General features: G+C 39.9%; 2 pseudogenes; both read right to left on the minus strand.

Annotated features, from left to right (window-relative positions):
- Positions 1-121,640: 121,640 nt before the first annotated feature.
- Positions 121,641-121,759, minus strand: LOC148519763 (5S ribosomal RNA; annotated as a pseudogene).
- An 863,316-nt stretch (positions 121,760-985,075) lies between these two features.
- LOC148519764 (sororin pseudogene) lies at positions 985,076-985,960 on the minus strand (annotated as a pseudogene).
- Between the last annotated feature and the right edge of the window lie 167,473 nt (positions 985,961-1,153,433).

Genomic DNA, 1,153,433 nt, shown 5'->3' on the forward strand with positions numbered 1-1,153,433 from the left:
CAAATGCTTATTATTAGAGATAAAGCAAAGAAAAAAACACTTGTGATAATAATACTAGAATTGGAAGAACAATATATACAATTAGAGATGTGCGCCGACCCCTGTGTTTTGGTTTTGGTGTTGGATCTGTATCTCCTTCGTGTTTTGGATCTGGATTTGGATTTGGTTTTGCCAAAACTGCCCTTGATAAAAACTGCTAAAATTACATAATTTGGGCTTTTTTTTGTTCTTACAGTATTATTAACCTCAATAACATTGTTTTCCACTCGTTTCCAGCCAATGTTGACCACCTCACAGCTCACAATATTGTTTTCAGAAAGTTTAGGCCAAAAAGTTTTGCCAAGCTAGCTGGGTGACTAAACTAAGCGGCATCAGTGGGCAACACAAACACATGGCAGTTCAACTTCCTACAGTGCACATCAGGAAACATGTTTTCATAAATCAAGAGGCCTGAGGGAAATGGAGTATGACTGTATTTGAAGGCAGCTATCATCTCACAATGCCTGGCTTACCTATGATCAGTATGCCAAGCATCAGGATTTTGGCGTGGGGCTAAAGATAGACATTGGTATTTAGAGGCCTATTATTAGTCCCATGCCGGGATTTCACTGTCGGTAAGCGCTGGTGATCGGCATTTCGACCACCGGATTCCTGACTACATACCTTTCAGATACCATCACAAAATAGCCTCTCCATTTCGTGCTTGAGTTGCATCTGATCAAACATGGCTGTTATGATCAATGAAAGCCAAGCCAACCAGGTTGGTATCTATAAATCAAGGTTGAAAAATTGCATAAGAGTATTTTGCAAGTATACATATTTGTTCTTTTAGTTGAAATTAATAGAGTATGGAAGTAAAAAAAAAAGTAAGCATCAGAGCTGTGGCACCAACTCACGACACAAACAACTTTTTTTTTTAACTTTTATTTTTTAATATTTTTTATTTTACTTTTCTATACTTTTTTTTACAGCCCACCCCTGGATGGACAGCACACCCCTAGATGGACAGCACAGCACACCCCTGGATGGACAGCACAGACCCCTTTGTGTACAGCACAGTACAGTCCTTCCTGCATGGGTCTCAGCAAGGAAATGGCACTGATCACTGTGGGGATGGACTTACAAACAATCCAAAGCCCGTGAGAATCCAATTCAGGATGGATGATGTTTTGCCTCATTTTCGGATCAAATTTGAGCCATGTTTGATCAGATGCAACTCGGAGTTGCCATGTTCGGGTAGGTCCGGATCTCTGAGAACCGTACCCGCTCATCTCTATATACTATAGTAAGAATTTATGAAAAAAGTGAGGCATAAAGTAAGCTGTACTTGAATTTAAAAAGAAACCACATAAAATAAATTTATTTAAATAAATCTATCTTGACCATCTTATCAAGTTAATATATTACTTTTTATATTTAACCAACTGTACAAAATGATTATTAAGCTATCCTCAAATCCATTGGAGTAACTACCATAGGTGCTAGGGGTGCAGCTGCTATGGGGCCAGAGCTGAGGGGAGGGGTCCATCTTCCTTGTCAAAGTTACAAATCTTATATACATTTTTTATTATTGTGTGGTACATTAGGGGCCTTTACAAACATTTGCTATGGAGCCTTCAAATACCTAGTTACACCCCTGCTCAAATGTAATTTATTTTAAATACAACTCTTCAGAACACTATCAGCAACCAACTATCTGCAGATTAGCAAAGGCAAATTATTTTTACTGAATTTTATTTTTCCTTAAAGTTACAGAAAGCACTAAAGCCTAAACATTGATAATAATAAACTAGGACCAAAAATGTAAGTAAAATCAATAACAGCAGCCAATGTTATTTAAAACATAAGTGTCATGATTGGTGTCTGCGAGTTACCTGTCTCAGGTGGTGATCGGGTTTCAACGGAGGCCGTCATGACTGGAATCACAGATAATGTAGATAGCTCTATTTATAAGACTTGTGTAGCAGTGAAAACTGCCTTTGATGAGAAATGACAGGAACTGGAGGGACCGGACTGGGACCGGCAGGAAGACTTGTTGAATTGAACTGATGAGCTAAGAACTTGACTCTGGACTGGAGCAACGTGGACTGAACTGATGAGCTTGGAACTTGACTCTGGACTGGAATGTGACAATGGCTGAAGGGAAGTCAGGTAATGCTGAGATGAGGGCTAAACAGGGTAATCTGGAAATTCTGTGACAAGGTTGGAATTCAGGTGCAGGGTGGATAGCATAATTGGGAATAACAGGTTTCAGGAAGGAATGGGTAGGTTTGGGAATTTTAGGTTCAGGGAGGGAGTAGGTAGGTAAAAGGGGCAGGAGTTGATCCACAGCAGGAAGCAAGGCAGGGTGACACGATGCAGGTTTACAGAGTGCCAGGGACCAACCAGGAGTAGGACTAGCAGCAGAGCACAGGCCAGGTATTGCTGTAACAGGACGTCTGGATGCCAGGTATTACTGTAGCAGGTTTACGGGATGCACCAGGGGTTGCTGTCAGCAGGCTTACTGGATTGCCAGGTTTGGCTGTAACAGGTTTTCTGGAAGCACCGGGGGTTGCTGCCAGCAGATTTACTGGATTGCCAGGTACAGCTGAAACAGGTTTTCTGGATAGCGCCAGGGATTGCTGTAGCAGGTTTCAGGGATATACTAGAACACAGAAACAGCATGAACCATACACCACGGGAAGACGAGATGTTCAGGCCCAGAATGCTATCAGAAGATATATATACCATGGGTCTGACAGCAATTGGTGGATACGGACAGGTGGTCTGGTAGTAGCATTCTGAGTGGTGGAAAGCACAACATGCAGAGGGAGTATTCATCTCTGCAGCTCTGAGAATCAGAACCACACCTGTGATACCAATCAGGGCTAGCAGTGCACACAGACAGAGGAGAGACCAGGTGCAATAATCAGAGTAATTCCTCCAGGCAAATTACACACACACAGATCCATGGGGGAGCTGACAGGGGTAAGTCCCAAGGCAAAAAGGTTACAACTAGACAGGGTCGTGACAGTACCCCCCTCTTTATGGGTGGACTCCGGACACCAAAACAAAAACTTTCATCAGACATCTGTCCAATTCTCAATTTCTTGGGATACTTGGAGTGGAAAGTCTACAAAGGAGATAGTTCAAGACCTTCGCCGATTCTTCTTCTTGCTGCGAGAACGTTTTGTGCCAACCAACGGAACAGGAATCTTGGGTAACTCCTGTGGAAATATGTGGCTGGTAAGGACAGGATCAGAATTTTGGGAGGAACAGTAGCAGAAAGGGGACAAGGAGGTGTGTGCACAAGTCATGTTCTGGGTTACAGATTCAAAAGTGCTGCTCTCTTGGGATGCCTGGAATTCGGCACGCTGGCCCTTGAAAACTTGTCCTTGTTCGGATTTCAGAGGAGTGGAGGACGAATTCTTGGTAGCACAAACAGAGTGCTTGGACAATATTTTGGAACTGACAACTTCACTAGAATTTTGGTTTACAGGGTAAGGACCAAATTCTTTGACAACAGCTTCACTGAAAGTCTTTATATTTTGAAGCATTGGATCTTTGGAGTTGTAAATAGGGGCAACCCAGTCCCAAGCTTTACCTTGAAAAGATGAGATAACAAACTCTACAATATTAGTAGACTTGACTCCACATGGCAGAGAAGAATTCATCATACTGAAGAATTGTTTCAATAAAGCATAGTATTGAGATAAGTCCCCATCAAAATAAATGCATGGTGAAGTATCTGACAAATCCTGTGTGTTCAAGGATTGTGGAGCACTTTCAGGTGCCTGGCAGGAGGAAATTTGAGGATGCTCTGATTGATGAGGAGTCGAAATAACTGAAGCTGACCGATGTACGGAATTCAGACCAATTGACAGAACTGGAAGGAGTCCTGAGGAGCTAGAGACAGTAGCATCAACAATCAAAGCTGAGAACAGAGTACAGAGATTGTCATCTTCTGGAACGGTATTTGCAGGAGACGCTGAACAGGAATCATGATCAGATTTTGTAGTACAAGACACTTCTCCCTTATAACAGGAACTTGAAACCCCCTCCTGAGGCATGAGACTTGAGACCCCCTCCTGGGGTGTTAGACTTGAGACCCCCTCCTGGGGTACGAGACTTGAAACCCCCTCCTGGGGTGCCAGACTTGAAACCCCCTCCTGGGGTACGAGACTTGAAACCCCTCCTGGGGTATGATGCATGAGACCCCTCCTGGGGCTGCTGACTGGAGTCCCCTACTGGGACAAGCAGAATCCAGGCTGGGACCGGAACGGGCAGAATCCGGGCTGGGACCGGAACGGGCAAAATCCGGGCTGGGACCGGAACGGACAAAATCCGGGCTGGGACCGGAACAGGCACTGAGACGTTGATACTTGGAACCACTGCTGGAGTTGCAAAGGAAACAGTCTTTAATGAAGTGGTCAGAACTCCCACAATAGAGGCAGAGCTGTAAATCTTTGCACCACTGGCGTTCGGCCACAGAGAGCTTGGGGCGTGGGTAATTACGATGTCTGACATTACTTGGTTCGGAAGAATCCTTGTTTCTTAGGGATTCCAAGGCAGAGGTTTTAGTCGAGACAGTGGCAGCTCTAAGAAATTCAGGAATGATCTGAAAAATTTTGGTGAGTAGAGCCTGAAGCTGTTCCAGCAGTTGATGGAAGGTAGTTAGGGGTTCAGGTAAGGTTTGGGTAACATCTAGCCGGTTATTCAGGATTTTCAAAAGCTGTAGCACTTGATGCTGTATGGCCTCCTGTGAATCCAAGCGGGTGACCAGGTTACGGAAAGCATCTAGTCCCTTAATAGGTGCTTGATCCGCCACCATCGTTGGGCCTGAACATTCTGTCATGATTGGTGTCTGCGAGTTACCTGTCTCAGGTGGTGATCGGGTTTCAACGGAGGCCGGCATGACTGGAATCACAGATAATGTAGATAGCTCTATTTATAAGACTTGTGTAGCAGTGAAAACTGCCTTTGATGATAAATGACAGGAACTGGAGGGACCGGACTGGGACCGGCAGGAAGACTTGTTGAATTGAACTGATGAACTAAGAACTTGACTCTGGACTGGAACAACGTGGACTGAACTGATGAGCTTGGAACTTGACTCTGGACTGGAACAACATGGATAGAACTGATGAGCTTGGAACTTGACTCTGGACTGGAATGTGACAATGGCTGAAGGGAAGTCAGGTAATGCTGAGATGAGGGCTAAACAGGGTAATCTGGAAATGCTGTGACAAGGTTGGAATTCAGGTGCAGGCTGGATAGGATAATTGGGAATAACAGGTTTCAGGAAGGATTGGGTAGGTTTGGGAATTTTAGGTTCCGGAAGGGAGTAGGTAGGTAAAAGGGGCAGGAGTTGATCCACAGCAGGAAGCAAGGCAGGGTGACATGATGCAGGTTTACAGAGTGCCAGGGACCAACCAGGAGTAGGACTAGCAGCAGACCACAGGCCAGGTATGGCTATAACAGGACGTCTGGATGCCAGGTATTACTGTAGCAGGTTTTCGGGATGCACCAGAGGTTGCTGTCAGCAGGCTTACTGGATTGCCAGGTTTGGCTGTAACAGGTTTTCTGGAAGCACCGGGAGTTGCTGCCAGCAGATTTACTGGATTGCCAGGTTCAGCTGAAACAGGTTTTCTGGATAGCGCCAGGGAATACTGTAGCAGGTTTCAGGGATATACTAGAACACAGAAACAGTATGAACCATACACCACGGGAGGACAAGATGTTCAGGCCCAGAATGCTATCAGGAGAAGATATATATACCATGGGTCTGACAGCAATTGGTGGATACGGACAGGTGGTCTGGTAGTAGCATTCTGAGTGGTGGAAGGCACAACATGCAGAGGGAGTATTCATCTCTGCAGCTCTGAGAATCAGAACCACACCTGTGATTCCAATCAGGGCTAGCAGTGCTCACAGACAGAGGAGAGACCAGGTGCAATAATCAGAGCAAATCCTCCAGGCAAATTACACACACAGATCCATGGGGGAGCTGACAGGGGTAAGATCCAAGGCAAAAAGGTAACAACTAGACAGGGTCGTGACAATAAGCAGATTCCCACAATATTTCTTAGACTGCTGATAAATTGTTATAGTTAATGCTTACACTAACTTGACAGCTCCTATTCATGATTCCAGAGTGTGTGTGTGGTTTTCTGTTCAATAGAAAATCCCTCAGTGCACCCCAGAGTCCTACTTTTTTTAACAAAATCTTAAATTAGATGAAAATGTATTTGCACCCATAAATCTCTGAAATAGGTCTGTATTTACAGTTTTTACTTGTTTAGACAACATACTGTAAATTAATAAATATTCAGAAGAAAAGCACAAAAATACACCTACCGCAATTGAATATTTCACTGGGAAAAAATAATGACACTGTGTATTTTGGAAAGTGTACAGTAGTTGTACTATTGTTGGCCTTAACATATAAAGCTATTTCTGCATATTAAATGAAAGCAAAATAGTGATTTCGAAAAAAGTTATATTTGCATGTCTATTTAAGAAATTAAATGACTTGTAATTACTTGAAAAATATATTATGCATTTAGGCTTTAACACAGTTTCGATAAAGGTTAAAAATATAGTACAAAAGCACAAAAAGATTTATGTAAACAAAATACTCATTCCCAAAAATGATATTTACCCAAAATTAGGTAAGTTATTAATATTAAATTTTTAGAAACTAGTCCTAATTAAAATTGAATTATATAAAAAAAGTAGAATATAAATAGAATTGTTATCAATTTGTGACAAAAATAAATGTAAATGAAGATTATAATTTGCAAATGTTAATAAAAATTCTAAACCTAAGTACAATGTCTAGGCTACCGTATACCTATTTGTCAATTTGCATAAATGTCTAATAAGTTATACACTCTAAATATGTACTTAATGATAACAAAATTCAAAATTCAGTATGCACATATATTACATTACCTACAAACTCAATACATCATATTAATGGTGTTATAGCAAAAATGTATCAGGTTTATGTTGCTAGATATTATAATAACTAATAGTGAATAATAGCAGTGAACTCTTTCTTGTATTGAATACAAAGTAATATGTAAAAAGAACGGAAATCAGAAAGTTCTGTTTAAAGGTGAAAGCATACTTAGATGTCTTTACACTGCATGTTTTATACCTTTTACTTGAAGTTCAAGCTCCCTCCTGAAGAAGGAAGTAAAACATATCTTATGATATCAGAAAAATGGTGAAGGCACAATTTAATGCTATGAATGTTTTAATGTTTACTTCATCGTAGATTATGTGACTGTACTTGTTACGGTATGACATGGCACTTGGCCAGTTGTAAATCATTGAATTAGGTAAAAAAAAAATGATGTTTTATTTCAGGTAACCAAAGTAAATTACTATTTAAAAATAGCACACAACCCATAGTTAGAAGAGCTCTGTTTCTTAGTCAGAGTAGAAAAATTACACCTTAATACATATATACACATACATGTATACATATAGACATACATACATATATACATATATTTAAAATATTCTTAATATATTTAATTTACTTTATTACACTTCATTATGTATTATTGTGTTTATATATTCTTTGTTATAATTAAAATATCGTTTAAATTTAAAATCTTTTTACTAATTATTTAATTATTTATTTTACTAAAATAATTGTTTGTTATATATATAATTTTAAAATGGTTTTTGTAGTCACAGTTACAACAATAAACAAATATGCATCTTTTAATATGTATTATTAAGCAATATGTGTGGTTGAATTGTGATTTTTTTTCTTAAAGTATCTTTATTCATGATTGAATTCAGGTGCTATGAATCTCATAATAGAATGCAGTATAAAACAGGAAGAGGTATTGCCTTCTAGACACACCCCTCTGAAGAAATCCCCAGGTGGGGAAGAAACGCTTGATTCCTTTTGTTCTTTTGATCTCTGGAACCAGCGGGACTGCACGCTACACCCAGCTGAGCACAGCTGCTCTGGACAAATATATACGTGGTTGCAATATGAGCATGATCTAGTACTGCATCTGATTACCCCCCTTCAAATACCACCCACGTTGGGATACACACACCTGGATCGGTGTGCAGCTATTACAGTGACGGAGATATGGGGCTGACAGGTTCCAAACTAAGCATAGCTGGAGCTTACAAATCATCTGCACTTCTTCCAAGCTCTGGACTTATATCTATTGGGTGAGTGACCAACTGCCCCCACATTGAAGTGCAGCCTTTCAGTTAATTTGTTGCTCATAAATTGAATCTTCATAAGTGATACAGTTTGGAATATTTCCATACTTAATTGGGTGCAACTAGCAAGTACACCGCATCCTTACTGGATGTGTTCTTGCTACTTGCACCCAAAAAATAATAAGTGCAAAAAACTTTTTTTTCTGGTGTCAAAAAAAAAATTTCACGTTTTTTATAATTCAATTTACTACACAGTGATATACGCTGCTTCTCCAAAACACACACTTTTGCAATATGATTTAAATTGAATTATAAAAGACTTGAGATTTGGACAGCTTAGCTTGAAATCACATTGTCTCTGTCCTAATACACAAGTGACAGTATATACTGCAGTGTAGATTTTATAGGAAAATTGCCCAAAGATGTCTCCTGTCTTGAAACTTATCTCTCCCCCCTCCTTTGTCTACTCTGCTAACTGCAGAACCAGTAAACACCAGTTCTCACATACACACACTTGATCAAAGAATAGAGATTGCTCCCCCATTTCCTGAGTCTAGTTACAGCCAGAGTCTTATAAGTGAATGAACAAAAACTGTGAAGACACATGTGCTAAGACGGCAAGCTGAACAACACTTAAGCCAGGCCTGTGATCTCCAAGGACCAATAAGTATCAATATATATATATATATATATATATAATTTTATATATATATATATATATATATAAATGTACATGTAAACTGTATTTTGTGTGTAATTGAATATATATTGCTTTGTAGTTAATTCTAACAGGGTTATGTATGTACTGTGTAATCCCTCTTTGATAAACTAATATTATACAGCAAACTCTATGGTTGTTTTATGTTATTTGATGTGGGGACTAGGATTTATAAAGCAAACATATCAGGAATTATAAGGGAAAGGTATCCCCTAACATTGGCGAGCCACGGCCTTGCTGTTTTAATTTTAATTTTATACTAGGATACAGTGGTGAAAGGGTTAATCTTAAGGCTAAATATTTGGAAGAAAAGCCAGGGATAGGTGACAAGTACACAGAAGGAAGTGTTACTAGTGTGTTATCATTGCAAGTCTTTTCTAGAAATTTGGACAGATAACAAGCTTTTACCTGCATACTAAAAAAAAATACAAGTAATTAGAGTGAACCTAGAAATATTTAAAAATTCCTGGATACTAGGTTATTTCTTTGTCTTCACAAATTTAAAGAGGTCTTCTGCACGCAGCAGGTTAAGTCTCTTTGACTTAAGGTGATCAGCTTTCATACGGTGAGAAATTACACAGATCACAGACAATGAGCTCTGCAAATGAACAGGTACGTACGGATTTTATTACTATTGGCAATTTGAGCAAAAACAGTACTTTTAAACCTGTAATCCCCAACAAATACACCTCAGCTGAGATGCTATGGAACACACTGCTAGAGCAGGCTTTTACACATGACACTTTATGTATAAATAAGCACAGTGTGTTCAATAAAAAAAAAAACGTTTGCAGATGTTAGCCAAACTGGTACATGCATTTGAGGATACAATTTGGACACCAGAACATGCTGAGATGTTGACGAATAACAAAAAGATAAGTGATGCAAATTCTCATTGCCAGTGCTCTATTGAAAAAGTGAAAAAGGTGTGTACCCTAGAATCACAATTACAAGAGAAAGATTTAAACAATATTGATAGAGGAAGGCAAATTTGTAGTCTCAATTGTTAGAAAAATAGAGATATTATGTGGATGTTGACAAAGAATTAGCAATACTCTATACAGAAAATAACGAATTCAAAGATAAAGCAGCATCCAACGAAGCTTTAATTACAGAGTTAAAGTATAATTCAAACAATAAAACCCAAATGATAACAAATATGCACAAAACTATAAATGATTTATCTAATATGTTGTCTAGAAAACAAGTCTCTGTAACTGAAAATAGAGGCAGTAAGATGGGAAACATATGATATGCCCATACTTACCCCTGAGGGTGTAACACCTCCAGTGGGTGACCCCAGGTTCCCTGTAGTACGTCCATTAAATTATTCCCCATCACCCATTGGGAGTAGATCTAATGTTCATGCACATGTTGATGAACCTGTTTTTGGACTCAGCAATGCATGGCAAATGGTATAGTCTGCTCCTATTCTCCAAACAGGTCAGAGTAACGGAACTGGATTGCACACTCCCTATAGAAATGATAGCATGGAGAAGACGCAATTCCTGTAAAAAATTACGGCCCCTGCATAGACCCCTTTACCTCTTGTGATATTTTTGAGGGACTCTGTCAAACATTTAACGTTGCCCCAGAATGTCACATGGAGTTGTTTAAATAATGGTTACCCACTCACCTTAACCAGAGGTATGCCGCAACTGGGAAGACTACGCCCAAAAATGGTATATTTCATTATAAAGAAGAGAGACTTTCTGCTTTCATGAAACTGGCAAAAGGTCATTGGGAAGTAACCCCAGATATTCTATCTAACTTTAAACCCACCATACATGATGAGCCTTTGTCTCTATGTGGTAGGTTTGAAGCCATGTATAGGAAGGTGACAAAAGATCACAGTACAGAAGTCCCACAAGGCATGATACGCATGTTTGTGGAAAGATTTACGTATATTGACACAGCAATCTGCTTAAGAGCAGCAAAAGAATCAACGCTTGCAGATGCAGCGATGGTTATAGAAGAATACAGGCAAGATTTATTGAAAAACAAAAGATCACTGAAAATCAGGGACCACATTGTGGTAAATGGCAGATCACAAGATGGCCGATACACAAATAATGGTAACACATACAGGCAAACACATCCTACTCCTACAGCTCCACCTCAGGAGAAATGGGGTAAGGTTCATTGCCATGCATGTTTAAAGTACAGACATATACAACATATTTGTCCACAAGGGGCAGACAGAGAGTATGTAAACAACCTGGGCAATAATAATGGTTTCAAAAATAAGCCTTATTATAACAGACAGGCAGAAAACCCAACTTATGTTAAACCACATGCTCAAACACAGATGCAGCCCATAGACCAGTTGCAAAAATGCATTGCACTGGTGGGTACGCACACAGGACAAGTAGAAGAACCAACCCGTGTGCAACCACATACATCGGGACCTCTACAAAAACAAACATAGAAATGCCTAGAGCATGTGAATAACTGCACAGTACAAAAGGCAACGATAGCAGTTCACACATCAGATGTCCCTACTGGAAGTCTGGTACAACTAGATTGACAGTTAGGGGTCCCTACGGATCTGACTCCAATATGTGATCTCATTTTGGATTCCTCAGGGAGACCCTATATAATGGCCAGAATAAAAACAAATTATTGAAAGTTATGTTTGACAGTGGAGCAGAAATTTCAATCACCAATGTTGAACATGATTGACATCCAGACAGCCCTCAGTGTGTGGTGATTGGATTTGATCACCAACAAAGGGGGGTGAGAGCCCATAGAATTGACAAAGTCACTTTAGATATCAGCAATGACCCCACATTAAAAATCCCAATGTGGTATTACTCTGGTTCTGATAACATCATTGGAACTGCTGTTATGACACAGAATGGGTGGATCTTAGATTTAGTGAATTGCATGTTATGGAGAGGCTCAAAAAACTCAAAGGTCTGTGTGATAAAGCAACATAACCTAGGACCACCCATAAATGCAATTGATGACACTGCTAATATGGTAGTACACAAATGGCCAGAGATCTCTCACAATAGAGACCTCGAACCAATTGTGTACCAATACCCAGAACTATGGGCCCAAGGAAAAAATGACTGTAGAAAGATGGTTGGTGTCCAAGTGGACATACAAGGTCCAGATACACCACCACAACATCAATATAATTTTCCCCCTGAAGCCATGGAATCAGTTATATAAGCTGTGACTGATTTAGAGTCAAGGGGGGTGGTCATAAAGGGGAATTCCAAGTGCAATAATCCTTTATGGCCTGTTAAAAACAAAGAGACAAATACCTGGAGACTTACCATTGATCTCAGAGTTTTGAATAAGTACACCCCAATGTCAGTACAAGTGGTTGCAGAAACACCATACATAATGGCAAGAATAAATGGCAAAAGCCAAGTATTCTCTACCATTAATGTAGCCAATTGTTTCTTCTCAATATCATTGACAGAAGACTGCCATTAAAAATTTGCATTCACGGTGCAAGATACACAATACATGTTTTGTGTTTTTTCCCAGGGATTACACAGTAGCCCAACATATTTTCATCAGGCACTAGCAAAAGTGTTCAGTGTGTTTTCACGACCAGATTGCCTATTGCAATATGTGGCTGATTTACTCCTCCATACAGAAAATATGGAGTAGCACTTAACTCTTCTACAGGAATTGTTAGGCCTCCTTTTTCATGCTGGGCTCAAATTGAGTCCTCATAAGGCAAACCTGGCTAGGTCAGAGGTCATATTCCTAGGGGTTAAGATTTCTTATGGGACAAAAGGTATAATGGCTGCCCATATTGAAGCAATGGTAAAGTTTCCCAGGCCTTGCACTCTACAAGTTCTTGGGGGTTGCAAACTTCATGAGGGAGTTCATAGAGGATTTTTCAACAACAGCAAAGCCCCTTTATGAACTACTAAGGAGTGCGGAACCTTCTATGAAAGACTGGTCAGAAACACAGGAAGTGGCATTTTCTACTCTGAAAAGAGATCTTTCCTCTACCCCAGTGCTAGCCACTCCACACCCAAAAGGTGAAATGGCCATTCAGGCCCATGCTGGCCCAGAGTCTATATCAGTGGTCCTGCTACAACTGCTACAACAAGTAGGATCTGTGAGTAGACCACTAGGGTATTTATCAGCTCAATGTGCAAACACCACACTCTCCATTAACCCTCCTACTCCGGGACATGCTTCTTGGAGTCTCTCAACAGAGGTTTGGGAGGTGGATAATGGACCTCAGTGGATGGAATATCAAAATCTGTCACAAGGCTAAGTATGTCCTTTCCCAGTCATTAAACACAACTGGAACAGAGCATGATTGTGGTCAGGTAATACATTCCTTTACAACACCATTCTTTAGACAGGTAGTGCACCCTGATGTTAGAATCATCTTTGTTGATGGGTCACGCTTTCATCTGGATGGGTCATATGTGACAGGATATGCAGTCTTGGATGAGACCACAGGAACTCAGAGTCTGGTTTATACTCCCAGGTCACCTGTCAGCCCAATGTGCTGAATTGGAGGCAGTGAAGGAAGCACTCTTCCTCCATCCCCCAGGGAGACGCACTATATATGGTGACAATTGATTTATAGTGCAGTCTCTCACATTACATCTTGAGACTTGGCAAAAACATGGATTCGTGGACAGCCACATTAAACTTCTGGCGCATGTTTCAGTTTTAAAACAACTTTGGGAATGGGGTAAGGCCCACTCCTGATGATGCAGCTATCATCAAAGTGCCTGCATACCAAAAAGGGAGTGATCCCCTAATCTTGGGTAACAATGCAGCTGATGAAGCAGCAAAAATGGCAGCAGTATCTGGGATCTTTCGGGATATCCGGATGCTGAAACTTTGCCCTCAGTCCAAGTGGTAGTATGTAGAAAAGCCCTTGAAGAAGGAATGGTGTCATTTTAAGAGGAACAGGCAAAAGACCCTGTTCTCATGACTCACAGAATTTCACCACAAGAATCTGGTCTATCAGACAAGGTATACTGTGCCACTCACCAGGAGAAGGATAATAAACTCTCCCTGCAGTACCCTCACACCTGCAAGTGGAACTGACAAGGCTCAATCATCAGCTCCTTGGACATCCTGGCCAGGATAAACTTCTCTCTCTTTTAAAGAGCAAATTATACTGGTCTGGAATGTTCAAAACAGTAGAAAATATCACCCAACAGTGTTTGGTGTGTGCCCACATCAACCCTCGGGCACCAGCTCTAAAGCCAGTGTTACAGCATGTGCCTCCTGCAGAGGGGCCCTGGTCAACCTTACAAATAGACTTCATAGGACAACTACCAGCTGGCATCCAAAATTGTCGCTATGCATTGGTAGTAGTTGAAGTGTTCTCAAAGTGGGTAGAAGCCATTCCTACAACGAATGACTCAGAGGCCACTACAGCACGGGTCCCATGGGAAAATATTTTATCATGCTGGGGTATCCCTAGGATAATAGAATATGATTGAGGGACCCATTTCACTGGCAAGGTCATGAAACCCCTTTGTGAACTTCTGGACATAAAGCAGTACATCCATGTTTTTTATAATCCCCAATCAGCAGGGATCATGGAACGAATGAATCGGACCATCAAGGCCCAGTTAGCCAAGGCACTGGTACAGAAGGGCTCTTCTTGGGTAACAGCCTTACCCACAATACTCATAGGTATTAGGGCTACGGAAGCATCCACCACAGGGATCACTGTGTTTCAGCTCATGACAGGTTGCAAAATGCCACTTTGTTTCCCTAATGAGCCACCATTGTCAAATCCCATTAAAGATGCTGTCATGAGAGATATGTTCCTGCAACAGGTGCAAGATAATCTCAAGGGACTTTTGCCTTATGCAGCTATACAGCTGCATAAACCCTATCTACAGGGGGAGACACATATGCCCTCTGTAGGTGATTTAGTAACGGTTAAAGTTTTCTGTAAAGCAGGTCCTTGGGATGTAAACTGAGAAGGGCCATATCAAGTTCTTCAAGTCATGAGTGATACTATATTAAAGTACAAAACCCATTGACAACTAAAAAATTATTTCAAAGGAGGTGCAATTTATTCTGGGTGGGAAGCAATCGGGAAGCCGACTGTCTAAATACTGGCAGCCGGCTTCCCGACTGTCTTATCCAGGCAAGGGTGAAATGCCGGGCATCTAGATGTAGACGCCCGCATTTCCCCGACGCCGGAGACCGGCGCCCGGCATCACGATCGTAGTGATGCCGGGCGCCGCGAGATGACAGCCGTGGGGGGGTTAGGTTTATGGCTCCCGGGGGGGACTTAGGGTTAGGCACCCCCCGGGAGATTTAGGGTTAGGCTAGGGGGAGGGAGGGTTAGGGTTAGGCACCCCTGGGGTGGACTTAGGGTTAGGCACCCCCCCGGGGGACTTAGGTTTAGGTAGCAGGGAAGGGGGTGGTTAGGGTTAGGCACTTAGAGGGGGGATTAGGGTTAGGCACTTGGGGGGAAGTTAGGGTTAGGCACCCCTAAGGAGGGTTAGGGTTAGGGGGGTTAGGTTAGGTTAGTGGATACTTACCTATCCACGATCGGGATTTCCAGCGCTGTCGGGCTTCTGCTGCTTTGCACTCTGCTCCTGTCGGGCTGCTGCTGATGGGAATCGAACCGCCGGCCCATTCCATTCTGGGTACATATCGATCAGGTAAAAACCACATGTGCTATTTCCACTCAATAGAGTTCACACACTTTATTGAAAATAACCAAGGATACATATTATTGACTATTTTGTATATAATAATTTGTAAATAAGTTTTGAAAAAAATCTGTATAATAATATTATTTTTGTTTTTTTCTCTCCTACAGGCCAATGAGAGCAGGTTGTTTAAAAATGGTCTAATATTTAAAAAGGTTCCACAGGATGATTAATTGATTGGGTACACGTAGTTTGTGTGTTTGAAAATGAATTGGAAGAAGTTACATATTGATATACCTGCATTATATATACTAACATTTCTTTCTATTTTCGAAGTACATCGAAAAGCAGGCTAAAGTGCATCAAAGAGCCCAAGACTTCTCGTATTCTCCTCAACAATTAATACACAGATTATTGTCATTAAAAGGGGGGTGTTATATGGGTATTTGAAGGATGGAAATTATTGGAAATGAGAAAAGCAAAGGCATTGTAAGAACTTGAATGCCACCTAGTGGAGAAAGCAATGTAAAGTTTAGTCTGTAACTCTCGCAAAGGTTAATGATGTGTGATTTTTGGAAACTCCAATATGGAGCAGACAGTTACAAATTATCATAAGTGGTGGAGAGGGACAGCTAATGCTCGGAGATTATGCTTTTCGTCCATATAGGGTAATCTAGTAAACAACAGGATATCTGAAGACTGCTGGCAGATTGGATGGAAGACAAGACGTCAGATTTGGTAGGAAAGGTGGAGACATTCAAAAGTACTGATATATCTTTCTTATTCAGATGCTGATGAGGCCCCGCTGTAGACAGACAATATTTCTGGCAGATGACTGCATGGACCCCAAGATGATCAGACGGAACACAGATAGGAAGGACTGGGATACAGATGATCCAAAACAGATGTCCAAGATGACTACACCCCAGAAGTGCCCCTCACCTCATTTGGTGAAGAAGATGACATCAAAGAAACAACTAGACACTTTTGAGTTTGAAATGCTGATGGACATTAGGAAAGGGCCTGCTGCTTACAGAGGAAGATTTTTTTTGTCCTTGCATAAATACAAAAAACAAGTTTTTTTTTCCATCTACCTATGTTGTAGGAGAGAAACGCTGCTTCTCACCCCTTTCATTACTTCTTACTATGAACTGTAAAAAGTACATTGTCATAATTCACCTTCTTTGATCATATATTCATATAAACACTAAAATGGTAACAATATTAGCAAATTGCATAGGTTTACAACATCATACATTTTGCACCCAGAATGCCTATGTAAAAATGATGAGGTTTTGTATGTGTATTTTAAATCACATGAAATCACAGCAGTATTTCTACGTTAAGAGTATATCAGACTTACAAATTAGTATACTTCCAATACAGAGATGTAGTCTCGCAGTGTTATTTATAATAGAAAAACAACATCACTCTATTCATACATGGTATAATGTAAAGAAGTTTCATACACATAAGAAATAATAGTGTTCTAACAGTGTAATTAATATGTATTTTTGATATAAAAGATATAAAAGTAGTTATCCAAGTGGAAATGGCAAAAAATAAATACAAACAGCAGGACACAACTTGACATATGTAATAAAGCTGCAATACTGAGTGATCATTCACAATAATAAATAAAGTACAATAAGCTTGACAAATCACTATGGAAACAAGCCATCAGAAGCTGATAGAGAGTGCTGCTGATGTCGCCATCGCCGTCGTCATCATCAAGTATCTTTAGACAAGGTTTTTGGTAAACATAAAAGATACACTTTTAAATAGGGATATCTGGGGATGCATTAAATCTCAATTTGCATCTACAGGGGGGTTTCTACACTTCAGTGTACATGCAATTAATGTTTTCAACTTGAGCTTTCCTGCATAAGAGGCTACAATGCTAATATATGTTTTAATTTAAATATAGGTGCATTTTTTATGCTTATTATTTCAGAATTCACATATTTATATGCAACAAATGAATTTATATCCAACTAAGATCTTGGCACTTAATCTGCAAATATATTCATTATTTTCAGTATACTAATTAGCTTTTCAGTTTACAAACTGTAATGTATCTAAGTTATTACAATGATTGTTGAAAATATACCTTATTATTTATGAAAGTTGAAAGAAAATACATTATATCCTATGCTAGCTAAAATAAATAGATTTATTATATTAGCAAAAATAAAGCTTTCAAATCAATCTTATCCCCTGGAGCTTCTAAAGCAGTTCAGAAGTCAGGTCAAGCAGTTATGTTGTTTCCAAGACACGTATGCAAATATACTGCATCAAGACTGTTAACATTAGAAACTCTGCAGGAAACTTTATCATTATGGTTTTTAGAGAAGTAAGGCATGTGGTGTTATTTATGGGGAAAAATTCACTTTTAACTTGGTTTATGTTGCATAAACCACCAGGAGACAGAAATATTAAGTGTAAGAACATATTCAAAGTTAAAGAATGCTTCCCAAGCTCAAAAAAAATCAGCTACAATTTGTAAATATACTGTAGATGCTTTAATTTATATATGTTAGTTGCCAATGTCAGATCCTTTTTAATATTTATTAAAAATCTTATAAGTAAAATCAAAAATAGCAGTAGTACTTGTGTTTGTTCATTAAGGTTTTCAACAGATGGTGGCGGGCAGCATTCCAGAACTGGAATGGTGGCGGGCAGCATTCCAGAAAATAGGAGCCCTAATTTCTGGGCATGCCAAAGCCATTACATGTGGCCATAGAGGCAGCTTCACTTTCCCTGGCAGAGTAAATTCACTGAACATCCTGAGTAACCCTAGGGTTAGTCAGATTTTAGATGCATAATCGAATCACAAAAGCCTGCAGTGGCCGTCTTTTTACACAAGATATTTTAGTTCAACCACTGCATACAAAGATGAAGCCGCTGTACAAAAGCATCCATATCTTATTAGGGCCTTGGTCATTTTGTGGGGTCGAACACATGGGACTTGATATCTTTTAACACTCTCAAGTCTTCTATTAGCGTTGCTATGAAGGAAAACTCCTTTAAAGTTCCTACTAGATGGTATTTGGTGCCAGATCGATTGCACAATATGTATTCCACTGTATCTTCCCTGTTCTAGAGAAGGAGTAGTTGGCCTGGCACTTTATCATACTTGGTGGTCATGTCTCTAAATATCCCACGTTTGGTTTATGATACATTCCCTCATAATAACTGTTACAGGAGCCCACTTCTATTATGTCTCCCTCCCGATAACTTCCCTTAACACACCAATGGACTCATCCTCCACATCACCTGTGCAGCACAATACCAACTCACACATAACTGGAAACTGCTTGATTCACCCCTCAAAGCAAGAGTAAGTGAATCAGATGTGGTTCATTTTTCAAATTATACTGAGCTCTTCAACAACACTGGGGCTGATTCAGAGAAGGACGCTATTCACACAGCCATTGTGTCTTTGTATGCAGAGGCTGTGTGAAATTATGCAAAAGCCACAGGAGCCTTATTATATAAAAAGATACCCACTGCCGACTTTTCTGATCCGATACTACATCCATAGACACAGTCATCAGATCAACTGTATTACCATCGGACATCTGAGTAACCCTCAGATTACTAAGGATGTCCAGTGAATTCACTCTGCTGGAGCCAATTAAGCTGCATCCAAGGATGCAGCCACTGGTTCCAGCATGCCCCAAAAAATGACCCCCCCTCCCTCCCTCATCCTGCACAAACCCCTCCACGCAACCCACCCCCCCCACACCAGGGGCAGATCTAGACTGCATGGGCACCTCCCCTTTCTGGTCCCACCTCCTCCCCTTCACAGGAGTCTTCCTGGAGCTGGCTGTGATCTCTGCTTCCTCGGCTCCCTGCTGTGACAGCCTGTCATTGACACACCCCTGGGGACGCACTGAAAGAGGATAAGGGGAGGGGGAGGGCACACAGCCTGGTGCTCTCAGTGCATGAGGATAATAAAGAATGGACTGTGCTAGGGGGGGGTCACTCCAATCGCCCCCCCTCCCCTGGATCTGCCACTGCCCCACGCAACCACCTTTTAGTTAAGAAAGGCAGCGGAAGTAACTTACCTTACCTTGCTCGCTCCTTCCTCTGTGTCTCACTCTCCATGCTCCGGACAGCTCCTCAGACTCCTCACACCACCCACCTGCCGCAGCTCCTCTGTCCTTCATCTGTGCGGCATGACGTCACGTGCATAACTTCAATGTAGAAAAACTTTTTTGATGTGGGCACACTGGCACCTGCCCAATGCAGTAAGGTAGGAGACAGAGTAGGAGGGCAGCTGAGAAGGGACTCACACAAGTCACTTAGTCTAAAGTGCGGTGGAGGGAAGGGCTGGGGGGATAGTAGTGGGCCCTAGAGCAGCGGGCCTGTCACTGTCTGCCACCTTCAGCCAGGGGGTGAGTAGTGGGCGGGCAGTATGTAGCAGGAGCCAGGCGGGCCCCCGAGTGTCCAGGCCTGGGACTCCAGTCCCGGCAGTCCCCCCCTGATGGCAGCCCTGACCCCAAATGCCAGCAGCTTGTTAACAATGCTTTAGATTTTGGGCCACTGTGAGTGACCTCACAGACCCAGATCTGCACAAAAGCAGTGTGGCTCCTGTGCAAATTCAGATCTTAAAACATTGGATATGTACATAAACATTGAATTAACATATATCTCTGAATCAGCCTCAGATTCATAAAGTCTAATGCAGTCTGGACCCCTTGGTTCTCTCATTATGCCATACCAATGTTGACAGTTATGATATTGACAGGCAGCATTGTCAGAATGACATGTCAATATTGTCAGAATTACAACATTAGGGTTAGGCTGTGAGCGGGAGAGTTAGGATTAGGCACTAGGGGTAGGTTAGGGTTAGGCTTTGTGGGAGAGAGGTTAGGCACTAGAAGGAGGGCTAGTGTTAGGGATTTGGGTTAAGGATATAGAAGAAATACTCACTGGAATGCTGGAGTATCAGGGGTCTTATTCTGAAGTGATCACCGGGACCCAGAAGCCACACTGAGCACAGCTGTAGATCCCATGAGCAGGTAAGTGATTGCCGGGCTACCAGGGATGATATGCCAACATTTCTTTAGTATCTAAATAATGAATTTTGACATGGTTAAGGTTGCCATTATGACCATGTTTACATTCTCATATTGACATATCATACCACACCCCATATCAAAGCCAGGCCCTCATTAACTAGTTCTAACTGTTTTCCCAACTCTCTGTACCACACCATGTCCTGGCTCTCCTCTCCTTTTTCCCCATCCTCCCTTTTTTGCTCTTCTTTCTCCATACAGCCCCACCAACCTCCTCTTCCCCTCCCTACCTTTTACTTTCTTTATATTATAGCCCAAACACCTATATAATATCCTCCTGCTCCCTCCCCACTTTCTGGTACCAACTTGCCCCCTCCAGTCACCAATTATTTACTTCAGTTCTGTTATCTGTTTTATGACTGTTGGGCTTCTAACACTACTATTTTTAGACATGTCATAGATCATCATGAGGCTGTTTTTACTCTGTCACACTTTGATTTCTCTTGAAAATAAGATATTTTTGGTAGTTTTGAGAAAAGTTAAGAAATGGCAAAAAAAAGGCATGGAGACCTGTATAGATACAGAAAAATGGGTTGGGTATGGGATTCTGGCACTCACAATCCTGGTGTTTAGGATCCTGATGCTGGCATCCTGACAGGGACATAATCCTTACAAAAGGAGGTAGATATAATCTACCCCTACTCCTAACCCTCCCTCCTCACAGCCTAAACCTAACTCTCCTGGTGCCTAAACCTAGCCTTCCTGCCCCACAGCCTAAATGTAACCCTCCCCTAGGGCCTAACATTAACCCTTTTCTTAACACCTAACCCTAACCCCCTAACCCTAACCCCAACTCTTACTGTTGGAATGCCGGCAGTCAGGATGCCTATGCTGGGATTCTAAATGGTGTTCGGATTCTGGCATTTGCATTCTAAGTGCCAGCATCCTGACAGGAGCACAATCCCGACAGAAGGAGGTAAGTATAATCTCCTTTCCCTACCACTAACCCTCCCTCCTCACAGCCTAAACCTAACTCTCCCCCCGAGTGCCTAAACCTAGCCTCCCTGTCCTGGAGCCTAAATGTAACTCTCCCCCCTAGGGCCTAACATTATCCCTCCCCATAGCGCCTAACCCTAACCCCCTAACCCTAACCCCAAAACTTACTGTTGGGATGCCAGCAGTTAGGATGCCAGCGCTGAGATTCTGATTGGTGTGGGAATTACAGCCCTGGCATTCTGAGTGCCGGCATCCTGACAGCCGGGATAATAACTACTTCACAGATAAATATACTCCCATGAACATCAAACCATATTAGAAGCATATATGCCATATCTCTTCTTTGCAGGTGCTACATTTTCAGGGGGATATGGTTTAAACTTTTGCATATGGGCCTCCTAATGTCTTAAAATATCTCTGAATGGATGAATGTTTTGTTTATGTACTTTTTAGCAGTAATTCAATTGCACTGTACCATGGTTATGGGAATCATTGTACAATATGTTATGTGTACCACATTTAGAGAGACATTGTGCTGCTCTAGCAGGAACACTGGTCATTTGGACAACATTGGTATACTAATTGCTCAATAGCTTACTGACATTGTAAGTGCAACTATAATATTTTTTTATGTTGACTTGGTCTATGCACAAATGTGTCCACACTTGTCTTTGCTCCAGTGCGAATATCTGGTCTCCTCAGACTCTGCTAGCACCTAGCATCTTTTTTGCATCTTTTTTTTGCCGAAAATGCATCAAATTCAAAATGTGATGTGACTTTGATGCACCATGAGACAGCCGATTAATTTGATTTGTGACACTTGTATATCTGTGTGCAACTGAGTCTTTCAATCAGCATACAAAGTGCTGTGATGCAACGGACTCAGTTTTTTTCCACACCAAGTTCCGTTTTCAGTCTTAGCTTCACACAGATATACTAATGTCACATATCAAATTAATCAGCACAGTCTTCCTGTGGATCCTATGCTAGAAGAGAGGCATGAGACCTGGTGGCTCACTCACGCTAGCCATATCCCACTACATGGTGTATTAAGGCTAGATGAGAAAGGACACATCTATACCTTGTTTTTTTTTCAATTTCCAATCACTCCACTAATGTTCTTACTGATATGGCATTGTCTTTCTGGGAGTGACCTAATTCTCTAGGAAGTACGACTGAGTATATAATTGTTTAATGGGAACGCTCACCATCTATTGACAGGGAATGCTATTATCAATATCCACCACAGTGTTATTGGTTTATCACTAAAAATAGTTCTAAATTTTGGCCATTTTGAGATTCTTTAAAATACATCAAAGCTGTGGTTCCCAAAGCAATATGAAAAGACACCTGTGAAACAAGTCAGTATAGCATGAATGCGAGGGTCATACTATGAAACTGAAACTGCACTTACAGAAAATTGGAAACTGCAGTAAAGATGGCTTTCTAAGGCTTGGTACACACCTAAAGATTTTCTGTCCAACCAAGCAACTGGTTGGATGGTTGGACAGAAAATCTTTAGGTGTGTACCCAGATTAAGTGATCCACTTCAAATAACAGGGATAATTTACCAGAGATTAATGTGTACTACCAAAGAAAATTTATGAGAATAGCAGCATAATATAGTCAGTAATGGGAGGTCGGTATCCATGTCGCGCCAGTTGTTGTTGGAGTATTCTCCCTTCTGGGCTGCTATTGTGGGACTGTCCGACCATTGCAGATGTGCAATATTGCAATATCAAAGCAGATAAGTGGTTGTTTAGTTGTTTATTTGGCTCCTAAGGTATAAATAATATGTAATTATTTGTAAAAGTATTTATATGTTTATATATCCCGATAATCTCTTTTTTCTCTTCTTCCTCCTTTTTTACATATGAAATTATTGGAGACTATGAATATTTAGTTATTAATAATGTAATGATTTAGAATGAAATATGAAAAGTATTTGGAGAACTATTTTGCTCCATAAATGACAAAATATTATGATTCTTGATTAGCTGGATGTTAGTATACTGATTAAATTATCATGATTATTTGAGTGTATTATAAGTTTACATATTGATCTTGTGAAATATAAGCTGTTAAAATGTGACATTTATTATGTAAGATGTACTGTATAATGAATTTGTATGCGGATTTATAGCTGTAACCTTCTTGCTGATTTGAACATAAAAGTATAGTGTAATGATTGAGAAGATATGTTGTATTTAATTATCCAATCATGGTTTATGAGTGTATATATAAAGTATGGAAGTAGTGTATAAGCCACACCCCCTGACTAAGTCATACTGACGAAATGTGTAGGGCATGGCTAGTGACACAGATGGAGTGACATCAACCGGTGTGCCAGAGCCAAGTCTATGCACGGAGGATCGTTGTCTGGAGACCGGCATACCTTGTAGCTGAGTTACGAAGGATCCATCAGTGGTAATACCACTTGCTTTTAACTTTGATGTACATTTATAGATATTCAGTAAAGTTATTGTAATACCTTTTAATCATGAGTGCGCTCTCCTAATTACTTGCTTCTATATATATATATATATATATATATATATCATACATTTGCTAATAATACAAAATAGATAAGTGATGTTAACATTTTAGAATTTTAGAAAGTAATGTTTGGGGATGCAAGGAAAGCATGGAAGGTTTGTAAAGCATCCATTCTGTAAATGTCAATCCTTTAATAATATGTGCCCTACATGACATTGATTGCTCTCTGCTCTTTTCAAACTATTGTCATGGATCCCTGTCAAAACAGATATCAGAGGTTATAGAAAAGAGGGAGTACAAATCCTTTTGACCCTAGTATCATGAGTTTCATTGTTAGTGATAAACCCAACTATGAACATTGTGATTTGCTGTAATAGTAAAACTATGTAACATTGAAACATTATACTACAGCAGTGTTTCAAATTCAAATCCACAAATGTATTACTAAAAGATAATCTCCAAATTATCTGTCTTCTCCATTTTCCCATTCCATTAATCATTTTTACCTTAAGTGTAATACAAACACTCAAAATATTGCACTCTAAGGGATGAATCTAATAGCCTGCGAGATGCAGGCATCGACAAGTTCCCAGGGAGACTGTCAAATGTTTTAAAGGCGCAATCATTTAAAAGCCAAAATCACTTTGGCTTTGCCTTTAGATGATTACCCCTTTAAAACATATGGAAGACATGCTTTGAACTTTCTGGTGCCTGCACCTCGCAGGCTATCGTATTTACCCCTAAGACTGGTTTCTAAACTTTTTATAATCTAATACACAGGTTCTCAAACTTGATCCGCATGACCACAAATAGTGCATGTATTCCAGGTTCTCTCATAGAATCACAAGAGAAATAATTAGCTCCATCTGAGGATCTTTTAAAATGTGTCAGTGAGTAATGACTACACCTGTGCATCGGCAGGGGGACCTGGAAAATGTGACCTGTGTTTATGAACCACTGATCTAATATTTTAAATATGAGTTTGCATTACAATATAATGTTCATTTTAAATAGTTACTCTAGTGTAAGCTTGCCATTTTTTTGTGTCAGTTTTCACTCTCTCTATATACTCATCTGTCCTGGGTGCAGTTGTAACTGTGAATCTCAAATCAATTTAAAAGCCAGAAATAGAAGTAGTTGCCAATAAAGCAAATACTATGTATAATCAAATCTATCTAGCTAATTATCTATGTCATATAAATATTATATTTCTATGTCTTTAAATGATATATTAACTTAACTTTCAACAACTAACTCTCATTAAATATTTGAAGTACATACATACATATTTGCCAATATCATATGGCACATTTAAGCTCTACTTTACATTATACAGCTCTGTTTGAACCCCTGTGAAGTAATCCTGTGTAGTTTGGTAACTCTAGATGCCAGACACTTATATGCAGCCATGAGACTATATGGCCATCAACCTCTTTTCTCTTTAAACTACATTTTGTATTACTTTTCTACACCTAATGTACAAGCAGGTTTTAAATAGTGTCAGTTATATAAAAACAGTTTTGTCTAATACTAATAAAGCAGTGGATCTGATTACTATAGTATTCATCTAGATCACTGTTTCTCAAACTATGTCCTCATGGAACCCTAAAGCTGCCCACACATCTATAGATTATCTGGCCAACCAGCCAACTAGTTGATTTGTTGGAATGAAAATCTGGTAACATATGGGAGTAAATGACGATCAGCAATTTGCTCCTAAATGCCATAAAACAGATGAAAATGGTCATTCAGACAAGTTTGTTAAATGTTTGATCTAAAGAATTTGTTCAAACAACAGTTTTTGTCCATTTTCCGGTGTTTGGGAGCAAATTGCTGATTGTCATTTGCTTTCATACCTTACCAGATATTCATTCCAACCAATCAACTAGTTGGCTGGTTGGACAGATAATCTTTAGCTGTGTGGCCAGCTTAACAGTGCATGGGCCAATTGTAATAGGGTGAGAGTTTAGAAAAGTGAGAGTTTCTGACACTTTTTAAACTTTACCAATGTAATAGAGTCCAAAAACAAAGTAACAGAGCGAACTTGCATGTTTTTTTAGACTTAAAAAACTCTCACAATTTAAAATCTCATTCAGATGTTTCCCATTTTGAAGATAAAACTCAACCAATGTGAGAGTTTACTGCTAAACTCTCACATTTTCTAAACTCTCACCCTATTACATTTGGCCCCATGTGTCCAATAATTAGTAGCACCTGTAGATATATCTATTAACACACTTGTGCTGCAGCTATATGATCTGGAAAACATGCACTGTTAGGGTTTCATGAGGACTAATTGAGAAACACTGATCTACTGTAGATATTTTCTAATAAATTGCCCAAATAAACTGGATGTCTAACTTGGAACACTGTTTTTGGGCCTGATTCAGAGGTGGAGGAAGAAGCACACACAGCAGCATTTATTTATGGTCACCCATCTGCATCATTGTGCAAAATCTGCTACAAAGCCCTTCCCTGGTGTTCAGCATAGAGGTTTTAGCAGGAAGGTGCATCAAAATGTGCAAGGACTGAGATGCCACTGTATCAATCTGTACATACAGTAATGCCAATGGTGCATCCTTAGATGCCACCATCAGTCATATAGCAAGTGCAGTTTCTCTTTCTGTCCATGGCATTATAGGGTCGGTGGCTGTGCACGCAGACACGCTTTCTTCCATCCTGCTTGAACAGTTTCACTTTTGTTCAACCTTTCAAAGCCTTTCTGATCAAAAAACTTTATGGTTAATTCTGGGTCAGACGCATTTGTTTCTTCTTCTATTGTTGGTCACCATCTGCACCATCATACAACTGCTGCTACCAAAGCCCTTCTCTGTTGTACATCTGTGCGTATTAAGGTGCAAGGACTGAGATGCCCAATGCCAGCACCTGTAGGTGTGCCTTTAGATGCACTATAGGTCGCACCATCAAAACTTGCACCAGCCCTGTGGTAGGGGCAGTTTTCCCATCCAAGTATGGCCTCCTATGTGTAAATCTGCCCCTTCAATTTGGATAAAAAAATACCCCCACCAGCATCCTGATCATAGCTTAATTAGACTAAAAGCCTCTATAATATCCCCAGATAGAAGAAAAATGTGTTGCTGCTTCTTATCTCAGTTATCCCTCACTTCTTCATACCTCACCAATTCCTTCCATGCAGATCTACTGTATATGGCTTCAAAGTAGTCGAAGCAAGCACCTTCCCTGCTAAACCCTCTAGGCTGGCATGATAATCTGCCAAGCAAGAGGTGGATATAATGCAATGACCATATTGGCCATGCGCTAATTTTATGATCTTTCTCCAATTAAATCTGGATAGAGCAACTGCCATAGAGTTCTCCAGTCCTGGGGTATATTTAGTCTTTAAAACTACATAAAAAAGTCAGGCATTTAAAAACCAAATGCCCAATCAAAATAACTGCTGGGAAAGATAAAGCACACTGATCTATATATTAAGCGAGAAAGTGTGTGTGTGTGTGTGTGTGTGTCTATCTGTCTTTCTTTTATGCACAGCCAGAGTTTTGTACGAAGCACCACTAAATTTGGCATTCTGGTATAGTTTGACCAGAATTAAGTTTTTCTCTATGTTTGAAATTCATCAGGGCCATGGAGGTCTACATGGTGCCCACCAAGTAGGCATGGAGTCTCTTGTTTGAAATTTTGGTTTACTCAGGATGTCTTCCAGTGCCTAAAACTGCACTGATCTGAAGGCACAGGCAGATGTGTAGTAGTGGCAGGCAGGACTCCAATGGTAGAGCAGTGACACTCTGAATATGCACAGACAGTTACTAATTTCTTCCAAGCACATTATCATATATTATGGTCTCAAATGTTGGTCTGCAATGTAAAACATGAAGGTTGCAAATTCACTTCAAGGTCCGTTATTCAACCCAGGCAATGCTGGGTATCCCATCTAGTTATTACTACTTTGCAATAATTTAAAAGGATCTTTGCTTACCATCTAAATTAGTCTCCAAACCTTTGTATTCTTCCACAATATTAAAAGACTGTGATTTCCAACTGGAAAATTGCAGAAAATTATAACATTTTACTAATTCTGATCTTACAATTCTCAAGCTTCCTGCACAAAATTCTCGCCATGTTTATAATCCTACAAGCAAAATTCAGTAGGCTCAGCAAGGTCTGGACCTTGGAACTTCCCATTCCTGTGACAAACTCACACATTTATCCAAGTTTCATCATGATCATCTGAAAGAAAAGAAGCATTAACAAAAATGTTGTGGAAGTAATATATCTGATAGTTGTGCAACATGCAGCTGAGCCACTGCATTGATGAAGAAATATTCGATATATCAACTAGAAGGCTGGCCAGAGGGAACAACAACTGCTGTAAGTTTTGGAAAATGGAGTGTCAAAGGGAAAGTTTGGGGGATGATACAATAGAAAAATTTGACCCAGAAGGGAGCTTAGAGAAGTAAACAAGCCATGAAATAAAAATGAGGTGGAAGAGAAAGAATAAAACAGTTGTTGATGTAAAAAGGGGTGCAGAAGCCCCAGACATGGAAGGTAGGTAGCCTAAGGAAAAGTGGGACAAGGGAGGACAGTTCTAGGGGAGGGAGAAAGGAAGTAGATACTCAGAGATATGTTGGGACAACTGACCAACCACTGAGGTGGGGGGCAAAACAATGGCAGAAAAGGGAAATAATGAGGGAACAAGAGGGGAGGTATGAGAGAGATCTAACATTTTGCATAATTCAGAAACTAGCACCTACTTATACATCAGGGTAACAACTTGATGGCTGGATGGTGCTTGGAGAGACAGCCACTGTGTGAGAAAGAGTATGCCAAACTGGCAAAGCCACCAATGAGACCTTCTGGGTAATGCAGCACAACTCCATCTGATGCTGGTAATGAGAAATGGACACAGGGGGGGCAAGAATGATATCCCAGTAGCCAGTTGGGTATCAGTGCATGGGACAGATGAGATTGCTGTTATATGAGTAGGCATTGACAGGGGCTGCGAAAAAAAGGAGCCACTGAAGAGACTTACTTGCCACTGCAGCATGACTTTGCCAAGGTAAGGTAGCTTGAGCATGCTGATAAAGGGGAGACAGAAAAATAAACAAAAGGAAAAGCAGAATAAACAGAAAACAGAAAGTGAGTTGGCACAAAATTGATGGGATATAATAAAACAGTGATAAATAAGAAAACTAGACTGATTAAACATTTTCTAGTGATATCCAGTCACAGACAAATGCACTTATATTTGATGAAATTAATTAAAGTGTACACCCTATAAACAAACTACAGGTTGAGTCTCCCATATGCAAATATTCCTAAATACGGAACATTCCGAAATACGGAATTTTTTTGGCATGACTGACATAATGAAACCTTTGAATGTTGATGGTTCAATATACCCAAACTTTGTCTAAGGCACAAATTATTAAATATATTATATCAAATTACCTTTAGGCTGTGTGTATAAGGTGTATATGAAACATAACTGAATTTCATGTATGTACACAAACTTTGTCTAAGGCACATATTATTAAATAATGTATAAAATTACCTACAGTCTGTATATGACACATAAATGAATTTCATGTATGTACACAAACTTTGTTTGAGCCACAAAATTATTGAAAATATTGTATAAAATTACCTGCAGGCTGTGTGTATAAGGTGTATATAACACATACATGCATTATGTGTGTATATTTGGGTCCCATTCCCAAGATTTTTCATTATAAAATGCAAATATTCCAAAATACATAATAATCCGTTATTCAAAACTCCCCTGGTGCCAAGCATTTTGGATATGGGAGACTCAACCTTTAATATATAACATACTATTCAGCCCATCCTGCTTCCTTTTCATTGGTACCTGCAACTATACAACCTATTCAGTAACAAATACTGTTTTTAAACCCTAATCAGTCATGTCCATGAATATTAACCCAATCTTGATGTTTGACTTCTGGTACCTTTTTCCTTTGAAAAAAAAATCACACATCTAATAATTTTTGATGTTCTGTGACAAATGCTGACTTTTGGCATATTTAACTTTTGTTAGGATAAATTAAATATAATGCTTACATCAGCGAATATTTTTTAGACTCTCCCTACCTCTGCCCCCCCAAAAAAATTAAAATAATATTTTGTTTTGGTTGATGTTCAAGTCTCTCCTGCAGCAAGGAGAATAATTGATCCTGTTTTGCCTTAAGTAGGAAAGTCTTAAAAACACTATAAACATGGAAAACTGGAAGAGCTTTTCTTTACATGGGGCACACATATGGGGTATGATCAAATGAAAAAGTAAAAGTCAGAAAATACAGGAGGAGTTTTTATTTTCTCACACTGGACATTAATCAGCTAATAACAGTTACATCCTGGCCTGTGCAGCCATAGTTAATTTTTGAAGACCCATTTCATTCCTGACTTACTCCTGAAGGATGTGAAAAATGCATGATGAATAAATCATGTTTATACTGTGGGGAACCAAATCATGTTCCTTTCACTTGCAATAAGTGTCCATGAAAAGGGAAAACCCAACTGGTAATGCTGAGGCAAAGTTTGTTGTTTCACCATTTAAGTCAATATTCAGAAAATTCAGAAAATGTTCTCTCTGTCATCACTTTTTTTTTCTGGGACAGAGGGCAATTTCATCATAGAGCAGTCATTTCTCAGCTCAGACTTCCAGTGATATATCTGAAATAGCTTATACTCACTGCCATTGATGGTAGTAAAATCCAGAATGCCACCATTGGTGTCCAGACTAATCTGCTAACCATGCAGGTTGGCATTCCTTACAAACAATAACATTATTTCACTTTGATACCATCTGCTACCAGTCCCATTCCCATTATCTTGTGAATTGCATGGATCCATCAGTACTCTCAGTCATGGATTTGCAATAAGACCACATGGTATCTTTGAGTACTCAGTGCCTTTGTCTTAATAAAGTACATTAAGACCCACGAGATTGGTTATAATTCTGACATAATCCTGTGAAAATCCTTGGCACTGATGCCATGTACATGGGTATAGTCATCAATTTATGAAGATAAGATATATCTTGAACCTGATTAAAAGAGGTTCCTAGATACTGTTCCTTATGCTCAACAGTCCAGCACACTTAAGACTAAGGGTAATGGAAAGAGAAACATGGACTCCAGGCTAAAGCACTTATGCATTCCTAAAAATGAAGAAATTAAATCTCAGCCCACAAGGCCTGGGAACCTGAACAGACATGAAGGAGCTCCTTCAACCCAGAGATCCATTCTAACCTTATTCCAACTGCCTTGCAAATCCAGGCAAATGCCATTAGAATGACCCAGCTGTCACCTGAATTGACAAACTGAAAACACAACTTTATCAGTGCTATCCGACAGGGATGCAGAGTTCAGAAGTGTAATGGCTGTTTTATTGGACAGACACAGAAGGTGATCATTTGTCTAGCTATAGGATATAGAACCTGCAGTCTGCAATTAAGCTTTCAGTCAGAAATAGTTTTAGCCATGCTTAGCAATTCCAGAAAACTGATTAAGAAAGTCAGTATCCAAAAATCCTACATTATCAGGAACTGTAGTTCTGCTAATATGTGTGAGGTCTGAAGAGTTTTCCCAATCAGGATGAGCACATGTTTGACACAGTGAAGAGTCAGACTTCTCAAGAACCTTATCAAGTCACATGAAATGTGAAAAAGAGGTCCTACAATTGACCCCCTTTGCTTGTGGTGCACTGCTGATTGTGTACTGGTTTCCCATAATACCATTCCAAAATGGAATAAAAGTGAATGCTGCTCCAGCACCAAAAAAACAAGACATAATATAACTGAATTATAATGTTTGCTATTTGCAGCAATTTGCAGTAGATGGGAGATTACTGTATATAGAGAGAGGAACATTTAGAAACTGAGCAGATTCATTATACTGTAAGCACCAAGTCTCCTGGACCTGACGCTATACCCCATGGTCAGTAATGTTCCCAAATTGGAAGAAAGAGAAGAAAGGATAAAACACTTGACAGAATGATTACCTACTTTTTAAAGTCTTTCCCAATAAATTTTTTAATCAGAAAATAAAAAATGTTTCATTGGGTGTCTCATAGTTTTAATTATCTACAAGGCAGTGAATCCATATAATCATCAAGTACCAGTTTAAAAAATGTTGTGGCCAAAACACCTTTCACTAGTGATTATTCTCAAAATATGAACATTACTGTTAATGCAGATCTTCCAAACTTGTTTTAATTTGTATCGATATCCTTAAGAAACATTTCTATACCTGGTATTTTCATTTTATTGTTCATTGCACCTTTACTGAAATAAACAAAACTTAAAGCTTTTAAAAACAAGCGTGACATCTCTCTCCATCAACAGAATATTACAATGCCAAGCAAAAAAAAGTAATGCAATAATTTCTGGAAAATTTTACTTACGTGATCTATTCACCATGGGAACATCATTAAAAAAAATCTGTGCTGAGACTAACAGATATTTGTGGAAATAACCTCTTACAGAACTATTATTATGACCACTATATTTACAAATGCCTGGAATATACATAAGAAAGGTTTTGCAAACAATACAAAACTAGAAAATGGCATCACCGTACTGTATTTTTTTCTTCTGTGAAATTAGTTGCTGTGTTCACAGCATATTAGAAAAATATGTGAGTAGGTGAAGGAAAAACTAGACAATAAATGCAAAAGCAAAACAAAGGCAAACATTTGTGCAGTGCTTAAACTAAAGAAATAAATACATGTTATTTTATATTAGAAATGTGTGGTTTGCTTCTCCAGAAATCCGAATCCACCCAAAACTTCATGAATCTGGACAGATATGAATCACAGTTCCAATCTCCTAAGGAGAATCAGATAAATCCGAGTTGCAGGTCTGATCCTGGTCTAGAATTCTGATTTTAATTCCGAATTTCAGGTATTGGATTGAAAAAAATTACATGGTTTTAGCTATTTAAAAAAAAAAAAAAAACTTTATTTTTATTTTAAATCCAGATCCTAAATCCAGAGATGAAGATGAATCCAGATTCAAAATCAAAACCAAAACACGGGGGTCAGTGCACATCTCTATTTTATATGTAAAATTATGCAAATTGCCTCTATTTTGCAGGGTAATATTTGTGACATGCTCCTTACTTTTCTATGGATATTCTTAATACAGTGGTCACAAATCTGTGACACTGGGTCAGATCTGCACACAATGTTGATGTTCAGGTAGTTGAGTGATTTCTTGCTACTGTGTGTATGCAAAATCCAAAAAAACTCCAACAGCACAAATCCTACAGCATGGATTTACTGGGGGGAGATTATGCCAAACAAATCTTGTTGACTTTTTTGACTGGGTGACTAAGGAAATAGATAAAGGGGGGGCATAGATAAAGCTTATCTAGACTTTAGTAAGGCTATTGACACTGTTCCAAATAGCAGACTGTTAAATAACTGGAAAGCATGGGATTGGATACAAAGATAGTTGAATGGATAAGATCATGGCTGCAGGATAGGAAACAGAGAGTTGTAGTAAATGGAGTGCAGTCTCAAGTGGGAAATGTTACCAGTGGAGTACCTCAGGGATCTGTACTTGGACCAGTGCTTTTTAATATCTTTATTTGTGACATTGCAAATGGTATTGAAGGGAAACTATGCCTTTTTGCAGATGACACAAAGGTATGCAACAGGTTAGACACACCAGGAGGGGTAAAACAAATGATTGATGATCTAGGTAGACTACAGGATTGGTCAAGATTGTGGCAACTACAGTTTAATTCCAAAAAATGCAAGATCATGCACTTGGGTCTCAAAAATCCAAAGACTAAATATAGTATTAACAGCACTATACTGGAAACTACTGGAGAGGAAAGGGATCTAGGAGTCACTATTTCAGGTGACTTAAAGGCAAGCAAACATGGTAACAAAGCAATGAGGAAGGCAAGTCAGATGCTTGGATGCATAGGGAGAGGAATCAGTAGCAGAAAGAAAGAAGTGATAATACCACTGTATAGGTCATTGGTACGTCCTCATCTCAAATATTGTGTTCAGTTCTGGAGGCCATATCTCCAGAAGGATATTAATACATTAGAGACTGTACAAAGAAGGGCAACTAAGATGGTGCCAGGTCTACACCACAAAACGTACTAGGAAATACTAAAAGATCTTAATAGTTTGGAGAACAGAAGGGAAAGGGGGGACATGATATAAATGTTCAAATATATAAAGGGTTTAACAAGGTAAAGGAAGGAGACATTATTCAATGAAAGAAAAGTATTTGAACAAGAGGACATATTATGAAACTGGAGGGAGGTAGGTTCAGGGTAAATTTGAGGAAAAATTACTTCACAGAAAGGGTAGTGGATAAGTGGAATAGCCTCCCATCAGAGGTGGTAGAGGCTAAGACAGTAGAGCAATTTAAACATGCATGTGATAGACATAAGGATATCCTTTAGAAGAAGTAAGAATCAATAAGGGTTGAGGTAACAAAATGTTTAAAAATGGGGCAGACTAGATGGGCCAAGTGGTTCTTATCTGCTGTCAAATTCTATATTTCTATGTTACACAGTATATGCACACAAAGGTGCTGATATACACTCAAAGGTGCTGGTGCAATAGAGGCGCATGGTATCAGCAATGTCTTGGAAAAGTGATGGGAATTCCTGGGCAGTGATTGAGAGTTGGCTTAGCAGATGCATGGAGATGGTCCATCTTATGGATATGTTATGGGAGTGTCACAGGCAAAAGTGGTTGAACACCCAGATATTCAACTGCTCACATAGGAGACCATACTCGAATGGAGAAAATGCATCTGCCAAAGGACTGGTGCAAATTTTAATTGTGCAACCAATTGTACATCTAAACTGGAGGTGGGCAATAAGCAGCTCTCCAGCTGTTGTTGAACTGCAAATCCCAGGAAGCATTACAACCTTTTTAGCATGTCCAAATAGCAAAACTGTGATGGGGCATGTTGGGATGTGTAGTTTTACAACATCTGGGGGGCTGCTTATTGCCCACCCCTAATCTAAACCAATGTGCATATCAGTTCTTCAGCATCTGTTGCTGACAGTTGGCGTCACAGTCCTTGCACATTCAGATACATGGATGCACTCCAGGGAAGAATTTTGCAAAGGCATTTGCATAAAGTGGCAGACATGTGATTGTCAATAGATGCAGCTGCGGCCACGGCTCTGTCCACCTCTGAGTGAGGCCCATGAAGACATTTAGGCTGGAAATTCTGGGGCCTTTATAAAAACAACTGGGATAACAATTTTTTCATGTTTATAATTCCATAAAACGATTAGTAAGTTTACTATGCAACACTTTTCAAAGCCATCATATCTTTGGAGGCTTAAATCGCTGGATTTAAAGGGGCAATAGTAATAAATACAAAATATATCTGGTTTTATAGTAAATATTATTGTCCCTTTAATTACAGTGGCTGAAACCACCAAAGACACAGTGCATTTGAAAAGTGATGCATAGTAAATTTACACCCAGGAAACATTATGTTTGTGTGTACAGTAGATGTTGTAAAGGACAGTGATGCAAAATTTAAATTATAGCAATGGGCATAAATCCTCAATGAAATGGGATCGATATGTATTATTATTGTTCAAATCCCAACAGCGCATGCCCGGCTGGGGTGAAGATCCCAACTGCTGCTTAAGGCAAGTAACCCTAATCTTTTCACCCCAACCCTAACCCTCCATTTGAGGTGCCTAACCCTAACCCCCCCCCACTGCCTAACCCTAATCCCCCCTTTGTTCCTAAACCTAACCTCCCCTTCCCCACTGCCTAAACCTAAGTCTCCTGGGGGTGCCTAACCCTAAACTCCCCCCCGGGGTGCCTAACCCTAACCCCCCCTTTCGCTAGCCTAACCCTCCCTGGGGGGTGCCTAACCCTAAATTCCCCCAAGAGCCTTAAACCTAACCCTCCCCCCACGGCTGTCCACGCCTGGTGCCTGGCTTACCATCAATCGGGATGCCAGGTGTCGGGCTACCGGCGTAGGTAAAATAACAGGCATCAGGATTTTGTCACCTGTCATTTGTACCTTGCCGGGATTAGACAGTCAGGAAACCGGCGGTCAGGATTGCGTCCGTCGGCCTCCCGACTGCTTCCCTATAAAATAGGTAATAATTAGAAATGTTTGTAACTGTAGTCTATACCATAGCAAAGTTTAAAAAAGTTGGTTTAAGTATCTTCCTAAGTTACTTTAGATTTTACAAGTATTTTTTTTTTTAAGTCACATAAATAATTGTATATTTTTACTTGTATGGTATTTAAACTCTCCTCACTATGTTAAAGCGATCATGTTCCCTTGGCATTTGCTGTTGTCACCAGTAGATATCACTCCTGTCAAACAGTTACAGTAAAGTATACCAGGCAATAGCATATGCTACTTGCTTAGACAGCTGCCCAAATGTCACTAGCTCATGATTGAAAGAAGGAATACTTGGCAGGAAAATTAATTGTTCATTAACTTAGCTGTGAGAATAATCTGTTCAGATATCATCCGGGACTACATTAGATATATCAATCTCTAGAGCTGGTATTTAGTGCATTCAGACAAAAACTTTTTTAATGGACTGTTAACAATTCTGTTTACTTGTTCTCAGATAACACAAAATTAATATTTAACAAAACCATTATACCTGAGAATTTCTTGGTGTAGGGTGCACAATAGTACAATAATTTTTTTCTTCAAACTAGTAAAATAACAAAATCAGTATTTATAGTTGATATACAACTTTCATGAAGAGAAATACAAAATGTAACTTTTGCGCGTTTTTTTATTATTGAAAAAACGTATATACACGGATGAACCTGTTCCAAAAACAATACAAAAATTTATATAAGCAAAAATGTATATTGAAGTGAGCTACTGTACACAAAATGGGTATGTAATGCCGGCTGTCGGGATGCCTGTGATGCTGGTGGGCAGGCCCGTATCAGTGGCCATTGATATGCAAACTACCTCTGTAATTCTATATAATAAATTTAAATATATACAGTAATGATCGCATAGTGCATCTGCAGCTCTGTTTTTTGTATATCACTTTATAATCTCAACATGATGGCACCTTTCATTACTATTAGGGTGTGCAGCCTAGAGCCCTTCCTTATAAGAAATAATTCAAACCAGCTAAGGACTGTGCCATCCAGTCCACAGAAATGTTTCAGGTGCTCAATTAGAATCCCGCGGTCCATGGTATCAAATGCTACAGAGATATCCAGAAGGATTAAGATTGAACAATCATCTCTGTCTCTTGCCATCAGAAGATAATTAAGCACACGGTGTAATGGTAGCATTACTGCCTCACAGCACTGAGGTCATGGGTTCAATTCCCACCACGGCCCTAACTGTGTGGAGTTTGTATATTCTCCCTGTGCTTGCGTGGGTTTCCTCCGGGTACTCCGGTTTCCTCCCACATTCCAAAAATATACTGGTAGGTTAATTGGCTCCCAACAAAAATTAACCCTAGTGTGTGTGTGTGCATGTGATAGGGAACATAGAGTGTAAGCTCCACTGGGGCAGGGACTGATGTGAATGGCCAACTATTCTCTGTAAAGCGCTGCGGAATATGTGTGCGCTATATAAATAACTGGTAATAATAATAACTGGTAATAATAAAGCACACATACCAGGGCTGTTTCAGTGCTATGTCTTCTGCTGAATCCTGACTGGAATGGATCATAAATATCATGGGTAGACAGGCAGGTTTCCAGTTGTGTTGACACCACTTTCTCAAAGACCTTTCCTAGAAAAGAAAGGTTTGATACCAGTCTGCAGTTGGTCATGCAGTAAGGTTCTAAATTAGGTTTTTTAAGAAGTGGTCTAACAATTGATTCCTTTAGTGGTTCAGGAAAAATGTCTGTCTACAAAGAACATTGAACTACTTTTGCAATTACAGGGCTAATCATGTTCATACAGCCTATGAGAAGCTTGGATGAGGTAGGGTCCAGATCACAGGTGATGGGAACAAAAACTGGCTCAAATTATATGTTCGTAGCTGTTTTATCAATTAAAAAAAAAAAATCCAGATACAAAACCAAAACTATTGAGGGTGATTTTGGCAAAACCAAAACATACTGATAAATCAGAACCAAAACATAGGGGACTGCACACATCTCTTATCATTCAGAAGGCAAAACATTATTTTCATATATATTTTAAAGACTGTGAGGTAATGTTCCACAAGGCTGTGTGTGGAAAGTGCTGTTAAAAATGCATTTCTTCCCCAATAATATTGTTTGGATGGATAGGCAGATTAAGCCAATATTAAACATAGGTTTCCAGACACAGTATTTTACAGTACAACATTACCATTTCTAAAGTAGTTATCAGAGGAATTAGCCTTCATGCTATTAGTTATTTTAGGGATTACCCTACATGATTTTTTAAAGCTCTATCTGATGCTAATGCTATCATGAGGATTCTGCATTACCAAGAGGATAAAATGGAATGATATAATTTTATTGCTGCATTAGTGTACTATAATTCAGATTAACATGTCAGCTAAATATTTATGGGTTCCTCTCATAATAAAACATGCTTCAAATGTAAAGTTTGAAATGTGAAACAAAATATGGAAATAAATTATTCCAAAATAAAAAAATAAATTGTTTTCATATTTTTTATTGTAATATTGCATCTATCTAAGGCAGGGGTCTTCAAACTTGGCCCTCCAGCTGCTGTGGAACTACACATCCCAGCATGCACTGCCACCTTTTTGATATAACTGCATGCTAAAACTATGTGCAGTGCATGCTGGGATGTGTAGTTCCACAGCATCTGGAGGGCCAAGTTTGAAGACCCCTGATCTAAGGGGTGCTTCTGTTGTGTAGGTGTTTTCACTTTTTCTTAAAATATAAACATTTTTAAAATGCACTCTGTGTGGAAATCGGTGTGACAAAAGCATATCATGACAGTCATCTGCAATACTCTATAAAGCAGCAGACTTTTAAACACAATTTCAATTTACTCCATGCCACAATCTCAATAATTTATACTGACATAATCTATTTCTACTGCATTCACATATAATTAAATAGTTGGACTATTATATATCTATGGTGACTAGTACACTGTTAATATTTTTTATATGACCATTTTAAACTTACTAACAAATGTAATTACTGTACTGTAAGTGGTTCATTGTTATATATCAACTGAAATACAGTACCTAATAACTTTTAAGGTAATTGATGCAATTTAGTGAAATTTAACACAGACATACCTTGGTCTATGAGAAACATGAAGAAGTCATAGCAAGTGTTAAAAGTGTTTGCCATTAGCATCCAGACCAGCTGTTCATGCATTCATGAATAGAAGGCTAACTGATCACCACCCTAGTCAGCAGCACATTACAAAATTCACATAGTGGAGCCACACCAACTGCCAGTGTGGATGGCATTTGTTTTTTTTCCCCTATTTGAATTTTGGAGTGCACTGCGGACAGGATGCCACCGGTCTCAATACCAACAAGAAAATCCAGACAAGGGACTTAAGATAGTTGTCGAAATACCAAAGCCTATCTTAATCCTGATGCCGGAATGCCGAAAGATGCCAGCCCGAATGAAGTAAGTGTGGGACGCCCTAATTGTTAGCTGCGAGGGGGAGGGTTAGGTTTAGGGAGTGTAGCAGGATTAAGTTTAGGTTTTGGGGGGTAGGTTAGGGTTAGGAACCCCTAGGGGGAGGATTAGGGTTAGGCACCACTGGGGGTTTAGGGTTAGGCACTAAGGGGAGAGGGTTAGGTTTAGGCATAAAGGGGGGGTTTTAGGCACTAATGGGGAGGGTTAGGGTGCAGGGTGGGGAGGGTTAGAGTTAGGCTACAAGAAGGGAGGATTGGGGGGGAAGAGGGGAGGGTAAGTATACTTACCTGACCCCTTTCAGGATACCAACCATCAGGATCCTGCTGTCGGTATTCTGACAGGAGGCATCCCAATGGTCAGCATTACATACCCATTCCCTGAGGACTAGTACACAATATTGTTTCAGAAATGCTTGGAGGTATCTTCAAACAGGGAAATCAGGGTAAGTCAGAGCGGATTAAACACAAACATTGCTGCACAATCAGCAGACAAAGGGCTAGTCAGATAAGTTTGGTTTGATACTGGAGATCTGATTTCAGAAATAGCAAGTACTAAATTGCAGAAGACTAGGATATGGGACTTAGGGGGTCATTCAGACCCGCTCGCGAGTGGCAGTACGCTCGCAAGCGGGTCGATGTTCCCCACTGCGCATGCACACGACGGAGGGAGCTCCGTCGTGTGCATGCACGAGACCCGGACTGCGACAGCCAAGCTGTCGCTCCGGGTCTTGCACCAAAGGGGGCATGCTGTCGATGTTGATTGACAGCACGCCCCCTTTGGTGGGCGTGCCTGCCAGACGGAGGCGTTCGCATGGGAACGCCTACCGTCTGAAGCCGGCCCCACTGACATCACTAGTGATGTCAGTGGGAGTGATTTTGGCCCTGATAGAGCCAAAATCACTCCAGGGCTTGCGGCAGCGAGACCCTACCACAGGGTCTCCATCGCAAGCCCGATGGTTGTGATGGTCAAGACCATGGCGACCATCATCGTGGACGCTCGTTATAACTGTGGGTGGAAACCCACAGCTATGCGAGCGTCCATGAGGACGCTCCAAAAAAAGGTAGGAGGGCCCTGATTCAGAGCAAGCGCTCCGGTCAGAGCTTTCAGCTCTGAATCAGGCCCTTAATACTCTGGCTGCTTCCAGGCCCAGTGATAGACTAATAATCTGGCTGATTTAATTTTGAAAACAGTGTTCACATGACCAAAAGTAAAATCTCTAGAAGATGCAATGTGCCTCTTACTATAGTGCAGTTATTGAAAGCAGTGGCCATTCACCAGAGACAAAGAAATGAGGAGACAAGAGGTGGAGCCATCAAGCTCGGAGCTGATCAGGGAAGAACAAAGACCATACCCTCCACCAGACACAGGAAGAACATATCGGGAGCCAGACATTTGTAACATAATATTCATTAAAGTGAATGTCCACATACTGCATACCAGATGTGGCTTTGATCTATGTAAAGGCAATAAAATTGGGCAGAAAATTACAGACCTTAGTCCTATTTCTGTTTTAAGTAAACATGGATCAATGCTGGGTCCTGGACTTTCAATTTATTCTTTATTATTAACTATGTATATGGCTTCAAAAATAAAATATTCATTTTTATTGACGACACTAAGCTGTGCCGAGTTATTAACACTTAAAATGATGTTAAATTGTTACAAATGATTTAGACAAAATTCAAACTGTACTGTGATACGGCATATTATAGCTCATACGAATCTGTTAGTTGAGGTGTAATGCAGGCTGCGAAACTGATTAACGTTTATGATCTAAATATGATCAAGGACTATAACCACTTTTATCTTTTATTTGTAAGGTGCTATAAATTCTGCAGAGCTGGACTGTAAAGTCATTGTTATAGTGCCTGTCATGTAGTAGCTTGATGATGGTAATCAGTAATGGATTGTAGAGCCTGGTGGCAGAATGGCCAAAAAAAAACCAGCAAGTGAGGACCAGGGTGAGCAACTATATGTGGATTACCATTAGATATGTGCACTGAACTCTCTGTTTTGGTTTTAGATCTGTGTATAGGTTTTTCAAAACCACCCACAAGTGTTATGGTTTTGGATCTGGGTTTATTTTAAAAAAATGGTAAAAAAGTTTTAAAAACAGCTAAAATCATGTAATGTATGCAATCCAAACCCCCACATTTTTAAATTTCCATACAAATACAAAGTTGGTACGAAGCAGTTCAAGCAATGACAACAGAAAGCTAATGGTCCACACACTGTCTCTCTCACAAGCCCACAATCCTACTGCTGGTAAGAAATGCTGTAACGTTTCTTAAACCTTTTGCAACCTGTTTCTCCTCTAAGTATTTATTATTCTGACTATCTACATAATAGATGGCAAATTTAGTTTTGTATTTTATTACCTGAGACTACAAAGTATAAAAACATTTTGGTTTGATTGAATTAATATTATGTGCAGGCTCCTACAGAAAATGTTATCAAAATGTCATCAATCTTTTACTTATATTGGAGAACTTGTCAATCTGTAATTTGCTGAGGATAGCAATAATAATACACAATGTTTAAGCATCCTTTCTTCTAAGTGCATTAAATGTGACTACTTCTTGTTGAATTCTTCTTCATACAGTATGTAAGTTATCTAATTATTGTTTAAAAAAAGCAGCCACCATTAATATGTGGAAACGGATTTTGCATTCACATACACATTAAAAAATTTAGAATTAAGAAAACATTTTAATATAAAACCATTTCTTTCTGTGCACTTTATTTTCTTTTAATAAAAATCTACCAGACAAAAAAAGGATTTTCTTTTACTCTGCATTTCCATTTTTATCAGAATTCTTATCTTAATTATAAGACATTGTATTGAATGATGGTGCGTCAAGAATAGCTCTTCCAAAAATACAATTCAATTAATTATCTATTCACATTGACTTTTCATTTTAACATAATGATAAAATAAGTGCTTGTTTCCTGTTAAATTGATGGGTCATATTTTCTTAGCCACAGGAATATTGGGATTTAACCCCTTCATTACTGTGACTTTTCTTATCCTAGAACTGAGACTATTTTGGCACTTTTCATCAAGTTCATTTTTAACATCAATAAAGAGTTTTTTAAAACTGTGTCTTCAGTTGCATCAAATAGCCACTCTTGCATGCCAGGTCCTGTGCGACTCAACGGTGCTGAGCATCTTTTTCACTCAAAATGTGCGTCTTGTTCACACAAATTAAACAACTGGAAGTGACAAAACTGCATTGTTAACGTACACTATCCACTGGGGTTTACAACTTTTGTACAGTACATCTGTGTGCGACTGAGACTGAATTTGTGTAAAAGGGCTCTGATGCAAGCATCCATGGCTTTTCCTCATGCTAATTTCCATTGTGCTTCATCTCCAAAATTGTAAATGTGTAAATACAATTTATGTGTGGTTAAAGCTGCAGTATAGCACATTGTGTTAAGGTTTTGGCTGTATCTGTAATGCAACTAAGATATAACATTTATAGAAACATACGGCACACTACTTGTGTCAGAGCATCTGAGTTGAGTCGGGTGTCTCGTTCTGTAAGGTGTACAGTTGCTAAGTATGACGACACATATGTAAGTATTTTTTTATGTAGTGACTACACAAATTGTATAAAACAAAAAATAATTTGAATGTACTGTTCCCAAGAAAATTTTGTTTTACTTTTATATGAACGCAGAAAATCTTTATTAGTGTTAAGAGTTGGTAATTAAATAAACATTAACATGGTTTGTATTAAATATCTTAACTTTAGCCGCTGTCTGTGCGGGTTAATACTATTGGCTTGCTGCTCTGTTTTATTATTGGATGTATTGCATGGCTTGCTCTCCCCACAGAATCTATAATATGCATTTCTGATGGAACAATAATTGCAATACATGATGTTATTCTGACTTGAGACTTGAGGCACATAATTTACTCATTGAAGCTGAAACAGTTTTGATGATTTATTTGTTATATTATTCGTAACTGTGCCTCAGACTTGTGTGAGACATGAAATTTGAATAGGAGGTTATTTTTAGTAAGAAATCTACTCTGTGTAGTTTTAATGAGAAAGGGGATACTTAAGATTATATTTTCTTAGGACCAGCACTTTCAATGTTTTTTTCTTTATTTGTATTATCTATTTAAATCATTAGCAAGTGTCTTCTTACATAGAAGCAGATCACTTTGTGTTTCATGTTTTACCAATGAGAATTATAACTTTTTTTTTCAGAATACCTTGAATTTTCAGAAAACATCATTAGAATATTCCCTCTAACACGGCAAATAAAATATATCCAAAATGGCCAAAAAACTCAGGGACATTTTTTAAATTTAACTAAAGTCAACTACAAGCAAATGTGTACAGAATTTATAATCCTTGCTTCAGCCTTAATCCAACTTTTCAAAACATCAAAAAGCATTATTCTACATACTAGTTTCATAATATAACTGCACTTGAAAATGAATATTTTTGTTAGTTTAAAACTTAAATAAAACACATAAGAGCCTTGGTTCAGACATGTATTCAAGTCCATTTTGCAGAAGGATCTTGTCATTTTTTTGCATTGTGCATGAGCTGAACTTATGTAACTTTTAGCAACTATTGATAATTTAGGTACCAAAGAAAACATGGTGCTAATAATATGTTAAATCACATTAGAAACAATATCCAGAAATTATCACTTTTAGCAGCAGAGTCAATGTGCTTGTGGTTGCACATATATAAGTACACCTAAAAGATAGGTGTCACACATAGAAACACTAAGGAAAACACCCTTGCACTGATGTAAAAAATGAATAGTGGTATGATCTGTTATATATCAAATAATTTTAATAAATAAACACATAAGTTATCTCACATATAATCTAATTTGTTGACTGGTCAACAGAAATAACAAATTGAACATTACATATTGAAAAACTCCATGGATTCAATAAAAAGTATTACAGGTTGAGTCTCCCATTTCCAAAATGCTTGGGACCAAGGGTATTTTGGATATCGGAATATTCCGTAGTTTGGAATATTTGCATACCATATTGAAATGTCTTAGGAATAGGGCCCAAATCTAAACACAGAAAGCATTTATGATTCATAAATACATTATACACACAGCTTAAAGGTAATTTTATACAATGTTTTCAATAATTTTGTGGTTCAAACAAAGTTTGTGGACATACATCAAATTCATTTGTGTCATATACACCTTATACACAAAGCCTATAGGTCATTTTATACTTTATTTTTAATAATTGTGTGCCTTAAACAAAGTTTGTGTACATTAAACCATCAAAAATCAAAGGGTTCACTATCTTAGTCATGCTAAAAATATTCCATATTTCGGAATATTCCGTATTTCAGAATATTTGGATATGGGAGACTCAACCTTGTACACACATTATACACATTAAATACTAAAAATGAATTATTCTTCTAGTTACAAGCTAATATTATATTTGAAGGAGGTGAATGTATTAATTTGATGTATCAATAGCAGGTAAGTTCTGTATCCACACCCAATATGTAGTCTTTAATATGATTAATATGTCCTCTTAGGAGAGAGTATGTATAACATCACTCATTTGGTAGATTGCTGCCGCAATCAAGTGAGATGTAGCTGGCCATTAGATTGGCTCCATATTATCCATTATTAGCCCTTGTGGGCTGTTATGTATCCAAAACTGGTAATGTGAGAGCATTACTCCAGAGCTCTGGAAGTGGCAAGCAGGTGGTGGACATAGACTGTATTCTGGAGTCCAAAAAGGGAAACTCTGATGCGTTTCGCATCTTCAATGGGGGCTTTTTCAAAGAGTGGTATAGATCTCTATAAGGAACCTTTTTATAGCAACAAACAGTTCACTAATTGGAGTAATCACTTTCAATATTTTTAACACCTGTTGGAATCCACCTCCTCAAAAATCTCCAACAACCTAATCTATTTTCAATTAAACTTATATAACATAAGTAAACTTCAAATCTTAAGAATTCAAATGGTACTGTATGTGTTTTTTCTGTGTTTAACATTATAAAAATCAGGTATAAAGAATCCGTGATTTATAATACCTAAAAGACACATCCGCAAACCTATATGAATTAATATCATATATATCATATCTATAAGTATAGCACATGCACATATAGATAAATATATATATATATATATATATATATATATATATATTAGGGATGTGCAGGCTCGGTTTTACTCGGATTTACTCGGATCTCAAAACGGCATTTTATTGGCTATTGCCTATCATGTGTTTTGGATAGCCAATATAATGAATCCGAATTTGTGGTAAAGTGGCGATAAGAACCGAGTAAATCCGAGTAAATCCGAGTAAATCCGAGCCTGCACATCCCTAATATATATAAACAAATATATTAGAGCACCATACATTTATTCTTTAATAGCACATAGTTGTAAAATATAAAATAATATAAAACTAGAAAATAATAAAAAATGCCATATAATTTCAGTCCTCACATGAGTTTAGAACCCCTGACCTCCTAGTTCCCAGACTGTAGCACTATCATTAGTCTATATTGTTGCTCATAGTTGTTAGTCTAGCCTGATAATACTTTGCTCCCTCTTATAAGCGCCTTATGAGAAATTCTTGGTCCTTCACCTCCTTCAACTATAATATTAACTTGGAACTAGAACAATAATTAATTATTAGTATTTAATTTGTATAATGTGTGTAATACCTTTTATTGAATCCATGGAGTTTTTCTATATGTAATGTTCAATTTGTTATTTCTGTTGACCGGTCAACAAATTAGATTATATTTGAGAAAACTTAGCCTGCACATCCCTAATATATATATAATTATTTGATATATAACAGATCGTACCACTCTTCATTTTTTTACATCAGCGCAAGGGTGTTTTCCTGACTGATGATTTAGAGTTATATGCAGTCTAGTTGCAACTCCACTTGCAGCTGAATGGATGTGACTGGGAGGCAATTGGGCATTCACAATAGGATAAGTGTTCAGAGGGAATATTGTGTGTGTAGTCTGTATTATGGGTTATTCAGAGTTAGTGTCTGATTTCAAACTCATCTCTTTTAGCAGACATAGGTCTGGTGCAAGTACCAACTGATAGTGATGATAGCTACTTTTACAAGTGGATGGTTAGAGGTGGGGCTGTGGAACAAAAGTATACAAATATGAATTCAGGTGAAGATCTACATTTATATCTGAGTCCGCAATGTGACCACTTCTACAGCTGTCTTGTATGTAACTCTAAATCAGGAGCAAAATGTGTGGGATATGATAGCACAAAAATACATTACATTTTGAAAAGACAACATAACAGGTTTTTCAGAGGTGGATGTTATTATAGATGTGGCTGCATCTTTTTTCTTATACTGTGAATAATGGATGTTCTATTGAGACACTCACCAGCTGCAGTGCAAATCCCCTAATGTGCAATGACACACTATCGGTGCACCATTAGCTATACCATCCAATATTGCACCTGCTCTATAGCAGATGCAGAACATCTGACTGAACATGGCCACCAGTGTCAGTGTAACTGTGTATTTAGACACACCTGCATCTGGTAGTCAACCCCCCCAGATACCTTCCAGAAATGCCCATGAAAATTGCATGGATCTGCATGCAATTTCAATCTGCAATTTTATGCAGTAACCATTGAAATGCATGTGCAGTGAGGCTCTGATGCAGGAAACCGTCAGCCACTTGCACCCAATGACTTCCCTGTGTCCACCACTGAATCCCCCACTATGTGTAAAACCCTATTGATTTTATCAATACCAATATTTTGGAAATCTGTGGATTAAATCCCCCCCTCATATCCTGGACTTCTTTAACATGCAGAATAGGGTGTTATTTAGTGATTACTAGACAATAACTATTAGATGGGCATGTACTTGAAAGATGGGACTCTCCTCTTTTGAATTAAGGTACCCCAATTATGTAGGCGATGGGATGGGGGAGATTGAGCACATTAAATACCATTCTCTTAGCTCTACTAGATCTTCTGCATTGCAGGGTGATATTATCCATGAACACAGGTGATCACCAAACAATAACCCCATTTTCAATGAAGGGTACCTCTGAGGCTTTTGAAGCCAGTATGGGGAGAGAACATCCTACATAACTGCACCTTAAAATGATTTCTGATCACCCAAGTTTAACATCTCAGGGTGGACAATTGTAGCATCCTCCTTCCCTGGCTTCTTACAATTATCTGTACTATTGTGGCCAGGAATGGTGGAGGTCAAATACATCATGACCTTGATGCATCATACCCGATCCCCCCATTTCCTAGATCCCAATGTCAGAAACAGGCAGAGGGGGACTTTTAGGTAGGTTTTCATCTACCGTAGTGTTGAAGAAAAGTGTGACTCATTCTTACCACTAAAGGGTTTAAAAACACCTTCCAATAGATGCAATATATAGAGGATAGATAAGAGTTAATGCGTTTATGTGAAGCAGCCTGAGGACCTTATGATGTAATGGTGTCACAAGAAAACACCTTTAAGATAACATACAAAAAACACAAGTCACCAAATGGATCTTCAGACAACGAAGATCCATTTGGTGACTTGTGTTTTTTATATCTTCCAATTTATATAGTTATGTTTTATTTTATAATATGCATAGTATTTCAAATCCTTAAAACTGTTAAACGAAAAGTGATTTGATAATTTAGTTTTGGGTATTTGGGTATTTTGGGTATCAGAAATCTGAACTTCTTCAGGTGCTACAGGTGGATCAGATATTACATTTAAACTGTTATTTATGTAAAATTTTAACTTGCTATACCTGCCAGAATTTACTATGAAGCAAATGAATTCATGATTATGGTTCTACTTCAGAGATTTAAGTAAATTTGATACTTACATAAATCTCCAATGTTTGCAGATCTGTGGATGTGCAGGAGTCACACTGTTTCTGAGACATTGGTCACAGTGCCCCAAATTGACAGCATGATTGACATGCGGCTGGCATTTGGGGGCAGTGACAGAAAGCGTTCCAGAAAATGAGGGCATGCCAGTACTTGGACACAGCTTCACTGGCCCTGAAAGCATGATTTTGCTGGACATTCTTCAGTAACCCGTGGCTTACTCAGATGTTCTTGGATGGAGCAAAGGATCAGACAAGACATCAGTGGTGACATTTTACTTAAGGCACCTCCTGCGGCTTTTGAATATTTTAGCACAGCTGCTGTATACAAAGACACATCGGCTGTGCTTACAGTGTCCATTTCTGAATCAAGCACTATGTTCTTATATACTAACAGATGGATAATGAGATAAGGGACCCGTGGCAAAAGTGGCAAATAGCACCAGGCTTTTCCAGGCTAAACTCTTTCATCCTAACATAGTGTAAGTAGCTTTGTAAAGGGTTTGCGGCAGACAGACCTCCTGGCCTGTCCTTCTTGTCAGACTTAGCAAACAGTAGTTCAGCATTGGTTTCTTTTTGTTTCTTTTGGATTTACAAGAAATTAAGAAGAGAATTCTTTGGAACTAGGCAATTAGTAAAGTAGTAACAATTGGATTGGTGAAGGACTTAATTAAACCATATATTTTCCATGATATGTGCTTTTTTACAATGTCTTTCTAAGTAGCTTAATGAACCAATACTGTGGGCCCTGGATACCAATGTATGCTGATCCTTATAGATATACCTGCCCCAACAAGATAACCATGGGTATGTTGTCACTTGTATTATTATAAATGACAACAATATCCTAAGCAGTTTATGGCTACAAAAACCTTCCTGGATCAGTAGTGCCACATAGATAAATGCTATATTGTTTTTACTTAAAACCATGTATTACCACAATATTCACTGACAAGGGGTTTAAGCAGAATCCCCATCACGGGGAAGTTTTTTTTCCGGGTGGAGGCGGATTTTTATTTTGTGGGTACATCTTCCCCTGGAAATTCAATCTGTTAATGAACAGGGTGGGACTGTGTTCTACTAAGACCAGGGGCTCACACTGTGGGTTTAACTTTTAGGTGAGAACATCCTACTGTTGACCAATTCAGACTCAGTTGTACATATATATATATATATATATATTAGGGGTGAGCGGGTTCAGATTTCTGAAATCTGAACCCCCCCGAACCCCCCCCGATCCGAGGCCGATCCGAGTCAGGCTTGACTTTTCCCACCTGACTCGGATCTGAAATCGAGGCAAAACGTCATCATCCCGCCTTCCGGGTCTCGCGGGTTTTGGATCCTATATAAGGTACCCGCGTCGGCGCCATTTTCTCACTCGGCTGTGGAAAGTGAAGAGGGAGGGTGGGAGTTAGGGGCTGGCTGGGCTGTGTAGTGTAGTGTAGTGTAGTGCAGAGTAGTGTTGTGCTGTGCTGTGCTGCGCTGTGCTGCTGTTGTCCATAGGGGCTGTGTCCACTACTTCAAAGTCCATAGGGGGCTGGCTGTGTTGTGCTGTGCTGCTGTTGTTAATAGGGGCTGTGTCCACTACTTCAAAGTCCATAGGGGCTGGCTGGACTGTGTTGTGCAGTCAGTTGTCCATAGGGCTGTGTCCACTCCAAAGTCCTGTGCAGTGTCCCAGTCCTAAAGGGGTGCTGTTGTGTTGTCCAGGGGTGCTCTGTCCATCAGGGGTGCTCCCACCAAGTGCTAAAAAAAAATATTTTTTCTGTGTTGTGAATTGTGTGCACAGTAGCCGCACGTGCATCAACAAAGTAGTGCCAAGCGTGCGCCTGTGTCATAAGTAAAGGGCTGGCTGGCTTGACCGTTAAAGGGTGCTGTAACCCCCAAAGTACACTCCAAACCAAATAAAAAAATATTTTCTGAGTTTGTGAATTGTGTGCACTGTGGCTGCACGTGTATCAACAAAGGAGTAGCGCCAAGCGTGCGCCTGTGTCCCATAAGTAAAGAGCCGGCTGGCTCAATTCTTAAAGGGTGGTGTAACCCACAAAGTGCACTACTCTCCAGCAAAAATAAAAAAATATTTTCTGTGTTTGTGTGCACCCTAGCCGCACGTATATATCAATATAACATAAATGGAGGACCAAACTTTCTCCGATAAAAATAAAATAGGGAAAGATCAAGAACCACTTCCTCCTAGTGCTGTTGCTGCTGCTGGGAGTTGTTCATCATCCCAGAGAGGAAGTAGGAACACCATTACTTTTACTAAACAATTGACCCTCCAACAGTCCCTAGCGATGAGGATGAAGTACGACAGGAGTCATCCTGAAGCAAAACGTATAACTGAGGCCTTGACTGCTATGTTGGTGTTAGACGTGCATCAGGTATCCGCCATTAGTGCAGTGGGATTTAGACAATTGATGGAGGTAGTGTGTCCCCGGTTCCAAATCCCGTCTAGATTCCACCTGCATCCTCAAAGCAGCAGCGACAAGCGTGCGTCTGTGTTAAAGGGTGGTGTAACCCTCAAAGTGCGCTCCACAAACAATAAAAAAATTCTTCTTTTTTTTCTCTTTGTGAAATGTGTGGGCTGTAGCCGCACCTGCATCCTTAAAGCAGCAGCGACAAGCATGCGTCTGTCTGTTAAAGGGTGGTGTAACCCTCAAAGTGCGCTCCACAAACAATAAAAATATTCTTCTTTTTTTTTCTGTCTTTGTGAAATGTGTGGGCTGTAGCCGCACCTGCATCCTTAAAGCAGCAGCGACAAGCGTGCATCTGTCTGTTAAAGGGTGGTGACACCCTCAAAGTGTGCTCCACAAACAATAAAAATATTCTTCTTTTTTTTCTGTCTTTGTGAATTGTGTGGGCTATAGCCACACTTGCATCCTCAAAGCAGCAGCGACAAGCATGCGTCTGTCTGTTAAAGGGTGGTGTAACCCTCAAAGTGCGCTCCACAAACAATAAAAATATTCTTCTTTTTTTTCTGCCTTTGTGAAATGTTTGGGCTGTAGCCGCACCTGCATCCTTAAAGCAGCAGCGACAAGCTAGCGTCTGTCTGTTAAAGGATTACATCGGTGACAGCATCCAAGTAGGCATGTCAGACAGTCCGTACCTGTACTGGCAGGAAAAAGAAGCAATTTGGAGGTCCCTGTACAAACTGGCTCTATTTTACCTGAGTTGCCCCCCCTCCAGTGTGTACTCCGAAAGAGTGTTTAGTGCAGCCGGGAACCTTGTCAGCGAAAGGTGTAGGAGGTTGCTTCCACAAAATGTGGAGTAGATGATGTTCATAAAATGAATTATCAACTCTTCCAGGGAGACCAGCCTCCAGAACGTACAGAGGGACCTGTGGTTGTGGATTCCAGCGGGGACGAATTAATACTTTGTGAGGATGAGGATGTACACAACACTAAAGAGGGTGAGGAGTCGGTGGATGAGGAGGATGAGGATGACATCTTGCCTCCGTAGAGCCAGTTTGTGCAGGGACAGATTAATTGCCAGCTTGTTTTGTGGGGGCCCAAACGAACCAATCATTTCAGCCACAGTCATGTGGCAGACCCTGGCACTGAAATGTTTGGTTTGTTAAAGTGTGCATGTCCTGTTTATACAACATAAGGGTGGGTGGGAGGGCCCAAGGACAATTCCATCTTGCACCTCTTTTTTTTCTTTGAATTATGTACTGTTTGGGGCCTAGTTTTTCAAACTGCCATCCTGTCTGCCACTGCAGTGTCACTCCTAGATGGACCACGTGTTTGTGCCGCCCACTCGTATCTCTTAGCATAGTCATCCAGCTACCTCGGTGCAACCTTTTGGATATAAAAACACTATTGTGAGGTGTGAGGTGTTCAGAATAGACTGGAAATGAGTGGAAATTAAGGTTATTGAGGTTAATAATAGCATAGGAGCAGAAAAACCCACAAATTCTGTGATTTTAGCTGTTTTTATGCTTTTTAAAAAAAAAATACAGATCCAAAACACAAAACCCAGAACCCAAAACACGGAAGGGTGGTTTTGGCAAAACCAATCCAGATCCAAAACACGAAGAAAGATCCAGAACCAAAACCAAAACACAAAACACGAAAAGTGGCCGGTGCACACCCCTAATATATATATATATATATATAAATATATATAAATATATATGTACAGTCAGGTCCATAAATATTGGGACATTGACAGAATTTTCATATTTTGGCCTCTATTCACCACTACAATGGCTTTGAAATGAAACAAACAAGATGTGATTTAACTGCAGACTTTCAGATTTAATTTGAGGGAAATTACATCCAAATCAGGTGAACGGTACAGAAATTACAACGGTTTCTATATATGGCTACCACATTTTAAGGGGCCAAAAGTAATGGGACAAACTAAACAATCCTAAATCTAACTTTAACTTTTTAATACTTTGCTGCAAATCCTTTGCAGGCAATTACAGCCTGAAGTCTGGAATGCATAGACATCACCAGACACTGGGTTTCATCCCTGGTGATGCTCTGCCAGGCCTCTACTGCAAATGTCTTCAGTTCCTACTTGTTCTTGGGGCATTTTCCCTTCAGTTTTGTCTTCATCAAGTGAAATGCATGCTCAATTGGATTCAGGTCAGGGGATTGACTTGGCCATTGCATAACATTCCACTTTTTAGCGTTAAAAAACTCTTTGTTTGCTTTTGCAGTATGCTTCGGGTCATTGTCCATCTGCACTGTGAAGCACCGTCCAATGAGTTCTGAAGCATTTGACTGAATATGAGCTTATAGTATTGCCCGAAACACTTCAGAATTCATTCTGCTGCTTTTGTCAGCAGTCACATCATCAATAAATACAAGGGAACCAGTTCCATTGGCAGCCATACATGCCCATGCCATGACACTACCACCACCATGCTTCACTGATGAGGTGGTATGTTTTGGATCATGAGCAGTTCCTTTCCTTCTCTTCTCTTCCTATCACTCTGGTATAAGTTGATCTTTGTCTCATCTGTCCATAGGATGTTGTTCCAGAACTGTAATGGCTTTTTTAGATGTTGTTTGGCAAACTCTAATCTGGTCTTCCTGTTTTTGTGGCTCACCAATGGTTTGCATCTTGTGGTGAACCCTCTATATTCACTCTTATGAAGTCTTCTCTTGATTGTTGACTTTGACACATATACAACTACCTCCTGGAGAGTGTTCTTGATTTGGCCAACTGTTGTGAAGGGGTTTTTCTTCACCAGGGAAATAATTCTTTTGTCATCCACCATAGTTGTTTTCCGTGGTCTTTCGGGTCTTTTGGTGTTGCTGAGCTCTCCGGTGCGTTCTTTCTTTTTAAGAATGTTCCAAACAGTTGATTTGGCCACACCTAATGTTTTTGCTATTTCTCTGATGGGTTTGTTTTGATTTTTCAGCCTAATGATGGCTTGCTTCACTGATAGTGACAGCTCTTTGGATCTCATATTGAGAGTTGATAGCAACTGATTCCAAATGCAAATGTCACACCTAGAATCAACTCCAGACCTTTTACCTGCTTAATTGATAATGAAATAATGAGGGAATAGCTCACACCTGTCCATGAAATAACTTTTGAGTTGATAGTCCCATTACTTTTGGTCCCTTAAAAAGTGGGAGGCACATATTGATACTGTTGTAATTCCTACACTGTTTACCCGATTTGGATGTAATTACCCTCAAATTAAATCTGAAAGTCGGCAGTTAAAGCACATCTTGTTTGTTTCATTTCAAAACCATTGTGGTGGTGAATAGAGGCCATAATCTAAAAATTCTGTCAATGTCCCAATATTTATGGACCTGACTGTATATGGCACATATCAAGTTAATCAGTACAGTCTCGTGAAGAGACATGATCACTAAAAAGGGCTGTTAGGCACAACTGTAGCAATAGTGTAAGACAACATTTAAGGCAGTGTGGGCCACATTGAAAAATTTGATGCTGAGGGCCACTAAGCTATACTGAGGTATTTAGACTCTGACCCCTCCTCACACAATTATGACCCATAACTGCCCCCTTCTAAAATTGTAATTATGTCCCATAACTGCCCCATTTTGCAGTGCCCTCAGTAGTGCCCCTTATATAGTTCCCCCAGTAGTGGTCCCCCTTATGCAGGCCCCAAGTAGTGATCCCCCTATGCAGTGCCCTTTAAACAGTGCCCCCAGTAGTGGTCCACCCTATGCAGTGCACTCAGTAGTAGTCCCCTCCTATGCAGTGCCCTCAGTAGTAGTCCACCCCTATACAGTGCCCCCAGTAGTGGTCCCCCCTACGCAGTGCCTCCAGGAGTGTCCTTTATAAAGTGCATCCAGTAGTAGTCCCAACCTATTGCAGTGCCCACAGTAGTGCCCTTTATGTAGTGCCCCCAGTAGTGGTCCCCACTATGCAGTGCCCCTGTAGTGCCCTTTATATAGAGCTTCCAGTAGTTGTTCCCCCTATGCAGTGCCCCCAGTAGTGCTCTTTATATAGTGCCCCCAGTAGTGGTCCTCTGATGCTGTGCCCCCAATAGTAGTCCCCCACTCAGTAGTGCCCCAAGTTGTAGTCCCCCCCGATGCAGTGCAGACAAAGACACATACGTCAAAAAAATTAAAATAAAACAGTTACCTGAATCCCCACTTTGGCTCCTGCTCCCGCCACCATCTGCTCCTCCATCCTCCCGGGCCGGCCCACTCTGCATTATGAGAGAGACATCATGAAGTCTCTCCCATCGCCCACTGCGGGAGCCAGAAGATGGAGCTCAGGAGTGAGCACCAGCCCGGCTCCTGCAGTGGACGCATCAGCCAGTGAGAGTCTGTCTGACTCTCATTGGCTGGATGCCAAAGCAAACACACTGCCGCAGCGGCAGTGTGCTAGTTTCTGTGTGTAGTGCAGAATGCCCTCACTGCAGTCTGCACTACAATAACCATCGGTGGGCCATGGGGAACGGCGGGCCATGGGTTGAAGACCCCTGGTATAAGAGGACACATCAGCTCTTTACATATGAACAGCTAAATAGGAAACATCTCTCATTGTGAAGATACATGCAGCCTAGTGCTGTTGAAAGCTGTGATAGGCCTTGGTACTGGAGGGTGTGGTGGTGCATTATGCTGGAAATGTGGGTGGATTTGTCCCCCCCTTGGGCAGAGGGTGGATCCTGCAGGAGGGGGGGGAATCAGTGTGATCATCCCCCACCCTCCCCGTAATGCTTATTATACAACTGAGGGTTTGTGTACTCAGTCTAGAGGAGTTGTGACATGAGACTGGGTGGCTGGTACCCAGATTGCAAGTACATCATGATGGCACTGACTGCTGATGCAATGTAGGGCACTTACTGCTGGCACATTGGGATGGTAATTATTGCTGGTAGAGTTTGGAAGGAAAACAACTTGCTGGAATGTTAGCAATCAATCAGATTCTACCTATCTTTTTTAAAATTTACTTGATAAGTGCTTCTGTACCTCAAAGCTGATTGGTTGCTAAGGGCAACTTGTCCACTTCTAAACTCTTTACACTGTTTGATACATCTCCCCTTAAATGATTTGTACCCTTAAAGCTCCAGTGAAGTTAAGTCATCCCTGAAACAAAAGTTATATGGGGGAGATGTTTCAAACCTTGGAGAGAGATAAAGTGGTGAGATGTAAAGCACCAACCAATCAGTTTCTAACTGCCATTCTACAGGTGTGTTTGAAAAATGACAGAAGCTAAATGTTTAGTATTTTATCTCTCTATACTTTATTTTTCACCAAGTTTTAATAGATCTCCCCTTAAGTTATATTTTACATAATGTGAATGAAGGATGAGGAAGGAAATACAGTTAATAATATTTGCAAATTTTAAGCAGGTTTAAGATAACAGTTTTGCTCTCTCAGGCTATCTATGCTGTAATCCCTATTTACTGCTGTATTGCATAGTTCCATGGTCCCAACCAACATTACAAGTTTACAACTAATGGCCCTCATTTATTAGCATGTGAGCTACAGGCTAATAAATAAGCTGTGCTCTATTGGTTTAAAACTTCAGCTGATTAGCTGGAATTACGTCTGTGGCTGCAATTTGCAGTCTCTTAAATATGGGACAATGAGGCTGATTCAGACCCGTTCACTATGAGGCGAATGCTCGTAGCTGGCCGATAGTCGCTATCAGCACATGGGTATGCATCGCAATGCGCGTGCGCGAACCAGTGCGAGAGATCGGGATGCGTTCGCTCGCTGTGCATAGACTGCCCAGTAGAGTGAGTGACAGGATAGGCCATTTGTGGGTAGTGACAGGGGCTGACCACTGGAAACAGGGGAGTGGAGGTGCAAACACAGGCATGCCTGAGTGTCTCAATGCCATTTCAGAGGTGTGCATAATTAACAGGCAGCATCATAGTACACGTCACCTGGTGGGATTTCACTCTGAAGTGATCGCAGTGCTTGCGGCAGGGTATAGGCAACCTTAAGCACTGCGTTTGCTGCCGATGGTACCAGATATACTGATGCTTGCATACACTTCCTGGAGATGACGTGCGCTAGTGGACATCTTAAGAGAGGCTGGTGGGCATCTACATACATAAAGCGATTGCACGCCAAGACATAGTGGGCGTGCTTATGCCTTGCCGTGCGATCGTCTGCCATACCGTCACTTAGCCGACTTTGCATACACTGGGAGCAAGCGCATGCATATAGTGAGTGGGTCTGAATGAGCTCCAATAAGTATAAGGGCCAAAAATGTATTCTAGAAATGACTAAAAACGATAGTATTATAAAATTATAACAATGTAAACAGATGAAATAGGGGTCTATATGGCACCCCCCCAATACTCCAAACCAGATCTGCTTCTGTGTTACAGTAACTTTCCACAATCCCAGGCTTGGATAAAGCATAGTTTTGATCCATATTGATCATCTCCTGATATTCAAAACAAAATACAGTATATGTCAAGAATGTTCAATAAGCATGTTTAAATGTTCAGTGACAATGAACGTCAATAGCAATTCATGAGAACTTTAAGCTAAAGTGGTCACCATTCAACAAGCACATTTTGTCTTTCGGTTGCCATTGCACCAGGACAGGATTACATTTAAAAGTTACTCAAACATTTTGAGCCTCCCTAATTAACACTGGGCCTGATTCCGAAATTCAGGCTAATGAAATCACAACTGCATTCTCTCTCGCAGATCACAGTTGCTAAAATATGGTAATGCCTTCCAAAGCATAGCCGAGCATACGGATGCCTACTGCGGGTTGGGTATGAGATCCCAGTGGTCAGAATGCCGCTGCTCAGAATACCAACAGCGGCATCCCGACATTCAGAATCCCGACACCCAAAAGGAACAAGGTAAGTTTAACCTTACCCCTAGCCCTGACCCTCCCTCCCTGGTGCCTAGCTCTAACCTCCCCCTAGAACCTAAACCTAACCTCCCCCTCCCACACCCTAAACCTAACACTCCCTCCCCAGTGCCTTAACCAAACCTGCCCCCAAGTGTCTAAACATATCCTCCCCCTCCAGCACCCTCAACCTAACCCTCCCCCCTAGTGCCTAACCCTAAACCTCCCCCTAATGCTTAACTGTAGCCCTGCACCCTAACCCTCCCCCTAACCCTCTATACTTGCCTTCGGGATGTCTGCAGTAGGGATTCTGGTGCCAGGATCCCAATCTTGTCAGGATTTTGGCAAGTTGACTACAACCTTCCCACTGCTGCCTTCTCATATCCTCCTGATGACATGCTATGGAGTAAACATTGGTTACATAGACACATATCAGGTAGTCACACAGCAAATAAATCAAGTCTGACCTGCCTCAAACACTGCAGCTCTGACATGCAAAGAGCTTTTATGCTGTGAAGGCGATCACAATAGCTAATTTATAAATGCCCATGAAATGTTGTTTAAACGGTAAGACATGTCAGCATTTTTCTAACCACCCCCCATTACTACCTCTGAACGCTAACTACCTGTCACTCACTTTGCAGGTGTCCTCTCTGTACGAGCTAATCGCAATGCAATAGCTGCTCTTGCACAGTGGGAACACACATGCACAATAGCAAACAATTGCTTCATCTGCGTAAATATTGGCTTTGCGAAAATCTCTGAATCTGGTCCTCAAAACTGAGTTGTACTATATACATAGAAAATTAAATTGGAGGAAATAAGCATCTATAAAAAACATAAAGGCCTTCACTGTTTTCTTCACATTACCACTGTAAAATTATAGGCATAATATGTCTCATATTATTCCTTTAACAAGATTTCCTACCTAGTTATAATATGAAAAGTAAAATAATATAACCACCACAGCTACTCTTTCTTGGGAACAGAAATAGCATGTGCATTGTGAAAATTGTTTTCTCTACTCATGAAAAGAAGAATCCACCTACTGATGCTGTAAAAATAGAGAAATGAATGAGATACATTTTTCTATTCTGGTAGATTTGCTGAATTGCCTTTAGTTGTATACACAGTTAATGATTCATTGTAACTGCTTTTCTGAAAATAAAACAGTTTTGTTAACAGTAACAATAAACTCCACTGCAATTGTTCACATGAACACATTGTGGGGCTGTAAAAATCAAGTAGAGAGAGCAACATTGGATTGCTTACCTCTGACTCAATGAATTTGGATGAATATATTGTCATATTGTCTTCAAAGCTTTTTTAGAGCAGCCAATTAGATGCACCTATCGCAGTTTAGCCAATCAGCAGACTTCGGCAACTGTAAGTGAATGAGGACATTTCAGCGATACAAAATTCTGATCATATAATTGTAGTACTGTACGTACAGTAGTTATGTTGCCACTCACAGTGCATTCCATTTTGAAACAAACATTTGTGTTGAAGCATTTGAACAGTAAAATCAGTTCACCAAACATTTTTAATGTGTACCTTTCCAGTTTTAGTTCACACCCAACTGTAATTTAAGGTTGACAAAAATATAGGTACTGTAGATTGATTACTTGAGATAAGACTTCCAAATAGAGAAATAAGAAACAGTGTTAAACATTGTGCACATTATTAAATACAAATTGAAATAGATTTTTTCCTCTGTTTTGTGATATCCATTTTTTACTAGAGATGAGCGGTTCGGTTTTTACTCAGGGCCTAACTCACTACCGGCTAGACTAAATGACAGAGCAGCGGCACAAACACATGGCAGTTTTAAATTATATAGCACATCATGAAAAACAGTTGTAAGTGCAGCTCACTTCAGTTCACCTCTAATAAACATAGGGCCCGATTGTGAGATTTACACAATGCCGATATTTATGGAGTTTGAGCGATTGTTTGAATTGCACATGCGCAAAAGCTGCACTGTGCAAGTGCAGCGATTGCATTGCGATTACGCTTGCCCAAAGGATATACTCACAAGTTGAGCGACAGTTAGTCAGCATTTGGGGGAGGTAATGGCGGGTGGTTACAAAAACGCAGGCGTGCCTGATCATTTAAATGCCGCTCCATGGGCACGCATAAATTAGCCATTGCAATCTCCTTCGGCGTATGAGAGTTCTCAGCATGTCAGGAGAGATGCAGTGTTTGAGACGGGTCAGAATTGGCTTAGAGGCTGCTTGGCTGTCCGATGTGCATTGATGTTACTGATGTTTATTTACATAGATGCTGATTTATTTAAACTGATGCTGATTTATTTAAATTGATGCTGATTTACATAGTCAGACAGATATGAGAAGGCAGCACTGGGCGTCCCTTTGCTCGGGTAAGCTTTGAAAGGCATTAACATATTTTAGCAATTGCAATCTGAGAGATCTTGGTTGTGGTTGCATTAGGATCATTGATGTGCGGTGAGGTGAGACAGGTTTGCAGAGCCTTTCCTGTCATACCTTGGTATACTCCAAAGCTTTTACTATACAAATGATAAGAAAAAATGTAAGAAAATATTATAACTATCTTCTTTGTATTATTCTAATCATTTTTATAGTCAAAACTCTGGAGTAAAAAGTCTATGGCAGGTGAGGCACTGCCTCCCCTGTCTATATTTTTCGCATATCCCTGATTAAAACAAAGCAAATTTCCAGCACTACATACTGCTGCATCTTTGTATAATGCCCACATGAACCCTCAGATTCATATACTGTATGTATCTGTATCTGTAAGTCTGCTCTGATACTAGCCAGTGCCTCCCTAGCCATTTACCTCACCGCACGTCACTGATTAGCATAAATCTCAGAATCAGGCCCATAAGCAAGAGCCTGTATGCACTGGATAGCAGGTGCTAGCTAGTGTCTGAAAAACAAACATACTCAGTCACAAAGATGCCTGAAGTAGTTGACATGCTTCCCACTCACTGCATCTACTTACAACTGTATGTAATAGCAACTACTACTGTATGTAATATTGCAGCATGAACTAGAGGCCAGGCCCTCTATAGAACTATACTATTGAAAAGTCATTGTATGAAGAAAGTTATTTAAATGCAATTTGAATTAACTTCAGTTGATTTGAAAATTAGTTGACAGTATAGCTATTGTGTTAATTTGAATCATCTAATGCTGAGTGCACACTATAATATTTTCTCCAGCAATGATAATGACTAACCCTTTTCAGACCTTCCAAAACAATCCAAAAAATAGCCGACTTACACAAAGCAAATATAGTGTCTCCTTACACACTGTCATATAATGGTACTTACGGGCTGGAAAATGCTTATTAATTATAATAATGGGCTGGAGTGAATGGCCAAAACAGAAATAGGAAGTACAATATTCAACGTTACAGTATTGATGTTGTATTGTGTAGCTGTTGTTTTGTGTAGAACCTAGTTATATACTCTGTTGCTGCACTCTACTATTGATACTGCTGTTTTTACCCTGGTTATTATAACTGCTAAAATGGATTGTGAACAAGCTGTTGCTGCCTATGTGGTCACTACAGGTAGTTTCCTGCGAGTTCAGAAGAGGAGGGAGAGAAGGGCCTTCATCAGTGTAAAAGGTATGCTGAGATTTTAGTTCCATGGCAAAGGGGTGCCTCACACTACCTTCACCTGTGCTAATGCTGACATAATGTTCGCTCATCTTCTGATGAGTCAAGGGAAGTCACATCATAGTTGATTTAAATACAAATACAAGTGACACATATGTATGATAAATTATTTGCGGACATTGGGCAGAGTTCCGTACAAACTGCACTTTCGAAATTATAGGACCCACAGAGCACGTGCAGCACATGCTATATTGGAAGCTGATCCGATGAGCTTTAAACTGACCATCGGACCCTGGTGCTGCACTCACACTTAACAAGTATTTACCCAATCAGTCATATATATTTATGTTAGGTTGAGAATTGCATAGTGTGTGCCCAGCTTAACAGTTAGAGAATTATTTGTGGAGTTGATGTTAAGAAACTCACTTTATTGTTGAGTTTGACTCTTTATGTTAGGTTGCTTTTATTTTGGAATTTTATTTTTATTAAAAGCAATAAAATAAATGTGATAAAAAACATAAAAATACATTTTGACATGGCCTGCAGTGTTCACAAATAATAATGCTTAGTAAAATATAGTGGAGTTCTAAGGAGCATACATTAAATACAAAGTACCGAAGTACCTAACGTTATAAAGAAACTAGAACATTCTTTTGTTAAAACCCATGACAAAATACATCAAAATACAAGGTTTTTGTCTATGCTTTTAGCAGGTATTGCTTTTCAACATCCATGTGCACAAGCCCATACTATTGATATCTTATTTAATTCAAGTTTAGAAATGTAAAACAAGTGACTTCAATGGTGTTGAATGTACATTAAATATTGCAATTTGCTGAAAGGTGATTTGAAGTTCTATGTTAACAATGCTGTAAATGTGGTACCCCAACCCTGAGTGTGCCTGCCCATGCTCATGCAGAATGTACATATAGATGTATGTAAATATATATGTAAGAACTTATACTGTACGTGTGATGGATATCATTGAGAATATTGGCACTGTTTGTGCTTTGCTTTGGGGTTCTGTGGCCCACAGGGTTAGAGCATAGCCCACACCAAAGTGCCCCTCATGGTAAGACAGAAACTTATGCAGAGAGGTTCCTGTGAGTGGTGGACCTGAGTATACATTAACCAGCACACAAAGAGTGCAGGGCAGTGGCGCTTGAGACTGGTGGGAACTGCAGCCAAGACACACAGGGAGGTGAATATACTATAAAACCACTCTCTCCCTGACTGTTGGTGTCTGTGTGATAGCGGTCTGAGGGAGTTTACTAATGTGGCTAGTGTAGGGTAGTATTTCCAGCTTGACAGGACACATGTAACTTAATTATGCCTAATTATAAGTTAATGAAAACAAAAGTTTGACTGGATGGGTAATTTGTCTATAGTGGGTATATATAGCAGAATGAGTTAGGGATAAGTAGGTAAATTGGATTGAGAGTTAAAGAGTTAAAAATAAACTGCACTAGGGATAATTAATGTATGGTTTAGGATAACTCACACATTCTATTGTTTTACTATTATTAATATTATGTTTTTTTTATTTGATGTGTTTCATTAATTTGTTCCAATGGTGGATGGATCCAGAGGCTGGATTGCTGAATAAATACAGATATGCTTATATGATTATATATATTTTTTAAAAAGTACAACTCTGTTGTGGTTGAAACAAAAGAGAACCAAAGCAGCGCCAAGAGATCCATCCTTACCCGGTAAAGTACAAGAATAATTTAATACTCCTTTACATGTCTTATATAGGTATTACATAAAGTTCTATATTGATAACACTGAAAGACATTCTAGAGCATTTGGTTGATGCTTACAAACTATTGCTGAAATTCTTTGTTTCCATAGTTCCTAGGCAGCAAAACAGATTGCAAATGTATTAGGTAGGGAAACTGTCTGTTAAATATTTAAGGTACAATGTTTAGTACAGCTGTAAGCACTTACAGGATGGACACTATTACGTTAATTTTATCATGTTTGACACATGAACCAGTTTTAATTGGCTGTATTTGTAGAAAACAATCTCTTTAGATCACGTTGTAAAAGCAAAACTCTGTTTTCCCTTTTGCTATATATTTAATATCCATGGCTTTGGAAAAACCAAACATATCAAATAGAAGAGCTGAAAATAAAAAAGAAAGTATATCTGATGCACAGGTATTAGTGACCTAAGGGCCTGATTCAGCTTTGGGAATAGAGTGAGAAAGAGCACGTAATTGTGAACCAGGACAAACCATGTTGCAATACAAGGAGTGTAAATACATACATTTTATTTTGCATGTAGGGTAAATACAGGCTGCTTTTGCATGTAGCCCACAAATACTGCACAGCTTTATTTTTACACTGCAATTTAGATGTCAGTTTGGACACACTCCTCCAAAATCTAAATCTCTCTGTACATTTTACTTCTTCCCTACCTGGTTTCATGAAGATGATCAGTTACGTGCTGTTTCTCACTCTATTCCCAAAGCTGATTCAGGCCCTAAGTTATATATGTCAAGTTAAACGTCAAGTAAATGTTGTGCAGCCAGCACAGCCATAAGATTTAAAATTGGAGCAATGAGAATTATTACTAGAAGCGTCATGAAGGGTCACTAAAACTAAAAATCAATTTACTCCAAAACTAGAGGTATTGTTTAAAGAACAACTGAACCTAATGGAAGTGCAAGTAGAATTATCTTTATATAAAATAGCAAGTCATAGCATTTGTAAACACAATTGAGTGAAATTATTTAGATATCAAGATTTACACATAATGCCAAATAGATTAAATATATTATGAGGACTTTTATAAATACTATTTTGTATGGTATAAAATGTTCTTTAATATGGGATAAACTTTGCATTTTAGATTAGAGAAACTGTCATTCATAAATGTAAATAAGCAAGCTCTGTAACATGGCAATGGTTACTGTATTATTTTTATGTAATCATTGTATTTTGGGCATGATTCAGAGCCGCTCCTAAGCGGCCGCTCGTTCGTTCCGAGTGATGTTTGCACAACTGCGCATGCGTACGGATCGTAATAAGCATGCGCGAACCAGTCAGTGCGGCCGAAAATCGTTTGTTCGCTAAATAGCGAATGCCTGCTATTTTGAGTGACATGAGGAGGCGTATGTGGGTGGTAACAGGGGAAGGTGCTTGAAAACGGGGAGTGGAGATCAGAACGCTGGCGTGCTTAAAGGTCAAAACGGGCGTTTTATGGGTGTGCATAATTAATACAGCAGCATCATTGACCACGTCACTGGGTTATTTTATAGTCAGAGCAGTTCATACGCTGGTCGATGTACTTGATTAATCTAATAAATAGCGGACATGACGTAGTATGCGAGCGGCCAGGGGGCGTAGTTTTCCAAAAAACTACCGCAAGTTTTGTTTGCTCGTTTAGACCTAGAGGCGTGAACAGACTGCAAAGAGCGAACGGTTCATTTGAATAGCCACCCCTTTTTTCTGAACGAGCGAGCGCAAATAGCGTCCAGCTCTGAATCAGGCCCTTTGTTCACTGCAGGGTATTGTCCTTTTATATAAGATCATTTTTTACTGAGCAATGTACTTCAAATAAAAGTAATAATAATAATAATAATAATAATAATAATAATAATTATTATTATTATTATTATTATTATTATCATTATTATCATTATTATTATTATTATTATTATTATTATTATTATTATTATTATTATTATGAAACATTCATTGTTTCAATTAAGGATTTGCACAAATTTAGGGACTATAAATAATCAAATAAATTTGTAGACTAATACTGGACAAACATCTAAGCAGCAATTCCCCAATGCTGATCCGCAGACTCTGATTATTGCCAATTTTTTGGGTTATTAACAAGCTTTAACATGTTTAAAATCCCAACACACAAATTCCAATAATTTTTGGGTCAGAATTTGTGAATTGAGATTATCCAACATGTTGGATTTTGCCGATCACCCGACCCAGGTATTGGCAAAATGGGGAATTTCCTCAACTAATTACTGATGTATGACCAGCTTACATTTACCAAATTTGTCATTATTCTTGAATAACAAGGACAGGGAAGCTGGACAAAGGGTTATTATGAATGGTAAAAAAAAATTCCCTTATCTATGTGCTATAATAACAGATAAGCAATCTCTCATGTATATTTGCTAAAGTAGAATATAAATAAAAACAGTGCATTAAAATATATAAGAAGGGATCAGAGGGCTTTAAACATTTCCATTAATCCAGTTCACTTATAAGGTGAGGGAAAAATTATTTAAAAATTGGGAATATTGAAATGTCACAATTATCCATATTTTAAATTATTAATACTATTTTTAGTGACTCTTTTCGCTCAGTTTTTCATTACATGATGAACTGTTGTTTTTAACTTTTTTTTTACTACTGTGACCCTTAAATAAAGAGTCAGACTCAAAGCTGTTTGCCAGTTTTCCATGAATGTACTCATATAGCATGCATGAAATGAAAAGGTATGTGGATATGCACCGATATGCAGAGTATCTATGCAACTGCACCTACTTGTTCTATATGCCTGTGGAAATAGCTGTGATCATTATCAACACATACTTGCATCAGCCCTATACCTGGTGCAAGAGCACCTTCTGAAATGAGACAGATCTCTGCAAATGCACAACTAAGCATAGTCCAACACTGCATGTACATGCCCTTGGCACACCCTCACACAACATAGCCTATGGGAGATCTCCATATTATCACCCAGTTATAACCGTTTGACTGCAAGCGGAGATGTAACTGAGATGCATGCGAATTTGAATAGTCTGTGGATTCTCGTGATTGACTTTGTAGCATGTGAAGTGTGAATAATTGTAAGCTACACATGCAAATATAGATGAAACTTTGCATCAGCCCTATAGTATGTATTAATATGTATATTAATACATATATATATAATATATATATATATATATATATATATATTTTTTTTTTTTAAACAAATGAAAATTAAGAAAGAAACATAAGCTGTAGTAAATGGTTAACTAGGTATATTATTACACATTGCTTTATATTAATTCACAAAGGCTATATACAGAAGCGTAAAATAACTTGCTTATGATATGCATCCTACACATTCTGCTTTCCTGAACAGCTTTATGTTCCATGCTGTGGTCTTTTGAAAAGCATCACATTGCCGAGCACCTGCTAGCTTATATACTTATTATAATTTAGGGCACAGTGGGGTTCTCAACATGTGTGCCTTGTTCTGGACTTCTCATAGATGATTGATAGCACAAAATGTCCTTTTCATAGCCAACGGTTCCTGGCAGTGGAACAGTGAGATTTTATTTGGCCTTACATTTTTTTCTTATGAACATTTATGGATACTGTCTCATGCCATATTATCAGTTCAATTGCAGTACTATAACACAGACATATAAAATCTAGAATAAAACTAACAATTCTTCTATTTTCCAAAAGAATTAAATTAAAGTATATATATATTTTTTCAGCATTGATTTTTTTATTGAGATTTTACCAAACCAAAAAACAAAAAACCCAAAAGAAACAAAATAAAGGACAATGGGGGAGAAGAGTATATAAAAGAAAAAAGGGAAGAGTTGGGGTGGGAAATTTGGTACTAAATATATCAAATATCAATATACAGCATCAAAATGAACCACCATCATTTAAGGTCTAAAATATAATACAGTCCTGATCGATGCATACATCCCTGGCATATAATCTGCTATTCAAAGAGGACAAACCAAAGAAGTTCAATACATTACACCAGAGGTTCCCAAACGCGGTCCTCAAGGTTCCCCAACAGTTCAGGTTTTAGAGATATCCTTGGTTGAGCACAGGTGACTTAAATTTGATTTAAGCACCTGTGTTCAACCATGGATATTTGTAAAACCTGAACTGTTGTAGAGCCTTGAGGAACATGTTTGGGAACCTCTGTATTACACTCAAGGAGATATGTTATTCCTTATGGGTACACCTGCCCCTTCACTAGCTAACGTAAACTCACGCCATCTGGCCCATTTCAGTAACAGTGAAGCAAAGCAAATAGAGAATGGCTCATTAATGGTATCTGTCAGAAAGATATAATGGATTTTATGTATAATCCTATAAAAAGATGGTGGGTGTGGTGATTTCCTTAATTGGGCTAGCTGTTTTGGTAGCTATAAGAGTATCCCCCTTTATGTAACTGTCTGAATTATGTATATCTGACTGGTAGTCATGTAAAAGTGCATGTCTCGGAGATGACTCTATACGAATGTTCAGAACCTTATATATCAACTCCAATACTGCCGCCCTTACAGGTCAAAGAAGGGAACATCCCCAAGAAAATATGATACATGTCGCCCGCTTACAAGCAATTACGCTAGCAGAATTTAGACTGGGGTGGCCATATGGAATGTAATTTAGCAGGAGTTAAGTATAACCAATGAAGACTTTTATATTGAATCTCTAAGTGGTATGACATTTAGACAGTTGATGTGCCTTTAAATAAAACCCTTCCCATTGTTGGGGTGTAAATGTAACGAGTCTAATTCCCACAAATGCTGAGTATTAACTTTGTCTGGTGGGAAACTTCCAAGACAATGGTTGTACCAAAATTGAGTATGCCCAGGTCCATGCTTGATTGAGGATGGAGATCAATTGAATCACATGATAGTCAAATATAATGCATCTGACAGAACTGATGATTTTTCTATACCAAGACTGAAGCTTATGGTAGATGGTTTGGAGGATACGTGAAGAAACCTAGGAGGCTTGATTAAGTTCCTTTGCATGGAGTAACTACTGAGGAGTGAAGTAGACACTGGACAAGGATATAGCAAGGTGTAAGTCCTAAGAGATTAGCCAGATGGATTCTAGTTTAAGGTAACCAGACTGTGACCATTAATGCATGAGGAACTGGACTGGGACCATTATCACATGTGGTAACTGGGCTGGAACCGATAATGCTGGGACCAGTATTGCAACTTGTAACCATGCTAGTAAGTGTGTTGCAACTAGTAACCAGACTTATACCAGTTATGTATCTAGCAACTTGGCTGAGACTAGTGGTAACTGGTCTGGGACTGGCATTGCACATGGTAACTGGGCTGGGTCTTTTAATGCATCTGGTAACCAGGATGTGGCTGGTATTGCATGTTGTAATCAGGCTGGAACTGGTTGTGCACAAGAAGCAGGTACACATAGCAATCTGCAGGCTTCTGCTGGACCAGGAAGGACTCTGGTATAATGATGTTGTACTGCCAACTGGCCAGGACTCCAGGGAGAGTTTAAATAGGGGCTGCTATTAAATAGTAATAGTTCATGCAGTATAACATACCAGATTATGTATTGTAGTACTGGAAATGCAGTATATTGTATATGTATAACTAATAAAACACATGATGGTGATCCTGTCTAGCCTGTCTATATATATACCTCATTAATACAATGTACATATGATATCTGACCCCCCAAACAACCTAGACAAACTCTGAAACTCAATGAGAACTGCATTAGCACTTGTAAAGGCCAATACATGCCATTGTAAAAATGTTGAACCATCTCAGTTATTACCACTGGTAAGAGTGTTGGTTACTATTTAATTTTTTGTTTACAACTACTTTCAAAATGTACTAAGCTGTATGTTCTAACCTCCAGTGGTTTGGTGGTGATTTGGCGGCAGTTTTCCTATCTGCGGAATTACTAAGGCCAAAACTGCTTCAAAACCGCTGCAAAATATATTATAGAATAGAACAGGACTATGGCTAAAATTACTAGGCAGCAGTTTTGGTGTCATTTAAAACCACAGCCAATCCGCCGATGTTTTGAAAATGCCACCAAACCACTACCACCAAACTGCTGGGGTTTAGAACCCCCCAATTAGTTCACTTTGCCCTTAGTTTGCAATATGCTATATTTTAAATGTTACATTCACACAAAGAAACATTAGGGGGTAAATTTATCAAAGGTCGATTTGAGTTTCATTTGAAGTGCGATTTAGCTCACCTCTAACCGATTCAAATCGAAATTTGAAAACCCTCTGAAATCACCTCATTTACAAAGCTTCAATTTGAGAAGCATTTCTCAGATCGAATTCGATTTGGTTCAAGTTTTGAACAGTGATTTGCTGTTCGATTTGACATGTTCATGTACAAATCGAATGGCAAATCCCACTTCAAAATGAACTGAAAATCCCCGACAGCATAGAACTGCTTCATGCTTTCACTTTCAGCATGAGCAGCTGGTTTTCACACAGATACTTGCAGACATCAATGAAATGCCTGCATGCATGTCTGACTGTAAAAAGCAAATAAAGAGTTAAATGTAGAAAAAAATGATGTGCGGTACCCTTCCCCCCCAAAACACAACCATCCCTGAACTTTGCAAAGCCAGGCCTGGTTGTTTAAGTACAAGGAAAAAAATACGTAGGGCTCCACTGTACTTAAAACAACTAGCAATGGGCTCTGGGAACCAGTCCTGGTTCTGGAATTACAGGAAAAAAATTGGGTAGAGTCCCCCTGTAATTCACAGAACCAGCACTGGACCCTTTCTAGTGGGGGGCTGATGCCACAGCCAGGGGAGCCCTATAACTGGGCCCCCCAGCCGCAGCATCAGCCCTGACTGCTAGTCAGCACAGACCAGGAATCCCTGGGGAGTTGTGGACCCCCCCAATAAAGGGGCCCCCCTCTCCAGGGCACCCCTAGCCTAGGGTGATAGCCCGGGGCTGTCCCGCCACCCTTGTGTCATGGATGGCAGCTTGATTGTGTAAATTTAGTGTAAAAATAGACAAATAAAAACATTGTTTTTACAGTAGAACTGCAGGTCCCAGCAAGCCTCCCCCGCATGCTGGTACTTGGAGAACCACAAGTACCAGCATGCGGGGCATTAAGGGCCCACTGGGACCTGTAGTTCACCTGTAAAGAAATGTAGAAATAAACACACACACACCGTACACAGTATAAGTTTAATAGACATACATGCACTCACACATGTACACACTCATACACACACATGTACTCATACTCACCTATGTATCCCTGTAGCATCAGTCCCCTTCTCCAGTAGACATTTCATAGGGTACCTGTGGAAAAATAAACATACTCAGCGTCTCCTATGCGTGGGTCAGTCCTCTTCATTCCAAAGTAGGCATCCATGGTCTTCTTAAAATAACAAAATGAAAAACCTGAACCACGCACTAAGTAATAACCATCCTTAACAAGGATGGTTATTACTTCCTGACTGAAGCGCTCAGACGTGGCTTCCTCCTTTGAAGTTCTGTGTCTGAGCATTCATTGGCTGAGAGAGGTCAGCCCCAGCCTCTCTCAGCCATTGAATGGCTCCCTCAATTAAACTCAATGGAGAGCCGCAGGGTAACTAAAGTTTATACTGGGTTCCCCTCTTTGAGTTCAATGGAGGGAGTCGTTCATTGGCTGAGAGGCGGGGCTGACCTCTCTCAGCCAATGAACGCTCAGAAACGGACCAACAAAGGAGGAAGCCACATCTGAGAGCTTCATTCGGAAAGTAATAACCATTCTTGTTTAATTTATGAAGACCTTGGATGCCTACTGAACAAGGGGACCACTCCAGGGAACGTAGGTGAGTATGTTGAGTGTGTATATATGTATGGATTAAAACTTTACTGTCATGTTGTGTGTGTGATTTTATCAACATTTCTTTACAGGTGAACTACAGGTCCCAGTGGGCCCTTAATGCCCTGCATGCTGGTACTTGTGGTTCTCCAAGTACCAGCATGTGAGGGAGGCTTGCTGGGACCTGCAGATCTACTGTAAAGAGAATGTTTTACATATTCTATTTTTAAACTACATTTACACAATCAATTCGCCACCCAATGCCCAGGGGTGGCGGGGATAGCCCCGGGCTATCAGCCTAGGCTAGGGGTGCCCTGGAGAGGGGGACTCCTTTATTGGGGGTGTCCCCAACTTCCCAAGGATCCCTGGCCTGGGCTGACTAGCGATCAGGGCTGATGCTGCAGCTGGGGGAATGGGAGATAGGGCTCCCCTGGCTGTGGCATCAGTCCCCCGCTAGAAAGGGTCCAGTGCTGGTTCTGGTAATTAAAGGGAGACCCTATGCAATTTTTTTCCTGTAACTCCAGAACAAGGACTGGTTACCAGAGCCCAGTGCTGGTTGTATTAAGTACAGTGGAACCTTACATATTTTTTTCCTTGTACTTAAACAACCAGGACAGGCTTTGTAAAGTCCGGGACTGGTTGTGTTTTAGGGGGTACCTCACATAATTTTTTTCCAACCTTTAACTCTTTATTTGCTTTTTACAGTCAGATACATGCAGGCATCTCACTGATGTCTGCATGTATCTGTGTCAATTCGAACTGCTCATGCTCAAATCGAAAGCATGAAGCAGGTCTATTCATTTGGGGATTTGAAGTTCTAGTTAAAGTCTGATTTTGTGCTCAATTTCAAATCAAATGATAGTAAATAAGGGATTTGTGTGTTGGTCTATGTAAAAGTACCAATGTTTTTTCAATGTTCGATTTGAGGTTGATTTGACTAAAATTTGATTTGAAATTCAATTTTACATTCGATTTGGCCTTTAGTAAATACCCAAATGCAAAATCAAATACAAATCGAATGAAAATCGCATGCCAAATCACTGAAAATGCCATATAAACCCTTGGTAAATTTACCCCTAGATCTGTTAACACCAAATGCTCATTTTGATTGGCAGGAGGACGAATCTTGGTGTAGATTCTAGAGAAACAAAGCACCCATATTCATCCATGTTCCTGCTCTACCAGATAACTGACACTGTAATAGAGTAACACTGTATAATTCAAATGCACAGTCTGGAACCTGACTTTAGAGGAGGCATTGGAGCACATAGGCAGTATGTCAGACACAACTGTTTATTGGCTTTGACTGCAGGAACTAAAACTGAAGGGCTAAGTGCAGTGGGTGACAAAAAACAAGAAGGCAATATATACGTCCTCTTCATACGGCTCTCCCAGGTGTTGGCGAGACCTACCCCAAGGTGCAGAGTCTAGTCCACCTGATGGTATTCATCAGTGACTCCTCCAAGTGGGTGTGGGTTTTGCTGCACCAAGTGAAAAGGTCACGGTCCCTGGGGTAGATACCAGGAGAAAACACAGAGATAGATATGGAAGGACTATATGAGCATTTTATATGAGAAGATGAATAGCGATGGTAGTCAGCACTTGATATAAGATGCTGAACAGCGATGGTAATCAGTACTTGATGTGAGACACTGAATAGTGATGATAGTCAGCACTTTATATGATACCCTGAATAGCGATGGTAATCAGTATTTGATGTGAGATGCTGAATTGCGATGTAACTGAGAATCCAGATGCTGACTGATGGAAGAACAGCTGTGGTGGTCCGATCACAGAACAGAAAAGCAACTGGGAATCCAGATGCTGAGCAGAGAAAAAACACAAGGGTTTAGCAACTTGATGGGGAACACTGGAGGATTGTGCTAAACCTAGGATGCAGACTCAGCAAATGATTACTGGAGAAGTGAAGTTGCACAGGCAACTTCCTGTTCCAAAGACTGAGCTTAAATACCCTTACCAGTGGAGGATACTAGTCAGATGACTCAAACTAACATGGCGACACCTATGTCCACTCTAATAGAACCAAGATGTGCACATGAGGATTCTAGCAGACCCCGGGGAGAATACATCTACATGTCTTGGAGCACTAAGATGATGGCATAGGGGCGAGTAGCACCCGATCCCAGGCCGCATTCTGACAGCACCCCCCCTTTCAGGGTGGACTCCAGACATCGAAATGGCTCATTGGGAAATTTCTTATGGAAAGAACAAATAAGTTGAGGAGCACAGACATCAGAGGCCTTTATCCAAGAGCGTTCTTCGGACCATAACCCTTCCAATTAATTAAGTATTGGAGCTGTCCAAAACGAAGATGAGAATTCAAGATTTGTTTTACTTCAAATTTAACTCCACATTTAGTGTGAACTTGTGGAGTTCTTGGAGGGATTTGTTGAAACCGATTAAGGACTATGGGAGATATGAAAAGTTTTAGACAATTTCAGATGTGGAAGCAAATCCAACTGGTAAGCGACCGGATTATTGACTCTCAAAATCCAATGAGGCCCAATAAACCGTGGAGCAAATTCATGCTTGGTACCATCATCCTGATATTTTTTGTGGACAACCAGACTCAGTCACCAGATTTCAATAAGGGAATGACCATACGTTTCCGGTCAGCAATTTTTTTAGAATTGCAAGAGGTTCTCTTCAAAGAGGCATGAACTTCTTTCCATACTCGAGAATAGGATTCATAAAGTTCAGTAGCAGCTGGAACTTCTGACGGAGGCAAACTTTTAATTTCCGGAATCTTGGGATGTTAACCGAACACAGTGAAGAAAGGTGTAGAATTAGAAAAGGTATGGTACCGGTAGTTATGGGCAAATTCCACCCAGAAGAAGACATAAACATGCTTAAGAAAGTCTCTAGTTCCTGATTCATTTGGTCAGTTTGCCCCTTAGATTGAGGGTGGTATGCAGAGGAAAATTTCAATTTGATTCCACAAGAGGAACACAATGCTCACCAAAATTTTGCCACAAATTGTACACGCAGACGAAAAATCTCTATTAAAATTTTTGGCCAGTTGAGGTGCAGGGGGTAACCCCCGTAGTGGAACAAAATGAGCAATTTTGGAGAAACGATCTACAGCCACCCAAAACATGTTGTACCCCATGCAGAGATGTAAAAAAGTGACAAAATCCATGTAGACATTGGACCCCAGTTTAGTAGGAATAGGTAGAGATTGAAGAAGTCCCAACCTTTTCCGTCGAGGAGTCTTATGCTGGGTACATTTTACACATGAAGCAACAAAATCCTTTAGATCATTTGTCATGGTTGATCACCAGTAAGAGCGTTGTAGAAGGGTTTACATTTTAAAGACACCAGAGTGCCCAGAAAACGAAGAAGCATGGGCCCACGTAAGAAGTTGTTTTTGAAAATCTGGAACCACAAAAATCCTGCCCGGAGGAGGAGTGGCTATTTGTGTTTGAGCAAATACAGTAAGAAGGAGTATAGTTTGGGACTCAGAGCAATCTTCATCAACAGATATGATTGACCTTGAGAGAGCATCCACCTTTTTGTTTAGATTACCTGGAAGGAACACAACCTTAAAATCAAAATGGGAAAATAAATGTGACTACCTAGCTTGTCTGGGGTTAAATTTTAAAGCAGTTTTCAGGTATAGAAGATTTTTGTGGTCAGAATTGATGGTCACTGGAAATTTAGCTCCTTCCAGAAGATGTCTCCACTCTTCCAAAGCTAACTTCATAGGTAAGAGCACCTGATCCCCTATGGTACAATTTCTCTCTGAAGGAGAGAATTTACAGGAGAAGAACCCACAAAAACGGTCATCTTGTGAGACAAAATTGCCCCTACTCTGAAAGAAGAGGCATCAACCTCAACCGTCAATGGTTTCTCCACATCCAGCTGGTTGAGAATAGGGGCTGACACAAGGGCTTCCTTAAGCATACTTAAGGCTAACACTGAAGGAGGAGGCCAAAGAGAGGGGTTAGCACCCTTTTTGGTAAGAGTGGTAATGGGGGTGACAATAGTAGAAAAAAATATGAATAAATCTTCTATAATGATTGGAAAAATCCCAAAAATTGTTGAACCCCCTTCAAAGAACTTGGCTGGGGCTATTCCCTGATGGCATTCAATTTCTCAGAATCCATTTGTAAGGATTCTCCAGAGATGATGTGACCCAGGAAAGGCATAGAAGATTTTTTGAAAAAAGGAATTTGGAGATTTTCCCATGCAACTGATGTTTTTGTAGTCATAAAATAACATGCAGATGATGAGATTTGAGATACTTGGAAAAAATCAGTATGTCATCTAGATATACAACAATGTAGAGATAAACAATGTCCCAAAAATTTAGTTGACGTACCCCTGGAAGACTTCAGGAGCATTACTTAACCTGAAGGGCATCACTAAGTACTCAAATTGTCCATCTGTAGTGTTGAAAGCAGTCTTCCACTCGTCTCCATCATGTATATGAATGAGGTTGTATGTGCCCCAAAGGTCGAGTTTTGTAAAGACAGTGGCTCCACACACCTTGTTGAAAAGTTCAGATATGAGGGGAACAGGATACCATTTTTTCACAGTGATGTCATTAAGGCCTCTATAATCAATGCAGGGTCTGAGGCACCCATCTTTCTTTTCATTGAAGAAAAAAACAGCAACGGCAGGAGAAGAAGACTGCTTTAAAAAAACTTTGGCTAGATTCTCTTTTATGTAAGCAGACATGGCAGCCTTTTCCAGAACTGAAAGAGGATAGACATGGCCATGAAATGGCATCTTCCTTGAAATTATATCAATTCTGCAATCCCATTTATGGTGGGGGTGTAATTTATCTGCTGCCTTCTCACAAAAGACATCAGAGAATTTGTGGTATGATTCCGGTAATAGTACTGGACTTACATTGGATGAAGACTTTAATTCTGTGGCACAACTTCAAATGGACCAGACATGTAGAACTATAGAGATGCACCGGTTTAGTTAAATATCTCCCTAGGCCAGTACATGCATATTGGTCCAGTCTAGAGTTGGGTTATGAATTTTTAACAAAGGTACACCTAGTACTTGATCATGAGTTCCACTGGGTAAAACCTAGAATTCAATAACTTCCCGATGAAGAGCACCAATACAACGAACAATAGGTACAGACTTGGAAGACATGATTACAGCATGAAGAGTGTTTCCATCCACTCCAGACAAAACTATATTTTGCTGAAGAGGTACCAAAGGAATTTGTAGTTCTTGAACAGTGTTTCAGAAATAAAGTTCCCGGCTGCTCCAGAATCAATTAAAGCTAAGAGAGCTTTAAGATGAGAATCCACCAAGAGTGAGACTGAGAACAAAGGGTCTATTAAATTAGAAGATTTAGACACAACCCTTAACCATACTCCTCTACTAAAGGTTAAGGCTTCTGATTTCCCGGCAGCAGGGAACATGATTTCAGAACATGACCAGGCCCAGCACAGTAGAGACAGAGTTGATTGCACATCTGATGACTCCATTCAGCTGGAGTAAACAGAGCCTTGTTGACCTGCATGGGCTCATATAAATGGGAAGAAGATGGATACCAGATGGAAGGTGGAACAGTGGAACGGGCAGGTGTATGAACTTCATGGCCCAGACTAGCTTGTCTCTCCTGATGCCACAGGTCTATCTTGTTGTATAAGGAAATGAGATTGTACAAGGTCTCTAGTAGATCCCTAGAAGTGAGTTTGTCTTTCATCCTTTCAGACAGACCATGCAAGAAGGCCGCTCTGAGGGCTTCATTGTTCCATTGTACTTTGGCTGCAGTTGTCTGAAATGACACCACATATTAACCTACAGAACACGCCCCCTGTCGAAGTTGGAGTAGATCAGAGAATGCAGATATTGATCTGCCAGGTGCATCGAAAATTTGTTTGAAAGTTTTAATAAATACATCATAACTGGATACCAAAGGATCCATCCTCTCCCAAAGGGGTGACACCCAATTAAAATCAGCTCCAGTAAACAAAGAAATAATAAATTAAATTTTGGACTTCTGAGTGGGGAAATTTTGTGGTAGGCATTCAAAATGTATTTCACACTAATTAATAAATCCCCTACAATTTTTAGGGTTTGGGATGGACCAACTGAAGGTGAGATTTTGGGGATGATGGAATTGCTGGAGGGTTGGTAGGTGAAGCTTGTGGAGGAACCAAAGCAGACAGGAAGGACTGGATCGAGCAAGTTGGTGGGAGATGTCCTGAAGATGTTGTCCCATTTGTTGCTGGGTAGTCTCTTGGACTTCTAGGTGAGTTTTTGAATTCTGAAGAAATCTCTCACCCTGAAACCCAGCGGCTTCCATCTTTGGCCTGTGCAAACTGTCAGACCCAACTGTTTATTGGCTTCAACTGCAGGAACTAAGACTGGAAGGCTAAGGGCAGTGGGTGACAAGAAACAGGAAGGCAATATATACGCCCTCTTCATACATCACTCCCAGGTGCTGGTGAGACCTACCCCAAGGTGCGGAGTCTAGTCCACTTGATGGTATTCACCAGTGACCCCTTCAAGCGGGATGTGGGTTTTGCTGCACCAAGTGAATAGGTCGCAGCCCCTGGGGCAAGTACCTGGAGAAAACACAGAGATAAGAGTTTGATAAGAAAAGCTGAATAGAAATGGTAATCAGTACTTGATGTGAGATGCTGTATAGCGATGATAGTCAGCACTTGATATCAGACCCTGAATAGCAATGGTAATCAGCACTTGATGTGAGTCGCTGAATAGCGATGTAACTGAGAATCCAGATGCTGACTGATGGAAAAACTGCTGTGGTGGTCCGATAATGGAACAGCAAAGCAACTGGGAATTCAGACACTGAGCAGAGAAAAACACAAGGGTTTAGCAACTTGATGGAGAACACAGGAGGATAGTATTGAACATAGGATGCCGACTCAGCAAATGATTACTGGAGAATTGAAGATGCCCAGGCAACTTCCTGTTCCAAAGACTGAGCTTAAATACCCTTAGGTAGTTGGTCATTGGCCGAATGAAACAGCTGACCGACCGCAGCCTATCAGCGGAGGATACTAGTTAGATGACTCGAACAAACATGGTGGCGCCCATGTCCATGCTAGTGGAACCAAGACGTGCACATGAGGATTGTAGCAGACCCCAAATACTCAGCCACAACCACTCCTAGGCCTGTCATCCACATGCCTCAGAGCATGAAGACGATGGTGTAGGAGTGAGTAGCAGCTGATCCCAGGCGGCATCCTGACGCAGTGGGGCCCACTAATGAATTCCCCTGTACCCATCTGGGCCAGTCTAGCTCTGGAGGTAAGTAGTGTATCATGGTTTAAATCACCTGAGTGGGACAACATATCTGGCTTTAGAAAGGTTTTCATGGCTACTGTTTGGGAACAAAACCATCATTGTTTATTTGTAGTGTGCTACAAATTTCTGAAGTGCAGCACAGGTTTTATAATCATACAACAATTATAAAGAAGGTAGACCTAAGAAAATGGGGAAGAGAAGTCCCTGTATTGTTATCTAAATGGTGAGGACAAAGCTGAGATAATAGAAGCTAGTGGGACAAGATGGTAGCTTGATGGAATTGTTTGATATTGGTTTAGGATAATCTGTATTATGAAGATGTGAAATATTGGAGGAAAGTCTTTAAAAAGTCTTTAAAAGGGAGTTTTATAAGTCAGGATCAACACAGGAGAATATGGGGTGGTGAATCGTGCTTCTTGGGTATGGTGTAGTCTGGGGGTAATGTGGTGAGCATATTGCAAAAAATGTGGAGTGGATGAGCAGTTGGAGCTGGAGTAAAATTATCTGGCTCAATGCTGCAGGAGTACCTGTTCCTACTGATTGTTAAATTAGACTTCGGTTTGAATGCTCACCTGTAGTGTGGGTGTGGGGAATGAATTGAGGGGGAAATTTGTGTTTACTCTAGGCCTGTGCATACATTTGTTAGGGGTAGAAGTCTTAAAGGGGGACATGTTGGTTGTGGTGGTGTAGATGTGTATGTAAGATTGTGGATATGGAATAAAAAGAAGAGAAAAGACAAGAATATGCGACCAATCCATTTATTTGAGTACCCACAATGTTTCTCTGCAGATGGTGTTGATTGTACCGTGAGGTCTACTCCTATTGAGGGACCTTTCTCCACTATAATGGTAACTATACTCCCATGTTGAATTTGCTTGGTGGGGTAATTAACATGATTCTTTTAGGAAACACCATTACTGTGGAGTTCTTTACTGCCACGTCTCCTTTGCTGGACCTTTAGTCTACAGACTTAAATGATCATAGTTAGGTGGTTTGTATATTAGATGTGACAAAGTCAGAGTCAGTGATGGCTTTCTATACTGGTATGGAATGCAGATGTAATTGAGCTACTGCAAATGAGCGCTTGGTGTGATGCACTCTCTGCTCTGTTCCTGGGGAGCTCCCAATTCTCTTAAGCCTGTAGGCTAGTTCTTCCAATGGTGGGCATCCTTATTGATGCTTGTGGGCTTAGAGAGTTGGAGAGATGACCCCACGGGCCTGTGGGATCTGGTTTAACAGGTAGCTGAAGGTGCTGCCAGAGGTGTGTGTGGTTTTTGGTGTACAGCTGTCTGTTCTGTGGTGCTGGCACAAGTAATTGAAGTCACGACCTGGGTCTGGTCTGCGCTGGTGTGCAGGGTAAGTGGTTTTCTCCAATGCTTTTCAGCTCGGTGAGCCTTTTTAAAGGAGTTACTGATAGCTCTACATTTCCCAGTATTTGTAGAGCTTTTGGGTTCGTGTCTGTGTCAAGTGGTGGCTCCACTTCCAATCAGAGCACCGCCATGTGTGTGCTTGGAAATAGACATGTGATGTCTCTATATCCAATTAAATGGAGTGTGAGTATGTCATTTTGCTGACCAATGACCATGTTGGTTAATGGTGGGAGTGTTGGATAGTAACTCATGAGGAATCCTACCAGTTAATTGTTCTGTTTACCTATGTCATGAGCAGTACTGTGATTTGTAAGGTGAATATAATAAAATATGATGCTGGTTCTAATTGAGCTCCATGTCAGCCATATCTTAAGTATATGTGGTGATTTGTCTTATATGTGTGGTGAATTGCATATGTGTCTTAAAGGGTGTGTGATATGGGTATACATGGGAAATGGGATGTGGATATGTACTATGTGTGTACACAGTTATATAACCTGGAGTTTTATTCTGGGGGTGTCTGGCCCAAGGATTGAGTAATCTTTTATGGTGAGTTGTGTAGCTGAGTATGTGTAACAGTGGATGAGGTATACGGGATCATGAAGGAAATTAGTTATGTAGTCTATTGGAGGACTGGTGGTGGAGTTCTATGATCTATATAGGATGATTATATTGGGGTATTTCAAGGGTGTACAATATGCTGTTCTAGTTGGATGGTGATTTAAATTAAGGGGGATATTGGGGAGGGTATAGTCCTGTGTGGATAAAGTGATTAGTGATCAGTGAGGTGGAGGTGATATATAGAAGGTGCATATTAGGATGGTTGCTTGAGTAAAATGTTTGGTGTGTGTGAATATTGCATAGTGTATCTATGTGTACAGAAGTGCAGGAGTTATGTTGGGGGAGAGAGATCCTAAATGTAAGTGTGTTACTATGATCATGTGGTAGGGTAGTGGGACCAACTGTGTGTCTGCCTTAATGATAGGTTTATATGTGAGTGTATAGTGTGTGTGGGTGCTGTGGTGCATTTGTATATTGGGAGAGGGGTATAATTAAATCTATCAGGAAAGTATAAGGGTGAGGTAGTGTGCTGCTATAATTTGCTGGTATGTTGGTGTGTAATATGGGTGGGTGCATTTGTGTGGATGCCTAAGTGTGGGTGCACTTCAGTGTTTGTATGATTGAGGAGGGGTATTCTATATTGGTTGGGTACAATGTGATGGAGCGTGTTATTTGGATATGATGGATTTGATTTTGTTATCAAAGTTTAGTCCATGTGGTGTCACAGTTTGCAGGGTGAAAATACACAACAACATATGAGAAACATAGAGGCGGGAATGAGAGGTGGCTATCAAACAAGAAGTGGGGTGCAGGTAAGAGGCAAAGGTTAATGGCGTGAGGGAAAGTATATCATGATGTGGTCAGAAATTGATGAATGAGAGGTTTTGGTGAGGGTATTGAAGGTGACAGTAAGTAACTAAAATAATAGCACACACATGGTAAATACCTTAGGACAGGCTAAATGAAACAAACAGTTACAAATGTATGAGGACACTCCTAAATATAGACACTACAAATTATTAAAATGAATTGAGTGGATGACTGTAGTGAAATGAGTGACTGCATTGATTAATTGAAGTCATGATCAGCTCTATTCACTTGATGTCACAGTACACGGAAAGTATTTTTGTATGCAATTGTTAAATTACTAGTAAGAGGAACCATAAAGAATACAGTACTGTAGTAGATAATTGGCGAATAGCCAACAAAATAAAATGAATTGCCACATTGAAACAAATGTGACAGACTAATATAAGCTCCAGTCATTTGAGATCATATTCTGGTAATATTCACACATAATATGTAAAAAATTTGTTTTATATGTGCTCACTATATAAACTGCTCCCTATTGATGCCCTGATAATGCACAGGGCATTAGTGCATGTAAACACTTTTTTTTACCCCTTTTACACTTGCTCCAATAACGCATGTTTTTGCACATAATCATGCAGCAACCCAGGTTACTGTGCAGTGTGAAAGGGGTGGGTTGAAATAAGGTGGGTCGAGTGACCCGACTTTTCAACCCTGGTCACAAGAAGTGTTCATCCCTGGTTCTGATGCAGTGCGAATGAGTAACCCAGGTTAATGCAACCCGGGTCCCCTTCTCTGCATAGAAAGAGCCGGCGATTGGAGATGTGATCATCTCCAAGCACCGGCTCATCATGTGATGCTGATGGCATCATCAACCCGGCATTAGTGCTGGGTCTGGCCACCTGTCTGTATGGTATCTAAGCCGGGTGCATGAACAAAACCCCGGGTGAGTCCAGACAGCCAGGTGTAAAAGCAATATTAGTGAGTTCTCAGTGCAATGTGTAATGGAATCTAATGAGTAACTTTTAACATTTTCAGTAAAAACCCCACCAGTAGTCAGTAGTGACACTATCTCCAAAACATATTCAGTATAGTAATGCAGTGAAAAATGGTAACACATAACTGATGCATTTCAATAAAATAGTCATTCATCTGCTACATATTTACACATTCCATAAAAAGTCCAATAAGTTTCTCATACTTTAATGGATCCTCTAGTAAAATGCTTCCTTGTCTAAATACTGTTTGGTCCAAACCTAATTCTCAATCCTGCAAAAACAGAATAATGAGTCTGCACTTATCACAGTCTATAACTTGTTTAAAAAATTGAATGGTAACCAATTAAATGCAGGATTGGATCTTCATCTAACTCACAGTGAGTCAGAGCTGATAATTAGTCCAGTTTCCTGTTATTAATATGACACTTAAGCTGGGTACACACTTGAGAGTTAAATCATCACTGCCATCTGGCCAGGGGCATATCTATAATGGGTTCAGGGTGTGCAGTGCACATGGGCCCTTGGTTGCACACCTTGCACCCTTATTATACTCCGGAGTCCCACATCGGCACTGGTGTCAGCCCTGAGAACCGGACCCACCCGATCTTCCAGTTCCGAGGTGGGAACCAAGTCCGGCTCGGGTTATCCCGCCTGACTCGGATCTCAAAGCGAGGCTAAACTTCATCATCCCGCTGTCAGATTCTCACAGGTTTTGGATTGTATAAGAGTCCCTCCCCACGGTGATTGGTGCCATTTGCTTGCTGAGTCCCTGACTGTCAGGGCTGTGCTTCATCTAAGAGGGACTGCTGTGTCCATCCAGGGGCTGCTGTGTCCATCAAGGGCTGGGGCTTCTGTGCTTATCCAGGGTCTGCTGTGTCCATCCAGGGGTGGCTGTGTCCATCCAGGGGCAGTGGCTGCTGCGTCCATCCAAGGGCTGCTGTGTCATCTAGGGGTTGTTGTGTCAATCCAGGGGCAGGGGCTGCTGTGTCCATCCAGGGGATGCTGTGTCCACCCAGGGGTTGTTGTGTCCATCTTGGGAAGGGGTTGCTGTGTCCATCCAGGGGCTGCTGTGTCCATCCAGGCAATGCTGTGTCCATCCAAGGGTTGTTATGTCCATCCAGGGGCTGCTGAGTCCATCCAGGGGTGCTCTGTCCTTCCAAGGGTGCCCAGTGTATAAACAAAATAAAAGCTAATAATTTTATAAGTAATAAAAAATAATATATATTTTTTTGTACTGTACCCCAGTGTACTACATTATGTTATTATTATTATTATTATTATTTTTACTGTGACGCTGCCTGTCAGTCTGCACTGTAATATTCATACACATATTGTTTGTGACACTGTAAGTGGTAGCGCAGTTGTATAATAAATATTGTGACACTGTAAGTGGAAAAGACAATGTATTCTTAAAAAATATTGTGACACTATAAGTAGAAAAAACAGTGATTTCGTAAAAAAAATTGTCACACTGTAAGTGGAAAATGCGGTGTATTCATAAAAAATATTGTCACACTGTAAGTGGAAAATGCAGTGTATTTGTAAAAAATATTTTCAAACTGTAAGTGGAAAACGCAGTGTAATCGTCAAAAATTTTGCGGCTTAGCCCACTTGGACTCTCCTCGGGATTTGTAATTTGTGACAATGCCACCAATATTGTGCAAGCATTACATGTGGGCGAATTCGAACACATCCCGTGTTTTGTTCAATCAAGAAATTTTGTGGTGCAACATTTTTTAAAAAATGACAGGGGTGTCGCAGAAGATGCTCTCGGATGTCCAAAAGATTTTGGGACATTTTCGACATATAGCAACTGCATGTCGAAGATTGCAGCAGCAGCAAGCACTGTTGAATTTTCCCTGCCATCAGCTGAAGCAAGAGGTAGTAACTAGGTGGAATTCTACCCTCTATATGCTTCAGTGGATTATGTGTGGAATAATTTCTACCCAAATCTGCACAACAGTTGTCAAATCATCTGTAACATTTGCCAAGCAAGAGTGAGTAGAGGTAAAGACCTTAACCATCTAGGAACCTACTCCCTGTTACATCACTTGCAGTGCATTCATCAAATTGAAAAGTGTTTTTCAAATTCAGAAACTTTGGCTAAAAATTTTTTAACAATCAGTCCAGTGTCATCCCTTCTCTCTGTTAGATCCCAGTGCCTGCAATCTCCACCACCAACACATACATCATCATCAACATCCTCAATCATGATCGGAAGTAGTCCTGCATCCAATTTCATAAGAATGACTGACTCCTCTCCTATCTGTGATTCCTTAGAAGGATCCTTGAGTGCTATACCTGTATCTGCCATTCATGCAGTGGGGTTTATATAATTAATTGAGGTCCTGTGTCCACACTAGAATAGTAATTCCCAGTCTGTACAAGGACATTAAAAAAAACTTATTTTTGTCCCCCAAAATGCCATTGTGCCCATTGTCAACTTAACCACAGATATGTGGACAAGTGGGACAGGGCAAACTAAAGATTACATGACTGTGACAGCCCAATGTACAAACAGCAACAGCAGCAGCAGCATCTAACAAATGCCAGCTCATTCAGAGGCAGGCTACTCTGTGCATCATTGTTTTCACTAAGAGGCATACCACTTAGAACCTCTTAGAAAAATGCAAGGAAATCATTGCAAAATGGTTTACCCCACTTGGACTCTCATCAGGATTTGTGATTCCTGACAATGCCACCAATATAGTGTGAGCATTACATGTGAGCGAATTCAAACATGTCCCATGTTTTCCTTACACAATAAATTTGGTGGTGCAACATTTTTTTAAAAATGACTGGGGTGTGCAGAAGACCAAAAGATTTTGGGACACTTTTGACATTCAGCATCTGTGTGTCGAAAGTTGCAGCACCAGCAAGTACTGTTACTATCAACTGAAGCAAGAGTAGTAACTAGGTGGAATACTACCCATATCAGTGGATGGAAGAACAGCAAAAGGCCATCCAAGGCAACACAATGACCTATGACATAGGGAAAGGAGCAGGAATGCACCTTAGTCAAGTGCAGTGGAGAAAAATTTCTGTGTTGTGCAAGGTTCTCACACCCTTTCAACTTTCCACACGTGAAGTTAGTTCAGACTGTGCCTGCTTCAGTCAGGTCATTCCCCTAATCATACTTTTGCAAAAGCAGCTGGAGAAACTGAAGGAGGAGCTTTGTTTTGGCAAAACCAATCCAGATCCAAAACACGAGGAGACACAGATCCAAAACCAACACTTGGGGGTCGACGCACATCTCTAGTAACATGACATTAAGCAGTAATGCATAGGAATCAAAATCAGAGTCATAGGTAAGCCATTCAGGAACCATAGAATTAAGATAAACAGGAATAGTCATTGATAAGCCAAATTGTGAAAAAGAAAATCAAGATCACTGTAGATACTTCTTACATGGGCTGATGTATAATGAAATTAGCTTGAAAAAGTCTACAGCTGTGGATGAAACACATTTCTGCTCTCTTCCACATGTTGGATCAAGATCCTGACAGCACTTAACCATGTGGTTGTCAGCCATCTCTTTGATTAATTGATTCTTGGAGGCAGCCAGGTCCAGCTGATTTATGCAGCACTCTGTTGGAAAGGACCATGCACCGGGCTACTGAGATTTACTAGCCATCAGCACCAGGGTGATATCTGGCCACCATTCATGCAAACTGTGTACAGCACCTGGGATTATTCTCTACTGACTAAAATTACCGATAGAAAGCAGTGTAATGGTCTTTAAGTTAGGACTAACTACTCTGCTATTTTTATTATACTGCCCTGGAAATCAGCACAGTTTTGTAAAAACTCATGTTCACAGTGCATCCAGGTACTTTGTAAACACAGGATTTATTTTATTTATTAACAGTTTCTTATATAGCACAGCATGTTCCGTTGCGCTTTACAATTGGAATTAATTGGAATAGGCATTAATGAGAAACACAAGAAGGTGCTAGTCCCAACAAATACCATTTATTTAGAAAATTATTACATTTATATACAGTACTTAGTTTGGTCTGAGTGACAGGTTAACATTCAGGGTGGTGTTCCAAAGAACCATTCCACTTGCTTCAGTGTTGGGAATCAATTATAGTTGTAACATGCGTGGCATGATTGCAGTTCAGTCCCAGAATAAGACTCCATTTATGAGCCTGCTTATATACCCTTAACTTTATACTGAGTCTTTGGAGCACCTTGTACAAATATTTTCACAGGCAGAGAAGTTCAACTTGTATATATACTGCAAACAAAAAGTATGGTGGTTGCTCATATCAGGTTAATGACATAGCACAGATGCTTGTAAAGGGTGGGGTTTACACTGAACACAGAAAAAAAGGGATTTGCCCTCCAGCAGACACACTTATCTGAGGTAGCAATAGGCAGTTCAAACAGCAGGCTTAGAAACAGGCTCCAACGCATTTCGTCAACTTCAGACTTCTTCCCTTGAAGTCCGAAATTGACGAAATGCGTTGGAGCGTGTTTCTATGCCTGCTGTTTGAACTGCCTATTGTTACCTCAGATAAGCTATATTTCCTTATTTAATTCCTTATTTATTTTGAGATTGCATTTTTTATGTCATTACCTTGTCCCCCCCCTCTTCCCTCCTCTTAATGAGTAATGTTTTTACCCATTGTTTCTATATTAAAATATTGTGTTTTTTAACCTATTTATTGATTGCACTGATATCTTGATTAATTTATATTAGATTTGACAATGGTTCATTCATTTTAGAGCTTATATAGGTTCTTTTTTTCTGCACGTTATTATAATATTCCATTATGTTCTAGGAAGAATATTGTTCATATATATATAATAGTATATTTGCACACATCTGCACTTTATTTTGCACGAGCACTTTACATTTAATTTAGTGATACATTATTCACATGGCTTTGACACATTATTAATATAATCATATAAACTAGTCAGTCGGTCTATAGTTAATATCTATGTACAACTATCTATGTTTTCAGTGAATTTGCCATTACTGATTATTTATTGACAGAGAGCTGACGCCTATATTGATCAGGCTGTGTTACAGTTGATATAAGTTGGTATCAACACGAAAGTCAGGGGTGTATTAACCATTGGCACTTTTCCTACTCATTTTCCTTCTCATACATGTTTATATATAGTTTTATATTATTTCATTTTTACATGGTTTCAAAAATATGTTAATGTAATTGACTATTCTATTTAGGAATCTATTTTGATTAGGATACACCGGTGCAGCTATTTCTGTGTGTTTTCAACAAATTTGTAGGACAATATAGTCAGTCAAGATGCTCTAGGTCATGAGCCACAATAAGTTATGACATTTTGTTTTACTATGCTAATTTAATTGTTTATGGCACATATGATGCAGGAGCACACAAGTTGCAAAATTCCGATGGCTAATCTACTGTAGCAAAGAGCAAGGCAATAAGCAGTTTATATAGGCCTTGAAAATAAATAATGATTATCAAGTGTTAGCAGCTCATTCAGAATAATTGGCTGATAATCCACCTGGTCAGACCAATAAGGCTCTGGTTTAATGGTAATATAAATTGGCTATCTGAGAAAATGCTCAGTGGTTCATTGTACAAAATCTAACTTGCTGCAATTTGGTGGGTTTGAGTACAGGCAGGTTAATGACAAGTTGACGTGTTGCAGGTATGTTGGTTTCAGCAACTGCATCTCAAGATGAAGTTACACTAACACTGGTGGCCATGTTCAGTCAAATAAACTGCAACTCCCATACAGCAGTTGGAATGTTCAATGGTGTGGCCAATGGTGCACCCATAGTGCATCTTTGTACGCATATTGGTGGCTTACCCCATAACCGGTGAGCATCTCAATGCTTATCGGCCCCGGAATTAGAATAAAGATTTATTAGCGGCTACAACAAGAGATGCAGTCGCTACTGCAGTAGTGTCCACCTCTGAATCACCCTCTGAATATTGGATATCATCAAATTTAGCCACTTAAGTGTGTAGCTGAGTTAAAAGTTGATCCTTTAACTTGATACTCGGAAGGCTCATAGTATGTGAGTGATAAATTATATTTTGTTATAAAATGTTATATATATACATTCACAAATAAAGCAGTTCAGGCCTGGGTTACTAAAATAATATACCATAGATAGTCTAAACTAGTAGCACTTACATGACTGTTGATAAATAAGTATACTGACACTCACTGGAGAGTGTAGATGGTGTGGTCACATACTGAGGGCACCCCAGATGATTGAGTGCCGTGGATTAAGCATGTCATTTATATATATATATATATATATATATATATATACTGTATGTATACATATATTTTTTTTCCGCAATCAATCAAGGTATCACACATAATTACACAAAAGTCAATGAACTATGGATGAAAAAAAATGTTCTGGAAGCCAGTATTTTCAAATAAAAAAACATGATAATGACTTAATGGTAAAAGTACAGTAATTTAAATAAATTTTTCTTTTTAGGAAGTTTTGTGCTTTAAAAAATGTATTAACTTTGCAATTTATTAATAATACTAAATAATTACTAACATTTCATGTTGTCTTAATTAAAGGTATTATTCAGAATAGTATAATGTTCAATTAAACTATAATTAACTAATTAAGTAAGAATTTTAATAAATTAGAAAACATAATAAATGTCTACCTTCCTTGCTCTAATGTCTGCATTACACATTAAGCATTGCAAAAAAATAATTAGGTTATTTAATTTTCCTAATGTTATTTTAATGTTAGAGAGTTTGTGATGTCAGCACTAATGTTTTTATTTCTCTGAAATAAATAGCTTATCTAAATCACAAATACAAACAACGATATATTTAAGATCAATAAAACAACTGCTTTTAATATGAATTTGGGGAATCATCCAAGCAAGAAATAAGAACAACATACAGTATAAAAGAACAACTCATTGTTAAAAGAAAAGAAAAAGTAAATATGCACAGTTGCCTCATAAAATAGAATGGCAGCAATAGAAAATACATATAAAACAATTCAATTTGACTTACTGAACTTATTGACTGTGGTTTTGCAGAAAAAGTCAAGATTTAAGTTTTAATACGGTTTTAATGTGCAGGGTTGGTTAAACGCAGCATGTAGACTCTCATATATATATATATATATATATATATATATATATATATATAAAGAGTCAAGTTTCTGGACCTGGTGCAAGGATTAAGTTATTGATATTCATTGTTTGCCATCTTCCTTCAAAGGCACAACTGAAGCTTCAATGCTGCCAACATTCACCTATATGATGTTACAGCTTAGTCGCTGGTCACTCGCATTATAAAATCTATCTACATACTGTATCTGCTTCATATAAAATATAAGTGCTAAAAGGTGCCCAAGTTCCAAAACTTAAAAAGAGTTCCCTCTTTCAAATTAAATTCAAGCTACCAAATCTGATTGATTATTTATTTATTAACAATTATTTGTATAGTGCACAAATATTAGGTAGTGCTTTACAGACAATAATTAAATTCCCCATAATCTCCACCTTTGTGTGTGTGATGCCAGCAGATATCTTTAATAACCTCATTTAGATTTTTTTTTATGTTTTCAATATACAGGATAGGAAGTTTGTTTATTTGTTTTAAATACAGTATACAATACAGTAGACTTGTGGTGATTGGGTTCAATTAGCAAAAGAGAGGTGTATCCAGGGTAATGGAGTTGAGTGGTGTTTTAGAATTGCTTGGCATATCTGTCATGATTTTATCAAATAGGAGATGTATAAAATCTTTGAGAAAGATAAAGTAAAGTTGCCCATAGCAACCAATCAGCATCTAAGGGGTACATTTACTAAGAATCGGGATTATCCCGATTTGCAGAGTGATTCAACTTCGTGTAATTCGCCAGGTCATTTATTCTCTTTTTATCTCTCAAATTTACCAACAGGCGATTTGAGGCTAAACAAGTTTGCCGATGGTGATGTAGGTCAATTTTCTTGTGTGATTGTAAAGCAAGCTCGAGTGAGTTATCTCACACGAGACTGCAGTGATTTCTTTCTGCACAACTCTCCCTAGCAAGCAGCCTGCACATATCAGTGAGATATGTGTAAGCTGCTTGTGTTGTACCTGTAAAATAGGGTTTATTTTTTTTTTAAAATGACATGAGGTCCCCCCCAAAAAACACTAACCAGCCCCGGACTTACCAGCCAGTCCTGGTTCATAAAATTTAAGAACCAGCACCAGGCAGCAGGGCCAGATCTGGTTTTAAATATAGGGAGAAAAATATTGGCATGAAGTTCTCCGCATATTTAAAACCAGCTCTGGATCCTTTCTAGAGGGAGATGGATGCCACAGCCAGGGGAGCCCTTTCACTGGGTATCCCAGCCACAGCATCAGCCCTGACCGCTAGTCAGCCCAGGCCAGGGATCCCTGGAGAGTTGGAAACCCCTCCAATAAAGGGGTCCCACTCTCCAGGGCACCCCTGGCCTAGGATGATAGCCCAGGGCTATCCCCGCCACCCCTGGGCGGAGGGTGATATGTTGATATTGTATGTGTAGTGTTAAAAATAGAATTAACAACATTGTCTTTACAGTAGAATTGCAGGTCCATGCAAGCCTCCCACACATGCTGGTACTTGGAGAACCACAAGTAACAGCATAATAAACGACCACACAGGTAAATAGTAATATGTTTCATAATGATTAAATTGAGATCAAATATGTTTTTCATAGCACACGTGGCATCTTTCATGTGAAAGTTTGCCATATTATTGAAGTAAACCTACATATTTTGGTAATAAGCACATAAATGTAGAGTATGCCCAGGTTCTTCTTTGGTTGGTCTGTTTGCACAGGGATGTTATTGGACATTTTGCAAATATAATTGCATGTGTGACAATTTTACATGTTAAACAAACCTATTTGCATCTAACATTGCTTTCTCACTTTTAGTAATGTGCTTCTGCTATAAAATGCACATAGAGCAAATAAAAAAAACACTGAAAATAATGGCCAAGTACTGTACCAATTACAAAGTCAAGTGAAATAAGGACAAGCGGTAAGCTAATTTAATATTCAACTGATTTAACTATTTTTATTAACAGATTATCCTATAGTAGTTTTGCGGATGATAAAATATATTATATCAATTAGAATTTGCAGAGTCTTAAACAGAATCGAACAAGCCCATAATCATTATCTAACTAGAAATAAAATCCTACAAAGAAAATCTGGAAAATGTTAATATGTCTGAGAATATTAATAAATTTAGTTATGTGATCCCTCTTATCAGTGTTACAATATTTGTGAGGTGCACAAGTCTTTAAATAACCAAAATCTTACTTTATTACACTTTTGACCCTGTGTCGTGGATTAAAGCTTAGTTACACATACAGTAGTTTGCCTCTGACTACACAACAATTGACACATAGGAGTCAGGGCCAAATGCAGGATTCCAAGGGAGGGGTTTCCATTATATATGTCTACACACACACATATATGTGAGACACATACAGCACACATGCATACACCTACCAAACATACGCACATACATGGTATACATACACACACAGCATACACACATTACATACACACACATAATACTTACAAACCCACACACACACAGCATACATACACATAGCATGCTTACACACTCCCTAGGTGCTGGGCTGCTGCTGCTGGGCGGTTGCGTCCGTGAGCCTCCCTCTTTCTAGCTCCCTCTGGAAGGGCTGTGATCACGGTGCACTGCTGATTTAGCTGTCAGCGCTTCCGTGTCAGGTGGTATGAAAGCCACCTGACGCAGAAGCGCTGACAGCTGAACAGGCAGCGGCCAGGCAGCACTGATCTTGGGTGGCCCAAGGATGGTGCAGAGATGGAGACAAGGCTGTCTCCATCTCTAAAAAAATATTTGGTTGGTCAGGGGGCATTTCTGGGTATTTAGAACCCCCCAGTGCATGCACTAGTGGGAGTATATTTACTTAAGTGTGGGCTTTTAGAAGGGGAGTTGTTGCACATTGCACTTGCCCATTTTTTACTCAATTGCACATAAAAATTGTCACAGATTAATAGGTCAAAAACTGTCATTCCACAGGCTGATTCCACCAACTTGGCATATAGTAAATGAAAAAAGTGTGTTGCGCTCACAGACCGGCTGCTAGCGTCCAACCCCAAGCATCACCAACCCTTTTCCACTAAATACACATACAACAAAAGAAGGAAGGTCACCCAGCACTGATCTAGAAGAAATGTTATGTGAATAAAAAATAGTAACACATAGAAATAATTGTCTAAAGAGATCCAGAATGGACACCGGATAATGTTCTTTTAAAAACTGGCGCTCACCGAAATACGGTGAGATGCATGCACATAAAGGTATCTTTAATCTTCCTTCTTGTCTCCTATGATTATAATTAAACACGACCACTTCATCATACTTGGTTATTTACAGGAAACCTCCAAGAAAGATAATAAACAAACAACCTATCATCATGTAAAATAGTAATTTAATTCCCAATAACAAGTACACTTGACATACAGATAAAATCAAACAACAAAATATCTCCTTAGGGAGATCCTTTGTACTGGAATGGGCCTAAAAGTAGGCACTGTAAAAAGCATGCGGGGATGGATGTAATATCTGGGTGCATCACCTCCCACGATGATTCAGTGAAAGTCCCTCTCATGTGTACACCATGAGGAAGGAATAGTGTTCCGAAATGCGTCAGTGGTGTGGGAAAAACTACTGCTGTCTGGCTGGACCTGAGCATGGAAGGCGATGCACCCGGGTATTACATCCATCCCTTTATGCTTTTTTTCCCAGGAATCGCTAATCTGTGTGGAGTTGACAAGTGCATGCTGACTATCAAATATAGATATTAATTTATTTGGGACCAGAGTTTGAGGAGGTTTTGATTAATAAGATTTTCATGCAGAGCTCCTGTGACACCTTTCATCCCATGAGAAATATATGAAATTACCATTTAATTATGTACCAAGGGATGGTTATATTTTTGCAGTAATTTGTTTTAATACTTCCTTGCATATTCATGTGAAGTTTCAGGGTATATCAATTAAAGTAATATTTTATATAATAGTTTGACATTTAACCATCAGAGTGCCACAGGAAGTTTTTTTGTCTTTCTGCCTGTGCAAACCTTTTTAGTTCTTTATCTACAAAAACAATGGGACCACCCCCAGTTTAGCATGGCCATAATACTTTGGTAATTGACCTGCCTACACATTGGCTCATATCTAAATTTTCTGCTTACATTTTTGCAGGTGATATATGAAGGTGCTTGTGATGACTCAAAAAATATTTTTTGTTTGTGATACTTCTTTGCACCTGAAAAAAACTTAATTTGTGCTTTCTTATTGGGGAAATGCCTGGAAACACATAAAATAGCCTTATGGGACTAAGCTATTAGTAGGATTGTTGTTTTTACAAATGTGCTTTTAGTTCCATACTTAAACCCAGCACACATAATTGGTTCTCCTTTCATTAGTATGCCAGAGAATCAATACAATATTAAAAACAGAAGTCTGTATTTACAAACTTTAATTAACTTGCCAATATAGCTTAGCCCATTCACCATTTTCAAAGTGCTTCTGCCAAACTCTAGTTAATGAAAATAGTAGCATTGGTTAATGTATGCATCTTGGAGCCTATTTATTAAGGTTAATGGGCCTGTTAAATATGTGAAACATGTTTTAAGCAATGTACCCATTCAACTTTGGTTTCCTGTTGTGAACTGAACATTTTCAGAGCTTGATTGTGGGTATAGGAAGAAAAACTGGGGTGTGAAGAAGTATTCATTCAGATACCTCTGCCTCCACCAGCCCACTCTGTGCACATGAGAGAACTAAGTTGAACCATGCAAAGCTCCACTATCTGTCAGTGTAAACTAATTACAGTAGTAGCGGAAAAAGTGTCAGTGTTAAGGATTGTGGGATAGCTGCTTTTAGAGCTCTCTCCCAGAACTGGAGCAATACTGAATTGCTCTGGTACATTAATATTTGCTGCTGCAACTTGCAGAAGGTTGGATACTTTATTAATGGTTAGCCATTGAGGCTTAATAATTATTAAGACCCCTGGATAGAAAACCCCAGGTATTTATAATAAGATTATGTTCAGGCAACACATCTACTGGAAGACCTTGCACCACAACAAGGCATTACTCCAACACAGTAATGATTGCCTACATTAAATGAACAGATTGACCATGACTGTGCTCCATATGGACATGCCCTTGCTTATGAGCATAAGTGTAAACCTAGGCAGGACTGATCATATTTATAATTGTGCATGATTTTTGCTGTTCCTGAATCAATAAATTGTCAAAGTGCCTACAAGATTTTTCAGATTGGTAAGCATATATACGGGGGATTCAATTAGCCTTGGTAGTTTGCCACTGGCTAATTGATCCCCCTGGCTAATTCAATTAGCCCTGAAGCCAGCACTTATCAGGGGTGAGGGGAGTGGGGGCATAGTCTAATCATGGGAAGTGTGGCCATGCCCTCTGAGAGAAAAAAAGTATATGCCCCGATTCTGTGGCACTGAAGAGGAGGCGCTCTGAGCCCCTCAGCCAGGGCCAAATCCAGGGGGGTACAATCAGTGTGATCACTCCCCCCTACCCCCACAGAAGCAGAAGAGAGGTGACTGCTGCTGCTGGCAGGATCCAGATGCTTAACAGCAGCAGTCTCCCTGAAACCCACCAAACATCAGCATGGCAATTCAAATGTTATAATCCAGTTTTATTCAGCTGAAAAATTATCGGGTCAAACTGATTACCCCCCCTAAAAATAGTTGTATGTTATTATTCCTGTGCTGTGCTTAAATAAACTTAAAGTACTGTAAACACAATATAACACACCTTACTAAACATCTAGCAACCATTAATACTAAACTTTATTTTACTAAAATTGTAATAAATTCGATTTAAAAAATGAAAGAGAGAAAAAACACAGAGATGAAAGGAAAAAATAGAAATGGATAGAAATGGATAGATAAGCAGTTATTTAAGGACAACATTTTAAAAATGAGAAAACCTAATGCAATTACAACAGATTGTGAAATTCATTTAAAAATGACATTGATTTGTACAGCAATGTATGAAGTTTGCAGTTATAATGGATGGAAATAGAAACGCAAAGAAAACCGTCAGAAGCATTAGCAAGAAAATGGTGATGGAAATATAGGATTCTGATATTTCAAGCTGGCTGTGAACAGACTGTAACATTAACCAAATACTATTGCTCAGAGATATCTTATTTAGCTGATATTTTACAAAAGTTCATATTTGTTATTATTTAGAGGTACTCCAGATGAACAGACAAAGACTTTTGAAACCTAGAGATGTGTCTGACCGATACATTGGCCTATCAATTGATCGGCCAATGTATCTGCTGCCCGTCGGGCAGTGTGTACCCACTATATGTCGGTGAACGTCAGCATTTACCGACATATCGCATTGGTTGTGCTGCACAGATGATGGACGTACATGTCTGCAGACATATCTGTCTATCGGAAGCACTGCCATATGTCTCTGGCCGGCGCCATCTAGTGCTCCACATGACTACAAGGGAAGCCGTCACTCCTCTGCAGAAAGCAGCAGCCGCGACTCCTGTAAACCGTCCACGGCTGCGGCTGTGACCACCTGGCCTTGACTCCCCCGCTCAGCTGCTCTCTCTCTCTCTCTCTCTCTCTCTCTCTCGGGCAGCTATATCCTCCTGGCCTGGAGAAACCCCACCTCATTCCTTCCGGCCAGGAGCAGCTCTGCCTCTTCTGCCTGCCTTGTACCCGATCACTGCTGGCCACAGTGATTGGGCAATAAAGAGTCACACAGAATGAATATATATATATATATATATATATATCAATTGTGTAGAAGGTATACTACAGCGCAATAAAGTCCCACAATAGGTCCAGATCTTTTTCTATCCAATATGTGTTGCTGCTACATCTCCAGAGTCCCCTCGCCACAGGGAGCACAGTTTTTGGAAATTCAAATAATGAAGAGAGCGCAATTGTGATAATATTATCAAAAACTATTTTACTAATAATAAAGCTCATGTACATCAAGGTTTAAAACTTTATGTATGAAACTTTTTATTATCTTATACGCATATTTAAGTCATCAACGAAACACGTTGGGTGTGGCCATCTGACGTGAGATGTGGTGACGTCTCCTGTTCATTTCAGAGGCAGCGATACCCAGGAGGTCCTACGGACGGCTGTTTGAGGACTGAGAACCGGGTGATACATAAAGTTTTAAACCTTGATGTATGTGAGCTTTACTATTAGTAAAATTGTTTTTTGATACTCTTCCCATGATTGTGCTCTCCTCATTATTTGAATATATTTATATTTATATATAAATATACATATATATATAAATAAACAGTGATGGTAAATATGTGGCACTCTTGTTGTTATAGAACTGTAAGTAGTGTACTGTAAGTTACTTGTTGTACTGTAAGTTACTTGTTTCTTGTTCACCTACTGTATTAGTTCTATATACTATGTAAGGCGCTGCAGAATACTTGTGGCACCATATAAATAAAGGATAATAATAAAAATAATAATAATAATAATAATAATAATAATATCCCAAAATAATGTCAATATTTTATTTTCCTCTAACAATCCATATTTACATATGAGGTTACACACACCCTCTTGAGGGTAGGCAGTTACAAATGTCTCCAAACAGGACCACAGCCACACACACAATATATATATATATATATAACACAGTATATATATATATATATATATATATATATAGTTATTCACGGGCACACTCACATCATCCAGGTCTCCAAAACGGTATTGGGGTGTCACCCAGGACGTCCTCATAGAAAGTCCACAATATAGAAAAAATGAGGGGCACTCACCAGCTTTAGCACATAAAGGTATAACATTTTAATCCTTACATAAGTAATTCCAATATCATCTCAATGTTTCAGTCCTATATGGACATTCTTCAGGAAATATAGCAGTACAGCATGTGCATCAATAATCAGCCAATCCTTAATGGTTTCCCCACTGACCATCGATGGTACACCTGTCAATAGCTACCATTACAGTATACCATAAAAATTGCTATTTTTATGGTATACTGTGTTAAAACAATATGTTTTAAAAAATATGTTCTTGACCTAATTCAATCATAAAAAAGCGACAATTTCTGAGCGGTTTTTGGAAAAATAATTTGTCAGTTAAGTGGTTAATCGCTATTACACCAGTTGCCAATCAATTATTTTTGGGTATTTAAACCACCCTCTGTCATATAGAATTCAAACTCCTGAAGAAGCTGGGTCTACATTTACCCAGCAGAACGCATTGAGGTGACAGCTGTTATATTACTGTGCTTTATTGGACTACTATTTGGACTTACATATCTCTGTCATAACTGAGTGCGGCGCTGGAGACAATACAGGTGTATTATTATATACAGCTATATGTATTATTATATACAGCTATATGTATTATAATATACAATTATATACTGAGTACACCTGGAGACAATACAGGTGTATTATTATATACAGCTTAATCACTTGCACCCTGGATACTAAAGATTGTGCTGAAACCTATGTGCTCATAACTTTATTGCTGCATATACATTCTCAAGTCTTGGACACAGTGGAAGGAGTCCTAGGTCCATTCTGCACTATATTTATTATACAGGAACAGAGACTTATATTTTATAAATGATTTTTATCTGGAATTCTACTATTTACAACTTTTGATCTTATTGGCACTTTTTATGTTGATTACGGTATATTATATCTATTTTATGTTTTTTTTTATTACTAAATGTCATTTTATGGCTTAAGGTATAACCGTCCATCTTTTCACTTTAGCGCTGGTTCTTTTGTATTTTATTATGTCTTACCTTTTAGGGTGTGTCTACCCCTTGAACCAGCTGCTCTTGTGACAGCGCATCCCAATTAATTTTTTTTGGTGTTTTTCATATTTGTTATTATTACAGAGTTGACTATGGTGGTGTGATTAGAGACACATGTGCCCCATAATTGAAAGGGTGAGTTGTTTCCTATTGGTCCAGATGGTTATACCTCTCCTAGGCTGCAGGATTAGTAGTAGCCTAGTGCAAAGAACAATTACACAATCACAGCCCAAGGGAGAGGAAGTGGTTCATAACTGTCAACTTGTACAATTAGTACAACTTGTAGAATATTCACAACAGCACAAATTTTAGTTACTATAGCGTGCACAATAACAATGATTAAAGTGGAGATTCCTTGCTATTTATAATGATTAGCTTAGTTGGGATATTTAATTCACTTATTATATATGATGCATTGTTTACTAAACAGCATTAAACAACTTTCCACCTGTAGATTGTCTAGTGATCCAGTAAATAGCTCTTAACATTTATATTTTTCCTTATATTAAGTCCTTCATAGTGCTCCCTAATGGTAAATAAAATATAGACCATAAGCTATAAATTCTTGCTTGAAGCTATTACTGTACCTTGTCAGACTAGGACAAAATATTCAATTTCTTGAACACAACACATTTAATTTGATTGATACAGCTTTGATTCAGGTTATTATAAAAAACTTCAAATTTGTATTTATATTTATTTATTAATAAATATATATTTTATAAAGTTACCGTTTACTTGATAAAAAGCTGAAAAGAGGTAAATTAAATAGTGTCTAAAGAATCAATTGCCTTTGAAGTTTTATCTGAGCTCAGTAGACACATTGTATAAATAGTTCCATTCACTTGCAAGTGTAAACATCTGCATGAGTAAATCCTACATCCAAAATCACATTAAAAGCCAATGTGCTGAAAATAATGTTTTTGTTAGTGTACAAGACATTTTACAGCCAAGAGATCTGTAATGCATCAAACAATACTGCTTACACAATACACTTTTAATTCTTTCATTATGCAGTTGACTCCTGACATTTGCTGATATACAGAAAACAATATTTTTAATGTAATAAAGAAAATGAAATTGTATAGCAATCTGTTGGTGTTCTGGGTTAACTTACTATAACATATCCTCTTACTTTTGCTGGGACAGTGAATCTGAAATACACAACATTTGGGCTCACATAGAATTGATGTACAAAACACAATTCTGTATGGTGTATGTGAATTAAAAAGTGTACATCCATGTGTGTATGCAGAATTAGTTGCCTCTTGCCACTTATGCTTAGTCATAAAACATGGGGTTGTAAATGGGGGGCAAGTATAAGCTGAGTACAGAGAGGGCATGTTCACATTATTATGATTAAAGTAGATACTATTTTCTCTTATGCACTGCATGTGACACATCATTACAGTATTACATTGTGTGTGACTAGCGTAATAGGTAGCACAAAATGCTGAGTATGCAGGCGGATGTCATCTGAGAGGTTTAATTCATTGCAGAAGGTGAAGAAAGACTTGAGGTCATGAGACAATTCCCTGGAGGTAGAAGGCTAGCATGCTGAACAACATGATACAATCATTGGCAGATTGTCCTATCATGTGGCTCTTCCATGCATCAGGAGGAGAGTACATCAAACTTTATGACATACATGTCATCATCAGCATCATGGACAGCAAGTCTATCTGCATTTGTACATTTGGAGCTTGAAATATTAAATTTGTGCTGAGGCAGTATGCATTGGTCTGTGGAGAATGGTAATCGGGGTTGGTGGCCGGTCTCAATCAGCATTGGATGCCGCTACATGAACACATGAAACTTTTGGTGAGCAAAAACTAGAAACAACAGTTCCTTTTCAATCTAAGTGTAATGCAACCAATGAGTTTGTTATGCTGCAGGCAGACAGCCCAAAAGATCATGCTGGAAGGCATCAGCAGATATCAAAACAGGAATATGCACATCAAAAAATTAGAGCATAAGCCTGGAAGTGAGTATAGCCTTGAAGTGAGAAACAGCAGCAGCATGGCTGTCCAACCAACACCATTCACCACTATAGTATGACAGAAATTTTGAAATGTAGTTGGACATATCCAAGAAAAAACTGCAGACTGAATTTATATGTGGAGTTAGGCATGTGTTGGATTGCCTTTGTCTTGGCAGGGTATAGCTTAACATCCTCTGAAGATAGGATATGACCAACATATGGGACCTCAGTGACTATACAATGATACTTGTCAGGGTTTAACTGCATGTAGATTTCACATATTTTTTGAAAGTGCATAATCTGTTTATCCATGGTGTGACCCTAAACATGGCTGTCTTTCACAATGATCACACAAGGGTACCCAGAGTGGTAACTATCTTTGCATTTGGCATAACAGCTATTACTTGATGAACAGTCCTGAGCGGGTGATGTGGTCTCATCAATTGCTTTGTTCAGATGCAGTGTCAATACAGATGTGTACTGAACCATTTTTTTTGCAGCAAACATAGCTGACACCCACAGGGTGGTTCCTATCACTGGAGCAATGATGTCCAAAGCTGTTATGCAAATTTAATGCCATCACTTTGTCCTTTATGGCCAGAGGCACACATCTGGAAGTACATACTGCGGAAGAAACAGAAGGGATATGTGCTGGCTGTTTCCCAATGGTTTTACTATTGATTAGATCAGCAAATGTTTTTAACACTGGAACATCCTGTTGAATGACATCAGCACTTAAAGTTATTGACCAAAGTATTATGCTGTCCAGCAAACATAGGAGTGAATTGACCTTACTGTCCACTATATGAAAGTGCAGCTGGTAATTGTAGCATGGCCACACCCATGGTCTTGATTACCTGACCACCATAAGCAACTAGATTCACAGTGTGAGAGCAGTCAATAGGTGTTTTGGGGTGTGTGCACTATAGTTCTTGTGACATGACGTTACACTTGACACCAGTGTCAATTTTTATTTTGATGGTGTTCCAGTTGTAAAAGCCTTATCTATTAAATCACCCTTTATGGTCCTTAGGACAATTCTATCACAGCGGAGGCTGGTATCTGGGGTGATTTCTGTGGGAGTTTTGACAGTGTTGACAGTGGTGGTCTGCAAGAGTTTGCTCTTTAAGGTTTTCTATCATCTATCAGCTTTAGAGTTGGACCTGCACCAGCATGCAAAATGATTTTGTTTGCCAAAAGCAAAACAGTATTTATAGAAAACAGGACATTGGTAGCGTTTGTGGGAAAGGCGACTGCTGCAATTCACACAGGGCCTGATTCAGAGATGGAGGGGATTGCACAGTCACATGGAAGCAGCTGTGCAATACTGTCCAAACTAATATTTTAATTCAGCAGGAGGCATCTGTAGGAAAAAGGCACCTCCTGTCAGCATCTGTGATCTGAGTGCTGTGTCCAAAAATGGTGCTTTGGATCACCATCATGACCATTGGCAACATACTTGCAAAGCCAGGGTGAGGAAGATGCAGACCCTGGCCCTAGCACTCTCAGAAAACAGGGTTGACAATTCACCATTTCCGGAACAGCAAGCCAAACCCCGCATGTCAATCATGCTGTGGCTTGGTGGATCAACATGCAAGAATCACGACCCGTTCTGCGCATGTGCAAAACAGGTCTTGCACATGCGCAGTCCCCAAACAATCGGAGATGTATGCAAACCAAAGGATTTGCAAACATCTCTGAATCAAGTATTGCTGCACGTTTTGCCAGAGGTTGCATACATGAGACTGTCATTTAAACTCAATTGCACGATTATTGGACTGCTCACGCAGCGTACATGAAGTATGTATATAGCAATGTCAAAAGTTAATTCCTTCTCAGTTAAAAAATGTGCTGTCCATTATAAAATTTTTCACTGGTTGTCACAACCTGGGTCTGTTTTCAGTCACTGGGTCACTTACCGATTCTGCCAGTGTTCTCTGTCACATTCCAGACACACAGGCTTCAGTGTTTCTCGGCCTGCTAGGCCCCAAGCAAAATCTAAGCCTGCTACAGAGACTGCATTGACAAGTCCCGATCACCTGACTGTAGCGGCCAATTGAGTGATAGCCTGAGCCTCTCCGTATCACCTTTCTCTGCTCAGCCTATCCCAGGTAACCCAGGGGTATATATCCCAGCTGCTGACTCTACCTAATTTGTAAAAAATGTAAATCTGGATATGACATCACTATATAGATATTTTGACTATTGACCCAATGGTGTTATAAACCTTATGACTAGATCCAGACAAAGAGCACTAAATAAACAATTTATTACATATTGCATAAAAGACAAAAAATATAAAATATATAAAACACACACAATACAAAACAATTACATACAGACTGGTTCAGTATAATTTTAAAAGTCACAACAGATAACCCCTGCAGAAGGTATCTCTGTTGTCCTATGTTAAATGTAGCACTGTTTCAATGTGATTCCACAATGAACATCAACCTCCAAACAAGTAATTAATACGGATCACCCGTTGTGTCAAGGCTCCTTTGTAGATATATATATATATATATATATATATATATATATATGCAAGTTTATTACAATCCTTGCTCCATTTGACAAAGAATGGTCTCCACTCTTGTTTTAAATCAGAGTCACACACTGACTCAATCTCACTAAAATGGATACTTAGTGCTGATGTATTCAATTAGCACCAGATAGAGGGGCACTGGTTTGCTAAGTACGTTTAAAAGTCTCTTGAACACGGGTTCATTAGTGAGGACTCGCAGTCCTGGTAATAACAGCACTGTCCATGCACACAGAAGTGGGAGAATGATAGAGACTGCTTGACATAAATTGGTCTCAATAATGATACATTACTGCCGGCCGGCTTTTGATGGTGGATGTACTGATCTGTCAGCTATAGGGAAAATGTCCCGGACCTTACTCCCACAGATGTTCTAGCTCTGCTAGATAGTGTAAATCTTGTGCATGCACTCCCGATGCTGTGGCTGAACCGCTCATCAGTCTCAAGGCCGTTCGTTCTTTCAGATACTGGAGAACCAGCTGATGGTGAATAGGGAATCCCTTATGCATTTCTCCGCTGCAAGTCCTTGCAGTTTCGTCAGAGGGTAAACATAGGACAACAGAGATACCTTCTGCAGGGGTTAACTGTCGTGACTTTTAAAATTATACTGAACCAGTCTGTATGTAATTGTTTTGTATTGTGTGTGTTTTATATATTTTATATTGTTTGTCTTTTATGCAATATGTAATAAATTGTTTATTTAGCGCTCTTTGTCTGGATCTAGTAATAAGCTTTATAACACCATTGGGTCAATAGTCAAAATATCTATATAGTGATGTCATATCCAGATATACATTTTTGGCTGATATAGGTGTGTTTACAGGTAACACCTCTTTAGGAGCAGCTTATCTATAGACATTATATTTAGATTTATTCTTTTTATGCGCCTGAATTTTGTGTGTAAACATAAAATCTTTTGTTTTTCCGTGACTCTACATAATTACCAGTACTATGACTAATCTCAGTTCCTACTGATTGAGCTTTACTGAGCTTTACTGAGCTCCTGTTGCTTACTTGTATCCTGTTTGTGCAGTTTTGCTTCCTTCTGCTCCATGGACTCCTACAAGTGATCTGCACCTGGTGCAGCTATTCCATTGGCTGATCGGAGAATCTCAGTCTGTTCCTGATATCCAAACCTGCCACTCATCTGCGTATACCCTTCTCATTGCATGGTGAGCATTCCTGGTTCCTGCACCATTGATGCCATCCCTGGTATCATCATTCACTATCCATTCCGGTGTCCAATCTGAATCAAGTTCTGTCTATGCCTCAGGCAGCTATCTCACTAGTTACACAAGGAATACCTACCTGTTCCTGTTATCCGAACCTATAACTCGCCTCTATATACCATTCTCACTACTTGGTGAGTGTTCCTGGTTCCTGCTCCATTAGATGTCATTCCTGGTGTCATCAACTAGTACCCATTCCGGTGTTTTGTTTGCATCTGATCCTACTACTATCTGAGTGCTCCTGGATCCTGGACTACAGCGACAATCCAGTTTCAGCCTGGTCAATATGTTACCAAGATCTACCACTCCAGCATTCCGGTTATAGTAAGAACAGTGTTTTTATTATCTATCTACACTACTAATCCAGTATCAGCCTGGTCAACCTACTGTCACACTCTCCTCTGATTGCACATTTCAACTTTTCTTCAACACCGACGTCCCTGGTAGTCCCGTGGGTATGATCTGGCATCTCTCCGCTGAGACCCGGGTTCGATTCCCGGTCAGGGAAGTGTTCTTCACTACATGCCAGGACGTCTCCTTAGGCCTACCAGCTTTCTGTACATGCTTCCAGACACTAACACAGATGAATATCAGACATCGGGTTCACAAACAAATACTAGTCTGACACTGGTAAGCATATATCATCAAACATTTTTATAAGCATTCTAGATCCTCCTGATCTTCCCCCTCTGAATAGACACACATGATTTTCTCATCAATAGCCTCAGCCCCAGCTGTTCTTTTTCTTTACTTGTCTGTAAGTTCTGCACAGCAGTATACATTCAATTGCTTCTTGAACTTGGGCTGCAAAGACACTATTGAAAACCAGTAGATCAATGCATTGCAGACCTTGTGCCATCACACCCAGACTTCTGACATCATGTAAAGTCGTCTGTGTGCAAATCACCACAGGACTCTGGAGAGTTGCAGATGTGTGTCTTTATTCACTGCAACCATGCTGAGCATGGGCTGCAGAGGCACCTCCTGTATAACAAACACCCTGTGACAAATTGGATGGCAATGATGCAAATACCACTTTCCACATACAGCATATATCTACAATGTTGACATTTGTTCTTTCACTTTTATACCATTTAGCCTAAAGTTGTGCATATTCTGCAGATGCTCTTTATGCATGTTATAAATTATATAATTACTTAATGTCATTGTTTCAAATTGTTTTTGTTAACAGTAAAGTAAACAGTTTAATTTGGAAAGATTCATGTCAGTGTCTATTTTCTTGAATTTGAAGTGATGTACTGTACCTTCCTTCATTATCCATGTCTAGGCTTGGGATTGCCATCAGTAGGCAACTGTAAAATGGGCATTAGCTCAGTGAGCAGATGCTTGAACCTGCCTTCCTCTGGAGGGACACGCTAAGTTACAATGTTTCCCTTTACCTTTTACCAGTGGTAATCAGGAGGCTTGCTCATCCACCCATCAGCTGTTGTTAGGTGGCAATCCTATTCCCTAGAAAAAAATTTGCAAGTCATAAATTACTGAAAAATACTGTGTCTCTTTCATTATTTTCATATGCTGCTGCATGTATTTTCATTTGCCAAGTCTCATTTGGTATAGATTCCTCAGTAGAAACAGCTTACTGTTTAAACTGATCTTCCATACAGCTTTTGTAATGCATTCCACATGTGTTTTGCATTAGTCTCATCTCTGCTACAAATGAATTGGTCAACTTCAATTAAAAATCTTATGATTGTTTGTACCTATCTGTCCTTTCTATCCCATTATTGGCTATTAACCTCTGCTCTGTTTGTAGTAATAAGCTCCCACAAGTCATCTCTGTATAGCAGACTACATACAAATAGTCACTCATTTGCACGAAAAAAATGCAAAATGTGCAATTTTGTATGATATATGATCCAGAAATATAAGCTACTCACATGAATGTTTTTGGTTCATAAAAGTAACATAATATCCATAGCCTATCTAGCCAATTTGTGTTTGCAAAGTAATGTTCTATGGCTTACAAGTTTAGTTTAAATCTGAAGTATGGTTACCTGAGAATTAAAATTGGCAAAGGAAATACATTTGATAAACAATTAAGGAAAGATTTTGTATTCTTAAAGTGTATTAGTACTAAACTGACAAAGAGAATAAAGTTGGTTGTCTCCAATGTATGTGCTCTATGTTTCCTTGCATATGAGGTACTCCTCAATCATATACTGCATTCTCTATTTAATAAACAAGTGCAGCACACATTCATAGCTTGTTGGTAAGAATTCTGACTGGGTCCATGGTAGTATTCAAACCATAGCACCCTTATGGCATTAAATATAGGGTCTCTGTTGTAGAGAATTTAAACCACTAGCCTTACTGTAGCAGAGGTTCATGGGAATGATCAAACATTACCTTGATGGGCTTTAAAGCTAGTTTGTCTCATAAACTTCAGTATGTACAGTAATCATGTTCTCTCTCAATCCTCTAGAAATGAGAGTGAAACTTTTTGCATAAATAAACTTGTGTAGAATATCAAAAAAATTCAACACCATATAATAGTTCTTTTTATAGAAAGAGCAGAGGATCTTACTGTGGTCTTAACAATGATTTTCAGTGTGAGAAAGAGGCAGACAAAAATATACATCCTACCATTTTATTATTACATCATAGAAAAACTGGATACTCTTATAAGCAGTAGTTATGAATATGCCAAAATGTGGACAGTGGGAGGCCGATCTATTCTATTGTTTGAGGGATTGCCCCCTTAACAAAACAAATCTGGAGACAGGTGCATCTGTTTGATCATTGTTACCTGATGGACTTTGCAGTAGTTAATATAAGTGTGCTGGGCATACTAAACAATGCACTGAATTAACTAAAGTCTGCAGGAAAATATTTATCATTATTATAGTAGAGTCCAGGAAGGGTATTTTTTTAGGAGTGGATTTAATATATCCTTTCACTGCTGTCCCTTTTTGTTAACACACTTTATATTGAGTTTTTTTTAGATGGAATGGAACAATACCTTCCGCCTGGTCTATAACAGTGAGATAATTCAACCTGTGTTGGGACCGTCCACAAAAATATACTGTCATGATGTCATAATAAGAGGGGCAGGGCCATCAGAATGAGGAAGTATTTTTCTAGGCTGTGACAATGGGGTCCATATTCCAAAATCATATAATACACTATCAAATTGCAGTATGCGATAATAGGACAAACAGGGGTAGGGGCTCAGAAATTAGCCTGACACTGCAATGTGTTCAGAGTGAAGTGACCACATCAGCAGTCTCTTCACTCCTATATCGGAACTTCTGCAACCATGCGGTCTGCTTACTGTCTATAGAAAAGATGGTGGAATAACCTATGCTCCCAGTCCAGTCGCAAGTGTCCAGCCCAGGGTCACCACACTTTACTTAGCCACTAATCAAAAAAAATATTATGCCACCAAGCTCTGGAATAAGTCTTTAAATAAGATAAACAGTGGATTATGTAATGCCTTTGCTGTGAAAACAAACTCTTATCTTACATGGCTGATCACCTATTATAGGTGAAAATGTGCCTTGAAAGATATCTTCCACACCCTGGGAAACAGCCCACTTACAGTATGTCCAAGTTCACATGAAAATAACCTCCAAATAGAGAATGTGGTCAGAAAAACTTCTCATAGAGGTTAAGAGTATAACAACTTATTGATATACAGCCAATTAAACTTATAGTCAGGGTTACTCCGTACCATTAATGGCCTTCTGGGAAAGGCACACTTACAGACAAGAAGCAATAGTAAAGGTATCTGGGTACATCACCTCCTCTTAACAGTGTGAACCTCCCCAGAAAATCCAAATTACAGCAGCAGAGGATCTATCCTCTCATTCACAAAAAAGGACAGTCATCCAAAATGTGTTGGTGAAGGAGAGGATTCCTTGCCGCTGTCTTTTGGATAAACCACTGTTTAACTTTTCCATTTTGAAAGATTTAAAGACTGCTTCCTGCGCTTGGTGACCTACTCATTTTTTTTATTGTATAAGAAACAAAGGGGGGGAAGAGAAAGAATGGAGTATCACCGCACAGGTTTAAATATTACCTATTGTATGAATCGATCAATAAATAGTAAGAGGTGTAGGTGTATTGCTATAACCACTATCTAGAGCATTATACCTGTCAAGGTGTATATTCGGTTGTGGAGGAGCTTCTCACAGTGAAATATCATAGGAAAGAAAAGAAAATTGTGGATGGTCTAGTCATCCACAAATAGACTCTTTAACGAGAGCACACAAATAAGCAGAACCTCACCTATATAAAACTTAACCTTTAATGGGTATTAAGTATAACATAATAAAAGGACTCACAGACACAAAAAACAATTACTATATAAACATATACAAATTGGAGACTGAAGTTTAAAAAATCACTTCAGTTATTATACAATAGATACATGAGAGGTGAAATATATAAACTTCATTAAAGAATAAAGAATATATCATAAAAAGTCTGAATATACAATGTAAAAAACACAAGGTTCAGTAAAGTGAAATAATTAGTTCTCTTGGTGAGACATACGAAGACCACTGTCACTATTTTATCTGCGTATATTGGAGGGATAGTAGAAGTCAGAAAGTGAAAACAAAGGTAAGTTGGATGTATCCAAATCTGCAACTGGGCTCTACTGTCTTCTCTCATACAATGTAGAGGAGAGAGAATGAGAGATCTACCAGTGCAAGCATCCCTTGAAAAAAGTCAACAGTGAACCACTACGTCAAACCCAATCTCTGCTGTTGGTTATGGTACAGTTTGCATTGGATGACCAATGAGAGGATTATTGGCTTGGTATGTGAGTTTCTGGGAAGAAGATTAGTTTGTAAGAACCAGAGGTTTCTGAAGAAGTATAGACAAAAGTCTGGGATAAAAATTCTGAAACAAAGGCTCTGCTGCTTCTTCTCATATACATCTACAGAGGAGAAGAAGTGAGAGATCTCCCATGTACAGTAATCCCATGGAAATTAAATGTTTATATATAGACAGTGGTTAGCTATCTAGACCAAAATCTCCACCTATTATCGTCTTGCCAAATGGTATTGGACAGTAATGGGGAGGTTTATAATGTAAACTAATGGTAACTAATGTTCTTCACAATATGCAAATAAGAGTCTTAGATAAATATAACTTCAGATATTTCCTCATATAGAGGATGTGAGTGACATTCTTACATTTATTGATTAACTCTTTATGTACATTCCTATGTGGATGAACCACACTTTACCTGCTGTCTTTATATTCTATTTTCTTTTCTTTAAGTGGCGCGATATTGACCCTATAAACCTCCCCATTACTGTCCAATACCATTTGGCAAGACGATAATAGGTGGAGATTTTGGTCTAGATAGCTAACCACTGTCTATATATAAACATTTAATTTCCATGGGATTACTGTACATGGGAGATCAATGTTTCTTATCTTTCCAGTTTTGTGCGTGAGCGATGGATGAGATATGATTTCAGTGGGTGTCTCTAAGCACTGTAAAGAGTGTGAGTCATTAACATATTTTCACAATTGTGATCATTGAGAGATTGCAGCTGCGATGGTCTTTGTATCCACATCTGAATTAGGCCCATAGTGCCATCCAAGGAAAAAATAATGATGGAAAGATAAACTACAGAATTCCATAGATGTGGTATATATCTAATGTGCAAGTCCTTTAAAAGTAATACTAATTTACAATATACAGAATAAAATCTTGCAGTAGCAAGAATGTATTATGCCACATGTGAATGTGGCCTACAATTTATGTGCAAAATATCATGGGCACTCAAAAAACAACTGGATAAAGCATATCAGAAACATAAGAATAGTTTCTGAGTTAAAGAATCTCACCAGTTTTCACCTGGAACCAGACATAACAAAGTAGAGATGTGTGGTTAAATGACTTAAGAAACCATGAGGGCACTATTAGGACAAAGAGTTGTAGTAGCAGCAAGTAGATTGAGTAGGGGCCTGGAAAGGGTGACTGCAGGCATCTTTTAAATGGGGCAGCTTAGCTGGGCCAGTTTGGGGGTGTCCTGCACTCTGGATTTGATTCGTAGTATGTTAGGGACCTACCCTAAAGAGATTACCTGGATATAGTGGGTAGGCCCATAACCTTGCCCAAGATTATGCTATAAACCTCTATAGATTGCAAAATGTTATTGCATTTATATATTATCAATAATTTGGAGTTGTGCACCTGAGAATTTGTCTGTTTATGTGCCTGCAATTAGTCTCATCAGGTAGCACCTCCTATTATATATATTCAGGGTGGGCAGTCCAGGAATATTTCCCATATCTTTTAAATGTGTGTTTGTGTTTGTTTGCCAGGCACACTAGCTGCAGCTGCAATCCAGTGCAAACTGTAAACAGGCTACTGTGTGTTTGTTAGACACTAGCAGCACTGGCTCAATACAGTGCTGTTAAAGAAAAAATGGACTTGCACATTTTTTTCTGATCTATATACACTGCGGTATGTAATGTATATCACTTGTGTATGAGGGCAGAGACAGTGTGATTTCAACTTTAATATTATTTCTTCAATAAATAATGTGCTGTGTCTGAGGGAGCTGCACTGCCCCAAAGACTACTTATCCTGTCATAAAAAAAATATTGGATGTTTTATTTTATTTTATAATCTTTTAATGTAAATCACATTTGTTCAAGTGTGTGTTTTGTACAGACAGGCAGTGTATATTATTGTACTTAGTAGGGGTGGGCAAACATGTGCCTGCCAACTGCACAACAAAAAAGAAAAGCAGTGTCACAAAGAAAAAAATCACAGCTTCCCAAGCCCAAAGACATGCTATACTGTATATACTGTACACAGTAAAGCATCATAAATGATTGTTCCCACATGGTTCTCTGCACTATAGCACTAATTGACTAAGAGTCAGACCATTCTCAGCCAAGCAGCGGGTGTTGCCATAGAAACTGCTGCTGATTATCTGAGAGCATTCTGACTGGAAAATAGTGGGGACCATACCCCAGTTTGTCTCCAGATTTTCCAGTACCAGACTGAGCTCAGAGGTATTAATAGTTGGAAAACTTAACCATCATTTAGGATAGAGCAGGCATATAATACCAAACCTTAAATTATATAGTGTGATCAGTACTTACTAAGATGTAGGGAACAACTCATAGCTAACAATGAAGGGTTTCTGTAAAGAGGTATTTCTGTTTATATTAGAATCTCCTACAGGATGGCTCACCAGTCTTTTAAGGCAAAAGTTGTGCTTCCAGAGGGAGGTAACCTATAATTTGCAGGATGGAAATGCAGGATGGTAGTGATGGCATTGCACACAGATGTATTAGATCCTAATTAATGAGCTACAATGGGAAAAGCACTGACAGTGAAGTGGGACCGCTGCTCCTGCCAGTGACCAGGTGGCTGGGTATGCCAGACATATGTCAGATAGTCTAGTTGCTCACATGTAAACCTCCATTGTAGGGGGAGTGCCAGCAGAAGGAATACCACAGCTGCAACCCAGAGCTCAGGATCTTATGGCAGCATGACAGGTTGTGTAGTGTCTCCTCTACTCTTGGGTAAACTTATGGTACCCCACTACCATCTTGATTCCATTTTATAAGAACAGCAATTCCTCACCTGTTCCATGATGTTAAAAAAAAGTTATTCTTGGTCAACAAAATGCCATTGTACCAACTATCCACTTAACTATGTGGATAAATGGTACAGGTAAAACTAAATATTACATGGCTGTGACAGCCCACTGGGTGGGTGTATCACCTTCAGTAGCAAATGTATCTAGCACACAATGCCAGTTCATTACAGGCAAGCTACCCTCTGTAACACCAGCTTCACCATAAACATACCTGTGTCAATCTGTTTGAAAAACACACAGAAGTGATAGCAAAATGGCTTTCCCCACTAAGACTCCCCTCTGGAATTGTAATTTCAGATAACATAAGCAACATTGTGGGAGCATTACAACTGGGTGATTTTGAACATGTACTATGTTTTATTAACAAAAATAAACTTAAAATTTTCTTAAAAACTGACAGGTGCATGCAAGACATGTTGACTTTGGCCTGAAAAAAATTCTGTCTATTTTTGGAATTTAAAAACTGCATGTAGAAGTTTGCAGAGGCTGTAACAACAGTATAATTTGTCATGCCACCAAATTAAAAAGGTAGTAACCTGGTGGAATTCCACCATTTACATGCATCAGTGTCTGGAGCATCAAGCCATCTAAGCATAATTATCAAGTCATGACATAGGGAGAAGGGGTACATGTTACCTGCATTCAGCACAGGGGATAATACTCTCCATTTTATGCAAACTACTGAAACCTTTAAAATTGTAACTATTGAAGTGAGTTCAACAACTGTCAGCCTGAGTCAGGTCATGCCCTTACTTAAACTACTGGAAAAACAAATCAAAAATTTAATTTTGAGATGAAACTAAGTGATTCTGCTAAGTATGATGGACTTGTAGATCAAGTTATTTTTTTGCTTTACCAGAACCAAAGGATTTGCAACATATTGATCCTAGTTTTGTGTTGTTTGTAATGTCTTTCTTTCCATTTGACACTTATCTTAAGAGATGCCAAGTTGTGAGGCCAAGCATCATTATGATGTCTCCTGCAACAGTTTCTCCTACAAATGATGCTGCTAGGAAAAAACCTGACGTTTTCCAAGAGACCCACAGGTTTTGATGTGTCAACAGTGCACCTAAATGAAACATTATGACACCTGCTCAGACTTAAAAGATTTTCCCACAAATATTGACACCTCTACCATGACTCAATCTGATACAGTATGCATCAATAGATTCGAGGGGGATTATTATACAAATTAGCACCTCACACAGTCCTTTTGAATACTGGCAGGAAAAAAAGGCAATTTGGAGCTGCTTGGACAAACTTGCTTTGGTTTACTTAAGCTGTCCACCCCCAGTGTGTACACCAATTTCAACAAAGTACAGATACTTCTGTAATAGTGTATTCCAGTGGGGATGAGCTAATAGTGTGTGATAAAATATTAAGAGTGATGAGGGTGATGATTAGGATGATAATGACATCTTCCTACTGCGATGATGATTAAAAACATTGTTAACTGTATTAAGACTATTTTCAGTTTGTTTTGTGGTGGCCCAAACAGACCAAGCACTTCATCCACAAAAGTGGCAATCTCTTCTGCTAAAGTTATTGTGCATGTCTAACATACAACATAAGGGTGGGTTTGAGGACCCAAGGAAAATTCTGCATCACTTTTCATTATGGACTTTTCCAAGATTTTGCAGTATTGACAGGAAGTGTATATTATTGTATTTACTGGGGATGATCATGTTCTTTTGTATCATGCAAGGATATGCATCACTAACTGCTCATCCTGGGATAAAAGCCTCATTTCCTGCAGCTTCTCTACAGATACAGTATCATCAAATCATATAATAATACAATTAATAATTATTGTCAACTGCGACTAGGCTGTTACTCTTCCTTGAATCTCTTGTAATGTCCTATGGCCTGTGATTTGATGTTTTAACTCAATTTCCATTTTAAAAATCTTATTGGGTTTTGAAAGCTTGTTCTTTAAGAGTTTCTTCCATTGCTCTGATTTATTCTTCTTTCTTCTTTATAGTTATTATTTGTGCTGTTAGTAATCAATCAACCATTTTCCTAGCTTACATTAAATACTCCATCTACATTTACTTGTTCTGGCCTTGGGCCTCTAATCTAGTTCTTGTTGAATGAAAACATTATATAGGATTGTATAGTTTGTTAAACTGCTATACTGTTTCCCACTACACTGGCAAATTCATTTAAACTGCCATATTTTTGTGCCACTGCTCTATCACTTACTTTAGCCAGCCAACTCACTGTAGAGGTTGGCCAATATTGATGAAAACAATGTGAGGTGGTCAAAATTGACTAAAATGACTGAAAATGAATGCTATTTATGTTACTCTTACTGCAAGTACAAAAACAGTTCCATATTACATGATTTTAGCTGTTTTATAAATTTTTTAAGAAATCCAAGACCAAAACATTTGAAAGTGGTTTAACTAAAACCAAAACCAAAAAACAACAAAGGTTTAAATACAAAACACAGGGGTCAATACACACATCTCTATAAAAAGTGTGAGGGATCAAGAAGGTTAATATCACTCAAGCCATGGAGAACTAACAATTAGTAGCAATTGCAAGTGCAAAAATGGATGCACATTGACCAATTGTTTATCGCGAATGCATATAAGCTGCACTGTGCATGCACAGCGAGCGCACTGCAACTACGGATGCACAGAGGAATCCTTCACAAAGTGAGTTACAGGCCATCAGCATTTGGGTTGGTGATGGGGGTTGATCAGAAGAACACAGGCATGCCTGTCCATTCAAACAGTGTTTCCTGGGCATGCATCAATTAGCCATTGCGATTGCATATGCAGCATATGAGCTCACTGCGTGCATGAAGACGTGCAGTGTCTGCAGCTGGTCAGACCTGTTGTAAGTGCTGCATGACTGGCTGATGTGCACCAATGGTACCAATGTTTATGCAGAAGAGCGACAGTGGAAGGATATGAGAAGGAAGCAGTGGGCATCTTTATAATGGCTGAGCTTTGGCCAGCATTAGCATATTTTCACAGCTGCATTCCATGTGACTTTGCAGCTGCGATCACAATTGCTATTCGTACTGAATCAGGCACATAGTCATTCTTAACAAATGCAAAGAATATACAGTACTAATTTTACAAACTATGGGGTTGAATTTGGACTAAAATGGTTTCTAGAATAAATTGAGTGATCCTAAATCTAAGGAGAATATTCCATTTAAATGATCTAAAAAATATTTTTGTTTATACTATGTTAAAATAAAAAGTAATGATTTTTTTTCAGAACACTAATATTCATCTTCTAACAAGGTGTTTGCATGGAATCGGTATCTATGACCGCTGGACTTCAGCCTGGTGGATCAAATCCCAATGCCAGAAGACCGACAGATGAAGATCCCGACTAAGATAAGTGACTACCTTAATCCTCCCTTCTACCCCCCTGTTTTTCCTTATGGGTGCCTAACCCTAACCTCCCCCCCTAGTGCTAAACCTAACCTCCCCCCAAGGGTGCCTAAACCTAAACCCCCCTCCCCACACCCTAATCCTCCCAGGGGGCTGCCTAACCCTAATCTCCCCATGGGAGTGCCTGACCCTAACCCCCCTAGCTTAACCCTAACTCTCCATGGGGGGGGTGTAACCTATCCCTAAGTTCCCATGGGAGACCCTAAACCTAACCCTCCCTCCCCACTGCTATCGGCTATCTATCCACTCCCAATGCCCGGCTTATCTATGATCGATATGCTGGGCATCGGGATTTCGGCATAGGGTTAATGATAGACATCAGTATTTCCATGCCTATCATGAGTTTCATGCTGGAATTTCTGTATCGGGAAGCCGGCAGTCGGCATTTCAACCGTCGGCTTCCTAACTACATCCATTTTGCATTACCCAATGTGATCTAATGCAGATCTGTTTTATTTATTTTTTGTATTATAATAACTGAGTGCAGAAGACTGACTACAGTATATTATCTAGTATGTCCAATTACCAGCATAGTTATATTTCAAGTGACTAAAGTAGATGAAGAATGTGGTAGTTTAATAGTTACAATAAGTATGATATAGCATTTATGTGTCCCAGTGTCCATCACAACCATCACCTTCAGGCTTTTGTTATAGCACTGAAATCAGGAGAAATGGAATGAAGTAGAAGTATATATTTGTTCAGTCAGCCTGTGACATAGTATGGAGTGAAGATCTACTTTATATTTCTTAATTGCATTACCAAATGTCAGAAGGAATTGTGGAAAAAGGTAGTATATTTAAGTGACTTAAGAAGAAATTAAGAATAAATTAGTTGTATGCAGTCCAAAGGATACTTCTAGTAGGAGGTTTTGAACAGTAAAATATATACTAATTATATAAAGTACATACTGTATGCATTCCGCACAAATGTTCTACACTTTAATTAGATTGACTGGTTGCTATGGATATTCCTATTGGATACTTTGAAGTGTTTGTCATCTCATCTCTAAGTTAGAACACAGAATCTTTAGAAAAAAGTAATTGATATCTACAAAGGTAAAATGTGGAAAGGATGTATGTTGTTTTTATCAATAAACTCACAGTGAAGCTTAGTAATGAACTTCAGGGATGGGAATGAGGTTTGGACCACAAACAATGTAAAGCATACACTAGTTTATAGAATAATAAAGACAGAAAATATGTTTTATTTGTTGAATGTATAATGCATAATGTTTTATTTTATTTTAAACTGGAAAATCCAACTGTCCATGTGATGTGGTGAATCAAACAGCTAATTAGTTAAAGTAAGGTCCAGATACTATTAATCTACAACTTGGGACTGATTTTAACACACTACTTACATATAAGGTTTGGTTGGATACTTTAATATGTCCCAGGAGGTGTAATTAGCAATTAAGGGTTTATTTTATATTTTATATTATTTTATATGGACTTTTCTGATTGGTTTATAGATGGTAAGGTGCCATTTTTGGATCCCATATTAATATATTCTTTCTCTGACTGCATTCACTGAGTAGAGCTTCTTTGGGATAGTTTTCAACTTAATTGCCATCATTACCAGGAGTCCCATTCAAAATATATCTGTATTCTGAAAAGAGCATTGAAAGGCTTTACATAAGAGTCAAATGTATTAGAATTTTCCCCTGATCATACTGTTTGTATCTGCACTTTAAGACATCTTCTTTGTGTTTCCAAGTAAATGTAGGAGATATGTATTGAAAGAATCTAAGGGTCAGTGACCTCAAAACGATTAGAAAACTAAAAGGAGATTAGCAGTCAATTTGATACGCAGCTTGATGCAAATCACTTCTAGTAAGTTAATTTTCATATTGCATGAGTAAAGTCTCCTTTATGGTTTATACTATAAATGCATTTTCTTTTTTCTTGGAGCTCCAGTATGCCAAATGTGTTATTTAAATAATCTTTAAGAACTGACATTGAAAAAGATACCAAACAGTGAAGCATTGGAACTGTACTTTAATTGTACATTTATCGGACTGACCAGGGCCGGGTTTCCCAAAAAGGTAGTACAGGTGACTGCCTAGGGCCCAGGGGCACTTCCTGGACACTTCTGCTCCACCTCCTCCCTGTGCTGCTACAGTATCATTGTAAGTGTTTGTATACTCCGTCTCCTAGTGGCAGATGTATGAAGCTCTGGGAAGTGATAAAGTGCAGAGTGATAAACGACCAACCAATCAGCTCCTAGCCTGTAACATTACAGTTAGGAACTAAGTAGCTGGTCATTTATCACTATGCACTTTATCACTTTGAAGAGCTTCATACATTTGCCCCCTAGTGTGTATGACCCTATCACCCCCTGTCTCTGTCCACCCCTGTGTATATAGGAACCTGTGTCTCTGTTGGTGTTCCCGTGCTGTGCCCTAAACTGCCCCTCTGTATCCCTATCTGTCTTTGTTACCACCCCCTCTCTTGTAATTGTATCCTGAGAGGTGGGTTAATGTGTGTGCTCTTGGACTTAGGATATATATATATATATATATATACATATATGATGCAGTTATGAGACAGGCAGTGGAATCCCAGCAAATGATCTCTCTCTCTCTCTCTCTCTCTCTCTCTCTCTGTATATATATCTAAGTATATATATATATATATATACTGTGTATATATATATATATATATATATATATATCATACTGTGTATATATATATATATATATATATATAGTGTTTGCGTATGTGTATATATATTATACTGTATATCTATATAATGTGGGGGGACTGGCCGGATGGGAATGACCATGAAGCGGTGGTCAACTTAACAAGTTATTTCAATATTTTGGAACCAACATTCCCTATGTTCAAAGGAGTTGCAGTTTGAAAAGCATGTGAGTGCCGAGTTTGTATGATATTTTTTATGTAGATGGTGTGGTCACATGCCAAGGGCACCCCAGATGGTTGAGTGCCGTGGATTAAGCCTGTCGTTTATTTAAATTTTGTGGTCACACTTGCTAGGGCACCCTGTTTTTCAAATGTAAGACAAACTTTTTTTCTTTTTCCAGGTATTAACTGATAGCCCTGGGTGTGGTCCTGTCTCTTTAAGGCAGGACCCAGTTTCATGGTTAAAATGTATGCAGCTTGAGCCAAAGGAGGCAGATCAAGTTCATTTATCTGGGAATCGGTGTAGGGACTGGCCGGATGGGAATGACCGTGAAGCGGTGGTCAGCTTAACAAATTATTGCAATATTTTGGAACCAACATTCCCTATGTTCAAAGGAGCTGCAGTTTGAAAAGCATGTGAGTGCCGAGTTTGTATGATATTTATATATAAATATATATATATAAGATTAGGCACTAGGGGGAGGTTAGGGCTAGGCGGTGTCGGTATCCTAACCCTGTCGAGATGCCGGCATCCTAACTCTGTCTGGATGCCGGCATCGGGATTCTGACTGCCAGGTTCCCGAGCACCGGCATCCTGTACCAAACCCGAGTGTATGTATGTATGTATGTATATATATATATATATATATATATATATATATATATATATATCTCATCTGTGGTCGGCACTCTGGTCAACTTCCAAAATTATTCTCAGGACCATCTTTTTAATATCAACTTTTCAGAACTCGTTTATTTGGTTCTTTCTTCAGGATGCCACCCGTGCATGATGATATGTTATTATTACCCTCAATCGGAGGGTTAAAGTGGAGGGCACCAGGTTGCAATTATTATTCACAAGAAAAGGGGCAAGCAAAAGAGGGCCAGCTCATTGTAGTCACATATTATATATATATAATTATATATATATATATATATATATAAAGTCCTTAGTGCTCGGCACTCCACAGTTCAATAACTAGCATTGCCCGGTGCCTTTACCAAATAGTTATTCAAAATACGGAGGGGACAGGACGGCACTCAAAGCTTAAACATATATGGAAAAAAAGCAGAAACTTCAACTGCACAGTGAGTTGTTAAGGTTTCAGAGCTATGCTCTTTTATCAAGACCTTGAACGCACCAGAGAGCTCAGCAACACCAAAAGACCCGGAAGACCACGGAAAACAACTGTGGTGGATGACAAAAGAATTATTTCCCTGGTGAAGAAAAACCCCTTCACAGCAGTTGGCCAAATAAAGAACACTCTCCAGGAGGTAGATGTATATGTGTCAAAGTCAACAATCAAGAGAAGACTTCACAAGAGTGAATATAGAGGGTTCACTACAAGATGAAAACCATTGGTGAGCCACAAAAACAGGAAGACCAGATTAGAGTTTGCCAAACAACATCTAAAAAAGCCATTACAGTTCTGGAACAACATCCTATGGGAAGAAAAGAGAAGGAAAGGAACTGCTCATGATCCAAAACATACCACCTCATCAGTGAAGCATGGTGGTGGTAGTGTCATGGCGTGGGCATGTATGGCTGCCAATGGAACTGGTTCCCTTGTATTTATTGATGATGTGACTGCTGACAAAAGCAGCAGAATGAATTCTGAAGTGTTTTGGGCAATATTATATGCTCATATTCTGTCAAATACTTCAGAACTCATTGGATGGCGCTTCACAGTGCAGATGGACAATGACTCGAAGCATACTGCAAAAGCAAACAAAGAGTTTTTTAAGGCTAAAAAGTGGAATGTTATGCAATGGCCAAGTCAATCCCATGACCTGAATCCGATTGAGCATGCATTTCACTTGATGAAGACAAAACTGAAGGGAAAATGCCCCAAGAACAAGCAGGAACTGAAGACATTTGCAGTAGAGGCCTGGCAGAGCATCACCAGGGATGAAACCCAGCGTCTGGTGATGTCTATGCGTTCCAGACTTCAGGCTGTAATTGCCTGCAAAGGATTTGCAACGAAGTATTAAAAAGTGAAAGTTAGATTTAGGATTGTTTAGTTTGTCCCATTACTTTTGGCCCCTTATAAAGTGGGAGGCACATATAGAAACTGTTGTAATTTCTACACCATTCACCTGATTTGGATGTAATTACCCTCAAATTAAATCTGAAAGTCTACAGTTAAATCACATCTTGTTTGCTTCATTTCAAAGCCATTGTGGTGGTGAATAGAGGCTAAAATATGAAAATTCTGTCAATGTCCCAATATTTATGGACCTGACTGTATATATATATATATAATTATATGTATATGTGTTTATAGCTGTATATAATTTTTATTTGCTAATTATACAATCTTTATTCTATTTTTTTTTTTTAAATTACTTTTTATTTCATTCTTTTTTGTTGAACCCGCTGGAAGCTATGTGTAAGTGGCTTTCTACTGCTGCCAGCCTGTAGCATCATGGAGCTAAGCATTACTCAGCTGTCCTGGCTTTGTTTATATGTTAAATTGAGTTGATAGAAGATTTTCTATCTCTGCAATGAGCATTGTCAGAAAATATTTAATACTGTCCCAAACTATAGATATACCCCTAAGATGGAGTGGAAGGAGAAGGGGGGGGTGGAAACTGGAACTGTGCCTAGAGCCCTTTGGGGCCTAAATCTGGCTCTGGGACTGACAAATTGGTGACATTGTTGCAAAGTGCTGGTTCTATCTAGACAAAGTGAGAAAACATAATACTTAGGTGTAATAACAAATGACGTATTGAAGATGCTTATCATTCCGTATATATTTAGAAAATGTGTCTATTTTACTGGTTCAAAGCACAACACAGCCATATATTAGAAAAAAACACATTTTATCTACAAAATGTGCAAGCATGGTCAAACAATGTACTTGTTAAGAAAGACTTTGAGTAGTATTTCTTAAAGTACTGTATAACTTGTATAGAAAATAATGAAATGTAAAATGTAATCAATTGCAATATATGTGTATATATATATATATATATATATATATATATATATGTGTGTGTGTATGTATATACGTATAAATATATATGTATATATATATAATTTATTTTTTTATAGTACAAATATTGGGCTAAAGTGACCTCCGTTGTCACGGTATTGTAAGGTATGACTGATAGATATTTTAAAGATAATAGACATCCATTTTATTACTTTTAAAAACCATTCATAAAATAGGCAATAAAATGACAGGAAAAATAAATGGACACTTTCAAATTGCACAACAGGTTCAATAAAACAACTTTGGAGCAAAGTAGCACTAAAATGGCGAGTGGTAAAATGTTACTAAAAAACACAAATAAGAATAAAACAAAAATAATCCCAATGCGATTTGTCTAGTGGACTTCTTCAAGGGGGTGCCAGGCTCATGTTTATACCTAGACCAAATATGGAAATGATGATGACATCACTTCCTGTTTGGAATCAACCATGATGGGTTTAGTCAAAAACAGCAATAAAAGCCAGAGATATTCTGTAGCAAATTAAAATGTAGCTGATACATTGAAGTTAAAATGGTTATAAGTCAATATTAGTACAGAGAAAGAGGACTTCCTGTCCTCTATGCAGGGAGTTGCACATCCGCCTCACTCCCGGCATCCACTGTTTGGTACTGCGTATGTGCCGACTTCTATTGATACCTCCTGATTCCAGCATCAACTGGAATGCAAGTGACATGCACCTTGTTTCCTGTGGTGTGCTTCCTGTAGTTTGTGGTCCAGAGGCACGGTTGCAGGAGCGTTAGCCATCTTTATGGAGCTCAAACCAGTGTACATGGTTTCTTTAAAGTGCTTAAGGAGCCGGTGGCCAGTTTTGGTAAGGTATATTGATGAATCATTTTCCCAGTCATATATATAATAGGGGAAAATGGTATCAGAATATAGCACAAAATATAGCCAAATGAATGGTGCAATACATCATATGGAGAGACTAAGGGGTAAATTTACTAAGATGGGAGTTCTATTTAAGAAGTGATGTTGCCCAACTAGCAACCAATCAGATTCTACTTCTCATTTATCTACCACATTCTAGAAGATAATACCTGGAATCTGATTTGTTGCTATGGGCAACATCACTTCTTAATAGAACTTCCGTCTTAGTAAATTTACACCTAAGGGGGCAATCTTAAATAATGAAAAGGAGAGAAACTTTAGCACATATGTAAGATCTAAAGGGTGAACATATATAGTATATGTTGAATATGTAAAAATTATCTCAGATCTTAGAGTAAAAGTGATCTGTTGAACATGCATATTGAATGTGTATGCACATAATGGTGTTCACAATATACAAATTCTTACAGCACCTGGTATTCCAAGGTGGTCTACCATTCCAGTACTACCCAGGCCCAGCACTGCTTAACTTCCAAGATCAGACCAGATTGAACATATCCAGTGTGGTGTGGCTATAGTATGCGGAATTTTGGTGAGAAAGGGCACAAAACATGGATCAAAATATGCAGCACCTTAAAGTTATAAAAAAGAAGCTATTTTGTAGCATTCATTAAATCCATTGGGGTGCAAGGTCTTTAGTTCTAAAATACAGTACATCTCTTTACTGGAAAGTAGATTGGAGCGATGACCTCCTGGTTCAACGAGAGATAAAAGTTCAATCGCCTTAAATGATAGTTCCTCAGCGTCAGATTTACAGTATGGCACATCATGAAATGTTTAGATATTGCATGAGTCTATTCTTAATGTTTCTGATATGTTCTTGGATCCTCAGTTTGAGTGGTCTCTTTGTCTTGCCAGTATATTTCAGTTCACTTGGGCATTTCAATATATAAATAACAGAAGATGTATTGCAATTCATAAAGTGTTGGATTTTGTACTCCTTAGTTAAATCGGTGTTGTTTAATTTTTTTCTGTTAGGGTGCAGATGTTTACAGGTATTGCATTTGAAACAGACTGTGCATTTAGGTAGAACAGATGTTTGTTCCCAAATTGATCTGATCATGCTTGGTGCTAGAAGATCTTTCAAGTTCTTGGATTTCCTGAAGACCAGTTGTGGTGGTGCTTGGAGTAAATCTTTCAGAACAGGGTCCATAGTTAGAAGGTTCTGGTGATCTTTAAGGGACTTCCTTATAATATATTCATGCCTAACACAATTGGTGACAAATTTAGCATACTCTTCTTTCTCCTCCTTGGTGCTGCACTTCAACTGTTCTGTTATATCAAGTTGCTTGGTTATATCTAAAGCTCCATTTAGTATATGGGTAGGGTACCCCTTATCCTTAAACCTGTCCATATATATCTATAATAGTTGTTTACAATCTTCAGGTTTCTTACAGTTTCTTTTTATCCGGTGAAACTGTGAATATATATATATATATATATATATATATATATAGAGCAAAAGGACTGGCACTCAGTGCTACTGGATATTGGAGGTATAATGGAAGGGTGCCTTCAGTGGGTGTAGTCGTAGGTAGTAGAATAAAACTGCAGCACTCCCAGAAAATGCGTAGAAAGTGTTTGTATTTGGCAAGAAGCTGTCGACGTTTCAGAGTGATGCTCTTTTTTCAAGGCAGCCATATACATCAAACATATACAAAAATAACAAACAAAGTGACAAGCAGGGTTACATAACTTCTTACCTTAAATAGGTGGTTAGGTTCACTGGCCTGTGGCAGACTGGGAAGTGCGCGTCCACGCCAGGGCCATAGTCCCGTTGAATGACATCTGCCCGCCGCGACATGGTTGCCTGGCAACAGAAGACAGAGTCTCACAGCATCTCTCCGGTCTGCAAAACAGACCGCAGCGATATTAAAATATTCATATGCACCACACAACACATTCAACTCAGCACCCACCGCCCAGGGGCACTGGCGATAGCCCCGGGGTATCAGCCTGGGGTGCCCTGAGGAGGGAGACCCATTTATTTGGGGGTCCCCAACTACCCAGGGATTCCTGGCCTGGGCTGACTAGCGTTCAGGGGTGATGCTGCAGCTGGGGGGCCCAGTGAAAGGGCTCCCCTGGCTGTGGCATCACCCCCCCCCCCACTAGCAGGAGTCCGGTGCTGGTTCTGGGAAATACAGGGGGCCCTATGCACTTTTCCCCCTGTATTTTCAGAACCAGCACCGGCTCAGAGCACTGTGCTGGTTGTGCTAAATACGGCAGACCCCTACGTCATTTGCTGGGCATTATTGCCCACTGCCACCTTTAGTCCACCTGTAAAAAAATATTAAAATACAACACACTTTAATATTGTAATATTTTATTTTACAGGCCTTCATCTGGGGGATAGTGGCCTTTAAGCTCTTTTAGGTGGCTGCCACCACCCCAGGGCTTAGGCCTATTCGCCTGGTGGGCACCAACCTGCCAGGGGTTTGCATCTTTACCTAGTGGGCGGCAGCCTCTGTCATCTCTTTTTCATGGCTGCAACCCACATGGACTACCGGCATCTTCGCCTGGCGGGCACCAACCCACCAGGGCTGGGGTGTCTTTGCCTAGTGGGTGGCAGCATGTGTTAGCTTTTAATGGCTGCCTCCCACTAGGACTTCTGGTGACTTCGCCTGGTGGGTGCCAACCCGCCAGGGCTTCGGCGTCTTCACCTGGTGGGCACCAACCCGCCAGGGCTTTGACGTCTTCACCTAGTGGGCGGCAGCCTGTGTTAGCTCTTTTTCATGGCTGCCTCCCACTAGGACTTCCGGCGTTTTCACCTGGCGGATGCCAACCCGCCAGGGCTTCTGCATATTCGCCTGATGGGCACCAACCCGCCAGGGCTTTGGCATCTTCACCTAGTGGGCAGCAGCCTGTGTCAGCTCTTTTACTTGGCTGCTGAAAACTAGGACTTCAGCGTCTTCGCCTGGCGGGCACCAACCAGTTTAGGGCATCGGCATCTTTGCCTGGCAGACGCCAACCTGCCAGGGCTTTGATGTCTTCACCTATTGGACAGCAGCCTGTGTCAGCTCTTTTTCATTGCTGCCACCTACCAGGATTTCTGTTGTCTTCACCTGGCAGGCGCCAACCCACAACCGCCGCCGACACCTGCCCCACCGCCGACACCCGTGATCCACAGCCCCACCACCAACACCCTGCGGCCCGCCGCCGACACCACCGCCGCTGATGTCCCCGCTGCCACTGATGTCCCTGCCGCTGCATCCATGTCCCCACCGCTGCTACCATTACCCGCTATCCAGCACCCGCTATCACCCGCAAACGATGGCCATCTTGCTGCACCCAAGTGAAGCCACTATGACGACACCTGCTGGAGGCTTCTACTGAGGCTGCGCAACAAGTTGAAAGGTCCTTTCTTTATAATGGCGCATTCTTGAGGTAATAGTTTAAAAATTGAACCCCAAAAGCACGTACCCTGACACAATAGCTACCTAATAAAACAAACCCCAAGTCTAAGTTCCACCCCTACCCTGATTTTTGCCTTCCCAAAAATCCCCCATAGACTATAGTAGAAAAGGGTTCCTAATTGAGAATATCAGAAAAATTTGACAGTTGGAGCTTTAGATTACTCCCATGTCCTCATTTTTTATGTTTTAGCCCTGAAATTTGGCTTGCAGCACCCAGTGACAGCTCTACCCGGCCATGCCAAATTTCAGATCCTTATGAGGTATAGCTCCTTAAACACCCTGCCCCCCCTTCAGAATTCTCTATGGAGAAATCCATTTTTTTAGATGGAGCCTTAATATAAGGGAACAACTGTGCCCTTATAATATATATTTTTTTAACAAATGTTTGTTCTCATAGGATAGCAGTGCCAAAATTCACCATATAAACACTGCATTACAGTACAATGATTTTTCCAAGCACATATTGCCTAACAATAATGTTGAAGTCAGTGACATTTAAGTAAACTGTCATTGTTAATATTTTACTGCATAGAACAGAGATATGTGGTGGCAAATTCTGCCTTTTTATAAATATAGGACATTCCCGTTGATTAATATTTTTGAGTGTCATAGGTACATAAAAAAATTATTTTAATATTTTCATCAAGTTCAGCATTCCACTAAGATCCAGTTTGGGATTGGGAGGGCACATTTATGATAATTTTACTAGCGTTTCATTCAAGCCTTTGCTTAATGGCTTTTCAATAAAAAATCCTAGATTATATCACCAAAGTGTGCACAGGAACTAAAATCATGTTGCTTCTAGTTAATCCTCAGCTCCATCACAACAGAATCACAAATGTCTTGGGACAGTCATAAAATAATATTTTTTAGGATCACTTACTAAAGGCAGCTCTTTGCATAAATTATACATGTAACAAGACTATACCCTTTGACACCATTAAGATTACCTGTATAATTCTATGGCCCATTTATCAACAAGCAGGAGTGTAATACGAGTAATATGAATCCCTTCGAAAACATCTGCATTTTAGCATTATCATTGGACTTGATTTGCTCATCAAATAGCAATATACAATCTCCCAGAATAAAAGTATAGACTGCACTAGTGCAATATTTGGAAATATGAAAATGCAAATGACAAGGAAGCTTGTGTACTGTACAGCCATATATATTGTACCTAGAGTAAACATGGTCATTTTAGTTTTAGTCTGCAGGTGTCTTAAGTGAGGTTCTTATGAGAAAGATGTTTTCACAGCAATGTGCACACAAAACAAGAATACAGTGATATCCTCATTTCGTATGAAGATTATACAAATTGCACACCCCTGCGGCCCCCCCCCTCCACATACTCCCAGCCCCCGGGCCTCCATCCGATCGCAACCCCCAGTGGTCACCCACATATAGAGCACAAGTGGGGGGTCCAGGGGTCCGATGATGCAATTGATGGTGAATTGTGTCATTGTAGCCCTGCCCCCCTAAACCTGTGTTATCAGCACTGTATAGCAGGGGTCAGCGCCACGATGATGCAATCATGCCATCATGCCCCCCTGAACTGCCTACTTTCTGGACCACCACACCCTCTCTCTGCCGTTCTGGCTGCTCCTTTCCGGAGGAGGGGGCAGCACAGTAAGCAAGTATGAGTAATGGTCATTTTTGAAACTGTAGAAGTGCAGCTTTTGGATATGACTTTTCTAAGTGTATAATAATAACTAATCACATTCATAGTGCAAAGATGTCCACCCTTTGTAAAGAGCAACTTTCATCAGGAAAATGTATGCACATGTCTACACAATAGCACTGATGTGCACATTTGCCTTTCACTGATGATAAATACCCCTGTGTCATCATAGCCATGTTCAACCTGAGGACAGTCATATTACATGCAAATGGAATGTAAAACATCAACATTTAGATTAAGGGCCTGATTCAGATTTGGTGCACTGCAGGTGGGATAGATTTAAAACGTGCAAAGAAAAATATAGATTTGGGAGGGGTGGGTCCAAACTGAAATCTAAATTGCAGTGTAGAAATAAAGCTATTCAGCATTTGTGCACTACATGCAAAAGCAGCCAATAATTACCCCCACATGCAAAAAACTAAATATGTACAGATCTGCCCAGCTATTTTGTTGCTCATGGCGTGGCGTGAATCGCGCCACGGACTTGTGGCGTGGTGTGCAGGCATCTGAGTCGCGCCATGGACTTGTGGAATACCGTGGTATTCTTCAACGAAGGATATGGTACGGCATGTAATACAGTGCTTAACCGCTGGGTGGCGAGTGCTCCACTTTTGTAATTGCATGTAATATAGTGCTTAACCGCTGGGTGGTGAGTGCTCCACTGTACTGAATGTCTATCATATTCACAGCATTTGCATGAACGCACAACCCATACTGTATTTTTAATGTCGCATAATATACTGTACAAATCACTGCACATACTGTATTGTACATACGGTACGGTGCAGTAACTGTAGAGAAGTTGCCGGAGTTGTTGTCACGGTATAACCGATACTGTAGAATAATTAGATGCACGCACAGCTTTCACTGATATGGGATGCATTACAGTATGACATTTTTTTTTTTTAAATTAAAAACAGCAGCGGGAGGAGTGCACAAGGATGAGGCCACTCTCTGTGGTTCACTGTACTGTAGCTGTCGTGTGGGCTAGTGGTTAGGTGATCACTTTGGTAGAATTATGGTCCGGGGTTCGATCCATGGAAAAGAATATACTGTACCGTACTGTATATTTTTTTTTTGTAACTGTCTGCTCTGGACACTGTAGTGCCCAGAGAGGGCTCTGTACTGTACTGTATTTCACTGAATAGTGATTTCATACTGTGGCTATGGTGCGCCCAGAAACCGCAAAACGCAAACATGCGACAACGCATATGCGGGCACAAAATAGCGTTGCATCCCAAACTGATGACATTGGTGATGCTGCTCCAACCTTGCACACTAAGGCCCTCATTCAGAGCCGCACGTTAACAACAGTACGCTCGTTGCGTTCCGATGTTGACTAACCGTGCATGCGTCGGTGTTACACTGCGCATGTGCGTACGGCAGATTGCGAGCTTTTTTTCTCTCGTTCCTAAAATAGCGTACAGGAAGTGACATGTCAAATGTGATTGACAGAACAGGGCGTTTTTGGGTGTTGACGGGGGTGGAGATGAAAAAACGCAGGCGTGGCGAGGCGTTTTTGGGGCGTACATACATTAGCAGATGCGAACGTCAAATGTGTTCGGACCGTCTCATACGTCACTGAAACATCCGCTTTCCCTTCAAAATGCTCGCACAGCTTAGGGTCAGGATTACTCGACCACATTGGCGATGGCCTTCTCCTCCGTCCCGGGACTCCACGATGGTGCAGCGATTAATCGCGGCTGGTCAGTAAAGTAATTAGTGTTGGATTGAAATCCGGCTTGGTATGTGTTTGGAAAGCAGTTTATTGGGATAGCACAAAAGCGTACGCAGGTGGAAATCAGAGCTGCTAATGTCATGATTACACAATCAATTAGCGTACATTTTTGGGGTTTTATTTTGGCCACAATTTGGTGGTTATGGCCTATTGTAACAATAATGTCATCATCTTTTAATTAGCTCCCCTTTTTTTTGGTTTACTGTGGAATTTGCATCGCTATGTGATTTTTTAAACGTTCCTTAAAGAGGCCTTTTTTTTTTTTAAAGAGGGTCAGTTTTTGCGTTTAAGGCCAGGATTAAATGTAACCCATTTGTACAATAATGTCACAATACAATGTCAGTGTTTTGTTTTTAATTTATTGTTTACACACAAACAAATTGGCCTAATATTGTATTGCCTTTTTTTGTGGCCAAGATATTTGATCCAAAAAAAAATATAACATAACTACTAACATAAGCGTAAATACAAAATTTAAAAACATTTCACAAGAAAGGAGAGGGAAGTTTTGACCAGAAAGGAATATGAGCCAAGCACAGAAGGAGTGTGGGAAAAGTCGCCATTGCTGTCCCCGTTTTCTCGCCCGTTTGGCTGGGTGAGGGTGGGCGCCAGACTGGGTCCGGGATGCCATCGGGCTGGCCTGTCCAGAGGCAGATGTTGTGGCCTATGGACTAGGCACAGGGCTAGGCACATTTGGAGGATTGGCTGATGTTGTGCCAGAGGTGGAGGATCCGGATGTTCCGGCAGGAAGGGAGGTCGGCTCCACCATGTGCTGGCGAACGAGCTGCTCCAGGGCATCGGCGATGCGGATGTTGGCCCTGGTATTTTCCGCCAGGGCCTGACCAATGGTCACGTTGGCCGCAGCATTTTTCTCCAGGGCCTCAGCCACCCGTATCAGACTGGCGTCCATCCTCTGCAGAATCTCCGTATGGCAATCCGATTTAAAATTGAGTTCTGTGAGGAGGCCCACTGCCTGCGAGGGGGCACGCCCTGGACTGGCTTCTGCAGGGTCCTCAGCCGGATGTACTGGTTCCTCCCCTGCAGAGCCAGCAGAAATTCTGCGGCCAAGGCTCCCCTCTGGAGCAGACTCATCCGCCTCTGTCTCTGTTAGGAAATTGGAGAAAAGACTCACATTAGAATCTACATATTGGCACAATAGCATTTCTGAGTTGGTGACATCACAAGACTTACCTTGGCCAACATGAGGAGCCGCAAAGTCTGGCATGTCCGTATCCATGTTGGACACGCCAAACACCTCCACAGCCTGCACACACCCCTGTGCCATCTCTTCTAAGTCTGTCAACTCCAATGACACAGGGGTGGGACCCCCACCTGTCCCCCTTGCATGCCTAGCCCTGTCGGCAAGTTTTTGTTTGAGACGATATTTGAAGTCTGCCCATCTGTGGAATGAATTTGGAACCATTATCCTTTTTTTTACAATGGGGTTTGTTTATAGGATGGGAAAGTGTTTACTTACCGCCGTTTGACATCCCGGGCTAGACGGACATAATCACCCACCCTATTGACAGCAACGGCGACCTCCTCCCACATTCTCCACTTCTGGCTTTGGCTCATATTCCTGGCTGCCTGGGGCAGGATGTCAACGCACTTCTGGATCAAAACCTCCATCTCCTTGCTTGTGAAATGTGGCTGCCTTTTTTTTTTGGCAGCTTTGGCGGGTTGACTGGGGCCAGCAGTCTCTTCCATGTCATCCTCCTCACCTATTTGGGTAAATATGCAGATTTAGCCACTTCACAACTTGCACAATATTATGTTTTAAAAGAATCATTGACACAAAATGCATGAAGGCCTTACCGCCGCAATTTTGACCATTGTTTCCCTGGTTTGAAGCCATGTCTCTGCTTCCAGCATGAAATCATCCAGAAATTCTATGTGATTTCGTGACGTATTTATACATGCGTCCTTAGTTTGCGGCCGCATCATTGATTGTGCGTCCCTATGATTCATCCTTAATTTGTGCGGGAAAATAAACACTATTTATGGCTTGGTGTGTGTGGATTCGAGGTGGGGTTGTTGGAGTGTTGTCGGTTAAGTGGTTTGGATTTGGTTGTTTGCGTTTGGAGGATTTGGCAGAGTTGTTTTTTTGTTTGTTTTTGCTACATTTCTTTGGTTTTTCCGTTCGCATTTTTTTCATTTTTTCAACATCCTTTCCTGATTTGGTAAGTTTTGTGCATTCAAATTTGTGGCCAATTGGTGTATTCTTCTGTTTTGTGGTTCGTTAATTTGTTTAACACTCATTTCATCTTTTTTAGTTTTTTTTTGTTTTCGGACCCAAAGAAGTTTTTTGTGGAAATCTTATATATTCGAGTTGGGTAAGTCCATTTTTTGTCTTGCATTTGCGAATTAATTACCGCATTTTTGACTGTTGGTGTAGCGACTTGCATTTGCGAATTAATTACCGCATTTTTGACTGTTGGTGTAGTGACTTGCATTTGCGAATTAATTACCGCATTTTTGACTGTTGGTGTAGCGACTTGCATTTGCGAATTATTTACCGCATTTTTGACGGCTTATTCATCATATAATCCAGTTTTGCTTTTCCCTTTTCCATTTTTTGGGTCCATTTGAACCCTATTTGACGTACGGTGTGCAATGTCGTTTTCATCGATGGCCAAATGTGTTTTTCCGCTATTTTCTGTGTTGGCTTGCAACAATTTTTAAACAAAAAAAACACCCTCTAAATTTTTGAAGTCTCATTGTTGGCTTTTTTACAGTTTATACGTATCATGACAATACCCCGGCATGTAAGCAGCTATGGATGGTATCAGAAAGCTAAGTTGTTTTTTCTTACTTTTGGGGTGGGTCAAAAGCCTTACATTGTAAACTTTGAATTTCAGGTAGATCTGGGGCGAATTGTTCTGGCCCTGCTCCCGGAAGACGACCAACCTCAAACTCGTCCCAGGCGTAGGCATCGTAGGCATGCAAGGCCCCAGATATTTCGAACACGTGTCACCCTTTTTGGAATGCCGATGATGAGGTTTTAAGACGCTACCGTCTACCTCCCAAAATCATCATAGACACTCTCTCATTAATAGAAAGTGATCTTGAGCGGCAAATTGACAGTCCAACAGCAATACCACCACTGACGCAATTTATGGCGGTGTTACATTTCTGTGCCTCAGGATCATTTCAAACAACGGTGGGAATAGTGGCGGGCATCTCCCAATCCTCCTTTTCCAGGATCCTGAGGGCAGTGATGGAGGCACTTTTCAAGCACCTCCATCATTTTATTAAAATGCCTTTGGATATGGGTGCCCTTAGTGTGGCCAAGGCCAATTTTTACCAAATAGCTGGCTTCCCACACATCATAGGGGTTGTGGATGGTACTCACATACCACTTCAGCCTCCAGCACGGCTGGAGGCAATATTTAGAAACAGGAAACACTATCACTCCCTGAATGTAATGGTGGTATGTGATGCCTCCCTCCAGATCCTGTCCCTGAATGCTAAATTACCCGGAAGTGCTCATGACTCCTTCGTCATCCGGCACTCAGGGATATGGCAGAAATTAACCAACCTACAAGCTGGTGATGCGTGGCTTCTGGGTAAGTGGAGACCTTTAGTACATAACAATGTTAAGCTTGATACACAGTGTTCCTGATGTGGTCTATTTTTGTTCACAGGAGACAGTGGATACCCTTGCATGTCCTGGCTGCTCACTCCTTATTTGGCTCCCACACCAGGGCCACAAAGTGCGTATAATTCCGCACTTACAGCCACCAGGCAAGTGGTGGAGAGCTGTATCGGCCTTTTAAAAGGCCGATTCAGATGCCTCCACCGCTCTGGTGGCGAGCTCATGTATGTGCCGGATATGGTGTCGAAAATTGTGGTCCTGTGTGGGATATTTCACAACATTGCCATAAGGAGTGGTGTCCCAATGCAGCCAGAGGATGCCTTACCTGAGGATGGCCCCCCCGAGGTTGGTCGAAGGTCAGTATGTGGGGGGGCCATACGCGATGATGTGGTGGCCAGATTTTTTAGGTAAGTTTGAACAAAACTCCAGTGTTTATACCTAATGTGTTTGTGTTTTTTGGCGAACATCTAATTTATTTTTAATTTTCTCACCATCTTCTGTTTGTTCACATAATCTTTGGCACTCCAACGCTCACTACTTCCTGCTACCCTTACCAAACCTGGATCTGGTCCTTTTGGGCATATATTCTTGAACCCATATCGCAACGCCATGTTTGTGGAATCATGTTGGCATGGTCCTTCGTCAACCAGTTCTTGATTTTGTGTTTTTATTTAATTATTTCTTGGTATGTGTTGTATTTGAATTTATCACTGTGTATTTTTTTTGGGAGTTACCACTTTGTTTTCTCTGTTATGTTGTGAATAAATGTTTGAAGAGTGAAATGGTCTTCCTTTTTTGGGACGTTAACAGCAAGTGTAACCAGGTTAACACAAGTTACATTTGACTAAGGGGTAAACCAGTACTGACGCCAGTTGAGCAAAACTGAAATATGTTTTCAGCTTCCCAATCCACACCAAAAGGAAGCCTGGCCCAACCTTGGGATTTGTAAGATTGGCCTAAGCAGCTTGCGCACCAAGTAGGAACCTGGAAAATGTAGAAATCTGTAATTGACACTACACCCAAAAAGGGAAATGACATTGTTACTGTTATGTGTTTCTGGTGTCTGTTTGACATACAAAGACAAAACACAATCTAACTTTTAAAAAAGGGAAATCCTTGCAGGAACTTATGTCAGGCTAAACTATCTTGGTTTTGGTTTTTAAAAATGAGCCACAACGTATATTTGTCTTAATAAATTTATTTGGAAAATAGAACAAAAAAAAAAAATCTAATGCCGAAGGAGGCCAGACAGCCGGTCGAGGGCCACCAGAAGGCCGATTACATGGTGGCGCATCTGCCCCACAACATCCGCCACCTCTTGCCGACGCCTCTGTTCCTCTGTGGGTGAGAAAAGTGTGTGGGTTAATACAACAATAGGGAATCCACAGAAAAACATAAAAAAAAAACCAAATCACTCCTAAACCCAAAAACAGAAATAAAAAGGGTGGGCTGGCAAAAATACAAGGCCTAGGTACAAATTCCCACAGGTATGATATGTGTATGCTTAAATCACCAGGAAGAGGTAAAGGCAAACCTTCACAATCAACAAAAGTCAAGCCACAAAAACACGAAGAAAGGCACGACACATGATTACATACAAACAGTTTGTGCTTTAAAAAAAAAAAAAAAAAAACATACCGGGAGACAAATCGGGAGCTCCGGCCAAACCTCCATGATCCTCCTCGGAGGATCCGTCATTCCCCAAAGAATGGGGCGGAGTTATGCTGGACTCCGGGGAGGGGGTAATTGGAAGAGGGGTGGGTGGAGGAGAGGGGGAAGTGGGACGGAGGGGAAGGAGGCCCGACATTTCCGGGAGAGGGTCTGGGAAGGATGGGGAGGAGTGGGGAATAGGGGAAAGATTTGGGGTGGAGTGTTGGCTGGGGGTTGGGGAGAGTGGGCGGGAACGCCGTCTGGACGGACGTTGACGGCGGAGTCTTGGCTGTCCCCCTAAAATATGTCAAAGAAATTGCGTTTAGTTTATGGACAAATCCGGGCAACCAAACAAAAAAAAAAAAAATAATAAAAAATAAAACCAAAAAAAATAGCAGTAGAATTAAAAAATCAGAAAAAGAGGGGAAACATGCAGACGCAGATATGAGTACCAATAATAAATAGAACAGACAGGAAAACATGCAGACGCAGATATGAGTACAAATAATAAATAGAACAGACAGGAAAACATGCAGACGCAGATATGAGTACAAATAATAAATAGAACAGACAGGAAAACATGCAGGCGCAGATATGAGTACAAATAATAAATAGAACAGACAGGAAAACATGCACACGCAGTTTGCCCCACAAACACAAACATTAAAACCACAATACATAACACTTACTTGCCAGGATCTGCATGCGAAAGCATGCCAGCAAGCGGGGCGTTCGCCGTTGCAGGTCGGACCACCTGCGCTCCAGCTGCCCGATGTTGCGGCGTGAGCCGAAGGACCGCAGGCGGGACCGTACCTCCGCATACGCGGAGCGCTTCTGCCGGTTGGTCATGGGTTGAGGCTGGCTGGTGATCCGGCAATCCATGACCTCCGTAAGCACCAGCAGCTCACGCCTGGTGAATGCGGAGGCTCTCATGATGGCAATGGTGTTTTTCTTAAAAATCATTTTTGATAAAGTGTGTAAAAATTTTCTGATTGGCTAATGTATTTTGGAAATTAACAGGAGCAATTTTATTGGTTAGTGTATGAGTCATGTGTTCGACAGGGCCAGAAATCTCTGGAGAGTTAGGATAGGCTTGATGCAGTGACATGCGTAAGCAAATTTAAATAAAGAAATGAACCCAGGGAAATATGCGGGGATCCACAGCAATAGTACAATTGTTTAATTGTGGTTCACATGTTTTTTGAACAATAAAAGCGAATGTTTCATCCGTACGTATTCTGCGGGTAAACACAAACACGGACAAGAGTAAAGTTTCTTGCATTGTGTTGAAAAAAAACAACCAATTAAGCTAATTGATACATTGATTGGCATGATACGATTGATGGAGGTAGGCAGAATAAAGGAGCAGGTAATCGACATCTGACAAGGCCACTTCCTGTTTATACGTGTGCGTGCGTTCCTTTCAAGCCATTTCGGGGATGTACGCTCGCTATTTCGTACGCTCGTTAGTTAGAGGAGGGGTCGTCAGAGTTTAGGGAGGAATTTTAGATGCGAACGAAAATACGAGCGAGCCATTGAATTTAAATATTTTTGTACGTACGCCTAACGTACGTGCGCCCGCTTGCGAGTGGGTCTGAATGAGGGCCTAAGTACGGTAGTAGTGGGATCTGTAGGAGAGAGAGCTCTCTGTATGACATGGTTGGCGCTACGGTGGCTGCGATGGATTAGAAATGGAGGGGTTACAATGGGATCTGTGGCGCCAGTAGGAGGGTTACCATAATAAAGGAAGCTTTGTTAATCCATTTACTGTAAGCAGTCAGCTCTGCCCTAGTGTCCTGAAAAATGCTAAAAATTGTCACCATTGGGAAAGACACTATCCCCCGTCTGCTAGGACAACTAGTGTGCCGCTATGAATGTGCCTGTACTGAATATTCAAAAGTGACGGTGCCCTACAATTTAGCACCACAGAATAGTTATTTCATAACTGCAGGAACTGCACACTAAGTACGGTAGTAGTGGGATCTGTAGGAGAGAGAGCTCTCTGTATTACAAGGTTGGTGCTACGGTGGCTGTCAGCCATCTGTGATGGATTAGAAATGGAGGGGGGTACAATGGGATCTGTGGTGCCAAGCCATACGCCATGTAGCGCTATGCTATCACTGAGCATGCGCAGTTGGCTGTATTACTGCAGTCGGTACAGTATTGTATTCAGTTGCATTTCCATCTCTGGCGGGCGTATGCCCAGTAGGAGGGTTGAGATGGGATTTCTGGCGCATGCCCAGTGGGCCGAGAGTCATACACAGTGCATCAGGTCCCTTCCCCCAAAGCAAGCCAAGAGCCTCACATTACCATAATAAAGGAAGCTTTGTTAATCCATTTACTGTAAGCAGTCAGGTCTGCCCTAGTGTCCTGAAAAATGCTACGAATTGTCACCATTGGGAAAGACACCATCCCCCGTCTGCTAGGACAACTAGTGTGCCGCTATGAATGTGCCTGTACTGAATATTCAAAAGTGACGGTGCCCTACAATTTAGCACCACAGAATAGTTATTTCATAACTGCAGGAACTGTTAGTGAAACTACTGTCTAGAATGTGAGACAGGCCTCTGCATCACAAACTGTGCACCCAGAAACTGCAAAACGCAAACATGCGACAACGCATATGCGGTCTCAGCCTCGCGCACTATGGCTACATCCCTTGGACTGTGTCTGAGAGTGCTTTCCGTCTGTGAGAGAGCGCTCTGTGTTCAAAGCTGACTGTGCGTTTGATGCGCAAAATAGCGTTGCATCCCAAACTGATGACATTGGTGATGCTGCTCCAACCTTGCACACTAAGAATGGTAGTAGTGGGATCAGTAGGAGAGAGAGCTCTCTGTATTACACGGTTGGCGCTACGGTGGCTGCGATGCATTAGAAATGGAGGGGGTTACAATGGGATCTGTGGCGCCAAGCCATACGCCATGTAGCGCTATGCTATCACTGAGCATGCGCAGTTGGCTGTATTACTGCAGTCGGTACTGTATTGTATTCATTTGCATTTCCATCTCTGGTGGGCGCATGCCCAGTAGGAGGGTTGCGATGGGATTTCTGGCGCATGCCCAGTGGGCCGAGAGTCATACACAGTGCATCAGGTCCCTTCCCCCAAAGCAAGCCAAGAGCCTCACATTACCATAATAAAGGAAGCTTTGTTAATCCATTTACTGTAAGCAGTCAGCTCTGCCCTAGTGTCCTGAAAAATGCTACGAATTGTCACCATTGGGAAAGACACCATCCCCCGTCTGCTAGGACAACTAGTGTGCCACTATGAATGTGCCTGTACTGAATATTCAAAAGTGACGGTGCACTACAATTTAGCACCACAGAATAGTTATTTCATAACTGCAGGAACTGCACACTAAGTACGGTAGTAGTGGGATCTGTAGGAGAGAGAGCTCTCTGCATTACATGGTTGGTGCTACGGTGGCTGTCAGCCATCTGTGATGGATTAGAAATGGAGGGGGGTACAATGGGATCTGTGGCACCAAGCCATACGCCATGTAGCGCTATGCTATCACTGAGCATGCGCAGTTGGCTGTATTACTGCAGTCGGTACAGTATTGTATTCAGTTGCAATTCCATCTCTGGCAGGTGCATGCCCAGTAGGAGGGTTGCGATGGGATTTCTGGCGCATGCCCAGTGGGCCGAGAGTCATACACAGTGCATCAGGTCCCTTCCCCCAAAGCAAGCCAAGAGCCTCACATTACCATAATAAAGGAAGCTTTGTTAATCCATTTACTGTAAGCAGTCAGCTCTGCCCTAGTGTCCTGAAAAATGCTACGAATTGTCACCATTGGGAAAGACACCATCCCCCGTCTGCTAGGACAACTATTGTGCCGCTATGAATGTGCCTGTACTGAATATTCAAAAGTGACGGTACCCTACAATTTAGCACCACAGAATAGTTATTTCATAACTGCAGGAACTGCACACTAAGTACGGTAGTAGTGGGATCTGTAGGAGAGAGAGCTCTCTGTATTACACAGTTGGTGCTACGGTGGCTGTCAGCCATCTGTGATGGATTAGAAATGGAGGGGGGTACAATGGGATCTGTGGCGCCAAGCCATACGCCATGTAGCGCTATGCTATCACTGAGCATGCGCAGTTGGCTGTATTACTGCAGTCGGTACAGTATTGTATTCAGTTGCATTTCCATCTCTGGCGGGTGCATGCCCAGTAGGAGGGTTGCGATGGGATTTCTGGCGCATGCCCAGTGGGCCGAGAGTCATACACAGTGCATCAGGTCCCTTCCCCCAAAGCAAGCCAAGAGCCTCACATTACCATAATAAAGGAAGCTTTGTTAATCCATTTACTGTAAGCAGTCAGCTCTGCCCTAGTGTCCTGAAAAATGCTACGAATTGTCACCATTGGGAAAGACACCATCCCCCGTCTGCTAGGACAACTAGTGTGCCGCTATGAATGTGCCTGTACTGAATATTCAAAAGTGACGGTGCCCTACAATTTAGCACCACAGAATAGTTATTTCATAACTGCAGGAACTGTTAGTGAAACTACTGTCTAGAATGTGAGACAGGCCTCTGCATCACAAACTGTGCGCCCAGAAACCGCAAATGCCGCCGAAACTCTGCCATGCCATTGGACCACAAGGAAGTGCATATTTCAAATACACCAATCAGCGGCCAGATTTTCTGTGGGAAGGAATTCTTTTGTATCTGGTAGCATAAAAGAGCGTCTCAGACCGCACTAGCTATCCACACTGTGAATCTGCTACTTAACTGTACGGACTTGCTGCTCGGATTGTCTCATCGGCACGTATCAACAGTACGAACCCTTGAGATACTGTACTACTACCTGCAACGCTGCCTGACTTCTAAGTCGCTGTTGTTGCTGCTCATTACCGTGATCTTATGTACCTCGGCAACTCTGCCTGACTTCCGAGTCACCTTTGTTGCTGTACCGTGAGCTTCTACAGCTGTTTCCTACACTATCAACCCGCTGGTACTGTAAGTATGGGAGCTTGCTAGGTTCACGTTCATTTTGCAGTTTGCTGTGTTAGACGCTGATTTGCGCAGCGACTTTTCAATGCATATACGGTACCGTTTTGCTTTGCTCTGCGACCATTTTTGTTTCAGTCGCAATATTGCTGTGTTTATTGTCCTGTTTGTCTCCTTCATACAGTACTGTAGATGCATATTTGCGTATTTAGGGGCATACTGTATGAAAGCTTGATGTGAGATTAAATTGGGAAATATATATCACAAATTAGCTCAAAACTATTATTTATTAAACACAGCCTGCAAAATGAAATTTACTAGCTGGTTATACTGTACATGTTATTGCTGATGTACAGTAAGACTGTAATAACCCCCTGTGTTTAAGATACTGAACATTACATTACTGTATGTACTGTATACTGTACTCAGTCTGTATACTCAGCAACAGTACTGTAACATATTTCTCTTGTTCTTTATACAGATTTTGTCGTCAAACATGGCAAAAATCAGCAAAGCCATCAGCAAGATAATTGCAAGCATGAAAAAAGAACACAAAACAACATGACAGATCCATGCCTGGCTGAAAGAGTGTGGTGTTCTTGTTAGTTTACAGACTGTGCGCTATCATGCATTTGAGAGAACGCGGACCAGATGCACATGGTAGGTACTTTACATAAACCTTTTTTTATTACAGTATACTGTATGTTGCTAGATTGGTACTGTATTGTGTTCCAATTTCAACACTAACTGTCCAATAATTGCTATATGCTCTGTATGTGTTCTACCGTAGGAGCGTCAAAAAGATTGTGCACAAATTGACTTGTGAGGATGATGAGCGTACAGCTTTACAAATCAAATGTATTCTAAAAGCAGAATGTGACCTGGACATCTCCTGTTCCAGCATCAAACGGATGCGTAAGGAACTGGGATGGACTTTTGGCCCTACAAGGTACTGTACATACTGTAAAATATATATACTGTATATTAATAATGCACTGATTTTACATGACAGTAAACTAAAACTTGTTTTTATTTCACAGGATAAATCCCATGATAAGGGATGTTAATAAAGTAAAGAGAGTTGAACAAGCACGACGGTGGATAGAGAGTGGAGAGAATTTTAATGACGTCATTTTCACAGATGAAACTTCGGTTTCTCTCGAGAGGTTCTCAAGACTGTCCTTCCGACACCGTGCACATCTCTCACTTAAACCACGTCCGAAGCATCCATTAAAAGTCCATGTATGGGGAGGTATATCTCGTTGGGGTGCAGGACCGATCTATATTTTTGAAGGTGCAGTACAGTAATGCTTGTTTTAAAAATGATTTACAGTCCTGTACAGTGTATGCTTGTTACTGACAATTTCTCATCTCTTTAGGCATCATGGACAAGACCTTCTTCCAAGAAAGAATAGTAGATTGCTGTATGGTGCCATTTGTGAGAAAATGCTTCCCATCATGACATCGATTATTCCAGGATAATGATCCCAAACATTCGGCTTCAGCAAAATTCATGGAAGAGAGAGGGATAAATTGGGAACGCACACCACCAGAGTGAGTATTGTCCTATAGTACTGTATTAACTGTTTATTGTACCAAAAAGTATGTACAGTACCAAGCAGTAATTATTCTAGTACACTTTATACTAAAGTACAGTACTGTGACTGAATATTTTTTTTATTTTTACTTACCTGTAGGTCACCGGACATGAATCCCATTGAAATGGTCTGGGCCCAGTTGAAGAGGTTCATCAGGTCTGATGTGAAACCAACAACTAAACAGGAACTTTTGGATGGGATAATGAAGTTTTGGAGAACAGTAACAATTATATTGATCATCTCCATAGAGTCTTACCAGTTGTCATCGAAAGAAACGGTCAAGCAACTGCTATGTAGCTTATACTGTACTGTATATAATTTGTAATGTGGAGGAGGGGTTTAACTTCCTTGATGTTGCCATTTGTAATGCAGATGTTTCAAGTTTTCAGGTTCCTTTAGTTCATATGCACTACAATAGTAGTGGCTGCTTCAACATCCACATCCATAGTTGCAGACATACAGTAGTGGGTGCACCGTGAATTGAGAGACAGGCTTCTACTGTATGGTTAGAGCGGCGGTCCCTTCGACATCAGGATAAGGTGAGATTTTTGGTAATGTTAGTGCTCTGTTATCGTATTCACACAGCTGGTGTTCACCTCCATCTGGGGCACCCAAATACTGTTTTGTTTCATGTATTTTTTTTTTATGTTATATTATGGTGCACTCTGATGCACGGTAGAGTCTGCACCTGGTATAGGTGAAACTCTGAATCTGAGGCCAAAAGTGCCAGTGATGATTTTAAATTAAAAGCCAACTCTTTTTGTGTAGTCCTCGGTCCCCCAGTAGGGCTAAAGAAGTCCCCCCCCCTCTGTAAAGCATGTTACTGTAGGTTAAATAAAAATTGTCATTCATTTATACAATTGGTGTTTGTACTGTATGTTTACGTCATTTTGCCAGGCGTGAAATTATCGCTGTATTCAATTTGAAAGCTTTTCTGCCTACTGTAGGTGGGAAGTCAATGCAACGTACAGTAAGACAGTATGTAAAAAAGTTTTGCCTACTGTATGAATAGCAGGTGGAAAAATTTCGTGAATTGGGGTGCAATGTTGCGGGAAGCCTTCAACGTCCCCTAAAGGTACTGTAAACTGCGTAAGTTTTTTTTTTAAAAAAGTAAGAACACACTAAAAATTCACTTTCATTTTGGGGGGTGGAAGAAAAAAAATTGGGGGGAAAAAGTGAAACTTGTTGGGGTAAATTTACTAAGATGGGAGTTCTATTTAAGAAGTTACTGTACTGTATGTTGCCCATAGCATCCAATCAGATTCTACTGTACTTAGCATTTATCTACAGTAGCACCTTCTAGAAGATACTGTACAGTAATACCTGGAATCAGATTGGTTGCTATGGGCAAAATCACTTAATAGCACTACCATCTTAGTACATTTACCCCCTAATATATAAAATGTACTGAGTTTAGTAAAAAAAAAAAAAGCGCTAAATGGGTATACAGTAGATCTGGGCATGCGCCTGAGATACGATGATGTACAGTATTGTAGGAAACACTCAAGCCAGGTGCAAACTTGGTATTGCAGGCGGCTGTAGTGTAATGGTAAATAATCAAACCAATACATTACGCTGCCTGTACAACCCTTTTGCGGGTTCGAAGCTTGAAAGGTTACACTTTTTATTTTTTATTAACAAGGTTAGACTTTTTGGTCAAAGTACTGTGGCATAGAAATACCAGAATTTCTGGATAATGTACGGTATTAGTGAAGATTTAAAACAAAATAAAATTACCGTATAAAGTATGTACTTTAAAGGGCTCGAACCAGTGGTACAAGAAAATGGTAGATGCAGTAGGGCTAGGCATTAGCCCCCTAGACTACTGCATCTACTGTACTGTAGTTCCTAGAGTCAGGGATCACTACAATGTCTACCGTATTGTACTTACAACTACAGTTATAAGTACCGTATAATACAGACAACTGGGCATGCGCAGTGCTATGAGACTCAATACGCCACAGTGTAGCGCACAACAATGCGGTATACTGTATGGCGTACCGTATGGAGCAACAAACTACAGTACTGTAGCTGGGCACATATACAGTACAATAGATTGATTTTTGTAAGGGTTGGATAACAAGACTGAACTACAGTACTATAGTGAACATTAAAAAAATCCATCAAATTATAAAGGTCTCGAACATAAGGAGAGAAGTGTAAGCAAGACGGATCACCTAAGCCCTTGCTCACAAGTCTCTCCTACTGTAGTCCTCTACAGTACTTTATGTGACATCTACAGTACCATACGATGACGTACAGTACTCAGGCGTCTGTAGCGTAGAGGTAAGAAATCGTACTTCTACATTGCAGACATCTGTACAACCCGGGTTCGAAACCAGGAAGCTTAATAATGAAGCTTTTCATTAATATTAGACAGTCAAGGTTACACTTTTTATTTTTAATATTATTATTACACAGTCAGTGTAATAATAACACACTTTCACTGTGTGTGAATCATGACCTGGTACTGTACAGTATGATATTCCATACTGTACGCCATGGCGTACAGTACATACTGTAGCCATAGCGCTACAAGGGTATGGCTATGGCGCAGCACCACTGGCAATGCATTGCAACCCCGCCACTGGGCACAAGCCAGAGATCCTATTTGTACAGTAAACCATCAGAACTGGCTATAAGTTACCACAACGTAAACTGTGCTGACAGTTGATGCAATTTTGCGGTTTAAACGCTGAGTCAGTTTGTACTAGAGAGACCCCTCTCTTATACACAGTCAACTATCAGTTACTAAACATATTAAATTAATAATGTTACCAAGTCTAAGACAGCATTTTCATTGACACAAGTTTGCGCTCTGCATCTGCCCTACAAACTGCTGTTAGTCCACTACTGTAGCACCTTACTGTATGTACTGTAGTAATGAATTTACTATTGTGTATACTATGCAGTACTGTAAGTCTCGGACAGTGCAGAATGGCACTAGTGTGAAAATTCAACAGTACTGTTGGCAATACAGACAACTGGGTATGCGCCATAAAATAGCGCAACTTAATGTATGGCTTGGCTCCACTGGACATGGGGCACACATTCCATTTTGATTAAAATCCGACCACTGGGCACACGCAGACATTGACGCAATTTTGCGGTTTAAACGCGCAGTCAGTTTGATATACAGAAACCAGTTTCTTTAACAGGGCCCATTGCCACTTGATGGTCATAATAAATAACTATAATGTCCGCGTTCATGTCAGCGCCGGCATTGAAGCAAGTTTGCGTTCTAAGGTACAGTACTGTATGTACAATAATAAAAAATCTAGTTTCGCTGTTTGACTCCCGAAGCACTGGGCAGACATGCGCTCCACATGTACTGTATTGAATACTGAATATTTTAAGTGAAGATTTTAAAAATAAATTAAAAAAACATACTGTATTTTCAAGGTCTCGAACCCACGGAACAAGAAGAGAGGAGAAGCAGTGAGACTAGGCATTAGACCGCTAGGCCACACGCTTCACCCATTAATAGAGTTCTGTAGTTTGTAAAGTCTAATGTCTAAGCTTCTGTCAAACAATCATCGGCCGGTGATACAGAACATACCGTACGGTACATTGGAAAGTGACAGCTGGTGGGCAAAATGTTGTATTACACATCATGAAATCACACGCATGCGCTATGTAGTTTAGGAAAAGTGACACCTGGTGGGCAAAAAGTTGTATTACACTTAATGAAATCTGACGCATGCGCTATGTAGTTTAGGAAAAGTGACATCTGGTGGGCAAAATGTTGTATTACACGTAATGACTTTTTCCACTAATAAACTTTCTTTGTGGCGCGACTCATGGCGTGGTGTGTGGCGCGCCATACGTGGCGTGAGAGATAGCGCTGTGATGCCACGTTATAGCTGGGCACATCAGTATCTGCACCCCTTGCACTGCAACATGGTTTGTCCAGGTACACAGTTACTTGCTCTATTTTTATCAATGCCCAAATCTGAATCCGGCCCGAAATCACTAATGGGGCATACACACTAGATGATAAAAGTGAACAATGTGAATGACAACGATATCGTTCAATGATATTTTGTTCATATCATCCAGCGTGTATGCACTAAAGGACCAACGATGTGCATTTCACGTGGATCGTTAATGATGTTTGCTGTGGTGCAAACATGCAGGCCAATTTGACAATATTGTCAGAAAGTGCTTGTTCAGGGATTTGACAGGATGACGTCACTGATCGATATCGTTTAGTGTGTACCCCCAATATCTTTCACCAATATCACTCATACAGCACATCGTCTAGTGTGTATGAGCCTTAAGGCAGTTTCAATCACATATTATATAAAGCCCATTAATGCTTTTATAATAAGTGTTAATACAGCATAATGTCTCAAAAATAAAAAAATAAAAATCTTTGTTTAAAAATAATTATTTGTACTTCTAGAACATAGAAAACATGCATTCAATTAGACTGTGAGTAATCATCACTTTGGTCCACAAATAAACATGTAAAGTTTAGCATTGTATATTTCCATCTGTTAGAAACTTTAAATGTATGTCCCAATGGTTTCTACTTTAACACCTTTTCACACCTGATGCATTACACATGTCCCCCAGGCTACCCTCAGTTGTGAGGGAATGTGAGATCTGTCTTGCTTCAGGGGAAGTACAGTGATATTTACTGAAATTTTAAACAGTAAAACAGATTGTGAATCCCCAGGCTAGACATCATGTAGAGCCATGCAGTTATCTTTAGGGTATTTTTATTCTACTTCACTTCATAAGTAGGATAAGGTAAGCATACTTTATGAGCAAATATTGTTGGATGCAAATCCACAGGCTCTACATATTTATTTAACATGTATTTATTTATTTTAATTTTAAGAAAATTACATTTTAACCTTGCAAAGAAAGAAGAAAAAAAATGTATTTAGTGGTGGTATTTTAATCATAGAAAACTACCAAGTAGTTTTATGATAATATTGAGAAATACATCATTTATTTATCATGTTATTTATGCTTGTTCTTTTTTAACTTACTTTGGCATATTGTATCATAGAAGGTGATGTTATATGTTTCCATTTCCTTTCTTTCAGACCATGTGCATTAATATGCAGTTGCTTGTATACTATAGTATAAATTTCATAATACAGATGTGTCCTCATAGAATGTGGCTTCAGTCACGCCAAGCAACCCCTCTGAGCCTGTACGGTCCCAAGCAATTGGCCACACTGAGCATCATTCTCTCTGAAAATGTGCAACTTATTTGCATAATTAAAACAACTGGAAGTGAGAAAACTACTTTGTTAGCTTGCACTGATCAAACTGATGTGCAACCTTTGTCTGTGTGCGAATGAGTCAGAATCTGTATACGAAGCTGCAAACACTGCATTTTTTCACACCAAGTTCTTTTGTGCTTCATCTGTGACTTTTTAGGTGTTTAAAACTAATTCCTGTGCAGTTAAAATCACAGCCGAGCATCTCTTGTACACTTTGAGTGGTGTTTCACTGAATCAGAGATGCAAATAAGATGCAGATTTGAAATAAAAATAAAGTACGCTACAACTCTCGGAGTGGCTTAGTCACGCCCCTTGCATATTGTGTTGTAAATACAATATGTGTATGAGGACATATCTGTATTTAAAAATATAATTTAACTCAATAAAACTTCAAATCAAACTGCAAAAATCCAAGAAATAGTTTGCAGTTAAATATATTATCATGTTTCAGATGATATTAAAATTTTTTTTAAATGTTCCATTTCAGATTTTCATTAATGACAAAGAGGTTACATGATAGTGTCAGAATCCACATCTCTAGTTTCAATCTCTTTATCTATGTCCTGAAAAAGATGGACTCAGATTCAAGAGGACATGTAACATAACTCCACCATTCATGGAACACAGTGTGGTGCTTTCAAGCAGTTTTGTCAAACTCAGTCCTCACACGCCACTTACAGCCACAGGTTCAGGGGCATATCTATAATGGGTGCAGGATGTGTGGGGCACACGGGCCCCATGGTCCAGGGGGGCCCTGCACCGCACACCCTGCACCCATAGCATACTTACCTCTTCGGAGTCCCACGTCGGAGCAGGGGTCTGGCGCTCTATAAATTACTGGAAAATGGCTGCCGCGGCCATTCTCCCATCATTTGCGCATGCACAGTACAGTTTTCCCGGTGACCTGTGCATACTCCATAGACTCTGGGCGCACTCTAGTGCCCAGAGTCTATAACTTTGGTGCTGGCCGCGCACAGCTCAGCGTGCTGCCAGACGCCGGTAAGAGAGGAGGGGGCCCATGTTGGAGACTGCACATGGGCCCCCTCCTCTCTAGAAACACCCCTGCACAGGTAAAGGCCCCCATACATCAGAGATTGATTGCAGCAATCGTGCAATTTGCAATCGATTGTGTATAAAAATCTTTCCCTTTTTCAATCGATTGCAGATTGCAGAATTGCCACAATCAATTGAAAAAGGGAAAGATTTTTATACACAATTGATTGCAAATTGCACGATTGTTGCAATCAATCTCTGATGTATGGGGGTCTTTAGAAGGTTTGCATGCTTGAGCACAAAATTTTAAATCAAAGTTATTAAAATGATTGAGGTACTACTTAAGTCACCTGTGCTCAGACATGAATTAAGGCCCCCATACATCAGCAATCTGAAAACCACAATTGAACAATTTGAAGATTTATTGCCCGATTTTAGGATTTCCCAATCGAGCAATCTGCGCCCATACATTACAGATCTTTTTCAGTGATTTGCAGATCGATTGCAGAAAACACAGATCGGACAATCTTGAAAAGCCCATCATTTTACTGGTAACGGTCTGCAAATCTGCTGATCATGGCCATACACTAGCAATCTACAGCCACAATCTATCTGTGAATCCAACATGTTGGACAATCAGATTTAACAATTCCAATCACTTTTTGGTTGCAATCTGCGATCTGTGAAGCCCAAACATTGCAGATATTTATACACAATCGATTGCAAATTGCACGGTTGCTGCAATCCATCTCTGATGTATGGGGGCCTTAACCTTGAGACATGTTCTTTCAGGTGAACACGAATAAGGAGTTTGGGGAGAAACTACTTTAAAGAAACACATATCAATGAATGAAGCGTGTCTCCCAAAGTGCCAAGTCTCTTTTTTTATGGGCCATTCCCATTTTCAGCCAACAGATGTAATTTTTTAAGCAATAATTCATGGGACAGTTGAAAAGAAAGGGAAAATTCAGTGATAAATAGAGACATAAAAAGAACAGATCAGCCACCCTCCTCTCAAACTCTTTAACCTGCACCAGTGCAATGAAGACTGGGAAAGATCACAACCACTACAACAGTGAAACTGAATAACTTGGGGCCCATTTCATGATGTAAATCAATCTTATTCTGGCCAGTGCAGGGCTAAAGAGTGAGGACCTCATTCAGAGTCGGTCATTGCGGCCGCACAGTCGTACGCCACCGATGTTCGCTAAACTGCGCTTGCGTAAAATTCGCAATGCACGCGCGCAAACTAGCTATTACGATCAGAAATTTCTCTATCCTTCAACTTGGCCAGGTCGTTAGTTTGAGTGACAGGATGAGGTGTTTGTGGGTGGTAACAGGGGAAGGTGCTTGTGAACGGGGGAGTGGAGATCCGAACGCAGGCATGCCTGACTATGCAAACGGCGTTTTATGGGAGTGCATAATTAACTAAGCAGTGTCATTGCACATGTGACATGGGAGGATTTTACACTGACTTGACCGTAGTGCTTAAGAGAGGGTATGGTCAACCTTAAGCTCTACGACCAGCTCCGATGGTTCCTGATGGTCTCGATTAATCCTTACATGCCCAGAGATGACGTGTATTGCGAACGAAAAAGGGGCATGTTTTTAGTCTTACAGCAGCAACCTCCCCTCGCTTGTCCAGCTAATGATCCCATCTTAACGACGCAACTTGCGAGCGCTTCATTTGCATATCCGGCCCCTTTTCCCTTACAACCGAGCGGCCGCAACGACCGACTCTGAATGAGGTCCTGAGTGTGGGGCTTTTTCTTTGCATAAGTATCCTACAGGTGCTGGAATAATGGTTAAGAAAGGTCAACTTTGCAGAGTAGTGTTCTGTTGTCATAGTGGAAAACAGACCTAGACTGATCAGTGCCTCTGTGGGGTAGGTGCAAGAAAACAGCCTGGGCCCCCTTTCAATAGATTATCAGCTCCAAAATAAAAAACACTGGAACTGCATCTGTGTTGTGTGAGTAGTAGGATAACATATTAACATGAGACCCATGGAATGGCATCCAAGTATAATGAATAGAGATCCCTAAGATTCCTTGACATTAAATTAATGTAGTACAAATAAGTAACTAAACACACACATTTTAATAACAAAGTTGAATGTAATAAATAACCATCTATAACTGCTGTACTATATTATATATGCTAATAGAGTGCTGATACTGTAGATGTGGTTGAAATGTGCACCATTCTCACATCAAATATATGGCACAGTGCATCCACCTAAGTCTTTGCCTATAGCATATTGGGATGGCATAGGTGATGAATAGGGAAACCTCTTGAACACAACACAAGCCAGCTCAATCACAGCACAATCAGACACTCAGTATTCTGTAAAAAAACAACAAAAAAACTAAGGAAAAGCAATGAAGGTGATAACATTTGCAGGTGGTATACTCAAAGGGCAATGTATACGGTAAATACATTTCTCTCAAAATTAACAATGAATAACACTAGATAAATAAGTTAAGTATGCAAAATAACATGCTAACAATATGAAACTGCAGTATATACCTACAATGAAATAAGGGCCTGATTCAGAGCCGCTTGCTAGATGTGATCACTCGCACAATGTTTATGCAAATTGCGTAGGTAGTGCTACCGCACAGCAATGCATTAGCATGCCCAGTATTTATTAGAGAGTGCTCACATAGTGTATGCAGACACCCACCAGCCTGTTTTAAGATGCCCACTTGTGCACGTCATGTCCAAGAAGTGTATCCAATCATCGATACATCAGGTAACATCGGATGCTATTTCAGCACTTGAGGTTGACCATACCCTGCCGCAAGCACTGTGAGCACTTCAGTGTAAAAACAAGCCAGATGACATGTACTATGATGCTGTCTTTTAATTATGCACACCTCTAAAATGCCATTGAGATGCTCAGGCACGCCTGCATTTGCACCTCCACTCCCCCATTTTTAATGGCCAGCCCCTGTTATCACCTACAAACGGCTTCCCCTGTCACTCACTCTGCTGGGATGTCTATGTGCAGCAAGCGAATGCATTGTGAACTTTTGCTAAGGTATGCACATGCGCACTGCAATGCATACACATGCGCACAATGCATACACACTGCATACCATCGGCAGCAGCGAGAGTATGCATCGTAGCGAGCGGGTCTGAATCAGGCCCTAAGTACACAAACTCTTGCTAACTAGTAGACGGATATATATAGTGAAATTCTTGGAGCATGTACTCAGGGGCATAGGGAGGGCGGTTCCAGTGGAGCACAAGCTCCAGGCACTGAAGGTGTCCAGAGGTGGCCGCCCGCTATGTACCCAGCAGCTGCCTAAGCTGACAGCCTGCCAGGCAGAGGCGGGGCACAGGCAGTCTGTGTCTCTGTGACACAGCTGCACCATGTGTGTAGTGCTGACTGGATGGAGTTCGGTCAGCACTACACAGTGACAAACGCACAGCGCCGGCAGCTGTGTGTTTGTTTTAAATAGCAGCCAATGAGAGTCTGTCATACTCTCATTGGCTGCTGCGCCCACTGCCGGAGCCAGGCTGGAGCTCACTCATGAGCTCCATCTTACGGCTCACAGAGTGGGTAATAGGAGAGACGTCATGATGTCTCTGCCATAATGCAGAGCAGGCCGGCCTGGGAGGATGGATGGAGTAGCGGATGGCGGCAGTGGGAGCGGGGTTTCAGGTAAGTGTTTTTTCTATTTTTATTACGTGTCTACTGGGGGCACTAAAAAGGGGGGACCACTACTGGGGGCACTATAAGGGGGGGACTACTACTGGGGGCACTATAAGGGGGGGACTACTACTAGGGGCACTACATGGGGGGTACAACTACTAGGGGCACTGCATCGGGGGACCACTACTGGGGGCACTGCATAGGGGGTACCTCCACTGGGGGCTTTACAAGGGGGGGACTACTACTAGGGACACTACAAGGTGGGGAATACTACTAGGGGCATTGCAGAGGGGGGACTACTACTAGGGGCACTACAATGCGGGACAAATACAAGGGGCACTATAAGGGGGGACAACCACTAGGGGCACTGCATTGAGGGACCACTACTGGGAGCACTGCATAGGGGGGACCTCAACTGGGGGCACTACAAGGGGCGACTACTACTAGGGACACTACAAGGGTGGGACTACTACTAGGGGCATTATAAGGGGAGGGGACTACTACTAGGAGCACTGCATAGGTTGACCACCACTGGGGGCTCTATATAAAGGGCAATACTGTGGGTACTGCATAGGGGCGACTTCAACTGGGGCAACTATTTAAAGGGCACTGCATAGGGAGTACCACTACTTGGGGCACTATAAAAGGGGCTTACTACTGGGGGCACAAGGGGCACTGCACAGGGGGGACCACTACTGGGGGCACTGCATAGGGAGGTTCACTACTGGGGGCACTACTGGAAGCCTGCATAAGGGGGACCTCTCCTGGGGCACAAGGGGCACTGAATATGGGCACCACTACAGGAGGCATTGCATAAGGGCTCAACAAAAGGGGGCACTGCATATGGGCACCAGTACAGGGGGCACTTCATATGGGCACCACAACGGAGGGCATTGCATATGGGCACCACTAAAGGGGGCACTGCATATAGACACCACTACAGGGGGTTGCCCCTAATCTTTATTTTTACTTCTCTTTACTTTAATCCCATATGGACCCACCTCCTCCCTGGAACACTTGAGAGGGGGGTGCCATAGCACACATGTGCTACGGGCAAACTGGCTACACGCTACTCCTCTGCATGTACTGTAAGAAATTAGTAACCCCAGGTTACATATAGGTCTTGGAATAGAAGATTAACTTTATATAACTCCCAATGATAAAGTTTCTATTATGATTGCAGCTGCTAAAGTATTCACGCACTGAACAATACCAGATAGTAAGGTCTATGGCCCTGATTCAGAGCCGCACGCTCTGACCAGAGCGCTCGCTCTGAATCAGGACCCACCTCCATTAAAATGGAGCGTCCTCGTGGACGCTCGTATAGCTGTGGGTCACCACCCACAGCATATACGAGCGTCCAACAAGATGGTCGCGATGGTCTTGACCATCGCGACCATCGGACTTGCGAGTGAAACCCTGTGGTTGGGTTTCACAACTGTAAGGCCAGGAGTGATTTTGGCTCTATCAGAGCCAAAATCACTCCCACTGACATCACTAGTGATGTCAGTGGGGCCGGCTTCAGACGGTAGGCGTTCCCATAGGAACGCCTCCATCGGGCAGGCATGCCCACCAAAGGGGGCATGCTGTCAATCAACATCGACAGCATGCCCCCTTTGGTGCGAGACCCGGAGCGATGGAAAGTCCTTCGCTCGCCGGGTCTCGCGCATGCGCATGACGGAGCCCCCTCCATCGTGCGCATGCGCAGTGGGGAACATCGACCCACTTGCGAGCGTACTGCCGCGAGTGGGTCTGAATGACCCCCTATTTACCAACAAATCAGCATCTAACTGTCATTTCTCAAATACAGCATGCAAAGTGACAGTTAGGAGCTGCTTGGTTGGTACTTTATCTCCATCCACTTTATCTCTCTTCAAAGCTGTACAAATGTACACACAAATATGCCTCTCAACACTTACCTCCAGAGCAGAGATTTATTAATCATCATTGCCAACATATCTAACATAAAGAGTAAATGTTGTCATCATCATCATCATCATCATCATCATCATCATAGTCTTTTAATGGCCATTAAAACAGGTTGGCCAATGAAGAAGTTCATAATTATGACTTTTATGTACAGTACATCTGTCATTGAAAAAAAAATACTATTACTTTAAGAAAAGCTGCAGTTTGCTTCTTTTAATATGATTTTATTTTTATTATTTCAAATTAGACTATAACTTTTTTCAAAGCCTCAGATGTGTGCTCCTATCACTTAGGGCCTGATTCAGAATGGATGCAGTTGAGATTCAGACGCAACTGGCCAAGATTTTGTGGTCTGCACATGCACCTGAGCTGCGCTATTCATATGTCTTGATGGTCTTGCAATGCCGGTCGCAATAAGGCTTTAGATACAGTCTAATTGATCTGATTGACAAACTACAGATGTATGATAGCAGTAATGGGGCGGTACATATAAAATGTTGGTGTGTTGCCAGCATTTCTGGGGGGTGCCAAAATCAGTGTTAGCCTCTACCGATGCAGGTTCATGGCCTTGGCAGCTTAGGGGTTTCTCAAATGTCTGATGACTCGAGCAAAGTTTGTGATGTTCATCTGATGCTGCATCTTGCAGTGGATCAGAGATAGCTGGTGATGGGCATCACATTACACAAGGTGGCATCCATAAGCCATAATGCTGATTAAGAAATAAGGGTCTTTAGGCCTTTTTTGTACCAAGGGTTTAGGGCAGGGGTGGGAAATAAGCTGCCCTCCAGCTGTTGCTGAACTACACAATCTAGCATGCCTTGCAATAGTTTTAGCATGGCAAAATAGCAAAACTGTGGCAGGGAATGCTGGGATGTCTAGTTCTACAACAGCTGGGGGGCCGCTAATTGCCCACCCCTACTCTAGGGGTTCCTTGAAATTCTTGATACCCTAAAACTAATGGCCCCTTAGGTGTCAAGGGTTTTCATGCCTACCTCTAGTGCAAACCTTTCTCTGAGGTTGGCCAAATCGTCATGTGGAGAATTGCAACTTCAGTTCCCCAAGAAAGAGTGAGAGGTAAATTTACTAAAATTCGTGTTTAGTTGAGTTTTGCCATTTTAAACTCGATTTGTCTAGCTGAAACTCGAGTGAGATTAGGCTTCTGAAACACTCAAATTTACCAAGAAGCGTGTTGTGCTGAGAGTGTGTTTTCCGATGGTGTATCTGATCGAGTTTTTCCCCCGAGTTGCAAGTTTAAAATGAGATTACTCACCCAAGTTTGCAGTGTCTTCTCTCTGCAGTGTCTTCTCTCTCTTAAGATATGTGAAGGCTGCTTGTGTGCTATGTCTTTTAAAAAATTGTTTAATGTTTAATAAAAATGATGCAAGGTCCCCCCCAAAAAAGCATAACCAGCTCCAGGCTGTTCACCTAGTCCTGGTACCTAAAATTACAAGGGAAAAAATGTGTAGGGTTCCCCCATATTTTAGAAACCAGCACTGGGCTGCTGATCCTGTCCTGGTTTTAACAATAAGGGAAAAAATGGTGTAGAGTCCCCCTATTTTTAAAACCAGCACAGGACTCAAATCTGGCCGAGATGTAATGCCACAGCCAGGGAACCCTATTACTGGGTCTCCCTGGCCAAAGCATTATCACCCCAAGCAGGTCAGCCCAAGCTGGTGATCTCAGGGGAGGTGGGGAGCCCCCCAATAAAGGGATTCCCCCTCTCCCAAGCATCCAGGCTAAGTCTGATGTCCGGGGCTCTTCCCCACACACCTGGAGTGGTAGTTGTGAGGATAATAATAGTGTAAATAATAAGAAACTATTGTTTTTTACTGTGGAACTACAGGTGCTAGCATGTCTGCCCTTTGGCACTTGTGGAAGTACAAGTGCCAGCGAGCAGCCAGCACCCATACCCCCGCTGTAAAAAATAGTTAAAAAACCACAACAGACACACACCGTAGATTGTACAACTTTATTACATAAACCTACCTCACTCACACATACTTACATACTGCCTCCCCTGGGGAGGAGACATTTCTCTATTCCTTCCTTGGGAAAGAACAGGGGAAATGTCTGTCAGTCAGCCACACACTGCCCGATGCGACTGACATTTAACTTACAAAATATCACTTTGGACGGACATGTTGGATGATCTGGCATGCCTGACCGATCAGTATTTTGCTCTCAGTCCCCTGCACACACAGTACAATTATTGGGCCGATCTGCTGATATCAGGTGGATCGCCCCAATAATTGAATAGTGTATGCCCAGCATTAGCATTAGAGCCAGGGTTAGTGTGTGACAGTAATATTTTGGGTAATTGTGTGGTACTTAGCTTAAGGTCCAGGGTGAGTGTGTGGTGCTTAGTGTGACTGATAGTGTGCCTGTCAGGAATACAGTAAATGAAGAGTGTAGGAACTATGAGAATCAGTGATAGTTATACAAGGGTGAATGTGACTGAGTGACGGGGCAATGAGAATCAGAGTAAGTGACAGGCAGTATAAGTGATATAAGTGTGTTACAGGGGGGCTGAGGGCAGGGACCCTAAAGGGGAGTTATAGTGATGGTAAGGGCAGGTACACTGAGGGGAGTTGGTGGGTGAGGGCAGGTACACCTAGGTGGAGTTGGAAGGTGAGAGCAGGGACACAAGGGGGATATAAAGGGGGAATAGAGGACAGGAAGACTGAGGGGGATTTACATTGAGTGCAGCCTATTAAAAGAGTTCAAGGGAACCAGGGGAAGCTACAGTACAGATTTATTTTTTGTGAATGACGGACCTTGTGGAATGAATGTGTGTAAATATATATATATATATATATATATACACTGTGTGTATTTAGGTGTATGTATGTGTGTATATATATATATATATATATATATATATACATAGTTTTTAAGGGCCTCTTTAGTTGTGATGGCAAGCAGTCAGTAGCCTAGTAGTGGGACCCCTGCACTTCTTACCTCCATGTAAGGTATAGATGAATCCGGCCACCAGGGGAAGGTGTGAAGGGCATCTAGACACTACTCCTGGGGAAGACTCCGGTATCTGTGTCAGCACAGCTGCCACAGGCATCATCACTGAATGCTCATTGCTGACAGTGTAGAGGCAGACCATGTGGGACAGCTGGAAAGTGGAATGGAAGAGGAGGTGCCTTGCTCCTTCCTCTCACCCAGTGGTGCCCTGCCCCCAGTTCTGGCAGCTGGGAGACATGCACTGGATGCTCCCCAGCTGCTTATTATAAGGGCTTCAATGATAATCAGTGCAGCAGACGGCCACGCTGATTATCTTTGCTACACAAACTGAGTGGCTGGGGAGCATCTTTTACATTTATCCCGGCCACCAGAAGTGTATATGTAGACAGGCCAATAACACTGAGATTATACCGGCGCAGGCAGCAGATGGCACCCTGCCCCCCAGCCCAGCCTGACCCTGCCCCTAAGTTACCAGACCCACTTTTCCATTATAAGGATGACAGATATTGGGGTATGATAACATTAAAAAAAGTATTTGCAAAAATTACATATTTTTGACATACCTCAAGATATGGTTCACCCCAGATCAGTAGCATTTGCACCACATTTACACCAAGCGCAAAACAGTTTAAATACAGTCACATTCTTGGCAACACATACAGCCACAAACAGCATTGGTAACATATGTACCACATTTCCGCAGGTAAACAGTATTACTATTTGGTTACATCTCAGCCAATTCTCACCATAAAACATTGATATCCTCAATGTGGATTATTAGTCATTAAATTTATTGGATTTTAACAATTAATATTATACCTTTAAGGAATCTCAATGAGGACTACAGCAGCATTAAACGTCATATAATTAATAAATACAAACTGTCTCACCACCTTATGAACCTTAGCATTAACAGTAGGCATGTAATTAAACTGAATCTTGTATGCAGCATGATCTGACAATTGACTGTCAATCTCAGCTTCACAATCCTTAAAATCCTGTAAAACTACCACCACACCTTTTGGCATTGAGTATTACTGCATTTCTATTGCCCATGAGTGAATTAAGAGTTTATCTATCTTTCTGACTAGTATTATCATAAGTAATTTTGTTGTGTCTTACTCCATCCTGTGCATCACAGTCAAGCAAGAACATGTAGAAATGTTTTATACTTGGGTTTGTGAAGCACAGTATGTTAAAGTGACCTGGTCATCTAAGTAAGTCAAAGTCCTATTTTTATCTATAAATATTCCCTAAAAAATTTCTCTTCTAGCAATCTTGTGGTTATTAGCTGCCTTTTCAAAATAATCAAATATGATTTTTGGTACAAAATACAAAATTTTGATTTATAAAGAAGCTATGTTGTATGTACAGTATATCCTGTGAAGTTATTACAAATTAAACTGCCTTATAAAAGTCAGTTGGACTTTTTTGTTTTGTGAAGGGAAATAAAATGAACAAGCCATTAAGTTCAAACTAGAGAATATTAAAGTATGTTTTAATGGGTTATCAAAACAATCTACAATTCCACAATTGTATCTAATCTCTGTCTGGATGATAGTTTTAGAGTATAATTTGCTCTTGTTCTGTAAATCTTTCATGATCTACTATAGCTGAAGCCAGTTTTTCGCCTCTCATTTTATTACTTTACATTGATGAATTGTTACCAATTTATCACCATTACTTTTCCTTAATAATGCATTAAAACATTGTTTTAAATGGATTATGTTGTTTTTCTCTTACTGCTTGATATCACATCTCCCCATATGCTCAGAGATAACATGTGACTTAGAAGAACAAAATTTGATTTGCACTCTATCGCTTTTACTAAAAATAAGCATGATCAAGATTAATTAGACTCAACTACAAGAAGATTAATATTACTGCACCTGATACTCACATCATAAAGCTGGCAATGAGCAATGCAGTTACTAGAGTGAAACATACAGAAATATATACATAGGCAAATAATGATTAAAACTTAATATAAATAAACATTTATGTGTTGATTGTAAAAGGGACCTTACTTTCACTGTTCAGTATTTTATGTTGATATTTTTAGCAAAACTGAATTACTGTAGGTGTTTTACATGGTGAAAATAGATAAGTTGATATTCTTCTTAAAATAGTTATTATTACTTTAAAACTAGGTATATGAATAATCATTTTTGATATTACCATGAGACCTGACAGTTCAAGAATGAATATTCTGATGATGTACTTTAATGTTGCAGGTGCACACGCATATTGTAATCTGAGAAAGATTACTTGTCAAAGGATATCTTAAATTGTCAAAATACATCAGAGCCCTAAAAATAGAGATCTGAAACAGCAAACTAAATAGCATTTTGAAACTTAAATGTATAGTCAGCTTGATACCAAGACCGTTCTTGTGTTTCTACTGCTTATGGTGAAGTATCCAGTCAGAAAGTTGACAGGTTCTGAATGTGAACATTCAGAATGTAGACACGGGCTTTAGGTCGACAACCAATATGTTGACATGCAAAAAAAGACGACATAGTTAAAATGTTCATAATGTCAACATTTAACATTTCAAAACCATTATGTCGACTCATGGTTTGCTTATTTTTAGGGTTTATGTTAGGCTTAGGTTTAAGTGGTTTTAAAATTGTGTTCTTTGCATGCATTGTAATATACACCCATCAGCTGTAACTTTAAAACCACTGAAATTAATAGCAGGCTTAAGGGGTGAGATATATTTGATAGCAAGTAAACAGCCAGTTCTTGAAGTTGATGTGAAGCAAGCAGCATAAGGATCTGAGTAACTTTGACAAAGAAACCAAAGTAACACTGTGCTAAGTAAACTTAAAAAGTATATATGTAAGGTAAAATTTGTAAAAATTAGGCTCTCAGTTAGGTGAGACAATGAGGCTCCAATATAAATATTATTCAGCAGCATGCTGCACAGGGGGTGCTTAGTGTTCCTCAGTGAGTGCCAGGTCAAGGGGGAGGCAGCCAGTGTGACTGCTCACCCCCCTGCACAGCTGCACACCTCTGCACAGCTTGCAGCCTCCCTAGTCCCTCTGCAGCTCAGCACACAGAAGTGTGTGCCAGGCTGGGGAGAGAGGCTGCTGCCACTGATAGGTAAGAAGCATCATATGGTGTTTGGACCCAGACCCCAGCTGGATCCCTCCAACAATCCTGGGCCTTGGTAATTAGTATCTGCCCCCCCCCCTTGGCACCCCTGGTTGTGCTTGGAAAAACATTGTTCAGAAATCAACAGCTGCATTAGCATAAAGACAAATACGTGCGGCTGTGGCAAAAGACACAGTAGCATCTATGTGTAACTCTGAATCAGGCCCTAGGTGTCCAGCCCACAGAATCAAGACAGACAGCATTTATTTTATAAATGGGATGGGGATACTACATAGTAATATAATCTTCTTCATTTGTGTATGCTACTCCTTTTGACACAACATGTAATTCTGCAAAATAAAATCATACCTGTTCTCTTTCAGTCTTTCAAATTGTGCAAATGTTGACCAATAGCCACAACATTTCCAAGAGTCTTTTTAAGCACATAATATTTACTTAAGATCAGGAAGAGGCACAAAAGAAAAAGTCTGCAGCTATTCATTGATTTTATAAAAATATAGTAGCTCTCATCATTATTTCTGGGAATCACAGGTGGTAGCATACACCCTTCTCCCCAACCAAAACTTCTCATGAAACCTAGGGCCTGATTCAGAGCCGGATGCTCTGACAGAGTGCTCGCTCTGAATCAGGGCCAGCCTTCTGTTTTTTTACAGCGGCCTCCTGGCCACTCGCATAGCTGTGGGTGACCACCCACAGCTATAGCGAGCGGCCAGGAAGATGGTCGCGAAGTTGAAGACCATCACGACCATCGTACTTGTGACAAGACCCTTGTGGTAGGGTCTCGTTGCCGCAAGCCCTAGAGTGCTTTCGGCTCTAACAGAGTTGAAAGCACTCCCACTGACATCACTTGTGATGTCAGTGGGGCCGGCCCCAGAGGGTAGTTGTTCCCATGGGAATGCCTCCATCTGGGCAGCCACGCCCCCTGCTCAACACTCAACATTGACAGCACGCCCCCTTTGGTAAGAGACCTGGAGCGATGGTTTGCCCGTTGCTATCCGGGTCTCGCGCATGTGCTCGACGGAGCCAGCTCTGTCATGTGCATACGCACTGGCCCACCATCGACCCGCTTGCGAGCGCATAGTGCTCATGAGCAGGTCTGAATCAGGCCCCTAGTTCTTATGATCTTGGCTTGAGGAAATCCTGTCATGCAGGTGATGAGTACTGTGGCTGAAAAAGGCTTAACTTGGGTATGTGCTTGCAGTGCTGAATGAAACGGCCATCAGAACCCTGTATATCCTTCTGCCCCATTGCTGGTTTCTATTAGGAAAATGGTTGGGATGTCAGCTGTGGACTTTACAAGCTGGTCAGAAATGGAAAAAAGCAACCTCTTGGTCTGTTGCCAAGGCATTTTCCATCCAACAAGTAACTATGACCAAATTCTCTAACCTTTGAATCCAGACAAAAAGAGCAAAGACATGGGGGGCAGGTAAACTGCTGATAGATTTCCTGGGCACCAGTATAAAGTTTTAGACAGAAGCCCTTAGGTGGAAAGTATGTGGCAAAGTCTGCATCTGACAGCAAGGTTATAACACTCTGAAAAAAAACACTGTCAGTTTTGTCATTTGTTCCATATGTGTCTGCTAGAGCTCAACAACTACTGAATAAAGAAATTACATCTTAGCTCTCCGAAGTCCTCAAAGACAGGACATAACTTGATCACAGTGTGAACACCAACTTCTAGTGGATTTGCTTCAAATCACCGGGAAGGAGTGCTGTGGGCATAAACACCGGGGGACTGAGCATGAGGCCTTAAGAAGGCCCAAACTCTGCCCTTTTGAAAAAGAAGTGGAACTGTCTCTTCAATCCCAGGAGGTTAACCCCTCTCCTCACATGTCATATAACCAAATGGAACTGTTCACTAGAATTGCAACATTGTATAATTGCTATTATTGTAGAATTATAGACATTCAAAAAGTTGAATCTGACCACCTCTAACTTTACGGTAGACATTTGTAAAGATGTAAGCCATTTGGAAGCCCTTCACTTTGCCAAAAAATAGTGAGATCACAACATGTTACTTATCCTTAAATCCTATCCTTAAAAATCACATTTAGCAAAATTCATAACCATTTTAAAAACATTTAATTTAAACTCTCCTGAAGAAGTATGTAATACAATTTAAGCTCTCTGCACTCTTTAGATGATTATATGCTCTTTATATATTGTAACTCATTTCTAAATTAACTAAAACTTTTATCAGTTAATTAAATTCCTTTATATTAAACAAGTGTCATTCAATGTTTTTATAAGACTTACAGGAAATTTCTGACTATTACTGTGCTTGCAGATCAGAGCCAATTAAAATACAGTTGAAACTGTAGATTTGTCAAGGCTTTAATTGTAATAGAAAGCGAAATATGAAATCCATTCAGAAAACTGTATTATAAACAACTAAACCAGTGACTAGTTAAACATAGACCATATTTTTGGGCAGTAAAAGCATATATATTTGTACACAGGGACAGATTGAGGTTTGTGAAGCCCAGGGCAACTAATTTGTGGGGGCCCCCCCCAATAAAATGTACTGGTGATGTTATTAAAAAGTGTAAATATTCAGATCACCACAATTTTGTTAATCACACTGTAGTGCCCCCAATTAAAATTATGCAACACAGAAACCCCAGTTCACATATGTGCCAGTGGTGGTGTGTATGGGGGTTCCTGTATGCATTGTTGTTAATAAGGCACTGTTTGTACAGATTTATTTTGGCATGGTGATCATAATTAACCATAAATGTAAATGGATAAAAGAATAGTAATATTAAAATACTATCATAATTAAGCAGCAATTATTTACATGATATCTAAAAGGAAAAAATAGCTAAATAAATCTCTATATATTCTTTCAAGGATTATTTTTTACACACATACAGATACATATCACATAATTATATATACTTTCTAATCCTATAAAAAGGATTTCAGTTTGTATAATCTGTCATAAACTGTACATTATTGATTTGTTCTATATTGTCTGAGCTGACATCTCAATGAGCAATATATCATTTTAAATTAAATCTGACAATTTACATATTTGTTATTAGAGATCATGAATGCATTCTTAATGATATCATGTGTACACTTTGAAAACACACACAGATATAAAGACTAATACATGGGAATAAAACTGTATAGATTCCAGTTTGTATGTTTCATCTAAAAATGAGTAAACTAATTTGAAAAAGCTCACAATTCTTATGGGTATATTTACTAAAGTGCAGGTTTTTAGAAGTGGAGATGTTGCCCATAGTAACCAATCATATTCTAGTTATTATCTTCTAGAAGGTGCTAGATAAATGATAAGTAGAATCTGATTGGTTACTAGGGGAACAACTCCTCTTCTATAAACCCACACTTTAGTAACTATACCCCTTAGTGTTCAGTGGCCGGCGATTAAATTTATGATGCTTACGTGAGAAAAAAGTGAAATTCTGGACAACAATGTGACTGATTCAGAGAAATATGCAATGTCAATGTAGCATGCATTGAAAGCCGCACTATGCATGCACAACGATGGATTAGCAATGGCAGTCGCAGAACGTATTTCATCGCAAAGTGAGTAACGGTCAGTGTTTGTTGGAGGTAACGGGGGATAGTGAGAAAAATTCAGGCATGTCCGGATCATTTTCTGGGTGTGCTCTAATGAGCCTCTGCAAATTTGTTCAAAACTGCAGAGGCTTCTAGCTTCCTGGCTTCTTAGGAGAGCCGCTCTGTATGAGACAGCATAGTCTTACTCAGAATTTTGATGTGCGATTGATGATTCTGATGTTCCCTCTTTTGTACGTAAGTGGCGGATGCGACATGCCGGAGGTTGACAGCTCAGTGCACAAGACATCAGTTACTGTAAGTCATTAGCATATTTTCGCAAGTCTGCTGGGAATGGAATCACAATTGCGCTGGGACTTGTATCCATCTCTGAATCAGGCCCATTGTCACTAAATTTTACAATTAAAAATGTGTAAGTATTTTTATAAGTAAATAACATAACACAAACTACAATTTGCTCACTAGCTGCATACTGTATTTGCATGGTCCAATCAGTAAAAGAACTGAATTCTAGTCCAAGATGACATAGGGCCTGATTCAGAGTAGTAATGTCTGTACCGCGCAAATTCCGATCTTGTACTGCCAGATTTCTCACAGTTCCACAAAGTCACACCCCCATTTGGGTGTGGGGTGGGGGGGGCAGGGCCAGCCTTTGTTCCAACAAATGGGAGCGGAACACAACCCAGTCTTTTGGGAGTGCCGAGGCCAGGCTCTGCATTTTCCGATGCAGAATTCCTGGCTTCGGCAATGGAGCTGTGAGGGACAATCTAAGTAACCTCAGAGTTACTCAGATCACTGATGGTCTCACAGATTATCTAATACTGCATCTTAAAATGCAGCACTTGGATCTGTGATGCCGACAGGAGGCGTCTTTTTCCCACTGATGACTCCTGCAGCATTAGCATATTAGTTGCACAGCATTGCACAACCGCTTCCCTGTGGCTGTGCATACCATACAACTCTAAATCCGGCACAATGTTTAGAGACCAATTAGCCAAAGTCCCTAAATACAAACTGGTTAACAACCAGCTCATTTTACAAGTAATGTATAAGAATCTTATAGTCTGTTCCATTAAGTTCACTAACTTACAAATTAATATTAATAAATAAACTAACACAGGTAAACTGTTTACTTTTAAGCTCCCAGATGTTCCAACTTTCTTAAAACAAATTTGATGCTGTCTAAACCCTAAATAATGACAAAACATGCATTGACAGACAAGTAATTTAAAGGAAAATAATCTCTTCACAGTTCTTTTTCAATTATTACCTTTATATTTTCAACAAAGATTTAAATTACTTTCATAAGGGAAATACATTTAAATGCTTTCAAAAGCAGCTTCCGTGGATATTGGGAAGTTATTGTAGGATATATTTTTTATGCAAAATGGATTTGTCCTATTCTCAGATAAATCTCACAATAATCCCTTGCTTTGCAGCTTACAGTTGCTGTAACCAAGGTTAATTAATTAGAAATATTAAAGCTTGGATTAATACTTGGAACTGATTTACAAATCACTTGCTTACTAGCAGCAGCAGTTTTTCAAAGACAGTGTGTTTAAGCTTTAGTATCGCTGCACAACAGAGTTTTCCAGTTGTATTTTTTTAAAATTACACAAGTAGTAAATTCACTTTAAGAGATTAGAAATTAACAGAAATCTGAATAGAAATATTCAATGCTGGCCATAACTTTTATATGTTCCTGAAGATCTTAATTTAACCAACAAGTATGCTATTAATGATTATAATGATATGGATTTAGGAAACTTTAAACTCATTTCAATGGCATGTGAAGCATTAAATGTCAATTCAAATTTTAATGCATTTTGTAATAGAGTGTCTGGTAAAGTCTGGGAGTCTGGGAGATATATTTTCCCAGATGCTGTGGTTTGTGTTGCTTCTGGATTCTAATGGGGATAGTTTCCCTTTTGATGGGGGGAAGAATTTTGTGTGGCAATTGGTCAGAGTTCACTTTGTTTTTGGTTGATGCTCAGAAGAGCTGTACTTTTTTGGATGTTTGATACTTTGACACATATGCTGCCTAGAAAATCCTGGGAGGTGTTCTTACCCTTTAATTAAAATCCAGCCTTACTGAGTTACTCTGTCTTTTTACTGTTCAAAACCTGCTGACTTACTTGTGAAGGGATGAAATCTGCATGGTCTATAGTCTATGATTAATAAAATGTAACTTTTACATGACTTACAGTATAATGCACAGCTTATTAAATATTCCTTATAATAATACAATTGTATCTTGAAATTACTGTTTTTGGGAAATGAAACCAGGTTTTTTTATTTTCTATATGTTATACTATAGGGAGATATTGTACCTAAATAGGGATGATGGAGATGTGCTAGGAGAGATTATGGTTAGATGGCTGGAGATTTTTTTTATGGAGATGTGAGGTTTAATTTTCATGAAAAACACACACACACACACAATATTTGGGGTTCCCAGTCGAACAGAGTGCCGGCTTGGATCACTTTCAGGTTTGGAGTAGAACAGAGGTGGTCATTCAGACCCGCTCGCAAGCGCAGGACGCTCGCAAGCGGGTCGATGTTCCCCCAATGCGCATGCGCATGATGGAGGGAGCTCCGTCGTGCGCATGCGCGAGACCCGAATAATGACGGCCAAGCCGTCGTTATGGGACTCGCACTAAAGGGGCCGTGCTGTCGATGGTGACTGATAGCACGCCCCCTTTAGTGGGCGTGCCGGGGGCATGGTTGCCAGACGGTCACCTACCATCTGAGTCCGGCCCCACTGACATCACAAGTGATGTCAGTGGGAGTGATTTTGGCTCTGATAGATCCAAAATCACTCCAGGGCTTGCGGCAACAAGACCCTACCACAAGGGTCTCATTGCAAGCCCGATGGTCGCGATGGTCTTGACCATCGCGACCATCTTTTTGGCTGCTCGCATATGCTGTGGGTGGTCACCCACAGCTATGCGAGCGGCCAGGAGGCCGCTCCATTTTAAGGTAGGAGGGCACTGATTCAGAGTGAGCGCTCTGGTCAGAGCGTTCAGCTCTGAATCAGGCCCAGAGACCCAGCTCAGGTCTGCTGTGAACTCAAACTCAGATTTAAAAACTGAATATCAGGTTTTAGATTGCATGTAAACTGGTCCAAATGACAGGATTTTACCAGTTTGTATCAATTTTAAAGAAATACAAAACCAAATCAAACCAAAACCCTTTTTGGTGGTTTTGCCAAAACCAAAACTATAACATTTGATGTTGATTTTTGCCAAAACTAAACCAAAACATGGGGGCCCATGCGCATCTCTTTTTTTTATACTTATAGGAGTATGAAGAGAGAAGCAATATGCAAGACAGTGTTGACAAAATATCAAGAATTCAATGTTTCTTTAAAGTTTTTACAGGATCACATTTATTTATCAATCAGTTACATTCCAGAGAGAGTAATCATATAGTAGAGATTCATCATGTGATAAATGATGCTCTGCCTTCCCTTGTAAAAATATACATATTTATAGCACAAAACTTGGTAAAAAGGTAAAAAAAACACATGGCACACAGTACAAATAATTAGCAAAGAATACAGTTTCTTAGCTGCACTGTCCCTTTCCTCTAGGAGATTATAAAAGCAAATTTTTAGAATTCAACCTAACTTTACAATAATAGACATTCCCTTTTTTCGAACTATAAGATAATATATCTGATAAAGCAAAATGCCTTCAGCAAACATTTCATTCATTCTTACTAATTATCACACTTACAGAAATTTGCTTAACGTGAATTTCAAGACTTTTTATATCTGTCTTGAAATTCACGTTAACCATTCACGTTTCAGGATTTTCAAATTCTATTACATCGTTATTACTTATTGGACCAGCCACTTACTTTTTCATCACCCTCATTTTATTTATAGTTCAGATATATATATTGCTTCTTTTGAATATAATTATGTACCTAATTTTATGTAATTGCACTTCACATATGAGTAAAACATAGGCTGATTATGATAAGAATGCATTTGGAATCTCAAACATGAAAACCAAATATTTCATAGAATATTTATATCCTTAGAACATCTATCTACCTAAAACATGCTTCATGGGGTCCCCCGGCTCAAGCATACATTAAAATTTTGAGCCAAACTTTTAGCTTTGCGGCTTCTATTATTTGGATCTCACTGAATCACACAGTTTCAGAGGCATCCTCTTTGTGGTATGCATTCTACATATTGACATTCATAATGTCAACTTGCAGGAGATTGGCATCGGTATGCCGGTCCCAGTATACCAAAAAAGATAAAATGCAGCTTCAAGCATTTTAACGTTGTAGACAATATAACTGTAAACTTGCTGCTTTACCAGCATGTTCTTCTACGTAAGGCACTGCTAACCATTTGTGGCACCCTATAATAAAGTGTAATAATAAATATTTACAGTTATAATGCCAGCACTGGTAAAATAAACTGCATTTTAACTTTGTCGGGATACTAGCCCTATTATAAAGGTGTCAATTTCCTGCTCACTGACATTACAAATATCAATCAAGAATATGTATCCCCTTTCTAGAAACATACATCCACATATATGCAGCTTACTTGTTTATTCAAGAAGTTCACCAAAATTTGCTTAGCTCTCTTCATTGTATTTTGTAAACCTATAATTTGTTAATTTTTATTTTGTATCTTTTATTTTTGTTCTTAAATTCAACCATGCTTTAAGTTCTATTGGGAATAAAGTATTTTATTAAAGAACTGCAACTATTATTATTTTTCTAAGATGGAAAAATTTCAATCATTTCCAGTTCCCTTGAGAATTGTAGTATTCTAAGCCATTACTGAAAGTGTCTGGAATGTGGACTACATCAAAATGTTTTTATCTAAACCTGGTCTTCAACATCTGTGGTGCTCTAGTGTTCTATCTCACCAACTGAACAGTGCTGAGTTTCATTATTTTCGTAAGAAGCTGATGTTGCTGCATTGCCAAGGCAAACTTAAGTTAAATAATACATTCTAAAATATTTAAATTAGCTCTGTTTAAAGCAGTGCTTCTGATACTATTTAAAAATTGATCATTTCTAAAAATGGCCAGCATTGTACCCCTAGAAATCCTAGATTCAGTTTTCTGTTTTGGCAAGCATTGTTCTTTTAACACAGTTTGGGTGAAGGCCAGCAATGTGGGGCAGCTGAGGACTAAATGCTTTAAAAATGTTCATAACAAAATAACTACTATTAGTGACAACTGGCAATGCACTGGGAAGGTAGTGTGCTTTTCCATGCTCTTCTGGGGAAAAAAAAAGATTAAAATAAAGGCAGTTACACACCACGAGAGTCACTGTATACATAGGTACATATACATTAGAAAAATAGGACAATTAGTATACCGGGTTGGATACAGACATATATTTGGCACGATTTCTCCCCTGCAGTGAAAAAAAAAATATTAAAAAGAGTATTATATATAAATAACACCCAGTACTGTTTTCTGATAGTATTCAATGGTACAGTATGCAACTTTTTTTGTGATATTTTTTAATTCTTATAACTAGTTCCAGAAATTTGAAGATATAAGTGAAATTGTTTATGAAATTAAGAAATTAATAAAATAGACATCTGAAGAGTTTTGTAGGGCATGACAGCTACTATAAGTCTTGTGTCAACTTTTACCTTTTCTCTTTTTTAACAGAAAAAAAACATTGACTACACTTACAGAATATTATTCATCTTGATCTGACAAAGTTCACTGACTATAAAATCTAGAATTCAGTGTATTTAGCTGAATTTTAGATGTCAGATTTGTATGGATGAAGATATCTATTTGAGAGCTACAAAAGACCCATGTATGCCATTGCCTTATGTGTGTGTTGCAGTATGAAAGAATCCTTATAAAGTTTCTGCTGTTAAAATGTAGGATCACATACATTTGACCCCTCAAGAAAACTGTTAATAGGAAAAGGATGTTGAGAGTTGTAATTAATTCTATCTATCTGATTATATTATTGATAAAGGTACTTATTTATCACTGTTAGTAATAGTAAACCAAAAAGTATCTTTCCTTAGTTCAACATATAATGGTGATAAGGAATTATTTTTTAGCAGTATTTTAAAACCTTTGGTGGGACTGAAGTTCTAAAACAATTCTGTCCCAGTGATGAGCTTGGCAGTAAATTGATAGCTATCACAATACAGTAACTTTACTAGCTATTTTGACACTACAAATATGCATGACCATTTTACAATAACCAGTTATGGAGAAGCATGGAGATTCAGGGCCGGATTAAGGTCTGTGGGGGCCCATGGGAAACAAACTTGTGGATCATTTTAGGGTATACCACAGTTTCTCGTCACCCTAGGAACATTTTGTTTCTTTTTATTCACCTCAGTAGTAATGCCCCTCTTGCAATGCCCACTGTAGTAGTGCCCCTTATGCAATGTCCCCAGCAGCAGTGGACCTTATGCAGTGCCCCCAGTAATGGTCCCCCATATGCAGTGCCCACTGTAGTAGTCACCCCATATGCAGTGCCCACTGTAGTAGTCACCCCTATGCAGTGCCACCTGTAGTAATGCCACTTATGCAGTGCAGCCAGTAGTTGTCCCCCTATGCAGTGCTTCTTATACAATGCCCCCAGTAGTGGTCCTTATATAGTGCCCCAGACCAGCATAGGGGGGACCCCCAGTAGTGGTCCCCCTATGCAGTGCCCCTTATATAATGCCTCCAGTAGAGGTCCCCCTATAGAGTTCCCCAGTAGTGTCCCTTATATAGTGCCCCCAGACCCTGTAGTGGTCCCCCCCAATGCAGTGCCCCTTATATAGTGCCCCCAGTAGTAGTCCCCCCCTATGCATTGCCCCCAGTAGTAGTGCCCCCAGCAGTAGTCCCCCTATGCACTGACCCTAGTAGCGCCCCACCTATGCAGTGCCCTCTGTAGTGGCCCCCTTACACACACACAAAAAAATGTAAAATCACAACTTACCTGAATCAGTGATCCTGACGCGACCACCGCAGTCAGCTCCGGGTCCCGACTCTTCTATTTCAGTATGGGAGAGACGTCAGCATCATGACGTCTCTCCCATCACATGCTGCGGGACAGCCAGAAGGCGGAGCTCATGAGTGAGCTCCAGCCAGCTCCCTCAGTTGTGCAGCAGCCAATGAGAGTCTGTGTGACTCTCATCGGCTGCTGTAACATACACACAGCTGCCGCCTGAGGCTGTGTGAATGTCACTGTGTAGTGTGGACTGCGGTCACTGTGCGGTCTACACTACACTAGCGGAGGGGACACTAGCGGCAGGTGCAGACAGCACACCGCTGCTAGTGGGGGCCCCTCCATGTGTGGGGGCCCAGGGACGACTGCCCTAGTCACACCCCCCCTTATTCCGGCCCTGTGGAGATTACAGAGGAGGAATTAGAACATCGTTCTCCAGTGATAATGCCTCCATATAAACAGAGTGGCTAATGCATTAATGCCATCTCAAGGTTGAGTTAGCTAAAATGGGCAAAGCTCTGAAAAGTTTAGCCTACAGGAGCTTGGTAAATTGGACCAGACCACAGGCCCAGTTTAGAATAAAGATGACTGCAGTCTGCAACATGAGTTTGCCTAATGTATGAAATATTTTTGACATCTCCAGAACTTCTCAGGCTCTTCTTAGATAACCCTGATACTAAAATCAGGCAAAAAAACACATAAAGGTTTGATAAAAAGGCCCCACAGTAATATTAGTAGCACTAGCCAGTTGTCTAACACACTGCATTATATCCCCTCCCCACACACACAAACACTTAAACACTTCTTCTAGTTCTAAGCAAATAATTGACACATTCCACATCAGGTTCAACTGAATATTAAAACTCCCTATATTAAAGTGCTAATATTACTTTTATCATTAACAATAATGTACATGAAATTTGGCACACAGAGAAATATTGGGAAAGGAAAGTATTTCTCAGAACATTTTTAAGAATAATGTTTTTCGCTCATCCATAAAAATAAGCATAAGTGGAGCTTTTATTTAATAATGTTTTAAATGTAATAAATAATCATTGATATCTATGGGAACATTATGTGCTGGGATAAATGTCAATAAGAATGGAATATATAGAATTCCCTCACAAGGAAACAAGGACTGTCAGACTATTTATTGCAGTAAAAGTAATAGTTCAATAGCAGTCATTTAAAATCTTTCAATTATTGATATAATGGTCTTGTAGTTCCTACAATCTGTGATCACATGGGCTCAGAATCTAAAATCACATCAGTGTAGTTAGAGTTTTAAGTAGAGATGTGTGCGGACCCCCGTTTTTTGGTTTTAGCAAAACCCCCCTCTAATGTTATGGTTTTGGAAAAACCACACTTAAGTGTTTTGGTTTGGTTTTGGTTTGCTTTAAAATTGCTAAAAAAACCAGCTAAAATCATGTAATTTGGACCTGTATACATGCAATCCAAAACCTGACATTATGATTTTAAATCTGAGTATTGAACTTACAGCAGACCCCAGCCGGGATTCAGTTCTTCTCTGAACCCCTAAAATGATCCGAGCCAGGACTGGATGACTAAGAACCTCTAAGTTCAGGTTTGTTTGTTTTTCAGGAAAACCAAATTACACTTGTCAAGTTTTAAGTAGTATTGAGACTTTAGAGTTCTTGAGAGGAAATAAACTCTGTTAGTCTAAGTGTAAATTTAAACAATACAATAAATACATTTAATGAACTTAAACATTTTTAAATACTTTAACGCATGGTATCATTATTGTCCATATGGAAAGATGTAAGTTGTACTTGAAGTTGATCACAATCTATGAGGTCAAGGATAAACCAGGCTGTAGTACTCCCTATTATGCATTTTATAAGAACAGTTCTACCTTCTTCCTCGGAAAGTTTTGAGTGATGCAGGAGTAGCAGAGACAATTTGCTTCTTTAAAAATGGTTTAAGTAACTAAGGCAATTATGATCTCCTTGATCCAACATAAAAATTACAATAGTTCAGCTAGTTGTCCAGTTACTATTCCCGGTCAGTGCATTAAGAGATGGGTCATTGCTATTGTTAACCCTCTATAGTTAATGTTCATGAGAAGCCTAAATGATCTCTCACTGTGGTGGGAATAAAAGTACAATAAGGATCTTCCATCCACTAAATAAACACAACTTACCTGATGGTTATACAGTAGTTGTGATATTGAAGCAGACTAAACACCCCAGTAATACACTGTACCATATAAGTAAATATTTCTTGCCTTAGATCCTCATGAACAGGATACTTTGTATGCAGTATTGGTTGTGAAGGCAATTCACTATCACCCCTTTTTTCTTGGGAAGGAAACTTTGTCTTTATACAATTGATACAGAGAACTGTGATCATACTGGAAGAAGTGTTTAGCTGATAATATCTACAATATATATTTTTATGACTGTTATTCAATCCATATTTTTAGCTACACTGTGCTATATCTATGGGTTTATTGTTATAATTGGAATATACAGTAGAGACTGACACTGGTTACAGCGTTATATGTACTGTATATGATATGTTACAAGCAATTAACCTTACTCCGATTAAAGGACTTATTTCAACTGTTTTATGTGTGCAATATGTATAGTTTTAATAACTTAGGATACTTATAATTACATTGGTCTTTAATTCGCTATATTTCAGTGCAGGATTATTGTTTCTTTTCCTATATGATAGTGTATAAATTGCTGAATTGGCATAAGAAAATTTAAAATAGGGGATCAAGGGGGTAAAGAATTGTTATAAAGTATGAGTTGAGGTATAGATAAAATGCAGTGATAATTCAATATCAATGTAGGGGAAGAGATGAGTTAGACATCTGTAACACGGTATCAACTGGTTCTCCTCTGTAAGTCGCTGGCCGCATTGTGAATGGATCCTGTAAGTTCTAAGGTTCTTTGTTTGTACATGCTGCACAATCTAAAGATATTACTGACATTCCCATGCATTTGGATGCAGCGGGGGGATGACATATTGTGTGGTCATTCACCAAATCAATTGGTGTGTGGACTGCACAATATTGCAGCTGGATACACATGTTGTCTAGTGTGTATCCTGCAGAAAATAAATTAATACATCAATGATTCTGTACAAATTTAGACATAATATTAAAAATTATAAAACCTAATGTTTATAGGGGGTTTTCAATTTCCTGTCACCCCTCCTTGTCTATGCCCAGAATAATAAATGATTCCCAACAATATCATACACAAATAATATGGAAATAATTTTGGGGGGTTTAAGTGGCCCCTCGTGTATTTAGGTTTCCATAACCATAAAGGCAACTTTAAAGAACTACCTGCTCACAAGTAATATGAACTGAGTATGTAAAAATAGAGAAAATCAACAGCACATACTGTAGGGGATTTTATCTAGTTGGTATCAAGCAATGAACACAAGAGAGTCTGACCCTTAACACCTGAAGGTTTAAGAGATTACAGATAAAAAGCAACATTGAGATTGCTAAAGATGTGTGTGAATATGAAAATATCCAAACTGGGAATCTCTTCCTTTATAAAATATAAATTCCCAGGGCCGGACTGGCCATCGGGCACTTCTGGCAAATGTCAGAAGGGCCGATGACCAAATGGGCTGCTTTGGCTGACCCAGGCTTACCCGGTAGTACACCATCCCGGGCGGTGCCTTGCTCAGCAAGTAGACATCACAAATGCATGGCGGCATCATGATGTGCCAAGCACCATGACAATGGGGGCAGTGGGAATCTGGGCCTCCCGCTATGGAGACAGTCTGCTGCCCGGGATCCGGAGCTACAAGAGGAGCTGAGGCATGGTGTATGACATTCAGAGGAAGCGCACTTCCGGGTTCCATGCTGTTAATGAAACCCTGGCATCAGCTACAGTGCAGCAGGAAGCTGCTTCACAGGGGACTGCAAATGGTGACCCTGCACACTCCAAAACTACATGAGGTATCTCTCTCTGCCATCTCTGCCATTAATTTCCTTCTGTCTCTGATCTCACATTATTCCTCCTCCTCTTACTCTCTCTTCCATCTCCCCTGATTTTTCTCTCTCTCTCTTTCTGTTTCCCCCGATTCCCCTCTTATCTCCCCCTATTCATAAACTCTGCTGCCTATCCTTATTCCTCCTGTCTCCATTCTCCCCGTATTCCTACCTTCTTCTATCTCCCATCTCCCCCTATTCCTCCTCTCTCTCCCAGATCCCCCTCTTTCTCCTATTGGCTCAATTAAATGCAATGCGTATTGAATAATGCCGGGAATGAGCTCCCAGAGCTATTCAATTCTGCACGTTGTTTGGTCGAAGAATGCCCTTCTCTCACCCCTCGCGCCTTAAACAGGATATTTAGTCGTGAGAATGGGCATTCTCCGACTAAACTTCCTGGCGCAATGCTGTTTTCGCTAAGGGCAGAAAACAGCATTGCGCCTGGACTTTTGTCGGATTTTTGCTTGCATCCCAGGAGAGATGAAAGAAAAAATCCTTAGTCGAGCTCAGCAGCGTTCTGAATTGAATAGCTCCGGGAGCTCATTACTGGCGCTATTCAATTTGCATTGAATTGAATGAAGCCCAATGTCTCTCCCGGCGTGCCCTATTCCTTCTCTCTCTCCCAGCTTCCCCTCTTTATCCTATGACTCTCCTGTCTCCCCTTCTCTCTCCCAGCTTCCCCTCTTTCTCCTATGTCTTTCCCATCTCCCCCTATTTCTCCTCTCTTTCCCATCTCCCTCTATTACTTCTCTTTCCCAGGTTCCCCTCTTTCTCCTATGATTCTCCCGTCTCCCCCTATTCCTCCTCTCTCTCCCAGCTACCCCTCTTTCTCCTATGTCTCTCCTGTCTCCCCCTATTCCTATCCTCTATCTCCCAGCTTTCTCATATGTCTCTCCTGGCTTCCACTATTGCTTCTCTCTCTCTCCCAGCTTCCCATCTTTCTCCTATGTCTCTCCTGGCTTCCCCTATTCCTCATCTCTCTCCTAGCATCCCCTCTTTCTCCTATGTCTCTCCCATCTCCCCCTATTTCTCCTCTCTCTTCCATCTCCCCCTATTCCTTCTCTCTCTTTCCCAGGTTCCCCTCTTTCTCCTATGTTGCTCCAATCTCCCCCTATTCCTCTTCTCTCTCCCAGGTTCCCCTTTATCTATTATGTCTCTCCCGGCTTCAACTATTCTTTCTCTCTCTTTCCTAGCTCCCCCTTTTTCTCCTATGTTTCTCCCAGCTTCCCCTATTCCTCACTCTCTCTTGTCATTCCTTATGCCTTCCTACTCTCTCCAAGCTCCCTTCTCCTATGTCTTTCCCAGCCTCCCCAATTCCTTCTCTCTCTCCCGGCTTCCCCTATTCCTTCTTTCTCTCCCATCTCACCCTATTTCTCCTATGTCTCTCTAGCTTCCACAATTCCTCCTCTCTTTCTCTCGGCTCAACCTGTTCCTTCACTCTCTCATGGCTCTCCCTATTTCTGCTCTCTCCTGGTTCAACATAAACCTTCTCTTTCTCTCCTGGCTCACCCTATTTCCTCTCTCTCTCTTCCCACTCCCAATATTTCTCCTATGTCTCTCCTGGCTCCCCATATTCTCTCTCTACCCCAGTTCCTCCTATTCCTCCTCTCTCTCTCCTGGCTCTCCCTAATTCTCCTATGTTGTGTCCCCTCTTTCCTTCTCTCTCCCCAGCTGCCCAAATGTCTCCTTTTTTTCTCCTGCCCCCCTTTCCTTTTCTTTTTCCTGTCTCCCTCTATTCCTTTTTTGTATGTTGTTATTTCAAACCTGCAGATCCATGTAGTATTAATATTATTTGTAAACAATATATTGTTTATAATATTTCTATTTTATAATATTTGTTATGGGCAAATATTCATGTTTGTGTATGTAAATAATAGACACTATTGTGTGACGTAATGTGAAAAAGGGACACTTATGTAATGTGAAAAAAGGACACTACTGTGTGATCTAACATGAATAAGGGACACTACTTTGCAGTGTAGTATGATGAAGGGATACTACCATGTGGTGTAATGTGACTAAGGGACACTATCGTGTGACATAACGTGACTATGGGGCACTACCGTGTGATGTAATGTGAAAAAGAGACACTACTGTGTAACGTAACATGAAAAATTAGGTGGCTATGCCCCTTCCCAGCAAGACCACACCTGAATTTTTTTGCGTGCATCTGCGGCACGCGCTCTCCGTGCTTCCCCTATGGATGGCGGCATGCATACTCTTTTGTCAAAATGTGTAGTTGTGGCTCTGCTTTGGTGTGCACAGATGTGTCCTCTGTGTTCAATACCCTTGCCCTAAAAAGTCCTACAGTGAACACTATCTAATTATCTACAGCTGCTAAACTAGGGCTTGGGAAAATGCCTTCCCCTTTCTTTGTGTATTACCAACACCAGTGAAGTGCCAGCTTTACCTATAAATATCTGTCCAATCTGTCTGGTGGGAAAGAAAATCTGGTCCATTTTCTAGCATCTGGGAAAAAATATCTATTGTTATTTGCTCCAACACATTCCCAGATTTTCTATCCCACCATACAAATTGGACAGAAATATCTATAGGTGTGTACACAGCTTAACAGAACCAACACAACACCAAATGTTTGACTCCCTGCAGGGTTAGGTTTAGGTGGGGGTAGGGTTAGTAATATAAAAATACTTACCTGGTGGGATCATCTGTTGCTGGTCTTCCACCATCGGGATTTAGTTGGGATCGCATTCTAAGGTCCTTTGTTTGTACATGCTGCTCAATATGAAGATGTTATTGACATTCTCATGCATTTGGATGCCGTGGGGGGACGACATATTGTGCAGTCATTCACCAAACCAATTGGTGTGTGGACCACACAATATGTCGTTTTCCTGTTGCATTTGCTGTCAGCTGGGTACACATGTTGCCTAGTGTGTATCCTGCAGAAAATAGGTGAATACGTTAATTATTCTATACAAATATAGACATAATATTAAAAATTGTAAAAGCTAATGTTTATAGGGGTTTTCATCCCCTGTTACCCTTCCTTGTCTATTCCCAGAAATTTTGTTTGTTGAGAACATGGGTCAGTGCAGCAAGAGTTAAGAATAGTGATTGCAGCAAGACACAGCTAGATGTAAAATGTACTGTACTGTTTGTACACATGTGTTCTTACACATTTTTGCTGCAGTCACGAAAAGAACACCTCTTGGCGCCCCGTGTCCCACGAGACTGTGCTAGCATCTTTTTTTTGCAAAAAACGCATCTAAGTCACAATGTGATGCAACTTGGATGCACCATCAAACTGTGCTGATTAATTTGATATGCAACACTTGTATATCTGTGTGCAACTGAGTCCCTGAATCTGTATACAAAGTGCTACAATGTAGAAGACACAGCTTTTTTCATTCTAAGTTCCGTTCATATACAGACTGAGGTGCACACAAAAATACTAGTGTTGGATATCAAATGTAATGTGTGTAGAAGAATGAGCTATTAATTTAGTGGTGGCTGACTAGGGATGTAGCACCTCATAATCCATGTCACATGGATCCACTGGGGTCACAGGTAAAGGTAGACATGCATCCTGGCAGCTGAAACTAGGCATAGCCCCTGAAATGCTAGGGCAGCTTCTCATTGCAGAGCATTCCTGAGCACCACCCATCAAGTTGACAGTGCACTCACAAGTAACAGCTAACACCATTGGGGCAGTGTAATCACCCCAGACCCTGACTCACAAACTCATTCACCAAGAACACCTGTATTAAAAACAACACTTCACAGAAGGAATGCACAGGACCTACAACAATAGAGGGGGTTGGCCATGTGGGGTCCCCAAATGCATAAGCCGGCATGGTCATTCTGTTCCTGGTCTAGTGTCACCATACTCTCATGCAGCTGCACAGTAACAGCGGCACAGGTGCTCCCACCCCCAATTTCTGAATTTGCAAGCATCATGGCTGGAGTCATGGCCAACTTCTTCATCCCAGCAACCAAAGCCAGACTCCCAGAAGCTGCCACTGGCTTTGACACCCCCCAAGCCAAGCACACAATCTGGTTGCTCCCTGGCCACCCTCCGCTATAACACTTCATATCCCAGCTGAGCCCATCTGCACAGCTCTGCTCCACAAACTCAACAGATTATTGCCAGCCCTGTGCCTAGGATTGGAGCCGCATCAGTAGAATGTGACCCAGGGGCATGATTATGCTGCATATATGATGCTGTCAGATGGTGTGTCACATAGTGGACATCCCCTACTGCCTCCGATGCTGCAGGCTGCAATAAGGGATCAGCTGCAGGTAACCCTGGGAGCATATACAGCTGCCCCTGTGTCTGTCCAAGGCCATTTGGGATGGCATAGACACAAAGCATTGGGCACATTGCATAAAAAAAAGAATTAAGAAAAGTAGAAAGAAAAGAAGGAACAAAAAAGAAAGAGATCAAAGCAGAAAATAAAGGAATGAAAAAGGAATAAAGAATCTCTAACAATTTCCAAGGGAGCAATGTAATCATTTTTCGGCCGGTGATTAATGATCGCCCGATGGAGCAAATGAATTATTTTGGGCACCCATTAACTATCACACTTGTTGCACCCAAAAGCACTGGGTTTTGATGCAAAAAGTGGCTAAACCTATCTACTGCACCCAAAGCACACACTTTTTGTACATTTCTGTTCACCACCACAGGAGGCTGCAAGCAGAAATGTGGGCACCCATGGCACTTGCACCTGTTCAGATCAACAATTGAAATGCTCTCTGTAGCACTCATTACTGAATGTTGGGCAAAAAACAATTGACTTCCCCTTAAGACTGATTTGTGGGACTTTCCTGCACTGACGAAAGCCTTCAGGACAAAGAAATCTCACAGAAAGTAACAAACCCAGTCAAATAAGAGATTAAGGGGGAGAGTTGTCAAATATTGGTGAGAGATAAAATGGAGAGAGATTAAGTACCAACCAATCAGCTTCTGACTGTCATTTTACAGACTGTGCTAGAAAAATTACCTTTTGAAGCTGATTGATTGGTACTTTATCTCTCCCCACTGTATTTTTCCCCAAGATTTTATAAATTCACCCCCCAAAAAAACTCTCCCATGCTAAAAATAGCAATAGCAAACTGACAGAAACAGTCATACCAAATGCCAATCACTATTAATTTTTTGCCATCAAACATTATACCACATTCATTAACATACATACACAGTGTTGAATGTCACAAGAAGTCTGTATTGTTATACTTCAGTGGATGACGTCCTCCACGATGTGTTTGTTGACTGCAATTTACTGATGTCAGCTTCTAGTGTGTGCTCTTATGTGTCTAGCAAAGCCATACTTGGTCTTGAAAATTTGGTTGCAGGCAGCACAGTATAACTGTCCACTAGGGTTGACTGTGTAGTTATAGGAGGGTTTTGAGCGGGTTTTCTGGATTTGGTGCTTGGTGTCATGATCTTCTAAGCGCAAACAATCAAAGTTGTAATTTCCATTTTTAACACCCAAAAGGGTTTATACAAATGCTCTACAAGACTTTATTTGCCATTACTATAAATAATCATTGTATGGGTCAGATTTCTCAGAATACTTTTTACATTTTATTGGTTGAAATCATTAGATGGAACTATTTTTGGAAAGAATATTACAAAAGTGTATTTTTAATTGAATTTATTTTTTCTCTTAATGACTATGGGGGTCATTGATGGCCTACTCGCAAGTGGCAGTACGCTTGCAAGTGGGTCGATGTTCCCCACTGCGCATGCGCACGATGGAGGGAGCTCCGTCGTGCGCATGCGCGAGACCCGGACTGCGACAGCCAAGCTGTCGCTCCGGGTCTCGCACCAAAGGGGGTGTGCTGTCGATGTTGATTGACAGCATGCCCCCTTTGGTGGGCATGCCAGGGGCGTGCCTGCCAGATGGAGGCGTTCCCATGGGAACGCCTACCGTCTGAAGCCGGCCCCACTGACATCACTAGTGATGTCAGTGGGAGTGATTTTGGCTCTGATAGAGCCAAAATCACACCAGGGCTTGTGGCAGGGAGACCCTACCGCAGGGTCAAGACCATCACGACCATCTTTTTGGATGCTCGTATATGCTGTGGGTGGTGACCCACAGCTATACGAGCGTCCAGGAGGATGCTCCATTTTAATGGAGGAGGGCCCTGATTCAGAGTGAGCGCTCTGGTCAGAGCATCCGGCTCTGAATCAGGCCCTATATCCCTTTTAATGGAACTCTATTTATTGCACCTTGCTTTTGGTGTCTTTTATTTCATGTGATAAGAAGTTGGTTCTCCTTCTTGCTTGATTGTTTGTCACCCAAAATTAGAGCAGTTTCTGAACTGCATTATTTCTGATATGAATACAAGAAGAGAGAGTACAGATGCGTTCACATAATCCTACCAATTTTATGCCACATGGATTGAGATGGCTGGTGCAAGTTAGAGGCTCAGCAACGGTTAGCAATTCTGCATATTCCTGAATTTTGTGTCTTACTTGCATCATACTCACATACAAATTAGGATTAGTATTTTTGTTGCAAAATAATTGGTATAAAGTCACAGATGAAGCATAGTGATGCATGGTGCAAGTGGGCATGCATGGTGCATGGTGCAAGTGGGCCATTCATATCAGATCTCTGTCTTTTGCTTTTTTACCCAGATTAGTGAGTAAGGGCCTGATTCATTACGGATTGCTATTGTGATCGCAGTTGCAATTACGCACACAGGGGGTCATTCAGACCTCCTCGCGAGCGCAGGACGCTCGCAAGTGGGTCGATGATCCCCCAATGCGCATGCGCATGATGGAGGGAGCTCCGTCGTGTGCATGCGCGAGACCCGAATAACGACGGCCAAGCCGTCATTATGGGTCTTGCACTGAAGGGGGCGTGCTGTTGATGGTGACTGTTGACTGTTCTCATGGGAATGCCTACCGTCTGAGTCCGGCCCCACTGACATCACTAGAGCCAAAATCACTCCAGGGCTTGCGGCAATGAGACCATCTTTTTGGCCGCTCATATATGCTGTGGGTCACCCACAGCTATGCGAGCAGCCAGGAGGCCGCTCCATTTTAAGGTAGGAGGGCACTGATTCAGAGCGAGCGCTCTGGCCAGAGCGTCCGGCTCTGAATCAGGCCCACAGTTTCACTGCAAAAATATGCTAATGACTGCAATAACAATGCCATCAGAGCCAAACATAAGGACACACACTTTACCTTACACACATCTGTAATACTTTGCAAGTCAGCAAAACCATTGGTAACATTGAGTACAATCGAAGCCTCACACACACTTGCACAAGGTCTGACCTTACTCAGGAATTGCTAACTTCATTGCAGGCAGTGAATGCCCAAGCTGCTTATGACATCGCAATGGCTACTTTATGCAAGCCCCTGTAATGGCGTTCAAATGCACTGGCACGCCTGCATTTCATCGACCACCCCCTGTCACCACCCCCAAATGGTAACTTCCTGTAAATCAATCTGTGATGGGTCTGAGTAGTTACTGTGATTGCAGTCCATTTGCAGTGGAGCCTTTGCACACTGCGCTGAGTATGCATGTGCAGAATGCAACAATCGGCCAAATGTGTGCATAATTGCAGTTGCAATCGGTAATGAAACAGGCCCTAAGTCCCACACAGAAGCTACATGAAATTCCATCATCAGCACTCTGGGCATGGATGAGATGTTGTTCTTTAAGATTTTTCTTTCTTTTCCATCTATGAAGTTTCTCTCCAAAAGTCATGGATTCTCAGTGACTGTTCATGCTCTTTCATGGATCTCATCCAATTCCAAATTTGAAAGTTTCTTTTTATATAAAAAAAATTCATAAGTCCCACAGAGGGTCGATATTTTGGGCCATAGTCTTTTTGAAGACATCCAAAGTATACACTGTAGTATAGCAGTCACCAGAAAACGAGGTATCCTGGTATATATATTGTGTGTGCATAGAAGAAACCACTGAGGCATTTAATAACCACAGCTGGAGTCCTGCGGGTTGTCCATTCTATGGAGCATATATTTTAATAGTACTTTGATCAAAAAAGTAGCCCTCATAACTTTCTCTGGGGCTCGGCTCCGATGGTTATCCCCATCTTTAGTTTATGGGGAATGCTTTGCAAAGTTTTTTGGATTCAGAAAAGAAGGATTCCTCTCCAATAACTGCTCCATGCACATGCATAAACCTATGGCTGCACATGTGAATGTTGCTTCAGTTCCCGGTGCCACTATGACAGCCATATTAAGACTAGTCAGTGCAAGGGCTTCTTTTGACCACATTGTGCTGTAGGACTGAGGCCTACAACAAGATTGGGGTTTATCTCTGCTTAGGTCATTCCATGTCATCAGTTGCATTAGAGTAGGCTAGGTATTGTTCATTGGGGCTTTCTCCTTTTGGACTACAACTTAATAAAAAGTCTAAAAGTGATGAATGGGGGGTGCAGGATCCAAAAGAGTTGAGACTGAAAATAGGGGGGGTATGAATTAAAGTGGGAGGAGTAGTGAGTAGAGGGGAAGAGTCAGGATTAATTTGTAAACTGCACCTCCTAAAAGAAAAGTCTAGATCCTGCCCTGGGAGAAGTAGCCATCATTTTTATAGGTAAAAAGCTAAAATCGGCTTCCCTTCCATGTAAGTGACTGACACATAGTGATGGGAAACTACTGTAAACATTAAGACACTGAATAAGTGGCTTTAGAGTATGGCACTTATTCAGTATTTTAGTCACTTCTTAAACCTGAGTATCCTATGTGACTTTCTAGGACTTTGGTTCCTCTTAATTTTGTTGTCATTGAAGACTGAGCACTTTTTAACAGAACTACAGTATACAAGACTCCAGAAAAATATGAGGTTTCCTCTTTTAAAATGATGTAATCTTTCTATAGTATTGTATAGTATTGTATGTTACATGTGCAAGGTAAAATGTCATCAATGAGTTTCACTCATTCTACAACACCATCTTTATGATTGCATGCTGGGTTGTATACAACAGGTGTACAACAGGATTTTTAAATGCATTTTAAAATTGTGTTTGTAATTTATTTTGTAGCTATGACATGTTCTGAATAGTTAAACCTCATTGTTATAAAGGTCATTGACAATAAACTGGTGCATTTAGACAGGACTCATTATTTAAAATATCAATTACTGGTAATATTGCTGGAATTACATTACAGATACAGTTGTTCCAGTATAAATTGTCCAATTTGTTATACAAGACAAGAATACATTTCCAGCTTTAAACTTGTAAGTTATCTATTTTTTTATTAAACCTTTACCTTTAAACATTTATGTATGGATTTTCTCTGCCTCCATGAGTCATTGCACAGTACAGAAAGTTGAAAAGAATAAATGTTGGTGGAAACTAATTTACATATAAAAGACACTGTTGATCTAGAAACAAATACATTCTGCTTCCAGACACATATTTACGAGCTTCATTAAAGCTTTACAAATAAAAGTCTGTGGTCATTTTGTGCTGATCACGAGACTGATAGAAAAGCACTTTATGTTTATTTTAAAGTTAATGTGTTTAAAATGGCCAATTGTCAGTCTAACAGTATTTTTAAAATGTAGTATACAATTTAATCAGCAATTGACTGGTGCTAAAAATAATGCAGAATGATAGCTAATTATAGTGAAAAATGTGCTCACAGACAAACAAATCTTTGAATACAAACTCAGCTTGAAAATGGTGTCACCAAGAGTTTGTTATTTAATGTATTATATATTTATTAGGACAAAAAGTTTTACAACTTGTCTATACTTTTTTCTTCATTATTTAATTTTAGCCGCAAATTACAGAAAATCAAAACCTTATTTATTATCCACTTTACTACTATTTCATGTTCAACATTGAAAAATGTAATTTAATTTGTTGAAGTGATTATATGGTTACGCGACTCTTCTTATTTGTGTAATTAATGTTGTCAGTCTATCATCTGTAAATGTTCTAAATGAGTGTGAGTGAATCAATAAATTCTGAATGCATGATCAAATATTAAAATAATCTAATGGTGAAATCTGTTAAATAAATTAAATTATACTTTGTTTTTGGTAACACATGATATAAGACATGAGAATGAGAGATTAACCCTGCTGTTGTCTTTGTGTCCACTATACGAGTGTGCTCTTTGGGTCAATATAACCCGAAATCATAAAATTGTGCTTTTCATTATTATTATATCAAAAGGCTATTCTGCAAACTCTTATTGGGTTAAATAAAGATATTTTTCTTTCAAAAAACAAAATTAAAAACAAAATACACAAGGAGGATCAAGTTTCCATTTTATTTGACTAGCCTTGGAAAGAACATATGGAGTTGTAGCAGCAGGTTGACCTACAATGTCATTCTCATTTTCGGAATCATCACCTTCCCTTTCATCCCTTGTATGTTTTCCTTCCTCAGATACATTTTTGCTATCAGATGCTTTTAGAAGCACTTGAATTTTAGCCTCAGTCAAAGGTTTTTGATTAGTCATAGTGGATATTAATTGTAGGGCAGCACAGATGGTGTAATGGTTAGCATTACTGCCTCACAGCACTGAGGTCATGGGTCCAATTCCCACTATGGCCCTAACTGTGTGGAGTTTGTATATTCTCCCTGTGCTTGCGTGGGTTTCCTCCAGGTACTCCAGTTTCCTCCCACACTCCAAAAAAAAATATACTAGTAGGTTAATTGGCTGCCAACAAAAATTAACCCTAATGTGTGAGCATGTGGTAGGGAATATAGATTGTAAGCTCCACTGGGGCAGGGACTGATGTGAATGGCCAAATATTCTCTCTGTAAAGCGCTGCAAAATATGTGTGCACTATATAAATAACTGGTAATAAACAAAAAATAAATAAATTATAGCCAAAAGGGAGAAACCAGAGCAGCATACCTCCCAACATTGGTCCAAATAGATTCGGGACCCCTGCTTACATGCCAGAAAAGGAGGCAGAGCCTCATCAGAAAGAGGGCATGGCCTCATGGCACCCCTGTTGCATCACTGTGGGGGCATGCTCAGCACTCTTGGAGATGCTGGACTGCTCCCAAAGATCTGCCTCCACTGTGGATAGATGCCATGCACATGTGCATAGCATCTGTTCACCCACTGTTCTGCTATGCTGAGCAGCAGTGACAGTGACTCCTGCTCAACTTTTACCCCCCCCCCCCTGGGACACTGCGGTCTATGGGTGGGATAGCAGGACAGTCCCAGAAAAATGGGACTGTCCCAATGAAAGTGGGCTAGTTAGTTATGGAACAGACTCCCAGAAACTTGCAATTCAGTGTATATATTCTGCTTACCATGTGGTTTTATTTAAACTTGTATAACTGTGTGAATACGTTAAATAGTGACAATAGTTCATATGTTAAACAATAAACTAAAATCAAAATTTAGTTTATTGTTTAATTTTGTTTCATTTTAAAATACACCCAAACAGAACAGCAGTGTTTACAAAATTGTTCAGCAAAATATTTATCACTATCTCCATTTCATTGCACAATTTTCACATTTCATCAGCAGAATATATTTTATTTATTGTGCTAATTGATCCCAATCCTTTCCACAAATGTATCACATGGCAGAATGAACCAACCAATATTTTCCCAGCTATAGACAATAAATTGTCAGTTGACATATATAATGCAGAATAGTGAACTAAGAGTGTATTTGGGTTAAAATTTGCAGCCATTTTGGTCAACTTTACACTACATTTTGTCCCATGGCCATTGCTACTAATATAATATGATCTCTGCACTTTTTATTACTGTGAACAAACAGTAAGGCATTTTTTTTTAATATAGGTGAACATGTTTGAAGTGGATTGATGCTATAAATCCTTGTGTATATTTAACTACTATTCTTTCCTGGAAAACATTTATTAGACAAGAAAGGATTTATTGGTATACTGCAACCCAAGCTTGCTTGCAGATTACTGTGATCACTTCAGTTGATTTTCCTCATAGCCATTGCACATAAAATATATGAAAGAAACATATCACATTTAAATCTAATTTTTTCCAATCTATTTAATAAATATATGGTTCAAAGTTAAGTTTTTAAAAATGAGAAAGTTACAATTACTTAGGTAAATTAAAATAATTGCTAACAGACACACACTCACCATTTTCTGTGAACAGCAGCCTGTATTTACATCTCAGGGGCACCAAAAGTCTCATATCTAAAACCTCACACCTTACAGTAAGCCAATCACAGATGTGAAGCTGTTTGTGGCAGCCATGGAATAGTAAGATGTCAATGTGTGTTGTGCAGATAGGTCAACAATGGGGAATGAAAACAGCGAGACTCAAGCAGTGCACAGCACACCTTGGCAAAAGTCAGATGTGGACAAATAACTAAATCAAATATTTATGGTAGTAGATTGTATGATTTGTGTACTGCTTTGATACACCTATGTAATGTATTTTTGTTTGCTTTAGTATGAACTACACTAATGTAAACATATATAAATATAATTAAGATAACCTTGCTTGTGTAAAAGCTTAAATACAGATATTGTATTACAATTCCCAGGAAGACTTAGCGGCTTATTGTCTGTTGTGTATGTTACACATTATAAATGTTTCAACAGAGTCATGGCTGTTTGTGCTATTTTCTCCACCAGAAGGCAAAACTATTTTTCCTAAGTGGAAAGATTCACCTCAATTGCTGTATATGCTCCCAACTATGAATCACTCACATATAATTTACAGAACAATTATTAGCCAATTAGATGGCGCACACTGGAAGCAATTCAATTGTTGGCTTCAAATGTGTGAAGCCATAGCAGTGACTTCAGACATTTCTTCTTGCAGCCTCCTGAGGTGGCAAGTAGAAATGTGTGATAAGCCCATAGTTTGGGCACACTAATATGGGCTTTTGATTGGTTTTGCCGCTTTGTGCTGCTAAATCGACTGCTTTTGGGTACGTCAACAGTAACGGAAGCCCAATCAGAGCAACAATTGAACTGCTCTGACAGGCACCCACTATTTTGGGAACCCAAAAAAACAATTAAATTCCCACCTTAGAACCTTCAGTTCTATAGCTATTCCCTGACTAGTAGTCTGGTACACCTCTTGCAATTTAACATGGATACATCTATAGCCTAACGTTAGAGAATCCCAAGAAATATTGTTTTATATTAAGCTGTGTCCTAAAATTATTCAATTACCATAAATGTTATTAGTAGAGGCAAAGGATATTTTCAAAAGTGTCAGACATTTTCACCTCACTACACATTTAAGGGCATATGTACCAAAGCTTGATGTGAGATACAATTGTGAGATATATATCACCAGCCAATCAGCTCCAAGCTATCATTTCTTAAACACAGCCTGCAAAATGTAAGTTAGAAGCTGAGTGGTTGGTGATATATGTCTCACAATTTTATCTCACATCAAACTTTGATACATATGCCCCTTGGTCTTGGAATTTCTCACATTTCTCTAAAAATTATCCTTAATTACCACAGTATTACTCCAACCTCACCAAGAACAGAATGAAACTACAGTATGCTAGCTCTATTTCTTAAATACAGTAAATGCAGTACAAAATCATCTTAACAGTATAAGTGGAACTGAAAGATTGTATTGGAACTTCACAGCTCTAAAAAATTGTATGTACTGCTCCATTTGAGAGGCTTGTCATAAAATTGACTTACATCCAACTGTAAATGAGCCCCAAAGCAGTTACATAGTTTAGCACATACAGTATATTAAATGTTATATTTAAAAAAAATAAAGACATCTCTGATGTTTCTTTACTTTCCAAGTTATATATCAGCTAGATAATGAGTGTAAGGTGTAATAATAGATGGTTGCAAAATATATAAGTCTTACAAATCATGTATAGCAATCACAGTAAAAAGAAACATTCTGCTGGGCGTAGACGGCCAATAAGTATACTCTTTTCCATGGACACACAAATGTGAGATTTTTTTACATAGGTGTAAGTGTGCATTACAAAAGCAGCACTTTTACTTTCTAGCAATATAACTCTCACCCTTCTACCAGGTTCATGTGATATGTTACACATCACCTGAAAGACAGCACAGAAGCCCTGTAATGAAGAACACATCTCCAATTCATCTAACTATTGTGCTAGGAGTTCCACAGCAGGTAAGCCCGGGCTATAGAACTGGATGCAAAAATGTTGTAGGCATTAGTGGATTCTAGAAGTAGACCCACCCTGGTCTCCAGGACTGAATGTTTTTTTTAAGGTAAGGTTTAATTGTGTACACAGGGCTTGATTCAACACAGATCGCAAGATTGCACATGCACACAACCACTGCAAAATTATGCAAATGAATGCGATTGCAACACTATACCAAGATGCCCACCACTGTATATAGCCGCCCACTTCCCATTACTTACATCCACAATACCTGTGCAAGTCTGTGAAAACATCGGAAACATTGAGTAACATTGGACCCATAATCACAGTTGTGATTGAGCTGACCTTACTCACAAACTGCTAAACTTCCTGTTGGTATCTAAAGCTCAGGCTGCATATGCCAACGCAGGGCCTTAATTCTGCATGCCCTTGTAACTGCTTTCAAATGCACTGGCATGCCTGCATTTCTCCGACCATCCCCTGTCACGACCCACAAATGGCACTTCCTGTCAATCACTCTGCTATGGGTCTGCGTATCGCAGTCCCATTTGAAGTGGAGCATTAGCGTATGCGCACTGCAATGCATATGCATGCGCAGTGCGTAACAATCAGCTGATTATGTGCGTATTCGCAGTTGTGATCCATGCTGAATCAGCCTCACAAACCACAGGTGTATGACAGATCCTTTTTATTAGTTATGGTCAAAGGACAAATACTGTAGTCAAAGTAGTAGCCACAATAATGCCAGATCTATCATATTACCTTCGGGTAGATTTTCCTTTCTGTAAGCAAAAGATGAGGACTGTAACTCAATTCTATTACATTCCCACCTACAAGACTTTGCAGTGGACCAGCTTAGCAATACTACCCTAGCAAATGATAACTATTGGTTTAGAGAATCTGATTCGTAGATAGATGGAATTGCAGAGCCACGCTGTGCAATTTCAGCCATCTAAATTGCTAATGCAGCAGGAGGTGTCTGTAGGAAACATAAACCTCCTTGCTGGATCTGTGATCCCAGTGCTGCAACCAAGGTCACAGCCTGGGATCACCATTCCAACCATCGGAAGGTTTGCTCCTTTGAACAGGTTTTGGAAGCTGAAGCTTACTGCAGACTGACCAAGTCCTGGTCACTTGCGAGGACAAGAAATCTGTATCTGTCAATCATGCTGCAGCTTTGGGGGGGGTCTGTGTGCAGACCCCAAAACATCAGAGATGTGCTCAAACCATTAGGTAGGCCAGTGGCGACGAGAGGGGGGCAGCGGATACAAATTACCAGGGCTTGCTGGTGGGACCTGGTGGGGGCCCAGGTCCGGCACTGATCCTCCCCCTCTTATATCACAGCAGCCCAGCACACACTGCTGTGTGTTGGGCTGCACTAAGAGTCTCCTATGCCTGTGGGGGGGGAGCGATCAAGCTGATCACACCCCCCACTGGTTATGCACCGGGCTGAGGGGGCTCATTGCACTACCTCTCACCAGTGTGTAGTGCCACTTTGCGTGCTGCAAAACGGTTTCTCTTTTTTTTACCTAAGGGGGTGTGGCCACACCTCCCGCTATTAGGCCATGCCCCTTCTTCAAAAAATATTTTCTTACATTTTAAAATTATGGGGTCTATTAACTAAGCAGTGTTAGGAGAAGTGAAAAGTGAAGAGTGAAAAGAGATAAGGTGCCAGCCAATCAGCTCCTAACTGCCATCTCACAAGCTGTGTTTGAAAAATGACAGTTGGGAGCTGATTGGCTGGTAACATCACTTTTTAGTCTTCACTTTTCACTACTCCTTAAACTGCTTAGTAAATAGACCCCCTAAATGTTATTATTATTATATTTCATGATTGTACTAAATAGCATGTACTGCACAGCAGTGTACATGTGTGGCACTAGGAGAAACTTTGACACTTAAAAGTGTTTTTATTAAGAAAACAAAAAGCTTTTCTCCAGCTTGTTTGCTGGAGAATTCAATACTTTTCTTTGGTACACATCTATGGATGGCGTGTCCACTAACATGCATCCAAAGATTAGAAAAGCAGTAAAATAAGTTATCCTCTCATGGTGCATCAGTCTCGTGAAGTGGTTTGTCAGACCCACTTCTGCGTGAAAAATATGAAAATAAGATGGACAGAGCAAGCCAAGTCGCACAGGACCTGGTGAAGGGCTGTTTGATATGACTGCAGCCCTAGTGTATGAGGACACAAAAGTCTGTGTCAGGACAGAATATTTACACAAAAGCTGTCTTGTTAGGGTGAAACAGACAAGGCTGAAAACAGAATGGGAAATACAATAAAAATGCTTGTAATTTTGTTTAAGATATGAAGAATTTGATGAATAGACCCCATAATTTAAATTTAGTAATATGTGTGAAAATAATAATGGCTGTGTCTTTGGGTATTTCCCTATGGGTAAGGAAGATAAAGAAGCTGCAAATGTGAGATGCCTCAGATTTCCCCTCTCAGTCCTATGAGATCCAGTATATCATGGAGATAGGGCCGCCATCTGGGGGGGACTGCCGGGACTGGAGTCTCGGGCCCAGACCCTGGCTGAATGGGGGGGGCCCAGATGCTGCTACCACCCGCTGATGCTGCTAGCTACCACCCACCGCTGCCGACGTAGTGGAGGAGGAGGCACTCCTCCACCACCCTGAAGGATACCTGTTAGCCCCTGTTATGTTTAATAAAGTTTGTTTAGGAGTTGGAGGAACCACGGATAAAGAGGGGAAGAGTAGAAGAAGCCAGAGCGGGAAACTCTGAGTCTTCTACAAGGAAATATGGTAAGTGGAAAAAGCTGTGCATAGCGGGCAGATGCCAGATGGATTAAATAATAATAACAGGGCAGGGGCAGTGAAGTGAAGTTGGAAAAAAGCTGGGAAGGGGGCACAGACTGGATTTAATAAATGTGGTGGGGGGGGTGAGTGAAGTGGAGAAAGCTGGACAGATCATGGCATAGACTGGATTTAATAAACAGGGGGGAAGAGAAGTGGAGAAAGAGCCTAACAATATTTGCCCAAAACTTTTGACAATTTTTTTTTATTATGAATGACTGTTAGGGGGGTGGTGCCTTGCCTATTTTGTCAGTCCCGGGCCCCACAAATTCTGATGGCAGCCCTGCATGGAGATATATGTGACTGATCTATATATTGTAGTGGATGTCAGCTGATACTAAATATAGCTTATACACAGCCTGTCAGTGCAGGCAGTAAGCTAGACCAGTAACAAGCTCCCTTGATTAGATAATCCAAATCTCCAAACAAATGTATGTAACCAATACCTCTGAATTTCTATTCAAGTATTTTTGTTGATATTGCTGCAGTGTGCTGGAGGGAAAATTCCTTTTTTCTGTAGTTCAGTGTAAACCCCGTCCTTTACAAGCACCTGTGCAATGTCATTAAGCTGATGTGAGTGACCACCATACTTTTTTTTTGCAGTTCTGTAAGGCATGAAGGGAGCCAGCATTGGCAGTATGTGCTGGTCCGTATAATGCCATTTGGAGGTTTCTGGGGTACCTCCTAGGTGAGTCAGCTCTCGGCTTATACATGTGCTGTTATCATTCAGTACATTCATTTGTAATTATATGACCCAGAGTGGGTGCTACTATTTAGGTAGCAACAATTATTTTGGGGTGAGCTTTTGGGCATGGGGCCCCCAGAGTTGCTCTGGCTGGGCCTTTTTCAGGACATCATCACTTAATTCACATAGATATTTTTTCATCATCTTTATAATTGTTTGTCTATTATTTATGCAATTTTAATTCTTTCTCATTATAGTAACACTATTGATTTATCTTTACACATCTATACTTTACACTTCACTATCACCTTTTTTCCCTTTTTTGTGATGCCCTGGGGATTGTCCTTGGCTAGAATCTTTTGGGGTTCCCTGTGCCTCGGATGTGAGCCCCATAATGTTAGGGACACCAGTATAGAGGAGCCTTGACATTGGCCCGGCGCTTATTCATATATTTGCAATTGTATGTAACCAATACCTCTGAATTTCTATTATTATGTAGGATTCAACTATTTTTGTTGATATTGCTGCAGTGTGCTGGAGGGAAAATCCCTTTTTTTGTAGTTCAGTGTAAACCCTGCCCTTTACAAGCACCTGTGCAATGTCATTAAGCTGATGTGAGCGACCACCATACTTTTTGTTTGCAAATCTCCAAACAATCCAACCTACTGTATGAGGACCTCTAATAAATGAAAAATCTGAATATGGTGAGTAATATAAAATTAGTAGGTACAAACTAATAAATCTGTATTTTCTAAAACTCACCCAGGAAATGTCAGTTCTCAGAGTGTCATCCACATCAATATGTTTTCTAAATGTTCTTTCAATCCACGACATCTAAAAAAATAGAAACAAAAAACAGTGCATTTGGTGTACATAATATAAATGAAACAAAAGTGGGGTTTAGGCCACCTGTTGAAGGCTGTCATTCAGCTTTAAATAATTCACTGTGAGATATTTTCTTTCATTGAATTATTCAACCATTAAAGTGTGCCCATCAGAGGTGATAGAGGCTAAGACAGTAGAACAATTTAAACATGCTTGGGATAGGCATACGAATATCCTTACAAAGAACTGAGGATCACATAGGGTTGAGGTTACCAAAAGGTAAAAAAGGGCAGACTAGATGGGCCAAGTAGTTCTTATCTGCCATCAAATTCTATGTTTCTATGTGTATATTGCCAATACAATTGAGAGTGTTCTTAAAGTGAAAAGAGTCTTCTCCTTGTTAACACAATTATTTGTTTTGTTTGCAAGCAAATTCCTTTATTATCCAAACAGATAAAAACAGCAAATGGGGCAATACTATTACTAATACCATTTTGCACTTTAAAGTCAATTTGTTTTTTTCTTTCAGAATGGCCAAATCCTCATACCCCACTTGTTTCCATCTACAGTACCTTGAATAATCACTTACAGTATGACTGTTGAAGTTCACGTAGCTGCAAGAAAGAGATACCACTATGGCACTGTCTCAGGGAGATTGGAGGGTTTCAGCTGTCTGTCATGGAGCTTGTCAGAAATAATTTACCTTTTAGCAGTGCTGCAGTAAAATATTAGGATTACACTGAGCCATGTATTTAATCTACTTCTAAAAATGTATTTTGGAAGTTTGGTGGTAATTTAAAGAGACAACAAAATACATCCAGGGAAATGTGAGACATTGATTGCAAGGGGTTCCTTACCGGTATGGGTAATGTGAAAATAAAACAAAACATCCCAGAATGAATAGGGTCATAAATGCTGAATGTCCCGGTTGCATATAATTATCACTAGCATGGCTCCAATATGAGGACTCAGTGACTTACAAAGAGTGGCGTTTATTGGGAAACATTTGTCAGGTGCTTCAGTGACAAAGAAAACTAATTTGCTAGTGTTTCATGAGCACATTATCTAAGCATGAAACCCTGAGGGAAAATATCATTAGCATATGATAACAATGAGCAGAAGAGCATACTACAGTATAATTATTTCTGTGAATTAATTCAAAGTGCAAGAAAAACAGATCAGCAATACTTGTCACACCTGGAAATTCACATTGTTGAGTTCAGTATTGCAAGGTGGATGTACTATTGAACTGTGTTTACAACAGTGAATGGTTTTAGTTTTCTGCAATGTTTTGCTTGGTGAATTTTCATGTCATTACTTGTGTGCAGTCATTCCTAATTGCTACATACTAGGGGGTCAATTTACTAAAATGAGAGTTTTTAAAAGTTTAGATGTTTCCCATAGCAACCAAACAGATTCTGCCTAACATTCGTCTAGCACCATCTAGAAGATAATAGCTAGAATCTGATTGGTTGCTATGGGCAACATCTCCACTTCTAAAAACTCTCACTTTAGTAAATTTACCCCTAAGGGTTAATATTCATCACATTTAAAAAAGTTATTTTTATTTTTCTGATGGGAAGAGGAGAATGATAATCACTCATCCACACACCATCTGTAGTCACACAATGATTGATCAGCATGACACTGATGTTACCCATATTTATTGACCTTTCAGATACCAGATTTAAACCCAAATAAACAATTATATGGATATTCCAGAACAATGTCCGAGGCAATGTTTTCTACAACCAACTAGAGTCAAATGAGTGACTTTCCAGACATTGGTAGACTTAATACCATGGCAAATACAGGCAATAATAGGGTTACTTTGTGGTTTCCATTGTCTTTTTACTACCTATTCATTACATGGCATACTTTCCTTTGTACCTTTATTCTTGGGAGAACAAGTATAGAGAATGTTTATCATGACATGTATCAAAACAGACAAGTTTGCTATCTTAACCTGTGTTCTTCTGGTGTTTTGGTATGCTGACAGGAAGAGGCATCCTACTGGGACCCAATTCACACAACCATTCAATTGGATTACTAACTTTAACCTACTACTAATGTTAACTAATATAATTTATTGTTATATGCAACTGTTGTGTATTGCTTGATAGGTTATAATGTGATTGGGTACGTGACCACGACACTGATAATGCCCACTGTCAGAATCCTGACAGAGTAATCCTGATGATGGTAATCTCAATGCATGCAGGTAAGTAATCTAGAGCTTTCGATAACCTTACCCCTAGCCCACCTTTCCTACAGCCTAACCTGTCCCTCCCCTCCCGCAGTCTAACCCTAACATTTCCACTAGTGCCTAACCCTAAACCTAACTCTAAAACTAATACTCATAGTTGAGATCACAGCCATGGAGATTTTGGAGCTGGAATTCTGTCTCCTGTCAGTATTCCGGCACCAAGATTCTGACAACCGGCATTCTGTGCACATGGGATGCTGACTACATTCCGTTATAATGTCCATGATAGTCACCACAAATGTTGATTTTATTATTTATGTTTTTATGTTTATTGCTTACATTGTGTATAGGTTACTAATTTTCTTCAAGGTAGCTTATTTTAAGTATATGATGCAAGCTGATCATCTATCTAAATGTATTGCTATTATTGATATAAATATTATTATTATTATTATTATTATTATTATTATTTTATTTTTTAAAAGGTGCTATATATGCTTTGGCTTTGAGATTAACCTCTATGAATGCTGTTTGTAAAACTTTTTTCTTATCTTGCAAAATAATGTAGGATACATATAACTGTTAAAAATTATTTATCTCTTCAACCAACACATGGCTTGATCACAAAATTATATAAGACCTACACTTTGTTTTAATAAGAAAAATATTTGCTTTCATTGGAAAACATGTTTTATGTGAGAACGCAACACACTCAGCTCACTCCCATCTGAAATTAATACTTACAAAAAAGGTTATTTGAGCCAAAGGAAATAATATACACACAAACACTCATTGCTAATCCAGGTTTCTGTGAATTTGTCACAACTATAACAATGACATGAAACAGGCAATAAATAAGATTAGTATTACACAGAAAATTTAAAACACATTACATGAAAAATAATACAACAAAATATTAATGTGTGACTTGTAGAGTCATACGTTTGTCATTATTGAAGCTTAGTGTCACAGTAACACAAGTTGTCCACTAAAAAGACTACAATAATAATGTCAATTATTTAAAAAAACTGCTCTTTTTACCTTACTTTCCCCACAACCACAATCATGCTAAATTCACTACCCAAAAATTCCCATAATGTCCTAGAAGTTCCGCATTTCATGAAATCATTATATGCTTTAACAGCTATCACATGTCACAACTAATACATTTGAAGCAAATTCAGCTAAAACAAGAGGTGGAACATAGTAAAATTTGGACAAGAGCCCATTGATACCATTGTAGCCCTCTATGTCCCCAAGCTCTGCTCCCAAGAGAGCAGCAATAGGCTCTATTGTTTTGTGTTGTACCCCTGTCAACTCTGAGCCCCACAGCAGTGGCACCTGCACCACCTGCAGTTGTATCACTAGAACCTTCTTGTGTAGTAATCATGAGTGGTTGCATGCAGTATACACTCAACTGAGAAATATTGTCTAACAAGAAGCAATGTAAGCAAAATGTCCTACTGTCAGTGCATTGATGTGGTGTGTCCTCTCAAAACAATGCATCATAGAGGATACCATTTTTTTAACTGTCACAAGTAATTACTGATTCACATTGTTTTTTGTTTGTACAGTAGCGATGTCCTTTCCCTAGATAATACATCTAAATGACCCAAAGATATACAGTTAAATGCAGTAGGTAGGGGTGAACTACAATTTCTTCTAATATATAAAAGACCATAGTAGTGGACACTAGCGATGAATTTCAAAATTTCACAGAAAACATGTATACCAATCTGTAACACTGCTAATTCCTGTCACAGTCCTGATATATTTGTTAATTATCATGACAGATGTCTGTATGTAGTGATGGTTGTTCCCTTACGTAATACAATATTTATCAATCTCCAGTTGCCCAGGGAAACAACATAGAGACATTTGTCATAATACATTTTTTACTGTGTCATTTTGGACGGTATTGTGGTGTTGGTATAGACCTGTAGTAGACTTAGCAGCAGACAGATTCCATAGTGCAGGTGGAGGATAATTGATATTTTAACCTACAATTTGTTGGTGGTGTGAAATTTTTGGGGTCCTATTAAATTGGAAATGCATCAAAATTTGTTTTGTCACAGAATTAGATGGAGTATTGCGGGTACACTGCAATCTGCATGTAACATCATTATATGGCCATACTCACCTAGGTTCCCCAATCATAACAAATGAAAATGTCCTTAGTTTGCAATCAATGCCATTTTACACATTTAAGCTGTGCATATTTTAGTACAAACAAGGCAAATAGGCAAATGATATCACAAACCACAAGGAAATCTATAATCTTATCATAAATAAAATATTTACCAAGATCTTTTTGCATTGCAATTATGAATGATAACATTTGTAATTTAAATATTTTGAAAGTTCATTTTAGTAAAAAATGATCTTTTATGAATGAAACATAGTGAAACTATGCAGTCAGTCAAGTGCCTTGAAAATATGAAAGAGAAATTGCAGTTTTAAGATACATATTTTTCACGTGGAAACTTTATGCTGGAAGGCACTTTTTATGAAGATATAAATCATTATGACAACTGGTTTCCCAGGAATGTTATTTTAATTAATTACAATAAACTATAAAATGAAATGAAAATAGTATCACATACAAAATAAAGTTTAATTATTCACATACAGAAAAATGCATATACTGTATTTAAAATAGTTATGTTTTATCTGCGTCCATGTTCAATTGTTTACAGTACATGTAGTTAACATTTGCAATAATACACAGGTTTTTATGGCATACCATTAATTTCAGGATTTTTACAATATGAATCTTAAACTACTGCATTAGTCATTACATATAATTTGCATACAAGCTCAAACAAATCTCTTTAACTTGTTGTAAAGAAGCAGAATTATTCCAGTAACTAATTTCATTTATCATGTTGTTAGAAGCAAATAAATATGTATGCTATTTCATATTATTCAGCAAATCTGTATATTTTTTAAGTGTTTTGTGACACAAGCTTTTTTTATTCGATCCTTTTACTGTATGCTATGTTTTTAAAAGGGTTGCCCACTTTGGACAATGGACCTGATTCAGCACGGATCGCTATTTTGCTAATGCGCATGCAACTCAGTTGCTAATATCTGTGCTTATAAGCAAATGCATTGTGATCACAATATGACATTGCGATTGCAGCCTACAATAAGGACGCCCACTTTCCTTGTCTCACATCCATAATACTTAGCAATATAGTGAAACAATCAGTAACACAGAGTAACATTGGGCCCATATGCACACTTGCAGAAGCCCAGACCTTACTCAGAAATTGCTAAAAGCCACCCACGCTATCAGTGCTATGGCTGCATATGGCATCGCTGTGCCTAATTTATGCACACCTTTGAAATGCTGTTGAAATGCATTGGCACGCCTTTGTTTGCCGGAACACCCCTCCGTCACCACCCACAAACGCCACTTCCTGTCAATCACTTATGGGTCTACATGGCCTCGGTGATCGCAGTCCCGATCACAGTGGCTAGTTCGGTGCACTGTGATGCATACACATGTACAGAACGCAACAATCGTCTGATTGTGTGTATTAGCAACTGTGATCCTAGCTGAATCAGTCCCAATGTCTGCTCTTTAAACCTAACTCCTAACATGTAACAAATAGTATATGGATAACACTGACATTTGACTCCCCTGCAAGAGATGTCATTTGTAGGACAAATTATACTGCATTGTTTTTATATTGAGTTCCATATGGCTGAGCTTTTCATGGCATCAAAAGAGTCTTTAATTAATTTGCTAAAATTATGTATTTCTATAGTAGATGACCCCTAAGAGTCTCTTATAAAACACACTGAAGCGTCCAAGCCTCATTTCAGGAATAGGAAGTGTTTCAATTAACAGGACATTATAGCTGTATTTAGGGAGCAGGGGTGTATCTAGGGATCCAAGCACCCCTGGCAATGTAATGTACTGGCACCCCCTACCCTCCTTATGTAGTGCCCCCAGTAGTAATCCCCCTATGCTGCATTGCCCCAGTAGTAGCCCCCTATACATTGCCCCCAGTATTAATCCCCCCTATGCTGCATTGCCCCCAGTAGTAGTCCTCCCTATACAGTGCCTCCAGTAGTAATACCCCCTATGCTGCACTGCCCCCAGTAGTAGTCCCCCCTATACAGTGCCCCTAGTAATAGTAACCAGTAGTAGTCCCCCCTATACAGTGCCCTCAGTAATAGTACCCAGTAGTAGTGCCCCCAGTAGTAGTCCTCTCTATACATTGCCCTCAGTAGTAGCCCCCCTATACAGTTCCCCCAGTAGTAGTCCCCAATACAGTGCCCCCAGTTGTAGACCCCACTATACAGTGCCCCCAGTAGTGGCCACCCCCCCTAAATTGCCCCCAGTAGTGGCCACCCCTATACAGTGCTCCCAGTAGTGGCCACCCCCATAAATTGCCTTCAGTAGTGGCCACCTCATTACAGTAGTGGGCACCCCCCCATAAAGTGCCCCCAGTAGTGGACACCCCCTATTTCAGTGTTCCCCCCCGTGCCAGGCTTACACACACAAAGAACAAAAAAACTTCAACTTACCTGGTGCTCGCTCCTGACGTGACCGCCGCTGTCCAAGTCCCGGCTGGCTCTTCTGCTGCATGGGAGAGATGTCATGACATATGACGTCTCTCCCATCACATGCTGCGGCGGGAGCCAGAACACGGAGCTAATGAGTAAGCTCCAGCCGGCTCCCTCCGTGGACGATGCAGCAGCTAATGAAAGTCAGGCAGACTCTCATTAGCTGGCTGCTATTACAAACACACAGCCGCCGTTGGCGGCTGTCTGTCTGTAAACTGTGTAGGGCAGACCGCTCTCACTGCGGTCTGCCCTACACTTGTGGGGCCCGGGGGACTTGTCCACCCCTTGGCTACTGGTGGCACTGCCGAGTGGCACCCCCCTTTGGGTGGCATCCCTGGCGAGTGCCATCCTGGCCAATGGGTAGATACGCCCCTTTTAAGGAGAGACATTGGACAGTATACCACATCCACATTTGACAATAGTCGAAAAGCATTAAGTGGCCACTCAGATTCCTAATTTGTATATTATTCTGTCATTCTGTTTTCCATTTTCAGAGGAGGAACTGTCATTGAGAGGGAAGTATGAGTTTCTGTGACTTTCTTACATAACATGGGGAAGCATGGTTGGTGCAATGGTTAGTATTACTGCCTCACAGCACTGAGGTCTTGGGTTCGATTCCCACCCCCAGCCCTTACTGTATGGAGATTGAAAATTCTTCCCATGCTTGCATAGGTTTTCTCTAAGTATCACTGGTGTGGAATATGTGTGCACTACATAAATAACTGTTGATAAATAAAATATCTTACATGCCCTTTATATCTGGTAGGTGAACTCTATTGAATTGTGATCTGAGATGTGGTGTTTGATATATGCATTAACTTTTATGTATATGTGAGTGCATCAGTGTGTTATCAGACTGGTGTAGTCCTTCGTCAGAAGCGTGTACTCAGCTCTCAAAATGGAGCTCAATTGCAATAGACAATTTGGTTGACGCACACAGACTTATGACAATACCCCACACATTTCTTATTGGTGAACTCCAGACACCTCAAAAAGCCTTCAAATGGTTACTTATGGAAAAGTTATTGAAGTTATGGGGCATGAATTTCATAAGCTTATAGCAGGAAAATATGACCTGTTGGTAGCTCTCGAAGAACAGGTTGGCTACCCCTGGTTTATACTGTAGGGTGACGTGTTCTTGTTTCTCTATTACTATTTGTACAGTGGAGGATCTGAATAAACCAGTGACATACAATGACATGACACACAAACAATTGCTCCTTTTGATAAAGACATCATTGTGAATGAGCTGGAAGTCAGCATAAAGAAACCGTTGCATGAACGACACAAGTATAATTAATGTAAAAAAATTTTTTGTGATTACGTCTGTGAATGAAGGTCACCTGTTATCATTTTGGGCTGGAAAAGATACCTTTATGTGCAAGACATAAGAGGAATTTAATGTGAGTGGTGCATATAGAGGGAAATCGAGTAAGAACCGATATAAGGTAATGATATATGAAGTTAACATCCCGGTTACACTCACAAGCCTGTCATATCTACAGTGCCTCAATATAACTTCCCTCCCTCTGTTTCTGTATCACTATATTTATTTGGGGTTAAGTGAAATCCCAAGGTGAAGTTTCTTGGAGCTCATTGTGCGCCCACAACCAGAGGATTTCTATTGTCTTTATTATACCCAACAGTTCTTTTCAGTGACAAAACAACATTGTTCCAAGATAATTACAAAAGGTGGACTCAGCATAATGGAAGCAATTGATAACAAGAGGTTTGCTAAAAAAATCGCAAACATTGGAGACCATAAACTATAATAACTCTTAGTCTGTACGCTACTGGATTATAAACTTGCATACGCCTAATGAAGGAAGGAGCAAACTTCATGCTGCAGAGTTTAAAATGTAGTTTTCAGTGGGACAGCCAGACCTTGTCTCCTGTACTATATTTGACTTTGGAAATATCTGTCTTTTTCTGTCAGCAAAGAAGCCTGTGTTTTTCTTGACCTTATTCCAGATCTTAGAAAAGTTGCATATAACTGGTAATTCAGCTGGCATAGGAGATAAAATACATGTAAACAGTTTAGGCAGGACAGGAAGGCACCTGTGTGGAGATCAACATGTAGAGAATAAATCCACTCAATTATCCTAACTGAATGAAATATGGACTTTTAGAAAGGGCAATGGGTCCTATTTGACCTTTTCTGTCTGTCCATTTGTGCTGAGAATAGAATGTGAGGAGCATTTCAACTTGAAGTGACTTTGCAGAGAGCATGCCAGAATTTTAAAAGAGATTTTCCAAGATTTTAGGACTTCAAATGAATGGTATAATAAAGAAAGACAAACTCTCATTATGGAGCTCCCTAATTGCATCATCAGTGGTTTGGTGTTAAAGTTTGTAGTAAGAGTCAAAAAAGCTGTAAGAGGAATTACTCAAAGTACAAGTTCTCAAACTACAGATGAAGTAATGCAATTTCCTTCAGCCACATAACTTAGAAAGGCAGTATATGAAGACATCTTGTGGTTTTGCTGAATGTGTACTTGAATACTTGACTGTAAGAGGATTTACAGAGTGACAAATGATTCCACTTGTCTCCGCCCCCAGTGCAAGTTAGGCTTTATCATTTCCCAGACATTTAGCACAAGTTCCAAGAAGATAGCCACACTCACTGTAATAGAAACACAGTTTTTCATACACTTACTGTGTTCTTAAACCAAGAGTGGGCAGCCTGCACATGCTCTTCTGGAAATTGAGCTGGAGGAGAGAATTATGATGAAATAGAACTAGCAGCACATGAGGAATTAACCCTTTCTTGAGTTTTTTCCTTATACCATGCACAGGTATGTGAGATTATCTTGTCTGGAAATGCAGTTCAAATGCCGGTGGGCGGGATTCCAGCAGTCAAAATACCATTGCCGTAATCCTGCCACCCAGCATAATGCCGACGCCGATACACTGAAGGACATCATGATACCGGGGTTGGCATCCCAACTACCGGAATGCTGAACATCCAGAAGGCAGTAAGTATGTCCAGTTAGCTGGGGATGGGGGGATTAGGATTAGACACCCCTGGGGCAAGGGCATACCTACCCATTGGCCAGGATGGCACTCGCCAGGGTCGCCGACCAAAGGGGTTCCACCAGCAGCCAAGGGGTGGACAAGTCCCCAGGCTCAACAAGTGTAGGGCAGACCGCTGTGAGGGCATGATTCAGAGCCGCTCGCAAAAAGTGAGCACTCGCTCTGAATCAGGGCGGCCATTTTTTTTTTACCCGCCCTCCTGGCCACTTGCTAAGCTGTGGGTGACCACCCACAGCTTGAGCGAGCGGCCAGGTAATGGCCTTGATCGTCGCGACCATTGGGCTTGTGACAAGACCCTTGTGGTAGGGTCTCATCTGCCACAAGCTCCAGTGGGCTTCCGGCTCTAATAGATCCGAAAGCTCACTACTGACATCACTCGTGATGTCAGTAGGGCTGCCTTCAAATGGCAGGTGTTTCTTCAGGAACACCTCCGTTTGTCCAGCTACCCCCCCATCCAACCTACAAAACAGGGCGAGCTGTCGAACAACATCGACAGTCGCCCCATTTGTAGCCAGCCTCGGAGCAAGAGAATTTCTCTCTCACTATGGGGCTTGCACAAGCCACGCATGCGCAATGCACAGCCATCAACCTGCTTGCGAGTGGGTCTGAATCAGGCCCTGAGAGCGGTCTGCCCTACACAGTTTACAAACAGACAGCCACCAGCAGCAGCTGTGTGTTTGTAATGGCAGCCAGCCAATGAGAGTCAGACAGACTCTCATTTGCTGCTGCGTCGTCCGAGGAGGGAGCCAGCTGGAGCTCACTAATGAGTGCCATATTTTGGCTCCCACCACAGCATGTGATGGGATAGATGTCATGACGTCTCTCCCATTCAGGAGAAGAGCAGGCTGGGACTAAGAGCTGACAGCGGCGATCGCGTCAGGAACGGGGATCAGGTAAGTTGTATTTTTTTTCTGTGTGTGTGTAAGCCTGGCACTGCGGGGGGGCAATGAAATAGTGGGTGGTCACTACTGGGGGCACTTTATGGTGGGGTACCCATGACTGGGGGCACTGTGCAGGGGTGGCCACTAGTGGGGACAATTTAGGGGGGGTGCCCACGACTGGGGGCATTGTACAGGGGTGACCACTGCTGGGAGCAATTTAGGGGGGGGTGGCCACTACTGGGGGTATTGTATAGTGGGGACTACTACTGGGGGAACTGTGTAGGGGGACTACTACTGGGGTCAATGCAGCGTAGGGGGGACTATTACTGGGGGCACTCTATGGGGGGAACTACTACTGGGGTCTACTACTAGGGACACTGTATAGGGGGGACTACTACTGGGGGCAATGCAGCATTGGGGGGATTACTACTGGGGGCACTGCATAGGGGGGTAGGGGGGCATCAGTCCATTACATTGCCAGGGGTGTTTGGATCCCTAGATACACCCCTGCCCCGGGGGAGGGTTGGGTTAGACACCACTAAGGGAGGGTTAGGTGGGAGATGGGAGGTTTAGGGTCCTTACCTGCACCTATTGGGATTCTCCACTGTTTGGCATTCAAGTGCTGGTATTTGAACCAGCAGCTATTCAGCTGCTGGCTTCTCAGACCGATTCCCTTGACTGTATGCTTAGTTCTCTATCATTAACCTGATTGGAGAGACCCTGCCAGAATGCTTTTATAAAGTCTTAATATTCCAATGAAGCTAAGATGCTAGTGTTATGAATTGAATTGACAGCTTGGGTCCCTTGTCTAAGATGAAGAATACCAGATACAGCAGAGGTGACTTAACTAGGAATATCAGATATCTTCCTAAATTACTCTATAAGTCAAGAGCAATTATAGAGCAATATGTCATTTTTGTCCCAGAGTGGAGAAGCCCAGGACAAATTCTGACTAAAAAAAAAAGAGATATTGTATACAACGTTTGCCTTTTCTCTAGGGAAATTAGTTGGTTTCACTCAAATTTAATAGGACATTGGTTGAGAAAACCTGCAAGCTATGGTTTCTCCATATTACATTTTAGAAGCATTGTTATCTATAACTGTATGGGTATCTCAGAATCTAAATTAGAATTGGCATGTGCAAATGAACCCAGCAGTGCATCAATGCATTGTATTAATGTTTGCAAGCAAGATATGATTTGTACTTGATCTTTTTCTTGCTTTGTTACTGGAACCACCAGATGCAGCATAGGCTCTTTCAATGTGAGACTACCTGCAGAATCCATTCTCATTGGACATATCATACTGTCATAAATCTGCAGAGGATTTCGAAATCTCAATCTTTGTGTTAATAATTGAGCAAGCAGAGACAGAGGTGATAAGTCTGGTGGTATTGACTAGAGACACAAACAAAGAAGTTTGGGCTTCAGTGCACATGGTTCATGTATCATGCCCACCTACAATGGTTGCTAGCATGAAAGACTGGGAGAAATCAAAGAGCTATCAACAAGATGGGTTTGGAACTCATGAACAAGATGTCAGAATCCCGGTGCCGGCATACCAATGGTAAGTACTGGGGTTAGGGGAGGTAAAAGTAGTAACAGTCTGCAGTACATCAAAGAACATTGCTATATACCTAAGAAAACTGCTTTTGCTTACAATGCTAGTATCATAAACAAATACTGCATGCAAAGCACATAACAGGTACAAAATTACTGTAGATATATTTGCATATTTCTAATAACTACTGTTTATTTAAAATATCTGATTGGATGGAGCACAGTTTTTCATATATATGTAACAAATGATATGGTGGAGCTAATTATACATTAGTGTCTATTGCTGACTTTATTTTGAAAAGAAAAATGCAATAAGTGGAAATTAAATACATAAAGTTACAATAAATGTTTAAAAATGTTTTATGAAAAGAATAGTAGCAATATCCATTCAGACATTGATGTGTATTAAAATAATTATTACTTAGTAGTCAAATTCATCAGATAAGCTTCCTTGAATTGGATGCAAATAAATATACATTATGATTAAATTTAGCATTTCATATTTACATTACTGTGTAAAAAGACATTAAAAAATATTAATAGAAATTTACACGCATAGAATGGTGTAAAAGTAATTACTAAATTGTGCTTTACTGAATTAAAGCAGCCCAAATAAATCTGCAGTATACATTTAACTGTACTACTGTACCAATAAATCATACTTTTAATAAGCATTGTAGTCTAACTGGTTGCTACAATGAGAAAATAGAAACAAACTTTCAAACACATGGTACAAAAAAAACATCATATCAAACATAAAGTAATAGGCATATATTGAAAGCCATCTGGCATAGCCAAGTATACAGTAAAATAATGAACCACTTCTACAGGAAGTAGGACAAAAAAATTGTAATAAAGAGCTAGGACCATTTCAATTAGTACAACTTGTGGAAATGTTTCAATCTTATGTAAGGCTTACTGGATATTTGTTTTCTATTCAATACTTTCATAGGAACATATTGTAGTAGCAATGTTGTGCAGAGAAATTAAAAAAACTGGGAATTTAGGATTCATTCATTTTGTCAATTTTTATTTATAGTAACCAATTTCAAATGTCAGCCATATAAATGAAAACACTGTCACTCAACCTTATAATGAAATGTGGCTTCTTCCTTGGGATGATGAAGAACTCACAGAAGAAGCCACAATGTGGACCAGTCAACTGAAGGCTCCTTACCAAATTGGATCTCTAACACCTATTGTTTTTTAATTTCTTTTGTAAAATTCCTTTTTATTGTTTATTTATCTTCTAATTGATTTTTTTATTTTTCATAATTATTTTATTTTGTGTACTATATTTTGATTTAAGCATTTTTTGCTATTTTACTTACATTTGTTTAAAACTCTCTCTATTTAACATTTACCCCTTACCTCCCCACCCCCCACTCCTCCACCTGCTCACTTAAATCCCATGACCATCCATAGGGAAGGGTGGGTAGGAAAAGCTTTCCATGCAGGGAGCCCTGGTGTACTGCTGGCTGGTCAGCTGTGCAGGGAGCTTTGCGTCCTATGAATCAGCATAGTGTGTGTAATGGTTTGGCCGGCCCTATGCAAAACATGGTATGTGTTGAAATTCATCCAGATGTAAAGCTTGTACAATGTCACTTATGTTATTAGAAAAAAAATCCATAGGATAGTCTAAGTGGGGTTAGTTTTTCCAACAGATTGACAAAGGTAGAGAAGCCAGTTATACAGAGAGTATCCTGCATATAAATGAGCTGGCATTTTGTGTTATATACTGATGTTGAAGGAAATACACTCTGAGGTGTAATGTGGAGCCATGGCACCAGGAGCATGACTACAATATGGCGTCCCCCACCCCATTCTAAATTTTGGATGTGCATGTATGACACATAAGGGACATATGGAGGAGACATTTAGCCACAGTCATATTTATTGATTTAATGCTCCAGCTAAATTAATTATACAAGTATCTTATAAATTAAACAAGCAGTACCACAGCCATATTTTTATATAAGCAATGCTCACAGCCACATTATACCAGTAATATGTTTTCAGCAGTGCCCCACAGTTACAGTCTCTCTGGGATAAGATGACAGGATCTTATCCCCTCCCACAGTAAAAAGCCACCCAGAAAAGGAGGATGGGAGTCAAAAATAGCTTGGTGCACTGCATGCATATAATCTATTGCTGTTTGTACTCTAGCATTGCATTGGAGCAGGTGGGTAGTGTAAAAAAACCCACAACTGCGAGGATTTTCCTGCAGGTGTGGGTTTTTTGCTATTCTATTAGGTGCATGGTTTTTTATTAAACACGTGTCAGAGGGTTTTCTTCAACACCCCTCCTGAGCAAGCATGATTTTTCCTAAAATTGTTGATACTAGGTTAAATCACCGACACTTGCTCTGACACCCCTGCAGCGCCCACCCCTGAGGACTATTTAAGCAATTGGAAGTATCCAATTAGCTTAATTAGTCCTTAATTACTTACCTCCAGAAGCGCTGTCTTCTTCATCCTGCGTCGGGAGCTGGCTCTTCTGCAGCAGTGGTGAGTATGTTAGTGTGTGTGGTGTATGTAAGTGTGTACGAGTGTGTGTGTGCATGAATGTGTGTGTGTGTCGGTTTAAGTGTGCCCCTGCAGTGCTAGTGTGGCCCCCCGGAATTGGCGCTGGGAGAACTACATCTCCCAGCTGCCCTTGCTCCTCCCACCAGCCCCTGGGATTCTCCAGTAAGAAGAGAGTGGGGAGGCCGCCGGGAGCCATGGAGACTACAGGAGACAACCAGTAAGGTAAGTGGGTTTTTTTATCAGTAAAAAATATACTCTGCAGGGTTTTCAGAACTGAAAACCCCAGGACCAGTATTTTTGGAATTGAATACCGTGTGTATCGGGAGCGTGCATAGCCGTGTTATTTCTAATTTGGGCGCGAGGGGCGCAAGGTTTTTACCTCGCTAAACCTTGTGCCCAGTCGGATATGCCCCATGTCTATACCATCACCATAATTACTTTTACTACTACTCATTCTCACAATTGTAGAGGATTCAGAGATGGTGGGAGACTACTCTAGGATTACAATGTCAGAATCACACATAGTCGTGGACATCCTTAGACTTTTCTCAGGAATCTGTGAAGTTTGTGAACACACAATTTGTTCTTCAACCTTTCTATTCTTTTGTGCACTGATTTGCCTGTTTTAGAGGCAGGGCCAGATTGGGATTCAAGCTGCCCTAATGTGCATGGAGTCTGTTGAGGGGGTGGGGCCTGTTGAAGGGGGCAGGATCCCTCCTCATAGGGCCTGATTCTAAGTGGGATGCAGTTGTGGCCTTCCTTGGATCTTTTGCTGCAGTTGAGCCTGGAATTTTGTGCTAATGCAGCTACAGGCCCTTCCCTTATCTACATCCATGCTTCAGAATAAGCAAGGACTAAGATGACTACTCTCAGTGTCTACAGATGCCTCAATCATGCTTTTTGCATTTTTAGACACCACCATCGGTCGCACCAATTACATTTTCACCAGCCTTATGCTAGGTACAAATCATCCATCTGAGTATGGTCTCTAATGTGAGCAATTCAGCATCTCTGTATGCAACCACTGTCAGCAACATGCCCATGTCACTCCAATAACACATCCATACTATGTTACATTTGCGTATGATTTGACAACCACCTGTAACTGCCTAGGAAAGCTCAACACATTTTTAATACACTTCTTGTTACATGCGCCTGAATCTGTACTGCAACTCGGTGCAAACCCAATAGGGACACATGCGCAGTGAAACTCAGATAAAAAACATTTCACCAAAGACTAAATGCCCCCACAGAAAACATTAACACATTGTCACCCGACATGATAATAACCATATTTGCCCCACTGACAGGAAAACAAAACACATTGGCCCCTTACAGGATAAAACAAACACTTTGGCCTCTGACAGCAAAAACAAAACACATTAACCTCTGGCAGGACAAAAGAAACATTATACCTGGGGCCAGGGGAGGGGGTATGGTGGACGTTATATGTTCCAAGGGATGGGTGTAGGTGGATAGTGTATGTCCCTGGTTGGGGGGTACTATATTTAGGGGTCTAGGAATTAGAGCACGGGGTGTTTGACCAGAAGAGCAGAGTGGGGGCCTTAGGAGGTGTAGAAAAAATCAGGAATATGACTGCACTGTTGGTGTGTCTATGAGTAACATTAATAGTATTGCTTCACTGAAAATTACAAATATTCAATAAGGCTTCTCTCAATAAATATCTATTTATTTGTTTTTAATAAACATGTACCATATAAACAACACATATTATACTACACACACGTATATAAAACAATAAAATGCAATAAAATGCAAAATAGCAATTGCAGCTTGTATTTCTGCCACATGTGATACTCAAATACTGCATTTAAATAGTGAGGATAATAATAATAATAATAATAATAATAATAATAATAATAATAATAATAATAATAATAATAATAATAATAATGTTGAAAGTTCAAGAGAAATATTCTCTAATTCACTCACTAGTACAGGATATACTGAATGTTAAAGTGCTCTTACCCATCTGTATAATATAAATTCCCAAATGTATCATCATTTTTGAAATAGCTTAAATAGTCTGGTTTAGCCTGAAGTTTCCTCACTGCTCCAAGGCCCAGATCTGCAGGTCAGGGGTGTATCTAGGGGTCTGAGTGCCCCCGGCAAACTAAGGGAGTGGCTCCCCCTCCAATGATTCAATGATTGCTCCCACAGGAAATAAAATAACACACACTGATTTGTTACCCCCTCAGCCACAAAATAAATAAAAACAAACATTAATTCCCCCCAGGCCCCTACAGAAGATTGAGTGACATCACCTACTTGTCTGTCACAGAAGCTGTAGAACTAATTGCAGGAGACCAGCCTCCAGTCACTTCACAAAGTCCAGACCAGTGAGTGTCTCCCTCCAGAGAGTCCAGACCAGGTCAGTGGGTTGGAACTTGGTCCCACTTCCTCCCTCAGCACTTCATCACCATCTGCAGCCCTTCATCACTGTCATAAGCCCCTCATCACTGTCTTCATCCCCTCATTACCATTCTCAGACCCTAATTACCTCCCTCAGTCACTCATCACCCCCATCAGCCACTCATCACCCCCATCAGCCTCTAATCACCTTCCTCAGACAACATCACCTAACTCAGTCAGCCCACAGCCCCATCCCCTTCCACAGCCAGCCCCTATCACCTTACTCAGCCAGCCCCAGCACCTTCCTCAGCCCCATCAACTTTCTCAGCCCCGTCACTTTCCTCAGCCCCCATCACCTACCTCAGTCCACATCCACATCACCTTACTCAGCCAGCCCCATCACCTTCCTCAGCTCTTAGCCCCATCACTTTCCTCAGCCCCATCACCTTTCCCAGTCAGCCCCCATCACCACATCACAGACAGATCCCAACTTTCCCAGCCCGAGACCTCATGTTGCTGTACACTCCTCATTTCTGCCTATTCATCCTCATACCTGCAGTTCCTGGCCACCAGAGTCAGCAGTGCAACATGTGCCCTGACCCCTGCTGTGATCTAGATGCTGTCATTAGGTGTGTGTCCATTCATTTAAAGCACACATGGTGTGTGACATCAAACATCAGCTCAGCGCTGCCAGATCCAGACTGAGTCTGACACTCTCTAGTGATTGTAACAGACTCAGTGTGTATGTGCAAACTAAGCACCAGGTAGCCAGTAAATCACTGGGGTGGGCAGCATTTAATCTTTGTGCCCACAAAGGGATAGAACTGGCTGCAGGTGGCACCGCTGGATGGCAATGGTGCCCCCCCTTGGCTGGCGCCCCTGGTGAGTGCCATCATAGTCAATATGAAGATATGCCCCTGCTGCATGTAATTTATTCCACTGCTGTAATATTGTGCTCAGTATAGCTGTATAAAGCAGCCGCTCCTAACACTGGGTGCTCCCCTCTGTGCTTATTTACCTTGGTCTGAGTGATAAACTTTTGGTTTGGGTATTCTAAGAGCATAAATTGGCTTTGCAGAAGTCTCAAATAGTCACAAGCAGAAATAAACCTTTTCACATTTACATGTTTCGCTCCATGCTGGGAGCGTTTTCTTGAATGTGTTTTTTAATTGGGCCAGGTGGTTAAGGGCAAGTTGGACTAGCATCTATTCAGGTGGAGTAAAACAGACATAAATCCAGCACAAGTATATTACTTGTTGGGAAACCAAGAACTCATATTAGAATTTGCCTTAGGAGGTTTGTCCACCACTGACTACAACTCAGGGCCTGATTCAGAGCCGCTCGTAAGCGGCCACTCGTTCGCTCTGAGCAATGTTCGCACATCTGCACATGCATATGGGTTGTAATGCGCATGCGCCAACCAGTCATTGTGGTTGGAAATCGAGCGCTCGCAAAATAGAGAGTGCCTGCTAATTTGAGTGACATATTGAGTCGTTTGTGGGTGGTAACAGGGGAATGTACTTGAAAACGGGGAGTGGTGATCCAAACGCAGGCGTGCCAAATGGTCAAAATGGGCATTTTAAGGGTGTGCATAATTAACAAAGCAGCGTCATCGACCACGTCACTTGGTAGTTTCTTAGCCTCAACTGTTCGCATGATTGAGGTAGGAAAATCCTACCACAAGCACTGCGAGCAGTTCAGATGCCTTTTGATGTACTCGATTAATCAAATAAATAGCGGAAATGACGTAGGATGCGAGCGGCTAGGGGGCGTCTTTACAAAATAGCGAGTGCATGTTTCGTTCGCTCGCTCAGACATAGAGGTGTCAACAGACCGCAAAGAGCGAGCACTCAATTTAAATAGCCGGCCCCTTTTTTCTGAACAAGCGAGCGCAAATAGTGTCCGGCTCTGAATCAGGCCCTCAGTTCATATGGCTTATGAATATATGTTACATGCATTAAAATGTAACCACATTTCCTTGAAAGTCTGATCACCTTTGAGTTTATACAGTTCAATGCAGTAAAGATCCTGGCAGCAGAGGAAAAAATGTAGGACAGTGTCCTTACCGTTACTACTTGCTCCAATGTATATAGTTGCACTTTTTGCAAATGCACACCTAAAATTTGCCATCAGACCCAACTGTTCAGCGAGCAATTTCATCCCAAAATGCTGCATAGTTTTGATGAGGCAATAAGATGTGGTCACCAGGCTTAAAGTTAAGTTGGCTCACCATGTTGGTCCATAGCACAGTTTCAAAGTGCAAACAATGTGGAATGTGCTGATCCATGGAGCAGTCACACAGAGATCAGATAGGTAGCCAAAGTGCTCAGGGACAGCTACTGATAACTCCTGATGGTTCCTGACCCAAAGGCGCAGCCCCGGTCACTTCTACATCACCCACCATTACTCCTGGCTAACACCATGCAGAAGTACCTGCTACCTGGAGCACATGTGAGCTTCCGGCTTACATTCCACAGTTGAATGCAAATCCTGGAAGCACAGCCACGTGAATAAGCCTGGGCCAAAAAGCAGGTAAGCTGACCTGGAAGAGGAGAGAATGGGACCAGCTCAGTGGGAATGGTGGCCCAATCAGCCCCTGTTTAGACCCATCTAGAGTCAGCACAAGAACCTGGTGCCTTCAAAGTCATAAAAGATGCCTAATTGTATTTGGTCCTAGTTTTCACAATAGGCATTCTAGTGCATGAAAAAACAGAATCAGGACCACAACTCACAAATATAGCTGTGGTCTGAGCATTTCCTTGCAACTGTATGTGGTATATGGCATTTTGTCAATTTAACATTTTTTGACAGTAACTTTGCCCTCCATAGTTAGAGGTGATATTTTCTTAAAGTTTGCCAAGTGTGTCAGTTTTAGATTTGGAGTGCCCTTTCTTATACCTTCTTTTTACCCTATGACCTTCTTTAAGTAGATGTTTAAGTAGCAGTCTGACTCATTCATGATCGATTTACACCAGAACTGTCACCACACCAAGTGAATGTACAATGAGATTTACCAGGAACTCAGAAACTGAGAGTCAATATAAGTAATACTGTTTACTGAACACCACAGTGTACAGACTGTATACTGCACATTGAATCCTAGCCCTGGAACCAGCACCCTTCTCTTTACCAGCCCAATAAAATAGTACATAGCACAGGGAAACCAATACAAGGTCAGAACAGTAGTATAACCAAGTAGAGATGTACTAGGAACTGGTCTGTATGCAGCATGAAAGTTGCAGTATAATCAAATAAAATGCAGGTAACACAAGATAATGGATAAGTCTGAATGCAGCATGGAAACTGCAACAATGGATTAATAGCTGACAATGGTATCTAGCAAGTTGTCCACTAATAACAATGTAGGTCCCAGGAGACATGATATCAGAACAAAAAGAAGGATTCCAGGGAAAGAAACATGCTCAGCCAATTTGCTCCTTCATTCTAGTGTACACATATAGCTTGTGCTATATTCAGTATACACTAGAATGAAGGATACTGGAATCTGAGTCGTATGCAGATGCACTTTACAAGTGTAGGATACTGGAATCTTAGTAAAATGCAGATGCACTTTGTGAGCACAGAACACTGGTAGCTGAATAAAATTCAAATTAATCAATCAATTTTGCAAGCACAGGACACTGGAACAGAGCTGAAAGCCACTGCAGCCGGGAGTCTATTCTCAGAGAGAATAGGTTTATTCTGTCAATGAGCTGGACACAGTAGATGGTTTAAATAGTGTGCTACCAGTTCCTATTGGCCAAACACATCATGTGAGTGCAGCTGCTGGAATCCGTTTGGCAGATGCGGTCATGTGAGTAAATTCAAGTTGGCGACACCCATGCACCAGTGCCACAGGGACTACCAGCAGGGAAACGGCAAGCCCACATACAGATTTTAAAGTACAGACCTCAGCGATTGCAGACCTGACCAGCAGGGCACAGTAGGCAGTGACAGGACACCACCAGGCCTAGTAATGGGGTCCAAGAACCCAATGTGTAACAGCCAGTCTCTGTTTGAGAATGTATATTTGACATTTCTACTTTACGTTTTAGGACCTTAGAAACACTAGAAACCTTCGACCAAAAATACATAATTGTTATACCTCAATAATAGTACATGGTCCTAATATTTCATTTTACCTGAGAAACCATCTCACATTTCCACAGGACAGATATTAAATTGAGTTATGATAAAATACATGTGGCATCTATTAGCATGGCACATGACTGAATATAATATGAGCTTCCAAATGTAAAACTAAATGTACACTAGTGAAAACATCTAAAAGTTACAAACATAAGTTAATAAAATATTTAGGTTATAAGTCATGTTTCAAAAAATAAGATTAAGCTCTCATGCATTGTTTCAGATGTAAACAAATTTACAGTGGCACAACTAATTGACGTATCCAACAACTGGTGTAACCAATGTAAGATGCATGTTAATCAAATTAAATAAAATGTAACATGAATGTTTGGCAAATGAAAGTTTAGAACTGACAAACTGACTTGCAAATTCTATTAACTACCCTGACCATAAGTGAGTGTAGTGAATTATGAGAAGTATGAGATTAAAAGTTTGCATTTTTGGGAAATCATTAACTAAACTCATTGATATGCTTAGATATAATACCAACATCATAGAACTCAATCCCTGTTTGAAACCAATCAAGGGATTAAGCACAATTAACATTAACAAAGTAACATTGTGTGTACTAGATTTATTTGTAGGATTACTACTCATATAAAACATTAGCCCCCAAAAATGTAATCCCATGTTTTGGAAAACTTTCTATCAGCTGCAAGAGCTACCAGCAAGGTAAATGGTAAACACTAAATCTATCTATCTATCTATCTATCTATCTATCTATCTATCTATCTATCTATCTATCTATCTATCTATCTATCTATCTATCTATCTATCTATCTGCAGTAGATACAGACAGACAGATATTTAAATTCAATGGGTGGTTTTGTCAGTATATTTGTAACTGTTTACAAAATCTACATTTCTCAATTGTAAATTCAGGCAATATTTCATGAGATACAATGTTTACCTCCTTTATTTTCATTGTAAAACAGCCTGCTAACCATCTGCTACTGGGATTGTTCTGCTTTACACTAAATGTTCAATTCAAGAACTCTATACAGTTTTGTACTCCTTTCTTTTTTAGCTGAACATCTGCTGATAAAAAAAATATGTACTTTCATGGTTTAGTTTCGGGTACGCTGTCTATTAAATATCAATGAAGTTCTGCATTGTTTAGCACCATTAACAAAGATAAGTCTGCTTCTTTCTGAGCAATCACGCCAGGGAAAATAAACAATCCTCAGCATATTTGAAAAAGTTGTCAGTAAACATGATAAGAAGTGCTTAAGTTTTAAATAAAAAATGAAATGTATACACTGGTGAAAAACTGTTCTTTATAAATATATTTCTAAATAAAGTATATCATCAGTAATGAATTGACAAATTTTACTAAATTACAGTATGTACTAGATGTATCTACTCACTTATAATAAAGATGTCAATAGGGTATTTAAAAAAGGGAAATGTATGAGAATATAGTTTCTGATATTTTATAACAGTACACAGGCACTTCAATATTTTTAAGTATACTGCAATATAGAAAGTATAACTCTACTGCAGCAATATTTTCTATAATACTAAAAATCAAAGATTTATTTAAGATTACTGCAAACATTGTTCCTTAAATCAGACTTTTTTGGATACATTACAATGAAGTTTCAGCCCAATTATTTTTTAAATAAAAAGCCAGAGCAAAGCATGATTACTTAAATGCATCACTAAGCAATGATGAAAATTGCTTGGAAATAGCATTCTACCATCTCAAAAACAAAATTGAGCATTTATTATCACTTTCTTCTAATCCATAATTTTGGTTATTGTAGAATGGTCACAACTTGCTTACAATTGAATTCAATTATTAAGAAGTGTCCAAAATGTTGGCATAATGTGTCTTTTCTATTGATTTTGAGCTATGAGACAGTGTTTTGGACAGTATGAAACTAAAACTTCTGCATCTATTTAGAAATGTGTAGTTTGGTTATTCAGAACACCAAACACACCCTAACTTTGGGGTTCTGAGTTGAATTGGTTCCTGGTTTGGATCACTTTTGAAGTTCTGAGTAGAACTGAGTCCTGGCTTATGACTGCTGTAAGTTCGGAACTCAGATTTAAATTACATGATTTTAGCTGTTTTTAATCATTTCAAAGAAAGCCTTATGATAGAGAATTGCTCCTCTGAAATACTGCTGTATATAGTGGGCCTGAGTTGGAAGTAAATCAAAAGTAAACTGTGTGCATGGGGAAAATACATATATTTGCCCATATGCGGATGTTTACACATTTTGCAGTGCACCTTCCTGTATTTGTACATCTGGTTTGCTACCAGTTATCATCACAGCAAACTTGTAGCTACCATTGAATAGGTACAAAAATTTGACTAGAGACATACTTTATACTTTAATGCTTATGCCTAACTACATACAGTAGCCCATAGCTGCATTGATTCACACTTACTAAAAAGTGATAGAAGGACAAGAAAGAAAAGCAAATATTTGACTTCAATTACAAAATCAGCTAAATAAAAACTAAATAAAGAAATTGACAAGAAAATATAATAAATTAAAACATGTATTGCCATAAGTCATGGGCCTATGTATCTTAGAAGGTTGATTATATTGATTCAATATACATATAATTAGAATTCCCCAAAAGTCATCAAATCTTATAGAGAATACAATTGCTAATTGCCTGAAATACAGTGTAGATACAGTACATCAAAATTCAATATTGTATCCTGAACTTAATGGTTAAAGATTAATGGTGTCTGTCATTAGTTACATACATCAGTAACCTATGACCTTTATAGTTAGAACATCATCTTTTAATGTATCTACACTGTGTTTAAGACAATTAACAATTGTTTTCTATATTGAGATTTGAGAATTTTCAAAGTAAAAAACCTGCTGCATGAGCCTCAAATAAATAAGTGGAAAACAAGGAAATGCTTGATAAGATATGAAAAGATATTAGCAAATGGATGGGAACAGGGTCCCTCCAATTCACTGCTTACTTCAAATGTGTCTTAAAAGATACACATCAGAATTTAGAGGTCTTGAAAATTCTGATGAGTCCCTCTCAAGGCAAATGCTTGGTACACGCTTTTATTTACATATAATTCATTTTATAGACTTAAAGACAATGATGCATCAGAATAGGAAGCTATATATTGACATTCCATTAAGACAAATAATGTGCATATATTGAATAGTTGGGAATATATGTACTGTTTGAACTCACATAGAGCCTTTTAAGTTGGACCAGCGCTTACTATCTTTACCTCAATTATTTTCTAGTTTGCTGTATTTTCTTGCTAATTTGTGGTACAGATATGTCCTCACTCAAATTGCGTCATATATCCCTGTTTGGGATGAAAAATGCAACTAAGCCACATCAAACATCCCATTGCTCAGTATGTGTTACTAAATTTGCATCTGTTTTATACTGATAATGTGACAAAAGCACAAACTATGTATACACTGTACATCACTAGTGGATCTATGAGCTATAGCAGTGCGATAAAGACACTAATCTGAGAAAAAGAGACTGGGGTCCAATATGACTGTATCGCATTATGCATCACGCTAAGCATCATCGTATGAGTTTGCACTGCCACTATTGTGAAAACAGTATAAATTCTAAGCCCTCAGTATACTACAATCATTTTTGTGTGTGGATGCAATTCAAAAAGAAAGATGTGCATATGAAAAATGATGCTAAAGTGCAAAAGTCCAAAACTAGCTATTTGTAATCCTTATATTATATACTCTGAGTTCTTATGTTGTTACTAGAGATGTGTGTCGACCCCCGTGTTTTGTTTTTGTTTTTGGATTTGGATCCGAATTCTTCTTCATGTTTTGGTTTTGCAAAACCACCCTCATATGTGTTGTTTTTGGATCTGTATGTTTAAAAATAAAAATAAAAAACTGCTAAAATTATGTCTTTTTGACCTGTTAGCATGCAATCCAATACCCGCACATCTCTATTTATTATATTGTATTATTATTTATTTTATTTATTTATATTTATATTGTGTTATTATAATATATACTTTAACAGTTAAATGTATGTCTTCAAAAATTATATGCTCTACTTTCATTGTTGGATGGAGTGCTCAAAAAGAAACAAAATCATAATACATTGTACTATTATGCTTTTCACAAATCTCAGCTAAATTTACTTTAAATTAAATATTGAGAATAATATTGTAAGGCAATTATAATTCAAGTTTCGGTTTTGTTATTTTGAGTAATTAAATAACTAAGGAACATTAATTGGCACTTTATACAAAATGTTATAAAATCTTTAAGCATGTTTTTATTTTGCCCTATATAATGCAGGTGCATCAGAGGAACTTAGTATTGCTTCATGCAGCTTGTTGGAATACCCACTGTAAATCCTTAGAGAAACAGCTGACAAAATTAGGAAAAGTGCACATACACAGCTGTGCCTTATTTTCCTGGCACAACCCCAAACCCAGAGCTCATGCCGTTATCCTAAAATCAACACCTTTTCTGATGTGTCTGTGTTGGCAGAAAGAAATACTCTTTTGCCAGGTGTTTAAACACATCCAAAGATTCTACAGCATTTAGAATACTGATGCTTGGAGGGATAATTGGTTTTAAAGATATTTAAAGCTACCTTGTAAGGTCTGTTCTGTATTCCTTTCACATGTTAATATCTTTATATTGCTTTGCCAAGGGGAACTTGAATTGCTTTGCTGACATACTGTACCTAGAGCAGTGCTGTACAACCTTTTCTAAATTAGGATATTAAGGACAGAGTTTACTAAACTGTGGTTCTGTCATGTTGTTTGATGTTCAGTTTGCAAATACTGTACTATATAGAAACAAAACCATCCGACCATCTGGTTTTCAAAAACCAATGTCAGATAACCTTGAAAAAATAAAATATTTCAAACATGTTATTGATCTGTAACACTGATCAAAATGGTTCAGCATGCAATATGTGCAGGGACCTTTTATGAATGTAGTGGGCCTCTGTACATGACTAATTCTTGCCATAACTCTCAATCATGATAAGAGAAAAGTGGGAAAAGCATTAGTGACCTATATACTAGCCGCTATTTACTTTTAATATATGTTACCTCATCATTATTCCATTTTCCATAGTGCATAAGCCCCAGAAACATACACAGCCTATAGTTCCTACTTGCTGTAGTCTCTAGTGGAGGAGCACAGCAACTGCTGTCTCTACTCATCCATATTGAATAGCAAACTGTGAATAGCACCAGTGATTCCTGATGACTAATGATATCACAGTCTACTCATATTCTGAAACAGCATTGTAAGCTACACTCGGACTCATCATTCAACAAAAACCTCAACAGAATAAGAGCTCCTGGCAAAAGCAAATTGAAAGGCAGCATGAAGCAGTACATAATGTACCTCCTGACAGTTTCCAAAAAACAGGACTGAAAGAGTATCCTGCTCTTTCATACCTATTCTCACACCTTACACTACCTGCTGCTGGTGTCTTAACCTCAGCCTCCCACCCCACAACCAGCCCTAACATTTCCTCAATAACATCTGTGTTTAAAAATTGGCCATCTTTCTCCAACTAGTAATACCATTGCATTTATATAGAGATGAGCAGGTCCAGTTCATAGAGATCCGGACCCGCCCGAACTTCCCAACCCAAGTCAGAATCCGAGTCTGGATCGAGTTTCCCTGCCTCAATTGGATCCCAAAACGAGGCAAAATGTAATTCTCCTGCTGTTGGACTCTCATGGGTTTTGGATTGTATATATGACCCATTTGATTGGTGCCACTTACTTGCTAAGTACCGGGCTGTGCGGTGGTGCTGTGCTCCATATAGGGAGGGCTGTGATGTCCAATACAGGGGTGTGCTTTGTTGCCTATCATGGGGTTTGCTGTGCTGGGTTGTGTTGTCCAATACAGGCATGGTGTGTGTGCTCTGTCCATGGGGCCATATTGCCCATCAAGGGGTTTGTTGTGCTGGGTTATGTTGTCCAATCCAGGCAGGGTGTCCTGTGCTCTGTCCAGGGGGCTGTATTATTATCATTGCTAATCCAGGGGTCTGCTGTGCAGTGGCATAACTAGAGTATTTGGAGCCCAGGGCAAATTGAAAAATGGAAACCCCCCTATGTGCGTGTGTAGAAGGTGCGCTCTGTGAAACATGGGCGTGGTCAAAAGGGACATGGTCACTTAAAAATGGGGCATGTCAACATGACACACACCCCTTTCTCATCACTCTGAACATTCCTTTCCATTCCATATGCAGTGAACCTTGGCCCTGATTCAGAGCCGGATGCTGTGACAGAGCACTCGCTCTGAATCAGGGCCGTCCCTTTGAATTTAAGAGCGGCCTCCTGGCCACTCGCATAGCTGTGGGTGACCACCCACAGCTATAGCGAGCGGCAAAATGATGGTCGCAATGGTCAAGACCATCGCGACCATCGGGCTTTCGAAGAAACCCTTGCGGTAGGGTCTTGTCTGCTCTGCTGCAAGCCCTGGAGTGCTTTTGGCTCTATCAGAGCCAAAAGCACTCCCACTGACTAACTAGTGATGTCAGTGGGGCCGGCCCCAGTTGGTAGGGATTCCCATGGGAACGCCTCTGTCTGGGCCGCCATGCCCCTGGCACGCCCACCAAAGGGGGCGTGCTGTCAATCACCATCGACAGCACGCCCCCTTTGGTGTGAGACCCATAATGACAGCTTGGCCATCATTATTCGGGTCTCGCGCATGCACACGACGGAGCCGGCTCCGTCGTGCGCATGCGCACTTGTGCAACATCGACCCGCTTGTGAGTGCTCAGCGCTTACGAGCGGGTCTTAATCAGGCCCCTTACATGGTCCTCTCTATGCATTGCCCCCAGTAGTGGACCCCCTTATGCAGCCCCCCAGTACTGCCCCTTATACAGTGCCCCCAGTAGTGGTCTGCCTTATGCAGGCCCCCAGTAGTGATCCCCCATATCCAGTGCCTCTTATACAGTGCCCGCTGTAGTGGTCCTCCCTATTCAGTGCTCTCAGTAATGGTCTCCCACTGCAATGCCCCTTGTTCCCAAAGTAGTAAGCCCCTTATATAGTGCCCCTAGTAGTAGTCCCCCCTATTCAGTGCTACAGTAGTGGTCTCTCCTATGCAGTGCCTCTTATAGAGTTAGTTCCCCCAGCAGTAGTCCCCCATGAAGTGCCCTCAGTAGTGGTCCCCCTATGCAGTGCTAAAGTAGTAGTCCCCCCAGTAATGCCCCCAGTAGAGGTCCCCCCTAGAAGTTCCTCCAGTAGTGGTCCCACCAATGCAGTGCCCCCAGTAGTAGTCCCCCCCAGTAGCAGTCCCATGTAGAGGTCCCCCCCTGATACAACACCCCCAGTAGTAGTCCTCCCCAGTAGTAGTCCCCCCCTATGCAGTGCCCTAAATAGTGCAGACAAATACACGCAAGTTAAAAAAAAACACTTACTTAAATCCCTGCTCCGGCTCCAGATTCTGCTCCTGCCACCATCCGCATGTCAGTCTTCCTGGGCAGGTGCACTCTGCATATGGGAGAGACATCATGACGTCTCTCCCATCACCCTTTGCAAAAGCTGGAAGGCGGAGCTCATGAGTGAGCTCCAGCCTGGTGCTCTTGCAGTGGGTGCAGCAGCAGCCAATGAGAGTCTGTCTGTCTGACTCTCATTGGCTGCTGAAACACACACATCATGCCATGTGTAAATGTGTAGTGGAAACGCACTCACTGCAGTCTGCACTACACAGACTAACTAGGATGGGCCGGTACCATGGCTGGTGGTGCCCCCCCTTGCCTTCAGTCCCGCGGACCCAGGGCACGAGCCCTAGTGGCCCTGCCCTAGTTACGCCACTGCTGCCGTGATGTCCATCAAGGGGTGTGCTGACCAGGTTTGTGTTGTCCATCCTGTGTGCTGTCCATTTAGTGTGCTGTCTGTCCATGGGCTGTTAAAAAAAAGTAACTAAAAGATAAAAAAAAGAAAACAATAAGTTAAAAAGATATATATATATATATATATAATCTTGTACTGTACCCCACACTATAACACTATATGCCATCCCCCCATGTATCCAAAGCACTGTGATGCTGCTGGCAATATTGTGATTGATGCTCTAGATTCATAAAATATTGTGAGTGATGCTGTCAGTCAGTAATACCACAGTGTGATATATTCATACAAGTACTGTGACACTGTAAGTGGTAGCACAGTGTAATATTCATAAAAAATATTCTGACACTCTAAGTGGAACTGCAGTGTAATATTCATACACATACTGTGACACTGTAAGTGGTAGCACAATGTAATATTCATACACATATTGTGACACTGTAAGTGGTAGTTCAGTGTAATATTCATATAAAATATTGTGACACTGTAAGTGAAACCATAGTGTAATATTCATAAAATATATTGTGACACTAAGTGGAACCGCAATGTAATCATGAAACATATTGTGATGCTGTAAGTCATTAATACCGCAGTGTAATATTTCAAATTGGTACAAATTGATGTGAGTTCTGTACTCCACTTCATTTGTGTTTGTTGAGATGGAAAACAATCAGTTGGTAGGAGAGCAGGAACCACATACTAGTGCTGGAGCTGATGCCAGTGCAGCCAGTCATGATGATACAGTTCCGTCTACATCATCTACTAAAGCCGATGCCCATGGGCATATAGGGCTTAAGTCAGGGCTTCTAATATCAAAGAACCAATCTTTTACATTGGTAAAAAAAAAACATTAAAGGAAAAATTATCTGCAGAAGGACATAAAATTGGCAATATGCCTTTTACCATATGTAATGGCAAGGAAAGGCTAAGACCCTGACCTTTATTTATGACTGGTGGTTCTGGCTCTTATGATGATGTAAACCCTTCTCCCTGTAGACATTTTAAAAAAATGAAAATCATTAATGCACAGGAACCAACTGTGTGCTCAGGAATGTCACAAATCCTTGAGTAGATGGGTGCCATGTGTGAGCCTGACCTTTTCAAAACTGTTCTTGAAACGCCTCCTCCTAACTTATGAAAGAAAGGTTAAGTTTGGATTTGCTATTTATTCACCTAGGAAGTCATATTCCACCATCCAGGCTCATTTGAAGCTTCCTCGAGGTTCCAAAACTATATTAGCCCTTTTGGACTCCAGAGCTGCAGGAAACTTTGTCACCACAGACTTTGTCCATAAAACATCAGATTCCGTTGAAGCATTGCCTTGAGTCATCACTTTAACCACCATCGATGGTAGTCACATTACTAGTGGAACCATCACTCATCACACAACACCGCTTAAACTTACCATCGGGGTGCTCCATTCTGAACAACTATCCTTCCTAGTGATTCCCAAAGCCTCTCTTTCGCTAGTTCTTGGGTTACCCTGGCTACAGAGACATTCACCACAAATTGATTGGTCAACCATGCAGATTACCTCCTGGGGTTCTAACTGTTTCAAGAGCTGCCTTCATTGGGTAGTACCTGTTCGATCTTCTGCCCTACAGAGTCCTACAGTCCTGCCCGAATCTTATTTGGGGTTCCTAGACGTCTTCAGCAAACAGAGCACAGATTTATTGCCTCCTCATCATGATTGGGACTGTCCCATAGACCTGTTCCCTGGGAAGAATCCGCCTAGGGGTCGAACATACCCTTTATCTCTTCCTGAGACTCAATCCATGTCATAATATATTAAGGAAAATTTAAGTAAAGGCTTAATTTGACCTTCCACATCTCCAGCTGGGGCTGGTCTTTTCTTCATAAAAAAGAAAGATGGTGGGTTACGCCCGTGTATTGACTACCAGGGTCTTAACAACATCACTATCAAGAATCACTACCCTCTTCCCCTCATAACCAAATTGTTTGATCGAGGGAGCCACAGTTTTCATCAAAGTCGACATAAAAGGAGCCTATAATCTAATCTGTATACACCCTGGGGATGAATGGAAAACGGCCTACAACACCAGGGATGGGCACTATAAATAACTCGTTATGCCCTTTGACCTCTGCAAAGCCCCAGCTGTCTTCCAATTTTTTGTCAATTAAATTTTCCGAGATCTCCTGTACAAGTGTGTGGTCGTCTATTTGGACGACATCTTGATTTTCTCTCAAGACCTCAAATGCCATCGTGATCAGGTGAAAGAAGTTCTTCTGAGATTACGCTCCAACCAACTTTTCTGCAAGCTGGAGAAATGCCTATTTGAAGTCTCAAGTGTACCATTCCTGGGGTACATCATCTCCGGAACAGGTCTTCAAATGGATCCCTCAAAACTACAAGCCATTCTTGATTGGTCTCTCCCTTCATCTTTGAAATCCATGCAAAGGTTCCTAGGCTTCGCCAACTATTATTGCAAGTTTGTGAAGGGTTTTTCGACATTGGTAGCACCTATTACATCCCTCACCTGCAAGAGTGCTAATCCAACTAAATGGACTGTCAAAGCTACTTCTGCATTTCAACTCCTAAAGCAAGCATTTATCTCTGCTCCCATCTTAGAACAACCAGATTCTCCCAGGCCATTTATCCTGGAAGTGAATGCCTACTCTGAAGGTGTCAGTGCGGTACTCTCCCAATGATTTGAAGATGAGAAACTTCGTCCCTGTGGTTTCTTTTCTCGGAAGTTCGTGCCAGCAGAGAAGAACTATGCTATCGGAGACCAAGAGCTGCTCGTCATAAAACTGGCACTCGAAGAATGGCAATATCTTCTAGAAGGGGCCCAATACCCCATCACCATTTATACAGACCACAAGAATCTGCTTTACCTTAAGTCTGCAAATTGCTTGAACCCTCGGCAAGCCAGGTGCGTGATGTTCTTCTCCAGGTTCAACTTTAAACTCTCCTATCATCTTGGCTTACAAAACCACAAAGCAGATGCACTCTCTCATTCCATGACAGGTGACTCTGATCTACCCATGGAACAGTCTCATCCAATCGTGGATCCAGCTACCTTCACTTCTACCCAACTATCTTCAAAGCCCCCCTGTTGGGAAAACTTTTGTTGCTCCTAAACTCCAAAAGAAGTTACCACAGTTGTCCCATGCTTCTCAATTCTCTGGTCACTTAGGTATGGATAAGACTCTTGAATTCATCCAGCGGTCCTATTGGTGGCCTTCAATGAAAGGGGACGTAAGGTCATACGTGTCATCATGCATCAAGTGTACCCAGCACAAGAAACCCCAACAGGCTCCACTCGGACAGCTCCAACCTCTAGTGATTCAATTAAAACCATGGACCCACTTGTCAATGAACTTCATCTCTGATCTTCCTCCATCTTGAGGTCATAATACTATTTGGGTTATCATGGACAGATTTTCAAAAATGGCCCATTTCGTACCCCTAACCGGATTACCATCTGCACCATTACTTGCTCAAACCTTTATTAAGGAGATCTTCAGATTACATGGTCTACCCCAAGAAATCATTTCTGACAGAGGGGTGCAGTTCGTGGCGAAGTTCAGGAAGTCACTTTGTTCAGCCCTATGGGTGAAACTGAAGTTTTCCACTGCATACCATCCTCAAACCAATGGGCAAACTGAGAGGGTTAATCAAGATCTAGAGCAGTTCCTTCGCACCTTCATCTCCTCCTCTCAAGATGACTGGATTGAAATCCTTCCTTGGGCTGAATTTGCCCACTACAATCACTACCATACCACCACTAAGTCAACTCCTTTCCTCACGGTCTTCGGCCATCACCCACGAGTTCCAGAATTCGCTCTGCTTCCAGCATTTGATGTACCAGCAGTCAAGTTATCTCTCCAACAATTCTTTGGCATCTGGGAGAAGGTTTTTTCTGCTATGACCCAAGCCTCAGCTTGATACAAAAAATTTGCTGATCGCAAGAGACGAGTTGGTCCGAGCTTTCAAACTGGAGATATGGTCTGGCTCTCCACTTGTAACCTCAGACTTCGAGTTCCTTCCATGAAGTTTGGCTCCACGCTTCATCGAACCCTTTCCGATAGCCAGAGTAATTAACCCTGTTGCCTACCAACTAAAATTACCACCTTTTCTTCGTGTACCCAATTCCTTCCATATCTCTCTACTGAAACTGCTTATTCTAAACAGATTCCAGAAGGCTCTTCCCAAAGTCTCAAGTGTACAAACCCAACGAGGAGAAGAATTTGAGGTCGGAAGCATACTGGACTCTCAGTATCATTTTAATCATCTCCAATACCTCATCGATTGGAAAGGATATGGTCCAGAGGAAAGGATTTGGATAAACTCCTCCACCAGACTTTGGTATGCGCTCATGCGGAGAAACTTCATAAAACCAAGTCTCCTCCAGAAAGCACCTGAGTTGAGTAATCCAGGTCCAAGGCCCAGCCCGGGAACACAACCTCAAAATCTCACAATTGTGACAGTATCCATCAAAAGTGTTTGCAAAATTCAGAAACTTTGGCTAAAAAAGTAACGACAAGCATTCCAGCATCAGCAAGCTCCCTTCTCTCTGCTATATCCAAGTGCATGTCATCTTTACCACAAACACCTTCATCAACAATATCCTCAGTTATGATTAGAAGTTGTCCTGCATCGAATTTGACAAGGTTAACTGAGTCCTCTCCTCTTCTGGATTACTTAGAAGAATCCTTGAGCATTATGCCTGATGCTGCTGCTGTGAGTGGATCTTTATCCCAGAAGGGGACCAGGAAAACTACTAGCAGTACTTAAAAAAATGGAGGGGGAGCAAAAATGACAGCAGTCACTCAGTTGCACAGCGGATCACTTACACAATAACATCTATGCTGGTATTAGATGTGTGTCCAATATCTGCCATTAGTACAGTGGGTTTTAAACAGTTACTTGAGGTCTTGTGTCCCTGCTACCAAATCCCATCTAGATTCCACTTCACTAGAATAGCAATTTCCACCCTGTAGAACAGGGGTTCCCAACCACGGTCCTCAAGGCACACTAACAGTCCAGGTTTTAGGGATAGCCATACTTGAGCACAAGTGACTTAATTAGTGCCTCAGTAATTTTGATTTAACCATCAGTGCATAATCATGGATATCAACAAAACCATGACTGTTAGTGTGCCTTCAGGACCGAGGTTGGGAATCACTGCTGTAGAGGAACATTAAAAAAACTTAATTAGTGTCTTCTAAAATGCCATTGTACTCAATGTCCACTTAACCACAGATATGCGGACAAGTGTAAATAGGCAAACTCAAGATTACATGACTAGTCCACTGGGTGGGTGGCACCAACAGCATTATTACATGACTAGTCCACTCCTTCAGTGGCACCAACAGCAGCAGCATCTAAGAAACAACAGCTCATTCAGAGGCAGGCTACTCTATGGATCAACGGTTTCACTAAGAGGCATACCACTGACAACATTTTAGAAAAGCTCAGGGAAGTCATTGTAAAATGGCTTACCATGCTTGGTCTCTTCTCGGGATTTGTGATTTCTGACAATGCCATAATATTGTGAGAGCATTATAGCTTGGTGAATTTCAACATGTCCCATGTTTTGCTCACACAATAAACTTGGTGGTACAATTATTTTACAAAAATAACAGGGCCATGCAGGAGATGTTCTCTGGGGCCCGCAAAAGTTCTGAACATTTTCCCCACTCAGCAGGTGTATATAGAAGATTGCAGCACCTGCAAGAAATGTTAACTTTGCCCTGCAACCAGCTGATGCAAAAGGTAGTTACAAGACAGCACTCCACTCTTTATATGCTTCAGCATATGGAGAGACAGCAAAAAGCCATCCAAAGCTACACAAAAAAATATGACATAGGAAGAGGAGAGGGAATGAACCTTACTCAAGCTCAGTGGAAAATACTTTCCGTTTTGTGAAAAGTGCTCAAAACTCTTCGAAGAAGTCACCTGTGAAGTGAAACTAGACACTGCCAGCTTGAGTCAGGTAATTCCTCTTATTAGACTGTTGTAAAAGCAGCTTGAGAAACTAAAGGAGAGGCTGGAACAAAGTGATTCCGCTTAGTCACTAGTGATAATACAAAGAAAAAAACTGAAGAAAATAGCGCTTCTTAGATGATCTGAAGTGTGCAAAGAGACTGCTGCCAAAAAGAAGAATTTGTGTGATTACTTCAACAACTAATAGAAAAAATTGGCTGCGCTCAATTGATCACACTAGGATCTATATATTATGAACCACACTATAGTGTGAAGTCAAAAGTGTTTAATATAACAATATTATACATGAGTATAAAAATATATTCAAGGCCTATGTGGAACACATATATGTTCCTATCTAAAACTACATACATACATACATACATACACACAACATATAATCAATGTCAGGAAAGGGAAAAAAAACAAATATACTGAATAAAAACAATATTCCTAGTTATACATGCATACGTATGCACAACATATAATTAGTAAAGAAAAAACGAGTTAAATGAATATAGTTAGTGTTTCTGGTTAAAATTGTTGCCAGAAAGTAAAAAATAAAAAGTGGAAAATGTGTCTTTGACATATATATGCACTGTATCTGTGGCAAGTTATGAACTATTGCAGCAATTGGATATAATGTTGTTGTTAATGGCAACACGGAAAGAGCTCACCCAATGCTAGTGGAAATGACAGTCTCTGATCTGCAGATCAGGAATCTCTGTAGTGCTGTGTATGTCCCAATAGTTGTCTGTCACTGGATATTGGAATATCTCCCTTTCACCACGGGAGCTCTCCATGATAAGTGCTCCATTTCAAGTGGTATAGCTGCTGATAAAGCCGCCGGCCGGCTCGGCGTGTGATCACTTGGGAACAGGTGCTTGTTGTTTCATAGCAAGGACATAGCTTTCAATGGAGACTTCCTACCAGTTGGGAATGGAATTGGACTCTCCCCATTTCTAAGGAGTATCAGGTGTGGGTGTCCGCAGCAACAGTGGGGAAATGTGCCTCCCGATGCAAACCCCTTCACTGTTTGTGAATTGTTGGAGTCTCTCTGTTTGGAGAGGACATCGGTCTGTAAGGTGATCTAGGTGCTGAGTCCGCTTGAAGAAAAAAAGGTTGCTGCTTGTAAAATCAGATGCCACAGAATCAGCTGTATGGGCTCAATGCATTTCCGTGTGTCTACACACCTTCGTCAAGAGCATGCTGGGAAAAGGGATTTTAACCCTTTTATCCAATTCCTCCTGATTGGGATCATTTTCAGCTGAAGCTATCAATCAAATACATTCAAATTCTAATATACCTTATAAAATTATAATGTTTAGTACCCATTGGAGTTTTTTAGAGAACCAGAACTCATCTAGGGCAATGCTTCTGTGTATTATAAAGTAATCAGAAATTGTATATTCTGATTATATTTTTTTTAGAAACAGTTTAACTGTATTAATCTCACAACCCTTATATGGTGTTACATCATAAAAACCATCATATTAACTAAATTATTCATTGTCAGAAATAAGAAATAAAAATGAAAAATAAAATAAGTATGAAAATATAAATAAATAAAATAAAATAGAAAGTGAAAAATATAATAAAAATATATATTTTTATTATATTTTTCACTTTCTATTTTATTTTATTTAAGATGGTTTTTATGATGTAACACCATATAAGGGTTGTGAGATTAATACAGCAGTTAAACTGTTTCTGAAAAATATAATCAGAATATACAATTTCTGATTACTTTATAATACACAGAAGCATTGCCCTAGATGAGTTCTGGTTCTCTAAAAAACTCCAATGGGTACTAAACATTATAATTATATAAGGTATATTAGAATTTGAATGTATTTGATTGATAGCTTTAGCTGAAAATGATCCCAATCAAGAGGAATTGGATAAAAGGGTTAAAATCCCTATTCCCAGCATGCTCCTGACGAAGGTGTGTAGACACACGGAAACGCGTTGAGCCCATACAGCTGATTCTGTGGCATCTGATTTTACAAGCAGCTACCTTTTTTTCTTCAAGTGGACTCAGCACCAAGATCACCTTACAGCCCGATGTCCTCTCCAAACAGAGAGACTCCAACAATTCACAAACAGTGAAGGGGTTTGCATCGGGAGGCACATTTCCCCACTGTTGCTGCGGACACCCACACCTGATACTCTTTCCAATGGGGAGAGTCCGATTCCATTCCCAACTGGTAGGAAGTCTCCATTGAAAGCTATGTCCTTGCTATGAAACTACAAGCACCTGCTCCCAAGTGATATTCCGATATCCAGTGACAGACAACTATTGGGACATACACAGCACTACAGAGATTCCTGATCTGCAGATCAGAGACTGTCATTTCCACCAGCATCGGGTGAGATCATTCCGTGTTGCCATTAACAGCAACATTATATCCAATTGAAGCATTAGTTCATAACTTGCCACAGATACAGCGCATATATATGTCAAACACACATTTTCCACTTTTTATTTTTTACTTCCTGGCAACAATTTTAACCAGAAATACTAACTATATTCATTTAACTCGTTTTTTCTATACTAATTATATGTTGTGCATACGTATGCATGTATAACTAGGAATATTGTTTTTATTCAGTATATTTGTTTTTTCCCTTTCCTGACATTAATTATATGTTGTGTGTATGTATGTATGTATTTTTTGTTAGGAACATATATGTGTTCCACATAGGCCTTGAATATATTCTTTATACTCATGTATAATATTGTTATATTATACACTTTTGACTTCACACTATAGTGTGGTTCATAATATATAGATCCTAGTGTGATCAATTGAGAGCAGCCAATTTTTTCTATTAGTCACTGGTGATGTCATTGGGGCCACCCACAAACGGCAGGCGTTCACATGGGAACGCCTCCATTTGTGAAGCCACCCCCCCATCACGCCTGCAAAACGGGATGAGCTGTCGATCAACATCGACAGCTGCCCCTTTTGTAGTGAGCCACGGAGCGAGAGAATTTCTCTCTTACTCCGGGGCTTGCACACATGCAGTGCAGCTCCTGCGTGTGCGCAGAGCACACCATTGACCATCTCGTGAATGCTCAAGTGCTTGCATGCGGGTCTGAATAAGGCCCACAGATCTGAAGAGATGCAAAGAGCTGTTGGAACATTGCACAGGGATGGCTCCTCCTTCAGTTTCTCCAGCCAGTACGGCTGCCAAGAAAAAACTACACTTTCCCAAAAAAAAGAACCACTGCCTACAATTATTGAGACCTCCACTGTGACTCCATCTGATATGATCACCATTCAAAAAATGGTTGAAGACTATTTTAATGAAAGCATCCAATTAGGCATGTCAGGCAGTCTGCTTGACTACTGGCAGAAAAAAAAGGCAATTTGGAGGCCCTTGAACAAACTGACTTTGCTTTACTTGAACTGTCCACTCTCCAGTGTGTACTCAGAAATAGTTTTCAGCACAACCGGCAACCTTGTCAGCAATTGGCATAGGAGGCTACTTCCTCCAAATGTGGAAAAAGATGATGTTCATCAAAATGAACTACACAGTCAACAAGGAAGACCTTTACTGCCAATTATGTCCAAAAATTACAGAGGCACCTACCGCTGTAATGGTGGATTCCAGTGATAACGAATTAATATTGTATGAAGATGATGTACACACTGATGATGGTGAGGAATCGGATGAAGATGGTGACAACATCTTGCCTCGGTAAAGCCAGTTTGTGCATTGAGAGATCATTGCCAGCAATGTCATCTGCCCATTGGTAGCTTGATTTGTGGGGGCCCAAACAAACCAATCGCTTCAGCCTTGGAAGTCCCTGTCAGTAAAATGATTGGTTTGTTAAACTGTACATGTCATGTTTAATATATACAACAAAAGGGTTTGTGGAAGAGCCATGGACAATTGCATCTTGCATCTCTTTTCTTTGCATTATGTGCTATTTGGTGCATTGCTGTCTGACATTTTTAATTTTATAGTTTATTATTAGAATGCCATCCTGTCTGCCACTGCTGTGTGGCAAATGTTTCATATATGTCCTATATTTTTTAAACTGCTGTGCTTTTGTGCCACTGCTCTGATGCTTCCTTTTTTAAGTTACATAGTTTATTTATAACTAAAATCACAATAGGCCTATGTGTAAATTACTATTATGCCATTTTTCAACCTTGATTTGTTTATATCAACCTGGTGAGCTTTGATTTCTTTGACCATAATAGCCATGTTTGGTCAGAAGAAGTTCAAACACCAAATGGAGAGGCTATTTTGTGATGGTATCTGAAGATGTTATCCCTCCTCCCCTCCTAGAATTTCCATATATAATCCCAGAAGCACAATGAGAAGAGATGTTTAGTACCAGACTTTAATATACCTCTGTCCCCTTTCTTTTCAGAGCTTCTGTTTTGTGAACTGCCACATTAATAGTTCATCCACCCATTTAAGAATCGAAATGGGCAGGTGCGACACTGGCATTACTCCCGTGTGTGGGAGGGCACCTTTTTTCTTTGCATTATGTGTTGTTTGGGGCATTGTGGAATGTATTTTTGTGTAGATGACAAACATTATTGTTATAGTTTATTAAACTGCCATCCTGTCTGCCACTGCAGTGCCATTCTCTTTATTAGATATGCCATGTTGGAAATTAAACTGCCACAGCCGTTTAAGTCTTTTACATGTGGTTGTTGAATGCAAATTTATTGTTGCCACATAAAGCATTTCTCGCATGCCTCAATCATTTTTTAAAATAAAGTGGAACCACCAAAGAGGTCAATTGGGTCAAGGACTAATCTGAATGAGTCAAATCTCTTTACAAATTACTCCCCTCCTCCCACCCTCATAAATTTGCTTCAGAATCCCAAACTTAAAATTAAATTTACTATGAACCCTTCCTTTTCCTGCCTTCAACTACAAACATGCTCCAAATCCCTGAGGCCTCCGTCTGGATTAGTAAAAAACATTTGTTTTCTGATGTGCCATGTTAGAAGTTGAACTGCCACAGCTGCTGAAATATTCTACATGTGGTTGCTGAATGCCAAAAATGTCCAGAAATTTGTATGGAAACAGACAGCATTCCCTGTATGCCCATTTCATTTTGAAAAAAATTCTGAGCCACCAAGTTGATTGGGTGGGCAATACATGGTAGATTTTCAAATTTACCCAGTTTGTTTCATTGCTCCCAACCCCAACTGGTTGCCCCAAGACCCTGGTGAATTGATAGGCTGTTTTAATTAATGGTTCAGCTCAATAAGTGCCTGCCTCCTTTGTATGTAGGTGACTCTAAGCGGAATAACTGTATAATGTAGATGGTGTGTGTCATGAGAGACCAGAATTATGAGCAGCAGCTCAGAGCATCTTCCTGCTGCGATGTGTGCAGTAAAGTGCAAATACGTTTAGTACAAAAATTAGCTGTGTACATTGATCACATTACATACATATTAACATGTTACAGTGCGTAAAGAAGACTGAGGTAATCTGAGGCACACCACCCATTGTTGAAAAAACACTTCTAGTAGGCCCGGCAAACAGCATGGATGCTGGGAGTTGTAGTTCATCTGGAGAGCTATAGGCTGCTTTCTTCTGATGTAAACAGCAAGCCTTGGTCCCATTATCCATAGTAACCGCCCTGAGCACAAAGTAAAAATCTGTTTACAGTGTGTTCTATTTTGCAGCACCTCCACAAGCAAGTCCACTGTATTTCTATTAGATGTATAAAAAAAACCTCCTCCAGATCAAAGATGTCTTTCAGGAACTGTAGAACTTGATATTACATTGATCCGCCCTCATAAATTTTCTTCAGAATCAAAACATTAATATAATTAAATTTACAGACTAATTAACCCTTCCATCTATTCCCCGTTTTCAGTCCATAAACATATTCTAACTCCCTCAGGCCCCTGACCTTGTTGCTGATTAATGAAAAGTTAAAACATTCTTGGTTTTTAAACTTCCTATGGGGTCGTATAGTTTATTAAACTGTCATCCTGTCTACCACTGCAGTCCATCTAGGTGTTATGTTGGAAGCTGAACTGTCACATGTTAGTGCCACCCACTGCTGCTAGCTTAGTCAGCCAGCTAGCTCGAGGCAACCTTTATGGCTTAAACTAGATTAAATCAATTTTGTGAGCTCTGAGGTGGTCAAAATTGACTGGAAATGACTGGAAATAAATGGTATTGAGGTTAATAATACTGTAGGAACAGGCCCGAATTATGTGATTTCAGCTGTTTTTAGGATTTTTTAGAAAAAGTACAGATCCAAAACCAAAACATGCAAGTGTGGTTTTGGCAAAACCAAATCCAGATCCAAAACACGAAGGAGATACAAATCCTAAACAAAAACACGGGGGTAGATGCACATCCCTATTATTTACATTTTTAGTCAACACATTAACAGATAGCAGATTTTGCTTTGGTCTTCAGTGGAGGGTTCTTCTTGCCTTCACAGCAGCTATTGAATTTACTCCTCCATGTTGGCTACCAATCTGTGCATAGCACCAGTGATACCTACTAATGATGTCACAGTCTACCCACATCATTATGAGCTGTACTCAGATTCATCCTCCAACATACAGGTTTGTCAGGATTAGAACCAGGGGCATCTTTAGAGAGGAGGGGGCCCATGTGCATCCCCCATCATGGGCCCCCTCCTCTCACCCCACCGGCCAGCAGCCGACTGACGTAGCTGGCCGGCCACCGCAGAATCAGTAGAATCTGAGCACTAGAATGTGTGCCGTGGCAGCCATTTTCCATAATTTTGAGCGGCACTATGAGACCTGACACGGGACATTGGAGAGGTAAGTTTTAGATAATATGGGTGCAGGGTGTGCGGTGCGGACCTCCCTGAATCCGGGGGCCCATGTACACCACACACCCTGCACCCATTATAGATATGCCCCTGAGTCTAGCCCAGTCTTCTTAGCATCAGCAAGGCTTTTTGATGAACCCTCCTCTCCAGGGAGTAAACCTCAGTGTAGTACAAAAGAAAATTACAGTAACTTTTTCTAGTTCAAGAATCTTCAGCTAGAGAGAAGGATTTGCTACAATTAAAATAGTCATCCACATATTTATTCAGAAACTGCAACAGTATTTAAAGGAGTGATTAGTGCATTGCTTAAGACTGGCCAGTGAAGATTCACAGGAATTAGACTGTGGGGCATAGTATATACAGATTTTATGAATTCTTGTTAAATATGTTTATCTGTTCTTAGTTAAAGTATTTATATTATTTGAAGAGTTGCATATTTATATGAAATGGTAAGTATATGAAATTGTTCTATAATGAGTAAATTATTGATACTAACTATACGCTGAAGGTTCTTGATTTTGCAAAGAGATCCAGCTTAATAAAATAGTCATCATTTTTATTATTGTGTTGGGATTGGGGACCACCTGCCTCTCTGCTGGGAGTGTGTAAAGCTCAGAAGATAACAGGTACGTCCAAGCCAGCATCCACCACAATAGAGTGTTACACATACATGGTACATACATATTCTCCTCCATTGTCAGACCTCAAGACTTTCAGTCTGTGACCGGTTTGAGATTCTACTAATATCTTGTAGTCTGAAATTTTGTTAATCACTTCACTCTTTGATTATATAAATGTGTAATTCTTGTGAAATCATTGATTAATGTTTTAAAGCACTGTATCTGTATCCACTTATCACTATCAATCAAACTTATTCAATGTCCATTGGACAACACACATCTATATGCACTTACTCCAAGGGTGCCTCTGCTCTGCTTGCTGATTCTGGAAATGGACAATGGCTTTGTTTTCCTTTTTTAAAGCATTCACATGTAGATGTGTGTTTCTGTATCAGTCACAGATATTCCTGTAACCATCCCATTTAGTAGTTTCTGGAAATTGTCATAACCAAGATGACCTAACCTTCTGTGCCAAAGTTCCATAGTCTGTTAGTCAAAGATCATTGCATAACACTGTTGTGTGTCTAGGACATATAGTTGACATCACCAGGTAGCTGTTACTATTACAGTCCATCTTTTATTACACACAATGCATTTTCCTTTTGCACACTAGTGGGTAGTGACAGTCCTATCATTTGTACTGTAGCTGTAAGCACTTCAATTCTAATTCCTTTAATTGTTATAGGATCACACATGTTTAATGTTTTGAATCACTCCTCATTACAGCTGAAATGACTAGTAGCACCTTAGTCAATATACAAACAATCTTGACTGTGGCTCTTTGTGACACTCAATGCTGATTCATCTTTGCTATTGTACTTCTTACTTGCATAGTACTCACATTTTCAATTTAAGTTGTGTCCTATCTTATGACATACACCACATTTGTTTTTTTCTGGGCTTTTCACATTGGTGTGTTATGCAATATTCTCAGCATTTAACTCAACTCGCACATGTTCTTGGAACTATAGAAGTTTTATCCTGACAATATCTGTAGTTAGCTTGGCTGTGTTAGTTTCCAAGTCTACCAACAGAAAGTCAAATTCAGGCATTAATTCCTCTACTTGGACTCCTACAGATGTTAACTTCTGGGATATGGACATGATTTTGTCAATGTAGTCACTCATACTTGTGCATTCAATCAACTTGGTATTATATAATATACACCTCAGATCAAGTCTTCTCATCAGATCTCCATCCTCATATACTGCCTGCCGTGCTGTCCACGTGTCTTTAGCTGACATTTTCCAATGTATGATAGAATACATGTGTTGTTCATCACTTAAGTTTATTGTTCCCATCACTTTTTCTATATAATCTGGGCTTGGACTGTCACCTGGATCGATTGTAACTTTCCACAATCTTTCACACTTTACATCCATTTCCATTGTAAATTTCCATGTAGTGTAATTCTCTGCACTTTTATGAAACTCATCATGGATGCAGCTCCTGTGTACATGTTGCAAACTGACAAAGTTATGCAGTTTGATTGATTTTGCTTTATTGACACTCGTTGCTGGACACTCTGTGTTAATCTTCTGCACTGAAAAGAGTCTATGTCTGGTTTAGTTGCCTGGGATAGGTGTCGGATGTTTTATGTGCCTGGACCCATAACCTGTTGTTACAGTATGTGTGTACTATTTGGTGGTATTAAGCAGAGTAAATAGCATACACCAGTGGATCCACTGATTGCAGGGCTGTCTTAACAGCAGTGTGGGCCCTGGGCAAAGCAATGCATTGCGGCCCCTATCTACCAATTGTGTCCCCAGTAGTACGTCCCTTATATAGTGTCCCCAGTAGTAGTCCCCCAATGCAGTTTCCCCAGTAGTGGTACCCCCTATGCAATGCCCCTTATAAAGTGCCCCCAGCAGTAGACCCCCAATATGCAGTGCCCTTTAAATAGTGGTCCCAATTGTAGTCCCCCCTATGCAGTACCCCCAGTATTGCCCTTTATATAGAGCCCCCAGTAGTGGTCCCCCGATGCAGAGCACCCACTGATAGACAACCTATGCAGTGCCCCTAGTAGTATTCCCCTCCACTTGTAGTGCCCCAAGTAGTTGTCCTCCCTTGTAGTGCCCTTAGTTGTTGTCCCCCCATTGTAGTGCCCCCTGTAGTAGTCTCCCCCTAGAATTGCCCCCCAGTAGTAGTCCCCTCCTTGTATTGCCCCCAGTAGTAGTCTCCCCATTGTAGTGCCCCCAGTAGTAGTCCCTCCCTTGTATTGCCCCCCAGTAGTAGTCCCCCCTTGTAGTGTCCCCAGTAGTAGTCCCCCCCTTGTAGTTTGGAGGGCTACTACTTGGGGTTTGCCCCCAGTTGTAGTGCCCCCCAGTAGTAGTCCTCCCTTGTAGTGCCCCCTAGTAGTAGTCCCCCCCAGTAGTAGACCCCCTTGCATTGTTCCCAGTAGTAGTCCCCCCTTGTATTTCCCCAAGTAGTAGTCCCCCCTTGTAGTGCCCCCAGTAGTGGTGGACCCCCCAGTAGACAAATATAAGATAAACACTTACCTGAATCCCCCACCGCTACCATCCACTCCTCCCGGGCCGGGCCGCTCTGCATTATGTGAGAGATGTCATGACATCTCTCCCATTACCCACTGTTGGAGCCGGAAGATGCCCAGTTCCGGCAGTGGGAGCAGCAGCCGATGAGAATCTGTGACTCATCGGCTGCTAAAACAAACGCACAGCTGCCAGCGCCGGCGGCTGTGTGTTTGTCACTGTGTAGTGCTGACCAAACTCTGTCTGGTCAGTGCTACACACGCGGTGCAGCTGTGTCACAGAGACACAGACAGCCCACGACTGCATACCAGGGGAAGGGGGGGTGTCGCTCGTCACGGGCAGAGCCGGATTTAGACCTCATGGGGCCCTAGGCTAGATATTCAACTATTCAAAGCTTTTTATTGAAAATATTCCCACTGTATACAAAGGGCAACATACAGAGACATTAGTTGTTGTATCCATTGTCCCTGCGAGATATATCCCTGGAAAATTGTAGAAGTCTTTCACAAAAGTGAAAGACTTCTCCCGGAGAAGCTGGCACTGCGCATGCACACAGTGTCAGTTTCCAAAGCCTTCTGGGGGCTGCGGGGGAGAGATCTAAAGCTCTCCTGCCCCTAGAGCCTCCATAGGCTTACAGTAGCTTACACCATCTGAAGATGGTGTAAACTACTAGGACTAAACTCCGAAAAGCTTTGCTTTTTGGAGTTTAGTACATAAGGGTCAGATTGTAGTCCCACTTGATAATAAAGGGGACTGCATTCTGCAGCGCTAATTAGCACTTTGCGGGAGATTTCTGTGAGATGTCCTGCATTGTTATTTATTACATCTACTATACTATACATGACTGGAGGGAGTGGAGGTAGGAGGAAGGGGGCAACGGCGGTGTGAAGTAGTGAAAAAAAAAAGGGCGGTTTGGGGTGTGAAGTGATGACAGGGGCTGTACGTAGAGGAAAGTGAAGGGGGCAAAATATGAAGGAGGCTGGGCCAGAGGAAGGTGATGGGGGCTGGGGCAGAAGGTGACAGGGATTGGAAGCAGAGGAAGGTGAAGGGGGCAGAGGAAGATGAGGGAGGCTGAGGGCAGAGGAAGGTGATGGGGCAGAAGGTGACAGAGGCTGGAAGCAGATGGTTCCTGGTGACGGAGAAAGGTGAAGGAGGCTGGGGGCAAAGGATGGTGATGGGGGTTGGGTAGAAGGTGGCAGGGGCCGGAAGCAGAGGAAGGTGCCAGGGGATGGTGGAAGGTGTTACGTATATATATATATATATATATATACATACACAAGTACAAAAAAGACAGCACTCCACCTCACTTGAATACGATACTGATATCCTAGGTATCCCGCAAAAAGGATCCAAAATACAGCAACTGGAAGGCGGCACTCAGGAAACATCAATCAGTTTAAACTGCCTGTGTTCGATTGATGTTTTCCGAGCGCCGCCTTCCAGTTGCTATATATATATATATATATATAAATATATATAATCATCTACTGACATTGTAAAAACTGTGCATATATCACAGTAGGTGTCACTAGGGCAAGTTACACATATCATATACACACTATAAATATATATATATATATATATATATATATATATAAATACTATATATTTATAGTGTATTTATGATATGAATATGTGTATCTTGCCCTAGTGACACCTACTGTGATATATGCACCTTTGTTACAGTTTCTTACAGCTCATTGCAGACTCGATAATTCCCTACCTGCCTGGCTGCTGTGCTTAGTACTGTAGTTCCTGGCCCAAGATCTTCCGTGCCTGTCCCTCTGTTCTGCGGCCTTGCTGGGTGCTGCTGATGATTGATGCTGCTGGTGGGCGGAGGGCCTGTCAGTGTGGCCAAACATCCTGCTGGGGTGGGCCGCGGCCGGAGGCAGTCGCAGCACCTGGGACTGACCGGCGGGCCACAGAAGCAGTCCAGGTGACGTCGGAGACCCTTGTGTAATGTGCAGGCACTCACACAGTCACTCTCCGAGAGAGCAGTGTGCAGTGCACTGCAGACGGCGGCGCAGGACTCTCCAGGACTGGAAGCACTTTTATCGGATGGATTTCTTGGGGCAGAGGGGCCCGTCCACGGGCCCCTTGGGTCCCGCTGGGCCCTAAGCGAGCGCCTAGGTTACCAAGTGGGAAATCTGGCCCTGGTCATGGGGGGACAACTACTAGCACAGACTAGTACTTTAAAAAAAAAAATTGTAACAGGCAGTGGCTGCAGGGGGCTGGAGGGCCCCTTGAAGCTTTGGGCCCTTGGGCAACTGCCCTAAAAGACCAATGGAAGAGACGGCCCTGATTAGGACTCCTAGCAGGAACAGAATTAGTATAAATCAGGAAATATCCCTTGACAATTTCAATAAATCAGGACTTTTGCCAGATTATCTAGCTCTAATACCTATTTTCACATTTGCCAGACTTTGGTATTTTGGGGTCTGTTAACCTTCTGGAATATCAAATAATGAGTAAAACCCACTTGGCCTCCCGCCCCACAACCAGCCACAGATTTACATCAATAACATCTGTGTTTAATACTTTGGCCTTCTTCCACCAACAAGCACTGTTAATACATTTTCAGTCTGCCCAAACATACAGAGAACATTTTATTATTAGCCCACTATAGTATATAAATAGTCACCACCAACCTCACAGCTAAATTACATGACACATTACAAGATGCATAACATACATATATGATACATTACATGACAATCCCTCACAATACCAAACTACATTATTCTTTCTTCAAATAACTATATCAGCAACCACCAATTTATGTATGTCATTACTATGCACTGCAAGCCCCATCTTACAATAATAACCATAATATATTATATCCATTATATAAGTTACACCATATTACATTTATATCCCTACTACACTATGGGCCTGATTCAGAGCCAGACGCTATTTGCGCTTGCTCGTTCAGAAAAAAGGGCCGGATATTTAAATAGAGCGCTCGCTCTTTGCGGTCTGTTGACACCTCAATGTCTGAGCGAGCAAACGAAATATGAGTTCGCTATTTTGTAAAAACGCCCCCTGGCCGTTCCCATCATACTTCATCTCCGTCATCAATCGAGTACATCGAAAGGCATCTGAACTGCTCGCAGTGCTTGTGGTAGGATTTTCATACCACAATCATGCGAACAGTTCAGGTTAAGAGACAACCAAGTGACGTGGCCGATGACGCTGCTTTGATAATTATGCACACCCTTAAAATGCCCATTGTGACAGTTTGGCACGCCTGCTCCCCGTTTTCAAGCACCTTCCCCTGTTACCACCCACAAATGCCTCATCCTATCACTCAAATTAGCAGGCACTCGCTATTTTGCGAACACATGATTTCCGACCACATTGACTGGTTGGCGCATGCGCATTATGACCCATATGCATGCGCAGATGTGCGAACATCACTCAGAGCGAACGAGCGGCCGCTTACGAGCAGCTCTGAATCAGGCCCTATATTCGATCCCTCCACACTAAGTATATTATTGCTACCATGCAATTACATTACTATAATCAACTATTAATTACTCTAATACCACCCATATTCATATAATATATTTATAGCCTCTCCTCAACTTGGTACATGTGTTATGAATCCCGAAGGCTGCTCCATGCAAACTCCCTAGAACCAAGGCTAGCAAAGTCATTAGGAACTAACAACCACCCTTTATTCCCTTAGAACTAGGCACATTCACCGGAACATAGATGGTCACTTGGTCTTAATATTAGGGGTAGTAGTGGTTTGCACAAATACCCAATGGGATCCAGTGGTGATGTGAGAAACAGGAAGCAAAAAAGTCAATGGTATGGCAAAGGAGATGATGAAGTGGCTTGAGAGGTGACGGTGTGGCTTAGGAGCCGATGGTGTGCCTTGAGAGCTGGTAGACAAGTTGGTGAACTGGTTATGCAGCTTTGAGAGCCAATGGTACAGCTTAAAGCCAGTAGTAGAAGTTGATGAACTGCTGGAGCAGCTTTGGGAGCCGATGGTGAGGCTTAAGAGCCAGTGATGCAGCTTTAGAGCTGGTGCACAAGTTGGTGAACTGAAGGTGTGGCTTTGAGAGCTGATGGTGTGGCTTGAGATCCTGTACACAAGTTGGTAAACTGAAGGTGCAGCTTTGAGAGCCGATGGTGTGGCTTAGAGCTGGTACACAAGTTGATGAAATGAAGGTGCGGCTTTGAGAGCTGATGGTGCGGCTTAGAGTAGGTACACAAATTGGTAAACTGAAGGTGCAGCTTTGAGAGCCGATGGTGTGGCTTAGAGCAGATGGTGCGGTTTGAGAGCTGGTACACAAGTTTGCAAACTGAAGGAGCAGCTTTGATAGCCGATGACAGCGCAGAAGCTGCTGATGTAGCTGGGAGTGGCTTGGGAGCTGGTGGCAGCATGGAAGCTGTTGATGCAGCTGAGAAGATGATGGAGTGGTTTGGGAGCCAGTGGCAGCACGGAAGCTGCTGGTGTGGCTGAGAAGCCAATAACTGGTGGCTGGGTAATACAGCTTGAGAACCAGGATACAGTATAGCGTGATGGCACAAAATGCTGACCATGCAGCAGAACCGAGAGAACGAAAAGGAACGCTTTAGTCGGCAGAGCAGCAAAAGGCCAGCATGCACAAAAAGGAGAGGAGCCAATCAGGCTTTGCAATGGACAACACATGACATCCTGTGGCATCCGGATCACATAGCAACTGATGGAACAGGAAAAACAGCGTAGGAAGGAGGTAAAATGCTAGAGAAGGACAAGACGTGCCTGTGACTTGTTACAACATGTATAATCTGTGCTACACACATTACATTAATATCCCCATACACAGTACATGATTTCTTCACACATTACATGAATATATTTTCACCTCCAAACACATTATATTAATTCCCCACTCAATACATTACCACACCAACATACATTATACACCAATTACAATACTACCACCCACACACATTACATTGATACCCTGTCACCACTATGCTTACCTGATCTTCTAAGTAAAATAGACTTCTCTGTCTTCTTACCTGATGACATGGGCTGAAGATAGATGGGGGCCGGGTCACATAGGAGGTATATTTACTAAAGTGCAGGTTTTTAGAAGTGGAGTTGTTGCTCATAGCAACCAATCAGATTAACATAGAATAACAGATGATGAGCTAACCTTGTTAGGACCAGGCCACCTCTGCAGCTAGCAGCAAAACACATAAGTTAATACAGTGGCAAATCTCAGGGGTCAAAATATAAATATAAATATCTCAGCCATCAGGAAATATATACATTTTTCTGTTAGCTAGCAGATAGCCAGACTTAGGTTGATGGCTGCATTCCTCTAATGACAGCACAACTGTTGATACATTTTATTTGAGCATGATGCCTATAACAAGGGACAAAATATATGCTATTGTTCTGCCAACATGGCGCTGATATGGAGGAGAAATTGGTTAGGATAAAGAGATGATCAGCAGATACAATATCAAATGGATGTTCTGCAGGGTTTGAGTTTTTAAAGATAGTTTGTTCCTGAAAATATATTTGTTATCAGGAGTTGAATAAGAAACTCAGGCTGAACGATATAACACTTCTTAGTCTATTATAAAAAAATAGTCAGAGATGAATTCAAGCTTTAAACAAGATACTATTTCTGCCCTGCGCAAATAATGATGTGCTTTCACTTCATGGCCAGAGGATCAATCCAATCTGTGTGCTTCAATGTTATAAGCATTACACAGATGACATTTTCCAGACACTTTTACTACCATGTTAAGCGTACAAAAATATTTATATAAATTGTTTAATGTTACCTGTAACATGGTGTTGTTCCATAATAAGTAATATTTCTCCATTCCAGTATACTTAAGAATTTGTCATTTTATTAATTAATTAAATAATTAAAGCAAGCCCTTTTAACTGGGACATATTCTCCCTGGGTTATAATGCAGGAATAACAACCATTGACATTGTCACACAGTACTTATACATTATTACAATATTCAGATTATACGTCCCTTATACGCCCACTACCATTATCAGATAATAGACAAAGCTTGTTCTTCTAACTCCTCCTTAGGAATCAGACTCGAAACTGAATTCCTTTTGAGTGATACTCATTACTTGTTGTATCCCATATTTAGTCAAAATATTTTCCTCAGCACAAGGACACATATACGGGCATTCTCTCTTCACTATGTTAGATAAACAGTTTCCCTCGGGTGCGGCCTTAAAGACATCACACTACTTTCCATTTAAATCTGAGTTTGGACAGAGAAACAAAATGGAAGTACCAATGCCCTATTAAATCTCATGTACTGCTTCATTATCCAGCATAAGGCATATGTAAATATGGAATTCTGTAAATTAGTCTTCGACAAAATATATATATATATATATATATATATATATATATATATATATCTGTTTCCCTATAAAATAGGCACAATAGTCTTCTGTAATTTTTCTGGGCTACCTAATATCTTGGGACCCATAGAATGCACCTCTGTAGGTTCAACCTACTAAATTAAAAGTTTAGCTATAAGATGAGGTACATGACAACATTTAGAAAAGTTAGGAAAGGGGGCTTAGTAACAGCACTGTTAATAAATAATAATAATAATAATAATAATAATAATAATAATAATAATAATAATAATAATAATAATAGTAGTTATAATAATAAAACCACTAATATTTAATAAATGGATTATGGGGCTAATTCAGAGTTGTACACATACCTGACAGTTTGCATACAACTGTTGATCTGCGCATTCACAGGATATGTACTGCACATGTGCAGATCTCCTTTTGAGAGCTCACAATACCCGGACAGCACAGCCTGATTGACAGGCTGCGGCATTTTTGGGGCAAAGTATGAGCAGCATCAGGCAGCATCCAAGACAACAGGGACATGTTGACCCCAACTCCTGGGCATGATGGAGCCAGTGTCTGCTTCCTTGTATGCAGCTTCACTGGCTTCAGCTGCATGAAAACACCAGACATCCTGAGTAAATTGAAGGTTACTCATTTGACCGATTTTCAAGCATAATGATTGAGTGATGTGTCCTCAGATGCAGCAGTGCATCACAGAAGCTGACAGGAGGTGTCTGTTGACACAAAGATGCAGCTTCTGTGCTAATAGCGTACAAATCTGAATCAGGACCCATGTCTCAAATGGTTAATAACTGTGGTGTTACTCCTTCAGAGTAACCAGATATCAAGATAGCAAGAAATATGAGGATGGCAGAAAAAATGAACTGTATGGGAAGTTCATTAGAGTTTATTTCTTCTACCATCCAGATATAGCATTTAGAAAAGTGCAGTTAATCTCTCTACACTTTTCTCAGGTTATTTTTATCCTACATCAGAAGGTTAGTGGGATAATTTCAGAGCCAGATCTATGGGGAAATGGGACATGTGCCCCAGGTGGAATCAGCATGAAATACTGCCGGTCACATGGCGGTTCGATTCCCGGCAGTGCCTGGCCGACAAAAGCAGAGTTCCCGGCAGTGGAAGCCCGACAGCACTAGAAATCGCAGGAAACTAACCTAACCCCCTAACCCTAACCCTCCTTAGGTGTGCCTAATCCGAACCTCCCCCCCAAGTGCCTAACCCTAATCCCCCTCTAAATGCCAAACCCTAACCCCCCCTTCCCTGCTGTCTAAACCTAAGTCCCCCGGGGGGGTGCCTAACCCCAAGTCCCCCCGGGAGTGCCTATCCCTAACCCTCCCTCCCCCTAGCCTAACTGTAACCCTCCCAGGGGGGTTCTTAACCCTAAGTCCCCCCCGGGTGCCCTAAACCTAACCCTCCCCCCTTGCAGCTGTCTGCTCGCGGCGCCTGGCATCCCTTCGATCAGGATGCTGGGCGCCTGTCTCCCAGCATCGGGGAATGACAGGTGTCTAGCTATAGACACCCGGCATTTCACCCTCACCAGGATATGACAGTCGGGAAGACGGCTATCGGTATTAAGGCAGCTGGTTTCCTGATTGTATACCCCCCAGGACCTTCTCTTTTAGCAGTAGACAAGCCCTCTGCACCACATTTGCTCTGATTGGTTAGAATCATTGTGTCCAAACCAATCAGATGAAAGCAATTTTGCTTCTAAACTATGGCAACTTTGGAAGCATCATAGCTCCACTTGGAGCAAGTCTATAGTCATGATACAGTAGATGGGTTTTCATTTGCCAAGTTAGGAAAGAATGCTACATGGAAAGAAAATAACCCCCATTTGGAATTGATAAGCACTAAATTGGTAAATGAGGAAATGTGTAGTTGAGCTTTTTATTTCAGTAATTGATGTTTCAAATGTGTCTTTTCTCTTACAGTGTGATTTTTTTAATGGTGGACAACAGGACTACTGTGTATCAGGTCATGAAGTTACTTGTGGTTCCCCAAATGCCAGTATATCTCAATAGCTATAAAATGTAGGCATAACAGGGATTGTCTGTAGTTTTCCTTGAAAGAAACAACAACCTTTTTTATGACAATTTTATTGAGATTCTGGGACATTATGTGAAAATTGCAGTCCACAAGTGTCATCCATCCAACCAACCTAAATAACCTGGAGGAAATCTGTAAAGAAAAATGAGCAATAACCAATCCCAAATAGTGTGCAAACTTGGTAGAAACTTACCCAACAGTCCTAAAGTTGCTATTGAAGCAAAGGGATGAAGTTGGCATCCTTGCGTGCGGGATGCCAATGGTCTAAATACCGGGACCAAAATCCCAAAAGCTTGGGATCCCAGCACCAGTATCCTGACTAACAGCATCCCAAAGGTAAGTATCAGGGTGTTAGGGGGAGGTTAGGGTTGGGTAGCAGGGTAAGGGTTAGGCACTAGGGGGAGGGTTAGGGTTAGGCATCAGGGAGGGTGTGCTAGGATTGGAATGCGGGGAAGGGGATGTTAGGTTTAGGCATTAGGGGGGAGGTTAGGTTTTGGCACCAGGGAGGGGGTGTTAGGTGTATGGTGCGGGGAGGGGGAGGTTAGGCTTAGGCACTAGGAGCATTGGTTAGCATTAGGCACTTGGGAGGGAGGGTTAGGGTAGGGGTTAGGGTAGTGGTAGGGAAAATACTTACCCTTCACTTCTATGGGTGTTCTGGCTGTCAGGATTCCACTGTTGGTATTCTGACCAGCGGCATCCCAATAGCCGGGATTTCATACCCAACCCGAAGCAAATGGTGGTTCTACCAAGTAGTAGTCTGAAGTGGCTGAATAATACTGCTTTTACACCTAAATCCTGGGTCTGACCCGAGATTTGGAACACAGTTCCAAAATGGGTCAGACCAAGGACAGACCTTTTCTACTGCGGCGCCGTTCTGAATTCTTCCTGGATCGGCGCCACTCACACTGGACAAGAGTGCAGTGGAACACTTCTCCCAGCGCTTGAAGATGACATCATCTCTAAGCACTGAGAAACCCAGAAGTCCACATTCTGTAAACGGGACCCGGGTCGAATGACCGAGGGTTCCCATTTACACTGCAGGGTTTCATGGGTTGTTCCTGTGTAAAACCCTGCAAGTTACCTGGGTTGGATTGTCGGGTCACTCAACCTGGGAATCCAACCCTGGCCCCTTTTACGTCTAGGAGCAACCTGGGTTAACCCTGCAATAATCCATGTTTTAGCTTTGGTGTAAAAGGGGTATAATATAAGCAGCATTATTTATTTTTAATATAACTAATTTTAATAACTAATGAATTATGAGTTAGAAAATGTAGCCTACTGGTTTGCATTAAATATAATGTTTGGAAAAATACTGCCATTTGAAATTTAGAGATGGGTTGTTTGCTTTTTCTAAAAAATGAACACACATGAACTGGAAGTCCTGGCTTGGGTCTGCTCATCTTATTAGAGTTTAGCCTCATAATAAGGTGAGTGAATGCAAATTTGATTGCATTTCAGTGATATGCAGATGGAACTTTAGATAATATTAGAAAATGAGAACACTTGATGGTAGGTTAGAATTTTAAATATTTTTACCTACATATAAACCAATACCTCATATTTTGATTGTGCTCATTATATATCGATATGCAAGGAAAATAATAACTGCTAACTAGAAGGTTTTTGTTGACTCACTTGTTTGAGACTAAAAAAGTCGTTCTCCAAAGAATGTATTACATGCCTGACCTTGGAGAAAAACTTTGTCATTCATTTTGGGTAATGACAAACTGTAGATGTAGTGATGTGTGATCTAGAGAATATCCATGATTTGTGCTATAGCATTCTATTTTGTAAGCCATTTTTTGAAAATGGGCATTTGCGATAACAGTGAAATGTAGAAGTTATATCCAAGGTTATACTGATGCAGTAGGAAAGTTCTACAGTATGTCAGATCTCCTTCTTTGGAGAAAAGGCAAGATAAAATATTATCCTAGTGGTCATAATCAGGCTCCTTGTGGTTTTGGTGTGCAGGTAGCAAGTTTGCTTACCACTCCTTTGGGGAAAAGGTAATAGCCATTAGCTTGGTTCTTTTCCCCTTTTCACTCTTCTATGGCAGCTCCACACTCCCGCACTTTTTCTCAAAACATGTCTTAGGCATCAAGAGCCACTGTTTATTCATGGGACAGGCTGTCTACTATCTTTGGTTCCTTTGATTTACCTTCTAGTAACTCTTCAATTCTAAGCCTCTCCCATCACATACCACTGGTTATAGGGGCCCTTATAACTTTAAATGGCTTATTCAATGATGCTATCTCATGTATCTTGTCCAGCTTCAGTCAAGTTATCTCATACAGTTGTTTTGAGGAATTTGTATACATTTCTTCAAGTGAGACATTGGATATATTTTCAAACCTACAGACTGCCTCAGAGTGTCCTGTCTTGCCTTACCTCTCAGATTAGGAGAGGGGGATCTTTCTCTTACTATGCCCTTATACTGAATCCACTCCCAATAAATTACCTGTCCATCTGAGCTGTATAGTAGTTATTGTTACTGTACTCATTGACAGTTATTAGGATGCTTTGTGTACTGTATGGCTATCAAAGGGGTGCTCACTTCATATGTATTATATTTGAGTACAAGTTGTATAAATATTTATTTTATGATGGAATTAGTCTTTAATATTTTCCATCTAATTTTAAAATTCTCTCTTTTCTCCATGATTGAACTATGCTCTTAGTTTTGAACGTAGAACTGACCTCTCTTAAGTGCCCTGGGCCCCTCAAAGTCTAAATCCAGCTCTTAACAAGGCAGTTCTATAACTGTAATGGTTTGTGCCTGCAAATTTTATTTCCAGGAGAAGATAAGGTTTGTAAATAACTTTAATAGTAAATCAGAGATAACTGCTTTTGTGCTGCAAGTTTTGAATGTATGCAAATAGCAAAAAGCAATTTTTGAATATCCAAATTAAGGGTAACGAATATGCTAAAATATGGTGACACAATGTAAATAATTTAGCAATGGGTGATCCATTTTAGTTCTTACATTGATCACTATGAGTAACTGTGATACCATTGTGCATTAAAAATAGCTTTGTTAGATTGTATTCATGACTGAATTAATCAGAAAAGCACAATCATCATGTAAAAATACATTGTTCAATTCTTACATTAAAAATCCCTTGAAGTCTAATATAAGCAATAGAAAACTTTTTCAAGCAGATGTTCCTTGGAAATTCATAATGTTTAATCAACTCACATTGTCCTTAGAGAAAAAGTGGTAATTTTCATAGAAAACAAGTTTACAATGACTCCTAGGCTTGTGTAAAAATCTATTGGGGTAAAAAATAATATATAATTTAAAGTTTTATTTAATATTAGCAATTAAAATTAGAAAAATTGCTCTTTACAAAGTTACTGTTGCAATTAAAAGCAAACAGAAGGTAAAATATTATATATGCTTGTTTTGTGGTATGCCTGTCTAACATTAGCCTGCAATTTCAATAACAATCTGCTACTGAGCAATCCTGAAGGTTTCAAGCATCTTTACTTTGATGTTACTGTACATATTGACAATAAAAATAATAATAATAATAATATTAATTATTATTATTATTATTATTATTATTATTATTATTATTATTATTATTATTATTATTATTATTATGTTCATTAATGCTAAAGGTTTGCAGACCAGTATTATTTCCACATTGTACACTTAGAGGTATTTAACTTTTTACAATAATTTATTTGGTAAAATATGCTGTCTATATTTCTGCAGTTATTAAGAACATAAAATACAAATTTTTTTGATACAATGTTGAAAGACTAATTTCTTTATTTAGGGACTTATATTATGACTCATTATGACTTGGGTAATCCACCACATGAGGACAAAAGGTCCACTGTGGGGGAAGGTTCTTTAGCACTGCATTTTCAGACTATTCTCTCCCTTATTAAAGATACAGTATTGCTTAAAAGGTTTATTATAGGTCTATTATAGAGGGCACATAGTCCTCACTAAATTGTGTGCTGACACCTGACCTGACCTATACTGACCAATGCTGGATGGATTCTGGTGAACTGGGAGTCCTGTCCCAATATTTTTAGGTCCTTGGATGACATAGCATGCCATTAATGATGTCCTCAAAACCTCTATATCCAATTTCTCTTCATATTTCACTCTGAGATGCCAATTTAAGGGACTGGATTAAATCTGTGAAAAGATTTTCAAGCAAATTCTCAATGCAGCCAGTTGTCACATACTTAATCATTGTTAATGTCTAAAGCACCCTTCTCAACAACTCCTTAATATTTGGTGTCAATGAAAAAATATATTCCAACTTTCAAAAATAAGTCCTATAAAGATACATAAATATGCTATGATTATTTCATCTGTAATAGTCTTTTATCTAAAACTGACTCATCCCAGGGCATTTCAGACTTTTTACTATAGTTACTCTTCACCGCTAGCTTAGTAGACAATGGTTGGCCCAAGCCAAAATGTCAAGAGTCGGGCTGCCGTTTCTCCATGGTGGGGCCAGAAAGCTGCGGTCTGTCTGACCAATACCCGGTGGATGCTGCGCTGTGCCCGCTCTCCATGCATGAATCCCACTAGCTCTGCTAGGGAGAGTTGTGTTATTTCCCACTGTCAGCTGCTGGCCCCTCTTCACTTACCTTAACTTGTCCTCACAGCAGGGCACGGCTCCATGGCTTCAACGCTGGCTGCTCCGGTACATGGGTGCAGCCATCTTGCTCTAGTCACATGATCAGGTATCTACCAATCCTGCTCAGCTCTTGGGTCTGCTGAGTGTAATTGTCCAACCAGCAACAGGCACTATGTATATAAATCTTTCCTGGACTCTCACTCAGTGTCTCTGCAACATCTCCTATAAGTTTTCTTTTGGCTCCTGTTGGTTCTACCTTTGTTCTGGACCAAGTGTAATTTTACTGATTTTTGTCTGAACCAATTTATAGTACTTCTCAAGCAAGATTCCAAACCATACATTATTCTGAGCTAAGCTCAGCACCTTGCTAAAAGAACTTTGCTGTTTTAATATTGAGTCTGACTTGGTATGACAGTCCTAGTTAACTTGACTCTACCCAGCATTACAGTGTTTACACCTTAGTATTATCAGTACTGCATACTACTCCACTACTAAAGTCTTCAGGTGTTATCTATCTTACATCCAGTTCCAGCTCCGGTATTAACTGCTATCATCCAGTGTTCCTGTGTTCTGTCTTCCTGTGTGATGTCATCTTATGAAGAAGACTTACATCTGACCTTCATTGTTTTGCTGCCGCTATCCCAGCTGATGAAGTCTATTCCATCACAGGAGGTAAGTTCCCCTAGAGTCGTGACACAAAGTTTTCTAGTCTTTCATTCTGTGCGATTGTTTCTGCTATTCCCAATACAGCTTTGAGTGGGTCCTGAACTCGGCCTCCAATTTGTGACTTATTTTATCTAATTCTTATTAAATAACCATCTTACCAAGTTCTAGTTTAGATTCCTAATTTCCACCCACTTAGCCAACCATGTTACCAGTTTGCCACTGTCATTTCACTTCTCCGTTTATCTGTACATCCCTTTTTATCTTGCCTTAATGGAGTTCATCATCTGCTAATAGAGGTTAATACAGTATAGCAATTTAAACATGTTTGGGATACCATGGTTCTAATCTACCATAAAATTCTATGTTTTCATGTGCTCCTGGTATTTTTTATCCTCCTCTAGTTTCTTTCATGGTAGACAATACATAAATCTCTCCTGTTCCCAATATCTGCTTAGTGTCATCATTGACTCTAATCTCAGAATAAAAATAATAAGTGCACTGTCAGAAATTGCTGTATATATTTAAAAAGGAAAACTAGCTATAGAACATCACCTTGAAACGTTATACTATTTATTCACAATCTATTATATAAATAAAACCTGTGGCGATAGAATATTAGTAACATAAAAATATTCATATATGAAAACATCATAGTATCATGCTCGTGGTGATAATGTGATGGAATTGGCACTGGGAATAGCAGTCTCTTTCCTTTATGTTATTAGTACGCCCAATTGAGGTTGATGCAAATAGTAGCAACAAATAGCGGCAATTCTCTAAGAGGAATTAGGTATATATGAAAATACACAGTCTTATAAATAGGTTGTTAGTGTCAACTGCAGTCTGTGTACTGGGCTGCGAGTCCTATATGCTCCTCCACTGGCGTGCGTTCCATGGGGCATCTCATTGGGGAATAGGTCACCTGACACATTTCTCCACTCCTTCAACATCAGTTTTGTCAGAGGATTTAATCTCAGTTTATCCTACATATCCAGTATTGTTGTTTGCATCCAAACATTTCTATAATACCCACTTTCTCAATAAGAATGTTAGCAAAACCCTTATTAATTTTCTCTATTTCCTACATTAAACAAAAGCAACTTCCTACTATCTGATGTTTGCCATCTAAAATACATCCTAAATGCAATGTCAATGTCAATGTGAAGTCACTGGGGTTTTGTTGATTTGGATCGTGACCCATAGGGTTAGTTAAAATTACAAGAGCATAAACAAAGCTAGATGGCCTGATAATGCTTCTCCACATGCAGATCGCAGCTATAGGTAGAAACTTAAGGCAATTGAATGCAGTACTGGTGCAGGTATCAGAAAGATCTGTAACAGACTAAAGTTACACTGGAGCAGGATGCTGTTAGCACAACTAAGAAAGGCTGTATGACTGATGGTAGCACAGTGAGGGTAGGTTGCTGGTGATGTTAGAGCTGAGCCCTGTGCAAAAATGGAAGTAGGTTGATAATAATGCTGGAATGGAGTACTTTGCACATATGGAAATAGGATGCAGGTAATGTTGGATCTGAGTGCTTGGCACAGTAGAATCAGGCTGCAGGTGATGCTGGAGCTCTGCTGATAATCAATTACTGGAGCAGGTGTGTTGGTACACACTGAGGTAGAATATTTGTGAAGTAATTAATGGAACAGGTGTGCTATAGACTGATGTGCAATACTGATAGCAATTCAGGAGACCAGAAACTGAATCAGTTGCAGAATGCTGATAGCAATACTGGAGACTGATGAATGGAAAAGCTGTAGGATGCAAACAGAACCAGGAGCCAGGTACTGATCTCTAGGGTGTGTTGTTGTTCTAGCAATCAGTAGTCAGCAATTCCTGGTTTAAATAGGGCATTAAGTGCTGATAGGTGGGAACGAACATCAGAGTGCAATTGCTGGAACCTAAATGGCAGAGCAGATCATACAATCACCTCCATGATGGCAGCACCCATGGTTCAGAATGGCAGGTACTTCTGGGATAGAATTCCAGGCCCATATTCAGATGAGCAACTCCAGCCCTCAGGCATGCCAACCATGATCAGGGTAAACACAGATGCCAATGAGAAGACACTGCCGAACCTGTTAACTGAGACTTAGACCACAATGTGTGACAAGCAAAACTGACATTACTGCTTCACCACATCTGTTGCATCAGTCTTTAAATCCCTACACTGGCTCTCCATTTCAGCCGGGATTCAGTTTAAACTCCTCAACTCCAAAGCCCTCACTATTTTGTTTTTTATATATTATTCTGCCCATCCTCATTCTGTGTAACAAAATAAAACATTCTAAACCTTTCTCCTATAATTTTTTTGGAGTACACACAATAAAACAATCGTAAAATAAAATAATGCATACATTATTATAGAAATGGTGCAGCAATTGGCTGGCTGGGTGATATTGAATGAAAGCGTTTGGAAAAAGGTTTACCTGGAAGCTGTCCTATCTTCAAAAATACATTTTCGATATATAAGCAACTTTTCCACCATACTGAATATTAATAAAAATATAAAGTTTGGCTAACTTTATGTGAGGCTCTGGGTGTTTAATATGGCTCTCTGCATGTTCCAGTATGTGGTACTGACATACATATTTCTCTTGTGATATCTAAAGAGAATATATAATAATAACTAATAACTAAAATAAGATAAGTTAATATGATTTTTTTCAATGTGCCATCAGGTCATTGTTAGGTATCAGACTGAAGAACAGTACAACTAAATTAATTAATTAGCTTAATTAATTAATTTGTTTATTTGTTTAGCTCATGTGTTAGAACAACTCCATTGTTTATATTTGCCTGTTTCTCAGTAAAACCAAAGCATATTCCTAAAAAAAAAGATGACCCTGAGGATTACCAAGCTGTACCTCAATTTCTCAAGTAACTGTAATTTAAAATTTGACACAAATTCTTGAACCTTTACAAGTCTGATAAAATTTGATCATGGTTTGAAATGGTTCAAGTATATTCAACGCTGTTATAAAAGTCTCAAACCTGCTTGATCTTATTCAAAGTCCATCAAGAATATTTGATTTATGCACATATCATTAGGTGAACCATGTGGAAGATTTTCATCACACATTAAACATGTTGTATGTGGCTTGTTTTTAAAAAAAAAAAAAAATCAATCTGCATATGTATAATAGAATTTATGTAAATAAAGCACATGTCAATCCAACCTCCATATAAATTTAGGTTCAATTTCCCAATCAACTGTCTCCAAATCATGAACTGGGGACAAGTCCAATCAGTTTAGCATGTCCCATTATTATTGGAAATAATGTGCTTCAGTCATGTTTATTACAGGTGTACATTTACTCATATACAGTTTTCATTGTTTTTGATTCTTCTTATCTTGATGCAGGTGCTCATCATTCTTCTAATCATCCCCTGTAACCATAACAATATATGTTTCAGGTTCACAGAAAAGAGAGCTGTAAATTTGGTAAACATGCTTTATAGCTATAATTCAGCATCAATTAAGCTAAAGCATAATGCAATATTTGGATACATGCCTAGTTTTTAAATTGTTTTGAAATGAATAGACAGTTTGGTATAAAATGGTAGAGAGCAGTAGGAAAATGTGTTCTTCAATAGTTGACGTTGCAAGGGGTCTTTTAAAGATTTTTAGGGAAGGAAGAGAGTGACCCATAGATAGCAATACGGTCAGTAGAAGTTTTATTTTGGGGAACTGGATGAAGTAATGAGGTTAGTAATTTATTGTAATCAAACACTAGCTGATCTGTACAATGTGGATGCTGTTTACAGTATTACAGTACAAACCACTATTTAAATATGTATGATACTTTACCAACTTGGTATTGATATTGATATATATGCTAATCAATACATTTTGTTTACTCTATTCGTGCATTGTAAATACCAATGGACTTTGTAAAAGCAACTTGTATTTATTTGTTATATGAAAAAGTTTTGATGTATTTCATGAGGAAAGACAAAAAAATAATAATAAGTGTAGCAGCTAATGCCCTGTAGACAGTTCCTTTGACAAACTGGATTTATTTATCAGGACTATCCCTTCACAGCTGCTTAAATAGGTGTCAGCCATACACACTGAATGGAGTCACAATGATGTGGACCATACTTTTTATTGGTAACACTTTTTACGAACTCAAACCAAATTATTTCTAAAAATAAACCAGCTGCAAAACTGTAAGATTTTTTTCTGTCTGTGAATGTTGAAACTAAAGTACAGGAAACCTTTAAAGGGACTTGAATATGACAAGTTATTAGTTCCGCTTGTGTAATTTGATGCTGCAAGCAACGTTTTTAGTGTTAATATATCTAATAAATCAGAGACAAATCTTACATTACAATGTGTTTGCTATATATTTAGTGTAAATATTCATATTGCAGTTTAGCTTTGATCCTGATATGGTTGAAATCCAGAATGTGAAAAATAAATGTAATAGGGTGTGAGTTTATTTGCGGGAACAATCTTGCACCTTCTTGCACATTTTGAAGGTGTGAGTTTTTTCCTCAAATCACAAATGTAATAGGGTGTGAATTTGTGGGTGCAAGCTTAACTGGCATGCAAGTTAAACGGCAGGTAAACTTGCACCTTGTAATATGACTTTCATTTCAAGGTGTGAGTTTGACAGTAGCATGCACAGATCAAAGAAAACAGCAAGATCCACGCATGCTTCTATGTGTTAAAGCTAGTAAAATGTTAAACAATTTTAAAAACTTATGTTGGATGCCCTCCCAAAAGAACAACCCGCACCAAGCTGTGAAAATACAATAAATAAAAGATGTAGGGGTATGGTGTATTTTCAAAAACCAGCACAATTCTCTAAGAGATTGTCCAGAACAGAGGGACTAAGGGCCTCATTCAGAGGCGGTCGGAGGATGCAAGCGGTCACTCAGAAACTGGGTGGCCGCTTGCATCCTGACCGCCCACCTCTGTTGCGGTCGTTAGGCTGTGGGTTAACACCCACAGCTCTAACGACTGCTACGGTGATGGTTGTGATGGTCATAGACCATCGCGACCATCGGGGCTTACAACGAGACCCTTGTCGTAACCCCCCGGAGAGCTTCTGGCTCTGTCTGAGCCGGAAGCTCTCCACTGACATCACTAGTGATGTCAGTGGGGCCTCCCCCAAAATGGTAGGCATTCCCATGGGAATGCCTCCGTTTGGGCTGCCACCCCCCCAGCCCGCCTTCCAAATGGGGCGAGCTGCCAATCAACATCGACAGCTCGCCCCCTTTGGATCGAGACCCGCTACGACCGGCGCTGTCGGTCATAGCGGGTCTCACGCATGCGCATGACAGCGCCGTCATGCGCATGCTCTGTGGGGGGCCATCGACTCGGTCCGAGCGCATCGGCGCTAACGACCGGGTCTGAATGACCCCCTAAATGTGCCATGTAGAGGAAAGGATTGTATGAAGTCTTTCATCATAACATTCCACATCTTAACAATATTAGTGCAATATTTGCCATGCTTAGCTGGCATGACTGCACAGGCTCCTACATGATCCTTGCAATCTCCTAAAACATTTGTTTTACCTACTTCATTTCATGTTACTGCAGCTTGCTGCTTTATCTATTCACTTTTAGTAAAGTCCTTGGATGTTTTAAAATACATACCTATATCTGGCTATTAAATACTACACACATCTAGTACCATTTATTTTTTCTTTTCAGCAATGTAGCATCTATTTATCTGAAAAGTGATAATAAGTGGTTCAACCATGGCACATGTCTAGCCTTTAAGCCTTTTAAGGTAGTGACCCCCTTTTGGGATTGGAATGCTGCACACAATGGTACTGTATCTACTCCTAAACTGTCTTCAAAATGTCAGATGTCTCAAATGAAAATTCTCTTGACAAGTACAGTTGTCAAAAATCAAATTTTGGGCATGTGTGGCACAATTGTATCCTATTCCTAGTGTAATTTAACTTATTTTAATTACACATGCAGTTTATTCATTTATTTACCAATAGTTTATTTTATAAAGCGCATCATCAAGTGCTAGTAAATATTGTGCAATCTGTCTTGCCTAAATATTTACAGTACATAACAAGTTTCTTAGGCATATTACATGTTTCTTTTCATGTTCTTTACTTGCTTCTTTATCAACTTACCAACATTTTGTTATCTCAGGTTTAGGTTCAACACAACATGCATCACACTGTCACACAAGGGACCACACCATCTTCCAATCAGTACAATAAACAGCAAAGGTGTTAGTATGCAAGTAGTAAAGCAGTTGAGTAATATTTGGCACATTTACCTTTATAATATAATTTGTCAAGGTTCAGACTTGATTTTCACTGGGACTCAACAAATTATGCACTCTATCACTAAAATGGTCTGCTTCAATTAGGTTACATAAGCCATCCTCGGTTATGAAAGATTCTAAAACAAAACTGTTATTATGAGGGGGTCAACGACAAGGTTAGATAAATCTCCTGCTGTTACAAGGGAAGTCTGGTTAGGATTTGCATAACAATCTGGATCACTCCAAATTATATATTGAGTATATAAATCATGTAATAACTGACTATATAAAATTAATAATTCCTCTGACAATTAGTTGATAAGAATTAAGTATGAATGGACATTTTCTATATTCATTTACAATTCTAGCAACAGGTTACTTTCACAAGCAGAATATCTTTACCATAACTCAGGCTGTCCGGCAATTAACACAGTGCAGGGAGAGAAAAAAATGTGCAGTTTAAAAATGGAAAGTAAGTTTCTTATTAGCTTATCTTTTGATGCTGACACTTGAACTAACAAAGCTATCACAGAGTTCCTCAGAGACATCTGATAGTGAAGAGGATGAAGAGGGGGATGACTGGCCTGATCAACCAGAGGCATCTTTGTCTCCATCTAGGGAATTTACTAATAAACATGCCAGTAAATGGGTACAGGTATCTACCATAAAGAAAAGAAGAAGAAATAGAAATGTGCAAGAATCTTAAGGTGGGTACACACCTGACAGATATATCTGCAGATGATGGTCATTCATACACACTGAATGACCATCATCTGCTGCTGCAGTAGGTCGAGCTGGACTGGGGGCGGGTAGGGAGCATGGCCTAATCGTGGAATGTGTGGCCACGCTCCCTTCGAAAAAAAAAACATTTCCAATGCGGCGCTGCATGCTGGGGAGGGCCCCTCAGCCTGGCGCACAGCCAAAGGGGGGTGTGATTATCATGATCACTCCCCCTTTTGCATAGGAGACTGCTCGGGCTGCTGCTTTAGAGCCTCGGACAGTCTCACAGTGCAGCCCAATATAAAATAATATAAAAAAATATAATAGAGGAGCTGCACAAATTATTCCTGACAAAGATTGACTGAAAAAAGTTGTTCACAACCAAACAAGCTACGTCAGAAGCAGTCAGGGACTATTGTCACAGGGCAATTAATGTAATAAAGCACATCACTGGGATAGAAGACGTTGATATTGATGTTGCATATCAATCTTTTGTTACCAAATTCTAGTGGAAGGACTTAGTGAAGAAATTTAATTTAGGTTACAACCCTAGGTCCCTACCTGGAGAGTTATTGCTACAACTGAAATTACAGAATGAGCAGTTTTACATGAGGCAAACATATAAAAGCAGAAAGAAACACAGATAACAACATTGTTAAATACGCAACTACAGAATCTAGGAATGCAGAATAAACAGAGTGCTGCAGTCAAACCTGGAGTACATTTTAGAATACCACCATACAGAGAGAGGTGGCCCATTAAACAGAACTCTGACCAAATAGTTAGACCAACACCTGATAACACAGTACCAAAGCCACAGCTAACATGTTCTCGGTGTGGCAAACCAGGTCATATAAGCAAATATTAAGGAATACTTTTGAAGGAGCACCTCCTTCCAAGGTCCATGACAATGGGCAAAGGCATTACTGTGGAGACCTACTCCTCAGAATCAACAATAATTCTGGCATGAGGGCCAAGCCTGTGTCTTGAATCAAAATCTAAACCAAACTGATACTGAACCAAAAATTTATATTTCTTTCGTTGGAAAAGGAACATATTTTTTGTGATAGACATGGGCTCCTCTGGGAGTCTTTTGCAGGGAACTGACACACTACCCATATAGTTTGTCACACTTTTTTGGGAGTCACAGTAGTTGCACATGAATACACAATCTCTGATCCTATCACCAACAATAGGTCCCTTAACAGGCAAACATGCTTTCATACTCTTAAGAAGAGACCTTTTAAAGTAATTGAACAATGTTACTTATTGGACACCCAATGGCATATACCTTGATATGCCTTACACATTACTGAAACGACACAATCTGTGCTGGATAGCTTGCAATTGCCTAACCAACTGTGGTTTAGTGCTGAAACATTTGTGGACCATGGATGCACATGAGGTTGGGCTCATGCAACAGGTAACCCCAGTACAGATTACTCTTAAAAATGGAGCACATCTACCAATAATACATCAGGAGTTTTTCCTGTCATCCAAAGATTCCTACAAAAGGGAATTTTGATTAGAATGCCAAGCCCCTGTAATTCACCTGTACGAACCTGTACTCAAGCAGCCTAGTGGGCATGGCTACCACTTAGTGCAGGCCTTATGGGCAGTAATAACAATCCCAGTCCCCTGTTGTACCTAACCTGGTAACCATACCACCAAAAGCAACGCTCTTCAGTTATAGGGGTATATATACTAAAGATCTGGTTTTTAGAAGTGGAGATTTTGCCCTTAGTAACCAATACGATTCTACTTAACATTTATTTACCACCTTTTAGAAGGTAATAACTAGAATCTGATTGGTTGCTGCGAGCAATACCTCCACTTTTAAAAAAAACACTTTAGTAAATATACCCTATAGACTTATGCTCAGCATTTTGCTTCATACCTATTCATCTAGACAGTAATTGTTTGCATTTGGAGTACAATATACCTGGACCAGGCTTCCACAGGGATTTACTGACACTATCAAATATCTTTTCACAAGCACTGAAAACCTGCAAAGTTTTATACCTCCAGAAGGATCTGTATGTAGATGATCTCCTTCTATGTTCAGACTCTTTTAAAAAAGCCTTACTAGAATATTTAGCTCATAAAGGATAACATATGTAAATGTTGGAGAAAACCTAGGATCCAGTGACCATCAGGCAGTATGGTTTAGTATAAAGACAGGATTAGACTCATGCAACACAAAAACAAAGGTGTTAGATTTTAGTAAGACTGATTTTGCAGTGATGGGGAGATGTGTAAGCAATTCACTGGCAGATTGGAGGAGCTTGGAAGAAGTGCAGGAGAGGTGGGAAACATATAAAAGCGCAATACTGAAAGTAACATTTCTTTGTACCAAAAGGGTTAGGAAAGGCACATGGAAAAGGAAGCCAGAATGGTTAACAAAAGAAGTATCATCTAGTTTGAAAGCAAAAAAGAAGGCATTTAGGAAATATAAACAGACTCAGAATAATGAAGACAAAAAGGTGTATCTTGTCAGAAGGAAGAAGGCCAAGAATGTGATCAGATGTACTAAGGCACAAGCTGAAGAGAAAATGGCCCAGTCAATAGATAAAGGGGGCAAAACTTTTTTTAAGTATATAAGTGAAACAAGAAAATCAAATGGTAGAATAATAAAAGTTTAGACAGACAGTAAGAGTCTTGTGGAGGGAGACAAGGCAATAGATGATCATATAAATTATTATTTTTGCTCAGTATTCACTACAGAAGGAAATGGGAAAAGACTACAGTTACATTGCAAGGATATACATAATAATGATGTAGATACAAGTATATTTACAGAGGAAAAGGACCTAACAGAACCAACAAACACAAAGTGATAAATCAATGGGGCCAGATGGTATATATCCAAGGATACTTAAAGAGCTTAAAGAGGTTGTGGTAACACCAAATACTGACTTATTAAACCAGTCAGCAGCTACAGGAGGAATTCCAGAGAACTGAAAAAAAGCAAATGTAGTCACACTTCACTAAAGTGGAAGCAATGAAAAGGCATGTAACTACCAACCAGTGAGCCTTACATCAGTAGTAGGGAAAATAATGGGAAGCCTATTAAAAGAAAGAGTTCTGAAACATCTCAAAGCCAACATATTACAGGATCCCAAACAGTATGGGTTTGCTAGGGAGCGATCATGCCAAACAAATATTATTGACTTTTTTGACTGGGTAACTAAAGTAATAGATCAAGTGGGGGCATAGATGTAGCTTTTTTTTACTTTAGTAAGGATTTTGACGGTCTCACATTGCAGACTGATAAATAAACTCAAAAATTTAGGATTGGATTCTAAGTCAGTTAAATGGATAAGAACTTGAAGAACAGAAAATATAGAGTTGTAGTAAATGGAGTCCAGTCTCAGGAAGAAAAATTTACAGGTGTTGTACCCCAAGGTTCTGTACTTTGACTAGTGAATTTATATATCTTAATTTGTGACATTGCAAATGATATTTAAGGGAAAGTATGCCTGTTTTGCAGATGACACAAAAATATGCAAAAGGGTAGACACACCAGGAGGGGTAAGACAAATGATGGAGGATCTAAGTCAGTGGTCTCCAACCTGTAGCTCATGAGCTACTGGTAGCTCACTGTCTTAACTTTGGTAGTACTGCTGAGTCAACTAGGAAGAAGTGACCTCTGATGTGTGCTCTGCATGGTCTCTATGCCTTGGGTGGAGCTACAGGGAAGCAATGTCAGGTGATTACTCTAGAGGCTATGGCATCACCTGACATGTTTCCCCATAGTTCCACCCATCTATGCTATGGCAGAGAGAGTGACTCCCACCCAGCCCTGCTGGAAAATTGCACATTAAAATTAAATATATTTTGCCCCTCTAATGCACATACTGGCTTGGAGCTGGTAATTAACAGTGAAATGTGCCTGTGCTTAAATTTTATTTACAAACTTCAGCAATATCACTGTAATAATTAAATGCATTTTCATTTTCTATGAATCATTTTTTTTTCATCTTCATTAAATTACCTTCAATTGTACATTTTTTAGCCAGATTTTTTTTTCTACAATTTTAGTAGCTCTTCAGGAGGTTTCATTTTTCTAAAGTAACTCACACCTAAATTAAGGTTGGAGACCACTGATCTAGGTAGACTATAGGAAAGGTCAAGGACATGGCAACTACAGTTTAATGCTAACAAATGCAAAATCATGCACTTGGGTTTTAAGAACCCAAAAGCTAAATATAGTATTAAGGGTACTCTAATTGAAACTACAGAGGAGGAAAATGATCTAGGATCTAGGAGTGACTATTTCAGGTGACTTAAAGGCAGGTAAGCATTGCAACAAAGCAATGAGAAAGGCAAGTCAGATGATTGGTTGAATATGGAGAGGAATCTAAGGCAGAAAGAAAAAAAATAATAATGCCACTGTATAGGTTAATTGGTACAGTTTAATCTGCGAATAAAGTGTCCAGTTCTAGAGGTCACATCTCCAGAAGGATATAAATACATTATCAACTGTACAAAAAAGGGCAACTAAAATGACACATAGCCCACATCACAAAACTTTCTAGGAAAGACAAAACAAGATCTTAACATGTATAGTTTGGAGCAGAGAATGGAAAAGGGGGACATGATGGAAACTTTTAAATATATCATTTGTTTTAACAAGGTGCTGGAGGGAGACTTTCTTCAAAAGAAGAGAATTACTAGAACAAAAGAACATGCGCTGAAACGGGGGAGTTAGGTTCAAAGGAAATTTGAGGAGAAATACTTCACAAAAAGGGTACTGGTTAAGTAGTATAGCCTCCCATCAGAGGTGATAGAGGCTAAGACAGTAGAGCAATTTAAACATGCTTTGGATAGTCATAAGAATATCCAAAGAATATGAATATCCATAAAATATTCATAAGAATATCCTTATAGAAATTACTGAGAATGACATAGGGTTGAGGCTACCAAAAGGTTAAAAAGGGGCAGCCTAGATGGGTCCAGTGGTTCTTATCTGCCCTCAAATTCTATGTTTCCATGTTAAAGTTTCAAAAGACAAATTACAGCTGTGCACCACAAAGGAAACATACCTAGGACACTGTCTTACACAAGGACAACAACACCTGACACCAGAAAGAATAAATGTAATTCTCAAAGATCCTTTACCAAAGAATCAGAAGCAAGTTAGGACCTTTCTTGGGCTATGTGGATATTGCAGACAATGGGTTCCTGGCTTTTTAGTCATTGGAGAACCACTGCAGAAACTCATTTCACAACACCTACCTGATAAAGTTACACATTCCGAGGAAACTGAAGCTGTATTTCACACTCTTAAAACTGCTCTTCCACAAACACCTGCTTTTGGTATAGCAGAATATTCTAAGCCATTAACTCTCTTTTGTAATGAAGCACATACAACTGCCATGGAAGTATTGACAGAATTGCATGGCACACATCACAGACCCATTGGTTATTACAGCTGCATTTTAGATACTGTGGCCATTGCATTGTCTACATGCCTTATAGTGATTGCAGCTGCAGCTGCTCTTATGGAAAAAAGATATTGTCCTCCAACATGACCTCACATTACAGGTACCACATGTAGTGGCCATAATGTTTAATTCAACATAGACCAGAAACCTTTCCACTGCTAGATTCATAAAATGGGAGCTAGCTCTACTATCTCTACCAAACCATACAATTGTCAAATGCTCTATGATGTGCATGAACAGACACACAGGGTGGAGGGAATAGAGCATTATTACCAAGAACAGGATCATGATTGTGAACCAAAATTTGCAACAAAATTTCACAATAAGACCTAAATGACAAAATACTCCATTGCCCAATGCAACAATCACATTGTACACTGATGGTAGCTGCCACATACAAATGGATACAGGTGAATTGTTTACAAGATATGCAGAAGGCTTAGACAAAAAATCATGGAAGTTAACCTACTGGGCCTGCCTCAATCTGCTCAAGGAGCAGAGCTTGTAGCACTCACTAGTTCATGCAGCAGGACAATTTGCTAATATATATATATATATATATATATATATATACAGACTCTAAGTATGTGTATGGAGTTATCAATGATTTTGCTGCAATATGGCAACAAAGAGATTTTCTGAGACCACTGGGACTGCCATATCACATTCATCACAATTAAAACAATTGATGGAATGTATTCAGGTGCCAGCAACGATAACTGTGATTTAATGTCAAGCTGACACTTCTACAGACAACCCAATCTCCCTTGGAAACAAGAGAGCGGATATAGAAGGTAAAGAAATTGCAATGCAACACTGTAAACAGGACTCTGAAACTTCTTTGAATATTTTCACTATGATAGATAAAAAATGTTGACTGATATGCAAGACATTTAAACCACAGAGGAACGAGCCAGCTAGAGGGGGATGGGATGTGTACAAAAGGATGATGATATCTGGAGAGATGGACAAGGCTAATCAGTGGCACCTAAATCATTACCAGCAGTACTAGCTAAAGCAGCACATGCTCTGATTCATGTTGAAAGGAAGGTATGTGTAGAATGATTGGAAACTATTGGTATGCTCTGGGATTCTCCTCCCATGCAGAAAATAGGACAAAAACCTGTCTTACTTGCTTGAGTATGAATCCAGGAAAATCAGTACAGATAGAGTCATAAAGGAACACACTTTACAGAGAAAGTATTTCAAGCAAGGTGCTCATATTTAGGAATAAAAAGCAAGCTTCACATCCCATACAGATCCCAAAGTTCTGTGAAAAAAGAGAGTTCATGGGACCATTAAGAATAAGTTATCAACAGTCCTGACAGAATCAAAATGATTTGGCCAGAAGTGCCTCCCATTGTTTTATATAGCAATAGGGTAATGCTCAAAACACCACCTAACCTGTTACCTTTTCATTTACTCTTTGGACAAATGCCTAACTTGATTTTAACTCCAAACATAGGACAGGAAGTGCTGCATAATTTAGCCACAGACTATTTTATTACATTTTCTCGACATTTGACTCCAACATAAGCAAAGAAAAATGTTTAAAATCTGTCCTTAAGGACAATGCCACAAGATGAAACCTGAAGATTATGTTATGGTCAGGAACTTTTTAAGATTTGTTTGTATCAAATGTTATTGACCTCCACAACTTCCCTGAAAGTGGCTGAAAGAAATATATGGAAACACACCTTAATTGCAAATGGCAGCTGACCCTACAAAGACTTCAGTATGTAAAGCATACAAAGGCATCAATGAAGACTGTACCCTAACTGAGGGCCTGATTCCCTACTGTACACAACTGCAATTCTGCATGCAATTGGCTGATTGTTGCGTTCTGCACATGCATATGCATCGCAGTGTGCGCTAGCTATTGCAATTGGGACTGCAATTGCAGAGGCTACGCAGACCCATTGTAGATTGACTGTGATGATAATCAATTGTACCGATGATTTAGCTATTCTGCTAAGTATTACAGATTTGTGCAATGTAAAGTGGGCATCCTTATGTAGTGCTGAGTTTGTATTGTGATCGCAATGGATTAGCATACTATCGCAGTTGAACTGCATGTGTATGCAATATTGCGATCCATAATGAATCAGCCCTGAGTTGTTTGAGGGTGGTGAAGTACAAAGCACTGACTTACACTTGGCAGAAGAAGAAAAAGCTGTGGTCAGAGAATGAGATTTTCTGGCCTCTACATGTACAGATGTATCCTATTTTATCTTTGCCACTTTTGTGGCAATTTGTGCACTGTATTACTTGAGTCATGTGCCTGCAACTGGGTAATCTCTCTGCGTTTGCACCTGCGATCACTAAGATTTTCATAGTGGGAAATAGTGCACACATATGCCGCACAAGCAGCAAAGATACAAAAGGATTTTTTGCATTCACATTTTCAGATGTACTAACTTTGGTGCATTTATACTGGAAGAAGGATGGAAGACCATCTCGGGTCTTGATAGTAAATTACCTAAATATGCCAGAGGTATACATATATTCCATGACACAAGAACAGGTAACTCATGTTTACCCCTCATCCAGAACTGAAGCAATTAACATAATAAAGGGCACAGAAAAAAATTGTTAGAAATAGAACCATACTTATTCATTCCTTAATACTGTGCAAAAATGTATTGATGCAAAAGACAAAAATATCTAATTGATTAGAAATTTTTACAAATACTTTGTAGACTCTGAGATTTCCATAAAAAAACCCATAAAATATGACACTAGGACAATTTGTGAAAATAGAGTTAGTGGAGAATAATTTAGAGTACTATATAACTTGGGAAAAGGAGACTTGCATGACAACATACTCCAACATCCTTTGCAATAGAAAAAATAGAGGTATTAAATACTCCTACTACCACAATGGAAGAACCCCTCATCCTAATAGAAATTCATATTGGAGAAACTGACACTAGCTTTCAGAGCAGGCTCACTGCATTAGTAGAGAAAACTTAACCAAGAACTGATTAAACAACTGAATTTTATACAGAAATAGATTATACGATTTAGCATTGCTCTAGTTTGGAAACTCACTCAAACTGAAAACCACAGGTATTATAGACCAGATGTAGCTTCAGTTACAAAAGTAAAAGCATCAGTATTAAAAATTAGGAAATAAACATATACTAATACCTGGAGGTCAAGGAAACAAAATGTGACTATAAATAATGAAGGAAAAGACATGCTGGAAAGGGACATAGCTGCTACTGTAACACAGCAAATAATTACCAGAAGAATAGGTAATAAAGGGATAAGGTTTAGATCAGGGAAGTTATTTACTCAGTAAAATGGGACATAATATACTGTACCTGGTACCCACTAATGAAAGCATAACAAAAAGACAAAAAGAGGTAAAAGAGCTAAGGAAGAACCGTAGCATCATTAGAAAGATGTGTGTGTGTCCTGTCTTTTTTACTATTTTTTTACAGTGGGGGCACTAGTGCAGGCTGCCTGCTGGCACTTGTGGAATGACAAGTGCAGGCAGGCACACTGGTACCTGTATGTAGACCCACTGTAAAAAATAATAATAGCCATTAAATATATTCACTATTACCCTTTCACCCACCAGCCAGGGGCACAGGGTAGAGCCCGGGCCTCAGCCCATGCCTGGGGTGCTCAGGAAAGGAGGGACCCCTTTATTGGGGTGCACACCTTCCCTGGGATCTTCTGCCTGGGCTGACTAGTTTGCGGTGTTAATGCTTTGGCCAGGGGACCTGGTAAAAAGGTCACCTGACTGTGGCATTACACTTTGGCTAGGTTTAGCCCAGTGCTGGTTTTAAAAATACAAAGAATCTTACACAAATGTCTTCCCATATTTTTAGAACCAGGACTGGCTCATGGAGAACGGGGCTGGTAATGCTTTTTTTTTCTTATTTTTATACTTTATTTTATTCATTGGAGGCAGTAACATACATGGATCACACTGATCTGTGTATGTTTCTGCAAGACATGCTTCTAAAGAGGGAGTCTATTTAAAACTTCTATTTTTTAACCAAGTTTGTTTAAATTACACCCGTGATTATAATCTCGATTCTTGGTAAATTCCCGTTGTGTTGTGTTCCTGTCTATGGAAAGTACTGCCATGTTTAGATGATGGTGTATTTAATTCTATTTGTGTTTTGCAGAGTTTCATGATTTCTCATCTGACTTTTCCTTTAGTAAATTTGCGAGTGGTAAAATATGCCCAAACACAACTGTGATTACATCTCGACCAGACATAATTCTCAGTAAATTTACAACTAAAAGTACTATATTTTAAAATACAGAATTGTAATAATTATAATGCTTGTGTGGTTTAGACGGCTTAGATTTATGCTTAAGAAATCTAGATAATATTACATTGAAGTTATAAGTGCATTCTAAGAAACATATTAAGAAATAAAGAAATATCTTTGTGTGTGTTTAAACATGAAATGTCTGCCGTGAAGTCATGCTGAGAGGATTGAGAGCTGCGGTGAGGACCTGCCAAACAGATTAAAGGAACTGATAAGTAATCAGTTTAGTTCTAAGAAACTGATCTTGCATGAACATTTCATAAGAAATATAATATTGCTTTTGCTATCTACATTATATATTCAGATACATATGTAAATACTAAATAAATACAATATCTAATGCTAAAGCTAAAGATAAGCTAAGATACCTTTTATGCCATTATGTATTAGGAATAAAGATATTATCTACTTGTCAACAGTAAGGTAATTGTGATTAAGAATGTTATAATATAATAATAGATATTGAGGAATGGGATGACACACACATATATATTATAAGTTAAAATGGCCCCTGGATACTTATGAAGTTATATAAGTTAAATTGGCCACTGAAATTACATTAGCCAGGGGGAATAGAAGCCAAGTGGAATAAATGTTAAAGTCATATAAAGTAAGAATGACACAAGCCAAGTAAGTCAAGGTTATTTAGGATGACATTGGCCAGGGTACGACAAATGCAGAGGCCGACATGTGTCAAGATGACTAAAAGATGGATACACAGATGTAAAGACAGATAATAATGACCATCTGGATAAACCTTGATGACATCATCTGATAGATAAAGATTTATAGTCCCGCTAAAGAATCCCAGAGGATGCAATCCCATAAGTAAGTTTTAGGGTTAGAGGTTGGTTTAGGGTTAGGGGTTAGTGTTAGGCACTAGAGGGATTTATAGGGTAAGGCTGTGAGAAAAGAAGAATTATGGTTAGGCTGCAGGGGAGAGAGGGTTAGGGTTAGTCTATGAGAGGGGAGGGTTAGGTTAAGATTAGGCTGTGAGAAATTTGGGTTAGGTTTAGGGGAAGGGTTAATTACATACCTGCATATGTTGGAGTTTCCATCGTCAGGATCCCAGTGCTGGGATTCTGACTTCCAGCATTGTGTGCACTGGGATTGCATACCCAAACTGCACACAGAAGCTACATGAGAGGCTAGTGTCAGTATCCAGGGTACCTGGGCCTTGTAATTTTATCACATTAGTAATGTGAATAAGATGCAAACTTTGTAAAAAATGTTTCTGGCAGGTCAGTTGGATTGGCTAGTTTACAAGCTCTGTGGTACAGCAAACAGGGCAGTTTGGAGCAACTTAAGGATAGGCAGGGGTGTATCTTTAATGGGTGCAGGGTGTTCAGTGCACTTGGGCCCCTGGGTCCAGGGGGACCCACAACACACACCCTGCACCCATTCTTTTTAATACTTACGTCTCCACAGTCCCACATCCGCTGGAGAGGAGCTATACAAAATACCTGGAAATTCTCCTGGCATTCTGCACATGCGCAGTAGAGAAATCTCATGGGCAGTAGACTACTGAGGCTATCAGTGCACGTCAGCCATTGAAGAGAGAGTAGGGGGTCCCAGACAGGGAGTGAACACAACCCCCCTCCTCTCTTAAAACACCCCTGAGGATAGGTGTATATAGAAACATCTATATGTCATTGAAAATAACACAGAAACTAATTTGAAGCATTATTTTTTCACCTCAACATGACATATACTGTAATTTCTTCCCCTAAGTCACACATTACATCTACAGTATATTTAGGGGCATATTCAATTTGCCTTCATCACCGTTTTTTCTGGGATAAAGTATCAAGTGCATGCCCGCTTAGCCCCGTATGGAATTAGGATCTGGCGAAAACGGGCCCCGGCGGAAAGGTAAGTATCGAAAAGTCCTGTCAGTTTTTGGGGAAATAATGATGTCACCCCACATAAGATGTTCTAACATGGGGGATCACTATGGGTACCTCCGATTTGGCCTGCTGAAGGTAGTCAGGGTTTTTAAGTAGCCGCGGCAGGTGCATAAATGCGCCTTTGAAGAAGTGATGAAGAATAGCATTTTTCTTTTTTTTGGAAGGGGTGAAATAACTAGTCCCATCAAATTTGGGGTACATGAAAATGGGTGCAAGCATATTTTTAAGTCCCTAAAGTCATTTTTTAAATTTTCCACAAAAATGCACATGCCGCGACCAGCTGCATTCTAGAAAACACCTGCCGCATACATGGGGACCCCACCAGGATTGATTTAGCTAGTTTAGAAGTTTGTCCCCCAATATTTTTTTCCAACCCCAAATTAAAGTATCTGTTTTGGGGTGTCCTAAGGAACTTTTATAATTTTTCTGACACAGATTACTTTAAGGGGACATTACAAAGGCTGCAGGCTATTTTTTTTATTCTGCACCCCTAAACCCCAATTCTGCACTTTTTTTCCACCATTTTTTTCACCATTTTTTTACAAAGACTTTTCGCACCTGTGAAAAGTCTTTGTAATTGAATATGGGGATAAGTGAAACAGGCGAAAATTACATCATCGGGGATATCCCGTTTTCGCAGGCTAATTGAATATGGCCCATAGACTGACTGTGCAGCAACTGAGTTTGGACATTTTAAATAATTACATTCATTTTCATTGTTATCATATAGCTTGTTTGCAAGAAAACAATGATCATATTCGACAATGGGTTACCATACTGTATTTTACAAACTAGAAAAATAATTTTAAGGCCTTAGATCAAAGTTAAGGGTAAAACTGAGACAGATTGGACTGTAAAATAATTAATTAATAAATAATAAAATCGCATATGCTTGCTTCCTGCAGTATCACAGGTATTCAAATGTTTAATTTATGCAATATTTTAAAAAATTTAGATACGACAAAAATATTTTATACAGTATATACCCTGCAGTGACTTACTAACTATTGAATTCATTACATTTGGCTACCAGCATCTGCTATAACAAACACCTCTCTAAAGTGTATTTATTCTCCACTGGTGTCATTTGGGCATTACGTCTGAATATAAAAGCATCTGTTTCACATTTAATTCATGCGCTAGTATAGTTTATCTATATTTTCATATTTAAATTTGTAACATAAGCCATTTATTATTCATTACATACACCTGTTCTAAAGAAAATATGACCAAAACATATTGAACACAAAGGACCTCATATAGAGTTATGAATAAATCCCAAAAGTTGGGTCTATTGTACACCTTGGCAAAACGTGTTTAACTGCAGGAAGGGGGCCAAATTTAAAATGTTAGGACAGTTTTATAATTGGAAGAAGATGCATCCTATGTAAACTTTGTGGGGACCAAATTACGTTGTTGTCAAGTGTTAAAATATACATAGTTGCCAATTATTTGTATGCTACAATGAAATAGCAAATTAGTGGCATCAGTAGAAATATAGGGCTGATGCAAAGTGAGTTAGAGTTTGATCAGAAATTTGGATGCTCCTATATGTGGTTATACTGATTTGCATGATTCTGGTACTTACAGAAGGCTGTACCTGGAGAGGCGGGACAGGAGGGGGAAGGGGCATTGTAAATTAGTACAGGAAAGATGTGTTAGTGAAACTGAGAGCACATGCAGCTCAGGACACAGAGAAAGCTGTATTACTTCCTGGTGGTCAAGATAATATGAAAAAAGTGGATGATGATGTACTGTAGCTTGTGATGTGAATGCACATCTGATGCAATTGGTGCTTTCATAATTTCTCAGGTATATATTATACTTTTGTGCTTGTGTTTAAGCAATTTTTTTCTCTTATGTGAGATGGGGTTATGTCTGATATTAAAGAAGTATTGAAAGTTTTAGTGATGCTGAATAAACAAAAGCATATAATGCATACAAATAAGATAGCAATAAAAATTATTTTATGTTCGTGTGATTTATACCTGGGGTAAACAGGGGTCATAAACTGTTGGTGCTAACCTACAGGAATCTTGCAATAGTTGCAGCTTTGCATACAGTATGCATGCAATGGGGCTTTTTATTTTTGGGGAACATAAATTGCTTCTGAGTAATATACATATACTGCTACACTTTAATGCTGGTACATTATGCATTATGTAATTATTATCTTATGTTTACCCTAAAAAATTTTTCAGGCATGCCGGTGCAAACTAATACCACTTTTACACCAAAATTCCGGGTCTGACCCGGAGGTTGGAACAGGGTTCCAATCCGGATTAGACCCAGAATTTAGCCAACTAGCCAGCACCGACCCAGGATTTTCCCATGCCAGCGCCGTTCACACCGGAGCCAGGTCTGCATAGTATTCCTGGCCTTTCTGGCGTTCAAGTGGATGCTTGGAGATGACGTAAACTCTAAGCGCCACTAAAGTCACCCAATCGCTAGGCATGCCGCATGATCCAGGTCACCATGACCCGGATAGTGCCGTTTACACTGCAGGGTTTCACAGGTTATTCCCGTGTTAAACCCTGCTAGTTACCTGGGTTGGATTGCCGGATTACTCAACCTTGCAATCCAACCCTTTCCCCTTTTACACCAAGGAGCTACCCGGGTTAACCCTGCAATAAGCCGGGTTTTAGCTCTGTTGTAAAAGGGGTATAAGTGTGTAGAGAAAGGATGACGATGACACCAGTATTGCCTAAATAATTAAAATAAGTCAGTGTATTAATATCATTGCTGTGTAAGCATTTCACCTAGAGCAATCTGAATGAAGATGTACTGTAGTATATTAAATGTATCTTTGTGTGAAATTAAATAGCTGGCCTATTAACCTGACGTAAAATACATTCAATTATAAATTTTTTGGGTGGATTTTTGAGTAGCTTTTAAAAAGCAAGAAATCGCATTGTGTCTAAAGAGTACCTATTGCCATCTAGATTCACCTGATCTAAATGTGAAACTTGACTACTTGATAAATAACAGCAACAGGTGTATAAATTGGACTATTTAAAGCAAGTAAGAACCCGATTAAGGTTGTGTATGCAATTTAGAGGCAAAATTGACTTGAAAAAATATTGAAATAACTTTTAAAGCATCATGGTAGCTGGAGATAGATACTCTGGTGGGGATTTAATCGATACATCAAATCTTCCAATATTCTGTATATCAAACATTAACAATTATTTACTGAAATTTCTTTGGGGCACTACAGTACTTAACATTGCTGCTTTATATGTGTGGAGTTTGCATGTTCTTCCCATGTTTTTATGGGTTTCTTCCCAAATTTTTAATGATTGCTGGTAGGAAAATAAATGGTTGCCTACTAAATGTAACCTAATATGTATTTGTGAGGATACTGTATATTTGTGTATAGGGTATTTAGACTGAAATCTTCAAGGGGACATGATGTGAAGGGGTTGGGCATGAAATCCTGGTAGCTGTTCAGCTGCCGGGTGAAATGCCAACACCGGAAACTGGACATACCAGAATCAAGATGGGGCAGGTAAGTATACTAACCCTACTCTTCTCCCCCCCTAACCCTCCCTTGAGGGGTGCCTAACCCTAAAACTCCTGGGGTGGTGTCTAACCCTAAGTCCCCCCAGGGGTGCCTAAACCTAACCCCCCCTTCCTGCACCCTAAACCTAACCCTCCTGGGGGAAGGCATAACCCTAACCTCCCCCTGGTGGTGCCTAACCTAAAACCACCTTCCCTTAGCCTAACCCTCCTTGGGGGGGTGCCTAACCCTAAGTCCCTCCCAGGGGTCTAAACTTAACCCTTTCCACCTCAGGATTCCGTCATCGGGCTAAAGATAGATGTCAGTATTTAGATGCCTATCTTTAGTACTAAGTCGGGATTTCGATGCCGGGATTCCATCAGACAGCTTCCGTGCATCGGTATTCTAACTACATCCCAATGTGAAGAACAGATATTCCCTGTGTAGTTAGTATGTAAAATATAATAAATAAATTGACTAAACTCCTGGAGGATGAAACAACTTTTGAAAAAAAATCAGAGGGACTATATTCAAACAACTTATAAATGTGTACAAATACATGTTGTTTTGAGTGCAAATCAGGGTGCAATTCCCTATTACATAGCTTTACTCACTTTCAAACTGTCCAAATCAGAGGATCCCAAACTAAGTTCTCAAGGCACCCTAACAGTCCAGATTTTAAGGATAAGCATGCTTGACCAAAGGTGACTTAATTAGTGCCTCAGTCAATTTGATTTAGCCACTTGTGCTCAACCATGGATATCTCTAAAGCATGAACTGCTGGGGTGCACTGCGGGTCGCGTTTTGGAACCTTTAGTCCAAAAATTGATTCACAGATCTTGAAAGGGGTGTAGTTTCTCTCAAAAGTGAGTGGATAGGCATGGGATTTTGGTGGGTCAGGGTGTAGTGCAGCGGTTCCCAACCACGGTCCTCCAGGCACACTAATACCTCTTTTACACCAAAAACCCAGGTCTGACCTGGGTTTTTGGACATGGTTCCAACCCAGGTCAGACCCATTTACACTGCACCTTTGATCTGGGTTACTCGCACTTCAGCCCTGTTCACACTGAACCCAGGTTTGCCCTGCTGAACCTGTGAGGTCATAACAAGTGGGAGGTAACTGCTCCACAACCACCAACCAGCTCATTTTAGACATGACCCAGGTCGGATAACCTGGGTCGTGCCATTTACACTGCACAATTACCCGGGTCCATCCAGGGTTCAACCCTGGTAGCTACCTTGGTTGGATTGCCGGGTCAGTTGACCCAGGTTATTTTTCAGGGACCATTTTACTCTGAACTGTGACCTGGGTAGACCCAACAAAAGCCCAGGTTTTTGCTCTGGTATAAAAGGAGTCCAGGTTTTAAGGATAGCCATAGTTAAGCACAGGTGACTTAATTAGAACCGTAGTTATTTTGACCTGCACATGCACAGATATACAACAGTTGGAGTTGTATGCAACTATTGGGCTTGCGTACAACTCTGAATCAGGCCCTTAGTAGTTTAGAAACACCGAGCGCTAAAGCATACAAATGTCCAACCAATAGGAAAGGCCATTTATTTAGAGGATGAAACGACCTTTACTATTGGGCGAGAAATGCATCAGGTGTTTGCTCAGGACCTTAGACCAGGAAGCATCTGATGGGATGCATGCTCTCAGCTGCACACTTCCAGCCATCAACATTACATAGCTCAGCATGGCCCTGTCCATCCAGCTGCCATGACCATATAGCACATCTCGGCTATGTCCTCCCAGCTCAGGACATCGAGCCGCTACACTGCTAAATGCTGCAGGATACAAGGCACACAGACTGCCACCACCACTGACTGGGATGCTGGGAGACAGTGTTTCATGAACAGGTGACATGCTGTCTCTGTGCAGGAGCACCCGTGCACTGTACAACATAACCAGTTCTTATATTATAAGCCGGTGGTTCAGTGGACTTGCACTAACATTGCTCTGACATTACTATTACAGAATTAGTGCTTGGCTTTTCCCTCTTGACTACATTACTAACAGTCTCTATGCTTTGGTCCACCTACCACTACAATACTACTTACTAATCTGGCTGGCTATTGGACTTTTGGAATATATGTGGTGCTTTCAAGCAGACTTTATTAATAATAATAATTGTATACATGCTATCACATTATTGCTTACTAATCCATTGGCTATTGAATGGATTTAATGATGTGGACTGTATGATGTACTTTTGAGCTGACTTTACTAACTTTATATTCCTGGACCTGGACTTTTTGATATTTATATTGGGGTGTATTTTATTAATTATTTTTCATTTATCATGATTGTATATTGTTCCCTTATTATTGTATATTTTATGTGAGTGAATATTAAATATCACACCTTTGCCTAGTGCCCTCAATTTTTTATATTCCTTAGAAGTTTCAATACTATTATGCCCTGTTGATGTATACTGCATGAGCAGCTATATTTATTCAGTAATTTCCCAAAAAGTAAGGTTTCACTATGTCTACATTTTGACAGTGAACATTTTGGTGTTTAAATTATGACTTGAATCCCATTTGTGAAGTTTAACTAAGGAGATCAAATAGTATGTCTTTGCTACTAGTATAACATCTGTAAAAATGTTTGATTTGCATACTATCCCAATCTATATACCTTGAATTGCAGGATTATTTCTGATTGCCACAGTGAGGTCATCCATCACTAGCCCAAATATGACATACTGTACTCCACATCAAATCATCACATCTTGTCTCAGTCAGGTGTGGCTTGAGTAAAGTGATTTAGTATATGTTATATATTCTTCTGAAATGCTCATTGGTTCAGAGCCTTGAATAAAAATGTACACTTTACTGCATCAAATATAACATAAAGAGAGGGTAGGAGTAGAGGAAGTATGTGTTACACAAATGCAGTCAGATGCAAGCCTAAAGATATGTGAATATATGCCTGTCATTGAGTATATCTACTGTGGGTACCTGAGAGCTGTGGCAGATTCTGTATCCATGCTGCTTCTGATGCTGTTGCTGCTGTACTGGTCTTAGTTTAAATGAATAAATAATAGAGAACTCCTTAAAAAAGTGTTGCCAGCATCAGTGCTCATAGCCTATGTTGGTAGTAAACATAAAAGCAGGGTTTTGCCATAATGTCTACAAGTCAAGCTGACTCATCAATTCCTCTCAAGTGAAAAAAGCCCCATGATGAAAACCAGGGCCAGATTAGGGCTGTGGCAGACATGGGACATTTAGCTCAGAAGGCCAGCATGTACTAAAAAAAAAAGAAATTTTATATATATATATATATATATATATATATATATACACACATATACACAGTCAGGTGCATAAATATTGGGACATTGACAGAATTTTCATACTTTGGCATCTATTCACCACCACAATGGTTTTGAAATGAAACAAACAAGATAAGCTTTAACTGCAGACTTTCAGATATAATTTGAGGGTAATTACATCCAAATCAGGTGAACGGTGTAGGAATTACAACGGTTTCTATATGTGCCTCCCACTTTTTAAGGGGCCAAAAGAAATGGGACTATCAACTCAAAAGCTATTTCATGGACAGGTGTGGGCTATTCCCTCATTATTTCATTATCAATTAAGCAGGTAAAAGGTCTGGAGTTGATTCTAGGTGTGACATTTGCATTTGGAATCAGTTGCTGTCGACTCTCAATATGAGATCCAAAGAGCTGTCACTATCAGTGAAGCAAGCCATCATTAGGCTGAAAAATCAAAACAAACCCATCAGAGAGATAGCAAAAACATTAGGTGTGGCTAAGTCAAGTGTTTTGAACATTCTTAAAAAGAAAGAATGCATCGGAGAGCTCAGCAACACCAAAAGACCCGAAAGATCATGGAAAATAACTATGGTTGATGACAGAAGAATTATTTTCCTGGTGAAGAAAAACCCCTTCACAACAGTTGGCCAAATCAAGAACACTCTCCAGGAGGTAGGTGTATATGTGTCAAAGTCAACAATCAAGAGAAGACTTCACAGGAGTGAATATAGAGGGTTTACCACAAGATGTAAACCATTGGTGAGCCTCAAAAACAGGAAGACCAGATTAGAGTTTGCCAAACAACATCTAAAAAACCCTTACAGTTCTGGAACAACATCCTATGGACAGATGAGACACAGTTCAACTTGTACTAGAGTGATGGTAAGAGAAGAGTATGGAGAAGGAAAGGAACTGCTCATTATCCAAAACATACCACCTCATCAGTGAAGCATGGTGGTGGTAGTGTCATGGCGTGGGCATGTATGGCTGCCAATGGAACTGATTCCCTTGTATTTATTGATGATGTGACTGCTGACAAAAGCAGCAGAATGAATTCTGAAGTGGTTTGGGCAATATTATATGCTCATATTCAGTTAAATGCTTCAGAACTCATTGGACGGCACTTCACAGTGCAGATGGACAATGACCTGAAGCATACTGCAAAAGCAACCAAAGAGATTTTAAGGTTAAAAAGAGGAATGTTATGCAATTGCCTAGTCAATCCCCTGACCTGAATCCGATTGAGCATGCATTTCACTTGATGAAGACAAAACTGAAGGGAAAATGCCTCAAGAACAAGCAGGAACTGAAGACATTTGCAGTAGAGGCCTGGCAGAGCATCACCAGGGATGAAACCCAGCATCTGGTGATGTCTATGCATTCCAGACATCAGGCTGTAATTGCCTGCAAAGGATTTGCAACAAAGTATTAAAAAGTGAAAGTTAGATTTAGGATTGTTTAGTTTGTCCCATTACTTTTGGCCCCTTAAAAAGTGGGAGACACATATAGAAACTGTTGTAATTCCATCACCGTTCATCTGATTTGGATGTAATTATAATAAAAGAGAAAAACTGCGCTCTGATATTTATGTTGAGACATAGGAACAACACATCGATATATTAAAAGAATTTAATACTTTAAAATGATAACAAAAAACAAAGACACACATACAAACACAATATATTGAATGTGAAGAAATATTCAGCACTGCTAAATTAGCTCATAGGAAATATAGCAAACAGGAAATTAGCAAGCATGTAAATTTAAGGAGTTGATCAGGCTCCAAATTCTAAAACACACTCTCCTGTAATAATGGCTCCACCATATACCTGTACAGATATGAGCTATATAGTGCTGTAACTAATTAGATTTATTAAGGCAATGGTATAGCCTAAAGCTACTGATTAGCTATCCCCAACAATGTATCAATAATGATATTAGTGGAACCCATTGAAAAAATTGGCAGTTTAGTATCAAAGTCACAAATGGTATGGCCAATCTCAAATGTAAATAGTGAGGCTGACCATGTAATCCAGAAGTGAGCCTGTATATAGCATGTAGAAAAGTACCCTATTGTGCAATAGACAGTCACGCAAAGTTCTGCTGTGTACTTAGATAGTTAAAGCTGCCGATGAATACCTGAAGATAAGAACCATGCTGTCCCTTTACACAAAGGAGATTGGAGCTGGAATTAATTGGTGTAGTTCAGCGGGATGTGCTGAGCATTGGTGTCCTACAGGTCTGCAACCCGCTTGTTCTCTCATGGACGTCGTCAGTGCCCGTCTTGTGCTGACAGCCACCGGGACCTCCGTCAACAGTCACGTGACTCAGATCCATGTCTGGAGTGACACCGGAGGATGCTGCGGGCAGAACAATCTGTCTCAGTCTCAAACATTACTCGGCATGGGACGCCAGAGAATACTGCGACCAAGGAGACCCACCTAATTGGGCAGTGGTCTAACAATAATCCAAATCTCACAGGAAGAGTTGCAGGCTGGTTATCAATGTAGCTGCACCTGGTTTCAAATGGGGAATAGCTTCAGTGGCTTATGTGGAGAGCAGCAACGCGTTTCGGCTACTACTGTAGCCTTTTTCAAGCTGCAATGCTCCCCTTCATGGTTGAATGATTTATATATATATATATATATATATTTATATATATATATATATATATATATATATATATATAGTGTATTAGGATGGAAACCATTGGGTAATTAGATAATTATTTCACTAACCATCCAACTCTCCTTAACCCTTAGTAATCGGTTCCAACAAAGGTGTATCCATATCATTTACCAATATAATCTTATTATTTCTTATAACATCTTAAACACAATACATTCAATAAATATAAAAAATATTATTTAACTAGAGTCAATTATTAATAAACATATAAATATAGGTATATAACTGCGTGTATATAACATGTGTGTGTGCATACATAAGCACACCTACTATAGCCCACATATGTCAACATGTGTGACCATATGTTTAGCTGTCTACCCTAATGTCCCAACAATAAACATGACAGAGTAATATAGACCATCGGAGGATATATACTATAATTAAAACATTAATATTAGTGATTAATCAAAACATCGCCTGTGCAATGTCAGCTACTTAGCGATATCCTGAATAGTCCACTAGAATAGATGGAAAAAAGAGAGACAAGTAGAACTAGCCTATCTACATCGAACAAAAACATATACATGAACCATCGATGATCTCCATTTACCAAACGATAACCTTCTAAGTTCCAGCGTATCTTTAGCATAAAAAAGATGGACATAAACTAAAAAATAATAAATAAAAACACGCACCATAAGAGCGCACATGTATATACACACATACATACATGCACAATGAGCACATACATATACATATATATACATATATATATATACACACATGTATATGTATATGTGCGCACATACATACATATATAAATAATACTAACAATAATATTAAATAGTGTTGATATAATAATCTAATAATAATGGTAATAATAATGATAATAAAAATAACAATAATATTAATTATAATAATATTATTAATAGTGATACTATAATAGTAGATAAAACAATACCAATTAATCAAATATCAATATCAATCCTGATAGAATTGATTGATTAGTAAAAGCACCCTATATTGAACAATGTGGCTAAAATTATGAGAATAGGACTATCTCTATTAAGATCCAACCAATAAATCAGGGAGAGACACTATGAGGAAAAAATTATATCTGGCCATATTCTAATAGCCCAGATCAACTTGGGCATATGGGTGAACGAACAGAGTATGAACAGAGTACAAGATAATGCACATGACCCACTACAAACTAAGGATAAAGGAAAGAGCGAGCCATACATGATACAGTTATATTGATTGACATTATCAGTAAACCAATGAGGGGTAGATGTACATATATATACACATACATTATTCACACACACACATATATATATATATATATATATATATAGAGAGAGAGAGAGAGAGAGATAGAGAGGGGTCCAAAAATCTCTTGAAGGTGGAGGGAGAAAGCAGGGTTTTCCTCCCCTAGTAACCGGTCCACTGACCTCACAGTACATATGGACATGTACCAGCTAATCCCCCATGCCCAACAGAGGAGTTAGTCACAGAACTCCAATGCTTCATTTAAGCCGTCTGGAGACAGTGATTGAAGTCTGAAGATCCATTTAGATTCTGCTTCACAAAGAAGTTTAAATCTATCACCTCCTCTTAGTTTTCTTTATGGTCTCCACCCCCATGACTCTAAGACAGTCGGGTTTATTATGATGTACCTCTGAGAAATGTCGAGAGACACTATGTGTCTCCTTGCCTTTAATGATATTAAGTCTGTGCTCGCGGAACCATTCCATCAAAGTGCGTTTGGTACGACCCACGTACTGCATCGGACAGTTACAGTTTAGTACATAGTTACACAACATAAGTCGACTCACAGCTAATAAAGGAGTTTATTTCAAAATTGGCTCCTGTCTTACCCAATATTACATGTTTACTTTTGTTGGCAATATATTTACATGTTAGGCATCTTGTATGATTGCAAGTGTAGCAACCTTGAGGTTTTTGGGGAATTCAAGTATCGATTTTTCCAGATGTTATCTTATTACTATAATAAGTACTTTTAGCCAAAAAGATTTTCAGATTTCTTTTCTTTTTAAAAATAATACTCGGTTTAGGTGCAATAAAATTAGAAAGTATAGGATCGGAATGTAAGATCTTACAATTCCTACTAATTATTGAGATAATCCGTCTGGATTTGTTATTGAATTGGGAAATAAATAATAGTTAAGTATCTTTTTTTATACCAGTTTTAATATCCCTAGATCCATTAGCCCATTCAGTTGTTTTTTCTTCTTTTAGTATCTCACTAGATTCAATCAGGTTAATCTCTATATCTAGATCTGTATTTTGTATGAATTTATTTTTATGAGCCATTTCGACATTATATTATTATACTGTAAATATGAACAGCAGTCAACGCTTTTAGTGTAGAGAGTCGAGATGATTTTGTCATCAGCAACTGAAAGTGTGATGTCCAAAAAATCAATAGAAACGTGACTGAAGTATGATGTGAATTTCAAATTCATAGTGTTAGTGTTCAAAAAATTAGTGAAGTGCACAACAGAATCATTGCCCCCATCCCAAATGAAGAAAAGGTCATCTATATAATGGCCATAGAACACCAGACTCGCTCCGGCTGGTCCATCCCAAATATAAAGATCTTCAAATTCGCCCATATAAATGTTAGCGAAGCTCGGAGTGAATCTGGTACCCATGGCCGTTCTGTGAATCTGTAAATAGTGGGTGGAGTCAAAAATTAAATTGTTCCGTGTCAAAATAAATCGAATACAGTTCACCAAAAAATCATGCTGTTGCTCAGAGGTATTTATATCATTATCCAGTATCCTTTTTACCGCAGATATCCCTGCTTCATGGGGGATATTAGTATAAAGCGCCTGAACATCTAGCGTCAAAAAGCCATAGCTAGATTGCCATGTGATATTCTTTAGTTTCTCTAACAGATCGGCCGTGCAACTAAAGATTTATGAATTTTAGGTAAATAATAAAACACCGGTGTGACAGGGTGACAAACAAATAAAAAGTGAAATTCATCTTTGTTGATGTCATTCCTATCTTGTGCATTCTCTAACAATGTCCTCAATTCCTTCTGACATAACAATGTTGGATTGCTTCCCAATATCTGATAGAACGATGCATCCTGAAGTTGTCTCAATGCTTCCCTGACGTAATCTTCTTTATTCAGGATGACGACTCCACCGCCCTTATCAGCAGATTAAATAATGATGTAGTCATCATCCTTATGATTTTTAAGAGCCATTCTCTCTCTATAGGACAGATTTCTCTTCCCCAGATCTTTCTTGGGGTTAGCATTACATAATCTCTGAAACTCTTTCAATGTGTTTTTATAGAACAACTGAATATGTGAGCTCTTATGATTAAGGGGGTAAAAGTTAGATTTTCTCTTAAATTTATTCCTATCTGGATGCAAAAGTGTGGGGTTTTGGGTATCATAAATTTTAACCCCTTGTTCACTTATACTGCCCTCCTCTTGCAGTGTCTCTAATATCGAAAGACAATCCAAATCATGCACATCTAGAATAATAGGTTCATCACATTCTTCTAGATCCCCTTTTTTAATTTTAGAAAAGAAATATCTTTGTCTACATAATGACCTCACATAGTGGTTGAGTTCTGAGAAGAGATTAAAAAGATTGCCTACCCAGCTGCTTTTTTGTTAGAGTTCAACATGACAGAGTTCATATGGATTAAGGAGAGGAAAAGTAGAAGAGAGAATTTTGTATTCAGACTGAACCAGGGTTTCCTTGAACTTGAAACCCTGCTGTTGGCTGAAAGTAGACACTGGCTTGACAGTATTTTTTAAACAAATATATTGAGTTAGACAGGATCCCTAAAGGTCTGCAGATAAATAAAAATCTATCTATTAATGATGACCCTGAACTGATGAAAGAATGGGAATCAGCCTTGAAGTGCTGCTCTATCTCTCTGCTAAAAGCACTAGTTGGGTATAGAGAAAGAAAAATAGAAAAAATAAATAAGGAAATAGAGCAGGTTCAAAAGGACCTCTGAAAGGGCTAATGGATCTAGGGATATTAAAACTGGTATAAAAAAAGATACTTCACTATTATTTATTTCCCAATTCAATAACGAATCCAGACGGATAAGCTCAATAAATATTAGGAATTATAAGATCCAATACTTTCTAATTTTATTGCACCTAAACTGAGTATTATTTTTAAAAAGAATAGAAATCTGAAAAACTTTTTGGCTCCAAGTACTTATTATAGTAATAAGATAACATCTGGAAAAATCAATACTTGGATTCCCCAAAAACCTCAAGGTTGCTACACTTGCAATCATATGAGATGCCTAACATGTAAATATATTGCCAACAAAAGTAAACATGTAATATTGGTTAAGACAGGAGCCAATTTTGAAATAAACTCCTTTATTAGCTGTGAGTCGACTTATGTTTTGTATGTACTAAACTGTAACTGACCGATGCAGTACGTGGGTCGTACCAAACGCACTTTGAAGGAATGGTTCCACGAACACAGACTTAATATCATTAAAGGCAAGGAGACACACAGTGTCTCTCGACATTTCTCAGAGGTACATCATAATAAACCCAACTGTCTTAGAGTCATGGGGGTGGAGACCATAAAGAAAACTGTAAGAAGAGGTGATAGATTTAAACTTCTTTGTGAAGCAGAATCTAAATGGATCTTCAGACTTCAATCACTGTCTCCAGATGGCTTAAATGAAGCATTGGAGTTCTGTGACTAATTCCTCTGTTGGGCATGGGGGATTAGCTGGTACATGTCAATATGTACTGTGAGGTCAGTGGACCGGTTACTAGGGGAGGAAAACCCTTCTTTCTCCCTCCACCTTCAAGAGATTTTTGGACCCCTCTCTATATATATATGTATATGTGTATATATATATATATATATATATATATATGTGTGAATGTATGTGTATATATATGTACATCTACCCCTCATTGGTTTACTGATAATGTCAATCAAAATAACTGTATCATGTATGGCTCGCTCTTTCCTCTATCCTTAGTTTGTAGTGGGTCATGTGCATTATCTTGTACTCTGTTCATACTCTGTTCGTTCACCCATATGCCCGAGTTGATCTGGGCTATTACAATATGGCCAGATATAATTTTTTCCTCATAGTGTCTCTCCCTGATTTATTGGTTGGATCTTATTAGAGATAGTCCTATTCTCATAACTTTAGCCACATTGTTCAATATAGGGTGCTTTTACTGATCAATCAATTCTATCAGGATTGATATTGATATTTGATTAATTGGTATTGAGTGTTTTATCTACTATTATAGTATCACTATTAATAATATTGTTATTATTATTATTATTATTATTATTATTATTATTATTATTATAATTAATATTATTGTTATTACTATTATTTTCATTATTACCATTATTATGAGATTATTATATCAACACTATTTAATATTATTGTTAGTATTATTTATATATGTATGTATGTGCGCACATATACATATACATGTGTGTATATATATATATATATATGTATATATATGTATATGTATGTGCTCAATGTGCATGTATGTATGTGTGTATATACATGTGCGCTCTTATGGTGCGTGTTTTTATTTATTATTTTTTAGTTTATGTCCATCTTTTTTATGCTAAAGATATGCTGGAACTTAGAAGGTTATCGTTTGGTAAATGGAGATCATCGATGGTTCATGTATATGTTTTTGTTCGATGTAGATAGGCTAGTTCTCCTTGTCTCTCTTTTTTCCATCTATTCTAGTGGACTATTCAGGATATCGCTAAGTAGCTGACATTGCACAGGCGATGTTTTGATTAATCACTAATATTAATGTTTTAATTATAGTATATATCCTCCGATGGTCTATATTACTCTGTCATGTTTATTGTTGGGATATTAGGGTAGACAGCTAAACATATGGTCACACATGTTGACATATGTGGGCTGTAGTAGGTGTACTTATGTATGCACACACACGTGTTATATACACGCAGTTATATACGTATATTTATATGTTTATTAATAATTGACTCTAGTTAACTAATATTTTTTATAATTTAATGAATGTCTTGTGTTTTTAAGATGTTATTAGAAATAATAAGATTATATTGGTAAATTATATGGATACACCTTTGTTGGAACCGATTACTAAGGGTTAAGGAGAGTTGGAAGGTTAGTGAAATAATTATCTGATTACCCAATGGTTTCAATCCTAATACACTATATATATATATATATATATATATATATATAAATATATATCATTCAACCATGAAGGGGAGCATTACAGCTTGAAAAAGACTACAGTAGTAGCCGAAATGCGTTGCTGCTCTCCACACAAGCCACTGAAGCTATTCCCCATTTGGAACCAGGTGCTGCTACATTGACAACCAGCCTGCAACTCTTCCTGTGAGATTTGGATTATCGTTAGACCACTGCCCAATTAGGTGAGTCTCCTTGGTCGCAGTATTCTCTGGCGTCCCATACCGAGTAGTGTTTGAGACTGAGGTGGATTGTTCTGCCCGCAGCATCCTCCGGTGTCCACTCCAGACACGGATCTGAGTCACGTGACTGTTTACAGAGGTCCCGGCGGCTGTCAGTACAAGACGGGCACTGACAACGACCACGAGAGAACAAGCGGGTTGCAGACCTGTAGGACACCAATGCTCAGCACATCCTGCTGAACTATACCGATTAATTCCAGCTCCAATCTCCTTTGTGTAAAGGGACAGCATGGTTCATATCTACCGGTATTCATCGGCAGCTTTAACTATCTAAGTACCCAGCAGAACTTTGCGTGACTGTCTATTGCACAAAAGGGTACTTTTCTACATGCTATATACATGCTCACTTCTGGATTACATGGTCAGCCTCACTATTTACATTTGAGATTGGCCATACCATTTGTGACTTTGATACTAAACTGGCAATTTTTTCAACGGGTTCCACTAATATCATTATTGATACATTGTTGGGGATAGCTAATCAGTAGCTTTAGGCTATACCATTGCCTTAATAAATCTAATTCGTTACAGCACTATATAGCTCATATCTGTACAGGTATATGGTGGAGCCATTATTACAGGAGAGTGTGTTTTAGAATTTGGAGCCTGATCAACTCCTTAAATTTACATGCTTGCTAATTTCCTGTTTGCTATATTTCCTATGAGCTAATTTAGCAGTGCTGAATATTTCTTCACATTCAATATATTGTGTTTGTATGTGTGTCTTTGTTTTTTGTTATCATTTTAAAAGTATTAAATTCTTTTAATATATCGATGTGTTGTTCCTATGTCTCAACATAAATATCAGAGCGCCGTTTTTCTCTTTTATTGTTTATGCTTGTGAGGTTGGCAATCGCCTCTTTCAATACTTCTGCACTGATATTTGAATTACTGGCTCATTAGCGCTGAGGTGTTTCTTGTGAGTTCATTGGATGTAATTACCCTCAAATTAAATCTGAAAGTCTGCAGTTAAAGCACATCTTGTTTGTTTCATTTCAAAGCCATTGTGGTGGTTAATAGAGGCCAAAATCTGAAAATTCTGTCAATGTCCCAATATTTATGCACCTGCCTGTATATATATATAATATCCACAAATTTAGTCCAGCACTCCTTACAATCAATATTAATTAGTAAAGTGCTGCGGTGCACTCCTTAGGATGACTACACATCCAAAATAAAGAAGCAAAATAAGGTAGCACTCTGCAGACTGTTCAACTGCGTGAAAAAATGAAGCCTTTAATCCAACGTTTCGAGGGACAACCCCTCGTCTTCAGGGATACATACATGATAATAAACTGTGATAGAACACTATATATACATACATAGACATACAAACAATTAACACTGACGATGCTAACCTGTCCGCCCCCACCGTCCCCCTCGCTGCGCCGCTCACTGTGCTTCCAGTGTATCCGGCACGATGACGTCATCAGGCGGGGACATCCATGAGCTCCGTCTCAGAACATGTTTCTCAGTTGCTAAGCAACCGCTATATCTGCCAAAAAAAATAATAAACATGAAATACATACAATCGTTGAAAACATATACACTTAAAAACAAATAAACCAGAGAATACACTAATGTTGCTTTACCGAGAAACATGTTCTGAGACGGAGCTCCTGGATGTCCCCGCCTGATGACGTCATCGCGCTGGATACACTGGAAGCACAGCGAGCGGCGCAGCGAGGGGGACGGTGGGGGCAGACAGGTGAGCACCATCAGTGTTAATTGTTTGTATGTCTGTGCATGTATATATAGTGTTGTATCACAGTATATTATCATGTAGATGATCGGTTGTCCCTCGAAACATTGGATTAAAGGCTTAATTTTTTTCACGCAATTGAACAGTTTGCAGAGTGCCACCTTATTTTGCTTCTTTATATTTGGATGTGTAGTCATCCTAAGGAGTGCACCGCAGCACTTTACAAATTAATATTGATTGTAAGGAGTGCCAGACTAAATTTGTGGAATGTATTGGTCAGTGACTCGCATTTCGCATGTGTGTTAGTGGGACACTGCCCGGTCAGGGCACCCTATTTAAGTATTAATAATACGGATGGACATACTGAATTTTTAACACAGCAGGACCTGTGTCCATGGGTCTGCATGTTTTTTAAGTTTTTGTATGAGAACCTGAGGATACAGGAGTATTTTAAGTTGTTTTTTTTCTACTGCCATTCATGGTTAATAGATGAACATGGATGCAGATCAGACAATGGAGTTTGCTCAAATGGATGCCAGAGACATGTTTAGCTATTCTGATGAAGAAGCTGGTACTATACTATATAAACAAGCATTGGAAGATGACCCTGTAATGAGTACACCTGATGTACTTTACAAGCAATGGTTAAAGCTTAAACAAAAGGAATGTGATTATTTATATCATGGGATAAGTCTTTCAGATTACTATAAAAGCAAACAGATCCCACATCGTTCTAGGGTAAGGAATATGCCCACCATTGGGAAATACAATGTGGCATTTTGTCACAAGTGGATATCAATACTAAATAAGTGTTCTATGGACCTGTTACAGCTGGTCATAGAAGAGTCCACAAGAGAGTTACAGTTAACCAGGGAGAAGATACAAGAATTTGAAAGTATTCATAAAAACAGCTTGTTGGAGGATTCTGACAATAAATGGATGGAGAAGCTCACTTCCCAGATGGCGCAACACAAAAGGGACTTAATCACTTTAAAAGGATAAACTAGCAAAATTCCAACAGGATTATGAACAGCGCCGAGTTTACTCCTGGATCAACAACACGGGTTCCAGAGGATCCAGAGTCAGTAATCCAAAATTCAGATGATATAGAACGAATTTAGGAGCTACACAAGGATCAAGCACCTCAGCTAGCGAGGCGGAAGCACAAATGGATACCCCTATGGATCAAGTTCTCACTTTAGGCCTGCAGACCCGATCCACGTTCTACACCCCCTACATAGGAGGTCGAGGCAGAAGAGGAGGTCGGGACAGAATGAGAGGCAGTGGAAGAAAACCGCCACACCGGCCAAGGACCTAGTTTTCAATTTGTCAGCCTCCCCCTTGACACAGGCTGAATTGTCAGTGCTCTCTAAAGGACTTTTGTTTGTACCTACATCTAAAGTGGACTCTTTTCAATGGAAGATAGACACTTAGAAGTTTAACAGAACTCTCCACCTTAAAGAATTTTTTGGTAAGAATATGGATAATACACAATCCTCATTGATGTCAGCAGTATCATCCCGCTTGAAAAAGATAACTTCAAGATCTAATTTTTATCCTTCCTCGCAGAACGCGTCTCTTAAAACGTTCACGAGGTTGTTGGACAAACAGGGCCTAGATTTACAGCAAGAGTCATTTCATCACCATAATCTTAATAGGGATGAAATGGCGGCTTTGAGGTCTTTGTCTAAAAGGACAGATATTATCATAAGGGGAGCTGATAAGGGTGGTAGTGTAGTTGTGCAAGATCTAGGGGGCGTATCGGAGAGAATGTTTACGGCAGCTTAATGATGATGATACCTATGAACCGTTAACATCAGATCCCACTTTGATGTTCCAATCTGAATTAAACTCTATATTATTTAATGCATTGCAAAATAAGGTAATTTTTCAAGAGTTATGTTTGGCATTACAGGTTGAATTCCCCATTGTCCCTTTGTATTATACAATACCTAAGATCCATAAAAGCATGACTGATCCCCCTGGTAGGCCAATTATCTCAGCTAGGGGATCTTTATTCCAACCAGTGGCGACATATTTGGATACGTTGTTAAACCCGTGCATACAAGGGTTACAGTCGTACTTGAAAGATTCTACTGATTTATTGTTGTGGTTGCAGGATTTGAAATCATTGCCTGAGAATGTAGTATTATGCAGTGCAGATGTTACAAGCTTGTATACATGCATACCTCATAAGGAGGGGATTAAAGCAGTAAATAGGTTAATTACGGATAATCCCAATTATATTGGACCGTCAGTGGATTTTTTTCTGGCATTACTAACATTAATTCTGACCAGAAATTATTTGTACCATGATGGAGGATACTACATTCAGAGGGCAGGCTGTTCCATGGCTTTGGAAGTGGCTCTGGCATATGCCAATGCATATATACATAGTGTGGAACAGCAGCTACTATATCCAGAAGGGGTTTTAAACCCGCATGTTATATTATATTTGAGATTTATTGACGATCTTTTGATATTGTGGAGTGGTCCAGAAGTTGAACTTGTTTCCCTATTAGAGTCACAAAATTGTTCCAGTAGTCCAGTTAAGCTTACATATAAAATGAGCAGGGAGTCTATCCAATATTTGGATGTCAACATATATCGTCAGGGTCACCAACTCAGTACTTCATTGTATAGCAAGGAGACCGATAGAAATACGTTGTTGCGTCATGAAAGTTTCCACCCATTGACCCTGCATATTCACAGTTTTTGAGGGTAAAAATAATTACCTCAGATCCAGCTCTGGTGAACCAAGCACTAGATGATATGTTGGAAAAGTTTGCTGAGAGAGGGTATAAACGTCAACACCTTTTGCGGCTGAAACAAAAAGTAGTTAATATCCCTAGAGAGGAGACTTTCAAGTCCAAAAAAAACAGAGACGCAGTATTAGTTAAACAGAGGATCCCATGGGTCAATAAATTTGGTCCAAATAGTCAGCAAGTTAATCGTATGGCTAAACATTGGTGGCCAATTGTAACCAGTGACCCAGACCTGGTGTGTTTATGGGATGCTGAGCTCCTGCCCAGTCATACCAGGAATTCCAACATTAGGGACCAAGTAGTGAAACTGGACATAACTGGTTTTGAGAAATCCATGAAAACCAATTTTTTGTCCCGTAGAGCAGGATTCTATCGTTGTTTGGAAAGTGTTACATGTAGATCTTTTTTGACAGGAGATACATTTAGTCATCCCCACACAGGCAAGCGTTTCAAAATTAATTTCCCTGTTACCTGCACGACCACACACGTGATCTACATGTTGAGTTGTCCCTGTGGTCTGGCCTATGTGGGAAAGACCCTGAGACAATTCAAGGAGCGAATGGTGCTTCATAGGAGCGCCATTAGGCAAGCATTGGAAACCGGTTCTAGTGAACAGTCGGTGGCTAGACATTGTGCGATGGCGAAACACAATGTGGCCAGTATACGCTCAATTATAATTGATCATGTACCCTTTAATAAAAGAGGGGGTAATAGGGATAAAATCCTTTTACAGAAAGAAAGTAGATGGATATACCATCTCAACACTATAAATCCAAAGGGACTAAATGAAATGTTACCTCTGCAATGTTTTTTGTAAGGGTTATATAGTCGGTTGTAGGAATATACTTTGGATAATTTTGTCTATTTCTGCTTGACATCTATACAGCAGGGGTTAGTAGAATAGCAATTTTTTTTGGTAGTTTGTTATAAATCAGGAATTCAAAATATAAAGCAACATTAGTGTATTCTCAGGTTTATTTGTTTTAAAGTGTATATGTTTTCAACGATTATATGTATTTCATGTTTATTATTTTTTTTTTGCAGATATAGCGGTTGCTTAGCAACCGAGAAACATGTTTTTAGACGGAGCTCCTGGATGTCCCCGCCTGATGACATCATTGTGCCGGATACGCTGGAAGCACAGCGAGCGGCGCGGTGAGGGGGATGGTGGGGGCAGACAGGTGAGCACCATCAGTGTTAATTGTTTATATGTCTGTGTATGTATATATAGTGTTGTATCACAGTATATTATCATGTATGTATTATTTTGCTTCTTTATATATATAAATATATATATATATATATATTAGTACCAGTCAAAAGTTTGTACACATCTTCTCACTCAATGGTTTTTGTTTATTTAAATTATTTTCAACATAGTAGATAGTAGATTAATACTGAAGACATCATCAAAACTATGAAAAAACACACATGGAATTATGTTGTAAACAAAAAAAATGTTAAACAAATCAAAATATGTTTTATATTTTAGATTCCTCAAATTAGCCCCCTTTTGCTTGGATGACAGCTTTGCACATTCTTGGCATTCTCTCAATCAGCTTCATGAGTTAGTCTCCTGGAATGGTTTTGAATTAACAGGTATGCCTTGTCAAGAGTCAATCTGTGGAACTACTTGCCTTCTTAATGTGTTTGAGACCATCAGTTGTGTTGTGCAGAGGTAGGGTTAGTACACAGTGGATACCACTATTTGACGACTGTTGTAATCCATATTATGGCACCAACCACTCAACTCAACTGGGGCGGTACACCTGTCAAACTGTAATGCAGGTTTCCTAAGGCGAGCTCAGGGAGGAAAGAAACATCCCGTGGATCAGAAGGGCAGTCCATCATTAATTTAAGACATGAAGGTCAGTCGAAATGGAAAATTTCAACAACTTTGAATGTATCCTCAAGTGCAGTTGCAAAAACCATCAAATGCTATAATGAAACTGTCTCTCATGAGGACAGCCCCAGGAAAGGAAGACCAAGAGTTACATCTGCTGCAGATGATAAGTTCATTAGAGTTACCAGCCTCAGAAACCGCTACTTAACAGCACCTCAGATTAGAGACCACATAAAGTCTTCACAGAGTTCAAGTAGCAGACAAATCTCAACATCAACTGTTCAGAGGAGACTGCGTGAATCAGGCCTTCAAGGATGTATTGCTGCAAGGAAGCCACTATTGAGGATGAACAACAAGAAGAAGAGAATTGTTTGGGCCAAGAAACACAAGGAATGGACATTAGACCAATGGAAATCTATACTTTGGTCTGATGAGTCCAAATTAGCGATTTTTGGTTCCAACTGCCGGGTCTTTGTGAGACGCAGAGAAGGTGAGCGGATGGTTTCTGCTTGTGTGTTTCCCACTGTGAAGCATGGAGGAGGAGGTGTGCTGGTGTGGGGGTGCTGTCTTCAGTATTAATCTACTATGTTGAAAATAATTTAAATAAACAAAAACCATTGAATGAGAAGGTGTGTAGAAAATTTTGACTGGTACTTTATACACTGAAGGGCGATAGAATTCACTCCATTTTCCCACTTACACATATATTCAGAATGCTCCAAGCTAGACATTTGAATGTCAAACCTCCTATACAATATCCATAAACTTATCTTGTGAGTTATTAGTAATAGTGTGATTTGTAAACACCTTCTCATTTAATTACATTCCTCTATATTAAAATTATACTTCTTAGCATGTACAACTTTTAAACATTGCCCACAGACTCCTTATGGCATGGAGCTATTTGTGCATACATAGGAAACCTGGTAATTGTAATTATATAAAGCTAGTTGTAAAGGTCAGTTTAAACCATTGCAGCTAAGCAGATCTATGTAATATGCAGCCAAACATTAAATGCAGCCAAACACTAAACACAGTACAGCCATACAATACATAGATCTGTTTAGTTGCAATGGTTTTATACTGAGCAATACATATACTTCAAATTCCTATGCAGGAGCCAATAGTCCATGTCTTTGGTGTTTGACTGTAATGTGTATATTTGTGAGTTCAAACCCCAGGTATTACAGAGTGACATAATTAAAGATGCACATATTTCTGTCAATCAACTGAGCCTGTCTGCCCCACCCCCTTTATATCTGCCAAACATCAGCCATCGGTTTTCCATCAGTTAAGTTAATTAAGAAAAAATACATTTAGTTGGTCTGTGGTGAGCATGGGAAGGCATAAGAGAGGGAAGCCTAGCCCATTAGCCCCCCACAACCACAATCTGGCTCTGCGGAACATAGTTGTGGGATAATAAAATGGTCAAAAATTAGTTAATAGGATTTTTTATTGGTCTGGTTAACTTAATGTCCCATCTTGCCATGTTATGTCAAAAGTGTTTGGTTTGGGTATGCTGGTGCTTGTAGAACTACAAGTGCCAGCATACACATTGCTGCCAGAGCATGTTGGCACTTGTAGAACTATGACTTGTAATTTAACATTATAAACATTGGTAAATAAACACAAAGATAGTAGTAAAAATATCCATTATAAAATATAGAACACTCACTCTTGCAACCCCTCTTACAGCCCTTTATTTTTCACCCAGATCCATGAAACAGGAGATACTCTTTAGGCTTCCAGTTCATGGTCTGAAAATAAAATACTATACTTGTAGAAATTTATCAAATGGAATTTTGTTTTGCAGGTTTCTAATTATTGTTCAAACCAGCAGATAGTATTGAGTGGTTTGGAGTGTTAAAACTAGAGATGAGCAGAGTAATCCAAAAGAACAGAATGTTGGGGTACAGAGTCATTGCTTGGTACCTTCCGCCAAATTCAGTTATCAAAACTTCATTTTCCAATATATTTCAGATCTCACATACTGCATTTTGGATTGTAAGTAATTTGCTCCTTCATGATTTCAGGTGCAATTTTATATACTGTAGGAGAGTGCATGGAGAGGGTTGTTGGCTGTGCTGTGGCTGTGCTGAAATAGTGGTCATTTGGGAGAGATGTAGGTAGTTGGAGTTGGTGGAAAGGGTGAAAAAGAAGGCATATTAGTACCTCTTTTGCACCAAAAAGCCTGGTCTGACCTGGGTTTTGAGACATGGGTCCAACCCAGGTCAGACACCATTTACACAGCACCATCGATCTGGGTTATTCTCAGGTCAGCCCCATGCACACTGAACATGGGTCTGCCCTGCTAAACTTGTGAGGTCATAAAAAGTGGGAGGTGACTGATCCACAACCACCAATCAGCTAAATTTAGGCATGACCCAGGTCAGATAACCCGGGTTGTGCTATTTACACTACACCATTACCCAGGTCCATCCTGGCAGCTACCTGGATTGGATTGCTGGGTCACTTACCCCAGGTTATTTTTCTGAGACCTTTTTACACTGAGCTGCGACCCTGGTAGACCCAGCAATAAGCCTGGTTGTTGCTCTGGTGTAAAAGGGGTATTATTCTGTGTGTCTTTTAAGGGTCAGTCTCTGTAGCGAGCAACTCTAGGTTACATTTAAAAAAGAGAAAATCAGACTATTTTTGGGGGGCACAAATTAAAGTAATAATCCTGTATCTATTAAAATATAACTTTTATTTTAAATTGTAAAAATTGTCCCAAATGTACTTGAGCAATAATTATATAAATCTAGATTTGTTCACAGTGATTTTTTTCAGCTGTTACACTTTTAACCGACGTGATTTGACCTGCTATAATATATGAAATAAGACAAACTAATTACTATGTTGCAAGTTTACCAACAGTTTAGAGCAATTCAAAGTGATGTATTGTTCTAGATATTCTGTTGGAATCTTTTTTGCATATATTTTTTCACAGATTTCTCTCTCAATTGAGTATTATTTTTATGAACTATTGCTGCTATATGTGTGAATTTGTGAAACAAATTACTATATTGTAGTTTTATCAACAGATTATAGCAATTTGAAGTGATACATTGTTCTGGATAATTTTGCTAGCATCTCTTTTGCAAATCTTTCACAGATTTTCTATCAATTGGATATTGCTTTTATGAGCTTATTACTGCTATTTGTGTGAATTTGTTTTATGTACATTTTAAATAAACCTATGCTTGGTATTATTAAACAAGCCTCCCTTCTGATAATAGAGAGCATAATGTTTACCAAATTTATTTTTAGTAGCAGCGTAGTAATTATTGTTAATCATCTAATTGTTTTTTTAGATCATTCTGATCTTTTGGTTTTACCAGACCATATCAATTTTCTACAGCAGGTACTTATTAACGGTCTTTTATAAAATAACAACACCAGGAGCTGTAGTGTTTTCACTACATATAGTGTGATTACTTTTCATTCTTTGATTTGTAACATAGCACCATTTTTGACTCTGGGGAGCATCACCAACACTGTAAAAACACCCAGATGAAATGTACATAACCTTATGTTGGAACATGTTATTATTTAGAAAAATATAAATAAAATGACTTAGAGTAGGTCTCAGTGCAGAATCATTTTCTTCTTGCTAAACATTTGTCAAGGCATCTGTGGCATTTTTGGCTAAATTAAGTAGAAGTAAGGACTTTATCCAACAAGTCACCTAGATGGTTAAACATTATTTGCAGTGAGTTCATTCATGTTGTTTATTAAAATCTGAAAAATCATATATAATAACAATATATAATAACAAGCAGTCGAGCATCAGCTACCAGCAGCATATTTAAATAGTGGCACATGCAATCTCCACCACCCACACCTTTATCATCATCAACATTATCCTCATTAGTAATCAGAGGTAGTCCTCCTGCATCCAATTTGCAAAGACAAACTGACTCTTCTATGCAATTCATGATTCCCAGGAAGATTCCTTGTGCCATTGGGCTGCTGCTGCGGGGGATAAATCTTCAACAAAGAAAAGGACCAAAAAGACTAGTAGTTTCATAGAACAATTCTCTGTAAAACAAATTGCAAGAAGAACCAAGTATGGCATTCACCATCGTGTTGCAGTACTAGACAAACTAAAGATAACATGACTATTACAGCCTACTGGGTTGGTGTATAATCTTCAGCAGCAGTCTCTAACACACAATGTCAGGTCATTCATAGGCAAATTAGTGTCTGTATCACTGACTTCACTTTGAAGCATACCGGTGTAAATCTTTATAAAAATAACTCAGGGATGTGATAGCCAAATCGCTTACACCAATACATCTCTCCTTAATAAAAGGATAATGCATTAGATGCTGGCTCTGGCCTTTAATATTTCTGGTCTTTTTTGGGATTTAGCAAATGCAGGTGTAACATTATAGTGGCTTCAAAAAAAGGTAAATTTGCCATGCCACCAACTGAAGTAAGAGGTAGTAAAAAGATGTTATTCCACCCTTTTTATGCTTTAGCAACAAGCTATCAAGATGTACTCATCAAGACATGCGATAAGGAGAATAGGGACATGTTACCTTAATGCAGCACACTGCAGAACATTGAAGCTACTGATACCAATTGAAATTGTAACATATGAAGTCAGTTAAGACACTGCCAGTCATACCCTTAACTAAACTATTAGAAAAGCAACTAGAGAATCTTAAGGAGGAGATAAAACTATGTGATTCTGCTAAGTATGTTGGACTTGTAGATCAAGTTCTTAATTTTATTTGCTCTGACAAAAGGATTTGCAATATTGGATTAGTACATTTTGACAATTATGCTTGATCGTAGGTTTGTCATATGTAATGCCTTTTTTTTCCAAATGACACAGATCTTAAAGGATGCAATTAACTATTTCCAAGCAAGTTGTCAGCTTAAGTGGCACTTTATACTTTAGTTTCTCCTGCAAATGTTACTGACAGGAAAAAACTTACCTTTTCCAAGAGACTCACTGATGATGATATGTCAACATAGCACTTTAGAGTGAAACATTATGACATCTGGTTAGTCTTAAATGAATTGTCTACATATATTAACACCACTACCATGACTTAATCTGATACAGTACACATCAGTAAAATGGTGGAGGATTACTTCAATAATAATACATAAAATAAGTATCTCTCAGTCCCTTAGAATATCTGGAGGAAAATAGGCAAGTTAGAGCTCGTAGCTTTGGTGTACTTAAGCTGCCCATCATCCAGTGTTTACCAGTGTCTACAGCTACTGTAGGAACCTTGTGAGTGATTGGTTTATGAGGCTACTTCAATAAAATGTGAAAAAAATTGATTTCCATCAAAATGAACTACATATTCAATAAGGAATACCCATAATGCCAATTACAAACAGAGACATCTATAATGGTGGATTCCAGTGATGCTCAGCTAATATTGTTTGATGATGATATTAACAACAGTGATGAGAATGATGATGATAAAATCAACTATTGGATTGATTAACACTGTTATCCTTAAGCCCATTAGTAGCTTGGTTTAACCAAACCAACAAAATGTTTTCTTTTATGGGAGCCTAAACAAACCTAGCTCTTCAGTCACAAAGTGGCAGTCTCTGTGGCTGAAGTGCTTGATTTGTTAAACTGTGCATGCCCTTTTAAATATACAACATCATACAATATTTTTCATTATGGGCTTTACCCACCTCACTGTATTTTTGTAAAGACTACCAGCCTATTACTCCATCACCATTTTGCATGCACTGGCCTTGGGCCAATGACTTACTGTTTGGTGTAATGATCCCATTTTCTACTAGTCTTTATTCTGGCAGCAATGACCTGTACTGGCCTGGGACCTGTGATTTACTGTTAGGATTCAGTTTGCATTTGAAAACTTGTATTTGGAAGCTTGGTTTTTAATACTTTGGTCCATGTTTCAGATTAACTTTTCCTTATGGTAATCAGTGCTTTTCCCTCCAATATACACTCCACCTCCAACCCCCTGTAATGGCCTCGGGCCAGTGATTTATTGTTTGGTTATATAGTTTTCTACTAGACTTTACTCTGGCAGCAATAACCTATACTGGCCTGAGGCCTGTGATTTACTGTTTGGATTTAGTTTGTATTTGAAAACTTACACTTTGTTCCATGTTTCAGATTTACTTTCCCTTATGGTAATCAATGCTTTTCCTTCCACTATATACTCCACCTCCAGTCACCTTTACTGGCTTCAGGCCTGTGCTTTTCTGTTTTGAGTAAGTTTAATGGTGATCTAGATTTTTGCTAGACTTTACTACAACATCAAGTACCAGTACTGGCCTGAGGTCTGAGATTTGCTGCTTGAAGAAGTGTGTTTGTATAATTTCCTATTAGACTTTTACTTTTAGGCTGTTAGTTATTGTTTAATGAAAACATTCTATAATGTCATATCATTTATTAATCTGCCATTCTGTCTGCCACTGATGTGCCAATATTTTTCATAGATGTGCTATATTCTTTTAAACTGCCATGTGTTTGTGTCAATGCAACAGAGCTTTGACAGTGAGCTTTCTGCAGCCTATAGCCAATATTGATAAAAATAGTATTGTGAGTTATGAGGTGGTCAGACTTGATTAGAATTGACTAAAATTAATGATGTTAATAATATTGTAGGAAGAAAAACAGGTACAAATTATCAGTTATGCATCCAAATTGAGACATGAAAATGAGGCCCATTATAATTTTTTGAGTCACATTGTTTCAAAGTTTTTTCACTATGTGGATGCACCCTCTGAGACCACTTCAGACACTTATTTTTGCAACAAGTAAATTTTTGAATTCCAAAAACAATGTAACAAATCTGCATCCAGCGTTTGACAGCAGCGGCATGCTTTGGGAGAGATCATACCTGCTAAAAACTAATGATGGGGTAAATAATAAGCCTTATGAAAAATATTTAGGAGCACTTCTTGGTACTGTGCTGATGGCAATAGTTTACAGCAAGTGAGTAAAGGTTTATTTATAATGTTACAAGTAAGTAACAGAAAATTGGGTAACCATTGCCCCATGCCTGACTGGATCCTGGCCTGGTCCATATCCTTCTGTAGAAAGACATACAGTAGTGTGTGGGTATGGTCTTCCAAAGAGTTGTGGGATACCTCAGTGACACATCGAGACTATTTTACCAATCCAGTTCCAAAAACTGGGCAATTGCATAACTTGTGTAATGCTGTGCTTGGTAATATGCCAATGGATATCTCTGAACTACTTGGAAACTCTGACTAGTGTATGGAAAAGTCATTAGTTTTTCAGAAGTGTGAATTACTATGCAAACAATGTCTCGTACACCCTCTTTCCAAAAATTGTGAATGGGAAGGTAGCCTCCCCATGCTGAAAATCTATATTGTCTAAAACTGTCAAAAACATATATGAGCATCAAGATTCATATGATGTCTAAGAATATGCCACAGTTGCCTGTATTCCATAATAATGGATTATCTTCAATATACTTGTCAATATTAGCATCATATCAGTGGAGAAATGTAATTAAATTACCTTCCAGTAAATATTGTTTTTCCATAGATGTAATTGCAGATATATTGCTCTCATGTATCCAGACTCGCATATTTAAATTGGTGAGAATAATCTGCAAGCGATTGCCCATAATTCTGGAAAATATCTTAAACTCAGTATTCAGAAGAATAATTGGTCTGTAAGAATATACCATTAGAAGGACTTTCCATAGCTTTGAAATAAGTGGGGTGAAAGCCCTTGTAAAGGAGGGGGATTCCCTCTGTAAATAGTATTATACAGTTTCAAATGGATAGGGATAAGCTTTTGGTTTAGCATTTTAAATTATACACCAGTGTACCCTTCTGGACCTGGGGCCTTATGAGGCATTAGACTTGAAATGACTGCACTTATTCAGCCTCGATCGCACAGCTACATTCACATTCACCTGCTAGCTGCAAAAATATGCTAATGAATGCACTTGCACGGCAACCGCAGCACTAAACCAAGATGCCCATCACTGTATAAAGCCAACCACTTCCCATGACATGCATTTGCAAGTCAGAAAAAACAATGGTAACATCAAGTAACATCGGAGCCATTCACACAGTTGTGGTTGACCTAACCCTTCCTCACAGACTGCTAAACTTCCTGTCACCATCTAGACCTTTGCCAGCATATAAAATCGCAGGGGCTTAATTATGCATGCCCCTGTAATGGTTTTCAAATGCACAGGCACAACTGTGTTCCACCAGCCACTCCCCTCTCCATCTCTAAGCAGTCACTTCATGTCAATCATTATGCTGTTAGACTGCATGCACACTGTTGCTGATCACAGTGGCCGATGCATGCATGCACACTGCGATCCATATGGTATACAATTGGGAAGTTGGCTGCCGGATTCCCGACAGCCAGCTTCCCGACTGCTTTATACCGGCATTGGATAATTGACCAGCGTCTATATCTAGGCGCCTGTCATTTCCCCAATGCCGGGAGACCGGCGCCCAGCATCCTGATCAAAGGGATGATGGGCGCCGCGAGCGGACAGCCACGGGAGGGATGGTTAGGTTTAGGGCACCCAGGGGGGACTTAGGGGTAGGCACCCCCACAGAAGGATTAGGGTTAGGCATGGGGGAGGGAGGGTTATGGTTAGGCACCGCCGGGGGGGACTTAGGGTTAGGCACCCCCCGGGGGACTTAGGTTTAGGCAGTGGGGAAGGGGGAGTTAGGGTTAGGCACTTAGAGGGGGGATTAGGGTTAGGCACAGGGGGGGAGGTTAAGGTTAGGCACCCCTAAGGAGGGTTAGGGTTAGGGGGGTTAGGTTAGATTAGTTGATACTTACCTTACCATGATCGGGATTTCCAGTGCTGTCAGGCTTCCACTGCTGGGCTCTGCTGTTTTGTCAGGCTACCGCTGCCGGGATTTGATCTCCCAGCCATGCAGTAGCTGGGATATCATACCGATTCCATCCATACGCATGCACAGAGAACATACATCGACAGGCTGTGTGTGAATGCAGCAGTGAAATCCAGGTTAAAAAAGGCTTTTAATTATTGTTCAGTGACCTCACGAGCCAATATGTCTCTTTGGACCTGTGTGAGTGTGGGTACAGCTACCAACAAAACGTCATGTAATATGTCATTTGGTGGAATAGAGCCATATAGATCAGAATAGAATTTCTGAAAATAAGATGAAATGTCCCGAGTATGAACATAGGTTTTGTCCTTGGTCGCATCCTTCAAAGCCAGCTAAAATAATAAAACACTCTTTCCACACTTTAGAAATTGGGGATAACAGTTTCCCAGCCTTATTACTCCACCTATAATAGGAATGTTTGATATAGTCCTGGGATTGTTGCACCTGAGATGTGAGAAAAGCATCAAGCTGTTTCTTGTTGCAAAGATGTATCTAAAGAGGTATCAGAAGGTGATTCCACATAGTGATGAAAACATCAGGACAATAAATCTTGTAAAGAATTGTAATGGGCCTCATAATCACATCTCAATTTGGATACATAACTGAGAATAATGCCCTGCATGACCACTTTTGACATCTCCCAGAACAAAATGGGATTGTCCCACTGCTTAATGTTGTCATATACAAAATTGGATCCTGAATAGGAAAATAACAATTAAAATCTTCTGATTTGAAGAGAAAATCTAAGAAACTGTAAAAGTGGTCCAAAGTCTGCTGAGAGCCACTCTATATATTCATAATAACTGGGGAATGGTCTAAGACAACAATGTCCTCTAAATTAGCTGATTTGACTTGAGAAAGTAAGGAGTTGGGTAAAAGAAAATATAAAATTCGAAATAATGACTTGTGGGCTTTAGACAAATTTGTATATTAATGATTGGTTAGATTCAAGAGTTGCCTGGAGACACTGATCTGCAGAACCTCTCCTATTCTTGTAAGTATTTCCAGCATGAGGAGGAAAGCCTAGATGTGGGAGGGGATTTATAGTACAGGGTCATCTACAGTGTTGAAGTGTCCACCAACTATGAGTGGAAACAAGGTTTGGCTTGCTAAAATCTGCATGAGGTGACACAGGAAGTCTCAAGCAGAGACATTACAGGCATAGAGATTTACTAAATATAATTACTAACCTCCAGTTCCACATCCACTATCATTGTATCGGCTAGCAATATCTAATACTGAATACAATATTGTGTATCTTAAATCCCTATGAAAAAGAATTGCCACACCTATAGATTTCGAGGTATGCTCTGCCAACAAACATTCCCCAATCCATGGAGCCCTAAAAGATGAGCCCTTCTGACACCAAGAGTTTCTCTTGAAAAATGTAAATAGCTGAGTATTGTGTGTGTGAAGGAACCTTTTTTTTTCTTTATTGGGGAGATAAGGCCCCAGCATTCCAGGAGAATAATGAAAAACTGGCCTGGGCAATGTTACAGCAGGAGTCATCATCACCATAACTGTGTGAAACTATAGGATATTGCCACAAAAAGCATATCAGAGGCTGCAATCAGAAGGCCAATTAATATAGGGGAAGTCAACCTGATAAAAAATATGCAACCCCCAGGTCCTGCCTCCTCCCCTTCCCATAATACAGTCAGTGTATGCAAACATCAAGTATTTTTAGAAAAATTATGTTCTATCTCTAGCAATGTGAGTTTTTCTATTAATATTTAGGCATGAATACAAGTAGTGTTTCACCTGACTTGTTGGAGGACCACAACTCTATGAGAGTCGGTGTTCCAAATAGAAAGCCAAATAGAAAGAATAACAGAGAATAACATAGCACAACATGAAAAGGGTCTAGTGTGTAATAGACAATAATGTTGAAATGAAAATCAAACAGGCCTAAAATAAATCTGAGCACATATGTCTAAGTTTGGAGTAACGAAAGAAACAGCATACATTCAAAATGTTACAGTAAAAGAATAGTACAATAGTCATTTTAAAATATATAATTAAAGTGTAACCTCATATGTCCATTAATCCATAGAGCCAGTGTTACAATGGATGGGAGATGGTGGTGGTTCCCTGCTAAAATGGATTTTGGCTTGCTCTGGGTCCATGAATATCAGATGATGACCATTGACCATAACCTGTAATTTATCTGGGTAAATCAAATTATATCAATTAACAATTTGCATACCTCTGAAAAAGTTTTTAGTTTTTGTGATACCAAGACCAAAATGTCTTGGAAAATAAGCATCTTTTGAACCTCCACCCACAAATATTGTCTGGCACTATATACCTGTAGGATTTTTTTATTTTCCCTATAATCCAAAACTTTAGCTATAGTCAACTCTCCTGGTCAGGAGGTATTATTTTTAGGTCAAAAGAAGACACTAATATTTCTATTGATAGGAAGTGGGCACTAATATTAATTTTAATAATTAAGTTTGCCTTAGTATTGCTATTAATTGGGGCAGGGTCACTAATATTAATGTTAAAAATAAACACAACACAGATATGAATATTATTTATAAATCTTCACTAATATTTAAATTGTAATAATAAAGAGGGCACTGATTTAATTTTGATTTCATAAGGGCACTCTATCTGCTATGGAACTACACATTTCAGAATTCCCTTCCACAGTATTAACATGCCCTAACAGCAAAAGGGTGACAGGGCATGTTGGGATTTGTAATTCCACAGATGATGGAGTGATGAACATTTCCAACCCTTGTACTACAACATATTTATAATTAATGAGCTCAGTATTTGCCCACATTAGAATGAATGTACCACTAAATGTTCTTGTTGGTAGACTCAGATATGCTAATAAAAAATACTTGCTTGATAACAATGATGACTGAATCTTAAAGAAGATATTGCATTGTTAAAGCAAATATTAGATTTTTACTATACTATGTATCAGAAATGTGTGCAGACCCCCGTGTATTAGTTTTGGTGTTGGTTCTAAGCCATCATCGTCTTTTGGTTTTGGAAAAACCACACTCAAGTGTTTTGGTTCAGATTTAGTGTTGGTTCATTTTAGATGACACAAAAATACCTCAAAATCCATAAGAAATTGATAAAAATCTATAAAAAAACATAAAACATTTAAAACAATATAATTTGGACCAGGTTATAAGCATGCAATCCCAAACCCGACTTTGGTTATTAAAGCTGAGTTACAAACTAACTGCAGAACAGAAACAGGACTCGGTTCGACTCGGAACCCCAAAGTAATTCCGAACTTTGACTTGATTCAACTAAGAATGCCTAAATTTGGGTGTGCTCGTATTTCTGGAAAACCAAATGTACATGCATGCATTTATTTAATTCATTGTTTACAGGAGCGTATAGTCCATTTTTTTAACTCTAGCAGAAATAGAAGCATATAATAGAAAACAAAATTGTTTAAATAAAAATAATTTTAAAAACAATAAAAAAAATGTGTTTCATACTTCTACTTTAAAAGTTTAACTGGCTAGGCTTAGATTTTGTAGCTTTTAATTAACATATAAAGAAAAATGATCTTACTTACATAATTGAGTGTCTGTATACTGTATCTGTTCAAGAAACTTGAACTTTATATCTATCTAAGTTAGCACATGCTGAGCTTTGCAATACATGTATGGTGCAGTCATATTTTCTGCATTTCCACTCCCAACCACTCTATTAACAGAAAAGAACTGCATGCGTATATTCATTAATTAAAAGTTATCATGGATTTTACTTATGCTAACAAGCTTTTGGTCAGCTTTCCCACATTTTGCTTAGGTGCAAGAACACACAAAAGAATAAAAAATATAGCTGGAGGGAACATAAGAAGATCAAATGAAAAAAAATATTTGATGTGAGGGTAAAATATTATCCTTCCACAATGCTCTTCTGATTCACATTTTTTCATTGTTTCCTTTTTTATGAATGTGTAAGGACTTCAGTAAAATTAGATATATACTTTAAGCATTCCATTCTAAAAAGAGGCATCAGCTGTCATGACAGGGATATTTATGCTATTTATAGCTATTAATTGAAGTATGCAGATTTATGTGCATATTATTGATTTATTGAGTGTGCATTTTTAAGGAAAAAATTGTCTTTAGTTAGATATGAGGCCCAATAAGATATAGAATATAACAGATTAGTTAGTAGTTCATTTATAACTAAGTTTGCCTGTAGACAGCTTTGCTCTTGAAATATATTCCTTGATAACAATGAACTCTGTAAGGTTTGTATGAAAAATAATATTACAGAGCAAAGTTTCAGAGTTGTATTTACTGTGTTTTATTAATTTACCCCCTTTTTCATTTTTCTTTTGTTATCATTTGTATGTTTTATTATTTTTTATAGTTTTCTAAAGTTATGGTTAGAGATGAGTGCCAGATTATTTTTGATGGTTTTGGTTCTAATTAATTGTCCAATTTTGGCTTTGCCAAAATGCCATGACTGGTTTTGGATTTGGATTTTTTCCACAAATTGAAAAAAATACTTTTTTTGTTCCTACAGTATTGTTCACCTTAATAACATTAATTTGCACTCCTTTTCAGTAAATTTTGATCACCTCACAGCTCACAATATTGTTTTAATCCAGTTTAGGCCAAAAGGTTGCATCAAGATAGCTACCTGACTAAGCTAAGTGACAGAAGTGGGCATCACAAACATGAGGCAATTCAGCTGCAAACAAGGCACATCTAGGAAATAGAGTGGCACTGCTGTGGCAGAAAGTCTAGCAGTATAATAAAGTATACGACCCCATAGAAAGAACCCAAGAATGTTTTCATTCATCAACCATATGTAGAACATTGCAGCAACTGTAGCAGTTCACTAACCAACATGGCACTTCTAGGAAAGAAAATTGCACTGCAATGGCAGACTGGATGGCAGTTTAATAAACTATAACAATAATGTTTGTCATCTACACAAATAAAAAGTCAGCAATGCCCCAAACAGTACATAATGCAAAGAAAAAAAGGGGCAGGATGGAATTGTTCTTGGGCCCTTACACCGAAGGGAGTAATGCCTAGGTCACACCTGCCCATTTCGATTCTTGAATGGGTGGAAAAATTATCAATGTGGCAGCATACAAAACAAAAGCCTGAACTGGAAGGGGCAGTGGGATTATTAATTTCTGTTACTAAACATCTCTCATCCTCATGCATCTGGGATTATGTATGAGAGGGCTGGGAGGGGAGGGGGAATAACAACTCCAGATACCATCACAAAATAGCATCTCGATTTGTTGCTTGAGATGCATCTGACTAATCATTTCTATTATGATAATGAAGAGCCAAGCCCATCTGTTGTTACACATTGGAATGAAAGTTTAAGATAAAAGGCAACCAGTTTGGTATCTACAAATCAAGGTTGAAAAAGGCATGAGTGTTTTGCAAGTATATCTATTTGTGATTTTAGTTGAAATAAAAACAGTATGAAACAAAAAAAGTAAGCACAGCAGTTTTAAAAAATACAGGACATCTATGAAATGTTTGCCACACAGCAGTGGCAGACAGGATGGCTATTTAATTCATTATAATATTAAAAATATCAGTCAGCAATACCCCAAATAGTGCAAAATGCAAAGAAAAGAGGTGCAAGATGAAATTGGTTTTGGGCCCTCCCACCCAACCTTCTGTTTAAACAGGACATGTACAGTTTACCCACTGCAGCAACAGGAACTGCCAATTGTGGCTGAAGTGATTGGTTTGTTTGGGCCTCCACATAACAGGCTACCAAAGGGCAGCTGACATTACTAACAATAATCTCTACATACACAAACTGGCTCTACAGAGGCAAGATGTTGTCACCATTATCATCCGATTCTTCACAGTGTGTACATCATCCTAACACAATATTAATTCATCCCTGCTGATATCCACCATTACAGGTACCTCTGTATTTTTTTACATAATTGGCGGTAAAGGTCTTCATCTTGGAATTTCCAGTTCATTTTAATGAACATCATCTTTTCCACATTTTGAGGAAGTAGCCTCCTACGAAGACTGCTGATAAGGATATTGGCTGTGCTGAAAACTCTTTCTGAGCACACAGTGGAAGGTGGCCAGCTTAGGTAATACAAAGCCAGTTTGTATATGGCCCTCCAAATTGACTTTTTGACTTTCCAGTAGTCCAAGGCACTCTGTGACATGCCTATGTGTATGGCATCATGAAAATAGTCCTCCACTATTCTTTGGATGGTGACTCTGTCAGATGGAGTCACAGTGTATCTAATTTCAGCAATTCTTTTAGACCCAACTAGATGACCCCTCTGCATCACCACTGGATCTTTTGGAAAAGCTGAGTTTTCTCCTGGCAGCTGCCAGAGAAACTAAAGGAGATGTTACTGAGTCATGTTTAACTTGAGCTGCCACAATGCTCATCAGGAGGAGAAAGACATGACATATGATTTAAACCAAGAATCAAGCACAGTCACCAAAATGTAGTGATTCAATTTGAAGATATTGGCAACCCTTGGATCCTGGCAAAGCAAACAGACGACTTAATCTAAAGCCTGACATACTTAGCGGAATCACTTTGTTTAATCTCCTCCTTCAATTTCTCTAGCTGATTTTCCAAAAACCTAATTAAGGAATTCACCTGACTTAAACTAGTAGTGTCTGAACTCACTTCACAGGTAGCTACTTCAAAGGGTTTGAGCACATTGCACAGAAAGCATTCTCAACTGCACTGGACTAAGGAACACTGCACCTCCTCTCCCAATGTCATTGCTTGTTGTATAGCTGTGTTTGGCTTTTTGCTGTTTATCCATTTGCTAAAGCATATAAAGGGTGGAATTTCACCTGGTTACCATATTTTGCTTCAGTTGGTGGCAGGGCTAATTCAACTGCTCTTGCAGCTGTTGCAATCTCCTGAATGCTGTGGCTGAATTTTGAAAATGTCCTGACATTTTTCAAGCCACAGACAGCATCTCCTGCATGCTTCTGTCATTTAAAAAAAAAACTGTATCAATAAGTCCAAGTGGGGTAAGCCATATTGCTATGACATACTTTAGTTTTTCTAATAGGTTGCCAGCAGTATGCCTCTTAGTGAAGTTGATGATACACAGAGTAGTCTGCCTCTGACTGAGCTGGCATTGTGTGTAAGATACTGCTGCTGCTAAAGACTAATCACCCACTTAGTTGGCAGTCACAGTTAAGAAATCTTTAATTTGTACACTACCGCTTGTCCACATATCTGTGGTTAGGTTGGCATTGAGTACAAAGACTTTTTTTAGGTCAATAAATAGGTTATTTTAATGTCCTTATACAGCTGGGGAATGGCTTTTTGGGTAAAATGCATCCCCTTGCAAAGGATTGTTTCACAGTCAATTGTTCTGTTAAAATACTAGTCATTTGCTCTCCTTCTGGGATGACAATCCATCCCTAGCAGCAGGCCTAGCGCTCAAAGACTCGTCTAAGGAATCCTGGATAGGGGAGGAGTCACCTAGCCTTAACAAATTGGATGCAGGACTACCTCCAATTATTATTGAGGATATTGAGGATGAAGTTGTTGGTGGTAGAGATTGCAGGTGCTGAGATCTAGTTGAGAGAAGGGAGCTAGCTGATGCTGGACTGTTTGTTATTTTTTAGTACCAGTTTCTGATGTCGTAAGCATTTTTTCAAGAGTTTTCTGCAAATGACGTAACAGGGAGGAAATTTCTAGATGGTTAACGTCCCTACCTCAGCTTACTGTGGTTTTACAAATGCTACAGATGGCTTCACAATTGTCAGGATATAAGATGTGCTTTTGTTGGCCCGATGCCCAGGCATGATAATGGCCTTCCTCTTATCATTACCAAGAGCTGCTTCCACTGGTGCCTGACTTACACTAACAACAATATCCTCATCAATTCCAGCATCAGCTCCACAAATACCCCCCTCATCCTCTTGCACTTCCTCGTTGGCATCCTCAATTTCTATGTCATGAGCTACATTTGTGCTGCTCATCCCCACATTTGTAGAGTGAGCAGAAATTGTGAAAGATGGCTTCTCTGTGAGTACAGCAGTATAAGAAAGGTCAGGCACACATATCGCACTCGTGGATCCACTTAAATTTTCCTCAGGGATTTGTGACATTTCTATTTCCGAACACACAGTTTGTTCTACTGCCTTAGTGGTTTTCCTTTTTTTTTTACACCTCTTCGACACTCTGAGTGATAAGGTCTTGCATCATCATGAGAGGCAGAGGGAGATGCCTCACTGACACTTGCAGAACCACTATGAGTCATAAATAGAGACCAAGACCTCAGTCTTTCTTTGCCTCTGCATGTGGTGAATGGCATTTTGGCAAATTTATGGTTTTCTGCACCACAATTTCCATTTATCAGATGTGTTTTTTTCTTTAGGACTTTAAATTGTTTTTTTCTTTTAGATACCCTAACTTAGACCCTCTATGCCCATGAACATCTGCTTTAGTAGACGATGTTGAAGGACTAGCGTCATCACCATTATTGGTGGCAGAAGCTATAGCAACATTATTTGGTTGCTTATTTTCTCTAAACAGAACATTATTAATTTTTCAATTTGCAGATCACTACGTGGCATATATATGCACATAAACAAAACAAAGTACAAAGTAACAGTAAAATAATTTTTTATGGTGCGCTGTATTCCTGCATGGACTGGAGCCACAGGGCTTATATGTGAATGTGAGCAAAACAAAGTGCAGAAAACTGTACAAACAATACAATTATTTGTTTTTTTGATGACACATTTGTATTACTGCAGGGACTTTAGCCATAAGGCTTATATATGCACATGAGCAAAGCAAAGTGCACCAAAAAGTACAAACAATACAATTATATTTTTTTATGGTGCAGCTGTATTCCTGTGTGCACTGGAGCCACAGGGCTAATATATGCACATGAGCAAAACACAGCACCAAACTACAAATAATGCAATTATTTGTTTTTTTGATGGCACAACTGTATTTCTGCATGGACTGGAGAAACAGCGCTTATATAAGCATGTGAGCAAAACAAAGCACACAAAACCATACAAACAGAAACAATAAAATTAATGAATATTTTAAATTATTTCATGTGTTGCAGGTGCTGCTCTAATCAAAGTATGTGGAGTCACAGGGCACGTAAATGTCTTACTGATGGAGTCTGGACACTGCACAGCCACAGGAACATACAGTCAGGTCCATAAATATTGGGACATTGACAGAATTTTCATATTTTGGCCTCTATTCACCACCACAATGGCTTTGAAATGAAACAAACAAGATGTGATTTAACTGCAGACTTTCAGATTTAATTTGAGGGTAATTACATTCAAATCAGGTGAACGGTGTAGGAATTACAATGGTTTCTATATGTGCCTCCCACTTTTTAAGGGGCCAAAAGTAATGGGACAAACTAAACTATCCTAAATCTAACTTTCACTTTTTAATACTTTGTTGCAAATCCTTTGCAGTCAATTACAACCTGAAGTCTGGAACGCATAGACATCACCAGACGCTGGGTTTCATCCCTGGTGATGCTCTGCCAGGCCTCTACTGCAAATGTCTTCAGTTCCTGCTTGTTCTTGGGGCATTTTCCCTTCAGTTTTGTCTTCATCAAGTGAAATGCATGCTCAATCGGCTTCAGGTCAAGGGATTGACTTGGCCATTGCATAACATTCCACTTTTTAGCCTTAAAAAACTCTTTGGTTGATTTTGCAGTATGCTTTGGGTCATTGTCCATCTGCACTGTGAAGTGCCATCCAATGAGTTCTGAAGCATTTGACTGAATATGAGCATATAATATTGCCTGAAATACTTCAGAATTCATTCTGCTGCTTTTGTCAGCAGTCACATCATCAATAAATACAAGGGAACCAGTTCCATTGGCAGCCATACATGCCCACGCCATGACACTACCACCACCATGCTTCACTGATGAGGTGGTATGTTTTGGATCAGGAGCAATTCCTTTCCTTCTCTTCTCTTCCCATCACTCTGGTACAAGTTGATCTTTGTCACATCTGTCCATAGGATGTTGTTTCAGAACTGTAATGGCTTTTTTAGATGTTGTTTGGCAAACTCTAATCTGGTCTTCCTGTTTTTGTGGCTCACCAATGGTTTGCATCTTGTGGTGAACCCTCTATATTCACCCTTGTGAAGTCTTCTCTTGATTGTTGACTTTGATACATATACACCTACCTCCTGGAGAGTGTTCTTGATTTGGCCAACTGTTGTGAAGGGGTTTTTCTTCACCAGGGAAATAATTCTTCTGTCATCCACCACAGTTGTTTTCCGTGGTCTTCCGGGTCTTTTGGTGTTGCTGAGCTCTCCGGTGCGTTAGGTGGCCACACCTAATGTTTTTGCTATCTCTCTGATGGGTTTGTTTTGATTTTTCAGCCTAATGATGGCTTGCTTCACTGATAGTGACAGCTCTTTGGATCTCATATTGAGAGTTGACAGCAACTGATTCCAAATGCAAATGTCACACCTAGAATCAACTCCAGACCCTTTACCTGCTTAATTGATAATGAAATAACGAGGGAATAGCCCACACCTATCCATGAAATAGCTTTTGAGTTGATAGTCCCATTACTTTTGGCCCCTTAAAAAGTGGGAGGCACATATTGAAACTGTTGTAATTCCTACACTGTTCACCCGATTTGGATGTAATTACCCTTAAATGAAATCTGAAAGTCTGCAGTTAAAGCCCATCTTGTTTGTTTCATTTCAAAACCATTGTGGTGGTGAATAGAGGCCAAAATCTGAAAATTCTGTCAATGTCCCAATATTTATGGACCTGACTGTATATATAATGGGTGCAGGGTGTGCAGTGCACACGGGCCCCTGGGTCCAGAGGGGCCAATACTGCACACTCTGCACCCATATTATCTAATAATTTCCTCTCTGTGGTCGAATGTCAGGTGTCTCATCCATGCACAAAACACCAGAAAATAACCGCCGCAGCTATTTCTTCAGCATTTTGCGCATGCGCAGTGAGGAAATTGCAAGGAAAATGGCAGCCAAGTCTTTTTCCCAGCGACCTGAGCATGTGCAATCAAGGGTCAGATGAGTCGGTCTGCTGCATGACCGCCAGAAAGAGAGGTGGGGGCACCAGATGGGGAATGAATATGGGCCCCATCCTCTCTTAAAATGCCCCTGCACAGCCAATATAGCAGAGTAGAGCACAGCATGCAGCAGCAGGCACCTCCTATACACTTTGACTAAACAGCACAGCCACTTGTGACTTGCGAGTGTGGACATGGGACACAGCCTATACAGCATAGTACAGTACATCATACAGTGGTGTGCATCCCCTATATACTACACCTTGACTAAGCAGCACAGCCACTTGTGACTTGTGAGTCTGGAGTTGGACACAGCCTATAGAGCAGAGTACAGCACAGCATCTGCACCCCCTATATATACATCAACTAAGCAGCACAGTCTATACAGCAGAATACAGCACATCACTATGCATCCCCCTATATATAATTATACACAACAGCAAAGCCTATACAACAGAGTTAAGAATACAGCATACAGCAATGTGCTTAACAAGGAAATGGTGCCAAGTCCCATAAGCAGAACCTTATATTGAATGCAAAGCCTGCAAGAATCCTCTAGGTCGAATGAAGTTTTGCCTCAAGGTGGAATCAGAGTGTACCTCTTTTTTAGATTTTGGTGCTAGAGATTTACAGGAAATGGTGCCAAGTCCCATAAGCAGAACCTTATATTGAATGCAAAGCCTGCAAGAATCCTCTAGGTCGAATGAAGTTTTGCCTCAAGGTGGAATCAGAGTGTACCTCTTTTTTAGATTTTGGTGCTAGAGATTTACAGCAAGTAATTTATATAATTATATGTGCACACAGCAAAACATTGCAAATGATTGATAAGTTTTAACATTATCATCAAATTGTTACAAAGTAACTATATTGAGAAAATGACTGTTATAAAAAAAGTATAATGAGAATTAAATTACTCAAGCCATTGCCAGCAGTTTAAAATATATTTTAAATAAACATATCATTAATTACATATCCCACAGCTATTTCTATTTTTTAAGACACCTTTCTTTATACTGAAGTATTTTACTGTTATATAAAATCAGGTTTTTTTAAATATATAAAACTCATACATCTTAAAAGCCTTCTGTTCAGTACATCTGTTGGAAAGGAGAACATATGTTTTAGTTTCTATATTTTTGCAGATTGTTTTTCTAAAGATGTTATAAGGCAAATGTAGGATGTAGCGATAGATTCATAATGTTATTCATATTTTGTTTTTATTTGTTTATTTTTCCCTAATTTTATTTAGTCTTTTACAAAAGCAAACAAATAAAAAAGAACAATTTTAATATAAAATCTGCAAACATCTTTCTTTTTTGTGTATTTTAATAATCTCCAAATATAGAAAAATTCCTAATACAGACTTAAAACTACAATTTGTAAAGTATTTAAGTCTACTATAGTTGAATATCTAGGAAAACTTTTAGTGTTGATAAATTAACCATTAGCACATAATGGCCAAAACCATTTTAATTTATATTCTACAGCACAAGTAAAATAACCATAAATACACTGAAAATAGAATTGGCAAAAAATGGGCACAGCTTTATATGAAAATAACCGAAAATCAGTGTGGCAAGTAAAATCATGGAAGCTGCAGGCAACAACTAATATTGACTAGTATTCAATAATATGGGACATTATATCAGCATGCCAGTTTACCACTCCCCCTCTTTGATATATTCCAGGACCTTTCCCTCAAAAAGTATAAACCCCACTCCTGGGATGGAAACAAAAAACGCACCCTGGAGTGAAAGGGAAGTTCCCGCATCCATTTTATAACCGAAGATGGCTGCCACCAACCAGTGTGTTCCCACTGACCCAAACCCTGCTCAACAAAAGGCCCCACACCACCCTAACACAAAATGAATACACACTGTTGGGAACCTAACCACCCCAAAACAAATAACAAAAAAAGGGAGAAAGAATGCAGTATCAACCATCACCCACATACTAACACAAAACAGAACCCCTGCAGTTATCAATCTAAACTGCCTCAGATAAAATTTATGGCCACACCCAGTTAAGATGGAGTCAGTGTGACAAGATTGCAGACAGGAATACCACAGCACACATCCAAGTCATAAACTTTGAGAAAGTGTTGCCAACCCAACCAACAGATACCAAACCCCTGGACTGTGCTACATGGCATTGGTTAAAATGCACCTGTGCAATCAAATGTTGCCCAACTTAAATTTCCAAAAGAATGGCTCACCAGTGTGGGCTGCAAATTCCAGAGATGACCTGTCACAAAAGAAGAACATAAAGGCAGCCAAAATAGCAGAGAACAGCAAGCAAGCAACACACAAGTAACAAGACAACAATTTGACTGGGGTAAGAAAGAGCAAAACCAGTGAAGGTGAAGAACTTCAAAAACCTAGTTAAGTTAGCAAATTGTTTGATTTATCTACCCTGGAGAATAAAAATTGGGAAACCCTTCATAGCGCAATTAGTGAGTTGCACATTGTACTCTCCCATCAAACAATCTAAAATAAAAAAATAAATATGCATACTATGCATTTAGTACTTATATGCAACAGCACAAGCAGCAGTGCTGCAAAGTGTGAACATCTTGCCAAACTGTGGATGATAGGATACAGATCTTCAATGTAATGTTGAAAGACATGGCAGAATTGAAACTTGGCAAGAGGAGAACGCTCCTCGTGCACCAACTATCGTGCTTTGGAAACATGACTCATCAGCTAAGTGCAATTAAATTAGTGTCTAAGTGCATATGACTTTTGTGTCAACGTCTCTACCAACTCCTCCCCCACAACTTGACCATCTTAGACACAATTTGTTTGCAAAGAACATGACCTGGAAAATAATGTCCCCCCCCAAAAAGCTAATATGCACTGATCATTGGCATAGCTATCCTTGGAGCAGGGAAACTGATGCCACTAAACTGCAAGGGGGCTCCGAGCCCATGATATACTCTAATAGCCACCCACCAGGAACCCAGAAGAGACCATGAAGACAACTGAGCCTGAACCTATATGTTCACATGGCTTACCCCTGAACATATAGGTAACAGACTCTGGGCCTGATTCAGACCCGATCGTGAGTGCAGAGCACTTGCAAGCAGGTCAATGTTGGCCAAGTGCGCATGCGCACGATAGAGACGGCTCTGTTGTGCGCATGTGCGAGACCCGGATAGTGATGGGCAAGCCGTCACTCCGGGTCTCACTACATAGGGGGCGTGCTGTCGATGTTGAGTGACAGCACACCCCCATGGGAACGTCTACCATCTATGGCAAGCCCCACTGACATCACAAGTGATGTCAGTGGGTGGACTTCTTGCTCTGTAAGAGCAAGAAGTCCACTTGGACTTGCGGCAACGAGACCCTACCACAAGGGTCTCGTCGGAAGTCCGATGGTCGTGATGGTCTTGACCATCGCGACCATCATCCTGGCCACTCGCACTAGCTGTGGGTGGTCACCCACAGCTATGCGAGTGGCCAGGAGGCCGCACTAAAAATACAATAGGCGGGCACTGATTCAGAGCAAGCGCTCTGAAAGAGCGTCTGGCTCTGAATCAGGCCCTCTGTCTCCATATCCCAGTAGACACCACACCAATTCAAGACAATTTCCTTTCTACTGCTTTGCCCACACAGGTGCAACTGAGCTAGTTAGTGAGGAGAACTGTTTAGGATTACTGTCCTTTCCAAGTGAACTAGGGTTGAGGGGTGAGTGATTCAAAATAGAACTGTCAACTTTCCAAAAGTCATGCAAACAACTTGGCCTTGAAGGCACTACTTAAATTGGGTGCCATGAAAAAAGTGTTAGCAGATAGTAAGGAGTACATTTACTAAAGATCATGTCTGTCTGAGTTAAAACGCAATTGGCATTGCTGAGATATTATCATGTTTTACGTAAAACAAACATAGAAATTTAGCAAGTGTTTCAGTGTGCAAATATGTTTTCTGGAGTCATGTTTGTTTCAAACATGGGCAAACATTTGTAAAGACAATCATGTCCTCACTTGCAAAATGGGATGTAGTTAGGATACCAGCAGGTGCTATTCCACCCATCAATATCCCAACAGCCACATCCCGACATGGAACTAAAGATAGGTGTCAAAATCGCAATGCCTGTTATTAGCCCCACTACTAAATCCTGTCATCCGGCTTACCGAACGAAGGTAAGCCGGGTGTCTTAGCATGTAGCTGCATGCGGGGGGGTGAGTCTTATCGTAAGGGACCCCCAGGGGGACTTAGAGTTAGGCAACCCCCTGGGAGGGTTAAAGTTAGAGTAGGGAAAGGGGGGGTTAGGGTTGTGTACCACTAGGGGGGTTAGGGTTAGGCACTACCCCTGGGAGGGTTAGGTTTAGGGTGCAGGGATGGGGGTTAGACTTAGGCACTAATTGGGGGAGTATAGGGTTAGACACTAAGGGGGAGGTTAGGGTTAGGCACCCCTAAGGGAGGGTTAGGGTTAGGGGGGAGAGGGGTGGGTTAGACTACTTACCTGATGCTGTTGGGATGCAGACTCATTGGGGTGCCACTGTCAGTATTTGATCCAGCATCTTAACAGCCACCAACATTACATACCGATTCCTTGCAAAACACCTAGAAAGCATTTTGTATCCTGATTTGATTGGTGCAAGCTGTCACATGCCATTTTGCAATAAGAAAACCATGTAAATACACACCAAACTAGCCAAACCTCATGTGTTTCAATGTAAAGAATGGAGAAAGGGAGATTTATGGCATTTTGATTATTTTTCAGGAGGAGTTGTCTGTCATTTCACGATTGTTGCCTGATGTGTGCAAGAGTCTTGTTTTATTTTCAATTTTCTTTTTGTCTCAATTTTCAGTCTTGAGTGTATCTTTTATTTTGTCCTGTCACTTTTTTTTTGTGTGTGTGTGTGTGTGTGTGTGTGTTCGTATGGTAGTGGAGGTTTGTACTGTTGTCAATATTTTTTAAGTGTACTGTGTTTCTGCAGGGATGGGGATGTCTAAGGCAGATGAAATGTGATCCATATTTTAATATATCTGGAGGCAGCACATCACACACCACAACCCCAGTTACTACATCACCATAATGAACCCCACAACACCAGAGGTAGTTATCAACACCCCTGGGTTGGCAGGGGTAGAGCTAAGTGAAGGCTGTGAATGTTTAGATTAATAAACATTTAGGTCACATGTACATATTCTCAGTTGTGATCAATGTGTTACAACATATTAATACTTTCTTGAATGTTTTACATTTGATAAAATACATTTATATTCAGATAATGTACATTTTCCTTATATGACTAATTTGCTTTTGGCAAAATGTTTATGTGTACTGTTGAAGTAAAAACAAAAGTTGACATAAAAATGTCAAACTACTTTTTGATTAATAACAATAGTATAAGTGGCACACCAAGCTCAGAATCAAATGTATATGGGACAAATCTACAAATACAATAATGAGATAAACACTCCCTATTAAAGGTGGCAGCCGATGGTTCCCAGAGATGGTCTGTTCAGTAAACCAACAGTTAGATAAATAAATAAATAAATAGTGGAAGACAGGCACCTTCAGTGTACCAATCAATAATAGTGTTCAAAGAAGTAGTTCAAGGATGTAAGTCCACAATCTTTAGGTGTATATCTCATAGGTGTATATCTCAGAGAAAAACAAAAATAGAACAAAACATAGTGTAGCTATTAAAAAATATTAATAGTGCTCAATACACTGGAAAATGTGAAAAGATAATTAGTGAATAAGCACTCCACTCGAGCTCAGAGATAGAATTCCAGCACCAAAGATATCAAAGCCTCATACCGACTATACATCTTTACAGCTCAGTGTAAATTAGGTTCTGTTTAATGAGGATGCGGCCATCACACAGGAGACAATCAGAACCTACGTGTCCTTCTCCAGCTCAGTAAACTGCCTGCATTGTGAGGGACCTGCAAATATCTGTGTCTGTGGGTGATTACATAGAGGATCACATACAGTTGGAAGGCAGAGAGAGGGGGTACTAGTTTATATATCTGTCCTTCATCTAGGAGACGATTACACAATATCCCCACATAACACTATACACACTGCTCCCGTCTCTATAACCTTTTGATTAATGGCTGAAATCTTTATGTGGGGTAAATTATGACTAATGAACTCAGCAAAGAAATTTGTAACACCATTTTAGTCAATGTTTTGTCTTCATAATAAAATTTAAAAATGTAGGTACACCAGTAAATTAGATATGTGTGCAGACCCCCGTGTTTTGGATTTTGTATAGGATTTGTATTAATCCTCTCTATAGTTGGAATAGGTCATTCTCCTCATCTGACTCCTCACCCTCATCAGTGTGTACATCATCATCACATTATATTAATTAATCTCTGCTGGAATCCACCATTACAGGTACCTTTGTAATTTTTTTAAGTAATTGGTGACAAATGTCTTCATCTGGAATTTACAGTTTATTTTGAAGAACATAATCTTTTCCACATTTTGAGGAAGTAGCCTCCAACGCTGATCGCTGATAAATTTCACGGCTGTGAAATACACATTGTAGGTTGGGCAGTTTAAGTAAAGCAGAGCTGGTTTGTGCAAGGGCCTCCAAATTGCCTTTTTTTCCTGTTAGTAGTCAAACAAATGATATGAAATGCCTATTTGGATGCTATAATTAAAATAGTCTTAAAATCTTCTTTGAATGGTGACCACATCAGACGGAGTTAGGTATTTTTATAGACCCGACCAGATGTCAAACTGTTGTGTTGACTCACCTGCATCAGCAGTGGGTCTCTTAGGAAAGCTGAGTTTTTCCCTGGCAGCCGCAGTTGAAGGAGAAACTGAAGGAGGAGACATTGCCATGTCACATGTCACATGAGCTATCAATTTGCTCACCAACAGTTCTTTGCATCTGTTCAGATCTTTGACCATTGGAGAGAAAGACATGATGTACAAGTTAAACCTGGGATCAAGCACTGTCACCAAAATGTATTGATCCAATCTTAAGATGCTAACAACCCTTAGTTCTTGGTAAAGCCAATTAATGACTTCATCTGCCAGTCAGACATACTTAGTGGAATCGCTTAGTTTGAGCTCATCCCTTAGGTTCTGGAGATGCTTTTCACTAGTTTAATTAGAGGAATTACCTGACTCAAACTGACAATGTCTGAACTCACTTCACAGGTGACAACTTTGAGGGGTTTCAGCACCTTGCACAACACAGAAAGCATTCTCCACTGCCTTGGAGGAAGGTACATTCTTCCTATGTCATGGCTTATTGTGTAGTTTTGGATGGGTTTTTGCTGTTACTCCATCCGCTGAAGCATATAAAGGGTGGAATTCCACCTTGTTACTACCTCTTGCTTTAGCTGGTGGATAGGCAAATTAAACTTTTCTTTCAAGTGCTGCAATCTTCTACATGCAGATACTGAATGCAAAAAATCTCCAAACATTTTTAAGGCCACAGACAGCAACTCCTGCATGACCCTGTCACTTTAAAAAAAAAAATATGCACTACCAAATTGATTGTGTAAGCTAACCATGGGACATATTCGAAATTACCCAACTGCAATGCTCTCACAATATTTGTGGCATTGTCAGAAATCACAAATCCAGAGGGGAGTCCAAGGAGGATAAGACATTTTGCAATGACTCTGAGTATTTCAAGGAGGTTGACACTAGTATGCCTCTTAGTGAAGATGGTGACACACTGTGTAGCCTGCCTTTCAATGAGCTGGCATTTGTTAGATGATGCTATGGCTGTAGAAGCTGCTGAAGGCAATACAACCACCCAGTACGCTGTTACAGTCATGTGGTCTTTATTTTGACATTATCAGCTTGTCCACAAATATGTGATTAAGGGCCTGATTCAGAGCCGCTCGTAAGCGGCCGCTCGTTCGTTCCGAGTGATGTTTGCGCAACTGCGCATGCGTACGGATTTTAATACGCATGCGCGAACCAGTCAGTGCGGCCAAAAATCGTTTGTTCGCTAAATAGCGAATGTCTGCTATTTTGAGTGACATGAGGAGGCGTATGTGGGTGGTAACAGGGGAAGGTGCTTGAAAACGGGGAGTGGAGATCAGAACGCAGGCGTGCTTAAAGGTCAAAACGGGCATTTTATGGATGTGCATAATTAATACTGCAGCATCATTGACCACGTCACTGGGTTATTTTATAGTCAGAACTGCTCGCAAGATTGCGGTAGGAAAAACCAACAACAAGAATAGCGAGCAGTTCATACGCTGGTCGATGTACTCGATTAATCTAATAAACAGCAGACATGACGTAGGATGCGAGCGGCCAGGGGGCGTAGTTATCCAAAAAACGACCGCAAGTTTCGTTCGCTCGTTCAGACATGGAGGCGTGAACAGACCGCAAAGAGCGAACGGTTCATTTGAATAGCCACCCCCTTTTCCTGAACGACCGTCCGCAAATAGCGTCCGGCTCTGAATCAGGCCCTAAGTGTACAGTGGGTAAAAAAGTTTCAGTTTTTGCTACAAACTCTTCATGAACATACTGCAAATGACATAACAGATAGAATGTTCTTAGATGGTTAAGGTCCCTACCTCTACTTAGTTTGGATTTACAAACACTACAGATGGCTTGACAGTTTTCAGGATTTGGGTAAATAATAATTCCACACACAAGAGGTGGAATTTTTAAAAATCTTATTCCCAGGCATGACAATGGCCTATTTTTTATCATGGGCAAGAACTGCTTCCACTGGTGCCCTACTTACACAAACAACATCCTCATCAACAACATCCTCTTCATCAATATCCTCATTAGTGTCGTCATTAGTTACATAAATATCTCCCTCATCCTGTTGCACTTCCACTGTAGCATCCTATATTTCTATGTCATTCTTGTCAGCATGTTGACTTGTGCTGCTCATATCCACATTTGCAGAGGGTGCAGAATTGGTGGAAGGAGGCTCCTCTTTGACTGCAGATTTGGAAAGGTCAGGCCCACACATTGCACTTGCAGACACATTAAGACTAGGACTTGTGGCAATTCTGAAGAATTTAAATGCACAGTTTTTCCTCTGCCTTAGTGGTTTTAATTTTGTCACACTTCTTCTAGACTCTAAGCGAGAATGGCATACATCATCATGAGAGGCAGAAGAAGATGCCTCCTTGACAGTTGCATAACCACCACTCATAAATAAAGGCCAAGGCCTTGCTACTTTGTGTGGTGAATGGCATGTTGGCAATGTTATGTTTTTTTGCAACAAACTTTCCCTTTAATAGAGGTGTTTTTTTCTTTACCTCTGTAAAATATTGGTTCTTTGATTTTAGATGCACTGACTTAAAACTTCTATGCCCTTTGGCATCAACTTTACTAGATGATGTTGAAGTACTAGTATCATCATGACTGGTGGTAGCAGCTGCAAAGCTAGTAAATGGTTGCTGTTCCAACCATTCTATCAATTGATTGTCATGGTCCATATTGTTGCAGTGCAAAGATATTATGATAGCAGCCCTGACTGGACCCACTAACTTATAGATAAGGTAGCACAGTCTTCATGTGTTGGTTGAACACACACAGTACTTTCTAGTAATAATATATATATATATATATATATATATATATATATTTGTTTGCAGGGATGCAACAGACAACAATGTTGCACTGCAAAACCATTATGACAGTGTTTTTTTACTGGACCCACTGACAATTAGACAAGGTAGCACCTTCTTCCTGTGTTGTCTGGACACACACACACACATGCCGAACTTTCTAATATAAAAAATAAATATTATTTGGGAGGTGCAACAGACTGCACAAATATCACAGCAGTGGCCATTGACTGGACCCACTGACCATTAGATAAGTTAGCACAGCCTTCCTGTGTTGCACACAATTTGCACACAATTAAACACAATGCACACAATTTGGAAAAATAAAACTTTTTTTTTATTTAGTGTCAATGATAGTAATCATGACCAGTAGTGACCACCACAATGGCACAAACATAGCCTTTGTTTTACAGACATTGAGCCCACCACCCTGAACAAACCAGACTCTCTTAATCAACTTCACACAGGCACAATGTCCCTGTCTTCCCTATACAGACTTGAAGCGAGCTATGACTATGCACTGCTGTATTTACAGTGTCACACACAATTAAAAGCTCCCTCCTCAGCATACAGACAGTACCCCACCTATACAGACTTGAACGTACACTGACTGTGCAAAACAGTAGCTGCTGCTAGCTAACTAACTTTCAATAAGAGCATTGCCTACTATTATTATTATTATTATTTTTAATATTATCCTTTATTTATATGGCACCACAAGTGTTCCGCAGCACCTTACATAGTACATAGAACTAATAAGTGAACAAGAAACAAGTAACTTACAGTACATTACAGTGCAGGACAAGGACACGATTTCTATACATGCTGCAATTGCGATTAAAGCTCTCACAATAAGCAGCCAGGAATTGGGAGTCACGTGTTAGGTGCCCTAATTGGGAGTAAAGAGAAGAAGAAAATGTAAAGAGAAGCACATGAGGGAAGAGGTCCCTGCTCATGAGAGCTTACATTCTAAAGATACTATATACTATACACTGCCTACTCCATTGTATCTCACTAGTGAAATGGCACCTGAATATGGGGAGGGATGTTTATAAGTGAGTCAAAACACGCAAGATCCGACAATGTGAAGATTATGTTTTGCCTTGTTTTGAAATATGTCAGGTGGGCAAACCCAAGCTGGACTCGGATGCCCATCAGATCCCCTATGTTCGGATGGGTACAGTCCTCAGAGAACCAGACCTGCTCATCTCTACTTTAAATTGGATGCAGACATAGCCTATATTAATGGTACTGTGTTTAGGTAAGAAACAAAGGTAAACCTATTACAGTACATGTATAATTGTTTACATAAAACACTTATGGTAATAACATACAGATGTTCCCAGCTAGTTTGATGCTCCATACGCCATTTAGCATGTCATGCATCTCATGCCACACACTATACCATGAGTCTCGCCACATAGAATGTTACATAAAGGAACATATCGTAGCACTGGAAAAAAGTCATAATGTGTAATACAACTTTTTGTCCACTAGGTATCACTTTTCTAAACTACACAGCACATGTGTCTGATTTCCAATGCATTTTAAATATCACCGCCTGATGACTGGCTGACAGAAGCAGTGATTCTGTACAGTATACTACAGCGTTTTCCTCATGGTATCAGGGCTGTAGAAGAATATCTAATAAAGTTTTCAATCATTAAGTGTGTAAGTCCTGTACTTTTATATAAAAATATTTCTCACACACACAAAGCCCTGTATTAGACACTGACTGTGAATTTAAAGCTGCACAATTGCATCAATGTCAGTACTGTCCCAGACTAGTGATTTCATGACTTTAGGGACTAGTAGTGGGCTGTTTAAAAGAGTGATCTCTGTATTACAAACTGACTGTGCATTTTAAAATGCACACTTGCGTCAATGTCGGTGCTGTCCCAGACTTGTGATTTCATTACTTAGGGACTAGTAGCGGGCTGTTTAAATGAGCGATCTCTGTATTACAAACTGACTGTGCATTTTAAAACGCACACTTGTGGCACTGTCGGTGCTGTCCCAGACACTATAGTGATTTCATGATTTTAGAAACTAGTAGCAGGCTCTGTTTAAAAGTGAGGTCTCTGTATTACAAACTGTACATTTAAGGTGCACACTTGTTGCACTGTTGGCATGTCAGCACCGTGATAGCTGCCAGATCTGGGGGTTGCAATGTGTGACACAATGGGATCTCTGGCACATTCCATACGCCAGTCTCGCTATGTTGTGGTGTAAGAAGGATCGTAGTACTATGCATGCCCAGTGGGTCGGGAGTCACACACAGTGCATCCCAGACTTAGACACTATAGTGATTACATGATTTTAGAGACTAGTAGCGGGATGTTTGAAAGAGGGATCTCTATTACAAACTGACTGTGCATTTTAAAATACACACTTGCAGCACTGTTGGCACTGTCAGTGCTGTCCCAGACACTTCATTGATTTTAGAAACTAGTAGCGGGCTCTATTTAAAAGTGAGGTATGTGTATTACAAACTGATTGTGCATTTTAAGGTGCACACTTGTAACACTGTTGGCATGTCAGCGCTGTGGTGGCAGCCAGATCTGTTGGTTGCAATGTGCAACACAATGGGAGCTCTGGTACATGCCCAGTGGAGCCGCTCCATATGCCAGTCATGCTATGCTGTGGTGTACAGAGGATCATAGTACTACACATGCCCAGAGGGTCAGGAGTCACACACAGTGCATCCCAGACTTAGACACTTTAGTTATTTCATGAATTTAGGGACTAGTACTGGGCTGTTTGAAACAGGGATCTTTGTATTGCAAACTGACTGTGCATTTTAAAATGTACACTTGTGGCACTGTCGGCGCTGTCCCAGACTCTATAGTGATTTCATGATTTTAGAAACTAGTAGAGGGCTCTGTTTAAAAGAGAGATCTCTGTATTACAAACTATGCATTTTAAGGTGCACAATTGCAGCACTGTCGGCGCTGTCTAAGACACTATAGTGATTACATGACTTTAGGGACTAGCAGCGGGCTGTGGGCCTGATTCAGACCCGCTCGCAAGTGCTGAGCGCTCGCAAGCAGGTCAATGTTGGCCCAGTGCTCATGCGCACGACGGAGCCAGCTCCGTTGTGCGCATGCGTGAGACCTGGATAGCGACAGGCAAACCATCTTTCTGGGTCTTGTACCAAAGGGGGCGTGCTGTCGATGTTGAGTGACAGCACATCCTCTTTGGTGGGTGTGCCGGGGGCATGGCTGTGCAGATGGAGGCGTTCCCATGGGAACGCCTACTATCTGGGGCCGGCCCCACTGACATCACAAGTGATTTCAGTGGGAGTGCTTTCAGCTCTGTTTGAGCTGAAAGCACTCTAGGGCTTGCGGCAATGAGACCCTACCACAAGGGTCTCATCACAAGCCCGATGGTTACGATGGTCTTGACCATCGTGACCATCTTCCTGGCCACTTGATATAGCTGTGGGTGGTCACCCACAGCTATACCAGTGGCCAGGAGGCCACTCTAAAAATCAAGAAGGAAGGCCCTGATTCAGAGCGAGTGCTCTGTCAGAGCATCCGGCTCTGAATCAGGCCCTCTGTTTAAAAGTGAGGTCTCTGTATTACAAACTGTGCATTTTAAGGCACATACTTTTGGCACTGTCGGCATTTCAGCAATGTGGTATCGGCCGGATCTGGGGGTAGCAATGTGCAATACAAAGGGATCTCTGGTGCATGCCCAGTGGAGCTGCTCCATATGCCAGTCATGCTATGCTGTGGTGTACAGAGGATCATAGTACTATGCATGCCCAGTGGGTTGGGAGTCACACACAATGGGATCTCTGGTGCATGCAAAGTGGAGCCACTCCATATTCCAGTTGCGCTATGCCATGGTATACGGAGGATCATAGTACTATGCATGCCCAGTGGGTCAGGATTCACACACAGTGCATCCCAGACTTAGACACTATAGTGATTTCATGACTTTAGGGACTAGCTGTGGGCTATTTGAAGAGGGAACTCTGTATTACAAACTGAATGTGTGTTTTAAAACGCACACTTGTGGCACTGTCGGCACTGTCCCAGACACTATAGTGATTTCATGATTTTAGAAACTAGTAGTGGGCTCTGTTTAAAAGTGAGGTCTCTGTATTACTAACTTTGCATTTTAAGGTGCAGACTTGTTACACTGTTGGCATGTCAGCGCTGTGATAGCTGCCGGATCTGGGCATTGCAATTTGCGACACAATGGGATCTCTGGTGCATGCCCAGTGGAGCCGCTCCATATGTCAGTCTCACTATGCTGTGGTGTAAGGAGGATCATAGTACTATTCATGCCCAGTGGGTCGGGAGTCAGACACAGTGCATCCCAGACTTAGACACTATAGTGATTACATGATTTTAGGGACTAATAGTGGGATGTTTGAAAGAGGGATCTCTATTACAAACAGACTGTGCATTTTAAAACACACACTTGCAACACTGTCAGCACTGTTGGCACTGTCCCAGACACTATAGTGATTTCAAGATTTTAGAAACTAGTACCGGGCTCTATTTAAAAGTGAGGTCTCTGTATTACAAACTGATTGTGCATTTTAAGGCGCACACTTGTAACACTGTTGGCATGTCAGCTCTGTTGTGGCTGCCAGATCTGGGGATTGCAATGTGCGAGCCCTCCATATGACAGTCACGCTATGCTGTGGTGTATAGAGGATCATAGTATTACGCATGCCCAGTTGGTCGGGAGTCACACACAATGGGATCTCTGGTGCATGCCCAGTGGAGCTGCACCATATGCCAGTCATGCTATGATGTTGTTTACGGAGGATCATATTACTACACATGCCCAGAGGGTCAGGAGTCACACACATTTCATCCCAGACTTAGACACTTTAGTGATTTCATGACTTTAGGGACTAGTACCGGTCTGTTTGAACAGGGATATTTGTATTGCAAACTGACTGTGCATTTTAAAATGTACACTTGTGGCACTGTTGGTGCTTTCCCAGACACTATAGTGATTTCATGATTTTAGAAACTAGTAGAGGGCTCTGTTTAAAAGAGATCTCTGTGTTTCAAACTGTGCATTTTAAGGTGCACACTAGCAGCACTGTCGGTGCTGTCTCAGACACTATAATGATTTCATGATTGTAGGGACTAGTAACGGGCTCTGTTTAAAAGTGAGGTCTCTGTATTACAAACTGTGCATTTTAAGACACATACTTGCGGCACTGTTGGTATGTCAGCGATATGGTGTCTGCCAGATCTGGCAGTTGCAATGTGCGATACAATCAGATCTCTGGTGCATGCCCAGTGGAGCAGCTCCATATACCAGTCGTGCTATGGCATACAGAGGATCATAGTACTACGCATGCCCAGTGGATTGGGAGTCACACACAATGGGATCTCTGGTGTATGCCCAGTGGGCCGCTCCATATGTCAGTCGTGCTATGCCATGGTATATGGAGGATCATAGTACTATGCATGCCCAGTGGGTCAAGATTCACACACAGTGCATCCCAGACTTAGACACTATAGTGATTTCATGACTTTAGGGACTAGTTGAGGTCTGCTTGAAGAGGGAACTCTGTATTACAAACTGACTGTGTGTTTAAAACGCACACTTGCGGCACTACCGACACTTTCCCAGACACTATAGTGATTTCATGACTTTAGAAACTAGTAGTATACTCTGTTTTAAATAGGGATCTCTGTTTTACAAACTGACTGCTTTTTAAAATGCAAACTTGCAGCACTGTCGGCATGTCAGCAATGTGGTGGCTGTCAGCTGCGGGGAGATGCAATGGGATCTCTGGTGTATGCCAAGTGGATCCGCTCTATACACAAGTCGCACTATGCCATTGCATATGGAGGATCATAGTACTGTACATACCCAGTGTGTTTAGAGTTACACACAGTGCATCCCAGACTTACAGTAAACACTATAGTAATTTCATGACTTTAGGAACTACTGTACTAGCGGGCTGTATTACAAACTGTGCATTTTAAAACACACACTTGCGGCACTATCAGTACTGTTGGCACTGGCACAGACACTGTAGTGATTTCATGACTTTATAAACTAGTAGTGGGCTCTGTTTAAAAGTGAGGTTTCTGTATTACAAACTGTGCATTTTAAAATGCACACTTGCAGCACTGTCGGCATGTCAGCAATGTTGTGGCTGTCAGCTGTGGGAGGTTGCAATTGGATCTCTGGCACATGTCCAGTGAAGCTGCTCCATACGCCAGTCGCCCTATACCATGGCATATGGAGGATCATAGTACTGCGCATTCCCAGTGCATCGGGAGTCACACACAGTGTATCCCAGAGTTACAGTAAACACTATAGTGATTTCATGACTTTAGGAACTACTGTAGTAGTGGGCTGTTTGAAAGAGGGATCTTTGTATTACAAACTGACCGTGCAGTTGAAGTTGCACACTTGCGGCACTGTCGGCACTGTCAGCAGACTTGGACATTACAGGGTTTTCATGACTTCAGAAACTGATAGTGGGCTCTGTTTGAAAGAGGGTCTCTGTATTACAAACTGACAGTGCATTTTAAGATGCACACTTGCGGCACTGTTGGCACTGTCACAGATTTAGACACTATAGTGATTTAATGACTTTAGAAACTAGTAGTGGGCTCTGTTTGAAAGAGGGAATGCACACTTTTGGCACTGTTGGTGCATCGGTGCTGTGGTAGCTGCCAGCTCTGGGACTTGCACATGGGATCTCCAGTGTATGCCCATTGGAGCCACTCCTTAGCCATGTAGCGCCCTGCTAGTTGTGCTGTGTTGTGGCATAAGGAGGCTCATACAGTAGTACTGCACATGCCCAGTGGGTTGGTAGCCACACACAGTGCATCAGGTCCCTTCCCCCAAAGCAAGAAAGATCCTTTCATTACCATATTAAAGGACACTCTGTTAGCGATTTACTGTACGCTGTCAGATCAAGGTCTTCCCTTGTGGCCTGAAAATACGAGGAATGGTGACCATTGCCAAGGACACCATCCCCCATCTGCTTGGACAACTAATATGCTGCTACGAATGTGTCAGTTCTTATAATCTGAATGTACATTTTAAGACGCACACATGCAGCACTGCCGGCACTGTTCCAGACTTACATTCTTTATTTATTATTTAGTTAAAGCTTAAGAGTGGTGTGAAAATAATCAAACTATGGATGACTTACAGTATTAAAGATATACACTGTAATGTACTGTACTGCTGGATTTCATTAAGTACTGTACAGTTTTTCCTACCAAATTGTTGCTACAGTATCAATAAATTCAGGAAACGTTGTTTACTTTTGCAAAGTAGAGTACTTTATTGAAGGAAAGTTTCATGTTCTGTATGTTTTAAGTAATTTGTTTTCTGTATTTTTATCAGTACTGTAAATTGAGGAACCATGTGTCTGTTTACAGTAATTTTTGCAGTGTACTGTATTGTAATAAAGTTTTATGGCCTACTATGGATTCAAAGCAGACAGCCATGGAGGATATTGTACTGTTTTTATTGTACAGTATCTGTGATTTACAGTATCATTAATATTATCTACTGGCAATAAATACAGTATCCTAAAGAGAACCTGGTCTTGTGTCATAATTCGATTATCAAAATCCTTATCCATTAATACTGTGCAGTACTATTTTGTAATAAAGCACAAATGCCATATTGGTACTGTATGCAACTTTATATATTGGGTCCTCATCCCTCCAAATTTCCTTGCCACCATAGCAATGGTAATATACCTCTTGCAGGGCTGCCCTCATAAATTGTGGTGCTTAGGACTAACAAAATAGAAACCCCTACCCCTGGGGTATTGCTGTGAATAATGTTGGTGGAGCTGTCTACTGTATACAGTCTATCTACTGTATCAACCAGATCCCATAAGAAAATACAAAACATGTTGCACAGCAATTTAAATTTTAATAACACAAAAAAAGTGATGAAAGTATTGACAATAAAAAGTCACAGAATTGATCTGTGACCAAATGTACAGTTTGCCTGTACAGGGCAAAGACCTCCTGTTATTGCTCTATGGGAAGAAAAAAAAGTACACTATTACAACTCTAATCTACAATACAGTGCAGTATATTGTACAATCTTGACAGTCACTACTGTATATACAGTACTTTACCTTATGTCATACATGGCCTGCATGGTGGTGGGCCCTGTTCCTGCCGCTGACCCTCTCAGGTCCCCTGTGGATGACTGTATTGGAAAAAAAATACACTATTCACATTACAATACTGTACTGTATTATTAATCTTTATACAGTAAGGTGTTCTATGGTTTGACTAGCTCCTAACAATTACATAAACAAGCAAAACAATAAAACAGCTACTGTACAATAAAGACATTATTTACCTTCCATTACCTCAAACTCCTCCTCCTCCATGTCCATTAGCTCTTCCTTTAAAAGTAAAAGGAAAAATAAAACACATTTACTGTACATGCAAGATACTTTAAGTGTGAAAGTCTGAAGGGGGAACATGATGGAAACTATCAACTACTGTATACAGCGCTTTATCAATACTTTCAATAAAACACAGTACAGGAGTGAGAGAGACACACTGAAAAGGAACAAGTAAGTACACAGTGGTAGAAAATAATGTGCTGTACACTACAGTACTTGGATTGGGGGAGGGCTGAGGTCTTCTTTTATTAGGCAGTCTGTGTGTCAAAGCAAAAAAAATGTTGTCTAGTCCAAAAATGACAGTAACAACAGTACTGTGTCCCTAACAGTGCTAATCATTACCACTATCTGATGACTGCTGAGGGGAGGGCTAGGGCCTTGAAAGGTGGCTTGGCCCAGCTGCAGGGTCCTGGCAGGGGGGGAGGTTACAGTCCTTTTAATTTGTGCAACTGTGGAAAAAAAAACTTGTCATTTTGCCTCAAAACAATGTGGAAAAAGGTCAATAAATTCAGCCTGACAGTATTACCATTATTACAGAACACATTCTTGAAAGTATCCACTTATTGTACAGTATGGCTCATGGACTCTAGACCAGGCACAAATACAAGTGAGTGGGAGGGGAGGCCATGCTGCATTTGCCAGCATGACATCATTAACAATAATCCCAGACTGGGCTGCAAGTACAGGACACTGGGGATATCGTTGATGACTTGAGTGAGCCAGCACATGCAGGCATCATTGGTGATCTACTGCATACAGACTAGACTATATGAACAATATATCATTGAACCGTATTGTTATTGTTTATGCAAATTGTCTGGTGTGTAAGGGTCTTAAAACAGTTTACCAGAACATACTGTACAGTATTGGGAAAAAAAAGAAAACACAAGTACGGTACAGAAAAAATTAGTGGTTAAGGAGAAGAGGTTGGAGATGGGTCTTTGGAGCACAGGAGGGAAAAAGAGACACTGTGAAAAGGAAAAAAGTGAGAGAGGTAGAAGGCAATGTAGTGTACAGTACATATGGAGCCTTGAAAGGCAGCTTGGCCTGGCTGCAGGGTCCTGGGCAGGGGAGGAGGGCTGAGGCCTGGAAGGGTGGCTATGGTGGTGGTGATCTGTGAAAAAAAAAACATACTGTAATGTAATTTTGACAAAGAAGAATTTAAAAAAATGTCAATACTGTAAATGGAGCCTAAGCATACTATTACACTTTTTTGGCATTATAAGACAAGGTGACCGAAACATACGTGTACTGTACCATACAGTACTGCACTGTACTGGAAAAAAACACAAGTACTGTAAAGTAAAAATTTGTGTGTAAGCAGAAAAGGTTGGAGATGGGTCTTTTGCTGCATACAGTACACAGTAGACTTTTTAGTTGAACAATATTGATATTAACGAAATCTTTATCGTTCACATGGTTTCAGAACATCCAGTGTGTATGCATGATAAACACTACATGATATCACTCATAAAGCATATCATTTAGTGTGTACAGTATGAGCCTTTGGAGTACAGGAGGGAGAAAGACATTAAGAAAAGGGGAAAAAGAGATACAGTAGAAGACAATGTACAGTACAATACTAACGAGGCGTGGTAGGGTGACTAAAGGTGGCTACGGCCTCATGGAACTGCCACCTTTATGTTCCTATGGAAAAATGGAACATTGTAATGTACAGTACTGTACAGTAAAGATTGAGTGTAAACAATTGAACTATACCAAAAATCGTATTGTACAAAAAGTCTCACCTGAATAACAACAAACAAATACAGTATACTGTGGTACAAAAACTAGTCTGTGAAGCTAGCATTGGTCCCAACATGTAGTATGGTAATAAAAATATACATTATAATTACAGAAGGTATGGTATGCTCAAGTGGTGGCACCTCACACAGAGGCACTGTGGGCAGCATTGTCACCACCCCACAAGCTGTGCTTTTGCCTTGCAGGTTGATAGGATTGCCACCCTGGTGCCAGAAGGGACACATTGCTCTGGTCCTGGACTTCCCTGGTGAGAGGCGGGGCTGAAGCACAGTACAAAATTCAAATAGTGGAGCCACACCAACTGCCAAACATCAGTGGCTGGGACTCACTGACACTTGGTGTGACTCAATATCAAAGAGATCCCGCACCAGGCTATCTATAATGCATCTGTTATATAAGTAGGGACAATCTTTCAGCTAGCCATATGGATTTCAATATATAATTAAACCATAGGTGCTTATTGTCATTAGGTGATACCCATTGATTCCAAATTAGGAATACTTATATCAAAAAAAGAAAGAAAAGGAATCAATTTAAGTGCACCCTCAATTAAATTGATTGATTCTATTTTTTTTTTATATAACTTGGTGTGACTCCCCTATTTGAATTTTGGACTGTACATCAGCCCCACCTCTGGAGCTGCCACATATCATAAATTTCCTTGGAAGTCCAGGACCAAAGCATTGTGTCCCTCCTGGAGAGGGTCATGTTGGAAGGTATGATAATGTCATAATGTCAAACTTAAAGGGGGCAGGGCTAGCACAGATAAACAGTGTGTAGGTCGTCATAGATTTGATTGACAGTCATGAGGTTCACTAGGAAAAAAGGTTGACTGTGACTCATGACTACCCACAGTATTTGCCAACATGTCTATAGAGAACAATGGATGAATTTTTGCCAAAATATTTTTGACAAGCTAATACAGTCATTATCACCACACATACAGTATGGTGGGTCAACTTGCCTTTTGTGAAGTTTACTGTACAAACAAGCCATGTCAACCAATTGTGTGTTGCCCATTAGTCCATGTCAATCTAATGACTCTGTCAATCAAATCTCTGTTGTTCATCTGAGTATGAGGTACAGGTTATGTCATAGTAATGCATTGTATTTGGTACTGTACTGTAATTACTGTACTGTAATTGTACATCAATACTGTACTTACTGTGCAGGAGGTGCCTTCTGATACACAGCAATCAAAGGCGCATCTCTCTGGGCAAGGTCCAAACAAGTCCATTGGATGGTCTGGATAGTCCAGTTGCATCCAAATGGGGCCAGGATTTCTCTCCTTCTCCCGGTTGTTGGAGAGTGGTCTGTCTCTCCACTTCACCTGTAGAAGAAGCTCATCTGGGGTGAAGCGGCGGTCTCTGGTAGCCATCTTACCCACTATAAGATGCACAATGCACTCAGGATGCACGATGGTCATTCATCACACATATGAAAAGTGCAGCTCCTGATATGGCAAGCATCTGTGGTGTAGTGGTTAGGCGAGCATAAGGCATTATGGACGTCCCAGGTTCAAAGCCTGGAAGGTTACAATTTTTTTATTATTATGATTTAAAAAAAAACTTCCCTACAGGATTAAAGAGAAATAATTTGGTGGTGTGTGAGCTCTGTCATTTATACATACACAGGCACATAAGTCTCTCCTCAACTCCCCACCGCCTTTCTATGCTATTCCATGCCATCCAGCTGTATTTTACATGAAAGTGCAATGCACTAGATATATTGTACACATTACAGAGACAGTGCCATCAAATGTGCGCTTTAAAATGCACAATCAGATTTTAATATACCAACACATTCATAGCAGCACATTAGTTGTCCTAGCAGATTGGGGATGGAAATCAGTACAGTGTCTAAGTCTGCTATAGTGTAAGTCTGGGACAGTGATGACATTGACGCAAGTGTGCATCTTAAAACGCACATTCAGTTTGTAATACAGAGAACCCTCTTTCAAACAGAGCACACTACCAGTTTCTGAAGTCATGAAAAAACTATAGTGTTTAAGTCTGGGACAGCGCAGAAAGTGCCAGCATTTACACAAGTGTGCATTTTAAAATGCACAATCAATTTGTAATACAGAGACCTCACTTTTAAACAGGGCCCACTACAAGTTTCCAAAGTCATGAAATCACTATTATGTCTATGTGTGGTACAGTGCCGGCAGTACAACAAGTGTGCATCAGGGGTACAGGGAAGAGCCCCAGCTTCAGCCTAAGCCTGGGATTTTGGGAGAGGGGGGGCCCTTCTTGGGGGGGTTTCCATCTGCCCTGAGATCCCGTCTTTGGCTTACCAGCTTGGGATGCTAATGATTTGGCCATGGAGCCCCGGTGATAGGGTCTCCTAGCTGTGGCATTATACCCCAGTTGGTTTGTGTCCAGTGTTGTTTTTAAACATAGGGGGACACCTACACATTTTTCCCCCTATATTTAAAACCAGGACTGGCCCTTCAAAATGATGGTGGAACCCTACATGATTTCCCCACATCATTTTAGGAACCAGGACATTCATAGCAGCATATTAGTTGTACTAGCAGATGAGGGATGGTGTCCTTGGCAATGGTCACCATTCCTCGCCTTTTCAGGCCACAAGGACAGACCTTGAGCTGACTGCTTATATGGCTAACAGAGCATCCTTTAATATGGTAATGAAAGGCTCTTGCTTCCTTTGGGGGAAGGGACCTGATGCACTGTGTGTGACTCCCGACCTACTGGGAATGCATAGTACTATTATCATCCAGACAACACAACATAGTGTGACAGGCATATGGAGTGGCTCCACTGGGCATGCACCAGAGATCCCATTATGTTGCACATTGCAACCCCCAGATTGGGCAGCCACCACAGTGCCAACATGCAAACAGTGCAACAAATGTGCATCTTAAAATGCACATTATGTTTGTAATACAGACACCTCACTTTTAAACAGAGCCCACTACTAGATTCTAAATTCATGAAATCACTATAGTGTCTGGGACAGTGCCGACAGTGCCAACAGTATTGCAAGTGTGTGTTTTAAAATGCACAGTCAGTTTGTAATACAGAGATTGCTCTTTTAAACAGCCCACTACTAGTCCCTAAAGTCATGAAATCATTAGTTTGGGACAGCACCAACATTGACGCAAGTGTACAGTGTCCATGACTGGGACAGTGCCGACTGTGCTGACATTGACTTCAAATACACAGATAGACATTGACCTCACTTTTCAACAGAGCCCACTACTAATTTATAAAGAGTGCATCTTAAAATGCAACATCAGTTTGTAATACAGATTCCCCATTTTCATTGCGTGTGACTCCCAACCCACTGAGCATGTATAGTAAAATGATACTCCATACGCCACAGCCAAGCGTGACTGGCATATGGAGCGGCTCCACTGGGCATGCACTAGAGATCCCATTGCAACCCACGGAGCTAGCAGCCACCACAGTGCCAACGTGCCGACAGTGACGCAAGTTTGTATCTTAAAATGCACTGTCAGTTCATAATACAGAGACCGCACTTTCAAATGGCCTACTACTAGTTTCTAAAGTCCAGAAGTCATTATAGTGTCCAAGTCTGGGACAGCACCGAATGTACTGACATTGACTTCAACAGCACTGTCAGTTTGTAATACAGAGACCTCACATTAAACAGAGCCCACTACTGATTTCTAAAGTCATGAAATACTATAGTGTCCAAGTCTGGGACAGTGCCAACAGTGCCAACAGTGCTGCAAGTGTGCGCCTTAAAATACACTCTCAGTTTGTAATACAGAGACACGTCTTTCTGGGTTGACTTCTAGTTCAGGGATGGTTTTATGCACCACTGTTTCTGTACCACTGTATTCTGCAGTTACGCAGTGGCTGACACATTCATAGCTGCACATTAGTTATCCTAACAGATGGGGGATGGTGTCCCTGGCACTGTTCACCATTCCTCCCCTTTACAGGACACAAGGGTGGAACTTGAGCTGACTGCTTATATGGCTAACAGAGCAATCTTTATTAAGGTTATGAAATGATCTTGCTTGTTTGGAGGAAGGGACCTGATGCTCTGTGTGTAACTCCCAACCTACTGAGCATGCACAGTGCTAAGAGCCTCCATACACAACAGCATAGTGTGACTAGCAGGGTGCTACATGGCTATGGAGCAGCTACACTGGGAATGCATTGTAGAAACCATATGCAAGCCCCAGAGTTTGTAATCCAGGGACCCCTGTAATTTAGACCCCACTACTAGTTTCTAAAACATGTATTCTCTACAGTATATAAGTCTGGGACAGTGCCTCAAGTGTGCGTTTTAAAGTGCACAGTCAGTTTGTAATATACTGACACATTCATAGCGGCACATTAGTTGTCCTAGTAGATGGGGATGGTATCTTTGGCAATGGTCACCATTCCTCATCTTTTCAGGACACAAGGACATACCTTGAGCTGACTGCTTATATGGCTAACAGAGCATCCCTTATTATGGTAATGAAAGGCTCTTGCTTGCTTTGGGGGAAGGGACCTGATGCACTGTGTGTGACTCCTGACCTACTGGTCATGCATATTACTATGATCCTCCGTATCCCACAGCATAGAGCGACTGGTGTATGGAGCGGCTCCACTGGGCATGCACCAGAGATCCCATTCTAACCCCCGGAGCTGGCAGCCACCACAGCACTGAAGTGCCGACAGTGCCACAAGTGTGCATTTTAAAATGCACAATCAGTTTGCAACCTCAATTTTAAACAGCCCACTACTAGTTTCACTATTTAGTCTAAATCTGGGACAGCGCTGACAGTACCAAAAAACAATATTCTTTTCCAGGGCTCGAACCTTGGACATGCACTGTTGCAAAGCGATCACCGAACCTCTAGCCCACACACCAGCTATATCAAGAACCGCACATAGCAGGCTCATCATTGTGCACTACACCCACCCGCTGCTGTTTTTAATAATAGAAACATGTGTCTTTCTTTCAAAATATTATACTAGTACATATATACACAGTACCCCACCATTAGAGAATAATTAATTCCATCTCATTGAAAAATGTGCGTGCATCTCATTAATCTACATTATCGGTTATACTGTCATAACAACATGGCAACTACACTACTGTACAGTTATGTACAGTATGTGTACTTATTTGCATCCCATTCTAAGAGCTTATGTGATATTAAAAAGATTGGTTTTGCAAACATGCAAATACAGTGAATGTGATATCCATCCAATTTAACAGTATGGTATTCAGTACAAATTACAACAGTGGAGCACTCACCACCCAATGGTTAAGTGCTGTATTACATGTCATAGTGTATCTTTTGTTGAAGAATACCATGATACACCAAAAATACCACAATATGCCACCATGTAATATTCCATGGCACGACACAGAGGCCTGAATGGCACACTATGAGCAACAAACTAGCTGGGCCCATCTTTATGTGCAGTAAATTAACTTCATTTTAAGATACACTACTGTATATTTACCATGTAAAAGGTTTGGAAACCTTAGCCACTCATCATACTTACATATGTGCTCTAAATTGACTCCCTTTTAAGTGACAGTATATTTACCATGTAATTTTTTTTAGATGGGTGTATCATTTACACATGTTGACACTCATGTTTCACTTTAAAAATCAATAAAATGTATGCTAACTTTTATTGGCCAAAATTAATTTACAAACTTTGACATAAAAATTCTAAAAAAAATATGTTAGTAAATGTGTGTTGGATTTCCTGAAATACAACATTCTTTGATATTGACATTAAACAATATAATAATAATAATAATAATAATAATAATAATAATAATAATAATAATTGTGTTAAGGGGTTTTAAATTGAGTAGTGGTCTTATAGTAAAACCAGTGCAAACACTGGGAAAGTGGAAGATTGAGGAAATTGAGGTGGTTGCCCCAAGCAACCAATCACCTTGATAAATTATATTTGAAAACAATTTTATCTGATTGCATGTTTTCAAGTGTCAGATTGATATAGATAACTTCAACAGTTAACCAAGACAATTGTTTTTACATTTTAAAATTGTAGGAAACAAAAAAATACATACAAGTGCAATTAAAGGGACAGTTTTATCATGATAACTATACTTACCAGAGAAATGCTGCCTGTCTTGCCTGTCCTGCAACCCACTTTCTGACCTTAGAGTATCATCTCATGCAACATATTCCCCTGCCTGCTCACAGTCTATAGTATATTCAGCTGAGAATGGCTGCAGCAAACACAAATTTTGCAAAAGATAGCAGCTGAGCACAAAATCAGAAATGTTTATAGAAGAATACAACAAAATACCACCATATTTGTCAAGACAATGGAGCCAAGTTTTTATTAGCCCAAAACTTATGTGCTATCACTGCTCTAGTGGATTTATATAATTCATTCTAATTATGCTCAGCAGAAGAATCTATAGAAGATAGTGGTGTCAGGAGCCAGCAGCAACAGCCATAGCCAGAATCACCTGTAAGACAAAAGATAAAATAAAGTAACATATAATAATGTATATAGGAAGAAAGTTAGCCTGTGTACTTACCAAGCAGCCATCCATCTGGTATTTTTATGGCCTCAAATTTGTCTTGGAGGGATGACTGGCTAAGGATAAAGGCATCCTGACATAAGCCAGGATTCCCCACCACAACACTCATTATTTTTAGTTTTACATCACAAACCACCTGCACATTAGTCAAGTGGGCATGATGGCAATTCAAATACGTATGAAGCCTACTCATAGATGTTCTCAGTCCAATGTGTCTGCAGTCAATAGCACCTAGGACATTATGCATGCCTTCAATTATATTGGCTCTCAAAATTTGAGCCTGGTAGAGATCTGGAGCTCACAATTGATCAAAATAATATTGAGCTTTCAGTATACTATAAAATCATAAAAATCATAAAATTTTTCCACATCTCACCTGTGGTGAAATTCAAGGATATTTTTGGCAGCAATAAATATGGCTCCATAATATAAGAATATAAGCATATTTGCAAAAAAAACTTCTAATTTCCCAAATTGTTATAATTTCAATTATTATAATATTATAGGATGCATTTGCATTATAATTGTTAGATAAATATAATTTTATTAGTGATATTTGTAGAAAATTATCATTTTAAAACATTATTGATATATTATATTGTCAGAAAGTCCTCATTTACATGCAATATTATTTGTATTATACTGTATCTATGAATTGGGCTTAATCCTAAAATCTGTTACTTTATTATAAACAGTACACCAGAGATTAATTATTCTAGGCAAATGAGTGGCATCCTAATGTGTATAACTCATTTTGAATTGGAATATAGTGTACAATTATGAAACATGAGAACAAGAATGAATTAGTAGATATAAATATGCATATTTGGTGTGAGTTGTAGAGATAAGATAACTGTCGTGAGATTTATATTAGCATTAACCTTCCTGTCCACAGTGTCAGCAATCTCTGTTGGGCTATCTTGTCAACATGACCATTATGTTGTAAAACGTTTAAGACATCATTTCCTGTCAAATCAAATTATAAATAAAATGAAGGCTCCTCTTAGTCTTACAAAAACAATAGAAATCTAGCAGATTTAATTAAACACAGCAGGGTACATACATACTTAGGAAACAATACAAATAAAAATTATTTTTACTAATCATAAAGCAATGTTTAAAGGAGAACTGAATCAATATTAATGTATATTAACTGACTTTTGATCATATTTTTTATTGAGTTTTGCCCACTAAAATGGAACAGTACTATATTTTAAATAATATAATGAAACATACAGGTTCTGTAAATTACATTGATTGGAATTTTGAATATCAATTAAAGTACAATATATGCAGCTATGAAAGACTTATATTGTTTAATATTGTTATATTAAATAAAAACAAGTACAAAACTGTGGCATACATATTAGAGGAACTGGGCACTTATGACATAAGAATATCTAATGGTATATACAAAACATTTGTGGCCAACTGTTTTATTCAATTTATCCACTCATGAAATAAGGGCCAACATAAGCCATCCATGTCTTGTCTCTACATACTTTGGCTAAAGTAAGGATATTAATTACATAAAGCATGGATGATTTATCCAAAAGTCTGTTCAGAGTCAGTCAAAATATAGCTACTCATGGAGTCTGGATATGTACAAAAAATCCATTGTATACAGTTATATACAGCAAGCCAAAACATTTGAACTACAGTACAGAAGAGCACAAAGTCACCAAAATAACCAAAAGGGATACATAATTTATGTAGGCTTTACAATGTAGACAGGAACTGTACGTTGACAGAGTGCATTTTCACTTGTTCATCATGTCAGCAAACAGTAAACTGTATGATGTCAACTTGTGATATGTCGACATTGCCATGATGTTAATATGTTCACAAAGTTAACATCTAAACCTAACCCTACCACTTTTTGTCCATGTTTTGAAAAAGGTTCTCTTGTAATGAGACAAAAGGTGTTCACATTTACTTCCTGGAAAACCTTTGACTGCTCTGCTACTCAATTCAAGGCATTCACAGTTCATAGCAGAACCTATCATTCATCACGTAATCTGTAGGACACTCTGTGGAGTGGCACACTGTTGCAGACTTCTGCCATGACTTTGCTGACTGCCAGCAAATGGCTTTTTGCACTCAGCGGCCAGTTCGTGTATCGACACCTGGGCATCAGCAGGACTAAATGTAAGTAATAGGGATGGCTATACTTACTGGGAAACCCTCACTAAACTGTATTTCAATTGTTCCCTATTACTAATTCAATCACCATCCACTGTCTAACTGATTATTACAGGACTTTGAGCCAAAGTGAATAGGACAGCTTTACTAACTGGGAAATCCTCCCTAAAGTTACATCTTCCATTCTGAAGTACTAATTCAAGTACCATCCACTGCCTAATTTCTTATTACAAAATGTTGCCTCATTATTCATGGAGTTTGTTTAAATAACTGAGAGAATTTTCCTTGAGAAACTTCATGGTTCCCCAAAACTGCTTTACTAACAGCTGGACCACTCATTTGTTTATTGGTTATTGCTGCTCTACATTATTTGCTGAAACAATTTTAGTGTATCAAGAACTTTAGCAAAATTAATTTATACTAATTCAACTGTGGGCATAATAAAACAGAATTTTCTGAACATCGCAGAAACTGCAAACCTTATTATTTTTATTTTACTTTATTTTATTCTATGTATTGTTTTTATAAGATCATATAGTGGTAAAGAGATAATATTGTATAAATAAGCCTACTTATTTAAATTGATAAGGAAGAGACACATATTATATTATATAGTTTTCTTTGAGTGCAGCGGTATTATACTCTCAGTGTTTTATAGTAGCTTTTTCTTAGTTTTAGGGGCATTAGCAATGTCACTTGACCACTAGCAGCTCACTTTGGTGGTTCACCTATTTTTCTATATTTTTCTATAATTATTTTTATTGACATTTAAAGCTCAATGAGAGGTTTGTGTGGTTTATACACAAATAAATTTTCCAGATGTAAAAACATATTAGATGTTGACATTTTAACTAAGCTGCCATCATAACATTCGAGATTCTGGTATCGATGTTCTGAATCTCAACATAGTAAATGTTGACATAGTGAATGCTTACTATCCAAAAAATAACCAATTCTTCCTTCACACTTAGAGCAATGTATTGAACATCATAAATCTAAAAGGGGCACAGGGGTTTCTGTGCACACTGCATTTTCATCAGAAGTGGCTTATGATTAAACCCGTTAAGCCACATTCACAGGATAGGATACCACTACACCATTACGGTACTTTGATGAGATATTCTGAAATACACTTCACACTTATACATCACCATCATGCAGCACATCCGGATCAGGTGTGAGGTGTGAGCAATCATTCCTGCAGTCTGATCCGACTGACAGGAATGCATATGAGCTATTCTCTCAGCATCCAGAGACATTGTTTAATACAAAGATCCAGTACAGGCAGAATATGGGAGGTTATCCCAAGCCCATCTGTTATAACCATGACACCTTGCAACAGGTGCAAAGGAGCCTACCTGGATACACAGGCACTCACATACAACAGGAGCATCATAAGATTCTGTCCATGCAAAGATCCATCATGGGCATAGTCTGTGAACAACATATGGTCATATACCATACAGTACTTTTTATAGTAATGCTATTGTTCTATGGTGAGCTTCTGATATCTATCTCAGAAACTTAGGCACTGATCCAGAGGTGGCCACAGAAATGTAGCAGCTGGGACTTTATGGTAATGCCATGGTTGATAGAGAAGCCCACCAGCCATGGCTTGAATACGCTGATGTGCATACAAAGACACACTGTCGGTGGATCCATTGGCCACACCACCAGACATTGCACTTGTCTATGGCAGTTTCACAATGTCTGTGGGTCTGTGACTGCCAGTGTCAGTTGAACTGCATTTTTAAATGAAGTCCCTGACAGTGGCATGTGCCTTACACACCTACCACCTTTAGCCATCCCCCCCAGACACTGCCCAGACACACCCATCAAAATTGCATGGATATTGTTATGTGTCCGCAAGCAGTAACCTTTGGGAAGCATACGCAGTGCATCTCGGACACATGCGCAGCAGTAAAAAATTGGACGCTTGTGCACAATGTTCTAATAGTGTCCACCTCTGAATCAGACCCTTAGGGGTCTATTTACTAAGCAGTGTTATAAGCAGTGGCATAACTAGGGAAGAATGAGCAGGGCATGTTCCCTTGGCACCGCAGGACCGGTGGCACAGGGGGGTGCCACCGACCATGGTACCGGCCTGCCCTAGATAGCCAATGTAGCACTGACTGCAGTGAGTGTGGTCAGCACTACACATTTATTTAGGACTGGCACTAGGCTTCTCTGCACCCTGTGCCGGTCTGTGCTGCACACACAGCCGAGCCCCTTCCCTCCCCCTGATCGCTTACCCAATAGCGCCAGGCAAAGGGTGGGAGACGGGCTCTGGCTGGTGTATTTACAACACATCGCTGCCAGCCTGGTGGTGACGTGTGTATTAACCAGCCAGCAGCCAATGAGAGTCATACAGATGCACATTGGCTGCTGCTGCTGCACACACATTGCTGCTGCCCGGCAGCTATGTTTGTGTTAATTAGTAGCCAATAAGAATAAGACAGACTCTCATTGGCTGCTTTTCCCACTACAATATCCAGGCTGGAGCTCACTCATGAGTCCATCTTCCGGCTCCTGCAGTGGGTAATGGGAGAGACGTCATGTTGTCTCTCCCATAATGCAGAGTGCGCCATCCTGGGAGGACAATGGTGGTGCTGATGGCGGTGGGAGCAGGAGCCGGAGTGGGGATTAAGGTAAATGGTATTGTTTTTTTTAAACTCATCTGTTGTCTATTGGGGGCACTGCATTGGGGGGAGGGGATGAGGGACCACTACTAGGGAGGGGGCTACTACAGGGGCACTGCATCGGGTGACACACACCTCTACTGGGACTACTACTGGGGGGACTAAAACTGGGGGCACTGCATTGGGGGAGCACAACTGGGGGTACTACTGGGGAGGGGACTACTATTGGGGTACTGCATCGGGGGACCCACTACTGGGGGCACTACTGGGTAGGGTGCTACTACTGGAGCAGTGCATGGGGGGACTAATAGTGGGCACTGAATAGGGAGGACCACTACAGGGGGTACTGTATAAGGGGCACTGGATAGGGGGATCACTACTGGAGGCATGCATAAGGGGGAACAATACTGGGGACACTGTATAAGTGGAACTGGATAGCGGATATCCCTACTGGGGGCACTGCACAGTGGGGACCACTACATGGGGCACTGCATAGGGCAGACCACTACAGGGGGCACTGCATAAGGGGTATAACTACTTGCATGCATAAGGGAAACCACTACTGGGGGCACTGTATAAGGGGCACTTCTGGGGGCCTGCATAAGGGGGACCACTACTGGGGGCACTGCATAGGGCAGAGCTCTGCAGGGGGCACTGCATAAGGGGGATCACTCCTGGGGGCCTGCATAAGGGAGACCACTACTGGGGGCACAGTATAAGGTGCACTACTGGGGGCCTGCATATGGGGGATCACTACTGGGGTCACTGTATAAGGGGAACTAATAGGGGCCTGCATAAGGGGGACCACTACTGGGGGCACTGCATTAAGGTGCATATGGAGTGGAAACAAATGTTTAGAGTGATGACAGAGGGGTGTATGTCATGTTGACATGCACCATTTTTAAGTGGCTACGGCCCTTGTGACAACGGCCATTTTTGGATACCAGACTTGTCTCGGTTCATAATATAAAACATGAAGATGGACCTAAAAAGAAAATAACACAAAAAACATGTAATATACACAAAACAGTACAATCCAAACTGTGAAATAAATTGTCCATACAGTTCAGGTAATCCTCCACCTCACAATGAAGCCATTATATTAATGAGGAAACTCCTCTAATATCATGTACTCACAAGACCAATTCTTAGTAAAAGGCATGTAGTGGCTTAATTCATCATCTCAGGAGCAATAGTCAATTTGTGATTTATTTATTTATTTTTTATGTCCATATTTATCTATTATATTATGAACTGGGAAATTGTATGACAAGTCTGGTATACGAAAAACAACAGAAAGCAATGTATTATACATTTCCACATATTTGTATTTTTACCACAATGTTACAGATTTTATTTTTATTTTTTACAGTTCAGCACCCTTGGTATCCTAATCCAATTTTTATTGATTGATTTATTTTAGTATACAATTGACAGGTGTTGTACCTTTTTGATTAAATACTCAGGTATTTAAATGTTGTTAATGGGTTAGTTTTGGTAACCTATGAAGAAGGTGTTCACCATGGCACTGAAACAGCTGCCAGGTTCTGTAATATTTGACTGTATCAGATGAGAAGACTTTGCCATGCTACTTCTAAATTTAATATTTATGTTGCATATCTATATGACAGTTTTGGTACCTGCATACACCATTGTACCAATCTTGTATACCACCCTGAAAGTGCATAAATCACTTATCAATCCACCTGGGTGACCAATTATCATGGCCACTAAATCCTTGCATCAACCATTAGCTGTCTACTTAGACTCATTATGCTTGCCATGTATACAGCAGCACCAATATCACCTGCTTGATACTACCACGTTGTTGCAACTACTTGCAATGTGTCGGCTGTGTGATGGGATCCAGGGTGGCCCCATCATATGCCAATATGTATACATTTGAGGTGGAGATATATATTTTTTTCTGACAAGTCCATCAGTGATAATTCTGTATATTATAGACAATATATAGATGACCTGCTTATCTTCTGGCGTAGTAGTGAGGAAACATTCAAACTTCTGATTGATAGACATAATGCCACTAACCACTCTGTTAAATTTAACTGTAACATTAGTACTACAGTTGTAAAACATTTTTAGATGTTCAAATTACATTAGATAATGGTCGTACCAACACATCGATTTATACTAAACCTACAGACCGCAACAACTTATTGCATATGAAAAGTTTCCATCCTTATCCATTGAAGAGATGCCTTTCTACCAGTTATTGCATATCAGGCATATTACATCTGATCCTGTTTTGGCAGAATCTCAGATGGATATGATGATACATACATTTATTGAGATGGGCTATGATTTGAAGATTTTTAATGAAGCTAAGGCCAAAGTGCTCATCTTGATCAGAGATACTCTCCTATCCAAACAAAATAAAATTAACAATTAACAAACCTAATCTTTACCATGGGTAATGCTGTTTAATACCACTAGTGCACAGATTATTCAAACATCTAAGCAGCTATGGCCAATGATTCAATTGGATCCAGAATTGAAGTGTTAAATGATGTCAAGTTGATAGCTAGCTACAAAAGAAGCTGTAATCTTAGAGATTATTTAGTTAAATCCAATATTACTAGGCCAAAGATCTCAAGTAATAGCCAGTTACTTATAGGTAAAAAAGGTTGCATTAAATGCATGTGCATGACATGTAGCTATCTGATTTAAGATGACTAATTTTTCCATCTGCATTTGGGTAAGAGGTGTACTTTTAACTACAAACTTACCTGCAATACTAGGTACACAGTTTATCAAATCATATGTCCATGCAGACTTTCCTACATAGGTAAGACACAGCGTACCTTCAAGGAACGTATGGCCGCACATAGGCCTGCCACACAAGCAACACTACTTAGCAGAGATAGTGACTTACCTGTGGCATGGCACTTCTGCTAAGCCTCACATCCTCTATCAACCTTGCATTATCACATGATTGATCATGTCCCTCAGTCCATCATGGGGGGAAATCATGCACTTAAATTGCTCCAATTAGAGAGCCAATGGATCTTTAGGTTAGGGACCCTTGTTCCCAAGGGACTCAACATCCATCTTGGATTGCACAATTTTTTATGAAATGTGGCTATTTATACCCAGTCTAATTCCACTCTTCTTAAATATGTATATTTAACCTATGACTAAGGTTTATGAAGTAGGTGTTAAATTTAGGTTATGATGTGTTTATCTATAACAGCTAGCCGAGAATAGATGTACACTCCTGCAGGTGCTATAGGTGATATAGATATATTTTATTGTATAGTTTACAAAGTGTAAACCATGATATAATACTCTTCATCCTGACATTGCATCATTCTATTATACAGTATATGATTTATCCAGTTTGATATGTGTGACAACAGATGCTTTTTATATGATATATTAGTGTATATATCTGATAGAGGCCCTTATATATGTATGGAGACGTTACAGTTAGTTCTTCTCCTTTGTAATGTTCTGCTCTTTTGCTGTGCTTGCATTCATGTATATGTTTGTTTTACAGTTACTATGCTGATGTGCACTGAATTGGGGGAGCAATGATGTCACTTGTAATATGCCGCCGGCCTGGGTTAGAAGTCCCGTTTCCATTACATGCGTCCACATGGAGCACGGATGATGGTATTTAAGGTAGGAATGTTTATTTGTATTTTAGCCAGATGACAGTGCTGGTATATCGGAGGCACTGAAACATTGCTGTCTCTTAATTTCTAATGTAATAAAGACTGACTACAAGTACCCTGAGTGCTGCATCTGGATGATAAGTATTTAAAATTGTAAATGCGGGCATCGGGAAAAGATTTATATTACATGGGAGAGGTATAAACTATAATATATATATATTTATATATATATATATATTAACAATACTGGATCAGAACCTCTATACACACCTTCCTATACCTTATAATATCCTGCCTATACCTTCTAAGGATGACGCTAATTTGCGTACGCAGCCATACAGTAAATAAAGACTTAAGACCTGGAATCTGTGGTTTCAAAGCACAAGTATTATTCAAGTAAAAGTACAGTCAGTTACATGCAATTGATCCAGACACAATTTAGGCACAAAGGAATTACACAGACCCAAGTACAGTATACATACGCAGTGCTTCCGGTACCTGGTGTTAGGCATCAGCAAGAAACCCCTCGTCTATCAGCATTCAGCATGAAGACTAAAAACCCAGTGTTGGAGCACACATATTTATACCCCCCAGGGATAGACAAAACAATAGAGAAGTTTGTTGCTGATGCTATTGGTTCCCAAGGGGGATCCATCTGTTATGGAGCATTTAACAGGCTGATTCAAATAGACTCATCCAAGCCTCTAACAACTGGGGGTCTCTGCCCTCCCACCCCATGCAATCATCCTAACAGTTGTTCATATAATATACATTTTGTTGCTTGAAGTCTCTGCGGTCCATAAGTTGAGAATGCATGATGCGATCTCCCCACGATAACACCGGAATACTGTGGAAAGAGTATGCATCAGTACGAAACCAAACACTGCTTATTAAGCATGTATAATACCTTAGTTACCAAATATCTTTATTCCACAGCATTTATACTAACTGAACAAACTTAAATCTTATACCTTAAAGCTAATGGAACCTTGTAAGTGAATATGTAATGTGTGAGTGTACGGGGCTTGATATGAAGATGCTAGTTAACTGGGGACAGATGCATGCGCATTTAGCTACTAAACAGTGTTTTTCTTATGCATTCGCTAATATGCGACTAGTTAACAGCGCTATTATCATTATTATTGTGTATATGAGAAATGATGGAAGATGCAATTGCATGGTGCTAATAGTAATCTCGCCATATGTACTTAATTGTGAGTTTATCTAAAATGGCACTTTGGCGGTCATTCGCAAAATGGCATCTTGCGATCTAATTTCCAAGATGGCGTCTTGCGGCCAGTCACAAGATGGCGTCAACGTGATTCAATTTTAAACTGAACTTGTCTCAGCCAATTACTCAGCTTCGACAATATATATGTATATATATAATTTTTGAAATGTCATCATTCTTCTTGGACCGGACAGTTAGGCCATGGCAGTGTAAAATTATACTTTCATTAACCGGAAGTAAAAGATTATTTAGTAAAAGTAAGTTACACAATTTTCTCATTTGTCTCCAAATGAATAAGGTCACCCAATGAAAATGTGTATGCAAAGTCATGCAGGCAACCTAACACTGGTGCATAAAGCACTCTTGCAAACTATGGTTCTAAGAGTGGCTGCCACAATATCAATACTGAAGACTGCAGGAGAGATAGATTGTGCAATGTTCCAGATATCACATACAGTAGCTTACAATGTATTTATTTATATATAACATCAAAGAAGACATGTTTATGCATTCAGGGAATATTCATTGTTTCTTATATAGTTAAAATCTGTTATTAAAATTTGAAAACTGTAATTTTGCCATGCAAAATCTGGTGTCATTTTATTTAGATACTGTATTAAAGAATATGTGGGGAGTTGTGTAATGAGCATGGATCACAAAGCAGGAGGCATTCCTTATGGATATTTAATTTTCCATTTAAATGCAAATATTTACTATAACCACTGAAACTAATGCTGATAATTTACCATTGATAATAATAGATGTATTGAATAACATTTCACTTTAAATATGTAGGCAATAATTACATTGATGTATATCAAATATAGTTAATAAAATACTATGTCACTTTTTATTAACAGTTGTGATGACATGAAATATTATTAGAGCTTAGAGCTGCATTATTATTAAGCAATAACATAATTGTAAACTTCTATCATTCATCTTTGAAACTCACTTTTTCAAATTTAATAAAATAGTTGCCATTCATTATTCATTTTCCTTACAGAAACATTTCATTTCAAGCATAAACACACCACATGATTGAATAGTTGGTCTTATTTTCACACACATAAATCATTTAAATAAAATCATTTGGTGATCAAACAAACTTGATTTAATTAAATAATTTTTTAAAATAAAAATACATTTTGAATATGGTGACCTACTCAAAAACAATTTCATGATACGACCAGTGTTATATTTAAAAATAAAGTACCTTAAAATTTAGTTTCCCGGGCATTCTTAACTATAAGGAATTTTTACATATATTTGAAAACAATAAATGTAGGATCTACTGTATTTTCAAACATATAAAGGCTTATTTACAGCAAACTGGTAAAAAGATACTAAATCTAAAGTTTAAAAAACATTCTTTTAAAACTAGGTATTTAATCTTAATAAATAGTTCACACTGACAATAATTTAATTTACGCACGTTTATTTAAACCTACTAACTCTGGCGAATGTCATAAATGTCATATTAGCTCTGCTTCCTTTTTGTACAGTATGTGGAAGGGTGAGAAAATTAGGTATTTCTGGAATAAAGTTATTGCCTTCATAAATTACCTTTTTTCCCTCTCTAGATCCGTTATTGTGTTTACGTATGTTTTAATTTCTCTGAATGGGATTTGGAACCTTCTCGAGATGCACTAATCTCAATACTCACTATGTTAATAATAGTCTAAAAAAATCTTGATTCATTGGGTTTCTTGCTCTTCCCCCTCACTTGTAGAAGTTAAAAGGAAAATACTTAAATTCCGATATTTTGATAGAAAATCTGCAAAGTTAAACCCTGAAAAAGGAGTCATAAATTTCTATAAAAAGTTTAGATATTTCAGTTAAGGTGTTTGCAACCCCCTCCACCCTCTTCTTCATCTTTCCCCCTACAGATATTTCTTGGTATAATTTTCTTAGAATGTTTTGTAAATGTTGGTCAATGGTTTTCTTTTTGTCTTTGCAGATTGTACCATTTCACTTACTAATCTATTGTTTGACTATATTTGTATGTATCACATTCAGACTATGGAAGATTTTGCTACGTAACTTATTTGCTATGTTTCTGTTGATAATTTGACAATTCAATAAAACAGTTTTGTAAAAAAATAAATAGGTCAAGCAGCATTCAACAATTTTAAATGCAGCAATAACATTTTAGAACTTGACTATTGGAATAAAACTCACAACTTGTATTTAACATTTATTTAACTTATTTTTGATGCACCTATTAACTTAAGTACTTATTAATTTGTTATAGTGTAAAAAAACAGTGTAAGAGTAAACTAGCCCTGAGTAAAGTAATATAGATCACAAAAATTGGAATTGGTTGTACTGTCACACCAACTTCCTGCTGTAAAGGCATATTAACCAAAATGCAACAATAAAAAGAAATGCAAGGCTTACTTCAGAGCTGTATATTCTGTATAGAAAGCATAAGTAAAACTTTTTTACATATACAAATAGTTGGAATCTTCCAAATAATAACTGAAACAAATGATTACAATTATACATCTCAATATAGCTTATTTCCTGATTACCTATTTCCACCGTTGCCTCCAGGACTCCTTCAGTGTCATTCCCAACCAGTTGAATTCCTCCCATGCCAAATTAGACTTGCCTACAGTCTACCATCCTTCAAACATGTTTTGAAAACTAATTGTTTTTATTGAAAACTACCTACCCCCTTCCTAATCTCCAGCCTCTACACTCTCCAACTCTGTTCCAATCATCCTTTGTTATCCACATGTAGCCCCTTTAGATTTCAAACTCTCAAGTGCAGTTATCTCTCCCCTCTGCACTATATATGTAATTATGTAATCTAACTATAAAAATTATATAATTGTCACAGTTTGAGAATTCTGTAGATCTGGTTTGGGACCCTTGGGTCTAACTGAAGTGCAATTGAGATGAGGAGGTTGTATGTAGCTCTTACTCATGAGCTTGGCACACTACTGACACAGATAGGGACCATGGGCTGGAATTATGCAGGGATATTGACCTGGAACATAAAAGGATCAGCTTAAAGCCTTCTGGGCTGGAAGGCCAGCAGAGCTAAAAACACACTCCAATGACAAAGTTGACAACCCCAGAACTCAGGTCTATATAGTACAAGCAGAGTGGAACTCAGAACTCAGGCCAGGATCCAGTGTCTTATATATGCAGAGCACAGCTTGAGGAAGCAAGTACACTGGAACTGCTCTGACACAAGACCTGGAACTGGAGCCCAGTTAGGAACTCAGGTACTGAAGTACCAGGATAAAAACTACAGATTTGGTGATCACCCAGGTGCTAATACAGTATTCTGCACACTGACCACAGCTCTGGAACCTGCACACCTTACTCAGTGTAAGCTTTAGACAACATCACACAGCAGAGGGATACCAAAACCCGGACAGCACAATTGTGTGACCACTAACCTGAAGTAGACATGTGATGAGCTGAGTGAAACAACACAGTACTGGAAAAAGCATCTTTGGTGATGGCCTGGGACTGATCCAAAATGTGTTTGATGTGCTCTTTTGCTAGAGGACTCTGGTAGGAGATGTATTAAACTATATTTTAGTATTGGTGTTTTTAGGTACATGCTGTCTGAGTATATGTTTTTGTAAGTGCTATTTTGTACACAGTATATTCAATTATTCCTTTATTACAGTGTTGCATTAGATACTGTATATCATTTTTACTTTCCATGTGATCTGGTTATATATTTATGATGAAGTACACCTCATAACAAGACTAATGATGGTTGAATTTGAAAGGCTCACAATTATTAATATAAATTAAGAGTTATTTAATATACACATGTGTGCATTTGGTGTGGCACAGTATCTGGAGATTCATGAAAGAGATTCTTTATTTGTGAAATAATATATCATCCTACAGGAAAAGGATTCTTTTTCTCTACACATTAAGTGTTTATTGTACAAAAGTTATAGCGCTATTTTATATTTTATCACTGTTATATGAGATATTTGAACTATTAAAAAGAAAGCTTATCACTCACTCACAATACTGTAAGAGCAATTTTGGTAGGTATTATATACTGTATATATATATATATATATATATATATATATATATATATATATATAATCACAATCTGTGCCCTGGCACTCCGGACTTCAACAACCGTCAACTTGCTCCTTTAGGTGAACCCTCTCAGTATATACAAGGCAAGAAAGAGGTGGCACTCAGACACTTGTAACAAATGGTGAACCCTACATTTGTTACAAGTCTATGATTTCTGGCTCTTTATTGCCTTTTATATGCAATATATATATATATATATATATATATATATATATATATATATTCATTACACTATCAGGCACACATCTTTATTATTTTTAACCATATATATATATATATATATATAGCAGCAGTGTTTGATACGCTGAAACTGTTTCACTTTTCACATATTACCATTTTACTGTTATCCCATTCTTTTAAATATATTATTCTTATATATATTTATTTATATTATATATACATTTACTACCACTAGCTCCCAAAAAACTTTTTTTAGGACAAGTCTGTTAAAGTGTTGCAGATTGTTGTCAAAAACCATAGACTGTAACTTAATAATAATAATAATAATAATAATAATAATAATAATAATAATAATAACAAAATTAATAATAATAATAATAATAATAATAATAATAATAATAATAATTATTATTATTATTATTATTATTATTATTATTATTATTATTATTTAATATATTTATGTCCAATATTCTGTTAATCTATTTATTGACTAGACATTTTTTTATTGTAAACAGTTATCTAGCAAAAGGTTTGTACCTTTGTGTGGCAGTTTATAATGGTAATATTTGTACTTTGAAAGCAAATGAATTATAGATAGCTAAAGGACAAGTATATTTCTTCTAATTGTGTTATTTTAAGTGAGATATTATTTTGTCTAATTTTTGCATTTGCCAACATATGATTTCAGAATAGTGGATGATATACAGTGAATTGCTCCTTTAAGAAAGTAAGACTAATAACAGCAAAGATAGTATAGTTCTGTTCATGCATTTAACGCAGTATTGTGAAAAGGGTATTTTTTAGGTAATTATTGATAAAAGATTTATAAAATTTATGATATTAATATTATAACAAAACCAATTAAAATACTATTCAATATATGGGGTACATAAAAAGGGACCAAAACATGTGCCATTAATTTATTTGAATAAAAACATAGTTTAAACAATGCTTTTCTAGTCATAAAAAGTTATAGTCATGTAAACAGGTTATTTTTCTTTAAAATATTTAAACTAAGATTATGTTTTACCTTTTACAACAAGCCTTTAAAATTTTGAATGTTAAAAAAAGCATTAAAATTTTATGTTGTTCCAATCATTAGATAGTGGTATTTTATTAATATAGCATTATGCCTAAAATGAACAAATTACATATTCTAGATGAGGTCAACATAGGAATCAAGTGAATCTTTTTGATTTATGCAAAGTCATGTATTATCAAATTGAGAATTAATAGGACAATTCTCTTAAGGTATTAAAGCTTACTAGTCGAACAATTGCTTATATTAAAAAGTAATAATGTATGTGTTGCTTTACAGGCTATATCTTTTAAAAGTACAATTTTTTTACTTCAGATGTTCTCAATATTACCCAGGTTAACAATATAAATGGATGAATATCTTTGTAACATCGAGTAAGTATAAAATTAGCATTTAATATGAACTTTATTTTAAGCCATACAGTGAGAGCTTGCAATTATCATATACAATCATTATTAAATAGGATTATCTTGGCATGCCCTTGTCTAATGTGTGTTATACAGACAGTGTAGAATAAAAAATAAAATGATGTTTATGACAAATAGTTACCTGTTACCAGTTATTCTATTGCAGTCTTTAACCACTTAACTGACAATTTTTTTTTCAAAAACCGCTCCAAAATTGTCAAGTTTTTTTTTATGAGTGAATTAGGTGAGGAACATCCATTTTAACTTATCCAAAATGGTTTAATAAAAAAAAAGTATTTTCTTTTAAGATTTGTAAAAAAAATAGTTTTTTAAAATAACTGAACATCGGAACTACCATATGAACATCGGAAACATCACAACTATTGCAACATTCAATTAGAGACTGGATACAGGAACCTGGTATGTCAGTGGTGTTAGGGGGGAGGTTAAACTTACTTTTCCCCAGTGGCAGCTCTGTTTTGCAGGTGCTGGGTAGGGGGTCCGGCTTTGCTGACCAATCAGCAGTGATTGGCAGCAAAGAAGACAGAGGGAGGGAGGGTGCTGGCAAGCAGAGGGACCGGAAGTTCCCTCTAAGAGCAGCAGCTGTGGGAAGATTCTCTTCCTGCAGCCGCCCTCATGTTTATCTGTCTGGACAAAATTTTATGCCCAATACAGATAAAGAACTGCCTGGTTTGGACAGAAAATTACATCCATGCCAGGCAAGTGGTTAAAGTATATCACCCTTGTGATGCAGAGCAATTGTAAACTAATTAAACTTTTAAACTACTCGTAACAATCACATTTTTATATTTATTATTAAAAACCCTTCATATTGAGGAAACTAACATATTCTATGGCATCTACACTACTGCCCAGACCACTTTTGAAATCTATCACCATCACTCAATCCCTGAACCACTGAACATAAAAAACATAGGTTATATTGTCAGATAATAGACTGAGAGGCTGTGAAAATATGGTAGAAAACCTCCAAGTTAAGTGTAATAATATACGGTCTCTTCCATTAAAAATATATATAATTTTTATGTGTTGTCATATATCATTAAACACTTCTCAGCTCTTACTAAACAATATATTATATATTTTCTTTTTTAGTCATTGACAGTTAGGGAGCAAATAAATATAACACATCACTTTACAGAGAATATGCATTATTCACATCTGTCCCCTATAGAGCTTACAACCTATATTCCCTGTCATACCCACATAAACATGGGGAGTACATACAAATTCCACACACAAATATCCAGGCTGGCTTTGAAGCCATGAACCCAATCATAATAACTGCTGTGACACCATGTTGCTTGCTTTATATTGTTATACAGCTTGGGTACGGGAGGCCAGAGGTTGTGATTTTGGTGGTCAGGATCCTGGTAGTCAGGGCTAGGATACAGACACTTGTTGGACAGTATCCTAACCCTCTCCCTTTCCCTACCACTAACCCTCTCTCCCCACTGCATAAACCCAACCCTGCCCCCTAGTACCTAAACCTACCAACCTGCATTATTGCCTAACCCTAACCCTCCCCCCTTGTTGCCTAACCCTAACCCTAAAAAGCACATGACAGCCTGACTGGAGTTTGCCAAAATGCACCTGAAGGACTGTCAGACCATGATAAACAATATTCTCTGGTCTGATGAGACAAAGATTTAACTCATTGGTGTGAATGCCAGGTGTTATGTTTGGAGGAAACCAGGCACTGCTTATTACCAGGCCAATGCCATCCCTACAGTGAAGCATGGTGGTGGCAGCATCATGCTGTGGGGTTGTTTTTCAGTGGTAGGAACTGGGCGACTAGTCAGGATAGAGGGAAAGATGAATACAGCAATGTACAGAGACATCCTGCATGAAAACCTGCTCCAAAGTGCTCTTGACCTCAGACTGGGGTGACAGTTCATCTTTCAGCAAGACAATGACCCTAAGTACACAGATAAGATATCAAAAGTGTGGGATCAGTATAACTCTGTCCTTGAGTGGCCCAGCCAGAGCCCAAACTTGAATCCAATTGAACATCTCTGGAGAGATCTGAAAATGGCTGTGCACTGATGCTCCCCATCAAACCTGATGGCACTTGAGAGGTGCTGCAAAAAGGAATTGGCAAAACTGCCCAAAGATAGGTGTGCCAAACTTGTGGCATCATATTCAAAAATACTTGAAGCTGTAATTGCTACCAAAGGTGCATCAACAAAGTATTGAGCAAAGGCTGTGAATTTCTTAGTTTTTTTTTATTAAATTTGCAAAAATCTCAAAAAAAACTTTTTACACATTTTCTTTATGGGGTATTGTGTGTAGAATTTTGAGGACAAAAATGAATTTATTCCATTTTGGAATAAGGCTGTAACTTAACAAAATGTAGAAAAAGTGAAGAGCTGTGAATACTGTACTATTAAGAGGAATACATATGAGTTACCACCGGACACAAGTCCAGCGGTTCAAATCTTGAAAGTATCAACAAACCTAACCTAACCCCCTTAACCAGGGCCATCTCTTCCATTGGGCTTGTTGGGCAGTTGCCCAAGGGCCCGAAGCTTGTAGGGGCCCGCCAACCCACCCCCCTGCAGCTGCGGCCAGTTGGTAAATTTGTGATATTTTTATAAGCCGGCTGCCGGTGCACTGTGTTCTGATCTAACCTCCCCCACCCCATCCCCCCCAGTGACGAGTACACACCTCACTTCATCCACCGGCTTCAGACCATTCAGACAGAGTCTCTCTACATGTGTGGGAGGTATGATGGGCATGCAGGAGAGTTTCATTTTATTGACCATTTACAGTTTTTTCCCGTAAATGGGTGGGTAGGGGCCAAAAAGCATTGCTTTGCCCAGGGCCTACACTGCTGTTAAGACAACCCTGCCCTTAACCCTAACCCTCCTTAGGGGTGACTAACTCTAACCTTCCCCCCAGTGCCTAACCCTAATCCACCCTCTAAGTGCCTAAACCTAAGTCCCCCAGGGGGGTGCCTAACCCTAACCCTAAAATAGGTTAAAATGTTGACAATCAAAATAGAGATATGGTCAAAATGTCAACATACAAAATATGAACATGGTCATTATGTTGGCATTCAAAATATAGACATGCCTAAATTATGAATATCTAAATTTTGACCATGTCTATATTTTGATATGGTTAAAATGTTGACAGTCAACATTTCAACATTTCTATAATCTGAATGCAGGTTATGCTAATGTATTGGCAGTTTCCTTTATTTTGAATACACTGTAGCCATTTTGACCATGTTGACATCTAAAATTTAGAGATATAGGTACAATATGTGGACATGATCCTTAGTGACACCTTCTAACTTCAATATTAACTTAATACACTATTTGTCTGTAAGTGGATTTATTTGTGTTTACACACATTTACAATAATAATGAAAGTCACTATATGTTTCATTTTACGTTGCAAAAATTACAAGCATGTATATTTCACAACTAAAATGTAATAATCTGTGAATAGTATAGAACTTAGGTCATATTTAAAAGGCATTTTAAGTCCTATACAGTACTACACTAGTGAATTAATTCTGGACACTTTTAGGAAATGTTTTAAATTTTACGTTTAGTCATTATTTTTACATTATAATCACTTATACATTGATTGGATTATAAATTATATTTCAGTATAATCATTACTATTATTTTAAGTTGTCATTTGTCAAATTTCCAGTGAAAAATTCATTAAAACTACAGTTTTACAGGTATGCTTTTATTATGGAAAAAAATATGCAATTTCAGCAATACACAAAATTTATATTTCGTTGGATATCCTGTTTTAAGAACAGCTTCAATTCATCGAGGCATTGAGTGAATCAGACATCCCAGATCTTCAGGTGAAATCATGTGGTACCAGGCCTGGATTTTGGCTTCGATCAGCTCTCTCTTGTTACTTGGAATTTTTTGTGATACCATCACTTTAAGCCTTGACCAAAGATTTTCTATCAGATTTAAATCCAGACTATTGCCTGACCAAGGCAGGACAGTGATTTGGTGATCACCATACCACTTCATGGAACTGTTGGCAGAGTGGCATGGTGCTCCATCCTGCTGAAAGATACACTTCTGTGGGTCACCATCGAACAAATCCTCAATTGTGGGAAACAGTTTCACCCCCAGCACTGCTTCTTGATACTTTTTGGCATGGACATTGCCATCAACGACAGCCAAATTTCCCACACCATGGCTGGCCATGCTGCCCCACACCATCACACTCACTGGGTGCTTCATAGTTGCCATGGTGCACTTGGGCAAAAGATCTTCCCCAGACCAATTCTGAACAAATTTCACTCCATCACTCCCGAAGATGCTGATTTTGGTCACATCGCTCCAAATAATCTCGTCCCAGTCTTCTTCTGTCCACTCCTTGTGTGCCAGAGCCCAATCTATAAGTTTCTGCCTGTTTCTGGATTAGATATGGCTTCTTTCTCGGGGTCCTAGCTTGCAAATCATTGTCACAAAGTTTTTTTCATATGGTTTGGTCACAAACTTGGACATCAGACGTTTTCATTATGTTGTTGATGGCTTTTGCAGACCTTCGATGGTCCTGCAGGGCCAGGCGACAGATTCTGTGCTCATCTTGTTTTCTACCAGTTCTTGCAGCTGATTTCGTCGATCCACTGCTCGCAACCATTACGCAGAGTTTCCTTACACCTGACTTTGTTGCCCCACTGCCCAACCTCTTTGCAATTTCTTCATAGGTATACACTTCCTCACAAAAATGTCATGGCTTTGCCTCTCTTCCCAGGTGGCCATTCAACACGTTTCGAGGTATTCTGAGCCATTTTAGTCATTATTCACACTTTGACCAGAGCTGCAACTAGCTGTGAGGATTTTACAGTAGATTAATTGTAAAGGCTGCCAGGATGAGTTGAGTGCTGAACAAAGCACATGAGCCTGCATGGATGCTGTGTGGGACCTGCTCCCAGATCCTATCAGCATGCTGCCTGCTGTGACAGCCTGCATCTTCACCACTGACAGTGGATTGTACAGTAAGTGTATTTCAAAACCTTCTCTTTCTCTCTCTTTTCTTTCTCCCACTCTGTCTCTCCATCCCCTTCTCTTTGTTTCCTCTCTCTCTCTCTCTGACAAATCATGCTAAAATATTAAGTAGAAACATCAAAGATTAAAATAAAAACATTAAAGTATTGATTTGGCATAGCAGAATATGAACTTTCTGCGTAAATATCAAATAAAACACTTTTATATTGAAAGTGTCCAGAATTATTTCCACTACTGTATTTACTGATTATTACATTTTAGTCACAAAATAATAAAATATGTATTTTTTGTGACCTAAAAAACAATTAAGTGGCCTTCATTATTATTGGAATTGTCTGTAAACACAAAGAATACCATTAATAGACATGTGTGTTAAGTTAATTTCATGTTAGTATTGAAGTTATAAGGTGCTACTAAGAATTGTTCCTATATGGTTATATTTTATCTGTCGGCATTTTGAGCATGTTAAACTTGCTCAAAAACATTGCTCATGTCAAACATTTTGACATTCAAATGATATGAAATTAAACATATAGTAGTTTAACCTGAAGTCAAAATATAGGCAAGTCAACATTTTGACTGTCGAAATTTTGCAAATATCAAAATATAGTCATGGTGAAAATGTGAAAATGTATAATTTAGGTATGTATTTTGAATAGAGAAAACACAAATAGGGGTGCTCCAGAAATATTGGGTGTAATCAAAAGCAGCTCACCAAGAAGGATAGGCCAATCCTTGGTATATAAATAGAAAAACAAAAAAACAAGGAGCAATGATGAAAACACAGATATGACTGATGGAAAATAACTCTTCAATCCAATCAGATTAGAATAATATAAAAATTTAATAAAACATATTAATAAAATAGTTAACCTTATTAGTCCTACTGGTTATAGTGTACATTCAGTTGAAACAAGTTATCACATATGTGACACATATAATCATATAAAACAATTAATAAATCCTAAGAATAGATAAATAAAAAAATAAATAATAAAGAATGAAAAATAGTCCTTTAGGAGAACATATAATCCCAAAAAAGGAAATAATATTAAATGCCGTAGATGTATGCTGAAATATATTGTGATGAGTATAAATGGCTTTGTGGTTGAAATAATCTGGTTTGTTCATAAAGCCAGTAGATGGGGATTCTTACCCGATAAAAATAGCAGGATGATCAGGTATCACCATGAAAGTGTTCGCTATCTGCTATACAGTCTGTCCCGGCCAGGATTAATATGTGCTCTAATGTTACTGTGGCAGAAATTGCAGGTGTAAGCGGCTGCTAGGGGTGAACAGCTGAGTCCGGCTGGTGATCCCTGTGTTCTGAATGCACGGTGCTTGCGGCTATGAATCGTGCAGAGCAAGTGCTGCACAAGCCGTCCTGTGATTAAATTGTTTCTATCACAGTGGTCACAGGAACGATGCCAGTAATACCATGAGATAATATATTGAGAGTCCTGATTGACGTACAAGCCGTGTTTGTAGGGTGGACGTATATAGCCACAATGTGCACGGGTTGAATGCAGGTATCTCATCAAAGGTTGACGGTCTTGGTGAGAGTCCTCATTTTTATGTTTACTTAATATTTTGTATGTTCCATGTTTTTATCTAAATGAAAACAAAACTTTTTATACACTTTTTTTAATAACTGTGCAGAAGCATAAAGTGAAATACAAATTTATGAATAATAGTTTAGAAGTCTATAGTATATCTACTTTCTGAAAGTCTATGTTCTGGATTGTTGACTGGAATTTATTTTTAAGTATGTAATACATATTATATTGACATATTCTAAAATGTAGATACTGGACTTTTCAGTTAAGTTAAAAAAAACAGCAGATATATGACAGCGATAAGGTTAACATTGAGCAGGATGCACTTTCAATGTAACTTCATATTTTTAACACTTCTGTACAAGTACATATTTTCTACTTTACTGTCCACAAAGTCCATATAATAGTATCCATGATTTGACGTCCTATTCATTGAGCTACTGTAAATGTCCCAATATATAGACAATAGCAGCAGGCTCACCTTGGTGCAGTAGATATCATTGTATATAAAAGGTGGTGTTACCCATCTTATGTAATAGATCTTTGTCTAATTTCCAAAGTGAACTGGAAGAATGTTCAATATAATGCATCTTTTCAGGTCTACAGCTTGTACTCCTTTTTAAATCAGAAAACCGGTAATAGCTGCCATGTTGGAATAAAAATGTGTTGTCACCCTAAATATAAAAGTGGAATTTTACAAAGGCTCTGTGTTCATGTTTTTATCAAGGTCTTTTCAAAACTCTTTTTTGTGTTCCTATGTGAAAATAAATAAATAAAACCACATTGAGTACTACAATAATGAAAACAACACCCTATAGTGTCCAAAGAAAAACTATAGCGAATCCATCAAAAAGTCAAATGTTGGTCAAATTCCAGAGTAAAAGAAAAAATAATCCTATTGCATATATCCTTACTAGAAGCCAGAAAAAAAGGAGTGTAAAAATTAAGTCTTTATAATTCTCTTTCACAAAGTTTCCTCTAAAATATCATACTTATATGAAGAAAATAGGAAGCACTTGCAAAAAAACATTACTATAGCAGGATATACAATGCATTAACACAAACAGATTTACCCTAGCATCCTACCAGAAGATAGACAAATACAGTCATTTCACAAAACAAATCAAGTCCCAGGGGTTCGAGTTATCTTGGCACTTCTGTGCCGATGGTCTCAGCAAATCACTGGGCTAATGTAATGGGCAGTCTGCTTGTAGAACATATTGTTAACAGAACATATAGTTAACAGAATTCCTGCTTGAATTGTTTTGATTCAATGATCTTTCTCTTTTTGTCACCCTAAGTAGTATAACCCACTACCCACATATTCATTATGTGAGATAAGACATTAATCTCCACATGTTATGCACATCATCTTAGGAAAGTACATAATTTTCAATAACTATTTTGATCTCAATACAATAATCATTCCAAGAAAGTCCTATATTGCCATATATTTTGATGTTATCATCATCTAGTTTAGCACTCAATTTCATCAGCAAACAACTAAACAAAAAAGGAAAGGCCAAGATACTGCTGTGTTTGTTAAGTTGAAATCAATGTTTTAAGTAAAGAGGTGAATGGCCTGCTTTACATGATTTCAGAACCAACAGCTCTTCTTAAAGACAACACAGACTGGCAAAACTAGATAAAGAGAGAAAAAGTCAAAAATGGCAATTTTACCAATATTACTGTTAAGTCATAAACAGATACCCACTAAAAGATAAGATTTTGGTTCTCTAAAACTCCCAAGAATGTGACCAAGGGCCTGATTCAGAAGCAATGGCGATGTTTTGCAGTTGGGCAAATATCAGTAATTTGTGCATGCATTTGAGTTGCACTGCACATGAGTCTAGTTTAATTTTTGTTGCTGCTCTAAGTAAAGATTTATTCGCAAAGTGATTGATAGGTAGGGATCATTTGTGGGTGGCAAAGGGGGTGGTGATTATAATCCAGGCATGGCACCATCATGATCCCATATGCAGTAATAATGGCTTAGTTCCCACATCCTTTCTGTGTGACAATAGTGTTACTCAGAAGTCTGATAATCGACTGATCTGTGACTTAACTGCGTCTTTGTAGGCAGTTTCTAGGTTTTGCAATGCCACTAGGGCACCTTAATACAAATCCTAGCAACTGCGATAATTGCATATTTTTGCACAGCTGCTGCATACAAATTTGCAGCTGAGGTAGCACTAGTGTACATCTCGGCATCAAGACCCAATATAGAAGATGCTTTAATTTCAGTGATAATAACAAACTGAATAAAAAAAACATATAAACTTAGAAATTCTAAATGCACTTACATCGATAAGTGACATTGCCTACTGTAGATACTGGAAATGACAATGGATTTAAAAGAATATACATTGAGATTGTATTATTTTGTTATTAACATTGTATGCATTTTACTGGAAATTGCATTATTTTACTGTTGACATTGGGACTGTAATGTATTTGAGTGAACTAGCAATGTTAATGTATGATTTTTACCATTGACATTACTGTGTGGAACTTTGACAGACTTTTATAACTTTTTTATTGTATTTCATATTTTTCTGTTTCATTGCTGTGTAATTTTACTTTCATATGTCTCCATATGTTTTGCTGTCAGAATAAGTTATACATAATATGTATTATAATTAAGATTAAATAAATGGTACATCAATAAGAGTATGACCCATGTTTGTATTGTTGTGTTCAAATGAATATCATAGTGTATCCTGTATACTACAACCTATTCCCTTTACACATATTATAGTAGTATAATAAATACATATATCCCAGTAATAATTTTGCTCAAAATATTTATCTAAATTTAAAAACAATTCCTGCATTTGCAGGCTCTACAGCTAACAGCCGCTCAACTCATCTTTCTCTCCAAATGCTCTACATCTGCCTCCCCTCTCCTACAAGCCCTACACAGGCTTCCCCTCCCCTTCAGAACCCAATTCAAGGTTCTCACACTCGCTTACAAAGCCCTCACACATTCCTCTTCCACTAAAATCTCCGACCTCATCTTGCTTCACTCTCCTGCCCGCTCTCTTCATTCAACAAATGCATGCCGCCTCTCATGCTAACTGATTACTTCCTCCCTCTCCCGCCTTCAAGATTTTGCCCATGCTGCTCCCCACCTTTGGAACTCTCTCACTCATCCCATCAGCTCTTCACCTCTCTACAATCCTTCAAATGGGCTCTCAAGACCCACTACTTCATCAAAGCCTTCCATCTCTCATCCTAACCTGCTACTCCATGCTCCCTCCCCCCTGTCTACCCCATCCGTGTCACGCCTGTTTGTCTGCACCTCCCCTTTAGAATGTAAGCTCTTGTGAGCAGGGCCCTCTACCCTCTTGTGCTTCTCCTTACTTTATTTTCATCTACTTCTTACTCCCCACTAGGGTATCTAACACTTGGTTGCTTATGCTCTGTTGCTTATTTGGGTGTTATGGTCACCAATGTAGCAATGTATATTATACCTGTCCTTGCCCTACATTGTATTTGTATTGTACTGTTAGTCACTTTTTTGGTTATGTTCTTTGTAAGGCGTGGCTGAACACTTGTGGCGCCATATAAATAATAATAATAATAATAATAATAATAATAATAATAATAATTACAGCTATGTATTTACACAATAGTTAAAAAACATACTAATACTAATAGATCAGTTGTTTAATACCAGTGTCACCCAGGTGAGACTGATTTTTCTGCAAAAAGAAAGTGTTCAAAGTAGAACACCATGTTGGAATTGGGATATATCCATTATCCTGGCACAAGGGAAGCCATGCTTAAATACCAGCGCCAGAATCCCAACACCTGTCAGAATCCTGGTGCCGGCATCCTGAATGCTGGAATGGGGTTGGTGGGGGGGTTAGGGTTTATGGTTAGGCACTATGGGAAGGGTTAGGGTTAGGCACTAGGGTGAGATGGTTAGGATTAGGGTGTGGGGAGGGGGGCATTAGGTTTAAGCACTAGGGGGGAAGTTATGTTCAGTCATCGGGGAGGGAAGGTTAGGGTAGGGAGAGGGAGAGGGATAGGATACCTAACGACAGGTGTCAGTATAGTAACCCTCAATTGCCGGCGTTGGAAATTTAACCACCGAGATCCCAAGCGCTGGCTCAGTTGTTCCAGTTGAGAGAGTTGGTTACCTCATTGGACGAGGGAGGCCTCCCTTTGGCTCTCATTGAGAAGGCAGGTTGGAATTTTACTTTGGCTCAATCTCCACTTTCCAGTTGTCCACCTTTGCTTCAACAGGTTCATAAAATTTGGTTGCCTTTGGAAAAAAGTCTTGAGGGACACTGTCATGGACTCCTATTCTCTGCTCTGAAGCAATTTAGCTTTTCCTGAAATCCAAGGGCACAATGGTAGTTCTTTATGGCTGTGTTATGGGGAGGTTTTTATTGGTCAACTGTATCATGAAGGGGTTCTTCCCATATTTGCCTACTAATCCTCAACTTATGGTCTTCCAGCACATCTATTTTATAGATATCTTCAGCTCTGCCATGCTCTGTGTGCACAGTGGAGAAAAACTACTCCTGTTCCTTCTAAAATCCCAGTTTGGCTATTAGCACGTACTCTGTTTAGCTGTAAATCTATTTCTTTAGCCTACTTCTCCCTTCTGTTGTCTCATGGGGCAGCAGGTTTGTGCAGCCTTAGGTCTTTTTGGGATGTAGTGTTTTAACTGATGATGAGTGGTAATCTCTTCTGGGTTCTCCTCAAGTTGCCACGGCTTATGCCAGGTTTCAGCAGATTCAATTATATACTTTGCATAGGAACTACTGGACCTGATTAGACTGTGAATTTGGTGGATCCTCCTTGGACTTATGCCCTAAATGTTCCTCCCCATCTGCTGACTTCTGGCATCTGCTCTGGACCTGTCCTCAAGTGGCATAGTTTTGGTCCGGGGTGGTAACCTGTATACAAAACATAGGTATTCAAATGCCTTTACCAACATCTCATATTTGCATCTTTGGTCTTGACCTGGAAGAGTCACTGTCTCTTTGTGTTTATATGTGACTAATCTTCTGATGTTGGCCCAGGTCTGGATCTTCTGATGGCTTCAGACCCTCCCTCCTTTCCCTCCTGGGTAGCAATAGTTAATGTAACTGTTTCTCATGAAAGGTTTGTGTACAAGAAATAAAAATACTCCTTAAAATTTGACAAGCTTTGGTCCCTTTGGCAATAATCTTGCTACACTATTGTGGAGGCTTCCCAGTGACTTTGCTTGGGGGTCCTATGTTTTATTTTATGTTTGTTTCTTTTATACCTCAGTCAGCCCACACCTTCTATTTTATTTCACTATTAATGCTGTTTTCCTTTGTAATCTCAATTTTTTTTCTGATTTCAGACATTACCTTATTACTTATTCTCAAAAATATTTTCAGATTTCTTGGAACAGAGGGCACTCACCACTTCAAATATTATTTATTCTTCAAAAGGGCATTTTAATCCTGAATAATTGTCAACATTTTGATTCTTGCTTTAAAAACAGATGTCCAATGGCATGCTATACTAGAGGCCAAAATATTAAAGATATTCTGGCTCACAAGGACTGTACTGGGTGTTTGCTCCCACTACATCAGACAGCCAATCTTTTCTTAGATGGTCCCCGGGCTGCTATAAATTACTTAAATGCACCTCTTGCCACAACATGCAGACTGGATCCAACTTTAAACATCAGCACCAAGATAACATTTATGACATTAAGCATGTTTTAATGTGCAGTTAATCATTTGTTATCTACATCATGCCCCTGTGGCTTCTATTATGTGGGCAAAAAAGAGCTTTCCATGAATGTACTGTATATGACATTCTGCAATTAAAAGTGGCCGCATAAATAAAATCAATATTTAGCGAGACATTACCTCCAGCATAACCATTCTATTGATGTGTTGAAATACCAAATTATAGACCATGTTCCAGTGTCCATTGGAGGTGGTGATTGTGGTGGATGTCTCTTAAAATTGGACAATATGTGGATACACAGCCTGAACAGAATTTTTCCACATGGACTTAATGAAAAACTTTCGCTTAATGTTTTCCTAACTAGTTGATGCCTACTCCCTGTACAGGTTATAATAATAGTTACACCTGCCATAATGCACCACTCTATATGTTCTCGCACTCTACAATCTGGTGTTGAGAGGGATTAGGAATGAGTGTAATTATGTTTGTAATCTTTCCTGTTTTCATAGGCAAATGCAGGGGGGGTTTCCGTCTGTCTGGAAACCCCCCTCCCCAGCCCACACCATGACCACAATAAAAAAAAGTAATATAATAGAATGTTACTATCGCTGCATGTTCTTCTCAGTATCACAAATGAAATAATTAGCACCACCTGTGGATCTTTTAACATGTATCAGCCAGTAATAAATCACCTGTGCACCAACTAGGAGATCTGGAAAACATGCACTGTTAGAGATGTACTGCTATAGAGCCCAATATGTACATATATGTCGAGGGCAGTGCTAGGTTCTTCTGCTGCTCCTCCAGGCTCCCGGACTTGCTCCAATGCTCTGGAATGGTGCCTACATCTAAAATAAATACATTCGGCTCAGGCAGGATGGCCCTACTGCTGCATCTAATGGCTTACTGTGATCTCTGGTCCTGTATATGCTGGAATTATTACACACAATACACGTTGTATGACGCTTATTAATGTACTAATTCTGTCCTCTTCATTGACAGGCCACACTCGCTCTAAAATTAAGCATTTGGAAACCCCCCTCTGGAAATTCTGCCTTTGCCACTGGTTTTGGCATACATTTATAGTTTACATGTACTCTCTTCATAGAACATTATCAGCTGCCTTTGAGATATAATTAGTCTGACTTGGTATGTACTTATAGTTAATGTCACTTGAGTTGGGCCATGTTCCTTTGGTTATATGGTCCATATGGATTTATTTGTACATAACATGTAGTTTATAAATAACTTGGATGAGAAAGTAGAGATCAATTAATCTCCTTCTATCCCCCTTTGTCTTATTACGCCTGCATTACTTATTCAGTACCATTTGCCTATGTGAAGTAATTATGCATTGTACATGATTACATGTTATTATTTGTAAACTTGAGTCCCTAGGGGGCCTATTCAGCATTACATAATTTATCACTAGTGATAATAATATTTTAAACTCATTGCGTGTTTAAAAAAATCTTTTGGAGGCATTCATCATGCCTAACTAACAAAAGTATCACTTCGGAAAAGATGTTTTTTTTTGCTGTCAGCTTTTTAGAAAAGTGATACTTTTCACCTGCAGCTGAGGATTAGACTGTGCCAGCCCCCTCTCTCTATTCCCCCCTCTCTTTCAACTGAGACACCACCACCCCCCCACACCATGAGTGCCGGTGTCCATCCAAGGTCTCCCCCTTGCTTGCAGCAGCCAGGACTGGGAGTTGTGACTGTGGTGCAGCAAGCATCCACTGTCTTCCACCGCTGTTGTTGTCCAGTCCGGTTCCCAAACCCCTTGGCTACTCCTTGAATAGTACTGACCTTTAATTTTGACAAAGTAAGGGAAAATGTTAATTTTTAACCCATTTTTGTAAAAATTAAGGGATGATGACCCCTAGATGTGGCTGATCATGGGCCGGGGAGACGCATCAGCAGTGCTGCATGTGGGTAGCTTAGTATCTCTACCCTCTTGTGCTTCTCCTTACTTTACTTTCACCTATTTCTTACCCCCCACCAGAGCACCTAACACTTGGTTGTTTACGCTCTGTTGCATATCTAGGTGTTATGGTCACTTATGTATCAATGTATATTATCCATGTCCTTGTCCTATTTTTTACTGTAAGTCAGTTGTCAAATTATTTGTTTATGTACTTTGTAAGGTGCTGCGGAACACTTGTGACGCCATATAAATAAAGGATAATAATAATAATAATATCCCGGCACAGTATGCTCAAATCATCGGACAGGGTCATCCGGGCGGCTGCTCGGCGTGGTGTGTTTCCCGGCCCAGTCTGCCTCAGCTTAGTGAACATCAGGACATACTTAACTTAAGACATTTATGTACATATCTTGTTACCAGCCAGGTAGGCTCTGAAACATCAGCTTTCATAGAAACATGTGCAGCTATTGATATAAGTACCTTTGAAACTTATGTTTGGCAGTGCCACTGTCTTTGGGAATACCATTTATATATATATATATATATATATATATATATATATATAGTAAATAATGTTACAGCACTCACATCCCTTGAATTGTAATCCAGCAGGGTGCTCCACTAGAGAGAAAACTAGATAGGTACTCCATGTATATATCCAAAAAAAATTGCTATCCCAATAGCCAAAATGAGGGCACTCACCGCTTTTTGTATAGACAGACAAGTATCCAGCATGCTAAGTAGAGGCATCTACTCAGCATGCTGGACACTTGTCTGTGGTGATCTGTCTTAAGAATAACCCCCAGGGGTTGAAACGTCGACTACAAAATATAGTGATATGCTATTTTTTTATTAAAACTGATTGATTGCTATTTACAAAAAGCATTGAGTGCCCTCATTTTGGCTATTGGGATAGCCATTTTTTTGTATATATATATATATATATATATATATATATATATAGTATACATTTTTAATATACCAACAGCAAGGATTCCAGCAGTCAGAATGCAGATGCTTGAATCCTGACACTTATTGAATACTGGCACTGGCATGCCGGCTGACAGATTCTCAAAGGTAAATAGTGAGCTTGCGTGAGTGAGTGGGTTAGGGTTAGGGGTTAGGGTTAGGCACTATGGGGGATGGTTAGGGGTTAGTTTAGGATGCTTACCTATAGCTGTCAGGATGGTAACCTAGTCGGGATGCCAGTGTCGGGATTCTGACCTGTACCCAACCCATATATATGCGATAGAGAATAATAATGTTAACCTGTAGCTATTAAGTGTGCCTTTTGATATACATGTTTTTTATATTGTCTGTGTGATGTGTGTGCATTGATGAGACTTTTTACTGAGGATATGGGATAATCCTGATAAAGAAGCACAGCAGTGGTGCTGAGTACTAGAATTGTAAATTGTGCTCTAGCGATTGAAGATGTGCAGTAGTGGTGCTAAGCACCAGAGTTGTAGATTGTGCTCTAGTGATTTAACTTTGACTCTTGCATTCCATTTGCCCATGTGTTCCATGAAACGGGTAGGACGTATGACGTGTATCCGCATCTATCACTTCCGGTTACCACATCTCTAATAGAGGGACCGCTGGTGGTTAGCAGCCACTGTTAAGATGCAGAATGAGAGTTAAATCCCTGATGGGATAAGAGGAGGGGAGATAGACTTTGCTTTAGTTATATAGTGTCCCTATAGTTACTTACCTATATGTAAGGATAGTGCATGAAATAGGATTTGGCCACGATGTCATTCCGGTAGCGTCCCACGTGGGAAGCTATGACATATAGTCCCATGGTATAAATATTACCTATGATGCACACACTTTTAATTTGGTGCTTGCCATGGTTGGTGGGTTATTTTGTCAATCTTGACAAAGGCTTCTTTTGAGCTGAACGTCAACTATACATGTGGAATAAATAAAACATTTTTGAATCTTTTTTGATGAAACTTAAGAAGTCTCTCGAGTGCCCTCCTATACATCTCAAGTATATTTGGGAATTTGGATATACAGGACTCCCTGAGATGTGGCACCCCAGCAGTTAGAGTATTTTGAGGCTCGAAAGTGAGGTTTTCCTGTTGGACTAAATCTGAGGACATGATAAGTATTATCTAAACCAGCACCCGCTAAAATTATTTTGATGGACATACTTTCTTTTTGGAAAAATGTTTTGTTCCAGCTATGGAAAATATTTGACTGAGATGTGGACAATCTGCTATTTAACAAACACATTCTGATTAGAATAATAACACTGATTTAGATTTGCTACAATTTGCTGTTCCTTTTAGTAGGTGTTGGATTCAGGCTGACTATGATTATATATAGGTACTGAGGACCTTTTTCAGAGTTGGTCGCAAGTGCCGACTCGATGGTTAGGCCTGCACATGCCCAGCGGCCGCACTGCGCTTGCGTAAGCCCCGGAGCAAAAGAGAAACTCTGTCGCTCTGGAGCTCGCTACCAAAGGGGTGTCTGTCAATGTTGATCGACAGCTGCCTCCCATTTGGTAGGCAGGCCAGGGGGGTGGTTTCCAAAATGGAGGTGTTCCTTTACGAATGCCTATTGTTTTGTGGGCGGCTGCACTGACATCATCAGTGATGTCAGAGGGAAGCTTCCTGCTCCATCAGAACAGAAATCTCCCTGGGGCTTACGAGTGCCCAGACCCAACCTTAGGGTCTGGTCATAAGCCTTGATGGTCGCGATGGTGATCACCATCGCGACCATCAACCTGGTCGGTCGTTAAGCTGTGGATGGTTACCCACAGCTTAACAATTGACAAGGAAGCGGCCATTCAGGATGCAAGTGGCTGCCCTGATTCAGTTGTGACCACTTGCATCTAACGACCGCCTCTGAATGAGGGCCTGAGTGCCTCTCATTTATGTGTCTAGTTCTTCTCTCCCATTTTCTCAAAAATACTTTGTATGAAGAATGGCTCATGGAATTGCAATTTTTGATGACAACTCATTAAGTAAAACTGAAAACATACAAGTCAGTCTCATTGATTATGAGGTTGACAAAATACTGTTCAATCAATTAGAGTTTGACCGATTACCCTCCCAAACCCCTGTGGAGTATTTCATAAGTTAAACAAATTGAATAAACAAGAAATAGATTTAATTATCATTGGCACTTGGACGGGGTTTCTGGCAGCATGATACATGCTGGTGAGTTATTCTATATATGTCTGTTTGTCCTTTTACAATTTTGATGTCTTGATAAAAGAGGGAGAGCCTCTGAAATGTTGAAAACGGCACTAGATTGGCCTGCTTTATTGTATTTAATCCGGAGTGCCATCCAACGCTGGGAGGATACATATATATATATATATATATATATATATAGTCCAGGGGATCCTGATCGCAGTGCAACATTTTCATTCATTTGTAGTGCGACCTCAATGTAACTGTCACAAAAAATGAGGTTCACTTGTTTACAAAAAAATCTAATTCAGAGGGCACTCACCATCTCAGAAGGTAAACCGTTCTTTTTATTTGTTACATACCACAAGTGACATAATATTCAGACTATGTCCGACATTTCGATCCCATGTGGGACCTTTGTCAAGGTAAATAGGACTCCATAGAATGCTCAAGCCATCAGAAAAGGTGTATTGACATTGTATAGTCAAGAGCATTATTGGTAAGGCATTACTATGGTGATGAGTCCCATCCCACACAGCAACATTATAGGAGTGATTTTGGATAGTCAAAATTAGGGATGTGCAGGCTCGGTTCTACTCGGTTCCGTTCGTTTTTTTTTCCCGAATCTTATTGGGTTTCAGCTGTCACGAGTTTTGGATAGCCAATAAGATTCGGTAAAAAAAAACGAACGGAACCGAGTAGAACCGAGCCTGCACATCCCTAGTCAAAATACACTATAGGAATGACAGCAATATGGCAAGGAGTCCCAGTTAATTAATCAATCAAGCAGCATTGCAGGAGCAGTTCTCTAGGAGTTCTACTCCCCAATAAGCTGAAGTAAAAGGACATATGACAACTACCAGCAGGATGCAATCAGGAAACCAGCTGACGTGATCCTGACAGCCGGCTTCCCGATAGCTATATCTAGATGCCTGTCATTTTCCTGATGCCGGGAGACAGGCGCCCGGCATCCCGATCGACGGGATGGTGGGCACCGCGAGCGGACAGCCTCGGGGGGGAGGGTTAGGTTTAGCGCACCTGGGGGGGACTTAGGGTTAGGCACTTGGGGAGGAGGTTAGGGGTAGGCACCCCAAGGAGGGTTAGGGTTAGGGGGGTTAGGTTAGGTTAGTATATACTTACCTCAGGACAATCAGGATTTCCAACGCTGTCGGGCTGCCGCTGCCGGGATCTGTCCATCCGTCGGGCTGCCACTGCCGGGAATCGAACCGCCGGCCATGCGGTCGGCAGTATTTCATACCAATTCCCTATCAGCTCCTCTATTAATTAATTAATTAGGCAGATTGATTCTAATGCCGCTATTGGTTCATCTTCTTCTTGTGACAGGCAGCCTGATCAAATGACCTGCTCTAAGATATAAATAATAATTTGATTATTAGTCTATGTCTGATATACAAATAGATATAACAATTATCTATTTAATGTTTAACTAAATTAAACTTCCCATTCAGGATTTATTAGTTAATTAAGATATTATTAAGATAATATTTGTTTTGATTCATCTACATCTTTTATACACTATATGGGTATGGAAAACTTGACCCAATTACATTGAGATTGATTGAAAAACATTCAAGTCCTATATAAAACACTTATATAAAGCACCAGGTACTCATTGTTGATGTTGAGGTCTATGTACTAAAACCTTGAGATATATGAAGTGGATAGAGATAAATTACTAACCAATCGGTTCCTAAATGTAATTTTTCAAACAAAACCTCTAAAGTGACAGGAACTGATTGGTTGGTACTTTGGGCCTATTTCAGAGCTGCTCGCTCACGCTGTGCATTCGCAAGTGGCCCAATGTTCTGCATACGCGCATGCGCACACTTCGTTCTGCGCATGCGCGAACTACACACTGCAATCGCATCCCTCTTGCTCACCCAGCAAAAGCAGCCCAGGGTAATGAGTGACAGGAGAGGCCATTTGTGGGTGGTAACACGGGCATGACACTAAAAACGGGGGGTTGGAGATACAAACACAGGCATGCCTGGGTTTTTCAAAGCCGTTTTAGAGGCATGCATAATTAACAGGCAGCATCATAGGACACGTCACTTGCAATTTTTTAACACTGATTTTCTCGCAATGTTTGCAGTAGGGTAAAGCTACCTCAAGCACTGCGTTTAATACACTTCCTGGATATGATGTGTTGCTGGTGGGCGGCTCTGCCTGTGAGATTGGGCGTATGCATACACAAAGTGGGCGCTCGCTAAGACATGGTGGGTGTGCTTATGCCTTGGCGAGCGATCGCTTCCCGTGGCGTCACTTTTACAAATTTGCATACGCATCTAGCAAGTATACACAGATAGCAAATGGGTCTGAATCATGCTTAGTACATTGATCCCAGAATCTGCAGCCAGCATATATATATATATATATAAAAATATATATAAATATATATATATATATATATATATATATATATAGCAGTCAGACAGTCTGACACTCATAATAAACACAAGTAGCTGCAGGGGTGCCCTCATAAAATTCATGTGTACACAGCCCAAGGTGCGGCACTCTCCATAATAAATACACAAGTCAAATATTTCAATCAATGTTTCAGTACATTGGTACTATCTTCTGGATTACAAAAAATAAATATACATTTCTTACATTATATACCTAATCACCTCTGAGTGAAGTCGTGCCAAAAGTCCAGAACCCACTGTCCGTCCGGCGGTGAACATAGATGACGGCATCACGTTGATGATGCAGACATGTGACACAAACCATCACCAAGACAACACATACATCAAAAGACCGGCACTGGAAAACAATGCGATTGGACATAGCTCAGTTGATAATTAATGTAAATAAAACCAAGCATCACAACATCAAACATAGTAATAATGCATATCAATATTAATAGCAATCATAATAATGATAAATAGATACACATATGCGTCAGAATCAGAAACATGACAATGTGGCAGACTCATTTAAACCTCTAGGAGCCAATACATTGAGGCGATGGATCCACATGGCCTCACTTTGCAGCAACAGCCGATTATGATCCCCTCCTCTAATTGGTGGAGGAACATGATCTACCATATGGTATCGCAAGCTAGCAAGACTGTGATTAAATAAAGCATACCCAAAATGGCCACCCTCTAAGACATGCGGCCGCTCGCTAAGACATGGTGGGCGTACTTATGCCTTGGCGAGCGATTGCTTCCCATGGCATCAATTTGACAAATTTGCATACGCATCTAGCAAGCATACACAGATAGCAAACGGGTCTGAATCAGGTTTAGTATATCCCTGTATCTCTGATGAATTTGATAATCCAGCAAAACTGGTTGGAATGATGGTCACAATACAATTGAACAACCTTGGATTTCAGATCACTAGAAGAATAGTGGATTGCTGGAAATTTCGATAAGTTCCAAGAACTGATTCAGTATTATGTGAAATGTTTTAACATCGGTCATTTTATATATGAGTTTTTAATCCTATACCACCAATAGATTAAATATTTTTTCTACACTATGAGGTATTTTTGTGATGCAGTTGGTGTTGGGCTTTTAATTCAACAGAATCTGCAGCCAGTATATATATATATATATATATATATATATATAGAGAGAGAGAGAGAGAGAGAGAGAGAGTAGCATAGGCCCGGCACTCAGAATCCAAACATAACGTAGGTGCCCTCCGCGTAGATATCAAACATACAGTCACAGAAGGAGCAGCGGCACTCATCAGAAGAAACACAATTAAGGCAGGGTTAAATAAACCTCTAATTTCAAAGTGAAATTAGAGGTTTATTTAACCCTGCCTTAATTGTGTTTCTTCTGACGAGTGCCGCTGCTCCTTCTGTGACTGTATATATATATATGTATATATATATATATATATATATGTTTTATTGAGTAATGTCATCCAAATCCATTCAGTGGAATGCCCAGAACAGGCTCCCTTGGTCAAAGTTCTCTCTGGTACACTCCACTGTGAGGCCTGACTGGGACCCCAACCACTCCATTAGTCATCCCGGGCAAATTGCCATGCCTCCTTAATGTTTTCATCCAAATCCATCCATTGGAAGGCCCAGAACAGGCTCCCCAGGTCAAAGTTCTGCCCAATATACAACAACCAGGACCTAGTATGTCTTCTGGGATCCAATGTTACCAGTCTGTGAAGTTGTCACCCAAATTATGTGATGTCATCTAAATCCATCCATTGGAAGGCCCAGAACAGGCTCCCTGAGTCAAAGTTCTGCCCCATCAGATCCCTTGGGGTCACAATCAGCTACCCCAAAACACCTTCCCTTTAGATTCCTTTGCTGCAGTAGCTCAAATCAGCTCCCTTACTCCCTAAAGTAGCTGCCCTGATCAATTCCTTCCGCCTGCACAGCTGCCCTGATGAACTTTTTCCTGCAGCTGAGCCTATCATATCCTACTGCAGCTGCCACTATCATCCCCTGCTCCGATCACCTCCACAGCAGCTGCCCTAATAACCCCTTACTTGCAGCTGCCCATTATACTCATCTGGGTGTTCTTACTGACTGACCCAGAGAGCCTTTAGACACATTCAGCAAGTGAAGTTCTGCATTGAGTGTCCAGCAGGAAGCGTGGCATATACAGTGTCTGTGGCCCCATCCTGAGTGTGGTGTGAGGCAATTGATGCTCAGCAGAGCAGGCCGGGAGCTCTATAGTGTTTAATTCTATGCAAGTGCCCAAGAGACACTCCCCAAGTGTCCCGGTCATCGATGGGGGATGCATATTGGAATTGCAGGGAGATCCATGCAAATTAATTCAGCATTCCTGGGGGGTAAATCCAGAATGTGGAACAGATACAATGTGTTGCCCTGAGCACTTTCTTGTATACTGGCTACGTGATCATTTGTGACTGCTGCAGCTGTCTGAAGAGAGAGAGATGGCTCAGGCATTAGACATACAGGTGCTCACTGCTGTAGGCGTTCTCTCCAGCATGTGACAGCTACGTATTATTTATACTACAGAGGCAGCTACAGTGATCCACTCCCATGCACGATGGTGTGTATGCCGGTCTGAGAGACAAAGTTCAGGAGCTAAAAACAGATATCTGATACCATATATACTCCTGACTATCTCTCTGGATTATTACTACTGCTCGGGATTCATCTTTATCCAGATCACAGGTATGCATAATTTTTTTATATTCATATTTCACCATCAGCTGGGAGTTCTGTAACGGGAGCTATAATCTAATAAATCTATTGACTATATACCACAGATATTAACCAATTGTCCATCTTCGGACAACAACATGGATGTGAACTGAGAGACACTATGGGCCAAATGTGTCAGGGTGAGAGTTTAGAAAATGTGAAAGCTTAGAAGTAAACTCTCACTCTCACCCTATTACATTTGGCCCTATATATTTTTATTCTATTCATATGATTTTTCTGTTAGTATCATCATCTTTTGATTTTTAATATTGCAATTGTATTTTATTTTATCTTTTCTGTATGTGTTATCTCACTGGTTTTGATATATTTAGAATATTTTTTTTTAGCTATACTCATACGGTGGATTGTGCAGCTATTCTTTATGCTTATATTTTGATGGAAGAAATTGACACATTCTTCTAATTTTAGTAGCAGCAACCCACCAATTATACTGTAGGTTACACAATGAGTGCAAAGTCAGCTTGTTTTTCCTGGGTGGTGACTGGTATGTTTGCTAATGGCAACAGCCATGATGAAGGTGTGTTGGTGTCAGGAACTGCGTCGAAAGATGCAGTTACACTAGAATTGGTGGCTATGTTATGATGGACATTCTGCTCAACCATACGGTTACTCTAATGTATGATGTGGCCAATGTCCAATTGATGGTGTGTCTTTTGGCCTGATTCAGCAAGGATCGCAATTGCAAAGCTGCATACAGGCCACTTTGCTACTGCAATCGTTACCATTATGCACATGCAGCAGGAAGTGTATGACACCCCCTGCAACAGTTGTGATCCCAGCACTGCGATGGAGGCTGCAGACTGGGATTATCATCATGACCATCAGTGGTCGATGGTCATGATGGTAGATGGCACCGGGCCTCCGGCCAGTTGAGTAATCCTCAACTTAGAAAAAATGGGATTTGCCCTCCAGCACACTGTAGCAAAATCAACAAAAAATACTTAAATCCTACATGATAATAGAGATTCAGAGGTATTAGTTACATACATTTGCAAATATATGAAGAAGCGCCAGGCCATCGTCAAGGCTCCTCTATACTGGCATCCCTAACATTAAGGGGTTCACGTCAGAGAAGCCTCAACTTACTCAGACTGGCCAGCTTTCCAGTCCAAAACACTGCCTTGATCAGTGCAGATCCTGGGCTGGCCACTCCCAGAAAATGGGGCACACATGCCCCTGTTTCTGGGAACACCGGCCACCCCCACACCGTCCCTTAAATACCTCAGCCTGTCAATCAGGCAGAGGCATTGAAGGGTCTGCATGCGACTACACAGGACCCATTCTGCACACGCTCAGATTCACGATTATCAGGAAGATGAGATCAGCAGTGCCCAGACCTTATTTCAAGCTGTGTATCCTATTGCAATGGCTCAACTAGCAGCTGTCATCCCTACATAAATCATCCTTGCTGCTGGTGTCCCTGATATTGAAGATAAAGAGAACCCCTATTCAAGTTAATATAGATCTTGCATTATGAGTATAAATATTATATTGTGGGGGTGCAGCCTTCAAACAACTAATAGTAATATTCAAAAGAAAACAAGAAAGGAAAAGGAGTTGTCCTATTGTGGCGCACTGTTAATTGGTGTATCATATTAAAAAATTACTTTTATTGGTTTTCAAATAAAACTTAAAACAGCAAAATATTAAAAGCTCATATATATATGGACATAAATTGTGACGACAATACTATTAAACTACATATACATTAAAATAGATATCTCGTCCTGTGGTTCTTCCCCTATTCACGTGATTTAGTATATACTATAAAATATCAGTAGTTATATTCCTGTACCTTTTTTGTAATGTTAAGTGGCTCAACATTTATTAAATTGACTGTACCATGAATAGCATCAATCAATATGAGCCCACAATTAAATATAGGTACTTACGTATACACTCCAATATTATCAACCTATACTGGCTGAAGTGTATACGTTTAACTGCTTATTATGTGATCATGTGGATATATTGCCAGTGTTATTATTAATTCATGATGACATCTTTATATACCCTCATTAATAAATTGAGACATATATTTTTTATTTATTTATAATGCAGTCTAGTAATAGTGATACTGCTATTCTTTTAGTATTTAATCCTGATCTGCTTTACTGTCTCTTTATTGAGTCAACCCACATGGATAATACAATACAATATCTTATGCTGTGTCAGCCTGTATATTCAATATGAGAGGGTTGATACTTTTTAACTTGTTTTATATCAAAAAATGTAACAGTAAATAACAATATGTTACTTATTATTAGTATCAAATCCCTCCTGTTATGTTATATTAAATCCAAGTGGTAGAGTGAGTATAAACACTCTGGAATGGTAAGTATAGCGTTATTACGGGACACATATATATTCAGTTGTCCCATATGAATTATATCCTCTTCAGAGTTAATATTGGGACGCTACTCGGCTATAGATAATGCCAGTTCCATCCCCCGCTTATAATAGAGACAAACAGCAGTAAATATATAGATTATAACCTTTCCAAAGTCAGTGTGGAGTCGCTGCTCGGCTATGAATAATGCCGGTTCCGTCTCCCGCCTTGATAATAATAGGCAGCAAGCTACAACCAACAAGGGTATGATTTGCGGATATGTACCGCTAACGCCAATTGATTCACTGGTACACACGTAATACACATATTTATAAAAATATTGTCATAATTTTCACTGGAGGAAGGAAACCACAGCGAAAAACGCTGACGTGCGTTTCGCTGGGTAAGTGCTTTTTCAAGGCTAACCCGATTGCCTCAGTCCGTGCCTCTTTATTGTGTTCCTCCACCTTTCTGAACTTGCCCTGTAGGTCATGTGATTTGAAGGGCTGTTCATTCATCAAAGCCGTTCCTATGTCTCCCGGCTTTATTCAAACATTTAATTAACCTATTCCAGTACAGATTCACAGAGACATATACCAGAATGTGATTCCCCAATATCAGAATTAAGCTGATACAAGAACTGGTGCAGTGGTTATTTTGATTTTTTCTGGTGTCCCTGCCCTGCACTCCCCTAGCTCCTGTCATTACTGCCCTGCTCCCCCCAGCTTCTGTATCCACTGCCCTGCAACCCTCCTAGCCACTGTCATCCATGCACAGCAACCTCCCAGCTCCTGTCATTACTGTGCTGCACATCTATGTCCTATCGTTACTGCCCTGTATTATCATCCTGTCATTGCCCTGCACCCTATATGCTGTAATTAATGCCATGCAACCTCCCTGTTCCTGTCATCATTGTCCTGCACCCCAGCTCCTTCCATCTCTACAATGCACCCCCCAGTTCATCTCATCACTTCACTGCACTCTCCCAGGTACTGTTCTCATTGTCCTGCACCTGATATTCTGTTGTCAATGCAGTACACAACTCAGCTCTTGTCATCACATCCTTGTACCCCAAATCTGCTATTGTCACTGTCTTGTATCTGACCAGCTTCAGCCATCACTGCTTTCACCCCCAAGCTTCTGTCATCAATGCCCTGCACCTTTCCAGCTACTGTTGTCATTGCCTTTCACCCCTATATTCTGTAGTCACTGCACTACACATCTCTTTCTGCCATCACTTCCTTGCACCTCAAATCTGCTATTGTCACTGTCTTGTATCTGACCAGCTACAGCCATCACTGCTTTCACCCCCAAAGTTCTGTCATCACTGCTATGCACCACTCCAGTGGCTGTTGTCACTGCAATGCTCTCCATGTTGTGCAGCTCCTGTAATCATTGCCCTGCACCCCCCAGCTGCGGTCATCTCTGCCTTGTTCCCATAGGGTTGCTGCTGCCCCTGCCTTGCACTCCCCCATCAGTGCCAAGTACCTCCCCAGCTCTTATCACCACTGCCCTGCACCCCCCATCTCCTGTTGTCACTGTCCTGCAACCTCTTAGCTCCTATAACCTAATTTCTTGTCATCGCAGTCCTGCACCTTCAGCTCCTATCATCATTGCCATGAACCCCATTTTCTGTTGTCACTGCCCTACAACACCATATACTGTCATAACTGCCATAAACTCTCCCAGCTGCAACCCCCAGCTAATCTTAGATGCACTCATTACTGCCCTGCACCCCTTGCTGCTGTCATACCTGCCCTGTACCCCTCAACTGCTGTTGTCCCTGCCCTGCACCTCCCATGTCTAGCCATCACTGCTACCAAGATGACTAAGCTATATGTATTAGACGCTAGCATTACACTTTTTCTATAACTTCTATTACTACAGTATGTTACTCTTTAGCAAACTTCTGGCTTCATGTGACTGATGAGTCAGTTATGGTATAAAAGATAGACAGTAAAAAGGTTGACAATTTTTAGATAGACAACAGATGTTTGAAAGTCAATAGGCCAACAGGGACAATATATTGATACACTAAAGGTTGACATGTTATTCTATCACTTCTATTACTATGTCACTTTATAGCATACAGTACTTCTGACTTCATGTGACTGATGAGACTTATGACATGGTGGTTCTTCTGTTACAGAAGAGCCAGAGGTTTATGTCTTGAGGATAGGCTGCTTGAATGATGGACTGGTCAGCTAATTGGAACATTCTGGATGCAGCATCATCTTGATGATTGCACTATCCATAATCTTCAGGGGCCTCAACCTTACCCTGGGATTCTTGAAGCTTTAACTCAAACTTTGAGATAAGATATGCATAAACTGATTTGACTTCACTGCGCATCACTCCCTCCATCAATACTACTCTGTCCAATGTCCTGTCATCACACACATTATCTTTCATATCTTTCCATTGCTTCCCTGCAATCCTCTTCCACCACCATCTAACCATTTCTGCACCCCTTAGCTCCTGTCAATACTGCCCTGCATCTCACCCACCTCCTGCCATTACTGCACCACTACATCCTGTCATTAATGCCCTTCACACCATGCCCTGTCATTGCTATTCTGCATCCCCCATGTCCAGGATGATCTCCTGCACTCCCCATGTCCAAGTCACTCTTCTACATTCCCCATGTCCAGGTTGCTCTCCTGCACCTTCCTCATCCTTTCATCTTTCTTCTGTGCCTCCCATGTCCTTTCGACCCATTTTGCACCAACATGTCCTGTCATTGCTTTTCTACAGCTTTCATGTCCTGCCATTGCACTTCTGCAGCTCCCACGACCTGTCATCACTCTTCTGCACTCCCTTTGTCCCGTCATCCTGTTCTGTACCCCCATGTCCTGTTGTTCCATTCATCACTTCCATGTCCTGTCATTCATTTCTGCACTACCCATGTTCTGTCATCTCTTTCTTTCCTGACTTTCCATATGCACTCCCAAATCCTGTCAACCTGATCTGAACTCCCATGTCCTGTAATCGCATTCTGTAGCTTATGTCCTGTCATCCTGTTCTACCCCATTTATGTCATGTCTTTCCATTATGCAGCCTCATATCCTGTCAACCTGATCTGCACCCCCATGTCCTGTCATCCCATTCTGCTCCATCTATGTCCTGTTGTCCAATTCTAAACCCCTATGCCCTGTTTTCCTGTTCTTATTCCCTATGTCCTTTTATCCCATTCTGCACCCCTCATGTCCAGTTAACACTCTTATGCACCCTTAATGTCGAGTTCACTCTCTTCTTCTCCCCCAATGCCCAGTTTGTTCTTTTGCATGCACAATTCCCAAGTCACACTTCTGCACCACTAATGCCCATTTTTAGCTCTTCTGCAATCCTAATGTCCAGTGCATTCTTCTGCACCCACAATGACCGTATTTTAAGGGCAAGGTGCAAAAAAATAAGCAGTGCACCGGACATTTGACAAATATGTCACTTATCTCTCCTTTATACAAAACAGGATGCAATACAATGCTCTTTCAGTCAGTTCAGGGTACTGCAGTGCTCACAAAAAATATACATGAAGTTCCACATAATGTGACAATGTATAACACAAAATTTTACAAAAAACTAACAAATAAAGCACACACAACAAAGAAAATAAGTGAGACTTATCTGTCCATCATAGTGTTGTTGCCCTAAACAAACAGGAATCCCTCAGTCCAATTTGTAAAAAGCATGCATATGAGTTCATACACAGATGATTAAAAAGATAAATACCACCATGTTTTAATGCATTTTGACTATATGTAGACTTAGTCCAGGGAAGATGAAAGGGAATACACCTGTTGATTGTGACTCCCAATTGCTATCCTGTAGAATTAAAACTTGCAAAAGAAATCTAATTACTTAATCTTATTAAGTATAGCTCAAATGCTCTATATTCCAATACAGCAAAAAGATTGTGCCATTGGACCATATGAAATGTTTTATGAGCATCCAAACAGGAGCATGGGTTGACAATTACAAATTTAGAAATACATGACTACTAAAGAGATATATAGTAGCTGTGCATACGCCCTTCACTGAGTCAAAGGAAAGTTTATATGAATTCCTGCACAGAACTTAAACATTAGTCCTAAACCCCCTATTGATATATTTTCGTTGATGTTACCTCAATGATACGATCTATGTATTGTTTATCTCATATTAAGATGTGGGGGAAGTGGTGCCACCTTGCTCACTAAATAGGTATGATATATAATCAAAGGAAGGGGAACAATGTGAGACTATTAAGGTGCCCTTCACTGAGTGTCAGCTCTTGAAAATCAAGTTTATGTTTAGTAAACTAGTCAGGCAGTATAGATTGCAATTTTGAATCCATGATTTTGGCTAGGAGTTCAACATCAGTATTGAACAGAAGTATGAGTCTGAGCTTAATTGTTGTAATCCATGGTTGGGATTTGGAAGCAAATGGAATCATAGAAAATTGGAAAATGAGGTGTGTGTCTACATATGATTTGGAACAATTCTTCTAGGGTGTGACTATACATATTTGCAATGAATACTTAATTAAATATTTTACTACTTTCCTATATCATTTTAAATATCTATTAATAAATGTGCATAATATATTTTTCAACATAGTTAGAAATATTAAAATAACCCAACATTTTACTGCAAACTGGAGAAATTGTTTTCTTTAAAAAAATTGGAAGTAATGCAGTTCTGCTTTTTACTTTTTGTTTCTATTAAAGTAAATGATATACAGTACATGATTATTATGATTTTATATGTATCTTACAAATAAGGTTATTTGGATGAAATCTTTAATAGAATCACAATTTCTCTTGTTAAAATTGCTGGAAGAAGAAGTTGTATTACATAATAATTAATTTAAAATGTTGCTAATATTTCTAAAAGTTTTTTGAGAATATTGGCATTTTGTCTATTCTATTTGCATAACATTTTGTTCTAAAAGCATTTATATTTTATTATTTATGCCTTGGCATTGATTCAGTGACATGCTGCACAGTAAATAATTTAAAATAAAAATAGCCATATTTTATGTCATTAACACACTTTCAAGAGTTTATTGGGATAACCTTCCTTTTCATGGATTCGCTCCAACTAAATTGAATTCCCAAACAATAAACACTCTGTATATCAAAATTGATTCTCTATAGTTTGCATGTAGAATACATTACTTTAAAGAGCCAAATCTGCAATCAATTTATTATACAGGGTACACATTCACACATTGTAAGCAGATATACATATTCACTATACTTACCAAATAGTGAGTTGCTTCCCGATTTGTACTAAGGATATTTTATTTGGCTCATTAAGTGTGAGCCCTAAAAATGTTTTCTGATATTTGTAAACAGTGGTGCAATTTTGTTGAGTAGTTAGATGTAAAGTGGCAATAAATTTTCAGTTGAGATGTGTGCCAACCCCTGTGTTTTGGTTTTGGTTCTAATCAGTCATCAGATTTTGGTTTGTTACTGGCAAAACCATCTAAAATGTTTTAGTTTTGGATCTGTATTTTTATTTAAAATTGATAAAAACAGCTAGAATCTCTAGGAATAGAGTGGCACAGCAGTGGTAGATAGGATGGCAGTTTAATATACTATATGACTCCATAGAAACCAAGAATAGTTTCATCAATCAAGAACTAAAACAGAGGCCCAAGGGAGGTGAAGTATGTATGCAGTGGAAGGCAAGGAGAGCAAAGGAGGATTGATTTGTAAGTTAGTTTAATTTTTTTTATTTCAAGGCAAACTTATATGGTAGGAGGGAGAGCATTACAAGTTTTAACTATAAATAAGCAGATAAGAGAAGTGGAAAGCATTGTTAAAAGACAATCATCCAAAATCCTGATGAAATTGATTGATTGATTGAATAATTAAGGCATAGTCATATAGAATAATTAATTATATGAATTGGTGATACTAGTCTGTATCTGCTCAGAAGCTACAGAATATTAGGCCTATATGCCTAGATGACAAGCTGGTAATGGATGGCATTGCAAGATACAAAAGATCATGAATGCCCCAGTAAATTGCAATAATATACAGTACACTACCTTTCAAACACCTACAATCTTGGCAAAGCCCATAATGAGACATGGTACAAGATGGAATTGTCCTTGGGCATGTCCACCCAACCATATGTTGTTTAATAAAAAGGATATGCACAGTTTAACAAACCAAACACTTCAGTGACAGGTACTTCTACATGGCTGAAGTGATTAGTTTGTTTGGGCCCCTACAAAACAAGCTACCAATGGGCAGCTAACAGTGTTGATAATGTTGGGATTAAGGCAGCTAACAGAGTTTTTGTTAATGATGCTCTTAAAGCAGCTAAGTTAACAGTGTTGTCAATAATCTTTATAGTGGCAAGATGTCATTGTCATTATCATCCTCATCATTACCCTAATCAGTGTTTACATCGTCTTCACAAAATATCAACTCATCCCTGCTAGAATCCACCATTACAGTAGTCGATGTACTCTGACGTAATTGCTGGTAAAGGTATTCCTCATTGAATTTATAGTTAATCTTGTTAAATATCATGTTTTCCAATTTTTGAGGAAGTAGCATCCTATGATGATCGCTGGCAAGGTTCCAAGCTGTGCTAAAAAATCTTTCCAAGTACACACTGGATGATGCTTAACTTAAGTAAAGCAAAGCTAGTTTGTACAAGGGCCTCCAATCGCCTTTTTTTCCTCCCAGTAGTCAAATGGAAGTATTTTTGTTCACTGTAATTAAAATAATCATCTACTTTTCTATGGATGGTGACCATATCAGATTGCATTATGGTAGAAGTAGCATTAATTTGGGCAACTCTTTTAGACCAGACCAGATGTGAAAATGTTGTGTTGACTCATTCTCATCACCAGTGGGTCTCTTGAGAAATCTCAGTTTTTTCCTGGAAGCCACAGTTTATGGAGAAACTAAAGGAGGAGACATTGCCGTGTCTTGTGCCACTTGATCTGACAACTTGCTCACTAAAAGCTCTTTGTATCACTTCAGATCTGTGTCCATTTGAAAGAAAGACACAACGTATGACATAAACCTAGAATCAAGCATGGTCACCAAAGTATATTGATACGATTTTAAGATGCTGACATCCCTTGAATCCTGGCAAAGTAAATAAAAAACATGATCTACAAGTCCAACATACTTAGCAGAATCCGCAATCAGTTTCTCAAGCTACTTCACAGGTGATGTCTTTGTGTCATGTGCCACTTGAGCTCATAACTTGCCCACCACTTTAGCACTTTGCATCTCTTAAGATTTGTGTTAGTTGGAAGTAAGAGAACCTTAGGATCAAGCACGGTTGACAAAATGTAGTAATAATATTTCAAGATGCTGACAACCCTTCTATCCTGGCAAAGTAAAAAAGGACTTCATCTACAAATCCAACATTGCTCCATTTCATCTCCTTCAGTTTCTCAAGCTGCTTTACCAAAATTATAATTAGGGGAATCACGTTACTCAAGCTGGCAGAACTAACTTCACATGTGAGAAATTTGTATGGTTTCAGCACATAGCACAACACATAAGTATTCTCCACTTCCCTGGACTGGTACATTCTCTCTATATCATGACTTGTTGTGTAGGTTTTGATGGTATTTTGCTCTTCCTACACTCACTGAAGCATATAACAGATATAATTCCACCTTATTACTGCCACTTGCTTCAGATGGTGTTATTGCTAACTGCTCTTTTCTTATAGCCATTACAATCTTCTACAATGCATTTGCTGAATGGCGAAAATACCACAACAGTTATCAGGCCACACACAGCATCTCCTGCATACACCTGTCATATTTCTTTAATTCTGCATCACCAAATTGATTGTGTGAGCAAACCATGGGACATGTTTGAATTTGCCCAGCTGTAATGCTCTCACAATATTTGTGGCATTATTAGAAATCATGAATCTCAAGGAGAGTTCAAGCAGGGTAATTAATTTTGACAATGACATCCTTTAGTATTTCTAAGAGGATGACAATGGTTATTGAAGACGTGATACAGAATATACAGTTGCCTGCCTGTAAATAAGCTGCAGTTGTGTGATACTGTACCTATTGCTGCTACTAAAAGTGATAAACCCATCTAGTGGGCTGTACCAGTCATGTAATCTTTCATTTGCCCAGTAGTACTTGTCCACATATCTGTGGTTAAGTGGACAGTGGGTATAGTACCATTTTGTATTCCAATAATTGATTTTTTTAACATCCTAGTATAAGTAAGGAATTGCTTTTGTAGTAAAATGTAATCTAGACTAATTTGGTAGTGAAGATACAGGACTTCAATTAACTGTCTAAAACCCAGTGCATTAACGGTAGATATTTTACACAGATCTAAAACCAGCATAGTTGTCATGGCATTAGTGATCTGCTATGTGACTGATTGACAGCTGTCATACTGGATTCCTCTTGCAAAGGATTATTTAGCAACCAATTATTTTTTTATACTAATAATAGTATTTAAGGTCCCCTTCTAGGATAAAGATCCACACCCAGCAGCAGCAGTCCTAGCACTCAATGATTCTTCTGAGGAATTCTGATTAGGGGATGACTCAGTTAGCCTTAATAAAATTGGATGCAGCACTAGCTCTACTCATTAGTGAGGTTATTGATGAAGAAAGTGTTGGTCGTGGAGATTGCAGGTGCAGGGATCTAGCTGAGAGAAGTAAGCTATGTGATGCTAGACTACTTGTTACTTTTTTAGCATAAGTTTTATGATTTTTCCAAAAACTTTTCATGAACATGCATCAGTTAACATAAGGTTCCTAGTTGGTTTGAGTGCCTACCTCTACTTATTTTGGCTTCACAAATGGCAGAGATGGCTTAAAAATTGTTGTTAGGATTTAGGTAAAAAGATTTCACACATAAGAGTTGGACCTTTTGGTCTTATGCACAGGCATGACAATGGCCTTCTTCCTATCATGGGAAAGAACTGCTTCACTGGAGTCTGACTTACATACACAACATCCTTATCATCAACATCCTCATTAATAGCATCAGCTACACACAAATCCCACTCACCCTGTTGCTCTTCTATGGAAGCATCCTCAATTTCAATGTTAGCATCTTTACTTGGCCTGCTATTTCCCACATTTGCAGAGTTTGCAGAAATTGTGGAAGGGGGTTTCTCAATGAGTACAGTATCAGAAAATTAAGGCTCACAAATAGCACTCATGGACACACTTTGTAATGTTTCAGAAGAACACATAGTTTGTTCTTCTGCCTTAAGATTTTTTTTAGCACTGATTTTCCAGTTTTCATTTTTTTAACACCTCTACTAGCATCTGAGTGAGAGATTCTAGCATTGTCATGTGAGACAGAAAAAGATGCATAACTGAAAGCAGTGACAGAACCAGCACTCAGAAATGAAGGCCAAGGCCTAAGCCTTTATTTACCACTGCATGCGGTGAGTGGCATATTGACAATTTCATGTTTTTCAGCAATCACCTTTACCTTTATTAGTAGTGTTTTCTTTTTCTTTAGCAATGTTAAATATTGTTTTGATTTCAGATGCCCTGACTTAATCTTTCTTCTTCCTTAAGAACCGGCTTTAGTAGATGTGTAAGGATTAGTATTGTCCTCATGACTGGTGGCATCAACTGCAGCACTAGTATTTGGTTACTGCTCCTGCTGTTCTTTCTATTGATCTTCCTGATCCATATCGACACACTGCACAGATATTATTAACATGGTGACCCTGAAGCTACTGTGCATTAGTCTTGTATCATGGTCCTGCCTGGTATTTACTATTCTGAAAAATCCCAAATTATTTTAAACACAAAAAATTTATTTTTTATTTTTTATAACTCCACACAAACTGTCTGTGACACTTTGCACAGATATTATTTACATTGTGACTCAGAAGTTACTGTGCCTTGTGTGTCTAATATCATGGACCTGCCTGGTGTTTACTAGTCTGAAAAACACAAATTATTTTAAACAATATTTTTTTTTAATCTTTTATAACTCTGCACAAACTGTCTGCCATACATTGCACAGATATTATTAATATAGTGAACCTAAAGCTACTGTTAAATTGTATCATAAGGTTCACTAGTCTAGAAAAAAACACAAATTTAACATAAAAATAAAAAGTATTTTTTCTAGTTTTTTTTAAACTAGATACCACAACAAACAATAAATGGATTTTTTTCTATAATACCTGATGCCAGCATCCGGACAGTGTTGGAATCACAATATTTTTGATGGTTAGTATCCTATCCCTCCCCCTGTCCTTACCCTAACCCTCCCCCCTTAGTGCCTAACATTAAACCCTCCCCCTAGGGCTTAAACCTAAGGTAGGAGGATGTTTCCATTTGTGGGAGCAAAATATGCTACATCTGTACATTATATATAAATATACTATATATATATATAGATATATGTGTATGTGTGTGTGTGTGTGTGTGTGCTTCATCATCAATATCTTAATAGAAAACAGAAGGTCTTTTGATTGCAGTAAAATGTAAAAAACATTAAAGTCCTATAAAATACTTTCACAAAAAATTTGCTGTATGTATACAGGCATTATTTTCTTTTCACGTATTTACTTCGCAGATCATAAGATAAATTACCAAAGCTCATTATGGAGTATAATCATAGTATTAGTAGTTTTAATATATTTATTTTTTCAGATTTGTTAAAAGCTCTATAGTATACTATATGCATATTGCATATTTTTCTGCAGACTTAATCGAGGCTCCTAATGTTATTTTAATGGTGTTGCTGTTTCTTGAACAAAGAATAAACTTGGTGCTGAAAGATGTGAACAATGCTCATTTATCTTTTGTTAGTTTCTAGTTTTAAAACAAATAAACAAAATCAATTTATTATTAAACTGTGGAAGTATTTTTAGTTGAAAATGTTGCATTTTAATCTAATAATCTTTGCACATTTTTCCTACACTTCCAACACTAACCTCATGTTCTATTAATTTTAAATTTGTACAGGTTTTTAATCTGTATTAATTTTGTGTTTTGGTTTTAGCAAAACTGCCCTCAAGGGTTTTGGTTTTGGATCTGTATTTTTTTTTAAAATAATAAAAACTGCTAAAATTTGCGCCCGTTTTGTTCCTGCAGTATTATTAACCTCAATAATATTTCCAGTCATTTCCAGTCAATGTTGACCACATCACAGCTCATACAATTCTTTTAATTCAGATTAGGCCAAAACCTTGCACTGAGCAAGGTAGCTGACTAAGCTAAGCAACAAAAATGTAAATAAATAAAATCTAAAATGTACTTTAATTTTTGTATTCCAAAGCATATTTAAAGGGAGGAGAGGTGTAGTATGGCCAATGGGTGAGCCTCCTAAATAATTTGATATATAATCTATTTCATTTTATTTGTGTAAAATAGACTTATTTGGAGTTTCCAGCTCGGTAGTGCAACAGTTAATTTTCCTCACTTCTTGTCAACCCATTGTAAATAAACCTTGGCTATAATTTAAAAAAAAATTCTGGTTAAAAAATGGGTGGCACAAACACGTGGAAGTTCAACTTCCAACATGGCATGTCTATGAATGAGAATGGCACTGCCGTGGCAGACAGGATGGAAGTTTTATAAACTATATGACCCAATAATTAAAACCCAATAATATTTTCTTTAAACATGAACTAGATCAGAGGCTGAGTGAGATGGAGTATGTTTGTTGATGAAGGCAGGGAAAGGAAGGAAGGTTTGATTGATAGTAAACTTTATTTCATTTTTGGATTTAGAAGCAAATTTAAAGAGAGGAGGAGGGGTAGTATGGCCAGACGGTCTGCCTCCAAAGTTATTTTATATATAATCTATTTTAATCTATACTCTATATTATGTCATTTGTTCATGTAAGATACTGATGTGGACTGCTACATCTTTGCCAATCATGCAACAAACTGAATCAGTATGTTATACTGACGGCCGCATGGAAGCCCAGCAGGGGTGAAGATCTTGACAGCGGATTAAGGTAAAAGTAATCCTAATCCTACCCGCCTAACCCTTCCTTAGGGGTGCCTAACTATAACCTCCCCCCTAGTGCCTAAATCTAAATCCCTCTTTCCCTAGCCTAAACCTAACTCTACTGGGGGGGGGGTCTAACCCTAAGTCCCCCCGGGAGCCCTAAAACCTAACCCTCCCCCCTGTTGCTGTTTGCACATGGTGCCTGGTTTACCCTCATTCGGTTTGCCGGGTGTTGGGCTCCCAGTGTAGGTATAATTACAGGTTTCAGGATTTTGACACCTGTCATTGGTACCCAGCCAGGATTTGACAGTCGGGAAGCCGGTGGTTAGCATTTTGACCATTGGCTTCCTGACTGCATCCCCAACAAATGTGCATGCATCATGCCATGTGATTACCCTTAGCAGCATATGCTATGCTACACTATGGTATGCACTGCAATCACATTTGTTGGCACGGGTGCCAATGAAATGTGAATATCCACTCATGGGCACAAGCCTCATTCCATGCATGGCATGAGTTGCTGCATATGCAGCAAATATGTAGCAGGACACATCTGTAGGCTGATTTGGAGTTTACAGCTCTGCATTGCAACAATTAATTTTCTTGACTTCTTGTCAACCCTTCTATAGATTATTTGGCTATTAATAATGTTTTCTTTTCTGGTCAAAGAGTGGGTGGCACAAACACACGGCAGTTCAACATCCAACAAGGCAAATCTAGGATAGACAATGGCAGACAGGATGGCAGTTAGTAAAATATATGACCCCATAGATAGAACCCAAGAATGTTTTGATTAATTAAGAACTACATAAGAGGCCAGAGGGAGATGTAGTATCTATGTAGTTGAAGGCAGGGAAAGGAAGGAAGGATTTCTTGGCATTAAATTTAATTACATTTTTGGATTATGAAGCACATTTATGATGGAGGAGGGGAGGCATTTACAGAGAAAATTTTCTCATTATCATCAATCCCTGCCTCAGTGGAGCTCTTTGGTGGTTCTTAAACAATTAAAGGGGCATTCAGGAGATGCTGTCTGAGGGCAAAATAATTTCCTGGACATTTTCTGCATCCACCAAACAATGTTGAAGATTTCAGTGGTTGTGGCAGTTTAACTTCTAACATAGCACATCTAGGAAGAGAATAGCCCTGCAATAGCAGACAGGATGGCAGTTTAATAAACTATATATCCACATAGAAAGAAACAAATAATATTTTTTATTAATCAATAACTAGATCATATGCCGAAGGTAGATAGAGTATGTATGTAGTTAAAGGCAAAGAAAGGAAAGAAAGATTGATTGACAGAAAATTTTATTAATTTTTTGAATTCCAAAGAACATTTTTGTGGGAGGAGAGAGCAGTTATAATTATTAGAAAAATCATATCAGAAAAGTGTAAAGGATTGGTAAAAAGCAAGCATCCAAATCCTAATGACTGTTGATTGATTGATTATTTTTTACAACTGGGTGAACATGTCCCATGTTTTGCCCACAAGATAAACTTGGTGGTTTTAAAAAAAAAAATGGATATGCAGGAGATGCTGTCTGTGGGCAGAAAAAAATCGGAATATTTTCTAAATTCATCAACTGCATGTAGAGTATTTCAGCGGCTATGTGCCATAATGGAAGTTCAACTTCCATTATGGCACATTAGGAAACAGAATGGCACTGCAGCGGCTGAAGGGATGGCAGTTTACTAAACTATATAAATGTTTGTCGTCTATGCAAAGACAGTCAGCAATGCCCCAAACAGTGCATAGTGCAAAGAAAAGAGGTGCAGAATGGAATTGTCCTTGGGCCCCCAACCCACCCTTATTTTGTATATTAAATAGGACATGCACAGTTTAACAAACCAATCAACACACAATTGCCACTTGTTGCTAAAGTGATTGGTTTGTTTGGGCCCCCACAAAACAAGCTACCAATAGGCAGCTAGCAATGATCTCTATGTACAACCTGGCTCTACAGAGGCAAGATGTCATTGCCATTATCATCCTTACCTTCATCATCAGTGTGTACATCATCTTCTTCATACATTAATAATTCATTCCCAATTGAATCCATTATTACAGGTTCCTCTTGACTTTTGACGCAATTACTGATAAAGGTCTTACTTGTGGAATTTTAGTTAATTTTGATGAACATAATCTAAACCACATTTTGAGGAAGTAGCCTTTTACACTAATCAATGGCAAGGTTCCTGGCTGTGATGAAAACTCTGAGTACAGACTGGAGCATGGGCAGCTTAAGTAAAGCAAAGCCAGTTTATGTAAGAGCCTCCAAATTGCCTTTTTTCCTGCCAGTAGACAAAAAGACTATCTAACATGCCTATTTGGATGCTGTCATTAAACAAATCTTCAACCATACATTAAATGGTGACCATATCAGATAGACTAGCAGTAGAGGATACCCTTTCATAAATTTTAAGCCATTATTTTAGATGTGACCAAATGTCTAAATGTTCTGTTGACCCATCTGCATCACCAGTGGGTCTCTTAATAAAGCTGAATTTTTTGCTGCCAGCTGCAGTTGCAGTAGAAACTGAAGGATGAAACGTCATCGTGTCTTGTGCTGCTTGAGCTGACAACTTGCTCGCCAACAGTTCCTTGCATCTCTTCACATCTGTGTCCTTTGGAAAGAAATAAATGACATAAGACTTAAATCTGGGATCAAGCACAATTACCAAAATGTATTGATCCAATTTTAGGATGATGACAACCCTTGGATCCTGGCAAGGCGAGTAAAGAACTTCATCTACAAGCCTAACATACTTAGCAATATTGCTTTATTTCAGCTCCTCTATCAGTTTCTCGATCTGCTTTTCCAACAGTCTAATTAGGGTGATCACATGACTCAAGCTGGCAATTTCTGAACTCACTTCCCAGGTGACTACTTTGAAGGGTTTAAGAACCTTGCACAACACAAAAGTATGTACTGTATTCTCCACTGCACTGGAGTAAGGTACATTCTCCCTATGTCATGGCTAGTTGTGTATCTTTGGATTGCTTCTTGCTGTTCCTCTGTTTGGACCACATATACCATCTCTTCTGTGGCACTGTCATTTTTTAAAAAATCTGCACCACCAAATAAATTGTGTGAGCAAAACATGGGACATGTTTGAAATCACTGAGCTGCAATGCTCTCACAATATTTGTGGCATTGTCAGAAAACACAAATCCTGAGGAGGGTCCAAGCAGGTAAGCCATTTTGCAATGACTATCCTGAGATTTTCTAAGAGGTTGATACTGGTACTGTATGTTTCTTAGTACATCCAGTGATACAGAGAGTAGCCTGACTCTGAATGAGCTGGCATTTGTTAAATGCTGCATCTGTTGTTGGTGCTGCTAAAGGCAATATACTCTCCCAGTGGGCTGTCACTGTCATATAATGTTTAGTTTGCCCTATTCTGTTTTTCCACATATCTGTGGTTAGTTAAGTGGACAGTGGGTACAATGGTATTTTGGAGTCCACTAATGACATTTTTTTACCATCTATGTACAGGCTGGGATTTGTTCTTCCAGTAAAGTGGAATCTAGATTAGTTTTGGTAGCGGACCTCAAAAAACTGTCTAAAACCCACTGCATTAATAGTGGATATTGGAAGAAGATCTAATACCAGCATAGCTGTTATGTCATTAGTGATCCACTGTACAACTGAGTGACATCTATCATTTCTGCTTCCTCTATCATAGGATTATTTTACTGTCAATTGTTTTTTTTAAACTACTACTAGTAGTATTCTTTTTGGTTCCCTTCTGGAATGAAGATCCACCCCCAGCAGCATTAGCCTGACTAATGCTCAAGGATTCTTCTAAAGAATACTGGATAGGTGAGGACTAGGTTAGTCTCATCAAATTGGATGCAGGACTAGTTATGATCATGGTTGAGAATTTTGATGTTGAAGATGTTGGTGGTGGAGATGGCAGGTGCTTTAATCTAGCAGAGAGAAGAGAGCTAGCTGACACTGGACTGCATGTTATTACTTTTTTAGCATAAGTTTCTGATTTTGACAAAAACTATTCATGAATGTGCTACAAATGATTTAACAGGGAGGAGGTTCCTAAATTGATTAAGTCCCTACCTCTGCTTACTGTGGCTTTACAAATGCTACGGATGGCTAGACAATTGTTCTCCAGCTTTAGGTAAAATTCTTCCACATATAAGAGGTAGATTTTTTCGTCTTATGCCCAGGCACGAAAATTACCTTCTTCTTATCATGGACTAGTACTGCTACCACTGGTGCCTCACTTACACAGAGAACATCCTCATCATCAGCATCATCATCAACAACATCCTCATTAGCGCCTGCATCAGCTACACAAATATCCCATTCAGAAAGGTCAGGCTTACGCATAGCACTCATGGACACACTTAGGGCTTTATTCAGAGGCGGCCATATGGTTTACGACCGCACGGCCACCTCGATGTTTGTCTAGTGCGCATGCACACGAGGGAGCCGGCTCCATCATGCGCATGCGTGAGACCCGCTACGACTGACAGTGCCGGTCATAGCGGGTCTCTTTCCAAAGGGGGCGAGCTGTCGATGTTGATTGACAGCTCGCCCCATTTGGAAGGCGGGCCGAGGGGGTGGCAGACCAAATGTAGGCATTCCCATGGGAATGCCTGCTATTTGGGGGAGGCCCCACTGACATCACTAGTGATGTCAGTGGAGAGCTTCTGGTTCTGACAGACAAGTGAGACCCTACCCTAGGGTCTCGTCGTAAGCCCCGATGGTCGTGATGGTCAATGACCATCGCAACCATCACCCTAGCAGTTGTTAGAGCTGTGGGTGTTAACCCACAGCCTAACGACTGAAACAGAGGCGGCCGGTCAGGATGCAAGTGGCCGCCCAGTTTCTGAGCGACCGCTTGCATCCTCCGACTGCCTCTGAATGAGGTCCTTAGACTCTCCTCAGGGATTTATGACATTTCGGAACACACAGATTGTTCTACTGGCTTAGTGAGCTTACTTTTTTGCACTGTTTTCAGTTTTAATTTTTTTTACACCTCTTCTACTGCACACTCTGTGTGAGAAAGGCTGGCATCATCATGAGAGATAAAAAAGAATGCCTCACTGACAGCAGTTGTAGAAATACCTCTCATAAATAAAGGGCAAGGCCTGAGCCTTTCCTTGCCACAGTGGGCTGCTTGTTGGCATGATGCCAAATTTATATTTTTAAGCAATAAAAATTCTCTTTATTAGAGATGCTTTTTTACCACTGTACCATCATTTTTCTTTATTTCAGATGCCCTGAAGCTTTGGTAGATGATGTTGAAGGACTAGTATTGGATTTGAAATAATGACTGGTGGCAGCAGCTGCAGCACTAGTATTTAGTTGCTGCATTTGCTCTTCTCTCAAATGATCATTATGCATATTGCATTATCAAAGAAAACACTGACATAGAACAAACAACAATGGAATTATTATTTTTTCAACTATTTTAAATTTGCAGCTCAGCTGACACTGAGGGCCTGATTCAGTGCCGGATGCTCTGACTCAGGGCCCTCCTACATGAAAATGGAGCATCCTCCTGGATGCTCGCATAGCTGTTGGTGACAACCCACAGCTTATGCGGGCATCCATGATGATGGTCGCAATGGTCAAGACCATCGTGACCATCGGGCTTGCGACGGAGACCCTGCAGTAGGTTCTTGCTGCTGCAAGCCCTGGAGTGATTTTGTCTCTATCAGAGCCAAAATCACTCCCACTGACATCACTACTGATGTCAGTGGGGCCGGCTTCAGACGGTAGGTTTTCCCATGGGAACACCTCCATCTGGCAGCCACGTCCCCAGCACGCCTACCAAAGGGGGCATGCTGTCAATCAACATCAACAGCATGCCCCCTTTGGTGTGAGACCTGGAGCGACGGCTACCCCGTTGCTAGCCGGGTCTCATGCATGCGCATGACGGAGCTCCCTCCATTGCGCGCATGCGCATTGGGGTAACATCGACCCACTTGCGAGCGTCCTGCACTCGCGAGCGTGTCTGAATGACCCCCTGAGATCAGTCACAGCACTTATATGTCCATGAATAAAAATGCACTAAGGGACAGTGCACAGACACAGTACAAACAACAAAATATATTTTTTTACTTTATTTCACAGCTCAGCTCACACTGCGTGGAAAGACACAGAGCTTTTATATGCAGGTGAACAAATGCACTGGGGACAGGGCACAAAAGTTGTATAAACACTTTTTTTTTACTTATTATTATTTTTAGCTTTTTTCTGAAAATGACAACTGCAGAGTCACACTGCTTATATAGCAGTGGGGTATGGAGTCACAGTGTAGCACCACTGTGTGACATTTAGACTAGTAATAATTTTATAATAATTCCTGCACTATAAAAGATAATAAAAAATGATTTGCTATCTGCCTGTACTATAAATCTAGTTTGACAAATATTAACAGTGCTTAACATGAAGGAGAATGGAGTGGACACAGCACAGCAGCCATTGGAGGTGGAGAGGATGGACACAGCACAACAGCCACTGGACACAGGGACTGTAGTGGACACAGCATAGCCCCTAGAGGTGGAGAGGATGTGCACAGTGCAGCAGCAGCAGGCTCTGGACACAGAGGCTGTAATGGACACAACACACCAGCAGCCACAGGAGGTGGAGAGGATGGACACTGCAGCACACCAGCCACTGGGCAAAGTGAGTGGATGGACACAACAGCAGCCACTGGACACAAGGAATAGAGTGGACACAGCACAGCAGCAACCACTGGAGGTGGAGATGATATAAACAGCACAGCAGCCACTGGATACAATAGCATAGACTGGAGTCAATGTAAAATGGTGCCCGAATCAACATGGGAGGGAATTATATAGAATACAAATCCTGCGGGATTTCAACTCTGGGATGATGACTTTTTGCCATAATTTGGAATCCGAGCTAGGCGGGAACACCTGAGCTGCTACTTAAATGCACTCGCATCCTGGATGTTTGCGTGGGCTCGATTTTCAGAAAATTTAAGTCTGCACATCTCTAAATTAAATGTTTCCAGTTTACTCCTAAAATAGCAATTGATTTAGCCTTATTCATTAATGATATTAATCATAAAGTGAAAGGATATTAGAACTGCCTATATTACATTTGATAAGTTTTTGTTTTTAATTTGTTTTGGGCTAGGCATCCAAATATATTTGTGCATAAAATTAAAAATCAACAATTTAAAAAAATTCACAGTAATGGTAAGGGGACAAATAGGTATTTTGTAAACTCACATTTGATGATTTTGAAACTATAACCTCAAGGGCTGGCCCCAGGTCTACTAGCACCCCATGAAAGAATTTTTGTACCCCGCCAACTACTACAAGTTTGAATACTGAATAAACAAATATTTTTTGTTAATGTGGGAATAGGTGACTACAAAGAATTAAACTGTCACCATGATCAGGCACTAATGATAAATAGTTACCATCAGTGCTACTTTGCTGTACTGTACATAACAGCTGACCAAAACAGACAGGAACAAATTGAACAGTTTACAACTCCAAAACTAGAGCCTGCAACTTTTTACAACATTGGTTGGCAGCTCCAAATGGAAATACATGTCCCAGCAAACACTGCTAGTTTTTCACAGCATGACACATTGCTCTAGGGCAGAGGTAGTCTGCCTCATAGTCTTCAGCTGTGGAAGAGTACTAACTGACAGGCCCACCGAGAGTCATGGTGAGCCCAAGTAAAGGGAGTGTGGCCTAATCACAGGAGGTGTGGCCCTGCCCCCTTCGAGAAAAAAAACAAAAACAAACCACAAGCAGTGCTGCACGCTGACGAGGGGGGTGCGCTGAGCACCCTCAGCCAGGTGCATAACCAGTGGGGGATATGATCAGCTTGATTGCTCCCATCACATGCATAGGAGACTGCTGTGGCTGCTTCATTGCAGCTGTGAGCAGTTTCCTAGTGCAGCCCAGCACACAGCAGCATGTGCTGGGCTGCTGTGATGAAAGAGGGGTGGAGCGGTACTGGACTGGGGCCTCCACCGGGCCCCTCCAGCAAGCCCAGGCCTGGGCAATTTGTACCAGCTCCCCTCCCCCTCTCGGCACCCCTGCTGACAGATCCTGCCATCCATCAGCTTGCCAGACACTCTGAGACATGTACTGTAACTCCAGAGAATCTAGATTGCAACTGCTTGTCTCCAAATACTGTACTTTAGAGCAATGTAAAATTTTCTTAGTGTAAAGATATTTACTCCTTGTATCATGATAGAGGAATGTATATACATATTGTGTGTATATATTCCTCACACATGAAATGACACTGTCATTTATCAGATAAGTTTAAACTGAGCATCAATAACATGTGGGAGGCCAGAATTGTGAAAAGCACCAAATGTATGTGATATGTACAAGGCTCCAGCACTGGATATCAGACATACACAGCACAGCCAGTGCTGAGATTTCACTGAGCCTTCTCTGTACTGCCACTGCTGCTTACCTCTACCCTGTGACTAGTCATTCTGAGGGGGAGATATATGAAAGTGCATTAGGGGTATTAGTGGTATCAGCGCATGTTAAATGCTGCTAATATCTTATCCACAAAGGATTAAAGAGGAGATGTGTGGTAAATGACAGGGACACTATGTGCCCCTTTCATTATTAGCCCTGCCATCTACAATATAGCATTCTGATATGCTAGGCAATGTATGAAGGATCAGTGGTACTGATCGTTCTGATAGCTGCAGCTATCGATTTCAACAGCTGCAGCTGTCATTGCCCTACCACTACAGCACAGATGCCACTGTCCCTGGCAGGGGCAGCTGCCAGGTTGCACATGAGATCTGGTGATGCTTGCAAGATCTCATGCATGCCCTGTGGAGCAGGCCAGGTGGTGAGACAAAGTGCATCAGCACTAGGATGATGTGCTGTGGGCTTTTTCAGGAATCACCAGAGGTGGGAGTTTTCACTCCCGCACTCTGGCAGATGAGATGTTCATGCATCTTGTCAGTAGTGCTTCCTGCTTTGCCTTAGTAAACAATCTGTGCCACTATAATACATCTACCCCTGTGTCTCCATATTCCATAATGACTATAAAGTTGAGGAGGAGCAGCATACACAGGAGGGATGGCATCTTTTGGCCTGATGGGCATACAAAAGAAAGAGGTCCAAGCTATTTTTCTAATGCACCAGCAACTGATATATGGGCCTTGATGAAATCTGTGTGGGTGTAGTTTGTCTAACGTGTGGGTTTGCTTATTTGTAGCTAATATATAATATATGAAAAATTACCACAGAGCTACTGTATAATCAACTACAAAATCTACATAGAGCATATCTGACAGTACTAAGAGCATGAATGCCACACAATACAAAGAGAATCCTTGTGACTGGCACACAATACAGAGCACATAATTCTGACAACCATTGAGAAAAGATGCACATAATTTTGACTGCCAGAGAATACAGAATACATAACTGATAGCCACAGAATAGAATAAAACATTTCAGTGTAATGGGTTTCGACACCCTGCACATAGCTGCCCAATGGAGCCCCTAATCCTAAATGGATGTCACCACATCCAAAATCAACAGAATAATAAAAGAAAAGCAGAAAAGGGGACACACAGATATGTGCTCATGAAATAAATATACTTATGTGATATAATCAGTCATATACATCCCTTGAATCAGAAGATTTTTAAAAAGTCCTCCTTTGTGTATCATGGACATGATTAATTGACCACTTTCCTCATCATGAAGTGTATGACATTCAAAAACAAATATAAAAAGTATAAATAAAATGAGATCACACTGTAATTAATTCAGAATGGAAGAGACATGTTCCACTCATAAAATGTAGCCCACACCAATACAGGAGCATACCCCACTCACAGAGGAACAGTGTTTGTTCCTATAAAGGTACCTTTAGAGTGGTCCCCAACCAAATGTGTTTTGTTGGAATGGGAAAAAGGTACTGCGTACCATGACTCAAGGAATGTATATGCCTGATTATATTCATAAGTGTATTTGTTTCTTGAGCGCCTATCTGTGTATCCCCTTTTCCACTTTTCTTTTATTAGCCGCAGAATAGAGATTATGTTCCTTAACCATATCATGCCCTCCATAGTCACATCACATAATGCCCTCTACAGCCTCATCACCCACCTGCAGGTACATCATGCCACCCGTGTCACATCATGCCCACCCCCAGCTACAATAGACGTGTCCCAGAAACCCTTACCTTGAAATAACATTATATTCCCACAGGGTGTAAATAATTAAATTAATATAATTTTGATGCCATTTTTTTTAATGTCAAAATATAATGAACTAATTTTGATAAGAAGACAAATAATTGAGCCGATTATCAATGCTGCTGACTGTAATAAAAAAAAGTTAGCAGCCATGGGCTCTGTAAACTGCTCCAACCACTTCCCTCTTTTAGGCTGTACTAAGGCATGTGAGGCTGTGTAGAGCTGCAGGGGAGGTGTGGCAAGGCAGGCTGAAGAGGGCAGAGAGGCTGTGTTGTTATTTCTGGACACTTCCCATCAGGTTGGCAACCTTTGAGGCAGCTGCACTGAGTCTACCTATGGGTTGACACCCCTGTGTGGCTAATCTGCTTGAATGGCTCTTAACCCAGCCTGATAAACTCACTTAAAGCAGAAAATACAGATATCACTGTGCTGTCACCACTTATCTAATTTAAGTAATCCCCTTCAAAATGTAATCTTGTTTTTAGTACTTTAATGAAAACATAATGAGGACTACCCTTAATCATCATATAGCAACGAAGATCAATTGATGATTATGAACTGATGAAGTTAATTACAGTCCATTTAAGGAACATTTCTTGTAAGTTTTCTGTGCTTACTCTGGACCCAAGCAAAACCTCTATGGGCGATGCATAGTTGTACATGAATTGAACACATCTCCACTTGGGACAGAAGGGGTGTAATTACATTGTAGTGGGTTGTCCTCAAATAGGATAAGTTCAGCAATGACATGTAAATGAAAATGCACATTATGCACAGTTGCATGTCCTTAAATACACCTGTTTTCAGATGGATCTGTGACACCTAGCATAGGACTACCGTAAGGGCACACTGCTACTTATGGTGTGTATTATGACAATAATACAGATAGGGCTGGTTAAGGAGCAGTGATATGTACAACTGTGTACATTGAGTGAATACAACCATGCAAGTCTGTGCATGCAATGCAGAAGCAATTATAAATAAATCTGTATCAGCATCAATGTCTGCACCACCAGAAATACTGTGATCCATATGTTTTCCTGTAAATCCAAGAACACTTGGGAAATAAGCATTTGTGAGCTGGATTCCACTGTTGAAGTGTATTCACATGCTATTCAAAGCCATAATTACAGTTTCTGACCCTTTGCCATCTTTGCCTCTTCCTCTCCTACCATCCTTTTTTAGAAATTATTCCTGCTAGAACCAGGGATGACACATATATAACTGGATTGCTAAGCAGCAGATGGGCTTTGTGATTGCTTTTATGAATTGGAAATAAATGCTTGGTTGTGCCCACCATCAACATTTGTAAAGGCATTTAATACATTCTAATACAATGTTTTAAACATATAATATTAATACTATTGTATAATCACATATTCATTGTAAATACATGGTGTGTTCTTACATTTTTTGACATATAAAAATGTAATCAAATTACTTGTATTAACCACTTGCCTGGCATGGACGTAATTTTCTGTACACACCAGGCAGTTCTTTATCTGTACTGGACATAAAATTTTGTCCAGTGTGATAAACATGAGGGCGGCTGCAGGAAGAGAATCTTCCTACAGCTGCTGCTCTCAGAGGGACCTTCTGGTCCTTTTGCTTGCCAGCAACCTGTCCCCCGTCTGTCTGCTGTGCTGCCGATCAATGCTGATCGGTCAGCAAAGCAGGACCCCCTACCCAGCGCCTGCAGACCTGAGCAGCTGCTAGGTAAAAGTAAGTTAACCTCCCCTCTCACGCCCCTGACATACCTGGTTCCTGTATCCAGTCTCAAATTGTATGTTGCAGTGTTTCCGATGTTCCAATGGTGGTTTCAATGTCCAGTAATTTAAAAAATTATTTTCTTTTTTACCAAATCTTAATATATATATATATATTAAGATTTCGTTAAAAAAATAAGTTAAATGAAGTGAATGTTCCTCACCTATTTAATTTATAAAAAACAGACAATTTTGGAGTGTTTTTTTGAAAAGCATGACCATAAAGTTGCAGGATATGTTTTAGCCTTTTCAATGTATTTTGTGAGGTACACCTTACAGTAAATATCTGCCTAGAGTTTTTGGCACTGTATAGTTGTTTATTATTTTTTGCAGCCAGACCTCAAAGCAATGTTAAGGGTCCTATAAGCTATGCACAATTATCTTTTGCTGGATATAGTGAGATTACAGTGCACAAAGTCCCTATTGCACTTTGTGCATGGTATCAAAGGGGGCTTTTCAGGACCCCTGAAAGTTCACCACAACAGGTATCAATTAGGCATTCAGCATACAGATAGCATTCAAGAGTGAAGAGTGAAGAGTGAAGAGTGTTAAGCCGGGTACACACATAAAGATTTACTGTACAACCATCCAACTAGTTAATTGGTTGGAATAAAAATCTGGTAACGTACGGTAGTATATGATGATCAGCAATTTGATCCTAAATGCCAGAAAACAGATGAAAATGGTCATACAGACAAGTTTGTTAAATGTTTGATCTAAACAATTTGTTCAAACAAAAGTTTTTGTCCAATTTTCTGGCATTTGGGTGCAAATTGCTGATTGTCATTTGCTTTCATACCTTATCAGATTTTAATTCCAACCAATCAACTAGTTGGATGTTTGGACAGAAAATCTTTAAGTGTGTACCCAGCTTTACTGACATGAAACTGCAGCTTGTGTAAAGTTGAGAATACTCTGAAGTTTATTTGAAACTTACTCTAACTATATAGCAGACTGGTTTACATATCATATAAGGTGTTTCCTCATTAATGCGTACTACTAACTGCAATTCTATTGGCTAAGCTAATTATTCTGTCTTAAGCCATTATCTTCCTAGTCACAACTTCTATGCTTATCTATACCTATGCTTTGAGCAGTACTGAAACTTGCAAAACTTACTACATTTCCTAAAGCATGCTGAAACTTCATAAAAATTATCTCACCACAAGATTATGTTGAGCTGTCACTGTGTGGGCATATATCTACATTATTCTGTACTCCCCCATAACTACTGTACTTGCTAAGTCTGTTCAGAAAATTTGACCAAATATAAAATGGAGTCCATGATCTATCAGGGCTCTGACTTTATTAATGGTAAACTACTTATTACACTTGCAGTGTATTCAACTGTTTACTTTAGCTGCAAAATTGTCTCCCAAGATAGAAAATTATGTTTTGACTGATCAAATTGTTTTATGCAGTCTTGTTCTCAATCATTGGACTTCACAGTCTAAAACAATTTTAAATCTGAATTTGTTTTAATAAAAAATATTTTTATTTAATAATCTGGATTTTCTTTGATTGGTTTGTCAACGGCACATTTCATTCAGTACCTTATTATTGTTGGATATTTTGATCTTACTTTTGATCTCACTAATTACAAATCTGTGTGTTGACAATATGGAATCAAAAGAAGTGATTTTAATATTACTGAAAATGTGTTTAATAATACCACTCAAATTCAAAGGAATTGTACATTTTAGACCTCTAATTAACATTTTATAAACTAGAGAGCATCCTGATCACAGAATAAAAAAAATCTCCCTCCAGAAATACTGGCAGGTCAAAAAAGTCCCTAGGGGAATCAAAATACTTTTAATGTAGAATTGATTAACAATACTCCTTTGATTTTATGTGATTGCTTATTACTTACAAAAAGAAAATGGTATAAAACTCTTCTTTTTTTAATGAGTATTTGAATAATATCAACATTTTCAGATATGAACTCATGACAGCATATAGTAGAAGAAGGCTGATGTAATATATGTGAAGCATAGAAAAATTATCAGGAATATAAAGGGCTTTATAGGTTTTATAGAGAAAGACCCCCTTCTCAACCAAATACTGTAGTGGGCATTCTTACCAACACAAATCTTAAGAATAAATCTTCATTTAATATGACCTATATTAAGTCATTTCATTGTCTGGTATAAGAAGACCTTAAATAAATAGGGATACATCTTAGAAAAAAAATGAAAATGATTAGACACTATAATAGTTAACAACTCAGAGATAATCATCAAACCTGCTGTTAAAGAATTGAGGGGGCATGGTCATTTTTGGCAAATGAAAATTTTATAATAAAGTTAATACATGTCTAATGGATAAAGACACTTACAGACCTTTAGATCATTATATCATGATTTCTAATAAATGCTAATTATTTGTAATCCCCCCAAACATCTTTGGTTTCAGTTATTCTAAACAAACAGCAATTTATTATTGTAGCAAAATTATACATTCATGCAACCTATATTTTTTTACTGTATATCCAAACTTTGCATTAAACCAGCGGCAGTTCTAGAGGCAGGCAAGCTGGGCTATCACCCAGGGTGATGTTGCCTGAGGACATGGCCGCAGTCACCCTACTATCACCATTTCGTTGAAGCCACATTTACCAATCAGGTCATGCCCCCTTAGCTCGGGGCACCAAACAAAAATTTTGCCCTGAGCAATGCAAATCCTAGAACTGTCTCTTCATTAACCCATTAGGTAGAGTCAGAACTTCTCCACATCAAAACTCTTCAAATATGCTGATACTTTTCTTGTGAAATCTTGTACACATCTACTTCCGATTTTAAAAAAATCCACATAAATTATAAATATCCTAAAACAACTTAGTTGGGAAAATAGTTTTATTTTTGCACAGTTGATGTCTTTTTAAATCTATAAGAGATAAAATGCCCATTTTTTTTAAAGAGAGAGTGATATAGATGATCTTCATATTAACTTAACATTTTAAAGTAAAGCTTATATTTTGAAGTATAACTATTATCAATTATTTTTTTTTAAAAGACAGTCACGGGGACCAGGGTTTCTACCAGTTGTCCCATTTGGTTTTTGGATCTGGGAGCTTAATTTAAATGTTATAAAATAGTTTTTTTTTGTGAGAACCTGGTCCTATATAAATTCTATAATTATTTAGGAAAATGGTTACCATTTCATTCATGGAAATACAAATTTGAAATTTTACATAATGAACATGAGAATATCCTTTTTTACATCTGGAAATGTATTTAATTGGCTTCAAAATACCACTTACTTCAATGCAGAAAATTGCAATAAATATTAGATGCCCACCAGTTGCCATGATCCAATATGAATACAAAATTATACCCATGCTTCAATTATGGTACCCATTGGCCTTGATACCAAAATATTAAGTATCAGGCCATATTTTTTATAAAAATCAGTCCATATGTTGACCAAATCAGTCTATGGAAAGAGGTTATCACCTCATGTTATTAGACAATAAAGCTCTTATCTAAGACAAGATGAACATGTAAACTTCCCCTTATGAACTCTTTCATTGTATTTTATGTACCCAAATGCACATAAAGACAATCTTCAACAAATAGCCTAAACAAACATAAAACACTAATACCTCATCCTCAAATCTATTATATGATCAAATTACAAATGAAACTTCTTTTTTAATATAAAAAGCATCCTTGTACTTGTTGTTCCAAACCAAATAAACAAAAAATGACTATCATCAATTCCAATGCTTTTTTCTATGTATCAAAGGAAAATCCTGTAAGTTAATATTTAAGACTGATCAATTTAAGTCAAACATGTATAAAAATAAATACAAAATATTTCACAATAACACTTGTAATTATGACTGTATATTCTACAAGAATATATCTGTAGGTTACAATATGTGGTGAAAACTTTGATGCCATATTTGTAATGATTTCAAAAACACATAAGGGGCAATTCAATTGTGGTTTTAGAGAAATAACCCCTGTATAAAGTGGCTGGGAGCTAAATCAATTGTTTTGGATTACTTACCTAAAGGCTGCATTTATGGTGGATTTTAGCTAATCCCTCCAGAGCAGAAATCCCCCTAAATGAAAAATTTGGGCTGGTAACAAGTGCTGGACACACATTACCTGCAATTACCTGCAGAGCACCCGGCACTTAGCACGGGAGAAGCTGCTTAACATGACTAATCCCGTGCATAAATCTCATGAATATGACCATTGTGACCAGCGTGAGGTTGCTAATGCAAACAATGTAATTAGCTTACTGCCACTTTAGATGGAAATTAAATTTCTCAAACAAATTAATCACCCCGAATGTGTTTTGCCATTTTTCTGAAAAACATAACAGCAATAACCTAAGGATCTTAGAAGAGAAGACAAACTAAATAGGTTGTTCCAAAAAACCCTACTAGATTTACTAACTAAAAACTTTATCAACTAGCAGATTAAATATAAATATAAATTTAGCTCTTTTAATGAAGTGATATGCTTGTATGCATATTTCCCTTTTATATCTTGATACATATATATTTATTGTTTTAAATCTTTTCTATTACATCATATGTAACTGTTAATCTTAAAATTCAATAGTTTATTCTATGTGACTTCACTTTGCAAGCTAAAAGTTATCCTTAATATCACTTGTATATTGTTTTACATTTCACCTATTTTATTTTATTTATTTCTTCACTTGTTATCCTAGGATAAGTTTGTCAATTTTGTAATTGACTACTATAGGAAACTTCTAAGAGAAATACAATCCAGAGTGTTTATTCAAAATGAACTAATGCTAATTTTATCCCAATATCGTCCCATAGATTCCCTTTATTCAATTATTTATGTACTAATTTGTGCTTTTGCAGACAATATGTTGTATGTGTTACATTTAAAGCTATTTTCACTTCATGTGTTCTCATTATCTGGTATGTCTTTCAAATACATTTATTTTTACTATTCACCCACAGTGTTCTACATTCATTCATTATTTAATACTAACATCTCTGTACCTATTATATCATCTTAATTGCCAATTACATCAATCTACAGACCTAAGATTTCAGCCTATGAATAACTGTGTAATGCACGCTCTTGAGGTCTTGAGAGACTATGAATTTGCCAGCTCATCCCTGATAGAGTATGTTATGGATAATGCAAAGTGGTATGCAAGTGCCATATAAATAAATGTATATATATATATATATATATATATATATATATATATATATATATGCAGGTGGCACTTGAGGCATCTTTAATAAAAAGTAGATAGACCTGTTCTGGTTATATCAATGTTTCAGAACTTTTACTTAATGCACTTTCGTCAGGATATGGAGTAAAAATAATAAGGGGCAATTAGAGACACCCAAACTTCAAATAGCGATCGAGAGTTTGCCATCCCAGACTGAGATGACTCTACTAGAAGAACAGCAATCTATTTGGGGTAGCCAGTGGATGCAGCAAAAGTGCCATTACAAAGGAGCCACCCATAGGGAGGGCCACAACCAAAGGAACAAGAGGGAGCATCAACAAAAAGAAAACCTGGTGTATAATTTGTCATCCAAAACCCTGAGTCCTATATAACATCAAGTATTAAACAAGGGAATCACTTTTGAACCCACTCAAAGACAAAGACACAAAGACTAGAAGTGCAAAGTGGACCTACACCTACAAGAACACTTTCAAGACACAACCACAGATATAATCATCACTCCTACTGACATATATTGCATTTTGAAATCCAATTTAACTTTTGATCCCCAGTCCACCAATTCATCTATTAAAACATTCACAAGAATGCTAGATGACTCTTTGATGCATTACATCAAACCCCCAGAGAATGCATTATAATGTAATAGCTGAGAAGGCAGCTCTCAATAAATTCGGTAATCGCAGGGACATGTTTACATGTCTGGCAGACAAGGAAGGTGAAATAGTTGTCCAGGATTTCAAGGATTGCAAAACTAGACTAGAAAAACAGCTGGTAGAAAAAACTATATATCAAATGTTGCCAAGTGATCCTACGGGCAGTTACAAACATGACATATTAATATCTGCCAGAAAGCAAGGACTAATTACAGCAACATTTTCAAAGTCCTCATACAGGGATATCCTGTGTGACAAAACATCAGCACAGTAGCTAAAATACATAAAAATCTCAGGAACCCACCTGACAGTCCAATCATTTCTGCCAGGGGGTCCCTGTACCAGCCAATATCCCAATTACTAGATATTGTACCATTTTGCAACCACAAATAATGAAACAAGCTATGCTTCTAAAAGACACTACCAGTTTACTGTTTCAATTAGCAGACATACAAGAAGTCTCTCAAGGTACCCTCTTATGTGTAATACAGTTTGTATACATCGATACCCCATGATACTGGACTACACAAGACATGCATCACTTCTTGCATGAAAATTTTTTATAAAGATTTTTCTATGCACCTATTGGAACTAATGTTCAAGAGGAATTATTTCTTATATAATGGTTACTTCTACTTACAAAAGGCAGATTGTGAAATGGGGTCCAATGTGGCCCCATTGTAAGCTAATGTCTATATGTTTCTCCAAGAAAGGAAAATGTTCTCATAACAATGAAGTTTCATGACATATATTGATGTACAAACTCTGTTAATTATCTATTTATGCTTTGGACAGGGGGAGATAAAGCATTTGTGGATTTGATAGAAAATATTAACTCTTCAGGCTTTGATATAAAGTTCACATATTTAAGCAGTTTATGGAAATGAATTACCTTGATGTAACCATTATCATAAAAAATGGAACTTTGGAAACAAAATGTACACCAAGCAAACAGATTACAACACTGTGCTGGCAGCATCCAGCCAACACTGTGCTGGCAGCATCCAGCCATCTACTAGGACATTTAAAAATGGCCTGTCCTTTTTGCAAATGCTACGGATGGCTCATCTCACAAGTGACAGAACATAATTGGTTTAAGAATTAAGATGGCCATAAACCTAAAGATTATCTTTTCAACCATCTAACTAATTGGCTGGTTGGAATGAAAATCTTGTAATATATGGGAGCAAATAACAATCGACCATTTACTCCCAAACACTGAAAAATGGATGAAAACAATCATTCAGTCAAATTGGCTAATTCAAATGGATTTAACCAGTTTGTCTGAATGACCATTTTTGGCATTTTCCAGTGTTTGGGGGACAATGGTTCATTGTCATATGCTCCCATACTCCCATACATTACCAGATTTTCTTTCCAATCAAGAAACTAGTTGAATGGTTTGAAAAATAATATTTAGCTGTATGGCCAGCTATAGGGGTGAGGAGTAATGATAAGTGTTAAGCTTATGCTATCACACCACATCTTGGTTCGGGTGCTTGGAACACACTGCACATGCAATACTTTAATCCTTCATTTACTTTATACTTACCTTGTCTCGCTGTCCAGAAGTAAAGCAAAGGGTACATTTTAACAATTTTAAATAATAAATAGGCATGCAAATTATATATATGTATATATATATATTCAAATCATGCAGAAGTAGGCAGAACCTGTTCACCTACTTCCCTGTGTCTGTGACATCACAAGTTGTAGAGAAGTTGGCAGGTGTGCTGAAAAAGTTGCCTGGTTTGATGAAAAGAAGGTTAGGTGTGTGGGACTCCATTTTAGTTGAACAGGCAAGTTGGATAGTTGGTCAGTTGTATGGTTGGAGGAAAGTTGGTCTGATGTATGGCCATCATAACACTTAGTGCATGAACCAAGATGTGGTATGATAGCAAAAGTTATAACACTGCTTCTAGCTCTTATCAGACCCCATAATCCGGCAAGAGCAGAATGGTAAATTCAAGTGAATATATTAATTAATGTTCAAGGGGGGTGATTGCAAGTGATTGGTGTGTGTGTGATCACTATACAGGGTTCCATATATACATTCACACTATACAAGGGTCCATTATATACACATCTACACTATTCAGGGGTCCATTGTATACATAGACAAACAAACTATGGTGTTTAAATACACAGAAAACCCCTGCCCAATAATGACATTTGCCATTGTAGAGGGTCATTCTACATTCACCAGTAAATCCTCCACCTACATTTTGCTAGAAAGGTACAGCCCAAATACTACTACATACTGTCACTATAAATAAAAGGTGGTAAACACTGCAAGCCATCTCCAACTGAAATCACTGTCACATGTGCTTCTGTATTGTATTATGCTGCTGATAACTGGAATGGAGATGTAATATAAATAATGTGTGTGTTCCTCAGCTACAATGTTTCTTCTTTCTTGAGAACTGCTGTCAGTCTCTACTGCTGTTCACTTTGTTGCTATTATACAGTCAAACCATGAAGTCATCTTCTGCAATTCACTGAGGTCAATTCAATTGACTTTCCGAGATCTCACTCTGGGGTATATTTAGGAAGGTGTGGGTTTTAGAAATGGAAATGTTGCCCACAGCAACCAATCATATTCTACTTAAATGTATCTAGCACCTTCTAGAAGATAATAGCTAGATGTGATTGGTTGCTATGGGCAATATCTCCACTTCTAAAAACCCACACTTTAGTAAATATACCCATGTGAATACAAACATGATATTTCTGTGCTGTCGTTCTATACTTCCTCATCAATGTGGGGTAAAATTCAGCTACAGGTCTGACATGATACATGTTCTGACAAAAACTTTGTCTTATTGCATTGACTAATAATGTGAATTGTCATTTTAAATTACAAAAGTGGTGTAAACATCCCTGCCCAGTGTCTGTCCCAGTGTTTATATATGTATCATCAATTCAAACAATTGCCTCTCATATATTACCTATTGTCTCCTCATGTTATGACAATTATATAGTATGTTTCAAATCCCCACATATATTAGTATGGTCATTGGCAACACTTTTTCAAAATGCCTCTGGGCACTTTATTAAATTTAGGTCTCATGTTTCACATCTGTTGGTACTAAGCTGAGGTACAGCTATAGTTGTTAGGTCCCTTGGCTTTTCATTCATGTCTCTGTCAGATAACCACTCATCATAAACACATAATTCTAATGAGGAGCTGTTATTGCCGCTGGCTTGATAAAACATATCACGTTTATCCACTGATCATTCTGTATTTGTGGGCTGTAAATTAGGTGCTTGCAATCTATCAGATTATCCCTCAGTCAGTGGGCACGTTGATCTCCAATTTTGATTACATTTTCCAGATGTAAATGTCTTTGCTTATCTTCAGCTAAAACACTTTGTTACATCACTAAACTGTTCTATTATACCGAATCAGTTTGAACAAATATGTCTAAATAATCATCTCATTAAAGGTATGATTTCATCCTTGATTGTTTTTCTATTGCAAAATATATAAACCTCCATCCCCAAACATGAGTTATAATGGAAGAAAGATCTATCTCCCCTCTCCCCCCCAGAAGAGGACTCTTGGTCCATAATTAGAGAAAGGATTTCCAAATTTTCTATATCTACTCTAGTTAAGTAAAATGCCTATAAAATGTATTTCCATTGGTATATAGTATGCAAATAGTATCCACAAGCAGCTTCTGCTGATTAAAATGATATGTGGCACGCTAATATTCTGTGTATGACTGTGGTTAAATATGCATGCAAACAGTTACGTTAGAGTGTCACATTTGCTGACACTGTATTGTAGCATTTCAAATGCAAATATTACTGCAGTCACACACAGAATATAAGTATACCGCATATCATGTTAATCAGCAGAAGCTGCTTGTGGATACTATTTGCATCACTTTGTGAATAAGATGTATTTGAAGGGAAAAATAGCACAAAAATGCATTTGGCACTACCAAGTCGCACAGCGCTCACTCGTTATATGTAATATGACTTGTAGCACACGGAGGATAGATGTATGTCACATCAAAATCCAAAAACACATCAGCATACAATGTAATTGATCTAAAACATCAAATACACACACTGAAGATATCAGCACATTACAACATTTAACAGATAAAAAGTATTCTAAAACATTTTCTCCTTACTTAAATGTGTAGTATATAGAAAATAAAAATTATTACATGATAACAGGTTTTACAGTGCAATAGAAAAGTAATAAAACAATGATCATTTAGTTAACAAGTTTTTCTGTCAACACCTGCATATAATGGTGTTACTAGCTTTTTTGAAAATTGTGTTGTAAACAAATAACTTATGCCACAATAAGGGCACAAACAAAAATATACAGAACTTTTTTTCAGCGTACAAATATAGAAAAAAAGTTTTTTTTTCTGCATAGAAATATACAGATATGTCCTTATTTTCAGCATACAAATACAACTGTAAAACATATATTTTACGATTATTGTGAACATCTCCTTTAAGGTGGCTGACTAGGGAAGGGTGATGAGCAGCTTGGACGTGCAGTACAAACTCAGGTGCAGGCCGTACACCTAGGTGGTGTTGGTGCAGGTGAAGGTTTTAAACTGCTACTGGTACTACTTGTTGCCTAAGGGAAGTGACTCATAATTTGGGCACTAAATAATATCATGTTTTTTAATTCATGTCCCTAAGAACATTGGTTTGATTTTGGTACATGAATAAAAAACTTTTATTAAAACTAAAGTTAGCATTAGTTTGTGCCTCTAGTATTCTTGTCATCATTTCAATATTCCAAGTTAAATTGTTATTATGCTTACTTACATTCTCATTTAGGCTTTAAAAAAATTGCATTAATGGCTAGTTGCCTGCTGTCACGCTTATGCAAATGCCTGGAGATTTGTGACAAGTGTCTCATTTGTGTGTCCATTAGTGCCACATGACGGTCATGGAATGCTGCCATGGAGGATAGGAAGGAAGAGGCAGCATCTGCACCCATATTTGTTGCCGGCTCTTGTAAGTCTGGGCTGGGTGGGCTTGGTGTTTGTGGCCATTGTGATGTGACTGGAAACATTTGTCATGTGAAAATTCCATCTTCTTGTGTTTCCTCAGGATGACCAAGTGGCTGTAAAGTTGGGGACTGAGGATCTTGAGTGTGTAAATCTAAAGGTATACATTAGGTAAGTATGAGTGAATAGATTAGGACTCTGGACCAAAAATTTTTTTTTACAAATCAGACAGTCCTCCCCTAAACAACAGAAATTGCTTTGCCATTCCAGTATACAGATGTTTGACTTAGTGCTTGAAAGGTAAACAGGTTGATGTATGAAACTTTTTACAAAGTCTAAAATATGATCATTTGTGAAGTACAACATAGCAAAGATGTATAGTAAATGAACACAAGCATTTCTCATGAAGAGTTTGTTAATTTTACAGTACATGCAGAAATGTTCATGTCAAACTTCTCCACTGTCACTTTTTACATCAATTCAAGACATAAAACCCTAAGTTTGAAGAAGATATTTGCCTAAAATTCAAAATGATAATTCTTTGCATTTTCATTACAGATACTCACCAATGTTTCTGCACATGGAGGTGTTTGTGGAATTTTGGACTGTTGTTTCTCCCCCCTAGAAGGTGGTGGTGGCTATCTGGCAAATTGGCATGCTGCAGATGGACCTAAATAAATGAAGCATGTGTAAATTGCAAGCCAGCAATGTATTTTGTCAGTTACCCAAGCACAATCCATAAAATATATTTACCTGGCTTCTCATCATCCTGCCTTAAGGGTGGGTGGCCTGATTTTTTCTTCCCAATAAAAATTTTGCTTGTAATGTTATTTTGTGATAATAAATCAATATACATTGAGGGAAAAAAACTTGTTTTAATAAAAAAAAATGCTAACATATGCAAGGACATTTGTATCAAACAATGAAATGAATCCATTGTACATTGTCCAAAACATTAGCAAAGCAGACAAGCAACTGTACTTAGTATAGGACTAATGTTTAACCTATTGCATGTGTAGACACAGTTGTAATGCATTTTTTTAATGGAACAAATAAATAAACCTGCATTTTTCTTTGTCACTACTAAAGTTTGTTTTGAGTTTTTTTCAAAACCATATACAACATGGGCAACAAAAAGATAATGGTTGTGTGTACATATTAATTTGCTATTCACATATCCAGATATGCACAAAACAATGGACATTGTTTGCAAAGTACTATGGTGATTGAGATCAAATTTAATTGAAAAAACCCACCGTAAAAATATTTAAATAACATTACTAAGGTAATCATTAGGTAATGACTCACTCTGTTTGGGCAGGGCATCTGTGTCGTGGTCATGCAGAGCCCAAGCCACCTCTAGAGGGATGATGAAGCACAATGGCTCTTCATTTTTCAGCCACTCCTGCCTGAAGGGGAAGCCACCACCAGTCTGCCTCTGGCACTGGACCTCTGTGGCCATTTTGTTTTTGACCTGCTACTTGAACTTGCTGAGTCACTTCTTGCAGACATCCACACTGCACTTAAGTTTCCCTGAGTAGTTGACCACCTCCAAAATCTTGTTACATGAGAGATTTCTTGAAACCACTTGTCCTTAAGGCATACAAATGATCATAATACCTCATCACTCCTGTGATGAGGGACGTATTTTCCTCAAACTAAAACCACACTCTTGGTTGTTTCCACTAACCACTGAGTCATCAACATCATCCTCCTCCAACTCTGACTCCAGCAAAGGCTGATAACAGAAATCTCCTCCACATCAGACTCCAACTCCACAGTCCTCCTGCTACCACTCTTCTCCATAATAACACAAGACACTGAACACTGATAAATAAAAGAAAAAATAAACCCTACAACTACACAAAAATAAAAATGACACAGGACAAAAAACAGACTTTAAAACCTAACAAGACTGCAAAAAAAAACAAGACAACTTAAACAACCAACCAAGTAACAATTGATTAGGATCTGTATAAACTCTCCTCTCCATACACTGTGCAAACAAAATGGCACCAATGCACGTGTTCTTGGTGGTTTGGGGGTGTTTTTATAAAAACATGTTGACGCCACTGGAGCATGTGCAAATTCTGACCAATTCACATGTGACTTTTGGTGACGTGAGATCCGTCAGATCCCCAGTTGCATTTTCTGTTGCAATATCAGTTGCAAAATACACCCAATTTGACTGATCTCGCACATGCCATAACACGACTAGTTACACCATTGAATGACAAAATGAAAGCAAACACGAATATTTGTAAATTTGAGATTTGTGTTGCTAAATGTTCCAGCTAGAGGGTGGGATAATGGTTTGCCATAAACGATTGTTAATTTATCTCCCTCTTAAGGTGGGTATCCACTTCCCAATTAAAATTAACTATTGAACTATAACAATATTGTTATCGCTCAATTGCTCATTAATTGTGCACAAATCGGGTATGAAAATGTTGGAAATGACCAGCGATGTGCGCTCCCGCTGGTCATTTCCGTCATCAATCATCGCCTGAACATGTTGGTCAATCTACTGATAATGACAGATTGACCATGTTCAGGGATGAGGGAGGGTGTCTACACTGAAAGACATATCGTTTAGTGTAGGCAATGCAGGGAAAGGGGGACAACTGTACGATTACAAAGTTGTAATCATACTGTCATTCCACTATCTGCTTGTGAATATGCAGCTTTACACAACACTTTTGAAGATTTTTTAAACATTTATTGTACTCATTCCTTCACAATCCTGTCCCAGTGATAGCTAATCCAACTCATACAAACTTTGGGATGCTGTCCTTTAAATGGTGCTTCATTCTGTTACAAAATATACAGTACTGTAGAGTGTTTGTTCCATCTTAGTTGCATACATATTACAATGTGCAACCTAACATTAATATACAAGTTTGATAGAAAACTTATCCATTAAGAAATGCAACATTCCAGAAATCCCCACAAGCCACAGCAAGGTACATGTTTTAATACAAATTACAAAACAACTTTAGGTTTGTAAGGTCAAAAAAACAGTAAACAGAAAACCAATTAAATAGTATATGAAATATAATTCTCATAGTTATTTTGGTTGTTCTTTTATGAGTGAAATTGGGATATTATAGCCTGTGGTTATATATAACCTGTAAAGGCAAACTAAAATAGATAAACAGATGGAAGAGTTAATATTGGATGTTAATAGCAACAGACAACTTTGTTAAAGCCTAAAGCAAAAAATCCAAACTGGAAATACAAATTGTTGATGTACATTCTAGTCAGCTGTTAAACATATTTTTACAGAGATTTTATATTAACTGTCTTTGCAACAAAATAAACATAATATGTAACAAACTATCGACAAGACAAGAAGGTACTGATAGTGTAGTAAATCAAAACCTGTTTGGTTTTAAGGCAAGTATTGTGCGTACATTTAGTAAAAATACTCAAGCTTACCTCAATTCCACTTCAACTGGTGGTGTGATGACTCAAGACCCAAACTTCTTAATCTCTGTTTGTGACTGCATCGCCAGATGGATCAGGGCCATTCCTCTTCTAGACTCCTCCAACCATGGCAAAGTGAAAGGGGACCCACCCCAGAACCAGACCAATATAAAGAAATTGGGAGTTAATTACTCTGGATCACTTCTCCACTATTACAATTTTGTCCAGGTGCCAGCACTTGTCTTTGCAGCATGCACACTCTCTCCTCACCCTTGGGCTGCAGCAGCTTTAATAGAACGTTTATTTATATTGGTCTGGTTCTGGGCTGGGTCCCTTGTCACTCTGCTGTGGTTGGAGGAGTCTGGAGGAGCAAAAGCCCTGATCCATCAAGCAATACAGTCACAAGCAGACTTTAAGAAGTTTGGGTCTTGTTTCATCGCACCACCGGTTGAAGTGGAATTGAGATAAGCTTAAGTATTTTTACTAAATGTATGCACAGTACTTACCTTAAAACCAAATGGGTTTGATTTACTACACTATAAGTGCCTTCTTGTCTTGTCAATTGTATCTCCATTCTAGATCCATTGGCTGGCAAGAATCGCACAAAAGGAGCAGTGTTATACAATTTTGGTTGTCAACTATTTATATTTGTATGCTCAATAGCACACTGAGAGTTTGCTTTTATATATATATATATATATATATATATATATATATATAACAACAAGAAGAGAAGGGATGCTCACATAAACAAATTAAGTATGAATATACTGTAGAACCAAAATGTGATACAGTCAGTGTTAGCAGCAATCTAGGTGCTCCAATAATCAGTCCCAGATGGAGAGGTAGATTGTGAATTTTCTTTCCTTCTCAGGGATATAATGATACTGAGTTCTTGTTGATCTTTGAATTTTAATGGATAGTGAAAACACCATTTTCAGGATATGCGATAGTTCTTTGTGGTTTTGCTGAAAGATACCCTTACACCAAAAATACACCCATTTTTATATTCTTGAGGAAGTGTTTTTATTATTAATGATAGTGGCCAATTGGCCCTCTTTGTTTGGGTGTATTTTTGGTGTAAGGGTATCTTTCAGCAAAACCACAAAGAACTATCGTATATCCTGAAAATGGTGTTTTCACTATCCATTATAATTCAAAGATCAACAAGAACTCAGTATCATTATATCCCTGGAAAGGAAAGAAAATCCACTATCTATCTCTTCTTCTGGGACTGATTATTGGAAAACCTAGATTGCTGCTAACACAGATTGTATCACATTTTGGTTCTACAGTTTATTCATATTTCATTTGTTTATGTGAGCGCTCCTTATCTTTTTGTTGTTTAGTTACTATCTATTGTGTATCTGTTTAACAGAGATATAAAGAGAAAGGTGCAGCCGTCCATTGTATGTTCTGTAATATTTTAGATTCCCATTGTCATTTCTAAAGGAATAGCGCAAAACAAGGGCATTTGTTTGTATATATATGTATATATATATATATATATATATATATATATATTTGTGTGTGTGTGTGTGTGTGTTTTAATGAGAAAAAAGGAGGGGGCGCCCTATAGTGCAGAAATGCTATTTATTGGTAAAAACAATAGTGCACATAGCAGGAGTGTTATGTGTACCCAGTAGTATATGCAGCAGCATCTGTTGTAGTAACCGTTGGAATTTGTTTTAAAACCATGTGGTATTCAGCACACACAGTTTTGTTTTAGGTACGGGAACTATCTGAATGTGTTCACTATTGTTTTTACCAATAAATAACATTTATGCACTATGGGATGCCCACATTTATTTTTGGATAAACAGTTGTATGAGTTGATTTCTGTCCAGGGAAAGCACCTTCGCTTTTGTTTTAAATAATTCTGGTCATGGATAACCCCTAGCTGTAAATGTATCTATCATCTCATTTAACTGTCAATCAAATCAGAGGTGTAACTAGAACTTTGTGGGCCCCATAGCAAATTTTTTAAGGGGCCCCCTAATGCAGATCTCCAACAGAGTGGGTAACTCTAATGCCACACTAGAGGTGTGGTTAGTGTTGCCTATCACTTCAAAGCATTAACATTCTCGCTCTATCATCTTCATATCTACTCATTATCTTCCATCATTGTCATTAACCAATATTATCATATCCAGCAACCTTTTTCAGTGTCATTATCCACTAAACTATATCTGTATTACATACACATATATATGTGTGTCTGAATATATATGTATATATATATATATATATATATATATAGTAAAAAAGGAGCGAGGGTGGTCAAATACACTTGCCAAAGCCGTCATGGTGCATGGGAACATGAACTCAGTTAGCCATCCAACAGCTCTTTCGGCGCATCCAGCGCCTTCATCTAGGACATCATAACTGACATATGGTGGCCGCACTTCCAGATTGTTTGGAGAAGGCTGCGGGTGCGCGCCTCTCCGCAGGTGAGTGAGATTGTCATATATGAGGTTGGGTATACATGCTGCCACCATATGTCAGTTATGATGTCCTTGATGAAGGTGCTGGATGCGCCGAAACAGCTGTTGGATGGCTAACTGAGTTCATGTTCCCATGTACCAGGACGGCTAACTGAGTTCATGTTCCCATGTACCAGGACGGCTTTGGCAAGTGTATTTGACCACCCTGGCTTCTTTTGTTTGGTACCTGACCGTCTATATGTACATGTGCTATTATGGTGAAATTTATCATGTTTTTTACTGCTATTTAACATTAATACATTTTGTTGCATTTAAATGGATGTGCTGGCTCCTTTTTTACTTTCACTACCAATGCTTATGTGCCAAGCACTCCAGCCTGTGGAGTTTGTTTATGAAGTGTGACCAGGACTTGTCTCTATGTAACATATAATATGCTAGTCGGCACCCACGTTTTACAAAAAGTTTTTAAAAAAATGTTTTCTGTTTTTTTTGAGTATTACCATCACATATTCGTGGTAGCACGGATGTGGCTACAAAACATGTGGATGATTTGACTGATTTCAAGAAATTTGATAACCAGGACATTTCAAGAATTTTGTTTTCTGCTACCACTAGCTTTTGACGTGGACAGCCCTTCTGAAGTGTATTTTGATTTATTGAAATTGAAAAAAAGAAAGGTGGAATTAAATCTCCACAGGCTTACATTATCTCAATACTACAAAGAAAAAGTTATACCCAGGGGCTTCCGCATCAAGAATCAACCCACTATAGGCAGAAATAATGTGGGCTTCTGTAAGCAATGGTGCCAAATTCTGAATGAATGCTCCTTCCAGTTAATGATACTAGTTATTGAACAAGTTAATACAGATTTGTTGTTGTTGGATAAAGAAATTCTTGCTTGTGAGAACGCTGGAATAGATATTCTTAAATCTGATACTGCAGTGGATTGGTTGTCCAAACTTGAGAGTGCTGTGAATTTATTTCATACAGAATTGCTTGCTTTTAAAAAAGGAAAATATAAGAGGGTTAAAGACGATTATAAGGAATCATGTGTCTATGGTTGGCTGCAGGGAAGTGATTCAAGACCGAATTGGAGAGGGGGTAATAGGTTTAGGAGAAGTAGAGTGGGTAGGTATTTTTCTGACATCAATACATCAGCTAGTGACTCAGATCAGTCTCAACCTAAGTCTTTTTTAGGAGGCTCGGTGACGAGGAGCAGACATCAAGACCTAAAAGGCCAATCAGAAGGGGCGGTGGGGGAGGTTCCCAAAAATGTAAAAACAGGGACAAGGAGCAAAAAGAAACAGTAATATTTAATTTATCTACATACCCATTGTCCGCTGCTGAGATGGCCGTTTTATCTAAAGGCCTTTCTTTTGTCAAGACTTACAAACAACAAGTATTTGAATTTGAGGTGGAGCTTTATCACTTAAATCGCTCCCTCAAACTCAGAGACTATTACAACAGACATACGAGTACAGCTATTGAGAAAAAGGGTTTTAAGCCTAAAGTCTTTTTGACCCTCCTGGTACTAATTCTTCTATTGAGACATTCATTAATTTGGTAAAAAGAGATACACTGCCATTTATCAGTAAACAGAAGATGTCGTATTCTAATTTAACAAGTATTGAGAATCAGGCATTGATGTCTTTGAATAATAATCTTGATATAATTATTCGTTCTTCGGATAAAGGTGGATCAATAGTTGTTCTTAATAGAACAGATTACATAGGAGAGATCAAGAGACAATTATTGGATGCTTCATGCTATAGGGAACTTAGCTACGATCCAACCTATGTGTATAAGAAAGAGATTGATGGGATCATCAATCTCGGTCTGTTAAATGGTTGGATTGATGAGTCTACAGGGCAATTTCTTATACAGTCTCACCCGAGAATACTATTGATATATGTCTTGCCTAAAATTCACAAGACTTTGGTAAAGCCGCCCGGTAGACCCATCAAATCCTCCATTGGTTCATTATGTCAACCTCTTTCTCAGGATATTGATTTATGGCTGCAGCCAGTTGTTCAAAATACTGAATATTACCTTAAGGATACAACTGATTTCCTCAAAAAATTGGATAGGTTAGGCCCTATACCTAAGGGCATCTTATTGGTTACTCTTGATATGACCAGTTTATATACTAACATTGATCATGTTGATGGTATTGAGTCTGTCAGGAGTTTAATTTCCAAAAGTCCACACTACAAAGGTCCTTGCGTAGTGTTTGTAGTACTGTTAATGGATATAGTTTTATGTAAAAATTATCTTTTATTTGAAAATTCTTTTTACTTACAACTCAGAGGAACTGCAATGGGGTCTAATATGGCCCCATCATATGTAAATCTATATATGTATATGTATGAAAATCAACACATCATGTCGAATCCTATTTTTTCAGAATTCATTATCTTTTATGTACACAATATAGATGACCATTTTGTAGTGTGGACTGGAGGGACTGAATTCCTGACTCAATTCATAGACACTCTCAATCGTTTGGACACCAATATTAGGTTTACATTGGCTTTTAGCAACATTACCATAAATTATCTTGATGTTTGTGTGTCCAATTGTGATGGTACATTGTCTACTAAAATTTATTGTAAGGAGACTGATAAAAACACTCTCCTTATGGCTGATAGTTTCCATCCAGCACCATTGAAGAAAGGGCTTCCTTTCTCGCAGTTGTTGCGAGTAGTACGCATTACCTCTGATACCGATGATTTATCCACAGCATTGTGGGAGATGGGACAGAGATTCATCGACAGAGGTTACCCAGATGTGGAAATTGATGATGCTATTTCAAGATGTTTGAATATTAGTCATGAGGACACATTGGTTACCAAACAATCTAAGTCTGATAAGGATTGGATGATATTTTCATCAACATATTCTATTGCCTCCAGACACATTCAGGACACGATCTTACGTCATTGGCATATTTTGCAGTCTGATGAAACTATTGGTCAAAATTGTATTAATAAACCTCTCTTTTGTTATAAGAGCAGTGAGAACTTTAAAGGCGTGCTTGCCAAGTCGGATATAGGGCCCATAAGGAATAAAAATTGGTTTCTCACTAAAAATTGAGCCTTTAAATGCCATGGGTGTGTCAATTGCCAATTTTTAATTTTGAGTGATCATTTTTTTGACCCCAAGTCTGGTACCAAATATGAAATCCAACATCATCTTGACTGTAATAGTCGATTTGTGGTATACCTGATCAGATGTCCCTGCAACTCTTTCTATGTGGTAAAGACCATTCGCGCACTTAAGGAGAGGATCGCTATACATCGGTCCTCTATTAAAAAAGCAGTTGTCTCGGTGGATCTCAATGCACCACCGGTGGCGAGACATTTTGCCACACTTGGACACACACTGAGAGAATTTAAATGCATGCCAATTGACCGTATCCCCCCCTCTGCGATGTGGGGGTGATAGGAATAGGGCATTGTTACAGAAGGAATGCTATTGGATTGACTGCTTAAACACTGTTGTACCCAACAGGCTTAATGAGGGACAATACTTGAATTGCTTTCTTTAAAATAACCTATGCAGTGATATATGGTTCTAGATTTTTCCCAGGTTGTTTAATCATTATTTGTATATGTGCACATTTGTTATGCTACATTCATGTTCTATGTTGTCTATGTGATTGTTTGTTTGTCTATATTACAATGTGTTTATCATGGCATCATCTATATCCCACTCATTGACTAACTCACTGAAGAGCGTTGTTTGTTATAATATATTCAATAGTTAATATTTATGCGGCTGTGCTTTTTGTTGCAGCATATTATCTGATGCATTGTTTGCTTAAACAATGCTGGTTGTTATTGTATTTGGTTGTCATGACACCCGTGATGTCACTTCCTGATATGCCATCTGGTGTTTCGGTTGTTTACACACGGAATATTGCACGTGTACTAAGCCGCACTTCCGGATTGTTTGGAGAAGGCTGCGGGTGCGCGCCTCTCCACAGGTGAGTGAGATTGTCATATATGAGGTTGGGTATATATTCTGCCACCATATGTCAGTTATGATGTCCTTGATGAAGGCGCTGGATGCGCCAAAACAGCTGTTGGACTGCTAACTGAGTTCATGTTCCCATGTACCAGGACGGCTAACTGAATTCATGTTCCCATGCTCCATGACGGCTTTGGCAAGTGTATTTGACCACCCTGGCTTCTTTTGTTTGGTACCTGACAGTCTATATGTACATGTGCTATTATGGTGAACTTCATCATGTTTTTTTACTGCTATTGAACATTAATACATTTTGTTGCATTTAAGTGGATGTGCTGGCTCCTTTTTTACTATCACTACCAATGCTTATGTGCCAAGCACTCCAGCCTGTGGAGTTTGTTTATGGAGTGCGACCAGGACTTGTCTCTATCTCTCTCTCTCTCTCTATATATATATATATATATATATATATAAAACACTTCAACATGGATGGCACTCCAACAACAGTCCTACAATGGCTCCAGTGCCTCCCGATAAGCGATCCCCAAGAGGACCCCGAAATGTATACAACAGTAGCGGTGGCACTCGGATCAATAATCAGCACACAGCAGCAGGTAAGTATAAAACTCCAACATTTCGGAGCGTACTTAATGCTCCATCTTCAGGGTATAGTACATATAAACAGATAAAGTCACTGACATTATAACACCACCACCACACCACATGCATCGCGGCTCAAGGACTCCGGAAGTGTCAGAGGTCAGGCGCTCAAGTGTGGCGTCATCGCCCCACATCTGTAGTCATGGAAACCACTAAACATAAACAAAATACCGTGGATCATTACACGGAGCTGAAGGATAAACTGTATTATAACACTACAAAGAGGGATCCAAAATGAATCCTCCACACAAAATAAACCACAACATACTGCAACATAACAGACTCAAAAATAACCTACATTATTACAGTAGTATAATGCCAATAGAACACTCCCCATTATCACCATATATATAGCTAATAAGGTGCTATGCAAAACAGTGTAATCCTAAATTTTCATTAATGCCCTTTGGGGCCATGGTCCCTAACCGATAGATCCACTGTGTTTCACATTGTAGGAGTTTAAGTGACCTATCCCCGCCCCGTATCGGTTTTGGGATATAGTCAATAATAATATACTTCATGGTAGCCACATTATGTCCTGCCTGAGCGAAATGTCGAGCCACCGGTTGGTCCCTATCACCCGTGGAAATAGCTGCAGCTGTATGTACTATACCCTGAAGATGGAGCATTAAAGTACGCTTCGAAACATTGGAGTTTTATACTTACCTGCTGCTGTGTGCTGATTATTGATCCGAGTGCCACCGCTACCGTTGTATATATATATATATATATATATAAATGCAGAAAGGTGCCACACTCTTGGCAATAATAACATGAGACTCAAGTCATGGCCATATTGGCAGGTCAACGTTTCAGTTTATAGAAGAACTTTTGTCAAGATAAACAAACATCACCGTTACATACATTATATACAACAGACTGTACCCATTTTGAAGCCATCAACCCTGAATCCAGGACTGCACTCCTGCCCGGCGCCTCAATGGGATAATGTCATCACACTTTCAGCATGTGCTAGGCGCATCCCAATGTGTCACCATTACCAAGGCTACAATGTGTAAACAAATAGCGGCACAAAGAAACAAAGTCATTTCAATCACTATACAGTACATGATTAATGTAATTACACTGGCTGAATAGGCTTTAACCTACTTAATTCATAGAACCTCTAGCAGAAAACCAGGAAATATGACAGTTATATATATCTAAACCATTATCTTAATGTCTTAAAGAATATTAAGGGATATTTAAAGAAAGTCATGAAGTCTTGAGGGAATCGGTATGATTTACCGCCAGACCCATGCCCAGCTATTCAAATCCCAACAGCATCACCCGACAAAGATGAAAATCCTGATCATCCCCAGGTAAGTATTCACTAACCTATTCTACCCCCTAACCCTAACCCTCTCTTAGGTGTGCCTAACCCTAACCTTCCCCCCAGTGCCTAACCCTAATCCCCCCTCTAAGTGCCTAAACCTAATGCCCCCTTCCCCGCCGCCTAAACCTAAATCCCCTGGGGGGTGCCTAAACCTAGGTCACCTCAGGGGGTGCCTAACCCTATCTCTCCCTCCCCCTAGACTAACCCTAACCTCCTGGGGTGGCACCTAAACCTAAGTCCTCCCCGGGAACCCTAAACCTAACCCTCCCATCCCCTGTGGCTATCCACGCTTGGTGCCAGGCATCCCTTCAATCGGGATGCTGGGCACTGGTCTCCCACTGTCGGTAAAATGACAGGCATCTAGATTTAGATGCCTGTCATTTAACCCTCACCAGGATTAAGCAGTCAGGAAGCTGGCTGTTGGGATTAGGTCCGCCAGCTTGCCGACTGCATACCGTCTTGAGAGCCCATGTGAAAATATGTAGAGAGGTGGAGTGTCTGATGGGGAGAGGGAAAGAGTTCCAGAGGCAGGGAGCAGCCTGGGCAAAATCTTGGAGGCAGGAGTAGGAGCTAGTACTCAGTTGGCAGGAGAGGTGATTTGCAATTTTTAGGCAAAGAGTGTGGATAGGAAAGTGAAGGGAGATGAGGTAGGATATGTAAATGGGAGAGGAATGGGTGAGGGCTTTAAAAGTGAGTGTAAGAACCTTGAATTGGGTTCTGAAGGGGAACCAGTGGAGGGCTTTTAGGAGAGGGGAGGCAGATGTAGAACATTTGGAGAAGAAGTTGAGCCAAGCAGCAGCATTGAGGACAGATTGGAGTAGAAATATATTGGAGTGAGGGAAACCACATAGGAGGAGTTTACAGTACAGTAGTTGAATCTGGAGATAACCAGTGATTGGATGAGGGTATTAGTAGCATTCTGGGTGAGAAAGGGTCTGAACTTGTAAATATTTCTGAGATGGAAATGGCAGGACTATGAGAGATACAGAATGCATGGCTTAAAGTACATGGAGGAGTCCAGGATATTTCCAAGACAGCGCATATGTCATCAATTGATAAAGCAATTGTGGGAAGTGAGGTTACTCAGGAGGGTTGGAAGATGATCATCTCAGTCTTAGACACATATTAAGTTTAAGAAAGTTCTGAGACATCCAGGAAGAGATAGTAGAGATAGTTGGAGATACAAGTTAGGAGAAAGGGGGAGAGGTCAGGGGAGGAAAGGTAGATCTGAGTATCATCAGCTTAGAGATAATTTTTGGAGCCAAAATAGTGGATGAGTTCACCTAGAGCTGATGTATAGAGGGAGAACACGAGAGTTCCACTCTCCATAGAGGGAGAACACTATAAGTGGAAGTGGGGAGGAAGACAATTCATGAGAAGAGAAAGAGAAGGAATTATTAGAGAGGTATGAGGACAGCCAGGGGAGGGCAGTGAGATATAGATCAAGGGAGTGAAGGATGTGCAGGAGTTGTGGGTGGTGCACAGTGTCTAAAGCAGAGAGTAATGGAAATTTAGCATGAAGGAGGTTATTGCTGACTTTCATTAAGACTGTTTCAGTGGATTGGAGAGAATGGAAGCCAGACTGAAATGGGTCAAGGAGGGAGTACGAGGTAAGAAAGTCAGTCTGTCAGTTGTAAACAATACACTCGATGAGTTTGAAGAGAAAAGGGAGGAGATAGATGAGTGGGTAGTTGGAGAGAGTGTTTAGATCGAGGGTAGGTTTTTTAAAAATGGGAGAGACATTGGCAAGTTTGAATGCAGAAGGGACAGTGCCAGATGAGAGGGAGAAATTGAGGAGGTAGGCAAGATGGGAAAAGGCAGAAGAAGAGAGGTAGTGGAGGAGACCGGAAGTGATAGAGTCAAGGTAAGGAACCAGATGAGGGCCATGACTTCCTCTCCAGAAACATGGGAGAAGGCTGTCAGAGCTAGTAGGCTGGGTCCAGAAAAGCTTGCCTCAAATGATGAGTTTTCAGCAAATATTTGAAGGTTTGGACACTAATACAAAGTCTTATTGTGCATGGGTGAGCATTTCACAGACTAGGTGCTGCCCCCCAAAAAAGTACTATAACTGTGAATGGGAGTAAGTAATGTGTGTGGATGACAGGCACAAGTCCCAGCAATGTTAAATATTTGCTTATTTGAAAAAAAAGGCCAAACACTGACTTTAACCAATGTGTTTCATTGACAGTTACCCCTAAGGAAGTCTGAGGGATGAGACACAGTTCCATCTCGATCAAACATGTTGGGTAATGTCGCTATTTGGAATTTTCAGATAATTATTTCTCTTTTATACTGTATATATTTAGAATATTTTATGTATCTTTTTTGTAAACTTTGATTACATTGTGCATCTTTTATGTCTTTTATGTCATTTAAAGTCTCCTTAAAATATATGAACACTAACTTTGCTGGGACTTCATGTGGAATTATTTTAAAGCATACAGATAAGCCAGTATTTATTCTAATGTTGGTACTGGTACATGTGAGAGTCTATAATAATTTATAGTGTTTATTTAAAACATACTGTATGATTCATCAGAAAAAGCCATTTTCCTTTACACAAATATCATGAGATGGAAGCACATTACGGTATACATTACGGCAGTTACAAGACAACAGCAGCTGAAGGATCCCAGAATAGGATACTAAGTCTGGACACTGTGAAAAAACGACAAACTGAAGATGCGTTGACACATACTATGTACTTGCAAAAATCAATCATATGTATTCTGTCAAACCATTTTTGGAAAATGTTTGTGACAGCAGTTTTCTGAACTTATAAAAGTCGGCTCAAAGAGGATGTACCTCTGAGAGCTAAGTGCAATTCACCACAGTGTGTGTTGAGTTTCCTTATCTTCCCAGCCGGCTGTAAGGAGAATTGGTAGAGCACAGGAGTAATGTTTTGCATACCGTGATCCAGGTGTAGGAAGCCTCGTCACCCTAACATACACTCATAGTTTATTACACTTATTGGTGGTGTTTTTCACATTATTGCACTAAGAGACACCCTTGCGTTTTGTTTTATTTCAGATTTTAAGGAGTTGGTATACACTTGGAAAAGGAGTATGGCCATCCCACACATATGGATTTTGTCTATACATGAAAATTGTTAAATTAAGCTTTATATTAGATTCACTATTTGTATACACATTTATAGCACCTGATTTGTAAAGCAAAGTCAAACATTATTAACCCTTTCTGATGAGAATGCTTGTTGAAGACCTGACTCCCAATTGGAAGGTAAAACAAAGGATACAAAATTGACTACAACAATCATGCTTTTTGATGTATATTAAAAAATTGCAGACAAGGGTAACACCCACAGTTTGTCTTAGCATTTTGTATGCTCCTTGTGTGTGATCCTATGCAAATTCAATTATACTAGCACTGGATACAGTAATAAACACAATTCAAATCAATTCCACACCAAAAGCACATCATCATTCATTGTATGTATGTTACTGCTGCTTGTGGTGGAGCCTTCATTATAAAAACTCATAACAACATATACTACACTTGATACTAGACAAAATGAGAAGTACTATGATCTACTACAAATGCAATCAATACTAAGTGATAATGATGACCAGAACATTTGCTTAAATGAAATTCAATCATGACAAGAAGCACCACAGGTGGTAGAAATCTACCAAACTCTCAGTGCTCATAAACTATAATTAATAACAACCAATGACAATTATCAGCAAGTGTTGGGAGTTTAGTGCAAACTCTAATATGAAATACTCAAGTGGTCTTGAAAAAGTTTCTGTGATTCAGAGATGAAACACGTTGACATCACCAGCTGCTATATCCTCCCATTGTAGCCTAAGACCTGAGACCTGTTTGCCCATAGAAAATACAAGAGTGAGCCGACTGTTGAAATACAGACAGCAGAGCTCCATCCTATGGATCTAAGTATATCAGCCGTTATAGCGACAATACTCTCTCCAAATATATCTACAACTAGGAAAGAGTGAGATTACCACTTGAACTGCTACAAGCAGCATCTGTGTCAGTGAAAGCATTCACTCATGGTGATACCCAAAAACCTGCTCAGAGGTCCTGCTATTAAGCTTAGTGCGGTCGACGGAGCATGTTATCTGTATTGAGACGCCATCACAGACAATAGGATTTATCTTCAATACAGGTATTAACAAAAAGACGGCTACATTTAACTTCTCTCCTAATATGGATTTATAGAGTATACTATCTACAAGCACACTTGGCACCTTATATCGAGAATTGAATACATTCAGCTAAATTGATTCTAAATAGCAACATTGTATTCACATTTTATGCAAGAACTTAATCCATTTATCTATGTTTTATTTTAAATAGTAATATTGTATTTGTATTTATATTGTTCAGTATATGTCACAATTGTGAGTATTTGACTGTTTTTTATGTACAAATTTATTTGTTTATGTTTATTCTTAGGTATATATTCTTAAGTAAATTATTTATGCATCAAACTAGCAGTATATTGACATAATTTTTTGCACACTGATATTGGTTAGCCATGACCACAGCGCAGTGTTTACGTTGGTTCCTTGAGTCAATCATAACAAATCCAAATTATATAATCATCTTATTCAGTTCTTATTATTCATTGTCATTACTTTAAAAATAAAAGGTTTAAGGATAACACCATCAGTCTGTCTTAGCTCATTGTATGTGAATTTTATCATCTGTTGTTTAACTTCATCAGCCTGGACCGCAGTAGGTGTTCATTACAGGATTAAAAGTATCCGAACTCTGATTTTACATATGCTGATATATGGTGACAATCTATATTTTGGCCAGGAGCTGCATCACCTACAAGCTTGTTAAATGCAGACACTTTAAATAAATTAATATTGGAGAGTGGAGAAAGGAATGGAGAAATACTGTTCAGCCAAAAAATAGGACGGTTGTTGCTGGCACCAACTGCCCTGGTGCCTGGACCACCATTTTAATCTTCTTTTTGTCATCAATGATTATTTTTTAAAATGTATTAATTAAGATTTATTGTATTTTGCAAATATTGTTTTGGTTATTCAAATTAGTTCCTGCCCTAGAAGAAAAAAATCACACTTTGCATACAGCTAAAAATTAGGAAGACTGCTGCTTACAGCAGCCTGGACTACTAATGGGTGCTCTTTAAAGGATTTAAAGTGTACTAACTCAGATTCCAGCCCATTGTGGCTGGGAGGTGCCAAGAAACTGGCAGTGGGACAAGTGTTAATTCACCTCGCTGCACACTGGCAACCCAAGTAAGCCACATTTGTCAGGGTCTAACAGTAGTAAATATTCTACATTCATCAATTGCCACTGCTTTCATTATTTATTTGTAATCATTTTATATTTTTTATACTGTTCCACTGAATTAAACAACAACCACAGTCATTAACAGGGGGCAAGAAGTTCCTCACTCAGGGTCTCTCTCAAAATTGAATCTAATATTTTTAATCAAATCTAATCCTTGTTTTCATGAATTAAAAAATGGGCTGAAACTCTATTTTCATCTCCATGTTTTAAATATCCATGTACTGTATTATATGGCTTCTACATATTTTATTTCTATTCTTAATACTTATTTCTTCTTTTCTACTATTCATTAATACAAAATCAATTCTTCTTACTCTAAACTATTTTACAGTACTATTACATTTAGAGGTTAATGTTTCAAGCAGTGAAATGAGTGGAAAAGTGGATCATTAAAGAAGTTGCCCATAGAAACCAATCAGGTACTTGATAATGCTACCTCAAGGAGTGTATTAGATCAAGCTATGGGTGATTACATTGCACATTGTCCTCATGTTGAGGATGCAGCACTATTCACACTGCCACATTGTTGCCACACACCGCTGAGGCCTCTATCTATTCTTAATGCAGACTTTTCAACATCACCAGTATCTACTTTAAAATGCAACTACCTCTAAATCTTCAACATTTAATATCTGCGTTTTGCACAAAAGGACTTTTCTTCCACTTATTGCTATTGTATTCTATAGATGTTGTAACTATTATTAAATTGCTGTGTGTGCTGCTGCTCTATCACTGAGTTTACACAGCCAGCTCCCGTTGGACAATATTGATGAGAAATAAAACTGCTGAAAGATATGAGGATTTATTTATAAAATTTACTGTAAAGTAAACCCCATAATGATATTAATAGTAATGTAGGAACTAAAAAAATACAAATTAAATAATTTGACCTAGTTTTAAATGAAGTCCAAACCAAAACACATAAGGGGCAAAATATACTAAGCAGAGGTTCTAAATCTCAGCGATTTGGTGGTGGTTTGGCTATCCACCTATTTACTAAAGCCAATGCTAATGCAAAACCACCATGAATAGAAACAAGATGAGCGGGACTGGTTCTCCAAGAACCGGACCCACCCAAACTTTGTTTTTTTCAGCTCCAGTTTTCCCACCTGACTCGAATCTGAAAATGAGGCAAAATGCGTCCTCCTCCCACTGTCAGATTCTCGCGGGTTTTGGATTATATAATGGTTCCTGCGATTGGAGCCATTTTCACTCTGGCTGTGGAAAGAGAAGCTAGCAGGTGTAATTAGTCACTGTCTTGGCCTGAAGGCTGCTGCTGCCTTGTACATAAAGGGGCTTAGGCTGCAGTATATAAAGGGGGACTTCCTTCAGTGGGTGCTGCAACTGCTGTTTCACTTGACCTGTCAATTAACTGTGGCTACTGCTATGTTGTTGTCCTGTCCATCAGGCTAGGGCTGCAGTCCATAAAGGGGTGCTGTATTGTCCAGGGCGGTTGTTCTGTTAATTATCGGTGCTCTTCCACAGTGTGAAAAAAGTAAAAGTAGTTTTTTTCTTTCTTTTTTTGTGTGTGCATTAGCAACTTATCAGCACTATAATTGTTCAGTGACATTGCCACAGTTTATTGTCCACAAATTTGTGACTCTGCAGGTGGTCTGTCCGCACTCAGCAGGGGTGCTTTGTTGTCCATGAAAAAGGGGTGCTGTCTGTGTTGTTCATCAAGGGACTGCTGCCTCATTCAGGGGTGCTCTTCCCCAGTGTCCAAAAAACTAAAAGTGCTTTTGTGTGTGTGTGTGTGTGTGTGTGTTTTAGCAACTTTGTTGTGCTATTATTGTTTGGTGATACAGCTGGTCAGACTGCAGTTTATTGTCCACATATTGTGACACTATAAGTCATAATGCAGAGTGTTATTCTTATTCATAAAAATCTTGTGACACTGTAAGTGGTAGCACAGTCTAATATTCAACTTTTCACTTCTTTCCTCAATCGTGAATAAATGATTAGTCTACATGCCGACTACAAGACCACAACAAAGTGCTAAATAATATGTGTTATATAAAACATAATGACATCATTGTAAGTGGCAGCGCAGTGTGTTACTATTTTCTTATTCATAAAAATCTTGTGACACTGTAAGTGGTATTGCAGTGTGTTATTCTTATTCATGAATAATCTTGTGAAACTAAGTGGCAGCGTAGTGTGTTATTATTTTCTTGTTCATTAAAAAATCTTGTGACACTGTAAGTGGTATTGCAGTGTGTTATTCTTATTCATAAATAAACTTGTGACACTAAGTGGCAGCGCAGTGCATTATTATTTTCTTATTCATAAAATATCTTGTGACACTGTAGGTAATTGATACCGTTGTGTAATATTTAAAATTGGTACAAATTGATGTGTGTGCTGTACCCCACTACATTCATGTCTGTTGATTTGGAGAATGATCAGTTGAGAGGAGAGCAGGGACCACAAATTAGTGCTGTAGCTGCTGCCAGTGCCACCAGTCATGACGATACTAATCCATCTACATCATCTACTAAATACAATGCCCATGGTCATGCAGGGATTAAGTCAGGGCATCTAAAATCAAGACCCAATATTTTACAGTGGAAAAGAAAAAACATCAAAGGGAAAGTTAGCTGCAGAAAGTCATAAAATTGTCAATATGCCTTTCACCACATTAAGTGGCAAGGAAAAGCTTTGGCCGTGGCCTTTATTTATGACTGTTGGTTCTGCCTCTTATGATGATGTAAGCACAAGTGAACATGCTAACATACAAATGAGGATGCTTCTGGCCAAGTGCACCAGGATGAGCAGGATATTTGTGTAGCTGATGCTAATAAGGATGTTTTTGATAAGGATGTTGTTTGTGTAAATCAGGCACCAGTGGAAGAAACAGTTATTGCCCATGTTAAGGAAAAGCCCATTTTCATGCCTAGGCACAAGACAAAAAAATCCACTTCTTATGTGTGGAATTATTTTTACCCAAATCTGGACAACAATTGTCAAGTCATCTGTACCCTTTGTAAAGCCAGAGTAAGTAGATAGGAAACTTAACCATCTAGGAATCTTCTCCCTTTTACGTCATCTGCAGTGCATCCATCAAAAAGTTTTGTTTTTTTGTGTTGACTCATATGCATCACCAGTGGGTCTTTTGGTAAAGTTTAGTTTTTTTCTCGGCAGATGCACTTGCTGGAGAAACTGAATCAGAAACCATCACTGCATCATGTGCCATTTGAGTTGACAATTTGCTTATCAACAGCTCTTTGCATCTCTGCTGATCTGTGTCTGTTGGGAAGAAGACCACAATGTATGACCTAAAACTTACATCTTAAATCTAACATTTGCTCTGTTCACCTTGTCCACATATCAGTGGTTAAGTGTACAGTGGGTACAACAGCATTTTGGAGGCCACTAATTATTTTTTTTTAATGTCCCTGTAGAGGTTGGGAATTGCTTTTCTAGAGAAATGGAATCTTGATGGGATTTGGTAGTGGGCATACAGGACCGCAATTAAATGTCTAAAACCCACTGAATTATTGGCAGATATTGGATGCACATCTAATACCAGCATAGATGTTATGGCTTCACTGATCCGCTATACAACTGGGTGACTGCTGTCATACTTGCTCTCCCTTGCAAAGGATTGTTTAACAGTCAATTGTTTTTTAAAGTACTACTAGTAGTCTTCCTGTTCCTCTTCTGGGATGAAAATCAACTCACAGAAGCAGCAGGCATAGCTCTCAAGGATTCTTCTGGGGCAAGGACTGATGTGAATGAGTAAAATATTTTTTGTAAATGCCTCCATTCCTCCCTCCTATATTTGCTTAATAATAAAAAAATGAAGTTAAATTTACTACTAATCAAATCTTCCTTTCCCTGCCTTCAATTACACAACCGTTCAAAAGTTTGGGGTCACCCAGACAATTTTGTTTTTTCATGAAAAACTGTCTTTTATTCATCAAAAGAGTTGCAAAATGAATAGAACATATAGTCAAGATATTGGCAAAGTTAGAAATAATGATTTTTATTTGAAATATTACTTTTGTCCTTCAAAATTTGCTTTCGTCAAATAATGCTCCTTTTGTAGCAATTACACCACTGCAGACCTTTGGCATTCTAGCTGTTAATTTGTTGAGGTAATCTGAAGAAATTTTACCCTACGCTTCCCGAAGCACCTTCTACAAGTTGGATTGGCATGATGGGCATTTCTTGCATACCATTTGGTCAAGCTGCTCGCACAACAGCTCAATGGGGTTGAGATCTGGTGATTGCACTGGCCACTCCATTACAGACAGAATACCAGCTGCCTGCTTCTTCCCTAAATAGTTCTTGCATAATTTGGAGGTGTGCTTTTGGTCATTGTCCTGTTGGAGGGGGACATTGGCTCCAATCAAGCGCTGTCCATAGAGTATGGCATGGCATTGCAAAATTGAGTGATATCTTTCCTAATTCAAAATCCCTTTTACCTTGTTCAAATCTCCCACTTTACCAGCACCAAAGCAGCCCCAGACCATCACATTACCTCCACAATGCTTGACAGATGGCATCAGGCACTCTTCCAGCATCTTTTCACTTGTTCTGCATCTCACAAATGTTCTTCTGTGTGATCCAAACACCTCAAACTTCAATTTGTCTGTAAATAACACTTTTTTCCAATCTTCCTCTGTCCAATGTCTGTGTTCTTTTGCCCATATTAATCTTTTTTCTTTTATTGGCAGTCTCAGATATGGCTTTTACTTTGCCACTCTGGCTAGAAGGCCAGCATCCCGGAGTCGCCTCTTCACTGTAGACATTGATATTGGCATTTTGCGGGTACCATTTAATGAGGCTGCCATTTGAGGACTTGTGAGGTGTCTATTTCTCAAAATAGAGACTCTAATGTACTTGTCTTCTTGCACAGTTGTCTACCGGGGCCTCCCACTTCTGTTTCTACTCTGGTTAGAGCCTGTTTGTGCTGCTCTCTGAAGAAAGTAGTACACATGTTTGTAGGAAATGTTCAGTTTCTTGGCAATTTCTCGCATGGAATAGCCTTAATTTCTAAGAACAAGAATAGACTGTCGAGTTTCACATGAAAGTTCTCTTTTTCTGGCCATTTGGAGAGTATAATCCACCAATGTGATGCTCCAGATTCTCAACTAGCTCAAAGGAAGGCCAGCTTTATAGCTTCTCTAACAAGCAAACCAGTTTTCAGCTGTGCTAACATAATTGCACAAGGGTTTTCAAGGGTTTTCTAATCATCCATTAGTCTTCTAATGTGCTTAGCAAACACAATGTACCATTAGAACCCTGGAGTGATGGTTGCTGGAAATGGGCCTCTATATACCTATATAGATATTTCTTTAAAAACCAGACATTTGCAGCTAGTATAGTCATTTACCAAATTAGAGTCTATTTCTGATTAATTTGATGTTATCTTCATTAAAAAAAACAGTGCTTTTCTTTAAAAAAAAAGGAAATTTTACCCCAAACTTTTGAACGGTAGTGTCGTGTACATACCTACTCCAACTCCTTCAGACCTTTTTGAATAATAAAAACATTTGTTTCCTGATGTGCCATGTTGGAAGTTGAACTGCCACTGCTGCTGCAACCTGTGGCATGCGGTTGCTGAATGCCAAACATGTTCAGAAATGTTTATAGCCATAGACAGCATCTCCTGCATGCCCCTTTAATTTAAAAAACATTTTCTCAACCACCAAGTTTATTTTGTGGCAAAACATGGGACATATTGTTCACACATGCTCTCCCCTTCTCTCTCATAAATTTTCTTTGGTATTACATTTTAGTTCATTTTTTGATTCCAATCAACCTGTCCTGTCCCTGCCTTTAACGACATACATACTCCAACTCCCTCAGGCCTCTTTGATTAATGAAAAAATATGTTTCCTTATGTGCCATGTTGGAAGTTGAACTGCCACATGTTTGTGCCACATACTGCTGCTGCTTAGCTTAATCAGTCAGCTAGCTTGGTTAAAATTTTGGGCCTAAACTGGATGAAAACAAAATTGTGAGGTGGTCAAAATTGAATGGAAATGATTAATGTTATTGAGGTTAATAATAATACAGGTACTAACAAACATTATGTGATTTTAGCATTTTTTAGTACATTTTTAAAAAAAAATACATATCCAAAATCAAAACTAAAAAACACAATGGGTGGTTTTGGCAAAAACAATCCAGATCCAAAACCCAAGGAGACAAAGATCGAAAACCAAAACAATGGGGTCAGCACACATCTCTTGAATAAAATAGAACATAATTGACTATCAAATGACCATCCATGTTTTATACCATAGAAATAATAGAATATAAACCCCAGATTTATTAAGCAGGGGTTTTGAAAACCTCTGTAAAACTAGCCAAGCCAACCCAAACAATTGTCCTACCTGTGGCAGGTAAGTGTGGGAGAAGCACTGCAGAGATAACTATGTTCTGTGCAGGCTTTGTTCTCTTTAACCATTTAACTGGCTAATATTATTTGCAAAAAATTTCCCCAAAATTGTTGTGCACTTATTGGTTGATTGAAGCCCAAGCATGATAAAAAGCACCCAGATCCCATGCACACCACCTCTCTGAGAAAGCTTATACTCCAGCAAAGCTGGTCTGATGGTGATGGTCAACTTCTTCCAATATATATATATATATATATATATATATATATATATATATAATTTTGTAAGATCCATCATGTAGGTGCGGCACATGCTTTTCTGAAGACAGTGCCAAATAAAGTAGCACTAGGTGCAGTAGAATTCATTAGCTGTGGTGCCAATTTGAAACTCTTGGAAATCAATATCGCTGGTTTAGCAACCAAAACAAAGCAGAGTGGCTCCATAGCATATATAAAGGCCTTTAATAAGAGAAAAGCTATAGAAAAATCTATGTTTCAGTCCTCACTGAGACTTTTGTCAAGATTGAATAGTATAGCAGCCAAAAACCCCTAAAATACATCTGTGAATAATCAATTAATTTGAAACAAAAACTCCCCAACAAAGTACAAACAACCCCCCAATAGCATGTTAAAAACATAATGTCTTAGTTAGTGACACAGGAGAGCCTATTAAAAGACAATGGAAACTCTCAATAGTCATGGTTACCTGGAAATCAAGGAATTACAAAATGACAAGCCTAATGTGGCCATTAGTAATGAGACATAAACGATCCCAAAGGCACAATCACAGGGGGGCATACGTTTAGCAATGTACGTTGATGTAAGAGGATTTATTTATTATTATTTTAATGCATTAATAAAAATAGTTTCCTCTTCTTGTTTTAATTTGTTATTCTATTTATTTTTGTACTTTATTTCTATTCTTTTGAAATTTTCTATAAAAAAGTATGCTTATGGATGGATATATATTAAAAAAAAAGTATGCTTATGGATGGATATATATATATATATATTTTTTTTTTTTTCATTTCACTTTTCTTAGAGACTTTTAAATTCTGTAATTCTGTAATTTCAGGCTCTCTGACCAGCCTCCTGTGAAATAGAGCATGGATTAACAAAATCATGCATGAAAGCAATGTAGGTGTTATGGCTTTTTTCCATGTGTGAATATGTGTGTCCCACAGTGCAAGCTAGTCATTTAAGTCAACGGGATATAAATATTATGAAAAAAGTGCTGTTCACATTGTTTCATTTTATTATTTATCAATGTTTAATGACATACAATAACAGACAGTGCAACTGGGGGAGGATTAATTTTGTCTACATGAATGTGATTATATGCACAATGCATCTAATGCTCTACACCAGGGGTAGGAAACCTGTGGCACTTTAGCTACTGTGGAAATATACATCCCAGCATGCCCTTGCACAGTTCTTACATGCCCTTACAGCAATAATGTGTCAGGGGATGCAGGGATGTGCAGCTGGACTGCCACAGGTTGCCTACCCCTGTTCTACACCATGATTATGGAAGCACTTGCTATACATTTTGTCACAATATATGATATATTAGTCAGAAACAGAAGTCATATTGATGACAAAAATAAATATTGACAGGTGGCATATTCATTCTCCCTTTAATTACATATATTAATTATAAATATAATGTATATTGTGTTATGTTAGTCTTCTACAACCTGCCCTTTGTTTTGTTCATGTTATTTTGTACATTTATGTGAATTCTATGTATCATCTCGGGGAAAAAATTACTGTTACAATAAATGTAACTACAATTTCCTATAAGTAATAATATATTAAATTTTAATATTATTACTAATAAAAATAATAATTTACTACATTATTGTGAATGCATATGTAATTAATTCTATTGAGTTGAATAATAAAGGTAATTTAAAATTATGATACATATTTAGGCCACCCTATAAGAAAATAGCGATGTGTGGGTTTGGTTCCCTGAGGATCCGAGGCAGATACGAGTCGGCTTGGGTTTTCCTGCCTGACTCGGATCTGAAAATGAGGCAAAACGTCATCATCCCGCTGTCGAATTCTCATGGGTTTTGTATTCTATAAAAGTCCCACGATTCACCACCATTTTTCATTCTGGCTGTTGAGAGTGAAGAGGGAGGGAGCTGGGAGCTATGCTGTGCTGTTGTGTTGTGTTACTGTTCATTGCACGCTGATGCTGTGCAAAGGGGCTGGGTACTGTTGTCCATAAGGATTGGCTGACTGATGTCTTCTATAGAGGGGCTGGCTGGCTGGCTGTTGTCATGTCCATAGGGGCTGTCTGGCTGTCATTGTCCTGTCCATAGGGGCAGGTTGTTGTACTTGTCCTGTCCATAGGGGCTAGTAGGCTGTAGTACTGTGTTGTCCAGGGGGTGCTTTGTCCTTCAGTGGTGCTCTTCTCCCACCCCCAGTGTGAAAAAAATAGTGTTAGCCACACTTGTCATCAGTGCAGGGGTGCTGTGATGCTGTATGTTAAGGGGCTGCTGCCTCTTTTCAAGGGTTCACCCCAATGTTAAAAAAATATAAAATAAACATATTTTTTGTGTGGTGTGTTAGCCACACCTGTCATAGGCGTAGGTGCGCAGGGGTGCTGTGTTGCTGTCTGTTGAGGGGCTGCTGGTGAAAAAAACAAAACATTTTTTGTGTGTGTGTCATGGTGTCAGCCACACCTAGCTGTCACTGTCATCAATGTAGCTGCACAGGGGTGCTGTGCTCCTGTCTGTTGAGGGGCTGCTGCCCAAAGTTATAAAAATAAAGCCAAAAAAATTTTTTGTATGTGTAGTGAGTATGGAGGACAGTCACATCCGGAGAGCAGGATCCACATACCAGTCTTGTAGCTGCTGGCAGCAGTCATGATGATGATGCAAGGCCGTCGACATCATCTATGAAGGCCGATGTACCAGGGCTTAAATCAGGCCAAAAAGTCAGGCTAAAAAAATAAACTTTTACCCTGTTAAAGCAAAAAAAAGTAAAGCTAAGTCAGCTTTAGAGAAACAAAAAATTGGCAATATGCCATTCACTACACGAAGTGGCATGGAAAGGATAAGGCATTGGCATATGACTGATGGTTCAAGTGATAATTTAAGCCCCTCTGCTTTTAGGAGAGGTACAAAAAAAATTACAATTGTTAAGATGAGTAAGACACCGGAACCAACTGTGTGCTTGGAAAAATCAGAAATCCCAGAGGAGTGTCCAAGTGTGTCTGCAGTTGCCATGTGTGAGCCTGACCTTACTAATACTGTACTTGAAAAGGATGCTCCTTCCACCATTTGAGTGCCTTCTGACATAGAAATCGATGATGCTTCTGTGGAATTGCACGAGGAGGATGAGGAGGTTATTTATGTAGTTGGTGATAACAACAAGGATTATGAGGATGTTGATGATGATGAGGATGTTGATGGTGAGGATGTTTATGTAAAAACTGTATATCAGGCAACAGTTGTTGCCCATGTTGGGAAAAATCTCATTGTTGCCATGCCTTGGTAAAGGACCAAAAATCCTCTTCTCATGTGTGGAATTATTACCACCCAAATCCGGACAACCTTTGCCAAGCCATTTGTAACCGTTGCCAAGTAACAGTGAGTAGAGGACTATATCTATCTTGGCACCTCCTCCCTGTTATGTCACTTGAAGCTCAGGGAAATCATTGCAAAATGTCTTACCCCACTTGGACTCTCCTCGGGATTTGTGATTTCTGATAATGCCAGTAATATTGTGTGAGCATTACATGTGGGTGAATTAAATCTCATCCCATGTGTTGCTCACACAATTAATCTGGTGGTGCAACATTTTTTTAAAAAAAGACAGGGGCATGCAGGAGAAGCTCTCAGTGGCACAAAAGATTTCTGGACATTTTTGACTTTCAGCAACTGCGTGTCAAAGATTTCAGCACCAGCAAGAACTGTTGAATTTGCCCTGCCATCAGCTGAAGCAAGAGGTAGTAACTAAGTGGAATTCTGACATCTGTATGCTTCAGGGGATGGAGGAGCAGAAAAAGGCCATCCAATGCTACACTATGGCCTGTGACATAGGGAGAGTAGCAGGAATGCACCTTATTCAAGTGCAGTGGAGAATAATTTCCATGTTGTGCAAGGTTCTCAAACCCTTTTAACTTGCCACACGTGAAGTTAGTTCAGACACTGCCAGCTTGAGTCAAGTCATTCCCCTGATCAGACTTTTGCAAAAGGTGCTGGAGAAACTGAAGGAGGAGCTCAAACGGAGTGATTCCACTAAGTATGTGGGACTTGTAGATCAATCCCTTCATTTCCTTCGACAGGATCCAATGGTCATCAATATCTTGAAATCAGATCACTATATTTTGGTGACCATACTTGATACTAGGTTTAAGTCATACCTTGTGTCTTTCTTTCTGATGGATATAAATCTGAAAAGATGCAAAGAGCTGGATGTGAAAAAAGTGTCAGTTCAAATTGAATGTGACATGGCAGCATCTCCTCTTTCAGAATCTACAGCTGCTAGGAAAAAGCTACATTTTCCTAAGAGACCCACTGCTGGTGGTGATGCAGATCAGTCAGAAAAATCTAATGACATCTGGTTGGGTCTGAAAGAACTGCCTGCAATGAGTGACATGTCTACCGTGACTTTGTCTGATATGGTCACTATTCAGAGAATGGTGGATGACTATTTTAGGGATAGCATAAAAATAGACATGTCAGACAGTCCTTATTGGCACCTGATCCTGTTTGAACTTCCTGGACTGCCGCCGCCCTGTCGGCTATAGAGTTTTCATGTGGAACTTTTGGTTATGCAAGCTGCTCTCTGTGCATCCAGACTTCCAGCTATATTTTCTACATGCCGTGTGTATTCTGCTCACCAGCTTTTAAGTGACCCAAGTACCCTGTGTCCAAGCAACACTGTCTCCAGTGCCCTCCAGGCCATACAGCTATCCTGCTTCTATACCATGTTTCAAGTAACACTGTCTGAAGGCCCCTCCAGGCCATACAGCTATCCTGCTTCTATACCACGGTTCAAGCATCGCTGTCTACATAGCCTCCAGGCAATACAGCTATCCTGCTTCTATACCACGGTTCAAGCATTGCTGTCTACAGAACCTCCAAGCCATACAGCTATCCTGCTTCTATACCACGGTTCAAGCATCGCTGTCTACTGAGCCCTCCAGGCCATACAGCTATCCTGCTTCTGTACCATGGTTCAAGCTTCACTGTGTACAGAGCCTCCAGGCCATACAGCTATCCTGCTTCTGTACCACGGTTCAAGCATCGCTGTCTACTGAGCCCTCCAGGCCATACAGCTATCCTGCTTCTATACCACGGTTCAAGCATCGCTGTCTACAGAGCCTCCAGGCCATACAGCTATCCTGCTTCTGTACCACGGCTCAAGCATCGCTGTCTACAGAGCCTCCAGGCCATACAGCTATTCTGCTTCTATACCACGGTTCAAGCATCGCTGTCTGCTGAACCCTCCAGGCCATACAGCTATCCTGCTTCTAAACCACGTTTCTAGCTATGCTGTCTACTAGGCCCTTCAGGCCATACAGCAATCCTACTTCAACACCACATTTCAAGCACCGCTGTCTTCTAGGCCTTTCTGGCCAAACAGCAATCCTGCTTCAACACCATGTTTCAAGCACCGCTGTCTACTAGGCCCTCTAGGCCATACAGCAATCCTGCTTCAACACCATGTTTCAAGCACCACTGTCTACTAGGCCCTCCTGCCCATACAGCAATCCAGCTTCTACACCAGGTTTCAAGCATCACTGTCTACTAGGCCCTCCAGGCCATACAGCAATTCTGCTTCTTCACCACGTTTCAAGCTTTGCTGTCTACTAGGCCTCCTTGCCATTTAACAACTTTAGTTTGGACTGTAAACCTACAGTATATTCTATTGACTGTCCTATGGTTTCAGCTCCTTATTGCACCATTGACATGTTGTGTTTCACTGGTCCATCATATCATTTATTTAGTAAACTGCCATGATTTAACTATACTTCTTGTGTTTGTTCTTCAATGTGCCATGTATCTCCAACACCTCCATCTCAGTCCTAGCAATTGCTAGAGGATCGTAACATTATAGCCGACCAAATCTTTGGACTACGATGGAGCATACGCAGAACCCAGCACAAATTCTGGCAGCTCAAATTCAGACTCTTACTCAAAAAGTTAATGAACTTTCACTTAAAGTTGAAGATGTCTGTACCTCCTCATTACAAGCTGCACTTAAGGAGCCCAAAATGAACTTGCCTGATCGTTTCGCTGGGGACAGAAACTTGTTTGTGAATTTCCTTGAGAGTTGTAAACTTTATTTCTGCATGCATCCAGTCTCTTCTGGTTCTGAGACACAAAGAGTTGGACTTATTATTTCCCTTCTTCAGGGTGATCCGCAAAAATCGGCATTTGGAGTGCCTTCCTCGCATGTTGCCCTTCAGACTGTGGATGCCTTTTTCCTTCAGCTGGGCCTGTTGTTTGAAGATCCAGATAAGGTATCACTTGCAGAATCCAAGCTTCGCTCTCTTTTACAGGGACAAAAAGCTGCAGAGGATTATTGTTCTGAATTTCGTAGATGGGCAGTGGAATCAGGCTGGAATGATTTGGCTTTGCGTAACCAGTTTCGGATTGGTCTTTCTGAAGAAATAAAGGACATTCTTGTGCAACATTCCCCAGCAAAGACTCTGGATGACTTCATGCAGACAGTTATACGTATTGACCGTTGTTTACATGAAAGACGGAGAGAGCAGCAGTTGCCTACTATGTCCCCCCGATCTTCTTTGTTGCCTCCTTCACTGGATCGCGAGGGGCCTATGCGAATTGGAGCTTCTCGTCTTTCTCCGGGAGAAAGGTGTAGAAGACGTTCGCAAAGTCTCTGTTTGTACTGTGGAGACAAGGCTCATTCCATAAAAGACTGTCCTTTGATATTCGTAAAAAGGCAGGGTCTAAGTGTACAGTAAGGATTACACTTAGGTTTAGCCTCAATTTCCTCCAAGAATTCAGTACTTGTTCCTGTAACCATTCATTCAGCTAATAAAGAGTTCAAGACACAGGCTTTTTTGGATAGTGGAGCAGCAGTTAATTTTATGGACTATGTGTTCTTTCAGAAGTTAAAGATTCCTGCAGTTACATTAGAGCAAGAAGTTTCCATTTGTGGCTTGGATGGAGGCTTAATCCCTAAAGGAACTCTTAAGGTTAAGACACCTCTTATTCGGCTTACCGTAGGTGTTTCACATTTTGAACTCATTTCATTTTTCTTCTGTATAGTCCTTTGATTCCAATTGTATTGGTCCTTCCGTGGCTAAGATTACACAATCCTTCCATTGACTGGTCCCCTGGGGAGATTATTAAGTGGAGTCCTGAATGTCAGTCCTCATGCCTTTCACTCACTGTGCAGGTGCTACAATGTCCCAAAGTTTCATCCGCTTCTAGCATTCCTCCTTAATATTTGGATTTTGCTGATGTGTTTTCTAAACAGAAAGCTAATGCATTGCCTCCACATCAACCATATGATTGCGCCATCAATCTTATTCCTGGTTCTAAAGATGTTAAAGCTGACACTCCAGAAGTTTCTTCTCTGACCAACAAGTCTCTGTTTCTGAAGAACCCATCATTCCTAAAGATTGCATTCATTTTGCCTTAACCCGGACTCTAGCTGAGACACTCCAGAGATGCCAATCTGAAGCTCCATTGAATGTTCCATCTCATCTTCTTTTTTGTTCCTGAGAGACTTAGGAAAACTGTCCTTTTGGATTTTCATTCTAAAAAAGCCTTTGGTCATCCAGGCATTTCTAAGAATATGGACATTCTCTCCCGTTCCGTCTGGTGGCCATCCTTAGCCAAAGATGTCCGTGAGTTTGTGTTAGCATGTGAAGTTTGTGCCCATAATAAGACTCCTCAAACAGCTCCTCCTGGTCTTCTTCTTCTGATGTCTACACCTAAGAGTATTGCTGACAGGCATCGAAGACCATGTTTTTTGAAAAAGGGAGATTTGGTTTGGCTTTCTACTAAGAATATCAAGCTGCTCCAATCTACTCATAAATTGGGACCTAGATTCATCAGGCCTTTTCGCATCATTGCTCAAGTGAATCCCATCACTTTCAAGTTGCAACTACCCAATTCTTTACGTATTAAGAACACTTATCATTGCTCTCTCCTCAAACCGTTTTGTTCTTCCACGAGATTTGGAAGTAAGTCTAGTGCCAAACCTGGTCCAGTGACTGTCCATGGTCAACAGGAATTTATTGTTGAAAGAATTCTGGACTCCAAGTTCTCCAGAGGTAAATTACAGTTTTTGGTTCATTGGAGGGGTTATGGGCCAGAGGAATGTTCTTTGGTTTCGGAAGATGCACTCCATGATCCCAGACTGAAAAGACTTTTCTTTCAGAAGTTTCCTGATAATCCTGGATCTGGGGGTTCTTCAACCCTGCATCAAGGGGGGGGTACTGTTACAAGTCCAGTCCAGGACTTGTCTCCTGCCAGTATTCCTCCTGCTCCTGACCATTCTTCTAGGTTGCCAGTTGCTAGGAGACTCAGACGTCAGAGGATTTCACATGTTTCCTCCTAGTGTTGCCTGATTGGCACCTGATCCTAGTTGAACTTCCTGGACTGTCACCGTCCTGTCGGCTATAGAGTTTTCATGTGGAACTTTTGGTTATGCAGGCTGCTATCTGTGCATCCAGACTTCCATCAATATTTTCTGCATGCTGTGTGTATTCTGCTCACTGGCTTTTAAGTGACCCAAGTACCCTGGGTCCAAGCAACGCTGTCTCCAGGGCTCTCCAGGCCGTACAGCTATCCTACTTCTATACCATGTTTCCAGTAACACTGTCTGCAGGCCCCTCCAGGCCATACAGCTATCCTGCTTCTATACCACGATTCAAGCATCGCTGTCTACAGAGCTGCCAGGCCATACAGCTATCCTGCTTCTATACCACGGTTCAAGCATCGCTGTCTACTGAGCCCTCCAGGCCATACAACTATCCTGCTTCTATACCATGGTTCAAGCATCACTGTCTACAAAGCCCTCCAGTCCATACAGCTATCCTGCTTCTGTACCATGGTTCAAGCATCACTGTCTACAGAGCCTCCAGGTCATACAGCTTTCCTGCTTCTATACCACGATTCAAGAATCGCTGTCTACTAAGCCCTCCAGGCCATACAGCTATCCTGCCTCTATACCACGGTTCAAGCATAGCTGTCTACAGAGCCCTGCAGGCTACACAGCTATCCTTCTGCTATACCACGGTTCAAGCATCGCTGTCTACAGAGCCTCCAGGCAATACAGCTATTCTGCTTCTATACCATGGTTCAAGCATCGCTGTCTGCTGAGCCCTCCAGGCCATACAGCTATCCTGCTTCTAAACCACGCTTCTAAACCACGCTTCTAGCTACGCTGTCTACTAGGTCCTTCAGGCCATACAGCAATCCTGCTTCAACACCACGTTTCAAGCACCGCTGTCTACTAGGCCTTTCAGGCCAAACAGCAATCCTGCTTCAACACCACGTTTCAAGCACCGCTGTCTACTAGGCCCTCCAGGCCATACAGCAATCCTGCTTCAACATCACATTTCAAGCACCATTGTCTACTAGGCCCTCCTGGCCATACAGCAATCCTGCTTCTTCACCACGTTTCAAGCATTGCTGTCTACTTGGCCTCCTGGCCATTTAACAACTTTAGTTTGGACTGTAAACCTACAGTATATTCTATTGACTGTCCTATGGTTTCAGCTCCTTATTGCACTATTGTGTTTCACTGGTCCATCCTATTATTTATTTAGTAAACTGCCATGATTTAACAATTTTTCTTGTGTTTGTTCTTCGATGTGCCACCTATCTCCAACACCTCCAACTCGGTTCTAGCAATTGCTAGAGGATCGTAACAGCAAGTTGTGTGTAATGTGTAATGTATATAATTTGGCAATATAGAGATAACCTGTGTTTCTGAGGTGCAGTGAGTGGCATACCCACTGCTGCTGCACAGTTAGCTGGGACTGCCTGCAGCATGTGACAGTGTACAGTAGCTGTGCATTCAGCTGAGTCCCATGCAGTCTGTCTGACCTTTGTATGCTGGCTACATGTCACACAGTTTGCTGGAGCCTATACTGGCTGCAGGTTTCAAAACGTGGTAACCGGCAAAAATTATGTTTTAAAAAAGGTACTGAACAGCCTAGTGCTATTGGGACCAGTAGTTTACCAGTAGTTTACCTGTAAATAACAATATTATTTTGAAGATAACATTACCTACATACCCACCATAAGCTTAGAGGTGGTGGGATCCTACTCTATTTTTTAAATAATTTTTAGTTCTTTTTAAAAAAAAATATTAAAATTATATTTTACTGGTAAATATTAACTGTTAAGAAAAATGAAGGAAAGTGATCAAATGTTAAAAAATAGCTTTGTCATTTTGTGTCTATTTATTAACACAAAATTAATTTAAAATGATCTAAGTGTTTTACAATTATAATTACAAGTGTTGGTATTCTAACTAGGGGTGTGCACCGGCCACTTTTCGTGTTTTGTGTTTTGGTTTTGGATCTGGATCTTTCTTCGTGTTTTGTATCTGGATTGGTTTTGCCAAAACCACCCTTCCGTGTTTTGGGTTCTGGGTTTTGTGTTTTGGATCTGTATTTTTTTTGAAAAAAAGCATAAAAACAGCTAAAATCACATAATTTGTAGGTTTTTCTGCTCCTATGCTATTATTAACCTCAATAACCTTAAATTCCACTCATTTCCAGTCTATTCTGAACACCTCACACCTCACAATAGTGTTTTTATGTCCAAAAGGTTGCACCGAGGTAGCTGGATGACTATGCTAAGCGACACGAGTGGGCGGCACAAACACGTGACCCATCTAGGCGTGAAACTGCAGTGGCAGACAGGATGGCAGTTTGAAAAACTAGGCCCCAAACTGTACATAATGCAAAGAAAAAAAAGAGGTGCAAGATTTAATTGTCCTTGGGCCCTCCCACCCACCCTTATGTTGTATAAACAGGACTTGCACTCTTTAATAAACCAATCATTTCAGCGCCAGGGTCTGCCACACAACTGTGGCTGAAATGATTGGTTCGTTTGGGCCCCCACAAAACAAGCTGGCAATTAATCTGTCCCTGCACAACTGGCTCTACGGAGGCAAGATGTTATCCTCATCCTCCTCATCCACCAATTCCTCACCCTCTTCAGTGTGTACATCCTCATCCTCACAGAGTATTAATTCGTCCCTGCTGGAACCACAGGTCCCTCTGTATGTTCTGGAGGCTGGTCTCCCTGGAAGAGTTGATAATTCATTTTATGAACATCATCTTCTCCACATTTTGTGGAAGCAACCTCCTACGCCTTTCACTGACAAGGTTCCCGGCTGCACTAAACACTGTTTCGGAGTACACACTGGAGGGGGGGCAGCTCAGGTAAAATAGAGCCAGTTTGTACAGGGACCTCCAAATTGCTTCTTTTTCCTGCCAGTACAGGTACGGACTGTCTGACATGCCTACTTGGATGCTGTCTCCGATGTAATCCTTTAACAGACAGACGCACGCTTGTCGCTGCTGCTTTGAGGATGCAAGTGCGGCTACAGCCCACACAATTCACAAAGACAGAAAAAAAAAAGAATATTTTTATTGTTTGTGGAGCGCACTTTGAGGGTTACACCACCCTTTAACAGACAGACGCACGCTTGTCGCTGCTGCTTTGAAGATGCAGGTGCGGCTACAGCCCGCACATTTCACAAAGACCGAAAAAAGAACAATATTTTAATTGTTTGTGTAGCACACTTTGAGGGTGTCACCACCCTTTAACAGACAGAAGCACGCTTGTCGCTGCTGCTTTAAGGATGCAGGTGCGGCTACAGCCCACACAATTCACAAAGACAGAAAAAAGAAGAATATTTTTATTGTTTGTGTAGCACACTTTGAGGGTGTCACCACCCTTTAACAGACAGACGCACGCTTGTCGCTGCTGCTTTGAGGATGCAAGTGCGGCTACATCGCACACAAGTCACAAACACATTAAAATTTTTTTTTTATTTTTTGGAGCACTTTAGAGAGTTACAACCCTTTAACAGACAGACAAACGCTTGTCGCTGCTGCTTTGAGGATGCAAGTGCGGCTACAGCCCACACAATTCACAAAGACAGAAAAAAAAGAACAATATTTTAATTGTTTGTGTAGCACACTTTGAGGGTGTCACCACCCTTTAACAGACAGACGCACACTTGTCGCTGCTGCTTTAAGGATGCAGGTGCGGCTACAGCCCACACATTTCTCAAAGACAGAAAAAAAAAGAACAATATTTTAATTGTTTGTGTAGCACACTTTGAGGGTGTCACCACCCTTTAACAGACAGACGCACGCTTGTCGCTGCTGCTTTGAGGATGCAGGTGGAATCTAGATGGGATTTGGAACCGAGGACACACTACCTCCATCAATTGTCTAAATCCCACTGCACTAATGGCGGATACCGGACGCACGTCTAACACCAGCATAGCAGTCAAGGCCTCAGTTATACGTTTTGCTTCAGGATGACTGCTGTCGTACTTCATCCTCATCGCTAGGGACTGTTGGAGGGTCAATTGTTTAGTAAAAGTAGTGATGTTCCTACTTCCTCTCTGGGATGATGAACAACTCCCAACAGCAGCAACAGCACTAGGAGGAAGTGGTTCTTGATCTTTCCCTATTTTATTTTTATCGGAGAAAGTTTGGTCCTCCATTTATGTTATATTGATATATACGAGCGGCTAAAGCGCACACAAACACAGAAAATATTTATTTATTTTTGCTGGAGAGTAGTGCACGTTGTGGGTTACACCACCCTTAAAGAAATGAGCCAGCCGGCTCTTTACTTATGGGACACAGGCGCACGCTTGGCGCTGCTCCTTTGTTGATGCACGTGCAGCCATAGTGCACACAAGTCACAAACACAGAAAATATATATTTTTTTGTTTTGGAGTGTACTTTGGGGGTTACAGAACCCTTTAACGGTCAAGCCAGCCGGCCCTTTACTTATGACACAGGCGCACGCTTGGCACTTCTTTGTTGATGCACGTGCGGCTACTGCGCACACAATTCACAAACACAGAAAATAATTTTATTTTTGGTTTGGACTGGAGTGTACATTCGGGGGTTACAGCACCCTTAACGGTCAAGCCAGCCGGCCTTTACTTATGACACAGGTGCACGCTTGGCACTACTTTGTTGATGCACGTGCGGCTACTGCGCACACAATTCACAAACACAGAAAATATTTTTTTTTTTGGTTTGGACTGGAGTGTAATTTTGGGGGTTACAGCACCCTTAACGGTCAAGCCAGCCGGCCCTTTACTTATGACACTGGCGCACGCTTGGCACTACTTTGTTGATGCACGTGCGGCTACTGTGCACACAATTCACAAACACAGAAAATAATTTTTTTTTTGGTTTGGACTGGAGTGTACTTTTGGGGGTTACAGCACCGTTTAACGGTCAAGCCAGCCGGCCCTTTACTTATGACACAGGCGCACGCTTGGCACTACTTTGTTGATGCACGTGCGGCTACTGCGCACACAATTCATAAACACAGAAAATAATTTTTTTTTTGGTTTGGACTGGAGTGTACTGTTGGGGGTTACAGCACCCTTAACGGTCAAGCCAGCCGGCCCTTTACTTATGACACAGGTGCATGCTTGGCACTACTTTGTTGATGCACGTGCAGCTACTGCGCACACAATTCACAAACACAGAAAATATTTTTTTTTTGGTTTGGACTGGAGTGTACTTTCGGGGGTTACAGCACCCTTAACAGTCAAGCCAGCCGGCCCTTTACTTATGACACAGGCGCACGCTTGGCACTACTTTGTTGATGCACGTTCGGCTACTGCGCACACAATTCACAAACACAGAAAATAATTTTTTTTTTGGTTTGGACTGGAGTGTACTTTCGGGGGTTACAGCACCCTTTAACGGTCAAGCCAGCCGGCCCTTTACTTATGACACAGGCGCACGCTTGGCACTACTTTGTTGATGCACGTGCGGCTACTGCGCACACAATTCACAAACACAGAAAATATATTATTTTTTTAGCACTTGGGGGGAGCACCCCTGATGGACAAAGCACTCCCTGGAAAACACTACAGCACCCCTTTAGGACTGGGACACTGCACAGGACTTTGGAGTGGACACAGCCCCTATGGAGAACTGACTGCACAACACAGTCCAGCCAGCCCCTATGGACTTTGAAGTAGTGGACACAGCCCCTATTAACAACAGCATCACAGCACAACACAGCCAGCCCCTATGGACTTTGAAGTAGTGGACAACAGCAGCACTACACTACACCACACTACACAGCCCTAACTCCCACCCTCCCTCTTCACTGTCCACAGCCGAGTGAGAAAATGGCGCCGACGCGGGTACCTTATATAGGATCCAAAACCCGCGAGACTCGGAAGGCGGGATGATGACGTTTTGCCTCGATTTCAGATCCGAGTCAGGCGGGAAAAGTCGAGCCTGACTCGGATCGGACTCGGATCGGGGGGGCTCGGGGGGATTCGGATTTCAGAAATCCGAACCCGCTCTCCCCTAATTCTAACCCTGTCGTGATGCCAGCATTGGGATTCTGACCACTGGAATCCGGAGCACCATCATTCCGTACCCAAGCCTAGGCTGAAAAGGCTAATGCCACCTCTACTCTACTCTACCTATGTGGGATTCTTTTGTGATAAAAAACAGGGGATCACAGCAAATATCTCCAATATCCCACAAATATTTTTTGATAAAACTGCTCCTATGTGATTAAATGTGGGATAAACTATGTGATAATATCATGTATTTACATCCTTGTAAAATGCTACCCTGTTCATCACAAATTTCAATAAAGTGAAGCAATCAAAGTGCTACTATTTTAGATTGTTCAACCACATGAAAATTTCCAATGCAATATTTTTTGCCACTAGTTGACCTGTTTGCATTATTGAAATATACAAATTAAATTAAATCATAGACACAGTATATATACACCTGAAGTGTCAAAAGTCATGGGATAGGAGTATTTAAAGGTAATGGCAGGTGCCATCACTGTACTGTGACATCTTGGAAATGCCCAGACCTGCAGCATTTGAAATTTGACATCTTGTGAGTCAGTTTGAACACTGGCTAGGCTGCTCTGCTCATGGCAAGGTGACGGGAAATTATCAGAGTACAAAGAGCACATGACAGTGGGTGCTTAACGAGTGGAGCATTCCATTTCCGAATTTGTGCAGACATTCAACATTCCTCGATCTACGGTGTCACATGTGTACCAGAATACCTCATGGAAGGCAGTGCAGTGGCCAACCATGGGTGCTTAGTGATCATGACCAGTGTTGTCTTGCCAGAATTGTCCATTGTAACAGACAAGCAACAGTGGCTTAAATCACATCCACAATTAATGCCTGAGGTGCAGCATTCTTTAGCTTCCATGGGATATAGTAACAGAAGACTCACCAGAGTGCCACTTTTAACACTACTACACTTTTAACACTACAACACTAGACATAGTGCCTCAATTGGGCTTGTGATGTCACTAATTGGACCCTGGAGGACTGACAACATGCGACGTGATCCAATGAGTCATGGTTCCAGTTGTTTAATGCTGATAGTAGGGCTCAGGTGTGGTGCAGGCCCCATAAGGCCATGGACCCTAGTTGTCAACAAGGCACCATGCAGGCTGGTGGTGGTTCCATAATGGTGTGGGGTGTGTTCACATGGCATGTGTTGTGTCAGCTGATCTGCAAAAACACATCATTGACTGGTTACTGCTACATTGCATTGCATACAAATATCTCCACAATAATGGAATATTATGTTAATGTTATTATGTTATCAGTTCTATCCTCTAAACTTCATCAAAACTTCGAAGAAAGTTCATATCTCTCATAACTTGCTTTGTCTGATTACTTCTTAATGTATTGGAAAATCTTATTGAAGCATTTCACAAATATTTAGAAAATCAACAACATTATCATGATAAAAAAAATATTAACCTTCCCTATGTGTGCATAATATTGCTTAACCAATTTCAAACCCATGCGAACCATGTACTGGGGTTCAACCAATTAATTAAATTTAACCTTTCTTTTATTATATAATGCAGTATCAGGAAAAATGTGTGATGTATATATAACACTTTAACCCATATACTATTTGTAATGTGACACAATATCCTGAAGTTTCAGCTGTAAGGTAGTGTGTGCTGCATTTACTTCAGTGTTTTATTGCTTGAAACTCTCTTAAAACAATGTTTGTGATATTGTTTATTAATTCTCCTAATTCCTGTATCATTCTTTGATTTGCAGTTATCCCTATGTATTGTACAAAATGTTATTATGCTACCAAATCCCTAAACAATCTTGTAACCTTGGGAGAGTGTAAAGAGGTGCTTGTACTTTTCATATACAATTTGTATCTTTATTTTTTTAATATGTTTCTTTTAGATTTTTCTATTTTGTTACCTTTGCATTAAGTAGCAATATTCTTATTAGACCCATTCCAAAAGAATTTATCCTTAATCATGTAAAAGCCCTATGCCCACACATTTAATATAATATGTGTCCATGGTTTATTAGACAATGTGTGCAGAAAAAAACATCATAAGGAACATTACAATGGGCACTCTTATCATCCACGCTTTCTTCTTGCTTGTCACATTCTGCAATGCAATGACCTGTATGTTTTATTATATGTTTTCTGTTATTACACAGTTTATTAATGCACTCATGCATTCTTCATTATTAGGTTTTGTGTATTTAATCATTTCTAAAAGATCCCCAAACAAGTTTAATTCTATAAGATTGTATTACAAACATTGGTTCCCAAATAAGTACCTTCAGCTGTACCGTTTAGTTAATACACATGATGTTGTCCTGAATATACCTTGGATACCTTGTTAATTTTAAATGTAGGGAACCTGTGACATTATAAGGTTCAAGTGTGTGAGTTTCACATAGTGAGTAAAGTATAAACATTAACACAACATTCCCTGAATGACATGGTGACTGCATACCCAACAATCAACCTTAATTTTCTTCCTATGAGCTCATTATAAGTGTCCAGGAAAGAAGTGTCAGTTTATATAGAGGTGCTGTCTTTGCATAATTGTATATACCGCTTCTCTGATTTAAACTACAATATTCACATATACACCTTAGAATTCTGAGGCAAACCTCCACACCTTTTCCTTACTGTAATGGCTCTTCTTTTACCAATACTTCACCAGATACATATTATACCCAGTACCAGTATGAGTCCTTATTTACCTGTATTTTGTTACATTATATATTTCTTTTTCAAACCTTCTAATTAATTTTATATACTGTATGGGTTATTTAGAATTTTTCATCTTGGTCTTCTGACCATCCTCTGATCCGTACCTATACCTGGGAGTATCAGTAGTAAAATGAGTGTGTGCATCTTTTATAGCTCTTATTGTGGTTAATACCCTATCCCTCATAATTATGGGTTTCAAAATAGGAGTGGAGTCCACCATTATGACCCCGGCAATACCCCTAGGATAACTCTCCACACCGTCCAAGTCAGCCACCAGTCCTTGACAGCCCTCATTCACTATAAAAAATAAAAATATGCAACAAAAATAACTGCTTCAATCAATGGGTACACAGAGACTTGATCATCTACTGTATAGCCATCTTTCTTTTTCTTTGTCCACAACACACAGAAACATCACTAAGGATATTTTTTCGATTCTGTTAACCTCATCTTGGTCTGAACTGTGACTTTGATCAGGCCCATCATCAAATAAGTTTGTTAAATTTAAATCACAGTCAATGTATTTATCTGTGTCTTCTTTTGCTTTTACTGACCTCACCACCGGGTCGGAAACCTTCTTGCAGTGAGATGTGTTAATCCAATTGTCCTTTTCAGCCACTCTTAAGGATGTCAAGGTTGTTAGAAGAACCTGGAATGGGCCTAGACATCGATCTATGAGACAACCAGAACGTAAGAAATGTCTTACCATCACATAGTCTCCAGGCTGGACTCCATGACAAGGTCCCTCTGAGTCTCTTCATAAGCTATCCTTGTAAAGTCTTTAGATCCTGTAAGAATTGTATAACATAGTCCGTAGTTAAATCATATAACAGTGACAAGTCTGTTGCTGGACTTACAATAAGGATAGGCAGTTTTCCAAAAAGTAGCTCATAAGCCACAGGTTAAGTGGCTGCTTTGGAGTGGTGTGAATGCTATACAAACCCAGAGGTAAAGTCACCAGCCAACTTATGGCAGTCCCCACACACACCTTAGCTAACTTGAACTTAATGTTAGTGTTTACACATTTAATTTTGCTTTGTTTTTTAATACCCATATATTGACACATTGCTTGGAATACCTTCCGTGTAAAATGTGTACCTCTGTCACCTTCAACAACACATGGGATACTATATCTGGACACAAAATCCTGCACTGCAAATGCTGCACATGATATTTCTGTAACAACATTTGGGTCACTTCATCTGGAACTGTGAAGTACTCACAAACAATAAATAGTTAGATAAATGCAAGGTATCCAGGATATATTGAACCTGCTTATGATTGTAATATTTGTTGCAGGAAGGACACACATATCAGTAATACATAACAATTTAATCAGCTGAATCAGATCTAACAGTTCACTTCTGGGGAATGGTCATAAACAAATTGTTGATTAGAATAGGCAGGCATAGCTATAACAGTAAGCTTAGACTTTAAATCAGCATCTTCAGAGACAGCAGTCTCTGATTTTCAAATCTGGAATAAAAGAGAATAAAGAGACAAAACAGGGAGATGAAAGGTTAGGGGGATTGGGGAAGGAGGGCAGGGGGAGGAAGAAGGAGAGAGGTGTGAAGGCAGGGGGTGCTGTTGGCTGACTGCCATACCACACTGTAGGTGTCATTGTGTAGCTTCTTATTGCTACACTATAAAAAAAAATATAATTGTTTGATAAAATAAATTTGCCCAATTTGGATAAAATAATTGTTGCTTTAAAAGCTTAAACAAACAGATTCAATGTGCCAGACTTTGGTAATGGTTCTGGTGACCATTTGTAAACAAATTTTACACTCTCATCATCATACAAGTCTTTCATAATTGCATACATACTTGTCATTCCTAATCACTTATGCATTTTTTTATTATCTTCCCTAGATCCTGCATTATGCTAACCTCATTCTGCATACTCTGCTGCAAAAGCTCTAAACATTTTTATTTTATTTTTTTTAAATGACTACCCTCTTAACTCTTGGCAATGCACTCAACGCCATACAAAATAAATGTCTTTCTCTTTTTTTTTCTTTCTGCTGCAAAAATAAAACTCAGGTTTTTTTCCTCAAATAGCCAATCTAATGACCTTGAAATGGGAACACTCTTTCTTCCAGCGTCTCTAATAAGCTTTACACTTGCAATGAGAAACCTTAATTATTTCTAAGCATAAGTTTTGTTAGTGGAATACCATACAATTTGTAGTAAACTACCCTGGTTTAATTAACCGTTTCACCAAACCAATTCCATCTTACCTTCATTCAAACAACCATTACCATCCAGGTGCTTCACATGCTTTCCCCCCATATTCTGTAGCTTTATTGCTGGCTACAATCAACCTCTGCACATTTAAATCATTTGATCCTACCCTCTATATCACTTACATGAACTCTCTTCATTCCCATACAAGTGCTTAGACAATGTTGACCTTTAAAAAACAAATGAGATTAACTTTTTTTCTCTTTCAAAATTGTGACACGAAAAAAACAAATAAACCTACCCCGTGCTACCTATCCTTTTGTTATCAGATCAGCACACCTGTTACACCACCTGTAACTACATGTCCACCTTGTGCCCCCTGTCTTTGTTATCAGAGTTTATCACCTCCATATCAATATTATCTAATTTTTAAATATCTGCAGAACTATGTTACACTATCTAGCCATGGCCGTGGACCTCTCTTCTTTGTTTATAATATTACTCATGCAATTCCCACATAAACAGATTCATGTCTCAATACACACCTTTCACAAAAGACAATGAAGAAAAAAACACCTATCTTACCAATGCCTTTTACCTCAACCCCTAAATAATTACTTAAAACAACAAGAAACCTAAACATGTATCTGACACAAAACAAACCTTAAACAATATTTCAAATTCAGGAATACACACGTATATACAATATATCATAACATTAGCAGAAACTGATCTATGTTAATCAAACTGTCTACTAAAGCTAACACCGCAAAATACAAACAATTAAAACACATCTACCTTAACCACCCAATTAAGGTTTTTTTTCATCTTAGAGTGAGCAGAAAAATAAATAGAAGATATCAATGTGATTCCTTGATACTTACAAATTCAAGACATTCTATTCTCAAGAAATTATTATAGCATAAAAAATCTGTCAAATATCTGAGAGATACTACAATCACTTAAAAACAGCAATCCAGTAATAATTTCAGAAATCAATATATCAACCAAAAAGAATAATGCAAAGACAATCACTTAATTAACAAATTTAAAGAATATAATTATTTTAACCTTTAAACATTTTTCAGTGCACGGAAGGAAAAAAAACACAGTAGAACTTTAACTTTTCGTATCTACTGGCACACTGCCCAGACTGCGAAGGAGAAACAATCTTCTGAGAGGGAAGAGGAAAGAAAAAAAAACACACGCCATTTTTTCTGACAGGCTACAAAATTACACTTTTTATAATCAAAAACAAGTGGAAAAACTTATTAAACTTCTAACAAGAATGAATAAAATACAGCACAGTTTAACTTACCGCCGCCATCAGAGACCAAGGGAGGAAGAGGAGAGGAAAAAACAATTAAATAAATTTATGAGCAACACAACTTACTGCCCATGCCTTCTCTCTCTCCTTACCTCAATCACCAACCTATAGTGCTTATTTATTGGTGTATCTTGCTGGTGGGGCTCCATAATTGATAACGCAATGTGTTCTAGATTACTTAGAAATCTTACCCATCACAAAGAGAAATGAAATAATTCACACAAATACAGATTCTAAAATAAATGACAATGCTTTTACTTAAAGACAGTGTAAATATACATGTATTTTGCCAGTGCAGACTTACAACAAAAACATAACACATAGGTTATACTAGCAGCAGTAGGGAATACTTGTAAAATAAATTTGTGACTCCCTGTGCAGAAATACCAGTCAGACAATTTCATACATACATACAGCAACGGCACCCAACAGACCCTCGTTGTGTGCTCTCTCCTCCTTCCTCCAAGTGCTCCCCGACTGCTCCCCCCTCCCTCTTTCTCTCATGAACTTTATACTATAATTCTGGCTATAATCCAATGGAGAATATTAATTTATTTAATATTCGTACATGCTTGGCCTTAATTGCTTATGGGTGTCTTAACCATAATATTGACACTATTCGGTGCTATCTTTCTATTCCCATGTAGCCTTCAGCTACTGCTTCTTGCAGACCAAGGCTATCTTAATTTAACTCTCTTTATTTATAAAATCTGAGACTTGCTGTCTACTAGTCTGTACATGCTAAATACTGACATTTATAACCAACAATTCTTATTGCTAAACCACTAAACAAGATGGTTACTACATCAGACACAGGATTTGCCTACTTTAAAGAGGAAAGGGTATGCCTTATCTGCTCTAGGTCTTAGGCCATTCGACAAATATGGTCTTCTGCAACTCACACAACTAATTTAAGTATTCTCAACTATTTCTATATACTCTTATTTGCAATAAAAGAAATAGTGAAATACATAAGCATGCATATATTCATGAATTGCTGACGGGATGTGTACAGTCTACATATTCCTGTGTTATTACCATGTTGTCCATGTTGTCCATAAGCTATTCAGATGGCATGGTTCAATATATTTCCTAGAGGGTGACCTACACTATCAAGGCATCTATCCCATAACTTTTGGCACTTTCGGTTATATTTATATATATATATATATATATATATATATATATATATGGGTTGACACTCTGGGATTAGAAAAGCAAACATCAGGGTTTACAAATGCACAATTCCTCACTGTGTGGTGTGGGTTTCTCACTGGAAGAGACGGTGGAACACCACAGATTTGATTCAAACTTATATTGAAAATAACTAATTAATGACTGACATTTCAAGGTCATGGGTCAAGGTGTTGTATATATATGGCACCTTGAATAAATGAGATTTACTGATTCAAAGTAAATATGTTGTATGTACAAGGTTTTTAAATTCTAACATTTAAAAACCTTATACAAAATATTCACTTGCTGCATACTGCTTGGATCTATTTATTGTAATGTTGCCAACATAAAAGTGTCCATCTGTAATACAATAATTGTTTTATGTTAACCTAAATGAACAGTCAAGTACAAATGTGAGTGATGCAGTTGAAGTCTAAAATGTAACATTTTCTTTATATTCTCAAAAATCCTATTTTTCTTCACTCTGTGTTGGTTTAAACATGAGTTTGAAATAAAAACAAACTTGATTGATGGTACTGACATTGGTGAATTCAATTAAAGTTCCATGGGAATTTGAACTTAGAGTCCAAAATGAGAAACAGTCATCATAGCAATTGTATTTCAATGGCATCAGTGTGAAATTAGAATAAAATGCATACAGAGTTCAAAATAAAATGAAATACAAAAATACAAAATCAATGCCATCACAAATATTTTATTCATGAATGCACAATTGGTAGATCTAACACTATTCCAGTTCATAGCAACCAAATATAGCCAAAGCTTCTGGGAGTAGTAATGTTTTGCATAACACTATAAAGGAGGACATCAATGATTTGCAACATACACATATTCCTTGCTGAAAATTCAAAGATCTGCTTATGTAGAGCTAATATTTTATTTGTAACTGAAGGCATGTAAACATACAGGTTTTCATGGAATATTATGGTTGCTAGAGAGAAAAAATGTTAGTGGTGGTGTGTTGAGATTTGCAGTAATGCTTAGGGAATTATGTGCTATACATTTGTGAAGGGGGAGAAATTTAAGGGTCTTCATAAGTGCAGATCCAAGAACTGTCAGTTTATTTTCCAGTTATATGCTCTTAGTTAAGTATCTCCATAAGTTGCATTGTATTTTTTTAATTGTTGTTATTATTTTCTTACCTTTTTGAGCTATTTTATTCTTTACTGTCATTTTTATTTTTACTCCTCTCCTCTCTGTTTCTTTTTGCTCTTTTATCTTAATTTATCCCTGCTCTTGTCTATTTTACCATCCCTTCAATTCCCCTGCAATAATTCCCCATCCCAAGAGATTTGTCATGCTTCCTGCATGCCAGTTGGCAGAGGCTACCTGGCTTCTTATAGCTCAAATTCTTCACATGACAATGGCAGATGCAGCAGTTGGTCTGCTCTAGTCCATGCAGTCATGCCTAGGGTAGGAAAAAGGAGCAAGGCCATAAAACATTTGCCAGTCCTGTCAGTGTCTGCCAGTCATGTCTGTCTGGATGTTTGATGGTACTCAGGTTGGGATTTTACACCTGGTCTTTACCACAACTTTAGGGTCAGGTCCCTCTTCCAGCTGCCCCTTTTGTCTCAGCCCTGCCCCCTAATTGTTATTCTCAGTGTTTGTAGCAGGCAGTTTACCCTCCATATTCCACTCTGCCAATGGTGTTCACAACTCTGTCTAACATAAAAAAATCCTATTTTCTTACCCTGCATACTGCATACTTTCTCATATATAATATTGTGGTGTTAGTGGGGACTGCATATACCAACTTGTCCCTTGTACACCTACAGTATACCCTACTTCTTTCTATGATAGTTTGCAGTGCAGCAAAAATGCACTGTATTTTCAACCCTACCGATCAGCTTTGTCTCATATATTGCACCTGCATCACCCAACATTGTGGCTCCATCCCTCCCATTAAGTTGAGTACCAATTTATCCAGTAATACTTTTGGCAGCCACTTGAATTATTGTCTAGCCACTAGCCATATCTCCATGCTTGACTCATGTTTCCCACTAGTGGATGCTGCTCTAAACTTCCAGTCCTGTCTGGCTTTACCCATCCCCAAAGATATTTGAGGCCAGTGTCAACCATTTCCCACTTATTATTTTCCAGCAGTTGTTCACTCTGATTGATATTTGGGGGTTATCTATTTGTGAATTTCAGGTCCAGGCTGTCTCCAGGTAAAAAAATAAGTACAAGGACTATGAGGATGCAACTGTTATGACAGGTTCTTTCCATTTCAGTGAGTTTGAATTAACTGGTAAGCACACCATGGTTTCTGTCTTGGATTTAGCTCATGCAGTGGATCTTTTGATTGAGTGGGGAGACTGTAAAAATTTGTGATGCTTGTCACAGCATCTTGAATTGAAGTGTAGGATGTCATAAGTGGAGAATTAGTAGAGAAGATTTATGGAACTGATACAGAATTTTTTAGAGGTGTGTAGCAAAGTTAAGGATAGAATTAGATATTTCACTTATATGCACAATATGTCTGCTGTTAATAATAAAAGGAAACCACACAGATTCTCCCAGCACATGGCAAATAGGCCAAAAAACATCCTACATGACAAAACATTTTAAATCCTACATGATAATAGTAATGCAGAGATCTCAGGTGCATACATATGCAAATATTTGGTAAACCACCAGCCATAGTAAGATGTATCTATTCTAATGGTCCCTATGCTACATAATAGCACCATTATTGTGTCATATATTCATATATTTATAAATTGTAAGCTAACCTACTTAATGGCAACCCAAAATCTTCCACATTGGCACTCCATGGATCAGCATACCCTCCAGCCATTGATCCCATACATGCCTCACAGACTAACTCATCCCTTTCATGCACCTATGGTGGACTTATAAATTGACTTGACTTGAGAACTTCCATTATGTGTTACCAATAATTCCAACAATGCATTGGATTGTTGAAAGGCAACTAGAAGTATGGTTAGGAGGCATACATAAGTTATATGAATTGCCAATTGGGGACATAGTATTTATATTCATCGCAGCTACTAGGATTCAAGGATGTGCAATACCTCTATTTACAGAAATACATGCACATTATTTAAGGTTGTACATCAAGGCTAAATGAAATATTTGGCAGCAGAATGATGAGGAAGTTAGGAGGAAGCAGGAGGGCCAGAGGTTCATTAGTTTTGACTTCAAGCATGCTGAAGTCTTGTTGAAAGTGACCCTACAGAGGAGGCCTCAAACAAGACAAAAGTCTGGACAGTCAAGATAGACCAGGAAGTGTTACTCATTTAACAATGTGACAAAGTATTATAGGAAAAGGGATTGTTATTGTCATACCAGCATGCTTTGTAGGGGGCAGTCACCTGGCCAGAGCCTGTACTCTGGGCAGTCAGTGGGATGAACAACAGCAGGAGTGGTGTTGAGTAAAGATTTTTCATCACTTTTTACCCATTTTAAGATTGGTATCATACAAAGCTTTAACATGGGAGCCTTGTTGGCCAAAGTCAACACTTGGTTGACTCTTCTTCCATTAAAAAATCATTCTTTCTGATGAATGCCAGCACATGGGGAGTGTAGTTTCCTGTATGTCTTTGTTGAGTGGTACGGTTATATACAATGGTGTAGCCAGAAATTCATTTGGCATGGAGGATTTGACCGCTACCTGTATAATTTTTTCTAATTGTAGGCCCAATTGATAATGGTGTGTGTAAGGAAGTCATCTATTCAGCACAGGTGCTTTTGGTAACCTGTGTGTTCAGAAGGCCAAGGACAAGCCTGAGGGGTCAACCTCCTGTTTGTCTTATTTAGGGCATGAGGTGGATGCATCAAATGGGTAGTGCTATTTGCCCACTGAGGATGTTCAATGACATTGTGCTCTGTTCTTGATTCAGTTGAGTTAGAAATAGTTTTACTTAACCACTTAACTGACAATTTTTTTCCACAAACCACTCTGAAATTGTTGTTTTTTTATGATTGAATTAGGTCAAGAACTGCTTTTAAAAACTTATCCAACACAATTTTGTACAAAAAAATAATATTTTTTTAAATGCTGTATACCATAAAAATAGCAATTTTTATGGTATTTAGTAGTGATGGCCATCGATAGAAACCAATGATGGAAACATTGATTGAGACCACAGCTGCCGATGTTTCCTTAATGTTGTTTGGGGGCTGCCATCTACATACATGGTGAAAATCACAGCGCAAACGTGCCCGCGAATCGTGCTATTCGCCAAGCTACACTATGGCGAGTCCCCGATCATGGGAGTATGTCTCCATAGGATTTAATGGAAACACTATTGTGCATCCCTGTCATCTCACACCAATGCATATATATATATATATATATATATATATACAGTATATACAAACATACACACACATATATGTATATAAGTATATATATATATATATATAAATCCAACTGTATCCGGCACTCCGGTCGATACAAACAAATGCTCCGGTGCCCTCCTAGGACTGAAGACCCATCCACATGATACCAATATAGGCGGCACTCTGGTGACTGTAGTTATGATATATATAAAAGTCCTTTAATATGCAGATGTTTTGGGAATCACCCCGTCATCAGGGACAAGATGATGATTCCCGAAACGTCGGCATATTAAAGGACTTTTATATATATCATAACTACAGTCTCCAGAGTGCCGCCTATATTGGTATTATATATATATATATAGTTATATACACACATACACATATCTATTCCATAGACAAAAAACCTTACAGTATGTCCCATTAAGGCTGCTTAGACATTTTCTGAAAATTCACAAAACCTTTTAATTTTTTGCCGCTCAAACTCCAAAAAGCAATGAAATTACAATCATTAAGGCTGACGCCTTAATGGACATGTTCCTTGCACAATACAGATATGGTATGCCATCACACCCTTTGGTCAACTGCAGATTCAGCACTCTCATAGAATGAGATTGCTGTCACTCACAAAATGGTGGAGCTTCGAATTCACAGAATTGTGTGCTCATTGGAATACACACATGCTGTCTATGCAACTGAGGTCTGAGCAGAAGATAGAGCTTTGCAGATGGGATAAAGGTGGTATGGATGGGGAGAGGAGACAGAGCAGAATGGATAGTTGAGTCAAAAAGGTGTGTAGAGGAGGGAAGGTTAAGCAGTAAAGAGGGGGGTAGCCAGGGTGATGCAGATTGGGGAAAAACAATGGTGCGGATGGGGGGGAAACAGAGTGGCATGGTAGGAAGACAGAGTAGTGCAGGTGAGGGAAGGAGACAGAGTTGCATAGTTGGGGGGACAGAGTGGTGCAGATGGAGGAAGAAAGAGTGCCACAGAAGAAAGGAAGACAGAGCAGCATGGCTTAGGGGAAGGCAGTAGTGAAGAAGGAAACAGAGTAACATGGATTCAGGGCAGTGCAGATGGAGAAAGACAGAATACAGACTAGAAAAATTTGGAGACCACACAGCAGTAGGGATTGGGGAAGACAGATTGGTGTGGATGGAGAAAGACAGAGTGAAGCGGGTGGTGGGGGGAGACAGAGTTGCATGGTTGGGGGAACAGAGTAGTGCAGATCGAGGAAGAAAGAGTGCCACAGGTGAGAGAAAGACAGCAACATGACTGTGGAGAAGGCACGGATGCACGGCGGTGCGGTTGGAGAAAAACAGATTTGAGCGGATGGGGGAACACAGACAACACAGTTGGGAGACCACACAGCAGTAGGGATTGGGGAATATATAGCAGCACGGAGGCATATAGGGGAAGAAAGTGTACATGCATAGACAGAGTATGATAGTTTTAAAAATAAGGTAGCTGAAGATGTATTCTAAATGAGATATGTATGGAGTGAGAAGGATGTTGGAAGCCAGTGGGATTGTTGTGGTATTGTGGTGGGAGCCACATAACTACTCAAACCTCAGTTGCATAAACTGCATGTGTGTATTCCAATGAGAACACAATTCTGTGAATTAGAAGCTCCATCATTTTATGAATGACAGCAATCTCATTCTGTAAGAGTGCTGAATCTGCAGTTAACCATAGGATGTGATGGTATACCATATCTGTATTGCGCAAGGAACATGTCCATTAAGGTGTCAGCCTTAATGATCATAATTTCATTGCTTTTTGGAGTTTGAATGGCAGAAATTCCATATATTTTGTGAAATTTAAGATCATGTCTAAGCAGCCTTAATGGGGCATGTGAAACCGTAAGGTTGTTTGTCTATAGAATTTAATTGCTTTTTATAATTTATTAACCATCAGGGTTTTAACAAGCAAACTGGGCCACCTACAGGGGAGAAGGACAACAAATAGGTACACTAACACATGTGGAGGAACAAACAACACACAGGAAGTGTTTTAAGGGTGCAGAGGGAGAGTCGGCTATGGGGGCAGGCAGCAAGTGTGTGGGGAAGTGGCAGCAGTGGAGGTGCAGAGCAGTGGCAGCAACAGGGCCATGCAAAGAAGCATCAGCGGGCGACAGAGGGATTCATTGGTGCTGAGTATGCAACTGAGAAAATCAAATCAATAAGACACAGATGCATGGACGTATCAGTGAGAACTGTCCATGTATTGTTTTAAAAAATGAATGTGTAATATATATATTAAAAAATTCTGTGCCTCCACAGCACAACCAGTGCTGGTTATGCTAAACACAGGGGTAGGGGTTCCCTGTATTAAACACAACCAGCACCAGGGAAATCAGAGCCAGTCTTGATTGTCAAAATACAGGGGCCTAGCGACGTAGGGGTCCTCTCGAAAAAATGGAAATTTCACATAGATAAATCTTAAGGGGGCATGGTATTTAAGGGGCTACACCTCAAAAGCTATTGGAGGTATGGTGCTGAAATTTGGCATGGTCTAGTAGAACTGTCGTTTGGTGCTGCATGCCAAATTTCAGGATAAAAACATAAAAAATTAGGACTTGAGAGTAATTTAAATTTCCAACTGTCAGTATTTTCTGCCACTCAATTAGGACCATGTTTCTGCTGTTCTCTATGGGTTTTTTTTGGGAAGGCATAACTCAGGTTAGGGGTCAAATTTCTACTTTGGGTTTTGTTTTATTAGGTAGCTATTGTTCCAGGGTAGGTGCTTTTGGGGTTTAGGTAATTGAGAAAGTTATAGTTTTTAAACTATTATCTCACAAATCCACCATTATAGAGATAGGAAGTTTCAACTTGATATGCAGCCTCAGTAGGAGCCACCATCAGGTGTACTTACTATTGCTTCACTTGTGTACACCAAGATGGCAGGGCAGTGTGGGTGGTAGTGGCAGTGGTCTCGGGGGAAGGAAGCAGCCATAAGCTGTGGCCGGACCTGGGGGATAGCAGGCATTAGCTGCAGCTTGTACCCATGTGTGTTAGCAGTGGCAGGACCCAAGGGAGGTAGCAGCACACAGATGCAGGTTCGAATCTGAACAATCCATGATACCTGTATTTAAATAAACACAGAATCAGGGACGGGTCAGTGAGACCCATCTGTGTTTCTGTTTAATTACAAAAACAAACTGTGTAAAAAAAATGGTGTGGCCCCCTCCCCAAAAACAACAGCCAGCACCGTGCTTTGGAAATCCAGTACTGGGTGTGCTAAATGCAGGGAGAAAATGACTTAGGGGTCCCTGCATGAAGCACAACCAGCACCAGGCTTTTGAGTACCAGTCCTGGTTGCCAAAATATGGGGGACAAATGACGTAGGGGTCCCACGTATTCAGTGCAACCAGAACTGGCCTCTGAGTTGGTCCTGGTTCTAGAAATACAGGGGGAAACATGTGTAGGGTCCCCCTGTGTTTACCAGATCCAGCACTGGACTATTTCTAGCAGGGGAGTGATGCCACAGCCAGGGAGCCCTTTCACCAGGCCCTCCAGCCGAAGCATCACCCCTGATCGCTAGTCAGCCCAGGCTGGGGACCCCCGGGGAGCTGGGGAACCCCCCAATAAAGGGGTCCCCCTCTCCAGTGCACCCCGGGCCCAGGCTCATAGCCCGGGGCTATCCCCAGCACCCATTGGCAGTGGGTGCTGGGTTGATTATGTAGTGTGGTGCATATGAAAATAAAGATATTGTCTTTTGCAGTAGTACTAGAGTTCCCTGCAGGAATCTCTGCATACAGGTTCTTGAAGAACCACAAGTACCAGCAGCCAGGGCATTAAGGGCCTGCTGGTACCTATAGTACTCCTGCAAAAGAAATATTAAAATAAAACAAACAGACACTTATTTTATTTTATTTTATTTAGCAGCACCTTCACCTGGGGGAGCGGCAGCCTTTAAGCTCTTTTCCATGGCTGCTGCTTCCCCTAGGACTTCTATGGCACCTTCACCTGGAGGTTCAGTGGCCATTAATCACTTTTGCACAGCTGCCACCCATCCAGGCCTTCTGCGGCATGTTCCATCTTCAGCAGCTTTTCTCTGATGCCTCCCAGCTGACAGACTGTATTTAAGCCAGCCGAGATGGGCAGGGCAATGATGTCGAGAGCTGTGTTTGGATCACTGCAGCCATCTTTGAATTTCAAAAATGGTGCTAAGGTACAATTTTTGAAAAGGGCACGCTTGGTTCTCATCACTGAAGTCAATGGTGAGAACAGCTCTTTGGCTGAGAGGCGGAAGGATCGCCTCTCTCAGCCAATGAGCACTCCACACTGGGATTTCTGAACTGAAATGGCAGGTGGAGCTGTCATTCGGGTAGTATTGTTCTCTAAGAGCACCACTAAAGGTACGTGGGTCTGGGTATTTTGCATTTTTTTGTCAAGTCCCTGGATTGCTTTGAAGAGGACAGATCCATGCATAGGAGGAGGTGAGTATGGAATTTTTATTACAGGTACTCTATTTGGATTGTCTACTGGAAAAGAAGACAGATTGGTTTCAGGGATACATACTGTGAGTACATGAGATAGTTTGTGCATGTGTGAGTACATGTGTGTGTGTGTGCATGTATGTTCTAATAAAATGTTACTTTTCTACAGTGTATGTGTTGTGTGATTTTTTAGTAGTGCTTTTGCTGTGGCAGTATAGGTACCAGTAGGGCCGTAATGCCCCACATGCTGGTACTTGTGGTGCTCCAAGTACCAACATTCGGGAGAGGCTTGCTGGGAACTGTAATTGCACAGCAAAAGACAATATTTGAATACTTTCATATGCACCACACTGTAAATAATCAACCTGGCATCCACCGCCTCAGGGTGCCAGGGATAGCCCTGCACTATCAGCCTGGGCCTGGGTACTCTGGAGAGGGGTGTCCCTTTATTGGGGGGTCCCCCGGCCTGGGATGACTAGCAGTCAGGGGTGATGCTTTGGCTGTGGGGCCCAGTGAGAGGGCTCCCTTGGCTGTGGCATCACTCCCCAGCTAGGAATGGTCCAGTGCTGGTTCTGGTAAATACAAGGGGACCCTATGCATTTTTTCCCCCTGTACTTCCAGAATCAGGACTGGCTCAGAGCCCAGTGCTGGTAGTGCTGTATATGGTGGACCCCTACATCATTTGTCCCCCATATTCTGACAACCAGTACTGGGTCTCCAAAGCCAGGTGCTGGTTGTTTTTTGGGGGGTGGGGCCATGCCATTTTTTTACAAAGGTTTTTATTTTTTTAAACACAGGTTGCCATGTCCTGTTTGTGCTTAAATACAGGGGACAAATAACATAGAAGTCCCCCTGTATTTAAGCACAATAAGCACCGGGCTAATCAGAACCAGCCCTGGTTGCCAAAATACGGGGGACAAATGATGTAGAGGTCCCCCGTCAGTTGCACAATCAGCACTCGGCTATGATCTGGTCCTGGTTCTGGAAATACAGGTGAAAAAAATGAGTAGGGTTCCCCTGTATTTTCCAGAACCAACACCAGATTATTTCTTATGGGTGGCTGATGTCACAGCCAGGAGAGTACTTTCACTGGGCCCCCCAGCTGCAGCATCAACCCTGAAAGCTAGTCAGACCAGGCCAGGGATCCCTGGGGAGCTTGGGACCCCCCACTAAATGGGTCCCCATCTCCAGGGCACCCCAGGTCTAGGCCAAAAGCCAGGGGCTATCCCCAGCACCCCTGGGCAGTGGGTGCAAGGTTGAGTATGTGATTTGGTGCATTTTAAGGAATATTTTCTTTTGCAGGTAAACTTAAGGTCCCAGCCCACCTCCCTGCATGCTGGTAATTGAAAAACCACAAGTACCAGCAAGTGGGGAATTTTGGGCCCACTGAAACCTGTAGTGCACCTGTAAAAGAAATATTAAAATGAACAGACAACATTTTTTTAAAATAAAATTTATTTTTTCTGCACCCTCCCCTATTGGTTTAAAGCATGGAGTCTGGTATTGTATATGCACACTAGTATTAGGCACAATTTTAGGTAAGTCCTACAAGGTTGCAAAAAAAAATGGTAGTTGCTCAGATCAGCTTAATTGCTAACACAGGTGCTTGTAAAGGGCGGGGTTTACACTGAACATAGAAAAAAAAGAGATTTGCCCTCCAGCACACTGCAGCAAAAACAATACTTAAATCCTACATGATAATAGCGATACAGAGGTATTAGTTACACACATTTGCAAATATATGAATAAGCACCAGGCCAATCATCAAGGCTCCTCTATACTGGCGTCCCTAAAATTAAGGGGCTCACGTCCGAGAAGCAAGGCACCCCAAAAAAATTCCAGCCAAGGGCCATCCCCAGGGCATCACATGAAAAAGGGATAAAAGGTGATAGAGAAGTATAAAGAAAAGATGTGTAAAGATAAATCAATAAGTGTTAATGAAATGAAAAATAATTTACATTTATACTTCACTATCACCTTTTTTCCCTTTTTTGTGTGATGCCCTGGGGATGACCCTTGGCTGGAATTTTTTTGGGGTGCCTTGCTTCTTGACGATTGGCCTGGCGCTTATTCATATATTTGCAAATGTGTGTAACTAATACCTCTGAATCGCTATTATCATGTAGGATTTAAGTATTGTTTTTGCTGCAGTGTGCTGGAGGGCAAATCTCTTTTTTTTCTGTGTTCAGTGTAAACCCTGCCCTTTACAAGCACCTGTGTTATGCAATTAAGCTGATCTGAGCAACTACCATTTTTTTTGCAAGTTTGGAGAGGCATGAAGGCAGTCAGCATTAGGAGGAGGTGCTGATGCTTATAGTGCCATGTGGAGGTGTTTTGGGGTACCTCCAAGGTAAGTTAGCTCTCACCTTATATATGTACTGTTATCATGCAGTACATCAATTGTAATTATATGACCCAGAGTGGGTGCTACCATTATGTAGCAATAATTATTTTGGGGTGAGCGTTTGGGAGTGGGGCCCCCGGGGGGGTTCTGACTGGGCCTTTCTCATGGCATCACCACTTAATTCACATAGAATACTTTTATCACTTCTCTATTTGTTTGTACATTATTTATGTCATTTTAATTCTTTTTCATTCCATTAACACTTATTGATTTATCTGTACACATCTTTTCTTTATACTTCACTATCACCTTTTTTCCCTTTTTCGTGTGACGCCCTGGGGATGGCCCTTGGCTGGAATTTTTTTGGGGTGCCTTGCTTCTCGGACGTGAGCCCCTTAATTTTAGGGATGCCAGTATAGAGGAGCCTTGACGATTGGCCTGGCGCTTATTCATATATTTGCAAATGTGTAACTAATACCTCTGAATCGCTGTTATCATGTAGGATTTAAGTATTGTTTTTGTTGCAGTGTGCTGGAGGGCAAATCTCTTTTTTTTCTAAGTCCTACAAGGTATTTACTGTAGTGCAACTTTGGGTTGATTTTTGTGGCGTGGGTCCCCTGGCTTGCTTTGGTTGGTCTGCTTTAGGGCATCGCATTATAACACATTCTTTCTTTTTAGCACAATTTTAACACTTTACTGTTTGTTTTTATTATATTTGTATTTTCACCTTTGTATGCAGCCACAGATGCTCTTACCTATCTTTATTCTTATTTCACACTTCACTTTTCTCATTATAGTGATGCTCCGGGGTGACTCGGCTGCACCGATTTAGGGGTGTCCTGCGCTCTGGATTTGAACCCTAGTATGTTAGGGATCTACCCTACAGAGGTTACCTGGATATGGTGGGTAGGCCCATAACCTTGGCCATGATTATGCTAAAAACCTCTATTGATTGCAAAAGTTTATTGCATAATGTATTTATATATAATTAGTAATTTGGACTTGTGCACTTGTGATTTGTCTGCTTTGGTGTCTGCAATAAAGTCTCAACAGGTAGCACCTCTGAATAATATATATTCAGGGTGTGCAGTCCAGGAATCTTTCCTATACACACAGGGATTATTGAAAAGTGTGGAGGGACTGGGAGGTCCCTCCTTGATATGCAGCTGCTAGAAGATCATCTTCCAGCAGCCGCCCACTAAGCTTTTCTGACTGGTCATATCAGATATGACCATGTCAGGGAAAGCCCAGTCTGGTACGGTTATATTTGATATGACCATGCCAGGCAAGTGGTTAATTGGATGCAGTCCTTGTTGGAACTCCTCAGTTTTACAGGATGCATCATTCCTATGGGTCTGGTTTATTGCATGACCCTTGTGAGTGTGGCTGTAGTAATCAGTATGCCAAATAATCTAGTGAAATTAAGGAAATTATGATTCTTAAAGGATTATATAATTGTTGGAATTTCGTCTCTGCTTTCTATTTTTAACCCATGGCTGAAACTGTTTATCAATGTAGCTTGGCCATCAGGTCTTGGGGTATATATGGTGAGTGGTGTATGTAACCTTGGCTTCAGGTTTTGTGAACTGTGAGTCTGACCACTAACCTGTTAATCTTGGAGCTTCATAAAAGATCAGCTGTGGGCTTTCAAACCACACAAAAGGAGCACAGTTTTCAAAGTGCAGTAACATAGGAGTGGTTCACACCAATAATAATTAGGTAGATTCTTCCTCCCACATGCTTTGGTTCTTGTGGTGGCTAGTGCTGTGGTGCCTATTAGCAAATATTGACTTTTGTGCCATGCTTATTACAGGAGTAAACAAAAAGCATTGCAAATGTTTTGGGACAGATTTAGGGCACTGCCAGCCAATTATGCTGTATTGTGTAAACTTATGGTTAAAAAAAGGTGATTTCTACATGATTAGCAGATATCATGTTAGAGACCCAGTGAAAAAGTTATCACCTTGCTGAAAACATACTTGTAACCAGGGGTGTATTTATAATGGGTACAGGGTTTGCAGGGCACATGGGCCACTGGGTCCAGGGAGGTCCGCACCGCAAACCCTGCACCCAAGAAAATGAACCTCTCCATAGTCCCATGTCAGCTCCAGTGCCTGGGCCAGTAAAAATGGCAAAAAAATTGCCACCGTGGCCATGTTCCCATCATTTGCACATGCGCAGTACAGGGAAAATGGCAGTCACGGCCAATTTCCCGGTGACCTGTGCATGCACTATAGACTCTGGGCACACTCTATTGCCCAGAGTCTATAAGTGCGGCACTGGCTGTGCACTGCTCAGTGCGTAGCCGGTCACCGGATGGAGAGGAGGGGGCCCATGTCGGAGACTGCACAAGGGTCCCCTCCTCTCCAGAAATGCCCCTGCTTGTAATAATGCATATATCTTCTAACTGGCCAACTCCACTGACTTTTGCAGGTCAAAAAATATATTAATTGAGGGGCTCAACTAGTATATAGATGATGATGGTGTGCTACTAACATGTTCTTACGTATCTGTGTCTAGCACTAGATGAAAACATAATGTAAAAATGGTATTGGCTAGTTCTTGATGTGCTTATGACTAACAAAAAGTTGGCAGCTATCCATTGTCTCATCAGAATTCAACTGAGATGTGAGACTATAAAGGTATTATGCTACAATGATTAGTACTGCATTGACCGGCAATCAATTTTCTGAGTGCCACCATCTTAGCAACAGATTCCTTTCAAATTGATTGATGACATGAAGATTTATGGAGGATATACTGTTAATGAAGTTTGAAACTCTGAAGCTATTTAATTACTTTTAATTGCATGTGTGTTTTGTATATCATTATTACTTACCAGTACCACAATAAATTGTCTCTTCAGTAATATAAGAAAATCCTTAGTACTAGTGTTTATTTACTGTCTGACACAGAACCATTTGAGTGACACTTTAATTAATGTGAAGTGTACATCACAGTTCCTCATATCCTTCTTACAGATGTGTGCTCATACACATATCATCTTCATGCCATGTAGCTTGGCAGGGAAGTCAAGTGTTATACACCACACCTGGATGCATCCTGGTGTAGTCAATCACATCATAATGTACTGATACATGGAAAGGTGTAATACCACTTTTTGACCACCATACAGTAAGTTTCCTTTTCTAAACTACAAGTCACATGTGTCAAATAACCAATGTAGTGAAATGACTCTTAGAGGTATATTTACTAAGATTCATGTTGGTCCCAATTTGTCCCATTTTTAAATTCGGATAGGAACGATCAAAAACGGACATTGTTTTCACTTAAAAAATCAGGAATTTACCATGCTCCCGGTTTTGACAGGATCGTTTTCATGGTGTATTTGGTCGATCCTGTCCATGTTCAAGCCCTAAATTCCTTGCCCAACTTTCTCACCCAAACTGGCAGCCTGCACATATCAGTGAAATATGTGGCAGGCTGATTTTTTTATTTTTTTATTTTAAGGGTTAATTTTATATAAAAAATTTATGTGGGGTCCCCCCCAAAAAAGGCTAACCAGCCCTGGACTGGTCAGCCAGTCCTGGTTCCTAAAATTATGGGGAACAAAACAAGTAGGGTTTCACTGTAATTTAGGAACCAGCACCTTACTGCAGGGCCAGTGTGGGTTTTAAATATAGGGGGGGAAACTTACATAGGAGTCCCCCTATATTTAAAACAAGCACCAGACCCAAACCGACCAGGGTGTAATGCTACAGTCAGGAGACCCTATTACTGGGTCTCTAGGGCCAAAGTATTTGCACCCCAAGCCAGTCAGGCCAAGCTTGGGATCTCAGGAGAGGTGAGGAAACCCCCCCAAAAAGGGGTCCCCCATCTCCCGAACCCCAGGCTTGGTCTGATGCCCCGGGTTCTTCCCTGCACCTCTAGGGCGGTGGGTACGGGGGTAATAAAGTGTTAAATTGTACTTTACAGTGGAATTACAGGTGTCAGCAAGCCTGCTATTTGGCACTTGTTGAACAAAAAGTGCCAGCAGTTGGCCGGCACCCATTACCCCACTGTAAAATAAATAGTTAAATAAAGACACAACACTCACACCATATATAGTACAAGTTTAAAGCATACACCTATCCCATTCTTGCATACTTACCTGCTTCCAGATGTTTTTGTCCACTTCTCGAAGTAGAAATCCATAAGGACATACCTGCAACAAAGATCCTATACTCACCTGATCCTCGCGCTGGTCTATGTAGGATCCAGGGGGGTCTTTTGCAAAACAATAACATGATTACCCAAAAACAGACTGACAAGTATTGGTTTGTGTGTTGTCACACATACAATACTACATGAACACCAGCTGATAGGATGTCACAGAAATTCCAGTGTCCCGCCAGCCAAACAGAGGCCGCTTCACATATGGTGGATGCTCATTGGATGGAATCCACGTGGGTTCCAGTCAATGAGCTTCCACTAGATGTGAAGTGGCCTCTGATTGGCTGGCGGGCTGTGGGAAATCCTGTGATGTCCTTTCAGCTGGCATTCGCATAATATTAGTATGTGTGACAACACACATACCAATACTTATCTGTTTGGTTTCTGGTAATCAGTTTATTGTTTTGCAAAGACCCTCCTGGGTCCTATGGAGACCAGCGTGAGGATCAGGTGAGTATAGTATCTTTGTCACAGGTACTCCCATTGGATTCAACGGGGACAAGGGGACAGAAACATCTGGCAGCAGGTAAGTATGTGTGAATGGGATAGGTGTATGTATTAAACTTGTACTATACAGTATATGGTGTGTGTTGTGTCTTTATTTAACTATTTATTTTACAGTGGGGGTACAGGTGCTGGCCACCTGCTGGCATTGTAGTTCCACAAGTTCCAAAGGGCAGGCATGCTGGCACCAGTATTTCCACTGTAAAGTACAATAGTTTAATACTTTTTAACACTTTATTTTCCCTGTAATTACTGCTCTAGGGGTGCGGGGAAGAGCCCATGGCTTCAGACCAAGCCTGGGGTTTGGGAGAGGGGCGACCCCATTTTTGGGAGGTCCCCATCTTCCCTTAGATGCACAGCTTGGTCTGATTGGCTTGGGGAGAGAATACTTTGGCCCTTAAGACCCGGTAATAGGGTCTCCGGGCTGTGGCATTACATCCCGGTCGGTTTGGGTCTGGTGCTGGTTTTAAATATAGGGGGACCCCTATGCATAATTCCCCCGCACATTTAAAACCAAGACTGGTCCTGCAGCCTGGTGCTGGTTCTTAAATTATGTTGCAACCCTACTCATTTTGTTCCCTATATTTTAGGAACCAGGACTGGCTGACCAGTCCAGGATTGGTTAGCCTTTTGGGGAGGGGGACCCCACATCAATTTATTCAGAAAAAGTAACTCTAAAAACACATGTATCATTAGTAAACATACACAAATCACACTGATTTTTGTATGTTGGATTGCAACTTGCAGCTCAGGAGGTGGTGCTATAGACTCCCCGATTTGGCTGTAAAACTACTGAATTTTGCAAATTGAATAATGGTAAATTCCTGATTTAGGCAGAAATGAATGAAAAGTACTTACGATTTGAGCTGATGGTGAATTATTTCCATTGAAAAAAATGGCCAAATTTGTGGCATTATATCACCTGTTTTCAACCCCAAAAGATAAAAGAATCTCCCGACATTAATGACAATAAATTTCCGATTTGCAAAAAAGTTATATTTTCACCCAAGATACCAAACTCGGATCAACATGAATCTTAGTAAATTTACCCCTTACTATGTTTTAAAACTGTACACAGCTTTTTGTTTAATTCTCCAAAGTTGTGCAATAAATTACATAAATACACTACTGTAGTCTTGGTTGAGCTTAATTCATTTACTATTTTTTTTATTATTGTTATTATTACTTATACTATTATTAGCAGTAATGTATCTTTATTGTCTTACACAGTAAACGGTCAATTGTACTGAATGTGCAACAATGTTTCAGTGATGGAAAACTTGTGGATACTCTCTATAGGAATGAGTGGGAACCTGCAGCAATTTCTGAAGCAGATTGAAAAAATTACTGACTAATAGTTGAACTATTTATGGACACTCTTTATAGGAATGAATGGGGATCTGTGACAATTTCTGAATCATTGTGCAACAATTGTAATGGGGTACTCCCTATGGACACTGGGCCTGATTCAGAGCTGGATGCTCTTTCAGAGTGCTCGCTCTGAATCAGTGCCCTCCCTCTCTTTTATTAGAGCGGCCTCCTGGCCACTTGATTAGTTGTGGGTGACCACCCACAGCTATAGCGAGCGGCCAAAAAGATTGTCGTGATGGTCAAGACCATCACGACCATTGGGCTTGCAATTCGACCCTTTTGGTAGGGTCTCATCTGCCACAAGCCCTGGAGTGCTTTTGGCTCTATCAGAGCCAAAAAGCACTCCCACTGACATCACTTGTGATGTCAGTGGGGCCAGCCCCAGATGGTAGGCGTTTCCATGGGATCACCTCCATCTGGGCAGCCATGCCCCCGGCATGCCCACCAAAGGGTACGTGCTGTCACTCACCATTGACAGCACACCCCCTTTGTAGCGAGACCCGTAGCGACGGCTTGGCCATCGCTATCCGGGTCTCGCGCATGCGCAAGACTGAGCCAGGTCCGTCCTGCACATGCGCACTGGCCCAACATCGACCCACTTGCGAGTGCTCAGCGCTCGCGAGTTGGTCTGAATCAGGCCCACTATCCATAGATGTGAATGGAGTTCTGCAACAAATCACAAAGCAATGTGTGACAATGTCTAAGGTAGTATGCAACAATTTCTGAGTGATGTAGTACTCCATATTGACATGCTCCATAAGAATAAATAGGATCTGACCTTTTGGCCCAATGCTTTGTAAAAAAAAATATTTTTTCACAGAAACTACTTTTTTATTCTTAAATAGTAAATACTAAAAACAAAAACAATTAAAAATAACTAAACTATTATAATGAGGTACCACCTCCTCCAGCTGACGTTCCAGGTGCAGACACCAGTGTTCCCATGCACGGAATATGACATCCAGCTGCCGTATCTCATTTCTGCTCAACAATGAAAAGTAAATAAGAGAATGATTATTAGGGTTAGTTTTTATTACACTCCTTCAAAATAAAGTATAGTAAGTGCACTAATAACATGTCAAATGGTGTGCTAACACCTGTCTCACATACTGTAGGTTAAAAGAAATACCATAATGCTGCTGAATCATGCATACTGTTCAGTACAAAAGCATAAAATACTGTGCTATAAAGCAACAAAGAAAGCAACAATTGCCTTCAGCGGTGCATTCACAAACAGGAAATTATTTTACAAGCTGTTGCCTAGTTGGGAGGCAGAAAATGTCACCCACTCCTGTGTCAAAGGAAAATACTGTATTGTAGATTCACCCACATTGCCAAAAACAGAAGTACAGTACACTGTACAGTAATTAAAGTAATGTACTTATTTTGGTGGCTTGCTGCTTCCTGCTCCTTGCCTGCACCTAGTGCTGCTTGGTCAGAGATTTTTTAGTTTGTATGTACTATAAATGATGAAAGAGCAATGCTAACCACTGTTCCACCTTTTTTCAAAATAAAGACTTGGTTGTGTAAAGGCTGAGTGAGCAATACTAACCAGTTGGGAGGATGTAAATACACTGCATTACCAACTCCTGTGTTAATGCTGTACTGTATTCCCTAGCATGAATCCTAAAGCATCTGAGACGGGGACAACTGCAGAATTACTGTAATGGTGTAAAAATCTAGCATCCATATTATACACCTACTGTATTGTTAAACAATGTGACCTACATTTGCAATCTAACTGTCAGATCAAAGCTAAATTAAAGGTTTTAATTCTGTACATGTGTAGAACTGGTTCTATATACTTCAATTGGCTAGTTTACTCACCATAATACCACTTAAGAATCCAAGGACAAAACACATTATTTTAAAGTATTAGGTACTCATCCACAACATCCACATCCATTCCCTTCTTTTGTGGCAGTCAGATAACTCCGATAGCTTATGACATCATAACAATTTGAACTATCTGGTTTGAAGTATAATGACAAAACTACTTTCCATCAAAAGCAAAATGTGATAAACTCCATTGACCTGTTTCTCAAATAAAATCTTGCAACAAAGCTCATTGCTCTACTAGGAACCTTAAAATAAAATGTTAACTAATTTTGGGATCTTCTCTCATATCATTTATTCTTTTTCATTTATCAGTAAAGCAAGTTAAGTAGCATTGATCTTAAAATGCAATATTCTTTCAAAACACTATATATATTCCAATTTTTTTTACTGAAAATTTGAATATTTCAAAAGTGCTCCACCTATAATAAAGTTGTCACCATTAATGATCAACACAAATTCAGACTGCTTCCTGAGGATCTTCTGGACAACTTCAATATCTAGTGGATTTGAAGTCAATGGAGTGATGTCATGGAGGAGTATTAAATCTTAAAATGTTAATGACTGGTATACTTTTTACATCTACTTCACAATATCAAAGATTTACCTTTCATACTCTTCTTTTTTATATTGTGTTATATTTTGTGGACAATACAGTATAATGAAATGTCAAATCATTTATTTATAATTAAGTTTACTTTTATGAAAATATTGGAGCTTGTGGCTGAAGATGCCTGGTGTGAGAGAGCCGCATGGTCCTGTGCACCTATGCTAGCATCAGGCATTTTTTTCATGTCTTTCTTGCCAATACTTGTCTCTTAGTGGCAATACAATGTACTAGGACACAGCAGGAAACTGTGCTGATTAATTTGATATGTGAAGCTTGTGTAAGTATGTGCAACTGAGTCTGTATGTAAAGCACAATGGAGCTTGGAGTGGAATATAGCCACAGACACTGCATTCTAGCATTTCGTATACAGATTTAGAGGTAAATTTACTAAGAATTGAGCTTGGGTGATATTGCAATCTCACGTGAGTTTAGGCATGTATTTCAACTCACAAATTTACTAAAGACAAACTGGAGTGAGTTTGGAAGATAGTTCTCTCTTTTCACTGTTAAAACTCGTGTGAGATAGCAAACTTGAAAAAACTCACCATCAGCCAAACTAGGAAGTACTTTTCATGAAAAAGATGCAACTCGAGTTTGCCTGAAACATACACAGCTCTGTGTGATTTTTGTATGTTTCTGCCTCTATATCTAATGTAAAGGGTTTTTTTATTTAAAAAAATGACATAGCACCCCCCCTCAAAAGCCATTACCAGCCCTGGACTTGTCAGCCAGTCTGGTTCCAAAAATTATGGAGAACAAAACGAGTAGAGTTCCACCATAGTTTAGGAACCAGCACCTGGCTGCAGGGCCAGTCCTGGTTTTAAATGTAGGGGGGGGATTGCATAGGTATCCTCCTATATTCAAAACCAGCACCGGACCCAAACCAACTGGGGTGTAATGCCATAGTCAGGAGACCCCCTGGCTTCTACGGAGTCCAGCACAAGGATGGAGATGAGTATAGGAACTTTTTTTTAGGTACTTCAAATGGGATCTACGGGGACAAGGGGACGTGAACATCTGGCAGCAGGTAAGTATGTGTGAGTGAGGTATGTGTGTAATAAACTTTTACTTATACAGTGTGTGTGTACTGTTTTTATTTAACTATTTATTTTACAGTGGAAGTACAGGCGCTGGCCACCTGCTGGTACTTGTAGTTCCACAAGTGGCAAAGGGCAGGCATGCTGGCACCTGTAGTTTCACTGTAAAATACAATAGTTTACTTTGATTTTACACTTTATTACCCCCATACCCACAGCCCAGGGGTGCAGGGTTAAGCCCCGGGCTTCAGACCAAGCCTGGGGTTTGGGAGAGGGGGACCCCTTTTTTCAGAGGTTCCCACCTCCCCTGAGATCCCTGGCTTGCCTGACTGGGTTGGGATGAGAATTCTTTCACACTGGAGATCTGGTAATATGGTCTCCTGGATTTGGCATTACACCCCAGTTGGTTTGAGTCCGATGCTGGTTTTAAATATAGGGAGACAACTACGCAATATTTTCCGCCCTATATTTAAAACCAAGACTGGCCCTGCAGCCTGGTGTTGGTTCCTTAGTTACAGTGGAACCCTACTCAATTTATTCCCCATAATTTAAGGAACCAGGACTGGATGACAAGTCCGGGGCTGTTTATGGATTTTTGGGGGGACCCTACATCTTTTTATTATATTTTAACTAGGGATGTGCAGGCTCGGTTTTACTCGGATTTACTCGGATCTCAAAACGGCATTTTATTGGCTATCGCCTATCATGTGTTTTGGATAGCCAATATAATAAATCCGAATTTGCGGTAAAGTGGCGATAAGAACCGAGTAAATCCGAGTAAATCCGAGCCTGCATATCCCTAATTTTAACCAATTTTTTACAGTTACAACAACACAAGCAGCCTTCACATATCTCACTGATATGTGCAGGCTGCTTGTTCGGGTGAGTTTGGCAGAGAGAAAACAATGCAATCTCAGGTGAGTAATCTCATCTAAATTCGCAACTAGGGGAAGAAATCTGGATTTACTTCACCATCGGAAAACTCACTTTTGGCTAAACTCACTTTTTAGTAAATTTGCGAGTTGAAAAATGGAAAACTCACCTGAGTTTTGGCAAAGTAAAGAGTGTTAAAAAAAAACTTGACCAAACTCGATTCTTAGTAAATTTACATCTTAGACTCAATCACACATAGATATACAGGTGTTGCATATCAAATCAATCAGCACAGTCTCCTGGTACTGTACATCTTGGTTGCATCACAATGCGAGTTAGATGCATTTTTCAGCAAAAGCAAAAGATGTGAAAAAGACACCCAGTGCTAACAGAGTTGCACGAGACCTGGCTTGCCAAGAGAGGCTTTCTGGCATGAATGCAGCAGAGATGTATGAGAGTACATCTGTACTATAAATCTGGATATGTAGAAACATAGATTTGATGTTGAGAAAGGGCATTCTTCATTATTCACATGACTTTATATATAACCATCACCATCCAAAGAACAACAATGCTGTATGTTGAAATGGGCTGGGTATGGGAGACCAGCAGTTGGGATGCCAGCTGTCAAAAGACCAATAGTGGCATCCTGATGCTCAGAATCCTGACAGGGGATAGGTAAGTATCCTAACCGTCCCCCTTCAACATCTAACCCTAAACCTCCCTTCCCTCATCCTAATCCTCCTGGTTAGTACTTCAACATCTAACCCTAAACCTCCCTTCCTGCATCCTAATCCTAATCCTCCTGGTTAGTGCCTAGACCTAACCCCCTCCTTAGTGCCTAACCCTAACCCCCCTCGGTGGTGCCTAACCATAACCCATCCCTGGGTGTGCCTAACCCTATGCTCCCATCCCCACAGCCTAACACTAACCCCCGTGGTGCATAAGTGTAACCCTCCCCCCACAGCTAACAGCTAACTCAGGCCTCTATGCTTACAATTGGGATGTAGGCTGTGGGGATTCTGTTGTTGACATCTCACCTGATGTCGGGATACCAGCATCGGTGTTGTGGTTGTTGGTCAGGATTCTGTTGCCGGAATTTCACCCACCGATATCCCGATCATAGGTAAACTGATTACATCCCATTGAAACGATAAGCACACTTTCACTGTTTGAACATCAACCAGTATGTTCATGTCTTTGTATTATCTTCCAAAGGAGAGTATAATGACTTTCCATATGTTAGATAAGGATGTTAAACTTTGTGACTTGGTGACCTTAACTGAGCACTAGGCCACTGACCCATTTATCTCTCAAGAAATGTGGCTGACTGTTTAGAAAACTTGTAATAAAAAATATCAGTGTTCAGATACTGTACATTGTTGCCAGCATTTACTTTTGTAGATAGATCTGCATTGTGTGCAGCTGTCAAAGATTTTCCAACCATTCATTTTTTTATAAATAAGTTGATGTACTAACATCATTTTTATTTTTTTATTACCACAGTATGATGTATTATTGTTTATTTGTACTACAGTATATTAAAAGAAAAAAGGAAGCCCAGTGCTGATATGTAAATGTAATTATAATAATATCAATTAAACTGTCAGACTCAGCAGCAAAGAGAAAAAAAATTGCTTGTAGTTGCATAAAAATAACCTTATAAACAGGTATAACACAAATGTTGAAATAGACCTCTGCGCTTGATAATATATATATAGAGCAGAGCGGCATGAAATGATTCATACACTTCACAAATTGTCTATAAACAGTTTTAATAACTAATAAAATAAATTATAATTCATTGACCGGTCAAATAAATTACAATACATACACAAATATATAGAGAAAGCAACATTGCAAATTTTATACTAATAAAAACATTTAGCTTAAACAGCAGCACTATATTTAAATAGGATTGGTTCAGAGAGGTGGATCATAAAGCATCCAAAAAGATTTTTCAAAGTCCAAAAATTTAAAAAAAAAGGGGGGATAGTTTCAAATCATCCACATCTGCAGTAGTTGTGATAATAAGCAATATCCAGGTGTATCCAAGTTACAGCTCACAGTCACACTTTTACTTAATAAAGATTGTAACAAGCTCCATAGAACTCCATACTAGCACTTGAATGTTACTGATTCCTTGCAGAATCCCCCACAAAGAATCCACGGTGGGGCTATGTAGCTGAGATGGAGTGGTGGAGGGGGGAGAGACACAACCTCCTTAGGATATAGTGTATGGTGGCTAACCTTACATGGGTATAATTCCTTCCAGTCGTATCTCAATCCCAGTCTCAACCCCTGCACCGCAAATGTCCAGATAATGTCCTTCTCATGTCTCTCAAGTTTTCCAAATACTACAGGTAGGTGTAAGAAGTATCCCAAGTGGGTCCAATGTTGTCCTCTATCCGGTTTTGCTCCACACCATGGGGGCTTTATCAAAGAGTTATATGGAGCTTGTTACAATCTTTATTAAGTAAAAGTGTGACTGTGAGCTGTTACTTGGATACAATTGGATATTACTTATTATCACAACTGCTGCAGATGTGGATGATTTGAAACTATCCCCTCTTTTTTTGTTTCTTACATTTGTTGGACTTTGAAAAATCTTTTTGGATGGTTTATGACCCACCTCCTTGAACCAATCCTATTTAAATATAGTGCTGCTATTTAAGCTAAATGTTTTTATCAATGTAAAATTTGCAACATTGCTTTCTCTATATATTTGTGTATGTATTATAGGTTGTTAGTGTGATTTTACTTGACCGGTCAATGAATTATAATGTATTTTATAAGCTATTAAAACTGTAAATAGCCAACTTGTGAAGTGTATGAATCATTTCAGTCTCTCTCTCTCTCTCTCTCTCTCTCTCTCTCTCTCTCTCTCTCTCTCTCTCCCTCTCCCTCTCCCTCTCCCTCTCTCTCCCTCTCTCCCTCTCTCCCTCTCTCCCTCTCTCTCTCTCTCTCTCTCTCTCTCTCCCTCTCTCCCTCTCTCCCTCTCTCCCTCTCTCCCTCTCTCTCCCTCTCTCCCTCTCTCCCTCTCTCCCTCACTCCCTAACTCCCTCACCAATTTATGAAATTCTGCTCAGAGAATATTTGGCATTCACATCTGTCCCTGCCCTATTGGAGCTTACAGTGTAAATGCTTTAACTGCTAACCACTATGCCAACTTGCTGCTTTTAAATAGCAATATTAGTTTACATGAGCATAATTTTCCAATATCTTGCTTCAATACTCAATGGAAAATAATTATCATTTAATTTTCACCTTCAACACTATCTCACATATTGGTCCTAATTCGGGATGTAGTCAGGATCCCGATCATCAGAATGCATATGGTCACAATACAGACAGTGGCATCCTGACAGCCACAATCCCGAAAGATTCCAATGGTAAGTATTAGATTTAGGGTTATATTTAGGGTTAGGCATTAATGGGAGGGTTAGAGTCAGGCTGTGGGAGGGCAGGGTTAGGGTTTGGCTGTGGGATGAAATGGTTAGGATTAGGCACATGAGGGGTAGGTTAGGGATAAAGTAATAGTAAATATTTGTGTTAAAATACCAAAAGCAATCAGATTTTGACCATAAGGGTGCCGCTGTTAGTATTCTGATAATCAGCATTCCGACGGTTGGGATCCTTTACCCAACCACCTGCTTAAAACTTGTATGTAGACCCAATGCTTTATGTAGAAGTCTGATTGTTAGAGATCTGCACATACACAGGATCTGCACTGTGCATGCACAGGTCGTTTTTTGTGAGTATGCTCACAGTGCTCCTAAGCCGTACTATGATTGACATGTTGTGGCCATTTTGGGATGGGCAATGGGTGAGGCAGGCCAGCTTGTTATCCCTATTTCCTGGTAGTGGCAAGACTAGGGTCTGCAACTTCTGATGTAGATTTCCCAGCCCCAGTTGAGCAGTTCATGTGGTTATTCTGAGTAAGCACAGGCTTACGGCTGCATTGTGTTTCAATGCTGAGTCTTTGGATATAGCACTCAGATCTGCGATGATGTCTGGGGCGTCTTCTGTTTTCAAGCACCTCCTACTGCATTAGAATATTTTCACATCATTGCCATGTCCAAAGATGCAGCAACAATGAGAATAGCATACAACTCTGAAGCAGGCCCATTGTCCTTAATATACACAATAGTGTAAATAATTAAAATTAAGCTCTGTGTCACAATTTCAGAAGTATTATTATCATGTTAATTGCCTACATAATAGAACCAGTGTAAACTTAATGTGTTCGATAGAAAATTAGAAAATAATTTTTAAACTTTTTGGCTCATTTTCATTTCTACCCATACAGCAACAGACAGTCAATACACTTGATTAATATTACAATATCTATATTAATATTATAAGAATGTTGCACCTGTTTATTTGTTCCAAGTTGTTGCAATAACTACTGCACCACGTTTAATGAAAATTGCATCATTTTGTAGTGGTAAAACCTAGATAAAACTAGGGATGTGCACCAACCCCCGTGTTTTGGTTTTGGTTTTGGATCTGTATCTCCTTTGAGGTATAGGATCTCGATTTGGTTTTGCAAAACCACCCTTGAGTGTTTTTGTTTTGGATCTGTATTTTCTTTAAAAAATTTATAAAAACTGCTAAAATCACATAATTTGAGCTTTTTTTGTTCCTACAGTATTATTAACCTCAATAACATTAATTTCCACTCATTTCCAGACAATTTTGACCACCTCACAGCTCACAATATTCTACTCATCCAGTTTAGGCCCAAAAGTTGCACCAAGCTAGCTGGCTGACTAAGCTAAGTAGCAGCAGTGGGCGGCGCAAACATGTGGCAGTTCAACCCCCGACATGGCACATAAGCAAACATATGTTTTTGTTAATCAAGAGGCCTGAGGGAGATGGAGTATGTATGTATGTTAGTTAAAGGCAGATAAAGGAAGGGTTGATTCATAGTATTTATTTTTTTTTATTCCAAAGCAAATTTATGAGTGAGGAAGGGAGAACATGGGTGAACAATATGTCCCATTTTTTCCAACAAAATCAACTTGGTGGTTCAGAATATTTTTTAAAATGAAAGGGGCATGCGGGAAATGCTGTCTGTGGCCATAAACATTTCTGGAGATTTTTGGCATTCAGCAACTGCATGTTAAAGATAGCAGCAGCTGTGGCAGTTCAACTTCCAACATGGCACACTATGAAACAAATGTATTTATTATTCAAGAGGCCTGAGGGAGTTGGAGTATGTATGTAGTTGAAGGCAGGGAAAGGAAGGGTTGATTAGTAGTAAAATTAATTTCATGTTTTTATTCCGAAGCAAATTTATGAGGGAGAAGGGGAGGCATTTACAAAAAATATTTTATTCATTTACATCAGTCCTTGTCCCAGTGGAGCTTCTTGGTGGTTCTGATTTTTTCAATCAAAGTGGCATGCAGTAGATTATGTCTTTGTCAGCACACAAAATGAAAGCTCTGAACAGGAAGGGTGCAGAGGGATTTTAAAGTCTGGTACTAAACATCTCATATCATTGTGCTTCTGGGATTATGTATGGGAAGGCTGGGAGGGGAGGAGGGAAAACATCTCCAGATACCATCAGAAAATAGCCTCTCCATTTGGTGTTTGAGTTGCATCTGACCAAACATGGCTGTTATGATCAAGAAAAGTTAAGCCCACAAGGTTAGTATCTAAAAATCAAGGTTGAAAAACTACATAGGAGTACTTTGCAAGTATGTGTATTTGTGACTTTAGTTGAAATAAATACAGTGTGAAACAAAAAAAAGGAAGCATCAGAGCAGCGACACAAAAGCACGGCAGTTTAAAAAATATAGGACATCTGTTAAATATTTTCCACACAGCAGTGGCAGACAGAATGGCAGTTTAATAAACTATACAATTAAAAATATCAGACAACAATGCCCTAAACACCACATAATAAAAAGAAAAGAGTTGCAAGATGGAATTTTCAGTAGGCCCATCCACCCACCTTTATGTTGTATATAGTAAACAGGACATGCATAGTTTAACAGACTAATTACTTCAGTGATTCCAGTTTAAAAGGCCAGTCACTTCAGGGACTCCCAATTGTGGCTGTAATGATTGGTTTGGTTGGGTCCCCACAAAACGAGCTACCAATGGGCAGCTGACATTGCTGGCAATGATCTCTCTGTGCCCAAACTGATTTTACAGAGGCAAGATGTTGTCACCATTATCATCCAATTCCTCACTCTCATCATTGTGTATATCATCTTTACATAATATTAATTTGCCCCCCTGGAATCCACCATTACAGCCTTAGCTGCCGCTATAATTTTTGAAAGTAATTGGCAGTATAGGTCCTCCTCATGAAATTTGTAGTTCATTTTGTTGAACATCATCTTTTCCACATTTTAAGGCAGTAGCCTCCTATGCTAATTGCTGACAAGGTTCCCAACTGTGCTGAAAACTCTTTCTGAGTACACACTGGCTGGTGTGCAGTTCAATTCAAGCAAAGCCAGTTTGTGCAAGGGCCTCCAAATAGTCTTTTTTTCAAGCCAGTAGTGAAACAGACTGTCTGACATGCCTATTTTGAGGCTATCATTAAAATAGTCCTCAAACATTCTTTGAATGGTGTCCATATCAGTTGGAGCCATAGTAGAGGTCTCTGTGTAGTCAATTCATTTAGACTCAAACAGATGTCAAAATTTGGTAGTGTTGACTCTGCATCACCAGTGGGTCTTTATTTGGGAAAGTTTCATTTTTGACAATTGTTGTCCGGATTTGGGTAGAAACCATTCCACACATAGAAGTGGATTTTTTTGTTTTATGCCCAAGCATGACAACGGGCTTTTCCTTACCATTGGCAACAACTATTTGCACTGGGGCTTGATTTACACAAACAACATCCTCATCAACAAAATTTTCATCATCAGCATCCTCATCATGAACATCTTTATTAGCATTAGTTACACAAATATCTTCCTCATCCTGGTGAACTTCCACAGAAGCATCCTCAATTTCTATGTCAGCATGTTGACTCATGCTGCTCATCCACATATTTGCAGAAGATTCAAAAATGGCAGAAGGAGGCTCCTCTTCAAGTACAGTATTGGAAAGATCACTCTCACACATGGAACCCGCTGACACACTTAGACTCTCCTCAGGGATTTGTGACATTTCTAAGAGCACAGTTGTTTCCTGTGCCTTAACAATTTTCATTTGTTTTAAACATCTATAGAGAGAAGAGCTTACATCATCATAAGAGCGAGAACCACCAGTCTTAAATAAAGACCATGACATTAGCCTTTCCTTGCCACTTCATATGGTGAAAGGCATAATGCCAATTTTCTGTCTTTCTGCAGCTAACTTTACCTTTTTTTTTTTACTACTGTAAAAAATTGGTTCTTTGATTTTAGATGCCCTGACTTAAGCCCTGTATGCCCTTGGGCATCGGCTTTAGTAGATGATGTAGATGGACTAGTGTCATCTATGACTGGTGGCACTGGCAGCAGCTCCAGCAGTAGTATGTGCTTCCTGCTTTCCTCTCAACTGATCATTCTCCATGTCAACAAATACAAATTAAGTGGGGTAAAGCACACACATCAATTTGTACAAATTTTAAATATTACACTGTGGTATCAATGACCTACAGTGTCACAATATTTTTATGAATAAGTAAAGAATAACACACTGTGCTACCACTTACAGTGCCACAAGATTTTTTAAGCATAAAACACTGTGCTACCACTTACAGTGTCACAATATTTTTTATGAATAAGAAAAGATTAACACACTGTGTCACAAAAAGTTTTATGAGTAGAACACTGCGCTACCACTTACATTGTCATAATATGTGTATATTACCCTGTGGTTACACTTACAGTGTCACAATATTTTTTATGGATACACTGCACTACCACTTACAGTGACTCTCAATATATGTTGAATATTACTCTGCTTTTCCACTTACAGTGTTTTAATAATTTTTATGAATACACTGTACTATCCATTTACAGTGTCACACAATACATGTTGATTATTGCACTGCATTTCCACTTAGTGTCACAATATGTGTATATTAAACTGCTGTTACAATTACAGTGTAACTATAACTTGTATGCATATTACACTGCGCTATGACTTATAGTGTCACAATACGTAAATGAATATTACACTGTGGTCTGACCGGCAGTGGCACAGTAAAACAAAACAATAATAATATAGTACACTCGGGTACAGCACCAAAAATATATTATTTAGCTTTCATTAGCTTTTTTTTACACTGGGCACCCTTGGATGGACAGAGCACCCTGGATGGACATAGCCACCCCTGGATAGACACAGAGGCCCCTGCTGTGGATGGACACAGCAGCCCTGGAAGGGCACAGAAACCACTGTCCCTGGATGGACACAGCAGCCCTTGTCCTTGATGGACACAGCAGCCCCTGATTGGACACAGCAGCACTGCCCCTGGACAGACACGGCATCCCTGGTCAGACACAGCACCCATGGACAAACAGAGCACTCCTGGATAGACACAGCACCACTGGACATACAAAGCACGTCTGTTCACTTCACTCTCCACAGCCGGAGTGAAATGGCGCTGATAACCAGGTACCTTTATAGTATCCAAAACCCGTGAGAATACGACATCAAGATGATGATGTTTTTGGGATCTGAGTATGGTGGGAAAACCTGAGCTGGACTCAGATTTCGGCCTTGATCGCAAAGTTCGGGTGGGTTCAGTTCTCTGAGAACCGGACCCTCTCCTCTCTAGAAATAACCTGCACTTTGTATGATCTTGATCCATCAATTAAAGCTGAGCAATAACAAAAACATAATGTATTGACATCATAAATGCAAGAGATAGACGTGGCACCGTGTGGTGGCCAGTAATGGGTGAGGGGAGAGGTACTTTTTGCACACATTCTCTTGAGTAGGAGAGGCTACATAGCAGTCTGTGACATTGGTGTGAGTGGTAGGGGAAGGCCCTAATGCCATCAGTCTGTATAGTGATTCTGATCACATAGGCAACTCCAAAGACAGAGACTCTAAGCAAAGCAATACAACTAGAACAGCTTAAATAGTAAAGATGTTGGCAGAAGCAATGTCATCATGGGCAAAGCCATGGGCAACAGCCAGTTTATTTATATTTGTACATCTAGATATGTAAATGTATTATGATAAGTACAACAGTGAATGTTCTGATTGAATAAATCTTATAAACTGTATTTAGGATTTATTTTAACTTTAAGACAGTTGGACTAATTTCATATTTACATTTCTGTCAATAATTATGTATATGTCTTTTTCTTTTCTTCCTTTTCTATTAAATTATAATAAATTGGTATAAATCATAATGGAAAAAAAATAAATTCATGGGTTAACAGCATATTTCAGGAAACTACATTAAAAAATGAAGCTAGAGAATAGTTTTCCAAGTTAAAAATCTGTTTGTTTCAGACATTTAATGATGCTTCTCGCATAAAGTACATGACTTACATCTGTAATAATTGTCAAAATTATTATTTGCAAGGAACGGGATTTAACTACAAACAACCTTTTGGGGATTGTTTCTTTTCCTCTTTCCCATCTTAATTGGACAATTTTATGAGAGCTAATATTTGCGGTCTAATAATGCTTTCAGGGGAGCCAATTATGTGTTTTTTTACCATCAATATTGCTACATTATGTACTTTTCTAAGGCCTTTTGTACCTTGTTTGCTGTAAATATTGAGTTAGGGGATGCTCTTTGGGATTTAGTATCTATAGCCTGACCATAATATTGGCTGTTATTGCTGCTTCTAGAAGGAGATTGGTATTTGTAAAAACATATTTTAAAGAAGATTACATTTCCTTTACAATAATAAAAGTACATTTCAATTTTAATATTGATATATAAAAATGTACATACATATAAATGGTGATAATGTATCTTTTTGTTTTGCTCATAATGGCTGACAAAGATGTTAATATGTCTAAATAAAAAAGAACATGATTATATTGGTTTCTGCATTGTATTTTAAGCTTTAAAATTGGACAGCAATTTAGAAATAAATGGAAAATAGATATTTAACAACTTGACTACTAGGTACTAGGGACTATAGCATGTGTGTGTGTGTGTTTGATAACATAACTATTACTAGTTTGGTGGCAAGCATAAACAGAGTACTTCACACTCCTAGGGGTATATTTACTAAAGTGAAAGTTTTTAGAAGTAGAGATGTTGCCCATAGCAACCAATCAGATTCTACTTAACATTTAACTAGCAACTTCTAGAAGATAATAGCTATAATCTGATTGGTTGTTATGGGCAACATATCCACTTCTAAAAATTTTCACTTTAGTAAATATACTCCCTACAGTACATTGATGCTATGCAATCTAGCAGTGGCCTCCCACATAGCAAACAGTGCATACAGTACAACAGTTTCCATCTGCAGTCTCTTCTCATTCCTAATGGATTACCCCACCTGGAAGAGTGGTGTCAATGACCCCAGTTATGGACTATGTCAGCTGATGCCCTTTTGAGAAAGAGAGTATATCATAGCTAGAATTAGAGATGTGTCCCAGACTATTTTTGCTGGGTTTGGCTCTGAATTGTCGTCTGGTTTTGGATTTGGGTTTGCCAAACCACCATGACTGGTTTTGCATATGGATTTTTTACAAAAATTTACAAAAAAATCTAAAATCACATAATTTGGGCTAATTTTTGTTCCTAGAGTATTATTAACCTCAATAACATTAATTTCCAGTAATTTACAGTCAATTTAGACCACCTCACAGCTCGCAATATTGTTTTCACCATTATTGGTCAAAGGCTGCAGTGAGCTGGTTGGTTACTAAGCTACAAAGCAGCGACATAAATACTGCATATTAAAGCACATCTATGAAATATTGCCACACAGCAGTGACAAAAATTAAAGGTAGTGCAAAATGGAATTGTCCTTGAGCCGGCCCTCCTACCCACCCTTATGTTGGATATTAAATAGGACTTGCACACTTTAACAGACCAAGCACAACTGCAACAGGGACTAACACTTTTGTGTTTAAACTGCTTGGTTTGTTTCGGCACCCATGAAACAAGTTACCAATCGGCTAAAGAAAAGAGCTCTACAGTGGCAAGTTGTCATTGTCATTGCAATCCTCACCATCATCAATGTGTACATCATACTCACACAATACTAATTCATCCCTGCTGCAATCCACCATTACAGAAGTCTCTGTACTGTGACGTAATTGCCAGGAAAGGTCTTCCTCATGTAATATCCAGTTCATTTTGATAAACATCATCTTTTCCACATTTTGAGGAAGTAGCCTCTGATGCCATTCACTCACAAGGTTCCAGTCTGTAACTCTCTCCACGCACACAATGGAGGGTGGGCAGCTTAAGTAATGCAAATCCAGTTTCTACAAGGGCCTCCAAAATGCCTCTTTTTTCCTTCCAGTACTTGAAGAAACTTTGTTACAAGTATATTTGTATGGTATCATGAAAATAATCCTCTTTGGATGGTGACCATATCACATGGAGTTATGGTAGAGGTGTCACTAATGTTGGCCATATCTTCTAGACCCGACCAGATGTCAAAATGTTGGTTTGACTTACCTGCAACACCACTGGGTCTTTTGGAAAGCTGAATTTTTTTGGCTGCTGCTGAAGAAACTGAATGAGGAGACATCATAATGACATGTGTCACTTGAGTGGCCAAAAGAGCAAGGAGCTCTTTGCATCTTTTAAGATCTGGGTCAGTTGGAAAGAAAGACACAGAATATGACTAAAACCTAGGATCAAGCATGGTTGCTAAAATGCAGTGAAAAAATTGGCCACCTTTGGATCCTGGTGAAGGAACTAAAGTACTTGATCTACAAGTCAGGCATACTTTACGGATTCACTTTGTTTAATCTCCCCCTTCAATTTCTCCAGCTGATTTTCCAAAACCCTAAATAGGGGAAACACCTTACTCAAGCTAGCAGTGTCAGCATTACTTCACATGTGGCTAATTGAAATGGTTTTAGCACCTTGCACAAGTCAGAAAGTACTCTCCACTGTGTTGTGCTAGGGTACATTCCCCCTCCTCTCCCAATGTCATGGCTTGTTGTATAGCTATGGATAGCTTTTTGCTGTTCATCCATCTGCTGAAGCATATAAAGGGTGGAGTTCCACCTTGTTACTACATCTTGCTTCAATTGATGGCAGGGCAAATTAAACTGTTTTTGCAGGTGCTGCAATATCCCGCACACTGTTGCTGAATGCCAAAAATGTCCAGAAATTTTTCGGGCCACATACAGCATCTCCTGCATGCCCCTGTCATTTAAAAAACAAACCTGTGCCACTTAGTTGATCATGTGATCAAAACAGGGGTTGTGTTGAAATTCACCAAGCTGTAATGCTTTCACAATATTTGTGGTGTTATCAGAAATCACAAATCCTGAGGAGAGTCCAAGTGGGCTAAGCGATGTTTCTATGATATCTCTTAGTTTTTACTAAGAGGTTATCAGTGGTATGCCTCTAATTGAATATGGTAATACACAGAGTAGCCTGCCTATGAATGAGCTGGCATTGTTTGTTAGTTACTGCTTCTGCTGCTGCTGAAGGCAATTCACTCATCAAGTGGGCTGTCACAGTCATGTATTCTTTAGTTTGCCCACTACCGCTTATCCATATATCTGTGGTTAAGTGGCAGTGGGTACAATGACATTTTGTAGGCCAATAATTTGTTTCTTTTTATGTCCTAGTACAGCTGAGAAATGGCTTTTTGGGCAAAATGAAACTGAGATGGAATTTGGTACTGGGGACACAGGACCTCTTTTAACTGTGTAAAACCCAATGCATTTATTTTGAATATTAGAAACAGATCTAATACTAGCATAGCTATTATGGTGTCAGTGATCCGCTGTGCGACTGAGTGAAAGCTGTTATACTTGATTCCCCTTGCAAAGGATTGTAACAGTCAATTGTTTTGTTAAACTACTACTAGTAGTCTTCCTGGTCCACTTCTGGGATGAAGATCCACCCCCAGCAGCAGCAGGCCTTGCACTCAAGGATTCTTCTGAGGAGTCCTGGAAAGGAGAGGAGTCACCTAGCAATAAGAAATTGAATGCCGGACTACCTCTAATAATTATTGAGGATCTTGAGGATGAAGGTGTTGGTGGTGGAGATTGCAGGTGCTAGGATCTAGTAGAGAGAAGGTAGCTAGCTGAAGCTGGACTGCTTGTTGTTATTTTTTTAGCATCCATTTCTGATGTTATCAAGTACTTGTCATGAGCTCGCTGCAGATGATGTAATAGCATGGAGGTTCCTAGATGCATAACGTCCCTACCTCTACTTACTGTGGTTCCACAACGGCTACAGATGGCTTGACAAATGTTGTCAGGATTTGGGTAAAATTAATTCCACACAAAAGAGGTGGATTTGTTGGTCCTATGCCCAGGCATGACAATGGCCTTCTTATCATCGTCAAGAGCTGCTTCTACTGGTGCCTGACTTAAACAAACAACATCCTCATACTCAATATCTTCATTTGCATCAGCATCAGGTAAACAAATATCTCCCTTATCCTCTTTCAATTCCTTGGTGGCATCCTCAATTTATATGTCATCAGCAATACTTATGCTGTTCATCCCCACAAATACATAGTAAGCAGAAATGGTAGAAGGCAGATTCTCTGAAAGGTCAGGCTCACACATAGCACTAATGGACACATTTAGACTCTCCTCAGGGATTTGTGATATTTGTGTTTCTAAATGCATGGTTTGATCTACTGCCTTAGTGGTCTTCAGTTTTTTTACACTTCTTCTAATGTCCAAGTGAAAAGGTATTTTATTGCCATGAGAGGCAGAAGATGCCTCACTGACAGTTGCAGAAGTACCACTCAGAAATAAAGGCCAAGGCCTAAGCCTTTCCTTGCCACTACATGTGGTATATGTTATGTTGTCAATTTTCTGTTTTTCTGCACTAATCTTTAGAGGTGTTTATGTCTTTACCCTTTTAAAATCTCGACTTTTTAATTTCAGATACCCTGATTTTTTAAAGCCTCTATGCCCTTGAGCATCAGCTTTAGATGATAGTGAAGGACTAGCATCTTCATCATGACTGAGTGCAGCTGCTGCAGTGCTAGGATTTGCTTGCTGCTTATGCTGTTTAGTGGTCATGAACCATATTGATGAAAACACTCAAATTGTACAAAAACTATTTACTAGTATCATGTATTTACTAATCACCACTCACTGCGGAGTCACAGTACTTGTGCAATATGGACACACAGTGGGGTAAGACTAGCAGAGTCACAATACATGTATATACAGTGGGCTATTGCTCAAGGAATCACATTGCTTGTATACACAGTGGGTTATGATCAGTAGAGTCACAGCACTTGTATACAGTACAAAGTGGGGTACAGCACAAAAAAATATATATTTTTTTAACTTTTTTAAAATGTATTATTTTTTTAACTTTTTTAAACTTTATTTTTACTTTTCTTATGTTAACTTGTCACAGTACTTGAGTGTTATGAACATGCAGTGGGCTATGGCCCAAGGAGTCACAGTACTTGTATACACAGTGTGGTACTCTGGACACAGCACAGTTATTATATTAAATATATATAGCAGAGTCAGCACAGCATACAGAAGCATGTTCATTATGCACACTGGAAACAGCACAGTTGTTATATTAATATATTAAATATAAGAACACTGGGGAACAGTCAATCTGTTGCCTGGGATTTAAGGCCCTCATTCAGAGCCACTCGCTATTTGCGGTCGTTCGTTCTAAAACAAGGGATGGCTATTCAAATGAACCGTTCGCTAATTGCGGTCTGTTCACGCCTCTATGTCTGAACGAGCGAACAAAACTTGCGTTCGTTTTTTTAAAAAATACGCCCCCTGGCCGTTCGCATCCTACGTCATGTCCGCTATTTATTAGATTAATCGAGTACATCGAACAGGGTATGAACTGCTTGCTATTCTTGGGGCTGGTGTTTGCTACCACAATTTTGCGAGAAGTTCTGGCTATAAAATAACCCAGTGACGTGGTCAATGACGCTGCGGTTTTAAATATGCACACACCCACAGCTTATGCGAGCGTCCATGATGATGGTCGCGATGGTCAAGACCATCACGACCATCGGGCTTGCGATGAGACCCTGCGGTAGGGTCTCGTGGCCGCAAGCCCTGGAGTGCTTTTGGCTCTATCAGAGCCAAAATTGCTCCCACTGACATCACTAGTGATGTCAGTGGGGCCGGACCCAGACTGTAGGCGTTCCCATGGGAACGCCTCCGTCTGGCAGCCATGCCCCCAGCACGCCCACCAAAGGGGGCGTGCTGTCAGTCACCATCGACAACATGCCCCCTTTGGTGCAAGACCCGGAGCGACAGCTTGGCTGTCGCTGTCCGGGTCTCGCGCATGCGCTCGACGGAGCTCCCTCCGTCGTGCGCATGCACATTGGGGTAACATCGACCTGCATGCTAGTGTCCTGCGCTCGCGAGCGGGTCTGAATGAGACCATCTGTTCTTTGCTTAAATCTCCTAGATTGGATGGGAAGTAATCTAAATGGCTGTACAAAAAATGTACTTTAATATTCATGCTGCACCTACAGTAATTTCTCAAAACTTTTTAGCATGTTGCGGACTAATTCATGATAGTTGTCGGCCTTGTGATTGGCTAAAAATTTTGAATGACAGACACAACTCAGCCATGCTTCAGATTCGGTTTCAGTCATAGATGTGGTAAAATTTGGATCCTTCACCAGTTTCCGTATCTGTGGGCCGTCAAAAATCCCTGCCTTTAATTTTTCAATACTAATGGTGCATACACATGGTCAGATTTTCCTTCAGATCTGTACAATAATGATTTTAAAAATCATTAAATTGTTCATATCTGAAGGAAAATCTGACATACAGTATCTGACATGTTTGTCAGATGAATGATGAACAATGCGCGTTCCCTTTTGTCAGATAATGATATCTGACAGCTGATGTGTTTGCAGTCAGAATTGTCAGATTTCATTCATTTTAATACAGGCAAAAATAGTTCAATCGTTCAAATCATTGGTAAATCATTCAAATAGTTTAATTGTTCAGTTATTCATCTGACATATCTAACCGTGTGTATAAACCATAAGAGATGGAAATGTTCGACCAATATATGTGAAACAATCGCCTGACTTGTCCAATGCTTTTACAAATTGTTTCATTAAACCCAGTTTGATATGGAGATGCAGCAGTATGATTCTTTTTTCTCTCAATTAAGGCTCATGAATGATGTTGGCTTCTACTTCAGTTAGAACTTCTCTTGGAGGCCATATGGTTTGCTGCCAGTGCTTTAGTTTTGCACGACTATCCCATAAGCATATGTGACAAGGATACTTAGTATATCCACTTTGCTGCACAAGAAGAAAGTTTACAATTTTTAAATCGACACAAACCGACCACTAATGCTGTGAATAAGCAATTTTTTCTAAGACTAACTTGATATTTTCATACTGTTCTTTAAATTTTGTTGAATGACCGATTGGCATTGATGCAAATTTATTCCTATTGATCAGTAATACGCATTTTAAGCTCCTTTTAGAACTATCCAAAAAGCCGCCAGTCTTCTCGATATTTGGTAAGCCCATCATCTGGAGAAGTTCCAAAATATGGTTGCAATACACAAGAATGTTATCTTGGTTAAAAAAATGGCAGTATGGCTTGCTATCTATTTTGATATGATGTCTGGCTCATGACAGTAACATCTGGCTCATGACAGTGCTTTTCTTGAAGTCTGGATGCTAACAGCTCAGCTCCTTATTTCAATACATTCAAGTCACAAATTAAATTGTTTAGTTACTTTTGAAAAAATTGGTTTGGAGTAGAGGAACATTCTTCACTCACTTTCGTCTGTGTTGTCACTTGCACTGGATGAGATTAACATTTCCACATTCTCACATTAAACTTCGCACAAAGAATTGAATGATGGTACAGGTAAATCTTCGCTATGTGGTATCGGTTGTTTTGCAGAATTCATTCTTGGGTATTCTCATTTGCATTTCTTAAATCGATTCATACCCTTCACATTTACAGGACAAAAATAGCATTCACTCAAGTGATCTTTTGGCTCACACCACATCATAAGTCCTATTCAGTCACCTTTAGACCAATTGCGGAGTGATTCCACGCAGGTTTTACAAACTTTGTGAGGCACCCAAATCTTGTTTTGCTGGCTTATGTGACATCCAAAATAAGCCTGATATGCTTGTTTCACGAACACAGTTATATTTATTCTTTCTTTTGCAAAATTATATTTGCCAGATATATAACAAAAATCATCAAGGTTCTTAGTACACCATCTCCAAGATGAACTAATTTTTACAGCAAAAACATTTTGTTGCACACATTCAGTGCTAACTCCCAACAAAAGCCAAGGATGTACTAAACTAAACAAGCCCAAATTGCAGGAATTTGGTTGTGGTTGGACAGAGAGAGGGCCGAACAAAGGAACAGGAGGTGATCTAACTGCATCACTCGGTCATCTCCGTTGCTCCTCTCTGTATGCTGGGAGTAGGCGTGGCTGTGGTCTGAGGATGTCCTAGTAGGCTCAGCAGTGCACTGCCACGCCTCCTCCCAGCATTAGTGAGGAGTGTTGAATGTGCTGTGTGTCTCAAACTTGACTACCAGCTACGTTATAACAAATGAAACAAATTCTTGCTATTGTTGAAAGAGGGATGCTGTTAAAAAAGCAAAACAAAGTCAATTCTGTTAAGTAAAACAGGCCTAGACTAGTAAGGTACTTTAAGAGGGGTTTTCAATATGAAACGTTAACTTCACTGTCGAAGTTAATGTTTCATATCTGAGTTTTTACCTGCATTAAAGTATCGGGCGTGCTCCCACTTATACCCGTATTCAACATAAAATTAACGAAAACGGGAAACTCCGAAGTTGGATTTGCGTAAAGTTATGAATTTTTCCTTAAAAAAATTGTAAGACCCCCCTAAAGTAGTAAAAACATGGGGGATCACTATGGGTACCCCCGTTTTAGCCTTTAATTGAAAGTCGGGGATTTAAATAGCCGCAGCAGGTGTTTTTTTTCCGACATTGAAGAAGTGATGCAGAAGAGCACTTAGGTTATTTTTTTCATTTTTTTAAGTGGTCCCATCAATTTTGAGGTACATGAAAATGGGTACTAGCATATTTTTATGTCCCTAAAGTAAGTTTTTAAAAATTCTGCATTTGTGCACCTGCCGCTATAATTCTATTCTAGAAAACATCGGCCGCATACTTGCAGAATAGCCCTGAACCTATTTCCCTATTGTTAAACAATTTTTTCCCATTTTTTTTTTCACCCCAATTTTTAAATACATTTTTTGGGGTGTCCCTATTTTTTTTTTAAAGTTTTTTTGACACAGTTCTTTTTTAAATGTCAGTCCCAGGGGTGCATGCTATTTTTTTTAAGCCTGCACCCCTAAACCCCAATTCTGCACTTTTTTTCGACACCTACTCAATGGTGAAAAGTTATCCCCGTTTTTTATCAAAGACTTTTCAAAACTGCGATAAGTCTTTGAAATTGAATACGGTGTAAAAGTAAAACCTGCGATAATGACGTCATACCTCCGATATTAATGCAAAAACGATGTTATCGCACCCATATTGAATACCCCTGAATATGGAGAAAATAAATGAATTTTATAATTTTTCATTAATTTGAAAACTGGAGCCAATTCTGCTATAGCAAAGATCTAATGTGAAAATAGGACCTGCAAATACTCTCAAACCGATCTTAAATCCTTGGCAAGAAAAAATAAATAAATTTTGTTCCCCAGTGTAATATATCGCAGACTCAGTGCAGCAAACAACAGCGTGCCCCCTATACACAATGGCTACAGCACAGCCTCTTGTGAGACTCTGGACACATCAGCATAGTTGTAAATTAAAATATATTATTAAATAATAATATATGTTTAGTCAGTGCAGCAAACAGCAGCATGCCCCTATACACACAATGACTACAGCACAGCCCCTTGTGAGACTCTGGACACAGCAGCACATTTGTTAAATGTTATATGCAGAGTCAGCTCAGCAAACTGTAGTGTGCCTCCTATACACAGCCTGCCTTAAGTTTTACAGAGCCCCAAACACAGCCCGTCTGAAGTTTAACACCGGTCATCTGAAGTTTAACACAGCCCCGAATGCAGCAGAGTACACGCAGCGTAAAGCATCATGCAGTGAAAAGGCACCAAGCTGTGGTTGTGGCACCTTTTATAGAGTCCAAGTCCAGCGAGAATCCGACTCTGGAAAGCTGAGTTTTGTCTTCACCTGGGGATCTGAGTCTGGCAGGAACACCTGAGCTGCATCACAGGTAAGCTCGGATTCCCACTGTTTGGATCCTTTCGGATTCCTTGGAATTCAGACCGCTCATTTCTAGCTAGAATGGCTCATTTCTCTTCTCCTGCTCACTCCTGCAACCACCAATAAAAACAAAAACATGAGGGAGCGAAAGTAGAGATGTTTTGAAGAAGAGATCACAATCAGGGGCACAGCCCCTTTATAGAATCATTAACTCAAACTACTACCCCATGGCTAAGTACTGTATTCTCAGTCCAACTGTCTGACACATACACAGCCTTCAATGCCTCAGGGTTTAACCCTGACCAGCAGATCTTTCTGCCAGTCATATGTTGGGGACTTCATATTAATTTATTTTTGTGATATTACAAATCAACAAGAATTCATAGTTTTACTTGGACAGCACAGACATTGTAATAGTTATTATTACTGCCTCACAGCACTCAGGTCATGGTTTCAATTCCCACCATGGCCCTAATTGTGTGGAGTTTGTATATTATCTCTGTAATTGTGAGGGTTTCCTCCAGGTGCTCTGGTTTCCTCCCAATATACTGGTTTGTTACCATGAACTAATCATGACACACATACCAACCATCTGACAACTATGAGACTTACAGTTTATATCCATTACATCCAAACTGTTGATTTACCCTGTGACACTTTTCCTAAATTTTAAACAGATTATTAATGCCAGATTCCGAAAACATTTGAACCTCATTCAGAGGCGGTCATTAGATGCAATTGGTCGCTCTGAATGAGGACGGCCGCTTGCACCTTGTAGAGCCGCTTCTTGGTCGATTGCTAAGCTGTGGGTTACCACCCACAGCTCTAGCGACTGACCAGGGGGATGGTCAAGACCATCGTTACCATCGGGGCTTGAGACAAGACCCTAAAGTTGGGTCTCGGCACTCACAAGCCCCATGGAGCTTCCTGCTCTGATCGAGCAGTAAGTTCCCCACTGACATCACTGCTGATGTCAGTGGGGCTGTCCCAAAATGGCAAGTCCTTCAGTAATGCCTCCATTTGGCCAGCCATGCCCCCTGCCCGCCTCCCAAATGGGGTGAGCTGTCACTCACCATTGACAGCTTGCCCCCTTTGGTGCGAGACCTCTAATGATGGAACGCCCATTGCTAGCCGGGTCTCGCGCATGCGCATGTCAGAGCCGGCTCTGACTTGCGCATGCCCAGTGGGGGAACATCGACCCGGTTGTGAGCGCCCAGCGCTTGCGACCAGGTCTGAATAACCCCCCTAGTCTTATAGATACTATGTGTTAGGATCCATGAGTAGTGGATCATCTTGGTGGCAAGTCCCAGCCATAGTTGCCACTGGGACACTGCATCATGTCCTGTCCTTGTTCCGGCTATTGCAGGCAGCTGGAAATCTTGTCTTGTCTGTGTAGAGCTCATAGCCTGTCATTCCTGCGAAGGCTGTGTGCAGATCTAAGGTGCTCACTAATTAATCATCTGTCTCTGTGCAGAGACCAGGTGCACACTATCCTCTGATTAGGAAAAGCTCTCTGCAGGAAATGGTTGTGATTGGACCCTGCATCTTTTAAGTTTCAGCCAGCCTTGCACTCAGTGCCAGTTATACTGTCTAGCTACCAGTGTACTGTTTGTTGCTCTGTTCACAGCTACCTGAGTTATTGCCGGTCTACCAAGTTTTACTGTTATGGTATCCTGATCCTGTCCGTATTCAGCCCTGCTGTATTATTACCACAGTCCTGTCTTGTTGTGTCAGTCTGCATTCAGCTAATGTTACCTGCAGTGTTCTCCACCTCCCTGCCTCCAGTTTGTGTTCCTGCCACATCTAAGTACTGCTGTTTGGTTCCTGCATCTTGGCCTGCAACGCCGCTTCGAGCCATGTCAGTTTATTCCCAGCTATTCTACCAGCAGTGTTCTACACCTCGCTGCCTCCGGTGGGTAGAGCGGCCAGCCATGGTGGTAGAAGGCCGGGGACTATGTGATTGGATGTGATCGTGGAACCTGTTAGTCTCACTTTGTCTGGGGAATCAACAGGACCATATAGTCATTGTGTAATAAGGCACACTCCAAAAGGCAGAAGGATCAGAACAACAAGGCATTGAAGGGGTTCACTACAAGAAGACCATCACCAACTAGAATAAGGGTGAGTTGTTGGACCAGAGGGCATGGGACACCACCCCTCCAGAGCGCAACAAAGACTGGATATTTCTTGTTATATTTTCTATAGAAAGAGGCCACATATATATATATGCATCTTTCCTGACTCATTTTTTTTATTAGCAACTAGCACTTGCCAACATTAATCTACTATAGTTATAGGATCATTTTTTAGTATTCATCAGTGGGAGCATTGTGACTTCCAAGTACTTGTATTACCCTTAATATATACATATCTACCTAACCCTATATGTTGTGTGTCACTTCACTTAAGAACAAGGGGTTGAATCAGATTTTTTTTTCTGTCATTCATTTGATATCTACACAAATAACCCCAACAGACACTAGCTAAGTGCAGGCACACCATTTATATTGATATTGTTAATTAGGAGATTTGGATTATCTCTATGTGCCAGCAGCTAGTCATACTCATTACAGGAGTAAGTGCAGGTTCAATAAACATAAATTTGAGACTGGTAGGTTAATTGTCTCCCAATAAAAATTAACCCTAGTGAGCATGCAGCAGGGTATACAGATTGTAAGCTCCACTGGGGCAGGGACTGATGTGAATGCCCAAATATTCTCTGTAAAGTCCTGCAGAATATGTGTGCACTATAACAATATCTGGTGGTAAATAAATAATTAATGAATACTTTATAGAGCAGAAATCATCAATCTTCTGCAATCAGAATTTGCATAAACCGCTATAGGTGCATACACACACAATGATTATTTGAACGATTATAATTAAACTTTATCATTTAAGGATAATCATTTGAAAAAATCATTCACTTTCTGAGTCAAACAATGAACAATTGTTCATGCGCGTTCACGTTTGTAGCTTGTAGTTCAGTCAGACTTGTCAACTCAACGATTGTAATTAAGTTAATATGAAAAAATCATTTGTAGTTCATAAAAATCGTTCATTACATTTAAATGAACATAATAAATGAACAACTTTAGTAAACTATTTTAGTTCATTTTTTCAAGGTAGAAAATTGTTTACTAAAATCATTCATTAACTCAATCGTGTGTGTATGCAGCTTATGGATTACATTTATTGTGCATACTATTTGTACCATTGGAGGTCACTTTGCAAAAAATTTACCAATGTGTCAGAATTGTTGCTCTAAGCAAATACCAATTTATTTACTTTTTTGTGGGGATATCATACATTTCAGAAAAAAACAAACACATATGCTATATCTGCTGTTGTCCCAATAAAAACAATTTGAATGGTCAACAGTGACTCACCTAATGTACGATGTGCTATTCTTACTTAATTGAATATTGTTTTAAAATAGGATACAATGCTACATCTATTTTAGAGATGTGCATTGACCTCCTTGATTTGGTTTTGGCAAAACCACCCTCAAGTGTTTTGGTTTAGATTTGGTTTTTGTTTTGGATTGCTTTAAATTTTATAAAAAACAGCTAAAATAATATAATTTGGACCTGTTTTACATGCAATCCAAAACTGAAATGTATTTTTTAAATCCAAGTTTTGAATTTACGGCAGACACAAACCAGTACTCTGTTCTACTCAGGACCCTTAAGTTCAGATGTAGTAATTTTTCAGGAAAACTAAACTGCACATCTCTAATTTAACCTGCTTCAGTCTCCTAGAAAACTAAATCTTGGAAGAAAATTCACCATTTAGCAGAACAGTTATACCAAGCCAAGTCCAAAGCAACACTGACATGGCTGAACAACAAAAAGATGAATGTTCTGCAATAGCCAGGTCAAAGTCCAGATCTCAATCCAATTGAGGATGTGCTGCATTATTAGAAAATGCAGTTTACCAGTGCCATCCAACCAACCTGAAAAGTCTTGAGCAACTCAAAATCACTCCCAAATAGTGTGCAAACATGAAAGGAACTTACCCCAAAAGACTTTAAGCTGTTATTGCAGCAAAAGGTTACTCTACCGAGTACTAGTCTCAAGTGGTTGAATACTTATGCAAGCAGTTATTTTGCTTTGTTTTTTTTTAATCTGCTGACAAAAAACAAATCATGAGTTTGAAATGTTACTTTTCAGGTTTGCAATAAAAATACTATTAAGAATTATTCATGCATGTGCTCATGTTTAAGCCAAATATTGACCTTAATTTCTGCATTACAGTAGACATTGAGATTTATCAAACCAGGCAACATTATTCCAACCTTCAGATGTACAGTTTTGGTGAATCTGTGTTCATTGTAGCCTCAGTTTCCAGGTCTAAGCTGACAGGAATGGAGCCTGGTATTGTCTTGTGATCATATAGCCCATCCAAATATAGACTTGAATATAGCTGTTGAAATTCATGTGTATTTGAGCTTCTGTCAATGTCCTGCCAGCTTGATCCATTCTGACCATTTTTTTCCACAGAACTGCCACTAACTGAATGATTTTAATTAAGGCTACTATTGTTTGTTATTGTCTATTATTTACATAATAATATCTACCAGAATCAACTGGTGCTGTTTTGCAGGGAACAGCTGTTACTGTCATTCTGCCTACACTTTCACTTTCCTGGATGTGTATGTATGCCAGATCACTTCCCTTGATAGCTGACATGGGGTCTGAAATTCAATTTGCATGTATAAAAATTAGAAATGGATCAACCATGCTGCCAGTTTGTAAACTCTTGTATTGAGTGCCGCTGAACACATGCTGTAATTTGGAGCAAACCCCATTGAGGATTCTTGGCCGGAGTGCACTTTAATTACTTGTATGTCTTTATATATGAGGCATGCTATCTACTGTATATGGAGATATCTATATATATATATATATATATATATATATATATGTGTATCTATATATATATAGGTGTATCTATAATGGGTGTAAGGTGTGTGGGGAACACATTGCACACCCTGCAACCATAATACCTACCTCTCCAAAGTCACACATCGGCGCAGCAGTCTGGCGCTGTAAAATGACTGGAAAATATGCAGCTGTGGCCATTTTCCCATCATTTGAGCATGCGCTTTACTGAGAAAATGGCCACAGTGGCCATTTTCTCAGTGACCTGTGCATTCATTATAGACTCTGGGCACATTCTAGTGCCCAGAGTCTATAACTTCGGTGCTGACATGCACAGCTCAGTGTGCTGCCGGTCGCTGGGCAGAGAGGTGGGGGCCCATGTCGTAGACTGCACATGGGCCTCCTCCACTCCGGAAATGCCCCTGTGTGTGTATGTATATGTGTACATATATATATATATATATATATATATAGAAATACGATGTCTGTTAAGAAACAGCAACAGGCGGCACTCCACGGACTTTATAGTTGAAGTAAAGTGACTTTATTTGCCAACGTTTCAAGACCTGAGCGGTCTTGTCATCAGGGTGTTCAAGTGTAACATACAAAAAAGCTTACCTTAAATAGCTGTATACAAACGGAAATGTCCATGAGAATCCTCACGCGCCGTCATGCAGGGAGACGCACAGTGTGTGACGTCACCAGCACGTGGCAACCCGGAACATGTGTGGATACAGTCCGGGGGTGGGTAACAAACACCAATGTTCATTTTTTGGATGTCAATTTAACTTTAAATAACAATCGTATTGAAACTTCAGTATACACCAAAGATACTGACAGAAACACCATGTTGATTTCAAGTAGCTTTCACCCTCCAGCCCTTAAAAAGGGCCTGGCCAAGTCTCAAATGGTGCGAGTAGCTCGTATAACCAGCGATAGAAGCAAGGTTGATTCTGAGTTAGACAAAATCATAGATAGGTTCATACAAAGAGGCTATGACCCGGCCTTTTTAGAACAACAAAAGGAAGAAGTATTGAAAATACCCAGAGAACAGCTATTGAACCCCAATCGGAAACAACCCTTAAAAACACACATTCCATTTGTTTCTGAATACACCTTGGCCAGTCCAGTAATTTCAAAAGCTACCAAAGCTCTCTGGCCGATAATATCCACAGATCCAGAGTTACCCAAATTAGCCAACTGTAAACCCCTCATTAGTTACAGACGAGGTCGCAACCTCAAAGACATATTAGTGAAAACAGATATCACTCCTTTTTTCTCTTATAAAGGTGATGTGTCACATAAAAAACCTGGGTGTTATCGCTGTCCTTCGTGCGTCACCTGTGGTTACTTAGAAGTGGGGCATACATTTAACCACCCGCACACTGGCAAGAGGTATTACATCAAGCATGTACTTACATGCTCTACGCGATTCGTTATATACCTTATTACATGCCCCTGTGGTCTTGCTTATGTTGGCCAAACGTCCCGCATGTTTAAAGAGCGCATGGCCATGCATCGCTCCTCTATCAGAGCAGCTTTGGCAGGTAAAGATTCCGACCAACCTGTAGCTCGACACTTTAAGGATGCCCGTCACACACTGGCATCCTTACGTTACAAGGTCATTGACCATGTTCCAGCACAAATCAGGGGTGGCGATCGCACTAAGCGGCTGTTACGAGTGGAGGCCAAGTGGATTCATCTGCTTGATACCATCCATCCGCGAGGGTTAAATGATAACATTTCCTGGAATGCATTTACATAGCGTATACCCTGCTATTTTTCAACTCCATCTCTTAGACATTTTTCCTGTGTAGTATATATACAGTGGGTAATCAGTTTTCTGTTCCCACACACTATAGCCTCTTTTGGCCATTATGTGCTTCTTAATATATCGTTGTTTCATATATTGTTGTTTCATGTTGCGCAGCTCAATTAGTAGCCAAGTAGACATCATTGGTGTTCATTTGGTATCCCATATACTTTAAGGGTCTGCATAGGTTATCATATGCCTCCATATTTTTCACATTTTTCATAATTTTTATTCAGTGACATCTGTTACATAGCGATACCATTTTTTCTCAGTGAAAGTTCATGGCACCATCGTGCTTTAGTTTGTTTCATCGATTATCTGATTTCTTGGTCTATATTTATATTTGCTGAATTGCATATCATGTGTGCACACATTAATGCACTCTTCGCTTTTGTTGTTAATTTTGTTTTTGTTGTTATTATTGTTTAACTGTCACGTCCCTGAGCCCCCCCCCCTTCATGCAGGTAGCCGCGCAGTGTAGCTTTATGGCTCATTTCTCACACCGTATTTTTTCCAGCGTCCAGCGTTTCCCTGGTTACCCACCCCCGGACTGTATCCACACATGTTCTGGGTTGCCACGTGCTGGTGACATCACACACTGCGCGCCTCCCTGCATGACGGCGCGTGAGGATTCTCATGGACATTTCCGTTTGTATACAGCTATTTAAGGTAAGCTTTTTTGTATGTTACAATTGAACACCCTGATGACAAGACCGCTCAGGTCTTGAAACGTTGGCAAATAAAGTCACTTTACTTCAACTATAAAGTCCGTGGAGTGCCGCCTGTTGCTGTTTCTTAACAGACATCGTATTTCTACATTGTTCCTAGGAAGGCACCCAGGCATTATCACTTTGGAATACTGAGTGCCCCTCTACATGTCCTATATATATATATATATATATATATGATGTGTGTATGTATATTAGATGTGTGTATGTATATTCCATAGACAAAAAATCTTACGGTTTCACATATCCCATTAAGGCTTCTTAGACATGATCTGACACCTTAATGGATGTGTTCCTTGCGCAATATGGTATGCCATCACACCCGGTGGTTAATTGCAGAGTCAGCACTCTCACAGAATGAGATTGCTGTCACTCACAAAATGGTGGAGCTGCTAATTCACAGAATTGTGTGCTCATTTAAATACACACATTCAGTCTATACAACTGAGGTTTGAGCAGTTATGTGGCTCCCACATCCCACTCAGTGCCCACAACCTTACCATTCACCAAAACAATCTCATTGGCTTCCAACATCCTTCTCATTGCATACATTTATCTCATTTAGAATACACGTTCAGCTCCTTTATTTTTAAAAATATCATACTGTCTATGCATGTACACTGTCTTCCCCTATATGCCTCCATGCTGCTATATTTCCCAGTCCCTACTGCTGTGGTCTCCCAACTGTGATAGTCTGTGTTCCCTCATCCGCACCATTGTTTTTCCCTAGCCGCACTGCGCTGCATCTGTGCCTTCTCCACAGCCACGTTGCTGTCTTTCTCTCATCTGTGGCACATTCTTCCTACATCTGCACTACTCTGGTCCCCCAATTGTGCAACTGTCTCCCCCCACCACCCGCGCCACTTTCTCTTCCTCCCCATCCACATCAATTTGTCTTCCCCAATCCCTTCTGCTGTGTGATCTCTGAACTATGGTAGTTTGTGTTCTCTCATATGCACCAATCTGTATTTCTCCATCTACACCACCCTGCATCCATGCCACTCTGTTTCCTTCTGCACCACAGCCTTCCCCTAAGTTACACAGCTGCATTCCTTTTCTCTGTGACACTCTGTGACCAGGGGGATATGATTGTGAGTGCACTTATCTCAACTTTTGGTTCAGAAGCTAAGCTTTGTTGCTCTTCTTGTAAAATGTTTGGCATAGCCATTGGAGAGTCTTGGCTGCTTTCTTAGATACAATTTTATTAAACTGGCCCTCAAGTGCTAGTACTTTGAGAAGGAATTTATGTTTTGGGTATCATTTCTGTAATGAGTGAGGAAATCTGCATCTTTAGAACTAGTATATTCACTTTTCCAACCTTCTTGTGGGAAGAGAAGAGACTGAATCTTGGATTGAGCCCTTATGGTCTCTCCATAAAATGAAGAGGAAATATTTGGAGAGCCATTGTGGGTGATATAATCTTGTATGGCATCAGAAATAGTTTTAATATGGTCCTCACTAAGAAGGAGGGTGTCATCTAATCTCCACTTTGGAGAGGAAAAAGAGAGAGATCCAATTTATAAAAAACAGCAGAATGGTCTGGGAGAGATGTGGGCATGACATAAGCATTGGGTAAAGAAGCAATCTATTAGAAACATATTGAATTGGGTGCATAAATCATGAGGGGAGGGGCAATGGGTCAGCTAGAAGTGTACAGGTGTCTCCAAGAATTGTGAATACCATAGTATTGTAATACAAAAAACAACTGTCTAGAATACCCAGTTGAGCCAGAGAGGGAGGCGAGTGAATTGGCACGGTCCAGAGCAGGTCCAAGAGTGGAACTGAAGTCAATCACATCAAATATGTCTCTGTGCAAATCTCACCATTTGCTGGAAGAAGTTGGCAAAGAAGGCCTTCATGTTGATTAAGAAGTGGACACTGTAGCACAGCCACTGCATCTTTGTAAGTATTGGCTGTGTGAAAGTATGCTAAAGCCGCAGGAGAAGTGAAAAGACATCTACTTTAGGGCTTCTCTGATCCGCTGTTGCATCAAACTGTGTGAACATTGGACACCTGAGTAACCCTCAGGTTATTCATGATGTCAGATGAAATCATGCTGCTGAATCCAGTGAAGCTGCATCCAAGGAAGCAGGCACTGGCTTTGGCCCACCCAGATAACGGGGTCAACACCCCCTCAAATCCTGGAATGTTGTCCTTCACTGTCTCATCACCACCCCCAAACGCCAGCAGCTTTTGAGGCACTGTGACAGACATCACATCCCCAGATCTGCACATGTGCAGTGCGGCTCCTGTGCATGTGCAAATCCACAACCATCAGCCAGCTGTGTAAATAATCTGAATAACTTTTACTTTTAATTTAGCCCCTCAATCAAATGCTAAGGTTGTTTATTCAGGCTGTAGTAAGTTTGGAGGGTACCACAGATCAAAAAAAAGAGTAGAAGAGGATTAGAAGATGTAAGAGTATGTCTTATTGTAGAGCTGAGGGTGAGGAGATTTGAATTGAGTTTCTTGGAGAAGTACAAAATCTGTTTATAGGTGTTTAAAATATTGGAGAAACAATGTTCTCTTGGTGGAGGATTAAGACAATTCACATTAAGGGACAAGACTTTAATACTCATGCTGTATGGTAATATGAGAAAAATAAAAGAGTAAAATCAGGATAGTGACTCCAGGGAAGGAGAAACAGGAAGGGGAGACCAATATTGATGAGTGGGATGTGCCAAGACACAAAGAGCTAGGTACAACAATGGTACCCAGAGGAAACAGGTGGGCAGCCAGCATCAACCCTAGAAGGATGCAAGAAATATAAAGAGGTAAAGAAAAAAGGAGCAGTACATTTGATAAGGAGCAGAACAATATGATATTTGCAAAAGGCAAGAAAAAAAACATCAATCAGAAGAATAATGTAGCTGATATGCAGATGAAAATGATAAGGGTAACAGAATCCATGATGTCATACACTCAGATATATTATATACAAAGAAAATCTGCATTTTAGTTCAAAATTGTAATAAATCAGATAGAGTAAATAATATTATAGCTAGCTATAACAAAATGGGAGTGTGTGTTTAGCAGTGGTAGCAAAAAAAGAGGGGGCAAACATAGCAAGTACAAAAGCAAGCCATACTATGCATTTATATGTAAAGACAGAAAACAAATTGTAGTAAATAAGTGTTATATTATGAAGACCAATAGCCATGAGTCTGTGAGTCAGGATGTCGAACTCCCAGGATTCAGTTAGTCATATAGACAAGGTCAGAAAGGCAGAAGTAGCTTAGAGTTTTCAGTAAGCACCAGTTTTTGTATAAGAAGCTGGCCTTGATTGGTACCTTTAACAAGGTTAATCTTTATTGCTTGAATGACTATCAACTGGAAAGGGAGTTCAGTGGAAGCCATATAGATAAGGTGAGTGAGGCAGAAGTAGTCAGAGTCTTCAGTAAGCACCAGTTTTTGTATAAGAAGCTGGCCTTGCTTGGTACATTTAACAAGGTTAATCTTTATTGCTTGAAAGACTATCAACTGGAAAGGGAATACCCAGAGATAGAAAATTTACAAGGAGATGTACTAAGCTCTCAAAAGTGATAAACTGGAGAGTGATAAATGACCAGCCACTGAGCTCCCAACTGCCATGTTGCAGACTGTGTTTGAAAAATGACAGTTGGGAGCTGATTGGCTGGTGGTTTATCATTCTCCAGTTTGTCACTTTTCAGAGCTTAGTACATCTGGCCTATTATGTGATCTCAGGGTATTAGAGACCTCAACTAGGTTACAATGCTTCTTCAGGGTGATTGGCACCAGATCTTGAAAAATAAGTGAGTTGTTGTCAAAGAAGGAGAAAGATTTAGTACTTCTAGAAGTTGCAACGATGCTTTCTGTCAAATGATAAAAATTAAAGTGAATGATCACATTGAGTGAAGGTTGTTCCATGGGGGGCTTAGCTCAAAGTACACAATCCAAAAGAGTCAATGAGACCTAAGTAAATCTATAATTTGTACATGTTAACAGTTGCTGGGATATTTTTTAATCTGATGTTATTGCACCTCTAGGGGTTTTATTGATCCTCCATTTGATCCTTAATAAGATCCAACTCAGATTTAATACTTGTAAGCTTGCATTCAGTTTGAACTTGGCAGGAACAGAGCTCATTGGTTTTCTTTTCCAGCAATTCAGTGCAGGAGGCCACAGCCATCAGTTTAGAGTAATATTGTTCAAAAACAGAGCAGATTTCCATTTGAATGGTGGTCGTGAACTATTTCATCATCTCAGCCATGGTGGATTACCATTCATCAAAGTCAGAATCATGATCTGGAGATCCTTCAGTAGATGGTGAAGGAGGTTTCGATCTATCCTTCTTCATACAGAAGCCAGGGGTATCAGATTGGGTGAACTTCTTTTGTCAAGGCTTTGCAAGCCTACAAGTAGGTGGGAAGGGATGTATGAGATCTAACAAAGGGCTGAAAATGCATTGGGAGAAAATTGAGTCTATATTCACAGCAAAATAGGTGACTTTTTTCTACTTCTCAACAGAAGAGATTAACAGATGGAAAGCATTTTGTTCTGAGTTTTCTCTATAGCAAAAAAATTGTCCTGTGGGCCTCTACTAGGCAAAGGTGATCCAATAGAGGTCAGTGTGCAGACTGTGGATATAATGTGTAATGTTCTGAGAGCATGTACAAAAGCAACTTACAGTAGTTAAAAACAGGTGAAATCCAGAGTGTTGGCCCACTATTCTCCTCTTTAAACCATGTGCTACTGAGTTGCCTGTGGCTATGGTGAGGCAGAGAACAACTGGAGACAGGAAACCTAAGTCAGTTCAAAGCAGATGTGTGGAGCAGCATTGATGAATCAATAAAAGCTGTAAATTAGGTGTATCAGGGAGTAAGCTGACCTCAAGTCTGAGGTCAGCTCAAGGGAAGCAAGCTCTGTAGTGCAGGTGTTTAACAGTAGGCAGTCTGTATTGCCCTATGCTTGGTACCTCAGAGCAGGTCTATGCACCCCAATATGGCAGCAGATACCCTAGCCTGAAGCACCCACATGGCACCTGGAGCTCAACAGGTGGAAGAAAAACAAAGAGGGTTCCAAATGTCTCCTGTGAGAGGGGGTCAGCACAAGGCAAGAGTCACCGCAAAGCACTCAACACACAAAAGTTGAGATACCACTCACCCATCTGAAGTTAGAGGGTCAGATTAGTAGAGGCTGGCTTAAGGAGTGCAGTCGAGCCACTGCTGGTGGGTGGTCAAGAGTAGCACACTGCTGTCAATGAGAGAAACAGAAAACTCAGATGAGCTCCAGCATAAACATAATCTCAAATCGGCCACCAAGCCATGCTTCTGAAAATGCTTTATTATATTGTTTTTTATGTGTGTATGTATGGAGGGGTTATGGGGTGGTAAGAAGGGATTCTGCAGAAAGAAAAAGCCTGCTTTCTGGTCAATCATATATGAGCTAGTCCAGTACACATTTATTGCTTACCCTCTCTTGTCCTGTTTCACCATGTCACACCTGGTCACATCCTCTCTAACTCTGTATTACTCTCTCACACACTCCTGTATCCCATTACACTTAATAACACGGTCTCTATCCACACTTTCTTGTGTAAAACAATAGCTTAGAGCTGACAGGGGTGGCTTATATGTGATCTAAAACATGCAAGATCTAAGATCTCTAAAAATAACTGAATATATTTTGCCAATAAAGTATTAAGTCTATTTCCCTCATTTCCACATTGCAGAACAAAACCCCAATGTGGGAGAACAGCTGTAGAAAAGGGCAAAGGTGTCACTAAGGACACAATCCTTCTCTCTGCTTGCTAGTCCTACATATGTATTTTCAGTACACTTTATGTGTTATAGAAAAATTCCCAAACATGCCATATTCATTATGGTTGACTCAACATCTCTTTTCTCTGTTTTTCCTATGTTTTTTTACTTTTCCACTAAAGGATGAGCAGGTTAAGTTAGCTGCACTTTAGTCTAATGCTTAAGCACTGTACATACAGTACTGTACATAAAAGCGGTGTGACCCAGCGATGCAATGATGCGATATAACAATACATCATGCACGCCATTCTCACTGCATGATCCAGTGTATGTATCATTACATTCCAGATGTAAGAGCACCGCAACATTAATTGCACTATCCCGTCTGCCATGCAGAACAGCAGATGGGACGATGTGATGAATTACCATCGTGAACGACGGATCAGATGCACACACTATAAGATGTGTATAACATATAATTCAAATCCGCATCAGAACTATATATCGTATGATACATCATATAGTGTACACAGTACACCAGCTTTAGTCTACATCTCCAGTGAAGATACAGGCATGACTACAACTCTCCCTCCATTAAGATAAACCATATGAGCCATATCAGTGTCATATATAGCAATGAAATATAACACAAATATAAGAAGTAGTGTATACATTAAGTAAGAAAGGTGGCCAAACTCTTCACTGTTTCTGCTACAAAATATTCTATTGTCTGAAGGGAAAATATGCACATGAGCTGAGAAGTTTAGTTATGTGTAAGAGAATATGTAGTTTAATGATAGAATAGTAAAAATGTAGAGTAACAGATAGGTCAGTAAGCAAATATATCTGACACAGAAATAAGGGGATTTGATGCTGTAAAAAAATTATGTTTATATGTTTCTATTTTGAAAGGGTCCAAAAAATATATTGTGGGAAAAAAATGACAACTAATGTATCTTTGAGGTTGTCTGTATCAATGATTTACTGTGTTGTCTAAAATGCTAAATATACATCATAAATCCATCCAACAGTAGGCTTATTATATTCATCCATCTCAACTTTATGAAGTAACATTTTCCTTTTTCATAAGCCTTATTGAGTAAAAAGAAACTCATTATAGCAAATGAAATGCAGGCCTGAGCTTGCATTTAATATAATGAACAGTTTCCATTTTCATTACAGATTATATATAATATTTGTCTGCATTACAATGATTGCTATTTCAAGTTTTCACTAGTGACAGTAATTTAACAAGAATATTCCCCTATTTCTAATAACTTTTAGCACTTCGGAACAACTTGTTCATTAACACATTAAACTATAAAAACATTACTAAACTCTATAAAATATTTACTTGCTTTTTCTGCTGCTGCTACTACTACTGCCATTTTTATTATTATTGTTACTATCATATTAATTTTATATTCTAGTGACGTATATAATTAACATTTGTGGCATTTATGTGCATCCATTTAAATTTAATGTGTTGATAACTATGTAATTTTTGAGACTTTTTCAAGTTGGGCATTTTTTGGGCTGTTCACTTTCCAATACACATATCAGTAGTTTGTTTATACAGTATCCACACAAGTTATGCCTTGTTTGATTTTTAATTTCTATACCAATAGTCCTTTTACTGATTCTGACTGGACAAATCAAATCTACCCAATATGACCAAAATTGTATTTTGTTTTAAAATTGCAAGAAAAAGCACTACTGTAAATGCAGACATATATTTTACAATCTAACACCAATAAATCATTTGTTAATCTTCTTTTGTTGTTAATTCAACTTTTCAAAAGTTTGAATGAAATAAATATAATGCAATTTCTGTATCATGCAGACCTGTAAATATCCCCAAATGTCCCCATTACGAAGCATATTTTTTGAACCTGCAATAAGGAGATAAATGTACCTACTGATTAACTTTTTCTGGGAATAAAACACATATGCTATCTATGCAGAGGTGAGCACATCTTGGGTGTGAATTTTTGTGCAGAATAATAAGAACATGTATTTTAAATAATTTATTCCCATTTTACTTTCAGCTTTGTATTGGCCACAAGGGGTCTGATTCTGATGTGGACTTATCTTAGGCTGCTTTTCTATCTGGACATGGCTGCCTGCTTACTATCTTATGCTGTTACAAATAGCCTCCTTTATATGCCAATTATACATTCATCTCCATGTAAATGGCTGACCTGCCCACTATTTTTTGTCTGCAGCCAACATAATTAGTAATAGTACTTACACTGATCACAGAATAGGCGCAAAAAATACATCAGAAATAGGTCTTTTATCTGGTTCTGCATGCTTCAAAAGAGCACAGAAGTCTGTCAACATGCGCATAACACTTTCATGAGATGAATTGGGGAGAGGGTTCTATTGGTGAACTCCACACATTTCCAGGCCTTTTACAATTATCTGCAGCATAGTTGCTGGGAGAGGTGGAAATAATTACATAATAGCACCACCAATGTGATGATATCTTCATGCCCCATCCCCATCATGATTCCCACCAGCAGTTAATGGCTGTTAGTAACAGGTACAGTAATAGTCCTTTCAGACCGATGACCTGAGAAATACATGGATCTTTCAAACTGTAAAGTTCCAGGGTCTTAGGACCTCATTCAGAGTCAGTCGAAGCGGTCGTACGGGTAAAGGGGCCGGATATGCAAATGATTCCCTCGCAAGTTGCGTCCCTAAGTTCGGATTGGTAGCTGGCCGACCAAGGGGAGGAAGCGGCCGGAATTCAAAAAAATACGCCCCCTTCTCGTACGCATTGCACGTCATCTCCGGGCATATAAGGATTAATCGAGACCATCGGGAACCATCGGAACTGGTCGTAGAGCTTAAGGTTGACCATACCCTCTCTTAAGCTCTACGATCTGTCAGTGTAAAAACCTCCCATGTCACATGATGCTACTTTGTTAATTATGCACTCCCATAAAATGCCATTCGCATAATTAGGCACGCCTGCTTTCGGATCTCCACTCCCCCGTTTTCAAGCACCTTCCCCTGTTACCACCCACAAACGCCTCAATCTGTCACTCAAACTACCGACCTGGCTGTGGTCAAGGAGAGAGAAATTTCTGATCGTAGCGGCTAGTTTGCGCACGTGCATTGCAAACTTTACGCATGCGCAGTATAGCGAACATCGGTGGCGTACGACCGTGCGGCTGCTTCGACCGACTCTGAATAAGGTCCTTAGTCCCTGGCCTGGAACAGAGCAGGGTGATGGTCCAAAGACTCCGACCTGGGTTGGTCACTTTCCCACTTAGGCCCGTATTCAATTTGGAGCGAAAAGTCAGTTTCCGCATGTTTTTGGCGGAAACTTTTTGCCGATGACATCATTTTTGCCTGTTTTACTTTTACCCCATATTCAATTTGGAAGACTTTCCGCCTAGGTGGAAAGTCAATGTAATGTAATAGGCAATAAAGTTTTGCCTATGAATGGGAGGAAGAAAAAAGTGCAGAATTGGGGTTTTGGGGTGCAATGTTGCGGGAATCCCCATGCAGCCTTCAGACAGTCCCCCAAAGGTAAACTGTGACAAAAATGTTTAAAAAAATACTTAAGGACACCTCAAAAAATTACTTTGAAAAAGGGGGCGAAAAAAAAAAGTTGGAGTACAAAGTTAAAACCTAGCGAACTTGACTCTTAATGATTTTTACAACTACACTTTAGCAACTTTTAAATATGCAGACCCCCATTTTCAAGTACCCCAAATTTGATGGGAATAGTTATTTTCAGAAAAAAATACTCCAGAATACTATTCTGCACCATGTATTGAAAAACGCTCTTTAGCAGCTATTAAAAACCCCAAATACCTTCAGCAAGCCAAATCAAGGGGTACCATAGCTAACCCCCATGTCAGAGCATCTTTCCGCCTGTTTCAGTTTTGCTGGGTGCAGTTTTCGCGTACTTTCATCTTGAATACGGGGTAAAGCATATACTTTTCCGCCTGCCGAACAGGCAAAGTAGGCGGAAAGTCTGGGCCGCGAAAAAGTATCGCGACTCGGCTCATATTGAATACGACTCATAGTCTAGACCTGAGTAGTTGCACGTGCACCAGCAAAAATCAGGGTATTTAGGCTATGTGTGAATGGGGTATAAGTGTGAATTCTTCTCATTAGGACTCATGCAGTTCTTAGGATGAGTGTAATTTCAAAGTACTTTAGAACCTTAATACTGCATGCCCTCTGGCTCATTTCAATTGTGTGATCACAAGTTTTTGGCATTACATTTCATTTCACTTTCTTCAAATGCTAAGTTCACTAAAAAGTTTGTCACATACAGTACAGTATATAGGGGTCTATTTACTAAGCAGTGTTAGGAGACAGAATGAAAAGAGATAAGAAAGTGATAAGGTGCCAGTCAATCAGATCCCAACTGTCATCTCACAGCCTGTGTTTGAAAAATGACAGTTGGGAGCTGATTGGCTGGCACCTTATCACTTTCTTATCTCTTTTCACTCTGTCTCCTAACACTGCTTAGTAAATAGACCCCACAATCTTCCCAAGCCAGAAGGAACATTTGCATGAGACACTCTGCATGGATTAGAAGTAAACCTTCCTGCCTGTCATTTGCAAAGGGAGAAGAATACATGACCTATCTTTGAACCAGGAACAAGAGTATCCCCAACATAAATGTTTACATTAACAAAGGGTTTTTTAAATTAAATATTTTTCATGGTTCCTGCAAAGGGTTATTTTAGGGACTTTTTCTACATGCACAAGTATACTGTGATGCTGACAGACATTGATAGAGCCACCACATCCAAATACAATAGTTGATAGAGGTCATTCAAATATTTAGACTTAACAGAAGGAAAATCTTTAATCTTTATGAGCAGGTCAGGGATGATTTGAAGACTTTAACAGCACAGTCAAAAGCAGTTCCTGCAGATGTTATTATAGGTGTGATGTATTAAGCATCAGATTTGTGATACATCCTGCCAATTACTGCATGCATACCAGCGTTAAAAATCCTAGTATGCACGTACAATTGTGACTACAATCTTCCGAAATTAGCTGTCTTTTGGAATCAGAGAACTTCCAGGTTTATGATCCAGAAGTCTTTCTGCACATACATGGCAGTAGGCTATCGCATGGGTGAGCTGCAAGGGGACAATGGGAGCAATCCTTTTAGATCCCTCTTAGGGAACTATGCAGAAAGAGGCTACTATTAGGCAACATCATCTATAGTTTTGACTGCATTTTCCTATTAGTATGTAACCCACCCTATGTGTGACATGTCATGTCCACTGGTTCATTCAATAAGTGTGCTTACAAGTGTTAAATGTTACACTATAAATATATTCAAAGCACTTTCCTCAATAACTAACTGCACTAAAAAGGCTATTGGATACATATATCTGCTTCCCTAGCCAGCAGGTAAAGTGGCATGGGCTAAAGTTTCCCATAGTTTCTTAGGATTCCTTTTGTTTTAGGAGTTACAGACTGCTCCCATTTTGACCTGAAGTCTTCCCGCTCTGCAAGCTTAAACCAACTGCAAACTTTCCTGCATTTATTAACTTGTGATTGAGAGTGGAGAATGACCTAAGAGATGGCTTTTGGATACATGATTTTTGGCATCAGTTAAAAAGCAATGGTACATAAGACTCATGGGAACTGGACATTAAGTTACTGCATTTTTGCGTTTGCTTATGCAAGAGAAGTCATATTGGATGTGCCTGAAATCATCCATAGAAACTGTCATATCAGAAGCTATGTTACTAGTGGGGATGAACATGTTGTGTTTGCTTTCATGAGCGACAGAATCCAAGTTAACCACATGGAGAGTAATAATGTTATTTTTTATCTAACTCTCTCTGTATAGTTGCAGTAAATGTACATGCTTTTGTGCTGCTGCAGCATGTTGCCAGGATGGTATTTTAAAAGTCAATTTATGTCTAATTTCTTTTTCAGTAACCTATTCATGCCATTTTCTTTTTAGTTGTGGATCAGCAGCTGTCTCCTCATCCGAGGCTAATTCTGTTGGAGTTGCGGGAAATTGTCTGCATGAAGACCTGTTAATTAAACCATGAAAAAACAAAAATATTATTTTATGAAGAATGTTATCAATGTACAAAATGTGAAACATGTCAAATGCATGGCACATTCCTTACATACATTTCTTAGCCATTTTGCATTAATTTGTACTTATAAATCATGCTTTATTAATGTTTGCAAAATCATGCAAAAATCATATATGGTTCATACATTTATGGGTGAAATAAAAGCTATAGTGACCAACCTGTTGCTGTGTTGAAGGCCAGTTACTATCATGGATATTGATGCCTTCAAGAAGCTCTATTGACAGGATTTTCTTCATATCCTCCTGGATTAACAGCATTAAAAACCTCATTCCAGAAGTTTTGTTTTTACTGCTGTCTTCCTAAAATCATATCTGTGTACATATTTACTAGTAAAAAAAACATTATTTATCATGTGAAATCTAATATTGTGATCAGACTTGCTTTTGGCCACCTACTCATTGTGATCAACTGCAACCTCTCTAACATTCTATGTTTTTTAGGTCTAATTACCTTTCTTCCTCCTATAACCTCATTTTGGAAGCACATATTTCTCCCTCTCTACATACTGTAGCCTCCCACTAAGACAAAACAAACAGAACAATAAATGAATGCAGTTTGTAGGACCAAACTTGTTACACTACCAGTCACACCCAATTTACACACATATAGCACCAATATTACCTAAAAATAAAAATAAAAACACAACAATAAGTAATAATAACAAATAAATAGCAAGACAAAAAAGCACAAAAAAACTATGAAAGTCACTAAATAATAAGTGTCTTAAAACTGTATATGCAACTACAGATGTGTCCTGCTACATCTTTGGCGATCGCACTAAAACGTGCCAATGCATCAAGCCATGCGTTTACCCGCAGCAGCATACGCTACACAATGGTGCGCACTGCAATCGCACCATGCATTCCTATGGTGGCACGGATGTGAATGCAGTATCATGCGTGGCACAATTTGCTGCATACACAGCAAAGATATAGCAGGACACATCTGTATCCTTTCCTATGCCCTTTTTCCTCTGACTTCTATCACCAGTAATGAGGAAGTTCCCAATCCCATATTTTAAGAGCAAATTCATATCCACAAAGTAAAAAGGCATGTATAAAACAGAAACAAGTTGTGTAGAAAAGCATGCAGTTTGATGTAATCCACAGGTGATTTGTATCTTTTAAACTGCCAAACATTGGGTTTGATTTAGTTTGTAGCCTCCAAATCACCGTTTATTAAACCTGGTGGTTTGGATATGAAAACTATATGGGCCTGATTCAGAGATCGATGCTAATGTGATCGCAGCTGAGATTTCAAATGGAATGTAGCTGCAAAAATATGCTAATGTTAGCAAAGATCATATGAGCATAAAGATGCCCACTGCTGCCTTTTTACCTGTGTGCGAAGACGCATACCTGTGTAAGTATCGGTAACATCGAAGCACATCAGCGGCCATCTTACCCTTGCAGCAGGTCTGACCTGCTGCAATCTTGGGTGCTCTTTAGATACGCAGAGCTGCATATGCAATAGCAGTGGCTAATTTCTGTACGCCCATGTAATGGCATTCAAATGGCCAGGCACACCTGCATTGTTCTTACCACCCCCCATCAACACCCCAAAACACTCACTTCCTGTCAATCACTCTGCAATGGGTCTCCATGGCCTGTGTGATTGCAAAGCGATTGCAGAGCTGCCTTCGGAAATGCACACTGCAATGATTTCACAATGGCAAACAATTGCTTGATATGCATGAAAATTGCATTAGCATTCATCTCTGAATCAGTCCCTAATTACGATGTGTTGTGGTTTGCAAACTACACGCAACAACACAGCTTAGCAAATCTTTCCCGCTGACTTAATGTCTTCACCATCAACATCAGCATTTATTTCTAAGGTATTTCAGAACTCTGCAGTGCCACATGGTCAGAGATACAAAACACAAATCACACTTAAAAATAGAACATGTACTGTACATATGAGTATGGAGGTGTAGACGTGGCAGAATGTACTCTAGAGTGTGAGGACAATAAAAAGAAACAACTCATTGTTATGTACTTGGTGATAACTGCCATATGTTTACTGTTGCTTCATCAGTATGATTAAAACTTATCTTTATTTGGCTACAGACTTAAGGTGCCCATCCACTTAAAGATCTGAAAATGACTGGACGATTATGACATTGTAATCGTGCAGTCGTTCCTCAGTCTGTGATGAGCCTGTGCTGAATGAGCAGTCGTTCAGTGCAGGCACAATCAATCATCTGGTAACATGCTGAACCTGACATTATCAGGTTGACCAGCATGTTTGCAAGATAATAGATGTCCAAACGACCAGCGGGCACGCACATCGCTGGTCGTTAAGACACTTTTCCAAACAATTTGTAAATGATTTGCAAATGATTTGCAAACGACAGAACGATTGAATGATTGTTGTTGTTCAATTGCTCAACTTAATCGTCTAGTGGATGGGCACCTTAAAGCTGTATACACATGTAAGATTTTCTGTCCAACCATCCAGCTAGTTGATTGGTTGGAATGAAAATCTGGAAACGTTTGGGAGTAACTGATGATCAGCAATTTGCCTGAAAACAGATGAATTGGTTGTCAGACAAGTTTGAACAAATTGTTGACATCAAACATTTAACAAACAACAATTTTTGTCCATTTTCCGGCATTTGGGAGCAAATTGCTGATTGTTATTTGTTTTCATACCTTACCAGATTTTCACTCCGACCAATCAACTAGTTGAACAGAAAATCTTTACGTGGGTGTGCAGCATTACACAATATTATGAGTTACACATATCAAGACATGTGTAACACAAAACACAAATGTGAAGCTGCAATATTGGTCATATTTTTATGTTTACAATTCACATAGGGGCTGTAAAAATATAAATCAGGTCTATAGTCTCTATATGCAAGTTGTGGTCAACCTGTGCCTCCCAGCTCTATGGGGTAAATTTACTAAGAATGGTGTTGGTCCCGATTTGAACCAAATAACAACATGGATCTTATCGAATCATCATGGTTGTTTTTATCATTTGTGTTTTCGGAAATTTACTAAACACCCGATTTTGTCGGGTGTGTGTTGCCCGGTGGTGCATTTGGTCGTAGTTGTTTTATGTATTATTCACCTGATTTAACTTACATGGGTGTCTTTATTTTACATTTGAATATGGTCCTTTTTGGTCTAGTGTGGTTGCTTTACAACCAATCTGCCCGGCTATGTCAATGGTTTTTCATTGGTTAGAAGTCACGGTGGGTGTGATATGCCTCTGGCATTTAAAAATGTCCCAAACCGGCTGAACCTCATTATTGGAATTAGAGGAGCAGGGAGAGGGCAGTGGGTGGTGAGTGTTGGTGGTTTTTGGAGCTTCTGTGCAGTATTGTGTTGAGAGTAGTCCTGTTTCTGTTGTATTTGTGTAATTTTAAAGTTTGTCTTAATTTTTGGGCTCTGTCATTTTTACTTAAAGTCTTTTGTCTTTACTTGTGGGTGCATGTGTGGTGGGAGTGGAGAAGTGTTTGTCTGTTTTTTTTATTCCTTTGTTACTTAAGTATGTGATGTCAGGGCTTGTCAGGTGGAGGAGGTGGGTGGGTAGGATGTGCAGTCCCCAGAGGCAGAGAGTGTGGGAAGGATAGGCCCTGCACAAGGACCAGAGGATAGGTCCTGCACCAGGACCAGGACAGGGCACAATATGCGCTTTTCATTTGCAGAGAATATTGCTCTGGTGACCGAGGTAATGCATCAGCACCATCAGTTGTTTGGCCGTGATGCTGCACGAGTCAGTACTAGGTGCAAAAACACCATATGGAAGTAGGTGGTGGTGTCGGTCAATGCAGAGGGTCCAGTGTGGTGCACCATGGACATCTGCAAAAAAAACGTGGTGGTCAGACATGAAAAGGAGGGTCAAGCAGAAGATGTCACATGAGGCCAAGTCTGCTACTGGGACAGGTGGTGGCTCCCCCTATATTTCCACCTACCTGGAGTATGAAGGGCCACTGAAGACCTAGATCCCACCCGAAGTTATGCTGAGGACACATTTGCGGGATACTGATTGTCCAAGCTAGGCTGTTAATTATTTACATTTAATTTATTCATAACAGATATTAATTACTGTATTGTTTTTTACAATCCTGAATAAAATCCTATTTTTATAGTAAAATCTAGGCATTTAAAGGTCAATGTTCAATAAATATGCAGTTTGTAAGGAGTTTATAATACAGACATTTTCTGCTTTAAAATTCGCATTACACAGTATGTCTTCCACAGTAATGCCCTTTATAACACATTATGTCACATGCAATAATGCCCTGTATAACACATTATGCCACACTTAGTAGTGCCCTTTATAACACATTATGCCACACTTAGTAATGCCCTTTATAACACATTATGCCACACAAAGTAATGCCTTGCATAACACATTATGCCACATGCAGTAATGCCCTGTATAACACATTATGCCACATGCAGTAATGCCCTGTATAACACATTATGCCACATGCAGTAATGCCTTGTATAACAGATTATGCCACATGCAGTAATGCCCTGTATAAAACATTATGCCACATGCAGTAATAACCTGTATAACACATTATGCCATATTCCATAATGCCCAGTATAATACATTATCACCAATTCAAATTACTCCACACAGTAGTCCCTTATTCATGTTAGGACACACAGTGGTGCCCCTTTTATACATTATCCATATGAGTGCCCCTTATACACAAGGCCCACAGTAGTAGTGCCCCTAATACAATGCCCACAGTAGTAGTACCCCTTACACAATGCCCACAGCAGTGGTGCCCCTTACACAATGGCCCTGGTAGTGGTACCCGCAGTGGTAATGCCCCCATTGGTAATGCCCACAGTGTTAATGCCCTCATTGGTAATGTCCTCTATAGTAGTGTCCCCATTGGTAATGCCCCTATAGTAGTGCCCACAGTTGTAATGCCCCATTTGTAGTGCCCCCAGTAGTAATGCCCCCTATAGTAGAGCCTCCAGTAGTAATGCCCCATTAGTCATGCCCCCAGTATTAATGCCCCCCTATAGAAGTGCCCCCAGTTGTAATACCTCCCTACAGTCATGCCCCCTATAGTCATGCCCCCAGTAGTAATGCCTCCTATGGCCATGCCCCCCAGTAATAATGTCCCCTATAGTAATCCCCCCATAGCCATGCCCCAGTAGTAATGCCCCCTATAGCCATGCCCCCAGTAGTGATGCCCCCCTGTAGCCATGCCCCCAGTAGTAATACCCCCTATAGTAATCCTCCCTATAGCCATGCCCTCTGTAGTAATGCCCCCCTGTAGCCATGCCCTCAGTAGTAATGCCCCCCTATAGCAATGCCCCCTATAGCCATGCCCCCAGTAGTAATGCCCCCTATAGTAATTCCCCCTATAGCCATGCTCCCAGTTCAGGTGCTTCTGAAAAAAAATACAATTAAAATACAAACACAACACTTACCTTAAGCCCCGCAACTGTGTCTGCTGCTGTCCGGTCCGACCATGGCTTGACCACGGATCTATGGGAGAGACATTATGACATCATAACGTCCCTCCCATATTGCTATCTGCAGGAGCCAGAGGTCAGGAGTGAGCTCTGGCTCCTCGGATCTATGGGAGAGATGTTGTGACATCATGACGTCCCTCCGATAGTGCTCTCTGCAGGAGCCGCAGCTCAGGAGAGAGCTCCGGATTTTGGCTGCTGCTGCAGGGAGGGAGCCTGATGCCTGCTGATAACAAATATCAGTGGGTGCCCGGCAAGTGGAGCCTCCCTGTGGCGGCTAGCGGGGGTGGACTGGAACTGTTTTTTCTTCTTTTTCTGGGATTTTAATTTCTTCTCTCCTGAGGACTCAGTGGTGCCCTGTAGGGGCCGGTGCTGCAGGCGACAACCCTGTTACCCTGCCCCTAGAACCGCCACTGCATGCAAGATGTGTGGTTTAGTTGAATAAGTATGGAGATATTGCATTTTGTTTGTTTTGATGTTTCAAAACTTAGTTTGAAAAGCACAATGCTGCAGGATGCACAGTAAACTTTTCTAAAATAATACATTTCACCATGCAAAAAAACACAATATGTAAACTTGGGACTACAATATGATCCAGATTAGCTTCTTATTTCTAATATGCAGTGTTTATACTTGTTCCCTGATTTCTACTTGTTGTGGAATGTAGAATGTGGAGTTAATGTTTGCCAAACATGTATGTTTTCTTGTACTGAAATATGCAAATTTCCTTTGTGGTAGCATGTTTTTTTTAAGGTTAATTTGTCCTACACTTTCACATCCATATGCATTGTGTCATATACTATCATACTTGCCAACTCTCCCTGATTGTCAGGGAGACTCCCTGAAATAGTAGCTGTCTCCCTGAAGAGTCTAGCAATCTCCCTGATTGCACCTTACCCACATTATGAAGCTGTTATAAACACATTCAAATTGGATCATTAGTATCATTTCTCTGCATTGGTTATAAGGCACAATGATCCCTATGGCTACAAGCATTTTCTGAGAAGTATCAGTATAGCTCCGTGTGAGGTTCTGATTTTGTTGTGGGCCCGGGGTGGTGATAGGAGCAGACACAGAAGCAGACTTAAATAAAAAAGTGGAGTTTTTAATAAGTGGCTTAGAAGACATGGGACAAAGTGCACTTGATAATTGTAGTGGGGGTTAATGAAAGAATGTCCAGATAGTGACAGGCAGGAACAGTCCAGTATACAAATATGGTGAGCTGTAATAGAATGCAGGTATGATGAGCTGTAACGAATGCAGGTATGGTGAGCTGTAACAAATGCAGGCAGAGGTAATGAAGTCCAGCTGGGAGTGAAGGGAGGCAAGGTGCAGGGAAACAGCAGGTTCATGTACTCAGGCAGGTGGAAAGGTATATGAAGGGTGCAGGGTAAGTCCAGTAGGTTGGAGCAGGCAAGATTCAGGATAGTAGTGTAAACAGACAGGCAGGTAAGGAACAGGTACTCTCTCTCAGCTACAGCTGAGAAACACATTGCACTGGCAAAGGAAGGAAGGCTCTGGACCTTCCTAAATACTCAGTGCCACGCTGTGACTGGCTGGACTGAGCACATGACCTATCAGGATTGGACAGCTGGAATCACATGGCCGCAGGCAGGATGGCAGCGCCAATGACAACAGAACAGAAACACCGCCAGACCTCACCAGGCCTAGTGACAATGTGCCCACACAGAACCACGTGCAGCCAATGCCCCTTGCCAAACACCAGCACCACTGCCAGAGACCCCCCGCCATAATGACCTCACAGGTAATACCCGGTGACTACCATGCCGAGAAACCCTGGCCGTGACACTCCGTACACACGGAGCGATCAGACAACGATCAGATATCGTTGTCTGATCGTCCTTCATGTGCTGGATGGTTGATATTGAACATCCAGCACATGCACCAACCCCCAAACAATTATAACGACCATCAAATGACGGTCACTGGTCCCTACAGGAACCAGGCTAACATCGACCATGTTGGCCTGCATGCACAGGTGATGGTCGATTTCGACCATCCGTGCATGTGCATCAATCATCATTTGGTCATTGGTAGGGCCAAAAAAAGAACGTTATGATCGATGACTATATATCGATATCGTTACTGTTCTTATCGTCCTGTAAAATCTAACCGTGTGTACGCACCATATGTTTTCATGAACAAATAGATCTTACTAACTGTTTTAGGGCTCATTTACTTTTGAATGTAAGTCAGTTTCATGACACATATCTCAGATGGAGCAGTACACATCCACTTTACCGCCACGCTCATAGGTGGTGCTTTCACAATCTCCCTGAAATGCTTTTTCAAAAGTAGGCAAGTATGATACTATTTTGCAACAAAGAATGACACGTGTTGGTGTTATACGAAACAGTCCATCAGTCACACACAGACTGTATTTTTTTTACTTTTAATCCTCTTTTTTTGGTATGTAAATTACATACATGCTGGCACTTGTAGTTCCTCAGTAGCTGAATAGGCACTGTTTAGGAAGTGAATAAATGCTAATACAGACTAATATATTTCAATACAGGCAACTAAATGGATTTTTATTTTGGTGTAAAATCATGTTTGGTTTTGGCCATAGTCCTTTTATGGCATCTATTTTGTATGTGGTCCTTTTGCCTAAAGGCTTTTTTCAATCATCTTGGTATTGAGTTACAAATGTGTGTTCTAACGTTTTATTCTTACAACATAGAAATCTTATTTTTCAGGGTATTAAATTGTTTTGGGCAACACCAAGGGTTTTTTTACACTTAATTTTGGTTGAAAAAACGAAAAAACATACAGGACCAAAATCACTAACGCTAGATTTGTGGGATAAAAACCAAGAACTAAATTTCTGATCTTCACCAATGAGCCCTGCATTGGGATTTGGGCTTTGCAGATGGAAGGCTGTATCCCTCTGCCGTGCCTCCATATGTGGCATGTTGGTGCAGGTACAAAGCTGGTGCAGGTACAACATAATACAATATGTCACCCCATTGTTTCCATACAACATTTTTCTAAAAAAAAGAGTATATGTTTGACCCAAAATAAAACATGCATACACATTGCTGTGTGTAATATGTGAGTTAGTGTTTTGGGGTTTGCAATAAGCAAAAACTGTACAAACAAAAAATTAGTTGGCAAGATGAATTTATAACATTACTTAAAACAAAACAAATATGTAATTACAGCAAAAGTTAAAAAAAGTTAAAAAAAGACAGAGGCCTTCACGGCCACAAGAGCAAGAGCTGGAAGATGAGATGCCTGGCAAGTATTGCATTTTTATAAATGTCATATTTAACATACATATTGCATCATCTCAATAAACTAAATTATATTTAAAATACAGGTCCTTCTTTGGGAACAACAAGACACCAACCTGCTGCAACAACATCACCAGCAAGGGCCCATCAGCCAGTGCAAGATGATGTAGTGGCTGAGCCACTCCAATCCCCACAGCCTCTTGGTGAGTCTGTTTGATTATTTAAAACACATTAATAGCTTACACACACAAACACACACAAACACTACCAATACAGGCCAGAATTAACATGTAACATTATAGCAATTAGCCACTAAGCTCTATGTTTGCAAATATTGTCTGGATACATTTCCACTAAGAGGGATTGATTTGGATTTTTTAATTTAATAAAACAAAAAACACATTATGGTGTTCAACATGGTTTTTTTATTTCAAAACATTGAAATTGCCATCATAATACAAGCCAAAAAAAACAAATGTTATGCGCTTGCCAATAACATTCTACGTGCAAGTTTGTTTGTAGACATTTAAAAGCCAATCAACAGATCACAATACAGCATCATTGTATGTTAAATTTCACCTTAACTACCTGTTTAATACATAGAATATGTGGGGTATACAATTAGCCGAGTTTGGTGCTAAACAGGTTTTTTTGCATTTTTGCTCCATTTTAGAACAACGGGCCTGATTCAAACACGCTAGCTAGCGCACAGCACAGCGCTCGCAAGTGAGTTGATGGCCCCCGACTGCGCAGCTCCGTCACAACTGGTCTTGCTACAAGACGGGGCAGCTGTCGATGTTGATTGACAGCTTGCCCCGTGTTGTAGACAGGGAGGGAGGGGGACTGCACAAACGCAGGTATTCCCTTAGGAAGTTGCAGACCAAGTTTTTGCACTGCTGCAAACTGGTTAAATTTTTTTTGTCTTAACATTTAATTTCAAGGGCCTGATCCAGGTGAAACTAACCCCCGCTAAGTGCATGCATTGTGGTTATTTGGCTAGGCCCGGGCATGGAAATTATCCATGGTAAATTACCCTGGCTAATTTAAAACCCCCAAAGTTTTGTGGGAAAAAATTATACAATGTGCTATCAAAATATGGTGTGACAAAATTAAACACATAGCCAAATATTGCACAAACATTACAAAAGTTTAGTTTAGATGTTTGAAATTTTACCAAACTTAATTTATGAGTTTGTGATAAAAATAGGAAAACATATGTTAACAGCTGTTTGCTTATAAGGAATAATCCATAGACAAAAAACCTTATGGTTTCACATGTCCCATTAAGGCTGCTTAGACATTATCTGAAAATTCAGTCTATTGAATTTCTGCCACTCAAACTCCAAAAAGCAATGAAATTACGATCATTAAGGCTGATGCCTTAATGGAAGTGTTGCTTGCGTAATACAGATATGGTATGCCATGACGGGAAGCATTCGGGAATCCGATGGACTGAATCCCGACTGTCGGCATCCCCACTGTCTAATCCTGGCAAGGGCTAAATGACAGGCATCAAAATCGCGACGCCTGTCATTTTACCTATGCCAGGAGCATGACACCTGGCTTGCCGATTGAAGGTAAGCCGGGCATCGGGTGCGGACAGCTGTGGGGGGTTTATGGTTAGGCTAGGGGAAGGGAGGGTTAGGGATAGGCATTCCTGGGGGGGAGGTTAGGGTTAGGCACCCCCCCGAGGGACTCAGGTTTAGGTGGAGGGGAAGGGGGGGTTTAGGCACCCCTAAAGGAGAGTTAGGGTTAGGGGGTAGAATAGGTTAGTGAATACTTACCCCTTGACTATCAGAATTTTAACTGCTACCTGGATGCCGCTGTCGGGATTTGAACTGCCGGCCATGTGGCTGGCGGTAAATCATACTGGATCTGCCATGACACCATGTGGTTAACTGCAGATTCAGCACTCTCACAGAGTGAGATTGCTGTCACTCACAAAATGGTGGAGCTGCTAATTCACAGAATTTTGTGCTCATTGGAATATACACATGCAGTCTATGCAACTGAGGACTGAGCAGAATATAGAGCTATGCAGATGAGATAAGAGTATGGGGAAGGGGGGAGAAGACAGGGTGTTGTGGTTGGGGCAGACAGAAAGGCATGCAGAGGGGAAGATTAAGCAGTACAGATGGGGGAGAGCCAAAGTGATGCAGATGGGTGAAAGCAGTGGTGTACATGGGGGGGAGACAGAGTGGCATGGTATGGAAGAACAGAGCAACATGAATGGGGAATACAGAGTAGCATGAATGTGGGAAGATAGAGCAGTGCAGATTGGTAATGACAGATTGGTGTGGATGAGGAATACAGACTAGCACAATGGGAGAACACACAACAATAAGGATTGGGGAAGACATATTGGTGCAGATGGGAGTGGAAAGACAGAGTGGCATGGTTGGGGGTGACAGAGTGGTGCATATGGAAGAAGAAAGAGTGGCAGAGATGAGGGGAAGACAGAGTGATGTGGCTGGAGGCAAGGCAGTGGTGCAGATGGAAGGAAACACAGTGGCATGGATGCAGGAAGACATGGTGGTATACATGGGGAAAGACAATTTTGTGAGTGACACATGGTGTCATGGCATACCATATCTGTATCACGCAAGGAACACGTCTATTAAGGCGTCAGCCTTAATTATTGTAATTTCATTGCTTTTTGAAGTTTGAGTGGCAGAAAATTCAATAGGTTTTGTGAACTTTCAGATCATGTCTAAGCAGCCTTGGGGGACAAATGACGTAGGGGTCCCTCGTATTCAGCGCAATCCACAATGGGCTTTGAGCCAGCCCTGGTTCTGGAAATACGGGGGAAAAAATGTGTAGAGTCCCCCTGTATTACCAGAACCAGCACCAGACTATTTCTAGCTGGGGGTGATGCCACAGCCAGAGAAGCCCTTTCACCAGGCTCTCCAGCTGAAGCATCACCCCTGACCGCTAGTCAGCTCAGGCCTGGGAGTTGGGGACCCCCCAATAAAGGGCTCCCCCTCTCCAGGGCACCCCAGGCTGATAGCCTGGGGCTATCCCAGCACCCCTGGGCAGTGGATGCTGGGTTGATTGTGTTGTCTGGTGCATATGAAAATATAAATATTGTCTTTTGCAGTAGTACTACAGGCCACAGCAGGCATTCCTGCATACTGGCACTTGAAAAACCACAAGTACCAGCAGGTGGGGCATTAAGGTCCTTCTCTTACCTATAGTATCCCTGCAAAAGAAATATTAACATAAAAAAGACACCATTTTTAAAAGTATTTTATTTTTCGCACCTTCACCTGGGGGGCAGCAGCCTTTAAGCTCTTTCACATGGTTGCCGCTTCCCCCAGGACTTCTATGGCATCTCCACCTGGAGGGAGGAGGCCTTTAAGCTCTTATGCATGGCCACCGCACATCCAGGACTTCCTGGCAACTTCTTGCTTCAGCTGGTCTTCCCTCCAGCTCCCCGTTCGACGGACTGAATGGACGGCACTTCGCGCTGGCTGTATATAACTCAGCCAAGGGGGTGGGGTGATGATGTTGTGAGTTGTGATTGGCCCTCGGTGGCCATCTTTTAAAAGGGCATGCTCGGTTCTCACCATTAAACTCAATTGTGATAACAGCTCATTGGCTACTACCTGTCATTCAGGTAGTAGTGTTCTCTAAGAACACTACAAATGTACAACGGTCCGCGTATTTCCATTTTTTTTTCTGCCAAGACCCTGGATTGTCTGAAAAGTGCAGATCCACGCAAAGGACGAGGTGAGTATGGCATTTTTATTATAGGTAATCCATAGGATTATCTACTGGAGAAGAGGACAGATTGGTTACAGGGATACTAGGAGAGTATGTGAGTAGTGTGCATGTGTGAGTACATGTGTGTGTGCATGTATGTTTTAATAAAATTTTACTTTTCTACGATGTGTGTGTTCTGTGGTTTTTCAATATTGCTTTTGCTGTGGAACTACAGGTTCTAGCAGGCCTATAATAACCATGCATGTTGATACTTGTGGTTCTCCAAGTACCAGCATGTGGGGGAGGCTTGCTGGGAACTGTGATTCCACAGCAAAAGCCAATATTTGAACTCTTTACTTGCACCACACTATACACCTTCAACCCTGCACCCACTGCTCCTGGGGTGCCGGGGATAGCCCCGGGCTATCAGTCTGGGCCTGGGGTGCACTGGAGATGGGGTCCCCTTTATTGGGGGGTCCTCAGCTCCCCAGGGATCCCTGGCCTAGGCTGACTAGTGGTCAGGTGTGATGTTTCAGCTGGGGGGCTCAGTGAAAGGGCTCCCCTGGCTGTGGCATTACCCCCCTCTAGAAAGAATCCGGTGTTGGTTCTGGTAATTACAGAGGGACCCTACACATTGTTTCCCCTTGCAATTCCATAACCAGGGCGCTGAATACGGTGGACCCCTACATCATTTGTCCTCCATATTTTGGCAATCAGGACTGTTTCTTTAAAGACTGGTGCTGGTTGTGCTCAATATGGGCGACACCTACTTCATTTGTCCCCTGTATTTAGCACAACCAGTCCTGGGTCTCCAAATCCTGGTGTTGGTTGTTTTTTGGGGGGCGGGGCACACAACATTTTTTTTTAAACAGAGAAGCAGGCATAACGGGTCTTCAAGATCCAAGCCTGCATCTGTGTGCTGCCTCCTCCGCCAGGATCTAATGCCTGCCCCACCACCACCCACACTGTTGCCCACACCACCACCGCTAAGGCCCACTGCTGTCCCCGAGTCCTGGCTGCAGCTAATGTCCACTACCCCCCACGCCTTTCCCTCAGGTCCCTCTGCAGCTAACACCAGCTTCCTTACCCCGATCCCACCACCACTAAAACAGGCAAATGATGGACATCTTTGTGCACCCAAGTAAAGCCATAGTGAGTACACCTGCTAGAGGCTCCTACTGAGACTGCACAACAAGTTGAAATTTCCTATCTATTCAGTGGCGCATTCTTGAGGTAATAATTTAAAAACTGTAACTTTCTAATTTACCTGAACCCCGAAAGCACGTACCCTGGCACAATAGATACCTAATAAAACAAATCCCAAGTCTAAAATTGCCCCCTACCCTGATTTATGCCTTCCCAAAAAAAACATAGAGAACAGCAGAAAAGTGGTCCTAATTGAGAATGTCAGAAAAAAAGTAGTACTTGTAACTTTAGATTACTCCCAAATCCTCATTTTTTAGGTTTATGCCCAGAAATTTGGCATGCAGCACCGGGAGACTACCCATCCGTGCCAAATTTCAGCTCTGTACCTCCAATAGCTTTTGAGGTGTAGCCCCTTAAACCTTCTGGAATTCTCTATGGGAGAATTGCAGTTTTTTAGATGCAGCCTTAATATAAGGGCACAACTGTGCCCTTATAATACTTACCCAAACTTTATTCTTTAGACCCTGAAGAGGATATTATGGATGCACCACATTCTCTGGTCATCGTGGAGGATCCTAGAAGTGAAGAAACTTCACACAATAATTTAATGAACACTCAGACATTGGTAGAAGTCAGGAGGATCAATTTTGGGCCTCATGGGCACAACATTAGTCCCAACAATTAGAATGCATGAAAACATAAGTGCATCATAATGCTTGCCAAACAAAATCTACTAGCATGTAAACCTAAATATTACCACATTAAAAAATAAGGTAACCCGGGTGGGTAACACACTTGATTTAATGTAGGCAGACCACAATAGTTTCCATGATTCCTTTATTCGACTTATGGAAGACAACCAATGCTTCCATCAGGCATACATACATTTGTTGGAAACAAATACAAACAACCAGCAGACCCTAATAGGTCTTTCACAATAATGCAATGTAGCATCTCATGATTTAAATTAAACTATTTCCCAAATAGGGAACCAAATAATTGTCCACCTACAAAAACTCTCATCCAGTACATCAGGTTTGACGTGCTGAGCAATCCTCCCATCCGCCAGCTTCAAAATCCACTAGGGGTCATCTGTGAGTTATTAAGTAACTTAGTTGTGTTTAGACAAACTCAAAACATTGTTAGTTTTTTTGGAGTAATGTGTTCCTCAAACATTAATTTATGCACATTATCTTGACAATTGTATTTGTTTCCTTTTTTTGAATTGGTATTGTAATTGTTATTTATATTTGAAGGTACACCATATTTGGAGTACAGTAAGTTAAATTGTTATATAACACCTACCGTCTGCCTCAAAATTTCAAATATGCAAAACAAAACATTTGTTTACCAGAGTTTGTTGGCTGATTCAAATTTGATTATCAGACTTGCCTCATTTTCTACATTCTATAAAACTGTCAGTAAACACATTGAGTGAGTTTCATGTATTTCCTTTATAAACACTTTAAGATATGCTTAGGCAACTTAATTGTTGTACCTTCACTGCAAGTTTCCAAAACAAAGCAAAAGGTGGGAGTTTTTTTGTAATTATTTGTGTAAAACACATGGCGATGTTGCCCATAGCATACAATAATCTTATCATTTTGGGATTCTAGAAGGTGTTAATTTTTTAAATCTTAAAAATATTGCTATGACCTACATCTTTTTTGTGAAACTGTAAAAATGTTTTAATAAAAACATTTAAAAAAAAAACATAAGAAAAAACAAAACTTATGTGCAAAATGTTGCTGGTTCAGGTTCTGCTTTATCTGAACCCAAATTGTCACCAGAAACATCCAAATCCTCTGCCTGCTCACTGTCTCTTACAAAATCACATCTGTTGTTGGTACAAACACAGATTATGTAAAAGACAGCAGCTGAGCACAATATCTGATATATTGGAAGGATTATAAAGCAAAATTCCCCCAGAATTGTCCAGACAGCGGAAGCTACTTTTTGTAGTCCAAAATAAACAAAGGAGTCAGTAGCCAAGAGCAACAGTCATACCCTGCATCCCCTTTAAAAAAAAAAAAACATACATGTGAAGTGCTTTTAACAAACAAATTTATTAAAAAAAACCTCATCCAGAAGCCAACCCTTTGGCATTTCACTGGCCTCAAATTTCTCATGAATGAGTATAAAGGAGGCATGACATACCCCAGGGTAACCCACCACAACACTCATTGCTTTCATGCTTGCATCACAAACCACCTGCACATTAGTAGACTGTTGGTACATGTGCCCTAGGTGGTCTCAGCCAAATGTCTGGGCAGTAAATCGCACCCAGCACATTTGGCATGCCTGCAATAAGATAAAAGGCTATCCAGACTGCATGCCCCTGTGACTCCTGGCTAGGGAAACAGATAAAGTCAGCAATCATAGGCTGCAATGCAGCAAAAACTTTTGTCAGGTACAATGCAATGGTGAACTGAGATCCCTATGACTCTACCAGTGACAGACTGAAAATTCCCAGTAGCCAGAAAGTGCAACACAGCCAGGAGTCTATGCAGGCCTGAGACAGAGCGTGAGCATGCTGTCTCCGGGTCTAGATCAAGTTTGACAAGTTCATACAGATCAAGTAAGTTGGTACGATTGAGCTGGAACATCTGTATGACCTCAGTATCGACCAATGCGTTTAGGTTCAAACTCCCTCTAAGAAATGTGGCCTGCACAACCTCAGCGGTACTATTTATTCCCTGAATTGACAACACAATTGTCCAAATTAACCAACACGAATAATGGTAAATTCCCATGTACTGCTGAAATATATGAAAAGTACTTCTGATTTCAGTCAATGGTGAATTAATTTCTATTAGTCAAATCGGTCGACTTTAATGCAAACACATGGGCAAATTTATGAAGCGTAAATTTCCAAATTGGTGAAAACCGATATTTTCACCTGAGATTGCTATCTCGGACCAACATGATTCTCATTAAATTTACCATTATGACTCCAGTCTAACTGTCTTAAAAGGAAAGAAAATGACTGAAAGGGAGCAGCTGTATTCATCATCATGATATCTGAAGACTGCAATCGGCAGGTATGAGTAGCATGTGACACGAGTTAGATTTTGGAAAAAGTTAAGGTATATGTGAGTGCATTTTGGGATGCCTGAAGTGGAGTGCCAAGTTTGTTTTGTTTTTAAAGTTGAAGGTAATATGTGTCCCATTTGGAGGTTGGAGAGATGCACAGGCACCTTTGAGGTATATCAGGTTGCAGATCACTGCTGTATATTATCTACAGGTGGCAAATAATACATTTTATTCATTTCAATTCCAAGATTTTAAAGTTTCCTCTAACTTTCAGTACTTTCATATTGTCATTTTGTGATTTGGACTGCAAAAAGGTGTTCAATCTGTTTTTCAGACTTTTTTATTTATTGCATTGGAAAGAAATCATTCTAGCACACAATTTCAGCTTCTATTCTCAAATATTGTGTCTGCTACTGGAGACTTTTATATAAAATAACATATTCACTATATTTTAGGAGGTATAGCAGTAACTACTAGGGATTTTATAGTACTGCTGTGTATTGGGTAATTGTATTTTGTCTGTACTATTCACATCATCTGTTGTTACAGGGGAAGGAGATTCTTATATGAGTTTCTAACAAACATGTTCCATAGACTTAGGAGGGTCAAATCTGGGAGTAATTCCTTTTATCAATTATCTTTATGAAGCATGAATGGCAGGTGTGCAGATATTTTTATTACAGTCTCCTCTTGTAAATTAAACACAATAGTCACTCTATTGAACTGAATGTAATGTTTGTATTCCAAATGTCTATTCTTGTTTCTATTTTTTATGCTCTGTATACAGTATATTTTATTTATAATTTTATGGTAAAATTGACTATAGAAAGTTACTCTTTCATTTAAAACAGTTATTTATACCTGTACTCAGTTTTTGAACATATTTTAATATATCATAGGACCTGAATGTATGCAATTAATTTTATGTGTTTGTGCTGTGGTACCATACAGTGCATTTTTTCTATGAAAAAGTACTCAGCAAAAAACGTTCAGTACACCTTAAGTTACAAACTAATACAAGAGATTTGGAGGCTTCCGGACTCACTTATTTGACTAAATTCTGATATTATTTCACTGATATCTTCATATTTCTGGAACTATTTACACACATTTACACAAAAAATTGTGATTATCCCAGAAAAAAAAATCAATGGTACTATTTTGATTTAATGCTTTGTTGGTGTCTGGAATATAAGAAATGTCCACACATATATCTGAATGTGAAGTTGATTGTTGAGTTAAGCTATATGTCCAGATTTTTAAGACATGATAGACAGCCTCACTGCCACTGTACTAAACACAAGACCATATTTAGGCAAGAATCTATTGATTATCCATTTACCATCTCTGTAAACCACTGAGTTTGATAGACTTTCAACCAAACTTTCTATATATGTAATAGTTACAAACATTATTTTACTAGGTAAAGAAATAGTAAAGTTTCAGCTTGTTGTTCCGGTTTATTTGACTTGTTCGAATGTCACCTCCTTAATGAAAAATACCAATAAAATGTCAATCTGCTGATGCAATATAGTAAATTTACATTTTTTAAACATCATAATGGAGATTACACCCCTACGTGATCACCCACCATACGATTATGGCAATTAATGACATTGGACCTGATTCAAATTAGGATCAGGTTCAATGCTGTGATCAGGTGTGACATTCCAAAAAAAATGGAGGATGCATTATAGTAAAAAGTGTGCTATATCTTACCCAGGTTTACCCTCTACAAATGTCAATGTACAGAACAGAATACCAAAATAGAAGGTATATGCAGCAGAAAGAAATAGCAGAAATTCTTATGCCCCCACTATGTCTGTCTATAACCCATAATATTACAAGTTGCACTCATGAATTAAGGGCAGGGAATTAGGCATACTGTGAACATATTTTGTAAACAGTCCAAAAAAATGTATTACATATTTGACGGCATCAGAATATTTTTCAGAATGAAGATTTAGAATCAGAATTGACACTATCATTTGTCATAGTCAGAAAAATCAAAAACCAAATATTATTTAGTCAGGTGTCAGCTCCACTAACCCTTTTTTAAGGAAAATCTGATACTTTAAAATTAGATATGCCATTTTATAAATTAAACAAAGAATTTACTTGTGATAAATTGTTATGAGAAATTATGTGATATGTGTGAGAAGTGATGCCTGATGATACAGATATAGCAAAATTTAATTTGACATCTGGTGAATAATGATTTTATCACATTGCAATCCTTATTATTTATTTTATACTATTTGGTGTCCAATTGCGGGACTCTTAAACATTCACTTTGTGAAAGTCTTTCAAAAGTTCCAAGGGCATTGATAGGAAGTGTAATAAAGCTCTCATCATGTAGAACAATTATTTATTAGTCCTGAAAAATAAATTATTTGTTGTATCTGTTATTCAAACTGTATTTTAATAAGCTAGCTGTATTCTCTTATTACTTTAACAAAGCTCAATACAGTACTTTTAGGCTTATACAAAAAAACAATTTTACTATAATTATCTATGCTTATAATAAAGTTGTAATGTTTGTTTGTGTACATAGATTTTATTTTGAAGAAATGTTCTCCTTGGGGAGATTTTTGATAGTCTGTCTGTTCATTCCTGCATCACATAAAAACTATGGGATGAATTTGGATTGCGTTTTCAATATTGTATTGCTTTGTCACCTAGAAAGAGGTATGTATTACTGTATCTCAATGTGACATAAGGGAGACGAGCAATAAAGAAAAAAACAGACACTTGACAGTTGGTGCATGGATTATGCAGGCTCCTAAAGGCGAAAATGACTAGATGTATATAAATATAAATTCTTTTGGGACAAATATACATTTAGGGACTGTTTTTGAACTATGGAGATAAAAAAAATGAAAAAAAATTGCATGGGCTCCTTAAGTCCAAAAAGACTATATGTGCAAATATAAATAATTAGAGCTATATACCTCAAGATCTATTTTGCAGGACAATCCAAATTTATATTAAGCACAAATCAGGCAGCTTATCTTGACTCAGGAAGTTGCAGTACACATGTCAATTCAGCAGATAGCACACCAAAACAAATACTAAGGCCCGTATTTAAGTTGAGGTGAAAAGTCCGGATCCACGATACTTTTTTGTCGATTATGTCATTTTCGCCTGTTTTGCTTTTACCCCATATTCAATTTGAAAGACTTTTCACCTAGGTGGAAAGTCAATGCAATGTACTAGGCAAAAAAGTTTTGCCTATGAATAGCAGGCGGGAAAAAGTGCAGAATTGGGGTTTTGGGGCGCAACGTTGCGGGAACCCCCCTGCAGCCTTCAGACAGTCCCCCAAAGTTAAACCATGTCAAAAAATAAAAAAAAACACTTAAGGACACCCCAAAAAATTACTTTAAAAAGGGGGCGGAATAAAAAAGTTGGGGTACAAAGTTAAAAACTAGCAAACTTGACTCTGGGGGTGTCCCCAAGTATGCCCCAAGTGTTTTTTTTTATTACAGGTGCTTGCAGCAAGTGGATTTTTCACGATTTTTCAACTTCACTTTAGCTACTTTTAAATATGCTGACCCCCATTTTCAAGTATCCAAAATTTGCTGGGATAAGTAATTTTCTGGAAAAAATACTCCCGAATACTATTCTGCACCACATGTAGAAAAATGCTATTTAGCAGCTATTCATCCCGTTTAAAAACAACAAATACCTTCAACAAGCCAAATCGGGGGGTACCACAGTGAATCCCCATGTCAGAGCATCTTTTGGGGGGTGTCAGGCTGATTTCCCTATTTCTGACAGTACTTTTCACCTATGCAAGTTTTGCCGCGTCCCCTTTAGTGTACTTTCAAATTGAATACGGGGTTACGCATGCATGCGCGCAATATTTTTCCACCTGCAAAACAGACAAAGTAGGCAAAAAGTCAGGGCCGCGAAAAAGTATCGCGGCTTGGCTCAAATTGAATACGGGCCTAAATATCAGAGTCACTGCTCATGTTACTTGAAACCTTCCAGTGTTACTGTAGGTTAAGTAGAAACTGATTTCAGTACTACAAGATAGTGCAGCTGATCTTTTAGCACACAGCATTGCATTTAAATTTGGTGTTCTGATCGTGCTTCGGTTGAAATTGTGTGTGTGTGTGTGTGTGTGTGTGTGTGTGTGTATGTATCTATGTATGTGTGTGTGTGTATGTATATATATATATATATATATATATACGCTCGTTGGACCGGCACTCCACTGAACTGGATAGAAAATACTCCCATGCCTTCAGAAAATAAATGTAAAAAATGACAAAGTCCGCGGCACTTGAAGATTTGAAAAAGTTATTTAATGTGTGTTACACACATATATGACCGACGATTTAGAGCCACACGCCCCTTTGTCAAGGTGAACAGAGAGAAAGAAAAGAACAGCTAAAGTGACACTTACCTTATACCCGGAGAAATCCGACTAACTAATTGAGCCCTGCTGGATTCATGGTGTTAAGGGTAAAAATCCACTTCGCTTCGACCTGAAGTAGTCGGTTGTTCTTCACTATTTTTACCTAGACGGACGAGCCGCGTCTGAGCACGGGCGTCAGGGTTGCCTAGGTGACTGACGACTCCCAGCGCGATGATGTCTTCAATGCGGGACTCCGGCAGCATCACGTGGGGTCCCGGGTGGCGTCCGAACACACCTTTTAGTCAGGTTTCTCCGGGTATAAGTTAAGTGTCACTTTAGCTGTTCTTTTCTTTCTCTCTGTTCACCTTGACAAAGGGGCGTGTGGCTCCGAAACGTCGGTCATATATGTGTGTAACACACATTAAATAACTTTTTCAAATCTTCAAGTGCCGCGGACTTTGCCATTTTTTACATTTATTTTCCGAAGGCACGGGAGTATTTTCTATCCAGTTCAGTGGAGTGCCGGTCCAACGAGCGTAACTAATATATATATATATATATATATATATATATATATATATAAATATATATAATATATATATATATATATATATATATATATACATATATATATATATATAAATACAGTCAGGTGCATAAATATTGGGACATTGACAGAATTTTTATATTTTGGCATCTATTCACCACCACAATGGCTTTAAAATTAAACAGACAAGATGTGCTTTAACTGCAGACTTTCAAATTTAATTTGAGGGTAATTACATCCAAATCAGGTGAACGGTGTAGAAATTACAATGGTTTCTATATGTGCCCCCCACTTTTTAAGGGGCCAAAAGTAATGGGACTATCAACTCAAAAGCTATTCATGGACAGGTGTGGGCTATTCCCTTGTTATTTCATTATCAATTAAGCAGGTAAAAGGTCTGGAGTTGATTCTAGGTGTGACATTTGCATTTGGAATCAGTTGCTGTCGACTCTCAATATGAGATCCAAAGAGCTGTCACTATCAATGAAGCAAGCCATCATTAGGCTGAAAAATCAAAACAAACCCATCAGAGAGGTAGCAAAAACATTAGGTGTGGCCAAATCAACTGGTTGGAACATTCTTAAAGGGAAAGAATGCATTGGAGAGCTCAGCAACACCAAAAGACCCAGAAGACCACGGAAAACTGTGGTGGATGACAGAAGAATTATTTCCCTCGTGAAAAAAAAAAAACCCTTCACAACAGTTGGCCAAATCAAGAACACTCTCCAGGAGGTAGGTGTATATGTGTCAAAGTCAACAATCAAGAGAAGACTTCACAAGAGTGAATATAGAGGGTTCACCACAAGATGTAAACCATTGGTAAGCCTCAAAAACAGGAAGACCAGATTAGAGTTTGCCAAACAACATCTAAAAAAGCCATTACAGTTCTAGAACATCATCCCATGGACAGATGAGACAAAGATCAACTTGTACCAGAGTGATGGGAAGAGAAGAGTATGGAGAAGGAAAGGAACTGGTCATGATCCAAAACATACCACCTCGTCAGTGAAGCATGGTAGTGGTAGTGTCATGGCGTGGGCATGTATGGCTGCCAATGGAACTGGTTCCCTTGTATTTATTGATGATGTGACTGCTGACAATAGCAGCAGAATGAATTATGAAGTGTTTTGGGCAATATTATATGTTCATATTCAGTCAAATGCTTCAGAACTCATTGGATGGCACTTCACAGTGCAGATGGACAATGACCCAAAGCATACTGCAAAAGCAACCAAAGAGTTTTTTAAGGCTAAAAAGTGGAATGTTATGCAATGGTCAAGTCAATCCCCTGACCTGAATCCGATTGAGCATGCATTTCACTTGACGAAGACAAAACTGAAGGGAAAATGCCCCAAGAACAAGCCGGAACTGAAGACATTTGCATTAGAGGCCTAGCAGAGCATCACCAGGGATGAAACCCAGCGTCTGGTGATGTCTATGCATTTCATACTTTAGGCTGTAATTGCCTGCAAAGGATTTGCAACAAAGTATTAAAGTGAAATGTAGATTTAGGATTGTTTAGTTTGTCCCCATTACTTTTGGCCCCTTAAAAAGTAGGAGGCACATATAGAAACTGTTGTAATTCCTACACCGTTCACTTTATTTGGATGTAATTACCCTGAAGTTAAATCTGAAAGTTTGTGTGTATATATAATATATATATATATATATATATTATTACTTTGTATCTTCCTATGACTTACATTTGCATCTCTGTTTTATGATTTACTGTTTTATTTTTAGCTTTATATGCAATCCTTTTAGTATTGTGTATTTTTATACACAGTACTTATTCATTTTACTGTGACACTCCCATATTTATTTATGTGTTATAGATTATTCATTGTTGATTATCCCCACTCATCTCCCCCCTGCAGCCCCTACAGTCCATATATGTTAGTAGATTCATTTTAAAACAAACCTAAGTTCCTAACGTGTCCTCAATGTTTATTTTCTGCATGTGTTGGCCTCATTTGATATATGTGCCAAATACACACTAAATCTATTAAACAATATGTAGTAAAATCATTAATTGGATATTTTTCTAATATCACTTATTTTACAGCCAAGGAAGATAGTTATCTATTCAGGACTCCAAAAAGATGGCTCAAAAAATTGCATCCCACAAGATGGCTGAAGTGCGTTCCAAAAATCCACACTTCCGCATTCCAGCAGACAGGATGTGATGCTCATTGCAGCCCATATCCACCACTTATGCGGTCCCACAGAAGAGAGAGGATGTCCGAGATGGACGAGTGGAGACGAAACATGCGAGCACACGTAGTCATTACAGCACACCACATGACGGAGAACAAAAGTGATGCCGAGACCATAAGTGGGGCACAATACATGAAACAAGGAGGATGCACGGACAGGAAGTGGGGCATCAAAAAGTAAACATGATATGTTATAAAAACCTGATAGGTGTGTATATATATAGATATATATATATATCTCACATCCGTAATGCAAACAATTATATCTGTTTGCAAATATAAATAAATACTTAGAGCTATATACCTCAAGATCTATTTTGCACAACAATCCAAATTTATATTAAGCACTAATCAGGCAGCTTATCTTGACTCATGAAGTTGCAGTACACATGTCAATTCAGCAGATGGCACACCAAAACAAATACTAAATATCATAGAGTCGCTGCTCATCTTACTTGAAACCATTCAGTGTTACTGTAGGTTAAGTAGCTACAGATTTTAGTGCTACAAGACAGTGCAGCTGAACTTTTAGCACACAGCATTGAATTTAAAGTTGTTGTTCTGATCATGCTTCGGTGGAAATTGACTCTGCCCAAGTTATGCAAAGGATCCCAACTTAAAATCACTGCTCTTGAGAGGATCCTAATTGATGCACAGATTACAATACAATATGGTACAGGTGAGACTGTCTTTATAGCACATATTCCTAGTATCCCCAACAAATTTTCTTTTGAATCCAAGCATCTGCAGTTTCCAATAAACATCTACTTTACTATGACGAGCAACAAGTGACAGGGACAAACATTCAGGGCTGCAGGCATAGATCTCAGGACCAGCTGCTTCTCCCATGGGTAGCTTTACATGGCTTGCTCACAAGTTAGTAGCCATAAGCATCTGTTTGTGTTAATCCCTTAAGCAAAAACTGCAAATATTGTTTACAAAGACATTTTGTGATCAATGTCTACAATATAAAATATACATCACAATATTAGATGCCACTACTGTCTTTGTAAAATTAGTTTCACTGAGCAGTAAAAAACATATGCATGAGTGAAGCTAGAGGCAAATGCGAGTTGTATATAAATTAACACCATATCAAGCTGCTGTTTATGGTTATATGGCTATAACCCCAAATGCACAATATTTAGTGGCATGGAATGTCTTCAAATAACATGTTAGTATTAGGGAAAATAGGGACACATCTGATGGGGTTCACCTTTACATGGTACAATAGGGTTTTAAGCAATAAGTGCAACTCTAATCTATAAAAAGGTGCATCAATCACATTGTTCACTCTGCAACTAAGTATTAATACTAAAGTGGGCGGGTTTAGCATGGCACATTCACAAAATGACCCTAAATAATACAAATGGAATGATGCAGAGTTTAAAACTTGTTAGTCATGATTGCTCCCACATTGCCACATTAAGGCATATATTTAACCATATGCATAGTTGTACAGATTTCTTTAGCCCCACTCCATATCAGTATGCTTGGTTTCATAGCTGTCACCATTGGAAGAGTACACTTGCACCAGTCCTATTCTTGGTACACAAGATCCATCTGAAAAATCTACATATCCAGCATTAACATTGACACATCCTCACTGAATATTGTCTACATCAAAATAAACCATTAAAGCACAGTTGCTGTACATCCAATCAATCAATATTGGAAATAGAGTATGCATAAGATGCATATGAGGGATGTAGTTTGGAAGCCGACAGTATAAATCCTGACTGGCAGCTTCCGAACGTTCTAATACCGGCGTGGTACTAATAAGAGGCATCTATCTAGACGCCTGTCATTAACCAGATGCTGGAAGACTGACGCCCGGCACCCTGATCGAAGCGATGCTGAGTGCCGGACGCGGACAGCCGTGCTTTGGTTTAGGGCTCCCACGGGGGACTTAGGAATGGGCACCCCCCTGGGTGGTCAGGGTTAGGCTAGGGGAAGGGGAGTTAGGGTTAGGCACCCCTGGGGGGAGGTTAGGGTAAGACACCCCCCCAAGGGACTTAGGTTTAGGCGGCAGGAAAGGGGGGGTTAGGTTTAGGCACTTGGGGGAAGGTTAGAGTGAGGCACCCCTAAAGAAGGGTTAGGGTTGGGGGAATTAGGTTAGCGATACTTACCTTGGACGATCAGGATTTTCACCCTTGCTGGGCTCCCACTGTTGGGATTTTAACTGCCGGACATGCGTCCGGCTGTAAAACCTACTACACCTGCACATGATTATACTTCTCATATAGTTGTGTATGCATGGGTTCAGAGCATCTAATCACAGTGTGAAAGCACTTAATTTGTGTTGTGCTTCTGTTCACATTTGCATCAGTCCCAAATGGTTTATTTTGAAAATGTAAAACCAAATCATCTTTAATCAGGAGTTAGATACATTGGGGTTGATACAGAAATGGCTGGATCTCTGTGTATGGACACAAAGAGTGAGTTTTAGCATACAATGCATGCATAGATGTGAATGTAGGCATTTCTGCATATCTTCTTCCTATTCTGCATTGGACAGAGATTGGCCAGATGTCTTTCAATGACGTAGGTATTTCAGAGTGGGAGCTGTGTGGCGACATTGTAACCACATGGGTACTGTTCAGACTTGTGGCAGTCATGGTAGTGTCTTGGGAGTTTTGTGGGTGTGTAGCTAGAGTTCTGTGATAGCACTGTGCAAATGAAGAAAGGAAGCTTCTTTCTGTTGGAACTTTTGCATTGGTTGAGGTGGTTGGTAAAATCAGTGGGCACAGTGACTTCTCACTTACAGACACATGGAATCTTACATTAGCTGTGTGAAATTTTGCATTAGCATAATGTAGTAAATCAGACTTCCATGACCACCCACAAATACAACAACTTTGTGTCCAACTCAGTATCAGCCACATTCTCTAGATGTTTATGTAAGTGGCACCTTTCCTTGCATCTTTGTAAATAGGCATTGAGCAAATTCAGTCTAATGTCTACTCCCAACCACTTCATCATACTATATGCTTATTTGCTTGAAATCACTAGCAACACATGCTCTCCGTTGGGCAGTTTTGCCCTGGAATATTCAAATTCTCTAATCTAATATAAAATGACTTATAATACCTTACTAAACCATTTTAAAGCTGGACAGAAGCTCTCATTATCTATAAATTACTGTATAAATGTAGTAAAAAGCTTTAAATACATGTATGTCGGATTTGTAATGCCGATTTGAGATTGGAATAAAAAAATAAAGTTGAAATATGTTATCCTAGCTGAATCCATCAGCAATGCTAACTGCCCCCATTTTTGTGGAGAGTTGTAGGATTTAAAAATTCCCCTATATCCATACAAATGGCCCTGCTTTTATTGTTAGTTAACTATGTAGTGCGAGGATGCTTTTTTTTCTAAATAAATAATTAATGAGCAAGATTTTTTTTTGTTTCTGTCTCCTTGAATAAAAGTCGTGTAAGTGATACATTAAAACAATTCAAAGACTACTTATTTTCCACCGTATGTACCTTAGGTTATATTAGGTTTAACATACACAATTACCCTCCATATTAGGTTTAGTTATGGCATTATGCTTGCATTGTTTCAATGTATTTAAATTCCACATTTATATTCACCATTTTATAAATCAATACAATTTTTTAAGCACGATTTACCAGCTTCTAATAAACTGGGATAATACTTATCTGTTTGAGATATTTAAAACAGTATTTTTTTTTTCTTAGAGCAGAATATATAGTGAATCATATATTGTTAGGTATGTAAGCTTCTTTGTGTAAATATTGTGATTAACAAGTAATAATAACAATTGTGGGAAACTCTATATAGAGAAACAATATTGCCATATTGTTCTCATTTGTTTTGTTTTTATTAATTTGTTTTCAAATGTTCACATGCTAGGAAATTATTTTACATTATTGTGCGTTTTGAAAAAGCACATGAGAGCTAAATTGCTAATTATACTGAAATATTGTTTGATGCAGTAGGTATCTTAAAGTTTGAGCCTTTCACCAAATCTCCTTAGTTTGCTTGTAGTTGCATGCCAAGCTTTCCATCTGCTTCAAGTTTGATGTCCTCCTGAGATTTTCTGTGCTATAGATGAGCTAAATAATTAGGAATTTCTATAAATATGAGGGTTTAACAGCCTGGATAACATTTCACAAATGTGGTTTACAGAATGTTTTTACATAAGCACTTCTGAAATAACTCATCATTCCCATAGATAATATACCATTGTCAAAGGGAAGCATTGTGTTGTGTTGCCAGAAAAATCTTTGTACTCTTGGTATATGAGAATGTTGAAAGGAAAACTATGCTTAAGGTCAATGTTTTCCATAAATAAATATGCATTTATCTACAGCCTATAAGCACATTAGAATACATACACCAACCTCTAGATGTCGATTTGTATGCATCTTAAATGTATGACTCCTACCATTTATTCAGGTTGGATGAAGATGGGGAGGAACAGATAAGCAAAGGCAATTGTACTGTAGCGGTGAGTTCTTGCAAATGCACTTCATTTTTAAAATATTATTTAATCATTTTTTGTTATTTTCTCCCTGCACTAAAACATTAACCATCATTAATGATGATGACTGGCATTTCTACAACATGATGAAACTGTATTTCTTCATGATTTATGCATTCCCACACATTTCAAAAAATATGCTGAGCCCCACATATTTTATGATATTGGAATCTTAAGCATAAATACTTGCATTTTTTTATTAAAAATGAACTTGTATTTTTGATACAAATGTAAGTATACTATGGATCAGACTAATTTTATATATATTTGGCAATTGCTCTATATATTGCTAGATTACAATTTAGTGTAGACTGACATAAATGTGATGGGAATGAATAGAAGTTTAGAATAAAATGTAAAGGTTACAATTAATAACTGGCAAGTACAAGGTCTGAGGTGATTTTTTTTTCTTGTAACCATACATATTTTAATCCAAGATCACAATCCTACAAAATAACTTAGAAATTTATGCATAAAAAAATAAGAGCAGAAATACATTTCATAAATTATCTTTACTGATTGCTGATGCAGTACTGTGCCACCTGTATTGATTGCCACAATTAACAAAACCATTCCAAAAATTTACATAACAAAATTAAGCAACTGTTCTGTTTCTTCTACTTAGCTACAAGCCCATATTCATATTAACCACTTAACTGGCTAATATGTTTTCCAAAAAACACTCAGAAATTGTGAGTTTTTTTATGATTGAATTAGTTCAAGAACATTTATTTAAAACTCATCCAGTACAATTTTATTTAAAAAAATAAAATAAACATGCAACTTTAATATTGCTTTTTAACATATGGGTCATCAATATATTGGACATTTGCTGATTGGGCCATCACAATATTGTTACTTTGCATTTCCCTGGCATCTGTGCACTAGGGTGCAAGGTCAGCTTCATTTACATTTTCCTGGAGGTTGTTACACTCTACAGCTGCTGGGTAGGGGGTTCTGCCATGATCAACAGCAATCAGTCACACAGTAGGCACTGGGGGAGGGTGTAGTAATGTACAGGGACTGGGAGGAAGATTATCTTCCTCTCAGCTTCAGATTAGAAAAAGGGCCACTGGAAGATTATCTTCCGGCAGCTGCCCCATGTGCATTTCTGATTGGTCACATTGTTTGCGACTATCTCAGGTAGCATAAAGCTTGCCGTGTTTGCTAAAGATGTGATTATGCCAGGCAAGTGGTTAAAAATGTGAGTCTGAAATGCTGCCCATGGAAAAACATGTTCTGCTTTGCTTAGAGTGATTGATTACACTATCCAGAACACTATTTGTACAAAAAAGATAATAAGGCTAACCAATTGGAAGAAAAACACTGAAGAACAGGAGAGTATTGCCATAATGATATTATGTATTCCACATAGCCATAATAACACAAGCACAAACCAATTTGTGGGCGAGCATTTAAGCTTTAACTTGGTAATTTCACCTAGAAAGTTACAGTTAAATTAAGTGTAGGTACTCTCTCTATACCAGAGTTTTCCAACAGCAGTCTTCAGGTAACCCTAACTGTAAATATTTTCTATTCTCCAGGTACAGTATATTCACTATTGACTGATATATTTGAAAACATCCACAGTTGCTACTAAACATTTAACTTGTGATTTCTTGAAGAGATCTGGAAAACATACAGAATAAGGACTGCCATTGGGAAACACTTAGGAGTGGAATTGTGAAAAACTGCTCTAGGCTGTAAACTCTCATGAGCATTGCCCTCTAAAATGTATGTCTCATAACTGGTTCTCCGCATATACCTATTTGTATCATACTTACCAATGCTCCAGGAATGTCTGACAGACACTCAAATCAGTGGGGAGACCCCTGTATCCCCTCCAATTTTATGAGAAGTGGGTAGAATGAGGGAACATAATGCTGGGATGTGCAAATACATAGGGAGGGTGTAGTGTCAATGAGACATGATTCTATGAGAATTTCAAAGATACCAGAAGAGGAAGCCATCCTGATTGCACAACATGGGTTTCATTGAGTGGAAGAAACAATTTCTGGAATTGAGGTAGACTTTGGGGAAATACAGAATATGGACATATATTTAGATATTTTGGATTACAGTGTACCTCAATCTTTCAGATACAATGTTCCACTAAGCATTGTTTCATTAATAAGTATTCCCTAACATTTTTTATTTTATCAATGTGAGTTAACCAAGTGTATTGCTGATTACTGTAAAGTTGTTTTATTGAAAAATAACCCATAGTTTGAATTAGGAACACATTCAATAATTCACTAAAATTATTATTTGTTTTAATAATAATATTATTTATGTGGGAGTGATAATGAATATATAACAATTTGATATTACAAGTCTCTCAAATTATTGTTAGAATCTTCTGGACAAATGATATAATAAATGACAAATATGAATTATATGGGGTATATTAACTTACACTTGGTTTTATTTTTGGGGGCATCTGTCAGTTTATAAAATTCACTCTTTACTAAAATGCAAACTAATGAAAAATTAAACAAACTGCAGACTTTTTTTTAAATCTCTTTTCTTGAATTTTTAGCAAAATATAGTTACATAAAGTATATATCAGATCTCAAGTCACATTGACATACAAATAATTGGGTGATAATTGTAGAGAATACAATTGTAGTGAGATATATTAAAGAAAATAACAATAATAACATGTCATCATAAAACATTAAATATATACAGTGATGCGTACTAAAGATTATAATTCAATAATATTTGATCTACATCTGTGTATAATAACTGCATCATTGAAAGATATATACTCTACTTAGAAAAACCGTAAATCACAAGTAAAAATGGGGAAGACAATAAGATTAGGGAGATAGGAAGGAAAACGCATGAGGGTAGGAGGGGGAGGGGGAATGTGGATGAGGTGTGACCTCATAAACCTGACAATAAAGAATAATTTCTAAAATAAATCTTATATTACAATCTAAGATTGAGGATGAAATTCTGTTAAGAGTTGTCTATGGAAAAACATTGTGTGCTCAAACACTTTACAAATCAGAGATTGGGTATGTTGATCCAGCGAGTCAATGTAGAGACCCCATTTTTTATAAAAACTGATAACATTAGATTATATGTTTGTTTGAGCATATTTACTATCAAAATATAGTATCGTAGTATTTTTCCATGGACTACTGTGAGTGAGGGGATGATATGGAAGTCCAGTGTGTCAAGATTATTTTCTTAGTACAGTTAGAAAAGGAACAATTAATTTCCATGAGGATCCCAGATTCCACTCTGAAAAATGTGCACATAAAAAACTAGGGAATTGGGGAATACTCTGATCAATAATAAAGCATTGACAAATGCTAGAACTTTATTCCACAATCCCAGATGCAATGGTTAAAAGAGGCTAAGGTAATCTTACATTTAGGACATTCACCTGATTGTGTTAAGTTAAATCGAGCATAATGAGTTGGGGAAATATATGCTCTTTGTATTGTGCATAAATGAAGCTCTTGTAAATAAGCAGAAACAAGGATTCTCATCATAGAGTCATAATACTGATTAATCTGCATTGCATCTGTAATTATGGGACATCTTTTTGCCATTGTAGAGTTAGTTTAACCCATTTTTTGATAACAAACAGTGGTTAAAATGGGTTCTAAAAGTGAAATGGCGCTGGTAAAAAATATAAATATCAACCAAAAAAATTGAATACTTAAATTTGTTATGGTGTCAAGCCCCGATCAGGTCATATGTCATTAATAATCGCGACACTCATGGAGACATGTTACAAAAACAAAATAAACAACACAAAAAGTCTTAATAAAGATCTATATGTACATATGGTCTACAATAAAAAACTTTTTGAAAACAGATTAATCAAGTAAAAAAAAATTCAGAAAGGCGTAAGAATTATTATATACACTATTAGCCAAGGAAGACATGAAACACATTTTTAATTGTAGGACCCTATCACCATCTTGATTAAACTAGGATTTCGAATTAAATGGATTTATATTGATTGTATTTTTATTCTTCCCTTGTTCACCTCTTTTATATGCACTATCACTTTTTTTGATTATTTCTATGTTGAGTTCTATCTTTTATATTTTGTGCATTTTTAAATCTATGTTATATGTGTGTTTTGCTGATTCATTTTAACTATTTTTTAGTACTGACACATCTTATTTATATCTCTTTTAGCATATTTGCTTATTTAATGTGTATGATTACTGTTGCTATGGATACTGGGAGCCAGAAGGACTTTGTGATAGAACTACAATCATGGCTACCAAGGAGACAGGAAGTGAGGACACAGACTAGGTAGTTTTTTTCTCTACCTAGTGCAATTTAACAATGAGAGACATCAGGATATTTAACAATCTACCACCTCTGAATGGAAAACCAGAAGTTGATCTGTAACTATGAAGATCGGCTCCTGGACGTAGTACCGGAAGTTTACTTGTAACCAGGGAGACCAGCTGTGGAGAGAATGGAATATGGATATACTCCACAGCTATGTATATGATATTGGAAGTATATTATAAGAATACATAAGTAAGGGTTTTTTTTACAGGTGGAATCATGTTGTGTGAATTAGTTTCAATTAACTCCATTAGAGGGGTATAAAGGTAAGCTATGGTGTACTCCACTGATGCCTTAACAAAGATTTGTTACCAAATCAAAATGCATTGGTGAAGGGTGAAAGGCTGCTGGATACCATTGTGGACATTTGTGGATTGTGTTGTTGGTGGACTCAGAGAACCGGACTCTGTATACCAAGTCTCTTTTAGGTCTTTTTGTTGCCATCTTCCAAATTGCCCAATATATGTGTTCATAAAGCTCCTGACTTTTATAGTGATTTTTGGGTATGCTATTGAAAGTAAAATTTATTTAAATCATTGTGTTTTACTTTTGGAGGATTTGTGCTACACTCTAACCTGACCTGAGGAGAGAACGGGAGGAAGGAATCATGTTAACTTCTCCCGTAAAGAGACCTATATATGTGGATTGAACATCTTGCTAATAGTGAGTAGGGTACACCCATATTTATCTCTCTACTTTGAAAAAATTTATGAAGCTGTATAAAATAATGATACCTTGATGCGTCTGATCCTTCCCCTCTACATTGTGAGTGGGGTATGCTGTTTTGACTCAGAATTACTTTGAGAAACCTTAGTCCCATACCTTCTTGAAATTTAGGACTGCATTGTTTAATATCTAAAGTTACTATTTTATATTTCATGTACCTCCCCCCTGTGGTTGGGAGTGAGGTACACTGTTGTGAAAAAGTTTATTATTGTAGACTATATGTACATATAGATTTTTATTAAGACTTTTTGTGTTGTTTATTTAGTTTTTGTAACATGTTTCCATGAGTGTTGTGAATAAAGATGACATATGACTTGATCGGGGCTTGACAACATGACAAATTTAAATATTATTATTTTTTTTATATTTGTTATATTTTTTACCAGTGCCATTTCAATTTTAAAATGCATTTCTTCGTATTATCAATTTGTTTATAGGAGAAGGTGATAGTGCTATCTAGTTCTGCAAAGAGGAAAGGCAGCAGGTTTTAGCGCACGGATTTGACACACCTTTTAGTTCTCTTAGTAGTTAAAATGGAGTAAATATATCTAATTTTATCATGTCTATGTTTGCATAAATTTAGAACAGATTGCAGAGGATTAGGGTCAATATTTGTTTCCTGAAGGATAGATCATAAAATGGATACTGAAGAAAGATAATCTCTCATTTGCAGATACATAAAAAAAATTGAATGAGGAAGATTATATTTTTCCCATAGATCTGAGAATTGAGAGATTATGCCTCCTGGATCTAATTATTTTGAGGAATCTGATAACCCTTTATTTTTCCAGGTGAGAAAATTAGTATTAGAAAGTGATAAAGAAAAGCTGGGTTTCCCCACAGTGGGATATGTGAAGAAGTTTGTGGGCTTCTCTTAAAATTTTATTAAGAGTTAGCCATGCATAATAGATATCATGAAATAAAGGATTGTGGAGGATGTGGGAAAGGATATCAGTTGCTTTAGTATGTAAAAGAGCACTTGGTGAAAATTGGTAAAAAAGAGCTGCATCTAATTTGGGGTCTGTAAAAGCACTTCTGTCATACAGCCAATCAGCAACACATCGAAACATTGTGGATAACAAATATGAAGCATAGTCAGGGACTTCCACTCCACCCACCATTCTTGGAGCCATGAGCTTGTCTAGAGCTATATAAGGATTTTTCCCTTTCCAGAGGAATTTAGTCATAATTTTAGAACAACTCCATGAAGACAATGCTCTGGAGAACCACCACCCTACCCAGAATGGACAATAGTAATAATCTCCAATTATCTAATAATGAAGTTATCTATTACAGATGTGACATTTTCTTCATGAAATCTGGAGTGATCTGCAATTATCTTAATCCCTAAATTCGTAAACTTAGTAGTAGCCACTTTAAAAGAAGAGATCAATGGAGATTGAGATATTAGTCTTTGGGAGTTTCCTAGGGTGAGAAGTTCAAACTTGGTGACACTAATGCAATATCTTCCTCTCTTTCTGAATGTATGAATTGTTTGGAGAATGTAGGGTAAGGAGGAAGCGGGGTCCAAAACAAAAAGCAGCATTTCATCTGAAAACATGGCGTTTTAGTTTGATATCACCAATCTGAACTCCCTTAAATACAGTAGACAAATGCAAAACGATTGCTAGGGGTTCCACTAACAGAGCAAATAAGAGTGGGGAAACAGAGCAGCCTTGCTTTGTTCCATTACATATAGAAAAAGTGGCAGAGAGGGCTCCATTACAGGATATCTGTGGTTGAGAGTTAGAATAAAGCAGTTTTTTTAAGTTAATAAAAGGTTCAGGGAAACCAAAATGTGAGAGGGCAATAGGAAAAACGGGAGGGAAAGATCCATACCAGGCTTTGGTAACACTTTAATAGTGGCTGTATTGAAGTGCAGAGGCAGGGAATGCAAATTAATTATAGAATTAAGGACTTGGGCTAACATGTCACCCATTCTAGAAAGTAGAATCTTATAGAAGTCAGAGCTAAGCCCATCAGGGTCTGGAGCCTTGTCTCCCTGAAGCCGCCCCACAACATGCCAAATTTCATCCAATGTAATTGGCACTAATAGGGATTGTACTGATTCTGGTGAAAGTTTGGGCATATTTACGGTGCTCCAACAATCTTCAGCTACTGTAGTATTTCTTCCAGATTGTTAGGAGAGGAGGAAAGTGAGGATCCAGAGTATAAATCTACATAGGATGACTTCATTACTTGGGAAATTTCTGCTTTGTTGGTAGTTAGATTATCCAGCAAATTCCTCAGTGGCTGTGTAATCATGGAAGGGCATGTACCATTTAAGATGTTTTTAAGAAGTTTACCTGTTGTTGCCAAATTTGTGGTATTGCTAGTTAATTGAAAAGTGGTAGTGATCACCCATATTCAACATAAACTCATCAAAATGGGTTCTAGCCAAAAGGTATTGTTGTTTTGACTGGAGGTTTGGTTGCATTTTCTATTGCTGAAAGGCTGTCGACAGAGCAAATTGGAATTCCATATATTTGGTAGAATATTTTTTCTTATTAGCTGAGATATAGGAAATTATTTTGCCTCTGAGTACTGCTTTTGCTGTCATCTAGAATAGTATTGGATCATCTTCCAGGTGTGTCAGATTGTCAGTTTTATAGGTTTCCCAGGCGGATTCTAGTCTTTGTCTAAATTTTAGGGATTTGGTGAGGTAAGTAGGAAATATCCACAATTTAGGAGATTCATGAATACCTGATATGTGTAAGGAGGCTGATATAAAAGCTTGATCTGAAAGAGAGAATGGTTCAATCTGTGCATCAACAGTATCTGGGAATAAGGAGTGAGACATTAGTATGTAGTCTATTCACACTAGTGTATGGTGGGCAGCCAATAAGCAGGTGTTTTCCCTATCCGTGCGATGTAGAGCTCTCCACACATCAATTATTTGTAAAATTTCAGCCACCGTTGGTACTACCAGCTTTGGTAAGGTGAATTTACATGATGGTTGTTTAGATTTGCCAGGAAAGCTCAAGGTACTAGATTAAAGTCTCTGAACAAAATTAAGGGATCAGATAGTAGGGGAGAAAGGAGTGTTATTAATTTTTGTAAAACAGATTTGGAATATATGTTTGGGGCATATATGTTACAAAGCAAGTATTGTCTATTATCGATCTTAAGGGAAACTATTACATATCAACCCTCTGAATCCTTATGAATCTTAATAATCTCAAATGGTAGGTGGCATTTTATTAGAATGGCTACTCCCCTAGCTTTAGGGGTAAAAGAGCTAGATCCAATTACTGACCAACCCAGCATGTTCAATTTTACTTCTTCCAGTGGTATGAGATGGGTCTCTTGAAGAAATGCTAAATCATTACTTTGCTTATTCAGAGAAAGCAAAATCTTTATCTGTTTAGCTGGGGAATTAATCATCCCACGTTCCAAGAACCAATGTTTTCTGTAGGCATATCTTAGTGAAAGAAACTAGGGTAGTTTTCACATAATCAACCTTAAATGTATACATTTGCATACATGGCCTATGAGAAGGAGGGTAAGAGAAGGAGGGAAAGAGAGAGCAGGAAAGACATGGGAAGGGTAACAAGACAATATTACCCAAGAGTGTATCAGAGAATCACACAACACCATGGTAAATGTAAAAATATATAAGAGCAAAAACATCCGGTCAATATAACTGTAAAGGTCATTTTCAATTCATGTCATTCACAGCTTGAGACAGCAGGGGTGTCATGATGGATTTTAGCACCTCCACTACATCCCCATAGGTAAATTGGGAGTCAGGGGGGAGACTCTCCTGAGAGACTGGAGTGCTGGACGGATCTGCCGCTGATTTTTTTTGAGGCAGGGGAGATAGGATCGAGCTCTGAGTCTGGCACCATATTTCCAGATGATCAGTGTTTCTCCTGTCTTGGCACAGCAGCAGCCGCCGGCTGTGTCAGCATTGCTGTGGTAAGGATATAACGATCCATTATGTCCGCCATATATCTGGTCGAGCTGGAGGGAGTTTGGAGACTTCAAAAAGCCTTAAAATGTATGTGTTGGGTTAGTGAAGATGGAGCCTGGGAACTCCCGTCCTACTCAATCAAACCCAGAACTGGAAGTCACAAACTGCAGACGTAAGAACAAAATAGAACATCAGCTCTCTATTGATGTTTCTTTAGTTACAAAAATAGAAACACCGGATATACTAAGCATTGGTTTTAGAGCCCAATGCAAAAACAATGGCAAACTTGCCCCAATAATAGACCTGCCTCAGGCAGGCGAGTTTCAGTGAAGCACTGCACAGATCAGTGTGATCAGTATGATCTGTACAGGCTTCATTTAATTAATATTATGATGAATGAGTTAAAAAAAGTTGGGGCCCAAACTTCCCTAGGGATTCCAGCCCTGGTATGAACACTTTGGGACTGATTGAAGTTATTGCAAAGGTACCCAACACTATGTGCCCCTCTGCTATAGCATTAGCTTCCCCAGATGGTTAAATCTAATGCTGGTTATTGGAAAATGGTGGAACCCCTTGTAAATTTTCCCCCTTTTTTTCCAATGCCAGCCTAGGTTCATAGACCCAGAGCTAGGTAATGATTTTGGGGGATACTCTACACCATTTTTAAAATGTTTTTAAATGATTTCCTTCATCTCAATAATAATAATAAAATGATCTATGTAGTGCTCCAAATCAGCCACAGATTGACATTAGATTGCCACCAGATTTGCTGCTGATTAGGTGGTTAAAACCCTATGGGTAATGACGGTGGAAGACGAATAGTAAATACTGTTTTCCTTAGCCTTCAATCCACTGTCAGTGTCTGTCATTTCAATTAAACTGCAAATCTGAACATCAGTAAATTTACCCCAATATGTTTTTCATAGGTAAAATAACCACCTGGACTTTGTAGCTTTATAATGATTATGCCATAGCAAATAAAATTTAGAAATGATTATTCTCAAATAAATATAATAGTCCTTTCCCCACATGCAGAGGAAAAGCAGAAACAAAAGAATACAACCATTTAGGGCAATGTTCCCTTTATTTACAAACATAATTGTGCCAGTGACATTTTGTTTGGAGACTTTGCCCAATCAAAGGGGTGCTTATTAATTATAATGAATATTAGAAAATATTAATAAGGGATATCAATTGCCACACAATCATTAGAGAGACAGTACAGAAGAATTTGACCTTCAGAATATTGATCTCTGGAGGAATTAAAAAAAAAACTACATCAGCTTGTTCAAATTAATTATTATTAGAAAATGTAATTCAGGGTCAAAAATCAATTGTCAATAATTATCAGAGGGATAGCACAGAAAATAGGACCTAAGGAAACATGACAATTTAATCTCAAGAATATCAATTTCAGGGAGGAATTTTTGTATGTACTGTAAACTACTCTCAAGGTCAGAAGTCAAATGTCAATAATTATCAGAGACACAACATATAACATCTGACCTGTTGAAGAACAACCTCTATTTCTATGACAGTCTCATAATGATCAGTACTACAGCTGGCTACCTAAACTGATATCAGAAATATTAAATCAGGAGATGAAAAATATTTTATATATTATAGAAATACAACTCTGGTAAAGACTGACTTACAGTAATTAATATTGTGAACAAAGGACCAGTCTAAATTATATAATTATGTTTGTCCCTATGTTTTTAGGGAACTCCTGAGAACAAAATGTAACATGCATCATACAAAATTAATATTCATATTTGAAACCACTATATATTGGGTTATATTGGAGACTACTATCTAAGATAACAAATAAAGGAAAAATTACAATAATTGTGTGATTTCATGAATAGCAATTAAGAGCCACAAGCAATAAAGTGAGTAACAGAAGAACAAATGGTGACAGTTCATTATAGTTTTAATCATGTTATTCTATTCTTACTTTACATATCTTCACTTCTCAAAATAAGACAATATAAATGTGCAACGCAGTATGAAATTATTTTTATCCCTCTTTGTGTATATATACACAAGTGACTATGTGACATTATGTTTTTTAAATTAAAAATATTTAGTTTACTCTAGGTAAATAAAAAAATACCTGTATCACTTATTTTCTTTTTTTTTCACTAAGGAAACATAGCCAAGGTTCCAGTATAATGATCATTAAAATATTACATTGCACCAGATTTTAGAGGAAGTGCTTATTCGATACTGATCCAATGTGGTCTTAGATAATTATATTTCAGTTTGAACAAAAATAGATCAAAAATATTTTTTTCATTCCTTTGTATGTTTCTTCTTATTTTACTGTGTACTTGGCCGAAATGGTTACATATATATGGTTATATACTACTGGCTTAACTTAGAGTTGATGTAACTCCAACTTACAAGAGCAAACTCTTATTTATTTTGCTGAACATGCACCATGAAATTTAGAATACTTCATGCCGGCAGAAGAGATGTCCTATTTAGAGTAGAGATGAGAGGTTTGAATTTGACTCTGTTCTTTTTGCAAAATATGCGCAATTTGGATTTACAGTATCTTGTTGGCTATCCAAAACACCAGACAGTTGGAAAGCCAGTTAGATGCTGTTTTTGAGATCTGAACATAACCACATAAAATCAATCCACTCATCTCTAATTTAGAGTTGGATACATTTTTGATACACCTATTTCAGGTATATCTTTTAGAGGTACTTGAACCCTGATTTAAAAGTATGTTCTGATAATCATTATCAGTATCTGTCTTTACTAGTATAATAAAGTGTAAAACAAAAAATAAATGCCACACCCACACTTTCTCCTTCCAAAAAAAATTGAACCAAGCACCAGCACTTGTCTGAGCAGGCTACAGTTACTGCAGGCTGACACACATTACAGAATTCTGTCAGTGAATTTGGGCTAAGCACTGTGATAGACTAATGTGGTTCTGCTATATCAGTGATAATCAGACCTAGCCTGGTCAGCAGGTTTAAATTCCTGGTTACAGAAAATCGTATTTGCATAAAATTAATGAAAATGTAGGTATGATGTCTGGTTATATATAGGAAGGCACACAGTACATTCTTCAATGCACTGATATTCTGGCAGTCGTAGAACACTTTGTTATAATTTGCACAGCATAGAGCATTTTCTTATTACATGAAAGATTAACTGGTTTTGGCTTCTAATATTTCCTCAATTTTCTTCATGAAGTGGTCAGTATCAGTTAACACTCTGCAGATGTATTCTCTCTCAACATATGATATATTTTTCACAAATGTTTGTCTTAATTCCATGTCTAAATTATCATAAAGTAGTTTTTGGTTGCTAGTATAACATTATATTATATTGCATGAATGTTATACACTTGTGGCTTCAGTTGTGCCAAACATCTCCTTTTGGTGCACAAGGTCATGGGCTCATCTTTTCCACTGAAAATGTGCATCTTATTCGCACAAATACAAATACTGGAAGCAACAATACTACTTTGCTAAATTATACTGATTAGTTTGATGTGCAACATTTGTACATCTGTGTGTGAGTGAGTCTCAGGGGCCTATTCATCAACACTAAAATAACGTTTTTAAGGACATTTTCCTTAAATAACGTTATTTTGGTATTCAGGAACAGACTTAGCACAGGAGATATCACAGATATCTCCTTGCTAAGTTCCCCTGCGTTAATTTCCACACTCCCCATACATTAGTATGGGGATGTGGAAATTGTGGTATTCATCAAATTCCAAAAATTATGAATCTTCGGAATTTGATGCAGTTACTATTCGCCACTGTGAGGTGGCGAATAGCAGAATCGACTTACCTGTATCCGCGTGTGCAGGTCCCCCGACGAGTCCCTCCAGCGCTCTACTCCGTCCTCAGGCTCCGGAGGCTGGTCGGACATGTGTGCTCCCCAGCAGAGCACAAGAAAGTTTTTTTTAAAAAAAAAAAGTTTTTTTTTTCTAATCTGTCATGTGGTCTGCTGGGAAACCACAGGACAGACCAGCAGGATGCAGCCGGAGGCTGCTGCACGGACAGGTAAGTTGGGGTGGGAGGTGAGCGGAGGGGGGAGAGGGGGGTACACAAACTTAATGCATCTGTAGGCAGTGCTGCGCATGCGCTGGTTTTGCAGATGTAACACACATGCGCAGCACTGTTTCCAGATGCGATAAGGTAGTGTAGACAGGGAAAAGTATCTATTTCCTGAAAAGCTGTCATCGCAAAAATGACAGCTTTTTGGAATAGATACTTATGGAGAGATGGAATGATGAATTCCACCTATAATTAAGTAGAACTCCATGCGAGTTCTAAACCTAATTATCTCTAGAGAATTTTTAGGTTTAATGAATAGGCCCCTCAGTCTGTAAACCAAGTGCTATGATGCAGTGCAGCTCTTTGTCATGACAAGTTCCATTGTGCTTTATATGTGACTTTGTACGTATTTAAAACTAATTCTTGCATGGTTAAAGTCAAAGCCCAGCATGTCTAGTAGACTGTAAGTGGTGTATTGCTGCATCTACATTGCGAATAAGTCACAAAATGTAAAGAAAAAGACAACACTACACCTCTCAAAGAGTAACAGTAGCTGTGGGTGTCTTGTGCCATATGATATATTGAGGCTAGATGTATGAGGTCACATCTCTATGCTTGTGTTCTTCTTGCAGAGGGCATCCATTCACTATATAGGCCAGAGGACAGGATATCAGTTGAACTGAATATCTTCTGTTGATGCAGAATTTATTTTTATATGTCTATATATAGTACTGGCTTATCACTATGGATCTTGCTTCAGGCATCTCCACAATGGACAGTATGTTGCCATTAGACATGTAATGACATGCAGTAGCACATATGTGATATACATAACAAGTTGTCCATGAGGACTTTATTATGTAGGTAAAACCTTTAGACAATTCAAGGAGTGTATGGCTCTCCATCGCTCGGCCATACGTTTGGCTTTATCCAAAAAGCATTGCGATCAACAAGTAGCTAAACATTTCATGGAGAGGGGACACAATTTGGCAAGCTTGCACTATATGATCATTGATCAAATTCCAGAACGGCAACGAGAAGGTGACCATAAGAAGGATTTACTCAGATTGGAAAATAAGTGAATCATACGCTTGGATACCGTGGCCCCTAGAGGCCTTAATGAACAAATCTGCTGGAATGCACTATTATAGATTATATGTATTTTTGTTTTTTCATTAGTTATGATCATTTTTATTATATATTTAATTTTTTGTCAGATATGTGCTCCTGTGTTTCTATGTTTTCTCATATACAGTATTTTCATTATTGTATGTTTGTCTTATACTGTTTCACTTCTTTTTTATGTATACATTTTTCTTCATTATGTTTTCCCTTTGCTTTACTTTCATCTTTTATCTTTTCATTTATTTATTTGGTGTATGTTGGGCTATTTATTTATTAATTACCTCTATGTGTTGTTCCACGGGGATCTATATAGCATGGTGTTGTTTCATAGTTTATATTTGTTTACAATCTAGTGCCAAGGTCAGGGGTCAGGTGTCCTGGCAGCATCTTCTGTTGCCAGGAGATGAGGCTGGTTTCAGGTGCTTCCTGGTATTGGTACGCAGCATGAGTCACCCGGGGGATGGCATGATGATCCGTCTGCTGAACAGGTGAGTTCTACTCTCTATTTAAGTAGGGTAAGTTTGCACACTAGTTGCTGTAGGCATCTATGTATATTGCTGTAATGTAAACTGTCTTGACAAAGGTGGCTATATGGCACCGAAATGTTGAATTTTGGATATAACAATTTTTTGTACTGTAATATAATTCTTTGATGACAAGACCGGGAGGGCTTTCCTTGTGTGCAGTATATGTGTATGTAATTACATATATATATATATATATATATATAAATATATATATATATATATATATAATATATATATATATATATATATATATATATACATAAAAATAAAATATGCAGCACTTTAAAGCATATTATAAAATGCTTTGCAATTTACAAAAAGCAAATACTGGCAAGTAGTTCATTCAAAGACTATATTTTTATTAGCATGAAAGAGAATTGGAACAGATGGAATTTAACACCTTGAAGAATTCAATTTAATTGAGAGGATTTTTATGTCTGCTGAAGTACATATCATTTATAATATATGATGGCAACTGCTGTGGCAACTTACAAGTTATGAAAGAAATATCATTCATACTAATATTTACATATCAGGCTTGAACACTCATGACACTTTTGTTAAAGTGTAAATTAGTAGATTCATGGGAAATAAGAAAATGGTTACTTAAAAAGTGACATTCAGACATGATGTTTTATTACACCTTATATATAAATGCAGCAGAAGTAAAATTAGAAAGGAAAAAAATAAATAGAATATAGTATTCACTTATTAAGCTCAATAAAGAACAAGTATAGGAAGATGCCTGTATCTCACAAAAGTTTTATACAGAGGGTTTGTTGAGTTAGACACAATTTTCATAATATGAAGAGCCACAGGCATTCAACTATGCATGTTATATACAGTATATTGGTATTTTCTGTTATTACAGGGGCAGGTACAGTAGCGCATGCAGGGGGGGTTCTGAGTACCTATAAACCCGCCCTGCCAGGCCAATCCATCCCAGCAGCGCACAAGTATTTATTTGTTTTTTTAAAGTGAGATAGAGAGCTTTGTCTCTATCTCATCAGGCCGTTCTGTGAGCTCCGACTGGGCAGCTTCCATGTAGCTATGGGGATGGCTGAGAGCAGTACAGGGGAGCTGCTGTGGCTGCAGCTCCTCCCTGACAGCTCCCATGTGCCTTTGAGTGCCGGTGATATCACTCACTGCACTCCTCATCTGCACTCCGGGCAGCATGTAATTAGCACAGCCACAAACATCATCACAGGTACTGTACCTCCCAGCTCTGTTTATACCATGGGAGTGGGGGGAGATGGTCTGTAGTCCGAGTGTGTGTAATGTGTAGTGCATGGTGTCTGTGTGTAATGTGCAGTGTATGTCTGTGTGTAATCTGCTGAGTTTCTGTGTGTAATGTGCAGTGTCAGTGTTCAATGTGCAGTGTAAGTGTGTGTAATCTGCAATGTAAATGTCTGTGTGTAATGTGCAGTGTAAGTGTCTGTAATCTGCTCTGAGTGTATGTGTGCGGGAGGGGAGGAGGGGGGCAGTACAAATTGAGAATACAACTATACTTACACAATACATTGCAAAAATGTAACTATCCATGTGTGATGGGCATGTGGGTGGTATATATATATATATATATATATATATATACAGAAACTCCCCCTTACAAATCCTGCATTTGCCCCTGAGGTAGTGGCAATACAGTACATCCACCTTCTAAGATACATATATGCAGTATGTTTTCCTCTACATAGGATGTAAGGAGCATTAACACACCCTTACTTGTTTCAGCATATACCAGTCTGCCCCTTCATCCCCTGTGTCATCTTTTTAACCATATAGAGGAGCAATGGAGAGATGCATTTCAGTCTGCCAATGCGGAGATGCATCTCAGTCTGTCAATGGGGAGATGCATCTCAGTCTGTCATTGGGGAGATACATCTCAGTCTGACAATGAGCCGATACATCTTATACCCCTTTCAGACATAAGCAAAAACCCAGGAATTTTCCACGGCATGGCAAGTCAACCAAAGTCTTGCTTGTCTTAAAGAGTCTGGCCCTCATTCAGAGGCGGTCGGATAATGCAAGCGGTCACTCAGAAACTGGGTGGCCGCTTGCATCCTGACCGCCCGCCTCTGTTTCAGTCATTAGAGCAGTGGGTGTAAACCCACAGCCTAATGACCGCTCGGGTGATGGTCGCGATGGTCAGAGGCCATCGCGACCATCGGGGCTTACGACGAGACCCTTGGGTAGGGTCTCACTTGTCGTAAGCCCAGGAGAGTTTCTGGCTCTGTCAGAGCCGGAAGCTCTCCACTGACATCACTTGTGATGTCAGTGGGGCCTCCCCCCAAATGGCCGGCGTTCCCATGGGAACGCCTCCGTTTGGGCTGCCACCCAACCGGCCCGCCTTCCAAACGGGGTGAGCTGTCACTCAACATCAACAGCTTGCCCCCTTTGGAAAGAGACCCGCTATGACCGGCGCTGTCGGTCGTAGCGGGTCTCACGCATGCGCATGAGGGAGCCGGCTCCCTCGTGCGCATGCGCACTGGCAAAACATTGTGGTGGCCATGCGGTCGTAGACCGTACGGCCGCCTCTGAATAAGGTCCTCTGATCTAAGAATGAAGGTCTGAAGATGGTGTAAACTACCAGGGTCAAACTTCGAAAAGCTTTGCTTTTTGGAGTCTTGTACATAGTGATCAGTTCATAGTCCCTATTGATAATAATAGGGGCTGCAATCTGCATATTTCTGAGAAATATCCTGCATTGTGCCATTAGTACATGGCTACTATATAATCCATAAAATTATGCAGAAACTGCAGTTTCTATATCATTGTATGTAAAAAAATCATCACCTAAGTCTAAAGAACAAATTGTGTATTCACAAACTGTACAGATTCCTGAAGAGAGTCTAAGGGCCCTATTTACTACAATTGCTTTGCAGGGACAGAGCTTGCAATAAAGCTCTATCCCAGTGAATCCCGTCCGCAGTCTTCTCACTGTATTTCTCACAAAAAATACAGTGAGAAGTGGCCCGCACATGCACTGACTGGCTTACCATACCCCTGTCCATGTCCATGCCTGCCCCCTCTATGAAATCCCCTCCCCTTACTTCCACTTACCTCCAGTGATCAGTGCTCCAGTGATGTCCTCTGGGGCTCTGGTCAGCTGGTCTCCCAGCCTGCACTGTGACCCTGGTCAGCTGTTCTATGCATCAGCTGACCAGGATCACAGTGCAGGAGCTGGGTGACCAGCTAACCAGAGCCTCAGATGACATCACCGAAGCACAGATCACCCTGGTTGCAGTTAATTTTTTTTTTTTTTAACTATTTTTTTTTCAATGATCAGCTTGTGGTCTGTTTAAATCACACAGCTGATCACTGTGGCCTAGCTCCCAGCTCTGCTCTGTTTGTTAGAGCAGAGCAGGAGTTAGGGGTACCTGAGAAACCCGGGATAACGCCAACTCCAGGTGGCGTTATTATCACAGTCTACCCCTGGTATTTTTTAACCTTTTTTTTTTTTTAGTAACTCTGGCCAGATCACATTTCCCATTAAAATTATGGGAAATGTGATATGCTTACTAAAAATATGTCATAATTAGGGTTTGGAGTAGAATTTTACAAAATTTATGTGAAACTAATATAATGTGAAAAGGGTGTTAAACCGCCCTTTTTGATTTATTTTAGTAAAAATAATGTTAATAAATAGAGCCTTAATGGTGTCCACGAGTGCTGTGTGTGTCTGACATATCTGATTTTGACACTATAATCCTAAAGAAACTTCCTTCCACCATTTCTGAACCCTCTGCAAATGTGAGGGAAAGTAGTAGTAAAAGTAATGATGAGGATTATGTAGACATAAAAATTGAGGATGGTACTTTGGAAGTTGTAAATGTGTAAGAGGATGAGGGGGATAATTGTGTATATGACACTGATGATAAAGATGAACAATATGTTGGACAAAAACAAGTTCATAAAATCCATGAGGATTAAGTTGTTTTTGTTGAAGTTTTTCAGCCACCATTGTCATCACTTCCTGTCAGTGATAAGAAGTGCATTGCCATGGGTGGACAAAAGACCAAAAAAGTCACTTTTCCTATGTGGATTTTTTTCTCCAAATTCTGACAACGTTTGTAAAGGCATCTTTTGCTTTTGTAGTGCTAAAGTAAGTAGAGGTAGGGGCATTAAATATCTAGGCACCTCCTGCCTGTTACATCATTTACAGAAAGATCATTCAAGTTGTTTATTAAAATCTGGAAAATCAAATATGATAAAAAGCAGTCCAGCATCAGCTTCCAGCGGCATGGATATATACCAGCATATGAAGTCTGCACCACTAACACCTCAACCTGGTTTGAATCACCTGTACTCACCTGAGGCCTATGATTTGCTGTTTGGATTCAGTTTGCTTTTGAAGCTTTGTTTTTAATAATTTATTCCATGTTTCAGTTTTACTTTTCCTAATAGTAATAAATGCTTTACCTTCCCCTACATACTCCACTTCCAATCACCTGTACTGGCCTGAGTCCTGTGAATTGCTGATTGTAGTAAGTTTAATAGTGTACTAGTTTTCTACTAGTTGTTACTTTGGTAACAATTCCCGGTACTGGCCTGAGGGCCTGAATCAGAGATGGACACAAATGCCATTGTGACTGTGATTTCGTACAATGGACTAAATTGCTAATTATTTAGCTGTTGTCTTGTGCACTGAGATGCCCACTGCAGAAATCTCACATCCTCCACTTATGTTCAAAATCAGGGACATCAGAAACATTGCTTGCACATTGGGTGCACATCTGATCTAACTTATGAGTAAACCTATGCTGTCTCTGACAGGTCAGCTCTCCTAAGACAATGGGGCCTCTCCAGCTCTAAATGAATCTGCAGAGGCTTACTTGAGCATGCTGAGAAAACAGTTTTGAGACACCTGCATTTTTTATAACCACCCCGTTACCTCTCCCAAATGCCTACTACCTGTTACTCACTCTGGGAAGAAATTCTCTCTTTGACTTCCATTGTTAATCCATAGCTGTGTGTGCACAGTGCAGCTTTGACACATAAGCAGTAGAAAAAATTGCTCCACTGCATCCAATAATGACATTGCATCCATCTCTGATGCCTGTGATTTGCTATTTGGAGAAATGTGTTGAAAATAAAATTATATGTTTTACTAGGCCTTTACTTTTAAGCTATTAGTTGTTAATGAATGAAAACATTCTATAGGTTCATAAAGTTTTTTTTAAATGCCATCTTGTCTGTCACTGCAGTGCCACTATGTTTTGTAGATGTGATATATTATTTTAAGCTTTGTGTTTGTCCTTCTGCTCTGTTGCTTAATCTAGACAGCCAGCTCACTGCATCCTTTGGCCAATATTGGTGAAAATAATGTTGTGACCTGGTCAAAATTGACTGGAAAAGAATTTTACTTACGTCATTAATCCTGTAGAAACAAGAACAGGCCCAAATTACATACCAAAACCAAAAACATAACAATGATTTAGAACAAAACCACAGGGGTCTGCGTTTATCTTTATTAGATACAGAATAATAAGTAGCGGTTATGGCAATCTGTGAATTTTTTAATATAATTCCTTATTTGCTTTAGTAATACCAAGTAAAATATGTTTTCCATTTCCTCTTGGTATTCTGTTATAAATGTATAAATAACAAATTATGGAAAGGGCATTTGTTTCTCATTTATTTATCACCAGCATGTAGCCTTTTGGTCTGATGCAGAGTTAGAATGAAACTGAGCTTAAATTGCTCAAAAAGGTGTGCTATATGGAGAGTTCTCACTGTCTGCAGCATATGGTATGCCATTAATAATCATCAGCATCATGCACTTGTACAGTATCTACTTAATACTAGGTGCAAAATATAAACATTAAAAAGACATGTTTCCTTATTTCCAGGTCTGCATAGCCCAATTTATGTGAAATTTGTCTGCATGAGGAAGCCTTACTACAACTGAGTGGATATACACATAACTCTGCATTGTCTGTACTTGTGTGCAGTCATTGTGTGCAGTGTGAATTGTCCTAGTCCCTCTGTATGGTCAGCTCTGGATCATCTGCAGAATGTTTTATTAAAATTATTGATATTTTACAAAGTCAAAACTGTTAACATTAAAATTGTTAATGTTTTAACAAAAATGTCACCCATGAAGTCTTCAGTGCAGTGCCCTATTTATACTTCACATTTAGCACTTAAAAGTAAGACCTATCACAGTACTCAAACATAGCAGGAAAGGGGTTAAAAATCACATACCTTTTCCAAAATATGTGAACTATATTGATCACCTTTTTGCTGTGTCTAGAATTTTTTTCTGACAAAATATTTTACTGTATGCATCGTAATCTTTATAAAGCAAGTTCAGTATAATGTTGTCAATGTCAGCCTTTTAATTAAAGCCAAGCATTAAGATGCACAGCATATTCAAAATATTTGTACTGTCCCATTTATGTCATTTGAGAATAAAACAATTTATTCAGAGGCAACTATATTACTAATAATATGCTATGTTAATGCATTTTTTTTTAGTTTTATAATCATAATTTTCCATTTGTGCTGCATTTAGATATTTAATTATAACAGTAAATTGCGCTAACATAATCATTAGGGGCTTTCTAATTGATGACACATCCAATGTCTGATGTGCAGTGCTAATTGGTGTCATTAAATTTCACTTTTCATTAGTACAAACCTATTAAGTACTATAAATATGTGGTATAAAAGAGTGAATTATAATATATATGTATAATAATCAGAGCTTCTAACCCCTCCCCTATCCTCTAAAAATGTGTTGCATTTTTGGGAAAAAAATGAGTGACATGCTATATATTTTACTGTCACTATAAATAGTACAAATAACACTCACGAAGTTCACATTGTTTTTGAGTGTGTCCTATAATGCTTAGTGTATTAATAAAATGTACAGTTGAACACAATGGGCCTGCACATATCTTCTATCTTTTAAGCTACAGTATGTAACTATGTCATATAGTAAAATGAACTTACTTTTAGCAAAACTGTACATTATGCCACTATCTACCATCTCAGTGAGCAAAAGGCACATAGTTGGACATATTTAGAAGCAGGCTGGGTGACAGGTGTGATATTTGCCTGCTACCAGAAACACAGAGAACGTTTGCTTTATCAGAGGCATCACTAGGGTTGGTGTCACCGGTGCTAGAACTCATGGTGACACCCCCCCCTCCACCCAAAAAAAAATAAAAATCTATATATCAGAAAAAAAATGCACACAAGCCTGGCTCAAATTTTCATTGGGTGGTGATGTCACATAAGGATTCAAAAGACATAGATATCATACAAAAAATGTAAGATAGAGACAAGCACACCACCATAAGTTGCAAAAAAAAATATATTTAAATGTCATAAATAAAGTGCATTAGCATATTTAGCAGCAAATGTATACAGAACATATTTGTAAATAGGTGTGTTACTTATTGAGTATAATAAAGCAGCCATATCAGTCAAAGCAGCCATTTGCTACATTCACTGATATGGCTGGGGGAGTGGCGATAGCCTGCCCAAAAGTGACTATTATCTGGCTACCAGGTCACCATTGTATCATGCCGATGGATATCGACCAAGACGGTTGACATGGCTGCTTTGTTATACTTGATAAGTAACACGCCTATTTACAAGTACGTTCTGTATAAATTTGCTGCTAAATATGCTAATGCACTTTATTATGGACATTTAAATACAGTATATATTTTTTGTAACTTATGGTGGTGTGCTGGTCTGTATTTTACATTTTTTGTATGATAGATATATACACACAAACACACACAGCAGCGGGGGATGCAGCATTCCATGCTCTTACAGATAACACAACTCTGGCATTAAGTTTGCAACGTTTCAGTGCTTTTTTAATCAGGCTCTGTCATGAGGCTAATTAACACAAAACAACTCACACCTTAAATAGAAAACTACAATTCACCACATGTATGCCGAAGGCTGGACCACTCACCCGGCACAGCCGCGCACAGTCTGTGGCCTCATCGTGCCCTTATACTTTACCACCAGTAGCGCACCTTATGCAGTGCCCCAAAAGTACCCCTTATTCAGTGCGCCCAGTAATGCCCCTTATCAAGTGCCCCAGCAATGCCCCTTATACAGTATCCCCAGTAGTGTGTCTTATACAGTGCCCCTTATACAGTACCCCCAAAAGTGTGCCTTATACAGTGCCCCCAACAATGCCCCTTTAGCTGTGCCCCCAATAGAGCCTCTTATGCAGTGCTCCTTAAGCTGTGCCTGGTGTGCCCCATGGCCCAGCAGTGCCCTTATACAGTGCTCCATGGCCCCAGCAGTGCCCTTATACAGTGCTCCATGGCCCAGTAGTGCCCTTATACAGTGCTCCATGGCCCCCAGTAGTGTCCTTATACAGTGCACCATGGCCCAGTTGTGACCTTATACAGTGCTCCATGGACCCCAGTAGTGCCCTTAGACAGTGCTCCATGGCCCCAGTAGTGTCCTTATACAGTGCTCCATGGCCCCCAGTAGTGCCCTTAAACAGTGCTCCATGGCCCCCAGTAGTGTCCTTATACAGTGCACCATGGCCCAGTTGTGACCTTATACAGTGCTCCATGGACCCCAGTAGTGCCCTTAGACAGTGCTCCATGGACCCCAGTAGTGCCTTTATACAGTACCCCAGCATGGAACTCTAATGCCCCTTAAGCTGTGCTTCCAGTGCCCCCCTTATGTAGTGGCCCCGGCCCCCAGTACTCCCCCTTATGCTTTGCCCCCCCTGTGCAGTGAGTCAGTACTTACCTCTGGGTGAGTCCGGGTGGGGTGCACACTGCACACTTGAGTCCTTCTTCTGTTCTTGACATGCAGCACGCTCACAGGTCCATAGTCCCTCCTCCTCCATCAGGCTGAGCGACTCCCAGAAGTACAAGTGGAGCCGGCATTCGCGATGACGTCATTGCAGCCAGCGTCCAGAACCACACACAGGCACAGAGAGATTCTCTGTGCCTGTGTGTGGCTCTGGACGCCGGCCACGGTGACAGAATGTGCAGCTCACCCCAGCAGCGGCGGGTAGAGCAGATGACCAGCGCGCGGCGGACCGGACGCAGACGGTGGTCCTGCATACAGTATATAGTAAAAGTATCTCCTCCGGCTCCAGCAGCATGGTCGGTGGTGGTGCCATGGGTGTGTGGCTCACGGGTGTGACTTGCTGCTCTTCTTGGTGTCACCCCCTTGAAGGGTGACACCCGGTGTGGGCCGCACCCCCCTAGTGACACCACTGGCTTTATCTTTTTGGGAACAGCTGAAATATATCCTATTGATTTCTAAAACTGATAAATATGGCTATTTCTAATTAACTAATTTGTGAGTAAATGTAAACAATGATATGTTTTCTGCTTACAAAATAAATTTACAGTACATTGCTACCTGTTCATTTATTTAAATATTCACTCTTTCTGCAAATGTAACCAAAAAATTCAGACAAGCTAATTAGTGGTCTATTTATCAATCACTGATAACAACTTTATCTAATCTTTTTGTTGGAGAAAGGGGTTATCACCAATTCATCTGATTCGCCTGCTATAAGGACTGCGAGGTATGCTCAATTTATAAAGTGGAAAACAGCTAAGAGTTTTATAACTAAGTAAGGGCCATCATCAGATTGTGTTACAGTATGTACACCCAGATAACATCCAGTAATGTTTCATATTCGTTTATTACTGGAGCCCTTCATCAGCAAATTTAGGTAGCCTAGGGAGAGAGAAATTGTCTGCTGAGAAAATGAACACCGGATTGATTAAAAAAAGGGACAAAATTCAAATATGCAGAAACATAGAACTCATCTAGTTACCCAGCACCAGTGCAGTGCCCACCATCTTCCTGTGCCATTCCCACACCATGGTTGTTAGCAGGAGAAAGTGTAGAGCTCCCAGGACAGCTCCACACACTGCAGGTTGTGTGCCTGGACCTTCCTTTGGATGCTCCAGGCAACTTTGAAGCAGCACTACTTTTCACAGCACTACTGTTCATAGGGCACCATTCCAGGCACTCTGCTAGCCAGATGCAGGGACCATGGGGAAGTGATCCTACCACCATATACTGACCTACCAATGATAAATAGACCACATAGAGAATACTAGAAGAAAATTAAAAATGGACAAAATACATGGAGATGTACATCTGAGTCCTGTGCTAAACATCTATACTTTCTATGCAATCACACCACAAGATCGCATTGCGATTACGGATGCACAAAGGAATCCATCGCAAAGTGAGTGACAGGCTGTCAGCGTTTGGGGCTAGTGATGTGGGGTGGTCTAAAATACGCAGGCGAGTATGTCTGTTTGAATGACGCTGAACATTGACATGGGATGGATATGGGAAAGCAGCAGTGGATGTCTTTATGCCAGCTGAGATTTAGCAGGCATTCGCGTATTGTAGCAGCTGTGTTCCATGTGAAATGGCAGCTTTGATCACATTAATGTCCTCTCCTGAATGAGGCCCTATGTGGAAGAAAGAAGTTCACTGTTAATATGTTTACATCTATGTGAAGTGTAAGATTATGGAAAATACAGAATATGGTCAAAGTCACAGTTTTTTGGATTTGAAAAGAGTATTCAAGAAATTATACAGCTCTTTTCACATAGAGAATATTTTTACAACACGCAACTTGAACTTGCAACAGTGTATGACTAGGGGGCCAGGATGGGGATTGGAGCTGACATGTAGCCACAGCAAGAGGGCTGATTCAGAGATGGATGTTAATGAGGTCACAGCTGCGACTTTGTATGCAATGCAGCTGCGAAAATATGCTAATAGTTACAAAGCTTACCCGAGCATAAAGACGCCCACCGCTGCCTTCTCATATGCGTACGACATCGCATACCTGTGTATATATCGGTAACATTGACGCACATTGAGCAGCCATCTTGCTCTTGTGGCAGGTCTAACCAGCCACAGACTCAGCAGCTCTCCTGACACACAGAGGGCTTTCATGCTGTGTAAGAGATCATAAAGGTTCATTTATGCACACACATATAATGGCGTTTACGGTCAGACACACCTATATTTTATTAACCACCCCCCAATACCTCCCTTAAACACTGTCAACCTGTCACTCACTTTGCGATGGATTCCTCTGTGCATCTGTAATTGCAATGCACATGCACATGTTCAGTGTGGCTTATATGCATGTACAATGGCAAACAATCGCTCAATCTGCATATGTAATCACCATTGTGTCCATCTCTGAATCAGGTCCAAAGTTTGCACTTTGGTGTGGTAGTAATGATGCACATTGTGGCTAAAATGGCTTCTGAAGAGATGTGGTTGCATCTGCCTAGATGGAACTGACATGTGGGTATTGAATAAACCCTGGTGCAAGTTGCATTATGATGATGATAACAAATGCTCGATTGCCTATAATTGAACAAAAGTGACTCAGGGGTCTATTTACTAAGCAGTGTTAGGAGACAGGGTGAAAAAGTGATAAGTCAGTGATAAGGTGCCAGCCAATCAGCTCCCAACTGTCATCTCAAAGGCAGTGTTTGAAAAATGACAGTTGGGAGCTGATTGGCTGGCAACTTATCACTGACTTATCACTTTTCAATCTGGCTCCTAACACTGCTTAGTAAATAGACCCCTCAAACACACCCACTACTGTAACTTCAGTGAACCAGCTGCAAATGTGTTTGCAGTGTAATTAGACTTTTAATGAATATTTGTTTTACACAAAATAAATATGCTTCATACTTTGTTGGGGAAGGGGAAGGGGAAGGCGCCCATAGTTTTTTGTGTGCATTAAAAAAAATAAAATGTTATATTTGCATCTTGTTCACTTTAGGTCATCAAGAACTTTAATGCTTATTATCTGCACTAAAAACTTACTGGAAATTCAGCTGCACTGTAACACTCAGATTAAAGTTTAAATTAAAAAATAAATAATAATGAGAAGTAAATTCTGGAGTAAAAATGACCACAATAATGGACACTGTGCACTTGAACAATACCAATAAAAATGATATTTAGTGTAAGAGATGAGGAAAATAATTAGAGAGCTCAATTGAAGAGTAGTTACAAAACAGCCAGAGACCAATAGGGAGCATAAAGGGTGTGATGAAGAACATATTTACAAGGTGGATCAAAAATCAGAACAAGTGGAGGGGTGCACAATAAAAAACATACATGAAGCATAATATAGGAAATACGGTGGAATTGGTATGGTGCTATAAGTTTAAAAATGTCAGTAAGCGGCATGTTTCAGATTATCTCACCCTCAGAGGTAAAATGCTGTAAGTTTCACCCATTTCAGAATTCCAGGGCCCACATACTGAGGTTATTATAGTGACTGGCGACTGTGGGGTAGATGTACCAAGCCCTGGGGAGAGATAAAGTGGAGAGAGATAAAGTACCAAACAATCAGCTTCTAACTGTAAAGTGACAGGAGCTGATTGGGTGATATCTTATCCCTCTGCAATTTATCTCTCTCCAAGGCTTAGTACATCTCCCCCTTTGCCACTGTCAACTTCCTGACTGTATAACTGTGTTAACTGTGTGTATATTGATATATATATATATATATATATATATATATATATATTAGGGGTGTGCACCGGCCACTTTTCGTGTTTTGTGTTTTGGTTTTGGATCTGGATCTTTCTTCGTGTTTTGGATCTGGATTGGTTTTGCCAAAACCACCCTTCCGTGTTTTGGGTTCTGGGTTTTGTGTTTAGGATCTGTATTTTTTTTAAAAAAAGCATAAAAACAGCTAAAATCACAGAATTTGTTGGTTTCTCTGCTCCTATGCTATTATTAACCTCAATAACCTTAATTTCCACTCATTTCCAGTCTATTCTGAACAGCTCACACCTCACAATAGTGTTTTTATGTCCAAAAGGTTGCACCGAGGTAGCTGGATGACTATGCTAAGCGACACGAGTGGGCGGCACAAACACGTGACCCATCTAGGAGTGACACTGCAGTGGCAGACAGGATGGCAGTTAGAAAAACTAGGCCCCAAACTGTACATAATGCAAAGAAAAAAAAGAAGTGCAAGATGGAATTGTCCTTGGGCCCTCCCACCCACCCTTATGTTGTATAAACAGGACATGCACACTTTAACAAATCAATCATTTCAGCGCCAGGGTCTGCCACACAACTGTGGCTGAAATGATTGGTTCATTTGGGCCCCCACAAAACAAGCTGGCAATTAATGTGTCCCTGCACAAACTGGCTCTACGGAGGCAAGATGTCATCCTCATCCTCCTCATCCACCGATTCCTCACCCTCTTCAGTGTGTACATCCTCATCCTCACAAAGTATTAACTCGTCCCCACTTGAATCCACCACCACAGGTCCCTCTGTACCTTCTGGAGGCTGGTCTCCCTGGAAGAGCTGATAATTAATTTTGATGAACATCATCTTCTCCACATTCTGTGGAAGCAACCTCCTACGCCTTTCGCTGACAAGGTTCCCGGCTGCACTAAACACTCTTTCGGAGTACACACTGGAGGGGGGGCAACTCAGGTAAAATAGAGCCAGCTTGTACAGGGGCCTCCAAATTGCCTCTTTTTCCTGCCAGTACAGGTATGGACTGTCTGACATGCCTACTTGGATGCTGTCACCAATGTAATCCTCCACCATTCTGTCAATGGTGACAGTATCATATGCAGTGACAGTAGACATGTCAGAAATTGTTGCCAGGTCCTTCAGTCCGGACCAGATGTCCAAACTTGGTCCTGCCTGCCCTGCATCACCGCCAGCGGGTTGCTTAGGATACCTAAGTTTTTTGCTGGCAGCCCCAGTTGCGGGAGAAAATGAAGAAGGAGCCGTTGACGTGTCACGTTCCACTTCAGCTGACAGTGTGTTCACCAGCAGGTCTTTGCACCTCTGCAGGCTTGTGTCGGCCGGAAAGAGAGACACCACATAGGCTTTAAACCTAGGATCAAGCACGGTGGCCAAAATGTAGTGGTCTGATTTCAACAGATTGACCACCCTGGAATCCTGGCAAAGCGAATAAAGGGCTTCATCCACAAGTCCCACATGCCGAGCGGAATCGCTCCGTCTTAGCTCCTCCTTCACTTTCTCCAGCTGCTTCTGCAAAAGCCTGATGAGGGGAATGACCTGACTCAAGCTGGCTGTGTCTGAACTGACTTCACGTGTGGCAAGTTCGAAGGGCTGGAGAACCTTGCACAACACGGAAATCATTCTCCACTGCGCTTGAGTCAGGTGCATACCCCCTCCTTTGCCTATGTCATAGGTGGATGTATAGGCTTGTATGGCCTTTTGCTGCTCCTCCATCCTCTGAAGCATATAGAGGGTTGAGTTCCACCGCGTCACAACCTCTTGCTTCAGGTGATGGCGGGGCAGGTTCAAGAGTGTTTGCTGGCGCTCCAGTCTTCGGCACGTAGTCGCTGAATGGCGAAAGTGGCCAGAAATTTTTTGGGCCACCCAAAGCGTCTCCTGCACGCCCCTGTCGCTTTTCAGAAAATTCTGCACCACCAAGTTTATTGTGTGAGCAAAACATGGGACGTGCTGGAATTTGCCCAGATGTAATGCCCGCACAATATTGGTGGCGTTGTCAGATATCACAAATCCCCAGGAGAGTCTAAATGGGGTAAGCCACTGGGCGATGATTTCCCTCAGTTTCTCTAAGAGGTTGTCGGCGGTGTGCCTCTTACTGAAACCGGTGATACACAGCGTAGCCTGCCTTGCAACGAGCTGGCGTTTCTGAGATGCTGCTACTGGTGACGCTGCTGCTGTTGCTGCGTAAGGTGATACATCTACCCAGTGGGCTGTCACAGTCATATAGTCCTTAGTCTGCCCTGTTCCACTTGTCCACATGTCCGTGGTTAAGTGGACATTGTGTACAACGGCATTTTTCAGGACACTGAGGACACTTTTTCTGACGTTTCTGTACAGTCTCGGTATCGCCTGCCTAGTGAAGTGGAATCTAGACGGGATTTGGAACCGGGGACACACTACCTCCATCAATTGTCTAAATCCCACTGCACTAATGGCGGATACCGGACGCACGTCTAACACCAACATAGCAGTCAAGGCCTCAGTTATACGTTTTGCTTCAGGATGACTGCTGTCGTACTTCATCCTCCTCGCTAAGGACTGTTGGAGGGTCAATTGTTTAGTAAAAGTAGTGGTGTTCCTACTTCCTCTCTGGGATGATGAACGACTCCCAGCAGCAGCAACAGCAGCAGCGGCAGCAGTAGGCGTAGCAATGCAGGATCCTCCAGAGGAATCCCGGATAGGAGAGTCAGTCATGCCAGTGACATGGCCTGCAGGACTACTTCCGATCCTGACTAAGGAGGAAATTGACGAGGAGGGAGTTGACGGTGTGGTTTGCAGGCGCTTGGATACAACAGGACAACGGGATTTAGGTGTCCCTGGACTGCTTACGGTCTTAGCCAAAGTTTCTGAACTTGACAGTAACTTTTTATGAACGCGCTGCAGGTGCCGTATAAGGGAGGATGTTCCTAGGTGGTTGACGTCCCCACCCCTACTTATTTCACCTTTACATATGGTACATATGGCAAGACAGTTGTTGTCCGGATTTGGATAGAAATATTGCCAGACCAAAGAGGTGGAATGTTTGGTCTTCTGCCCAGGCATGACCGTGATGGGCTTTTTCATCCCACGGACAACAACTGTCTCCCCCGGAGCCTGATTTAAACAAACCACATCACCATCAGAATCCTCCTCGCCAACTTCCTCCTCAGCGCCAGCTACACCAGTATCCTCATCCTGTTGTACTTCAACAGTGACATCTTCAATTTGCATATCAGCAAGTGGACTGTGGGTGCTCCTTTCAGCACTTGCAGGGGGCGTGCAAATGGTGGAAAGAGCCACCTCTTCCCGTCCAGTGCTGGGAAGGTCAGGCATCGCAACCACCACCACACTTGGACTCTCCTTGGGGATTTGTGATATCTTCTTAGAAAGCACAGTTCTTCGCTGTGCTTTTGCCAGCTTAACTCTTTTGATTTTTTTAGTGGGAGGAGGGCTTCCGTCGTCATGTGAAGCTGAACCACTAGTCATGAACATACTAGGGATCGACCTTAGCCGTTCCATGCCACTCCGTGTCGTAAATGGCATATTGGCAAGTTTACGTTTCTCTTCAGCTGATTTAAATGTCTTTTTCAAGGTCATATTCCTGAACTTTGCCATTTGGGATTGTATGTGCCCTCTACTATGACATTGGGCATCGGCCTTGGCAGACGACGTTGATGGCATGTTATCGTCTATGTCATGACTAGTGGCAGCAGCTTCAGCACTAGGAGGAAGTGGTTCTTGATCTTTCTCTATTTTAATTTTATCGGAGAAAGTTTGGTCCTCCATTTATGTTATATCGATTTGATATATACGTGCGGCTAAACACAGAAAATCATTTTTTTTTGGGTTTGGACTGGAGTGTACTTTCGGGGGTTACAGCACCCTTAACGGTCAAGCCAGCTGGCCCTTTACTTATGACACAGGCGCACGCTTGGCACTACTTTGTTGATGCACGTGCGGCTACTGCGCACACAATTCACAAACACAGAAAATAATTTTTTTTTTGGTTTGGACTGGAGTGTACTTTGGGGGTTACAGCACCCTTTAACGGTCAAGCCAGCCGGCCCTTTACTTATGACACAGGCACACGCTTGGCACTACTTTGTTGATGCATGTGCGGCTACTGCGCACACAATTCACAAACACAGAAAATATTTTTTTTTTGGTTTGGACTGGAGTGTACTTTCGGGGGTTACAGCACCCTTTAACGGTCAAGCCAGCCGGCCCTTTACTTATGACACAGGCGCACGCTTGGCACTACTTTGTTGATGCACGTGCGGCTACTGCGCACACAATTCACAAACACAGAAAATAATTTTTTTTTGGGTTTGGACTGGAGTGTACTTTCGGGGGTTACAGCACCCTTTAACGGTCAAGCCAGCCGGCCCTTTACTTATGACACAGGCGCACTCTTGGCACTACTTTGTTGATGCACGTGCGGCTACTGCGCACACAATTCACAAACACAGAAAATAATTTTTTTTTGGTTTGGACTGGAGTGTACTTTCGGGGGTTACAGCACCCTTTAACGGTCAAGCCAGCCGGCCCTTTACTTATGACACAGGCGCACGCTTGTCACTACTTTGTTGATGCACGTGCGGCTACTGCGCACACAATTCACAAACACAGAAAATAATTTTTTTTTGGTTTGGACTGGAGTGTACTTTCGGGGGTTACAGCACCCTTTAACGGTCAAGCCAGCCAGCCCTTTACTTATGACACAGGCGCACTCTTGGCACTACTTTGTTGATGCACGTGCGGCTACTGCGCACACAATTCACAAACACAGAAAATAATTTTTTGGGGGGTTTGGACTGGAGTGTACTTTCGGGGGTTACAGCACCCTTAACGGTCAAGCCAGCCGGCCCTTTACTTATGACACAGGCACACGCTAGGCACTACTTTGTTGATGCACGTGCGGCTACTGCGCACACAATTCACAAACACAGAAAATAATTTTTTTTTTGGTTTGGACTGGAGTGTACTTTCGGGGGTTACAGCACCCTTAACGGTCAAGCAAGCCGGCCCTTTACTTATGACACAGGCGCACGCTTGGCACTACTTTGTTGATGCACGTGCGGCTACTGCGCACACAATTCACAAACACAGAAAATAATTTTTTTTTGGTTTGGACTGGAGTGTACTTTCGGGGGTTACAGCACCCTTTAACGGTCAAGCCAGCCGGCCCTTTACTTATGACACAGGCACACGCTAGGCACTACTTTGTTGATGCACGTGCGGCTACTGCGCACACAATTCACAAACACAGAAAATAATTTTTTTTTTGGTTTGGACTGGAGTGTACTTTCGGGGGTTACAGCACCCTTAACGGTCAAGCAAGCCGGCCCTTTACTTATGACACAGGCGCACGCTTGGCACTACTTTGTTGATGCACGTGCGGCTACTGCGCACACAATTCACAAACACAGAAAATAATTTTTTTTTGGTTTGGACTGGAGTGTACTTTCGGGGGTTACAGCACCCTTTAACGGTCAAGCCAGCCGGCCCTTTACTTATGACACAGGCGCATGCTTGGCACTACTTTGTTGATGCACGTGCAGCTACTGCGCACACAATTCACAAACACAGAAAATAATATTTTTTTGGTTTGGACTGGAGTGTACTTTCGGGGGTTACAGCACCCTTTAATGGTCAAGCCAGCCGGCCCTTTACTTATGACACAGGCGCACTCTTGGCACTACTTTGTTGATGCACGTGCGGCTACTGCGCACACAATTCACAAACACAGAAAATAATTTTTTGGGGGGTTTGGACTGGAGTGTACTTTCGGGGGTTACAGCACCCTTAACCGTCAAGCCAGCCGGCCCTTTACTTATGACACAGGCGCACGCTAGGCACTACTTTGTTGATGCACGTGCGGCTACTGCGCACACAATTCACAAACACAGAAAATAATTTTTTTTTTGGTTTGGACTGGAGTGTACTTTCGGGGGTTACAGCACCCTTAACGGTCAAGTAAGCCGGCCCTTTACTTATGACACAGGCGCACGCTTGGCACTACTTTGTTGATGCACGTGCGGCTACTGCGCACACAATTCACAAACACAGAAAATAATTTTTTTTTGGTTTGGACTGGAGTGTACTTTCGGGGGTTAAAGCACCCTTTAACGGTCAAGCCAGCTGGCCCTTTACTTATGACACAGGCGCACGCTTGGCACTACTTTGTTGATGCACGTGCGGCTACTGCACACACAATTCACAAACACAGAAAATTATTTTTTTTTGGGCTTGGACTGGAGTGTACTTTCGGGGGTTACAGCACCCTTAACGGTCAAGCCTGCCGGCCCTTTACTTATGACACAGGCGCACGCTTGGCACTACTTTGTTGATGCACGTGCGGCTACTGCGCACACAATTCACAAACACAGAAAATAATTTTTTTTTGGTTTGGACTGGAGTGTACTTTCGGGGGTTACAGCACCCTTTAACGGTCAAGCCAGCCGCCCCTTTACTTATGACACAGGCGCACTCTTGGCACTACTTTGTTGATGCACGTGCTGCTACTGCGCACACAATTCACAAACACAGAAAATAATTTTTTGGGGGGTTTGGACTGGAGTGTACTTTCGGGGGTTACAGCACCCTTAACGGTCAAGCCAGCTGGCCCTTTACTTATGACACAGGCGCACGCTTGGCACTACTTTGTTGATGCACGTGCGGCTACTGCGCACACAATTCACAAACACAGAAAATAATTTTTTTTTGGTTTGGACTGGAGTGTACTTTTGGGGGTTACAGCACCCTTTAACGGTCATGCCAGCCGGCCCTTTACTTATGACACAGGCGCACTCTTGGCACTACTTTGTTGATGCACGTGCGGCTACTGCGCACACAATTCACAAACACAGAAAATAATTTTTTTTTGGTTTGGACTGGAGTGTACTTTCGGGGGTTACTGCAACCTTTAACGGTCAAGCCAGACGGCCCTTTACTTATGACACAGGCGCACGATTGGCACTACTTTGTTGATGCACGTGCGGCTACTGCGCCCACAATTCACAAACACAGAAAATAATTTTTTTTTGGTTTGGACTGGAGTGTACTTTCGGGAGTTACAGCACCCTTTAACGGTCAAGCCAGCCGGCCCTTTACTTATGACACAGGCGCACTCTTGGCACTACTTTGTTGATGCACGTGCGGCTACTGCGCACACAATTCACAAACACAGAAAATAATTTTTTGGGGGGTTTGGACTGGAGTGTATTTTCGGGGGTTACAGCACCCTTAATGGTCAAGCCAGCCGGCCCTTTACTTATGACACAGGCACACGCTAGGCACTACTTTGTTGATGCACGTGAGGCTACTGCGCACACAATTCACAAACACAGAAAATAATTTTTTTTTGGTTTGGACTGGAGTGTACTTTCGGGGGTTACAGCACCCTTAACGGTCAAGCAAGCCGGCCCTTTACTTATGACACAGGCGCACGCTTGGCACTACTTTTTTGATGCACGTGCGGCTACTGCGCACACAATTCACAAACACAGAAAATAATTTTTTTTTGGTTTGGACTGGAGTGTACTTTCGGGGGTTACAGCACACTTTAACGGTCAAGCCAGCCGGCCCTTTACTTATGACACAGGCGCACTCTTGGCACTACTTTGTTGATGCACGTGCGGCTACTGCGCACACAATTCACAAACACAGAAAATAATTTTTTTTTGGGTTTGGACTGGAGTGTACTTTCGGGGGTTACAGCACCCTTAACGGTCAAGCCAGCCGGCCCTTTACTTATGACACAGGCGCACGCTAGGCACTACTTTGTTGATGCACGTGCAGCTACTGCGCACACAATTCACAAACACAGAAAATAATTTTTTTTTTGGTTTGGACTGGAGTGTACTTTCGGGGGTTACAGCACCCTTAACGGTCAAGCCAGCCGGCCCTTTACTTATGACACAGGCGCACGCTTGGCACTACTTTGTTGATGCACGTGCGGCTACTGCGCACACAATTCACAAACACAGAAAATATTTTTTTTTTTGGTTTGGACTGGAGTGTACTTTGGGGGTTAGAGCACCCTTTAACGGTCAAGCCAGCCGGCCCTTTACTTATGACACAGGTGCACGCTTGGCACTACTTTGTTGATGCACGTGCTGCTACTGCGCACACAATTCACAAACACAGAAAATAATTTTTTTTTGGTTTGGACTGGAGTGTACTTTCGGGGGTTACAGCACCCTTAACGGTCAAGCCAGCCGGCCATTTACTTATGACACAGGCGCACGCTTGGCACTACTTTGTTGATGCACGTGCGGCTACTGCGCACACAATTCACAAACACAGAAAATAATTTTTTTTGGTTTGGACTGGAGTGTACTTTCGGGGGTTACAGCACCCTTTAACGGTCAAGCCAGCTGGCCCTTTACTTATGACACAGGTGCACGCTTGGCACTACTTTGTTGATGCACGTGCTGCTACTGCGCACACAATTCACAAACACAGAAAATAATTTTTTTTTGCTTTGGAGTGGAGTGTACTTTGGGGGTTACAGCACCCTTTAACGGTCAAGCCAGCCGGCCCTTTACTTATGACACAGGCGCACTCTTGGCACTACTTTGTTGATGCACGTGCGGCTACTGCGCACACAATTCACAAACACAGAAAATAATTTTTTTTTTGGTTTGGACTGGAGTGTACTTTCGGGGGTTACAGCACCCTTAACGGTCAAGCAAGCCGGCCCTTTACTTATGACACAGGCACACGCTAGGCACTACTTTGTTGATGCACGTGCGGCTACTGCGCACACAATTCACAAACACAGAAAATAATTTTTTTTTTGGTTTGGACTGGAGTGTACTTTCGGGGGTTACAGCACCCTTAACGGTCAAGCAAGCCGGCCCTTTACTTATGACACAGGCGCACGCTTGGCACTACTTTGTTGATGCACGTGCGGCTACTGCGCACACAATTCACAAACACAGAAAATAATTTTTTTTTGGTTTGGACTGGAGTGTACTTTCGGGGGTTACAGCACCCTTTAACGGTCAAGCCAGCCGGCCCTTTACTTATGACACAGGCACACGCTAGGCACTACTTTGTTGATGCACGTGCGGCTACTGCGCACACAATTCACAAACACAGAAAATAATTTTTTTTTTGGTTTGGACTGGAGTGTACTTTCGGGGGTTACAGCACCCTTAACGGTCAAGCAAGCCGGCCCTTTACTTATGACACAGGCGCACGCTTGGCACTACTTTGTTGATGCACGTGCGGCTACTGCGCACACAATTCACAAACACAGAAAATAATTTTTTTTTGGTTTGGACTGGAGTGTACTTTCGGGGGTTACAGCACCCTTTAACGGTCAAGCCAGCCGGCCCTTTACTTATGACACAGGCGCACGCTTGGCACTACTTTGTTGATGCACGTGCAGCTACTGCGCACACAATTCACAAACACAGAAAATAATATTTTTTTGGTTTGGACTGGAGTGTACTTTCGGGGGTTACAGCACCCTTTAATGGTCAAGCCAGCCGGCCCTTTACTTATGACACAGGCGCACTCTTGGCACTACTTTGTTGATGCACGTGCGGCTACTGCGCACACAATTCACAAACACAGAAAATAATTTTTTGGGGGGTTTGGACTGGAGTGTACTTTCGGGGGTTACAGCACCCTTAACCGTCAAGCCAGCCGGCCCTTTACTTATGACACAGGCGCACGCTAGGCACTACTTTGTTGATGCACGTGCGGCTACTGCGCACACAATTCACAAACACAGAAAATAATTTTTTTTTTGGTTTGGACTGGAGTGTACTTTTGGGGGTTACAGCACCCTTAACGGTCAAGCAAGCCGGCCCTTTACTTATGACACAGGCGCACGCTTGGCACTACTTTGTTGATGCACGTGCGGCTACTGCGCACACAATTCACAAACACAGAAAATAATTTTTTTTTGGTTTGGACTGGAGTGTACTTTCGGGGGTTAAAGCACCCTTTAACGGTCAAGCCAGCTGGCCCTTTTCTTATGACACAGGCGCACTCTTGGCACTACTTTGTTGATGCACGTGCGGCTACTGCGCACACAATTCACAAACACAGAAAATAATTTTTTTTTGGGTTTGGACTGGAGTGTACTTTCGGGGGTTACAGCACCCTTAACGGTCAAGCCAGCCGGCCCTTTACTTATGACACAGGCGCACGCTAGGCACTACTTTGTTGATGCACGTGCAGCTACTGCGCACACAATTCACAAACACAGAAAATAATTTTTTTTTTTATTTGGACTGGAGTGTACTTTCGGGGGTTACAGCACCCTTAACGGTCAATCCAGCCGGCCCTTTACTTATGACACAGGCGCACGCTTGGCACTACTTTGTTGATGCACGTGCGGCTACTGCACACACAATTCACAAACACAGAAAATTATTTTTTTTTGGGCTTGGACTGGAGTGTACTTTCGGGGGTTACAGCACCCTTAACGGTCAAGCCTGCCGGCCCTTTACTTATGACACAGGCGCACGCTTGGCACTACTTTGTTGATGCACGTGCGGCTACTGCGCACACAATTCACAAACACAGAAAATAATTTTTTTTTGGTTTGGACTGGAGTGTACTTTCGGGGGTTACAGCACCCTTTAACGGTCAAGCCAGCCGCCCCTTTACTTATGACACAGGCGCACTCTTGGCACTACTTTGTTGATGCACGTGCTGCTACTGCGCACACAATTCACAAACACAGAAAATAATTTTTTGGGGGGTTTGGACTGGAGTGTACTTTCGGGGGTTACAGCACCCTTAACGGTCAAGCCAGCTGGCCCTTTACTTATGACACAGGCGCACGCTTGGCACTACTTTGTTGATGCACGTGCGGCTACTGCGCACACAATTCACAAACACAGAAAATAATTTTTTTTTGGTTTGGACTGGAGTGTACTTTTGGGGGTTACAGCACCCTTTAACGGTCAAGCCAGCCGGCCCTTTACTTATGACACAGGCGCACTCTTGGCACTACTTTGTTGATGCACGTGCGGCTACTGCGCACACAATTCACAAACACAGAAAATAATTTTTTTTTGGTTTGGACTGGAGTGTACTTTCGGGGGTTACTGCAACCTTTAACGGTCAAGCCAGCCGGCCCTTTACTTATGACACAGGCGCACGATTGGCACTACTTTGTTGATGCACGTGCGGCTACTGCGCCCACAATTCACAAACACAGAAAATAATTTTTTTTTGGTTTGGACTGGAGTGTACTTTCGGGAGTTACAGCACCCTTTAACGGTCAAGCCAGCCGGCCCTTTACTTATGACACAGGCGCACTCTTGGCACTACTTTGTTGATGCACGTGCGGCTACTGCGCACACAATTCACAAACACAGAAAATAATTTTTTGGGGGGTTTGGACTGGAGTGTACTTTCGGGGGTTACAGCACCCTTAATGGTCAAGCCAGCCGGCCCTTTACTTATGACACAGGCACACGCTAGGCACTACTTTGTTGATGCACGTGAGGCTACTGCGCACACAATTCACAAACACAGAAAATAATTTTTTTTTGGTTTGGACTGGAGTGTACTTTCGGGGGTTACAGCACCCTTAACGGTCAAGCAAGCCGGCCCTTTACTTATGACACAGGCGCACGCTTGGCACTACTTTGTTGATGCACGTGCGGCTACTGCGCACACAATTCACAAACACAGAAAATAATTTTTTTTTGGTTTGGACTGGAGTGTACTTTCGGGGGTTACAGCACACTTTAACGGTCAAGCCAGCCGGCCCTTTACTTATGACACAGGCGCACTCTTGGCACTACTTTGTTGATGCACGTGCGGCTACTGCGCACACAATTCACAAACACAGAAAATAATTTTTTTTTGGGTTTGGACTGGAGTGTACTTTCGGGGGTTACAGCACCCTTAACGGTCAAGCCAGCCGGCCCTTTACTTATGACACAGGCGCACGCTAGGCACTACTTTGTTGATGCACGTGCAGCTACTGCGCACACAATTCACAAACACAGAAAATAATTTTTTTTTTGGTTTGGACTGGAGTGTACTTTCGGGGGTTACAGCACCCTTAACGGTCAAGCCAGCCGGCCCTTTACTTATGACACAGGCGCACGCTTGGCACTACTTTGTTGATGCACGTGCGGCTACTGCGCACACAATTCACAAACACAGAAAATATTTTTTTTTTTGGTTTGGACTGGAGTGTACTTTGGGGGTTAGAGCACCCTTTAACGGTCAAGCCAGCCGGCCCTTTACTTATGACACAGGTGCACGCTTGGCACTACTTTGTTGATGCACGTGCTGCTACTGCGCACACAATTCACAAACACAGAAAATAATTTTTTTTTGGTTTGGACTGGAGTGTACTTTCGGGGGTTACAGCACCCTTAACGGTCAAGCCAGCCGGCCATTTACTTATGACACAGGCGCACGCTTGGCACTACTTTGTTGATGCACGTGCGGCTACTGCGCACACAATTCACAAACACAGAAAATAATTTTTTTTGGTTTGGACTGGAGTGTACTTTCGGGGGTTACAGCACCCTTTAACGGTCAAGCCAGCTGGCCCTTTACTTATGACACAGGTGCACGCTTGGCACTACTTTGTTGATGCACGTGCTGCTACTGCGCACACAATTCACAAACACAGAAAATAATTTTTTTTTGGTTTGGACTGGAGTGTACTTTCGGGGGTTACAGCACCCTTTAACGGTCAAGCCAGCCGGCCCTTTACTTATGACACAGGCGCACGCTTGGCACTACTTTGTTGATGCACGTGCTGCTACTGCGCACACAATTCACAAACACAGAAAATAATTTTTTTTTTGCTTTGGAGTGGAGTGTACTTTGGGGGTTACAGCACCCTTTAACGGTCAAGCCAGCCGGCCCTTTACTTATGACACAGGCGCACTCTTGGCACTACTTTGTTGATGCACGTGCGGCTACTGCGCACACAATTCACAAACACAGAAAATAATTTTTTTTGGTTTGGACTGGAGTGTACTTTCGGGGGTTACAGCACCCTTTAACGGTCAAGCCAGCTGGCCCTTTACTTATGACACAGGTGCACGCTTGGGACTACTTTGTTGATGCACGTGCTGCTACTGCGCACACAATTCACAAACACAGAAAATAATTTTTTTTTGGTTTGGACTGGAGTGTACTTTCAGGGGTTACAGCACCCTTTAACGGTCAAGCCAGCCGGCCCTTTACTTATGACACAGGCGCACGCTTGGCACTACTTTGTTAATGCACGTGCGGCTACTGCGCACACAATTCACAAACACAGAAAATAATTTTTTTTTGGGTTTGGAGTGGAGTGTACTTTGGGGGTTACAGCACCCTTTAACGGTCAAGCCAGCCGGCCCTTTACTTATGACACAGGCGCACTCTTGGCACTACTTTGTTGATGCACGTGCGGCTACTGCGCACACAATTCACAAACACCGAAAATAATTTTTTTTTTGGTTTGGACTGGAGTGTACTTTTGGGGGTTACAGCACCCTTAACGGTCAAGCCAGCCGGCCCTTTACTTATGACAAAGGCGCACGCTAGGCACTACTTTGTTGATGCACGTGCAGCTACTGCGCACACAATTCACAAACACAGAAAATAATTTTTTTTTTGATTTGGACTGGAGTGTACTTTCGGGGGTTACAGCACCCTTAACGGTCAAGCCAGCCGGCCCTTTACTTATGACACAGGCGCACGCTTGGCACTACTTTGTTGATGCACGTGCGGCTACTGCACACACAATTCACAAACACAGAAAATAATTTTTTTGGGGGTTTGGACTGGAGTGTACTTTCGGGGGTTACAGCACACTTAACGGTCAAGCCAGCCGGCCCTTTACTTATGAAACAGGCGCACGCTTGGCACTACTTTGTTGATGCACGTGCGGCTACTGCGCACACAATTCACAAACACAGAAAATAATTTTTTTTTGGTTTGGACTGGAGTGTACTTTCGGGGGTTACAGCACCCTTTAACGGTCAAGCCAGCCGGCCCTTTACTTATGACACAGGCGCACTCTTGGCACTACTTTGTTGATGCACGTGCGGCTACTGCGCACACAATTCACAAACACAGAAAATAATTTTTTTTGGGGGTTTGGACTGGAGTGTACTTTCGGGGATTACAGCACCCTTAACGGTCAAGCCAGCCGGCCCTTTACTTATGACACAGGCGCACGCTTGGCACTACTTTGTTGATGCACGTGCGGCTACTGCGCACACAATTCACAAACACAGAAAATAATTTTTTTTTTGTTTGGACTGGAGTGTACTTTTGGGGGTTACAGCACCCTTTAACGGTCAAGCCAGCCGGCCCTTTACTTATGACACAGGCGCACTCTTGGCACTACTTTGTTGATGCACGTGCGTCTACTGCGCACACAATTCACAAACACAGAAAATAATTTTTTTTTGGTTTGGACTGGAGTGTACTTTCGGGGGTTACAGCACCCTTTAACGGTCAAGCCAGCCGGCCCTTTACTTATGACACAGGCGCATGCTTGGCACTACTTTGTTGATGCACGTGCGGCTACTGCGCACACAATTCACAAACACAGAAAATAATTTTTTTTTGGTTTGGACTGGAGTGTACTTTCGGGGGTTACAGCACCCTTTAACGGTCAAGCCAGCCGGCCCTTTACTTATGACACAGGCGCACTCTTGGCACTACTTTGTTGATGCACGTGCGGCTACTGCGCACACAATTCACAAACACAGAAAATAATTTTTTTGGGGTTTGGACTGGAGTGTACTTTCGGGGGTTACAGCACCCTTAACGGTCAAGCCAGCCGGCCCTTTACTTATGACACAGGCACACGCTAGGCACTACTTTGTTGATGCACGTGCGGCTACTGCGCACACAATTCACAAACACAGAAAATATTTTTTTTTTTGGTTTGGAGTGGAGTGTACTTTGGGGGTTACAGCACCCTTTAACGGTCAAGCCAGCCGGCCCTTTACTTATGACACAGGCGCACTCTTGGCACTACTTTGTTGATGCACGTGCGGCTACTGCGCACACAATTCACAAACACAGAAAATAATTTTTTTTGGTTTGGACTGGAGTGTACTTTCGGGGGTTACAGCACCCTTTAATGGTCAAGCCAGCTGGCCCTTTACTTATGACACAGGTGCACGCTTGGCACTACTTTGTTGATGCACGTGCTGCTACTGCGCACACAATTCACAAACACAGAAAATAATTTTTTTTTGGTTTGGACTGGAGTGTACTTTCGGGGGTTACAGCACCTTTTAACGGTCAAGCCAGCTGGCCCTTTACTTATGACACAGGCGCACGCTTGGCACTACTTTGTTGATGCACGTGCAGCTACTGCGCACACAATTCACAAACACAGAAAATAATTTTTTTTTTGGTTTGGAGTGGAGTGTACTTTGGGGGTTACAGCACCCTTTAACGGTCAAGCCAGCCGGCCCTTTACTTATGACACAGGCGCACTCTTGGCACTACTTTGTTGATGCACGTGCGGCTACTGCGCACACAATTCACAAACACCGAAAATAATTTTTTTTTTGGTTTGGACTGGAGTGTACTTTTGGGGGTTACAGCACCCTTAATGGTCAAGCCAGCCGGCCCTTTACTTATGACACAGGCGCACGCTAGGCACTACTTTGTTGATGCACGTGCAGCTACTGCGCACACAATTCTCAAACACAGAAAATAATTTTTTTTTTGATTTGGACTGGAGTGTACTTTCGGGGGTTACAGCACCCTTAACGGTCAAGCCAGCCGGCCCTTTACTTATGACACAGGCGCACGCTTGGCACTACTTTGTTGATGCACGTGCGGCTACTGCACACACAATTCACAAACACAGAAAATAATTTTTTTTTGGGTTTGGACTGGAGTGTACTTTCGGGGGTTACAGCACCCTTAACGGTCAAGCCAGCCGGCCCTTTACTTATGACACAGGCGCACGCTTGGCACTACTTTGTTGATGCACGTGCGGCTACTGCGCACACAATTCACAAACACAGAAAATAATTTTTTTTTGGTTTGGACTGGAGTGTACTTTCGGGGGTTACAGCACCCTTTAACGGTCAAGCCAGCCGGCCCTTTACTTATGACACAGGCGCACTCTTGGCACTACTTTGTTGATGCACGTGCGGCTACTGCGCACACAATTCACAAACACAGAAAATAATTTTTTTTTGGGTTTGGACTGGAGTGTACTTTCGGGGATTACAGCACCCTTAACGGTCAAGCCAGCCGGCCCTTTACTTATGACACAGGCGCACGCTTGGCACTACTTTGTTGATGCACGTGCGGCTACTGCGCACACAATTCACAAACACAGAAAATAATTTTTTTTTGGTTTGGACTGGAGTGTACTTTTGGGGGTTACAGCACCCTTTAACGGTCAAGCCAGCCGGCCCTTTACTTATGACACAGGCGCACTCTTGGCACTACTTTGTTGATGCACGTGCGGCTACTGCGCACACAATTCACAAACACAGAAAATAATTTTTTTTTGGTTTGGACTGGAGAGTACTTTCGGGGGTTACAGCACCCTTTAACGGTCAAGCCAGCCGGCCCTTTACTTATGACACAGGTGCACTCTTGGCACTACTTTGTTGATGCACGTGCGGCTACTGCGCACACAATTCACAAACACAGAAAATAATTTTTTTTTTGGTTTGGACTGGAGTGTACTTTCGGGGGTTACAGCACCCTTAACGGTCAAGCAAGCCGGCCCTTTACTTATGACACAGGCGCACGCTTGGCACTACTTTGTTGATGCACGTGCGGCTACTGCGCACACAATTCACAAACACAGAAAATAATTTTTTTTTGGTTTGGACTGGAGTGTACTTTCGGGGGTTACAGCACCCTTTAATGGTCAAGCCAGCCGGCCCTTTACTTATGACACAGGCGCAATCTTGGCACTACTTTGTTGATGCACGTGCGGCTACTGCGCACACAATTCACAAACACAGAAAATAATTTTTTTTTGGGTTTGGACTGGAGTGTACTTTCGGGGGTTACAGCACCCTTAACGGTCAAGCCAGCCGGCCCTTTACTTATGACACAGGCGCACGCTAGGCACTACTTTGTTGATGCACGTGCAGCTACTGCGCACACAATTCACAAACACAGAAAATAATTTTTTTTTTGGTTTGGACTGGAGTGTACTTTCGGGGGTTACAGCACCCTTAACGGTCAAGCCAGCCGGCCCTTTACTTATGACACAGGCGCACGCTTGGCACTACTTTGTTGATGCACGTGCGGCTACTGCAAACACAATTCACAAACACAGAAAATAATTTTTTTTTGGGTTTGGACTGGAGTGTACTTTCGGGGGTTACAGCACCCTTAACGGTCAAGCCAGCTGGCCCTTTACTTATGACACAGGCGCACGCTTGGCACTACTTTGTTGATGCACGTGTGGCTACTGCGCACACAATTCACAAACACAGAAAATAATTTTTTTTTTGGTTTGGAGTGGAGTGTACTTTGGGGGTTACAGCACCCTTTAACGGTCAAGCCAGCCGGCCCTTTACTTATGACACAGGCGCACTCTTGGCACTACTTTGTTGATGCACGTGCGGCTACTGCGCACACAATTCACAAACACCGAAAATAATTTTTTTTTTGGTTTGGACTGGAGTGTACTTTTGGGGGTTACAGCACCCTTAACGGTCAAGCCAGCCGGCCCTTTACTTATGACACAGGCGCACGCTAGGCACTACTTTGTTGATGCACGTGCAGCTACTGCGCACACAATTCACAAACACAGAAAATAATTTTTTTTTTTATTTGGACTGGAGTGTACTTTCGGGGGTTACAGCACCCTTAACGGTCAAGCCAGCCGGCCCTTTACTTATGACACAGGCGCACGCTTGGCACTACTTTGTTGATGCACGTGCGGCTACTGCACACACAATTCACAAACACAGAAAATAATTTTTTTTGGGGTTTGGACTGGAGTGTACTTTCGGGGGTTACAGCACCCTTAACGGTCAAGCCAGCCGGCCCTTTACTTATGACACAGGCGCATGCTTGGCACTACTTTGTTGATGCACGTGCGTCTACTGCGCACACAATTCACAAACACAGAAAATAATTTTTTTTTGGTTTGGACTGGAGTGTACTTTCGGGGGTTACAGCACCCTTTAACGGTCAAGCCAGCCGGCCCTTTATTTATGACACAGGCGCACTCTTGGCACTACTTTGTTGATGCACGTGCGGCTACTGCGCACACAATTCACAAACACAGAAATATTTTTTTTTTGGGTTTGGACTGGAGTGTACTTTCGGGGATTACAGCACCCTTAACGGTCAAGCCAGCCGGCCCTTTACTTATGACACAGGCGCACGCTTGGCACTACTTTGTTGATGCACGTGCGGCTACTGCGCACACAATTCACAAACACAGAAAATAATTTTTTTTTGGTTTGGACTGGAGTGTACTTTTGGGGGTTACAGCACCCTTTAACGGTCAAGCCAGCCGGCCCTTTACTTATGACACAGGCGCACTCTTGGCACTACTTTGTTGATGCACGTGCGGCTACTGCGCACACAATTCACAAACACAGAAAATAATTTTTTTTTGGGTTTGGACTGGAGTGTACTTTCGGGGGTTACAGCACCCTTAACGGTCAAGCCAGCCGGCCCTTTACTTATGACACAGGCGCACGCTTGGCACTACTTTGTTGATGCACGTGCGGCTACTGTGCACACAATTCACAAACACAGAAAATAATTTTTTTTTGGTTGGGACTGGAGTGTACTTTCGGGGGTTACAGCACCCTTTAACGGTCAAGCCAGCCGGCCCTTTACTTATGACACAGGCGCACTCTTGGCACTACTTTGTTGATGTACGTGCGGCTACTGCGCACACAATTCACAAACACAGAAAATAATTTTTTTTTGGGTTTGGACTGGAGTGTACTTTCGGGGATTACAGCACCCTTAACGATCAAGCCTGCCGGCCCTTTACTTATGACACAGGCGCACGCTTGGCACTACTTTGTTGATGCACGTGCGGCTACTGCGCACACAATTCACAAACACAGAAAATAATTTTTTTTTGGTTTGGACTGGAGTGTACTTTTGGGGGTTACAGCACCCTTTAACGGTCAAGCCAGCCGGCCCTTTACTTATGACACAGACGCACTCTTGGCACTACTTTGTTGATGCACGTGCGGCTACTGCGCACACAATTCACAAACACAGAAAATAATATTTTTTTGGTTTGGACTGGAGAGTACTTTCGGGGGTTACAGCACCCTTTAACGGTCAAGCCAGCCTGCCCTTTACTTATGACACAGGCGCACGCTTGGCACTACTTTGTTGATGCACGTGCGGCTACTGCGCACACAATTCACAAACACAGAAAATAATTTTTTTTGGTTTGGACTGGAGAGTACTTTCGGGGGTTACAGCACCCTTTAACGGTCAAGCCAGCCGGCCCTTTACTTATGACACAGGCGCACTCTTGGCACTACTTTGTTGATGCACGTGCGGCTACTGCGCACACAATTCACAAACACAGAAAATAATTTTTTTTGGGGTTTGGACTGGAGTGTACTTTCGGGGGTTACAGCACCCTTAACCGTCAAGCCAGCCGGCCCTTTACTTATGACACAGGCACACGCTAGGCACTACTTTGTTGATGCACGTGCAGCTACTGCGCACACAATTCACAAACACAGAAAATAATTTTTTTTTTGGTTTGGACTGGAGTGTACTTTCGGGGGTTACAGCACCCTTAACGGTCAAGCAAGCCGGCCCTTTACTTATGACACAGGCGCACGCTTGGCACTACTTTGTTGATGCACGTGCGGCTACTGCGCACACAATTCACAAACACAGAAAATAATTTTTTTTTGGTTTGGACTGGAGTGTACTTTTGGGGGTTACAGCACCCTTTAACGGTCAAGCCAGCCGGCCCTTTACTTATGACACAGGCGCACTCTTGGCACTACTTTGTTAATGCACGTGCGGCTACTGCGCACACAATTCACAAACACAGAAAATAATTTTTTTGGGGGTTTGGACTGGAATGTACTTTCGGGGGTTACAGCACCCTTAACCGTCAAGCCAGCCGGCCCTTTACTTATGACACAGGCACACGCTAGGCACTACTTTGTTGATGCACGTGCGGCTACTGCGCACACAATTCACAAACACAGAAAATAATTTTTTTTTTGGTTTGGACTGGAGTGTACTTTCGGGGGTTACAGCACCCTTAACGGACAAGCAAGCCGGCCCTTTACTTATGACACAGGCGCACGCTTGGCACTAGTTTGTTGATGCACGTGCGGCTACTGCGCACACAATTCACAAACACAGAAAATAATTTTTTTTTTGTTTGGACTGGAGTGTACTTTCGGGGGTTACAGCACCCATTAACGGTCAAGCCAGCCGGCCCTTTACTTATGACACAGGCGCACTCTTGGCACTACTTTGTTGATGCACGTGCGGCTACTGCGCACACAATTCACAAACACAGAAAATAATTTTTTTTGGGGTTTGGACTGGAGTGTACTTTCGGGGGTTACAGCACCCTTAACGGTCAAGCCAGCCGGCCCTTTACTTATGACACAGGCGCACGCTAGGCACTACTTTGTTGATGCACGTGCAGCTACTGCGCACACAATTCACAAACACAGAAAATAATTTTTTTTTTGGTTTGGACTGGAGTGTACTTTTGGGGGTTACAGCACCCTTAACGGTCAAGCCAGCCGGCCCTTTACTTATGACACAGGCGCACGCTTGGCACTACTTTGTTGATGCACGTGCGGCTACTGCACACACAATTCACAAACACAGAAAATAATTTTTTTTTGGGTTTGGACTGGAGTGTACTTTCGGGGGTTACAGCACCCTTAACGGTCAAGCCAGCCGGCCCTTTACTTATGACACAGGCGCATGCTTGGCACTACTTTGTTGATGCACGTGCGGCTACTGCGCACACAATTCACAAACACAGAAAATAATTTTTTTTTGGTTTGGACTGGAGTGTACTTTCGGGGGTTACAGCACCCTTTAACGGTCAAGCCAGCCGGCACTTTACTTATGACACAGGCGCACGCTTGGCACTACTTTGTTGATGCACGTGCGGCTACTGCGCACACAATTCACAAACACAGAAAATAATTTTTTTTTGGTTTGGACTGGAGTGTACTTTCGGGGGTTACAGCACCCTTTAACGGTCAAGCCAGCCAGCCCTTTACTTATGACACAGGCGCACTCTTGGCACTACTTTGTTGATGCACGTGCGGCTACTGCGCACACAATTCACAAACACAGAAAATAATTTTTTTTGGGGTTTGGACTGGAGTGTACTTTCGGGGATTACAGCACCCTTAACGATCAAGCCTGCCGGCCCTTTACTTATGACACAGGCGCAGGCTTGGCACTACTTTGTTGATGCACGTGCGGCTACTGCGCACACAATTCACAAACACAGAAAATAATTTTTTTTTGGTTTGGACTGGAGTGTACTTTCGGGGGTTACAGCACCCTTTAACGGTCAAGCCAGCCGGCCCTTTACTTATGACACAGGCGCACGCTTGGCACTACTTTGTTGATGCACGTGCGGCTACTGCGCACACAATTCACAAACACAGAAAATAATTTTTTTTTGGTTTGGACTGGAGTGTTCTTTCGGGGGTTACAGCACCCTTTAACGGTCAAGCCAGCCGGCCCTTTACTTATGACACAGGCGCACTCTTGGCACTACTTTGTTGATGCACGTGCGGCTACTGCGCACACAATTCACAAACACAGAAAATAATTTTTTTTTGGGTTTGGACTGGAGTGTACTTTCGGGGATTACAGCACCCTTAACGATCAAGCCTGCCGGCCCTTTACTTATGACACAGGCGCAGGCTTGGCACTACTTTGTTGATGCACGTGCGGCTACTGCGCACACAATTCACAAACACAGAAAATAATTTTTTTTGGGTTTGGACTGGAGTGTACTTTTGGGGGTTACAGCACCCTTTAACGGTCAAGCCAGCCGGCCCTTTACTTATGACACAGGCGCACTCTTGGCACTACTTTGTTGATGCACGTGCGGCTACTGCGCACACAATTCACAAACACAGAAAATAATTTTTTTTTGGTTTGGACTGGAGAGTACTTTCGGGGGTTACAGCACCCTTTAACGGTCAAGCCAGCCGGCCCTTTACTTATGACACAGGCGCACGCTTGGCACTACTTTGTTGATGCACGTGCGGCTACTGCGCACACAATTCACAAACACAGAAAATAATTTTTTTTTGGTTTGGACTGGAGTGTACTTTCGGGGGTTACAGCACCCTTTAACAGTCAAGCCAGCCGGCCCTTTACTTATGACACAGGCGCACTCTTGGCACTACTTTGTTGATGCACGTGCGGCTACTGCGCACACAATTCACAAACACAGAAAATAATTTTTTTTGGGGGGTTTGGACTGGAGTGTACTTTCGGGGATTACAGCACCCTTAACGGTCAAGCCAGCCGGCCCTTTACTTATGACACAGGCGCACGCTTTTCACTACTTTGTTGATGCACGTGCGGCTACTGCGCACACAATTCACAAACACAGAAAATAATTTTTTTAGGGGTTTGGACTGGAGTGTACTTTCGGGGGTTACAGCACCCTTAACGGTCAATCAAGCCGGCCCTTTACTTATGACACAGGCGCACGCTTGGCACTACTTTGTTGATGCACGTGCGGCTACTGTGCACACAATTCACAAACACAGAAAATAATTTTTTTTTGGTTTGGACTGGAGTGTACTTTCGGGGGTTACAGCACCCTTTAACGGTCAAGCCAGCCGGCCCTTTACTTATGACACAGGCGCACTCTTGGCACTACTTTGTTGATGCACGTGCGGCTACTGCGCACACAATTCACAAACACAGAAAATAATTTTTTTTGGGGTTTGGACTGGAGTGTACTTTCGGGGGTTACAGCACCCTTAACGGTCAAGCCAGCCGGCCCTTTACTTATGACACAGGCGCACGCTAGGCACTACTTTGTTGATGCACGTGCAGCTACTGCGCACACAATTCACAAACACAGAAAATAATTTTTTTTTTGGTTTGGACTGGAGTGTACTTTCGGGGGTTACAGCACCCTTAACGGTCAAGCCAGCCGGCCCTTTACTTATGACACAGGTGCACGCTTGGCACTACTTTATTGATGCACGTGCGGCTACTGCACACACAATTCACAAACACAGAAAATAATTTTTTTTGGGGTTTGGACTGGAGTGTACTTTCGGGGGTTACAGCACCCTTAACGGTCAAGCCAGCTGGCCCTTTACTTATGACACAGGCGCACGCTTGGCACTACTTTGTTGATGCACGTGCGGCTACTGCGCACACAATTCACAAACACAGAAAATAATTTTTTTTTGGTTTGGACTGGAGTGTACTTTCGGGGGTTACAGCACCCTTTAACGGTCAAGCCAGCCGGCCCTTTACTTATGACACAGGCGCACTCTTGGCACTACTTTGTTGATGCACGTGCGGCTACTGCGCATACAATTCACAAACACAGAAAATAATTTTTTTTTGGGTTTGGACTGGAGTGTACTTTCGGGGGTTACAGCACCCTTAACGGTCAAGCCAGCCGGCCCTTTACTTATGACACAGGTACACTCTTGGCACTACTTTGTTGATGCACGTGCGGCTACTGCGCACACAATTCACAAACACAGAAAATAATTTTTTTTTGGTTTGGACTGGAGTGTACTTTTGGGGGTTACAGCACCCTTTAACGGTCAAGCCAGCCGGCCCTTTACTTATGACACAGGCGCACTCTTGGCACTACTTTGTTGATGCACGTGCGGCTACTGCGCACACAATTCACAAACACAGAAAATAATTTTTTTTGGGGTTTGGACTGGAGTGTACTTTCGGGGGTTACAGCACCCTTAACGGTCAAGCCAGCCGGCCCTTTACTTATGACACAGGCACACGCTAGGCACTACTTTGTTGATGCACGTGCGGCTACTGTGCACACAATTCACAAACACAGAAAATAATTTTTTTTTTGGTTTGGACTGGAGTGTACTTTCGGGGGTTACAGCACCCTTAACGGTCAAGCCAGCCGGCCCTTTACTTATGACACAGGTGCACGCTTGGCACTACTTTGTTGATGCACGTGCGGCTACTGCGCACACAATTCACAAACACAGAAAATAATTTTTTGGGGGGTTTGGACTGGAGTGTACTTTCGGGGGTTACAGCACCCTTAACGGTCAAGCCAGCTGGCCCTTTACTTATGACACAGGCGCACGCTTGGCACTACTTTGTTGATGCACGTGCGGCTACTGCGCACACAATTCACAAACACAGAAAATATTTTTTTTTTTGGTTTGGACTGGAGTGTACTTTGGGGGTCACAGCACCCTTTAACGGTCAAGCCAGCCGGCCCTTTACTTATGACACAGGTGCACGCTTGGCACTACTTTGTTGATGCACGTGCTTCTACTGCGCACACAATTCACAAACACAGAAAATAATTTTTTTTGGTTTGGACTGGAGTGTACTTTCGGGGGTTACAGCACCCTTTAACGGTCAAGCCAGCTGGCCCTTTACTTATGACACAGGTGCACGCTTGGCACTACTTTGTTGATGCACGTGCGGCTACTGCGCACACAATTCACAAACACAGAAAATAATTTTTTTTTGGTTTGGACTGGAGTGTACTTTTGGGGGTTACAGCACCCTTTAACGGTCAAGCCAGCCGGCCCTTTACTTATGACACAGGCGCACTCTTGGCACTACTTTGTTGATGCACGTGCGGCTACTGCGCACACAATTCACAAACACAGAAAATAATTTTTTTTTGGGTTTGGACTGGAGTGTACTTTCGGGGGTTACAGCACCCTTAACGGTCAAGCCAGCCGGCCCTTTACTTATGACACAGGCACACGCTAGGCACTACTTTGTTGATGCACGTGCGGCTACTGTGCACACAATTCACAAACACAGAAAATAATTTTTTTTTTGGTTTGGACTGGAGTGTACTTTCGGGGGTTACAGCACCCTTAACGGTCAAGCCAGCCGGCCCTTTACTTATGACACAGGTGCACGCTTGGCACTACTTTGTTGATGCACGTGCGGCTACTGCGCACACAATTCACAAACACAGAAAATAATTTTTTGGGGGGTTTGGACTGGAGTGTACTTTCGGGGGTTACAGCACCCTTAACGGTCAAGCCAGCCGGCCCTTTACTTATGACACAGGCGCACGCTTGGCACTACTTTGTTGATGCACGTGCGGCTACTGCGCACACAATTCACAAACACAGAAAATATTTTTTTTTTTGGTTTGGACTGGAGTGTACTTTGGGGGTCACAGCACCCTTTAACGGTCAAGCCAGCCGGCCCTTTACTTATGACACAGGTGCACGCTTGGCACTACTTTGTTGATGCACGTGCGGCTACTGCGCACACAATTCACAAACACAGAAAATAATTTTTTTTGGTTTGGACTGGAGTGTACTTTCGGGGGTTACAGCACCCTTTAACGGTCAAGCCAGCTGGCCCTTTACTTATGACACAGGTGCACGCTTGGCACTACTTTGTTGATGCACGTGCGGCTACTGCGCACACAATTCACAAACACAGAAAATAATTTTTTTTTGGTTTGGACTGGAGTGTACTTTCGGGGGTTACAGCACCCTTTAACGGTCAAGCCAGCCGGCCCTTTACTTATGACACAGGCGCACGCTTGGCACTACTTTGTTGATGCAAGTGCGGCTACTGCGCACACAATTCACAAACACAGAAAATATATTATTTTTTTAGCACTTGGGGGGAGCACCCCTGATGGACAGAGCACCCCCTGGACAACACTACAGCACCCCTTTAGGACTGGGACACAGCACAGGACTTTGGAGTGGACACAGCCCCTATGGAGAACTGACTGCACAACACAGTCCAGCCAGCCCCTATGGACTTTGAAGTAGTGGACACAGCCCCTATTAACAACAGCAGCACAGCACAACACAGCCAGCCCCTATGGACTTTGAAGTAGTGTACAACAGCAGCACTACACTACACTACACTACACAGCCCTAACTCCCACCCTCCCTCTTCACTGTCCACAGCCGAGTGAGAAAATGGCGCCAACGCGGGTACCTTATATAGGATCCAAAACCCGCGAGACTCGGAAGGCGGGATGATGACGTTTTGCCTCGATTTCAGATCTGAGTCAGGCGGGAAAAGTCGAGCCTGACTCGGATTGGACTCGGATCGGGGGGGCTCGGGGGGGGTTCGGATTTCAGAAATCCGAACCCGCTCACCCCTAATATATATATATATATATATATTAGGGGTGTGCACCGGCCACTTTTCGTGTTTTGTGTTTTGGTTTTGGATCTGGATCTTTCTTTGTGTTTTGGATCTGGATTGGTTTTGCCAAAACCACCCTTCCGTGTTTTGGGTTCTGGGTTTTGTGTTTTGGATCTGTATTTTTTTTCAAAAAAGCATAAAAACAGCTAAAATCACAGAATTTGTGGGTTTTTCTGCTCCTATGCTATTATTAACCTCAATAACCTTAATTTCCACTAATTTCAAGTCTATTCTGAACAGCTCACACCTCACAATAGTGTTTTTATGTCCAAAATGTTGCATCGAGGTAGCTGGATGACTATGCTAAGAGATACGAGTTGGCGGCACAAACACGTGGTCCATCTAGGAGTGGCACTGCAGTGGCAGACAGGATGGCAGTTTGAAAAACTAGGCCCCAAACTATACATAATGCAAAGAAAAAAAGAGGTGCAAGATGGAATTGTCCTTGGGCCCTTCCACCCACCCTTATGTTGTATAAACAGGACATGCACACTTTAACAAACCAAACATTTCAGCGCCAGGGTCTGCCACACGACTGTGGCTGAAATTATTGGTTCGTTTGGGCCCCCACAAAACAAGCTGGCAATTAATCTGTCCCTGCACAAACTGGCTCTACGGAGGCAAGATGTCGTCCTCATCCTCCTCATCCACCGATTCCTCACCCTCTTCAGTGTTGTGTACATCCTCATCCTCACAGAGTATTAATTTGTCTCCGCTGGAATCCACAACCACAGGTCCCTCTGTACGTTCTGGAGGCTGGTCTCCCTGGAAGAGTTGATAATTCATTTTATGAACATCATCTCCACATTTTGTGGAAGCAACCTCCTACGCCTATCGCTGACAAGGTTCCCGGCTGCACTAAACACTCTTTCGGAGTACACACTGGAGGGGGGGCAACTCAGGTAAAATAGAGCCAGTTTGTACAGGGACCTCCAAATAGCTTCTTTTTCCTGCCAGTACAGGTATGGACTGTCTGACATGCCTACTTGGATGCTGTCACCGATGTAAACCTTTAACAGACAGACGCACGCTTGTCACTGCTGCTTTGAGGATGCAAGTGCGGCTACAGCCCACACAATTCACAAAGACAGAAAAAAATGAACAATATTTTTATTGTTTGTGTAGCACACTTTGAGGGTGTCACTACCCTTTAACAGACAGACGCACGCTTGTTGCTGCTGCTTTAAGGATGCAGGTGCGGCTACAGCCCACACATTTCACAAAGACAGAAAAAAATGAACAATATTTTTATTGTTTGTGTAGCACACTTTGAGGGTGTCACCACCCTTTAACAGACAGATGCACGCTTGTCGCTGCTGCTTTAAGGATGCAGGTGCGGCTACAGCCCACACATTTCACAAAGACAGAAAAAAAAGAAGAATATTTTTATTGTTTGTGTAGCACACTTTGAGGGTGTCACCACCCTTTAACAGACAGACGCACGCTTGTCGCTGCTGCTTTAAGGATGCAGGTGCGGCTACAGCCCACACATTTCACAAAGACAGAAAAAAAAAGAACAATATGTTTATTGTTTGTGTAGCACACTTTGAGGGTGTCACCACCCTTTAACAGACAGACGCACGCTTGTCGCTGCTGCTTTAAGGATGCAGGTGCGGCTACAGCCCACACATTTCACAAAGACAGAAAAAAAAAGAACAATATTTTTATTGTTTGTGTAGCACACTTTGAGGGTGTCACCACCCTTTAACAGACAGATGCACGCTTGTCGCTGCTGCTTTGAGGATGCAGGTGGAATCTTGACGGGATTTGGAACCGGGGACACACTACCTCCATCAATTGTCTAAATCCCACTGCACTAATGGCGGATACCGGACGCATGTCTAACACCAACATAGCAGTTAAGGCCTCAGTTATACGTTTTGCTTCAGGATGACTGCTGTCGTACTTCATCCTCATCGCTAGGGACTGTTGGAGGGTCAATTGTTTAGTAAAAGTAGTGATGTTCCTACTTCCTCTCTGGGATGATGAACAACTCCCAGCAGCAGCAACAGCACTAGGAGGAAGTGGTTCTTGATCTTTCCCTATTTTATTTTTATCGGAGAAAGTTTGGTCCTCCATTTATGTTATATTGATATATACGTGCAGCTAAAGCGCACACAAACACAGAAAATATTTTTTTATTTTTGCTGGAGAGTAGTGCACTTTGTGGGTTACACCACCCTTTAAGAAATGAGCCAGCTTTACTTATGGGACACAGGCGCACGCTTGGCGCTGCTCCTTTGTCATTGCACGTGCAGCCACAGTGCACACAATTCACAAACACAGAAAATATTTTTTTTTTGGTTTGGACTGGAGTGTACTTTCGGGGGTTACAGCACCCTTTAATGGTCAAGCCAGCCGGCCCTTTACTTATGACACAGGCGCACGCTTGGCACTACTTTGTTGATGCACGTGCGGCTACTGCGCACACAATTCACAAACACAGAAAATATTTTTTTTTTGGGTTTGGACTGGAGTGTACTTTCGGGGGTTACAGCACCCTTTAACAGTCAAGCCAGCCGGCCCTTTACTTATGACACAGGCGCACGCTTGGCACTACTTTGTTGATGCACGTGCGGCTACTGCGCACACAATTCACAAACACAGAAAATATTTTTTTTTTGGTTTGGACTGGAGTGTACTTTCGGGGGTTACAGCACCCTTTAACGGTCAAGCCAGCCGGCCCTTTACTTATGACACAGGCGCACTCTTGGCACTACTTTGTTGATGCACGTGCGGCTACTGCGCACACAATTCACAAACACAGAAAATAATTTTTTTTTGGGTTTGGACTGGAGTGTACTTTCGGGGGTTACAGCACCCTTAACGGTCAAGCCAGCCGGCCCTTTACTTATGACACAGGCACACGCTAGGCACTACTTTGTTGATGCACGTGCGGCTACTGCGCACACAATTCACAAACACAGAAAATAATTTTTTTTTTGGTTTGGACTGGAGTGTACTTTCGGGGGTTACAGCACCCTTAACGGTCAAGCCAGCCGGCCCTTTACTTATGACACAGGCGCACGCTTGGCACTACTTTGTTGATGCACGTGCGGCTACTGCGCACACAATTCACAAACACAGAAAATAATTTTTTTTTTGGTTTGGACTGGAGTGTACTTTCAGGGGTTACAGCACCCTTAACGGTCAAGCCAGCCGGCCCTTTACTTATGACACAGGCGCACGCTTGGCACTACTTTGTTGATGCACGTGCGGCAACTGCGCACACAATTCACAAACACAGAAAATAATTTTTTTTTGGTTTGGACTGGAGTGTACTTTCGGGGGTTACAGCACCCTTTAACGGTCAAGCCAGCCGGCCCTTTACTTATGACACAGGCGCACTCTTGGCACTACTTTGTTGATGCACGTGCGGCTACTGCGCACACAATTCACAAACACAGAAAATAATTTTTTTTTGGGTTTGGACTGGAGTGTACTTTCAGGGGTTACAGCACCCTTAACAGTCAAGCCAGCCGGCCCTTTACTTATGACACAGGCGCACGCTAGGCACTACTTTGTTGATGCACGTGCAGCTACTGCGCACACAATTCACAAGCACAGAAAATAATTTTTTTTTTGGTTTGGACTGGAGTGTACTTTCGGGGGTTACAGCACCCTTAACGGTCAAGCCAGCCGGCCCTTTACTTATGACACAGGCGCACGCTTGGCACTACTTTGTTGATGCACGTGCGGCTACTGCGCACACAATTCACAAACACAGAAAATAATTTTTTTTTGGGTTTGGACTGGAGTGTACTTTCAGGGGTTACAGCACCCTTAACAGTCAAGCCAGCCGGCCCTTTACTTATGACACAGGCGCACTCTTGGCACTACTTTGTTGATGCACGTGCGGCTACTGCGCACACAATTCACAAACACAGAAAATAATTTTTTTTGGGGTTTGGACTGGAGTGTACTTTCGGGGGTTACAGCACCCTTAACGGTCAAGCCAGCCGGCCCTTTACTTATGACACAGGCACACGCTAGGCACTACTTTGTTGATGCACGTGCGGCTACTGTGCACACAATTCACAAACACAGAAAATAATTTTTTTTTTGGTTTGGACTGGAGTGTACTTTCGGGGGTTACAGCACCCTTAACGGTCAAGCCAGCCGGCCCTTTACTTATGACACAGGTGCACGCTTGGCACTACTTTGTTGATGCACGTGCGGCTACTGCGCACACAATTCACAAACACAGAAAATAATTTTTTGGGGGGTTTGGACTGGAGTGTACTTTCGGGGGTTACAGCACCCTTAACGGTCAAGCCAGCCGGCCCTTTACTTATGACACAGGCGCACGCTTGGCACTACTTTGTTGATGCACGTGCGGCTACTGCGCACACAATTCACAAACACAGAAAATATATTTTTTTTTGGTTTGGACTGGAGTGTACTTTGGGGGTCACAGCACCCTTTAACGGTCAAACCAGCCGGCCCTTTACTTATGACACAGGTGCACGCTTGGCACTACTTTGTTGATGCACGTGCTTCTACTGCGCACACAATTCACAAACACAGAAAATAATTTTTTTTGGTTTGGACTGGAGTGTACTTTCGGGGGTTACAGCACCCTTTAACGGTCAAGCCAGCTGGCCCTTTACTTATGACACAGGTGCACGCTTGGCACTACTTTGTTGATGCACGTGCGGCTACTGCGCACACAATTCACAAACACAGAAAATAATTTTTTTTTGGTTTGGACAGGAGTGTACTTTTGGGGGTTACAGCACCCTTTAACGGTCAAGCCAGCCGGCCCTTTACTTATGACACAGGCGCACTCTTGGCACTACTTTGTTGATGCACGTGCGGCTACTGCGCACACAATTCACAAACACAGAAAATAATTTTTTTTTGGGTTTGGACTGGAGTGTACTTTCGGGGGTTACAGCACCCTTAACGGTCAAGCCAGCCGGCCCTTTACTTATGACACAGGCACACGCTAGGCACTACTTTGTTGATGCACGTGCGGCTACTGTGCACACAATTCACAAACACAGAAAATATTTTTTTTTTTGGTTTGGACTGGAGTGTACTTTCGGGGGTTACAGCACCCTTAACGGTCAAGCCAGCCGGCCCTTTACTTATGACACAGGTGCACGCTTGGCACTACTTTGTTGATGCACGTGCGGCTACTGCGCACACAATTCACAAACACAGAAAATAATTTTTTGGGGGGTTTGGACTGGAGTGTACTTTCGGGGGTTACAGCACCCTTAACGGTCAAGCCAGCCGGCCCTTTACTTATGACACAGGCGCACGCTTGGCACTACTTTGTTGATGCACGTGCGGCTACTGCGCACACAATTCACAAACACAGAAAATATTTTTTTTTTTGGTTTGGACTGGAGTGTACTTTGGGGGTCACAGCACCCTTTAACGGTCAAGCCAGCCGGCCCTTTACTTATGACACAGGTGCACGCTTGGCACTACTTTGTTGATGCACGTGCGGCTACTGCGCACACAATTCACAAACACAGAAAATAATTTTTTTTGGTTTGGACTGGAGTGTACTTTCGGGGGTTACAGCACCCTTTAACGGTCAAGCCAGCTGGCCCTTTACTTATGACACAGGTGCACGCTTGGCACTACTTTGTTGATGCACGTGCGGCTACTGCGCACACAATTCACAAACACAGAAAATAATTTTTTTTTGGTTTGGACTGGAGTGTACTTTCGGGGGTTACAGCACCCTTTAACGGTCAAGCCAGCCGGCCCTTTACTTATGACACAGGCGCACGCTTGGCACTACTTTGTTGATGCAAGTGCGGCTACTGCGCACACAATTCACAAACACAGAAAATATATTATTTTTTTAGCACTTGGGGGGAGCACCCCTGATGGACAGAGCACCCCCTGGACAACACTACAGCACCCCTTTAGGACTGGGACACAGCACAGGACTTTGGAGTGGACACAGCCCCTATGGAGAACTGACTGCACAACACAGTCCAGCCAGCCCCTATGGACTTTGAAGTAGTGGACACAGCCCCTATTAACAACAGCAGCACAGCACAACACAGCCAGCCCCTATGGACTTTGAAGTAGTGTACAACAGCAGCACTACACTACACTACACTACACAGCCCTAACTCCCACCCTCCCTCTTCACTGTCCACAGCCGAGTGAGAAAATGGCGCCAACGCGGGTACCTTATATAGGATCCAAAACCCGCGAGACTCGGAAGGCGGGATGATGACGTTTTGCCTCGATTTCAGATCCGAGTCAGGCGGGAAAAGTCGAGCCTGACTCGGATTGGACTCGGATCGGGGGGGCTCGGGGGGGTTCGGATTTCAGAAATCCGAACCCGCTCACCCCTAATATATATATATATATATATTAGGGGTGTGCACCGGCCACTTTTCGTGTTTTGTGTTTTGGTTTTGGATCTGGATCTTTCTTTGTGTTTTGGATCTGGATTGGTTTTGCCAAAACCACCCTTCCGTGTTTTGGGTTCTGGGTTTTGTGTTTTGGATCTGTATTTTTTTTCAAAAAAGCATAAAAACAGCTAAAATCACAGAATTTGTGGGTTTTTCTGCTCCTATGCTATTATTAACCTCAATAACCTTAATTTCCACTAATTTCAAGTCTATTCTGAACAGCTCACACCTCACAATAGTGTTTTTATGTCCAAAATGTTGCATCGAGGTAGCTGGATGACTATGCTAAGAGATACGAGTTGGCGGCACAAACACGTGGTCCATCTAGGAGTGGCACTGCAGTGGCAGACAGGATGGCAGTTTGAAAAACTAGGCCCCAAACTATACATAATGCAAAGAAAAAAAGAGGTGCAAGATGGAATTGTCCTTGGGCCCTTCCACCCACCCTTATGTTGTATAAACAGGACATGCACACTTTAACAAACCAAACATTTCAGCGCCAGGGTCTGCCACACGACTGTGGCTGAAATTATTGGTTCGTTTGGGCCCCCACAAAACAAGCTGGCAATTAATCTGTCCCTGCACAAACTGGCTCTACGGAGGCAAGATGTCGTCCTCATCCTCCTCATCCACCGATTCCTCACCCTCTTCAGTGTTGTGTACATCCTCATCCTCACAGAGTATTAATTTGTCTCCGCTGGAATCCACAACCACAGGTCCCTCTGTACGTTCTGGAGGCTGGTCTCCCTGGAAGAGTTGATAATTCATTTTATGAACATCATCTCCACATTTTGTGGAAGCAACCTCCTACGCCTATCGCTGACAAGGTTCCCGGCTGCACTAAACACTCTTTCGGAGTACACACTGGAGGGGGGGCAACTCAGGTAAAATAGAGCCAGTTTGTACAGGGACCTCCAAATAGCTTCTTTTTCCTGCCAGTACAGGTATGGACTGTCTGACATGCCTACTTGGATGCTGTCACCGATGTAAACCTTTAACAGACAGACGCACGCTTGTCACTGCTGCTTTGAGGATGCAAGTGCGGCTACAGCCCACACAATTCACAAAGACAGAAAAAAATGAACAATATTTTTATTGTTTGTGTAGCACACTTTGAGGGTGTCACTACCCTTTAACAGACAGACGCACGCTTGTTGCTGCTGCTTTAAGGATGCAGGTGCGGCTACAGCCCACACATTTCACAAAGACAGAAAAAAATGAACAATATTTTTATTGTTTGTGTAGCACACTTTGAGGGTGTCACCACCCTTTAACAGACAGATGCACGCTTGTCGCTGCTGCTTTAAGGATGCAGGTGCGGCTACAGCCCACACATTTCACAAAGACAGAAAAAAAAAGAAGAATATTTTTATTGTTTGTGTAGCACACTTTGAGGGTGTCACCACCCTTTAACAGACAGACGCACGCTTGTCGCTGCTGCTTTAAGGATGCAGGTGCGGCTACAGCCCACACATTTCACAAAGACAGAAAAAAAAAGAACAATATGTTTATTGTTTGTGTAGCACACTTTGAGGGTGTCACCACCCTTTAACAGACAGACGCACGCTTGTCGCTGCTGCTTTAAGGATGCAGGTGCGGCTACAGCCCACACATTTCACAAAGACAGAAAAAAAAAGAACAATATTTTTATTGTTTGTGTAGCACACTTTGAGGGTGTCACCACCCTTTAACAGACAGATGCACGCTTGTCGCTGCTGCTTTGAGGATGCAGGTGGAATCTTGACGGGATTTGGAACCGGGGACACACTACCTCCATCAATTGTCTAAATCCCACTGCACTAATGGCGGATACCGGACGCATGTCTAACACCAACATAGCAGTTAAGGCCTCAGTTATACGTTTTGCTTCAGGATGACTGCTGTCGTACTTCATCCTCATCGCTAGGGACTGTTGGAGGGTCAATTGTTTAGTAAAAGTAGTGATGTTCCTACTTCCTCTCTGGGATGATGAACAACTCCCAGCAGCAGCAACAGCACTAGGAGGAAGTGGTTCTTGATCTTTCCCTATTTTATTTTTATCGGAGAAAGTTTGGTCCTCCATTTATGTTATATTGATATATACGTGCAGCTAAAGCGCACACAAACACAGAAAATATTTTTTTATTTTTGCTGGAGAGTAGTGCACTTTGTGGGTTACACCACCCTTTAAGAAATGAGCCAGCTTTACTTATGGGACACAGGCGCACGCTTGGCGCTGCTCCTTTGTCATTGCACGTGCAGCCACAGTGCACACAATTCACAAACACAGAAAATATTTTTTTTTTGGTTTGGACTGGAGTGTACTTTCGGGGGTTACAGCACCCTTTAATGGTCAAGCCAGCCGGCCCTTTACTTATGACACAGGCGCACGCTTGGCACTACTTTGTTGATGCACGTGCGGCTACTGCGCACACAATTCACAAACACAGAAAATATTTTTTTTTTGGGTTTGGACTGGAGTGTACTTTCGGGGGTTACAGCACCCTTTAACAGTCAAGCCAGCCGGCCCTTTACTTATGACACAGGCGCACGCTTGGCACTACTTTGTTGATGCACGTGCGGCTACTGCGCACACAATTCACAAACACAGAAAATATTTTTTTTTTGGTTTGGACTGGAGTGTACTTTCGGGGGTTACAGCACCCTTTAACGGTCAAGCCAGCCGGCCCTTTACTTATGACACAGGCTCACGCTTGGCACTACTTTGTTGATGCACGTGCGGCTACTGCGCACACAATTCACAAACACAGAAAATAATTTTTTTTTGGGTTTGGACTGGTGTGTACTTTCGGGGGTTACAGCACCCTTTAACGGTCAAGCCAGCCGGCCCTTTACTTATGACACAGGCGCACTCTTGGCACTACTTTGTTGATGCACGTGCGGCTACTGCGCACACAATTCACAAACACAGAAAATAATTTTTTTTGGGGTTTGGACTGGAGTGTACTTTCGGGGGTTACAGCACCCTTAACGGTCAAGCCAGCCGGCCCTTTACTTATGACACAGGCACACGCTAGGCACTACTTTGTTGATGCACGTGCGTCTACTGCGCACACAATTCACAAACACAGAAAATAATTTTTTTTTTGGTTTGGACTGGAGTGTACTTTCGGGGGTTACAGCACCCTTAACGGTCAAGCCAGCCGGCCCTTTACTTATGACACAGGCGCACGCTTGGCACTACTTTGTTGATGCACGTGCGGCTACTGCGCACACAATTCACAAACACAGAAAATAATTTTTTTTTTGGTTTGGACTGGAGTGTACTTTCAGGGGTTACAGCACCCTTAACGGTCAAGCCAGCCGGCCCTTTACTTATGACACAGGCGCACGCTTGGCACTACTTTGTTGATGCACGTGCGGCAACTGCGCACACAATTCACAAACACAGAAAATAATTTTTTTTTGGTTTGGACTGGAGTGTACTTTCGGGGGTTACAGCACCCTTTAACGGTCAAGCCAGCCGGCCCTTTACTTATGACACAGGCGCACTCTTGGCACTACTTTGTTGATGCACGTGCGGCTACTGCGCACACAATTCACAAACACAGAAAATAATTTTTTTTTGGGTTTGACTGGAGTGTACTTTCAGGGGTTACAGCACCCTTAACAGTCAAGCCAGCCGGCCCTTTACTTATGACACAGGCGCACGCTAGGCACTACTTTGTTGATGCACGTGCAGCTACTGCGCACACAATTCACAAGCACAGAAAATAATTTTTTTTTTGGTTTGGACTGGAGTGTACTTTCGGGGGTTACAGCACCCTTAACGGTCAAGCCAGCCGGCCCTTTACTTATGACACAGGCGCACGCTTGGCACTACTTTGTTGATGCACGTGCGGCTACTGCGCACACAATTCACAAACACAGAAAATAATTTTTTTTTGGGTTTGGACTGGAGTGTACTTTCAGGGGTTACAGCACCCTTAACAGTCAAGCCAGCCGGCCCTTTACTTATGACACAGGCGCACGCTAGGCACTACTTTGTTGATGCACGTGCAGCTACTGCGCACACAATTCACAAGCACAGAAAATAATTTTTTTTTTGGTTTGGACTGGAGTGTACTTTCGGGGGTTACAGCACCCTTAACGGTCAAGCCAGCCGGCCCTTTACTTATGACACAGGCGCACGCTTGGCACTACTTTGTTGATGCACGTGCTTCTACTGCGCACACAATTCACAAACACAGAAAATAATTTTTTTTTGGTTTGGACTGGAGTGTACTTTCGGGGGTTACAGCACCCTTTAACGGTCAAGCCAGCTGGCCCTTTACTTATGACACAGGCGCACTCTTGGCACTACTTTGTTGATGCACGTGCGGCTACTGCGCACACAATTCACAAACACAGAAAAAAAATTTTTTGGGGGTTTGGACTGGAGTGTACTTTCGGGGGATACAGCACCCTTAACGGTCAAGCCAGCCGGCCCTTTACTTATGACACAGGCGCACGCTTGGCACTACTTTGTTGATGCACGTGCGGCTACTGCGCACACAATTCACAAACACAGAAAATAATTTTTTTTTGGTTTGGACTGGAGTGTACTTTCGGGGGTTACAGCACCCTTTAACGGTCAAGCCAGCCGGCCCTTTACTTATGACACAGGCGCACTCTTGGCACTACTTTGTTGATGCACGTGCGGCTACTGCGCACACAATTCACAAACACAGAAAATAATTTTTTTTTGGGTTTGGACTGGAGTGTACTTTTGGGGGTTACAGCACCCTTAATGGTCAAGCCAGCCGGCCCTTTACTTATGACACAGGCGCACGCTAGGCACTACTTTGTTGATGCACGTGCGGCTACTGCGCACACAATTCACAAACACAGAAAATCATTTTTTTTTTGGTTTGGACTGGAGTGTACTTTCGGGGGTTACAGCACCCTTAACGGTCAAGCCAGCCAGCCCTTTACTTATGACACAGGCACACGCTTGGCACTACTTTGTTGATGCACGTGCTGCTACTGCACACACAATTCACAAACACAGAAAATAATTTTTTTTTTGGTTTGGACTGGAGTGTACTTTCGGGGGTTACAGCACCCTTAACGGTCAAGCCAGCCGGCCCTTTACTTATGACACAGGCGCACGCTTGGCACTACTTTGTTGATGCACGTGCGGCTACTGCGCACACAATTCACAAACACAGAAAATAATTTTTTTTTGGTTTGGACTGGAGTGTACTTTGGGGGTTACAGCACCCTTTAAAGGTCAAGCCAGCCGGCCCTTTACTTATGACACAGGCGCACGCTTGGCACTACTTTGTTGATGCATGTGCGGCTACTGTGCACACAATTCACAAACACAGAAAATAATTTTTTTTTGGTTTGGACTGGAGTGTACTTTCGGGGGTTACAGCACCCTTTAACGGTCAAGCCAGCTGGCCCTTTACTTATGACACAGGCGCACGCTTGGCACTACTTTGTTGATGCACGTGCGGCTACTGCGCACACAATTCACAAACACAGAAAATAATTTTTTTTTGGTTTGGACTGGAGTGTACTTTCAGGGGTTACAGCACCCTTTAACGGTCAAGCCAGCCGGCCCTTTACTTATGACACAGGCGCACGCTTGGCACTACTTTGTTGATGCACGTGCGGCTACTGCGCACACAATTCACAAACACAGAAAATAATTTTTTTTTTTGGTTTGGACTGGAGTGTACTTTGGGGGTTACAGCACCCTTTAACGGTCAAGCCAGCCGGCCCCTTACTTATGACACAGGCGCACTCTTGGCACTACTTTGTTGATGCACGTGCGGCTACTGCGCACACAATTCACAAACACAGAAAATAATTTTTTTTTTGGTTTGGACTGGAGTGTACTTTCGGGGGTTACAGCACCCTTAATGGTCAAGCCAGCAAGCCCTTTACTTATTACACTGGCGCACGCTTGGCACTACTTTATTGATGCACGTGCAGCTACTGCGCACACAATTCACAAACACAGAAAATAATTTTTTTTTTGGTTTGGACTGGAGTGTACTTTGGGGGTTACAGCACCCTTTAACGGTCAAGCCAGCCGGCCCTTTACTTATGACACAGGCGCACGCTTGGCACTACTTTGTTGATGCACGTGCGGCTACTGCGCACACAATTCACAAACACAGAAAATAATTTTTTTTTGGTTTGGACTGGAGTGTACTTTCGGGGGTTACAGCACTCTTTAACGGTCAAGCCAGCTGGCCCTATACTTATGACACAGGCACACGCTTGGCACTACTTTGTTGATGCACGTGCTGCTACTGCGCACACAATTCACAAACACAGAAAATAATTTTTTTTTGGTTTGGACTGGAGTGTACTTTCGGGGGTTACAGCACCCTTTAACGGTCAAGCCAGCCGGCCCTTTACTTATGACACAGGCGCACTCTTGGCACTACTTTGTTGATGCACGTGCGGCTAGTGCGCACACAATTCACAAACACAGAAAATATTTTTTTTTTTGGTTTGCACTGGAGTGTACTTTGGGGGTTACAGCACCCTTTAACGGTCAAGCCAGCTGGCCCTTTACTTATGACACAGGCGCACGCTTGGCACAACTTTGTTGATGTACGTGCGGCTACTGCGCACACAATTCACAAACACAGAAAATAATTTTTTTTTGGTTTGGACTGGAGTGTACTTTCGGGGGTTACAGCACCCTTTAACGGTCAAGCCAGCCGGCCCTTTACTTATGACACAGGCGCACGCTTGGCACTACTTTGTTGATGCACGTGCGGCTACTGCGCACACAATTCACAAACACAGAAAATAATTTTTTTTTGGTTTGGACTGGAGTGTACTTTCGGGGGTTACAGCACCCTTTAATGGTCAAGCCAGCCGGCCCTTTACTTATGACACAGGCGCACGCTTGGCACTACTTTGTTGATGCACGTGCGGCTACTGCGCACACAATTCACAAACACAGAAAATAATTTTTTTTTTGGTTTGGACTGGAGTGTACTTTGGGGGTTACAGCACCCTTTAACGGTCAAGCCAGCCGGCCCCTTACTTATGACACAGGCGCACTCCTGGCACTACTTTGTTGATGCACGTGCGGCTACTGCGCACACAATTCACAAACACAGAAAATAATTTTTTTTTTGGTTTGGACTGGAGTGTACTTTCGGGGGTTACAGCACCCTTAATGGTCAAGCCAGCAAGCCCTTTACTTATTACACTGGCGCACGCTTGGCACTACTTTATTGATGCACGTGCAGCTACTGCGCACACAATTCACAAACACAGAAAATAATTTTTTTTTTGGTTTGGACTGGAGTGTACTTTGGGGGTTACAGCACCCTTTAACGGTCAAGCCAGCCGGCCCTTTACTTATGACACAGGCGCACGCTTGGCACTACTTTGTTGATGCACGTGCGGCTACTGCGCACACAATTCACAAACACAGAAAATATTTTTTTTTTAGTTTTAACTGGAGTGTACTTTCGGGGGTTACAGCACCCTTTAACGGTCAAGCCAGCTGGCCCTTTACTTATGACACAGGCGCACGCTTGGCACTACTTTGTTGATGCACGTGCTGCTACTGCGCACACAATTCACAAACACAGAAAATAATTTTTTTTTGGTTTGGACTGGAGTGTACTTTCGGGGGTTACAGCACCCTTTAACGGTAAAGCCAGCCGGCCCTTTACTTATGACACAGGCGCACGCTTGGCACTACTTTGTTGATGCACGTGCGGCTACTGCGCACACAATTCACAAACACAGAAAATAATTTTTTTTTTGATTTGGACTGGAGTGTACTTTGGGGGTTACAGCACCCTTTAACGGTCAAGCCAGCCGGCCCTTTACTTATGACACAGGCGCACGCTTGGCACTACTTTGTTGATGCACGTGCGGCTACTGCGCACACAATTCACAAACACAGAAAATATTTTTTTTTTTGGTTTGGACTGGAGTGTACTTTGGGGGTTACAGCACCCTTTAACGGTCAAGCCAGCTGGCCCTTTACTTATGACACAGGCGCACGCTTGGCACAACTTTGTTGATGTACGTGCGGCTACTGCGCACACAATTCACAAACACAGAAAATAATTTTTTTTTTGTTTGGACTGGAGTGTACTTTCGGGGGTTACAGCACCCTTTAACGGTCAAGCCAGCCGGCCCTTTACTTATGACACAGGCGCACGCTTGGCACTACTTTGTTGATGCACGTGCGGCTACTGCGCACACAATTCACAAACACAGAAAATAATTTTTTTTTGGTTTGGACTGGAGTGTACTTTCGGGGGTTACAGCACCCTTTAATGGTCAAGCCAGCCGGCCCTTTACTTATGACACAGGCTCACGCTTGGCACTACTTTGTTGATGAAAGTGCGGCTACTGCACACACAATTCACAAACACAGAAAATATATTATTTTTTTAGCACTTGGGGGGAGCACCCCTGATGGACAGAGCACCCCCTGGACAACACTACAGCACCCCTTTAGGACTGGGACACTGCACAGGACTTTGGAGTGGACACAGCCCCTATGGAGAACTGACTGCACAACACTGTCCAGCCAGCCCCTATGGACTTTGAAGTAGTGGACACAGCCCCTATTAACAACAGCAGCACAGCACAACACAGCCAGCCCCTATGGACTTTGAAGTAGTGTACAACAGCAGCACTACACTACACTACACTACACAGCCCTAACTCCCACCCTCCCTCTTCACTGTCCACAGCCGAGTGAGAAAATGGCGCCAACGCGGGTACCTTATATAGGATCCAAAACCCGCGAGACTCGGAAGGCGGGATGATGACGTTTTGCCTCGATTTCAGATCCGAGTCAGGCGGGAAAAGTCGAGCCTGACTCGGATTGGACTCGGATCGGGGGGGCTCGGGGGGGTTCGGATTTCAGAAATCCGAACCCGCTCACCCCTAATATATATATATATATATTAGGGGTGTGCACCGGCCACTTTTCGTGTTTTGTGTTTTGGTTTTGGATCTGGATCTTTCTTTGTGTTTTGGATCTGGATTGGTTTTGCCAAAACCACCCTTCCGTGTTTTGGGTTCTGGGTTTTGTGTTTTGGATCTGTATTTTTTTTTAAAAAAGCATAAAAACAGCTAAAATCACAGAATTTGTGGGTTTTTCTGCTCCTATGCTATTATTAACCTCAATAACCTTAATTTCCACTAATTTCAAGTCTATTCTGAACAGCTCACACCTCACAATAGTGTTTTTATGTCCAAAATGTTGCATCGAGGTAGCTGGATGACTATGCTAAGAGATACGAGTTGGCGGCACAAACACGTGGTCCATCTAGGAGTGGCACTGCAGTGGCAGACAGGATGGCAGTTTGAAAAACTAGGCCCCAAACTATACATAATGCAAAGAAAAAAAGAGGTGCAAGATGGAATTGTCCTTGGGCCCTTCCACCCACCCTTATGTTGTATAAACAGGACATGCACACTTTAACAAACCAAACATTTCAGCGCCAGGGTCTGCCACACGACTGTGGCTGAAATTATTGGTTCGTTTGGGCCCCCACAAAACAAGCTGGCAATTAATCTGTCCCTGCACAAACTGGCTCTACGGAGGCAAGATGTCGTCCTCATCCTCCTCATCCACCGATTCCTCACCCTCTTCAGTGTTGTGTACATCCTCATCCTCACAGAGTATTAATTTGTCTCCGCTGGAATCCACAACCACAGGTCCCTCTGTACGTTCTGGAGGCTGGTCTCCCTGGAAGAGTTGATAATTCATTTTATGAACATCATCTCCACATTTTGTGGAAGCAACCTCCTACGCCTATCGCTGACAAGGTTCCTGGCTGCACTAAACACTCTTTCGGAGTACACACTGGAGGGGGGGCAACTCAGGTAAAATAGAGCCAGTTTGTACAGGGACCTCCAAATAGCTTCTTTTTCCTGCCAGTACAGGTATGGACTGTCTGACATGCCTACTTGGATGCTGTCACCGATGTAAACCTTTAACAGACAGACGCACGCTTGTCGCTGCTGCTTTGAGGATGCAAGTGCGGCTACAGCCCACACAATTCACAAAGACAGAAAAAAAAAGAACAATATTTTTATTGTTTGTGTAGCACACTTTGAGGGTGTCACCACCCTTTAACAGACAGATGCACGCTTGTCGCTGCTGCTTTGAGGATGCAGGTGGAATCTTGACGGGATTTGGAACCGGGGACACACTACCTCCATCAATTGTCTAAATCCCACTGCACTAATGGCGGATACCGGACGCACGTCTAACACCAACATAGCAGTCAAGGCCTCAGTTATACGTTTTGCTTCAGGATGACTGCTGTCATACTTCATCCTCATCGCTAGGGACTGTTGGAGGGTCAATTGTTTAGTAAAAGTAGTGATGTTCCTACTTCCTCTCTGGGATGATGAACAACTCCCAGCAGCAGCAACAGCACTAGGAGGAAGTGGTTCTTGATCTTTCCCTATTTTATTTTTATCGGAGAAAGTTTGGTCCTCCATTTATGTTATATTGATATATACGTGCGGCTAAAGCGCACACAAACACAGAAAATATTTTTTTATTTTTGCTGGAGAGTAGTGCACTTTGTGGGTTACACCACCCTTTAAGAAATGAGCCAGCTTTACTTATGGGACACAGACGCACGCTTGGCGCTGCTCCTTTGTCATTGCACGTGCAGCCACAGTGCACACAATTCACAAACACAGAAAATAATTTTTTTTTTGGTTTGGACTGGAGTGTACTTTGGGGGTTACAGCACCCTTTAATGGTCAAGCCAGCCGGCCCTTTACTTATGACACAGGCGCACGCTTGGCACTACTTTGTTGATGCACGTGCGGCTACTGCGCACACAATTCACAAACACAGAAAATAATTTTTTTTTGGTTTGGACTGGAGTGTACTTTCGGGGGTTACAGCACCCTTTAATGGTCAAGCCAGCTGGCCCTTTACTTATGACACAGGCGCACTCTTGGCACTACTTTGTTGATGCACGTGCGGCTACTGCGCACACAATTCACAAACACAGAAAATAATTTTTTTTGGGGTTTGGACTGGAGTGTACTTTCGGGGGTTACAGCACCCTTAACGGTCAAGCCAGCCGGCCCTTTACTTATGACACAGGCACACGCTAGGCACTACTTTGTTGATGCACGTGCGGCTACTGCGCACACAATTCACAAACACAGAAAATAATTTTTTTTTTGGTTTGGACTGGAGTGTACTTTCGGGGGTTACAGCACCCTTAACAGTCAAGCCAGCCGGCCCTTTACTTATGACACAGGCGCACGCTTAGCACTACTTTGTTGATGCACGTGCGGCAACTGCGCACACAATTCACAAACACAGAAAATAATTTTTTTTTGGTTTGGACTGGAGTGTACTTTCGGGGGTTACAGCACCCTTTAACGGTCAAGCCAGCCGGCCCTTTACTTATGACACAGGCGCACTCTTGGCACTACTTTGTTGATGCACGTGCGGCTACTGCGCACACAATTCACAAACACAGAAAATAATTTTTTTTTGGGTTTGGACTGGAGTGTACTTTCAGAGGTTACAGCACCCTTAACAGTCAAGCCAGCCAGCCCTTTACTTATGACACAGGCGCACGCTAGGCACTACTTTGTTGATGCACGTGCAGCTACTGCGCACACAATTCACAAACACAGAAAATAATTTTTTTTTTGGTTTGGACTGGAGTGTACTTTCGGGGGTTACAGCACCCTTAACGGTCAAGCCAGCCGGCCCTTTACTTATGACACAGGCGCACGCTTGGCACTACTTTGTTGATGCACGTGCGGCTACTGCGCACACAATTCACAAACACAGAAAATAATTTTTTGGGGGGTTTGGACTGGAGTGTACTTTCGGGGGTTACAGCACCCTTAACGGTCAAGCCAGCCGGCCCTTTACTTATGACACAGGCGCACGCTTGGCACTACTTTGTTGATGCACGTGCGGCTACTGCGCACACAATTCACAAACACAGAAAATAATTTTTTTTTGGTTTGGACTGGAGTGTAATTTCGGGGGTTACAGCACCCTTTAACGGTCAAGCCAGCTGGCCCTTTACTTATGACACAGGCGCACTCTTGGCACTACTTTGTTGATGCACGTGCGGCTACTGCGCACACAATTCACAAACACAGAAAATAATTTTTTTTTGGGTTTGGACTGGAGTGTACTTTCGGGGGATACAGCACCCTTAACGGTCAAGCCAGCCGGCCCTTTACTTATGACACAGGCGCACGCTTGGCACTACTTTGTTTATGCACATGCGGCTACTGCGCACACAATTCACAAACACAGAAAATAATTTTTTTTTGGTTTGGACTGGAGTGTACTTTCGGGGGTTACAGCACCCTTTAACGGTCAAGCCAGCCGGCCCTTTACTTATGACACAGGCGCACTCTTGGCACTACTTTGTTGATGCACGTGCGGCTACTGCGTACACAATTCACAAACACAGAAAATAATTTTTTTTTGGGTTTGGACTGGAGTGTACTTTTGGGGGTTACAGCACCCTTAACGGTCAAGCCAGCCGGCCCTTTACTTATGACACAGGCGCACGCTAGGCACTACTTTGTTGATGCACGTGCGGCTACTGCGCACACAATTCACAAACACAGAAAATCATTTTTTTTTTGGTTTGGACTGGAGTGTACTTTCGGGGGTTACAGCACCCTTAACGGTCAAGCCAGCCGGCCCTTTACTTATGACACAGGCACACGCTTGGCACTACTTTGTTGATGCACGTGCGGCTACTGCACACACAATTCACAAACACAGAAAATAATTTTTTTTTTGGTTTGGACTGGAGTGTACTTTCGGGGGTTACAGCACCCTTAACGGTCAAGCCAGCCGGCCCTTTACTTATGACACAGGCGCACGCTTGGCACTACTTTGTTGATGCACGTGCGGCTACTGCGCACACAATTCACAAACACAGAAAATAATTTTTTTTTGGTTTGGACTGGAGTGTACTTTGGGGGTTACAGCACCCTTTAACGGTCAAGCCAGCCGGCCCTATACTTATGACACAGGCGCACGCTTGGCACTACTTTGTTGATGCACGTGCGGCTACTGCGCACACAATTCACAAACACAGAAAATAATTTTTTTTTGGTTTGGACTGGAGTGTACTTTCGGGGGTTACAGCACCCTTTAATGGTCAAGCCAGCTGGCCCTTTACTTATGACACAGGCGCACGCTTGGCACTACTTTGTTGATGCATGTGCGGCTACTGCGCACACAATTCACAAACACAGAAAAAAATTTTTTTTGGGTTTGGTCTGGAGTGTACTTTCGGGGGTTACAGCACCCTTTAACGGTCAAGCCAGCCGGCCCTTTACTTATGACACAGGCGCACGCTTGGCACTACTTTGTTGATGCACGTGCGGCTACTGCGCACACAATTCACAAACACAGAAAATAATTTTTTTTTTGGTTTGGACTGGAGTGTACTTTCGGGGGTTACAGCACCCTTAATGGTCAAGCCAGCCAGCCCTTTACTTATGACACAGGCGCACTCTTAGCACTACTTTATTGATGCACGTGCAGCTACTGCGCACACAATTCACAAACACAGAAAATAATTTTTATTTTGTTTGGACTGGAGTGTACTTTCGGGGGTTACAGCACCCTTTAACGGTCATGCCAGCCGGCCCTTTACTTATGACACAGGCGCACGCTTGGCACTACTTTGTTGATGCACGTGCGGCTACTGCGCACACAATTCACAAACACAGAAAATAATTTTTTTTTTGGTTTGGACTGGAGTGTACTTTGGGGGTTACAGCACCCTTTAACGGTCAAGCCAGCCGGCCCTTTACTTATGACACAGGCGCACGCTTGGCAATACTTTGTTGATGCACGTGCGGCTACTGCGCACACAATTCACAAACACAGAAAATAATTTTTTTTTGGTTTGGACTGGAGTGTACTTTTGGGGGTTACAGCACCCTTTAACGGTCAAGCCAGCCTGCCCTTTACTTATGACACAGGCGCACGCTTGGCACTACTTTGTTGATGCACGTGCGGCTACTGCGCACACAATTCACAAACACAGAAAATAATTTTTTTTTGGTTTGGACTGGAGTGTACTTTGGGGGTTACAGCACCCTTTAACGGTCAAGCCAGCCGGCCCTTTACTTATGACACAGGCGCACGCTTGGCACTACTTTGTTGATGCACGTGCAGCTACTGCGCACACAATTCACAAACACCGAAAATAATTTTTTTTTTGGTTTGGACTGGAGTGTACTTTTGGGGGTTACAGCACCCTTAACGGTCAAGCCAGCCAGCCCTTTACTTATGACACAGGCGCACGCTTGGCACTACTTTGTTGATGCACGTGCGGCTACTGCGCACACAATTCACAAACACAGAAAATAATTTTTTTTTTGGTTTGGACTGGAGTGTACTTTCGGGGGTTACAGCACCCTTTAATGGTCAAGCCAGCCGGCCCTTTACTTATGACACAGGCGCACGCTTGGCACTACTTTGTTGATGCAAGTGCGGCTACTGCGCACACAATTCACAAACACAGAAAATATATTATTTTTTTAGCACTTGGGGGGAGCACCCCTGATGGACAGAGCACCCCCTGGACAACACTACAGCACCCCTTTAGGACTGGGACACTGCACAGGACTTTGGAGTGGACACAGCACCTATGGAGAACTGACTGCACAACACTGTCCAGCCAGCCCCTATGGACTTTGAAGTAGTGGACACAGCCCCTATTAACAACAGCAGCACAGCACAACACAGCCAGCCCCTATGGACTTTGAAGTAGTGTACAACAGCAGCACTACACTACACTACACTACACAGCCCTAACTCCCACCCTCCCTCTTCACTGTCCACAGCCGAGTGAGAAAATGGCGCCAACGCGGGTACCTTATATAGGATCCAAAACCCGCGAGACTCGGAAGGCGGGATGATGACGTTTTGCCTCGATTTCAGATCCGAGTCAGGCGGGAAAAGTCGAGCCTGACTCGGATTGGACTCGGATCGGGGGGGCTCGGGGGGGTTCGGATTTCAGAAATCCGAACCCGCTCACCCCCTAATATATATATATATATATTAGGGGTGTGCACCGGCCACTTTTCGTGTTTTGTGTTTTGGTTTTGTATCTGGATCTTTCTTTGTGTTTTGGATCTGGATTGGTTTTGCCAAAACCACCCTTCCGTGTTTTGGGTTCTGGGTTTTGTGTTTTGGATCTGTATTTTTTTTTAAAAAAGCATAAAAACAGCTAAAATCACAGAATTTGTGGGTTTTTCTGCTCCTATGCTATTATTAACCTCAATAACCTTAATTTCCACTAATTTCAAGTCTATTCTGAACAGCTCACACCTCACAATAGTGTTTTTATGTCCAAAATGTTGCATCGAGGTAGCTGGATGACTATGCTAAGAGATACGAGTTGGCGGCACAAACACGTGGTCCATCTAGGAGTGGCACTGCAGTGGCAGACAGGATGGCAGTTTGAAAAACTAGGCCCCAAACTATACATAATGCAAAGAAAAAAAGAGGTGCAAGATGGAATTGTCCTTGGGCCCTTCCACCCACCCTTATGTTGTATAAACAGGACATGCACACTTTAACAAACCAAACATTTCAGCGCCAGGGTCTGCCACACGACTGTGGCTGAAATTATTGGTTCGTTTGGGCCCCCACAAAACAAGCTGGCAATTAATCTGTCCCTGCACAAACTGGCTCTACGGAGGCAAGATGTCGTCCTCATCCTCCTCATCCACCGATTCCTCACCCTCTTCAGTGTTGTGTACATCCTCATCCTCACAGAGTATTAATTTGTCTCCGCTGGAATCCACAACCACAGGTCCCTCTGTACGTTCTGGAGGCTGGTCTCCCTGGAAGAGTTGATAATTCATTTTATGAACATCATCTCCACATTTTGTGGAAGCAACCTCCTACGCCTATCGCTGACAAGGTTCCCGGCTGCACTAAACACTCTTTCGGAGTACACACTGGAGGGGGGGCAACTCAGGTAAAATAGAGCCAGTTTGTACAGGGACCTCCAAATAGCTTCTTTTTCCTGCCAGTACAGGTATGAACTGTCTGACATGCCTACTTGGATGCTGTCACCGATGTAAACCTTTAACAGACAGACGCACGCTTGTCGCTGCTGCTTTGAGGATGCAAGTGCGGCTACAGCCCACACAATTCACAAAGACAGAAAAAAAAAGAACAATATTTTTATTGTTTGTGTAGCACACTTTGAGGGTGTCACTACCCTTTAACAGACAGACGCACGCTTGTTGCTGCTGCTTTAAGGATGCAGGTGCGGCTACAGCCCACACATTTCACAAAGACAGAAAAAAATGAACAATATTTTTATTGTTTGTGTAGCACACTTTGAGGGTGTCACCACCCTTTAACAGACAGATGCACGCTTGTCGCTGCTGCTTTAAGGATGCAGGTGCGGCTACAGCCCACACATTTCACAAAGACAGAAAAAAAAAGAACAATATTTTTATTGTTTGTGTAGCACACTTTGAGGGTGTCACCACCCTTTAACAGACAGACGCACGCTTGTCGCTGCTGCTTTAAGGATGCAGGTGCGGCTACAGCCCACACATTTCACAAAGACAGAAAAAAAAAGAACAATATGTTTATTGTTTGTGTAGCACACTTTGAGGGTGTCACCACCCTTTAACAGACAGACGCACGCTTGTCGCTGCTGCTTTAAGGATGCAGGTGCGGCTACAGCCCACACATTTCACAAAGACAGAAAAAAAAGAACAATATTTTTATTGTTTGTGTAGCACACTTTGAGGGTGTCACCACCCTTTAACAGACAGACGCACGCTTGTCGCTGCTGCTTTGAGGATGCAAGTGCAGCTACAGCCCACACAATTCGCAAAGACAGAAAAAAAAAGAACAATATTTTTATTGTTTGTGTAGCACATTTTGAGGGTGTCACCACCCTTTAACAGACAGATGCACGCTTGTCGCTGCTGCTTTGAGGATGCAGGTGGAATCTTGACGGGATTTGGAACCGGGGACACACTACCTCCATCAATTGTCTAAATCCCACTGCACTAATGGCGGATACCGGACGCATGTCTAACACCAACATAGCAGTCAAGGCCTCAGTTATACGTTTTGCTTCAGGATGACTGCTGTCATACTTCATCCTCATCGCTAGGGACTGTTGGAGGGTCAATTGTTTAGTAAAAGTAGTGATGTTCCTACTTCCTCTCTGGGATGATGAACAACTCCCAGCAGCAGCAACAGCACTAGGAGGAAGTGGTTCTTGATCTTTCCCTATTTTATTTTTATCGGAGAAAGTTTGGTCCTCCATTTATGTTATATTGATATATACGTGCGGCTAAAGCGCACACAAACACAGAAAATATTTTTTTATTTTTGCTGGAGAGTAGTGCACTTTGTGGGTTACACCACCCTTTAAGAAATGAGCCAGCTTTACTTATGGGACACAGACGCACGCTTGGCGCTGCTCCTTTGTCATTGCACGTGCAGCCACAGTGCACACAATTCACAAACACAGAAAATAATTTTTTTTTTGGTTTGGACTGGAGTGTACTTTGGGGGTTACAGCACCCTTTAATGGTCAAGCCAGCCGGCCCTTTACTTATGACACAGGCGCACGCTTGGCACTACTTTGTTGATGCATGTGCGGCTACTGCGCACACAATTCACAAACACAGAAAATATATATTTTTTTGGTTTGGACTGGAGTGTACTTTGGGGGTTACAGCACCCTTTAACGGTCAAGCCAGCCTGCCCTTTACTTATGACACAGGCGCACGCTTGGCACTACTTTGTTGATGCACGTGCGGCTACTGCGCACACAATTCACAAACACAGAAAATAATTTTTTTTTTGGTTTGGACTGGAGTGTACTTTGGGGGTTACAGCACCCTTTAACGGTCAAGTCTGCTGGCCCTTTACTTATGACACAGGCGCACGCTTGGCACTACTTTGTTGATGCATGTGAGGCTACTGCGCACACAATTCACAAACACAGAAAATAATTTTTTTTTTGGCTTGGACTGGAGTGTACTTTGGGGGTTACAGCACCCTTTAACGGTCAAGTCTGCCAGCCCTTTACTTATGTCACAGGCGCACGCTTGGCACTACTTTGTTGATGCATGTGAGGCTACTGCGCACACAATTCACAAACACAGAAAATATTTTTTTTTTGGTTTGGACTGGAGTGTACTTTGGGGGTTACAGCACCCTTTAATGGTCAAGCCAGCTGGCCCTTTACTTATGACACAGGCGCACGCTTGGCACTACTTTGTTGATGCACGTGCGGCTACTGCGCACACAATTCACAAACACAGAAAATAATTTTTTTTTTGGTTTGGACTGGAGTGTACTTTGGCGGTTACAGCACCCTTTAACGGTCAAGCCAGCCGGCCCTTTACTTATGACACTGGCGCACGCTTGGCACTTCTTTGTTGATGCATGTGCGGATACTGCGCACACAATTCACAAACACACAAAAAATATTATTTTTTTAGCACTTGGGGGGAGCACCCCTGATGGACAGAGCACCCCCTGGACAACACTACAGCACCCCTTTAGGACTGGGACACTGCACAGGACTTTGGAGTGGACACAGCCCCTATGGAGAACTGACTGCACTACACAGTCCAGCCAGCCCCTATGGACTTTGAAGTAGTGGACACAGCCCCTATTAACAACAGCAGCACAGCACAACACAGCCAGCCCCTATGGACTTTGAAGTAGTGGACAACAGCAGCACAGTGCAGCACAGCACAACACTACTCTGCACTACACTACACTACACAGCCCAGCCAGCCCTAACTCCCACCCTCCCTCTTCACTGTCCACAGCTGAGTGAGAAAATGGCGCCGACGCAGGTACCTTATATAGGATACAAAACCCGCGAGACTCGGAAGGTGGGATGATGACGTTTTGCCTCGATTTCAGATCCGAGTCAGGCGGGAAAAGTCGAGCCTGACTCGGATCGGCCTCGGATCAGGGGGGCTCATGGGGGGGTGCGGATTTCAAAAATCCATACCCGCTCACCCCTAATATATATATATATATATATATATATATATATATACTTTATATGTGTGTTTATATACATATATATATATATATAATGGTGTGGTAGAATGAGAGACATACTACTGACATGAGTGTGCACACTAGATCACATCAAAACCCCATCACACAGCCACAGCTGTATTGCACAAATAGTGTAAACAATATTATCTCTCACAGAAATGCAGCACATCATTGTCTCACTGACAGAAACTCACATTTCTGACAGAATATTTTTTTTAAAATGACAAAATTACTACATAAATCAAAAGACCTGACACCAATCCTCCCCATAGATTGACTGATACTATACAATGATGATCTATTGAAAGAACCTGAGCAGCGACTTCAAAATCCAGCACAGCAAACAGTGAGTAGACATGTCAGCCTTGATCCTGAATAAGCACATCCTGCCAGTACAATTCAATGTTCAACTGTTTAAATAGCCTATTCTAAATGTTCAACTGTATTATTCACTTAAACTGTTATTCTGTTAAATGTTAACTCATTAAAAATAATTCAAATTAAACAACCTATTCTAAACTATTTTTATTTTATGTTTCACCCCACTGTACATCATCTCCACATAGAACTATTTTGTCACAACAGGGCCATTTTATATGATAGATATTCCTCTTGGGTGTGCAGTTGCACTTTGATGCATGCACGCCCATTCATATATAATAGTGCAACTGCACATCAAATTCTGCATATATCAGAGTGCAACTACACACCCAAGAGTGGTCAGCCCAATTGGTATTATTTATAATAATGGGGGTCTTCTTCTAAAAGCACAATGAGCCCTGGACTTTTCAGAGCCAGTCCTGGTTGTGTAAATACAGGGGACAAAAGATGTAGGGGTCCCCTGTGTTTGGCTCAACCAGCACTGGGCTCAGTAAACCAGTCCTTGTTTTGGAAATACAGGGGAGAAAATGAGTTGCAGATCCCTGTATTTTCCATAACCAGGACAGGACTCTTTCTAACGGGGTTGTAATGGCACAGCTATGGGAACTCTTTCACTGGGTCCCCAATCCAAAGAGTTACACCTGACCACTAGTCTGCCCAGGACGGGGATCTCTGGGGAGGCGGGGACCCCCTAATAAAAGGTCCCCATCTCCTGGGTACCCCAGGCCTGAGCCGATAGCCCTGGGCTATTTCTGGTACCCCTGGCACACTCGCTTATACTCATCTACAATAGGTTAATAAAGGTTATCTAGCGACTCTCACCATTGAAGTCAATGGTGGGATCCATTAATTGGCTGAGAGAGGTGGAGGCTCACCTCTCACAGCCGATGAATCCCGGAGATCCGGCACCATCCTATTTATCTGGGTGGCTGGTTTCATCTAATGCACACAGGCACACCTTGAAAAAGACAGTTGTGTTGAAATGCATTGGTTGCTTAGAAGGCCTGCACTCAGCGGTAGGAACTTTGGAAATGAGTATGTATGACAAATGGGGAGGTGAAATATTTTATTTTATCCCCTATGCTTGTACATGTTCCTTCCTAAAAATGCTATCTATGGTATGTGGCCACTTCTACCTGTATATTTTTAATATATTCTGTGAATAAATTGTTAAAAATGCTTTTACACTATCAGATGTTTCTCTAATAATTTCATATTTATGTCATGACTGATGGATTTAAAACAGGGAAGTTGAGCAATTGGAGGTTGATTCGGCACCATTGGAGTAATATATATATTTGCTGCACTGAGTTTTTATTGACTACCGTTTGAACTATACACATCAGCAACATATGAGGACTTGAAGTACTTATTTCTAATTAATTCACTGGTGGAGCAATGCTTTATTATATTTAATTTCATGCTGCTGATGAATGATCAAACCAGGTATTTCTAAGAGATAATGCGTGGCTGAGCTGTCATTTGGGAAGTACCATCCTTAGAGGATGGTACTTAAGTTTGTGGGTCGGTACTTGACATTTTTTGTTTTAAGAAGACTGTGGATGCCTACATGGGAGAGATGACATGTCCAGGGATGGTAGGTGAATATGTGTGAGTGTAATAAAGTTATACTTTCATGGTGTGTGTTTGTCTTTTTTATTTTAATATTTATTTTACAGGTGAACTATAGGTGCCAGCGGCCCTTAGTGCCCTGCATGCTGGTACTTGTGGTTCTCCAAGTTTCAGCATGCAGAGGTGGCTTGTTGGGACCTCTATTTCTGCAGCAAAAGATAATATTAGTACATCTATCTTTTACACCACACTATACACAATCAACCCGACACCCACCGGCCAGGGTTACCATGGATAGACTTGGGCTATCAGCCCAGGCCTGGTGTGCCATTTTCTGGGGAGTCCCCACCTCCCCAGGCTGGGCTAAATAGCAGTCAATTGTAATGCTTTGGCCAGACAACCCAGTGAAAGGGTTTCCCTAGCTGTGGCATTATACCTCCGCTAGATAGAGTACGGTGCTGGTTATGGAAAATACAGGGGACCCCCTATTAATTTTGTCCCCTGTATTTCCAAAACCAGGACTGGCTCACCAAGAACAGTGCTGGATGTGCTAAATACATTGGACCTCTACATCTTTTTAGTAAATGTGGGATTTTAACAGGGATTTCTTCATTCAATTTGAGGTGAGCTAAATCGAACATAAAATCGAATGCAAAATCGAATTTTGATACATATACCCCCTGCTGTTTTCCTGCAAATAAAAATGGGGTTCATTTTTATTAACTTTACTTTTACAGTAAGTTGTGTTTACAGATGTGTCCACATAGACCTAGTGTCTGTATGCCATATGGCACACGACGACTGGAATGATTAAGATGCTTCGATAAGAGTAACATACAGTAGTGTACTTTTATTTAAATGTTTTGTCTTATATGCATCCTAGATGCAACAAATAGCCACTCACAGTGTAATTGAGACACTAGGCTGCAAACTGCACAGGAAAGGTTTTAAACATGTACAAAGTTATGGAACTTTGTGTGAGAAAAAGCAGTGGCTGCTCACATTGGGGCCATTTTTACATAGATTCAGAGTCAGTTGCACATGGATGTACAAATGTCACACATTAAATTTATCAGTGTAATTTAGCAATGATGGATTTTCCCCCAGTTGTTTTATTTATTCAAATAATATGTACATTTGATCAAGAAAGATGCTTGCTGTGGTCACTTGTGCCTGACATGCCAAGAGGGGCTATTTGGCACAACTATAGCCACAGTGTATAAGAATACCTCTGGATATGTGTGTTTACTATATATACCCTTCTGGTATTCATCTGGAGAACTGCTTTCTTTACAATTTTGGGAGCACACATTGCCTTACAGGCAAACCTTTAGGCATTAAAATAGAATAAAAAGTCAGTTAAACAGAAGATTACTACAACATAGGATGACTTGCAAATGCCTCAATAGCACAAATGCATCTGTGGTTACTTGCTGGACTGGTAGTTGCATCTGTGTCTGCAAAATCCTGGCATTCACTTCTGCTTCATGGTTATGACATTAGCAATTACAAGCAGCTTTTGTATGCTGTACAACGTATGGTGCTGTTTTCCTGAGCTTCTTCTAACACACACGCTTGAGAGAAAGAGAAAGATCCCTTCCTTAGACCTGAATCAAACTGGATTACCTGGCATTCTGTTTTTGCTTAGAATTTTAAACCCAACAGGTCACCCCTTCTTAGCACCTTGCTCCAGGACAAACCAGACTATGAAAAAGCAGCCACCTTATAACAATGCTGATCTTGTGACTGTCTTTTTTCAAACTACAGTATACCATCAGCCTTTAAAAAGGTACAATTACAAAGTGAACATACAACAACTAGTCTCATACAGTTAATGCTTGCCTATCTCCCCTTTTGGGACATACAGTGCTCAGATACAAATGTTCCCTTCTTTATCTGAAGAATGCTGTCTGCACCACATGGGTTAAATATCAGTTATTGCAATGCTAGTTGCTAGACAATACAACCCCTTCTTTACAAATCAAAATTACACCAAAATATTGAACATTTACAGGACGAAACATTCAAATGCAGGCAAAATGTCATCCACATCTTGGAATTGTGTTCTACTGTGTATATGTGGGGCAGAAAATGTAACAGTTTTTCCTATTGTTCAGCAAATAAATGTTTCCAGTTTATCCATCTCACTAAATAAACTTGTAGTAATTTAACCAATTACTTATGTTGAGTTTTGCTGACTGCATTTAAGAGAAATGGAATAGCTACAGGAATGTGACAAAAGAAAATTACATGCAGAACCTATACTTGTATTATCCTTTATTGATATGGCACCACAAGACAGACCCGATGATGTAGAGGCATTCAAACTGCCTTCTGTTACAGCCAAATATTTAAAAATTTGATTAATCAGTCCAGAGCACCTGCTGCCATTTTTCTACACCCAAGTTCTTATGTTTTCATGCATAGTTGAGTTGCTTGGTCTTGTGTCCACATTGAAGTCCACATTGTCCACATTGGCTTTTGGCCACAATTCTTCCATGAAGACCACTTTTGGCCAGACTTCTCCAAACAGAAGATGTTTGTACCTGGGTCCCACTAGATTCTGCCAGTTCTGAGCGGAAGGGCTGGGGACGGTACAATAATGAGTGTCTGCAGGAAACAGCAATTGGAGTTGGGGATTTGGTTAGGATTAATGGTGTCCTCAATGTTGAGAAATACAGGCATGTAATTATCCATCATGCAATACCATCAGGGAGGCATCTGATTGGCTACAAATTTATCATGCAGCAGGACAACAACACAAACAATACAGCCAATGTCATTAAGAACTACAGTATCTTCAGCTTAAATTAGAACATGGAGTCCTGGAAGTGATGATATGGCCCCTACAGAGTGCTGATCTTAATATCATCGAGTGTGTCTGGGATTACATGAAGAGAAAGAAGGATTTGAGCAAACCTACATCCACAAAAGATCTGTGGTCAGTTGTGCAAGATGTTTGGAACAACCTCCCTGCTGATTTCCTTCAAAAACTGTGTGCAAGTGTACCTAGAAGAATTTAAAAATGAATGATGTTTTGAAGGCAAAGGGTGGTCAGACCAAGTATTGATTTGATTTAGATTTCTATTCTGTTCATTCACTTTGCATTTTGTTATTTGATAAAAATAAATTATTAATACTTATATTTTTGAAAGCACTCTGACTTTGCAGCATTTTTTTCACACCTGCCTAAAACATTTGCACAGTATGGTAAGCTGGAGAGGGTTTGGTGAGGGCTTTGTAAGTGTTGGAGAGAAGCATGATGATCTAGTGGTAGATCAGTATGTCATCAGAGATGATATTGGAGTCCAAAAGTTCTGATGAGCTTTCCTAAAGAGAATGTATAGAGGGAGAAAAGGAGATGTCCAAGAACAGAACCTTGGGGGATACCTACAATTAGTGGAAGTAGTGGAGAAATGGAGTCATGAGAGCAGATGGAGAAAGAACAGTCAGAGAGATAGGAGGACAGCCATGAGAGGACAGTATCATGCAGACAAAGGGAGTGAAGGATTTGCAGGAAGAGAGGGATGTCCACATTTTCAAAAGCAGCAGATGGGTCAAGGAGAATGAGCAGAGCATAGTGACCATTAGATTTGGCAGCAAGGAGTCATTGCTGACTTTCATGAGGGCAGTTCCAGTGGAGTGGATTGGAATGGAGACTATAAGACTGAAATGGGTCAAGCAGGGAGTGGGAAGAAAAAAAGGTGGTGAGGAGGTTGTAGACAATATTCTCAGTTTGGAAGCAAATGGGAGGTGAGAGATGGTGTGGTATTTTGAGAGAGTGTTAAGATTAAGGATGAGTTTTTTAAAGACAAGGGCATGCTTGAATGCAGAGGGGATGCTGCTTGATGAGAGGGTGAGATTGAAGAGATGGCCAAAATGGGAACAGGCAACATGAGGAAGTGGGAGGTTATAGAGTTCAGATGTGGTGGAAGGATAGGAGGACCGGATGAGGTCCTTCTCTTTTATAGGTTTTTGTGTTTCCTGGTTGTTAACAATGTCACAAGTGCACTATAAAGAGTAGAGATGTATGTCATGTGTGCAATGAATAAGAAAATTAGATATTTGACCAGCATTAATTTGAATTTAATGGTAGTGTCAGACATGCTTACTGAAACTCAACTTACAAGGTGCATTGCCATAAAAAGCTAAATATATTTAAAAAAAAGCTACAACCCTGCAGCTAATAAAAGAAGGGAGATGCTACAACCCTGTAGCTAGTAATAGAAGGGAGATGTATTCACCCTAAACAACTATTTATGAATGAAATAAGAATGTCAGAACTAAAGTGGTTTGCATGACATAAGTAATTAAAATAAAATAATTAAATGGAATGTACAGTATTTAAACTGTATAAATATATAAATCAATAATGTCTAAATTGATTTTAAAGTGTCATACTATGAATTGAGCTAGGGGATGTATTAATTACTTTTACATAATCATATCTGACCTTTTATTAATTTTATATATATATTTAGCGTCTCACTTGGATTTTAATACACTATTTAAACTGACTTTATGATTTAAAATCTACTACATTTCCTGCTTTGGGCCAGCTGAGTCTCTTGCAGTTTTTCTCTTTAGGTTAAGTGTGATACCTTCAAGAGAATTTCAAACCACTTGTTCGTTTTCAGTTATATAATTTCCCAAATACACTCAGATATCACAGTATATAAATCCATTAGTGGGACATTTTTTTGTAAATATATTTTAAATTAAACATGTCATGTTTACATAGTAGAAATCTTTTTTATTTTAATTGAGACATTCATTGGCTGTTATATTGTTGAAGTTTTGTACATAATTTGCAAATGATGTGGTCCAATTCGATAATGTGGTTCCAAATCACAAAAGAGTTATTTGCACAAAGAAATAAAATGAGTACCACCCTTTACAATGCGCATGTGCGATTGGCACCAATACAAGGCTTCAATTCTGAATGCACTGACTTCCAAGGGTCATTGCAGTACAATTTAAAGGTTAACATTCAAATAGTCCTTAGGGAATAAAATCATTGGGATAAGGTAGGGATCTGTGTATACTTGACATTGGATAGGTCAGGACCTTCTCCTTTGTGTGTGCAGCTGGATCTTCATATTGCCAAAGGGTCCTGGCCATGACTATTCCATGCTGGATTTCCTTTGTTTTACAGTTTCAGGGGCTGTACATTACATTGCTTAACTACAAATAAAAAGGATCTAGAACATTACATCAATAATATAACATTTATATTTACAGCAGAGATGCAGTATTTATCTATAAAACAATACATACTGTATCAAATACTGATTAAAACAACACTAAACATCAATATACAATTATACAATTTCAATAAAAAATTAGGAAATTACACTTATAATGATAATATTATATGTAATAATGTACAGATAGTGTTGTATTTTATTGATTCATGTTTTAATATTTGACTTTGACAATATGTACAGTACTTATTATATCTTAGAATTGAATAGCTTGTGGGTTCTACAGATGTGTCAAAATACATCTATCCCCCATCCGCTACAAGCCACGTTACACATAACACATGAGAACATTGTGACTTGGTAGCGCCGAGTGTCTTTTCGTGTGTTTTTTTACCTTCAATGCGTCTTATTCGCATAGTGATGCGTATAGAATGCACAAACAGCTATTGCTGCTTGTGCATTTTTTTCACTGTTTGTTTGTTTGTCAGACACTAGCTAGCACCTGCAATGCAGTGCAAATGGTGTATGTGTGTTAAAAGAGAAATTAAAGTGAGTGGCACTTACTTATGGCCAATTTAATAGATGTGCTATAATCTGTTTAACTGTCATGTATTTGTGCTACTGCTCTGTCTCTTAATTTAGTCAGCCAGCTTGCTGCAGCCTTTAACCAATATTGGCAAAAACATTATTGTGAGCTGTGGTCAAAATTAACTGAAAATTACTGGAAAAATTAAATTGAATGATGTTAGTAATACTGTAGGGATAAAACAGGTGCCAATTACATGATTTTAACTGGTTTTATCAATTTTAAAAGAAATTCAAAACCAAAACTGAACCAAAACATTTGAGGGTGGTTTTGTGCAAATCAAAACATGGCAACTTAGAACAAAAACTAAAGCACAGGGGTCTACTCACATCTCTAATTTGCAAATAGAATACTTTAATCAATTGATAAAATTACCTTGTACTGTATTTGTGTGAATCAGTATACCACAAGTGTTTGGCAACAATGCCTTCCACTACAGTAGCAAACTAATGGCTTTACAATCATTTAAAATACATAAAACACCATTTCTTTCAAAAACAAACTCACACTATAATCAATTGTTAATCAGTGGGTTTATTTATGAATATAGTTACTATAGATTATTGTTGAATACCATTGCATGAAATTAATGGTTAGATTAAAGCAAACAGCTTAATTGACTAGTGAAATCTATTAAAGATCAAATTCTGGTTGTGAGCAATTATAGTCTTTGTATGGAATATACTGAGTAGTGAATTCAAACAACAAAAATTATCTTAGAGAAAAGGTGTACTATACCTAAATGTATTAGGTCTTATTGTAAGTAATTGCAAGTCCACATAATGACAAGTTGTCTCTTCCCAAATAGGTAGTGATTTGGTAGCATAAGGTTAAAAACTAGAAAAGGAAGTCATCCAAAGCCTAGATCAATAGAAAGAGAGAAAGTCATTCAATAGCCATGGGCCAAAACCCAGCAGGGTGGTAATGAATACAAAATATTGTTTCACAGAAACTAGACTTATTCAACACAAATAATGTAAACAGTATATTTAAAAAAATATATATCATAAATTGGAAAATGTACTAACACGAAAACTAAATTTTGTCTTTTACTTTCATTAATCTACTGTGCTGGCCTATGCAATTGAAAATTGTATTCAGCAATCCAAGTAACTCAGTTCTGCAACCAGCTAGTAGATGGTGTAGTTAACTATTGCTTCACAAATAGAAGGTAAGCAAACAGTACAAACACTTGTGAAATTATATTACAAAGCATCTACAGCAATTATTGTGGTTATAAATGACTGGAGGTGGGGAGGTCACAGAAAGAAAATAACATTATACTGGTATAAAACCTTCCTGTAGGAGACAGATATGTCCTTGCTACATTTGTGATCCTAGCAATGTGACCAAGGTTGCAGCTTGGGATCACCATTGCAACCATTGTGACTGATAGTCACGATAGTTGCTCCTCTAGTCAGGTTGTTGTAGCTGAGGCTTACCACAGCCTTGCCAGGTTCTGGCAGCAGCAAGGCCAGGAATTCTGTGTCCACAGATGCAGACCCTTGCCTGTTTCCTCGTTGAAAATGGAGGCATGCCATGCCCCCACTCTGCCTCCCAAATGCAGCTGCATGGGAGGGTCTGAGAATGAGATCACAGGACCCATTCTGTGCATGCGCAGAACAGGTCCTCCACATGCACAGACCCTAAACAATCAGAGATGTATGCTAACTATTGGGTGAGCGTACATCTCTGAATCAGGCCCTAGGTTAGCTCTACTGACTGCGGTTTACCATTTCACTGATATGTGATTCCAGTTATATAAATATACATTTTTATCTGTAGTTACCATAATTAATTGAATTTGATTCTTAAAATATTTAATTTTTAAATGTTCATAGAAACCTATTATATTTTACAAAATTGATGTACACAGTCAAACATTTCAAAATAGTTTTACTTGAAGGAAAAATCACCCCAAGGTAATCAACATGTAAATCTAAGACATAAATGAAATAGAAAGGTGTAGTCACTTTCAAAATGTGAATACTAATTTCTGTTTAGCTTGCAGACATCTTCAGATACATTCTCTATACAACATGTCACAGTGTAGAAACCAATTTTTATGCATATGAAAATCATCCTCATTTACTGTCTTTGAAGCTATCCAACAGGGGATAATCTCGCACACACTATAAAGTTCCCTGTTTATTAGCCTTGGGAGCAAATGCTTTCCTATCATAAAGACAGCAATTAAAAGGAAAAAAGCATCACTTTTATGTTTGATGTTGAAATAAACTATTCTACACAATTATTAATGGAAAGTGTAAGCTTTCCGTTGACTGAACTCTCACAGATGTTCTGTAATAATAGCCTTACAAGATAAAACAGAAAGCTTTTTAGTCACTTTGGAAATAAACCTGTTAATATATTAAGATATATGTATGTTGTACTGAAATTTTAATTATTCAGTATTTGTCTTATTCTGTAGTCATACAGTAATCTACACAAAGAATGTATTATTTTTATAATATTTATGAGTATAATAAATAGGTTAAAATCTCATTATGTATTGCTAACATATGTACATCGTCAATGTATTTTACATTCAACTATTATATAGTCTTGAGATTTATCATGGAAGAGTAGCACATTTACTTGCAGTATTGTGTATTATTGTTAAATGTTGAAAAATAGGCACAAATCAAACGAGTGTTGTTCTTCTATATATGAGTATAAATGTACTGTATGTTTAACCTTTGGTTTTTTATGGAGTGTACTGTGTTATTTACAGACTTTCATCAAATGTATTTTGAAAATGCTAATTGTTTACATTATATCACCAAATTATTACCTTTAATGAAAACTTTTGGATAATTCCCTATATTTAGCTATAGTAACACATATTTATAAATAATTATTGTTTTCAGTACAATGTAAGGATGTAACAGAGAGGTATAGGAAATAAAGGAAGTTTAAGATTGATACGGACAACAAGAAATAAGGGGAGGGAGATGTATCAAAGCTTGCAGAAAGATAAAGTGGAGAGAGATAAAGTACCAATCATACTAATTTTTTTTCAAGATTGCTTTTCCTCAATATTATTTATTTATTTATTGTGGCACTAACACCTTCATGACAATGCTCTCAATGGGCCTGATTCTGAGTCACATGCATGTGGGTTTGCAGACTCATCTCATAGATATTAGCATACTGTGCATGTTCAGAAGAAAGAAATTGGTGACTGCATATGCATTGTATCAGGCATACACACAGGAATGCATGTGGAAAGACTAATTTGACCAGTCTTTCTTGACATTTATGGGTGGTAACTAGGCAGCATGAAGCAGACACATGGAACTGTTCCATATAGTGGGACTGTCATTGGCACGCAAACCAACTTCTGTAGCATGCAAATGCCTATTACAGATGTCTCTTTTGCAGCCAGCATGCAGTAAGTGCATGTCCAGATTCCAATAATGATGGCTGTGGCTGCTGTTAATGATAAATAATGTGAAGTCCGCTCAAGCTTACGTGGAGTTCCAAAGTACAAAAGATTTATTAGCACAAATAAATAAATAGAGTAATAACCCCTTACGCTATGCATGCGTGGCTGTCACAGCACAAGGCTTCAATCCTGAATGCACTGACTTCCAACAGTCACTGCAGTACAATTTATAAAGTCACATTCAAATAGTCCTTAGGGAATAAGGGCCTGATTCAGAGCTGAATGCTCTGACCAGAGCACTCGCTCTGAATCAGGGCCCTCCTACCTTTTTTTGGTGCATCCTCATAGATGCTCGCATAGCTGTGGGTTACTACCCACAGCTATAGCGAGCGTCCATGATGATGGTCGCAATGGTCTTGACCATCACGACCATCAGGCTTGCGACAGAGACCCTGTGGTAGGGTGTCACTGCCACAAGCCCTGGAGTGATTTTGGCTCTATCAGAGCCAAAATCACTCCCACTGACATCACTAGTGATGTCAGTGGGGCCGGCTTGAGATGGTAGGCGTTCCCATGGGAATGCCTCCGTCTGGCAGGCACGCCCCCGGCACGCCCACCAAAGGGGGCGTGCTGTCAATCAACATCGACAGCATGCCCCCTTTGGTGTGAGTCCCAGAGCGATGGTGAGCCCGTCGCTCACCGGGTCTCGCACATGCGCACGACGGAGCTCCCTCCATCGTGCGCATGCGCAGTGGGGAACATTGACCCGCTTGTGAGCATCCTGCTGCTTACTAGCGGGTCTGAATGACCCCCTAAGATCATTGGATACAGGCAGGGATCGGTATATACTCGAAGTCTGATAGGTCAGTTCTTTCTTCTTTGTATGTGAGCAGACGGATCTTCATTAGCCAGAGGGTCATGCCAAAACTATACCATTCTGGAATTCCTTTGTCTCACAGCATCAAGGGGGAGGGGGAAATGTTTGAGTTTCAGGAGAAGCACATTACATTGCTAAACTGCAATTAAAAGGGATCTAAAATATTATACCAATAATATTACATTTACAGAGATGCAGTATTTACCTATAATACACTACAAATTAAATGGTTATTAAAATAAGACTAAACACAATATACAGTTATGTAACATTATACATATACTTAAAGTATATTTAATATAAGAACTTTATTTTAATGATATTCCATAACAGCATGGTGAGATGGATTCTGCAGGGTCACCAAAGTTATCCTATTGGACTACAGAACAGAACAAGCCCAAGGATTGGTGCAATATTATGAATCACAATATTATACAATCAGATCTAATACAATTAGATCTCATACAATCAGATCTCGCACAATCAGATCTCATACAATCAGATTGACAAATCATTAATATGTAACCTATATAAGTAAACAATTTCATCCAAGATATCTAACTTTAACAGTCTCCCCTTTGATAGTTCACAAAACACTATGATCCCTTCTTCTAATGACATTTAGCCAGACATAATTTATATATATATATATATATATATATATATATATATATATATCACACAAATCATACATCGATCATGCAATTGAGAACAGGAGGAAAGGGTAAGCCAACCCTTATACACACTCAGCGGATCCACTAGGGACCATTGGTAAGATGTGGGAACTCATCTAACCTAGAAAGGATGCTTGGGGAATTAGGACTAAATTTTCTATGATGTCTGGTGTAACATTCACTATACATATAATTACATATGGCTAAATCTATTCACATTTCTCTACTTACTAGAACCAACTAAATATTTCAAAATATTTGTCTCTTTAAGGCTCATAGAATAGATTCTCAAATGATGGTGTAACAGGTTCATTCTCTGCTTGGTCTGGAATCTTCTCAGTACTACTGACTTTTTTTGCGGTGGGTGGCGTGTATCCAAGTGTCTTTTTTGGCTACCTTCAAGGCTGTAGTGCTGGTCATTATAACCTGGTACGGTCCTTCCCACCTGTCTACTAAACAACATGAACATAAGAAGTTTTGGATCATAACATATTCTCCAGGCTCAATCTCATGGCATTTTGCTTCTGGCCTCTTAGGAGACAATAATTTGAAGTTCTTTATGTTGCTTCCTAAAGTGCTTACTCATTTTTATGAGGTATTGAGCAGTGACTTCATTGTTCCAATTATAATTTTCTTGAGGACTTATCATCACATGGGGTTGTTTACCAGAAAGTATCTCAAAAGGTGACAGTTTAAGAGGTGGTTTTGGAGTGGTCCTGATGCTGTGCAAGAATAGTGGCAATGCTTCTGGCCACACTAACCCCATTGACTCTCTCCCCACCCATCCACTAGCCTTGGGCCTATGGGGAGTGTGCAACCTGCTACCAATACCCCTGCATTTACACATGTTCTGGAAAACTTCACCAGTAAAATTAGTACCTCAATCACTTCCAATCACTTTGGGAATACCAAATCTACACACAAATTCCTGAACAATTTTCTTAGCAGTAAAAACAGCAGTATTAGAGGCAGCTTGACAGGCTCCTATCCAGAGAGAAAATATCAATACAAACTAATACTTGTCAATTTAAACTAATACATACTGTACTTTAAATACCTGCAGGCTGGTAATTGGATGAAGTCGATATGTATTACCTGAAAAGGTCCATCTGTAGGAGAAATATGGGATGGCTCTGTATTGTCTTCCCAGTGTTCTTTTTCTAGCAAGCAAGACAGAACATTGCTCTCTTAACAGCCTGTGAAGAGAATCCTGGTGTGCATGAATATGCATCCACAAGTTCACACATACCTTCCTTACTCAGGTGAGTCAGACCATGTGCAGACTCTGCTAGGCTTGGAAGATATATCTTGGGGCTACTGGCCTACCTTATTCATCCTTCCAGAGTCTCAAGGACTCTTGACCACATTCCTTTGCCTTCCAGATGGCCTTTTCCTGCTGGGAACACAAATCTTGCAATTCAATTAGTTTCTATACACTTAGAACTTCAAACATCATTATCTTAGTAACACTTGTTTTTACAGGTAGGCCTGCTGCCCACTTTGCGGCTTCATCTGCCTTACTGTTGCCCAGTGATACTGGGTATCTTTTATATGTGTGTGCTTTATACTTAATGACTGCCACCTCTACTGGTAATTGAACGGCTGTCAATCGCCTTTGTATAACTTGTGCCTGTGCCACTGGTTTTCCTGCTGCTGTCATAAGCATAAAACATGATTCTTATTGGTCATAGGACCCCAACTTTATATACAGTATATGAAATCAAACTGATATAAATGTTCCATGCAATCATGCATATCTTTGTAACTGCTAAATCCTCATCACTCTCCACCATTTGTATCTTATGAGAAACATATGGTAAATAAATTACAGGATTAAGCATATTACATCTTTTTATGGTTACTATTTGATGATACCATAAGGGACAACTTCCATCTTGTGCTAGTTTGTATCAAATTTAGAATGAGCAGATACTGCATAGTGTGCATATAACATTAGATTATGCCCTTATACTGTGTTTTTCATAAATCCTGTCCGATGTCAAGTGCCTCGCCCCCTGGTTCAGACATGTCCCACAATATTTCTCTTTTGACTGACATGGCTGTAGCTTATCCTTAATATGTCCTACTTGCAAAAGAAGAAACAACTGTTTTAGTATTAGGCAAAAAAGACAATAATGATCATAACAATAACTCATCCATATGACTAAGGATGGCTACATGTAGAAGTTATTAAGGATCTGGTCGCCCCTCTATCTAAAATAAAAGTTTGATTAGTACCAGAAACATTATTTTTTTTTCATTAAGCTCATCATTGAGGTTTTCTGTCAATCTAACTGGCTGTACCATACAGGTATGACCTAAACTTCAAGAGTTATTAACATACCCATGTGTACTGTAGCATTTGTGGCTATCATTTGTGCTTATCGCTTTATGTAGGGTCAGGTAACTGGGTATTCTCTCAATAATTCAGGCTAATTTCCCTGTTCCTGATTATGTGTAGGGTAATATCTCCCATATTCCTTAGAATAACCTAAGTTTCTGTTTCCCTTCCTCACTGACCCAATTTACATTTCCTCTCTCTTGATTATATTTTTTATCATGGTCAATAGCTGATTTCCAAAGGGCATCTACCTTGATTCCTCTCCAATTTTTTTTATTTGTGGGTTCATGGGCATTGTCCAAATCCTTAATACATTTTTGACAATTTGTTAGATCTTTCCTTGAGACCATCCATTATCACCATAACAGCTACTTCCCTGTGATGCACATCACCCTTTATATCTGATATCCCTATGGACTGGGTCATTGCTAACAAAGCTCGGGCAAAATAGTCTGCTGCAGTCTCACTATCTTTTTGTTTGATAGTGAAAATTTTGCTCCAGTTCACTACCACTGGAAAGTATATGGCCAACTGTGAGATTATTTCTTTGATATTTTCTTTATTATCTTCATCTGTTAAGAATCTATCTTCCTCCAATAGACAAACCTTTATAAAATTTTGTGTGTCAATATTGGGAGGAAGACAGGCCCTAAATACCACTTGCCAATCTTTATTAGTTGGCTCGAATCTTCAGCTGTCCAGGATGTTCAGAAGATGACTCAAGTTGTGGTGGGTGCACCGTGCAGCGAGAGACAAGCATTAGCGAACAGTCGGCCAGGGCTGGGCCTTCATCCACTGGATCATGTGAGCATATTGTTATCTTTTTATTCAGCGTTTTACTTTTCTTTGCTGTGTATAGTGATTCTTTCACATACACCATAGGCACTTCAGTTTAAGGGGTGTTTGCACTAATGCTTAAGGGTAAGCATGAAAGCCAAAAGAAATCTAATTCTATATTAGCACCTAGGGTATTGGTTGCAGTGGGGGATGGGGTCCAATGTGTAAACGCAGCTCTACTTAGGTGATTTGGGGTTAAAGTTATGGCAGCCCTGACTGTTTGGAATTTGTTATACTCTCATGTACTCTGGTTTTAGGAATCAGCTTAGGTAAAGCAAGTTGGTGGGCATGTTTGCCAGTATGGCGGATGCTAAATGTAGGAACGGCAACAAGATTGGCATAGTGGTTAGCATTCCTGCCTCACAGTACCGCAGGTTAAGATTTGAATCCCAACAAAGTCCTATCTATGTGGAGTTTGTACGTTCTCTCTGTGTTTGTTTCGGAAGAAGGCATTGTTAGCATTTTGGGGTCAGTAACCATCTGTCATCCCTAATTTGGTTAGTCAGCTTGTTCGTATTCGCAGTTTAATTTCATGATCCAACAATGTGGAGTATTTGGGGTTTTTTGGGTTGAAGGTTACTCGGCATTCCTGCTTATATACGGGTTTTCTCATTGGCCTGGAGGCAGTACTGTCCAGCTGGACCAAGTACCTCAAGTGACTGGTGCAGTGAAGGCTATGCATTGATTAATGCCCAGTGCAACAGGAAGTCGAACGTAGGAGAATTCAAATTCTGCATGCTGGCCATCAGACAGAATAAAGCCACATTGGTGGTACAGGAGCGGGTCAAGGGGATATCAGAACGAATAGCGAGGGGGTTTTATATAGCGTTAGGTGGTTGTGAATTTGGGTTTTCATTTGCTTTTAACGCACAATATATTTGTTGTATTCCCAACGGACCCATCAACCCATACACAATTACCCAGGATTCATTAGGATTAGTTTGGTAGCAGAGGTTAGATTGGGGCACATGTGTGGCCCTTTATTGTCTTGCACTTCGCCACTGGGGTTTGTACCTAGGAGCGCGATGGGCAAGTTTTGATTTATTCTGCAGCTTTTCTACCCAGAATGGTGATCCATCAAGGACACATTAGATTCGGCAGTTTGCCACAAAGTTTATCAATCCGTCGAGCAAGGCACTGGAAGGGATGCAAAGTCTTTGGAACGAGCTCACCTAAATAAAAATATATATAATAAAAAAGGGGGATATTGTACAGTGTTTGTTTAATGGCGCTTTCTCTCCATATCTTTTCTGTGTTCAGGAATTTTGAGTCGCTGGAAATTATTCCGTGGATAAGTTCTTTCCAGTGGGTTGTTCTCTTTACTTTTCTTTGTCAAATGTGGCAGCTCAATTTAGCAATGGTGCGGGCAAGCACGTGCACATCAGGGCAGACTAATTCTTAGGTTGCTTTATTGGTAGTGGGGGCACTCGGTAGTTTTTTAGCTTGCAAGAATTACTTTTTCTTTACATGCAGCTTGTATCGCTTCTAGGCGTACTGGTTTCTCACAACAAAACTGTGGTCTCTGGTTACAAGTTCGTTCTATCTGGGGATAGATATCAACAATTTGCTAGGTCGTTGCTGATTGCTTTTGGATTAAAGTTGGTGAATTGGGGAATTAATGTGGAAGCATCTTTAAAGCAATTGCGATAATTTTTAGGGCAAGAATGTTGATTGTAGAGTAATACCCATGGGCAGGAAATTGGCGTCATTTGCACCGCTCCATAGTCAGGGGTTAAAATCTCACCATTTTCGCTTGTCTCAGGACTTGAGGGAGGTTCTGCACGTTTGGTGGGTTATGTTGCTGGAGTTCACCGGAGTTAGAATTGATTACTTGCTCAGGTGGAGAATTACAGGTTTTACTTGTTTAAGGATGCATCTAGCTCTGTAGTTTCCAGAGAGTTATCAGTGGGGACGGTGTGTGAAAATTTGGCAGGAATCATGGATGCGGTAAGATATAACTGGCAGTATGCTGTTTTTCAGAGTTTTTTACAATCACGGTTGTAGCCAAAATCTGGGCTACAAGACTCGGCAGCAGTAGGATTAGGTTATGCAGAGATATTTTAGTAGTTCATGCTATCAATATTTATGGGGCTGAGTTCCATCTGGCTTTGTGTTTTTTGTTTAGGCATTTTATCACCTCTTTGTGTGTTTGTGCATGAGCATAAATGTTTAGGGCACGTCACTTTCCGGGAGTGGAATACGGGAGAGCAGGTGCTTGTCTTGTTGTCCATGGATTGGGTTTCAGGGGCTGGCCTCCCCCCCCATTTTTGCTGATATATACGGCATACTCTGGTCCTGTTAATATCGGCTGGTTGTAGTGCCGAAAGTTAGGTAGTTTGTGTTGACGTCCTTGTATGTTTGTTGGGAAACCCAAGGACCTTAAGCCTACTGCCGCTAGGAAGTTTGAATGGCTTTTCAGATTTGCCCTCAAAGAGGTTTGCTGTTTTTCACCTTCAGATGGGTCACCCAACTATTGTTTTCCTTCCCATGGCTAGGCTGTTTTTCTGTCAATTGTATTTAGCCTATCCAGTGGTGACAAACTCTTTTTTGCAGGTTTATAGGAATACTAAATGTTCGGTGTGGGTCGTAGGACATTTCATGTATCTTTTGGACAATTGAGCATGCTTTAGCATTTCAGGCCCTGCATTTATTAGGTACTAATAAGATTCAGTGGTTTGGTTTTAAGGGCAAGCTATGAGGTAGCCTTTATTAGACATTTATGGACAGTAAAAGCCAGATTTGGGACACTGATTTGTGATACATTTGGGGGTAAGGATTGGGGTACTGGCAATTGCATTGCAGTTCTACTTGCTATTAGGAAGGACCTGCAAATAGTATACTAGAGATGGCCAGCAGTAGGGTATGCTGGCAGTAATATCTAGTCCGGTCACTAACGGACAGATGGTTATATGGGCACCTTCAATTGCCTTACAAGGAGAGGAGCTTTTTATAGACCCAATGGGATACACCTCACGGGCGCAAGTCTAAAGTCTTGTATTAGTAACATTGCTATCTTCCTTGGGGGGCAATTATTTCCTGATAGGTGGCGGGGTGAGCTTTGGCGGTAAGCAGTGCTCCTGGGTGGTCTATTATAGCGTAAGAGTGCCTGGGTAGCATTTGCCTTTTGATAGCGGTGAGTGGTCATTTACCTTAGGGGGAGGACTGGGCCATCAACTTAGGGAGGGGCCAATGCTATGCCAATTAAGGGTGAATGGTTCTACCACAGGCCAGTTTGCGCCAGGCAGGGATCCACCTTTTTATTTATTTAGTCACATATAATTGTTGGGCTATGGCCTTGGAGCACTGTTTTTTACTGCCACCATCTTTCCAATTACAAATTGATCAATACATTTCGGCTGTGTCCTCTTTTAATTCCACATAGATGTCCATGTGGTTATTTCTAGTTAGTAGTTAAGTGAGTGAATTAGCATAATGTAAGATTCAAACAATGGGTGACTTATCAAAACTGCATGGCTTTCCATGCAATTCCAATATGCATCTGTCTGGGGACAAAATGCATCCGTCAGGGGACAAAATGAGTAAGGGCCACCTACTCATGAACTTCCGTGTATTGCTGTAAGTAAAACATTCATTATTTTTGTTTACACCACTATGAATGAGCATGAATAAACACTGTATCTTGTAAGAAACATCCTTCAACATTCTTCAGAGTGTCATGCTTTGAGGTTCCTATAGAACTCTGCACTGAATTGAATCTGTCCCCTTAGATGTTGCTTCTGCCAGTTAAAAAAATGTAACAACGTTTGCAAATATGTTTAATAGTATATATTTTTATATGAGAAAAACTATAAATTGGCCTGCCAGGAACATTTAACGCACAAACAGTAAGAAACAAAGTAAGTTATTTAAGCAAATATTTACAGTAACTAATAGCAAACAGTAAAGACAATCAAATCAAAAGTGTTAAGTTTTCTGTTCTATTTTCTAGTTAGTAGCACTTCTGCAGAATGTATTATACTGTACATATATTTCCTAATGGTATTATAATTTCTCATAGATCTTATATTAAATTAAGTTGGTAAATATTTCATACAGTGGTAAACAGAAAGGCTAACAAACATTGGAATATCCATGGAATAACTGTAGAAGAACATGGCTGCAGCCAGTGCCTAACATACATTATTTATTCCAATTTAAGTCTAACTGCAAGAAGGTCTTTTATACTGCTTAAAATATGGACAAAATATGCTGAGCATTAATTATGGTATTCCTGTGTGAATGGGAGGGAGTTTTTTACAGTCACCTCTAACCTGTTTTGTTATAGCTCACAAGTCCAGGACCTAATCACATCCTAGTTGCTTTGCCAGGCTATTGTATTATGAAAGAATTCTCACATGCAAAATATAATAATAACATTTGGGCTCCAGAAGTAGGTAAAAGAATTACAACATACAAATGTGTTCAATTGCGGTCTATTAAATGTTGAGAATTTCATGCAAACTTCATAAAATATAAAAAAAAAGCAAAGTCATTTAGCAGATATCTGTACCATTTTTTAAAATAAACTCATTACTGTAGATTATTAAAAATTAAAAATAGTTTCATAGTACCTATAAGAATTCCATATAGAATTTTGACTTGTGTTAAACTGTAATGCTATAGATGTTTCACTATTTATAAATGTTTAACTTTTTTTTCATTTCGATTCTTAATTTTTGTGTGAGATGTGTTTTGTTTATAAGTAAAATGTAGAGACTTTCCTGTTACTATAATTATGCCATATAAGCAAACAGGCTGACATTATCAAGTCAGTTTACTGGAGATGGAGGTCTTGGTGGGCAAGGTAAAGTTATGGTGTGGCAAATCACAACTTTGTGCAATGATGCTTTGTCGCAATTATTTGGCAAAATGTCATGGGATGGGGCTCCTATGACATGATTTATAATGAAACACGTCATCAGATGCCTCTCCCTGCCCACTTTATCCAGACAGTACCATGATGTGGGGAACTTGTCCACTTTCCTGTAGGTTGGAGGAAAGTGTATCCTCCAACAAATTAAAGAGTATCTGGAAATTTCAGGAGAGTGGGTAAGTATGCACAGGTCCCAAACTAGGATTTCCTTCGCCTAGGGCAAGACAGTAATTTGGCGTCCCCATCTCTCCATCATTAAAAAAAAAACAATGAAGAGCACCAAAAGGATGTGACACAGTAATGCCCCGTACAACACATTATGCCACAGTAATGCCCCTTGCAACAAATTATGCCACAGTAATGCCTTTACAACACATTATGCAACAGTAATGCCCCTTAAGGGTACACATTATGTCACAGTAATGACCCTTGCTACACATTATGTCACAGTAAGGCCCCTTACACATTATGCCACAGTAATGCCCCCCAGTGACAGCAGCCACCCCTGAACTGACAGATAAAACACTATTAAAATTGGACTTTCATATTAAAATGGGATCTCCCAGTAAGCAAGCTTCCTCCTTTTACCTGACAGGGCTGCAGGGTGGGTGAGCTCGGTTGAAACAGGCCCAGACAGAGATGCCACATGCCAGGAATTTGTAAGCACCACTGTCATTCCAATGTGGCATCGGTCACGAACCGATTGGAGCTCGCAGACCAGCAGCCACTACTGGTTGGATGCCGGTCCACAAGCTCTGATTGACTTTGGACCAGCATCACATTAGACCGATGTCTGCGCTGTGTCTCTAAAGGCCGTTCTGCAGGAGGCTGCCTGCAGGTTCTGGCGTGTGGACCAAACCGACAAGTGCAACTTCCTGGGGCCGCCGCACCTTCGCAGTCTCACCTCATAACCCCATCAAGACCCATACCTAGGGCATGTGCCCCTTGCCCTTTCCTATTTGCAGCCCTGGTATGGTAAGGTTGTGCCATGCCAATGCTATGGTATTAGGTGTTTATGTGCAGACTGTCCACTGCACAGTGCAAAACCAGAGTTAAACCTCTAAAACCCTATACATACACATTGTACCTTGATTTGCAAAAATATTCCTAGATTGCTGTGAATTGCAGAGCAGAAATTCTGTTACGCCAATGGAGTGGATTAGAGTAAGTGTAATCCTTACAAAGTAAAGAGTAGGTATGCTGCTGCACCTAGTTTTGTTTACCAGCACAAACATTATTTTTTGTGCTGAGATATTTTTGAAATAAGATAAAGGGACACAAAATAAATATTTTTCAGAATAATCATTTTTATAAAGTGGGTTGCCCAGTCATTTCATCTCCACAAAATGACTTGAATTAACTTTTAACAGTTGAAAACTCTCAGACTTTGAGTCTGGTCCTATATATTTAATGAGTAATCCTGCACTATTCTGCACCAATGTTGAATATCAGTGGAGAACATTTCTCCATGCAATATAAACATGAAGCAAATCACAATTATAACATAAAGCTGCCTTTTAATTAATGTTTATGACACATTATAAATGCAGAAGCAATAGTTTTTTCTTGTTTTCAGTATTGGCTAATTCATGATTAGTGCCCGGTATGGCCACCGCATATTCATCAAGCTTTGAGAACTGAAAGTAGCATGCTAAGGATCATGGGACAACTGCTTTTTGGAGTAGCTGCCCTGGCACTGGAGCAATGCTGAATTGGGTATCCACCACTGCAACTCTCGGAAAGTTGGAAACTTAATTAAACCTGAGGACAATTGGGCTTGTGAAAGCATAGGCCACAAAACGTATTACTCAGTATTACTCTAAGCCTTAAATTAAGTTAAACCAGCAGTAATTTAGCTGGATTAGAGAAATGTTAATTTTACACTAGGTTAAAAAGGCATCTCCAGAGAGTAGATGGGAGGCATGCACATTGAAAGGACTTTAGCGGATCATCCAGATATCTATGGTATACTATTAAAGCATTATGAATCATAGGCAATTTGTAAATGATATCATTAGTGTTTGTTTTAAATATTATAGAAGGAGTGTTCTGGTCTGGTACAAAATTTTGTTATATTTATAGTTGTTTTTGTTTCTTCAAAGTACACAATATTTATATTGTTATTGATGGAATTTATTATTTATAGATTGATAAGGAAACCTATGTTGACATATACTCAAACATTGCTCCTTACTTTTGTTATCTGAGTCTATATTTCAAACTTCTGTATAAATTGATTTGTTTTGGACATTATTTTGCTCTCATCTAGCCTTAAAAAACAGAATTTAAAACTACAAACACAGCAACTGTAAACATTTAGCCTTGATCAATTGTGTTTGGACATTGATGATGTTAATGATGATTAGCATAATGAGAAAGTAAATTTGGTGTTTTGTGATGACTGATTGAAATTATAGAGGCTGATTATCATAAACATCCAGTATGCTTAAAAAACAGTTTGGCAATATGAAGATTCTAGAGACATGTGATAATATATTTAGCAGAAACAAGATAAAAATTAAAGCTAAGTACCTGGCACTTTGTTCTGACAATATGTGCAGTTTAGTTTTTTATAACTATGTATGCATGTGAATCACACAATGGTTATAGAAATAAAATTATACTTAATTGCTTCCTTAGGTAGTCTTCTTATCACTTATTAGCAATTGGATCATGTATATTTCGTTAATATGAAAAATAAAAGGAAAACATCCTCATAGCATAAACACGTTATATATATATATATATATATATATATATATATATATAGTATAGTATAGTATAGTATTTACTGATTCTTTTAAAACATAGAGACAAATTAGATAAAATTACAATGGTACAGATCGGGACGTTGCCAGATATAACGATTGTAGAGCAAGGAAAACCAGAAATTTCTTGGGTAGGAGGCTCCGGGACCTCAAACTCCACCTGCTCCCTTCACATAGAACTGCAAACGCTGTCCTTACTGTGCAGAGGAATCCTAGAACTCTCCTGGCCAGAAATACCAGGAAAGTCTTACCGACACATTTCCTTTCAAATCATTTTAGTCCATAATTGCTCCCAAAAAGCTATCATCAGATTTATGGTCATAGAGAGCATAAGAGGTGATTGGAGAAATAGAAATGAAGAATGGATGCTTGCCAAAGCAGAAATGCGGTGGATACATAAATGAAAACTTTGTATCCAAATAGATTGAACCTGGATTTTGAGATCAAATGGTTTCTGTAAAGAACCATAAGCAACATAAAATCCCTTATAATTACTAACAAATAACATAATAGTAAGGATAATTTGATCTAAAAGACTCTCTAGACAATCCAGCTCAAAATATTTTATTGACATCTAATCTTCACCCTTTTTTAACACTAAAATTGCACTTTCTTATATGGAGGTTACACTTTGTTACATCAAAACCATTGGCCTTGATAAATATATTTTCAGATATTTCTTCAAAGGAAGAAACATGCTAGTAGTGGAAGAGTTTGTATTCATTATAATTATTTATTCCACTGCTAGCAAAATTCACCATGACAGCTAGATGGATGGGTGGTTGGCACAAGCAATTTGCCATCCAACAAATGGAGGACGGAGATAAGACCTGCAGCAGTACTGTACTTCCAAGAGAAAGATCACAACAGGCGGAACGTCACTTCCGGCCAGACCTGATAAGCCCCAAACACTGGAAGTCCTGTGCATTCCAAATACCGGAAGCCCCAACGAAGGCGAGATATGGACCCTTTTCTCAACTAAGAACACAGGGAGTATCCCCAACAATCATGGGAACAGGGAGGCACATGGATGCACTTACCCTCAATATTGATATAACCAACGTTTAGGCATTAGAAGTACAGAAAGAAACAGAATCAATTTATGTAAAGTGTTTACGCTATGAGGATATTTATCTTCTATTTTTTATATTAACAAAATATACATGATCCAATCACTAGTAAGTGATAAGAAGACAATATAAGGGAATAATTAAGTATAAGTTTATTGCTATTACCATTGTATGATTCACTTGCATACATATTTGTAAAAAACTAAACTGCACATATTATCAGAACAAAGCGCCAGGTACTTAGTTTTTATTTTTTATCTTGAGTATGCTATAGAGGGATCAAGTGTACCCTCATCTAAGGACAGGCAGCTTATTTGTTCTGCTGCACCCTGGTAGTTCTCCACTATATTATCTTTAGACATTTAGCAGAAACAGTAGTTATAAAAAGAGATGAGCAGTACGGTTTTGAATTGGTACTTTTTGCCAAAATATCACAAGTTTGGATTAATTTAATTGGCTGTCCAAAACACATGAGAGCTGAATAGCCAATAAGATGCCATTTTTGACATCAGAACATCTCTAGTTATAAGTGCTTTCATTATAATCAAAAATTTTATAGGGATAAATCGAACACAATACTTCCATAAAATACATTGATATACCATTAAACAGTAAACTATACCTCAATCTCAAAATTTTGAATGTAAATTGGATTTTAATTTTCCTTTGCAATCAGTGTCAGAAATTGTATTTATTTTCTTAAGGTCAAGTCAGTTGTCTTGATAAAATAATAAAGAACTCTGTGAGAATGAAGGAAATATTAATGCTTTATCACAGAAGTTCTAGTTACTAAATCTAATCATTTCAGTACAGTATTTTTACTGTAGTATCCCACAATGTGTTTATTTCAATTGTTTAGACAATTAGTCATATCCAGCCTTAGGACTTTATTCTAAGCCACATGCAAATCTGAATGCAGCTGCATCTAGCAAATTTTTGCTAATTTAGAGTCATATGCATCTCAGTTATTTTCACCAGTAGATGAATGGGCATTCATTTGTAACTAAGTGTTCCTTCATAGGTAAACATCCTGGGGGTATGTCATGGGCAGAGTTTTGACATATTCTGAGTTGTGTGAATTGTGTACAAAATAATCATTTTTGCATGCACCTAGCATGTGTTAGGTGTAAGTACAATTGCTAGTAATGATAGCTGCTATTGCGGACTTAGGGCTGGGGCATTGTGGTTGCATAGATAGGTATGACTCAAAATACAGGTATATAGAATTTAAGACTGCAAAAGGCTTCCATATTTGCTAATGCATTACATGGTAGTCAGAATCAGGCTTTTAATATATTTTTCTATTATATTATAATTTCTCTAATTTCTGTAGTTAGCAATTAGTCTGCTTTTTGAAAAGATAATATGAGTCATGTTTAATTTAGTTTAATTACCCATGTGGTAGCTAGTTTGAAGCATGCGTTTTGAAGTGTTAATGAAGTCAACCACATAATAATTCATGTTGAGATTGGGATTATCTACCTATATAGTTTTAGTTTGCTAATACTTCATATTGACTTAATTTCTCCAGCACTCAAGGTTTAGTCAGAATACTGAATAACCAATGAGCAAAGATAAACAGGCATACCCACATATAAGGTCCTCTTGGTGTTTGCCTAATCAAAAAATTGTAAGCATCACAAATTGATATTAAACATAAAGGTAATGCTGGTGTCTATTAGTTGGTTTATATGCTGTGTCTAGAATTGAAATGAAATATGACAACATGCCATACCAACATACCATTAGTAGAGAAAATTTAAAGCATGTGTTTGTCATTATTGAAAAACTCAGTCTATGAATTATGTGCCTTTTTAATGCTGATATTGAACTATAACTGCTTATTCATGTATGTCTCCAATCTCATTTAGCCTCCTACCAGTGCTACCAGCTCTGTAAGGTGGTCCAGTGGTTCAAATCCTGATGCCAGAAGACCAGCACCAGTGAAGATCCCAACAGCAGCTAAAGTACTAACTAAACTAACCCTCCCTAACCCTAATCCTCCCTTAGGGGTGCCTAATCCTAACCTCCCCCACAAGTGCCTAACCCTAACCCCCTCTAAGTGAATAAACCTAACCCCCCCTTCCCCACAGCCTAAACCTAAGTCTCCCAGGGGGGGTGCGTAACCCTAACCTCCCACCGGGGGTGCCTAACCATAACCACCCTTTTCCTAGCCTAACCGTAACCCTTCTGGTGAGGGTGCCTAGCCCTAAGTCCCCCCTGGGAGCTCCTAGTCTAACCCACAAGAGGCTGTCCACGCCTGGTTTATCCTTGATCGGGATGCCAGATGTCGGGCTCCCGGTGTATGTAAAATGAGATTAAAGTTAGACCCTTGCTGGGATTAGACAGTCAGGATGCTGATGGTCGGCATTTAGACCTTCGGCATCACACATACCACCCAAACAGAGGGGTGCAACCTGCGTGTCATGTGCTGCAAAGTCCAAACTTCCTTGTGGGGCTCCCTGGTGAAATCCCTTGGCACTTTATACTACATGCCTCTGTTCTGGGTATTATACAATCCCCTAGTATAGACCAGCATCCACACTAATTACTCAGTTCACAACAATCATATAGCTAGTCTGTGAAAATAAATACAGTTCACTTAACAAAAATCTTCAGAGGAAATAGTCCACTTAGGTGGGCCAAACACAGAAACTCCCTAGTGATGCACTCTTAATATAGCATTATTTAAATTAAAAACATAACTTTTAATAGTTTATAGAGAAGTAGTCAATCAAAAAAGGCAGTAAAATCCTTTATTTGCAAAAATGAGACTCTATTGGGGCTGCAGTCATATTAAGTAAATTCTCATATTTAAATGAGCTCAAAGTGAACATAGAGCAACATTTTCATATATAAATGAGCTCCCAATTAGCTACAGAATATGGCAAAAATATAAAACATTTTTCTTAAAACACTCCATAGAGATATAACTATATTTGTTTAATATAGATGAATTTCTTTAAAATAATAGTATGTGACAGGTGTTTGTCAGAGGGGTCAGATTCCTATATCATAGTAAAACATTCCTTTTTAAATTATTTACATAACATAATGCTTTTTTATGGAGATTAATAGCTGCAGATAAATGAATAATACATGTTTCATATTTTCTCAATTGTCACAGATAACAATTAGGACAAAAATCATACGCTATCATAATTGTAGCTGCAAATCACAGGGGAGTCGTGCACACATGGGGAGAATTGCTGGATTGGACGATAGGGGGGGACAATGGCATAAAAAATAAGGTGAAAAGTGTGTGAAGTGGTTTCGCAGGCATTTAGCTTTAATGCAAGCTCTGTCCCTGCATGCAATTTCAGATACATCCTGGTGATGTACCGTATATACTCGAGTATAAGCTGAGTTTTTCAGCACATTTTTGTGCTGAAAAAGCACCCCCTTGGCTTATACTCGAGTCATGCCCACATGGTACGCTGCCGAGTAGCGTACCATGCAGGCAGCGGTGCAGACTGTGTCACTGTGACACAGCCTGCACCGCGTGTGTAGCGCTGACCGGACAGAGTTCGGTCAGCTCTACACACTGCTAAACACACAGCCGCCGGAGCCGGCAGCTATGTGTTTGGTGTAATCAGCAGCCGCTGAGAGTCTGTCAGACTCTCAGCGGCTACTGCTGCTCCCACTGCGGGAGCCATCTTCCGGCTCCCGTAGTGGGTAATTGGAGAGACATCGTCATGACGATGTCTCTCCCATTATGCAAAGCGGCGGAGGAGCCAGTAGCAGCGTCGGGACCAGGAGCGGGGTTACAGGTAAGTGTTGGGTTTTTTTTTACATTTCTTTCTACTGGAGGGGCTACTACCGGGGGGTACTACCAGGGGGGGATATCACTACTGGGGGCACTACCAGAGGGGGGGGATTAATAATGGGGTAACTACCAGGGGGGATGTTGCTACTGGGGGCACTACCAGGGAGGGGGGGAATACTGGGGGCATTACCAGGGGGGGTTAATACTGGGGGCACTACCAGGGGGGATATTGCTACTGGGGGCACTACCAGGGGGGATTAATATTGGGGGCACTACCAGGGGGGATGTTGCTACTGGGAGCACTACCAGGGGGGGATTAATACTGGGGGCACTACCAGGGGGGGATATTGCTACTGGGGGCACTACCAGGGGGGGATATTACTACTGGGGGCACTACCAGGGGTGGAAATTACTACTGGGGGCACTACCAGGGGGGGATTACTACTGGGGGCACTACCAGGGGGGGATTACTACTGGGGACAGTACCAGAGGGGGGATTACTACCAGTAGCTGCTGCATTTCCCACCCTAGGCTTATACTCGAGTCAATAAGTTTTCCCAGTTTTTTGTGGTAAAATTAGGTACCTCGGCTTATATTCGGGTCGACTTATACTCGAGTATATACGGTATTTAAATATCACATATTGGGTGAATTATCACAGCAAATTCTCATCTGAGATATGCTCCTTAGAATGTCACATATGCTATTGAACACAAGTTCAGTAAAAACCTTTTGTATCCTATGCCTACATATAAATTCCTGCAACAGTTTTTGTGGTCATACATGCAGTTTCTGTAACTGTTTGATATGCTTTTGAGCCATTGTATAAACATGTACACATATTAATGAGTTGAGATGAGCGGGTCAGTTTTATTCAGTTTTCCTTGATTATGTTTGGATGTCAAAAACAGTATTCTCTTGGCTATACAACTCTCAAGTGTTTTGGATAGCCAATAGGATAAACCTGAACTTATCTGAACTTGCACTAATTTTGCAAAAAGAATAGATTTAAAACCGAACCGCTCATCTCTACTAGTAAGTATTATGACACAATGGGCCTGATTCAGAGATACATGCAGTGTCAATGCCGCAATTGGCCAATGTTTTCAACATGTGCATGGGTCTGAGTTGCACCGATAATGCATCTTAATACACACAGTTGCAGATTAGTGCTGTAGCCGATGGGCCAAGGTGTTGATTTGATGCCAGCCTGCCAGCTGATTACATCTGGCAAACTGGCAGCCAAACATGGAGAGATAGCACTGCTAGTCATGAGGTTATTAGAGCTTGTAGACAAGCAGCCAATCACCATTTGCCGCTCCTGATTTGCTGCTGGTCAGTGAGCTCTGACTGGAAGGTGAATGACACCAGATTCAAATTTAACCAGCACTGTCTGTACTTGTCTGCTGCTGCCTGCCAGTGTGCCAGCTGTAATCAATACCTGCTTGCTGCTGATGGCACACAGGGGGAGGGGAGAGACTGCTGGGAGAACACAGGGAGGTGTGTTGCTGGGGGGTACTAATATTGTGTGGAATAGTGTGTTATGTGAAGCACTACCACTATGTGGAATAATCTGTAAAGGGAATTACTGTGTGGCATAATGTGTAAGGGGTATTACTGTGTGGCATAATTTGTATAAGGGATACTACTGTGTGGCATAATCTGAGTGGGCATATGTGTATTTTTTTACCTCTAAGGGAGCTCTTTTAAGATCTTGCTATGTGGTCCAAAAATTTATTCCCTTGCATGCAAACACAGGGCCTGATTCAGCTTTGATTACAGTTGCTAATAGGCACACAATCGGCCAATTGTTGTGTACTGTGCATGTGTATGCATCGCAATGCGCAAACCCACCACAGCGATCAGGACTGCAATTACAGTGACTATGCAGACCCATCACAGAGTTATTGACAGGAAGTGCCATTTGGGGGGATGATAAAGGGGTGGTTGATAAACACAGGCATTCCAGTGCGTTTGAACACTGTAGCATGGGCGTGCATAAATTATCCACTGCGATGCCCTACGCAGCCTGAGACCTCATAGCATATGCTGAAGTTTGCAATTTCTGAGTAAGGTCAGAGCTTGTGCATACTATTGCAGTTGAACTGTGTGCATAATCACAGTAGCGATCCAAGCTGAATCAGGCCCACAGAGTGCTGACTAATATACCTCGTCACTTTAAAAAGGATTATCTCTGGACTTAATGTGAACTTGCATGAGTCATAAAGTTTCACACTTACTCAGTCTGTGAGGTTGAAAGGATACTTTTGTAGCTTTCATACAGGTTTTTTGCAGACTGTCAATTTCCACTTGAGCCAGCCCTGAAACCTGTGTCCCTATTAGTAGGCATTGTGTGACACTGTGTCACCCTGATGAAGTTCAAACAGGCAAAAAGCATAATCCTGATTAAATTCATCACCAGGTCAAATTTGATGGAGCTAGGTCCAAAACTCTGGCCATGCATAAAGGATAGACAGACAAGCATGCTTTCTTGCTTATTATATAGATATATATGTATATATATACTAGTGTTTGTCTATAGCTTTGCTAGCATGGATGTTTGTTATTGCTCAGCAGAACTGATTTAACAGAGACAGTAGTGGCATCTAATATTGTGATGTATATTTTATATTGTAGACATTAATCATAAAATGTATTTCTAAACAAAATTTGCAGTTTTCCTTTAGGGATTAACACAAAAAGATGCATGGTGCTACTATCTTGTGAGGAAGCCACATAGAGCTGCCCATGGGAGAAGCTGCTGGCCTTGATATCTACACCTCAGCCCTGAGCATTTGTCCCTGTGACTTTTTGATCGTCATAGCAAAGCAGACATTTATAGGAAACTACAGGCACTTAAATTGAAAATGAAAATTGTGCCTCATTTAGGTTCCTCTGTAGAACAGCACCTTTAAGTCAGGTTCCATTGCATAACATGGGTGGAGTCAAGTTCTGCAGAAGCATGATCGGAACATCAGTTTTCAGTGCATTGTTCTGTGCTGGAGGTCCAGCTGCACTATCTTGTAGATCCCTAATCCATTGCTATTTAACCTACAGTAACAATGAAAGGCTGCAAGTAATGAGCAGTGACTTTATTATATGTAGTATTTGCCTTGGTGGTTCATCTATTGGATGACATGCATACTGCAACTACATGAGTCAAGATTAGCTGCCTAAGAGAATTAGTTAATATATCATTGGACTTTCCTGCAAAATAAATCTTGATATCCATAGGCTGTATTATATTTATGCTTGAAGGTTGTTGTGACAGGCTGTTGGCTTGAGAAAGGTCCGGATGTGACCGAAACTTTGCTGCTACTAAGCTGCCATAAACTGCTGCTGCTATGCTCCTATAATCATGGAATAAACCTACTTAATTCACTATGTATTCCTGATGAGTGCCTCTTCTTGGAACTATATATATATATATATATATATATATATATGTATATATATATATATACAAATATAACTGCATTTGGGGAATGCAATATATGTTTATATTGTATACATATATATTTATATACATATAGTAATTTTTAAGGGTGCCAAGAGGGGGGGGAAGGAACTAATTACCAATGCCCAGGTTCCCTCTTATCTGTCAACAGCCAAGCACATGCTGCTGTGTGCTGGGCTGCAGTAGGAGACTGCTCACTCCCCCCTCTGGATTTGTGCCAGGATGAGGGGCTTACAGCACCTTCTTCCCAATCATACTGCAAAAAGGTTATTTTCCTAAGGTGGTGTGGCCATTCCTCCTGTGGTTTGGCCACGCCCCTTCATCCAGACGTGGGCCTGCTCTATATAGTCCTGGTCATTTTGGACTTGAGGAGCCTGTGCAAATTCTGAAAACTGTTTTTGTCTCCATAGTTCATAAAAAGTCCTTAAAAATATATTTGTCCAAAAAAAAATATATTTATATATATCTAGTCATTTTTGGCTTGATGAGACTGCACACTGCATGCATTAAGTTTCAAGCGTCTGGTTTTTCCTTTACTGCTCCTCTCCCTGATGTCACATTAAGATACTTTAATACATATCTCAGTTTCTTACTAGAGGACTAAGCTATACAATTTTGAAAACAGACAGCCAGCCAAACAAGTATTCTGAAAAATTTCCTGTGTGTCCATACAGTCCCAAGGAGTACATTTCAAAATGTCTATGCATAGACACAACCATTACAATTTTATTATATACAGTATATATATATATATAGTATATGTGCCCTTGTGATTTAAGGGTGGTTTTGCTAAAACCAAAACATTATGAGAGAGAGAGATAGAGAGGGAGAGAGAGGACAAAATTTAATAAGCGGCGGCTTCTAAACCCTGGTGGTTTGGCAGCGGTTTGCAGGTGCCAAAACATCTGCTAAACCGCCGTAAAAGCACACTTTAGAACATAATAGAACAGAATTGAATATCAAAGCACCATTGATGTTTTAGACCTTAGAAAGAATAGAATAGAATAGAATAGAAATACATGATTTATCAAGCAGGGTTTTGAAGGCCAGCATAAAACTGGCAGCACACCCGCCACAAAAATTGACTATACTTAGACAGATATGTTTGCTAAAAAAGCAGGTAAATGAATTGATTTTTACATGCAATTTTAACAGGAATATTATCAAATTGAACTATGGAAGATCATGATGTCTCTCACCAGACATGACTGGTCTCTAACACATATGCAAAAACAAATAAAATTATAAAATTAAATATATGACACAATCACACTGCACTCACACACAAAAGAAATCACACACAGGACTTAAAAAACTGACTATATGGAAAACACATTCAAATAGACAATTACAGACCAAGAAACAAAATTACCACAATTAGCAATCACTGTTTATCTTTCTTCTTATACTTTCCTACAACTTTATGATTTTCCACCTACAGTACACCCCTCACAGACTCACAAAGTAAAAGTAGCCAGCTGTCTGGTTCTATGATGTCAGGTGAATATATTTTTTCTGCAAAAGCACCATTAAATTAATATGAATAGAATAGCTTCTTATCCACTGTGGTCTTGTTCTATGATAAAAATAGTTTGTTGCTTTCTATAACAAATAAAGTAGCACAAATTAATGACTTTGAATATAAAATAGCTTCTATTTGTCAGTGGTCTGTTTCTATGATGTCAATTCAATGTTCTTTCTATAAAATCACTATTAAGTGAACATGAATAGAATATATTCTAATCTGCAGTTGTTTCAATAGAAACCACAGTGAAATAGAACAGAAACCACTGTCAAATAGAATATGCTATGGTGGGTTCTCATTTGGAAACCGCCGGGGATCGACAGGGGCTTCAGTCTAGATATGAAAACCGACTATTAGTAATGCTGTCAATTAGAAATAGAAACTGCCATCAATTGATGCTGGTTTTTGGCAGTTTCTAAATGACGCCAAAAAAAGCAGCTTAGTAAATTTAGCTCAGATAGATAAATATTAATTATTATTATTATTATTATCCTTTATTTATATGGCGCCACAAGTGTTCCGCAGCGCCTTACATAGTACATAGAACTAATAAGTGAACAAGAAACAAGTAACTTACAGTACATTACAGTGCAGGACAAGGACACAACTTATATACATTGCTGAAATAGTGATTAAAGCACTCACAATAAGCTGCCGGGAGTTGGCGGTCCCGTGTTAGGTGCCCTAATGGGGAGTAGAGAGTAGAAGAAAATGTAAAGAGAAGCACATGAGGGAAGAGGTCCCTGCTCATGAGAGCTTACATTCTAAGGGGAGGGGCAGACAGACAGGCGTGACACAGAAGGGGAAGATAGGAAGGAAAGAGCATGAGGTGGGTTAGGAGGAGTGCTGGAAGGCCTTGATGAAGTAGTGGGTCTTGAGAGCCCGTTTGAAGATTTGTAGAGAGGTGGAGAGTCTGATAGGGAGAGGGAGAGCATTCCAAAGGTAGGGAGCAGCACGGGCAAAATCTCGGATGCGGGAGTGGGAGGAAGTAATCAGTTGGCAAGAGAGGCGGCATGCATTAGTTGAGCGAAGTGGGCGGGTGGGAGTGTGAAGGGAGAGAAGGTCAGAAATGTATGCGGGAGAGGATTTGGTGAGGGCTTTGTAGGTGAATGTAAGAACCTTGAATTGGCATCTGAAGGGGAAGGGGAGCCAGTGTAGGGCTTGAAGGAGAGGGGAAGCAGATATAGAACGTCTGGAGAGGAAGATGAGCCGAGCAGCAGCATTGAGAACAGATTGTAGTGGAGAGAGGTGAGAGACTGGGAGGCCAGCTAGGAGAAGGTTACAGTAGTCCAATCTGGATATGACCAGTGAGTGGATGAGGGTTTTAGTGGCATCCTGGGTGAGGAAGGGTCTAATCCTGGAGATATTTTTTAGGTGAAAACGGCAGGACTGCGAGATGTGCTGAATGTGTGGTTTAAAGGAGAGGGAGGAGTCTAGGATAACTCCAAGACAGCGCACTTTGGGGCTAGAGGAGATAGTTGTGCCATCAATAGATAACGAAATTGTGGAAAGTGATGTAGTGGAAGAGGGTGGGAAGATGATCAGCTCAGTCTTAGACATGTTAAGTTTAAGAAAGCGCTGGGACATCCACGAAGAGACAGCAGAGAGACAGTTGGAGATACGGGTAAGGAGCTCAGGGGTGAGCTCAGGGGTGGAAAGGTAAATTTGAGTATCATCTGCATAGAGATGATATTGGAGGTCAAAGGAGTTAATGAGTTCACCTAAAGAGGATGTATATAGGGAGACAGAACCTTGGGGAACATTAAGCACATATATGGAAATCCTGTATTTGCCTATGAGTGAGTAGGGCTCTAAGAAACACTGGGAAAAGGCTGTGTAGTACTGCACTATCAGTAGCAACTGCAAACATTTTGTAAGGAGTACACACGTTTTCTGGGTGTGTTTTAAATTATTGGAATTCATATCCTTTATTGATAAACCTTTCAGTTATTTTTTCTTACACTGCAACTCTTTATGTTTCATGTAGCATAAAATATCTACCATGTTAGACAATGTGATTTAACAAATAGGGAATAATTATTTAACTTCAAAATATGTTATACTTTACTATTATATGTAATTGCACTATAATCATATTCTGCTATTTTCTAATTGGAAGATATTAGAGAATACATTATTCAGCCTTTTCTATTACAGTCTTGACATTTCACTATTGAGTTTTTTTGACCAAAGAAAAGCTTAGAATATTAGGTAATAAGATCATTTCTGTACTGTTCATTATTAGAATGGATGGGTGATAATCTTTCTTCAATAGACAATAAAATTGAGAGAAAATGTATATATAAACTGTAGCTATTCTGTAATAACTGATAGCTCCAGTAAATAACTGGCACTTATGAGGCACAAGCAAAGTAAAAAATATTAATAGTAAAAAACTGTCTATTTCAGAAATGCCTCTGGACTGAGTATCAGTTCCAATTCTGACACTGTTTCTAAAAACAGAATACACACAGAAAAAGACAACGCTAATGCTGATGCTAAGTATAATTGTTTAAAATGTCATGATTGATTGATCCCAATAAATAGGCTTCCTTAAATCACATAAACACATTTATTGACAAAAACAATAAGTATCATATAAACATGGATCAAATGTATCTAATAAAATAAAAAGTTACAATGTGTCAAGCACACTGATCTCTCTCGTTGATCTATAATGATAGTATACAGGATAGTTCAATCAATACTGATTAAAAAAAGTGCATACTCTCTGCTTAATATATGTTCTTTTGATAATTGGATGATACACCTTATGCTCACCATTAATAGTGCATTCATTTATAAGGTGAATCTTCCCAGCTGAATTTCAACATTTGTGGGCAATCTTTTCCCAGGTTGGTCTAACACTGCAATCAGCCTCTTACTAAACCAGGGGTGGGATCGTATTTGTATACACAGGTTCTCCCCTCTCTTAATGGGACTTCGACATGTCGCTGGTTGCGTTGGAGCCCTTGGTTAGTAGCGGGGGTGCAGCTGCAATGGAAGCCAGCTAGCTGCATCCTGCAAGAGTTGCAGTCAGCCATTGTTTTTTCTGTGTTTATTAAAATTGGTTTAATGTCTGCATAGGAAATGTACATCACTATTATATTAAAAGAAAAAACATGGAAATTATTTTATTTTGCACTTTTATGTTATGAAGACCTTTTACCAAACTCAGCAGTCTGACTATCTTTATTAAAAATTATATACAGCTTCAATAATATTTTAGAAAGCAGAGTTTTTAAAAGGGAGATTATAGATAAAACTATAGTATTTGTCAGTGGCACCAGTAGATCATCCACTATAGCCAGGTTATTTATGTTTTCCACCTTTTAGCAGCCCTATTTCTTATAGAACGTAATGGATGTCATGCAGATTAACCTAGAAATTAGAAGTTTATGTCTCTGCTCTGCATGCACAGGCATACAATGTGTACTTTATATTCATCCATATGCAGAGTTGGGTGCATCGTGCTTTATGCCGTGGTCATTTCTGCATTCCATCTGCAACATGCCCCATTTTAGGGATTGCTGGCCAACCCCACCCACTCTTTGCTCCCCAAATGACTGCATTCTGTAAATCATGCTGTAGCTTAGGGACCACTGCAAGCAATCCTGCTGGACCCATTCTACAATCGCGTAGAATGGGTCCTGTGCATGTGCAGTCCTCCCACTATTGGACTTGTATGCAAACCATCCCTTCCACATCACTTTTTTTTTTTTTTTTACAATATTGATGTACAGTAGTGTGCATGTGCGCTGATGTCAGTATTGAGAATTTGCTCCCTGGCTGGCTGCAAGTTCCTCCCATGTCACCCAGACCAGAAGGGAAGGACATTTTTTATTTCTTTGTGCAGGACCCCATTTAAAGTATTCAACTGACCATGCCCTCACTACTGCACTTGACAATGCTGCTCCAGCCTTTACTACAATATTTGACTCCCCAACACTGACACTCTACCATGACCCACTTTTTCCAAAAGATATTTCACTTTGTGAAGAACCTCTGGAGGAAGTTGTGCTCTCATTCTGGCTTCCTCCACTTTAAATTAATTCTCTAATCCTATAGCTCCACTATGTCACTTGCTAAAAAATCATACTTCAAAGCCCCTTCTACTTCTTGGCCTTCAACCTTCATCACATTTTTGTTAACTTTAACTCCCTCCTCGTACCTCTTGCATCAGCATCCTCAACCAGCAACAACTCAAGTGCTGCAGATACATATGACTGTAAAACATCTCAGTGCCTAAGACTGGTCTAGACCTTCACTTCTGTTGGAACATCCATCCACTGCTAAGGTCCTGGTTTGTTGACCAGCTTTCATGTATAAAGTATCTGACACCCTGTCTAGCCACACTGCAGTTTCCCTTCACTGTCTGCACACATCCTTCTTTACCCCCTCCACACTGTTACTCTGACCTCTCTCACACTCTCTACTTTTCCTGTTTTTGTACCTTTGATGTTTTTCTGTCCTATTAACCCTCTGTATAACTTTGATTTTTAATGAGCATTATAAGATTTATTCAATATACCCTGTTTAGTGTTCTCCTACACAATAACCATACATCATTTTGTCGTCACATTTATTTTTACAATAATTACTTAGAGCAGGTGTAGTGCTGTAAATATTGCTGTTATAATATTTTGCATAAAAAGTGGTTTGGGACATATATTTACTAGCAGCTCCCAAGCACACCTTAGCGTATATAGGTTTATTGTCTTCTTTTGTGCATCTCTGAACCTGTCATCTCACAATACTTCACCCCCTCTTCACTTCCCATCAGGTTTTACCAAGATCTGTCCCTGGCCACCATTTTTTCTCTCTCAGTTCTTATGGATTTTGCTACAACCTCTATGCCGGCAATACCCAAATTAACCTCTTTTCCCCTGACCTGATAAGGAGTGTTATTAATAGTATATATCTAAATATGATAATATCATATGAATACAATGCAGATTATTACAGCAAGTCGGTTCTTAGTAGGTTAGCTGTTTTTTTGCTCTTTACTTTTTACACCCTTTCCTATTTTCAACAGGAATAGGAATATGAGTTGTCAGGAGTACATCCAGATGAATTCATCACCCTACCCAACATCATATTATATTGGGCCTCTCTAGTACACTAAACTATTAGCAAGGCTCTCATGATGCCAATGGAACAAATAAGTTAATTATTTCTTACGTGATTTGCAATGTATTTCTTACAACTGAGCTATCAATCTTCAGACATCTGACAGTGTACATCACATGATAATGAGTGTTCTTATTGATGTGTTTATTTTATTTGCAACAGCTGCTCGTCTTGGTTTAAATGCTGATGATCTGTCAGACACTGTTCTAATATTAATATTATTATCATTTCTCTTCAACTTTGTGGCGTGGATCTTTTCTTCTCTGTTTGAACATGGCAAGTCACTGGCTAACTAATTTTGGGTTCTGGTTTTATATTGTTTGCTGTATGGCATAGACATCTTTGTTTGTCATGTGAGAAATCATACAAAACACTTTAAGTAAAAGTTGGCTGCTGTAGGCAAATATATAATAAAACCTAAAAAAAGCATTCCTTATTGGGCTCAATGTGAAAGAATAATACAATCTCTATGAAATAATAAAAAAGGGAAAATAAAAAAAGAAGAAATGGTGATAACTCCATTCCAAATAGCTAAATATTCCAATGTGTAAATTCAAACTTTGTTATTATCATTCTTACATTGACATTTTAATGTTCTATCCAATGAGATAGTGAAACTTTTTTTTTTCATTTTAGACTGTGCTCTTACATCCTCCAGTTTGCAAGTTGATAGAGCTGAGTGGACTTTTTAAAATGAGATTCATGATTTACCAAGATCACAAAAAAATGGAAATTTCTGTACAACTATTAATAAAAAGAAGGATTAATTTATGGAATATATAAGACCTTTGGATAGAAGAGAAATAATGGGGTGCCGTGTCACATCCCACATCTGTGATCCCATATGCAAGAAAAATATCTCTGGCTTCTCAGTTCCAGAGACTATTCTGCGTGATCATAGGGTTACTTAGAATACTGATAATCTATGTATCCGCAACCGGAGCTGCGTCTTATTACACAGATACTTGGATTTGCAAAGCCACAGGTGAGCATCTCAATACATTCCACAGCATCTGCTATTTTTGCATATTTTCATACAGCAGCTACATATGGGATCACAGTTACAATGGCATTAGCATAAATCTCTGAATCAGGCCCTAACACCTGGATTTATATAGGCAATAAAAGTAAATGCAAAACCAGGCTTGTTTTCTTTTTAATATTATTGCCCTTAAAATGTAGCAGTCAACTTTGAAAAGCTTAATACATTTTACCCATGGTCTGGAAATCTTGTAGTCATTGGCTTTTACTCATATATCACAGACACTATGGACCTGATACTGAGTTGTATGCTCTGTCTTTATAAGTGTGGTTGGTCAAAGTTTAAGTACTTTTAATGAAACTGAGGTGCACTGCACATGCGTCCTGATTGTTACCACACAGAAAAGTACAGTAGGTGGCTAAGTATACCATCCATGGAAGTGTGGCAGACAGTGGCTGTATCTAAATATGCAAAGTAGGTGGCTAAGCATACATGGGAGTGTGGCAGTCAGCGGCTGTGTCTAAAGATGCAAAGTACAGTAGGTGGCTAAGTATACATGGGAGTGTGGCAGACAGTGGCTGTGTCTAAATATGCAAACTAGGTTGCTAAGTATACATGGGAGTGTGGCAGACAGCGGCTGTGTCTAAAGACGCAAAGTACAGTAGGTGGCTAAGTATACATGGGAGTGTGGCAGACAGCGGCTGTGTCTAAATATGCAAACTAGGTTGCTAAGTATACATGGGAGTGTGGCAGACAGCGGCTGTGTCTAAATATGCAAACTAGGTTGCTAAGTATACATGGGAGTGTGGCAGACAGCGGCTGTGTCTAAAGATGCAAAGTACAGTAGGTGGCTAAGTATACCATCCATGGGAGTGTGGCAGACAGTGGCTGTATCTAAATATGCAAAGCAGGGTGCTAAGCATACATGGGAGTGTGGCAGTCAGCAGCTGTGTCTAAAGATGCAAAGTACAGTAGGTGGCTAAGTATACATGGGAGTGTGGCAGACAGCGGCTGTGTCTAAAGATGCAAAGTACTGTAGGTGGCTAAGTATACATGGGAGTGTGGCAGTCAGCGGCTGTGTCTAAAGATGCAAAGTACAGTAGGTGGCTAAGTATACATGGGAGTGTGGCAGACAGCGGCTGTGTCTAAATATGCAAACTAGGTTGCTAAGTATACATGGGAGTGTGGCAGACAGCGGCTGTGTCTAAAGATGCAAAGTACAGTAGGTGGCTAAGTATACATGGGAGTGTGGCAGACAGCGGCTGTGTCTAAATATGCAAACTAGGTTGCTAAGTATACATGGGAGTGTGGCAGACAGCGGCTGTGTCTAAATATGCAAACTAGGTTGCTAAGTATACATGGGAGTGTGGCAGACAGTGGCTGTATCTAAAGATGCAGAACTGCTCAAACACGATGTCATACTAAGATGGAGAAATCGCACCTGCCAATGGGCATCTACAAGATTCTGTGGTGTGTCTGATGGTGCATCTGATGGTGTATCTAAAGATGCACCAAGATGGAATTGCACCACTGCAAGATGTTTCAAGTGGGCATCTCAGTTTTGATGAAATCTCCCGCCACATTAGCATAAATAAAGTGGCAAAACATAGGGTTACATGCACATCTTCAACTTTAAATCCGGCCCTCTAAGAGTTTAATTTTAACAATAAAAGCATTACTTCTTCAAAACTTGCTAAACATGGAAACTTTTGTGAACTTCAGTAATAAAATATGGAATTTTGTTCTCTTTTAGTATAAAATATATTCTGTACATATGAACCTAATAATAATTCTAGTGAAATACATGCATGAATGACACGATCATTTTTGCTCCATAAAGATACCATGTATTGCCGTAATCTATTACTAGACCACAATCTATTAAGTAAAAATAATGTATTTCCTTGATTGAAAAACAGAGTTTAAAAAAAAAAGAATCAAAATTTGATACCTATAAGCTTAAAATGTTTTCTGCTATATTAGGGCTCAATTCAATTAGGTGCGAGTTTGCAGGTGCTGGTTTGTTTCATGAAACTCACACAGTTCCACGAATGCTCGCTCCCAAGATATGCTCAATCCAATTAGAAATGCCAACTCAGGCTACTCGTAGGGAAGGTATGCAAATTTTCTATAGCGTGCGGCTTGGGAGAACGGCATGAAATTGTGGGGAAACCATCCTGGACTCCTAAAAAGTTAACATTTTATTAGCAGAATCATACATAAGGCTGTTAGTGGGCATAGGGAAAGTACTGGAGGTTCTTAAATGGTCTTTGGTTTTTGGCCAAATATGTACTAAGAACCTCAATTTAAACCATGTTTATTGACAGTTTATTGTATATTGTGATACTTAATGTTCTTAGTACCAAGAGTGTGCATCTGCTTTCCCCTCCTTCCATTTCTGCTGTAGAACTACTGATCTCAGCAAGGTAGCACCTCATATTGTGTTTAAATTAGGATGTGCAGCCCAACCCCCCTTTCCGGTTCTTAAATGGTGTAAAATGGTTGATTTGTTCTTTAAAAAAAAGCAAACTTTTTAGTTTAATCTTAAACAAATTAAATAAAAAATGCAACAAAAAAGTAGAAAAAAGGTGTCCTAATTTGAGACCACTTTAAATTTTATAGAAAAAATGTAATAAAATGGTAAAAAGAAAATATTTTCATTAAAAAGAACACTTTAGCAAAATTTGGGATGCCGTAAACAAATTAAATAGTTGATTGGTGGTAATTTGAGGCCTTTTTTAGCACACATAAATTACATGTAATTATTGGGCCAGTTAAGCTAATTGAAAACTTCTAAATGCTTAATTAGTCATTAGGGTCTGTCTATGGAGTTTTGCAATGTGTCCCGAAATTTTTACCTTAAAATAAAGATTTTCTTTACCTTTTCACAACTCAGGGGGGAGCATACGAAAAAGTGAGTTTCCTCTAAAAAAAAAGTGCGAGTTTGGAATTGGATTGCAACTGCACTTCACAGTGTGAGTTTGCAGTGGAAAGAGCTTGCACTGCTAACTTGCACAAATCACACCTCTTTGGATTGACCCCTTAGAACAATACCTAGAGTAGTAGTTATTTAAGAGAAAAACAAAATAGTTGAAAGTCTGCTTGAGCTGTAAGAGTCAGACTAGACAAGTAAATGTTTCAAAAACAATTATGTAAATGATGTTGATCATTTTTTTTTCATCTGCAATCACAAGTGTAATAGTTTTTTTTCTGGGACCCCAAAAAGTAACTTTGGAAATCCAAAGGTTGTGAATCTCTGATGCAAATTACAAGTAGACTTATAAATTGACTTGTAAAATACCTGATAAGTACATGTGTTAAAGCTGTGTGTCAACTGTCAATTCTGTGCAACACACTTATTTAGCATTTAGGATTGATTTTTTTCAACTCTACATTTTGGTAAATGTGCATGATACATGCAGAAAAGACACAAAAGAGACGTGGAAACAGAAAATGTACTGCATGAAATAAAGTGTTCCTTTGCCATTTTCAAATACAATTCTGGGAGATTTGATTTATCATTCAGTTTTATTCTTTTCTCCAATGAATGTCACTGTTATTTATTTTGCACTTAATTGTAACTAAGGGACATTAAGGCAACTAATAAATGTCAATAACTCATTAACATAGTATGTGCATCTCATTATCCCTATGAAACGGAAAACATTATTTTATAATCTTTGCTGCCATGCTCCTCATTGTGAGAATATGATATTAATTACAATATTGTCCAATGCATGTTCTAGTAGCAGAAAGTTTTCAATAATATATAGTTTATATAATATACAATATAAAGTAAATGACAACAAAAATTAAAAAACCATTACACTTTAATACATTATTTTATATGGTGCTTTAATGTCATTATTTTTCTTTTCATTTTATATATGTATAGTTCATGTTTAAACTTAAATATTTTAGTACACCAAGTCAATAATATCATTATAAACATTTCTTGAGTATTAGAAATTCATGATAAACAAGAATGCAATTCATTAAATCTGTGTGGTGCTTGTGTATGCACATTGTTTGCAAAGGTTCTGGTCTGTTCAAGGAATAAAGAAATAAACAAATAAAATAAATATCAAGTGAAATACAAATGTTAACTTTGGTGGCTTAGAGCCAGCAGATAATACTGCCAGTTATGTCAGGCGATGTTAATGAAATTCCGTTGGAGCCCAGAAACTCTTCATTATTTGCACACTACTCACTTAGTTGCTTTGGAACAGTTTCAAAACCATGTATACTACATTTTTAAATATATTTATCCTCAGAAGATTTGCTGTTTCAAAATATGTATATGCATTAATCATGTACCTCTCTAAAATTAGGATAATTTTAATGGACTACAGTATACAATGCAATACAATTCTTTATTATGCCAAGGGTGGGCAGTTTACTAAGCTGTAGCATTTTGCACAGTTTAGGAAATATGTACATTGCGTGGTATAAACATGGTCCTTGCATCTCCATTAGATATGTTGCAATATTTAGCAAATGTTCAACCTGGGCAATACAGAAAATAAGAAAATTATATATTTTCATGTATTTTCTATTTAATACTCTCACACTTTTTAAACTTGGCCAGTGTAATAGTGTACGAGAAAATGAAAACTGTCATGTTTTTAGACTCAAAAAACTCTCATGATTTAAACTCTCAATCAGATGTTTTCCCATTTGAAGATCAAACTCAACCAATGTGAGAGTTTACTGCTAAAATCTCACATTTTCTAAACTCTCACCCTATTACATTTGGCCCCATATATCTGATTTATTTTCTACTATATGGACAAACTGTACCTGTTCCTATATAAAACACTATCTCAAAAGGATCAAACCATACTCTCATGAAAACATTACAATAAATCCAGGCATACTATTGCCACTTTCTTAAACAAGTCCCAGAAAACCAAACACTCATGCCTCAGGGTGCTTTACTCTCTCCACCAACAACATAATACACTCACAAAGGAGTCATATAAAAGATTTGTATAACTGTGAAATAAGAATTTTTCTACACTGATCATATAAATGGGATAAGACACTTTGGGACATATGTATCAATCCATTTTTTACATAAAATTATGCAGAAACTGTTGTTTCTGCTAAATTTTAAGTAGCGATCCAATGTACTAATGGCACAATGCAGGCAATTTCAGAAAAATCACTGGCAGAGTGCTAATTAGCACTTCAGATTGCAGGGACTATGACCTGACCCCTATGTATTAAACTCCAAAAAACTATGCTTTTCAGAGTTTAGCCTTGGTAGTTTACACTATCTTTAGATGGTGTAAACTACTGTTTGCCTATGGGGGCTACGGGTGCAGAAGAGAGATCTTTCGATCTCTCCCTTGCAGCCACCAGCCAGTCCAAGAAGCTGACGCTGTGTGCATGCACAGTGTCAGCTTTCCCTGGGTAAGTCTTTCACTTCAGAAAAAGACTTCTCTGAAATGCTGGGGATATAACTCATGGGGACAGGGGATACTGCAACCACTGTCCCTGCGAGTTGCGGGGATATTTTTATTTAAAATGAAAATATCCCCAGCGAGTTGGAACATTAATAATTACAGCAGTGCCGCGATTATTAATACATAGACCCCCTTTGACTGTAGAATGCCAGAGAGTGTTTTGGGTATCTCAAAACCTGCTGATCTCCTGGGATTTTCGTGCACATCACTCTTTAGAAAAAGCCCTTGTGTGGATAAACTCTTTAAGAACACTGCTGCATATCCATTAACTGCAATTGTCATTGTCAAAGATCTGCTGCTTTGAGCTCTTCACTTGAGAACTTGCTGTTGTTTTCCCAGCCCTGCTGATGGAATGAGTAGCCACATTTCAACATTTTTCTGCATACATACTGACCTGTCTCCCATGCTGAACCTGCCACAGTATACATTTTTATGATATTATGAGTTCAAGGAGTTAATTACCAGCTAGAACATAATGAATTACATTATGAATTGTGATTTATTTTGAAGATTACCAGCATTTACACTGGAAATTATCCCTCCCACACTCAGGAGTAGTGAAATATTGAGGTTTATTGTTCTCTCAGAGAGACACTGTGTTCTAATTAAAGATGTGCGCCGACCCCCATGTTTTGGTTTTGGATCTGTATCTCCTCTTGTTTTAGATCTGGATTGGTTTTGCCCAAAACCACCCTTGCATGTTTTTTTTTTTTTGGTTTTGGATCTGTATTTTTTTTTTTATAAAATCATAAAAACAGATAAAATTATTTAACTTGAACCAGTTTTTGTTCCTACAGTATTATTAACCTCAAAAACATTTATTTCCACTTGTTTCCAGTCAATTTTGACAACGTTGCAGTTCACAAAATTGTATTCATCCAGTTTAGGCCCAAAATTTACACCAAGCTAGCTGGCTGACTAAGCTAAGCAGCAGCAGTGGGCGGCACAAACATGTGGCAGTTCAACTTCCAACATGGCAACTCAGGAAACAAATGTTTTTTTTATTCAAGAGGCCTGAGGGAGTTGGAGTATGTATGTAGTTGAAGGAAGGGACAGGAAGGTTTGATTGGTAGTAAATTTAATTTAATTATTTGATTCTGAAGGAAATTTATGAGGGAGGAGAGGCATTTACAAAAAAATATTTTACTCATTCATATTAGTCCTTGCCCCAGAAGAATCCTTTAGTGCCATGCCTGCTGCTGCTGCTGGGAGTGGATTATCATCCCAGAAGGGGTCCAGGAAGACTTTTAGTAGTGCGTTCCAAAACAATTAACTGTTAATAATCATTTGCAAAGATTCCCGTCCTGTATAGGGATATTAAAAAAAACATAGTTAGTTAATGACTTCCAAACTTCTGTTGTATACACTGTCCACTTAACCAGCACAGATGGACTAGCAGAACAAAGCAAATGCAAAATTTCAGATTTAAAGTTTAAGTCTTATGATGTGTCTTTCTTAAGAATCCTTCAGCGCCATGTCTACTGCTGGGAGTGGATTTTCATCCCAGAAGGGATGAAGGCATTGTTTATTCTTCCCAACAGACATAGATCTGAAGAGATGTAAACAGCTATTGAAAAGCAAATTGTCAGCTCAAGTGGCACGTGATGCATGGATGGCTTCTCCTTAAGTTTCTCCAGCAAGTGCATATGCTCAGAAAAAAACTAAACTTTAAAACACCCACTGTGTCAGGGCTCAGCCGGGGATCGGCGCCCGCTTACCGCACTGCCGGCTTCCCCTTTCATCCTGGGTGGTCGTCGGCCTGCGCGATTGCGGGGGAGAAGCTGAGGATTCTCCCCGCTTGCTGTGGCTTCCTGGAGGGCTGGTGTCCGGCATCTCTAATCCGGACATGGGCGCCGCCATGACAGTCGGCCCATGTTACTGGATCCTTCCTCCTGATTGGCTCGTTTCCAGCTGATGCTGTGCACCTGTCTAAGGGTTCCCCTTGGTATAAAACTGTCCCACAGGTTATGGGAAATTGCCTGAACAACGGTTGTCTCCTAGCGTGCCTTAGTGAGTTCCCGGTCCAGGTTCCTATTCATCCGTACAGCAGCAGTGATACCACCTTTACATGTGTGCCTTAACATCTCTGGTGAATACCCGTGCAGCAGTGTTACCACCTTTACCTGTGTGCCTTAACATCTCTGGTGAATACCCATGCAGCAGTGTTACTACCTTTACCTGTGTGCCTTTACGTCTCTGGTGAATACCCGTGCAGCAGTGTTACTACCTTCACCTGTGTGCCTTTACGTCTCTGGTAAATACCCGTGCAGCAGTGTGATCATCCCCACCTGTGTGCCTTCTATCTCTGGTGACGTCTCAAGTAACCGTGAGTCGCTTCCCACTTCGAAAGCCTTATTGACGTTTTTGATCCTCGTGTCAAGTTGTTGTCTATACAGTATTTTCAGGGACTGTGTTGTGCCTAACAGGCATATCCTCGCTGGGCCACGGGTGTAGTGTCTCTATCCCTGCAGGGCTTGGGTACCTGGTCAAAGGACCGTGACCTGCTCACGGGGTGCAGCTAAGCCAATATCCCAATTGGGGGGGTCACTGGCGAACACCATCCTGTGGGTTAGACTCCGCACCTTTGCCCAGGTCTCGCCAACACTCAAGACCTGTGGATGAGGAGAACGTACATCCAGGCCCCTCATCTCCGTTTCTTTCCCCAACTGAGACCCACCACGTCCTCTTCTCCAGTTTCAGATGTGACACACTGGTTATGTAGTTGAGTCAACACAACCAAGTTTTGACATCTGGTTGGGTCAGAATTGCCTACAATTAATGAGACATCTACCATGGCTCCATCTGATATGGTCACCAATCAAAGAATGGTTGAGGACTATTTAAAAAAATTTTATGATAGCATCCAAATAGGCATGTCAGGCAGTCCGTTTGACTACTGGCAGGAAAAAAAGGTAATTTGTAGCTCCTTGTACAAACTGGCTTTGCTTTACTTGAGCTGCCCACCCTCCAGTGTGTACTTAGAAAGTGTTTTCAGCACAGCCGGGAACCTTGTCAGTGATATTTCTATGAGACTACTTCCCCAAAATATGGAAAAGATGATGTCCATCAAAATAAACTACAAATTCTATGAGAGAGACCTTTACCATCAATTATGTGCAAAAATGACAGAGACACCTATAATGGTGATTCCAGCAGGGACAAATTAATATTGTGTGAAGATGATGTATACAGCACCCTATATTCTACCAGCAACCAAGCCTTTATCATCATCCCATCCTGTGTTGTGTATAAATTACAGCTGCGTTAGATTGGGGATTCATCGTCCAATTTAGTGGATGTGAGCTCCATTTTAGTCCATATCACCACACCCTATACACATATTCTGACCTGGGCTACAGGAGGAGCAACTGCACTCTGAAATATGGTTGCATGGAGTTGTCCCTCTGACTCTACCATGGATAGGGAGTAGGGTCACTATAATCAGAGAACACAGTTTTAGCTGCTTTATTCCATTTTTTAAACCATATCCTCTATTTTCACCTTTTGAAAATATGTTTATGTGAATCTCAGCTGAAGTGTTTGTGATGTCATTATGTTTAATGTATTTATGCACTTTAATTAGCACTTTGTTGAGGTCCTGTAGTCGGCATGTAAACTAATCATTTATTCATGATTGAGGAAAGAAGTGAATAGTTGCATATTTTTATTGCTACCTTTGTGTTATTAAATTGTAAAATTGTGAAGTTTACACTTACAGTGTAACAAGATATTCTTATGAATAAGAAAAGAATAACACACTGCGCTATCAGTGTCACAATAGTTTTTACAAATACACTGCGTTTTCCACTTACAGTGTGATAATATTTTTTACAAATACACTGTGTTTCAACTTAGTGTCACAATATGTTTTATGAATACACTGCATTTCCACTTAGTGTCACAATATTTTTTATGAATACACTGCGTTTTCCACTTACAGTGTCACAATATTATTTACGAATGCACTGTGTTTCCACTTACAGTGTGACAATATTTTTATGAATATGCTACATTTCCTCTTAGTGTCACAATATTTTTTACGAATACATTGCATTTTCCACTTACAGTGTGACAATATTTGTTATACACTGTGCTACCACTTATAGTGTCACAAACAATACGTGTATGAATATTACACTGCAGTCTGGTAGGCAGTGTCACAGTAAAAAAAATATATATATAGTACACTGGGGTACAGCACAAAACAAATATATAAAATATTTTTTTCATTAATTATATTATTTATTAGCTTTTATTTTTTTATACACTGGGCAGCCTTGAATGGACAGAGCACCACTGGTTGGACACTGCAGTCCCTGCCCCTGAATGGACACAGAAACCCCTGGATGGACACAGCAGCCCTTGCCATAGATGAACACAACAACCCCTTGATGGACACAGCAGCCTGGATGGACACAGCAGACCCTGGATAGACATAGAAGCCCCTGCACTTGATGGACACAGCAACTCCTGGATGGACACAACAGACCCACAGCAGCACCTGGATGGACACAGCAGCCCTGGCCTGGATGGACACAGCAGCCCCTCTTCGATGAAGCACAGCCCTGACAGCCCGGGACTCAGCAAACAAATGGCATTGATCACTGTGGGGGAGGGACTTTTATACAATCCAAAACCCTTGATTATCTGACACAGCTGGATGATGACATTTTGCCTTGCTTTGAGATCCTAGTCAGGTGGGAAAACTGGAGCGGGACTCGGATCTTGCCTCAGATCTGCAAGTTCTGGTGGGTTCGGTTGTCAGGGTACCAGACCTGCTCATCTCTAGTTCTTTACTGTAATTTTACAGAGACTTTTAAGTGCCTTATACTAAGAGGAGATAAACATAATTATACTGGCTTATATGATTAGTATACTGGATTATATGATTTTTCTAACATGAAATGTACATATGATTTCACATACTTTTGTGCATATATATGTTTAATATTAAGCACAGTCTGAATTTCTTTTCTTTGTCCAGTCTCTAGAATGTACAGTGAATGGCACACAAAACAAAACACCTAGCACCCGAAGAATAATATATGAGTTGCTAGTGTTGCTATAAATCAAACAATTTGAGCCAGGTTTTAAACATTAAAAGTATTATACATTAGGGCTGTGTCCGTGTACTGTTTTTACTTTAATATTTCCTTTTTAGGCAGACTACAGGAGCCAGTGGGCCCTTAATGTCTGGGCATGATGGCATTTGTAACGAACTATATTATTAAACTATTTATTCAACTATTTAGTAACCATTAACCTGCACCCACCGCCCAGTGGTGCAGGGAAAAGCCCTCGGCTTTCACTCTATTGCTGGTTGTCTCTTAGAAGGGGGACCTCATTTGGGGGAGTCCTATTTTTCCAATAGATTCCAGCTCAGGGCTCAGCACTGTCTCTCTCCCTGCTATAACATTACTTCCCTGCTGCTTTAGCCCAGTGCTGGTTATTGGACATTCTTAATTCTCCAATACAGCCCAGTTTGAGAGGTCCAGGGCCAAATATTGATTTGAGGAGGGGCACGCAATATTATTTTTTCATATATATATATATATATATATATATATATACATATATATTGCTACTCCAGGCAGAATTTAAGCTTCTGGCTCTCAAATGTGGCTTATGAGACGCAGGCTGGCTTTCAGCAGAGGCTACATTGTTTTATTATGACTGCTGACATTATGACTGTTGACATTTTGACTGTCTCTATATTTTGGCTGTTGACCTTTTGATTTGTCTATTTATTAAATGTCAACATTTTGATTTTGTCTACATTTTAACTGTGTCTACATTTTGATGGTAGACCACATGACCCTATCAACCTTATGTCCATGTTGACCTTTTGGCTGCTGACAATTAGACCATGTCAACATTTGGTGTTGACATTTTTAATGTCTACATTTCGACTGACTAATTTGGACTACATCCAATAGAAACCTTCCCCATACAAATAACTAGGCATATGTATACTATAACAAATTATTCTGTCTGGTTTCTGGCTGTCTATTGTACCGAGGGATGGGTGGTATTTCATTCAGGACTAGATACTGGAAAATTAACATGATTCTAGAAATTATATCATAATTAAACTTTTTCTGTAAAGTGCCAGTAATCAGTCTTCAACCTTTACTTGTATTAGCATGCTTTTTCACTAGCAGGGTGCAGTTAATTTGAAAGTGCATTATGTGAAAGTGATTTCTACCTAAGTAAAGCTATTTTATAATGTACAGTATTTATTTATATTTTTAATATATGAATTAAAGTAATCAATAACCACAAATGTAAAACTGAAATGTAATCAATGTCACTTCATCTCATGAATTATTTATTCTATAATAAGAGCAACATTTTGAAAACAAAATATAAATACATAATACATATTATTTTAAATATTGCAGTTATTAACTGCTTTGAAGTGATATTTTTACTTTTCATTTGCATTACCATTTGACCCCGTAATTTCAAAAATTGCCACAAAAAGTATTTGTATGGAGATATGTTTCTTGAATATTTGAATAAATGTCTGCCTTGTCTGTTTGTGATTGTGTGTGATTGTGTGTGTGTGTCTGTGTGGCAAAATGTATACACAATAGTCTGTTTGCATATTTTGTCATATCTTACATGTATGACTTCTTAGTGTCACAAGCCGCTGCACTGTGGATGCAGTGCGAGGCAAATGCCGGGCAGTTGTTTACTGAAACTCCTCCCCATCAAGTGTCTGTCATTCCTGGCTGGTTCTCGATTGGCTCCTGTGGCTATTTCCTCCTGGTGCTAACGCTACTCCGATGCCAATGATAGCGTTTCACATGTTTCCGGTTCTGGCATTGTCTCCTGTATCCAGTTGAGTTCCCAGTATCCAGTCAGCTTTATTGTTCCTGCCGTTTGTGTAATCTAGGTGGAACGGTCTGCATTTATACTACCTGACGCTCATGTCATATTGGCAGCACGGTCTGCATTACTGTCCTCTGCCATTTGTGTGATCCAGATGGCACAGACTGCACTCAGTGTCCAGAGTGCACAACCCAGAACCCAGCGGCTTGTGTCATACTAGTGGCACAGGTCATACTCCAGAGAATGTGATTGTGTGTGCTGCCTCTAGTGTCATCCCGGCGGCACTTAGCGCACCTCAGAATCCTGTGTATGCAAACTTGTGTACTGGTGCTAGTGTTGTCCCAATGGCTTTCAGTGCATCCCAGCATTGTATTGCCAAGTCTATCTTCCCTCAAGGCTACTGCACAGCCCAAAGGCTGCAACTCATCAAAAAGGCTGCTACTCAGCCCTAAGGCCAAATCAAGCCATGGTTTCCAGCCATCAAGGCTGCTACACAACCCAAAGGCTGCTATTTGGCCCAAAGGCCACATCAAGCCAAGATTACCAGCCCTCAGGGCTGTTACTCAGCCTAAAGGCTGCATCTAGCCAAGGTTACCAGCCCTCAAGGCTGCTACTCAGCCCAAAGGCTGCATCAAGCCAAGGTTACCAGCCCTCAAGGCTGCCACTTAACTCTCATACAGTACAAAGGCTGCATCTGAAGGCTGTGCTGGATTAATCTTTTGGGTAAATATCCCTACAAACCCTAACACTTAGACTACTTACAATTTGAGAGACAGAAAGATAGTGAGAAAGGAAAGACAAGTGTAGACTGAGAACAGTAAAGGCATGTTCACATAATTGCAATTGAAATAGACCTGGACCATTGGGTGTAACTATCATAGGTGCACCAGCAGGGCCCAGAGCTGATGGGGGTTCATCTTCCTTGTCAAAGTTCCATTTGTTCTACACAAATTGTCACCATTTGGTGGTACACAGGCACCCTTACAAATTTTTGTTATGGGGCCTTCAAATACCAAGTTATGCCCCTGCCTGGACCCATGTACACCTGTCAGGAGGTGTAACTTTTGTGGAAGCTGGAGACTTTCAGCAATGCGGAGCAATAATGATGACTATGTTATGCAGAACTGGTTACTGTAGCTGCATCTGATTGGTCGATAGTGTTGTCAGCTGTCCCATGGATTAGTATGATTTTGTGGCTCTTTATTCACATTACTTTATTGACATTTGCATTTAGTCTGCATCAGAAAAGAAGATTTCCATTTGGCTTTTAAATGGGAAAACATCAGATGTTATAATTTGATTTAACTTGTGTTTGTATTCTTTGTATTTAATCAGATTTCATATAAAAATGCAACTCTCTTATTTATTAATAACACTGTCTAGACACCATTCTCACTTATGTATATAATGTTTCACTGCAATTATTATATTGTGTAAAAATGTGTAAAATAAGGTAATGCTTAAGTAACTACTACTAATATTATCAAGCCACATCTCTACATTATTTTATGCTATCCCCAATATGTATTTAAGTTATTGTGTTGTACAAGTATAAAGAAATATCTCTTTTAAGATTATAATTTATCTAAAAATATTACCAGTATTAATAATTTAAACTATTTATTTTATCACACATTGATGTACTACAAAATAAATATATTTTCCTCCTAATGTACTGCACAATGTACTGTTTTTTAAATGCAGAACATTATAAACAGGCTTCAGCTAAATTAGATAGAAGAACACAGAATGGCTGCGTATCATTTGTCAAATCAAAATGACCACTGCAATTAGTTTTCATTTCCAATGTAATTGAAGCAGAAATATTAAGTGCAAATAATGTATTTTTCATAATAAGTCTCTCAAAGTTAATCTATATCAAGATTCATAAGAAATCATTGCAGGAATAGTATCTTCCTCCAGTTCTGTGATTGCTTTTAAATTAGGTGAAAATTAAGCATCCATACTAGCAATGCAGGTTCCAGAACCTTCAATTAAAAATCAAAATGCGTAGATTTTCTATCATACTTTAAATGTAAATTATAGAGTGTACTAGGTACAGAGCTAGTATGATGACAGTTTTAACGATTTCAATTCATTTGACCATAGAACATTAGATTAATAAAATTTGAACAAATGGATTTACTCAGCTGTTTGTAAATTACATTTCCCATTTGAAAAGTTTGCAGGTTTGCTAAAACATCAACAAAATGCAATTTAAACTTATAGGATTTTTTTTTACATTTATGTGATTCATTTTCATAAGTCTCAGGAAAAGGAAAGCAAATATAATTTGTTCAGGATGTGTACTGTATAAGTGATTCATAGCCCTTTTACACCAGAGCTAAAACCCGGGTTATTGCAGAGTTAACCCGGGTAGCTCCTTGGTGTAAAAGGGGACAGGGTTGGATTCCCTGGTCGAGTTACCCAGCAATCCAACCAAGGTAACTTGTAGGGTTTAACACAGGAATAACCCGTGAAACCCTGCAGTGTAAATGGCGCGATCCAGGTACCGATGACCTGGAGCACGCCGCATGCTGGCCGATTGGCCGACTTCAGTGGTGCTTGAAGATGACATCATCTCCAAGCATCCACTTCCATGCCGGAAGAGCCGGGTCACTGCAGACCCGGCTCCAGCATGAACAACGCGACTTGAGAATATGCTGGGTCGGTGCCGGATAAATTCCGGGTCTGATCCGGTTTGGAACCCTTTTCCAGCCTCCAGGTCAGACCTGAAATTTAGGTATAAAAGAGGTGTAATTTACAATCTACTTACAAACATGTCCTCATACATCTAGCATCTATACGCCATACGACGTGAAATGCTCGACATGACTAAAACACTCAGAGAGGAATAGTGTACCATATCTTTCTTTATATTTTGCGGCTTTATCACATTGCAGATGCAGCAAAACACAATTTAGATGCTGGACTGTGATTTTAACCACACAGGAATTTGTTTTTAACACATATAAAGTCACAGGTGAAGCACAATGGAATTTGGCAAGAAAAAAAGCCACAGCCGCTCGCATTGAAGCCCTTCTAATTCAGGGTTCAGATTTATTCACACACAGATACACAAATGTTGCACATTAAATTGATTAGTGTGAGCTAGCAATCAAGTTTTGTTGCTCAAAGTTGTTTTATTTATGCGAAAAAGGGTGCATACACACTGAACGATAATTATGAATTATAATGATATCGTTGAACGATATATCATTCATAATGTTCAGTGTGTATGTACTCACCAATGAATGATGCGCACTTCCGCTGGTCATTAACTATATCCCCAGTCAGCTGTACATACAGTCCAATCTGGGGATATTGTTAACGATGCCATGCTGCTGAATGCAGCATGGCCATCCTTCCCCCCATGCCATTGTTCATCGCGGCTGGCATTGGCAAGTGTATATGCACTTGCTGATGCTGGCATACCTGCTGGGCCCTCCACTTACGATGTTGCTCACATCGTACAGTGGCCCTGATTCAGAGCCAGATGCTCTGAGAGAGCGCTCGCTGTGAATCAGGGCCGGCCTTCTTGTTTTTTAGAGTGGCCTCCTGGCCGCTCGTATAGCTGTGGGTGACCACCCACAGCTATAGCGACTGGCCAGGAAGATGGTCGCGATGGTCAAGACCATCAAGACCATCGGGCTTGTGATGAGACTCTTCTGGCAGGGCCTCATTGCCACAAGCCCCAGAGAGATTTCGGCTCTCACAGAGCCGAAATCTCTCCCACTGACATCACTCATGATGTCAGTGGGGTCGCCCCCAAATGGAGGCGTTCACATGGGAACACCTCCGTTTGGGCAGCCACTCCCCCGGCCTGCCCACCAAAGGGGGCATGCTGTCACTCAACATCGACAGCATGCCCCCTTTGGTACGAGACACAGAGTGACGGTTTGTCCGTCGCTATCCGGGTCTCGCGCATGTGCACGACAGAGCCGGCTCCATCATGCGCATATGCACTGGGCCACCATCGACCCGCTTGCGAGCACAAAGCGCTCGCAAGCGAGTCTAAATCAGGCCCTCTGTCTATGTGGCTTAAGGTGCACATTTTGAGGGAGAATATGTTCAACCTCTCCACAGGGCCACACTAATGCATGTGTAGCCCGATAGCCACACATGTGCATTACACTCACCAGGCCTATACCTTTAAGCAAAGTTGGCATTTTGCATCCAAATTTTATAGGAGACTGTGTCCCAGCAAGAGAACTTTGCTTTACCACTTAACTGACAAATTTATTTTTCTTCAAACCGGTCAGAAATAGTTTTTTTTTTTTAAGAGTACATAAGGTGAAAAACATGTATTTCAACTTATCTAAAATGATTTCATTAAAATAAAAATCTTTTATTTTAATATTTGTAAAAATGTATTTTTTTCATCGGAACATTGGATCACCGCCATCGGAACATTGGGAAATTTGTGACCATCATGACTTTCATTTTCACAGTGACTGCTAATCTCTGCAGCCGCTTGGTGAGGGGGCCTGCTGTGCTGGCTGATCAGCAGTGATCGGGAGCACGGCAGACACTGGGGTAGGGTGTAGGCAAGCAGAGAAACTGGCTGTCCACACTGTTTATCTGACTGGTTGAAATATTGCAACCAGATCAGATAACACACTGCCTTTTGTGGTCAGAAAAATGCGACCATGCCAGGCAAGTGGTTAATTTGAGCATAAATATAAATTTTTGCTTTGCAAATTTAGTTGTTATCACATGAATACTGCAATAGAAATGTGGGATGTGAATAATATGACCCTATATGCTTATCTAAACAAAGCACAATTTTAACAGATTATAGCATTTAAATTGTCTTTAGGTGCAAAATAGTTGGCAAAATTATGCCTCAGTGCATATATACAGTATGTGTTTTTGTCAGCAGTATTCACTGGTAAAATAGTACCTTCACACACATTTATTGTTAGCTTCCTTAACCCTGGGTTTAGACATCTCCTTGACATCAGTCAACTATCCCTCATTTCTCTAGTTGCTCCCAGCTGCATCAATCACTTATCTTTTCACTGCCTGCTGACTACATCAAATTCCATTTCTCCTAAATAACTTTTTGTCCTCTTGTACTCGACTACAGAACCTATCTCAAGTCTCTCTGTGACAGCCCAGTCCTAAGTTGCTTAAGTATGATGACTGGCAATTGTTTGCAATCATGGATGCACTTGAAGATTGCTTATCAATACCAGGTTAAAATAAGAGATGGCTAGATGGAAGCTAAGACTAACAAAACACTAATAAATCCAAATACATGGGAAACAATAGCTGTAGCTAGGCCTGTGTTTTTAAAGGTTATAACTGCAGAACAACTGGATCTTAGTGAAATTGTTGATTTGACAAATTTTCATTCAAAAGACTAAAAAATAAGATAATAGTTATATAATACACAATAAATATTTAGATATGACTAAAATTGTTTCTTGTGTTAATTAGACACTGCGATTAGAATATGTTTTCATTTACAATTAATGACCATTTACATTTCTTACTGTGTACAGTAATATTACCAAATTTGAGGAGTACAGCAAACCAGTAGAAGTAATTAATCAACAGTCATTTTCAAATGACATTTAGTAGTTAAAATGTAAAGTAATGCATCTGGGTGATTGTGACAATTACTGTATGCTACTTATACATTAGGAACATCCAGCTATGCTACATTGGAACACCAAAACATATTAATCTCCTTACAAACATATGAAGCAGATCAATAAGAGCAATCTTATTTTGGGCCTCAATTAGTGTAAGACACAATTTTGCACCCCAAATATATAAGTAAAAGTTGAGCAGCAAAATGAGACCTAATGGGCCTTATTGAGAGTAACATTTAAACTGCAAGTTGCAATTTTTTAATGTGTTTTTGTAATTTTTTGCAATTCACATCTTTTTACAAATGTGCAGGGGGCAGAGACTAGAACTGGAATGGGAGTGAAGATACAGACAATGAGAATGAGTAAATGAGTAGTTTGTGTGTAGATGTGGCCAAAGTACAGTAAGGGCCAGATGTAAACATGTTGAGATATGCGACTAAAGTGGCTAGCAAGCATTTGCAAACATAAATGTATGGAGGGCTTTGAGTTGTGTGCTGACCCTGGTATTAATATACGTGTTCTCGGACTCTGGGGTAAGTATAATGTTGATGATGATGGCTGCATACTGCTGGTTATTCATGGTGATAACACACCCATTTACAGTATGTAAAACCCCTGAAAACTGCTGAAAAAGTGTTAATAAAGGGATTTTACACTGCAGCACACTGCATTTATTTTACACAAATAAATAATGGTTCATAATCAATTAGGGAAAGGGAAGTATCACATATATAATTTAGTGGTGGAATAAAAAACATAGGCCCTGATTCAGAGCCGGACGCTCTGACCAGAGCGCTCGCTCTGAATCAGGGCCCTCCTCCATTAATATGGAGTGTCCTCCGGGACTCTCGTATAGCTGTGGGTCACCACCCACAGCATATACGAGCGTGCAAAAAGATGGTCGCGATGGTCTTGACCATCGCGGCCATCGGACTTGCGAGGGAAACCCTGCGGTCGGGTTTCCCAGCCGCAAGGCCAGGAGTGATTTTGGCTCTATCAGAGCCAAAATCACTCCCACTGACATCACTAGTGATGTCAGTGGGGCCGGCTTCAGACAGTAGGCGTTCCCATGGGAATGCCTCCGTCTGGCAGGCACGCCCCCGGCACACCCAACAAAGGGGGCGTGCTGTCAATCAACATCGACAGCATGCCCCCTTTGGTGCGAGACCCGGAGCGATGGAAACTCCTTCGCTCGCCGGGTCTCGTGCATGCACACGACAGAGCTCCCTCCATCGTGTGCATGCGCAGTGGGGACCATCGACCCACTTGCGAGCGTACTGCTGCTCACGAGTGGGTCTGAATGACCCCCATAGTTTTTGCCATTGCTTCTCTTCACATTTTATATGCTCCAATGCACTTATTATATGTTTTATCTGGCTATTAACTATAATATTTTATTAATGGTAACTAATTGTGTACAGTAATTTTTTTTGCATTTTTCAAAACCCATGGTAATGACAACTCATCTGACTTCAGTTGTACTCATGTTGCATCAGATCAATGTATGCAAAGAGGAGGAAGCCACAGCTCCATATCTGCATTTGTGATTGATTCTGAATTGGTCGCAAATAGGTTACATTTTTTCCAGATGCATTTCGTGATTCCATATGTGCCTTGCTGTGAATAATGTCCTACTGTATGTGTGTATATTTTTTTTTAAATTTCACATGTCTACAAATAACAGTTACAATTTTTCTAGCATGAGACTTGAGAAATAATAACCTACATTTAACCTCCATCTATCACTAGCAACCACCAAACCACATGATAGCACTTTTACTGGTTGCAAGTATTGGAGGCATTCTTCCCCTTTATGGCCAAGCTAGCCTACCCATTCATCACCACACAACATACATGGGAGCTGAAATGTAGAACCCCATGTTATAGGTATCCCTGAAGTCTTGGTAGCCACATCCATCACAGATACAATAAGTAGATCCATTCTGCTGCTCGGAGTTGGTGTGGACTTGTCTATAAAACAAAACTTAATATGTGTCAAGCAGTCATTAATATAAGAAGGTAAATTATTTCTTAGAGGGACTTCAAAATATACATTGTATATTTATGTAATATTCTCAAGAACTTCTGGAACATGATGAACCAGAAAAACAACTCTAGGACATTAGATCATTAAATAAATATGGTGCTATTGATTCAACACAGAAGGACAATATAAAGTCAGAACTACCAAGAAGACTTCTTTCGCTAATAGAAAAATGGGGATATTGTCCATATTTTTATCAAAACATTTTAGATTGGAGCCCATCTTCAAGACTTCAATTCTCTGCAATATCCTACACTAGAATATATGTCCAAAACACCATTACATTGCAGTTAAATGCACTCAACTATTTAGTACAGAGGGTAACAACTAGAAAAGGGCTGGCTTGTGAGCCATGCTCAACTAGGCCTTGTATAGTCTTTATTGGAAGCAGCATATAATTGTTGGCTCACAAACAGAAACATAAAGTGTTATTATTTTGCATATATCTTACATATGATTTTTGTGATCATATACTATTGTTTCTGTGTTCTTTAAATTTTATTGCCCTAATTTTTCCCCTTTCACTATTGGCAATCTGGTGTTCTGGTATTTTTAGATACATGCCCTCTCCCATTTCTATTAGGGAGCCTCTCAAATGTAGTTATTGGATTTCAGTGACTTCTGTCTCTCTCTGACTACTTTCTAGAAATGGACACTCATAGGTTCTATATTAATAATCCAAAATGATAAGGGATTGGCACATGCAAACTGAATAAGGCCAATAATTGTGGAAATAAAATCTTTATTTCATGCTATACAAATTCGGCAAATAACAAGTTGCAAACAATCTCGACTCCACTTCAATCATTCAGCACAATGCAATACACAAATTTTTAGGGTTAGTTTTTAATTTATTAAACCATTATTTTATTGTACACACGTCAATAGTGACTGGCTGCTGATGTTAATAAACAAATGAAGGTTAATAATATGCTGCAATTTCCACAAATGAATCCTGGCATGTGAAGTTTATGGGCTGGGAAAAATATCATCACAGCAGAATTGATTCAGGTGTACAGTACTAGTGAGCAAAAAAGTATGATGGATATTGGATTGAAATATTGATATTTAGATAATCAATGTCCATCCCTATTATGGGATTTATATTTTGGTGACCTTTGCCTCTGAATACTGGCTTTGGACTTTGGTGACTCCTGGCTTTGACTGATTGGCTTGTATACTAAACATGTACTGTACTCCTCTGGTGCAACTCCTGTACAATGTAGACATAAAAATATGTGCAACAGTATGTCACATTTGAAGTTCTGCCATCTCTTAACTACCAATCACACTGAGAGGTTTTCTACTTGTCTCAGTTGAGGTCATCACATCTCATTACTTTCAGATATCTGGAAATTGTTTTGTGGATTTTAGTTCTGAATTCACTAGACTGTCATATCTCTACATTTATATATGTTCCATTATTTGCTGACCATAATTGCTTTCAGCATTTATCCCAGCATCTCTAAAGAAATTCACCAGGTGTATCAACAGAATTAACCTATTGCCAGTATTACATTTTGCATCACGTCATCGTCTGTGTTTGTGTTTACAAGCAATGATCTAATCCTGCCTACTGTTAATGTCTTCTAGTATATGCAAATGTATTACCCTGTTTTATATACCTGCCATATATCAGAATAATATGAATGATTTCAAATAAACCAACAATCTGTTTAAGTAATCATAACTGAGTCTGTATAAACTCTTTGCACAAAGTTGGAGTCAGGTCATAGATCAAGACAAGTAGTAGATGTTCAGCAATGGAATAGATACCTCTAATAAGCAAATAGGTTTAGAAATAGATTCAGCTAGCATGTACCATATATGGCTTATAGTCTAATTTTTGTAAAGGCTCCTAATAGTATTACATTTCTAAAGCAAATGTGTTACATGAATCTCAAATGTTAGGTAGAGACAATGGCCCTGATTCAGACCCACTCGCAAGCGGCTGTCCGCTCGCAAGTGGGTCGATGGTCTGCACTGAGCATGCGCACGACGGAGGGAGCTCCGTCGTGCGCATGCCCCAGACGCGACGAGCGAAGGAAAGTCCTTTGCTCGTTGTGTCTGATCAAAGGGGGCGTGCTGTCTATGTTGATTGACAGCACGCCCCCTTTTGTGGGCATGCCGGGGGCGTGCCTCCCTGACGGGGGCGTTCCCACGGGAACGCCTACCGTCAGAAGCCGGCCCACTGACATCACTAGTGATGTCAGTGGGAGTGATTTTGGCTCTGATAGAGCCAAAATCACTCCGGGGCTTGCGGTTGAAAACCTCAACCGCAGGCTCCGGCTCTCAGTTTCGATGGTCGCAATGGTCAAGACCATCGCAGCCATCAACTGCACGCTCATATAGGCTGTGGGTGGTGACCCACAGCTATACGAGTGTCCAGGAGGACGCTCCATTTTTATGGAGGGCGGCCCTCATTCAGAGCGTGCGCTCTGCTCAGAGCGTACGGCTCTGAATGAGGGCCAATGTCAGTAATGGGTAATCAGATACCATAGTAGTGAAAAATAGCAAAGTTACCTTTTAATGTAGAATACAAATATGTAATATGGTGTTGAGGTCTCTAGGCTTGTAAATGTGAATAATGGTGATATGGAGAAGTTACCCACTCTTGGTGGGGTGTATGCATTTCCTTAGCCACTACCTCTACATACTGTACTGTAGAGGGTAAAAAATATACTGTATATAGCACATTCATTGCATTGGCTTTTTTTCTATTTCTAGAGTGGTCCACCATTTATTTTTTTGTGGTCCACCATCTATTTTTCCTGTATTCCTGTATTTTCTACGGTTTGATGATTGTGATTAGGGTAAATCACATTTTATAAATCGTATATCTATATTGTTTATATTGTATTGATAGCAACCAATTAACTCCTGGGTGGTAGTGTTGTTTCTACTCTATAAACACGGGGCCTAATTCAGACCCACACGTGAGCACTGAGCGCTCGCAAGCGGTTCGATGGTGCCCTAATGCACATGCGCATGACGGAGAGAGCTCCGTCGTGCGCATGCGCGAGACCCACATAGCGACAGCCAAGCTGTCACTATGGGTCTCGCACCTAAGGGGTCGTGCTGTCGATGTTGATTGACAGCACGTCCCCTTTGGTGGGGGCATACTGGGGGTGTTGCTGCCCAGACAGAGGCATTCCCATGGGAATGCCTACCGTCTGGGGCCGGCCCCACTGACATCACTAGTGATGTCAGTGGGAGTGCTTTTGGCTCTGATAGAGCCAAAAGCACTCCTAGGCTTGTGGCAGCGAGACCCTACCGAAGGGTCTCGTCGCAAGCCCAAAGGTCGCGATGGTCATGACCATCGCAACCATCTTTTTGGCTGCTCGCAGAGTGTCTGGTCAGAGTGTCCAGCTCTGAATCAGGCCCACAGTTTCTTCTATATGTAGCACCCTCAAATAATTTCTACAAAATACAGTTGCTTGAAGTAAGTTTGAATTAAATCTATATGGATAGGATTCCACAAAATTATTCAAAGCAACCATGGCTAATTCTATTGTATGACATATTATAGATGGTGTAAACTTTACCGTTGCATGTTATTTACTAGGCATTACTTTTCTGACTCCATTTATCAATACATGTAGATGTGAAAGGGGTTGACAAGGCCTCACATGCTAGTAAAGGGAATTATTATTAAATGTTATCTAAATGTGAAAAATAAAAAAAACCTTAAAAAATGAATAAAAAAATCACTTAATTAAAAGCATATTTATGGTACTATTCAAAGCATAGACAATGTGTCTGATAACGCTGTCCTAACAAACCCACAACAAAACATGTGTGTTGATATTATTCATTTATGCCAATGTATCACTGACAACACACACACCATGCCCTACAATAAATATATTTATATAAATATACTCATCCTCCAGATGCGGTACTCATGGTTATTGGAATCAAATATTTATTCCATCAGTGGTACATAGAAACGTTTCAGTGCCTCACCTCTGCACTGTCCTCAGGCTAAAATACATTACTCATATTCCTATCCATGTGTGTTGAAGCCGGAAGTGGGACTGCTCACCCGGACCAGCGGCGCACTCTGAGTGACATCATCACTCAGCATTCAGAGCCCATCACCATAGTAACTAAAAATAACATACACAACAGGATTGATTGTAAACAAAAGTAATATACAAATGTACAAAGCATAGCATATTTAGATTCCTACACTACATTATATAGATGCACTAACAATAAACCTAGCATAGAAAATAACAAAAAATATATTGCACTGTCTTAATGACATAGTGTTTAATATCCATATTTCTATCAATGCAATCAGTGCTGGTATGCTGCAAAAGACTAAACTAGATAATTACCAAGACTATATCTTACAAGCTAAATATTGGACATTTTATTGTATAAGGAAAATTGGCTGTACTCCTGTTACACCACATCTTAAGTAGCCTATAAGTCCTACACCTAGCCCAGAACAACCAATATATCATGTATTAACATGGAGGTGTTAAAACTATATACTGTATACTACATATGCATTTTAATCTATACTTAAATTTAGACTTAGGGTATATTGATAATAAACCATACGCTCTATGTGATGACTAATCGTATTGAATGAGATTGATAGTCACTTACATCTTTGATAATTAATAAGCATCTTCCTATAGAACATATGTCTACATACATTACTGGTTTGGCTACAGGAGCTGAACTAAACTACAAATATCCTAAGAACTCACAAACAGTTATGGAGCCCAAGGTGGTCGTTGATAATAATAAGCATCTTCCTATAGAACATATGTCTACATACATCACTGGTTTGGCTAAAGGAGCTGAACTGAGCTACAAATAATCTAATAACTCACAAAAAGTTATGGAGCCCAAGGTGGTCATTGAGTCCCTTGGGTACAAGGGTCCCCAATCTAAAGATCCACCAACTCTGCAACTGTTGTAGTTTATGGGCTCGATCGCCACCCCTAACCATGTTGGGGACATGGTCAATCATATGGTAACACAATGCAGATAGTGGATGTGGAACTAAACAAAAGTATTGCACCACCGGCTGATCGCTATAGCCATTAGCTAGTGTGACTTGTATAGAAGACCGATGTACTGCCATACGTTCCTTGAATTTGCGCTCAGTTTTACCTATGTATGATAGGCCACATGGGAAAATAATTTTATAAACCGTATACATGTCAGCCTGTGATTAATGGTGTACTTCCTCCCTGATAGTGGATGGGGGAATGTATCACCAGGAATCATAAAACTGCATGTAGTACACATACATATAATACAGCCCTTTTTGCTCATTAAGAAATTGCCAGCATTTGGGCCACTAGATCTGGTAATATTAGGCTTGACCAAAAAGTCTCCTAGGTTTTTGACCCCTCTTATAGCTAGCCATTAAGCTATCGTCCTGTAGATTAAGGTCCTGATCCGATTGGATCATTGGCCACAGCTTTTTAGACGTCTTGTTAATACTAACACTTGCTGTGTGCTGTGTTATACTGAGTTACCCAAGGTAGTACTGTGAGTTTTTCCCTTTTGTCTTGTTAAGATAATAACAAATTCCTATCGATCTTCAACATTTAGTTTTAGCTTCATTTAATAGGGCCATATAATAACCTCTAGCATAGAATTTGTCTATCATCACATCCATCTGGGCTAGGGCCACAGCAGGATCTGATGTAAAGCATTTGATATGCAATAATTGCAAGTAGGGTAACCCTTTCTTTAATGGGTAAGGATGGAAGCTTTTCATATGCAGAATATTATTACGATCTGTGGGCTATGTATATAATGATGTCTTTATGATACCATTCTCCAATTTAAGATTGACATCCAAGAAGTTTACTGATGTAACACTGGTGGTATAAGTAAATTTAACAGGGTGATCTGTTGCATTATGCCCATCAATCAACTGCTTAAATTCCAATTCCGTACCTTGCCAGAAAATTAGCAGGTCATCTATATAGCGCCCATAATAGGCTATGTTATTACTGATGGCTGGGTCCTGAAAAAACAGATAATTCTCTTCCTCAAACATAAACATGTTGGCATACGATGAAGCCACACTGGACCCCATTGCACAGCCAACAAGTTGTAAATAATATCTTCCATCAAACATAAAAAAATTATTATTAAGGATGAGGGAGAAGAGATCCAATACCAGATCCACATCAGGACCTATGTAATTAGGATGTCCTGTAAGATGTCCCGAAAGCGCATCCAGGTATATATACTGCCAATGGTTGATATAAGAACTTAACTGCTGCATTGGCCGTCCGGATGGTTTAACTAATGTTTTGTGCACCTTAGGTGTAGTATATAAAATCAGTGTTAGGGGATATGCAGGATTTAAAGTAGACACCAAATCCAAGGATATCTGTCCTTCTAATGTTGCATCCTGTAAGACGTCATTCAGTTGTTGTTTAAATATGATCGTAGGATCGCTTTTTAGCAATTTATACATCCTAGTGTAATTTAGCTGGCATTCAATTTCAGTCAAAGTCTTCTGTATCTTGGATCACTAAGGCTCCCCCCTTATCTGCCAGCCTGAAGACTATTGCCTTATTATCTGACAGTTGTTTAAGAGTCAGCCATTTTTTGGGGGGAGAAGTTTTTGCTAGTTGGAATCATATCAAGATGGGGCTCCACTTGTTCAAGTAGTCGTAAATAGGTTTTTATAGTGGAATTAGTCGACATGGGATCAAAAGTTGATCTCGACTGTAATTTCATTAATTGTTGTGGTAATTTGATCTAATTATTAGGCTTGGCTTTGTTCTTAGCGAAGTACTCTTTTAACTTCAATTGCCTGTTAAGTTTGTATTTTTCTATTTGCCACTCGAATTTATCAGGGATATTCGTGGGTATATATGAGAGGCCTTTAGACAATATCTCTTCTTCTAATGGTTTTAATTCATATGTTGACAAGTTAATAACTAGGTTTTGCGTCCACTCGGAGATCTTCCTCCATGTGCTGGCCCTTTGCCTTTTCCACTGGTGCCCCCTTCGCGTATATTTGCGTCTCCTTCTCCTAGAATTTTGGCTCTGGTGGCAACTCCAGTTGGTCCATCTGAGTGGTTTGGCCCCTGCGGTATATCTGGTTCACTTGCAGATGTACTGTATTCATACAATGATGCTGGATCACAATCTATTTTCATTTTTCTACGAAAAAATGGTTTTCTAGGGTATGATTGTCGTATATTATCAGTCCACCTGTACACTCTGTGATTATCATAGTCAATATCAACTTTTATTTTTTTCTCCTTCTTAAATTGGATCAAATCCCTTTTATAGATTTGCATTTGAATATTGAGATTATCATACCATTTGGTCTCATTGTCCACTTAAAATATTGGGTTATGTATTCATTCAAATGCTGAGATCTTTTCTTTAAATCCATTCATCTTCTTGTTCTATTATAAGGAGCATCAGGTCTATGGAGCATTTATTTAAAATGCCGACCCACTTTTTATAAAAGTTTGGGTCATTGCGTCCAATTGTGGGGCAGTTTCTCACCCGTAGAACTCATGGGATATTTTTAACTCTATGGTATTCACTAAGCGACAAGCTATGATAGTAGAAGTCTGTTTCCTTCTTTTTCATTTTACGCAAATCTCGATAGATCTCCTCACAATTAGTGGCCTCATTCTGTTCAAAAAGTTTTTCTTTATAGAGTATACTTTCTGCTTCTGGTTCTGAGTAGCTGAATAAATCTCCTATTTCATATGTGTTGAATGAGAATCCACTGGCACCCACTGTATCATTATCCTGAGACATATTGAAATATAGAAGCTATGACTCAATGCCTATAATGGGTGTCATAAATATATGTGGACTCTTAGGGCCATCAAGAATTTAGCAAATCAGGTGTTCTTAATTTTACAATCCAAATATGTTGGAAATAACCACAGTGTTTAAATATTAAGACAGTAGTCAGCTGGTGTGTATAACTCAATATCAGAATGTCCACATTATTCAAAAAATAGCAGCATATCACAAATAGCAGCAATGATCCAATGTAATAAAAAGTGAAAAAAGTGAAAAAGATGAAAAAGCCAACCGGTATACATCAATAAATATCCAATATCTGGGTCACAGTGTAATTATTCCATAGCAGCAATACTGATTAGCAGCAATGATAAGTCATATATATATTTTACTAGCAGCAATCGTAAGCAGTAAAAGGAGGTTAGCAACATCAAGAAAAACTGAAATGCAGAGCTAATAAAAAATGCTTTTCAATGTCCAACACCAAAAGTGCATCTGTGCAATAAATAGTGTAACTTTAAAATTCATCAATACACGAAGGCAGCCTGATATGAATAGTACAAGATGTTAATGGATTCTGGTGAGCCTTGACAGTACAAGGGATGTTTAAAATCATCTGCATACCCCCTATAAACAAAGGAACAAAGGGTCTGGCTCTCCCAGTAAACAAACAACTTGGCCAAGGTGCCTGCATATATTATGTCATACTCATCCTCCAGATGTGGCACTCGTGGTTCTTGCTATCAAATATTTATTCCATCAGTGGTACATAGCAACGTTTCAGTGCCTCTACCTCAGCACTGTCCTTAGGCTAAAAAACATTACTCATAGTCCTACCATAAATAGCATTACCCGTACCTATCCACTTGTGTCGAAGCTGGAAGCGGTACTGCTCACACAGACCAGTGGCGCACTCTGAGTGACATCATCACTCAGCATTCAGTGCCCATCACCATGGTAACTAAAAATAACATACACAACAGGATTGATTGTAAACAACAGTAATATACAAATGAACAAAGCATAGCATGCACTAACAATAAACCTAGCATAGAAAATAGCAAAAAAATATAATGCATTGTCTTAATGACATAGTGTTTAATATCCATATTCCTTAAACTAATAAGGGTAAGTAGAATTATGTCTATTAAGAAATTGACCTGAAATATGTATCAATTTCATATAGTTGTAAGCTTCATAAGTGACACCCATCATTGCTAGTTGTTTGTTGTTTTTTGTTGTCTCTTATTCCAATTGCTTTAATCTTCCAAATTATCGGACATATTTTTTAGATTTAACTTTGAGTCAGAAGATGTTTGTTAATTGATATCATATGATATATAGATGCAGAGATATTACGTGTGATTACTGAGTTTATAGTTATAATATTGGTCCATTCATTTAGATGGTAATAGTCAGTCCTATGTGAGAGACATTGATACATATACAATTGCAATTTATTTTGGAAATTATATGATAAAGATTGTTGACTGGTATTCTTTGATGCAGACTACCACTTTATATATATATATATATATATATATATATATGTTTATTATTACATGTTTGCAAAAAGTTTTAAAATTAATAATTGATGTTTTACTGCAAAAAGTTTTAAATTAATAATCAATGTTTTGCTGCATGATGAATAATCGATGCTGCATGGAGACTGATTCAATGATTCAAGGTCCCTTTACAGCGGTTCAATGATAATGTCAAATGGTCTTTCTATATCTATTTAAGTATATATGTGGCAAATAAGAAATCCATTTCAGGTGTTAAAATGATTTAAGTCTAGTACTGATTCAGTAAGCCCAGTGTATTCAACATTATGCAAATGTTTTAAAAATTGATTGGTTAGAAGCCCATTTTAATACATCCTCCTAGCATCATGCAAGCCAGCCCTCTGACAAAGTTAATTATGAAATGCATTAGAGCGTGGCTTGCAGATGCTACGATCAATTATCCCGGCATTCCCGGTGCCCAATCCCCGGCCTGAGGAGGAGAGACGTGCTGCAGCTCCTGAGCAAGTGGTGCATGGCTTGTCCCTGGAGGATGAGGAGCGGTTGACGGTGTTTGCCAGGTACACATACATTGAACCAAGTGGTAATCAGCCCACTTAGTGTGATATATGGTACGAATGTACATGTTTACAGACAGTGTTGTCTGTAAACGTTTTATGATTAAACTTTTATAAGCACTATGGAGCGCCCCCTTTGCTCTTTATTTTAACAGATAAATATATATTTATATATATATATATATATATATATACATGGAGCATGGGCTAGGCACTCGTCCTCTAAAGTAATGCTGGGTACCCTTCACAAATGGCAATAATACAGTTACAAAGTAGTGAAGCACTTCACAAAGTTCATAGAAGCAGGGTAAATAACCAAAAGTTGACTTCAAAGTAAATTTGTGGTTATTTACCTGCTTCTATGAACTTTGTTTGTGGACTGCCGCCGCCACTTTGTATCTATCTATCTATCTATCTATCTATATATATATATATATATATATATATATATATATCAACGGACGCTGGGTGTTGATGCCATATGTGGGCGCCAGTCTCCCGGAAGTGGCCGGATGCCAGAGAATGGGTCTGCACGAGGTGCGGTGGTGGTGTTATATAAGTAAGTTATTTTGTATTATTATCTATTGTTCCCTGAAGATGGAGTATTAAAAGGTGCTCTGAAACATTGGAAAAGCTTACCTGCTGGTAATCTGCATTTTGTTTCTCAGCATTGCTGTGAGGACATGAGATTGTGTGTTAAAAATGTATTTGCAGCATCTCAGTTCTTGCAGCGATTAATTAACTTTTTAGCCCTTTTGTGTTCCCCTTCCCATCTCCTAGTGTATGTGTGATCATTCTCTGGACTCACATTTCCATTATCAGGTATATTATTTACTGTAAAAATGGCAGGAAATGTAATGTTTAGTACTGTCTAGCCCTTGATGTTAGCCTGCTCAATATGTCTGTGTTATTCCTAGCCATCAGAGTAAGGTAACACCTCCCAGAACAAAAGACCCCCTAAATTAATCCCACCTCCACAGGGGACGCTCAGGGTTTACTCCTCCTTCCATTTGCCTGATTTTGTGCCTCACTTGAATCTGGCAGACTGAATGGAACCAACCCAGCATGTTTTCATCAGGGAAGTAATATCTGGGGGAGGAAGGAGATAAGGGATGCGCACCAATCAGGAAATGGTGCAACCCCCCTGGGTTGTCCCAATATCATGGGAAATTGGAAGGTTTCATAAGAGGTCACCAAAGGTCCCTCAGCATGTTAGTCACTGTCTTTGGCTAAGAGGTCTCACTCTGTCAAGGTGCTAGTGGAACACATCATCAGTTCTGTGTGGATTTATACTTTGGAAATTCTGCAAGGACCTATATGCTATTCACTGCTGTGTGTTCTGTGATTAGCTTCTACTGTAGGGGATCATGGAAACACTTGGTTGGACCTAGGGGCTATCACTGCTAGTTTCTATGTGTGGGGTCCCGGAAATGCTTGAGGGGACTTATATGCTATTCACTGTGTAAAATGTAGAAAACTATTCCTAATATATACTACATGTACATCACAACCAAACATTACCTATGCATATTCCCACACTAACTCAGACATTGTAATTGGCAGTAAATTGTTTAATTGTTTAATAGTCACAATTCTAAAATGTTATATAATTTAAAAAAATAACTTTCACATTCACGCTCATTTTATTACCTCTTTAATAAATTAAGTACAATCTTCTTTCCTGTAGTAGTCCAAATGGAAATGAAAGATATGTACTGCAAATAGAAAGCTACAGTACAATGAAATATTATGTTGCTATGATACTACTAAATAAAGGACTAGCTCTTTCTATACTTACTTCATTTTTTAGCATTATATTGTAGCTGGAAAAGTAAATCATCTTACAGCTCATACAGTAGGTATGACTTAAAACAATCAATGCAACAGTCTTTCAGAAAAATAATGTGCTTCAATTAGTTCCATTTACCTTGAGTTTAGCATTAAGGGTAAAAGTATAAGCACACATACACATGACCATTTAAACACTATGTACAATTAGTAACACATTAATAAACCAATAGCAAAGTATTACCACTTCATCATATTTGGTCAAACTGCTATAATGACATTATATTTATAACAAGGAGGAGTACACAAGAGATGTAGCTTTATTTAAGATGCTATGTATTGTTTATACATTGTGTACCAAACAATAGTACAACCTCTCATTTCTTCAAACATCACTTTTACTTTCTGTCACTTTCTATGCAGTGTGACATTCTATGTATAAACAAAATGCACAGCTACTGATTTGCATTGTCTGCAATTTTTACATGAATGATTCTGTCATTTAGGTAGACCTTTTGACAGAATTCTGAAAATCTGAACACTCCATGAACTGAGTGGTCAGTTTAGTTTTACAATTATACATTATTCTTTTATTTCTAATGTCTTCTTTTTATTTTGGCTACATACCTGAACTGTGCTAGTGTTTGCTTTTTAACTTAAGAATTATAAGAGTAAGGTGTACCAAATTGGACTTGCCTTCAATTGGATTTTTAATTGCCCTAAATAGTCTCTTTTAGCTAGATTGTTACATCCTTGTAAATTTTTTGGTTAAAGCATATTGATCTAGTCTTCCAGTCCTTATTGACTATATAAAAAAGTATGCTAAAATCTTATGACTAGAGGTATGCAACATTTCCAAAGCTGTTTAAAGTAATGTTTCCCTAATTCTGCAACTGGCAGTTAAATTTTGCCCACTTCAAAATATCAACATCTGGAATTTAGTGTTTTCAGCCCTACCCAACCATATTACAGTACACAGCAAAATGAATGGAAGATTGGTAGACAATAAACTCTAATTTACAAGTATACTGCCTAATGACATTCAACGACAAAATCTGAGTTCATCTTTTATATCTATGGATCTCTGAATTGAATTAAAAATCTAAATTCTACATGTTGTGTGCAGAAAAGAACTACAACTGAAGATTGTTCACTTAGAAATTAAATTAAAAAGTTAAGTACATATTACATAAATTTGATGAAGTACATATAATATAATTATGTCTTAAGATTCATCTTTTTACAGTATTATTCTCACCTAGATCATTTAAACATATCTACTGTAACTTTATAATTTGTGTGCACAATTCTTAGAATACTTTATATATAATTTATAAAATGTTATGATGAAATAATGTATTCCAATAAATGTATGTTAAGTAAATATTAAAATAACAAATTGTAAATAAAATGTCAATATTAATTATGCTTTTTGCAGCATGTACATTGTATTCCAATAAATTTATTTTAATTAAATATTCAAATAAATTGAAAATAAAATTGCCATTATTAAATATGCTATTTACAGTATGTACATTTATTAACTATAAATATGATTATATATTTGTCTAAAAACACATAAACAACCACCTTTTATTACAAAAGTCATTAGTATTCAAATAATTCTATTGGAAATATACAGCCTGAGGCATGTAATGAACTTTAAATTTAACTAGGGGAGAGGGAATAGCATTCATTGGCTCCAATTGAAATCTAAATATAACCTATTCAACACAGAAAGATTTTCACAATTTTATTTATTTATTTTCACAATGCTGAAAAACAAGAAAGCAAAGGAGTGTGTGGGAAATATAACAGAAGTAATTTGTTTAGTTGCTGTTGCAGACTGTTCTTTGATCAAATTTTGTTTCCCAAAGGAAAAAAGGCAGTTTTAAATTAAAGAGCAAACAGGCATAAAAAAGAAGCAAGTAATCACAGCCTTCCCAGGAGAGAAGATATAATGTTAGAACTCCAGAGATGCTATTTAATAAATAAACACCTTTGTTTTGTAGTAAGTTAATTTATCTACAGGAAGTAATCTTAGTTTTAATTATATTGCCATGTGTCATGTTTAATATAAAGTACATGAGGGCCTTTGACTTTCACTTATTATAGTCAAAGCACTACTTGGGTTACAACTGTGTATAGTAATAGCTACATTGAAATAATACAGTGTTGTGTAAGAAATGTAATTCACATTGTAAACATGCAAAACATTAAAAACTTAAATAACAAAATCAGGCAACTTTTTGAATTGTCTTTAAAATACATTTATGCTGAAATCACATTTAGATATTTGCACATGTTATTTTTCTTCAGCAATATGTGAATATGAGCCATGAAAGGTACTTTCCAATTTAACTGCAGTGTAATTAATATCAAAATGATTAGTATATATACTAGTATTATATAATAATATTGATAACAACAGTCACTTTGCTTTTCATTCTCTTGCATTTTAAACAAATGGATTTAAGATTCATTTTGTGTATGGAAGAAATACAGCCAATGTGTGGAAATTTGCAATTGGAAAAACTACAGTATTTAGCAATGCAAATGGTGCAAATACATTTCTTTGCCAGTATGGAATATATTGTATGGTCTTGCACATAAAAAAGAAATACTGGTCACATTTATTTATACAGTACACTACACTGTAATGTAAATCTGTTTCCACGTTTTATGTTTGTGCCCCCTATAGCATCACATGTTTTTGCCAAGGTGAAAAATTGTGGTTCTGAGGCCCAAAGTGTTCACATTTGTACTGTAATGTATATGTAGTAAATTATTAAATGAGCTGCCCTTCTTGTATATAAGAGTAATGCATTTTGTATATAAAAATAAGTCAAGCACTCCGAGAACTCTGATTCCATGTTATTAACAACTTTTTTCACTTAATTGCTTTAGCAAAGATGCTTTCTAATATAGTAACTAATTATCTTCTGTGCTAATTATTGTAACTCTTTATGAACCAAATTGACTAGCACTAAGCACTTCAATACTTCAATCTTTTAAGTGGTCCCTGAAGCAAAACCTCTTCAGAGAACCTGCTCATATTTCATAACTATGGGTTCATTCTAACCTCACTACTTGAATAAATGCTCTCTCCATATAATGCTTTTAGTTGCATTCCTAAAGCACATTATTATTAGAATATATGTGTGTTGCTGGAATATTCAACACTCCTGAGGACATAACCATTTTAAATCTATATTTAGCCATATTTATCTTCTGCATTGCAAAAGCCAGCACTTGAACCTTTGTGGAAAACTTTTCATATTGTCTGGTAGGTAAATGGTTTTATGTCACTTATATTATGCTAAAAAAATACTATATATATATATATATATATATATATATATATATATTGGCCATTCTATAACAACTGAGTAGCTATGGCTTTTTATCACTTTTTATTTATTTATTAACTGGGTGAAGTTACATCCATTCCAGCCAGTTAACGTAATCTCTCTCTTTCACTCTCACACACACATATGCATACACAAAAAACACACACACAACCTAAATGCAGTTTATTTCCAACTGGTCCAAAAACTCCCTAGTTTGAACATTGTTTAAATATTCATAAAAAAACACAGAGACTTGGTAAAAATGTAAATGATATTTATTAAAAATGATCTCTTGAAATATTGACTAGCTGATTAGACAACACAGACAAGTGGAGACCCAAGCACAAGCAAGCAGATATAGCCAGGATCATGAAGTTCCCTAACCATCATGAAACAAAGAGGGGTCATCTATTCACCCCTTCAGGCAATACTTCACAAATGGAAGGTCAAAACCTCACCCCTTTGAAAGTACTAAAATAATGAATGAGTCCCATCCCTTACATCATTTTATTAATATTGATCCCTAGTGGGTGGTAGATAAAATGTCTTCTAATTAATTCTCCAAAAAGCCAAAATAAAAACATATCATGATGTGCCCACTGTCCCTGTTTGCCATGCCTAGATCCACCAGCAACACGGAAACACACACTACCCTTGTGACACAAAAGACATCACCATTTTTCTCCACACCTAACCTCCATTTGTCCATTATTTGTTAGCCCTTGAGGGATAGGTCCTTTTTAGTGTGGATGGGCTCAAGCCTTTTGTATTGTAGCACCATCTAGTTTCCCCACACCCCCTTATTTCTTAACTGTGGTACACATTAGAAATTGGTAGTGTAATCATTGTTTTATCATTATCATCTTCATTCCATTGCACTGGCCAATCTTACCTTATGATACACACGAATAACACAAAATCTAATAGCATGAATACAATAATCATGGGCATTTCATACCCCTGTGCTAAGGTGTTATTCCACTTTTGTGCTTTCCACATTCCAGCATTAATGCAGCATTGTTTTTTCACCAAATTTTGTTCAATGTTCAATAATAACAAATGTTACAAATGGGGAATAAATAGGACACAGGATACAAATGAAGGAGGGGTCCAGGAGGGCTTAAAGTAGATAAAATAATATAAGGGAGACTCTGTCTCTGCACAGATGATAGGCAACACATACAGTAGTCACAAAAAGGAATCTGGATGTTATTATATTGGACCCATGGTTTTTATTTTTTTTCAGGAAGTATTTGGAAGAATTAATTATAATAACTGTTATGTATTCAAATTGATAAGTATGCCATAATTTAAGTTTCAGTGTGTGAATGGTAACAAGCAATTCTTCATTTAATACCCACATACGTTATGACTTGTTTTTGTTTCGTTTTTTTAAGAAGACTTTGAATTTTCAGAAAATACCTTCCTTTAACACATCAGACCAAAAAAAATAATGCATAGGTGACTTTGATGGAAGTATTTGAATTATTGTACATTGGGGGATAGCCACTTGGGGAAAAGCTTGGAATTCCAGAGAAGATTTGAAGATGTTGGTGGGAAGAGGTTGTGAAAGATAAACAAAGTTGAAGGACTATGGTCAGAAATGTATGGAGGGGCAGTGTTAGTGAAGGCATGGTGAACAACATGAATTGTATTCTGAAAGCAATAGGACACAAGTAAAGCAGAGTGGGACAGTGGAAGAGTAGTTGCTAGAGTTAAAGATTAGTCTGGCTAAAGTATTCAGGATGAATTGCAATAGGGAGCTGCAACTGTGGGCCAACAAGAGGAAGGCATGAAATAATGAATGAGTGGACCAGGCTTTTAATGACTTTCTGATTGAAGAAGGGATGAATTTTTACAATGTTGTTGTCACTAGTTGTGAGGGTAAAAGTTGAGGGCAGAGTCAAATAATACTCCATATTATGGAAACAAACATATTTTGCATATATTTGTTTTATATATATTTTAATTTAAGAAAGTTATCCAACTTCTAGCAAAATGGCTGGTCTAGCCACTTTTAAATTTGCACAGTGAAATATAGTTAAATTTGTTTAACATGACATTGAGGAAATAACTTCCATGCTACCCTCCCAGACAGAGATCTTTGGAATGTTATACTAATATTAGAGAAACAGATCTTATCTCTAGTGGAGGATTGCTATTGCAATTTGTTCTTACTTAGCTGTGGACATGATAAAGAATAACCTGCAGTATAGCAAACAAAAATAGAGTAGATATATCAAGCCTTGGAGAAAGATGAAGTGGAGAGAGATAAAGTACAAACCAATCAGCTTCAGTCATTTTTCAAATACAGTCTGTAATATGTCCAGAGCTGATTGGTTGGTACTTTGCGAAAGACAGAAGAAAAGAATGTCACATGCTGAGGGAAAGAAAGTGGGAGAGGATGTCATGTGTGGCGTTGGACACATAAGAAGATATAGGGGAGATTTATAAAAGCTTGGAGAGAGAAAAAGTGGTGAGAGATAAAGTACTAATCAGCTTCTAACTGTCACTTTACAGGCTGCATTTGAAAAATGACAGTTAGGAACTGACTGGTTGGTACTTTCATTATCTCTACTTGATCTCTATTAAAAGTTTGATATATCTCCCCAAAAATTTTGTTTTATAATTTATTATTTCTACATTATTTAAAATTATTGTACATAGCAGCATGTGACAAGTATGTGATAGTAAAATCATAGATGATCATTGTGTGTTTATAAGTCTACACACAATCCACAGAACTGTAGAATCATCATTCAGATACAAGAATACAACATAAAAAATACTTTAATACACATAAATATAATAGCAAATATAATTAAACATAATAGCAGATGTTTGGTACAAAAATGAAGCATGAGTTATGCTTAAGCAATTACAAATAGCAAAAGATAAGTACCACTTTTCAGAAATGAGTAAACAATAAACATAATGTTCACAGAAATAATTTAGAGTACTGTATGACATTCTATAATAGGGCAAACAAGGTGAACACATAAAAATATGAGACTTAAGGCCATTTTTATAATTTGTTTTTTTACTAAAATAATGTGAAAACAGTTTTCACACACTTTTCACATTATATTAGTATCACAGAAAATTATGCAGGAGAATTTGCTTAATTCTACTCCAAGTCCTTAAATTTGCATTATTTTAGTAAGCAAATCACATTTCTCATACTTAATGCATTTCCCATAAGTAATGGAAAATTTAATATGCTCAAATTTACCAAAATAAAATAATTAAAAAAATACCAGAGTGAGCCCTTAGGTCAGGGGTTCCCAACCACGGTCCTCAAGGCACACTAACAGTCCAGGTTTTAGGTATAGCCATACTAGAGCACAAGTAACTTAATTAGTACCTCAGATATTTTGATTTAACCATCAGTGCACAATCATGGATATCACTAAACCCAGGACTGTTAGTGTGCCTTGAGGACCGAGGTTGGGAATCACTGCCTTAGGTAATAATGCTATCTGAAGATTAAGCAGACTTCCTTTCATTTCACCTACTCCTGCTCAGCCTTCCCTACCTGCTGACAGGGAAAGCAGAGTCCAAAGTATGCTTTCTGTGCTCAGCCTGTGCATCTGATAGACCACAGGCTGATCACAAAAAATATATATTTTTTTAAAGAAAGTAACTTCATTTAGTGATCTTTGATCGGTCATCTAAACATTGTGAATGGAGATGCTGCTCTGGTAGGCATCTCACGTTACATTACAGATCAAATGACAGAGCAGAGCAAGACCCGAACCCAGTAAACAGATGACCGGATCACTGAAGAGCTCACCGGATCAGTGTAAACTTAGAGGGAGGCGGGGTTTAGCCAGTGGCACGTGCACAGTCACACTCTCAGGGTATATTATTTATGAGTTTTGTAACTAGGCTGGAATAATCCTGCACTTGTGAAATAACTATGCTATAGAAATAAGATCCTATCTCACTATATTTGTATATATAGTGACCAATGTTAAGTAATTTTACTCCTATGTATATTAGTTTTAAGCAGAGGTTATTCATTCCCTTATTGTTTATTTGAAGTATTTGTTGTCGTGCTACCACTCACCCTATAAATATAAACACAGTATCAGAAAAGAAAAATAAATGTGTTTAATGTGGGGCACTATTTGGAGCTTATTTCACGTATCTCCAATTGTAATAATGACTAAATTTAAATATAATTAATCTTTTTATTAGTATACCTTAAAATTAAATGTTCAGGATAATAAGGTGAAATAGATTAAAATGATAGAGTAGATATGTGAAAAGAATATTAAACGTGTTTTAAAATAGTTGCCGCTGGTCTTGTACATGTATATAAAAATCATGCTCTATAAATTCATGTGTCTGGCTGATATTTGGGTATAAATGAATTACTCTTGTAGTACATGTTTGTAAAAAACTATACCACAGCGCAACTAGACAGGCAGCATGGAAATGTCATTAAAAACAAGTCACCCTAACTTGTAAAATACATATATGAACAAAAAAATGACAAACAATCCTTGCGCCAATCTCCTTCCAATATATGTTCACTTGTGTAAATTTCAGATGAATGGATCGTCTTCTCACATTTGTAGAATGAAATGACTCAGTGGATATAAAAAACAAAGGATATATAAAGAACTGTGTTAGAGATTAGTCTAAAACAGGTTTCTTATTAGACAGGACCTTGGAGGGAAAACCATAGAAAAAGGCCCTTCCACAGATAATCCTCAGGTGTCAGAATGAAATTGAAACACCCCACACAGTGTTTAATGATGGTAATCAATGCTCACATAAATGTACCTGTGAACAATGTGTATAAACACATCAAGGTTTCTTTACCCAAAAAAATAGTGATGATGCAATATATGATGCTCACATAAATGCTTACTTGGAGCTGATAGGTGAGAAGTGTATAAAGGTTTCTTTTATCTTCTTTATGTATAATCCCATAAAACTCCAAAATACAAAAGAAATACTGGATATGGTGTAATAGGTTTTAGACAATAAGGTTTATTACAACATGAAGACAAATATAAATATAAAAAGTGGGGTTTAGCCTTCGTACCAGATAGATGATAAACAGCATTCACAAAAGTATGCACATCAACCGATCGATGAAACCCGGGTATTCCACCGTGATGAATACACACAAAAGATCCAGCCTCAGGTACTTGTAGTACATGTGTTTATAATTTTTACTATTGTCAGCCAAACATGTAACATTGACTAATGTGATGCAGTAGAAATGATACCACTTCCTCCTATTGCAAATATGTTGAATTAAAGTTGCCAGATTCAGAACAGCTGCTGGTGTGTTATGCTTTTATTCTAATCTGATACAATGTAGTCTCCACAAAAGTATCTAGTTATCATTCAGCAGTGACATTCGGCAGTCAGATTTATTAACCAGTCTGTTTAAACAGAAATTTCAAGACTTGTTTATGTATAATATCTATTAGCTGTTCAGAAAGGAATATCTTATAATCATTGCCAATTATATGTCTGCAGTAAGTATATCCTCTTTTATTACATCACAGATCTTCATCAAGGTTTATCTTTTATATTTGTCATCATTTTCACTTGACCTTTGTGGTGTACATAGCAAAGATTATTGTTTTATTTAAATTGGTGGATGATTCTGTCATGCTGTTAGTTATGTCTATGGAGCATTTGATAGTGTCTCTAATCAGATTTTGTGTTATTTACATATAGGGCATTAGCACATAACATATGGATTACGCAGAAATCTACAGTACAATACTATAATGTCTGTTAGATTTCAACATGCAGTCACTGCATTGTTATAATTTCTCATCACCTGTTCCCTATGATACTTCTTATTACAAGAGTCAGAAATGATATATAAACTTGGACCTAATCACTAATATCAGCACTATGGCATTTGGCTGCTATTTATCATATAGTCACCAGTGCTCTAAGGGCCTGATGAAGACTTGGGAATAGAGTGAGATATCTCTCTCAACTGATCATCTTGGTGAAACCATCCTGCACTGCAAGTGGGGCAGATTTAAAATGTGCAGAGAGATTTAGATTTGGGAGGAGTGTTTCCAAACTGACATCTAAATTGTAGAGTAATGATAAACAGAAGCCAAATGCCATAGTGCTGATATTAGTGATTAGGTCCAAGTTTATATATAATTTCTGACTATTGTAATAAGAAGTCTCATAGGGAGCATGTGATGAGAAATTATAACACTACGGAGACTGCATGTTGAAATCTAATAGACATCACAGTATTGTACTTTAAATTTCTGCACAATCAAAATGTAAGGTGCTCATGCCCTATATGAAAAGCATGACTATCTGATTGTAGATATAATTAACAGCAGGACAGAATCACCCAATAATTTCAATAAAACAATGATCTTTATTATGTACTGTATGCCACAAAGGTCAAGTGATAATGGTGACAAATAATAATGCTTGATGAAGATCTGTGATGTAATAATAGAGGATATACTTACTGCAGAACTATAATTGGCAGTGATTATAAAATATCATCGATGGGTAAGATTATTGTATTTCCTTTGTCTGAACAACTATCGGATATTACACATAAACATATTTCTGTTTAAACAACTGGTTAATAAATCTGACTGACGAATGTCACCGCTGAAGAATAACTATAGACTTTTGTGGAGACTATATTGTATTAGATTGGAATACAATCTTAACACACCAGCAGCTGTTGTATATCTGGCAACTTTAATTCAACATATTTGCAATAGGAGGAAGTGGTATCATTTCTATTGCATCACATCAGTCAGTGTTACATGTTTGGCTGATATAAGTAAAAATTAGAAACACATTTACTGTAAGAGTAATTCATTTATACCCGAATATCAACCAGATGCCTGATATATACAGTTGGCTTCTATCCGGTTTTGCTGAAATTGGATCCTTACCAGTCACCACGAGAAAGGTGCTGTAATTTCAGAGAGGGAATTTATTTTCAATCAATTACAGGGGCGAATTAATAGAATCTCGAGATAATCAAGGGTGACAGGAACAAAACTGTGCATTTTCAGACCCCATAGCAACATTTTGTGGAGAGCAACTCTTGCATCTAGGGTCCCCAGCTCTGAACAGAAGGAGCAGTACAGAGGACTCTTCTGAGCATGTATGGTCTTAATACACATGTGCTGCTCAGAAGAAGCCTCTGGTTTGCTCCTTCAATAACAGACAAAGAGTTTTTGTAAGGGGATAACTGTAAGGTACTGGTAGTGGGATACTTGATACTGCAGGCCCCCATCACCTTCTGGCCCAATTCTGGGCACACTCACTTTATGCCAACAGATTGTAAAATGATCTGGGGATTAGTCTTTATCTTGATATTGGAGGTATATCAATATTGGAAATCCAACTTGACCTGGGGGGGGTTATCATGAACTTGTGGAGAGTCCTCAATGCTGGGAAAGAAATTGGTAAGGGATGAGTCCATAAAAGTGGTGTTCTGTACCATGGGTACCCTTACTCTTGGTTCTGGATGACATCAATGTTAGTAGATGGTTATAGAAAGAATATCATAAAACATATGTTAATATTGTGCAAAAAATTTGTTATTAATTTTATTATTATAAAAATATTATTAAAATGTGTCTCTTATATTTGTGAGTCAAAGTAATTGTTTCTTGAAAAACTAAATAACTTTTAGAAAGTTTATTTTAAAGAATAGCATTGGTAAAAAAAAGTGTAAATTCATATTTTAATTGCTTTGTTTTAGGAAAAGATGCCGTATGAACAATTGTTTACAATCTTTTTCAGAAATAAAGCATTTTGCAATGTTTCATCAGTGTTTTTACTTTTAACTTTTAACTACAGGGATGCAGTCAGAAAAAGTTACACTTACATTCAAGTGCACAAACTACATATTATATGCAGGCATCTGCCACAGCATGCTTCATCAATTCCCTGCTTTCTGTTTGAAGATTTTCAGGATCCAGTTATAAAGGCAAAACATTAATTCTTCTTTCTAGTGAACCATCTGGTTCATTTGTGAAACAGTTCTCTTAAACAATTGTGTTTTCAGTTTTGTATTGCTATTCCTATACCATATGGTTGGTTTCTAATAGTCATTCTAGGCCAGGCTACATAGCTTTCATCCTTGACATTTATATATTTTTTAGTTTTTATTTACATCAGTGTTGAGAAATATCATTTTTGCTGTTTCTTATAAAATTTATTTTTTCTACTTTTAAAAAGCTCTATATGGAAGATTAAAAAATAAATGAATAGAGAATGATTCCTATAGTAAGACATTCTCAACATTTGTTTCACTAGATACTGTAGTTTCTACTCCAACAAGCTTAATATTGCCTTAATAAAAACCCATAAAGTTTGACTGAATAACATCCCAGAACATGCTCATATCCTACTATTTACTAGAAGATAATCAAAGGTAGAAAGAGTCCATGACATGAACTTAAGTTCTACTCTATTTAGATCCCTTTCAAACCTGATAGTCTGATTCAGATGTGAACACAAATGCCATCACAGCTGTGATCTCTCACGGATCACAATTGTGAAAATATGCTAATGACTTCCTCACCATCCAGTGCTTGCAGATGCCCACTAAAAGCATCTCACATCCACTGCTCATGCACACAACTGGAAACATTGGAATATCAAACCCAGATTAGGTGGCCACAATGGCATCCCCCACCATGGTGTCACCCGGTGCGGGGAGGGACAGTATGTATGCAGCTGTGCAACTGAAAAAGGGGATGTGGCTACATGACCCAAACCCCCATGCCTATTACTTGGGGACGAAGGGGGTTACTGGAGGTCCCTGTGTGGAGTGCCAGCCGGTTCCCTCAGTGACAGGAGCCGAGTGCTACACTTAATGCTACAGTGCAACACCTGGCTCCTGTCAGTGAGTGGGTGTCTGCACCTTGGTTTCATCCCTCAGTGGACCATACCCTCTGTTTCCCCTGCACCCTCCTTGTAATGCCACTGGGTGGCCATAAGCCTTCTGAGTAAGTGTAAGCTGTCACAGACATAGTGGGTCTCCAGACATGCAGAGGGCTCTCTTGCTGTGAGAAAGAACACAGAAACAAATTTATGAATTCCCATAAACAGTGTTTATATGGTCTGACACGCCTGCATTTTTCTAACGATTTTGTATTTCTCTAACCACCCTCTGTTTTTCCCCCCAAATGTTGACTACCTGTCACTCAGTTTGCAAGTTAATCCTCTGTGTGAGCATATTCACAATTCAATCAATGCGTTTGCGCAGTGAAGCTTACACACATGTGCAATGGCTGACTCACTCAATCTGTGCAAATTTCTGCATTGTGCCCATCTCTGAATCAGGTCCTGAAACTATACTTGCTGAAACATGTATACTTGCAAAGATTTGTTGTTACATTTTTTATGCACATACTGTATATATCATTTGCTAAACAATGAAGTCAAAGTTCTTTATATTTAACCAGTTTTAACATGGTCATAGGTTTTATGCTTTACATGATTGCAAATTTCAAGATGTTGTACAATGTACTTTGAAATCTTGACTCAGGTATGGAAACCTGTTCATTATTCATTACTACACTTGTTATATAATATTTGCTTATGGACCATCCATCAGAGGATTTGGAATTTGACAGTAATTCCACAGTCTGTTCTAAATGGTTTTGTTGATCTACAGAACTGGAATGATTCCGGTGTTTATTATTTTCTATCTCAAAGGGTTTTTTTTGTTTTTTTTTATATCAAATAGACCTGTCTGATTTTGCTTATATGTTATGGTCTTAATTTGTACATTTCATTGTTAGAGTAAATATTATGGTAATTAAGGTGTCTGTTAAACATTATCTTAATCAATTTAATAGCACATAAAAAGAGAGGCGGCACTCACAGGTCTAGTCTTAATGTTTCAGTCAGAAATTACTTTTATCAAGAACACAACAAAAAATTCAAGTGTATGCTCCATGCTACTGGAGCCCACAGTGTGACATCATCCTTGTGCATGCTTTGAGCATCCCGATGTGGACGCAAAGATGTCACCAACGTGATGATGCATTGTGCAGTCCCAGACTCTCAGGCACAGTACAGAGTTGATAAGTCTGGTGCCCCTAGTGCATTTGAGGGGATATGAGGCCAGTACAAATGTGAAGATAAAAATGTCATTGATGCGGAGGTACCAGACAATGTACTGCATATTCAGTCAGCACCATGTGTAAGTGATACAAAGTAAATACAGTGAAGTATAGGGAAGTGATGTAATGTGAATGGTGTGATGATGGACCCACATGTGAATACAACTATAGAAAGCAAAATAACTTATCTTCCACTGCCCCCTACAAGAAGATTGAAAACACCCAAGTGTTCTAAAGAGATGAAAAGCAAAACTGTGAAGAAATACATAAATGTATGACATAATGAAGAGGTGGTGAATGCTAAAAGACATAAACAAAAAGCCAAAAACTTGCAAGTAAACATACAAATGTGTGTAAAGAATATACATACACACACCGGATCCATATAAAAATGTGTCAAAATAGAACACATAAAGAAAGTTAATGCATGCAGCATAATTCTATGAGAGGAATGCAAAAAATTGAAAATAAAAAAATAAAAAAGCAATGGTACAAAGTACCAAGGTACATCAAAAGGTCATATCAGCTAGTTTTAAAATATGCCATTCTAGGGATACAAAAAAGGTATAGACGAATATATAATATGTTATGTGGGTCAAGAGTACAAAATAAAGATGTGTAAATAATGAACTAAAAAGTTAAAGGTAGGACTGAAACCTCATCAGCCGTGAAAAAAATTATATCTGGGGTAATAAACATATATGAATGTAACCATCATTCAGGGAAAGAGTAACAACAGTTTTCAAAAGAAAGGGAACATGTTCGACATATCCTCTCACTCACTGCCTGTGTTTCTAAAGTGGTGTATATAATTATTTTATTGTTACAGCACCTGATCTTTCTAGAAGGTCTCCCATCCTAGTACTAATTAGGTCCAGCACTGCTTGGCTTCCAAAATCGGCAAAAATTGGGCATAGCCAGTATGGTATGGCTGTAATTAATTTCAAACATCCACAGGGAATACACTGGAGTGGATAAGGGAGGAATTATGTCGCATGCTAGTTCCTGCAAGTATCTGGAGGTCACAGATATTAGATATTGTTGTCGTGTATGATCTCACCAAAATCATGTAACAAAATATATGTTAATAAACTTATTATATGAAAAAAGTGGCTAGAAGAAATGTCAAACATAATAAAGTAAAATATGAAGTCAAAAATGAAGTGAAAAAATTAAAAAAGGAAAAAATTGAAGAAAAAAGGCGATGAGGCAAAAAACCAGGGAAGAACTAGGGATGGGTGAAATAAATAAATTAAAGTCTTCAGAAGTTCAGTATATGCACACATCCACCTCTAGATTCTCTAGCTTGATCACAAAAAGCAATAAAAAGATAAAGTTTCATTGAGTACAAAAGGAGTAACAGTGTTCAATTTATGAATCCATTGGGTCTCCAATTGTAGTAAGCACTTCTCGCGATCTCCTCCCCTCTTGTCCAAAGGCACAAAATCAATAATTTTGTAAGATAAGGTTGGCAGGGAGTGTCGGTTCTCTTTGAAGTGGTGGGCAGCAGGTTGGTTGATCTCCTTTCCAGGCAGGGCTTGTTGAATGGCTGTGTGGTGGTGTGCTATTATTTCTTTGAATAACATGGTGGGTTTGCCAATATACGCCAAGTAACATGGGCATTTTATCATGTACACCACGTATTTACTTGTACAAGTCAATACGTATCTAATAGGGAAATGTTTATCTGAATGTGGGTGTACTATGTAGTTGCCAGGATCCATATAGCTGTAGGTTGTGCAGCCAGTACACCTGTAACAAGTTACAACCTGTTTTTTGGGATACAAAATGAATATCCTGAGGGTAGGTTTGTTGTGGAAAGTCATTATGTACCAGCCAATCCTTGAGGTTCTTACCCCTCCTATTACACATCATGACAGATGATTGATTCAAATATTTTTATTTATTTTTCTTAGTGTCCTTTGATTTGTTTTTCTGAGTACAAAGTTGCTCATCTTCATGATTTTGGTTTTGGTACCTCCAATTCTTTAAGATTGTAGCCTCTGTTGATGATTTTTTGTATCATAATGTCTATTTCTATTTCTGCTTTTTTTGTTAGTGGTTATCCTTCTTATTCATATGAATTGTGAGTATGGATGATGGCTCTGTGCATGCAACATTGTGTTGTAGCCAGTGGGTTTGGGGTAAATCTTGGTTTCACATTTATTGCCCTTCCATTCAATTAATATGTCAAGAAAATGCATGGATGCAGGGCTACATTTAATAGTGAATTTAATGAATTTGTGCATTAGATTGATCCATGTCATGCCTGATACAAACTCTTCTTTAGTCCCTGACCATAAGATGAGACTATCATCTATATACCTCGTGAAGAACCGGACATGCTGAAAAAAAGGTTCTTTCTCAAAAAATAAAATTCTCTCCACACTGAACATGTAGATATTGGTGAAAGAAGGGGCCACATGTGACTTCATTGCTCATGCCTGATACTGAAGGAAAAATTGGTTGTCAAACATGAAAAAATTCCTAGGAAATGTTTTTTCTAGTAGGTTCAAACAGAGTGGAATATGTGGACATGTGTATTCACCATTACTTTTGAGAAATTGTTTTACACTCTTCAAACCCTTTTGGTGTTTGATACTGGTGAATAGAGATGTGACATCAATGGTGCATAACAATATGTTCACTGGTAAATTATGTATATTATGTAACTTCTGAGAAGGGTGTTGGTGTCCTTAAAAAATGTGTGTTGTTGCATTATCATAGCTTGAACAAAGTAATCCAAAAATTTAGGAATATGACTATATAATGAGTCTCTAGCAGAGATTATGGGTCGTCCAGGTGGTGATTGCAGAAATGTATGCACCTTAGGGAGTTAATAAATGAGAGGTACCATTGTTTTTTCCACTAGTAGATTCTTAATCAAAGCTTCTGAGAGACTGTTGTCTATCTCAATCTTGTACTTCAATGTGCAGAGCAAGTATGTGGGGAGGATAAGGGTAAAGAAAGGATAGATGGGAAAAGAAAGAAGTGTAGGAAGGGAGAGAAAGTGTACAATAATGAAGGGAGGGGAAGGATGTTCCACAGCATGTTAATAGCTGATTCCATGAGAAGGACCAGCCACCTTAAAATCAGAGCATCTTCTCATCATCCTTAAAAAGCCTGTGAAGATACTAGCCCTTTTGGTATGCTGCATTGGAGATCTTCTTGGTGAGAACCTTCAGCTTGTATTGCTGCAGAAGGAAATAAAAGAAGTCCATGGGAGACTTGATTACAGACACTGATAAAGTCTATGTAATTATTCTATCATAACACAAAATATTTCCTTGATTTGCAAATGAACAGTTGCAAATATATATTACTCAAAACATTTTCTTATATTCAGCAGCACCTACCTTCACTTTAAATATCTTTGTATTATATAAATATTTACAATCAAATTAATAACATATTTTTAAATAAATAAAATACAATATCGTTCAATGGCAACACTTTACTGCAATTAACAGTCTTTAAAAGTTGTCACTATTATGAAGAGCATTTAGTGCCAGTTTTCATACTGTAGCTTTTTATAAGCTTAAAATATTAACTGGAGACAACACAACATCTTGGCAAGTTCAGAACCTGCTGGTAGTGGGAAATAAAATCCATAGATCCTTAATTATTCAAAATCAATCTAAGAAATGGAATGCAAGTGAAGAAAAGTTTTTTTTATACAAAATGTGTTTATTGATTTGAAAAACATGTTTGATATAGCATTTTAGATGGTGAAATATTTTTTTAATTACTTAAAGTGCTTCATTGTTAGTAGAGATGACCTTATAGTAGACATATGTCAATCTGCAAAATTGACAACCAGAAGGTCATGCTGATTAGGTTGTTCACACTACGAAAGGTATATACACAGCATGGGGTTCCCCATCCATAATGTAATAACAGTCCCAGGCTGGCAATCACATGGAGAAATTCTTGAGAGGAACAATGACAGAACAAAGTGCACAACTCACTCAGGGAAACCCTGTCCAATGGACTAATGTTCTTCCTAGCACTATTACCACCACTATTACCATATAATGGTATGGAGTGTGCAAACATTAAAGAAGTGCTGTGTTTGAATCTGAAATTCCCAACAAGCCCTGAATACCATTAACTAATTTGGCAAGCTACTTCACAGAAAGAAAAACTTAATAAAATAGTTGAGAACCATTATTGAGCACTCAAATTCAATGGCAACATTTTTCCTAAAGTAGTCCTTGGGGAAATACTTTTGTAAAGCTCAACAGTAAATGCCAGATAACTGAATTAATTTACCATGAAATTATTGTTCTGCCATGTTTCCAGTATGACCAGGGTCATGACTAGATTAGTAGGCCCCATAGCAAAAGTTCAGAGGGGCACCTATGCTGAAAAATTTATATAACACAGCCCAGAGCCCTATTGCAGCTTCATCCCCTACACCTATGGTAGTTACTCCCCTTGCATAAGACACATTTTAGCTCCCAATTTATCTATATGCTACAATTGACAAAACTACATATGTATAATATTACAGTATGTTGTCTTTTTTGGAGAGATTTTTTTCAACCAGAGTGATTTTATGTGCAATTTTATAGTACTTCACCTGACAGCTAAATGCCATTGAACAGTGTGGAGCCAGAGAAGCCAGTAAGTGCAGTATAATATACCACATATGATGGATATTTGCGTTGGATGTAGCCATACACCAACATCTACAATACAGTGTAGTAAAATGTATAGTAAATGCTGTGATATTGAACTACACTGTTTAATAGATGCTGGTAAATAAATACATCAGATGTAAAGATGTATATTATGTGAAACATAACACTACACATAGGCACACTCATGCAGGTCTATGCCATTTATCAGCAGGTTCTGTAAGTAGAACTTGTGTTTATATGATAAAGATTAATTAAAAAACAAATTTCCCTTTGGATTCAGTTGTCTAATAAAATGGTTAACAAAGACGTGGGAGACTTTTTGTTTTAATTAAAATGCATTAAACATCTATGTATTTTCTCTACTAGAAAAGGTTTGTTGAATGACATGTTCCAGCGGGAAAAGGCAGAAACTGGCTAGTATATGCCAGCATGCACTGGCAGTCCCTCACAGCCATTAGCATGATAGTGCCTCTATTTTTGCAAGTGCCATAATGCTTAAGCAATTAATGGCTGGCACTGCTTGCTGGTACTTACATTTTCACAAATTTATTTAATGTTTATAATAATAGCACCCATTGTAAAAGCAGCAGCTTATTATTAGCTTGGGGAAAAAATCAGTTACTTGCATGTGCAGTATATTCAGCAGTCACCACATTTTAATGATACAGAATATAGACAGGAAAGACTAAACTAGAGGAAGAAAATGTGCTGCTTGGCCATGTCAAAGATTTTCCTCTGTGAAGTCTTATGAAAACATTTCAATAGATGAAAAGATATAAAAGTATATCAAAGTGTAATTATATCGTCAGTCATTTTTTAAAGGAAATATCCAAACATTTTATTCTCAACAATTTCTTTAATTACATTCCAGTTTTCTAGTAACATTTTTTTCTAAAATCACACACACATATGTATATGATAAATGTCTATATATAATTTTGGAAAACAAAAATAGAAAATAATGATTTATTCTCTTGATCTAGTCCTCACATTTAAAAAAAGTTTTATCAATTTAATTATAAATTAAATGAGGTGCATTACCTTGCAGGTACTAGGTGGTAACTTACAGTAGGCTGGTTATTTCCAAACACTATAAAAGGGTGATTTAACTGTCTATTTGAATTTTTGTGTAATTTTTATGATGGGTATTACTGAATGTAAATTGTTATTTATTCATGTATACTCTGAGTGGGAAACAGCTATTTTGGCAAATATATATTCTATGTTAATATTCTGAGGACAGGCTAAAAGCAGGTTAGTTTATTTTGCAGGTGTGATACAATCAAAAACTTATGCTTCTTTACAATGGTATATTTTTATATTTTTTTAATATCTTGGCTAATCATTCTTCACTTAGGCTATAAGTGACATAATATTAAATGGCAGCTATAATAGTCAATTGATTTTCTATACAGTATTTAACATTTTAAACATATTAATAAAATACAAATACTGTCTGTAATATGCATTATCATAAATAAAATGATAATAAATATAAATGTGTTTATTTTATCCCTACATGATCAGCTAAATGATTTATTGACCACTTATTTGTGACATATTTGCTGTCTCAAATAACATGTCACATATTTATTTTCAGGAATAATAGCCATCATTCTAATTGATAGATCCATCCAGCCATTCATTCATTCAGAGGAACAGATTTATTCATACAATGAATAAAACTCCTTGTTATAGAAGGACAGACTGCATAACTCATTTCAGAGCTAACTCAGGATGTCATTTCTCTTATCTCAATTTCTATCTTACTACAAATCATAAGGTTTCTATTCTTTATTTTGCTATCATGTACAGGGAAGGTTTAACTTTAAAATGTAAAGTAAGATAACAAACCTCACATGTATATTCTTTCCTGAAATATATACTATATACTGTAGAATAATGTCTGCCTTAAAAACTACCATCAAAGACTATATTTGCATTATCTTTAAAGTAGAGATGTGCACGGACACTCTTTTTGGTTTTGTTCCTGCTCTTTATTCATTGTCCTGTTTTGATTTTGCCAAAACCACCCTCACATGTTTTGGTTTTGAGTCAGGTTTTTTTTATAAAGACAGCTAAAATAATGTAATTTGTGCCTTTTTTTCTTCCTACATTGTTATTAACCTCAATAACATTCAATTCTAGTCATTTCCAGTTAATTGTGACCATCTCACAGCTCACAATATTGTTTTCACCCATATTGGCTACAGGCTGACTGGTCTGGCTGGCTGGCTAAATTAAGCAATAGAGCAGTGGCACAAACAACCGTAGTTTAAAAGAATATAGGCCCTGATTCAGAGCCGAATGCTCTGACAGAGCACTCGCTCTAAATCAGGGCGTCTTTTTTTTTTTTATGGAGCGGCCTCCTGGCAGCCAGCTTGTATAATTTCCTGCACCTTTTGCTTGTAGAGCTTAGGTGCAGCTCATGTAGTTATGCTTTTTACAGACATATCTTTGCAGCTTCTGTACTTTAACTTAAACTGCTATTAAAATGATTGGAGACACTCTGTGCTTTCTTCACTCTGTGTTCTGTGTAGCTTCTGTGTACTGGCTCTGCTGACACACTGCACTAAAAAAACTCTGTGCTGTAGTCACTCTGTTCTTACGCAGTCTGCACTACACATGTCCCTAAGATGATGTCTGTACAGTATGCTGTTTTGAGTGTCTCTAATAGTTTGTATGTCTGGGTACTTTACACATGTGTGCCTGGTCCCACAACATGTTGGAAATGATGTGTGTGAAGGTGTTGATTTGATAGAGTTATACCTGTATAGGCACACACCTTTGAATGACTCAAACCATGAACTGGCCAGTTACTTAACTGGTGGTGTTGGCTTTTACAGGCTTTTTGCTCTGCTCAACAGGAGGTTTCTGTCCTCCATGAGCTAACCTGTTCACTCTTACATGCACACTGGTAACGGAGCTAAGATTGAATGATGCAGGGCTCTATACAGCTCACCAGCCAGTGTGTATGCTGCAAATGGGTAGCATTTGAAGAGATCTCTAACAGCATTAATTGAAGGTATTGACCATGTCTCTCATAGGAGCTTGTGTTTTTCTACACAGTACTTGATAAAGAAGGCTGCAGTCACATATGCAGTAGGTTAGTGGTCAGACCTATTTGCAGACTCTGGGTCATAGTGCCCAGCATGTATGTAAAGTGAGGAGAAATTACAGGAACACACTCCTTTCCAACTGTATATGGGTATATGAACATAATGTTATATTTATATTATCACTTGCATATGAGAGTATGAGGTTAGAGAGACAGTGTGATTTCAAGATTATTTGTTCAAAAAATGGTATGTTGTTTGTGCTGTGTCTGAGTGTGCTACACCCCAGTAAAGACCTGTTTTCCTGTTTAAAAAAATAATTGCAAAAGATTTTTTTTTTACCTGCAGTCTTTAAAATTCAATTGAAATTGTATTTAAAGAGTGTGTATCTTGGAAAAGCAGCATATATTACTGCACTTACTTATAGTGTTTATTGTGTACCCATTAGCTGCACCCTAAAATAATTCAAGTGGAAAAAATACATATTTTTCTGGTTTAAAAAAGTCTGAAGTCTTCTATATTCAATTTAAATTGTATTTCAAGAGTATGTGTCTTGGAAAGGCAGCTTATATTACCATAATTTATTGATGCATTGATGTTTTGTATCCTTCAAAAAAAAAATTGGTCTCTGAGTAGTTATAATGTAGACAATTAAAAAAGCCCACCAATTTCAATACAACTTAGACTTTTCTCCCCTGATCAAGGAGAAATAAAACAAATACAGAATAGTGTATTTAACATTGTCACTTTATAATATGTGTTTTGACATTGCATAGACAATGTACAGCTGACTACACTCTTCCAAAAGGAAGATGCAAAGGGTCAAACATGACCAATGTACAGGATTCTCAGGGTTAGGAACTGGATGGTCTAATTAAAGGTTTAAAAATCAATCTGCTAACAATTTGCAAGTTTCTTCATAAAAAAAATACATGAGCACCTCTAATTTTCAGGTCATTCATTTTAGATATACCAGTGCGAATAATACTTATTTTGTATCCACAACCCCTGAAATATCAATTACAATGGTTCAGGGTAATTTTAATAACCTTTTACTGTGGATTAGCTATTAATTAGCAGAAGCAGACAATGCAACATTGTAGGATGTAATACATCTAACATACTTTTGCAATGCTAAACATTACTCTTATCTAATAGAAAGTTTCAAAGTTACTAAAAATAACCATACAAACTTCTTTCTACTTCCTAACATTATACATTTGTATTGTCCTGTGGCCTGTGATTTTCTGCTTCGATCCAGTGTATTTGAAAAATTCACATTTGGTTGCTTATTTTTCCATGTCTATGATTTACCTCTCTTTATAGTTACAACTAATAATCAATCAATGCTTTACATTCTACTAGATAGTACTCCACCTCTAATCACCTAAACTGTTCTTGAGCCTATGATTTGCTTTTTTAGGGAAGTGTTGGTAAGGTATTATAGTTTATACTAGGCTATTAATTCTTGATCAATGAAAACATTCTATAGGGTTGTATAGTGTATTAAAATGCCATCCTGTCTGCCACTGCCATACTACTATATTTCATAGATATGCTATATTCTTTTAATCTGCCATGAATTTATGCCACTGCTCTGTAGCTTAGTTTAGCCAGCCAGCTCGCTGCAGCCTTTGGCCAATGTTGGTGAATAGTATAGAAATATCCCTTTTACAGTGCAGTTAGCTGAATACTTGCAGTAGGCACTTTCACAATAAACAAATGAAACACTGATTACTTGATAGTACTTTACAAAAGAAGATATATTTGGAAGTGCAAAGTGCTATTCTCTGAAAAATATTTACCAATAAAATTATTTCACTATTTGATGATAATCAAGTATTGAATGGTACCTTTATTTTTGTTATTACTCAAAATTATATGAATTTATAAAGAAATACACACAAAAATAAATGGCACATCCTAGTATATTATTTTTATAAAAACACTGAAGGATACCCCTGTACCAGGAATGAAAGTGAATTGTGCTTATCTGTACCAATCTTGTGGTCAACATGAAGTAGTTATCAGATCCAAATTGAAGAATGCATCGATATCCTATGTATACATTTTCTCTAAAAAAACACAAAAATAAAAGGAGGAATCATAGTGTACCTAATTAAACAATTGCAATTACATTACTTTGAATAATAGTAAACTCACAATCTTAAAAACATCAAATGGCCTATCTGAGTAAGATTGAAGCAGTCTTTGCTAACTGAACCCCCACAGACCTCCATGGACCTCCACTGACCCAATGCATTTCAACATTTACACTGTGCCTTCTTGGGCTACTTCAGTGGTATACTGCAAATAGGTATTATGCTGTATACTATTAACAATTATAGAGATTCAATTTACTATTTACACAGCTGATTATGATGTTTGCAGATTAATCATGGCCAAACTGGATATCTGATTATATGAAAGTGCCCTAAATTATAGAACCAATTTTCTATGTACTGTACATAAAACCATGAAGTTTAAAAACAGACATCCACTAAAACAAGTCTTTTTTGCAGACGTATCCCAGTTTGGCCAAATATGCAGCCAAAGATGGACAAAAGTGGAAGTCTGGTTATCTGAAAGGGCTCTATGTATTTCATAGAAGGATAATGAATATTTATATATAAATTCCATAGACATAAAACCTTATGGTTTTACATGTCTCATTAAGGCTTCTTACACATGATCTGAATTTTCACAAAACCTACTGAATTTCTGCAACTCAAACTTAAAAAAGTAATGAAGTTCCAACTAACGCCTTAATGGATGTGTTTCTTGCGCAATACAGATATGGTATACCATCACACCCTGTGGTTAACTACAGATTCAGCACTCTCCCAGATTGATGTCACTCACAAAATGGTGGAGCTGCTAATTCACACAATTGTGTGCTCATTGGAATACAGACATGCAGTCTATGTAACTGAGGTCTGAGTAGAAAGACATGGAGAGGGGGAAGATTAAGCAGTAGAAAGGGGCAAACCAAAGTGATTGGCTTACATATGGAGAAATGGGGTGCAGGAGAGAAAGTGTGACCACAATATTTTGTACAAAACATAGGCTTTAACCCTGCTGTTCTGTTCCGATCTATTTGGCCTGAAACAAAATTAATTTTGGTGTAAGTTTGTAATTTATTTATGTAACTATGATTTCCATATGTTATGACTTTCATTTTTTCTGGCAAATAGTTGTTTTGATCAAAACTTTTTTTAATTGTTAATTTTTACAAGTTTTGAGTAGTTAGTATTAAAGTACTGTTAGGGTCAATATGACCCAACATGAATATTATACCAGTAATTGACCATAAATGTTTAAAAACACATTATTTCAACAAAAAAATCTAAAAATTATTAAATTATTTAGAAGACAGTGGATGCCTACATGGACCAGAACTAAAAGGTAGTTGAGTATGGCATTTTGTTTTTATAGGTACTGATCTGGATTCTACTGGACAAGGGGACATACCAGTGGTAGTGGTAGAGACAAGATAAGTATGTAGTGTGAATGCAGTTGAATGAGTGAGTACATATGTAATAAAATATTAAAAACTTCAGTGTGTGTGTTTTGCCATTTTTTTATATTTATTTTGCTGGTGAACTAGAGGTACCAGCAGGCCCTTAATGCCCCACATGCTGGTACTTGCGGTTCTCCAAGTACCAGCATGCAGGGGAGGCTTGCAGGGACCTCTAGTTCTCCTGTAAAGGACAATATTACTTAATCTGTTTTTTGCACAATCAACCAGGCACCCACTTCCCAGGGGTGCTGGGAATAGACACAGGCCAACAGCCCAGGCCTGGCTTGCCATGGAGAGGGGGAACCCCTTTATTAGGGGGTTCCCACCTTCCCAAAAATCTATGGCCTGGACTGACTAGCAAAGGATGTTAATGATTTGGCTGGGGGTCCACATGAAGCATGTTCCATGGCTGTGGCATTACATAGCTGCTGGAAATAGTCCCCTGCTGGATGTGTTTAATATGCGGGACCCCTTCTCATATTGTCTACCAGATTTTCACAACTAGGACCGACTTTCTGAGCCTGGTGCTGATAATATGAGCAACCCTTTTGCCCAAAGTATTTTCACAACCAGGGCTGTCTCAAAAAAGACCAGTGTTTTTTGTGCTTTAAAGGGGGGACCTCATATCATCTATCTTTTTATTTTACACATTGATAATTTTTTTTCACACAGAAGCATGCACGGATCTCACTTATTTGTGCATATTTCTGTGTAACTCATGCCTTGTAATGAAAGTCGAATAACAAGGTGTGAGTTTACCCGCAGTTCAACTCACATGCACTGGGACTCAGAACCTATTAAATTTGTGAGTTTAGAAAAAAAGTTGCACCTTCCAAATGTGTGATAAGGTGTGAGTCTGATCCTGCAAAAAAGCTTGGACCCTATTTCATCCCACCCAATATGTTCTTTTCAAGGATGGTCATATAAAACTCCTCTACATCCTGCTGGTAGACTCTCAAAAGCCAATGTTATCAAGAATATACCTAGTGTAACAAGACATGCAATAGCACTCAGCCGCTACATTATTTTCTCCTCTACCACCAGTTTTCACCTCTTTTCTCCATCCATAGTCCCCTCTACGTTCTCCCCCTCCTCTGTCTCTCTTCATCACATATAAGTCTCTCAACTGCATCTCCCACAACTCCAGTATTATTCACTTCTCTTCCACCATGGTCCTGCTGCACCACCACTAAACCCTGCACCCTCTCTTTTCTCCAAGTTACCTATCCTCCCCCCCCCACACCACACTAAACCTCCACCTGACCCACCACCTGCTGTCACCCTTCCTCATTCAGAAGCCAGCCACATAACCCCACACTCCTTATTCCCCTTCTCTAGATCAGTATCACCTCCACACTGCATCAACCCTAATAATCTCATTCTCCTCTCACCTCTTAACTCTGTCCCTCTCTCCTGTTCCCTCTGGAAAGCCAGTTTTGTCTATAATAAACTGGTCTCCGTTCATGAGCACTTCATCTGCAATGCCTGGATTCTCCTAGCCATCACCAAACCCTGGATTTACCCCTCTGACACCACTGCTCCTGCAAAATTCCTTCATCACTTGGCTTCCTGGCTCTTAATCTTCAAATGGGCCATCAAGACCCATTTCTTCCTCAATGAATTCCAGCGCTCATCCTAACCCACTACTCTATGCTCCTTCCTCACTATCTAGCCCATCTGTGTCACCCCTGTTTGTCTGACCCTCCCCTCAGAATGTAAGTTCTCGCGAGCAGGGCCCTCTTTCCTCACGTGCTTCTTCTTGCCTTACTTTTACTTTCATTCACAATGGCACCTAAAACTGATTACTGACACCCTGCTGCTTATTTAGGTGTTATGCAGCAATGTATATAAATCATGTACTTGCACTGCATTGTCTGTACTGTTAATAGCTGTTGTCTTGTGTGCTCATTTGTTTCTGTACTTTGTCAGGTGCTGCGGAACCCTTGTGGCGCCATATAAATAAAGGATAATAATAATAATAATAATAATATAAAGCGCATTAAATGTTATATTTAATTTAAATTAGTTTAATACAAAATGATATAATAAAATACATAAATATTGAAGGACACTGTGTTTATTGCAAAAAGTGACAACATTATACAGTATTACATTACAAGCTTTGGAGGACTATTATTGGTAGAACATTTTTTGGTGAATCAATGAAAAGCTAGTGGAATAATGAAACTGATTGCAATATTTTTCGAGCATCCAAGTCACTTGACGCCTTCTGTATAATACTGCTAGTATTTTGTTTTGAGGACAAATCTAGTAAGAGAAATCAGGGAAAAATGGGTCAAAGTTTTTCCAAAAATATATAACCTATTTGAAAATGTGTACCATAGATGAACAATTATTTGGATTATGAAGGTGCTGCCTTTCAAACAATATATTCCTTCCAGGAATGTGTCCTCATTCATCTTTGCTGCAGTCATGAAAAACAGCCCTTCTCAGCATGCATGAGTCTCTGTTAGTGTTGGGTGTCTTTTTTGCTGAAAATGGATCTAAGTAATCAATGCGGCAATGATGCACCAGGAGACTGTGCTGGTTAATTTGATATATACACTTGTATATCTTTGTGCTACTGAGTCTTTCAATCAGCATGCAAAGTGCATGTGGTTTACAGACTCAGTTGCACACAGATAAACCAATCTTACTGCAACATATTCCAACTGTGGGTGGCACTCATAGGACTCAACAAGGTGTTAGAAGCAAGTAATTTATTCCAATGTTTCAATATGCTAGATTGGAGATTATCCTCAGGAAATAATTTACTTGCTTCTAACATCGTGTGGAGTCCTGTGAGTGTCGTCTGCAGTGGGAATATATTAGGGATGTGTGCCATCCCCCGTGTTTTGGTTTTGGATCTGTATCTCCTTGTGTTGTGGATCTGGATTTGGTTTTGCCAAAACTTCTCTTGCGTTTTTTAGTTTTGGTTTTGGATCTGTATTTTTTTATTTTATTTATAAAATCTGCTAAAATCACAAAATGTGATATTTTTTTTGTTCCTACAGTACTATTAACCTCAATAACATTAATTTCCACTAGTTCCCAGTACATTTTGACCACCTCACAGCTCAATTTTTAATTCATCCAGTTTAGCCCAAAAATTTGTACCAAGCTAGCTGGCTGACTAAGCTAAGTGGCAGCAGTGGGCAGCACAAACACATGGCAGGTCAACTTCCAACATGGCACATCAGGAAACAAATGTTTTTATTATTCAAGAGGCGGGAGGATGACACATTTTGTCTCATCTTCGGATCCGAGTCAGGCGGGAAAACCCGAGCAGAGACGTGAACCCTCTCATTTTTAGAATATATATATATATATATATATATACCAACTGTACTGCCTAAGCGTCAGAACACAAAACGGCACTGCAGTATGCTGAACAAAGAAGATTTTACTTTTTCAACGTTTCTGGGCTATCAAGCCCCGTCGTCAGGAAAACATAAGCACAAACACAAATTCCAGCTTACCTTATATCCCCACCAAACATAGATTGATTCGTGACAAAGACAGCCAAGCCGTGTGCACGCGACCGGAGCGTGTGTGCAGCGCATCGTGATGACGCGCAGCCTCAATCTCCGGCGGTCTCCATGGAAACCTAAAGCGCTTCTCCGGCTGCTGTCAAGAAAAATGTGCAAAGAGAAAAAGAATAAGTAACTGTTAAACATTACACACATGTTAAAACATATCACAAGACTTAATGGACTGTACATAATTCATATTCCATCTAAACACCCCATTAAAGAATGGGTGTAACAAAATACACTTATAATCTAAACAATCTACTGTTAGAATATTTAGTATTCCATTTGCAATTTAACTACAATAATAGCTGCAATACTACATCACATTAATGAGTTCCATGAAATACGTTCATTTAAACCACGAGGGGCCACAGTGTCCTATTTAAAAATCCATGATGCTTCCAATCTGGTTAAAGATTTTAATCGATCACCTCCTCTCATTCGGTCTGGCACATGATCTATTATTTTATATCTAAGAAATGCTAATTGATGTTTATGATCGCGAAAATGAGATGCCACTGGTTGATCCATAGGTTTGCCTACAAGAGCCGCTTTTATTGCTGACCTATGGAGAGCCATCCGCTCTTTAAATTTTCTCGAAGTCATCCCGACGTAATATAGATCGCAGGGACAAATGATGATGTATATCACATAAGTAGTGTTGCACGTTAGTACATGTTTGATATGGTACATCTTGCCAGTATGCGGGTGTTGGAAAGTTGATCCCGTCTGCAAATAACTACAAGTCACACAAGCTGGACATTTGTAACATCCTGGTTTTTTGCTAATACTCAACGAATCCTGGAGCTTGCAATCAGAAATGTCAGTTCTTACTAAAAAGTCTTTCAAATTTCTGCCCCTTTTGTAACAAATCATTGGTCTTGACTTATGAAAGACAGGGAGATCTCTGTCATTAGCTATAATAGGCCATAATGCTCGAGAGGCCTGAGGAATGACAGAACTGTTGTTATCATAAGTAGTAGTCCATGGAAACACATTATCCATTTTTTTGTCACAAGGTTGAAACAAACTAGTCCTATCCATTCTTAATACTTTCTCTTTCGTCACAATGAGCTCCTTTTGTTTATAACCTCGTTCTCTAAATTTATATATAATTTTATCCAATTAATCAGATAAACATTCAGGATTACTGGTGATCCGTGCCACTCTCAACATCTGAGAGAAAGGTAACCCACTTTTCAAGGGTGGTGGATGGTGACTATTGGCTCTTAACAACGTATTCCTGTCCGTTGGTTTACAGAACACCAAAGTAGATATTCTCTTATTCTGCAATGTAATTGCTACATCCAGAAAATCTATTTTATGATTGCTACATCTAAATGTAAATTTAATGGGCGAATTGGAATCATTGATACTTGTCATAACATTTCTAAACAATGATTCACCTCCATTCCACAGGATAAATAAATCATCTATGTACCTTGTGTACAAAATGATATGTCGTCTAATTTCCTCTTGATCAAAGAAAAATGCTGCCGATCCCATTGCACACCCGGCTTTCTGAATGTAGTACTCACCATCAAAAATAAAGAAATTCTGTGTCAAGATCAATTCAAGTAACTGTAAAAATAGGTCGTGATCAAAGCAAAAATTATCACCCAATTGTTCCAAAAAATTTTTTGTGGCCAACAATCCCAAGTTATGCGAGATACACGTATACAAATCCTTTACATCCAAAGCACACATAATAGTGTCGTCTGTTATATTACTGATGTTAGACAACAAATGTAAAAAAGTAGTGGTCTGTATATATATATATATATATATATATATATATTAAAGACCCACCCGAATTTTGAGATACGGGGCGAGAACCAAATGTGCATTCAGTTCCCACCGCAGCCCTGGATCTCAAACTGAGGCAAAACCATAGAGATGAAATCTCGTGGCTTGAGAGCTTCCATCTCTATATATAAAGGACCACGCGGTGACCGACATTTCTCTCCAGCTGTGGAGACTGAACAGGGAAGGTGGGTAGTGCAGGGCTGGGAGGTACTTACCTGTGCCGGTGCTGTGCCAGTGCTGTGCTGGTGCTGATGCTGTGCTGTCGCTGTGCTGTCTGCTGTGTCCTGGGCTGGTGCACTGCTGATCCATCTGGTGCTGTCACTGCTGTGCTGTCTGCTGTGTCCATCTTGGCTGGTGCTGTTGCTGATCCATCTGGGCTGGTGCTGATGCTGTCTGCTGCTTCCATATGGGCTGGTGCTGATCCATCTGGGCTGGTGCTGTGCTGTCTGTTGTGTCCATCTGGTCTGGCACTGTTGCTGATCCATCTGGGCTGGTTCTGTGCTGTATGCTGTGTCCATCTGGGCTGGTGCTGATTCATCTGGGCTGGTGATGTGGTGTCTGCGGCATCCATTTGGGCCCAAGTTCTGGACCCCCCAAAACAAATATTGGGCCAAATGTAATAGGGTGAGAGTTTAGAAAAGAGAGAGTTTCTGACACTTTTTAAACTTTGCTAATGTAATAGAGTCCAAAAACAAAGTAACAGAGCGAACTTGCATGTTTTTTTAGATTTAAAAATCTCTCACGATTTAAAATCTCATTCAGATGTTTTCCCATTTTGAAGATAAAAATCAACCAAAGTGAGAGTTTACTGCTAAACTCTCACATTTTCTAAACTTTCACCCTATTACATTTGGCTCATTGTCTTTTTATTTTTTTCTGTGTGTGCATGTTAGGCTTAGCCACACAAGATACAGCAACACAACCTAGTGCTGCCTGACTCCAGTCATCATCAATCTGTGCTCTTTGCCCAAGTTCTGGACCCGAAAAAAAATAAAACAAATAGTGTATTTTTTTGTCTAATATTTTTCTGTGTGTGTGTGCATGTTAGGCTTAGCCGCAAAAGATACACCAATGCAACCTAGTGCTACCCAACTCCAGTCGTCATCAATCAGTGCTCTGGGCCCAAGTTCTGGACGTGGAAAAAAAATAAAACAAATAGTGTATTTTTTTGTCTAATATTTTTCTGTGTGCGCACGACTGCACCTGTGTGAATTTTGGAACCACACCTTGGCTACACTATTGGTGCTTGTGACACTGCTTCAAGACTGCAGAACATATAGAGGGCTGTCACATGACAGGAGAGCAAGGCCAAGAACCACATGTTGTAGCTGCCACCAGCAGTCATCATGATAATGCAAGGCTGTCAACTTCTTTGTCCTCTATGAAGGCCCATGCCCCAGGGCTTAAGTCATGCCATGGATATGGTAAAGGTACTTTTACTGTAGTAAAGAAAAAAAATCGAAAGGCAAGTTGCTTTTAGATAAACAAAAAATTGGCAATATGCCATTCATTACACAAAGTGGCAAAGAAAGGATAAGGCATTGGTCTTTATTTATGTTGACTGCTGGTACTGACAGCCATTCTGCTTGTAGCAGTAGTGGTAGTAGTACCATTAAAAAAATAAAAGTTGTTAAGAAGAGTAAGACAGCTCTGGAAAAACCAACTGTGTGCCCTGAGAAATCGAAATCACAAAACCCAGAGGAGAGTGCAAGTGTGTCCATGGTTGCCATGTGTGAGCCAGACCTAAATACTAGTGTACTGGAAGATCCTTGTAGTTCCAACATTTGTGTGCCCTCTGTAAATGTGGGGAAGGGCAGTAAACATCTTAGTCAGTGAGGATGCTTCTGGGGAATTGCACAAGGAGGAGGATATTTTGGTAGTAGAAGGTGCTAAGGATGATGAGGATGTTGATGATGAAGATTTTGGTGATGAGGATGTTGATGTCGAGGATGTCCTTTGTGTAAGTAAGGCAACAGCTGTTGCCCATGGATTGAAAATGCCAAAGCCCATTGTTGTCATGCCAGGGCAAAATACAAAAAAATCCACTTCTCAAGTGTGGAATTATTTCCACCCCAATCTGGACAACAGTTCTCAAGCCATATGTAACCATTGCCAAGCAAGAATGAGTAGAGAGAGGGACCTAAACCAACTAGGAACCTGCTCCTTGTTTCGTCACTTGGAGCACATTCATCAAATATCAAAGTGTATGTCACTAAGTTCCAAAATTCAAAATGTAACAAGTCCAGTGGCACCTACCTGCTCACTCTCTGTGGGAAAGGTAGCAAATGGGGGGTGTACATGCACTACTATGTAGCCTGCAGAATGTGGTGGGGTGGGGGGTGGGGGGCAGGGAAGTGTGGGGGGGAGAAGAGAGGGTGTGGGAGATTGATGCTATGGTAATGTGCAAGAAATGGTGAAAAAAAAGAGACACTGACAATGGGTATAGGATCCAAACCTATTTATTGGGTAGACAGTGCTTCCCTAGGTGGCTCCGTATGTTGGTTCAGTTTCTGTGGGTAGGGGTATTGTCTCTGTACATCCCACAGTTGGGAGGTAGGTTGACCCTTTCAGGGGGCTCCTTTGGCATGTGGTCCTTACTCCTGCATGTTCCCCTGCTGGACCTATGGTCGATAGACTTGTGGCAACCGGGGTGTACTGGTGGTGTAATGTCCAGAAGTTCATGCAGTTGGCAGCATCCCACACTGCGGATGGGATACATTACCTACCAGTAGGTGACCTTTGGTCCATGATGGGAAGCGATGACTGATGTGATCCCAATAGCTGGCCAGGGGGTGTAAGCTGCCTCCATGGTCCCACAGGGTTTCTGGCGGACTGGCTCCCATGATGTTCAACTAGGAGAGTCACTGGATGTTGATCAATTGATGCGGAGGTCCGCATTGTGGTTCAACCCCATGGTCCCATGGGGTCACTGTATAGGTCCCAGATGGGACAGGCAGGGTCTGCTCATCATGCGTGCAGGTCTGCTACCAGACTTGGATGCAGTGGTATTGGGTGCAACTGAGGCTTGGGTGCCAGTTATTTGAAGAGCTGTGGTGGTCTCCAACGTGTTTCGGCCATCAGGCCTTTATCAAGGAGTTACTGTGTTGTTTGGAATGCTGGTACTGTGGTGTTTGGGACTTCTGGGTTTCTTGGTGGTCACGTGTATCTGATTGTCCAATCCTGCATGTGTGTGGGGGGTCTTAGGATGCTGACATTGCTGAAGGGAGTGTGGTCTGTGACAGCACCCATGACATGTCACGTCACATGGGGTAATCGGGGAGTGTACTATGCTGCTGGGCTAACGTGTGTGTCCTGAGTATCCATAGATATGCATCACGGATAGGGTGAGAGCAGGATTAGTAAGTGACGTGATATGTCACATGATGGTGATGTCAATTGGTTGTGGGGTGTTTGTGTGCTGCAATGTGATACGTGTTACTATGGTTACTATTGAGTATGTGTGATAATGCATCACAAGATATGGGTGACCAATGAAGGTGGGGAATCTGTGGGCTGGTATGTGTTGCCTATGTTACATGTGTGCATGGAGCTCAATGGGTATGTGCCGATGTGATGTGTTGTGTACTGTGAGGTGATGTGATATGCATGCCGATGTATTGTGCTGTGTAATGTGTATGCGGTGCGTAATGCAATCATCCTAGTGTTATCTTCTCCTATAGAAAAAAAGTGTATTGCTGGGTGATGTATGTTGAGGTTGTCTCGTATATGGAGAATGATGTATGTGGGTGTTTGTGTTTGTCGAATATGTGTGGTGTTCTGCTGTGTGTCTTTGTGTGGTGTTAGGAGTCATAATAAAGGATGTGCTTGGTGTAGGGCTTTGGGTATGGGATTACCCATATTAAATGGGTGTGCATGGTGTAGGGCTTGGGTAGGGGATTATCCAAGGCCCTGATTGGGCATTGGTGTGTGTCTCATCAGAGATGAGGGAGGGGGGTGAAAAGTGGTCTGATGAGCGATGCTGTATGTGGATAATGATGGGAGGTATAGTGTATACTCATTCCTATGACTTGGAGTGGGGGGCATGTTATATGCTAGAATGGGGGAACTAGGGGGGCACGTCTTGGAAAGTGGGCTGATGAGCGATACTGTATGTGGCTAATTATGGGAGGTATAATGTATACTCATACCTATGACTTGGAGTAGGTGGCATGTTATATGCTAGAATGGGGGAACTAGGGGGGCAAGTTTTGGGGGAGGGGTATGTAGTGCGGGATGTGAATCTTTTTGTTGATTGGTTTTGTTGCCAGTTTGTTAGGTGTGGATGTTATTGGTAGAGTGGTGGAACATGTGAGGTGGGTGTGTGGTATGCGGTTGGTCAGTATAGTGTGCATCAGATTTTGAACTGATTTATAGGGTGTGGGGGAGTGTTGCTTTTTGTATACTTTTACCTCAGTGTATCGGTGTCAGTGTTTGGTATGAATGTCATTAGAAAAGGCAGGTGGTGGGTCATATTCAATGTTGTGAGTTTCCACTGTAGAGTCTTCTACTTAGAAATGACCAATTTGATTTCATTATCAATGTTGAGGCCGTGTGGTGTGAATATTTGCATTGTGAAGATCCATTTGAGTTCCTCTTTGTTTAATTTCTTGGATATGTCACCCCCCTCCAGTTTTTGCTTACTGTTTTTATGCCCATAAATGTCATGCCCGTGGTGCAACTGTTGTGTTTTTCCTGGAAATGTATTGGAATTTTGTGGGTATCTGTCTTATTTCTGATTCCCCTGATGTGTTCTGCTATTCTTGCTTTAAGAGGTCTGATAATGTGTCCTATATACTGTTGTTTACAGGGACATTCTATTAGGTATATCACGTGGCTGGTGTTGCATTATATGTGTTCTTGGATGTTGTAGGTGTTGTCTGTGTGGGTGGAGGAGAATGTGGTGGTAGTCCTGGTGCTTCTAGGCCCTAGGGCATGGCAGTTGCTGCATGTGCCACAGTAGTAAAATTATTTTTTGAGGGGTTGGTTGTCTAAGGTGGTTTGTCTTGATATGGGTGGAGGTATGTGATTGAGGACTAGTTTGGTTTTGATGTTAGGCACCTTCCTGTATATCACCTTGGGGTGTATCGGTAGTATTGTTGCTAAAGTTTCATCCTTTAGGAGCAGGTTCCAGTGTTTATTTACTATTTGCATGATCCTGGTTGCACTAGTATTAAACTGTGTGATGAACGGACTGTGGGGCTGAACCACAACGCGGACCTCCACATCAATAGATCAACATCCAGTTACTCTCACAGTTGAACATCATGGGCACCCATCTGCCAGGCACCCCACGGGACCATGGAGGCAGCTTACACCCCCTGGCCAGCTATTGGGATCACATCAGCCACCGCTTCCCATCGTAGACCAAAGGTCACCTACTGGTAGGTAACATATCCCATCCACAGTGCGGGACACCGCCAACTGCATGAACTTCTAGACATTACACCACCAGTACACCCCGGTTGCCACAAGTCTGTTGACCATAGGTCCAGAAGGGGAATGTACAGGAGTTAGGAGTGCACACCAAAGGAGCCCCCTGAAAGGGTTAACCTACCTCCCAACCATGGTTTGTACAGAGACAATACCCCTACCCACAGAAACTGAACCCACATACGGAACTGCCTAGGGAAGCACTGTGTCTACCCAATAAATAGGTTTGGATCCTACACCCATTGTCAGTGTCTATTTTTTCTCACTATTTCTTGCACATCACCATAGCATCACTCTCCGTCACCTCTCTTCTCCCTCCCCCACACATCCCCGGCCCCCAGCCCCCCACCCACCACATTCTGCTGGCTACACAGGAGTGCACGTACACCCCCCATTTGCTACCTTATCCACCAGCAGGCCTTGATACTCCTGCTTTATGTTGCAGCACCTACCCACTCCCTACCCCACCCCAGTCATCTCCCCACCACCCCCCCTCTGCTCCCGATACATAGGACCCCAACCCGACCCCATCACCATGACTAGAAACACGGTCCACCCCATATTTTATTTCCCTCTCTGTGGGATCCAAGTGCCTTCAATCTACACCACCAACACCTGCATCATCAACAATCTCATTTGTCAATGGGAGTAGTCCTGCTGCATCCAATGTTGTTATTCAAAGCATGATTGACTCCTCTCCTATCCGTATTTCCTCAGAAGGATCCTTGATGACTAGGCCTGTTGCTGCTGCTGTTGCTGTGAGTGGATCTTCATCCCAGAAGGGGATTAGGAGGAAGACTACTTGTAGTGTATCCTCCAAAAACAATTAACTGTCAAACAATCATTTGCAAGATCAAACAAGTATGACAGCAATCACCCTGTTGCACAGTGGATTACTGACGCCATAACAGCTATGCTGGTATTGGATGTGCATCCAGTATCCACCATTACTGCAGTAGGTTTTCAACAGTTAATTGAGGACCTGTGTCCTCGCTACCAGATATCTTCTAGATTCCACTTCGCTAGAACAGCAATTCCAAGTCTGTACAAGGACATTAAAAAAAACCTTATTAATGTCCTCAGAAATGCTATTGTACCCACTGTCCACTTGACCACTGATATGTGGACAAGTGGGACAGGGCAAACTAAGGATTATATGACTGTGACAGCCCACTGAGTAGGTGTATTGCCTACAACAGCAAAGCAGCAGCAACATCTACCAAAAGACAGCTTATACAGAGGTAAACTAGTCTTGGTATAACTGGTTTCACTAAGATGATTACCACTGAGAACCTCTTAGATAAACTTAGATAAATGGCTTACCCCACTTGGACTGTCCTCGGGATTTGTGATTTCAGACAATGCCTCTAATATTGTGACAGCATTACATGTGGGCAAATTCCAGCACAACCCATGTTTTGCTCACACAATTAATTTGGTGGAATATTTTTTTTTAAATGACAGGGGTGTGCAGGAGATGCTCTCGGTGGCCCTCAAAATATCTGGATATTTAGATATTTGGGAAACGCTTGTCGAAGATTGCATGACCAGCAGATACTGTTAAATATGCCCTGCCAGCAGCTGAAGCAAGAGGTAGTAACTCAGTGGAATTCTACCCTCTATGTGCTTCAGTAGATGGAGGAACAGCAAATGGCCATCCAGGGCTATACAACGGCCTATGACATAAGCTGTGGAGGGGGAATGCACCATACTCAAGCACAGTGGAGAATAATTTCCATGTTGTGCAAGGTTCTCAAACCCTTTGAACTTGCCACACGTGAAGTTAGTTCAGACACTGCCAGCTTGAGTTAGGTCATTCACCTCATCAGACTTTTGCAAAAACAGCTAGAGCAACTGAAGGAGGAACTGAATGGAGCAATTGCACAAGGTATGTTGGACTGGAGGATCAAGCCCTTGATTCACTTCACCAGGATCCAAGAGTTGTCAATCTATTGAAATCTGAAAAATATATTTTAGCGACCATTGTGGATCCTAGATTTAAGTCCTACCTTGTGAGTTTTTTTCCAACAGACCGTTCTAAAACAATGCAAAGAGTTGTTGGTAAAAAAAAATTGTCAGCTTTAGCCGCATGTGAAACACCATCATCTCCTCCTTCACTTTCTGCAGCTGCCAGGAAAAAACTTTTCCTTACAGAATGCCTGCTGGTCATGCAGATCATTCACCAAAAACTTACATCTGGTCGGCCTAAGAGAACTGCCTACTAGTGACATGTCTTCTACCATGACTATGTGTGATACGGTCTCCATTCACAGAATGGTGGATGACTATTTCAGAGATAACATCCTAATAGGCATGTCAGACAGTCCCTTTCAGTACTGGCAGGAAAAAGAGGCAATTTGGAGTCCCATACACAAACTGGCTTTGCATTACTTAAGTTGCCCACCCTCCAGTGTGTACTCCAAAAGATTTTTCATGGCAGCTGGCAACCTTGTCAGTGATTGGCGTAGGAGGTTACTTCATCAAAATGTGGAAAAGATTATGTTCATGAAAATGAATGACAAATTCCACGAAGAAGACCTCTATCAACAATTACAAATAAAAATTATAGAGGGGCCTGAGTGGATTCCAGCAGGGACAAATTAATATTGTGTGAAGAAGAGGATGTACACACTGATGAAAACTTGTAATGTAAAGCCAGTTTGTGTATGGGATCATTTTCATTTCCATGTCCAATGCACATTGGCAGCTTGTTTTTTGGGGGTCCAAACAAACCAATAATTTCAGCCACAATTGGCAGTCCTTGTTGCTGAATTGATTGGTTTGTTAAACTGTGAATGCCCTGTATCACATACAACATAAGGGTGGGTGGGAGGGCAAAAGGACTATTCCATTTTTCACCTTTTTCCTTTCTATTATGTGCTGGTTGTGGCATTGCTGCTTGACATTTTAAATTAATGTTATGGCTGGTTTAGGAACCAATGATTTGTTTTTTAATTAATTTATTATCAATTTTACAGCCAGGGGATGCACCAATGAATTTATTTTTATTATTATTTATTCAGCCCGGGGCTGCACCAATGAATTGATTTTTAATTTATTTATTATCAATTTTATAGCCAGTGGCTGCACCAATGAATTGTTTTTTAATTACTTTATTATCAATTTTACAGCCAGAGGCTGCACCAATTATCAACTATCAATTATTCAATCCTCAAGGGTATCCCAACCATCATCTTTGCACAGTCCTCAACTCTATTAATAATTATATCAATCAGTTTTGAGCCAGCAAGCTGGATGCAACCTTTTGGCCCTTTAATTAGATGAAAAAAACAATATTGTGAGCTGTGAGGTGGTCAAAATTGACTGGAAACTACTGGAAATTATCTTTATTGAGGTTATTAATAATGTAGGAACAAAAAAGGCCAATTTTATGTGATTTTAGCTGTTTTTTTATTTTTTAAGAAAAAATCCAGATCCAAAACCAAAACACGAAAACAAAACACGGAGATGAGTTTTTGGCATAACCAATCCACATCCAAAACCAGGGTAGATCCAGATCCAAACACAGGGGTCAGCACAAATCTCTAATATATATGTATATGGACTCCAATGACAGGCACTCCACAGAGACATACAGAAGTTTAGTTTGTATAGTGCTTCTTCCATGGTTTCAATCTCTTTTGTTCAAGACTTTCCTTAGGGACAAAAAAAACTTACAAAACTCAACTTATATAGACATAAAACTCACTCTTGTATCTAGCTCATGGAACACCAGTGTCACAGTAGTGACATCATCAAGTTGCATCCTATTAGCTAATGCAGCTCAGTCCTCCTAATTAGCATCTGTTTACTATAGTGATAAAATAACCACCACCAATGTTTACATAAACTTTAAATAGCTATAATAAACTATTACCTTTTGTCAACTAAAGATTTTAGAGTGGTGTATATAGACTATATATTAGATTAATCTTATGGTCATAGACACATAGACATTGCATTGTTGTAGACAGCCTACAATATATTACCACTAACTGAGAAACTGGAACAAGTCCTGGGAAAATTCAAATGAACTATAACAGTTAACAGAATAATTTTAGTTAGATATATATCATTATGAAACATCACAAATGCAAATAGAACATTTAAAAAATACAAAATAAATCTTTAAAGAAAACTTACAGTAAACTAATATAGTAAACAGCATTCTTAGCTATCCTATTCCACAAAGTGGAGAACACTTATGAACAGGCAAAATTTTAAATATGGAAATAACCAATTAATAGATTATTATAAGAAACAAGATAATTAAAATTTATCTTTCCTCGTATATGGAGCTACTGGGCCTAATGCCAATGTTCACATAGTTGAGCTATTTTTTACAACTGAGCATGTGTAAAAACCCCTAAATACTATTAGCTGCATGCATTACATAGAGTATATGCACAATGGTGCTGTTTTGATCAAGATGCAAGGTATCAGAAATGTTGTGGAAGAGGTCAGGGAGTTCCTGGGTAGTGACTGCGAGGCCACTAGTACTGCACACAAAATCAGTCCATTTAATTGAAGTGTTGCAGGTGTGTCAGTGAAAGTGGCTGCATTCACAGACACAGCCATAGACACAGGAGGCCATAGTCAGATAGAGAAAACATAGGGCTGGTGCAAGTTTCAATAGTGTAACCAATGATGGCATCTAAGTACAAACTAATTGGTATTACTGAATTTATGAACACATAAATTTGGCATCTCACACCTTTTATAAAGGGACCGTTTCCCTTAGGCAGTAGTCAACGCTTTCACCTGGAGCTGTGCCTTTGTGGACTTCAATCCTTTCTCAGTGACCAGACATTTGGAGAAGCGTAAGCTGGGACAATAGGACAAACAAACAGACAATCACTATGTTTTCTTCTTTCAGACGAGAAGAAAGTGGACATGTCAAAGGTGACTGTGATCTTCACCAGATGAGTGAATGATTATCATTGGCATAAAGCCTCAACCACCCAGTTGTCACTTATATAGTGCTTGTGCACTAAGGTGTGCCACTGGCGTTACACAGATGTGTGATGGCTTCCAAACTAGTGCTCACAAATGGAGACCAACAGACATGGTGTGATGCTCACACTGTTACTCTCGGCACATTGCTAGGTTGATCTACAGCTCCAGTAGGAGAAACAAAACAGCCTACATATCCTAACAAACAGACTAACATTTATTATGCTAGGGCAGTTTAGCTAATCTTCACCCTAAGCTACCATGTAGTAAGAACTAACACTAACAATTCTTTGAATTTAACACATAGGCTGAAGTTTCTCTTTTCAATCACAATATTATATTCAAGCTACTATAACAGTACAAATTGAATATTCAAACTTATGGAGCATACAGTGACATCAAAAGCAACAGGTCAATAGAGAAAAAACACAATGACCAATCAACCTCTTCCTATTTCTGTCCAGCCGGCCATAATCCCTTAACTGGCAACAATTGTTATACACATACTGTATATGCCATGGATGTGAAACCAAATAAATTATTGTAAGAGTAGAAAAGGTTACCAATATGTGAGGAACTGGACCACCCCTCCAAACTCAACTCAACCAGTGGCCTAATACAGCATATGGATGAAAATAACTATCCAAGTGGGGACCTGCCAGCCCTCCACCCCAAAATACTAGTAGAGTGAGGTAGCCACACAGCAATATCACCTACAGTATAAATTGAAGACTCTAACAATTGGGATTACAAGTGGGCACAGACCTATGCTGTTTATTCTCCTAAGCCTAATACCCAGTCTCTATGTCTACTAGGGCTCAAGCCTGTAGTCTGCCTATCAGAGGACAATCAAATGCCGAGGTCACTTTATTTGGTCTTGGTCTCAGGCCTCTGGACCTGCCTACTTAGGGGGCAAATAGTGAGTGGCCTGGACCTATTGCCCATGGTCACTTTATATTAATGTGGGCTCAAGCATCTAGGCCTGCCTACTTAGGGGCAAATAGTGAGTGACCTGGGCCTAATGCCCAAAGGTCACTTTACATAAATGTGGGCTCAGTCCTCTGGGCCTGCCTACTTAGGAACAAATACTGAGGTGACCTAGGCCTAATGCCCAGGGTCACTTTATGTAAATGTGGGCTCAGACTCTTTTAGCTTGCCTAACTGGGGTAACACAAATGATTTGGTCTCAATGCCCAGATCACTCTACCTTGAGTGGCCATTATGTTCACAGGCCTAAGGCCTGACTACCCACCATGGGTCTAGTGCCCACCTATTATGCCCTAAGCTCAAGACCTGACTATGCCCAGGGACCTAGTGCCTGATCCCTGGTATGGTTAAATGTAAGGTGGCCCAGGGCCACCTACTTTTATTGTTGGAAGAGTCTGCAGTGTGGAGCTCCTCAGTGCTTTTTTGTTTCCCACTACAGCAGATCCCCTAAGTCCTCAAGTTTGGGTCCACCCACCGTGGAGTGCCACCGTCCTCAATGCTCTGGCGCCAGGTCTCTAGCTTCTCCTGTTAAGCTCAGCATCTTCCGGCCTCCTCCCGCACCACTGGAGCTCTTCCTTCTTGCCAATCTTTCCTGCTATATATATATATATATATATATATATCCCAGCAAAAAAAGAGGCTGTACTCAGAGATTATCATTAAGACAAAAATAGATATATTCAGATGTGCACGAGGGCGACATTTTGAGGTGTGTCCCTCTTTCTCAAGCCTGCAGCATTACAGCACAGACAAACAGTATATTTATACTAATAATTTAGCAACAAACAGCAGACAGAGCCGGTGTTAGAAGTCAATGTTTTAGCGACTACGTGCTTTTATCAAAACAAATAAAAGTGCATGGTCGCTGAAAAGTTGACACCGGCTCTGTCTGCTGTCTGTTGCTAAATTATTTGTCAGAGAGTGCATCCATATTTTCCTGCCTACACTATTGACTCTGGAGGAGCTGTGGCTGTTGAGAGACTATATATATATATATATATATATATATATATATTATATATATATATATATATATATATATATAGTGTGTTTATTATATGTATATATATATATCTACATATAATGAGTGGTGGTTGCTCAGTGTGTGCAACAGTACAGCCCAAGACTTTCAGATGTGCCCGGATACAACATAATTGTAATTGTACCTTGAAACTAGTTTTCATTATTGCCAGGTGTCTGCTGGGAAGGTAAACTCTCCAGAGATCAGTGCCATACATCGCAGCTCTGCAGCTAGTACAGAGCAATCAGCGCCTCCCTGAATAGATTATTACTGACTATAATATATAGATTGTCCTTGTCTGCTGTTTCACTAGTCCATTAAAAATGAGTCTATTCATGTACAGAACTTTGGCCTATTTTTGACTATGCATATTTCATGCAACAGTCAAATCCTGTGCCTTTCTAACAATATAATGTCCGGACAGAGAAGATTTTGTACAAATTTGAGCAAATGTAAAACATTTCAAGGTATGAAGGGAAGCCATTGGATGCCTTCGTATCTGCTCCAATACAGGGAGTGTGTGGTTTGGTGATGGACAGGGGTGTTTAGAGCCAGGCCCAGAGGAAGGGGGCATGGCTTAATTGTGGGAGGCATGGGCACACTCCCTTAGGATTAAAAAATCTAAAAATGATACACAGCGCTGGGAAGGTGGGTGCTGTGAGCCCCTCAGCCTCAAGCAAAGCCAGGGGGGCACTACCATTGTGATCGTTCCCCCCGCAGGCATAGGAGACTGCTGTGGCTGCTGCTCTCACTGTAGCCCAACACACAGCAGCGTGTGCTGGGCTGCTATGAGGTAAGAGGGAGGGGGCTGGTGCCAGGCCCCTCAAGAAAGACCAGACTCAGGTAATTAGTACCCACACCCACCCTCTTGGCACCCCTGGTGATGAACCATTGAGTGAGAGGGCATTGTTATTTTTTTCAGCCCAATATAGAACAACCAGCCCTGGACTGCCAAGCCTTGGGCAAGTGTTCACTACTGCAAGCCAAGGGAGTATTGTGCTGGAGTTGATTTCAAATTGGGGTAGCACACTGCTCTTTATTTATTTACTTTCATTATGCAGGGAACTGTTTGTGGTCATTGCTTTGTCTCATAAGTATATAACTTATCTCTGCCACCTTTGAACATTTGTGAATTCATGTACTGTCTTATGCAGAGTGAGTTTGCAGCAAGAACACCTCTGAAAATGTGACGAAGGGCCTGATTCACTACCGATCACAACTGCGATTGCACACACAGATGGCCGATTGTTGCTTTCTGCGCATGAGTATGCATCGCAGCAAAGCCGTAACTATACTTTTTGGTGCCCTGTGCCAGAGATAGCATTGGCAGCCCCCCTTTCCCATTTTTAAAATAGGGAGATAAGATAGTGCACCTGAAAAAGGGCCATGGCTTCATAGGGAAGGGCCAGGAGATGCTGGGTACAAAAGAAGAGGAAGCTACAAGTTATGATAATAAACAGTAAATTAACAGGCCCAAACAGCGCCCCCTGCCCTATGGTGCCCTGTGCCAGGTCTCACTATCCTAGTTATGGACCTGCATTGCAGTGCACATCTGCAAAGGTCTCACTGTGATCACACTGTGATTGCAGACACTACGCAGACCAATTGCACAAGGATTGACAGAAAGAGTCTGTTTGGAAGTGGTGATGGGGGGGAGTGATCAAAGAAACGAAAGGCATGACAGTGCATTTGAACGCAGTTTCAGGGGCATTCATATATTAGATAGTGCGCTGGCATACGCAGCTTGAGATTTCACCGTGTGCGTTGAGGTTAACAAATTCTGAGTATGGTCAGACTTGAAGCAACTGTGCATGAGGCTCCAATGTGACTTGTTGGTACCAATGTTTTTGCATACTTGCTAAGTATTACAGATGTGATTAAGGAGAAGTGGGCATCCTTATGTAAGACTGCAACAGCATTGTGATTGCAAACAGCAAATTTTCGCAGAGGGTGTGCGTGCGTAATCGTAGCTGCAATCACAATAGCGATCTATAATAAATCAGCTCCCTAGTCCCTTCTTGTGGCAATAAATTAATTCTTTAATGAGGATGCTTTCAGTCCTCCAATTACACCTATATGTCTGCTCAAACTTCTGCACAAAGACAAGAATTTTGCAAGCCCTTAATCCACAGCAGAAATCTAGGTAGATTTGCATCATTTAAGGAGCACAGAGGATCATTAGCTCTATATACATGATGGAGTATCCATTTGTAAAGTAAGTGACTTAACACCACAGTTTTACTGTTCAAATCAGGATTAGTAGAAGGAATGTAACACATTCATGCTGGACATTCTTTAACTCATTACCATGTTTGTTGACATTATTACTGTATACTACATTAGTATTGTAGAAATATCTAATTAAAGACTACTAACAATATAGCAATCACATTTCACATAAAACTCTAAATTACACACATGATGTATTATATTTGCAAAGTTATTCTGTAGGTACATCATGTGTAACAGTTTCTTTAAAAATACTCATATTATTTCATGTAATGTCTACAGTACAAAACACAATCTCTCATGGACACAGAAATTGCCAAGAGAAAATTAAATATCTTTATTTAGAACAGATTTAAATGCAAATTAATAATGTAATCTCAAATCACCCTTAAATATGCGTAGTTTATAATTATTATTTTTTCAGACTGTTGTAATATGACATTAAGGTCACCTCCACTAATTTCACTATGTATTACCTTAAAAATTATGCCATTTTAAGTATTGTCTAGCAGAGTATGAGGCTAGATAGCAATAAAATAATATTTCATTTAAAACCTCAGTTTTTTAATATTCTGTTCTGATAGATGGTCTATTGCTAATTAATTCTTTCAAATGATCTCCTTCATACTGTACATGTCATTGCCTACTCATTATACAATATGTTATAATAATCCTATATTCTGCTACTTTATCCTTTTTTCTCTACACATTTGTATACAAGTCTTTATATCTTGTAGTGTCAGGCTCTGTTGTATGATATTCTGATATTTAACCTCTAGACATAGTTTATACAAAACCAGTCTCTGTAACCTCTCTTTTTCTGTGGTTGTATGGGTTTATTGATGAGCTGGAGCCAAGAGACATAACACATAGCACAGACATGCTTCTACAAGGAATATCACTTATCCCCTGGTAACGTTCATTGTGTGCATGTATATTGGTACTTGCCAAAGGTGTCACAGCATGGATAACTGCTTTATAACAGATGAATAAAATATTGAAGTGTATCTGCTTCTATTGAAGTGCACAGATGTGTTAAGAATTACTTTGAAACATAATAGCCACATTCCATCTGTACAGGGCAGGAAACATAAAGAGCAAGAATATTTGACCTAAACGCACATACTATCAGACATTTTGTGGTATATTTACTAAAGTGAGAGTTTTCAGAAGTGGAGATGTTGCTCATAGCAACCAATCAGATTCCAGCTATTATCTTCTAGTAGGTGCTAATTAAATGTTAAATAGAATCTGATTGGTTGCTATGGGCAACATCTCCACTTTTACAAACTCTCACTTTAGTAAATACAGTATGCCCATTTGAGTTTAGCATTTTACTTTAGATGCATTCTGGCAGAAGCACAAAGATGCTGATAGTGTAGAATTTATATTACATACAGGTGTCTGTCTAAACATAATGGAGTCATTCATATATTCATTTTACCATTAAATACCTTGTATAATAATCTATATATATATATATATATATATATATATATATATATATATATATGTGTGACCTCATGCATCATCAGGGCTGCCATCAGAAATTGTGGGGCCTGCCGGGACTGACAAAATAGTCAGGGTCCCCCACCTCAACCCCACTTTGACATTACGCCGTGCCGGCTAACAAAATAAACTTTATTGAGGTGTACGTGTGTGGAGGAGCAGGTGGGCGGTTGTGTGAGAACTGACTCACTAATCCCTTAACTCACTCTATTGTGCGACAGCGGGGGGGAGGAATAGTCAGCGGCTGGCTGACAACTTTCAGACTGGGGGCGCGAACACAGGCAAGTGGCCCTGACTTTTGTACTAAAAAAACTGATGTAAAACACACACATATATATATATATATATATATATATATATATATATATATATATATATATACTTTATTAGATATTATTCATATATCAATATATAATATGTGTGTATATGTACAATATATACATATACTGATTTATAAATATATGCATATTTATATATTAATATATGAAGAATAAATAAGGAAGTGACTTATTAAGCATTAACCCCCATCTAACCATGGGTCTAGTACCCGCCCATGAGCATACTGCCCGACTCTTTGACCAGGCAATAAGGCCCAACACCCTGGTGTTCTAGGGTGGAAATGAGGAAGGGTTGTCCCACTGGGACCTTACCTGCTCTGCTGACCTTGGTGGGTACAGAGGGGTACCCTCTATGCCAGCCCTTCCACACAGAGGTCAGTGCTGCCACTCAGCTTGCCAATCACAGGATCATCACTTGCCTCTGGGCGGTAGCTTGACTTCATTACGGACGCAACTTGAACAGCAAAGAAGCCGTTATAAGCTCTTGCTAACATACTGTTGCTATCATAAAATATTTCATATTTACATTATGCTTCCCTTTTGATTTTCCTTGTCTTGTCCTGTCATATGTCTGCATCTACCTCCTCTTATATGTTCTGCATTGTGTCCCTTATATGTATCGTACTGTGCTCCACATCCCGCATTGTGCACCCCATCCCGTATCCCGCACTGTGCTCCCCGTTCCCTCATCTCACCCATACTATGCCCCCCTTCACCCACCTCCCCCAAACTATGCCTCCCCTTCCCTCATCTCACCCACACTATGCCTCCCATTCCCCCACCTCACTAACACAATGCCCCCTTTCCACATCTCACCCACGCTATGCCTCCCCTTCCTTCATCTCACACACACTATGCCTCCACTTCCCTCATCTCACCCACACTGTGCCCACTTCCACCACCTCACCCACACTATGCTTCCCCTTCCCTTATCTCACACTCACTATGCCTCCACTTCCCTCATCTCACCCACACTATGCCTCCCATTCCCCCACCTCACCAACACTATGCCCCTTCCCTCATCTCACCAACACTATGCCTCCCCTTCCCTCATCTCACCCTCACTATGCCTCCCCTTCCCTCATGTCACCCACACTGTGCCCTCTTCCCCGACCTCACCCACACTATGCTTCCCCTTTCCTCATCTCACCCACACTATGCCTCCCCTTCCCTCATCTCACCCACACTGTGCTCCCCTTCCCTCATCTCACCCACACTATGCCTCCCCTTCCCTCATCTCACCCACACTATGCCTCCCCTTCCCTCATCTAACCCACACTGTGCCTCCCCTTCCCTCATCTCACCCAAACTATGCCTCTCCTTCCCTCATCTCACTCACACTATGCCTCCCTTTCCCTCATCTCACCCACACTGTGCCCCCTTCCCCCACCTCACCCACACTATGCTTCCCATTCCCTCATCTCACCAACACTATGCCTCCCATTCCCCCACCTCACCAACACTATGCCCCCTTCCCTCATCTCACCCACACTAAGCCTCCCTTCCCTTATATCACCCACACTGTGCCCCCTTCCCCCACCTCACATGAACTATGCTTCCCCTTCCCTCATCTCACCCACACTATACCTCCCCTTCCTTCATCTCACCCACACTGTCCCTCCCCTTCCCTCAGCTCATCCACACTGTGCCTTCCCTTCCCTCATCTCACCCACACTATGCATTCCCTTCCCTCATCTCACCCACACTGTGCCTCCCCTTCCATCATCTCAAAAAAACTGTGCGTCTTCTTCCCTCATCTCCCCCACACTGTCCCTCCCCTTCCCTCATCTCACCAACACTATGCCTACCCTTACCTCATCTCACCCAAACTGTTCACCCTTCCCTCATTTCACCCACACTACACCTCCCCTTCCCTCATCTAACCCACACTAAGCCTCCCCTTCCCTCATCTCACCCACACTGTACTCCCCTTCACTCATGTCACCCACACTGTGCTCCCCTTCCCTCATCTCACCCACACTGTGCCCACCCTTCCCTCATCTCACCCACACTATGCCTTCCCTTCCCTCATCTCACACACATTATGCCTCCCCTTCCCTCATCTCACCCACACTGTACCTCCGCTTCCCTCATCTCACCCACACTATGCCCCCTTCCCTCATCTCATCCACACATTGTCTCCCCTTCCGTCAGCTCACCCACACTGTGCCTCCCCTTCCCTCATGACACCCACACTATGCCCTCTTTCCCCATCTCACCCACACTATGCATCCCCTTCCCTCATCTCACCCACACTATGCCTCCCCTTCCTTCATCTCACCCTCATTGTGCCTCCCCTTCCCTCAGCTCACCCACACTGTGCTTCCCCTTCCTTCATCACACCCACACAATGCCTCCCCTTCCCTCATCTCACCCACACTGTGCCTCCCCTTCCCTCATCTCATCCAGACTATGCCTCCCATTCCCCCACCTCACCAACACTATTCCCCCTTCCCTCATCTCACCCACTCAATGCCTCTCCTTCCCTCATCTCACCCACACTATGCCACCCCTTCCCCAATCTCAACCACACTGTGCCCCCTTCCCTTACCTCACCCACACTATGCTTCCCCTTCCCTCATCTCTCCCACACTATGCCTCCCCTTCCCTCATCTCACCCACACTATGCCTCCCCTTCCCTCATCTTAGCCAGACTATGCCTCCCATTCCCCCACCTCACCAACACTATGCCCCCGTCCCTCATCTCAACCACACAATGCCTCTCCTTCCCTCATCTCACCCACACTATGCCTCCCCTTCCCTCTTCTCACCCACACTATGCCTCCCATTCCCCCACCTCACCAACACTATGTCCCCTTCCCTCATCTCAACCACACTATGCCTCCCCTTCCCTCATCTCACCAACAATATTCCTCCCCTTCTCTCATGTCACCAACACAGTTACCCTCTTCCCCCAACTCACCCACAATATGCCACCCTTTCCCTCATCTCACCCACACTGTGCTCCCCTTCCCTCATCTCAGCCACACTATGCCTCACCTTCCCTCATCTCACCCACACTGTGCCACTCCTTCCCTCATCTCACCCACACTATGCCTCCGCTTCCCTCATCTCACCCACACTATGCCTCCCCTTCCCTCATCTCACCCACACTGTGCACCCTTCCCCCACCTCACCCACACTATGCTTCCCCTTCCCTCATACCACTCACACTTTACCTACCCTTCCCTCATCTCACCCACACTGTGCTCCCTTCCCCACCTCACCCACACTATGCTTCCCCTTCCCTCATCTCACCCACACTATGCCTACCCTTCCCTCACCTCACCCACACTGTGCTCCCCTTCCCTCATCTCACCCACACTATGCCTCCCCTTCCCTCATCTCACCCACACTGTGCTCCCCTTCCCTAATCTCACCCACACTATGCCTCCACTTCCCTCATCTCACCCACACTGTGCTGCCCTTCCCTCATCTTACACACACTATGCCTCCCCTTCCCTCATCTCACCCACACTGTGCTCCCCTTTCCTCAGCTCACCCACCCTGTGCTCCTCTTCCCTCATCTCACCCACACTGTGCTCCCCTTCCCTCATCTCACCCACACTGTGTCCCCCCTTCCCTCATGTCATCCATACTGTGCCTCCCCTCCCCTCATCTCAACCACACTATGAGCCATACTTAATTTGATTTGCACCTGTGATACTTTTTCACCTCCCGGACTTTCCACCTTCTTTGCTTGTTTTGGAGGCAGAAAAATATCTTGTGCGTGCCCGCTTATCCCCATATTCAATTTGTAAGTACGCGAAAATGGGACCTGGCAAAACTGAAACAAGCGGAAAGTCATGTAAGATTTGGGGAAATCAGACTGACACCCCCCAAAAGATGCTCTGACATGGGGGTTTCCTATAGTATCCCCTGATTTGGGTGTTTTCAAACAGGCTAAATAGCTGTTAAATTGCATTTTTTGTATAAGTGGTTAAGAATAGTATTTAGGAGTTTTTTTTGCAGAAAATAACTTATCTCAGCAAATTTGGGGTCTTTTAAAATGGGGGCCAGCATATTTAAAAGTTGATTAAGTTAATTTATAAAAAACTTGAAAAATCCACCTTCCGCAAGCACCTGCAAAGAAAAAAACACCTGTGGCATCCTTGGGGACCATACCTGGAGTCTAGTTCACTAGTTTTTGTCCCGTAATTTATTTTTTTTTCACTCCAAAAATGAAAGTGATTTTTTGGGGTGTCCTTAAGTGTTTTTTTTTTTTTTTAATTTATGCAGTTTATCTTTGGGGGACTGTCTGAAGGCTGCACAAGGGTTCCCGAAATGTTGCACCCCGAACCCCCAATTCAGCACTTTTTTTCACCTGCTTTCAATAGACAAAACTTTTTCACCTATTACATTGCATTGAGGTGGAAAGTCTTTCAAATTGAATACGATGATACTTTTCCGCCTGGCGAAATGACGTCATCGGCGAAACTTTTTCGCCGATCTCGGCTTTTCGCTCCAAATTGAATTCGGGCCTATGCCACCCCTTCCCTCATCTCACCCACACTGTGCCCCCCCTTCCCTTCTCCTACCCATACTGTGCCTCCCCTTCCCTCCTCTCACCCACACTGTGCCTCCCCTTCCCTCCTCTCACCCACACTGTGCTCTCCCTCTGCCCCCTGGACAACACTGTCACTTACCTATATTAACACTGGCCAGAAAGGGAAAATTGTTCAGGGCCATTTTCATTCTTCTGCTTCTTCTGCCTGGAAGTTGGCTCCTCTGAGTTTGCATGCTGCTGTCATGCCTGATGCTGGCTTTTGGGGTCACTGGGGTGGGGGCGAACACACTGACTGGGGTGGGGGCGGAGCTTCCTGATGACTCATCGGCTCTCTCTGCCAGTGATCAGAGTAGACTGAAGCAGACAGATCAGGTCACTTCAGACTACTCGGAACACTGACTTAAATAACCGAAGAATCATCAGGCAGCCGGGGCCCGTCCCCACCCCTTTACTGCTCAGCTTCTCCATTCAGAAGATTCACCTATACAGTGCCGGCTCCTGCATGTCTGAGCAGGCAGACAGCTGGCGGCCTCCCTCCACCCCAGAGCAAAATTATACTGGCCCGGGGGAAAGGGGGGAAGAAGATGGCACGCTGCCCTCCAGCCCAGCCAGGCAGCCTCTGGGGTTAGTAGAGGGCAGCCGCAGCATTCTGGTAGGAGGGCCCATTGGCTGAGTCTGTAAATTTTTCAAAGTATAGAAGTTGGCAGGCCCCCTGATTGTCTGGCTACAGTGTAGGTAGGTGGAGCGGGAGGGTGGCCCTGGGGGCTAGTCCTGTCACTGTCAGTAAATCAATTTTACTGTGCAACTGTGGTGTCTGAGGGATAAGGGCAGGCAGGCCCCCCAAGTGGCTGGGCATGGGACTCCAGTTCTGGAAGCCCCCCCCAGATGGTGGCCCTTTGCACCATTGCTGCAGTCACACCAAACAGCTCCTCTCAGAGAGCCATGTCTTGTGCTACTATGTTATCACCATACATCTTATTTTGCTGAAAATGTAACTTAGCCACAAAGCGATGCAACTAGGATGCACTAGGTGGCTGTGCTGATTATTTTGATATGCAACACTTGTACTGTATATCTGTGTGTAACTTAGGGGTCTATTTATTTGCAAACAAAAAATATGGTAGTTGTTCAAATCAGCTTATGACATACCACAGGTGCTTGTAAAGGGCGGGGCTTACACTGAGCACAGAAAAAAAGGGATTTGCCCCCCAGCACACTGTAGCAAAATCAAAAATACCTAAATCCTACATGATAATAGAGATTCATAGGTATTAGTTACATATATTTGCAAATATTTGAATAAGCTCCAGGCCAATCGTCAAGGCTCCTCTATACTGTCGGCCCTAACATTAAGGGGTTCACGTCTGAGAAGCTAGGCACCCTAAAAAATTCCAGCCAAGGACCATCCCCAGGGCATCACATGAATAGGAGAAAAAAGGGCGAACTGGGGGGTGGAGGGGATCCTTGTGAATTTTAGGGAGCACGTAAATCAAAGGGATTGATGGATTTTGGATGTTTGTAAACTCAAATTCATTCTTCGTGATCACATTATTTTCCAAAGCATTTTTAGACAACTCTACTAACTGTTTACTAATTTTCAGTGTGGGATAATTTTTTTTTATTTTTTTTTATATGTAGATCCTTTATTAAGTTGTTTGTAATTCTCAGTAATATAGTCCTCCCTTTTCATCAAGACTACTCCTCCATCCTTATCGGCTGGTTTAATCACTAAATCATCTCGTAAAGATTTTATCGCCTCCATTGTGCCCAAGGGGCTGAATGGAGATTTCAAACTCAAATGTTTCTTAACTTAACCCATTTATTTATATTTTTAATGGAGAGATAATGACCTCTATCTTACATATTTGCTGCTATACAAAAATTCCCTTTTTTGAACCTATTGTTATTTATCTGCTGCTATATCTTGTACATTTGCACTTATTCATTCTGGTCCTATTATATTTATTTATTGTTGTTATAGATTATGTATTTATTCATTTATTTTTGTTTTTCATGTGGTATTATCTTGTGTGGACTTATTAATGAGGACAAACCAGTGATGTTTAAGAACAATAAAGATTTTATTCATTTGATTCGATTAACTTTGGAGTCAGGTACTCTTTGGTCAGGTACCTTTGGAACGCAAGACTTCTGGGTGCGGTGGAACGCACTCGGGTCAGTGACTTCTGGTTTCCGGGTCTATACGCATGAACATGTCTCCTGATAGCCGCTGGCTTGTGCTAAGTGGAACTACATAAGTTAACTGTTTATAGGGTACTTAAAGAATAAACTGGGTGAGCATTCCACTCTTCTGACGAAGGACCTTTAGTTGTCCGAAACACGTTAAGCGGGGCTCACCTTCTGCACTTATTGCAGCATCTGCAGCCTGTCTATGTGGACTTTATCCTAGTGGATCACTATATCCGGAGTGGCGGTCTCACTGTTTCCCTGTTACATCTGGGTTTGATGTCGGCACGTGGATGGGGGCTGGGCACTGTCTTGCATATGGAAATTGTTATATGGTTTTTATACATCTATTTATTAAGTGCAAACCTGTTATTAAAACTATAGTTTTTTGAGGCATACTGCACTATTATTCCACTCTTTTTTATATCCCTCCATGTATATGGCATTGTCATAAGGGAGACTGAACAGAACCTCAACATAGAGGCCTAATAGTGGAAACTCAGGATTTGGAGTTACTAAGCACCATTGCATTTGGTGATTATTGTCCATATTTTTGTTTGAAAACACATTGGTGTCCTATTTGTATACATGTTGGGTGGGGAGCACTTTTTTGGTTTAGTTGCACCATTTTTTTTCTATGTATGTCACTGAGGTTTGGGTGTATACTCCCATCCATTAAACTAGCTGCACCTTGCTTTTTACTGTGCAATATTTCCTTATTTACTTTCTTCAAAAATATTTTTGTGTTATGTGTACTTTTTGACAAAGAAAGGTCTTTAACATTTTCACCTACATTTGTAGAAATTATGTACAGTATAAGGGTCACTCATTAACCATGTAACATAGGAGATTTTAGTGATGTAGAAATTATGTAATTCATCAAGTTCCAAAAAGACTTGGTGGTATCACAGTTTGCCATGCTGAAATGACATATATCATAGGATGTGTTCACAGGCTGCTGATCCCTCTAAGTGGTCACTCCACTGCCTTCGGCTGGCAGCTCCTCCTCCAACCTGTTCTTGACTCCTTCCTTGGTTTCTGTAGCTAGCAAGATGGATCTGTCTGCTGCAGGGGCACTCTGTAGCTGTAAAGAATAGTGTTGGGGACAAGAGGAGTAATTGCTCCATGCCACCCTCTCCTGTACAGAAGGTGCACTCACCCTTTCCTTCCTTCCTGGCTTCAGTTCTGTTCACAAATCACAGCACTCAATAGTTTTCAGCTGCTGGGGACAGTGCATGGGACAGCGAGGACTGAGCAGACACCATAAAAAGGATGCAGGGAGGTAGATGAGATGCAGGAGAGATGATGAAGGAAGGTAGAAGAGACACCAAGGGAGAGGATGCAAAAAGGTAGAGGAGATGCTGAGGGAGATGATGCAGGGGGGGAGAGAGATGAACAGGATAGTGGATGCAGGGAGGGAGAGGAGACACCAGGGGAGAGGATGCAGGGAGGGAGAGGAAACACCAGGGGAGTGGATGTGGTGACAAAGAGAAGACACTGGGGGAGAGGATGCAGGGCGGGAGAGGGAGACACCAGGGAGACGATGTAGAAAGGGATAGGAATCACTGGGAAGAGGAAGCAGGAGAAGTATCTCACACTTCTAAAAAGCTGTCTCTGCAGAAAGAGCAGTTTTTCAGAAGTGATATGGAGGAATGATGAATGGCTCTTATTTTTACAATGAACTTGTGCTGAGTTCAAAACTAATTTATCACTACCTATATTTTTTTCATCATGAGTAGGCCCCATAGTAATATGGTATAGTATACAGATAACTTCAAGGTATAAGTAACAAGTCATGAAGTGTTAAGAGATGTTGAAGTCTTTTTCACTGAAAACTCATAATAGTAAAATTCTAAATTTTAAAAAAGTTCCCAATTATGTCTTAGTACACATCTCCTCCTGACTAGTTGGAGTTATATAACCAGTACTATCAAACTGTATTTTCCACCAAATGTGGTTTGTTAATATTATTTACATAAGGTCATCATCTGTTAGCTAATATTTATATATTGGAAGTCTCCAATTAGCGAAGAAGGCATTTGTCATTTTCTTATGTTGTAAAAGGCCAGAGAGGGAGATCCACCATGATTGGCAAAATAACATGCCACAGGCTACAATGTGACCAAGGAACTGAAAGGCTGAAACGTGCTTCCTTCAATGCAGGTTATCTACCTAGCAGCTTGATGCCGACCTTACCCTCTGGAACACACTCCCACAAAGAGCAGACATGTCTCTTTTTATTTCAGCTATAGTGCTAAATTTGGTTTGGTTAACTCATCTGCTGGTCACTGTGGCAGTACATGGCTAGATACGGCTAGACAGTAGTGCTCATGGCTTAGCACTAGGCATTCTTTGTTTTCCTGACATTTTTTAGGTATTGATTTTATGCAGAGACATCTGCTTGTATTGATATATGGGTTAAAGGTTCATATTGATATATGGTTAGAGTGACCTGGGTAATTAGAGAAAATTCAATTATCTTCAAAACACACACCATTATGCTAAATGTAAAGACTATGACGTGATCTTACACACAAGTCGTCAATCCATTATATTGCTTTAAATTTTATCTATGTATTATTATCTATATTTATTACCCAGACCGAAACCATTTTCATGTATAATTGAGCCTGTTAATAGATGTGATAATATAAACATTTTCATCTATAAGAAATAGTGGATAATATAGTTATCTAGGAATTACATTACTCTTTTGTGTATTTTAAATAATTTTCTATATGGTACAATATTAGAAGAAAGAAGAATGGCCATATCTATTTGCCCTCATTGAATAAGTGTAAAAAGAACCTTTTTTCATCCCCACATTAGTCCTACTTCTTTCCTAACACCACAGATATGTTTTTATTTTACATTTACTGCCATTAAAATATGCTTTTTTTGCAATCAACGTTAAGTGGAGAAGATTGTCTCACCCAAGATCAGTTGTTCAGCAAAACCTGACAAACACACTGCTGTCAGGATCCCTTGGATGTGGACTTCACTGTCGTCAATGTTGCCATCATTAATTCCAGCGACTGATAAGTTCAAGGAACAATGGGCCTGATTCAGACCCACTTGCTAGGATGCAGTTGCATGCAGCCAGCCGATTGTTCGCAATATGCGCATGCGTATGGATCGCAATGCGAGTGTGTGAACTAATGTGAGCGATCGGGAAACATTCGCTAGCTGTGCTTTGACAGCCCCGCTGAATGAGTGTCAGGAGAAGCCACTTGTGGGTGTTGACAGGGGCTGGCTGTTAGAAATGGGGGAGTGGAGGTGTGAACGCAGGCATGCCTGAGCATCTTAACGCCATTCAGAGATGTGTATAATTAAGAGGCAGCAACATAGTACACGTCACTTGGCTGAAATCTACACTGAAGCACTCGCAGTGCTTGCGGAAGGGTATGGTCAACCACAAGTGCTGTGATTGCATCCAATTGAACACAATGTTACCAGTGGTTGCATACACTTCCTGGAGATGATGTACGCAATTGGGTGTCTTAAGACAGGCTGGTGGGTGTCTGCATACACAATGTGATTGCACGCCAAGATATAGTTGGCATGCTAATGCCTTGGCATGCGATCACCTGCCTTGCTGAATTTGCATACAGTAGTGCTCATGGCTTAGCACTAGGCATCTAGCAAGCGGGTCTGAATCGAGCCCATTGTTCAGGTACCCCGGTAGTTGCATTTCACTAAGTTAATTATCTGCCCCATTTTTTATTACAGATGAGCGGTTGAGTTCTGCTGAAAACCAAACACACCTGAACTTTGAAGGTTAATGTCTAACTGAGTCCCAGCTATGGCTACTTTGGGTGTTTCAATTAGAATTGAGCCCCGGCAATGGGTCTTCCCACAAGTCAGATAGCAGATTTAAATACAAGCTATCACATGATTTTGATTGCATGTAAGTCCCTCCCTCGTGATTTCAGGTACCAAAATTGTTCAGAATTGACTGGAAATTAATGTTTTTGATGTTAATAATAAAATAGGAACAGAAAAAGGACCAAATATATAGTTTTAGATGTTTTAAATTTTTTTTTAAAGAAATACAAAACCAGTACTGAACCAAACACTTGAGGGTGGTTTTGCCAAAACCAAAACATAACAATGATTTAGAACCAAAACAGTTGAGGTTGGTTTTGCCAAAACCAAAACACAATGAGGATTTAGAACCAAAACCAAGACACAGGGGTCTGCGCTAGGGGTGTGCACCGGCCACTTTTCGTGTTTTGTGTTTTGGTTTTGGATCTGGATCTTTCTTCGTGTTTTGGATCTGGATTGGTTTTGCCAAAACCACCCTTCCGTGTTTTTGGTTCTGGGTTTTGTGTTTTGGATCTGTATTTTTTTGAAAAAAAGCATAAAAACAGCTAAAATCACAGAATTTGTAGGTTTTTCTGCTCCTATGCTATTATTAACCTCAATAACCTTAATTTCCACTCAATTCCAGTCTATTCTGAACACCTCACACCTCACAATAGTGTTTTTATGTCCAAAAGGTTGCACCGAGGTAGCTGGATGACTATGCTAAGCGACACGAGTGGGCGGCACAAACACGTGACCAATCTAGGAGTGACACTGCAGTGGCAGACAGGATGGCAGTTAGAAAAACTAGGCCCCAAACTGTACATAATGCAAAGAAAAAAAAGAGGTGCAAGATGGAATTGTCCTTGGGCCCTCCCACCCACCCTTATGTTGTATAAACAGGACATGCACACTTTAACAAATCAATCATTTCAGCACCAGGGTCTGCCACACAACTGTGGCTGAAATGATTGGTTCGTTTGGGCCCCCACAAAACAAGCTGGCAATTAATGTGTCCCTGCACAAACTGGCTCTACGGAGGCAAGATGTCATCCTCATCCTCCTCATCCACCGATTACTCACCCTCTTTAGTGTGTAGATCCTCATCCTCACAAAGTATTAACTCGTCCCCACTTGAATCCACCACCACAGGTCCCTCTGTACCTTCTGGAGGCTGGTCTCCCTGGAAGAGCTGATAATTCATTTTGATGAACATCATCTTCTCCACATTCTGTGGAAGCAACCTCCTACGCCTTTCGCTGACAAGGTTCCCAGCTGCACTAAACACTCTTTCGGAGTACACACTGGAGGGGGGGCAACTCAGGTAAAATAGAGCCAGTTTGTACAGGGGCCTCCAAATTGCCTCTTTTTCCTGCCAGTACAGGTATGGACTGTCTGACATGCCTACTTGGATGCTGTCACCGATGTAATCCTCCACCATTCTGTCAATGGTGACAGTATCATATGCAGTGACAGTAGACATGTCAGAAATTGTTGCCAGGTCCTTCAGTCCGGACCAGATGTCCAAACTTGGTCCTGCCTGCCCTGCATCACCGCCAGCAGGTTGCTTAGGATACCTAAGTTTTTTCCTGGCAGCCCCAGTTGCGGGAGAAAATGAAGAAGGAGCCATTGACGTGTCACGTTCCGCTTCAGCTGACAGTGTGTTCACCAGCAGGTCTTTGCACCTCTGCAGGCTTGTGTCAGCTGGAAAGAGAGACACCACATAGGCTTTAAACCTAGGATCGAGCACGGTGGCCAAAATGTAGTGGTCTGATTTCAACAGATTGACCACCCTGGAATCCTGGCAAAGCGAATGAAGGGCTTCATCCACAAGTCCCACATGCCGAGCGGAATCGCTCCGTCTTAGCTCCTCCTTCACTTTCTCCAGCTGCTTCTGCAAAAGCCTGATGAGGGGAATGACCTGACTCAAGCTGGCAGTGTCTGAACTGACTCCAAGTGTTGCAAGTTCGAAGGGCTGGAGAACCTTGCACAACACGGAAATCATTCTCCACTGCGCTTGAGTCAGGTGCATACCCCCTCCTTTGCCTATGTCATAGGTGGATGTATAGGCTTGTATGGCCTTTTGCTGCTCCTCCATCCTCTGAAGCATATAGAGGGTTGAGTTCCACCGCGTCACAACCTCTTGCTTCAGGTGATGGCGGGGCAGGTTCAAGAGTGTTTGCTGGCGCTCCAGTCTTCGGCACGCAGTCGCTGAAAGGTGAAAGTGGCCAGAAATTTTTTGGGCCACCCAAAGCGTCTCCTGCACGCCCCTGTCGCTTTTCAGAAAATTCTGCACCACCAAGTTTATTGTGTGAGCAAAACATGGGACGTGCTGGAATTTGCCCAGATGTAATGCCCGCACAATATTGGTGGCATTGTCAGATATCACAAATCCCCAGGAGAGTCTAAGTGGGGTAAGCCACTGGGCGATGATTTCCCTCAGTTTCTCTAAGAGGTTGTCGGCGGTGTGCCTCTTACTGAAACCGGTGATACACAGCGTAGCCTGCCTTGTAACGAGCTGGCGTTTCTGAGATGCTGCTACTGGTGACGCTGCTGCTGTTGCTGCATAAGGTGATACATCTACCCAGTGGGCTGTCACAGTCATATAGTCCTTAGTCTGCCCTGTTCCACTTGTCCACATGTCCGTGGTTAAGTGGACATTGTGTACAACGGCATTTTTCAGGACACTGAGGACACTTTTTCTGACGTTTCTGTACAGTCTCGGTATCGCCTGCCTAGTGAAGTGGAATCTAGATGGGATTTGGAACTGGGGACACACTACCTCCATCAATTGTCTAAATTCCACTGCACTAATGGCGGATACCGGACGCACGTCTAACACCAACATAGCAGTCAAGGCCTCAGTTATACGTTTTGCTTCAGGATGACTGCTGTCGTACTTCATCCTCCTCGCTAAGGACTGTTGGAGGTTCAATTGTTTTGTAAAAGTAGTGGTGTTCCTAGTTCCTCTCTGGGATGATGAACGACTCCCAGCAGCAGCAACAGCAGCAGCGGCAGCAGTAGGCGTAGCAATGCAGGATCCTCCGGAGGAATCCCGGATAGGAGAGTCAGTCATGCCAGTGACATGGCCTGCAGGACTACTTCCGATCCTTACTAAGGAGGAAATTGACGAGGAGGGAGTTGACGGTGTGGTTTGCAGGCGCTTGGATACAACAGGACAACTGGATTTAGGTGTCCCTGGACTGCTTACCGTCTTAGCCAAAGTTTCTGAACTTGACAGTAACTTTTTATGAACGCGCTGCAGGTGCCGTATAAGGGAGGATGTTCCTAGGTGGTTGACGTTGCTACCCCTACTTATTTCACCTTTACATATGGTACATATGGCAAGACAGTTGTTGTCCGGATTTGGATAGAAATATTGCCAGACCAAAGAGGTGGAATGTTTGGTCTTCTGCCCAGGCATGACCGTGATGGGCTTTTTCATCCCATGGACAACAACTGTCTCCCCCGGAGCCTGATTTAAACAAACCACATCACCATCAGAATCCTCCTCGCAAACTTCCTCCTCAGCGCCAGCTACACCAGTATCCTCATCCTGTTGTACTTCAACAGTGACATCTTCAATTTGCATATCAGCAAGTGGACTGTGGGTGCTCCTTTCAGCACTTGCAGGGGGCGTGCAAATGGTGGAAAGAGCCACCTCTTCCCGTCCAGTGCTGGGAAGGTCAGGCATCGCAACCACCACCACACTTGGACTCTCCTTGGGGATTTGTGATATCTTCTTAGAAAGCACAGTTCTTTGCTGTGCTTTTGCCAGCTTAACTCTTATGATTTTTTTAGTGGGAGGAGGGCTTCCATCGTCATGTGAAGCTGAACCACTAGTCATGAACATACTAGGGATTGACCTTAGCCGTTCCATGCCACTCCGTGTCGTCAAATGGCATATTGGCAAGTTTACGTTTCTCTTCAGCTGATTTAAATGTCTTTTTCAAGGTCATTTTCCTGAACTTTGCCATTTGGGATTGAATGTGCCCTCTACTATGACATTGGGCATCGGCCTTGGCAGACGATGTTGATGGCATGTTATTGTCTATGTCATGACTAGTGGCAGCAGCTTCAGCACTAGGAGGAAGTGGTTCTTGATCTTTCTCTATTTTATTTTTATCGGAGAAAGTTTGGTCGTCCACTTATGTTATATCAATTTGATATATACGTGCGGCTAAACACAGAAAATAATTTTTTTTTTGGTTTGGACTGGAGTGTACTTTCGGGGGTTACAGCACCCTTAACGATCAAGCCATCCGGCCCTTTACTTATGACACAGGCGCACGCTTGGCACTACTTTGTTGATGCACGTGCGGCTACTGCGCACACAATTCACAAACACAGAAAATAATTTTTTTTTTGGTTTGGACTGGAGTGTACTTTGGGGGTTACAGCAACCTTTAACGGTCAAGCCAGCCGGCCATTTACTTATGACACAGGCGCACGCTTTGCACTACTTTGTTGATGCACGTGCGGCTACTGCGCACACAATTCACAAACACAGAAAATAATTTTTTTTTGGGTTTGGACTGGACTGTACATTCGGGGGTTACAGCACCCTTAACGATCAAGCAAGCTGGCCCTTTACTTATGACACAGGCGCACGCTTGGCACTACTTTGTTGATGCACGTGTGGCTACTGCGCACACAATTCACAAACACAGAAAATAATTTTTTTTTTGGTATGGACTGGTGTGTACTTTCGGGGGTTACAGCACCCTTAACGGTTAAGCCATCTGGCCCTTTACTTATGACACAGGCGCACGCTTGGCACTACTTTGTTGATGCACCTGCGGCTACTGCGCACACAATTCACAAACACAGAAAATAATTTTTTTTTTGGTTTGGACTGGAGTGTACTTTCGGGGGTTACAGCACCCTTAACGATCAAGCCATCCGGCCCTTTACTTATGACACAGGCGCACGCTTGGCACTACTTTGTTGATGCACGTGCGGCTACTGCGCACACAATTCACAAACACAGAAAATAATTTTTTTTTTGGTTGGACTGGAGTGTACTTTCGGGGGTTACAGCACCCTTTAACGGTCAAGCCAGCTGGCCCTTTACTTATGACACAGGTGCACGCTTGGCACTACTTTGTTGATGCACGTGCGGCTACTGCGCACACAATTCACAAACACAGAAAATAATTTTTTTTTGGGTTTGGACTGGACTGTACATTCGGGGGTTACAGCACCCTTAACGATCAAGCAAGCTGGCCCTTTACTTATGACACAGGCGCACGCTTGGCACTACTTTGTTGATGCACGTGCGGCTACTGCGCACACAATTCACAAACACAGAAAATAATTTTTTTTTTGGTTTGGACTGGTGTGTACTTTCGGGGGTTACAGCACCCTTAACGGTTAAGCCATCTGGCCCTTTACTTATGACACAGGTGCACGCTTGGCACTACTTTGTTGATGCACCTGCGGCTACTGCGCACACAATTCACAAACACAGAAAATAATTTTTTTTTTGGTTTGGACTGGAGTATACTTTCGGGGGTTACAGCACCCTTTAACGGTCAAGCCAGCCGGCCCTTTACTTTTGACACAGGCGCATGCTTGGCACTACTTTGTTGATGCACGTGCGGCTTCTGCGCACACAATTCACAAACACAGAAAATAATTATTTTTTTGGTTTGGACTGGAGTGTACTTTCGGGGGTTACAGCACCCTTAACGGTCAAGCCAGCTGGCCCTTTACTTATGACACAGGCGCACGCTTGGCACTACTTTGTTGATGCACGTGCTGCTACTGCGCACACAATTCACTAACACAGAAAATAATTTTTTTTTTGGTTTGGACTGGAGTGTACTTTGGGGGTTACAGCACCCTTTAACGGTCAAGCCAGCCGGCCCTTTACTTATGACACAGGTGCACGCTTGGCACTACTTTGTTGATGCACGTGCGGCTACTGCGCACACAATTCACAAACACAGAAAATAATTTTTTTTTTGGTTTGGACTGGAGTGTACTTTCCGGGGTTAGAGCACCCTTAACGGTCAAGCCAGCCGGCCCTTTACTTATGACACAGGCGCACGCTTGGCACTACTTTGTTGATGCACGTGCGGCTACTGCGCACACAATTCACAAACACAGAAAATAATTTTTTTTTTTGGTTTGGACTGGAGTGTACTTTCGGGGGTTACAGCACCCTTAACGGTCAAGCCAGCCGGCCCTTTACTTATGACACAGGCGCACGCTTGGCACTACTTTGTTGATGCACGTGCAGCTACTGCGCACACAATTCACAAACACAGAAAATAATTTTTTTTTTGGTTTGGACTGGAGTGTACTTTCGGGGGTTACAGCACCCTTAATGGTTAAGCAAGCTGGCCCTTTACTTATGACACAGGCGCATGCTTGGCACTACTTTGTTGATGCACGTGCGGTTACTGCGAACACAATTCACAAACACAGAAAATAATTTTTTTTTTGGTTTGGACTGGAGTGTACTTTCGGGGGTTACAGCACCCTTTAACGGTCAAGCCAGCCGGCCCTTTACTTATGACACAGGCGCACGCTTGGCACTACTTTGTTGATGCACATGCGGCAACTGCGCACACAATTCACAAACACAGAAAATAATTTTTTTTTTGGTTTGGACTGGAGTGTACTTTGGGGATTACAGCACCCTTTACCGGTCAAGCCAGCCGGCCCTTTACTTATGACACAGGCGCACGCTTGGCACTACTTTGTTGATGCACGTGCGGCTACTGCGCACACAATTCACAAACACAGAAAATAATTTTTTTTTTGGTTTGGACTGGAGTGTACTTTCGGGGGTTACAGCACCCTTAATGGTTAAGCCAGCTTGCCCTTTACTTATGACACAGGCGCACGCTTGGCACTACTTTGTTGATGCACATGCGACTACTGCGCACACAATTCACAAACACAGAAAATAATTTTTTTTTTGGTTTGGACTGGAGTGTACTTTCGGGGGTTACAGCACCCTTTAACGGTCAAGCCAGCCGGCCCTTTACTTATGACACAGGCGCACGCTTGGCACTACTTTGTTGATGCACATGCGGCAACTGCGCACACAATTCACAAACACAGAAAATAATTTTTTTTTTGGTTTGGACTGGAGTGTACTTTGGGGGTTACAGCACCCTTTAACGGTCAAGCCAGCCGGCCCTTTACTTATGACACAGGCGCACGCTTGGTACTACTTTGTTGATGCACGTGCGGCTACTGCGCACACAATTCACAAACACAGAAAATAATTTTTTTTTTGGTTTGGACTGGAGTGTACTTTGGGGGTTACAGCACCCTTAACGGTCAAGCCAGCCTGCCCTTTGCTTATGACACAGGCGCACGCTTGGCACTACTTTGTTGATGCACGTGCGGCTACTGCGCACACAATTCACAAACACAGAAAATAATTTTTTTTTTGGTTTGGACTGGAGTGTACTTTCGGGGGTTACAGCACCCTTAACGGTCAAGCCAGCTGGCCCTTTACTTATGACACAGGCGCACGCTTGGCACTACTTTGTTGATGCACGTGCGGCTACTGCGCACACAATTCACAAACACAGAAAATAATTTTTTTTTTTGTTTGGACTGGAGTGTACTTTTGGGGGTTACAGCACCCTTAATGGTTAAGCCAGCTGGCCCTTTACTTATGACTCAGGCGCACGCTAGGCACTACTTTGTTGATGCACGTGCGGCTACTGCGCACACAATTCACAAACACAGAAAATAATTTTTTTTTTGGTTTGGACTGGAGTGTACTTTCGGGGGTTACAGCACCCTTTAACGGTAAAGCCAGCCGGCCCTTTACTTATGACACAGGCGCACGCTTGGCACTACTTTGTTGATGCACATGCGGCAACTGCGCACACAATTCACAAACACAGAAAATAATTTTTTTTTGGGTTTGGACTGGAGTGTACTTTGGGGGTTACAGCACCCTTAACGGTCAAGCCAGCCTGCCCTTTACTTATGACACAGGCGCATGCTTGGCACTACTTTGTTGATGCACGTGCGGCTACTGCGCACACAATTCACAAACACAGAAAATAATTTTTTTTTTGGTTAGGACTGGAGTGTACTTTGGGGGGTTACAGCACCTTTAACGGTCAAGCCAGCCGGCCCTTTACTTATGACACAGGTGCACGCTTGGCACTACTTTGTTGATGCACGTGCGGCTACTGCGCACACAATTCACAAACACAGAAAATATTTTTTTTTTTGGTTTGGACTGGAGTGTACTTTCGGGGGTTACAGCACCCTTAACGGTCAAGCCAGCCGGCCCTTTACTTATGACACAGGCGCACGCTTGGCACTACTTTGTTGATGCACGTGCGGCTACTGCGCACACAATTCACAAACACAGAAAATAATTTTTTTTTTGGTTTGGACTGGAGTGTACTTTCGGGGGTTACAGCACCCTTAACGATCAAGCCATCCGGCCCTTTACTTATGACACAGGCGCACTCTTGGCACTACTTTGTTGATGCACGTGCGGCTACTGCGCACTCAATTCACAAACACAGAAAATAATTTTTTTTTTGGTTTGGACTGGAGTGTACTTTGGAGGTTACAGCACCCTTTAACGGTCAAGCCAGCCGGCCATTTACTTATGACACAGGCGCACGCTTGGCACTACTTTGTTGATGCACGTGCGGCTACTGCGCACACAATTCACAAACACAGAAAATAATTTTTTTTTGGGTTTGGACTGGACTGTACATTCGGGGGTTACAGCACCCTTAACGATCAAGCAAGCTGGCCCTTTACTTATGACACAGGCGCACGCTTGGCACTACTTTGTTGATGCACGTGCGGCTACTGCGCACACAATTCACAAACACAGAAAATAATTTTTTTTTTGGTTTGGACTGGTGTGTACTTTCGGGGGCTACAGCACCCTTAACGGTTAAGCCATCTTGCCCTTTACTTATGACACAGGTGCACGCTTGGCACTACTTTGTTGATGCACCTGCGGCTACTGCGCACACAATTCACAAACACAGAAAATAATTTTTTTTTTGGTTTGGACTGGAGTGTACTTTCGGGGGTTACAGCACCCTTTAACGGTCAAGCCAGCCGGCCCTTTACTTTTGACACAGGCGCATGCTTGGCACTACTTTGTTGATGCACGTGCGGCTTCTGCGCACACAATTCACAAACACAGAAAATAATTATTTTTTTGGTTTGGACTGGAGTGTACTTTCGGGGGTTACAGCACCCTTAACGGTCAAGCCAGCCGGCCCTTTACTTATGACACAGGCGCACGCTTGGCACTACTTTGTTGATGCATGTGCTGCTACTGCGCACACAATTCACAAACACAGAAAATAATTTTTTTTTTGGTTTGGACTGGAGTGTACTTTGGGGGTTACAGCACCCTTTAACGGTCAAGCCAGCTGGCCCTTTACTTTTGACACAGGCGCACGCTTGGCACTACTTTGTTGATGCACGTGCTGCTACTGCGCACACAATTCACAAATACAGAAAATAATTTTTTTTTTGGTTTGGACTGGAGTGTACTTTGGGGGTTACAGCACCCTTTAACGGTCAAGCCAGCCGGCCCTTTACTTATGACACAGGTGCACGCTTGGCACTACTTTGTTGATGCACGTGCGGCTACTGCGCACACAATTCACAAACACAGAAAATAATTTTTTTTTTGGTTTGGACTGGAGTGTACTTTCCGGGGTTAGAGCACCCTTAACGGTCAAGCCAGCCGGCCCTTTACTTATGACACAGGCGCACGCTTGGCACTACTTTGTTGATGCACGTGCGGCTACTGCGCACACAATTCACAAACACAGAAAATAATTTTTTTTTTTGGTTTGGACTGGAGTGTACTTTCGGGGGTTACAGCACCCTTAACGGTCAAGCCAGCCGGCCCTTTACTTATGACACAGGCGCACGCTTGGCACTACTTTGTTGATGCACGTGCGGCTACTGCGCACACAATTCACAAACACAGAAAATAATTTTTTTTTTGGTTTGGACTGGAGTGTACTTTCGGGGGTTACAGCACCCTTAATGGTTAAGCAAGCTGGCCCTTTACTTATGACACAGGCGCATGCTTGGCACTACTTTGTTGATGCACGTGCGGCTACTGCGAACACAATTCACAAACACAGAAAATATTTTTTTTTTTGGTTTGGACTGGAGTGTACTTTCGGGGGTTACAGCACCCTTTAACGGTCAAGCCAGCCGGCCCTTTACTTATGACACAGGCGCACGCTTGGCACTACTTTGTTGATGCACATGCGGCAACTGCGCACACAATTCACAAACACAGAAAATAATTTTTTTTTTGGTTTGGACTGGAGTGTACTTTGGGGATTACAGCACCCTTTACCGGTCAAGCCAGACGGCCCTTTACTTATGACACAGGCGCACGCTTGGCACTACTTTGTTGATGCACGTGCGGCTACTGCGCACACAATTCACAAACACAGAAAATAATTTTTTTTTTGGTTTGGACTGGAGTGTACTTTCGGGGGTTACAGCACCCTTAATGGTTAAGCCAGCTGGCCCTTTACTTATGACACAGGCGCACGCTTGGCACTACTTTGTTGATGCACATGCGACTACTGCGCACACAATTCACAAACACAGAAAATAATTTTTTTTTTGGTTTGGACTGGAGTGTACTTTCGGGGGTTACAGCACCCTTTAACGGTCAAGCCAGCCGGCCCTTTACTTATGACACAGGCGCACGCTTGGCACTACTTTGTTGATGCACATGCGGCAACTGCGCACACAATTCACAAACACAGAAAATAATTTTTTTTTTGGTTTGGACTGGAGTGTACTTTGGGGGTTACAGCACCCTTTAACGGTCAAGCCAGCCGGCCCTTTACTTATGACACAGGCGCACGCTTGGTACTACTTTGTTGATGCACGTGCGGCTACTGCGCACACAATTCACAAACACAGAAAATAATTTTTTTTTTGGTTTGGACTGGAGTGTACTTTCGGGGGTTACAGCACCCTTAATGGTTAAGCCAGCTGGCCCTTTACTTATGACACAGGCGCACGCTTGGCACTACTTTGTTGATGCACATGCGACTACTGCGCACACAATTCACAAACACAGAAAATAATTTTTTTTTTGGTTTGGACTGGAGTGTACTTTCGGGGGTTACAGCACCCTTTAACGGTCAAGCCAGCCGGCCCTTTACTTATGACACAGGCGCACGCTTGGCACTACTTTGTTGATGCACATGCGGCAACTGCGCACACAATTCACAAACACAGAAAATAATTTTTTTTTTGGTTTGGACTGGAGTGTACTTTGGGGGTTACAGCACCCTTTAACGGTCAAGCCAGCCGGCCCTTTACTTATGACACAGGCGCACGCTTGGTACTACTTTGTTGATGCACGTGCGGCTACTGCGCACACAATTCACAAACACAGAAAATAATTTTTTTTTTGGTTTGGACTGGAGTGTACTTTGGGGGTTACAGCACCCTTAACGGTCAAGCCAGCCTGCCCTTTGCTTATGACACAGGCGCACGCTTGGCACTACTTTGTTGATGCACGTGCGGCTACTGCGCACACAATTCACAAACACAGAAAATAATTTTTTTTTTGGTTTGGACTGGAGTGTACTTTCGGGGGTTACAGCACCCTTAACGGTCAAGCCAGCTGGCCCTTTACTTATGACACAGGCGCACGCTTGGCACTACTTTGTTGATGCACGTGCGGCTACTGCGCACACAATTCACAAACACAGAAAATAATTTTTTTTTTGTTTGGACTGGAGTGTACTTTCGGGGGTTACAGCACCCTTAATGGTTAAGCCAGCTGGCCCTTTACTTATGACTCAGGCGCACGCTAGGCACTACTTTGTTGATGCACGTGCGGCTACTGCGCACACAATTCACAAACACAGAAAATAATTTTTTTTTTGGTTTGGACTGGAGTGTACTTTCGGGGGTTACAGCACCCTTTAACGGTCAAGCCAGCCGGCCCTTTACTTATGACACAGGCGCACGCTTGGCACTACTTTGTTGATGCACATGCGGCAACTGCGCACACAATTCACAAACACAGAAAATAATTTTTTTTTGGGTTTGGACTGGAGTGTACTTTGGGGGTTACAGCACCCTTAACGGTCAAGCCAGCCTGCCCTTTACTTATGACACAGGCGCATGCTTGGCACTACTTTGTTGATGCACGTGCGGCTACTGCGCACACAATTCACAAACACAGAAAATAATTTTTTTTTTAGTTAGGACTGGAGTGTACTTTGGGGGGTTACAGCACCTTTAACGGTCAAGCCAGCCGGCCCTTTACTTATGACACAGGTGCACGCTTGGCACTACTTTGTTGATGCACGTGCGGCTACTGCGCACACAATTCACAAACACAGAAAATATTTTTTTTTTTGGTTTGGACTGGAGTGTACTTTCGGGGGTTACAGCACCCTTAACGGTCAAGCCAGCCGGCCCTTTACTTATGACACAGGCGCACGCTTGGCACTACTTTGTTGATGCACGTGCGGCTACTGCGCACACAATTCACAAACACAGAAAATAATTTTTTTTTTGGTTTGGACTGGAGTGTACTTTCGGGGGTTACAGCACCCTTAACGATCAAGCCATCCGGCCCTTTACTTATGACACAGGCGCACTCTTGGCACTACTTTGTTGATGCACGTGCGGCTACTGCGCACACAATTCACAAACACAGAAAATAATTTTTTTTTTGGTTGGACTGGAGTGTACTTTCGGGGGTTACAGCACCCTTTAACGGTCAAGCCAGCTGGCCCTTTACTTATGACACAGGTGCACGCTTGGCACTACTTTGTTGATGCACGTGCGGCTACTGCGCACTCAATTCACAAACACAGAAAATAATTTTTTTTTTGGTTTGGACTGGAGTGTACTTTGGAGGTTACAGCACCCTTTAACGGTCAAGCCAGCCGGCCATTTACTTATGACACAGGCGCACGCTTGGCACTACTTTGTTGATGCACGTGCGGCTACTGCGCACACAATTCACAAACACAGAAAATAATTTTTTTTTGGGTTTGGACTGGACTGTACATTCGGGGGTTACAGCACCCTTAACGATCAAGCAAGCTGGCCCTTTACTTATGACACAGGCGCACGCTTGGCACTACTTTGTTGATGCACGTGCGGCTACTGCGCACACAATTCACAAACACAGAAAATAATTTTTTTTTTGGTTTGGACTGGTGTGTACTTTCGGGGGTTACAGCACCCTTAACGGTTAAGCCATCTTGCCCTTTACTTATGACACAGGTGCACGCTTGGCACTACTTTGTTGATGCACCTGCGGCTACTGCGCACACAATTCACAAACACAGAAAATAATTTTTTTTTTGGTTTGGACTGGAGTGTACTTTCGGGGGTTACAGCACCCTTTAACGGTCAAGCCAGCCGGCCCTTTACTTTTGACACAGGCGCATGCTTGGCACTACTTTGTTGATGCACGTGCGGCTTCTGCGCACACAATTCACAAACACAGAAAATAATTATTTTTTTGGTTTGGACTGGAGTGTACTTTCGGGGGTTACAGCACCCTTAACGGTCAAGCCAGCCGGCCCTTTACTTATGACACAGGCGCACGCTTGGCACTACTTTGTTGATGCACGTGCTGCTACTGCGCACACAATTCACAAACACAGAAAATAATTTTTTTTTTGGTTTGGACTGGAGTGTACTTTGGGGGTTACAGCACCCTTTAACGGTCAAGCCAGCTGGCCCTTTACTTTTGACACAGGCGCACGCTTGGCACTACTTTGTTGATGCACGTGCTGCTACTGCGCACACAATTCACAAATACAGAAAATAATTTTTTTTTTGGTTTGGACTGGAGTGTACTTTGGGGGTTACAGCACCCTTTAACGGTCAAGCCAGCCGGCCCTTTACTTATGACACAGGTGCACGCTTGGCACTACTTTGTTGATGCACGTGCGGCTACTGCGCACACAATTCACAAACACAGAAAATAATTTTTTTTTTGGTTTGGACTGGAGTGTACTTTCCGGGGTTAGAGCACCCTTAACGGTCAAGCCAGCCGGCCCTTTACTTATGACACAGGCGCACGCTTGGCACTACTTTGTTGATGCACGTGCGGCTACTGCGCACACAATTCACAAACACAGAAAATAATTTTTTTTTTTGGTTTGGACTGGAGTGTACTTTCGGGGGTTACAGCACCCTTAACGGTCAAGCCAGCCGGCCCTTTACTTATGACACAGGCGCACGCTTGGCACTACTTTGTTGATGCACGTGCGGCTACTGCGCACACAATTCACAAACACAGAAAATAATTTTTTTTTTGGTTTGGACTGGAGTGTACTTTCGGGGGTTACAGCACCCTTAATGGTTAAGCAAGCTGGACCTTTACTTATGACACAGGCGCATGCTTGGCACTACTTTGTTGATGCACGTGCGGCTACTGCGAACACAATTCACAAACACAGAAAATATTTTTTTTTTTGGTTTGGACTGGAGTGTACTTTCGGGGGTTACAGCACCCTTTAACGGTCAAGCCAGCCGGCCCTTTACTTATGACACAGGCGCACGCTTGGCACTACTTTGTTGATGCACATGCGGCAACTGCGCACACAATTCACAAACACAGAAAATAATTTTTTTTTTGGTTTGGACTGGAGTGTACTTTGGGGATTACAGCACCCTTTACCGGTCAAGCCAGACGGCCCTTTACTTATGACACAGGCGCACGCTTGGCACTACTTTGTTGATGCACGTGCGGCTACTGCGCACACAATTCACAAACACAGAAAATAATTTTTTTTTTGGTTTGGACTGGAGTGTACTTTCGGGGGTTACAGCACCCTTAATGGTTAAGCCAGCTGGCCCTTTACTTATGACACAGGCGCACGCTTGGCACTACTTTGTTGATGCACATGCGACTACTGCGCACACAATTCACAAACACAGAAAATAATTTTTTTTTTGGTTTGGACTGGAGTGTACTTTCGGGGGTTACAGCACCCTTTAACGGTCAAGCCAGCCGGCCCTTTACTTATGACACAGGCGCACGCTTGGCACTACTTTGTTGATGCACATGCGGCAACTGCGCACACAATTCACAAACACAGAAAATAATTTTTTTTTTGGTTTGGACTGGAGTGTACTTTGGGGGTTACAGCACCCTTTAACGGTCAAGCCAGCCGGCCCTTTACTTATGACACAGGCGCACGCTTGGTACTACTTTGTTGATGCACGTGCGGCTACTGCGCACACAATTCACAAACACAGAAAATAATTTTTTTTTTGGTTTGGACTGGAGTGTACTTTGGGGGTTACAGCACCCTTAACGGTCAAGCCAGCCTGCCCTTTGCTTATGACACAGGCGCACGCTTGGCACTACTTTGTTGATGCACGTGCGGCTATTGCGCACACAATTCACAAACACAGAAAATAATTTTTTTTTTGGTTTGGACTGGAGTGTACTTTCGGGGGTTACAGCACCCTTAACGGTCAAGCCAGCTGGCCCTTTACTTATGACACAGGCGCACGCTTGGCACTACTTTGTTGATGCACGTGCGGCTACTGCGCACACAATTCACAAACACAGAAAATAATTTTTTTTTTTGTTTGGACTGGAGTGTACTTTCGGGGGTTACAGCACCCTTAATGGTTAAGCCAGCTGGCCCTTTACTTATGACTCAGGCGCACGCTAGGCACTACTTTGTTGATGCACGTGCGGCTACTGCGCACACAATTCACAAACACAGAAAATAATTTTTTTTTTGGTTTGGACTGGAGTGTACTTTCGGGGGTTACAGCACCCTTTAACGGTCAAGCCAGCCGGCCCTTTACTTATGACACAGGCGCACGCTTGGCACTACTTTGTTGATGCACATGCGGCAACTGCGCACACAATTCACAAACACAGAAAATAATTTTTTTTTGGGTTTGGACTGGAGTGTACTTTGGGGGTTACAGCACCCTTAACGGTCAAGCCAGCCTGCCCTTTACTTATGACACAGGCGCATGCTTGGCACTACTTTGTTGATGCACGTGCGGCTACTGCGCACACAATTCACAAACACAGAAAATATTTTTTTTTTTGGTTAGGACTGGAGTGTACTTTGGGGGGTTACAGCACCTTTAACGGTCAAGCCAGCCGGCCCTTTACTTATGACACAGGTGCACGCTTGGCACTACTTTGTTGATGCACGTGCGGCTACTGCGCACACAATTCACAAACACAGAAAATATTTTTTTTTTTGGTTTGGACTGGAGTGTACTTTCGGGGGTTACAGCACCCTTAACGGTCAAGCCAGCCGGCCCTTTACTTATGACACAGGCGCACGCTTGGCACTACTTTGTTGATGCACGTGCGGCTACTGCGCACACAATTCACAAACACAGAAAATAATTTTTTTTTTGGTTTGGACTGGAGTGTACTTTCGGGGGTTACAGCACCCTTTAACGGTCAAGCCAGCTGGCCCTTTACTTATGACACAGGTGCACGCTTGGCACTACTTTGTTGATGCACGTGCGGCTACTGCGCACACAATTCACAAACACAGAAAATATTTTTTTTTTGTTTGGACTGGAGTGTACTTTGGGGATTACAGCACCCTTTAACGGTCAAGCCAGCTGGCCCTTTACTTATGACACAGGCGCACGCTTGGCACTACTTTGTTGATGCACGTGCGGCTACTGCGCACACAATTCACAAACACAGAAAATAAATTTTTTTTTGGTTTGGACTGGAGTGTACTTTCGGGGGTTACAGCACCCTTAACGGTCAAGCCAGCCGGCCCTTTACTTATGACACAGGCGCACGCTTGGCAATACTTTGTTGATGCACGTGCGGCTACTGCGCACTCAATTCACAAACACAGAAAATTATTATTTTTTTGGTTTGGACTGGAGTGTACTTTGGGGGTTACAGCACCCTTTAACGGTCAAGCCAGCTGGCCCTTTACTTATGACACAGGCGCATGCTTGGCACTACTTTGTTGATGCACGTGCGGCTACTGCGCACACAATTCACAAACACAGAAAATTATTTTTTTTTTGGTTTGGACTGGAGTGTACTTTGGGGGTTACAGCACCCTTTAACAGTAAAGCCAGCCGGCCCTTTACTTATGACACAGGCGCACGCTTGGCACTACTTTGTTGATGCACGTGCGGCTACTGCGCACACAATTCACAAACACAGAAAATTATTTTTTTTTTGGTTTGGACTGGAGTGTACTTTCGGGGGTTACAGCACCCTTAATGGTCAAGCCAGCCGGCCCTTTACTTATGACACAGGCGCACGCTTGGCACTACTTTGTTGATGCACGTGCGGCTACTGCGCACACAATTCACAAACACAGAAAATAATTTTTTTTTCGGTTTGGACTGGAGTGTACTTTCGGGGGTTACAGCACCCTTTAACGGTCAAGCCAGCCGGCCCTTTACTTATGACACAGGCGCAAGCTTGGCACTACTTGGTTGATGCACGTGCGGCTACTGCGCACACAATTCACAAACACAGAAAATAATTATTTTTTTGGTTTGGACTGGAGTGTACTTTCGGGGGTTACAGCACCCTTAATGGTCAAGCCAGCCGGCCCTTTACTTATGACACAGGCGCACGCTTGGCACTACTTTGTTGATGCACGTGCGGCTACTGCGCACACAATTCACAAACACAGAAAATAATTTTTTTTTCGGTTTGGACTGGAGTGTACTTTCGGGGGTTACAGCACCCTTTAACGGTCAAGCCAGCCGGCCCTTTACTTATGACACAGGCGCAAGCTTGGCACTACTTGGTTGATGCACGTGCGGCTACTGCGCACACAATTCACAAACACAGAAAATAATTATTTTTTTGGTTTGGATTGGAGTGTACTTTGGGGGTTACAGCACCCTTTAACGGTCAAGCCAGCCGGCCCTTTACTTATGACACAGGCGCACGCTTGTCACTACTTTGTTGATGCACGTGCGGCTACTGCGCACACAATTCACAAACACAGAAAATATATTATTTTTTTAGCACTTGGGGGGAGCACCCCTGATGGACAGTGCACCCCCTGGACAACACTACAGCACCCCTTTAGGACTGGGACACTGCACAGGACTTTGGAGTGGACACAGCCCCTATGGAGAACTGACTGCACAACACAGTCCAGCCAGCCCCTATGGACTTTGAAGTAGTGGACACAGCCCCTATTAACAACAGCAGCACAGCACAACACAGCCAGCCCCTATGGACTTTGAAGTAGTGGACAACAGCAGCACTACACTACACTACACTACACTACACAGCCCTAACTCCCACCCTCCCTCTTCACTGTCCACAGCCGAGTGAGAAAATGGCGCCGACGCGGGTACCTTATATAGGATCCAAAACCCGCGAGACTCGGAAGGCGGGATGATGACGTTTTGCCTCGATTTCAGATCCGAGTCAGGCGGGAAAAGTCGAGCCTGACTCGGATCGGACTCGGATCGGGGGGGCTCGGGGGGGTTCGGATTTCAGAAATCCGAACCCGCTCACCCCTAGTCTGCGCACATTTCTTCTTTTTTTGTCTGCCAGCCTGCATATTTTTTCCAGCACACCCCTCACAGACTTTTCAAATAAACCTCTTAAATGGTCATATATATTTACCCTCATTAAGGAGGTGTAATATTGCAATAATAAAACATCGGCATCCCTAAATAATTATTTTTGCCCCATGGACAGCATGTTGTCACTACCAGACATGGGTCACACAGCTGTTTTAACCACCACAGTCTTGGGTTTATTTCCTTTACCTCGCCATTAACATTTTATTCTTATTATCAGTTAATTCAATTATTGTCTTTGGAGAACATGGCCTCACCAAGAAATGATTGCTCATCAAATCTTTACATCCAACTGCATTCAGGATCTCAAGGATGTAGACTTCACTTATGCCCATGGTTTAATCAGATATTCAATCAGGTTTGGTAAGTTTATGCTGGCCATACACCTGCATGCCCAGCATGTTATACGATTCACCTCACGATTCCCCGATGCTCCCTGCAGTCCTGGCGGTATAATTTGGTGTTTTTCTTTACACACGATCTGTACTATGATCGATCTTGTGCCTCACGTGCTCATCTGGAAAATGTAATTGAAATGACATGAATAGACACACAATGCATTAGATGCACTAAATTTACGGTATGATCTGCACACGATACGATGGACAAGTTGGGCTGCACATCAGATCATATGATGCAATTTAGAAGCTGCTGGAGCGCACATTGGATTGTATCCTACTAAAAAAATACACAATTTTCACAAAATCTATCATACAACTCGTCAAAAATCCGACAATTGGCCCGAAATCGTGCTGGTGTATGGCCAGCATAAGGCACACTGTTAATTGACTCATTTTGTAGGCATTTGACAAAGCTAATCAGCCACCCCTGGTAAGGTCCAACTTTTTATGTGTCAACCAGCATGTGTGTGTGTGTGTGTATGTGTGTGTGTGTTTTCCCACGAAAAATACAAATAAAATGTAAATTTTAAAAAAAAACATCATAGACATAAGTGTTTTTGTTACTCTTTGCCAGAATGTTATAACTGTTTTATCCACCACTGGCAAGTTTTTTTGTCAATTTTGTTTCCTCAATGGTTTAAACTTGAAACATCTACCCTCAAGTGATCTCTTACAATGTTTATATATATTAAATTTAGATCAATTATCTATGCCTAAAATAAATTAAATCACTTTTTTAAATAAATGTAATGTTTATTTTTACAATATTGCAATAAATTAAAGTAATATCTCATTGATTTACAAATAATACAGTATGCAGTACAGATGGTGTTGTAAATTTTTTGGGGAAAAAAGTAAAAAGTAAACAATTCTTGAATTACTTTGGTGATTGCATTATTTTTCCATTTTGAAACAGAATCATAAAAAATGTTAATTATGGTTTATTGAACAATTCTCAGTAAGTTGCAGTGCAATTTCAATAATAATGGATAGCATTTGTTAATTAGAATTCTTTAAAAACAATTACAGCTTACATGGCATTACAGTACTAAAACCTTTATCACATTCTTTTTATTTTTATGTGATAAAACATTCTTATGAGAATGTGTTTACTGCACAGGTTGACAAAAATGTTGGTTTATTATGCAGTGCTTTCAAAATAATCATGTAATGTATCCTCATGTATTTAAGCATGACCATCGGAAATGTGGTGGAACTTGTTGGAATTTTAACATCCACAGCAGGTAGAGTGATCCACACTCATTAAACTATAGCTATTGAAGAAATAAATATTTCAATGTTTCAATCAACAGAGTTGTGCATTGTCCAATTAATAAAAGATTTCTTGAGCATGCACCAATCTTAATTAACACACAAAATACTGACAGGTGTAGTGAAAACCATTTATTATCTAGTTACAATGTTTGCTGTCAAGGGGAGGGATATATCAGGCAGAAAGTAAACACAGTTCTGTAATACAACTTTCAGACAAAAATTGGCAATAAACCCAGCTTTTACCTGGCATTTTGTGTGCCAGGTTTATTGCCATTTTCTGTCTGATACCCTTTCCACACAGGAAAACAAAAATCCTGGGTAATTCACTTTTACCTGGCAATTTGCTAAACAACCCAGGATTTTTCCCTTTGTAAAAGGGTCAATCCAGGACCTAGTTCCTGAGTCTACGACCCTGCAAAACACCAGGGTCGGAGACCTGGGAATTTAGGCCCTGATTCAGAACCAGACACTCTGACAGAGCGCCCGCTCTGAATCAGGGCGTCTTTTTTTTTTATGGAGCATCCTCCTGGCCGCTCGCATTGCTGGTGGTTGCTACCCACAGCTAATGCGAGTGGCCAGGATAATGGTTGTGAAGGTCAAGACCATTGCGACTATCGGGCTTGTGACGAGACCTTGTGGTAGGGTCTCCTGGCCGCAAGCCCCAGAGAGCTTTCGGCTCAAACAGAGGCGAATGCTCTCCCACAAATATCACTTGTGATGTCAGTGGGGCCGCCCCCAGATGGTAGGTGTTCTCATGGGAATGCCTCCATCTTGGCAGCCACCCCCCCGCCCTGCCCACCAAAGGGGGCATGCTGTCACTCAACAGTGACAGCATTCCCCTTTTGAGGCGAGACCCGGAGCGATGGATTGCCCGTCGCTATCCGGGTCTCACGCATGAGCATGACGGAGCCGGCTCCATCGTGCGCATGCGCTCTGGGCCACCATCGACCCAGTTGTGAGCGCTCAGCGCTTGCGACCGGGTCTGAATCAGGCCCTTAGTCCTGGCATGAACCTTTCACCAAGGGAAAAATCCTGGGCTGTTTAGCAAATTACCGGGTAAAAGATAATTTCCAAGAATTTTCATTTTCAGTGTGAAAGGGATATAAGTTGTACCTTTGAAAAATGGGCCAGCCCTACCTTTCAAACTCCACATTCTGCTACGCTACGGATTCTGTCACCTACCCATGTTTAAAATTGAAATAACTTGAGTACTTAACTAACTTTCCATACAGATGTATGTCCTATGTTTGTGGAATCATTTCAAGAGTTTTGCTACATGTTGAACATCTTAAATTTAAACTTGGGGGAATAAAACTTAAAAATAAAACTTGCAAAGATTTTCATATACATTTTTATGTAATGGACAGAAAATAATTAATAAGAAATTTGTCAATGTTAAATTATAAAAAGAATGAACAGAAATACTTATATTTAACGTCACCAGTATTAGCTTGTCTTAGAGGTGTTGTAGATTGGTCAATTTCAGTATGTTCTCCAATATTAAAACAGTTTAAATGTATTAATACAAATTATTAGAAAACAAAGACAAGATAAAAATAAACACAGAGGAAGTTAATAGAGAGAGGGGTGGATAGAGAAAAACATATATATATATATATATATAGAGAGAGAGAGAGAGAGAGAGAGAAAAGGAGAGAGAGAGAGAGAAAAGGAGAGAGAGAGAGAAAAGGATGAAAAAGGAAGAGAGACAGGGTAGACTGTGGGGGAGAGAGAAGAAAATGTGGAGAGGGAGAGAAATAGGAAAGTAGTTAGAAGAATCAGAAGAAAGATAGAGACAATTATATAGGTCAAGAGAGAGAAGAAGAGACAGTGACATGAGGGTGAAGTAGAGTAGATTGCTTGTCAAGGATACAGAAACAAAAACATTTTTATAGATTTTTACCTATTTCTGGATTTTGTCAGGTCTACATCACTATATGTTTCTGTATTTGAAAAATGAAAGAAATGAAACATTGAAATATCATGTAAAATTGTAAACAATACAAAATAAAATGACTATAATCACCTGTGGGAGACAACACCAGTTTGTTCATTGCCCATATCATCTCCCACTTCCTGGCTTGCACTATCTCTTTTGACCTGCACAGAGGGTGATTGGTGGTACTCTTTGTATTGTTAATACATCAAAAAACATTACTTTTTTCCTTATATTTCTTGTTTTTTTTTCTGATCTAGTATTTGAGTAGGAAATGATGGTGCTGCCAATACTCAGAATTCTATACACAAAAAGAGAGAGAGAAAATATATGGCACTCTCTAGGTGGTTTTGGAAATAAAGATATGCTTAGTTTGTTTTTATATCCCTCTAGTGCTTACAGTTCTTAAAATATAACTTTTATTTGTAATTTCATTTGGTCGTGAATTTTTTGCTCCTCAACTTGCTGTGTAAGGAGCACATCACATACCTACCGAGCCTCTCCCACCGGGCGCTCCACCTCAGGACATGGTGCTTCGACTAGCCCACACTAAGGGTCCGCTGTAGTGAAATGGAGTCTGTATCTCTATCTTCCCTGATTTTAAGATGGAGGTCCAGAAAGACAGGGCCCAGTTTCTTCCTGTAAAATGATGTATTTGTGAATTGAAATTGCTATATGAAATTTTGTTCCCATACAAACTTCATGTGGCAGTTAATGTTGAAACCAAGTTGTTTGCGACCTCAATAGAAGCATCGGCATGGTTAGATCAATATACACCAGGAAGAAGGCTACTCACTGAGGACTGATCTTCTGACTCTCCTTTGGAATACTTTTGTATCTTTGGATGGTAGAGCTGGATTACAGGTTTCATTGTCTTCTTATATACGAAGCTCAAGCATTTCTCTGTTGCCTCTGATTGATTTGCAAAATACTTATTGCTGTATATACTAGCTGCATCACCAACATTTTTTCCTTTGCTGTTGTATATTATGTTTTCCAGGTTTTTCTATTTCTGGGGGTTCTCATTGCAATGGTGACTATTAAAATTCATTACCTCTTAATTATTTTTCTATTTTTGCCTCTCCTTTTTGTTTTTGCTTTTTTGTCTCTTTTTTGGTAGGTTTATGTTTAGTCCTATAAGGTTTATAAAGGATTTAGGTGTATTCTACAGGTTTTATTTTTGTTTAGGGTTAGAAGTATGCCTAGGTTGGGGAGGTATACAGAATGGGGAAGTTTAGGGGTTTTCTCATTTTTTTGTTTCTTTTTTTATTGTTTTTTTTCTTTTTTAGTTGTATGTTGTATGGTATGTGAGTGGATTGCAGAGCTGATACAGAACAGGATTGTATACACTAGGTTTTATTTTACATGGGGATCATCGAATAGAAGTACAGTTTGTGCATTAGTGGTAGCCATTCACGCCAGACTTGCATGGTTAAATTGTTAACCTGGAATGTTTGCGGTTTAACTGACAAGTTGAACTAATCCCTGGTCCTCAAACACTTGAGGCGCTATGAGCCTGATCTAGTTTGCCTTACCGAAACACATTTAATTGTAAGTAAGTTGCTTTCTCTCAGAAAGCCATGGGTGGGTTGGGCATATCATTCCTCTTATACGTCAGCTTCCAGGGGTGTTTTTATATTGATTAAAAAAACAGTCCCTTTTGTTTTAAACTCAGTCTGTACTAATTAACAATATTGGATCAGAACCTCTATGTACCCCTGCCTGTACCTTCTAAAATCCTTCCTATAAACCTCTAAGGATGACGCTAATTTGCGTACACAGTCACACCATAAATAAAGACTTAGACATAGAACCTGTGGTTCCAAAGCACAAGTGATATTCAGGTAAAAGTTCAGACAGTTACATGCAATTGATCAAGACACAATTTAGGCGCAAAAGTAAATCATACAGACCACAAGTACAGTATATGTATGCAGGCGCTTCTGGACCCAGAGATAGGCTTCAGCAAGAGACCCCCTCGTCATTCAGCATTCAGCACAAAGACTCCCAAATAGTGTCTGTGCACCCATACTTTACCCCCCCAGTATAAACAAGACAAAAGGTATGTCTGTTGCTGATGTCATTGGTTCTCAGAGGTGAAGCATCTGTTACAGTGCATCTAACAGGCTGGTTTAAACAGACTTTCCCTGCCTCTAACAGCTAGGGGTCTTCCTCCTCACGAATTCTTCAGCAGCCTAACAGTTGAATCTAAAATATACATTTTGGTTGCTTGTATGTTCTGCGGTCCATAACTCGAGAATGCATAATGCGATCTCCTCACCGATAGCACCGGGAAACTGTGGAAAGAGTACGCATCAGAACAACTCCAAGAATGACATGTTTATCTTGTATAATTCCTTAGTTAACAAATATCTTTATTTCTTAGCATTTAAACTAACTGAACCTTCTTGAAACATACACTTTAAAGCTTATTGAACCTTATGTATGAATATGAAATGTGTGGGTATTCAAGGTTCGGTATAAAGACATATTTAATGTGTGTATGAAAATGCATTTGTCTCTAACTGAGTGAACATTTTAGCAGTGTGGCATGCTGGGTTAGATAGTTCTACATGTCCTGTCAGCAGCCCCCCCACCTTTCCTGTGTTCAAAGGGAAAATACCTCTGTCTGTCTCTTGTGTGAAAATGCAAACTACAAGAGACATTCTAGCCAGACCACCCGTAGTGAGCAAACACTATGCAGGAAACTTATCTACACAAGCCAGTTGTCACCTGGCCACTTGCTTATCAATACTATAAAGCCATTTCTGGAATATATCCTTTATAATACATAAAGTAATGAAATAGGCTTTTAGTGAATCACCGTAACATATGATAATGGTCACAGATGCATTTGCATGATGCTAATGGTATTATCGCCACATGTACTAAAATGTGAGTTTATCTAAAATGGCGCTTAGGCAGCCATTTCACAAAATGGCATCTTGCGGCCAGTCGCAAGATGGTGTCGCTGCGATTCAATTTTAAACTGAACTTGTCTCAGCCAATTATTCAGCTTCGACAGTCCACACTTTGATAGCAAACAACATGCTATCACAATCAGCTATTAAAATGTAATTTAGGCTACATTGACATATTATTTAGTGTTATTATGGGATGGCACAAGGTGGTTCTTAATCCATCAATAATGTGTCTCTAGGTGTGGACATAAAACTACTATTATACGCACACCGCGGATCTTGGAAGATCATGTGAAAGGTGTGGGGATGCACCAGTCTTATAACTGCAGTCTTGAAGGGGAATTGAGACTTTACATTGTCTGAGGTGTTCTATAAATAACATTTCAACAATATTTTCTATGCTTGTCTAAATATTATACATTTAAATGATGGTACTTCCTAGCTCAGGGTTGTAATGCAGTTCTGTATCTACCTCGGTATACATATAATTTCTGACCACCATCATAGTTTCATTCTTTCATTTTACTCTGTTTTTACATTTTCCACACTTCAACACAATAGGAACATACCGGACGCATATGCCAATTGCTATGATGATAATCAGTATAAGGATCAAGAATTTGCCTATGCTGGCAATCACTTCCTGGACCCATTCCCCTAGACCTGAGAACCATTTCACTGGGTTCAGCCTTGAGACCCATCCTTCTATCTTTTCCCCTGCTTCAGCCAATGATGCTTTATGGTTCTTACGAAATTCCCACTTTAGCTGCAGAATCTCATCCATCTTCTGGTCTATCACCTCCTTAGGGTCGCTGGTATCATTGGTGACATAAGTGCAACATTTTACTCCAAATTGGGTGGCTAACGTTAAGCAATACCCTCCAGTAACAGTAGTTAAATAATTCAACGCTAGCCTGTGTTGCACTAGTTCTTTCTTGTACGCTTGCAATTCTCTCCCTGTGTACCTGAATGTGTCATCGTACATCTCGGTGATATTATCTATTAATTTAGCAAGTTCCTGGATATATCTAAAATTTAATGTACCCTTAGCAATCCTGGTGGGATCCAGGGCAACTAAAACTTGGAAGCCAGTTGTCTCACTGATTAACTGAGCGGCTTTATGCATATCACCAGGCATCATATTTATCTTGCCTCTGTGTTCATATTATGTGTGAAGATAGGGTGACGGTGTGTTTTTATTTATACCCAGCATTTCAACATGTGTGAGGGTCATAACATTTGGAAGTATTTTTCCCAAATAACATAACAATTACAATACTAAAATTGGTCAGAAATTCCCCTGATTGGCATTGCACTTCTCCTCCTGACTCCACTCCATCAGCTCCACCATCAGCTCACATCTCCTTTATTGGTCCCCCATCACAGACACTGAGTATCCCCAAACAGATCATCATGACAAAAACTCTGGAAAGAAGAAGAACTAGGATGACCACAGCAGACCACTCCATTGCTGGAAGCTCTGATCTACACATTTCTTTAGCTCAGATATCTCATCGTCACCTTTTTAATCCTTCCGGCACAAGCTCGCAATCGACAGGTCCACGTTATCGGCCTTGTCTCTGCCTTGTATCTCCACCGGTTGGTTAACCTCCCTATAGTGAGTGGAATGGACCCACGTATCTTCCCCGACCACCCTTTGAGGATGCTGTATCGTCAGATACGGACCTTTCCACCGATCAGTCAAACAACCTAAGCTAAAAAAATTTTTTGGATCATAACAAATTCTTCCAGATTTGACATCATGACAGGTTGCATTAGACATGTTAGTTAATAACACTTTCAATTTCGGTTATTCTCATTCATCTTCATGAGACCCTGCACAGTAACCACATTATCAATTTTTCACATGAGGCTGCCTGTTTGGACAGTATCTCAAAGGGGGGCAAATAAAGGAAAAGACAATCTGGGATAATCTTAGTGTTGTTACCCATCATCTTACACATGTTCTTGAAAACGTCACCTGTAAAATAAGTCCCCCTATCATTTTTAATAATTCTAGGGATATAGTATCTGTATACAGGTTCCTGCAATTAAATTTTGTTATTAATAGCTACTCCTCTAAATAATGCCTGTGCCACTGGGTTGGATAATATTCTGAGTAGTTGACCTTAGCCTGGCATGGCTGCCATTTATCCTTAGCAACCTTGTGTCCTATGAGTGGGAGACAAAGCACAACAGTTTAATATCATTTAAAAATGACCTAAAATACAACAATAAATCATCCACATTTTACATTAGAACAGATACATTGGCAGGTTGAAAAGATTGTAAACAGTCATATAAGGCCTGGGAGAAGATACTGGGGTTACCTATGAACCCATGGGAAACTCGTGTTCCTGTGTGGTGTTCTTCACTTTGCAGTACTTACTTATGTGTCCCACTTGGTGATAGTTAAAACATAATTTTGAATGGGGTGGATGAAAAGATTGTTGTGGGATTTGAGCAAGAGGGAAAGGTGGTGGGTATGGGTAAGGATAGGGAGGGTAAGAATATTGTGGGGGATATGAGTATGGGACCTGTGGTTGTGTGTGATATGTGGGGTAAGGATGTGTTTGCTGTGGTGTAGGATTGGTGAGGACCTGTATCTGTTCAGGTGCAGGTGTGTGTGTGGGTGCAGGTGTGTCGGTTGGCTGTGATGTTATTGTCATTCCTTCCAGAGCTTGTATACTGACAGCCATTAGTTTCTCGCTCTGGGCTTCTCTCTTTTTGGAGATGTTTTTATCATGTTCTATGGCAGACTCTATGAGGTTATCTATTGTAAGTCCCCTCCAGCCAGGTTGTGAGGTCTGAACCCGAATCTTTAAATCGTCTTTCAGACCGTCCATGAGTACCGTGACTATCATTCCCCTGTGGTGAGTGCTATCTTTAATATCTTCTATCCCAGTGTACTGGGTGATAGCCTGCAGAGCCCAATCACAATAGTCTCCTGCAGTTTCACTCTCCTTTTGCTTAATTGTAAAAATTTTGTTCCAGTTAACTACTACTGGAAAATATACACCCAATTGAGTTACAATGCGGGAAATGTTACCTTGGTTTACTTGGTCTGTTAAGGGAACGTTGCCATCCAATACACAGTCCATGTTAAATTTTGTCACGTCGGTATTGCGTGGTAGACAGGCCCTTAACACCACATGCCAATCTTTATTAGTGGGCTCATGAGAACTACCCAAATTTCTCAAAAATCTTTGACATTTGGCTAATTCTTTTTTTGGATCAGGGAAATCATTTATGATGGAATTTAGTTCTGCCCTTGTCCATGGACAATGCATTACTACTTCCCTCGTGGGCACTACACCATTTGCATCCGCATTTCCATTCAGAACAGTTATTGTCCGAATGGGATGCAGACCGGCAGCGTTGCTACCTCTGACCTGGTTACCTGGCTGGGGGTTTAATCTGCTGCTGCTACGTATGGTATTAACAACTTCCTCTATGGGTGCAGAGTGTGTTAACACTTCCCTTGCTGTTACCGATGGAGATGGTGGCACCACCCATGATTGTGGTGATGCAGCATCTATAATTTGCACAGCATGGGAAATGGCAGACATTACAATAGGCTCATCATCTGTATCATGAACACTTTCTTTATAATTGTTTAAGAGAGGGTACAAGTTGCTTGTTACATTTTTATGGGTTTTTTTTGTTACTGTACTTACACCTCCATCCACATAGGGCGGGGGAGGTGCACGTGAACTGCTGGCAATACTCTCCACGATGCTACCGTGCCGCACGTGCGTGCCAATTTGTGGCTCGCCCATATTGCAACTCAGCGTCGTGGATGTATTTTCTGGCAATGCGCTCGCAACGCTGGTTTGCGTCGTTTGCACATTTTTAAGCCAAGCATCCCCTTCATGCTGCCATAGTTTTAAACATTCTAAATACTTAATCTTTTTCTCTCTGGATCGCACCATACTGATGTGATCCTGGACATTGTCTAACACATTTTTATCAAAACTACCAATTCTGGGAAACGGTCTAACACTCTTCCTCGTCATATTAAACCATAAATCACAATACCTTATTGCATAAGTACCGTACTTAGTATGCATAATACGATGGGCTGATCCAATCGGAGTCTCCATTAGCAGCACATCATTGCCTAACATTTCTACTGTTTGCGTGGCTCCCATTCTGAGACAACTCCTACGCTTTTCAATAAAAATTTAAACTGGTGAAAGACAATCAAGATACTTTCACTTACCTACGGACAAAATTTCTAGATGCGCCCGCTCACCTACGGACAAAATTTCTAGATGCGCCCGATCACCTACGGACGAAATTTCTAGATGCGCCCGCTCACATACGGACGAAATTTCTAGATGTGCCCCGCTCACCTATTATCTCTCAGCTCACAATCACACCTAGTGCGGCTCAACTACAATGCTCAACTATTATTGAACACTGCAGTCACACTGAGAGCCAGTCCCTAACAAAAATAACAAACCATACACCTGCTCTGTGTACTGAACGGTAATCTGCTATACCGAGCGGCTAGACTAACCCTTGCACCTAGCCTTTAAGGATCATGCGATACCCTTAACTGTCCAATGCATACTCACTGTTACACACTTTTTCCTGCACAGAAAAATACACGTTAACCCAGATAATGATAATAGAAAAATAAATAAATAAATTAAAAAAATAAATTAAAAAAAATTTAAACCTCAATGGTTTTGTTCAAATACGTGGCAGCACAACCGGAAGTATGTATACGCTATTGTGCAACCAGTCGCATACACAATAATGCGACTACCACACAACCATATAATGGTTTTTTAACTGCATACGCAAAAGTGCGTCTTTTCTGTGCGCAAAATTGCGACTTAGCCGCATACTCAATACTACGGCACCCCTTTAAATGCTAGGTTCTACCAACAAAGGAAAACAACCTTTGTCCTTTCTTGTCCCTGGATTTTAGTCAGCTTCCTTTGCTCACACGAAAACGGATAGCGACTTTTCAGCACAAAGCGGTTGCAGGAAAACGCTGCATGTGGCCACTCCACCCTTTGCTGAGATATCGCTAGACGTATGTGCCGTGTGAGTAGGTAAGTGACTTCACTCGATGAGCCCCCATCTAACAATATTGGATCAGAACCTCTATGTACCCCTGCCTGTACCTTCTAAAATCCTTCCTATAAACCGCTAATTTGCATACGCAGTCACACCATAAATAAAGACTTAGACATAGAACCTGTGGTTCCAAAGCACAAGTGATATTCAGGTAAAAGTTCAGACAGTTACACACAATTGATCAAGTCACAATTTAGGCGCAAAAGTAAATCATACAGACCACAAGTACAATATACATACGCAGGCGCTTCTGGACCCAGAGATAGGCTTCAGCAAGAGACCCCCTCGTCATTCAGCATTCAGCACAAAGACTCCCAAATAGTGTCTGTGCACCCATACTTATACCCCCCAGTATAAACAAGACAAAAGGTATGTCTGTTGCTGATGTCATTGGTTCTCAGAGGTGAAGCATCTGTTACAGTGCATCTAACAGGCTGGTTTAAACAGACTTTCCCTGCCTCTAACAGCTAGGGGTCTTCCTCCTCACGCCTTCTTCAGCATCCTAACAGTTGAATCTAAAATATACATTTTGTTTGCTTGTAGGTTCTGCGGTCCATAACTCGAGAATGCATAATGCGATCTCCTCATCGATAGCCCCGGGAAACTGTGGAAAGAGTACGCATCAGAACAACTTCAAGAATGACATGTTTATCTTGTATAGTTCCTTAGTTAACAAATATCTTTATTTCTTAGCATTTAAACTAACTGAACCTTCTTGAATCATACACTTTAAAGCTTATTGAACCTTATGTATGAATATGAAATGTGTGGGTATTCAAGGTTTGGTATAAAGACATATTTAATGTGTGTATGAAAATGCATTTGTCTCTAACTGAGTGAACATTTTAGCAGTTTGGCATGCTGGGTTAGATAGTTCTACATGTCCTGTCAGCAGCCCCCCCCACCTTTCCTGTGTTCAAAGGGAAAATACCTCTGTCTGTCTCTTGTGTGAAAATGCAAACTACAAGAGACATTCTAGCCAGACCACCTGTAGTGAGCAAACACTATGCAGGAAACTTATCTACACAAGCCAGTTGTCACCTGGCCACTTGCTTATCAATACTATAAAGCCATTTCTGGAGTATATCCTTTATAATACGTAAAGTAATGAAATAGGCTTTTAGTGAATCACCGTAACATATGATAATGGTCACAGATGCATTCGTATGATGCTAATGGTATTATCGCCACATGTACTAAAATGTGAGTTTATCTAAAATGGCGCTTAGGCAGCCATTTCGCAAAATGGCGTTTTGTGGCCAGTCGCAAGATGGTGTCGCTGCGATTCAATTTTAAACTGAACTTGTCTCAGGTAATTATTCAGCTTCGACATAATCTAAGGGGAAAATTTGTGTTCCTTGACTGTAAGGTTAATTGAATTTCCCTATATATTCTCCCTCCTTTTTCATATGAGGTATTAAAAAAGGCTGCAGGTTTTGTGGCACATTCCCCATCTACATCAGTAATATGTTTAGGGGATTTTAAAAATGTGTTTAATTCAGCTCTTGATATCTGGAGAGAGTCAGATTTACCTCCAAAACAAAGTATTAGTGGCTTTTCCAATTATATGGCTGACCTGGCATTATGTATGGAGACTCAAACACCCCAATGTGCACCAGTTTTCATGTTTTTCCCATATGTATTACTGTTTTTCAAGAATAGACCTAGCTCTGGTCTCTCATAATTTATTCCCCATGGTCTCCATATAGAATATGAATCAAAAGGTATCTCTGACTATTCCCTGCTCATTATGACAATTGACCTGGCCAGTCCCAAAGGGCAGTCACTTTGGAACTCAACCAGTTCTGGCTACAACATGTGGCAGCTGGCTCAGAGTTAGAAGCACTTTGGAATGGTTTTTTTCACAGATAATATAGGTTCTGCCTTGATGGTGATGACATGGGATGCCTTCAAGACCTATTTAAGAAGTACATTAACAAAAAGAATATCTGAACTTAAATTATTCAATAGACAAAAAGAATTAGAATTTGGGACCAAATGTAAAAACCTAGAATTGGCATATTTGAGTGATAGCCTTGAATCATCAAGACTTAAATGGTTGGCTTCACAAGCTGCCAGGAGAACATATGTGCAGGATAAAGCCAGTCGCAGGTTGTTATTTTCGTCACACTCACATTACACATTTGCTGACAGGACAGGGAGCTACTTACTGCAGCTTATTTGATTAATTTTGATTGCCCTTCAAATACAATGGCTGAAATTATAAGCAATAGCAGCACTGTGGTGTCCACTACCCCTAAAATAGCTTAGGTGTTTTTGTCTTATTTCAAATATGTGTATTCTTCAAGATTATCTTGCAGCCATGATGAATTGGTGTCTTCTCTTGCAGATATAGGATAGCTTTCTCTCAATCTGGAAGATGCAGCCTTCTTGGATGCTACTTCTTTCAGAATAGGAGGTGGAGGTGGGTATTGGATCTTTCCCAGGGGGCAAAGCTCCAGGGTTAGACAGCATTCCAATGAAGCTCTATAAAAAATATGCTTCATTATTTATTTCACAATTTTTTAAAATATATAAAACATTATTTGAGCAAGATATTTCCCCCCCCTTTATGTCAGAAGCATTGATAATAATACTTCCCAGGCCTGGGAAGGATTCTAGGTTACAAGACTCTTACTACCCTATACCACTGATTCCCAATGATGCCAAAATACTGGCAAAGATGTTGTCTAACTAATATAGTCCACCCCGACCAGACTGGATTTATGCCTGGACATTCCACAGCAGTGAACATTAGATATCTTTATGGCAATATTCAGGCCTCCCACGGAGCAGCTATTGTGTCTTTGGATTCAGCTAAAGCTTTTGACTCCATGGAATGGCCTTTTCTGTGGGAGGTCATGAAAAGTTTTGGAATAGGTCCAGTGTTCATAAAATGCGTGAAGTTACTGTATTATGCTCCTCATGCTAGAATATCTATTAATTGATATATCTCTCCTTCTTTTGCCCTAGCCAGAGACATGAGACAGGGATGCGCTTTGTCTCCAGCCTTATTTGCACTTTCTATAGAACCTCTGGCCTGTCTTTTACGTGCCCATCCAGCCATTAGTGGACTTAGGCTTGGGAGTAGAGAAGATAAAGTGGCTTTATATGCAGTCGACCTGTTGCTTTTTTTTCTGATTAGTCTACATCTATGTTGGTTGTCCTTCAGCTGATGTAAACATTTGCTATGTTTTCTGGCCTGACCACAAACTGGGAGAAATCACATATCCTTTCCCTTCGAGGGTCCTGCCCAGATAGTCCTTTAATACTCTGCCTCTTTGTTGGGTGGATAAATTTAAGTATTTAGGAGTTTGGATTAGCAACTCATCATTGGATTATATTACCCTAAATGCCCAGCCACAGTTGACATATCTAAAGGCCAAAGCCCGATCTTGGAGTAAATTACCACTTACATTAAGTGATAGAGTCAACCTGGTTAAAATGGTAATCCAGCCTAAGCTTTCATATATTCTCCTCCAGTCCCCTATTTAACTTTCAATATCATTATTCCACAAATTGGAGGGCTTGGTTTCATCTCTGGTCTGGGTCGATAAACAAGCTCAAATTAGTTACAATACTCTTACTAGAGCCAAATCTGATGGAGGTCTGGCATTGCCACATTTTCAGTTTTACTACTATGCAGCTCAACTATCACACTTGAGGCTTTGTCTGCAAGATACTTAAATAAATGCAATTCACACTTTGCTCGTAACTCAGGCAACACCATGACATACTCCCTTGCAGGCCCTATTTGCCAATAAGGAATATAGACTGGGCCCCCAACTACTTTTACAAACTTTTAAAATATGGGTACCGGTTAATAAACTCCTGGGTTTCACATATATTGACCCTGATACTCCTTTATGGAATGCTAAAGCATTGCCAGAACTATCATCCTTATAGGGGTATTCAATATGAAAGTTTAACTTCCCTGGCGAAGTTAACGTTTCATATCGGAGTTTTTTTCTGCGTAAAGGTATGGTGCGTGCTCCTGCTTATCCCCGTATTCAAAATAAAATTAACGAAAACGGGAAACTCCGAAGTTGGATTTGCGTAAAGTTACTAATTTTTCCTTAAAATAATTGTAAGACCCCCTAAAGTTGTAAAAACATGGGGGAACACTATGGGTACCCCCGTTTTAGCCTTTAATTGAAAGTCTGGGATTTAAATAGCCGCAGCAGGTGTTTTTTTCCAGACATTGAAGAAGTGATGCAGAAGAGCACTTAGGTTATTTTTTTCATTTTTTTAAGTTGTCCCATCAAATTTGGGGTACATGAAAATGGATGCTAGCATATGTTGGTGTCCCTAAAGTAATTTTTTTTTAATTCTGCATTTGTGCACCTGCTGCTATAATTCTATTCTAGAAAACACCTGCCGCATACTTGCAGAATAGCCCTGAACCTATTTCCCTATTGTTTAACAATTTTTTCACATTTTTTTTTTGCACCACAAATTTTAAATTAATTTTTTGGGATGTTCCTATTTTTTGTTTTTACTTTTTTTGACACAGTTCTTTTTTAAATGTCATTCTCAGGGGTGCATGCTATTTTTTTTTAGCCTGCACCCCTAAACCCCAATTCTGCACTTTTTTTCGACACCTATTCAATGGTGAAAAGTTATCACCGTTTTTTATCAAAGACTTGTCAAAATTGCCATAAGTCTTTGAAATTGAATAGGGTGTAAAAGTAAAACCTGCGATAATGACATCATAATTGTGATATTAACGCAAATTAATCGCACCCATATTGAATACCCCTGAAAGACTTTTCAAAACTGCGATAAGTCTTTGAAATTGAATACGGTGTAAAACTAAAACAAGTGATATTAACGCAAAAACATTAAAAAGTGCGATATTAAAGCAAAAAACGGATGTTATCGCACCCATATTGAATACCCCTATTAGAGGCAGAAGCTGTATGGGGTAGCAGATGAATAACTGTATTGAGACAGGTCTATGGCGATAATAATGTTCTAAAATCATTTACCCAATTATGTAGTGAATTCAATCTTCCCCATACACTATTCTTCAGATATTTACAGCTTAGACATGCTTTAAATACACAATTTGCGGGTGCACCTCTGATGTTACAGGATTCTGTGCTCAAGTTGTTCCTATTGTCACTAAACACTCATAGAGCTCTCTCATGCCTCTACCTCTTTATTATGAATGCTCACCATTCATCTAACCTTCCAAGTCTTCAAAAGTGGGAAGTGGAGGTAGACCCAATATGTTATGAATACTGGTCTCTGGCTCTTGGTTGTCCAAGAGAATCCACGGCAGCTACTAGATTCCAGCAAATTCAATTATTTATACTACACAGGACTTACCTCACAATTGTATGTGTCCTTCAATTTGTCCAAAATGTGATATTTGTCCTAAATGTGGGTGGTCCCAAGGGACCTTTTGTCATCTCCTTTGGTCCTGCCCAAAGGTGCACAGTTTCTGGGGCAAGGTAATTGGAGTTATTGCATCATCAAATATACCCAAATATGCTTTGACTCCAGCAGTCTGTACTCTTGGTACAGTACTTTGCCCGAGGATGTTTTTGATAGGTACACTAGACAATACATTCTTAATTTATGTACCTTGGCCAAGGTATGTTTAGCAAGAGCGTGGATGGCTACTCTGGGTCCTGAGTTTCAAATGTGGGTTGCTCTAGTTAATACTACAATATCTCATAAGCAGTATTTATATACCACTCGTAAAGCTGAATCTAAGTTTGACCAAATTTGGCTTACATTCTGGATATGCCAAGAGTTGCCGCTGGATCAGCATACTTTACCTAGACTCTAAATTTTATGTTATGTTTATTGACTGGGAGTCAAACTATGGTTGGATCTTGCTTGATGCTGCATATATATGATTATCTAATGCATATTGGGAATGGAGGTTTCTACATTATGTGCCCTAGCATTTAAGGAGCTATGTCCTGGCTGCAAAGGCTCTTCATTTATACTTCCCCCAGTGCAGTGCACTGGAGGTTTAACAACATTAGAGAGCACACTGGGAGCCACCTATCCTGGCTTCCCCAGTGGGCAGCTCTGTGGACACTCTGGGGGTTAAACCTACTGAGTGCCACAGCCACAGTAGTAAGTTCGGCTTAGGCGCTCCATACTGCCCCCTCTTAAAACTAGTGTTTCAAGGAACTGGCTCCCTGTCCCCTCAGTGTGTGGCCCTTACATTCTGGGACTACCTCCCAGCTGCAGCAGCCTCCTGCCACCCTGTAGTGCTGGGGAACTGGGAGTTAATCTCCTGGTACCCTGTGTGGAGCACACAGCCCTGCAGCCCCAGCTGCAGTGGCTCAGTTCACAGTCCCTCGGTGCAGCACATTTTTGGGTTAGCATCGCTGTGGCCACCGGAGACGTTCTGGGATTGTGGCACATCAAAATGTTTTTCTTTTCTTTCCAAAACTGCACCTAGCAACAGCATTTAAAGATGGAGCTTCAGCACAAGGGTAATACCCTTCAGTTATGCAGCCGCCATTTTGCCCATGTGGGTCGAGGTCTCCGGCCACATCCCCTTCTGTTTTGATATTCCTAATACATTTGTCTATCTATTAGTTTTGCATGATAAAATGTTGCAACAGTATCGTATAGAAAAAAACAGACACTTGTTATATTTGTAGCAGTTCATTTCTCCAGAGGGGAACAGTGTGTATGCAAATATATTCCAAGATGAAATTGGTATTTGTATGATCTTTCCATCTTTCACACCATAATATTGGTTAATTATTGGATAATACACTGAAAAAAAAATGTGTTATACCGTGGATATGGTTTACTTCACTTTTAGTGCCCATTATAGGTAATATGGCAGTGTATTAGGTACTCTTTGTGGATATTCACTTTTCAAGATTGCAGCAATATGTATTTACTTTTCATAATTTGCACACATGTTATTCACACTACCAGAAACCACCTATGTTTTTACTGTATGATGATTGTATGCATACATCTCTGTTGGATCTAGAAGCTTATACAAAAGCCTCTTTCATTAAATATTTTTATTCCTCCCTGTATTTGACACTTGAGCCACATGTGTATTACAGCTTCATGCTATGTTTTATCCACTGCAGTGTCTCACCCTCTTACCGGTCTGTGTGATCAGAGCAGTTACAGCAGTTGATTAGTCCTGTATTGGAATCAGTATGAAATAACGCCGGACGCATGTTCGGTTTGAATCCCGATGGCGGAAGACCGGCACCAGTTAAGATCCCGACAGCAGCTAAGGTAAGAACTAACTAAGCTAAAGCCCCCTAACCATAACCCTCCCTTAGGTGTGCCTAACCCTAGCCTCCCTCTCAATTGCCTAACCCTAACCCCCCTGTAAGTGCCTAAACATAACCCCACCTTTCCCGCAGCCTAAACCTAAGTCTCCCAGGGGGATTCCTAACCAGAACCTCCCCCTGGGGGTACATAACCCTAACCCCCCATCCCGTAGCCTAACCCTAACCCTCCCAGGGGCAGTGCCTAACCCTAAATCCCCCCGGGAGCTCGTAACCTTACCCTCCCCCCACAGCTGTCCTCACCCAGCACCCGGCTTACCTTTGATCGGGATGCCGGGCGTCGGTCACCGGCGTAGGAAAAATGACAGGAGTTGAGATTTTAACACCTGTCATTAGACCCTTGCCCGGCAAGGTTAGCCGGGTGCCAGGTGCGGACAGTCAGCATTTAGACCGTCAGCATCGCAACTGCATACCACTGTATAGGACTATCTTCTGCTGTATTAGATTGGTGGCTCTTAAGTAAACCTGCCAGTATGTCTATTTATTTAATCTTTTATAATAGTATTTGGTATTATTTTGACACCCTGTTGCAGAGAATAATACAACGCACGTTTTGCCATTCTGGCTTTATCAATGGCTAACAAAATTAGCAATTGATTTTTTTTTTAGCAATTTCCATAAGCATATCTATCTATCTATCTATCTATCTATCTATCTATCTATCTATCTATCTATCTAATAGAGTCCTTCGTGGTCTGGCACTCTTATAGAACAGCCTCAAAGTGCCTGGGTGCCCCTCCAGAGGCACATTTCAATGATCAAACGCTTTTATCAAGACATGAATATATAAATTATATTTCCAATTATAATATCTGCTAAATATAACACCATAAATGAATGAGATTTAGACATCATTGCAAATTTCTACTCTTTTCAATTTTTCTTCTCTATTTTAAATTGTAATTTGCATGAAAGCATTATAACGGATTATACATCCTTTTAAATAAAGTGACTAATAAAAGTTATATTTTAAGCAGTAGAGGGATATAAAAATGAACTAAGCATATATTTATTTCAAAAACCACCTAGAGTGTGCCATATACTGTATAGTCTATCTTCTTTATGTATATAATTCTGAGTATTGGCAGCACCATAATTTCCTACTCAAATACTAGATTAGAAAAAAATACAAGAAATAAAAGGAAAAAAGTAGTGTTTTTTGATGTATTAACAATAAACATACTAATAAAAGTTATGTTTTAAGCACTAGGGGGATATAAAAATGAACTAAGTATATGTATACAATATCGACCCTTTCAATTCCTGGTTTTCGGGAATGACAGAGGTACAGTACTTTTTATTGGACCTATCAATAATTTAACAAAAATAAAATACATTTTACTTTTCAAGGCCGAGTACCATGCTTTTAGAAATGTATTCAAATGATTAATATATATTATTTCCAATATTTGTACCCATTTGCTATGTTGCTTTTCTTTGATCAGGCCAACAGTCTTTGGAGTTTTACATTTTAGCTGAAAAATAATAACATTTGACAAATTAATGTCAAAATTGCAATGCATGTTAATAGAGTATAGACATGCACAAGTGGACAAGTTCACCACCAATTTGGTTTTTATTTCTATATGATTGTTGACATGACCAAATTCTACTCATGTTTAAATTTTTACTCCAACATGCTTTATAAATATGACTATATTTTTGGAATCTAGCAACAGATTACTTGATGGTGCAACAATTTATTACCCAACCATTGTATTTATTTATTTATTACCAGTTATTTATATAGCGCACACATGTTCCGCAGTACTTTACAGAGAATATTTGGCCATTCACATCAGTCCCTGCACCAGTGGAGCCTACAATCTATAATCCCTATAACACGCTCACACACATACACACTAAGGTTAATTTTGTGAGAAACCAATGAACCCACCAGTATATTTTTGGAGTGTGGGAGGAAACCGGAGCACCCAGAGGAAACCCACGCAAGCACAGGGAGAATATACAAACTCCACACAGTTAGGACTGTAGTGGGAATCAAACCCATGACCTCATTGCTGTGTGGCAGTAATGCTAACCATTATGCCATCTGTGCTGCCATTGTACGCTTGTGTTCTTTTTTTTTACCAAAACCCGCACTGGTGTTTAATGGATAACCGGCTTATTGGTTTGTAAAGCTTCACAGTTTTGTTCAGGGGATATTCAAATAATGTTTTAAAATAGGAAGACCTATATGCCACACAGTGTGACTTTCATGGCATGAGTAAGCCACCCGGCCCCATGCTACTCTGCTAGCGTAGAGCATATTTGTTTTCCAAAAATGGATTTAAGTTGCAAAGTGACTTGAATGCACCAACAGACTGTGTTGATTATTTTGATACTGTATGTGACACTTGTATATCTGTGTGCAAATGAGTATCTGAATCTGTATATAAATTACTACAGAGTAGTGGCCACAGCTCCATTGTAGTTCATATACAGACTCAGGTGCATGCAGATATACAAGTGTCTAGATTGTTCTTCAGGTTCTTAATTAAAAGAAAGTATAAAGATAACATTACTATTACTGTAAGTCAATTGTCAAAATATAAATAATTACCCGGTCTTGAACTGTAGGTGGTCATGGGTGTCATGCATCTGCTCTACTCCTGCTCTACCATGATAGAGTTCATGTGATCCCACATTTTTCCCTCCCAGTTTTACCAGTGGACATCGAGAGGAGGTCCACCACGTGTAGCATGTGCATAGGCTGCCACTTTGCCCATCTTCTTCATGCAGCACTACAGTTTTAGTACCCTTTCTTGCACACCTAAGCATCATGCAACTTGGTACCACAGGCACTTACAGCATGTGCAATCTTATGCAAAATGTCTTGCTATAAGGTGGTTTGAACCCTAAAACCATCAATTTATCATAGTACTTGTGGACCATATCAAGGATGACACAATTATCCTGTTAATTGAAATGGGTTGACTGTGTTGCAGCTGATGAGCATTTTTGGGTTGACCAGAGGCAGAGATTTCTTAATCTGTTGTTTCTTCTTCATCAGTATTTGGTTCTGGTCTTCTCATTTTCTGTTTGTCTTGGCTGCCCAACTCTCTTTTCTCATTGCTTTGCTATCCTATTGTGGTTCCAACCACTCTTCATTGCTGCCAGTTGTTTCCTTAGAAGCACTTGAAGGTGCTAGCAGGTGGGTACTGGGGTGCTAAAGAGTGGGCACTGAGTTGACTGGGGGGCTAACAGGTTGGTACTGAGGTGCTTGCAGGTGGGTGCTAGAGTAACTGGGGGCTAGAATGTGTGTACTGGGCTAACTATGGTGCTGTTGTGTAGGTGCTGGGGTGACTGGTGGGATAGGGTGTGGTTACTTGGCTGACTGAGGTGACACCGAGTGGGTCTACAATGGGTCTACACCTGCATTGACTAGGGGGCTACAATGCAGGTGCTGAGGTGACTGTGGAGCTAGAAGGTGGTTGCCGGGGTGACAGAGGGATAGCAGGTGGGTGCTGTGGTGGTGAGTGTGTGACAAGGATGGGTTCTAGGCTAAATGTGGTGCTAGTGGGTGGATGCTGGGGTGCTAGCAGGTAGGTGCTGGGAGAATAGGGGTGCTAGAGGGGGGTGTAGAAAGCTTAGCTATTGGGTGGGTGCTGTACTGTAGGTCTACTGTAGGTAACAGAAGGATGCAGCAGGGGTGGTGGTGAGCTGTGTGGCAGGAGAGAGGATACTGGTTCATACACAAACAATACAAGAAAAATCACCACAGAGTAAAAAATTTGAAAAAAACAGTGTAGTAGATGTGTTGTGCTGACTGTTTTGTATGTGTAGTGATAAAGGTGTGTGTTGCCTTACCATAATCCAGGGTCCAAATTGGTCCAAGCTGTATATGTCTAGCTCTCCTCACTGCAGGCAGATCCAAAAAACGGTGGCAAGAAAAAGCATGAAAAGGACTTACAGTAAGTAGAGTGTAAATTTGGTGGGAAATGGTTAAGTTTATACTACTTTATAAGGTTATGTTGGACAGGAATGTTATCAAGTGAAATCTAGGGAATGTCAATATGAAGTGAATTGCACATTAAGTATGAACACACTTTTAATATTTTTCACACAAAATGTGCATTATATTTTAACATGGATAATTTAATTCAGCCCTTGGAACTCACAGAATAAAAGTATGCCCAAACCATCTGAAACATCAATCTAACAAAGCCCCATGATCTAACGGCTGTACAAGTACATATTACAACACTTTCAAAATATAAAAATTTTCTACTTGACTGCGCCATTTAATAATATTTTTAAAGGTAACCAGTTCTCAAAACAATCTCTTGAGGACATAGGCATTGTAATTCCAAAAGAAAGAAAATACTGCATTAGTTCTGATAGATCTATTTTTTATTGAACATCAACATCAAAATGTATGTAAAAAATACCAACATTCAACACATATTTTGTTACAGCTCTTAATTTATAATGAACAAGTAAACTGGGAAGACAGACACGTGATAATAACTAGCATTATCTATACTGTTAACACCACTTAAACCCTACTCTTTAGCATAATCTGGATACAAAGAAAGCATTTTATAGAATAAGCTGGTGTTTTATGCTCATAACCTTCTGTCAGTTCAGTTTTGAAACAATTTTCTAAGAGCTATAACTCTCCTTATATGAGGATTTCTGTGAATTTTGTATCCTTAATGCATACAATATAACTAATGGTACAATACATGGATATATTTGCAGTAATTTTGCACTAACTAGCTCTCCCATTGCCATGGTTCTATAACTATCCAGGGAAAATTGATTGACTCATATGTTTACAAAATCTACTTATTCGTAGATGTCATATTTTTTACTTTCCCATCTCCACTCACATCTTTACCAAGTTTGTATAAGATCTTTAATAGCAATAGGACAAACTGTGAGTATAAAATAATATACACTATAAGAAGGAAACACTCCCTGTCCACATAACAATGTCTCTTTTGAATATTTTGATATTAAAAATAGATTTCAGTTGGAAAACTAATAAGATAAATGGGATAAGTGGTTGCTTCAGAGGTGAGGTTGCAGCACAGTCCAAAATTCAAATAGTGGAGCCACACCTACTGCCAGTGAGTACCAGTCAGAAATATTTGGCAGCATTTGGGGTGGCAGTTGGTGTAGTTTCCCTTATTTGAATTTTGGACTGCACTGTAGTCCTACCTCTGGAGGCGCTGCTGAATTGGTCACAATACCAGTATTAGAATCTCAATGGTCAAAATCTCAACATATGCCAATGGTGAATATTAGGGTTAGGGTTAAGTTTAGGGTTAGGCTGCAGGAGGGGTTGGTTAGGGTAAGAAATATTCACTAAAATTCAACTGCTGGTATTGTGACAGTCAGGATAGTCACCACAGGGATATCATACCCGACCCAGATAAATGATCTGCGACTTCTTCACACATAACTATAAATAAAGCGTGCCAGTTCTAATAGCAAAATCAAATGATATCTTGTATAGGGAAAATAACAGTAATAAAGATTAACATTTCACTCAGAAGTTGACTGTTTGAGAACCTGTGAAAGAATGAATGCCTCTCAGCCCTCTCCTCTGGGAATATCCCATTAACACATATCTCCCTCAACTTTTGAACTCTCAATTGTACATTTTGTTTTTCAAATCTAGAACCATATTTGTCTCCAATTTTCCAATTTTATGTCACTCCCCTCTCTAAATTACGTTTACAACAACCCTAAATAACTATCAGGGAAATTGTTGAGGCATTCTATGCCATAGTTCAATAAAGGTATATGGTTTATACAGGATATAATAGAAAATTGTACATGCAAAACGCTACATGCAAATCATGAGTGGCTAAAGTTTAGTTTAGCTATTGGTAGATAAACTACACCTTACATCACCATTGACCCCAACTCTGGATCCCGCTCTTTTTCATTTTAATTACTAAATATATTTTCTTAATATTTCTTTTTTACCACTTCCATAATCCTCACAGTTATATCATATTATTAATATGAAATGACATCTCATTTAAAAAGGAATTGCACCCCACTTTTAAAATAATCTTTAACTTTGTTGTTTACAGTATTTTGTATCACAGTATGTTGTTAAAAACAACTGCGTTTTACAACTTTGTTATTTTAAACTAAATTATGATCTGTAAAAGTAATTTTAGAAGACTCAAACACGTATGTAGATATTTATTTATATATATAAAGTACAGCTTCAATTTCCAAAGAAAAGTTCACATTTATCTGCTCACATCATGGACTTTTGTCAAGACAATTGCAACCAGTGCAATAAAGTCTTGTAGAGTCTCTATTGAGACCAGTAGGCTTAATAGAAGTTGCTTTGTGACCCTTGTATGATGTAAGCTTTGCATATGGCTTTGTTGTTAGAACAAGGGTATATTGTTTTAATATGTTGTTCATTGGCACCATGGCCTCAACATACATCATAAAGGTAAAAAAAACCAATTAATATGTATTATTCATAATTTAGGCAATTCTACCCCCCATTGCTAACAAGAGTAGTGCATTAATGTTTGTGTTCTGGGGAGACACCTCCCCTAATTTCATTGGGGTAAAAGGAATATTCATGCGACACATGTTAGCCTTTTGTGACATATATATATATATATATATATATATATATATATATATATATGAAAAAATATCTCAGGGTGCTAGAAAGGTACAAATATATAAATGTAGACACAGTTTCTTAACCACACAATTAGTCAATTAGTTCCTTGTTGTGGTGAACATATTTTTAATTAATTCTGGTTCCTGGGACTAATGAGGGTGGATTCTTCTTGTATCATTTCTAGGGATAGCCCATCAAAGGGTTAAATGAAACTTCCTGGTATTAGACCCTCTCACCAAAAAATCACCCAAAACATGGCCGAAAGGCCTCTTGTTAATAAAATACCAATTTGTTTATTTTTGATAAAAATTGTTTTTAAAAAAATTTAATTTGCTTACATCCAATAAAATGGTGACCGATACCAAAATGCTTATATAGTGCAGATGTAACATCATACCATCACCCCAAAGGGTCTGAGCTTTATGGTTGAAAATGTCACTGGTGGCAGATGGATTTTGGCACCAAAGCAGACCCTACGTGTTTTGTCCCCAACATGGGACTTCATCAGGGGTACAATCAAAATTGGACAAAGTACTCCACAGATTCATACAGAGAACATTGTCCCAAAATGTGGCCTATTCAACTCCACATCAATTGTGTGCCCAGGAGAAATCTTCCATTGGTAATGGTGTCATTACATATATACACACACAAGGGCTTATTAAAAAGACTGAATGACTGATATTTTTATTCAGAATCAGATGACTCCACAGGATCTGAACATGTTTATTTTTCAAAGTAGCATACTTCACATTTAATACATTCTTTGTAGCATTACAAGAACAATACAAAGACATGCAGTAGACTGTTTTGTGACATCTCTTTTAGTGTTGCAGCTGTGGCATTTTTCACTTCATCATCTGTTGAGAACTTCTTTCAATTCAGTAGTTTTTTCAGGGTTCTGAGTGCCCTGAAATCACAGGGTGCTAAGTCTAGGCTATATGGAAGGTGTTCCAGTGCTGTCTTATTAATTTTAGAAAGTGCTGCCAATGCAACAGCAGCAAAATGTGGTTGGGCATTATCTTGGAGCAAAAAAAACACAATTTCTTAAGCAAATGTGGTCTTTTCTTTCTCATGATCCACACAAATGGGTTTTCAGGATGTTTGCATAGTAGTCACCATTAATTGTCTGTCCATGGGGAAACCAGTGCTGTAGGATCATACCATGTGCATTAAAGAACATCAGAAGCATGACTTTACATGCTGAAGGAATAACATGTAATTTTTTGGACAGAGGCAAATTCACCTGTTCCCATACACTGGACTGTTATTTGGATTCCACATCATAATGATGAATCCACGATTCATTACATGTCAAAAATCAATGTCAGGAAATCAGGTATCCTCTCCGACATTCAAACATATTCTTGCACTATTCAACGCATTGTTGCATCTGCTCTTATGGAGATTTCTGTGTACCCACCTGGCACACACGCAATTAATTTTAGTTCCTTTGTCTAAATATGCTAAACCCATTTGAATGAGATGCCAACTGAATCTGAAAGTTTGCATAAAATTAACCTTCTGTCATCTTGCAACATCTCTGCAGCTTTGGCAATGTTGACATCTGTAGCCATGGTGGATGGTCTCCCAGAACACGCTTCATCAGTCACTCACATATTACCCTTTTTGAAGTGCTTCCACCACTGAAAAACTGAGGCATGGCTAATTGTTTCTCCACCGTATGCTTCTATATTATTTCATGAGTTTTTTTTCTTCTTTTACAAGTTTAACACAAAATTCAATCACACATCTATGATGTAATCTCACAGACATATCTTCCTCATCCACCATGATGAAATGTTTGAAGATCTTCTACTCACTGTGACTACAGCAGTCCAACTGCAGGTTCAGACATATTGATGTATGAGCGTTACAATAACCAGCATAGCATTGCCACATCTACCTATGGGACAGAAAAACAGAGGCATGTTCAGTGCTTTCAATTAGAACGTTGACCTTGGTCAGTCTGTCTATTTTTTTGTTTGTTTGTCTGGTTATGCATTCTAACACCCCTGCACTGATTGGGATGCCACCCCTGAACCAATTGGAATGAAACCAACATGAGGTGGTCCAGTTGGATCATGGCCAGGTTTTAGGGGAGTTAGGGTCCAGGTCAGACCTACTGTTGGTTTATGCTGGGCAGAACTTTGACCCAGGTAGCCTGTTTTGAGGCTACCTCTGGATACATAGCATTCTGTATGCAGATACAGTTGAAGTCGCACACAGAACATACAAATGCCTCATATAATTTTAATCAGCAAAGTCTGCTCGTGCATCTTAATTGCATTGCATTGCATATAAGAGGCATTTGTGGAGAAAAAGATGCACAGAAAGACACTTGGCATGAGTAACCTTGCATGGGACTAGGCACAAATAGAAGGGTTGCAATAACGATGGCAGACACATCTGTAGCTAAATGTCTTGTGTGTTCAACCTCACAAGTTGTGTTTGCATCAGAGAGTGACCGCACACTCAAGAGTGGTACCTCTATCTTTTAAAATGGCCCCTGTTGTGATGACATAATAATATGTGTAAATGATGTAGGAGGAAACAGATACAGAATCGGAAGAATAAATTGATCTGAATAGTTTGTTTAATTTGAATTATTATTACTACATATCCCAGCATGCCCTGCCACAGTTTTAGCATGTCCTAATAGCAAAACTGTCGCACTTCCTGCTGCAATGTGTAGTTCCACTGTAGTTAGAGGGCCTGAGTTTGACACCACTGGTGTAAGTGAATAAAACAGTTGACATTTTTCTATTAGAAATGTTTATTTTTGTCAGCATGGCAGTAATGTGCTGCTCTTCTCTGAGTAGTTTATCTGTGAGTGATGCTATTATATACACTTGTGGAGTGACAGCTGGAAAAGTTCAGGCATCTGGTTGCTCTGAGAACAGAGTGGCCAATGGAAAATAATTAACGGTCAGATATAAACATTGATATTGCTACTTTTGCTTATTTCAACACTTTCAAGTGACTTTTTTGCCTTTGATTATAATACTTCTTACTTATGGTGAGTGATCTTTTTTATTTTATATTTTTATATATGCTGTTTTGAATTAAGTCCAAGGATTTTTATATTTCTTGGTTCATTTTTTATGTGTATACTGTAGTATGAAATTTTGGAGTGCCAAGACTATGAAGATTTTCAGAGATATAAGTGCTTCGTTTAGTACAGCTTTTGCAAGATGCAAAATAATATGTTTTGTGAAACATCCCACAGTACTTGTTGAGACACAAGACTGATTTATATTTTTTGTTTAAATCTTTAATATCTGATTTAGTTATTTAGGTGCAAATCATTTCTTATATTAACAAATATATATTTTTGCTTTAACACTTTTCAAAGCAACTTTTTTATCTTTACCAATTTATTTCTATGGTGAACAAATGATTCACTCATTTGTTATCACCTAAGGAGTTTAAATAGAAAAAAAAATCAAGCTTTCCAATGGGTAATTTTGCAAAGGATTTTGAATTTGACTTTTCCTAAATGGAAATAAAATGTGCAAGGCATGACATTTCTTCATATAAGTTTTAAATAGTTTATACATAAAAATGTATTCTGAACAGCAATATACAGTAGATTCACATGCTTATATCTACTGTACAGTTAACAGACAAATGTAAAATAATGAGAGCTATTTAATTGTTTAAATAGATTAATTCAATCAATATTGTAGAAACAAAAGTCTCAATAATAGGAATCTTCTGAAAAAAAGACCAAATGAATGAATAAACCAGAATATAGTACAACAATCAATCTATTCAGTGCATAAAAGAGGGAGCATCATAAAACATACTGTATTCACAGTCAAATGTTCATTATTGGTCTTACATTTAATAAGTACTTAAATAGTGTTTTAGGCATAAAATGTCAATGCTCAAGAAAAGAAAATCATTTAGTACTATTACGACTTCCATAAACTGCTAATAAATAATACACATTTGTGAATTAAAAATGACCATACCCTTTGAATAAACATATTATTTAACAAAATAATTACTATATACAGTATGCATAATGTATATTGAAGAAAAACTTCTAAGCAAGTCTAATGCCGGCAATACACTAAACAATTATTGGAGTGATCCACCAGATATATGCAGATCCCCCTGATAATTGCACTGTGTGTGGTCGTGATGGAGGGTAAAATATTGATCGGTCGGGCATGCCGGAGTGTCCCAGCCGTGGCCAATAGACAGATATTTCCCCTGTTCCTTCCCATGGAAGTAACTGGGAAATGTCTCCTCCCCAGTAGCAGAGCGCAGATGTCAGGGCTAATACACTATGAGTTATCTCACAGTGTATGCCCACGATATCTGCAGGGTGACAGGCTGCCAGATAAAATGTCTGTCGGTCTGACAGGCATTTTATCTGGTAGTGTATGCCAGCTTAAGGGACAGGAAATTGACCTTTTAAGGAGCTACATTTATTGGTCTCACCTGTGGAATGTAATAAATTATGATGACTTACTAACATTAGTAATTGTTTTTAGCTAAAATCGGTTCTATATTTATATTGATTTCTTAGTACATCAGTATTATATAGATTATGTTCTATAAATGTGCCCTTTGTATTAATATAAGATTAATATTACAATATACTATAATTACTATCATTTGCCTCTCTTTGACTTAAGATACTAATTGTTATTTCTATGGATGCTGTTTTTTGCCTTAACATACTCCTTCACATTATAAATTATATATATTTTTTATAATTTTAATTCTTAGAATATTAACGTTGTATGTATTTATAATTAAACTAAAGTATTTTTTGTTTTATTTATAACAAATATGGCTATTGGCTCTTTAAAGATTTGTTTAGTATATTTATTGCACAGAACTTTTAACTACGTGATAAGAACTCTACAAAAGAAGTCAGTAACCGTGGTCAATTGCATTGAGGGTTGGAGAACTCAGCCACATAAACTGCTATCTTATATTACTCTCTGAAAGCAACTTCCAACAATTAGTCTTAAATTCACTAGTTTGATATTACTTTAATCTGTTTATAACTATTACATAGTACACACAGGCTAAGTATAGTATATTATGTTTGTACTTATCAATAGTTTCTTTAAAATATTTTTATGTACATAGGGCCTGATTCAGAGCCGGTCGCTATTTGCGCTTGCTCGTCCTGAAAATAGGGGTGGCTATTCAAATGAACCGTTTGCTGTTTGCGGTCTGTTAACGCCTCTAGGTCTGAACGAGCGAACAAAACTTGTGGTCGTTTTTTGGGAAACTACGCCCCCTGGCCGCTCGCATTCTACGTCATGTCCGCTATTTATTAGATTAATTGAGTACATCGAACAGGATATGAGCTGCTCGCTATTCTTGTGGTCAGTTTTTGCTACCACAATTTTGCGAGCAGTCCTGGCTAAAAAAAAACCCAGTGACGTGGTCAATGACGCTGCTGTTTTAATTATGCACACCCATAAAATGCCCGTTTTGACCTTTAAGCAAGCCTGCGATCGGATCTCCACTCCCTGTTTTCAAGCACCTTCTCCTGTTACCACCCACATACGCCTCATTCTGTCCCTCAAAAGAGCAGGTATTCGCTATTTTGCGAGCACATGAATTTCGGCCGCACTGACTGGTTCGCGCATGCGTATAACGATCTGTACGCATGCGCAGATGAGCGAACATCGGTCAGAACAAACGAGTGGCCGCTTACGAGTGGCTCTGAATCAGGCCCTTAGTCTAATCTGTGTTCTAGTTGTCTAAATGCTGGAACTAATCTCAGGGAAAATTAATTAATCATGCTATCATATAAGATGTGATAAAACATGTGTTTAAATCTTTTCTATTACTGTTTTGTTTATGGAAATTTTTAAACAAGCAGAGCTCAGAGGAATGTATACATATAACTTCATAGGGTACACTGCTCTGCTTTCCACACATGCAGGCCAGAGATCCCTCTGTCCCATCAATCAGCACCTCTAGACTGGGTGGGATTACCATCAGTTCATGTAGAGCTAATCTTACTCTGGCTCCTAACCATTTAAAGGATGGGCTAGGGATGCACAGTCCCATGGGTTTTTTTAGTAGTTCCCTTACAAACCGCAACATAAGCAGTAGGATGACTTTTTTTAATGCAGGAGTAAAGAACCAGGGAACTTTGGAAGCTGGTTATAGTCCTGGGATGTAGCAGGGTGCTTTGGTGTCTGAAATGCAGAATTTGGTAATAGGTAGAAGGTGCTAAAGTTTCAGGGACAGCATACAGTAGGTCAGGAATTTCAAAATACAGGCCAGATCAAGGCAAGCCAGGGGTTACCAGCAGGAATCAGAACACTCCCAAAGTCACACATTTACTAATAGATGATTTTTAAAAAAAAAATTAAGTATTAGTAAATGTGTGATTTAGCTCCAGAAATACATCAATGTTGATCAATTTTCATCTATTTTAAAAAGATCAAAATTTATTGAAATCAATCTTTAGTAAATATACCCCCAAGCAGAGCCGACCCTAACCAATTAGATTTTTTAGACAAGATTTTTAGACAAGATTTTTTCAGAGGTGCCCTAGCACCACCGCTTGTACCACCTCTGACCCAGCACCCCTCTCCCAGCACAGCACCCATCACACAGCAGCACAGATAACAGCAGCAGCAAACAACACCCATCACCCATCACCCATAGCAATCCTCATTCACAGAGCTGTAACTAGACATTTTGGTGCCCTGTGCCAGCAAGAGCATTGGCGTCCCCAACCCCTATATTTTAAATAGGGACATCTAGTGCGCACTGAAGGATTGCCCCCCAAAAAGGGCATGGTCTTGCTGGAAAGGGTCATGGCCACAATAGTAATCCCATGTCAAATTACTCCACACAGTAGTGCTACCTTATCCATATTACATAACAGAATAGTGTCCCTTATTCAAGGTATGCCACACAGCAGTGTCCCTTATTCATATTACATGGCATGTAGTGACCCATATTCACATTTCCCCACACAGTAGTAGCCATTTAACACCACACCGTATTGGTCCTTATTCACATGACACCACGCAGTAGTGCCCTTTATACACATTATGCCACACAGTAGTGCCACTAAGTAGTACACATAATACCACACAGCAGTAGTGCCTCTTATATACATAATGCCACACAGTAAAGTAACTTACACATTATGCCACACACTATTAATGCCCTCATACACATAATGCTGCACAATAATGCCCCTTACACATTATGCCACACATTAGTAATGCTCTTATACACATAATGTAACACAGTAATGCCCCTTACACATTATTCCACACATTATTACACCACAACCTACCCTCCCCCTGCACTGCACTTCACCCACAGGGGGCACAGCACTCATCTGGCCAATAAATCTGTGACCTCATCACCTCAGCCTGCCTGGACTCTGCAGATGTTGAAGCCACAAAGGCCCATGGGAGGAGGAACTGCTGTGGCTAGGCATACGCAACAGCTCTCCTACAGCAGCCATTTTTGTTACTGCCTGCTATGCCCACTGTCTCTGCTACTGCTGCTGCCAGCTGTATGAGTTGCCACCTGATTGGATAGCTCTGATTGCAGTAGGGCAGCCAGAGCAGAGCTGCCAGTAACATCCACCCATCCCAGTCCTTAGTCATTTTAATTAATATTTCTTTCTTGCAGGACTTCTTTCTATAAATAGTAATTGAAGAAGGCAGGGAAGGCGTGTACTGTAGCTTAACCATGCCGTGTGGTTTATTGAGCAAATTATAGCACAGTTGTACTCACTTTTACACTGGTTAAAGAAAATTAAGTGGCGTGCGGTTCAGACAGATCACCCACCTTTGGCTGTCTTTTGGGTGTGGTAGCAGTGCACTTACTTGAACAGTGGTAATATGGCTAATAGGACAGGTCTCGTGAGCTAAGAGGGAGATGTCTGTCTCCCACTATTTCACTCATGCAAGATGGTGCTGCACATGCACAGTAATAGGTTCCAATGGCCTCTTGGTAGGAGAAAAAAGTGTAATCCCTAATGGAGCAATATTGGAGACTGCACAGTAGCATTTTCCTATACAACTCCCTCTGAATATAAGCTTCTTCATTTTAAACAAATTCACAATTGACGCTTTCACATAGCATCATGTAAGAAAGGTGAGTTCAGACATATAAAAAACATCAACATATCAAACAACTTTAGCTTGATCTCCTTGACATTTACATCAGCAAGACTTCTCTCACTAACAACACAGGTCTTAGCAACAGTCTCTTGACTCACAAACTTTGAACTCTTGTCACAATTCTTGATGTCTCTTGGTCTTTAGATTCCTATATTTGGAAAAATCTATTTTCCTGCATTGGTTTTCCACTCACACAAATCAGTCTTTAACTTTGGACACAAATATCTTGAGGAACACTGAATGCATTATTTCCATATTCCTCATCATATATTTTGGTAGCTTGTTGTTATTTGATCTAGCAGATTATCTTTTCTGTGTTTTACCTTCCACAATGGTAGTCTTTGGTTCAGATGTATCTCCAGCTACTGGCAGGTCCAGTGACACATTGTTCTGCATGTCAAACTCCATCTTTTCTGTAACATGTTTTATCTCTTTGAATATAAAATCTCTAGACTTGACAAGTTTTCTTGAACCTGAATTCCACAATTTATAGCCTTTACTTTCTTGGCAATATTCAAACATGATGCACTTTATTAACTTTGAATCCAAATTGCATCATATCTCTTTTGGTGTATGGACAGTAGCAGTACTTCTTCAGTATACATCTTGCTTTCTAGACTTGTGTACGGTTTGCTCATTTACTAATTCTGTTTAGTTATGGAGTATATGCAATGATCAACTGATCCTCTATTCCATATTTTCTAAAGAATTGTTTCACCTCTATATTAAGATATTCTCCACAAATAACAAATCTCAGTACTTTGAGTCTGCAGACGGTTTGATTCTCTACAAGTCTTTTGTAGTGTGCACTTTTCTTTGTCACTTCAGATATCTGTTTTATGAAGCACAAGTGTGTCTTTCTCATGAAGTCATATGTAAAAATGTAAAAAAAATCTACAAATATATGCAATGGCTTTTCCAATTTCACTTCATCCCAGAACATACGATATACAGTACTGTAGAGCATGCACACTATGCAATCCTCCAAACCATGGAACAATATATCATGTCAGAGGATTGTATCCGATTAATCTTTTCTCCTGTACATTCTATGCAAACATCATATAGATCACTGGCAGTCATGTGATGTCTTCAGAGGATAGATTGGACCAATGTATCTGGTCTTCCATTTGAGTGTACACACTGCACTATGTGCACCACATCGTTCATGACATCTTTACATCTGACATGCAGCACATCAGTTGTGAAGATGCGATGAATGATGCATGTTCATGTGTAATTAAGTGTACTCATTATGTGATATGAACAATGTCATTTCAGTTTGCCTCAAAATGACATAATGTCTAATGTGTACCAAGCCTAAGGGTTAATAATACCCTTACCAAGCTAATATATTTTTTTTGTTCCCACTGAAGAAATTGGCAAACATAATGGTAGAGCAACACATATGGGTTTTCCTATTGTGACTCCAGTTATTTATGACTCATACTGTATACCTCCTGGTGCCAGTGTGGCCTTTGATTGAAGATTTCCAGTATAAGCTGACGGCTGTTCCTATGGTAAGGCTCCATCACTGACAATCACTGTTGCTCTAGCTAAAGGAGTGAGACTAATCCACAGGCAGCTGTACTCTCACAGCTACATTAAATTACAGCTTCAGTGGTGGAACTAGTGGCGCTGCAGCTGCAGGATTGCATCGGGGCCCACTGTGGTGCAGGGGCCCATAGCCACTGAACCCACCACCAGTGTCCACCGGGCCCAACTGTAATTAAGTGTAGTGCAGACCACAGTGAGAGCAGTTCGTACTACACAGTAACAAACACCAATGCCAGCCAATGAGAGTCAGACAGACTCTCATTGGCTGCTGAATCCACAGAGGGAGCTGGCTGGAGCTCACTCATGAGCTCCCCCTTCTGGCTCTACCCGCAGTGGTTGATGGACGATACATCATGATGTCTCTCCCATAGTGCAGAGTGGGCTGGGAGGTGCAGACAGCAGCAGTCACGGCAGGAGCAGGTATTCAGGTAAATTGTGTGTTGTTTTTTTATGTGTGTGTGTAAGGGGCATGTGCACTGGCACTGCATAGGGGGGCACTAGTAGGGGCACTCTATAAGTGGGGTGGCCTCTTCTAGGGGCACTGTATGGGAGGCTGCTACAGGGGACACTGTATAGAGAGGATGACCACTACTGGGGCACTGTATAGGGGGTACTACTACTGGGGGCAATGCATAGGGGGGCTACTACTAAGGGCAGTGAATATGGGGACTACTACTGGGGGCACTATATAAATGGCACTACTGGGTGCACTGAATAGGGGGGCCACTACTGGGGGCGCTGTATATGAGGCACTCCTGGGGGCCAGCATAGGGGGACTACAGGGGGCACTGCACAGGGGTCCACTGCATAGTCTTACACCTGGCCCACTACTCTTTAGTTCCACCACTGGACAGCATATTCTGGACTGTGTCTGAACAACAGCAACTTATATTTTACAATTTTGATATTGGTCTGAATGACCTAACATTTGCACATCAAACTAACTTTACTAGCTACAGATGAGATTTGAAACCTTAAAACAAAAGCACCCAAGTTACAATATAATACCACAGAGTGGAGGTTGTTTAGCTAAAAAACTAATTCAACAGACTATGGGGCAAATTCATTTCAGAGCGAGGTTTTGCGAGGAACAAACCTCGTGCCCAATTTTGTATTGCCGCAGGTATGCACACTCCTGATGCCCACAGTATCCAATAAAAAAAAGTGGTCATGGTTTTCAGTTCTGAAAACCCTGCACTGCATAAAAATAAATATTAAAAAAATCTACACTTACCTTCCCCGGGGTCTCTGGTGGTCTCCGCACCTCACGGTGGCCTCCCCTCAATCTTTTCACTGGGGAGGGGCTGATAGGAGTCCCAGGGGCTTCTGGTAGGCTTCAGGGTCTGCAGAAAGGCACAAGGGCTGCTGGGAGATCCCAGCGCCCATTATGGGGGGGCATACATACATTTGGGGGAGAACACACCGGGGGTCACACATGCAGTCACACACTGATACAAACACACACACTCACTCGTACACACTTACAAACACTGACACACACTGCATACTCACTGCTGCTGCAGGCCCGACGCTGGATGCAGAGGACAGCGCTGCAAAAGGTAAGTAATTAAGGACTAGTGAAGATAATTGGAAACTTCCAATTGCTTAATTAGTCATCAGGGTTGTGCCTCCAGGGTCCAAGAGCAAGTTCCACTGATTTTTCCTAAAATAGATGATATTAGGAAAAATCAGACTTGCTCCCGAGGTGTGAGAATAAAAATCTCCTGGTGATCAAGATAGAAAAAACACACAACTAATTGAATAGAAAAAATCCCACACCTGCAGGAAAAACCTCATAGGTGCAGGATTTTTGCTATTCTCACCCCAATTGAATATGCCCCTATGTGGATAGTTGATGAACACTGACTTTTATTACTAAAGGCTGTATGTATCAATTATTATATCATGACTGCTAAAAGGATTTGAGCTGCCCTTTAATAAAAACATGATTTCTATAGGTTTAACACAGTACAAACTATGCCTTTGATGAGATCAATGCAATTCGGATTCCAGTTCCGTGTTGTTGATAAAAAGGTTAAATTGTATTAACTGGATAATATTAACCCTTGATTAAGCACACCAACTGCAGTGGTGGGAATAACTTAGTGCAATATTTTCAGATTTTCAGGAATTCATATATTTTATATTTTTTATGTATGGTTATCTTATACTGTATACTTGTATGTGTTTATCACTTGTATATTGGTTGTGCTTTATATATATATACTGTATAAGAACCAAATAGCCTGGCACTCTGGGCATCCCTCTGGGCATTTCCTGCTCTGGTGCCTGCCTTAAGAGGGAAGTGCCTCCACATACATCCAAAATGAAATAGGAGGCACTCAGAGACTTCAAAAGGTGTAATAATGTTATTAAACAGTGCTAATTATCAACGTTTCGGGGAGCAAGTCCCCTTTATCAGGATAAAACATTCCACATCAAACATAAATTTAAATAAGCTTACCTCCGTAATCTCCCCGTGAGAGCCGTGATCACGCCAGTCTGACTTCCAGCGTGTGCACTTCTGGCATCAGTATCATCCCGATCACCGGAAGTGATCACTCCAGGATGCAGGCTGTAGTCATGGTGACACTGAAGGTAAATAAACAAGAACAGTATAAATGCGTGTGTTACCTAAAAGTGCCCAGGGTGTACACAATGTGAATAATACTATATTAAAATAGTATGAAAATACCACACCTGTAACATCAACAATGAACAGCAATGTTTCAGTGCCTCTGTTACACCGGCACTGTCATCAGATATAAGTACCACGAGTGCCGCATCCTGTTGATAAGTATATATATACTACCATTCAAACGTTTGCGGTCACTTAGAAATTTCCTTATTTTTGAAAGAAAAGCACTGTTTTTTTAATGAAGATAACATTAAATTAATCAGAAATACACTCTATACATTGTTAATGTGGTAAATGACTATACTAGCTGCAAACGTCTGGTTTGTGAAGGAATATCTACATAGGTGTATAGAGGCCCATTTCCAGCAACCATCACTCCAGTGTTCTAATGGTACACTGTGTTTGCTAAGCGCATTGGAAGAGCAATGGATGATTAGAAAACCCTTGAAAATCCTTGAGCAATTATGTTAGCACAGCTGAAAATGGGTTTGCTCATTATATAAGAAGCTATAAAACTGGCCTTTCTTTGAGCTAGATGAGTATCTGGAGCATCATATTTGTGGGTTCGATTATACTCTCCAAATGGCCCGAAAAAGATGACTTTCATGTGAAACTCGACAGTCTATTCTTGTTCTTAAAAATGAAGGCTATTCCATGTGAGAAATTGCCAAGAAACTAAACATTTCCTACAATGGTGTGTCCTACTCCCTTCAGAGAACAGCACAAACAGGCTCTAACCAGAGTAGAAAGAGTAGTGGGAGGCCCCTGTGCACAACTGTGCAAGAATACAAGTACATTAGAGTCTCTAGTTTGAGAAATAGACACCTCACAAGTCCTCAACTGGCAGCTTCATTAAATGGTACCCACAAAATGCCAGTGTCAACGTCTACAGTGAAGATGCGACTTCGGGATGCTGGCCTTCTAGGCAGAGTGGAAAAGAAAAAGGCATATTTGAGACTGACCAATAAAAGGAAAATATTAAAATGGGCAAAAGAACACAGACATTGGACAGAGGAAGATTGAAAAAAAGTGTTATGGACAGATGAATAGAAGTTTGAGGTGTTTGGATCACACAGAAGAACATTTGAAAGATGCATAACAAGTGACAAAATGCTTGAAGTGTGCTTGACACCATCTGTCAAGCATGGTGGAGATAATGTGATGGTCTGTGGCTGCTATGGTGCTGGTAAAGTGGGAGATTTGTACAAGGTAAAAGGGATTTTGAATAAGGAAGGCTATCACTCCATTTTGCAATGCCATGCCATACCCTGTGGATGGCGTTTGATTGGAGCCAATTTTCTCCTCCAACAGGACAATGACCCAAACCACACCTCCAAATTATGCAAGAACTACTTAGGGAAGAAGCAGGCAGCTGGTATTCTGTCTGTAATGGAGTGGCCAGTGCAGTCACCAGATCTCAACCCCAGAGAGCTGTTGTGTGAGCAGCTTGACCGTATGGTACGCAAGAAGTACCCATCAAGCCAATCCAACTTGTGGGATGTGCTTTAGGAAGCGTGGGGTGAAATTTCTTCAGATTACCTCAACAAATTAACAGCTAGAATACCAAAGTTCTGCAATGCTGTAATTGCTGCAAAAGGAGCATTCTTTGACTAAAGCAAGTTTTTTCAACTCATGTGCTAAATAAAAGTCAGTTTTCATGTAAAACACAAAACTGTCTGGGTGACCCCAAACTTTAGTGTATATATAGATAACATAAAATTCAGCAGCACTCCAGGATTTAGGAGTTTCAACTCCAAATTTATTTTCAAAAGTGCATGGTAAATAACCAAAGTTTCAGGGTCCCAGTGCCCCTTTATCAAGGTATGCAAAACAGGAACAGATTAACGTCTTACCTTAAATAAGATGAAAAAGCCAGCGAACAGCTGTGCAGGGAGGGGATGCGTGGAAAATGATCCGTCTCACAGAGATGACTTAGGCGCGTCGACTATCTCCTGGTGACCATGGTAACCAGAATGCTCAGTGGCATTGCCAGTGATCCCCATGAGTGGGAATGTGAAATTATTAAAGCAGCTACAAGGAAATATAAGACCCAGGACCTCACCAAGGAGTTGAGCAGCTGGTGAAAAAGAAATGTAAATGGAGAATGATGATGGAAGGACCAAATGTCCAGAACAGAAAAATGTAAACAGAAAAAAATACATCATATAAGCACAGTAGAATAAACACTGTGCCTGATGATAGACATCCTACATTACTATGTAAACAATATTGTCAAAATGCATAATTAAGAAACAACAAGAGATAACGCACATGAGCAATATAATTATATAGAAAGTAGAGGTGAGGTGGCAGGAAGATGACAGAAAATGGGCAGAACAAGTAGCAATGTTGGGTCATATGAACCCCTACATTAGTTGAACACACTCCAGATGATTTTTTCATTGAGGCCATCAGGATTAATTGTTTTGAGATTATATGTCCACTTGTCCTCCAATTGTAAAAGCTTGTTGCCCCTGTCACCACCTCTAAGAGATTTAGGAATGTGATCAATGGCCATGTGCTTAAGGGTGCATATTGTGTGGCACTTTTCCGCAAAGTGGCGTGCCACCGGTTGTTCTGAGTTCTTGCCAGACAGAGCAGCTTTGATGGCAGATCAATGAAGGGCCATCCTTTCTCTCATGTCCATGAAGTCTTCCCCGCATAGTAAAGTACACATGGACAGATGATAATATAGACAAAGAAAGTTGAAGTGCAGGACAGGATGTGTCTTATTTTAAATACCTGTTTGGAAAGTGGGTGCTTGAAAGTTGAACTCGTTTGCTTGTTTTGGCAGATTGTACATTGGAGGCACTTATAACAGCCTGGTGTTTTAACTAAAAAATTGAAGGTGGGGACTGTGGGCGTTGAAAAGTTGGTAATATCTGTATGTACCACACGATCTGTAATATTTCTGCCTCTGGTAAAGCACATCATGGGGCATTTATTCTTAAAGCACTTTAGATCCTGGTCGATAGCAATGATCAGCCATAAAGCTCGGGTGGCCCTGGATAGAACCGGACTGGCCGTATTAAATTTACTGACCCACGGGACCAAATGGTCCACTGTGTTAACCTTTGGTAGAAGAAGCTGTGACCTGGGGATGCTCAAGACCTCTTGCTTTTGTTTCTTCAATAGTTTGAGGTCATATGATCTTACAATGAATTTTGGACCACTTTGTCTAACTCCATATTAAATTTGGAACAATCGCTTATGATGTGGGCTATTCTAATCATTTGTGCTTTCGGCAACCCAGATTTAAGTGGGTGCGCATGTTGGCTGCCCGCACAGAGTAGAGTATTCTTATTCATGGGTTTTCAATATATGCCCATGGAAATGGAGCCAGTAGCAATGGTACATCAAGGTAGTTAAGAGAATGTTGGACCATTTGGAAAGATAATTTGATTGGAGAGTTTCTGGAATTGATGCGCTCCATGAGTGAAATAAATTCAGATTCACAACCCATCCATAGCATAAAGAGGTCATCTATTACCATGGTCACCGGGAGACAGTCGACGTGGCTATGTCATCTCTCTGAGCTGGATCATTTCTCAGGCATCCCCTCCCTGAATGGCTGTTTGCAGGCATCTTCATCTTATTTAAGGTAAGACGTTAATCTGTTCCTTGTTTGTATATTTGTATACCTTGACAAAGGGTTTCTGTGACCCCAATATGTTGGTTATTTACCATGCACTTTTGAAAATATATTTAGAGTTGAAACTCTTAAATCCTGAAGTGCCGCTGAAATTTTTTCTTCTATGCTGATTTTCACTTGAGGGCACCCGGGTAACTTTCAATGCGGTGTAGCTGAGTGTTGGATTGTTCTACTATATATATATATAATTATATATATATATATATATATATAAATCCTGGTAGGTGTATGCAGAAAAGGATACACCATGCTCGGCACTGCAGTTAATACAAAATGCTGTATTCAAATATCAAAATGTCAGCAGCATATCAAAATGTCAGCAGCAACGTTTCTGGACAGCGCAGTGTCCTGTCCTCAGGCTGTCACATAATAATCACATAAAACAAAACATACAAACAGTCTTACCTTATATCCCCACCTGTTGTGAAGTGATAAGGTGCCAGCCAATCAGCTCCTAACTTCCATCTCACAGGCTGTGTTTGAAATATGACAGTTGGGAGCTGATTGGCTGGCACCTTATCACTTTTCACTCTTCACTTTTCACTTCTAACACTGCTTAGTAAATAGACCCCTTTATTTCCATTGAACCACACATATCTTAGTTTACCAACTCAAGTGGTGCTGTAGCTCTACAGTACTTATTGACTTGGAAGTGGCTGAAGACTCTGGCCCTGATTCAGAGCGCTCACTCTGAATCACGGCAATCCTTCTCTTTTTTTAGAGCGGCCTCCTGGTTGCTCGCATAGCTGTGGGTGACCACCCTCAGCTATAGTGAGCGGCCAGGAAGATGGTCGCAATGGTCAAGACCCTTGTGGTAGGGTCTCGTTGCCGCTAGCCCTGGATTGCTTTTTGCTCTATCAGAGCTGAAAGCACTCCCACTGACATCACTTGTGATATCAGTGGGGCCGGCCCCAGACGGTAGGCATTCCCATGGGAATGCCTCCGTCTGGACAGCCACGCCCATGGCACGCCCACCAAAGGTGGCGTGCTGTCACTCACCATTGACAACACGCCCCCTTTGTAGCGAGACCCATAGTGACGGCTTGGCCTTCGCTATCCAGGTCTCACGCATGCGCACGACGGAGCCGGGTCTGTCGTGCGCTTGCGGGCCAACATCGACCCGCTTGCAAGCGCTCAGCGCTCGAGAGTGGTGCTGAATCAGGCCCTCTGGTTCCCAAATGTGCAGCTTTCACACATGAGTTTCTCTGTGTTAGTCACTAACATTCCTGTGATCAATCCATTCTGTAGCTAATGAACACTGTCATATCCAAGGTGATTAACTCTTCTATGCAAGAGTTCAATTACAGTGGCTCACTTGTCATCATTGCATACCATTGTCATTTGTAAAGGGTATACAATTGCTGGTGTCTTGTGCCTGCAGTTATAATTGTCCCACTTCTATTTACTCTGGTGAATTGAAATCTGTGGCGTCTCTATTCTAGGATACTGATGGTGATAAGATTTTTTCCCATCTCTGGTACACAAACTCCATTTTACTTTTTTGTGATTTTTGTTCTTGATCCAATTTTATAGTGAGCTTTAATTGTTCCAACTTTTTTTTTGTCAATTTTTATCTGCCAATTTGCTTGATTGTGACAGGGTCAAACTCATTTAGCTTGTAGAAACACTCCTCATTGCAGCTGAAATGTTTTGTTGTACCTGAATTAATATACCAACAATCCTTTCTGTGGTCATCTGTGACACTCAGGGCCAACTGATCTCTGTCATCACATTTCTGGCTCTGTATAGGATTCACTTTTCTCTGCTTGCAGTTGATTGCTTTGTGACCTATGATAATTAGAACACCTGAACTTACATTTTCTGAACTTTTTACTCTTTGTTTGTACTGCGGTTTTCTCAGCATTTCTGTCACATGGTAGATATTTCTGAAACTGTGATAGCTTTGTTCTTACTCTGTCTATTGTCAACTTTGCAGCGTTTGCCTCTAATGCCACAACTAAGAAGTCAAACTCTGATGTTAGATTTTTAAGCATGGCCATTGCTATTGCTTCTTCATCTATATGTACACCAAGCTGCTGAGAGACATAAATGCTCCTGTCTATGTCATCAATCATACTTCTACATTCATTTAACTTAGTATTATGCAATGCACATCCTAATGTATTCTCCTCATAAGACATTATTTTGATATGCCACTTGCAGTGCTATCCACATGTCTCTAGCTGACATTTTCTCATAAATAATGGAGCATATATGTTGCTAAAATGTGTTTTCTGTGCACTATTGCTCTTAAACCCCCTCTGCTTGCTTTACTTTGTGCAATTGCAGCTGTCTGTGTCTTTACTTGTGGCCAAAATTGCGCCTCAGCACTGCTCTGGCATTTGTAACAAACTTCACAATGTACTTGGGGAACTTCTGTATATACTCTGTGCACTTTGGGTCCTCAGTACATTTGTGTCTGTGTACTTTTTCATACTTAAATGTCTGGGTGCTTTTTCACACTTAGTCGAAGTACCATTCTCTCACCACAAACAGCCTGGAAAATTTAAATAAGAGACCTGTTTGGAGACTTAAACTTAACCAACCACAAATTGGAGTTAGAAGGCATATCAAGTTCTTGAAGTCTTTGGTGAGCCAACAAGGAGTCATTTATGCTGAAATTAGTTGTGCACATAAAAAATCACCAGCAGGCAGAAATTAAGCAAATGAAAAAAATTGACTGAAGGCTTGCCTATGCTATTTTGAGTGGTCTGTTCACAAAGAGGAGGTGAAGAGTTTGAAAGACAGGATGGCAGTTGGTGCTGGCAGTTTTCAGATGTCCCCCTTAATTCCCAAAATGGGAGTAGTTGGATATGATGTAGATGCCTTCATAACTACCTGGTCACTGCTAAGAAATGGTCTTAAGACTCCTAAGCTACATGTTTTTCCCAACTTTTAATTCAGGAATGTCATGCTGCTTATGAGGCATTCCTGCTGAGAATGCTACCACTAAGAAATGGTGTAGTCAGTTATCTGTTACCATATTGCACTCATTATATAGGCTTACCAACAGTGGTTTCTCTCAGAACATTTTGATCTGCCCGAGATTATGGCCCTGATTCAGAGCCGGACGCTCTAACCAGAGCGCTCACTCTGAATCAGGGCCCACCTCCATTAATATGGAGCATCCTCCTGGACGCTCGTATAGCTGTGGGTCACCACCCACAGCATATACGAGCGTGCAGGATGATGGTTGCGATGGTCTTGACCATCGCGACCATCAAAACTGCGAGCAAAAGCCTGTGGTTGGGTTTTTCAACCGCAAGGCCAAGAGTGATTTTGGCTCTATCAGAGCCAAAATCACTCCCACTGACATCACTAGTGATGTCAGTGGGGCCGGCTTCAGACGGTAGGCGTTCCTTTGGGAATGCCTACGTCTGGCAGGCACGCCCCTGGCATGCCCACCAAAGGGGGCATGCTGTCAGTCACCATCGACAGCATGCCCCCTTTGATGAGACACTCCGAGCAAAGGAAAGTCCTTCGCTCGTCGGGTCTTGTGCATGCGCACGACGGAGCTCCCTCCATCGTGCGCATGCGCAGTGGGGACCATCGACCCACTTGCGAGCGGACAGCCGCTCGCGAGTGGGTCTGAATGAGGGTCTATGTGTCTTGGTGAAAATATGTACAGACTTGGAGACCATGAGGCTTTTCCCAAAACTCTGTATGGTTGGCCAAGTATTGGAAGTCAATATCTGGAACACTTTAACTGTCTTCTTTTATAGGACTTGGCTCATTCGTCTAGACTCTTATGAAGGAAAGTTTGGTGATGGCTATTGGTTTAGTGGAAAATGCCTGAGAGACCTCAGCTGGCTTCCCTACCGTTTTATCAATATACACAGGTATTGAATTCAGCAGGTTCATAGATCGATTGATTTGTTCTTCTGTGCTCCAATCACATAACCTGAATGAACTCCATTCAGCTATCACTTACTTACCTGCACAACAGAAGTTCCATCAGCCTTTGTTTAATAGCTGGCCTTTCAATATACCTGCCTGCCTGTCAATTTATCAGTCAAGAGCCTCTGAAATCAATTTGTTCATACTGTGGAGAATGAGGGCACGGTTATTCTGACTGGCAATGGATTTATCCTTTTCAGAGGTGATCTCTATAGCTCCTTTTAGTACACACCTGATGATGATTTAAGTACTTGAAAGTAGTGACCAATAGAGTAGAAAAAGGCTCTTGTGGCAACACTGCTAGTTCTACAAGGCGTCTTCGCAAATGTTATGCATAGTGGTTGTATCCAGGGAGATGTCCAGAAATATCAAATTGCCCTAGTTTCTTTAATCATCCCTGGGGAAAGATTGGCATTTTGAGGGTAGAGGATTATTTTTGCATATTACCTGGCTCCTGTTTTATTGTATACAAGGGGTCAAGAAGCTCTTGCTTGTGATCTCAGAGAAAATGACTGTCTAACATCCACAGACAGACAGTCTAGTCAAATGGATCAATCACACTCTAAAATCAATGGTAAAGCATTTTATCCAAACTGAGAAATGTTGGGACACATTCCTCCCCTAACCAATTGTTCACTGAACTTGATGTGACAAAGGGCCTGATTCAGAGGTGAATGCAGTGTTGCAAAGTCAGATGCTTCCAAGTTGCACTACACATTGTGTCTGAATGGTTCCAGCACAATTATTTAGAACAAAATTACACAAAGATTTGGTGGGGGTTTCTGGTAGGATATCAAATGCAGGCCTTTCACAGTCAGTTCTGAGTAGAACCAAGTCCTGACTTGGGTTTTAGCATCAAGTTTGGAACTCTGATCTAAAAAACGGGTCTCACATGTTTTGGATTGCATATAAGTCCCTCCCTAGAGATTCCAGGTGCCATTTCACACAGGAGAGTGTAAGAAGAGGGTGTGGGCTGTAGTTCATTATAGGGAGAGTTGTAGGTAGATGAAGTAGGCAGAAAGCACGTCAAATACTGTAGGCATTTTTGTTACTGTGTTTCTCAGACCCTAGCTAGCACCTGCAATCAAGTGCAAGCAGATTTTTGTGTATTTTTGTTTTGAAGCAAGCTTGGAGTGAGTAGAACTTACAATTGTTTTTCATAGGTGTGCTATATTCTATTAAACTTCAATTTGGTTGTGCCTCTGTTATATCATTTAGTTTAGCCAGCCAGCTAGCTGCAGCCTTTGGCTAATATTGGTGAAACAATATTCTGAGCTATGAAATGGTCAAAAATGACTGTAAATGAATGTTATTGATGTTAATAATACTAAAGAACAAAACAGGCCCTAGCTACATGTGTTTAGCTGTTTTTATAAATTTTGAAAGCAATCCAGATACAAAATGAATGGCAAAACCAAAATCAATACACAACAATAATTTATAAGCAAAATCAAAACCAAAACAAGGGGGTCTGTGCACATCTCTAGTTATTAATAGTGAAGTTAAAAATGTACTGTAGCAGTCCAGTGCAGAAGATGTTAACTTGTGACACTGCAGCCAAACATGTAGTTCTTAGTTGGGAGCCATGATATGAAGTAGTATTTAATGGTATTTAAAGTGTGGCAGTTCTGGATATTTTAAACTTCAATTCATATAATCTGACCTCACCATCCAATGTTGAAATAATGAAACCAGCAGCTCCACCTTACACTGATAAACCCATTACCTCTCATAGTGTAGGACATTTTCAAAGTCTTGAGTTGAGACCATCAGTTTAAAATGTCTGGGCATCCTTTACCATCTTCTGGAGTCCTGGAAGGAGCAATTGCTAGAGAGAGAAAACTTTGTGCAGTACAGTATGTTATAAATATGCACACTCACCTGCATTTAGTTGTCAAATACACCTCTACTGAATATGCAATAGGCACAAGAGTTGCAGTATAATTACTTTTATTACCCACATAGGAGAAAAAACTGTTGGCAAAATAACATCTCCTTTGAGGTGATCCGTGAAGTATGGAAAATTACAAGATATCTAGCCTGCCTCTGGAAAGCATAGACATATCCATAATATAAACCCGTTAAAAGCTTGGAGGGACCAGGAAATGTATTTGCACAGCCTTTTATGGGTAACAATAGTTTTGGTCCTTAGGTATTTGAAATGCAAAGTCATTGTGTGAGTTCCTCTATAAACAAAAAATTTCTGGTGGCAAAGCAGTAATTACTTTACCATGTACCTCCACAACACTTTCAAATGTATTTATCAAATATCATTCTGTTGGTCGCACCCAAAGTCCTGTAAAGACACATTCTCACCAATGGTAGTCCAAGGGACTTATAGTCGCAGAACTTTGACATCCTGTAGATTTCATCTCCTGGAGGTCCTCAGCTGCTGTTTGTCTGCCACTGTCATGCCAGGTAAACATTTCCTGTAGTAGTGGAAAGTCACTTCCTAAGATCAGCGGGTAAGGAGGTCTGTTGCATACTGCAGCTACCATTTTCAATGGTCATCCTTTTATCACCACTGGCAGGTGCACTCATGGACATTCTTATATGTTCCCATTAATACATAGCACTTTTACAGAAGGTAAAACTAGGTCAACCCTGGGAGTAACTAGGTTAGCAAAGATGTTGGATAATTCACTGCTAGTATCAACTAAGGCTCAGATCTCCTACCCTTCCACCTGTACCATCAGTCAAAACAGGGTAGTTTCTGGTGGGGAAATGTTTCCAGCAGCCAAGCTGACCATAGCCATGGGGTGCTAACATATGCTTAGGTGAGCATAGGAGAGCAGTGATCCAGATGGACAGAGTGGGGGATTGCAGAGTGTACACAGGACCAGGAGTGTTCCAGTACCTATACCCAGGAGGTAGCTGGTAAAGCTCCACACATGCAAGTTTGGGTGTACTATGATAGCACCAAACTCAATATGAGGAAGTGAATAACCTTATAAATTATCCTATAGGAGTGAATACATACAGTAAAGGCAGAAAACATAGTGGGAATTCTTAACTCTATCAAAAATGGATTTTTAAAGAAATCCAAGAATATTGAACTACAGTAATCTCAGCAACAGGTCATCATACACCGGAGGGTGCACAAAATTGCAAGTACTTTATTTATATACATTACTTTTTGAGGTATATGACCACCTCTGCATTTGGGTGCCGCACTGGTGTGCTGAAGCGCTTAATTCTCTGTATTAGAGTTTATTACAGTATTTTTATCTGGCTGTAACAAAGATTTACTCAGTTTGGCCAATTTTGCCATTTGGACCATTGGAGGCTCAGACAGGCTCAGTCGCCAATCATGGAACTCTTGGGCTTTACTGGAGCCCATCACCCCAACCCTGGTGAGTATAGCTTATTTTATGTGAGGAGCTAGCCTCAGATATGGTTAGATCACTATACAGTAGGATCTATGTAACTCCCCTGCCCACCTTTTCTTATTTCTGTTATTTCAGCATGCAACAACTGAATTTGAGTTTGCTGCCACTTAAGCAAACACTTTGATCACCTCCTCCAATTTACAATGCTTTTCCACCTTCTGGATAAACTTAGCAGGCCTAAATATCTCTCTTTGGCAAGTGAGATTCCACCAAGCTATATCAGCTGGCCTCTCTTAATGCTGCACAACATTCCATGGGCTCCAGGCCCATACACAGGAACGAACATGGTATGCTGTGCACCACTTGCAAAATACACATGAACAGACATTAATATTGTAGACAACTGGTTTTTGTGGTTGGCCTGCTGTTTTATGATTCACCATCCCAGCTGAGAGTAGTGCGACTCAGACTCACCAAGTTGCTGTGCAGGTAGCATCCTGCAAGGCATCTCACTGCCACTGTGGGTGGGTAGGCTTACCATATCTGGGTTCTTGCTATGTAGTAATGTTCAGCAATCAGGTCCCCATTTGGGTACCAAATATGACAAGGATCACATAGACAGAGTAGAATCCAACTCAATTTTATTTACCACCACAGGCAGGTTGCACAGGACAATGCATGTTTCACAGATCAGCTATTACAGGCAGTTTACAACAACTTTAAACAGCAACATAGGTCATAGCATAACAGGTTACAATCTTCTTAGCACAGTTGTTATGTATGGTCCCCAGCATAGCCCAAACCTCCAGCCTATTGTCTGGGCAGCTTGTACAGCATCAGGAACCCTGTCCTTTGTTTCTGAAGCTCTTTTACCAGCCACTGATCAGATCTGCACACAATACCTGGCCTGGATCTGAGACCTTGCATTCCTATCATTCTGTGTTAACCCTGCCACAGTATCTTAGGTCAAAAGAACCCTAATCAGGGATGTACCTGTAATAGCAGCCTTTGGGGAAATAAGGCTTTGCCTCCCTCGCCTAGAGCATTGTGATTTTGTACAATGAAATGGTTAAATTTAGTGCTCGATAAAGGCAAGTTGGAGTACCAAACCCATGCCTAGTGCTGTATTTTCCCCACCTCCCTTATGATGCTTGGTACACCAGAAATGTAAGACAGTGTTATAATGCATAATCAAGGTGGTATTAAATAGTATGATAAGAACAATATTTTTGTTTCCACATCAATTAGTATATTATTGAAAGATTATGACAGTAAGAATTTTTGGAAACCACACACTCAAATATGAACATTTGTAATCCATTTAAATTTTGCTTTATGTTGGCACAAGTAGGTATACAAATTACATATTTATGACAAGTAAAATTAAAGAGGTACTCTGAGTTTTAAGAGCTTTTTTAAGTTACATAATGTCATTTTATTTTGAGTTTTATATTCAAGAAACCATTTAAAATATGTAAAGTAGTTGCCAATTTGAATAGTCAGTTTAGACGTAAATGGGATCTTGTAAATATTTTATGTTTTGTTATGCTTCTGTAAATAATAGAATTAAAGTAAAATGTCTTATTTATGTTTTATCATGATTTTAAATAAAATATTTAATTAACGTCATAATTTACTTTTTGGAAAGAACTCATGTTGTATGTCGAAATGGATTAACAAAGATTGATTTAACCCATTGATGCCCATACAAAGAAACAACACAAGTAAGGAATACTCATTAGTGGCAATAATTTTGCCTGCTAAGTAATTACTTTATAGTATTCATCCAAAAGAATGCTAAATAATGACTTAATATTTTAATAAAAAACATGCACAACAATACAATAATACATTAAGTAAAAAAACATAATTTTAATAAGACTAACAGAGGACATCACACAATGAAAATATAATGACGACAACATTTAAGGGTAACTCTGGAGTAGGTAAAACCCTTCTGTGATCAAATTGAATTAAAATTTAGTCTACATCATAGATAAAACTATTGGACTATGCATAAGAGTTGTATGCAACAATAGGTGTTGGATCCAGACCCCTGGATAGATGTATTTCACTTGTCCCTTGATAGGTTAATAGTTATATAATCATTTGTATTTGAAAACTACACTTAGGTAGCCACTATTACCATTTAAATCAGTTTTCCACTGTAATCACTTAGAGTGTTCACTCCATGGGGCATATTCAATTGAGCATGAGGTTTAGCGAGGTTTAGCGAGGAAAAAACCTTACGCCCCTAGCGCACGATTTTGGATTACCACAGGTATGCATGCACCAGATACCCGTGGTATCCAATTTAAAAAAGTGGTTGCGGGGTTTTCAGAGCTGAAAACCCTGCGCTGCATGTAATAAATAGAAAATAAATTCTGCACTTACTCATACACTCTTAAAAACACTAACAAACACTGACACACACTGCATACTCACCGCTGCTGCAGACCCCCAACGCTGGCTGCAGAAGACAGCGCTGCAGAAGGTAAGTAAATATGGACTAATTAAGCTAATTGGAAACTTCCAATTGCTTAATTAGTCCTCAGGGGGAGGTGGGGGGTGCTGTCGGGGTCCCAGAGCAAGTCATGCTGATTTTTCATAAAGTTAATGATTTTAAAAAAAATCACACTTGTTCTGGAGGTACAAGAGGAAAAAGCTCCCAGCACTCAACAAAGGAAAAATTCCTTACCTAAACGAATAGCAAAAATCCTGCACCTGCAGGAAAAACCTTGCAGGTGCAGGATTTTTGCTTTTCTCACCCCAAATTGAATATGCCCCCATGTGTGTATTCATCCTGCCTCTATCAAATGTACCTAATTGCAGGTAACATTATTATCAGCTATGGTCATTTCAATTTGCTCATTTGCAACAATAAGCAGTGTATTACTGTGAATGTATGGATCTAGTCCCAACAAAAGCACACTGTTATAAACCCAAGCTGATGCTCACTGGTAATGTCAGTGTAGTAGAAATGGCTGCAACCCCGATAAATTACTCAGCTCATTCAAAGATGTGCTGTTAGTATGGACAGAACAGTTGTCGCTGTGTGACCTGTAGTAATCTGTAGTGGCTTGTTGTCTAGGAATGTTCTTGCGGACTTCCAGGTGACAAACCAGGGTGTTCAGTCTCAGACATGGAATGACCTTACGTATTTCTCCACTCAGATGTGCAGCGGTTTTGTTAGAGGAAAGTCCACATTTTATATATAAATAACTTATATATAAATAAATTGCTTTATATTGTTAATTGTTGTGCCAAAATTATATATAAATACTTTGCCAAATAGGGAAACCCTGTACATTCATGATCAAACTGAAGACCTGATTCAGAGCCGGACGCTCTGACAAGAGTGCTCACTCTGAATCAGGGCCATCCTACCTATTATTGGAGCGGCCACCTGGCCGCTCGCATAGCTGTGGGTGACCACCCACAGCTTATGTGAGCGGCCAAAAAGATGGTCGCGATGGTCAAGACCATCATGACCATCGGGCTTGCGACGAGACCCTGTGGTAGGGTCTCGCTGCCGCAAGCCCAGGAGTGCTTTTGGCTCTATCAGAGCCAAAAGCACTCCCACTGACATCATTAGTGATGTCAGTGGGGCCGGACCCAGACAGTAGGTGTTCCCCTGGTGCACCCACCATAGGGGGCATGCTGTCACTCACCATCGACAGCACACCCCTTTTGGTGCGAGACCTATAGCAATGTGTAATTTTAAACAGAAATATAGTGTTTGTTTCATGATTAATGTGGATTTATCTCATAGTGTAATATATTTAAATGAGTAGCATAATTCATCAATAGTTATATGCAAAAGTTTAGTATCCTCTGGTAAAATTGCATGCTTCTTTGAAAATTGAACACAATGTATACAAATTAAAAGCTTTAAATTATTTTGGAATAATATAATGAACTATTTATTTGCTTAATTTAACATTGAAAAATAATGTAAATGTGGCATGAGCGAAAATGTGGGTTCTCAGTCAGTAAGTACTTAATAAAACCCCCTTGGGATTTTGTAGAACTCTTCTACAGTCTGAAAAATTTAATTCCAAAGATTTAGGGGTCTATGTATCAATAATTGCCATACTGCCATGATTATTATCGGTCCAACACGTAGGGGATATTTTAATTTTTAATGAAAATATCCCCACTATGTACAAAGTAGAACTCGCAGGGGCAGCAGTAGCGGGCAACTGCTGTCCCTGTGAGTAATATCCCCAGAAAATTGTGGAAGTCTTTCACAGAAGAAAGAGACTTCCCCAGGGGAATCTGACATGTACACAGTCTCTGACTCCAGAGCTGGCCATGGACTGCGAGAAAGAGACCGAAAGATCTCTTTCCTGCCCCTGGAGACCCATAGGCTCAAAGCATTTTACACCATCTGAAGATGGTGTGAACTATTGGGGCTAAACTCCGAATAGCTTCACTATTCGGAGTTTAGTACATAGGGGTCAAATCATATTCTTCATTGATAATAATGGGGACTAGAGCCGGATTTAGACCTGATGGGGCCTGAGGATAGATCCAAGTTTGGGGCCCCCCTCCCTCAAATAATCCATAGCAATCTATATATATATATATATATATATATATATATAAATAATCCAGTGACATTGTAAAAACTGCATATATCCAGTAGGTGTCACTAGGTCAAGTCTTGACCTAGTGACACCTAATGTATAGATGCAGAGTTTTTACAATGTCACTAGCTGAGAATATATATATATATATTTACTCCCATTGAGATACACATTTTCATATCATATGCACTATATATATATATATATATATAGTGAGAGAGAGAGAGAGATACATTTAGTTCTTTACAGCACATCAGGTCCCTACCTGGCCTTGAAGGGTGCAGCACTGCTGCTGCTTGTGGGTGGCATCGGGCCTGGAAGGTTTGCTGGCAGAGTGGCTGCTGGGCAGGCCGTGGTGGGGCTAGTCAGATTGTGGAATGGAGGACAGTGCGGTGGGCCTCCTTTCTCCAAGCACAGGCAGCGGCGTATAGTCTCTCAGAGAGAGCTCCGTGCAAGGCTCTCTGGGAGTGGAGGCGGGACCGCGTGACATCATGACATCATGTGTGATGTCATGACATCACACGGTACTCACACAGTGCTCCTCTGGGAGCACCCTCCTTTCCACTGACTGCTCGTTCAGTGCAGGCTCATCACAGACTGACAAACGACTGCACGATTACAATGTCGTAATTGTGCAGTCGTTTTCATGTCTGCTAGTATATGGGCACCTTAAGACAGTGTTCTCAAACTCGGTGTTCAGGACCCCACCTAGCTGGTGCACAGGTGTATTCATTACTCACCGATATTTTTTAAAAGATCCACAGATGGAGCTAATATCTCACTTTTGATTCTGTGAGAAGACCTGGAAAACATGTACTATTTGGGGACCTTAGGAAAAAGTTTGGGATCCTGGGCTGTAAGTAATCAATGGTATTTTGAGTAAAAGTTTGGTTTACTTCTTTTTGGCTCTACTTACTTGAAATGACATTAATGTTTAATTTTTGCTGATATTTAGTTGAATCCATTTGTCCACCTGGACAAAATTCCCTATGCCACTGGCTACAACCTCAACACATAACTGACCCAACCTACAGATATCTTCTTTAAATACTTGACCTATTTTTCTCAAAATGCATCTTCAGCGAATGTAAAAAAACAAACATATATTTTTGTCATTAACACTCACCATTTGTTCTCTCATATCTACAGTGTTTGGCATATCTAAGTATTATATCTATGAACTCTTCCATTCAGCTAATGTTTGTATAAGCAATGCTGTAATGTGAAATACTATTCTAGCATCTACTAAGATGTTCTGCAGGCCCTTTGCTGTGATACACAACTTCTGCTTTGCATATCTGACCTGCTGACACACAATTATATCAGAGATTTCTCTATGCCCTCCAAATCTTGCTCTGCTTTCTTAACTCTCAATTATTAATTATATTTCCATCATTGGATAATCCAAGCTGGAAGCATGTAGAAATCTTTTATAGCTTCCCCATCTTTCATAAAAGTAAATTATTTATATTTCATGTCCTCAATAAGCAGCTTAAAAGAGCCCTGTGAATACTGAGAGTTGGCACAACAGCCTGAGAGTTTAGAAGGGTCAAATTATTGATTCTAATCTGCAACTGCCCTCAAAATATATATAAAGAAGAAAAAATCCCTTTAGGCAAAAATGTAGAACTAGGGACATATTTAAACACCATGATTGGTGCACAGGCATATGCCACTTACCAAATAACAGTAGAAAATAAATAAATAATGTAGCACTATGGTTAAAAACAGCAACATACATTTCTTAAAGTAATAGCAGGTGAACTGAACATAAAACAATCATAAATTGATTCAATTATTGACATAAAATACAAAAGGTATTGCTCAATCTAATTGCTCAATTGCAAATTGGTAAAGATATTACCACAATCTTGAGTACTAGTGTGGTCGACTCAATGTCAAGTTACAGTAATCCTTTTATTTCTATCCATCTAGAATGGGAGATGGATGCTGGTATCACATCAAGAAAAATCATAATAGTTGGTGCTAGTCTTGTGGTTATTAAACCAGCTCAAAAAAGTTCCTTTGCACTTAAAGATGTTGGTAGCAGCTTGTTAATGGAGTCCAAATTTTTAAGCAATATCACTAGCAGTAGCTAGTATTGGTCAATCCATGGTGATTAAACCAGCTTAGATAATAGCCTTTATCTAGTAGTCAGGAGTGGTGTATCTCCACATAGTCTGTAGCCAGGGCCTGCCCGTGTGTTATGCTGACTATTCAGGTGCGTAGAGCGCCAGTCAGCAGAGTGCGCTGTCATTATCCACCGGGCCACAATTCAGTCCCCAGTGTCACACTCTTTCCTGCACCCCCCCCCACCCACCGCCACACTTCTTACTTTCCGGCCGCCGCAGGGAGGCTCCATTTGCTGAGTTCCCACTGAGATTTAATTACCAGCAGGCACCCAGCTATTTCCCTGCAGCGGCAGCCGTCGCTCACTCCTGAGCTCCTGCTTCCAGCACCTCCCCACGGGCACTTTTGGAGAGTCATCATGACGTCTCTCCCATAGTTCCAAGGAGTGGCAGATGGCAGCAGATGCAGGATTGAGGCTTAAAGAAAGTATTGTGGGGGTTTTTTTGTGGGTGCAGCACTCTTACAGGGTGCATTACTACTGGGGGCACTTGTACATGGTCATTACTACTGGGGACACTTTTACAGGGGGCACTTTTACAGGGGGCATTACTACTGGGGGCATTATTACAGGAGCATTACAATTGGGGGAACTACTACTGGGGGCTTACTACTGGGGGCATTATTATAGGGGCATTACTACTGGGGGCACTGTTACAGGGGGCATTACTGCAGAAGGTTACTATTACAGGGGGCATTACTACTGGAGGCACTATTATTGGAGCCTTACTACTGGGGGCAATTTTTTTTATAGAGGGCTTTACTACTGGGGGCAATTTTACAAGGGCATTACTACTGGGGGCATTATTACAGGGGCATTACTATTGGGGCACTACTACTGGGGCATTATTACAGGAGCATTACTACTGAGGGTACTGTTACAGAGGGCATTACTACTGGGAGCATTATTACAGGTACATTACTTTTGGGGGCAATACTACAAGGGGCATTACTACTGGGGGCACTAATACATGGAACATTACTTTTGGGGCACTATTACAGGGGCACTACTACTGGCAGCACTACCACTGGGGGGACTACTGCAGGGGGCATTACTACTGGGGCTACTACTAATGGGGGCATTGCAGGAGAGGCACCACTACTGGGAGCACTGCATAAAGGGCATTATGTGTAAGGGGCACTACTGCTATAGGCATTGTATAAGGGGCACTACTACTGTGGGCATTGTATTAAGGGCACTACTACTGTGGGCATTGTATTAGGGGCACTACTACTGTGGGCATTGTTTATAAGGAGCACTAATGTGGGCATTGTGTAAAATGGACACTACTGTGCATAAGAACATGAATAAAGGACACTACTATGTGGTGTAATGTGAATCAGGGGCATTAAATGCAGTGTAATTTGTGAAGATTGTGCTACTGTGTGATGTAGTTTGAATTAGGGATACTGTTGTGTGACCATGCCTCTTTCTTTTGAGACCTTGCCTTTAGCATACCTCACAACCATCCTGATTTTAGAAAGAAAAATTCACAGATGGGGGGGAATGGTGAATAGAGGTCATGCGCATGCATTTGGCATTTATTGACTGGAGAAAGGGACTGGGAGCATGCCCAGCAGCTCCAAGAGCACTGGGCATGTACTCAGCATGATTGGAATTATGGGGCGGCGCTAGTGATTATGGCTCTTCCCATGAAACCACACCCCTTTCCTTTGTATGGTGCACACACCTTGGGCACAAGCAAAAGTCTGCCAGGGGGTACCCAAAATGTATATTTGCTTGCTAAAAATATTAGGCTTGGGCAAGCCTTCTCTGTAGAAGGCTCTATCTTGAAAGTGGATGGATCACCTAACACATTTCATTGTGCTATGATGTCAAAGATTTGTGATCTGTATCTGTTCAGTCTTGAAAATCCCTAGTCATTAGAACTGACACTTGTTGAAATTAGTTCTGTTTAAGTCCAAATGATAAAAAAATATACTTTTACACATATGTTGCAATAATACATTCCATTTAAAATGATCTTTTAATTATATTTTTTTATAAGAACTGCATTAGGTTCAGGAGCATATTAAGAGAGGAGGGGGACCATGTGCATTCCCTGTCTATGGCCCACTCCTCTCTCTCCGGAGGCCGGCAGCTGACTGTCCGCAGCAGCCAAATTCCACGCTGCACATGTGGTGGCCATTTTCCATTTCCATTTGCATTCTGTGCAGGGTGGCAACACCCAATGGGGACTTTGGAGAGGTAAGTATTAGAAAATATGGGTGCAGTGTGTGTGGTGAGGGCCCCCCCTGGACCCTGGGGCCCATGTGTACCGCACATTCTGCACCCATTATAGATACGCCCCTGATTAGTTCTATAAAAGGTCAAATTATGAGGGGATCCAAAATAAAACAGATATTAGTATTTATTATAGTTTTAGTAATTATGCTTAATACATTTTTTTTATAATTCATCACAGTTACAAATATTTAAACATATTAACATCCTTTCTTAGTAATTTATTCTCCAAATGAGAGGTTGGCACTAAATATATTTAAGTGGAATATAGAAATTATTTTTCTATTGTATTTTGAGCCCAGAAAAAATGTAATATAGGTACTAGGCATTGGATGTTTTTTTACACTATAGTATATCTTCATAATATTACATATTACATTTAAAGGGGAAGAAAAAAAAATCTTCATTCTAAAACAGTTTTAACACATCCCTTTTTAACACATTTATTTATTTTAATACATTTAATAAACTCATATCTTCTTAACCACAAAAAGAGATGCTTCTTTTAATCATTAGTTCTTTAGTTGCCCATGTCACAAACCATACCGGATTAAATGGACAGACTGGGACTCATTTAATTCTAAATATAGGGAAGGGCTAGAAACACCTCTTAGAATTAGAAATACAGTCCATTGATACAGATGTGTCCACATACACCTGTCCTAAAATCTAGCCATATGGGAGAATTTGCCATGCATTGAATCTGCAAATTTGCTACTTTAATCTGCTACTTTATACAAATACTTTTGCAGCAAAAAATAAATAAATGGGGATTAATCCAATTGCTAATCATGGTGGAGGGTCTTAGCTGTACTGGCATCTTGTGCCAAATTAAGCAAAAAGGAAAGATGTATGAGGACACATCTGTATATCATTGGTTTGTTAAAGGCTGCTTCCATAGTAATTTCACATTTTTCATATCATTTAGTGCCTTTCTGTATAAATAATGTGATTTTGAACATAAGGGGAAATCCTAACTCAGACCAGACTATCTGTCACATTTTAATCTGCTCTTTTTACATTATGGGGCTCATTTATTAAATGTAGGGGTCTATTCACTAAGCCTCGGAGAGAGATAAAATGGAGAAAGATAAGTCCCAGTCATTTTTTAAACATAACCTGTAAACTGACAGTTAGGAGCTTGTGGCTGGAATTTATCTTTCTCCATTTTATCTCTCTCCAAGGCTTATTGAATAGACCCCTAAATTTACTGCTAAATAATTGAAAACCAACATATTTGAAGGCTTGCTACATTTTTTATGTATTTATTTTGATAGTGCTGAATCAGAAATCAAAGGTCTGCTTTGGACCTTGTGCTCTCGTACATAAAATCAGTCTCCACAGCTGTCTGTAGGTATGGGATAATGGCAAAGCTGCCATCACCTGAATAATTGAGCTTTGCAGGTCTTATGCCCAGTTGCTAACATCAGATTCAGATGGTGTTAGCGCATGGTAGCCTATGGGATACTCTATCAGGATCTTTGTTGGAGAGGGTTTCACAGTCTGCCTATACTGTTGCAAGACATGATGTCTTGATAAAAGCACCTTCTGCTGAAACGTTGACATTACATCTGGCTCTGCCTGGTTTCTTGATTGAATCTATATAGGCTGTGGAAGTCCTGCTGAGTGCCCTTCAGTTCTTTTTTTCCCGTGTATATTCTACCTCTTGGTTTGTTGTGGCACCGGGGCAATACATATATTTTTAGGAGAGTGCCGGACTCCTATATGTTTTACTATATATATATATATATTTATATATATATATATATATATATATGCTATACTTAAGTAGAAAAATATATATGTGACATTAAAATGTATAAAAGGTATTAAAAGGCATGTAGACTAAAGAAACTACTAAAATAACACTTAATTATACATGGAGTATAACTGACACAATTACTGGACAATCATCAGTCCAAACATGTTTCATCACCTCTGTTTAGTGCAGGAGCAGTCCAAACATATATCACCACCTCTGTGTGGCATCCTTGGTGAGCTCTTTCTAGCTAAAATGTATGCGGTATAAGGAAAATCTCACAATATTTTAATTAATTGAGTGATTTTAGAGTCTTGTTTGATTCCTGAAAAGCTCAATACAAGGTCTGAATCATTTATGCCATGTAATTGGCATAGAGATTTACATCGCAGTATTATTTGTCTAGGATAAATAAATTACAACTAGTACCTGTAACCTAAAAGATATAGCACTATCATTTTGGTGTATGATGTGAACCCCATCGGTAGAGTTTAGGCCCAGAAGTAATTACCAGAAATAAAATTCTATGAACATGGTATGTGTAACACAACTGTATTGTATTGACCTATTTGTGTTCAGTAAAATAGTCCTGGGACATGTATCAAAATGGATGCCAGGTACTCTGCCCTGTAACTGTCCTATTCATTTTTTTATATTTATTAAACAGCTTATTGAATCCAATTGTGCTCACTTCTGTTGTCATTTTGTTATTCCTGTTTTAGGGGTTAGTCACCGCTCATAGAGAGCTGCATGCAAATTAAATTTTGAAACCTATTTAAAACCCCTTTTCTTTTTGTTCGTATCTTTTTGAATGGGGCTTTTTGGGGCAGCATATGTTTTAGGACTATCCATTCTGATTTGAGATATTTTTATATATTTTCTGTCATTCTATATTGTGTAATTTTGTGATTGTATATTACTCTAAATTAATATATAAGAGCATACTCAATTAGCTGCAAAAAGTCCTGTCCTTTTCGCCTGCTGGACTTTCCGCCTACATCGCATGTTTTTGGAGAAAACACATCCCTGCGAAACTCAAACAGGCGAAAAAGTGCTGTCAGATTTGGGGAAATCAGCCTGACACCCCCCAAAAGATGCACTGACATTGGAGATCACTATGGATACACCAGAATAGCCCTACTAAAGGTATTTGGTCTGCTTAAATGCTTTCAATAGCTGCTATTTAGCATCTTTGCACAAGTGATGAAGGATAGCATTTAGCAGTTTGTTTAAAAAAAAATAAGTAGTCCCAGCAAATCAGGGGTACATGAAAATGGGTGCAAGCATGGTTAAAAATTGTTAATGTGAGGTTTTAAAAAACTTAAAAAACACACCTTCAGTAAGCACCTGCAATCAAGAAAACACCTGGGGCATACTTGGGGGATGCCTTGGAGTCTATTTCACTAGTTTTTAAGTTTGTCCCTCTACTTTGGACTTTTTCACCCCCAAAATGAAAATACTTTTTTGGGGTGATCAAAGTATTTTTAAAACATTTTTTGATGCAGTTTACTTTTTGGGGACTGTCCAAAAGCTGAAGGTGTGTTCCCACAACTTTGCACCCCAAACCCCCAATGCTGCACTGTTTTTTGCCTGCATTCAGAGGTGACTCTTTTCTGCTGGTTACAAGGTGCAGACTTTTTGCACTGGCGAAAAGTCTTTAGAATTGAATATGGGGATAAATTTTCACCTGGTGAAAAGATGTCATTGGTAGAAACTTTTAGCCAAAAATGGATAATCGTGGTTAATTGAATATGAACCATAATGACTTAATTAAAAGGTCTTTCTGAACATCTAGAACATAGACAGAAATACGTATTAATAGATTTTTCAGATGAATGTCCAAAATTGTAAGATATTTCTAAAATAGATATGAATCAATTATTCAATAAATTGGAGGATTTATTATTATTATAAACTAAACACTGGTGGGACAAAGTAACAGTGGGGAAATATTTAGAGACATGATCCCCAGAGGTCTTAGAATTCTAAAATTTTGTTCATTTAAAGATGATCCTATATTTTCAAGTGAGTGGGACACAGCATTAGACCAATGTTCTAAAACTCTAATGTGACTACTCATTAAATACAGAGAACAAAAAATAATAATATACATAAAGAAATTGAGGAAGTACAGCATGCTCTATCTAGTTATACTAAACATCCAGAGATTGAAAACAAGGATTTGAGACTAAATAAGAAATTAGAGGATCATGAAAAATCCTTAATACATATTAAATATAAAAAAATTATACAGAGACAGAGAAGATTATTCAAATGATGGAGTATGCTCATTCAATAGACAAAAGAGGACTCCTATTTAGAGACACTTTTCAAGATACTATCAAAACTAATCACCTGTTAAACCATCAAGATATAATAGTAATATTAATACTACTAAAGATACATATAGAGGTCATCCAATAGACCATACACCCAATGAGAGGAACTGGAAAATTATCCCACGACACAAAACTATGTATAATCATCATACACAACATGAGGATGCATCCAGATGGAATTACAAAAGAGATACAAAAGATTAATTTCTTCAACACAGTATATTCAAAACATTAAGGGACAGAATTTACCCCCATAAGATCATCTGATAGGAATAGACATGATACACATAGACACACATATTGAAATAGAAAAAAAAGATGCATTTGACGTTATAGCCATATTCCTATGAGAGATTACAGCAGAGATATAGGGTCATCCAGCAGAGCCCAGCATAGAGACATCACAGATTCTACTGGGATATACCACAGAACAGTCGGCAGCAACAGTTGAGGGTTGAGTATTTTTGGTTTATTTTCCTCATAAAAGTTTGAGATGCACATTTATTTATTTTCATACTTCTATCTATACAATGCATAAAGCAGTAGCCAATTCTAAATAAATATCTATTATCTTCTGGGAATATTTGCAATGATTGGATTTCTCATTATTATTATCATATTTTTTATTTATTATTTTTTGTGTATTAATTCTTAGTTTGCTTATATATCCTATATCAAACATACATTTTTTGTGTATACATTATATTTTGATAGAATCTCTATTTTGCAGTTTTGGAAATACAAAATTTAATAATAATAATGTTGTCTTTATATTTATGTCAACACAATCAATGTATTTAATAATAGTGTTTCACTGATACATAAATTCCAAGGTGTTTTTTTAACCAATGATATTTTTTATATATTAATTTATGTAATTACTATGTATTATTCATATATGTATACATATACATAAGCTTCAGTTTACAGATTGGACTCAGACAGGAGACTGATACTGAATCGGAGACCTAGCTCCATTACACATTTAATGGATTTTAGCAGAGACTTCACCTGCACTCACTTAAACTAATGACATAAGGTATATCTTACCTCTATGAGAAATTAGGTTAATTGCCCCTGAGGAAATGGCCAGATAGACAAAGGCTGAGAAACAAATTAGGACACTTTATTTTTCACAGTTACATGGAGATTTATCACTAATAACTTTGGATGATTACTAGCTGCTTCTGCTATTCAGATGAAGTGGGAAGCCTAAGAGTGGCTGAAATCAATAAATCATCTCCACAACTATCTATCTGGTGACCAGAGACCAGAGGTTCCACTCCTTAACCGGAGGTGAAGTTTTCCTCCACATGGCTATTATTTACCATCAGAGCGGCATTCCGGACACTGTCCTCCTATTCAGCAGGATACAAGCCGGGAGATACACTAAGCAGGTCAGCTTATACTGTGCACTTTATCACCGGTGAAACAACCCATTTTAGAGTGCTGTTACAAGTGATTGTCATTGTTCACATTTTGGATAAGATTGTTATCGTAACTAACCCCGAACTGCATTATCTAAATAAGCTTTTGCACATCGGTGCACAGATTTAACCAAATGAACATTTGAGAAAATTACAAATAATTTTGATATTACTCATTATTTTAACAATTCTAATTTTTTCACTCTTTGTTTTTTTTATCTAATAAGACAATTGTCCAGAGTTATGAAGGATTTTGTAGAAATCCACCGAATTATATGAGATCACCAGACACCTGCAACATTCTGATACATATTGATACTTATTTACAATTTAGCTTCATTCTATCAAACCAGTGTCTTTGATGTATGTTTTTTTCTGCAATACTGTGATTTGTTTTAAATGTGATTCATTCTGCATATGTTCTTATCCCAAATAGAAATTATTTTTTTAATAATTACTGTATTTAACAGCTTGTTGAATCCAATTGTGCTCCCTTTTGTTGTAACTCAAGTTTCAAAAAGTATTTTCAATAATAAACTTTTTTAACTTGTCTTCTCTGTTGGAATACACAAACTAATACCAATGCAATGTAAGTGTTCTAGTGTTCCAGTAAATCACCATTTGTACAGTTTGCTAGTTCTAAATACTGTATAACATAAATGACCTTAAATAAAAAATGTAGTTATTCTATCATAAATAATTTTTACTATTATTTGACATGTCATTACAAATTAACATAATGTTGCTGATGCAGGCAAAAGTCTGATGCAAGTTTGAAAAATTCAAAACTTTATACACTTGTATGTCAAGCATATCTTAAAAAATATGAAGCAAAGGTTAAGTACTGTACTATTTTATGCTGTTTGCCATATTTAAAAAAAGATGATGTAAACGTTGAGAAGGAAATAATTTATACCAAAACTGCACTTGCAGCAAAATGAATTCTAATAACCTGCAAGTAACCCTATAGATATTCAGATTTGTGATTTTCATTGTCACTTTAAAAGAACTTTTCCTCTCAAAACTTACTAACGTAATGTCATATTTTTTTCAAACACTACATGACAAAAGTGTTTATACCATTTATTTCCTTAATTGTATATTAGATTTAATAATTATGCAGTTTGTTTTTATTGTCTCAAAAGACACAATAAAATATCTCTAATTAATGATCGCTGTCCTGGAAATTTTTTCAGTAATTGTGTTTACCATTTCATCTGTCACAGTATGACTAAATATTGAAATAGGGCTTTCAATTATATTCTATAATGTATAATATAAAATTTTGGAAAATAATTTTGGCTGTGTGATGGTATAAGAACAAATTAAAATAACAGAGATGAAAGGTTTCAATATTTTCCATAAAAAAGATTACAACTAAGCAATTGAATAACATGGCATGTAATCAACAATGGGCAAAATATTCTAGAGATTTAATCAATGCCAAATTATACAATAGATTGGGTAGGATATGTAATTATATTTTCATAAAGTTTACTGAATTTTCTGACTGCATGAGTATACATTAAACTTTATACTGTATTGGTACAAATATTACAAATATGTACAGAAAAGTAATATATTCGGGCTTATTTATGATAACATGTTTACATTCCTGCATTCAAACTTGGGAAAACCACCCCATTTATTAATTTTAATTAGTATTTAGTCATGTCAGATTTGTTCACTAACTCTTTTGATGCTGAATAACTTTGATAGCAGTTTCTTTTATTGAGGTATCACAAAGCAAAATAAAATAACATGCACAATTGATACTTTCTAACATTTTTTAAATCACTTTATTTTCTTTTATTATAGCTACTCTGGTTTAGCCAGCACTGTCCAGTACAGATGTTTTCAAATATACTGTTGCTTAAGTCAGCGGTAAATAATGCACCAGTTACACCAGGTCCCAGGTGACTCAGCTGAAAATGAGCATCCAATAATAAATAAAACAACTGGGAGTGACAAAACTAAATTTCTAGATAGCACTGATCAATTTGATGTGCAACTTTTGAATATCTCTGTGTGACTGAGTCTGAATCTGTGTAAGAAGTGCTCAGATACAGCAGACTCAGCTTTTTCACATGACGAGTTCCATTGTGCTCCATCTGCAACTTTGTACATGTTTAAAACTAATTGCTGTGCAGTAAAAGTCGCAGTCCAGCACCTCTAGTACATTGTAAGTTGTGTTTTGCTACTTTTGCAATGTGAGTAAAACACAAAACGTAACTATATGAGGACTTAATTAAGCATGAGGATATGTAAGTGTCCATTTTTTATTGGAAAAACCTGGTTAGTGGGTCAGGGGAGAGGGGGATTGAAGTTAGTAAGGATGGGAGTGTAAGGACAAGGTGCTTAGCTCACAGGAATTGGGGGAGGGAAATTAACTGGGGGGAGATATATAGGGTCTGAAGGTTATAGCCATATTCCTATGAGAGATTACAGCAGAGATATAGGGTCATCCAGCAGAGCCCAGCATAGAGACATCACAGATTCTACTGGGATATACCACAGAACAGTCGGCAGCAACAGTTTAGGGTTGAGTATTTTTTGTTTATTTCCTATTATATCCTTTCCATGTTTCTTGCTTTTTCTCCTCTCACATATTCAGCAGTGCTGCACAGTAAGAAGATAAAACATATTTGAATTATCTGCAGTAAAGAAATGTAGCACAGTAAACATTTACACATTTCCTCTTTTTTTCATAAATATGTGTCCACATACACCTTTACTCAAATTGCAGCAAATAGCCCCAATTGATCATGCCACTGACATTGATAGTTTGCCACACTACACCATAAATTCTAAGTACTTAGGGCCTGATTCAGCAAGGATCGCAACTGCGATTACAGACATAATCAGCCAATTGTTGAGTTCTGCACATACATATGCATCGCCGTGCATGTGCGTGAACACTCCACTGCAATCAGGACTGCAATCACAGTCACTACACAGACCCATCACAGAGTGATTGACATGAAGTACCGTTTGAGCGTGGTGACGCATTTCAATCCATACCCGGAGCTTTTTCAAGACATTGAAAAAGCTGCGGGTATGGAGTGAAACGCATCGATATAAGGGTAACACAAGCTGCTGCTTTGATGTCTGAGTACATCAGGTCAAACCGCTGCTAAGTGAGAGTGCTCAAATTACACTATGCTACTATTCATCTATTGTTCACACAAGCACAGTGGGAAGCACCCAAAATTAGGAAGTGCATCCCAATAGCCACAGTGACTGCAACTCACTATATTGCTGTGGCCGCCACTGGTGCCGGAGGAAGGAGTACTGATAGAACCTACAAGGTGGTCTACAATTTCTGCCTTTAACAATGTATGCCACACCCTACAGTATGTCATGTTTTGTATATATAGCTTTAACCAGCAGCTAGGTCATCTAGGATGTTAGAAAAAATTAAAATTGATAGAAAATTTGGTATATTGATTACGGCAACCTATCTTTGAGGATCTGTTAAAAAATATAGCAAAAATGAAACACAATTTTAAACAATAAATATAAAAGCATAACATATTGGTTACTATAATTGCAGGGACAATGTAGGATATCAAACAGTACAAAGTGGTACACCCATGGCAAAAATGCTGAAATAGATATCTGTAACATTTGGTAATTAGAATATATATATCCTAACTTGTGGTCTGTCCAAATAAATTTCATTAAATCTATTCTGACTTCTTAAGTTAAAATTGATTTTAAATGGCATCATGAGAGGGTATTAATGCTGGGACTCATTGCATTATTGCAGTTGTTGTTTTTCTGAACAGCATAAATATTAAACAAGTCTGAGCACTCCAATACAAGCCATGAGTAAATTAATTTACTATACACTAACACGTATGGCTCATTACTAACTCAAATTACCTTTAATATAATGAAGCCCATTTTGAATGATTATCTGTGTTGTTTTCTCTCCCAGTCTCTCCTAAAGCTATTCTATATTGTTAGTCAACCTTTGTGTTTCACCCATTTATGGCTTCTTCTGGGACTGACTTCACACATTTCCACTTTCTAAACAGCATCTATCCTTTGTATCTGCCCAAACACCAATTAATTGTTTCTAGTGTAATGTTGCATAGAACAAAACCAAAAACATTTGAAAATAGCATTTACTTAAAAAAAGCTAAGTGAAGATAATTAGGAGCACTTACAAACCAATACACATTCAAATACAGAATGACCCCACTTTGCATGCAGCCATAGAAACAACATGGACCACAAGTAAAGTACACATGAGAAATAAAGCTGCCTAGCTCCAGGGACAGAGCATTTAATTACTTTCTTGTGAAGGAATGCCATGCTGTTTTAACTAAAAAAAAGTAATTACAGTAAATACTAGCTGATCAACAAAAATACACAAATCCATTGAGAACAATATATACAATCAAGAGAGGGTCAATAAAAGTCTTTGCAAGGAGAACAGTGAGTCATACAAAAGTTTGAACTACAGTACTTTGAAAAGTAACATCATTACCAATGTGTATTTACGTTGTATAAAATGAATACTGCATATATCAATGGAACTGGTTTGACCCATCCCAGCTAGCAATTTTTACTTAATTTATGGAGTTATAATATTTATTCTCAATGCCATAATAGATTATACTGTATTATTTTTTAAATAAGTTGTTTTAGCTATTATATATTGGGGCAGCACAGATGGTGTAATGGTTAGCATTACTGCCTCACAGCACTGAGGTCATAGGTTTGACTTCCACAATGGCTCTAACCGTGCAGAGTTTGTATATCCTCCCTGTGCTTTTGTGGGTTTCCTCCCACACTCCAACAACATACTGGTAGGTTAATTGGCTCCAAACAAAAATTAACCCTAGTGTGTTTGTGTGTGCATGTGTTAGGGAATATAATTTGTAAGCTCCATTGGGGCAGGGACTGATGTGAATGGCCAACTATTCTTTGTAAAGCACTGTAGAATATGTGTGTGCTATATAAATAACTGGTTATAAATAATAATAAATAATAATAATAAATTATTCTTTATTATAATTTATTTTATCACAAGACAATGTCAGCAAAAAACATGCCCAAAATGTATCATTGGAAACAACATAAAAAATAAAGTACTTCCCAAGGCAATAAAACAATTATACCTTATTTATTGATGTTTTGATTTATATAGTGAAATAAGAATAAATGAGGTTGAATTTTATATGGGAAAAAAATAGGAATAGGATAAGAACAACCATGGAATGTATGAAAGAATGAAAACATGATTTGTAGACAATTAATTCTATTAATAGAAGTATCAATAGTGAATATTTGAAATTCTTGATTTATAAGTAAACAATGGCTTCCATATTTACTCAAACTTATCCCCATTTTTATGACTACAGCCTAGTTTACTATAAACCAAAACATGTTAACAGGAGCTGGTAAAAGCTGTTTCCAGACTTTAGTGATTGAAAATCTGGCCAACTGTAGGATTTAAAATTATTCTTTATTTTTAGAAAGTGCTAGAGCAGGGAGATCCAGAATGTGGTCTATGAACATTGTGAGACATTAAATTGCAATACTTTACCCTAAAGTAGAGTATAATATCAAACCAGAAAGTTGATATCACCTGATAAGTCCATTAGTTAAGGTGCATAGACACACAACGATTTTTTGAACGATTATCGTTAAACAATATCGTTTAACGATAATCGTTTGAAAAAATCGTTCACTTTCTGAGTCAAACGATGAATGATTATTGCTCATGCGCGTTCACGTTTGTAGTTTGTAGTTCAGTCAGACTTGTCAACTCAACGATTTTCATTAAGTTAATATGCAAAAATCGTTTGTAGTTCATAAAAATCGTTCATTACATTTAAATGAACATAGTAAATGAACAACTTTAGTAAACGATTTTAGTTCATTTTTTCAAGGTATAAAATTGTTTACTAAAATAGTTCATTAACTCAATCGTTGTGTGTGTATGCAGCTTTATAAATAGAGTGACAGCAACCTCACAAACAAAGGACACAGGTGGAAGTACACATTTTCCTTAGTAAAAGTGTGGCATGTGATCACAATGTCAACAATAAAAATAGCAACAGTCATAATGTTGACATCATTATATCGACAACCAAAATGTCACCCCAAAACTGTAAATGAAGGATTTGGCTGTTATTTGGCAAATAAGCTAAGGATCTATACCAGGGAGATCACCTAAATCTTGCTCTTAACTACTTGCCTGGCCTAGCTGCATCATTAGTGAATATGCCAGGTTGTGCGTCACCTGACAGTGTCGCAAACAATGCGACCAGTCAGATACATCCACTCGGCGGGTGATGGAAGATAATCTTCCAGAAGCTGCAAATGGCAGGGGAACCGCCAAGTCCCTCTGCATCCATGCAACCTCCACTAGTGTCTGCTATGCTACTGATCACTGCTGATTGGGCAGCCAACAGCAGCACCTACCCAGTGACTGCAGACAGGAGTAGCCACTGGGGAAACATAAAGTTGCAAAGTTGTGATGTCCCAAAGATTGATATTCTGATATATCATTGGTTAATTTAAAAAAAAAATCAATATAAATGTTATGTGTGTCTAAAAAAATAAAATCATGTTGGCTCATTATTAAATAGATGTCCCTGACCTAATTCAGTCTTAAAAAATATACAATTTCTGAGGGTTTTTTAAAAATTAATTGGTTAAACGTGTTTCAAAAATTATTCTGCAGAAATCATGCTATATAATATGAGATACATCCCTACCTCATTGGAGAAAAGTCACAGATTAACAAATATAGATCATTTATACTCCATACCAACAACATTTATAGGTTTAGCCTTTAACATGCTTGCTGCTTTAAAAATACAGGCATACTCGCATGCGGCACCTTAACACTATATCACACAGATTATGTTCATAAAATATTTGGACTCTCAGCCTATCCATCAAGCCACTGACCAAGGAATTAATAAAAAAAACTTTTATTTAATCATATTTATCTGAGTCCTCATAACATTATACTTTTTAGAAAATATTCACACACTGGGAAATCCTATTACAGTGAGAACTAGTAACCACAGCAAATACTCTCTGTCCATGAACACACCTCACTGTTTCTACTTTTAAGAATTTTTTTACATGTTTTACATCAGTTTATTATGTGCAATAGAATAAATAACCACAAATAGTGACTCTATTTAATTAAATGTTTTTCTCTCTAAACCCTTTGAACTGGATTTCTTCCACTCCTTCCCTTCTCTGTTTTTACAGTAATGTACAGTAATCCAAGCAGGTTGTTTTATGAAGACTGTAATAACCAAAGGTAACCAGGAGCAGTTCAGCAGTAAATAACAGAGTGAATGATATATCACATAACGGGGTCCGGATCCCCATTACTGGGTCTAGTATGTCATGTTACTGTCATATATGTCCTGCTGGACACCTGCAGCATTCCTGAAACTTTTAAATGTGGATGGCATCCCACTCCCCACGGTTTCTGCTGTTCTGCATCATGAGCGCCACCAGCTCTCCTAGGAGCAGGGTCCTCCTCCCCACTGTCTCACAGCCTTCTTCTCTAGCACTTCTATGACAGCCTTCACCTTACCAACTTTGTTGTGTATGGAAAATTGTGTTGCTAATTGTTACTTGTGCTCTGTTTATAAGTTGGTCACTGTATTGTAATGTAATGTTCTGTGTACTTTTTACTGTATGTACGGCGCTGCAGACCTCTTGTAGTGCCCTATAAATAAAATGTAATAATAATAATAATCTTGGACAATATTACATGATCCGCTCTAACAAACCAGTTTCCGGCAGCTCCATTTCCATGATTCATCAAGCCTATCAATGCCAAGAGCACACTATTTAACCTAGAGACTGCTGACAGGTCATTGCTAGTACAGTATCTCTCTTAGTGAATCAGTACCCTGGCTCATTGATCAGTACCTAATATAGTTACCTGCTCAGCATTTGCTTCACATGATTCTGCACATGTTACAATTACCTGCCCAGTATTTGCTTCACAGCAAACTGTTCCTGCTTGGACCAACTATTTGCTTCAGTATTGCTTACAGTAATCTTTTCCAGCATGTTCCAGTTAAATGCATCAGTATTGCTTCACTTCAGTCCTGATACACTCCCACATCCTGCCTCAATTGTGCTTCTGGCACCTAGTTCTAAAGTTATTGCAGCCTACTTCTATTGTGATATATCACCCAGCTCCAGTTACTCCAACAGCCTTCTCCAGTTGTGTTCCACTGGCTCCATTATATTTTTACAGTTTGTTTCAGATGTACTAAACTCCTCCTTCTCCTCAACCCTCCTCCCTCCAGGAGAACTGACCCAAATCAACAAACTGCCCGTGATATGACAAATATTCATATATGCAAACAGGGTGAGATGGATGTTAAAGGAAATAACTGGCAGTTAAAGTAAAATAAATGGCTAAAAGCAGAATAGTAGCAAAATAAAGGTCAGTCCAACTATAAAACAATAATACTGTAGAGTCAGTACAGATAGCATGCAATCTAAGGTAAAGCTCACCAGTAGAAGTTGGTTTAAGCAGCATTCAGTGTAGAATTGGGATCACAAGCACAATGTTAATCAAGACAGCAAACAGTGCAGAATCATGATCAAACAGCAAAAGATTAGTCCTGACAGTGAGAACTGTAGAATTGGAGCAACAAGCTGGAATGATGAAATCAGCCAGAGTAGCATACACAAATGAGCACTGGAATGCTAAAATGTAAATGCTACAACCAGCAAGGTACTACGGCTGAAGTATGCTTTTATATCAAAACTCAGAATAAAACCCCAAAGTCCCCAAATGAGCAGAGAGTACATAAAAGACATGTGAATACAAGCATCTAGGTTGCATAGGAAAATATAACAAAATCACCAGCAGTCAAGGGCAACTGCATATAGTTTCAACAGTCACTAAAAAGTTCCCATGGAGAGCCCAAACCTTTTTTTGATGAGGCAATTAGTCATATTGCATAAATACTGTATCACAGAGGCAAGGTGGAGATGAGTGGCTATTTGGTAATATTGATTATTGTTGGAATATTACTAAATATGACATTGCAGGAAATGTTACTAGCCATGTAACACTATAGTTTGTCACAATAATCACTATATTTTAAAATAATTTTCACTAGATAGCTAATCTTTTTTTTTTAATAAATTGTGCCTAATTTAGCCCATCTGAGATTTTAAATAATTCTGTAAATGTTCGTATTAATGTAACATTCAAACACACCCATAGGTTGCTTATTTCTAAAGTATGTATCTTCTACTTTTAGTAGATAGAGCTACCCTCAGACATTGGCTCTTTAAAAGAAAACCAGCCACAAACCAATAGTTCACATATAAATTGCAGATGCTTTGACTAGGTCAGTCATTGAATGGATAAATCCTGTTTGCTCTGTGGCCCTCATATGTATTGTAATTTGTGTGCAACATTTTTGCTCAGTGTGAGATTGATCTAAAACTTCCAGTAAGAAGTGTGGTGTCTTTTAAGGAGGTGAGAGTCAAGATGATGTCCAAGAGGCAGACAACATTGACAGTGATCATTTGCCATCTCAAGCATACAGTATCAGAGCACCAAAATTATGTGATAAGACACCTTTAACTATAAATGCAATTTAAAAACAAACATATTTGGAAACACAAACAATGCATATTTGTTTTGTGTGTTTTTGGCACCAGTACATACAGTACACTAATTTAAAGACCTAAACTTATTTACTTTGTAATGATTCTTTTACACAATTATGTACTGTATATACAGTATACTGCAAATGTGGCTGCTATTGCTTATAAAATATTTAAAATTTTTGTTCTTGTTGAACTCATTTACTGTCCTTACAGCTATTACCTATGTAAGATCAATGTCATCCCTTCCCTGGGTAGCACCTGGTGCACGCAGGTGAGTAGTGTGCATGGCCAGTAAAAAGGAGGCATGGCCTCACAGGTAGGGGTGTTGTCTCATGGGTTGGGGACATGGCTATGTGGCCCAAATCTCCATTTTAGTCACTACAGGGGTGCTGGAGATGTGGACTACCCTCAGGGACCAGTCTATTTGCAATGCCGGTTCCCTCACTATGTCAGGAGCCAAGTGCTGCATGTAATGCTACAGTGGAGCACCCAGCTCCTGTCACTGAGGAGGAGCCAGAACTTTGGTGTCACCACTTGGTGGGTTACACTCGAGTGCTGCCCTCACCCCCCTTCTGGTGCCACTGTGTAATATTACTCAGAAAAGCTCTGCAGAATGTGATTTATAACTATTATTTTTGTGCATATATTAATTATATTTGTTTTATTTAAGATTTCAAAGTTGTTTGTCCCAAGGCTAATAATAGATGCTGCACCTGTCTCTGTGTGGCTGGTTAACTTGGGGCAGCAAGAGCAGAGGCAGATGTTTAGGTTCAGTGTCACCACGGACACATGCAGGACCAGACTCTGTGGCAAAAGGTGTCAACTGATTCAGGATGGCTGCCAGATTATTTGCTAACTAGTATTATTTGCTATAGTAGTATTATGCACTGCTGTTGGCATGGAGGCTCAGATTGATGTTTACCTTATAATGCTACTCGTCCTATTCTATCTGCTTCTCCTCCAGCTGTTCACCCACAGTATGTCGTTGTTTTGCATCTAGAAAAATAAATGATTAGTTAAACATTGAAAGGAAAAGTAATGATAATTAAGCTCCTTTTTTTGCAGAGGAATTTCAATAATTACTAATTTCAAAAATGATACTAAGTACACTTGTGTACTACAATATGCATTAACTTAATATTATTTCACATTTTCTGTGTTAATGAGGGGCCAACTGCTGACAACATATCTGGCAACTGATTATATGAAACTTGTTTCATGTGTTGCCAACTCTTTTGTTGATAAGATGGAACAGTTGGATCAAGGAAACAGTGATTAACCACCATTTTTATCTTGGATTTGAATGACAAACATTATTAGATAGTATGACAAACAAATGTGTTTATGTAAAAAAAAGAAAAAATTTATAGGGAAAAAGCATATTGACGTTAATAATATTGATCTTTGTCCATGTGTTTTTGATCTACTCTGTGGAAGAATAAGGCATTACAATTTATAGCTTGCAGCACACTGTGAAACGCTGAGTCCTGTTGCACTACTACTGTATATTACCAATGGGAATATAGTCATAAATTGGCATAGGCAATAGCAATGAAATGCTAGGTGATCTGATCATCTGAAGAGGATACAGCTTAGATTCAGTGGTGTTAATTTATATGTAAGGTGAAACTTTGTAAATGTAGTTTATAGTTAGATAAGGTCCTCATTGACATATAAGATATTATATGATAATTGATTATTAAGTTGCTAAGCATGAGCTAAAGGTATACAACACAGAAAAGAAAAAGTGCTAAATTCTGGAATACATAAAGGAAAGAGAAAGTATGTGAATTTGGAAACAAAGACAATGGTCAAATAATACATTTTTCAAATGTCCAGGAAGCTCGATTAAGAAGAGATCAATTTCAGAGGACATAAAGGCTTTAAATGAGATAAAGAGCATCATGAAAAGTGAAATTAAAACACATAAGGATCTTAATTAAGCTGGTGATCAATTATGTCAAAGTCAGTAGACCAATCCAAAAGATTTATAGGATATTTGGCTGCATAACTGTGCAACAAATATACAGTACACTTGTTGCATCCCATATGTTTTCACTTCTTCTACTTTCTTATCTACCATTCATGCAACACTCTTGCACCATCACCCTCATCTTCGATTGAAGGATATATACCAGCTGGCACAAAATGTAATTTGAAGTAAAACAAAAACATCAATCTTCCTATAATGCTTGATAACTCCATCTTCAGTATGAACCCATTTGAATAAGATTACATTCAAAGCTGTATTCCGGGATATTTTCAGTGAACCTATTCATTAAAAAAATTTTAATATAAAAAACAATGAAATATTATCTAATTATGTGCTCCCAGTACATTATAAGACATTTAATAAATTCTCAAGTGGATTGTTTTCCATAGTATATTTATTTTTCCTAAAACAAGCAAATTTCAAGCCACGATTCATATAAAACTGATATATAAATTTTATTTTATAATTATGTTTGCATTTTCTATTTCTGCAGGAATGTAAATTCCTTTGAATTATTTTCTTGTACAACTTACTAAAAAGCTCAAATATGTAATTTAAATCATTTGGCACTGATACTCCTCAAATAACTGATAATAAAACTCTTAAATGCCAAAAGTCATTTCATTTTTCCTACAAAACAAATTAGGCCATCCCTAACCATATTAAAATATTATTCACTTTGACAATAGAACCACTTCTAAGACATGAACTATTGCTATATTAGAGAAAAGAGAGGTAATCAGTATTTTTCATCTTCTAAGAATTCCTTTAATGCAAAAATATCCATCACATCTAATGGAAATGGTATGCACCTAGAAGGGAAAAACGTCTTTTCATATTTCCAGCTTAAGGCTGTTTTAAAATGGATAACTGTAACTAACATATGAACCAAAAATTATTACATCTCTAGTCCGCATCCTATTTGGCAAGTCAGAATAATATCTACTTAAGTAATGCTAATAAGCTTTCAAACTCATTAAATTTCAGTTAAGGTTACAATACATGTATTAAATAATATATATTAATGTTTCTACAATATTAAAATATGATATATTATTTTGCTCTCTTATTAACGACTTGATGTTATTCTTATCAGATTTATAATTTTACATTGGCTCCTGCTCACTGGAGTGCAAATGGCATATTTACGGAACAGTGACTTTTGCAAGTCCATGCTTCTCTGCAGGCCTGACTTTAAAATTTAAAGTGGAATTTATAGTAAGCGCAAAGCCCAGTATGTTTATGTTGTATGTGTTGATTTAAATTTTGAGGTAAAAATACACATAAGAATAAGATGTGAGTGTGAGGGAATGTTTCCCTGTTCAATCAGTCTAAACAATTTTTGTTTATTTAGCCTTGATAGATTAATTATTTGTACTACTTAGGGGTAAATGTAATAGGTTGCGAGATTTTGGAGAGATTAATCTTGCAGGAACCTGCTGTGAGTTTATGGCAAGTTTACTTAGCAACTCATCGGATGTAATAGGCAACTCCTATAAAGTTGGCTGTTGCAATAACCCCAAAAAAGCTAACCATTTGATGTGTTGGTTTTTAAACAATTTCATGTATTGGTCTTCCAAAGTCACTGGCATTTGACATCATTAGTCCTCATCATTAGTCCTATATAAGCTTGATTTGCCTGATTTCACAATGAGGGATTATTAAGAGCTACTGTAAAAGTGTTGGTGAGTGGAGAATTGTGGAGTTTTGATGGAGTGCTCTATTTGGTGTTTTATTTGGAGCTGTTGTATATTCAGCAACTTCTGAGTGACTTGACTTGTGCTGTTCTGTATATTGTCTATTATATTTTTGTTCTAATTTTATATACGTCATTTTTTGGCAGTTAGTCTGTCCTGTCTTTTTTTCTGTCCTTATTTTTTTATTTGTTTCTTGTTGTTTGTCATTTGAGAGGTGGAAGATGGATTCTGGAAGGAAGAGTGAGGGGCAGTTTGGTAGTGAGAAGGAGGAGGATGTAGTGGTACTCCCTAAGCTAGTGGAGAAGCATTGGGAGGAGATGGTAGCATAGGAAGAGGCAGCAGTGTGTGCCCCAGAAAATACCAAAACTACAGTAGTTGCAACATTCGCTTCACTTACAATGAAAATTTTGCACTGGTGCATGTAATTGTGCCAGCTTCTGAGAGGCTTTTATGGAGTCAAACACATTAGGAAAGTTGGAATATCATACCTAACCAAATATGGCAAAGGGATTGTTATTAATTTCATGATTACACAAATTCATGTTGATACCTAGGCAGACTTGACCTACAGATGTGTCCTCACTAACTGGGCATCCATATGCCCTTCGTGACTGAAATGCTTTGAGGGGAGTAGCATACCATATTTTTCTTCATTTTTGAGTGTTAGGCATAAAATTATGAAAGAATGGATCTTGAAATTGATGGGTATCAATGTCAGATTGCAGTCTTAAAAACCAAAATGTACTATGAAATCATTTTGACTGTCATTTAAAATCCAATGTCAATACCCATCAGAATACAACCCCCTATTCCACAGAAAATCTGACATTTAGCTGCTGCAGAGTGAAAGTCCTGTACAGATCACTATGATTTGTGAAGGCTACATTTGCTTAACATGTTTATGAATGGTGAAAAATATTGTTTTTTACAAATGCCTACAGGTCCCAGCAAGCCTGTGCTTGCATAATGGCACTTGTCAAACCACAATTGTCAGCATGCCCAAACATTAATAACCTGCTGGCACCTGTAGTCTATTTGTATTTTTGTTTACTAAACAAAACATAGTACACACACATGTCAAATGTGGGAGTCTTTTATTAAATAAAAACACCCCCACACTCAGGGACACTCTCCATATGAATGAATAGGAATGTGCTGATTGGTCAGTTCCCATGCTCTAGCCACTTCCTCCATCCCCCATTCATTAATATAGAGAGTGTCCCAGAGTGACTGCTCATTCACAAAGAGGCTCTGTGAGGAGCAGTAGTGCCTTCTTTTTTGGATCTCTTTTTACTATATATGTATATATTTTATTATTATTATTATTCCAAAATGTAAAATAAAAACAAGGTTTAAGCATATCTGTTAAATACATGCCGCAACTTTGGGAATCCTAATGCAATGAAAAGGGTAATGTTGTAGATTGTGTGCATTATCTAATTTTTTATAACAATTTTTAATCTCACTTACCATATAAAAAGCATCTCACATACTGTAGGTAGATGTACAGAAACTCTGTTTGTTTTCTAAATTCATACACTTACAGGTCAACATAACACCATTTGTTTAAATTACGTACAGTACATGTTAAGTACTGGCTGATGGTCCTCTTTCTAACTTCCCTTACTCCCTTACCATTTATTGAGATGTTAAAGGGACTTCTGGCTGATTGATGTATTCCTCTATATTGCCCAGACTTAAACTATCTTGATTCAGGACAATATTATGCAGCATACAGCATGCATTTACAATGTCACCCACTTTTGCAGTACACCACTCAGTTTTTCCAGACACCTAAACCTGCTTTTCAATAGGCCAAAGGTGTGTGCTATAATGTTCTGGGTGGCTATGTGAAAAGGATATCTATGTACACCTTAACACCTCTGTTAATTTCTTGAAACAGAGGCCTGTGTTATACCTAACATCCTAGAGCTCACATACTTAAATGAGACTGTGGCCATAAAGTGCAGGGCACAAAATAATTGTTTGCAGGGCTGTAACTAGTGGTTGGAGAGCTTGGTGATTGCCAGGGACACTGATCGAGGGGGGTTACCACCTATATCAGCCTGCAATTGCTAGGGGGCCAGTTTGCTACCCAGGTGTCCCATTCTAATCCTTTGTTTATTCATTACAATGAGCTTAATTTGCTCTATTCTGTGGTGTCCAGATTCTTGACAGTCAGATGGAGGGAACTGTGCATCCCATGTCTAATACTGGGCTGCAACCTCTGTATCTTAGTGGGCAGGTCCAATGTCTATACTGACAGCATATTGTAGTGAGGTTGGGCTCTATCAATGATGATGGAACTGACATCAGCACTAATGGTTTAGAAGTGAGGAGCCCACAGCTTGTTATCTAGAGACTTGTCACCACTATAACTTTACAATTGTCAAAATATATGCCCTGTCACCACAGTGGGGGTGAGCTTCCCTACTGTTCTATTTGCACTGGTGTTGTTAGTATAGAGAAAACTTGTATTGTTCTGAGCAACATGCTGGGGGAGTATAAAATGGCATAGTATCATTGGTTTTCCTAGGTGGAGGGGGCATGATAAGGTCATGGAGGAATGTGACTAATGTTTTAGAAGATCCCATATCCCTCCATAGCAATACTTTACATAGGACTGCTTGGTGTGGCACTGCCTTCATGTTGCTTGGAGATGATGGACTCCATGAGGTAATGACCTATCTTTATTGATTTGGCTTTAGGTCATGCTCCCCTCTCTAAACTCTAACTCAGGTCATGCCCTACTTGTGTTTTGTATATTTTGCCCATGTTTGCATATATCCTACAAGGTCTCACATCTTGCCCCTCAGTCCTCCCCCTCTTCTCCCTTTATCCTACTACACCTTTCCTGTCCCCCCTCTTTCCTTTCCTTAATGCCTAATACCACACCCTCCTGCCACTGTTACCACACAATCTCATACTTCTGTTTCTTCTAATGAACAGAAAGTCTATTGCCCCACCTCCCCCTAATGTATCTTACCCCTTCATCTGCATTTTAAGTTTTAGTGCAGAGCATTCAATAATATGCACTATACAGTACAGATGGCCATGTTATAAGCAAAAATAATAATAATAATAATAATAATAATAATAATAATAATAATAATATTAAAGAGGGGGTGTCAAGTCCTTCACTTTTCCAGGAGCACCCAGGCTCCTAGGTACAGCCCTTAACTTATACAGCCCAGGCACTGCATAGTTACTGCCAGACAATGGTTTCAAATCATCTCTCATCTGCTCATATATGTTCAGGTTTGTGTGATTCAGCCTAAAAAGATTAACCACATCCTGATCTGAGAGGGAGTCCAGGGCCAACTAGAATCTATAGGTTTGCCTGTCACATACCATGATGGGGTCTAATATCTGGTGTTATTCATACACCCTACTACTGGGCAGGTGTGATATATTTTGTTAACATTCATCATGTTGACATTTTTATTGGTCATAATGTTGTCATGCAGTATGTCGACATGATTGGCATGTTGACAATAATCATGCTGACATTTATCGTGTTGACAGATATAAAATGTAAACATGATTAGAATGTCAACATAAGGTCACTGTAGGTTTAGTGGTGGCTTACCTGGTATTACAGGTGAGGCAGGTCCAGCAGTCAGGTGATGATGACTTAAAGAAGTTCCAGCAGTGCTTCCAGAAGTGACTATTGCATAACCTAACCCCTAACCCTGACCCATCCCCTAGTGCCAGCCCTAAACCTCTCCTCCTGCAGCCTAACTCTAACCCTTGTCAGAGTGCCTAACACTAACCATCCCTCTCCAGTCCTAGCAGAACTTCAACATTTCACATGTTGACATTTCAGATGTCAACATTGTGAACATATTAAGATTCTGCACATGCTGATTTGTTCAGTGCCAACATTTTAGCAATGTGCTGTCAACATTATGAACATCAATGTTCATAATGTCAACATAATGACTACATCCATCCACAGCAACATGTCTTGCATATTATGAACATCAATGTTTACAATATCAACATAATGACTACATCCATTCCTTTGGTGTTCCTCATGTAGACTGAGGAGCCCAGTCATAAAAATTTCAAAAGCATTGGAAAAAAACAGCCATGACTACAGCCACAAGGAACTGGAATGTGCTCAGGTCAGGTTTATATAAGGTTTACATGTGTTCTAATTAGGGATGTGCAAGCTCGGTTCTACTCGGTTCCGTTCGGTTCTTTTTACCGAATCTTATTGGCTATCCAAAACTCGTGACAGCTGAAACCCAATAAGATCCGGACGGAACCGAGTAGAACCGAGCCTGCACATCCCTAGTTCTAATAGGCCACATATTGTATGTGTGATAAGAGTCCTCTGATGAAGAATCTCATTAATTTTACTGACCTGGAGGCCATTGATTGTTTGGTGAGTTATTCTGGTGAGTTTTCAATTTGATCACTTTTTAATATCTGGCAAGTTGTATGTTTAAATTATATTGGTGGAGGTCAGCGCTAAACATAAATTATATGCAGATAGTTATATTTAAAGATTGGTATTTTAATGGTTAAGATGGAGGCACCAGGCCCCTTATAACAGTATAAGTATGGTGCAGTAATACAAAGACGGTATTGGTAAGGTTTTAAATGCAGTAATGCAAATCTCTAGTGCATCAATCAGGGGATGAGTGCACCAGTCCTGGTGTGGTTAGAGTTAATAATTCAATGTCTTGCACACAATGATGATGTACCGTAGGTCCAGTATACAGCACTAGTGGAGTGAGATAGGATCTGACTGGTGTGTGTATGAGTCTCTTTATGTGGGGTGTGTGTCAGTATGTGCCTGGTGGAGCGGCGTCCCATATCCCCCTTAAATATAAGTATCTGCATATCATTTATGTGTAGTGCTGACCTCCACCAATATAATTTATGTTTGAAATTGGGCTTGGCACCCACATAGATGTCAGCAGCAAGCACCAAACCCCTTACACAACCCATAAACTTGAAGCGCAGGTTTCCCATCTCCCCCATGTTTTACATTAGAAACATCTGGAGGGCATGTTCTTTTGCAGCAAGGATGGTTGAGACAAGATTTTGCATTTACTCAAATTCTATTACATATGGCAACTTCAATCTTCCAAGATAAATGCCAAAAACCTGCCACTTTACTAAACTTACAACCTGTTACATTTACCCCTTTACTGGCTAATACATTTTTTTCCAAAATGCTTAGAAATTATTTTTTTTTAGCTATAGTAAAATTAAGATGATAATCCCCAGTGACATTACCACTCCATCCCCCTAGTGGTGATTGATGTCCATAGGCCACCCTGTGTTAGTACCTTCCCATGTGTCAACCTTTTGGGTGTATCACCCACCCAGTTGCAAATGATCACACTACCTTCAATACCTACCTTCCCCACCCCTAATGCAGAAAGCAGCGAAGTGTGAGTGCCTGCTGGTGGTTGTCGCTGCAATTGCATAAATCAGCCTAACAGTGCTTAGGGGGAGCAAAGTTCCCCTCCTTGCACTTTTACTTTTCTGCACATATGATCCAGAGTGCTATTCACAATATACATTGTGGCACAATTGCAGCAGTGATTTGGTGGTCACAGATTGCTACATCATTGCCAGAGCAACATGAACACACAGTGGGATGTTATTGTCACATGGGATGTGACCATATCAGCAAAAGCCCAGCTGACTACATTTGCATCTCATGCAACTGTACCAGGTAAATTGTTTAAGAAATAACACATACCTGCAAAATGTACTCAGTAAAATGCACCTAAAAATGAAAAATATAAATAGTCCTTTGAAAGTTGAAGGATCATTGAACAATGCAATTACTTAAAAGAAGTTGCTAAGGAGTAGATCTTAGTGGTCAAACATTCGAGACATTTAGATAAAAAGTTGCATACTGTACCTAGTTATAATATGAATAAAAGTAATGACAGATAATATAATCTCTGTCTTTTTAAACATATAAACACATTGTCGGTGAGCTCATGTGAAATTTGTGAAAGTCTTAAAAATAGTTAAATATCCAAACTGTGAGAAGCATTCAAAAAGGATGATCTTAAGCATTCAGATATCTTACCTGCATATAAATGAAACAATGATTGACACAGATGGAAATACTGAACCTCAACATAATTTTTTATGTAATCCTAAAAAACTGGCACGTGATTTCTTTGCATTTTGTTAGAGCTGCATCTTTAGCCTCATATAGAGTTGGACACATTTTACATAAAAATGTAAAGGCGAAATTAAAAAATCTCTCAAATGTATGTACATTAAAAGCACTTAGGTTCATCACTGCATATGCGGCCAGCACCAGATACTGTATGTCAGTATAAAGATACAGAGTAGGACATATGTCACAGAGCATATACTTTATTCCTCAATTAAAATAGATCATAGAAGTCAGCTCCGAGTTGATACCTACTCTATGTATTACCATTACCATACAGGATTTTTTGTATGAGTAGGGTACTTCTGCACCAACAGTATGTATTATTTTGGTACTGTTATTATAGCACTTCTCTTCATGGCTCATGATAACCTAACATACAGTATACAACAATCAACAAACCAATCATATGGAACTTTCTACTACACTGTAGGATTGTGCACCTTACATTGCACACTGACAGTTATTTTGACACAAACTGCAATCAATCAAGTTAATCTATCTTCTGCACTACAGATGATAATGACCTAATAACACACAATACTGTTAAACATAAAATAATGCACATTTTCATTGTTCTATTTCACTGTATGTTAGATTTAACCTAAAACAAGAAAAGGAAGTCTGCAAGGCAGTGCACAAGAACCGTATACAGTAACTTAATATTTTACAGTTTATTTGCTTTCTTAAAAAAATATTATATGTTCTGAGAGACTTAAACTATAAGCAAAATATAAAAAAATATATTTCTAAATGTGGAATAAAAAATACTGAAAGCAAAATATAGTGAGGTAAGTTAAAAATGATTAATGACTATGTTCCATTCACAAATGATGGACCCTAAATGATAGGGAAATGTAAATTATATAATTCACATTATTTTCTTAAGTATATGTATTACCACTAATGTAAATAAATAATTTTAAATAGGATATCTGTTAGTAGTCAGTTCCAAACATTGGGGTAGATGTACGAAGCCCAGAAACGGTATCAGCGCATGTATGATCGGGGGCCTGGGCGGTAAATGACACGGGTGCTATGCACCCCTGTCATTATCGGTGCTGCTGTCTTCAAGATAGTAGCGCCGAGCGGCAGAGCCATGTACGAACGGTCATACCGCATGTCGTTATCAACAGCTACAGCCTGGCGCTAGCCTATCCCCACAGCAGGGACAGCGCTGTCCCTGCTGGGGCTACTGCCGGCTCCAGGGTTGCACACGGGGATCTCGCGATACTTGCAAGATCCCGTGCATGCTCAGTGGAGCTGGCCGGGACAGAGACACAGTGCATCAGCACTAGGCTGATGCACTGCTGTCTCTAGTGGGTAGCACCGGAGGGGGGAGTTAATGCTCCCCCTCTCCGGCCAATGAGATGTTCTTACATCTCAATGGTAGTGCTTCCTGCTTCGCCTCGGTAAAGAGGCGAAGCAGGAAGCGGTATAGCGGCATGTTAAGTGCCGCTATCATACATCTACCCCATTATCTTTAAACCTTTTTCTAATGCACAGGCACGGCCAACTCACATTAGTGGCAGGCACCCATTCACATCTGCCCTCAGAGGAGACCATCACACAGAAAAAGCCTCACTTAAACAGCAGAAGAGCACAGCAGTAACTTAACAGGATAACAGGAAACTTGGTACAGACCCAGTGGCAGCCACCCACTGCTGAACTGGCAGATGGGTACAAGCGCAGCTCCATGCTATCTCTTTAGAATGAAAGGGGCCTTCCAAGGTAGGCTTGGTTTTATCAGCCATAATTTGACTGAATTAAAAGTAAGATTGAGGTTCAGTTGCTTAAAAGCTCCATGCTTATCAGCTGCATCTAATTAGAGCAGCAGGTGGTTATATCAGCCACTCTGTCTTCAGTGTCCCAGGCCCCCTGAAGCCTTTATCTGGTTCTGGTATACAGATATACAGTTTATCAGGAACATGACTTACATTCTGGTCTTTTATTGTTTAAAAAGTATACATTGCCAACTAAGTTAAGCAATGATTTTCCTGTTTTTATGCAAATAAGTTTAAACTGTTATTTTCTACACATTTTCACTGTTATTTCAACATAAATTCCTTTGCCATATAAATGAAATTATATTTTTAAATTAATCAATTTACATAAACAGAAGTATCCACATACATCTAGCCTTCTTGCACGTTAAACAGCCCTTCTAGTCACGCTATGCCGCGGCATGACTCAGTAGTGCAGAGCATCTTTTTGTATGACTTTTTTCCTTGTAATGCTTATTTGTGCAGTGGTGGGAATATAATGCACTAACAGCTTCTCCTGATTAAAATTATATGTGCTCAATGCTACCAAGTCACAAGGTGTCCACGTGTTTTGTGTAACACAACTTGTAGAGCACAGAGGATAGAAGTATGTGGACACATCTGTATACCAGAGGTCTAGTGTGATCAATTACAAGCAAGAAAACTCTTTAATAATTTAAAATGGACAGAATTGCACCACTTCCCTCAGAAAGCAAGAACATGTGGAATAGAAATATTAGCCAAAAGCAGATTTGGATGGCATTACACTATAAGTAATGCTTTATATTTGAGCTAGATTTTCAAAATTCCAGAGATTACACTGTGAATCATTGTTTTTATTTAGTACCACAAAACATCATGACCACTTTCAATTGTTGGAGTCTGGTACCAATCCATACTCTAATGTTCAACTTACCATTTAATGGTGAACAATTTGTACACATTTTTTTAAAAAAGTAATTACAAACATAGAGTACACTTTTAATGGCTCTCCCATCACCTCTGGACCTGTAAAACATTAGACAGAACCACTGTTTTTAAGATTGACCAAGGTTATTAAAAAAAGATTCCAAGATTCCCAATTATTCTAGGAATGCCCTGGTTGAAAAAAAATCAACCCTCAAATAAGCTGACAAACTCATGTTTGATTAACTTATTATCTTACCTAAGTTTAGTAGTTTTGTGTTCACAGAGAATTATTACATATGTCGACCACATCATTACAGCAATACTGCCAGGAATTTCAATATTTGTTGACAAATGATAAGCTGAAAGCATTCCTCTATATAGGATATATAATTACCCAATCAATATAATTTCAAGAACACAAATTCCTTTTGGTCATATTTTTTCTCTTGATGAGTCTGCATTACATTTTTTTATTAATTTACTGATGACAATTTGGCACAAGGATTCATCCAGTCTTCCACTTCTCCAGCCTGTGCTCTTATATTATTTGAAGGAAAGAAAGATGGAGGAATAAAACATAGATCATAGAGCCCTGACTGCAGTAACAGAAATCTTTATCCATTCTCACTTATCTCTGATTTTTACAAGGGGTAAAGAGCTTCACCAAATCAGAATTGATAGGTGCCTTTAACCTGGTAAAAATCAAGGCAGGTTATGAGTTGAAAACTGTTTTTGCATTTGCTATGGACATTTTGAATATTTGGTAATTTCTTTTGGACTTGTAAATGCTTCAACATTTTGTTAATAATGTTTTCATAGACGTTCTAGATACATTTCATCTAATTAGACAGCATCCTGATTTATTCCCAGGATTTGGAACAACATAGAATCCATGTAAAATTGCTAACACACTTTTATGTACATTGACTTTAATCAAAACGAATTAAATGCATTTTTGAGGAAAATGCTGTATAATTGATTTATTTGAGCAATGTAGTATTTACTCAGGAATAGAAAAGCATAAAGAAGAAAACAGTAATCCAAGACTGGCCTCAAAGCTATTCAATGTTTCATACTGTAGGTTTCACAATCTGCTTTAGACAATTTATTAGAAATTCTTTGAGACTGTACAACTATTGAAAAATGTTACCTAAAAATATACCTTTTATTTGGAATGTGCAAACTCAGAATGCTCTTAATCTACTAAAAGTGGCCTTCCATAGTGCACCTGTTATAAACTACTGATCCACAGAACCCAATTGTTCTGAAAGTAGATGTCTCAAAGACCAACTTAGCATAAGGAATCTTACACCCATGTGCTTGCTTCTCAAAGAAACTTGCCACTCCAGAATGAAATGACATCTTTGACAGGAATCTCCATGCAAAAATCATGGCATTGAACGAGTAGAGTCACTTATTGGAGGGCACTCAACATTCAGTAATATATTTAAAAAAAGAATGCAGAGTCTGGCACTTTATCACAATTTGATATAGATTAGTAACAAAAGGAGCTTAACTGTTATCAAATTGATGTTTGGCAATTAAAGTCCACATCTATGCACCAACTTCTTAATTACAGAGACAAGTCTTGAAGCTCTACCATGATTCATCCAAATATTAAAAATATTATTAAGTTGGTGGCCAGGTATTCAAATCAGTTTGACATTATGTAACCTCTTGCTCAATCTGTGCAGGGAAGAAAGTTAAATATAGTTTTACACATGCACAGCTACAGATACTTACTATAGCTCCAGGGCTAAGGAGAGTATTGCAGTTGACTTGTTCTACCTTTACGTAAAAAATTTTTACCACTATATTAGTATTTGTGGATAATTTTTTTATAAATGGCTGCTTTTATAAACTTTACTAAACTAACCATAGTATCACAAACTGCTCAATTATTTATCAATAACATCTATATACTTCATTGAGGTGTTGATACCGACACTTCTGAACTAGGTTGCAATTTTACTTCCAGCTGCTGGAAAGATTTCTCTGAAGCTTTGCAAATTTAGCCTAAATTTCCATCTGATTCTCATCCATAAATGAATGGGCAAATAGAGTAGGTAAATCAATCATAGGAACCATTTTTGGCATCTTCAGTAATTATCAACAGGATAATTGGTAGATTTACCTACCATTAATAGAGTTTGCGCATAACAGTGCACAACATTCTTCAATATTAAACAGTCCATTCTTCATTAATTATGGATACCATCTTCAAGCATTTCCCACTTCCAATATTTCAGAAAAGGCTCCAGCAGTCCAAGATCTACATGCTGCTTTTAAAGAAACCAGGAGAAATATAAACACTAACTTGAATCAAGCATAATAAATCTATAGGTAAATGCACTGGCTCCAATGTTCTCAGTAGGACACAAAGTGTGTTGATGTGATCCAAGGCCTCTCCAAAACTGCCTGATAAATTAATTGTTCTTTTTCCTGTCACACAAGATCCTTCTGCAGTTACTATAATACTGAAGTTGCCTTATTCAATGAAGAGATACATCCCATCTTTCACGTATTTCAAGTCAAAATGGCTAACACCTTAAATCCTATTCCACCAATGAATATACTTGGCCATACATAATTCTTTTGAGAGCAATACTAGACTCAGGTGAAACAAACTGTACCTTTTAATCAAAAGGAAATTATATTGTAGTGAGTAAAATTCCTTTGGAGCCATTTATTCTGAGGATTTTTCAAAACAAATTCAAACAGTAGAAAGAAGGAGTGTCATGTCAGTGCTAGCAGTCTTCTCTCTAAGTTAAGGCCTCTACCAGGTTTCTGCAGCTGCATTTTACCTCTGCTACAGTTATGATGAAGACTCTGAAACACAAGAGCCAGAAGTTAAGGTACCTGCTAAGTAGGAGCTGCAAAGACTGTTGTAAAAAGGCAGCAAATTTCAAACTATTTAAGGGAGCTCTACAAAACAGCAATTGTTAGGTGATAAGTCTACACCCAAACACTTGATACCTACTTCCTGTGTTTACCTTTAGTGTCTCTTATGAATTAGCCTGTTGCCAGTCTTTTGAGAGTACATGATCTGTTTATTTGCTAATAATCTCTACTGTTGCAGACTCGGATTGAACCTGACTTGTTTATTTGTCAGTGTCTTCAACTCTGCTGGATTCATGCTGCCTAAATGAGATTGTACACGACCTGTTTAATTCCATATGTTCTTACTGTACATTACACACTGGGATTAACTCTGGACATGCTGGTGACTGTTGTGATTCTGTTGAGACTTAATCTAATCCCCTGCTATTTGAACCTCCACTTTCTGCCTGCAGAAACACAAGACCAAAGGTGGTTATTCTGAAGTCAACTGAACAGGTGAGAGAGTTTATTTATTTGCTGATTGCACTTTGCATGTACCATATTTTTGTAACACTCTGCTACTGTGATTTTGTACTGTTATTAATAAAGTTTAACTCTAGTATGAATGTGACAGTATACGTTCATAAATGTGTACTCATTTTGTAACAGTTTAATATTTAGTATTTCACACTATTCAGTATTTCTTTACTAGTAGTTTTGTTTATAATTATTAAATGAATAAAAGTTATATTATATGAATTGCTGTTTGCTGTGAGTGCCCACTATAGAAAACTTTGTATCTTCCTTACATGTTATATTTGATGAATTTCTGCTAGAGATGAGCGGGTCCGGTTCTCAGCGAACCAGACCCCCCCAAATATTGCAATTCTGAGTCGGATACAAGACCAGCTCAGGTTTTCCTGCCTGACTCAGATCCCAAAACAAGGCAAAACATCATCTTCTCTCTGTCAGATTCTCGTGAGTTTTGAAATCTATAAAGGTCCCGGTGATCTGTGCCATTTTCACTCTGGTTGTGGATGGTGAACTGAACAGACATGTTGGTATCACTGTCTGTGTCAGTGTGTTGTCCAACTTGTCGTCTCTGGGGCTGGGGCTGAAGGCTGCTGTGTTGTCCATAAAGGGGTTGGGGCTTCAGTGGGTGCTGCAGCTGCTGTGTCATTTGTCCTGTCAATCAAGGTGCTGTTGCTGTGTTGTTGTCCTGTCCATCAAGGGGCTAGGGCTGCAGTCCATAAAGGGGTGCTGTGTTGTCCAGGGGGGGTATTCTGTCAATCAGGGGAGCTCTTTTCCAGTGTAAAAAAAAATAAAAGTGCAGGTGGTCTGTCCACATTCAACAGGGGTGCTTTGTTGTCCATAAAGAAGGGGTGCTGTCTGTGTTGTTCATCAAGGGGCTGCTGCCTCGTTCAGGGGTGCTCTTCCCCAGCATAAAAAAATAAAAGTAAAATAAAATGAATATTATCAATCCACAAAAAATACAAAAAAAATATATATATTTTTGTGTGTGCGTTAGCAACTTATCTGTGCTATTATTGTTTGGTGACACTACCAGCCATACTGCAGTTTATCATCCACATATTTGTGACTCTGCATTGCAGGTGGCCTATCCACACTTGGCAGGGGTGCTTTGTTGTCCATAAAGAAGAGTTGCTATCTGTGTTGTACATCAAGGGGCTGCTGCCTTGTTCAGGAGTGCTCTTCCCCAGTGTAAAAAAATAAAAGTGAAATTAAATTAATATTATAAATCCACAGAAAATAAAAAAAGATATCAAAACATTAAAATAAATAAATGAAAAATGAATCAATCCTTCCATCCTTTCCTTGTCTTCAGTCCATAAACATATTCCAACTCCGTTGGGCCTCTGACCTAGTTAAGGAAACCATTCTTGGTTTTAAAACTTCCTAGGTGTTGTATTGTTTATTAAACTGCCATCCTGTCTACCACTGCTGTGCCACTCTGTGCCATGTTGGAAGCTGAACTGCCACATGTTAGTGCCGCCCACCAGAGCCGTAACTGGACTTTTTGGTGCCCTGTGCCAGAGAAAGCATTGGTGCCCGCCCCCATTTTTTCAATAGGGACATAAGATAGCTGTATTTATGATTTTTAAAGAAAAATTACAGTTCCAAAACCAAAACACGCAAGGGGCGGTTTTGGCAAAACCAAATCCAGATCCAAAACACAAAGAGATATAGATCCAAAATCAAAACACGGGGGTCGGTGCACATCCCTAATTTCTGCTCATCCCTAGCATTGTGGTACAATTCCCTTGGAGTAACCATGACTTGTTTATAATAAGGCAATCAGTCATACTGTAAGGACAAATTACTGTATCACATAGGTAAGGCTATTTGGTAAATATATTGTTCATTTGAGCATGATTTTGCCCATGTCAACAATTCTTTCCATACAACATCCTAGTTTTCACACTGTTCCATGTAAATTTGAAGATTTATGTGATATATAAAGGCCACACTTAATGAAAACTGCTCAAATACTGTTTGTTTATCTTTACAAGAAAGTTTTACACACAAAAATATTTATATTTCTTTACCTTTTAAGAGATAGCACACACAAATTCTGTACATGTGTCCTTACTCCTACTGTATATTACAATAATTCCATCAATATGTCAGTCACATAATGGACTTTTAAATAGAGGTGTTTGGGGTTGGAATGGCGGAATATAAAAATACCTGAACCAAGGGGTTCTGAGTTGAACCGAGCCCCAGCTCAGATGTTCCTGCCTAGTTAAGTTCAAAAAATGAGGCACAATGTCATCTCCCCGGCATTTTCGAATCATATTAAAGTCCTTCCCTCAATTTTGTGTGCCATTTCACACAAAAGACTGTAGGGAGAGGTTTTAGGATTGGACTGCAATGATTAGGAGCACTGTTAAGGCAGGGGCACTGTGTACTGTCAGCTAACTGTGAAGCACAAAAAAACACAATAGAAGTGGACTGTGCACTGTGTTTGTTATGAAAAGAAAAAGCCCAGTGGGGCAATTTTACTTAAAAAATAAATAAATAAATATATATATATATATATATATATATATTAGGAGCACTGTGTTAAAGGGACACTGTAGAGGCACTGTGTTTGTTACTAAAATAAAAAAGCCTACTTGGACCCTTTTTATATAACAAACAAACAAACAGTACAAACCTGATGTCACTAGGATGCCATCCTTAGGGAAGCAATCGGGAAGCTGACTGCCTATATACCGGCAGCCGGCTTCCTGACTGTCTTATCCCAGCAAGGGGAAATGCCAGGCATCTAGATGTAGACGCCCGCATTTCCCTGACGCCAGGAGACTGGCACCCGGCATCACGATCGTAGTGATTCCGGGTGCCGCGAGTGCACAGCCGCGGGGGGGAGGGTTAGGTTTAGGGCTCCCGGGGGGGACTTAGGGTTAGGCACCCCCTGGGAGGGTTAGGGTTAGGCTAGGGGGAGGGAGGGTTAGTGTTAGGCACCCCTGGGGGGACTTAGGGTTAGGCACCCCCCCGGGGGACTTAGGTTTAGGCAGCGCGGAAGGGGGTGGTTAGGGTTAGGCACTTAGAGGGGGGATTAAGGTTAGTCACTTGGGGGTAAGTTAGGGTTGGGCACCCCTAAGGAGGTTTAGGGTTAGGGAGTTAGGTTAGGTTAGTGGATACTTACCTATCCACAATTGGGATTTCCAGCGCTGTCGGGCTTCCGCTGTGTCGCACTCTGCTCCTGTCGGGCTGCCGCTGATTGGAATCGAACCGCCGGCCATGCGGCCAGCGGTATTTCATACCCATTCCCATCCTTATGCTAGGAATGCTGTGAGACAGTTTGCTGCATGTTCAGGCACAGCTAAAAACATTTAATAGAATATATTTGTGTGTTAAAAATTATAACATCATTATTAGGGTGCCACCTGGTTTCTACTAGAGGCACTGAGAAGCAGTTTGTTGTGTTTCCCAGGGTAACTTCCCACACCCCCGGAAGAGTAGGCATATATCCCGCATCCTCTCACATCCTAGTGAAGTGGGTAGGTTGGGGAGATTTTACAGTGAAATTTTCAGGTTTGCGAGTAGGGGCAGGGCTAAAATTATGCAAATTTAATCATTTAGCCCCACCCCTTGCTTGTGGACCTGCAAATTGCTGCCTTTTTATGGCAGTGGGGCAGTGCCAAATGATGTATACAGTACGCCCCCCAAAGATGTCACAGAATCTCTTCTTTGGGGCTTCTCCTGGGGAGGGTATTTAGAATGTTGGCAAGTATGTGGCAGGGCATTCAGGCACTGTTAAAAATAATTTAATAGAAAACTTGTGTGTTAAAAAAGAAAATGTAATTATTAGGATGCCGTGCAGCTTTTATTAAGGGCACTGTTAAGCAGTTTGTTGTGCGTTCAGGCACTCTTAAAAACAAATTATAAATATAAAACTTATGTGTTACTAAAATATAGCATCATTAGTAGAGTTCCACCTAGCTTATACTAGGGATGCTGTGAGGCAGTTTGTTGTGTGTTCAGGACCATCATGCACTGATAAAAATATAATAGAAAACTTGTATTTTAAAAAAACTAACATCATTATTATATACTAGGGGCACTGTGAGTGAATATGGATCATTTGATAGAAGAGCAGGAGCAGTAACCCAGTACTAGTGCTGTGGTTTTTGCCAGCAGTCATGGTAATACTTTAACAACTACTAAAGTTGATCCAGAGAAAATTAAGTTTTCACAATGTTAAAGAAAACATCACCTATAATAAGAAAATGAAAAATGACTGCAGGAAAAAGTAAAAAAGAGGCAACATTCCATACACCATATTCAGTGGCAAGGAAAGGCTTGGACCATGGCCTTCCTTTGTGAATGGTGGTACTAAAGCCAGGGCCAAACATACTCGGGCACCTTCTGAAACCTCAGATGCAAAACTTTTTCTCTCTAAGTCTACACCTTTAAAACTTGCAAATTAGTTTACCAAAACAAAACTAAAGCTAATGAATAAACTCTGTGTTCACAAACTTTGCAAATCCCTGAGGAAAATCTCAGTGTTTCCATGAGAGTTATGCATGAGTCTGACATTTCTGACACTGTACTCTTAGAAAAGCCGCCTTCCACTATTTCTGCACCCTTTGCAAATGTGGGGATGGGCAGCACAAGTGAAGAGGTGGTGATATATTATTTGAGGATGCTATCGTGGAAGTGCATCAGGGTAAGGGGGATATTTGCTTACCTGATGCTGATGAGGATGTTGATAATTAGGATGTTGTTTGTGTCAAAATATGTTAGCCACAAGTGGTAGCAGTTATTGCTGGTGAAGAAAGCCATTGTCATGCCTGGGTGAGTTCATGTAAAGTTTTTGGAAAAACCTGAAATATCTGGTAAAATAATAAAGAGATGTCCAGCATCAGCTAGTTCCCAGCTCTCAGCTACATCCTCCACCACCAACACCATCATCTATCTCCTCATTAATGATTGGAGGTAGTCTGCCTGTAAACAGTAAGTGAAGGCTGACTCTTCCCCTATCCAGGATTCCCCAGAAGAATCATTGCACTCTAAAGCTGCTGATTATGCTCCTGGGGTTTACCAAGAAGACTAGTTTTAATGAAAAAATAACTGTGAAAACAATCCTTTGCAAGAGGAAGCAAATATGAAAGCAGTTGCATTGTAGATCACTGAAGCCATAATGGATATGTTAGCATTAAATCTGTGTCCAATATCTGTTATCAATGCATGTGATTTTAGACAGTTAAGTGGGGTCCTGTGTCCCTGCTACCAAATTCCATATTAATTCCATCTTACAAGAACATCAAATACTCACCTGTACCAGGACATTAAAAAATGTGGATAAGTGGTACTGGTCAAACAAAATATTATAAAACTGTAATAGCCCATTAAGTGTGTGTACCACTTTTAGTAGCAGAAGCATTCACAGGCAGCCTACTACAGTATATGTATCACTAGATTAACTAGGAGGTATTCTGGTGTCAACCTATTATAAATATTCAGAGATGTCATAGAAAAATTGCTTACCCCGCTAGAAATTTCCAATAATGCATGTAACATTGTGAGAGCATTACAACTAGGGGAATTTGAACAAGTCCCATGTTTTTCCCACACAATAAATGTTGTTGTTCAAATTTATTTTAAATATAAATGGGGCATGCAGGAGATGCTGTCTGTGACCAGAACAATTTCTGGACATTTTTGGCATTCAGCAACAGCATGTAGAAAATTGCAACAGCTGCAAGAACAGTTCAATTTGCCATGCCACCAAATGAAGCAACAGGTAGTGACCAGGTGAAATTCCACCTTTATATGCTTCAGCGAATGGAGTTACAGCAGCAAGCCATCCAAACCTACACAACAAGTCATGACATAGGGAGAGGAGGGGGAATCTACCTTAGACCAGCACACTGGAGAATACTCTGTTTTATGTAAGCTACTGAAACCATTTGAAGTAATAATTAATGAAGTTAGTTCAGATACTGCCAGCTTGATTCAGGGTATTCCCTTAATAAAACTACTGGAAATTCAGCTAGAGAAAATTAAAGAGGAAATTACATGAAGTGATACCGATAAGTATGTTGGACTTGCAGATCAACTTTTTTATTTGCTTTGCCAGGACCAAAGGGTTGTCAAGATCTTGCAACTGGATCACTACATTTTGGGAACTATGCTTCACCCCAGGTTTAATTCATACATAATGTTTTTCTTTCCAACTGACACAAATCTTAAGAGTTAAAAATAGTTCCTTTCCAACAAGTTTTCAGCTCAAATTGCACATGACACAATGATAAATCCTGCTTCAGTTTGTCCTGCAAATGCTGCTGCTGGGAAAAAACTTTTCCAAGAGACAAACTCAACTGGTGGTGTAGATGAACACCAAAATGAAACACCATTTTGACATCCTGTCAGGCTTTAAAAAATTGTGCTGGATGTTGTCTGCAAAGCTATTTTTCATGAAATCTCTATTAACCACTTGCTTAGTGTGGTCACATAAGATGTAACCACGCCAGTATAGGCTAAAAGGATCACCTACCTATGGCTGCAAAATGACAGTCTTCCTGCAGCCCAGGCTGTGGGGGATCAGGGAAGCTGCATCTTCCCTTTTTGCTATAGATGATCCTATTAAGATCACCAGGCATGTCTCCCTCTGCTCTCTCACCCTCTCCACTGGCAGTGAGTCATGGACAATTTTTTAGGATTGCCCCTGCTGCTTGCTGATCTTCAAGAAATATAAGTAAAACATATTAACATATTTATGTTTTATATAGCTTAGAAAAGATAATGGTTTATATATGTTTGTGAGTGTGAGTGTTTATAGCAATAGGCTGACCAGCACTCTGAATATTCTAAGTCAACTGTCCATGTGCCCTCTGTATACAAATATATCAACCCCTGCTGGCGGGACACTCTGTATTCTGCAACAATATCAATACTGTAATATAGTACCCTGAACTGTGTCCGATTAGTCAAATGTTTCAGCTTCTTTTTATTTGAAATTCCCTCAGGGATATACACAATTAAATAACACAAAAAGTAATCTTTAATAGGTATACCTCATGTGTCTTGTTTTGGCAAGACGAAATCTACCTGATCAACACCCGTATGTGCCACCTGCCCAACTTCACCACATCCATGGCATCAAACAAAGCTGGGTGGTGCATAGAGACATGATCCATTTGAATACATAGAATCCCTTTACAATATTTTTTCAAAAATACACAAAGAACATCATCATCCTTTTATGCTTTTGTATAGTCTTTAAAATTACTCTTGCTTTGCAACATATTGTGCCATCATTTCCTAGGTCAGTAGAAATAATCTAAGTAGTATTAAGTGGTACACATTTCCTAATATAAAAATGTATGTAATCGTTACAACTGAAGTACTTTTAATTACACAATCCCTCATACTCTGCCCATCATCTACAGTATATTCCCAGGATTTGGATCAGTGCAAAACAGTTCCTCTAGTAAAACATCCTCTATAGGCACCTTCAGTATAACAGAAATGTTATGACATATAGCAAAAGGACCAATTATATCACCCACAATTTTTGGAGCATATGATAGGGCTCCACTACTGTAGTCAAAACAATAAAAATGCTGGTTGAGCAAGCCAAAGGTTCTTTCTATGACAATCTGAGGAGATATGTACCAAATTGCATGTCAATTCTTGCTTTGTGGGTGTGTGTGATAGAAATTGGAAGAGCCATGGTTACAGAGAGCCTTATACCCCTTTTACACCAGAGCAAAAACCTGGGTTTTTGCAGGGTCTACCCAGGTCGCAGCTCAGTGTAAATGGGTCCCTGAAAAATTACCTGGGTCAAGTGACCCTGCAATCCAACCCAGGTAGCTGCCAGGGTTGGACCCAGGATGGACCCGGGTAATATTGCAGTGTAAACAGTGCAACCCAGGTTATCTGACCTGGATCATGCCTAAAATGAGCTGATTGGTGGCTGTGGAGCTGTCACCAACCACTTTTAATGACCTCACAGGTTTAGCAGGGCAGACCTGAGTTCAGTGTGAACAGGGCTGACCTGGGAGTAACCCAGATGAAAGGTTCCGTGTAAATGGGTCTGACCTGGGTCTGACCAGGGTTGGAACCATGTCCAAAAACCCAGGTCGGACCAGGGTTTTTGGTGGAAAAGAGGTATAATACAGGGGTGGACATTAAACCCATTAACAATTGCATTTATGTACACAGTGGTACTGAGAAGTTATGCTATTTCCACAGCTGCTGTAATTTGTACAAAGACTCCCACCTTCTGCATCTCTAATCTGCCTCTTGTGTACAAATATGCACCATCAGTTGCACCATTGATCTTCTGAACAATCATATTGCTGCTCAGGCTATATATAGGAAGTAAGCCTCCATGGTCAGTGAAGCTGCGTACAAAGAAGAAGTTGCTGGCTGCATCATGCCCACAAAATGCTTGTGACATGTCCGTGTTTGATTAGCCACCCTCTTCATTACCTCCTAGAACTGACTGTTGGATGCAGGGTGATTGACTGTCAATCACCCTGCATCAAAACTCTCACTACAACCTCCATTGGTAACAAATTATGACATGTGCAGTGCAACTTAGAAGCATGCACAGTACAAAAAACATTGTCCATCTGCACAAACATAAGCATTGCATCCACCTCTGAATCAGGCCCAGAGTGTACGTACTGTTTCTAGCAATTACAATATGCACATTTGAGATAAAGGACCAATGTGTTATCACTTCCTATCCTGTCTATAATATATCAGCTTTTTAATATGCATCACAAAATATTTAGATTTTATTAATCATAATAAAATAGTAGAATAGTAGAAGGGGGTGCAATATTTATACACAACCTTATTGTGTCCCTTGTGGTTCTGCTGTTCTACTTGTGGGAGCCAATATTTCTTCAGTATAGCAGCAATGTAACATATTTTTGTTACAATGCATGCTTGCAGTGTTAATGAGAAATGCACCAATCGCAACTAAGAAATAAAATAGTAATTCTTTTTAACCACACCTACACCAGTCTTATAACCGTTTATGAGTGCAATCTGCATATGCTGCTACCTTGTCATAATGTTGGTAAGCTTAACTGTAAAAAATACAAATGTAAAAATACATATAGTCACACTATAAATAAATTAATCAGCCAATCAGAAGCCAGTCAATAAGAAGTGTTTAGCTAATGCAGCTTTGTGTCATCTTCAATATCATCATCATCACTACAGTAAGCATTTGTATCAGCTCTGCAGCATCAGAAAGTGATACACCTCCTGACAGTTGAACATGCATCTAGATTCAAGTCTGACACATTCATATCTATAAGAACATGCTTTTATTGTACTCGGCTTAGGCTTACACATCTATCTCCCCCACTCATGGCTGAAGTTATGAGTTATAATCAATATTCAAAACAAAGTAACTTTATGATCAGTGAGATGTCTCAAGAAATAGTGCCTAGCACATCAAGTACAGATACATCAATGTATAACAGTAAATAAATGTCTCAAATTTGTGACTGTTCCCTTCCATGATAGGAAAAGTCATCTCTCTAAGGCAGTGGTTCCCAAACTGGGTGCCGTGGCACCCTAGAGTGCCTCAGGACACTTGCAAGGGTGCCCAGGTTGGTGGTCCAGCACTAAATAAAATGATTTTTAGTTAGTGTGATAGGCAAAACCACTGTTAATGGCTGCCAATTAAAAAAAATATGTGGAAAAAAAGAAGCGTAGCCCTGTCCACCTCCACATAACTGACCCTAAGGGTGACATACTGTATAAGCACAATTTATTTCATTTAATTTTTGCTGAATTTTTCTGTGAGAAACTTTTGGCCCAGGAGTGCCGTGTAAAAAATTATGATACTCTAGGGCACCATGATTCGAAAAAGTTTGGGAACCACTGCTCTAAGGGGTATATTTACTAAAGTGCAGGTTTTTAGAAGTGGAGATGATGCCCATAGTAAACAATAAGATTCTACTTAGTATTTATCTAGCACCTTCTAGAAGATAATAGCTAGAATCTGATTGGTTTCTATGGGAAACATCTCCACTTTTAAAAACTTAAACTTTAGTAAATAACCCCCTAAGTGCAACTAGCCTTAAGAGCATAATGCAGCCAAGTCTGCACATGGACATACAGTACAGTTATGTGCATGTGTGGTACAGAATCAAATTAAAATCATTTAAATAATGAATATATATATATATATATATATATATATATATATATATATATATATATATATATATATGGTGTGCACCGGCCACTTTTCTTGTTTTATGTTTTGATTTTGGATCTGGATTGTTTTTGCCAAAACCACCCTTCCGTGTTTTGGGTTCTGGGTTTTGTGTTTTGGATCAGTATTTTTTTGAAAAAACGCATGAAAACAGCTAAAATCACAGAATTTGTGGGTTTTTCTGCTCCTATGCTATTATTAACCTTAATAACCTTAATTTCCACTCATTTCCAGTCTATTCTGAACACCTCACACCTCACAATAGTATTTTTATGTCCAAAAGGTTGCACCGAGGTAGCTGGATGACTATGCTAAGCGACATGAGTGGGCGGCACAAACACGTGGCTCATCTAGGAGTGACACTGCAGTGGCAGACAGGATGGCAGTTTGAAAAATTAGGCCCCAAACAGTACATAATGCAAAGAAAAAAAAGAGGTGCAAGATGGAATTGTCCTTGGGCCCTCCCACCCATCCTTATGTTGTATAAACAGGACATGCACACTTTAACAAACCAATCATTTCAGTGCCAGGGTCTGCCACACGACTGTGGCTGAAATGATTGGTTTGTTTGGGCCCCCACAAAACAAGCTGGCAATTAATCTGTCCCTGCACAAACTGGCTCTACGGAGGCAAGATGTCGTCCTCCTCATCCATCGATTCCTCGCCCTCTTCAGTGTTGTGTACATTTTCATCCTCACAGAGTATTAATTTGTCCCCGCTAGAATTCACCACCACAGGTCCCTCTGTACTTTCTGGAGGCTGGTCTCCCTGGAAGAGTTGATCATTCATTTTTATGAACATCATCTTCTCCACATTTTGTAGAAGCAACCTCCTACGCTTTTCGCTGACAAGGTTCCCGGCTGCACTAAACACTCTTTCGGAGTACACACTGGAGGGGGGGCAACTCAGGTAAAATAGAGCCAGTTTGTACAGGGGCCTCCAAATTGCCTCTTTTTCCTGCAAGTACAGGTACGGACTGTCTGACATGCCTACTTAGATGCTGTCACCGATGTAATCCTCCACCATTCTGTCAATGGTGACAGTATCATATGCAGTGACAGTAGACATGTCATAAATTGTTGCCAGGTCCTTCAGTCTGGACCAGATGTCCAAACTTGGTCCTGCCTGCCCTGCATCACCACCAGTGGGTTGCTTAGGATGCCTATGTTTTTTTCCTGGCAGCCCCAGTTGCCGGAGAACATGAAGAAGGAGCAGTTGATGTGTCACGTTCCACTTCAGCTGACAGTGTTTTCACCAGCAGGTCTTTGCACCTCTGCAGGCTTGTGTCAGCTGGAAAGAGAGACAGCACATACGCTTTAAATCTAGGATTGAGCACGGTGGCCAAAATGTAGTGGTCTGATTTCAACAGATTGACCACCCTGGAATCCTGGCAAAGCGAATGAAGGGCTTCATCCACAAGTCCCACATGCCGAGTGGAATCATTCCATCTTAGCTCCTCCTTTACTTTCTCCAGCTGCTTCCACAAAAGCCTGATGAGGGGAATGACTTGACTCAAGCTGGCAGTGTCTGAACTGACTTCAGGTGTGGCAAGTTCGAAGGGCTGGAGAACCTTACACGGAAATCATTCTCCACTGCGCTTGAGTCACTTGCATACCCCCTCCTTTGCCTATGTCATAGGTGGATGTATAGGCTCGAATGGCCTTTTGCTGCTCCTCCATCCTCTGAAGCATATATAGGGTTGAGTTCCACCTTGTCACAAACTCTTACTTCAGGTGATGGCAGGGCAGGTTCAAGATTGTTTGCTGGTGCTCCAGTCTTTGGCATGCAGTCGTTGAATGGCAAAAGTGGCCACAAATTTTTTGGGCCACCCAAAGCATCTCCTGCTCGTCCCTGTCACTTTTCAGAAAATTCTGCACCACCAAGTTTATTGTGAGCAAAACATGGGACGTGCTGGAATTTGCCCAGATGTAATATTGTTGGCGTTGTCAGATATCCCAAAAAACCCCATGAGAGTCTGAATGGGGTAAGCCACCGGGCGATGATTTCCCTCAGTGTCTCTAAGTGGTTGTCGGTGGTGTGCCTCTTACTGAAACCGGTGATACACAGTGTAGCCTGCCTTGGAACGAGCTGGCATTTCTGAGATGCTGCTGGTGGTGACGCTGCTGTTGTTGCTGCATAAGGTGAAACATCTACCCAGTGGGCTGTCACAGTCATATAGTCCTTAGTCTGCCCTGTTCCACTTGTCCACATGTCCGTGGTTAAGTGGACATTGGGTACAACCACATTTTTCACTACACTGAGGACACTTTTTCTGACGTTTCTGTACAGTCTCGGTATCGCCTGCCTAGTGAAGTGGAATCTAGACGGGATTTGAAACCGGGGACACACTACCTCCATCAAATGTCTAAATCCCACTGCACTAATGGCGGATACTGGATGCACATCTAACACCAATATAGCAGTCAAGGCCTCAGTTATACGTTTTGCTTCAGGATGACTGCTGTCGTACTTCATCCTCCTTGCTAATTACTGTTGGAGGGTCAATTGTTTAGTAAAAGTAGTGGTGTTCCTACTTCCTCTCTGGGATGATGAATGACTCCCTGCAGCAACAGCAGCAGTGGCAGCAGTAGGCGTAGCAATGCAGGATCCTCCTGAGGAATCCCGGATAGGAGAGTCAGTCAAGCCAGTGACACGGCCTGCAGGACTACTTCCAATCCTGGCTAGGGAGGAAATTGACAAGGAGGGAGTTGATGGTGTGGTTTGCTGGCGCTTGAATACAACAGGACAAAGGGATTTAGTTGTCCCTGGACTGCTTACGGTCTTAGCAAAAGTTTCTGAACTTTTTATGAACGTGCTGCAGGTGACATATAAGGGAGGATGTTTCTAGGTGGTTAATGTCCCTACCCCTACTTATTTCCCCTTTACATATGGTACATATGGCAAGACAGTTGTTGTCCGGATTTGGATAGAAATATTGCCAGACCAAAGAGGTGGAATGTTTGGTCTTCTGCCCAGGCATGACCGTGATGGGCTTTTTCATCCCACGGACAACAACTGTCTCCCCTGGAGCCTGATTTAAACAAACCACATCGCCATTAGAATCCTCCTCGCCAACTTCCTCCTCTGTGCCAGCTACACCAGTATCCTGATCCTGTTGTACTTCAACAGTGACATCTTCAAATTGCATATCAGCAAGTGGACTGAGGGTGCTCCTTTTCATCTCTTCCTGTCCAGTTCAGGTAAGGTCAGGCATCGCAACCGCCACCACACTTGGACTCTCCTTGGGGATTTGTGATATCTTCTTAGAACGCACAATTATTCGCTGTGCTGTTGCCAGCTTAACTCGTTTTTTTTTTTTTAACGGGATGAGGGCTTCCATCGTCATGTGAAGCTGAACCACTAGTCATGAACATAGGGATAGACCTTATCCGTTCCTTGCCACTCCGTGTCGTAAATGGCATATTGGCAAGTTAACGTTTCTCCTCAGATAATTTAAATGTTTTTTTTAAGGTCATTTTCCTGAACTTTGTCATTTGGGATTGTATATGCCCTCTACTATGACATTGAGCATCGGCCTTGGCAGACGATGTTGATGGCATGTTATCGTCTATGTTATGACTAGTGGCAGCAGCTTCAGCACTAGGAGGAAGTGGTTCTTGATCTTTCCCTATTTTATTTTTATCGGAGAAAGTTTGGTCCTCCATTTAGGTTATATTGATATATACATGCGGCTAAGGCGCACACAAACGCAGAAAATTATTTTTTATTATTGTTTTAGACTAGTGCACTTTGTGGGTTACACCACCCTTTAAGAAATGAGCCAGCTGGCTCTTTACTTATGGGACACAGGAGCACGCTTGGTGCTGCTCCTTTGGTGATGCAAGTGCAGCTACAGTGCACATAATTCACAAAGACAGAAAAAAATAAAAAATTATTTTTTGTTGAGTGCACTTTGAGGGTTACACCACCCTTTAACAGACAGATGCACGCTTGGCACAGCTGCTTTGAGGATGCACATACAGTGCAGACAATTCACAAACACAGAAGAAAATATTTTATTTTTGTTGGAGTGCACTTTGAGGGGTTAAAGCACCCTTTAACAGACAGATGCACGCTTGGTGCTGCTGCTTTGAGGATGCACGTACAGTGCACACAATTCACAAACAGAAAAAAAATATTTTTTGGAGTGCACTTTTGGGGTTACAGCACCCTTTAATGGACGAGCCAACTGGCCCTTTACTTATGACACAGGCGCATGCTTGGTGCTACTTTGTTGGTGCACATGTGGCTACTGCACACACAATTCACAAATACAAAAAATTATTTGAATTTAGTTTGGTGTGCACTTTGGAGGTTACACCACCCTTTAACAGACGAGCCAGCCGGCTCTTTACGTATGACACAGGCGCACGCTTGGCACTACTTTGTTGATAACCGGGCTGCCACAGTGCACACAATTCAAAAACACAGAAAATAATTTTTTATTTTGTTTGGAGTGCACATTGGGAGTTACAGCACCCTTTAACAGTCAATCCAGCCGGCCCTTTACTTATGACACAGGCGCATGCTTGGCACTACTTTGCTGATGCACGTGCGGCTACGGCGCACACAATTCACAAACACAGAAAAAATCTTTTTTTTTTGCACTTTGGGGGAGCACCCCGATGGACATAGCACCCCCTGGACAACACTACAGCACCCCTTTAGGACCGGGACACTGCACCGGACTTTGGAGTGGACACAGCCCCTATGGACAACTGACTGCACAACACAGTCCAGCCAGCCCCTATGGACTTTGGAGGAGTGGTCACAGCCCCTATGGACAACAGCAGCACAGCACAACACAGCCAGTCCCTATGGACTTTGGAGGAGTGGACACAGCCCCTATGGACAACAGCAGCACAGCACAAAACAGCCAGCCCCTATGGACTTTGGAGGAGTGGACACAGCCCCTATGGACAACAGCAGCACAGCACAACACAACCAGCTCCTATGGACTTTGGAGGAGTGGACACACCCCCTATGGACAACAGCAGCACAGCACAGCACAACACTACACTGCACTACACTACACAGCCCTAACTCCCACCCTCCCTCTTCACTGTCCACAGCCGAGTGAGAAAATGGCACCGACTCGGGTACCTTATATAGAATCCAAAACCCGCGAGACCCGGAAGGCGGGTTGATGACGTTTTGCCTCGAGTCAGGTTAGAAAAGTCGAGCCCGACTCGGATCGGCCTCGGATCGGGGGGGCTCGGATTTCAGAAATCCGAATCCGCTCACCCCTAATATATACATATATATATATATATATATATATATACACATATATATATATATATATATTATATATAATTTTCTCCAAGTACTGCACTCACATCAACATAAGTCTCCAGCATAGGGGTGCACTCCAGCCACACCAGTCCGTTTCCCAGATAGCAGGCAAAAATATTGTTCCAAAGGAAGCACTCACCAGTTAGATGTAGCAAAAAGATGATGTAACCCCAGCAGCACGAGCTTGCATTCCACACTCTGGAACGCACAGCAACTACCATCTTACCGCCGCTGAAGAGGCGCTGTCCAGGTATCCGGGAATCCAGCAGGACATGGAGGAAGTGAAATCACTTCCTGGACAGTGCCTCTCCAGAGTGTGGAACGCAAGCTCGTGCTGCTGGAGTTACAGCGCGGCATGGAGGAAGTGAGATCACTTCCAGTGCGTGCGCTCTGCACGTGGGGAAGGATGCCGCTGGTGAGACTAGTTGCTGTGATTACTGCAGGTATTTATGGTGCTGCACTAGTAAGTAAGACAGTTTTTTGAGCTGTGGCTGTACAATGTTGATGTATTTGATGGTTGCTAACATTGATATGTGAAGCTGGCTTGAAAAAGGTCTGGATTTGACCGAAACATCGCTATGCAATCTAACTTTTTTGCTGTTGTAATAAATCATCTTTTTGCTACATCTAACTGGTGAGTGCTTCCATTGGAACAATATATATATATATATATATATATATATATATATACACACACAGTATATATAATATAATTAAACACAAATTCCAACTTTTAATTTTTTTCTTTCAAAACATTGCAAATAATAAATTGTCACATTGTTTAGCAGCAACTACAACAACACAATTGCATGGATTGAAATAATCAATGTGACTTTTGACATTGTCTACTCACTGTGAATTGAAATGCTGATCTTAAATCCACCTTCTGCCAGTAATTACCGAAGTTTAGCTTCTAACTGTACTTCAGTGTATCAACTTAAACACATGATTATCTAAAATCATTTGAGATGGACTTTGGGAGAAGTAATCTGTATTCTTACCATTATTTTTGCAGGTGCTTTGTTTAGTAAAGTGAGGTAAAAAAAATTTTCTCGAATAATAAAGGGGAAATTGATGCCACTATTGCCTCACATTATATCATTATTTTCTACAGTAAGGTTGAGGCTGAAATGTGAATAAGATATACAGTATTACCACCAAACAGTAAGGGGTAAATTTACTAAAGTGAGAGTTTGTAGAAGTGGTGATGTTACCCATAGCAACAGCTATTATCTTGTAGAAGATGCTAGTTAAATTGTTGAGTAGAATCTGATTGGTTGCTATGGGCAACATATCCACTCTTAAAAATTCTCACTTTAGTAAGTATACCCCTAAGTGGATACAGACGGTCTGAAACCATTTGTAATAGAAGGGGATTCCTACCCTTGTATGTATGTGATTGGGGAGTTTCCAATGCATATTCAGGTGTGACAGAGCCCCAGCCAATTCGGTGCCCTAGGCATAATTTTGGCTGATGCCCTCTAGCATGTATTAAGTATATATATATATATATATATATATATACTTATCAGTTTGATGCAGCACTCGGGGACTTGTTTGCAAAATCTTTAATACCACCAGCAACGTTTCAGTGCCACCAGTAAGGCACTATCCTCAGGCTTAAACATACAACATATACACATACCTTACATACCACCACCTGTGCTCCAAGTGTGCGTCACGTTGGGCGGGATCCATCGCGATCTAAATGGCGCATTTACTATTACTTCACCACAGGTATCAGACCATGTGACTTTCACCATAGCAACATCATAACTATTCTGCACATACCCATAGCACTGAATACTGCCCAGTACGTTAAACTATGCCTAGCTGTTATTTTACAATATAGATCTCTATGTTCAATCATTTAGCAAATATTTAGATAGACTTAATCATCTACTACAGAATACTTTACACATGACCATTACATCATTAAAACATCTAGCAAATACACATCTCTAAATAATGCATACACATCATTGGATCATGTCCAGCACATACCCTAGTTGATAAACAGGTTATAGATCTATATTGAGCAATCTCCAGGTTATCCAACCTAGTATGTCCCATTTTGGGCTCAAATATCTCTCTCGGCAGCGATGTGTGTGTTAACTAGCAGCCAATGAGAGTCAGACAGACTCTCATTGACTGCTGCAGGTAATGGGAGAGACGTCATGACATCTCTCCCATAATGCATAGCTTGCCAGCCTGGGAGGACTGACGTGTGGCAGCGGGAGCAGTGGCTGGAGCCAAAGTGTGGATTCAGGTAAGTGTATTTTTTTCTTTACTTGTGTGTCTGCATATCGGGGGGCTACTACTTGGGGCACTATTACTGGGGGGAACTCTACTGGGGGTGGTCCACTACTGAGCACTACAACTGGGGGAGGGGATACTACTGGGGGCACTGCATCGGGAGGGGGAACCTCTACTGGGGTCTACTAGTGGGGGGAAACTACTACTGGGGGCACTATATAAGGTATAAGGGGCTTGCTTCTAGGGGACCACTACTGGGGGCACTGTACAAGGGCACTGGAGGACCACTACAGGGGCACTGTATAAGGGCACTGGATAGGGGGGATCACTACTGAGGGCCTGCATAAGGGGGACCACTACTGGGGAAACTGCATGGGGGGACCACTACTGGGGGAACTAAATAGGGAGGATGACTACAGGGGGTACTGTATATGGGGCACTGGATAGGGGGGATCACTGCTGGGGCCCTGCATAAGGGGGACCACTACTGAGGGCACTGCATATGGGGAGGACTACTGCTGGGGGCACTATTAAAGGGGCACTGCATAAGTGGGACCGCTACTGGGGGCACTTCATAGGGGGGCCACTACATGGGGCACTGCATAAGGGAGACCACTACTGGGGGCACTGAATAAGGGGAACTAAGGAGGGGCTGCATAAGGGGGACCACTACTGGGGGCATTGCATATTGGGGGTACTGTATAAGGGGCAACTAATTGGGGGCTGCATAAGGGGAACCGCTACTGGGGGTACTGTATAAGGGACACCACTATGGGCCTGCATAAGAGAACTGGGGGCATTGCATACTGGGGGTACTGTATACTGTATAAGGGGCACTACTGGGGTTAAGGTGCATATGGAAAGGAATGATCAGAGTGATGATAAAGGGGTGTGTGTCATGTTGACATGCCCCATTTTTAAATGACCACGACCATTTTTCACCACTCGCGCACATAGGGCGGGGGGGACTCCATTTTTTCTTTTGCCCTGGGCTCAAAATACCATAGTCACGCCACTGAATGTACTTCTCCACTGTAAACTAGCTCCATGAATAGCATGAAGCAGAGAAGTGCCCTGATTTCAGCTAAACAGGGCTCTTCTTTGCTTTATGAATAGATCCCTTACTCTCTATACCTATTACATAGGATTCTAAATATATTTTTCTCCTGCTGGACCTTCCTACATGGTGACCAGACACCAAAATAAATTGATATGTCATATTGTCAATGCAGTGAAATACCAGCTGGCAGTGGATTAGAATAAATGTGACTCCCCCACCATGCAGCCTTTTTTGTCCCGTGTTTGATACATTTATCACATGGAGTATATGACTAGTATTACTATGCACTAATCTAAATCTTGTGATAAAATATGGAGCACAAGGTTGGCTTCTCAGTCTGCCTCTTCTCCTTTTGCCCTGTAACAGTCATTTATATTTAGTTTTATATGTGTTTTGAGTCTAGTCTTGCCCCAGAGATCTTCTCCCTTCTTTATATTATTTAAATGCTTTCCTTTTTTTCCTATTTTCCTTTCTTTCTTTTTTCTTCTATTCTATCTTCTTCTTCTAGCCTACATCAATGCTGGCTATTATGGTACAGCCTTAATAACTGTTAAACTCTAAAAAGGGTTGAACATTTTTTGTTTTATCTGTACACGGAATTGACCTTATATTTTATCTTTTATGTCAATGCGATTGTGAATGTTATGGACTCTGGAGCTTATTCAGACCTGGTCATTACCTCTACGAGCTCGCAACCGGGTCGATGTTGCTCCAGTGCGCAAGCACACGATGGTACTGGCTCCGTCGTGCGCATGCACGAGACCCGGCTAACGACGGGTGATTCATCATTAGGGGTCTCGTAGCAGACGGGGCGAGCTGTCAATGTTGAGTGACAGCTCGCTCCGTTTGCTGTGCGGGCCAGGGGCATGCCCGGCCAAACGGAGGTGTTCCTGTCGGAACGCTTGCCATTTGGGGGTGGCCCCACTGACATCATCAGTGATGTCAGTGGGGAGCTTCCTGCTCAAGCAGAGCAGGAAGCTCCCTGGGGCTTAAGGTTGATGAGACCCTACCTTAGGATCTCGTCGTTAGCCCCAATGGTCGCGATGGTCTTGACCATCGTGACCATCACCCTTAGCAGCTGTTAGAGCTGTGGGTGTTAACCCACAGCCTAATGACCGACATGGAGCTGGCCATTCAGGATGCAAGCGGCCACCCTGTTTCAGAACAACCGCTTGCTTAAAAAGTGTTTAAAGATTAAAATACTGGCTAGTATAGTACTTGTGTGAGCCTTCAATATGAGATAAAAACACAAAAAATAAAAAAAATCTTATACTGAAACTAGATAAATCATAATACAATATCACAGTGCATCAACTAAACTAAAATTTGTTACTGTCCTTCATGCAGTACATATAAATCCAGCACATCTTCTCTCTTGGTGAGCTGATTAAAGGTCTATTTATTTTAAATCTGATGACTCTACAGATGATATATAAAAAGAGACAATATATATTTTAGTATGGTAATAAGCCAATATAGAGCCTGTGGTCATGCACATGAAAATGACATGAATATTCAACCCTGGAATCCAACCCCATGTGGTATATTGAATGAAATTATTACAGGAAAGCAGCTGTTATAGGCATATATTATGGTCTTTGTAACTTCTTATGGAACAACATCAGTTGTCAACTGTATTGGTTTTAATTACTCAATGATTGACACAAAAAAAAGCTCGCTAGGGTAACCTCTCATTTTTATTTCATAGAAACATATTTAAAATTAAAAACATGCAGCATAAATGCCTTAGTGGCCAAAATGTACTTCCACTTGATTTAGAGGTGTGTAAAGTTTTGTACTGTACAGTTTGTTTATAGAGATAATGTAACTGGGTTACCACATGACCAATTGGCACCCACAAATGTGTAAGTGGTCTCACACATCTTTCTGCTTTTTCTATTTACTATGGATCTGGCATTTTCTGTGGATCCAGCATTTTCTGTGTAATTACTGTAGTATGGATCAAGCTTTTTCAAAGGATGCAGCTGTCTCGACATTTAGTAAAGATCCAGCTTTTTTGATCTAGCATGATCTGACTTTTACCCAGACCCCATCTCATGTTTCCCATGAGATACAACAAAGAAGAAATGAATGAGGCACAAGGATGGCTGAGGAGAGTACATAGTCTTCACAGAAACTAAAATTGAGTAAGCACAGGGGACCATGCCATCCATCTGATTGTCAGAATCACAGAAGTGTGATAATGACCTACTGAGGGGTAGGTGTTGTTAAGGTTAAACTAATTTAATTTGATTTACTACTATTGATAATAAGATATCATTTATGTCCCCCATTTTCCTAACTAGTGGAGACCTATGTTGTGCAACATAGCTCCACTTAGCTACTGTGTGTAAGAAACCTACCTTTGAGGACCCATGGTCATAATATTTTTGAATACTATTGTATATGCGGATGTCTTAGAAAATGTAATGCAACATCAGTCATCAGTAGTGTGATAGTGTTTGAAAAGTTATTTGTGATGTTATTAGTAAAATCATAAATTGCTGCTTGTCATGTAATTTTATTAAGTACATAAGATTTTTTTTTAGCTTTGACAGAACCTAATTTTAAACTTCATTATTTTTTGTCTGTGTCATCCTTTTAGTTTTACTCAAATCCAAATCCAATTCACATTTAATCTCTGTTTAATTTAAATAAAACAAATAAATAAAAGTTCACTAAATAAAGTCTTAAAATGCTTGATCTCAAATGTTTCTGTATTGTGATAATGTAAAGTGATAAAGATGCTAACCCAGTGATTCAAAAAGACCAGTTTTTATAGGCTTTAAATAAACTAAAACAATCCATCTGGGCTTATTAGCATGTGCTCATGGAGAAATTTCGCATTAAATCATGTTAAACAAATTCAGGTTTCCTTTCAAATATATTTCAGCAGTAGTCCTTACATAACATCCATAGTGCCTTTTTGGGAAACATTTGGCTACTTTTAATGAGACCGTAGCAACCAGATCCATGGATGATTTTATTGGCGCTGATTCATTTGATCATATAAAGTTCATAATACTTTGTAATGCTTTCACTTCTAAAGACAGCAAACTTTTTTACTGAAAAGTATAATGATCTTCATATTGTCATATGGAAGTTTATTTTTAAGTGACATAAGAATGAAATGTCCTAAATATGCATAAGACCTATGCATTGTTTCAGTATTTTGTGGAGATGTGGAACATGAGGTGTCCCCTAATGAAAGTGAACAAATCCCAAGCTTATCAAACTTGAGTTATTATTTTAAACAGCAAAGTAAAATATAAGGTTGGCACCTTCTTAATTCCAGCCAACTATTATCAGTGAATAATGCAACCTCATCCTAATCTCCCATGTATTAGTGATGGCTACAGAAATCAATTAGACTTTCCAGATGATATAGCAGAACAATATTTTGATTTTTCCCTGCTGATCAAAGATGCTAGCAAGATTGTCTGCTAATGATTTTGAGACTACATACATTATTGTGTGTCTAGAATCACAGTGGTCATTCATTGGTCATCCATTGGTCTGTTGATTTACTAGATAAACACCATCCACAATGAAACTGTCATGATCTCAGTTTGCTGCAGGCTAACACAATATGATTGTTGGGAGAAGTACAGTATATACAACATTTTAAAATGTTTTAAAAGCATGTTTGGTGATTCACTTTTCATTTAGGTATTTATAGCTTAAAAACTGCATTTATAATTTTAAAATTAATTAAGGTTTTAAAATAAATCTGACCCACAAAAGGTCACATTAAGATAATTTAGCTGAACATTTTCTTCTGTACATACTTTATAAATAGAAAATGAGCATTACTTATTCTGAGTAAGAAAATATGTTTTTAAACTGTTTTTGAACAAAAAAAAATTGTTTTCCTTCACAACTTTTTGGGGTTTACCCATTCTTTTGTGTAAAGAAAAAATATTTGCCATAAGTGAAATGTGTAAATCTGCAATGCACAGGTAGTCTATTTAATTTTTAGTTACAAATAAATAAACAAAAAGTTACTTCTGTTGCTGAATTAAAAATAGAAATTTGTTAAGAATGCTTTCAGATGGTTTACTACATTATGAATTTGTTTGCAAATATGATTTGTATAGTTACCCATCTAAGTGCTGCCAAAAACTTGGGTTGGAAAATACTATAAATTTAAAGGCCTACTAAAAAACTCTTGTTTATGAACACAATTAATTTCCTATTTTCTAATTTAAGAAACAAATGCATTTAATTGTGGATATTTTTACATTAATATGTAAAGTTTGCTTCTTGCATTCATGTCACACATGTAACAAGAGAGAGAGAGATATTTTAAATACATGTTGAATAACTTTGGGAGATCTTGACCTTTAGCAAGGCAGATATATCTTAAAGTCTGAAAATGCCTACCAGTACTCGGTCCCAGAACTTCAGCTCTAGGTAGATGGTAATGAACAAGACATATTCTCTACACTAAACTTTGTAAGTATTGTAACATGGAGCAGACACATAACAATGTGTATAGACTGGGAACTTAGCTGATGGCAGGTAAACTATATTAGTATAAAATCTGGGGTCAGGGCTGGCAGAGTACAAGCTATGACAGTGGTACATTCCAGGCAATACAACTACATTGTTATACAATTTGATATCAGGAATATATTGATTATAAAATATGTGAACAGGGGTAGTGATAGACAAAACTTTATCCAGAAACTGGTCAAGAAACAGGCCAAGTTCAGGACATGACAGACAAATGTGATCCAAGACAAATGGAGTAATCAAACTTTGAAATTATCACAGTACAGTCATAATAAACTATCAGCTATTTAATTCCAAAGAAGCTAAAAACTGAGGGCTACAGTATAATCCAGGAAACTCATCAATTACATCACCTGGGGAGAGTAGAGCCAACATGGGTAATGTGAAATGTGCTATAGGAGTCTTAATGCCATAACATCCACATGCAATATGCTAGTGTCTGCTGCCATGAGTGCAGTGGAAACATATGTTGCTTTTATCAATGCAAACAAGATGTATTATGTTTGGCTAAGATCTAACAAATTTGATGGAATATAATTACATTTTCTGATTTTGTGTTAGAAAATATTGAGCACACAAGTGCTGCCTCAAAATGAGTTTGCCATCTCAAAATAAGAGGTAACTCCATATCAAGAGGTGGAGCTTTCTAGAGAGGTGGAGCTGCAATTGTGCCCCTTATTTAGAGTCAGTTGTAGTTATGCATGGCATGCTTATTATTAGTAGTTGATTTTAATTATATATGACAATGCGTATCACAATTTCTGTTGATTTTTATACTGGGCGTATTCAGTTTATGTTACATTCACAGTTATGATGATGCAAATGCTTCCAACTCAAAACAACATAAACAAGCATGTTAATATTTTGTGTGTATTGTCATAAAATGGGCAGAATGCGGATGTAGCATAAAATGAGAGGTCATTTCTTAGCTGCTTCAACTTAACATGTAACCATTTGTATTGTGTATTAGTGCATAAAACAATACATATTTGAGCAACTCTAACAGTTAAAAAGTACTTTAGGTATTAGACTAACACTGGATTTAATTTGAACAACATCAAAATTTTTGTATATATAACTCTATACGTATATAAAATATATAACTGCAAGCCACTGAACATAATCAAAGTTTAAGTTTATTAACTGAATCATTTTAAATTTCCCAGAATCTAGGGATACATGTTTACAGTTCATCCATTAAACAAAATCTGAAAATAAGTTTGCTTGTTTGTTGGTGCAGTTGTTAGGTCAAAAAGAAAAGAAATGTAAAATAATATCCACATTCAGAGTTATTCCTGAAGATGGTATATGAACACATATTTCTATGCATATTGTTGAGTTTATTTAATTCAAGAAATGCTAACAATATGTTAACATCAAAATACAGTATATTGCTGTCATTAAAAGAGAAAAAGAAAGAGGTATGCTTGGGATTTATTGGACACAAGGAAATATTTGTAAGCATGTTTGTGTTCATAAGAACATTGAATCTATTGAACAAGCAAATATAGAGGTGAACTAGAACAACTTTAAAAGCAATGCCTTTTATGTTCGAATGTAGATCTACAGCTCAAGAAACTAGACATTTTATTTTTTCCACATAATGACCATATATCTATTTAAAAGTTTTAGTTAGTTTACTCATTATCAATAAGAGACTACTACCAAAACAAATAAAAAAAATATGATAAAAAAATTATTTATGTTGCTCTGGAATCTTAACAGTTTATGTTGAAAATGTCAGTCAACTGCAAACAGTCATAATAATACTAAATTCAAGACTGAATACTACATTTTCTTCTACTCTTTACTCCCCATAAGGGCACCTAACACGTGACTGTTAACTCCCAGCTGCTTATTGTGAGTTCTTTAATTGCTATTGCAGCAATGTATATAAATCATGTCCTTGTACTGCACTGTAATGTACTGTAAGTTACTTGTTTCTTGTTCACTTATTAGTTCTATGTACTATGTAAGGTGCTGCGGAACACTTGTGGCGCCATATAAATAAAGGATAATGATAATAATAATATAGAACTATTGCACAGATCACATCAAATAAAATACAACTGATTATTAAAGGCAATTGTTTATGGAAATATAGCATTTCCCATAAAGTGTCAATTAGTATAAATATAAAGCATATAGATATTGCACGTTTGCCTGTATATTTATGTTCAAATCATAGTCACTTTTCTAAAATAAAAATATTGTATGTCTCATAAGTGAGAAGGGAAAATATAACCCTCTTATAATGCTATTCAGCATAATTCACACAGTTGCAAATGCCCCTGAAAAAGTTGTAGTTAATTACAGCAATATAGCACTTATCTCTGTAAAGTGTTAATTTCTATAAAAACATTTAAATATTTCACATGTCCCTGTATAATGATGATTCAATCATACAAAATACAGGTGTGAATTTGACAAAAACGTTGCACACATCACTGTAATATCTTAGACTATATATATTGCACATATCCCTGTTCAATATACTATCACTTGGAATATAGAACTATTGCACAGATCACATCAAATAAAATACAAATGATTATTAAAGGCAATTGTTTATGGAAATATAGCGTTTTCCCACAAAGTGTCAATTAGTATAAAGCATATAGATATTGCACATTTGCCTGTATATTTATGTTCAAATCATAATCACTTTTCTAACATAAAAATATTGTATGTCTCATCAAAAACAATCAATTTGTTTAACCATGAAGCAGACAATTTCACCAGGTGTGGACAAAAAGTGTGAGATCGTATAATTTGACCATAGGGTTGGGAATCCACAAGCAACAAATTAGTGTGTGCATGGCGATCCGAATCCCTAAATACAACTGTAAAAGTGACCTTAGTACCTATCTCTTAACAGTAAATTATAACAATATCTTCAAATCAAGTATCATTGCATGTACACAATAGTATTTCTGAAGATTATATATATACCATGTTTCCCCGATAATAAGACACTGTCTTATTTTTTTTTGGTCAAAAAAACTCCATAGGGCTTATTTTCGGGGTAGGGCTTATTTTAATTAACATTGACAGCAATTTCAATAAACAGGTAAGTGTGAACAAAAAAATCTACCTTTATTCAAAAATGGTTATGTCATCTTCTTCAACAACATCATCATAAGTGTCCATACCCTGAATTCCGGCCTGGATTTCTTGCACCTCCATTTCCTGCTGAAGAAGTGGACCCAATCTTCTCCACTCTCCTCCGCAGCAATGCTGTAAATGATGCTGCCACACATGCCAGCTGCCGAGCGCTCACTGTGAGAGAGTGAGATGCTGCAGCTGTGATTGGATGCCACTGTTAAATCTTTAACAGTGGCATTAATTTCATGCAGGGGGTGGAGCTGGGGGCATTTTAGTGTAGCGCAGGGACCGGACAAAATGGGGATTTTGTTAGGGCTTATTTTCGGGGTAGGGCTTATTTTGGACCGTTTTCAAAAGAAAGGGTAGGGATTATTTTCGGGGTAGGTCTTATTATTGGGGAAACATGGTATATATATATATATCATTAGCTGCTATGAGCAGAGTACTTTCTTATTGTCATCATTTACATTTAGGTAGATAAATTAACTCAGGTTATGTTATTGTTTGCACATGAAGAAGTAAAAGTAAGGCATACAAGTGTCCCCCCTTCTGCTTTCACTTGTTGTACATCTGACCCTGTATTGGACACGTGATGAGAGAGTGGGAGAACCAAGTACAGTAGTAGGTTGTTAAACATCTTGAATAGGGAGTTAGGTGGTCCCTGATTCCAACCGGTATTGTAGGGGCCAAATTCACCCTAGATCAGTCAAGTTGCCACTTAGAAAAAGAAAGATAGGTGCTTAATTTGTCTGTGAGATGGTCTGCCTATGAATGGATATAAATCAGATAGCTTTTGTAGTGCATATGCCATCTGTCAGCTGCCTGTCAGATGTCTCTGCTTTCTCCCAAAGCACTATGATATACTTAATGGCTGTGGTCTGGCCGCCGGGCTGCTTGTGCTAATGGAGAAGTCTCCACCAGTTGTCAGCTACCTGTCAGCTGTCTCAGGTCTCTCCCTCCGTACGATGCCTGTAGATGCAGCTATAGTCTGGCTGCTGGGCATTTGCAACTGTGTGAATTATGCTGAATAGCATTAAAAGAGGGTTATATTTTCCCTTCTCACTTATCTGTTGAATATAGATAACAGTGATTGATTGATCATTTCCCTTCCCCAAGGTCATTATTATTAACATACAACTGTAATTGGATCAAGTGTAATTTTGTACTATCTTTTATTGGTTTTTATATATGTTCGCCTCATAATAATTTGTCTATTCATGTAGTGACATATTTTTCCATCACTTATTTTTCTAAGTAAATTTAAATAAAAGGTATGTTTTATAAATCTATAATCATATCGTAGATCTATCTACATAAAGAGTGCCCCAAACAAGTAAATTTTCTTTTTTTGCCTGTGCCAAACCAAATGAAATATAGTATTGTATTTTTTTCCTGGGTGCACCACCAACAAAGTATTATTTTGAAGGAATTCTACATCCAGTAATATCACAATATTGTTGGTATTTCCACATTTATTTTGAGCAATCACTTTATTAATCTAGTGCATTAAATCTATCCCCAATTCCCTTTTCCCTCACTTTAACATCAAAGTAAAGTTGTCAGCATACATCTTCTAGAGGCCTTTTAATTTGCAATTCAAAAAAATCATCTAGTGGTTGATATTATTCCTATTGGCCATGGTCAGACCTTCTAAAAAAAAGAGACAGTATTTGGTGAAAGAGGTCACAGCTTTAAAGAAATATTGACATTGTGGCAAAAAAGCACACACAGAAGTAATCAGTACATGCCCAATAGAGCTATTAACTATTAAGAGCAGCTGTATGCATCTGGAACTCCCAGATAATTGAAAACTCATCTCCTTTCCCCTGAGACAGAATCAATCCTACCACTAGGGTCTGGGAACCTCACAACTCTTGTAGCACACCACAACTGCACTATGAAGGGGAGTATTTCCAACCATCTCTTGTGTCACCTCTGGCCAATGACTGTTACAGTGCACAGTGGTCTCCCTGGGCTTCCAAGTCTTCACTATGGCTGGGTCTCCAGCAATGCTAGCTGTGGTGACATGCAGGCAGCTGGTCCTCCTTCCTGCTGCTCCCTCGCTGGGTGTGCAGGGAGCCGTGGCTTCCTAGGAGCGCACACACCAACCTGTTTGAAATTTAAAGGGAAATTATGCACCGAACATGATGTCAAATTCATATCTCCTTCCTATAAAAGAGAGATTGTGAGTACAAACAGTGCATTGCTAGCACTATTGTTCCTCCTTCTAGCTATTGTTCTATTAACCTGTTTTTAACTGTTTCTGTATCAGTTGCTGTTGTTTCGCTATTACTGCTTACTTCTGTATGTCTGCAATCTCATTCAGCCTCCTAACAGTGCCTACCAGCGCCATACAAGGAACCCAAACAGAGGACTGCAACCTGTGCATAAGGTGCTTCAAGGTGCAAACTTCCTTGCGGGTGTCCTTGGTGAAAACCCACAGCACTTTAGACTCCATGCTTATTCTTTTGGGTTTGAGTCAATCCTCTAGTATGGGCCAGCATCCACACTAATTACCCCTCAGGATAATGCTAAAGGGAGCTTCTCTAATTTGAACTGCAATCCTACCACCATTATAACCTCTTAACACCACACCAAATCCTTAAACAGTTGTCAAACAAATAAACCCATAACTTCACCAGTCATATGAACACTGTCAGGCCAATACTAAAATGCATAACAAAAGTAAATCATGATGCTTCACCATACCACCCTCTTTGGAGTGCACAAACTTCCCAGTCACTGCATTGACTTTTCTTTGAGTCTTATCAATCACTGCGATCTGATGTCTGACCAGATCACTGTTGTGTCAGCCCACCAATAAACAACAGCTGCAAGATTGGTTGTTATGTGTAAAATAAAATCAACATATATTCATATCCCCAAATTATTTATTTCCTAAATGCATCATTAAGACCATAAGGTCTCCAAATTTGCAAACTGACTACTTTCAGAAGGGTAAGACCATAGCACCTATCTTATAGTTGGATATATGAATGTACTATTAAAAATCGTATAGCTCAAGACATGATGGCATTCAGGATGAACACAGTGGGCATGGGCAGTAACATCAAAATTAGTTGGTACACATTTATTCTTTCAGGGCAGCATAGCTGGCATGGGGAATCTAGGAGGCATAGTCAGTGAATGTGAGCAGAGATTGGCACACAGTGTACCTATATTGAACTGCACAACAAACAAGGAGAATAAACAACCACAAGATATATGAAACAAATATTGCCTACTATGGAGAGAGGTAACAGAGAAATGCATAGATTTTATTGTTCCTGTATCACTGACCGCTTACCACTGCCAGCAGTTCACTCTGGATCTCAACTTCTGAGCTCCGAGTGTTTAATAGCTGTGGTGAAAACTAATACTCTATTTGCCTATTGCTGTTGGACATTTGGGATCATATGCATGAGGTGCCTTGCCACATCTAACAGTGAGAGCAGCGATGAGATTTGAAACTGTGGGCCTGATTCGGAGGCAGACACTCTGATCAGAGTGCTCACTCTGAATCAGGGCCCTCCTATCTAAAAATGGAGCGGCCTCCTGGCCGCTCGCATAGCTGTGGGTGACCACCCACAGCTTATGCGAGCCGCCAAAAAGATGGTCACGATGGTCAAGACCATCGCAACCAACGGGCTTGCATTGAGACCCTGCAGTATGGTCTCACTGCCACAAGCCCAGGAGTGCTAGTGATGTCAGTGGGGCTGGCTCCAGACGGAAGGCATTCCCATGGATACGCCTCCATCTGGGCAGCAACGCCCCTGGCATGCCCACCAAAGGGGGCATGCTGTCAGTCGCCATCGACAGCACGCCCCCTTTGGTGCGAGACCCATAGCGACAGCTTTGCTGTCGCTATGCAGGTCTCGCTCATGCGCATGACAGAGCTCCCTCCGTCATGCGCATGCGCATTAGGGCACCATCGACCCGCTTGCGAGCAGGTCTGAATTAGGCCCTGTGTTTGGCTAGTTACCACTTGTCACTCATGTGGTGTTTGAGCACATAAGTTGGATGTGACAAGAGTGAAGGGTTTTTTAGTCGTGGAATATACTCTCTTGTTAACTACACATTAAGCCTCATAAAAGGCAATGTGTAGATCTGATACTCAGGTTAACTATTGTAACTATTAAATAATTGCCAGCTTCAACTTTGAATTTTGGAGATATACAGTAAGGCAAGCACTTGAACTTGAATGAAAGAATGAGTATTCAGATTCCTCCTTGCTAAATAATCCAGCTATGATGGAATAACACAACTTGAATAGGATTGTAAAATTTTTATGGCTTAATACATACTTTTTTATGTGTTGCTACTAATTGACTTTTAAATAAAGATGCAGCAATAGGAGGATTTCCTTAGCTACTTCTTCAAGTCAACTTTTTTACTGAATACAGTTTTTAATATAGTATCAGTAATACAGTCACGCGAACCTTGTATTTTATTTTACTTTTTGTATATATATATATATGTCTTCTACTGTGCATTTATTATATTTGTTTATTATATTTTGTGTGTAGTAATAAATGATATTGCCCTGAATTTTCCTATTTGTTATATTGTTTATTGGTGGGTTAGGTATATTTCCCACACTGGTTTTAAGGCTGCAGTCATATATATATTTAGTATAATTATTTCCTACACTTGGAAGGTAAAGCATCAGATTATTTTGTACTCTTGTTATTGGTGAAACATCTCACACCATAGATTTGCATAGGGGTGATCAGCTGTGGAGAGTGAGGTACATAACAACTGCACAGTCAGATAAGGGGCAACATAAACCATGTCTTTCCTCAATTGATAGGTTTAAGAGTGGTGAAATTTACAAAGCTATGATCCAGTGCCAACCACAACATTCTTAAAAATCACATCAGAAATAGAAGAGCATTTAGAAAATGTAATAAAATTTATCTCCCAAAATGCCCTGAAAATATGCTGTAGAAAATGCCAACTAAAACAAAGTTACTTTAAACTCAGCTGCAGCTACATGTCCCACCTGAGTGATCAAGCAACCTATTAACTTAATGACAAAAGACCATCTACCATCCTCTCTGAATAGTTCAACTTTCAAACCTCCTTTCAAGGTTTTGCTAATTAAAAATCTTTCATTGTATTAAACCCCAATTTTAATTTAACAAAGAAGGATATCCTAGCCAGAAACATATCAGTACAGTATAAGTGTTTCCCAGTTTCTGTGGATTGAAGCTGTGCAGTGGACCGCTGATACAAAGAGACTCTGTATCTGCACAATGGAGTGAAGGATGTGAGAGACAGGCAACATGCTGACAGCCAGAGGAGGAGTAGATGCTTCTGACCCAGACAATTTTGAAGAGTATTGATTAGAGAGCTTTTGAGACAACATGTGGTTAGATGAACAAATGCCTGAGGGAGCAATTGTGAAAATCATTCACTTGGGGCACTTACAAACCAGTGCAGGCCAGGGATAGCCATAAAACAATATCATTAAATGTGCATAGGTGCAGGGGAACATTTATGTATGGAGGTTGAACACAAATCATAAAATGCGAGAAACAAACGTAAAAAAGAAAAGGATGGAATGGAATGGAACAACAGCAAAGAAAAAGCACTGGAGAAAGAAATAAGACAGTGGTGGTAAAAGTTTAGAAAGATATAAGAATATAGAACAGTAAATACAAATTAGACATAAAAATACTGATATATTTCACACAATTGACAGCACTTGTTCTTCCTGAAAATTGAATGAAGCCAAGAGGTAAAACAACATCCTAATACAGTAAATCCAGCTATAACATTAGCACCACAATTAACCCAGTAACACAATATTATCCCCACTTTCAATCTGACATTAAAATCCCTATAAATATAAACCTAGACATTTTACAGTCTTCAGACTTATACATACATACAAACATACCTGGAGCCTCTTTAGATCTCTTTCACCTTCACATTCAGCATTCATAACTTCACAATAAAAAAGACAATAGTGAAGACACTGGGAAAAATTGAATCTATGTGTGTCAATGCCGAAACCTTAGTTAATAATGCAAAATTATGCTTGATGGAACAATTTATATAGTCAATCCAGTCAAAGTGTAAGTGGAACATTGTCCTGTTATGGGTTAAGGAAAGTTAACACTGCATTCCAAACAGGAGTAGGTTTGGTCAAGAGACATGTGCCTGATCTTCCATAGGGCCAGACATTCTGGGAATAGTTTGCACTGCCTACAACATGCCTGGTGGTTCAGTCATGGATTGAATTTGACTATTTGGATCACACATCAAGTTCTACCTGATATAGCTGCATCATTAACTGAAAAGATATTGGTCTTTAGGGACTCTGTTACCTATGACTGTGTTTCCCAAATCTGGTCCCCATTGTCCACTCACAGTCCAAACTTTAGTCATATCCCTGTTTCAGTTCAGGTGGGTTAATCAAACTGACAGAGGTACTGAAATACTTAAGCCACCTGTGCTCATGCATTAATATTCTGGACTGTGAGTGGGCCAGAAGGACCAAATTTGAGAAACACTGGCCTATTGGATTCCTGTAGCATTAATATTGCATCAATCTATGATGCAGTGATATGAAGCACTACTTGCTGTGGATGCCTATGCATGGACTAAGCACTCACTGCCAAGGCATTGATTCTACAGGTGAGTGACCTGACACAAAGATTGTGATCAGATTCACGTTATGACCAATGTTATTTGAATTAGAAGATTTTTTATCAATAAAAGCAGACTTAAATAGTCAATGAATGCTAGGTGTTAGAACAATATCTTTCATCTGTGTAAAATGTTGAGCTTCCACAGCACATAATTGAATATTATTATTATATTATTATTATTATTATTATTATTATTATTATTATTATTATTATTATTATTATGTACATTTTTCCATTTTTCTTTTTCTTAATAATCTGCAGAGAAATATTGAATTACTGTATAAATTTAAAAATATATTTTATGAGCCTATTGGTTTGCAATAAAAAATACTGTCTGGGACAATGGACCTCATTCAGAGTCGGTCGAAGCAGCCGCATGGTCGTATGGGAAAAGGGGGCGGATATGCAAATGATTCCCTCGCAAGTTGCGTCCCTAAGTTCAGATCGGTAGCTGGCCGACCAAGGGGAGGAAGCGGCTGGATTTAAAAAAAATATGCCCCCTTCTCGTACGCATTGCACGTCATCTCCGGGCATATAAGGATTAATTGAGACCATCGGGAACCATCGAACTGGTCATAGAGCTTAAAGTTGACCATACCCTCTCTTAAGCTCTACGATCATGTCAGTGTAAAAACCTCCCTTGTCACATGTGCCATGATGCTACTTTGTTAATTATGCACTCCTATAAACCGTATGCACTCCCATAAAATGCCGTTCACATAATTAGGCACGCCTGCATTCGGATCTCCACTCCCCCGTTTTCAAGCACCTTCCCCTGTTACCACCTACAAACGCCTCAATCTGTCACTCTTACTACCGGCCTGGCTGTGTTCAATGAGAGAGAAATTTCTGATCATAGTGGCTAGTTTGCGCACGCGCATTGCGAACTTTACGCATGCGCAGTATAGCGAACATCGGTGGCGTACGACTGTGCGGCCGATTCGACCGACTCTGAATGAGGTCCAATATGTGCAAGTCTCATGTGTAATTTATACAATCTGTATTGCAAATTGTCACACATTCACTATAATGCAGCACATATCTTTAGACATACATCCCCAGTAAAGCAGCACACATCCCATATAATGAATCACATAAACCATTTTAATGCATCACACCAGAACTATAATTTAGCACACTTCTCCAGTAAATCAGGACACTTCCTTTGGGAATAAATCACCTGTAATTCATTATAAATCCTTGGGCTATTAGCCCCTCATGTAGCAATCAGTATGCTGGATAGCGTGACCATTTTCTTATAGCACACATTCTCCTTATTCTTCTTTCCAGTGTTTTTTCATAGTGTACAGAATGATGACATCATCAGTGTGTTGTACAAACCCAATCTTGTCTCAGGGTGATTGCTAGGGGTTTGGTATAATAGATCTATGGTGTCTAGATCCAAAGTCAATAGTTTGACACCAGATGGTTGACAGGCAATAGGTCAACATGGTCAAAAGGTCAACAGGGATAAAAGGTCAACTGACAAATGTTTGACAGTGCAAAAGTAAAAAAATGTTAAAAGGTTGGTAAGGCCAAATGGTTGACACACATGGTTTACACAAAAATTGTTAACACATTTTTGTATTCAACCCTAATTCTAACTATATCCCACCCTTTAGTGCCTAACCCAAGCCACTTCCTGGTGCCTAAACCTAACCCTCCCATAAGTTCCTAACCATAACCATTGCCATAACCCTAACCCTTAACCTAGTCTTTTAAATGTTAAAAAACATGTAAAAATATGTGTTGACCATTTTGTGTTGACCATTTGTTTGTCGACTATTTGAACCTGAAGACCTTTTAAACCTGTTGACATTCTGTAGCATTGACCATTTGTCAGTTGATCTTTTGTCCCTGTCAACCGTTTGACCATGTTAACCTATTTATTGCCTGTTGAACATCTGGTGTCAACCTATTGTCTGTCGATTTTTTTCATCTGGATACAGTTTGCTAGACTTTTCAGGGAATTAGAGAGATTACCACTATCTCAGGTTGAGTTGGCAAATGCAAGTAGTATTAGAGAATAAGTGACAGAATCCCGCAAATCTGCAAATGTTGCATATGTAATAACCCATTTTGTGAGTATCATCAAAGTGATTTCACAAAAGAACATTGTGCAAACTGGCATAGCAATCACTCTCCATCAACCCTTAAAATGGATTGGATCCAAACGCTACATGAACGCACTAAGTGGTATTGTTTAGAAAAGTTTAAATGTAAACTGACCACTATTGTAATATTTAATAAAAACACAATACAATATTGTACACGACTGTGCTTGAAGGGCTTCTAATTGCTATACATAAAATACTACTCTAAAGAATCACACTTATTTAATGAAAATCAGAACTTGCAGTTAAAGTATTTGCATGAATGACTTCCATAACATAAGTATATATATATATTATGGTGTAATTTCAGGAACTGAATGCTCTAAATTGCAGGAAATGTTTTGAGCAGCATGGATGGCATAATGGTTAGCATTACTGCTTCACAGCACTGAGGTCATGAGTTCAATTCCCAGTTTTATCCCCTGTGTGTAGACTTTGTATGTTCTCTCGTCTTGTTTACATGGGTTTTCCCCAGTTGCTCCAGTTTATTACCACACTCCAAAAACATACTGGTATATTTAAATGGCTGTTGACAAAAAAATGGGGAAATATACATTTGAGATTTACAGGTACAGTGTGATTTTAATAGAGATGAGTAGTCTGGTTTTGCTAGAAACCAATCACTGAACTCTGGTGTTCCGAGTTTAACCAAGCCTTGGCTTAGATCAGTTTGGGGTTCTAAGTAGAAATGAGTCCCAACTCTGGTCTTCTCATAAATTTGGAACCCTGGTCTAAAAACAGTATCTTTTGGACTGTATGTAAGCCCCTCCTGTGTGATTTCAGGTGTTGTGTGGTGGTCAAAATTGACTGGAAATTAATGTTATTGATGTTAATAATACTATATGAACAAGCAGGTCCACGTTACATGATTTTAGATGTTTTATACATTTTTAATGAAATCCAATACCATAACTAATCAAAAACATTTTGAGGGTGGTTTTGCCAAAACATGATGATGATTTAAAACTAAAACAAAAACACAGGGGTCACTTTTTACATACAACTGAATGGGTATTACTAGATTTGAATGGGGCAGCTATGTGGTGTTCACACATAAAAAAATGTTCTCCATGGGTGTATTGTAAGCATATAGACAGAGTTACTGGCTATTCTGAGATATGTATATGTAACAATTAGAGATATGTATGGACCCCCATGTTTTGGTTTTGGATCTGGATTCATCTTTGTGTTTTGGTTTTGGCTTTGCAAAACCACTTTTAAGTGTTTTGGTTTTGGACAAGAACGATAAAAAAAATATAAAAATTGGTAAAAACTGATAAAAAAACTGCTAAAATGTCGTAATCCAAAATCCGAGTTCAGTTTTAAAATCTGAGCTCCAAACCAGCAACAGATCTGAATGGGGACTCGATACAAACTGGGTCTTAAAAGTGAATCTGAACCTTGACCTGGTTCTATTCGGAACCCCTAAATTCGGATGTGTACAGATTTCAGAAATTCGGACCCACACATCTCTAGTAACAATTCGTCTAATTTAATTCTGATTTTCTTCACCAAAGATGGGGCTAGGGCAAAGGCAGATAACAGTGATGATGGTTGAAAATACAAGTGAAGAGCTGGGGAACGTGAGGATGCATAGATACATCTGACTCAGAGTACAGGCATATATTCATATAGGTTATTGAATTATTAATCAGACAAAATTGCTATTGCTTTATGTCTGAAAACATAAGCAGGCCCTATGTGTATTAACCAGCTTATCTAATTACTTTCAAGTCACTTGCTCATGGATGTCTCAAAGACATATAATGTTTAACATTACAGAAATTATTTTTCATTATCTTTAAAACTTCTACTGTACCTGACACTTTTCTGATAGTCAATTGCACCTAGTCGTCATTTACTACGTGTAACTGTGTGTGTGTGTGTGTGTGTGTCTGTGCATGTGTGTGTATAATTTTTGTATTTTAAATTAACTTTCTATCATTAATTCATAATTAAATACTGTCTGATATTCTATTCAAGACCTCAACATTCTTGTTCTGGATACTCTAATTTTGAATTGTCACTTCAGTTAGTACATACACTGTATCAAGGACTATACTGACCTGTTTAAATGTCTGCCTAAACTAACATCTTTATAACAGATACTGTGCTAAAACCCGTATTGGATCTACTGTGGAGAAATTTGTGGGCAATTTATGGACTATCAGAGAGACCTGGACTTATATTTTTGAGGAACACAGTAGATCCAATATGGGTTTTAGTCCAGACCTTTTACCTGTAAGAGGAGACACTGTGTTAAATTACTTCTAGTTTCCATCAATTATTTGTCCATGGATTCCGATGTTATTTTTAAATTTTGTTATTGCTTGTCTTTAGTTTTATCCCTAGTTTGTTAAATAAGTCATTTTTTGAAGTGACACCTCATCCATTGTGTGATTCCTCATCAAAAAGTTTTTTCTACATGTGGATTTTTTCATCTATTTAAATTCTTCATCGGATTTAACCTTTTCCTGAGAAATAATCATTAAAAAGTGGAAAAGATACCTTTATATGTTGATCCCAAATTCTTTTAACATGAGTTGGGGTTCACATAATTTTTAGCCTCTCGTGATACACAGTGAAGTATACTGAAAGATACCTTTATATGTATTTCACATGCACGTACCAAGTCAGTTTATGGTATGCCCTTCTTTATGATTTGTGGTGGTGAGGATCTATCCTAACTTGATTGATTATTATCTATTTTGGAATCAAAAAACGGATACCACCTTTTTTTTCTTCAGAACACAAAGGGACTAAATCTGTTTATTTTGATGTGCTATCCATGTTTGACATTACTTCACATATGTTCTTTTATGTTTTTGTTTAAATTTCATATCTCCACCTATTTTTCATTTTGTGATTAATTTTTTCCTACTTACAGTTTACCTATCTCTATTTCCCTTACCACCACATGATCAACTTTTTTACACCTCACTCAGTCAGTACCTACATAATCATTTACTCTATGTATTGCTCTCTACTTTATCCTCCCCCCTGGTCTCCTCCAATTCCTGCTTCTCCCTATCTCTCTCTCCTTTGTCTCCCTTACACCACTCTGTTTCTCCATCCTCCTTCACTTCTCTCCCATCATGGTCCTTCTACTCCACCACCAGGCCCTGCTCCCTCCCATATCTCTCTGTTACCTCTACTCCTCTCTATTCTCCATTCACATCACTCTAAACTATATTTATGACCACCACCTGCAGTTTATCTTTCTCATTCAGGAGCCCACACTTTCACTACATTCTCTTCATCTATTTCCTCCAAATTAACCTCACCTTCTTGCTATGGCAACCCTGATAATTTACTTCACATCTCTCCCATTAACTCACCCCATCTATTGTGCCCTCTGGAATGCCAGATCTGTCTGTAATAAACTGGTCCCTGCCCATGACCTCTTCATCTGCAAATATCTGAATTTCCTTGACATCACTGAAATCTGGATTCCTTCCCAGACACCATTTCTCCCATGGCACTCTCTTCTGGGGGCCTCACTTTCTTACCCCCGATCCCAGGGGTTGCCATGTTGGTTGTGTAGGTGTTCTTCTATCCTCCAGTTGCTCCTACAAATTTATACCCTCATAACTATCCCCTTCATTCTCCACATTTGAGGTATACATTATTTGCCTCTTTATTCTGGTTCACCTTCATACAGATGTCATCTATCATCCCCCTGGCCTGATTTCCAAATTCCTTAACAACTTTTATTCCCGGCTCTGCCACATCCTCTCTTCAGACCTTCCCTGCCTCATCTTAGGTGACTTCAATATCCTTACTGATGTCCCCATTGACAAATTGGCTTCTAAACTCCTTACCCTCACTTCATAATTTAGTCTTTCTTAATGGACCTCTTATCCCTCCCATGTAAGTGGACACTCACTTGATCTAGTCATCACGTACCAATTTGATATTTCTGATTTCACCAATTCCCCATTCTCTCTTTCTGACCATCTTCTCTCTTTTTACTTGCCCATCACACCTTCTCCACCACTGCCTCCCAAGGCTATCATCACTTAGCATAACCTTGAGGCTATTGACACCGTATCCATATCCTACCTGATTGACTCACTTCTCTCACCCATTGTCTCTCTCTCCTGCACTGACCAAGCTATTTGCCTATACAATTACTCCTTTACTTCTGATATTGACTCTGTTTTTCTGGTGGTCACTACTCACCTTCACAGATTAAATACTCAACCTTGGCATTCCAAATCCATCCTCCAAAAGTGTCCACATACTGCTGAACATCAGTGGAGAAAATCACACTCCAATGCAGACTTCCTCCATTTAAAATGTATGCTCTCAAACTACAGTGCTGCCTTTTCCCTCTCTAAACAGTTTTATTTCAAGACCAATGTATCCTCCCAGTCCTCCAACCCCATCATCTCTTCACCACTTTCAAATACCTCCTCTACTCTCCCCCTCATCTCTCCTCCTCACTCTCTGCCCTTAACTTTTCAACCCACTTTACATCTAAAATATATGAATCCATATGTCAGGAAATAACATCCTATGAGGCTCTCAGCAATTCACCCCCTTTTTTCCCATCCTGTCTTTCCCCATCCTCACCATTTTTTACCAACTCTGACTTCTTTCTCCACGGTATTTGGTGATGAAGTCTTGACACTAATCTGGCCACACCCTAACACCTCTCCCCAAAACCATTTCACCTCCTCCATTTGTTTTCTCATGCTGTCTTTTCCTATCTTGCCCTAATGAAGTTAGCAATTTCTGAGTAATGTCAGATCTTGTGCAAGTGTGTGTGAGGCTCCAATGGTACTCAATGTTACCAAAGGTTTTGTAGACTTGCTAAGTATTATGGATGTGTGTAAAGGGAAGTGGGCATTCTTATATTGTGCTGTGATGGCATTGCAATTGCAAACATTAGCATATTTTTAAAGTGGGACTGCTTATGTAATTGCAGCTGTGATCGCAATAGCGTTCCATAATGAATCAGGCCCAATGTCCTCTGTTCAAGCATGCTCTGGTCTTTATCACACTGCTCTCTTAAGGCTGTCCTCCAATCTATCTGACAATTATTTCTCTATCTTCTCTCATGAATCCCTTCCGCCCCCACTTCCTCTACCAGTAGATGTCCCGCAAGCTCTCTCCTTGGATCTCTCCTTTTCACCCATTATACTTTCCCTTTGGATGAACTCACCAGCTCATTTGGCCTCCAATATAATCTCTATGCTGATGACACTCAGATCTACCCCTCTTTCCCAGATCTTTCCCCATCTCTCTTCCAACTGTTTATCTGCTATTTTCTCCAGCATATTCCTATACTTTCTTAAACTTAACATGTCTAAGACTGAGTTGAGAAACTTTGCAAACTTTCTGAAACACCTCACCTTCCACAATTTTTTTATCTATTGACAGCACCACCATTTCCGCTAGCCCACAAGTGCGTTGTCTTAGAGTTATCCTTGACTGCTCCCTCTCCTCCACGTCCAGTACCTTTTGCAGTAGTATAATAACCAAATAAAAAATTTCTACATGCTCAGACCCTTTCTCACCCTGGAGGCAACTAAGACCCTCATCCACTCACTGGTCATCTCCAAACTGGACTTCTATAACCTCCTCTTATCTGGCCTCCCTTAAGCCCACCTTCCTTCACTATAATCTTTCTTCAATGCTGATTTCTGGCTCATCTTCTTCTATAAACAGACCACACCTGCCTTCCCGCTCCTACAAGCCCTACACAGGCTCTCCATTCCCTTTAGAATCCAATTTAAACTTCTCACTCTCACTTACAAAGGAGTTACCCAATTTTCTCCTGTGTACACCTATGTCCTTAACTCCCTTTATACTGCCCAATAACTGATTACCTCCTCCCACTCCCACCTCCAATATTTTGTCCATGCTGCTCCTTATGTCTGGAACTCTCACCATCTCCCTATCAGACTTTCCATCTCACTGCAAAACATTAAACATCCTCTCAAGACCCATGTCTTTATCAAAGCCATCCAACTCTCATCCTAACCAACTGCCCCATGTACCTTGCTTTCATTTTCTCCATGCTATGTTACCCTGATGGTGTGCCCCTCTCCTTTAGACTGGAAGCTCTCACAAGCAGAGGCGTCTTGTCTCATGTGCTTTTCTTTTCCTCACTTTTACAGTCATCTCCTCCCCACTGCCTACAAAGGCACCTAACTTAAAGTTCTGACACCCTACTGCTTATTTGAGTATAATGAAGTAATACTGTACCTTGGGGTCTTAACATGTTTGATGGTGCTGTCTCTCTTTGATCCTTGCATTCCCTAGATGTCTGCAATATGCCTGAGCACTGCATCATCTGCTGTAAACAAACATTGTCACAGCCATTTGGAATTCTGTCATATGATCTCTCAGTCCTACCAGTTCTCAGCAGACATGCACACATGACCAGGTCAGCCTATTGTCTCTAAAAGATCCCTATTTAAATCAGCTCTGGTGTTCAGCCCATTGCCAGAACAATGTGTTTCTTTCCTGAGGATAGTTCCTGGCTCCATGCTTCAGTTGCATCCTTCTCTGTACATGTGTATCACTTCTGTGATCTCCTTGTACTCAGCACCATCCATTACCACTTATCTGTGGTTTCCAGTATCTGCAAGTACCTCTGTGACTGTCATCACCACTTGCCTCCAGTGTGCCACTATTGCTCTATCAGACTCTGGACTTACCATCTGCTCTATGTGTCCTGCCTACACTGCCAGTTAATTCAGGTATTCATAGAGGACAGAAGTTAACAAACTATTTGGCTGGTTAGTGACTGGTTTCCCTGTTCAGGGTGTCTTGAAGATAGGGTTGGATTTGAGTTTTAAAGTTTCCAGTTACAGGTCTGGGGTCAGGGTGAGGTTCCAGAGCTGTGAAGCTGAGGTAAGTTGGCAACAATGATTTAATCTTTGCTGATTTCCACTTCTGAGTTCCAATTCTGACCAGTACTAGATTGTTCTCAAGGTCCACAGTGAGGTTGCCTGGGTTCCCGATGGTGGGTTCCAGATTTGTGTTCTTGGGTTTAGGTCAAAAGGTTGAGTTCATCATGCACAGATCAAGGTTTCCATATTTGAAATTTTCAGTTCTGTATCCTGGCACAGCTCCCGACCATAGAATTCCATCCAAACTGCTACTGTTCTCTGGCTATCTGTATTTGCTGTATAAACAAGAATCTCATGAATACCTCACCATTTCACCTACTGTAGACTGCAATCAAGCCCAAGGGTCCCATGATGGATCATCAAAACCTTACACCTATGACAATGTTTTCTAGCCAAAGGAAGCAAATATGAAGAAGTCTTTTGAAAAAGGCTTTTCATTCAGCTCTCGTTTCATATAACTCTGATCCTTATTGGTTGTGTTCTCCCACATTATTGCCCATCTTATAAAAGCACCATATTTACATGCATATTCTGACAATTATGTCTTCCTTAACATTTGAGGCAAAATTTTCATTGAAGGAATAGAAACATTGGATGTAGAGCACTACTCACTCATTCTACACTTGTATTCATCAATCATGAACATTTTGTTGTGGGGAAAGCTACTGAAAGCAGGAAATACTTATGACAGTGATCAAAAGCAAAACATCTCTAACCTGGTACACAGGAGTGAACCTGAAAATGCTTTCAACTGCCTCAGTTGCATAAAATCCCCTAATGTGCCACCACCCCAGTGATATAAAAATCCATAGTATATAATTCTCTATAACAATTAATGCTATATTTTATTCATATTATTTAGCCACAGCATATCTTCTCATACATGGGAATACATATGAGTACTCTACACACATACTGTAACCACACATGTGACATGATCAGCCTCTGTATGGCAGTTGGCTTACAGTATAACCCACTTGCTGAAGATTTCACATAAGTGGACTAATCAGGTGAAATGTACAGAAGTGTCCACATACATCTATCCTCTGTGCACTACAAGTCGCCTTACACATAAGGCATGAGTGCTGTGTGATATGGTAGTGCCGAGCATTTTTTTTGTAACATTTGCCTTCAAATGCATTTTATTAAAATAATATTTGGCATGCCTATGTTCTGTGTGCGACTGCGGCTGTATCTGCTTGCGAAATGTTTAGTTACAGTGTCAGCGGCTGTGACACTAATGTATCGCTTCACATACAGATACACCTGCAGTTGGACACAGAAAATAGCCATGCCACATAACAATTTAATCTTCAGAAGCTGTTTGTGCATTCTATTCACACTGCTGTGTAAATAAGATGCATTTGAAGGCAAAAAGTTGCAGAAAAAGATGCTCAGCGTTACCGAGTTATGCCTTGGAATGTCATGACTAGAAGGGTTGTTTAATGCACAAGGAGGCTAGATTTATGTGGACACATCTGTAACAAGAAGACAATTATTAAATGTTTAATAAGGTTACCAGGAGAATCTAAATAAAAACAAAAGCCTTTAAAGCGGAATCGGTAGGAGATAACTGGCTGTTAGAATCCTGATGTCAGCATCTCAAAAGGGCTAGCATACCGACACTTGTTGGTCAGTATGCTAACCCTCCCCCTGTCCCTACCCTAACCATAACCCTCCCTCTTTGGTGCCTAATCCTAACCTCCCCCCTAGTGCCTAACAATAACCCCCCCCTCCTCGGTGCATTACTCTAACCCTCTCCCTTAGTGCCTAACCCTAACCCTCCCCATAATACCTAACCCTAACCCCCGATACTTACCTTTGGTATCCCGGCAGTCAGGATGCAGATGCCGGGCTTCTGACTGGCAAAGGGATTTCTTTGCCGGTAATAGGAGCATCGGCATCCAGACCGCCGGGATGCTGAATGTATAACTTACAACATTCGTTCAAGCTAACAGCTGCACCCAAAGCTGGTAATATCAAATGTGGCACATAGATGTTTCAGAATTGTAGTCAAACTGGCCAGAGTAAGGGCAGGCAGCACATTAAGTGGAGTGGTTGCACAGCTCAGTCTAGGGACAAGTGACAAAATTAAAATCATCAAAAATTATTGCTCAGTATTACAAGGTCACTATTATAGGAATCAGGGAGCTTGGCAGGAATGGAAGTTAATCATAAACCATGAGAATAAATTTAGAAAATATAATATGTTACTTCATCTCATCTTATAATGGATGCTGAGAAGTCACACTTTAGGAACAAAGCTCAACCCTCTATTTTCTGAAGTGTCTGAATTCAAAATCAATGAATCTACTGTTAATAACAGTTATTATTCTTACTGAGCTATTTGAAATTTTATAAAGTAACTTTTCTAGTTTCCGTGTCAAGATTCAATAGTAAGGGTCATTTGGACCAGGTATTTTAATCAGAGAAGAGGGAAACACTGGTTTTTCTTCCCTGCAAAAGAGCTTTGAATTGCATATTGCAATAATTATTTGATGATAAAAATGTACACCTTTAAATTAATAAAGAGGGTTGTACTAACGTGAAACTAGGTTACACTTTAATAGCATATTTTGCTATATTTCCATGTGCATTTTCCAGAGAATCTGCCAAATACAACTGTAGGTGCAGTGTTTCTACAAGGGTGTTATCAATAACTGGGAAGTTGAACTATTATTGTTCTGCACTTTTCATTAGTCATTAATGCTCATTATTGTTTTTTTTTGCTACATTAATTGTTCTCAAACTCTCTGTCCCTCTCTTTATACAAATGTTAAGCTGATTCTGCATTGGGCTAAAGTCAATTTCCATAGAATTAAATATATAAAATTGCTGGAAAACGGGATGCATAGAAAACAGGATGGATATATATACAGATTTCCTCCAATACGACACTTGCACCCATTTGCAACTGGAGAGGAATGGATAAAGAGGGCAGGAAGGATAAGGAGGTATGGCCGATCTAAAAGAGACCAAGTATAGTTAAGCTCTGTTTACATAATTGCTAACAGATACAAACCCTTACACAGACACATATACAGTATATGACAAATGAATTGCCGGAGCCAAACGGCTAATCCAAATAGTTGCTAATGATGATGACAATTACTGTATACCTACTGGGAGTTTTTATTTTTTTTAAATGTGTTCAAACCTAATAGAGAAGACATATTTTGCTATCAAAATAAATATTTAAAACTTGTACGTGTGTAAGACCTAAACCTGGCACATATGCTAATGGTTCAGACCTGCAGGCGTCTCATAATTTTGCAACTTCACATAATTATGTAAATGCTTTTAATTATTGAGTGCATTTTACATCTGTGCATATTGATGTAAGTGCTTTGAAACTTAGCATGATCCACTTTGTTTCTAATTTTAATGATTGCCAAATAAGTATTATTATTATTATTATTATTATTATTACTTTTTTACCTTTATTGAGAGCATCATAATACAAATAAATACAAACAATGACATAAAACAAAAGATGGCACTGTCCAAATTAATTTACAATCTAAAAAGTGTGGTGAATACTATTATTTAATATCCAATCTAGCTTGTTACAGTTGACATACATACATACAGATGTCAGTCTAATTTTTTTCTCCGGGAACCAAACTTCACCTGCTAAATGGCTGAAGTTTATTTAGTTCATGTGTTTGAGATACACGAAACTCTAAAACTGATCCAAGACAGTGACAGCAAATCTCTCATTTATTGTACTTACAGGTACATGTACAATGATACAGTATTTGCAGCAACATTAGAAATAAAGCATTAAGCATCTTGTTTTAAGTAAATTCATTAGCATTTTCAGATCTATTTTAAAAGCAAAAAAGTTTAAATAACACATTATTTTCAAATATATTTTTTCCTCACGTCTGAAAATTTTGTCTTCAATTTCCAAATATAAAAAACAATTATATTGAGGAAAGAATTGTATCAATTAAAATGTATACATGGCAATTAAACACTTATTGATTTAATAAGTATTATTAAAACTTTAAGAAAAGACAAGACATGGTCATTTGGTGAAGGGGTGATCTAAATCTGCTATAGAAACAAATGACTGTGGATATACTCACCACTAACAGCTTGTTAGCATAAGCTAACATTTCATAGGAGGAAAAAAAAATCAACCATATTTTTCTATGCCAGCAAATATAGAACCAAAGCATTTCTTGCCTAATCAGCAATAACCTGAAAGAGTTAAACATTGTGTACAGTATATATGGTAACAATGAGCATTACCTTTAATAAGAGCAATACACATGGTATACCAGCACTCATCCCTTCACTTTACTTTACAGGAGTCCACTGCAGCAATTATGAAATGCAGCATAGACAATGTCATAACCATTGCCTATTAACAGATTAAGTTATTTTAATAATTAGTTTAACTTCATAACTGTACCATTTAATATGATGTAAATTTCAAATGCGTTGCTAATATGGTGCTTAATCTCATTAGTATTTTTTATTAGTGTTAAATTACAGTATGACAAATAATACCTACACAAATGACATTCATGACTTATATTGTGATTTGCAAAGACTAAAAATAACACCAATTAAAGCCAAGAATAATAACTTATATTACATTTTGAATTAATGTTTTACTTTTCTGTGTGCTAACAGCAGGAATCTGAGTTACTTGTTACCCATCTTTATGTGAAGCATTGCCAAAGGGAAACAAATAGTTCAACAGTATACTTCCAGTTGAGTGATGTGGTAATGATGGCTGAATATCTGATATCCTTCACCCATGAAACTGTCAAAGTGTCTTTTCTTTCAAATATATTTTGTGGCAGAAGGCCAGTAATTCTTTCTTTTACAAGAACATTGTCATTTAATGCGAACAGTTCAATATATTTAATTAAAATAATAGTTGTAACCTGGAAATAAAATCAATATTTCATACTAATGAATAGTGACAGTAAAGATTTAGAGTACCGTAAATACATCAACAATCTATTGTTTTAGAAAAATAAAAGTAATTTTAATACTGTTACAATTTGTTTTGCTTATGGATATAGATTTTATTTTATCCAGCACTCACCTAGAAATCAGATGAGATTTGTAATAGGTAAACAGTAATAATTTTTTTGAACAATAATTTTAAATCTTTTGAGCTAATGCTGAGTTGGACTTGTGTCAGTTTGTAACTATGAAAAACATAAATTTGTTTTATGAAACACCCATAAACAGGCCTTTTACTAATGCATGTATGTAGATTTGCTTGAATGTGTTACTTGTGACTGACTACCTACAGTACAACAGGAGAGGCAGGATGGGAGAATGGAAGGGGTAGTCCAAAGTAGGCAGTGTAAAGTAAGGGCATGTTTACATAATTGTGAAAAGTTGCAAACCACAAAGAGATGCACATATGCCTGTCAATGCTGTATCGATTGCAGGTGCCTAAAGGCTGGTGTAAATAAACATTGGTGATGATTAAAGTGTCTGCACTAGTTAGCCTCTTGTAATTGGTTTATTGTGGAATTCCCACTGATCTGACAGGTGTCATTTTAATTGCTCATGCAAACATTATATGATTTAAAAAGAATATTTAAGCAAGAATATTTTTTTCATGTATGAAAGGGAGATGTATACCTATTTTCATGATGTTTTATTTTTCTCAATCAGTTGCAAATTCTTACTTTGATATAAAAACAGGATTTTAAAAAATATGATTTAAGTGTATCTGATGTATGCATGACCTAAAGCTGGCTCATATATTTCTAGTGCAGACCTGCAAACATCTTGCAATTTATTAAACTGTGAATATGATCACAATTACATTATTTTAGTAAATGCATTTTACATTTTGATTAAACACCACATAATCCCTTATAACTTATTAAAGTCAATAGGTCTTGCCAGCCAATGTGATATTTCTACCTTTAACTTCTGTTGCACGATACTGTTAACCCATTTCCTACACAAAATACATTTTATTAATAATGATATTGTGTTTGTAAACCATAGCAACATTTGTAAAACCATGTCCATGCAATTCTATGACATCTGTGTTTGCTGCACCCACAATATCACTATTATTATCAGCATTCAGATAGTTTACTGAAGGATTGTATCCAATAATTAAGCTCAACTGAAATTTCCAGGAAGATTCTGGCCATAGAATGCATATGTCCCATGGTTAAATGGAAAAGCTTACCCAATTGGAAGAAAATTGGTTGTGGCATCTCCTAAGAAAGCAATAGTGAAAGAAGTTGGCATATCTGTATGCAAAAAGCCTTGGTATACATAAAATATATTCTAAATGTACCCACTAAACAGATCTTAGTTCTTCATCTATTTCATTATATTTCTATAGTCAATCAACTGCTCGAAGATGTAGGTTTGATTATTCAAAAAATGGCAATTTTGACAGGCCTGAGGAAAATATATTTTTGTCTCCATTTGTTGTGTTAGTATGGACAAGATGAAGTTCAGTTGTTTAGTTGATGTATCTTTCTTTTCTAAATATAATCCATATGGCTTTGAAAGGGGTAGCAAATGGAGAGTCTAGTTGTTGAAGTTTTGGAGAACACAGAAACCCAGTATGTTGCAAGAAGCTGGCATAGAGAAAGTTACAGTTACATGGAGTACCAGGAACAATGATAATAGTCTTTCTTACCTTTTTTAAACAATCAAATGCACCTGCATTTGTGATGACAGGTCAGGGTACAGTAAAAACAGTACTAGTGAATGCTGTTGATCCCTGAAAAGCAGCTGATATTAATGAAGAATATCCTACACCATAGGTTCTATAGCAGTCACGATCAGCTACCATGCAGTATAAACCCTAACATTGTCACTATCATGGAATTCCAACTTTCCAAAAAGTTAGATTGACAAATTTCTATCCTAATGACGCTGCCGTGGTAAACTTTAAGTTTTGTAATTGTGAAAAATAAATGTCTTTGAACAACAATTCAGCTACAAATTTCACAGAATGAGACTGCTGAATGTTGAGGTGCTAATCTATATAATAATAATACATATTGTGTCCTGTTAACTTATGAGATTCCATTTATTATATGGATGCACCATCATCATGCCAACCATTACAACAGAAACTTTATATTACATTAATTTTCTTAGCTAGACTTTTCTATGGAAATGATGTCATGTAAAAGTTTTTTTGTAGTTACTTTTTTGCCCGGGAACATGTTGTGTTTGTACAGGAACACAGGAGGTTAAGCAGTTGGTTGTATTGTTTCACAGACAGTGCACTCTTTATCATATTTTTATTCCATATTACTGTGTTTATGATTTATGTTTTGGAAGCATTTATAGTAATTACACCGGCAGTAAAATAACTGTTTTACCATTATTTAAACTGTCACCAGGAGTACATCAACCTTGACAAAGATGCCCAAGTGCATCGAAACATGTTGGAAAAAGTGACGTGGCAAGATCTACTCAGATTCCATTTACCTTTTCCTGGAGACTAAATAGTGACATATGTATATCTTTATCTGGTATGGATCTTATCCCCTTATGTGCCTTTTATGTACATTTTTTACTTCTATTTTTTTTACCATTATTAGTTTGATATACTGCACCATTAGTTTATCCATAAGTGGATTTCACAATCTAAAATGAAATTTCTGAATGGTCAGATACCTTAAAATGCTGATGTTTTGCATACAGTATGTGATGTAAGCACTTAATCTGTAAGGCTTGCTTTCATTTATTGGTCTGTCATTTATCTGATATTTGAAGAGCATTGCTATTTCTGTGTTGGAAACTGTCTACAGGCACTGTTGTCTGTTTATGCACTGAAGGTGCCAGTTCATAATAAAATGACCCTATTATTTACACTTCAGTTTTATATATTGTATATCTTCTGAGGATGTCTTTGAGGAAGTGTTTTTAAGGGATTTATCAACATCTATATAGAGATGTGGAGGGACCCCTGTGTTTTGGTTCTAATTCATCATTGTGATTGGTTTTGGAAACAAACACCCTCAAGTGTTTTGGTTTTGTATTGGATTTAAATAAAATAATAAATAACAGCTAAAATCAGTGGAGGAGGGTCATGAGTTTGAGGCGAACTTGGTTACGTGGTTCCATTATATAGATTACATTTTCTTTATTTGGAAGGGTGACCAGAATGATTTGGAAAAGTTTTGTAATTATCTGAATCATAATGATAAGAATATCCAATTGAGTTTCAAGATGAGTAACCAGGAAGTACATATAATCAATTAGTGTATATTTATTGATAACAATGCTATACAAACAAAAACATATATTAAACCTACTGATTGCAACTGCTACATACAGGCAGATAGCAACCACCATAGGAACTGGCTAGGTTAGGTCCCGAAGTCAGTTCCACAGAAGGAATTGCTCCAATCTCAGGGATTACCATACCCAAGGTACTGTACTTCAAAAACAATTTATGGATAAACGATAAAATCCTGCGGAAGTTAAGGATACATTGGAAAAGTATGTAAAGTATGATCGTTTGGAGATTTTAAAACATGATTCTATAAAGAAGCAAAAAAAATGAAAATACTAGGAATTCCTTTTATTTAAAAACACAATAGCCAGCATAAAGTATTGGAACAAATTATCAAAAACCATTGGTGTCTATTACTAAAGGATATAATCATTAAAGAACACTTATTAAATATACCAAAATTCATTTATAGAAAGGCGGACAACACAAAGAATCATGTAGTAAGAAGTGCAATAGAGAGCCCAAAACCCAATAGGCTCATACAATCTAAGTAATTTTATAGGTGTGATGCTTGTGCCTTGTGTAAATTCTGCAAGAGTAAAGAGAGTGTGATCACAAAATATGGATCCACACAGAAAAATAAGGAGTATGATATAAAAACATTTATTACATCCCATAGTAAAAATGTGATATATTTAAAGTTCTTGCAAAAAACAATATATTGGCATAGTATGCAGTCAGGAAGCTGATGGTCGAAATGCTGACCGCTGGCTTCCTGACTGTGCAGTCCCAACAGGGGACTAATGATAGGTGTCAAAGTCTGGTTGACTATCATTATCCCCATACTGGGAGCCTGACGCCTGGCATACTGAACAAAGGTAAGCCGGGCAGTGGCCGTGGGGGGCAGGGTTAGGTTAGGGGCTCCCGTGGAGGACTTAGGGTTAGGCACACCAAAAGAAGGGTTAGGCTAGAGGAAGGGGGGTTAGGGTTAGTCACCCCCCCTGGAGGGTTAGGTTTAGGCTGTGTGAATGGGAGGGTTAGGTTTATGCACTTATGGGGGCTAGGGTAAGGCACTAGGGGGAGGTTAGGGTTAGGCACTTCTAAGGGAGGGTTAGGGTTAGGGGGAAAGGGTTAGCGATAGTGTATTTACTTTCCTGTTGGGATTTTCATTGCTACCAGTCTTCCGGTGTCGGGATTTGAACCAGCAGTCAAATTAAAAGAAAGGATGTCAGGGCACCTACAAAATATAAAGAGAGGTCTGAATACACATAATGTGTCTGCACATTTCTGTACTACACGTGGTTGTGATGTCACACATTGTACCTCCTTTTGTGGAATCCAAAAGGTAGAGTGCAATTAGAGGAGGAACGAAATTGCAGAAGTTTTATCTAAAACTGAGATGAAATCCATCTTTCATTTAGGGACTTTACATCCAGGTGGATAAAACTTGGATTATGAAACCAAGTAATTTTTGTAAATGTTCTCCTCTTTTATTAGGGAGTATACATATCATTGTTTATTATAAATTTTATATAGAAGTTCTTCATGGTAATAGGTACATAGGTATATTATATCACCATATTATATTAATCCATTATTATGTGTTTTTATGTTTTTTGATGCATTGTTATAATATTGGTATGATATTGTGTGTGATGTTTTATACTACAAAAACAAAGAGAAAGAAAGGATAATAGTCTGGTGCACTTTAGGGATCACTGTGGTTTAGATCAATTTCTCTGTTTGCATAATAAAATATAACTTTTATTTAGATTCATTAAAAGATAATATTAGGTCCAAAATCGTTGGAAGGCGAAATAATTTAAAATAAATAGAGAAGAATGTGTAATATCTATACATAGATATATAAGAAACAAAAAGATGTGATTTAAAATATCATTATCGCCGGTCTGTTTAATGTATATATATAATATTTATAATTTTTCTGGATCTTATGTACTGTTAATTTATTATATTCTTAAACAGTAATCCTATATTGCTCTCAGTACAATTTTGATATCATGGGGAATGTACTCCCTGATACTGTCGAGATCAATGTGAAATATCCCCAGTATTGAGTAAACCGATAGTTGTTTATTGATAAAATCTTTAAATGGACTGATTAGTATCCACTGAGTATTCACTTGATTCACAATGTAGCAGTTTATTTTTCATTGGTTATCAGAGGAATGAGTTTGTTAATATCAGGATACAATTGTATCTACTCAATAATGCTTATAATGGTAGTTGTTCTGAAGCTGTTTTTTTATATATATTATCTCTTGTTCACTCATGAGTTGATTTACTAGATAGCATTTCAAAACTCTCTAGAATAGTATGACTGTGATCACAAAGATATTATTACAATAGGATAGTTGTTCTGGGTATAAATTCCTTTCAACACAACATCAGTTATAAGACCCAACTTCCTTAGAAAATAATTGTATCTATATCTGATACAAAGTGATCAGTCATGTCTGCCTGTGGAAACAGCATGCCATTTCATTAGCCTATATTTTCGTGTATAAGCGCTATATTTCTCCTATGCGGGCTCTCTTTGTATGATGCTAGCATTTATATACGTGGCTACATCGACAGTATTATGATTAACAGTTTCAATCATTTAGGTATATTATACATATTTAAGCATACAATTGTGCTATCAGACCGGCGGCAGCATGAGGTTTTATACTGTATATCCATGTTTTAATTATGGATTGCATTGTGAATATGTGGAGGAACCTCCAGGGGGGCAGCCTGTTTTTTAATCTACACATGTAGCTATCTGGACAGTACAGGTTTATGTCTAGTAACAAGAGCTATGACCCACTTTCGGTGTTCAGTGCGGATGTGCCCCTCTTCCACCCCATGGAATACCAGCAGGCCAACCAATTTACAATGCACTCCTGGGGTCTGGTTTACAGACGGAGTGCAGCATACGTTCCACAGCAGTGGAACGCAATGCCATGAATACAATAATAAACTATGGGAATGGGAACTTCAAGGTGGAAGGGGCATACATTCCATAGCAGTGGAATGCATTGACACAAATATGACTATATAAAACTATGTATTGCAGTTGCAATGGGGATGGTGTTGTCAAGAATAAACATACACACAACAGGGACTCTATAGAGGTAGGCACCCAGGCAATAAAAAGTCATTATAGGAGCCAATCAATTTACTTTAGCTCTGTCCCTAATTGAAGGGAGGGATCAGGAGAGTATTTAAGAGGGGTCCAGAGCACACACCCTCAAACCTTGATAAAGAATGCATTGGTGGTGAGGCTGTGGACCCTGAAATGAATCTTGTGACATTTAAAATAGATCCTAGGAGTGTGGCAGATCCAGACTACACCCATTTTCAGTTATGTACCTAATTTTTATTTGAATATCCATGTTCCTTATTGGATTCCAGCTGCTATATATTTGTAATAGTTTTTACTTTCGAATTTTTTGTAACATTTTATGGAATAAAATATATATTATAAACCGTGCTGTTTCAAGTTGTATGTTAAGACATTGACAGACTATTCTAATTCCTCTTTATATTTCCTTTCACTACGGAAGCAAAGAAATGTTTTGAACTAATACAGAGGAGATAAGATACCTTTATGAGAATGACTACTCGATTAAAACTGTGAGTTTGGGTACGCCTCCTTTGGATGTTTTTATGTATTTTTTGACTTGAGAAAACATGATATACCAATTGTGAAGGAAAAAGATACCTTTATGACTGTGACATAGATCACTATTGTGTGAGTTTGGTACGTCAAATATTCTTATACATAGGAAGACAACTACCGTAGGAACTTGTTGATATATGGTATTTCGTGGAGAGCATAAAGATACTTTTCTGAATGTGACGTACATCACTATTGAGTGAGTACAGTACGTCATGTGATTATTGTTCTATAGGATGTTAGATGAGAATCTGATACAGAATAAAACATAATTAGAAGTGAGAACATCATCCAAGTACTGAATATATTACATGATTGTATCCTTTTTCTAGCTCTCTACATCTAATCATCAGCATTGGGCAATATTTGTGAATTCATCCCCACAAGCCAAACAGAAATCTTTCCGGCAATACCACCAGCCTGAGGCCCGTATGAAAACATCTATAAAGATACATTTATAGGTGGAACTCATACCTAACCAGTGTGAGTACGGTACAAAGCATTGACATTTACCTATACACATAATTGTCAGGGATTCTTATGCTTTATGCAAGAATACCCATTATAAAAATATTGTCTCTGAAAACACGTTTGTCTTTTTCTTCTTCTATTTTTTAACATCTTTTTGTGAGGACACATTTTGAAGAAAAATAATCACCATCTGATTTACATCAAACAACATAAGAACCACATCAAAAAGATTTTTGTGAACAACTTGAACCATTGCTATTGTTCTTCTGGGAGCGCAAGAGAGTACAGTGTTTCTTGTTTTTGTGTATCTGATTTTTGAATGGTTGGTGATCCACACTCTACATTGTCTACCTGCAGCTTCATATGCATTGACTAGATTCTGTATATTGTTTATTTTGTCAACAGCTAAAATCATGTTTTTGGGCATGTTTTTGTCCCTATGGTATTACTAACCTCAATAACAATAACATTCCTGTTAATTTTGACATTTTCACAGCTCACAATATTGTTTTCACCACTATTAGTCAAAGACTGCAGCGAGCTAGCTGGCTGAATAAGCTCAACGACAGCAGTGGCACAAAAACTTGGCAGTTCAACTTCAATTACTGTATGGCACATCTAGTGTTTGTGGAAAACCTGCAAATTAAAAACATACAGTATTGATTATTTATTAGACCTTTAATTATTTTGATCATACAGTTCCTAACCTTGAGATTCCTGTACAATTGGTCAAGTTGGACTCTTTGCATCTACCTTCTGGAACAGTATAGACAGTTGTACATTGTTTCTATCATCAGTCTGTATATTTTCCTCTATTGGGCAAAGGCTGCACCAAGCCAACTGGCTGACTAAGCTAAGTGACAGCAGTGGGCATCCCAAACAAGTGGCAGTTAAACTTCTAACATGGCAAACCTAGTGTTTGTACATACTAAGGGGTATATTTACTAAAGTGAGAGTTTTTAGAAGTGGAGATGTTGCCAATAGCAACCAATCAGATTCTAGCTATTAACTTCTAGAAGGCGCTAGCTAAATGTTAAGTAGAATCTGATTGGTTGCTATGGGCAACATCTCCACTTCTAAAATCTCTCACTTTAGTAAATATACCCCTAAATCGGGATTATTATTAGCACTGTTTAATTTAATTTGAGCGACCTGAAAATTATTAACCTCAAAAACATAAATTTCAGTCAATGTTGACAACCTCACAGCTCATAATATTGTTTTCACCACTATTGGTCAAAGGCTGCAGTGAGCTAGCTGTCTGACTAAGCTAACTGACAGGCTCAGATTCAAAATCTAGGCTAAACAACATCATCTTGGCATTGGATTTCATGGGTTTTGGATTCAACATAAATCCCTCTAACAGTTATTTGGATGTCATTTCACACAGGACCACTAGAAGAAGAGCTCACACTAGACTGCAAGGGCAGAAATTAATTAGTACTTACAACTGGGTGAAAATGTCCCATGTTTTGCCCACTCAAAAACTTGTTGGTTCAGAATGCTTTTAAAAATGAAAGGGACATGCAGGAGATGCTGTCTGTAGCCATAACATTTCTATACATTTTTTTGCATTCATAACTGCATGTAGAAGATTTTAGCAGCTGTGGCAGTTCAACTTCCAACATGTCACATCTAGGAAACAAGAGTGGCACTGCAGTGGCAGACAGGATGGCAGTATAATAAACTATAAAAATGTTTGTCATCTACGCAAAATGACAGTCAGCAATGCCTTAATCAGTGCATAATGCAAAGAAAAGACATGCAAGATGGAATTGTCCTTGGGTCCTACCACCCACCACTATGTTGTATATATTAAACAGGACAATCACTTCAGTGACAGGGACTGCCACTTGTGGATTAAGTCATTGGTTTGTTTGGATCCCCACACAAAAAGCTACCAATGGGTTTAAGGCAGTTGACAGTATTTTCAATCCCCTCTACCATTCATAGAGGTTATGGTCCTCATCTGATTTCTCACCATCATCAGTCTGTACATCATCCTCAAACAATATTAATTCATCCCTGCTGTAATCCACCATTACAAGTGCCTCTGTATTTTTTTACGTAATTGGCAGTAAAGTTCTTCCTCATGGCATTTCCAGTTCAGTTTGATGAACTTCATCCACATTTTGAGGATGTAGCCTCCTATGCCAATCACTGATAAGGTTGCTGGCTGTGCTAAAAACTCTTTCGGAGTACACACTGGAGGGTGGTCAGCTTAATAATGCAAACCCACTCTGTGCAAGGGTCTCAAAATTGCCTTCTTTTATTTCCAGTAGTTAAATGGACTGTGTGACATGTCTATTTATATGGTGTCCTGAAAATAATCCTCCACCATTCTTTTGATGGTGACCCTATCAGATGGAGTCACATTAGTGGTGTCACTAATTTTTGCAATTCTTTTAGACCCAACCAGATGTCACATTGTTGTGTTTACTCCTCTGCCTCACCACTGGATCTTTTGGGAAAGCTGATTTTTTTTCCTGGCAGCTATCAGAGAATCCAAAGGAGGAGATGTCATCATATCATGTACCACTTGAGCTGCCAACTTGCTCACAGGAGCTTTTTGCATCTCTTAAGATCTGGGTCAGTTGAAAAGAAAGCCATGACATATGACTTAAACCTAGGATCACTTAGTTTTGTCACCTCCTTCAATTTCTCAAGCTGATTTTCCAAAAGCTTGATTAGAATCACCTGACTCAAGCTAGCAGTGTCTAAACTAACTTAACAGGTGGTTACTTTGAAGAGTTTGAGCACCTTGCCCAAGATGGAAAGCATTCTTCACTGTGCTGGACTAAGGATCACTCCCCCTCCTCTCCTTTTGTCATGGCTTGTTGTATAGCTGTGGATGGTTTTTTGCTGTTCATCCACCTGCTGAAGCATATAAAGGGTGGAATTCCACCTGGACACCACCTTTTTGCTTTAGTTGGTGAAAAATGTTCTTGCAGCTGCTGCAATCTCCTGCATGTTGTGGCTGAATGGTGAAAAGGTTGTGACATTTTTCAAGCCACAGACATCATCTTCTGCATGCCCCTGTAATTTTTTAAAAAAACCCTGTAGCACTAAGTTGATTTTGTGAGCCAAACATGGGATGTGTTGGAATTCACCCAGTTGTAATAATCTCACAATATTGGTGGTGTTGTTAGAAGTCACAAATTTTGATGAGAGTACAAGTGAGGTAAGCCAAATTGCTATGACAAACCTTCATTTTTCTAAGAGGTTTTCAGCGGCATGCCTCATAGTGATTCTGGTGATACACAGAGTAGCCTGCCTCTGAATGAGCTGGCATTGATTGTTAGATACTGCTCCTGCTAAAGGCAAATCACTGACCAATTTGGCTGTCACAGTCTTGCAATCTTTAGTTTGCCCACTGCTGCTTGTCTACATATATGTGGTTAAGTGGACAGTGGGTACATTTGTATTTTGTAGGCAAATATTTTTTTAATATCCAGGTACAGCCAAGGAATGACTTTTTGGGTAAAATGGAATAGAGATGGAATTTGGTACTAGGGACACAGGACCTCAAATAACTTTGTAAAACCCACTGTATTAATGGTATATATTGGATGCAGGACTAGCATAGCTGTGATGACATCAGTGATTCGCTGTGCGCATGGGTGAGGGCTGTCATACTTGCTTCCCTTTGCAAAGTATTGTTTCAGTCAGTTTTTTTTTTTTTTAAATACTAGTTTTCTTGTTCCCCTTCTGGGATGAAGATCCATCCCCAGCAGCATCATCATGCATTAGCACTCAAGAATTCTTCTAACGAATCCTGGTGAGGAAAGGAGTCACCTAGCATTAGGTATTGAGGATGATGGTGTTGGCAGCAGACATTGCCAGTGCTGGGATCTAGTTGAGAGAAGGAAGCTAACTGATGCTGGACTGCTTGTTTTTTTAGCACCAGTTTATAATGTTGTTAAAAACTTTTCATGAGTTTGTTTCAAATAATGTAACAGGAATGAGGTACCTAGATAGTTAATGTCCCTACTTCTACTTCTGCTATTTTACAAACGCTACAGATGGCTTGACAATTGTCAGGATTTGGGTTAAAATAATTACACATAAGAGGTGGATTTGTTAGTGCTCTGCCCAGGCATGACAATGACTTTCTTCTTCTTATGGCCAAGAGCTGCTTCCACTGGTATCTGACTTACACAAACAACATCCACATTTGTGTCAGTGTCAGGTACACAAATATCCCCTTCATCCTCTTGCACTTCCCCTGTTTCATCCCTCAATTTTTGTCATCAGCTTTATTTATGCTGCTCATCGCCACATTTGCGGAGGGAGCAGAAATGGCGGAAGGTGGCTTCTTTGTGAGTACAGAATTAGAAAGTGCATGCTCACACAAAGCACTTGTGGACACACTTAGACTTGTCTCAGGGAATTGTGACATTTCTGTTTCTAAAAGCACAATTTGATCTACTGCCTTAGTGGTGTTCATTTTTTACAACTCTTTTTGACTGAGTGAAAAGGTCTTGCATCCTCATGAGAGGCAGAAAAAGATGCATCACTGACACTTGCAGAACCACAACTCATAAATAAAGGCCAAGGCCTTAGTCTTTTTTTGCCACTGTGTGTGGTGAATAGCATGTTTGCAACTTTGTGTTTTTCTATACCAAAATTTCACTTTATAAGAGGTGATTTTTTTTCTCTTTACCACTGTATGTTGGCTTTTTTTATTTAGATGCCCTGACTTAGACCATGTATGCCCTTGAGCATTGGCATTAGTAGATGAGGTTGAAGGACCAGCATCATCATCATGACAGGTGGTAGCAACTGCAGTGCTAGTATTTGCATCCTGCTCTTCTCTCAACTGATCATCGTGATCTATATTGATGAACACTTAATTTGTACAAAAACAACTATAGTTTCAAAGTATTATTTATTTACTTGAACTTTTTTGAAAAATCAACACTCACTTTACGTTATGGATACACAATGGGATATGGCCTGCACAATCACAGTAATTGTACCTTATGGATAGACAGTGCGGTATGGCCTGCATAGTCATAGACTATTACTTGTATATTGTGGATACACAATGGGGTATGGCCTGTGGAGTCATAGTACTTGTATGTTATGGATACACAGTGGGATACAGCCTGCAGAGTCACAGACTAGTACTTGTATGTTACAGATACACAGTGGGGTATGGCCTGGTGAGTCACATTACTTGTACATTATGAATACACAGTTGGGTATTTCCTGTGGAGTCACATATTAGTATTTGTGCATTACGGATACACAGTGGGGTATGGCATGTGGAGTCACAGACTAGTACTGTTATGTAATAGAATCACAGTGGGGTATGGACTGTGGAGTCACATTACTTTAACATTATGAATACACAGTGGGGTATGGCCTGTAGAGTCACAGACTAGTACTTGTACATTATGGATACACAGTAAGGTATGGCCTGCAGAGTCACAGTACTTGTATGTTATGGATACACAGTGGGGTATAGCACACAAAAAATGTAAACATTTTTAAACTTTTCTCGACATTACATTTTTTTTACTTCTGTTATTTTTATTTAACTTTTCTTTAACATTTTTAAAACTTTTTTTTATACTGGAGTGGACAGGCACAGGTCAGGTGTGTTGTCAGCACTTGAGCACATGGGTACTGGACAGATGTGTTGGCAGCACCGGATTAGATGGACACTGGACAAGTGCATAGGCAGCACTAGAGCAGACATGCACTGTACAGCCACTTCTGGATGGACACAGCACAGTAGTGGTGTATCTATGGGGGTCTAGCAGGGCTCGTACCCTGGGTGCCATTGGACTGGTGGCATGAAGGGGCAACACTGGCAGTGGTCTAGCACACTGGTCATTGTAGTGTAGACCACACTGCACTGTGCAGCAACAAACACCGCAGCTGGCTAGTACACTCATACTACTTGGTGTCAATATATTTGTTTCTGCAGCCAATGAGAGTCAAACAGACTCTCATTGACTGCTGCGCTGCACCCACTGCCAGAGATTAGCTGGAGCTCACTCATAAGCTTCATTTTCCAGGTCCCACAGAGGATGATGGGAGAGATGTAATGACGACTCTCCAATAGTGCAGAGTGGGCCAGCCTGAGAGGACAGAGGAGCGGATGGTGGCAGGTGCTTGAACAGTAGTGGGGATTATGGTAAGTGGGTTATTTTTTTATGTGTATCTTTTTCTGCTACTGCCACAGGGGAGGGGGGACACTGCATAAGTGGGACTATTACTGGTGGCACTATAAAAGGGGCACTACTGGGGGCACTATATAAGGGGCACTACTGGGGGCACTATATAAGGGGTACTACTGGGACACTACATAGGGGGGACCACTACTGGGGGCACTGCAAAGGGGGGGGACTACTACTGGGGTCACAGCATAGGGGGTGTGAGGTTCTGATTTTGTTGTGGACCCAGGGTGGTGATAGGAGCAGGCACAGTAGCAGACTTAAATTAAAAAGTGGAGTTATTAATAAGTGGTTTAGAAGACATGGGAAATGGTAAATGAAAAAAGTCCAGGTATAGCACTAAAGTGCACTTGATAACTGTAGTGGGGGTCAATGGGAGAATGTCCAGATAGTGACAGGCAGGAACAGTCCAGTATACAAGTATGATGAGTTGTAGCAGAATGCAGGTATGATGAGCTGTAGCTGAATGCAGGTATGATGAGCTGTAACTGAATGCAGGTATGGTGAGTTGTAACAAATGCAGACAGAGGTAGTGAAGTCCAGCTGGGAGTGAATGGAGGCAAGGTGCAGGTAAACAGAAGGTTCAGGTACTTAGGCAGGTGAGAAGGTATATGGAGGGTGCACGGTAAGTCCTGCAGGTTGGAGCAGGCAAGGTTCAGGCTAGGAGCATTTACAAGCAGGCAGGTAAGGCACAGGTACTCTCTCTCAGCCGCAGCTGAGAAACACATTCCACTGGCAAAGGAAGGAAGGCTCTGGACCTTCCTAAATACTCAGTGCCATGCTGTGACTGGCTGGAATCACATGGCCACAGGCAAGATGGTGGCGCCCATGTAAACGGAACGGAAACACTGCCAGACCTCACCAGGCTTAGTGACAATGTGCCCGCACAGAACCATGTGCAGGCAATGCCCCTTGCCAAACACCAGCACCACTGCCAGAGACCCCCACCATAACAACCTCACAGGTAATACCCAGTGACTATCATGCCGAGAAACCCTGGCCATGACAGGGGGGCTACTACTGGAGGCACTATTTATGGGGCACTACATAGGGGAGACCACAACTTGGAGCACTGCAAAGGGGGACTACTAAAGGGGGTACAATATAATGATGCATTACTGGGGGCACTGAGTAAGGGTGCACTATTTGAGGCACTGTATAAAGGGCACTACTGGGGGAACTATATAGGGGCACTACTACAGAGGGCACTGCATAAGGTGGCACTGCTTCTGGGGATATTGCATAAGAGGCACTGCTACAGTGGATATTGCACTACTACCTGGGGCATTAAGGTGCATATGGAATGGAAAGTAAAGTTCCCAGTGATGAGAAATGGTGGTGTCATGTTGCCATGCCCCGATTTTTTTAGTGGCCAGGCCCCTTGTGGCATGTGGCCATGTCCACTTTTTCACTGCACACCTACTTAGGGGGGGGCTCCATTTTTTTTAACTTGGCCTGGGCTCCAAATACTCTAGTTACAGCACTGCAGCACAACCACTTAATGCACACAGCACAGCCACTTTACATGAACATAGCACAGCCACTTGTCTGGAGTCTGGACACAGCAAAGCCACTTGAATGGACAGTGCAACAATTACTCATGGGTGAACTCCAGCTAATTGCATATGGCCCCAAGCATATACAAATCTGGCACACACCCAGCAAGGCAGGTGATCACACAGCAAGACATAAGCACGCTCATTATGTCTTGGCGTGCAATCACTTTGTGTATGCAGATGCCCACCAACCTATTTTAAGTTGCTCACTTGCGCACATCATCTTCGGGAAGTGTATGCAACCATTGGTACATCAGGTACGATTGGATGCGATCGCAGCGCTTGAGGCAGACCATACCCTACCGCAAGCTCTGCAATCACTTCAGTGTGAAAATCAACCAGGTGATGTGTACTATGACACTGCCTGCTAATTATGCAAGCCTCTGAAATGGCATTTTGATGCTAAGGCATGCCTGCATTTGCACCTCCACTCCCCATTTATGTGCAGCGCCTTTCACCACCCACAAATGGCTTCTCCTGTCACTCACTCTGCTGGGCTGTCTATGCACAGCGAGTGAACGCTTCCCGATCACTCGCACTGGTTCATGCACATGCACTGCGATGCATGCACAAAATGAAAAAATTGCCCAGCTACGAGAGAACACTTCTTAGTGACTGGGTCTGATTCGAGCCCAGAGTCTTTACACAGCACAGTCACTTGTATGGACACAGCACAACCACTTGTCTGGAGTCTGGATATAGCACAGCCACATGTATGAAGGACATACTGTAACACAGCCACCTGTATGGAGTCTGGACACAGCACAACCACTTGTGCAGAGTCTGCTCACAGTACAGCCACTTGTATGGACATAGCACAGCCATTTGTCTGGTGTCTGGAATCAGCACAGCCACTTGTATGGACACAGCACAGCCACTTGTATGGGCACAGCACAGCCACTTGTCTGAAGTCTGTTAACAGCACAGCCACTTGTATGGATTCTGGAGTCTCTGGATACAGTACAGCAACCTGTTAGGACAGAGCACAGCCACTTGTATGGAGTACGGAGTCACTGGACACAGCACAGCCACTTGTCTGAAGTCTGAACACAGCACAGCCTCTTTTATGGAGTCTGGAGTCTATGGACTCAGCATAGCCACTTGTTTTGACACAGCACAGCCACTTGTATGGAGTCTGAAGTTTCTGAACACAGCAAAGCCACTTGAATCAGCAGAGTTCAGAGCAATACACAGCAGCATACCTGAGAACAGAGTGAAATGGCACCGAGTCACCACCATGGGTCCCATATATAAAATCCAAAACCCATGAGAATCTGATGCTTGGAGTATGACATTTTGCCTTGATCTGGAATCAGAGTCTGTTGGAAACACCCAAGCCCTTGCTTGGGTGGAGTCGGATTCCCGGAAGCTTGGGTACGTTTGGATTCTCTAAAATCTGAACTGCTCATCTCTGTTTATAATAGCTTTTTTTGTTTTATAAAAAAGTGCCCCACTAGGCTTTTTAAGTAACACAGTGCTGCAGTCCACTTCTATGCTTTTTGTTTCTCCACAGTGCTGCAGCAGCATCAAGTGCCTCTACAGTTAACACATGTCCTTTTTATTTTTGTTTTAGAAAAAGTGCTCCAGTAGGCTTTTTTAAGTAAAAAACAACACAGTGATGCAGTCCACTCCTATGGCTTTTTTGCCTCACAGAGTCCTGCAGCCAACCCACAGTACACAGTGCCTCTGCTTTAACACAACAGTACTCCTAATAATTTTTTATTTTTGCATATAAAGTGTCCCTATACTCACACCCTATCCCTCCTGTCTCCTGTGTAAAATGGTTCCCAATCATGAGGGAGGGACTTTACTATGTAATCCAAAACATGCACAATCCGTCGTGCCCGGAAAATTAAGTTTTGGCTCATTTTGTAATCCAAACACAGCAGTAACATCCATGTCCTGGCTCATTTTAACATGGAACCCCTAATTTGGCTGTGTTTGATTTCCATGGAAACCAAGCCGCACATCTCTTCATCTAAGGAATAATGTTTGTGTTGTAGGACTGGATGATGGAACTTTTTTTAACACAATCAATGTCAATCCAATTTTATTATTAATGCTGTCATAATTATTATTTACAAATTAATGCATACATGTTTTATTATGTAATCTCAAAATTATCAGATCTAATATACTGTAGGAAAACATAGACACTATTTTACTCAGCAGGGAATGCTAAAGCTTAGCAATTGTGTGCTTTTTATATTTCTTTTAAACATTTCATTAGGAAGAGAAGGTCCATTTAAGTAAAAGAAATGTTTAAATCCTATAAGAAAAAATAGTTTTGAATTAATGCCAAAACATTTGTATTATTCATAAAATAAGTAGGACAGCCTAATCCATTTTCTTTGATAAATTATTCTAACATTATCTGTGTCATCCACATAAATGTTATTACTCAAATGAGGTTTGAAAACCTATTCAGTCTTTCTCACCAATATAAGATTAATGCACACAAATCTCAAACCACTTGTGCATCTGTGAATCAGGGCACTAAGGGTATTACTCTTTATTACTCTGTCCTGTTAAATATAATAGTTCCCTTCCCTGTGGAAAATAACTCATCTGGCTGGGGCAATATTTTAAGCAAATTCCATTTCTTCTGTTTCTCCCATCTCCAATATTTTAATGCATCATCATCTAATTATAAAACACTAGAATCTTTATATGGGAATCTTCTTGCCATGGAAATAAATTCATTTATTTTACAAGACTATTCTGTTTTTAGTTATGTTGAATCAAATAAATAGCACTGCATATGAATTGATGCACTGAATAATAGCAAAGAGACATAAACAGTTATCTAGCTTATACTAATGGTTTACATTCATATATTTATGTGGAATTTTTTAATGTCATTACAAATATAAACATGAAGAACAGGTGACTATAATAATTAAAAATATATTTTTTATACTGAAGTTGAACTGAGACTGATTCAGAGGTGGATGCAGGGTAGATCAGTTCTGTTTATTTAGTCACAACAGATTGGAATACATATGCTAATGCTGCTGGTGGTGTATTTTGTTAACAGATGCCCACTGCTTGGATCTCAGATCCGCTGCCTGCATCCGAAGTTGCAGCATCAGATCCACAGCGCAAACATTGGCCGGACCATCAACATTGGAGTAACCCTCATGTTACTCAAGATGTCAGGCAAAACAACACTGCTGAGACCAGGGAAACATCATCTGAGTACAAAGCCACTGGCGTCAGCACACTCAGATAATGGGGCCAGCATGCCTCCATTTTCTGCTATACTTCTAGTTGCCTCCCTGAAACACCTACATTCTGTCAAACAAGCTGCATCTAACAGAACACTACAACCATTGTTGCAGCTGTATTTAGACAAAAGCACACTATGGGCCAAATGTAATAGGGTGAGAGTTTAGAAAACTGAGAGTTTCTGACACTTTTTAAACTTTGCCAATGTAATAGAGTCCAAAAACAAAGTAACAGAGTGAACTTGCATGTTTTTTTAGACTTAAAAAACTCTCAAGATTTAAAATCTCATTCAGATGTTTCCCATTTTGAAGATAAAACTTAACCAATGTGAGAGTTTACTGCTAAACTCTCACATTTTCTAAACTCTCACCCTATTACATTTGGCCCTATGTCTCTGATGCATGTAAAGCACTCAAAACACCCATTTGAGTTAAAATTGGAACAGCGTCCACCTCTCAATCAGCCCCTTAATTTGAATAAAACTAATAGAAGATATTAATACTAAGCGGTATATTTCCTAAAGTTTGATTTTGTATTGGGGGCATTGTTTTGCAATCCATTGGCCATAATCAATGAAAAGTAAACCAAATTACCAAGTATAGAACATATTAGAGCTATCAACTTTTCTGCATACAGAAGTATGAAACCACGGATTTACAAAGAATTAGTGCAAAATTGACCAAACCTGACCAAAAATTGATTAATAGAATCCACAAATAATAGTCTACCAAATGGGAGGTGTATTTGAGTACTACAGTAAAAACATATTCTATTGGAGAAAGCTTCATCATGATGACTATAAAAAGAGACACACCATGTGATGCACTGTGCCTGCAGGAATTATGACCTCAAAATTTACTTGAGATATTCAGCACACCACCACATGACTGAGAGGGGTCAGAAGACAGAAACAGAGTACCAACAGCAACTTCATGAGGTACTGTGGAACCTATGCATGCCTAGGTTATTCCATGGGCAGTTAAACCTTAATAGAAAACTTGTGCTATTGGTGCTAACAATAATATACTGCAAATTTATGTGTGTGCAGCAAATAAAACAAAGCCTGCAGCCCAGCATCAAGGGACCCAATTTTCCTGCTAAAAAATGGGGTTCCTTGATGCTGGGCTGCAGGCTTAAATGCTTTGATCAAATCATGATAAAATCCCCTTTGTTTTATTTGCTGCACACACATAAATTTGCAGTATATTATTGTTAGCACCGATAGCAAAAGTTTTTCTGTTTTGTATACATTTATGTAATTAATATTGCCATGCTGCTGGTACCATGTATGATTTGGGTAAAACTAAGGCCCTGATTCAGAGCTGGACGCTCTGACCAGAGCACTCGCTCTGAATCAGGGCCCACCTCCATAATTATGGAGCGTCCTCCTGGACGCTCGTATAGCTGTGGGTCACCACCCACAGCCTATACGAGAGTGCAGGTTGATGGTCCCTCCGTCGTGCGCATGCACAGTGCACACCATCGACCCACTTGCAAGCAGACAGTCGCTCACGAGTGGGTCTGAATCAGGCCCAAAGTGCTGGTATATTCCTTTTCTGGTCAGTTAAACCTTAATGCAAAGTCTGATGGCATGTTCATACAGATGTTCCACCTCATCCATAACAATTAATTAATCTGTATGACCTCATCAAGAATCAGCTTGACCCAGACAGTGTCTGGACATGTGCTGTATCAGGGCCTGCACAAGCTGCTGGGTGCGCTGCATTTTTTGCAACTGATTCCTTCCAGTCAGTCACCACTAAAGTGCTAGTTATTACCCAGCCAACTTTTAGCCATCATCTTACCTAGAACATGACAGCCCTGAACATCTACTTTCCCAGGCCAGAGTCACAGTAGCATGAAATAAGTGTAGTTGTTTTATAGTCTTGCAGGCATGCCTAACACCCTAAGAGCTATATACTGCTCACACATTGGATTGATACCACCTAAGACCGATATTTATATAAATAGGCACCACACCTATTTCTTGAATGTGCAAAGTTTAAGGTAAAAGAAATGCTCAAGGGATGGCTTCTGGGAAAGTTTAATTCAATGTTGTTCAATTTAAAGGCATAAACAATATATGTTTACAATCTTTTTTTTTACTTTTGTATACAGGTGATTGTGGTTATGGCTGTTGATCCTGGCTTATGACTACTTTGTCCTTTCTCCAGAATCCTGTTGAGTATAAATATAATGAGGCACATAAAATACAATAAAATGCCTTTAAGGATCCCAGCTACAGCATCTGTTTCAGGTATTTGTGGTGCAGTAGGGGTGGTGTATGCACATTTTACAGCCCATCTTTCACTGGTGAAAACACATGGCCTGATTCAAGGAAGCATGTAAATCCCAGTGAAGCTGCAAGTCTCTTCCTCTAGCCCTGGACACTATGATGTGTGATCATAACAAGATTGCTCACCCACAGCTGTAGGGAGAGAACATTTCTGCAGCCTAAGACAACCTCTTATGGCTTAGTGGAGTTGTTCCTCATTTGTCTCTCCCTTGTGCAATTTTGTGATTGGTAATATTAACAGAGGGCCTGATTCAGACCCACTCGCGAGCGGCTGTCCGCTCGCAAGTTGGTCGATGTTATGCACTGAGCATGCGCACGACGGAGGGAGCTCCGTCGTGCGCATGCACCAGATGCGACGAGCGAAGGAAAGTCCTTCGCTCGTTGTGTCCGATCAAAGGGGGCATGCTGTCAATGTTGATTGACAGCACGCCCCCTTTGGTGGGCGTGCCGGGGGCGTGCCTCCCTGACGGGGGCGTTCCCACGGGAACGCCTCCCGTCAGAAGCCGGCCCACTGACATCACTAGTGATGTCAGTGGGAGTGATTTTGGCTCTGATAGAGCCAAAATCACTCCGGAGCTTGCGGTTGAAAACCTCAACCGCAGGCTCCGGCTCACAATTTCGATGGTCGCGATGGTCTCGACCATCGCGGCCATCACAAAGCACGCTCGTATAGTCTGTGGGTGGTGACCCACAGCTATACGAGCGTCCAGGAGGACGCTCCATGAAAATGGAGCCCGGCCCTCATTCAGAGCGTGCGCTCTGCTCAGAGCGTACGGCTCTGAATGAGGGCCAGAATCACCAAGATGCCTGAATTTACTACAGCCATGTCACACACTTAGGGCCTGATTCAGAATGGATCACAACTACTAGAGGGTATGCAGGTGGTTGGATGTTGCGTAATGCACATGTGTATGCATCACAGTGCACAAAGGCTTCACTGCAATCACACTGCGACCATGCAGATCACGGAGAGGCCAACTAGAAAGGTGCCTTTACAGCCAGCTAGGCATATGTAAGAGTTATTATTTTTGTATTGTGAAGAGTCAAGTCTGTGAAGGTATTCAAGGTTGAGTGTACAACTCCATATATACTGTTGTGTACAAAGTTGCAGGCAATAGAAACATCTAGGCAATAACGTGGACATTTCTGGGCAGTGATTGGGAGGCGGCTTGATGTGAATGGCTCTCTCAAGGGTGTTTTGTGGGAGTGTCCAGTCATTTCAGTGAATGTGGCTGCATTCTCAGACTGCCATAGACTTACAAATGTTGAAGGTGAATGCAATGGTGCACCAATGGTGTGGAGTGTTTGGAACCATTGCCAGACTGTCCATGGGCATTGAAAATGGGTATTACAGGGCTTGCATGTTCAGGCATGGTACACAAAGAGGAGGCTGAATCTAGCATTTGCATTTTATTGCCACTACAACTCAAAAAGCTACAGTTGCAGCATCATTAGCATCCACCCTTTTAATCAGGCCCAATTTGTTTTGTATTATTATTCTAGATTATGAATGGATTAATTTTCCTTTTTTTCTAAGCCTTTTGTTTGTCCACCCCTTTTATTTTCTGTACCAGATTAAATATCTAGACAACTTTTGAAAAAAACAGCAAATGCTTTGACAACCTGTTACTTTACAGATTATTTCTGCATTTAAAAAAGAACTCCTGGAATGAACAGTAAGAGTGGTCCCATACCAGAGGTAATATAAAATACATCTTATCTGGTTATCTCAAATGATTCCACAATTAGATCTCCATAAAGGTTCTTCATTATCACAGCTCCAACTGAAATAGATAAAGGAACATATATAGAGTAGTATAAATCCATTTTAGCATAACCAATGCTACAATTTTCAGATAAGGAAATTTTTTAATATTGTATTTGTGATTATTATTTTTTTATGTCAATAGTTGTATTAGATAGATAGATAGATTTACACAAAATATAGAAAGCTCATGGTGTAGTAATTTCAATCCATAGTGAATGTGTAAATAGAATAACCTCCATAATTTCAGTACCTAATAAAGGCCTTGTATGATTGTCTTTCTATAAAAAGATTTACTGCTGTTATAGCTTGCTGAGTGACCACAATAAGCAATCACAAAAACACAATGGGCTAGATTAGGATGAAACAGCCACACATACATGAAAACTTTACAAACATATAATAAATGTATGAACTCCTCAATTAAAAAATAATGACAGTAATCCGTTTCTCTGGTGTACATGCACAATCAAGCAGATTATCTTCAAGATATCTATTCACAATACAGGACTTCAAGAGGGCTTCTTCCAGATTATACAATACTCCAGCAGTGATGAAAATCATAAAACTTGCTTCATCAGGGAGAAGTGTGGGATAAATTCTTCTAAATATGTTGCACCAGCAAAGTGTTAAATACAAGGTTTTGTTTTTTTTACTTTATTTATAAAATGGACTGTCTGTGCATGAAAACCAAAAAGTCTATTCACTAGCTATACTATATACTAGTTTATTGATTGTAGCATACCATTAATAATATTTGATGGTTGTATTTATATGAATAGCAAATATTAAGGTAACTGGAAAGAATTAAATATTTTATTAAAACACTTCCAACTTCTATTTTACCTAGGGAATAATATTTTCTTTTTATGTAATATGCATATTGGCTGAGGCATTTTAAAATATTATAACTTTAGCATTTACATGTATACTTACATTAGTTGTATAGAAGTAATTCACCTGGATAATTAATGATAAAGACATATGTAGTATTTTTAAAAGTAATCGTTAATAATTTCAGCTCCATTTAGGAATGTAGAAAATTTGAATTATTTTTTTCTGTATGTGGTCAAATATGTTACTCAAATGAACAACTGAGTTACTACATTTGAATATTTTAATTATTTTCAGGCTTAAAACTAATTGATGTACAAGATTAATAAAGCTATAGAGACACTCGTGGCTGATGAAAATTTAGAAGAGAACCAAATTACATCAAGATAATATAATTGTATTTTACCAGCACAGAGCAAATAATTTGCATGAAATAACTGTTATTGTAATTTCTCTTTTTTTTTTACATTTTCTTAGTGGTACAAATGATATGAAATATGGAATGCATTGTACAGTTATAGCTATGGTTTCCAAATGCAAAAAAAATGTTATTTATATGTATTACAAATGATGCTATTATAGAGCCTTGCTATATCAAACAGAGAACCTTGAAGTTGGGTTGTGTTCTTAAAAATTTTGATCTAAGTACAAACCAATACTTCAATGGTTCACAAACTGAGTGCCTTGACACCCTGAGGTTCCACAGGGCACCTACAGTGGTGCCACAGGATGGTGGTCCATTACCAAATTATTTATGGTCATTGTGGTAGGCAAAACCAGTGTTTGTTGTTACCAATCTTAAGATATGAAAACAAACATAAGTGCAACCCCATCCACTACCACATAACTGAACCTATGCATGTCAGATAAGCACAATTTACTTAAATTAATATTTTTTTCTGATATTCTCAATAAGAAACTTCTGTCCTAGGGGTGCATGAAAAAATGCTAATCCTCTAGGGTGCCCTGATTCAAGGAAGTTTGGCAATCACTGCAATACCTCATACTTTTCTTTTATTACAGAAGATATGTATACATTTGTAATTGTGAGGATAAGCTTTCATAGCTGTTTACTTGTTTTGTATAAATTTACTGTAGAGCACTTATATTGCCATTAAACTAGTAACCTGGAGAATAGTTTAACCAAGCACTGGCTTATTTCCCTTCTAGGTTGAAAAAAGTGCATGCTCGCCAGATCGGATTTTGAACCTGAGCTTCTTGCCTTGACCTATGTAGTTTTCCAACTTTCTTCTGTCAGCAGTCAGCTAATGAGAATAGCCTCAGGGCTCTTTTCCCCTAAACAAAGTCTATCACTCTCTTGTTGTGATCACTAGAAAAAAACAGAGTTGCCATTTTGCTGTATGTTCAGATTTATTGCGAACAACCAAATAAAAAAGTGGTTAATGAGCAAGGTGGAAGTGAATAGCAATTATCTGTATAGAGTAATAAATAATCTTTGCTCTCTAATGAATTGCACAGGAGGCTTGTTTAAACATAAAATTTTTTAATTCAATATACAACCATGACACATGAAAATGTTAAAACAACGAATATTGGCATAATCTGATTTTGAATAATAGAATATTACACTTAACTGTGTAACTGATTTATTGCTAGTAAAAGTATTATAAAGTAGCAGTTTGATTGAATCCACAGTCTACTGTCCTGCAAATGGATATATATATATATATATATATATATATATATATATATATATATATATACAGTATATGGAATTTCTGGCATCCCAGCACTAAAGCATGAAGATGTTATTCTTACAGGTTGTAACTATGTCTTTATGTAACCAATAACTTGAGATACAGTTAGCGTGGCCACGCTCATTATATGGTATACATACGGTCATGTAGGTAGTCTTGCAAGATTGCAGTAAGTAAAAAAATCCAACCTTGGTGTACTGTTCGGTAGTGCTGAAGGCGGTGATGACTGCTTAATTGAAATCAGACTGGGCTTGCTGGGCAGTAGGTATTCCGGCTTCTCCGGCAACATTCAGGCTAGTAGTGCCAGACAATAGTAGAAGCTGCAATCAGCCACTGGGTGTAAATAGTGTACAGGGCTTGCTGGGCAATAAGTCCTCCAATAGAAGAAGCTGCAAGCTGCCACTGGCTGTAAATAATGGACAAGACTTATGAAAATGTAAATTAAATTTGTTTCAACTTTGAAAAAGCTTGTACAATACAAAACTCCACAGTTTAAAATACAAACCAAAATGTGTCTTTCATCATCAGGTATTGAGTTTAAAAGCTCATTCCAGCTAGTTAAAAAGGATTCCCCATATATGCAAGTTCAAAAGATAAACATTTCTTTTGAACATGATTTGTCTTGATTATCTACTCATATGTGTTTTCTGATGCACGGCTGCATGATATGCAGGGATAACTACATGTTTCAAAATAGATATGCTTTCACTGATTACACTATGTCCCATATTCAATTTGGAGCAAAAAGCCTTTTTCGCATGTATTTGGTGAAAACTTTTAGCCGGAAACAGGCGGATAGTTTTTGCCATGTTCAATTCCGACTTTTTGCCAAAAAACCCAGCGAAAGCTTTCGCCAATTTGACTTTTCACCTAGATATAATTTACCCATAGGAAATGATGAGATTTCGCCTGTTTGGTATTTAATTAAAAACAGGCAAATAGTATCGCCAATTTTGAAGTACTTTTTGCCTGTTTTTTTTCTCCACATGCAGGGTGGAGAAAACTAAAAAAAAAAAAATTTTTCATCTGTAAAACATTACTAATTTTATTTTAATATACTGAATATTGTTTTTTTTTTACTTTTTTGATCAATGTAATAGGTTAAAAAGATTTGCTGCTGATAGCATGTGGATAGAAGTGCAGATTTGTGGTTTTGAGGTGCAAAACTCTGTAAACCACTGTGCACCTTTGGGACAGGCCCCTGAAGGGTAAATGTGTCAAAAAGTGTTTTAAAAAATACAATCACCCCAAAAAAGCACTTTTAATTTTGGGGTGAAAAAGTAGCAATTTTGGGGAGAAGTATAAAAACTAGCGAATTAGGCTTCTGGGTGGTCCCCAAGTATGGAACAGGTGTTTAAGGGACTGCAGGTGCTTGCATCAAGTGCATATTTTATGCTTTTTAAAAGTACAATTTAGCAACTTTAAAATATTCCGAGCACCCATTTGAAAGTACCCCTAATTTGTTGGACTAGTAGTCTCCTTTTAAAATAATGAATAATGCTATTCTTCACCACTTATGCAAAGTGGCTACTAGGATTCAAATGAGAGAAATTAAGCACCCCTTTATAGCTTTATTAGGGGTACTAGCACATCCCTATAGTGATTCCCTATGTTAGTGCAGCTTTTCGGGGGATCCAGACTGATTTCCCCGTTTCTGACATCATTCTTCGCCTGTTTAGAACTTGTCGGATGTTGTTTTTGCATCTTTAGCAATTGATAAAGGGCAAAAGTGGGAGTGCAGGCAATATTTTTTTGTCTACATAAAACACATGAAGTCGAAAATTGTAGCAGTTGGAATTTTTTTTCTCTTATGGAAAAAATTGGATTACCACCCAAAATTGTGTGTATATATATATATATATATATATATATATATATGTGTGTCTTTATATATATCGATATTTACCTTTGTGCATATAAGTATGTGTTTTTGGTTTTTACATGAAATGTTGAGATGCAAGTTCATATTATTCTGACTTGAAATTGTATTTTGATGTGTGTCTATTTATATGTGTGTCTGTATGTATATAACCTGTTATAAGTATATAAGTATCCATCAGAAACAGTAATATATTTAGCTATTCATGTATTGTTTTTTAATAAAATGTTTCCTGGTATTTTATTTGTACAAAATAAAATGTATGATTGTAACCACGGTGTTATTCATATTTATTTCAATATTTAATTTTTTCCTAGAAAAATTTTGGGGGAATACATATCTATTTAAATATTTTTTTTTTGGACCAGAATCTGGAAGCAAATGTCATTAGAACAACCGTATGTATTGTAGCTGAAAAGTATGGTGGATGATTAGTGCTAGGATGGGTGAGAACAGGTAGTGCTGAGGTGTTTTAGAGGGTTTTGATGGATGTGACACTCCTGTGTGCATGGATTTTTTTTTGTTAAAAGGTTTGTGATGGGGAAGACTAATTTATGATGGGCAGAGTTACAGCTAATTTGTTGCTGCAGGTAGGTGAGAAGGTGGACTTTGCCTGAGGGGCGAGAAGGAAGGGGGGGGGACAATGCTGCAGGCCCCAAGCTATTTATCTATCTATCTATCTATCTTTATATATATATTCTAGAAGTAAGCAAGTTGAAAGGAGAGCGCACTTGTGATTATGTGAAAAATAACAATTTTACTTATAACATTTGCTCACGTACATCAAAGTTTAAAACATTAAACTCCACCATGGATGGTCCTCCAGACCCTGGTCTAATCGACAGGCCACACTGCAGACTTCAATTCAGCAGACCACCGCTGTCTGTGAATACCAGATGATGTCACACGTCAGTAAGCCACACACAGACACAATGTCAACATAGGTGCTTGTCAGTCCGCTTGTACAACAGAATTATGTTGACAATTTTGCTGTGTACACACCGTACGATAAAGTGTCAGATTGTAACGATGACTATTCTATTATTATCATTAATATCTGATAGTTTCAGGCACCTCCAAACGTCAAAAAAATGGTCGTTAGTGATCAAAATTTAATTGACCATGATTTTGTTTTAGTTTTTTTCTTTTTGGGAAGGGGGTTATTGCATGTGTTGGATGAACATCCAACACATGCAGGACCAGCACACAACGATCATCTGATCATTGTCATTGCTCCGTGTCTAAGGGGTCCATTTATTAATGATTGCTTTTGCAATGCGATCAGTGCATTTCAGAACTGGCCATGATCGCATTGGAAAATGCCATCATAATGGCTAGATGTATTAAGTGGCACATGCAGGGAGACGGGCTTTGAAAGGAGCCCGACCCTGCGATGTGGCCGGAGTGCACTCGGGGCTGCTGTGCAGGTGCAGTCCCGTGGACTGCATGAGCAGTGCCCATTGCCAGTTGAGGATTCCAGGAGATCCTTCCACCAGCTGATATGTGGTAAGTAACCATAGGCTTACAGCGGCTAATGCTAACTTCAGATGGCGTCAGCTGCTGGGATTAATATCGGGAATGCTTCGCATTCAGGATATTGGTACAGTTGGCAGCATCGAATCCCCCATAGAAACCTATGGAGGAAGCGGCTGCCAGCAGGACTGGAGGGATTGCAGCAGGTATCGGAGATACCTGGTGCAGTTGCTCCTTGATACATCCAGGGGATACTTAATATTTGGGGTAAACACCCAAAAACGTGTGTTTTCGGGGATTTTACTTCACACATTCCATGAAAAATGGGTCCTCAAGCATTAAACTTTGTTTACAGTATCTAAACCTGGCCAATGCAGTAACAGCTGTTATCTGGTTGGTACTTATACATTTAAGTTGTAAAAAAACAAGGATATTTTTTGCAAATACAGTGGTTAACACAACCACTGTGAATGCAAGTTCTATAGTTCTACATAACCTTGAATATTTTTAATCGGTCTAAAAAAGATTCCCAAAAATATCTATTATTATTAAATGCAGTAGCACTGCAATTATTAAAAATATTTGTAACACATTTTTACATTAAACTTATCACTCTAATAAAAAAAACAAAGACAAATAAGGGTGAAATTAAAACTTTTTTTATTTTGTACAAAAAGTAATTTTGAAAAATATAGAAATAAAATGTATTATAGGTTAAAACACTTTTATTTATCAGCAAACCAATCTGTGCATGATCTTTAATATCTTTTTCCATGCTTTTCTTGAAGATAAAGGAAATTGCCTGTAAATAAAAATAGGTTTAAATTAATTTTTTTTAGGGCAACAAAGATTTGACAAAGTAGTGAGTGTACAACTAAACATATAAGCAAAATGTGTTTGTGGACAAATTATCCCTAACTGTACAACTCCAATAATAATATAAGGTCCAGGGATTGGTAGGAACGCAATTGATAAAGCTACTCATAGGCAGTTAAGGTATTAATATCCATGCTGTTTTGCAAATGTTCGGGAGATATACAACACCTTCTGCTGCATTAACAAAACAAGTACTGTGTTATAAGTTGCATAGTTGACTTCAACATTACAACCAATCATGAATCTATTTTGAAAGGAATTTGTATGATATTCCTGACAGATATAAGGCTGGCAAATGTCATACAGACGCCAGGAGGAAGAGCAGTGAAAATGCAGAAAAGGATAAGTCTATAATGTATCCCTTAATTCTTCCCCCATTACCTGCCTTAGTGGAGCCTAATGCTATCTTTCCCCCACCCATATTGCCTAACCCTAAACTCCTAGAAGGGGTGTCTAAACCTGACCTATACCTCTCAACAGCCTAAACCTTCTCCTAGCCAAACCTTTCCCAGGGTGCTGGCTAACCCTTAAGGTACACATTCACAAAAAGACATGGAAATCACAACACAATTACAACATTGCAATTGCGCTGTCTTTTCCATGTCTGTGATGTGCCTACACTGAACATTCAGTGTAGGCACATCAATCATTTCCCTACCATGCTCAATCTAATGTTATTTTGAGGTTGTATGGCATGTTTGGGTGATGATTGATGTGGGATGAGACCAGCGCAATTGCTGGTCACATTCAACATAAATGTTCACTATTTGTGACAAATAACTGAGTGCTTGCACGAATACGATATTGTAATCATGCAATCGCTCAGTATTAACGTAAGTGGATGAGTGCCATAAATGCACCCAGGACTCCCTAAAGTTTCCCCACCACCGCAAGCTACTTGTAATAATTAAACATTAGTTTACGAATGGAATGGTTGGGTACAGGATGAACATAGGCATCGGTATATCGTCACCTATGTTATATCCCTTCCCAGGATTACGCCTGGTAATCTGGTAAACTGGTGGTCGGTATATCGTCTGCCGGCTTAAAGAATAGTTTACATTTTTTGGGGATCTACTGTTGTTTTGAAAATTGAATACATATGTGTAAATGGGGTGAAGTGGAAACTTACCTTATCATCATTCATACATGTGTGTTTAAGTGTTAAGTTGAGGCTCTCAAAAGTTTGTCCTCAGAAGTCCAAACAGTGCATGTTTTTTAGGTCTCTGGACAAAATCATACATTAAATATATCTTACACGCCATGTACATTGTGTACATTAATGGCATGAACTCATGAATCAACCTGTGTACAGTATTAGAGACCATAGAAAACATGACCTATGTGGAGTCGTGTGGCCTGAGTTGTATAAAAAGTAGAGTTAACAAATAAAGAATGTAATAAGTATAGTAATAGCTAAACAATAAACCTTTTCAATTTTATAATTGTTCTAGTGTATTGTTTATCAATCACTAGCATTGTGTAAATGTGTGTATTATACAAAAAACTTTAGAATGGGCACTTGTGCATGTTTACTCACCTTGATTAGGGCCATCCCAGTAAACACATTTGTATTCTATTATACTTATTCCAAACTTGATAATTGATGCAGGATTAGTTGTAAAACGGCTCCAAACAAAAACAAAAAAAAGTGGTGACCACTTAAATTCACATCAATATTACACATTTTACAAACACAAATACATTGTATTAAAAACAATAAAGTGGGCTCAGAATGCTCACTTAAGGCCCATGATTGTGTGTAGCCAAAAGAAGGGAGCTTTCATCATCTACCTACTTTAATACACACAACTGTATGTATTATGGAAAACACTCACTCCCTTTTGTGTACCTAGATTCCTGAGGAAAAATGTATACATGTTAATGTAAAACATTTGTGGAAAATAAAAAAAATAAAAAAAATCCAACAATATCACCATTTAAATTGTGTCCCTCGATGAATCTTCATGGGGTCTCTTCCTCTATATAATCCACTCTTCTGGTAATGGTGACGTCCATCTTAACTTCAATGTTGACGCTCCTCCAGATCTTCCTCTCCTCTTCTGCTTGGTGCTAGTGGTCGCATTGGTGGATTTGGAGGCAATGCTACTGGTGGGTAGATGTATCTTCCAGGATACTGTTGGTACTGTTGGGGATCCGGGGCGAACCAATGTGGACAAGCTGAATGGGCAGAGGGTCCTTGAGGTGTAGAGGTCTGCTGTGTTGCCATGAAGTGCATCATCTGGTTGGAGATCTGTTGGAGGGACGTGGCTGTTGCTGATGGTGAACTGATTGACTCGACGCTACACATTCTGAGTTCTCCACGAGTTTGTTAAGAGCAACAGTCATGATCTTCAGCTGTTCGGCGAAGGTTTTCATGGTCTCCCTTGTTTCTTAATCTGCAAGCCTTCACTGCCTCTGTTCTTCTTGTACTACCTCTTCCAATGGATCTGTCCATTTCCTACAGTCTTCGATCTATTATGTCTCTGAAGCTGTTCTGACGATCATCCATTTCCAGGGCGATGTTGTCAATCCTCTGGACCTGTGATGCTGGAAGTCCTGTTTGAAGTTTTCTGACCATTCGAAATTGTTCCACTTGAAAAGAAACAAAAAAAATAATGAAATCCTAATATATATATATATATATATATATATGCATCAATAATTTACAAATCCTGGGTGTTGCCATACAGTTACGCAAAATGTAGACCGTGCCATCCACAAAGATAAAATCACATAAAACTATACATAGAAAAAATTACATATTTGCCTGAATCTGCACTAGCCCTCCCAATAGTGTAAACCTAATCCTTTATACCTAGTTCATACACAAAATCACCCCCACCCTGCATCTTAAACCTAAGAACACCTCCACAGTTGGTAACTTTAAGGTTACCCATAATACCTAACCCAGCAATACCACCTTAAGCAAACATAAAAACCCCAAAACTAACTTTTACCATGAAGAAAGTCTGGATACTGGTGCTTGTATCCTATTTTTACAGGAATTCGGCACCAGTATTTGGACAACCTTCATCACGCATGCAGGGATCTTGACGTCATCCCATCACACACATTCAGAATCTAAACTCTCCAAAAATCTAGCTTTGAAAATTATTTGGAAAAATGTTATAGAAAACATTTTAACAAATATTTTAATGAAAAAAAACAAAAACTAAAAAAACACTTACCAACAGGAGTTGGTCTTCTCATTGCGTCTTCTGCCACGTCCACTTGTTCATCATTTTCATCATCCTCTACTTGCAGAAGATCCGGCCTGAATAAAGGTCCAATTGCCAAAGTTCCTCCAGTGCTAGTCATTGGTCCTTTATGTGTAATGTAAGATGTTAAAAAAAATAAATAAATGAATTAGAAAACAATTAAAAATACATGTTTCTTGGAGAATCAAAGTATCTACATAACTATTTTAATTAAATCCCTGGCCCATCTGTACCTGATTTATAGATGTGTTTTTAACAAACCCAAAAAAATCAATACCTTGCTGTACACTGATTTCTGTTGTCCCTATGCCCAAATGTTCCTCGTATGTTGGTCTTCCAGGTTCCTCTACTGTTGCTGGTGTCTCCTCAATGCAATCAGGGATCCTGCTGTCTGTTGAATAAATAATATTATTTATACATACCATACCCAATTTTGTAAAAAATACTAGTTGCGCTACAGTTTGTTCTTCTTTCATTTCTACAGATCACTTCACTGCATTAGAGATCTGGAGAAACGATGAAGACACACTTGCAACACAATGCTAGGGAAGAGAGAATGATTTTTTGGAGAATGAGGGTTTTCAGAACTTAAGATGGCCAGTTGCTAGTTTATACAATAGTATATACAGTATTACCTTCCAATCTTGGAGCTGGAAAATCCAAACTGATGCTGGGGAATGTTGATTCAATTGGCTCCTCCTCATGGCAAATTTATGGCTGGGTTCTGGCCATTTTGTTTGTTGTGTCGTGGCCTCTTTGGTCTTCAGTCTTCTTCGGGTTGAATCTATCAAATATAATAAACTTTTACAATAAAAAAAAATCAAGCTTTAGATTTAATTAAACAAAAAAAAATTGCATAAACATTTCAATATATAAAATACAAAGTGAAATATATTTTTAACCAATACCTTTCAGTGGGACCATTCCAGATGTCGAATCCCTCTGTCTTCTGGATGATGTCCCTTCTTCTGAATGGGGTTCCGTCCTTTGCCTTTTCTTTGTGGTTGTTGAAGAAGTTCTTTCTAAAATGACAAAAACATTGTTTAACATAATTTGCTTTAGAGATTTGATTTAAGACTTTTAAAATTTAGCCAATTTCTTACTCTCTAGGAGATGTGTGGCTTGATTGTGGCTGTCCATTAGTCCTTCGACACCTGTCACCATGATCAGATTCATGTGATCCCAGATCTTATCCTCCCACGGAAGCCAACGAATTGTTAAAGGTGGTCCTCCTCTGGTTTCTCTACCATGATCTTGAACTTTCTTCATCTTTTCTATGGCTTGTCTCTTGCAGTCAATGTATTTCTTCTTGCACACGTCGGCATCTTCATGTCTTCCAGAGGCTGCAGTGACCTTCGATGCAACCTCATCAGCTGATGTATTTTGAGCACGATGACTGAAAATCTTGTCATAGTGCTTGTAGATCCCATCAATGAGCGTGTTGTTCTCAGTCTGAAGTGGATCTTCCTGGGCTTCTTAGATGACTTTCCACTTGCTGCAGTTGGCCCCTCTTGGGAAGATGGGATGTCTGCTGGGCTGTAAATAATATACATTTTGAATTACAAACATAACTAATAAATAATCAATACATTGCAAAAAATTAAACGACATAAAAAAAACGCCAATTTCTTACCACAATAAAACTGTTTATGTAGTGTATTGAGAAAATTGATAAACTAAAGTCATCCAGAATTATGATCAAATAAACCCTAGGGCATTCTGAAATTTAAAAGTGTTAGTATTTTATTTACAAGTTGTGTTGTCCCTATTTGTATCATTTTGTTAAAATTACTACAACCAATCATCTTTACTTTATTTAACAATGATTTATTAACAGCATTACATTCAGTGCCACTCTATACGCAGATAAATAAACATTACCAAAAGAATAAGGATGGAAATAGCCTCAGAGTATAGGGTGGCAGTGCATGTGATGCTGTTAATAATTTCTCAGCATATTTAATAAAAAAACAATATGTACCTGTAACTGAAAATAAAAAAATATTGGGGCTACAGTGAGGCAAAGGAAACACTGACACTGAATTAAAAGGGGAAACACAAAATGTGAGAATACACTTTGGGCCAGAACAAGGTTGCAGGCTATATTTTTGAAGCCTACACCCCTAAAACCCCAAATCTGTATTTTTTTTTGGCAAGCTACTGGCTGTTGAAAACTTCTACCCGTTTTGACTTCTCACAGGAGCAAAAAGTCTTTGTAATTGATTATGAGGATATTTACAATAGGCGAAACTAACGTCATCGGCGAAAATGTATCGCCGTTAACGGGTTTTCTACTCAAATCTCTGGCCCTAGGTTTTTTGCAAATTTGTAGTTTAGGGGTTCACGCTTAAAATTAAATTGCCTGCACCCCCTGGAATGACCCCTAAAAGTAATGTGTCTACAAAACATAAATTCCAAAAATGGGGACACCCAAAAAAATGAACAATAATTTGGCAGCTTGGAAAAATTAAAAAAAATCGGCGGGACTAATTACTAAAGGAGTGTTGGTGGTAGCAGCAGGTGCATTTTTGAAGAATTTTGTAAAATCACTTTAGGCTATTAAATATCATTGCACCCATTTTCATGTATCCCATATTTGATGAAAATTGTTATTTCTGTTTTTAAAAAATAAAAAAATGTGCCGTTAATCAGCTCCATCTTCAAAGCCGCATTTATGCACCTGGCACCACTATTCACAAACACAAATTCCCTTTATCAGGCAGAATCAGGGGTATCTTCCATGTCTGGACATCTTTCGGGGAGTGCAAGGATGAATTACCAAAAAATTTCAGGACTTTTTGTCTGTTGCAGTTTTGCCAGGTACCAAGCAGGAATGCTCGCAATACTTTTTAGACTGCAAAACAGGAGAAAAGTCCTGCAGGCAAAGGGATGTATGCAATTTGAGCCAAAAATGTTTGAGTTTTCACCTGCTGTACCTTTTGCCCCTTCACATTTTTTTTCTGGTGGAACAGTATCGCACACTTGCCCAATTAACCCCCATATTCATTTGGAAAAGATGCAAAAATGGTACGCCTCAAAAAATAAGGAATTTTCAGGTAAACATCCTATCACCCTCCCCGAAAGATGTCCTAAAGTGGAGGATCACTATGGGTACAACGGTGTTTGCCTGCTGAAGGAAAGTGGCACCGCCAGATGCATAAATGCAGTTTAGAGAGAGTGATGAACAATAGCATTTACAATTTTTTTTTTATTAAAAAAAAAATTCACATCAAATTTGGAGTAATTCAAAATGGTTTCAAGTATATTTTAAGTCCCTAAAATTATTTTAGAACCTGCCGCTACAATGCACCTGCCGCTACAATCCACAATAAGGAAAACTCCTACCGCATATATGTGAACCCCTCTGGATAGAATTTAGCTATTCTACAAGTGTCTTCCCTATTTTTTAAAATTTTACCCCAACATTTAAAATATTTTTATGGTGTGTCCTGATTGTTTTTTAAAATATTTGTTTACACACATTGTTTATGGTGGCTATTACCAGGGGTGCAGGCTATTTTTCTTACACCTGCACCCCAAAACCACCATTTAGCACTTTTTTCCCCCAGCTAAAGCCTGGTGAAAAGTTGTCCACATTTTTTTAAAATGAGCTTTTGCATCGGCGAAAATTCTTTGTAATTGAATATGGTGATAATGTCAATAAGCAAAAATACCGTCATTGGGGAAAAATTATCTCCAATAACACCATTTTGCCAATTGAATCTGGGCCAAAAAAGGCTGGTCATTTTGTATCCAATTAAATAAGGGCCCTAGAGGTAAATTTACTAAAGTCAGAGTTTTTAGAAGTGAGTATACAAACTGATGTTGCCAATAGCAACCAATCAGATTCTAGTTATTATCTTGTAGAAGGTGATAGTTAAATGCTAAGTAGAATCTGATTGGTTGCTATTACCTTTTACAAGATTATAAGTAGACTCTGACTGGTTGCTATGGGCAACATCAATTTGAATAGTCACTTCTAAAAACTCAGACTTTAGTAAATTTACCCCCTATTATCTATATGTTTGTGTGTGTGGTATTGTGATATAATTACTATACCTCGGTGGGACAATCTCCACGCTCCTTTCATGTCATTGTCCCCTCTGCTCTCCTCTCCCTCTGTCTTGACCCCTCTTCCTGTGATGCCTGCTACTCGTCACTGGTGTCTGGGGACCCGTCAGAAATGGGGAGAATGCAGGCTCTTCTTCCTCTGCATTTCTTCATAACAAACCTATAACATAATATAAATACATTTTATATATAACATATTGACAATATACTGTACCAAAAAAAACATTAAATGCACAGAGTAAAACAAAAAATTATTTACTTAGTTTAAGGAGAAAATGTGCTTTTTTACAATTATTAATTTTGGAAAAAATTAAGTTTGTTGCCCATATGTGGCATATTCTTCTATCTTGAGGTCTAATTAGCTAGAGGGGTAGTGGACTATGGGGGTGTAAGAGTACAAATTAAAATAAATATATATATACATATATACTGTTGGGGGTTTGGAGGAGTTAAACCTTGCATGCATTTTATATTACATTAACTTAACAACAAGCAAATATACTAATGAAAGGAAAGGGGGCCTATGTAAGGGGAAAATTAAAAAAAATGAAAAATAAATTTGCAGTTGCAAAAAATTTTAAGGGAAGGGTTCTAAAGGGGTGCAGCACTGCCTAGATGAGTGTATGGGCCATATTGCAAATAGTTTGCATGGGCATATGGGGAAGAGGGACCTATAGGGGTGCCATTAGGCTGCAGCACTGCCTATGTTACTGCATAGGTAAAGATAAAATTAATTTAGAGAGAAAAAATCAGGACTATTAGGGGTGGCGTTTGGCTGCAGTACTGCCTGTATGAGTGGATGGGTCTGGGTGAAATTACTTTGCATGGGCATAAAGGGGGATATGGACTTATTGTGGTGCAGCAATGCCTGTGATTGTGGATGGGTCTTGTTGCAATTACAGTGCAGCACTGCCTGTGTGAGTGCATGGGTCTAGGTGCAATTACTTTGCATGGGCATAAAGGGGGATAGGGGTGCAACACTGCCTGTATGAGTGCATGGCACTGGGTGTAATTAGTTTGTAAGAGGATATGGATCAATATGGGTGGTGGTACAGTGCATGTGCTTACAGGGGAAAGGGCACTATAGATTTAATGCATGGGCTATGTGAGTGCTTGGTGATGGTGTTAGTGTGCATGTGCCTACAAGGGACAAAGGCACTGTAGGTGTTCAGCACTGGCTATGCCAGTGCATAGGGCAGGATGGGCTTACAGGGGAGAGGGCACTATTAATTTTCTACATTTATTATGTGAGTGCATGGGTCAGGGTGGTGTTACCGTGCATGGGCTAACAGGGTGGAGTGTGGAAGGGATTGTAGAGATGTGCAAAAGCTGTATGGGTCAGGGTCTGCACTAGGGTAGGGTCTCTAGGGTATAGGGACAGATTGCACTTACCTGTACAAATAGAAATAGAACCAGATATCTTCCTCCATGGGCTGGTTCCTCTGCTCCAAGACGCTGTCTTCTCTCCACTGGATCCTGGATTACTGGATACACTGGATGGTGGTGGTGCTGCTGCTGCTGCTCTCTCTTGCTGACTTTTGTTCACCAAAGGTGCAATTGCCAGCCAGCCAAATTGATCAGAGACACTGCAATCTCTCCATGCTGCAGGCTGATCAAAATGGTGGATCACCAACTGCCAATCAGAGCATTTTTAACCCTGCAGAAAAAAGCGCCAATCCGCCGATAATTTTCCACCTCCTGCGAAAACCCCTCCTCCAGATTTGCGTGATTGGCCACTAACCGCGTCTGTGGGTGTTTCATCTATTTCAAATTGAAGTAGGCGAAAACAGACCCAGCAGAAACTTTTGCGACACGTGATGACGGCAAAAACGGCATTTCGCAGTCATCGGTGAAAACACGGTGCCAAATTGAATACGGCACTAAGTCTGCATTTGATTCTAATATATAAAACACCATTTGCTTGGGTTTAGTTAAATGGATCAAATAAAAGTTGGAGTCACATAGCAATTAAACAGAACAAAATAAACTCTTTATGTTTACTGCAATTGTTATTAGAAATTATTTATTTTCAGAATGTATTAACTCTTATCGTTAATGGCATTTAAGGTCAACTGCATATTTATTATATAGCTTTAGAGAGAAACTGGGTAAGAGCAGCATAGTCTGGATGACATAGTGTTAAAGAAACATATTTCTAAAATATTAACTTGATGTGAGCATTAATGTCCTGAATTATATTGAAAACATAAACGTAAACTTTATTTTAAATCTGTATTTTTATTTAAAAAAAGATCATATACTGTAAAATGCTTCTGGGGCAAAATAAGTTTCTGGCATACAGTATGTAAACCCTCTATAGTGAATGTGCAGCTTGTGCATCTGGCAGCAGGGGGTGGATGTACCACAAACATGATGAGCAGGTTAATTTGCAGTTTCTCACCCAACTCTTCTCTCCTCTTGTCATACAGCTGCAGAGCTGCTAGGCTAGAGGTGTTTCTGACCATTGCCCTCAACACAAAGCCCTCGAGAAAGCACTGGTGCAGGAGCAAGAAGGAGAAATTAGCAGACATCTATGATATTTCCCCAGGAAGCTGGAGAAGAGTAGTGACTCTGACTTTGGTGGATCTATGCATCCAGACCAAACATATATGTCTGAATTTACGTACTAATTCTATATGTGCTATACAATTTTTTTAACTTTTCCCTACACATTGGTTACTGCAATAATGTTATGTTAGCCATATGTTACACATTTCTGATAATATAGTAATTACTGTGTTATTTATTTATTGACAGTTATTCATATAGTATACACATATTCTGCAGTGTTTTACAGAGAATATCTTGCCATTAACATCTGTTTTTATTAGAGATGTACATGTTTTAGCTAGTCATACATTGCGAATATGAGTAAATTTGGAATCTGTATGTATATCTTTACATATCATGCTGTGTTGCTTCAGAGTAAATATAAAATGTGTATAAAATGTGTATTTGAAGTTGGAGCAATGCATTGCTTGGGAAAATCATTTTAACTTTTGTATATATTTTGAGCTAGTATAAAGATATATTTATGTTTTCATCATCAAAATGTATTGTTGCACCAAGGCTTATAGTAGATGTGCCAAAGTCTAGGTGGGCATGATAGACATATTTGTGCACACTCTTGCTGTATTGAACTTTTGCAAGAATGACCCTAATCATTTTTCCATATATAAGGGACATCAAATGTATTTCTATTGACTACTATTTGCACAGGCATAATGTGGCACAGTGAGAGATGTACTCTGACCCCTGTGTTTAGCGCACATCCCCCGTGTTTAGTCTCTGAATCCATTTTTATGTTTTTGCTTTGGCTTTGTCTAAAATTATTTGGGGTATATTAGCTAAAGGTCTATTTTAATCAATTTTGTGCTTGTGTGCTTGTGTGCTTTGGCTTTGGCTTTGGTTTTGCTATTGATTTTGAATTTCTTAAAATTGTCAAAAATATGTAAAATCATGTTTTTTAGTTTCAACATTTCTCATAATAGAATTAATGTTAATCCACAGTCATGTACAGTCAATTTTTGACATTAATACTTCAAATTGTCAATTTTTTTTCATCAATATATTTCAAAGGCTGTAGGGAGCTGGCTGTCTAAGAGCGCGGCACAAACACACAGCAGTTTAATATCAAATGTGCCACCTATAGAATACAATAGAAACAAAAAGAAGTGAGATCCTTTCATGCAACTGACAGAAAAAAATGGCTGCAGACTTAGAGACCAGTTCCCTTTAAAAAATAGACACTGATGATGTGGAAAAGACTGTCTTGGGTAAAATCTTGAAGATTGCCCACTGAAACTCTTCTCTTTTTATTTGGATCAAGCATATAATCTGTCAATAGCAGTTTGTAAATGTGACTGAAATCAGATGATCTTTAAAACAAACAAGACATGACACACAAGGTGCCACTGTATTTGACAAGACCAGATTACATGAAGACCCAACAGGATTGGTTGGTTTTATACAACTTGATATATCCAATAGAGTGTGAGTTCTAGAGTTAATGCATATTACAGACCTTAATAGGTTTATTTATGCAGTGTTGGGTTTTACAACCTGACACTTTTGTTTGTGATTATGTCCAATATTTAAAAGGACAATGCTTTTATTAGCTGTGTTTTGCAAAAGCACTGCCATTTTAAATATCGAGCAGAGACACAAACAGAAATGTCAGGTTTATAACCTGACATTTTGTAAATAAACCCCCTAGTGTTTATAAAAAAAAAAAATCTAAATTAAAGTTAGATATTGAGGACACAACGGACACACCATGCCAAGGAAAATAAAAAAGTCAACATTTTTAAAATTATAGTGCCAGAAATGACAGACTGACACCACATTTCAATGCAAGTGTCAACTTCTGAATGTGAATTTAATAGAAAACACTAATACCAGCTGGCAATTACCCAGCTGGTTATCAAAAAACAAAACAGTCTTATTTGTGTCTAGTATCAATGAAAAGGAGGCAATTAATGAGAATTTTGTGAACTGTGAAAATAATATCAATGAAACATCACTGTACTTAAGCTTTTGAGAAAAGGCAATTTCTGACAATTTCATGTAAAGAACAGTTGATGAAAAAATAAAAAAATATACATCATTCTTGTCATTAAATAAAAAGGAGAGAGATGCAAAGGTCCAGTCTTTACAGAAGTTATCTAATTAGGAAAAACAGTACTTTCTAGAAAGTTGTGCACATACAATATGACAAATACTACAAAATGTTTGCAAAAGATGGAAAATACTGGGAGCTTAGTTCATCAGCTGCAAGAGTAGATGACAGACATCTGAGGAAGAATAGCTCTGGTGACTGTGGAAGAGGCGAGAAGATGCAATGTTCAAGCAAGAAGACTTTGAGGACAGCAGGAGAAGACTGAGCCTTGAGGAGGTCAGCAGCTCCTGATTAAGGAAGAAGCTGAGGACCAGGCAGTTTTGTGGTGTTGGCAGGCAAAATAGCTTAATTAAGCCCCCAACCGCAGTCTCTCTATCCATGCAGGGTAGGCACATGTGGGTCCTTTCCACCTACTATTAATCCTCCTATAGACAACCAGGTGAATGAGAATCTGAAGCATTACCATCTCACAGGGCCCTCGAAGGTGGGGGGGGTAATGGTAGTAATGGTGCTGACAGCCAGAGATCTGGAGATCATTACAAGAGCATCATGCAGCCTTCATTTTTATAATTTATATTTATGATTTATTTAAAAATGTAACACAACAAGAAATGTGAATTTATAACTACTGTGCAGACAATGGTCATTTTGAACACTGTACACTTTCAAGTTCCAACAAACAAACTAATAAAATTACCAATATGGATTGGATTTGTCCTTGTGCCCTCCACCTACATCTATAACTTTGAATAGGACAAGTAATTCTATAGTTTGCAAACCATCAGACACTTCTGTGAGAGAGGATGGATTTTTTTTCTGATTTCAGACAGTATTTGTGTTTTTTTTTTTGGGATGGGGTCCACAAAAGAAATATAAAATAAGTTTAACATGACTTTTTTTTTGTTCTTGATGCATCTTGGAGGAACAAAAACCATCATATAATTGTTTTAAAATTAAAAATATATAAAGTTTAAAAATATATTTATTTTGGCATAGGGATCATCTGAGTCACTGTTGACATTGACAATTTCATCATCCTTGTCATAGGCATCATCCTCTTAATTGCAGGTGTCAAGATCATCATCTTCTTCTGCCAATATTAGCTTATCTCCACTAGAATATAGACTGGAATACTCATCCTTCAAAATATCTCTATGGTGTTCTTCAAACAATTTGTAGTTCACTTTTTTGGGTAGTAGCCTCAATTACTCACAATATTCCCTACTGTGCTAAACACTCTTTTAAAGTATACACTGGAGGGTGGGCAGTTTAAGCACTTCATAACTTTTCCCTCTCAAAATTTCAATGGACACTCTGTGAAGCTAATTTGTGAATTGGCATTAAAGGACCATCCGACAAATTGACATTGCATCTCAATGAGTTGTGGTAGAGTTGTCACTGTCAATGTTAAGCATGTAATTTAAACCTACAGTACTGTACCTTGATGTAATTACAACAACCTCTTAGTTCATCATCTGTGAATATCTGTGAAAAATTAAGTTTTTTTCTTGGCTATTCTATTACTAGTACCAATAGCAGCAATTAGGGGAAGCTGAAGCAGATGATGTGGCACTTTAGACTTGGTCCATCAACTTTCTCACAAGGATATCTAAATGTTTTAAGATCTGGATCATTTGTAAAAAAGGACATGATATAATATTTAAATCTAGGATCAAGTATGGTTGACAGAATGAAGTCATGATTTTGCAAGATCTTGCACAGCCTTGGGTCACTGTGAAGGGAATGAAGATATTGATCAATTGCTTTAATCATATCCTCATTCCGAATCTCTAAAAGCTATTTAAATAGTTTATATAGGGGCATAAATTTACTTAGGCTGGCAGTGTCATAACTCACTGCATATGATAGAGTACATTTTCAAATGGCTTTAGTAGTTTACAGCTACTAAAGAGATTATCCAGTGTGCTTCAGTAAGGTAACATGTTCCCCCTCTCCCTATATCATGGTTAGATGTGTAGCTCTTGATGGCTTGTTAATGTTCTTCCATTTGTTCGAATGTGGAAATCCACCTCATTGATATATCTTGCTTTAGCTGATGATATGGCAGGTAATATTTTATTGGAGATGATGCATTTCCTTCAGACCCTTGTGGAATGCAAAAAATGCCCAAGCCACGGAAAGTATTTCCTGCACAGAACTCTCTGTTTGAAGGAAATCCTGAATCACCAACTTTATTGTGTGGGCAAAGCATGGAATGTGTTTAAAATTGCCTATTCATATTGCATATATAGTGTTGGCTCTGATATTAAATATGAGAAATCAAGAGAAGATTTTAGTGGGGTGAACCATTTCAATGTAACATTAAAAAGTAGTGAACACCAGTAGGTGTCTTTGTGAAGTCAGCAATACATAAAGTAGCTTGCATATGAATAAAATGTAATTGTGTGCTAGCAGAATGTGGATGATGATGCTGCTACTGCTGGCATTATTGCCAAAGGTGATACACTTATCCAGTGGGCTGTTACAATCATGTAGTTTTTTGTTTGATGTGTCCACAAATCCATAGTTAGGTGGATAGTGGGTACAATGATCTTTTCAAGGGAATTAATGACTTTGACATCCCTGTATATCTGTGGGATTGCTTTTCAAGATAAATAAAATTGAAATGGTATTTGATATTATGGGCACATGATCTGTAATAATCTCACAAAACCAGTTGTGTTTATTACAGATATTGGATGCAGATCATGTGCCAACATGACTTTCAAGTCTTGGGCTGGGCAACAGGATGATAAATATCATACTTGCTTCCCCTCTCAAATGATTGTTTGACAGACAATTGATGGAAACTACAGTAGGCTTACTCTGGTTCTCCTTCTTATATGATAAACTACACCCAATAGCAGCAGACCTTGCACCCAGAGATTCTTCTGGGGAATTATGGATGCATTACAAGTGTCAGATAGCATTTTATCCAATGGTACAGGACTACTTAATACTGTTCTTGAGGAGGCCAAAATGAGGGTGTTGGTAGTGAAAATTGCATGAAGATTTTGCTGCTGGTAGCTGTTTCTGGACTGGTTATTGTATAGGATTTCACTTTTTGGGATGAACCACATGCATGATTGTGCTGCAAATTACATTTTAGGGAGGATTTACCTAAATGGTTAACATTCCTACCTCTACATATTTTGGTGTAACAAAGTCTACAGATGGATTTACATACATTGTCTGGGTGGGGATAGAAATAGTTGAACACTTGAGAGGTGGATTTTTTGGTGTTTTGGCCAGGCATAACAGCAATGTGTTTTTCATGGGCATGAGGTGGGGCCATTGGCAGCTGCCTTACATGGAGACAATCAACATCATCACCCTTTTCATGCACAGCTCTTGTCTTCATCATCATCCTCATTGTCAGATATGCAATTATCATTATAATCTTGTTACAGATAAACATCTTCTAAATTTTCATCCTCTATTTCTAAATTACCCTCAATAATACTTTTCCTCACATTTTAAGGTAATTGAAAACTTGTTGGAAGATACTGCTCATGATTTATCACAGTTTCAAAATGTTATCTGTCTAACACAGTGATTCCCAACCTCAATCCTCAAGGCACACTAACAGTCCTGGTTTTAGTGATATCCATGATTGTGCACAGATGGTTAAATCAAAATAACTGAGGTACTAATTAAGTCACTTGTGCTCAAGTATGGCAATCCTTAAAACCTGTACTTAGTGTGCCTTGAGGAACCCCTGGTCTAACACATACAAGCTGCTCATGGATATCCTAGGACTCTCCTATGGATTCTTCTGTGAACACTCACTTTGGTTTTTTTCTTTGGCCTCAGTATTATTATTTTCAGTTATGGACACAATATGTCTGTTTTGGAGGTGACACCAGTGACACTACTAGTGTTACACATAGAGCAAGAAGTTAGTGCTTGGGTAGTAACAGGAGATGCATGACATTGTTGGTCAGTCACTTTTGACCTTATCTTATTTCTACTAGTAGTGTTACCACATCAAGCAAAAAGTCTGCATGGCTTCAGTTTTTCTTTGCCACTATGGGCCTGATTCAAAGATGGATGCAAGGCCAATATTTATGCAGATTGAGCAATTGTTTGCCAGTGCAAATGCATGAAAGCTGCATTACACACATGTAGTGATTCAATTGTGATTACACTTGCACAAAGGATTTATTTGCAAAGTGAGTGACAGGTAGTCAACATTGAATGGAGGTAACGGGGTGACTAGGTAAATGCAGGTATGTCAGAACTGCTTAAACACAGTTTCATGGGTGTGCACAAATTAGCTATTCCAATCTCCTTTGCAGCATGAGAGCTCTCTGCATGTGAGGAGACACTGTGTTTGAGACAGCTCATACTTGCCACATTTGCTGCATGGCTTCCTGATCTGCATTGTTACACTGGTGCACGATGTCAGACAGATATGAAGTCATCAGTGGGTATCCCTATTCTCAAATATGCTTTGGAAACATTAGCTTATTTTTGTAGCTGTATCCCATGTGAAATTGCAGATGTGTCTTGCTACATCTTTGCCGATCATGATACAAACGTGTGCACACATCACGCCATGCAGCATATGCTATGGTACGCTATGGCGTGCACTGTGAATGCACCATGTAATCCTATAGAGGCATGGGTGCAAACTCAGTGTGCATATCAACTGACGGGCGCATGCCTCATGCTGTGCATGGTGCGATTTGCTGTGTACGCAGCAAATATGTAGCAGGACACATCTGTATCCTCTGACAGCTACATCACTACTAGCCATTGTTTTATTTGGCATTGAGTATGATTTATGTCATTTGGTATGACCTTATTTAACTTTTTTCTTCCCTCATGAACTTTGTTTCTACTAGTAGATGTTGAATAACTAGTACTAGTGCCAGTGTTGCTGCTAGCACTAGGATGATCCATAGACTACATAGATTACAAGTACCTTCCCCTGTTACCACCCACAAATGGCACTATCTGTCACTCAAACTAGCGGGTAGTCTATGTGCTATGAGCGCACAAATCCCCATTGCTGAGACTGGCTTACGCACGTGCACTGCGAATTATATGCATGTGCACTGAGCAACAATCGCCTGGCAGCGATCAATCGCTCCCTAGCGAACAGGTCTGAATCATGTCCTATGTTCAGAACCATTGGGACACCCTCTAATGATTAATTAGGTACTTAGAATTTTTTAATTAGACTAATTCGACCAATAATGACATGCCATTTTTGGGGTGAAATTCTGCAAAGTGCAGAATAATTGGTTAAAAGATGTGGGACAGATATATTAGGGTGCTGTGTGGATGGGACAGGTGTTTTAAACATTGCAGGTGGCAGTTACAAGTGTTTTTTAACAGTGGCTTTGAAGGACCCAAAAACAAACTGACAGGAATGTTTATACACCCCTTCTACTACAAACCTAATTTGCTGAAAAATCCTTGCTCGGTAGAAAACATCTGTTTGGACAAAAGGACCATCAACCAAACTCGACAGCATTTTGCCATAGACATCATTAGGACCTAGAAATTTACTAAGGATTCGTATTTGTAATCATGGCCAAAAAAAAGGTCAAAATCGTCCGCAATACATGCAAATACGAACCAAAAAATAAATCTCAAATTGAACACCTTTTCTCATTTGTGTTTCACATCTGAACATACTTAACCATGGAATGGGATTGAAATGCTGGTGGTTCAAATCCCAAATGCAGCTGCCTGACAGGATGGAGATCCTGACACAGGCAGGAAAGTACTCAAACCTCCCCTAACCCTAACCCTCCATTAGTGGTGCCTAACCCTAACTTCCCCCCTAGTGGATAACCCCAATCTCCCCCTGGGGGTGCCTAACCCTAACCCCGCTGTACTTTTCCCTAAACCTAACCACCGGTCACATAACTACATCCCCTTAACCATCACTAACAACTGAATTATGTGGCTTATAAAAGGGGATTAAGCACATGCATACACTTCTTTCCTGTTACAAAAAGAAAGAGAGCATGAATTAATTTTATGTGCTAGATGGAGACTGAAGGGGCTGTGAGATACCTGAGGCTCTGCCACCAGCTTGGAAGAAACAAGGGTTATAAAACTGAGCATTGTCAGTGGGTTGTGTAGGTACCATGGAGGCTGCACAGGCCTCATTTATTTAGGGGCATTTTATTCTAAATGCATTGGCTGATGGCGAGGTCATCCAGATGTTCTGGCTCAATCGTAACAACATTTTCTGTCTGTATGACCTTGCCAAATGACGATACCCTGAGACAGCATACGCACGCTCTGTCTCAGGCCTGCATAAACTCATGGGTGTGTCGCACTTTCTGGCTACTGGCAGCTTTCAATCTGTCACTGGCAAAGTGATAGGGGTCTCACAGTCCACTTCTCCTAATACCTCATGCAGGTATTGGAGGCTTTACAGCCTCATGTAGATACCTCTTTCTGCTTCCCTAGCAAGGATTCACAGTGGCATTCAGTCAGGGTAGATTTCAATTGCATCACAGGTATGCCCAATTTTCTGGATGCGAAAGATTGCACACACATACAGTTGAGACAACCTAGGGGAAGACAGCATGTTTATTTAAATAGACATAATGTGCACTCCACAAAGGTTCAGTGGTATGTGATGCAAAACTCAAAATCAAGTTGTTGCTGGTTACCCTGGTGCATGTCATGACTTCTTCATCCATAGCCAGTCATCTCTCTATGAAAAATGTGAAGCTAGACTAATGCTAGAGGGATTACTGCTGGGTAAGTCACTATATCACTGCCTCTTTAATGCAAATTCACAAACCACTATGCTACTGTATACCTACATTTCTATATATATTATCTATGTGTTTCCAGTGATGTCCTGGCTTCTGACTCTGTTGTCGCTTCCTGATTCATCTGCTGAACACTATTACAATCATGCACATGAGGTCACTCAGCCAGTGATAAAAAGATGTTTTGGCATGCTGAAGTCTTGATTTCGCTGTCTGGATAAATCAGGTGGCCTTCTGTGGTATAGTCCCTCCAAGGTGAATCAAATTGTGTTTTGCTGCTGTTTTCTCCACAACATCTTTGTTGAACAACATATTCCACATGATGTTGATGGAGAATACATTGAGCAAGTAGTGAAGTAACATCTGGTGACAGTTTGAGTACAGATTTAGGGAGGCAGGTAAGATGGCAAGTAATACAGGAGCAGTTCAGTGGTAAGTTTATCAATCATTACTCCCTTTTTCCAATGTATTGATAATATACTAAGAATCACAGATGAATAATAATCAGCACTAATTCACCTGCAGCCATCTCAAAGGGAGACCCAAACCCCTCTTAAACACAGTACACAAAGACAAAAAATGGGACAGTCATATATTGAGGTATTCAATATACACCAAAAATCTATATAATAAGATATTTAATCTTTGCATAAAACAAAATTAGAAAAAACATACAATGGAATTAAAAAAACACTGATTGGTGTATCTATCTATATAACAAGCCCCCAAGGTAAGATCATTATATTGCCAATTTGTCTAAAAGGAGCTGGATAATTCCCAGCCAGTTGTATTTGAATGTACAGGTACAAGATCCAAATCACTGCAATGTTATGTCAGTAATATTATGTGTTAACATACTTACTGAAGCTGAACTGCTATCAAGCAGTCTTAATTAATAGATCTAGTTTTGTTTAATTTCCAGCACTTTCCAGTTAGTATATATCATAGGTCTAACATAAGCCAGAGTCTGGCACTTTGTTGTTGATATACTAAGTAATTAAAGTCTTGTCCCCCTTATATCTGTTTTTTATCAATAATTAATGCAGTCAAGCCAGCATATGCTCTTATATTACACAGAGTTGACATTATTGTACCTGCTGTTTTTTCATTCCTGGCCAGGAATACAAGGTACCTTTTAATCCCACAGCTGGATAGCCCTCAGGCATATTCTGGGGCTCCTGGCTGTTGGTTCTTTCCAATGTACACAGCCTTATCTGGAGTCTCCGATATGCAGACATTTGCAGGGGCATCTTAAGTTACCTTCTAAGGAAGCAGGTGATGCCTTTGATAATGCTATAACAGGGAGACACACATTTTGGGGAAGCCGGTTAGTAGATCCTAAATACAGACTTTAAGTCTCATATAAAACATACGAGTTAAGCACATAGAGTAAAGAGCTAAATCAGAGTTGGTACACTGAGAAGTTTCAGAGTAACCACAGAAATGATTCAAAGAGGAGTCATAAATAAAGTCAAGATCAGGATGCCAGAAGCTCACACGTAGGTTACAGTGGTCATCCAGATGGAAGTTATAAATAGGTTATAAAGTTAGAAACAGGATCATACACATAAGGCTCAAAATGTTGGACCTAGGTAGTAAGCTAAATACAACATTTATATAGGGAATTCAGATATGAACATCCAGCTTCCTATGATGACAGCAATATCACAGGATCTCAGAGATAAAGCCTATTAAGTGTCACTTGCCCATGCCTATAGCAGAGGGGAATTGTGCCAAATCTTACAGTCACCATGAAGCAATTGTATTACTTCTGGAGAGAAAAAAGAATATGAGGTAAAAGAGTGATTTTGAGGAGTAGTTATCTATAAAATAAGCAAGAAAGCATGTCTGCCTGTCTATTTGCTCTTTATGCATGGAATAATAAAAATAATAATAAATGTAGAAGAGATTTTGAGGAGTACTTATCTATATAATAAGTGAGAAAGCGTGTCTGTCTGCCTGTCTGTTTGTCCTTTATGCATGGCCAGAGTTTTGGACCTAGTTCCACCAAATGGGTGGTGTAGCTTGACCAGGATTAGGTTTTTGCCTAGGATTGAACTTCATCAGGGCCACACACTGCACACAATCCCTAAAAATGGGGACACTTATATTACACAGGTTCTGGGGTTGGCTCAAGTGGATATTGGCAGTCTGCCAAAAATCTGTGTGAAAGCTACAAAAGTATCCTTTTAACCTCACAGTCTGAGCAAGTGTCAAACTTTATGACTCATGCAATTTCATATTAAATCCAGAATTAGTCCTTTTTAAAGTGACCATATATATTAGTCATCCTTCTGTGTTTGCATGCAATGGTCTAACTAGATCTTTGGGGGCCACATAGAAAAATTTTAAAAGTCCCCCCCAGAGGTAAAGAAACACATACATTTGCCCCCACATAGAGCCCATTTATGTTACGCCACATAAAGCCCAATAAGGTTATGCCACACAGTAGTACCCCTTATACACATTATGCCATGCAGTAGTAGTGCTCCTTATACATTATGCCACACAGTAATGCCCCTCACACATTATACTGCAAAGTAATGCCCTTTACAGATTATTCCACACAGTAGTAGTGTCCCATATAACACATTATTCCACACAATAGTAGTGGCCATTACACATTATGTCACACAGTAATGCCCCTTATAACATAATTCCACACAGTAATGCCCCTTAGACATTATGTCCCTCGAAGAAACTGACCTCCCTGTCTACCTCCAGCAGCCTCTCACATCCCCCCATTGTGTCATCAACAGCCAGCAGGTGTGGATTTGAGGCTGAGCTACTATTTAATTACAGCTGGCACACTGGCAGGCAGCATGGACAAACAGTGATGGTGCAACTTGAATCTGGCTCCAGGCATGAGCCAATTGGAGTTTGGGGATTGACAGCTAATTAGGAGCCACCACTACTGATGGGCTGCCCTGAGGCTGGCCGGTGCTATCTCTCCTTGTCTTCTGCCAGTGCACCAGCTGTAATAAGCTGGTGGGCTGGCACCAAATCCACAACTCTGCCTCCCAGGACCCCCTCAGTGGCTCTGACTGGACTGGCCCATGTTGTGTGTGCAGGGGAAGCAGCAGGCCACATAGGCAGCACAGGCACCATAGCAGCAGCACCTCTTGCACTAACGGTAGCTACGCCACTGTTTGCATGCATGTTTGCAAACAGTGTAGTCATTTTCATTATCGATAGAATTGGGTTATAGGTAAGGACAATATAAACAAATAAAGGCTGCAGGTGTACTTCAGGGTCCAGTCTTCAACCCAGGCAATGGTAGCAGGTTTTAAATAAAAAACGACAATATTTTGTGTTTATGCTCTCTCTTTACTGATAGTGGGGCTACATGTCCAGGTGGGTCTTGGCTGCAAGGGCATGCTGCTATTGTAGGTTTTCAAACTCTGGCTTAGAGTACAGCTTTCCTATATAAGCTTTCTCATCATAGCTGACAAATGATAAGAAAAACATTTAATGACTAACATAATATCACCCATTCAGTATTTTAATGTACCCAGGGCACCCCAAGACAGAGCACCAGATGCACACATAGAAGACAAGCTGCACACAAAGAAGAGCAGTCACCAGCAGCTTCTTACCTGTGAAGCTATCAGCAGATGGTCCTCAATGCCAGTGGTATTTTATGTTTGCAGCATGTGATGTTTTGCAGCCAAGAGCCACATTCTCAAGATATTGATGGTAAAAGCATTGCACTTTTAAATATCAGGCATAAACAAGATCAGAAGTGTTGGTTTCACAGGATTCTAATTCTAATTAGTAAGAAGCAGTGGGTTTGGAGCAGTGACATCCTATGAGGTAAATGGCTAGGGAGGCACTGGCTTGTATTAGAGCCAGATTTACAGATACATATATGAACCCATGGGTTCAAGTGGGCATTATACAAAGGTGCAGCAGTATATAGTGCTGGAAATTTGGTGTGTTTTGATCAGGGTTGTGCGGGAAAGGTAGACAGGGGAGGCAGTGCCTCAGCTGCCATACACTTTTTAATCCAGAGTTTTGACTATAAAAAATGATTATAATAATACAAAGAAGATATCTATAATATTTGTTATTATTTTTATAGTAATACTGTGGAGTATACCTAAGTATGACAGGAAATGCTCTGCCTCACCTTACCACATATGACTGGTTTGGAGGTGCAACCGCTGAGGTGGAGGCCACCATTTCCAGTTGGGGGTGGACTTTGCCTAGCAAACACTGTTTCAAAATTCAGTTTTGATTTGCCTTCCTCTGGGTCAACACATTACATTCACATTTATTCATACCTGCTATGTTCATTTTTTACATGCAGGAAAAAATTCTGTTTACCACAATAACGCACTGTTGTTTTTTAAAAGTTACACTTTGTAAATTTTTTACTTTATTTTATGTGATGCTTTGGGGTGTTTCTCTTCATTTCAAGTATTCTTAATTTTATCTTGATCTTTATCAAGTCTCTTGAAAAGGACAAAATTGGGGATTTCCCTGTGCTAGTAATGTTCAGAAGTTTCAAATTACAGAAGTAATGTGACTGGCAAACAGAAGAAAAAGTGCAAGTTCAAAACTTCAAAGTAGTACAGTATATGCAAAATACATTCACATTGCTGAAATGAGTCTGACTAAATTACTTTTAAAACAACAGGTTTCACTTGCTCTAACCTAGCAATGTTATATTACTTTTTTGGTATAAGATGTAATAATGCAACACTTCACCATCTGTGACAGAAATCTAGCATTTGACTTCTCATGGTGAAATAGCCATTTCATTCATATTGAAGTGGATTTAAACTAAAGGAATAATACAAAAAAATTATGTATTTGCACTTAGAAAACCTTAAACTATATAGTACATTTTTTACAAAAAATAACTTCTTAAATAGAAATGTAAGGTGTGTACAGAACATTTTGAACTGTGCAGTACTTTAAAAAAAACTAGCTACAATATGAAAAACAAATATGCCATGTCTTCAGTCCAGATAGAAAAAAAGCAAGTTCAGTGCTTTGACTGAAATGTGTATTATAGCATTGTGCATGTTTTATTAATGCTAGTCTTGCCAGAAGGATAACCTCACATAATGCTTTAGATTGTTTATGACTATAGCAAAGTGTATATTGGGAAAATGTGCCCAGTTTATAAAAAAGTTTATTTTTACTTTATATTCATGTGTGCTATAAAATATATGCCTGTAAGTTAGCATTTCAATAACATAATACAAAACTGGTAAAATGCTTACTTGTCTCTCTCATGAAATAATTTTTCAATGAAGCATCTCTCACATGAAGTAGCTTCGCTTAGAAGCATGATTTTATAGCACAATATAAGGTATACTTAGGGCCATATTCATTTGGAAGGGAAATGTCATTTTCGCCTGTTTTAATTTTCCCCATATTCAATTTCAAAGACTTTTTGCCAGTGTGAAAAGTCTTTGAAAAAAATGGGGATAAGTTTTCACCATGTCTTACATGGCAAAATAAATTTCAGAATTGGGGTTTAGGGGTGCAGGCTTAAAAAAAATAGTCTGCACCCCTGCGAATAGCCCCTAAAAATGAACTGTATCAAAAAAAGTTTTTTCAAAAAATAGGGAAACCCCCCAAAAATTTAATTAATATTGGGGTTCAAAAAAAATATGGGGAACATGTTTTTACTTAACAAAATTAATTCACGGAGGGTTCCCAAGTATGCGGCAGGTGTTTAAAAGAATGCGGGTGGTAGCGGCAGGTGCATTTTTGAAGAATTTTCAAAATCCACTTTACAGACTTAACAATATGCTTACCCCCATTTTCATGTACCCCAAATTTGATATATTTTATTTTTTGGAAAAATAACTGTTCCTAAGTGCTATTCTTCATCACTTCTTCATAGCCACAAATATGCACCTGCCGTAGCTATCACAAACCCTGACTTCGTTCAGCAGGCAAAAATGGGGGTACCCATAGTGATCCCCCATGACAGGACATCTTTAGGGGGGTCCAGGCAAAATTCCCGAAAATTCCAGTTTTTTTTGCAGATCCAGTTTTGCCGGGTCCTGTTTTTGCTCCTGTTAAATTGAATACGGGGATAAGCAGGCATGCGCCCGATACTTTATCCCCACTCTAACCTCCGATGTGGAGCAAAAAGTCCAGCACATATTGTTGTACTACCCAAAGTAGTAAATCATATGACCTAGAATTTTAAGGGTCAGCATTGTATTTTTTAAGACAGATATTTCTAGTCATCTGCGAGACATCTGTTTATTATATGACAAAAAATTAAAGAACACAGCATTAGTGCCTGGCAAATATTGCCTATTCCCGCACTTCTTCCCTCATCTCCTGTTCTGCTCCACAGCCTGATTTGGCAGTGTCTGCTGCACAAATGCTTGACCCTCCATCCACATTGGTGACCTAGCTCTCTGAAGCTCTGCACATTAAGCACACACCACATCTGTGGAATGCCTTAGTTTTTGTTCTTCCCACCCTTTTGTTTGAAATGGCACTCTTTTCCAGTCTTTTTTTTTAAATTTGGAGCTTTTTTATATATACATTTTGGTTTCTTAGGAACAATGGTTTTCAACACAGGATCCTGCTAGAAAAGGTATTAATATTCTCTTATAATACTATCAAATTGTCTGTGTTGTCCATTGTATGTGGTTATGAAATGAAGGGAAAGATCATTATTGGCTTTTTTTCCTTATACACCAATAAATCATCTCTACTAACTTTCATAATTTCTTCAAAAGCAGGATCTATATCTTGTTCTGAATACCCTTTAGCTAAAAAATTTTGTTTAAAAATGTTGGCCTGATCTTAAAATATTTCTACATTGGTACAATTTTTCCTCACTCTACTTATTTGCCCTTTTGGGACATTTCTTAACCACAAGTGGTGGTTGCTTTCTATACCGATGTAGGAATTGCTGTCTATAAGTTTACAGTAACTCTTGGTTTTCAAAATTGTATCTTCAATGTATATTATTAAGTCCAGAAAGCACACCTCAGTCTTACTCATATTAAATGTAAAAGAATATGGAGAATACCCCTCTGTGCTTTCTATAATATATTGTCACTTATCTTAATTGTGTAATGTCCTGATTTATGTGGACTGGAATTCTTCACAGTAGATATGCTTTGCAATTGATATGAGGTATACACTCTGATAGTAATAAACATGTAGAGATTTAAAACACAGAAAATCTAGTGCAGACACTTTAACGTCAATGCCTTAATATGTATTGTACATGTAATCAATATAAACATGTAATTTTCAGTAATTATAATAATTTGTGACCAAATGTCACAATGGGAAAAAAAAGAAAATTTTGCAAAGTGGAAATTTTTTTTAATTAATTGTAGAATATGTTCCAAATGATAAAATCCAAAATATGCAATGTAGATAAAACTATTCACAACTGATACATCCAAACAATAAAATGGTGAGGGTGGCTTCCTACCAGAATCCAGTGATTGTAGTGTATGTAGAAATTTAATGGATAGTCTCACTGACCGCAGCAATAATCCAGTTCCACAGATGGGGTGGTCAGAACACGTGACTTAAGGGACATGCCGTCAAGGAGAAAACTTTGATTTACAACTTGTCCAGTAGGAGTCTCAGTGAGATAGAGTTGAGAGTGTTAGAGAAAGGTTTTTCATTTGTGCCAACCAACTTGTTAAATGAATTTAGGAGGCAAACTCTTCTGCACAAATTTGCTCACAAATTGAGATTACAGGAATATTTTAAGACACATGACTTCAATCCCACACCCTCTCCTCATCAAGAGTTCCTTAAAAAGAGACAAATCTAAAATTTTTACCCACAATCCACAAATGCATTTTTACGTCTCTTAGATGATTTCATTATAAAATATTCTCATGCGGCCTCAAACAGGAATTACAATCTGTCTAAATCTGAATGGAATGCTCTTAAAAAATTAGGCTCATATCGGGATATCATTATCCACCCGTCGACATGGGGGTAATTATACTGATTTTAAACCTCTCTGATTATAAAGATGAGATTTACAACTAATTGGATGACTGATGTACCTATGAAACAGTACCGTCTGATCCATCAGAAAAGTTTAAAAAAGAAGTTGACCTGATTTTGGACAAATCTGTCATTGATAATTTGATTGCCAAGAAATTGTGCCAAGCTTTGAAACAAGACATTCCTGTAGTGCCAGTCTTTGTTACGGTCCCCAAGATCCACAAAGATGTTGCTAAACCACCTGGGACACCAATCATTTTGGCAAGAAACTCAATATTCCAGCCAATCTCCATGTTCTTAGATAACATCATACAACCATTGATATTAAAACAGAAATATTGTATCAAAGACACTACGGATTTTCTTCCTAGCATTAAGCATTAACTCCATTGACACAGTGCCTGATGGTACTATTATATGCACTATGGATATATGTAGTTTATATACAAGTATTCCACATGTACAGGGTTTGGAGGCTATGAGAGAATTCCTGATCAAAGAAGATTTGAAGATGCTAGATTTTGGAGCTATTTCTTAAATTACTGGAGTTAACCTTGATTAGAAACTTCTTGTTTAATGACAAATTTTACCATCAAATCAGTGGATGTGCAATGGGTAGTAATGTGTCACCTTCCTTCACTAACGTGTTCATGTTCCGTGAGGAGCAGGAGATGTTTTTCTTCAACCCTGAAGTTACTAAATACATCTTTATGTACTCGAGATATATAGATGACGTGTTCATCCTTTGGAGAGGAGGGATGGAGAGATTAGAATCACTGGTTAGTTACATCAATAACAGGGACTCTCCCATTAAGATCACATGTCAAACAAGTGGAACTTCTATAAATGATTTAGATGTTTTAGCAATGATCAAAACAACCAACTACATACACAAGTATATGTGAAAACCATGGACAAGACACACTACTAAGGACCAACAGCCACCATCCTGTCTCACTAAATATAGGCTTACCCAGTTCTCAAATGATTAGAGTGGCCAGAATTACTAGTAACTATGCTGAGTTGGAAGCAGTCCTGGATAAAGTGGTAAAATAGATTCCTAGAAAGAGGATATTAACCTAGTCTGCTGGCTAAACACAAAAGAGAAGTACTAAAAATTCCTAGGATCAGCTTATTAAAACCTGAAAGCAAGAGCCAGGATTCAATCATTCTATTTGTCAATGAATATAATACCTCTAGTCCAGTGATACCTAGGGCCACAAGAGCCCTGTGGCCAATTATCTCCACTTATAGAAGTTTGACATGTTTTAAATAAAAAAACTCTAATTTGTTAGACCAGGGGGAAAAATATAAATGACATTGTGGTGCATACGGATATCATGGGTTTTGAACAGATGAATCCTATACGTGATCAAGCAAATTTTGTAGGCAAAGTTCCAGGATGTTACAAATGTCTTGGATGTACCACATGTAACAATATGGTTTCAGGAAAAACCTTTCAACATCCTAGCACAAAGAAAATGTACAAAATTAATAAAATACTAACATGCACAACCACGCATATAGTATATTTGATTACATGCCCATGTGGGCTGGCTTACATGGGTAAATCTGTACGTATGGCCAGGGACAGAATGGCTCTCTCTAGATCAGCCATAAAGTCTGCATTAAAAGGAAATCAATCCAAATAGTCAGTGGCAATGCATTTTGCAGAGAAAGGTAATAAATTGAGTGATCTTAAACATCAGTTAATTGATCTTGTTCTAAAAATTTAAGAGGAGGAGATCGTGCTAGAAAATTGCTACAAAAGCAGGAATGTTGGATCTTCAATCTGAATACCATCAGCCCAGCAGGACTAAATGAGATGATAAAGTGGAGTATTTTTAAGTAACCAGTTATTATCAGGAGTTTTTATTTGTTTATAGTTTAGCATGTAACGTAGTCATGTTATGTTTTGTTGTCATTGTATCTAACAATTGGGTAGTAATTTTCACTACATTTTTTCACAAATAATTTTTTATACTGTCTACTTATTTATTTATTTATATACACTAACACCCATAATGGGGTGTTATTTTTAACACTATACAGTATGTATGTAATTTAGCAAATATATGCCCTTAGTATGCATTATGTATGTTATATGTTTACGCATTGGATATATCAGTTTTTTTCACACACACGGATACTTACACATTTAATACTTTTAGTATAGGACACGAGATGTTCTATTTTTATAGACAATATTATCCAGCTGTTTTATTTATTTATTAATTTTTTCATTTACTTTTTGGTTCATTTATATGACATGATTGGTCCCCTCTTATTCTTACATGTCATGTAGCATAAGGTTTATTTACACGCTTTGTGACACTGTTCTTCTCATATGCCTTAGGTCATAATTTGTTTCCATAAACTTATGTAACATGGTCATTTTATTCAGGTTTACTATTTACATCGAACATGTTGTCCTTTATTTATGATATCTAACCCTCTTCTGCTCCATCATTACTTGCTTTTTTTCATTGATTTCTTTCCTGTTCTATAATACAGCTTTTGTGAATATCTTTTGACTGTCTCTTTAAAGGTGGAGGTATTCACATTACATTTCTTCTCTCTCTACGGCTGCCGTATAGCGTCTGTGTTACCATGGTTAAGAAACGCATCCGGCGCCTTGACGTCACTAGTGGTGAATACATTGGTAGCCGGGATTTCCTGTTTCTTTGGTGCATTCCACACATGGCGGGCTTCTTTTGTCTATTTAAGGTTAGTAAATGTGTGTTAACTGTTATATGCCTTGACAAAGGGATGCAAAAGTCACAAAATGTTGGTGTCACATTTGTATGTATATTGAAAACACTATTTGATGTTTTGAGCAAGTCTCTGAGTGCTGCCGTTTGTTTATGCTGGTACAGTGGATGGAACTATCCAGAGGGCACCTGAGCTATTGAAGTCCAAAGAGTGAGTGCCATTCCAATTAGGATGTTTTATATATATATATATATATATATATATATATATATAAACAGTATAAAGCAGAGTCCAGAGCCAGCACATCCGTATCAAAAACATTTATATATCCAAGCAAGTCATTATAAGAATGTCTGCATATCAATATACATTGGATTTTCAAGATGACAGAGCACAAAAACAGAACAGCAAGATCCATGTTATACTCATCATAGATAAAGTTCAGTGCCAGAAGCCATCACTATATTGCCGGCTCAACAGCCATTTTGGTGTATAACAACCACCTTTTTCAGGAGTCTAAATCATAGTGCCACACACTGTCCTTAAATAAATAGCAGCCCAAGCTCACAATTAGCAAAATCACACTCACCTGTCTAAATGTACATGCATAAGTGTGTCATCCCTGCTAGATCATCCACTGGAAGACTCAACTCCTTACCCAGGATATGATGCAATATTAAGCATTGCAGCACTCAAACCAGAAGTGATGCATCCAAAGTGTGAGTCACCATGACAACCAGTCTAAACACATGGGAAGCAAACCAGATATGACACTCAAATCGGAAGTGACACATCCAAAATGTGTGTGTCCATGGCAACCAGTCAAAACACATGGGAGGCAACAACCAGAAATAACATAATGTAAACACACTACATTCTGGTAACCAATAAGGGTATATAGGCAATAAAGCTGCTCACATGACTATCTAGACAGAGGATGCCACAGCAAGATGTGTCACCCTTAGCAAGAGTTATAGATGAAATACCAATCAAAAATCCATATTAGTACCATAGCTGCACTATACATCCAGATCTACTACAGAGGATTTATAGTATAACAGGGAAAATAACCAAACAATAAATGTATATAAAGAGAGGTGCACTGGGTCCAGCACTAACCTATCTGAATCTAACAATATATTGAAGAGCTATATTCTACTAAAGAAACAAAGGGCTGGTAGGTATAAAAGAAAAAACATAAAGAAAGAGAGAAATCTTAATCACAAATAGAATAAAAGAAATTATGAGGCATATGGATAATCAACATTAAATATATTGCCACCATCAGATTCAACATGTACCTAACTATCTATTAGAACAACAAATTCACATAGTTGGCCAAAAAAAGGTTAGTATTACAAGAAACAATTCAGCAAAATTCCCTCATTAAGACCTAGAGGGGCTACTGTTTTCAAGTGATTTATCGAAACACATTATCTTTGTAGGAGGAGTTTCCCTCGGTCACCCCATCCCTCTTCTCATATGTGGTATATGATCAATGGGTAGAAATCAAAAGTTCTTCACAGTATGTCCCATAGAAAAAAAATGTCTTGTGACAGGGGGTGTGTTGACATCGATCACATTCATAGCTTTCTTGATAGAAGAGTGATGTGGTGCGATTCTCTCCTTTAATGTGCGTATCATTTTGCCAACATAAATGAGGTGACAAGGACAAATGATGATGTAAATCACATAATGACTGTCACAATTGAGATGATGGCTAATCTCATATTTCTTACCAGTCGCGGGGTTCACAAATGATGAACCTATACTCAAGTATTGACAGTTCACACAAACGCAACATTTAAAAACTACATTTTTTGGCATTAGTCAAGTGGTAGATTTAATCGGACCAATGTCAGATTTAGCTATTGCATCTTTGATATTATTGCACTTCTTGTAGCAAAAAAGCAGCTTCTCCTGGCATAAATGCCCTAAAGATTCATCAGACTGGATGATGTGCCAATGTCTAAGTATGATGTTACGAATATGAGCAGAGGCAATGGAGTAGGTAGAGATAAATGTTAGTCTGTTGTTCTGGTCACTGCACTTGCTGTTCAATAATGCACTTCATTGTGTAAGTCTACTGCAATATTTAATAGCTTCATCAATCTCCATTGCTGAGTATCCTCTGTCAATAAATCTGTTGCCCATTTGTTGTAATGCTGTGGGAAGTTCAGAAGCATCAGAGGTGATGCGCACCACCCTAAGTAATTGGAACAAAGGTTATCCACATTTCAATGGTATATGATGAAAACTGTCTGCAGCAAGTAGTGTGTTTTTATCAGTCAGTTTTCTATATAGCCTTGTACATAGTGAATCATTACAGATGTATACACAAACATATAAGTAATTAATCATTAGCTCACTATAGGCAATGGTGAATCTGATGGTGGTTGGAAGAGAGTTAAGTTTATCCACAAATTTGGTCAACAGTTCCAATCCACCAGTCCACACCATTAATAGGTAATTTATATATTGAATGTAAAAAAATATATTTTCAGAAAAATAGTCTGCCGTAATGTGTTATTTCTCATACATATGCATATATAAATTTGCATAAGTGGGGGCCATATTTGACCCCATGGCAGTGCCTCATTGTTGTAAAAAGTAAGAATTTTTTAATAAAAAGTAATTTTTATGTAAAACTAATTCCATAAGCAAAAGCAAAAATTCTGTAGAAGGACCATTCCAGTGTGGACTGGTGGATATTAGACTGTTGACTGCATCTAAGTCCAGGCAACATCTCTTCCAGGCAACATCACGGCATATCTGATATCAGAGGTCCTTATCACTTGGTTAGAGTCTGGGGTGCAGAACTGGTGTGGCTGGCCTTCGATGGCTCTTTTGGGGTTATGCACCCCAGACTCTGACCAAGTGATAGGAACCTACAGTATCAGACATGCCGTGATGAGGCCTGGAGGCTTAGCCATATTTTTGCAAATATATGCAACTGAGATCTCTGAATTATCTGCCACCATGTAGTTTTTCAAAGCTTATTGCTGATTTCATTCTGAGTGCTGGGGGATTATTTTTTGTTGTTTCTTGTGTAGACTAACCCCTCCCTTGCATGCACCTAAGTGATATTACTGAAGTGAATGAGCTGCTACCAACATGTATTGCTGTACTGAGAGGCATAGATTGGAGCAGCATGTGGAGGGCATGCTGGTTCTTGTAGTGCCATTATAAGGACTTAGGGGTAACTCCAAGGTAAGCTGTCTCTCAATTCAGGTATATTTGTATGTGCTATTATCATTTGGTGTTATATTGGGCAATTATATGACCTAAATTGGATATAGTTATTAGTTTAGGGGATGAGTAGGGGTGCGGTGCCCCACCTGGGTTGGTGTGGCTTGGCTGCTATGGGGTGGCACACATTAACACTTTATTTAGCATGCTAACACCTTCAAGTATTTTTTTCTTTTATTGTATATATTTATATTTATTTATTTGATTTTATTTTTTTCATAGCATTTTATTTACACCTTTCAACTTTTTATCACCTATTAACACAGAGTTTTTGCTTTATTTTTATTAACACATACTAACACTTTAGTCTCTCATTGGTGTGCTTCATTGGGGTGGATGGCCTTCGCCAGCTCTTTTGGGGTTCTGCACCCCAGACTGACCAATTGATAGGGACCTCCAGTATCAGATATGCCGTGATGTGGCCTGGAGGCTTAGCCATATTTTTGCAAATATATGCAACTGAGATCTCTGAAACATCTACAACCATGTAGGTTTTCAATTCTTATTGCTAATTTCATTCTGAGTGCTGGGGGATTACTTTTTGTTGTTTCTTGTAATGCATGGGATAAGCCATATAAAAAACTATAACATACAGTATATGGGTGACTAAAACATTTGTAATATGATACACACTGAATGAATAGATCCATGTGTTGTTCATCCTGCCCAAGAAGAACCATCTGAACCATCCAAGACAGTCGTCTACGGTGCTCTGCATAGGTGGTTACATCTAGCAGAGAGTGCAATTAGCTGAAGTATAACATCCAGGTGGAGAAAAAAAAATAAAGAGAAGCTACTGTAAATACAACAATAATTAAATAAGGCACATAGGTGACTGCAATGTAATATAGCAAAAAATGGAATTATTAACCACTCGGCTGGGCTAGTCACATTAGCTTGGGTATTTACCGACATGATGGTCTGTTATGACCATGTTGGAGAAGCTTGCCAGCAGCTGCTGGAAGCTGATTTATATATATATATATATATATATATATACACACTGTATATATATATATATATATATATATATACACACAAATACACAATAAATGTTTATTCTAAACTGTGTATACATTTTTTACAACCATCCACTACTGTAAATGGTAGAATTATTTTTATTAAACTGGGTAAACATTAGCAATTACAAATGGTTTCAGTATTATTTAATTAACAATTAAGCATATTTGTTAAAACAAATATACTGTATCATATTTAATAGCCTATTATTTACATGAATTCATAATACAAAAAATAGTCAGTTAAATGGTTAGGTACTAACTGCTGAGTGTATCAAAATGTTTAGCAGCCACTAAATTAATCTTAATTTCACCATCATCTTCTTAAAAAAAAAATTGTAAGTCCTTCAGTATCTATCCTTTGTAAAATTTGTATTTACAGATACATCCTTATCTTATTGTGTGACAATTACTGTATGTGAATCTGCAAAAATAGATTGTTCAGCTGAAATGTGGACAGAGTGAAGAATGTATCTCAAACTAAATAATCATATTAAAAAACCTGTACAATTTACTTTACGTAACTAAAACTAGTGCAATACAAAGGACCCAGGACTTTCCAGTTAAATGACAAATATATTTAGACACCTGCCTATTATACTAAAAGTCTGAGAATAAATAAAAATAAAACATGCACAGCTGTAACTTAAATAATCCTCCAAACCACTTAAATCACCATTTTGTTAAAACATTTAATATTCCCATGTGGATGGCCTCAGTGATGAAGTGCCTGAATCCCTCCAGATAGCCCTATGCTGCAGCCAGCTGTGGTGCAGTGCCGTGTGGGGGCTCTGGCTTTAAAGGCAGAGTCTAGGCAGTATATCCCAAAATGATAATCCAGAATTACTCTTTGGAAAGAGCCTAAGGGGTAAATTTACTAAAGTGAGAGTTTTTAAATGTGGAGATGTTGCTTACAGCAACCAATCAGATTCTAGCTATTTACTGCTAGTTAAATGTTAAGTAGAATCTGATTGGTTGCTATGGGCAAAATCTCTCACTTTAGTAAATTTAGCCCTGACATCCTGGTGTTCCATACAAAGACAATCAGAAACACAGTCCTCAAAAGGCTCACTGCACAGTTGACTAAAATAGCAAACACTACTAAACATAATGGTCAAATTTGTGTGTTGGAATTTTGCATGGACCTTTGGCCCATGGCTCAGTATGTGACACAATTAATTTTCGGTCACTCGCATTAAATTATCTTAGAATTTTGCCTATATTAAGTTTTGTGTTGTTCAAGTAGTAATATGTTTTATGTTTTAAACAGCCTATTCATTGCTAATTCAGTACTTTATGGAAAATACTATATATTGACTGTTTATTTTTCATTTGAGAATTATATATTTGTTTTATTTCTTTTTTTATTATTAAATTAGTCATAATTACTTTAATTTGAAATTCACAAGCACATATTAAAAGTTACTAATGAGTAACTAAAAATTGCATTATTGTTCAGTAACAAGAATATTGTTATAGAAACACATCACAAAGAAATAGAAGATTCATCTATTTAACATCTTCACTTCTGAGAGTTTCTAATAATTGTGTTGAGGCTATTTATTTTACATTTTCTGCTGGTCACAATCTAACATTAATATCTCTATTTTTATGCAGTACCTATACAAAATAAACCTTGCTTTTTTTCCAGAAGACTAATGTATAATAAACATAGAATAGTATAAGTCTTTGTACTTCAAATAAAATGTAAACTAAATGATAACAAAAAAGTGTTAATTGTTCTTTTAAAATTGTCAATATCAATATATGGAACAAAAGGAAATCAGGCTCTACCCAAAAAGGGATATGCAATTTATACTTTAAACTTTGTGTTTTACACAGTTAATTGTATTGGGGAGCTTTAACCATTAATTTTATATTTTTATTTACTTCTTGGTATTTATAGAGCAGTCATTTAATTTGAGCTAAAGTACTTTCTAAGCGCTTCTGCCTTTCATATGCACCTTCTACTGCTTGTTTATATTTTATTTTTAAGGTATATAGGATTATATTTAATATTGTTTTTCTTCATCAATAAATGTTAATTTGAACTTAGATTGAGATAATATTCAATTTATATTGTGATAATATTAGCTGGATACACATACTAATACATTAATATAACTAAGTAATAAGAAAAAAACAACAACAATTGATTCAGTCCTCACAAGATGGTTCTGAACACCAATTCTTTCCTTGGCAAAAACAATTTTGAAATGATTGGTGTTGTTGTGTTGTCCAGACAATATACTGTATATTTTTTTATTTAGTTAACCCACCAAAAGGCATGATCCTCAAAACCATGTCCCTATTACTCATTCCTCACTCATCTATATATATCTGTGACCATCATTGTGTAGTAAATTCACTCAAATGTTATAATTTATATAAATTAATAAATAATAATAATAATAATAATAATAATAATAATATCACTAGTTTAAATAGTTGAATGATAATCCTTTAAAATGTCTAGTCTAGTTATTTTAGTAATTAATAAACATGCCCTAGCTAAAGTAACAATATAAATTTGGGTTGGGTTTTAAAAATGTAATGGTTTCCTATTTTGATTGATGTAACCTTTGAAAACATGCTATCATTATCATTGAAACAAAAATTAAAAACTGCATAATTACAACAAAAGCAAAGCGCTGAAATATATTTCCTTTTGACTTTTTTGGTATTTTTAAATGCCACAATTGTAATGTTTTTTAAATATATTCAGGAAAGCAATATGTTATGGGTTTCTAAAGGTCATACAAAGTATGCATTAGTAAAATAGATAGAGTTGTATATTTTTGTTTACCTGTTTAAATGCTGACAACACTGAAAGGAAACTAAAATTAAAATCTTAAAAAATATAAATGCAGAAATAATTAATTGAAATTGATAACTTTGAAAAAGCATATAAATGTAGCTTGTTTTATTTATTTCAACTCTTGTGTTTACCCACACTGGCTATGATGTTATTGGACAATTTATTAATTCACTGGCAGGCACTTGTAATGTGCACAAACTTCATTCCAAATGTGTTTTTTTCTTAGTCCTTGTCTAAAATAGATTAGGAAAGAAGAAACAGTTTTCATTCCAGTTGTTTTATGCTGAACAAAATTGTGATTTAGTTGGTTTGGAGGAATATTTAAATTATAGTTGTATATATTTTATTCTTACACTTTTAGTGTAATATGCAGGGTCAAGTGTTATTTGTTAATTATACTGGAACCTTTGATACAACAAAGCTGGCATTTTAGAGATCCCAACCCTATAAACTACCCTGATTCCACTGTCAAGGAGCGGTTAAAAAAGGTATTTTTAGTATGGGGCTGGAAAACTCTGGTGTGGAGCAAGTAATTTTTTCCACTATGACATGGTCTTTCTATTATGATGATGCAACTGAAACATCAAACAATAGTTGATGTTTTGACTGCAATGATCAATCAATATGTTGAGAAATAATAAATATAGTGCATCATATTTGTAAATTGTAATTGTATTCACTCTGTGATTTTAGAATATAAGCATTGGACAAACTCACACAAATGTCCTATAGTGGTTGCATATGCAAAAAAGTCAAGTGTGTTTCAGTTGTTCTCATCTCCAGTGACCCAAATAGATGGAAAGGGAATATATTGTTAACTGTACAGTATTTTAGAAGTTATCAGACTTATGACAATACAGTGCTCACCCTTTTTCTGTTTGATGGATGGTATGGACAATCTTGCATCCATTTGCTTTTTTTCCTGTTTAATATGCATAACTTTGTGCCATTTCTCAGCAGCCCATGCAATTGCTAATCTGGACTGACTGCTATTTTTGTGTAGTCCACAGTGGTTGAGTATGGGATCCTGGCAGTTGGGATGATGGCATTCAGAATGCCAACAGTGGCTTCCTGAAAGTGACAATTCTTACACCTGAAGGTAAATATTCTTGCCCTAACCCACCCCCTAACCATAACCCACCTTTCCCACAGCCTAGTCCTAAGCCTCCACCCACACATCCTAACCCTAACCCTCACCCTAGTGCCTAAACCTAACCCTCCCCTAACCCTCATACTTGCCACCTGGATTCTAGTGGTCTGGATGCTGGCACAGGGATTCTGACTGCTATCGGGATTCCAGGGCTGGTATCCTGGGCACCAGCATCCCGACTGTGGGTAACTACATCGCATCCACAGTCTGTAATGCCTGATAATTGGTTTGGGTAGGAATAGGCATGGGAGGCTAAAGGGGAGATCAGAGATGCATGAAGGAACTTGGGTGGCTCAAGCCAGGACTTCCTCATGTAATGATGTGAGTAGACAGAGATACAGCAGTAAATGATGTGCCCGAAGGCGAGGACATAAATAGAATGTCTTTATTACACAGCAGATTGGGATGAGTGCTGGAGGTGATAATACTGTATGAATGAGCAGAATTGGATAGGGTCTGATGATGCTGGATTCAGAGCTGGATTGGTTTGAGACTGATGTTGATGATTTGAAGAACTTAATTGATATGAGTCCGATATTAATGAATTGATGAACTTGATTGGTTGGGACCGATGTTGATGAATTGAAGAACTAAATGGATAAGAGTCCAATGTTGATGAATTGATGAACTTAATCAGTTGCAACTGATGTTGATGAATTGAAGAACTTGATCGGTTGGAATGGGTGTTGATGATTGAGGAACTTAATTGATAATAGTCTATTTGGAAGCATTGGATAAGACCAATGGTTGGAGGTATTGGCTGGAACCGATGGTGGCTGTAAGAATGAGACGCATTGGTAAAACTTGACTGGTGTGCAAGATGGTATAGGAGACTTGTTTACCAATTCATAGGAACTGGATATAATGGACTGGGACCATTCAGATACAAAGTACCTGGGAGCTCAGTACTGATTGGTAACTTCAGCAAGAAGTGACATTGTACTGGCAACAGAGGCCAGTCCAGAAATGGAATTTATAGGGAAGGAATTGGATGCTGTGATCAGCTGGTCTGGGAGCAGCACTCTGAGTGGTGGAGGAGAGTCTAAAATGGCTTCACCCATACTGTTGTCCTGGAGGGAACTCTGGTATGCAGCTTGTATACCATCATGCTGGGGAGGAAAGCTGTAAGCAAGTGATTGCAGAGAGCCATTTCCATGTTCAGTGACAGGAAACTGAGCAGACGGGGCAGGAGAAGACCTCAGCACCAGCCAGGAGCTATGTGCAACATGAGCAGACCTCTTTGCTATCTGGGAGTGATGCACAGCATGAACTGACTTCAGTGCTAGCTAGTGTTCGGAGCATGACATAGTCACAGTATCCAGCATCTGATTGCCTCAATGCCAACATGCTTTATTTTAGTATGAAGGCTATCACAAAAATAAAGTTTCCCAGATTTCTGACTACCAATTCTACTGGTGAAAAATGTTACTTGTTGGATACTTAAGACATGCTGTTTTAAAAGTTCTCCTTAGAACCAAGTGCTAACAAAATACATGATCAGCACTTTCTTTTCAAATAAAAAAAATCGAAATAATCATCTTACTTGATTGTAATTTTTTCTCTACTTGATGAAGAAGATTATGACACTATTACTACAACATTTTACTCTCCCTTATGGAGCATACACACGGTCAGATTTGTCAGACTTGTCAGATTTGTCAGATGAACGATTGAACGATTAAACGATTTGAACGATTGAACGATTTTTGACTGCATTAAAGTGAATGGAATCGTCCAAGTCTGACTGCAAACACATCAGATGTCAGAAATCGTTATCTGACCATCGTGAACGCGCATCGTTGATCGTCCATCGTTCAGGCATGTCAGATATGAACGATTTTCCTTCAGATATGAACGACTGAACAATTTTTAAATCGTTATCGTTCATATCTGAAGGAAAAATCTGATCGTGTGTATGCACCATTAGTGTGGAACATGTTTTTATACATAAAAATACTGCAAAAAGAGACTGTGGGGTAGACTTACTAAATGTTCTAAAAATGAAAAGCGGTGATAATGCAGGGGCATGGCCTGGTTGGTTATGCAGCAGTATGTGTGTTCTGAACTTTCCTGCCTTGTGTTCCTGCTGGAAGCTACTGTAGCCTGCTAGGACCTCCTTACAAGGCTGAATCCTGCTCCAGACACTTACCTATGAATTCAGAGCTGACCCGCTTCCTAGTTCATGCTGCAGCCTTCTGCCTCAGCTCAGCATGTGACTGCCATTACAGCTACTCTGTGGCTCCATCCTCAAGCAAGGCTCTTTAGCTGTTCCTGCCAGTGACAGAGAAGTGGTGGGCTATCTGCAGCTGGCTCCCCATGTCTTACTGCTGCTGATGCCCTGTGAATGTGACTGCTCTTGATGATGGGACCACACACCTGCCACCATCTTGCTTCAGGCTCACATCCTCTGGCTCCAATGACCAGCGCAGCTGGGGTGAAACTCCTGCTACCTGGACCTATAATGCCTCCTAAATGCTTCTGTCCTTATTCTGCTTTACAGTCTGCAGCAGTACTCATCTACTGGTCCTATTCCTCTGCTGTACCCTTGGGGCTACTGTTGTTGGTGCATGTGGACCCTATGTTATATATTCTGTCTCACATCTGTTTGCTTTGATGAACAGAATATCTTAGGTCTCAGCTGCAGCCTGGCTAAAAAAAATTACCCGATCTTTTCCTGCCCCAGACCCTTTAATACACACCATGGACATTCAATATTCTTCTGATAATTTGTCACTCCACAGTCCACCTGTTGGGGAATCTGGTACCATAGTGAAACAGTTTTTGCTGGCTTTCACTGATTATGATAAGCGTGTGATGGATAAGGAGGTAGAGGTTTATATAAAGTTATCTAGATTCTTCATCAAGACATGAAGGTGCTGAGGGAGTAGATTTGGGAGATGGAAACTCATATTAAAACTTTAGAGTATGCTACTGCCCCCATTCCAGCATGGTTTTACTCCTTGGAATATAAAATTATATTGTGTCAGCATAAACTGGTTGACATGGAGGGGTACCTTCACTGCCACAATGTTTGCTTGGTTTATTTACCAGAGAAAGCTGAAGGTACTAATCCTGAACATAACTTGGAATCCTGGCTGACTTCTACATTTGGGCGTGATGCCATTTCTGCCATTACTCATCATACTATGAGACCTCTTGCCCCAGGAACTCCCAAGGACATTTATTGCTAAGATTTTCATTATTTCTGTAGGATCATGATATCATCTTATGGCTTGCCAGCACCAAGGGCTCAGCAGATGTTCAAAAAGCTAGATCATAATTTTACAGGTTAAGAGATGTTTGCGGGACTAAAAATGACCCTACACTATGCTATCTCCTGCTCGACTTCATGTGGTCTCAGGTAGAAGGAACCACTTTTTTACTTCTAATCATGATGCTGCTGCCTGGCTCAAACTTCAGGGCCCGGCATGGATTGGTTCTCTGTACTTGAGTATCATGTTTACCCACTGTGCATTCTTGCTGTTTGTTGTCTGTGTATTTTCTGTTCATATAGTTTATTATGTGCTATTCATTTATTTCATTGATGTTTTGTGGACAGGTTCTTTATACAAATGTTTACTTTTTGATAGTAGCTTTCCTTTTTATATATCTGGAGTTTCACCTGTATATTTTTTGGGGTAGTCCTTGCTGGCCACTCACTCCTGGACTGGTAGAGTCATGCCTGTAAGGTACATAGGTGTAGTTACCCTTATTTTGGTTACTTACATTTCTAATTTGTTTTCCATTTAGGTAGTTAGTTCATTTTTTGGGTTTTGTTAGTCAATAAGGTTCATGTGTACCAAGGTTGGGTTGTGGTATGCAGGGTTGGTTGAGTTGGAAAGTTTTTTGTTTTCTTGCTATGCCTATTTTTTTCCTGTTCTGCATGTTCCTCACTTGTTGACTGTGAATCTGCATTGTGTCCCCTAAAGTTTTTTTATATGATTGTTTTCTCTATATGTTGTGGGTTGTTGTCATGGAATGTCTGAGAATGTACTGTATTAAGGATAATTGAGCTTTGGTTTTGTGCCAGGTTAAAACCCTTAATCCTCATATTGTTTGTCTTTTAGAGATTAATTTGATGGGCAGCAAAATCTTTTCTCTAAAGCAACCCTGGGTGAGTTGGCCCAACATTCTATTTTTCATTCTAATTGTAGGGGGGTGCCAGTTCTTATTCTTAAGTATCTGTGTCTTGTCTGTCTAAAAGTACAGGTCGATATTCTGGGTCATTTTGTCTCTCAGTGGTACATTACATGCTTTCCACTTTGTTTTATTCACTGATTATATCCTGTTTTGAATCTCCTCTGAGGTGCTATCCAAATGTTGTGACTTCTTGACTTTTTCTCCACTGTTCCTGTTATTTGTGTAGGGCACTTTAATGCTGTGCTGGATGACTCTTAAGATAGTTGGGGGGAAAAGGTGCATCCTCACTGAGGACAGTACTACTGTCTTAACTTGGTTGATTGCACAGATCAGTCTTGTGGATGCGTAGTTCCAGGCCCACAATTAGGTGAGATGTTTTTCATCACCCCTCAACTCCTTCTCTAAGATTAGTTAGTTTCCATTCCCCTCTCTGAGGTAACTTATTTGTCTTTGTTGGCTTCTCTAAATTTGAGGTTTAAAAGGGGTACCTACTTTTGGAGATTAAACCCCTTCTTGCTGTCATAAATGTGGGTGGCATCTAAACTTCTGGAAGCTTGAGTGGTTTCTTTGCTGTTTACCCTATGAGTCAGTCTGCCCCCTTAGTCTGGCCAGCCCATAAACTTTCAGTGTAGTGACTGGCCAAAAGGGGAGACTTTGACATATTTAGCCGGCTATTGCAATATTTTGGAACCAACATTACATTAAATTAAATTATATACAGTATGGAGTGTAATTAGGTAAGTGCAGAGCATGTATGATATATATATATATAGTATATGTATATATATATATATATATATATAGATATATCATCAAATGTCAATACTGACTGACTGAGCGACGCCCAGCCCAAACCCCTGGACCTAGAACCGTGAAAACTCAGGAACAATATTCCGCCGACTGTCATCCCAAGTACTGCCAAACATCACTGGCAGTTGGTATGGCTCCCCTACTTGAATAGTGAGGGAAGGATTGGGGTAAAGATACAATGTTGGGTGTAGGGTTATAGGGTAAGTGTACAGTATTGGTAGCAGGGTTAGGGGATAAGGGTACAATATTAGGTTAAGGGTTGAGGGAAAAGGACACAGTATTGGGTGCATAATTACAGGGATAAGGACACAGTATTGGGTGCAGGGTTAGGGGGGTAAGCATATAGTAGTGAGTACAGGGTTAGGGGGTAAGTGTATAGTATTGAGTGTAGTGTTAGGAACACTCTGTGTTACTGCAGAGGTGAGAGAGGAAAATGCATTACTACACAGATTAGGGAGGGGAATGTCAAATGTGTTACTATGGGGTTAAGGAAGGGAATGTGTTACAACACAAGCAAGGGAATGGAATATGTTACTTGAGGGAGGAGAAAAAGTTACTACAAGTGTAAGTGAGGGTAATGTGTTACTACAGGTGTTAGGGAGGGGTTATATTTCTACACAGATGAGGGAGTGGAATGTCGATTGCATTGTAACATGGATGAGAGGGAAATATTTTACTGCATAGGTGAATGAGGATAATGTTTTACTACAGAGGTGAGGGAGTGGAATATGTTAGTATTACCACAGGTGAGGGGTAATCTGGACATAATACTGACAGACTGGATGACAATGCTTAAAATGGCAGTGCCGGAATCCAGACATCTGTCAGAATCCTGGCACCAGCATCCCAATGGTAAGTACTGGGGATATGGATAGTGTTAGGGTTAGAAACCAGGGAGAGGGTTGGGGTTAGGAAATAAGGGGGAGGTTTGGGGTGCAGTGGGGGAGGTTAGGTTTAGGCACAAGGAGAGGGGTTAGGGTTAGGCAGTGGGGAGTGAGGGTTAGAGGTACGGATAGGGGGAGGGTTAAGATATTGTGTGTGTGTGACTGATTGTGTGTAGTGTATACAAATATTTATGTATGTATATACACTCATTCAAATATATATTTGCATGTGCATATTATAAATATATATATATATATATATATATATACACATGACTGTGTCTTCACACACCAAGTAGCACAAGAAGACTGGCACAAGTGAGCTGTTCTGAGTGGTATAGCATAATTTTAACTAAATGTGTGATGGCATGATGTGATGTAACAATAAATTGCACACCATACACACTGCATGATCTGGTATGGTACAATGTATTGTTACATGCTGCATGTAACTGTGCTGCATCCTTCATTGAATTGTCCCACCTTCCATGCAGAACAGCAAATGGGGCAATGTGATGAATGACCATCATGAATGATGGATTGGCTAAACACACTGTATGATGTGTATAGAGTGTGTACCCATCTTTAAATGCATTGCGATGTGACAAATCCTTTTTACGATACTGCACTGATTAATTTGATATTTGACAGGTGAAATTAATAAAATTAATTGTCTTGTTAGAAGGGCACCTGCTTTCGGGTGAAATATATTAGGAAGCAAGTGTACAGTAAGTTCTTGAAGCTATTGTGTTAATAGCAGTAACATTGGGTAAGGATCTGAGCAACTTTAACAAGGGCCAAATTGTGATGGCTATAAGACTGGGTCAGAGCATCTTCAAAACGGCAGATGTTGAGGGTTGTTCATAGTATGTAGTGGTTAGTATCTACCAAAAGTGGTCAAAGAAAGGAGAACTGGTGAACTGGTGCCAGGGTCATGGGCATCCAATGTTCATTAAGGTGCATGGGGATCAAAGGCTAGCCCATCTGTTTCCTATACCACAGAAGAGCTACTGTATTATTGATTGCTGAAAAAGTTAATGCTGGCTGTGATAGAAAGGTATCAGCTTGCTGCATATGGCACTGCGTAGCAGCAGAGCAGTCAGTTTGGCCAAGCTCACCCCTGTCCACTGCCAAAAGCACCTACAATGAGCAATGGGCAGAGTTTTTCAGCCAACATTCAGAATGTCCTGCATGACCTATCAGTTTATAAGAAATTCTGAATCACTAAGTTTATTGTGTGTGCAAACGTGGTACAAATTCAAAATCACTAAGTTATAATGCTCCTAGTTTTTCCAACAAATTGACACTGTTATGCCTCTTCGTGAAGCTGGTGATGCAGAGAGTAGGTTGGTTTTGAATGAGCTGGCATTGTGTGTACTGTTGCTGCTAAAGGAGATACAGTTCAATTTTCTGGCTGATGGGATTCCGGTGGTCAGAATGCCACCATTAAAATCCTGACACCTATCAGAATCCGGCACTGGCATCCCAATCGCTTGAATCCTTAAGGTAAGTAGCTGGGATAGGGGGAAGGATAATGTTAGGGTTAGGCACTAGGGGGAGGGTTAGGTTTAAAATGCAGGGAGAGAGAGGTTAGGTTTAGGGTGCGAGGAGGGTTTGGTTATATATAGGCACTAGGGGGAATGTTAGGTTTACACACTGAGAATGGAGAGTTTGGGTATGGACAAAGGAAGGGTTAGGATACCAACCGACAGGTGTCGGTATCCTAATCCTGTCAAGATGCCAGCATTGGGAACAACGGGATCCTGAACACCAGCATCTTGTACTCATTCTACCCAGTGTGCTGTCACAGTCACATAATCTTTAGTTTGACCAGTACCGCTTGTCCACATATCTGTAGTTAAATACTGTAGATAGACAATACAATGACATTTTCTAGGCAAATGATAACTTTTTGTTTAAGTCCCTGTACATGTGAGGAATTGCTGTTCTAGTAAGATGGAAGAAGAAGAAATTTGGTAGCTGGGACACATGAACTCAACTATGGGCCGGAGTCAATTAGCCGAGAAAAGTCGTGAACGGCAAAAAGCAAGATGTTTTTGTCTCATTTGCATGTTTTGAGGCAAAGTATTTGCCTGCTTATTCAATGCACATACCCGCTTTTCACCCTATTCAATTGTAAAACAGGTGAAAACGCATATGGGTTAATGTAGCGAACAGTGGAACAGTGGAACTGACAAAAAGGTCAGTTTTTTTAAGGAAAATCAGTCTGTACCCCCAATAAACACTAACTCACCCAGAGAATCAATATAGAAGTGTATTAATAGCCATAATAAAAGTAATTAGGGATCTTATTTTGAGTTAAAGGTCTGTTTTATGCATATTTGTATAAGTGTGGAAAAATGATATTAAGCAAACTTTTATGAATTATATTTGCTTTACTTAAATTGGGGGTATGTGTAAATGGATACTAGTATATTTTGGGGTTTGTAAAGTGCACAATGTTTAAAATACACCTGCTACAACCTCCTGCAATCCTAAAAACACCTGTCCCATCTATAGAGCACCCCAAAATACCCATCCCAGTACTTTTGCCCCATTTTCCAAAGCTTTTTACATTTTCACCCCAAAAATGACATTTCTTTTTTGGGGTGAATTAGATTTGTTTGCCTAATTAGTCATTAGGGGGTGCCCAAAGGGTTCTGAAACAAGTCCCCACTTTTTTACTCAAAAATAGGGATTTTGCTCTTCTTTTCTTCTGCCTTTTGGTTGAGAAACATTTTCGCCTGTTTTTGCCTGTGGAGTTTTCGCCTTCGGAGACACGCAAAAATCAAGGCTTTTAGCATTTTGAATATGGGCCTAATTGTCTAAAACCAGATGCATTGATGGTGGTGGATATTGGACACAGGGCTCAATTCAGACCTGCTCACTAGATGCGTTTGCATGCCAGATGTGTATGCAAATTTTGGCAAGGCGAGCTATCGCACAGCAAGACATTAGCATGCCCACTATGTCTTAGCGTGCGATCGCATTGTGTATGCAGATGTCCACCAGCCTGTCTTAAGTTGCCCACTTATGCACATCATCTACAGGAAGTGTATGCAACCATCGGTACATAGAGTACCATCGGCAGCGAACACAGCGCTTGTGGCTGACCATACCCTACCACAAGCACTGCTAGTGCTTCAGTGTGAAATACAACCAGGTGACATGTACTATGACACTGCCTCTAAATTATGCATGCCTCTGAGCGGCATTGATATGCTCAGGCACGCCTGCATTTGCACCTCCACTACCCCACATATAGTGGCCAGCCCCTGTCACCACCCACAAACTGCTTCTCCTGTCCCTCAGTCAGCCAAAGAGTCTATGCACAGTGAGCGTACACATACCAATCACTTACACCAGTTCACGCACGCTCACTGTGATGCATACGCATGCGCAGATAGCAAAAATCAGCCAGCTGCATACGAACGCAGCTTAGTGAGTGGGTCTGACTTGGGCCCACAGATCTAATGCAATGATGGCTTAAGTGTCACAGTATGCTGTGCAACAGGATGGTGACTGTCATACTTGAATTACTGCATTTTGCTAATCCTTGTTTCACAGTCAATTGTTTGAAATACTAATCTTCTTTGGACCCTTCTGTGAGGAAGATTCACCACCAGCAGCAACAGCCTTACCACACAAGGATTCTTCTTGTGAATAATGTATAGGGTAGGAGTGTGTTATCCTTTGCAAATTGGTTGCAGGACTACCTTCATCATTCATTAATGAGGAAGTTGATAATGAAGGTGTTGGCGGTGGAGATTTCATGAGCTGGAAATCACGCTGATGGTAGCTGATCCAGGACTGCTTGTTATTATTTTACATTATTTTCCCAAATAATTAGCATGAAATTGCTGCAAATTATGTAACAGGTAGGAGGTGTCTAGTTGGTTAACTGTCACAGTGCACCAGACATCGGCTTGTACTTACCGTGTTCGGCAGCACTGGAGTCTCGGGCAGTGGGTGGGGAGTCCCCGGTGCCTGCTGCCGATATGTCCAGCTCCCCCCTGTCATAGTGCACCGGACACCAGCTTCTACTTACCGGGTCTGGCAGCACTGGAGTCCAGTGCTGCGGGTGGGGAGTCTCTGGTGCCTGCTACCAATATGTCCAGCTCCTCCCAATGTGTGGCTGCTGAAGTGCAGGCAGCCCGGCTCTCCTAGGAGCATGCGTGCCAACTGGCAAAAAGATTTAAAGGGCCAGGCACGCTAAATGTGAAATCACATTTGGGCATGAACAGAACTCTTCCCAATAAGAGGGAGTCTCTGGAAACAGACAGGTGGGCTCCATTACCTTACTCCAGCATTCCTGTGAATACCTTGTTACTCATTTCTGACCTTGGCTTGTTTGTGAATCCAATTACGTCTGCTCCCTGGTACTGCATTTGATATCTGGTTCTGACTTTGGCTATCCTCCATGATCTGTATATGTCTGCTCCCTGGTACCATCTCATCTGTTTGGTTCTGACTCGGGCTGTTCACTATGCTAAAGTCTCTTCCACTTCATCCAGAGTTCAAATGCACCTGTATAGGGTAACCTATCCTGAGGGCCATGACCTGTGTGTCAGACGCAGCCAAGTCCACACCTTCTTGCGAGGGTTCCTGGTGAATACCGCTGGTACATTAGACTCTGGGCCTCAGAAATAGGTCATGCCAATCCACAAATACATGTCGCATCCATTATCCACCCGAGAGTTGCAACATTAACATTCCTACCTCTACTTATTTTGATATTACAAATGTTACAGATTCCTTGACAAATATCAAGATTTGGGTGAAATTCGCTTTTTTGGTGTTATGCCCAGGCATGACAATGTCCTTCTTCTTATCACTGGCAAGAACTGCTGCCCCTTATGGTTGATTTACTATGACACAAACAACATCCTCCTCAGACCCCCTTTCCCACCACTCTCCCCCACTCCACACCCTGACCCACATACAGACGCTTAACCCCCATCACCTCGTCCACCATCTAAACACTCACAATCACTCACCACTCACTATTACACAATCCACACAACACACTAACTGTCACACCACCCACACCGCCGTTACCCCAACACTGTTGCCACTCTCCCCTACCACTTACACCAGCCCCACAGCACTGACATTGCCATGCAGTTGGTAGGCACTTGTCAACCCATTCCCACTTAGTACAATAATATATACTACTTGCACTTACAAAGCACACACTTGAACAAATACAATTTAAATTGAATTATTAGAAAAGATTTAAAAAAATGTATAAACACCAAAAAAATTTAAATTTTGTATGACAGAAAACAAGGTCTTACTTGAACTGAAGTGATGCTCCCTTAGACATAGCACACTATTTTTTGGAGAAATAAATTTAAAGTTCAAATCACTCTGTCTCTGCTCTCATACACAAGTAATATACATTACATAATAGAGAAAGATCCAAAAACTATGTGCAAGTCCACTTTGTCTTTAACAGCACAGTTACTAGTGTCTGACAACCACACAGTAGCCTCTTCATAGTCTGAACTACAGTTCACTATTGCAGCTGCAGTTAGTTTGTCTGACTAACAAACACACACACTAACAAAGATGCCTGCAGTCAGTCCATCTTAATGGCACTCTGATGGCAGTATTTTAGTACTGCTACAGTCCACAGTCCCACATTTTATTCTCTGTTTTTCTGTATAAAATTGCACCTGATCATGAAGGAGAGACCATTATATACAATTCATAATAAGCGAGATACGATATTTCCTTGAAAAATATGTTTCACTGTGTTCTAAGATCCAAAATTAGCTGGAAGATTCAAGTAAGGATTCGTTTCCACTCATATCCCCCCAAGTTTGGGTTATGTTCGGCTTTATGAAATATGCAACTGCACATAAAGTATATATATATATATATATATATATATATATATAGAAAGAGAGAGAGAGAGAGAGAGAGAGAGAGAGAGAGAAAGAGAGAGAGAGTGAGAGAGAGGGATAATAGATGTGGCTGCCAGAACATTAATAAAGAAGTCTTCCAAGAAAAACAGTGATTCTTTCTATTGCTTGTTTATTCACTAAAAAACCTTTTGAGTTTGTGTTTGAACTTGGAGTGCTGTTGTTCTATAATAAATTATATATGTATATATATATATATATATATATATATATATATATATATATTATAGAACAACAGCACTCCAAGTTAGCACTCCATTAGAAAAATAAAAGAGGATTCATGGTGTGATGGCAAAGCAAATACTAATTCAATTGGATTAAAAGAATCAATCCTGTATTTATGTACAACTACCTTCATCAGTGTCAATTTTCATAGTTTCCACATCAAAAACATTGACATCATCAGTAGCCATTTTTTATTTTTTTTTAAACATTAAACATATTTAATAACCTCTCTTGACCATTAACCCTAAATGAAATTCATTTCACAAGTAGATGTGACATTATTGTTAAGATCGCTTTCCGCCATTCTTTTTTACAAAAAATAGGAGAGAATGATTACATTCTATATAAAACAACCTGACACTTTTTTTTATACAAGTAGTGATTTGGGGTGGTGTGGTCCTCAGCTTGGTTACTCCACTAGGAGATCAAATTTTTCTGCCTCATCAAACTCTGCATTCATGGTCGCAGCCCAGTCAATCAGGTCTGGTTTCATAATCTGTAAGAGTTTAGGTTTCCTCCTCTTCTGTTTCACCAGGTTTACTCCAGGAATTTTATGATCCGGCTCTTCCACAGAGGCATTTATTGTTGTCCCACTTGTGCTTTCATTATTTGTAGGTCTAGTCTCTTCCAATTTTTTCAGTGTCCTCATTTTTTTATCAAACCCAAAAAGTGACTTCCGGCCTGCTTTTGGGACAAGATTTGGGATAGAAGTATCCAAAGAATCATTTCTGGTGGGACTGTATAGAAGTGAGCTTCCATTCATTGACATGTCTAATCGGCTATAGGAATGTTGCACTTTCTGAGACATCACTTTTTCTCTGTCATCGAAGGTAGGCGACTGAGAGACATTCAGTGGAATAGGTGACAGGATGTCCATTTTAGAGGGTGAGCAATGGTTGCTTCCTCCTTTAGTGATAACCTGAGACTTCTCATGTACTATATTCTCTTATTCTGAGTTTAGTGAAACTCGTGAACTTCTTCGAAGAACTGCTGTAAAAACTGAAAAATTAGGGGTACACTGGGGTGCAGCAGTGGTGGCAGTGTTGGGCTGAGTTGTAGCAGTGGAAATGGTAGGTTGAGATTCAGCAGAGACAAGTGTAGCCAGTGTCTTCCTAGGCATTATTTTCTTAGTGGTGATTGATCGTTTAGTGACTTGTACAGGCATTGGACTGTCTGCATATTTGCTTGAGGAGGCAGAAGTTCTCTGGGATCTTCTGACTGGCGGTGATGACAGGCCCTCCCTCTTCCAGGTGACCATGGTGCCCCTGCTTCCCCGCTACTTCCAATCAGACATGGTGATAGTGCTCCACTCTGCAGACCAGGACTCTCCCTTTCCCCAATGTGCAGTGACGGTACTGTGCTGCGATATGTCTAGCAGCCCGTGTAAATGCAGATGCCGCGACAGCAGACATATATCACTACATACCAGGGAATATCACAGAACAGGCCTCTGATAATTGATGCACCAGCTCCATAATGCCCAGCACAGGGCTCCATGCTACCGCTGCTTTTCCCCCAATGAATGTGATAACAGCAGGAAATTGTTCAAACGTCCTGCGCCCGCTTTCTTTCCGGAACTGGAATTGACACCCATTTTTTATCTTTTAAAGTAAAATACATTTATTATTTTTAAGGCACCAAGCAAAAATTAAAAACTATTTATGTAGGACTCAGTGGAATCTTATTTTCACTTGATAATTACATCTTTCTTGGCAAGGCATAATACATGTTGAGTCTCCGATATCCAAAATACTTGGGACCAGGAGTATTTTGGATGACAGAATACTCTGTATTTTGGAATATGTGCATATCATAATGAAATATCTTGGGAATGGGACCCAAATAAACTAACAGAATGCATTTATGTGTTATATACACCTTATACACACAACCTGCAGGTAATTTTATACAATATTTTCAATAATTTTGTGGCTCAAACAAAGTTTGTGTACAAACATAAAACTCAGTTATGTTTCATATACACCCTATACACACAGCCTGAAGGTAATTTTATACAATATTTGTAATAATTTGTGCCTTAGACAAAGTTTGTGTACATTGAACCATCAAAAATCAAAGGTTTAATTTTCTCAGTCAAGCCAAAATAATTCCGTATTTAGGAATATTCCGTATTTCGGAATATTTGTATATGGGAGACTCAACCTGTACTGTAGTTTGCTGAGTAAACTTGCAGAAAAGGTAAAGATATTTTTTTCCTGTACACCAAACAGAATAGAAGAATAGCTAGAATAGAAAATGATCAAATCCCATTTACATTTAGTTATACATAAGATAATTGTAAAAATAATTTATATAAGCATTTTCCTATTGTATTTACAACAATTTACTAAACACAATTTTATTTTAGCACTTACTAAATATCTTGTATGGTTTACTTAAAATCAAAATATAACTTGTACCATGACTCAGTAATAAAATAGCCATCAGACAAATGTAATCAGATTTAGGTAGTATAATGAAATCATGAATACTTCTCTACAGGTGATAATTTTACAACTCCAGCAAAATTAATAATACTCTCAATCAACCTGCAGGAGATTTTTTTAGATTACACAAGTAATCAGTGAGAAAATTTATTGTGATTTCATGAAGCGTGATAATGTTTGTTTAATATATGCAAAATTAAAACTTTGTTCTCAGTGGTAAAGGACTCTTAGTCCTTATCACTGAGACATATTTAATGGTTTGACAAAACTCAAGGAATAGCTCTAAACAGTCATTAAGAGTGATTAATTTCTTATGCAAAAGTCTACCTTTTGTGAAACATGCAGCCATAAATGGAATAAAGCTACTTTACCTGATTTATGATAATTACATAGTGTGATTAATTTAACTATTTCAAATGTAATATTGGGTATAATGGGAACATATCCTATTAAACATCTATAAAATCTTTAATGCATGAATATATGTGTTCACTTAAATAAACACTGAAATCATGTTTACTGTTTAAATATAAGAATGAATATAATTATGTCCCACATTTTGCTAAATAATTTAAATATGTAAATTTAGCCACTAGAGCAATTGATAAAATTGTTTAGAAATGTTAGTAGATCATGCTATTAAATTAAAGTTGTTTTAGGCAATATTTACTACAGATTAAAAAAAAAAAAATATATATATATATATATATATATATATATATATATCTTATATTTATATATATATATAGCAGGATTAATCAATGGCACTCAAGCATCTGCAATGCCTTTAGTATGAGACCGCAACATTTACTTGACAAAATCATACAAACTCGGCAGTCACTTACTTTTCAAACTGTAATTCCTTTAAATTCAGTGAATGTTAGTTAAAAAGTCTTGCAATAATGTGTCCAGCTAAAAAACCACATTGCAGTCTTCCCATCAGGTCAGTCCCTATACTAATGGCGCATACAGACTAAATGATAAGTTGGATGATATGAACGATAATGATATTGTTATCATTCATTGCATTCAATATCATCCAGTGTGTATGCAAGACATTGCTAGTGATGCACTCTCTGTGGATCATTAACAATGTCTTTCATCGTCAGTACTTGCAGGGCAACCTGACAATATTGTCAGGTTCTGCAAGTACGGGGATGAGGGGGATGCCATCACTGAATGATATCGTTAACAGTATTGTTCAGTGTGTATGCTCAATGTGATTAATGACATTGAGTTCTGCAGTGCAAAGGAAACACTTAACGATATCAATCTTGGAGCATATCAATAAGTGTGTATGCAGCTTGACTCTCAAAAATATGAGCATTGCTCTGCCACATTTGGCTCCAGCTATCACACAGATTTTAAATACAATTTATGCTTCTTCCTTGAGTATGGGTCCTGGCTAAAAGAGACAGAACCACACCCAGACATATCAGTTAATGGGCACCTGGGAATAAGCTAACAAAGTTTTACTTAAATTTTACAAAAGCAGGGTGCCTTAGAAAGTGTGACCACAACTTTTTTTTTCTAATAGACTTAATTCACAGCACTCAAACATCTGGTATGTGACCACAATTTTTGCATATAAAAATCATACAAACTTGGCACTCACTTACTTTTCAAACTGTAATTCCTTTAAATTCAGCGATTGTTAGTTCCAAAATATTGAAATCATTTGTCCAATAGATAAACCATGTCATGATCTTCCCATATGATCAGCTGGACAAATTATTGCAATATTTTATTCTGGAACCAACATTCCCTTAATTTAAAGGAATTGCAGTTGGAAAAGTAAGTGAGTGCAGTGTTTGTATGATATATATTTTTTTGTTTGTTTTGTTTGTATTTTTATAGTCTCTTTTAGAGTGCATATATTTTAAAGAAGCAAGAAAGATTCCCAATTCGAATCATATAGTATGCATTCACACAAAGTATGGACAATAGTTGTAATTCACTGCAATTAGTCAATATTAAAATTTCTCACTAACTAGACATGTGGCAGAGGTACTATTCTTGAATTGAACACACTTCTCTTATCACATGTTTTATATTCATAATATAGTATTCCCACTGTCACTGTCAATAGCTAATAATACATTTTTAACATAGCAGTAAGTGGTGGTATTTTCTCTCTCCACCGTTACTGCTGCAGATCTGTTATACAGAGTTAATTTTGAGGCCTCTGTTTAGTACACATTAGCGGACAGCAGTTGTTTATCATCCAGTTGCTGCTGTATTAAGTTAATTCCATGGAGTATATGGAGCAAAGTGTACGCTAGACACTTTGATTTAATGTATACATACGCTCATGCTCTTTGTCTAAAACAAACCAGGGTGATCAGAGCCATTATCATATGCTATGTGGAACTAACCTAATGCATGCATACTATATACTTCGAATTGGGAATCCTTCTTGCTTCCTTAAAATATTTGCACCCTAAAAGAGAGGACAAATATCTTTCTTATCAATAATTCTCTGAGGCTTATATAATAAAATCCAGATATAATTTTCTAAGTAGGACGAACAATCTGATCCTCACACATTATTACTAAAGAGAATTAGTGGAAGCATGTAAGGATACTTTGTATCAACTTGGCATACATACTATCACATATTAATAGTCTAAAACCAGCTACCCCCTTTCAAAATTGTGATAAAAGATATCACTTACATTGTATAATTTTTGTTGGTGAACCTAACCAACAATAGCTCTAAAGGTGCATATCCACTAGGCAATTAAAATGAATGACATCATTATCGTTCAATCACTCATTGGACCCGATTCAAGTTCGCTAGGCTGCATTAGATTTTTGCAATCTGTGCATGCATATGCATCGCAGTGCACGTGTGCGAACCAGTGTGAGCAATCGGGAGGCATACGCTCGCTGCGCATAGACTGCAAGGCTGACTTAGTGGCAGGAGAAGAAGTTTGTGGGTGGTGACAGGGGCTGGCCACTAGAAACGGAGGAGTGGAGGTGCGAAAGTAGGCATGCCTGAGCGTCTTAACGCCGTTTCAGAAGCATGCATTATTAGGAGGCAGTGTCAAAGTACACGTCACCTGGTTGTACTTCACACTGAAGCACTTGAAGTGCTTGCGGTAGGGTGTGGTTAGTCACAAGTGGTGTGTTCGCTTCCAATGGTACTCGATGTACCGGTGGATGCATACACTTTCTGGAGATTAAGTGTGCAAGTGGGTGTCTTAAGACGTTCTGGTGGGCATCTGCATACACAATGCGATCGCATGCTAAAACATAGTGGATGTGCAAATGCCTCGCATGGTCTTCCAAAAAACTTTACCCCAATAATAGGGCTAGACAAAGGATTAGTGTTGCCAATATACCATTGGTGGTGTTCTATTATTAATTGAAGGTCTCATTATAGGACCTGATTGTATAAAGACCTACCATCTACTCATTGAAGTTACCATTCCCTCCAGTCCACTACCCCAATGGGAGAACTCCAAAGCATGGGGATCAGTTATATATAAAAGAAGTACTAGTATTGGACTCTTTAAGAATTCAAATTCTCATTTTGTTCATCTGTGGCGCCTTCTGGACATCTTTTGTATATATACATATATATATATATATATATATATATATATATATATATATATATAGACCAAAAATAGAGCAGGTGGCACTCACAGGACTCCGGAAAAAAACGTACTGAGACTGTCTTATTTACTCCAACATTTCAATCTCCTTTATTGGAGATTTTCCTCAAGGATACAACACATATACATGTGGTATACAAGTGAATGCCGGCCTTTGGAGATATGTATATATATATATATATAAAATCTGTGGGCGGCACTCCCAGTAGAATAAATGATGTAGCAGGTGCCCTCCTTTCAGAAAGACAACCAAGTTGTCTCCCCATACAAAATCCCCATAGGCGGCACTCCGCGTAGATATAAGACAACAAACAGGACTGTGATCAAGTCACACACCAACGTTTCAGGGTCCTTTATTGCTCCGTTTTCAAGGTCCTTGAAAACAGGGCAATAAAGGACCCCGAAACGTTGGTGTGTGACTTGATCACAGACCTGTTTGATGTCTTATATCTACGCGGAGTGCCGCCTATGGGGATTATATATATATATATATATATATATATATACACAGTATATCCAATGATCAGCTCTCCCAATGAAGAGTTAAAAGTCCAAACTAACAGCAATTTACATGCATGTCTGGGCGGCACTCCTGGGAATTACATACTCATATTAAACACACTGGAAGAACCATAAATAGATCCTGTTTAGTTGCTCTTTGAGTGTGTTTATTGTGAGTTTGTAAGGCTTGATACATAGGCCTCTAAATTAGATAAATTACAAAATGCCACACAGCAATGTGTTTTAAAGGAATTCATTTTAGTAACAGAAAAATAACTACTGTATGGGTTACATTTACAAATTGGGTTGGATATGAAAATTTAAATGGTGTAAAGAAGTCTGGGGCACTGAAACATCTGAGGGACTCATAAATGTGTGCCAGGTGACCAGATCACAAGCCTTTTTGGCATCAAGAGAAAGGATCACATTAATCCAGGGATCCCTAGAAGAGTTCAGGCTTTGCATAACTGTGAGTACTTTTCTTTTATTCACCATGGAATGTCTGCCACAAATGAAACTAAACTGGTCAGTACTGTATGTATAGTGAAGGGGAGAATCAATTTTAATATCTCAGCTACAGTAGAATATTTATTACTTTTTTATAATCAATGTTGAAAAGGGAGGTCAGCCTAAAAGAACAAGGATGTTGAAGGTCTGGTTTGTAAGAAATAAAGTTGTGAAAGAGAGTGTGTGGGGGAATGTTTCTGTGGGTGTGTGAGGGAGTACTTAATAATGTACAATACAATCAATGTGTTTTTTGTGTTTAAGTTAATATATTTTACAGATTCACTACAAGTGACTGCAAGCCCATAATGTCTGGGCATGCTTGCACTTATTCTTCCAGAAATGTCATCATGCTGGGCAGACTTGCTGGGACCTAAAGTCCACCTGTAGATTAGATTATTAACTAATATTTCACTATTATCCACGCTCCCAAAGCCCGGGGGTTGGTAATTCCTCAGATAGCATACCCGATTTTATTTTTGGAGTTCCCATTTTTCAAGGAATTCCAAGCCTGGGCTGAGCAGTTTGGGGCTAGATGCAGTTATGGCAGGGGAACCCCATGCTATGTTTCTCCCTGCTATGGCATTATCTTCCTGGCTGTTTCAGCCTGGTGCTGGTTATAATTCTAAGAAGATATCACAAATCCCCATGGAGAGTCCAAGTGTGGTGATGGTTGCGATGCCTGCCCTTCCCAACACCGGACATGAAGAGGTGGCTCCTTCTACCATTTGCACACCCTCTGCAAGTGCTGGAAGCAGTACACTTGCTGATATTCAAATTGAAGATGTCACTGTTGAAGTACAACAGGATGAGGATATTGGTGTAACTGGCCCTGAGGAGGAAGTTGATGAGGAGGATTCTGATGATGAGGTGGTTTGTTTAAATCAGGCACTGGGGGAAACAGTTGTTGTCTGTGAGATGAAAAAGCCCATCACAGTCATACCTGGGGAGAAGATCAAACATTCCACATCTTTGGTCTGGATATATTTCTATCCAAATCCAGACAACAACTGTCTTGCCATATGTACCATATGTAAAGGTGGAATAAGTAGGGGTAGGGATGTTAACCACCTAGGAACATCCTCCCTTATATGTCACCTGCAGTGCATTCATAAAAACTTACTGTCAAGTTCAGAGACTGTGGCTCAGACCGTAAGCAGTCCAGGGACACCTAATCCCTTTTTCCTGTTGTACCCAAGCACCTGCAAACCACACCTCATCAATTTCCTCCTCAGTCAGGATCAGAAGTAGTCCTGCAGGCCATGTCACTGGCATGACTTACTCTCCTATCCAGGATTCCTCAGGAGGATCCTGATTGCTACGCCAACTGCTGCCACTGCTGCTGTTGGGAGTCGTTCATCATTCCAGAGAGAAGTAGGAACACCACTACTTCTTTTACTAAGCAATTGACCCTCCAACAGTCCTTAGCGAGGAGGTTGAAGTACGACAGCAGTCATCCTGAAGCAAAGCGGATAACTGAGGCCTTGACAGCTATGTTGGTGTTAGATGTGCGTCTGGTATCCACCATTAGTACAGTGGGATTTAGACAATTGATGGAGGTAGTGTGTCCCAAGTACCAAATCCCATCTAGATTCCACTTCACTAGGCTGGCAATACCGAGAATGTACAGAGACGTCAGAAAAAGTTTTCTTAGTGTCCTAAAAAATGCAGTTGTACCCAATGTCCACTTAACCAGGGACATGTGGACAAGTGGAACAGGGCAGACTAAGGACTATATGACTGTGACAGCCCACTGAGTAGATGTATAGCCTTATGCAGCAAGAACAGCAGCTTCACCAGTAGCAGCATCTCAGAAACGCCAGCTCGTTCCAAGGCAGGCTATGCTGTGTATCATCGGTTTCAGTAAGAGGCACACTGCTGATAACCTCTTAGAGAAACTGAGGGAAATCATCGCCCAATAGCTTACTCCACTTAGACTCTCCTGGGTATTTGCGAAATCTGACAATGCCACCAATATTGTGCAGGCATTACATCTGGGAAATTCCAGCATGTCCCATGGTTTACTCACACAATAAATTTGGTGGTGCAGAATTTTCTGAAAAATGACAGGGGCAAGCTGGAGATGCTTTGGGTGGTCCAAAAAATTTCTGACCACTTTTGCCATTCAGCAACTGCGTGCCGAAGACTGAAGCACCAGCAAACACTCTTGCACCTGCCCTGCCATCACCTGAAGCAAGAGGTTGTGATGCAGTGGAACTCAACCCTCTATATTCTTCAGAGGAAGGATGAGCAGCAAAAGGCCATCCTATACATAGGCTAAGGAGGGGGTATGCACCTGACTCAAGCACAGTGGATAATTATTTCTGTGATGTGCAAGGTTCTCCAATCCTTCGAACTTGCCACACATGAAGTCAGTTCAGACACTGCCAGCTTGAGTCAGGTCATTCCCCTCATCAGGCTTTTGCAAAAGCAGCTGAAGAAAGTGAAGGAGGAGCTAAGATGGAGCGATTCCGCTCGACATGTGGGACTTGTGGATGAAGCCCTTCATTCACTTTGCCAGGACTCCAGGGTGGTCAATCTGTTGAAATCAGACCACTATATTTTGGCCACCATGCTCGATCCTAGGTTTAAAGCATATGTGGTGTTGCTGACACAAGCCTGCAAAAGGTGCAAAGATCTGCTGGTGAATACACTGTCAGCTGAAGTGGAACATGACACGTCAACAGATCCTTCTTCATTTTGTCCTGCAACTGGGGCTGCCAGGAAACAGGTATTTTAAGCAACCCACTAGCAGTAATGCAGGGCAGACAGGACCAAGTTTGGACATCTGGTCCGGACTGAAGGACCTGGCAACAATTTCTGACATGTCTACTGTCACTACATATGATAAAATCACCATTGACAGATGGGTGGAGGAATACATCGATGACAACATCCAAGTATTCATGTCAGATAGTCCGTACCTGTACTGGCAGGAAAAAGAGGCAGTGTTTAGTGCAGCTGGGAACCTTGTCAGCAAAAGGCGTAGGAGGTTGCCTTCTCAAAATGTGGGGAAGATGATGTTCAGCAAAATAAATTATCAATTCTTCCAGGGAGACCAGCCTCCAGAAAGTACAGAGGGATCTGTGGTGGTCGATTCCAGCGGGGACTAATTAATACTCTGTGAGGATGAGGATGTACACTGAAGAGGAGTATGGAATCGGTGGATGAGTAGGATGAGGATGACATCTTGCCCCCGTAGAGCCAGTTATTGCATGGACAGATTAATTGCCAGCTTGTTTTGTGGGGGCCCAAACGAACCAATCATTTCAGTGATTCAGTTTGCACAGTCATGTGGCAAACCCTGGCACTTTGTTAAAGTATGCAAGTCCTGTTTATACAAGATAAGGGTGGGTTGGAGGGCCCAAGGACAATTCCATCTTGCACTTCTTTTTTTTCTTTGCATTATGTACTGTTTGGGGCCTAGTTTTTCAAACTGCCATCCTATCTGCCACTGCAGTGTTACTCCTAGATGGGCCACGTGTTTGTGCCACCCACTTGTCTTGATCTCCCTGCCTGCCCTGGGTCCATGACCCGAGGCAAAACCTTGCGACCCCTCTGTTGAGTCATGAGGTTTTGTTTTCAGCAGGCTTAATGCTGATTGGCTGAGAGAGCCGTCTGTCATTGCTCTCAGCCAATCAGCATTAAGCCCATTGAAAACAGCACAAAAGAGGAAAAAGAAGATAGTGCCCATCATCTCCTGCTGCCAGCACCCCCGCTGCTGACACCACCACTGCCAACACCCCTGCACTGCTGCCCAACATACTGAGGAAACCGTCAGAGACCCCCACACTGCCAACACTGCCGACAGTCCCACACTGTGGACACCACCAGCACCCCTGCACTGCCGACACAGTCAACAAACCTGCACTGAGGACACTGCTGGCACCCCTGCTCTGCCGACACCGCCGGCACCCTGCATTGACAACACCTCTGCACTGCTGACACAGCCAGCAAACCTGCAATGAGGACTACACTGGCACCCTGGCACTGCCGACACAGACAGCAAACCTGCACTAAAGACACCGCTGGCAACCCCGCACTGCCGACACAGCCAGCAAACCTGCACTAAGACACTGCTGGCACCCCCACACTGCCAACACAGCCAGCAAACTTGCTCTAAGACACTGCTCGCACCCCCGCACTGCTGACACAGGCAGCAAACCTTCACTAAGACACCGCTGGCACCCCTGCACTACCAACACAGCCATCAAACCTGCAGTAAGACACCGCTGGCACCCCCACACTGCTGACACAGCCAGCAAACCTGCACTAAAGACACCACTGGCACCCCTTCACTGCTGACATCACCCGTACCCTTCACTGAGGACATTGCCAACACTGCAGCACTGCCATTCCATGTACTGAGGAGGATACCATCAGCAACCCTGCTCTGCCGACACTGCTGTCACAGTAAGTGCACTCTTTGGTGTATCCAACGCACACTGTAAAACCCACTGTATCCATGTTGGAAATTAGAAACTGAACTGCCACATGTTAGTGCCGCCCACTGTGTAACTTAGCTTAGTCAGCCAGCTAGCTGGATACAACCTTTTGGCCTTAACTAATTGAAGCAAATAATATTGTGAGGTGGTCAAAATTGATTGGAAATTACTGGAAATAAATGTTATTGAGGTTAACTATACTGTAGGTAGTGAAAACAAGGGGAATGAAGGTAGCGCTAGTACTAATTGTATTAGGTTGCTGCCTATAGAGGAAAGGGTTGGGGATCACCTTCCCTAATATGGTGCGTATCAAAAAGAAAGATCCTCTGGCACCTCCTATAGGTTCCGTATATGGCAAATTAAATAGTAATCACAAATTAGTATTAAAACAAATGGTTTATTTTAAGACACCATGAGCATGCTTCTGTATGGTGATATAGAGCAATTTAAGATAGGCTTTAGCCAATAAAAAATTATACAAACTCACTAACAACATATAACATAAAACATAAAACAGATACAGTGATAGATAGGAGAACAGACACGCTATATATGCATTTTACTCTGTTCCTAGAATCCTTTTAAAGATAGTCCAAATATGAGGAGGTAAGATATATGCAGATATCCTCCTAAGTGATATAAGTCTCAAGTGAAAGTTCCAAAATGTATATGCACATGTGCTTACCGCACTGGATGATGTTCCTCCAAATATTGGTTTTTTCGGGAGGTAAATCAGTTAATAGTAGTTTGCCGGCAAACTTGGGGTGCTCTACGTATATGGACGTGAACCAGGTCCCCCTCCACTGTCATCAACGCGTTTCGCCTCTACTAGGCTTCCTCAGGATGGTGTGCGGATGTCCTTCTTACTGACCTATTTATACCTCCTCGCTCTGTATTACCCGCTCTGCCGCATGCACTTCACTTCCGGCCGGCGGCTCCACTGTGTTCGTGTCACTTCCGATTATTCTCGATCGATGGATGGGGCAGTGCCGGTCTGGTGTCAGCTTCCGGTCCGTTGTGTCATGCGGTCACACGTCACTTCCGCTTCACGATCGTACAATACTTGTATTTCTGTATTGAGAGGCATAGATGGGACCAGCGTTAGGAGGGCATGCTGGTTCTTGTAGTGCCATTAGGAGGACTTAGGGGTGACTCCAAGGAAAGCGCTGACTTCAAATAGGAATAAAAGCCACGTGCTCGTGTGCACTCCACGATCGTGAAGCGGAAGTGACGTGTGACCGAATGACACAACGGACCGGAAGCTGACACCAGACCGGCACTGCCCCATCCAACGATCGAGAATAATCGGAAGTGACGCGAACACAGTGGAGCCGCCGGCCGGAAGTGAAGTGCATGTGGCAGAGCGGGTAATACAGAGCGAGGAGGTATAAATAGGTCAGTAAGAAGGACATCCGCACACCATCCTGAGGAAGCCTAGTAGTAGGCGAAACGTGTTGATGACAGTGGAGGGGGTCCTGGTTCACGTCCATATACGTAGAGCACCCCAAGTTTGCTGGCAAACTACTATAAACTGATTTACCTCCCGAAAAAGCCACTATTTGGAGGAACATCATCCAGTGCGGTAAGCACATGTGCATATACATTTTGGAACTATCACTTGAGACTTATATCACTTAGGAGGATATCTGCATATATCTTACCTCCTCATATTTGGACTATCTTTAAAAGGATTCTAGGAACAGAGTAAAATGCATATATAGCGTGTCTGTTCTCCTATCTATCACTGTATCTGTTTTATGTTATATGTTGTTAGTGAGTTTGTATAATTTTTTATTGGCTAAAGCCTATCTTACATTGCTCTATATCACCATACATAAGCATGCTCATGGTGTCTTAAAATAAACCATTTGCTTTAATACTAATTTGTGATTACTATTTAATTTGCCATATACGGAACCTATAGGAGGCGCCAGAGGATCTAACTATACTGTAGGAACTAAAACAGGCCCATTTTATGTGATTTTAGCTGTTTTTATGATTTTTTTAGAAAGGTTTTGGCAAAAACAATCCAGATCCAAAACCAGGGTAGATCCAGATCCAAAACCAAAACCAAAACACGGAGGTCGGTGCACATCTCTACCCAGAACCCAAAACACGGAAGGGTGGTTTTGGCAAAACCAATCCAGATCCAAAACACGAAGAAAGATTCAGATCCAAGACCAAAACACAAAACACCAAAAGTGGCCGGTCCACAGCCCTAGTATGTATGTACAGTATGTATGTATGTATGTATATATGTGATATTGTGCATATGTGTTGGTGTGCATACTGTGCATGTATGTGTTAATGTGTATGTATGTGTTAGTGTGTGTATATTGTTTATGTGCATGTGTGAGTGGTGTCTTTGTGTGGGGCTTTGGGGGAGGGTGTCTAGGCTCATCTCTGAGTGGCTTGAAGGGAGCCCCCACAGCTAAGTAGCCCTGGGGTACCACAAGCCTTAGGGCCTGATTCAGAGCCGGACGCAATTAGCGCTCGCTCGTCCAGAAAATAGGGGTGGCTATTCAAATGAACCATTCGCTCTTTGCGGTCTGTTCACGCCTCTAGGTCTGAACGAGCAAACAAAACTTGCGGTCGTTTTTTAAAAAAATACGCCCCCTGGCCGCTCGCATCCTACGTCATGTCCGCTATTTATTAGATTAATCGAGTACATCGACCAGCGTATGAACTGCTCGCTATTCTTGTGGTTGGTTTTTGCTACCACAATCTTGCGAGCAGTTCTGGCTATAAAATAACCCAGTGACGTGGTCAATGACGCTGCTGTTTTAATTATGCACACCCATAAAACGCCCGTTTTGACCTTTAAGCACGCCTGCGTTCTGATCTCCACTCCCCGTTTTCAAGCACCTTCCCCTGTTACCACCCACATACGCCTCATTCTCTCACTCAAATTATCAGGCATTCGCTATTTTGCGAGCACATTAATTTTGACCGCACTGACTGGTTCACGCATGCGCATAATGATCCGTACGCATGCGCAGTTGGGCAAACATAGCTCAGAGCGAACGAGCGGCCGCTTATGAGCGGCTCTGAAACAGGCCCTTAGTCCGGCCCTGGGTACTCCAATGATCACAATAATAACATCTTTAATGAAAGCCAGCAACAACAAAATGACCATCAGTGTGAAGAGTATGTTTGACCAGAATAATTACACCTCTAGCTTTGGAGGTAAATGGACCAAAGGCAATAACAGACCAGTGGAGACTATATAGCTTTGCCACTTCAGGGCTCAACCACTTCCCTGACATGGTTGCAATTTTCCAATCACACCAGGCAGTTCTTTATCTGCTCAGGTCGCAAAGTTTTAACAAGTCAGTTAAACATGAGGGCAGCTGCAGGAAGTGAATCTTCCCACAGCTGCTGCTATCAGAAGGACCTTCCAGTCCCTCTGCTTGCCTGTACCCTCTCCCCCTGTGTCTGTGGTGCTGCCATCACTGCTGAGTGGTCAGCAAAGCAGGACCCTCTACCTAGTGGCTGCAAAGATTAGCAGCCACTGGTAAAAAGTCAATTAACCTCCCCATCACCCCCTTAGTGTACCTGGTGCCTGAAACCAGTGTCAAATTGAAAGTCATGATGGTCGCAATTTTTCCAATGATGGTTCTGATGTTCCAATGTTTGAAAACCGATGTATTTTACAAATCTTAAAAAAAAAAAAAATCATTTAAAGTTGAAATAGATGTTCCTCGCCTAATTCATTAATTTTAAAAAACTACAATTTCGTAGCGGTTTTTAGAAAAAAAAATTGTCAGTTAGGTTGTTAAGAGGTGTGTCTCCTACAAAGAAGCCACATCAAATTTTAACTTAGTGTACTGTACAGGAGAGATCTCTTCCTTTTGACAGAAAAGTGAATGTTGCCTACATTCCACATGAAAGAAATATGATACATAGTGTTAAAGTAGAGCAAATTACAAGGGCAGCACAAGAGAAATGCATAATAGCAAACATACTGTAATGGTATATATGAACAGTATAATGAGAAGTGAGGACATCACCAACACATAGCTATACATAGTCATCAAAATAGAAAACAGGGAGACAAATCACAAAAGAAAGCGAGTATTAGTACAATAATACAAGGTACGTATATAGAAAAGGGGACCTGAAGTAATGGAGAAAAAAGATAATTGGCAAAAAGATACAACCGGTGAACAATAAGTAACAAAGGAAATATCAAGAAGATAAAACTAATCAGTACTTTTTTTCTTTCTTACCTCTGCTGGGTAGAAGGCCCTAACAGGCTTCTGTATACTTTTAGAAACAATGAGAAGGAGAGATAGTAACACATAAAAACCTTCTCAATAAGTATTAGCATCAGTGGTATTTTCAGCAAGAAAGTGCAGTAGTGTTAGCAAAAATTGTTAATCAACATAGCAAATGCAACTGGGTCAGTGACAGAAGGAAAATGAGGGTTTTCATTTCCAGGTCCTAGGTATGGACAAACAAGTGAGAAAGCCCATAGGAGAAACACATTTTTGAAGAACTTTGTAATAAAATTCTAGTAAATATCTACAGGTGATAAACTAAGTGTCCATCTCTGACTCAGGCAAAATGTCACAATGTTTCTTATTTAATATAATCTTACACTCTATTCAAATAACGGTATGTAGTTATGGCACAATCCCGACGGCAGAATGTCGGCTACGGATTGATGATAGGCATTGAGATACCTTCTGAAGAAACCGACATTTTATCTAGATGGAGAAATGCGTATAGGATTGATGCCACTGCTGCTATACCATCCACTGGACATACAATACTGAGATCTTTTCAACCTTGAATCATTTTTACACCCTCCAAGTGAGTAGGAGCTGTGCTGCTTTATTACTGGAGGAGACAGTGTTTCTAAAACTATCACTGGCTGGAGATTACCAACCGCAGCCTGATTAAGGCAGTCAACGAGCGTGACTTTATACCTGTCATCAGGCAATTTGCTTGGAGCACAAGTCGCAGCTTGAACAAGGTAAAGACCGGATCAGCAATACCTCAGTTATTTATTGGGAGAAAGCAGGGGATATTTGCTGGGACATCAATATTCCTATACTGCTGCTGACTGGCTCACCTAATGGGACTGTAATCCTCTCTAATTACTAACTTAGATGTGTTCCACTTGGACATGGGTGAATACATATTTATCTTTAGCTAGGATTGACATTGTCTGCCAATTTTGACATTTGTTGCTATTATGGAGTGATTCCAATTTTTTACATCTTTATAGTGGATTAATGGTATACATGCTTTGTAATGCTCTTGAGTATTCATGAATTTGTAAAGTGCTAGTTTGTTTTTATGGTTATAATTTTAAAATAAAACCTTTTGAATATATGGGTGCTCATGCAATAATTTATAAGCGCCCCCATATGATATGTCATTTAGACATATCTAATTCTTATTAATTTAAAACTGTAATTGCAGATACATCTATTGGGAGGCTGCTTTATTTCTAACAAATAGATAGTCATAATTACACTTGATTGCGCCTAGTTTAATTTGTTCCTATCATAATCCCAATGCCAGAATCCAGGACGACGCGGGCCCGAACGAGTTGGGCACCCATCCTTTTTGCCGTGGGGGGAGGGTTAGGTTTAGGGCATGTCAGGGGGACTTAGGGCTAGGCACCCCTCGGGGAGGGTTAGGGTTTGGCTAAAGGAAGGGGGGTTAGGTTTAGGCACCCCAGGAGGGAAGTTAGGGTTAGGCACTAGGGGGGAAGGTTAGGGTTAGGCACCCCTAATGGAAGGTTAGGTTTCAGGCAGACGCTGTCAGGACATGAACCTGTGGCTAAGCAGCCGCCGGCATTTCAATCCCATTCCCAAATAACAGTTAAATATATTTGATACAAATCTGTGTGTAGATGCACGAACTTCCATGACTAATTTTGTATTTTGGTTCATACTGTAAACAGGGCCATAATGAGCCTTGCTTGGCCCTCATCATTTTTGGGGCGTGGCCTAATGTAATAGATGTAGCCATGTCTCCTTTAAAAAACTATTTGCTAAGCAGCAATGCTGTGCAGTGCGTTCAACAGTGGGGTACCGTCTGTCCCTCAGCCAAGGGTAAATCTGGGTGGCAAGATCAGTGTGATCACTCCCACACAGGCAGTTGAGACTGTTGCTGCTGACCAATGAAGCCCGGCACACAGAAACATGTGCTGGACTGAGGAGACACAGGCTCCAGCTACTGACAGGTCAGAGAGGAGGGGAGGGGGATGGACCCAGGTCTCTGATGGGCCCCTACATCAAGGCCAGGTTCTGTACCTACTCCCCCCCTTGATGCACCTGACTGTAAATGTGTAGAAGTACCTCCCTCATATGTGTGTATGTGTGGACCCTATAAAATTCCATATTAAAATTACATATTAGCACCATTAGCTCAGGATTTCCTTATTACATAACCACTGTTGCAGTTCATACTGCATATCACAGCTTACACCCAATATATACCTTGTTAAATGCAATAATACTGCTGCAGGTATACAAATCCTATTATCATGTAGAGAACTACAACCACAATTTTACTAAATCATCCATATAGGAATAACAATCTAACTATTATAAGAGATAATACCTGTTCACTCAGAGGAAATTCCCCAGATGCTGACATCTCCAGGTTTCTATAAGCAATTCTTTTTCCCACAGCATAGAGAAAATCCCAGTTGACTGTTAAACATGAGAACTTGATCTACACTGACCCTACAAAAGTGGTGTCTAAAATAAATCTGGATATAACACATAAAAATACCAATTCGCTCAAAGGATTATAACAAACCACATTCCTGTCTACTTTCCCTTAATCTTCTTTAAATTTATGTCAATTTTAATATAAAACCCATAGCTGTATAAACAATTAAAGAGTAAGTTAATGGACCACAGAGTCCTTTATGGTAAATCAAGATAGGTGATGGGTCCCTGAGCGCACACCCTAAAGCAGCTAATGATCACTACAAAACAGTGGTATCCCTTCCCCAGAATATAAGATACAAAATTGGAGTTAAGTGACACTAGCGCTACAGGTGCAATAAATGATTTACTCCAGTGATCTATGGCAAACTGTATTTTATTATATGAAGTATTTCATGAGTCAAAAAAAGATGAACATATATATTGCACAAATAAAATAGCATGGAACACAGTGTTTGATTCAGCCCCATTCACTAGGCGGAGTACATGACACTTACGGAAGCATTATGAGACTTTGGGCTTGATTCAGACCCATTCCCTAAGATGTGTTCGCATGCAGCAGTCTGAGTATGCAAATCCCGCGATTGCTCGCAAGACATTAGCACACCAACTATGTCTGGCCATCCGATCGTGGTGTGTATTTAGATGCCTACCAACCTGTCATAAGTAGAGATGAGCGGGTTCGGTTTTCAGAGAACTGAGGCCACCCGAATTTAGCATAACCAAGTCGAATCCAAGCAGGCTCGGAGGTTCCCACCTTACTCGGTTCTCGAAACTGAGACCATAGAGATGGAAATCTTGCGGTTCGCGAGCTTTTGTCTCTATGATCAATGTAGTATATTAGGAACCACGCGACAGATGCCATTTCCACTCCGGCTGTGTAAAGTGAACAGGGAGGGTGGGTAGAGTAGGCCTTGGAGAGGTACTGCTGTGTCCTGGGCTGGTAACTGCTGATCCATTCTGGTCTCTGGTCACAGTGCTGTCATTGTCATTGTGCTGTCTGCTGATCCATTCTGGTCTCTGGTCATGGTGCTGTCACTAAACACTATCACTGTACTGTCTGTGCTGATCCATTCTGGTCTCTGGTCATGGTGCTGTCTGGTGATCCATCTGGACTGTCTGCTGTGTCCTGGGCTTGTGCTGTGTCCATCTCTGGGCCCTAGTTCTGGACTCCCAAAAAAATTGTAAAAAAATAAAAAAGTGTCTTTTTATATATTTCTGTGTGTGCATGCGTGTTAGGCTTAACCACAGTAGAACACAAGAGCCAGCCAGCAACGCACATTGCACTTGCAACCTTGTGCTGCCCAGCTCCAGTCGTTCTTAAAAAAACAAAACAATAAAAGTGTCACTGTCTTATATATTTTTTTCTTCTGTGTGTGCATGGGTGTTAGGCTTAACCACATTAGAGCACAAGATCCAGCGACTACAGTCGTGTTCAATAAAAAAAAAAACAATCAAAGTGTCATATTTTTTTTCTTGTTTGTGTGGGTGGGTTTTCGGCTTAACCGTAGTAGTGGACAAGATCCAGAAAGTAATGCAAGTTGCAACTTTGTGCTGACAGACTCCAATCGTTCTTAAAAAAAAATACAATTAAAGTGTCATATTTTTTTCTTCTTTGTGTGGGTGGGTTTTCGGCTTAACCCCATTAGTGGACAAGATCCAGCCAGCAACGCAAGTTGCAACCTTGTGCTGCCAGACTCCAGTTGTGATCAATCATTACTCTGGGGCCAAGTTCTTCTGGAGCTGACAAAAAATAGAAATCATCATTTGTCATTTTTTCTAATATTTCTGTGTGCGCACGACTGCATGTGTGTTAATTTAGTAACCGCACCTTGGCTACACTATTGGTGATTGTGACACTGCTTCTAGACTGCAGAAAAAATATGGAGGGCTGTCACATGAGAGGAGATGAAGACCAAGAACCTCATGTTGTAGCTGCTGGCAGCAGTTTAAGGCCGTCAACTTCCTCGACCTCTATGAAGGCCCATGGCCCAGGACTTAAGTCACGCCATCGATATGATAGTAATAGTAAAGCAGGTTTTACTGAAATTAAGAAAAAAAAATTAAAGTATTTTTGACTTTAGATAAACAAAAAACTGGAAATATGCCATTCACTACATGAATTGTCAAGTAAAGGATAAGGTCTCGGCCTTCTTACTTTATGAAGAAGACTACTGATTCTGATAGGTCTTCTGCTTGTAGTAGTAGTGGTGGTGGTCCAATTAAAAATGTGAAAGTTGTTAAGGCTGCTCCAGAAAAACCAACTGTGTGCCCTGAGAAATCGAAATCACAAATCCCTGAGGAGAGTGCAAGCCAAGTGTGTACGTGGTTGCCATGTGTGTGCCAGACCTAAATACTAGTGTACTGGAGGATCCTCCAAGTTCCAACATTTGTGTGCCCTCTGTAAATGTGGGGAAGGGCAGGCAACATCTTGCACAGGTAGTCATTGAGGATGCTTCTGTGGAATTGCACATGGAGGAGGAGGATATTTGAAGGTGCTAAAGATGATGAGGATGTTGATGATGAAGATGTTGGTGTTGGTGATGAGGATGTTGATGCCGAGGATGTCCTTTGTGTAATTAAGGCAACAGCTGTTGTCCATGGTTTGAGAAAGCCAAAGCCCATTGTTGTCATGCTGGGACAAAAGACAAAAAAATCTACTTCTCATGTGTGGAATTACTTCCATCCCAATCCGGACAACAGTTGTCAAGCCATATGTGCCCATTGCCATGCAAGAGTGAGTAGAGGGAGGGACCTAAACAACCTAGGAACCTCCTCCTTGTTACGTCACTTGGAGCGCATTCATCAAATATCAAAGTGTACGTCGCCAAGTTCCAAAACTCAAAACGTAACAAGTCCAGTGTCACCTACCTGCTCCTGTCTGTGAGATCCAAGTGCCTTTGATCTCCAACACCAAAACCTGCATCATCAGTCGTGATCGGAAGTAACTTAAGAAAAAAATTGACTATTAAACAGTGCTTTGATAGAGGAAGTAAGTATAAAAGCTGTCACCCAGTTTCACAGCGGATCACTGACGCCATGACAGCTGTGCTAGTATTAGATGGTGAAATAATAAAAAATGAGGCTGATAGTGTGGAGAAAGTGCAGAAGGAGGATGAGGGGGAAATTTGTGTCCTATCTGACACTAATGTGGATGTTGATGATAAGGATGTGGTTTGCGTAAATCAGCCACCAGTGGCAGCAGTTCCTGCTAATGATAAAAAGAAAGCCAAAGTTAGCAGAGGAAGGGACATTAACCATCTAGGCACCTCCTCCCTGTTACGTCATTTGCAACGAGTTCATTAAATGTGTTTAACAAAATTATAATTTGTAAATTAGCAGTAAAGTATCAGCTACCAGCAGTTTGGACCAGCACATGCAATCTCCACCACCAACACCCTCATCATCAACCTCCTCCGTAATAATTGAAGATAGTCCTTCCAAAAAATATTTTGTGGAGCCCAAACAAACCAAGGAGTTCAGCCACAAAAGTGTCAGTCCTAGTGGCTAAAGTGCTTAGTTTGTTAAACTGTGCATGTCCTTTTTAATATCCCACATAAGAGTGGGTGGGAGGGACAATTCCATTTTGCACCTCTTTCCTTTACATTTGGCACAATTTGAGGCATTGCCAACTGGCATTATTATAGTTTATTAAACTGCCATCCTGTCTGCCACTGCTGTGTGGCAATGTTTCATAGATGTCTGATATTTTTTTAAACTGCCGTGCATTTGTGCTGCTGCTCTGTTGCTTACTTTAGCCCGCCAGCTCGCTGCAGCCTTTGACCTACTTTGGTTAAAAATAGTGAAATCAATATTGTGAGCTGTGAGGTGGTTAAACATGCCTAGAAATGCCTGAAAATTATTGTTACTAAGGTTAGTAATACTGTAGGAATGAAAACAGGCCCAAATTATGTGGTTTTAGCAATTTTTATGATTTTTTGCAAACAATCGAGATCCAAAACCAAAACACGAAAACAAAACACGGAGAAAAAAATCCAAAACCAGATTCAGATCCAAAATCAGGGGAGATCCAGATCTAAAACCAAAACACGGGGGTCGGTGCACATCTCTAGTCATAAGACTCCCACTTTTCCTTTTTTAACATACATCATCTCCAGGAAATGTATGAGACAATCGGTAACATCGAGTAACATCAGACCCATACGCAGCACTTGTGGCTGACCATACCCTACTGCAAGCACTGCGAGTGCTGCTGTGTGTAACTCAGCCATGTGACGTGTATGCTGATGCTGCGTCTTAATTATGCACGCCCCTAAAATGGTGTTAAGATGTGCAGACAAGCCTGCATTCGCACCACCACCCCCCGTTTCCATCGCCACCCAGTGTCACCACCAACAAACGTCTCGTCCTATCACTCATTCTATCGAGGCATCTATGTACAGGGTGGAAACGCTTTGTGATCACATGGAATAGTTCGTGCACGCACACTGCATCATATACGCATGCGCAGATTGCAAACATCAGCAGGCTACGTGCGAACACATCCTAGTGAATGGGTCTGAATCAGGCCCACAGTTCAATAGAATTCATAAGAACACAATTAGATAAAGTGCATGTAGTATAGCAGAAATGATGGCACTAAATAAAATGCATATATGAATAAAGCTGCAGAGTGCATAAGATAAATATTAAATGCAGTTGATATAATAACCATAGGACACCAGTACCATGGAATAATAAAGTGCACTAAGTTTTAGTCGTTTTTTAAGAATAAAAAGCAATAGTCAATATCATATGTAGGAGGTGAGTGTCAATTTGTATAAGGAACAGGGGTTCTGGACAGTACCCTGGTCCAGACACTCACAGACTTAAAGGTAGGTAGTGTACTGCACACCAGCGCTGATGCATTTTAAGCTGTACAGCTCCTTATCAATGCTGTGTGCAGGAAAGAATCAGTCCTTCTTTAAAAGCAGATAGCGATCGCGTCACCGTAAGTGGTCCTCCCGTCACTTCTGGTTCGGCAATTATGTCCAAAGTACATTTGGATAGTTTCCCTCATCTCTCCTGATGGTGGTTGTGCTCCCCCACTGTGTTACATATGCACAAAAGGGCTGGGGGACGTTTTAAGGTGGCCAGGCTTCATTGTTTTCAAAACTGGAAGTGCGTGACCGTCGACTTCTGATTTTGGCACTTTCGGTAATACTGGGTCCTCTAGTGCCAGGAAGTAACTCGTCAGCTATTTTTTTGTGGATGACCAATAATATTGTGGACACCTTTCTTGTGATAAAGGGTTCTCTGGAAGTGACTCATCGGTCATTCTCTTGTAGATGGTCCATCATTTTAAATAAAATAGAGGAAAGGGTGAAACGTTAATATTGGATTTAATACATGAAAATGTTTTTAGTGAGGAACTTATATTTCTTGAGGGTGGGACTGAGGATAAAAATATTTATAAAAATACATTTTCATATGGAGAAAACTTAAAATTAAGTTAAGAGAATAAGAGGATATAAAAGAGATAAAAGGAATAAAAAGGTGGTGGGCAGATGGTAATTTGTGCTAACTAAAGAAACCATTTGAGTTCAAAATCTTTGTTTAGACCATCAGGGATTAGTGGTTTTAGTCTATGGAGATACTCCATCTCTCTTTTATTTTTAAAATGATAAGATAGTGCATGAGTGTCCAGGCTTTTTTAATATTTCATACATGTTATTGAGTGTAAATGTGGATTATTTTACATAAGTCTCATAATAGGCAGGAGGTGGCCAGTCTGAGTAAGTTCAGTGGATCCAATGCTGCATCTTTGGACATAGCAATCAGATCTGCAATGCCAGCTGGAGGTGTCTTTTTCTCTCAGATGCCTACTGCAGGCATTAACATATTAGTTGTACAGTATTGCACAGCCTCTTCCCTGTGGCTGTGCAATACTGTATAGATTTAAATCAGATCCTGTATTGCTAGGCTAATTAGAGCTAGTTTATGTTAATATATGCTTGGTTCAGTGGTTAAAACACTATGAAGACTATCAAATAGAAGACATAAACACATGAAGAAATAAGACGTATACAGTATACTGTAGATGATAACTCAAGTTCTAAGGAGGATCAAGCCTGATTGTCAAACTCTAAGTTAAAAGTTCAGGTTGCAACTGACACTAAAATTTTTTTTAAATTCTTACACTATTAATCAATATGGTGGATTTACATGAGGTTCCAGGACCAACGTTTGATGAAGTCTCTTGTACTCCCTTTGTTGACTATCTTTATCAAAACTTGAGCTCTTCTTGTTTTCATAGCATATTTCCATTATAGTGCAGTATACAGTGGTGTTTGAAAGTTTGTGAACCCTTCAGAATTTTCTATGTTTCTGCTGAAATTTGGCCTAAAACTCTCTCATATTTTCACAATAGTCCTTAAAATAGATAGAGAAAAGCAAATCAAACAAATGAGATAAATTAGACATACCTTTTTTTTAGGAAAATTATCCAATATCACATATCTGTGAGTGGCAAAAGCAGATATTTTGAAGGTGAAATTAGAGTCAGGTATTTTCAATCTATGGGATGACAATCAAGTGTGAGTAGACAACCTGTCCTTTTAACAAGGATCTATCAAAGTCTGATGTTCACAACAAATGTTTGTGGAAGTTTGTTATGCCGCAAACAAAGGAAATTTCTGAGGACCTCAGAAGAAGACTTGTTGATGCTCATCAGGCTGGAAAAGGTTACAAAACCATCTCTAAAGAGTTTGGGCTTCACCAATCAACAGTCAGACAGATTGTGTACAAATGGAGGAAATTCCAGACCATTATTACCCTCCTCAGGAGTGGTAGACCAACAAAGATCATGCCAAGAGCAAGGCATCTATTAGTTTGCAAATCCACAAAGGAACCCAAGGTAACCTCTAATCAACTGAAGACTTTTCTCACATATTAATATTACTGTTCATGAGTCCACCATCAAGAGGACACTGAACAACAATGGTGTGCATAGCAGGATTGAAAGTAGAAAGCCACTGCTCTCCAAAAAGAACATTGCTGCCTGTCTGCAGTTAACTAAAGATCACCTAGAGAAGCCAGAAGACTATTGGATCAATGTTTTGTGGACAGATGAGTCCAAAATAAAGATTTTTGGTTAAATGAGAAGCATTATGTTTTGAGAAAGGAGAACACTGCATTCCAGAGTTAAAACCTCCTTCCATCTGTGAAACACGGTGGTGGTGATATTATAATTTGGGCCTGTTTTGCTGCATCTGGCGCAGGATGACTTGCCATCATTGATGGGACATTGAATTCTGAATTATACCAGAATATTGTAAAGGAAAATGTCAGGACATCTGTCCATGATAAAAACCACAGATAAAATTCAGGTGCTAAAACGCATATAAAAATATGCAACAATAATTTAAATATAAGGTAGTTAATTCAATTGGTTGCTGCTCCTGCTGAGTACCTGTGGAGTACTCTAGATCCAATATACAAATAAATTGTTTCAAACAACAAAGAGCGCAATGAATTCTAGAATTAATTTAGATTTTTAATTATATGCAATCTATAAATGTAGTTTAAAACACATAATACATACAAACAGAAAAAAACAATATAAAACATACTAAGTATGCATAATCGTTAATCAAACATCAAAAATATATATATAAAAAGAGAGAATCCTCCTACAGAAGATGAGTAGTCCCAATTAGGAGATATCTTTATAATGCAACATTATAAAGTCTGTTTAAAAGTTTCTTGCAGTGTTTCATATAACACTATATTCCTCCTTGCATAAACCCACTATTGGAGATACGTGCAGACGAAAATCCTTTATATAATGGCAGGTTAAATTGTTGCAGTGATATCCTTGACGTATTTCTCTGCTGTTGGGGTTTAGCAGTTTCTTCAGAAGGACCAGATCTATATATGCAAATGCATCAAGGATTGGGGACTCTGCCTGCTTGCTTTGCACTTACTTCTTTCTTTGAATGGACAATAATGGATTTTGATAACACTGCACTCCCTCACTCACTGGATTGTTTGACCAGCCCGATCAGTGGAAAACTGAGAGCAGTAAGATCCTGGGGTAAGAAACCCATTCCACTTATTAATTAATCACAATACTGCTTCACCCAGTAGGGGCTGTTAGTCAGTAATACAAAGACTTTAACAAAAGGAGGTTGGAGTGATATCGCTACAACAATTTAACCTTCCATTATATAAAGGATTTTCATCTGTCCATGAGCTGCATATCAAGAGAACATGGGTCATGCACCAATACAACAACCCAAAGCACATAAGTAACTCAACCAAACAATGGTTATAGAAGAATACATTTAAAGTTTTGGAGTGGCCAAGTCAAAGTCCTGACCTTAATCTAATTAAAATGTGTGGAAGGACTTGAAGTGAGCAGCTCATAAGAGGAAACCCACCAACATAACATAATAGAGTTGAAGCTGTTTTGTATAGAGGAAAGGGGTAAAATTCCTCCAAGACAATGTTCAGGACTAATCAACAATAACTGGAAACAATTAGAAGCAGTTATTGCTGCACAAGGGGGTCATACCAGATACTGAAAGCAAAAGTTCACATACTTCTGCCACTCACACATACAGTATGTGATATTGGATAATTTTCCTCAATAAAAGAATAAACTCTAATTTTTTTTGTCTCATTTGTTTGATTTCGTTCTCCTAATCTACTTTTAGGACTTGTGTGAAAATCTGAGGTAGTTTTAGGCCAAATTTCAGCATAAATATAGAAAATTCTTAAGGATCCACAAACTACCAAGAACCACTGTATGTAGGACATTAACTATTACCACCAAAAAACTAACTGATCCTGCTCTTGAACCATATAAGCCCCTTTTTAAATATCAATATAGGCTCACAAGTACTCAGTTGATCATAGAAAGTTTGCATAGTTTACAGTAGCTATTTACTACTCAGAGTTAGAGTACTGTATATGCGAGTGTTAGAGCAAGAAACAGTCAGATACAGCAGATATTGTAGCATCAAAAAAATGGATCAATAAGACATCAGACTAAAAGATGTCTAATACTTAACATAATAATATATCAGACTGAAATATGCCTAATACTTAACCAGAGTTACGTATCAAGGCAGATATTAGATTGCAAAATCAGTAGACAAGGCCAGGTTGGTAACAAAGAAAAAGTCAGGATTGATGGAGTTCAAACTAGGTCAAGTATTCAGGAAGGGTCAGTACAAAGAAAACAGCAATAATTTAGTACAAGCAACCGGAGCATATAATAGGCAATTAAAATTTGTGCAAGTCACTCTTAAATAAACTGCAAGTGCAAATCATTAGTCACATACAACTTTAGGTACATGCAGCTCAATTATATCTTGATGCAATCACATACTACATATATTAGTCATCATAAAATTGAGATCAGGCCCACAAAGAATATTAACCTTTCTGTGACAATCAACTTTGTGCGAATAGCTCTAGGGATCCCTAGTCCCAGAAAATCGTGGAAATTGATAACTGCTTAGGTATGCTAGCATATATAGAACTACAAGTGTCAGCATACCCATGGATGCATAGCATATTGGCACTTCTAGAACTACAAGGATCAGCATGACCTTGTAACCAAGGCTTGCTTTTACCTGTAGTGTCACATGCTGTGATAAAACTAATTTAGTATAGCTAAAAAGTCATCCATTTCCTCATTACCATCTTTTTTTCTGTACCTACTGTAAATGCTTTTAAATATTCTGATTTTATTATATTACTCTATTCTTCTTTTAATCCTGTGGTTAAAAGAAAAAACATGTAGCATGATGAGATAATTGCTCCAATAGGAATTGGGATGTTTGCTTGTAAGTATCGAATCACAGTCGCTAAGACCTGCTTGGCTAGAGAAGGCCATTCTGTTTGAATGTTGGTGTGGACTTATGATGGTGACACTTATTTGTTTTAAATGTTGTTATCCATGCTGTATATTTGTACAATTACTGGAATAGCTGCCAGATATATACCAACTAAATTCTCTTTGGGGGATGGGTGCACCCGATTTTTTTGAAACAATTTTTTATTTTTTTTTCACAGATGCACGGTTGATTCCCACTGAACCATCCCTGCATCTGTTCTTATTTTATTACAGACAAATGCATTCATCACGGATCTCCCCGTGCATTCATCAGTATTGTATTATTTTAACAAATGAAGCCGCTCGGATGCACGACAGTTAAGATGGATTGCACATCTGATCACACGATACGTTTTGACGGCTACGGGAGTGCGCATCACATCGCATCCTACCTAAAAAAAACATGATTTCAACATGTTCCATCGTACGGCACGTCAAATATCGAGTAATCAGCACAAAATGAGGTAGGTGTATGGTCAGCATTAGATTTCCATACAATCCTGAATCAGTCCCTTACTATTTATATAAATACACATATTATGAAAAATAATGTAATAAAATTTCTAAGCCAATCTTCACCCAACTTTACAGAAATTATTACATATTGTACCTCATTAAGACCCGGTCGCATGCGCTCGCAACCGGGTCAATGTTTAGGCCCTGTGCACACGCAGCGGCCACACTGCGCGTGCCCGAGCCTGAGCTCACTACAAAAGGGGCAGCTGTTGATGTTAATCGACAGCTCGACCTGTTTTGTAGGCATTGTGGGGGGTGGTTTCACAAACGGAGGCGTTCCTTATGGAACACCTGCCGTTTTGTGGGCGGCCGCACTGACAGCAGTGATGTCAGTGGGGAGCTTCCTGCTCGATCAAAGCAGGAAGCTCCCTTGGGCTTGTGGTTGCCGAGACCCAACCTTAGGGTCTCGTCACAAGCCCTGATGGTCGCGATGGTCTTGACCATCGTGACCATCAACCTGGTTAGTCGCTAAAGCTGTGGTTGGTAACCCACAGCTTAGCTAGCGACCAGGAGGCCGCACTTGAAAAATCAAGTGGCCGCCCTCTTTCATAGCGAGCGCTTGCTTCTTGCAACTGCCTCTGAATGAGGACCATAATGTGTTTATGTGCTTTGTTGAGGGCTAGCTTTAAAAATATACAGTTTATACAGTATTCTCTAATAAATGCTCCCCTAAATGATATGTCATTAAAACAGAAATAAAAAGGGACAACTGTAATGATAATTTTCTTGGAATACAAATATTTATCCACTTCTCCACGCTTAGTAGTTTCTGTGGTGCTGTGTAACCTTGACAAAGGTCCATAATGGGACCAAAATGTCGGACTGCTTTTTTAAACACTGGTGGTATGTAAATAAAACATTCTGCTTCTAGCATGAAATTGGTGATTGCCCTTATTGTTACCAAATTTATGTTTAGTAAGCATAAACAGTTGCTTTTTATTCTGCTATACCAAGATTGCTCCTCATCTACAGGTACTTATCCATCAAGCAATACCATCAGGGAGGCGTCTGATTGGCCAAAGTTATTATGCAGCAGGACAATGACACCGAACATACAGCCAATGTCATTAAGAATTATGGGCCTGATTCATTATTTGTGCTCGCTCATCCGGAAAAAGGGTCTGGCTATTTAAATTGACCGTTCGCTATTTGCGGTCTGTTGACGCCTCTATGTCTGAACGAGCGAACAAAACATGCAGACTTTTTTTTGTAAAACACGCCCCCTGGCCGCTCGCATCATACGTCGTCTCCGCTATTTATTAGATTAATCGAGTACTTCGAAAGGCATCTGAACTGCTCGCAGTGCTTGTGGTTGGATTTTCCTACCGCAATCATGCAAACAGTTCAGGCTAAGAAACAACCAAGTGACGTGGTCGATGACGCTGCTTTGTTAATTATGCACACCCTTAAAACGCCCGATTTGACCGTTTGGCATGCCTGCGTTCGGATCTCCACTCCCCGTTTTCAAGCACCTTCCCCTGTTACCACCCATAAACGCCTCATCCTGTCACTCAAATTAGCAGGCATTCGCTATTTTGCGAGCACACGATTTTTGGCCGCACTGACTGGTTCGCGCATGTGTACAAAAACCCTATGCATGCGCAGATGTGCGAACATCGCTCGGAGCGAACGAGCGGCCGCTTTCAAGCGGCTCTGAATCAGGCCCTATCTTCAGTGTAAAGAAGAACAAGGAGTCCTGGAAGTGAAGATATGGCCCCCACAGAGCCCTGTTCTCAACAACATCAAGTCTGTCTGGGATACCATGAAGAGGTAGAAGGATTTGAACAAGTCTACATCCACAGAATATCTGTGGTTAGTTCTCCAAAATGCTTGTAACAACCTCTCTGCCTAGTTCCTTTCAAAAACTGTGTGCATGTGTTCTTCTGTTCATTCACTTCAAATGTTGTTAATTGATAAAACTAATCTATTAACACTTCAATTTATGAAAGCATTCTTACTGTACTTTGCAGCATTTTTTCCACACCTGCTTAAAACATTTAAACATTTGCACAGTATTGTATATACAGTATATATATATATATATATATATATATATATATATATATATATGTATATATACACACACACACACACACACACACACACACACATGTCCAGCAAGACCTGGCACTCACCAGTCCATGAAAGTAACTCCGCTCCAGTGCCCTCCTGGAGGGTATAGCCCCCCCTCAAATAGTCCACAATCCACAGAGGCGGAACTCAGAGACTTCAATATATGGTGAACAAAAGACCCACTGCAGGGTAACTTTTAATGTGACATACAGGTCAACGTTTCGGGGACGCGTTGTCTTGAGAAAGGTGATACGGTCCCCGAAACATTGACCTGTATGTCACATTAAAAGGTACCCCACAGTGGGTCTTTTGTTCACCATATATAGAAGTCTCTGAGTGTCGCATCTGTGGATTGTGGACTAAATATATATATATACACATATATATATATATGAACAAAGACCAAACGAGGCAAGTGAAGTATATAAAAGTAATGCACTGTACTAAAAGAATTAAAAACACTCACATAGGCAATGTGTGATACATTGCAATATCACAAATCAAGCATGAGGAAGTGGGGGAAACCCTATCTCATCAGCACACTGGCATCTTTGATGTTATTCTGCAGTCCTCTCTCAACGCGTGACATCACCACGATTACGTCCTAGTCAAGCCACGCCCAGATGTGTTTCGTCCAATCGGACTTCCTCAGTGGGTTGTGGCCATCAATCAATCTCTCTGTGTTTATATACCAGCATATCTGGTCATCTGATTCCAGTAGACCAATCACTACTTCAAGTTTGAACAAACTAAACATTGGGAGACACTCATAGAATGTTTGGAAATACAAAAGTGTCCTCAATCTACGGATGCCAGTTTGTTGTGGATCCCCATACACTAATATAGCCTCCTTTTTGTTAAAGTCCATGTTGGTGCTATTATAAACTACATCCACCAGGTGACACTAAGCTCTTATCTATTCCATAAATTGGATAACCCATAAAACAAGGGTCATGTACATAAAAAAATAGGTTAAGATATAACAATACTAGATATATTTTAAGACCATTACTTAACTATGCGCACCATCCTTTATGTCTGTATAAAAGGTATTCAAACATTTTCAGAACCGCAAACTCATTATGTTTAGTGTAACTATATTCATAGAACATATCATAATAGAATTATATATATATATATATATATATATATATATATATATATAGCATAAAAATACAGTAATCACATACTGGTTAGCACTACAATATTTCATTCATCCAACAGGAATTGAAATAATATACTGTATTTAATAAATTTTTTAAAAATCTCATCATAAATATACATAATCAAAAAGGTACCATACCGTACTAATGTCCCAACAGGGATGCGTCCATCCAACAACTGTTTAGTCAACTGTTACAATGTGATTATGTGCATTATGTTGTGTGAAATTTTATTGTGCTTGCTGATATTGGTCGCAGTGTGGCGATTACAATATACATTTTTACTTTTCAAATAGTTATGATGTTGCACATTGTCACTTAATGTTACATTTATTGCAGTGCTGTGTCTCTATCAATTTGTTTTTGAGATAGTGTGCATCTATGGTCGGCGATCGCCGGGGAGGCCAACAGTTGTTGAGGCATTTTTTGCCCTGGCAACAGGGGGCCACTTCCGGTGCTCGCTGGTACAATGGACGTATATTTTCTATTTTGCGTGGTGATAACCAGTTTTTTCAACCAGCATATTGATATTTACCTAGGTATACCTACCGGATTGTTGTTCTGTTAAATGTTTACTGTGCAACCTCCAGGACTGTTTGCCTGGGATAGCTCACCATCATCTCTGGTTTTTGCTATTATTGTGACATTTTTGTTGCCATAGCAAACAATACACCACTTTCTTTTATTTGTTCAATGTATCAGGTGAATTGCTGTATATTTAGCATTGATTAGGGATTATCATTAGTACTTTTTTATTAATGTGTTTGTGACACTGGATTACTAAATGACTATTGCTTACACATGCACTCCTTTTATGCTGTTAGCCTGGAGCAGCACAATGTCATTTCTGGTGTCTGCTGGTATCTATGAGACGCCGGTACATAGTAAATATGACTGATTATACACATAATTCTTTGCAGATGAGCTGATTGTTTGTTTATGGGGATTGGTACATATAGAGGTCTGGGATGCTGGGTCAGTTGTGGTCCTGATGACGGTGAACTCACCGATTCTGTTTCTTTGAGGGGAACATGTTGCTGATAAGTATCAGTTTTCTTTGCCTTGCTTGAGCTTGCTGCTGTGTTACATTCGGCTCCCTTCATTGTTTAGCACTTTGGAATGCACTTAATGGATATAATAAATATCTTTTATATTATTCTAATCATTTTTATAGTCAAAATTCTGGAGTCAAATGTTTATGACAGTTGAGGCACTGCCTCCCCTTTCTCAACTTTTTCCGCACATCCTTGGTCAAAACACACCACATTTCCAGCACTATATACAGTACTGCAGCACCTTTGTATAATGCTCACATGAACCCTTGGGTTAATATATGTTTCTGGATTTTTGTCTCTTATACTAGCCAGTGCCTCCACAGCCATTTATCTCAACTCACATCACTGGTATGAGGGACACTCTTGTGTGGTTCAGGTTGTGTCTCTGTGTCTGTCATTCAAATAGACCCTGCATGTACAGATATGCCCAGCTATATCCTTGCTGCTGGTGCACAAATTGGCCACACATAGCGTGAGAAATATGCCCGTGAGCACATACGTGCACTGCATACACAACCGTACATCCATAGGAATGCATGGTGCTATCACAGTGCATGCCATAACATACCGTAACATATGCAGGCACGGGGAATCGCATGGTACATTGCGTGCTCATGTCTGTGGTGCGATCAGCCACAATGTAACTTAGCGAATCTGTATGTGATACCCTGTCTCTCTGTGTTAGACCCTCAGTGTTTGTGTGTAAATGTGTGTGTGTGTTAGTTAGTGTAAGTCAATAAGGACCTGGGTTAGACTAGCCCATTGCAGGACCATGTAGATTCCTCAATGGGCCTCTCTGTTTCTGATCCCTGCCCACAACAAGTGGGTACACTGTTGTATAGTGCATCAGCTATTATTGGCAGGCTTCATCACCGCAAACCCACCTGGGCCATTGCTGCGTAACACTGTCACATCTGGGAATACTGCTAGATCTGCTACTGACATCATGTGTGGATGCATGAGACTCTGAGTGAGACAAGAGAGAGACACCACAGGGTAGCACCTGCCAGTTTAAGTAGTCAGAGAAGAAGCCAGGAAGGAGCAAGCTGTGAGCAAGAGGAGCCGAGCAAGAGAAGACCTATCACCTAAGGTAACATAGTGTAGGAGCTCAAGAGGACGAGGGGGGGAGGTTGGGATCACTACACTGCACTACAAAATATGGGGCATTTTATTTAAATAAAGGCGACAATGTATAAAGCAAATATTGTATATGGTATAAATATTGTAATATAGTGCCTGCTATTGGGGTACTGCAGGGTGGCACTGAACCATATATGTCATATTTTTGTGCTTCTGAAGTGCAGTTCTTTTTCCCTCCCCTCTTATACCATCTCTATCATTTCATGCTATACCCTCATCTCTCTTTCTCCCTCTGTCTATTTCTCTTTCTTTATCTCTATATGACACTCATCTATTTTTCTCTCTTTTCTCTCCCAGTTTGTCTATTTATTTTCCCCAATTTCTTCTTCTTCTGCTATACACTATATATATATATATATATATATATATATACACATACACACACATATATACACATACAGTCAGGTCCATAGATATTGGGACATTGACAAAATTTTCAGATTTTGGCCTCTATTCACCACCACAATGGTTTTGAAATGAAACAAACAAGATGTGCTTTAACTGCAGACTTTCAGATTTAATTTGAGGGTAATTACATCCAAATCGGGTGAACAGTGTAGGAATTACAACAGTTTCAAGATGTGCCTCCCACTTTTTAAGGGGCCAAAAGTATTGGGACTATCAACTCAAAAGCTATTTCTTGGACAGGTGTGGGCTATTCCCTCGTTATTTAATTATCAATTAAGCAGGTAAAAGGTCTGGAGTTGATTCTAGGTGTGACATTTGCATTTGGAATCAGTTGCTGTCAACTCTCAATATGACATCCAAAGAGCTGTTACTATCAGTGAAGCAAGGCTGAAAAATCAAAACAAACCCATCAGAGAGATAGCAAAAACATTAGGTGTGGCCAAATCAACTGTTTGGAACATTCTTAAAAAGAAAGAACGCACTGGAGAGCTCAGCAACACCAAAAGACCCCGAAGACCACGGAAAACAATTGTGGTGGATGACAAAAGAATTATAGCAAAAACAGTTGGCCAAATCAAGAACACTCTCCAGGAGGTAGGTGTATATGTGTCAAAGTCAACAATCAAGAGAAGACTTCACAAGAGTGAATATAGAGGGTTCACCACAAGATGTAAACCATTGAAAAACAGGAAGACCAGATTAGAGTTTGCCAAACAACATCTAAAAAAGCCATTACAGTTCTGGAACAACATCCTATGGACAGATGAGACAAAGATCAACTTGTACAAGATTGATGGGAAGAGAAGAGAAGGAAAGGAACTGCTCATGATCCAAAACATACCACCTCATCAGTGAAGCATGGTGGTGGTAGTGTCATGGTGTAGGCATGTATGGCTGCCAATGGAACTGGTTCCCTTGTATTTATTGATGATGTGACTGCTGACAAAAGCAGCAGAATGAATTCTGAAGTGTTTCGGGCAATATTATATGCTCATATTCAGTCAAATGCTTCAGAACTCATTGGACGGCTCTTTACAGTGCAGCTGGACAATGACCTGAAGCATACTGCAAAGGCAACCAAAGAGTTTTTTAAGGCTAAAAAGTGGAATGTTATGCAATGGCCAAGTCAATCCCCTGACCTGAATCCGATTGATAATGCATTTCACTTGATGAAGACAAAACTGAAGGGAAAATGCCCCAAGAACAAGCAGGAACTGAAGACATTTGCAGTAGAGGCCTGGCAGAGCATCACCAGGGATGAAACCCAGCGTCTGGTGATGTCTATGCGTTCCAGACTTCAGGCTGTAATTGCCTGCAAAGGATTTACAACAAAGTATTAAAAAGTGAAAGTTAGATTTAGGATTGTTTAGTTTGTCCCATTACTTTTGGCCCCTTAAAATGTGGGAGGCACATATATAAACTGTTGTAATTCCTACACCGTTCACCTGATTTGGACGTAATTACCCTCAAATTAAATCTGAAAGTCTGCAGTTAAATCACATCTTGTTTGTTTCATTTCAAAATCATTATTATATATTAGGGATGTGTTTTGGATCTGGATCATGTTTTGCAAAACCACCCTTGCGTGTTTTGGTTTTGGTTTTTGATCTGGATGTTTTTTTTTTTAAAATGATAAAAACAGGAAAAACCACATAATCTGGGCCTGTTTTTGTTCCTACAGTATTATTAACCTTAATAACATTTATTCCCTGTCAATTGCAGTCAATTTTGACCATCTCACAGCTCACACTATTGACTTTTTCATCTAGGTTAGGCCTAGGGCCAAAATGTTGCATCCAGCTAGCTGGCTGACTAAACTAAGCGACAGCAGTGGGCAGCACTAACATGTGGCCATTTTTAAAAAATGAAAGGGGCATACAGGAGATGCGGAGTGTGGCCATTACAATATAACCGAGGCAGCAGCGAATGACAACACAGGCAGCACTAGATTGCTGCTGTCTGATAATAAGTGCGGCTAATGCACACGCACACACAGAAAAAAAAATTAACTTTTTATTATTTCTTTTTTGTCCAGAACTTGGGGCCCGGAGCCGTGACTGAGGCAGCAGTTATTGATGACACAGGCAGCACTAGGTTCCTGTCTGAATAAGTGTGGCTAACGCACAACAAAAAAAAAACACATTTTATTATCTAGATTTTTATTTTTTTTTAGCCAGAACTTGGGTCGTGGAGCACACCTGACCAAGGCAGCAGTGATTGATGACACAGGCAGCACGCTACCAGCCCAGATGGACACAGCACAGCAGCCCAGATGGACACATCAGACTGCACCAGCCCAGAAGGACACAACAGACAGCACCAGAACAGATGGACACATCAGACAGCACCAGCCCAGAAGGACACAGGAGACAGCACCAGCCCAGATGGACATAGCAGACAGCACAAGCCCAGATGGACACAGCAGACAGCACCAGCCCAGATGGACACAGCAGACAGCACCAGCCCAGATGGACACAGCAGACAGCACCAGCCCAGATGGCCACAGCAGAGAGCACCAGCCCTACACTACCCACCCTTCCTGTTCACTCTCCACAGCCGGAGTGAAATGGCGCTGACACAGGCTCCTCCTTATAAAGCAGAGACGAAAGCTTGCGTGCCTTATTTACCTCCACTCCCCTGCCTGCAGCCTGTCCCCAGTTTCTACCCTCAACCTGCACTCACCTTCTCTCCATATCTGCCCTCTCCCTGCCAGCATCTCCTCCCCATCTTTCTCCTCTCCCCACCCACACCTTCTCGCAGTGTGTCCCCCCACCACATCAGCTTCTGAGCAAAGCTCCTGGTGGTATTGGAGCAGTATCAGAGAGACCTGCTGGTAGTATTGGAGCAGTGACAGAAAGTCACCAGCGGTACTAAAGCCCACACCTACTCCCCTTCCACTCTCCCTGTCCACACTTGCTCCTCATGTCTCCCCTCTCCCCCATTTTCTCCTCTTCTTCTAGTGTCAGTACCCCTCCCCCTTCCCCCACAGCAGCTTCTGAACAGAGAGCCCTCCTGTGGTATTGGTTAGATCAGTGACAGAGAGACCTGCCGGCAGTACAGAAGCCCGCACCTCCCCCCTGTCTTACACTTTCTTCCCATACCTCACCTCTCCACCGATGTCTCCTCTCCATGCAGTGTCTCCTCCTCCCTGCACAGCTTCTTATGAGCAAATGGCAGTACAGAAAAAGAGGCAGGGAGCAGTGACAGAGCCACCGGAGGCAGGTAAGATAGCCTGCAAGTGGTGGGGAGGGGAGGAGGGAGGGAGCTTTAGTGGATAACCACCAAAATCAGCTGGGATAGAGCATGGAGGAATCTGAAAAGATCCCATTCTCCACTTGTGAATGCTTTTGGGGGCCTGTACACCATCTAAGGGTGGTGTACAGTTACACACTAAAGTTTAAAAAAAATTTTTTTATTTGGAGCTTGATGATTGCCCTAATTTTATAATCGGGGGGAGATTTGTAAACAGGAGATATCCAGCATTACATAAATGATCAATGGGTCTGTTCATTTTCACCTGCTTTTGTATAAATTAAGTGTTGATGAAAAGACCCCATATATATATATATATATATATATATATATATAGAGAGAGAGAGAGAGAGAGAGAGAGAGAGAGAGAGAGAGAGAGAGAGAGTGTAAAGGGGACATTGTATTTTTTATTATATTGACAGGGATGCACATTGGGCCTGTTTCAGAGGTGGACGCTGGTCCATTCTAGCATTTTCCTTGGAGTGAAAGCAACAGGAATAATATGCAAATGCTAGTTTCAGCCCTCCTCAAGTGTACTAGCATGAGCCAGAATGTGCTAGCCCTGACATGCCCACTTTTACTGTGACTGGATAGTGTAACTCTGCTTGTGCTTCTCAAAACTCCTACTGTATATCGGCAGACTATGCATCCATAATTGACACTTTCACCAGACCATGGCTGGTGCAGTGTCTCCTTCTGAACTTCAGCTAAATGTGGGTTATGTTGCTGTGGCTTTGCGCTTTGCCTGTCCACGCTATAACACGGCCGGTAGTTCTGGACACGCCATCATCATGTACACTATCGACACTTGCACCAGCCCTATGGCAGGCACGTATAGTTTCTCTTTGTGAACATGGCATCTCTAGAAGTGGCTGTGCATGTGATAATGCAGTTGTTTTCACTGACAAGTCTGCGACATTCCCATAACATGCCCACGAGACAATTTTTTTGGTGCTCACTTCAGGCAACTTCCCAGTCACTGCCCAGGAACCAATAAGATTCTAGCTATCATTTCTCTATTGCATTCTAGAAAATGATACATATAACCTGGTTGGTTGCTATGGGCAACATCACCACTTGGCTGTTTTAGAAGCTTTAGTAAATATACCCCTTACGGTACTGGGGTTTTCAGAATATTTTGTGCCTGCACAGTTGCAAATAATTGCTCAACTACATGAACATCAGCACTGTATGTGGTTTCTATGTACCGGCCCATTATATTTAAAAATTAAAAGCGAGCACTTATTACAGTTCTAATAAAGGTGGCAAATATTAATAGACTAAAAGGGGCCATGGCCTTTGTGGTATGGCCATGCCCCTCTAGTTGATTACATCTACCCAATAGCTGGTCACACCTGTGTGGGTCCCTGCCATTGCAATCCCTTGGTGGGCCCTTCATGCACCAATCCGACACTGAATATACAGTACATGCCTTACTAGTGTTTCTAACTAGAAGCTCTCACATTTAATGTATGATGGCAATAAATTCTTGTATATTGAAGGGTAGAGTATTAAAGGGAAAAAATCTAAAAGGAAAAAAATCTATATATAGCAGACAGGTTTATTTTGCTGGAACTCTGAACAATTACATATACCGACCTTAAAAAGGTCAATACCCCTTTAGTGGACATTTTTAAAGGAAGGGAGATTTCTCATACCCTTTATTCTGTCTGTTGGGGCATAATGTGTTTAGAGTGATTATCCAAAAGGTTTCCTTAAGTTATTAATAGTTGGTTAAATCTGTCACCAACTCATTTATCTGGTTCTATAACTTCTATTCCTTTTATTTAAATGTATAAGATCTGGATTACACTCGTGCTTGCTGTTAAAGTGGCAGGGAAGACTATGATTTCCCAAACAATGTTTAATATTCCAAGTGTGCTCTAGGATACAGACTCTCATGGTTCTTTTTGTCTTGCCAATATACTATAATCTACCATGATCTATCCCTATATTGCAAGAGATCCTCTATTTTTTTTATCTCTTGCAGGTTTGCAGGACACATTTATAAGATCATTTGAATATATTTTTATATACCTCTGACTATTCATCATATTTTTCAACTTTGGTACAGTTTCGTCTTAACCATGTGAATTGCGAGAAAGTTATATTTTTCTTCCATTGATTATGACAGCATTGTCCACATTTTAAAGTTCGTTTAAGTCTATATTTTCTCAACATTTGTGGTATCCAATACTAGATCTAGAAATATTATTTTACTATCACTAAATAATGACGTGCGTTTCAAGTTCTAATCATTTATGTTTATATACTCAATAAATATAAACTCCAACATAGATCCATTCCAGACTATTAGAATGTAATGAACCTTTTAAAAATTATCATGGGTTCACATATATTTTCAGACATTATACTGTTCTCTCATTCCTATATATAGGTGCCTGGTGCACAAATCATACCCATTGCCACCCTACATGTTTGGATGTCCATGCATACAAAAAAGTTAAATAAATATGTTATACATATTATAAATTCCACCTTTTCTTTAGTTATTTTAGGATATTTTCCATGGATATTTTTATTGCAGCCATCTGTATATGGGTTCAACGTTTCGTCATCCGCATAGTGGAAAATACATGTCCATCCATCATGTGGTCAATTGTACTACAACCCATGTGGTGTATATCATCCCGTGCCCATGTGGACTTAACTACATGGGCAAAACATCCCGTTCTTTTAAAGAACGTATGGCGGTGCACCGACAGTCATATGCGCAGCCAATCTGAAGCAGGAAAGCGATCAAAAGGATGGAAAACATTTTATAGACAGAAATCACTTGTTGTCTTGCTTGAGGTACATGATCATTGATCACGTACCAGAAAAAACAAGAAGAGGTGATAGGATTACAGCACTTCTGAAATTAGAAGTGTGGCCAGCTGTAGCCTGCAACTATGGTGATGTGCGGAAAGCAGATAGAGCAGCGGCAAGAATGCAGTTTCCAACCCGGCTGCAAAAAATTAGTCACCCACGGGCCACATGATATGGGGATTCCAGCATAGTATACTGGATTTAGTTAGAGTGAGGACAAGAAGGAGAGGGCCCCCCTCCTCCTCCAGTTTGAGACCACTTCCTTCCTCAATACCGCCCGCACACAGCTGCAGAGAAGACTCAGATTACTGCAATAATGAGTCAATGTGACTCAGTATTAGTACTGTTGGCAGCTGGCCCCTTCATTGTCGTGATACACTGGCTGCTCTGCTAATAGTTCCGAGCCACGGGTTGCCCCTAAGGCAGTGGTTCCCAAACATTTTTGAACCACGGCACCCTAGAATATCAGCACTGTTTTCATGGTACCCTTAAGCCAAAACTTTGTTATTGAGAAATTCAGATAAAATAGTTGTGAAGTAGTAAAATGAAGTATATTGTGCTGACCTGTCATCCTTAGGTTCAGTGATGTGGTGGTGGACAGGATTGCACTTCTGTTTGTCCACATATTTACATTACATTGACCATAAATAATTTGATTTGGTGCAGGATCACCAACCTGAGGCACCCCTGCAAGTGTTCCAATGCTTCCCAGGGTATCACAACACACAGTTTGGGAACCACTGCCCTACGGTATTCCAAATGCACTTGGCATTTGTCTTTAATGCCTATGCCTAGGGTTGGCTCTGCCCCTGGGGGTTCCTCAACCTAACCTCCCACCCCTGCAGCCATACCCTAACCCCCCTTTGGTGCCTAAACCTAACCCTGCCGTCCCCCGTGGTTAACATCTAACCCAAGGCGCTATACTTATGATTGAGATGCTGGCTGTCGGGATTCTGGCTTCGGAATCTCACCCAATATAGGGATCCCGGCTCTGGTGTTGTGGACGTATGTCGGGATTCCGATGCCGTGTTTTACCCCGCCAGCATGCCGTTCATTGGCAAAGTAACTACATCCCAATTTTAGACCCGAAAAAACATTGACATTACCAGCAAATTTCAAAGTGAGAGATAAAATGATGCTTAGTAAATGCTGTATTTTCATGAACAAAACCTCCAGCGATGCCCGTTGGTTTGGAATTTAAGCCAAAACTAAAACTTAGGGGTATATTTACTAAAGTGAGAGTTTTTAGAAGTGGAGATGTTGCCCATAGCATCTAATCAGATTCTAGCTATTGTCTTCCAGAAGGTGCTAGATAAATGTTAAATAAGATATCATTGGTTGCTATGGGAAACGTGCACTTTTAAAAACTCTCACTTTAGTAAATGTACCCCATAGTGAGTATACCCCTAAAAAATCCTTATCCAAATAGCATAAAAAAAAAGTTAAAAATGTTTTGTTAATTTTGCCTTTTACCTTACAAGCATTATATTCTACCTCAGAGATGTTCTGTTAATATTGTCTATATATACACACCTAAATATACAATTTTCAAAACTATGCTATATTAATAAAAGTTGCAGTGACAATACTAAACATTTATTCTTCACTGGGTTATGCATTGGACTTTGTGACTTGATGACTTTTTTTAGGGTAAGATACAAATATTCTGTAAATTGAACATGTATTTTTTTAAGCTTTTTAGTTTTTTTTATAGTTATTTATACAGTGCACACATACAGTATTATGCAATGCTTTTATAGAGAATATTTAAGTTATTCACATCAGTCCTTGCACCAGCAGAACTGACAATTTATATTCTCAATTTACATGGGCACACATATACTCTAGGGCTATTTTTAGTCAGAAGCCAATTAACCTAACAGTATGTTTTTAGAGTGAGGGTGAAACCTGTGGCACCCAGGGGAAAAACCACAAAAAAAACATTCAAACTCTGCATGGATAATGCCTTGGTCAATAATATCTCTCTCCTCTGAACCAATGACCTGGGTTATTGACAGGACATTGATGTCATCTCCAAGTGCCCTGCAGAGCTCACAGCATAGCTACCTGGACAGACGCAGAGGTGACGGAGCTGCTGGCTGTAAGGGGAGAGGAGGAAATTGGAAAACACATGGCAGGTACTGTGAAAGATGTCACTGCCTACAGACACATAGCACAGATCCTGTCATCCAGAGGCATTAAAAGATTGCAGTAGCAGCTGGTGATTAAACTCAAAGCACTGATTATTACACCCCCAACACACTATATTTTAAAAAATTACAAAAACACAATATGCCACTTAAACAATTTACATTAAACTGCAAATAACATTGGACTTCCGTTTCTGGCTGCATGGAGTGTTTCACTCTGGGAGCTCCGCAACAAACCCAGACAATTTAACTTTTAAAGGCTGTTTAAACAGCCTCCAAAGGGGATACACTTTACTATTACATTCTCCGGTGCTTTATGGAGAAATTTTTCTCTCCTGCATCCTCAGCCAAACCGCTCCAACCCAACAAGAGAAATTCCGGGCAGAAGCTTACATGGTGCCAGACCCAGACATGGAGGCACTCACTCCAGTGCATGAGAAAACTGCAGCTGCAGCTTGTGACACTCAGCAATTATGACAGATCTACCTCCCCTGTCTCCTACAGTGAGGTAGTAGAGGCAATTAAATCCACTATACTGTAGGTCACATTTTAAATAAAGCTGCTAGCGACATATCAACCAAGCTACAGCAATTGTACCACAGAATATCTGACACAGAGCATTGAATAGATGGATGTTCAATGCTCTTTTAAAAAATTGGAAAAGGAGAATTTTGAAGTTATATCTTGATGAACTTGATAATAGGCCTTGAAGAAACAACATCAGGCTGGTGCGTTGGGAGGCCAATCCAGGATGGCCAGGATTGAATCCTGGGATTGGAAGCCTCCAATCCTGATCCTGGCATTGGCCATAAATATATATTTTTTTCAAATGTCGGGCAGCGCTGAACACCTCCAGCAGAGTGCTCAGATGCTGCCCATATCGCCCTTCCCCCAGCTAACACTGCACAGAGTGATGTGAGGCCAGAGGTCATGCAGCACAGCCTGATTCCGGCTGGACTGTCCACGTGACCCACCACTCTACTGTACACAGATGCTGCTGCTGCCGCAAGTCCCACCATTAAGTTACTATGGGGACTAGGCGAGGGCTACTTTTTTTTTAACCAGGCCAATCCCGGGAATCCCAGGATTGATTTATTTTCAATCCCGAATCCCGGCATTGAAACAAAGGCCCCAGGATTGGCCACTCTACTAGTGGGGTTACCTAAACCATCTCACTTTTAGACATTGCAGAAGATTGCAAAGATCTGGTCATAGAGAGGGTACACAGAGTGGGTCCCTCTCCTAGACCCACAGATACGTGCTTAATTTATCTCCACAAATTGGTGTTTTGGAGTGCTTCACAGAACAAAAGGAATATATCCTGGGAGGGCCATAAATTATATATCTTCCAAGATTTTTCAGTGGAACTCACACGGGCCCAAAAAGCTTTCTCACCTATTTGCTCACAATTCATCCAGGAATGTAGGAAATTTGCACTGATATATCCTGCTAGACTCCACTTGTACAAAGGGGACTCCTTCAAAGACTTCACTTGCTTAGATGATGCACAAGCATACTTACATGAGGGAGCTCAAGAGCAAAGTGCAGACATCTCCGATCCAGTTTCTGCTTAACTCTAGGTGCAAAGGTGCTGATTAGTGAGGAGGGCATATCTTAATTTTTCTGGATCTAATTTTAGACATGATGTATCACTACAGAAGTTGTACGTGTACAATTTTGTCCTTCAAAAATATAATATGTCTTCTTCACTGATCAGCACCCTGTAGCTACAGTGAACACTTCTGTACCTAAAATTTGTTTATGTCTAAAGTTTTAAGTGTTAATTAGATTTAGCCTGTACACAAAATTATTATTGTTAAATACAATGAAAACAGGCAATATGTTGACAACAAATCACTCTATGTAAATTATTGGCACACATGAAGATAATGTCTGCAAAAAGTTGAACATTAAAGCTATGTTAAAAAAAAGTAAGTTTGAAACTTTTGAGTCCTCTATTGAATCATCGAGGGAAGGTTGGCTGTGATGGTGGAACAAAGCGTACAGTGCTTAAGTTATCATTGTCCCCCTCATAAACTGCTGCATCCAGTGGGGTGTTAGACACTTCAGTTTCCTGCACATTTCACTCTGGTATTTCACAGATGTTATGTAAAATACTGCAGACAGCTAATACATCAGACATAATTTTTTTTAAATGTCAGGTTCATTCCTTTTCAGTTAACAATGCCAATGTCCTTATCAAGCAGGCAAAGGCATTTTCAATGGCTATCCTGGCAGAAGGGTGTGGGTGTAGGCTATTTTTTCCAGAAATATCTGGAGACATTGGGTGTAGTCCTTCACCGGCCATCACCTCAAAGGATATGCAGCATAACTGATAAGGTGTACAGGGATCTCCACCCCATCCTCATTGCTTGCTAAAACACATGAATATAAGTTTAGGGGAGAAAACGAGAAAAAGGATAATATACGCTTAGCTCTCTAGGGAAAAGCCAATCGTGCTTATCTTCAGTAATTTGAAAGAGGTCAGTATTGACTAGAACTCTGGCATCTTGTGCACATCCAGGACAGCTGATATAGACATATGTAAGGTTTTTTATCAAAAAAAATATACATATATGCTTACCTGTAATTATAGTCCACTATAGCCTGTATAATTATTGTATGTCAACCTTTACAGTTGTAGTAATCCATGGGGTTGTCTCTGGAGGCAATTATAGGGATGTGTGTTCCATCAATGGCTCCAGCATTCTGCAGCTACAGTACCCATGCCTCAGGGAACATTGATGTTATTATCTAGGTGCTGGTCTTGAGGCATAGAGATGTAGTGGTGGCAGAGGGTTTCCAGCATTGCCTGCCTCACTTGGTTGACTATTTTGCAGACCATGGCTAACGTAACTGTGAGCAAGCAGGAAAGTGTGCTGCATTCTCATGGACGTTATAGCATACCACACAACACAATGGCTAGTCTTCTGATAGGCTCAATGGATTTCTTGAAGTTGGTGATCTGTTTAGTTAAAGCAGATAGTTTAATGTAGCATGCAACATTCAAAGTTTGCCATCCAGTGCTTATCCCGAAAAGCTTCCACAGTCATCATGAAAGCTTCTCCATGTCTTCAGTCTCTGACACACATTATTCGGTCTGTCGCTCTGCTCATTTTCAATATGGATGAAATGGTGGAGGATATCAAGGCTCTCCTCATGCACAAATATTGGTGTTGAGTAGTTGGCCTGTCTGCCAAAAATGTTAGCCTCTTCCTCCTAAAATAACTCTGCACTAGATAGCACAGTGTCAGAAGCTGGAATAACCCAGGTCCAAGATACAGTGTAGAAGGGCCTGACCTGGCTCTGACACGGGTTGGAATAGTATTCAAAAACTGGGGTTGGGCCAGGCATTTTGGTGGAAAAGAGGTATAAGTGAACTCAAGACTGTGAGACAGTAATGCTAACCACTGAGCCAACCATGCTACCCATTTATATTACTTTAAAAATAATGCAAATACATGTGTAATATTTACAATGCAAAGGTTACAATTATCTGTTCCTGCCTATGATTAAATCAACAACACATACATTTATATTACAGATTTATTTGTTAGTTTAAGTGACACTATACTCATTTTCACATGAACCATTTGCATATACCACAATTATTATTTTAAATTACCCTGGTAATGAAACATTTTTCATAAAGTAATGAAATAAACTATAGCAGTAAGAGATCTTTTTGAGATTCTCATAATATTTTGTTCCTTTACAGTAAGCAATGTTTTGTCTTGCCTGCAGACAAAAAATTTATAATGATAAAATAGTGCCTTTCATATACTTGTCACAGGCTCAATGAAAATATGTCAGCATTGGCGAATCATACAGTCTATTTGATTGAAATAAAATACAGCATGTATTGCATCTATGAAAGCATTCTTTAAAGTGCAATGCTTCTTTATACAGTACTGTATGTGCATTCATTCAGTACATCATCTTCATAGTAACAAAAAACAGATACATTATGTTTGAAATATGTTTTGCATAAAGAATAAACAAGTAGATGTTTTTCTTGATAGTTTTTATGTGTTAGAAATGTTTACAGGTTTCTTAGCGTATAAAACATTTTGTAATTGAAAAATGAAATTAGACTTTTAGGATTTAATTAATTTGAATTCTATTGTATATGGATTTAAAACAAGAAAGCTCTGCACAAGAAAGCTAAAATTTCTGATAAAAGTACTTAAGATTAATTTAACACGCTCAGGATTTCCCAATTAAAACTTTCACATTAGTGCTGAATTTTAACCAGTTAATCTTCTAATGAGACATCCCAAGCAATGAGAAGTGGTTTCTTGAATTGAATATGGCCCAAAGGCTTACAGACAGAAATTAAGTTGAAAAACAGAACACTTTGGATACATTCCAATTATAGGGTTACACTGCCACCTACTGACAGCATTTATCTTATTGCATTAATATAGAAAACAGCAATAGAATGAAAACCTGACAACCTATATAAATTTCACAAGTCTTCCTCAAGGTATAGCACATTCAAAAATAAATTGATATAGCAAATTATACATTCTCTGTGGGCTAAGAGAAGATCTTTGCTAAAGTATAAAACTGTTCAAAGACAAGCAGAAAAATAAGGGAATATATAAAAATAATGTAAAATATAAAAAAGTGTAAATTCGATATTTTATAACATAAGATGACCTGTTGCAAACACCCTTTTTACACTAACATTAAAATCACTGGTTTTTGCATGTGAAAACGCATCAACCCAGGATTTTTGTCAGTGTAAACAGATCCACCCGGGTCCAGTGACCTGGGTATCCAACACGGCTAGAATTGCTGTGTCACCCTGCAGTGTAATCGGCGCGACCCAGGTCACGATGACCCGGGCTGTGCGGCATGCTAGCTGCTTGGTTGGCTTCAGTGGTGCTTGGAGAGTACATCATCTCCAAGCCTCCACTGCAATTCCGGAAGACTTGGGTCACTACAGACCCGGGTCCGATGTGAACGGTGTCGACCCGGGCATAACCTGGGTTGGCGCCACAGTGGGAAAGGGGTCTATCCCGGATATGATCTGGGTTGGAAATGTGTTCGAAATCCCGGGTCAGACCCGGGACCTTGGTTTAAAAGGGGTGTAAGATGTAACTCAATATTAGTGGCTCCCAAACGCGGTCCCCAAGGTACTCTAAAAGTCAGGTTTTAAGGATGTCCATGCTTGAGCACAGGTGACTTAATTAGTACCTTAGTCAATTTGATGATATCTTTAAAACCGGGACTGTTAATGTGCACATCCACTAGAAGATGGAGCGATTGAACAATGTCGTTATCGTTCAATCATTTGCAAATTGTTTGCCAATCGTTTGCAAAAATGTCTAAAACGACCAGAGATGTGCCCCCTCGCTGGTTGTTTAGACATCTATCATCGGGCAAACATGCTGGACAACCTGACGATAACATCAGATTCAGCATGTTTACAGATGATTGATGTGCCTACACTGAACGACTGCTCATTCAGTGCAGGCTCATCACAGACTGACAAATGACTGCACGATTATGACATTGTAATCGTGCAGTCTTTTGCCTATCTTCTAGTGGATTGGCAGCTTTAGATTGTCTCTTGAGGATTAAGGCCCTGATTCAGAGCCAGATGCTCTGACAGAGCGCTCGCTCTGAATCAGGGCTGGCCTTCTTGTATTTTAGAGCGGCCTCCTGGCCTCTCGCATAGCTGTGGGTGACCACCCACAGCTATAGCAAGCAGCCAGGAAGATGGTCACGATGGTCAAGACCATCACGACCATCGTGCTTGCAACGAGACCCTTGTGGTAGGGTCTCGTTGCCGCAAGCCCCAGAGAGATTTTGGCTCTCAGAGCCAAAATCTCTCCCACTGACATCACTCGTGATGTCAGTGAGTGGGGCCGTCCCCAAATGGAGGCGTTCACATGGGAATGCCTCCGTTTGGGCAGCCACTCCCCCGGCACACCCACCAAAGGGGGCGTGCTGTCACTCAACATCGACAGTACGCCCCCTTTGGTACGAGACCCGTAGCGATGGTTTGCCCGTCGCTATCCGGGTCTCGCGCATGCGCACGATGGAATCGGCTCTGTCATGTGCATGGGCACTGGGCCACCATCGACCCACTTGTGAGCGCATAGCGCTCGCGAGCGGGTCTGAATCAGGCCCTAAGTTTGGGAACCACTTCTCTATATCATAATCACTAGTTCACCTAATAGAAATGTCTGTATTGTATTGAAAAATGGCTGCACTGGAGTAGTTTAATCTGCATTTATTCTCCTAACAGTTTGTGAGCACGTGTTTTTGACATACGTCCTAGCTTTAAAAATATTTGTAAGTACTGTATTCAATTACAAATGATGGACATGAGGTGATAGTATTCTGATCATTTCTCTGCCACCTCATGACCACCAACATTGTAGAGTATTCCTTACACCCGATAGAGGTACTGGGCCTAACTCATATTTGAGCAATTATTTTCAACTGTGCATGCTCCAAAATTTCTGAAAACCCACACAGCTCATGTGTTACACAGAATATACATAGAAAGGAGCTGTTGTGATAAATTTAGGCAGTATCAAACAAATGGTAAAAAAATGATGGGCATTCTTGGGCAGTGACTGGGAGGTGGCTAGTACTACAAGCAAAAATGGTCCATTATGGGCATAATTTGAGAGTGCCGCGGATGTGTCAATGCATGCAGCTGTATTCACAGATGCACAGCCGCAGGCATGGTCAGACAGAGAAACTGTACCTGTCATAGGGCTGGTTCAAGTTTCAATGTTGTGGCCAATGGTGGCATATAAGGACTTACCAATCAGTATTACAGCATTCACGGCCACTAAAAGTGGGTGTCTCAGTACTTTTATATTTGGCTGCATGAAAGTACCCAAGGGAAGGAGTTTGTAGGCCATTTGCTTAGATTCTCTGACAGGTAATCACCAATAGATGCTGCTGTGTGCGCTTTTGGGTCTTACTCAGAATCAGGCCACTTGTGCAGGGTGTTACACTCGCTAAAGTTTTTCTTATAACTTGTAAAGTAATTGACATAATTTAGTGAAATTTTTTTCACCAGATACTGAATGGTGAATTTTGCTGGTGGTTCTGACCTCCAAACTGGTCAATAAATTATCTTTGGCATACCTTTATCGTTTGCCTGGACAATAAATGTGCATTGATCAGCTGTGTACCAGTTCATATCGGTGCGTAACACACCGACACAATGAAGGTGGAGCCCACAGTACACAACACTACTGTAAGAAGCAAGAATGCCTACTGATTAGCAGTGGCAGAGGTGGGGCATTCTCACTGGTAGTTGGTGTATTTCCTTATTTGAATATTGGATTGTGCGGCTTACTAGGGTGGTGAACATCTGGCCTTCATTTTGCACATTTACAGCTGGCCTGGATGGTAACGGTGAACACTTTCAACACTTGCTATAACTTTCTCAAGGTATGTCTGAGTTAAATTTCACTAAATCACGTCAATTACTTTAAAAGTTATAAGAAAATCTTTGGGGCCAATAGCAAGTGAAACACCCTGTATCATTCTCACTAGTAATATGTGAAGCTATCAGGGCCGTAGCTAAGGTAATGAGGCCGGTGCCATCGTACAGGGCACCACAGGTCAGGGGGCGCTGTTTGGGCCTGTAAAATTTCTGTTTATTATCATTCTCACTTGTAGCTTCTTCTTATTTCATCCCCTGCATCTCCTGGCCTCCCCTATATCTTCCCTGGCCCTTCCCCATTAGGCCATTCCCCTTTTTTGGGTGCATTATGAAAAATGAGGGGGACGCCAATGCTCTTTCTGGCACAGGGCTCCAAAAAGTCTAGTTACGGCTCTGGCAGCCATACATTGCTACCACAAATTGCTGATAATAAATACACGCCCATGGAACATCTCCCCCTGGATCGCCAGAGTGAATAAAATGGAGGTTCACGCCACAAGCTCACGCCCCCCTACCCACGAGACCACGCCCCATTTTTGCTGGTGCATGGCAAAGCGGCGCGCACTACATTCCTGGCCACACTGGGTGTCACCATGGGGTGAGAGACCACTGCTATTTTATGCTAATATTAGGGTATTTTCTCCTAAACCATTCTTAATATCAAGTCATATTTTGTTGAGTATTTCTTTTTCTTTGCTTGATATTATTAGATTTTTTTTATTTTAACCCTATATAAAACTTAGGGCCTGATTCAGAGGTGCATGCTATTGCAGACGGGCCTATGTCTTTTGGCACAGTGTGGCTGCGTGTTTATGCTAATGCTGCAGCCATCTTTGTTTTATACAGAGAAGTCCCCCAGTTGCAGCGCTAATCCACTGCTGTGCTTATTAAGACATGCCATCAGCTACACCATTGGACGCATCATCGGTGATTGCACCAGTTCTATGGCTGGTGCAATTTCTCTGTCTAAACATGGGCACCAGGGTCAGTAGTGCAATTGCATCTTAAGACGAAACATGCCTGCATCTGGTTTTACAGTCAGCTATGAGTAGCAAGAGTAGTACTGTCTGGCAACTGCTCCTTATATTATTCAGTAATGTATGGTTAAAGTAAACTATGATACACATCTTGCCTGTACCTCAGTATCATTACATTGCATGTTAAGGTGATAGAATGCTTCCTAGCATAACAACTAGCAATACTTCTAAATTTAAACTCTTGCTGCAGTGTTTACCATCAAAATATTTTTCATATTACATTTATAATCTGAGCTATATTTCAAAAATAATATGTATTAACAGTTTTTCTGAACAGTTTTTCTTTTTGTGAAATGTTTTATGTATATGCTTAAGATGCTGCACAATGCTCTTACTTGTTCATCCTCTCTGATTTCAGTTCAGCTTCTTAATCTCTTTGAAGATTAGAAAAAGATCTTTTCAGAATGGTAAGAAGGTAATCAGAGTCGAAACACTTAAAGGTTTCAAAATATCTAGCCGGCTAAGCAATGGAGAGATGGACGAACACAAATCATCAAAAATGGAAGAAAAATGATACAGGCCATTTAGCACATTTGCCCAGTGAAAGGACATTTACAGAAGGAATGTATAATATCTATATCAATAATGTATTCATCAAAATTCTATCCCAGAATATAAAAAAATCTGTTCTTAGCAACGATGAAAAGCCTTAGAAACATTTATTTTAAATAGGAACTAATATATTGCAGATAAAAATAATGTGTTTTTTTGGTTATAGTTTAGTGAATGCTTAGCTAACTTATGAAATTATGAAAAAATTATATTTTCTTTGTTAAGTAAACTGTGTTGTTTCATAGTATAACAGGCTGTCTGCATACAGCATGAATATTCATACACAAAAAGTTATTTTTTTGTAAAATTTATTTAAAAATGTACAGCATAAAAATATATTTAGAGATGCCAACCACTTGCATATAATTATGTTGATATAAAATAATAATCTTCACCCCTTTATTTATTTACACCATTTGGAACTGATTCTTAGGGATATATTTACCAAGAATTGTCTGTCCAAGATTTGCTAGGACAAGTGTGATTTTTCTCAATCAAATACACAAATATACTAAGAATTATGTTTGACTAAATTGTGTTTTCTGATGGTATACGAATTCATGTTTGATCGTGTGCGAGTTCCTTGTTATCGGGCTGAAATTAATAGAATTGCTTGTGAGCAGCATGCTCTGCAAGAACACTGCATTGATCAGTGTGATCTGTGCAGTGCTTCTTTGCGTTGTATGTGTATTCCCCCTATAAAGGACAATATTATTAATATTTCTTATTTTTACACCATGAACCTTGTACCCATGACCCAGGGATGCAGAGGATAGCCCTGTGCTATTAATCTGGGCCTGGGGTATACTTGGGAGGGGGGAGCACCCTATTGGATCCCCACTTTTCAAGTAATACCTAGCCTGGGCTAACTTATGTGGTGTCATGAATGCTTTAGCCGGGGGACCCCGTCAAGTGTTTCCACATGTTGTAGCCTTACAACCCTGGTAGTTAGAGGCCAGTGCTGGTTGTGGATATTATGGGGAACCTCTACTCATTTTGTCCCCCATATTTCCAAACTAGGACTGGCTCACAGAGCCTGGTGCTAGTTAATGAAAATACTGGGGACCGCTACATTTTTTTTTACTGTATTTTCACAACTAGGAAAGCCCGCTGCTGGTAATGCTTTTGGATGGGGACCTTACATAATTTCAAATAATTTTTTTCTTTTATTTTAACTCTTTAATCCTCTTTTTACAGGAAGTAGCTACACGAATCTCAGATATCTGTGAAGGCTTCTACTACACATGCTGCTGCTCAGGCTAAAATCGCTAGCCTGAATAAAATTAACTATTTTGCAATTTTTTTTAAACTAGTTTTGTGTGACTTTTAAACTTGCTTCCTACTACATTGTGTGAGTTGTATATTTTACATAAGAAACCATGTGACTTTGTGCTAGACAAGAAGGCTTGTTTGCATGTTCTCGCAGTCTGTTACATGCAACGAATGCAAACTTGGCTGCTTTTTGCCACTAACTCTCATGTTTTAAAAGTCACACACTTTTACATTTCCCCCAAAGTCTTTCCTTTGATGATAGGTAATGATCAGTGGACCATAATCTGTAATGACACTAGATTTTAAAACCACACCCACCAATTAATCTCTCAGGACACTAAAAGCCTCTACTAATCTATTTGTAAATTGAATGCAGAAGTCTCAGTTACACACAGATCTAGCATAGAATTATTAGCATTCTAGAAGTTTGAATATAAATTGGATATTATAAACAAGCTGGCAGTTTTACAAGCATACAATTTGGATCAATAAATAGTTTATTTTGAATGGGCTTAAAGGTCTGGAGTCAAAATTCAAGTCCAATGGCTGGAGAAGAAGGCACGCTAATAAAGGTTTGCAAGAGCTAAAATTACTTAGTGATGGTACATGAGTTGAGGAAGTGAGATGGCCGAATGCAGCAGGATCAATAGCTTCTAGATTATTGGCAGGGACACAGTAATAAGTAAAGGAGGAAGTTTTTATGCCTAACTAATATAGGTAGTCAGGGGGGTGAGCTAGGACATGTTAAAAAATCAGTAGAACAGTTAGATTGTAAATAAAAACAGTCTATCAAGCAGCCAAAATACACAGCTCAGTCAGCAGAGCTGCAGCCTTCAGATGCAATCCCCCTGAGTTTGAATATTGCAAGCAGATGTAACTAAATTATATATTGTTGTAAGAGGGAAAATCGTTTATGGAAAATGTTGAAAGTTTTGTGTGAGGAATTATTATTATTTACTATTAACAGTTACTTATATAGCATCAGACAATTCCATTGCTCTTTACATTTGGGAACACGCTAATAAAACAAAACTGGCTAATATTAGACAGACATAGAGGTAAGAGGCAAGATACACAATAAATTAAAAATCTGCATCTCAACTGTGGGTGCAGCTAAAAATTACCAAGGTGTTCACCTTCACCAATCAAGGGGATGTATTTGTGTAGGATATCTTAAAAAAGTTATGTGTGCAGTTCTGGAATTTGATAAGCTTTTCTGAAGTGGTGAGCTTTCAGAGAACTATTGAAGGTTTGGAGACTAGAGGAAAGTGTTATTGTGCATGGAAGAGCATTGGATGCGATCAGAAAAAGTCCTGTATCCACGAATGGGGGGAGCAGGTAATGTGTGCAGATGAGAGATGCAAATTATGTGCAGAGCGGAAAAGTCGATTTTGGGAGTTATTTTGAGATAAGCGGAGATGTATGTTGGTGCATTTGTTTAATAGCCTTACGTGTAAATATCTTATATTGAATTTGGTAAAATACAGGTAATCAGTGAAGGGAATGACAGAAGATGTTGAACATTTAGTGAAGAAGATAAGCCTCACAGCTGTAAATGGATTGTAGTGGTGAGAGTCTCTTTTGGGGAAGGCCAGTATGGGGACTATTGCAAAAATCAATGCAGGAGATGAGTGCATGAATTAGAGTTTTAGCAGTGTCTTGGTCATATTCTAGACATGGTTTCTAGATGTATGTAACATTATTTTAAAACAGATTGAATGTGGAGAATACAGGACAGTTTGTATTTAAGGATGACACCTAAGCAGCAAGCTTTGGGGAAGGGTTGATTGTCAGTTTCAACAGTGATAGAGATATCAGGTTAGTAACTACTGTTGTTTGGTGGAAATGTTAATTCTGTTTTGAAAAGATTCAGGGGTTTATTTACTAAGCAGTGTTAGGAAACAGCGTGAAAAGTGATAAGGTGCCAGCCAATCAGCTTCCAACTGTCATTTTTCAAACACAGCCCGTGAGATGGCAGTTAGGAGCTGATTGGCTGGCTCATTGTCACTTTTCACTCCTAACACTGCTTAGTAAATAGACCCCAAAGTTTGAAGTGGTGAAATTAAATCCAAGATGAAATGGCAGAAAGACATTCCATAATACAGACTAATACAGATGGAGACAAAGAGAGGTAGTGAAGAGGAGGTGGTTGCAGAGAAATGAACAGTGAAAGAGCAAATTGATAAGTTGGATGAGAACTGGGATACAGCTGTATTCTGGAGACCTAGAGATTGCAGTGTTTGTATGAGAAGTGAGTGGTCAACAGTGACAAAGGCAGCAGAGATATCTAGAAGTATAAGAAGTGAGTAATGGCTTTTAAATATAGCATTAATCAGATCATTCACGACCTTAGTCAGTGCTGTCTCTGTGGAAAGTTGGGAATGAAAGGCTGACTTAAGTGGATCCAATAAGTTGTGCAATTGAAGAAAGTGTGTGGGTTGTTGTAGGCAAGTCTCTCAAGTATCTTGGAGGGGCATGGGAGCTGCGAGATGGGACGGTAATTTGAGAGAGAGATAGGGGTAAATTTACTAAAGAGAAAGTTTTTTTTAGAAGTGGAGATGTTGCCCACAGCAACCAATCAGATTCTAGCTATTATCGTCTAGACGGTGCTAGTTAAATGTTAAGTAGAATCTGATTGGATGCTATGGGCAACATCTCTACTTCTAAAAACTCTCACTTTAGTAAATAAACCCCTTAGAGTCTTTATTTTGTTTTTTAGAATAGGAGTATTCACTGCATGCTTCATTACTGATAGAAATATACCAGCAGAGAGACTTAGAGTTCAGATTTATTTAAAGTGGAGCACAGGATACAGAGCTCTACTGATTTATGATGTTATTGGATAAAGAGGAGAGATAAAAGAGTAGTAAAATGAGGAGGGTGTACATACTGGGAAGGAATTGAGCAGATCACTGGCTGAGGAAGAGCATATCATTTCATTTTGGATCTTGTGAAATGCAAGATCTTGTGCACTGATAGGAGCTGGTGAGGTGGGTGTGTGGGTTAAGAAGGGATTTAAATGTACAGTATTAAAAAGTCTCTTGGGGTAAGAAGCTTGATTAGAGATTGGAAATATATTTGTTTGGCAGCATCCAAATCCTTACGATAAGAGTGGTAGAAAGTCACTGGGAGTATGAGATTTATGCCAATGACATTCTACTTTATGTTAGAGTTTTTGTAGGTGTCCCGTTAATTTAGAATGCCACTGCTGACATCTATATCTATGTGGAGAGCAATGGTTAGCTGGAGACACTTCATCAAGGGATATTTCTAGAGTTTGGTTTAGGTGTGATACAGCAATCTCAGGAGAAGTGAATGTAGAAATTGGTGAAAGTAGTTATTGCAGAGAGATGGAAAGTTGTTGAAAATTAATAGTGTAAATATTTCTGCTGGTTAGAGTAGGCTGGTAGACATGAAATACAGTAATGAATGAGAGTGTACAGGTTATAAGGAATGAGTTCATTACATTTTCACATGTTATTAGTTTTCTACCATAGTATCCTATGAAAAACCAAAAGGTGAGATGAAAAACAAGTGCCACAAAAAAGCAGTAATTTGACAATTTTAAAACATCTGACTATTTAAACTCATCTGACTGTATTAATCATTGAATTTCATTTGTGTTGTACTATATCATTCATTAATGTAAGAGTTGTTTAAACAGAGAACAATAGGTTCACTTGATATGCCTTAGCCAATTACTTTTTGTGTTAATATGCCTTAGCAAATACATAGATACACACCCATGTTACAGCTTTGGGATTAGCCCTATGAAAATCATGATGCAGAGCTACACTTGTGCCCATTTGCAGAACATTGTTTGCACATTTTGGCATTGTACTTGCTTAGATTATTAATGTTTATAAATGCAAAAATATTGAGTTATATTTATCTTCCTCATATGACCAGAAGAGTTCTACTGGCATTCTCACATGGACAATTTAAAGTAAAGGCATGTACTGTAACTGCAAATGTCATTAGATGCAGACCTGCAGAAACCAACTTATATTCCTTTAAACAAGAACAACTGTTGTGAGGGGATGTAGTTATGAGACCGGCGGCCTCATGGCCACCATTCTCAATTCTGACACTTTAATCCCGGCAAGAGATTTAACATAGGTGTCAAAATACCGATACCTATGTTAATCCTGATGCCGGAATGCCGAGAGGATGCCGGACCGATCATCCATTGCCGGGGGTGAGTATACACTTAGCTGGGGATGGGGGGTTTAGGTTTAGGGATCCAGGGGGGACTTAGGGTTATTCTCTCCCCCTGGGGAAGGTTAAGCTAGTTGAAGGGGGTAAGGTCTAGGCAATAGGGGAGGAGGTTAGGCAGCTGGCCGGGAGGGTTAGGTTTAGGGTGCAGGGAAGGAGGGTTAGGTTTAGGCACTAACGGTGGGAGGTTAGGGTTAGGCACTAGGAGGAGGTTAGAGTTTGGAACCCCTAAAGGAGGGTTAGGGTTAGGAGGGGGGAGAGGGGTAGGGATAGTATACTTACCTGCGCTGTCGGGGCTGCCGGCATAGGGATTTGGACCACCAGGTTGACGTCTGGCAGTCATTCATACTGATTCCATTGTGAGTGTCTGAGGCTAGCAGACATATGCATATTTATGATGATTATTTGCACAGATATCTGGCTAGACTATTAATATATAAAAATAATATAATTTAAAACACAGATTTAGTCTGCCCCCTAAACATGTAATGAGCCTTAGTGCACACAGCCTAAACTGGTTGTGGCAAACTCATGGGAACAGCATGAAGTGCATTGCACCCAACAAAGCCAACATCTGCACTAGGCTGTAAGAGCCTTGGCTGAATACACTATAGCAAGGAAACAAGAAGTGAGGGGTTTCATTGCCTTAATGTTCACAAGCTAAATCCTGCTCAGGACTGGCTTGAATCCCTTAGAGGAATTACGCCCGCAAAAAAAAAAATCTCCTATGAAAAACCATACTCGCACTGACAACACTAAGGGGCCCATGTATCAAAGCTTGATGAGAGATAAAATTGTCAGATATAAATCACCAACCAATTAGCTTCTAATTTACATTTTATAGGCTGTGTTTGAAAAATGACAGTTGTGAGCTGATTGGTTAATACTTTTTCTCTCACAATTTTATCTCTCATCAAGCTTTGATACATAGGGGGTCATTCAGACCAGCTCGCGAGTGCAGGATGCTCGCAAGCGGGTCGATGGTGCCGAATTGTGCATGCGCACGATGGAGGGAGCTCCATCGTGCGCATGCGCGAGACCCGAATGGGTCTCACACCAAAGGGGGCATGCTGTCAATGGTGAGTGACAGCACGCCCCCTTTGGTGGGCGTGCCAGGGGCATGGCTGCCAGACGGAGGCGTTCCCATGGGAACGCCTACCGTCTGAGTCCAGCCCCACTGACATCATAAGTGATGTCAGTGGGAGTCATTTTGGCTCTGATAGAGCCAAAATCACTCCAGGGCTTGCGGTCACCGAGACCCTACCGCAGGGTCTCGTCACAAGCCCGATGGTCACGACGGTCTTGACCATCACGACCATCATCATGGACGCTCGCTATAGCTGTGGGTGGTAACCCACAGCTATGCGAGCGTCCATGAGGCCGCTCCAAGTTGAGGGAGGAGGGCCCTGATTCAGAGCGAGTGTTCTGGTCAGAGCGTCCGGCTGTGAATCAGGCCCATAGGCCCCTTAGGCTCTTTCCACATCTATATTCTGGTGGATGTGGGGCAAAAAAAATGTAAAAGATAAAACAAATAAATTATTTAACAATAAAAAAACTCTTTCATGCTAAAGCGTTTGGTATGTTAAAGTTTGAGGAAGCATCAGTATACCCAAGACTGCCAGTTCATGATGGTGCTTGTAGAACCATAAGTACCAGCATGATCTAGCATCCAGGCCTCACTGAGACATGTAGTTCACCTGTAAAAAGACATTCTTAAAAAATTCCCTATTTAATACTTCTTTTTCTATGATTTTGTTCAAACAAAACAAAAGAAAAAAAAAACATCGGCATAGCAGCAGAGCCCTAGCATGGAATGTCCACTTCAAAGCCTGTCCTAATCAAACAGTGGCCGTGGTGATAGCCTAGCATAAACCACATTCAATAATTCAAAAGAACCCACTAAGCCACATTAAAGTGCTTTGAACAAAGGAGCTCATTCAGACCCTCTCCCTAGATGCAAACGCTCGCTTGATGCGTATGCAAATCCAGTACACGCCCATCAAGGCAGGCGATCGCACGGCAAGGCATTAGCACGTCCACTATGTCCTGGTGTGTGATCACTATGTGTATGCAGACGCCCACCAGCCTTTCAGAAGATGCCCACTTGAGCACGTCATCTCCTGGAAGTGCATGAAACCATTGGTACATGGAGCACCATCGGATGCGATCGCAGTGCTTAAGGTTGACCTTACCCTGCCGCCAGCACTACGATCACTTCAGTGTATATTTCAACCAGGTGACATGTACAATGATGCTGCCTGTTAATTATGCAGGCCTATTTAACGGCGTTGGGACACTAAGGCATGCCTGCGTTCATATCTCCACTCCCCCGTTTCTAGCGGCCTGCCCCTCTCACCACCCACAAATGGCCTCTTCTGTCACTCATTCAGCTGGCCTGTCTATGCTGGGCGAGCAAACGCTTCATGAGCTTTCGATGTGCCTCGCATACTCATGCGCAGATTGCAACTATCAGTCAGCTACGAGTGTTCGCATCATAACAAGAGGGTCTGAATGAGCTCCAAAGTACATAATTTACTTCACCATTCTTTATGGGCGCTGCATACCATCTGATCCCACTTATTTACTTATGTAACATTTTTTAAGGCATTTTTTAAATTCTGAACTTCTTGCTTCCCCTGCTTTTCTAAACAGTTCAATATCACACAAAGGGTGCACATACTTAAATTCTTTGAAAGCTACAGTAGGATAGATGTTTAAACCTTTATTATTATGATTATGTTTTCAGTTGGTTGTAAATTAAAATGGAATTGAAAATGGAAGCATTTTAAACTGAATGTACCTAAATGTGAGAACATAGAAACTCCACACCGATAGGGCCCTGGTCAGGATTCAAATTGGTTGTGCCAATATGCTGCCCATTATTTTATATAGGTCTGTTTCTATATAATGCTATGTAGTGATTTAGTGCTTTGTATTTAGGGCCCGATTCAGACCCGCTCGCTAGAAAGCGTTCACATGCAGCCAGCCGATTGTTTGCATTCTGCGTATGTGTATGCATCGCAATGCACGTTCACGTACTAGTGCGTGTGATCAGGAAGCATTTGCTCGCTGCACATAGACAGCCCGGCTGAATGAGTGACAGGAGAAGCCGTTTGTGGGTGGGGACAGGGGCTGGCCACTAGAAACGGGGGAGTGGAGGTGCGAATGCAGGCGTGCCTGAGCATCTTAACGCCGTTAAGAGGCAGCATCATAGTACATGTCGCTTGGCAGAATTTTACACTGAAGCGCTCGCTGTGCTTGCGGTAGGGTATGGTCAACCACAAGTACTGCAAACGCTTCCGATGATACTCAATGTTACCGATGGTTGCATACACTTCCTGGAGATAACATGCACTAGTGGGTGTCTTAAGACAGGCTGGTGGGCATCTGCATACACAATGCTATCGCATGCTAAGACATAGTGGACGTGCTAATGCCTTGCTGTGAGATCGCCTGCCTTGCTGAATTTGCATACGCATCTAGCAAGCGAATGCATCTAGCAAGCGGGTCTGAATCGAGCCCTTAATTGAAGGTACAGTACAGTTTTGTGAATTTAAAGAAACCCTTGAAAATGAATGCCAGTGTTCAGTACTTGTAATTTGTCACTATTTTTTAATGTACTGTACTACTAAAATATTTTCAAAATATATTGCTTATACATTTAACTTTACAATTTCTATAAACTGTTATACAAATGCATTATTAGCCAGGATACAGCTTAAAAAAGCAAAACTTATAAAGGAAAATAATGCAAAACTTAACTTCTTCTTGAGGAACTTTTTATGTGGAAGATGAACTGCGTTAGTAATAGTAACAGACAACGATCTACTGGGAAAAGAAATTAAACATGTATGGGTTATTTAAATTCAGAATACTTTATAAGAGGATAATGTTTGAAGTAGGTCCTCACGAAAATATTCTTCATGTGTTCTATATTTTAGTGACAGTAGCATGACATGTTTGAATGATCAAACCAATTAAATACAAAAAAGTACAACCCTAAAAAAACATTGTTTCATTTTAAAAGTAAATCTGAAAAATAACAAAAATAAAGGCGGACTTTAAACCAAGTTTGGTTTGACAAGTACAATGAATTACATATCTAAAAGAGTTATACTGCACTTAATTTCAGTTAGAAAATCGTTCTTACTCTTTTGCTCTTCTATTACTCTATTAGTCAAAAGCTACTTTTCTTTATTTTTGGTAGAAGTGTTAACAATAAAACAAGCAGGTGATAAATGATTAGGGTCAATGTTACCTCTAAGCTGAAGGAGCTTGAATGAGAATAACTATAAAGAAAAAGTTATAAATATATCATCATTGCAATCCCAATATTTGTGCAGGAGGAGAGCACTGATAACAACCAGTGTCACATCCATTCTCAAACTGAGCACTGTGATTGAATGGAGAATGTGGGACAGAGACCGCCAAAATGTAGAAGTTTCCAAGCAGACCTTGATGAGCAGTGGATGGTCCACTTCCGTATGTCACGTCTTACCTTCTATTACATATTAGATCTACTGGCACCAGCACTGATGAAGCAGACCAAAAACTTCCGCAAGCCCGTCTCCATCATTAGGAGATTAGCGATTGCCCTTTGGTGGTATGCTTTCCCCAGAGTGTACCGGACTCTCCTGTTTGTTTATAGTTGGGATTGGCACAGTCTCATGATCTATCAGGTCACATGGGCATTTGTGGATCACCTGTATCAGAGATTCATAGCCTTTCCAGAAGGACAGTGCCTAGATGACACCTTCCAAGGCTTTCTGAGGCATGGCTATCCACAGTCTGCTGGTGCCATAGATGGGACCCACATCCTTATCATCATCCCCCATGACAACCCTGCAGACTACTACAATCACAAAGGATGGCATTAGATTGTCCTACAGGCCCTAGTGGACCACAAATACTGGTATGTACATTTTTACTTATGAGTGTTTCATATTCACTTTTATTTTATTTTGTTTGTTTCAAAGGGCAGATGTATGAAGCAGTGAAAGGAGTGGGGAAGTGAGCCAGATGAGAAGTGGCCCATGACAACCAATCTACTAAGTATAATTTTATAGAATGTTCTTTGTATCTCAGCCAAATCCCATCCTGTATTGTTAAAATCAAAACTGTAATCATGTACAGAAAAATGACATGTGTGTCACAAATGTGTAGCACTCCTGTTTGTAAAACTTATTGCTAAAGGTGCATACGCATACAACGATTTAGTTAATGAATGATTTTAGTAAACGATTTTCTCCCTTGAAAAAATGAACTAAAATCGTTTACTAAAGTTGTTCATTTACTATGTTCATTTAAATGTAATGAACGATTTTTTAGAACTACGAACGATTTTTGCATATTCCCTGACTGAAAAATCGTTGAGTTGACAAGTCTCACTGAACTACAAACTACAAACTACAAACGTGAACGCGCATGAATGAAAATCGTTCATCGTTTGACTCAGAAAGTGAACGATTTTTACAAATGATTATCATGAAATAGTTGTGTGTGTATGCAGCTTAAGTAACACATTATTACACTCTGTGTACAGTGACAAAAATGATCATAGTATTCATAAATAAAGATATAATGGGGCTTGGTAAGTACAATTACATTTTAAACAATATCAAATTACATCTTCATTAACACATCAAGGGGTATTTCTTTGACACTTTACATATAATTTTAATCTTACTTTATAGTTGACCTTACTGTACATCCAAATGTATTCCTTTACACAATTAAAGGTTCCAAAAAAAATAGTAAATGTCAAGGGTTTACCTAAATATCTTGAAAATTCTTGAGAGCAGTTCATAAAAATTGAGTCAAAGCTGGATTTGCTACATAAGACTACATTTATAAGCTTATTTACTTTAGGATTCTGCACACCAGCAAATCCCTTCACATAATCCCATTACATTTCTTTATTACAAGTATTCAATGTTAGTTTGGTGTAGAAAATAAGGTAGATGAAATAAAATAAGTAAACATGTCTACTACATTAAAAAAATAATAAATGAATAAAAAACAGTTTGTGAACCTCTCATGAACTAAGACAATGTCCTGGAACAAAATGTATTTGCCAAAATGTATTTTCATTAAATTAAGTTTTATTTTAAAGTCTCTTTTGAGAGTCTTCTTTGATAAATTATATACAGTCAGGTGCATAAATATTGGGACATTGACAGAATGTTTATATTTTGGCCTCTATTCACCACCACAATGGCTTTGAAATTAAACAAACAAAATGTGCTTTAACTGCAGACTTTCAGTTTTAATTTGAGAGTAATTACATCCAAATCAGGTGAACGGTGTAGGAATTACAATGGTTTCTATATGTGCCTCCCACTTTTTAAGGGGCCAAAAGTAATGGGACAAACTAAACAATCCTAAATCTAACTTTTACTTTTTAATACTTTGTTGCAAATCCTTTGAAGGCAATTACAGCCTGAAGTCTGGAACGCATAGACATCACCAGACGCTGGGTTTCATCCCTGGTGATGCTCTGTCAGGCCTCTACTGCAAATGTCTGCAGTTCCTGCTTGGTCTTGGGGCATTTTCCCTTCAGTTTTGTCTTCATCAAGTGAAATGCATGCTCATTTGGATTCAGGTCAAGGGACTGACTTGGCCATTGCACAACATTCCACTTTTTAGCCTTAAAAAACTCTTTGGTTGCTTTTGCAGTATGCTTCGGGTCATTGTCCATCTGCACTGTGAAGCACCATCCAATGAGTTCTGAAGCATTTGACTGAATATGAGCATATAAAATTGCCCGAAACATTTCAGAATTCATTCTGCTGCTTTTGTCAGCAGACACATCATCAATAAATACAAGGGAACCAGTTCCATTGGCAGCAATACATGCCCACACCATGACACTACCACCACCATTCTTCACTGATGAGGTGGTATGTCTTGTATCATGAGCAATTCCTTTCCTTCTCCATACTCTTCTCTTCCCATCACTCAAGTTGATCTTTGTCTCATCTGTCCATAGGATGTTCCAGAACTGTAATGGCTTATTTAGATGTTGTTTGGCAAACTCTAATCTGGTCTTCCTGTTTTTGAGGCTCACCAATGGTTTACATCTTGTGGTGAACCCTCTATATTCACTCTTGTGAAGTCTTCTCTTGATTGTTGACTTTGACACATATACACCTACCTCCTGGAGAGTGTTCTTGATTTGGCCAACTGTTGTGAAGGGGTCTTTCTTCACCAGGGAAATAATTGTTCTGCCATCCACCACAGTTGTTTTCCGTGGTCTTTCAGGTCTTTTGGTGTTGCTGAGCTCTCCGTTGAATTCTTTCTTTTTAAGAATGTTCCAAACAGTTGATTTGGCCACACCTAATGTTTTTGCTATCTCTCTGATGGGTTTGTTTTGATTTTTCAGCCTAATGATGGCTTGCTTCAATGATAGTGACAGCTCTTTGGATCTCATATTGAGAGTCGACAGCAACTGATTCCAAATGCAAATGTCACACCTAGAATCAACTCCAGACCTTTTACCTGCTTAATTGATAATGAAATAACGAGGGAATAGCCCACACCTGTCCATGAAATAGCTTTTGAGTTGATAGTCCCATTACTTTTGGCCCCTTAAAAAGTGTGAGGCACATATAGAAACCGTTGTATTTCCTACACCGTTCACCTGATTTGGATATAATTACCCTCAAATTAAATCTGAAAGTCTGCAGTTAAAGCACATCTTGTATGTTTAATTTCAAAGCCATTGTGGTGGTGAATAGAGGCCAAAATATGAAAATTCTGTCAATGTCCCAATATTTATGCACCTGGCTGCATATACAGTATATATGTACAAAGTCAGAAATCCACTGCACTCACCACTCCCAGATTCGGGGTGCAGACCTGCACTTGCCATTCCCAGGCATGGGTGCAAGTGACTTGTGACTACATTGCTTACATAAATAAAAACAGAAAACTCAGCACTCACCATTGTTAAATCACTCACAATAATATATAAATAATTAATGGGGTTTTGGTTCATGGATTGATCAATGCATTTAAGCCTCATATATTATTATGATTGGTTTAACAATGTTGAGTGCTGAGTTTTATATATATATATATATATATATATATATATATATATATATATACATACACACACACACACACACACACACAATCCACGAAAGGAGACACTCACAAGTCTTTCCTTAGATAGTGAAACAGTCCTTTATTCCTACGCATGTTTCAGGAGTTACCCCGTCATCAGGGACAATCAATGTACAAAAATAACACAAATAAACACTTATATACCCATATCCCCCCACATAATTAGCACTGATAATACAACTCATTTTCTTAGTCAGAAACAAGGGTGCTATCGTTGTCTTGGATGTGTCACATGCAGATCCTTGATGGTAGGTGATTCTTTTTCACATCCCCATACGGGGAGGAGATATGATATTCAGTATGCATTGACCTGTACTACCACGCATGTTATTTATCTTCTGTCTTGCCCATGTTGTCTTAACTACATGGGCAAGACAGAAAGAAAGTTTAGGGAAATGATGGCACTACATAGGAGTGCCATTCGACAAGCAATTGATTCTAGTCATAGCGATCAACCAGTGGCCAGACACTTCATGCAGGTGAAACATGGAGTGGCTAATCTGAGGGCTAAGTTGATAGACCACGTACCACCTTCCAATAGAGGAGGCAATAGGGGTAAATTGTTGCTCCAGAAAGAGTCTAGGTGGATCTTCACATTAGGCATGATGACCCATAGAGACCTAAATGAATCTCTGGGCTTACAATGTTTTTTGTAACCTAGTATGTTTCTTTGGAATATTATGATTGATCACTTTCTGTAATTGATGGATGATAGCATCATTTGCCAATATGGGTGTTAGATTGTGATTTACTGCATTGTGACATATTATCTTATGTGCATATTTATTCTATATCTATTATTGATAATCATTGTATAGTGATGGTTGGATACACATTTTTCGATAGGGCCAAATTAGTGTTGTCTGATTGATAACATATTGATATATGTCAGCTAGGGTTTAAGTGCATTTAGCATATTGCTTATGATCATTTATCATTGCAGGTTGTACTGGGATGTGTTATTATCATTGTACTCTACAGCCATGGGAATCCTCAGGCTCACAGTATGTTTTTATTTTAGTTGTTGTAGGGTTGCTTGGCAACCATGTGTAGCGCTCACGTGGCGAGCCGGGGCCGGTGACGTCATCCATTAGCAACACGCCGTTTGGGTGCGCTGTTGATGGATGCCACTCTTGGGCTGATGCTCTGCAGGTGAGTTGCATTATCAGTATATATATATATATATATATATATATAATTCATTAAATTCAGCACTCCTGCTGTGTTTAAGAAGGAGTGCTGAATTTAATGAATCTATATATAGGGATTATGTGACCACATTCTCAGTATCAGTATTAAGGCACCCATCACTCCAATTTACTAACAAGCTCAGATTTCCCATTTGGATCAGCTACATTTACAGGAAACAGCATGGAACCTAGCTAAGGAACCACCACACAGAGTGGAATTACTGGATTTGGGGGAATGACATAACCTGTAGGAGAAACATTAGGCTTCATTGATGTAGAGCAGTGATTCCCAACCTCAGTCATCAAGGCACACCAACAGTCTTAGTATTAGTGATAGCCATGCTTAAGCACAGATGTTTCAATCAAAGTAACTGAAGTAATAATTGAGACACCTGTGCTCAAGTATGGTTATCCTTAAAACCTGGACTGTTAGTGTGCATTGAGGACCGTGGTTGTGAACCCCTGATGTAGAGGCTAACAAAAATTTGTTTGAAAATGATGCCACTATGGAAACACCTGAAAATAAAATTCAAGGATGTGTATCACCAATTGTTAAAAATGAAGAAGTGTGAAGTGGATTATTTATTACACGGATCATCCCTATCTGACTACTTTAGACAGAAACGAATCCCCCAAGGTTTTAGGGTTTGAAATATGCCTACAATTGGCCATAATAATGTTGAGTTTTGCAGGCGATGGTGTATCTAAACTACAGACTGTGCAATGAGACTATGAGGACCAACAAGTATATCGCTGGTTAACAGGCACCAAACTGGACTGCAGCACAAGGTTCATAACAAGACCCAATTGGAGACAAAGAAGAGATAGATCGAATATAAATTATGCCACCTCCAATAGTGATTATGACTTCGCAATAATAGACTCAGATGACCCACAAGTAGTAGCTAAAGCCCCTTTAGGGGTGAAAACCCACGGATGCGGAGAAAAAATAAACCACCCAGATGTGGAGGCCAAACAAAAAGGCTCTATAAAGCAGGCTGTGAAAAAGAAAAATTAATATACAACCTGTCTTCCAGATCTATAACAACTGAAGAGCAAGACATGCTCAACAAAAGGATTATCCTCTGTCCCCACACAAAGGCATGATGAATTTGAGTGGCAACTAAACATACACAAGTTAGGCAGAAAACTTAGACTAAGGGAACATTTTAAAAAAAAATCTGAGAACAAAGAAACAACTATATTGGAGGAATTTCAAAGAACACGTAGTAGTTCTACATTTGATGTACAAACAAATAATTCCTCAATAAAAACATACACTAGGTTCCTTGATGATCCTATAAAAAGAGATACAATAACACTCCTAATAAAATACATGTCAATCTGTCTAGAACACAGTTTAAAGCATTAACTAATTTGAGCCAAGATAAAAGCATAGTCATCCGCCCTGCTGACATGGGCGGAGGCATTGTAATACCGGAAATCACACAATATAAGGAAGAAATAAATAGACAATTGTCTTGTGTAGATATATATACCAAACTAACATGGGACCCAATTACAGAATACCAGCAATAACTAAATGAAGTTCTAAAAACAGTAGTCAGTGAGGGCAAATTATTGCCAACAGTTAGCAAAGCAGTGACTCAAGAATATCCAGTGACTCCAGTATTATACACTGTTCTGAAGGTCCATAAGGATAGAATAAAAAAACCTGGTAGACCAATCATATCTGCCAGGGGGTCTCTATATCAACCAGTGTCAGAACTATTGGACAGACTCATTCAACCACATGTAACAGTTCAACGAACATACCTTAAAGATACAATGCAATTTCTGAATGGACTGGCACAGTTTCAAAACCTTAATCAGGAGGTAATTATATGCACTATGGACATGTGTAGCCTCTACACCTCTATTCCACATGTAAAGGGACTACAAGCTATGAATACCTTCATTACTGGGGTGCGCTATGGGGTCGAATGTAGCCCCTGCATATGTGAATGTGTACATGTTTAATTTACAATGAGAATTCTACTTTACTGATCCACTGGTACACAAACATATCATTTGGTATGTACGATACATTGACGACTGCTTTATGCTATGGGATGGAGGAACCGCATTTTTTGACAGCATGATGGAAAAGATCAATGCATTACCCACACCCATTAAGTTTACATATCAAAGTGGGAGGGAAGGGTTTAATTTCTTGGATGTCTTAATTTCAATTAAACATGTAAATTTGAGTACTTCCATATACTATAAAGAAACTGATAGGAATACTCTCTTGGAAGCAAGTAGCCACCACCCCAAATTGTTAAACAAAGTTCTCCCATATTCCAAGATGCTGTGGGTAGCGAGGATTACAAGTAATTTAGAGGACTTACCAGAAGATTTAGATAAAGTAATTCAGAAGTTCCAACAAAGAGGTTATGAAAAGAAATAACTGAATAATCAAAAGGAAAAAGTACTGGCACTGAACAGAACAAACTTGCTACAACCATCCAAGCAGGATAAAGATAAAGAAAAAACCAATACATTAATTTGGACTACCAGATATACCACTGCAAGCCCGGTCATATCCCATGCTACAAAGGCACTTTTGCCAATTGTGGCCACGGATGATTTTACTAAGATAAAGTTTTTCTTATAAAAATAATGGAGTGCCAAGTATGGTTAGTACATTTGCAGTACTGCCTACAGACATATTTATATATATATATATATATATATATATATATAACTATTTATATATATATATACACATACATACACACTGAAAAATAAGAGACATGTGCCTAATAGTGTAGTATTTAAAGTAAAGCAATATGTGCTCAAAGTAAATATGGTCAGAAAGCACGTGATGCCAATATGTTCTGGATATTAATCCAAAGCATGACAACCACTTGACTAAACCTTAAAAAGAGAGGGCTTAAAACAAGCCCATGAACGCAATATGGTGTAGTAATTTCTTATGCAAACATGATGGACAGTAGACGTAAATAGATCTGCATACCAGATAATGCAATGTATAGTGCATATAAGAGTATCACTCCTTCCTATATCCAGTGTTTCAAAGACCAACTTCCAGCTTCTTAAACCAGGTATATCAGGCCAGCACAATAGGTATATCAAACAACAAGTAGGCAGCACTCTGCAGACTTGTTCAAATAAAGAATTAAAAGTCCTTTATTACCGACATTTCTGGGATTTGACCCCCATCTTCAGGGACATACAGACAATAGATAACATAAAATTGAACCTTAAATACCCCCCCAATAGACTTAATAACACATATGGGACTCACCTGGCCAATCCATGCAATCTCCCACATCCCACGGCACACTGACCACGCAGATGCAATGACATCACTAATCAGCGCATGCCAGGCTACCTTGAAAGCATACCAATAACTAAACAACCTATATTAAGTGACAAAACTAAGCATTCCACAATGGTATCTGCTGAGCAATATTGTATGGCTATATATGTATAACGTTGAATTAATCATAATTTAGATATTTTTGTCCATAGGCCTACAGTAATGTGTTTAATATTGAAATAACCCACCATATTTGCTCAATGATCACCTTATAAATCACCTGGTTCATGCCGATCAGCGCAGTCACCTACAGCTCATGGCACTCTAGCCACGCAGTTGCGGTGACATCACCAGTCGGTGTCCACCAGGTTCAATAGACACTAAGGGGTAAATTTACTAAAGTGAGAGTTTTTTAAGTGAGTTTTAAAAGTGATGTTGCCCATAGCAACCAATCAGATTCTAGCTATTATCTTCTAGAAGGTGCTAGTTACATGTTAAGTAGAATCTGATTGGTTGCTATGGGCAATATCACTTTTAAAACTCACTTCTAAAAATCTCACTTTAGTAAAGCTACCCCTAAGTTAGTAACTAAACAACTTGCATTCCAATACATAGTCATACAAATCAGACTGATATGTCAATCATGTGAATACCCAAGCCTATACAGCTGTATTAAAGCATATAACATGACCTAAACACTAAACTAAAAAAAAAACTGTACCAAAAATAATAACAAAAACATAAGAATAGAAAAATTAAAAATTAAAAGTTAGTACTGCGGATCTGTCCAATACATGGAAAAAAGAATAATAAAAAGCACTGCATAGGTATAAATACTTCTGGAATATCAGGTTAATATCTGAGCATGTGGTTATATAAAGCAGCCGAGATAATAGCAAGCTGCCGACATCTCCACATATGTTGCTATGATGTGGAAGTAAACATATAAATACAATATAATAAATGAAACAGCTCCACGCTTCACTAGACATTTCTCTGGATTATATCCCAAAATGACACTTCAAGATTCCAAGTGTATTTTAATCCATACCATTTGATTAGGTCAAGGACCAATTGCATAACAGTACTTTTTGTTCCTTGATGGTTGGAGAGGACTTGATTATAAATATATGTGAGTACACGATCTCAAGTTTTAATGTCCATTTAATAGTTGGGAAATTCCTCACAGAGAGATAAAGATCCTCCCATTTCCCTTAATGGGATATATATATTCAGCCAGGTACAAATAGTCTCTGCTATCCTTCACCCATTTGTAAACATATATTGGCAAGAACCTTATTAATGCCCAGGTGATGGTGTTGACAGAGTTATCTTGATGTGGTGAAGTTGATCCAACAGAGTGCTCTATTTTGGTGGATGATAGTGTGGAGCTGGAGCCTGTTGGAGCTTGTTCTGTCCAATACATAACTATGACTGTGATGCAATATGAATATAAATAGACAATATTAAAATTGTATGATATATTATAATGTATTACCTCATAGTTCAATCAAACTGGAATCATGCATTCAATGATTGCTCCTGGATCCTGTAATAGAGTACTTATCATAGTGGTAGGAAAGGCACCTTTATGAACACTAGCCTACCCCTTGAAAGTGAACATTTTTAGTAACAAAAAACAAGGCAGTTATAAGGCAGTTATAAGAAACATTGTAGACCCAAAGTATTTTCACTCTGTTACCTCCTCTCATACTTATGGGTACTTGATCTATTATAATCGAATGTATAGCAGCCACACTGTGTTTGGCTTGTACACAATGTCTGGCCACTGGTTGATCACTGGTTCTGGATTCCAAGGCTTAAAGTATAGCGCTATGATGCAGCACCATGTATTCCATGAACTGCCTTTAGGTCCTGCCTATATAAACTAATGCACACGGGCATGTGAGCATTTATATAACATGTGTGGTCATACAGGTGACTGCAAACTTGATGTTATATCTTTTACCCATGTGGGGGTGACAACATTTTCTACCTACTGATAATGAACGGCATGTTAGACAGCCTAAGCATCTATAACTACCATTTGTTTTGCTTAAAAAGTGTGTATGTTGTTTTTTATCCAGGCCAGTGATATCTAGTTTAACTAAATGATCTCTTAGGTTTTTACCTCTAGTATAAATAGGTAGTAATCTAGTGTAGGATAATGATAGCAAATCACAATCTGATATCATTATTGGCCACCACTGTTTGCCCATATTTGTTATTTCTTCACTCCTTGGAGTGAACCTGTTAACCCATGGTAAACAATGTGTGAGTGATGTATCTTGACTGAGTGTACCAGACTGTAAGGTAATAGCCCAGTGAATTTTTAAAACCTTCTTTTTTAAAATTTCCAATTCTTTCCTTTGATAGTCCCTCTACAAATTTTTCAAGCATGTCATTTATCGTACTCTCTATCTGAATAGGGTCTGAGGTTATTTGTCGTACCCTCAGAAACTGAGAGTAGGGTACTCCCTTACAAAGTGGAAGGGGATAAAAGCTGTCATGTTGGAGTAAGGTATTTCTATCGGTGGGCTTGGAAAATAAAGTGGTGGCAAATTTTCCATCAATTAATGGATCGGTGTCAGTGCTACAGTGTTTAAGTGCAGAATGAAAGTCCACACATGGCTTTCCAGTAAATGATAAATGATAATGGTGCTTCACTTCCAGCATGAGATCAGGAAACAAAATGAACAGAAAATAATGAACAACCTACACTAGCCCTCACTCAGGGCACTAGCTTACTTCTTGAGCCCTCTCTATAAAAGCACTTAATCTGCATGAAAGTTTCACATCTTGGAGATTGGTGGTCCTCCCTGCTACATACAGGACTGGGCACTGGCCTCCAGGCCTGGTATAGCTTTCTCAGCTTCATGGCTGCTAAAGTTTCACAAGGACAGTGTCAGAGGTATAGGTATTATCTCCCTGCAGGTATGAATCCTGACCACTAGGCATGCTTCACTATGACTGCAGTCCCGCTTGGACTGTCTGACTGTCAACCAGCAGCCTCACTTGGGCTGAGGGCATAGGGCAGCAATTACTTTTGATCACACACCCTTTTTGTTCTGTTTATGGGCAGATCTCTCCAGCCCCATGCTGACTCAGCTGCTCGCCAGCCCCATCTCTGGTGATACTGCCACACATCCCCCTCCCAGCTCGAAACCCCTGGGTTAGGCAACATGGTATGAGGCATTCTTACGGAGAAGTCCTTCTTCACTCGTCTCATGAGGGTCATCCACTGCATTCAAATTCAACCAGATTTTTGTAATCTCTGAATGTCTCATCCTCCAATTTCCAGAGTTTATTTTCCTCACATTATGATAGCACTGGTATTTTTTGCTTTCTCTATGAAGCACTTGAGATTCATTCTTGAATATGTCATGCTTTAAGGATTGCAGGTACTTTTTCCCGAAGTGTCCTACCTCATCAACTTCATCAAAATCCAGCAATTGCTTTTCCTCAGAATCTTCTGGTTCAGACAAAGAATGGCATATCCATTTTTTCTTTTAACCAAATAAAGGTTTCTCTTGCTGACACATCTTAAATGCACACCATTTGGATCACTTCTGCTTATCACATCTTTAACTTTCAGCCTTGAGGTATTGACTATTTGCATACTTCACTGACAACTCAACTTCTTTCAAAGAGTGATTATTATCCTGAGTGCCTCCAGCATCATAGTCTTCCAACCTGGGCTTTATGTCAGAGGATGTACTGATACTACCATTCACAGATTATGGATTATCTTACCATCATAACATTCTTGAATGTTTATTCCACTGATCTTTAAACTTCACTTCAGGATTTTGATGGCTATCTGCCATTTCCATTAAGCTTATATTTCTTGGATCTTCTTGAGCATCTGCTTTTTGGGCCTTGAACATATGATGAACAATTTCAACATGTTCCACCTGCACAGGTTGAAGTTCACTCTCCACAGCAGTCTTTATTTTCCAATTACTTACTGGACTTTTTGCTGCAAGCTTTCTAATGTGAGACCACTTCACTTCCTCAAAGTAAAATTCAGCTGTGGGAGGAAACCAGAGCATCCAGAGGAATCCCACGCAAACACAGGGAGAATATACAAACTCCACACAGTTAGGGCCATGGTGGGAATTGAACCCACAACCTCAGTGCTGTGAGGCAGTAATGCTAAGCATTACTCCATCTGTGCTGTCCCACTTCTGTCACATTAAGTGCAGTGGAGACATCAGATGCCATTTTTGGGTCCAGAATTCTATCTTAGGGTGGGATGTAATAGAGATTGAGTCTGCCAGAGGTGCGGGAAGCAGACCGATCTTGATCATTTTTTTAAAGATGCAGTCATTTACAAGGCAAAGCTGAACTGACTTTTCTTTGTAAATGACTGCAACTTTAAAAAATAATCGAGATCAGTCTGCATTCTGCACCTCCGGCAGACTCAATCTCTATTACATCCCACCCTTAGAATGCCATCCAACCTCCTTTCCTCTTCTGATTTTCCCACTACCATGTGTAACTATTTATGAGTTGCAGACAGCTGCTATTCCAGCTGGGCAATTTTTGCCATGGTGCCATCCAACTTGCTATCCGACTGCAGAACATTGCTCTCCATAACTTTAAATTAGGCAAGTCAAAACTTTTGTCTGACTACTTCAGACTCTGCTTCTTTTAATTTACATTGCAGCTCCAGTTCTCTTGTATTACTTTCAATTTGGAAGTTTTGCAACTGATCATGTGTAGTTAGCAGACATTTCTAAAGGTTCTCACTCTGGCCCTGATTCAGAGCCAGTCGCTTTGACAAAGCGCTCACTCTGAATCAGGGCCGGTCTTTTTTTTTTTTTAGAATGGCCTCCTGGCCGCTCGCATAGCTGTGGATGACCACCCACAGCTATAGCGAGCATCCAGGAAGATGGTTGCGATGGTCAAGACCATCACGACCATCGGGCTTGCGACGAGACCCTTGTGGTAGGGTCTCATTGCCGCAAGCCCCAGAGAGATTTTGGCTCTAACAGAGCCGGAATCTCTCCACAGACATCACTTGTGATGTCAGTGGGGCCGGCCCCAAACGGTAGGCGTTCACATGGGAATGCCTCCGTTTGGGCAGCCACCCCCCTGGCCCACCCACCAAAGGGGACGTGCTGTCACTCAACATCGACAGCACGCCCCCTTTGGTGCGAGACCCGGAGCGACAGTTTGCCCATCGCTAACCGGGTCTCGCGCATGCACACGACGGAGTTGGCTCCGTCGTGCGCATGCGCTCTGGGCCACCATTGACCTGGTTGCGAGCGCTCAGCGCTTGTGACCAGGTCTGAATCAGGCCCTCTGTTCTTGCAATTTCCTAGCAACACCATGTGCATGGTTACATTTTTCTTTCAGAGATTCACTTTGCTTTGCTGCTTATGCAGACTTTCCTCCAGAAATAAATTCCTGTCAGACATTCTGAAACTGCTTTGGCTGCATCCAAGATGGATTAGAGTGTCTGTACTTGTTCCTTAAAGCTTGCCTCAAGATGGACAACCTCCATGTCCTTTGCACCATTATCTTTCTGCAGTATCTGGAGATATTTCTCCCATTCTTCAAAACATTCACAGAGCTTCTCAGACAGAGAAAATCTTTCTATCTCACACTCTGCAAGTCTTGGTTTTGTGGAAACCACTAGAAAGTCTTTTCCTTCTAACATCAAAGTTAGAACTGCCACTTTTCCTTGTGTGCGAGCTGCGTCACTCTGGTGTCCCTTGACATATTCTTTTAATTCATCCACTTTCTGCTGAAGTACCACACACTTTTGATGCAATTCAACCATATCTTGCTCTAATACTTCATTCTTTGCAAGCAGCACATCATTCTTATACTGTACTTTATCATAGACTTTAATGCTTCAGCCTCCTCAAAGCGTTCAGACATAACCAGTAATTTGAGGTCTGTCTCTTTAAGAGCTTTAAGTCTTTTTATTTCCTCATGCTCAAATACTATATTCAAAGAGGGCAACTCACTCTGTAACATCTTTTCAATTTGAGTATGCAATAGCTTCTCTTTCATAGACTTTTTCTCTAAGGGCTCTATTTACTACAATCCGCATTTGTAATGCATATTGTAGTGTGATATTAATGACTGAATTCGCATTGTGAATTCAGGCAATATCACAAATCCCTTGCAGGGACAGAGCTTGCGAGAAAGCTCTGTCCCTGTGAATCCCCTCCGCACTCTAGTCACGATATTTTAGCAAAAAAATACAGTGACTAGTGCCCTGCACATGCGCCGACCGGCGACTGCTGCTACCCCTCCCGGTGCTAAGCCTGCCCCATCACTAAGCCCCACCCCTCATGATCGCAGACCCCCCGCAACTCCCCTCCCTTAATAGCACTTACTTGCAGTCATCGGTGCTCTGGTGATGTCTTCCATGCCTCCAGTCAACTGATCTCCCATACTGCACTGGGACCCAATCTCCTGATGACCGGGCCACAGTGCAACATGGGAGACCAGCTGACTGGATTGGAGTCATCACCGGAGCCCCGACCACCGGTCCCTGGAGTCAGGTAAGTGAATTTTTTTTTACTTTTTTTTTTTGCAGTGTATCAGCTTGCAGTTTCTTTAGACCATACGGTTGATCACTGGGGCTGGCTTCTGGCTCTGCTCCCACTGTTAGAGCAGAGTAGGAGCCCGGTAACTGTGGGAGACCCTGGCTTTCCCCTGTATTTTTTTACAATTTATTTTTAGTAACTGTGGTTGGATCACATTTCCCATTACAATTATGGGAAATGCGATCTGCTTACTAAAAATAAGTGATACTTAGGGGTTGGAGTAGAATTTTATGAATTCTACTCCAATTGCCCTGTAATAACTATAGGTGATACTAAAATAATGTGAAAAGGGTGTGAAAACACCGTTTTTCACTTTATTTCAGCAAAACTAATGTTAATAAATAGAGCCCTAAGTCACTTATCAGGTCACAATAGCATAAAAGAGTTTCATGATAAACTTCACACAGAGAGTCAAACTATGCTGATATAGGCCCTCATTCAGAGCCACTCGCTAGCGGCAGTACGCTCGTTCCGAGTGATGTTCGCACATCTGCGCATGCGTACGGATCGTTATACGCATGCGCGAACCAGTCAGTGCGGCCGAAATTCATGTGCTCGCAATATAGCGAATGCCTGCTATTTTGAGTGACAGAATGAGGCGTATGTGGGTGGTAACAGGGGAAGGTGCTTGAAAATGGGGAGTGGAGATCAGAACGCAGGCGTGCTTAAAGGTCAAAACGGGCGTTTTATGGGTGTGCATAATTAATACAGCAGCGTCATTGACCACGTCACTGGGTTATTTTATAGCCAGAACTGCTCGCAAGATTGCGGTAGCAAAAACCAACCACAAGAATAGTGAGCAGTTCATACGCTGGTCGATGTACTCGATTAATCTAATAAATAGCGGACATGACGTATGGTGCGAGCGGCCAGAGTGCGTTTTTAACAAATAAACGAGCGTATGTTTTGCTCGCTCGTTCAGACTTAGAGGTGTGAACAGACTGCAATTTGCGAACGGATCATTTGAATAGCCACCCCTTGTTTTTGAACGAACGACCGCAAATAGCGAACGGCTCTGAATCAGGCCCATAGTCCTTGTTTGATGGGCCTTGCACCATACACTGACAACACACACTGAAATGTTTACTCTGCTTTGGCAATTTAAATGTCTCTTTCTCTGGAATCTTAATTGGAACTCCAGAATTTTTAAAAGAGTTACCACAGTGGATTTTAAACAAATTTAAATCACTTACTTGTAACACAGTAGCTTTACTTTCAGCCACAGGCACCCACTGGGGAGGGTTAGGGTTTGGCTAGGGGAAGGAGGGGTTAGGGTTAGGCACCTTCAGGGGTGGTTAGGGTTAGGCACCCCCCAAGGAGGGTTAGGTTTAGGGAGCGGAGAGGGGAGCTTAGTTTTAGGCACTAACGGGGGGAGGTTAGTGTTAGGCACTAGAGGGGAGGGGAGGGATAAACATCCTTAAAGGTGGGTTTGGTGTAGGGGAGGGTAAGACTACTTACCTCAGCCTGTCAGGATTTCAGCCTCTCAGTCTCTCCTTGTTGGGATTTTAACCCAATCCCTTTCTGTCTCTTTAACAGCCCTCTGCAGAGGCATCTCCACACCACACATGATTAGCCACACCTTAACTTGATGAGACAGAAAAAAACAACACTTTTGGTGCTTTCAGCAAGATAAACACAGTTTTTCCTTTAAACACTTTCACTGCTGTAACAAATGTTATAACCTCTTGCATTTCTTTGAAATAACACTTTAGCAGCTTTACAAAATATTTTCTTCCTCTCCAAAGAAAAAGTGCACACTTGCAGAGTATTTATGTTCAAACTACACTTGACAACAGACTTTTATCATCACTTACCAGTCTGTCCAGTCCACTATGCAACTGCAGTAAGCATCCACTTTCTGCGTTGATCAAATTGCCTGCATTCTCCAATATATTGTAATGACTTGGAGTAATTAGCTCGATAGATGGGTGTCAGTGGCGCAGTGTTTAATTAGAGTCCACACATAGCATTTCAGTACATAATAAATGATGCTTTATTTCCAGGATGACATCAGGAAACAAAAAGAACAGAAAAGATACAATCTAGACCTCAGTCAGGGCACTATCTCACTTCTTGAGCTCTCTTTATAAAAGCAGTTGATCTGCATGAAAATCTCTCACAGTCTAGGAGATTGGTGGTCCTCCCTACTACATGCAGGATTGAACACTGGTCTCCTGGACTGGTATAGCTTTCTCAGCTATTTGGCAGCCCCAGTTTCACATGGACAGTGTCAGAGGTATATGTATTTCCCTGTCATTTTGCAGGTATGTGTCCTGACCACCAGGCCTGCATCATTCTGACTGCAGCCCCACCTGGACTGTCAGACTTAGTCAACCAGCAGCCTCACTTGGGCTCTGGGCATAAGGCAGCAATTAGTTTTGATCACACTCCCTCTTTGTTCTATGTGTGGGCAGATCCCTCCAGCCTCCAACGTTTCAGAGGACTTTAACTCTTTTATCAAGACATCATCAAAAGAAATGAACAAAGATAAATAAATATACACTAACTCACCTGGGCAGCACCTACACGCTCCCACCATCCGGTATCCATGACGTCATCGCCTGCGCCCAGGCTCCAGTACCATGTCACCAGGCTGGGGGCGTGTCCTTGAACAGTGACACATCACCATGGCTACACATATACAAAATGCCAGTTAATGGATAGCCCTAATATATAAAAACATCACAATGTAACGAGAGACATAGACATATACACATACATATAAAAATCGTACAATTAATATAATGCTACTGAAATATCTACTTATATGTACCCATAAGACGAGTCAACATAATTAAATATTGTATCTAATACATAATTACTGGTATTGTATAATCAATATTGCAAAATTTACATCAGAACAGCCGGTGGCTAGGCACTTTAGGGACCATAAACATGGCATCAGTACAATCCGATATATAAAATGATCGATTGTGTCCCCCCCATGTAAGAGGTGGGGATAGGGGACGTCTTTTGTTACAAAAGGAATGTAGATGGATACATGGGTTAAATATCATGTATCCTCATGGTTTAAATGAGATGATGTCCTTTACTTGTTTTTTATTGAATGGTCCACTTCTTGTTTTCTTTTCCCCACTGTGTTTGTTTCCGCATAGCTTTTTGACAGATGTTAGGGTCTACAGTTCCTATATGCAATATTGATTATACAATACCATTAATTATGTATTAGATACAATATTTAATTATGTTGACTCGTCTTATGGGTACATATAAGTAGATATTTCGGTAGCATTATATTAATTGTACTATTTTTATATGTATGTGTATATGTCTATGTCTCTCGTTACATTGTGATGTTTTTATATATTAGGGCTATCCATTAACTGGCATTTTGTATATGCATAGCCATGGTGATGGGTCACTGTTTAAGGACACGCCCCCTGCCTGGTGACGTGGCGCTGGAGCCTGGGCGCAGGTGATGACGTCATGGATACCAGACGGTGGGAGCGTGTAGGTGCTGCATGGGTGAGTTAGTATATATTTGTTTATCTTTATTCATTTTTTTGATGATGTCCTTGATAAAAGAGGTTAAAGTCCTCTGAAACGTTGACTATAGACGCCGGGTGGTGTGGATTTATTTCTTTACTGTTGGAGTGCCTTTCAAACATTACACGTGATATGTATACAGTCCTATGGCCGTCAGAATGTGCACCCTTGATCTACTTTATTAATAGGAGTGCCGGACAAAAGACTGTATGTATATATATATATATATATATATTCCATAGACTAAAAAATTTTACGGTTTCATATGTCCCATTAAGGCTGCTTAGGCATGATCTGAAAATTCACAAAACCTATTGATTTTCTGCCACTCAAACTCCAAAAAGCAATGAAATTATGATCATTATTATTATTATTATTATTATTATTATTATTATTATTATTATTATTATTATTATTATTATTATCCTTTATTTATATGGTGCCACAAGTGTTCCACAGTGCCTTACATAGTACATAGAACTAATAGGTGAACAAGAAACAAGTAACTTACAGTACATTACAGTGCAGGTCAAGGACACAACTTATATACATTGCTGAAATAGTGATTAAAGCACTCACAATAAGCTGCCGGGAGTTGGCAGTCCCGTGTTAGGTGCCCTAATGGGGAGTAGAGAGTAGAAGAAAATGTAAAGAGAAGCACAAGAGGGAAGAGGTCCCTGCTCATGAGAGCTTACATTCTAAGGGGAGGGGCAGACAGACAGGTGTGACACAGAAGGGGAAGATAGGAAGGAAAGAGCATGAGGTGGGTTAGAATGAGTGCTGAAAGGCCTTGATGAAGTAGTGGGTCTTGAGAGCCCGTTTGAAGATTTGTAGAGATGTGGAGCATCTGATAGGGAGAGGGACAGCATTCCAAAGGTAGGGAGTAGCACGGGTAAAATCTCGGATGCGGGAGTGGGAGGAAGTAAAGGAAGTAATCATTTGGCAAGAGAGGCGACATGCATTAGTTGAGCGAACTGGATGGGCAGGAGTGTGAAGGGAGAGAAGGTCAGAAATGTATGCTGGAGAGGATTTGGTGAGGGCTTTGTAGGCGAATGTAAGAACCTTGAATTGGCATCTGAAGGGGAAGGGGAGCCAGTGTAGGGCTTGAAGGAGAGGGGAAGCAGATGTAGAACATCTGGAGAGGAAGATGAGCCGAGCAGCAGCATTGAGAACCAATTGTAGTGGAGAGAGGTGAGAAACTGGGAGGACAGCTAGGAGAAGGTTACAGTAGTCCAATCTGGATATGACCAGTGAGTGGATGAGGGTTTTAGTGGCATCCTGGGTGAGGAAGGGTCTAATCCTGGAGATATTTTTTAGGTGAAAATGGCAGGACTGCGAGAGGTGCTGAATGTGTGGTTTAAAGGAGAGGGAGGAGTCTAAGATAACTCCAAGACAGCGCACTTTGGGGCTAGAGGAGATAGTTGTGCCATCAATAGATAATGAAATTGTGGGAAGTGATGTAGTGGAAGAGGGTGGGAAGATGATCAGCTCAGTCTTAGACATGTTAAGTTTAAGAAAGCACTGGGACATCCACGAAGGGACAGCAGAGAGACAGTTGGAGAATGGGTAAGGAGCGAGGGGGAGAGTTCAGTGCTGGAAAGGTAAATTTGAGTATCATCTGCATAGAGATGATACTGGAGGTCAAAGGAGTTAATGAGTTCACCTAAAAAGGATGTATATAGGGAGAAAAGGAGAGGTCCAAGAACAGAACCTTGTGGAACTCCTACTGTTAGTGGAAGTGGAGGGGAAGAGGAGTCATGAGAGGACACAGCGAAGGAACGATCAGATAGGTAGGAGGAAAGCCAGGAGAGGGCAGTGCCACGTAAACCGAGAGAGTAAAGGATTTGCAGAAGGAGAGGGTGGTCTACAGTGTCAAATGCAGCAGAGAGGTCAAGGAGAATGAGCAGAGAGTAGTGGCCCTTGGATTTGACGGCAAGGAGGTCGTTGCTGACTTTTGTGAGGGCAGTTTCAGTGGAGTGGAGAGATCAGAAGCCAGATTGAAATGAGTCAAGGACGGAGTGGGAGGAAAGAAAGGTGGTAAGGTGGTTGCAGACAGTACGCTCAAGGAGTTTGGAAGCAAAAGGGAGAAGAGAGATGGGTCAATAGTTGGAAAGTATGTTAGGATCAAGGGTAGGTTTTTTAAGAATGGGGGAGACAAGAGCATGTTTGAATGCAGAAGGGACAGTGCCAGATGATAGGAAGAGATTAAGGAGGTGAGCCAGATGGGAACAGGCAGAAGGAGACAGGTGGGAGAGGAGATGGGAAGTGATAGGGTCAAGAGGGGAGGTGGAAGGAGGGGAGGACCAGATGAGGGCCAAGACTTCCTCTCCAGAAGCAGGGGAGAAGGTTTCTCAGAGTTGGTGAGACAGAAGGGGAGGGGTGGTAAGGGCAAGGAGGGGGAGGAGTGCTGAGGGTCTGATGGGATATGATGTCCTCACGTATGGAGTCAATTTTAGATTTAAAGTAGGTGGCAAAGTCGAGGGCAGAGAGTGAGGAGGGAAGGTGAGGAGGGGAAGGGCAGAGTGGGGAGTTGAAAGTGGCAAAGATACGCTGGAGGTTTGAGGACTGGGAGATGAGGTTCTTGAAATATGTTTGTTTGGAGAGAGACAGGGCAGCACTGTAGGAAGAGAGAATAAATTTGAAATGGAGGAAGTCAGCCTTAGAGCGTGACTTTCTCCACTGACACTCTGCAATTCTTGAACACTGTTGTAGGTATCTGGTGCATTTGGAATGCCAGGGTTGTGGTGTGGATCTGCGAGGGTGAGTAGTTATTGCCGGAGCAACAAAATCAAGAGCAGATGTAAGGGAGGAATTGTACAGGGAAGTAGCTTGTTCAGGACAGGAGAGAGAAATGAAAGGGGAGAGAAGAGAGTCCAGAAGGGAGGAAAAAGTAACAGTGTCAATAGCCTCAATATTACACTTAGTAATGGTAGCCTTAGGAGTTAAAGGAGGGGAAAGAGAGAGGGATAGGTTAAAAGAGAGTAGGTGATGGTCAGAGAGGGGGAATTGGCAATTGGAGTAATCAGATATATCACAATGGTGAGTAAAGACCAGGTCAAGTGAGTGCCCACTCACATGGGAGGGTGATGAGGTCCATTGGGTGAGACCAAATGAAGAGGTGAGGGTAAGGAGTTTAGCTGCAGATTATTCTGTGGAAATGTCAATAGGAATATTAAAATCACCTAGGATAATGGAGGGAAGATCTGAGGAGAGAAAGTGAGGGAGCCAGGAAGCAAAGTTTTCAAGGAATTTGGACTGAGAGCCAGGGGGATTGTAAATGACAGCTACTCTGAGGTGTACTGGTTGAAAGAGGCGTATAGCATGAACCTCAAATGTGGGGAATGTAAGGGATAGTTCAGAGGGTATTAGCTGGTAGGAATAACTGGTGGATAGAAGGACACCAACACCACCACCATGGCAACCCCCAGGCCTGGGGGTGTGGGAGAAGGCAAGGCCCCTAGAGTATAGAGCAGCAGGAGAAGTGGTGTCAGAAGGTGAGATCTAAGTTTCAGTGATGGCTAGGAGATGTAGGGAGTTGGAGATGAAAAGGTCATGGGTGGGGACCAGTTTATTACAGACTGACCTGGCATTCCAGAGGGCACAGGATAGAGAGATAGTATTTGTGGGGGAGATGTGAATAAGATTAACCGGGTTGCTGTAACGTGGAGGTAAGATTAATTTGGGGGACCGATATGAATAGAGTTTAGTGATGGTGTGGGCACCTGAGCTAGAAAGGGAACCTATAGGAGGTGGGCAGGGAGGGAGATGTGGATGGCAGTGGGGTGAAGTGACAGGGAGAGGAGTGTAGGAGGAGGGTTTGGTGGTAGGGTAGTGGGACAGAGGGCGGGTAGAATAGGAAGAAAGTGAAGTAATGGGTGAGGAGGGAAGAGTAGGCAGACAGAGGAGGGGGGAGAAGGGGAGGAGGAGGTGGAAGAGATAAGGGGGAAAGGATAAAGGTGGAAGCAGTGGGCAGAATAGAGGATTAGGTAGAGACTGAGTGAAGGAGGGAGTTGACAAAAACATTGTCATGGTGTTTATAAGTAGACAAGAGGAATGAAATTCGGAAAGGTTAATCAGATATGACTGCAAGAAATTTGTAGGAATGTAAGTGATGTATCAAAAAACAGTGTATCAATATGTATGCAGATTAACAAGATTGTTATAGGGAGGATTAAAAGTGGGGTTCTAATGTGTGCAGAATTTGAAAAATAATGCAGATTGTAAGCAGAGGATGTGAGAGGCTAGGCAAGAGAGCTGAGATAAAGGACAGTGGGCCTGATTCAGAGACGCCCATAAGCGGCCGCTTGTTCGTTCCGACCGATGTTCGTACAACTGTGCATGCATAAGGATTTTAATACCCATGCGTGAACCAATCAGTGCGGCCAAAAATCGTTTGTTCGCTAAATAGCGAATGCCTGCTAATATGAGTGCAAGGAGGAGGCATATGTGGGTGGTAACAGGGAAAGGTGCTTGAAAATGGGGTGTGGAGATCAGAACGCAGGTGTGCTTAAAGGTCAAAACGGGCGTTTTAAGGGTGTGCATAATTAATACAGGAGCTTCATTAACCACGTCACTTGGTTGATTTATAGTCAGAACTGCTCGCAAGATTGTGGTAGAAAAAAACAACCACAAGGATAGCGAGCAGTTCATACGATGTTCGATGTACTCGATTAATCTATTAAATAGCGGACATGACGTATGGTGCGAGCGGCCAGGGGGCACTTTTTTCAAAATTACGACCGCAGGTTTTGTTTGCTCGTTCAGACATAGAGGCGTGAACAGACCGCAAAGTGCGAACGGTTCATTTGAATAGCCACTTATTTTTAATGAACGAGCGAGCGCAAATAGCGTCCGGCTCTGAATCAGGCCCAGTGTTTCAAAGTTGATGGATGTAAACTGACATGGGAAAAAGTACAATAAGCATTGAATTGTATGCGAGAATCAGAATGCTAGCATTATTAATATCAATAGAAGTGTTCTTGCCGTGATTGTACAGGGAGTCCAGTTGTAGTCTGAGTGTTTAGATTGTTGAGGTTTGCTGCTTGATGGACCTTTTCTCCTTCTGTTTCTCCTCGGTTTAACGCAGGTCTAACGCTAGTTTTGCTCTTAGAAACACTTCACTTTGAAAAGCTGCACCAGCCAAACTACTGATACTTAAACAGGGATGCAGGCAAGTGTGGACACTAATTAATGAAAACCCCCAATTGGCCAGCCAGAGAAAGCTAGCAATAAAAATGGCTTAAGTCAACACTGAACACATACCATACATCTAAGGCTACAAATAAATCAAGCATTCACTTCAGTCAATAGACTGAGAGAATCCTTAAAACAATTTAACTATTACAAATCATAATGAATTAGAAACAATAGCATAAGGATTCAGTAAAGAATAAGCTAGTTGCCTATGATTATAATTAATAAAGGAGGCACAGGAGGTGAAATACATTGCAGTCACAGTCAACTTCAGTTACCTATGATTATAATTAATAAAGGAGGCACAGGAGGTGAAATACTTTGCAGTCACAGTCAACTTCAGTTACCTGTAGATAGGGAGAGAGGCAGTGTCAATTCATTCAAAATCAGCAGAAGAATTAACTAATAAAAACAGCGCAGGTCTAACGCTAGTTTTACACTTAGAAACACTGCACTTTGAAAAGCTGCACCCAGCCAAGGCTTTTCCAGCCAAACTACAAACTGATGCCTTAATGGACGTGTTCCTTGCGCAATACAGATATGGTATGCCATCACACCCTGTGGTTAACGGCAGATCCAGCACTCTCACATAATGAGATTGCTGTCACTCACAAAATGGTAGAGCTGCTAATTCACAGAATTGTGTGCTCATTGGAATACACACATGCAGTCTATGCAACTGAGGTCAAAGCAGTTATGTGGCTCCCACATCCCACTCAGTGCCCACAATCTTCTTATTTGATCACCAAAACAATCTCACTGGCTTCCCACATCCTTCTTACTGCATACATTTATCTCATTTAGAATACATGTTCAGCTCCCTTATTTTTAAAAATATCATACTCTGTCTATGCATGTACACTATCATCCCCTATATGCCTCCATGCTGCTATATAGTCCCCAATCCCTACTGCTGTGTGGTCTCCCAACTGTGATAGTCTGTGTTCCCTCATCCGCACCAATGTTTTTCCCCATCAGCACCGCCCTGCATCCGTGCCTTCTCCAAAGCCAAGCTGCTGTCTTTCTCTCATCTGTGGCACTCTTTCTTCCTCCATCTGCACTACTCTGGTCCCTCAACTTTGCAACTCTGTCTCCACAAAGCACCCACACCACTCTGTCTTCCTCCCCATCCACACGAACCTGTCTTCCCCAATCCCTACTGCTGTGTGGTCTCCAAACTATGGTAGTCTGTGTTCTCTCATCCATACCAATCTGTCTTTCTCCATCTGCACCACCTTGCATCCATGCCACTCTGTTTCCTTCTGCACCACTGCCTTCCCCTAAGCCATGCCACTGTCTTCCTTTCCTCTGTGGCACTCTTTCTTCCTCCATGTGTACCACTCTGTCCCCCCCAACTGTGCAACTCTGTCTCCTCCCCCCACCTGCACTACTCTGTCTTCCCCAATCCCTACTGTTGTGTGTTCTCCTATTTGTGCTAGTCTGTATTCCCTTATCTGCACCATCTGTCTTTACCTATCCTCCTATCTCCATGCCACTTGCTTCCACAATCCACGTTGCTGTCCACCCAAACCATGCCACTCTGTTTCCTCCCATTTGCAACACTGTTTTCCACCCATCTGCATTACTTTGGCAACCCCCCCTCTGTACTGCTTAACCTTCTATCCTCTACACGCCTTTGTGTCTCACCTATCCACGCTGCTGTGTCTCCTCCCCCCCATCCACACCACTTTTATCCCATCTGCACAGCTCTATTCTCTGCTTTGACTTCAGTTGCATAGACTGCATGTGTGTATTTCAATGAGCACACAATTCTGTGAATTAGCAGCCCCACCATTTTGTGAGTGACAGCAATCTCATTCTGTGACAGTGCTGAATCTGCCGTTAACCACAGGGTGTGATGGCATACCATATCTGTATTGCACAAGGAACATGTCCATTAAGGCGTCAGCCTTAATGATCATAATTTCAATGCTTTTTGGAGTTTGAGTGGCAGAAAATCAATAGGTTTTGTGAATTTTCAGATCATGTCTAATCAGCCTTAATGGGACATATGAAACCCTAATGTTTTTTGTCTATGGAATTTCATAGATTTTTAAAATGTATTAACTATCAGGGTTTGGATGAGCAAACTGGGCTACCTGCAGGGGAGAAGGGTATCAAAATGGTACTCTAATACAGGTGGAAGAGGGTACAGCACACAGGAGGTTTGTTTGGGAGGTGCAGAATGTGAGACGGCTGTAGGAGTGTGGGGTAGCAGCAGCATCAGTGGTGCAGAGCATGTGGCAGCAGTGCAGTGCAAAGAGGGCATCAGTGGGCGAAAAGTACCAGAAGGCGGGGTATTAAGGGCCTCCTGGCAACTATAGTACCCCTGCAAAAGAAATATAAAAAAAACAAACAAACACCGCTTTGAAAAGTATTTTATTATGCTGCACCTTCACCTGGAGGGCGACGGCCTTTAAGCTCTTTTACATGGTCATCACCCATCCTGGACTTCTACGATGTCCTCACCTGGAGCAAGGTGGCCAGTAAGATCTTTTGCGTGGCCGCCGCACATCCAGGACTTCCCGTCGTCTTCATTCTTCAGCTGGTCTCTCCAGGTCCCCGGCAGGCAACTGAATGGACAGGGCTCATGGTGGCCATTATTGAATTTCAAAAATGGCGCTGCGGCGCCATTTGTGAAAAGGGCACGCTCGGTTCTCACCATTGAATCCAATGGTGAGAAATGCTCATTGACTGAGAGGCGGAAGGATCGCCTCTCTCAGCCAATGAGTGCTCCGCATCGGGATTGCTGTACTGATATCCCAGGCGGAACCGTCAATCGGGCAGCTCCAGTTATCTCTGTTTTTTTTGCCTAGACACTGGATTGTGTGAAGAGGACCTGATCCACGTATAGGAGGAGGTGGATTGTCTACTGGAGAAGAGGACAGATTGGCTTCAGGGATACATAGGTGAGTATGTGAGATAGTGTGTATGAATGTGTGAGCACATGTGTATGTGCATGTATGTTTTAAAAAAATTATACTTTTCTATGGTGTGTGTGTGTGTTTTTTTCAATATTGCTTTTGCTGTGGAACTAAAGGTACCGGCAAGCCCGTAATGCCCCACATGCTGATACTTGAGGTTCTCCAAGTACCAGCATGCAGGGGAGGCTTGCTGGGAACTGTAGTTCCACAGCAAAAGCCAATATTTATATTTTCAAATGCACCACACTTTACCGGGAGCTGGAGAGACCAGCTGAAGAATGAAGATGACGGGAAGCCCTGGATGTGCGGCGGCCATGCAAAAGAGCTTACTGGCCACCGCGCTCCAGGTGAAGACACCGTAGAAGCCCTGGATAAGCAGTGGCCATGCAAAAGAGCTTACTGGCTGCCACGCTCCAGGTGAAGGTCCCGGTAAACAAAAGATTTATAAGACTGTGTCTGTGTATTTTCTTTGAATATTTCTTTTGCAGGGGTGCTATAGGTGCCAGCAGGCCCTTAATACCCCACCTGCTGGTACTTGTGGATCTCCAAGTACCAGCATGCGGGGGATACTTTCTGAGACCTGTAGGTCTATTGCAAAAGACAATATTTTATATTTTCTTATGCACCACACTATATATAATCAACCCGGCACCCTGAGGAGGGGTACCCTTTATTAGGGGGTCCCCAACTCCCCAGGGATCCCCGGCCAGGGCTGACTAGCCATCAGGGGTGATGCTGCAGCTGGGGTTCCCGATGAAAGGGCCCCCCTGGCTTTGGCATCACCCCTCCGGCTAGACAGAGTCCGCTAAACAGAGGCAGCCAGTCATGGATGTGCTTAAATGCAGGGAACAAATGACATAGGGTTCCTCCATATTTAGGCACAACCAGCACTGGGCTAGTCAGAACCAGCCCTAGTTGCCAAAATATGGGGGACAACTGATGTAAGGGTCCCACGTAAGTTATGCAACCAGCACTGGGCTCTGATCCAGTCCTGGTTCTGGAAATAAAGGGGGGGGAAAATTAGTAGGGTGCCCCTGTATTCTCCAGGACCAGCCCTTTCACCAGGCCCCCAAGCCGCAGCATCAACCCTGACCTCTAGTCAGTCCAGGCAGAGGATCCCTGAGGAGCTGGGGACTTCAGGCCCAGGCTGATAGCCCTGGGCTATCCCCAACACCTCTGGGCGGTGGGTGCTAGGTTGATTGTGTTGTGTGGTGCATTTTAAAGAATATTTTCATTTGCAGGTGAACTATAGGTCCCAGCACATCTCCCTGCATACTGGTACTAGGAAGACCACAACTGCTGGGCATTAGGGCCCACTTGCACCTGTAGTCGACCTGTAAAAAAAAAATATTAAAATAACACAACACACTTTAATATTGTAATATTTTATTTTACAGGTCTTTACCTGCTGGACGGCGACCTTTATGCTCTTTTGCTTGGCCGCCGCAACACCCCAGGACTTAGGCATCTTTGCCTGGCAGGCTCCAACCCACCAGGGATTCAGCGTTTTTGCCTGGCAGGCGCCGACCCGCCAGTTCTTCGGCATATTCGCCTGGCGGGCACCAACCCTCCAGGGCTTCGGCGATTTCGCCTGGCAGGCGCCAACCCGCCAGGGCTTTGGCATATTTGCCTGGTGGGCACCAACCCAACATGTCTTCGATGACTTCACCTAGTGGGCGGCAGCCTGTGATAGCTCTTTTTCATGGCTGCCGCCCACTAGGACTTCAGGCGTCTTCACCTCATGGGTGCCAACCCACCAGGGCTTCGGTGTCTTTGCCTAGTGGGTGGCAGCCTGTGATAGCTCTTTTTCATGGCTGCCTCCCACTAGGACTTCTGGTGTCTTCGCCTGGCGGGCGCCAACCCGCCAGAGCTTCAGCGTCTTCACCTGGAGGGCACCAACCTGCCAGGTCTTCCACGTCTTCACCTAGAAGGCAACAGCCTGTGTCAGCTCTTTTGCATGGCCACCGCCCAATAGGACTTCTGGTGTCTTCTCCCGGCAGGCGGCAACCTGCCAGGGCTTCGGCATTTTGCGCCTGGCAGGTGCCAACCCACCAGGGCTTTGGCCTCATCACCTAGTGGCACCAGCCTGTGTAAGAACTTTTGCATGGCCACCGCCCACTAGGACTTATGGTGTCTTCACCCGGCAGGTGCCAACCCACCAGGGCTTCGGTGTTTTTGCCTCAGGTGCCAACCCTCCAGGGCTTTGGCCTCTTCACCTAGTGGGTAGCAGCCTGTGTCAGCACTTTTGCATGGCCGCCACCCACTAGGACTTCTGGAGTCTTCACCCGGTGGATGACAACCCTCCAGAATGAAGGAACTATTACAGTGAGTAGAATTGTCATGTAAACATACCCTCACACCAAAAATTCACCCAAAAAATGGACAAATGGCCTGATATTAGTAACTGACACAATAATTTATCATTTGTTTTTTTTTATAACATAATTTAAACAAAGTTAAAAGCTTCTTACATCAAATAACATGGTGTCAAAATAGCCAACGTCTAGTTAGGTAGATGTTAACCACCCCGAAGGGTGTGAGCTCATAGGTGGAAACCTGACATGGAACAGAAAGATTGTGGCACCAAAACCCTACGTGTTTTTTACCCTAAATGGGACTTCCTCAGGGGTGCAATCAGAATACAGTATTTGCAATTTTTAGAAAGAAAACTTTAAACTTTTCTCCGCTGAATGATCCTTTTGGGACCTGGTATCATAAGCAGTGTGCAACCAATGAGTATTACCCCAAAAGGCTTGTAAACATCTAGGAACATGATCCAGAAAGCAGTTACTGTTTGTGATCTTACTATTTAGAATGATGTGTTCAGAGAAGGAGCAATCAACTTGAAAAGGTCACAGGTGTGAACAAAACATGTAGTTGCTCCAGACGACCAAAGATACCTCCAATGCAAAGAGACCCAGATTCTCCAGGAATAAGCAGTGGCAGCAGTGACACTGCATATAAATATCTGCCCGCTAAAGATTGCTTTTACAGACAGCCAAGGACTTCCCCGGTCTGTCTATATTCCGAGGACGGAGAGCAGCAGTGTTGGCAGTGCACAGGACAAGAGAACCCATCTGCTAAAGGATATCTGCCCACAAAGGTTGTCTGTCTCAGACAGCTGAGGACTCCCCTGGTCTGCATATACTCAAAGGTTCTAGGATTAGCAGTGATGGCAGCAATACTATATAACAGCACCCACCCACTAAAGATATAAATTGGCTTTGCAGGGAGATACGCTATGACTTTAAACATGTTAAGATCCCCAATGAAGGTTTCGTAAGTGTGGATTTTTATAATATTTCTTCTGGAGTTTGTACATTATGCTAATGAACATCTCTACAATGGAGGTAACCATTACAATATATTGCGTGGTGAATGTAACTAAATAACTGTACAAGTGAGGACTTTATACCTCTAAGCACATTTAGTGCATTTGACTTTACACCTGTTTCTGCTAAACTGACTTGTATATAAACCAGTCTATGTTTGGCTAAATTAAAAGTTATATACTGGAGAGAATTCCACTGCCCGGCTAATACAATCAAATACTCCTCAAGCCAAAAATAAAAAGGCTTTAAATCTTAAAGTACAATTAGTACATTGGAGTTTTCATCTGATCCTGCTATTTACTTTACAATCAAACCTGCATTAACAGGAAAGCTGCTACACTAGTGATATGTGGATATAGGAGTATGGTTAACTTTTATGTTGCAATTTGTTGCATTTTTTATCAATGCTTAAATTGCTTGTATGATACTGAATTATGACTTATTTTACAAAGTTGTTTTTTTATATATATTTTTAATTTTTGTTTATGGGATATGTATGATTAAAAAAATATTTGACATTTTTTTGTACTCCAGCACAGAATTGTGTGATTTTATGCTAGTTTTTGTGAGGTAGGCAATATCTCTCTTTTATCTACAGCAGGTGTATAAGCGATTATTCCAGCCAGTGTGCTGAACAGGCGCTGAGAATTTATTGATTCCAACTTCTCTATGGGGACACTAATACCAAATGGTATGAATGAAAATATTGAAAGAAACAATATTGGGTGTTGATTCATTAGGGCAATGTTGTTCATATTTTATTTATCCTAATGAAAGTGTTCTGCCCTCTACTGCCAATATTCTTTTATGTTGTGTTTTCTTTAGTAACAATAACTACACATAGTTTGAAGTTTATGTACTAGAGGGTTTATAACTAACATTCATTAGTGAGATTAGCCATTACAGTTATTAAATGTAGTGAACATTCAGTTTGACTGGACTTTATGTAACTAATTATTTTTATGGTTGAAAAAGATCTCTATATTGTGAGACTCAAGTATAGTTTATTCTATTTGATTTCTCATATGTATAATTACACAATCTCTAACTATTTTAACAACAACAATATATGATATTGGTTAAATAAGGGATTTGAACTTTGTACCATTAGACATACTGAGGCTCTGCCTTAGGGCCTGATTCAGAGATGTATGCAATGCCGATTTTTATGCAGATGAAGTGATTGTTTGCCATTGCACATGCATGTAATCCGCACAGCTCAACAGGCAGCAATTGATTTGTGATTATGCCAACACAAAGGATCCATTCACAAATTGACTGTCTGGTAGCCAGCATTTGGGTAAGGTAATGGGGGGTGACTAGACAAACACAGGCGGGTCTGACCATTTAGATGCATTTCATGGGCATGCATAAATTAGCAATTGCGATCTTCTTTAAAACATGAGAGCTCTCTGCGTGTCTTTTATATTGCTTTCACTAACTAGTAATTCATATATTTAATATTTTGTTTTTTATGGTAGTTTTTACTCCATAAATATATTATATACACTTTTTAAAACTATTTGGAGAAACAGGGGATTTGAACCCAGTATATTTTGTATACAAGCACTACATCCCAGTGCCTTGAGCCACAGAAGACTAGCTAAAGGGAATCCTATTCTCAGTTGAATTTAAGGCTGTTAAACTAAAATCCTTGTCTTTTTGAGTGATGACTTTTAACTCTGTGTTTACTATATAACTATATGTACCTAATAGCTATATTTGCTTTTTTAATTTAGTAAAAAAACATTATATATAAAGATTTGGGAGAATAAGGGATTTGAACCTGGTTCGTTATATACAGTATGTAGACACTGAGTTTTAGTTTACTGAACTGTAGAATGCTAGTAATTCTGAATAGTGTATTCATTTGGTCATAAAGCTGCTATACTAACTTCTCAAATTGATGAACTTTGTGTCTACTATGCCAACATAAATGTATGATATTTATTTGTATCTCTTTAATGATTATTATCACTTTAGGCTGCAGACCTTTGCATGCTGGTGCATAACATTTATAAGTGCATAATTTTAAAAGTGCACTTTACATTTCTAATCAAATTTGGCATTATACCTGCGTAAAATACTAGAAGAACCATTCTAAAACCAGAACATTTGGAAAAAGTATAATCAAGAAATGTAAGTTCACAATCTCTTCACTACAAGAAAATGCTGTCTGCATAACCTGGACATTCACCATTGGACTCTGTGCTCACTATAGGAACTTAACATTTTACTTGCTAATATTTGGGCTGGCTCTGTGGTTTCACAAAAAACATACTGTATTTTGTGCCGATTTTAGTTTATCTCTTAGAAATAATGTATTCCTACTTTATTTCTTTGCCAAGCCTGTCATCTGTCTTGTTCTTATACAGTTTACTTTAATATTCAATTTCTTCTCCATTAAATTTCCACTTTTCCTGCGCTCAATAGGAAACTTTGGAAATTGTGCAGACACCTTTTACTCCACTGTACTAACTTGCTTCTCTGCAAATCTCCTGTACATTCTCTCACATTCATACTCTATTCCTACATCTAGTTTTCCTCCCCCTATTAAGCTCATCCACACCATAACCATGTGTTCTTCCACTTCCCCCTCCACTCAGTGTCTACCTAATCCTCTGCTCTGCCCCTTCATCCACCTTTATAATTTCCCCCTTGTTTCCTCCACCTCCTCATTCCTTTATCTCCCCTCCTCTGTCAACCTTCCTCCCTCTCATCTCATATTACTCTATTTTCATTCTCTTCTACCCCTCCTGGGTCCTACTACCCCACCACTAATCCATCCTCCAAACCTCCTCTCCATGTCACCCCACCTCTATCCACATCTCATTAAACTCCCTCCCTGCCCACCACTAACATGTTCCCTTTCCAGCACTGGTGACCGCACAATCTCTCCACTACATTCATCTCGGTCACCCAAATTAATATCACCTTCTCATTACAGCAACCCTGATAATGTCTTTCACATCTCTCCCACAAACACTGTCCCTCTATCCTGTGCCCTCTGGAATGCCAGATCAGTCTGTAATAAACTCATTCCCACCCATGATCTATTCATATCCAAAAGCCTGCATCTTCTAACCATTACCAAAATTTGGATTTCAACCTCTGACACCACTTCCCCTGCAGCTCTCTCCTCAAGGGGCCTCACCTACTCTCATGACCCTCGGCCCGGGGGATGCCATGGTGGTGGTGTGGGGGTCCTTCTATCTCAAGGTTACTCCTATGAACTCCTGCCCTCTGAACCATCTCTTATTTTCTCTATATTAGAGGTTAAAGTCATACTCCTCTTCCAACTGGTACACCTGAGAGTAGCTGACATTAACTTCCCCCTGGCCATCCCTCCAAGTTCCTTGACAACTGTGCTTCCTGGCTCGCTCACTTTCACTCCTCTGACCTTCCCTCCATTATTCTAGGTGACTTCAATATTCCAGTTGATATCCCCACAGAATCCTCTCCATCCGAACTCCTTACCCTCACATCTTTATTTGGTCTCTCCCAATGGACCTCCACACCCTCCAATGTGAGAGGGCATTTGCTTGACCTGGTCTTTACTCACTCTTGTAATATTTCTGATTACTTAAATTCCCTATTCCCCCTGTCTGACCATCACCTTCTCTCTTTTAGCTATCCCTCTCTCCTTCCCCTCCTCTACCTCCTAACGGTCACAATAACTATGCATAACATTGAGGCTATTTACACAGTTTCTTTCTATACCCTGCTTGACTCACTTCTCTCCCCTATCCTTTCTCTCTCCTGCCCAGATCAAGCTGCTTCCCTATACAATGCCTCCCTTACTTCTGCTCTGGACTTTGTGCTCCAGCAGATCTTCACCTCAACCCTGGCATTCCAAATGCACCAGATACCTTCAAAAGTGTTCACAAACTGCCACCCAACAGTAGAGAAGGTCGCGGTCTAAGGCAAATTTTCTCCATTTCAAATTTATTCTCTCATCCTACAGTGCAGTCATTTCCCTCTCTAAACAGTCATATTTAAAGAACCTCATCTCCTCCCAGTCCTCTAATCCCCAGCATCTCTTCAACACTTTCATCTCTCTCCTCCACCCACCTCCTCCTCATCTCACCCTCCACCCTCTGCCCTTGACTTTGCTACCTACTTTACACCTAAAATTAATTCCATACATCTGGACATCATATCCCACCAGTCCCCCAGCTCTCCACCTCCTCCTTTCCCGGATCACCACTCCCCATCAATTTTACCAACTCTGACATCCTTCTCCCCCTGTATCTGGAAAGGAAGTCATGTCCCTCATCTGGTCCTACCCCCCTTCCACCTACCCCTTCACCCTATCCCTTCACATCTCCTCCGATACCTCTCACCTTCTGCCTGCTCCCATCTTGCACACCTCCTTAATCTCTACCTCTCATCAGGCCCTGTCGCTTCTGCATTAAAACATGCCCTTGTCTCCCCATTCTTAAAAAACCTTCCCATGACCATAACACTCTTTTCAACTACCATCCCATCTCTCTCCTCCCTTTTGCCTCCAAACTCCTTGAGTTTGTTATTTATATCTGCCTTATCACCTTTCTTTCCTCCCACTCCATCCTTGACTCTTTTCAATCTGGGTTCCTTTCTCTCCACTCCACTGAAACTGCCCTCTCAAAGGTCAGCAATGACCATCTTGATGCTAAATCCAAGGGCCACTACTCTCTGCTCATTCTGCTTGACCTCTCTGCTGCTTTTGACACTGTGGACCACTCTCTCCTGCTGCAAATCCTTCACTCCCTTGGTCTATGTGACACTGCCCTCTCCTGGCTATCCTCCTACCTCTCTGACCAACCCTTTTCTGTCTCCTCTCATGACTCTTTTTCCCCTTCACAGCCTTTTACAGTAGGTGTTCCCAAGGTTTTGTTCCTAGACCTCTCCTATTCTCACTCTATATGTCCTCACTAGGTGAACTCATCAGTTATTTTACCTCCATTATCATCTCTATGCTGATGATACTCAGATCTTCGTTTCCTCACCTAACCTCTGCCCCTCTCTCCTCATTCATATCTCCAACTGTCTCTCTGCTATCTCTTCCTGGATGTCCCAGCAATTTCTTAAACTTAATATGTCTAAGACTGAGTTGATGATTTTCCCACCCTCCAACATAACCGCACTTCCAATCATTTTTTTATCAAGTGATGGCACAACTATCTCCTCTAGCCCCAAAGTGCACTGTCTTGGACTTATTCTGGACTCCTGCCTCTCCTTTAAACTACACATACAGAATCTCTCACAGTCCTTTTGTTTCCATCTTAAAAATATTTACAAGATTAAACCCTTTCTCATCCAGGATGCCACTTAAACTGTAATACACTCACTGGTCATGTCCAGATTTGATTACTGTAACCTCCTTCTATTTGGCCTCCCCAACTCCCTTCTCTCTCCTCTCCTGTCTGTCCTCATTGTTGCTGCTTGGCTCATCTTCCTTTCCAAACACTGCTTCCTCTCTCCTAAAATGCCCTCCCCTGGCTCCCCTTCCCTTTCAGATCCCAATTCAAGGTTCAAACACTCAATTATAAGCCCTCACCTATTCCTCTCCCATTTACATCTCTGACCTCATCTCCGTTCACTCTCCTGTCCGCCCTCTGTATTCAACAAATGCACGCCTGCCTGTCATGCCAATTGATTACTTTTCCCCACTCCCGCCTCCAAGACTTTGCCTGCACTGCTCCTCACCTTTGGAACTCTCTCCCTCTTCCCATCAAACTCTCCACCTCTCTACAATCCTTCAAATGGGCTTTCAAGACCCACTACTTCATCAAAGCCTTCCAGCTCTCATCTTAACTTGCTGCTACATGCTCCTTCCTCCCTGTCTACCCCATATGTGTCACACATGTTTGTCTGCCCCTACCCTTTAGAATGTAAGCTCTAACAAGCAAGGCCCTCTACCATTGTGTTCTTCTCCTTACTGTACTTTTATCTACTTATTACTCCCCACTAGGCACCTAACACTTGGTTGCTTTGCTCTGTTGCTTATCTGGGTCTTTTGGTTACTAACGTAGCAATGTATATTGTCCTTATCATCATCCTGTATTGTTTTGTACTGTAAGTCATTGGTTAACCTATTTGTTTATGTACTTTGTAAGGTGCTGCGGAACACTTGTCATTCCAATTAAATAAATTATAATAATAATTATTAATATTGAGAGAACATCTTTCAAAGAGTATTTTTGATATATGGATTGTGTTTGTTTTTAATCATATGTGGACCAAAGACTATTAAGAGACAAAACCTGTGTATCTTAATCAATTTCTTCATTGCATTACTGAGCACACCCAGATTGGATATCAATAGTATATTAAGGAGATTCATAACTAGGTGCTTTTATTACCCTCTGATGAAACAATTACATATACAGAGATGAAGAAACTGGAAAGGGCAACAAAAGGACTTTGACATTACACTGTCACCACATTTACCAGCTTTACTAAAGCATTTATAAGTGATGCAACCTGCTTAGGTCCACTCAGCTTGTCCTAGTGGTAATGGAGACCTGACTGTGGTTATTTACAGCCAAACCTTCCCTGACTAGAGCCAATGACTGGAAACAATACTCTGGCAATTACCACACTATCTGTCACCTCTTCTGGAAGCACTAAAAGCTGCCAGCATGGATAGACTGCTGTGATACAGCTCATCATTCTTCCACAACTGAGTGCAGCACTGGTGGGACTCCATTCCTTTACACCTACTGCTGTATGTTGAAATCATTTATTAAGAAAATCTTATGGTATTTTGTGAGGAGCACCTCTACTGGTATAAAGACCCCTCTCAAGGTTTGCCACATAAAATTTACTAAAGTTTTTTATTTGTGAATGTCATCATATATGAGAGTGAACCTGATTCTGGTGTTTATTATCTTAGCTCATGCAAAGGACACATTTATATAAAGTTTTGTTGATGTGGTCTTCCAAGGATAAACCAAATAGACACAACTTGGGCTTCATAGATGGGACCCTAGGAGCAAAAGCTCTGACATATGCCCAAACCCAAGTCCAAAAGTTACAAGTGCTGGGACAGTCCCACAGCATGTGCCAGAAATCACTGCCAGGATCACCACATTTAGGAAGATTAGCATCTTGTGAGAACCCATTCACATAAGGCACTAAGAAGTATGGTAAACTGTATGTAGCACAAGCACAAGGGGTGGTACCTTTAAAAGAACCTAAAATCTGTCCATGCTTCTCATCAGTCATGGTCCACAAATCAGTTTCCCAGATTAGCCTCAAAAACAAGTTCATGTCTGCTGCAAGACACAAGTTAAAATCACCATGTACAATAAAAATTATAGAAATTTTCTAGACCAAGCCTGAAAAGCAGGGTCTTGGGTTGAGAAATTAACAAGGGAGTCCCCAAAAATTGAGCATGCATAGTGTCACATAGCTACAGATATCTAAAAAAAACCTTAGCAAGACAAAGAAAGTTACTCCTGCAGCTGCTCAAAAGATGTCAGGTGTCCATTGCCAAAGATCTGTCCTATAGAAAATATCTCATACACCAGCCAAAAAGTATCAGAGCTCAGAAGATCTGGATCAAACCCAGTCCTACCACATAAATCATATGCAAAATGCCACAGAATAGACACTTGCTGCAGCTGCTAGAGACCACAAATTCTAGGATCTGCACATAATAGCCATGCCAGAGTTATAAAGGATAGTTCAAATAGTGCAGGATAGAGTGGACATTCCTGTAGAGTACCCCTACCAAGACCAGAGTTGCTGTATGGTATGGCCATTAACACACACTCTATCAGCCGATGATGAAGAAAATAATAATTTAATCCAACTGATTGATCTAGACCACAAGACAAAATTTCTCTAATACTGCCAAAAGATAACCCTTGAAAGAGTTGAAGGCTTTGACAGTAACCAGGGACAGTGTTTTTCTACAACCCATTTTGTAAAACATTTGGAATTTAAAAAATTAGGGACAGAGATTATGGCTAGTAGATTTACCATGCAGATTCCGGTCTGCTCTGGATGTATAATTTAAGCTATAAGTGCATTCAACCTAGTAGTAAGCATTTTAGCAGTAACTTTAACAACAGTGGAAGGAAGAGAAGTAATCCTAAATTACTCTGTAAGAATGGGTCCTTACCTGGCTTAAAGGGGTACAACTATAAGGGCCTCAGACATGGGGCAGAATTCAATTCAATGTAAATTGAATAGCGCCGGGAAGGAACTCCTGGAGCTATTCAATTCAGTGTGCTATTATGTTTGAGAATGCCGTTCTCATGACTAATCCTGGGTGTTTAGGTGTGAGAACCAGCATTCTCTGACTAAAGTGCCGGGTGCGTGGCTGTTAACACTGCACTAAGCAGAAAAACAGCTGCGCACCCGGCACTTTTGTCAAATTTCTCCCCGCATCCCCAGGGGGATGCAAGAAGAAATCCTTTAGCCTGCCCAAACACAGCATTGAATTGAATAGCAGCAGGAGCTCCCTCCCGCGGCTATTCAACTTTGATTTGAATTGAATTCTCCCCATGTAGGCAGGAATAACTCCAGTCTCTTAAAAATTTGCACACATAATGAGAAAATGGAGATTATATTTTTTTGCATCTACCCCATCCAACCTAAGGGCTTATAGTTGGGAAATGAAGTGAGAGCTAGAAATGAGAGGTTTGGTTTTGACTTTTTCTTTTTGCCAAATCAGTGCAAGTTCGGATTTGTTTGGATCTATCTTATTGGCTATCCAAAAGAAGTGAGAGCCGGATATTTTTTTTATTTTGTATTATTTATTTCATTTATTAATAGTTTCTTATATAACGCAGCATATTATTTTGCATTTTACAATTGGTAACAACATTAATTGAACAAAATTGGGTAATAACAAACAGACAGAGTTTATAGGGATAGCCGATATTATGTCCTTTTTTAAATCTGAACATAACTGATTAAAACTGAACCACTCATTTCTAGTGAGAACCAAGTAAAGTTCCTCCTCCATAAAGTGAGCATAAAGGAAATCAACAGCCTGCTAGGACAGCTGTTGTAGTGTAACAGGGGTCATATACTCCTGAAGCCGAAACTGGAAAAGGAAGCTTGTGAGGCATAAAGAGACTAATAATAATAATAATAATAATAATAATAATAATAATAAAATGTACAATATAAGCAATCATATCCAATAAAGTGACCTGCACTAATATAGTTTTACCAGTTTGCTCCTACCTAGCCAAATTTCAAATCTCTAAATCACAACAGTTTTTCAAGCTTAATTTCCCACTGCCTGTTAAATATTTTTAATTCAGCAACATATTTAATAAAAGAGCCTCTCCATAAATATTTAAAGGAATTAAAGAGAAGAGCCTTATTAGCACAAGAGGCATTACCAGAAAAGTAGTCATCCCATGTGAAAGTGAGATCAGAACCAGCTTCCATCAACTCTAGCCAAAAGGGATAACCTCAAAAAACCAAACCCCTCCAGGTAAGGTGGCACTAAGAGTCAAACCACCAGAAAATCATTGTATACAACCCTCATCAAATACATCACGGTCAGCACCTTTGTAGATAAGGTAAGGGACACCAAAGCCAAGTCAATATCGGAAAAGGTATGATAGGAGGTGGATTTGCAATACAATTGACAGGTGGATGTATTAAGAGCCTGCCAACATCAGTTATACCTAACTCAGGAATAAATTTCGAAAACGTTGTTGGATCAGAGGGGAAGGGGGGAAGAGGATTCCTGCCAAAAATCAAGGTATCTATCCCTGGCATTATTAAAAGTCCCATAGCAAGCTACAGGAATATAGGATCTCATTACTTGAGGGAGGAGGTACTGTATGTACATTAGAGATGAGCAGATTGGTTTTGGCTTGGATATTCCCGCTAATTTTAAATTTCAGAGCAAGTCAAAATATAATCTTTCACAGACATCTGTGCTGAGATGTATGTCAATGAAAGATGATGTTTTGCAATGTTCTGAGATATGAACTTGGGAAGATCCAAGTGAAAACTAAACTGCTCATGTAAATAGCCAGTAGTGTGAGAAGAACTGAGTTAATATTTTTATTGAGAAACACATATCTCCCATACAGATCAAGTTGTAGGTGTTACAGTCTAAAGTTAAGATGTTTTCTTATCAATACCGAAACCCCATGAAAGTAATGGGTGTACTTGGAGTGATATATCTAGACAATGCAGGGCTTCTTTAAGCCTAGCACCTTATCCCTGGAAAAATGGGTCTTCACCAAGCAAATCATATCTGAATTATATTTTTTAACTTCAGATAAAACAAGAGAATGTTTTATCTTATCACTAAGGCCTCAGACATTCCATGTGAGCAGATGGAGAATCCCACCAGTTGTAACTAGCTTTATTCTAGAAGATTAACAATGGGAAACTGAAGACAGAAATAAACACTCTTCATCAGCTCTGCATATCAGGCATAATGAAAAAAACAGTAACTGAGCTCAGAGTAAAAATAATGGACCAGTAGCAATGTACAACAATAAGCCTGATTCAGAGATATATGCTATGACCATATTTACTCAGTTGAGCGATTATCAGTAAACTGCATACTGTATGCATGTCACACTATGCATGCATCAAGGTACATTAGTAGTCACTCAAAGTAACTTTTACTTGCAATGTGATTGGAGGTATCAGGGAATGGTGGTAAAAACACAAGCATGGCACAACCATTTTCAAGATGTGCCAAAGCCTGCATCTGCGATGCCAAATGCAGTGAAAGTGGCTCTGGCATCTCAGTTCCTACAGCCATTCTGAGTAGCCATAGGGTTACTCAGAACTGTGAAAATCGAATGGTCTGCAATTGATACTACAACTTTGTATGAAGATGCTTGGATTTGCAAAGCCACAATACAATCCTTGGCATCTGCGACATTTACATATTTTCACACAGCAGCTGCATACGGGATGACAGGTGGGATAGCATTAGCTTACATCTCTGAATCAGTCCCAATATATATAACAGTAGAACAAAATGGCAATGAAAATAATAAACTGTCCAAACCCAAACTTACCCTGTATATTCACCCAGAAATTATATGGAATACCTCCACCCTAAAGAACACTAGCTAAAAAAGCAATAAAACCCCAAAATCACTCTACCAAAGCTCCTGAGCAATACCTGAGCAATACCTCGATTGCTGGCAACTACCAACAAGGATAAAAAGGATAAAAAGTCAACACCGAAACCCCAATAGTGAGGGAACAAGACTAAGAAAGTTATCTCTAGCATGAACTCACTTAACTAAGCAACATTCTCTGTGCATCCCACCAACCACAGCAGACAGGAAGGCAAATGAACAGCATCAGCATCAAACAGGGTACAGACCATAATCAAAATACAAAAAAACAGTGTCGACACTCAATCATCTGCCACCACTGGGCGATGTCCAAGATCCAATATAACAGAAAATAAATCTCAGAGACAAACATGTAGGTCACCAGCTACAGCAGGTCTAATGAGGTTTGGAAAATTGTATCAAGTAAAAAATCAATTATGAGGCCACATTCCAGATAGTCAATGACATTCTGTGGAGAAATGAAGAAATGTGGGTACAATCCACCAGAACACAGAGCTGTGCAGTGAACAGCATAGAATAGAAAAGTAATAAATGTTGGATCTTCCACTTGAGAACCTCACACTGAGAATGGGTCTTTTGAGTGTCATGGGCAAAATCAGGATATAAAGAAACAGTAATTCTCACATTTAAGTGGACACTGCAGTTGAACCAGGTGATGGACAGCATAATGATCTCTGAAATAGAATATTTTAGCTAGGGAAATATTTGAAGGTGCACCAGGTTGTAGTGGTTGAAAGGGTGAGCACATTGCACAGTGAAATGAGAGGAGAAAGTGTCCCAGCCAAAAAGCAACAAGGAATTTTTTAAAGGGCAATACCCTCAGCTCTCTTTGAAAGACCGACAAGATCCAATATCTTTTGCTTGATTCATCTGAGAATCAAGGTTTGAAATTTTCCCTCAGATAGGAGCCATGATATCCTCTAAAGGTGGAAATGCAATGCTCAGCCTCCCCTACACTTTCACTATTTTTTTGTAATTCATGATACTGTACATATACACATGTACAACACAAATCTTGTCAGTGCCCCTCTATTCAGTAGCATAAATGGCCTGTAGCACTTGCTAGAGCATAGGAGCAGGTTATTCTCTGAGGTGACAGTCACAGGTGGGGAAGCAGACTCCAGCCTAGTACAGGTGTCTCAGGAGGATTAGAGGTGAATTGCCTGGCATACTTTTAAGCCTTGAGGCAGCAGGAGCTGCATGGTCAGATATCACATGTAGAGATGGCAGGTGACAGAGTTTCACACCAATTAGTCCAAAAAGTCTGTCAGGGAAGAATTGTCCACCATACAGTAGATGAGAGAGCTGGTAAAGCAGCATCATAGAGGGCACCAACCCCTCCTAAGCAGCCAGAGACAGATCAGTGAAAATGCATGAAAGCCACTCTGTCTGTTTTTAGCTTACAGTGGATAATGATCATGAAAGTTGCAAGCATCAGCAAACAGCTTGTGATTGGTTGTTTCTATACACTGATTGGTGTTTTCAACTGCTAGTGAACAGTACACATCTGCATATGGACGTGCTAATAAAAATTGTAAATGCATCTTTTTTTTAAAGCAGTATATGCTAATTATGCAAAATAAACTCAGTCACACTAAAACAAACTTGGCATGTGTGCTGAACAGTTTTTGTTACTGTACAGTACACCTCTTGTGCTGGAGGTACTGAACAAACTAACTGTTTGTCAAAAAAAACAATCACATGAAAAAAAATAAAGCATTGAACTTGTTAAAATAGAAGTGACTGAAAACTCAGTATGGCAAACACAAAAACAGCCACAAAAATAAAATGTATAATGATAATGTACTGTAGAATATGTTGTTTTATAAATTAAAGAAGAAATTTAAAAAAAATAGATAGTGCTCATAAATGATTTAGGGGGAGATGTACTAAGCCTTGGAGAGAGATAAAGTACCAACCAATTAGCTCCTAACTGCCATTTTCAACCACAGTCTGTAAAGTGACAGGAGATGATTGGTTGGTTCTTTATCTTTCTCCACTTTATCTCTCACCATGGCTTAGTGCATCTACCCCTTAAAAATATGTTGGTCTATAACAGGAGTTAGTGCAGTTGCAACTAGGCAAGGTTAAAACAGATAAAGCATATGGCCCATCTTTTGATGCAGTTGATTCCTCGACTTAATGCTAATGCCAACAAAGCCCTTCCCTGGTGTACATCCATGCATCTGAATGTGCAAGGACAAAGACACCCACTGTCAGTGTGCACAGATGCTGCAATCATGCTTTGTGCAGCTTCAGACGCCAACGACAGTCGCACCATTGAAACTTGCACCAGCTCTATGCTAGGGGCAGATATTCCAAAAAAGTATGGCATCCAATGTGAGCGATTCAGCATCTCTGTACACAACCACTTTCCACAATACTCCTGTGTCACTCCAATAACACGCCCATCGTTACATCTGCGTCTGATTAGCCAATCCTGTGTAACCAAACAGGAACAGCCAACACATTTCTGATGCACTTATTTGTGTGTGTCCAAATCTGTACTGCATATCTGTACAAACACCTTCAGTATGTATGTGTGGTGTAACTCAGACAACAAACACCACTCCACTGCGTCCAACATTGCTGCTGCGTCAGACTCAGAATAAGGCCCAAAATTCTGTATACTATGACATACTGGTGCTTGCTATATAATATAACTACAAAAGGGACATTCATATTTACTAATACTCACTAACATGGTTGGACACCATAGATCATAGTGGCCCTGATTCAGAGCCGGACACTCTGAAAAAGCGCTTGCTCTGAATCAGGGCATTTTTTTTCGTGCGGCCTCCTGGACGCTCGCATAGCTGTGGGTGACCACCCACAGCTATTGCGAGCGGCCAGATGATGGTCGCGATGGTCTCGACCATCGTGGCTTGCGACGAGACCCTTGCGGTCGGGTCTCGTTCCTGCAAGCCCCAGTGAGCTTCTGGCTCTTAATAGAGCCGGAAGCTCACCACTGACATCACTCGTGATGTCAGTGGGGATGCCCCCAAACATCAGGCGTTCCATCGGGAACTCCTCCATTTGGCCAGCCACCCACCCTGCCTGCCTCCAAAACAGTGCGAGCTGTCGATCAAAATTGACAGCCGTCCCCTTTTGGTGCGAGACCTGGAGCGACAGATGGCCCGTCGCTAGCCAGGGCTCGTGCATGTACACGCCAGAGCCAGCTCCGGCATGCGCAGTGGCCAAACATCGACCCACTTGCGAGCACATAACGCTTGCGAGCTGGTCTGAATCGTGCCCTGTGTTCACTCTAAGGGCCTGATTCAGACTCGCTCTCTGCTGCTGCCCGCATACTGGGATTGTGGGCGTGTTTTTTTTTTTTTTGTTCTCCAGGCGCTCGCAATGCTGTGGGAGACCACCCACAGCGGTATACAATCGGGAAGCCGACTGCCTTAATACCGGCAGCTGGCTTCCCTACTATAATATTCAATCGGGATGGCGGGGGGGAGGGTTAGGTTTAGGGCACCCGGGGGAGACTTAGGGTTAGGCACCCCCCCGGGAGGGTTAAGGTCAGGCTAGGGGGAGGGAGGGTTAGGGTTAGGCACCCCCGGGGGGAGGTTAGGGTTAGGCACCCCGCCAGAGGACTTAGGTTTAGGCAGCGGGGAAGGGGGGGGTTAGGGTTAGGCACTTAGAGGGGGGATTAGGGTTAGGCACAGGGGGAGGTTAGGGTTAGGCACCCCTAAGGAAGGTTAGGGTTAGGGGGGTTAGGTTAGTAGATACCTACCTTAGGACAATCGGGATTTGCTGTCGAGCTTCCTCTGCCGGGCTCTGCTGGTTTGTCGGGCTGTTGCTGCTGGGATTCGAGCTCCCGGCCAAGCGGCAGCCAGGATATCATACCGATTCCTACACAGCTTGTGCGAGCAGCCAGGAGGCAATCGCAATAATTGTGACCATCGACTTTGCGACAAGACCCTACGGTAGGGTCTAGGCTGCCGCAAGGCCGAGTGGACTTCCTGCTCTAATAGAACAGGAGGTCCACTATTGACATCAGTAGTGATGTCAGAAAGGCCTCCCTACAAATGCCAGGCATTCCTAAGGGAATGCCTTCATTTGTCCAGCCACCCCCCTAACCACCCACAAAATGGGGCGAGCTGTCACTCACCATCGACAGCCGCCCCGTGGTGTTGCGAGCCCCATAGCGACTGAACTTCAGTTGCTCGACGGGGCTCATGCTCGCTGGACGCGGCACATGTGCAGTGCCTAAACATTGGCCCACTTGCAAGCACACAGCGCTTGCAACCGGGTCTGAATCAGGCCCTAGATCCGGTGCCGGACCTAGAGAAAGGGCACTTCTGCGCGTGCCTAAGGCGCGCATCCGAAAAGAGCCATGGTCAAGGAAATTGGGCGTGTCTTTATGACACATTCCCTTTATGTCAGTCTTTGGGGTGTGCCCCCAAGCGCTGCGGTCACTGTGAATGGATGCCGGGAGCATGCGCCCAGCATCCACTCACTGACGCCAACCGCTGCACCACCATTTACCCCACCCACGGGACACTGCGGCCCGTGGGTGGGGACAGAACCCCCAGGCTTGTTTCAAAAGGGCGCTGCACCAGAGGGCAGGGTGCTTTCTGCCCTTTAGAAATAGGGCAGAGCACAGAGCACCGCTGAAATAGTCTAGTAGGAATGCTAGATCACATGACTGCACATTATTCCCCGACCACAGTTTCCAGCATAACCTGTAAACAGATCCACCTGTATACACTAGCACAGGGGGCGATTCAATTCAGTGCAATGTTGAATAGCCCCAGGAAGGAGTTACTGGAGCTATTCAATTGACCGCACTGTTAAGTCTGACTAAAACCACTTAAGTCTGGAATGCCAGTGACCGTGCCTTAAGCTGGGTATTTCGTCGCGCTGACCAGCATCCTCCAACCAAAGTAAAGGCCACAATGCTGTAGGATTTCTGCTCTCACCTCAGGAGGGTGCAAGCAGAAATCCTCTCAGTCGGACTTAACAGAATGGTCAATTGAATAGCTCCTTTCTGGGCTATGCAACATCACACTGAATTGAATCGCCCCCAGAGAGACACTACTGACAAAATAACAGCACATCACCACCTCACTGACGGACATACTGTACACATTTCAGAAAAAGTAAATCTTTTTAAGGGCCTCATTTATTAATGAGTTCTATAATTCACAACAAGTGATACAACTCATTGCGTATGATAATGGTGCTCCGGCCAATCAGCTCCCAACTGTCATTTTTCAAACAGATGACAGTTGGGAGGGTGATTGGCTGGAGAACTATTATCATACGTAATGAGTTTCATCACTCATTAATAAATGAGGAACCTAGTCACTTACACTATTCTACCAGTTAAGGGGACCTGTGTGGGGGAGGGGGATGGGGGGTGCCGAGGATGAGTGTGGGTGAAGTGTTTGGAGCTGTGAGGAGAGAGCAGGAAAGGGGACATGTGTGGGTGAGGAGGGTTGTCGGGGGTACCACAGATGGGAGTGGGGAAAGTGTTTGGATCTGTGAGGCTAGGGGACCTGTGTGTGTGTAGGGGGGTGCCATGATTGGGGGTGGGGAATATTTGCAGCTATGAGCAGCAAAGGGGACCTGTGTATGGGGGAAGCGGGGCTGTGGATTGGGGTAGGGGAAGCATTTGGAGCTATGAAGAGAGAGCAGGAAAGGGGACCTGTGTGTGGGGGAAGCGGGGCTGCGGATTGAGGTGGGGGAAGCATTTGGAGTTATGAAGAGAGAGCAGGAAAGGGGACCTGTGTGGGGAGTCGGGGGTGCAGTGGATGGGGCAGGGGAGTGTTTGGAGCTATAAGGAGAGAACAGGAAAGGGGTCCTGTGTGAGTGTGTGTGTGTGGAGGGGAGGCTGCAGATGGGGGTGGGGGAAATGTTTGGAGCTACGAGGGGAGGAGCAGGAAAGGGGGACCTGTTTATGTGTGTGTGGGGGGGGATGCCAGGAGCTATGAGATGAGGAGCAGGAAAGAGTACCTGTGTGTGTGGGGGAGGGGGAGTGGGACAAGGATGCCGCAATTGGGGGGGGAGTGTCTGGAGCTAGGACCTGTGTGTGTGGGAGGGGTGGAGGGGATGCCACGATTGTGGGGGGGAGTGTCTGGAGCTAGGACCTGTGTGTGTGGGGGAGGGGGGAGGGGATGCCGCGATTGGGGGGGAGTGTCTGGAGCTATGAGGTGAGGAGCAGGTAAGAGGTCCTGTGTGTGGGGGAGGGGGGGAGGGGGTGCTGCGATTGGGGGGAAAAGTGTCTGGAGCTATGAAGTGAGGAGCAGTTAAGGGGTCCTGTGTGTGGAGTCGGGGGGGTTATGGGTGCCACGATTGGGGGGGAAGTGTCTGGAGCAATGAGGTGAGGAGCAGGTAAGAGGTCCTGGTGTGGGGGAGGGGGGGTCGGGGGTGCCGCGATTGGGGGGGAAGTGTCTGGAGCTATGAGGTGAGGAGCAGGTAAGAGGTCCTGTGTGTGGGGGAGGGGGGGGTCACGGGTGCCGTGATTGGGGGGGGAAGTGTCTGGAGCAATGAGGTGTAAGGAGCAGGTAAAAGATCCTGTGTGTGTGGGGGGAGGGGGGGAGGGGGTGCCACTATTGGGGGTAGGAGAAGTGTCTGGAGCTATGAGGAACAGGAAAGAAGACCTGTGTGTGGGGGGGCAGGGGGTGCTGCGATTGGGGGGAGTTGTTTTTGGAGCTGTGTGGGATAAGGGGAGAGAGCTGGGTATTATTTCAACATATACAGTATATTTTGACTACCTACCTTCTGTCTAGGCTACGATGCTGGGATGGCTGCTTGAAGATCAGTCACACTACACTGCAGTGCAAATGGAGATGTCCTGGAGGCGGGCCTTCAGTCGGGCTGGAGGCGAAGCCATCAGTGGTGACTGACTGGCTCTGCAAAGGCTTATGGGAGGAGCTGTTGTGGCTGGGCATGCGCAGTAGCTCCCCCGATGGACATTTTCTGCCCGATTGGAGCTGAGCTGAGCTCCGATCATGGCAGCTGGCAGGAGGGGTGAGTAAAGGAGAGCCACCAGCCACTACAGGGAACAAAGGGACTGGCCCAGCTGGAAATGGCCCAGTGTCCCGGCAGCCCAATCCGCCCCTGCCATTCTCAGAGTACTGATCTGCTGCATAACATCATATATATCCTACATCTATGATAAAGAGCTACTGTATACAGTATATGCCCTTCACTACTCCAAACCTCCCAAGCTTTCAGCAAGCATATATCTTGGTCTCTCCTGGGAAGTCAAGAAGCCCACATTCCTCACAAAAACTCTGTATACAGGTTACTATATGCTTTTAGTTATATGTTCCTGAAGAGGGACAAATAAAGTAGACTTGGCAAAATGTAGTTATACTGTAATTATAATTGCTTTTTATTACTAAAGGTGTGTGAAAATTACAATTTTAAGCCTCATATCATTGAAAATAATTATCTCCAGGACTTATTAAAGGTATATTTGAGGAGATTTTACAAAAATCTCCTCTAAACTGCAAAATGTGGGAAATGCAGTGAGTCCAAATGCAGTCGGTCCAAATTTTCTAACTCTAAAATGTGAAAAAAATTGGCATAGCCCTACAAAGCTAAACCTACATATTTTCTAATGGTGTTAGGGTTTCTTCCAATTTAGAAGTGAGAAAGGGATCTTTTACAATATCTCCCTGTGTGCTCCTCCTCTGCCCTACCTTCTCCTAGCATTGCCGGCAACATGGATCTGCACCAAATTATAATTCAACAATTCAATAATGAAAAATATATATGGGTATATACAATTGGGTGTGAGGTTTAGCGAGGTAAAAACCTTGTGCCCCTCGTGCCCAATTTAGAACTACCGTGGGTATGCATGTTCCCGATAGCCATGGTATTCAATTCCAAAAATACTGGTCACGGGGTTTTCAGTTCTGAAACCCCCTGTCACAAAATTTTAAAAAGAAAACTCCACTTACCTTGCCTGGGGTCTCCAGTGGTCTCCATGGCTCCTGGTGGCCTCCCTCTCTCTTCTTACTGGAGAGGGGGCTGCTGGGAGGCTCCAGGAGTGGTAGGGAGGGCCAAGGGCTGCTGGGAGATGTAGTTCTCCCAGCATCCATTCCGGGGGGTGACACAAACACTGTGGGGGCACACTGACAGTGGGACTCACACACTCATATACACACACACCAATACACACTTACAAACACCACACACACTGACATACCACTGCTGCAGAAGAGCCAGCTCCTGACTCAGGATGAAGAAGACAGCGCTGCAGGAGGTAAGCAATTAAGGTCTAATTAAGCTAATTGGATACTTCCAATTGCTTAATTAATCCTCAGGGGGTGCCACAGGGGTGTCAGAACAAGTCCCAGTGATTTTACCTAAAATCATCGATTTTAGGTAAAATCATGCTTGCTCAGGAGGTGCGTGTTTTAAAAAAAACCTCCCAGTGTATGTTTTAAAAAAAACATGCACCTAATAGAATAGCAAAAAACCTGCAACTGCAGATGTGGGATATTTGCCCCATTGTAAGAGAAGAATACTGGGATACTTCATTTTTGTAACATTTTTATTTAAAGTTTTTCAATACATAAAGTTGCACACACAAAATTATGTGCAGAGGCATAGGTCACATAAATAGCAGAATTGTAATATCACAAAACAGTTACACAGAAATATGAAGTAACATTTATAACACAATAGTGGAGAGGAGTGAAATGCTCTGCAAATAAAACAGTGGTAGAGACAAATCCTAGGATTTCTGAAGCAAGAGGTCTGAAAATCCTGAAGGAAGGGTTCCACAGAGCATTAACTTATTATATACAAACTAATCACTCAAAACCTGCAGAATTTTAAGAGAGACATTATGCAAATAAGCAGAGATTTTCTCCATGGATGCTAGGTGCCATATTATATTCAGGAGCTCCTGACAAGAAGGAGGATCTGGGAATTTCCAGTGTACAACAATCACACACCTAGCCACATTCAGGATTTTCATAGAGAGCTTTTCAAAAAATGTATCCAATCCTTCCAGTGGGAAGCCACGGAAAAAAGACCAAGATGTTTTAACGATTGGTACATTAAGAAAAGAGATGAGCAGCCCCATCCCAAATTTGGTCTATCTTCGAGCACCTTATATTCAAAGAAGAAACAATACTGCCATATTCCCTCCAATACTGGTCTGAGTCAGAACCATACATTTTCTATAACTACATATTATGGACCCCCAAAGTCTCTCTCCCACTGAAGCTCATGGTTTGATGTGGTGGGCTGTTTAGCTTGAAGTAAAAGGTTATAGAGAACAAAGTCCATTCAGGAGAGTCAAAGATCTATTAATGGATCAAGAAATGAGAGAGTCAATAAAGTGAAATACTTGAAAGTAAGCAAAAGGGCTAATAGTTGGTATCCAAATTTTGCTCTGTAAAGAACCCAGAGAAGCTTAGTGGCAAGAGTTGAGGTGATCTAAGATCACCAATAACACTTTCTTCAATCCATAGGTAAAAGTGAACTTGACAGAAACCTAGGGGAAAACCTGGATTTTGCAAGAGGAGAGTGATGGGAGACAAATGAGAGATGGTTTTATAGTGTGTTTTGAATAGTTCCAAATAGAACATGAAAAGCAATGACAGGATGGGACCACACAAAGTCATGCCTAGCAGGGGCTGATATGCCAACAATGGATGTCATAGATGATATATTACAGGATATAGCTCCACACAGGGGACCTGTGACATTACAACCCAAGTTACAGCTTTACTTAAATGATTAGCAAAATAGTAAAAATGACTGTCAGGGAATCTATTCTCACTATTAGTAGTGAGACAATGAAGAGCTAAAAATCTAATGTGTGGTGCTTTAAGTCACCATACAATGAACATACTATCAATGCAGTTGTAATAGTGTTGAGCTCATAACTTTAAAAGGGAGGTTCTGAAAGAAGTATATTAGTCTGGGCATTAAACTCATCTTAATTACTAATATCCTTTCCTGCCAAGAAATAATGAGGTATCATTGCCGAAGAAGGTCCAGTTTGATAGTTTTAAGAAGGGTTGTGGGGAATTTCCAAACTAGGGATTTGTAATGGTTATTTATTATATGTACACTCCCACATATTTTTAGAGGCATGCCATGTAAAGTTATAATTGTGGTGCAGAAGATCCAGGAATTCAGGTGGTAAGTAAATTGGGAGGGATTTAGTCTTTGTTTTTTATTTTTATTTAAGAGCTTGGAGATATAAATATATATGGGGAAGCTACAGTCAGGATTATATTATCAGCAAAGAGGGATGCTTTGTATTCCCTATTGCCAAGTAGTATCCCTTTGATATCCAGGTCAATATGGATCTGAGCTGGCAGTTGTGAAATGACCAGGGCAAAAACCAGTGGTGATAAAGGTCACCCCTCTCTGGTGCCATTTGTTATAGGAAATGGTAACAATAAAAACAAGAAAAAATGGGCACTGATCTCACCAGTGACAGAGAATAGCTGTACTGCTGCTAAAACGAATTGTCAATCTTCAATAAAAAAAACTAAAATTTTGAAGTTTTCACCATTCAAAAATAAAGAGACACTGTGCAGCTAGCAGGAATGACAATTAATTGATTTAATAAAATAGATTATTTCATAATATCCAATGTATTAAATACCAGTTCAATATAAATAACAATCAAGTTTTTATCTGATGGTTATACTGATATAACTCAGAAAATCTGATTATTTACTAACAATCACATACACATATACTAGATGGTAAATATAAAACAATCAATAATTAATAGTCTAGCTTTTGTAAAAAATACTAATAAAACATATTCCCAAAGAGCTTCAGAAAATTGTAGGTATATAATAACATTTGCACATCACAAAGTGATCATTAGTCCTTATATCCCCTTCAGATTTAGTATAAACAATGTTAGTAGGACAAGAAATTTTTTTAGGACACTCCTTTTATCCAGTTTGGTTATATAAGAAATGTTATATGAGCAATGTTTGTAAAGTTGTATTGTATAGAGCACATGTAGATGGTCACTTACATCACCTGGATATTTAGCAATGGGTATTCCCTTTGATGCAGCCAATATTCCTTCAAGTGAACGGTTTCTATAGCAAATCCTATTTCTATTTATTTACAGATATGCTATGGCACAAATAATCCAGCAACTGTCTTTAACTGAAACTCTGGCTGAAGGAACTGAGTAAAAGGCTTGAATACCATGGAGACACTCATCATCAAAATCAGTTGTTCACAAAGTTTGTAACATAAAAAGGCCTACTAATCCTATCAAAGGACTTCTCCACATCAAGGGAAGCACTATGGCCATGGTTTGAAATAATAATTCAGTAAATAAGGCTGATCACCTGTCTGGTATTTATCCTGGGCCTGTTTACCAGGAATTCAAACCTTCTGATCATTATGAACCAAGCAGGACAGGACAGTTTTCAGCAGTTTGTAAGGATATTTGTGTAATCTTGATATCAGAATTCAACAGCAAGATGGTACTTTATTTTTAATATAAACAATAATGTATACTTACCTTGGGAGCAGTTGATGGAGCCTGGCATCATCGCAAGTCCTATTCCAGGATGATGGTGACGATGCAGATTCATTTGTCACCATCATGGAAACAAACACTGCCACAGATGGGGCAGAGTCCCAACCACAGACCCAGGGGGAAAATCCAACCCTATGCACCAACAGTAAGTACCCCTGAATTAATGTTACCAAAAACCCTATCTGTTGCAGCATTCAGCTGTGTGATTGCAATTTATAAAATATTTGTCTAGAAAATGGTACTTTAACACAGTAAAATAGTGCACCTATTCTTAATGGAGCCACACATAAATGACATAGTGAAGGACATTACTGTTTATTGGCACATTGCTCATATTAAACTAGTGTTCATTCTAGCACCCTGCACCTAATCACCGATGAGAACCTAAAAAATTGAATTATGTCCTTGCCACTGGTTAGGTGCAGGGTACAAAAATGAACACTATTAAACTGTATTTGTTGCAGCTTGTAATATGGATGGGTTTGAGATATGGCGCTCCTAATGGAAAAGGGATATATATATATATATATATATATATATATATACATACATATATACTGTATATATATATATATATATATATATATACATATACAGTATATATGTATCTAGCAGCCTAAAACCACTCAGTTCCTTTCACCAAGAAGGGCCAAGAAACATGTAGAATGAAGGTATAAGAGTGAGTTGTTTTTTGACACTACCCCTAATGGTGATGAGTAGTTATGTATTAAAATATAGTATAATATAAAAACATAGAGGGCAAGTATAATTCAATATAAAAGTGAATTTATTTGTATAAAAATACCTCCAAGAAACACTATAAATCTTAAAAACATATACAATTACCCTTGTGAAAGGGAATAAAATATACAGCAAAGAAAATGAATGACAATGTTATCCTATTAAAAGGGAGTAAAAAATATGATCAATACCGCGATCAATGAGGGGAGTTCACTGCTGGATGGAACAAACTCCATCCACATAGTATCTGCGGGGACCACTGGAAATATTATGTCCCATGATCCCATCAGGAACCTGGGATATGTAGTAGGGCCCTATTCCTACGGCAACGATGAATAAACCGGAAATTAGGTCACTTCTGGTCCGATGATTCACTATGTTTACCTTATTCTCTTCATAAATATGAACTGCTAGGGGTAATTTACTAAAGTGTGAGTTTTTAGAAGGGAGATTTAAAAGTGAATTTGCCCATAGCAACCAAACAGATTCTACTTAACATTTAACTAGCACCTTCGAGAAGATAATAGCTAGAATATGATTGGTTGCTATGGGCAACATCACTTTTAAAACTCACTTCTAAAAACTCTCGCTTTAGTAAATGTACCCCCTGGAATCTAGTTGTTTTTATGATGAACTTGTTTTACACTTTTAGTTTATTATTTCCATGGTAGAAGTGTCTATATTCAGAATATCACCATTAATCACCCACTTCCTGTTGAGAAGCCCCAAACAGAAAATGAGTCACCACTAGGGTATGTAAGCCCCATCCTGTCATATCATACATAAGTCTTTATAAAGACCCTGAGGTTGAAACACGTTGGCAGCTGGGACTGTGTGACCATTGGGCTACTAAATTTATGGACTGGGGCCCACATCTCTATCCCCTTGCATTTCCGTTCAGATGTCCTAGGTCCAGATGATCAAGGGGCCCCATGCTTTAACCTATGGTATGAACCATTTCTGCTATTTGCACTAACTTATTTATACTCAGTGCTACTGTATGATATGTTAAACTCCATTTTAATAGGATAACTTTGTAATTTTCTTTGCTGCATATTTTATTCCCTTTTATAAGAGCAATTGTTTATGTTTTATTTGTTTTTAAGATTTAAAGTGTTTCTTGGAGGTATTTTAATACCAATTAATTGACTTTTATATTGAATTATACTTGTTCTATATGTTTTTATGTTATACTATATTTTAGTACATAACTACTCATCAGCATTAGGTGTAGTGCTGAAAAACCACTCATTCTTATACCTTCGTTCAACATATATATGTTGCAGCGTTCAACTACTGTGCTAGAAGATAGTGAGCACAACAACAGATTAGATCATAGCGCTGGCCTTTTAATGTGTAATACTTTTTACAGTCATGTGTTGCATACATTATAACCTTTGTAATGCTTATTTTTTTCCAGTTTTCACAGTACCAATTCCCGAAAAAGAAGAGGAACAAGATAGAGGTTACCAAAAGAGCTGTAATCAATATTCTTTACGGGCAACTCAGAAAGTTGAATTCCAAATATCAGGCTCAAGAGGATGGCAGACTGCAGTGGTCCCTGGTCAATGAATGCGAATTGCAGAACAATTTGCTCACACAAATGGTAGCAATGCAGGAAGGGGTCAGTCTCAAATCAAACACAGTCTCCCCAACCTCTTTTGCATATAACTCAGTATGCACAACAAGTTCAGTCTCCCTCATAATATGTATCTACAACCCAGTATACACAACAAACACAGAGCATGATTCAGTAAGGATAGCTAATGCATTTGCAGTTCTGAATTTGCATGGAACGCAGCAGCGAAAATATGCTAATGCTTGCCAAAGCACAACCGACATAAAGACCCCACTGCTGCTTTCTCCCATCCAACCACTGTCGCTCCTCTGTGTAAACATCTGTACCATTGATGCATTGTTGATCACTCATGCAGCATTTTTACCAGGTCTGACCTGCCACAGACACTGCAAATCTCTGCACACACAATGGGCTCTCAAGCTGCGCATGCAATCACAGAGTATAATTTATGCACACCCAGGCAATGGCATACAAATTCATCAGCACGTCTGTGTTTTTCCTACCACTCCCCCGTCACCACCCCCAAACGCTCACAGTCTGTCACTCATTATGCGATGGATTCCTCTGTGTGTCCGTAATATGCATGTGCATTGGCTAACAATCGCTCAATCTGGCAAAACTTGTACTAAGAACCTCACTTATACTCCATTTTAATTGTAGAGTTTATCAAGATTATTTTGACTATTAATTTTCTTAGTATTCAGAGTGTGCACCTGTATTCTTTGTCCACTGTATTTTACAGCAAGGCTCAGCCCGGTAGCACCTCTTATTATGTTTAAAATGGTGGTGTGCAGTCCAAGGCCCCTCCCCTTCTCACTATATTTGTGTATTTTGTAAACTTGTAGGCTTCTGTTTAGTATTTGCACCCCAGCCATCTGCCCTTAGGTGCTTTTAATCATCTGCAAAGGTTCCTACATTACTGTCTACATATTGGAATGGGCACTATGAGAGGTCAATCCTGGATACATTTACATAATGTGTTAGTATTAAGGATGTTAGGGACCCATCTTATGGGGTTCAATTTGACGTGGTGGATGGGTAAACAATTTTGGCCAAACTTGTACTAAAAACCTCACTTCATTTTAATTGTAGATTGTATTAGTATTATTTTGACTATCAATGTTCTTAGTACTCAGAGTGTGCACCTGTGTTCTTTGCCCCTTGCAGTGTACTACAAGTCTCATCATGGTAGTACATTTTATTATGTTTAAAATTAGGGTGTGCAGTCCAAGCCCCCTCCCCTGTTCCACAAATCAGGGCTATGTTTGAACCTTAATATACTGTTTTTTTCCTGATGATATACTGTTGTTTGTGATGTGTTATACTGTTATATATAAGAGCTGCTAAAACCCTACTCCATGCAGAAGTATGAAGTAGATTGTGTATAGTACACTAATATATGTGCACTTTGTAATAAAATTTAATTGTTTGTGTTCTGTATGCCTTTTTAAAACAAGAACTGGTAATAAAAATCATAGCCAATTTTTAGTCTTAAACTATAGTTATTTATATAATATAATGCTTTATTTTCTGATGTGTTATGCTTTTTCCTTTCATATGAAATAAATATGGAAGTCAGGCTTTAACACATATTTTGTATCGAAAAAATATATTATTTTAATAAAATTTGTTTTATAATGAGAAAATTAGCATTTTCTTACAACATCAAATTTATATTGGTAGCAATGGTTGCTTATTAATTCTGCAGCATTCATAATACTTTGTCCCTCAGCAGTTGGTGATAGAAGAACAACATCAGACCCTGCAGGCTCCTCTAGGACATCCCAGTCTGATAGATACAGGTCTTTTTGTATCTTGCAGATGTTATGCAAGATACAGCACGCTGCCAGAAAGCCAGGAATGAGTCTAATGTAAATGTCATTGCACTTAAGCAAACAGCACCAAGCAGAGCCGTAACTAGACTTTTTGGTGCCCTGTGCCAGAGAGAGCATGGGTGCCCCTCCCAATTTTCTAAATAGGGACTTATGATAGCACACCTGAAAAAGAGCCATGGCCTAATGGGGAAGGACCAGGGAAGAGATAGGGGAGGCCATGAGATGCTGGGGATAAAAGAAGAGGAAGCTATAAGTGAAATGATAATAAACAAGAAAAGCATCAGGCATGAACAGTGCCCCCTGCCCTGCAAAATTGCACTGGTTGCACCACCCAAGTTACGGCCCTTGCACCAAGTACAGCCCTGGAACTTTCATACTGTAGAAATACTGAACATTAACATGGCAATTCTGCAATACCCTGTCATAGGCAATTTAAAGGGATCCATGGAGATAATCGTCACACTGCCAAATGTATATTGTACACACATCAATAGTGTTTATACTGTTGATTGCTTCAAGATGAAGTAATTGTTTTATTTTAATTTAAAACACAGTAAGCGTACAGTCTATTCACCTAAAAACATTTTCTGCATTATTTGTGGGTGTAGACATTGGTAACTACTGGTCAGCAGGTGTTTGTCAGGCATACTAAGCATTATAATAAAAGGGTATCTGAGGCAATAGTTATAGGCACAACAAAAAAATGTACCTAATAAACCACATAGCTAGGACTCGGCCCAAATAGAAATATAGTAATATAATATGTTAGCTCATATAAGCATGACAAATGTATATGTTTACCTCTCAAGGGAAGAGCCAGCCATATTACCCCTTCTCCATGATCTTATTGAAAACAGAATTGGACAGCACATGGGCATCATGAGCAAAACTAAGCCAACCTATGAAGACATCGGTGAAGCTTGGAAATGAAGATATTATTTCATTAAAACTATACATATACAGACCATTTTAGTGTGTGCAACTCATAGTGTAAATTTAAATAAAAACCATAAAAGTGGCTTGCCAATTTTTATGGTCAATGACTGCTTGTAAAATGATGGACTTCCAGCCCTTTCTGTTGTAGTAGTTGTCTTGGAGAAATTATGGGGATGTGGGTGCCATTAATCGGAATGGGTATGATAGCGGTTCGATTCCCATCAGCGGCAGCCCGACAGGAGCAGAGTTAGAAGCAGCGGAAGCCCGACAGCGCTGGAAATCCCGATCGTGGATAGGTAAGTATACACTAACCTAACCTAACCCCCCTAACCCTAACCCTCCTTAGGGGTGCCTAACCCTAACTTCCCCCCAAGTGCCTAACCCTAATCCCCTCTCTAGGTGCCTAACCCTAACCACCCCCTTCGCCGCTGCCTAAACCTAAGTCCCCCGGGGAGTGCCTAACCCTATGTCCTCCCCGGTGGTGCCTAACCCTAACCCTCCCTCCCCCTAGCCTAGCCCTAACCCTCCTGGGGGGGTGCCTAACCCTAAGTCCCCCCCGGGAGCCCTAAACCTAACCCTCCCCCCCCACAGCTGTCCACTTGCAGCGCCCGGCATCACTACCATCGTGATGCCAGGCGCCGGTCTCCCGGCATCAGGGAAATGTGGGCATCTACATCTAGACACCCAGCATTTCACCCTTGCCGGGATATGACAGTCGGGAAGCTGGCTGCCGGTATTTAGGCAGTCGGCTTCACGGTTGCTTCCCCCATTAATCACCCTAGCACACAGCGGTTTACCGCCATGCAGGAAACCAGACACTGTCTCATCCAGTCACTGCCCTTGGGGTTGGGCGATAAACTGATAGTACTAGGTATCCCGTATTGCCTTTGTCACTTCATGCACCAAAACACAAACCGTGGAGATACCAACACCAAACAAACAGGAGAATGTTCGGTCCTCGCCAGGGTTGCTATACCACCATGAGATGATCGCTAGTCTCCTGCTCAGGGCAATGGGCTGTCTCCAGTGGTTGTTGTGTCTGGTCAGTGGCGGAGTGAGAAGTTCTGGGGTGCAATTAAAGGTGCCATGCAACATCCTTCAATGTGTTAATTAATTCTCCTCAAATTCCTTCACCATTGACCAGAAATTTGCTCCATGCTGGCGATCTTGAGCCCAGATTGTGTGAGATGAACCACCAGTTATTCCCAAAATGGACAAGATGCTTGACATGTCCATGGCTCTCCTACAGCATAAATAATGTCAGCAGTTGCTCTCCCTCTCCACCATAAAATGCTCCCTTCTCCTCTGGATCTCACACTGAACAATGAAGAACAGTCTCAGCAGCTTCATCCATGCATCATTCTCTATGTACTAGAGCAAATGAACAAGAGCAATAGAGGTTCTCAGGCTACACATGAGCAACTCGGCCATGATTACAGTAATGCAGTATGGGAACCCCACCCAGTCCCTTTATAGCCAGCCCCATCTTTGAATGACTTCATTATTGTGATCTTTCAAATCATCATCATTAAATGTAATAACTGTGAAAAAAAGTGTAAAACCTAATTTATGTCTGAAAGTGGTCGACACAGGAATTTCCTTGGTCTGAGATGTAGTGTGAAAGGGGCCTTCAACCAAATACCCAGGTTGTACCTGGGTTAGAAATCCCTGATCCCTGGTATTTGCTGAGGCATATATCTGAAAGTGGGTATAAGACTGGAGATTGATGTTGGAAGTTGTAACCAGTGGCTCCTAATTTATTTAATCTAAATGAGATGTCCTAATGCCTGTTTATCATTACTGTGTTACATACATACTTCTAAAGCTCTAGGCATTTACTTTCCTGTTTCTAAATCTGCCTGTGCAGTGACACTTGATTTCTTACACCATCACACCAAGGCATCCAGCTATTATTTAAAAGTTAAAAGAAAAAATTGTAAAAAGCAAAATAGAATGGAAAAATGTAAGTACAAATAAAAAAAATGAAATAAATAAATAAATAACCCACTGTACAAGAAACCAGTATGACTGTGCTTCTGTAGAGATAGGGGAATAAGCTGGAAGGTAAGTTTTCCTAATTTTGCACTACCTGAGCTAGAAGTGTATTAACCATGTATTTATTGTTATAACATTATGAACATTATCACAGCATTGTGAGAAAGGATTTGATTTATTCACAAATAATCAGTATGTTTTATTTTTCTGTAAATATGATCAGACCATTCTACTGCTGCACAAAAAAGAAAAATATTGTGAACATAATGTTCTCACTTTATTTAATAGAAAAAAAAATCCCATTGGTTGTAATAACTGATAGCCATTATAAACAATACACATTTCTCAGACTATTTTATTAGGTTAGAGAAACGAGGTAAAACAATATATATTATGTATTGTTGAATATTGAGATTGAGATAGTCTACTGTATTTTTGTCTTTTCAGCTATTGCTATTTCCTCAGCTGGTTTATTTTATATATCAGAGATGGTTGTATTATATAGATTAATCTTCTGCAATATTATTTGGGATCTGTTTCTATTTGGAAGCAGATCATTCTAAAGTTTAGATAATAGCCATGACTGATTTATTGTTACAATTTAAATCATTCAATATACCCATGGTTCTAAAACTCTATGTCATGCCTTCATTTTAGACAAACCAACTTGCCTAAATGCTGTAAATGCAAATCTAAAAGGATAAGAAAATGGAATAGGCACATTGATCTGTATGAGGAAAGCTATAGAATTAACATTTAAAATAGTAATGTTTTAAGCTTAAATAAATATATTAGTGAATCAATACTAATGATTTAGCTATTGTGTGTTCAACAAGAATAATGCTAATAAAAATTACACAAAATACAATAAAAACAAATCTATGAACACATATTGGTGATTTATTTTGTAAGTTGAATAATTGTTTAACCACTTCAATGGCTATTATGTTTCCAATAATGCTGCCACAATTGTCTATTTTTTTAAAAATAATCAAATTCTGTAAATAGCAGCAATTTAAACCTGATTACATGATTTTCTGCAGGTTTGTCAATAAAATTATACTTAATCAAGGGTACATAGCTATTAATTACATTTATTTGATAATTTAACAAAGTGAGGAAGAGTGAGACATCTTGTTCACAAGTATGTAAACCAACATTGTAATGCTCTATTTTGGCATTTTCTTCAGGGTGCACCCTCATGAAAATACCAAAATAGAGCATTGAAATGTTGGTTTACATACTTAGGTATGTCTCATTCTTCCTTAGTGCCACTGGTGTTGAAGTTTATATTCGTGGCTACACGATCTCCATGCATGTCTTTGAGGGCACTGGATAGTAATTATTACTGTCTCTTTGACCATCTTGAGGAGTGCAGCTTTTGATAATATATATATATATATATATATATATATATATATATAAGAGAACAAGCCTGGCACTCCTGTTACAATGAAGGAGATAACTGGCTGTGGTGCCCTCCTTGGGTGATGGCCCATCCAAATATATGGAGAAGAATAAGGCTGCACTCAGCAGACTTTTCAAGGTATGTAAAAATCCTTTAATCCAACATTTTGGGATTAAACCCCGTCTTCAGGGATACTTATATAACATACAGTAATAAAAAGCATCTATATATACCTATAGACCTATTACACATTAGACATACATTGCACTCACCTGTCCATCCCCGTCGAGCACTGCGACACACTGCTGGCTCCAACACAGCTCTCACAGCATGATGACATCATCCGACAGGGAAATCCAGAGTGAGGCACCATGGGATACCTGACGAAGTTGCTTTGCAACTCAGCATCTGTAAACAAACAATTATAAAAAAGACAAAACATTAATAAAACCAAAATAGTAAACAATAATTGGTATTATAGAATCTGGAATATACAAGAGAAGATGACTCTATATGTCATCACAACTTTATTACTAAAACTAGCTAGTTATCTAGACCAATCTAGTATATGCAATCTCACTGATTAGAACAACTTAAAACACACAATTATATAAGGGAGTAGGCTAAAGAGACCAAATGATATTTATAGAAAGCACCGCAAACCCAGCGTTTCATTTAACCCTTTAGGGTTTAAGGTGTTAAGAGTGTAGATCCACCTGCTCTCTTTCTGCAACAAGATTTTGTCCCTATTTCCACCCCTTTTACTGAATGGGACATGATCAATACAAATTGCATGTATGGAAGCCACTCCATGTTTGGCCTGAATGCAGTATCTGGCAACTGGTTGGTCACTATGGCCCGATTCCAGGGCCATCCTTTCTTTGAACTGCCTCTGGGTTTTACTCACATAGGCCAAACCACAGGGGCAGCTCAACATATATACCACATGTGCGGTAGTACAAGTGACCACATGCTGGATTTTATAGAGTTTACCAGTGTGAGGATGACTGAAGGAGTCCCCCACCAGTAAAAGGGGTGTCCCATTCAGTAAAATACTAACAATGTTTTAGATATAATTGCCATTTTCCATACATTAGTTGTGTTGGTGATGCACCAGAGAGTCAGTGAAATCAAGTATATAACATTCAAAAGAAAGATAGAAAAAATAAAGAAAACTCTTTTGTGGTGCACTCTTAAAATGTAACTTTTAAATGATAACATTAAAATCGTGCATTTTTACACATATACCTTATAGTAAAAAATAGACACAAAGTTTCCGACAAAATGTAACTGGAAAAGAGATAATCGACTGCTATAAAAATAATTATTATAGTCATATAAATATGGGGTCAATTAGGTGCGAATTGTGATGTGCGAGTTGCTATTTTTTCTTCAAATTCACATAGGGAATTCATTTTGAATCCTATTAGCAATTCGCACTGAACCAGTCAGACTGAATTCGTATTTTTCCAAGGGGTTCAGCATGGTGTCCTGACATTTTAACCTTAAAATAAGGATTTTAAGGTTAAAATGTCGGGACAACATGCTGAACCCCTTGGACACCCCCCTAATGAGGAATTAGGCAATTGAAAGTTTCCAATTAACTTAATTAGTCCAATAATGAATTTTTTGTAGTTAAAAAAATTTCCTCAAATTACCCCAAAATCAACTTTTTCATTAGTTTAGGCACTACAAATTGTATTACAATATTTTTTTAATTGAAAGATAATTGTTTTTTTTTTAATTTTTCAAAGTGCCCTCAAAGTACCCCAAAATCACCTATTTTGGCATTTTTCATTCATTCATTTCAGATTAAATGAAAAATGTGTGCTTTTTACAATTTTTTGTATTTTTAAAAAAAGCACGATTTGTCAACATTAATAAACTTTCACTACTTTCCTAATGCCCACAAACAGCCTTCTATATGGTCCTTCTAACAAAATTATAAATTTTTGGGGGTCCAGGATAGTCTCCCCACTTTTTCATGCACTTCTCTCACATCGCATTTAGAAGTCAAATTGCAAACCTCTGCCTTATCGCAAATAGGCATTTTTAATTGGATTGGAAAATTCTCAGGTGTGCGCATTCGTGCGAAGTCTGCGAGTTTCATAAAACAAAATCAATTTGCACCTAATTGGATTGACCCCTATGGATTTATACTCATGCAGTTAGCCCTTATTGTGGTCAGGGAATTGAGCTCCACATATTAACTTTTTGCATTTGTAATACTAGTCCAATGATCACTTAAAGGATCACTTAAGTTCATTAATGGACTAATGTGAAAATATTATAAGTAGACATTGTCAAAATTTGAAGCCTATGTAAAGGGTTTGTATTTACAGTAGCTTAACTACAGTGAGTCAAAGGGAGAGCAATGGCAGCAAAATTGGGTATAAACATTTTGTGTTACCCTGTGATTCCCAAGAAAACTCTCACTTGTTTCTTATTTAGTGGTCACTGTAATTGTGTATTAAGTTGGGGCTTTATCAAAACCTCTGCCTATGGTGTATCCAAGTTACTTAATCTCTCCCATCCCTTAGCAACACTTTTTTGGGTTGACTGTTATTCCTCCCTCACGGATGGAGTCCAGCACTACTTGTACCCTGAGTAAGTTAGATTGCCAATCAGGAATATAAATGACTACATCATTGAGATAAGCTGCAGCATACTGTCTATTGTCATACATAAAAAAGGGAACACTTCCAATCCACTGTATTAGTAACATTATTAAACTGGTCTGGGTTATTTAATTCTGTAACATATTGGGTTTCCCACTGCTTTCAGATGCTGGGAAAACTCTCTCCTCAATATAGCATCAAACATCAAATAAGGAACTAATACCACAGTGACTACCATGGGACTACACTGTATTTCTATGTTCACTTCAGCAGTTATAAAATACAGAGTATCTCTATGTATACAGGTTACACCAACAGTTTTCCTCTGATGTTTTGTGGAGTTCACCAACTCAGTATTTACAAAGTAACCTGGCTACAAAAATCTAACAGAGACTCTATGCTCAGTCTATTAGTGTGTAATGCAGGCTAGCCAAGGAAATAAAGATACTCTGTGATTTACATAAGCAGTATTACATTGCACAAGTTCAGAGGTAAGTGGACAAGTGGCAGTAACATGGCACAAGCCACAACATCCTATTGGCTAGTTTTGGCCAATGGGAGCTAGCTGAGACAGGAGTCTGTAGATGGACTAATCCGGTGTGACTGTCATACACACACAGACTCAGGTGATCCTTCCACAGTGAGTTTAATTATCGATTCCCAGCAGCATCAATTAAAGAAGACATAATTTTATTGTTTAAAAGGCACCTCCTCTAGCAGTTTTCGACTATGCTGCAACTGCCACTGGATGGGAACCTTCTTGGCATAGCTAAGCAATCTCCAGGTTCCAATCCTACAGTCTCTGGATGTTTAAGTTCATTCCACTGATAAGCACCATTTGGCCCTGGTTAAAGTGTAAGTAGAAGTATTTTATTTTGAATTTGAAAAATACAGACAACCAATGTAAGGATATTTTATGAGGAAGATACAGTAGGTGTAGTTTCTGCATTTAAAATAGATTGTAGGGGTGAAATTATGTTTAGGGGAACACCATGACTATTACAATATTAAGTGTAGGAGACAATGAGTACATTAAAAGAGAGTATTGTGTGAGATATGTATTCTGGTTATATTTCTTAGATTATGTAACAGGATTTGGATTCACATTGAATAAGGGGCAAAAGGACAGGTCAGTGTGAAGGTTTACACTTAGCGGTTAAGTTTATTATTGTGTTGTCAACTGAAATAGAGATGGCAGTTCAGTAACTACTACTGGCCAGAGGAAATATTGTTAACTCTGCTTTTGAAAGATTGTTTGAAGTGGTAAGATGACATGTAAGATAAAATGGCAGAAATACATTCAGTAATATGACCCAACAAGGATGGTAGAGAGTCCCATCGAAAGGATCATATTTGTGTGCATTACTAGCTACCTCACAGTAACTGCCCAGGTACATCCATCATTTTTCCACCATCTTTCTGATACTGTATGTCCGGTAGCAACAGCTCATTAGTGCATACACTCTGTGTAACGAGTACACCGTAGGTGTTTTCATGAATTTTGTGGCATGTGCAGTTGTAAAAAATCACCCAACTATGTGAACTTTGGCATTGTGTGTGTCTACTCTGAATCAAGGCCCAGGTGTTTTGCAGTGACTTGGTGTGTTTTTTAGAAAGGGAAGCCACATTCTCACTCAACAGCAACCTAAGATCATATGTTAAAATTAGAGATGAGTAGTTCAGTTTTGGCTCAGATCTTTCCGCTAAGTACAGATCTAAGAATGATGCAAAACATCATCTTTCACTGACATCTTAGCACTGAAGTCCACAAAAGATGATGTTTTGCCTCATTCTGAAATCAGAACTCGGCGGGAAGATCTAAGCCAAAATCGAATTGCTCACATCTAGTTAAAATATAAATGCCAATCATATCCTATTTTAACATTTATTCCAACACATCAGTCATTAATCTGCTTATCTTTGTATGTTCCTAAATTATATATTGCTTGTTTAGGTCTTATTTATCTACTAACCCTGTTTTAATTTGAAGCCAGAAGTATTTTACTCTATAGTGCTTTGAAAGAAATATACTGCTCTTCATACCCATATTAATGCACATTTTATCTCTTCTAAAGTACTTATAGTTGGCATAAAGACACCTGCTACAAATATTAAAAGGAGACTGACCGGATTCTGTACTTGACAAGGTATGCTATATTATGGTGTTCTTAACTATTGCAAATCGTCTCTACACTGCTTTCACAGTGGTGAGAGTTACATACCATACCATAAGCAGGTGTGCATGAACAATTGCATTATATACAGTAGCACTGTGGAGTTTAGAACCAAAGAAGCATGTGAGAATAACTTACTCTGGGTGTCACTAACATTTGCTATTGCATTAGGCAGAATATTTCTACAATACATCATTTGTGGATTTTCGCAGCTGCAGACACTTAATTTGTGAGACTACCTCAAATGCTGGTGTATACACTGTGCTATGAGGAACTTTTATTGTTCCACAAAGTAGATTTATTATATAGCATTTGCATGCTCTCATTCAAGTTAACTAGAAATAAATACACAGACAACTGTATTACCAATTAAAGAGGCCACAGCCAACTTTATTGAATTATACTTATAATATATTTGACAAGAAAAGCAGTGTGAACCTTGGCCACAGCCATATAAAGATATTAAAATAAATGGGGTGGTACTCAAAATCCACTGCACCCATACAAATACTGTATATTTAAATAAATGGGATGGGGTGGGACTCACCCCAGCACAAACAGGATTGGGTAGTACCACTCCCCCTTAAATGGCATAGCACTAGCCCCATCTAAAATGGTGAAGTAGTGGGGACCACCTGGGGATACCTGCTTGACTTACATCTTCCCCCTAAGACAGTATTGTAATGGACCTAGAAGAGCCGAAGATGCCAGCATACTCAGGAGTGATGAGCAGTGAAGCCATGGCACATATTGGGGATGGACTCATGTCTAAACTTCTAACAGCCCAGATCTCATTACTGAGTAGCCGGGTTGATTACATAAGGCAGCAGGGTGGGGTGTAGCTCTGTGGTGGGGATGGCGCTTTACTACTGACTGGGTGAGTGGAAGTGGGGGTTGTAATAATGCTCCTTAGGGGAAAAAAGGAGAAGGGGGAGCTGAGATAGAAAGGACAATGCTGGGAATATTACAGGGAATACAAGGGTGTAAGAGATAACGGGTCAGAAAGGAGAGAGTAAAGTGGGGAAGACACAGGAATACAGGAAAGTGGAGAAGAGGATAAGAAAGGCAGGGATTAAAAATTAATTGAGAGCTCTGAAACACTTACCTGACAGGAGTCTGAAAAGGAAAGAAAGCATGAGGCTGTCAGGAGGTTACAGGGAAAAACATTAGAGGGTGACAGGAGGAACTTGGGAAGAAGAAATTGAAGTAGAAAAGAGACAACATAGTGAGAAAAGTGTATAAAATTTATGAAATAAAGGCAACAATTGCTGAGGTAAAGGAAAACTCAGCAGTTCCCATCCAGGCTGGATCCAAACTGGAAAACATATTTTGCCTCAAACTTAATTAAGTATTCGGCTTCTTTATATCTTTCAGATCAACTAAACTACAGCATTGCTGAAATTCTGAACAACAGGGCTACCTTCAAATACTGTATATACAATATCTACTATTTCTAGTTATTTAAATTTTTTGTTAACATAATCTACCACATCATTGCTCTTGTTCTGTACCTTTAAAGAATGTCCAAATCTCGAATTTTGCTGTACAAATGTATTTGTATTTCCTTAAACTGAGGTGCAGAGTCCTCAAATATAATTTTGTGACATGATAAAGGATCTTGCACATTTGCAAATAGTGACATGAGGTTGCATATTAAAATTAAATACAAGACGTCTGCCTTGCATAAAAGGAATAGAACAACAATTGTCTCAATCTTCATTTTTGACAAATCAGTGTAGAGGAATGTTGTTTATATAGTGATGTAGTCAGCATCCCAGCAGTCAGGATGGTGATGATCACAATACTGACAAAGGCATCCCGATTATCAGAATACTGACAGAATGTAGAGGTAAGTACTAGGGTTAAGGTGAGGGTTAGGGATAGGGGGGTGTTAGAGCTAGGCACACTGGGAAAGGTTTGGGTTTAGGCTGCAGGATATGAGGGTTAGGGTCAGGCTGCAGGGGGGATGGTTAAGGTTAGGCTGTGGGATGGAAGCTTTAGAGTTAGGCTGCGGTTTAGGAGGGTTAGGGTTAGACTGCTGGAGGGGTGGGTTAGAGTTAGTAGGAAAGGTTAGGGTATGGGTTATAATATTATCAGAAATCTGTTAGGATTCTGACTGTCAGCATGCCGCTGTCGCTATTCTAACCTTACGCATCCTGGCCATACCCAACCCATTTTTACACAGTTGAGTCACATTATTATGACCACCAGATAATAGCCAGAGTAACCACCATGTAGTATCAATGGAGTGAACATAATGATCAAGGTGGTCCCACAGATGCTCAATTGAATTCAAGTCCAGGGAATTAGGGGGCCAAGGAGGTACTTGGAAGTCTTAGTGGTGCTCGTCCAACCACTGTGACATGTCGCATTGTCTTGCTGGAAGATCCTATCAGCATGTATGGGTGTACATGCTCTGCAAGGATGGATTCATAACCAAATTGGTTGGGGTTGCCTTCCACATGGAAGAGTGAGCCCAGAGAATGTCATGAAAACATTCCCCAGACTATAACACTGCCACCACCAGCTTTTGTTCTTCCAGCAATGGTTGCAAGGTGTTTGTTCTTCGATGTTTCTCACCTGACACGCCAACATCCATCCATTTGATGAAGCAGAAAACTTGACTCATTGGAGAAGGCAACTCTTCACCAATCAGCGGAGGTCTAACTCTGATAAAGGCGTGAAAATTTAAGACTATTCCATCAAATGCAGCAGGGTTTGCTGAACTGTCATTTTAGACACACGACTGCTTGGCCATAAGGTTAATTTTGATGGTGATCTGCTGCAAAGTAGTATGTCGGTCGGCCCTCATGCACCTTCAAAGCCAGCATTCACCTCTCACATCAATGGCACGTGGCACTATGCAATTTCCACATTGGTTATTAGCAATGGTGCAATTTGTCCAGTCACGATGCACCTTCACCACAGAAGCATTCAAACAGTTCACAAACTGCGCTATTTCACAAATACTACCACCCTTGTCCCAAAAGCCAATAATCATTCCATTTTACAACTCAGATAAATCGCCCCTTTTACCCATGACAGCAACGAGTGATATGTGTTCAGAAGGCCTATTGCACACCTGATATACCTCCCAAGTCAGCACATGGCACAAGATGGACTTCATGGGCTATGCGCTGCCATCATCAAATGTAGGAGGTGGACATAATAATGTGACTCAACTGTATATACATAAGAATATTATTAACACATACTGTATTTTATTTAAAGCTTATCTTATTTTATGTGGATTGGGAAGTTTATTTCTTTTTGGCATTAACGTGTCAACTTGTAAATAAATATTATAAACAATAATATAACATTATAGCAGTTCCAAAATATACCTGCTTTACCTGGATGTTACAGTGAATTTACTGTTTTATGCTTTCTGTAAGGGCCTGGGTACAAATTCTTTGCTTGACAATTTGACCATCATAGAACTGCACAAGTTGTCCTGTAGTTAAATCAAAGTTTACTACATTCATTGAATTTTTTTAATTATTTCTCTTGAAATAAAGCTCATTAGAGCTTCATTTATGTATTATATATTATGAAAGTAAAGAGACATCTGGGCTGTCAATAATTCATGTGTCAGGTTTGTGCATGGTAATACTTTATTTGCATTTGAGCACATACAAAACCACTTTTGCCATATAAAGTGCACCTGAATATTGCAGAAGACTCGTCACTGAAAATAATGCAAAACTCCTAGGGGCTGATTTACTAAATGTTGCATTTTCAAAGCTGCAAATGATCAGTGGCTTTGGCCAATATTTTTCAAACAGCAATAGTAATTAATGCTAAATATGGCTTTTTTACCATTAACTACAACTGCTGTTTGAAAAACCTTGGTCAAAGCCACCGATTTGCGGCTTTTGAAATTCAACATTTAGTAAATCTACAATATTATCTTGTCACCTAAAGGAAATTTTAATATCATAGCTAATTTGCAGAGGTAAAATAATGTCCTGTGGTTATCTGATAAATCATAATGCTCAAACAGAAAATTAGTTTATACATTTACTGTATATTACATTTTATCATATGCATTATTTTAACAAGCCTGAATTCAGTAAGAAATCTGACCACAGTCATCAATATCTTGGTGTACTAAATAATACAAGGGCAGACTTAAGAGATGCACAGGGGTTGTGGCCCTTCCAGGACCCCCACTCTTACCAACACACTGACTGTGAACACAAAAAATGAGAGCAGAGAATCAGTGGATTTGCAGTTGGTAAATATGCTACTCTGTGCATACTCAGAAGAGACCCATTCTTTGCAATTTGGAGAGCAAAGTGGGGAACTTGGGAGGCTTAAACATTGTCCCTATTCAAGTTGTGCTCTGGAACACAGAGATGAACTGTTGGTCTTCTGCACTTACAAGTACAATTTGGTTCAACTGATTGAAAGTACAGTAGGTACATAATATCACCAAAGAAAAAAATGGCATATTTATGTTTGGCCCGTATTGTGTTGTGGTAGCTATGTTGTGATTTCCGCTCTGCTAAATTAATAATCATCTGCCCATGATCACCATACAATAGCATCCTGCACCACAGAAAAACTTAAGCTTTCAATAAATAGACAAGTGAAGACCCCTATTTACCCCATACTGGCATCTGATTTCACAGAGGGGAGCTCCTTCTTTCTTTCAAAATGGTACTGTATGCCTTTTTTTGCTACCACATTATTCATACACATTGCAAATGTTTAATTCAATATGGCAAAAACTAGTAAACAAATATATATTTGTATCATCAAATTCACATTTTTTGTTAAAAAATATTTTTATTTATTACAGCAGAAGAACAATACAGGTCAGTACATTAGATATAAAAGTTAGAAGGGAAGGGCAAGTACCAAAGAGCATACAAATAGTAAACAGAGGTGAATATGGTAATAAAATCACATTTGGATTTTGATGTGAAAACCTATGTGTATAATCAAGATAAACAATACATTTGAAAAGTGCTAAAATAAAAGTAAATACACATATTTACTCAAAGCAATACCCTATGATATGATATTTCCCTGGCAAGTTTTAAAACTACTTAAAAGTGATAGAATGTCACAGCAACTCATGTATCAAACAATATATATATGGCATTATAGTTAAAAATATATATTTGTTATACTATATCATCCCCCTACAGAGAAAAAAAAAATCAGTGAAGAGAAAATATGTGTTACCCTGCTCTTTATTGTTCAGAGTTTGCTTTGGCTTGAGAACTTTCTGCAGCAAGTAAAGGAGACTGATTGCACCAACATCCTTGGAATCAGGTCAGTAACACCCAAGATCCCATGAGAGGGTAGGAATGGAGTGATTTGAACATCAGCACACTGAATTCAATGGAAACACAATGTTCTGAATGTAAAAGTTCAAAGCAATTGAGAGCACTTCAATCATTAAGTAAACTGATGCTGCTATGTGACTTATGGGAGATTTGATGCCACTACATATTACTTTAAAACTAATAATTTGTACCTTTATGCAATGTTAGTATAAAAGGAAGGGGAAAAATCTAGAACTAATATAAAGTACAAACCTGAGCCCTATTAGAGTGTGAAACCTTACATAAAGTATTCATAATTCATATCTATTTACCTAAGAAAAACTAGGTTATCACATTTTAAGGAAACTGTCTGGGATATTTGTAAATAATATAGAGGTTTGTGGAAAGCCTCATATATTCTGTAAAGCACTATAAAATTAATTTGTGTAGATTTAGAAATAAGCAAAAAGTTGTAGTCATTTGATTCTACATATTACACAAGGTGATATTTTTTGCTAGTCATGATAGTAAAATTACAGCGGAGTCTTATAGTGTTTTTAAAAAAGTTTCCTTACACTTGGCAACAATGCCTCTAGACTTATCTAATGGCCAGCAACAATCCCAAAACCTGACAGTGAGTGATGCAATGGTGACATCAGCAAGTAAGCTGTTATTTGGCTTATTGTAAAAGTTGCATTTGTCAGGTAAAGCTTTTGCCTTGTATTTGAAGGTTCTAGCTGACACTACATTTGTAGAAATGTTTCTGCTCCAAGGAAAATATATAGATGTTCCAGGATATAAATGACTGCTTAAAATGCTACACGTTCTGAGCCAGTAAGAATATTATGCATTGTCTGTATATAAGAGATGCTAGTAAAAGGCTAATTTCACAGCTTTGATTAAACATAGATGAGATATGCAGTTAAATCTTTCTATTGTTATACGAACATTCTAATGAGTATCCAAATCTCATAGTCATTCTAGATATTTGCAATGATTAAATTTTCCACTATTAATTATTAGTTAGGCATTAAGTGGATATTTATACAGAAAAATGCCTTTAAAGATTTTAAATGGTATAATGATATCCACTTTACAGCATAAGATTAGATACATGGAAAAATCCTATGCCTAATGAAATAAGTAGATCCTGCCAGACAATGTCACTTTGGTGTTGTCCACTCCATATTTTTAACATGTAATGTGTTATTGTTTAATTTAAGCAGTGGAATACAGTAGGCACAGTCTGAATAGTTCAATTAGTATAACTTAAAACTGTTCCATGTGTGCATTATCATATTTAGTGGAATTTTATTTTTTGGTTGGAATTTTGTTGAGATGACTATTTATTTACAATAAAATTAAATAAAGCTGAGAACTATTTCTAAATAAAGTAATATGTGCCCTCAGAGGTCACATGTAAGATTCCATTAGTTTGTATAATTTACTGTATCATGATGTGTTTTAGATCATTAACTACAGTAGGAAAACACTGCTATGTATGAGGTCCATAACCTAAATTTAGTTATAAATGTATTATTGTATGATGAGATAGGTAATCATACTTTTCATGTTTCTTGCTGTTACCACCCACTGAATTACTGGTGATGCTGATTGATGTTTTTTGCCGAGAAATGTAGGACAAAAAACATGCTTTCATATGCAATGAGGAAATAACATGTAGCAACTAAAGAATGCTAAAGGAAAAAAGTACTTTGTTATCTTTATGGCACAGAGTGAAAGACAAATTAGAAGAAGAATGCAGTGCAAGCATTTCATTGCCTCTGTGATAATAGGGAGATAGGTCTTATTTGTTGTGACTGGATAATGTAAATGCATTTCACCTGCCACAATTTATTGATATTGTTAAAAATAAGCAGTTGCCTAATTTCACAATTGCAGGTGTTTTCTTGTGATAGTTACTTTTTGTAATTTAAATGATCTCAACGTCTGCAAACTGCTTGATGCATACAAATTTTAGAGACACTAAATCAATGATAAAAATAAAGAAATCTCAGCCATTTTACATTTTTGTTAATTGTATAATTAGAAATAGGATATAGCAGGAGAACATAAGTTAAACTGGGAAAACTAGCTAAATGGCAACTGGAACATTAAACGTACTGTATTGATTTTGTAACAATATAATGTTGCATTGGTAGCATCATATATAAAACATATCAAAACTAACATAATTAAACTGCTAAACTACTAAAGCACATTTTTCATAAATATTAATTTCAAATTCCATACAGTAGTTTAGCAATTTAAGCAAATTTCAAATTATCCAATATATTAAAGGGTTATCACCATGAAAGGTTTTCAAACAGCAATAAGTAAAAATAAAATTGATAGACATTGTAAAATAATTGAAAACACTGTTGTCATTTTTAGTATTGAAAAGTAGTATTCTTTGGCAGATATATATACTCAATAAACAAAAATTAGTGCTAGAATTGTTAGAACATAAAAATTCTGAAAACAAGGTATAACAATTGTCTAGATATCAAAAATATACAATTTATTCATATACATAAATGATTGTGCCAAAGAATTAAAAATACAGAAAATTGATTTCTGTTCAGTAGAAAGGACACTGATCTCACCCACAACTTTTAGTCCATACTTTGCTTGAGTATGCACAGCTCCTGAAGAAAAACACTTGGGAGGCCAAAATAAACAGCATAGGACAGTCCACTATATATAGATGGTAATACTCACCGATAGAGGGATGTCCCTTTTAGATGTTGTTCATTCGGTAATAGTCTGGGTCCTCAAAAGATACAATGTTCATATGTGGTGATGTCCCAAATTGTAGTATGCAGGCTTACTCCCAGTGTACTGGTCCTTTAAGGCTCCATATGATTTAGGATTGTGCAATAGTCCTTAAAGGTTCCTCCAATATATAGTATAGAAAAGTTGGGGTGATGATTCTTGGTGGCCGTAATGCATTTCCCTGCCCCAAAGTGCAGCTTATTCAAAGGTAAGCCCCATATGTCCTCTGAAAGGGTTTTTATACCCATCTTAAAATGGCTACTAATTAGCACCTGATGGCAATTGTGTATCCAAATTTGCTTTACCAAGGCAATATAATACAATAAACCTACTCACATTTATTACTAAAACATTATATAAATCATTATTTAAAATAATAGCTGGCAGACCTATTCAGAAATTATCTACTTCTTATTTAAACATAGAAACTTCCAATAATTCAGTGTTTGGTCACATGACATATATAAAACCAAAAAATTAATAAATTACATAACCTATCTGCATTTGCAACATGGGAATCAAACCTGTAATATGAAGACTTGGCAACTGTTATGTCTGGGCATTAGCCTATTAGGCTACAGACTCCTCTGCATTTCATTAGCAATAATTTTAGTATATATTTCCTACATTATCAGAAACCATCTATATGTATATATATATATATATATATATATATATATATATATATATATATATATACCAAGTGTTTATTTAGTTATTAGAATTGTTCACTAAGTTCTTAGTATCTACAAGATCTACAATTTTCAGTTTACCCACTGTTATGATATTAATCAGATTTCCTTCCTGGATGTTGCTCTAGAAATCTGGGATGGTAGTGTCTGCACTTCCAATTATTCCAAGGAGATAGGAAGCAATGCCTATTTGCATTATGGTAGTGCCCACTACCTACCTTGGGAAAAGAACATCCCCAAAGGGCAGCTGCTCTGATTAAGGAGAAATTGCTCAAATATTGAGTCTTTTGCGAAACAAGCAGGGAAGATGGTAAAGTCATTTAGACAATGTGGTTACCTAGAGTTTGTTACAAATAAAGCTCTTAATGAGTTGAGATCCACCAATAGGAATGATCTACTTATCCAGAGGAAGGATGTAAAATCAAACGTGAAGAATAATGGTTTGGGTGGGGAAGTAATGTATATATATATCGACCTATAACAGCAAACATCATGAAATTAAAAGTATAATACAAAAGAATTATAATATACTAAGACAGGATCGTTTACTTTGCGACAATATCCCTCCTAAGCAAATCTTCATCTTTCGGAAAAACAGATCTCTCAAAATTATGTTAGCACCCAGCTACCTTAAACCATAGAATAACCTACTAATTAAACCACAAACCATTACTTGGCGTCAACCGAAGCCCAAAGGTTGTTTTAAATGTGGAGGAAATAGGTGCATTACATGTAATTACATCGCCAATAAAATGACATTGTTTGAAACTAAAGTTGGAGATATGTATATCATCAAAAGTTTTGTAATAGTACTTATATAAGGTATACAGTTTGTTGGAGTGCGAGTGTGAACTCAGATATATCGGTAGGACAACAAGAAGCCTTAGATCCCGGTTCCTTGAACACCAAAGAAATATATTAAACAGGATTCAAATTCTTAGCGTATCTAAGCATTTTTTGGATCACCATAATGGTGATCCAAAAGGCCTAAAATTGGTTGGCCTAGAACACATCACGAGAACAAAAAGGGGTGGAGACCATTTTAAAAGACTATGTCAAAAAGAAGTGTTCTGGATGTTCAAAATAGATTCAATCTATCCAGGGGGTTTAAATGAGGTGGCTGAATTGAATGCAGTAATTTAATCATTAGATTCCCTCTAATGTGGTTTTTGAAGAGAATAAGAATTTAGTTAACACTTCTAGTTAATAAATAAAATCATTGGCATGTATACATGTACTGAAGGTTTCTGATAATGTAGAAAAAAATATATACTAGAAATATTGCCAACCAGATATAGAGAAGACTTTGGTAAAAATGGGCTAATGCCCAGGCTTGACTATCGCTATGGTCTTAGGTCACAGGTCCAATTCCCACTTTGCAGATATAGATAGGATATGTATTTTATTTTACTTCTATATACCCCACTTTGTATAGTGAGGCAGCTGTACGGAAAGTAGTATTCTAACCATCAGATAGATTTCCTAAATAATGAAGTTGTGAGTTTCCCTTCAGACAGGCAAATGGAGACATCCAAAAAATGTATAGATCTACTATCAATCTCATACATGAACCGTATTGGTGTATTGAGTGTGTTCAAATTGATGACCATTGGTTTGAAACCTTCAATAGTGCCCTGCCAGATCAGAAAAATATTGTCTATGAATCGAATATAGAATTAGATGCTATCACCATATTTAGAGGTGATGTGCTCTCTCTTGTAGCCTGCCATGAACAGATTGACATAGGATGGTGCCAGGTTGGAACCCATGGCCGTGCTGGATGTTTGAAGAAAAAACTTATCTTTATATTGAAAGTGATTCCTTCAGAGTACTAGTGTCAATAGTTAAATCAGGAACTCTGTATTGATTTGCTTCGATGTCCTAGTCATTAGAGCTGTTCTCAGAGATTCCAGGCCTTCCTGGTGCAGGATGACAGTGTAAAGTGACTTCACATCTAGAGTTGCTAGAAGGATATCATTTAAATATCCAATTTCATTCAATAATTGTAACAAATGGCCAGTGTCCCTTATATAGGTATCTTGTTGACACACCAATGGTTGTAGCTCATGATCAATGAATATCACCAATGGTTGCAGAACCAATCCTTGCGCGGAAATAATTGGTCTGCCTGGTGGTTTTACTGTAGTTTTGCATATTTTCAGTAGTGTATACAAAATTGGGCATTGTGGGTTATCCACCATCAGAAATTGAAATTCATCTTGATCGATCCATCCCTGAGTTAAGGCATTATTGAGCACAACATCAATGAGAGCTTTAATCCCATCTACTGGTCTCTGAGTTTCATTAATATAGGTGTTATTATCAGCCAGCTGCGACATGATCTCTGTGTCGTAATTGGCCCAATCCTGCACAACCACTGCCCCTCCCTTGTCAGCAGATCTAATAACCAAATGAGGATTCTTTATTAAAGACTGTAGTGCCTTTTCTTAAAGGGTGTTAAGATTGTTATCTATTTTTGGGTGCAACATTGGACCTGTTGTCGTTATTGACCAGCCTACAGAAGGTTTAAGGCTGGCATTGTCAGTACTGTAGATGGGTCAAAAGTAGATGGTCTTTTGAATTTTTTATTGCTGATAAACAAGTGTGGATCTATTTTATAGATTATTAAGGCTGCATAGGAGAGAAGTTGATCTCCAATTGCATGGTCAATTTCTGTTGGAATATCATCGCCGTAAACAGATCCCCAGAGGATTCAGTATACATAATGTTCCCACTTTAGGGAGAAATAACCCTGTGTTCTGCAGTAGATGGTGTGCATTTTGAATAAAAGCTCATTGGATCTTTTGGTGCTTGTAATTGAAGAGGTCGGTTGTGAATTCCAGAAAGTTGAGATAGAGCAAGTAAAAATTGTTACAGTACCAACATTACGTGATGACAAGGGTACCAACTGGCTAGAGAGATTACAGACGTAGGTAGAGACATACAAAAGGGATTTAACCTCATTTAAGCGGAAGAAACTCAATGTTGTTACATCTGATTATCAGAAGCAAACAGTTTATCGCTGGCTGTTAGGTAACAACTCACAGTCTAGATCTAGACAGTTGAGCAATATTCCTAGATGAAGACGACCCCTGCAGATCCCATTGGAATCAGAATAATCTTTAACTACCTCAGATACTGAAGCTAACTATGAGTTGCAGAGATCTAGCAGTCATTTTTTAGAGGTAGGACCAAACCAAGAACATATTCCACCCAATTTCAGTGAAGAAAGAGCCACAGACCACACCTGAGGCGGGGTGGACACAAGGAGATGACGTCAGGGAAGGCGGATTTGAATGCTGTATTTAATCTTTCAAGCATCACCCTTGATGAAATTCAGTTGAAGGTACAAATTTGGCAGATCACTAAGATTAAAAGAATTTTTTCCAATAAAAGTGATACAATCAGCAATAAAAAATTCAAAAGACCATCTACTTTTGACTCATCTACTAACAATGCCAGCCTTAAAACTTTCAGTAGGTTGGTCAATAACGACATCAGGTTCTATGTTGCACCCAAAATATATAACAATCTTACCACCCTTTTAGAAAAGGCACTACAGTCTTTAATAAAGAATCCTCATTTGGTTATTAGATCTGCTGACAAGGGAGGGGTAGTGGTTGTGCAGGATTGGGCCGATTATGATGAAGAGATCAGGTCGCAGATGGCTGATAAAACACCTATATTAATGTAACCCAGAGACTAGTAGATGGGATTAAAGCTCTCATCGATGTTGTGCTCAATAATGCCTTAACTCAAGGATGGATCAATCAAGTTGAATTTCATTTTTTGACGGTGGATAACCCACAATGCCCAATTTCGTATACACTACTGAAAATACACAAAACAACAGTAAAACCGCCAGGCAGACCAAACATTTCCGTGAAAGGATCGGTTCTGCAACCATTGGCGATATATTCATAGAACAAGAACTACAACCATTAGTGTGTCAACAAGTTACCTATCTAAGGGACACTGGCCATTTGTTACAATTATTGAATGAAATTGGAGATTTAAATGATGTCCTTCAAGCAACTCTAGATGTGAAGTCACTTTGCGCTGTCATCCTGCACCAGGAAGGCCTGGAATCCCTGAGAACAGCTCTAATGACTAGGACATCGAAGCAAATCCCTACTGAGTTCCTGATTGAACTAGCGACACTGGTATTCTTTAAGAATCACTTTCAATATTAAGATAAGTTTCTTCTCAAACATCCGGCACGGCCATGGGTTCCAACCTGGCACCATCCTATGCCAATCTGTTCATGGCAGGTTACGAGAGAGAGCACATCACCTCTAAATATGGTGATAGCATCAAATTCTATATTCGATTCATAAACAATATTTTCCTGATCTGACAGGGCACTATTGAAGGTTTCAAACCAATGGTCATCAATTTGAACACACTCAATACACCAATACGGTTCATGTATGAGATTGATAGTAGATCTATACATTTTTTGGATGTTTCCATTTGCCTGTCTGAGGGGAAACTCTCAACTTCATTATTTAGGAAATCTACGGATTAGAATCTGGCATTGCTACCAACTAGCCACCATCCAGTGGCCTTAAAAAAAAATCTACCAGTATCACAGTACCTAAGAGTTATGAGAATCAATACCACAACTGAAATGAGAGAGCTCCAGTTGAAGGAGATGACGATGAGATTCAATGATAGGGGTTATCAACAAGCCACCTTACATAGATGTCTCCAGAAATCTAAACAAATTTTTACAACTCCTCTAGAGAAAGAAACCACCAACAGAAGGAATGACTCGCTTTTGATCTACACCACTACTTATTATGGAAAAGCAAATTATACCCAGAAATCCATTAAGAAGTTCTGGCCCATCTTGCAAAGTGATAGAACACTCTCCTTTTAACATATGGCACCACCTATGATGGCATATCGAAGAGGACCGAACTTAAGGCAAATGCTAGTGAGGCCCACCCTGTACCCTGACAAAATGTGTGACATTTCAGATTTGTTTTTAGTAAGACCAGGAAGTTACTCGTGTGGAAATTGCATTTACCTGCACTTTCATTATAGTTGGTCCACATCCACAATCATGCAGTAAGATAGCCATCAAATATAGCTTTCGACCATCTAATCTATATCCTCATTTGTCCATGTGGTCTGTATTATGTAGGCCTTACAACACGCAGCTTCAGAGATAGGATGGCTAATCACTGAGCCTCAATTAGGGCAGCCCTGCAGACTGGCTAGAGCGATAAACCTTGTCGCCAGGCACCTCTTTGAAAAATCACATCAGGCTGCATCCTTGAGATGCAATTTAACTGATTGGATTCATCCAAAGCCAGGTTGCGACAGGCTGCTAAGTTTAAAAAGATGTCAGAGTTTCTGGATCCATAAATTGGACACTGTTATACCAAGAGTACATTATATCCCAGTATGTATTATTTTTGAATATATTCGTTTGCTTTCCTTTTTTATTATTAACATATTAGTATTTGTTTCATATAGTTTACACTATGATGCAGTTTTCTAATTTTCACTTTTGTCTGTGATAATTATTCATTATTATGATAATATGCATGGGTGTTTGCAATATTTCTAAATATAAAATGTCAGCTATTTATACCAACTTTATATGATATATTTGCTACACTGTTTTCAGTCACATCAGGTTCCCATGATGTCATCAACACACACAAAAAATGTTTTTGCCTAGTGCAGTTTTTTGTCTTATCACAAGCACTGCTCAGACCCCACACGCTGATATACAGCCCCTATTTGTTGCCTAGTTACCATCTTTTGCATGCGTGTCATTGACACACACAGAAGCAGATCTTGTCATGATCAAGTGCTTCGGTCCAGTGGCTTTTAGCCACAACTTGACTCTGTGTCTCATAGGCAGTGAGAGCCAGCGTGCATCTCAGTATGCCAGAGGCTGCGGGAGTTAAGAGTCCCTTCATGCAAAACCACACCAGGTAAGCTAGCGTACAATGTGCATGCTGTGATAGCCTTCTATCTACCTAGCCTTCCTACTGATTGCATTGTGGTGGTATAATTACAGGTTCTGATGCCCCTAATGAACTCAGTTAATTTGGCTGTACTTCTCCAAATATGCATTAAGGTATCTGTGCTTGTATCTTGTTGTATTAGTAGATACCCTGATTGTGCCATTAAGCATGGCAGTTTTTTTAGTAAAGTCAACACCATTAGCTCACATTATCCCTGCAACTAGTAATAAACCTATTTTATTTATGTTTAGATTTTCCTTGGTTTTCATGCCGCATTTCCAGTGAAATTCAGGTTAGCATCTGGTACCATCCCATTGGCTTTCTAAATGGTGTGATTTTGCATGCTGTGGGTGCACTTACTTATGAAAGCATATACACATTGGTGGTTTAACATTACAGTTGTGGATATTAGTGAATGATGATTGCTCAATCACGTCTGACATATGGGAGCCTGATAGACAGATCATTGTTTGTTTTTTCATGTTTCACAGATATGGTTACATCAGTTTTCCAGTATTCTTCATTCATGACTTTGTTGTACTGAGTTCTTGAGAAAGGTTCAGAATTGTACCGAAATGTCGACCATGATCACAGATTTTATCTGTTCCACTGAGATGTCCAAAAGATGAATAAACTCTAAATGTTGTTTTAAGCAGTGAGTGCATCCTTCCTTTCAGGAAATCCTACTTTATTTTGGGACCCACATGTCCTTGAAAGCACCCTGATATTGTCACGTTTAAGTCAAGAGTGCAGGACTGTCTTTGGTATATATATATATATATATATATATATACATATAGATGGTTTGTGATAATGTAGGAAATCTATACTGAAATTATTGCTAATGAAATTCAGAGGAGTCTGTAGCCTAATGGGCTAATGCCCAGACATAACAGTTGCCAAGTCTTCATATCGCAGGTTCAATTCCCATATTGCAGATGCAGATAGATTATGTAATTTCTTATTTTTTGGTTTTGTGACCAAAAAATATTTTGGGTCATGTGTATTTTTTAGGTCATGTGACCAAACACTGAATTATTGGAATTTTCTATGTTTAAATAAGAAGTAGATAATTTCTGAATAGGTCTGCCTCCTATTATTTTAAATAATGTTTTAAATAATATTTTAGTAATAAATGTGAGAAGGTTTATTGTATTATATTGCCTTGGTATAGCAAATCTGGATACACAATTGCCATCAGGTGCCATTTTAAGATGGATATAAAAACCCTTTCAGAGGACATATGGGGCATACCATTGAAAAAGCTGCACTTTGGGGCAGGGAAACGCGTTAGAGCCACCAAGGATCATCACCCCAACTTTTCTATACTATATATTGGAGGAATCTTAAAGGACTATTGCACAATCCTAAATCATATGGAGCATTAAAGGATCAGTACACTGCGATTATGCCTGCATACTACTATTTGGGACATCACCACATATTAACAACATATCTTTTGAGGACCCAGACTATTACCGCATGATCAACATCTAAAAGAGACATCCCTCTATCATGAATATTACCATCTATATACAGTGGACTGTCCTATGCTGTTTATTTAGGTCTCCCAAGTGTTTTTCTTCAGGAGCTGTGCATACTCAAGCAAAGTATGGACTAAAAGTGGGTGTGATCAGTATTATTTCTACTGAACAGAAATCAATTTTCTGTATCTTTAATTCTTTGGCACAATCATTTATGTATATGAATAAATTGTATATTTTTGATATCTAGATGATTGCTATACCTTGTTTTCATAATTTTTATGTTCTAACAATTCTAGCACTACTTTTTGTTTATTGTGTATATGTATTGGTAGGGAGTGACTATCCTGCTTTTAGTAGCTGCTTGGACAACATACTGTACTCATATCAGCGCCTGTGTAGCATCAGTTGGTGTTTTTTTCTGTTTTTCTATGGCAGATATAAATGGCAATTTGCCAATGATAATGCAAAAAATATAATGTCATTGATATCAGACATCAATTTTCCCTCTGTGAGGAATGGGTAAGGCCATGAAAAGCTATTATTCAAGTATGGAAGTTTTCACATTATTTTCAATGGACCATTCATTTTAATGTGGTATCTACATGTAGCACATGAACTAAAAACTCTAGGGAAATGAATGGGAAAAGATTTGCTAATAACCTCAACAAGTCTGAGTGGCAGACATCCTGGGCTAATTTCCACTAAAATAGGGACTGTGTGTTCCCTGTGTCATATTGAAAGTTTGACCATGATGGAGGGTATCTATTGAATCATTATTATGCAAATATTTTTTGATGCAATGTTAGCTATGTTATTGCATTTTTTACAATGATATAGTAATGTTTTCTGTATTGTGCTATAATTAGATTACACCTAAATGTTGAGAAAATTGTATATAAAAGTGTTTTGTGAATACAGGGACCTACTGTATATGGAAGTAATACAATCAACAAAGGTATGTTACTTTGGAAATCGGATAGAACAATAATGTAGATATGTCCTCACTAATCTATTCTCAAATCACAATAAGTAAAGGATGCTTGTGCTCATGATGCAGGCGGTCATAATCCCAGCCCCGGCATACCGACAAATCTTGAGGCCAGCTTCCTCACATGGTTAGGATACCAATGCCTATTGTTTGGTATCTTAAACCTTCCCTTCCACCCACCCTAAACCTAACCCTCTCCTATTAGCAGTGACATGCAGTGATGTAAAGGGCTGGGGAGGCACTGGCTAATATCAGAGACAGATTTACAGATATGTATATGAATCTTATGCTCATATGGGCATTATACAAAGGTGCAGCAGTATATAGTGTGTTCTTATCAGGGATGTGTGGAAAACATAGACAGCTGAGGAAGTGCCTCACCTGCCATACACTTTTTACCTCAGAGTTTTGACTATAAAAATTATTAGAATAATACAAAGAGATATTTATAATATTTTCTTATAATTTTTATAGTCAAAACTCTGGAGTATATCTAAGTATGACATGGAAGGCTCTGTCTCATCTGCCTTACATGACAGCACATCACTGCCCTTTAGTGCCTAACCCTAATGCTCCCCCTAACCCTGCTACTTACCTTTGGGATTCTGACAGTTGGGATATTGACCAAAGCCCCCTCAAATCATGGCAGATGGCCCAATTTTTCACTCCATGAAAGTGTAACTAAGGCATGCCATGTGTTCTGTTGCTTAGTACTTTATTAAATGTGCATTTGTTTCATACTACCAATGCAATAAAAGCACAACATAAGTACCATGACCATAACTAGCAACTTTGCATTCAGCTGTTGTGTGCAGCACAGATATTAATCTAAAAAAAAGGCAAGAGACCAGGGGAGAATATGACTGAGCTGTGCCATGCATCCGTCCATGCAGCCTTGTGCTCAGTGTGCAGCTTTACACTACCTACGATTATGATAAAAGCACAAATCCTTAGCACCAGGTATACTAAAATTGTGGATCCTGTCACAATATCACAATACCAACAGTCGGGATGCCGGCACTTAGAATCCTAGCCAGAGGCTTAGAGAGCCCTGCTGGGCCCAGGTGAAGAGGGGGACATGGCCTAATCGTGGGAGGCATGGTCACGCCCCCTTGAGCAAAAACAAAACACTTTTGCAGGTGCTGCGTGCTGGGGAGAGGGGCACTGTGAGCCCCTCAGCCCAGCGTAAAGCCAGGGGGGACATGATCAGTTTGATTGCTCCCCCCACAGGCATAGGAGACTGCTGTTGCTGCTGCTCAGCAGCCAAGAGCAGTCTCCCACTGCAGCTCAGCTCATGCTGTGTGCTGGGCTGCTGTGAGGGAGGTGAAGGGAGGGGGGACTGTGCTGGGCCCCTCAGGAAGTTTGGGCCCAGTTAAATAGTACCTGCTCCCCCACCTCTTGGCGCCCATGATCCTAGCAACGGAATCCCAACACATGTCAGAAAACCAGATATAGCACCCTGACCGCTGGCATTCCCATAGTAAATACTGATGTTAGGGGGAGGGTTAGGTGTAGGCACTAGAGGGAGGGTTAGGTTTATGGTGCAGGGAGGGGAGGTTAGGTTTAGGCACCCCCGGGGGGAGGTTAGGGTTAGGCAGTGTTGAGGGAGGGTTAAGGATAGGGGTAGGGAGATGGGGAGGGTCAGGATCAAGTGCCAGCATCCTGTACCCAACAACTACAATTGTGTTTGCATGCATCTGTGGTATAATAGACACAGTAAATTTATGAAAAAGTATGAAAGTCCAAAAGTTGCTACCCATGGCTCAGTGTCTTAAGTCACACAATGCATCTTGTGCCATATGGTGCAGAATAGATGGGTAAATAAGGACACATCTACTGTATGAACAACCAGTAAGGGAATTAGATTTTATAAAACATGGATGTATATTAGTTGTGTTACTTTGGAAATGTAATAGGTCATGTGCAATAATAAACGACCAAAGGGGAATGAGCTTTTCTAAAACCTGGATGTATTTTTTTACAATATCCTGTTTATTTTACTTCAACTGTTAAATATACATGCAAAGTATTTAAAGCAGCAATCCCATATACTATAGGGTTTTTATTTTTAAAATGCAATTTAAGTACCTTTTAAGCATGCATTTATGTCATTGTTGTTACTATCCTCCAACACATTATTACCTTATCTCATTTTCAATGCCTCCCTGGAAACAGGAATGATTGCCACAGAGTCACAGCTTTCAGCAAGTAATGTCATAGGGTAGAAGAGCGAAGGAGGAGGAATATGTCACAATGCACAAAAAGACACAAACACTGTCTGGCTGTCACATAGAGTCTGTTATATTGGCTCACAGATACAGAATGTCACCATGTCAATATCACAAGTTTCAGAATATCTAGGAAAAATGTGTCTAGATAAAATAATAACTCTTAGAAAGCATAAGTAAATTATATTATCTATGAAGCCTGGTATCAAAAATTTGAGTGCTGAGCCATATGATAAGATGATGGCTGAAGCCATCCCCAATTCAAATTTGTAGGCCAAAAAAGTTAGGCATAGTTGGACAATTGAGACACAATGAGAACCAGAGATCTGAGACCACCAAGATATAAACTAATTAATTATTGCAGTGTATCAAGTCTTCATCCTTACGGGTAAATTTACTAAAGTGAGAATTTTTAATAGTGAGTTTTAGAAGAGATGTTGCCCATAGAAACCAATCATATTCTAGCTATCATCTTCTAGTAGGTGCTATTTAAATGTTAAGTAGAATCTGATTAGTTGCTATGGGCAACATTTCTTCTAAAACTGACTTCTAAAAACTCTCACTTTAGTAAATGTACCCCTTAGTCTTAATGAAGCATTAATGAGAGCTGTTGTGGATGTAGCTAGGGGTAAGTCTGTCAACAGCCTAGCAATGTTGTCATCCATATGGAGCAAGGAAGATTCTGTAGGATATATGCAATGTCTAGGAAGCAATCTATGGAATTCCCCAGCAAAACTTTGGAGCCTATTCTAAGGTGTGCATTGAGGTGAAACCAAACTGGGTAAACAAAGATGATTCCAGAAACCTGGTGCATCCTGTTTTTGTGAAGTATTCTTAGCAGAAGTGCTGGTGGGGGAAATAGTTAAGGAAAAGGAAAGTTCATTCACTGGAAATAGTGAACATCCATCTTCCAAGCACACTTTATCCACACTCTGGAAGTTAATAGAGAAGTTTGGTCATACAGAGGAAAGATAAAGTGATCTACCACTACTGGGGCACAGATAGCTAAGACTTTTATCTGAAAGATGTTTTATTTTAGAGACACTTTGTCTAAAAATATACTCTTTCTCGACATTGAATCTGCCAGTTAGCTTGTCTCTCTAGAAATGTGGATGACTGAAAGAATAATGTCTCAATGCATACTGTAGCCCAATTCCACATTTTTATCATATACTTGCACAGTGACATAAAATGGGTATAACCCATCCTGTTGATAAAGGACACTGTGTCCAGAAAAAGAAGAACTAGAGCACTGTTAATTGATGGTGGATAACAAGGACTTCAAAGCTCTAGGATGTTGACTCAGGGCCAAAAACATTTTCATCTAAAAAATGTAGAAAATCAATATCTTTAGGAGCAAGAACTGAGAGACCAGCCCTAGAAAACCAACAATCCCTACATAAATGAGTAATGTAGTTAAAAGTCTGCCCTCTGATTAGGGTTACTCTACTAACTGCCTTGAGCAAAGAAATTTAAGCTTCCAGGGGTATGAGATGGACTCTGCTTCTCTTTCAGCCTTGTCAAGGACATATAATAAATGACCAGAGGCTTCTGCAATTATATTGTATCTTACTGTACATCTTATCATTAGTGTCAGGTGTGATCTTATCAATCAGGATACTTTGCAACAAAAAGAAAATGCAGATGCACATTCTGGGGCTGATTCAGACCCGCTCACGAGCGATGAGCGCTTGCAAGTGGGTCGATGGTGGCCCAGTGTGCATGCACACGATGGAGTCGGCTCCATTGTGCGCATGCGTGAAACCTGGATAGCGAAGGGCAAACCACTGCTCCGGGTCTCATACCAAAGGTGGCATGCTGTCGATGTTGAGTGACAGCACGCCCCCTTTGGTGGACATGCTGGGGCATGGCTGCCCAGATGGAGGCATTCCCATGGGAACGCCTACCATCTGGGGCTGGCCCCACTGACATCACAAGTGATGTCAGTTGGAGTGCTTTCGGCTCTGTTAGAGCCGAAAGCACTCCAAGGCTTGTGGCAATGAGACCCTACCACATGGGTCTCGTCGGAAGCACGATGGTCATGATGGTCTTGACCATCGCAACCATCATCATGGCTGCTCGCTATAGCTGTGGGTGGTCACCCACAGCTATGCGAGCAGCCAGGAGGCCACTCAAAAAAATCAGAGGGCCGGCCCTGATTCACAGCGTGTGCTCTATCAGAGTATCCGGCTCTGAATCAGGCCCTCTATGCACTAAAAACAGTGATAATCAAAACATTCATAACAAACTCTAATAATTAAAATGGAATATTAATATTATGGTTCTTAGCACATTTTGGTCAAAAATGTATAGCCACCTACCAAGTCAAGGTGCATTCATTAGGTGGGTCATTAAAATTCTTAATATTGACAGATTATATAAATGTATCCTGGTCTTATGTATAATAGTGCCCATTCCAATGTGTAGACTGCATTTAAGGACCTTTACTAATAAAAAATACCTAAAGGCAGTTGGGAATGGTGAAATACGATGCAGAAGGAGTGGTGTGGCTGCACATAGCCCACTTGTCCTTATTTAGAGCAAAATAAAAGGCAAGATCAGTAAATCTTAGCTGCTGGTGTTTTTTTCTGCTAGGGCTACTCTAGCCATTTGAATGTTGCTCCATTTTCCCCTTTTGGAAGAGAAAGCTGAACAGACTTACTCCTCTGACTCCCAGTCCAACACCTCTGGGTGTCTGTCAGGAGTAGCCATCCTCATATGGCTTGGAACCTGTAATCATGTTTGTAGGACCTTTAATACTAGGAAAAGGCCTCTGAAAAATGACAGCTATGGCCCATAAAGTTATTCTCTGATATGGGCATTAGAGTATGGTCTGATAAAGAACTTAAAAGTCTGTATACTTTGGGAAATACCAGTGAAATTTGATGGTCTATATGACCAGGCTTTGGTGATAGGCAGCATGATTTAGAAAGGATTTTTTACTTTTGGATTTAATTTCATTAAAAGAAATCCCAAAACATAACCTTTCTACCTGAGACACTGAGTGTTATATTTACTAAAGTATGGGTTTTTAAAAGTGGAGTTATTGCCCATAGCAACCAATCAGATTCTATTTAACTTTTATCTAGCACTTTCTAGAAGATAATAGCTAGAATCTGATTGGTTGCTATGTAGCAACAACTTCAATTCTAAAAACCCACAAATATACCCATGTGTCAAAATTATCTGAGTCATACAAACAAAAAATGGCAGCTGCTCAATCAATCTAGCAGCACTAATCAGGTGCATGAAAGGGAGGGGTCATACTAAGTTGAAAAAGGAGGGGGGTTAACCCCCTATTGTTCCTCAGCACACTGAATAGTACCTGCAACAATATATGAAAACTATATGGTCATAGAAATCAGAGCTATTAGTTGCATGCATTTGTGTTAGGGACTGCTAGTGACAGAGAAGCTGTGATGTGGCCTAGCAGCTTCCCATGTATTTGCAAATGCATGCAACTAATATCTCTGATTTCTATGACCATATAGTTTTCATATATTTCAAGCCTTCCAAAAATCAAATAACTTTTTCTGCAAGGGTTAATGATTGACTTAAGGCAGCTAACAGTGCTCTTAATGATCTCTTTTCTATAGCGGCAAGATGTTGTCATTGTCATCATCCTGGGTTCACCAGTGTTAATATCATCATAATGCAATATAGACTCATCCCCAATGGAATCCACCAAGAAGTCTCTCTACTTTGATGTAATTGGCGGTAAAGGTCTTCCTTGTGGAATTAATATTTTATTATAGTTTATTTGATGAACATCTTGACTTAAACCTAGGATCAAGCTTGATTGACAAAATAAAGTTATCCAATTTCAATATATTAAGAATCCTTGAATCCTAGCAAAGCAAATAAAGGACATGATCTACAAGTCTGACATAATTTTCAGAATTGCTTCATTTTATATCCTCCTTCAGTTTCTTGAGCTGCTTTTCCAAAATAAAAAATGTTTGCTATCGGTGCTAACAATAATATACTGCAAATCTATGTGTGTGCAGCAAATAAAATCAAGGGGATTTTGTCATGAATTGATCAAAGCATATAAGCCTGCAGTGCAGTGTCAAGGGACCCCTGCTTTTTCTGAAGGTCCCTACACTAGCATATATGCCCAGCACACCAAAACATTGCAGTTAAATGTACTCACCTCCTAGATACAGAGGGAAACATATATACAGGGGCTGGCTGTGAGTCACACCCAACTAGGCATTTTATAACCTTAATTGAAAGCTGCCATGATAGCACAAGGCAAAATTTTAAAACAAAACAGAAAAGAAATAAGCCCGCACCTGGTTTTATCCAAATCATACATGGTACCAGTAGCGTGGCAATAATAATGCCATAAATATATACAAAACAGAAAAACTTTGGCTATCAGCACTAACAATAATATACTGCAAATATATGTGTGTGCAGCTAATAAAACCATGGAGATTTTGTCATGATTTGATCAAAGCATATAAGCCTGCAGTCCAGCGTCATGGACTTTTCCAAAAGTCTACTTAGGGGAATCACTTGACTCAAGCTGGCAGTGTCAGAACTCTCATCTGCGGCAGCCGGCTATGTGACCTCATGGGTCACCATAGCCGGCTGATGTTCCGCAGACTATCCGATGCTGCATTGGACAATGCAGCTCGGAAAAGTAATGCAGCAGGAGGCATGATGCCTCCTGTGCATTACCATATCTGCACAGGCAGTATTGCAAAGCTGCTTGAAAGCAGCTTTGCATTTCTGTCCAAAGCTGAATTAGGCCCTAAGTTACCTAAGGTACCCTTCTCACCCTATGTCATTGCTTCTCATGTACGTTTGGATGGCTTGTTGCTTTTCCTCCATGCACTAATGCATATAAAGAGTGGAATTCCACCTTGTTACTACCTCTTGCTTTAGTTGGTGGCATGGCAAATTTAACTTTTCTTGCAGGGGCTGCAATCTTCTACATGCAGCTGCTGAATGGCAAAAATGTCCCAACATTTTTTGGAACACAGGGCCTGATTCAGCAAGGAACGCACTCAAGAGAATGCACCAATTTGGCCGATGTTTGTGCACTGCGCATTTGTATGCATCGCACCATGCATGCATGAACTAGTCAGTGCGATCAGCTTAGGGTACACAGACTACATGCAGTGTGTACACAGACCCCTCAGATATTGACCCACAGGTAGTGCCATTTGTGGGTGGTGATGGGGTGGTCAAGCAAATGCAGGCGTTATAATGCTGTTATAGGGGCATGCATAATTAAGGCATTGCAGAGGGATTCGCAGCCATACTGTAAGCTGTACACAGGAAGCGGCAAAATCCTGCAGCAGGTCAGGTCAACCACTTTTATGCTAATGGGTACGATGGTTCTTGATGTTACTGATGTTTATGATATCTTGTGTGCTGATCAGGCTGTGAGTAAGGGGAGATGGGCGGCATAGTATGGAGCTGGGCATCTGCATCTTGTGCTACAGTCTCCATGCATATGCATTGATCAGCATATTCTCACAGTGGACGTGTGCATGCATCTGCATCCATGCGTTCCTTGCTGAATAAGACCCACAGACAACATCTCCTGCATGCAGCTGTCATTGTTTTTTTTAAAAATTACATTTTAAAGTTGATTATGTGAGCAAAACATTGAACATGTTGGAATTCACCTTGGTCTAATGCTCTCTCAATATGTTTTTCATTATCAGAAATAACAAATCTTAAGGAGAGGTCCAAGTGGGGTGTAAGATATTTTGCTATTACATCCCTTCATTTTTCTAACAGGATGACACTGGTATGCCTCTTTGTAGAGCTGGTGATATAGAGAGTAGCCTGCCTCTGAATGTGCTGGCATTTTTGTTACCTACTTCTGCTGCTGCTAAAGGTTATACACCCACCCAGTGGGCTGTCACAGTCATGTAATCTTTAGTTTTCCCAGTACTGCTTGTCCACATATCTGTGGTTAAGTGGACAGTGGTTACCAGGACCATAACTAGAGTAGTGTGACCAGTGCCACGGCACAGGGCACCGCAGGTGCTGTTAGGGCCTGTCAATTTTCCATTTTATTATCATTCTTACTTGTAGCTTCCTCTTCTTTTATACACAGCATCTCCTGGCTGCCCCAGGAGTACCCTTATCTCTTCCATGGCCCTTCCCCATGAAGCCATGGCCGTTTCAGGTGCATTATCTTATGTCCCTACTTAAAAAATGGAGAGGGGGGCACCAATGCTTTCTCTGGCACAGGGCACAAAAAAGTCTAGTTACGGATCTGGTGGTTACAATGGCATTTTGTAAGCCAATAATTAGGGTTTTTGTTATAGTCCTGGTACAGGCGAGAACTTGTTTTTCTGGTAAATTAGAACCAAGATGGAATTTGGACACATGGCTAAAATTAACTATCTAAAACCAAATGCATTAATGGCAGATATTGGATGCAGATCTAATACTAGAACAGCTGCCACAGCTTCAGTGATCTGCTCTGCAGCTTGGTGACAGATGTAATACTTGCTTCCTCTTGCAAATGATTGTTTATTAGTCAATTGTTTTTGAAACTACTACTAGTAGTGTTCTTGGTCCCCTTCTGGGATGAAGATCCACCTACACAAGCAGCAGCAACAGGCCTAGTATTAAGGATTCTTCTGAACTATCTTGGATTGATGAGGACTCAGTTCATCCTAGCAAATTGGATGCAGGAGTACCTCTGATCATTATTGAGGAGATTGATAATGACTGTGTTGGCAGTGGATATTGCAGGTGCTGGAATCTAGATGAGAGAAGGGAGCAAACTGACACTGGACTGCTTGTTGTTATTATTTTAGCATCATTTTTAGATTTTTCCAAAATCTTTTCATGAACCTGCAGCAAATTACATAACAGTGAGGAGGTTCCTAGATGGCTAAGGTCCCTACCTCTACTTACTGTGGCTTTACAAACTCTACAGATGTCAAGACAGTTGTTTTCAGCATTTGGGTAAAAATAATTTCACACATACAGTAGGAACTGGATTTATTCATCTTATGCCCAGGTGTGACAATGTCCTTCTTCTTATCATGAGCAAGAACTGCATACACTTGTGTCTGACTTACACAAACAACATCTTCATCATCAACATCCTCATTAACGGCATCAGCTACACAAATATCCCCCTCATCCTGCTGCACTTCTATAGGAGCATCCTCAATTTCTATGTCAGCAACTTTACTTTTGGTGCTCATCCCCACAATGGCAGATGATCAAGAAATTGTGAAAGGAGGCTTCTTTATGAGTACAGTATCAGAAATATTAGGCTCACACATAACACTCATGCACACCCTTAAATTCTCCTCAGGGATTTGTGACATTTCTGAACACACAGTTTGTTATTCTTCCTTAGTGCAAGATGCCGTATAACACAGTGACATCAGCCGCTGGGGGTTATGGTCCCATTAGTTACCATGGCAGCTGGGACATGTGTTACCGGTGCTCTTTCCTCAGCAGCTGCTGCATGTCTTTTTAAGCAAAAAAATACTCCAGCAGACTCAATACCTGGTTTCTGAGTCACTGGGGACACCTTCCAATACCTTGTATACTTTGAATGGAGGTCAATGTAACAACGTAAGAAGGCACATCTGTATACCCTGACTTATGTTTATGGTTTACAAATCTATGAAAGGAGAACCACATAATAAGAAGGGATATTGAAAGAAACCTTTATGTGAGGATCCCAACACTGTATAAATATGAGTTTGGTATGACGATTGTATTTCATTTGTCTATTTAAAGAATCTTTAATGGTATACTTATTTATCTCTCACATGTAAGTGAGGTACACATGATTATATAATTTGGGTGTCCTGCTTGCAGCACTGTTAAAAAGAGGGTGACATCCCAAAGAAACCTTTATGAGCAACACTCATTTCCAAATGAAGTAAGAAGGTACACAATTGATTTTGATTGCAATCACCCTATCATTGGGCCTATTAACAACTTTTGGTTATTTGGTCTTCTCCACTCTGTGGATCTAATCATGCTCTCTGTTGGTGCTCTATTGATTATTGAGACAATACTACAAATATTTAGCTTTTTCTTGTTTTGCATTTTTATATACCACCAAGAGGATATCCTATGAAAGATTTGCAAAACATATCCATTGCATACAGTATATCATCTGGACCCCTATTTACATATCTCTATTATAAGTGACTATCACCTGCAATAACATTATCTCCTTATAAATTATTAATTGTGTTGCATCTTGCTCTGAGAAACATACATTATAGACTCACTGTAAATGCTTAAACCTAAAATTATGTATCCTGTGTTCCTTGGAAATGTAATCATTGGTTACAGTTACAGCTTTTCTTGGGTCTAGGAATTATGCAACTACAGTATTTTAGTAAATGGGTTATATACCTCTAGTTCAGTTTGGGGTATTTCTGGTGACACTATATTACCATTACCAGATCCGTAAGCATCTCCCTGCCAGGCATGATCATAGTGTGCAGTGGATTAAAAGAAGTCTGCAAATTTGCAGCACCTTCACTTGGTAAAGCCATGGTATATTTGGCCCTTTAATTGCCATCCCTATACCTATTGATTATCTTTTCATCATCATGGGAATAAACTGTTTTTCCTGTGATTTTATAATCAACTCTAGGTAACTGTAACATTTCCTTATGGAATGCATTTGGAGTAGGTTTGAGTGTAATATCATGATGTAATGCCATTCACATCGATATTTCACTCTTTTCATTCCATACTGTATTTATCGATTATACAGCTACTGTAGCTGCAGATCCCACAGGGCACTTTAAAATGTCAGCTACCATACAGTATGTCTCTACTTTACAAGATGAAAAACCAATGTCCTACAGTATATCTACACCAAATGTCTGACTGCCTCAGTCGGCATTCTACTAGGTTCTATATATCCCATGTATAGGCTAGCACATAATCTGAGCAATACATGATGCTCACTTCTATATCACAATTTAGATATCAATATTATACTGAAACACTGTAATCAGACTTGTCTTTTCATTCAGAGAGACAAAACTTTTAGACTACGTACTTACACACAATAAAAGCATAAACTCCTGTAAGCAATCAATAAATCCAGCAATCAGCAACTACTGTAGCATACAAGGCACTTCATTGTAGGGATTTCACTGATATTGTTGTAAAAGTAACAAATAGAAGTGGTTTTGAAAAAGATAGTGTATATAGAGTATAAAACAAAAGGTATCAAAAAATGAGCTATATTTCTTGCATCCGGACAGTCTCCACCCCTCTTTGGAATGTTGAGAGTCTGGGATTGTGTTTCTGAAACAGTACTACAGTCAGATGCCTGAATTGTTAAGTTAATTCTCTGTTAAGTTAGATATCTTTTCAGTAAGTTTATGGAAATATCATTTATAGGGCCTGATTCAGAGCTATTTGCGAGTGCTCGCTCTGAATCAGGGTGGATTTTTTGTTTTAGTGACCACCTACAGCTTTTGCGAGCGGCCTGGCAATAGTCACGATTATCACGACCATCGGGCTTGCGACGAGACCCTTGTGGTAGGGTCTCAGTTCCCGCAATGCCGAGTGAACTTCCTGCTCTAACAGAGCCGGATGTTCACTACTGACATCACGAATGACGTCAGTAGGGCCACCCACAAACGGTAGGCGTTCCATTCGTGAATGCCTCTGTTTGTCCAGCCTACAAAGTGGGGCAAGTTGTCGATCAACATCGTCAGCCACCCCGTTTTGTAGCAAGCCCCGGAGCAAGTGGTTCTCACTTGCTCATGAGCTCATGCATGCACATTGCGCATGCCACACATGCACACTGGCCGAACATCGACCCGCTTGCGAGCACTATGCACTCACGAGCGGGTCTGAATCAGGCCCATAGATTTATATAAAGGGATCCTACTATAATTTCTTTGTGCACGTTGACATGGACCCTATACAATAAGAAATAATACAATTCAATTTATACTCAGCATTATCAGATAATTAACAAAAGGGTGTCCATTATTACATCATAAATACAGAGCATTGATTTGCTAAAGCATAATGACTGGGAGTGACAGGGGCTGCTGGTTGGTCTAGGGGTGTATGAGTAGTGAACAAGTCAATAAAGTCCATTGGATAGTACAGGCAAAAGTGTGGACTTAGCACTTTGAGTAGCAAACAAGAGTTCATTATAGCGCTTATAGTGTTAGTCAAGGGATCCATGGTCCATCTTGATAAAAATGGGATGACACTGGTATCATCAATACTGTGAAGGTCTAATGATAGCAAGCTGTTTCTCTTCCTTCTCCATTACATATAGAAAGCTGCCAATGTTTCCATGGCTGAACATAGTCCAAAATAAAACAACTGTATCTGTCCTTCTACAATTTACCCTTCTAAAGTATTTTGGTCATTGCAAAGAGTAAGCTTGAGAAAGGTTAATTTGAATATAGAAAAGTACAATTAGTGAGACAATACAGAAATATTTTGATTTAACTCTAACAATGCATATAGAAGAACTAAATGAGAATTACAAATGCCACTGTTAATGTGGTATTATCATGTAATAATGCTAAGTAGTATAAAGGACTGAACCAGATCAGATAATTAAAAAGTGAAGGAAAGTGGAGAATGCCATTTTTCCTTACACAACTAAATATTGTAAAATTAGCTTGTAGGGTTTTCAAACTACTATAGAGCCCACACTAGAATATTGAAATGTATTACAAAATCAAAAGGATTGATAGCATCATAGAAATATATTATTATAACAATGATAACTCATAGATCTCTCTAAGTCTTTGAGGGCCTAGACTAAGGTAGGAGTATGGCATGTGGGCCAGCTGGTGTGCAAAGGGGACAAGCACTCCTTTTATGAGATCCAAGATTCCTTTTCTCTTTCTTGCTTGTCTCAAAATCATATACTTCCTGCTAGGACCTAGGCAAATTATAAAATGCAGGACATGGCTATCACTAATATATACAATATACACCTCCTTATCAACCTCTAAACATTTGACAATATTGTACATTTTTTGAAGACTTCTTACATAAGGAACATAAATATTCATAAAGTCAGAAAGGATAACTAGTGACATAAACTTTTTCAAATAACCCATCTCTTGGGCTCTAGGTGTATCAGTAGTGAAAACTCATTTTAAAATTTTTAACAAGTGGTACAAGATTATGAGTATGCTAAACAAATTCTCCCCTAGCATAGCTGCATTGCAATCGAGATATAGTGAACCAATTAACTTATTCATATTTGGTGGGTATGTACTAAGGTAAAACCAAACTCTTAAAATTAACTAAAAAAAAATTGGAAGAGAGGTGCTGGCAGGCTCTAGTTTCTGACTATTAGCATACAATAACATACCTGGTTCCAAATACATTAAATCTCTCCTGAAACATCTAAATAATGCTGTCAAAGTACTTGTTCCAATGCACTTGAGGTCCTTCTCTATCATCTATTAAGTAATGATTTGGGCATATATATTTTAATATGACAAAGGATGAAAAATAACTGGTGGCATCAGGTAGTTATCCCAAATTTACTGCAACATGCATTTGGTGGGCAAAGTTCAAATAGTCCTCCACAGGCTCAACTAAATTTAAGGCATACTATATGTCTCTTACCACAGCACCTTAACCAATGACCTTCTCAAATGTGAGAAGCACTGCATCACCCTGGGTGTTTGTAAGCTACTGTGTCGTCATTTCCACCCACCCTTCTCTAACTGATCCTTATTCCCAGCTTTCCAAATCCTCTTGAGGTTATTCTGTTTGGTAAGTTTTTTGTATTGCTTGTGAAAATAGAAAATAAAAATCTACTTGCTTATCAAGATGTCAACATTTGCTTATTGTATAATTCAAATACAAAAATAATTTCTATAACTGATATGAAAAAATATATTATATTAATATTTGCAATTTTAAAAGATTGTTATCTAGGGATCCATTGTTTCCTATAAAGAAGAAATCCAGAGAAATAATTGAAGACCTGCTGTTGATGTGGATATAACAGGCGGCTCTGCATAGATCTCAGGCCAGCAGTATATTTCTATGGGGCTTTCACGTGTCATTTTTTAGGAACTCTGTGTAATTTCTTTATTCAGAAGTATCCTGGACCTGGATAATTAACAAAATGATTAATCAATTAAAAAAACTTGTGTCCATTGTTAGATGCATATACTGCATTTAGCTTTGTGAAATCTACATACTTTTGAATTAATATAATATATTTAGAGGTGTTGGTCTTAGAAATAATATATCTTACATTATGTTAGCTTTGGAATAGCTGCTAAATATAAAACAAAAATTTAATATTTGTAGTAGTAAAGATTGGATGAATATATTTTCCCCTGTTAATTGCATCAAAGCCATACAAAGCATGCAACTTGAGTATTCCATGTTCAGGAATGAGTATGAAAGAATGGTGGCTGTTCAGCAAATCCCAACTACAGAAGCCCAACAGGATGAGAACCTGACTAGGGCTGGTGAGTACCCTAACCCTCCCCTCTCCCCCCAACCCTCCTTTAGTGGTGCCTAACATTAAGACTCCCGGGGGGGTGCCTAACCCTAACCCTCCCTTCCAGCACCCTAAACCTAACCCTCCCGGAGGATGCCTAACTCTAACCTCCCCTCAGTGGCACCTAACACTAACCCCCCTAGCCTAACCCTAACCCTCCCCAGGACACATAACCCTAAGTCCCCCCGGGAGCCCCTAAACCTAACCCCCCTTCCCCTATGGCTGTGTTAAGATGCCTGAACTTACCTCGATTGGTCTGGCATCCTTCTGTAATTCGGCATCAGGATTAAGATAGGCATCAGTATTTTGACAGGCTTTAGTTGTCGGGATGTAGACCGGCGGCATGTAGTCTGCCAGTCTATTAACTACATCCCCATGTAAAGTGTGCCCAAATTACAGTTACTGTATTACATTTTTTTATTATAAAGTATATTTTTGTTCTTACTCTTGCTTAAACTTAAGTCTAAATTTTTCCACTTACTTAAACTTTCCTACTTGACTAATCTTACCTACTTTACTCTCCGAATATAACACAGAACAAACATCTTTTTTTTTAAAAAGCTATCCGGGCAGCATGGATGTTGTAATGATTGTCATGACTGCCACACAGCACAGAGGTCCATGTTTCAGGTTCCACCACAGCCCTAACTGTGTGGAGTTAGTACATTCTCCCCATGCTTGCATGGGTTTTCTCCAGGTACCCTGGTTTCCTCCCACAATACAAATTATACTGGTAGATTAATTGGCTCCTAACCCAAGTGTGTTTGGGTGTGTGCATGTGATAGGGAATATAGATTGTAATCTCCACTGATGTCAATGGGCAAATATTCTCTATAAAGCACTGTCAAATATGTATATAAATTACTGGTAATAAATAAATAAATGTCCCACCAGTTACTCAAAGAGAGGTAGGTGGTGAGTTGGAAATCTACCAGTTTTTATAGTGTAACATACACAAATAAGCCCATAAAACAAGCCGCACACATATGCGCATATGCAGTTTTTCATGCATCTGAGACTTGCACGCTACACTTTGAAAGATTAACAACATTGCTGCTTTAATAACTTACATGCTAAGAACTGCAATTATATATGTATTTGTTGCTCTTTAAATAATTGTATATCCGCCAGTCTAATATTGTGATTGTTGTAGTCCTGTGCTGAATTATCTCTTATGATGTCGAATGTTATGTTTTAAATGTATTTACAGTTCAGTATTTGTATGAATGTAATATATATTTTAATTTAATAAACAAGTCATGTTTTTCTGACAAGCAGTGCTTCTATCTGTAGTTTCTTGTTGATAATTGCAGTTTGTCAGTATAATTAGCACCAATAGTTCAACGCCAGCTGCTTTTTATGTTTCTTGTAACTGAAGAGGCAGGATGGAGGACTGGCACATGAAGGGCCCACTGGAGATAGGCAGGGGTAGGGTCCATGCTTAAGGGGTGTAGCCAGCCACCACAGATGCTTGCCCAACCATTATATAGGATATAGCCTGCAGGCAACATTAATACTACATTGCATGGTTAGTCCATGTTTCTACTCTACCAGGTAACTAACTCTGTAATAGAGTAACAGTGTATAATTTGAGCACATAGTCTGAAACCTGACATTAGGAGGAGGAGGTAGTGTGGCCCACCAGGGATTTCCCCAGTTCCCCTGTGGTCCAGTCTGACCCTGCAGCAAAGGCATTTCCAGGGCCGTAGAGAGCTTGTCCGGTCCCCAGTAGTGCAAGGAGCATGGTCTAATCACAGAGATATGACCCTTATAAAAAAACATTAATTAATTACTGTTTTATGCTACCGGCACTGATCAGTTAGTACTTTTTGAAATTACAAAATAAAGCCATTGTCATGCATTTGTTTGCCTCTAACTAATACATAACCAACATCATTGTACTGGTTGTAATGTCCTAATAATTATGGATAAAACATGTGTTGCAATATCAAGTGGCATAAGTATTCACTGGGGATTCAAGTGCATGCTGACACTTGTAGTTCTTTAAGTACCAGAATGCAAGTAAAATCATGACCTGTAAGTGCATGCTCTTATTTGTAGTGCCACAAATGCTTGCACTATTATTTCTACATTATAACTATAGTACACAATCAAAAATGGATACCAAGACTTGCCCAGGACTATTCAGCATTCAGCTTAACCATTTGCAGGGCCACATTATTGATATGTGGTCCCCTAGAGAATTGAGCTTAATGCTTTCATAACATTCATAGTTACAAAGTGTAATGTGTAAAACAAGATGTCTACATATTATTTTATCATGCAGTTTGGCCTAAATAGTATGCAATTTAGGATTTATTTGCAGTTTTAGATATCAGATTCCAAGCAAAAGCATAGTAAATCCATAAATTAGTTAATCTCCACCTTCATCGTTAAAGTAAAAAGCATATTGTTCTAAGAGAGGAATTATTTTGTTCTAGAAATATGACAGGGAATAATTAGCAAATACATTTATTTGCTAACTAATACTTACAAACATAAATTAAATGATCAAAAGAAATACAAATAAAGAAAAAATAATGACTAGAGAAAAAAAATATTCTTCGATTTTTTTCCCTGATGATACAACTATAATTCAGATAATATGTTTCCCACTCAATTATTGTGAAACTTCAAATTATATTTCAAATAATTTATCAGTTATTCTTTGTGGCTATTTCCTCTAATCAGATCTGACGTTAATCCACTGGGATGAATTGATTTTGCAGTTTAAGACTGGAAAATAATATAAAAAAAATTAAATGGCCTCAGAACTATTTATTTATAATATGGAACATTTACAGTATTTTCAATAAACTATATTTATCATAGTTTAAAACAAATTGATAAAAAAAACTTATAAGTTAAGGATCCTGCTTTATTCCCTTGCCAGTGTATATAAATGAAAAATTAAGCATAAGCTGCACATACCTATAAATAGAATCAGATGGACAAGCTAAAGTATGATCACTGCTCATTGAAATATCTCTCAAAATGCCAATGTTTTTTATTCTTTAATTTTTTAAATAAAATCTGTTTAAAAAAGCACAAAGAATGTTATTTTCTTAAAAGAGTAACAACATTAATATGTTCTAAATTTACAAATCTACTATAAATTTAGTTATACTAAATATAGTTTTGAAAGGATTGTTGAATTCAGAGAGTGTATTTGAAATTTACTGTACATATTCCTTGGATCAGCCATTACTCACCATGGTGCTAACTTCCCCTGACGAGCCACGTGGTCAGACGGCAGGAGCAGCAGCGAGTGACATGCTGATTATTAAAACCAGGGCCCTGTTGACTTCCCCGCAATCCTCCATAACAGAGTTCCCGAGGCGGCGGTCATGGGCATTGCCACATTTTCTGTCCCACCTGACCGGACCCTCCACCAATGGTAAAAAAAGTGTTGAAATAAAAAAGGCTCCATATGTAAGATGAGGTGCTGCTGGAATTTGCACTATGGGGTATCCCCGTCCCCCAAAAACAAATTAGGAAACCAGTGAAAAGATGCTGTGCAAACTCAGCTCTCCTCACCTGAACCAAAATTGGGATAATCACAAAGGACTAAAATATGTATTGTTTCCTATATAGACTCAATATGGACAATATAAAACCATAAAATAAAGAGGAATAATACATTCCTGAGTAATTAAAATGTCCCTTCCAGTGTATAAAATATTCTTGTATTTTCCCGTCGTCAGACATATGAGTGTGATGATGTCATAAAATAATAAACAATTGGTATTAGCATTCAGTCTACATGTGTAATAATACAATTTTTAAAAGAAGAATGAAGCAGTGATGAATTACATAATGAGCTAACAGAGCATACAGTATCACATATAACACTGCAACCATTCACCCCAAGTTAGAGACAAACTAGTAACTAAAACACATACATAGAAACAAACAAAAAGGTGTACCATAAATGGGATACCATATCCAATCCATCACCAAATGCCAACTCTACAAGAGGCCCCCTATATGAACAACAATGAGGTACAATGAATATAAATATAACAACAACCGAACAAAAAAAGCATTAAAAAAACGCTATCTGTATCTCACGATATGAACACATCTCTAAGATTTCCTCTCATTTACTAATGGATGTAAACATCAAGAAACTCTAACCAATTAAATATCCTATTCAGGAAAAACAAAAATATATACTTCAAACACACATACAAAATATAAAGATACAAATTTATAAACAACCCCAGATTCATTACAATAGGCTTTCCAGCCAGAAACAAATTTTAGATCAGTATATATCACTACTGTTATCCCATTTGTACTCTGCAAATGGAAGGAAAGAGCATTATTAGCCAAATTGGTTCTAGATCAGAACCTTGTTTCACTAACATCACTTTTATTTATCCTTCCCTTTGATCTTTTTCTCTCTTTTTCCTTTCTCTTCTCACAATACCAGTATCTTACTCTCCTCCATATTTTTCCCCTCATCTAACACCAAATAAATGGATCACTAGATAATATAACATCTTGACACATCAGGGACCCTGACAAAAAGAGGTTATATGATAATATAACCCCTAATTAGATTTAATTCAGAATGCTACTTAAGACAACCCCATACTACAGATGCAACCACTATGGTCCCTGACAAAGCCCAACTGGGAGCAACTCATAGGCAAAACCCACTGCATCTTGCACCCATCACAGTAACCAGAAGAAACAGCATACACTGGGTGACCGTGGAAACACAGCTCTGTAGGCATGAGCTCTGCCAACAGGGCTGACTAATGTATGTATGCAGCCTGGAATGCCTGATCCAAATACCATCTACAGACAGAGCTCCTGAGAATATACAGGACTTACCGCCTGACAGCGTACACAGCTGAGATCCCATGTATCCATTGGCATTCAGAGATGGAGTCCCGGCCAGTGCACAGGATCGAGTACTAACCAGAACAAAAGCAGCAGTAGCAGCAAGACCAGGGCTTTGACCCCCACTAGCCTGTGACTTACTGCAAATTCCTATACACACCAGAATGCAGGAAGAGGTAAGACGTGCAAGCACCTCCACAACTTAACTTTTTTTCTGATATTTCATAACTTTTTTTTGCAATATTGCTACATATGAAAGAGAAAAAATAATTAAGAAGATTCAACATAGACAGTCTGATAAGGAAAAACAATGTCACCAAGACATATTGTATACACATAATGCAAGCTGGACTGAAACATTGTTGCTATAAATATCCAATGTGCTGTATGCAGCCCACTCTATGCACAAACATTATCTTTCATCCTCTATTCTAATTTTATATTACCAATCTATTGCAAGTCTTTTTATCAAACTTCTTAATTTTCTATATTGTTTTACTATTTTTAGTGTATATTTTCCAAATATGAAGTATATACTTTCAGGGGTGTATCTAGGGGTCTAAGCACCCCTGGCAAAGTGATGGACTGGCAACCCCTCCCTCAATATTTTCTGAATAATTACATTGTGTCTCCATAGCCATCTCCCAGAGGGGCAAGAGAGAAAAAGACTAAGGGACAGGAGAGTGAGCCTCTAAGGGGCAGGAGAGAGAGACTGATGGGCAGGAGAGTAAGGTGCTGATTGGCAGCAGAGTAAGATGCTGAAGGTCAGAAGAGAGACAGACTGAGGGGCAGGAGAGGGAAGGACTGAGGGGCAGGAGAGGGAGGGACTTAGGGGCAGGAGAGAGAGGGACAGAGGGGCAGGAGAGAGAGAGAGACTGAGGGGCAGGAGATAGAGAGGCTGAGGAACAGGAAAGAGAGAGGCTGAGGGGCAGGAGAGAGATAGACTGAGGGGCAGGAGAGTAAAAGACTGAGGGACAAGAGAGAAAGAGATTGGAAGGCAGGAGAGTAAGACGCTGAGGGGCAGGAGAGTAAGATACTCAGGGGCAGGAGAGAAAGATGCTGAGGGGCAGGAGAGTAAGATGCTCAGGGGCAGGAGAGTAAGACACTGAGGGGCAGGAGAGAGAGAGAGACTGAGTGGCAAGAAAGAGAGACTGAGGGTCAGGAGAGTAACACTGAGGGTCAGGAGAGTAACACTGAGGGACAGGAGAGTGAGACTGAATGGCAGAAGAAAGAGACTGAGGGGCAGGAGAGATACTGAGGGGACAGACACAGGAAAACACAAAGGATAGACAGTGGGAAACAACATCCATTCAATGCCAGTCCTAAATGTAATAAATAAGCTTTCAATATTCTGAAAGTAATGGATGTGTGTTCCCACCAGGAAGAGGTTCTGCAGCAGCTGAGCCCCACCCACCGGAAGAGGTTCTGCAGCAGCTGAGAGTCTTCTTCCCCTGGGTTATACCTTTCAGCCATATGAGGTCAGTTGCTCAGCACCGACGATGGATGCAGGGACCCGGGGAAGCATCCTTGCTACTGCCAAGTCGAGCTGTGCAGCAGCCGGGCTGCCATGCTGCGGGTGTGCGGCATGATGAGGAGCCCCATGGAGATCGAAGCCTGCCATGCAGCAGCCTGGGTGCCATACTGCGGGTGTGCACCATGATATGAAGCTCATGGAGGCCGCAGCCTGCCGTGCAGCAACCAGCGTGGTATACTGTAGGTGTGCAGCGTAATGTGGAGCCCGCAGAGGTCGCAGCATGTCACCTGCAGGAGGGCGTGACCATGGAGACTAGCAGTAGCGAATGGCCCAGCCAATACCACCACGTCTGCATGATCCCCACCAGGCAGCAGCCAATGGCAGCATGGCACAGAGGGGGAGGAGGAGACAACACCAATGAAGGTAGCTCAGGCCAGGTCAACAAACACTAATCTATCCCTTGGCCATGTGTGGCACTGCTGGACAGCGCTCAGACTTGGCTGGCGCCCCTGGCAAGTGCCATCCTGGCCAATGGGTAGATACGTCCCTGCATACTGTGATAGATTGTACTATGAATGGTTCCACCATACTGTTTTTAATGTATATACTGTAAATACATTGATTTGGCTATAATAAAACCATCTATTAATTTAACATATTCAGATTTTATTTTTTGAATTCTACTCACCATTCGCTCACCATATTCTCTAAATAGACTATACATCCACAATCCAATTTCCCCTCCTTTCTTCCTTGTGTGTGCCCAACGAGACCTACCCATTTTCCTTTGTGCATATTACCAAGTGATCAAGAAAAGGATCACACTGGTCTTTGGCAGCCACGAAACCAGCCCTCCCCTCTCAATCCCTCTTTTTCCCCTCCCCCCCATAAAATAGCGCAGATATCACCTCACATTATATGCGATCATCAGATGCTTGTTTTGCCTATCAACATACCACTGATATGATTATTCACTAAAAATACTTATACAATTTTGTCTCACTCTGGTAGTGTAATGCAGTTGATGTTAGTTTAGTCTTCATTATTATATTAACTGAATAATCAAAGAACAGAGGAGACATTTTTATTATACGAATAAGAATGACAAGACTGTAAATTTTATGTTATCTAATAAAGTACTAATGCAGCTCATCAGTTTGCTTTTATAATCTGTACTTCACTTTTTGTAACAAAACTATGCTGTCTAAACATAATTTTCTTAACAGATAAAAAACACACTTGCTGACATAAAAACTCTAAACAATAAAAGTAAAATTGAGATGATACATTATTTATGTAAAAATGTCAAGAACATGAAAGCACTGGCAACAGTTTTAACCTTATGGGGATTTTTATTGTCTGCTTGGGTAAATAAGGGAAATGCATTTTTGTCTACAGTTAGAGTTCAATTTAAATCCTGCCTGGTTCAAAGATGCCATAGCTGATAATTGGAAAAAATATATATTGTTTTGATTCAAAAGTAAATACACTTGCAATAATTGAATTGAATTTCATTCCAATCTTATGGCATGGAGTTTCTGCAAAATGTACAAAACTGTGAAATGACTTTACATTTTTTAGGAAAGATTGGTAATTATTAGTTCATTTCACAGTATCACCCTTTCACTGCCCAACTCTTAATGGATCTGATCCATCAATGTAATTTACTGTTGTGCAATTCATGGATAGCTAAAGTAGTTACAATTGAACAGAAGAAATGCATTGGGTGTAATTAACACCACAAAAGCAACACATTCACTGGTGTTAATCTAGATTCAATTTGAGCATACTATACAGTATCTTGCACTCAAGTTAAGTTTTCCATCTTTTTTCTTTTCTTTTTTTCACTTAACAATATAGATTTGTTAGACTAAGAATGGAAAATAGAGAGAGATTTAAAATGGAGTAACAGTATCATATGACCACATTCTGCAAGTAAAGAAATGGTTTTTAAGAGCAAATAAAGTAAAAAATAACTATATATGTTGTAATGTATTATATTATTTATTAGATTTTTTAATAACATCAGATATAGAAGCATTAGAAGCTTTTGTTACATAATCACTGACCACTAGATATGTGCGCCGGACCATTTTTGCTGGTTTTGGTTATGGTTTTAATTCATAGCCGGGTTTTGGTTTTGCTATAATGCTGTAACTGGTTTTGTTTTTTTTCCAAAAATTTACAAAAAAGCTAAAATCACATAATTTAGGCTTTTTTGTTCCTAGAGTATTACTAACCTCAATAACACTAATTTCCATTCATGTCCACCCAATTTTGACCACCCCACAGCTCACATTATTGTTCACCTATATAAGCCAAATGCTTGCTAGCTTAACAAAGAAACAGAGCAGTGGCACAAATACACGGCAGTTATGTCTGTTAAAAAATGTTTTGCAAATTAGTAATGTGATCAATAAGCCTTTTTCTTGAGCAGTTCCCCAAAATCTCCCCAACCATAACAACAGTGTTCTGTATCTGTGGGTTGGATACAGTGTAGGTTAAAGTGCAGGTCGCATACAGTGTGGGATACAATGTGGGTTGGAAACAGTGTGGGTGGGATACAATGTGGGTCGGATAGCGTGTGGGTCACATACAGTGTGGGATACAGTGTGGGTTGGACACAGTGCGGGTTACATACAGTCCTGGTCACATACAGTGCGGGTAACAGTGCAGGTCGGTTACAGTGTGGGTCGGATACACTGGGCCACCATCAGGGGGGATTGCTCGGTCCGTAGTCCCAGGCCTGGAGAAAGTGGGGGCCTAGGGGGCAGCAGTGCTGTTGAGCATCGGCAGCCAGGGAGAAACCATCACTTTAGATATATGGTGCCAGTCATGAGCAATCACAGTTTACTGCATATCTGCCCTACCAGTCCAGCCAAGTTGCCCTTATTGCAGTGTCCACTATCATCATGGAGTATCGGGAGAGCCCCCTGAGCAGCCGGCCCGGTACTATGAGCAGACTCTGGAGCAGTGGTGGCTGTAGGAGCAGAGACTGATGCTCAGGGCCTCGACCAAGAGGGTGTTCCAGATCAATGAACCCTAGAGGGTGGGACAGAAGGTGAGGAGGGGGCCACACTGGGATGGTATCACTGAGGGGAAGGAAAGGATCACACACATACTGATTGGAAGAAGTAGGGGTCACACTGAGAGGGAGAGGAGGGGACATCACAGTTAGGGAGGTGGAGAGTAGAAGGGGAGGGAAGATAGTAATGTGATGCGAGGGCCGGGGGTTAGCCTTCTCTGCCGATTTTGTCAGAACTGGGCCCCACAATTTCTGGTGTTAGCCCTGCAGATAAAGTGTAGGTAGGATACAGCGTGGGTCTGATACAGTGCAGGTTACAATACAGGTCAAACACAGTGTGGGTTGGATACAGTGAAGGTTGGATTCAATGAATGTGCACTTACTATAACAGAGTGTGCTGGCATTG

The sequence above is a fragment of the Taudactylus pleione genome, unplaced genomic scaffold (genome assembly GCF_031769625.1).
Source record: "Taudactylus pleione unplaced genomic scaffold, aTauple2 ptg000183l, whole genome shotgun sequence".
Lineage (NCBI taxonomy): Eukaryota > Metazoa > Chordata > Amphibia > Anura > Myobatrachidae > Taudactylus > Taudactylus pleione.